The following is a 1,153,433-nucleotide window of genomic DNA, read 5'->3' on the forward strand; positions in this document are numbered from 1 at the left end:
TTTGTCTGCGTTAAAAAAAAAAAAAAAACATTCATCAGCCTTTCATCTGCAGAATATATTGAATGACCAACAGAGGCAGTGTTGCACTAGAGATTTTCTCTCCTTTGCTGAGACAAAAAAAACATTTTAATCAGCCTTTCATCTGAAGAATATATTGAATGACCAGCAGAGGAAGTGTTGCGGAGGAGAATTTGTCTGCGTTCAAAAAAAAAAAAAAGTTCATCCGCCTTTCATCTGCAGGATACATTGAATTGACCAACAGAGGCAGTGTTGCGGAAGAGAATTTCTCTCCTTTGCTGAGACAAAAAAAACATTTTAATCAGCCTTTCATCTGAAGAATATATTGAATGACCAGCAGAGAAAGTGTTGCAGAGGAGAATTTGTCTGCATTCCAAAAAAAAAAAAAAACGTTCATCAGCCTTTCATCTGCAGGATACATTGAATTGACCAACAGAGGCAGTGTTGCAGAAGAGAATTTCTCTACGATGCTGAGAGAAACAAAAACAAAAATTCAAGAGCCTGCTGCACTTCATCCATTTATATGGTAAGTCCAACTCGCATTTAATCATTTTGCTTCTCATTAAAAGAAGTTCATAGCATCTGACATCTCCCCGTACCTTTTAGTGGGGTCTTGCGCGTCAATATAATTTGTCAAGACGGTAGCAATGTGTATGATGCTATGAGTGTCTTGATAGTTTATCAAAGACTTTGGCCGTCTACAAGGCTGACAAATCTTTCTTTAGATGCTTTTGCTAGCAATATTCCCTCAGAGGAAATTACTCTTTGAGGCTGGAATGAGTTTTCTTAAGTTAGAGTGATTGACTTTCACATGAAAGAAAGCTCATTTAACCGGTTTCCCTGCACTCTGTTTGTGGGACTCTGATACTCAAGATGTATTACTATTTGGAATAGTCTGTTCTTGTAACTCCAGCCAACGTTGAAAAGGAGCCCGATGGTTGCAATGGTACAAAGTACATTCCCCTTACACCACCTACTTTCTTGCATTGTTAATTACAGAGAATTACCCAGTGAGTAATTGCTGATGTCTTTTCCTCTTGTGTAATAGTCCCCCGGAGCGATTGGTCAGGTGGTGCCCTAACATGATAAAGCTACAGGAGGATGTCATCTGACATGAGGGCCAATCAATTGCCTAGCAAGCAATGGGATATATTTCTCATGGTATTGAAATGGGTAGCAGGGTAGACAGGACACCCAGATGAAGACTGAGATGTTGAGATGAAAGAAACTCTGGCATTATTTGAGGCTTATACATTTTTTTGAAGGTGTGGTTGATCATAATATTCTTGCCTTCTCTATAGGGTTAGCTGATAGGGATGTGCTAAAATGAAGATGTTAGAATCTGTTATTCATAGTTTTCAATATTCCCAATAACTGTAGCACGAACCTTACTCCCTCAACTTATCAGCTCACTTAATTGCTAGTGGTGTACCATAACCTAAAAGAATTGCAGAGAGATGGGTATGATGTCAGTTGGCTGGCCATGAGATCTTTTTATCTAAGTCCTAATATAGGTGCTTGAGTTGTGTCGAGATTGGTAGCAAATAAGACCGGATTGAGAGAAGTATGCTAGGTTGAAAAAATATTGAGATTTGAATTTTTATTCAGCTGTGAATTTTCACAATATTATAGACTCCATAGTCCTAATTGATAATGCTTGGTAAAAATAAGTTTTTTGTTTTGTTGCATTATTTTGGAAATATTCAAGTTCTTATAATGTACTAACAGTGGACTTTTCCATCTGCAGAATATACTGAATGACCAGCAGAGGCAGTGTTGCGGAAGAGAATTTTTCTGTGTTGCTGAGACAAAAAAAAACGTTCATCAGCCTTTCATCTGCAGAATATATTGAATGACCAGCAGAGGAAGTGTTGCGGAGGAGAATTTTTCTGCGTTAAAAAAAAAAAAAAACATTCATCAGCCTTTCATCTGCAGAATATATTGAATGACCAACAGAGGCAGTTTTGCGGAAGAGAATTTCTCTGCGTTGCTGAGACAAAAAAACCACTTTAATCAGCCTTTCATCTGAAGAATATATTGAATGACCGGCAGAGAAAGTGTTGCAGAGGAGAATTTGCCTGCGTTCCAAAAACAAAACAAAAAAACGTTCATCAGCCTTTCATCTGCAGGATACATTGAATGACCAGCGGAGGCAGTTTTGCGGAAGAGAATTTCTCTGCGTTGCTGAGACAAAAAAAACACTTTAATCAGCCTTTCATCTGAAGAATATATTGAATGACCAGCAGAGAAAGTGTTGCACAGGAGAATTTGTCTGCGTTAAAAAAAAAAACAAAAAAAAAACGTTCATCAGCCTTTCATATGCAGAATATATTGAATGACCAACAGAGGCAGTGTTGCAGAAGAGATTTTCTCTCCTTTTCTGAGACTAAAAAAAACATTTTAATCAGCCTTTCATCTGAAGAATATATTGAATGACCAGCAGAGAAAGTGTTGCAGAGGAGAATTTGTCTGCGTTCCAAAAAAAAAAAAAAAATGTTCCATCAGCCTTTCATCTGCAGGATACATTGAATTGACCAACAGAGGCAGTGTTGCAGAAGAGAATTTCTTTGCGTTGCTGAGACAAAAACAAAATGTTCATCAGCCTTTCATCTGCAGAATATATTGAATGACCAACAGAGGCAGTGTTGCATAAGAGAATTTCTCTCCTTTGCTGAGACAAAAAAAACACTTTAATCAGCCTTTCATCTGAAGAATATATTGAATGACCAGCAGAGGAAGTGTTGCGGAGGAGAATTTGTCTGCATTAAAAAAAAAAAAAACGTTCATCAGCCTTTCATCTGCAGAATATATTGAATGACCAGCAGAGGAAGTGTTGCGGAGGAGAATTTGTCTGCGTTAAAAAAAAAAACGTTCATCAGCCTTTCATCTGCAGGATACATTAAATTGACCAACAGAGGCAGTTTTGCGGAAGAGAATTTCTCTGCGTTGCTGAGGCAAAAAAAACACTTTAATCATCCTTTCATCTGAAGAATATATTGAATGACCAGCAGAGAAAGTGTTGCAGAGGAGAATTTGTCTGCGTTCCAAAAAAACAAAAAAAACGTTCATCAGCCTTTCATCTACAGGATACATTGAATTGACCAACAGAGGCAGTGTTGCAGAAGAGAATTTCTTTGCGTTGCTGAGACAAAAACAAAACGTTCATCAGCCTTTCATCTGCAGAATATATTGAATGACCAACAGAGGCAGTGTTGCAGAAGAGAATTTCTCTCCTTTGCTGAGACAAAAAAAACACTTTAATCAGCCTTTCATCTGAAGAATATATTGAATGACCAGCAGAGGAAGTGTTGCGGAGGAGAATTTGTCTGCATTCAAAAAAAAAAAAAAGTTCATCAGCCTTTCATCTGCAGGATACATTGAATTGACCAACAGAGGCAGTGTTGCGGAAGAGAATTTCTCTGCGTTGCTGAGACAAAAAAAACACTTTAATCAGCCTTTCATCTGAAGAATATATTGAATGACCAGCAGAGAAAGTGTTGCAGAGGAGAATTTGTCTGCGTTCCAAAAAAACAAAAAAAAACGTTCATCAGCCTTTCATCTGCAGAATATATTGAATGACAAGCAGAGGAAGTGTTGCGGAGGAGAATTTGTCTGCGTTAAAAAAAAAAAAAAAAAAACGTTCATCCGCCTTTCATCTGCAGAATATATTGAATGACCAACAGAGGCAGTGTTGCAGAAGAGATTTTCTCTTCTTTTCTGAGACAAAAAAAAACATTTTAATCAGCCTTTCATCTGAAGAATATATTGAATGACCAGCAGAGAAAGTGTTGCAAAGGAGAATTTGTCTGCGTTCCAAAAAAAAAAAAAAAACGTTCATCAGCCTTTCATCTGCAGGATACATTAAATTGACCAACAGAGGCAGTTTTGCGGAAGAGAATTTCTCTGCGTTGCTGAGGCAAAAAAAACACTTTAATCATCCTTTCACCTGAAGAATATATTGAATGGCCAGCAGAGGAAGTGTTGCGGAGGAGAATTTGTCTGCGTTAAAAAAAAAAAAAAAAAAAAAAACGTTCATCAGCCTTTCATCTGCAGGATACATTGAATGACCAAAAGAGGCAGTGTTGCGCAAGACAATTTCTCTGCGTTGCTGAAACAAAAAAAAAAACGTTCATTAGCCTTTCATCTGCAGAATATATTGAATGACCAACAGAGGCAGTGTTGCAGAAGAGAATTTGTCTCCTTTGCTGAGACAAAAAAAACACTTTAATCAGCCTTTCATCTGAAGAATATATTGAATGACCAGCAGAGGAAGTGTTGCGGAGGAGAATTTGTCTGCGTTAAAAAAAAAAAAACGTTCAATAGCCTTTCATCTGCAGGATACATTGAATTGACCAACAGAGGCAGTGTTGCGGAAGAGAATTTCTGTACGATGCTGAGCGAAACAAAAAAAAAAATTCATGAGCCTGCTGCACTTCATCCATTTATATGGTAAGTCCAACTCGCATTTAATCATTTTGCTTCTCATTAAAAGAAGTTCATAGCATCTGACATCTCCCCGTACCTCTTAGTGGGGTCTTACGCGTCAATATAATTTGTCAAGACGGTAGCAATATGTATGATGCTATGAGTGTCTTGATAGTTTATCAAAGACTTTGGCCGTCTACAAGGCTGACAAATCTTTCTTTAGATACTTTTGCTAGCAATATTCCCTCAGAGGAAATTACGCTTTGAGGCTGGAATGAGTTTTCTTAAGTTAGAGTGATTGACTTTCACATGAAAGAAAGCTCATTTAACCTGTTTCCCTGCACTCTGTTTGTGGGACTCTGATACTCAAGATGTATTACTATTTAGAATAGTCTATTCTTGGAACTCCAGCCAACGTTGAAAAGGAGCCCAATGGTTGCAATGGTACAAAGTACATTCCCCTTACACTTCCTACTTGCCTTGCATTGTTAATTACAGAGAATTACCCAGTGAGTAATTGCTGATGTCTCGTCCTCGTGTGTAATAGTCCCCCAGAGCGATTGGTCAGGTGGTGCCCTAACATGATAAAGCTACAGGAGGATGTCATCTGACATGAGGGCCAATCAATTGCCTAGCAAGCAATGGGATATATTTCTCATGGTATTGAAATGGGTAGCAGGGTAGACAGGACACCCAGATGAAGACTGAGATGTTGAGATGAAAGAAACTCTGGCATTATTTGAGGCTTATACATTTTTTTGAAGGTGTGGTTGATCATAATATTCTTGCCTTCTCTATAGGGTTAGCTGATAGGGATGTGCTAAAATGAAGATGTAAGAATCTGTTATTCATAGTTTTCAATATTCCCAATAACTGTAGCATGAACCTTCCACCCTCAACTTATCAGCTCACTTAATTGCTAGTGGTGTACCATAACCTAAAAGAATTGCAGCGAGACGGGTATGCTGTCACTTGGCTGGCCATGAGATCTTTATAGGCCTAATATAGGTGCTAGAGTTTTCGGGAGTGGTACCAAATAAAACCGGATTGAGAGAAGTATGCTAAGATGAAAAAAAACGTGATATTTGAATTTTTATTGAGCTGTGAATTTTCACAATAGTACAGACTCCATAGTACTAATTATTAATGCTTTGTAAAAATAGGTTTTTTGGTTTGTTGCATTATTTTGGAAATATTCAAGTTCTAATAATGGACTTTTCCATCTGCAGAATATACTAAATGGCCAGCAGAGGCAGTGTGGAGAAGAGAATTTCTCTGCGTTGCTGAGCCTAAAAAAAAAAAACCCGTTCATCAGCCTTTCATCTGCAGTATATATTGAATGACCAGCAGAAGCGGTGTTGCAGAAGAGAATTTTTCTGCGTTGCTGAGGCAAAAAATAATGTGTTCATCAGTCTTCTGCACTTCATCAAGTTTTTATGGTAAGTCAAACTCGCATTTAATCATTTTGCTTGTCATTTAAAGAAGTTCATAGCATCTGACAGCTCCCAGTGATCAAAATTACCAGTTTTTATACAGTTTTCCTCCTTCTCAGAAGCTTTTATTTTGCCCGATTTCGAGCATGAACATTAGTCTAAACACACTTATTTTAGCTCCAAAAGTGATGATTCACATCTGACAGTTATTTCAATTCAAGAGATCAAACATTCAAAAAATCACCATTACTGCCCATTTGGAAAAGGTTTTTTCATCAGACATTTGGTTTTTTGGACTGTATAAAAAATGATTCAAAATGTTTATTGGATCACGCCTCATGTTGAAGAACCACTTTTTTTTAGATCTCACAGTGACCTAAATTGCCCTTTTTGTAGACTTTTCCTCTTCTTCAGAAGCTTGTATTTTGCCTGATTTCAGGTAGGAAAATGACTCTAAACACACTTCTTTTAGTTCCAAAATAAATAATTCCCATCTAAAAGTAATTTACGAAAAAAGATTAAACATTCAAAAATCACTATTACTGACCATGTGGAGAAAGTTCGCCAGGTCATTGTTTTTCATCAGAAAATAGAATTTTTGGACTGTACAAAAAATTAAGAATGTTAACTAGATTGTGCCTCATGTGGAATAACTACTTTTTAATACCTCACAGTGACCAAAATTGCCATTTTAGAGACTTTTTCTCCTACTCAGAAGCTTGTACTTTGCTCGATTTTGGGCAGGAAAATGACAACACACTTATTTTAGTTCAAAAGTGATATTTTGTAGAGGTCTTGAAATGAAATGGCAAAAACACTACTCTCCTGAAGACAGGAAGACTTATAAAGTAGCCCTGAAAGTGCATTATAAAAAAGTGAGGGAGGCCAAGAAGAACTTCCTACAAAGCAAAATTGATATAGCTCACAACAAGGGTAAAGAAATCTTTAACATAGTGAAATCTTTCATTTCCCCTATGACAGCCAATACGGAGGTCCCTCTTTCAGCCGAGTGGCCTAAGCAAATAGCAACATCCCTCCACAAGAAGACTGCTCTTATTCAACAGTTTTTCGACATATCAGAGGAGGACTTATGCGTCTATCAATCCCTAAAGTACGAATTACTTACCTTCGGTAGCGATGTATCTGGTAGAGACGTTGTCTAGCCGCAGATTACTTAACTTAGAATATCCCCAGGCATGAGACTGGCTCCAGAATTTTTTTTGCAACAGCACCTCTGCGCGCCGGGTTGGGGACAGCGCCACACGGCCCCGCCCTAAGGTCGTCCACGTACGTGACAGCAAGGTCATGTAAGTCCCTCCCGGCGCACTGACGTTAGTTTCCTTCTTTTCCGCGTGCAACGCGGATCCGGAGTGTTAGAGTTCCCGGAACTGGAATTAGAGGAGTCAGTCAACTACCTCTTGAGCCTTAAATTAGGTTCCCTGACAGATGCTGCCCCGTCAAACTAGTGACACCTTTAGCTCCTATTGTTACCCTATAGTTAACAAGGTGCTGAACAGATCCCTCCCTTCCAGCATAATGCAGAAGATCTGGAAGCAGGCAAAAATCCTACCTCTCCTAAAAAAAAAAAAACTACTGCAGATCAGACTGATTCAAACAACTACAGGCCTATCTCTCTCATCCCAATTTTCTCTAAGGTTTTAGAGAAACATGCAAACAAATCACTGTCCGAGTACATTGAAAATAGAGAACTGTTGCACAGCTCTCAGTCCAGCTTGAGGTTAAACTATAGTACAGAGTCCACCCTATTGGAAGTCACTGAATACATCAAGGATTAGCCTGATCAGGGTGGCAGGGCAGTTCTTGTGCTCCTCGACCCCTTGGCGGCCTTTAATACGGTTCTGCATATGAGACTTCTCGACAGGTTGAGGAACATAGGCGTTGGCAGGACTGCCTTGGCCTGGATGACGTAATTTCTAAAGGGCAGATCGCAGGTAATCTGGACACACCCCTTCTCTCCCATGCCAAATCTGAGCGTAGGAGTTTCACAGGGCTCCATTCTTAGCCCCACCCTTAGCAGCTCTGGTAAAGGAAGAAGGAGTTAAAATTATCTCCTACGCCGATGATATATAATTGATCTTTACTTGTGAAAAAGGAGCTGATTTTGTCAGAAACAGCATCAGACTCTGCCTCACGAAGGTTTTCAACTGGTTTAAAAGAACAAGTTACTTACCTTCGGTAACGATGTATCTGTAAGAAACATTAGTTAGTTAGATTCCTCACCTTAGAATATCCCCAGGCGTCAGACTGGATCCGGAAGATTTTGCGTCAGCAATACCCCTTGCGCGTCGCTAGGCGTCGTCTGCGGCTCCGCGTCCGTCGTCGGCGTTGTGCGCCGGAATGACGTCGTCGGAGTACTTAGACGCCGCCCTCGCGCGCTGACGTCAGTTCTTCTTTTTTCCGCGCCAGTAAGCGCAGATCCGGGAGAGCTACCCCTTTTAGTCTTTTTTGACTAAGTTTTTTGATCTTGTCTCGACTCCGGTGCCGGTAGGATGCCTGGTTTCAAAGCCTGTGCTGACTGTAACCGCTTGATGTCGGTTACGGATCATCACCGCCGGTGCCTTTACTGTTTGGGCCTCGACCACGACGCGGAGTCGTGTTCGGACTGCAAGGCCCTGACCTCGAAGGCTAGACGGGAGCGGTCCCGTAAGCTCCTCGAGATTCGCCACTCGGCTCCGCGCCCCTCTCGATCCCGGTCCAGGAGGAGGTCCAAGGATCGGTCACGGAGCCGCAGCCGACATCATCATCGCTCGTCTGGCTCCAAGTCTTCGGGTAAGTCGAAGCACTCCAAGAAGTCCAAGAGGCGACAACGCTCTTCGGACTCCCCTCGCCGGTCGCGCGACTCGGCCGAGGGTCAGGGTGGTTCCACCCCCGCGGCTCCAGCGGAGCCGCAGGCGCCACGCAAGTCCCCATACCCTCCGGGTATACATACATACATACATATGCCAGTCATTTACAGTCAAAAGATTAGAGTCATTGTTATGCTCGAAATTGGACAAAATACAAGCTTCTGAGTAGGAAGAAAAGACGATAAAGGCAATTTAGGTCACTGGGAGGCCTTAAAAAGTGGTTATTCAATATGAGGCGTGAAACAATTGACATTTTAAATAATTTTTTGTACAGTCCAAAAAATCAATTTTCTCATGCAAAACGATGACCCTGGACCTGAGGAACTTCCTCCAAATGGTCAGTGATAGTTATTTTTGTAATGTTTAATCTTTTTACTGTAAATGACTGTCGGATCTGAATCATCACTTTTGGAACTAAAATATTTAGACTAAAGTCCAATCCCCGGTGCTGTTATATGCCGATGATGCGGTTCTAATTTCCCGCACACCGAATGGGCTTCTGGCCTTAGTTGACAGCTTTGTGTCCTTCATGGATTAACTGGATTTAGATACCAACTTTTCCAATTCACATTATGTGGTGTGCAGCCTGCTGTGCACCAAGGTAAGACCAATATTTATCAAGGGAGTTAGCATCACCAAGGTCAGTGAATTCCCTTATTTGGAAGTGATTTTGATACCAACAACAGTGTTGTGCTCTGCCTTTCTAACTGCCGCTCTTGATTCAACTGTGCACTAGGGGCTCTCGCTAATGTATCCATCAGAATCGGCAGTAAACCTATTGTCCATTTGTTGGAAATTTATAGATGAAAAAGCCTACCTACTCTCATTTACGGGCTGGAATATGGGGGTACAGAGACTGCAGCAGCCTGCAGAGGGAGGAAAACCCTTTCTGCAGGAGATGTCTTGGCAGCTCACTGCACTTTACACATGAGGAACTGGGACCGGATTATGTCACGGATTTAGTGGGGCTTGCACCCCTCCTTCTATGGATCTCCATCTGGAGCAGCCACGAGGCCTCCTTTAACTTGAAATTTTAGAGGATTGTTTGTCTTGCCATTATGACCTACGAATCCAATGGCTGAAATATATATGAAAAATAGTCGAAGCCTTAGGTAACCCGTGCCCTATCTCAAAGGGGGAGTTTGCAAAAATTAAATAACTGTTCCTAAAAAGGCAGCATCTAACAGGGAAGATAGAGAGGTCATGAGGCCTAACATAAGAGAATTGATGAGTTTCCATACGACAGAAGGAATTGAGCCATATTTGTTGCATGACAATAATATAAGGGAAAGGGCATTACTGGTGAAGTTTCATCCAGCTACCATCAGATGGCACTTGAGTTTTCCTCTTGGTCAATATGAGCCCAAAACGATTCTGCTGTGTCCCTGTGATGAATCATCCCCCCCCCCCCCCCAAACCCTGGCACATTTTAAATTGTTCTGTGAGTTTTATGATGTACACAGGAAAATGTTTCTACTACCAATAGTTAAAAAACATGGTTTCTATCAATATCATCCTTCCATTTACTATCTGCAGATGCTTCCGAATCATTATGTAACGTATTCTGTGGAAGCCTTTTTGAAAACTGCACTTTATCGGAGCAATTCTTTTGCTTTTTAGGTTTTATCAATTGATAAGTGATTGCATTGACTTGTTTATGATAACTTGTATTATGCTTTGCTGTGTTTTTATCGTTTAAAATCATTTATGTATTTTATATAAATTTTTTCAGATGAATTACCAATGGTTGAAATACTGTATTTTAAAATATTTGTTGGAACTTTTATGATTATATTGTATAGCCAAGTTAGTCAAAACATCTTTATTTGGATAATCAAATATTCATAAAAGAAAAACCACATTAGGAACACATAAAAACATATAAAATATAAAATATGGAATAATACACAATACATCACACTCAAAAGTGAGATATAAAAGCACTTTAGTTTAAATGGGGCAATCTTGACTGGGAAACATTATAGAGAATAAACACTAATTAATTACACACAAAAATAAAAAACAACCTATGGCAGCATGTATAATCACTACAATTTCAACAGAATTCATGGTGCACTTTAAGAAAAGAGCCAACATATAAGCTTGTCTCATCATCCAGCATTTGTAAGAGAAAACTGAAAGGCACCTTAAAATCCCTGTTTTAGTGTTTTTTTAATGAGCGGAAGTAAAAACTGCTTCATATGTCTTTAATAAAATTTGAAAAGAAGTGCTGCGACCCACCAGACTTATCTTCACAGGGGCAAGGGAAGGCATCAAGGTTCATTTAAAAACTGGGTGGGGGGTTGGGGGGGGGGGGGGTGGAAGCATAATAAGTATTTTAATATGCCAGCCCCAAACTGAAACAACAAATCAAGTTCCCAGTGTCCGCTTATAATCCAATAAAGAACCATTAATTGGGTTTCTAAAAAGTTAAATACTTACCATTTGCTGTGGGTTTTACCCTTAGCGGTAAAGGCTAGTGGAATTCTGCAGTAAAAACGATGGCATCCCAAGATCCACATTTTGGAATGTGGGGAAAACACTCAGTTTTACTTTGGATCACACCTGGGAATGAGGAATAACAAAGAATGGCGCAGTAATACAGCACCCTGTAAACACTACACACTGTAATCCTGGTGTTTACTAGATGCAGTTTCTTCAGCAAAATAATGTTACGACTGTAATGATGGCCAAAGGGCACCATAAGTATTAGTATCAAAGACAACTAATCGTGCAAACAGGAACAGCTTCCAGACAATATAATATGGCAACAAAGCAAGTTTTTGTGGAGGAAGTAAAGACATTAACATGAATAAACACACTTACACCTTTCTTAAAAAAAGACATTTTATTATTATTTCCAAAGACCACAGACACCATACATCATAGCAAAACCAGCTAAGTAATAACAATACAAAGTAAGGCATTTGTCTTCAAGTTTAAGGCATTTTTGTCAAGAATGTGCTTCTATTTTGGAGAGATAACAAGAGGATATGTAACATATTTGGTTGTTTTTGCCTACCAAGTTTGAATACCGAATTGTCCTCTGGTACCTCACCTACCCCTAGTATTTCATAAGGTCTGAATCAGTAAAACTGATATCCCAATCAGGAATAATTTCCTTTTGATATGGGTTCTCCTGGGCTTCATTGCAATTTAATAGAAAGGCCATGGAGTGTACATTCAAATTAAAACTTTGCATTCTAGAATGTCTATTATTAATGTAATGCACGGATCACTATAATAAAACATAGAAACAAATATTGGGATGTGAAAGCAATTAGGAATATGGTATAGCAGACTCGTGCTTCCAAAATGAGCACATTCCAGTGTCTAAAACTAGCACTATTGATGCTAAAAAAACCTTCAGGTTGTGGTTTCTGGAACAAGCAGATGATAGGTTTTGAATTCAGTAAGACCTAAACTCAAGAACAGCATGATCTATGTTCAGACTCCGCATGCTCTAGTTTCTATATCTAGGGAACTTTAGCACCTAGTACACGCAGAATCGCTGGCAAGAATTCTAGAACATGGAGCTGCTGTGACAAACCAAACTCAAAGTGGAGGCTTGTAGTGGGCAAGCGGGCTAGTAAAAGAGAGACCATACATGAATGTTTCCTTTCTATGTTTGCCTGAGTCACATTTGCTTCAAAGTGGACTCCCTCATGGTGCTCATCAGTCATTGTTTTTAAATATTGGGTGGCAATAATTAATGTATGGAAAAAAGAATACCACTGTCTTTATTAAAGATACTTGCCAATGTCAGGGCTTTCCTCCAATGGGGGTTTTCTCTTATTGAAAAACACTGGGCAAATAGTAACAGCAATAACATTGAAAAGTCCAGAATTCCCGGTGAGCTGTTTTCCAATTTTTATTCTAAGGTGCCATTTGGAACGCTCAAACAATGTCACGGCAGGACAGCGTTACACTTGACTGCAGTCCACAAAGTCTAGCAGGGAATTCTAATTTCAACTTTTTTACGATTTGTTCATTGACTTAATCGTCCATCCTACAGTCTTGTGCCATATGTGCTCAAAGATCTGCAGTAAACTGTCTCTTGGGTCTCAGAGGATTAGCAGATGCAGCCTAGTGGCCAAGTTTTTGCTATGGGACGTGGAGTGTACTGAGGTTTGGTTTTGTCAATCCCAATTGACCAAATTGTGCTATCTTCTTGGCAAATCACTTTATTGCCCTGTGGGGGCAGTTGGAATCAACGCAATGACAACTATTGGCTGGGCAGGAGGACTGGAGAAAGCACAGGGATAATGGAGGCTGAAGGGTTGGGCATACACATGAACAAGAAGAAGTAAAGCCTACGAAGCAGACAAATAAGTACGCAAATGAGAGTGACAATGAAGCCAACCAATGCTAAGCAATGAGCTGCTTTCCAAGCCCATTATAAGGTACCAAAAGGTTACCAGAGACAATACACTAGGAGATCTAAAACAGAGCATCTTCTATGGACCACATTCCCAAAGCATCCTTCCCAAGGAGCGTATGGTAAGATGACGACACATGATGATAAATATCTCACTCCATGCAGCCAAACGTTGCACAAAATATATTTGACTGTGAAGGTCCACAGTCAGCCATATCTTTGGTTTTAGTCTACAATTAGCAGTAAAACTGCATGAGTAAAACCTTTCACCCAAAATCCTTAAATTATAATGTTGCAGGTTCACAGGAAATCATGAAAATGGTGATGTTGTTATGCTCTTCAGTTATTCATGATGGAACTTGAGGTACGGTTTTGTTTTGAATTGAAAGTAAAAAATAAAATATGAAATAGGGGAAAACTCACATAGCAAACATTTTGGAAGTTGTGGACCAAACAAGCTGTTTGGAAGAAAGAGCTTGTTCATCAGTGCATACTTTCATCGATTACACCCGCTCTGTTATGAAGCCCCATATACTCTTTTTAAAACCATAACAAATAGCCGTAGAAATGCACCTGACTCCATTTTGTTCTTCAGAAGAAGTAAATGTCAATGTTCAGAGACTAAGCAACCAGGTGGACATCACCAGAAAAGCACTGCTCCCTTTCCACAGAAAACCAGCTAAAATGTTCTTTGTGTCAAGAGCCATTAGTAGCATCTATAAGCACAAGAATATTCTCTTAGATTAACTAAATTAAACGCAAGAACAACGTGAACGGAAAAATGCAGTACTATCTAAGTAGAATAAAAAAAATATATACAGGTCAAAATCTCTACACTTACAACAATATTCAAAATACATTTCTTTAAAATAAAATAATTTTTTTAATTAAAAGTTACTTTAACAGATATCCAACATAAGAAAATAAGGAAGAAATAAATTGGCTTTCAGGATGCAAATATTGCATGTTACCTTGAATGAGATATTTTCACACAGGCTATTTGTGGCTGACTGCATCATTGGAATTCCTTTCTAGAAGGCCCATGCATTGAAATTCACTGATTCCTGCAGTCCTGTATTGCTCAACAGAACCCCAGACATATAATCAAATAGCTTAAGTCGGTCCACCACTCTGACCCTCTCAGGGCACATATTGGGCCACGGCACAGTCCAGTGTATTTGCTAATTTATTTTTATCGCTATATTCAGCAGCATGGTCAGCTGGGCCTCACCAAATGTTAAGCGGGTGACCGGCCTGCCTACCAGGTCATTGTTCTCTGCTTCTGCAGAGGACCATGCTTCATATTTAGAGATCTCCCCTTGCCTGGTGGTGCTCAAGATAAAGCTGCCTTCAAACAATTCTAAATGTTATTTTAGAAATATAAAATTGCCATACAATGTATCCCACCTATTTGTTTCTCTGTTTGAGAGTGGGTTAGCACACAGAATCTCAGTACTCTTACATATTTGCTCTGGCATTCCTCCTCTGAGCAAAGTGTTGAGTACTATGGGCTCTACTGAACATGGGAATTAATAATGACTCTGAAAACTCAATTTTCACAAAGCATAAGGCTATACAAAAGAACTGATATAGTAATGTGCTGACTCCTTATATAACCTTCTTAAGAATGAGACACATTAACATTTAGATGAACCTTGTCTTGGGAATGAAGCCCACTTATAAATGTTAACATTGTGTCTTCTTCCAAAATGGTCCAGACGTACGTTATCCAATTAATAGAAATAAAATACAGTAAATCCTTAATATAAAGATGCCAAGTACAAAGAACGTGCCAGATCAATAGTGTATGCATTTCTGGTCAAATTGATGTATGCCCTATCTAGTCTCAAAATGTCAAAAGTAGATCACTAAAACACTGGCCAATAGAGTTGTCTCATTCGTAATCCAAGAATTGAAGGAATGTACCCTGTAGTTCCACTGTTTGCTATAAATGCACAATTTATATGAGCAGTAGAAATAGACAGTTTTACACTGGCCAGTAAGTAAGCACCGCTGTTGGTCTTTTTGACCAAGATAGATGCCCTCTCAGAGATCTACTGCTTACACGTTTGCACATTCTTTGGCTACTTGAGCCAGTAGGCAAGCACACCGAGGACTGACCTGTCAAATAGGATTCAACAATTCCAGTAGTCTGTAGGGTCCCACACTCAATCACCCTAGTGCCAGGAGCGAATGCATTATTAATAAGACTTCCATCACATAATGGGATAACTCAATCTTTTGAAAGGCCTAAAGGATCCACTTTCCACTGGGGTTGCACACCTGACGGTTCCACAGCGGAATGGGGGGAGTATACATGATGGTCCGATATCCCTGGCCCCACTCTCCAGCATGGACATACACTCATGGTTCCTACTACAGAGTACAGAGGCATAAACTGGTTCCCATAATTCAAAGGGGCGCACATATACTGGTTCACCTCTCCTACATACAATGGTACAAATGTCCAGTAGGGATGCATACTCAATGGTCCGACTGTCCAGTATGGATGTATACTCCATGGTTTGACTCTTAAGTGGGGATTAATTATCAGCTGTCCAAATATACTGTGGGGAAGTGCATTCAACTTTTTTTATTTTTTATTATTATTATTAATGGATGAAACATTAACACCCAAATGATCCATGTGCCCATCTGGAATGCACATATGATTGTCTTGCTGCCCCGTTACAATGCACTCTTACTGGTCCGATGGCCCACCATTGACGTAATTGCCAATTCATGTACACGCTCTTAAAATATCGTACAGAATAACAAAGCAACTTGCAGTTCATCAGTGATAGAGAATGAAAATTCCTTGTGGTCCCACAAAAATGTACCACAGAACCAGGATATTGTACAATAACAAACTGCAAAATTCTTATTAAATAAAGAATGGAGTTGATTTTTTTTTTTTTATAAAACAATACTGTACACTAAAAAATGCCCCAACATTAATACACAAGTTCCAAGGCGCAAAACCCACAGAGTGGTTTAAAACAGGAAAGAAAATAACAAATCTGCTTTGTACTGCTGTTACTGATCTGAAAGACATATACCTGGCCCACCCAACATTTACCACAATGGATAAATATCAACAACATTTGGGAGGCTTTGGTTGCCCTTTGGATATTTGACCTATGACTCCCTTCACGCTCTTTAAATTTCACCTTTGAAGAAGTAGGCAATGCTAAAGGTCTAACTTCATATCATATGGAATAGGAGCCCTAAATGCAATTGTAACAAATCACATACAAACTGCTCTATGGAAAGCAGTGCAATCTTAAGAAATCAACAGCTTGCAATGCAAATAAAACCATAAACGGCCATGCCTATGTAAACCCAGGGAAGAGGAGAAATAGACTGGGCCACAGAGACATGGGGCAAATTCCCAACAGGAAGGCACCTCTGAAAGACATTCATGGCTCGTTTAGAGACCGGTGGAGGCGGATATGAGCCCATATCTGACCAGGCAGACTAGAATTTCTGAGTAATTTCCCCATTTGCTTGCAGGCAGAAACTTCGCATTGTCGCATAGAGCAGGTAATGGAAGGGACCGTGCAGGCCTTAAAATGTAGAAGTATCATGAGTATTCACAAACCAACAAGTGACATTCAGTGATATGACAAATACAAAATGAGGAAAGGAGGGATGGAGCAAAATCAGCCATACATTCCGAATGATCATACAGTGATAGAAACATAGAACTGAGTAAAATCTGCCACAGTACATAAGGGGGTGCAAAAGTACAGCAAATCCTCAAAGGCTACAGAGGAAATCCAATTCCGATGTTCAACAGCAGCCATGTCGTTGCCCCAACAGTGTTTGATCCTAAAATAAAAAAGTGCAAAACATTAAGAAATGGTATCATGTTTTAGAATCAAGAATAAAGGCAGAGAGGAGGGCGCTAGCCGGTGGCTGGAAATGCGGGAAAACCGATGATGAAGACAGAGCCAAGCTCTACCCATTCAGCAGTCCGGGTAAGAAGTCAAAGCAGAAACAGCAGGAGGCTTTTGAATGGCCTCTTTGGGGATGATTCGCTGACCATACCCACTACAAGACCACCTGTTAAAATACAACATCCACGTTACAGTGTTGTGACCACATGGATAAAAGCTATGATGCAGGCCCATAAACCACCAGTAAGCTTTTTGCATTCGTTTTTGGTACAGTTCCGTTTGTAGTGCAATTTGTGCCCTTATATCCCGTTTCAATGCAGATCGGTAGATTTGCCGAGCTGTTAAGCAATATTTTTCACTTGATTTCCTCTGGGCTTTTAATCCGGTGCACACAAAAATTTCAAGAGGCATAAAGACACCACCATGTGAAATCCACTTTAAGGCAACAGACGCAGGTAGGAAGAGAGAGAAGCAGCAGATTGCGTACTGTCATAGGTAGTGGTCCTTGGTAATGCTTTTCCTGTCTTCTCTAGAGCTCAGGCCATCGCACTGTGTGCTTCTTTGAACTGGTGAGGAACCATCACTGCAGTGAACAGTAGAGAGGACTCTAGCCCTTCTGAATGCTGACCCTGAGAGAGAGGTAGGCGGGCAGCCAAGAGCTGCAGGGAGGCCTTGCTTAAACAATGCACCACTTGGCAGACTGCAGCCAAGCAAAGGTCCAAACTTCCCTTTTTCCTCCATTTTCAATTGTGCACATGCAGACCCCTTTCCAGGTTGTAACTCCATGGGTCCTTAGGCCCGTTTAGGCGTTCACTTCCCTTCTTTGTAAGCCGCAGTGTGGAGGTATCTGCTACTTGGCCTCTGGTGGGTTATACTCTGTTTCCCCAGACGACACCTGGGAAATTCGTCTGGTAGAACCCCAAAGTCTTCGCGAAAACTGTCCTGTCTTCACCTGAAGGAAATAGAGCAAGAAGGAGTTGGAGAATGACCTTAGTGGTTAGAAGACACATCATTCATAAAGCATTCTTACATCAAGATCTTTCTTCGTTCCACATTATTAGCTTGCAAGTCCTAAACTGTGCAGGTGAATGGTGCATGTGGACTGTATTGGGTGTGTCTTCTTTCTGTAAGATGGAGCTGAATGAGAGGAAAGCGAATCAGCTGTAAGGTAACAAGGGCAGTTTAGATGGAAGCTTTTTGTAAAAGAAACCCAAATTTATGCTTTGACTAACTGGTTTTGGCAAGACTTATTTGCCCTATGTTTTATTTCTCTTTGAGAGATTTTCCAATTATTAATTATTGATTTAGCTTCATGCTAAGCTCACTCTTGCTTAATTTCTTGAACTCTTCATGAGTTCTGGCTTACATCATTTGTGCCTCATTTTCTTAGAATAGGGATTTTTTCCTTCATGCAATGCTCTGTATGCCAGTATGGTATACTCTGTATTGATTCTGTCTTTTCTACTATCAATTCTTTAACCTGATTGATATGTCTAATGAATGAAGAGTCAGAGAATCTTACATTTTGATTGAAAAACAAATACCTTTAAAACTACTCACAACTCTCGTTATTACCTAAAATATTTATATGCATTTGATTATTTGCCCATGTTTATGAAGAAGTTCTTTGGTCATACACGATGGAAAATATCCATTGCATTGAGTGGAAACAAGGGTAATGGTAATAAAAGGTAATTGTGCTTTTGCAAGGAGAGATCACCTTGAGATCTAGGTGCTAACACTACCCAAAGATTCTCTGTGTGCCTTTGCTGCTCACACCATCTTTACGTCTACTCAAAGGTATCCATTATCTGCCACATCCTCTTCTCCACCTTACCCATGCTGCCCACATCCCCAATTTCTGTGCACTTTGCCATTCATATTTAAGAACCAAAGGAGAAGTGTGGAGATTATTGAATATTTGGTCTATCATAAAACCTCCCACTGATTATAACAAAACATCAAGTGTATGATGGGCCATTGATTCTTAAAGAGTCATTACACGGATGACGCAATTTCAGTACCAATTATAACTAAGGATAATTTCCCTTCTTTAAGGCAGGGAGGCCGCCTCCTTTAAGGCGGAGGAACATGGCCTCCCCCTGCTGAAAGCCAGGAAAGGAGTAGGACAAAAGAAATGTATATTTTTTATCATAATTTTATTTTTAGCCCTGCATGCTGCGAGGGAGTGGCATGGCCTCTCATCCAGACGCTGCAGCACCAGGGAGGGGGGCACTGCCAAGTGCTCTGGGCCCCACCAAACTACCATGTGCACTTAGCCTTTCTCCACCTATCTGCGTTGTGCAGCTGGGTGGAGAAACCAACATAGGCTCCCACTCTGTCTGAGCGCTGAACCAAGGTGCTCAGACCAATCCCATCACTGCTCACATGCTGAGAATTTCATTCCCAGCATGTGAGCAGTGCTAGGATTGGGAGATGGGAGCCTGCGCAGTGTGCTGCAGGCTCCTGGCAAGAACGGGAGGATCGGGAGCAAGGTGACGGCTGTAGGAGCAGGTAAGTTTTCTTTTTTATATATATATACTTGTTTGTTTGTTGTGTTTACCTCTCCCCACCACGTAATACTACGAGTTGCTGCTACTGATTTAAGGAGGCTGGACCCTCAACCACCAACACAACATGCTTCTTCATCCTGAGTCCATTTCTCACTCTGGATTGAATTCTCTTTTATCGAGGGTGGGCTCCAAACTAGGAACTCTCTAAAGGGGCCTTGTTTGATACTCAGTCTCTAACTGAAGGTAGCTTGCGTGTATTGCAACCCTTCCTTAATGCGCAATCTAAATTACCAAGAAACCAGTGTGAATCCTGCATACATCTTAAAATATATATTTTTTAAGTGCTGCAGATAAGTAACGGTGTATAGTAGTGGCAATGTTGAATAAATATGTGTAGAAGTAAAGTCCCTCAAGAAGTAAGGGAACACTCCATGACACATCTTCGTATTTGAAGTGCCTGTACTTACTAATGTAGAAATATTACATTTATATGATAGGGTAGACATTCCCCATGTTACACGTTCAGACATCACATAGTGTAAAAGGGTGAAGTTGAGGAGGAAAAGAAGAGACTAGCTGAACTGTGGAAAGAGTGAGGAAGAGGTGACAAAAGACTTCCTGGGAGAGATGATCAGCTTGAAAGAGGGCAAAAGGGCTGGATTGAGAGAATGAGAACTTAGGGGATTAGACTGTGAGAGGAAAATGAATAACAAAAACTAAGAGCAAAAGGATGCAAGGGTAGCTAATCGAGAAATATTGATAACATTTTATAAGCATTAGAAAGTTATTGAGAAATTAATAAGAATAAAGACAGAGACAGAGGGATGAATGGCTTAGAATGCAGGAAGTAACAAGTGAATAAAAGGGAGCAAAAAAGACAGAAGACCAAAAAAAGAGGAAGGGAGGCTGTGTGAGACAATACTTAGGCCTCAATGTACCCAGCCCCATATCTCAAGGAAACAGTGCTGAATTAATTTCCTACCTCAGAGGGCTGCCCAGCGCCCACCACAATCAGCTTCCCATCATCCAGCCCAACAAGGATATGGCTATTTTCTTTGGTCACAGAAACGCAGTGGATCGGTACCTTCATGGGCATGGGAGGCACTGCTACTTTAAGACTGAAAAATACAAGAAAGGACCCATGACAAATCCAGAAAATCTGAATGGAAATACAAAATAGCATTCATGCACTTTACGACTAGGAACTGGAGGGAATCACTGAATTAATTTCCTAAAATGACCCCAGAATGCAGAGCCCACTCTAAAGGTTGATTGTGGCCCTAAAGGCCCACATCCAGACATTGTGACAAGAAGTGATCAACCATGAGAAGTATTACCTACAGATTACTTACTGTAGTGATTCTTCCACATATAGTCCTTAATATATCTCCTTTCTATTGACTTGTGTGGTTGTGAAGATCATATATGTATTGTATAAGAGGTTAGAAATGTAAAGGCTGGATGGCGCCTTGTTCCACCATGCCCAGCTCCTTTCCCCTGTAATGGCCCATGAGACCAAGAGAATTATAGGAGGGTAGGTTTTTCAGTACAAGAAGTTTACTATGTAATTTGTACTTCAGGTAACTTCCAGTGCTTTTTGTCCCCATGTGGGAATATTGCAGAGAGCCCCATCTGGCCAAGAATTACATGCAGAACTTCTGTAAAGAAGAAAAGTGACACCCAACGAACACTGGTAGAGAGAAGGGCTCATAGTCCTTATGGAGACCTCTTGAACAACAAGCAAGGCTTTAATGCAAAGGCATTGTCTTAAAGCAAGGCATCAAGATTATTCCTTAAAGCAACCCCAAATATGAAGAAAAGGAAAGATACTATCTATAAAAACTGTCCTCACCCACAAGCCAGTTAAAGAAAAGTCTAATCTGAGTTAGACAGTTGTCGACAAACATGCCCCCGCCAAATCCCTATGAGCCCAGGGATCCCAAACACACACCACAAATTTACCAACTAAAGTACCTCCTAGCCCACTAAATAGCCACAGCCTCTGAGCCAAATAGAAATAGCTCTTGCCTTTAATAGAAGAAACTGGAACACAAGCAATGACTTCAAGGGGTCGGTAGAAACTGTCCATAATCCTGCCTCACAAATATTCAACAAATGATGGACGGAATGCTGAATGATTCAAACATTCTCCCCCATTCAAACATTCTCCCCCAGTCAAGAGATCTGGGTTAAATCTATCATTCTTTTGCCCACTAAGTCACCCCAATTTGGACCCAGCCATTTACAAATCAGTCTTGACCCTGTTCCTCATGAGAACAGTCCAGACCAAACTGCCAAGCCAGGTCCTCCCTGGACTGGAAACAAGCATCCTGGGACCGGTTTCAGGGTATGTCACCCTTTATCAGCCAGGCTAGCTTGAATCCAGTGGCACAGTGAGCAAGGGACCCACGTCTGGGTATACCCATCCCACTTAGGGCGAAAAGTGTAACTGCAACAAATGATGGACAGAATGCTGAATGATTCAAACATTCTCCCCCAGTCAAGAGATCTGGGGTGGTGTGGTGAGCAAAAGAGTGATGGATTTAACCCAGATCCTTGTGACCGGGGGTGAATGTTTGCATTGTCCAGCATTCCGTCCATGAATTGTTTCTTTTGCATATGTCGGCGTATGTGGGAAGGGTTTGCCCAGACGTGGGTCCCGTGCTCACTACACCACTGGATTCAAGCTAGCCTGGCTGATGAAGGGTGACGCCCTGAAACCAGACCCAGGATGCTTGTTTCCGGTCCAGGGAGGACCTGGTTTGGCAGATCTGCCTGGACTCTTCCCATAAGGAACAAGGTCAAGACTGATTTGCATATGGATGGGTCCAAACTGGGGTGGTGTGGTGAGCAAAAGAATGATGGGAGGGGGGGGATGTTTGCATTGTCCAGCATTCCGTCCATCAATTGTTTCTCTTTCAAAAATCTTCAGCACCTAGAAAACCATCTTTCCACAAGGAGCTGCACTTGAGACCACAACCAAAGTAGAGTCACAGACGAGGAAGGTTCACTGCATGGTCCCTCAGAGTGCCCATCTCACCAGAGAAGATTCTATGTCAGGACCTGAGGCTTCGGATTATGCTTTATACTCTCTTTGCTTTATTCTGAACAAAACACAGCAGCCAGAGAGATTTGATCGTAATCATGATAATAACAATACAAAAAAACTACAACTCCCTACAACCAGGGAGACATACTGTAACGTAGTCCATCATTTGTGTCCATAACCGTATACAAAGTCCTCTGTTAACTTCCTCCCACCCTCTTTCTTCGCTGCTTCGCAGCCAGATGAGTACCCTTTTGTTTTTCTCTCATGGCTTTGTGTTATATTTTGATGGTGTAACGATTTGTGTGCTTAGCTTTATTTATTAGCGCTGTGGGGTTCTATATTGCTGTCTGCTTTTCAGATCCCCGTGCCGGCCACGGGAACGCATCTCGCTCCTTATGCGGCCGGCTTCCCTGTTGGTGCGGCGTCATCTACAGCCGCTAGGGGGACTCGTACGTCTCGTTGCTGTCGCGGCGCGGCTCTTCAGATGAGGAGCACGCCGCGAGAGTAACGGTCATTGAGCCTTGCCCCTGCTACCTCACCCTGACGTCTGCATTGCGGATTGTATTCCCCAGAGCTTTGAACGCCCCAGTGGGGGTCCGTAGTGCAGTTTTGTAACCGCGCTTGACGCGCTTTCAACAGCGCTGTATGCACCTTGCCAATTCCCACGCATTGCGCGGGTGTTTCATGTATTGCTGGGCACACATTCATTTTTCCAACGCTCTGGGGAGGTAGATACCCGGTCAGGTTCTCTTTGAGGGTGTGTGTGGGTTGTGGTGCGCCCCTATTTTGTATCTCTCTGGGCTACCCTAATCCTTGCAGCCACCGGCCTGCACTAAAACTTGACCTGCGTGTTTGAGGTGTATTCTTCTATTCTTACCAGGGACCTTGGGTGGTAGTTGTGTATCCCTGTGAGTACTTGCCTTTACTGTAATGGCTGGTCAGTCTGAGTATTATGAGGAGGAGGTGCAGGAGTACCTACCGTTTAATGATGACTTATTTGATGCAGTGGATGACTCCATTTACCGGGTGGTTAATGAGGTAGTGGGGCCTATGGAACAACGCCTCTCTGACAGGATAGTGCAGGCGTGTAATAGGTTGGCGGCGGTGCGTGCGGGCATTGTGCCGACCCCTGGAGAAGGTCAAGAGAGTTCCGCCCCCCAAAAAACAGCGTTGAGGGTGTAGATGCCTTTGCGCGCCTTAAGTCGGCGTTTTTGGCGAAGGCAATCCCGTCTGTTCCCTTCGCTCCATCGGAGGCTCCGCCCCAGGATATCCCAGATCCCCCATCCCCGGCGACGGACAATGATACCCAGGGGGATACCGATGAGGAAGGGGGTTCATCCCGTCCTTGGCGTCCAACTCCGACAGCCTCTTCGGCGGCGTGGGAGGAGGATGCTGACATGCTGAATCCCGATGATATTCTGCATCCTCGGTCCTCAGCTTGGGTCCCGGGGGATAAGGTTGTTTCTTTTCCTGGAAAACCGTCTCTGCAAACCTCTGGAGAAGGAGGCACGGAGTTGCTTGAGGGCAGGGTGTCCGAGACCCTCTTTGCCGGATAAGATCGCGGTTAAGCCAGAGTTAGATTCCAAAATGGCCACCTTTCTAGCGAAATATGTCAAAGATCCCCGGAAGGGCATTGATAGATACTGGCGGTCCTGTCAGGACAAACTCCTTGATGCCGTCGGTCCATTGGCTAAAATCTTGGACATGGCGGAGGAGGCTAAGGTGACAGGTTCCACAATTTCCCCTGAGGTCTTGTCTAATTGGGCCCAGCGCGCCATCATTTTTATGGGGAACGCGAATTGCGCTCTATCAACTGAGCGTCGCCGCTCATTGTTGATCAAGGGGGTCTTTTCGGCGAACCCTTTAAGGAACTGGGGAAGTTTGTATCTACCTGGACATCGCTGGACAAGGCCCAGTCTAGCATTAAGAGTGTTTACCCAGCGGGTTTTCCGTAGGGCCGGTCGAGGTAGGGTCCTGCAAAACCCTTCAAGGGGACAAGGCTCTGGCCGTGGCCAATATAATTCGACCGCGAACTACACCAACTTTTATCCAACGCGAGGACAACGTTTTAGAGGCCGAGGAGGTTTCAAGTCCAACTCCGGAGGCGGGTATTCAAACGGTAAGTGTCCTTCCCTCAGATCGGATTCTTATAAGGGGGCGGCTAGCGTGCTTCCAAGAGGCTTGGGCGGCGTTGACGTCCGATGCATGGGTCCTTCAGTCTGTTCGGGGTTTTCATATAGAATTTCTAGACAACCCTCGTCAGGAGACGTGGCCTCGCCCGCTTCATTTCAGCCCGCAGGACGCACAGTTGATCGACGAAGAGGTCTCCGAGTTGCTGCGCAAAGGAGCCATTTGCCGCTCAACTCTGCATCCGCACGGTTTTCTCAGCAATATATTCCTGGTAGACAAAGCCGATGGGGGTCGACGGCCCGTAATCAATCTCAAAGAATTCAACCTTTGGTTAGTGTATCGCCATTTCAAGATGGAGGGGATCCATCTGCTGCGCGATTTGCTGCGGCCATCCGATTGGATGGCGCGTCTGGATCTGAAGAACGCCTATCTGGTAATTCCCATTCATCCGCCCCACTGACGTTTCCTGCAGTTTTCTTGGGGGGGGGGGGGGGGGGGGGTCTGGTGTACGAGTTCACGTCCCTTCCATTCGGACTTTTATCGGCGCCGTGGTGCTTCACCAAGGTGCTGCATCCTGCAGTGGAGTTTCTCCGAGCGCGGGGTATTCGCAAGATCGTCTACTTAGACGATCTTCTCCTAATGGCCCAGTCTCCTCAAACCCTATCGCTTCAGCTCCAACAAACCGTATCTCTTTTACAGGATCTGGGGTTTGTTATCAACACGGCGAAGTCCATCCTTCATCCTTCGCAGTCAATCACCTTTCTAGGTTTTGTAGTGGATTCCGTTCGAGCGACTGAGTCTTCCGTCTCGGAAGATGGCGAAGATTCGCCACGAGCTCCGCCGAACAGTGTCCAAACCAACTATCTCCCTGCGTCATTTGGCCAGAATTGTGGGCCTTCTGTCTTCCTCAATCCAGGCGATTTTTCCAGGTCCCTTGCATTACCGGGCCCTGCAGCGTCTCAAGGCCTACCACCTCCGGAGGGGTCGGTCGTATGATCATGTGGTCCCGCTCTCCGCAGAGGCCAAGGAGGAAATCGCTTGGTGGCTCACCCATATGGAGGCTTGGAACGGCCGCGCGATCTTCGGCTCCGTTCCGGATTTGATTATCGAGTCCGACGCCAGCAGACTGGGTTGGGGCGCCCGGTGCGGAGATATTTCCACCGGAGGTGTTTGGTCAGTAGACGAGCAGGTTTTTCATATCAACTGCTTAGAATTGCTAGCGGGTTCTTTCGCAGTACGCTGTTGGACCAAGGATAGAGTGCAGTCTTGCGTCCTTTTGAAAATGGACATCATCTCCCCAGTCCGCTATGTCAATCGATTGGGGGGGCCCTGTTCTCAGACGTTGGCGAACCTGGCGAAAGATTTGGGGAGTTCTGCTTGGATCACCACATATCGGTGACGGCGGAGTATCTCCCGGGTCAACACAATCAAATAGCGGACTGGCACTCCAGACACCTTTAGGATTCCAGCCTATGGAAGCTGGACCCTCTGGTCTTCCGATGGTTGAACACTCTGTGGGGGTCCGTTTTCGGTGGATCTCTTTGCCTCCCGTTTTCAGTTGGAGGCCGGATCCGATGGCTATTGCCACGGATGCCTTCCTTCAGGATTGGAGGGTGGAACACGGTTATGCGTTTCCCCCGTTTTCAATGATAACGAGAACGACTGCCCAGATCCGGCGGCAGTGTGCAGAGGTGACCCTGGTAGCTCCCCTTTGGAGATCTCAAGTGTGGTTTCCGGTTCTTCTGGAACTTTCCTGGGATTCTCCAATCCTACTCCCCCTGTATCCTCAACTTCTGCGGAACCGGGACGGGGAGCCTCATCATCTATTCACACAGGGGACACACCGACTCCTGGTATGGCAGCTTTCAGGCGACGGTGGTCGTTGCCGGGCCTTTCGGAACAGGCTGAGACCCTCCTGTCAAAGGCTTGGGCGGACAGTACCACGAAGCGTTACTGATCCGCGTGGTCACGATGGGTTTGTTGGTGTCTTCGACGGGATCTGGATCCCGTGGTCGCTGGAATCGTTCCCCTCCTAAATTTCTTCGCCGACCTGGCGGCGGAAGGTCTGGAATATCGCTCCATTAATGCTATCGGGTCAGCGGTTTCAGCCGGTCATGTTCCTTTGGACGGCGCACCAATTGGGGAACATCCTATGGTCTGCAGACTTCTACGGAGCATAAGATTATCGTTACCCCCGGAACCTCGTTATTCCGTCCTTTGGGATGTAACCAGGGTTTTGAATTTGTTTCTTTCTTGGCAACCTAATAGATACCTATCTTTGAAAGAATTAGCTTCCAAGCTGGCGATGCTTTTATGCTTGGTCTCCTGCAGGAGAGTTTCAGATGTTCGTGCCTTGGAATTCTCGGCACGGACCTTTTCCCCGGACGGGGTTGTGTTTACGATAGGTCGCAGGACTAAGTCTCATACAAGAGCAATTTCGTACCCGGCTTTTCGGGACGCGCCTAAGTTGTGTGGTGGACTGCCTGAAAGCTTTCGAGGATTTAACGCAGGAACTCCGCCCTCCGGGCGAGCGACAACTCTTGATTGCCCTCAAGAAACCACACAAAGCGGTCTTTTCTCCCACCATAGCGAGGTGTGTGCGATGGGTTATGCAAGAGGCTGGTATTGACACGAAACAGTTTGGTGCCCATTCTACCAGAGGTGCTATGGCCTCGAAGGCATTTGCACTGGGTGCGCGTCTGGCAGATTTAATGCGTGCGGCGGACTGGTCTTCGGACTCTATCTTCAAGAGGTTTTACTTTAAACCGGTAGTTAATATGGCACAGTTAGTGGTAAGTAAGCTTTGAACTAGCATAATTCGAAGCTTCCGGTCCTGACATAGAAACGGAATTTGCCTAGTTATTATGACGGTAAGTTACAATTCTATTAAGGACACTGAGACGAGGATTATCCCGCCCGGGGCACCGTTGGTGCGAACCCGCCCGTATGGTTGTAAGTAATCTTTTTTCTCTGTATTCTTTGTTAAAGCTTTGGGCTTCTTGACCTGAATATTTTTTTGACACTCTGCTGCGGCGTTACATACAGTCGTCTGTTTCCAATTTCTGACCTCCTTGTTTGGTTCTTTCAGGGAATGACGGATCTAAACCGGACCAATGATGTGACGGCGTGACATGCGCGAAGAAAGATGATGGGAGGAAGTTAACAGAGGACTTTGTATATGGTTATGGACACAAATGATGGACTACGTTACAGTATGCCTCCCTGGTTGTAGGGAGTTGTAGTTTTTTTGTATTGTTATTATCATGATTACGATAAAATCTCTCTGGCTGCTGTGTTTTGTTCAGAATAAAGCGAAGAGAGAAGAAAGCATAATCCTCGCCTCCGTGTCCTTAATAGAATTGGAACTTACCGTCATAATAACTAGGCAAATTCCGATTCTCACCACCATTTACTGCCAACATGAATAGAAACCACTACAAAACCCTGATAATTCCTGGCAAAAACAGGAGCAGCAGAAGGTGGGTGAACAACAATGACTCCTCAAATTATTAATGACCTCAAAAAGTTATTCAAACAAAGACTCCAAAATGAAAATTCTACAGGACTTCAGGACAAAAAACCATATGAAGTTCCTACAGACTCAGTCGGGAGAAAGTATATTGGAGGACTACCTGGAAGCCATTGAGCAAATAAAGTTATTGATAGCCTCTGGAGGGAGGCAGTAAACTGTCTTTTGAAAGCATGCACCACTTCAAGAAAATAACATATCTGAAGCTAGAATGTCTGGCAAAAAAAACACACAACCCTTCAGCAGGAGCTGAAGAGATGGTGGATGTCCAAGAGCCCTGAATTGCTCTGTCAGCGAGGTGCATGAAAGTCAGAATTTGTAAAGGGGCCATGCTTGTTTCCAGGACTCAAATCCTCTATTTTTCTTGAACCAAATTATCCCACATGCACGCCCCCTAGCATAGGTCAGGAGAAAGAGGCGCTGGAAATAAAACAATGCGGCTGTCTGATACACTAGCTTATCGCCTAGGACCATGTTAACTTACAAAGACTGTTACAGGCAAAACAGTAAATTTACTTTTATTTGGAAAAATATATGAATTTTTGCTTTGCACAAAAATCCTGAAATCTCCTAATTTTACATGTGCAATATATCACATTATGATATAATTACTGAGGTCATTGGTGATAAAATGCAAGGTCATATTTGTCATTTGGAGAATATTAAGGTTCCATTGAATACCAAGATGTGTGACCTGTGAGGTTTATAATGTAACTTTTACGTGCCCTAGCTTAAGGTGGTTTTAAGGAATATATTTGGCTTCTATCATAGCATACTAACAAAGCCCAACAAACCATGCAACATTTTTTTAAACTAAACTTAAGATTCTTTTGTCAATAGCTTTGTTTTTGTGATAATATACTTTGAGAAGGCATACTCCATTTCTGTGCTTTTTCAGCAGACCCTGGGCCGCTCATATGAATAGGGGCTATTTCCACATAAGTTTATCTTGCGTATATTACAGACCACCTACTCACAGACATGAGTCTGCCTACCTGGATCTGGGTCCACCCAAGCTGAGCTGGGTCTATCTCCACAGACATTGGTTGACCTGTATGGGCCTGGATTGGACAACTGGCAAGCGGGTCAACCACACAAACTGAACCTGTGTAGACCTACCTAATAGTCAACCCACCTGCTTAGTAGTTGCTAAGTTGACAGACCACTACTGACAAACGTAGCTGTTGTCAAATCACTTTCATGCAAACACAAGTACCATTTACTGCAGTATTTTAAATTAACCACTGTATAACAATTGTATTGCTTCAGGTCATCAATATTAAATCTGGCTAGAACTCATGTGTTCATTCATTGTTGTCCTTCATTGATTTCAATTTAAACAACATTTCTACAATTGGGACACAAAGTGTTGTCATGTTTATTAAGTGATTAAGCTCTATATAAAGCTTAAAATAATAAATAAATCTGATTTGCTGCCACATGTCCTACTCAGACATTTGCCAGCAGAACTGGCTCATACTTTTGCAGATCACAGTTCTCCTGTGCAAGTCTCTCTCCATAGGAACAAATGCAACTGTTGCAGTCTTTTTTCCACTTCCGTAGATCAAACTCACAATGTGGAGAAGGATTCACTATGGCACCAGAGTCTGCCAACACAAATGAATCGGTACCAGCCATAGCCAAGATCTGAACATTACAACCTTTAGAGAGTGGGGAGGGAGGGTAGGTTCAAATTGACAATTTAAATGGCAAGTTGGCAAACTCAGATCATCTCCATTAACAAATTAGTCATTAGTGAAACTTCTCAATGTCCTTTGCAGAAAAACTTTTCACATTATCACAAAATTGTGCGATTTTGTGTGGAACATGTTCTGAATTGCCTATATTCCAAACCACACAAACTGTGTTCCATAGACTATCAATGTAATTTATTATATGGTCAAGGTCCAAATTGGTAGGCTCTGAAAGAGGTGTGTACAGTCAAAAGATATGAAATTCAGTTTTCCCATTATTCAAATGTCTTTTTTCTCAGCCTTCCATCAACCATGCTCATTTACGTATCTGAACTGTGTAGAATTTTAGTTTACCAATTTCAGTTCCCAAAGATACACTTATCCAAGACATGCAGAGCGCAGTGTTATTTGATTTTCGTCACAGAACGGCAGAACCACAATACATCATTTCCAGAAAAAAGGAACAATTTTGAGCAAACTTTGTCCGACTGTGTCAAATAAGTTAAGACTTACTAGCCATTTCTACATTCTCTCCAACTAGTACTTCTATGGTACACTGAGTAGGAAAGCACAAACTGGGAACCCCAGAGTAACCACCCCTAAGCACTTCACCTTGTCAAACACATGTATACATCTATGACCCCACTTAACTAATCTACCAATAATGTTCCACAAAATGTAGATGTCTGCTTTACCAAACGTTGGTGTGCATTGCTATTTTTTAGACAACACTTTTTCAGCAACAAAATATGTTCATTACTCCCAAAGCAATTGCACAAATTAGTAGTGCTGACGTATGGAGCGCAGCGGCTTTTACCAGAAAATGTGCCTCCTGAGGTTGCATCATGCTCATTTGTTAAAAGGAAACCTATCACTTAATGCAAATGAATCTCAAAGCTCTGTGGTTTCATTGTTTAGCAACTAGGTAGGCCTTGGATGCCAACTGTAAATGGAGTTTAATATTTGAACCCGCATATGCCTCAAGAAGTAGCAGCAATATTATTTACAGGGTCAAACTTCCAAGGCTGCTAAAGTCTTACCCAGGACTAAGTCACCTAGGGGCTTAGAATCTGGAGACCATGGTTTCATTCCATAGGTTCATAGTGTAAGAAATCAAATTAAATTATTTGTGATTCTGTTGATTCCTTTTCAAAATTGGGTGGTATTTTGTTGAGAATTCTTTCAAACTTATCCAAAGATATTATCTAACCATGATAGTTGATGAGGGACTTGGCCTGGCGGCGATGCTGTAAGCAGCGGAGCTCCATCTGGCTGACTGCCACTATGATCCATCCTGATCCCCTACTGAGGGCTGAACCGGACCCAATAATCGATCCAGACCTGCCCTAGGGTGAGGGGGCACACTGAAGGGGACAAGAGGTTTTGTGGCAGCAATGAAACCGCACCCAAGTAAGCGCGGCCTTCTCAAAATGTCGGAGACCAACGGAAATTGAAGGCGGGAACCCATCTGGGATTGCCCCCGGAGTGTTGGCGCCGAGAAGGTACAGAGCACGCCACGGTCCAAGGCTGCGGGGTGCGCTGGGTCCCGGAGAGCAGCAAAGAGAGGCCGGTATGCAGAGGACCATCGAGTCGCGAAGAGAAGGTTGTCGCCTCTTCAGTTACGGTCCAAGGAAGGCACCCTGCGAAGAGTGAGGCGCCAAGGGCAGTGAGTGCAGAAAGTAGCCCAGCGGTGTGATTCCCTTCGTGACGTGGTAAGCAGCGGCTGCGGGGGATCCAGGAGAGAGACTACCGGGGACACCAGGAGAACCGAGGAGGCGGCTGCCTCACCCAAGATGGCGGACCTCCAGTGGGAGGAAGCGGACAACGGAGAGGGTGCCAGGGACTGAGGAGAAAACCAGAGCAGCCCAGGAGATGGCGAGAACATGGGGGACACTCCAATACAGAGCACAGTGCACCCCCCTTCCTTGGCAGTGAGCAGGCGCCCAGAGGTGAAGAGAGCTAGTGGTGAGCACCTGTGCCACCCCCCTCCTCAAAGTGCAAAAATCAGTGAAGGCAGGAGCCCGGGGGTGGCAGCTAATGGCATCTGAGCCTCCCCCTCCCAAAGTGTGCAGACAGGGCATGACAGGGGGCAGAGGAAGACAGGACCGGGGAAAAAGGACTAAGGCCTGGCTGGCCGAGAAGCTGGGGGAGGGTTGCGAAACCCCATGAGCCCTAAGACAGCCAATACACACTGCAAAACCCACAAACAAGGGATGGGAGCCAAGACCACGGCGCAGAGCGCGAAGTTCCTGCAACCAACAGAGGACCCTGCCCTCCCCAAAAAGGGGCACACAGCTGAGAGCGGGGGCACCTGGGGGCACAATTCCCAGAGGCGACAGGAGGGAAGACCCTACCCCTGCACAGGAGAAGCCCACAGACAAGCTGACAGAGGACACAGTAAGGCACTGAGCAGCGCAGGCAGTACAAAGAACGCTGCCCATTAACAGTAAGCATGAGGAGAGCTGAGCTGCCCCTGAAGGTGCAATGAACCTGGAGCAGACGCCTAGGACTCGCAGTATCGCACTGGGGAGCACGATCCCCAACCGAAGAAGAGCATCAATCCCATGAGACGCAGGGACACAGGACCCCAGACACTAGAAGATTCCCTGCACGGACAAAGGAAGGCTCTCCCCCTTGGGGAACAGGCTACAGTAGTATAGACCCTGAGAAAGGCGCGCACACAGCCCTGACATGGACGGAGAGAGAGAAATGGGAAAAATCCCAAAGAAGGGCACAGAAGGAACCCCGCTGGAGATAGCGATGGAGGGAGGCGTGACCCCCCCCCCAAACTTGGCAGGACTGCCCTCCAGCACTGACCTACAAGACTCCTTCAAGCAATAACAAGCTCCAGTGAGCAGCTAGAGGCAAAAATAGACTTGATAGGCATGGACCTGGGCATATTACGAGAAGATCACAAATGCCTAGCAGAACTAGTGATGGCGAACGAGCGACAGCTGTCAGAGGTGTCCCCGAGTATCGCAGCCATAGTAAAGAAGATGGCTGCATTAGACAGCAAGGTGCACACGATTGAACTCTGGGCCGAAGACCACGAAAACAGGTCACGGAGGAACAATATAAGAATCGTGGGACTTCCTGAGAAAGTGGAAGGCGTCAACATAGTGAACTACCTCGAACAGTGGATAAGCAGGGAGGTGACACCAGAGGGACTGTCCACGTTCTATGCCTTTGAAAGAGTGCATCGAGTGCCGGTGAGGCTGCCCCCGCAACGCGCTCCCCCATGAGCGGTGGTGGCAAGGCTCCTCCACTACCGTGACAGGGACCACATCCTGCCCAGAGCCAGGCGCAACAGAGATCTCCAGGCGAACAGTGCAGTGGTGCAAATTTTTCCAGATTCCTCTAGAGATGACCAGAAGCAAAGAGAAGGCTACCACAGCGTGAAACAAAAGCTCCACCAACTGGAATACAAATACTCTATGCTCTATCCGGCCAGGCTACAGGTGGTTACGGAGAACGGAGCGGAATTCCTCCAGACCCTGCGAGAGGCCTGGGACTGGCTAAAGTGCAACCGATGAGAACTCCCCCCTCCAGACAAGCAGCGGCAGATGGAATAATGGAGACCTGCCCATGCCTACGTGGGAAGAAGTACTAATTGAACGCCAGAATGTGGAAAAGGAGGTGCTGTTCATAAGTGGCAGAGAAAAGGAACGACCGTCCCAGAGGAGCAGAGTACAGCAGCATGAATAGGACTCTGAAAGCTCATCCACAGTATCAGAAGTCCTGAGTTTTGAACTCCCGCACATAACCCCAAGATCAGCTGATGATATAATCTGAGAACATATCGAGATGGGCAGGAAACAAAGCAAGCTGAGAGACATGATGCAACTGCAGGTCAGGAGGGTGGTAGGGGGACGTCTGAGGGGGCTAACAGGGGGGATAAGCTCTGTCTCATCAGAACTGGAGGGCCGTTCAGGCTGGGCAAGCACTGGGCCACACCCTTTAACGGGCCGAGCAGTGAAGGAGCTGCTGACAGTTGATAGTGCATGGTTTGGATGGGAGGCACACACCTACTTGTCCTGGGGAACATAAGTTGGGGAGGTTGTTTACAGTTGCATAATTCGGGGGTCTTGGATTACACTGCTTACTAGAGCTAAGACAGGACGACTAGGAAACTCCTGCGGGAACTCCTGAGGAAATGGGGAGTGCTCCATGTAAGTGTAAGAATGGCAACTGGGTCACACACACATAACTGCATGTCATGGAATAAAAGGGGAATGCAGTCTACGGCAAAACATTACAAATTGCTATCTTTTCTCAGGAGGGGAGTGCAAATAGCACTCCTCCAAGAGAAACATCTCACGCAGGAGGAGGAGAGGGCACTGTAGAGACGATGGAGGGGCCAGACATACTTCACCACATACTCAGCTTACGCTCATGGGACACTGATCTGGGTGCAGGCTGGGGTCCCTTTCCAGATGCTGGACTCCTTAGTAGACCCTGAGGGACGGTATGTGGTGGTACGAGGGCGGCTAGGACTAGACCTAAGCATAATAAGTGTATATGCCCCAAACATGGACTAACCAGCATCCTTTGAACGGTTGTCCCATAGATTAGCCCCATACTTGACTGGTCCTACACTCATAGGGGGGCCTTTAATAGCGTGGCTGACGTCGAATTGGAGGGATTCCATCCCCCGCTGCGCGACTCGGTAACAGCACGCACAGCGCAAGCATTTGCCGCCTGGCAGAAACACTGGGGACTGCTGGACTCTTGGAGGAGATTCCACCCTCACGATAGGGACTATTCTTACTTCTCACCCATGCACAAACTCCACGTCCGACTAGATATCTTTTTGTGTACAGCGGATATACAGAGTGCAGTGTCCTCGACAGATTATCTGGCCCAAATGATATCAGACCATAATCCATTATTGCTAGGATTCACATGGGCACACACCCGACCTGCAATCCCAACATGGAATCTCCACCAGGAGACGCTGGATGATCGGGTTTTCAGGGAAGGGATCCGGACGAAAATCACACAATACTTTGAGGGCAACGCAGGGAAAGCTTCCTCCCCAATGACTGAGTGGGACACCTTTAAGGCGGTTCTGCGAGGTCACTGCATAGCGGAGTGCAAGGGGATTAGGTAAACGCTCATCTCGGACACCGGGGTGGAGCAAGCACCCAGGGATACCAGAAATCCAGACAGAAGTGCAGGACGCTAGGGAGGAAGTAGCGAAGCAAACAGAATACTGAGAAGCTTCGATTATAAGCAATACCTGAGTAGGGCACACGCAGAAAGAGAGAAGTCCGGATCTCTACTAGCATGCCTGGCTAACCCCAACAACAAACATTCCCCGATAGTGTAATTAGAAGACCAAGCGGGCACTAGATGCTTTACCCAGGAGCAATTAATACCATCTTCGCGCAATATTATGCGGGACTATACCGCAGCCCCACAGGACAAGACTGATCCTCAGCACGTGAATACCTAGAGGGGGCACAATTGCCTAGACTAGAGCTGGATGAGACGGAGGAACTAGGGGATGACATCACAAAGCAGGAGGTACGTGGAGCCATAAAACACATGGCACGTAACAAAACCCCTGGCACCGACGGGCTGCCGGCGGAGTTTTATGGGACATATACCGAAGAATTGGCCCCTAGACTAACTGCACTGTACAACACAGCCCGCGAGGCCAGAGTTCTGCCGGAGAGCTCCAGAGAATCACTCATTGTTCTGATTCTAAAGCCAGGGAAGCCAGCATACGACCGTACAGCCTATCGACCCCTTTCCATGTTAAACATGGACTATAAAATAGTAAGTAAAATCATAGCAACCTGACTATTACCCTACATGACGAAGTAAGTACACCCGGACCAAGCTGGGTTTATCCAGGGACGAAACACAGCGATCAACATACGGCGGCTCCTAGCTATCATGAACTCATGGGATCTCAGCATACCTGAGGCAGCGGCATTCGCAGTGGGCATCGAGAAGGCCTTTGATAGCCTTGAGTGGTCCTTCCTCTATGTGGTGCTAGCCGCAATGGGTCTGAGAGGTGGTTTCGCTGCATGGGTGTGACTGTTATACACCAACCATACGGCAAGAGTGCGCACAGAGAAAATGATATCCAGAACGCAGGTGGTACAGCGGGAAACATGTCAGGGCTGCCCCCTATCCCCTCTGCTGTTTGCCCTAGCTATGGAGCACTTAGCTTCCAGAGAGAGACAGGGACAGGCCTTCAGAGGCCTTCTGGTGAGAGGCGTGAGGCACCACATAGCCCTATATGTGGACGATCTACTAATCTGCCTCTGAGAACTAGAGGGGGACCTGCAGGGAGCACAGACCATGCTCCGGGAGTTTGGCAACCTGTCGGGACTCAGTTAATTGGCAGAAGTCGAAACAATTCCCCATGGTGCCAAATGCACCACCGCCCCTGGTATTGAATAACTTCCAATGGGAGCTCCAATGCCTGTCATATCTGGGAGTAAGAATCTACCATGAAACTGTGGACCTGCTGGAGAGCAATGTGGGTAGTGCCGTAAGCCCTCTGAGAGGTTCTATGGGCATCTGGGGAACCTTGCCATGGTCTATGGCTGGCAGGTTCGCCCTGCTGAAGATGGTGGCCCTGCCCAGTCTGCTGTACTTTTTTCTAACCACGCTGAAACGTTCTTCGGCGTCAGGAGGGATGGCAGTATCAGTTTTGGAGCTATATTACCTAGCGGTCAGCTCAACTTGCTGATCCAGTGGCTGGCAGCGGGGAGGAACCTGGAAAGGACCCAGTATCAATTGGCACCGACAAAGGCAGAACAGGCAAAACTGGTACTGCAAGTACAAAGGCACACAGAACAAGACACTATGGAAACCAAGGTGATTAATAAGTTCTGGTCCTTGTACCTTCAGCGCGCGATTCACAGAATCCCGTACTCACCCGATTTACCGATGGCACTACTTCGAGGCCTCTGGCACCGAAGGAGCTGAGCGGGTATAGAAGACTGGGAAGAGGCAGGAGTACAGAGAGCGGGAGACCTATACCGAGACTCTGAAATGCTCCCCTTCAAGGACTTTCAGGCAGAATATTACCTGCCCCAGGGTCACTTCCTACTACACAGGGCACCAAGGGTATGAGGAAACACTGGGAGACCGGAACAGTGGAGCCACAAGCACTGGACGGCTGCCGGTATGTTGCCACCTCTACAGGGTGGATAAAAAAGTTTCATGACCCTGTTTAGGCAAGAGACTAAGACATTCAGAAGCTGATGGAGTGATTGTGATTCCACTGGGAGGAAGATCTAGGGATCCAGCTCCCGGAGGAGGCCTGGGAGAGTATAGTTGAGAGAACATTAAAAGCAACCAGAAATGCAAGGTTCAAACTAATCAACTATTACGTCCTACAAAGGGCCTACCTCACTCCGGCACGCATCAGGAAGCACTTCCATGTTGAGGATGCAGCATGCCCTAGGTGAAGGTTTAGAGAGGCACACATATTACACCTGTTCTAGGACTGCCCCAAGTTGACTCCATTCTGGGAAGCGGTCCTCTACATCTTAGGTGCAATTAAGTATAAAGAGATCCCTCGCACCCCAGGGCACTGCATACTGGGCTGTTTCCCACATACAGTCAAGACCAAAACGACAGGGGGACCAAGGGTTGGAACATGGAAGCATGAGCTTGAAAAATGGGCAAGTGCAGAAGGGAGGATACTGTTGGCAGATGCAGGACGGGGCATAGGCACCATTGACAGAGCCACAGCATGGGGACAATTAGTAGAAGAACTGACGGCGCCTGAACAGGAGCAGCCAACTCCTCACGGCTCCCCACCAGACACACAGTAGAGAAAGAGCAAGCCAGATAGAGAGGATACAGGTCCTCCTCAGGAAACCCCTCCACAGACACAACACAAGACACATGACACACGCGAACAAAAGATCCTACTGTAGGGATATACTAATCGGCAACCACCTGAGAGAGAGACAACAATAAGCGGAAGCAACTCAAGAGGGAGAGCAGGTGGGGGAGGGAGCGGGATACTAGTTAAAAAGTTTGAGTATTGAATGCCAGCAATGCATTAAGATATATGTATGTACCATACAGATTGGTTTGTATGTATTGTGACTGATTTAAAATGGCAATAAAATCTGGTTTAAAAATAAAACCATGATACTTGAAGTAGGGCTAATAGAGTTAGCTCTAAAGTGGGAGCGTTTGGGGCAGTTTCTAAACAGGCTATCAGGTCAACATGTATATGTTACGACAAATAGATGAATTACATTTTTTCTTGGAATGAAGATAATGGTAGGCAGGATCCGGGTGGCCGGTTGGGAAGTCGAGTGTACTAGAGGACTGACCCTAGTCTACCATAGGAGAAACAGTCATAGCAACGTGGGCAACGCCACGTGTGTTCCAACAACGCAAGCCTTACCACACTTGCCTTAACCACGCATATGCAAGGTTAAGGCAGTGCACGGTCTGGCTACTGCTGGGTGGAAGCAGAAAGGATCAGGAGAGGACGCAGTAAGGTAAGTGGGGCTGGGGCTGGGTTTTAGGGGGCCAGGTGGTAGTTTTTAAGGGTTAGGGTAGTTTTTAGTGTTGGGGGTCAGGGTTATTTTCAGGATTAGGGGGCTCGAACTTTTTTAGGGCTCGGGGTAAAGTAGTTTTTAGGGTTTGGGGAGGGCAGGAAAGTTTTTAGAGTTTGGGGTGGGGGTTGGTTTTCAGGAGGGAGGCGGTAGTTTTAGATCTCAGGCAGAGGTTGGGGGCCATTTTATGGCTCAGGGTGGGGGGGCAGGATTGAGGATACTTTTTAGTGTTTTGGCAGGTATGGTGTGTCGTTTTTAGGGCTTGGGGGGCAGGGATGTTTTTAGGGCTCGGGGGACGGGGTTGGTTTTCAGGAAATGTGACCATTTAGCACAAACCGTAACCATAAGTCATGCAATGAGAAAAGTAGGTAGTAGTGTCCCTGAGAACAGGGAAAGACGGCACACCAAAATGCAAAGTAATATAATCAATGAGTTTCAGGCGTCAACAATGTGTAGATACAAGTAAAAAGCTGTAGGGTGCTTAAAGCTTCAATTGATGTCCACTACCTACGGACACCATCCATATGTACAAGACATATCAACAAGAGTTACTGCAATTTTTTTAGAAGACTAATATTGCACACCTACACAATGTATGGGTAAAATACCCAACTGATACAAGTTTGTCAGTTTCTTAATTAGATCATATAAGCCTATTACAATGTCAAGAGAGATGAAAACAGTTGCTTCCAATCATTAACCAGTCACAAGTTCAATCCAGGACCCTTGGATTGGTGGTTGTTTTTTTCATCCTTTCTTTATTGACACATGTTTAGTCAATTCCAAATACACGGACCAGCCGACACGTGTTTCGTCTTGCAAAAGACTTTTTCAAGGCAACAAGATCAACGAAGCAGTTGGTAGAATATCCAATCATATGTTTCGTAAACACGAATTCTCGTATAAAATCATCATATGTCACACCATCTAATCTTAGTATAAGTAATTGAACGGGACGGAAGACGGTGATACCACTCGACCGGCAACAATTAGAAGTGAGTGCGCTCGTATCACGGAGCCAGCACGTCACTTAGAGGATACTATTTTGATGCACGCATTTACATTTTATTGACTTTTGGAGACGCAAGAAGCGCATATACTAAGATTAGATGGTGTGACATATGATGATTTTATACGAGAATTCGTGTTTACGAAACATATGATTGGATATTCTACCAACTGCTTCGTTGATCTTGTTGCCTTGAAAAAGTCTTTTGCAAGACGAAACACGTGTCGGCTGGTCCGTGTATTTGGAATTGACTAAACATGTGTCAATAAAGAAAGGATGAAAAAAACAACCACCAATCCAAGGGTCCTGGATTGAACTTGTGACTGGTTAATGATTGGAAGCAACTGTTTTCATCTCTCTTGACATTGTAATAGGCTTATATGATCTAATTAAGAAACTGACAAACTTGTATCAGTTGGGTATTTTACCCATACATTGTGTAGGTGTGCAATATTAGTCTTCTAAAAAAATTGCCGTAACCATAAGTCAGCCTTTTCTAGAAAAAGCAATTTTAAGCTCCCTGTATGACTGAGAGTATTGACCAAATGAAGACATTAAACAGCTGGCATCTACGGGGAGGGGTGGTGGGCGTGTGCAAATAAAATTAAAAACTTACCTCACATGTCCTCTGCTCTTCTTCTGACTGCAGTGCGGCACCAGCAAACTAGCTTGCCCAATGCTGGTGCTGCTCACATGCAGCATGATAGCAGTACCCTGGTTGGTGGGAGAAGCCTCTCTTGGCACTTTGCAGCGCATTGGAGGCCTGCACTGCCTCTTGTTTCAGGACAGCTGGGTTGAGTGTTTAAAGTGTGCATGTCTTTTTGGCTGACTGTCTTGCGACGGCCAGCCAGACATGCTCACTTGAAACCAAAGGCAGCCTCTGCCTACCTATCTTCCCTGATGCCACTCAGCAAGGCCTGCCCCATAATGACACTCAGTTCAGGATTTGATTAAATATAAAAGGGTAATGAACTACCATTTTATTTTTCGTCTGAGGTTTGGGGGGCATTTAAGTGGGGTGACGCCCCTCCACTCAAAAAGATGATCAACCCCTGACATTGAGATGAGTAAAAGTCCCAAGTACAAGGCTAGATACATGGAAAGAGATGTCGAACACTTTAGAACTACTTAGTATGATTGATGAGACAAGTGGCTGTGTCATGTGTGGGTTTGTATGGGATAAGGCCCTTGAGATGTGACTCTCTCATACGATACCACAATTATTTTAATTGAAAACATCGATCTGTCATTAATCTTAAAAAAGCCACATGGCATACTTATGCTCTAAAACCCAAACAGTCTCTTATCAACAAATATTTAATGCAAGTGTTAAAACAACTAGTAAGCCAGTCCGCCTTGCCTTGGGTGAGCAAAAAATCAATATGGAAAACAAATGGTTGGAGGTTGTCACCTTTCCAAGAGAGAAATACTGATCATTTGTTGTTTTTAGAGTCTGCAAACGCCTGGACATGATACTAAATAGGAATGTAAACAAAAGTGTGTGTATTGTACTTTAACATGACGTTTCTGCCTTTGTTTAGTGTAATTATTAGTTGTGGATCATTAACTAAGCTTTAGAACACATTTAAACATGTTTTCTATTTGTCTCTGTTGTATGCTATTATTCTATTACCATTGTGTGTTGCTAAAAATACAGACTTTAGGTGATTTCGATCATTTTTCTACCGTTCGGGACAACAAAATACCGGTAGAAAACCGGTCAGGTGGCAACCCTATTTGCAGGCTTCCGTGTATTATATGTGTATCTCAATCATAGATCACAAATCTGTCTTTGATTTCCTTAAGCATTTTGAGTTGTGACGCTTGTAAAATAAAATGACGTAACTGCTCAAGTGTAAAAACTTAGCACAGTTGAGTTGTGATGTTATAGCGCTCGGTGCCAGAGCCAGCAGCCAAGATGGAAGGCAGATTTAGTGGCATCATTGAAGTTGCAGTTTAATAATAGATCGCAAATACAAAAAGCCAGATCTCCTTTACTTCGGTTAAAGTGAAAAATAATCAGCACAAAGGAGATTTTTTCAATGTGTATTTTTGCACAGGGGTTTATTACAGGAAATAAATAATCACACAGCAGCATGCTGCTATTCATTCTGAATACTTTTAAAACCTGATTTACGTTAAAACTGGTTCTAGTATATTTTTTAACCAAATGAACTGCATTTAGGATAGTTCAATTTCCTACTACAGATCTGTTTTTATTCTTCATGACTGCAACCATACTATTCCTTTTATATGAAGGAGCAAGACTTCAAGAATTTAAGACGTTTGTGGGAAGAGCGTTGGTTTGACCATGTATTATAAGGAATAAAATACCCTCTGCTGAATGTTATAAGGATATTGCATGTTACCTTGATGTTACACAATTATAGAAAGTAGCACTGCATTTGGACTCATTCCTCTATATGCTACGGGAACTCCTGGATGACCTGCAATTTGTTTTGTTTTAATGTACAGAAGGTGTACTTTAGCCCATATTTTGTAAGACCTCCCTGAGTTTTGGGCTTTTGCCACTTCGCAGGGGGTTGATCATTAGCTTTATATAAAAATACTGCTCTGGGAGAATAAGTTAATGATATTACCTAACTTCAATTTACAGCCGAGCAGGATACTAAGCTCATCACATTTAAGCAAGGTTATTAATACCATTTCATAACGCATAAGTAACTGGAAAAACTACAAAAATCGGTTAAGGATTTTATAACCAATTGAGCACTTAAGCTTACTGGTGCCCTACAAGATTTAAAAATGATCTTAATTAATGGGCCAAATGGTTAAATCTGTCTTATATCCACTTATTTATTTATATAGGGCTGGCTAGACCCGAGGGTATCGGATCGCTTCACAAGACGTGAACAGAGACCATAGCATTAATACAAGGTTGACAATGTATATCCAGAGGAAATAAAAAACAAAGCAACATTATATAGGTATATCAAATAATACAAGAATATTCATTGGCCGCATTAGTGACTACTTAAATGGTGTATTTTGTCAAGCGAAGGATCCTGTAAGTGTGCTGAGCAGTTTGATTCCTCTAAGAGGATACGAGACTTGGACAGTTAATTCTTATCTCATTCTGTTCTATTGAGAGACTAATTGGCATTACACTTACAGATCCACAATTAGCTACATTAGTAGAAGTCATTATTGTAAGCATGTTTTGTTGATTTGAAAGCCTTTGATGGTCTAGGGGGTAGACAGAGCCCCACTACGGCATAATTGACATATGAGAGCATACCAAAAGCATAATGACTACTTGCAACCCTGTTAATTACATACTGCAGACCTCAGTCAGGAGTTAACTAAAGTTACTATGATATTTGTCCGGGAACTGTTCCGATGACAGATAGTCCGAGATCCGCGAAGATAATGTCTTTTCACTCTCACAGGGTATAGTCACCTCTAGGCCAATAGACACACCACAGGTAGGCTGATGCCCCCTCAGAGAGTGAAGAGACCAGAAAGGACCACCAGGACTTCCAAAGGTATTGCAGGGCTCCTACAAGACACAAGGAAACAGAAAGGGAAAAGATTAAGGGGACATATCCCTATAATACAGAGGCAAGCGGGAAACCCTCACATTATATGTCCTCCCATACTCACAAATGTATTGCCAGTAGGACGCTGTAAGTAGGTCTCTCCACAGGAAAAACTGCGTATAAATCCAACACAAAAGGTGAACACCTCCTTGCATCCAAGAGTTATGAATAGTACAGTGGAACAAGACAAGTTGAATCCTATTTGGAACTACAGCACCCAGAAGACACCTAACAGGAAGCGTCTTATAGAGCGCTGATTATGAATGTCTCCCACCTACGTGGTAGAAGTGGCATAAACTTGCTAGTTACAGCGTAGTGGCAATATAAAACACAACAGCTATTCACAATGGGAGTGCGTTCTGGCTCCCGATTATCAGCAGTGCTCAACCTCGTAAGACAGCGCTCGTCAGCGCGGACTAAATCAAAAAGCGGAGGAGACTTTAGCCAAAATGCGCTGAATAGCGCTCTCCGTAATGAGCTCAAACAGAAGAAAAAAATTAAACTCTCTCTCATGAACTTGAAGAGAAGGCACTCCTTTAGCGCTTCTTCGCGCTCGTAAATACAGTCTCGCATCCTCTCCGAGGATGATGGGAAAAAGGAAAGGCAGTTCGTTACCGGTGCGTTCTTGCGTGTCGGAGTTTCCAAACGATTCGGACTTACAGCGGTACCCACGGAGGAACAGGGAACTCTTCCAGCATGAAGGAGGTGCTTTAAACACGTTCTTTGCTGGCAGTGAAACAGGTCGGCGTCGTCTCTCGAACTCTCAGGAACGGATGAAACCGGAAGGGGGCGTGGTCCTACACAGGAAAGAAGGCCAAGCACCTGATGCAAGGAGCTTGCTGCCTATAAGCCCACCAAGTCAGCTGACCCACCCTAAGGCAGCATGGGAAGACATACAATGCGATAGCCATGCAATGCACTCTGAGAATCGTAGTTTGTGAACCGGACTCAGCCTTAAAAAGGGTACAAGAAGCCCTAGTGTTAACAATATTTCCCTTCCAAACTTGACCCTTCTGTGTCTGTTACAATATGCTGATGACACAGTTATTCTGAATTGAACTGCAGTTGGCCTTTGATGTTCAGGACATTATCCAGGTTATTCTTTTACAAACATTTGTTCTCACACTTTGAAAATCATCAAATAGTGCCATCTCTGGCTGTAAACCTAACGAGGCAGGTGTGTGGTTCCTAAGTTTAAGGTTCAAGGAGCATGGCGCATAAAACACACTTAGCAGGCTTAGAAACTACATCTGCTGGATAGGTACATGCCATTAGAAACCTTTACACTACCTTAGCCCCTCATTAACTCTCATCTGTGCGGTCTTAAGAGCTAAATTCCAGTCCTCTTTAACATAGATAAGCTTAATTCCCTTTTATCAATCTTTGTCCTTTCTAGACCTATCCCAATGCACAGTATATTGGTTATTTGGCATGCCATTAGGTTTTCAAAAATTTGGATCCAAGTCCAGGGTTTGTCTTTTTTTTTTTTAATAAATCTAACCGGTTTTAAGGCTAGGTTTGACATTAATACTACCCACCTTTCAGGTACTGCTACAGCCTTAGTACTATTGCTACAATGAACAGTGTTATTACTATTGGTACCCCAATTGTAGCTTTTAATAATCATAGTATTGCTGTTAGGAATACTTACCCTACTACTGCAAGACCTGCTATTACTGACACTGCTACTACAAGTTAAACCTTCAATCCTACCAGCCCACTGGTAGCACAATTACTGCAATTAGTAGTATTGCTTACATTAATACCATGGATACATCCATGCTACTACTACCTGTACAACTGCTGCTGCTACTATACCAAATATTTGAACTCCTACTACTCCTAACGTCTGCTATAAATTCTATCAGTGATATTAGTTATACTACTAATTGTACAATAATGTTCTTCTCAAATTAGTATTAATAATGAGGGTATTTCTAGTGAAACTAATACCGCTACTGCTTCTGTTGCTACTACTACAACTTTTTACTTCCAGTACTGGTTGTACTTCTATTATCAGTATCACACTATGTAACACTATGTAAAATTGTAATGCTATGGGCAGTTCTAACAATAGTAAAAGTAGTATAATTGGTAGTGCATCTTGACTCATAAAAATGGTACCAGCATTAGCAATCACAGAACTAGCAGTGATACTATCAGTGGAAATAATATGTGTAGTACTAGTAGTGTCCATAGCAGTAGTAATAGTAGAAGCATCACTAGTAATAGTTCACCTCCAGCATTATTAGTACTGGTACCTGAAGTCTACTTGGAGGAGGAGCTCAAGCTTCACCTGCTTGGAGAGAGGTTCTGTGTCTTGAAATAGGAAGTGGTGTCTGGTGTACAGTTGCTATTGTAATTATCTTCGGCCATGTGTCCACAGCATGAGTAAAATATCATAAATGCCTATGATGGTGTGATACTAGCTATGCAAACGCAAGGAGATGATTGGTGGTGAGAGTCTGAAAAGTTTCAGCGCTCCATGTCAGTCACAGTCCTGGGTGAATCCATCATCGTTCTTTAGCTCACTTCGCCACTCCAGTTCAGACACAGCTATATTCAATTCAGTCTTGAACCAGTGCCTCATGGGAACAGTCCAGCCTGAATTGTCAGCCCAAAACCGGTTCCAGGATGCTCGTTTTCGGTCCAGGGAAAACAACCCTCATCAGCCAGGCTTGCTTGAATCCAGTGGCAAAGTGAGCAGGGGACCCACGACTGGGCATACCCTGCCAACTTAGGGCAAACAAAGCAAACACTGAGATGATGGACAGAGCACTGAAACGTTTCAGACACTCACCCCATTGGGCACAGGGTCCAGACTGATTTGCATATGGCTGGGTTCAAACTGGAATGGCATGGTGAGCAATAAAACCATGGATTTAGGCCCAGATGTCTGTACTGGGGTGAATGTATGATGACATTGTTCTGCATTCAGTCCATCAATTGTTGTTTTTGCAAGTGATACTAGCAAAGCCAGAAGCAGAGGAACAGGTGTAAAGAGACTGCATATGAATAAACAACCCAGGTTTAGCGAAAAAAGAAATAAATAGCGCTATAGTATTACCACTAGGAATTCTACTTTTCTATCACTACTACTATTGCTCCTATTAATAATGCTACTACTGCTCATGGTGAGTGCACGTCATAATTTTCTTTTCTCTTATGTATATAGAGTTGGGACAGAATCATTTTGTAAACCATGTATACAACTGTGCAAGTGTAAAACTGCACTGCCTAGGAATCTGTATGGAGGGACATGATTACTAGGTGAGTAAACTTGCTACCGGAAAGAAAAAGAAAATGTAACCTTTTACTTTTCATCATTACTGCTCCAATGGATTTGAATGAAGTTATATATTTCAAGGTATTTTATCAATAGGGCAACCCAGCGCCAAGTAGATACAATAATCTTCTTGCCCTCTTCAGGTATGTAACTGGAATAGAAAGGATTTAGGATTTCTTTGCCTAAAAGTACATAATTCCACTAGCTCTGTGTGAACAGGTATAGCGTTCCAGAGTTTAGCAGCAAGATGCAAGAAAGGTCTACATCCTTGTCTGGAAAGCCTGATCCTGGGCATTGTAACCTGAGGAAGAGATGCAGAACCGCGACGTGTGAGAATTGAGCGTGAGAATCTTCTTTTTATGCAAGCAGGACCTATGCTGTGTACAGCTTTATGTTCAAAGCAAACAGTTTTGAACATGATGTAGCCAGTGTGATGCCTTGAAATGGGTTCTAACTGAGGTTCTTCTGGGAATGGCAAGTATCCTTCAGGCTGCAGTGTTCTGGACAACCTGGAGATGCTGAAGGGTGTACTGAGGAATGCTAAGATATAGAGAGTTTCCATAATGAAGTCTGGATGCTATAAGCTCCTGTACCATAGTTTTACGTGAACCAGTATGAACTTGAAGGACATTTTTTTTTAGCAAGGTGAGCACTATTTTGACAAAAGGTGGAAGCCCTGAGATGTATATGTGATGAAAAGAAAGTTGGTTGTCGATATGATGCCTACGTTTTTAGCCCTTTCTCTGGACACCATTCAGGTGAATAGACAAAAGAATTCCAGCAATGCACTTTTGACCCTCTTATGATGTCACTTACCTGTTAATGGGATAGAGACTAGTCAAAAAATAGCCAAAGTAACAAAAATGCTTGTAAGGAACATTTTATTTTGTAAAACTACCATGTTCACATAACAAGATTAAAGTTATAGGCTTTCCAAAATGGCCTTGGAGGTAGGATTTGCTATGTAAACTGATCAAGGTAGTTGCTCTTGCAGATGCTGTTATATCAAATGGGCATATCAGTCTACGTGACTCACAGCACAAAGAGTACATCTTGGTTTTGTCAGGAGTTCACTTATTGAGTCCAATTACTACACCATGCCCCTATTTGGTAACTTTTCCTTGCCTACCTCAAAAAGATTATCCATACCTCCTATCCGCAACTATGTTTGCATGAAATTGAACTTTACCTCTGAAGGTCTCTGATGTGGAGAGAACATTGCATAGTGCCCAGGACCACATAGTCTTGAGTGATGCACATGTCGGTCACCTGCTCATCCAAGGGGACAGAGGAGAGATGCTTGCTGTTCACAGAGTACAGATGCAGGGCATATTTATCCTAAAGTAAACCACAAGGGAGAAACACAAAGAAGGTCAAATGTACTCAAAGGGAAGGGCTTTGTAAAATGCCATTACATTTACTCTATCAAATACTCTACAGCTCAACAATTCAATACAGGCCATCAAGGAGGCAGTGCTTAAAAATGCAAAGACACTGTTGAATCTTTAATACAAATAGGATATACTTGTTCCAGATGACCCTTTAATTCAGGTATTAATGAGGCTGCTGCAGTGTGAGACCTATTACATCCAAAGTTCTTCATACTAATATTCGTATTTCATTTGTTTGTTTGTGATTTCCATGAATGCTTGACGCTGTTGCTACCACTGTCTTATTAACATGTGAGAGAAAAGAAAGTGAATAATCTCACTACATGCATCAATATGGTGAGGTTTATAGGCACGAAGCATTTACTCCAGAAGACTGCTTATGGCCAACTGAGAGCAAGTACCAAGCAGACATCTGGACATTTAAATGAGGCCAGTAGGTCAGGGTTTGGAATGCAGGCCTTTTCAGAGACTATTAAACAATACAAAGGTACTATGTATAACACAATATTTAGAGTGATTCGAAACAACAATTGTATGGTATAAAACAAGCAATATAATGCACTACTAATACAGTGCAAGCATTCATGATCACAGTTTTAATATCCCCTTGTTTGCTTTGCATGGATGATTTGCTCCTATTCTTCGGTGGAATAAATGACATTAGAGGTATGATGTCCATTTGTGTCCCCTACGGTAATCAATAAACATGCATACCACACTGATCCAATGCTCCACCATAATCATTTAATTAATGGGACACCTAATATCTTACATCAATAATGACAGGCATTTGGAATACTGGAAATGGCCATTACAAATCATGCATTGATCATATAAAGTGTTCACTGTCTCAGGATGGTCCCTGGTGAAGCCCCAAGGCTGGTCTCATGTTCTTAGTTAAAAATGTCAAAGAAACAATGATTCACTGTAAACTTATTCTAAACAGTAAAGTTCATATTCAGGGGATGCAAAATACATCCTAAAAAGATTGTTCTTGCTCGTAGTATTAGAGACTACATTAATCGCAAATACATAATGCAGTAAGCAGGAAAAGGAGGCCATGAAAAAATAAGATTTTAAAAACTCCGGCAATTGTCATTTTCACTTTTTTTCTGCACCATTTGATCACTGTTTGAACATTTCATAACAAAGGAAATCACATCCACTCCTAGAAGACATGATTTCCTCCTACTGATTTAGTCACCTCTCGAGTGCCCGTTCCCTGCCTTGGTGTTAGTTACTAGTCATAAATCATTAGTAGACCATCTGCTGTTGCCCTAAGTAACTCATTCAATTCATTGTTATGGCACCACCCTGATTACTGAAAACTTCTTTCTGTGGAACTAAATGTGTTAAATAACTCTTTAAGTACTCGTCCACTTTGGTCAGCTCACTGAAATGTGCTTTGACCTAAACTGCTAATATTGTGCTCAATTTTTGGATGGATGTTGCATTCCTCAACTGTGAAACTTTATTGCTAAAAATAATTTTCGAGTGAACCATTGTTTCTTTTACATTAGCATTGGCCCTTTTTCTGCTTAGTGCATTGGCTTACCTTTGTTTTTGATCAAAGTTAAAGAGAGAGAATTAATCACAAATGCATATCTATATATCTTTTTGTAGTAGTTAGTCATAGCTTCAAATTGTGTGAAGTGTGTTGTAGAGTAGGATTTGTCTCTCTCTGACTTGACAGCAGATGACCAAGAGTAAACTGATCTGCTTTGTATACAAAGGTCATCTTAATCAGCTTCTTGACCAAAGGCCTCGTATGTTGTTTTGTTGCACAGAGGCAGTTTTCCTGCTTATCAAACTAAGCCACCAGCTTCAGCTCAGCTATTGGAGACTGCGTCTGGAACAGGGAAACCATGGAATCAAAGATTTAGTAGAATCTGTCAGATGGGTGAAGTAGAAACTGAACTGCACATATTGCTATGTTTTGAATATTTTAGTGGAGATCTTGTTGCACTTAATAAATTAAAATATTAATTGAAATTAATCAAATAATTTTATAACATAAGCACTGCTTCTTGTTTAATCAACATTCTATTTATGAAGGTGGACACTAATTCCAACCAATGCCCAATTTGTTTTTTCTTTTTTCAAAGATATTTGTATTGCATTTTTGCAACATACAATCCGAGATAGTGCCAACACAACATCCCACGCAGGGGAAGTAGAATAATTCAGCATAAGTAGACCGGTTGGAAGAGGTGCGTTGCCCAATAAAATCAAGCTCCTTCCTTATGGAGTGGCCCAAGTAGTGGATACAGTGTCTGATTTCAAATTCCAGTACATTTAGTCCTTGCTGGTCCAATATAAGAGCAAGCATTGTTACAAAGGTGTCAACCTCCTGCTGCGACGGTAAATTCTCCATATCATCCAAGTGAAATGTGTTATATGGAATGAGCATAAAATCATACAGAAACTTATCTCAGATGTAAAATAACATAAATAAAAAACAAAATAACCCCCCCTGAAACCCACCCCCACCCTCCCTGTGGTGCCGGCAACAATCATACAATGATGGAATCACATGACACTAGAACTCTAATCAAAATTGAAAGAGATGAAGGGACCTTATAGTGGAAGGACGGACAGCCGACGGGAGGCCACGTGAAAGGAAGCAGACTAAGGGGCCCCATTTGAATTCAAAGTTCTTATAGTTATCTCTGAAGATGTCAGACATGCGCTCGAAGCTAAACAATTTCCATAGGCGAGCGTGCCAAAGGGAGATAGACGGAGCCCCCTTCCTCTTCCAGGCGGCTGCCAAAGTGATCTTAGCTGCTCCAATACAAAGCCACATGATCATCTTATCAGCCCGAGTCTGGTGTTCTAGGGAAGAGTCACGAAGCCCCAAAAGGACACCTGCCATGGTATTGGGGATGGGATATCCCAACATGTCTTTTATGTGCGCCAGTATTTCCTCCCAGAAGGGCCGGATAGTCGGGCAATCCCACCATATGTGTTGTAAGTCCCCAAGTAGTCTGCATCCCCTCCAACATCTGTCAGAGGTGGCGGGGAAGATCTGTCTTAGCTTGGAAGGGTGCAAGTACCTGTCCATCATGGTCTTCATGTGCGCCTCCCTGAGCTCTGTGGAATGATTAAAACGTGTAATATCAGACCATAAGTGCGTCCATTCTTCATCGGAAATGGGACGGTGTATCAAGTCTTCCCACATGGACATATATCGCGGGCGCGGGGCTAGAGCAGTTTTAAGCAGGAAGCTATAAAAAAATGAAATTACCCCTTTCATAGAGGTGGTCTTGGTGAGGAAGGCCTCAAATTTTGTGAGGGTTCGGGTGGCAGCCTCCCGTACTTGAGGAGTAAGGGCCCAATGCATCAGTTGAGAATATTGGTATTTTTCGGTATGCCCTATTGCATCCGTTTACAGTTATCAAAAGTGAGAGGGTCGAAGTTATGGAACAGGTGTGTCAAAGCTAGGCAACCTCCCTTTCTCCAGGCATCAAAGGGTCCCTCATGTAGGGCTGGGGGGAATGCTGGATTAAAGTGGAGCGGTGTAAATGGGGAGGGGGAACGAAGTCCACCTGTCATCACCCGAGATCGAATCCCACACTTTTAGGGTGGTGCGTGTGGGAGTGCTAATGTATGTATTTTTAGGTCTATCCCGTCTAGGGCGCCACACCAGATCCCAAATTGTTCTCCCTGTCACGCTGCGGTCCATGTGAAGCCAGTGTTTTTCGGATTCTCTTTTTGACCATTCTACCAAGACTCCCAACTGCGCCGCTTTATAATATAATTGAATATCTGGGAGTCCAATTCCCCCTTGGTTGCGAGAGCAACACAGTAGAGAGTAAGAGAAGCGAGCACGGCACCCTTGCCAGATAAAGCGTAGGATCATGGCCTTCACTTTCCGGAAAAAGTCACACTCGATCTCAATAGGTAGGGCCTGAAAAAAATAGAGGAGCTTAGGCAGAAGGGTCATTTTCACGGCGTGAATTCGACCTAGCCAGGACAGAAAAAGAGGTTTCCATTTCTGAGGTTCCGTTTGGATGCGTGCAAGGATGGGGGGGAAATTGGCGGCATAGAGTCCCTTGATTCTTGGCGTTAGTTGGACTCCCAAGTATTGGATGGAAGAGGTAGCCCACAACAGCGGAGTAAAGGACTGGAGTTTGAGGACCTCTGCTGGTGGGAAGGTGAGGTTGAGTATGTACGATTTATTCAAATTTATTTTAAACCCTGACACAACTTCAAAGCGTTCAAGTTCCGATTGTAAGTGAGGGAGTGATGTAGCGGTGCCGTGAGGTGGCGTAGAGTTTGCCTTGTAGGGTTTAATTTATGGGCGCGTTCAATAGAAGTCAGCTCCTTTTCCAGTATCTCTCTTTCGCTAGCGCGTTGCCTATTCAATGCCGCATTGAGGCCAATACATTCCCCCCTGACAACAGCTTTAAAGGTATCCCAGGTGATATAGTCCGAAGTGTCCTCCGGCCTATTGGCGAAGAAATCAGTAATAATTTTCCTCAGTTTGGTACAGGAATCCCTATCTCGGAGAAATGACGACGGAAAGTACCATCTGGGTGTAGTCGGGGCGTTCCCATACCAAGTGAGACTTACAGTGACTAAGCTATGGTCCGATACCGAGAGGGAGAAGATCTTGGCATCCTGTAAGGTGCCTTGCAGGGACTGATTAATAAAGATATATTCAAGCAGAGAGTATGTACAGTGGACATGTGAGTAGAACGTATAATCTCGGGTCTGTGGGAAAAGCGTGCACCAGGCGTCTAAGAGGCCCAAGTCACGTAAGCGCTGTTGCGTTTACCCTGAGAAAGAGCCCATGTCTGAGTGCTGTGTGTGCGTGCTGTCTAGGCCTTTCTGCCATATCAGATTAAAATCCCCCATAAGGATTAGTGGGCCCTCTACAAAGTCTGTTAATTTCCCCAAAAACGTGTGTAAAAAGACCGTCTGCCCAGTGTCGGGGGTATATACTACTGCGAAGGTGCAGATTTTCCCTCTCAAGCGCCCTTTAATCATGATCCAGCGACCATCTTTATCTCTCTGACCTCCCAATGGTTGGAATTGTACAGAAGAGCGAAACATAATAGCCACCCCCCTATGTTTCGTATGGGCTGAGGATCCTTAAATTAGTGGGAAATGTTTGTGCTTGAAGTGCGCGTTCTCAGCTCTAGATAAGTGCGTCTCCTGTAACGCTACAATGTTGAGGTGGTGGTCGATAATGTATTTCCATACTTTGTGGCGTTTTTGGGGAGAATTAAGTCCCTTAACATTCCAAGTTCCAAAAGTAACCGGCATTATGCCATAGATAAAGAACTACCACTCTCCCAAGGCCCCAAGAGCCCCCCTAGGTCATCGGCCCCAAACTGTCTTCTGGGGTGGCATACTTGGCTTGAACTGGTATTACATATCTCCAGGCAGTCGGATAGCCCCTCAAGGGCAATCGGTAAAAAGCCGCCACCACAACCCTCCCGCATCCACCCAATGACCCCTAGAAAAATGAAAACAAACATGAACAATAAACAATACAAACACTACTGTTGGTCCCCCTGTGGGATCGAACAGACCCCACAGGGGACCAGGGAGGACAGCAGGTCCGAGGACCCCGTCCACGCCCGTCCTGGTGGATAATTCAATCGAGAGCATATTTTTTCATTTAGGCGCACAAATGAGAAAAGGCAAGCCTTAATAGGGCCCATGCCGAGGCAAACACCTCGGTACGCTTTCTACGTTGGTGAGGTAAACATAAAGCACCAGTTTGAGTAACAGCCTGTACTGAGAAACAAAACTACCCTCTCCTAACAGACATAGTTTATACGTAAGGCCACTGTTGCTTCCTTTTTTCTATATTAAAGTCCACAATGTCCACGATCTCTCCTCGTCCTGCACCAGTGTCAGAAGCCAAAAGACCAGGAGCAGCAGTGGGGCGCAAATGCGGAGCAGTCTCGGCATTCCCGAGATGAGCCGGTCCCCGCCGCAAGACACCAGAAATCTCTAAAGACGTCGGCCGCTCCGGCAGTCGTACAGGGGACTGAAAGGTTCAGTCCATGGGGCAGACTAGCATGGTCTGCTGGGTCGCGCAGGGGGCGTTGATGAACAATTCCCAAAGTCGATGTAAAGCCTCGGGAGGATTCTCCATTCTTACTTTGGGAGGGGGCATCCTCTTCAGAGGGGAGACCCAGAAGGTCTAATCCTTCCTGCAAATCGGTGACATGGCGCTGTTTGTTCTGAAATTCGAAGGAAAGCCCAAATGGTTAAGTCAATCTGTACCTGATCTTGTCGTCTCGCAGCTTAGTGGTAATTGGCCTGAGAAGTTGTCTCCGTGCAAGAGTAGACGGTGCTACATCCTGATATATGGTGCAGGAATGGTCTTGAAATGAGATGGAGTACTTTGTCCTAGCGGCCTGAAGAACTGCTTCTTTGACTTTATAGGAGTGGAATTTTGCTAGGATGTCGTGGGGTCGTTTCTTCTTGCCATGTTGTAGAGTCCCCACCCAATGAACTCTGTCTAATTTTATTTTAAGAGTCTGTGGGGCCAGGATTTCTGAGAAGAGACCTACTATGAAGGCCTCCAAGTCAGGCCCCTGCGTGCCCTCCTCCAGGTCTCTGACCCGTATGTTCTCCCTCCATGCCCTGTTCTCGAGGTCCTCCGTCTTAAACTGCGATTGGTGTAGTTGATCCTTAAGTGAGAGAACCTCATCCCGAAGCTCAGTGGAGAGTCGCCCTTGTTCCTGGTGTTGTCTCGAGGTCAAGGGCCCTAGTGCCCACAGAGTCCACATCTTGTTGCAGGGAGGATAAGCGTTCTATCAAATCCGACCACAGTTGGCCCATGGAAGATTTGTTGTCTTGGCTGATGTCGCTGTGCAATTCAGATTTTAAGTCCTTAAACATGGTTAGGAGGTCCGCTTTTGTGAGGGCCATTGCTGCAGAGCTTGCGTCCCCTCGCAACGTTGATCGCTTGTCTGAAGTCGCGAAAAAGTCTGAGACCTTGCTTGGTGTCTTGCTTGTCGACTTCTTAGGCGGCATATGGCTTAGTCCCCCAGTGACGTGCGGGTGTAGCAAGGGTAGAGTGAGTATGCAGGTTTCCCGTGGAGGTGCGACATGAAGTAGTGCCTTAAGTGGTGACCCTGGTGCTGTGAAAACTCATCCCAGGCGACTTATGGGGGTTACCTCTAGGGGACTTATCTATGCAATCTACTTAGGTTGCCACACTGGTGTAGTACAGGCAGATGCGCGCAAGTGTCCCAAGGGGCGGAGAAAGCCTTGAGGAAACACTCACCCAGCATGAAGCGACCAGTCAGAGGAAACCTTCAATGGGTGTTGCAAGGCTCCAAGGCGGAATCTGGGCCGCAGGAGCAGGGTTCGTTAGCGTTGAGTAGCTTTGCAATAGCGGTCCCTGTGGGGTGGGGGAGGTGCGTAGGCGCAGCGCCGAACAAATCGTGGCGAGGAGTAGGGTTCCAGGCTATCAGAGCATTCGCATGAAGGTGCCCACTCTGCAGAATCAGCATAGGTGCCACCCGAACTACAGTGTTAGATGTGCTCTCCGCCATGGTGACAGCGGGTGGCTCTGGGTGTGAAGACGCTGGTGCTGGTAGAAACCGCCATTGAAGGTAGCACGTCTACCATGATGAGGTCAGGCAGGTGCGTCGGTAGGAGACCTCAGCCGCATCGGTTAACAAAGATCGCCGCCACGATCGCCCCTGCTGCCGCCGCTACTTTAAACAAAACTCTGTACCTCAAATGCGGGGCTCTGCCTCCTCCCCGTCCGCTGGAAACCAGGAAAGGCTCTGCAGCAGCCAAAATGGCACTGCGGTGACCAGACATCCCTCTTCACGGCAGCCCGAAGCCCAACCGCGCTGTTCTTGGGCCGGTCAGATCACTCGGACGGCTCCTGCTGATGCCTCATATCCTCCCACGCTGGCAGGCTCTATTTGCGGCGTTTCCAGGGTTCTGCAGCTGCTTCTTTGCACACCAAGACAGCGCGTGGAACGGGAGCCGAGACGGGCTACGTCCGCTCGGTCATCTTGCCCGGCCACGCCCCCTATGCCCAATTTTTTCTCCAACTTCCTAGCAGAGCTCTGATTTCTGTAGCCAGAATATGTTTAAGAAATCAAATCCTGTATATATCGGAAACCATGTATTCTTAACTACATACTAAAAATGTATCATCTTTTATGATTAACCGAAATAAACAATTAATAAACTATACCTCACCCATTAACTTACACCGCAATTCACTGAAATATGCTATTGATGACAGAACAATCAGTAATCAAAGTCTCCTTCATTCACTTTTGATTTAGTGACTCTCCAACTCACACATTTCTGCTACTTCAGCTTATCGCAATCTGCATTGAGCATCTGATTGGGCTATAACCACAATTTCCAGTTCACTAACTTATATATACATATATATATGCGAAGAACTTCATCTCAAAGATCACAATTCCGGAAAGACGAAAACGGACCCAAGCTTCTTCGTGCAAAAGGTATTTTTTTAATCCATTGAAGCACCACGCACCGCATGACGCGTTTCGGCCCCAGAAAAGCCTTGATCACATGATGGTGTCAGTGAAAGCCAACAAATTTAAAGTGCAATTAACAAACATCACATGACCATTGGGCCAATAGACATAGAAAACATCTGACAGTACATTGATGCATAAAATGCATGTTTTAAATCAAGATTGACATGTCACGTAATTTGAACGGATGTGCAAAAATGCAATAGTGCAAATTTAGCGTGTGCAACATGGGCAAATTGAAATTATCCCCTTAGTGGGGCTGACCGCACAAGTGGTATGTAATACCAGGGTAAAGTCCCAAAAGTACAAAGTGCAACATTGAAACCCCCATGCCTAACCGGTAAAACACATATCAAGAGTATTTGCTTTAAAAAAAACTGTGCAAATTATAAGCAGTAGTGCAAAACATTTCAGCCCAATGCAATATATCCGTTTATCAAATTACAATGGAGAATTCCTAAATAGACATGTCTGTAGCCTACGTGACATATAGACAGATATATATATATATATCTGTACTCCTGCCTTTACCTCTTAGTCTATTTCCAACCCTTAGCCTTTCATCCTATTCAAACTTTATTCCTTTCTGAACTCACCTTTATGGATGATCTGTCTTCAATGGTGGTTTGGGCCACAATCTGTCCCTCCAACCCAACTGCAAGATGAGAAATGGTCATCGGTAACGTGCTTTCACTTGGAGGTTTTATGGACTTCATAAACTGCCCCCGGCGTAAAGTGTGGACAATGATGGTGCCATCCTGGGAAAGTAACATATCATGAAGACATTGGTAATCCTTCATTGTGTTAACATAGTCTAAGTATGTTCTTCCGCAAAGATGGTCTATTTTGATCAAAATATCTGATCATACTAGAGTCATTTACAGATTCAAATGATTTCCAAAGCTTCTGTCCCTCTCCTTTTTCCAACAGAAACAAAAACAATTCATCACATATGCTGAAGTGAATTTCTTCTACACTTTTAAGAGAAGACGGGGATGCATAAGAGCTATCAAACTTCCTAGCAATTGTCTCATTACACAGATGCTGCATTGAATAAAGTAACAATGACCCAATGCCATTTAAAACATCTTCACAGGCTACAGTCATTCCCTCCCAGACTCAGACTTTCTGAATAAGTAAAGACCTCGTAGTCTTTGGTTTGGGCATTGAGATGAGAAGCTCATGGGCCCAGTGACTATATCACTCTAAAAATAATTTCAGGAAATACCATTCAAATACTTAATGTATAGGCAACTGTATTCAGTGAAGTGTTAGAACAAAATCACCAGAGGCCAGTAGTAGAGATTAAAATGGACATGTACTTTAGTTCAGTTAATAGCACTACTCCTACCAAATCTTTACCTTTGATCCAGACACAGTCATGTCCAGTTCTGTGCTTATGGCAACACATGTGACCTCTTCATCGTGTCCATACAATACTTGCACAGGTTTTGGAGCTAAGCCACAGGAGAAACCACCCTGTGGGAGACAAATACACAATTAAAGAAGAAATACAATTCTAATTAGGCTGCATAGCTGTCAAGGCATCTAAGAAAGCATATACTATAAGAATGCCCCACAACCAATACGCTATCGCTGGAAGAAAATTGTATCAAGTTGCTTTGTGGGAGTGAACCATGAAAACAAATATACATGCACAAGTGCATACAAACAAAATCTGCAAAAACCAAAACACCGGTCATTATTGAGCTAAAATTGAAACATTAAGAAAATCACTAAATAAACTCAATTAGAACTCCACCTCGTTGTGCACCAAAGATCTCACTCTGAATGATATCACATGGACCAGAGAATATATAGTAGCTTGGATACATAAAGGGCTTGCATTGAGTGGTCACTATAAACAATTACAATATGCACTACATATAACAATATATCTCTTGTGATGTCACATTTGAGATCATAAAATTTGTGACAGTAGCCAATCGGAAAAAGGTTAAGGTTCGGTAAGAACAGTAATTTGTTAATAGTTTACATTTTGGATTTTGAGAGAACATTGGTGGTGGTACTTATAATTTTTCCAGAGTAGTTTGAGTTTCATTGTGTACATTTTGCCAGACCAGTTCATCAAACATGCACAATAACCATAATTCTTGATTTCTAGATTTGTTCACCAACTATTGAGATTTATAATGGACATGGTGTTTATGGGTCTGGTCCATCGATGTCACACACAGTGATTTTTGATGTTATGGATATTGTGGCAATAGGAGGCCTGATGAAGTTAAGGCTTTCAGAGAACCTTAAACAATATTTTTTTAATCTGAGTAAAATATATATATATTTTTTAAACTAAAATTGAATTTTCAAAAGCAGTATTTTATCAAGAAATGTATGTACTTAAATACCTCATAAGAAATTTTCTTTAGGGCTTAAAACAAGACTGAGCTGCTCACCTGCTGCAGGACCTGCCACACCATGCAGGTGGTATCTCTTGACCCAGAAATGAGGTAGATTCCACAGAGGTCAAGAGCGAGGCACGTGACAACATCTGAAAATAGAAGGAAATAAAGGACTACTTTAAGTCTCAGGTCATCATAAAGAACACATTGTATGACAGTCAGGTAAGCATATTAGAAGTGTCAGCACATAAAATTAAGTGAAGTCACGTTTGTTGCACTAATAGCACCAAGGGACAGGCATCAGGTGAGGACTGCTTAAACTGTCAGCGTGACATAATTAGCATCACTGGTAAAAAAAATAACCAGACAACGTAAGTTCAACATGCTCAACTATAACACACTGACAGCTGGAGGAGTGGAACACACTGTGAACATGACAGACAAAATAGGAAGGATTGGTGTGAATGGAAAACAACAGTATTAGAAGCAGAGATGCTCAGATTAGATGATATCAGAGAAACGTGTACGAAAGTATTGACCAAACATTATATATATGTATAGAGAGGGAAAAAAAGTTAAAGGGACATTATAGTTAGCTGACAATATCAGTTAAAACATTCCATTTTAAACAAACAATACCACTTAAAGAAACATCTGAATTGACATCATTGATAACAACACTACATAGATCACTAAAACTGGTGAATTTATGTGATCAATGATGGCACAAACCATGTTATGAATGACGTAATATGTGAGGTAATTATCAGCGCATGGCGAATCGCAAGTTGCAGTTACTATAGGGCAAAGATTAACACAAAAGAGCTCAGTCAGGATGGATACTGTCATGCACTTAGTTGGATGTGTCTGTAGCAGATGTTATGCTCATATAAGGTATTAACTCATGATTGGCAAGCCCACATGACAGTTTCTAGAAGTACCAGGAGATCCTGGCTGAATGTTTCAAGCATAGATCCAGCTTTCATTGACATTTTGTCCTGGCCACATTGTTACCTATGTGCCTGGTGATGTGTCCTATGACCTTCCCTTTACTCAGTGAGGTGACACGTAGGCTGTTGTCCCAGTGTCCAGCACTGAAGAGCAGCTTCCCATCATGTGACACGGCCAATGTTTGCGAGGACAACTCCACACCCTGGGCGAAGGGACCATACAGGAAACGCTGCATTCTGTTCAAGAGAACAAAAAATTCACACATCACTGGCTCCATCCAAGACATAATTGTCCCATCCAACTCTCTGCTTCTATTTCACAGCATCTCTTCAGATTTTTTACATTCGCTCTCAGTAGGCACCATTTGGCAACATGTTTCTGTGTTAGAAATTATGTCACACATAAATCTGTTATCAGGAATGATTACTTCAATTACCAATGCTTTAAGGTTCTAGCACACCCCTCGCAAATAAAAAGTGATGTCAGAGTCCCCTAAAATAAACACTCTGGTGTGTTACTGTTCCATGAATTGAAATTGACTGTGTTGTATATGTTGTTCGTTTTTTAGTCCATCAAAACACAGCTGAAAGTTTTGGAAGTCAATGAATCTATATTAACCAAATTCTAGATATTTAATGATTACTTCACTCATAACAATGTGTATGCTGCTAAAGTGAAATGCAGGCAAACGTTTGTTATGCTGGTACTTTGGCATCCATTCCAACACGATAGAAAGCATGTTTGAATAAACATCAGCCACTGGCGATGGCACAGGGCCACATTCCAAATCATTGTTTTTCACCCACTATGCCCTTCTAGACAGAGACCCACCTTTTTGTACAATCATAGGGTGCAAACCACATATTCAATATACAGTAATTGTTGAGTTTTAAATTAAGCTTTGTAGTAGTTACAAAAAGTTCCTTAGATGTACTGTTTTTAAGCACCTGTACATCTACATCGAAAAATACACAACAAAGTAATCTTTATTGAAGCATTTGTGTTTGTAAGATATGTAGATTTTGCTACTGATTCATTATAGTAATTCATAAATTAAATGTAAATTTGTAATGATTTTTTAATAATGTTTTATACATATTTTAAGAACCCCCCTTGCAAATATGCTTTATAAAGCAAGTCATTATGTGCTGTGACAAGAGGCAGCTGATAATGAGATACATGCACTTAAAATGAGCATTTTTCATATCATGGCCTTTCAATAGGCTGTATTTTTCAAACAGACATTAGATCTTTACAGGTAGGCCTTTGATAGTGCACTTTGGAATTCAGCATCTGAAGTGGTGTAAAAAGCTTTGTGCTTGAGCAAGTTGCCATGGGAATACTACAACTCTAAGGAGAAATCTGATATTCTGTAATAAAACGAACTGTGGACTTCACATTTCTTCACATTTCTACAGAAGCGGACATACATTTCAATAGAGTGGGTGCAAATGCTTTTTGGCTTCAGAGAAGTGCAAGGCAGACTCCAGAAGCTGATCGTGGGCCCAGAAATTGAAAGGTGTATAGATCAAACTAAAGTAATGCATTTTGTTTACACCTCTAAATGCGTTTAAAAATACCTATGGTTTGCCTTGAAGTAATCAGCATTCTATTTTACACAGATTTTATCAACTCAGCTATTCTAACTAACAAGAACAGAGAAAAGATGTATTGTTGTATTTCATGTACTCACTGCAACAGGAAAACGTAAGACAGATATAAATGGCTTAACATTTTCATTGTGTGTAACATTGTCTTTGTCTGCTAAAAGCATAAAAGTTACTTCAAAGCTTTTCGTGACTTTCAAGAAAAGTATATTTCATAGTCGTATCACCAGATCTAGTTGATGTTCAACTGAAGGGAAAAACTGTTTTACGTACCCAAAGGTACATAAGTGGTATATTTAGTCTATGGAGATACAGCACCTAGAATCTTGCAGAGTGGAGGCAATATCAGGTAATGCATTTGTCCATGTATTCAATGTATGCATAGTTTTACCATTACTGTTTGTTTCAGTCCTTGTGTTTGCTTTATTTGCCTTAAGTTGGCAGGGTATGCCCAGATGTGGGTCCCTTACTCACTTTGCCACTGGAGTCAAGCTAGCCTGGCTGATGAGGGATGTTACACCGAAACCGGTCCCAGGATGCTTGTTTCTGGTTCAGGGAAGACCTGGCTTGGCAGTTCAGGCTGGACTGTTCCCATGAGGTACAGGGTCCAGACTGGTTTGCATATAGCTGGGTCTGAACTGAGGTGGCGAAGTGAGCTAAATAATGATGATGGATTCAACCCAGATCTGTGACTGGGGGGTGAGTGTCTGAAAAGTTTCAGTGCTCTGTCCATCATCTCCTTGTGTTTGCCACGAAAGAAGTTGGGTCAACTGATCCTTTGGAAACTAAGAGAGTAAGAGAATGAGCTTCATTAAAAGTAAAACTTGCATTTGTAGACCAGGATATCCGCTTCAGCAGAAAATATTTTCTGATGAGCGAAGAGTTTAGACTGCTATTTATGTCATTCTTTCATCTTTGCTTCACTCCCTCTTAGCTGTTTTGTCATCCTTTCTGTGTTCTCCTTAAGATCTACCTTGGTCTAAACCCTGTGCCACCTCCAAAAAAAGACCTAGAAGTTATTTTATTCAACATTAAGTTCCTTTACATGTTTTACTGCTCCACACAATAAATGTGCACAGTGGAACCCTCACTGTAAGAAACCCATTTGCTAATACAGCATCCTGTGCTGACCCTGAAAGATGCAATTTTATGCAAAATTGTAAAAAAAAAAAACTTGACTAGCTAATTTATTTTTTGTAGTAATTTCTTGAATCCATAATTCTTTAACATGATTCTTTAACATGCTTTCTGTATGTGCTATTTTTTCCTTGGGTATGTACAGCATTAAGACACTTTCTTTAGTCGTATTGATGCACTATGAAATTACAAAAATATTTCAAAACATTCTTGGCTGGAACAATTTGCCTCTTCCAGCCCTTAAGAAGACAGATTGTTTGAACAATCGTAAGTAAATACTGTTCTTTCTACTATTTTCTCCAAGCAAGAATTTCCATAAGTGCACCTCATTTTAACTTGGATTTTCCCAACTGGAAAAGAAAACTTTTACACAAAGAGAAGGAGCAGCGATAGTATGTTTGTACATTGATTTATATATTGGACTACCCTATGCAAATAACTAAAAGCAATTAACCTATGACCAGGTTTTGAACTAGGTATGGGTCCTAATGCTGGACAACTGAACTTTCTGACTTTGTTTACTAAGGCATTGTATCCCAAAATTATGAACATCATATAATTGTTATAATGGCATGCTGATTAATATACACAGGAGATTGCAGGCATTTTTCTGTTCTTTATGTATAGATTTAAAAAATCTGAATGAAATTTAAATAAAGTCATACCATTTATTTAGGAATACTTAATATGTTGGGCTTACTATAAAATAGCTAATATCTTAGGACATACAATATTGGGATTATTAGTTAACCATAATTTAGGATATTATTTAATGATTTTTGGCCCATTTTATTTCAAATGGAGTATTGCCTTTTGGACACAATGCCCCAGTTTATGCCAAATTCCTTTTGCAGAAGTGAAATTAAATTCTGAAATGTTAGCCTTGTTACTTAGGCCAGTTTCACAGCCTTGTTACTTAGGCCAGTTTCACACCAGTCTTTAAGTGGATGTATTGTATCTCTCAGTTTGGAAATGGGAGTAAAAATTGACCTTCGTGTGTGTACATTCTAAAGAGTTCTACATTTTTTGCAATCCACAACACTCTATAGATTTTATTTCCAGGGATTTTTAATTTTTTACCAAAGAGATGTTCCAGTATCACAACAATAATGGCAGAGTGAAATTAGCTGTGGCGTGTCACCGTGGGCCACTCATTTGAGCATCAAAATATGCAGTAGAGCAGTCACAGTACAATTGTGGCAGACTCCAGCATATCCATTTTATGTTGGGAATGCTATCATTCCCTGTTTTTCTCCCGGAAAGCATGACCCTATTCTTTCCAGCACAGTTTATCTGAATCCCTGTTTGTGCTACAGAGGTATGTGTGCTGACCCAGGGCAATTCTGATTAAATATGTTGAATATTCTTCAGGCAATATGGAGCATAAACAAGTGAGACTCTCAGGCAACAACTTCTCATTGTTATCATCAGTATTAGCAAATTCACAACCTGCACACGTTAGACAAAATTGCATTTTGTGATAGTTACCTGATGTTTGAGACGGTGGGATCCTTGGTGAAGCAGAAATAGTTGGAGATATTTTTATCATACGGTAACCACCCATGGGTTCCCAGCAAGCCATTTGCACTAACAGTGACCTGGGATGATAGAAAAACGATTAAAAAAGGGGGACAAGAGGGGTACATGTTACTCTTTTGAGTGGGCCATCCACCCAATGAGTCTTCCTACCAGTTTAAACTTATAACTTTAACATCAATTGGTCTAGATGAATATGCAACACACAGTACCCCACAAATACAGTAATTGCGTTCTCCTGGAGCAGAAGTTCTTTTAGAGCTAGAAATTTATCTTGGAACTAGTGAAGGATAATTGGAATGCAAGATCCTTCATTAAGGTGGCCCAGTAGGGCCACAGGCCAACATCTGGATATCTCTAGTTAGGCACTGGGTGAGCCTTTATGATGCAAGTTGGTAGCAATGGGTTATTGATGCAGTGTCAGATGGAAGCACCAAGCAGGTGATGGCTACATTGTATGCTAGAGACAAATGTTAAGTGTGTGAAGCAGCGTCAAGATGCCAAGTGCAGTATAGAGGTTGTATAGACAGCTTCTTCCCACAATGTGTAGGAGTAATATGGCAATCTGAGTGTAAGGGGCAGCACCCAGATGCAAAAGGCTGTGGTGATGTGCAAGGACACTGTTGGTGTGCAAGGAGGGCCAGACTGGGATAGCAAACCAGCCCTGGTAATTACGGCCGACCAGCCCCTTGGACCACTGCTGCTGCGCTTTTATTACAAGGGGCCGATTTTGCAGCACTGTAAAAACGGCTCCCAGTAACAAAAATGTCCTTCACAGGTTGAAAACCGCCCCCACCCTTCCAGCTCACTGGGAAACGCCCGGTGCTCGTTACAGCCAGTCCGGCCCTGTGTGCAAGGGCAGTCTCAGTGTGCCAAGGGACTGCCTCTCACATTAATCACTGAGGTCTAACAGGAATGAGCAGAGAAAGGTTGCTAGAACTCAGATGGCAGTGGTGGGATGATAGGGGCAGGGTGGGAGTGGTGGAAGGTACCGCATACATTTCCTACAGTGGATTAACTCAAGTATTGAGTTTCCAGCCAGGATGCTTTGAAACTTACCAGCACATCTGGGGATCCCTGGGTGATGAAGGAGTGTGCCTGGTTTTTAGGGACCACAGATTTCACCAGGGGCTCTCCATCCATCATTCCCTGAAAAGGATAAGTAACAATAAGTATATTCTAATAAAATATATTATTGTGACAAAGCAATGTAATAATTGAATGCTCAATTGAATATTCTTAGGGTACAAACTTTCTTTACAGGTCCAACTCAAAGCTACCCCTGTGCTTGATGCTTGCAGAGATTGGAAGAAAATGCATGTGTAAATGGACACAAGGAGCTTGCACATGAGGAAATTGGGAAGTGTTGAAAATGTTGGCATGGCAAAGATGTGTACATGTAGTTTAGCTTTTTCATTTCATTTGTGGTTGGAGTTGGGGTTGAGGCAGGCACAGAACAGCATGTATCACACTTTTTGAGAGGGATGCACATGGATCAGAGGCTGCTCTAAATTACCCTCCTCTTCTATCCTGACAGCACTGTCAAACCAGGGATGATACAAATGTTCCCTGTCTACATTGCTGGCACTGACATACCTACATAAACGCAGTAAGCATTTAGAGCTGGGCAAAGTGTATTTTGCCATCTGTGGTAAGAGGAAGCAAATCAAGAGGCAGATCTGCCTTTTTCATTGGAGCGGCTTCTCCCTACATGTCCCATAAAAACTGAACAGCAGGCTGTATCCCAAAGCGTTCCACTGACTGCTTGAAACTCGTGTGCAGCAGTGGCATCTCGTATAGGGCGTGCTGTGAGGCGGGGTGGGGGAGGGGCAGGGTGGGGGGTAGAAAACTCGGACATACGACGGAACTCAGGAAAGTAATTATTACGTTCCTCCATTCTGAGTTCCGTCTTATGTTTGCTACCCACCACCCTCCCCACAGCACGCCCTATGCGAGCCGCCACTGGTGTACAGGCTGATGGTCTCATATCAATCTGTGCTGGGGCTATTCTGAATGGCAGTCAGCAACCAGAATGGTCGTTTGACAGGGTTCTATTCTAATTGCTTGAAAGGGTAATCAGTATTTAACCAAAATCAAATCAAGAGGTATGTCTATAGCACGACTTGTCACCCTTGAGGGTATCCAGGCGCTGACAGCCTGCTGCAGGGAGTATCAGTTGAACAGCAAGGCCATGAATGAATAGTTTGGTGTGTTAGGGCGGGACAGAAGAGGTGTGGGTAGTGAGAGTCCATAGACCACGTCTAGGGCGACGCATCCCAAACACAAGTTACTTTCTTCAATTGGGCATAGAGTCCATACTATAATCCATTCTGCATGTGGTGCCAATTTTGAAAGTATGGAAAACAAATTCCACCCTGTCTGTTCGCTTAGCAGGTAATAATTTCACAGATCCCATTGCATGAGCACAGATGCATTGGATTTAATTTCTACCACTAATTTAAGTGTTGAAAATAAATGACATATCACAGGTATAAAGGTGGTTTGCATGTAACGAATTATGTGGAGCGTAGGCACAGCAAAATTGGTGTCCAATGCTATATGGAAAAACAAACATACCTGAACAATTCACTGTATATCAAGGAGATGATACCTTTCATGATAAGAGGTATAACGGCAAACAGAGGGCTGAGACAATTCCTCTTTGCCCATACTATCTTCCAGTTTGACCCAAAATGAAGTGACATTCTTCTATGATGCATATTTGTTAATTTAGTTATCCAAGTCCCCTTTGACCGTGAGATATTCAGAAGAGAAGGCAAATTACCTCAGCAAAGAAGGATTTCAGCTCCCCGAGGTTTTCAAAGACACTAGGGGAATAGGTATCCAGACGGGCCATTCGTCTAGCAGCATGCAAAGCAGAGAGACGTGCTGGGTGCGGCTCCTTTGGGGGTAAACACATTAGAAACATCAACCATATATTTAGAATAGATTAGCTCAAACAGTAAAGTCCCCAGTTTGAGTTATCTAGCATTGCTACACCCATTAATGTCCTCTACATATGACCGCACAAAAGAGACACACAAAGCACACACAGTGAAGACAAATAAATCAGATTTTTGTCATGCTGATAAATAAGGGGATTGACACTGCCCTACCAAACCCTCACTATCAAATCCATCCTGAAATATTAATGAAAATTTCAAAATGAACTATCAAGTATGACAAATTTAAGGCATATTTCTGTTAAATGGTTTCATCGTGGTTACAAAATGAGGGTAGACCCCCCCAAGCTCTCTTTCTTCTACCTCTCTAGTTCGTAACTCCTCATTATCCATCCACAAAGCCCTTGTTCTCTTCTTTTCCCACCAAAAAAGAAAATATGTGGTAGGAAAGGAAGAGGGCTTGTTAGTTACACACCAAGAAGAGGTGTGGTGCAGCGGCCAGGGCACCTGACTGGAACACGGGGGCTCACGGTTCGATCCCCGGCGGCAGGTTAGCTCAGCACCATGTGACTCTGGGCAATAGCTCTCTTAATCTTCCCGCCGGCCCCAGTGCCTTGACACCCTTGGGTAATTATTTGCGCTTTACAAATACTGGATTTAATTTCATTTCATGTACATTCATGTTTTGCACAAACCTCTCTCCTACTCTGCCTTTTTTTCCCTTTCCTGCTATGCATCCATTTAGTTGTGAGAATGAACACGGTTTGCCTCTCACTTCTACTTCCATCTCGTTCCATTTTCTTTTTTACTCTACCTTACATATTTTGGCCCTTGAGCCTCCATCCGGCCAGAACATAGTAGACATAGAAAATGGTCTACCACCGCTCTTTTACATTTTAAATATGCACTATTCTGTTCTCCAGATCCATTTTAAAAGTAATTTTTTCATTTAGCCTTTAAATTCTGGCCTTGTTGAAAATTCTAGAATTGTTGATCCTTTTTCACATTTATCTTCAATCTACAACTAGTTCTATTTTGATCTTTTGACAAACTGACATTTTGAGATTCATCAGTCTCAGGGTCACCAGACATTTTCTACTACATGACCATTTGCCAAGTTGACATAACTAAAACATAGCAGCCTGGCTAGCCCCTCCCTTTAGATTAAATTATTTACAATCAATATTAGCATAACACAACATAGGAACAACATAATACATCAAGCTAGTGCAATAGGTCAAACTGTAATGGGATAGTAATAGTCTGATGGGATTTGGAAGTAAACAAATCCAACTGAATTTATATGCAGTAAATATTTCACTTGCTGAGGTAGATCTGTTACCACTCTGCTCTCTGAATAACAGCAATATAAATACAACTATCCAGCTTTTTTCATACAACACCCTTAAGGCAGGGATTAACCTGTTTATATTGGAAGGAGTTATCCTGGGCCAAATTACATTATAGTTTCTGTTGCATCAACCCCAGTATTTGTCAAATTGGAGGTATGGATGTGGGGTGGCATTTGCCGATTTTAGTTCTGCAAGACCGTCCCATGATATTCTAGTTAAAAAGGAAAAGCTGGGAGCTTCATCCTAGGAACCAGTATACCATTGTTAATGTCTGCTCATGGGTTAGTGGTTTATTCAAACAACCCCTGCTGAAACTCTTGTAAAATCACCAGAAAAACAACCCCTGTAGGTACTGGCTCGTTTTCAGTACATGACATGTAACCCCCTCCCAAAAGGCAGGAGAACAACAAAAGTTGGAAACAGTTAAAGTGTGCGAAACGTATGCTTGGTTAGATTTGGAGATTGTATGGCACTAACCAAAATCCTTGAATCCAGAGGCAGAGCTCGAAGAAATTCAGGTAGAGTGTGAGCAACACTATAACCCATGCATTCCAAAATGTTCATTCTTCATTCTTGAATAATGATGTAAAGTAATGCCAGCTTTCTATAAATCCCACATACCTTGAGCAGCTGGCATGGGGTCTGTCCAAAGTTACTGATGATTCCCTCTAAAGCTTTCCGCTCTGTCTCATCTGCAATGGCATCCAAATCAACGACACCTATAGATTGCGGAAAAAAGATGGCAATCTATGCAAGAAACTATTGCTGCAGAATCACATTTTAGGCTCAAATGTTCCCATTCTTTAGGTGGTGGTCTGTCATCGGAGCTACTTCAACTGTGATCACCCATGGACTCACTGTACAGCTTTCAGAAATGTTGGTAACTCTTCATCACCACTAGTACCACCTCTGCATTCTGACAGAAATCACTTGTGTATACTATCAAAGGAGCTACAAACATCAAGGGTTTGCACACATCTAAGCAATGTGTTCTATTGGCAACCCCTTACCCACATCACGCAGCAACTTGCTAGAGGAGCACTCGAGGCTCATATATGGCAGTCCTCAAAAGGACTTTGACATGTAGTGACATGTATCTACTTCATCCTGCAGCAAATCACAGCCATCAAAAGAGAAGAGGATCAGTGAAATCCCTTTTGCACAAATATCATTCAAAATGCCAGGGGGATTCTCCGTTTTACCTCATGTGGTCTACATCTGCATTAACCCACTGGTACCCATTCTAGAACTGAATTTTTTCAGATCCAGATGCATATTGATGATACCCACATATACATACACACTTAAAACTCTCACTCATTTTAGGAACCCTGCCGATGCAATGAGATGTCCGAGGACAGAGAAACTGCACCTGTCCAATGGTCCCACAAAATAGTACAAATTGTTCTTTGGAGACAGCCATAAAGTAGCCTAAGCCGTGTAACTTTGTATAACATTTCAGCAAAAAGGTAAATAAGATTTTCACTTAAGGCTACCCAACAGTTGGAGAGGCACTTGTTGATAGCCTGCATATGCTTTTTATGGAGCTGCCACCTCTGCGTCCCTTCTCTCTCTGTAGGGAGAATGGAGAACCTACAACTGTACTTACTGTTACTTGGGGAAGGCCTAGGTTGGCATGCTTGTCAAGAGAAAGCAGCATCACACAAGTAAAAGTGATCAGATGTAGATAATCTGTGTATAAAGTGTCGAACCACCCACCCATGCACAAAGTCACTCGCAGGAGTAAATGTCACAAAGAGACCAAGGAGAGCACACACTCGGAGAATACTTTCTTTTTTTGTTAATGTGGTACTACTGCTCATGGTGAAGCATACTTGGGGTCTAACATGATGGAATCCTATTTTTGAGGGGGGGTGAGGGGAGAACTGCAGGCTACGTTTAGGATTGGTTGGCCTTACATGGCTTGGCTGTCAGGGTTGGTAAATCAAGAGAGTGGTTGGCCAGATGGATGCATAAAGTTTATCTGGGTCATAGTCTCTTAGGAGGTTTATTACTTCAGAGAATACTCTGTTAAGAGACGAAAGAGACTGCCAAAAGCAAACTGGCTTATGTTTCACAGCCCTCTGCATGAGACCGGCCAGTAAGGCCTTACATGGGAATGGTCCTCGGATCAAGATGGCTGACTGGTGAGGAGCTCCGGCCGAGAGCTCCCGGGAAGGGGTTTGCCTTTTTGGCCTGTACCCCCTGGATACTGCCCCCAGAGACCCTCTAAGCACAGGCATCATTTCCCTTGCCATCCGGCCGCATTCCACTGAATCTCAGATTCCCAAGCCTGCAAATTGGTGTCCCTGATTCTCCAGGCTTACCGATCGTCAGAGGAAGCCGAGAATCGACGTGCCCAAGGGTGCCGTGAAGCAGGATAGATTGTCAAATTTCCCTCAACAGCGGCGTGAAGGACGCAGAGCCATTAGAGGCTGCACTGGCAACTTGCTGTGCGGGTAAGGGCTCTCTCTGAGCCTCATCAGGGAGCTGTTAATTCCACCATGCCGGCTTGAGCCTACACCTCGACTCAGGAATACAAGTTGTCTCCCAAAAAAACAAGCTGCTAGCTCACGCATGAGACTGTAACAACATTGGAGGCTTCCGCTTGTTGTGAGGCGCTAATCTCTTTCAACAAACACGACAACAAGTGTTCTATGCCTGATGCGGTGATCATGAAAGCTGCTGGGTCTCACATCGCCCCGCCAAGCAATCTACACTGAACCGTGGGGGTCCCGACAGACCAAAATTGCCACCACTAGTTGCGGACTGCTGATGATGTCAACGTCTCACAGTAAGACTACCGCGGATTCAAGTTGAAATAATAACGTAAATCACCAAAATCAGTTGCTCTTGTATGCGCCTGACCACCTGCCTGATCTTTAACATGGTGGCTGTTCGTGATCTCTGATGAGACGGATGCTTGCAGCAATATGAATGTGCCGCTCCGCTCATCGGAGGAGTGATTGGGGACCGACGCAAATCTGGATATAGGTGGCGCCTACGTCTGGAATTAGGTTGAACACCGATCTTAACATATCAGAGTTCGGGAACGGCCGCTGAGATGGACACTTGCAATCTAAACGTGCCGCTCCGCTCACTGTCATCGGAGGAGTGATTGGGGATCGCCGAAATTCTGGATATCTATAGATGGTGCCTGTGTCTGGTGACTCAGCCCCTGTACACGGTGTTTGACCACTCAATTACTCACTCCAACTAGGAGAATCTCTGACATGGTTCCATTAATTTCAGACCTTCAAAGCCCAATACGATTTGCGGGGCGATCGATTCCTCAACGCTGCCTAACCCTAAAATGGCGTCCGCGCAAGTAGCGCTTGCACACTAACAGTGCCCTGGACGAGTGCACGATTGAAAAAGTACTAACACTGTGCCTCACTCGTGCCAGATCAATAACAATAACTAATTTACTATTCTTTACCTGCAACCACCAACATTTGATGTATTGGGGCGGCAGACTTCCAGGAAACTGAACTAGCGACCCCACTACCATCCTTGTCATCTCCATTCTGCCATTTCCGGACTCGAGACCTTTGGACAATTAATGATCTTCATTCTATCCCGGCGGAGCCCGAGCATCATGGCCCATTCCCGGTGGAGCTGCATCGACAACTGTAGGGGAGATTGGCTCCAGCTCACCGCTAGAGCCGTCACCTACCCAGCCGAACTTCGGACATAGGTCTCATCGTTTTTCTCCGCTGCTGTTCTCCTCCCTATGGACATCCAGCTCTCTCCGACACAGTTTTCAATGGAACTATGACGTTGCCCCCTGGGCTGAATCTTCAACTGTTTGGACTTACCGCGGAGCCTGCTTTACCTTTGGCTGATACCCAGTGGAGCTATCATACGTAGCTATAGAGGAGTTGGGCCCTGGGATTCACCCCCTCGGCCGGCACCTACCCAGCCGGACATCGGACACTGTTTTTCCTCATCTCCCCGTTATGTTCCCTCCCCCCCCATCTAGGGGCGTGATCACCATGAAGCTCCTTTCCCCCTCTGCCTCTACTGTCCCCTACTGTTCTTCACCCCATGCCCTTTCTTCTGCCTCCTGATATTCTCCCAATCTCCTCTACAGTTCCCCCTTTTTCCCCTCCTTACCCCATCGGTTTTAATTTTTCTATGTCACGAATGCACTAGTAACGAATGTAACTGTAACTGATTTAATGCTGTAACATTGTTTAATCCTCATGTAAAGCGCTTTGATACCTCCGGGTCTAGCCAGCGCTATATAAAAGTCAATAAATACAAAAATAAAAAATAAATACCCTCCTAGTGGAAAGAGGTGAGCATTAAGCTCATCCTGAGCCATTCAAGGGTGATCCATTTTGGAAACTTAGTTCCACTCACCACTCCAAAAGACAAAGTGGCCCAGACTCACTGGTGACATCAACTAGGACTCCACGAGATGTCAGTAAAAGGCCATGTAGCTTCACGACCAGCCCGTGGATCGTTTTGGACACTGTTCACTCCTCTTTCATTTTGGACTGGGGTAGCACTCACTCCTGGAATTGAAAGTCAAGTCATCGTTCTGATCATGATATTGAACAAGGGTTATAGCAGCCTGTTGTAGTTTGAATTACCTGGTGCTTCAAACAAAGTTTATTCACCCCTAGACCATGCACTGACTGCTCCATGACAGCCCCTTCTTGTTCACAAGCAGGATGCTCCAGCTTAGGGAAGCTGTAGAGACTTGAATACTTGATTGTTAGTGTAGACTCCCTCTAAAACCTAAAGTCATGTGCGCCCCTGTGACTCAATATTCTGTTTTTTTTAGGAGACTGCTGGGCTGGAACAAGTGTACTCTTTATGTGAATGCGTCTGTAGTGTGAAACTAAGTCATTTACACATGGCATGGATGTATCTTATCCCTGCCAAATAGGATTCCATCATGTTAGACCCCAATTATGCTTCACACACATGCATGGAGTGGCTGTGCTGATCGGTGGAAAGGAAGGGTGGCTTTATGACACTGTTTCTGACCTTCTGTAACATAGTTTAGGCACTAGTTATGCCACATTTGATCCTTATGAAGGGCCAGGATGCCCTGCTATGCCCTACGGCCCTCATTCTGGCCACAAATAGTCTGGGGCAATGGGGGGCTATAAAGGCTAGGACAACCTCCTATTCAAATTACTAGATCCAGGGATAATCTACTCATAATCCTCTCACATTTCAAAACTGTCCAGCTTTAGAAAAAAATTGGATAAAAGTTGAGGCCATCCATCCTCCAACTCACTTGCAAGCTACTCCATTTGGCACAACACACTCAGCAAACAAAAGATTTGGGTTCATACAGAGTTCAACCACTAAAGGGTGCCATCAACAGTGATTAGCAGAAGATAGCAAAGAAATACATTAGGATCATGTGGCCAGAATGGTTTCCATCCAGAGCGAATAGGTGTATTCCAAACCTAAAAGCAGCAATCGAAGCAGCTCTGAGTGCCCAGCAAGAGATCGATAATCAGAGTCCAATCATATTAGCTATACCATATACAACTCCAACACACTAAATACCTTGCCTCTCCTCACTTGCACTGCATTCACTGGGACCATCTAAAAATAAGAACCATGCCTATTTTTCTGCCTCACTAACAACCTTTAGTGCACATATAATTTTGAAGAATCACATATAATTGATTTATACTTCAGAAACAACCACAAGGTGACATGTCCCCACCATACAAAACACTGTAGAATAAATATTTCAACAACATGTGTCCATTGTTTGGCTAATATCTGAAACTAAGGACCTGAATATTGTGAGACACCATACACACTGCCAAAATACTTGATCAGACAATGAGCAGAGTAGATGTTTCTGTCAACCTAGAGTTAGAAGGGTCCCCCACGATCAAAATTTCTCAGTTCACCAGAATAGCCTCACAAGTGCAGCTTACATTGCAAGGCGAAGCGCAGCAAACAAAAGATTAATGAAATGCAATTGAAAGCACAGATGCAAGCAATCTTGTGACAGACAAAATAATGCAAGCCAATGAGTGTATAGCTTTGTAAAGTTGGATGACCACTGGCAACCCTCAGCACCACAAAAATAACTAATTTTTATTGCAATGAGACCAGTTTGATGCTAACCTTCCCTGATCTTCACGGGCACCTACGAACTGGCATGTGTTAGTAAGACCAGCCAGCTGAGAGAGACTGACTTGCACCCCTTAATGGTTAGAGCTGGTGTATGATGCACCAGCACCCTCTTACCCTCATAGGTGCAGTAGTAGAAGACGTTGAGGGCCTCCACAGAAGCCAGACCCCGTTGCTTGTGTCCAAATATCAAGTCAATCCACTCATGGAGGTGCTCAGACACGTACTCCGATTCCTATTTGAAGAAATATAAAAAGGAAATCAATCATATAGGGTTCAATGAAATAGCTTGGAAAATAAATATGGGTGTCAAATGGAGAGAGTACTAAACCACTATCTTCATGTCTTTCATTCATCAGTTTTTGTGCTTTCCAGATTTTAGTAAAGAAAATAACGCTCAAGTTAATATTTAGTTTGTGCAGTTGAAAAATGCAATGGCTGCCAATCAAATTATATTTAGTAATCGCAACAATACAGAAATGGGAGCAGTATATATAATAATAAGTAAATGGGACCGAAGACCAACTTGCTGAAAAAGGAGGCAAAGGTAGCCTACAGCTTCTTGAAAGGGAAAATGAAGCAATGTTGCACAGGTTCATTCTTGTTGTTGCAAGGTCTGTATTTCTAATTCAATAGCTGTGAAGTGTAAACAATGGTTTTTGTGCCCTTGTAGCTGATTTGAAAGTGAACTGATTATTATTTTGAATACATAAAAAGTAATAAATGAGAGCTTCAATGACACCAGGACTACACGCCTAAGAAGAACCTTTAATAAATTCATTTGCAGTTTTTCATCATTGTACACTTAAAAGTATCTTTGCTAAGAACACAGGCTGATTACAAGGGAACTTTGTATGTAGGCAGAGTGTGATTAAGTTCCCTTTAATGGAGGTGGATTCTGTTTTTAGAAATAGATACTTCAGTTGGCAGATTTGCTGCTTCCAGCAATAAAAACACATACCAAATTCCCTGGGAAGATGACTCGCAACATTATGAAATTAAAAAGGTACAAATAATGACTTCCAAACAGGGGACTTGGAATTAATCACATATAGGAAAGTCTTAATGCCAGGTCAGAAGTGTTAAACTACATTCAAAAGTATATTCAGATTCTATTTTCTAAACACTCCTAAATCTAACACACCAGGTCAATAATAGGTGGCAGGGGGACCAAGCAACTTCCTCAGATTCAGAATTTTTTTTCAAATGCAGAAGTTGAGATCAGCATACAACACCATACATATAGAATTACACTTCACTGGTTAACACATTTTTTGCAGAAATCTCATTTTTATTGGTGCCAGAAAATCTGATGAAAATGGTTGATATGTTAGATGCAAATCTCAATTTAGATTAGATCAACATCGCAGTCAATTGCTAAGATCAACCACTAATGGAATGGACATTATTGCCAGTTGCTATATCCCTTCATGTAATGTTAAATAAGGCAGGTCTCCTAGCTTTGTCAAAGGGTCAGAACACGAAAATATAAAAGGCTAGCCTATTGGCTTTATCAAGGTGTCAGCACATCAACATATATAAAGCACATCTATTGGCTCAGTGAAAAAGTGGAAACAATAAATTTGGAGTATGTTATTGATAAAGAAATCCTTGTAAATGCACACAATACATAATATTTGTAGTCACAATCTATGGAATAAAAACGCTTTATTTAAAAAACAATTATGACAAACGACCATAAATGGACATAGCCTGATTAAGCAGAATCCTCACAGCAGGCAACTCATGGCCTTTATATTGGACATACCGATATCACAGCGAATTATTTAAACACGGATGCTGCAGATACAGAACATTAGGCCCTGGTTGATCCATGATTGGCTTATTTAATTTAGTGGTAAGTCCCTAGTAAAGGTCACTATGTGTGCACAGGACCTGTAAATTAAATACTACTAGTGGGCCTGTAGCACTGGTTGTGCCACCCAAAGGAGTAGCCCTGTAAACTTGTCTCAGGCCTGCCATTGCAATGCCTAAGTGCAGTTTATAACTGCCATGACAAGTGCACTCACTTGCCAGGCCCTAACCTTCACTTTTACTATGTACAAGGTACCCCTAATGTAGGCCCAAGGAACCCCCATGGGTAGGGTGCAGTGTATGTGAAATGTAGGACATGTACTGGTGTGTTTTACATGACCTGACAGTGAAAAACGAAATTGGCAGTATTTCACTATTATAAGGCAGCTCCAATGATAACCTATAGGAGAGCTAGTCCTTACAACATTTTACAAGTGTAACTTTGAATCTCTAGATGTTCCCAATTGAGAGTTTGGGATCTCTGAGATCAGAATTTAAAAACACATCTTTTTGTAAAGGAGGTTTTTAAATTGTGTGTTTTGAAAATGGCACATTTAGAAAGTGGGCATTTGCGTGCTTTGCCATCCTGTGCCTCTGCCTGCCTGTGGAATCAAAACCTGGTTTAGACTGAGAGAGGCCTAATTGTGCATTCACTTTAGACAGTCACACAAAGGGAGTTGAGGTGTGCCCTGCATATACTGATTAGCTCAGTAAGGCCCATCAGCCTGGTAATGGGCAGCGTGGTGAGACGAGTTTTCACATACACCAGGGGGTTAGAGACAGAATTTAGGTGTGTTTCTGGAGCCAAGACTAGGCAGGACAAAAACTACAAAGACAGTCCTTTAAAGGCCAAAAGTGATACAAGTATTGAACCTAAAACCCCAGACTTTTAGAATACTTCTGAATCAAGAGAAACCTCTGTCAAGAACAGCTGTAAGGAGGAGTACTGCCCCTTTGATGTGTGTTGCTTTGCTGGTTTGGCCTGCAGTTGCTGCTTCGGCTGTGGAGAGGGAAAGGACTGGACTTTGCTTTGTATCCTGCTTGTGAAGTTTCTCCTAGGGCTTGTGTGTGCTTGCCTCATGTTGGAAGTCTCGAGTCCATCAGAAACTTTATCTGCAGCTGCCTGAACGCCACTACTGGGAGATCTGACCTGCCAAGTGGTGTTAATTCCAGTTCTGAGCCCTTGGAGGGGTTCCCTGCAACAAAAAGCTGTGAAAACCTGCAAATTCAACGCGTCACCCTTCCAGCGCCTGTTTTTCTGATTCAGCACTGCCATGTGGGAGAAATTTCCATGCACTGCCGCTGTAGAATTCGACGCAGCACCTGGCTTCGGCCCAAAGAACCTCCCCAGCCTGAGTTCAGCACAGAGGTCTGCGAAGTCTGAGGTCCCGCACTGAATCCGATGCAGGCCATGCTGAGCAGCTGAGAAGACTGATTTCTTCAGCTGCGATCCAATGATCCGTCAATGCAGCACCTGGTTTACCACTGCTGCATCGATTCCAGCACATCCAGATTTCCACGTATCGCACCTGTGTGGCAAGTCTTCAACGACGCTGGGCTTCAATAAGGAGCCTAGGCTGCATGTCTGGAGAATCAACCCATCACCTCGCCCACACAGTAAGAAACCAACACATCACCTCATCTCCAGTAAGGAACTGATGCCTCGCCTCCCCTGTGTAGCAGTAAGGAACCAGTGCATCACCTTTCCTACGAGTAAGGAACCGACGCATCACCTTCCCTGCGTGTGAGGAACTGATGGATCATTGTGCTTTCTGGCGCCTCACCTCCCCTGCACCCATTTTCATTTTTGTGATGTTGACGCATAGCAGGTACTTTGCGCTAAAAGGGAACCATCCATAATTTTATATGAACTGAACTGTTTTAGCTCTTTTAAAAGTGATATTTGGACTTGTGTGTGTTGGATTTGTGTCATTTTTGTCTTGTTTGATTTAGATAAAGATATTTTATTTTTCCAAACTGGTGTGGTGTCCATTTGTAGTGTTTTCACTGTGTTACTGTGTGTGTTATGTACAAATACTTACACATTGCCTCTGAGATAGACCTGATTGCTCGTGCCAAGCTACCAGAGGGGCGAGCAGGGGTTATCTTGCATTAATCCTCTTATCCCGACTAGGAGCAAGGGTACCTACTTGGCAGGGTGAAAGCCACTGCCAACTAGAGACCCTTCATTTCTAACAGGCCACTGTGATGATTTTACTTTGAAAAGGCCTTGGTAAGCCTGGTAAACTACCTAAACCCTGATGGAGAAACACTATCTTGACTGATGCCAGGATTTTTCCTTTTCCGACTCTTCGAATGCCTGTCTCGGGACATCCATGGGACAGGCCCATACTCTTTTTATTTAGAGAAGCCTTACATCTATTAACTCGCGTCACGACTCTTAGTATTACAGGTACACAGTAACTTTGCAGATCGATGGCGGATTTGCTCTGACCATGCGCAATTTTATGCATAAGGACCACTTCCGTCTTTGCAACTTTTTCAAAGCTGGAAATCAGTAACACGTGTCCGCAGCTGTTGTACTTTGCTTGTGTTGAACAAATAAGCAGCCTCAATCTATATGAAGAATAAATATTGAATGATGCACCACTGGACTCTTAAATGCATTATTGGTCCTAAATAACAATAACATATGGCCTTCCATTTGTGTGCTCTGGTATCTTGTTTTTTATTTCCTCGGCCTGATGTTTTCTTTCAGCCGAGCACATCACCCCTGGTGGCGGGGTGTACATACCGGGAGAGCATGCATAAAAGACTCTCTTTGCTACTACACATATCCGCAGACTCTCTTCATAAATATGTGCAAACTTGGTAGCATAGCCATCACCTAATGGTTTTGCAACCATAAATGTGTGTTTGACTCTTTCGTTAACACTATACCAGCCACAGAATCACTGTAGTACCGAGGTACTCATGTGGTACCTCAGTACTAAAAAAATAATTTTGATTTAGGCCTTTACCCCCCTATATCTTGGGTGATGGGGGTTCCTAGAGTATCTTACCCTGCCCTCCCATCCTTTCCACCCCCCCATATATTATTTTTATTCTTTTTATTTTCCAGGACACAAGGACTCAGTCCCCAAGTCCTAAAATGGCTAGCAAACACCTTCTTATCTTTTTGATTTGCCGGTCCTGCAGTAGTACAGCAGCCTGAGATATCTATATTTTTGAACCATCATTTCTCAAACACTGCTGAATGGATTTACTCTAAATCAAACAAGCATATTTTCTGGGTAATAGCTTTCTGCCAAATTTAGTGTAATTCTGAACAGCAATTTTGGCTGTAGCTGTGTCTAAAGTTCCTATGGGAAATTGCATTTCAGCTACCCTGTACTTCTAAATAAAGATGTACAACTTTGTTTATTTGGAGCATATATCCAGGCTGCCTTCATTTCCATGAAGGGTTGAAATGGTTAAAAAAAAGTGGGAACTGTCAGTCGTGCCACGGTGGTGGGAGTCAAAGACTTAAGAATACACAGAATATATATATATTTTTTTGTCTTTCCACCTTCAGTCAACTGCACGTAAAAACGTACAAACATTAAATGCATGTTGAATTAATCAGTAGGAAATGCAGTATGTTACATAAGGAAAACTCAGTTCTTAAGCTCTCTGATCCCACACAGACATCTGCAGTGATCCCATTAATCAACTGAATCCTGATTGGAGCAATGGGGAATAGTAACTAATATATGTATAGTGCTGCGAGGTCCTACCCCATAACAAAAAGCATTATGAATGTGTAAGTCATTATTAAAATTTCTATTGTATACAGTATAAGTTAGACTGCTGCAAAATTATTTAAACTTTGAGTGTTAGAAATTGGTTTACTGGTTTGACTGTGGCTGCTACTTCCCAATCCTAGTCATGGTAAGGGGCAGCCAAACTCTGGTAGCTTGGCACAGAGCAGTCAGGCTTAGCTTAGAGGCAAAGGGTGACCACAATGTGTAAAGTATTTGTACAACACTTTATACAGTAAAATAGTGAAAACACCACACAAAAAGGATCCCCACAAGGTTTGAAAATAGATCTGACTTTAATAAATACAAAAAAGACCAAAACGACGAAAATCCAATTAACAGAACCATAGATATTTTACTTAAATACTTTGAAATTCAATATCTCCAATAGCGCTTTGTTGCCGTTCTGGTGCGACCAGATAGCGCCAGAAAGCACAAAGGCACAAGTTCAGGCCAACCACGATGGTGTGCAAGCTGGCTACAGGGAACCAGTTAGTCCCGCAGAATAGAGTATCCTAAATCCTGGTTGTGGAGCATTGCATGGATCTGTCTTGAAGATGTGTCGCGCAGCAGAGGAGATGCGTCGGTTCTGAAATGCAGTGTGAGGTCCTGTTGCGTCAATGTTGAGGGTCTTGTCATTGGGGTTTGCGTGTGAAGTTTGGTGTCGAAGATGCATGGTGCAGCAGAGGCGATGCATCAATTTCAGTCAGTGGTGAAGCTGTGATGCAGTTTTATCACTGTTGTTGAGGCTGCCATCAATGAGGGATACAAGGAGCTGGCGCTGGGAAAAGTGTCACACAGCAGCAGTTCGGGAGGCGATGCGTCGCTTCCAAGATGCGGAAGGCGGTGGCGATGTGAATTATTTGCAACAGGTCAAATTCACGCAGCAGTAGCAATGCTTCAGTTCTGTTTGGGGATGTGCAGCTTAGCCAAGGAGATGCATCCCTCAAATGAGAAGATGCATTGGTTCCGCTAGCAAGCACCTTAGGCCAGGTTCCGCTAGCAAGCACCTTAGGCCAACTTCCAAGGGTCCAGGACTAGGGTAGCACCACTTGGCAGGGTAGACTCTGAATCAGGACTCTACCATCTGAGGTTGGAAGCCTGTTATGTCCCGGAGGCTTCAAATAACATGTCCAGCCAACTACCTGCAACTCTTCATCCAGAACCCAGAGTGACTCCAAGGGCTAAAGTCCTTCTCACCCAGGCAAGAGAACAGCATTGAAAGTACAATTTCCAGAACTCAGCTGCTAACACCTTAACAGACATCTCAAAAAGAACAAACCTTTGTCACTATGGGGGGGCGTGGCCGAGCCGAGCAGCAAGATGGCCGCTTGGTGAAGTGGCTCTGCCGGCCGAGTGCATTATCCAGCAATTATCCTGTATTACTACTACTCATCCATGCTTAAAAAAGTGTGAAACGCCTGCTGTGAGTGAAGTGGCACACTGCGGGGTACAGCTTTGCGGTGTGCCATGTATAACATGACTCTCCGGCCTGTGCTGTGAAGGCCTGAAGAGTTGGGGAGCTGCGGAGCAATCGCCATACCGTCGTACCTGAGCTGGGGGCTGCCGGCCCTGAATCCATCTGCCAGTGCTTCTGCAGTGAAGTGAGGCAGCCGAGAACGCTGGTGTGTGGGAGCGGTGCCGCTGTGCTACGACTTCCGGCGGCTGGAGCGGCCGTGAAGACTGCGGCGCTCCCATGAGGAAGCACGCGAGGCTGCTGCTGCGCAGGCCCCCGTGGCTGAGGGGCACTGCCACGCCGGCTTGCTGACGCGGATTGCAGAGTGCTGGGTCCTGGGGAGTGGCCCCCTCCCTCCTGGACCTCGGGGCTACGCCCACAAGAGTGACCTGGGGCACAGCGTGAGTCGGACCCAAAAGACATCCAGGCGACCAGCCGCAGCGCCGGAGGAGCTGACGGAAGGAGCGTGACAGTGAGCTGGTTTGACCGGAACTCACGAAAAGGTATGGTGAACTGATATCTTGAGGCCCTGGCCGGTGCGGGCGGGGGCCCCTGATTGTACCCTGCTTTATAACTCTGATCGAGACAAGTGACCCTGGGCCTCAGATGGTGGATGACAGTGGGCTGCTTGTGGCTGGCGCACTTGCTCCCTCCTCCCCTTTCCCGCTGTGGGGCGCAATAACGCCGGATGTGCATTGTGAGAGACTGGCACTGTGCAGAGAGCGGACTTCCCCCCGAGGCAAGCGCACCCTGCTCTGATGACTGTGGGGTGGGAGCCTGCGGAGCCAGCTTGCAATATCTTGAAGACTCAGGGCGGCCCAGTTGCACGTGGGAGGTTCGAGTGGTAAGCTGATTTCTGTGACCTGTCAAGCCCCACGCTGTGGACCCGCCCTGTGTTTGCCTGTGGCTGTGGAGTTGCTTACTGTGAGCACTATCTTCTGCGCCTCTTTCTGGCTCTGCTTGGTGTGGAAGACAGTGGAATCAAGCACCGCGCTCCCTAGAGCGGCACATGTCTCGGCCACTCCTATGCTGTATTGTGTTAAATTGTAACAGGCTTGGCGTTCCAGGGGTGGTGAGACTGGAGGGCTCCGGGTGCACCCGGCAGTTGGAAACCAGGCGGTGATCGCATACCCCAGAGTACCACAGCGGCCGTTCGAGGAACACAGCCCATTATTCGTCTCTTGATCCCTGTATTCATCAACACAGCCGCCCTGTCCTCACCAGCTAGTGGCGACACGGCATACGGGCCCTCAAACGGTATTTGTTAGGGCGACGACTGCGGCACACAAAGTGCTGGTGGGTGCCTGGGGGTCCGGAGTCCCTACCTTGATCGGCGAAGTGACAGGGCAGCCTGGAGGGGCTGCGGACAGTGCCATCGCACCCTGGAGGGGCGACGTGTCCGGGGTGTGGCCATGGGTAAACCAGACAATAAACAGGTCGAGATCACCTTTGAAGAACGCAACACACGGCTGCAAGATAGGGGGTCGATGCCGATCACCATGGTGCCTGAAACGCAGGTAGAGCCCGAACAGGAGGACAATATTAAAGCTATGCTGAGGGAGGTGAAGGGCAGCCTGTTGGAAATAGACTCTAAAATTGACTACCTGGCGCTGTGCATGGATCAGGTGTCGCAAAGGGTAGACAAACATGAATCTCGCATTGATGCTCTAGAAACCAGGGTCTTGGATGTAGATGACTGTCAAGCTGACACACACGAACATCTACTTCGTATGGACAAGGTACTAGACGTGATTATTCCGTCTTGACCTTGCTTCAAGGTCTTCGTTGCGGGCCTTAATGTCTGCATCATGGGGATACCGGAATCAACAATTATCACGAACATGGAACAGTATGTCAAAGGTTTGCTCAGAGAATTGTTTGGCTCTGGACTGTCGGAGATGTTCCTGGTGGAAAGAGCTCACCGCACTTTAGGCCCTAAGCCCCCTCCTGGTGCACAGCCGCAGCCAATATTGGCCCGGCTTCTGAACTACAGAGACACTGTCCTAAGGCTGGCCAGGCAGAAATACACCACCAGGGCAACAGTATAGCTTTCTACCCGGACTTCACGCAAGCGGTCCAAGCAGCATGACGTGAATTCATCCAGGCCAATGAGCTCTTCCAGAAGTCCGGCACAAAATATGCGATGTTGTATCCTGCGCGGCTGCGGGTGCAGACTAGGGGCAAGCCGATAATCTTCATGGAGGCCAGCGGCCGCTCTGAAGTTTGCCAAGCAGACGGCGAGGCAGCAGCAAGGGAGAAATTCGTCGGCTGTATCATCACCGAGCAGTCAGCTGACCGATAACAACTAAAATACTATATATGGTGGTTTGTGTCCCAGTTGTGTGTTACTTAGCTATGGTCATATGGTGTAGTGCTGTTCATTTTCTCTTACAATGTAGTGATGTGGTAGTAATCATTATACTCGGCCACCCTGTTGTTCTGCGACATGGCAGTTCGCGATTCCCTTTAGTCCTGGACTCCCAGGGCTAATGTTTGAAGTGGGATGTTTTGGGAATGCACAACCTGATTGGGGGGTTGGTGTGAGAGGTGGGTGGGAGGGGGTTGTTATGTTCTTTAAACTTAAGTGTCGATGATGGCCCATGTGGATGGTGCTATCCGTTCTTGCCAGAGAGATACCGCACACACCGCCAGGAGGGTGTCATGTGGGCGAGAATGTGGTTACGACACAGTTTAATGCAATGCCGTAGCCGCTCCAAATTTGGTGCTCTACATCCTAGTATCTTTCTCCACCAATGTCTAAGTTAACTTGCATTACCTGGAATGTGCGCAGTCTTAACGACCACCGCAAGTCCCGCCTGGTACAGTCATACCTAAGTAGACATGCTGTGGATATCTGCCTGCTACAGGAGACCCACCTCAGTGAATCTGCCCGGTCCAGGCTATTATCCAGCCGTTGGAGTGAAGTGGAGTAACTGGATGTGTGCAATTATTCACATGGGGTTGGCGACATTGCCAGGGGATACCCTTTTTTATCAAACGTTGAAGGTGGTTGGCGACCAGGAAGGCAGATTTTTGTTGCTTCTGGGGAAATTGCAATGACAATTTGTTGTTAAAACAAACGCGTATAGTCCGAATGTGGGCCATCCTTCCTTTTTTAACAAAGTATACAATCATTGGGGGATGCTGCTTTGCTGTGGGGAGGTGATAAAGACAATACTGTGTTGATGTCGGCTGACAGGGCGGGAACATCCCGCACTCACCATCCCTAGGCGGCTGCAGTCCTCAGAGGCCTGATCTCTGATTTCCACTTGCTTGACACATGGCGGGTATTTCATCCGCATACCCGAGAAGGTACATGCATCACGCAGCAGCATCTGGCATGGTCCAGGATGGACTTATGGCTTACTTCCGGAGATTTACACGCTTGGGTCACAGCAGTCACACATCATGCACGAACACTGTCGGACCATGCCCCGGTAATCTTGAGTCTCACAGTACCTAAACCGTATAGACAGCCATTCATGTGGTGCCTTCCCCTGAATGCGCTGCTCGATGCGGCCTTCCGAGAGGGACTCCGGGCGTAAATAACAGAATACTTTGAACACAACACAGGTTCGGTGAAAATCGTTAGTATACTCTGGGATGCATTTAAAGTGGTCATACGGGGGGGCCTGTATAGCCAGACAATCAGGGGTTCTCCGTGCCATCCATGGGAGTTTAGACAAGCTAGAGGCAGAATTACACACCCTGGAGGCACAATACTGTACCACACCATGCTCCCTCACGCTGGGGCACATCCGCAGCAAACACGCGGAGTTTCAGGATGAGGCATCACATGAAACAAACTTTCTCCACAAGCATGCCACTGCACGACGCTACGATGAGGGGGATAGGCCAGGCAGAACACTTGCGAATTTACTGTGCCCACCTAGAGCTTCCTCATTTGTGGCTGCTTTGGCCTCTCCAACTGGTGACATAGTGCATACTCCACCAGGTATTCTGGACACCATGAAAACATTCTATGCACAACTGTATACATCTCGCTCTAGCCCATCAGAGGCTGTATCGGGTGACTACTTTGACTCCATTGCATTACTTTGGTAGAGCAGAGCACACCGGGAGTATTTAGATGTCTCGTTCATGGTAGAGGATGTGCGCCGAGTTATAAGCAGCCTGCCCGCAGACAAGGCACCAGGCGTGGACGGCTTGACGGCCAAATTTTATAAAGAATATTTGGAACTGCTGGCTCTCCGCTTGTTAGAGGTCTATCAGGAGGCAATGGAGCTGGGAACTCTTCCCGAATCCATGCGCGAGGCCATCATCATCACATTGTTAAAGCCAGATAAAGATCCCGGCCAATGTGACTCCCCTCTCCCTGATTAACCTAGACGCGAAGATTTTCGCCAAACTCTTAGCCACCAGACTCCAGCCATTGCTTCCACTGATAGCCAGACCGGATCAATCCGGTATCATACTTGGACGGTCAACTTCACACAACCTCCGGATGCTGTTCGGCCTACTACATTATCTAGCCCCACACGTCTCAGTGGCATCGAGGAGTGCGGCAATGGCTAAGGCGTTTGACACCCTGGAGTGGGGATTCCTGTTCCCGCTGCTGCACCAACTGGGGCTTAGCCCTCTTTTTACTCCGCAAATCTAGCTTCCCTACACCCTCCCAACGGCGCGCCTGAGAGTGAATGGCTTGGTCTCTGACCCTATCCCCATCACACGGGGTACTAGACAAGGTTGCCCCCTATCGCCGTTGCTGTTCGCAATAGCAGCGGAGCACCTAGCTGCCCGCATACGCAAGCACCACACGGATAGAGGGATAGGGTTCACAACCAGAGGACTCACAGTGTCCATGTACGCCGACAATCTCACATTATATATGACAGATCCCAAAGAGAATTTTGGCCCGATGACGAGGGAACTCCTTCGATTTGGGGGACTGTCCGGCGTAGTGGTTAACTAAAGTAAATCCGTAATTCTTCCACTAACGTCTGGAACTCAGCCATTTGACACTGACTACCCAATAGCTTGGGTCACCCACCCGACACGCTATTTAGGGATTTGGATTAGCAGCCGCAAGCAGGAGCTATGGTCGGCGAACTACGGCAGTGTGGTGGACTGGATAGAGGACAGAGTGATGAGGTGGAATCCCTCCCTCTCTCACTGGTGGGCCGCCTAGCAGTGGCAAAAATGATTGTCCTGCTCAAATTATTGTATCTATTTACCAATATTCCTATCCCCCTAAACATGCATTTTCTCAAACGCATATGCTCACTTATGATAGAGCTGGTCTGGGTGGGGAAACAACCCAGGATATCTTGGGAGATATTAACACTACCTCAGGCACAGGGCAGGATGGCAGCCCCGGATTTCACACTGTATGCGTACAACGCTCAGGTGCAGTTTTTACACTTTTGGACTCATCCTACACCTTTTCAGCCATATGTGGCAATAGAGATCGATAGAGTGGTGCCTCTTCCCCTTAGCACAGCACTCTACCATACATACAAACATCCACGTGATGAAGTGGACACGGTTGCAACCCTGAGGTGGGAGCGTGGGGGGCCTCTGCAAGAGGGCACACATGGAAATACTCTACGCGCCATCTATACCACTGCCTAATAATCCACTGGTACCTCCACTGATAGATACAACAAATATCATCTGGGTACAGATCTCTAATAAAATGAAGGTTGTGAGTGTGCGCGCGTTCCTGCGCCCTGTCATCTGTTATGATTGCCAGGTACTTTCCACAGGAGCGTCAGGAACTTGGAGAAAAGTCCTCAGTCTTCCGACTCTATCAAACTCTAGAGTAGCAGATGACATGTCAGGGGAAAACAGGGAAACAAAACAAGGATAGGCGGGGTGAAAAGCAGGTTGTGTTGATGAACCACGTCAGGGATAGTTGCGGGAGTACCCAGCTGCAAAACAAAAGAATGTATTATACTCTATCTTTTCCATACAACCCCAGTGTAGGAACAACACACCTCTATGGCACCTACCACGGCTATTGGTCACAGCTAGTAGAATAGGAGGGTGTCGGATTTGTATCACTCCCTATATTCCCCTACGATAGAGTATGTTTTGCTAAATAGTTGAGTTACTTACCTAACCTTTATGCTAAATAGTTGAGTTACTTACCTAACCTTTATTCTTCTAAGAATGCACAAGGCTCACCCCGTAGTTCTCCAGGATGACTATGAGTGATACAGGATTGTAATCCTCCCTATGTTTCTCAAGAAGAGAGGAGCGTGCTTGTTCTTCTAGTGGGTATGGTAATATCTGCTAAGAAATTCAATCAAACGCATTATCTCCAAATTAATTAAAAACAACAATATGTATAATCAGGCAGCGCTATGCGCTGTTACCGTGTTTCTGGTGAAATGCACCGTCACATGAACGCTGCACAGTGGTCCACGCTAGTACCCCAAAGAATATAAGAGAATAGGGTCTACACTGGAAAGACGAGAGAACCTCTCCCGTCAGTGGGTAAGGATTATTAGCAGTGTCCGGCCAAGAAACGGGAACTAGTCTGGCCGCGAGGCTGAGCAACTGATCAGGGAATACAGCAGGGGAACCCAGCGCCCGGCCAAACTATGGGAACAAGACTGGCCGCAAGGCGGAGCATCAGTTCAGGGAATACAGCAGGGGAACCCAGCGCCCGGCCAAACTACGGGAACAAAACTGGCCGCGAAGCGGAGCATCAGTTCAGGGAATACAGCAGGGGAGCTCAAATCAGATACGAACATGCTCAAGGGACTGTAAACTACGGAATAAGGTATACAGGAAGAAAAAGGTAGCCGCTTTCACCAACAGTAGTAAATGCAGCGACGATTTGCCAAACAGAGAACACCGTAGCTAATTGTTTCGTAGTTGACGTGTGCTGACGTCAACGGAAACAGGAACTACTAGAGCGGAAGTCAGGCAATAGCAACAAGGACGGAAACGGGGCTAGGAGCAAGAACGCTAAGCGGCGTTTGAGTGAGCCTATGTCCCTTAAATACTAGAAACGTCTTGGGGCAGGGCCGCGGGGCATGACAGTATCGTTAAAAAACTGTGTGGTCCTACCCCACCCACTGCACTTGACATGTTACTTTACTAACAAATTTGTTCTTACAAGCGGCACAAACCTAAGACATTCCCTGAACCACCCCCCACACTGCCAGCACTTGAAAACATATTGTCCTCGGACTCCGGCCTCAGACTCACCTCCCGGATTTACAACATAACACAACGGGACTCTCCGGTGGTTGTCCCGTCATCCCACAGGGCCTGGGAGGAGGACCTTGGGGGAGTATCACGGACGAGCAATGGAGCTTTGGTTGCAGGCAGTTAGAGGGATTGTCCCCCAACTATCGCCTCAGACTCATCCGTTTTAAATATCCCCACCTGTTATACCGCACCCCCACACAACTGCACAGAATGGGTTTGCATTGGGATTCCAACTGCTGGCGGTGTGGATCCTCCCAAGCCACCTTTCTCAATTTAGCCTGGCAGTCCAGGCCCATTGCAAACTATTGGCTGTCAGTATCGTATCATATAAAGACTATAACTGGGCAGGCGCTCCCTAGGTGCTAGGTGTAATTTTCACTGTGCCAATAAAGTTTAGGAAGCTGCCAGCAACGTTCTTGTTATTAGCGAAAAGGCAGGTGGCCTTGCATTGGGGGAACTGTCTCCCCCCCCACTGTCAGGGAGTGGGTCCGGGATGTGACATACTGCAGGGAGCAACTGGAGTGTTACTGGGAACTCATGCCTACTGGGTCCCGCCCGCGGGACATCTGGGACCCAGTGGCGGAATGGCTGTGCTCTGATGCTGCTGTGGATCTGTGATGTAAGTGTATTGTTATAATTGGCATGCTGGCACTGTGGAACTGATTATGGGATATACTGTTGCAAACCTTGTATGGACAACATCGTGGTTTACGGACTTATGTGCACAGAGTTAACATGTGGAGATTCTCATAAACACAGTGGTCCAGCGTGCCGAGACAGGCATGTGTAACACTGTATCTCGATGTCTGGTAGGACGGGCCGATTGCCCTCCTGTATTGTACTGCATTTTGTGTTGTTGTTTGTAATCATACTAAAATCAATAAAAAAAAAACCTTTGTCACTATAAAAATTCAGTGACTCAATAAATTAAAGCCTAGGCTGTTTCCCCAGCTTTTCCATCTGGTGATTAACCAAATGCATATATTTACATTTCCTTCAGGTAGCAGGCTCCTTGGTGAAAAGGCCGGTTTCTTCTTTAGCTCATTGTCCTTTCATCCGCTTCACAGCCCAGAGGACAGTCAGACCATCTACCATCCGCTTTCCTTTCATTTTCACTCAGAGGCATCTTGTTGCGTCCCATCTGAAATGAAACGGAAGAACACTGCACCAACGCGCTACAGCGCGGCCTTCGTAATCTAAACCACAAATCCCATGAGCCTCGGCGGTTCTGACGCCGGTAACGTCAGCACGCGCCTGAGGCGTTTCCTTCAAAGAACACCCGCCCGGGACATCAGAGAGACGCTGATTACTTTTCCCGTAAGGAGCCGCAGTGAAGAAGGAGGCTGGTAAGGGTGCTTCATGCACCAAAAACTCGCTATTCATTACCAGGTCACAAGCTGTGGGCTCTTTTCCTTGTGGTTGCGACTGAGGGGTCATTAACGCTGCTTCGGTGGGTTGCTCCGTTGGCGGAACCATTTACAAGTTCCTTGCGGAGCAGCATAGCCTCTTTTCTGTGATTGAGTTTCAGACTGGTAACATTTGTAAATGCGCAAAGGGTAGGAACTTCCTGGTAATTACGCTACAACGCTACTAACAGGCTACTAAGGTTTCCGGGCAAGCGAGTCCAGAAACGTTTTCCCGCGTTAGCGAACCGACATCGGTTCATGCGGAGAAAACGATCCTTTATTCAATAGCCCTGATCAGATGGCTTTGTTATTTGAGAAGAAGGAACACTCAGTTTCCTTCGGTTAAACTGCCCGAAGCAATGGGCGCTTTCTATGTGTTTATGTTATGTTCTAGGAGTGATCTTTAACTCTTCCTCCGAGTGAGGCACCTTCATGAGTGAGTGAGACTGTTTTGAGCACTCCTTGTGCTTTGTGAATATACCCTTGTGACTTCAGGCCTCTGTTCAAGACTTATATCAGGAATCAGAGTTCTGCCCTCTTGTCGCAATATGTTGGTGTGCTTACAACAATGGTTAACTAGTCATGAATGTTTCTTTGTGCCCAGAAGCAGGGGTACAGACTACAGAGAGTGAGCTGGAGGACGGCTCTTCCACACCCTGACTATTTGGTATGTTGTTCTATCCTCTGTGAACCCTCCATTATTGATGTTCTGTCATGCTGAGAAACCTGCTGATTGTTATGTTTCACCTCCAGATCTAGCTGACAACTTATACTCGTCCTAGGTGAATCGCAGAGTAGAAGAGAAGGCTTTCTTTCTTTACAGGTACAGCTCTTAAGGGTTCTACTTATCATCCAAGAGGGTTAGGGAAGGAAAGGAAGAAGCTATAGGTGATCTTGGTGTTTATACCTGTCTTGTTCTTTTACAGATCTCCCTCCCTGCTGTCCCCTTCCTTCCCTTCCCCCGCTTGACCACTCCATGGAGTCTGTGTAATTACGTTCAGACAGTGGTGGTGTCGAGAGGTGGACCATTTGAGCAACGTACGATCCTGAGGAGTTTCGGCCACAACACATCTCAAGGTCCACACTCATTAAAGCATGGTTGTTTTTAAACAAAACGTATGGGAACTGTATTTGTAATATTAAAAAAGCATGGATACGTTGGTCCCCATAGATCTTGCCTACTTCAAGAAATGTCCCAATGGCATTTCAGGTGAGGGGGATGATGGCATGGAATAAACCAGCATGGTGGCATTCAGACCCAGAGCCCTTATAGTCCAGACCCCTGGGGTTCGTAAGTATTATTCCAGGAGAAAGCCGAAGAGCAAGATCCATGCATAGAGTCAAAGAGCTTCCCCTCCCCTGGACCTTCTATGTGGGGGCTAATTTTGTTGTTTACAAATGGAGAGAAACAGCTTTCTCCTAGGGATGCCCTGAGGTAGTTTAGGGATTTTTGGGCTTATTAGGTCTCGGCTAGCGAAGGCTGCGCTTGCGCAGTCTCGCTCGCGAGAGATAATGACTTGGAGAAGAGGGGCTTGAACCCGCCCCTCTTCTCCCCTCTTCTCCATTGGCTGGCCTCTTGAATGCTGGCCAGCCATTGGAGAAGAGGTTCGTCACTCCGAACAGGCCCCGTCCTTTTCGGATTCGGGGCGTGTTTTTTGCAACTTTTCTAATTATCTCCTCCAGACAATGGCAAGAGGAGAGAAAAGAAAAACACGCCCCCGAATTCGAAACCGCCGCTGCCTTTCTCCGAGGCATTTCTGCTTCGCCTCGGAGAAAGGCGGCGGTGTTAATGGCGTCCTCTCCCCCTGCTCTCGCTGCCGCCATGACTTCCAGCCGCGACAGATGAACAGAAGGGGCTTACGGGCAGGTGAGGAAATGGAGGATGAATACAACCGAACTACTAATTCACCTCATGCATGGATTACTACACTGGGATTATTACACATATCACACAGCGGTCGGGGATTACCCTGTTTCGCTATACAAAGAGAGATTGCATTATTGGTAAACACAGGTTAGAGACTGCGAGGGTGTGGCATGCGCGCCCTCCCGGTTACTCACACAGGCTGCCTCTCTAACCGCCAGAGGGGGTGGGGTGGTGGTTGCAGCTGTGCGGGTGGCCTGCTTAACTGAGCCCGCCTGCCCTCTTTGTGACAGAGGCAGCGCCATGAAAGGTGCAGCACCTGGGCAGGTGGCGAAGCCCTGCTCGGCGCGGGGAACGGGACAAGTAATGAACCCTCTTCACACTCACCTGGGGGGAGGGGAGGTCAGCCTACCTATACTCGGAGCTCTTAGTGGGTTGAAAAAACGGGGGGGATGGTGAGTCTCAAAGGGGTGTAACCTATGTGATAAAGTGCACGGTTTAAACATGTAAGCTAAAAATCTCAGCTGCCTGACAAGAATTTTGCTGCCTCTTTTTGTGTAACTCTTTATTGCATAATTACTTACAATCATTACAAACATGCGTCGACGTTGCAGCATGAAATGCATTGAGATAAATTTGCATATAACATATTAAAACCGGACATTTAAAACCTAAAGTGAGTCAGCCTTTCTGCTCACCTATGGTGTTGCTAAGCGCGCTAGGGCTATGTGCGCTATATGCAAGAGACCAATGGCCATACTGTACCGTACCGCTCCTCGAAGGGAGAGGCTTTCTAAAGTGCCACATGCCGGTCGTTAAATATTTAATAAACGTTACGTGGATGTATGATATACAATATTTTAAACAGATCAGTAAAAACCACAGAGAATGCCGCCCTAGTCACGTATGATTTAATAAGCGTGCGGTGCGTGCTAAGAGTGGAATGCACTGGTACGCGAAATAGGGCCATATGTCACAGTGCCTCTTTCTGTAATTGCACCAGATGTATAATAGAACAGGCGTGCACTTGAACCGGCCTGCACATATTAAAACAAGCCCAGGCTGTTGGCTTTATCAATGGTTGTTAGCTGCAGAAGATGACTGAGCAACAACAATGACTTTGGGGTAACTTATTGTGAACGTGCTTCTGTATTTATGAAACTGTGAAATAACTATACCACGTGATTAGAAACGTTATATCAAATTCTTTGTAATATACTTGTATTTATTGACGCTTGAAAAAATGTCTCGCAGCTGGTAATACTTGGCAGCAGCTGCCCGTGCAGCAGTTTTATCACTGCAGACCTGCTACATTTAGAGCCTGAGCTCTGCCCTTCACCCCTCCTGCCCGGCGGCGGAGCCCCACTGCCCGCACTTTCAGGCAACGAGCAGGTGATGAATAATTAATGTATCTTATGATCAGCTACTTCGAGGCTGTATGCACCACAAAGGAGTCCCTCCAAAGGTAGTGGCCACAAGTGAAGATCTTTTTTTCACGTCCACGGTGAGGGGGTCACAACATCACTCTATGCTTATATATCACTACCTCACAACATCCCTCTCCCTCACTACCTCACTCTTTCACTACCTCACTCTCTCTATCTCACTACCTCACTCTCTATTTCAATACCTCACTCACTCTCTCTCTGCTAATGCAATAGGTATCACATATGCAAAAAAAAGCTAATGCCAATAGAAATGACAATGCCATTTATTTAGGGATACAAAAATGATAAAAAAATAATGAGCAATACCAATAGCTCTACCTATAATATTGCCGAGACCATTGTTTTTTAAAGGGTAATCATTGCTATTAGTGCAGCAGGTGCAGTGGCACTGAGACCAGTGGTTTGAGGGGCCACTGCACCCAAATTATGGCTTTATTATTAGCCAAAATGGAGTAGGGGTCCATTTTCCTGACTTGTATTAGGGCCCAGGTCGCCACTACTGCTCAGGGAACAAGGCCCGAGCAACAGTTGGTGAAATGTGGAGCTTGTTTTCCTTTTTTATTTTATTATTTTTTTACACAAAGGAGCAGATAGGCCGCTTTGGGCCTAAGGCCTAGGAGTTGTGGAGTAGTGGAATGAGCAGAGGAGACACCTAAAGCCTTACAAACCAGGCTATCATTGGTTCTGTGTGTGCAGTGCTTCAGGGGCATGAGGGGCCACCAAACCCTAATTATGGCTGCTTTACTTTCCTTCGTTACTTGCATTAAGGCCCTTTGCTTCAATTTTTCCTTCGTCTGGGCCATAGGTCCAATACCGAAAGCAGACCTGGCAAAACAAAGACAACTTAGCTGAGCCTCAGAGAGAGACGGCAGAGGGGGGAGGGTGAAACAAGATGGGGTTCCTCTTTTTTAACAAATGGCTGAGAAGACAGCTATTGTTTTGCAAAGTAGGCAATCAGTGAAGTAGGTGCAGCAGCCCTGGTGCTCAGGAGTATGAGAGGCCAACTGCATCACAATTATGACTGTCTTACTCTACAAAAGGGGCACAGGTCTTATTTCCATGCTAGCATCAGGTCAAAGGGGAAACCTTGCTGGACAGAGGGGGAACACAGGGGTGGTCATATTCTTTAACAGGACAGAGCACCCATTTCAAGATTGAGGTCATGGCCAGGTATGATCGCAAAAAGGTGAAAGAGGCTGAGGAGACAGAGGCTGAGGAGACAGATGCGCCCTGAATAGCAGGCTATCATTAGTGCAGTATATGCAATTGCATTGAGACCCAGAAGACTGATGGGCTCACAGCACCCTAATTATGGAGAGTCGTTTTTTTGGGTAAATTTCTCCTTTTTTGTTCCATAAATTTTCTCTTTTATAAGTGTTACATTTTGTATGGCTTATGAACTACAGACAAGTTCACCCTGAAATTATCTTAGAAGCCCATCCCCCAGTGCTCAGCACTGCCTCTCTCACTCTGTCAATGCTTGCCTTTAAAGTTTGATGGGGAGCTAAACTTCAAAACATTTTACCTAGTGGGGCTCAGAACAAAAACATTTTCAGACCTCTGAATGAACTCCTCCACCAAGTAAAAAAAAAAAAAAAAGCTATGAAAAGGAGTTGCGCCACTGCACTCCATGTAAGTGCACAATTTAATTCAGGTTTCAAGCACATATGAGTGCGCAAAGAACAATGGGTAACACGTTTCAGCAAATTGCCTTTGACTGGACCATCCATAATGTTGCACGATAAATATCAGTGTTTAGAAGAGACAAGTTCATAAATATCCTCAGGATTGTACGCGTTTATGCAGGCTTTTTTCTTTGCTCTAAGACCCAGGGATCAACACTGACATGGAAAATAATCCACACAGTCTAAATCCTCTGAAGATTTATTACAACATAGTTTCAGATAAGCAACTTGATACAAGAAATTAGATTAAACCTACATATTTGACTCTGAATAAGAGAATATTAGCTCACGTGCCCAGTAGTACCTTCTACAAAAACCTTGAGCAAAGCAAAGTTAGTTATGATATTGCTTTGGAAGGATATAGTATAAGAGGGTACGAAAGCTGGCAAAACAATAGACTGACTGATATAGAACTAGATAAATTAATCTACAAAAGCATTGTAGCTTAAGGGCTACATTTCTTTTCATACTAAACAATTGTGGAGTCATGAGCGATTGGCAGACCCATTGAGTTCTCACCTCATAGTCAGAGACCTGAGCAATAACTGTCTTTTTGGTCTGTTGGCAAAAGTAGAGGTGCCTGTTTACATGGAGGTCCCAGTATTTGATCAAATATATAGACTACATATGTGCACAGTAGAATATAGAAAGAATGTTCAAGTCTCTAATGATTTAACAATTTGAAAACGTTTTATTCTTTGGTGATCTTACCAGTGCTTTCCTATGTTTATAGATAAAATCTTCTCGGGACTCAGCCCACCTTGGAAGCACAACATCGTTCACCTTCCCATTAGACATCTGAAGGCATCCAAGATCAAATCCTGCACATGAAATATAGATTAGTGCTCAGAATCGCATTTCCCAAAAACTTTACTTATTGACAAAAAAGATCTGCAATCCTACCACTATTTCTATTTAATTCTCATATCTAGAACAATTTTAGTGGTTTAACAAGAATGGATATGGCAACAATGTGGTAACTGGCAGACTTACTGACTAGATACATAAATACTGACCTCAAATAAGGAATGCCTGAACCTCTAGCTAGCTCATTTGCCAGCCTGCTTTAACATAATAGATAGTAGTTCTCTTGTCTTTTCCATCTCAACATAAAAGTATGGTACACAAAAATATGGTCTGACATCAATAATAGAAAATCTACAACTGATGAGATGATAGATTCGTAAATGATATTTAGGACAATATTAACTTAAATGGGGCAATATTTATGTAAATTATATTTAGGACATCATATTTATGACAGACAATATTCTAATTACGAAATTGTGGTACCACATTCGTATCAAAATCTGCTACTTATTTGCTGATACCACCTGAGGTTCGGCTGCACTTCCTCACAAATAGGTGCTATCACCTAAATATTTCGAGCCAACTCTTCATTGGAATATGCACATTTTCCCAACTTAATTTACACACTTCATACAGTTAGGGCCTGATTCACAAACTGCATTACATAATGTAGTACTATACTGAAATTACTTAATACAAAATGCAATTCAAAAACCTACTGGTGGAAATTTTCACCCCTCCTATATTTTCAATACAAAAATGAATCTTATATTATAAAATATTTTAATAACCGCATGTATTCAAACATAAATGCAACTATTTAAATATATATATTTTTTTTTAATTATTTCTATACAGAACATTTTGTGATTGTTAATTCATAATAAATATGCATAAACGTTTTAATTAGGTGGGATAAAAAAAGAATTACAACATATTTAGATTAATTCAATATTTTATTCAAACCTAAGCGAATAGCGCTGTAGCATTGTTAACATTTTTTTGTTCTACATTTAAAGTAGGTAAAATTAATTTACAATAATTTTTAACATAAAAATGTTTTGCTTTTTTAAAAAGTTTAATATACTTTATAGGTTTTCTCTCTGTTTCCATAGGGACTTCTGTACCCAGTGGTGGTGATCTCTGCCTACATGTGAAATATTATTAGTAGTAACTTTATACTTGTAAATTTTACTCCACCCCCTATTTTAGGGGGTGGAGACATGTAAGTCTACAACTTGTAGTAAATGTACATTTGGAAATTATAAATAACACACTATGTAGTTAATTTACTCATTTTGAAGAGCATATGTAGACATTCACAAATGTAAATTTACACATGAGTATAAGCCCCCTAAAATGTTAACTTTGTAAAATCGTGAGGTAAGAATATGTAGAGATGAAATTAAGTCCTTGTCTGTCTTCCTTAAAGGAATCCTTATACAGACACTGCTATTCCTTGTTTGGTCTGGTCTGAGCTGTTCTCAGTCAAGTTTTATCCTGCTACAGGATAAAAAACCTAGAATTTACCACTCAAATATACAGTTAAAAAATGTTTCTTGTTAATTGTATCTCTACCTTTGACTCCTTTGATCACCACTCTGCAATTGTTATGAGCATCGCTGACAGCAAAGAATCGGTCCATCTGCTAGCAGAACCGGACCATAAACAACATGAAGATATTGAGTTTGGTGGGCCAAAATGGTTTGTTTAAGAACATCATCTAAATAAACTGCAGTTTCACAGACAAAATGATGATCTGCTTTCTAGATCAACTTTTATTTTCCTATCACATCTTATTGACCTACATTTTGCTTCTCGTCTGCCCCCATAACCCAAAGTGCCATTTTATACCATGGTATGCATATAAACTTCAAGCAAGTTTGACCCAGATCCATTGTTTCTACCAACACCTGTGCGTGATACAATTTTATACATTCTACATAATCTTCAAGTTGATTTTTTACAGTAATACTAGAGCTACTTGAATGCCTTTGTTTCAGGCTTTTTATAATTGAAGCTTGTACAATTATTATAGGCGCGTTCTCTTGTAGAGTGCAGTTTAAAAGGCAAGTGAGTTGTTTTCTCAAGAACACTGCTGCCTAAGCTCACACTTTGAACCAATTCAGTTTGCACAAACATGTTCTTGGTGGACAGTGGCCCCTTTCACAACTAGTATGGACTGCGCTCAGAATAAGGGATAGGGGAATATTTGGTTTGAATGAAAAACAGAGAATAGTAAAGGATACTTGTTCCGCCCATCAGCAATAAACATGTAGCATTCTCATTTTGCTCCTTAGCCACCCCATATGGCAAAATTACAAACACATGATTATTTCAAATAATCAGATTTGCAAATTTACTTGTCAATCAGATGGGCCAATCAAATTTGTATCATTGCACCTTGAAAATTCAAGGTGCTAAGATGCCTATTAGACTAGATTTTCAGGCATTCAGCTGAGACTACGAACAAAGATCCAAATTAAAGTCAGCTGTGAAAGTGGGATTTGAGGACACCATATATTCGCTCCTGGGAACAAGTCCAAGGCCAACACAGCATTTTACATAATGCAGAAAACACATTGTCACAACATATTAGCACAGAACATAAGTCACCAGTTCATATGTTTTTTTAAATTGCTTCTGCTGACTAGGTCTTTACATGCCTAGGAAAGAAAACTGCTACTGCTTGTCAGCCATATCATTTTTTTTAAACACTGAATATAGATATTTTGATCGTTCTCCTACATTTCAGGTGGCTACTATTATCCTCTAATGTTGTGTGGGGCAAGTTCAATATTTGAGGCCCTGTAATGACTCTTCCACAATAACCAGCCGGTGTTTTGAGCCTTGGTTGGGGTCATAGAAAGTAGTATATCATGCAATGCAACAACTATGGTGGTGCTAATGATTCTATAATTTCCACCATAAATACTTTCTTGAATTTTATTGAAGAATCTCATAGGATGGTTTATTTGGTTAGATATAGGTTGAAATTGTCAAATATTAAACTTCTTCCCACCTCCTTTTGACCCCACATATTTAAACTCAGAAGAGCGGATTATCTACACAAATACTAGACAACATCCTGTGGATCGTAATGTATGAGGCCTTTACCATTTCCATTCTCCAAGAACTCTGGGAAATAGAAAAATTCAGGGATTAACTCTTTGACATCCACAGGGTTCTCCATTCGGGCCTGCCAGGCAGCGGGGACAGAGTGAAACTGGCGATCTGAACAGTCAAACCTTAAATAATCAACAGGAAAAAGAAGAGTAAAAATCAGACAATAAAGACTGCCTTATTCTGTTTCACTTAAACTATTTCATGCACTGGAGCACTGAGAACCCATCGTGATACATAAGATGGTGGACAAAAAGAGGGGGCAATTTATCACTCCCACAGAAAACATCAAAATAATTAATAATGTGAAAAAGAGTGAGTAGATGCTGGCAATTCCACGGACACAGCTCTATTTGTATCTGTAGCAATAGATCTCATATCCGTACAGCCTGTTGGCTTGGATAAGTACTACAAAGTAAAGATAACAACAAGGACCAGAATTTAAAAACAGTTATGGAAACAACAGTAATTAGCATTTAGTTTCTGAAGACAAAAACAGTAACAATCAGAAACAGCTTTAAAAAAAGCTGATGTAGCGGTGTAAGGTTCAGGAACAAAACACCCTACCCCTTGCCCTGGAACTTTGCTTACATTCATCTGAGCACACAAGCCACCTCTTCAGCGAGCACTATGACAAGAAAGACAAACGTACACAAACTACACACCTATAATGAACAATGCAATGCTCTGAAGAGAAGTGTGTAAATGTGAGGTTTCAGCAATTTTGGAATGGTTCGGTCTGCATTTGTCATAAGTGGTAATGCTTGGAGGGAGCAGGTTAATGTGATTAGATGGGTTTAATTGACTAGTATCCTAGTTTCAAAAGACAGGGTCAGTTCCAGTTATAAAATATTATAATGATAATAGTTAGTTTGTGTCTGTCTAGCATCAGGAGCATGATGATTAGCTTTTAATTGACTATTGCCATGTTACTAAGATTTGATTGAGCATGGTTTTTGTCAAGATTGGGGTGGCTTGGTCAGGGTATTTTAGTCACAGTAGAGCCACAGGTTACTTAGATTTGCTGAGAGTAAAGAGCGCAATGGTGCTGTTCGAGTTCATTTATGTCACTATTATGCTGTCTTGGTTACAGCATGGTTGTCAAATAATATTGCTAGTTCAAAATGCAATGCTTTGGCTGCGGGTTGTGACTATTGTCTGCTGTGTTTTTACAGCAATGGATGGTTAAATCAACAAAGGCATTGGGGCTCATCACAAAAATCCAGTTTGGCTGTTTCTTTCCCTGTCCTTTACCTTCCACTCTGGAGCTGTATGTGGAGGGTGGTAAAAGGCTCCATCCGGATCATATAGTGCATCACGCCAGCTGCGTTGGAATAGTGGGTCCCATAGTGGAATTTATCAACAGTGCCCGATGGGTCCTCGAAACTCTCATACCTGAGAAAATAGACATTGTTGAGACAACTGCAATTCAAAAGTTATGTAAATTAAAATGTGGCATAGGCAAATATGTGTTTATTGATGTGATAAATATTTACTCATACAACTACAGGGGTTCAATTTGACACCACCACCCCTCTGAAAGGAGTTTGCATGCAACTTAAGCTAAGGAATGCCTTCTTTCAACAGCAACCAGATTTTGCTCATGAATAACTGTGCCTCATCTTCATATGGCATTCATCTAAGATTCACCACAAAAAGAACTTACTTTTCCTTCACTTCCTTCGCGTGCCTCTCATTCACAACACCAATTGGCTTAGAGAGATCCCGAAACACTTCCGGGTTATTCAGATCCAGCGTTTCCGAGACATAGTCTCGCAATATCCAGGGAAACTAGAGGCAGAAAAAGGAATACAACATTTGGTCAAATTGTACCAACTGACTCTAAAATGCTGCACCCTTAAATATTCCCTCAACTTAAAGTTTAAACTGTTACTCAGTAAACGTGAAAACCGCTGTCTTTTTGTTTCTGTTTTTCCAAACTGGCATCTTGAGTTTGTCAACTTCACAACAACAAATCAAGGTATATTCTTTGAATGTTCATTTACCCATTTATGTTTGCTGGATTAATTTATATCCTGCAGTTTTAACGTATAATGTATTAGAACGTTTTAACAGCCAATCTGAGATTATGGTAGAAGTTAGTGGATCTCTTCAGATGTACTTAAAACATTTACCAAATAGTTTAAGGTAATTAGTATACTTTGTTGAAATGTGGTGAGAGCGGACATTTGTCACTTATCTCATTACGTAGCACAGCACGCTAATTGAAGGGTTTTTAAGCAATAGTTATTCATGAGTACTTTAAGAAATATGTACTTATCTTTATTAAACAACAAAACACATCTTTTAATAAAGCAGATACTATTTTCCTTTTTGGCATTTTGATATGTAACTTAAACAAACCATCATGAACTTAAAGTACTGTTGTAAAAACTAAATACAGTATCAGTTATTTGTACAGACTGGCCATACATTCAATAAAAAATATAATACAACAGTTTTGGCCTGGAGAAGTAATTTTAGCAAAAAACACATTGGCATTGTCTACAATCCATGAAATGTACCATACATTTTGTAATATTTCTTAATGTTAATAACAAAGCTCTGCTTTGGTGCCTCCAATATTACCTACCTATGTGCATAATTTTGAAACATTAGGTCCATTAAGGGTCAAAGGGGAGTGAGACTAGGCGTTGGCCTTATAAACTTTTTAATCCTCAAATTTTCATTCTTTTAGGTAAATATCTGGCCAGTATATATTTTTGTTGGTCAAAAGGAGAACATTTCAAAGGTGAGTTTTGTACCTAAAACAAATAGGAATGTTTGGGCACTGGACAATTCATTTGACTGGCCTAGTCATCTTAGAGCAAGAATTCATAACTTCTGAGTGCAAGGGAGAAGCTGTAGAATAAAAAGTCTGGAAAATGTTAAGCTTAACCATCTCATAATAATGGTACATATAAGGAGACAATGGCTAAAAGAGAGCTTGGGTTACGTCTTTGGATTTAAAAGAAACCAATCTATTTCAGTTGGGGGTTCTGTGCAGTGCTATATGTCAATTAGCCGTTTTTAATAGATCTTACCCTACCTCCCCCCACGGGCCGTAATCATATCTCCTTAAAGACGTTTTGTGTGGCATCCATAATTTCACAGAAAAAATATCACATGCATCAGCTTGTACGCTCCTGCATTGGTAGCCCCTGCAACTTCTATATCTCTGACCAGTGACCGGATCCAAGTGAGTCTCCACTGCATGATTTCCTTCCTGTGGATACGGCGGCTCTGAGGAACTGGTACTGTAGTCAACCATTTGTATGGTTCGCAATGGCTGCATTGTTGCTAGCATCATGAGTAAACTCATCAGCTGTCTACAGAGAACTAGAACTTAATGGAACGCCTGCCAACACCCACACATAACCTAGTCAATGCGTACTCTAGCCTGGTAGTCTAAATCTGGTTACCCAACTATTTAAGTTGGTGTGAATTCTCCCCAATTGGTGAGAATTTTCATTCAATCTTAACTTCACAGTTTACTCGGGCATGTGTGATGAACTTCAAAGCAAGATTAAAATCCCCTAACATGGTGAATTCTGTTTTTATTTAGAATAAGGCTGCAATGACGCTAGGGCCCTCTCAGACCTGATGAAGAGTTGACCTGTTGGCAAAAGCCAAAGCTGTTCAACACACATTGCCAGACACATGCTGGATGGAATTTATACCAACCATGCGGGCCTGCCTATAAAAGACTCTTTCTCTAAGCTGGACAAATGACTATTTGGTGGGGTTTGGTTTGCATAGTGAAATGGTGTGGAGAAGACTAGGCAGGGCAAATGCACCACTTACAGAAGGTGAAGTAAAACCTCCAGCTGATTAATTAGTGGACAGCATATACCAGGTCAACTTCTAACAATCAAAGTGGGCACCATGTACCAGTCCAAACAACCCTTATGGCATTTAAGAGGTCAAAGATAACCTTAGAAAGCTAGCCAAGTGGTAGATGTGGAGAGCAGCCTTCAGGCTTAGTCTTGAAGGAATGTTAAGCAACTTGTTTTACCAGATGCAACCTTATAGTATTGTATAAATGAATGGAGAACCACACAGCATTTATATTAATAAATACATATTTTTATAACACACTCTAAATACAACACAGTATCTTGTACATGAAGATACTCACAAAGCACACAATACTGTAGCACAGAAACAATAGTAAATAGCACTAATACCACTATTTTAGTATATGGTATGGTCTCCCCCTGAAGCCCACTGCGTATAAGAACCACGACTTGAGTCAAGACAGTGTCTAAAGGATGTAGAATCGCTGGGACCCCAAGGAACCACCCAAGGTGAGTAAGTAGGGACCCCACGGAGGACAGTTGCAGTGTAGGAACACGACTGCAGGCTATGAATAATTCTATGGGAGAGTCGCAGTTGAATTTGTAAAGTTTTTAAGGACCCTTCCCAGTGGACTTCAAGGAAACCCAGTGGAACTTAGGTAACTCTGGACCTACGGTATCCACGGGTGGGGTGGCTCTCTAACATCCTATCCGAGGGAAGCCGGGTGCATAGGGCTGAAGTGGCGTCAGAAACGGCTGTCTAACTCAGTGGAGGACTTCGAAGAAGAGCCACTGCTGGAAGGAAGAGAAGTGTCCATTGGAATCCAAAGGTGGGTTCTTATTGAAGAGTACCTGAAAGCAGAGGGGACAGAGTCTGGGTCACTCAGAAGTGACCAAGGCCTCGGTAGAAGAATTCCTACCGATGTCGGGTGCTTCAGGTGCGTTGAGGGGGTATTTGACTCTGCAGCCACCGGGACAAGGAGACGTCGAGAATGCCAGGAGCTGGATATGAGCCGTTCCACGAAGGATGTTGAGTACTGAGGGGTTGGTGTCCGGCGGGAGCACCAACAAGCCTTGGCAACAGAAACCCACGCAGAAGGTCAAAGAAGGTTACAGTTCGGACCAGCAAGGTCCAGGAGACTCACCAAACACAGGGGAGTCAGGCAGGCCTGGAGCAACCAGGGAAGCTCAAAAAAAGCAAAGTTGACCCTCAAGAGGACCCACAGGCCAGAAGCACAACAGGAGTCGTGAGGGGACCTCAAGCAGTTTCACAAAGCAACAGCCCATGAAGCACTCGGTGCAAGGAGGCCAGAGTTCTTTGGTGGAAATGGTGGCAGATGTTGGGGCTTCTTGGAGGCCAGTACACTTGATCAGGAAACGCCAAAAAGCATATGCAATTGCAAAAGTACACGGTGCACAGGGGTATGGGTATTGCAGCCCCTACAAGTGATTCTGGCCTCAAATTTGGTGAGGGGCAACTTGGACCTCAAGCAACCCTGTGTTGCTGGAGCCTTCGGAGTCCATAGGAGCTCAGGGGCAGCAGACCAGTCAGTTGTGATGTGGTGCCTGCGGTTGCAGGAGAGTGCCTCCTTCACTCCAAGGGAGATATCTTCAATTGTCCTCGATGCTCCACAGGTCCTGCATGGAGCCTGTATGGTGTCCGGGCACAGATGATGCTTCGGACTGAGAGGGAGACGAAGTCGGGCCCAACCAAAGTCCAGTGAAGTCCAGCCCGTCCAGGCGGTTGAAGTTCAGAATCTTGTCCACGTCGAATCTAGGGTCCTGAAGCCAGGTAAGCCCTTTTGTACCCACGGGAGAGGGATGGACAGATTCAGGGGACCCTCCCAGGGAAGGGGTCTGGACAGTGGGGAGGTTACTCCCTTGTCCTTTGTCCAGTTTCGTGCCAGAGCAGGAGCCAACGGCTCCCAGGACTGGTTTGAACTGGACTATGCACAGAAACACCAAATGTTTCCCTCATGCAGACTTTCGGTCGCTGGCAAGTGCACCCACCCAGGTCTAATACACTAAATCCTGTCTGAGAGGTGGTCACACCTTCCTGTGACAGGATGCCTATTGTTCTGCCTTCCTCTGCTGGAGTTTGGCTCAGCAGCAGGAGGGCAGAAATGTGTCTCTGGTCGGCAGCAACCATTCTGGGATGACCGGGAGTAGAAGGCTGGTACCGGGAATACCTGGGACCCCACAAAGCTTGTTTCTGAGGAGTGGAATCATACCTCCCACACCGATTACTGGTGTGGGGGTATGATTCAACAATGTTTGACACCAAACACGATAGGGTTACTTTTAGCTGTTTTAAAGTTGATCATCACGCGGTCGCATAATGCCACTCTATATGTCGTAAATGGCTGCAGCACTAACAACCCAGGAGAATGGTCTCCGTAGGCTTCAGGGGTGTTCTGCTCGTGCAGTGGCACCCTCTCACTTAAAACCTATAAGTCACTCCTATAGCAGGCCTTAACAATCCTGAAGGTTCTAAGTGTAGTGACCCTTAGATATAGTAAACCTATATCTTCAGTACGTGGTGCATGCACCAACTTACACAGGCTGCAGTGGCAGGCCTGTAGATCCATTTTGCATGGCCTCTCATGGGTGGCAAAATACATGCTGCAGCCCATGGGAGGCCTCAGGGAATCTATGCCCTGGGTACATGGGGACCTTATACTAGAGACTGACAAGGGTACCCCAGTATCCAATCTGGAGTATACCCAAGTACAAGACATATCAGTTTAGGGAGAAAGCAGATTGATTGGGATCCTGCTAATCAGGACCCCAGTCTGACTAGTCAAAAACAGTATAACATGAAGCAAAAAGTGTGGGTAACCATCAGAAGCAGATCCTAATTTCCTACACTGATGAAAGCCCATAATAATATGCCAGCAAAAGGATGTAGTGGTCTGGTAAAAACAGCAGAGGATTTCAATAAATGGGTGCTGTCAGCTATTGTTGGTTTTGCTAATAATGAGAGCTACCCCAAGGGGAGGAGGAAAGCTTCACCCCATGGTTCTCAGAGAGATTGAAAGACCTCCAACGGAAATGCCATAGGCAAGAACGGTGGTGTAGAATCTCTCTTAGTTCGTAAGAAAAGAATAAACTTAAAGAAGCAATTCAAAAAAACAGAAGTGCGATCAAAGAGGCAAAATCTTCATATTTCTCCCACAAAATAGGATCTGCTATTAACGTTTCTAAGGAATTGTTTATGGTAAGAGATCTTACGTCCCCGCCAGCTCAACAGGAGTTGGAAAATTCTCAAGATTTTTGCAATAGGGTGACCTCATTTTTTAAGGACAAATTTTTGAAGATCTTCTCTGAATTTCAGGTAACTGAGGACGGCTCAGTTCTTTTATCTATGGAAGATGATTCCTCTGGGCGGACCCACTAATGGTGAATTGTACACAGTGAAAATTCTCTATCATTCCGATGACAAAAATGAATTCTCTTCTGGGACAAACTACATCAGGTTCCCCAGATGATCCTTGCCCGCCCACGGTGTTGCAACTTGCACCAGATTTAATTGCTGCATTCTTGGAGAAAGTTTAGTCTCAGATTTTGAACTCAGGAGTCTACCCCCAGTGTTGGGAAGAAGTGATTATCATTCCCCTTAAAAAGAAAGCTAATGGGGATCTGGGTGATCTGAAAAATCTTTGACCCATCTCCCTGTTGCCAGCATCAGCTATATATCAGGTATTAGCTTGGTTTTGTTATGGATCATGAGCCTTTGGATCCCTCACAGAGTGGCTTTAAGAGGAACCACAGCAACAAATCGGCACTGATTGCAGTGGTGGACTCTATTCACTGCCAAGTGGATCAGGGAGGCCCAGCTAGTATAGTTATGCTAGACATATCCGCAGCCCTCAACACCATATCTCCACTTCGGCTGGTGCAAAGACTCTGTCAGGGTGGGCTGAGGGATTCTGCTTTAAATCTTTTAGAATCATTTTTGGTGAATAAGACCCAAACAGTGAGCTGCGGGGACTTCAGGGCTAAACTATTCCAGCTTCCCTGTGGAGTCCTGCAAGGGTCCTCCCCAGTTCCACCTTATTTTTTTCTTCATGTGGCCCCTTGGGCAAAACTTGTATGCTCTTATGTTTTTCAATTATTGTCCTATGCAGACAATACCCAAATTACTGCCTTTATATCTGGTGACTAGACAGAAGTAGCGGACAAGTTCAAGTCTTAAATGTTTGAAGTCAGCACCTGGATACGAGAGAATTCACTTAAAATGAACGCCGAGAAGACCGAGTTCTCTGCCCCAAAGACCACAATCTCGGTTTGGACTGACCGTTGGTGGCCTGAGACATGCAATTCTGCTACCTGTTCGGGGGTCTCTGCTATAAATCTGGGGGTGATCTTTAATAACACTTTGGCATTTTACTCTCATGTCAATAGGACAGTGAGCTCCTGTTTCTGGACTATCAAGAGCTTGAATAAGATTTTTCCCTTTCTTCCCAAGGAGCTAAGAGTGTCAATGGTCTTTGCACTCATAACAACTTGCCTGGACTACTGTAACTCCTTGTACCTCAGTGCCAACCAATATTCGCTGAATAAACGTGAGGTTATCTAAAATGCAGATGTGCGGCTAAGGTTGGGCATTACTAAACATCTCTCGGTGAGGGAGGGACTGTGTACACTGCATTGGCTTCCAGTGAGGAAGCGCCTGATTTTTAAAGACCTGTGCCAGGTTTATTAAGCCCTCAGCAAGCAGGACTCTTATTATCTAAGAACCCCCTTCCACTGGTATCTTCCGAACAGTTAGTTAAGATTGGCAGATCAGAGGAAAGTGATTGTTCCCCATTTCAGGAAAAAGAGATGGGGTGAGCATGCCTTTGCTGTGGCAGCACCCAGGTAATCGAATATTCTCTGTGCACATATTGTTAGCCGTAATTCTTACTCTTGTTTTTGCAGGCACGTGAAAACTTGCCTTTTTTCTCAACCATAGTTGCTTCTGCTTGCCTTCCCCATTTGCTCTTGCTGGGTATAGCGCTTTGATGCCTTATTGGTTTTAATGCGCTTTACAAATTCAAATTCAAGATCAATGTGGCAAGAAGAGCCTCTAAAATGCCAGCTGGGCTGAGGCAGAGTCCATTACATCTCAGATGGGCCAGACTAGAATTACAAGCCATGTACAGGTGATATGTTTGTAAACCCGACCCTAGCCCAACTCTCAGTTCAAAGGTATTAGATAATGCTTCTGATTGGCCAAAGGGCAAAACTCCATCTCTATCAAAAGGTTACGGAAATGCTTATGCTGCCCTTCCCATCAGACCAGACAATATGCTCGCCTCTCCCACTTAATGCTTTCTAATACCTTTTAAAGGACTGCCAAATAAATGTAAAACAAAGTCAAACATGGAGACAGAATTAATTCCATCATCTTACCACAGGGTACTGAGAGAGGTCATTGTAGGTCCGGCCTGCAATGGTATTCAGCTGCATCAGATATTCAAAGTTTGAGATCTCCCTCCAGACCCATTTCTGAAAGAGAAGAATGATTTAACAGTGAAGGGGATTCAGCTGTTGAAAGGGACATGCATCACTCAGATTCTAAATAAGGTTGGTCCTTGTCAGCAAGGACATTGATAAAGGACAGGGACAGTGTTTTTTTTTTCTCGATTTTAGAAATAGTCTGCTGTCTCGGATAAAACAGAAACACAAGCAATGGTTCCTTCGTGTTCATTTAAAAATGTTCACCAATTATAATGAAGGCCAATATGAAAGAATTACTTACCTGTGGTAATGCTCTTTCTGGTAGATACTTCAATTGTAGAACAATCTCCAGGCATCTAACTGGATCTGGAAACTTCAACAATGAGGCCACTGGTAGAGGGCGCTGGACTCAGTTGGCGCCAGAAGTGATGTCAGTGATGCACCTGCTCCAGTGCATAGATGTTGATTTCCCTCCACTTTTTTCTAAGCCTTTGAGATGAGAGGGCAGTTTGACATAAATAAAGGATTACAGTACAGAGAAAAGGCAAGATGGGATCTTATTAACTTTCTCTGTGAACCATCCATCAAATGGAGAGGCTGGTAGGTTGGTGAGGAATCTGCAGGTAGATAGAAGTATCCTCAGAAGAAAAAGTTACTTACTTGCTGTAACACTCTTTCTGGTTAATATTCTAACTGCAGATTCCTCACCTATAGAACAGATTTCATAGCCATATCCACACTAGGTGGAGCGTTGATGGATGATTAAACTAGGAAATCTTTGGAAAGACAGATCTGGCAAAGTGTTCAATCCTGTTAAATCCTGGAGCTGTCTGGATCCAGAGCAGAGAGGAACATGGCGTCAGCAGGCTAGCTGTCGCGGGATTCTGCTCCGGGTTCTGAGCTCTCGCTAGAGCGCCACGCCCTGAGCGTGTCACCCCCTCACCGGCGATCCAAGGGGTTTATGCTGCCGCTTTACGAGCTTGATTTCGCTCTTTCTGTAACTGCTTAATCTGGTGCATCGAGGTTTTGCTGTGTTTGTTGGACCCTTGTATGCGTTTAATGTGCCTAGAGAGAGGCATTTCAGCCGCGCCGGAGCCTTATCTCATCTCACGGCCGGTCGGCGCGGCTCTGCCACAGGTATTGAACCTGTGGCATTGGGCCGCCCTGGAGCTTCGCCGCGGGAGGCAGGCGAGATATTTTCAGAGGGATCTTTTTGCCGACAGTCTTACCCGGGGAGAATCACCAGATGCTACAGTGAGTGCAATAACCGGGAGGGCTGGGAAAGCAGGAAGAGCCCCACGAGCTACATTTAAAATACCTGCAGTACCCACGGACCAGCCAAGAGATCAGGCAAGAGATGAGGTGGGTGCTGGCAAGGGGGGAGCAGGAGGCTGCGGATATTTTTCAGCTCCCAATAGTGTGTCATCCTGTTTTGTTCCCTCCCAAATAAGTGAGTGGGGAGCCCACAGTGGTGTGGTAGCCACAGAATCTATCTTAGAAAACACTCTAGAAAGGAGCAATCTTAGTAATTCTAGCCTTCGCCTTCATTCCAGGCAGCCCCCCCCCCCCAGTGTTCTAGACAGCTTAGACAATCTACGTCTATAATTAGTAGGGGGCGGAGGGGGCAGAGTGGGTCAAGAGATCCTAGCAACATTAAGAGAGGTAGCCCAGCATGTAGTAAGGGGGGAAGACAAGTTACAGATAAGGAGGATGGGAATGGATGTGTAGCCTCCTCACCGCAAATATTGGAGGCTGTAGCATCCACCCATCCTACCACTCAAGTCTTAACAAGAGTTAGCCATGAGTTGACACCTAAAGCGTCTTCCCAATTAGGTATAACATCGCCTATTAGAAATTCTTCCTACCTCTCTACTGTGGTTAAGGCTAAACGTACCAAGAAGACCAAGAAAATCGTTAGGCCTGTTTTAGACTTTGGTTCTAGGATCACGCCCTCATTGCGCTCCTACTTTAAAGTTATACCCCAGGTCTTAGATTTGGCCCAGGATAGCCTCTCTGGAGTATCTACGCCCCCAGATACCTCAATGATTATGTCTGACTTAACCCAGGTTAATTCTATTGCTACAGCTACCAGCTTACCTGAGGCACCACAATCTCTTCTACCAGCGTTGACAGTCTCCACTTTAAATACCAATTTTTCAGCTAATTCAGCTAATTCAAAAACGCATAATGCACTATCCCAGGATCGGCGATTAACCCCTCCTGCCCTTGTTGATTCGGCTGTTGAGGGTGTGGATGTTGCTAACTTGGAAATATGCCATGAAGAGTGTGAAGATTCTGGGCGCCAGATGCCAGAGGCACACTTGATCTTAAAACCTAATGATGATGAGCAGCAAAACTATCTCCAGGCTTCTCTTCCTTTGGTATCCAATGCCCTAAAGGCTTCCTCTTCTTCTATTCCTATTGCAAGTACACCTCCTGATCTTTCACCCCCTCATTATTGTCAATGTTCTCAAATTTATCTGCCGACATTAAAAGAGGATTTGAAGAATCAACGATCATCCAGAAAGAGATCCGGTCATACTGTGAGACATTAGACAAAAAGATAGATGGCCTCCTTACTAGGACTGGTGTATTGGAAGAGTCAGTCGCAGGGTTGTCTGTAGAGATGGACCGTGTAAAGGAGGAGGTAGACAAGTTGAAAAATGTGGACTCAGCCCTAATAGACAGGATGGAGGTGTTGGAAAACAACGCGAGGCGTAATAATATCCGCATCCTGAATGTGCCGGAAGGCAATGAAGGGCAGGATATTAAGTCATATATCATCCAACTATTAAAGAAGTCTCTCAACTTTGATCACTCTGAAGAGCTCCTCGCCACGGATATCCAACGGATCCATAGAGATCCATTCAGACGCAACTCACAGAGGATTAAGCCCCGTAAAATTCTAGTGAATTTCCACACCTATGCCTTAAAGGAATCTATCCTGAATCTGGCTCTTAAACAAAAATCACTTACAGGTTCTGGCTTCACATACCAAGTAAGATCTGATCTGTCTAGGGTTACGCTAGACAGACAATGGGAGCTGGGCAGGAGAATGGAGGCTTTTAGGAAACTAGGGGCGACCGTGCAGATGAACTTCCCAGCAGCCCTGAAGATAATGTTAAATAATAAAATGCATAACATCCGTTCAGTAGAAGCAGCTGATGATTTACTTAGGGTCATGGGGGGGGCCACGGGGGGCACAGTTTGATAGATTGAATCATCTTATTTTTTTTTTTTTTTTTTTTTTTTCGCTGGCCTCTCTTCTTTTGCATGACCCACTTCATTTCCCCCAGATCTCCATTTGCCTTATTTCTTCCCGGAGAAGGAGGGAAGTGCTTAGTCATAACATCTGTAAACTCAATAAAGTTAATAAAAGCAACAATAAGTTATGAAGGGAAGAGAGAAAAGGGAAAGAAAAGTAGAGATTGATAGGTTAATGAGGGGGGGAGAGGAGAGAGAGGAAAGGAAAAGAAGAGAAAAAAGAAGGAAGGGAAAGAAGGGAAGGGAGAGAAAAAAAAAAAGAAAAAAAAAAAAGGTGTGGCAAAATAGGAAGAAATTGGACAAAAAAGAGAAAAAAAAAAAGAGAAGGTAAAAAACGGGGGGGAAAGGGACTTATTCTCTTAGGGTGGATTTTTTTTTTTAATGATTACTTAATTATCTCCCTTATTTTGTAGGGCATAGAAGATTGATCTTCCTTATTCTTCCACATTTCACATTTCCTCTCTTTTATAGCGGGAGCTCTAGCTCTCAGCAACCCGTAATCACTTTAATCTTGACTTTTTCACCTAGCAGTGGCGCTCAGCCGAGGCTCAGATAGGGGCAAGGGTACCACTATCCGGACTGTTCCGGCTAGACTACACAGGGGTGGGGGGTGGGGTTCTTTGGGTTTGGGGGGGTGGGCAAAAATTCTCTATAAAATTTTCCTCATTTTCTGCCAAGCTGATAATCCTTTTTCTTTCTTTCTTTAAAGTAAGGACAAACCACATATGTGGTTATAGGGATCACAGGTCACCCTATTTTTCTATCCATCAGTATATATTGAGAATGAATGGCTAACTTACGGATTTTTTCCTGGAATGTTAATGGTCTGCGCACCAAACCCAGAGCAAAAAGGATTCTTCAATATCTACTGGATATGGATGCGCAGATCATTATACTCCAGGAGACACATTTAACTAAAATGGAGATACTTGAGATCGCAAACAAAAACAGATGGATAGACCAGTTAGTTTGTACGTCCCAATCTTCTAGCACTAGGGGAGTTTCTATCCTCTTTAAAAAGGCGAGCAATGCTAGATTAATTTCGCAGAAAACTGATCCTGCAGGTAGATGGGCAATTGTCTCAGTGATTATAGGAGGTACATCTTTCACTATAGCCGGGTTCTATGGGCCCAATAGAGACGACCCCTCTGCTTTGGAAACATTATTTTCTGAACTTCTGCACTTCCCTGAGCCTGCTATTCTAGCAGGGGATTTTAACATCGTGCTTGATCCCTTATTGGATAAAACCCCCTCTAGTCGACAACAGGGGATGTCTAGGTCTAGAGTGTTCCTGCTTAAATGCATGGGTCAATATGGATATATTGACATCTGGAGAGCAACAGCTGGCTTGAAACCTGGATATTCATTCCGAAATTTTAAATACCGTCATAGTTCCAGGATCGATTTCTTTTTGATTAACACAGCTCTACGTGATTCAGTTAAAAATATCAGTTATTTTCCCTCTCATTTGTCAGACCACTCTGCTGTTCTGCTCGAGTTTGTGGATGTGATTCAATCTTCGACCAGGTCTTGGTCTTTAGACCGTTCCTTTCTTTCATCACTAGACGATATTATATCTCTAAGACTAGACACAAAGGAATTTCTGCAAGCTAACATTGGTTCAGTCTGCTCCTCTATGGTATGGGATGCTCTTAAGTGTTTTCTGAGAGGGGTCATAAAGAGCAAGACAGTATATCGTAGGAAGCAATATACTCAGGAAGTCTCTAGTATAGAGGCTAATCTGACATTATTGCAGAATGAGTTAGACTCCCACGGTGATGGCCCCAATTCCAATATATTGCGTGAGAAACTCGTTGCTCTAAGAGGTAAATTGGCCTCGGTGCTCAATCAGCGTACTTTCCAGAGGTGGGAGGCGAGTAAAATTGCGCACTTTGAATTTGGAGAAGGTGCGGGTAAACTGTTAGCCTGGAAATCTAGAACGGATAGGTCACGGAACAACATCAATTCTATTGTAACCAGTGTTGGGAAAGTATCTTCTGACACAGAGATAAGATCTGCCTTTAAAAATTTCTTCCAAAACATCTACCAGGAGGATAAAAACATCTCCCCTGAGAAAATAAAAGATTGGCTAAATGGCATTACGTTACCATCACTATCTTTAGAGCAGAGCTCCTTTTTAGAAAGTGCAATCACTGTAGATGAAGTTATCGGGGCGATTCAAAGTTGTAAGAGTGGTAAAGCGGCAGGGCCTGATTGCCTGCCCGCCGAGATTTATAAACATCTGGTGGTAGAGGTTGCGCCTTCTCTTACGGTATTATTCAATCAAATCCTGCAGGAAGGCGTTTTACCGCCCTCCTCTTGGAATAATGCATCCATCACTCTCATTCTCAAGCCAGACAAAGTTCCAACTGACTGCGGCTCATACCGCCCAATCTCAATACTCAATGCAGATTATAAAATCTTTGCATCACTGCTGGCTAAGAGACTGGGTCAGGTCGTCCCCTCTGTATTGCACCTTAACCAGAAAGGTTTTGTTAAGGGTCGCCAGCTCTGTGAGCTGACGTATGACCTTATAGGAGCTATAGACATGGCCACAAGTTCATCTTTACCTCTAGCTATCTTGACGCTGGATGCCGCCAAGGCCTTCGACAGGGTCAACTGGTTGTACCTGTCGGGGGCCCTGGAGAGGTTTGGCGTTGGTGGCATTTTTCGCAGAGCTGTCTAGCTCCTATACCATAATCCCCTTGCATCCGTTTTGGTTAATGGAGGTCTGTCCGACCCTTTTACCATTACAAGAGGAACCCGACAGGGATGCCCACTCTCTCCGCTCCTTTTCGATATCTTTATTGAGCCTTTTGCCCAAAAAATTAGAGAGGATAACAATATCAAATCCTTTAAATATAGGGATTGGGAAAAAAGGGTGTCGTTATATGCTGACGATATCTTGATTATGACATCGGAGATTAGTACGGCATTCCCTGCAATTATTAAATTAGCTCTTGAATTTGGAAGCATTTCAGGATATGAGGTCAACTCTGCCAAAACTGAAATCATGGCATGGAACAGCGACCTCTCTGGATTCAATGAGCAAATGAGCAACAACTTGAGGTATCTAGGTATTAGAATTATTAAAGATATAAATAAGATCGCTACTATTAATTTTTCTATTGTTGCTAAAGAATGCCGGAAGTTAATGGGATCTTGAGTTCATCTCCACCTAACAGTTTTGGGCCGTGCTAACTTAGTAAAGATGTCCATATTGCCTAAATTGACCTACATCTTTAACACCATTCCACTATATTTTGAGGCATCGCTCATTAGTAAGATGCAGAGCGATATTTCTTCATTCATCTGGAAATATAAAAATGTGAGGTTAGCATGGAAAAAACTCAGACGGCGAAGGGAGAAAGGTGGACTAGCTGGTCCGGACCTCCAGATCTATGCTTGGGCCTTCCAGATGACACACGCTCGAATGTTGCTAAAAATTCCATCTGTACATGGAATAGGGAATATGTTTTCAGCCCTATTACAGTGCGAAGGAGTTGGGCAGTCAGGTTTTCTATTTAAGTTTGGGGACCCCAAGTTTTTTAAAAAAAATCAAGCTGAAGGTGCTCCATGGCTTAGCCAAAACCTGGTTTAACCTTAGGGCTGTTATCAAACTAGGGTACTTTTCAAATAGATCTCCAATATGGAACCTTCCATCCCCCCCCCGGCTGGGCTAATGACGTCTTGGTAATTCCACTGAAGGATGCCGGTATTCGATCATGGTGTGATCTGTTTTTGGAAGGCTCAGTGTTTCCCTGGGAGTATCTGGTAAACAAGGTCGGCCCAAACCTTTCTAGATTAAAGTACATACAAATCTCAAGTTGGGCCCAGTCATATCCATCCAGTGCCCCTCGGAGTTTCAACATGCCCCTAGGAGGAAATAGCCTACTTGTGTCAACGTTGTTGGACAGAGTACCTCAATCCAAAGAAGTTTCCCTTTGGTATAATTTAATTTTGGACGAGATAGATGGGGAATTTCTTCTTCCTGATCATCTGTGGGGCACCCTATTGCCTAATGAAAATTTGAATGAACTCTGGCGTATGTCTTGTAACACCTTGTGGGACCTGGTTAAGCCTGCTTGGCTCCGCAGAAATCATCTTTTCACCATCCACAGGGCATATTATTCTCCTCAGAGGCTCTCTAAATTTACTCCGGGAATTCCGGTGGCATGCCCCCGTTGTGGTTTAGCTGAGGCTTCTGATGCCCACATGTTTTTTGAGTGCACCCATTTGTCACCTTTTTGGGATTCCATCAGCACTAAACTCTCTTTGGCCGTGGGTTTCACTGTTATTGTGGACTTGCGATTAGTAATATTTGGGACTGTGGATCAGAAGCGAAGTCCAGCAAAAGATCTTGTGTTTTATTCCATCCTGCTGGCTCGTAGGAAAATATGTAAGCGCTGGAAAGAGACAATCCCACCTTCTCTATACGATTGGCAGTCGGCAATGCTACAAATCTCGAAAATAGACCTGCTTAGGTCCGGCAATTTCAGTAAAAGAGCTTTCTGGCACCTACTTGATTGGTCTCAGTAACAGCCTGGGTTTTTTTTTTTTTTTTTCCCCAGGTCCGATGATTATGAAGCCATGGTACATTTCCCTGCTAATGCCGCATGGCATCGATGCCAACTCTCACGCGGATTTTAGCTTTGGTGGAAGCGGTTTCTGGTTGACGTGTGTTGGGTCCATTACAAGATGTTAAGGCTGGCTGGACACAAGACATAGCTGTGGGGTCATGGTTAGCATCTATTTACCTTAAGACCTCTTCCAACTATCTGTTGAGTAAGCTTGTCATTGTCTTATATGCCATTCTTTTTGTTTTGGCCTACGCAAATTTCAGCCTTGGTGAAGATGAGGACAAAAAAAAAAAAAAAATCCTGTTAAATCCTGTGCACCTTCATATCCAAGCAGTAGTGCTTAGCAAAGGTGTGCAAGGACGTCCATGTTGCAGCTTTCTGCAATCAGAACACCTCAAGCAAGAGCAGAAGTTGTTGATTTAGCCCTAGTGAAATAGGCATAGATCCCTCAGGAGGCTCCATTTTGGCTATGGCATAGTAGGTCTTAATGCCAAGGATGATTCAGCGAGATAGAGTTGTCTCCCGAACTGCCTTACCCTTTTTGGCACTACAATAGCCAATGCAGAGCTGGTAGTGTGACCACTATTCCTTGGTGCGGTCTAGATAGTAGTTCACCCTCTGTCTAGAATCCAACTGATGCAACCACTCCTCCTCTTTAGTGGGATGAGGTGGAGGGTAGAACGTTGGTAGAATGATGGATTGGGCAAGGAGTGATCACCTTAGGGAGGAAAGCAGCCTGGGTTTGCAACACAAACTTGTCTGGAAGGAAGATAGTGACAGGAGGATGACAGCCAAGGGTTTGTAACTCACTGATCCTACTTGCACAAGAACACAGTTTTGAGGGTCAACATGTGAAGAGTACAGCAGTGAAGAAGCTCAAAAGGAGTCCCAATCAAAAGGTAAGACCAAAATTCAAGTCCCATTATGGAACAACAAAGAGAGTGGGAGGAAAAAGATTTGTCAGGCCTTTAAGAAAGCGCATGACAATAGGGGACTGTGGAAGATGCCCATGGCAGAAGATGTCATTCATCACCAGCAAGATAATGCTGGCTCAGGCTGTCAGCTCTGACATTCAGAGACCAGGCTAGGATCTGGCTAACTGCCAATTACCTAATTGGCAGTTAGCCCGTTCCCTTGATGGTGTATTGCAGACCACAATCTCAACACTTCCAGGTAAAGGTGGTGAGACCATAATCCCCCTGGCTGTTCACATACCACATCGCGGTCATGTTGCATGGCAAGATCAGGACAGACCGACCCACAATGGAGGAGAGGAAGGCCTTTAGCACCAGCCAAATTGCCTACAGTTCTAGCAAGTTGATGTGAAAGGCTCGCTCTTGCAGAGAACAGAAGCCCCTGATCTCCAGATGGGCTCCCCACCCTAAGGAGGAGCTGTCCTTCACTACCGTAGTCACAGTCGGAGTGTGTGTGAAGGTAACTCTTAAAGACACCAAGGGCCATATGTAGGTAAATTACATTTACCGATTCTTAAATACCGAATTTTACCGATTCGGTATTTATGAATCGGTAAATGTAATGTAGGTAGAAAAATACCGAATCGGTAAGTGTCGGTATTTTAGAATCGGTATTTACCGATTCGGTAATGGCAACTGGCTTCCCATTCATTCCTATGGGCCTGGAGGCCCATAGGAATGAATGGGAAGCCAGTTGCCATTACCGAATCGGTAAATACCGATTCGGTAATGGGGGAGGCATCATCATGGGTGGCAGGGTGTCACATTGAAACCCTGTTGCACCCCTGATTCGTGCATGTGTGCACATGTGGCACACCTACATGCCCTAAGGGCATGTATGTCTGCCACACTGCACACTGCAAAGTGCACAAAAATGCTTTTTTACACCTATTCGTCATTTACCACCAACTTTTAGTTGGTGGTAAATAACGAATCCCCACACCCACGACACACTCCCCCTACATCTCATTTCATGATTCGGTATTTACCGAATCGGTAAAATTACCGATTCGGTAATTTTACCGATTCGGTAAATTACCGAATCATGAAATGATCCCCCTACATAGCAAAAGCCTAAATACCGGTCGGTAACGGTATATTTACCGAAAATCGTCCGTTACCGACCGGTATTAGGCTTCCTACATATGGCCCCAAAAGTATAATAATCTATGAATGAGACAAAAAGCAATAAAAAGTCAATTTCTCTAATATCAAGCAAATGAAGTTAAAAGAAGTGGAAAACACTAGGCAGTCCACTGTCACTGATCTGTTGAAAAAACTTGCGTTGGTTGAAAGGCTTTTTCCTGCAGATTCGGACAAGCATCCTTAGTCCAGATTGATACTTCTTTGTCATGCACTCTTTGTTGTATCAAAAACATTGTACTCAAAATATAATAGGGGAGAGAAAGAAGCAGAGATTCATTCAGCTTTCAAAGTTAATAAAACTATAATCAAGGAGGGGAGAATGCATCACTTTTGTCAATGTGCCAGAGTCTCAGGAAAGTTGTATTGCTGTGTATGTTTTATCTCCGCTCGTGTGGTTTGGTGGATAGTGTCATCATCGGATCTGAAACTTGAGTTTTCTGTTCTCCAAGGGACCTACTGTCCTCCCCAGGAAGAAGACTGTTGCAAGCATTAAGTAAGATAATGTTAACCTCTCACTACTGTCGAGATCTATACAGTTTCTTTGACCAGGAGAGGGATAAGGTTAAAAAAGACGGTAGTGTTAAAGTGGATGAGTTATTGGCCCACAACACCTTGTGGGTTTGTCAACATGTTTCGGCTGGGGAGGGCACTTATAGATCTGGTGGCCTTCATCAGGACCGGCATGGGAGAGGGCCAGAGTTTAGACACTCTTTGTGCAGTGTAAGTAAGTTGACTCACTGCTCTTCGGCAGTGATCACATTTGCTTGAGCTTGATTAATTTTTTAGGAGCAGACTTTGTTCACTATGTTTTCTGTTTTCCCTACAGTAATGGGCCAAATATTTTCAAATAAAATATCAATATACTGTTTCCCTATTTAAGCCAACGTGTGACATAGTGCATGCATTATGAGCTAAAACAGTGCTGGGTGAATGGACAATCACAAATAATATTAAAAACACAGAAATACTGGAAGGAAAGTTGATAAAAAAGATTCTGGTCCTTGGAGACAAGATGCTAGGTGTAGGAAGCTGGCTCTGTGTATATACTATACCAAAGTGAGGTATAGTATACAGAGTCCAGTGGAACCCCAAAGATAGAGAATAAGGTTCTATCAAACTTTACCACACTACCACAAATAGGCAGAGGTAGAGCAGTAAGGCAGTATCAAAGGACAGTGTTAAGCATTTGTTGTACACACTCAGTCAGCAAATGAATTCACACACTCAAAGACTGAACTTCAGACCAATTATTTTTGTATAAAAATATTATTTTAGTTATTTTATTTTCTAGACCCAAGCAAGCCTGGCACAGGTAAGAGATACATACTTTACAGTAGTAATGCAATTGAAATACAGTTTGAATGATATTTGTATATGGACTTTGGTTTGATTTACAATATGGATGCAGAGAAATGCAATACTTAGTAAATGCAGTACATAGACTTGAATAGGCTTTTTAGTAGAATAGCAGGTAAGTAACTTTTGAGATTACTAGGCTTACACAGAATAGTATACCCAGATACTACTCTGGGACATTTCCTGGAAACAGGTAAGTAAAATTGTTTTTGTTAGATTATGCCATTTTAAAGAATTTCTTTAGTTTCTCAAACTCCACACTTAAAAATGTTTCACAGAAAAACAGTCAATGTTATCCTAGGGAGGAAAGTAGTGTTATCGTTGTGAGGTAAGTATTTGGTAGTGGGAGTTGAAGTTTTGGGGGTAGACTCAGGGGTCCCCCAGGGTCAAGGATGCACTCTAGTTACACCCTCAGTGGCACTAGGCGGCCGGGTGCAGAGTGCTGAGGCCCAAGGTTATCCAATGGGGGATAGGGGGCCTCCGGTTGGTGGCTGCTGTCTAGAAGGCCACTTGGCTGTGGGAGCAAAGCTCCTGGACTTTAGCTCAGGGTGAATGGGGAAACAAAGTAGGACCAAAGGTGCACCCTCAGCGGCACTAGGGCGGCTGGGTGCAGAGTGCTGTTTCGACGTCGGATGCCCTGTTGTTTTCAATGGAGAACCTCCGGTTTGGAAAGACACTGCAGGCTTGGGGACGAAGGTCTTCTGGGTGCGACCACCACTTCGAGAGGGAAGTTAGGGTTGGTTAGGCACTGTCAGTTTGGGCACACAAGGCCGTGGAGCATCGGGTGCAGGGGTGACTTTTGGGGTTGGATCTTCTTACCAGCTCCTGGTCGCAGTTAGGAGGGACTTCTGGATTTAGGCTGCAGGCGTCGGCTGGAGGCTTGAGGTAGGTTAGAGGTCGCTGGGGTGACCTCCTCATGGTGTTTGCATCCACCATCCACGGCCCGAGCTCGAGTGGGCAGAGTGGGGCGGCTTCGCGGTGTCCGTCCAGAGCCAGAGGTTGCAGGTGAACAAATCCAGTGTTCATGGGAGACAAAGTCTTTTTAGTTGAAGGCAGGAAGGTCCTACAGGGATTTCGAGGTTGCTGGCTGCAGGACACACTGGGATTTTGCAGGAGCAGGTTCGAGGGGGAGACAGGCCGGTAGGGCTGGGGCCAAGTCAGTGGGCGTCTTCCTCTTGTTAGCTGCTGCATGGCTGTTCGGTCCTTCTTCTTGTTGCAAGTTCTTGTCTGAGGAAGCAAGGTTCAGGGGTGCCCCTAAATACTAGATTTAGGGGTGTTACAGGTAGGTAAAAGGCAGGGACCAATGGGTCCCTTCCCTGGGGTGGGTACACCCCTTATTATGCCACCCTCCAGTGGTAGGGGGCATGAGCCTGTCCCTGGTTGGCTGAGTCCCCCCATCTTCAAGATGGTGTGGACTGAGAGTTGTGCTTCACCTCGCCTCCCACACTTGCGGGGTGGAGTTGGCAGAGGTGGGCACACCTCTCTTCCTCATTTGTTATTCCCGCCAGTTCTCCCGCCCAAAGTGGGGGTCAGAACCAGTGGGGACCAACTGCTGAGAGCAGCAAGTGGCCTGGGGAAGCTCACAAAGGCGGCAAGCCTTTGAAGCTTCCCCTTTGTGAACCCTGCCCATCCTGGGAGAGGAGGCTTGGCACCTCGTCCCAGGATGTGCATTGTTTCAGGCCCCAGAGAGCAGCAGGCTTTCGTCCCACGGGTCCAGAAACATTTCTGGTGGTGGCAGCTGAAAGCAGCCACTCAGCCTGGACACTAGTGGTAGGTTAGTTTTCAGGGGGTATATCTAAGATGCCATCTGTGTGCATTTTTCATTAAATCCCACACTGATGCCAGTGTGGGTTTAATGTGCTGAGACGTTTGATACTAAACTTCTCAGTTTTCAGTGTAGCCATTATGGTGCTGCGAAGTTCGTAATGACAAACTCCCAGCACCATATACTCTTAATGGCAGACATTGTAAGTGCAGTGCTAAGAATGGACTTAGACACTGTAGGGGTACAGGGCTCATGCACCTGTACCCTCACTACTGGTATAATGCACCCAGCTAGAGGGGTGACTGATCTATGCCAGGGCAGTGGGTTGTAGGCATGGCATACAGGGATGTGTGCCATGTCAGCTCTTCACTTTGTTCTGCAGCACGACACGCAGCCTGCAAAGGCAGTGTGTGAGTGTCAGGGTACAGGACCTCTAAGGGTGGCACAATAAGTGCTGCAGCACTTAGAGGAATTCTCTGGTCACAGTGCCCTGGGTGCCTGTGGTACAATTTACCAGGGACTGACCTGTGGCCAGAGATGCCAATTGGGTTTAGGCTTCAATGCAGTTTTAGGGAAAGAACATAGGCCCTGTGTAGCTGATTAGCAGGAGCCCAGGGCACACCCAGTCAAAGCACATCAGCAATTCAGCAAAAAGTGGGGGCAACCATGCAGAAAGAGGGCACTTTCTCACACTAATGTATAACACATATATAAGAAGAATTTAAGTTTTACCATAGTTATACGGTATGATGATGGAAATGCCTGCTGTGGTGTTGTGAGGTTGTAGGTTCCTCATAAAAGTCCAAATAGCTGCATATGTGCCTTTAATGAACGATGATCAAGAAGACAGCTATTCCGTTTATTACTAACGTGAACTATTGGCAGAAGAAACTAGGGATTGAGAGTGCTCTTTAAATAAAGTGGTGGTAGGTGAAAAAGTATTCACTTTAGTGGACCGTTCAAGCTAGTCCAAGTGTTGCTACCAGACGTAATCGAGACAATTTTCAACAGAATCATTAATGGGCATTGGGTCTCATTGTAAAAGTAAAGTGAACAGGCAGTGTTCGCCTACCGGTAATGTCCTATTGGTAATGGCGCTCTGTGAGGAATGAGAGCTAACAGTTATTCATGCAGATTAGATAGCGTTAGGCGTAATGGTACAACAAGTGACAAAAAGGCTTGGTTCTGATGCAGGCAACTAGGGATCTTAGTACTGGGCATAATGTATTTGAACACACAACAAATGTTACATTTAAATAGAGGTGTAATGTCCCATAAGAAATGTAGGAAGAAATAGACAATATGTGAAGTCTATAACGATATAACTTTCCTGAGACTCTGGCACATTGTCAAAAGTGATTCATTCTTTCCTCCTTGATTATGGTATTAAAAACATTGTAGCCATTGATCATTTACATAGTTATGGGCAGTCATTTTTTCACTGAATGTACACACTTGATTAGTCAGTTTATGTCAGAATGCATTGTATTCCTATTCAATATAATGTCAGTGGTTCTTATGTGTGCATTTAAAAACACAAAATGTATGCATCTCTACTAATATTACCCAGGTTCCCATGAATACAGAGATGCCTCTTATTTGTGTAAGTCATTCAGAACAGAAGTAAAGTGAATTTACAATTATTTTATTGTATTAAGTTTGGGCAAACCTTTCCATTGATCCAGGTCTTAAATATCTCTTAAATTCAGCCACAACTTTGAAGTAGAGACGAAGGATTTGCCTAGGTTAACTGGTATAAGAAAGGTGACACTATTTCAATTTTGCCTGTGAGGGTGCGCAAGGGCAAAAAGGATCCCAGCTCCAATCCAATCCAATCAGATCTCTCTATCAATTCAAACGTGGGGATAAAAGACAGCTGTAGACGAGGGGGCTGGATTTCCCAGGGACATTAGTCTGGCTCCACCTGTGTAGAGATGGGTTCCTTTTATATAGTGTTATGTTGACAACTTTCTGCCAGTAGCAAGCTTCAAAGAAACTCATTCAATGAAATAAGCCATTGAAAGGAAAACCCAATTATGCTAGTGTTTTCCTTTTGATATGGCAACCGTATTTCAAGACAGCAGTAAATTACTGGGTCCTACTCAGCTGTATACATTAGCTCCGACTCTGCAGGTCCTAGGACAGGAGACGGTTTTTGGCTCTCACTAGTTTGATGAATTACATCTTAGCAGCATAAATATCTGCTTGGAACTCCACCCAGATCACACACCTGACTTTAATTAATTGATGGGTTAATACAAGATATATACAAATCATCCAACTCTGTGGCTCTGGTTGTAAAGCAAAGATAGATATGTGAGGTTTGCAAAATTCATGAATCGATCCAATGGGTGGTATTGTAACTACAACAGGATCCCTCACGACTGCTTGAAAAAAGATGATCAAAGAGAAATACCTGTGTAAGACCCGATGCTTTCAGCAGCTCCTGTGGAGACCGGCTCCCAAAATAAAACTGATTCTGTGGCTGAAGACCAAGGATCCTGGAGTAGACTTTGTTTCTAACCTTTAAAGATACCAAAGAGAAACAATATTAACACTTGATGCCTGATATTATTATAACCCTGTTTTTATATATCACTTCCAACCAGACACCTGCAGTTTCCAAGATGTTTAAAGAACATTTGCAACTATTACTCATTGATTTTTACCCCTGGCAGGACAGAAGCCTGAACCAGCCTTGCCAGAATTCCTACTTGTGATCTGCAGATCGCCGCCTGTCTCAGTGGTGAACTCCAACTAACTGAGGTATCCTGCCAGCTTGGTGGGCTCCATCTTGATGTTGAAAATGTGGGGTATAATCCCAAGGAAACACTTCACTTTTAAAGACTCCTGGATTAAATGTCAACATCCTGATCCTGCTGGACAACTTGACAACAGCACAAAAGTAATGGCTACAACATCCAGATGCAACCTGTAAAATAGATATTTTTTTTAAAAAAAATGTAACCATGCCTGACATTTACTACGTACATTGGTGCATTATGAGATTAATTGCTGTGGTTTCAAAGGTAATTTTCCAAATTTGACTCTCTGGGTTTTTGGTCAATCCCTATCCATTTGTTTGCCTGATTTCTAGTTGGTGATTTTTTAAACTACCTGAAATAGATGAATAACCACAGAAACATATCCAATCTCTGGGGATCTATATTATCTAGCAGGTCAGAAGATTTAAGGCTTGGACATCTGACTGCTTTGTCTGATAGCCTCTTGCAGCTTATCCCACACTTAGCTGCTCTTTCCTGGCTTATACCTGCCTGAATCTGTGTCCATTCTGTGACCTTGGGTGTACTACTGTTTAGGAAGAATATTAAGGTTCTCTTTCTTGCTCTGATTCAGAGGTCTTTCTTTGGAAAAGACACCGGCTTAATTTATCAATATTATTAAGGTCTAAGACAGATACATAAAGCATTAATAATGACCCATTCATTTTAGGATAATTGAACTAGTGCAATTAGAGAAAAACTACTGTGTTGGTCATAGAGAAGTGGGGTACTGAACAGGAAGTGACTACACTTCACATTTTCGAACACTTCCAACAGTGCATCCACTGCTGTGCATCAAGTCTCAATCCATAATACTTTGAGATTGAAACTTTTTTAAGCATACCAATGTTGCCTAGCACAGTTAGACTGAATGATGACTACAGGTTGTCTGTCATTTCTCTGACAGACTAAGCATTAAAAAGAGTAAAAGCAAACGACATTAGTTTTATATGTATGTCTTCCATTGGTACATTCCCAAATGCAAAGTCTCCCATAAAATGATGCTGAAGTACAGACACTGCTTAACTTTCTGTGCATTTGTTTCAAGATGTCGGGCTGCTGTTGGATGAATAGGAATGTACTGATCTAACAAAGTCAAATTTGTTTCTTTCATTGGTTGCAGTCTTTCCATTTTTGTTCTGTTGCAGTTTATTCCTTTGCAGTTGATATTGGCGACCATAATATTTTTATCTACAGATGGAGCTAATGTTTTTCTTAACACTGATGCACGCATTTCATTAAACACTCTTTGACAGTGAATCGATCTGGAATTATAGTCACTTGTTTGCTTTTGTTCATTATTTCCTCTCTGATTATGTTACTCTTTTACTGATTCATCTTCAGTCTCACTCCCTCTTGTCACCCGTCTCCCTTTCTCCCCATTTGCTTTTGTCGTCTAAGTTTCTACTTGGGAACCCTGTTTCCCCATTTTACCCATTATACTGCTTCCTCTCCCCTTTTTTTCTCTCTATTGTTAACGTTTACGGATGTTCATGTTCTCTTTCCTGTCTTCCTTCTTTTTCTTAACTTTATTCTTCTTATTCCATATTTGCTGCTGAACCTTGAGCTTCCCCAACACCACCTGCACTCCATCTGCTGTTTATTCTTTTACTCTTTCATAAAAAGTTTCTCTCTCTCTATCTGCCATCCTTTGCTCTCTTGCTCATTCTATCAAGCACAATCCCACTATTCTTCTATATCTCGTGTTTATCTCCTCTCTTAGCCTTTCTTCTACTTTTCATCAGGTATTTCTCTCCCAGAGGCTACCAGTTCTCATGAGCCTTCCTCTTCCATCTCATATTTAATATCAGTATCGCTGAAGAATCCTCCTACCAAGTTTGGAACAGAGTAAGCAAATGCTCCAAATCAGCGTCTGCGACTCAGTCCACTTACTTCTTTGTACACAGGATACTCTGGGTTTGTGGGACACCAAAGGAAGCTTTCTAGAAAGAGATCCTTGTTGGCAATGTCAAGAAGGGGACACATGATCTTTTGTCATGAACTTTAAAAATACTGGAATAGGATTTCATCAACTATGATATATGTTTCTACCTTGAACTAATAGTGACAGAGGCAGTGCTTTCACTGTTCTAACACTAGATAATTCTTTACAAAAAGATCAGACAAATCCTTTAGACTTGCTACATGAAGTGGCCCTTCAAAAAAGACCTTCTTGTTGTAAAATGTAATAGGCTCTCTCAGTAGCACAATGGTGGAACTCTGGACCAGGCTGTCACAGAAGACAACCCTGAGCTCTCATCCCTTTCCTACATACATTCCCGTCACCAAATACCTGAACAAGAAAGACCATGAAACAACTTTAACTCACAAAAACTTGAACTTTCCTATTGAATTATTATTCGCTATGGAACTCAATATAATCTATTCTAGAGTTTAGGGAGTAGAGGAAGTGATATAATGAAACAGTCAAATGTTAAGACATTTTACAATAAAAATTACTACAATACCAAACATTCTTATAAAGTTAAACATTTTCTAAAACTATTACAATAGCCTGCCGCAAATCAGTTACAACTAGGATTCATGATGGTCCAACTGTGCAGTGTTCTTTGATTACAGGGTCACAGTACTGAAGTCCCTCATGCTGCTACAGAACAATATAACTTTTGATTACAAAATTACCAAATCATAACAAGTATATTTTATTTTATTTTAAGAGTTGTATATAGTGTTGGCAAGACCCAATGGTATTAGAGTGCTTTACTGAACAAAGACAGAGACACAAACAATAGACAAGCCAGTGATTGGAGTGCATTGATTATAAAATGCACACTCGATTAAGGAATGGGTTACAGCTGTTCGTGGAGGGGAAAACCAGTAATATTAGAGAAAGAGTCCAGTGGTGGGCTAGGTGTTGGAGCTTGAGGGGTTGAAATGTTGGTTGAGGAGAAGACTTTTTAATAGTCTTTTGAAGCTCATAAATGAGGGGTTAGTCCTGATATTCTAGCACGGCGTTCCTGATTTTGGGTGCATTGCCCGAAAGGGAGCACGTGAGGGCTTTTTGTTTGTGTTTTTTTGGTGGGATGAGAAGCAGAGAGTTGGTGCTTCTAAGATTTCTTGTATGGCCCACCTTATAGAGTTTGGGCATTAGGTAAGCTAGTTTCCCGTGTGGAGAAATTTGTGGATGAGGTAGGCCATTTTGAAGCAGAAAAGGCTTCGATTGGGAGCCATTTAAGATTTTTCAGGGAGAGGCAGATGTGATTGTGTCTTTTAGCTCCAGAGACCATTCTTGCTGCTACATTAAGTTTGGCTCTTAAAGGAGGCTAGGTATAATTTTGCAGCGCCAGTGAGGGTGGCATTTCCGTAGTCCAATCCAGACTGTACCATTGCTTGTGTGGCGGTTTTTAGATCATTCAGGTGAAGTAAGGGTTTAATTTTTTGTAGGAATTTTAGGTTGTAGAGTGCACTCTTAACCCAAGCTTGAGCATAAGCTAACACATACAAAACTTAGCTAAGGGAGATCCCCAAGGAGGTGATGGATTTGGAAAATGTCAGTTTATCAACTCTCGGGCCTGGGTGGTCAGTCCATTGTTGGATAGGAGTAGGATTTCCGTCTTATCTTGGTTGAGCTTAGTTGGTTGTGTGAGAGCCAGTTTTGGACTTTAATGAGAGTGGAGTTAAATCATTGTACGTCTTCTAGTGAGGATATTTCTAGGTAGATCGGAGTGTTGTCCGCATGGAGGTGGTAGAGAATGTTTGCAATATATACATGGAACCCCTCACCACCATACTCAAACAAGCAGAGTGTAGCTGAGAGGACTGGGCCTTGGGGGACACCCCTGGTTATGGTGAATGTTTCTGAGGTCGCTGCAGAGATTTACAACTGCTCTCTGATGCACCAATCTTATCAGCAGATGCACACGTTCACATCAAATTCCAGTACTTCAGCTCGGTAATGTATGGACTTGGAACATAGAGATCTAGATCCCGATCTATGCTTTTGCACTTAACCACAAATGTGTGATTCTGGGTAAATCTGTGCCGTAAAATATGGATATGAAGTGCAACACAAAAGCCCTGGTGCACACCACTCCATGAACAGGCTTAAATCTATAACACTCATCTGTAGAGTGTTCGCGTTGTGGAGAATTTGCACATGCAACTGAATTTTAAAAATATCATGTTTCTCTTTGTCACTATGTGAAAAACAAGTTCCGGGTTGGACTAGCCTATGGGGAACCAGGCAATGCCAGAAGGGCTGGTGTGACATGTCGGTTTGTGGGCCATTTTTGTTGCTGTTTGTAGGTCTGTTTTATGATCTTCATGGCCTGTTTTTTACTGTTGATGTCCTTGATATTACATACAATGCCTGCAGGAATGTCAAACCCATGCAGCCTTTCATACTCTGCAAAACACCTTTGAAGCCTGTATTAGACATTAAAAACTGCCTCAATTTGCAAACATGGATCATTCTTTTAGCTATCCAATGCACTGATGCGGACGACTGATGGGGTGCCCAGGCCTATGTAGCTGAGAGTACTGAGCCTTGGTGGACACCCCTGGTTATGGTGGATGTTTCTGAGGTAGAGTTGTTGATTTTTATTAGTTGGGAGCAGTTATGGAAATAAGAGGTGAACCATTTAAGGACCAGGCCGTCAACTGTGATCAGTCTTTGGAAGGATTCTAGAAACAGCTTGTGATTGACTGTTTCAAAGGCCGCTCATTGATAGATGCTGCCAACTCATCCTCCTAGACCAGCGTCCAGCTACTTGTGTATTTCATCAGCTATGTTCAGTAGGGCTGTTTCCATGCTGCATCCTATCTCAAAGTCTGATTGACTCCAACAATCGTCTCCCACCTCACCCAACTCATTGTGGTGAGTCAAGAAATCGCATTTCTCAAGTATTTTAGCCAGGAAAGGAAGGTTGGAGATGGATCTGAAGTTGTTCTGGTCGCCTGACGTAAAATTGAACCATCATTAAAAGACATTGCAATAATCAATCAAAGGATGTTTATATTGCAGATGTAGGACTAACACCAGTGTTAATCTATTTTGAATAAGAGGACATGGACGTATGACAAAAAGATGGAACGTATCTATACACGTTTATAAAGTTATAAAAGAGACATTATAATTAAGGCTTAGTTCGAGTGTTAGCCAGAGCCAGCATGGGTCTATACCTTCATGCTGAAAACCATGGACAAAATCATATCTAAAATCAACTGCAGGTTTAGCAAGAAACCTTGCTGAACCAACCTTAAAGTGGAGGAAGACCATTGTGCCAGGCGGTTTTCAGGAAATACTTCTGTTAGTCATGAACTACACTCAGCAGCAACTGGAAAGGGTGGATGCTTTTTGGGCTGCTGATTAGAGTACTAGTTAATGTACAAATGAAGGTACTCTAAGGTACTGTTTAAAGTGCTATAAATGCAAACCCTATATCCCGGGGCTAGTAAGTGGGGCAGCCTGACTGCTGCATCAGTGAAATAAATGCTTATGGTCTTTCTCCATTTTCACTTTGTCAACCGTTGTCACAGGAAACCGAAACCACAAGGCGTTTTGGTACTACTAAAGGACATGTTATTTCGGGGCAGCCAAAAGGGCTGAAATGGATACTTTTAGAAATTTCAAGAAACTGGTGGACAACTAGGTGGATTCCCCCTTTAAGCAGCATTCAATTGCCTCATAGCAGGCACTTATATTCAGTGTCCTAAACGTAGGGCATAGCCAGAGCTTTCTATGTGGTAATAACATTTTCAATATGCAAACTACATGAATAAGATTATTTTCGCATGTGAGAGGGTCTGCACTGTTTGTCCATGTCACTGCACCTCCTGCCAATATGCTTTCAAGAGGATCAGCCGACATCCTAATCTCATCAGCTGTTTCTTCAGGCCTTGAAACAAATGGGCTGAGACAAGTACACTGACAGATCCCCGGAGTATATAAGTTAGCAGGTCAACTGCTATGCAATTTCTCTTTCAGAGCCTTGCTGTTGAGATCTGCCAAGATAATTTTTGCTTGCTTTAAAAGGAGTTTTGATGCCTGTTTCAGTGGGAGATTGGCGCACCGTATAGCAGGGGCTTCTAAATTATTCAACGAACTGTCCAAGTACTGTGACCATGAGGAATTCTCCTGTGTTTCTGCCAGCCAAGGAAATGTTATAAAGTCCCGGCCATGACCCTTTTTTATTTCAAGCAATATGATAGAAACTTTGCATTCAGTAGCAGATGCTGTCTTGTCAAGTTAACTCCACTCTGACTTGGGCCTGTGTGGCGCATTCCGGTAGGAAAAAGATTTTTTAAAGCAATTGATTTGGACTCTCTCCAGCCAGTTGACCAGCCGATTTTTGAAGACCAGTGCTCCATATGGTACTGATAGTATTAGCTTACTGTTGGCAACCTTAAAAAATGCTCTTAAATCAGGGCACTTCAATGACCTGTACAATTTGCAAAATGCCCAAACCAGGGAGTTAGCCGAGCACTGTTGGGCCTTAACATGTGTGGTAATTTGACCTCTTTCATCCAATCATATCCCCAGATTTTAGGCTACTGAACATTTTGAATTACCCCATTTCATGCTCCTGAAGCTTCTTGAGCATAAATAAAAATAAGAACTTCCTCTCTGCAGGTCTGATTCACAAAGACAGCTGTAAATCTGCGGATGCATGACATATTCCACCAGCCCACTGCAGAGATTTATAACTGCTCCCTTGATGCACTAATCTGATCAGCAGATGCATTTGTTCACATCAAATTCCAGCACTTCAGCTTGGTAATATATGGATTTGGAACATAGAAATCTAGATCCCAATGTATGCTTTTGCACTTAACCACAACTGTGTGATTCTGGGTAAATCAGTGCCGTAAAAAATGGATATGAAGTACAACACAAAAGCCCTGGTGCACACCACTCCATGAACCGGCTTAAATCTATAACCCTCATCTGTAGAGTGTTCGCGTAGTGGAGAATTTGCAAGTGCAGCTGGATTTTAAAAATATCATGTTTGTCTTTGTCACTATGTGAAAAACAAGCTCAGGGTCGGACTAGCCTATGGGGAACCGGGCAATGCCAGAAGGGCTGGTGTGACAGGTTAGTTTAGGGGCTATTTTTTTCTGTTTTATGGTCTGTTTTATGGTCTAATTGGCCTATTTGTACTGCTGATTTCCTTGATATTACCTACAATTTCTGCAGGAAGCTCAAATCCATGCAGTCTTGCATACTCTGCAAAACATCTTTCAAGCCTGTATTTGACTTTAAAAAACTGCCTCAATTTGCAAACACGGATCACTCTTTTAGCTATCTGAAATTACACTGGAATGAGCCAGATGGAGGTGATGAAGAAAGTGTGAGAAAATATGTGAAAAGCCTCAATTTTCAAAGTTGGTGAAGAAAGGAGATTCCTTATTTGGGAACTTGTTCAGAGTCCGACTGGCACACAAAATAGGCCTGGGCACCAAAATATAAGTGGTTCCCATCAGTGAATTAAAGTGTGCATAAACTTAGAAAAGTCATTGCAAATGCTTTTGGGTAGTCATCCAATTATTACTTACTGGGTGTTCATTGCATTTGCCTTGTCTTACATGTTTCCAATCAATTGTAAGGGCAATCTATATATGAATGCATTTATTTATGAAGGTGTTTTGTGGAGTGATGCATGTTACTTTGCAGTTTCTTCAGAAAACTAAATTGGAGCAGAAACAAATACAACTGGAGTAGTGGAAAGGTCAAGCCCTATTAGTGGCAGTAGGCCCCAATCTGAAATTCTACATTGCATCCCCTATGAGAGTAGAGCTCGAAAAGTTCAAATTCTCCTCTGAATGTGGAAAACTGTGCACACTTTACCTATTAGTGCAGCACTTCCACAATCTTCACATTCAGAGACTACACAATGTTGGATTTTGTCACTCTTTCCTGAGGTTTGCATGGAGAACTCACAGCTGTTTCCTGGCATAACATCCAAGCGTCAGTAAAGCTTTGTCATTCGGGGCCAAAGTATGCATGCAGCCTTTAATTTAAAAATGGCCGCAATTCATGTTCCAATCACAAATTAAATTTTTTCATCCTGCTTTTGCAAGCAGGCATAATATAGGTGCAAGGTTGAGACCAATGTTTTGTGTGACAACGTTTTTTTACAAGGGTAACAGGGGAGACCGGTTAATCTAGCACATGGCTGACATTGTCGCAGCCCTATCAGACGTTCAGGGTTACAACCCTGTCAGCTAGTCTACCGATTATAATGCGGCCAACACACTGCTATAATGCCCAGGCAATTGTGAATAAACCATCATCCACGCCTCTCAGAAGAGAAGTACACACCATTTTCTTGAAGTTCATGAAGTAATTTGCCTGGTCGATGAAGAAGAACTCTAGTGCCGATCTCCTGAGGTTGTACCTACGCAGATGGACCTCTCGTAGCTGGGACAATGGCCGTTTGAAATCATAGCCGATTCCTGGATGGTGAAGATAAGAGAAAAAAAAGGTGAACAGTTGCTTTGGACTGCATTAAAGATTATAACCTGCTCGGTACTGTGTGGATGATGCATCTTCAATGAGCACCGCCTATGAGTGAGGAATATGGGAATCTGTTTTCTGGAGTCAAGTCGCCTAGAGCTTTAATGCCCTGCAGAAAAACATCATTGTATTGGTAGGTGGATGGCACAAATAGAGGCTACAAACAGATGTCTAGGTTTGAAGCCTTCCACAAGTATCTGAAGCTATGAAGTGAATTAGACAACTGCGGAGTGGCAGAACAAGCCACAGCCTACACAATTTGTTCTTCCCTGCAGCGAGAGATCTGCAGGTGAATGGCAAAGCCTTGAACAGGATATGCTATGAATTTACAAATAAAGCTGCACATAGAATACATCCACCACCTCTGCCATTTGAGAGAAACAAATACAGAAGCAAAATGTTTTTCAAAAATAATAAAAAAGTGTCTGGTCTTCCACCTGGCTGCAGAATGGATTCAGTCCTCGGGATAAGCTGGCTACCTCCGTTCCCCAAAATTGTGAAAATAAATCAGCATGTTTCAGGCAACTGCCTTCCCAGGTGACCCTTTTCAAAGTATCATCCTGCCCCTAGCTGTGTTACCTAAAAGTTAGTTTAACAAATATTTTAGTCTATGACAGTTCAACACATTTCACTGTTCTGAATATTGATCACATTTCTTTTTCTCAGCAGTCTCCAAAACCCTCTAATTTCAAACTCTCTTGAAAGCAGCCAGTCAGGCTCACCCATATTGATCTCAAGTCAGGATGTTTGATGGCTGTGATGTGCTGCAGTAGAGATCTGAGACACTGCAGCTCCCAGACCTAAGACCCCAACAAAAAGGGTAGCCTTGATTCTCTACGGGACCACGTGTCGCCTACAAGCCAATCCACCAGAAACTAAATTGGTGGAGAAATCTCAAAAGCAAGGAGACTATGCAGAAAACAAACCAACCATCACAAAAAGGTTCTCAGCAATGAGGAAAGCAGGGTTACCTTCCTCAGTTTCCTCTTTCTCCACACTGCAGTCATAGAAGTACACATGCTGAGTGGTGATCTCCAGCCGACCTGGGATCACAGCCACGATGGTGATCATCTCGCAGTCTTCGGAGATCACAAGCTTCTCCTTCTGGCTCTGCTCTTTGGGTTCATGCCTGGCAAAGAAAGAAGCAAACAATACAATATGAGAGCACAAATGAACAAACAAAGCAGAACTGTATGCTTTCAACAACTCTGTGGGTACAGTAGACCTCTTCAAGCAATGCAACTTCAAAGCCTTTAGGATACACCCCAAAATGAAACTATTCGCAGAAACCTAGAATACCTGTACAATAATTAACACCCAGAGCTTTTGCAAGCAGAATCCATACAATGTAAGCGCTGCACTATTCAAGTACCCAAAGGGAAAACAATGCCCTGACTAACTCATGCCAACGGAATACAAACACACATTTCTACAGTGTGTTACATTCTAAATGCACAATTCATTGTTAGGACAAGGCTACTCTTAAGTTATATTATTTCAAATGAACTCTTCATTTCCACAAGAGTATCCATTCTTGAATGTAGCAAATGCCTGAAAAAGTGGACTTTGAATAGCAGACGGTAACTGAGATCAGAGTAGGAGGATTTGTGTACTTACCATGTCCGGACAAGTTACCATGTCAATAACAGGACATCCAATGGTGCAGTTAACAGAAGAAACACACAGGCTGGGGAGCAGTGGTTCTGTATCTCAGATTGTATAAGAATTGGTGCTAAGACACAAGAATGTTACAGATGGTCCCAGCGGGTCAAACCACAACATTGGAGGGAGCTTTTTCAAAGTACTACATGGAATGAGACGTCATCTCAGCTAGGGATCCAGGGGCTGTTATATGTTTGCTTATGTGTGCATCAGCACAATGGAAAAGACATGGCCCAGCAACCTACTCTGAATCCCTTGTGAATTAATGGGCTTTTGCCTTATCTGTGAAACTAAGGAACTGTGTGACTAACAAAGGCAAATAATATATCTTTCCCTCTTTTTGGGATTGTATTCTAAATGTAGTGCAAGAGAAGTAGACAGGGAACATTAGAATAAATTCCCATTTGCTTTAGCACCTTCTGTGGAGATCTCCAAGCAAACTGCCAGTCACAAGAGAATCCTTAAGTGTCACCTAAATATTTCACCCCTCTGGAGTGCATACAATCAATACTTTTGAGGTATTGTAACTAATTTACTTACAGCTGCAAGCCTGTGGCAAAGATGCAGAACAAAGAGAACACGAACAAGAAGATTAGCAACAAATAAAATAAGAAATGGCAGCACAAGAATAAGATGAGAAACATATCAAAATAACAAGGCAAAGACCAAAAAAGTATAAAAAGAAAAAAGACAAGAACAAGACAATGAGGAAGAACAAGAAAAACAAGAATGGAAACAAGATGAACAAGTTGAACAATACAGCTGAACAATACAGCAAAAAAAGAAGGAAATACAATAGTAAGATCAAGAGACATCTGTAGTGGTAACAGAGGGATGGAACCCACATAGGTTAGTACCAATATTATATACCCACACAAAATACCAATATGGTCCCAGCTGTGTGCAATAAAACAAAAAAAATCCAAGTAAAAAAAAAACAACAGGCACAGTGCCACAGGCAGAACCAACATTTAAAAAAACAAAAACGAACAGTAACATATAAAATGCAAAAGTAGCCGTATTACGCGGAAAGAAAAGATCACACATACAAAGGTAAAAGTAATATTTCACAACCAGCCACACTCATTAATTGAGTAAACTACCCAATGGCAAATCTGTAACTGTTCTAATCCCTGAAGGAAGAAGCAGAGCTGTGTACTTTTAAGTCATTATGTTCTGACTAGTTGCATTACGTGGCCACATTCAGTACACACATTTCACAAATCATAAAATATAGCACAATTGAACACCTAGGTAACTTTGTCATCGGTGATAGCACGTTATAGAGAGCTTATGACACCATAAAGTACCTGTAATAAGAAAATACCCCTCCTACTGGCATATAATAGTTTAATAAAAGCCAGAAGTGACCGACCAGCAGATACTGTTCAACTTTTAGCCTGCAGGTGGCAGTAGCTACCCACATATGTTTCCGTAACGTAGTGTGTGATGCCATATGTTTTTAGGTTGAGCATCCGAGATCTCTTGTATGTACTTTAGTATATACTTATATGTGTATGTACTTTGTGGGCTCTGGAGATCAGCCCTAGGACTTGTTTGCTTCCGCTTAGGGACTTTTTTTTCTGTTCAACTACCTCTATTTAACTGTCTTGATAGAAACGACCAGTAGAGGTCAGTAACAACATCAAGCATTTTCCAACCAATGTAAACAAATACATGACACTATGTCCCTTGCGCACCACCGGTCACGTTTCAGAGTTTTCTGTGGCTTTTAGAAAACTTTCTTGCTAAAATGTCAAACCAATCTGTGGAATTATTGATTACTGCAGTAGCCTTTCTGTACTAAAAAAAGGCGACTGAAACTACACAACTGCTCCACTATTTCAACAGTCACTGAAGCAACAGAACGCACACAACATGAGGAGGACAACTTACTGGTTAAGGTTATCCAGAAACTTCAGATCCTCGTCCCCCAATTGGTCATCCTCCATCTCGCTGACCTTTGCCTCTTTCGCTACAGCCAATGGCAGGGGCTCTGTGAGGTTTGTGAGGTGGTCGCCTCCTGACAAATACAAAGATCGCATGAATTCTAAAACGTCAATGAGTCTTCCCTTCCAGCCAAGTGTGACCACTCAAGTAAGAACCGTGCATATGCACTTGCACCCATTTAATAAGGAAAATGACTTTAGCGTGTGTCAGGGCTTGCTGAAAAGGTAAGTGTGGGTGAAATATAGGGAGGAACTGATCTCAAATGGCCTTGGAAGAACAGCTGGAGAATCCCACTTGCCTGATAAATCTAGACAGCCACCCAACCACACATTTGAATGCCTTCATTAAAGAACAAAATACAACATATGACATGAGCATCCATATTCTGTTTAGGATGAGAGAGGCGGCCACTAAAAGGGTCACCTAATGAAAACGCCATCCAATAAGTGAGGCCCCACAGAAAACTCTGGCCACTGACACAATGTAGTGAGTGATTTAGACTCAAGGAGGAGTGAGAATATCCTTCAATGCTTTAGGCAGACCTACTAAGACCATCTTCCGCTGAGTTAAACAGACACAAGTGAGATAGCCATCTATTAGGGTGAACAGTCTTAAGAACAAGTGGGGCTGTCTCGCAAGAAGTCTGACAGGTACAGTGGGTCAGGCTGTCTCATGGAGTAGGTGGGAGGGGTAAAGAGGGAAACCGAATGGATTAGAAATTAGGCAGACAGTGAGGAAGGATGCCTTCCAGCTGGTACTGTCAAGAGAGAGAATTTTTCCAAACTAGTCAAGTAAGCTTACTAAATTAAACTGCCTTACAATGAGGTAGGCAGACTCAAGTTCTAATACTCGATTAGTTGAGTCCCTCAGCCATTTGAAAGTGAGTTAGGTCGAGTTAACAAGTGAGATCTATTAAATACTACATGGGCCGCGAGCTTAACAGGTCTGACTGACTTCCCATGACCGACCTATATAGGTCACTAAATTGTGATACAACAGGATTATTTTGTTGACCAAGGCATGTGAAGTACAGGCCTGCACTGGGCACCCATAGCCTATGGCATGACATTAGGGACAAAGTAGAAATGGTTGAAAAGAAGGCCAGCATTATAAGGCCAGCATTTCAGTTCTTTGGGTTATATTTAAAGTAGCGCCAGGATTTTCCCTCACAAGCTACAATTCCAAACATCTGACAACGGGAACTTTTTTTCTTATTCTGCCTTAAATGATGTGGTTTTAGTTTAAACCTGCAGTGTTAGCTCTCCTGCAGCCATCATGTATTCTCTCACCTGAATTGTCCCGCAGGGCGCTCGCCTCGCCGTGAGGATCAAAGTTGTAATTTGGCACCAGTTTCAGTCTCATTCTGGAGTAGGTTTCAGCACTTGACAACTTCCACTTCACATTAGTAGGGCTGCTGGCATGGAGGAAGGTAGGAAAGAGCAGGGCAATTGATTTTAATGACACTTGTCAAGCATCGATCATTGTTCGCAACAGCATTCATTATCAATATTAGAACTTTGGAATGTGGGACAACATTGAAGACAATGGAGTGCGCCAGTATTCTAATGGACGGTAGAAGCCCAGCGCTGGAGCCAGCCTTTAAAGGCCGGTATAGCCTGCTATGGTAGGCTATAAAGCTATAATAGATATACCTGCATTTAAGCATGCACACTGAGTAACGGCAGAAAAGGCCCCCAAAGCCTACCAAGTCTTTCTATTCTCCTAAGAATAGAATGTAAGTGTTTCTATACTTTGAAGTCATTTGGCGTTACAATTCACCATTCAGCCATACTTCCTATCTCGTGTCTTGACACATTTATAACCGCTCACCGCTCAGCCCAGGCTCCACGTGCAGACGTCAGAAGCCGACGAAGAGACTTCCACTGCCGCAGGACCGCACTGTGGTGGCAGCCAATCTGCTTCAAAAGATTTGCGTACCGCAAGCTTTCATACTTCGCCCGCTTCATTACTGGCTCCAGGACCAGATCCTAGGAAAGGATAGGAGACCAATGAGAAGGACGGCAGAGTTAGAGATCAAGACAAATGAGTCTGACACACACTTGCCAATGTGCAGAAGGCAGGGAAGCAAGACCCAGCACCAGGGGCAACTGTGGCATCCAGAGTCTGCTGCATCGTTTGTGTGTCTGTGTGTTCCACATTTGTACCCAGTGTCTAGCATTTCTGTCTAATGTTCTGTCTACACCCCTTGTGCTCCTGTGGTGCTCTGATGACTTGTGTCATGTGCGTCTGTGGGGATACAGTGTTTGCATGATGACCACACAGATGATGGCACCAAGTGAAAATTACTACTCCAGCCTGTAGCTTTAGTGAGTTCAGTGAGAATGATAACATTTTCTTATGGGGCAGTCTCACTGTTTTTTCAAAGGCCTAGCCTCCATTAAAAATGCGACCAGCAAGCCGCGTCAAATTGAAATATGTTGTGGAACAGTAAAATGGGCAGGAGCAAAACTATGGAACTCAGTCTTCAATTTAATTAAAGTGATAGCCTGATTTACACTCTGTACCAGTAGGACTCAAGTGAAAATGTTCAGAAAATTGCAACAAGGCCACAGTTACTATTTAGTCCACCTTTTATAAGATAAGAAAAAGTGTTACAATAACTTTATGTCCCTAGGAGGATTTTTTTAATTTAGGAACTGCTTAGATATTCACCAATGTAGCCACTATATTAATTTAAGATAAATGGTATACATCACATTGTGTGGGCAATAACTGTCCATAATGCTTTGAACCTTTATCTAAAGTCACACAGCTAGCAACTCTACTTGGCATATGGCACAAAGAGAAGCTTCCGCCATCCCATACAATGACCAGGAAAAGATTTAGGAGATGAGATGTGGAAATAGTCAAAGTGCAAGCCAATTCCAGCTATTCCCAACACCATTTCCATGCATTCACCTGAAACCGGGCCCGGCTCTCCGCTTTCTCAGCCTCCCGGCGCTGGGAGCTGCTCATCAGGGTATCGTAACAGGAGTTCCAAAAGTTGGACATGTGGTCATGGCTCTTGGCAAACGTATCCATCTCAAACTGCGACATGGCGGGCTGCACCTAACAAAAGGATGATGAGGGATAAATACCCACACAGAATTATTCACCAAAATAGTAGCAGTCTAAAAGGAATGCAGCTTAGACTTTTTTTCATTTCCATCATGTTTGGATTTAGCCCCCAATCACAAATACCTTGGTATTGACCATAACATTTGCTTCAACAACTTTGAGAAAATGGTACGGTTTGCTTTATGTGCACAGGTAAATTCATTTCTTCCCCTTTTCTAGATGTGGTCAGCATTAACCTTTGGAAAGGGTTTCAAATAATAACACATCTGTTTGTGTCCACAGTGGATCTTCATCTAGAGGTAAGTGGCCTGTTGCTTAAATACTTTCCACCTTTGATTTAGCAGATAGCTGAATGAAGCCTGAAGATTCGCCATAAAGACAAAACACAAACATTTCACGCTTTGGTAGTTCCAAATACCACAGACCAGTGGTTAATATTCTCATACTTCTCAGAACTGTCAACAAAGCTATGAAACATACAATTGGCTTTTCTGAGTTGCTGCTGCCGCACCAATCAATTTGCTCATGTAAATGAGCTCATTAAGACCCTCATTGCGAGGGAAGGGCTACATTCAGACGCTTGTGAAAACACTTTTTGAACACGGATCAGCACATGTGTTGGGTGGTAATTATTGTCAGAAATAGGGTGGGAGGAGGGTATCTCTACCAACTCAATAACACCACTCTGGTTATGTCAAAACACAGGTTTCAGGGACTCTCCGCTAAACTTCTGGTTGTTATGGCATGAGCAGTAGGCAATCCCCAGATAAGTGTGCATGCTAATTTCAGGCAGTACCAAAAATATTAAAATTAAGTTCACAATGAAACTCTTATACCCACTTACAAAAATAGAGAACATTTGCAAGCATCAAGCATCAAAATGGGTTAAGAGGAGCCAGGGTACACATTTATAAAGTTTTAAGGTAAAAAGCACCTAGAAAAAGTCAGGCACTAAGGAAAACAACAGTTTGCTACAAAGTGGTCCATCTGAAACTGTGCCTAGATTATTGTCCACTGCAGAGGTCAGATACACCAAGCAGGTCGTGCAGGTCAAGGGGTTGAGTTCCAGAATAAGTCTCCAACTGCTGGGAAAGCTTCTTCTGGCCAGTCCCTCAGCTCTTGGTTCTCAAGGTTGACTTCTGGGCACTACTCCTGTAGGGTGTAGCCCTTTGACTAGAAGAGGGTCTTACCTGAGGCCCTTTTGCTTTTCAAATCCCTGAAGTAGATAAACAGGAGGCCCACCACATGACCCATGGAGAGCAGTTCCAGGCTGTGGGTGCTAGCAGGATTCAGGAGTCCTTGTGTGAGTACCCTTCTTTCAGCAGAAACCAGAAGTCAGACTTCTTCTTCAGATGGATACTTCCCAGGCCCAGCAATGTTTTGAGGGATTGGTGAAAGAGGCGCCACATTTATCCTGTGTACTACCAGTGAATAGAGGTGTGCTACCTCCCAATCCTAACAATTTTCTCACAGTCCCACACCTCCTTTTGCAACACTTTCTATTTGCCTTACCGTAAAATTACCCAGGAGCCCCCTGTTTCAAGATGGCAGGTCCAAGGTGCCACTATACAGGAATGTTTTCAGCTTCTTGGCCCCTCTTCTACCTAGCAGGGTCAAATTGGCATCCATCCTACTGTGACTGGAGCCTAGCTGGCTAGGAGTTTCCTGGGTATGAACAGAGGAAGCCCTTCTTGGCATCGCCAAATCAAAAGAGGCAGTGCTCAAGCTGTAAACTGTTCCAGCCCACTCAAGATAACTAATCTCTACTAAGCGGTAAGCAGTTAACACTTATTGGCCTTTCCTGAACCAGAGGCAAGCCATTGTCCTCTGAGCCCGAGTTGTTAAACTTTTCAACGAAGAATGTTTATTCCAGCTCTTTTCAACCATGGGTGTTTATTCCAGCTATTGCAGCTTGTTTGAAAAGCAACCTGCATTCCCGAAGCCATCCCGGTTCCGTCCTCGTCTGCATTTTTTAACAGCTGTCCGTTCAGCCCCGGAGGGCTCCAAACATGCTGCAATGCTGGCCTTATTATTTATTACACCTGCCTGAGATCAACCCCACTGACTTTCGGACCTTAGGGACAGTGTTAGGGTTACATGCAGCTGTATCGCGTGATCGGGGCGGAGGTAATATAAAGTTTACGTTGCTTGTTTTGAAGTAAAACATTTTTTTTTTTTTTCCCATAATGGCGAACGGAAATCTTTTCCTGGTCTTTATATATACTTATTTTGAATATGCTTTTTTCTGCATGTTTACAAGACTTATTGTAATTGAACTAAGGGGCTTAATCTTTTCAATGTGACCTTTAATAATAGCTACAAACGCGGCAGCCATCTTCGAAGAGAATGCTGTATAGGTACTTTGATCGGAACTTGTAAAAAGAAGGAAATTTAGTAACACAAGAGCAACATTAGCAATTTTATTTGAGAGTAACTTACGAAAATGTTCATGGGGGGACGTTTGAAGGACTTACAAAGTTTCGGAATTTAGCCATAAGATAAATATGAATGTATTTGCGTCAACTCTGTAAAAATGCTATTTTAAGAGTTGGGAATTTTCATGTGGACTGACAGACAAAACTAAGGCTTTTAGACAGCATCTGTTCTGCTGTAAATTGTCTCTCTGTAACGACAGTTCTTGGCACATTTCTTTTACTGTAGCAGCATGTGGCACAACATTAGGGCATCTCCCTGTTATTCCTTTTGCTCTGGGCATGTGAGCAACAGTGAAGCAATCCTTCAGATTGTGTTTGACTTTTGGTCAAATGCAGCAATTTAGTTACGTGCTGCTCATTCACGCCAATACACTCTCGGGACGACTGACACAAAGACAATAGCTCTGGATAAACATTTATAAGGTCCCAAAAGCGAGACCTATTGGCTATGCCAATGCTTGTTTACTTTCGGCTTCCCCACCGTTTTATGGATGTGAGGGTCCTTTTATAGGTTATCAAGCCCAAATTAAATCCCTGGAGTCTCCTAGCATCCTCGTTCTCTGACTAATTAAAGATCTTTGTCACCTTCTATGGCGTGTACGCTTCTTGAACATGCTTCTGAGATCCAGTTTCAATCTGGTATTGACAATAAAGCAAGCCATACCGATGATTGATTTTATTTAGCGCTGTTTTAGTTGTTTCGTGACAGGTGCTTCATAAAGCATGCATGCGCACTGCAATTGAATCCATTGTTCACTGGTAGGCATTTATCCAGTGGTCATTTGGTAAATATGCATGCTAATTTGTAACAAACACTATTGTTGCTTTGTCTGCCAAATATATGGGTTGCCACCTCTATATTTTTTGTTCTTTCATTCCTTCTTAGCTGGATTGCACTACTGGGTGATAGTGTGGTCCTCTTGATCTGATGAATTTTCAGCACAATTCTTGGTAATGAAACATGTTGACCATTGTTACACTTTGGTCAGGATATGTAATTTGTTTTTAACAATGCGCCTAGAGCTTATATGATAAAAATGTGTCCAAAGGTCTACTGTGGATTTTAAACTGGTTGTCAAAAGATCTGGAGAGGGCTTTTAGAACTCTCGTTTGTGTGGAGGACCCAACACAACTAGCTGCACGGATAAGTTTACAGACGCTATTAGGAAAATCGAGTAGTGTCTACCTTATGTAGATCTATGATGAGAATTTCTATCACAGAACTTCAAAATCAGACAGGCTGTCCCTGCATGCATCAGAGAAAGCCTATGATGAGAAGCAAAGCCAGTTGGTAACATTTCCCAACAGGCTATTCATGGCTGCTTACATGAGGCATCTTTTGATTTTTAAGACACAACACCTTTTTTCTGTAGGTTGATATACACATCCCAGATATAATTCCCGATTTACACAAGCTCCAACCCTCACTTAGGAATATTTTGGAAGGGCCTTAGAACTTGTATTCAATATGAGAGTGTAGGCATTACAGACTTGTTTTTTGTGGATAGAACTTGTTTTTAACAAGTTCTGTTTTAAGCCAGTTCTGGCTCAGTCAATCTAAAGTATATTTTCTGCTTAAGGTATCAAACAGTCGATTTCAACATGAAGTAAAAAATTTAAAATGAAGCTGAGAATACATTTGAAGCATTTATGTAGCGTTTCCTAAGCAGAGGTTGGAAATAAATGGTTTAATCCTACCTGGAGTTATAAGAGGAAAGCCTAGCCAGGCCTACACAGTGAATTAGCTTTTGGCTTTTATTTCACTGTGAATGCACACTAACCCCAACAAGTAGAGTGTTCTATGTTAACACATTAGCATCCTAACCTGTGGTCTTACAAGGCAGCCTTTAAAGGTGACTATATAAAATAGACTTTATCTACTTGGCGGTTTTCAATGCCATGTGTCCCTGCAGTGCATTTAAATGGCAGCCTAGCCATAGCACAGTGGTGCTTCTGGCATAAATATGTTTTTTTAATTTATGTGGGTGGTGTAATAGCCTGCAGCTCACAAATGACATTTAACTTTCAATGCCTCCGATGCATTTCATATTGCATCTGCGACCTAACCTTCCGGGCTTTACATGGATCCAACCCTAAATCTGTATACACAGATGCACCTTGGTCACCATTTACAATGTATTTATAGGAGAGGCAAATAAGCCAAATAGGGAGTTTCAATATATAGCACATGCTTGAAAGGAGACGCACAGGCACTAAAAATAGACACTTTACTACTGTTAAGTAGTGGTAAAGTGCAGTAAAAATAGGGTCCACAAAGGTGAAAAATCTGGGGTGATCACGACCATGCAGAAAAAGACAGATTTGGTACAGTTATCAAACCTTCATAGTTTACCCCTGATAGAATCTGGCAGGTCAAACCCTCTGAAATTCATTTGGGGACACCACCCAGAAAACAAAAGTGCAATACATGTAGAATTTGGTGTGTTAAAACTCGATTCTGCATGTTATGCCTCATTTTTGTTTGAAGAAAACAGAAAAGCAGTTATACCTCACTCTGGTGTAATGGCATTTACCACATGTGGTAAACACCCTGCCCTGTTCAGCTCACCTTGTAATAAGGGCCCATGTGTAGAATTAGTTTTCAACATTTATATTTACTTAGCTTCCTTTGTTACATTTACCAATCCAGTCTGCCTTGCAAGACCCTATTTAGGGGGCTGGGGCACACAAGGAGACATGGGCTACTGGGCCCCCACCATGATGGTTGAATTTGCTAGCTAATGTTGTCCTGGAGTCTGTCCTAGTACAGCTAAGCAAACTGGACCAGGTACACCTTTTCTACACTGGACTCCCATGGGAGTGAGGACGACCAGTCAAAGGCTTCTCAGGGAAGTAGTTTTGTTGATAAGAGCTCAGAACTCAACAGTCAACCAATAAAGATAATGATTTATTGTCCAGTCCAGTGCTTATCTTCTGAATAAAATGGAGTACTTTAGTCACACAACATAATGACTACACAGTGCAATTAGGGGAATGTGACACAAGGTTTAAAACCTGTTTTATGATCTCAAGGCGCTATATTCTTCACTACCTTACTTCCCTGTAACAGAGTTGCCCAGTGTCTGTAATTTCTGACATCGAATCTGGGACATGGCACTGATGAGGCACATGTGCAATTTGCTCCATCACCCCCAAGGTGGATATGTATCAAACAGTTCAGTTTGCTTTCCACCGCTTGTGGTTATTCACAAAAAGTCTTAGAACAAGAGACTGATTAGCAGACAAAGGTCTGCAGAATGAACTCTTACAATTCTCAAGCTTGCAGTTACATGCATCTTGGAGGTGCAGCTTGGGCAGGTACAGGATGGATTCAAGCAATGGTCCTGCTCTTGCAGTCGTGGATTCTGAGCTGGCATGGCATCAGCGGCCTAGCTGGAAATGTAAAGACTTGGAAGCAGCTCCTGGAAAGGGTCGTACTGAAATCTTCAATCTTCAGCATTTGAAATCTCTCTAGACTGGTTGCCAGTGGGATGCTGGTATGGCGGTTGTGGGCGCCAGGCCAATTAGAGTCTGAATGCTACACTGAGGTGAGCACCCTAACATCAGCAGCACCAGTCTCTCAGGCATGGCAGACTGCCGGTCTCAAATGATACTAGATTTTTGCATAAGGCTTGATGTGGTTAGCAACCAGAACCACTTTGGGGGACTGAAAGAATGCCTTCCACACATGGTCACTCCTAACTTCACCCCCTTGCAGCCTCTCTATCTCTATGGCCATTCCCAAACAAGGAACAGGACAGAGTTCCTCATGAACAGACTCTCTTTCTCCAGGGCCATGAACACTCCTACCCTCTCACAGCAGGCAGGTTTCAAATCTGGCCCTCAGCTCCTCCTGCAAAAAATGCAGACTTCTGGCAATGTCCCCTCACCTCCAGGAGATTGTGACTAGGGATGGTGTCTACAGGATAACCAAAGTTGTCATTTGAGTTCTCTGCAGTGCACTGTATTCCCTTGGTGATAAAGAACTTGGAAATGGAACAAAGTGGGGCTATTTGCAACACAATTGAATACACATTTTCCAGACAGGCAATGTTCATCCACTAAGGTTTCAGAACCGGTTTAGGTTGGTTCTTATTCAAATGTAATTTTTTGGGTAATCATCAGACATGGAATGGAGTGAAACAGCTGTATTGTAGACGGGTAAATTAGTCAATCAGTGGTTTCCAGGTGCAGGTTAGTGTCAGTGTGCGCCAACTTATGATACAGAAGTTCCATAGGCATGACATGCCAAAGGCACATTAATAATTGAGCAATGGGCGGGGTAGTGGATTTCTTCCAGTTAAGCACTATGAGCCATTTTGCAGTGCCTATTATATGACTAATGAGTCTCCAGTCCGTGTGTGTCGTCGCCTCTAATTCAAGGGGCCGGATACCCAGAATAACTGTGGTGTATGAGATAGGGAGTAGGAAGCCCACAACACCTTTGATGTGACTGTGGACCTCCTTCCAATAAGTAGGAATGAGAGAGCAAGATCACAATTATGGCAGAAGTCCCCCAGTACAGCGTTGCCATGCCAGCAAAGAGCAGAGGCAGTAGGGTAAATGGTGCAAAGGTAAGTCAGTGTGTAGTACCATGATCTTGTACGCTGTCTCACGCTGAGGTATACTTTCATACGTTTTAGGGATGTTGTGTGAGACTGTAGAGGGCATTTCACAAAGGCAGTGGGAAACAGAGATATTCTGCCATTGCGATTGGTACGTGTGGAGCCGCTGCTGCATAGTGTGTAGGTGAGAGAAATCAAGCCCCATGTTGATGACACATATGCTCTAACCAATTTCTCAAAGACGGTATAGGCCAGTGTAGCTCTCTGCGTGTTAGAAGTGTGAAGCGCCCAGTGGCGCTGCTGGCAGTATTGCAGTCACATTGATTTGGAAACTTTAAAGCCTGCCTTGTATTGCTCAATTGCTTTAATTGCCTCCCCCTCAAAAAGATCACTCAACGCAATGAAAGCAATTGAGCAATGTAAGGCAGACTTTGTTACCAAATTAATGTGACTGCAATACTGCCAACAGCGCCACTGGGCACTTCACATTTCTAACACACAGAGAGCTACACTGGCCTATACCGCCTTTGAGAAATTGGTTCGATACATAATTGGTTCCATTTATTCGATACTCGCATGCTCCCCAGCTGGGGAATGTGTGAGGGTCAAAGGCCGGTGTGAAGTCCAGATTATGAGCAAGTGGTGTGTTAGGAGAGGTGAAGGTGGTATCCAAAATCCGCTCTTGAGGACAGTCATCGTGGAGATGGCAGTATACGCACTTCTCGGTCTGGCATGCTTGGGGAGTCAGGCCAGGTCCCACATGGACAACACCTACTGCTCGGTCCATGTGAAAGTAGTGCTTTTTGCTTTCGGGGGCTGCCCATTCAGAAATATAGCAGAGATGAGCCACCCAATACTAGTCAAGGAGATTAGGGCAAGCTAGTCCCACCTTGACTCTGGGTAGCATTGAAATGGAGTTTGAGAGCCTAGAGCATTTACCTCCCCAGATAAAAGTGCAAACATCATGTTGTAGGCGTGGTATGTCATCAGAGGGCATGAGGGTAGGTAACAATGGGATAAGGTCAAAGATTCTAGGAAGGATATTCATTTTGACGATGTTAAGTCGGCCCAACCATGATATGTGCAGCATCCTCCACCGCCCAAAATCTTCTAGAATAGACTTTTGGTATTCTGGCCAGTTAGCTTGTGTCCAAGATGTGAAAGTGGGGTTGAAGTTAAGGCCTAAGTATCTGATGGTTTGAGGGGCTCATAGAAAGAAGGCTTGCAGGGTGAGGAGGTCCTGCTTAGGTATGGTGAAGTTCAGGGCGTACGATTTGGTCATGTTTACTTTAAGACCTGAGACCTGCTCAAAAGCTGTGAGGCAATGAACAAAAGCAGGGAGGAGGTAGCATCTGCAAAGAGACTTCTTTTGGTGGGTGTTCCCACAAAATAAATGCCCACAATAGACTCCCTCTGCTGGATAGTGATAGCCAGGGGCTCACCTGCCACGGAAAACAGCAGGGGGGAAAGTGGGCCCCCATGCCGGGTGCTTCTAGCTAGGATCACGCTTATTTGTTGTCCATTAACTCGAATAGTAGCAGTCAGGCAGACATAAGATGTCATGATCTTATTAATCATGCCTAGGCCTAAACCAATTTTATGGAGGCCCGCACGAAGAAAAGAACAGCTGACCCTGTCAAATGCCTTCTCTACGTCTAGCAAGAGAGGCATTGGAAATCCGTCTGCCGGATAGCGATGGCCAGGGGCTCAACTGCCAGGGAAAACAGTAGGGGTGAAAGTGGACACCCATGTCGTGTGCCTCTAGCTGGGTGAATCAGGCTTGTTTGTTGTTCATTAACTCGAATAGTAGCAGTCGGCAGACATAAGATCACGATCCTATTAATCATTCCCGGGCCTAAACTAATTTTAATAGTCCAGCTGACTTTGTCAAATGCCTTCTCCACGTCTAGTGAGAGAAGACGAGGGGATACTGTGACAAATACGCCATCCGGAGAATATTATTCTCCTTGCCTGTTGCAGATGAAGCCCACCTGATCGAAGTCTATATGGCCAAGGAGATAATGTTCCAGCCTGTTCCCCAAAATCTTTATAATGATCTTGGCGTCCATATTCAGGAGAGTTATGGAACAGAAGGAGGAGCATAGGGTGGGGACATTGCCCGGTTTGGAGATTAAGGCAATCTCGGCAGCTGCCACAGTGGGGGTAAGTCCCGTGTTGAGAGTGAGCAAGTCTATTAGTGTCAATAGGTGATCTTGAAGGGCGGGGATGAATACTCTGTAGAAAGTTACAGGCAGCCCATAAGGCCAGGTGTCTTCCTGATCGGGAGCTCTTGGTGCAGCTCTGGTAGGGTGATAGAGGTGTCTAAAAAGTCTGCTTGCTGTGGGTCACGAAGGTCCCAGTCACAGGCATGGAAGTAGGAATCTATAAGGTACGGAGGGGAGTCTTCTCTGGTGTAGAAAGTTTGGTAGTAGCTGTGGAATGCATGTTGCTTAGCCCTTTCGGTAGTCGCCCAAGTCGTCTCACCTGGCCGAATCTTGGCTATCTGGACCCTGGCATGCTGCTGGCACAGCTTTCGGGCAAGGAGAGTACCAACTTTTCCCCCCACTTTCGTAGTACTTCTGCTTCAGAGCCAGAAGGGCTCACTCAGCACTGTTAGTCCTATGTGCACTCAACTGTCCCTGTAGTATCACAAGTTGTTGCTTGCTGTGCCTAGTTCGAGTAGATTGATCAAGGCGCTTGAAGGCTTTAATCTTACCACCAGGCCTGACTCCATCAGAAGAGCCTCTCGCGCTTGTGCAATAGCAGCTGTTGAAATCACCCCCCCCCCTCCCCCGAATGGTAGCCTTGAAATCATCTCAACGTGTTTGGGGAGGTCATTTAGGTCGAAATAGTCCGTGATGCATTTTTGGGTCTCAGTCTTATCTACTGGGTCTCTAAGTAGTTGTGGAGGAAATCTCCAATGTGGCGGTCCATAACAAAGGCCAGCGTTATGGGCTCACCCCAGGTCCACGTGGGCACGGGCTGAGATGGATATGTCCAATATGGCTACTGCTTCCAGATCGCAGAGCAGGGAATGAGTGAGAAAGAGATAATCGATTCAGTAGTATGAACATGCAAATGCAAGGCGTAGCCTTGTGAGTCAGGATGTCGGTATCACCACGCATCCACCAACCCCATGTCAGTAAGGTCATGTTTAGGCTGAGCAGTACTCACCACCATGCCCTGGAAGAATGCAGCATTAAGAACAAGCTCTGTGACCCAAAAGCTCGGGGTCCCACACCAGATTAAAGTCACCACCTACTATGATGTTACCCACCTTGTTCATAAGCTGTTCCCGCAAAAGGTCCCTGAGATAGAAATCTTGTGTCTGATTGGATAGAGTAGATTTTAAGGAGGGTTACTGGGTGTGTGCCCCGTAGAATAGTCAGTTTCACGTAACAACTGTCCTTGTCTCTGGTAGATTTCAGGACTGTGGAGCAAAAACCTGTCTAGCACATGATGGCCACACCCAATGTTTTGGTAGAGGCATGCACCCAAAAGCGATGCAGGTATTTCAGATAGATGCGTCTATGGCCCCTTTTTTGTGGAGATGTGGACCTTCATGGGACGTCTGGGACAGCGTTTGGGCATCCCAGAGCTGACGACACACGTTGGCCCTATCCAGAGCCGGTGAGGGGCCTCTAGGTCACCCCGGATCATCTGCAGGAATTCTGCATGAAGGCCATGATGTCTTTGCCATCCGCACCCCTGGGAACCCCCCAAATGAGAATATTGTTTCGGCAGCTCCTATTTTTTAAGTCTTCCTGTTTGGCCTGCAGTTCCACCTGTTATTCCTCAAGTGCGGCCACTCTACGCTAAAGCATTTCCTAGTCTTCTACCCAAGAGTCTGCCGTGTGTTCCAGGTCATCCACACAGTCTCCTATTTCTATGTCCCACAGCCAATCCTGGAGGCAGGACTTGAATTCAGTTTCGAGGGAGCTGATTTTGGAGCAGATAGCCTTCAGGAATTGGTCCAAGTAGTCCTGTGTAATAGGTACCGACAAGAATCCCGCAGCCGCTGTTGGTGGGGTGCTTTCTTTCAGGTCCATCTGTTGAGGCTTTGCCAAGGAGACTTCTGTCACGTCACTTTGGCACAGGGCATAACTGTTTTGGTGCAGGGTATGGGAAGGCGGAGACACTCTCCACCTCACTGCCTAGACAGTTCCAAAGGCACCGGGAGGAGCAAGGAGGCAGTCAGTCCCAGCTGGCTGTTGAGGGCACCCTCATCTGGAGCCCTCAAGGATGACAGGGAGGAGTCACAGGTACATTGCTCGGAGTGGCATGTAGGGGGGGGCACACCCAGCAAGACCCCTTGAGTGCGTTGTAAAGTCTGTGGTTTCCTGATGGGTCACAGGGCACCCACCAGTTGCTGGACTCCCCCAGAGGTGACTGAGGAAGTTCTGAACAAGCAGTACTGTGGAGGCACTCCTTATAGAGGTTGGTCTAATTTGATGCTGTTAGGGCTCAGGTACCTTGTGTCGTCCTTAAACTACCCATCCCAGAATGCACCGTAAGGGAGGAGGGTTGTGTACTGTCCCATACTGCCCCTGAACTGGTCACGTGATTGGGAGGGTTTTTAAGCCTTCCTTTCCGGTGCCTCAGTGCTTGGCTTTCCAGTTGTGATCCTGCCTTGTACCTTGTTGGTGGATTCCTCCTCCGCATTATGGATACCCTAAGAAGCTTGCCTATGTACCTTGGATAACCCCCTCCACTCTAAATCCTCGTTCTTTCGTCAGGTGTGAGTTCGCGCTAATACTGCCTGGAAAAGTTTTGTGTTTTCCCTTCCAGTCTTCTGACTGTCGTTAATAGGCGCGGGTACGCGCTACAGTGGCATTACGTCTTATTTCTATTTTTTGCCTCATACCTCAGATTTGTCCGCGGTCTAGCATCACTTACTGCGTGAAAGTCTGTCCCTTTGCCGATCCCGTACTGTTCCGCCCCCTGTACGGCATCCAATCATAACGCGAGGACGCGTTTCCTTATCGGACACTTCTGCACTTTTCCTACCAGGTTCCCGCCTTCCCCTTTTCAAGTGTTTGTAGACGCGTTTCCAGTTCGGACACTGCCAAACTTGCTTTACCAGAATCCAGCCTTCCCCTTTGTAAGTATTTGGAAACGCGAGGACGCGTTTCATCACCGGACACTTCCACACTTGTCTGGCTCCCGTCTAACAAATTCATTTATTAGAGAACCCCAGGGCGCGTTCATTCTCGGCCGCTGCATTCCTCTGTTTACCCTGCATCGGCCAGCTATTTTGTTGAAGCTGGTTAACGCATCTACTGCCAAATACCAGTCTGTGTATATGATTTGAAGAGACTCCTGAACTATCTGTATAAGCCTGCTTCCTTTGGTGACGCAAATATTCTGCGTCTACTTGTCCCGGACCTACTCCTGTTGGCTGTTGAGAGACTATTCTGAGGGGTCTCGTTTGTCTCTCCATTTTTTGAGGATACTGTTCCTACTCTAGTGAATGTTAATTGAGACACTGGGTGGAAAGTGTCTTTGAGAAAGGGAGGGGCTTTATCATCGCTCCTGGGGAAAAGGGTATTTCTGCCTGCGTCGGAAGTCCCTTCCATGGCTGTGTGTTTTTACATGGTGGGGTTGCGGCCATCCAGATAAAAACGGTGCAGGAGGAGGCTGAATGCCACCGGTGGCCAGGTGCCATTGTGGATGGCCTGGGTCTGGGTCTAGGGCTCTATGCAGTATGCTGGATGCTCCTGCAGTGCCTGTCTGAGAGGGCGGGTGGGGGATGGCGTGCCTGCCTTCCGGAGACTCGTCGGCCTAGAAGCGGTCACTGTTCTCTGCCTGTGGGGGCAATCCTAGGTGGTCACGGGCAACAGAAGGGTGCAGGAGGAGAGCAAAGTGCTGTAGACCCCTGCATCAATCAGATCACTCACTGCGGGGGAGGGAGGAGGCCTTGCTCCAGCGGTCCCCCTCAAGCCTATACCCAGTGAGATCACCACCGAAGAGGGTCCTCTGGTCAGACATCAAGGGGTCTTTTCAGCTGGCGCAGATGGAGATCACTCGCCCTCTCTGTCCAAGCGTGTGAATGGCCCTGGTTGCGAGGCCAGGGCCCGATGCATGACGATGTGTGCTCTCAGGCTGCTCTCTCAAAATGGCGGGCTGGGGATGTCACGCTTGGGCTCGGGAGACTTGTCGTGGCTTTAGTGTTTGCTGTTGCGCATCCCAGCCCCTGGTCTATCTACAAAATTTGGTACACTGCCGCTTTGTGTATCTCACTCCTGGCATGGACAGTATTTCTATACCCATTTTGAGGGTATGCTTTGTCCACCTCTCCATGCATAGAACAGGTTCCTGACCTCACATTAACAGGGTCCGTCCTACGCCTCTGTGCACATTCTGGATTAGTGTAATGGCAGGGCCAAAGAAAAAAGTCAGGAAACAAGTTTCATGCTCAGTAGACCACTCATGGCAGGATCATCAAGCAGGGGACACGCCTGAATTCTAAGCATATGAGAGGAATGTTCTCTTCTGTTAGACCCTTTTAATATCTTGGCATCTAATTTCTTCTAATCAAAAGAAAAACATCTTCTTTAACTGTGATATAACTACAAATTATTTCTAATTTACAACTGCTGTTGTAGGTCTTTACTTGAAACAAAATAACCATATTTTATGGTACTCCAAATCTAAACAAACCAGATTGTGCAATTAAAAATATCCTGCTGAATGATTCGCCTATAATGCCACCCTTGGCTTCTAGTGACATCTGTAGAGCACAAGATCTGTAATTAATTATGTTACCATATGCTTCTAAGGCTTTATCAATCTGTCATTCATTGTTAACTTTTCCTCTCTGGATATCTCTCAATAAAATAAGCAATCAAATGCTGGATCTCACCCATCTGTAGACAAAATTAGCAAAACCGACATTGGTTACAAATATTTAATTATTAAAGAAAAGGTAAATATTGTGAGTTTACATAAAAATGAAAAGTTTTCATCCATCACAACAGGAGGGCAGAAGAGGTGTGCTTACGTGCTTTTCGATGAATGCCCTCCACTCGGATCTGCGGCAATACTCCTGGAAATCCTCGTAGAAGGTGGGACTGCCATTAGTGGGTGGCAGGGAGGGCAGGTGGTACTGAAGGTGCAAGGTCTCAAAGCACTGGTCCATCAGTGTGCGAATGATGGGCACCAGCCACGAGAACATCTCAGTCTTAGTACAGAGAGACTGCATCAAGGGGGCCTCCAGCTTGCCAAGCAGATAGCAGGCCTCATCTCTCTTCGTAATAGAGGCCGTCTGCAGCAGGCTGTGGAGCTTCACATATGCGGAGGAGTGCATCTAGGGTTCAATGAAAAATAACCTTTAAGTGGTGCATTAACCACATGTGCTACTTACTTTCAACACAAAACCGAGACACTCTCAAAGACGCTTCACAATACTGAAAATGTAGTTTAGGAAAACACATGACAGACATCTCATTATTTCACAAAAAGCCAAAAACAGCCCCTTTAGAAATAAGCAGTTATTACATCTTTACGTAAAGTTTATAAAAGCAAAAGGCGGACTTTGATTAGTTGAATTTGAGACTGATGTCCGATTGAATTTTTATTGCTAAAATGTTAGCAGATGAGTTGGTTCATCAAACCAAAATTACTCAGCATAATACTTCGCTGGTGAAGTACCAGCAGCACAGAGATGTAAAAAAGCAATGCTTGTACATGTAAAAGGGTAACTTTTGCCCTGGAGTGATAGGAGATCCCTAGTTGTGGTGACCATATTGAATCCCACTGACAGGATTGGCTCGGTGGGCCCCTAGATCTCTCTAACCAACTTACCACTTTGGTTGGAAGTCCTTAAATTGACGTGTGCTCTTCCAACAAGTAGAGCAAACTGTTTACAAGTCATAAATACTGGAAATTTGTGACCTGTGCTACTCATGATGTGTGCTCTATGATCTCAGATTTATACAGCTGATGCCCACCTGAGTTATACTTCTACTCAGGTTTAGAGAATGCCCTTAAAGGTCGTCAGTTTCTGATTGAAAAAGAGCCACCTCTGACTGTTTTTAGGTAAATCAGGGGCTTTGGTGGTCATCACCTTAACAACATCACAAAAATCTGAGACAAACGCAGAAAGAGACTTCAATATCCTGACCGGTCCACTCCAAATTGCAATATCGTAATGCTACTTATTTGGAACTGAGAACAAACAAACTGCTATGTTCTGTTGCTTTGAGGTCAGTTGTGTGAGCTGCTCTTCATTTTATTTTTCACTTATTCTGCCCAGCTTCATAAGTACATTCCGAGTTTTCAATTTTCACTGATTTGTTACAGATGAATACAAACAAAAATCAGTTTTTTTATTTTTAAAAGTTTAAAAATACAAGAAAGTGGGCTTCTTTTAATTGACTCTTGATGATGTCATTCACAAATCGTGTCAATAGCTGTGTAGATTGACAGCATGGAGAATTAGAAAATGAAACAACAGTTCCTTAAATGACTACATATGTTTGTGCTATAATGCAAATATTTTCATGTGGATGCAATTCTATAATGTATTTTGCTGTGCAATATGCTTAAGCAAGGCAGTAAAGTATAAGTGCACATTTATTGGATAAAGAAAGTGGAAATATACCTATTACAACTTAATTTAGTCACAAAACACACACAAAATATGGATATGTAGGAAAGTGCCCCTTTTTGCATGGTTGGCCCCCACTTTTTGCCTGATGTTGATGCTCTTAGACTAAGTGTGCCCTGGGTTCCTGCTAACCGGGTATCCAAGGCTTATGTTCTTTCCCTAAAGCTGTACCTTTGCGACCCCAATTGGCAACTCTCTGGCCACATGTAAGTCCCTTGTAAAAGGTACCAGGGGTACCAAGGGCACTGTGACCAAGGAAGGCCCCTAAGGACTGCAGCACATATTGTGCCACCCTTAGGGGCCCTATACCTTAACACACATACACTGCCCTTGCAGAAAGCGTATTTTGGTGGAGAGAAAAGTGAAGAGTCGACATGGTACGCATACCTGTGCAAAATGCCTGCAACCCACTGCTTATAGTATAGGTAAGACACCCCTCTAGCTGGGTGCACTATTCCACTGGTGAGGGTACAGGTGCATGAGCCCAGTACCCCTACAGTGTCTAAGTCCATTCTTAGACATTGTAAGTACAGTAAAGCAATAAAGAGTATATGGTCTGAGAGTTTGTCATTACGAACTCCACAGCACCATAATGGCCTTACTGAATTCTGGGAAGTTTGGTATCAAATTTGTCAGCACATTAAACCCACACTGATGTCAGTGTGGAATTTAATGCCAAATGCAATCAGAGGGCATCTTAGAGATGCCACCTGAAAAACAACCTAACTCTAGTGTCCTGGCTGACTGGTTGATCGGCAGTTGCCACCCCCAGACATGATTCTGGACCCCTGGGTCGAGAACCTCCCGCTCTCGGGGTCCTGAAACAAAGCATATCCTGGGTAGGGGTGCTAAACCTCCTGCCCCAGGATGGGCAGGGTCTACGAAGGGGAAGCTTCAAAGGCTTGCCGCATTTGTGAGCTGACCCAGCCATTTGCTTCTCCCAGCAACTGGTCCCCACCGGTTCTAGCCCCCACTTTGTGAGGGAGAATCGTCAGAAAAACCAAGATAGGAGAGGTGTGCCCACCTTTGCCAACCCCCCCCCTAAGATGGGGGAGGCGAGGAAAAGCACAACTCTCAGTCCTCGCTATCTTGAAGATGGAGGGACCAAGCCGACCAGAGTGAGGCTTATGCCCACCTTCCCACTGGAGGGTGGCATAATAGGGGGTGTACCCACCCCCTGGGAGGGGCCCATTGGTCCTGACCTGTACCTACCTGAAATGCCCCTAAATTTAGTATTTAGGGGGCAACCCCAAACCTTGCCTCCTCAGACAAGCAAGAAGAAGAAGGGTCGAAGAACTATGCTGAAGAAAGAAGAAGAGGACACCAACTGCCTTGTCCCTAGCCATACCAACCTGTCCTGACCTCGACCTGCTCCAGTGGAATCTCGGCGTGTCCAGCATCCCACCAGAACCCAGAGGACCTGCCCTGCCTTCTCTACAAAGACTATGTCTCCCATGAGCACCAGACTTGCTCATAGAACCAAACTCTGGCTCCAGCTGAATCCGCAAGTCTGCACCACTCTGTACGCTGATGCCCACGGCCCGAGTTTGAGTGGCCCAACACTACGAGGAGGTCCCCCCCTTGACCGGGGCCCTGGTGATTCCTGACCTACCTCAAGCATCCTGACGACGCCTGCAGCCTCTATCTGGAAGGTCCCCCGACCACGACCGGAGCTGGTAAGGAAACCCCACGCCTCAAAACACCCCTGCACCCGACGCCCAACGGCCTTGGGTGGCCCAACTGATGAGATGCAGGGGGTTGTCTGTACACCATCTCATCTCTCCAACCGGTGGTCGCCTCCAGGAAGCCTCCTTGCCAGAACCTGCAGTGCTTGTTCCGACCAGAGATCTCCCATTGAAAACAACGGGGCACCCGACGCCGATCCAGCACCCTGCACCCGGCCGCCCCTGTGCCGCTGTGGGCGCCCCTTGTGTGCTAACTTGGATCCCCCTTTGTCCTCAGCTTAACACTAAAAGCTTAGCTCCCTCAACCCAGTGGCTTGCCCGAGAGCAGCCACCAACCGCCGGCCCCCTAGCCCCATACCCTAACATTGGGCCTCGGCACTCTGCACCTGACCGCCCTAGTGCCGCTGAGGGTGATTTCTGAGTGCATACTTGACCCTTGGGGAACACTTGTTCTAAACCAGGAAACTCGACCCTCAAGACCGTTTACTTACCTACAAACCGATAACCTAATTTTTCTCTATAGGATTGCATTGACTGTTTTCCTCTGAAAAACATCTAAGTGTTGAGGGTGTTTGTATGGAAACCTAAGTAACTGTGTTTTATTGCAAAAGTGTTTTATTTGCCCTTTATCTACTAAATGTCCCAGTGTGATATCTAGGTATATCACACTGAGTAGAAAAAGTAATCCAAAAAGTACTCCAAAAAGTAATCCGAAACGTAAACACAAAGAAATTACAAATACTTACTGTTTTGAAATATTCTACAAACCTGTAGCAAAAGTCATTTTCATCCAGCTTGCTTGTTGATCAATCTACTTTGAAAAGTACAATTCTATTTATCTGTACCAAGTCCTGCTTGGTTCTGAAAATAACATACAACTAAAGAAATATTTTGAATACAATTGGTCTGAGTTCAGTCTTTGAGTGTGTGACATCATTTCTTGCCTGTGTGAGTACAATAAATGCTCAACACTACCCTCTGATAAAGCCTTACTGGTCGCCCACACTACCACAAATAGAGAGTAAGGTATTATCTATCTACTTTTACCTCTGTAAGCCTTTGGGGATCCACTGACTCTGTGCACACTATACCTTACTTTGGAATAGTATATAAAGAGCCAGCTTTCAACAGGATGAATACTGATAAAATGGTCAAAAATAAATATGTATGAATACAGATAGAAATATTATTAAAAAAATACTATAAAACCGGGATCTTTATTCGTAATGTATCAGGTCTTAGACTTTTATAGGCATAGGGTCTGGTATTAGCCACACACTTTTGATTTTACTAAAATAATATGTATAATGTGCTTAACTACACAGAAGCTTTCAATCAGGTCTCTTGATCAATCTGGGTGTTAGTGTGTTGTTCACTTTTATCTTTCACCCATTTCACAATACATCATGGGGCAGTGGACCAGTCTACTTCAGCCACTGGCTAAATTCACTGAGAATGATGCCATCTTGCCCTTCATAAGGAGCACAGTGCCACACAAAGTAGTGTCCTTCTGTGCCAGAGACTTCTATGCCATCGTATGTTTTTTTTAGACCAAACATTTTTTGGGGTTTTAGACAATTCTTGTTAGATTGGCCAGGTCCCAGCAGCAGTCTTGCAAAGCTTTGACAATACACGCACTTGGAAAGCCAAAGGCTTACTTCCAAGCCCAAACTCACTGATTTTACTAATGCCTGTTTATTTACCTGGAATGTAGAACTCGTATTTGGTAACCGCAACAAGCATGACTTTCTAGTTCGCTATACTTTTTTACTTTGTGTCATTTCATTGGCAAGTTGGCTTTTATTCTGGGACACGTTTGCTGTGGTGATTTTTCGGAAGGCACTGCTGTCAGGGTTCATATCATGCAGCCATTGCTGATAAAAACTAAGACAGAACCAGCAGTGTGGCGAGATCCCCTTCAAAGGAGGGAGGCCACAGAGTCTGCTTATTCATTAACTTAATGGTGGAAATGACTCCATGGATGAATAGTGGACAACGCCAAGGTTAGAACCGTGGTGAACTATACTAGTGGATAAAGGGGGATGGGAAACCTATGAAAAATGAGCACACTGGAGAAATTAATTGTATTGTCATGCCAGAGCAGAGAATCGATCTGATTAAAACAGGAATTAGGTCTCAAACAGCTCTTGGGATACCATGACATGTAAGGAATGCAGTAAGTAGTTTAATCAAAAGCCGCAGTCTGAACATGCTGGACCTGCTCGCTTGAATGAGGCAGGAGACCTAGAAAAAACTCACTAAGGAAGATCCCCGCGGGTGTCTTCTCTAGCCATGGCTAAAAAGTATTTTTAAGGAAGTAAACGTCCTCCCTCTGTCCTCATCAAGGGAATTTGGAAGATGAGTTCACCTGGGTGACTGTGGTGGGTCAGTAAAGTGGTCATATTAACCCCAAGGAGTGTTTTTGTTCAGGACATTGACTGCAAAGATTCTTCGGATAGAAGGTACCAACTCAAGTACATGCCTCGCTCCCCTAAGTCTTAAGCATCTTCTTTCTGTTTGTCAAGTCTTCAGGTCACTGATGTAGTCCATTGAATACTACTCTCTCTTCCTTTCCCCATTGTGCGTGTTCAGACTGGCACTGTTTTCAACCAAGTACTGACTCACTGAGTGACACAAACATCAAGTGCAACCCATCGTGGTACAATTGCAAAAAGTAACTCACTCATCAAGTGGGATGGGGGGCAATTTTTTGTTTTTTTAACAGGAAAAAAACATGGAATCACAATGGTGCAGTTCAGCTGGCATCTATTACTAAGGGAAATAGAGGTTGCAAAACCCAGGCGTGAGCAGAAACGGGAAGTGCAAATTGATAGCTGCAGCATGGCGACAGTAACAGGAGTTTCACAATGTAACAACAGCTGAGCAAACACGGACTGTGAGGGTTGGGTGGATAGAGGGGCCACTGCAGTTGGTAAGCACATCCAGAGAGACGGGGATAAAGTAAAGAGGAAGCACACAAGGGGCAATGGCGTTGCAGCTCAGAGGAAATAAAGGAAGTCAAACAAGGCAATTAAGGTAATCAGACGAAGGCACAGGAGGCCCCTGTAATAAATTATAGACAGTCAACCAAGAGTTACTGAATACGTATGAAATCAATAACACGCAAAGGTAAAACATATTAATTCAATAAGTAGATCAACGGGCCTGATTTGGTAAGTTAACAACTCATTGCGTCATTGCATGCTATTAAAATAGCCTTCATTTACCACAGTGTCAACGTTATCGCAATTGAACTAAATCATACGGTACTATAATGCGCAGCAGAATGAAGTTTTTCTGAAATATCTTCTGCATACCACATTACTCTTTGCTGATCACTTCTGAGTTTAAACCCACAAAAAAAGTCCTCAAACGTTTTGGGGATACACATTTTCCCTGAGAAACAACTTGAATTGTTCCAAGCACCAAGTTAAGCTTAAAGTTTCACATTGATACTGTTTCGAGCTTTGGACTTTAAACCAAAGAAATCACAATGGGGATATTTCTTAGTAAAGAAAGTTGGTAAGGAAGTTGGTGAACTGGGGCGCAGCTGCTTATGTGAAATGCTTCTCCTGTGAACCCCTTTACCTGAGTGTCTTCCAGCATGATGTAGCCAATAATGATCCTTATACCAATCTGGGCCATCTCCTTAAGGTCCGAGGTCCCATTGGACAAGTGATACCACACCCCCAGCCTGTCCAGCAGGCTGTTCACACCTTCAAAGACCTACACAAGGGAAGAGGAGAGAGTTAGAAGCTATGCACTGTTTGAAAGAACATTGAGGCAGTGTCTCTTGCACTTTCAGAGCAAACACATACATCCTTGTACATAATCATCAAGTGAGAGAAATCGGCTATTTCAAGCAAATTCACGAATTCAACAACTTTTGCTTCCAGTGCAGATAATAGTACAAAGGCATTCAAATGATCGTCCCACCAGGGAGTGTCTTAAAATAAAGCTGCTCCGAGAGTGGATGGACAAGCATGTCTCAGGTGGATTAAGCTTTGAGTCTCAATGGTTTTTATTGTCAATTTAGCTTTACGTATCATAAGGTAGCCATACTGACCTAACTAAATCCTCCTTAACCCAATGTCCCCCACCCTTCTATTAACTCCTCTGAAACCTACCTTCATAACCCGCCTCTAACCACCCAGCTTCGCAACCAGCTTTCTGTTAGCCCTCACAAGGTCACTCATTCTGACATGTCTTTCCAAAAAAGGTATTGGTAACTTCCCATTAACCCTAGAACCTCCAATCACTTTGGACATGTGAAGCCTCTATTAATGTAACGCCCTGAACGTCTCAGGATCGTTTAACAGACACGACAATGAGGACGCAACCACTTGTGAAGGGTTAGTTCTTTTAATGAAGGCAAATAAAATACAAAGAACAAACAAAAGTTATAGTCACTGGAATCCTCCAGGCTAAGTACGTTACCAGCCCACAGCACGGATGGTCCTAACCGTCCTCTGCATATACGCCGATCCCGGCGTATGCCAACAGAGGGCAGAAATGAAATGGCCGACAATGCCAATCGGTAGGCTGTGAGGGGCACGAAGAGTGTTGGGGAGAATCGAGGAGTCAGGGAAACACCCAGCCGGGGTCTCTACCTGAAGGGAGCAGCCGCTCAACCTCTTCCTCAGACTGCACCGGGACGCAGAGTCACCTCCTGGTGATGCGTCACCGATACCCCAATCACAAGCAAGAAGACTGAACCGAGAGCAGCCGCTCGATCGATCCTGTGGACTTCCGAGTCTGTAACGCGGCAAACACCTCCTGGTGTGCGTTACAGCTGGCAGTCCCTGTGTCTCTGGTCGGGCTGGGAGTTACGACTCCAACCAGCAAAAGCGCCACTGCGCTTGGACTCAGCCGAGTCAAAAAGCGAAGCTCAATGGTTGACCGGTAGAGCTTCCGGGTCCTTCACAGGTGACGATGGGGCAAGACACGGCCCAGGGAGTAACGACTCGACCTACCTCCGTTCTTGCCTTACTGGAGCACCACTCCGGAACACTGCTCTTCACGAAGCAGGTACGTCGGTGTAAACACAATATCCAACAGCCTTGTACCTCCCGGTTCCTCCCTTTATAGGGCGTGTTTTCCTTGAGTTATGTAACAGCTCTCCTGTTTACATAAGGGCGTGTTTCCCTTGAGTTATGTAACAGCTCTCCTGTTAACTCAAGGGAAACACGCCCTTATGTAATGTAACAGCTCTCCTGTTTACATAAGGGCGTGTTTCCCTTGAGTTATGTAACAGCTCTCCTGTTTACATAAGGGCGTGTTTCCCTTGTATGACAGGAATTCTTGACAATTAACCTGGTTGAAGTTGTCTAGAATTGGGTTCTATAACTTGTTGAATTTGTAGGTCTCATCCAATTATATCATATGCCAGTTCGACGTTGCCCAATGGCGTCCTAACCATGACGAAAGGACTGTTTTGCTACAATGAGTAGGCGTGATATTGTTTAGCCCTGTAGGGGATAAGTTTCCACCAGCAGATGGCCCCCTAAAAAAATTTGTATCTGGACACCTCGCTATTTCTCTACTTGTAGCCTGGGAATTGCCAGACAATACCACCACACAGAATTAAGTAAACCTAGGTAAAACCAGATAGAATATGCATTATCATTCCAGTCCCACCATAGCTTCTCCAGTCGTTGATGGATTTGGAGTCCTCACTTCTGTATAGTCTTACTCGGGTGTAATTCCACCTATAGAGGATGTTCTAAATCGTCTCTTTACACTATGCATGTTGTGTACAATATGATGTGCACAATTTAGGCTTCTTCCCTGATCTGGCTATCAAGGAGATGGTTGCTTCCACCACAGAGGGTGTAACATTTTGGCCATAATTGAATTTATTATAAACCTCAGCCATGACTGGAAGTAGTTGAGGAGAAAACTTTTTATAAAAGGTGGGTGTAAAATCATCTGGATCTGGAACTTTGGCTGGTTTCAGGTTATGATTACCCCCCACACTTCCACTTTAGTTATGGTTTGGAGGCAACTTTAGACTTCGGAGAGTGACAAAGTGCTGTTTCATAGACCATTATTTGGAAGGGTTCTATCTTTTCAGTTCATGGTGTTTCATTGACTTTCACTCTTATATTCCCATCAACTGCAGGACTCAACATGATGTCTAAACCTCCTGACTCTTTGCAACAGCAGGGCCCTGGAGCCTCACAGCCGTATTCTGTTCATAGGACACACTCATCTACAGCCGGAGTCCCAACCTTGCTTAGTGGTAGGAATGCACCCAGGGCCAGACAGAGGACGTTAGCCCCACAGCGATTGCCTGCACAGTGGTGTATTTTCCGACTGCAACCAATATTTCCCTTCGTGCAAGGAATACATATGTGTTCATATTTAGTTTTAGAGTTTGTGTGTGTGCATGGTACAAAGAACATATTTATATACGTATTTGTAGTATTGATTAACAAATCGCTTTCCAAACAAATAGAAAATTACATTAAAAAATGACGGTATAAACTATACCATAAAATACAGAGAAGATAACTTCATAAAACTTGAGCGATATGACAGATGAAAGAAAGGACAATATTTGCCAACAATAACCAGGTCTAAATAAGGCTCACACTCGAGGTAATCAGATAAGTGCAAGATATTCGCTGAATGAAATATTAAAACTCTTTACAAAGAAATGGTGAGATATATTACTCTATAGGCCAGTTACCAATGGCAGAGAAAAGAAAATATGCCATTGACCTGTTTGAAGACATCTATCAACTTGGATTCAAAGCTAAGAAACATTCTAGTCAGCTAAGGAATTAGTACTATAATCCACTTGGTTTTGAGTAACCCACAGCTGCTATTCACCTATTAGATCCAAGCTTGCTCATGAAAACTACCCTAAAATGTAATGTTCCTTTGTTACATGTAAACATCACACGTCCACCCTACATTACAAGAAATTCACCAAGGGCAGTAATTATTACTTGCTTCTTGCTCATCCTACCACAAAGAGTTCCTCCAGTGAACCTCACAATATTAGGTGTGCACATCAATTAGGTAAGACATGGTCTATTGAAGAAAATAAATGGAATTCTGTGGAGTTATTACTTTTCTTGCACCCTCCTATAAGTTTTGTCTATTAGTGTTAGTCCCATAAATACTTTATTATTTGATGGGTGAGCTGTGACTTGTTCAAACCACATACCTTCTCGCTCCAAAGGGTCTGATTGTTGTGTCCCTCTGAGAATAGGAAGTCTTGGAGAAGTCGTAGCAGCTTGAGTACATTCTGAGTGTGGCTGGGCAAGGCTGCTGGGGTGGATTCCTTGATATCCGTGAATGCCGACTCCAGCATCATCTCCAGGAGGCTGCAAGTGAGAAGACAGTGTCACACAGTGTCAAACAAAGTATTTCCAACAGGTCATTCCACAACTAGACCCCTGTCAATATCCTGTCACTAAGATCAGCCTTTTTACTATAGTTTCCAGTTAAGTCCTTCTTTAAGATGCTGGTAGGGCAAGGATCAGCTAAGTCCTGAATATTCTTCTGGAATAAATATTAAGGAACCAATGCTGCAGAGGTTTCCGCACTGCTCAGCAAATGTAGCCAGTGGATCAAAGATGTATATATTCCATCCTAAAATCTACCAGTTCTCTGTTACGAAACCTTTCATAGTGAGCCATCTATACAGAAGAAAAGAAGGCAATAAAAGTATGTTCCGTAATAATTCTTGGCTTGATGGTGTCTGATAATTCAAGCACATTTCCTCAGAAAGCTGGGAGAGATTCAAGATTTGCAGAGCGGCTGTGATTTTCTACCCTGGCCTCATGTCCACCCCATTATTTACTGGACTTTAGCAATTTTAAGGAAATCATCAAGCCCACTGAGGCAGTAGATGCCTAGTAGTTCACCGGACCACTAGCTCAACCTCTCAAATGAATGTTAAGACACACAATAAAAAAAATAAAAAATTGATAAAGCTGATTAAAAAGTTTCTGTATCTCAGTCTATATGGATAATAAATTATTGCGGTGTTTATAATGTGGCGCAAATAAAAGAATCACTGAGGGTGTGGTGACAAAGTACTTTCAAAGGAATTTCATGCCCATGACAGCAGATGGAGCATCTTTATGTAGAGGTCATCCAATGCTCCCCGAAATTGCAGGAAATGTACTGACTGGTTAGCTATTTCAGGTCTGGCTGTGCTGGACACTCACCTTCTTTTAATTTCATCCGGAGGCCGCACCAGCTCGCAGGTCATGCCCAGCTTGGTCAAGACTGAAAATACCTGCCCCCTTTCCTTCCATGCCAAGTCATCGTAGCCCTCCACGCCTCGCCATGTCACGGAGAAGATGATGTTTGTGAGAAGGTTGCACAGCTCTTCCTCTGGTGTTTGCTGCCCACAAGAGAACCAAAAGCAGCAGCAAGAAGAAGCAAAAATAGAAGGAAATTGAATGAATAAAATTGATTCAAATGAATTGATATCCTTTCACATTGCACACAGAAGTAGAATAAATGGGATTTTCTATCTGAAACATTACCACAAGGCTAAGAAGTATTACTATTAGAACTAACTAAAAAGTAACTGCAAAGCTACTCCATCACTGTTAGGGTGAGCATCTCAATGCAAACAGCTACAATTATTGCTCACGTATACTTCAACCCTAACCTTCAACCGCCCACAGAAATATTATAAAATGAATTAAAATGGCCTGATGGGTAGTTACTTTAGACATTTGAAGTGAATTCTGGGTCCAAAGCATTATTAATTCGGAGAGTGAAATATTAAGTTCTTGCACGGACAACATCTCAATATATTGCCCATCAGAATCTAAACAGGTTTCCTTTGTGTACATGTACATAAATAACTGCTTGTCTAGGTTTATCAGTGCCTTCTAGACAAAAGTTGGAATCACACCATGGCCTGGATTTAAACTAGTGAGTCTTAAGGGTAAGAGCATGAATTAGCTGCCTTTGTATCATACATATAGTGTGTCCTGCCATTGACAGGCCCACATGGTGCTCTAATTCACTTTGGGTTCCTGGGGTCCATTTAGGGTGCATTGCTCATAGGGTGTTAAGTGCAATTTGTCTTATGTGGAAGGTGTTTGGTGATAGGCGCAAACTTTTAATAAGTTCTTCAAACATGTTGCTATGAATTTCACTGCACATAAGCATGAGTAGTTGGAAGAGAGTGTGAAGAAACACAGTAGATCACATCTGCTCTTTTAAGAGTGGTCCATATCTCAAAGATGAGACTGTCAGACTCACCTATATTCACCAAAAACAACAGGGAGGTGACCCCTTGAAGCATTGTTAAGCAAGCAAGATGTTTAAGATTACAATAAATGAGAATGGACCTAGTGCTGTCCAATAATCCCTCATGAATTAGGCACTAAGGGTGCCTCTATGAAACAGCACATAATTTGACACTCCGTTGTTTTGCAAGCGCTGCCAGATCGTGGACTCACAGCGGACATGCCACTGGTGCACCAAAGGCAAGTATGTCTGGACCTAGCCATACCTCGCCCACACCCAGCCCAAAGAGCCCTGGTCTTCCACCTTTCCGCAACTACCTTGCTGCGACCCTCCATGCCGTCAACCCTGGCCCCTCTTCAACGCGGTGCTGCCTCACTGCACCACACAACAGTGAGGGAGCTTTCTCCTGTGCTTCCTGTAAGATGTCTTGCACTTATCCGTAGCCACAGCACCACCAGCACCCAACACCCCACGCTCACACTTACACAGCCCTGCGACCACCCACACAACACTCCACACTTGCATGCATGTTCCTCAACACACGCTCACTCACCAAACATGCCACAGAGATCTGTGGCCTGCTGCATGACAATGCCCCTGCCCCTATTTTCCTCTCTGAAACCTTGCAGGACCCTGCATCAGCACCTGACATCGCAATACCCATCCACTCCTCCCCCCACCAAACACCCCACCCTAGCTACAAGTTGCCAGAGAAGACAAACTTCACAAGCCCAGAGGCGGAATCACCATCATCTGGAAGAATGCCATCCACTGCACCACATCCATGGACAAGTCATCCTCCAACATTATAGCCTTTATAACATAACGGGGTAACCCAAACGACGTCTGCGGACCTGGGTATCAAGTAGTATAGAAAACAGTTGGTCCTTGACGTATTTACCCCGTAATGAAGTCGAAAAATATTTACGATTCCAGATCCAATTTAGGCATACATACAATCAGCGAAAGGTATTAAATACAAACAAATTCCTCAAAAGTGCACCAGGCATAAAGAAAAACATTGGCACCTATTGACTCTTTAAGAAAATATCTGGTTTTATTCACAGACACATATTACACCGGTAAGTACATCACCATGCTCAGTAATCGTTAGGAGGTTGCTCCAAAGGAAGGGGCGTGAAAAAGTAGCGCTCATGCGTGCAATAGATAAGGTGAAAAAAGGGGGAAATGGCAAAGTAAAGATAATTCAAAATACAGACTAATTACAATCATTCCAAACTAACTGGTTTTGATGTCACTTATAACCAGTTTTAGTCATGGCCAGTCCATCATCAATCATTTTTATAGTCGTTATTGATAGTTTCCAAAAGAACAGAGAGATATCATCTGTAGGTTGGACGGGGTAGTGGTGGCATGTAGTAGACCAGTCGCCAAAACTGGACCAGCATCACTGACGAGGACTGGAATACCACTCTCAACACCCACTGACCCAAACATAGCAACAGCTTTTATAAAACCATCATGAATTTAAACCATTGGATCACATCTTGCACCAACTCCCTGGCCCACTCAAATACAGCAATGCAACAAAATCCACACCTCAGGTCAGTTGGTACATAGAGGAACTCAGACTGATGAAACGCCACACTAAACAACTATAGCCCAAATGGAGAATAAGCCAAAACAAAGGAGTCGGTATCAAGTTCAAATCCACCCTGAGACACTACAACTAAATGATCCAGACAACCAAACGTGTTGCTCTGCCAGACCGCATCAATGCCAGCTCCAACAGAAGGATATAAATCTTCACCAGTTTGAAGGATTTCACCTCAAAGTTGGCCACCTCAAACTTGATCACCCTTCTGCAGTACCTCTCCAACAATATCTCTCAAATCTTCAGCAACAAAATCTCTGCCATTTACAGCAATTACAGCCTGCAACTAGACACAACTGGCCTTGCCAAATGCCTCCCGAGCTTATCCCAAAAAAAAACCAATGCAAACCACATGACCCATCATCATCCCAAAAGAAACCACTGCCACCAAGAAGTCCATCTGCTTATGAGCCACATCGGACCCCTGGCCCCACCACACCTACTCCAGAGGACTGTAATAATGCCTCTACTTCTTCTGCAACTATCCCAGATGCTCGGAAACATGCAACTGTCCTCCTATAGCTGAAGAAACCCTGTGCGGACCCTTCACCGTTCGCCAACTATAGACTGATCTCCCTGCTACCATTACCGGCCAAGGTATTAGTAAAAATCATCAACAGACACATCACTGAGTAGCTCAAGAACCACCAAGTCTTCGATACCACTCAGTTCGGTTACAGACCCAACCCCAGCAGGAAAGCTGCCCTAATTGCCACCATGGAAGACATCCACATGACTCTGGACAGAGGAGACACTGTGGCCCTCATGTTCCTGGACCTCTCCGCAGGATCTGACACAGTCTCACACTCCAACCTCATCCAACGCCTGCACAACATCAGATTCCAAGAACACGCACTCTGGGTCCTTCCAGTCGGGAAGGAGCAAATCCATCAGTCAGTCAGCTGTTGTAAGGTTCAACAGGGCCTGAGCACAAATCGACATTTTAGTTGCAGGTTTAAACTTGCCATCTTTTCTAAACAATTACTTTTAACATTCTTTGCATGTACACAATAGCATACTTAGAAATGGTTCTGCAGGCAGCACATTTCTTAGCAGGCACACTATCAAGTTGCCTAGTACACTCTATCTTGCTCAATGTTCCTAACCTTGGACACTCTTGTTTTTAGCTGTGCGGCTGGAGACAGCTCTGATTCACAAAGACAAAAAACACATCAGTGCGATTGCAACAGTGGTTTTATTACATAAACCATCTCTGAGTTTTATGCGCCAAAGGAGCAGGTGTATAGATTATTCTAGACGCTGTGACTTAGATGCAGCCCTGCTGGTTTCAATTTCTATCCTGCCTAGGCCTATTCTACACTAGACTGACTTCCTGATACATCAAACATAGTTATGGGGAGTTTGGTTGTCCCAAGAGAGAGTACTCTTACTATTCTCTTGATAGTGTAGGTAGGATTAGGGTATGAGCATTCATATATGCATTAACATACAATCATAAAAATCATGCAGTCTTGTCATAACAGTTGAACTGTTTTTCTTTTTCACCATTCTTGTAATGCTAGTAACACAGCTTTGTTTCCTCCAGCTAAAAATTACAGCTCATGTTTTTAGACAAGAATACAATTGCTTCAATAAATGTTTGAAAAGCCAATTAGTATATTTCATGCGTCTCCTTCTGAGCATGCCTAAGTATCAACAAAATGGTAGATCTATTTCCACGATTTCCTTGGACAATTAGAGTGGCCATGCTCTGAGGTTCCACATACCATCCAGTACCCTGTTAAGGTTAGGGGTCCTGATGGAACACTGTTAGCTGCCTAGAAACTGGGACAACATACTCAGAATATCGGGACTGAGTTCATCAATATTATCAGACGTTTTTGTTGTCCGTATACACAGTCCTACTTAATTCGTAAGAACCATTCAACACAGCCTGGCCCCGTACAACTCTGATGCCCGCACAATCATCTGTGGAGTTCTGCTAGGATCCTCCCTGAGCCGAACCCTCTTCAAAGCACATACAATCCCTCTAGCCAGCATCATCCACTCTCATGATATCAATGTCCTCTCCTATACCGATATTATGCAACTCATCCTCTCCCTCACGTAAAAGACACTCAATACCTGATTCAAGTTCAGTGCCTGCATGACCGAAATCATCCACTGAATGAAGGCCAACTTTCTAAAGCTGAACACCATCAAAACTGAAATTCGGATCTTCAGGTAGAATACATCAATGTGGGACTCCACCTGGTGACAATAGAGCTAGGACTGACACCCACCACCCATGCCAAGAACCTCAGGATTATCAACAGCAAACTTGGCATGACCGCCAAGTCAATGCTGTCACCGCTTTATGCTTCCATACCCTGAAGATGCTAAGGAAGACTTTTAAATGGCTCCCAATCAGCACACGGAAAATCGTCACCCAAACCTTGGTCACAAGCAAGCGGGAACACCTTCTATGCCAAGATCAACAGAAATCTCACCAGAAGGCTGCCGATCATTCAGAACTCCGAAGCCAGAATCACTCTCAAACTCCCACACCACACTCACATCACACTACACCTGAAGTAGCAGCACTGGCTTCCCATTCTCAAACGAGCACAATTCAAATGCCTCATCCAATCTTTCAAGGAATTTCATGACACTGGCCCAGCATACCTCAACAATCGCATCTGCTCTAACAAACCTTCCAGATACCGGTCGAGACTCCTACTTGCACAAATCCCACGCATAGAGAAAACCAGATCCGGTGGCTGAGACTTTTCCTACATTGTTCCTAAAGCATGAAAAGACCTGCCTCTACACATAAGTGCCTCCACCTCACTACTAAAATAGAGCAGAAAGCTGAAGACCTGAGGTTTCGAATAGGCGCACTAAGATCTAGGTGAGCCTAGACTCACACCTGCTCGATGCCAGGATACCCTTCCGGGTGATAGTCCACTCTACAAATCTGCATAACATAACATAACTACCAGCGCTACATTCTTGTTTTAAAAATGAATCACAAGTAATGCTTAGATGCATGGATTGATGCAAATGTGTACATCTAATGGAACAGAATGCAGTATTAATAGGTCATACATTTACAGAAATGGATATTCAAAAGTGAGAGAATTACAGGACATCAGTAGAATTTAGATACTACAAATAAACCTTTAATGCACATTTTTATATAGCAAATACTCTATACAATGTGTCTGTATTATAGCTGGTATACAAATAATTAAGATAAACCAAAGGCATAGTCATTACGAAGTTACCCCTTTAATCAGTGTAGGCAAAAAAAGAACCTATGTGAATGTTGTTTAAAAACTGGTCATTGATCTCTGCATATATGTAATAACATCACACTGTATTTTATTCCTTGCTCAATTAACATAAAGGTTAAACAATGTTATGGTGTCTATGCAATGTGTTTACCAAGTCTCTGACTGTTAACAAAGCAAATTTTATTTCTCTACACTCTGTTGTCAGAATGCACCTGTGTTTCCTTGCTTCTGCCACCATCCTTTTGTACTTCTGGGTGGTATGTTTACTGCAAAGTTTCCCTTTACTGTATTTTACATCATTTTGATCTATTTTGTTTGTGCAACTGTCCACATCCTAAATCCAAACTTGTCGTTATTGCCATAATTCAAATATCTCTTTCATCATTACTTACTCTTGGAAATGAAAGGAGGCTGCACTCTGATCACATTACCCTAAGCAACGCAACATATTCTCACTGGCTCCAGTTCCTAAAAGTTCAAGTCTACAGATAGTTCTCATTTTTGAAATTCAGTAATTGCAAAACTGACACAACGTGGCACATTGTGCCATTCAACCAATGACAACACTATCTAAACTATAAATAAACTTTATTGCTTTTAGTTTTTGAGCACAAGGTAGAAAGGACGTACTGTACCTGGGGATTGCTGGTATTGGAGATAGTATCGCTAGGCAGTGTTTCTTGGTAACTATTTTCATCCAACACATTTGACAAACTGGAGCTTTTCCGAACTCGTAGGCCTGGGAATGGCTTAAAGTTCTCGAGTGGGGATGGAGTTCCTGGGAGGCTGCCAGGTGTCTGGTTACCACTTTCAATAGTAGCAATCGAGCTTGTGCTGGCAAGATCAAGACGAAGGTCGAAGGGGGACATGGAGAATGGGGAGAGTGGCTGGTACACGCTATCAAAGGGAAGCGTATCAGGTGAATTTAGTTCATCTGACCCTTGAATGTCAATAGTGTTTGATGAAGAGTGGCTGGTGCGGTCTAAAGAGTCAAAAGATTTGAAGTTGTAGGGGTGAAACTGTTTTTCCTTGTCAATAGGAGACATGGAGTGGTCAGAGTACCCTTCCGAGATATCTTGATCATTGTTTTCAAAACAGAGCGGCATAAAGATGTCTGGGTCTGGAGTGGCAGGCTGGGTATTCAGATTGTCCAGAATCTCTTTCTCTTCCTCGGACCCAAAAATCTTGTGGTGGTTTGCATTCCTCAGCCGATCTAGGCAGTAACTGTTGGTGGAGCCCGAAAGACTGAGTTGTCGAGACTCAAAGGACTCTTTAACGTAAAGCTTAGTTAAGGTGTCCTGCCAGCCAGCTTGTTTGGCAAGATGTCGGACAATGTCTTGTTGAGAATATATCAAGTGGAAGAGCTAAAATACAAACAAAAGGGAAGCTTTCACAAAGACTTTAAATGAAAACAGTTCATTTGCATTACTACGGTTTTGCTATTCTTGATTTAGCTCCTGTTTAAGACATGGCAGACAATATTGGACTAAACTTCCTGTTGAGCATCAAAATGCAGCCGATGATGCTGAGCTCTTCTTGGAACCACTGAGATAAAATCTGTTTACCCTCGTCAAGACTTTATGCAATATATACATCAATTATGCCCCAACTAGAAAGATTAAGATCTCGGATCAAAGCACAAGGGAAAAAATTTAGTCTATTCCAAGCATCAGTACACAAACGTGGGAGAAAGGAAATGGCAATCAGAAGAATGGCACTAAAGAATCCTTCCCAACCAGATTTTAAACAAAGGTTCAACAAGGACAAAGTTAGCATAAAAATTCTACAATTCTTGAACAATCTCATTATTTACGTGAGGCATATCTTAATACACTTACAGTGTCAGCTTGTCACAAACCTTTCCATACAGTTTTTTTCTCATACATATGTTTTGTATTGCTAACAATACTAATAATATTATGTAAGTTGTTTGGCAAAGGCTTCTGAAGGTCTATGAGTTTCAACAAAAAATATGCATAATAGACCAGGTAGCTTGTCAACATAATGCAGTGATGTTCTTCTCCCTACTTTAAAGTCTGGAGCCAAACTAAGTGTAGTTCATGCACTTAAACTATTGCTTTTCAACAAGTACAACTATTCATTAGAGTAAGTTAAACCTCTGAAGAGAAGGTCAAGGATGGCATTACTAAACAATAAACCCAGTCATGGCATGATGGCTACAGTAATCTCCAGGTACACTCAGAGATGCAGAGGAATATATACTCAAACTCTCCTCCTAAACTTCCTTCCAGATGTCAAGTTAATATAGTGAAAACCTCTGGCCAATCCGGACTTACGGTACCTTGCGACAGACATCAAGTCTCACAGTCAACTCTGCCCTATGGGATAGGAACACCACGGCCACGAGATCCTTGTAGTTTGGATATAAGTCTGTGAGATGAAAACAAATTCAGTATCATAATTCATAAAGGGGTACAGAAAATGTGATAAAAAACAGGGGCTGCATCCCCCATTGAGTCTACCCATTTCCCTACCAGGGTTTGTTTGTGTTGCCTTTTGTAAATTCCCAATTACAGACTAACTCCAGTCCATGTTTCTTCCACTTGCTTCAACCTGAATATCACTTTACAAATGAGGGGGCTCTGGAGATGGAATTACTGAGGTATGGCTCACAATACATTTGAATTCTATAGTGTGTAGCACCTTGATCAAAACTGACAAAAAAACCTGATCAGCAAGTGTTGATCTGAATGTTACAGCTGGATAAGAGGATGAACACTTTAGCCAATGGAAACCCCAAACTCAGGTTCCATAGTCTACCCAGAGGTCACCCAACACCTATCAATGTTTCTCTACTATCAGACAAGCCATTCTGGATGTTTCATGGGAAAACAACTGCAATGATATCTGGCCGCCAAGCATTCCGCCTTCCATCTACATTTTACTCCCTTTCTTTCAATGCCTCTGCTCCCCCGTTCCATACTTCTGGTATTTCAAAAAAGTTGGACCTGGGAAATAACCTTCAATTTGGCTGGATGAAGAATCACACAATGAAGGTTCATTGTGCACTGCATAACTTTTTTTGTGCTTGTAATCTGTTTATTAAAGGTTTTCCACAAAACAATACAAGAAATGTTTTCAAAATACTACCCCACTATGTGTAGATAGCATGATATATAAATAAAGCCACAGGTAACAGTATACCGATGTCACAGTGCATCAATTGTCAATATAGGTGGAGGGCCCCAGGCAAGCAAACATGTCATAAACTAGGGAACAAGTAAACAAATATTTCAATCACATTTATGTCAGAATGAGATTCAGAGAACCCCAGGGGCCCGATTACCCATAGGGCGCACTTTCCCTGTTTGCGCCACTGTGCACCTTAAAACAGGTGCTTTGGGCTCAAACAGGGAAAGTGTGCCCAATTACATTGAATGCGCTGCCCCCAGAGCAGCCGCAAAGTTGTGCTGCACTGGGGGAAGCGCATTCAAGTGAAAAATGGAGCGGCTTTGAAGCAGCTGCTCCGTGTTTCACTGTGCAGACAGCAACCTGCCTGCACTTTTAAGACAGGAGAGAGATCCCCCTGCAGGCAGGTGCAGTGAATGACTGCACCTGTCTGCAAGGGGGTGTCTGGGGTGGGGTCAATAGGATCCTCTTTTCCCCTCCAGAGAGCTGCCTTCAGCAGAAGCACTGTCAGTGCACCTCCTGACAGCTTCTTTGCCTCTGCCCCCATGTCTATAATACAGCACAGGTGCAAAGGCAAAAGGATTACCTCATTTGCATGGGGTCACACACCCATGCACATGAGGGAACACCGTCTGCTGATAGCGCTCGCGCTATATATGTGCCAGCGCTATCTGTATTAAAGAAAGGGCTGCACAAGTGTCTGCAACCCGATCTGTGAAACCAAAGCGCTCCGGAGAAAACAAAGTGGTTGCACATGCCTGTTGCGCCTGTTACTCACGGTAATTTCTCTTTGGCAAATTTAGGAAATGTGGCATCATCACCTTTGATTACCATTACCCTTGTTTTCGCTCAAGGCGATAGATCTTGGCAACCATGTTTTGACCCGGGAGCTCCTTCATAAACTTGAGCAATTAATCAAATGCAAACAAACAATTTTAGTCACTAACGAGAGGTGTGAGTAGTTTTAAAGGGATTTATTTTCTAATCAAAATGTAAGTATCTCTGACACTTCAGTCATTAGTCAGGTATCAATCAGGTTACAGAATTGATCACAGAAAAATAAAGTTAGTAAAGAGTATATCATAAATTGCATGCAGAGCAACAAGGCACAAATGATGTTGGTCAGATCTCATGAAGCGTTTAAGAATAGAAGCAAGAGTGAGCTTAGCATGAAGCTAAATCAATAATTAATAATTGCAGAATCTTCCATGAAAAGAAACAAGGCAAAGAGCAAATAGCCTTGGCAAAGCCAGTTAGTCAAAGCATAAAGCTTAGGGATTTTATTTAAAAGTCAGAATGGGCAAAACCTGTATCTAATCTGCCTAGGTCTGCCTCCGTTCTGCTCTCCATCAAGGTCTGACCTCTTGTTCCCTGCATCTGCAAATCACATCTGCTCTCCTCCCTTCATTTCTGCATCGAAGTCTAAAACTCCTCTGCAGCCTTCTGTCTCTAAATTTGTCTGCAAGGGTTCCTGTCAGTGTTCTGAAAGTTTTCTGAAACTCCTAACTAGGAATGCCTTTATCAAAGAATAATGTTACAAAGCATGTAGCGTGACTTCATCTTCCTCTAACTGGAATCCGGCATTTTACAAAAGGACACCTCCACCCCTCCGCATATTGCATATGTCATCTTATCAGACAGGCGAAGATCCTTCCCACTGCATATTCTGCATCTCATTTAATATAACGTCATCTTCTATCCTTCCTTTAAAGAAACAATTTATTTGTAACTGAATACATAACATGAGCTGCAAAAGAACTTTTTAATTAAGCAAGAAACCTTAAACATAATATAGTAATATGCACTTTTAAAATATGTGTGTTTTCTATTCTCTCTAAAGCACAGAATGAAATGAGGCTTTGTTTAAACATTTCCACCAACTAAATAGATAAGGCTCTGAGGTTACAAGCTGTAAATTATGGCAAGAGTTTGTCTTCACACAGAGAGAAAAATGCCTTTGCTTATCTCGAAGGCCAACAGAAACTCTCTGAGCAAGACCTGAATCACAAGCTGTTTCTGTTTTTCTACATTATAAAATGTCATGTTAATTCTAATACAATTTATATTCTACTAATGCACATTTATAAAATGTCATGTTAATTCTAATACAATTTATATTCTACTAATGCACATTTAACATTTTTGCAAGTTAAAATCACATTTCCATAGTGAGGACATAATCTCAACTAAACACATTTAAGTCAACCTATAAATTAATTGTGCAATGTTTTTTATGAATTGCTAAGTGGAAAGCGTCGGACCAAAGTCTGTAAATATCAAAGCCTCATCTTTTCACTTTAGAGCACCAAATGTCTGCGTTTCACTATTTAAATGCAGCTTCATTTCTGAAGCTCAAGGCAGGTTTTCCATTAGTGATGCTAAATTTTAAAGGAGATATTCATGCTGCTTCACACACCGGGGCACTTTCCATAATACGTACCCTGGTCCTTCACATCGCCTCAGTTCAGAGTAGTACATGAGGGAGTCCCTTTTGTGGTGGGGGGGTGGGGTAGGGCGAGAGGGCTGACGAGTACGGGTTGAGCATTACTTTCACAGCCATGGTGACAGACAAGCTATCTAATTCACGAGCGGAAGCACTTCAAGTTTTGGAGCAGTGAAGCAAGTGTATTCAAGGTGAGACAGATAGTCAAGTAGCAGTTGCCAAATGCAAGTGAATTTGGTGTCAGTATAGGCCAGTTTGTGAGATAGCTGCTCCATTGCCATAACATTTGAGAGGTGCATGAACCATAAGGCATTGGGGAAGCGGCCGTTGTCTTTTTCCAGGCAAGTGCTATCAGCTGCTTTGCAATGCTCAACATATAGCTAATGAGTCTTCAATCATTGTGCGTCATCACTTCCAATGGGAGGGGTCGGGAGCCCAGTATGTCAGTGGTGTAACAGCCATGGAATAGGAACCCCACCATGCACTTCATCTGTCCTAGAATCTCCTTCCCGTGAGTTATGATAAGAGAGCAAGACCATCAGATGTGAAAGAAGTCAGACCTTACAACAGGGCTGCACACATAAGATGGTGGTTCGGTAGGGTGCCGCTAATGCGTCGGAACCTGCGATCACCCTCTGGTGCTCTGCCTCATAGGACTGCAGCTCTGTCACCCGACACCGGGGGGTGTTCAGGAAGCTGTGCTGGAGTGGATTGTCGACTGCAAAAAGCACAATTGATGGATGGAATGCTGAACAATGTCAAACACTCGCCACAGTACAGGGCCTAAATCTATAATTTTTTGCTCACCATGCCACCCCAGTTTGTATCCAGCCATATGCAAATCAGTCTTGACCCTGCACCCCATGGGAACAGTCAAGTCGAAACTGCCAGGCCAGGTCCTCCCTGGACTGTAAACAAGCATTCTTGAGGGAGCCAGGTCCGGTGCATTGGAGAAGCGTGAAGGGTTCAACGGGTATTCAGAGACAAGACAAAGCATGCCTCACTCCATTCCCTTCTTGGCCTCACCCCCGCACAACTTCGTTTTAACCACTTCAAAGCCTTTTCTTTGCAGCTGCATGCAATTAACATAATCTGACAACACTATCCTGCATTAGAAATCCTAGCAGATAGAGTGTTTACCCAGCACCAGCCAGAAGATCTCTCCTCTGTCTTGATAGCTAAGTATCTTTGTGATCATCAGTCTTATCCGGTGTGCCAGGAAGCAGTTTCAGAAAGACGACTTGGTGTGCTCATTCAACCAAAAAGCATGGCGAGAGATCATTAGCTGTGACAGTTGAAGGATGCATTGAAGCAGTCACCCAGGGATAGGAGCCTGGTTAAAGGATGCAGGCTGGCCTATAAGCAAGCCCTAGATTCTCGTCAATCAACTCTGTGGGAGATAGCTTGGTAGGAGCTATGCCAGGTGTGTGAGAGTGGGGATAGCTCACTCTTTTGGAAAGTGGCTAATGGGCCTTGATTTACGAACGGCTCTGGCTCGATAATATGTCATCATATTTCTGAACAACAATGGGTCAACCACTTTGAATGTGTTTACAATCAGAGAGAGGGACAATAATATGACAGTAGAGGTTTTAGCCAGGGATCCAGTGGTATTTACCTTGAAAGAAGTTACTCAGGGCATCATGACATTGTCCCGCAATAAGACTCTGGGACCAGACGGAATTCCTGTGGATCTGGTCAGGGCCATCTCTTGACTCCGGTATTGAACACTACCGCTTGGGAGGGGGTGATGCCCTCATGGTGCACAGCCGTGAGTATCCCCGTCTTTAAGACGGGTGCCAAGGACAACCCCCAATGCTACCGCCCAATCTCATTAATTTAACTCAGTGGTAAAGGTCTTCGGGAGGGTAATTCTAAACAGGCTATGGGAGTGGGCAGAGGTAAATATCAACATAAGCGATGTCCAATATGGTTTCAAGTCTGGTAGGTCAACCTCTGACCAATGCCTGAATCTTCAGCTTATCATCAATAAATACACAGTTGCCCGGCCTGAATCTTTGAATTCAGTTTTCATGGACTTAATGTCCTCGTTCAACAGGGTTAACCATGTTAAACTCTGGGCCTTGCTCTTCAAGATGTGGGTTAATACGAATATTGTGGTCCTTTTAGCCAACCTTTATTCTGACACTTCCACCTCTATACGTTTTTTTACAGGGCTCTGATCGCACTTGATCATTCCCCACTAGTAGTGGTGTCCGCCAAGGGTGCATTCTTTCCCCATTCGTGCTCACTTTATATGTGAACGGGCTAGAGTCTGCTCTCCTCTCAATTTCGGCAGACTGTCCTAGGGTTGAGCTAGAGCCCTCCCAGTCTTGTTATACACTAACGATGCAGTCCTTATGGCCCACAAGGCTTGGGGGTTGGATCAAGTCCTGATCAAGTGGACATACAACAATAATATAGAACTTACAAAAAGTCCACTAGCAGTAAGATTTTTTAAATGCCTAATTAATTGAGGGCAAAAGTCCTGAGTTTATTAAAACTACAGGGGTGGTTTCTAGTTTTGGGCATAGGATAGGTTAGTGGTCACCGAGGGACCTCTTAAAAATGTATCAGCCCAAATGTGTCCCAGCTATGGTATGGAAGTGAGGTCTGGAGGTATGCAAACTTAGGCAAGATCCAAACCGCGGAGAACCAATTTTTACGACCGGTAGTACAGGTTCCACACTCCATCCCGACGTTTTCAGTGCAGGCGGAGCATGGTCTTGGTCATGTGACAGAACAGTGGCCCTCAGCCACCTACTGTGCTGGATCAAGGTGTGGACAAGGGAGGAACTGAAGCTTAACCAGTTGATCCTTGTAGATTGTTTGACCCCTGATCTGGTGCACAAAATCCCGTGGATAGCCTATGTGAAGACAGCTTTTGCCTCTCTCGGGAGAGCAGATATCTTTAATGATCCCAATTCTTTGCCCCTTTGAGAATTGACATGTGTTAAGAGGTTGCTTCTGGTTCAAGCCCTGCTGGATACAGAGCAGCATGAGCTGCAGAAACTCTCAGTGTGGGGACAGAGGCTCTTGAAGACTGTTCATGGTATGGAGCTGTATCCAGCCCAAGTTCGCCATCAGTGAGACAGGCCAAGTTCAGGTTTAATTTGCTTCACCATCTTTGGACTTCTCCAACTGGCTGGGCTTTTCCCGATTGCATACTGCCTTGCTGTTGCGACAATAAATCTCCACAGGACACTCTATACTTCATTATGTTTTGCTACTCATTTAGTAGGCCTAGGAAACTATTTTTAGCCCTCCTGCCGAAGTCCCAGAATTGTTCTCAAGTAAGGCCGGCCTTGGTTTACCTGCAGATGCTCCCCAATCAATTTCTGTTTTCTGTTTTTTGTTTTTTATAAGCTTGCATTGATGTCTAGGAGATCAAGATCTGATTTGTTTTTGGACAGTCACGGCTGACAGGGACTTTCTGTCTTATTGACTGTCATTTTTATGTGGAAATGTTTTACTGAGGTAATTTTATATTTATGTATTTTGTATTCTTTTTTTAAAAACAGATTTTATAAAATTTCAATTTGCAACCCGGCAATCGCCACATATTACAGTCATACACAATGTTGTGATACATTGAGGTCATCGTACGGTGTACATGCATTATCATCAACAATAAGTGTATGGCACAGTATTACAACTATCCCATCCCTCCCTCCCTCCCCTTACTTCATCTGGCGCCAACCTCTCCCAGTGTATATTTCAAGCTGTTCCCACAGCGACTCCCAACTGCATGCAAATATTCAAATGGGTATGTGTGCATCCCACAGTGCAGGAGGCACAAACAATGGAATCCCCTAAACGCGGAAACTGAAAAACAGGGGCTAGGTAATGAAACAGTCATTATGTCCTAGCTATCGGCACAGGTGGCGGGGCCAAGGCCCTGAAGGCTTCCAGGATACTGTCCCAGTCCAAAGAGATAACCCTTTTGCGTAACCCCCGAGCCTCCTCCCGACGGATGGCTGCACTCTCCACACCACCCCATCTCACTACTTCCCCATGCCAGCCGGAAAGTGGGGGGGGGGTGGTCGACTTCCACCGCATCGTAATAGAGCGTTTAGCCAGAAGCAAAGACAGGTCCACAAAGCGAAGTTGCACCTTCTGTGCCTTAGGGCGTCTTATCAGCCCCAAAAGGCATACTGCAGGCGTGCCCGGGACTAGGATCCCAGCCGCAGTTGTGAGCAAGGACAGTACCTCGGACCAATAAGGGGTAAGCACAGGGCACTGCCATAGCATGTGTAGTAAATCAGCACCCTCTAATTTGCATCTCGGACAGCAGTGGTGTGTCGCCGGAAAATACATTGCAAGCGGTGTGGGGTAAGATACGCCCTGTGCAACACCATATATTGTATGAATTTGAATTTGGCGTTCCGTGGAATTTTCCTGGGGTATGCTAAGTTTTTGTCCCAGTCCCTATTTGACATGTCTGTCCCCAGGTCTGCAACCCATTTATGGTGCAGACCCGTCAGTGAGACTCTGGTGTGGGTGGTAATGCCTTTGTATAGCCATTTTGTAAGGTGGCGGCCGTTTCCCATCAGGTAGGTCATAAAGACTATTTTGTGGCGTGGGGGCTCCTCCCTATTTGGGGCCCAATGTTTCTTCACATACTGCATGAGTGTGGCATGCAATAGGTACAATGCATCCGTGACCCCATGATACCGTGCAAAGTTACCGTGGTCCATTAATGTGCCGCCATCAAATAGGTCACCCACTCTGGTCACCCCACCCTCCGCCCAAGGAAGCAATCGTCATGCAGTGAGCAGTCCAGTGGGGGTAGGGATCCCAAGGAGCGGAGTAGTGTCGGAATAGGGAAGGCAACTACGTGTGTAATGAGTGGCTTTTTCCAATAAATGAGCGCCGTGCGCAAGAGCAACGTGGCATCCGCCGGTATCCTAGCCTGCGGGAGCAGCAGTGTGTGGAGCCACCCCCGCTCTACATCAGCCGGGGAAAAATCTATTTCCTGTAAGTTGCGCCCTGCCAGTCAATACGATAGTCATTGCAATTGGCTTGCATAGCAGTATGCTCGGAAGTCTGGGGCACCCAGCCCGCCCTTATCCGTGTCTAATTGTAACTTGGTCAGCCCAACCCTACGGCGGCCATTACCCCAGATCAAAGCGGAAAGTATAGTGCTCAGAGAGTTGAGTATCGGGGTCGGGATCACAACCGGCAGGTTGGTAAAGAAATATAAAAGCCGGGGCATGACTACCATTTTCGAGATCGCCACTCGGCCCATCACCGAGAGTGGTAGGGAGGACCAGAGACTGACCTGGGAGCGGAGCGATCGTACTGCTTTACCCAGATTGCCCTCAATGAGATCTGGCGCTGATCGGTATATCTGAATGCCTAAATATCGAAAAGTGTGTGCGGCGACAGTTAGGGAACGGGAGCCAAACTGAACCGTCTCTGGGCGATCCCCCTGTCGGAAAAAGAAGGCATCCGACTTATTGCCGTTGATGGTAATGCCCGAAAGCCGCGCAAAAGAATCAAAAATGCTCGGGAGGGGCCAGATTATCAGCGTACAGAATTATGTCATCCGCATATGCGGAAATTACATGTGTCGTCTGCCCCAGGCGGATCCCCTGTTGCGTCGCTGATAGCCGCACCCTAAGGGCCAAAGGCTCCAGTGGCAGTACAAAAAGCAAGGGGGATAGGGGGCATCCCTGGCGGGTGCCTTTACCTACCGGGTACTCCCGTGAAATATGCTGTCCCGTGCGGGCCCGTGCTGTGGGGTCCGTGTATAAAAGTCGCACCCACTTTAAATAATCCGGGGGTATACCAAAGCGTTTTAGCGCTCGGAACATGTAATCCCACCGGAGCGTATCGAATGCTTGTCGCAAATCTAGGGTGACACATCCAGCATCGGCTCTCTCCTCGGGGGTGGCTGCCATAACATGATACAGCCTCCTGATATTTAGCGAGGTGCACCGCGCCGGCACGAAGCCGCATTGGTCTGGGTGTATGAGCTTGTGTACATATGGTAGCAGGCGGCTAGCTAGCACTTTACTCAAAATTGTATATTCGGTATTGAGGAGGGACAATGGTCTGTATCCGGACTAGTCCGTCGACGGACGTCCCGGTTTAGGGAGAGAGACTACCAGTGCCTGCCTAGTGGAGTGAGGCAGTGACCCCGAAGACAGCGCGGCTGTGTACAAGCTCTCTAGTTGTGGCACCAGAGTGTCCGAAAAAGTGGCATAGAATTCAGCCGGAAGGCCGTCCAAACCTGGGGCCTTATTACGGGGTAAGGCCCTGATGGCCGCCTTAATTTCGGTCCTTGTAATAGGGCCGGAGAGGGCATCCTATCCTGCTTTGTCCAATTGCGGAAACTGTACCTCCGCTAAAAAGATATCTAGAGCCTCTTCCATCAATGGGGGGGGGTGCTCGATATAGAGCCTGATAATAGTCACAGAAGGCCGCATTTATGGCCTGTTGCGTATGTACTGTGTCCCCGCTGCTAGGGATAATCCCATGAATCGGGGAATGGGGGGGGTCATCCCTGAGTATGCGTGCTAGTAGCGGGCCCGTCTTGTCTGCGTCAGCATGACTTGCGTGCGTATAGGCAGTATAATCTCTTTGCCTAAGCGTCTCCAGCAATTCAGCATGTTGTATTCGGGCGTCTTGTAGAAGCATGCTCTTCGTGGGGTCAGTCGCCGCAGCCTGTTCGGGACTATTGAGTGAGTTTTCTACCGCTTTCAAGTTGTTATGTAGTTCCCTGTGCGCCCCAGCCGTAGTGCTGATAGCTATCCCCCTGATCACTGTCTTGAATGCATCCCACTCACCTGGGGTGTGGATGCGGTACCAGTGTTCTCCGAAAAGTAATTGTCTGTGCCAGTCGCCAGTGCCTCCCGGAAGACTGGGTCCTCGAGCATCTGAGGCCACAATTTCCAGGTAGGAACCGGGGTGGGGATTCTGCCCCAGCTGAGGGAGATCTCCAATGGGTTGTGATCAGAAAGGGTCTTACCCAAGTATGTAGTGTGTGTTACCTGGGTGGTAATGCAACTGGAGCAAAGTATCCTGTCTATGCGAGTATGAAGTTGGTGCGGGTGGGAAAAGAATGAGTATTCCCTACTGGTAGGGTTTTTCAAGCGCCAAACATCCCCCAGGCCCCAGCCCTCGGCCCAGCTGCATAATGCCTCCGCTTGTCGGACAGTGCTTGCCCCTCCTAGGGGGGGGTGAGACCTATCATTAGTTGTGTCCATTACGGTGTTATAGTCCCCTCCCAGTATCCACGGACACTCAGCCCAAGGCGCCAGGACCGGATTGAGGCTCAATAGGTACGCATCCTGATCGAAGTTGGGCGAATATATGCTGCCAAGGACAATCTGTGCCCCATCCAATGTGCCCCTCACCAAGACATATCTGCCCAATGGATCCACCCGCTGCTCCAGAGCCTCAAAGGGAACCCCATTTTGTATCCAGATGGACGCGCCCCTCGCAAATGCAGAATATGACGTGGAGAAAATCTGGCCTCTCTATTTTTTGCGAAGCTTAGCCGCTTCAGCAGCCGTCAGGTGGGACTCTTGTAAGAACACTATATGGGCACGCCTCCTGTTCAACTGTGCATGCACTATGTGCCGTTTATGAATCAACCCCAGTCCCCTGACATTCCAGGTAATCACGCTGAAGCTATCCTGCATTGAAATGTAAGCCGTGTATCCATATATCGCCTATGCAGCAAAAGGGGGGAGCAGCAGTGTAGCGGTATGAGCAGGTGGCTGGCCAGAGCCCAAAAAAAAACAAATTCCCATCTACAATACTCGGGCCAGCTATCGGAACTTTGCTGGCCCAAACCCAGTGCACAACGGTGCAAACTGAAAACATTGTGCATGTTGCTTTCGCTATAGGGGGGTGTATGCCCACAGCCAGACCAGCCGAATTAGATCGTTCCGAGCTTTACGCAGCCCGGACCACTATTATTACCTTCACATTTTGCAATTTCGGCTCCAGCGGAATGGTATCATGACTCTAGGTGTAGGACATAAGCGGCGGGGTCAGTAGACAACCCACCTCTACAAAGTGCAGTAGTCAGCATCACCCTAGATAACCATCAGCAGTCTGGGGCGTAATGTTACTAAACAAGTTAATACTAGATCCTGAGTCCGAGTGGTTTGATGCCTCGTCAGAAGAGTCGGGTAGGTCCGGCAGGGCCGCCTCCCCGAACCGGGCGGCCGTCTCCAGCGCCTCAGCTTGATCCCGCCGGACCCGCTCCGGGGTGGGAGTCCCAGGCGTAGTGGCGAGCCCCCTCCGGAGACGTTTTGATTTGCGAACTCGCCGGGGCCTCGGGGGGGCAGGGCCGTCTGGGAAGAGGGCCCAGATCCGCCAGGGGGGAACATGATTTCAATCCAGTCTGCCGCCTCATCTGGGGACTCAAAGAATTGTGTCTTATGGTCATGAATCACTTTCAACTTGGCAGGGAATAACAGTGCATACTTAACATTCAGTGCCCTGTGCTTGACCTTCACGTCCTGGTAGTGGGACCGTTGGCGCTGGACCAGAGCGGTATAGTCCGGATACAGGGATATCCTCTGATTTTCATATTGTATATGGGATATCTCCCTCGCTTTCTGTAATAGGATCGATCCCTGAAGTTCAGTACTTTGACAATTAGGGGCCGAGGGCGTGCTCCCGCCACTGGTCTACCCGTCGGCACCCTGTGCGCCCTTTCTACACAAAAAAGGTCTGAGAGGCCCTCCGATGCCACATGTTCCCTAAACCACCGCTCCATAAATCTAGCAGCATCAGAACCCTCGCATCGTTCTGGCAGACCTATGACGCGGATGTTATTTCGTCGGGCGCGTCCTTCCGCCTCGTCTCCCCTCTCCTGTAGGCCTGCAACCTGCTTCTGGAGCAGCGCAATCTGTGCACCGTATTCCTTATGTTGTGGTGCCAGCTCCAGTAGAGTGTGTTTGTTCTATGGATTTACCCTCCTTAAAGCGGATCACGACAAGCTTGCTGCGGTTGTCAAAGAAAACAAAGTCTCAATCTGTTTCTCGATGGCCTGTCGCGAATCACGCACCTCCTTTAGGATAAGGTCCAGTTTGTCTGGGGGAGACCACAAGGCACAGGGCGAATCGCTGGCCGCCTTCTGCGTGACTGGAGGAGAGTCATCAATCTGCTGACTATCAGCAGCGCCAGCATCCGTCCCCTTAACCCTGTGGCGACCCATTGCGGCTCCGGGTGCCAGTGATGGCCACAGGCCCAGGCAGGTCAAGAGATACCCCTATGAAGATGGCGTAATCTCCCACAATCGTAGCGGCCAAGGAGTCACAACAAGTAAGAATGAGTGCCCTGGGCCCCAGGTAGAGTGTCACCTTATACACAGTATGCCAGGCTGCAGCCAGGTCCCAGTTAATGGCAGGTTGCCGTCCCCAAGCTGGATAAAGCGAGTATAAACCCACCAGTGATTCTAAAGTTCCAGATCAGGACGAGCGCTCTAGTATGTGAGGCATAGAGGAAGAGTAGGCCCCAGCAGACAGCCAGGGAGCTTGAGCAATCAGAGCTGCTGCAGGCCCCAGACGTTCTCCACCAGCCAGTCCAGTAGGAGCACTCAGGCCCCGCCCGCTCGCAGAGACCCCGAGGCCGCAGACCTATTCAAGCCGCCGGGCCAGAGGAGCAGGCGCTGCAGAGTCCCGGACCGCCAGCGGCAGCCGGGGAGGAAGCCGGGAGCACCAGGTGTACGCCCCCGCTCGCCCAGAAAATCACAGACCTCAAAGTCACTCAGGGGCACCGGTCCGGAAAAGGCAGCGACAGGACAGGCCCCGGGCACAGAGCGCCGCAGACAGAGTCCGCCCCGTGCCGCCGGGTGTCAGGTAGCCAGCAGCAGCAGTCAGTGCAGCTTCGTTCCACGCAGTACGCCGGTATCCCTTGCAATGTTGGGAGCAGCACCGGACCTCAATCCTCCCCGAAGCCAACAGGGGCCAGCCCGATCCCCCAGCACTCACCCCCCTCAGCAGCAGCAGCAGCGGCGGGGCATAGAAGACCGCAGCAGCGTCAGACCCGGCCCACGTCTCCGCGGCCCGCTCGATGAGCCACAGTAAATGAACAGGGGTGCCGCAAGGCCAAGGCAGGCTGTCTCACCTTTCACTTTACACCGGACAGCACAGCAGGGCCAGGTCCATGCAAGACCGTCTCCCCCAATCAGATCCAGGCGTATGCTAGCCCTCCAGTAACCACAGGGTCCAATGCCATACCCAGCATTCAACAAAATGATGCGGGGGGGTTGGTAGTCCGGCACGCCAGCGCCCACCTGCGTGGCCTGCCCGCAGCAGTCATCCAGCGATTACAAATAAGCAGAGGGGCTGCAGGCAATGCTCCCCTGGGCGCTCCCCTCAATATCGCCACTGCAGGTAGTCAAGGAAAGGCAGGGAGAAGTATCAGAGACAGGCCCGCCTGCATACGGAGTTCCCCAACCTCAGGCGTACACAGAGCCGCCGATCCGGAGGTGAAGCGTCAGAGCGGGCCCTAGGCGCGGCTGAGATTCATAACCAGAGTCACTCCTACCCGGCACCGCAGAGTCCTAGGCATCCAACAGCAACGGTAGGCACAGTGCCACTCCACCCGCTCCAGTTCCGATCAGCAGGGCAGGTGCGGCGGTGGAATCGGCAGGCAGACCACTCAGCAGGGGGCTGTAGGCGACACTCCCTCGGGCGCTCCCCCTAGGATGGCCGCTGCAGACAGTCAGAGGGGTGTCAGTGGGACACGCCAGGGACAGGCCTCACCCGTGTACGGAGTTCCCATGCCGCAGAGATATTCAGAGCCGCTGGTCCGGGAGGGAAGCGGCTGAGCAGGCCCTAGGCGCGGCAAGATGTCGCAGACAGAGTCACTCCTGCCCAGCACCACAGAGTCTCAGTAGCGGAGGAGGTCGCGGCGTTACTCCACCCGCTCCGGCTCCGATGACCAAAGTAAAATCGGCAGTGGTGGCGCAGCTAGCAACCCGGGGCCTCAGACATTCCCATAGTAGCTAGGGGAACAGCAGTCGAGCGTGGCCCACAGATCAGTTCCGAGCCCGTGGCTCCCACCTCGCCACCTCGCTCCCCTCGGTCTCGGGGGGGGGGGGGGCCCACTCAGCGACAGCGGGGGCACAGAGTTCCACAGTGGCTCCAGTCCCGGCCTCCGCCAGCGCCACTCGCCCCCAGGGACAGGCCTCCAGCTCCGTGGCCCACGCCGATCAGGCAGGCCCACTCCGGTGTTCAGGAGGGCCTGGCAGCATATACAGGCGATTTCACCGGGCAAGGACCCGCTCGGTCCGCAGGGGCCGCTTATCGGGAGATTTTGTGTCAGTTAGGAGCCGAAACTGCCAGGATTAAGCAGGATTCAGCAGGTCCGGGCACGGACCCCGTTTACTGTGTGGCCGCCATGCTCGGCAGTCAGCCACGCCCCCATGTATTTTGTATTCTTTTATGGTTGTTTTTGTTAACCGAATAAATATTTTATGATGATGATGATGACCCATAGCTGCGGATTCTCCACAACCATTGTTTTGAGAATCTTTCGGGGTGACTGTCCTCTATGCCTTCTGGAAAACCCACAAATCTTTGTTTTCTACTTCACCCACCCTTCCTATCTGCCACTCAGTTTGCAGTCGTGGTCAGGCAAGCCATCATAGTCTGCAGTTTTTTTAGTCTTCCAGGTCACTGATGCGTTCTTTGACTTCCGTGACCCTAGCCACTGCCTTCCTGAGGTCCTTTCGCAGAAAGGGCACGCTCAAGGAAACTACCCTAATCTTCCTTCCGAGTGCCAGGTAGGACTACAAATTTGCCTGTATGATGACCAAGTTGGGGAGAGGGGTCTATCTGGTCACCCCCTGACACGCCCAGCTCTGCATTACATTCTGCCGCCATCACAGCTGTTGAATCCTACTTATTGAATGTGTTGAGCATTCCTTAGTAAGGAACTTGGCCAGCATGATTTCAGAGCAACTCAGGTGCACCACAAGCAGCTCTTTCATTGTTGATACGCGGATACACTGTTCGAGTAATTTCGGTTCTGAACTTTTGCCTTCCTAGAACCTTTATTTCGGCCTGAGTAGTGCCCTCTATTTGCCTACATAGGCTACAACCTTGCACCACATTTGTATTTATTACAAGACGATGGTATGACATCTGGTATAAGATTGGAGCTTGTGTAATCTGAGAAGCACTGAACCTGGGGACCTCTTTTTTCTAAACCTGACTTTGGCAATTTCATGATATGTAAAATAAAATTTATTTTTAAACATGTGAAGTGTAATGTAATTTGTTAATTCAAATGTGTAATGTCACATTATCCTGCAACACTCCGTTGCTCTATCTTACATGCGCTTTTTAAACAAAAGTAATTAAACACATCACTAAACAAAAAATTATGTGATATAATCCAAAACACATTATAAATCTGGCCTTATTTTTTTTTTTTTAAATGACGTGATAGAATTGTTCATGCACTTCACTTAGTTGCAATTTCTTAACTTATCTTTAGGTACAAAATATGTTTTTTTAATCACCGGGGGCCTCACCTGATCCAAGGACTTGCTCTGAGAGACAGCGAATGAGCAGCATTGACACTGAAATTTCATTTAGGAAAGAGATGAGCCCCTGGTAGCCGATGTCCTTCAGCTTCAGCCTGTGCTTGTATCGCTCATGGATCTTCTCAAACTTCAGCATCTTGTACATGATCTTTAGGGGTGCAAATGTAGAAAAGGGAATAGGGAAGTTGATGGACACCAGTTACAAAGTTTTGTTTACTGTTGTAGAAACAAAGCATGTTTTACAAATGTATCTATGTGGCAAAGTGTGCACTGTAATTTTGGGCAAGTGGATTGTGTCATAATTGTTCGTATTTTGGGGATTGTTATTTTGGGTATGTGGAATATGTCACAATGTTACTGATTTTGGGGAATGTTACTTTGGGTAAGTTGGATATATTATAATTTTCTTATTTTGGGGCATGTTACAAATTAAAGGGAAAATGACATTTCAGAACCTACAGTAAACTAAGAGTTTGGGTGAAAGACTTCTTTTCAAATGGTAAATTAGGTTATCGCAAAGAATTTACCAATTCCTCAGGAAAATTCTAGGTCTAAGGACCTGGCAGATGGCTGTAATGGTGTGTTAGCGCTATGGTAGCGAGGGTATTATGTAAAAATCTCCACTCCATAAAATCAAAACCCTTAATCTTCAAGAAATTACCAAGCTTTTGAAACACACGTCAACAGTGGTACCTTGCTACTAATTAAAAATGAAATATTCTTCAAAAGAAATTAGGCTTATTACAAATATCAAACCAAAACCCCACACAAAGTTGATCACTATCAAAAGTGATAGTCACTGTCTAACACTTCTGAAATAGGCAGCTATTTAACCGACCATATTAAAATTGAAGGTCGGTGAAAGTCAAGCAGTTTAATTCTGCGGAATCACGTGGCCTTATATTAAGATTCTGCTGAATTCCGTGATGGGCGGAATGGTCATTTGACTCTATTTTCTTAACCAAAAATGGACCCTCTCGTAAAAAAATAGAAGCGAAGATGCATTTTCCTTAGAAAGCACTACATAATTTGTAATTCCGCCCTGGCCTAATTAAAACAAGGACACTCAAAGGACAAATTGCTTACATGCTTGGAACAAAGTTGGCAATATTTATCAAAGGCTTACAGTTGTAGAAACGTGCAAAGTGCTCAGTGATTACTAAGCCAATGACAAAAAAGCCAGAAGTGTAGTTAAATGTCAGTATGTCAAACCATTTTGAGTTAAATAATTTGATGAAGTCTTTAAGAGTGAGGAGGAGGGGCATTTAAATGCAATGTAGTTATGTGCAGGACCGGGAACAGAGATTGACATTTAACATTTCTTGAATTACACGAAGATTAGATGGAAACATGAAATGTAGACAGTAGAACTAAGTTAGAAAATGCTCTAAAATCAGGATTCTCTTGAAAATATCAATATGTGTATAATGCCACACAAAACACATATGCATCTCTTTATCCTATTGACATTGGTAGGTATGTGATTGTGCAACATAAATGTCAATAACACATGAAACAGGCACTGACAAAGGCAACAGGTCTGACTTTAATTAAACCAGTACTAGAACTTCTGTTACCTGCAGGCTATTCATTGTCTTCTCAATCAATTCATGTCAAACATAGGGGAACAGTTGTGGTGGTAAATCGGTCCTTTATTTAATGCAGAGCATTGGAAAGTAGCCAACCTCTCTCCTTCCATAGTTTGTCCATTGAGTTTAAAATCAGAGAAAAAGCTTAGTAGTAGGTCATCAAGGAGATTTTAATCTTAGAGGAATTGGTTTATTTGTTTTGAGACACAGATCACCAGAACTTTGGAGAGGAAGGTAGGATTGGATACAGGTTAGAAGTTGTTCAGACCATTGGTTTTTGCACCTTGTTTTTATGAAGAGGACTGGCTTGTCCAGTTTTCATAATGTTAAGAACTGTAGCTTAAACCATGGAGGAATTGACCATTGTTCTGAGGTAGGGGATGCAGGAGACACTGATATCTTTTGCAAACTTAGCTGGAATGGGGACCATAGAATGAGAGCAAGGTCTTAGATATGCTTATGATAGTTTCTGGGAATAGGACCACAGTGCAATATGTTTACTCGATAAGTTAATAGATGCTGCAATAGGTTCTTCTGCATTGATAGAAAGCCCGATCTATCTAATGTTATCCTGGAAGAAGTTAGAAACTTCAAAGAATTTTTCAATGCAATTTTTTGCTTCTTCAACCGCTGCTTTGATGACTGATGCCTCGGCGTACAATATGTGTTTTTCATAGGCTTTACATTTGGTTGTAAGGTCAAAAGGTTAGGTGCCAATGGGTTTTGTCTCCATCTTCTTTCGGCCATCTGATGAATTTTTCCCTTGTGTAAGTCATTAGAAAACTACTGATTGGACTTTTTGTTCTTCTGTGTTATCTGTTTGAGAGGGATGAGTTAATCTGCTATTCCTGTCATGACTGAAATTCAATGGTATATCATCGAGTTTGTTTCAGGTTTATTATTTTAGTTTTTTAACCTTGTGGAGATGGTACTGCTCTCAGCACAGATGTAGCACAAGACCTTACCAGTGACTGCATGAATTTAACGGAGAAAAGTATGCGTCATACACTGACTAACAGCACGTTGTTGGACACCCCAGTCAGTGCATGGTGGGGTGTCCTCACAGCCAGGATTGTTCTTCTACTTTTGTGCTTACGGTCACTCAGAAGTGAACTCAGCACTGGGAGTAGAATGTAAAACTTTTGCTATATTTGCATTTACCAAATGAATGCAATGGAATTCAGGGAAAGGGGCTTGGACAGACTTTATATACTGCACCTTTCCAAGAAGGGGGTGAATGTTTTGATTTGTTCTGCATTCCGTCCATCAATTTTGTGTCTTTTGCTTTTTCACCCTAAGTGCGCCAGGTATGCCCAGACGTGGGTCCTGGGCTCACTGTGCCACTGGAATCAAGCTATCCTGGCTGAAGAGGGGTGAAACCCCGAAACCGGTCCTAGGATGCTGGTTTCCGGTCCAGGGAAGAACGGGCTTGGCAGTTCGGGCTGGACTGTTCCCATTAGGCACAGGGTGAAGACTGATTTGCAAATGGCCAGGTCTAAACTGGGGTGGCATGGTGAGCAAAAGAATGATGGCTTTAACCCAGATCTCTTGATTGGGGTGAATGTTTTGATTTGTTCTGCATTCCATCCATCAATTGTGTGTCTTTTCCTTTTCAAGAAGGTGGTCTGTCTGTAGGATGACATACAAAGTTTCCAAACCTGAATCTACAATCCCACATCAATGGCACTAAGAAAGAAAAACAGCATCAAATAAGACTTCTTAAAGGAATAAAGTCCCTCAACTCTCCAGGCGGCTTCAAAGTGCTGTCCAAGGTGTTGTGCTCTCTAAGCTTGACTATATCAACTCCCTTTTGGCTGGTATTCCACCTTGCTCCTATAAAGGCTGCCCTGAATGAAGCTACATGACTCATGACCCTGTTAACTGGCCTCCCGTAGAAGCAAAAAGCATATTCTAACTGGCATGCACAGCCCAAGAGCTATGCATAATGATTCTTCAGACTACCTAGCTGGTAAACAGACCGCTTTGAGTGGATCACAATTTCTCAAAACTGCTTTTTTTGAAGATTGGGGTTTGTAGGAGGAAGGGGAGTGCAAAGACCTTGCGTTTATCCTGTTGGAAGCCCATTTGATGCTAGGCCTAAGAGCTAAAGAATGTATATCTCAGGTTCACTGATCACTGACTGCTAACGCGGACGCGCACTAGGAATGTAACGGTACGGTGCGCCAACTGCTTTTCTCACCCGCTCTTGGTACTTGAGCCGTTTCAGCTGATATTGTTTTCTTTTAAACCACAGTCACTGCTTGTTTTAATATTTGCGACGCTTGCCTGTTAATAAAATCGCCTCTACTGAAATTGTTATTTCATGCACTTTGCTTGCTGGGCATACCTTCATACACGCTTCCTCCCCCGTGCCGTTCTCCACGGTCCACCACGGGTCGTCCCGATTGAGCGGAGGGAGGTACTTCCGGCCGGGAGGAGGTTAGCGCTCTAGTCTTGCCTGATCATTACAAAAGCAGATGGTCCTCGGAGCGCGCAGCGGACGCGCACTAGGAATGTAACGGTACGGTGCGCTAGCTGCTTTTCTCACCCGCTCTTGATACTTGAGCCGTTTCAGCTGATATTGTTTTCTTTTAAACCACGGTCACTGCTTGTTTTAATATTTGCGACGCTTACCTGTTAATAAAATCGCCTCTACTGAAATTGATATTTCATGCACTTTGCTTGCTGAGCATACCTTCATACACGCTTCCTCCCCCGTGCCGTTCTCCCCGGTCCAACACGGGTCGTCCCGATTGAGTGGAGGGAGGTACTTCCGGCTGGGAGGAGGTTAGCGCTCTAGCCTTGCCTGATCATTACAAAAGCAGATGGTCCTCGGAGCGCGCAGCGGACGTGCGCAGCGAGCGCGCCGGTGGCGCGCCAAAGGCAAGCCCATCTGCGCCCGTCGCGCCAGGTCGCCGCCAGGGAGTCTGCTAGTTCAACCACAAATTGCGGTAAGAACAAATTGAGATACCGGGGTCAGAACTCCTGCTAATCAGGGACATTAGCCACTACCCCGGCCTGACATGCCGAAATGCTGGGGCACAACACTTGGAAGGGCCCTTCTCCTGTATAAATTGCAGGTATCACAGTGCAACCCCAGGCCCAGCAGAATTCCGGCCAAATGCCTCTACAAAGCCAAGGAAGCATGACACAGACGCATATGCTCCCACTGCGCCCATAACAATTGGTCATGATTTGATCCCTAAGGTTATACCCACTCCTCACAGGGAAAACTGGAAAGGCTTTCTGGGAAACGTGAGGTCATTCCCTAAACATGCCTCAGAGATTTGGCATATACTAAACTCCGACTCACCCGACGTGGGTTTTCTGACAGAAACATGGCTAAAACCATCTAGTGGCCCCGCAATTACCATTGCTATCCCAGAAGGGTACAGGATTCAGAGACTCGACAGCCAGACAAAAACCGGGGAGGGGTCGCTATAATCCACAACGAGCGAGTAAAAATCACAAACTTAGAACAACGCAGCAATGCGCAGATCGAAATTTTGATTTTCAGGATGGAATTTGCACCACACCACTCATGGAGAGGGGCACTGGTATATCGCCCACCGGGCCCCATTGCGGATTTCTCCATGCAGATCATGGTTCTGATAGCCCCCCACGTGATCTCCTCCAGTAATTTCTTACTGTTAGGAGATTTTAACATACATAGTGAATGCCTCGACATAACAGAAACATCATCCTTCCTAACAGATCTAGCCACACTGAATCTCACCAAAATCAATGATGGCCCTACGCAGTCAGCAGGTCATACTATTGATATTGTCTTCTCCAATTCATCCCTGCTTACATGCGAAGCCCCAAGACCCGTGTGCTGGTCGGACCATGCACTTCTTAACTTTCAAGAGCAGGGACCCCCTGAATCCCAGATACCGGTCCCTCGCTCTCAATTCTCATATAGAAAATGGTATAAAATCAACCCAGAGTCTTTCCCATTAGCCTTCATACCCACCTAGGTACTCCCCACTTAGTAGCCTTGAGGAAAACCTTACCCTCTTCAATAAAACGGCTGTAGCTGCCATTGACTCGATCGCCCAACTGAAAACCTGCCTGAAAACACCTAGACAATCCCAGGCCGTATGGTTCACCCCCAAACTTCACAAGAATAAAAGCCACTGCAATAACTTGGAAAGGAGGTGGCGAGGAACCCACCACGAAGTAGATAAAGTGAACTACAGAACTGCCCTCGCCCTTTATCATAAAAACATCAGGCGGTCCCGCAGAACCCATATAGCTCGGCAGCTCAGCCAGGCCGGCAACACCCCCAAAATCTTATATCAGATTCTGAAAAACTTCACCTGCCCCAAAGCATGTGAACTAGAAGAAAATCTTTCCCAGTCTCTCTGCGATAAAATTAGCACCTTCTTCATACAGAAAATTGACGCCATCTATAATAAATTTACCCAGACAGGCTGCGCCTCGATGCTAGATGGTACTCCTGTACCCCTCAGCACTGGGCCTAAAACACTGCTGGCCTTTCCTCCCCTACCGTGAGAAGAGACTGCAGTATTAATGTGCAAGATTAAATCAGGTTCACCCCTGGATGTCCTGCCTGCTAAAATCTCGGCCTCCCTTGCCACCTTGCTATCCGACCCTGTCTGCTCCCTACTAAACTCATCTCTGAAGGAAGGTCATTTACCTTTAACCTGGAAAGCGGCCCAGAGAATCCCGCTGTGGAAAAACACCAAGGCCCCCATGGAAGATCTCCCTAATCTACGCCCCATCTCCCTCCTACCCTACCTGAGCAAGGTTCTGGAAAAACATGTCAATAAACACCTCTCTGACCATATCGAATCGGCTGGTTACCTGGATCCATCTCAATCAGGTTTCCGCTCTAACTACAGTAAAGAAACTGCTTTGGTGGCCATTACAGACAACATCAGGCTTGCGATAGATCAGAGCCAATCTACCCTTCTGGTGCTTTTAGACCTCTCCGCCGCATTCAATACGATTGACCACCAGACCTTGCTCGGAAGAATGAGGGAAGCAGGGTTGGAGGGAATGGCACTGCAACGGATAACCAGCTTCCTCTCCAATCGCACTCAAACTATCAATCTGGGCCCATATCGGTCCGTCACAGAAAAGTTGACCAAGGGTGTGCCACAGGGCTCATGCCTGAGCCCAACTATGTTCAACATCTACATGGCCCTATTGGCCACGCTGCTGAGGAGCCACGGGTTCGTCCCAATATCCTACACAGATGACACCCAACTCACCTTCTCCTTCGATAAGTCATCTCAGACAGCTCAAGCCTCCTTTTCCTCTGGCATGCTGGCCATCTCACAGTGGATGAGCAGTAACTTTCTGCAACTGAATGCCAGTAAGACGGAAATCATCCTCTTCGGAGAAGCTCCACTCCTATGGGCACCCAGTAGGTGGCCTAAAGAATTGGGTACTGCTCCCGCCCCAAAAGCCACAGCAAAAAACTTAGGGGGTGCGTCTCGACCAGGCTCTAACAATGAAAGAACATGTTACCCACACAGTCGGTGCATGTTTCCAGGTGCTGGGCCTCCAGAGAAAAGCGCTCCCCTATCTCCCGGACTCCTTTCGAAAGACTCTTGTACAAGCCCTGGTACTGGGCAAATTAGACTATTGCAACGCTCTTCTGGTTGCAGCCAACGAGTCTGCCCTAAACCGCCTGCAAGTGGTACAAAATACCGCAGCTCGCTTAGTTGCTAATGCACCCTACAGGTCAGCCTCACTCCCGCTGCTACAACAACTACATTGGTTACCTGTACGGAAACGGGTGAAGCTTAAGCTCTGCTGCCTGACGCACAAGGCACTATGGGGTAACGGTCCCCCCTTCCTGGCGGAGAGGCTCCACCAATATATCCCTGCAAGGGACCTGAGATCCCGGTCTAAATCCCTGCTCAAAATCCCCAGGATAAAAAAAACTTGTACAGGAGGAAAAGCCTTCTCCTATCAGGCTCCCCTAATATGGAACCAGCTCCCCCTTCCCTCAAGACAATGCATGGATTATTTGAAATTCAGAAAGGCCCTGAAATCCACTCTTTTCTTGGCATAACATACCACCGCACTTTCTTTTGCAACTCCGCAAGCGCCAAGATACCCCACCGGGGGTGATTAATGCGCTATACAAGCCAATTAACATAACATAACATAACACCCCAGACCCTCTGATCTCTTTGAGGGAGGTGTGGGAAGCGAATTTGGGCCCATTAGATACTGATGAGTGAAGAGAGGCCAAAAATCTACCACCTCCTCAAAAAACGCCTGCCGAATCTGCCCTCAGACTCATCCAGTTCCACTATCAATACAGAAATGACTATACTCCAGAGCGGTTGCATAAGATTAACACCTCCCCTTCACAGATTTTTACTAGATGCTGTTCCCTGAGGGGCACCTTGATGCACATGATCTGGGACTGGCCAGAAATTAAACCTACTGGATGCAGGTCTAACAGGCACTCATTTCTGTGCTGGGATACCCAGTCACCCTCATACCTAAAAGTGCTCTACTGCAGATCAGGGAGGGAAAGGGAGGTGTAACACACTAACCCTAGAGAATCCTAGGGGAGGGAACTAGAGGCATGGGGCACTCAGAGCGAGCTGGCCTCCATCCTAACATGAATTCACAAAAGAAGCTGCTCTGAGTATGACTAACCAAAACTTAGGAGATACTAAGTGAAAGTGCTGGCATCTCGCAAAAAGTGAAGGACTGTCCTCACACACCACCTGGTGTCATGCTTCATCATTGGCAGTTCTCGCTCTCTAAAAACTTGGTTTGATAGAGAGCGGGACTACAATTGGAGACAGAGAGGCACTTCTAAAACTAAATGAGGGGCCGTGACATTGAGTGAAAGTCTAAAAATCAGTATAATTGCCAAAATACATTTATTCAAATAGGTAAATATATAATATTAAAAATAGAAGAACAGTGAAAAGGGGGAGGTATTACCCCATCACCGTTGTGCTTAAGGTCGTCGACATGTTTCTGCCTTTATGGCCCAAAGGGTCCGCAGCATTCATCAGGATGGGAAAATGAAAGAAAAATGGGCACCTATCTTACCAAAATATTACTAGGAAGTTACCACTGGATAGGTTGACCTGCGTCACCCTCTACATGAGATGATTTCCTGAAACCCTAGTCAAGCTTCCTACACACCCTATGAGAGGAGAGTGAAGGACAGTTCCCTGTAGTCAAACTTACATCAAGGTGCGTCTCTCTCTGTGATCCTAGATATGTTCGCTCTTCATCCCCGAAGGGAGGTAACTTAGAACACCATAGATTTATAGGATTGGGTCACTTAACTGACAAATAAGACATAGCCAAGAAGTGGAGGTAATGAATTCCCCAGGATGCCCAATTGGCAACTTGATAGGGTTCACTGTTGAACACTGGAAAAGGAAGTATACAAAGCTAGTGGATGCCCCTCAAGGTTTTGGGGATCTTGGATGGATGCAATGTAAACCAGTACTTTTCTCTGTGGACTGCACTTGCAAATTATTAACTGATGGGTGTAAGCTTGATAACTGGCATTTCCATGTGTCCAGAACCATATTGACTCATGGAATGAACAATTTACTGCAGGTGCGGATGGCAAGCCAATTTTATTTATGTCCATACAACAAGACAATATAGAAGATTTGTAACTCCCTTAATATATGGTTTATTAAATACATTATCAATGCATATGTGTATGCCTTGTTTTGCGTGACCTTAAGATAAACCTTTCCAGTGAGCAGCCTTAGAATTGGAAACCCTCTGTAGGAACGCTTACAAAAGATATAGAGCAATATTATGCATCAGTAAATTATTACAAATGCCTGATGGTAACCTCAGACATTCCCTCCAAAATATTTGGGGACTAAAAAGGTCAGCTATGATCTGGCAGTGTTGGTTTTGAGGCATAGAATATGCCAGTTCCCTTTCATCAAGTCGCAATAGCTAAACCAGTACTTTAAACCTTTGCAGAAGTAGAATGGCCTAGAAAGAATAGATGAGTTTCCACAGGCCATGACCTTTGAAAGCCCAGTAGTGATCAGGTATATTTAGCCACAAGTGAGGCTATCATGGGTATCGACACAGCTATTTCTGCTCATTTAAAAGCATTTATCCCGCAAAAGATACCATCTTCTTTACAACCTCAATTTTCTTCACAGTCCAGCAGAAATTATATGCATACCCTAGGGTTCATGCATTACACATAACAGTACAAACCAGTGGAACTGGAAAAAGTTTACTCTGGGATTGAATGCATTGGATGTATCGGGAAGCGCCAGGAGAAGTGGAGTCAAGTGGGGTGAAATTGTGAGATGAGGAACCAATGGGAAATCATCCCATGCATTATTCTGCCCCATACCATAACAAATCACAACAACAAAACAATGTGGCTTATTTAACTTGTCTCTAAAAGGCTGTATTATTAGATAACTGAGGAGGTTGATCAGTGCATTAATAGGCTGAAAAACAATGGGGTTGCTTAAGGAGCTGTGGCCTAAGTAGAGTAACTAAGGATCCTTTATAAGAGGTGTTGGCCCTGTAACTAAGGACGTGTCAAGGACATGTGAACTAGAAACATACTAGGCTCATCTCGCTCTTCTTCTTTTCCATCTAACCCTCCTCTTCCTCATCAGCATCATCGCTCTCTGGGACCTCCTCCTCCCTTTCCTCTTAGTCTTGGTACTCTTGTGAGTGATGGCCCTGTCCTTATACTGCTGGTCCTCCTGTGAGTCCTGGGTCCTGATTCACATGATCTTTCTGTCCCCCTGGTCATCATCTTCCTGATCCTCTGTCTTCTGGAGATTCAGTCCAGGTGCAACTCCTCAGCCTCTTGGTCCTCCTCCTGGTGCTTCTTGGGGTGCTGATCTGTAAATGATCCACCTGAAACTGGTCCTTCTCCTCCTGCTCCATTAGGTACTGGTCCTTCTGGTCTTCATGATCCTCATCCTCCTTATCTTCTTCCTGGCTCTTCTGATCTTGATCCTCCTCCAGTTCTTCATCCTGTTCCTGGCACTTCTAAACCTACTCCTGTCCTTATGCTCCCACTTAGGAAAACACCAGGAGTAAGGTACCCACTGCAGAGATCTGTGTGTATTGAGCAAACTTTATGGCGCAATTGTGATAAGTTAACTCTTACGGTTAATATGCTTACTTGAGAGACATGCGTCATCTCTGGTACAAACTGATGGATCATAAAATATCACAGATGAAGAATATTCCTACTTCAGGGCATAGCGTGTAACGTTAGGTAAGATATCTCAGGTGGCTAATGGTTTTGTGGGCAAGCCTATTTTTATCAAGTGCCTAGCATTCAGTTTCTTTAATGTGCTACATTAATTTTATTATGACTGTACTTACACACAAACACACATACATACCTGCTGTTTAGCATGCACAAACCTCTACCATACATACTGAACATGAGAAACTCTACAAATATGTTCAATCTTAGTTTGTCTCATGGCACTTTGTGCAGTGACAGGCTGGGTGTATTGTAGATTCACCTGATGGGCCAGGCTTTAAGCTCCGACTGTTCTGGGTGTGAGCTATACCTCCCTAACCAGGGCACACCATGGACAAAAAGAACTGTTCTTCTGTTATGTAGCAGCATTTACATTTGTATCCCCTGTGCAGACTGCTACTCCACACATGGAGGAACACTGTTGAAGGTACACTCACTATTGATACGCCTGGTATCAGCACACACTTTACAGGGACACAGTACATATGATTCACTGGAACAAGCAGGATTCTAGATCCAGCTCACAAATAGTACTGGAATCTGGTTCGACCCCACTTTATTCCAGCACTGCAATAACAAATGATAGACTCCTTGTCAAGAATGGTTCCTTACCTTAAACACCCTCTCGCGCACTTCATCTGAATACTTCTTTTGAACGAGCAACCAGTAGAAGACCTCCACATTCCCTGGCTCCAGGAGACAGGAGTACAGCTGTTCCTGCGCAGGGCTCCCCTTCAGGAGGCTGTGGATCACCTCAAGCATACCACACACCTTCAAGGCACAAACACAGCAAGGGAGGAATGAGGGACAATGATTTGACGTCATTACGTCGTCTACAATGCGCATCAGTTAACAATGAAAGGAGTAAAGCCCTCTGTATAATGCACGACCCAATCAATAAAACAAACATCAACAATAATGAAGACCATTTATCCAGAAAACATCACAAAGTGAACCATTGCTTGCCATTTAAGAACAATAGCTATCATTAACCAACTAATAGTCCTTGAAATTTACCTGGGAAGTATAGCAGGTTAAGTCTGTAACACATACAGCCAAACTCTACTGCAGAAGAGTAAAGGAAGACAAGAAGCTAGCACCCAATAAAAGATCCTAGCATATGATACCATGCTCTGAACATCAGATTGATGTGCACTGTGAATGCAGAGGGAACTCGTTTTGACTTAGCATTTTGCAATGAGGTCTAGATAATAAAACAGGGAGTCAAACAAAAGTAGACGTTTGGTGACATAGTAGCTCCTATTTTCTACTCTTTTGTACAGGAGCAACCAGAATAGGAGATAGCCAATAAACTTGATTGTCAACACTGAATTCCTCCTCTTACTATACAGACAGAGAATTTGAGAAAGAAATGCATGGAGGGTGCTTTATACGTGTATTTTAAGGTGGATATTAAACTTAGGCTTTAGGGAGAAGAGATTAGGAGTTTAAAACCTGTTTTCTACGTTTGAGTGATCTCCTAGAGCATTCGTAAGCGTCTTTCTTTGCAGCAACTCAATTCATACCAGGTCAACACACGAGAACGAACGAGAAGCGACGAAACACGTGTTGGCTTTGGGCTCACAAACAGTCACAAGTTTGATTAACTAAGGAATCAACGAAAGAATTAAAGAATGAAGATTTCAAGATATTTGTTTTGTGCTGTTGATTTACATTGTGTTACTACTGTTCATGTATGATTTTACTTTGTTAATTAACATAGAGAAGTCACGTGTGCTAAGGAAGTGTGTTGATATTGGTTGCAGCCTAGGCTGCTGATTAGGAAAGGTGGGTGGTTCTCTCCTTATAGCACCGTACTAATTGGCAGAATTAAAAATAACTCCAGTGAATATTTCTAGCAGCGCCTTCCCTATGTCCCATACCACTAATCTCCTGTATAACTCAATTCATACCATGTCTGGTGGCTCCCAACTTCTAAACTTTCCCATGAATACATGCAAGGATATGATTAGGTCTTGCACAGCGAAAGGGGTGGGCATACAAACTTGCCCAGAATTGCGCTGGGTGTGCAGTCTAACTTCTTTGGGGAAGTCTGGGGACTCTCTTGAACCATTGCAGTTAGTAAACTTACAGTATACATTTGCAATACATTTGCTAAGAAGATAAAGGTTCCAAGGGTGTACTCCTCAAACATTCAACCAATGTATGTCATACCTTGCTAAGCATGCTTCATTCTCCCCTTAGATGTTGGGAGTTCACCAGCCCCATGAAATTGATGGGATAATGGTGGCAAAATAGTGTATTGCTCTGCAAGTTTCCCCTATACATGCATGAACAGCTTTAAGTGATACAGGCAGTTCAGAGAATGCAATTTCACATGGCCCATTATTTTGCCATACCATCGTTCTTCACTTCTACATTTAACTTCCTTTCATTTCTCCATGCTGTCCCTTTCCATGGAGATTCCTAGCCATATTTCATAACTGTGAATCTATAACTGAACAGCCCATTGGAAGGGCCATGGTGGAAAAATAAAAACACATCTCACAACGTCAGGCTGTAAATGGCCTCAGACTGCAGTGGTGTCACTCAGGCTGCATGCACAGTTCAGACAGTAGACGTTTCACTAATACTTACAGACAGCAATAGTGATTATCTCTCAAACATCAATATTATGTATATTTCGAAATGCTACAATCCTTTTACCAAAAATCAGATTTTCATCATACAGATTTAAATATTTAATACAAGCTTTTTAATTTTGCAAATATTCTCAGTTCCCTAAAGCATAGCTCGTCACTTTCAAGAACATAAAAATCTATTTTTTTGTCATAAATTGCCAGGGTTCCGATTTTTAATAACTAAATGCTTGGAGCCCAAATATAGTTTTGTCAATTAGATTATGTAGTTACATGTACTACTCTTACATTTAGATAGATTCTGTCTGGCAAGATTATGTATCACTACCTCATGCCGGGATGCCCACAGCAAACCAATAATTAATTCAATTTCCCAAGTCCAATATTATTCCAAGGTGGTCACCATCACTCCATGGATGTTCACAGTGCACCAAGAATTACCATGATGCCAGAGAAGAGCCAGTACTATACCAAGTGTAGGCATCATCATGCCAAAGATGTCCAAAATGTCTCAAAAATTGGCATTGTTATGTAAAGGTCAATGCTTCTCAAGGAGTGGGCACATTATAACACCATCAGAGTTTTATATACCATGAACTTGACCCGGAGGTATCAGAGCGCTTTACATGAGCACCAGTTGCGTTACAGACAGACACATTCATTTTTTGTTGGGCACGGGGAGATTAAGTAATTTGCCCAGAATCACAGGATGTTGAGCGTCCCTGCTGAGACTTGAACCCGGTTCCCCAGCTTCGAAGTAGACCGCTCTAGCCGTAAGGCCACATCCTCCCTCCACTCCACCACTTACACCTCTGCATTTAAGACTTTTATATACTTTCCCTCTGATGTGTCTCTCTGTGACTCCCTTCCGCACCTTTCCCTGATTGTTCTCCTCCACAATTCTCGCGGGCGAAATAAGCACCCCATACAAGGCCAAGTGCACACGCTGTGATTTACAGTGCAGGGTATGTGACACAGCCTATCACCATATGACTTGCAGCAAGAGAGAGAAAAAACACAAAAGAGGAAGGAAATGAAAGTTGGACAAGCAGTGACAAAGGGAGATAGCTGGAATGAAAAAGAAACTAAGAGTCAGATGAAGTAGTAGGGATTGTCTGGTGGTGGATTAAAGAGGCATGCAATGGAATCAAGACTACACAGCCTTGGTAACTGGCACCCGACCACCAAAGGCACTAGCTGCAAACTTATGAACAAATCTTTGGGCTGTGGAACTTATTCTTTCACAAATTAAGCACTATTGAGCTACCCCATGTACCACTGGGCAATCTTGAACTACGCCTATGATAGCTCTATAGTTCAAACAGCTAGAACTGAATTTGCCGAACATGCTCTTATGTGATCGACACCCTGCAAATGGATATTAACAGCTGATACCTGGTCCTCGTCGTTCACTGCCGCCAGGTAGCTCACCACACTGTTCAGCTCATCGGTGGAAAAGTTCTTTGCAAGGAAGTCTTTCACCAAACTGAAGAGGGACGTTTGAAGTGTCTTTACATCATCAGCTGTGATTTGATTTTCCTTGGGCGCTCTAAAAGACCACACAGAGGAAAGATTTTCATTTCTCATAGGACTCTGTCTACATTTACCTCTTAGCACGCAAAACTTTCTTTAGATATCCTTACAATCCACTGCACACAGAAACATAGCTTTATTCATTTTCTTGGGAACAAAACATTGTCCAGAAGATGTGAGGGAGTTTAGAATGCATGCATGAGGGTGCAATACCAGTGTAGAGCACAATGTTGGCTTCATTGACACTGCATCTGACACTCCACGACATCACCCTTGATGAAGATTTGCTCACGCAGGTTCCTTTGCATTGTCTACCAAGTGTTTTCTAATCAATGATCCTCCTTTCTTAGTGAGATCTTCAACCTCATGATCTCATCTCTGCAAAGGTGGCAGAGCCTGATGCAAAAATGTACAAAATTCTGATAGAAACATTTGAATGGAATATTTTTGACTGGAAATATCCTCTTTACTTAATCAATACTTTGGGTTCAGCCTTTTCTTTTCTTTTTTATTTCAATTTTTTAAAATTGATTTTAATTAACAGATACATTGGCATTTCTTTAGCGGATTCAGCCAAACTTAGTATGTATTACAGTAATTACAGGTACATGAGATATATGTTCAGCTGAACCCATCTACATGACTTGCAGGGAAAATAGGTATAGGGTGATAGAAAGAAAGTGACAGTAAAGAAAGAGATGAAAGGAGAGTACGGGAAAAGCTCTGTAGCGATGAGTCGTTTTAAAACATACACTTTGAAAGTTAACTAATCTTTTCATAACAATATTTTCACACTATATAAATTAAAAGTCTAGGTCCATTCCTGGATTATGTGAGGTAACGTGGTTGTTGCAGATCGGTGGCACGGAAGTCTTCACTAAACCATAATGTATAGTAAAACATAATAAAATAGTATGTTCGAATGAATAATACTAGAACAGTTTCAATTCAGTTCCAATTGCTTCAGAGAGGAATTAAAATATCTTGACCAAGTGTCTATACTGTTTTTAAATGATTATTAATTGTTGGGGAGACGCGCTAGAATAGTGATTTATCTAGTTTCTGGCAAGGTGTATGTCACATATCCTGGATACAGCAATGTCTCCAGACTGTAATTCATATTTCAATGTTACAACTAGTTATTAATGCTCGGGCGTTTCTTTATTGCTCGACTTTAAGGTATTTTTTGTAGAAAAAATGAAAAGCTGTTTTCAACTAGTTTCTTACCCAACGACCTGGTAATAGTTTTGAGGTTGAAGTTCAACAGCACCTGCAGCTTAGAAAATCAATCAATACTGCCTCGTTCCCTGAAACACTCTGACTCTTTTTCCCAAATCTTCGTACCCTTGCATTGAAGTCTATTTAGCACGTTCTGTACTCCTGTCCTCGATTCTGTCAGCTGTGTTTTGTTTACATGATACTATCTGGAAATAATAGATGATTATGGCAAAAGAGACTGCATTTCGGTTTTTAGAGCTTGCTGCTGTGGGCACACGAGGTTAAAACAGATGCACATTTAAAGGTGTTTTAAGAAATATCGAACCCGGTAATTTTGAAATTAGATTCAAGTTTATGAAACTGAAATAGGTTTTATTTGAACTTGGTGTAATGACCTCAGGCATATTCGGCAGCACACCGGCACAGTTCAAAACTATTCAAATTACCGAAGTCAATAATAAGATACAATATCAACATGTGTCTGCCCTTGCTTGAATGATCACTGTGGATCCTTGGCTTCCTCAGGACATTCATAAGCTGTGTAGAGATTATTTAGAATTGAATATCCTCTTATTGTCAGTCAGACACACTGTAATTTGGCAATATAATGTATATAAGTGCAGGCCTGCTTGCCACAATACCAGAAACACATACTAGTTCCCTTGGAGTGATCAAGGGTGCTACTTAATAGGAAAACGTGGGAAGCACGTACGTGTAGTGAAACTTGCGTCATGGGTACTGTGCTGGTCAAATCCCTATATTTACGGCCAGGCTTTATGCAAGTTTGACCACATTGACATTCAATTCCAAATCATTTCTACATGGGGTACGACTTGCACTGATAAAAAGCCAAGGATCCACTCTGACCGTTCAATTAAGGACAGAAACATGCGGATGCGGATGCAGTGAAGATAATTTACCCCAACATACCCAGGTAGTCTACGTTTTTAATTATACGTATGACACAAACAATCAAGGGAAACAAGGTGATCCTAAGGTATTTTTATACTTCTGGACCCCATCGGGTACTATCCGAAAGTGCTCTCTTCAACATGATTGAGCCCATCCTGGTTGACAGGGACTAGGATGAGACCCAATGATGAAGCATGCCACTAACAGAGTGGGCGATGGTCTTAATTAAAAAAAGAACAATGATTCTGAATATTAAATATCCACAGGATGGGATAATCGGACACAAACATTGCTGCTGGTCAGGACATGACACAGTTCTGCGTTCTTCCACTGTAGAAGGATTGATCTCAGGACAGGATACCGCAAGCCAGTTTCAGCCGTGCAACTCACCCATAGTGCTTCCTTACGGAGTCCAGGATATACTGCACACCATACTTTTTTCTAATCTTCTGCTTGTGGTCTTTGATGACGGATGAGAGATACTGAATGTGTCCTGCAGATATATGCATAAAGAGTACAATAAGCAGAGGAATTTGTAAAAATAGACAAAGAATAGAAGAGTTGTGTGAATAAACAAAATAAAGGTTAGACCATACGATTCATTGTACCACGACTATCAAAAATAAAACGATTATTCAAATACCCATGACTTGTGTTCTGAAGCCTTTTATAATGTTTTATTTAACCCCTGGTCACTCCAAAACATAAGGAGGAGGGTTCAAAGGTGAGCTAGTGAGTACCTCTTCTCTGACCAACAGTAGCTCTGAAATTAATCTTAATACAAAAGTGGAGCTATTGTAAAAGGCATCTTTCTCTGTCAAGGGAAAACTAATCAATACCACATACGGTGTAGAAGTGGTAAGGCTCAGTGAGAAAAGAGCAGACTGGAACTCATCAGATTTTATGGTTATAGCATGTTATGCCAATTGACAAACTATGCGTTTCTATGTAGATTGAACAAGTGCAACTTTATTAACCGTTATTGCAATTCCTTCTCTACAAAAACTGCCAGGCTAGTGGGGAGGCCTATAGCACAACGGTTAATAATGCTATGCCTGGTTGTGATACAGGCTTTTTGCGATTTGTCTGAAATGTGCAAGAATGGCGATATTTGCATCTGGAAACTCAGCATACTCTTACTTTGAGAATATACGCACAAACACAGCATGCACTTGTTGTACAGTCATGAATGAACAAATTAATGTTGGGATTTCTAAAAGGCATGGCTACCGCAAGGAGTGTCCCGGCGCTACATAGAAAGGAAGAGATTGGGAAATAAATTCATTAAAGAGTAAAGAGCAAAGTCTTAAATTGCTTTCTAAATGAATGTTAGTTGTTCACTTGGTGTAATTCAAAAGGCAACTTGTTCCAAACATGAGGGCCCAAAAGAGAAAACGAGAAAAAGATCTGCCTCCGTATCTGGCTCGCTTTACCCTCGGGACTTTGACCAAGTGGCTAAATGAAGAGTGCAAAGATCTGGAAGGAGAGTAGAATTCGATTCTGGTGGACAGATAATCTGGGCCAGATTGGTACAGAGCCCTCTGTATAATGGTCAAGGTCTTAAACAAGATCCTATTTCTGACAGGAAGCCAATGCAGATTCTTCAGGTGAGAAGTAATAGAGAATCGCTTGGGTAGTTGTAAAGCCAAGCGAGCAGCTGCGTTCTGAACAGTCATGCACAAACAATATGTGAACTAAGATAGCATAAGTTCAGCTATATACTTATGTTAAGGTCTTGACAAACCATTTCAGGTGACTCCGAGCCACACCTTGGGTAAATTGAGATTTTGAGAAGGTTTGCATGCTTCAGGTGGTTCATATAAAATTAAAAACTGTAATAGGTCCTAGATAGAATTTGGACATGAAACAAATCTTCATTGCAGGGCAGCGCTTTCCTATTACTGCTGGTTGGGTCTTCTCCTAAAACGTATTCACCAGGTTCGGAAGCATGTACCAATAGCTTAGTTGTACCCTCAGAGAAAGAAAACCTTTATACCCTCATAAAATTAGATGTTATTAAACATTGTATTGGTTGTATGGTCTATTGAATTTGTTACCAGGCAGATATTATGTTGGTGTTTGTTCTCTCTCTATTACCTTTGTATGCCCTTCCCCATTTTGAATCTGTCTCCTTTGTTCTCGTAAATATGCAAATCTTTTATAATTAAGTTTGCTCCTTAGGACTTGAACCCCTTACTGGAATGCCCTGTAGCTAGCTCAACAGAACGTTTAAAGGCACAGATGAATTTCCTACCATGAAACATGGCTCACTGGGAGGCATGGAGGGTGGCGGAAGAGAGAGGTGAACAAAGGGCGCCTGAAAAAACCTCTAAGCAGGTGGCAGGAAAGAATCTAGAAAAGGCAGGTAATGGATGTTGATTAACCAAACTTCATGGGTAACAGAATAGGTAAAGACCGGAATTACAACTTGAGCCACCTTTAGCAAATGCACAGCTTCCCAATTGATTCTTGGATACCTGGAGAATGAATGGAACTAAAGACCGTAAACAGTTTATTAGACCCCAGGTTATGTTTTGTTCCTGGTGCTGGTTTATGATCCCCAAGATTGGGGTGCAAAGGGCACTGCCATCACAAACTACAGTAAGTAGCTGCTACCCCTGGATATCCGAAATTGATTTCCCTGTGGGCCATGCAAAGAAGGGTCGCGTTAGCGGTGTACGCTGGAAACTGTGAGAGCTCCTGCATACAGGAGAAGGATGGATATTATCCATTAAATCGAAAAGCACAGTGCTGTGATTTCTGTCATTTACTATGACCCAAAAGAGAGCAAATCTGGACGAAGAAATGGTTCACTTCTATTTTATTAGACACACTATTAGACAATTTGTAGCATTGCTATAGAAAAACTACATCTTGTGGAATTTGAGATACTTTGTATTGTAACAGTTTAAGGGATTTGGAAATAGTATACTCTACAGCTGAATTTCTCAAACTGGGGGGTCACGGCCAGACGATATCTGGTGGGTCATGAAAGAGCGATAAATGAAGATTCCTTTACGTTTGACCTAAGGTAACTATAACTTGCTCCCCACCATGCACAGTTTTTTTATCAATAATTTCACTTCAAATGTTGCAGTGGTATTATTACTTATGTAATAGAAGATGTCACAAGTGATGTCATATATGGGGTAATTAGCAGTGCATCGCAAGTGTGTGAGTTAAAGTTACCTTAGGACACAAGTTATAGTTACTTGAGAGAACTCTAACGATAACTGTTGAATTTCCATGGCTTCCTTTGTATAAACTGTGAACCTAGCTATAACGTCTCTGTAACCTTTGTTTTTTTCTGTTAATGTCTAAGGATTTTTTTATTCTATTTACTAACTATAAAGACCTAGTAACCTTTGTTTTTTTAGTAAATTTCTATGTTTCTTTTTAACATAAAATAATATTTAAATACCACATGTTAATCCAACCACCGCTGCAGCCGACCCCCCGCATGGAGCCAACCCCATGCTACACACGGCCATCAGCCGTGTGCAGCAGTGGTTGGCCACAGGGCAAGGCCTGCCACCAAGCCCTGTGGCCAACCACCCAAAGGCAGCCAACCCATGACGCGGGCACGCAGCCCCCCACCCGTGCCAATTTCGTGTTTAGTGTGGCTAGCCAGTTGACTACACGGTGTATGAAGGTGCACGAGTTATAGTAAGTTTTGGGCGGGGCGCAAAATATACTTTTAAGTTATAACTATAACTTTTGAATTTCTAAGATTTGTGTAGTTTAAGTTGGTTTGGTGTAAAAATAATAAATTAAGTTTTCCTGACTATAACCTTTATTTATTTTTTGCATTTGTATGTAATTTTTGGGATTTGTTTCTAAACATATAGTATTGATTATGGTATCAATTTTATTAAATTATTTTACATTTTAGTTTTGGTAGAACTGTACATTCAAGAAAGCTCAAAGTTCTCCATTATGTCTTTGAAGAAGGAATAGAGCTCTAGTACTTTCCAACAGTTAGCAGAATCTCTATGGTTGTTGGTGGTATTTAGTAACAGTGGGCTGTGTTTATAGCCCAATTTCTGTTATTAACCAATCTCATAATGTTTACTTCTTAATATTATTTTGTATCTAGTTTTATATTTGTTTTCATTGTTATGTGACAGAAATGTGTGTTTCAAATTCCTTTCTAATGCCTGTTAAATAAAGGTAATTGTTGCAGACTAGTTTATTTTCTTACCTCGTTTTGTTTTTTAATAGCATTGGGTTACATTTGTAGCCCAAATTCTATTCAAGCCAATAAATTTCCTCCTTTCAAAATTAATTTGTTGGTATGATGTAGTTTCCTAATGGCCAATCATCTAAATCTTCATATATTTGTTTGTCTGCCTCGGTATTCCTTATTCTTGTATGTCAGTGTATGTGCAAGATGGTTAGGGTTTGGTTTGTTGGGTACAGTTTATTTATTTGGGCAAGACAGTATACTATCAAAAATAGGTGTTGAAAGTGATTTAGGTTTGAAAGGGGTTAGACTAGCATGGATTTGTGAAAGAGGTTTGAAATGGAATCAGTTACTTCCTCTGCCTTACTCTGCCAGTACATGTACATGAATTTCAGCTCACATGCTATAACTACAGGGATCACACGCAAATAATTCTTAAACTGGAAAGCCCTGAAGACATTGGAAACTCAAAAATCTTCAGTTGTCTCTGAGTCGTTGATCAGTGGATGACATGGAGCCATCTCAAATTGAATGCGTCCAAGACTGAAATATTCACCTGTGGCGAATGGAAAAATCATGACCCACTCAGCGCCTGGCCTGACGATTTGGAGCCACCTCCTAAAGTATCCAAGGAAGTAAGAAACTTTGGAATTACTATGGACTCCAAGCTAACAATGAATGCTCAGGTGGATAAGTTAGCAAGAGCAAGCTTCATTACTATGAAAACTCTACAACGCATCTTCCCCCACCTAGGATTTCCACACAAGGTTCAAGCTACTTGGATTGTTATGACCATTCTCCTCTGGTCGTAAACTACCTGCTGCTTCAGTGCCGGGACACCCCTGTTTGGGGTAGCTGTCGCTCTTTATAAGCCTCAGTATTATTATTATTACTATTGCTCTTGTACTGTCTAAACATGATTACGCCAATGGCCTCTATCACAGAACAGCATTATAAACTAAGAAAAGAATACAAAAAATTCAGAACTCTGCTTCAAGACTACTCCTACATGTAAAGCCACAAGCCCACCTCTCCACTGCTATGAGGGTCCTACATTGGTTACCGGTTGTCAGAAGATCCACCTTCAAGCTGCATTGCATCACCCAAAAGCAATACATGGAACAGGATCCTTTTCATTAGGAATAAAATCACCAAATACATATAACAAAGGAACCTCCTCTCCAGATGGGCACCTCGCCTAAAAACCCCAGTATACAAGAAAAAAACATGAGTCGTAGATCTTTCTCTGTTGCAGCAGCCAAACTATGGAATTCGCTATGGAATTCACTGCTGCTAAACATTAGATTCACGGATAAATATCTTATCTTCAAAAGACTACTAAAGAGTTGGCTTTAACTACATGACCACTATAAGCAAAACACAAATATAAAGCATATACCTGTGTACGTAATGAGCTATAATTTGATTTTATGCATGTATTTGGATATGTGCATCTCTTTGTACAAATATATTCTACTTATGGTTTTAAAATGTATTTATTCATATATATATTCACTGAAAAAACCATAGGTTTCAGAGACGTTATAATGTGCGACGGCTGCGTGTTTTTCAGTTACATCATATACATTTAATATTACGTGATGTGCGCGATTGGTATGCGACCAGTCCGCGACTCCTGCTCCCGTGCATTCGCGACACATGCGCATTACGGTACGAGATGCTTGTGCGGTGGCGGGTCCCGCGTGATGTCATATACGTGCTGTGTGCAACTCCCGCAAAAAAATGTTATGTTCCAAAATGATATGTATGTGTCTTTAATATACATACTAGGGCAAGAGATTATCTAAGATAGTCATGAAAATAACATATTTGTACTTATAATAAACTTATGTTATTTTTAAATATATTTTCGCGAAGTCGGTGCGTGCATCGTGAGTGCAGAGAACCAGGTCAGCAGAGGTGCTGTAGAGCCAGAGAAACCAGGTCAGCAGAGCTGCTTTAGAGCCAGAGAACTAGGCCAGCAGAGCTGCTTTAGAGCCAGAGAACCAGGTCAGCAGAGTTGCTCTAGAGCCTAAGAAGCAGGTCAGCAGAGCTGCTCTAGAACCAGAGACCCAGGTCAGCAAAGCTGCTCTAGAGCCAGAGACAAAGGTCAGCACAGCTGCCCTAGAGGCCGAGAACCAGGTCAGCAGAGCTGCTTTAGAGCCATAGAACCAGGTCAGCAGAGCTGCTCTAGAGGCAGAGCACCAGGTCAGCAGAACTGCTTTAAAGAGCTCTGCTGACCTGGTTCTCTGGCTATAGAGGGAGAGAATCAGGTCAGCAGATCTGCTTTAGAGCCAGAGAACCAGGTCAGCGGAGCTGCTCTAGAGCCACAGAACCAGGAAGCAGAGCTGTTTTAGAGCCATAGAACCAGGTCAGCAGAGCTGCTTTAGAACCAGAGAACCAGGTCAGCAGAGCTGCTCTAGAGGCAGAGAACCAGGTCAGCAGAGCTGCTCTAGAGCCAGAGAACCAGGTCAGCAGAGCAGCTCTAGAGGCAGAGAACCAGGTCAGCAGAGCTGCTCTAGAGCCAGAGAACCAGTTCAGCAGAACTGGTTTAGAGCCAGAGAACCAGGTCAGCAGAGCTCTTTAGAGGGAGGGAACCAGGTCAGCAGAGCTGCTTTAGAGCCAGAGAACCAGGTCAGCAGAGCTGCTCTAGAGCCAGAGAACCAGGAAGCAGAGCTGCTTTAGAGCCATAGAACCAGGTCAGCAGATCTGCTTTAGAGCCAGAGAACCAGGTCAGCAGAGCTGCTTCAGAGCCATAGAACCGGGTCAGCAGAGCTGCTTTGGAGCCAGAGAACCAGGTCAGCAGAGCTGCTTTACAGCCAGAGAACCAGGTCAGCAGAGCTGCTCTAGAGCCTACGAACTAGGTCAGCAGAGCTGCTCTAGAGCCAGAGAACCAGGCCAGCAGAGCTGCTGTAGAGCCAGAGAAACCAGGTCAGCAGAGCTGCTTTAGAGGGAGAGAACCAGGTCAGCAGAGCTGCTTTAGAGCCAGAGACCTAGGCCAGCAGAGCTGCTTTAGAGCCAGAGAACCAGGTCAGCAGAGCTGCTTTAGAGCCAGAGAACCAGGTCAGCAGAGCTGCTCTAGAGCCAGAGAACTAGGCCAGCAGAGCTGCTTTAGAGCCAGAAAACTAGGCCAGCAGAGCTGCTTTAGAGCCAGAGAACCAGGTCAGCAGAGCTGCTTTAGAGCCAGAGAACCAGGTCAGCAGAGCTGCTCTAGAGCCAGAGAACCAAGTCAGCAGAGCTGCTTTAGAGCCAGAGAACCAGGTCAGCAGAGCTGCTTTACAGCCAGAGAACCAGGTCAGCAGAGCTGCTCTAGAGCCTAAGAACTAGGTCAGCAGAGCTGCTCTAGAGCCAGAGAACCAGGCCAGCAGAGCTGCTGTAGAGCCAGAGAAACCAGGTCAGCAGAGCTGCTTTAGAGGGAGAGAACCAGGTCAGCAGAGCTGCTTTAGAGCCAGAGAACTAGGCCAGCAGAGCTGCTTTAGAGCCAGAGAACCAGGTCAGCAGAGCTGCTTTAGAGCCAGAGAACTAGGCCAGCAGAGCTGCTTTAGAGCCAGAGAACCAGGTCAGCAGAGCTGCTTTAGAGCCAGAGAACCAGGTCAGCAGAGTTGCTTTAGAGCCATAGAACCAGGTCAGCAGAGCTGCTTTACAGCCAGAGAACCAGGTCAGCAGAGCTGCTCTAGAGCCTAAGAACCAGGTCAGAAGAGCTGCTCTAGAGCCAGAGAACCAGGTCAGCAGAGCCGATGTAGAGCCAGAGAAACCAGGTCTGTAGAGCTGCTTTAGAGGGAGAGAACCAGGTCAGCAGAGCTGCTCCAGAGGGAGAGAACCAGGTCAGCAGAGCTGCTCTAGAGCCAGAGAACCATGTCAGCAGAACTGCTTTAGAGCCATAGAACCAGGTCAGCAGAGCTGCTCTGTAGCCTAAGAACTAGGTCAGCAGAGCTGCTCTAGAACCAGAGAACCAGGTCAGCAGACCTGCTGTAGAGTTAGAGAAACCAGGTCAGCAGAGCAGCTTTAGAGGGAGAGAACAAGGTCAGCAGAGCTGCTTTAGAACCAGGTCAGCAGAGCTGCTCTAGCTGACACTAACCGACTGACACTGACTGACTGACAGATTGACACTGACTGACACTGATTGACTGACACTGTCAGTGTCAGTCAATCAGTGTCAGTCATTGTGAGTCAGTCAGTGTCAGTCAATCAGTGTCAGTCAGTCAGTGTCGGTGTCAGTCAATCAGTGTCAGTCAATCAGTATCAGTCAATCAGTGTCAGTCAGTGTCAGACACTGATTGACTGACACTGATTGACTGACACCGACACTGACTGACTGCCACTGACTGACTGACTCTGACTGCCACTGACTGACTACTCTCTACTACTCTACTACTCACTCTCTACTACTCACTCTCTACTATCTACTACTCTCTACTACTCACTCTCTATTACTCTCTACTACTCACTCTACTACTATTCACTCTCTACTACTCTCTACTATTCACTCTCCACTACTCACTCTCTACTACTCTCTACTACTCACTTTCTGCTACTTACTCACTACTACTCTCTACTACTCACTCTCTACTACTCACTCTCTGCTACTCACTACTACTCTCTACTATTACTCTCTACTACTCACTCTCTAATACTCTCTACTACTCACTCTACTACTGTCTACTACTCTCTACCACTCACTCTCTACTACTCTACTACTCACTCTCTACTACTCACTACTACTCACCCTCTACTACTCTCTGCTACTCTCTATCTACTACTCACTCTACTACTCACTCGCTACTACTCTCTCTCTACTACTCACTCTCTACTACTCTACTACTCTCTACTACTCACTCTCTACTACTCACTCTACTACTCTCTACTACTCACTCTCTACTACTCATTCTCTACTATTCACTCTCTACTACTCACTCTACTACTCGCTCGCTACTACTCTCTACTACTCACTCTACTAATCTCTACTACTCACTCTTTACTACTCTACTACTCTCTACTACTCTCTACTACTCTCTCTACTACTCACTCTCTACTACTCTCTACTACTCACTCTACTACTCTCTATTACTCTTTACCACTCACTCTCTACTACTCTTCTACTCACTCTCTACTACTCTCTCTCTACTACTCACTCTACTACTTTCTACTACTCACTATCTACTACACTCTCTCTACTACTCACTCTCTACTACTCCCTACTACTCACTCTCTACTACTTGCTCTCTACTACTCTCTACTTTTCACTCTCCACTACTCACTCTCTACTACTCGCTCTCAACTACTCTCTACTACTCACTCTATTACTCACTCTCTACTACTCTACTACTCTCTACTACTCACTCTCTACTACTCTCTATCTACTACACACTCTCTACTACTTGCACTCTACTACTCCCTCTCTACTACTCTCTACTACTCACTCTCTACTACTCTCTCTACTACTCACTCTCTACTACGCTCTACTACTCACTCTCTACTACTCACTCTCTACTGCTCACTCTACTACTCACTCTCTACTACTCTCTACTACTCACTCTCTACTGCTACTCTCTACTAATCTCTACTATTCCCTTTCTACTATTCACTCTACTAGTCTCTACTACTCACTCTCTACTACTCACTCTCTACTATTCGCTCTCTACTACTCGCTCTCTACTACTCTCTACTACTCACGCTCTACTACTGTCTACTACTCACTCTCTACTACTCTTGTAGAGCCAGAGAACCAGATCAGCAGAGCTGCTCTGTAGCCTAAGAACTAGGTCAGCAGAGCTGCTCTAGAGCCAGAGAACCAGGTCAGCAGACCTGCTGTAGAGCTCGAGAAACCAGGTCAGCAGAGCTGCTTTAGAGGGAGAGAACAAGGTCAGCAGAGCTGCTTTAGAACCAGAGAACCAGGTAAGCAGAGCTGCTCTAGCTGACACTGACCGACTGACACTGACAGATTGACACTGACTGACACTGATTGACTGACACTTACACTGACTGATACTGACACTGATTGACACTAATTGACTGACAATGACACTGACTGACTGACACTGACTGACACTGACTGACTGACTCTGACTGACTACTCTCTACTACTCTCTCTCTACAACTCTCTCTACTACTCACTATCTACTATCTACTACTCCCTACAACTCACTCTCTACTACTCTACTACTCTCTTCTACTTACTCTCTATTACTCTCTACTATTCACTCTCTACTACTCTCTACTATTCACTCTCTACTACTCACTCTCTACTACTCTCTACTACTCACTTTCTACTACTTACTCGCTACTACTCTCTACTACTCACTCTCTACTACTCACTACTACTCTCTACTACTCACTCTCTAATACTCTCTACTACTCTCTACCACTCACTCTCTACTACTCACTCTCTACTACTCACTCTCTACTACTCACTCTCTACTACTCTCTGCTACTCTATATCTACTACTCACTTTCTATTACTCACTCTCTACTACTCACTCTCTACTACTCACTCGCTACTACTCGCTCTCTACTACTCTCTCTACTACTCACTCCCTACTACTCACTATACTACTCTCTACTACTCACTCTCTACTACTCACTCTATACTACTCACTCTCTACTACTCACTCTCTACTACTCACTCTCTACTACTCGCTCTCTACTACTCTCTACTACTCACTCTCTACTAATCTCTACTACTCACTCTCTACTAATCTCTACTACTCACTCTCTACTACTCTATACAACTCACTCTTTACTACTCTACTACTCTCTACTACTCACTCTACTACTCTCTATTACTCTTTACCACTCACTCTCTACTACTCTTCTACTCACTCTCTACTACTCTCTCTCTACTACTCACTCTACTACTTTCTATTACTCAATATCTACTATGCTCTCTCTACTACTCACTCTCTACTACTCGCTCTCTACTACTCTCTACTTCTCACTCTCCACTACTCACTCTCTACTACTCGCTCTCAACTACTCTCTACTACTCACTCTCTACTACTCACTCTCTACTACTTGCTCTCTACTACTCTCTACTACTCACTCTACTACTCTCTAATACTCACTCTCTACTACTCCACTACTCTCTACTACTCACTCTCTACTACTCACTCTCTACTACTCACTCTCTACTACTCTACTACTCTCTCTCTACTACTCACTCTCTACTACGCTCTACTACTCACTCTCTACTACTCTCTCTCTACTACTCATTCTCTACTGCTACTCTCTACTAAGCTCTACTATTCCCTCTCTACTATTCACTCTACTAGTCTCTACTACTCACTCTCTACTATTCACTCTCTACTACTCGCTCTCTACTACTCGCTCTCTACTACTCACGCTCTACTACTCTCTACTACTCACTCTCTACTACTCTCTCTAATACCCACTCTCTACTACTCTCTACTACTCACTCTCTACTACTGCCTCTCTACTACTCTATACTACTCACTCTCTACTACTCTTCTACTCACTCTCTACTACTCACTCTCTACTACTCTCTACTACTCACTCTCTACTACTTGCTCTCTACTACTCACTCTCTACTGCTCTCTACTTCTCACTCTCCACTACTCGCTCTCAACTACTCTCTACTACTCTCTCTATTACTCACTCTCTACTACTCTCTACTACTCCCTCTACTTCTCACTCTCTACTACTCTCTCTACTACTCACTCTCTACTACTCTCTACTTCTCACTATCTACTACACACTCTCTACTACTTGCTCTTTACTACTCTCTACTACTCACTCTACTACTCTCTAATACTCACTCTCTACTACTCCACTACTCTCTACTACTCACTCTCTACTACTCTCTACAACTCACTCTACTACTCACTCTCTACTACTGCCTCTCTACTACTCAGTGAGTCAGTCAAAAGTCTTTATTCGGTTTAAGTGCAAACCATAAAAGCATACTACAATATAATGGATAAAAGACAAATTTCATTTTAAATGATCTATAGCACCTATAAACATATAAAAACAGCTAAATATACAATTTAAATAGGAAGAACAATACCAGTTAAAAACATTTAAAAGAGGACACAATTCATTTCCTCAAAAATCTAATTACAACAGATAAAAAATTCGCAATGTTAAAACTCTCCGAAACATCGGTTAACATTTGAAGGTAGAGAAGAGCAGGTCTCACCTGCACAAAACCTTTGTTTTTTAAAATAGGGAGTAAGAAGCGTTTCCTAATATCAATAAAGTGCTCACAAAAGAAGAGAAAGTGTGTGATATCCTGTTGCGAAAAATTATCACAGGAACAAGGGCCGAGATCCTCAACCCTTTTCCAACCTTTCTTATCACCAAACAATAGGTGTAATTGATTTAGTCTAAATCTTTGCATTTGTGACATATCCTAGGTATGGTTCCATAGATGGTGTTGTTTTACATAGCTGGTGAGCCCTGACAGTAACCTTTGTCAGCTCATTTCCTTCCCGATCCATAGTAGCTATGTACATAAAGGTTTCCTTACACCATTTTATGTCTCCCTTTACTAGGGCTTCTGGTGAATGATATAATTCAGGTCGACCCAACTTTTTTGCTAGTTTCGGAATATATTTCAGCCAGGGTATAGATGACCCATGATCTAGTAACATACAGTCTCTCATGATCGTACGATTGAACTGTAGGTCCGGGTTTAACCAAATGCAGATCCATTTCAATAAAGGGGCCAAGGCAATAGAGTCTTCTACAAAACCAATTCCAAGCTCCTGATGAGTATTATAATTAGCAGTTGAAATCGGAACTGAAAGGAGGTTTTTTAAAAACCTATCCTCAACAATCTGTATACTTTTACATACATTGCTAGAGAGAAGCATTTGGCTCTATATACTTGAATAAGAGCCTTCATTGGCCTAGCGCCTAACTTCCTAGCAAAGCCTAAAACAGCCACAGTCGCTCTAGATAAAACAATCTTTTTGGCTGTTATTTGGGTTACCCAGGAACCTTGATCATCAAAAAGAACGCCCAAGTAGGGAAATGATGATACCCTGGATAATGGATGGCCCCCACATTTGAAAGTTTTAATCTTTGAGGATTTTGGTCCAATGGCCATTACATGCGATTTTGAGAAATTGACAGTAAGATCCAACGCCTTCATGAAACCCGCAAATGAATCTAACAATAACTGAAGGCCCACCCCCGTTCTTGCTAGTAAGGCGGCATCATCCGCATATAAAAGTGCGGGAATTAGACATTTCCCTGCACGCGGAATATCATTACATGAGGTGATTAAAGCATTATCTAATTTGTTTATATATAGGGTAAAGAGCAGGGGTGCCAAAATGCACCCTTGTCTAACTCCATTAGATATGGGTATGTCTTCTGTACAGTTGCCCAATTGGTCATACCGAACCGTGGCCGATAAATCCCTATGTAAATCAGCTAAGAAGTAGACAATGTTTTTGTCTACTCCGTAGGATAGGAGCAAGGACCACAATTTTGACCTATTTACACGGTCAAAAGCCGATGATAGGTCCATAAACGCTACCAATAGGACTCCCTTCTTGGCCACCGTATATTTGCCTATTAATAATTGCAGATTTATACATTGATCTATGGTGCCCATCCCTTTTCTGAATCCGTACTGAGCCATAGAGAGTGTTCCTGATTCCTCTAACAAACCAGTCAGTTGGGCAAGGACCACACTACCCAGTACTTTCACTGAGGAATCTATTAGGGATATTGGGCGATAGCAACTCGGGTCACCTCTGTCGCCTTTTTTGTATATAGGTATTATAACCGATTTCGCCCAAGTGGGAGGAAGACCCAGTTGACAGGCATTAACAAAGACATTGTATAAAATTTTGGACCAAGTTTTTATGTCTGACTTAAAAAGGTCTGCCGGGACTCCATCGGGTCCCGGTGCCTTATTGCTTGTCATTTGCATGATGGCATGTGTAACCTCTAGTTCTGTAAAAGACGGAGATGGGACAAGGGTGGCTCCTACACTAAACTTGGAGAATTATACTCTATCGTACACCTGTTTAAAATGACTAAACCATTTTTTTTCTTGAATACCGCAGTCAAGCTCATTATTTTTTTTGCCATGAAAAAAAGGCTGATTGACCACGGACCAAAATTTGGCACTATTTTTAATTACATCTGTGGATAAAAGTTCATTCCATGCTTCCTCCCTAATTTCATTTTTACGCTTACTCTGAGCCTTTTTATAAGCTTTCCTAAGTACAGCGATTTCAGTTTTGTCAGATGGCACAGCTTTCAATGCTCTCATTAACTTCCGTTGGGCTATTGAGCAATTATGATCAAACCATTTCTCCCCGTTCATGGGTTGCCCCTTCCATACTTTAAGGTCACTATTGACCTGTAAACAAATTTTACCATAGGCTACCATGACCTCATCGCCAGTAATCCCATCTTTCAAACAGGTAGACATTTCCTCCCCAACCTTTCCCAACAAATTTTCGTTAAAGTCCTTTGGTACCACTCGGCACCATTTCAGACGACGTGTTTGGTCAATGGGCCTTATATCCAAAATTCCAGCAGCAAGACTGTCAGATTCTCTTTTCCTTAAGTCGTCAGACAAGGTCAACTGGACAGAGTTATGGTCACCATAAATAGACCAGTTGACCCTGTACTGACTCACACTATCTGCTAGAATTGTACTAACAAAAATATAATCAATGGTAGAGCCCAGGCCACTTCCTTTGTATGTTGGGATATCATCTGTATGATTAGCGGGATAAACCAAAGCATTTCCAGCGAGGAGCTCCTCTAAATACATACCCTGCGGGGTATGTTCAAAATGGATATTTTCTTGGTTTGATGGACCTAAACTGTCCCACACAAAACAATTGCTTAAACAACGATGAACATTAAAATCTCCGAGCACTATAACCGAATAGGGATTCTTATTATTATCATTATACGTTTCCAAGAAATCATAAAGACTGACTAAATGTTCATTTGGCGTACTCTTAGCAAAAGAATTATAAAAATTAACAATAAGCCAGTTCCCGTTTGAGTTAGTTTGAATTTCTACAGAAAGGCAATAAGGCGAACCTGTCTCCACTTTACTATAAGTACCCTCAAGTTTCAATGAGATGAGGGTTAAGAGTCTGCCTTTTGCCCTCCCCCTGCAAGAGGCCACCGCAGCTGACCAGAAAGAAGAATACCCTTCCAACAAAAAGGAACTTTCCGTGTCCCAGGTCTCTTGTAGCCCAATAATTTCACAGCCTAATAAGCAGTCCCTCCACAGAGGATCTTGCGCTTTACTATTAAGTCCGGCTATATTCCAGCTGAGGACCCTCGTACCTACAAACTGGGATGGCACACCAACTGAGCTATCCATATTTCCATCATTAGTATTCAACTCTACAGTCAAGACATTTGGGTTGCCCTCCACCCCCATACATAATTGAGTTTCATTTATCCCCTGGTCCTCCTCCATGGTCAGAGTGGGGGCTTCCATAATAGATATAGAAGGATCCCAATCAAAATCGAGTCAATCATTTGAGTCTAAACCACTCAAAGGTTGAAAACTATTAAATGTAGCGACACCATGGAATGAATGCCCTTCGGACATAAATACTCTGCCCCTCGAGGGATCATTAATAGGTTGCTTTGTTTGATACCTATAAAAGTATCCCAGTGGGCGGAGAGTGATACCCTGGTCAGTGTGAGGGAGCAAAGAAGCTCTTAATAGGGCATTATTAACCAGGAATGGATTTCTGAAATTTATTATGACACAATCCCCCTTACTGTTCTTACGTGAGTGCCCTATCCATGAGACTCTCCTGGTGGTTAATATCTGATGTGAAAATTGTACAGGGAACCCACACTGTTTATTTAGCCACGAAACAGATTTATTCTTAAGAGATTCGTGGGATTCTAGTTTATTTGTCAGGTCACCATCCGGCAAAGGTGGGACATTTGTCAATACTGCCACAAAAGGGGCACACTCAGGGGGTAAATCTGGTTGTGCACCCGCCATACGCGTAATCCTGGTTTCCCTCTTGCTCCTTGGGCAAATGTCTAAAGGTGTGGTATTGTTAACTTGTGTCATAGGTGCAACATCTGGGGATTCAGCAGGATTTAATGTTACCTTTGTGAACTTATGTGGCTCAATAGTTCCGCAGATGCCCCCAGCTGCAATACTAGCTTTTACAGATGAACTACTGCGAGGACCGAGAAGGTTTCGTAAACTTTCAATTTCTGCCGATAGTTCACCAATTTTAGTTACTAGGGGTTCGATTATCTTAAGAATTTTAGCCTCCATAATGCCAACCAGACAGTCTAATTGATCAGAATCTATTTTTGTTTTAGGGTTATTAGGTGGAACTTCCCTCAAAGTATCCCCAGGCATGGGCACAGGGCCTGTTTTTTTGTGACTGCTTCGACCACCTCCCCATTTAGATTGTATGTGTTTACGGGGTCTCAGGACTCTCTGTATTACCGGAACCAAAGACTCCTCTGGTGGAGCCTCATTAATGTCATTTGGGACGTCCATATTGGCTTCAATCAGCTCTAAATCAGAAGAAAGAGGGGTTAGATCTACCAGAGTTACCGGGTCATGATTTTCAATGCTACAACTCACACCATGAAGTGGCGGAGATGATGTAGTGGGCGCGCTGATCAATAAAGGGGAAATGGTGGTGGGATTGGAACCCTTGCCTAATGATTTGCGTCTTTCACTATTTATTTTAGTGACCACTTTTACTAAATAATTATCTAGTGTAGTAGCAGTGGAAGATTTATTTCCTAGCGTAGATTTCGACATGTTCATGTATACCTCAGGATTTGTTAAAAGTGAATTAAACGATAGCAGGATGTGATAACACCTACACAAAATAAGAGTTAGCCAAAATAGTTCAGTTAAAAAACATCAAGCTGTTTCTTATCCTGCACAATAACGCCTCCGTTCGTGGGACAATACAGCTCACCAAGTCCAGCTAATCTCGGATGAATACCTGACACCTTAAGGACGTGGCCCGTCCCGGCCTCACTCGGTCCTCTGAGGGCCACAGAGGGCCCGCCCTTTGCCCGGGCATAGCCCGGCGGCCGCCCGCGCGCGTCCCGCGATGCGGTAAGAACAGCGTTCCTTTATGCGCCTCCGGGCGCGTAGGTCGCGTCAAGGGGCGCTAGGGCAGCTGGGAGTTGTAGTTGTCCCCGCTTCCAGGCCGCGAGGTGGAATAGCGGCGATGGAAGCGTAGCGTAGCGGCCCAGGAGAGCAGCAGCTGGCTAGTAGAGAGAGAAGGAGGGCACCGACAGCAACCCCCGTCCAAACAGCAGGATACTCGCGTTCACCAGGGCTCCACGTTCAAACTTTCCCGCTCCGCCGAAGGAACAGCGTTCCTTTATGCGCCTCCGGGCGCGTAGGTCGCGTCAAGGGGCGCTAGGGCAGCTGGGAGTTGTAGTTGTCCCCGCTTCCAGGCCGCGAGGTGGAATAGCGGCGATGGAAGCGTAGCGGCCCAGGAGAGCAGCAGCTGGCTAGTAGAGAGAGAAGGAGGGCACCGACAGCAACCCCTGTCCAAACAGCAGGATACTCGCGTTCACTAGGGCTCCACGTTCAAACTTTCCCCTCTCTACTACTCTCTACTACTCACTCTCTACTACTCTTCTACTCACTCTCTACTACTCTCTCTCTACTACTCACTCTCTACTACTCACTCTCTACTACTCACTCTCTACTACCCTCTACTACTCACTCTCTACTACTCACTCTACTACTCACTCTCTACTACTGCCTCTCTACTACTCTCTACTACCCACTCTCTACTACTCTTCTACTCACTCTCTACTACTCACTCTCTACTACTCACTCTCGACTACTCGCTCTACTACTCACTCTCTACTACCCTCTACTACTCACTCTCTACTACTCACTCTACTACTCACGCTCTGCTACTCTCTCTACTACTCTCTACTACTCACTCTCTACTACTCACTCTACTATTCACTCTCTACTACTCTCTACTACTCCCTCTCCACTACTCTCTACTACTCTCTCTCTACTACTCACTCTCTACTACTCACTCCCTACTACTCACTTTCTACTACTCACTCTACTACTCTCTACTACTCACTCTCTGCTACTCTCTCTACTACTCTTTACTACTCTCTACTACTCACTCTCTACCTCTCTACCTCTACACCTCTACCTCTACACCTCTACGCCTCTACCTCTCTATTTCCCTCTACCTCTCTCTACACGCACACATATGCACAATATATATGCATATATATGCATATGCATTTATATATATTTATGTGTATATATATACATACATTTATTAACATATATATTATCTGCATATCTATATAAATTCAAATATAAATGCATGCATACATATACATATATGCATACATATGCATGTTATGTACATGAAAGTTTGAAAAACACTAATACAAGCAAAGCTAAAAAGCCACCTAATTACAAACAGAATTGCTTTAACTTAAACGAGGGCGAGACCTATTGCATTTTCAATGCTTGTTTACTTGGTTCCATCAAGAAGGCATCCAGATGTATCACACGTTTGCCATAAATTCTGAATGGTAGCACTCTAGTTGCTCATTAGATCACTGTAGTAAAGCTACTGCTCACCAGGGAAGTCTGCTGCTGGTATTCAAAGTGCATGTCTCAGTCTGCATGTCAGAATTTTTTAATGAAATAGAAGAGGATTTGAGAAGTCAAAATGTGCACTAAATTTTCTTTCTGCAGCATTAATCATAATTTCCATGGCAAAATGAACCCCCTCATTTTGTTCTTTTGCAAATTAAATGTTTTAAGTGTTACCACTTTATTCCAATTAACATGGCTTCAGGTGTGCCATACTTTTGTCATAAGTAAGACTGTTAGCGCTCTAGTTGTTATTTAGAACACTCTGTGACATGTTGTCATTGGGCTATACTTGGGCTACATCTGGGTGATATTTGTGCTACATTTGGGCTCTTTTGTCTCTGGTGGCCATCTTGGGAGACTTATTTGTTATGAAGTTTCCTAATTTCCTCATTTACTACAGTCTCCTCAGTAGGAAATACTTTCAGTTTTTTACTTTGATTCCATCAAGAAGGCATTCAGATGTGTCACACATTTGGCATAAATTCGGAATGTTAGCACTCTAGTTGCTTATTAGATCACTGTAGTAAAGCTACTCCTCACTAGGGAAGTCTGCTGCTGCTTTGAAAGTGCATGTTTCAATCTGCATGTCAGAATTTTAAATGAAATAGAAGAGGATTTGAGAAGTCAATCAAAATGTGCCCTAATTTAACTTTTTTCTGCACTAATCATAATTTCTATGGCAAAATGAAACCCCTCATTGTGTTCCTTTTAAGTTAAACTACTGACTCTCTACTACTCACTCTCTACTACTCTCTACTACTACTCTCTACTACTCACTCTCTACTATTCACTCTCTACTACTCACTACTACTCTCTACCACTCACTCTCTACTACTCACTCCCTACTACTCACTCTCTACTACTCACTCTACTACTCTCTACTACTCATTCTCTACTACTCACACTCTACTACTCTCTACTACTCACTCTCTACTCTCTATTACTCATCCTCTACTCTCTACCTCTACCTCTCTACCTCTACCTCTCTACCTCTACACCTCTACCTCTACACCTCTACCTCTACACCTCTACACCTCTTTCTACATGCACACATATGCACATATATGCATATATATGCATATGCATTTATATATGTATGTGTATATATATATTCACTGAAAAAACCATAGGTTTCAGGGGTGTTATAGTTAGCTGGACTTTTCACTCGTACAAAACCATTGAAATTCCCCCGTTATAGTTAGTTCAGCTAACTAGAACTAGCGCGCCCGCAATGCACTGCTGATGACGTCACATATTACATCACTCATGACATGGTCAGTGACATCACTCATGACATCACTGATGACATCTTAAATGACATCACTGATGACATCACTGATGACATCATCCAGGGAATGTGTGTTTTTCTGAAAATTACATATGTTTATATATGTATATCTCAAGGTCGAAGGAAGAATAAATGGGTATATAAGTGTCTAAATGGATGATTTGTTTTTGAAAAATTGATTGTATAACTGACTGATTAAGTGTATCTTATTTAAACATTACTCACTAAGCCATGTATTCACTACGTAAATATCTGTATCAGTCTCTCACTTTGTGTATAAGTGGCTGCATGGGTTGGTGAGTAGCTACATGAGTGTCTATATAGGTTATTAGTTGTTTTTTTGAGTATCAGTATGAGTGTCTGAGTGTCTGTATGATTCGGTGGGGGGTATTACGTAGTGCATAGGTGCATGAATGAGTGACTCACTGTGTGTATGTGTTTAAGACAGCATGTGAGAAGGACTGTATGGGTGGATGAGTGGGTGCATGGGTGTGTCAGTGAGTGAATGACTGTCTCAATAGTGTCTTTATGAGTAACTACATATGTTTTAAACTAGTATATGTGACTATTGGTGTGTATATAAGTGAGTATATGTGAGAGTGAGAGATTGGAAGAGTTCCTGTATGAATAAGTATGTGTTTCTATAAGTGATTGTTTAAAAGACTAAGTATGTGTAAGTTTCTGTAGAAGTAAATGTGGTGGTGTGTGTATAACTGTATATGCAAGTAAATGGATGTTTGATTATTTATTAGCATGAGTGACTATGTGTGTGAGTAACTATGGATCAGTGGCATTTTGTAACAGGATGTATAGGTGTATGAGTACATATGATGAGTGAGTACATGTATGAGTGACTGTATAGGACTGTTGGTGAATGAGTGGATGTGTATGTGGATCTTAGAATTACTGAATAGGTTGTTGTAACTGGTATTGGTATGTCCATTGTTTTGAAAATCTTATTTTCTATTTTTGAATGTGTGTATCAAAGGTTATATTAGGGGGAGAGGAGGTCTGCCACTCTATCACAAGGATGATGTCATCAGTGATGTCATTTAAGATGTCATCAGTGATGTCATGCGTGATGTCACTGACCATGTCATGAGTGATGTAATATGTGACGTCATCAGCAGTGCATTGCGGGCGCGCTAGTTATAGTTAGCTGAACTAACTATAACGGGGGAATTTCAATGGTTTTGTACGAGTAAAAAGTCCAGCTAACTATAACGCCCCTGAAACCTATGTTTTTTTCAGTGAATTTTTAAGGTTTTTTAAATGCTAATTTCTAACTATGCCTACAGAGATAGGACATGTGAAGAAAGAAGAAAAAACGCACAGAAAGAAAAAAAAGAAATGCAGAAAGAAGCAACAGAAATCCTCAAAGACGAAGAAAAGTGCAGGAAGAAGGATAACGTGCAGAAAGAACAAACAGAAGAGGAGAAAGAAGCCTTGTTGCAAAATCATCCTGTACTCTCAACTTTTTCAGACGGATACTGGTGGTAACTGAGTCTGACTAACCAGACCTAGAGCCAGTGCTATGTTAAAAGACACTCAGAATACAGTGAAAACACCTACATACACTAGGGAACACTATGGGTTGGGGTCCCCCTGTGATTAGCATGACCTCCTCTGTAAGCCCCTAGTATATAATAGGGCAGGGGATTATAACTACCTCTTAAAACGCGCCACAGGGCGTGTTTGCACACGTCACCTCAGGCCCCGTCCCCTCCCTTCCCCACTGTGTAAACACGCCCTGTGGCCGTTTTAAGTTGGGAGAATAAGTCCCCTTGATTCCTGAGGGTCCCTAGGGTCCAACTAGACCACTAGGTACCTCCAGTAAGCGCCACAGAACTGCGTTGCAGAGAGATGTAAAAAGGGGCACGGCCTAGACCACCTCTCTGCAACGCAGCACAGTGACGCTTACTGGAAGCACCTGGTGGGCTAGTTGGCCCCCAGGGTCCCTCAGGATTGAAGGGGAATTATTTCCCTAACTTAAAACCCGCCACAGGGCGTGTTTGCGCACATTAACTCAGGCCCCGTCCCCTCCCTTCACCACTGTGTAAACACGCCCTGTGGCCATTTTTAGTTGGGAGATTAAGTTCATTTGAATCCTGAGGGTCCCTAGGGTCCAACTAGCCCACTAGGTACCTCCAGTAAGCGCCACAGAGCTGCGTTGCAGAGAGGTGTAAAAAGTGGAACGCCCTGGACCACCTCTCTGCAACGCAGCTCAGTGGTGCTTACTGGAAGCACCTGGTGGGCCAGTTAGCCCCCGGGGGCCCTCAGGATTGAAGGGGAATTATTTCCCCAACTTAAAATGAGCCATAGTGCGTGTTTGCACACGTCACCTCAGGCCCCGTCCCCTCCCTTCCCCACTGTGTAAACACGCCCTTTGGCCGTTTTAAGTTGGGAGATTAAGTCCCCTTGAATCCTGAGGGTCCCTAGGGGCAAAATAGCCCACTAGGTACGTCCAGTAAGCGCCATTGCAGAGAGGTGTAAAAAGGGGCACGGCCTGCACCACCTCTCTGCAACTCAGAGCAGTGGCGCTTACTGGAAGCACCTGGTGGGCTAGTTGGCCCCCAGGGTCCCTCAGGATTGAAAGGGAATTATTTCCCCAACTTAAATCGCGCCACAGGGCGTGTTTGCACACGTCACCTCAGGCCCCGTCCCCTCCCTTCACCACTGTGTAAACGCGCCCTGTGGCCGTTCTAAGTTGACAGATTAAGTCCCCTTGAATCCTAAGGGTCCCTAGGGTCAAACTAGCCCACTAGGTACCTCCAGTAAGCGCCACAGAGCTGCGTTGCATAGAGGTGTAAAAAGGGGTGTGGCCTCAGAACACCTGTCTGCAATGCAGCTCCCTGGCGCATACTGGAGATACCTGTTGGGCTAGTTGGCCCTCAGGGACCCTCAGTATTGAAGGGGAATTAATTCCCCAACTTACAACTGGCCAGGGGGCACGTTTGCTGCAAGGAGGGGGCGTGGCCTCCGGCACGATGCCGGTCTTTTATTTATTTTACTTTTTTAAGAAGGAGGGCTGTGTGGCCCCCCTTCTTTTCTAATTTATTGGCCCTGAGGACCCCATCCCCAAGGGCCTGCACCCTAATTTTTTGTTGTTGAAAAAAATAAATTTGGAAGGGGGCTGCGTGGCCCCCCTCCCAAGGCCTTAATCGGCCCCGGGGACCCCAACCCCCGGGTCATGGCCTTTTTAAAAAAAAATTATTTAGGAGGGGGGCTGCGTTGCCCCCCTCCTCAGGCCACTTATGGCCACAGGGACCACATCCCCCAGGGCCGGCCTTTGTTTTTTATTATTTTTAAAAATATATATATTTATAGAAACACCTAGGACATGCTGGACAAACTATATGTACCTATCACCATGACGATTTGCGTGATATTCATTAAAAGGCGACTATGCATACAATGAATCCACGTGGAATGTATTTACACCGCTAGTGAAACTCTGACGTGTCTGACGCCCTACCATGCCTAATCCCGGCGCCCCCGCCGGTGGGTACTCTCCAAGTAGACACCCATGTTGTTTATTTATACAAACATGGGTAGCTATTGACGGGCACATTTAATACACACGCACACCAAGCCATTCAAAGGGGATTCGACAAAAATTCAACCAAACTATGCAAGAAACCCCCCTCATGGTTAATAAAACACACATCCACCGCCGGATGTGTAATACTTTTTATTTTACTCTCTGGAAAGGAGATGAACCTCACTTGAGAGTCACAGCGTGCTCCTGGCTGAGCCCAATGCTGTGTTACACCCACCATTGCCAGCTGAGTGCCACACACCTCTGTGTTGTATTCCACCAGCTAGTGCGTATGCTATGACACTCTCTAGCCCATGTGCACTGTAACACCACCCCGTGAATATGTCATGCCACACTTGCCTTCGCACGGGTTATATTGCCCGATCTAACGTGCCTTCCTCGATGCCTATGTTATAACGCACAGCGCTATGCCATACATATTACAATCTGGGATCCATATCTTTGTCACAGTGCATATGCAACGTTACACTCCCCAGCACATATCTTATATTACAACTTTAGAGACTAGTTAGGTTACACAATCTAACTAGTAAGACTGTTAGCGCTCTAGTTGTTCGTTAGAACACTCTGGGACATTCTGTCATTGGGCTATACTTGGGCTACATCTGGGTGATATTTGTGCTACATTTGGGCTCTTTTGTCTCTGGTGGCCATTTTGGGAGACTTATTTGTTATGAAGTTTCCTAATTTCCTCATTTATTACAGTCTCCTCAGTAGGAAATACTTTCAGTTTTTTACTTTGATTCCATCAAGAAGGCATTCAGATGTGTCACACATTTGCCATAAATTCAGAATGTTTGCACTCTAGTTGCTTATTAGATCACTGTAGTAAAGCTACTGCTCATCAGGGAAGCCTGCTGCTGGTATTGAAAGTGCTTGTTTCAGTCTACATGTCAGAACTTTTTAATGAAATAGAAGAGGATTTGAGAAGTCACTCAAAATGTGCCGTAATTTTTCTTTCTGCAGCACTAATCATAATTTCTATGGCAAAATGAACCCCTTCTGTGAGAAAGTGCCATCTTTCTTGCCTGGTATGCCCCCACTTTTTGGTGAATTGCTGGATGTACTTTGACTGAGTGTGCCCTGGACTCCTGCCAATCAGGTGCCCAGGGCCTATGTTCCTTCCCTAAAACACAAAACACAAATTGGCAAAGCCTGGCCACATGTCAGCCCCTGGTAAATGGTACCCTAGGTACCCAGGGCCTTGTGACCAGGGAAGGCCTCTAAGGGCTGCAGCACTCATTGTGCCACCCTTAGAGGCCCTGTACCCTTACACACACACACTGCCCTTGCAGGCTGGGTGTCTGGGTACAGGACAAAACAAAGTCAACATGGCACACATCCCTGTGTGCCATGCCCACCACCTACACTGCCATGGCATACATCAGCCACCCCTCTAGCTGGGTGCCCTATGCCAGTGGTGTGGGCACAGGAACAGGAGCCCTGTGCCCCTACAGTACCCAGGTCCATTCCTGGGAACTGTAAGTGCAGTGCTGCCATTTAAGAGTACATGGTGCTGAGAGCTCATCAAACACGAACTCCCCAGTAACATAATGGCAACACTGAAGACTGAGAAGTTTAGTATCAAACTTCTCAGCACATTAAACCCACACTGACGCCAGTGTGGGATTTAATGTACCAAGCACCCCAGAGGGCATCTTAGAGATGCCCCCTAAAACCTAACCTACAATCCACGTCTGTTCTGAGGCTGCCTAGGCTGCCACACAGCAGACATGTTGCTGGACCCCTGGGTAGGAGAGCCCCTGCTCTCCTTGGCCTGCAACAATGCACATCCTGGGCGAGGTGCTAAATCTCCTCCCCCAGGATGGGCAGGGGGGAAGCTTCAAAGCCATGCCGCCTCTGTGAGCCTCCCCAGGCCACTGCAACCCCCCACTCTAGAGGGAAGCTTGGCCGGAAACCCCAAATAAGGACCGGGGATGTGCCAGCCTGCCAACCCCACCTCTCAGGTGGGGGAGGCGAGGTGAAGCACATCTCCGGGCTCTCGCAATCTTGAAGATGGGAAGCCCTGCCCAATCAGGACTAGGCTACTGCCCCCCTCCCACAGGAGAGAGACAGGATAGGGGGTGTACCCACCCCAGGACAGGGACCCATTGGTCCCTGCCCTTCACCTACCTGTAACGCCCCTAAATCTAGTATTTAGGGGCATCCTGAACCTTCCTTCCCCAGATTCCGAAATCCGAAGAAGAGCTAGAAGAAGAAGACCTACCCTGCAGCTGCTAAGAAGAGGAAGACACCAACTGCTTTGGCCCCAGCCCTTCCGGCCTGTCGACCCTCGAACCTGCTCCTGCTCCAACCCGGCATCTCTTGTGGCCAGCAACCTCACAAACCCCGGAGGACCTGGCTACCTTTTGACTCTAAGCCCCTGGGACTCCCATGAGTAGAGGCTCTACTCAAAATCTACTTCTAATCCCTGGCAGCAGCCCAGAACCGCAAACCCAGCACACTCTGCACCCACCAAGCCTGGCCTGTGCCGGAGTGAACAAAGACCACGAGGACGACTCTACGGCCACTGTGACCCCGAGTCCGGCACCCAAGGACTTCCCTCGACACTCCTGAAGAAGCCTGCAGACTCAGAACCAGGTGCCCCCCCCCCATTCGCGATCAACAGAGAGTAAGATTTCCCAACACCAAAAAGCACCCCTGCACCCGGCGCCCCGCGGCCCCTGTGCCCAATCTCGGGGTAACTACCTATCCTCCAACTACCCAACTTACCTCTCGAAGTGGTGGTGGCACCTGAAGAATCTTTGTCCCCGAGCTTGCAGTCTTTTTCTAAACCGGAGCTTTTCCATTGAAATCAATTGAGCGCCCGAAGGCTCAAAAGCACCCTGCCCCCAGCCGCCTGAGTGGCCCTGGTAGTGCAACCTCTACACCTATCTACTTCCCCACTTGCCCTGAATAAGTGACCAATAGCACAGCTCCCACAGCGGCGTGGCCTACTAGTCAGCAGCCACCAACCAAGGCCCCCTACCTCTCATAGGTTAACATTGGGCCTAACTCTCTCTGCACCCGGCCGCCCCTGTGCCGCTGAGGGTGAACCAACTGTACCTACCTGACCCTGGGAGACCCCTGAGTCTATGCCCAGAATTTTAACTCTACCAGTCGAGTACTTACCTTTAAACCGATAACTCAATTTTCTCCATAGGGTAACATTGACTGGTTTTTCCTGAAATTTCTACTGTGTGGACTTTTCAAAACTTAAAATATTCACTAAAAATCAGCCAAGTAACGAAAACGAAAATACTCACCTGCTATTAGGTGAGCTCCCAGTGCTGGATCTTGGTGCCCAGCACTGACTCTGAAAAATACTTACAACTGTACTTACCAGTAACCCAATTTTCTCCCATAGGACATCATTGACTGTTTTTCTGTGAAATTTCTTCTAAGTGTCAATTTCTGCAAACTTTAAATATTCTTTAGAAATCGTATAATTTCTGAAAACGTAATTACTTACCTGTTTTGGATAAAGGTCCCAGTACTGAGTCTAGGCACCCAGTACTGGATTACAAAAGTAACGAGAACATACTATACCTGCAACTTGACTTTTCTGCCATAGGGAATCATTGGCTGTTTTCTATGAAATATTTTCTGTGTCAACTTTTAAAATAGCAAAATATTGTCTAAATATCATCACAGTAATTAAGTCGACTTTTATCACTTGATTCCAAGTACTGACCCAGGACTGAATCTAGGATCCAGTCCTGGAATTCCAAAAGTAATCCTAAAAGTAATCTGTTGCAAATAACTTGAAACTTCCATTGAACTCAATGCATTATTGTGTTTAAAATTGTGTTGCCTATTGCAACCACTTGTAACTTTCTACAAAAGTCAATTGCATATTGCAAAAGTATCTATATAAAGCATCTCATTCTGAGAAAGTATATTTTAATACCTATTGTTGGTTCTAAAAAAAAACAAGCATATATTTTTATATATAAACCATTGGCCTAGAGTTCAGTTATTGAGTGTGTGAGACCATTTGCTGACTGAGTGTGTGCAACAAATGTTTTACACTGCCCTCTGATACTGCCTTACTGCTTGACCAAGCTACCACTTTAGAGAGTAAGGTTATATCTAACTTTAGCCTCTGCCAAACCTCTGGGGTCTGTGGACTATTTGGGAACAGTATATACAGAGCCACTTTCTCACACCCTCATTTTGTTCCTTTGCAAATTAAATGTTTTAAGTGTTACCACTTTATTCCAATCAAGATGGCTTCAGGTGTGCCATACTTTTGTAATAAGTAAGACTGTTAGCGCTCTAGTTGTTCTTTAGAACACTCTGGGACATTCTGTCATTGGGCTATACTTGGGCTACATCTGGGTGATATTTATGCTTCATTTGGGCTCTTTTGTCTCTAGTGGCCATCTTGGAAGACTTATTTGTTATGAAGTTTCTTAATTTCCTCATTTACTACAGTCTCCTCAGTAGGAATACTTTCAGTTTTTTACTTTGATTCCATTAAGAAGGCATTCAGATGTGTCACACATTTGCCATAAATTCAGAATGTTAGCACTCTTGTTGCTCATTAGATCACTGTAGTAAAGCTACTGCTCACCAGGGAAGTCTGCTGCTGGTATTCAAAGTGCAGATTTCAGTCTGCATGTCAGAATTTTTTAATGAAATAGAAGAGGATTTGAGAAGTCGCTCAAAATGTGCCCTAATTTTTCTTTCTGCAGCACTAATCATACTTTCTATGGCAAAATGAACCCCCTCATTTTGTTCCTTTTTAAATTCAATGTTTTAAGAGTTACCACTTTATTCCAATCAAGATGGCTTCAGGTGTGCCATACGTGTTCTTTAGAACACTCTGGGAAGCTGCAGTAGAACACAAAGGAATCAGCTGACAGTCTCTGCCCTTGTTGGATGTACATGTTTTACTAAGAATGTGAGACTTCATTCTCACATGACTGAGAAAGATAATGTGAATTTACAGAAAATATGCTCTCAGGTTAGCTTATAGATCACCTTCCAAACCTCTGTGGGAAAAGCATGAGAAAATATTTTTCTCTCAAACATGATTCATGATATCCCAGCAGAAGGCTTTTTCACATGGTAAAATCACCTTAGAACACACCAGAATTCCTAAAATGAGTATGATACCATCAACAAACGATTTGTAATGTAACTAAAGTCTTAAAACCTTCTATTAACTGCAATGCTTTTTAATGAAGTGCTATCATGTATATTCGTCCCAAGATGGCGGACAACACTTCTTGGATGAAGTGCTGACAGCCAATCAGAACTCACGATGAGATGTGTGGTTAGTCTCTGCCCAGCTATATATGTGATTTTGATTTTCTCAGGAACTACTGAACAGATTGACACCATTTAAGCAAAAGGCATGAGTCTGAACTGAGGACTACCTCTTTGCCAAATTTGGTGTAATTCCGTTCAGCAGTTCGGGCTGTAGCTGCGGCTAAAGGTCCTATGGGAAATTGCATGGGGGAAACCCGTTTTGGGACCCCCTTTTTTCTCGGCCCCCGCTACACGAATCATCCCGAGACTTTCAGGATAGGAGCGGACCGGAGCTGGCCAAAAGTTTTGAAAATTCAGCGAAGATTCCTCAATCGGCGCCAAAGTTATTGGGAATAGAATGTTGCGGATTTCCTATGGAAAATAGGTCCTAACTATAACTACCTACTGGCGAGCGCCAGTAGGTAATATATATTTTATGCTTAATGTGTATATAGGTCCCTGTATAGTTTAAATATAAGTTATTTAAATATATGCTTATGGTTCTCAGTTTGTTTTTATTGTATGTATCACCATGTGTGATAAGTTATTTGATTATATGCTTAGGAGTCTCTGTTTGATTTGATTTTGTTCTATCACAATATGTAAATATGATCATAACAATTGTATTTATAAGTGCTTCACTAATAAAATATTAGGGGAAATCTAAAATAAAAAATATATAAATATAAATGAATAAAACAAAAACCCCAGGGGCGTGCGGCCCAACATGCCCGAATTGCACTTCAAATTTTCCCCATCTGCGCTTCGAAGGTTGGAGTGCATGGGAAGACTGTGTAGCGTTGGAGGGGAGCCATGAAAGGGGCGGTAGCGTTAGCCCTGGGCCTCGGGGTTGGGGCCTGGCGGTAGACAGTGGCATACGGTGGTACCTGGTGGGCCTGCTGTAGTGGTCTGGGCCCGGCTCTCGCTGTTGGCGGGTGGAGAAGTGGACAGGTGGGTCCTGCCATGTGGTGTGCTGGCCGGGCCCGTGGCTGTGCTGAAAGGAAGGATGACCACCCGACAGACACAGAAGTGAGGAGCCGGGTGGTGGAGGGGGGCAGTGCAGAGGCTGTTTGGGCCCAGGTCTCTCCTGCTTCATACTCGGTGCTGATCTGCCTTGTGCTGTCTTACCTGCGGGACCTGAGGGGATGCCCGGACGGGGGCCAGCTGCTGCAGAGTACACTGAGGCCAGGCCGGCATAAATCCAACTGTGCAGCAGTCGGCCCAGGCCCCAGATGACAAGCTGATCCACGGTCGGGGCCTTCACTAGGAGGTGGTGGCCTGGTCAGGTTTCAGTGCAGAGCTTGTGGTCGGGGGCTTCCCCACTAAGACCTATACTCTGGAGGTTCACAACGTGTCTTTACTAGACTGATGATCTGTCTCTGCACTTCTGGGACAGTATGGACCCTTACCTGCCCTGACTGCTCGAGCCCCCTTAGAGCTGTGGAGTTGGGAGGTCTGGCGGGTCAGCGTCTCTGTCAGTGCTGGATGACTGGGACTCACAAATTGTGTGCCTGAAGCAGCCATACCATGACAAAAGACAAGCTTCCAAGCTCCACGGTTAAAGAAAGCACAATGGACAGGTTCACGGGGGCCGCGGCAGCCACCTCAAGGGGGTGCCCAAAGGCTGTGCATGATAGAGATGCGCTTCCGGCCACTATTACACAGTCCTGAGACATGCTACACGCTAAGATTGGTGTAGTTGGCTCTGATGTGACAAAGTTGAGCCAAGACCTCCAGAAAGCTGTAGAGCAGATCATCGAAGCTGAAACTAGAGTCCCCAAAATTTTAGACACTGCAGCGTCTCTACAGCAAAAAAAAAGTCACCAGGCTCACGACCGTGACCAGGGAGTTGGCGGCATTGGCTGAAGACGCGGAGGACCGTGTCCGTCGCAACAACCTACAATTTATAGGCTTCCAGGAGGGCTGTGAGGGTGAGAAGATGGACAAATTCCTTGCCCATTGGATCACTACACTTATACCCCCTGACTCCCTTTCCTCTTGTTTCATTATAGAACAAGCCCACAGGGCCCTGCTAAGATACCTACCCCAGGTGCCCGGCCATGAACTGTTATCACCAAAATTCTCAATTTCCACGACAGAGACGCTATCCTAAAATTTGCACGGAGTCAAGAAGTGCTGCTCTTCATGTCCCACCGCATCATGATATTCCCAGACTATACTAAAATGGTCTAACAATAGCGCCAATCCTTTGTTGCAGCAAAGAAACGCCTTTGAGATCTTAAAATACTGTAAATGCTTATTTTTCTTGCCCACATGCGAGTAATGTTTAACTCACAAACCCTGTTCTTCGACACCCCGGAGGAATTCTTTGCATGGACAGACGAGACTGTCTCCATGATGCCTCACACTCCGCTGCCCATGGATTCTGATTCGTCTTTGAGCAGTTGTTACTTGTAGCAGGCAAAACCCAAAGGGAAACGTCGTAACAGGCCTCGCTCAAACTGGCGATCAAAATATCGGAATGGTTATCACTGAGGGATCTCCGCGGCCGGGGAGTCAGCTCCTTGGCCCACTGCAGCACTTGCAGTCGCCACTATCTTTGATGGCGGTGTATTCATACTTAGTCCAAGGCAAACCAGAGGTGCAGCTTGTGGCAATGTGCCTTACTTGCAGACATGTGAGTAAGGCCCTCCACGGGAGGTTTCTAGGTGATGGGGGGGGGATATGGGGATCCATTGGATGAGGCCAGAATCTGGCCACCGTTGAAGTCAGTTCTGGGCCCTCTCCACAACAGATATTTGTAATGCACAGGCCTGGTACACACCTGGAAACAGAAGGAGATGATGGACGGAGCACTGAAACTTTTCAGATACTCACCCCCAGTCACAGATCTGAGTTGAATCCATCATCGTTCTTTAGCTCACTTCGCCACCCCAGGTTCAGACCCAGCCATATCTGTTCCTCATGGGAACAGTCCAGCCTGAACTGCCAATCCAGGTCTTCCCTGGACCAAAAACAAGCATCTTTGGAGCGGTTTCGGAGCAACACCTCTCATCAGCCAGGCTAGCTTGAATCCAGTGGCAAAGTGAGCAACGTTCTCCAATTCACTACTCTGTTTCATCCTACACCTCTTTCAATATATCCTCTACCTCCTCTCTCTGACTTATCCCAAACCTCCTTTACTGCAATCTCTCTAATAAACCTTTCTAGGCTTTTCCCTACTCTATCCCTCCTTTGGCTCATCCCAACCCTCATTTTACTACTATGATCTCTCAAATAACACTTTCTAGACTCTTCCCTCCTCTATCCCTCCTTTATCCTATTCAACCCAACTAACACACTCACATGCCCACCCATCAAATTAAAAACGTATATTTCCCCATACTAATCCATTGTGGGCTCCGGAGTAGAGTGCTACTCTCTGAAAAGAACTTCAACACCTCATCAGGGGTAGTAAGCGCAATATAAATACAATTACAATGTGACCATCCGCACTTTATGGTAATCCCCTGCGACGGCAACGATATAGGACACTTAACTGTAGTTAGATTGGAAATTGAGATGGAGACATTTTCCATCTCAATGTCTGTGGTCTAAATAATATGACTGCATTTTTATTTCACAAGAGGTTTGATTAACTAATAATATTGTGTTTTGTCCTCGCCATGTCCCATGGTATACTGCGGCCCAATATACCACTAAATTTGTATTCCTTATTACTTAAAAATAACTGAAAAAATTCACATCAAATAACAAAAAAGACCCTTTCTACACCATATTCTATGTTCTTGCCAATTTTCATGTAAATCTGTGAAGCCATTTTGTCGCCTTTGTGGAAAAATGTGCATTGGGACTGGGAGCCCTCTTTTTTATTTGTACCCCTTAACTAATCACCACAATACTTTGCATCATCAGCCAATATAGAACAATAGAACAGGTCTGCAAAGTTTTGTGGAGATTCATCAAAGGGTGACAAAGTTAGTAGCAATCAAAAATCTGAGAAATTCCAGTCTATAACTATAAAGTGGCCACTCTGATATATATATATCGCCAGTAGATAGTTATAGTTAGGACCGTGTTTCCATAGGAGATCTGAAAATTCTATTTTGAATAACTTTGGCGCCGGTTGACGAATCCTCGCGAAATTTTCAAAACTAATGATGCGCTCCGCTGAGCTCCTACCCTGAAAGTCTCGGGGTGATTCGTCAAGCGGGGGCCGAGAAAAAAGGGGGGTCCCAAAACGCGTTTTCCCCATGCATTTTTCCATAGGACGTTTAGTCAACGGTACAGCCCGAACGGCTGAACAGAATTACTTGAAATTTGGCAGAGAGGTAGTCCTCAGGTCAGGAAGTGCCTTTTGCAGGTCTGGTGTAAATCTGTTCAGTATTTCCTGAGAAAATAGCATTTAAAAGCATATCAATATCTATACGCGCGCACCGTGCGCGCACGGTTACGTGCGCGAGCGAAATTCTGATTGGTTGTTAGATGTCAGTAAACATTCGAATCGGTCGAAATCAGGAAGTGTCGGCCGCCATTTTGTCTCTCGCAGTCTGAGGCAGTGAAAAACAAAGGTGGAGAACGTGAAAAGGGGGCAGGGTGGACAGTTCCTGACCCCCTAGCCTTTGTCAGAGGGTCACAGAAGGACCCCCATGGGTGAAAAAAACATTTTATTTTTTTTTCGAAAAATCGCGGGGTGCGCGCACCGTGCGCGCATGGTAAAAAACTTTAAAAAAAAAAAAACATACAAGAACGTGAAAAGGGGGCAGGGTAGAGAGTTTCTAACCCCCTAGCCTTTGTCAGGGGGTCCCTGAAGGACCCCGAAGGGTGAGAAAAAATCGGAAAGGTGCGCGCACAGTGAGCGCATGTTGCGCGCGAGCTGTAAATGCCATAAAAAAAAAAGATAAATTAATTAGCATTTAAAAAACCTTTGAAATTCACTGAAAAGGCCATAGGTTTCACACACGTTATAGTTAGGAATTAGCATTTAAAAAACCTTGCAAATTCACTTAAAAAACCATAGGTTTCACAAATGTTATAGTTAGCTGGACATTTCACTCGAAAAAAAACAATGAAATTCCCCCGTTATAGTTAGTTCAGGCAACTATAACTCACGCGACCGCAATCCACTGCTGATGATGTCAGATATTACATCACTGATGACATATGTGTCTTTCTGTAAAATAAATATTTGTAATATATGTATAGCTAAAGATTAATGGAAGAATAAATGGGTAAATAAGTGTCTAAATACAGTGATGTAATATCTGACGTCATCAGCAGTGGATTGCGGTCGCGTGAGTTATAGTTGCCTGAACTAACTATAACGGGGGAATTTCATTGGTTTTTTTCGAGTGAAATGTCCAGCTAACTATAACATGTGTGAAACCTATGGTTTTTTAAGTGAATTTGCAAGGTTTTTTAAATGCTAATTCCTAACTATAACGTGTGTGAAACCTATGGTTTTTTCAGTGAATATATATATATATATATATATATATATATATATATATATATATATATATATATATATATATATATATATATATATATTCCTGCTCCTTAGCCTCGTCACCATCCAACAAGGAAAAGGCACTCACGGGGGCAAGTTCACAAAGTTAATAAGGAACTCCGCAGGCTCTACCAACACAAACGCGTTTCGGCAGTCGCCTTTATCAATGTATCACAACAAAATAACTGGTATGGCCTAAATTCTGCCTGCACTCCGTCAGTCCCAGATGTTATCAAATGTGCTCACTCTTTTGGGCCAACCGAAAAAACCCAAATCTATACATCCAATTCCACAGTTTTGAGGAACACAAAATAGAAATTTTTCATAAAAGAGTCCAAAGGGATCTTTTGTAAATCACAAAATGTATGTACTATTTGTACTGAAGCAAATGACAGCAAAAGAAATCTCGCGATCATATGACACACAGATTATTTTCACAATTTTGATTGTTTTTCACCATCTTTAATCAAGAAATATTCAAATATCAGAGTAAAAACAGGATGATAAATCCAGGGTGAAAACAGCCTAAGCGCGTTGTCCCTATTCATGGAACTTCTTCAGGGCAGCACTTAAAATCGCGGGAAGCCTTATCTTCAAACCGCCAATTCAGGTGCTGAACAATCCTTATCAAAGTAATAGGGCTCTATTGAGATTCCTAAGTCATGGACCAAACAGCTGCAGAGGGGGTGATAAAACTTGGAGATTACAAAGGATAGAATCCTGCTACATCTTTGACCTGCAAACAAAATATCCAGAAGGCATGAACAGTAGCGAAGAGCTATCGGTCCATCTAGGAGAATAATGCAGATTGAAGCTTTCCCAGACAGAAAATGTACATCACTAGTATTTCCACGTTGCTAGCTGAATGTCCTGTACACATGTATTTAGTCCAATTGACGGGACACTTTTTTCTCTTCCCCTCGCCCTCTTTCAAATGCCTTGTACATCATTCTCGCCATATTTCTGGGAGAAACAGTCCATTAAGGGCATTTGATGAAATTCACACAAACATTGATCATATTCGGAAAAATGCCCATCAAGGGCTATATAAATGAGTTGAATGCTAACTAGCGTTAAAAATGTTTGATATTGGCACCGTGCAATATTGCACAAGATGAAATATGAATATTATATGTGTGACTCTCTTATTTATTATTTTGATCATTCAGATCTTAATGAATTGTACTGTGAAATTATACCGCTATTTGAATCGGTATCGAATCATGAAAACGTTTCTTATAGGACATTGTTAGATGTTAACAGGCTAATATGGCGCTCAGGAGACTTATGAAGCATAGTTAGCCCGTCATTGATTTGTATGTATGAAAAAAGGTCTGACATTATTAGTATGTCATTGATTTCTATGTATTGTTAACTTTATTTTTAAAAAGTGCTTGCCTCCGGCGCGTTTGAACACATTGGTAAAGGCGACTGCGGAAACGCGTTTGTGTTGGTAGATTCTGCTGAGTTCCTAATAAACTTTGTGAACTTGCCCCCGTGAGTGCCTTTTCCTTGTTGGATGGTGACGAGACTAAGGAGCAGGAATATTGAAACGCGGGTACGCTCCCACGATGACCGGCACCCGCCCGCAAGCGCAAGGACAAAGGCGACAGGAGCGGTGATATATATATATATATATATATATATATATATATAATTTTTTTTTTTCCAAAATGCACCACTGGATCTAGTTTTAACAAAAATGGACATTAGGCCTCAACCTATACTATGCTGAAGAAGAGGTTTTTCAAAATTGATAAAAATCCCTGGTATCAGCACCAAGATTTTTCAGAAGTCTTGATTCCAATGCCTAAGATGCAGCAGGCCAGCTCCCCACGCCGAAAATTGTTCTAGCTCCAGTGCAGTTCACCTTCTGCCAATTTTATTGGCTGAAAAAATATCCTGGCCATAGTCAAATAAAAACATACCTTAGGGCATGGTCAATGCTGTGTCATTTACAAACAAATGCTGTTAAAGAGGAACACAAGAAATTGTAAAGTCGGGTATTTGTTAATTCCCAGCAGTTTAAAAGCATGTCTACTATTATGATTAAAAAGTATAACCTGCCTGCCTCATGTTCCTCAAAGCTTGATGGATCTCATAAGTTTTTCATTATAAAAATTGTGTTGTGGTTCTAAAATATTTGGGAAGTACTGCTCTACAGTAAAGCAGAAAGCCAGTTACAACCATGGTTACCATAAATCTATCATAACACTAGGATTATGATATTTGATGACTGCTAAAAATATTTCTTAAAAGAATTAAGAAGGGCGGGATTGATTTACTAACCTTGGTGAGTACTGATTTGCATTTCATGAGTAGCCTCCGACGTTTGTGAGAACAGGAAAACACACAAAATAGCCAGGCTGGAGAGGACGGGCGTTGTTTATTGCTCGAAGGAGAGCTCCTCTGGCACGCGCCTACAAAGCTCCAGGACACCTAGTCTGTTCCACCGCTCACACACAAGTGGAATGCAGGCTATGACATCATAATCAGCTACTTGCCAATCAGATGGGTTTGTTTCAGCACGTCACCGCTGACGACGGCTGCCATATTTCCACCAGCAGGACTGAATCAGATGTCGGCTGACCAAATGTCCCAGATGCTCCCGTTTCCCAGACAATCCCGTTTTTTGTGGACTGTTCAGGTTTTCCAACAGTTTTAATAAAAACTGAAAATAGTCTTGGGTTTGGGTAAAGGGGCAGGTAAGCGCGCACATTACATTTCAAATAGAGTGCAGGTCCGTGTTCCCTCCGGCCCTCTCTTTTTAAATCACAGTGGGGACAAAAAGGTAATTGTTTTATATGAAGTCTCCCCTGCTGTGTTGTAGTTTCTTATTGAAGCAGCACAGCAGGATGTAAACATGGGCTAAGTAGCAACGAGAAGACCCAAACTCGTGAGCTTTATTCCCCTTAACTTTATCACAAGTGATAGAGGGGGTATTTAATAAAAACACCGCACTGTTTTTGTTTCATTTTGTGAAATGTTGACATATATTTAATGCTGAGTCACGTTTAAAAAAAAGTCCCTGTAAATTTTATTTTCCGTCCATTTAGTAGCAAAGGCAAATATTGTTATGGATCGTTGTGCATGTCTCCACGTTCTACCTCGTAGATGCATGTATACTCTTATCAAGTCTTGGTTTTATCATATGCTTTTGGCACTTTTAGCTGTTTTATTTTCATAGATACAGAACTACATGTCCTAGAATGCAAACAGCCTGAATGAGCCACTCATGAGTCACTGTAATGTCTACCCTTGGCGAGGTAAAGCTCACCGAAATGGCACAAGCTCTGAAACGCTGACTTTGTTTGTCTAACATGTAGTCTGTCTGGTAGGTTTGTGGCATCTGCCAGTGAAATCCTTCTATGGCAGTTAAGTGTTAGCGTGACCTGGATTTGCAGGGACAATCCTGTTTTCCTGCAAAACTGCTCAGCAAGTTTTAGCATGTCTTGGTTTTCAGAGAGGGTAGACTCAGTACGGAGGGAGGCAGGGTTTTCATGGATATTGGTGAGAAATTAGTTATTAGCCTCTATCTGAAAGCAATTTAGTTAACTCAGTGTATACTCTGAATAAAAGTTGCATTCAATTTACTATACTGCCATACTGTTTACCGTTGCTATGTTTTTTTTCTCGAAGTTTTATATAGCTCAAACTTGACCCGAAGGTATCAGAGCGCTTTACATGAACTCCAGTTGAGTTTGTTAGGCACGTGAGATTAAGTGATATGCCCAGAATCACAGGATATTGAGCGCCATTGCTGAGACTCGAACCCGGTTCCCCAGATTTGAGGTCGACCACCTAGCCGTTAGGCTACATCCTGTTGCGCTGTCAATTAAGTTGTTCTGTGCCCCTCAATCAATGCAAAATTATAGTCCTATTTCTATGTTTGTGGACTGTCTAGGTTTTTTTGTTTACAAAATCTGATCACCCTATATAGTTGTGAAGGTCACAACTTTTGCCTTAAGGCATTGCAAAACACACGCACAACCAGGAACAACATGAGATTCAGAACCACATCAACCAAGCCGACCATGAACTCCTTTGTGACAAACCCATTCGGTTCAGGGCTAGAAAATAAGGCTCCCAATGTGAAATCGTTGATACATCCTGCTGGAAGATGTGAACATTGGCCAATAATGGAATGTTTTCCAAAGTACAGTGCTCACACACACATTCACCTGCTGACCAATGAATCAATTTGAGAAATAAGAAATAGTAGGAGTGTTTTTGAGCGATGACATGTGCATCAGCTATTTTCATGCAGGCTGGACTGGCCATATCGGGCACCGGGCGTTTCCCCGGTAGGCCACCAGGTTGGGGGCCAGTTTTAGGCCCTGGGGGGCCGGTTTTGTTAGGGTGGCCGGCTATATCGGCCCCCTGTAACGAAATCGGCCGAAATCGGCCATTTTAGACAGCTCGGTCACACCCTCCTCCTCGCACCAGGCGGGCCAGCAGAACAGTTTGCCAGGGCCAGGTTTGTTCCCAGTCTGGCCCTGTTTTCATGGCTATGGATGAAAATAAGTAAAAAAGGACACAAGGAAAGGATAATACGTAATTTGTTTTTCGATTCGCTCTAAATATTTTAGTTTTGCCATTTTAAGTCCTGCAATTAGCAGTCATTACTTCTTTAACAGCTATGTCTTCTCTGGCTTCAGGAGGGTGGACTGTCAAGTTGGCCATGTCAAGATTCAACCTTCTTTCCGCCTACAGTGAACAATGCCTTATTTCGGCAGCCCCGTCATCTTTAAGTGAACGGGTGAAGGCATCTGCAGCATTTGCCTTTTGATGAAAGTTCAGCTTTTGGTGTTACTGAGTAAGCCTTTAATTTTAAGGTGGTAGACTGTGTTTTTCCCTCAGCTGGCCACAACTGGTCAAGGTAACACATCAGGCCTGCTCTGTTTATTAAAGCATTAAAACCTCAGGGATCAAGGGGTGGATTTATCAAGGTTTTGCGTCGACCTTGAGCCACGCAATGGGGTGCAAAGGGCTCCGCAAAACCTAAGTGAGATTTATCAAGCCACGTAAGGCCACCTTCTGTGGCTCTGCATGGCTTGATAAATCTAAAGTAAAACAAGACAGCGCAAACCGCTGCCTTGTATTACTCTGCCCCAAGAAGGCATTCCATGGGAGGAGCGTGGGTGCTCCCACAAATCCACCCATGGATTCTGGCACAGTCCCAGATTTACTATTAGTGCTAGACTTGTGTAAAAATGCTAAGCTTCTACAGGTGAGGCATAAGCATAACAAGGAGAAATATCTTTATTTTTTCTCATTTTTTTCCGCTTTCTAATTATGCTCCATTCTGAAGCACATGTGGAAAGAGGAAAATGCCTCTCAGTATTGTCTTGGTTCAAGAAGCTGTCCCTTCCTGCACAAAAACAATCCTGCCTACAACACAGGCACCCCTGCAACATGGACGCAAGGGAGCCTGCATTGGCACTATGTACCCAAAAGTGTGCCAGCACTGGGAAATGACAAGAATGCAGAATATAATGTTAAATACGGCGCATTCTTGCCCTTTCCCACAGCGCAGCAAGATGGTTTGCTCCATTGCGCTATGTGAAAGATTGATACAAATGCCCCCAAGAGTCTCAGCTTGCTAATCAATGAAAATGATAAATACTGCCAACGTTTGTATGAAAGATGTTTCAATCCATTTCTTCCTCGTAACTGTGAATTAACAATTTCAGAAAATGTTCCCGGGGATATCTGGGGCACACGTCAGGTGTTCAGACAGTAAAAGAGCTTTTTTAAATGTAGCCTTCAGCTCATATGTTACAATAGACATACACATACAGTGTGTGAGATAGCTTACAGCTAAAATGTATTTGCTTTCATGGGTAGGGAAAGCCAAGATATGTGACACACTGTGACTAGCAGGAATGGAGATGGAAAATAATCCGCAGTACCAAGGACGGCCACAAGATTAGCGCCTACGGTATCTCGCTATGACGTCAGTAACAGGTGGACTATCAATGTTTTGCTGTCGTGAAGAAATAGAATACAAGAGACAGATGATCATTGTGTTATGTATGCTGTATATATCTGTCCTAATCTGTGCTATAGTCATTGTTTTGCAATAAACAAAAAAGCCCATTACTTTCTCAGTACTGTTAGGTATATTTTTATCAACCAATGAGTTGAACAGGGATTCAGAACCACCCCAATAATGAATTTATCTCCCCTCAAATGTTCATAACATTACTCTTGATAGGCCAAAGCTTTGTCTGAAGGCACACACACTAGATACATGAACATTGTCTCTGGTACACTTATTGTACACCTCAAAAGCAAATGAAAGAATATGTGGAAGACCTTCAAAAAGTTGACTCAAAGACAGGGGCCAAGCTCACCTAGCCTCACAGCGAAGTCGCTGTTGCTCCAGATGCGGAAGTCGAAGAGCAAGTGTTGGTACATGAGGTGCAACAAAAGAGCATTGCCCTCAGAGGAGACCTGGTCCATCAACATCTGCGAAGCCATCAACACGTTCATGTCCACCATAACACTAGGAACCTAAAGAAGCAAAGGAGAGATGTGATGAGCAAAGTTAGATGAATGGTGGATCTAGGCACATTGTCATGAACCTTCACTGAAAATCACTCTTGCTTCGACAGATGCTCAATGAGCTATGGGCTTCTTCAGTTCTTTACAAATGTGAAGGTGGTACTCAAACAGCACATATAGGTAAAGACGAGAAAGATTTGCAAAATTATGGACATTTGCTACAGCCACCATCTCAAAACTGAAAATAACGTCCCAAATTATTGTTCAAACATATCACAACCCCATCCTTTTGTAAAAGCCCTGCAATGTTTTTTTTAATAATTCAAGTAATTTTTTTTTTTTTTTTTTTTTTAAACCTTTATTCATCAAAAAACCAGGGACACAGCTATTCAGCCGACAACCCGGAGGTTCGGCAGCTTCAAGAGAGCAGTACAAAGAAGTGTCCACAGTGCAGAAAAGGAGAAGCAAAAAGGTTCTATTTTAAATAAACACAAACACAAACCAAACCCAAGCAAGGCGAAAACACTGATTACAACTGGTGATTGCCCCTCAGGGGAGACCGGACCCCCCTCGTCTATCAGTCACAGTGCTGTGATAAGAGGAAAAAGGGGAAAAGCAGAGACCCAAGAAGTCAATTATCAAATATATGTACAGAGCTGGAAAGAATGCTAAGGAGAGAGCTGCTCCTCGGGGGGGATCCAGATCAGGGGCAAGGCATATGCCCCCCCTATATTGGTTCCACCGCCCCCAAATGGCATGCCACTTCCGAGGGCGCCCTCTAGCGCAATATACCGTCTTTTCCCTGAACATACTCCAGTCCATGTTTTCCTTCCACGCAGCCAATGTGGGGGGTCCCGCGGAGCCCCACAGGCGCGCGATGTCTCGCTTAGCCACCATGTTACCCAGAGTCACCCACTGGGTCTGTGCCTCATCGTGATCAGTAGGCCCCCAAACATTCAGGAGACAACACCGCGCCTCCGGCTGCATAACAATGCCCGTCACCTCCCCCATTACCGCATGGACTCTCCTCCAAAATTCCATGATGACGCCACATTCCCAAATGATATGCAGGAAGGTACCCACCATACCACAGCCCCTCCTACATAAGCCCTCCTCAGAAAATCCCATACGAACCAGCCTTGGCCCGTAACATAGACTCTGTGGAGTATTTTGAGCTGCACCAGCCGCAGACGCGACGGAATCGCGACCTCCTTAGGAGAGGAAACCGCAGACTGCCAGTCCTCGTCATCCAGCTCAAGGCCGTCCCTAGTCCATTGGTCCCGCAGGCCCAATAGCAGGTCTGCCCGAACATTAATCAATTTCTTATAGATAAGAGAGATCGTACTCTCTGGCATATGGCCATCGAGGATCCGATCCTCCAGTGGGGAGGACTCAGGCACCTTCTCACCTTCCACGAGAACTGAGCGCAGGGCATGACGCACCTGAACATAGCGGAAAAACTCGGATTTCCCCAACTCATACTCCTTCTGCAGCTCTTCAAAGGACTTGACCCTCCCCTTAATCAGCAAATCTCCAACCCTGGAGATACCGATCAAGTCCCATTTCTCAAAACCTTTCGTATGCCAAAGCTTCCCCAATTTTTCAGAGTCAAACAACGGGGTAGCAAGGGTGAGCCTATCCTTCCAGCCCAGCGAGTCAGTCGCCAACTTCCACACCCGCACCGCCACCCCCATGGGCCCTGTGAGGGACGAGTCCAGCGACCGCGAGTACAACGCTCTGTGATAATTACCGCCGCGCAACAACCATCGGTCCATGGCGTAGCCGGGGCTTAGAGCCGGACCATAGAAACCATGATTAATCGCGCTCAACTGGGTGGCCCAGTAATAGCGTCGAATGTCCGGAAGCGCAATACCCCCGTCGTACCACGGAAGCGTCAACTTAGCAATCGCTATGCGCGGCCGCCCATCCCACAACAACGATCGTTGGAGGCTTTCGACCTCCCGAAAGTAACTGGCCAGTACCCAGTCAAGAGTATTCTGCAAGGCGTAGAGGAACCGGGGAAGAGACATCATTTTGAACAAGGCGGCGCGCCCGAGGAGGGAGAGCGGCATCCTCCGCCAGCCCGCAACATCCCGCCGCAAACGCGCCAGGGGAGGGAGCAGGTTCTTCTCATACCGCAAAGTGGAATCAGTGGAGATAAAAATCCCCAGGTACACGAAGCCCTGCTGGGCGATCTGGATCGAACAAGTTCGCGGGACAGGTGGAACATCGCCGCTAAGAACATACAGATATGATTTACTCCAATTGATGACGAGACCCGAGTTCTTACCAAAAGATGTCAGAACGTCACAAACCACTATAAGCGAGTTCTTGGGCGAGGCGAGATATAACAGGATGTCATCGGCATAGAGCGAAATACGGTCCTCGTGATCGGGCGAACATCTAAGTCCACGTATATCCGGATGCCAGCGTATCCACGCCGCCAGCGGCTCGAGGCGACAGGGGGCAACCCTGCCGGGTGCCCCTCCCAAGCTGGAACGGTGTCGACGCCCGCCCGTTTACCACAACACTCGCAAGGGGACCCTCGTAAAGCAACCTCACCCAGCTCACAAAACCAGGGCCAAAGCCGAACTTGGCAAGCACAGCCCACAGATATGCCCATTCCACCGTATCAAAAGTCATCGTGGCATCAAGAGACGCCACAACAGCTGGTTCTCGCAGCCTGCTCGCCCTGGCAATCACTCCATGAAGACGCCTAAGGTTCAACGCAGTGTTACGGTGCGGGATAAAACCCGATTGATCCGGGTGGATCAGGTCTCCAAGCACCCTGACCAAGCGGCCCGCCAGGATTTTAGCCAGAATTTTCGGCTCGGCATTAAGGAGTGATATTGGCCGATAGGAGGCACACTTGTCCCGGGGTTTACCATCCTTATGTATCACAACAATCGTCGCCAGTCGCTGGTCCAACGGAAGGGACCCACTCCCCCGCGCCTCCACGAACATGGCGAGGAGCAACCCTATCCGGGAGCAGCTTATACAAGTCAATCGGCAAACCATTTGGGCCTGAGGCCTTGCCCGAGTTCAGCGCGCGGATAGCACCCGCCACCTCATCAACCGTTATATCTCCATCGAGGTCATCTCTATCTACGTCAGAAAGGCAGGGCAGAGCGATGTCACGCAGGAGGTCACGCGAATCCTCAGTTGGCCTATCCGAAACCGAGGCGTAAACCATACGGAAATAATCCGAAAAACACCGTACTATACCCTCGGGATCAACAACCACCTCTCCCCCCTCTCTCGTCAGCTCCGGCACCACTCTATTAACACGTTCTTTTTTGTCCAGCCACGCTAGGAGTTTCCCGGCCTTATCGCCAACATCGTACAAGCGACCCTGCTGTTCCCTACTGAGGGTCTTGGCGGCATTCGCCACCAGGTCCCTATATTCCGCTTGCTTCAAGCTCAGATTATGCAGTGAGGCCAGTGTAACCTCCCCCTCCAGGGCCACCTCTAAAGCCGCGATCTCATCCTCAACCTGTATAACCTCGCCATCTCTCCGTCGCTTGGCGGCCACTACCAAGGAGAGGGCCTCCCCTCTCAACACGGTCTTAAATGCTTCCCACAACGACACAGCCGAGTCAACGGAACCCTGATTGTCCTTAAAATAGTGATCAACTGTCTTCAACAGCGCACTGCGCATCTTGGGATCACGAAAGTACCAGGGGTTAATAGGAGCAACCCTGCCCCCTCCCTCGCGGCCGACATCCAGCCGGACCCACACTGGCGAATGATCAGAAATGCCCCGCGCCATATGCCTAGCCTCAGATACCAAGGAGGCGTGCGCAGCCAGAGTGAGCAGGTAATCAATCCGAGAGAGACTACCATGCGCCCCGGAGTGGAAGGTATATTGGCTCTGTGTGGGGTGCCGGAGCCTCCAGCAGTCTACCAAGCCGAGTGTATCTATAAAGTCTGGAAGCCACTTCTGAGCCCCCCCGGTGTCCCTGGGCGGGTACCTATCCAGCAACCCAGAGCCGACAGCATTAAAGTCTCCCCCCACCACTAGCATACCCTCCGGGAGGTCCAACAAGGCCCTACCCAGATCTGCAAACGTGGAGGCCTGCAGGGCAGGAGGGACATAAACCGAAACCAACACCAACGTTCTTCCCTCCCACCTCCCCGCCACCGCCACAAACCTCCCCCTATCATCAACAATGGTGGAGCCCACCTCGAAAGGTAGTGAAGCTCTGACAAGGATGCCCACACCTCTGGAGCCTGAGGAGAATCCTGAGTGAGCGATGAATTTGTAACCTTTTCTATTAAGAGCATAGCAAGTATTACCTATAAGGTGTGTCTCCTGCAGTAGGGCCACATCCGGCAAAGACCGTTTCAAGAACTGCAAGACTATCCCCCGCTTAATACGATCTCCCAAGCCATTGACATTCCAGCTAATAATATTTAAGCCCCTACCCCCCATCCCCACACACAAAGAGGCCCACCCCACACCCAAAGAGCCACCATTGAACAACCCTGACAACCATTACTACGCCTTGCAAAAACAAACCCCCCAACAACAACCCCAAAATCCCAACTCTCCCCCCCACCCTGCACCCCTGCTGCAGCTTACAAAGCCCCCCCAACTTGCAGTGTGCCTGTCGCCCTACCATAACACAAAACTACAAAAAGTACCCTGAGGGAGGAAAGAGCTCCCATCTTCCTCCCGCAACCCTCCGTATTACTGCAATCAGCTCAAGTCATTGTCCGGAACCAAATCAAGTCAGTCTGGCTCCAAAGGCATCAACCCTGCCCATCCCGGTCACCCTCCACGTCTGTGGCAGCATCCCCGCCAGTCCGTCGTCGGGGCAAAGCGTCCAACCAGTCTCCGGCCATAGCAGGCGACTCGAAGAAGAAAGTCCGGTCCTCATACACCACACGTAATCTGGCAGGGAAAAGCATAGCATACTTCAGGTCCCTCTCTCGAAGACGTCTCTTCACCCCCAGGAAACTCTGCCTTTGCTTTTGCACCAACTGGGTGAAGTCAGGATAGAAACTCACTGATGCGTTCTGAAAAGGGACCGGGCCCGTCACCCGCGATGCTTGCAGGATAGCGTCCCGATCTCGGAAGTGAAAGAGCCGGGCGACAATCGGTCTCGGAGGGGCTCCCGCCCTGGACCTCCCGCCAGGAACTCTGTGAGCCCGCTCGACTGCAAAAAACTTCCCAAGGCCCTTAGGCTTCAGATGGTTAAGCACCAAGTCCTCCACGAGCAGATCTACGGAGATCTCGTCCGAGGATTCCGGGACCCCAATAATGCGCACGTTGTTGCGCCTGGCCTGGCCCTCAAAGTCCTCCAGCCGGCGGGCGGAGAGGTCGTTCTCGGCCCGCAGCTTACGAACTTCGGTCTGAAGTTCCGAGACATCATCAGCGAGGCCTGTGGTCTTGAGATCAAGGGATTTAACCCGCTCATTGGTTTTGCCCAAATCCGCGCGGATCAGGTTGACATCCACCAAGATAGTATCCACTTTATGCGCCAGGGCATCAAACTGTCTCCCAATCGAGGCCTGCATCCCCTCGAGCGCACCCATGACATCCTGCAACGAGAGCTCCGAGGTCGGGGATGAGGCAGCCTTCTGCACGTCCGGCGACTGGCCCGATCCACCAGGCGATCCCTTCTGCTGGGCATAGCGATCCATATTATTGGATTGGGTATAGGCTCCCCGCCTGGTAGCCTTGGGTTTCAGCCTATCCACCTCTGCTTTACCCGACATGTCTGGCACCGAGCAATCCGGTGCAAAGAGACGACCCTCTCTCAGTCAGAGGGAACAGGAGAAGCCAGATCTGCAATAACCAGTCAGAGCAGGGCGCAAGGCGTCCAGAGGATAGTAAAGCATCAGAAGGCACTCCCGGGCCAAGGCAAACAAAGGGCGAGAAAGTGAAAGTGAAAGTACGGCGTTCTCCGACCGCCAGTTCACACCTTGCCAGGCCGCTGTTGTTCAATTAGTGGCCGGGCATCCTGCCAACGCCAGCCCCTGTCATCCCTCGGAGATAGGCCTCAATCTTCCGCCGTGCACAACTCCGGTTCCCGGTGGGCGATCCGAACCCGGGCAGCATCAATCGCCTCAGCAAGGAGTCATCTGCAAGATGCCATGCATATAAAACAGGATTTAAGAGAGGATAATCGGCGGAGGGCGCGTGGGTCCCGGGAGCTCAAAGCTCACGCGGCCATCTTGGTCAAGCGCTAGGCTCCTCCCCCAATTCAAGTAATTTTAAATTTCCCATCCGAAAGTAATTTTAACGTTATCTGGTTACTACTTTAACTGTTTTACAATCACAACTACCAAAACCTAAAGAATTTTGAAAACTTTCACCGTGGCATGAAAAACTAAATCTTCAAACTGATGTAAAGCATTTTGCAATGCCCTTAAATTGCAAATAAATCGAGGAAAACTCCAGAGCAATTAAAGTCTGATAGATGCAATTAAATCTTTGAACCCTTGTGACATTACTTTACAGATGCCCGGCTTTTCCCACCTATGTGCCCCCCACTTTGGCAGACCATTAGGCCATGTGATGCTAGGTTCTTACTTTTTGCAGCAAAGCGCCAATGATGGCTGGACCATGGCAATGCAGCATGCTCTCCTGGTTTACCGTGTGGTGCTGGATAAAATTCTTCACCATCAGCAGAAAAGCCGCCACACCATTCCTTTCCAACCTTCCTTCTAGAGATATATGAAAACAAGGGTACACAAGTCATCAATAAAACAGTTTGAGGCAAGTATTTTCGAATGTGGATATGATAAATCTGGGAGAGCAAGAATTCCAACCAAAGAGCTTGAAGAAAATCTAACTGATAGAATCAAAAATCTGGTACAAAAATAGTAGCAAGTGGGCGAAGAACAAAACAAAAGATAGGAAGATAGGGTGCAAAAGTGTTGTGTCATTTCTTTCCGTTGTGATAGACTCCTTATATATCATTCAAACAGGATTTGACAGAAAAGGACTCAATGGAATCATTCTCCTCACACCAGCAGTTGGGAAGAGACATAGTTTATTCACCCAACCCCTCCAGGTCATTTCACAGCAATACAGTTTATGTCACCAACATTCTAAGGTAAGTGCCCGGACATTCCAAAGACAAAAGAAATCAGGGGGGAAAGGAGAACAATGGGGAGGGAGAGGATAAGGGTAATACCAAGAGGGGAAACAAGGAGGGTACGTACAGTGATACTAGTGGTCAAATAATACAAATACGTGTAATATATTACAGCACTCTATCTCATCTTAGATTGAGAAATTTGAATAACATCCTGTAGACAGACCATCATCTTCAGAAGGCTTGGTTATAAGTCATGTTCATGGCGCTTTTCAGAAAGTCATGCCATTCTTTAAGTAAACGAAGAAACCCTATTCTTGACATCCTTATATCCACATTGTATTCCAAAATTTCCACCACTCCCCCCTAAAACCAGACACCTAAGGCAGCTTGCGCAACAGCCCGGGAAGCACAACAGATATATGTGTGGGGTGCAGACACTCAACCACACGCTTAGCACAACTTTCAGGGACCTGCTGTTCGAGAAGCACCCACAGTCTTGTCGTAACTACTCATCACTGCTCTCAACAGAGATGAAACAAGGTCATTTAAATGGCACATTGGTTGGAGTAGTGGAGAGGTCAAGGAGAATGTGATGGCACTTCCACTATACCTGCCACTTTGATGAATTGATATCACTGGCCCCCATAGTAAAAAATATGAGTTGCCACCTATGTGTATACTGATTGTTTACGCAACATGAACTGTAAGGGTGCAGACTGTCACAGGCTTAGATTAGTTAGGAGTCAAATTTATGCAAAGAAGCTGTCCTTTGCGAATCATCTGCACACTGTCAGTTTCCATAAACAACATCAGTGCACCTGTCTTTACCTGATGATTTTCCCAGTGGGAGGAGCATTCCTTGGGCATTCCTCGAAGATGTTAATTCCGGGCCTACTAGGTCATGTGTTTCTTGATTTTCTTCGGTTTCTTTCGTCTTAAAAGCCATCTGGTCCAGAAGTGGGAGCAGCACCCCCATGCCGCCGACGCAGTTCACAACATCCTAGAAGTAGACATTGTGAAACCAGATTAGGGATGGATTCAATATCACACCAAACATCATATTACTATGAATCCAAAGACAATAAGAATATGGCCACTGATTCTGCTGATGTTCACCTACAAATACCCAAAGCAGAAGTAGCCAAGGAAAAGAAGAAATATGCTACAGGCGAAAGTATGTCAAAAACAATTGGGTAGTTTAGAATATATTACCAAGAAATGGAACACATTTGTGAAAAACAGTAAGAAGTTAACTGCAGAAGTTTATTATTTTGGTTCCGACAGAAAATATTTACTACATATTGACCCCAGACACAGAGCACACAAAATTATTTAGAACCGCAGAGACCATTACAAAGTTACTAATGCGTTGTAAAGTCAATTCTAGCAGCTGGGGATGTAAATATTTGCTTTGAGGCTTATTGGAAGTTACTGCTGTACTGTAATCCTTGAAGGCCGCCGCCAGACGGTCTGGGTTTCCCAGAGCTCTGCCGAGATGCCGCCATTGGGAGTTGGGGTTCCACAGGGATCTGTGTTGAGCCCCACGTTGTTTAACATCTTTATGTCCCCTTTGGCGGCCTTGGTGGAAGCATATGGGGCCCAGATCATCTCTTACGCCGACGACACGCAACTCCTCTTCACATGCGGGAAAGACCAGGAGTTTGATGGAGGGAGAATTCGGGACTGTCTTACATTGGTCTTTGACTGGTTCCAACGGAACAGTCTAAGGGCCAACTCGAGCAAGTCCGAGGTTCTGTTTTTTGGTTGCGGTGTCGATCCGGAGTGGCAGCATTGGTGGCCGTCCGACATGAGCCCTCCTGCACAGTCTTCCTTGGTGGCTAAAAACCTGGGTGTCAAGCTGGACAACCAGCTATCGCTGCGAACACACATTCTGGGTCTGGCTGGCACCTGTTATGGAATTTTGAAAATGCTCCGTAAATTCCTGCCCCTGCTGTCTGAGGAGCACAGGCGTATTACTGTGCAGGCTCTCGTCGGTTCGAGGCTTGATTATGCTAATGCCCTCTTCCTTGGCCTCCCTGATTACCTAGTTCAGCGCCTACAGGTGGTACAGAACTCTGCCGCCCGGGCTATCTTTGGCCTGCGTAGACGAGCCCGAGCTTCCGGGCTGCTTCAGGCGCTACATTGGCTGCCTGTCCGGAAGCGGATCCAGTTTAAATCCCTGACTCTGATGCACAAAGCCCTGTTTGGATCAGGGGCTGGATACCTGCGGCGGAGACTAGCCTTCTATCGACCAGTCCGCTCCTTGCGCTCGGAATCCCTTTACAAAGCGGTGGTCCCTCGGGTGAGGAAGGCCCGCACGGGAGGGCGCTCTTTCAGCTGCAAAGCCCCACAGCTGTGGAACTCGCTTCCTCTTTCGCTGCGCAGCACTGTCAATTTGTTCCAGTTCAGGAAGAGCCTGAAGACCTGGCTTTTTAATCTTTAGGCTGTTCTTATTGCTTCAGTTTCAGTTCTTTTTCTCATTTTTTTGCTGTGTTGTGTTATTTTTATTCTGAGATGCAGGTGGAAAGCGCCGGGACACTCTTTTCGAGTAGCCGTGCGCTATAAAAGAACGCTGTAACATAACATAACATAACATAACATAATCAGACTGAGTTCCTGTTGTTGGGTTTAAGACCATGCTGGTGTTTGTGATGCATACATTATTTATGTGGTCTAAGTAAGATCTGTTCATCTGCTCTACAAGTCAGATACTAAGCCATAGCATTCAATGGCAATTCGGCTACAATACATTTATTTTTCCATTTTTCTAAATGAGTACTGTTTCAACTGCATAGTAATCACAATGATTTTGTCATTCGGCCTGTCGCCAAATTTCAACTGCTTCACAGGATATCCCCTTTTTCTATCAAACATTTAACACACATATAAGCTGCAACTATTCTCCCTGGTTGCTTCTTTATTGCCACAAGTCCTTTTGTGGTCTTCTTGACTCTTTATCTCCTTCAGGTATTATATTGTTCTTCCAATGTATCATGTCATACCAAGTTAATCTTCCCTTCTTCAAGCGACCTAAGAACCCAGCCTGGCTCAATGCATTCAATCTCAACTCCTTCAAACATCAGCATGGACCACATTCTATACACATCAGAAATGTACACCATTCTGCATGCCACTGGAATTCTTGGAGCTCATAAAATTACTTATCAAAATAGTAGTCACTATCAGATAACCTAACCTCTGACGAACATGCTCTCTACCACCTTTGCACAAATGGTGGCCCCTATGTGGCAATGAGTGTCCAAGAGAAGAGAGCTCTTTTTTGGTTTTAAACTCTAGCATTCCATCTAAGATCACTTGTTGTCGCCCCTGTGGCATTGTCTACCCGGTGGTGGGCACAGTAATGTAATGAAAAAATGATGCCCCTGTTGCAGACTTGGCTCTTCAAATCACATTAATAAATGTTCTTTGGCTGGTTGTGGGCACTTAGACGGGTGTGAATTCCCCAGCGTAGGTACAGCATTGTACCCGTGTTTCACCCCTGTAAGGTACATCACTGTTCATGCAGAACACAAAGCGAGTGCAAAAACAACAGTTGATGGACAGAATGCAGAACAATGTCATACATTCACCCCAGTACAGGGATCTGGGCCTAAATCCATCGTTTTTTTGCTCACCATGCCGTTCCAGTTTGAACCCAGCCATATGCAAATCAGTCTTGACCCTGTGCCTCGTGGGAACAGTCCAGCCCGAACTGCCAAGCCAGGTCCTCCCTGGACTGGAACCAAGCATCCTAGGACCGGTTTCGGGGTTTCACCCCTCTTCAGCAGGATAGCTTGATTCCAGTGGCATGTAGAGCACGGGACTCACGTGTAGGGATACGTGGGTTGATCCGCAGGAGCGTCAGGTCCGTGAAGATAATTCCCAGTCTTCCCCTGCGGTTCCCCGTCTCTATCGAACACTAGAGAACCGGAGGACACGCCAGGGGAAAACAGGGAAACAAAACAAGGGAAGGAGGGTATGACGTCAAGATAGTGGCAGAGGCGGATCCAAGGGTGAGACTCTTCTGTGCTGTAACGAAAGTTAGATTATAGACCATCCACACAAGAATACCTTAAAATAACACTTTGCTAATTGTACAGTCCTACCTCTCGATATGCCCTTTCCTATGGAGGATCTTGTTCCCAGTCAGGAGGTATGAACCGTGGAAAGTACAGTCTAGTATCCTATGTAACATAAAGCACTAATTGAGAGCCTGTCCCACGCCCAATAACCTCAGATCTGCCTTAAATATAACTCACCCTTTGCGAACACCCAAAAGCCCCAATTCTGCTATGTGGATCCCGGCAACAGGTTAACCAAGTTGGTGTTGATAAAGGGCTGAAGACTAAAGTGGAACAGAACAACAATCGTTACCTCACGCCCGCTCAAGGGTAGGCCGTGTATATAAAGAAAGGTAGCGCACAGCGCTATTACCGTGTTTCTAACGTACACCGGTCAAACCATACCGTGGTCCACGCAAGTGCTCCACCTCCTTCCTTCTGTGTTCTTAGCCACTGATGGTCCTCACAGGATGAGACAATAAGGGGGTCTGGAAGGGAAGAGGACCAACTGGCGAGCAAAACACTGAGGACCACAAGCTTTCACAAGTGACTACAATACAGGGAGGTGCACGGGGATGAGCGGCACCTCTCACTCCATGGTATACCAGACCCGGTATATTTCCGCTGTTTTGAGGGAGCGGGTAAGTGGGGACCGACCGACGGAGGTGCAAGGAACAAAGCACTTCACAGGGGGTTATGAAAGTAATTAGGATTGGACCGAAAACACAGAGCCAGAGCACACTGAGGTACCCAGCCACACACACCAGACGCCACCAACAGGGAGTGATTGCAATATTAAGGAGGGTCGTAGAACAAAAAAGGGGGAACCAGCGCACTCACAATTCTTGCGGAGTTCCAGAAGACTACTGAGATGCAAGAATGGAGCGCTAACCACCAACTCGAAGCAACAGACGAAACAACAGAGAGTGGCGCTTCCGCGCACGCCGAGGACGCGGAACGAGCCGCGAAAAACAACGAACAGCAAAGAAGGACTCCCGGAACAGGAAATCAACAACCGGAAGACAGGCTACACTAACTAGGACGGAATAAGATTCCAGGCTAGAACGCTAAGCGCGTTCATGATATCTCAGAGACCTTATATACTGGACCGCCTGCCGCTCCTAACCGTGGGGCATGACAGCACGTCTGAGCATACCCGTCCCACTAGGGGTGACAAATGCAAAAACAACAGTTGATGGACAGAATGCAGAACAATGTCATACATTCACCCCAGTACAGAGATCCGGGCCACAAAGCGAGTGGCACAGCGTTGACAAGCTTGAAAGAGTAAAATTGTAAACACTGCTGCAGCATGCTTGTATCTATCTGCTCACGCCTCAAAAGCAGCTGAAATAAGGGTTTATGCTACGCTGCTTCCTACAATTAGATTCTAATAAACTCATCACTTACATTCTGGATAAATACAACAAATGGCCCACATTTCCTTTCAAGTCTTCTTCTTGGTTTTAACAGGACAATGCTACCCACATAAACTGTACATCAAGAGCAGAGCAGTATGCTTTTCAAGCTAACATTCTCTCCAGAAGACCAACAAGTTTCTGTATCAATATCATCAGCATGACACGCCTTACAAATGATTTAAATTGCATTTACATTTTAAAACCACGAATTTAATTATGGTTCTAAGGGAAAAATAGGACATATGCAAGAGAACAGAAAAAACAGCTCAGTATGTCACTTTCACTAATATACCTTTTATGGCTCTCTTGGTGGGTTTAATATGGGTTGCAATTCACTTCACTAAGTAAATTCTCAGTTCATCGAACTGCTTCACTTCAATATTTGCTTTGCACATTGGGAATATTTTACATTTTCATATTCATAAATAAGCTATGAATACTAATCTGACTTTGTGTGACAATGTATGGTTTTCACTATACTTCTGTCAACAACTAAAGCGTAATAATTGACACTTTTTTGCTTTCAATTTAAAAACGACATTTTAGACTCCAAACATCTTAAGATCAATACATGAATAATGTTCTTCCTGGCAAAACAGTACATGACTCTGGTCCACGTTTTCTTTACTCAAAATAATTTCAGTTGGTTCTACAAGACCAACATACCAGTTATTGTCTGTTAGTATCTACATCAAATCTTTTAATATCATTTTTGAAATATTATTTAAGTGCCCTTACTCATGTCGTTCTTCATGACTTTCATATCCGAGCAGTTTCAACTCTTAAATTACAAAGAAAATTTGAATTGTCTAGACAGTCCCCAACTTTATATTTGCTAGGCACTAAAATTGTACGTGAACGCACAACAACTTTAGGTTTTTGCAAAATCTGCCTAATTGTCACCAGTCTTACATTGGTATTATACAGACATTTTAAGCTGATTTGCGCATTGTACAAGCATGATTGTGTGTGTGTGTCCATACATACAACGTTGAAAACAGATAAGGTTAAAATCTATTACATAAGTAAAACATACTGAGGAGAAGCAGCAAATAACATTATAAGAAGCCAAGATCTATTTGCATATGGCTTGCAGCCTTTTTAATAAGTTGCTTGAATAAAAAGATCAATTGAAAAAGTGCAAGTGCTTTAGTGCAGTATATGCAATTGGGACATCAATCTACCAATTATCGTATTGAATCTTAAAGTGCAAGTGCAGTCAAGTAAAGCAACATTTTTACTTAAAATGGTAGAAAAAAGTACAAATTCAAAGCTGAAATAGCAAAGTTTCTATTATCATATGCTAACATTTCAATCCTTCCTTTGCCCTTATTAGACCTACATCAAACAAATACCTACTAATACTAAAAACAATTTTTGGGGAGGTATCAGTTTTTAGTATTCTTGCTGCCTCGTTGCAAGATCTAATACCCAGTAACCGGCAAATAGGTTTAATCCATTTCTGGCTAGATTTTATATATGCTGGGCAAAAGAATAATAAATGGAAGTCATCTTCTCTTGCACCTAATTGGCATAGGGCACAACACTCAGTATTTTCTTCCCCTTGCTTGCAAGCCCATTTCGATATGTTTGAGTTTATTTGCAGTATTCCATATCGAAATTTCAGAAATAATGACTTTGCTAGTTGGGGCTGCACCTCGTCCATAAAGGACTTGAAGCTCCATACTTGTTTAATTAGGAGGAACCGTGTTGTTAATATACCAATGGTTGAACTATGTATCACACTGTTTTTGATATAGGCCCAGAAGGTTGATTTTAGTATTTTCTTGGAACCCATAGTCAATGGTGTAGGCTCATCCCAAGGCACTCTAAATCGGGTTATCTGAGCAGAGGTTAAACCTCAAACCCAGTGGTTCTAAAGTGGAGAATATAGCAGCTAAGTGTTCAACAGCCAACAATGAAGCCACTGGGTAACATTCACTCTTTTCACAAATTAAATGCAAAACAAAATAAATTAGAACACAGAAAAAGAACCCTACAGAGAGCCTTACCTTGATGTCCCAATTCACAACTTTGTGACCGGTCAGTCGTCCATCATACAGATGATTTGGAGACAGGTCCAGACAGATGTTATTTTTGCAGGCCTGCACAACAGCAAAGAAATAAAAAAAACATGGTTTATGCGTTGAGTTTGTTCTATTGCTAATATAACTCTAACAGGCAGGGCCAGCTTTAACACTGGTGCGACATTGTTTGTTGGCGTCCCCCCAATGACCACCTCTGCCACGGATTCCCTCACTAGCACCCTTTAAAAGTGCCCTTCAAGTATCCATACCACTGCCTCTCAGATTCATTTATTTTTATAGCACCACTCATACCAGTGTAAGGTGTCAGAGCAGACAATCATATGTGTGTAAATCAGTTTATAGGAAATGTTACATCAGACAGGACTACAAGGTGTCGTGTATAAGTGATATGTCATCGATACTGGTAGGCAATATAGTTTATGAGTCCTTTTTCCGGAAAAGCACATATTCAGAATTTAAAACATAACATCATTGTTAGGGGTTCTCTTTAATAATGAGAATTATTTTCTTCCCAAATGAACCCTTTTGGCAAGGTTAGGATAACCAAAGACTGGGCAAAAATACATTTAGCTCTAACATATACTTTGCAGTTTACATGCAGCTCTTTGATGACAGTTAATAGCTCAAGGTTCTAATTCGGATTTTGACTTATAAATGAGAAGTAACAGAAGGAGCTCTCTTATAGAAGCAGTCACCCACTGACCTATTTACATTATATACGCTTTGTTATCTGCATGGTACACGTTCTTAGCAGCAGGCATTTTGAACCCTCTGTGCAACCTTGTCTCTTTCCAGGAAGGCGATGAATAACCTTATCTTGACATTTTAATAAGTGCCCGAAAATTGCTGGAGGCCAGGAACGCCATAGCAGGTGCTTTTAAAATGATAATATACTTGCAAAAATGACGTCTCGACCTCAAGTCAGCGCTTGGTGCGTGGTACCAATCGCACCGCCCTAGAGCCGGCCCTGCTAACAGGCCACCCCGGTCTGCCAGCTTTTAACTGTGTGGCTACAAAGAAGTAAGGACACCACATGATCACCAGCACCAAGGTCGCTAATAGTTTGAACATGACCAAGAAAGACATGGTCAAATGAAGGGAACTTCATTCACCATCGAGATTCCTACTTTTCCGTGGCCAATGCTGCACTGACTCCAGGCAGACTGATGCAGAAAAGCTTTTTAAAACTTAATACAGCGTGGATACCGGGTGGTGAGAGGATTCTCATAACATACAATCTTTAGACACAGATTCCAGATTTTCAATGATACATAGTATGATTGCAGAAACCAAGACACTTAGGCCTGATTACGATGTTGGGCGGACTTCATTTTGCCCGACACAGTCTTGATTCTGGGACCGACCGACCTCTGGTCAGCTGTCCCTACCGCCTCATTACAATGCAACCGAACACTGTTCAGTCGCATACTCCTTTTTCTCAATGGAAGCTTGTGTTATGACCGTAACACAAGCTCACAATAAGAATTGGGAGGTGTTGTTCATCCCTGCACCCCATGGCAGGCACCTCAAGATGCATGCCACAAAGGTTCAGTCATCAACAGGGGGCCCCCAACTGGAGGCAGCACGCACAAGGGGGCCCTGCTGGGGTCCCCCAAACACGCTTTCTGACATAGTTTGCATGTCGGACAGGCCAGCATGGAAGTCATGCCAGAAACTGTGCATCGTAATCTCAAGGGCAGAAAGGCCCGCCCTTTGAGATTACTGGCCGGCTTCTGACTGGCCGATGGGATCCTGAAGTCCGTCAGACGCCAGCTAGAATGACCGGCCGGTTTACTTTCCAACTGCCTAGATCGTAATTAGGCGGGCAGAAAGTAAATGGAGGGGCCGATTACGATGTGGCCCTGGCCTTTACGGGCCGCATCATAATCGGCCCCTCAGTGTTGTGTATGCAAAGCAGGGAGCATATAACAATCAGCTTCTAAATGGGAGCCAAAAAACATACTGAGCATCCGCTGAATGTGAAAATAACAAAAATAAATGGTCTTTTTATGCATCCCCTGTAGATAGAAATCAAACTCTGCATAGTTGCCCGGTAAAGCAGAGTGTTAATCAATATCAAGCACCCAGGGTGACAATACTATTGGGCATTATAGCTGACCATTCAAACCACACCCGGAACCTTCAGTGAGGTTAGACAGACTGGAAATAAAGTAGAATGACATGCTTGCGAATGTTTTGGCTAATCACCTGATAAAGGTGCAGTTCTAGGGTTCATCCGATCAGTTAGGCTTTATGCTAAAGAGATGTATGAGACAGGACTGTAGAAGAATATACAGTTAAATGCAATACAAATGTACTGTGAACGAACCAACAAGAGTCCTCCTGATGGATGTTGCTAAGGTGTACAACTCTATTAAATGGCAGGATATGTTTAAAGGTTTAGAGACGATCAGAATTAGGCCACACTTCTTATTTTGGTTCCGGTTGCTTCATACGGACCCCTTGCATGGGTAAGGGTTAGTGGGGTGTTGTCAGAGACCTTTACTATTGGCAGAGGCATGAGACAAAGATGTCCTCTTTGCCCACTGCTGTAAATCTCTGGTGTGCTACATCAGAGGGACCGGCGTATTTGACAGGTCAGGTAGATGCCACCAGAAGCGATACTGCTTACGCTGCTGATGTCCTTTTACACATAGTTGATGCAGACCTGTTCATGGCCAAAATAGTGAAGATATTTAAACTATTTAGTGGATACTTTGGTTTCAACATCAACTGGACAAAATTACTAATCTATCCATTAACAGTAAGGAGACCATGGCTCCTTTTCCTTGTCCTTTCAGAATGGAGAGGCAAGGGTTTTGATTCCTGGGCATGTATGTAACACCAGCTGGGAATTAATTCTATAAGTAAAATCTGTTAGCTGCATTGACAAAAGTGCAGACAGGAGTTCAACATTGGTGGGATTAGCCCCTTTCACTCGTTAGGTGTACAGTGTACTATCTATAAGTTGTTGATACTAGCCAGTTTACTTTAGATCCTGCAGAAAAGCCATTCTGAAAAAGTATTGCGCATGCTGTTGTTTAACAGAGGCTCTCCGACATTGCATTGACCAAGTAGACCAGAGATATATGATGGGGTTGTTGCTCTACCTACGGAAAAGCTAATGAGGATCAAAGCTGAGAGTAGTGAATTAATGGGCATGTCAGGCCACAGCAGGAACATTCCTTCAGGGTAGGGCGGCATGTGCTGGGTGGTGGGCTACAAGGCTAGACACAATGGGAAGGTGGCACTATAACGTCCTGAACACACCAAAACATCTGTAAGAATTTACAATATCAACAATATGAGACTACAAAGCAATTACAAGACTGATACCAATAAAACGACTCTATAGGATCCAATTGAGTCCAGCTGAGGAGATTTGGGAGGCTGGCCACAGAACTTTGTGCCAACGAGTGTGGACAGGTGGGCAAATGTTTCAATTTATTATGGTCATGCCCTAAGATCAGGTATACTGGGATGGTGTTGGTGCCTAACTGAAGAGGGTTTCCAGAACGACTCTGAATATAGAAGCAAACAAGCATTTGCAATGCAATAGGTCTCACATTGTTGATAGTTTGAGGTATTGGCTTTGCAAATAATAATACAACGCCAATAGTTTATACTTTCAGTAATGTGAGACCTAGTGCATTGCAAATGCTTTCCTAATGAGCCAGGAACCACCACTGTATGTTGCAGTACCGCAAGCTGATCCTAGAGGTCCCTAGTGAGCAAGGAACCAGCACTGCATGTCTCTGGTGCAGTACCACAAGCTTCTCTTAGAGGTACCTTGTGAGAAAAACACCAGCACTGCAAGTTTAGGTGCAGTAGCGCAAGCTGCTCCTAGAGGTCCCTAGTGAGCAAGGCACCAGCACTGCATGTCTAGGTGCAGTACCGCAAGCTTCTCTTGGAGGTACCTTGTGAGAAAAACACCAGCACTGCATGTCTAGGTGCAGTACCGCAAGCTGCTCCTAGAGGTCCCTAGTGAGCAAGGCACAGCACTGCATGTCTCGGTGCAGTACCACAACCTGCTCCTAGAGGTCCCTAGTGAGCAAGGCACCAGCGCTGCATGTCTCGTTGCAGTACTGCAACCTGCTCCTAAAGGTGCCTAGTGAGCAAGGCACCAGCACTGCATGTCTAGGTGCAGTACCACAAACTGCTCCTAGAGGTCCATAGTGGTCAAAGCACCAGCACTACGGACCTCTTTTGGTCACATATAGTACTGCACCCTGCAGAAGATATGGTAAATCCACTCTTCCCATAATGCATTGCGTGCAACAGTACTACGAGTAAATTCTAATAGCTATGTCCATTTATACAGTTAGTAGCATTGAAATGTGACAAAATAATTATTACATTAATTTTAGATTAGGTTGTACTCTGTATGGAGCAAATGAAGGGAAACTTATAGACTGTCTCATATAAAAGTGAGATGTTCTAGTGTGCGAAGTAAACACTGCCAGCCTAGCTTAGGACCAAGTGTGTGTCTTGCCTGAATCCTTTTAAGAAAATAGTGCCTTGAGGCAGTAATTAAAATCTAGCGGGTAACAACTCATGTAACAGGGTGTGTCCTCATGGGAGGTTACAAGAAAAGACAAGACGGTACTAAGCAGGGACTACTAAGCCTATTGACCAATGAAAAGCCGCCATTTACAAAGGACAGGGACAGGAGCCAATTAAAAAGATGGGCGCAAAGTGGGAGGAGCTTTATGCACCTATCCTGAATACAGCATGTCTCGAAGAGACAGCGCAAGCGTTACCTGGGCGAGACCTAAGCATAAGCTTTTGGGAAGATGGGCCGATGAAACTCTAGCTGAATATATGAAACTAATCCGAGCTATTGGGCTTATAGTGGCCTGTAGGGACTTTGTCAGATTCTAGGAGAGAGCAGACCTGCCAATGTTGAACAAGTGTTGATCAAAGATAGATTGGTGCATGAGGGTGGAGAAGGAGGTATATGAGGGACTGCTCATAGAAATAAATGGAAAGAGTACATGTGGAAGACTGTGGCAAAGAATAACTGTTAATAACAAAAGAGATGCCTTCACACAGGAAAGTTGCTGTATCACTTGTTTTGATGGGCATTCCAAGGAGGAAAGGATGGAGTCAGTCTGATGTGCACCCTTGGGCTGCTTTCAGTTTATGACCACAGTTTTAAGTTTCTATCCGCCTGGCAGTATATGTTAAAATAAATTAAGAAACATTTTTTAAAAACGTTGCAATGGAACATTATACGTTTAGAGCAGGGTGTGAGAAACTAAGGTACAAACAGCATGCAGAGTACAAATCCAGGGTACAGAGGGAGGGTTATAGATAAATAATGAACAAAGTGGGAATGGGATACAAATGTATTTCTGCAGAACATTATACAACAGTAAACATGAGTGAGCTCAGGATCCTCAAGGGGTGGGAGACTAGCTTTACACATCACTAATCTTAGAAAAATACTCAGATGCTTCTGCAGTCAGCCTTTCTTTTTGTGCTCAGTATTTCCTCACCTGTGGAGTGTAGCAAAGCAGAAGCTTATTTGTCAGTTCTGAAAGTTCACTCTCTGGTTTAATTTGCGAGTTTGGTCCTGTAAGAGGAAAGAACGGTGTTGTTAGCTCTAATGATGAAATGTGGGTTCTGTGCGGGCGTTGGTAACTGATCACAGCTCCACCTCATTGCTTCACACTATGCATTCTCAGTGCATACCACCAGAACTCAACCACACCAACTATTAACGCAGGTATAAAGCTAATAGTTGTGAATAGAGGTATAAACAATTAATTTGTACAGACAGAGAGCACAAAGAAACGTAATCAAAAAATGTTTCTCTATTATCATATTTGTAGTATTTTTCTAATTAAAAAAACTTTTACAACAAAATCATCCACAAAAATGCAAATAGTACGATAATATCGACAAATGCTCATTTTAATGCAAAAAGGAATAGTTACCATAGCATAGAACCACAACAGTTTTCTTGAGTGAATAACTTAGTTGAGGTATTTTCCATAAATATTTTTTTCAAAAGTACAATAAACATTTAGTGGTCTGAAAAGTGATAGCTTGTTTGGTTACCAGTTACAGGAGAAATTAATGATTTAATGTCTTTATCCTTCTGCAAGGAAATTATTATTTTTGTTTAGAAGTAAAAAAAAAAACAATTATAAAAAAACAGTAAGATTTCAGATTGTAGGTCAATTTTTCCTTTATCTTTGTTTGTATCCTCTGAGGCAGAAGCCGGAGGACTGTGACCACCATTTTGCTTTTAAAACTGTAATTCTGTGCTCTTTTGTGTGATTTTAAGACCTGGGAGCTCACCTGTTCGAAGCGCTCACTTCACGCGCTGACACAGCCCTCCTCGACCTTCCCTGAGACAGCGACCAGCGCTGAGACAGGGAAACGCCCAAGGCGGTAGCCACGCCCACCGCGAGGCCACGCCCACTCGCAACCAGTATATAAACGCTGAGAACAAGAGGCTTATTACTTTGTTTGTATCCTCTGAGGCGGAAGCCGGAGGACTGTGACCACCATTTTGCTTTTAAAACTGTAATTCTGTGCTCTTTTGTGTGATTTTAAGACCTGGGAGCTCACCTGTTCGAAGCGCTCACTTCACGCGCTGACACAGCCCTCCTCGACCTTCCCTGAGACAGCGACCAGCGCTGAGACAGGGAAACGCCCAAGGCGGTAGCCACGCCCACCGCGAGGCCACGCCCACTCGCAACCAGTACAAATGTGCCAGCCATACCAGCGCAGCGGACGAGCGCAGCAGGAGCGCCGTTTGCGCGCCGAAGGCGCGCCTAAGGCAAGCCCGTCTGCGCCCGTCCGCGCACGACCGGGCATAGGGCCAGAACCCCTGCCGAAAACAACTGACCCTAAGGTAAGTTACTCACGGCAAGAGCTACTAAGCCTTAGACCCCCAGCTCCCTTCTGTGAATTTACCCATGATTTAAATGGACCTTTCATTCGCTGCCCCATCTGCAAACCAGTCCAACTCAAACTTCCCACAAAACCCCACATACCTGCCTCCCTCAAACTCGCCTCACTAAACTGTCGCTCGCTCCCCAAACATGCGACGCAAATCAACCATCTGATAGAGGACTTGGAGATAGACATCCTCTTCCTCACGGAAACTTGGCTTTCCATACATTCGCAATCAGATATGGCACTAGCAACCCCACCGGGCTTCCTCATCCAGTCCCTACCCCGACCTCTAGGCAGAGGCGGTGGTGTCGCCATTATTCATCGGGACCATCTCCACTGTAAAACCAGCGATGCGCAGATCCCCGACTCTGAAAGCTTTCAGTTTACCATTAAACTCGACCCGACCAACTCACTTACAGGAGTCCTTGTGTACCGTCCCCCCGGCCCACCGGGCCCTTTCGCTAGCTCCCTCCTGGACACTGTAACAAATCAGGCCCACTCCCTATCAAATTTCATGATAGTAGGTGACCTAAACATCCATCTCGATGACCCTGCAGACCTGGTAGCTACCGACCTGATCTCCGATCTGGCGGCACTCGACATTCGCCTCCTTAACTCCGGAGCGACCCACATCAAGGGTCACCTCCTGGACCCAGTGTTCACCAGCTCCCCTTCGGTACAAGTGAAGGTGGCCCTTCCCCTCCCCTGGACAGATCACTTCCTGGTCCCCTTCCAACTTCCAGGAATATTCAGGAAACCACAAAAACCACCTACCTACATCAGGGACAGGACCTGGTCCAGACTCCCCACCGAAGAATGGGCAAGGATCCTAAAAACAACCACCCCTGCATGCGCGGAAGACCCGACTGTCGCCGACATAAAATTTAGAGAGTGGATCACCACCACCCTGAACACAGTACTCCCACTGAGAACTAGGGAGGACAAAAACGGTCAACCCGGTTCTGCCCCATGGTACACCTCGGACCTCCGGCTACTTCGCAAAAATTGTAAAAAAGCCGAACGGCTTTGGAGGAAAGACTGGCAGCACGCCAGCAAGGATGCATACCATAATACCGTCAGACTTTACAAAGAGGCCATTAAGCACGCTAAAGCTTCCCACTATGACGCACGGATTAAATAATCCTCCAATTCCGCCAGGGAATCCTTCTTGATAGTAAAGGAGCTGCTGAAAGTACCCAACACCCCTCTTTCCATCACCCCCCGGGTCGACCGAAGTAATGAACTTGCCTCATACTTCAATGACAAAATCTCCCGCATCCTGGCCTCCCTTCCCCCGCCCGGCCCTTGCAGCCACCTGGCCAGCCGCTCATCCCCCGGCCTGAGCAAAAGCAACCCTCGCCCCTCCACACTTACTACATTCCGGCCAGTAACCCGCACAGAGGTAGAACGAACCTTGACTAAAATGAAAAGCGGGTCCCCTCTGGACCCGGCACCCATCAGATTCCTGAAAACCGTGGCCCCTGTCATCGTTCCCACGGTCACGGAGCTTATCAACAGCTCGCTGGCCCAGGGATCTGTCCCTGACAGCTGGAAAAGTGCGGTGGTAAAGGCACTTTTAAAAAAAACCCAGCTTGACCCAGCGGACATGTCAAACTATCGGCCAATATCACTACTTCCCGGAATCAGCAAGGTAGCCGAGAAATTGGTCAACGAACAATTATCTCAGTTCCTTGAGACCAATAACGCACTACGACAATCCCAGACTGGATTCCGCCCGGGCCATGGTACAGACACCGCCCTTCTTGCCGTTATCGAAGAAGCAAGGCGCATCCTGGATTCAGGAGGGTCAGTGGCAGTGATCCTCCTGGATCTCAGCGCAGCCTTCGACACAGTCAACCATCGTGTCCTTCTTCATCGACTCGCGGCAGCAGGGCTCTCCGGGACGGCCCTTGGCTGGATTGAATCCTTCCTCACTGGACGTACGTTCCAGGTATGGGACGATAATCACCACTCGTCCACCCTCCCCCTCACAAGCGGGGTCCCTCAGGGCTCCTCCCTGAGCCCGACGCTTTTTAATGCATATATGGCCCCCCTTGAAGACGTGGTGACACCATTTAATATCAAAATGATAAGCTACGCTGATGACACTCAACTGGTCGTCTCCTTATCACAACTTATCGACCACCCAGAGAATCTGACCAACTGTCTCACAGAAATCTACAGCTGGATGAGTGACTCATCATTAAAATTAAATGGGTCAAAGACGGAAGTGATGCTCCTGGGGAAACAATGGACGACCATCCCCCCAGCAATCTGGCCCGACGTGTTTGGAGAAATCCCCCTCCCGAAGCGTGAAGTCAAGACCCTCGGCGTATGGCTCGAACCAGAACTCACCATGAAGACGCAAGCAACCAAAACCTCGGGTACCTGTTTCGGGCTCATGCGCACGACTCACAAGATTCTCCCCCTACTGCCTCTTGCTTCCAGGAAACTACTCATCCAGGGACTAGTATTGTCCCGCCTGGACTATAGCAATATAGTCTACCTGGGAGCCCCTGAAGCCACCCTGACGAAACTACAGCGGACACAGAACGCGGCAGCACGTCTGATAACCAACCTTCCCTCTAGAGTGTCCGCCAGACCTGCCCTCAAGGCCCTGCACTGGCTCCCTGTGCGCCAAAGGGTGCAGTTCAAAGCCATGTGCATGTCACATAAGCTGATCAACGGATCTGGTCCCGCGATCCTCAGCGGCATGATCACTCCCTATAAAGCACCCAGATCCTTACGATCTGAGAATGAGCACCTGGCCAGCGTTCCCAGATGTAAAAAGGCACGTACAGGAGGACGACGCTTCTCTGTCCAAGCAGCCACTGGATGGAACGCCCTACCACGCTCCCTCAGACTTGAACCCAACTATTTGGCATTTCGCAAAAAGTTGAAAACACACCTATTCCCTAATTAATCGTCCCTCCTCCCTTCCTTTCCCTCAACTGGATCATAAACCTCTATAGCGCGGGGATGCCCTTGGGTCACCAGGCGCTTTATAAATCGCTAAAATAAAAAAAAATAAAAAATCTTCAAAAACCTAAAAGGGGCAATGTCAAATAATTTGACGCATCTCTAATTCTATCTAGGCAGGACTTTATGCAAGAGTATGTATGGCTGCTGCTTGCCTTTACCACAGATTCGACTCGCAGTACTTTGGAAGATTTGCAGATTATCATTCGTTCATGCCTATTTGTCTCAGTAATGAAAAAACTGACATGGTCAAGTGGATAAACAAACATGGAAAGGAAATGTTTGCTCTCACCTGAACAATGAAGTGCTTTGACTTGTCCCGGTTGAAGTGCTTCATGGAAGATATAGACTGGCCCCAGCTGTCCCTGCAGAGACGTCGGGGTCCCCCACTCTGTGTCTTGGGTCCCCGCAGCAATGGTGGACACCAGGCCTTCTCTTGGGTTTGGCGAAGTCCCCAAGCCCCACCCATTGGTCGGCATAGCTGTGGCTGGGAAGGACTGGGACCGACTCAGTGGGGAATGTGAGGAGAAAACGAGGTCCGGGGAATGAGAGTGAGATGTAACGACAGTCGTGGTGGTGCGGTGCCCTGCAGAACCGATGCAGCAGGAAGTAAAGGACTAGGAGAAAAAGAAAATGTTGCTGAAGATTAAAAACACATCCGCTGTATGTGCATGCGTGAGCATAAACTGGCAGCCATCTTACAATTGATTTCTAACACAGTATAACAAAAACCATTACGAGATGGCCAATCGTGCATCCGCACTCATGCACATGCATGGCAGACATCTTTAACTTTTTTTCCCCTAGAATTAAAAAAAACACCTTTACAGGACAAGATTTGACAGAGAAAGTAGCTCAGAAGCCAAAGCCAGCCCTATCGGCTTTGCCAGAGCTTCTTTAAACTAGTTCTTTAACTGCCTTTTTGCTCTTGCCTCAATCTCATATAAAATTAGACACTCCACCTACAGTAGTGAACATATCATTCAGATTTCCAGCACGGTCATTTGTCTTTGTGAATACTGATGTTTTAGCCACAGGTAGTCTTTGTAATGGATGACTTACACTTGGGTGCTTCTGGAACGATGAGGAGGCTATAGTCTATCAACAGAGTGGATGCTTTTATGCAAGTTAATATCTTGATTGAAGAGCATACATTTTGACAGAAGGTGCTTTTTGGGGGGGACTTGAAAACAGTACATTCTATATATGCCTGACAAACAAATATGGTAGTACAAAAATGCATCTAAATAAGAAAACCTGTACTTGCATGCTTTTTCTGCTGCTCACAACACCAAATTCATAAGGTGAAACAAGGTTTGAGACAGTTGAATTAGTTTCCATTTTGTTTCTTTTTTTTTTTAAACAAATGCTTCCCCTAACCCCTTTAGGTTTGATGCTTAATAATTTTAACAATATGTTTTAAGAGACGATGAGCTGTGCCAGTTGATTGCTATTTTGAATATGTATCCCTTTACAAGGCATCACATCCAGAAGCCATAACTTTGCCAGACCTACAGTTGTGTACAGGGCCGGACTGGAAACCTAAAGCAGCCCTGGTAAATATGTTCGAATCAGCCCTGGCCCCTTCCTCTTCGATCTCTTATCTCTCTCTTCTTTTTTCTCTTTACTGAAACCCCTCCCCACCCCATGCCTGTTTTAATCTCCTCAGGAAGTTGGAGAAAGTGAGAGAAGCGCGAGCATCGGCCCATTGTCCAACAAGTATTAGCAAAACCAATGAGTCTCACGTAAGAGAGCTATTGGCTTTGGCAATGTTTTGTAGCCATACTGTACAGCTGCGTGGATGCTTTGCAGTGTCGCTAAAACAAATTTTAAAAAGTGCTATGATGCAGCCAGGGCGAATGCGCTACTTTTGTTTTTTAAGGTGCATTCGTGCTGGATGCATCATAGTCCTTTTTTAAATAATATTTTTAGCCATACTGAACAGCAGGCACGCTGCTATACAGCATTGCTAGAAATCATTGCAAAAATCGGCAAGTCCTGTGCTGTACAGCCCAAGCAAAAGGCAATGGCGGATTCAAAGGCGAGTCCTATTGGTTTCCCCAATGCTTGTTAGGTCGCATCACAACACCACTGTGATTCTGAGCAAATCAGTTAATCTCTCCATGTGTGAAAAACAAACAATTTGACATATGGCAGAAAAATCCTATCACATAAAGAAAGAAATTGCGCCCCTGTCCATGTCTTAGTGAAAATACATTTGGAAACAGATAACATCCGTTCTCACAATAAAAGCTGATACTATCTTTCACTATAAACATCCATTTGAAAGGAGAAATGGGCTTTTTTAAAGTGCATGTGGCATAGTAAAACATATTTACAAATGGCAAGAGGTTCCGCAAGGAAGAGAGGAAAGAAGAAAAATAAAATCAGTGCCTCAATCACAGCCCAATCAGCAGAAGGACAGCAATCAAGCTGAATCAATCAGTGCTTGGTCCATGTCCAGCCAAAAGAAGAAGATTTGAAATCAGCACATGTTAGCCAATTAGAAGGCAGCGAATAAGAATGACAATTAAGCCAACAAATGGTAAGCAATGGAGGGGCTGCAAGCCCATTGTTGTATACAATATATCTTGCAAGCGAGAGTGAATGTGCTGTTGCAGACAAGACCTAAAGAACTGGCCTACAAAGGCTTGAGTCCACCAGTAAAATGTCCATTGAAAAATCAGACAGTCCTGGCCTGGATGCGGTGGTCTGTCTAGTAATCTTCAAGCGCCCCTTGAAGGCCAGATCACAGGTATGTGCAAGAACAGATATTCCCAACACAACACACACAACTTGAAAGCACTTCCAAGTCACACTATCACTACCTCATTGAGGGAGGGAAATCGCAGCTGTGCAGTTTTGCTCAGTTGCCCGTCCATGTATACATTCACCAGGTTCTGTCCGAAGGGCCGCCGGCCAGCCACATGAACGATATCCACGCAGTGCTAAAAAACAGATCAACCACACATAAGAGCAAATCATCAACCAATAAAAAAAATCTGATCATATATAATGTAATCTAGTCCTCATGTAAAGCACTCTAATACCTTTGGACCAAGTTTGTGCTGTATAAAAATGCAAAACATAGAGCAAATAAAACCATGTGATATGACATGACCAGCTGTTGGTGCATGGTAGCTCTCTGCACAGCACTTACCCTAAGTCATGCAGACATTTCATATCTTCATATTCTGTGTGTTTCTTGGTCGGTAATGGCCACCTGGACTACCTAGTCTGTACATGATCACCCATTGTAGTGAATAGAGTCCCTTATCAACCTCGCAGTTTTAGAAACTGTTATATTCTCTAATGTGGAATGTGGCATGTTAAGGTGGTAATGTGGCATTTATTGTTCAATGCTGAGCATGCTGATTCCGTTCTAGGAAATAGGTGCTTGCTGGAGATTGGAGACCACGTTGAGGCTGTTTCCTCTAATAAATTTACTACAAAGCATCTGATATTGAGTGATGCTTACAAGATTTGGTGACGAGGACCAGCGCAGCTCTAGGAACAGCCCCATGGTCACAGAAGGGGCCAATAATGTGATGCCACCTCAGCATATGGTGAGACGTCCCCATGTTTCACGCCGTAAAGTGGTTATATGGAACATTATAGGAGTACCACTTAACCCAGCGCTACTGTAAAATCTTAAATGAATTGTGTTATTTTTAATAAAATATATACACGAAGACAGCACAAGCAACATCCACTGCTAGTAAAGGAGTGTGTACAGATATTGGCAGAGAGTGGTCCCCCAATTTTAGCTTGGCTACATCAATATGTAATTTGTATAATCATAATTCCGAGAGCACCCAACAAGGTAATGGTAGTAGATGATGTTGCAGTAGAAGAAATTGTAGAAGGTGCTAAACATGTCTTTGCTGGTCACTTGGGAGTGCTTAGTGGTTATGTCCACCAAAACGTTGTTACACCTAATGCCATGCCTGCCCACCATAAACTGGGGCGTGTTCTTATTCTTGCAAGGAAAGAGGTAAAAACTATGCTTGAAGATATGATGAAAGGGGAAATTATTGAGCCAATAGAGGCTTCCTCTTGGATTTCTCCAGTAGTAATTATGGAGAAAGCTAGTGGGGGTCTTAGATTTTGTGTGGATCCCCACAGGCTCAATCAAAATATTGTTGTTGAAAATTACCCTCTACCTAATATAAATGAGTTGGTTTTAATGTTGAAAGGAGGAAAATTATTTAGTAAACCTGACCTCAAAAATGTGTACCACCAGATTAAGTTGCACAAAGACTCCAAACAGCTTAAAGCCTTTATAACTATGGAAGGAACCTTCCAGTTCACCACGATGCCATTCGGCCTGTCATCCGCTGCAAGAGTGTTTCAAAGTATGATGGTGGAAGTGTTCAGAGGGATGGAAAATGTAATTTTCTTTCAAGATGGCATCCTGGTGTGTCAGGATCTAGTCGAGGCGCCTGCCTGGACTACAACTCCCACGCTTCCGTGGGTTTTAAACTACAAATCCCAGAAGCCCCGGCCGCCGGAAGGATATAGAGGGGCGAGACCGGTAGGGAAATTGTTCGTGATTCCAGTGGACTTGGCGGGAGACGCGGAGTCCAGTTAATACGTATCCGGAGGCTGTACGAGACGCAGCAGCAGAAGAGCGGTTCCAGACTCCCGAGTTAGGGAGAGAGGACTCGTTTGGTCGGAGAGCCCAAGGGGCGGAGTTTGAGACGGGCGAAACGCTCGGGCAGGTACCAGGGATTAGGCTGGGGTGCCGGGGAGCGAAGTCCGGGGCAGGGTCCTTTGTTCTCCCAGAGACAAGGGGAACAGGGTGACGCACGCATACACCTATGACGCCTGCAAGGGGCGGAGTGCGAGGGAGGGAATTCCTTCTCATTGCCGTCACGAAGGTATCGCAGACCGTTGGACAGAATAAGGCATACAACGCGGACGGCAGTAGTTCACCACTACGCCCTCCCGTGTTGATAGACTTGGATGGACGATTATAAACTTGGCGTATATGGAGCAATATATACCTCATAGCTAGACTTTCTTGATCCCTACTTTTTCAGGAGAGCTTCTAGTGTGGTGCACTAACAGGAACTTACCTGGAGCAAACCCCGCAGGAGATGATTAATGTTGGGTGTTTCATTTTATAAAGAGGGTGCGTGACCATCGCCTGATACCTAGATACCTCTTAGGTGGACGAGGGGGCAGTGTTCTCTAACCCTTGTGTTTGTGTTCTGTAGGGGAGGAAGGTTCAAGGAAGGATCGCTGCGGTGTAGCCGCCCTAAAGGTACTGGCTCAGGTGAAGCTCTGTTCTGTAGTGAGATACATTGAGAGTAGAAAGTATTGTATGTACTAAACTGTGTGCTTTGTTTTTCAGCTTCCCTTCCCTGCTGACCCTTCCTTTCCCTCCCTGGGTTTTTCCCCTGTTTAGGGTTTTTTTCCCTCGCCGTATCCACCAAACACCCTGTACGTATTTGACCATCAGGGTGTTTGGCAGGTCCGGAGGTGGAGCTTATCACTGCATATGGATCCTGCGGAATGACCCCGTGACAGAATCACGAACCCACAAATTACATTCTGCCCGGTTCATTTCGCAGTGATAATGGCGTCCATGGAGGATGTTTTAGGTGCTTTAGTCGTGGTTCAGCAGGAGCTGGCGGCGGCGAGAGCAGAAACAAGTGCCCTAAAAGACAAAGTAGAACAGTTAATCAGAAACCCTTTTAGTGCCTCTACTCCTGCTTCCTCCATACAGGTAACTGTGCCCCCGCCCATTCCTTTGGCTACACCAGAGAGGTTCTCTGGGGACCCTCGAAAAACGCAGGTTTTTCTAACGCAGATACTGTTACATTTTTCATGTAAGCCTGCTTCTTTCCCCACCAATCATTCCCGGGTGGCTTTCACCATATCCTATCTGGCGGGGGATGCGGCCAATTGGGCGGTACCGCTTGTACGGAATAACGACTATATCTTGTCAGACTGGGCTGCGTTTAGATCAGAGTTCGAGAAGGTCTTCGATAGAAGGGCCACCACTTTTTGTGTAGACAAAGAACTCATGGAATTGAGGCAGGGGAAAGGCGAGCTAATTACGTATTTGACCTCTTTTAATAGATTGGTGGCTGAGGCCGAGTGGCCGGAGGAAAAAAGAATGTCCCTTTTTTATCAGGGATTAAAGGAGGATCTGAAGGACGTGGTGGCGCAAGTAGATCCACAGCCTCAAACGTGCGTGGATATGATCAAACTGGCGTTACGACTAGACAGTCGCATGACGGAGAGAGGAAGCGGTAGGAGAAAATGGGAGAAAGGGACCGTTGGTTATGACAGGCCCCCAAGGAAGACAGTGCGAGGGTCAGAAGGCAGTCCGGAACCCATGGAGATAGGTGCCCTTCGTGCTCCGATAACGAAAGAAGAGAGGGAAGTCAGGCGGACTCAGGGCCTTTGTATGTACTGTGGAAAAAAGGGGCATTACGTTCGGGAATGCCCCTCCAAACCCAGGAGTATGGGGGTCAATAGATTCAAGAGAGTAGCGGTATCTTCCTTAGCCCCGGACATGGGGCTGTCTGAGGATAACAAACCTGGGGTTGAGAGAGAACCCGCGTGGAAACTCACATCGCTTTCCACGAGAGATATAGGGGAAACCGAGGCACATCTAGTCATAAGTATGACGCTCAAATGCGAGAGCAAGTCCCATAAGGTATGGGTGATGCTAGACTCCGGAGCGACAGGCAATTTCATCGACGAAGGCCTAGTGTCTCGATTAGCTTTACCCCGTGTTCCGAGAGAGAACCCGGAAGAGGTGTTAGCGGTAGACGGGCAACCATTGAAGTCAGGCCAGATAACGGAAAGAACATCAGAGGTGGGTCTATCGGTGCTGTTGCAGGGACTCATCCATGCGGAGAGGTTGTCGCTAAACATCATAGCGGCCCCACAGTATGAGGTTATCCTGGGCATGCCATGGCTCTGCCTACATAACCCTACGGTGGATTGGAGAAATAAGACACTCCTGTTCTCATCCGAATTTTGTCAAGAGCATCTTTCGCCTAGCCCTTCAATACATATTGCAGCCTTGGCCTCCCCTTACTTGGCGGCTACTGCCGCAGAAACCAATGTACAACTCCCTAGGGAATATAGAGGATTTGGGGACGTGTTTAGCGAAATCAAGGCGGACACTCTGCCCCCGCATAGGGAGTATGATTGCCGCATTGATTTGGTAGAAGGGGCTACTATCCCTTCATGTAGAGTGTATGCCTTGTCTGTTCCAGAAACAAACCATCTAAAAGAATACATAGACCACTACCTCAAATTGGGCTTTATCAGACCGTCTCGATCCCCTGCAGCTTCCCCCATCTTCTTTATAGCGAAGGCCAATGGAGATCTGAGGGCATGTGTAGATTACCGCGTGTTGAACAAAAACACCGTACGTAACCGTTACCCTCTACCGCTCATCTCCGTGTTGCTCGACCAGGTGAGGGAGGCCAAGATCTATACCCGGTTGGATTTACGGGGGGCCTATCACCTGGTCAGAGTACGTGAGGGGGATGAGTGGAAGACGGCGTTCAAGACGCGGTATGGTTTGTACGAGTATTTGGTCATGCCCTTTGGGCTCTGTAATGCCCCAGCGGCTTTCCAATACTTTATAAACGACGTGTTAAAAGATTATGTGGACCGTTTTGTAGTTATGTATATCGATGATATACTGATATACTCACGGGATGAAGCTAGTCATACCAAACACGTAATGAAGGTATTGGAGAAGCTGCGAGAACATCAATTGTATGTAAAATTGAGTAAGTGCGAGTTTGGGGTGCCGGAGGTGGAGTTCCTAGGAGTGAATCTCAGCGCCAAGGGATTGCAGATGTCAGATAGGAAGGTCAGGGCGGTGCAGGAATGGCCAGCCCCAAAGAACGTGCAGGAAGTGCAAAGTTTTTTGGGGTTCGCAAATTACTACCGCTGTTTCATCGCACAGTTCTCGCAGACGGCCGTCCCAATAACCCGACTATTGAAAAAGGGGGTACACTTTGTATGGACTAAAGAGGCAGAAGAGGCGTTTAAAACCCTAAAGAGAGCATTCACCACAGCTCCGGTGTTAATCCATCCGGTGCTGGAACTACCCTTTGTAGTGGAAGCCGATGCTTCGGATGAAGCGATAGGGGCGGTATTATCCCAGAGGGATACATTCACCGGTCGCCTCCATCCGGTGGCTTACCTGTCTAGCAAGTTGAGTCCTGCAGAGCTCAACTACACAGTAGCTGAAAAAGAGCTATTAGCAATCAAACGAGCATTCCAGGAGTGGAGGCACTACCTGTGGGGGGCACGACATGCGGTGACGGTGTATACCGATCACCGCAATCTTCAGTATATGTCATCGGCGAGGCATCTGACGCAACGACAAATGCGCTGGATGCTTTTTTTTGCCGAGTTTAATTTCGTGGTGACATATAGACCAGGAATAGATAACCGTAAAGCAGACGCCTTGTCCAGGCAAGGGATGCCAGGAGAACATACAGAGGGGATCCCGCAAGCCATTATACCGGCAACCAAGGTGTTATGTGTGGTTAGGGCCGAGAGGTTCCTGGATATGGTGAAGAAGGCACTAACATCCCAGAGGAGAACACCCCCGCCAGTGCAATGCGAAGAAGGGCTGGAATACGAAGTGAGGTCCATAAAGGACTCCAAGGTGCGCAGAGGGGTACTATGGTACTTAGTGGCATGGAAAGGCTATTCGGAGGAGGAGGACTCTTGGGAACCTTGGTACAACGTGCATGCACCAAGGGCCGTAGCTTCCTTTCATCGGAAATTCCCTTCCAAACCTGGGCCTAGAAGGCGCCGGGGAGGAGGACGTACTGTCAGGATCTAGTCGAGGCGCCTGCCTGGACTACAACTCCCACGCTTCCGTGGGTTTTAAACTACAAATCCCAGAAGCCCCGGCCGCCGGAAGGATATAGAGGGGCGAGACCGGTAGGGAAATTGTTCGTGATTCCAGTGGACTTGGCGGGAGACGCGGAGTCCAGTTAATACGTATCCGGAGGCTGTACGAGACGCAGCAGCAGAAGAGCAGTTCCAGACTCCCGAGTTAGGGAGAGAGGACTCGTTTGGTCGGAGAGCCCAAGGGGCGGAGTTTGAGACGGGCGAAACGCTCGGGCAGGTACCAGGGATTAGGCTGGGGTGCCGGGGAGCGAAGTCCGGGGCAGGGTCCTTTGTTCTCCTGGAGACAAGGGGAACAGGGTGACGCACGCATACACCTACGACGCCTGCAAGGGGCGGAGTGCGAGGGAGGGAATTCCTTCTCATTGCCGTCACGAAGGTATCGCAGACCGTTGGACAGAACAAGGCATACAACGCGGACGGCAGTAGTTCACCACTACGCCCTCCCGTGTTGATAGACTTGGATGGACGATTATAAACTTGGCGTATATGGAGCAATATATACCTCATAGCTAGACTTTATTGATCCCTACTTTTTCAGGAGAGCTTCTAGTGTGGTGCACTAACAGGAACTTACCTGGAGCAAACCCCGCAGGAGATGATTAATGTTGGGTGTTTCATTTTATAAAGAGGGTGCGTGACCATCGCCTGATACCTAGATACCTCTTAGGTGGACGAGGGGGCAGTGTTCTCTAACCCTTGTGTTTGTGTTCTGTAGGGGAGGAAGGTTCAAGGAAGGAACGCTGCGGTGTAGCCGCCCTAAAGGTACTGGCTCAGGTGAAGCTCTGTTCTGTAGTGAGATACATTGAGAGTAGAAAGTATTGTATGTACTAAACTGTGCGCTTTGTTTTTCAGCTTCCCTTCCCTGCTGACCCTTCCTTTCCCTCCCTGGGTTTTTCCCCTGTTTAGGGTTTTTTTCCCTCGCCGTATCCACCAAACACCCTGTACGTATTTGACCATCAGGGTGTTTGGCAGGTCCGGAGGTGGAGCTTATCACTGCGTATGGATCCTGCGGAATGACCCCGTGACATGGTGTTTGGCGAAACAGGTTCCCTTAAACAGGTGTTGGACAGGCTTATTGAGTCTCGGTTAAATCGCAAGAAAGACATTTTTTAATTCCTAGTGAAGGAAATTGAGTACCTTGGGTAAGCTCTTTCCAAGGAAGATGAGAAACCTAAAAAAGACTTGTTGATAGCTATATGATAAGTGCCTGTTCCCCACAAGAAAGATCAGCTGAGGTCCTTTTTTAGGGCTGATAGAATATTACAGACAATTTATTTAAGCAGTTGCTGATAAAAAACAAACATGTACGAAAGCTCACGTGGAAAGGGTGCATTTAAGTGTGGGGAAATGATCAGCAACAAACCTTTGAGTACGTGAAAAGCGATTTGTGTGAAGCTAGGGATTTGGCTCAGTTTGATGTGGGGCTGAAGACTTGAATTACACTTGATGCCACTACCATATGTATAGGGACAGTACTGTCACAAGTTCATACACGCATCTAGCTCTTTGACTGACACTTAGAGGAACTATTCAGTACTTGAGAGGGTGGCATTGGCAGCGGCTTGGGGGATGGAATATTTCAGAACTTATGTTTGGGGTCTCCAGGTGACTCTTTGCACCAACCATAAACCACTAGTGAAGATACTCTTACCAGGAGGTGCAGGCAAAGGTTCAGTGACATTAGCCAGGTTAGCTGCTCGTCTTCAGGACTATCGCTACCTTGTAGAATATATTTCGGATAGCGCAATAGACACGCTGACTGTTTGTAACGACTACCTTTGGATTGGCAGGAAGTCGATAAAATCAATAAGGTAAGCTGTGGCTAGTGTTGGGGATGTAATAGAATGTACCCAAGTGGCTATGTCCAAAGAAGAATGGTGCCTAGGGATGATTGATGATAGTGTCTTTAAAGAAGTGTTGGATTTGATTATGAAGGTAAGAAAAAGAGAAAGTACGGTGTGTGGATCGGTTCGACCATTTGTCAATGTGATAGATGAATTATCTGTGTTGGGTGATGATGTCATCATGAGATATCTGTGCCATACGAAGGAGTGAGGAGAAACCTTTTGGTTCAAATGACCTTCATGGGCAAAAACAAACATTAACAAAGAAGAGATTGAGGGAAGGTTTATGGTGGCCGGGGATGGATAACGATGTGGATGTGTAGGTGGAACAGTGTTTGTGACTGTAAAGAAAGTGAGAAAAGTTTAGGAGTTGGGAATCAAATGTGTGCTAGAGTAATAGAAGATCCTGGTGTAGTGTGGCACAGTGCATGTATGGACTTTTTTGGACCGTTTCGAAGTATTGGAGGGGAGTTGAAAATTGTGTTAGTCATGGTGGATGTCCACTTAAAGTGGTTAATTGTGGTGTTTCTCAGAGAGATAACCACTAAGGCACTATTTGAACCTTGGAAGATGTCTTTAGAGAGGAACATTTTGCTTGTAGATTGATCACGGTTACTGGTACTCCATTGGTATCAAGTGAAATGAAGACATTTTTGGAAGACATTGGGATCAAAAATTCACACAGCAGTTTGTACAACCAACAGGTCAATGGCATTTTTTAAAGGACTAACCGCATGATGAAGGGGGTGCCATCTAGATGGAGGTAGCCAATAGGAAAGATGTCAAATTGGCAGTAAGACTTGTCTTAGCATATTGTACAACTAAGAATGGTGTAACTGGATAAATTCCCTTCATGATTAGAGGAAGAAAAGCGGGAACAAAATTGCTACTGGCTTGGATGAAGACTTTGCTATGTGATGAAGAGGGAGGTGTAACTTGTAGGGATGAATGGACTGGCGGTATTGGAGTGGGTGATTTGGTGAAGGTAAAGTCAGGACGGTGGAAGGTGGTCTGAAGTAGTTTCATGGACCTGGTGAAGGTAAATTCAGGACGGTGGAAGGTGGTCTGAAGTAGTTTCATGGACCTTTCCGAGTAAAGGAGGTGCACCAGTTCTTTTTTGTGTTGCAGAATGGTGAAAGGTGGAATCGGAGGAGTGTTGCCCTATATAGTAAAGGGAGTGGGGCTAATAAGAGTGATAGTGGTTGTAGTAGTTACATGTTTATGGATGATGATGAGGACATTCTAAGAAGGAACAGTGGTAGTGCTCCGAGGGGAGGTAGTGTAAGAAGGTCTGGTACTGATTGTGAGAGAGGTAGAGGTGGTGGTGTGCAAATGGTAGCAGAGCAAGAGTCAAGGAGAACTCATAGGTTTAGAAAGTCTCCTGAATACTTGAAGGATTACGTTAGGTAAATGTGTAATAAGGGAAAAGTAAAATATATTTTTTATCTATGTATGTAGTAATGTTCTATTAATGCTTTATATTGTATTCTAGGTATATTGCTTTATTTTCTTTATTTTAGATGCATTGTATGTGTACTCCTTCATTTAGTATTGTTCTAAGGGAAGGGGATGGGTTATATTCTCTAATGGGGAAAGTGGAATGTCAAGGTGGTAATGTGACGTTTATTGTTCCATGCCAAGGGTGGGGATTACGTTCTAAGAAGCTGATACTGGCTAGACATGGGAGACCACATCAAGGCTGTTTCCTCTAATAAAACTACTACAAAGCACCTGATATTGAGTGATCCTTACAAGAGAAACTATGCCTCATTCATAGGTACCATCCATTATGGTCATGTTCATCTGGTAATGCATTTTGTTTCATTTAAAGCCACGTTTACTTTTCCTACATACATACACTTAACACATGGTGATTGTTAGACTTGGCATCTTTTGGCATGTTTCCCCTGAGTTTTTGCTTTCTGACCTCCCGGTTTTGACTCTGTTTTTGCTGGTGTAGTGTGTCTCCGCACTTTTCTCACTGCTGATCAGTGGTAAAGTGCAAGTGCTCCTGTGGTAAATTGTGTTATGGATTGGTGTTTCCATGATTGGATATTTGATTTACTTATTAGTCCCTAGTAAAGTGCACTGAGTGTCCCAGGGCCTGTGAATCAAATGCTACTAGTGGGCCTGCAGCACTGATTGTGCCACCCACATGAGTAGCCCTGAAAAGGTAACTCAGACCCGCCATTGCAAAGTCTGAGCGCAGTTTGTAACCGACATGTCGGCTTGGCAAGTGCACCCACTTGCCAGTCCCTCACCTTCCCTTTTCTTACATGTCAGCCACTCCTAAGGTAGGCCCAAGGTACCCCTGTAGGCCGGGTACAGTGTATGTGAACGGTAGGACATGCCCTGGTGTGTGTGGCATGTCCTGATAGCGAATTACGGCCAATTTTGTTTTTTGCCTTTGCACGGTTACCTGTTCCCCATAGGACAGAATAGGGAGTTTGTTATAACATCTTATAAACATAACTGGCCCGGGGAATTAGGTAGGAAAATAAAGTTTAGTATGCCTGAACTCAGAATCTAAATATGCGTCTTTTCGTGAAGGTGATTTTTACATTCTGTGTTTGAAACTACCACTTTTAGAAAGTAGGTATTTTCTTGCTAAGTCATCCTGTGTGGCTCTGCTGGAATGTGGATTGCCAGTCTGGGGTTTGGATGACAGAAGGCTTGGGAGCAGGAGTGGCCCCAAATAGTCTAGGTGGGTCAGGAAAGGGCTGAATAGGCCTGGGCTGCAATTGGGGAAGGGGGGAGGACATTTCCTTGCACCTCAAAGGGCCTAGTCTGCCTCTGACCATGCCATCTCCACCTCCTGCCAGGAAGTCACACCAGAGAAGGCAGAACTGGTTCTGGCTGGGCACAGGCTCTCTCTGCCTCAGAGATCAAGAGATGTTGGGATATAAATATTGGGGCCCAGACCCCTGAACTTTAGAACTCTTTTGGACCAAGAAGACTGCCAAGAAGAAGAGCCGGAGAAGCTGTGAAGAGGAACTACCACTTTGCTGTGTGCTTTGCTGTGTTGGCCTGCAGTGGCTGATTCTGTCTGGGCAGTGAAAGGACTGGACTGAACTTACTGCAATCAACTTTGTGAGTTTCTCCAAGGGCTTGAGGTAGAGCTTGCCCCCCTGTTCAAGAAGTCTCAGGAACAGCAAAGACTTCAAGCTCTTCTGCCCTCAGCACTTGGGACTGTGTGTTTTGTGCTGCAACAGAAGAAAAGCAACCCGACGACATCTACGATGCCGCTGCCGACTCCGTGTCCTGAAGGCACCGCAGAGGGCACCGCCGCAACATCGCACCGCGACCCTGGTCTCACCAACGCCTGCTGACACCGCCACCGAGCCACTGCTTGCACCGCGACCTGTGGGCACCACACTTCGCACCGCCTCACTTCACGGCGACGCCTTGGTATCCCCGATGACGCCGCTCAATGACGAAATCTATGCCGCTGCTTGCACCGTGGTTCGAGGGCACCGCTCGTAAAGTTACACGATGCACCGCCCGCATCCCGCACCATAGCCTTGGCCTACTGATGCGGGTGTCATCGACTCCAGTTCGTCAGCCGACGACAGAGCTTCAGCAATGACGACGATGCTGCTTGCACCACGACCTGCCAGCACCGCGACGAGCACCGCATTCATTTCGCACCGCGACCCTGGTCTCACCGACAACACCATCTGATGCCGCAACCAAGCCGCTGCTCGCACCGCGACCTGAAGGCACCGCAGCACCCGATGCCTGACAACACCAGCGCTCCTTACTTCAACAGAGCGGAGATCGATCTGCAACACGTGTGACTTCGAGGGCCCCGATGACTCCTGCACCGACCTCCGGAACTGACGCCTGCGGATGCCGTGCTTTCAGAAGCTCAACGAGCGGTCGCCGATGCCCTGCATTTCTAAAAGGAACCGTTTGTGGGTCTTCCCGACACCGTAGCTGGCCCGCGACGCCGCAGTCAGCCAGAACTGTTTGGATTTGTTTGCTCACGACGCCGTGATAGCCCCGGACGGAGCTATCGACATCAAGGAACTATTTTTCAAGCATATTTTGACAACCGAAGAATTGTAAGTACTGCATTGTGGATTTTTATCATTTTGGTCTTGTCTTAAGTATATCAAAATATTGGATATTTTTCTAAACTGGTGTGGTGTCCTTTTGTAGTGCTTACACTGTATTACTGTTGGTTATGTGCAAATGCTTCACACACTGCCTCTAGGATAAGCCTGACTGCTCGTGCCAAGCTACCAAGGGGGTGAGCAGGGGTTATTTTAGGAGTCTAACTCCCTTATCCTCACTAGAGTGGTGGTTTCTGCCCGATTTTGGCACATGCCCTAGCCGACCAAAAATCCAATTTCTAACAGTGATCACTTTATTCTCCTTGCTACAGAAGACGAGGGAAAAAAAGATACAAAATAGAAAGAAAATTAAGATGACATACACATGACACAGAAGCACCCAAAGACAAGACCCTTACCAAAATAATGATAAAAGGTAGCAGGGCACAAAAATAGATGACTTTCAACATAGGAGATTTGAAAATGTTCAGATACTACGAAAGGATACTATTTTACAACATTGTTTAAATTGCTATACCCAGAGGATGCTTGGTATTGTTCATTAATGGAATTCCATACTCGCATATCGACTACATCACACTGGTGAACCCAGATACAGGAAACGTTTGAGTCTGAGATCTGGGAACATCTATGATAGAAATCTGATTTTGTTTGATATACTTGTGCTTAAAAAGACACTAACCAAATATATGGTGTTACACTAGCTTTTGCTTGGAATCTCAAAGGTTAAAAAGTGGGCTTTATCTCGTGCTTTAATTCCTGGGTGAAAGAGAGGGATATGTAATGTGAAAGATGGAAGTTGGAGAATGAATGTTTTCTAGCACACATTATGCCGATTTTACTTGCCATATCTCTGAAGATATTTGGCATGGTGATACTGGGCATGCTTAGTATACAGATTATGTTGGATGGTTTTAATCATTGCCTTATGGGGGACGCAGCCAAAAGAAATTCTAGGTTGATAAGGAAATACAGCTATACCCACCAATTTTCCAATTTTTAGGTGGCAAAACTTAAGTTGTTGTCGAAAGACCTATTGAGGAACAAAACTTACACTGGCTTTTGACCAGCCCGTTGCTTACCACTGGTGTTCTTTCTTGTCACTTGTTTCCTTCTTATTTGATGCTCTCCTACCTGTGATTGTCCCTCCCCTGGAGCACAGTTTTTTTAGCAGCCTTTCGATTGGCTGACTTGTTTACTTCCACTGCTCATACCCAGAGGACTACATTTCTTTTTCATTCAACACCCCGTAAGAGTGCATATGAATTCTTGCTATTTGAGGATTCCACCTCAAATGCGCTCTGTATTGTCTCACCTCCAACCCCCACCCCCAGCTCATCCATTGCTTCCCACACCCTTTTCTTGCTTATTTGTTTTTATTTTCCCTCACTGCCTCAGACTCCTTGTAATGGGACGTCAGTGAGGTAGCTGGAGGGACAATGAGATCTGCCCATGTAAATGGACATGCAGGAATTGTCTTGTCACAGTTTTGTTCCTTTGACCAATACCCATTGCCCACCCCAGCGTTGGCGTCTCAAACTGGCTGTTGGGTCATGATGGTTGCACTTCTATGAATGATGATGCATGCAAGCGCATATGCCATCACACTTGGCTACCATCATCTCATAACATATACTTGTGCATGCATGGATACCCCATATCAGTATTTTTTGTTTTTTTTGTTTTGCTGATGCTGTATAGCATCAACAAAAGGCATTTATTTTTACAAAAAACATTGCCACACTCAATAGGTTGAAAGAATGACACCTTTTGAGTTTGTCATCGTGTTTTATATTGCAGTCAATGTAGGGCATTAGCCTAGTGAAATGACCTCATAATATTAGGGCAGAAAAAAGGAAACAGAAGCCCAGGTCTATAAATTGATCTCCTTAGGATTACACAGTGTGGTAAAAGTTGAAAGACCAGACATTGAGTTTTCTATTTTCTCTTTTTACAGGTCCCCTTTCATTTTGTTGCTTCTCGTTTATTTTGCTCATTTTATTTACAGAGCTCCCGGCAGCTCCTAAAACCCATGTTACAAGGCTGCCTCCTTGCTTCTTACTTCAAGTTTGCAGCATGTCTTTTGCTATCACTGCTTCTAAACCAGGAACAATCTTGAAATGGTATTGTCCATAGTATATCACTGTGATACTGTTCCAAGATGGCCACCATGTATCGAAGTAGCATGTCGGCCATCTTGGATCAGCACAACAGTGATGCACTATGACATTGCAAGATCAAGGTCACGTGCGATGTTCACTAATCTACATCTCAGAATGCATTGTGCATATTGTATCATTGCTTTATTGAGCTCTGCATTATCATGAGTATTGTTATCACTTAAAAATTAATGGGCAGAAGAGATTCAGCATTACATAGAGGGTTATTAAATGTTTTAACTAATTATTTTTGGAGAGTAGATTTGGGTGACCAATTTTCTTAGTAGAGCATATATCATAAGACTTTTTTAAATTGCCTAATTAATTTACTATGCTACTTTTTTGTTTATTTACATTCATCTTTGTATAATCTCATGCCGAATGGGTGAGTTTTCTAAGCTACGTTTTACATGTAATGAACAATTTTTGTACATCTGCCAAGAAAATTATAATTAAAATTAAATATGCTGGGGCCATACAAAGAGGAACCCTCTAGAGCTGCTTTTCACTGTAGGAAGAAGGAGCGTGTCTACTGTGGCTGGAATTGCTATGGTCCTGAAAACAAAACACAATACCAGCTGAGACCTTAGCATGGGAATCAACATGAACAGCCAGTTACTGAGCCACGGAGACCTACAGTTTTGCTGACTTGGCCTTGAGGTCCACACCAAGTGTTACCAATCACTTACTAGCAGCCAGGACAGATTCAAAATGACAGTACATCAGTTGCAGAGGAGACTCTACAATGGGAGTTTGCAGACCTATGTGATCATCATGCAGATCATCAACAGACATCCCTACAAGGTTTTTGGCAAGCCCTTAGCCCAAGACCCTGGGTTCCAGACCCAATACTCTCCTTCAACTCTGCAATTTCCTCCGTGAGGTGCTGAATGAATCCCTCCTAGGCTTCATGGGGAATCTCAACCACTAACTGTCTGGCCGTAGAGTAATTCCTGCTTATTTCTGAGGGTTTTTGATATGCAAACCAATAAACTTTATCCAATTATGAATGTTCTATTTAAATATTTGCTGCCACCCTGACCCTAAACTAATTGTCCCCCTATTGCCCGTCGGTGCACCTGGACAGCTGAGTATCAGCAATATTGTAATTTATTGATGACGAACAGTAGAAACTAATATACATACAAGCTTCTGAGATGTTCATGTCCCCTGGAGGGCCAACCACAGGGTGCTAGACTATCGCTCAGCCCTCCTTGGCACGCCAGACTGAACTGTACACCACTCCACTGGCTCTGCATTCAGAAAAGATGTCAATTCAGGATGTTGATTCACACCTACTAAGCCCTTCACAATCATGGACCAGCATACATCAACCATCGCACAAACATCCACCAACCCGCTAGACACCTACTCTCCGCCTCCCTCTCCCTTGCTCACAACCCCCGCATTCGCCGAAGCAACAGTGGAGGATGCTACTTCTCCTACCTCCCTGCTAAGTCCTGGAACAACATTCACCTTCACTTCTGGAGCTCATCCTCTCTTCTGGAATTCAGGAAAAGGGCTCAAGACCTGGCTGATCAGCAGCAAGGACCTCAACACCTGGATATCGGAATCAGGTGTGACTTCGGCACATTGCTGGAGAACCCCAGCAAATGCAGGAGGTCGGCCGTAGTCTGGAGGTGGGAGACGACTGCCTGGGGTGAGCCCGCCTTCTACAGTCAGTCGTCGAGATAGGGTAAAACTGAAACCCCTGATCTGCGCAGATGAGCTGCGACCACCACCATCACTTTCATGAACACCCGAGGGGCGCTGGTAAGGCCAAAAGGGAGCACGGTGAACTGAAAGTGCTTGTGGCCTACCGTGAGCCGCAGGTAATGCCGGTGGGCCGGCAGGACGGTGATATGAAAATAAGCATCCTGCAAGTCCAACGGTACCATCCAGTCTTACAGGTCTAGGGCAGATAAGACCTGAGCAAGTGTGAGTATCTTGAACTTCTCCTCCCGGAGGAAGCGATTGACGTTCCGAAGGTCTAAGATAGGACACAGGCCCTTGTCCTTCTTTGGAACCAAGAATAGTGGGAGTAACAACCACGACCTACTTCTGGCGTCGGTACATGCTCGAAGGCCCCCTTGGCCAAGAGGGCCACAACTTCCTGCTGGAGAAGTGCCAAGTGATCCCCCGACATGCGGTGGTACTGAGGTGGCATGGCTGGAGGGGTAGTCTCAAAGGGGAGGGAGTAGCCCCTTCGGACTATCTGTAAAACCCGCCTGTCCGAAGTGATGGTGAGCCAGTGGGGGAGGTGATGGCGAATCCTGCCGTCCACTGGCATTTGGTGGGCCTGAAACACCAGACTAGGAAGGTTTGGAGGCAGTCGTGGCAGGGGAGGTGGTGAACCCGCCCGACTCACCTCGGCGGGTCCCACGTCTGAGGCTGCGCTGAGACTGTTGCTGCACAGGCCTGTGGCTTTGATACAAACGTGTTTGGGCACCCCTTCCTTGGCCACAAAATGAGCGAAAAGCAGAAGCCGAAGGAGTGCATGTGGCCGAAAGGCCCAAGGATTTGGCCATAGCCCGTGAGTCCTTAAAACGCTCCAACACACTGTCTGCCTTGTTGCCAAAAAGGCAAGTGCCATCAAAAGGCATCAGAGTATTCTGGACATCCCCAGAAAAGCGAGTTGTCCTCAGGGGTACTGCTGACGATAACTTTCCGGATCCACTCTGACGCCTGGGGGTATTTCTAAGGTAAGGAATCTATCACTAACTAATGTCTCTTACAGATATATCATTACCGAAGGTAAGTAACTTGTGCATATAGTGAATTAACATCTGACATTATGGTTATTCGTTTTTTCACTTTGAGGTGACATGGTGTTGCAATTTGTTTTCTTTCTGAGATTGCAAATAAAGTAAAGTTATTTTTTAAAGGTGATACCATTGATCAAACATTGCCTTTTACAGCCTGAGCTTTATTCATATTTCTGTATGTAGTGCAAAACTGATTCAACCTTCTGAAATGAGCTATGTCTACTGGTCTACCCTACCATTGGAGAGTCAACGACAAAAATGAGGACTTAGCCAAACATTTGCTGAGCAAAAGTACCCAAGGCTCTGGACACCAGTAATAAACAGCAATATCCTCCAAAGATACAGTCCAGATTCCAAATATTGTCCCAGGAACTGGAAAAAAGGCCTTACTCACCCATGCTGAGTCGTTGAAGTGGCACTCAGGTAGGGCCACGGTCATGTATTCTTTTTTTGTGCATACTGCCACGACCAACATCCCATCTGGAGTGAAGAACGCTTCAAAGCCTGTTCCGCTTGCTGTGAAAAAACTGATGAAATACAAATGCCTGTTATTGAGCAATATTAGTAAAAATGTGAAAACATGATCAAGTGGGGTTCGGGGGTAATGTCATAAGGGTTCTAGTAGGCATTGATGTGCTTTGCATTTGGGCAGCTTGCCAGGCCCAGGAGGAGTCAAGGAACCCTGCATTGCAATATCACAGGGGTGTCTGAGGACCTTCATGTGGATATTGTAGACTGGTACCTAAGCTTCGAGGTTAGTCTGAGGATATTACAAGGGATGCATGAGGGACCGGAAAACCCTGTATGCGGAACAAAGGAGTATACAAGAAAAGGCTGTATGTGGATTCTCAAATGGTAGGGCCACAGATCCATTTGCATGGATATTATGGGTGCAAGGGATTCCAACATGGGTATATTACCAAAAGGTCATGAAGTGTAATTGTGCAGTACACACATATTACAGTGAGTACTAGAGGTCCAATTGAGCCACAGAACTGGCACGCAGGATTCCAGTGTGCATGGCGTATCAGGGAATCCAACATAGACATGGTAGAAAGAGAACATGTAGTGAATTGGATTAGCCCATCGGTATTCGAGCGGGTACTATAGGTTCAAAGAAGCTGGGCATTTAGATTTCAAGGGTACACAAGGTGCCTTGTAGCCCTGAGGTACACACATCACAAGAGGGGCATGAGAGCTGCATGGCAGTGTTGGGAAAGTGTTCTGACAAGGACACATAAATACCTCGAAGGAGACATGCCCTATTGAAGGTGAGGTGGCAGAACATGGACTCATTAGATGATTTGGGGCATTGGGCTCAGTTAAGTAGACATATGAATTTCTAAGTCACAATAATGGTCGGAAATTCAGGAAACTACCTTTGCACAGGAGTTATTAGGACATGAAACTATCCTAACTAAACTAGGCCACCCAGTCACCCTCTCCCAGGAGCCAGGCCTCCAAGTTCTGCTCCGCTACTGCTCCTAAGTAGACTTTCAGACCAACTCACCCACCTGGAGACAATGGACTAGACGTATTCCGAGATAGACATCAGAAAGTCTGAGTGCTCTGAAGTGGCTTTATAGTGACATTTTATCACCTTACAAAAAACAACTCTGAATAGTAGTTTTTTGTTTTATAAAACAAATATTGCTGCTTCTTATCCACCTCCTAACACACTCTTTGATCTTAAAGTTGTTTCCACTCTACATGGACATACGACAGAAGTCTGTAGGCTTTTAAAAAGAAGACAACTAAAAAAAACAATAAATACATTTAACAGGTTAACAAAAGAGGAAGTTATTGCTGAATACGTTTTAATAACGTTGAAGCACAAGTTACTACTTGTGTAACAATATATCTGTAAGAGACATTAGTTAGTGATAGATTCCTTACCTTAGAATATCCCCAGGAATCAGACTGGATCCGGAAAGTTTTTGTAGCAGTACCCCTGCGCATCAGTAGGTGGCGTTGTGCGGCTCCGCGTCCGTCGCTGGTGTCGTAAGCGCCGAGATGACATCACGGAGACTACTTAGGTGCCACCCATGTGTGCTGACGTCAGTTCTGTACACAACTTTCCGCGCCAGGACCGTAGAGCCATGCAAGAAACTGACCACTGGTGCCATGAAACTAGTGCTCTAAAAAGGGGGATGACCTTAACCCTAGAAATCAGTTCGCAGAACGGGGAGGATGGGTGGGGCGGTAAGGAATCTATCACTAACTAATGTCTCTTACAGATATATCGTTACACAAGTAGTAACTTGTGCATCTGAAAGAGACACGCTAGTGATAGATTCCTTAACTTAGAAGAGATACCCCAGCAATTCCAACCCCGGTGGTGAGTCTGTGAATAGATTACACCAGAAAGTCACGGTGAACAGAACGGCCAAAGAAGCCGTCTCTCCGGACCTGACTGTCAAGGCAGTAATGCTTGGTAAATGTGTGCAGTGAGGCCCACGTAGCTGCCTGACAAATGTCCTGCAAGGGGACACCGCGTCTCAAGGCAGTAGTGGCTGTCGTTGCCCTGGTAGAATGGGCACGTGGCCCCACAGGAGGCTCCTTCTTAGCCAACGAGTAACAGGCCTTAATGCAGAGAACGACCCCATCGAGAGCTGGTCCGCTTGTGCACAGCCTGACCTCTTTTGGTGCCCACGTAGCCAACAAAGAGCTGGTCATCCACCCGGAACTGTCGTGTGCGCTGCAGGTAGAACCACAGCGCACGTTTGGGTCCAGACGGTGGAGTCTCTTCCTCTTTCGAAGGATACGGTGGCGGAAAGAAGGTGGGCAAAGTGATGGTCTGCCCGATGTGGAAGGGCGTGACAACCTTTGGCAAAAAAGAAGGACGGGTCCTCAAAACCACCTTGTCCGCATGAACAGAAAGGAAATGAGGTTTGGAAGAAAGAGCCTGGAGCTCACTCACTTTTCTGGCAGAGGTGATAGCGACCAGGAAAGCCGTCTTGAGAGTGAGAAGACGCAAAGGACAGGTATGAAGGGGCTCAAAGGGAGCGCACATCAGATATATCAAGACAAGGTTTAAGTCCCATTGAGGCATTACGAACGGCACGGGAGGAAACGTGTGCGTAATGCCTTTTAGGAAACGGTTAACAACAGGGGACTTAAAAAGGGAAGGCTGATCTGGAAGCCGTAAAAAGGCGGAGATGGCCGAAAGATAACCTTTGATAGTGCCCAGAGCAGAGCCCTGCTGGGCCAAAGAAAGAAGGAACAGAAGGACTTCAGAAAGAGGGGCAGAAAGGGGATTAACAGGCTTAGCTGTGCACCATGCCACAAACTTGTTCCACCTGAAGGCGTACACCTTCTTAGTGGAGGGACGCCTGGCTGCCAGAATGACATCACAGACTTCGGGAGGAAGATCGAAAGCTGTCAACTGTCGCCGCTCAATCTCCACGCATGGAGGTGCTGACATTGCGCGTTCTCTTCGGTGGCGAATAGATCTAACCAAGGCTCTCCCCACTGCAGAGAGAGACCTTGCGCCACATCCGAGTTCAGACGCCATTCGTGATCCATCAAGCACCGGCGGCTGAGTTCGTCTGCCCAGGCGTTCAGAGAAACTGCCAGGTGTAGAACCACCAAGGTAATGCCTTTGGTGTTCCAGCCATGTCCAGAGGTGCAGAGCCTCCTGACATAAGGTCCAGGACCCCACCCCGCCCTGTTTGTTGCAATACCACATGGCAGTGGTGTTGTCCGTGGACACATACACCACACTTCCCCGGACAGAGGGAAGGAATGCCATCAGTGCAAGTCGGCTCGCACGAAGCTCCAACAGATTGATATGGAGCAGGGACTCCGCCGGAGACCAGAGGCCTCTGATCTCCGCCTCTCCCAAGTGGCCTCCCCATCCCAGGAGGGTTGCATCCGTCACCACTGTGTGCTCCGGTTGGGGAAGGGAGAGGGATCTGCCAGGGACCCAATCGGGATTCGTGAGCCACCACTGCAATTGTCGTGCAGGTCCCTCCGAGATCTGGACAGGATCGGACAGGTTGCCCTGATGCTGCTCCCACTGGAACTTCAGGTCCTACTGCAGAGCCCGCACATGCCACCTGGCATGTGTCACCAGCAGGATGCAGGAGGCCATCAGGCCCAGAAGCTGGAGGGTCATCCTGACTGAAACCCGGGACAGAGGCTGAAAGATCGGAATCATAGCCTGAATATCCCGGACTCGCTGCTCGGGAGGATAAACCCGAAACAGCGTTGAATCTAGAACCGCTCCGATGAAGGGGAGCTTCTGAGAGGGACTCCGGTGGGACTTAGTCACGTTGATGGAGAACCCCAGCAAATGCAGAAGGTCGGCCGTAGTCTGAAGGTGGTTGACGACTGCCTGGGGCGAGCCCGCCTTCAACAACCAGTCGTCGAGGTAGGGGAAGACTGACACCCCCGACCTGCGCCGATGAGCTGCGATCACCACCATCACCTTTGTGAACACCCGTGGGGCACTGGTAAAGCCGAAGAGGAGCACGAGAAACTGAAAATGCTCCTGGCCTACCGTGAACCGCAGGTAACGCCGGTGGGCCGGCAGGACAGGGATGTGAAAATATGCGTCCTGCAAGTCCAACGCTACCATCCAGTCTCCAGGGTCGAGGGCAGCCAAGACCTTGTCAGTCAGCATTTTGAACTTCTCCTTCCGGAGGAAGCGATTGACGTTCAGGAGGTCCAAGATGGGGCGCAGGCCCCCTATGTCCTTCTTGGGGACCAGAAAGTAGTGGGAATAATAACCACTCCCTACTTCTGGCCCAGGAACGCACTCGATGGCCCCCTTGGCCAAGAGGGCCGTGACTTCCTACTGGAGAAGTACCAAGTGATCCCCGACATGCGGTGGCACTGAGGTGGCATGGCTGGAGGGAAGGACTTAAAGGGAAGGGAGTAACCCCTGCAGATGATCTGCAAAACCCACTTGTCCAATGTAATATCGCGCTAGTGGGGGAGGTGGTGGCGGATCCTGCCACTCACCGGCATGGGGTGCTCCACAAAGCTCGGATTAGGAAGGATTGGAGTTAGAAGCAGCGGGGGCGGAGGTGGCCTGACCCACACGCTGATTCCCAGACCCACCCCTGCGGAAGCCGCATCCGCGACCGCGCTGAGGCTGGTTTTGCACAGGCTCGCTGAAGGAATGTGCCTGGGCACCCCTGCCGTGGCCACGAAAGGAACGAAAACCAGGAGTGGCTGGGCTCTTTGCAGAAAGACCCAAGGACTTGGCTGTGGCGCGCGAGTCTTTAAAACGCTCCAGTGCACTGTCGGCCTTATCACCAAACAGGCGAGTGCCATCAAAGGGCATGTCCATGAGCGAGCTCTGGACATCGGGCGAGAACCCGGTAGATCGCAACCAGGCGTGGCGACGCAGCACCACAGTCATAGAAATCACCCTACCCAGTGAGTCTGCGGTGTCCAAACCACACCGAATGGCGAACTTAGCTGCATCTTTACCCTCAGCAACAGCTTGGGACAGCACAGCGTGGATCTCCTCAGGACAATGAAGCAACACCTGCGCAACCCTATCCCACACCGCGTGGGAATAGCGGCCTAATAAGCAAGCAGTGTTCACTGACCTCAGCCCCAAACTGGCCGAAGAGAACAACCTCTTACCGAACTGCTCCAGCTTCTTAGAGTCCTTAACTGGTAGGGCCGTAGGAAAAGCACTCTGTGACGTCGAGGCTTGGATGACCAGGCTGTCAGGCGTAGGATGAATGGTCAGAAAAGCAGGGTCACCAGGCACCGGACGGTGATGCCTGGTGACATTCTTATCCACAGGGGCCCACGTGGCTGGCCGCGACCAAGTGCCCAACAAGACGTCAGTGAGGGCGTCATTAAAGGGGAGCAGGGGCTCCGACGAATTGGACACCGTCTGGAGCACCTCAGTGAGGAGGTTAGTTTTGAGGGCCACCGTGGGGAGATCGAGGTTGAGGTCCTCTGCTGCCCGACGGAGCACCATCGTGTAGGAGGCACCCTCCTCTATGGTAGTCGGGGGAGAGGCAAACCCCGGGTCAGAAGAGATGTCGAGGTCGCCGGCGTCCTCCAAGTCGTCCACCCAGTCCTGCTCGAAGTCACACTGATGGGCAAGAGGGTCCTCGGACTCCCCCCCCCAGCTGTCCTCCACCTCTGTTGCATGGGGAACAGGCAGCGGCAGCAGAGCTGGAGCCGGAGAAGGAACATACAGCGTCAGAAATGGCGCCGGGAACGGCGCCAGCTGGGGCTGAGCCGGCACCGTGTCCCAATGTGGATCCCAGGTAGGAACTAAATGGTCCTGGAAGCGGGGCAAGGGCGGGACAAACGACACCGACTGCGGCGCCAGAGGAGGAGCCGAGGGTGGTGCCGGGGCCAGAGCCGGCAGCGCTGGACCTTGTGGCGCCGGAGCCAACGGCGCAGGATCCTATGGTGCCGGAGCTGGATCCGCCGGCGGCCCCACAGGATCCGGAAACGGGACCGCAGGGCCCGAAGGCGCACCGGCGGGAACCCGAGGCCTCTAAAAAGGCGGTCCAAGGTAGCAAGAAATTCTTGCACCTGTTCGGGAGTCGCCGACGTACCCGGGTAAGGCGGGTAGGCCGTGGGACTCCCAGGCTCCAAATGAGCCGCAGGGGCAGAACTCCTGTCCCCCTCGCTCGCATCCAAGGACCGACGGGGGGACGTTGGAGAGCGAACTCGCTTCTTCGACTTCTTTTTATGTCAACGCTTACCCGAATACGAGGGCGAAGACTTGGAGCCCGAGGAGCGATGACTGCGGTCCCACGAGTATTGTCAGGAACGGTCCCGGGACCTGGAACGGCGCTGGGATGAGTGCCGGGCCTACAGCAACTTCCCGGCGCCGCTCCCTCAAGGCCTTTGGGCCATGGCCCAACAGGACCGGGAGTTGTGGTCGGTCTCCAGGCAGTAGAGGAAAACATTGTGGGGGTCCGCCACCGACATACTGCAACGGCAGGCCCCACAAGACTTAAATCCAGTCATCCCTATGTGCACCAAGGAGAAAAAGGGGACAAAAGTCTCAAAAAAGGATAGTCAAAAAGTGACTAAGGTACGTGCTCTATCCGGATCTGCGCTTGCTGGTATGGAGAAAGAAAGAACTGACGTCAGCGCACATGGGTGGCGTCTAAGTAGTCTCCGTGACGTCATCTCGACGCTTACGACGCCAGCGATGAATGCGGAGCCGCACGACACCACCTACTAACACGCAGGGGTACTGCTACAAAAACGTTCCGGATCCAGTCTGATGCCTGGGGATATTCTTAGGTAAGGAATCTATCACCAACGTGTCTCTTTCAGATAGTGCTCTCAAGAGCAAATAGCATTTTTTACTTTTTCTCAAAACAACAGAGATTTTTGATTCCCTTGGCAAAGAACCTTTTTGCCCCATACATCTGCAATGAATCAATCCCATCCAGCTCTCGCTGCAATCACCTCTAATCTCAGCCCACTACCATGTTTTCTTTTAGGGCAACACACACAATATAGTAGTGTTTAGGAGGTGTCCTGCAAAAATGTGTTACCAACAGAAGAGGGTTATATGGTGCACTTTTTGTGAACTTTAGGATGCATTTTATAAAGTCAAGAAACAAAAAGAATTGTGCACGGGTCTTAAAATACTAGGAGATCGATCGTTTATAGAATAATAACTGAATAGCAAGTTAGGAACAAGCTTCTGTCCATGGTTTTTTGATAACAGAGGTAAAACAGCAGCCAGATACAAATGCAAAACAAATCTACTTCCTGTCATGCAACCCTACCAGCTACCCTTCTGTTGGTGGCCTACACTGCTCACTGGACTGGAAGAGCCCCTCCCTCCCGTGAGCGCATGCGCACTAATGCTGTCCACTTACCTATAGAGCTGCTTTCGCTTCAGTCCTACAGGGAGCTCATGGCAATCTGTCACTTCATCATTTAAACAAATCCAGGCGTGGAATGCAAACCCACTTCCAGGCCACCGCTGGATGACAGGTACCATGATGCCTGACATACTCGGCATGAGATCAAAGTACTGCAATGCCCTCTCTTGTCCTTCCTTTCTGGCCATGGCCGAGAGCGCACGCACCACCTGCGTAGCATACGGGTGGGCAGCAGCCTTGCCTGCCACACGCAGCAGCTTGATCAATTGGCGGAGTTCCCCAGGTCTGATGGAAAGCTGGCCCAGGACCTGCAGCAGGCTAATCAGGTTCCCTGCGCACTTGGCATCCAACTCCTGATTGACACCTAGTGCGGCCAGTAGACAGCGGACCATTCCAGCCTCAACGCATGTCATACGGTTCTGTAAGGAGGAATCGCAAAGTTTTTTTAACCAATCGGAGACGAAGACCTGGAGTTCATGGGAAGTCAGATCAGGGATCCACTGGACTAGGATCAGCAGTGGTTGTTCATTGCGGATGAGCGGCAGAGGAGTCGAGCTGTGATCACCCTCCACAGCCTAAAACCAAACATATTGCATACATAATTAGACAACGAATGCAAAAAAGAAAAGGTGACAAAATTACACTGAAGCACATCAAGTAGTATGAAATAAGAAAATAGGCAAAAAGTAACAAAGATGAAAAACGAGTACTACGAAAGATAGGTAAACAGAAAGGATTGCAAATAAAAACAGGAGAACAAGAATTAACAAAGAAAAGAAATTTCTGAAAAAAGCAGAATAAAAATAATGAAAAGTGAACAATTTGGTAAAATGAATGAAAAAAGGTAACATGAGTGGAAGACGGATAGAATGAAAGGTAAATATAAAATAAAGATAGAGGACAAACAGGAGTAAAGGTAGAGCGAAAATAAGACAACAAAGTAATTTCATACAGGTTTAATGTCAAATAAAAAGAAAAAGGATGAATCATAATATACAAATAGAAAAGCAATGGGAAAGAAAGACGGAAAAGAAAAAAGAAAATCATAGAACATCGAAGGAAAAGAGTGGCAGAGAAGAGAATGGCACTCCATTACAACTGTCCTGATCTATGAAAATGACAAAACAGATCAATTGCAGTGGAAATGATATTATTAATATCCTGCAACAAAGCAGTGGCATCGCAACTATTCTGAAGTTCGAAAATATTCTCATAACAACAATCCAACAACATAAAATTGCATTACAACTAATGCAGAATTATTCTGCAGCAGGGCAATGAAATTGCTACTACTGTACCTCTACATTGCCTACAACAACTAAGTGGCATCATTACTGACCTACAATATTAAAATTATATTACGGATGCTTTGTAGCACGAAGGTGACATCGCAACTGTTTTGCAGTAATGAAAGGACATCACAACTGAACTGAAATTTTACTTTTAGAATGCTGTTATCCTTTGACAAAAAAATGTTACATCACAATGTGATTTCTGTTACAAAGCAGAATAGTATTGGGTTTGTTTACACATTAAACACGGGCAAAACACACTCACTGACAAAGGCATGCAATTCAGATGCACTTTGACATGTAAAGCAAGATACCTTTTATTATTTGGTGTGGAAAATGCAATACATGTTGGGCCAGAGTCACAAAGAAAAGATGTACATTTACAAATATATCTATTTACCACGCATGCTTTAGATCGCATGCCATTACAACGTGGTCGTTACAACAACTGCGTTGTTACAACGCGAACCATTACATTGCAAGTCATTGTAACGACCGCGTTGTAATGGCATGCAATCTAAAGCATGCGTTGTAAACGCCGTTTTCCACATTTACACTAGCAGAGGTACCATTACTAACAGGTGCAAAAGTACATTTATGACTTCAAAAACATCCTAGGAGGAGGTCTGGAAATTTAGAAATGCAGTCCCACTTTCACCATGGACAAGCCCCAAACCTCAGTTACTCCAGATCTGGTCCCAGGGAGGAGTTTAGGAATTCCAAAAAACAAAAGGGTAGGTGTTAACAATCTCTCATGGCAAACAATGCCTTCAACCTCTAACTCTCCTCCACACCTTTTGAGGAGTTTAGTACTGCATAACTGTATGCACGTGTGGCCTACAATTATGCAATAATAATAACATTTACGCTTGACAGGTATCCTTTTGTAGATAGCTGTCAGGCATAAATGGAACGATATTCGTGTGAAAGCATAATTTTACAGTCGCAACTGGCTTGTGAAATGGGTCCACGTATTGTAAAGAATTAAATACTATAAACAGAATTACGATGGAGTCATTAGAGTTCTGTGACATTATAAAGGCCTCAATGTGGCGGAAAACTCGTTGTTAAAGTGTAATGTCAGGATTATGTGTGTTTGCGGACTATTCTATGTGCACAACATTGTTGATGATAGCAAGCACAGGTAGGGAAGAGAGGGAGTCAGGGAGACTCACATCGTCGTTAGAATAACGGACTCTGGAATCCAGCAATTCCTGAAGATCACCCGAGATACTAGACTGTACCAAACCACCCACATTTTTCTCTGCTTACCATGTTGAGTAGCTCTTGAAGAAGGCTTTTGGTTGGTTGACTTTGAGTCTTCAGGACTTCGTACAAGTGAGCATACCCTATCCGTTCTTTGAACACCTCCTGCAAACGTATGAAGAACACACTGACTCATTTGAATCCATAGAACATTTCTGGACATTTGAACAACTTCTACACAATCTTTGTAAAACATTTTGAAGAATTTGTATAACTGTGGCAGTTGTTTGAAATTTAGTCCAATCTAAAGTAACCTAATTATGTTCTATGTAGTGTCTAGTCTACTGTCTTCTATGTCTAGTCTCTTCTATTGTTTTCTAGTGTAGTAAGCTCCTACTGTAATTAAGTCAATGTCCTGTGCCTCCATTACTGTATGTCTGGACAAATACAAGCTGTTGTGTTGGGTAACCTATGTCTAGTATTAAGAGCCTAATCTAGTTTAGTTTATTGCACTCCAATCTATTCAGCTTTGTTCTCATTCACCTATTTTTTCCAAGCTCTTCTATCACAGCATATGCAATGTGTACACTATTCTGATGTGCCTTGTCTTATACTTTGTCTATTTTATCCTCATTCACTTTTTTCCAATTAATTTATACTGTTCTAGAGCATTTTACTTGTGTATTGTCATGTCTTGTCTTTTGCATTTTATTTTCAGTTATACAACTTTACTTTTATAGCATATCATATTATCTTTAGTATTAATAATCAAAACGTGATAGGTTCTATTCTTATTTCTTATAATTAAGTCTATGTCATTCATCTTTAAAAGGTTTACATACTATTTTGTTGTTTTCTTTTCCATTACTTACATTGTAACCAACTGTCATGTTCTATTATTTGCAAATATAAGTCCAGAACTGTAGTGTGCTATAGCTTCTTGCAGCCTGAGATGTTTTATTCTATTCATTGTATCCTAGTGACTTTTATTGATGACCATACGACTAAACTCTATAAACAGACGGCTACATTAACTTCTGCTTTTGTAGCCTATTCTATTCACTTGTCTTCTACTATAGCAAAGCATTTTCTATTTCAGCATGTTTTGATCTCTAGTAGTGTAGCCTAGTCAATTCTGTATTTTATTATAGAACCTCTTATACTGACTTCAAGTTATAATCTAACCACTTATTTTTTATTTTAGTCTATTCATTTCCAGTTCTATCTAGTCTAGTTTTTATTTTACCATTTCTAGGCGCTATTTTAGTATTGTATTCAAGTCTATTCTTTAGTTTATTATATTATAAGCTCTTATATTGACTTCTAGTTTATCCAATTTTAACAACTTGTTTCTTATTTTTTTCAATTCTAGCCTCATATAGTCGATTATTCTCTAGTCAAATGCAATCTATGCTATTCTACGGTAGCATTTTATATTTTGTCATAGCTGTTTAGCTATCCTGCCACAATTCCCCTGCAAGAATTTGATAAGTAACAAAATTCACAGAGGCATCTTCCTCATATTTTACCATGCATTAGACCACAAAGCACTCCATCAGGGAGGGGAGAGTAAGGTACTGGGGATAAATATCTGCATGTGCCCGGGTAGAATTACCTTAGCTGATGGGGAATTGCACATGATCGACGTCAGCACTCGGATGGTGTAGACAGTGATTGAGTCAGAACCATTGTCAAACACCTGAAGACAGAGAAGAAATTATCAGTACTCGCTGCTACAAGCAACATTTTTGTCATTTCCCAAGCTGCCACCAGCACACACTACTCCAACAGGGTGTCTAAAACACAGATATTAGACTCTACAGAGAAGCAGAAGGATGAGGACTAAAACCGAATGTGTGTGATTGTTCACAACTAAAGCTGTGTAGGTACCTGGACAGCAATAACTGGCCTAATCCATTCAGCTCCATGTAAACCTTAAGCATCAAACAAGATAACTGGGAGAGCATGACAGAGTCGTACTTGTTGTCAATACAGATTGGTGCATTGAGTGTAGCTCAGTGAGCACAGAATGGCACATGCAAATCTGTGCTTAACTGCAAGTCAAAGATTGTAATTCAGGCAAAACTAATTATACTTTTCATCATTTAGTGATTGATTAAATGGGTGCCACTGTGTTGGGTAGCAAACACACCTTTATTTAAGGCCAAAATGTTGTTTGTTAGGTGCTTGCTAATATCACTAGCATTAGAAAAAAGTTGAAGGTAGAGTAATCCAACAGCAAACAAAAATGTAATATTTCCTTCCATTTCTAATCCACTAATCGCTGTCACTTCCATTTTAGGACAGCGCAACATGTTGAACGCTTAGTATCATGAGTAAACCATTTAAGATCATGGGATTTGGACACAAGTGAACACGCGGATACTCTTGACAAATCCACATATCACCACAATACCGTAACACGAACCATATTACACTATAGGTCGACAGAAGCGATATTCACGGGTATACCACAGGGTGAGTAACTGTGAAATAGATTGGTTATGAATTTAGATTAAATTTAACAGTGTATATAAATATAATGTGACTATATCATGGCTGCTGATTGAAGTATATATAACTGGAATAACAGAATGCATAATATCTCACGAAAAGTATGTGTGCTATGATTTTTTGTAGTGATGCTCCCTGAAGAAGGGCGAGTAGCCCAAAATGCATAGGAACTACAAAGATGTAATGATAAAAATTAAGGAAGCTTCATAAATGAATTGAAATGAAGAGAATTTCAATGACGTGAGAACGGCGGTAGAAATAAAGAAATACGTGAAAAATCAATTTTCTGTTGTGAAACTTTCTTAAGTCCTGATATCAGTAATACCGGAGTGCCCATGGGGATGCGACCAACTTTGGAAGCACAATTAGGAGCATAAATAATGCCAGAGAATGGCGCCTGGTTACAGAATAACTGAAATATATGAGAGCAAGCAATATTTGTCAATTAAACAGATTTCACAGAAATGTCTGTCTAATGATTTCCTAATTGTATGAGCTAAACTGTGATGGTACTGAAATGTTTTGATTCCTTGACCACGGAGTTGGCTTTATGGGATTGGAAGGTCATTGTTTGCAGGAATTTCAACAGTTCACCCAACAGAAGAAAGGCACACTTTGAGTACTAGCTCATCTAATTATAAAAAAGTGGTCAAAATGTCCACACAATAGATAGCTGGGGTTTTAGAGTTAGTGGCCGTTCTTGAGTGGAGAAGAGGTTGAATACTCATTTTGCTCCCACCCCAAAAAACAATATTTACACATTGATATATTTTTGTGTTCCAATATTCTCCTCGGAAGGCTCAGATCCTTATTCGCCCTAAATGTGCATCAGGTCATAACCCTACATCAATTCAATTGCTTGCCCATAGAGTGTAGCTCTATGCGGACCTTCAATCAATGTTTATTTGAGGATCAGGAATATAAATACAGTCATAGATTGGCTGAGATAATTTTTAGGCTTTAATTTCATATCAACATCCATCTATGTCACAGATTTGGGAAGCCCTTAAACCTTTTAAAAGAAGAGGCACAACTGGATATTCCATAGCCGAGTAGGCTAAACATAGACAGGCTATGGTAATAGCTAAATTACAACCCCCTAAACTGGAGAAGCAGCGTTCTCAAAACATTTAAAAAATGGATCCCCTACAGGTGATAATATACTAACAACTAGCCATTGTCTGCGCTAACGTTTTGGAGAATTAGCACTTGAAAGATGCCGAGGCATACAAGGTATAAAGAGGAAAAGGCTTATGAATATAGCAAATTTCAAAGGTGAACACTATCCTTTAAAAAAATAAGGGAAGCTGGAACTAAAAACAATACTTTAATACTGGTTGTCACGCCCAAAAATATTAAAGCAGCGTTTTACAACTTTAACCATAAATTATATTAGAAAGTATAGCAAATATCTTGCTATACTTCCTAATGTAGATATAGCAAATATCCAAGTCTTGTATGCTGGGCCTGTAGCAGAGATCATACCGATAAGTGCTAAATGAGATTCATAATGGTGACTCATGTGTACGTGCCAGGGGTGCATGATTTCATCTTTGCATTCTTGTGGTATGTTCTTTTTATCACCTTTTTGCATATAATGCAGAATTTATTTAAAAAATGGCTCATGCTCATATTTATGGATTTCTGACAAAGGTAAGAGCAGCTGATGCGTATGGCATTGCTGTGTTTACCAAAAACGTGGACATTGCAATCTCTACAGCAGAAGGAAAAGCCAATATTGTTTGCATACTATCTGGATATTCTGAATGCTTATAAGACCCAGCTTATTTGTAATAAAGGGTTACCATTGACTCCAGGGTTGTCCCATCCACTGGATTCCAAGGCATCGAACAGACTACTAATATCCACCATTTTTAAGGTAAATGATGCCCCCTCTTACAACACTACTTCCTTTTGGCCTCATCAGCTGCCCTACCATTGTGATAATTATAATGGCATCTAAGTTTCAATCTCCATTTTAGTCATCCTGAATGTTCAATTCCAGAAAGTTGATTCTGCCTTTAAAAGTTTTATATGGGGATTTAAGAGACCATGTTGAGCAGTGACATTTACTAAAATTAGAATGAATGGTCTAAGTTTATTTATTTATGGGCCTTGATCGGGGGTGGATGTCCAGTGAGGTAGTGGTGGATGCACTGAGACCTCAATGCATCAGGTGAGTTAAATATGCAAAACGGAGCATACAAGAAAGAGTTTTGATAATTGACAAGGACCTCCATGGCAATTGATATTTTTTCATAATGCTATTTATTCTTCCCTGGTTTCAAAAGTACAGGAAACAGTAGATCTGGGACACATTCTAATTAATTTGGGGTGCTTAAAAGGCAAGCGACAGGGGCTGGAATGATATAAAGAGTTTGCTCTGAAACAGATCAGCCCCCACCCCAAGGATGAAATAAATAAGCACCCTTTCACCATGATTACATTATCTGCTGAACTCCCAAATCATATCAGACTAAACTCTTATATATGTAATTGCTAGGACTATGCCATATAAAGAAAGAAAGAACAATAGAAAGGCATTAATCGAGTAGTCAGGCTACTTTGGAGTCAGTCCTAATTGGTTTATGTTTTATATTTCAGATTTGTGCTTTTGAATTATGTATTTGCTTATTTTAAAACATTGCCACATATTTTTTCCTAAACTTGCCATCAACGTCAACTTTCTCTTTCTAGCTTCCATTCTCTGCTTGGAATGCAATTCCCTCTTACGCTTACCGCATTTGTTTTCACGGTTGGACTACAAGGGTTGATTCCACACCAAATTTTCATGTCAATCTCAGAATACTTGGACGTGTGTAAGCAAGTTTATCCCAGGTGGCAATCCTGAAACGTTGTTATGCTGCAACACTAGACAGTTCAATTAGAATGGATCCGCAACCGTTAGTTTTGAAAATTTCGCGAGGATTCGTCAACCGGCGCCAAAGTTATTCAAAATAGAATTTTCAGATTTCCTATGGAAACTCGGTCCTAACTATAACTATCTACTGGCGACTGCCAGTAGATAATATATATATATATATTCACTGAAAAAACCATGGGTTTCACACACGTTATAGTTAGGAATTAGCATTTAAAAAACCTTAGAAATTCAATGAAAAAACCAAAGGTTTCACACATGTTATAGTTAGCTGGACATTTCACTCGTAAAAAACCAATGAAATTCCCCCGTTATAGTTAGTTCAGCTAACTATAACTCGCGCGCCCGCAATGCACTGCTGATGACGTCACATATTACATCACTCATGACATGGTCAGTGACATCACTCATGACATCACTGATGACATCTCAAATGACATCACTGATGACATCATCCAGTGAATGTGTGTTTTTCTGAAAATTAAATATGTTTTATATATGTATATCTCAATGTCGATGGAAGAATAAATGGATATATAAGTGTCTAAATAGATGATTTGTTTTTGAAAAATTGATTGTGTAACTGACTGATTAAGTGTATCATAGTGAATACATGGCTTACTGAGTAATGTTTAAATATGTAAATATCTGTATCAGTCTCTCACTTTGTGTATAAGTGGCTGCATGGGTTGGTTAGTAGCTACATGGGTGTCTATATAGGTTATTAGTTGTTTTTTTGAGTATCAGTCTGAGGGTCTGCATGGTTCGGTGGGGGGTATTACGTAGTGCATAGGTGCATGAATGAGTGACTCACTCTTTGTATGTGTTGAAGACAGCATGTGTGCAGGACTGTATGGGTGGATGAGTGTGTGTATGGGTGTGTTAGTGAGTGAATGACTGTCTCAATAGTGTCTTTATGAGTAACTACATATCTTTTAAACTAGTATATGTGACTATTGGTGTATATAAGTGAGTATATGTGAGAGTGAGAGATTGAAAGAGTTCCTGTATTAATAAGTATGTGTTTCTATAAGTGATTGTTTAAAAGACTAAATATGTGTAAGTTTCCGTAGAAGTAAGTGTGGTGGTGTGTGTATAACTGTATATGCAAGTAAATGTATGTTTGATTCTTTATTAGCATGAGTGACTATGTGTGTGAGTAACTCTGTGGATGAGTGGCATTGTGTGACAGGATGTATAGGTGTATGAGTACATATGATGAGTGAATACATGTATGAGTGACTGTATAGGACTGTTGGTGAATGAGTGGATGTGTATGTGGATCTTAGAATTACTGAAGAGGTTGTTGTAACTGGTATTGGTATGTCCATTGTTTTGAAAATTTTAGTCTCTATTTTTGAATGTGTGTATCAAACGATATATTACAGTGAGAGAAGGTCTGCCACTCTATCACAAGGATGATGTCATCAGTGATGTCATTTGAGATGTCATTTGAGATGTCATCAGTGATGTCATGAGTGATGTCACTGACCATGTCATGAGTGATGTAATATGTGACGTCATCAGCAGTGCATTGCGGGCGCGTGAGTTATAGTTAGCTGAACTAACTATAACGGGGGAATTTCATTGGTTTTTTACGAGTGAAATGTCCAGCTAACTATAACATGTGTGAAACCTTTGGTTTTTTCATTGAATATATATATATATATTCACTGAAAAAACCATAGGTTTCACACGTTATAGTTAGCGGAAATTTTACTGATAAAAAACCAATGAAATTGCCCCGTTATAGTAAGTGCTGGCAACTATAACTCACGCGACCGCAATCCTCTGCTGATGCTAATACTGTATTTAGACACTTATTTGCCCATGTCTTCTTCCATACATTTTTAGCTATACATATATTACAAATATTTTTTTTTATAAAGACACATATGTCATCAGCAGAAGATTGCGGTCGCGTGAGTTATAGTTGCCAGCACTAACTATAACGGGGCAATTTCATTGGTTTTTTTATCAGTAAAATTTCCGCTAACTATAACATGTGTGAAACCTATGGTTTTTTCAGTGAATTTGCAAGGTTTTTTAAATGCTAATTCCTAACTATAACGTGTGTGAAACCTATGGTTTTTTCAGTGAATTTGTACGGTTTTTTAAATGCTAAGTTACTTTACGCCATTCGAGGCGTGCGCGCCCACTTAACGCAGTGCGTTCCGTGCACGGTTTTTATCAACTTTAATAAGCCCTGTACATTTGGTGGCCTTCGGCCACCAAAAGCACAGGGGGTGGGGTCAATGTGGATAGTGTTTTTTTAATTTCGATTTTATAATTTCATGTTGCCAAAATATAGTTTTTTTACTGATGTAATAAGCCCTGTACATTTGGAGGCCTACGGCCACCAAAAGCACAGGGGGTGGGGTAAGTGTGGATAGTGTTTTTTTTATTTCTATTTTTTACCGTACGCTTACGGTAAGCGTACGGTAAGCGTACTCGGCGAAATTGCCGAAAAAAAAATAAAACCGTTTTTGCTCTTGGGGGATGTTTGGGGACTCCCTCAACATGACTATGTGGGAGGGAGTTGTCAAAACAGCCCCGTAACATGTTTTTGGGCATCATGTTTGATAAATAACACTCAGTGCGAGAGACAAAATGGCGGACGCCGCTTCCTGGTTTTGGCCGATTCGAATGTTTACTAAGATCTAAGAGCCAATCAGAATCGCGCTCGCGCACGCCACCGTACGCGTACGGTAAGCGTACGGTAAGCGTACCGTAAGCGGGCTCAGATATATATATTGATTTAAAGGCTATTTTCTCAGAATCTACTGAACAGATTTACACCAAACCTACAAAAGGCACTTCCTTGACATAGGGACTACCTCTCTGCCAAATTTCTAGTAATTCTGTTCAGCCGTTCGGGCTGTAGCTCTGTCTAAAGGTCCTATGGAAAAATGCATGGGAAAAACGCGTTTTGGGACCCCCCTTTTATCTCAGCCCCCGCTTGACGAATCCCCCCGAGACTTTCAGGGTAGGAGCGGAGCGTAGCGCCCCACCTATTTTGAGAAATTCGCGAGGATTCGTCGACCGGCGCCAAAGTTATTCAAAATAGAATGTTGCGGATTTCCTATGGAAAAGGGGTCCTAACTATAACTACCTACTGGCGACCGCCAGTAGGTAATATATATATATATATATATATATATATATATATATATATATATATTCACTGAAAAAACCATAGGTTTCACACATGTTATAGTTAGCTGTACATTTCACTCGTAAAAAAACAATGAAATTCCCCCGTTATATTTAGTGCAGGCAACTGTAACTCACGCGACCGCTATCCTCTGCTGATGCTAATACTGTATTTAGACACTTATTTGCCCATGTCTTCTTCCATTAAATTTTAGCTATACATATATTACAAATATTTTTTTTTCATAAAGACACATATGTCATCAGCAGAAGATTGCGGTCGCGTGAGTTATAGTTGCCTGCACTAACTATAACGGGGGAATTTCATTGGTTTTTTACGAGTGAAATGTACAGCTAACTATAACATGTGTGAAACCTATGGTTTTTTCAGTGAATTTGCAAGGTTTTTTAAATGCTAATTCCTAACTATAACGTGTGTGAAACCTATGGTTTTTTCAGTGAATTTGTACGTTTTTTTAAATGCTAACTTACTTTACGCCATTCGTGGCGTGCGCGCCCAGTTAACGCAGTTCGTTCCGTGCGCGCACAGTGAGCACGCGGTGCGCTTCGCGCACCGCGCGCCCACTTTACACAGTTAGTGCCGTGCCCACGTTAGGCGGGATGGGCCATGTACGCACGTTGCGCTTCGCGCACCGTGCGCACGTGGGGGACATATTATGCGCATCGTTGTGAAATGTATTTTTTATTATTTTCATATATATAATATGCCATGCACCATGTCGGGCACCATTTGCACACGGGGTGGGGAGAGTGTGGATCATTTTTTATTTTTTTTATTTTTTACGGTACGCGTACGGTAAGAGTAATCGGCGATTTTTCGAAAAAAATAAAAAAAAAATTTGGGCCTTGGGGGTTGTTTGGGGACCCGTATATCACTGCTGGGTGGTTATGATCTCAATATACTGCCCCTTTAGACATTTTTTGGCTTCATTTATGCTGCCCCACTCAGAGTGCGAGAGAGAAAATGGCGGCCGCCGCTTCCTGGTTTCGGCCGATTCGAATGTTTACTAAGATCTAAGAGCCAATCAGAATCGCGCTCGCGCACGTCACCGTACGCGTACGGTAAGCGCTCCGTAAGCGTACCGTAAGCTGGCTCAGATATATATATTGATTTAAAGGCTATTTTCTCTGAATCTACTGAACAGATTTACACCAAACCTACAAAAGGCACTTCCTTGACCTGAGGACTACCTCTCTGCCAAATTTCATTTAATTCTGTTCAGCCGTTCGGGCTGTAGCTCTGTCTAAAGGTCCTATGGAAAAATGCATGGGAAAAACGCGTTTTGGGACCCCCGTTTTATCTCAGCCCCCGCTTGACGAATCCCCCCGAGACTTTCAGGGTAGGAGCGGAGCTCAACGCCCCACCTATTTTGAAAATTTCGCGAGGATTCGTCGACCGGCGCCAAAGTTATTCAAAATAGAATGTTGCAGATTTCCTATGGTAAGAGGGTCCTAACTATAACTACCTACTGGCGACCGCCAGTAGGTAATATATATATATATATATATATATATATTACTGCTCTTGCTTGACCGTTGATTGGGAAGCACTCGAACACCACCAAGGCTCCAAGCAAAGCCCTTTATTGAAGGTATGGAAACGATTCACTGCGATCCTTTAACAGTCATTGCGCCACTGCCGACGCGTTTCGATTGCTCTTCTTCAAAGGCGTGTGGTCGAATGAAGTGCACAGCCCGGTCTCTGCCTTTCCCCTTTCTTTCCTTTCTTTAATAGCACGCCCCTTGGTGGGCTACTCTTTATGAGAAGTGCTGAGGATTCTGGGAGTGGTAGTGCCGATGCATACATGACGTGCAAATGTTCTGTCGGATACACAAAGACCCTGGATGGGCCTCCGCAGCTAACGTGTCCTAAATCCTGTAGGATGGTGCTCCAACGTGTGGCTGGCAGATGACAGCCCCTGTGGCTTCCAGGTTCCCGGGGTGGTGCTGTCCCGGGAACCTGGACCCGCCTTTGAAGAAGAGCAATCGAAACGCGTCGGCAGTGGCGCAATGACTGTTAAAGGATCGCAGTGAATCGTTTCCATACCTTCAATAAAGGGCTTTGCTTGGAGCCTTGGTGGTGTTCGAGTGCTTCCCAATCAACGGTCAAGCAGGAGCAGTAATATATTACCTACTGGCGGTCGCCAGTAGGTAGTTATAGTTAGGACCACGTTTCCATAGGAAATCCGCAACATTCTATTTTGAATAACTTTGGCGCCGGTCGACGAATCCTCGCAAATTTTTCAAAATAGGTGGGGCGCTACGCTCCGCTCCTACCCTGAAAGTCTCGGGGGGATTCGTCAAGCGGGGGCTGAGATAAAAGGGGGGTCCCAAAACGCGTTTTTCCCATGCATTTTTCCATAGGACCTTTAGACAGGGCTACAGCCCGAACGGCTGAACAGAATTACTAGAAATTTGGCAGAGAGGTAGTCCTCAGGTCAAGGAAGTGCCTTTTGTAGGTTTGGTGTAAATCTGTTCAGTAGATTCTGAGAAAATAGCCTTTAAATCAATATATATATCTGAGCCAGCTTACGGTGCGCTTACGGTACGCTTACCGTACGCGTACGGTGGCGTGCGCGAGCGCGATTCTGATTGGCTCTTAGATCTTAGTAAACATTCGAATCTGCCGAAACCAGGAAGCGGCGGCCGCCATTTTCTGTCTCGCACTGAGAGTGATGTTTAAAAAATAAAGCACAAAAACATGTAAAGGGGCTGTTTAGACAGCTCCCACACACATAGCCATGTTGAGGGAGTCCCCAAAGATCCCCCAAGGCCAAAAACTGAATTTTTAAGTTTTTCGCCAATTTCGCCGAATACGCTTACCGTACGCGTACGGTAAAAAATTATAATAAAAAAAAAATTATCCACACTCTCCCCACCCCATGTGCAATTGGTGCCCGAAAATTAAAATATTACCTTTCAAAACGAAGTGCATCATATGTCCTCCATGTGCGCACGGTGCGCCCATCTAGCGTAACGTGGGCACGCGGTGCGCGTAGCGCACCGCGTGCCCACCGTGCGTGCACGGCACTAACTGCGTAAAGTGGGCGCGCGGTGCGCGCACGGAACGAACTGCGTTAAGTGGGCGCGCATGCCACGAATGGCGTAAAGTAACTTAGCATTTAAAAAACCGTACAAATTCACTGAAAAAACCATAGGTTTCACACACGTTATAGTTAGGAATTAGCATTTAAAAAACCTTGCAAATTCACTGAAAAAAACATAGGTTTCACACATGTTATAGTTAGCGGAAATTTTACTGATAAAAAACCAATGAAATTCCCCCGTTATAGTTAGTGCAGGCAACTATAACTCACGCGACCGCAATCTTCTGCTGATGACATATGTGTCTTTATGAAAAAAAAATATTTGGAATATATGTATAGCTAAAAATGTATGGAAGAAGACATGGGCAAATAAGTGTCTAAATACAGTATTAGCATCAGCAGAGGATTGCGGTCGCGTGAGTTATAGTTGCCTGCACTAACTATAACGGGGGAATTTCATTGGTTTTTTATCAGTAAAATTTCCGCTAACTATAACATGTGTGAAACCTATGGTTTTTTCAGTGAATATATATATATATGATTGTATAAGAGAGTAAGTATGTGTTAGTATTATTATAAATAAGTGAAGTAGTCTGTGTATAACTGTATAGGTGAGTAAATGGGTGTGATTGAATCTTTGCATGACTGAGGAGGTGTGTGAGTAAGTCTATAGATGAGTGGCAGTGTGTGAGTGTATGTATAGGTGTATGAGTGCATATGATAGTGCTGTATTGATGAGTGACTGCATGTATGAGTTACTGTATGGGTGAATGAGTGGTTGTGTGTGTGTGTAGACCTAGGAATCACTGAGCGGATATGTACTAACTGCTATTGGTCTGTCTATGCTTTCGATATTGGCAGTCTGTATTTTAGAGTGGGTGTATAAAAGGTTTTATTAGGGTGTGAGGAGGTGCATCAGATTATCCCACAGATGATGTCATCAGTGTCATCATCAGTGATGTCATCAGTGACATCATCAGTGATGTCATTTGAGATATCATCAGTGATGTCATTGATCATGTCATGAGTGATGTAATATATGACGTCATCAGCAGTACATTGCGGAGGCGCGAGTTATAGTTAGCTTTACTAACTATAATGGCCGAATTTCTCTGGTTTTGTACTAGTGAAATGTCCAACTAACTATAACGTTGCTGAAACCTGTGTTTTTTTCAGTGAATTTCTAAGGTTTTTTTAAATGCTAATTTCTAACTATAACGTCCCTGAAACCTATGGTAAGCGCCACAGAGCTGCGTTGCAGAGAGGTGTTCCGAGGTCATGCCCCTTGTTACACCGTGCTGCAAATGCGCCTTCTGGTGCACTGCTGCTCAGAGGATTAGGTCCACTTGTGTCCTGAGGTCCTCAGGACGCAAGAGGACCTCATCGCCCCACATCGCCCCACCAACAGTGCACCAGATGCTGCGTTTGCAGAGTGGTGTAAAAAGGGGTGTGGCCTCGGAACACCTCTCTGGGACCACCACCACCCGGGGCTTGGGGGGCCTGGGAGGCCCCCCAGAGATTAATAAACAAGCCCCGGGGAGGTGGCAGTCTCCGGGGCTGCGGGAGGGCCGCGTGCACTCCTGGATATAATTTGCATAGGCCCAGGGAGGTGGCGGCCTGCGGGGGCGCCCGCGATATAATTGTGGCTTTTCCCCGGGACCTGGCCCACCCATGGGCTCATTTAAATGAAGCGCTTCATTTTTTTATTTTCTCGGCAGGATTCCCAGCTTTTGTGGGACCCCATGAGCAGGCCTAGGGGGTCAGGGTGTTTCTACCCTGCCCCCTTTTCAAGTTTTTTATCTTTGTTTTACCCTTTTTTTTGTGACTCTGCTGCCTACACTTTCTGGTTTGGAGTGTTGGCAGCCAATCAGAATTGAGCTCATGCTCGGGAGGGTTCGTGACTTCTCCTCGGTGCTCAGATATCGATATTTTTCTATTTTAAATTTCTCAGGAACTACTGAATGGATTTACACCATTTTTTAAAAAGGGCGCACTCTGAACCAAGACCTACCTTTTTGCCAAATTTGGTGTAATTCCATTCAGCAGGTCGGGCTGTAGCCTGTAATAAAGTTTACTATGGTAAAATAACATGGAGAAAACGCGCTTTGGGACCCCCCTTTTTTCTCAGCCCCTGCTTGACGAATCACCCTGAAACTTTCAACACACAAACTGAGCGGTCTGGCCCTATTTTTGGGAAAATTTCACGAAGATTCGTCAAACGGCGCTAAAGATATTGGTAAAAATTAAAAGACGCTTTTCCTATGGAAACTATGTTCTAACTATAACTATCTACTGCCGACGGCCAGTAGGTAATATATATATATTTTTTTTTTCACTACAATAAACAAGGGTTACATGGAAATTATAGTTAGGTAATGTAATAAAAAAAAAACATTACAAATTCATGGAGAAAACCAAAGGTTACAGGGACGTTAAATTTAATCTCAGATTTCACTCGTACAAAACCAGCTGAGCTAACTATAACCTGCATGCCCCCATTGTGCACTGCTAATGACCTTAAATATGACATCGCTCATGACACTCATGGCCTTATTATGCTCTGGGGGACTCGAGGGCCATTTCTAAAAATAAAGGGGAGAGGGGCCACGTAGCCCCCTCCCCGAACCTCTTTAGGCTCTGGGAACCCCATCACTCAGGGCTATGTACTTTTTAAAGGGAGTGCCCCCCCTCCGAGCCATTATTGGACCTGGGGACCCCATCCTCTAGGACACAGGGAGTGGGGGGGCCATGCAGGCCCCTTCCCTTTATGAACACAACTCTGGGGGTAGGCTCCCTGGGCCTTATAAGAAATAAATTCCCGACATTTTATTTTTCGATCCAGCAAACATCTCGCGGGATCGCAGCATTTTTTGCTGGTTTTATTTCTTTATTGGCCCTGGGTGAGGGTGCCTCGGGCCCCCCCCATAGGGCCTAGTGGGACTCCGTATTAACCCTGCCCCAATAGAACATTTTGTTTTGTTTTTACAAAGTCAGGGTTCCCCAAGTCCTGTAATGGCTGCCAGCAACATTTTTTCTCATGTTTCTGGTAGCCAATGAGAGCACTCGAGGGAGTATGACTCCCGTGGGAGTGAAATGGCCCAGGGGAAATAAATCTCCCTGGGTCAATCAGAATGCTCTATTTTTAGATTGCCGTTCCTGCAAGAGTCTCTCAAGACTCTCGCAGGCCCCACCACCCAGATATCTATATTTGTTTTTACCCTTAATCTCTCCTTGGGACCCTTAATATCTCGAAAATTACAGAACGGATTTACATCAAATCACAAAAACCACAGTCTACCGATCAAGATCTAACTTCCTGCCGAATTAGGTGAAATTCCATTTGTCAGTTTTTGCCGTAGCCCATCTTAAAAAGTCTATGGAAAAGGCATTAGGGTTTTGCATTTTGGAATCCACCTTTTTTGTCGGCCCCTGCTTGACGCATCACCCCAAAACGTTCTACGAAGGAACTGCAGTGAATTGACTTTTCTTTTGGAAATTTCGTGACGATTGGTCAAACGGGGCCAAAGTTATTAACAAACCAAAAAAACACTTTGACTATGGAGAGCTGACCTAACTGTAACTAACTAGTGGTGATCGGCACTAGGTAATATATCTATAAAGCTAGATCGATATATCTATCTATCTTTCTATCGATCTATCTATCTATCTATCTATCTATATATTCACTTAAAAAACCATAGGTTTCACACATGTTATAGTTAGCTGGACATTTCACTCGAAAAAAAACAATGAAATTCCCCCGTTATAGTTAGTTCAGGCAACTATAAATCATGCGCCCGCAATTCACTGCTGATGACGTCAGATATTACATCACTGTTTTTAGACACTTATTTACCCATTTATTCTTCCATTTACCTTTAGCTATACATATATTACAAATATTTATTTTACAGAAAGACACATATGTCATCAGTGATGTAATATCTGACATCAGCAGTGGATTGCGGTCGCGTGAGTTATAGTTGCCTGAACTAACTATAACGGGAGAATTTCATTGGGTTTTTTCGAGTGAAATGTCCAGCTAACTATAACATGTTTGAAACCTATGGTTTTTTAAGTGAATTTGCAAGGTTTTTTAAATGCTAATTCCTAACTATAACGTGTGTGAAACCTATGGTTTTTTCAGTGAATTTCAAAGCTAATTTATTTATCTTTTTTTTTTTATGGCATTTTCAGCGTGCGCGCACCATGCGCGCACTGTGCGCGCACCTTTGCGATTTTTTCTCACCCTTCGGGGTCCTTCAGGTACCCCCTGATAAAAGGCTAGGGGGTCAGAAACTCTCTACCCTGCCCCCTTTTCATGTTCTTATATGTTTTTTTTTTTAAAGGTTTTTTTACCGTGCGCGCACGGTGCGCGCACCCCGCGATGTTTTGAAAAAAAAATACAATGTTTTTTTACCCTTGGGGGTCCTTCTGTGACCCCCTGACAAAGGCTAGGGGGTCAGGAACGCTCTTCCCTGCCCCCTTTTCACATTTTCCACCTTTTTTCCACCTTTCCTTTTCAGTGCGACAGACAAAATGGCGGCCGATACTTCCTGATTTCGACCGATTCGAATGTTTACTGACATCTAACAACCAATCAGAATTTCGCTCGCGCACGGTGCGCGCACGGTGCGCGCATATAGATATTGATATGCTATTTTCTCAGGAAATACTGAACAGATTTACACCAGACCTGCAAAAGGCACTTCCCTGACCTGAGGACTACCTCTCTGCCAAATTTCAAGTATTTCTGTTCAGCCGTTCGGGCTGTACCTTCGACTAAAGGTCCTATGCGAAAATGCATGGGGAAAACGTGTTTTGGGAGCCCCCTTTTTTCTCGGCCCCCGCTTGACGAATCACCCCAAGACCTTCAGGGTAGGAGCTGAGCAGGGTGCCCCATTAGTTTTTAAAATTTCGCGAGGATTCGTCAACCGGCGCCAAAGTTATTCAAAATAGAATTTTCAGATTTCCTATGGAAACTCGGTCCTAACTATAACTATCTACTGGTGACTGCCAGTAGATAATATATATATAAATATATATATTTATGTATGTGTGTGTATGTATATATATATATATATATATATCAAACACACGCTGCTACCTCGTAGAATCACAGCAGCCGCGGACACCAGGAGGCTTTTAAACAGTTGTTTATTCAGCAGAAATGAACAACTCGACACGTTTCGGGACCAAGATGGGTAGTTTTTTGTGGCAGTAAGGAGTTTTCAGGGTGAAGTCATGGGTTAGTTGGGGCAATTTATATTACATTAAAATTTCAAAAGCAAATGGTTATTAATAAATTAAATATTTACTACATAAACTTATCAAATGAAATTAATTTTGAGAAACAAAATAAAAAGATCAGAATATTTACTTACCTTCAAAGCTGCAACGTAAAGGTATTCCCAATGTAAAAAAAACACAATGTAAACATATGTTTACCACAATGTAATGACTCCCCTAGAAGTAACAACAAATTATCTTCGAATTTTCAGTTAATGCTGACTATAGCCTTCATGGGGCACTGGCATAAACACGTGTAACTTTAAGTTGAATATATCTATTTGTGATGCTGTGTCTTATAAATATACCCATCCTCCTGTGCTCTCTGTCATGTAAAGATTTGAGGCCGCAGATGTTCAGCATTGTTACATGAGGGCCTTATCCACAATACATTTTTAGGTTAACCACTGCCTGTGTAAGAGTGTCAAATTTAGATTCACAGTATGTAAATTTATCTCACTGGGCTAGACTGAAAATCTGGCATGGATCATGTCCTAGTTGACCAACACCGGCCACCCCGTTTGTAGGTAATATGCATTTTCTATATAAATGTTCTCAACTTATGTAAATCTACTTTTTAAATAAAAATATCTTAATTTCATTTACCACCAGTTTTGTGTCTCTTACAATGGTATATTAAACACATTTATAACTATTCAATCCCAGCAGGTATCAAATTACACCTACAGCTATTCCATATTTATGATGATTGGGCTGAATGCAGCCATGCAGGTATGCGTGTTGCCTACTTTAGATGTGATAAAGTGATATCTATAAGTACCTTGGTTCAAGCTGTATTATATTCCAAGCAGATATCTGGCTAACGGACATCTCAGGTCACCACTTAATTTTTATTTGCATTGTATAGTTGATCCAGTAAACTGTAGTGTTGATGGTAATCTAGGATTTGTGGCCCGTAGCATCTGCCCACAAATGTCAACATCTTGCAATTTCTTAATTTATTCAATTACAATTTTTTTGATTAATTCATTCATATATTCAGGCAGATTTCTCTAATTCATGGACTTTTCGCAAATGTTTCATTAGCTTTACCTTACTCTTACATTTTATTTTTTTCTTTATATCCTCATGCCTTCCTGTGTGGAAGTGCCGTATTTCTCTGCAAAGTGCCCCAAAACACCCGAAAGAACACTTAGGTAGGAACATCATACGGATTTGTTTGCTGCAACTAACTTTTCAGGAAAATTACCTAATTCCCACATTTGCAAAAAACATAAGTAGCACAGCGTTTCAATCAACATCACCCTTTAAACATTCAAAATGTATTTGAAGGTATTCTTTATTCCTTCAAACACAAAAGCACGATTGGTTGGAATACTAACCTGAGAGATTGGCAGTGGTTAAACAAATTGAAAAAATTCCTCTGATCACATTTTGTGTGTTTGTTGTTCTTTGACATCAATCACATCAGAAAATACCATGTTACCTCTATCTACGTCTGGTTTTTGTTGCAGTCATCAGTCACTGTGCACCCACAGTCTTGATTGTGTTTGGTGGCTATGTGACCCCCATGGCTCACAGTCAACACAGCTTGGTTCACACTAGGCAACACAACTACGTTCATCAGGAGCTTTTGGGCACTTGGAAGCAATTTTCTTGAAATAAGGAACTTGGAATCTCTTTCACAATTCTGGAGTCAATGTCAATCAATACACATACAGAATCTTCCCAAATCAGGTTAGAAAAAACACACCAATTTACAGTTGAGGCCATTGAAATGAACATGCAGGATTCGTTTGCCAATGGTGGCTCAAGCTGAGGAACTTTTATTGTGAACACATTTAGAAAGGTGATAAATTAGAGAGTTAAACCACTGACTGTTTCTCTACACTGCACCTCCCAGCCATGCGTTTTGGCTTTAGGCTAATTTTACACTTCCTTGCCTGCATATATCCTCTTCCCAGAGTTTGTCCTATGTTGTGTGTTTTGAGTTGAGGCAGAAGGATCAGGAGGCTGGGGCGGATTCGCTGAGTGCCCCTGCCTCACTCTGACACAGCCTTACTTGCCTTTTAGCAGAGCTGTTCTCCTAGAACCAGATCACTCAGCTCATCACAGGCAGAAATTATGCTTTGGAACTCGGTAATATATTAAGAAGAGATATTCACTGTATGAGGTTACAACTGAATTGCAGCAAAATTGACACTTTCTGCCAAAAATTAGAGGCTGATTATTAATATTTTGGTCATCTGTGCTCACCTCTCTCAACAGGTTGCCCCCAGTCAAAAGATACGCTGCTCGGTGAGAGACTGAGCTAACAAATTCTGAAAGGAAATTTAGTACTAGTGGCTTAAAGCTTCTCTTTAAGTGATTGTCATTTTGGGCTATGTGTAAAAAGATTTGTAATAAGCTCATATTGTACTCTTCTAAATGATCCTTAACCAAGCTTGGTCTCTTGTTGAATAACTAGACTAATGGATGGCTGAGAGGTACAATGTATCAAAAGCATGCTTGGAGTCAAGGCTACCCACCCTCCTTGCATGGGTATTCCATACTCCACACCAACACCCTCTGTTAGCCCAGCCTTGTGTGACTTACTCTTGGGAAAGATCCATTGAATAGCCAGTGCCCAGGAGGGTAGCATCTGTGCAAACATTCCAAAGCCACAACCAAAGAGACACAGAAACAGAACCTGACACAAACACAAGGTCAAGCAGCAAGACACATGAAAAGAAACTTGACACAGCAAGAGGCTAGAGCAGTCCCACCCTACACCAACCAGTGATGTCAACATGCATGGAACAAAGGAATGCTGACCGGCAAGGGGGAGGGAAAAGGATGGGGATACAGCAGAAGCTACTGACTCTGAGGAAAATCTTTCTACTGAAAAGTTATGTGATCTGATATGAACTATTCTCAACCTGTGGATCCTTCAAAAGTAAACTGCTTCTAGAGTGTTTCTGTGAGAGACAAGCACTAAAGAATATTTGCATTTCAACAACAATAGATGGTATCAGGGACAGTAGAATGGCTTTTAGAACTCAGGGTGCATGGAAGGAGTTTGCGTAGCTGAGAGGCATGGACAGGCAGTGTGATCAGGTTGGAGCAAAACGGCAGAAACTGCGAGGTGCTCTGGGTACAAGTAGGTGGTGTATGTAGACAAGTTACAGGCCTGTCAGAAAGCTAGTACCCTCAAAGCTGCGCATCTTTCAGAAACTAAAGCCCTAGCAAATAAAGACAATTCAACTTTAGCCGTACACTATCTGAAAAGTACAGTTACCCTGTTGAAAAGGCTACTTTCTGAGGGGTTCGCAGCCTCTGTCAGTGCTGATGGTTCACCCACAGAATTGCAGGTGACAGATCTGTAGCCCTACAAGGCTGGCTTGGTATTATACCCTTAAATTGACAAACTTAATATTTTAAGTCATGAACTAAAAAAACGTATTATTTGATCACCTATAGACAATTCAACTTGGGTGTGAGCTTCATAGGGCAGTTTACATTAAGTAATATAAATATTACTATAATTATCAATGTGGTTATTATTGCTATTGTTATCACACTCAAAGGGGCACAGCATCACACCATCGATATTTTAGGGAAAGAAATAACAAAAAATATATATGTTTTTTTAAAATAGATTCACAAAGATATATTGTGGCAAACATAACAAGGGTAACTTTGATTGTCATTTCGCCCTCTTTCAACTCTCCTAGAATGTAATAAGCACATATCTAACTATACTATTTAATTACACTAAATATGCAAAGTTTCGGTCTGGGTAGTTGGTTATCAATACTAACTTTCAACCTGTACTGTGTAGGGCGATATGTAACTATTCTAATTATGCAACTATATACCAAAGCATAGGAAAAGTGAGGAAGTAAATTGAGGAAGTCATATGTTCATAATAATACTATTGTACGCTTTAGAGAAGGTCTTAAAACATTCCTTTTCAGAAACAAATTACTTTTCAGCTTTATTATAGTATTTCCAATTTCTTTGGGGCTCTCTTTCTACTGTATTACACATGTTATTTTGCATTATTAGTAATGGATCCAGGCACCTAGAGACAATCAGTTCTGTAGTGCAACCCTACAAACATACCAGTATATGAAAATAAATAAACTATTCTAGGGACAAATCTTTACTAATGCTACAATACAAATGCATAACATTTCCACCTATCATTTGACAGACAGAGAGATGTCAGTCTAATCCAAAGATTTACCAATGGAGAAAATTCAGATACCAAAATATAGCTTCTGCAATCGATGATAAAAAACCAGGTTAGATGTATTTTTCAAAGATAAAGAAAACACAAGATTGAAAGTGTTCACAAGACTTCATAATAAATCTATTTTTCACTTACTGCAATACCATTAGAAGCAGTTATATTTGAAAAAAAAGTATTACATGCTCTTATAAAAATGCACACAAAAAACAGTAAGCTAAACTAAACAAATCTAAGGAAGAGTATTAAGTGATTCATTCTTTATTTATTAACACTTACAAATATGGTATGAGATATAAAGATAACTGAACAATGTCCAATATTATAGGTAACTAAATGCCGATACCATCAGAGAAATACGGGAAGTGATAAATAAAATGACACAGGAAGCCTTTGAGAATGACTGTGTAAGTCAAAATGAATTTGATTTCCTCAATAAAAAAATAAAATGAATATCAATTCTCTACATTTTACCAAAAACATAAAAAACTTTGAAAACGCCTCTTGGGAGACAAATAGTCTCTGTATGTGGTTCCATAATAGAGCTTATCTCTCAGCATATTGATTTCTTACTAAAAACATTTGTGACTGATACTCAAGCATATTTAAGAGCCACTCTGCATTTTATTAACATGCAAGGGAAGTGTGAATTTAATCCCAACAATTAAAATCTAGTTAGAGTTGATACTGAAGCTCTTTATAACAATGTCCCTCAAGATGAAGCTATAATAAGGTTATTTTAGGTAAAAGAGAAGCAGCACATATGGTTCCTACAGACTTTATATGTAATTTGTCTAGAATAGCCCTTAAAAGCACTTATTTATGTAACAAAATTACTTCTACCTTCAGATAAAAGGTATATCTATGGGCTTCATCTTTGTACCCGAAATGGCGAACCTATAAATCTCCTTTATTGTAGAGAAAATGATCTACATAAATCAGAGCCCAATTACAAATCGGATCCCTAAATTGATTCTTGCATTGGTGTTATAATATGTAATTTAAATGGTCTACAAGAAGATCTGCTAACATTCAACAAATGGTTTGATGCCAGAATGTCATACTGACATTACATTAGGACAAAAGTAGGCTCTATTTTCTAAATGTTCTTGTACAACGGGAAGATAATATATTTTACATGGGTTATAAATCCCACCAATGGCAACATGTGATTAGATTTTCTAGTTACCATTCAAATATTTTTTTTTTAAACTTCCTTTTCCACAATTTCTGCCCACACAGAAAATATAACAAAAAGAAATGTATTGTATGCAAGCCGACAATTTACAGAAACAACTGTTTGAAAAAGGACATCCTACTAGACTAGTTTGTAATGCAAAAGGGCATGGTAAACACCTTAAAAGACTTTTACTTAATGGATGCCCATTAAGATGTCTTACCACATTCAGCCCAGTCTCTAATAAGGTGAAAAAGTCTTATGAGCCTGCATATTCTCAGTCCCTAAAATGAATCAAACATTTGTTTGCCATTAAGTAGGGATCACATTTGAGAGACTAATTAGTCAAAGCACATAGGGGTGTCACTACAGTAAAAGATTATTAAATTTGTTTCACATGTAGTGTATGTTACTTCACTGAACATTCTAAGGAGTTACAAACTGCAGATAAAATAATCCCTTCAGAAGACTCCTCAAACTGTAACAGCAAAGTAGGTATTTATAGCTTCACTTGCCCCTGTGAAAAATCTACACTGGCACAACTACCCAGCCAATATAAATGCGTTATAGGGCACAAAGGAAAGATTAAATGCAAAATGCTACATTTTTCAATCACTGCAAAGAAGCAGCTCATCAGCCAGATGAGCTAAAATGGACAATGGTGGTAACTTTACACACACACACGACTATAGTGGTGGTGAAATACAAGGGGACCTAAGGGCTATTCATCTAAATTTATTCGTTAGATACTGTCACTGAATGTGTCAATAATTTTGAGAAACTCAACAAGTTAATGACACAATAGAAAAGACTGTAAATGTAAATATATCTATTTATATTGTGCACGATACTGGACTTGAGCAACGGACTTAGCATGTCTCAACGCTTTATGTCATTTTACCTTAACATGGATGCTCAATATGTTTTTTTTATTTGTTTTGGACAAATAGTTTAAGTTTGAGTATGCAAACATGTTCTATTTTTGTAAAGTATATATGGACTCTGCAATAATTAAATGCATAGATTGAACTATTTACAACTTGATAATGCTAGCTTTTAAAGAATGTGTATGTTGGTACCTGGCTCCCTAGAAGGGGAGTGCCTGTATAAAATTCCACAAAGAACCTTATGTTGTCTGTAAGATTATATAACAGATGGTTTATTTAGTGATATTACAAATGAGTCTGTCTCATGTGTACAGTGGCTCAGTGAATACTTTTAATAAGTATGCAATTCCATGGTGATTTAAGAACTAATAATAATGTGTAAATGAAGATATATAGGGTCCTTTATAATATCTTAATCATCACCCACCTGGTCATCGAATATGTATGTAACATATAAGCTGCATATTTACCTAACGACTATGTACACTAAAAGGCCATAATGCAGTAAAACAATTGTTTCCTAGGTTTTTTTATTGACACTATTCATATAACACTTTTTATGAGTATGACATAATATAATAACGTTGACCTAATATGTTGTTAAATCATGCATTACTGTGAAAAAAATAATAATTTCTTCTATAATTCATTCATTGTTGTCCATATAACACCTGACTACAGGAGTCTTACAAATGGTAACGTTGTAGGATGCCACATAAATGTTCAGAGTACAGGATTGGCTGAGTCATCTTTCAATATGCTGCCTGATCACATAGAAGACATCTCTTGATGGCACTGAAAGAAAACGATGCTGTGTAATGTGTTCACCCTCTGCATAATATGCAAGATGTCCCTCAAAGTCTGCCAGTGTGCAAAATAAGTGCTTACAGCATCCTTTGCCTCTGATACATGGAAAGGACATGGTAAATCATGCAAATAAACTGCTCCCAATGAATTAATGCGCGGAATAATGAGGCGATCCACCTTGAACTCTACCCTTGCTTTCTGTTTTCAATATGTTTCTGAATTAGAGAAATGGAATCAGTTCATCATTAGATGCATGCTGAATGCTTGTCCAAGAAATAAAATTAGTTTGAAAGTTGTTAGGGCTTCTTGAGAGCGCACCTTCATGTATGGCCCACCCAGAAATTATAAGCGCCAGCTGGAGGCAAGAGCGCAAAATGAGGAAAACAGTATTAAACTAATGTTACTGGATGACATCCTGTGGCCAATAAGGCTAGGGCACCCATTTCTGTAATCTCCCCAAACACAGTCAAACAAATATGCCCACTGTGTGTCCACCTCATATCTCTGACGTTGAACCTAGAATGCAGGTTTACAGCAATATTTAGAGAATGCCTTCTAAGCACTGTGAATAGCTGATGCAATCTCAGTATTCTGACCATGATGTCAATAAATATTGGTGCTCAGTGTTAGTGATTCAGTATGCAAGTACAGTTCCTCAAACTGTACAGGTTTTCTGATAAGTTTTAAAAATATAAGTCTGGAGGATCAGCAAAGAAAATATTTGAGAGGTGTGACTGGCCCAGAGTTATTGACAACATATTGAGTGATTATGTCAAGTTTTATACTTGACCACAACAATGCCTGCATTGCACTTTTTTTCAACAGACACTAGAGGTGAGTTCTCTTACACACTGCTCGATAACTGGCATGTGCACTAACCATTTTTCTGAGGGTAAACGTACATGTCTATTTCTTTATGACTGGTTGAAAACACTTCCTTAGTGAGGAAGTGTATGTGTGTGTGTGTTTTATTAGCTAATCAATTGGCACAGAGCTTTTATGAGCACAGCATTTTTCCAGGGCCAAAACGTTTTAAGGTACAAATTGCACTGAAAAATACTGCAAGTATACTAGCTATACAGCTGTAGGAACTATGGAGCAATACTACTTAACGTCTAGTCTAATAAAAGCTATGCCACAGGACTGCACAGCTATATTATCGAGTTTTGCTATGCGATTAAACTATCAACTACTTTTACAATGTTTACAAGAGTTTGTGTAGTGCCTATGCAAATAGTTAAAATCAATATTCCGTGATCTAAAACAGCTGCACTAAGACAGTTAAATTTAAATGGCAAGAGGCAGTTTGTTGAGAGTGTCACGTGAATGGTCACTGTTTTTTTAACATATTTTTGTGAAATTATTTAATAGCCTGCTGACATCACGGGTTCCCGTAGAAGCAGAAGAAAGTGAAAGGAAGAGTTTCCATTATCCCATAAGCAGCATGCAATACCTTTTGGATATCGATTTCGGTGAGCAATCGAGTGGCGAGATCACTCCCGCCCTCCTCCGGCTTACGGCAGCTACCACGCAGGTAGAACTGTCAGGAAACGGGGTTAGAAAAGTCATGTCAGGCAACAGGAGCATGGATTCAGCAAAACACATCAGACAGTAAGGTATGCAGCAGGTAACATTAGGGGTACACGTAGGATCCACACCATACAAAGGGTTCTGGTGGAGAGGGTACACCCCTCAGCACAGGCAGCTCCTGCAGCAAAAACATGTAAAGCATCTCCAGCACAGCAATACTCCCTGGAAACTGGGCTATGAAAGAAAAATCCAGGATAATGCCCAACAGTTTGCTACTCCCCGATCCTTTGCCCCCCCCCAATAGACTACAAAAGATACATCAATGCAGTTAACATAGTACAAGAAACACAGCAAAGAAGGGAGGAGGGCTTTCTACACAATAAAACACTTAAAGCTTCTAATTTAACAAACAAAATAAAAATGTAGAATGTAACTGTCAAGAATTCTCAATGTTAGAACTCTGTTGTGCTCTAACTAGGTCACTACTCTACAAATACATAGAAACGTAGCAGAGTTTCATTAACATCAAACAGATTTTATCTTGATGTCTGGGACTTTATTGTACATCGAAGGATTGATTTCAGTGTTTCAACCATGGCAAAACCTTTTAACACTAATATTCATAGTTCAACACTTCCACATCAGAAACCAATGTCTGAACTTATATCAAAATATCGGCTCAATTCTCTGTTACTTCCTTTTACTTTCTCGAGCTTTTCCATCATAAATACATTTATAAATGAAACGTCCAAGTGCTTTAAGCATGCAGGTTTGGATGGCGAATTGTCAAGTTGGATCTTTGCATGAACACTTAAAGGCATAGCAATGGACCCATTTTTAAAATTGATATTGCTCACTCTGAATATTAAAATTTGCAATCAGGAATCTGCACATCTGGGAACAAAGTTTTGAAAAACCAATTCGGCTTCCAGCTGGTCAATCTGAATTTTGTCTGTAGATGCCTATATAGACACAACAGTCAGAATTTACCTGATTGGCACACTGTTCCGAAGTCCAATTACTTGTGTATGATTGCTATTACTTTTTGTGGAGAGTTCTAAAAGGTTTAACATTCCCAAAGAACCCACAGTAAATCTGGAACTCCAAAATGCTTTTTGAGTGTTCAACTAGCCCGTCAGAATTGTACTTCAGTATCTCAACGATACAGGTTACAGCTTTCAGAATCCCAGACAATTACAACAGTCCCCCTTCCTGGCTAATATAGTTCGTCCAGACGATCTGTTCTTCCCTGTTTTGTTCACTGTGGGTCCAACTCTTACATCCAGCACCCTGGTTTGAAGGTATCGTTATATACCACAAGGAGCATTGGTAATCATGGACAGGATATTGAGTTACATTGGTGGGATAGGAAAAGGACAGGGAAGAAAAGGGCGTCCTCACTGTTTCTTGGCATTTTTATGAACTGAATAGAGATACCTAATTATGGGGCAATACATTATTCATCAAGTAAAGTATAATAAACCATCCATAACTTCTGTTCATCTGCCCTTTTATTTAAAACTTAATTTCAACCAACAGAGAGCATATCCATTTGGATATAAAAGATAGCATTCCACAAACAGTTCAAACTGTTAGTTGGTTTCCCAATATAGGGACGCAGAGTCCTGTAGGACTTTGCTATGCCTAAGATTTATTAAAATCTGTAAGATGCAGGAATCTCATTACACATAACCTAATTTAGCAGGAGACAATTTAATTTTGCCTTATGCCACAGCCCATAGGAAATGGGGCACAGTTCTACCTACCTACCAAAGGCAGAATGGCCTGATATGTTTCAGTAAGGAGGGGTCTCGAAAAGGATGGTTAGGCAGAGACAACCAGAACATGTTAGGCAAGGGGAACTGGGAAATCTTCCCATAACACATATAACAGGTGTGTATCTTTATCTCCTGTCCTCTCTGTAAACCCACTGTAATAATAATTAACACTTTTAAGAAACATCTTATATTCTAGAGAGTTGCTTCACCCCTTTCCCCACTTAACTGCACCCATTTAATCAAAAGCACAAAGAATTAAAGAGACACAGAGGCATTTCAAATTAAAATCTTATTTTCAACTTTTGAGATGAAGGAAATAATATTTTTTTACATTGAATTGCTTCCCTTGTTGGGACAGAAGTCACTGTTTTAGACAGTGGATGAAGGTTGAAGAGATCAGTGAGCGAGTGTTGAACTAATCAGAGAATGTTCACACACCCATTACTGTACATGCTGGTATTTCAGATTACCATTGTACTATGAGCGGGTTTATACATTAAAATGGATTATCCAGCACAATATACAATCTAAATCATGTGGGGAAGGCAGGGTGGTCTTGCACTGATAAAACTTTGAATGTGGCCCACAACTATCAACCTTGAATTTTCCAACATGGAACTTGGGTGATTCTTTTCACATCCCAAATGGTAGTTTGAGGTTTTTCTCTTGAATTATGCAGTTTCCACAGTCCACATTTTGAAAGTACAAATCTGAATCTTGAAAATTTTAAATGAACTGGCAAGAGAACCTTTCCCCTGATTGGAAGAATTCTTAGTGTTCATCCAGAACAGAAAATTATTTGGATGTTGTTGCATATACTGCTCATTGTTGGATTAAGATAACCATATACAAAGAAGTTAGATGATTGGGGGAGGGTTTGTAAGCCTTTTAAATTAAAACAATGACTACCCTGAGATGGGTAACTGTCACATTTGTGTTTTTACAGTGCCACAAAGCTGAAATACTGTTAACACACATGCTTCAAATAGATTCCCTACATTAAAAGCCACCCATACAGTGGGAAAAGTAATCCAGTCAATTTTTGTATAATTCCTGAAACCTACCTTCACCCCCCCCCCCCCCCCCACCCTTCCCGGACCGCTACCCAAGTTATCCTGGACCATTTTGAAGCCCTAGGCCACATTACCTTGCTGTTCTGAATCAGCCTGATGATATGCTCAAAGCAGTTGTTGCTCAGGAACAGTGCTTGTAGAACAGGCCGGTCTCCACAGTTCAACATTTCGGGAATAGCACCTGGTTGAGGGACAAGTGAGATAGGAGGAACAGTTGGAAGGGAAATGAGAACATGAGCAGAATATACTCTTCTAAACTAAGTCATAATAGCAACTTGTGTACTTTGAGCATCACACGGTAACCATGGTCCAGGACATGAGGAAAATCCTATTACCAACCCTATAGAGTAAGGTGAACTAGGCTGATGGTTAGGTCAAACAAATTCCCAGACAAGTAACATAGGAGTATGTCAAGTCACTGATCTTCCCTAGCTGAAGCTGCTGTCCTTGCAGAGCCTGAGGCTTGATGCAAGTTCTCATATCACCATATAGACTTTGTAAAAAAAAAATCCATTCCATCATCATGCATGATCACAACAGACAGATGTAGCTTTTCGTCTAGAACGTGTAAGATGTTTGCCATGGCAATGGAGCCAAAGGTTTCAAGCCTGTGCTACACAGTTCCTTCTGTGATCAATTTTCCTATTAAACACAATGGGGACATTACAAACAATCAAGGAAACTTTTTTTAACACTGATAAACTCTGTTTCCACATTTATTCATTTATGTATAAGAAGATATTTTTTACAACATTCAGTATGTAGCTTGTTGCCTTTATTTATTTATCTTTTACAATTTGTATACCGCACACTGTATAACTGAAACGCTTCCAAGCACCAGTGAGAAAGCAAGACGTGGAGAAATCACGAGAGATAAGAGGGGGGGTTTGAATAGGCATCTTTTCAATTGTTTTCTGAATACAAGGATATTGTTGGGGTTGCATAAGGGTTGAGGGAGGTTGTTCCACAGGCAAGATGCAGCATCTTGCAATTTGTTTTAGTGAATGGGAGGAGGTTGATGTAATTTGAGCTGAAAGGCTTGGAAGGCACTAGCTTTTGTTTTCTCTGTATATGGGTGCTGAGCCAAATAAGAGGCAGAGCATTCTGAAGGTGACACTTTCCTCGACCACTAGCAGGTGATGATTTCTGGAATGACGTCTTAGCTTATGACCAAGCCAAGGATGAGGAGTAGGGCTGAATTTTGTGCATATTGAAGTCTGATGATCTGGTAGGGCAGTGCGGCCAGAGCACTGACCTTTGGGGGGGGTTGTGTTTAGAAATATCTTCAGATTTAAAAGCACCTGCTGCAGAGTTCCTTGAGTGCCAACCTTTCAGGCAACAATACAAAAAAAGTCAAGCTCACTCTTGTGATTAATGTTCCTGTCAGACAGACAGAGATTGGAGTTTGTCTAGTGGCAGTATTTTTTTTGTTTGTATTATCTTTTTATTGTAACATGACACAAATTATGGCAGTACATCATGAAACTTCCAAGCATCATTAATCGTTGGCAGAACTTCCACCCCCGTACATTACTCCTGGGCCATGCAGGGCTGTCCCCCTCCTTGTTACCTGGAATACTGGCAGAATCAAATTGTTTCTGCTTGAGCCAAGGCCAGAGGAGTAACTCCCACCAGGGGCGCACACGGACTCCCCCTAAATACATTCCATTTGTCCCAGATTTTTCCCCATTATTTCAGGCAGCCTCTTTGCGTATAAACCATTTTCTCCGCCACAATGCACCAGTCCATGTCTTTTTTCCAGCCCCCCTATAGAGGCGGGGAAGAGGCCCCCCAATGACACGCTATGTTTCTTTTGGCCAGCATAAATCCCAGAGTTACCCAGGTTTGGTCTGCCCGCCCTAGGTCTGTGTCCTCCCACACATTCAAAAGGCACCACTTAAGCGATATCCGGAGCAATTCTCCCACCATCCCCGACATACTGTCACCCACTGCCTGCCAATAGAGCTGAATCTCTCGACATTGCTCTACGACCCATCTTCACAAGTGTGGTGCATGAAATGTATGTTCTATGTAATATTTTGATTTGGACTAGTCTAAACCGGGCCCTTATCGCTACCTCCCTCAGAGAGGTCAGAGCCTCTGGCCATTCCTCCCTCGTGCAAGTCTGGGATGTCCACACTCCAGCAATCTCTCAACACTACGAGAGAGTCGGGTAAGTTGTTGATTATCTTTTTATACGTTAGTGAGATTGCTTTTTGGGAGAGATGTTCCTTGAGGAGTCTACACTCCAGAGGCAATGACTCCGGGAGTTCAGTTCCCTTGGGCACTGCTGCCTGTATAGCATGACGGATCTGCAGATATAGGAAATATTCCATCTTGGCCATATCATATGGTTTCTGTAGGTTTTCGAAGGAGATCATTCCACTACTTGCATATAGATCACCCAATCTGGAAATTCCGATTAAATCCCATTGAGTGAAAAGTTTTCTAAGGCCTGCTGTCCTAAGTTGTTATGCTTCCCAGAGTGGTGTAGCCTTGGTGAATTTATTTTTCCATCCTAATTTGGAGAGAGACTCATGCTATTGATGAATATTCACCGCTGTGGGACCCTCGAGAGTGAGTCTTCGTGGGTCAGAATATTGTGCATGCAGATACCCTCTCAGTTGCATTACCAGCCTATCCATTTGGTACGCTGGTTCAGTTGACGGCTGATGGACCCATTGATTGATGGTTGCAATCTGAGCTGCCCTATAGTACATCTGGATATGTGGGAATGCGATCTCACCATCGTACCATCCACGGGTCAGTTTATTAAGTGCAATCTTTGGTGGGCCACCATCCCACAGCAGTGAGCTCACCTCACTATTTATTGAGGTGAAATATGAGTCTTGAACCAAAAATGGTGTATTCTGCAGTATATATAAAAATCTCGGCAGGGCCATCCCATTAAACAGTGCTGTCCTGCCAAGAAGTGAAAGCAGAAGGGCTTGCCAGTGGCGGACATCAACCCTGAGTCTCTCCAGAGGAGCAGGAGATTGCAGGCATGGAATGGGGCCTGATCAGTTGTGACAAAGATACCCCTAGTGGCAGTTTTGACTCGCCATAAAGTAGCGCAGAGGATTAATACACCTGCTGCAAAGAACAGAGCTGTATTTTATGTGGGTAGCTGAGTGGATTTGTAAAGCCAGTCTTTACCAATGCTTTAAAACAACTTAAATACATGTGAGAGAGGGGCTATGGAGAGATCAGAGGCATGGATACTTTTGCCACGTGGTAGTTAGGGAATCCGAGGAGGAGGGCATGGGGGCAATTAAGATCGTCGCACCTGGTGCCATCAGCGCTAAAGCCGGCCCTGCAACAGGAACTGAAGTCCATGATATGGTGGTGAAAGATGAGACTAGACTTCAGTGGAGACACTCAAGATCAATTATAAAAAGCCTCAAGACTGACATCTGTGTCCAAGGATAAGAGTCTAGCTGATCCTCCTTATCTGTCCGAATTTTGCCCTAGGTTGGGGCCAGTTACAGTACATCATTTACTGTCATGTGTTTAATTGGTCAAGGTCTGGCCAACGATTGGCCAGAATTCAATCCCTGCAGGAGTGGAGAACGACAGACAAACGAGGTTTTAAAAAGGTCATTATGGCAGATCTAGGTCAACCAAAACCATGAGAAATGAGGCCACAGTACACCATGACACTGGTACAATTTAATGAAAGTGAGTAAAAATAATTTATTGGAGACATTGACGAAACAGTATAAAACAGAGGATAAAATTGACCTAGTTGTGATGAATCTATAAGAAGTGGGAGTTGCTGGTCATCCTTATAATCTAATTATAGACCATGCCTATATTGAAATCTTTCAGGATGCTCTTAAATCACAAACAAGCCACCAAAGGGGTCAGAAATGCTAACAGGGAAAATTGATGTAGCAAACTACAACATCCAGATGTGGGGGACTCTGAGCCTCTCTGTACTGCTGTTACGCAACCTGTCCTCAATAAAACTGCCACTGGAGTGAAGATCAAACCTAGCCACTTCCATTCCCAGGCACATCCTACAACATCCTGTCATCTGCACAATGGTGGTAAGAGACAAAATAACTTAACAGCTAAACCAATGCATCTACGTGTCACTCCGATCTTGCTGCTTTTCAATCTAATAATCTTGTGTACACCAATGACCCAAATGCGCACTTTTGCCAATTGTGTTGATTTTTTAACTTCAGACCGACAACAGATATTCAGACCCACACGCCCACAGGTATACGTACTGAGCATGCCGATCCTGAGAGTCAGGAGCCCTTCTTCCCACTGGCACGCAGCACCATCATCCATGCAGGCTACAGGACGATCCGAGTTGAGGACCCTAAAATAGCTGTCCAAAATTGTCCTGATCTCCACCTGCCGTTGTGATGGGCAGCTGCTGTGTAGGATATGGACTATGGCTATCAGGCTTTTTAGGGTCAGCTGCAGCAAGCGGTTGTCTGTGGGGTCCCTATTTCCCAAGCAACACCAGCGCCTGAGGACCAGCATCAGGACTTCCACCGTGGCTGGTGTGATGAGAAGTAGTGCATTTTGCTGAAAAAAAAATGTTTTAAAAAAATCAAAGATAAGTACTCATGCTCAGTGAATTTAATAGCAAAGTAATCTCTAAAGCAGTCAGGTGCCACAATTACCCGAAAATAAAAACACTATCTGTAAAATGACTTTATGACTACAGCATGTAAGAATATAATCCAACACATATATAGTATTGTGAACGGCAATAGCTACTAATCAACACATGCTCTGTGGCCAGTAGTAGAATTGCCTCAAATCGGTGAAGGCACACATGAAGTGTCCTTTCCTCCCCCACTCTTCAAAAGCATGTGGATAGATAAACTTTGATGGTGCAGCAATGAGCTTGGATTGGTACAGCGACCCAGACATGCTGCAAGCAGCTTGTCAAGAATCCCCAAGCAAACAGCAAGTTGATGAGGGCCAAATAGCTCGAAACACGTGTCCAAGGGTATCCAGCACTTGTTGTGCTAGCACGGGTTGAAAAACCATTGATTAATTCGGAGTATGAACACTATTGAGGTCTACATCTAGCAGAATGCATGGGGTGCACTGGTGTGGGCAGACAGGCAGAGTGATCCTCTCCCCACTGTTTTCATTTCCTCAGATCCTAGTGGAAATTCCTTGCCAGATGACATTAGTGGCACTGGCACCACACAACCTTCAATCCCTATTGAAAACTCGGTATGCATTTTTCAAACAACATACACTGAAAATTCAAGGCTGCAGCAAGTTATAAAAAAAGTAAAGATAACAGGCACAAAGGGATACATTAATTAGTAATGGCTGAAAGCAAACTTCCTCTTACGGGATCAGGAGTTTCACTGGTGAAAACAATTGGAAAGCAAAGCAGCAATACTGTGGTAACCAAAGCTGGTGTTAGGTGCACCTACGCTCTACGCTAAGTTCCTCTCAGTGATGACGGTTATCCATTTGTAGATCAAATATTTAACTGCAATGCCAGTTAAAAGACTTGTCTGCCCTAAGCAACAGAACAACTACTACATATTCACTTTAAGTGTAGATCTTACTTCTTTGCAAATCAACTTTCAATCTAAAGAAATAAAGAACGATGGGGATTATTTATTTATCGGTGGGTGTCTGTTTCTCCGCCAGGGCAAAGGAGTACATTATTCCGTCACCCTGACAGAGATGCCGCCCGCCAAAATTAGAAATGACCGGCAAGTTGGCGGTTTTTTGTCTTGGCAGAAACCGCAGGCATGGTAGTTTCTGCATGCAGTTTGGTGTAGGGCCCCATCGACATAATAGAGCCTTGCGCCAAACGGTTTTCTTTTTCATTTTTAAAGAGAAGATCCCAAAGCAGGATATTCTTTTTGAAAAATAAAAAAAAGATAATGGTCCCCTCACCAAGGGAGGTCACCTCCCATGGCAAGGGGGGCGTTTTGTGTTTTTTACTGTCTTATCGCCAGGGTTTGGTTGGCAGTGATGGACAGTGAAAAAATGGCTATAAGTCCACCCATCCTAATTGGGTCAGATGGACACATTGCTAAATCTCTGTTGGCTCAACGCAGTAAGGGCCGCCAGAGGAGTTTGGCTATGCCGGTGACGGAGTAATCAGCGCGTAGCCAAACCTATGGTGGTGCCACAATGTTTGTGGGGAAGGAACACTCTTGCCGTTGCATTGGCATCTAAATCAGCTCCTATATTTTAACACCAAAAAAGAAAGAATATTTAATGCCCATAACAAAGGCAAAAATGTTTATCATATATTTTATTTTTTTAATTCTGCACTCTCCCAAGCTTTTCATCCTTAGCTTGTAAGAAGAAAATACATTTCTTTATGTCACATTTTTTAAGTTTTCAGTAAATCATTGACAAACCCGAGCGCAGGGTCCCTTCTTTCATTGGCCACTATGGTTGGAAATGATTACAACATAAACTTTGCAAGGCAAGTCAACTTCACATTACAAGGCAAATGGACCCAAGACAATTGGATCTCACATGGCTTCATGAGTGACGTGAAGAGGAAATAACAAAGATTAGTTAGCCTGGACAACTGATCTGTACAAGGCTTAATAAACAGAGTGAACTGGACAGTATGAGGTTCAAAGGTAACACTTACGGAATATGAAAGTGCTTATTGAGCCTATATGTCGGAGTTGGTGAAAGCGCTCTTTCATGGTTCACATTCTGCTTCAGCAATGCTAACCAGCATGTCTAGTTAGAGCCATATCTGCCTGACATCACTACCTTTGAAAGTGAATTCAAACATGTTACATTACTCACTATGATCATTTTCCACAAACATAGGATCCTATTAATCCATATCTTGGAAGCTCCCTATATCTGCCAACATGTGTATGCTCTGACACCCAGATCCACTGCACATTAGAGGTAGGATCTGTGGACCCTAGGAAGTGGCAACTTGTTTTAAAGATGCTGAGCAATGAATGAAGCTAAATTGGCTGCACCTTAATGGCTAGAGCACTGAAATTCCACTCCTGGGCCCAGAGAATGTCTCACCATTGCCATTACTTGGCAGACTCAATGTCCCTACCCATAATGTCAGTCTAGAACACAAGTAACCTTGCAATGTTGTTTTACAGTGACTTGTACAATGAAATCACACACATTTTTTTTCCTCCCTAATGTCAAGTCTATGCTCAGCTACACCTTCCTCAACAAACACTAATTTTCATAGTGGTCACCTACCATGCGTACTACTGCAACACCGTCTACACACGGCTCCTTTGAAAGTGACCTTTACAAACTCTAGAGAGCACAACCACATGAGACTTGGTTCACATTCAACCTGATGTTTCGAAATCATATCATGCCCAGCCTCAAAAAATATATTGCTTGGTTGCACACCTTGATATTTTTCCAACCATTCCAATCAACCAGGAGTTTGAAGTTAGCCAACCCTACCCTCTTTGCCATTTCACCTTATAGATACAAAGGACTAAGCAGCAGATCACTATTTCTAAGGTCCTTCCCTATGGAACAGCATTCACACACACTTAGGGTGTCAGAAAGACTTCCTGAAGCTCCAAAGAGACCTGAAAGTCCGCCTCTTTCAAACTGAATTAGTAAATAACCATAACCCAAAACGTTTTGCAAATAGACCTCTGGCTTCCCAGTGCATCTCAATCTGGTTAGATGCCTAGGGCTGGATCCAGCACTACAGCTAGACATAACCATTTTAATCGTATACAAGGTTTTTCCCGTCGTACCCGTCTCAGCTGCCTGCATAGATGTCACGTCAACAAAATAGAAGATGTAGTATAAATCACACCATACATTATTGGCCTCCAAAAACATCACTGGGCCGACCTCTTGTCCTCCTTTTAGCCCCTCAAATCCCCGATATGCTCCTGAAGGAGTAGGGGAAGGGCAATAATGTTGACAAATTACAAGCCTTACAAACTTTCTCTTCCTGTTGGTGTCTTAATGACTGCATAGACAAGGGGTCATGTGCCAGATGGACCAAAGGGAACACCATGTGTAGAAACTCCTACTCCTGGTGACCTATAATTGATGTTCATGGCTACTTAGAGTACTGCAGTCATCCTAGAGCACAAACCAGTCACTCAATACTCCTGAGCCCTGGTATTACTTGTGTTCCCTCAAACGCCCTCCGAGGAGACTCCTGGCTGCATGACTTGCTTTACATTACAAGCACAATGTAGAAATAACTATATGAATGTAGCTAATGCAAGGCTTGACACATTTATTTAATATTATCGGTCAATGAACACAGAAAGGTTTAATAAGTCAGGATAATTGACCAGTACAATGCTAGCTCTTATCACTGGCTGCTACCAACAGGTAACTGCCCCAATATACTTGTAAAGTTGAAGAAAAAAGGCCATAGACTCGAGCAAAATCAATATGCTTTTGTTTGGAAGCTGGTGCCATTAGAGAAGTACAGCATGGTGACCGCTAATACACCGATTTTGCCTCCAGCTATTATCTGTCATCTAATTTGTTCTTTTATTGCCTCTGGTTCTTGAACCCAATATCAACATATAGACCAATGTTACCTTGACACCGGAGATGATGGCGCCAAAAAGATGGATGAGTCGCACCTTGAGTAATTCTGGAAGATGCTCCCCATCCTGGAAGGTTTCTGTAAAAGAAGAAGGCTTAAAGGTAAAGTGATGTGCAGCCTGGGTGTATAGCACCTAATGATCGACCAAATACATTTCTAAGCACTCACAGTTTTGGCAGATAATTGAACTGATGCCCAGAGAGATGAATGGCCCTGAATCACATCACTTGATCAAGGAGGCAGGAAAGACCGTCACTGCACTCTACTACTTGAGAAGTAGACAACTCAGTCTCTATATTACGTCTCTTGAGCTCCACAACACTACCTGAAGGTGTCACATCTCACTGGCTTTCAGTTCCAGGACTGTGAGTTCTTTTAATGAGCCAATGTCAGTGATTTTTTTCTTAGAAACCATATTGACAGAGTACAAAATGAGAAAGGCACAAGAGAAAGAAGCAACCTATAAAGCCAAATTTATTCTAGAGGCACACTAGTCAAAAGGGGAGTTTTAGAGATGTTATGGGTGACATTGTGTGAATGGGTGGTAGGGTTGGGGAAAAGCATTTACATGTCTGGCTTAGAGGCTTGTACCTTTGGAAGACTGACATGTACAAGGCATGGTAAGTCACATATCAAAACTACTCTAATACATAACTGACCCTTCCTCAGTGCTAACAGCCTGCTGAGGTCCTGGCCATTTAAGACGTCTCTCTCCACTTTCTGTGATCTGATGCTCTGTCTGGAAATTAAAACCTTTTTGTGCCTGTGTTTTATTCACCTGAGAGTGGGGACCTATCCATGGGTCTATCTGAACATGCCTCTATATGACAAATTATACAAGTAAATGTAAGGCTGCTTCATATATAATTATTACTTACCAAAGAGCTAGTCAATAGTGCAAGTTATAAGCCTTTCCACGATTCATAGGTCTGAGCTGCAGATGGCATAACACAAAGACAGGTAGGGGCAATAACTACATTTACTAACTAGTGGCAAGATTAGTAATGGCATTAGCATATAAACCTGCTTGACAGCACGGTTGCTCAATCTTTCTACCCCCTTCTCCTCTCCCTCTCTCACTCCAGGAATTCCTCCTCTGCTGTCTGAGAACGCATGGACCAAACTAATCTGAGAGAAATTCTAGAGCAGCCCCATAAATGTAACTTTGGACCCCATCTTGAGGAGATGGATTGGCTACCTGTTCTCAGCATTGCAATGACTGGGATAAATCTTTTTTGTGCCCATAAATGGTCACGCACAATAATAAATTCTCACCGTTTTTTCTTGATAATTAACACTGAAAATGAGATAACTCAATTCTCATATTTTATTCCTTCAACTGCAATCTTGTTTTTTTGGGTAACATTTAATAATGTAGGGTTGCATTGGTCTGAGTGACTTTCCAATGGGGTTGGAGGCATTTGCTTCTACTGTACATTGTACTGCTAGTTTGCCCCTCTGTTTTACTCACAATAACATAAGTCAGTATTTGCTACCAATCATTCAAAATGTTTCAGTTGGTTTTACAGCCCAGTAAAACAACCCAAAATGTCCTCAATGGCTGTAAGCCCTGTTTTCAGATTGGTTAATACCGAATGCAAAATGCAGGAAATTTTGCAGCTACATGACCATGTCTGGCTGATCTAGTGGTGCGGGATATTACTTCTACCATCTAGCCGCGGTTGCCCAATCACCTTCCTTTTCTTCCAGTAGAATTTTTTCAGAATTGAAAAACTTAAAATTTCATAAAACTACCAAGCTGTAAACATTGTCACCACTTTGCTGTATTGGCACTGTCAAATTGATAGTTAAAAGATATTTGCATAGTTTGATTTAAAAAAACGATTTTTAGTTTATATGTTGGAATGAAATTTAGTAGAAGGTGAGATCAGCTTTGTTAGTTAACAATGGTAACAACTGTACCTTGCTTCCTTTAAAAGTGTATATTCTACGTGAGTAACTTAGGACCTGATTTCGATCCTGGTGGATGGGATACTCACTCACCATTTGACGGACATCCCGCCCGCCGTATTACAAGAGCATTATATCCTCTAGCACTTGTAATACGGCGAAATGGATATCTGTCATGTTTGTGACGGAGTATCCCAAGACCTAAATCAGGTTAGAAATGTTTAAATAACCATTATAAATTTAAAAGAATATTTGGGACTTCTAAGGATTGGTATCTGAAAGCTGAGAGGTATTTAGGAGTTTTTGTTATAGACTGTTTTGTGAATATTTTCGTATTAACAAAGTTTGGGGTTAATTGAGACTAGCTACCTAAGCTGTTGATGCCATTTCCAAAATGTATTTATTTAACTAAAATGTAATGTAGGGTTGATAGAAAGTTGAGATTAATTATTAAAACAGCATTTCACAGTTTAAAGGTTGCCTCCACACATATAATATTCACACATTTAGTATGCTGTGGCTGTAAATAGGTAAATGTTTTTACAAGTCTATTCTTAAAAAAGCATGCTTAGCCAAAACAATTATAAAAGTGCTTATTAAGAAGTTAAAGTAGTAGACGAAAGTTGTATTGATAAAAGGTGTTATACTTTTATTTAGGGGGCTCTAATAAAGAATAACCAACTTTCCAGGCATAAATGTGTGGAAATTATCTAACTAATTTCAGTGTACTTCAAAAAGGTTCCTAATTTCAGGTGTAATTAAAAACACATGGCGGAATGTACTGCAGTAGCCACCTGACTGTCATTGCCAACGGTGGAGATTTTGCAAACTACTTTAATACCATAATAAGATAGTGATGCATTATTTCCACCCTTTTCAATTGTCTCAGGGGCTTTGTGAGTTGTGTGACCCTCGTCACTGACTCAAAGAATATTTTAAATGATGTAAGATTTTTTTTAAAATTATTTTGAAGATGTTTTTAGCTTTCTCGGCGACCTTCGTCAGAAGGTTGTGCATGTGTTGCTTGAAGAAGTCTTTTAAAACAAATACTTAAATTCTCAAAGGCTTTACTGTTAAAAGTATTTTTTTAGATAAAGACATGGCCTATTGATGTGATTATTCAAATCAGTAACAACTGCCTCTCAAATATTTATGTTGCGGAGTCCAAATTTACCCTCTTCATAGTGCCCCAGGTTTTCTCAAGCTGTGTGCTATGGTTCATCAATGTGTGTGGTGTTTCTAGTCCAAGGCTCACCTCTTGTGGGCTCCTGTACTTTGTAGATTCATGCTGTAGGAGCCTGACCAAGAACAATTCACAATAGGCAAAGGTTACCTCACTAAGCCACCGGCCAGGGTGAATATTAATGTTTGGTCATTGCCCCCATCCCTGAGATATTCTGAAAGCTGTCAGAACAAGTGTCCTCACTCTCTTTGATAAACGATCTTGATCTCACTCCTGTCACAGTGTCCTTAAGGATATGCGGCAGCAGTCTTTGAAGACATCTACATAGAAGCAAACTCTACAAAGACTTATTTGCTTCACAACTGCTCTCCATCTGTATCTCCCATCACTTCGTGCCTTGATTCCATCGGTGCTTCTTTTAACATATGGTGCCTCACATGGAACTGTGGGACAGTGCTTTCTTCTGTGATCCTTCTTGGATATCACATTTTCTCCTCCCTAGAACTTCCCAACACTACTAGTTTTCACCACAGGGATTCAGTCCTACATATTTTCCCATAATTTACAGAATTAGTAATAAGCTGCATTCATTTAATCAGCAGAAAGCCCCACACATGCTGTGCATTAGCTTATCTTGGGCGTGTCAAAGCTCCAGCTTGCATTAATTGTTGACATACATAAGAATGGCCCTAAAAATCTATACACTGCATTTATAAATTCTTATGGACGCAGCCAAAGAGGGACTTATACTAGTGGACCACAGGTCAGAGTGCATAGTATGGATACTGTACGGTACCATGTAATGATGATGGAAGCACTAGTTAAAGATGTCTATGATATTTGCCCAGCAGTATAGTTACTGTGACCTCAGGGCGTGTCACTGAAATCCTATAATCAGTAGAGAGGGTAGCACAGGGCAACAGGCTAGCAAATAGAGTCTCATATCAGTGAAGACACTGCACTGAAACTGAACCTTCTTAATGATCATGAAAACTACTTTTCTTGACAAAAGATGAACTTGAAACCATCAAACCACAAGAGCCACCCCACACTGCACCTTGGACATCAATCGCCAAAATTCCAGGGGTAGCAGAAGCGACTTCACATGCCCCTTGGCCTTTAATTTCACTCACACATACATATGCTTATACTTACACACGCATTCACATACACACACACATACACACACTTTGCCTGCACATGCTCACACATTCACAAACTTTCTTACATAAAAACACTCAAAACTGCAAGCAACATACAAACATTTAAAATGTTTTTTTTTACTTACCTCAGCTGCCAGGGAAAGTCATAATCCATCTATTTGTACTCCATTTTTAATTAAACTAATAGTGAATAATATAATCTTATTCAATATTAATATAATAAAGAAATTGACAAAAACTGAGGAGAGTGAGGCCCCCAGCGACGTCCATAAGGACGAGCTGCTTCTGTTCCTGCCACTGATTTTGCCACTGCTGACGCTAGGGGTCGCAAATGCAGTGCCAGGGGTCACAAGGGGTATGCCAGCGACCCCTGACGACCTCGAAATGACGTCCATGCACTGCACTGATCAAATAGTGTATCATTCAAGTCCAACCTTCTGACACAAGGCTTTGGAGGGTTTTCAATCCGAAAAAATGGTTTAAATCTTGGCAAACCATTCATTTTGCATTATAGGTTACCAAATATATTTTCTAAAAAGCCATAGATTTTACAGGCAGTTATAGAAGACAAAATGTTTGGAAACATTGGGGTTTGGCACACTACCCAGGAGCAGAAACTTACCATAGCAGCAAATCATAGATGGACCTATACGACAAGTATGCTGATCATGCTTGTGACTGTTTTCCAGGCCAAGTGGGCTGAAGATCCATCTACCCAACGAGCCCTGAAGGAAGCTCACTGTGCAGCCATCAGACCCAGAAATGAACTTTCATTTCAAAGGCATCTGTATGCTGGAAAATGTCAGGTTCACTAAAAATGCACTGCGCTTAGCTTTCAGGGGTCTTCTGCAAAAGGCAGACGTACAATATTTCGGTTTTAGTTTCATGCTTACCTTGGAAGTAAGTGCTAAATTGTTTTGGAAGAATGGCTGGTACAAACTTGTATTTGTTCCTCTCTTTCATGCTCACAACTTCCCTGGAAACATAAAAAGACACAGTGCTATGTGTTAGGAGCAGGAAGTGCAAGACGAACTGTGACTATCAAGGAACAGCATCACCGCTGCACCCATGACCAACAATGTAAATGTAAATGTGGGTGTACTTGTAAAGCGCACTGTGACGCCATGGAGTATCCTGGCGCTGAAGACCGCTGGGGAACCCATCCTGGTTTTCCCTGTGAGATGGTCCCTTTCTGGGTATCTCCAAGGTGAAACCAGGCATCGCCGGCGTCTGTGGGGGGCCATTGTAGAGATGAGGCAAGCTTAATGCCCAGAGTTGCCGAGTGTGTTCCTGGTTAGAGTGGGTACCGAGGCGAGAATTATCGAGTCCGTTTTGACCCTGGTCCACGACCCTGCCGCATCAGGAATTGAACCCTGGTCCCTGGCCGATTCTCTGCTTACAGGTCGGCCGCCTCTAACCAGTGAGCCACATCTCTCCACAATGGGCCCTATGGACAACACCAAAGTAGTGCATTGAGCCAGGGATAGTCCGTTCACCCACAGTTATCTTCAAAGATCAGCCTTTTGAGATGTATGAGATGAAAAAAGATCTCTCATCAATTCTATATGATTCAGGTGGAAATAACAGACCTCCCAGCAGGAAGTACCTCTCATGGACAAAATGCACATGCTACAAATGTGAACTTTCCCCGCCTGCCGGTCTTCCCCCATCCCAGGTGTTCCCTCTTTTCCATATTCAGCTAACAGATGATCCACTGAGTCTCTAGCAACCATTGGAGTGGGGATACAGGCCTTTTTTAGAATCTTTCCCTCCGGAAAGTACCAACAAAGTGTCATGGTCAGAAATTCTCTGGTACGATAACTGATGGGGTGGAAGCCGTTTAAGGGTCACCAGAGAATGAAGCCATGGACCGACACTTCCATTTGTAAATGATATATCTGCCACTCAATGCTTAGGTAAAATGTCCAAGCAGTTGATTAACTTAATAATTGTTTTATGATTCTCAAGTGATTGTAGCAGAGTCAAGGTGCGTGTCATGCCACTTCTTTGGACATCGGTTTAGTTCAGGGTCATGTGATGTCAAGGGGGTAAAAGGGTGTGCAGTGTCACTACCACTACAACCGTGCTTTGTTCAGATGAAACCAACAGTTCTGGGCATTTTGACAAATTTTCAAAAAGAATGAGGTGGGTCATGTTGTTAGACATGCAACCCCCAAATTCAGAAAGAAGGATAATTGTGCTAGAAAAATGTGGGTTCCTTTTAATAATAATAATAATAGCGTTACTTGGTATAGCGCAAACAGCTAGCTCAAACAGAGGCGTTTTGAAGATGACTGTAGTACAGTGAAATATGTCTATTTTTTCTCTTTTTAGTGATGATGTCAAAGGCTGCACTGCACAATGCTCTGACATTAGATTTTTTTCTGAATCTAGTTACACTATGGACAACCAAAGGTGGACAGGTTGTGTAATCTTGTTCTGTTCCAGTTCTCTCCACTCAGCATCTATACTGAGGACCGTGCCCACATCCTAACATTCACAGAAACAGCTGGAAGTGATTCAGTCCACAGTGTGTGCTATATAACAAAAAAAACACCAATTTCACTGACTTACCCAGTGAGCTGCCTTCTCCAAGTCTGGTAGGGATCAAACAGGCACTCGCACAGGTGCAATGCATAGATGGCGATGTTCTCAAACTGAGACAATGGCGGGAAGCCCTCTTCATGGCTGTGGTCTTTCAACTACCGTATAGAATAAAAAGAATTAGGACTGTCACATACACTGCAATGTACCTCCGAAAACACGACTATGCACCCCTTCCTGTTTTAAGCTTAAAAGTGACCAGCTGCATGCATCTGTATAAATCCTTCTTCCACTACAAACTATGTGCGACTTTGTACATCAACATACTGAAATCTCTTTGTAAAACAGGATTGCTGAGAGTACTTTGAAGGGAACACAGGAACGAGAAGAACTGTTGTATTGGGTTACTTGCTATCGCGTCCATTTTTCTTAGGTGTATCCCTTTCTTGGTTCATGTTACCTGTTTCTTCTCTGGTTCTCAAGATCTTGTGCCTATTGCCTCATCCCACTCGTGCCTCTTGAGCAGGGTTTCAGATTTTGTTGGCACCGGAGCACAAGCTGAGGGGTTGGTCAAGGCACTGAAGTATTTTGAGAACAGACAATTCGACTACAGTTTCTGGTCTCCTGACTTCGCAACAAGACCCAAATTCTCATTCCATGTTCCCCACTTGACCACATTTTTAAATTGGCAATATTAAGCACCGTACATAAGAAAACCGGGAATTTAGTTCTATCCTTTGTAGTTCCATCACATTATAAAACTAGAGTCGTCATTTCTAAAAGCATGGTAAGACATCTGCAAAACCGAGTAAACTTTTGGTGTTCACATGATACTTGCTAACTGTCATTTTCTTAAATTTACAAACCAAAAATTAAGAAATTAGGGATAAAGTCTCCCCTGCCGTTCATTATAAGGATGCTGCAAGTCACTGTGGAGTTCCACAACCATATAGGGGAGGAAGGAACCCGAAGGCTGAGTCCTCATAACGTTATGGAGCTCTGAGGTGGACACCTCAGAGTTTGTTACCCAGGAGAGAAAGGCAGTATCCTAGACTGGAAGTACATCCTGCGATTCGAGCTGTAAATTGCCAAGTGTCTTTGAAGTAAGCGCTTGGATGTTGCTGAATGCTGGGGACCGGCAGCCTCTGTTAGAGATTCCTAATCTGGTGCCTTGGTTCTCAAGTGTTGGGCACTGCCATCCACCCACGTGCTTAGGTCACAAACACAAAAGTAGATACACAGAATATATTTCCCCCTCATGGATTAGCAAGATTCTCCACAGCAATCTGGCCCATGTCCCCTCCCTTTTCTGTCTCCTTTCCATACTTGGGCACCACCAACAAACAATGCCAGGAGGTAAAGTTGAGGCAGCGGGGAGGTAGTCTTTCACGGGTAAGGAACCATGCCACGTCCCTGTTCTGATAGGATATGAAGCTGCAAAAGCTAGATAATAAAGGCACCCGCTGAACAGTGAGTTTTGTGAGAAGCAGTAAACGCAGCCACCATGACAGTGAGCTTATGTCTTGGAAACCACGCATAACAAAGAAAGCTTGAGGGAGACCCTAAACTAGTCAGGAATATATGAGGTTTCGTCATCTAAAACAGCCCCTTTGTGTAATGTAGAACAGAAACCACTACTTCAACTTTAGTTTTCAGAGTAACAGACTCTTGCTCTGTTGGATAAAGCTTTGTTACTGTGGCAACCAGATTATGTTTCTGTTCTTTAAACCTGGTAGGGGCCCTCCTCAGAGGGAAATTACTACTTACGAGGTAGTGTAGTGTTGTTGACGGGGTATTGTGTACACAATGGATCCTTCTTATTACACCCAAGCCACTTAAGTATGTCATGCTGCAAGTCACAGTCCCCAGAAAAATCCCCACCTCGAAGTGTGGGCACAATTTATGAAATCAATAAAGAGAATGAATCCAACATTTTAATCCAAAACCTTAAACTTCAGAACCAAAACAACTAATGTAGCGATTGAAAGCCCCAAGCAGAGGCTGGACTTCAAAACTTAAGGATAACTGCAACTTAAACTTGGTTTATCTTATTTTTATTGCAACACCTCCAAGTAAGAGATGTCAAACTGTTAAAGTCTGCAGCTTAGCTAAAGCTGTGTTTTTTCTTTGGAATCTGGGATCGGTATTTTCATTTTCCTCAATATAAGTGAGGGGATAATTTACCACAATACAAAACGGTGTGAGCTTAAAAGTCACAACAGAAAGCTTACCAACTCGCACGGCTCTAGAAGGGTTTTTTGGGCATGGGTGGGAGGGGCTGGTGATGGAAGGGGGCAGAAGTGCCTAGCAGGCAACTATCAGCATGACGCTCTAACCCCTCCAAGGGCCCGCCCCCTCCACACACAGTGTTTGTTCTTAAGTTGCAGATCTGAAATAGGCTGATGACTCACATCTATCTGAACTGACGTAACCAACAAACAGGACTCATTTACAGCCTGTTCAATGTGCTACAGGGTCATGAAGAAAAGTTCAAGATAGGCCACGCAGATGGGTGTTGCCATTACTCTCCAGGGGAGACTTTTGGGATTAAGGCAGGGCATTAGGAAACAGGGCGGGGCTTCTGGAAACATGACAGGCCTACGGGAGAAAAGACCATTGTCTTTGTGCTCTGATTGGATAGGACAGATGTATAGGGAATGATCTCGGTCTCTGACGTCAGACCAGAGTTCGGAAACAGTCTATTTCTATGTGAAGTCTAGAGACCGCTTAAGTTGTCTTGCTAGCCTCGTGTTTTTACACCAATTAATACATAGAAAAAACATGCATGTATCCATACAGAAAGTGGCTTTAGACCAGCTCTCTTCATCCATTGGTCAACTGTTAGTCTCAATTTGCTTCTGCCCATCAAAGCAAAAAGCATGGGGTAGTGGCCAGCCCACTTCAGCCATTTTGGCCTGGGAGTGACACCACAGGGCCTGATCACATGCACATATCCGTGTAAAAGAAAGTGCACTTCAGTGCAAGGGGCTAGTAAGTCAATAGTTTACTTTCCAATGTTTTATTCCTTTCCATTATTTATCATTTTATTAGTCATCCTTGTGTATTTAAACTGCGTTTAAGTGAGTTACAGTAATTTAATTTCTTGCATTAATAAAAATCATATTTTCCTGTGATGTGCATTAAAACTAAAAGGATTTCTATGGCTAGTTGCACCCGCACAGTCCTATTAAAATGTTATACAATGGTCATTTTATTTTAACATATTAATTTCAGGAATATAGGCGCCACAGTTAGTCAGATACAGGCTCTGTTTTTTCCTTTCATTTTATTTTTGCGGTATTTGCTTGAAATAAAAGAATTAACCATTGCACCAGTTTGCCCAGGCCAGACCCACTGGCCTTGTCGATGCTTGATTCATTCTCTGAAGAGGAAGGTGCACAGCTGAACAAAATGAGGCAGGACCATCTCACACTCTTCCCACAATCCACTTCACTTCCAAATGACAGTCTACACCACCATTTCAAGCATGCAGTGGTTCCTCCCAGCTCCCAAACTCAGCGATGCTCAAACTGTGAGAGTCTGAAAGGGGGTTTGGGTAACTCCCCAATACTCACCCTGGATGTAGAAGCCGAGAGCACGTTAATAACTTCAAAAATGAAAAACGGCGTGCGGTCTCCCTCCACGTTCTCCAAATTTCTGTTAAAGAAAGAAAGAAAAAGTATTCAGGGGTCTGCTGGCCTGGAAGAGACTTCAAGCTCCCATGCAGGGCCTGTGTATGAATCCCACACCCTGATGTCCTGTAGCAGTGTTGACTGCCAGAGAGGAGAAAGAGCAGTTTCGAGAACTAAACCTAATAATTCTGGACAGCTACCCACACTCAAGATGGGGAGGTTATTAAAAATAATAACAAAGCAAATTAGAGAATAAAATAAAGCCTGCGAAAAATAACAGCAATGCACAATTACGCATGAGTGTGCCTGGAAATAGCTACTCGCCTGTTACACCTAGATTTATGAAAAAAAACGCCTGTTATTTAAGAGACAATTCAGCTTTGGTTGTGCATGTGATAAATGGAATTTCAACATTCCCTGTACTTCCATTTTTTTTTTATTTTTTTTTATTGTTGTTACTATTAGCGATCTTATTATTAACATTCTAACAATCAATATTAAGGCAGAAGGAACACGCGCATGCGTACCAGAGCACGCCATGCAGATCCTTCAAGACCACGTCTTAGGAAACAAAAGGGGTCATGAAATGTTTTATGCCTGAACAAGCCACTTAGGCATCGGAAAGATCATTTGCAGCTGGCTACCTGGATAACCAGGAGGAGTGATGTCTTCCATCCGGTGTACAAGAGTTCTGGCTTTAAAAGTCGTTGATTGGAGTTTTCAGAAGCGATTCTTTCTTCTTCTGAGCTACCCCATCAAAAACTGGGCTCAGTTTACAACAAAAAACTATCAATTTTACTTGTTAGGTCACTCACACCACATTCTCCCATGCAAAATGATCAAGTCTTTTTTTCTTAACATCTAATTTTCTGGTCAACCGGACAGGCGTGTGGATGTGATGAAAGTGAGATACTGAGCTGGCACAACATGCCCCTAGGACAACAGAGACAGAGGTTTCTAGGGCGATCATGATTAGTGGGGTGAAAAATAAGGTGTTAGGCTAGTGTGGAACAATTCCAATCAGACTTCACTGAGGCGTGGAGGCCTCCGCTGCCAGTCTTTAGCCAGCCATGTTTAAAGGAATGTAAACAAGCTATTGGAAGGCAGGATATGCGATGTATGTCTTTGGGGTAGCTGAACAGGAGATTTAGATCTAGATGACGATGTGGGATAGGAAAATACTCCCTTTGTAATTCATGGCATCCTCTCCGGCAACTAAAACTAAACAGCAGCCTTGAAGTAATAAGTTAATGGAAACCAAACCAACACACACTTGAAAAGTACCAGTCATAAACTAGATAATGGGAGTTAGGTCAGGATTACACAGGAACATACGCAAGAGATCTGGTGGTCCTTTGCTGTATACATTTTTTTCTATATCTCCATTGGGAAAGGGTTGCACCATGCTTAGCGGGGGTGGTGTAGTCGCAGCTTTTGGAATGCTGAGTAGACATCACACCCTGGTATGACCTGATTACATGACTACTTCATTTCATCTGGTGGATAAATATCCCTTGCAGAACCTCAGATCATTCTCACAGTGCTTCTCGACGTGCCTAATCTACTCAACTCTCAGAATGTTCTACGTCCTAGTCTAAAGGAAACACTTCCAAGTGAAAAGTAGTTCTACACATATAACTTAGCAGAGGCGTAGTGGGCACGGTGATTGTATTTCATTTCAATTTTTCTCCATTTTTCATCTTGAAATCTTGGTCCAGTACATTTGAACTGTTCTTAGGTCTGCCTACCTACCAGGAGACTTCAAGGGACGGGTGTGACCTGCATGTAACGCTGTAATCAACTGTGGGAAGATTGCATGATCTACCAGTAACCAATGGCCTGTGTAGCTATCAGTCAGATGTACCCGCCCAATCCACTTGTGTTCCAAGCAATTAAAGGCATTAAGAAGGGAATAAGATCACCCTGATTTCTGTTCCCTCGAGTACCAACCAGTTATCTTCTTTGCCTTCATCACTCTGTCTCATCATCCTGTCGCTTACGCACATTAATTTACTTCTACGGAAAATTGAACATTTCAAATTCAAATTCCATCTAGTTGTTGGAGTTCAGTTTTAAAAAAAATCAAGTTGACAATTCCTAACACCAGTTCCCTGGAAGGGGAAAATATTTTGGGAAAAATATTAAAAAGTGTATTGTCAAAAAGGGCTTCAGATTTTCGTTTTTAATGAAAGGCTGGTCAAAGTAGCCTTTTTAGGTCTCGCCTGAGCCAGCGCATGCGCTGAACTGGCGAGACATTTAGTGAGTGGGCTTTAAAAAGCTGACCACAGCTTTTTGTCTGGCATAGAGTGTGCGGTTACGCGCACAGGCACGAGCAGAGGCGCCATCTGGCTTTCCTCTCTCGTCATGGTGCACGCACATCGCACACCACTCGCCAGACGTGGCGCTGCAGCTGCTTTCACTTTTGCCGTAGCGCAAGCGCGCTCCACTCGCGTGTTTTTGTTTTTAAATTTCTGTTTAGCGCGCGCACACAACTCCCGGGCTTGTTCCTCTGTGCTCACTGCGTGAATACTCGAGCCTTTCAGAACAGAACGATCAAGGCGTCTTTTTCCCCTCACAAGTGGGCCACGGACTTGGGAAAGCCCTGCAAGCAGCCATGCAGATGCATAGCTGTTTAATTCATCAACAACAGAGGGCCTGTACACGGAATCTGCAGTCACCCAAACTCCCTCCCGATGCTGCTGTAGAAAACGGGGCTTTCAGCGTTTGCTGCGCACACGGTTAAACTTCTTGGCAAAGTGTTCAGTAGCAGAATGCTCTAAACCCTGCCTTCTCTTCTACTCACTTCACCTCTCTCCTCGGTTTTCCAGTTTCTCTGTCTCTTCAGAAAGTGTCTTTCTTTTTTTCCTCAGTCCCTCCAGGCTCTCTCGTCCCACTGAGATCCCTCTGTGTGTCTTCTGAGTTCCTTCTCTTGCCCTTCCTCAATTTCTTCCCTATACCTCTCCTCATCCTCAAGTCTCTCCCTTCTAAGTAGCTGCGCAGTCCTCCCCACCCCTCCCCTCTCCCGCTCTCCCCTTTCCCCCTGTTCGATCGCACCGTCTCCCTCCCCTATTGTGCTTTTCAGCTCTTCCAGACTCTTTCCTCCGTGTCTGCCTGAATGTTCCCTTTTTGAACCACCATGGAATGTTCCCATGCAGCAGTCTGGGAGACAGGCAGCTCCTCCGATGCAAATGGCCCAGCTCAAGGTTTCAAATTACAACTCGGCAAAAAAGTCCAGATGTGGGCTGATTAACTGGGCCTTAGGTTGACTGGGCTCCGGAGGCTGCTCGAGACCATTTTGGAAAGCTATAAATCACCCGGAGAAACCGACGAGAACAGTTTTTAATGCAGACTCACTGCATCACTTCTTTTGGGGGGTGTTCTTTCCTCACATGTTGAGATTTCTTTTTATTCAGTTTAGGAAGCTTGATGTTGATGTAAATCCTGGGGCGATGCATAATCACTTGCACGTGAGAGTTGCATGTGGGTTAGGGGTGGGCTCAGTGGGAAACTAGTGGCATCCCTCAGTGCCAGTCCCATCTCTCTGTACCTATTGCCCCTGCCATGATCTCACCTCCTCAGCAAAAGGCTGAAGAAAGGGGCTGCACAATGTGAGACCAGAGCTTCAGCCTCAAGGCCTACGCTGGTAAACTGTGAGCCTAACCCAGCATGAACACATTTGCAGAATAAGGATTTCTTCCCGTAAAGTCAGTGCTGTTCTAAAAACGTAATGATAGGGAGTACATCGGTTCCTGAAATTGGGTGATCAGGCGTCCCGGATTTGCAGGGACAGACCCGGGTTTTCACTAGCCGTCCCTGCAGATTTCGGCAATTTTGGCTCATGTCTCAGTTTTTAGAGAGGGTCGACTGAAACCATTGAGAGGCACTTTTTGGGTGTCCTAAAGCTGTGCTAGTTAGCAGCTGTTATAAGTAAGAATTTTAATTAACAGGTATGGTGCTAGTTTTAGAAATTACATTTTAATTATTGTCTTCGTGTCACTTCTTTGTTCCTATGTTGATAAGAGCTGCCACTGTGCGCCGCTCCATTGATGTAAAATTGCAGTCCTTCTTCTATTTTTGAAAAATTTCCTGGTTTGGGTACTCAAGATCTGGTCACCCTACCTTGAAATCATTGACTGCTGCATGCCACTATCCCAGCTGAATCTTGTGAAACTTAAGAATAAGGGGCTGAGTGGGCGGGATTTTTACCCAGTTGTGTTCTGACCCGATGTGCTGTGCCTCACTCCGGTCCTGATGTCACCGTGGCCACTCCAAAGTGGGAGCACAGGTCGCGGACTGCCCTTAAGAGCCAGGTGTCATTGGGGCACTTAGACCGGAAGTGACAGGCACGTCAATCGCTTTTTAGGATTCCTCACACCCGCCATGCGACTTGCGAGACGAGGACAAGGAAGTTGTGCCTGTGCTGCCACATCCTGCTGCCTCAGGCCAAAGGATCACGGAAGCAGGAAAGGGGCAAGGGTCGCTGTGGGTGGCTAGCGCCACACACCCCTACTTGATGCCCTTGAGCACAGGTCATTGGCGTCATCCCTACCAGCCTCTAGCCAATCTTTCTTACAAGAAGCAACAGTGAAGCGTTCATTATATTTTAAGACCTTTTTAAACGGAGGGCAAACAGTTTTGGAAATGTGGAGGTAAGTGTCATCTTTGCCTTCTGCTAAGCAAAACAAGTTGAACAACAACCTTTCTTCTCACCTTCCATTGGAAGTCAAACTCAAAAACCTATGAGAAATAGAAACGGAGCAGATTCAACAGTCAGAAAAAAGCTCCCACGTACTCCTTGAGCATCATACTAGGGATGTGCCAAGCAGGGACCTGACCCCAGTTTGAAGACCCCTGCCCTATGTAGATTGGAGACAGACCGTCACCCTAATACTACCCACTGTTTCAAGGGGTCGTTCTCCATGTTGCTATTTGCATTATATTATGGTGTTGTTGGTGTTGTCGTATTTAATGGTGGTAGCAGAGGTGGTGGTGTTATTGCCTCACATTTGAGTCCCAATAAAAACATTATTGGAGTAAAAAATGATTGCTTTTCTTATAAAATACATGCAAGAAAGAATTGATGATTGTTGAGTGATGATTGAGAGCATTTTTCTGAGGTATAATAGTCCTTCGTGTAAGGCAAAGCAAGATATCTATAGGATGGAGAACAATACACCAAACAGCTAATAGTGTGAGATGAGAAAGTAATATTCCTAAGGGAGGATCCAAAGCACCATTATGTATATGTTAAAGAATTGATAACAATATCTCTTGCAAACAGTTGTGCTGCCAAAACAAAACAAGCATTGGCACAGCCAATCGGTCTCGCCTTTGGGACCTTAGAAGTGTTTAGCCATGCAACAGTTGATGTTATTGCACCAAGGATATTGTGCAGCACAACTAAATACTTATAAGGTCTCAAAAGTGAGACCTATTGGCTATGCCAATGCTTGTTTCCTTTTCCACTGACTAAGAGAGGGCCAATGGGTGACACAGAAGAGCTGCTGCGGCTCTGTTCTCCCATTTTGAAGGTAACATCATTGTTTTAAATAAACAAACCAAGCATGATAAAGCACACAAAAAAACGTCCAAGGAGCTCGTTGGTGGCTTTTCTTCAACAAGCATTGACAATACCCATACGTAAGGTTTTTGTACATTTCAAAGGCAAGACTGTGGTCCAAAAGGAGTTAATCAGCATTGTTCAGTGGTTACTTACTGCGAGAGAACATCATTAAACTGTACCTTTCAATTTAAAGAAAGAAAAAAAGAGCAACGGCTGAACCGTGTCGTTGCCCATCATTGGAAATGCAAGCAGTATTAATCATAATACTGCCACTTAGCAAATTAGTATGCATGGAGGACAAAGACATATAAGGATGACACGTGAAGAAGTCAACACATAATTTTTTTTAAAGAAAATACGGCGCAATGAGTGAAACACGGGGTAAGACAAAGTAAAAACAGATAAAAAAACTCCTTAGAATTAATACTATGTCGACAGTTATTTGTGGGTAAACATATCCCTATAAGTACAATAATCTGTCATACTGGACAAGCGCCGACTCAGTCACAGTTTTCTCTATTTTGAGTAACAATTCCACGCCCTAATCGGCAGGGTTGATTAGGATACCTTTATCCTGGTTTAGTAAGTGCTTCCTTCTCCATTTCGGTCAAATTAAAATCTAGGTATGGTTTGTCTCTGTTGATGTGTATCACTGGTTGGGAGGCAGTGCACTGTGCCCTTTCTGTGGCTTCCTTGCGATGGGTGCTTCGTCTGCCCCTAGAACCTGTTCACGACGTGGTTTAGCTTCTTGCACATAATTGTTTTATGATTATAAATATTTATATGCTAAACAAAGGTATACAGGTATGTAAAACCTACCCTGCCCGGGGGCCACCATTAGACGTGTTTGGCATGCACACTAATGTTAGGTGCCTTATTACTTGAAAAGCAAATTGTATATGATTGGGCCTGTGTCAATGCGTTCTTTATTCATATAATTGTGTGGTATACATGCCTCAGCCTACCCGTCTTCATGATCACCCTTTCCGAAGTCAGACACTAAGAGGTTTGAAATGTCGACTTTCCTCCTATTTTTTTTGTCTGTTTCTCTTAGGTTCAAATATATGTATTACAGGATTCACAAAGGGCAAGTTACATACTGTACCAAACAGACAGTCGAACTGACGCAGCATTGATCCCTTGAGACACAAACACATCTTAGGTTCAATAAGTAAACTATCGCCCATATACCATACGGAAACCTAAACTCCAGCCCTTAAGGACCCCACTTGGGAGGAAAGAGAATAACACAGAGACAAAGAAAAGAAGCATCCAACTATTCTTAACAAAATCAACTCTCCCTGCACCACCCTGATGTCAGAGAGCCCACCAGCCTGTTACTGCAGTAGACCCACCCCCAACAACCAAGGACTCTGCAAGCCAAACAAAAAGAACAATTCCCTCAGGCATACCAGAGTTCTCTGGTAAGTTGTTTAAAAACGCCTCACTAGATACAAGTTATGAAAATAGTTAACGCTTCTCTCCCTGCTACACCTTCAGGCACGCTTGATAATTCACCGGGGTAGCCAGGACCATCAACACCAGTTTTCATAATCTGGCTTGACAGCGCAGTTGTCGCCAGACAATTATGTGAGCATCACTAGAGAGGGACTTTGGCTCCACCCACATGTTGGGAGCTAGGAGTACATGTTTTGATGGGGCAAAAATTGTGTGCTTCCACAAAAAGTGCTTGCCCTCCAACAGCTGTGATCAGTTTGTTTATTCATCCAGCTGCCTGAACTTCCAGGGGCTCATACATGCCAGTGTAATGCTGTTAAAGTGTCTTAGATAACTAGATCATTTATGGTGTTTTTCTCTGGCAGCAGCACAGAAGGGAGGAGGGCAGTCATTAACCTACATAGATTTTTAGGTCTGGCTTGACAGTGCAACTGTCGTTTACCTTTTACCCTCCACTGATATTATTCTATGGTTCTTTACTTGCGCACAAATCCATATGTTATTTACGTGTAATGCTTCACATTACTATACAACATTTCTTTGAAGCCAGACCTAATGCCTGTTTCTTGATGGCAACAAGCTTCCTTTTCCTGGTCAATGTGCTTGTGCTGAGGTCTGGAGAGCCACCTGCGCTTCAGTAGCTGTTCTATGACATTTCTCTCCATTCCAATGACTTTAGAGAAGCCATGAGTCTACCAGCCACTGTGGAGTCATCACTTTTTTTGGGGTGGAAAGACAAACAGCTGTGCACACCCTCTGCAGTACTAGTAGGTCTGCCCACACACCAGAAGTCTCCACCAGAAGTGAACATTGTAATTGCAATGGTATATCTAGAATCCAAAGAAGGGTGCTCCTCTGGAGATTGACCATCCTTTCAATCTTCTCCATTTTTACAATCCTCGCAATAATACTGTTCATAAGATCTGTAAATCCTGTGTCCCTGTGTCCAACGCTGCAGTGTGGGCCTCCAGCCTTTGGAACTTTTGCATCGCCTGCTTCTACTATGTACACACCCTGCGCTTTGCTTTTGGGGTGCATCTAAATGGTAAAATGTTTACTTGCAGAGTGTCCTGCTGTAGGGGGCGCCGGGGTTTTACAAAGTTTCTTGACGTGTTTCGCACTTCCCATCCAGGTGCCTTAGTTGGGGCGGGATGCAATGTGCAGTGGCCTCAGTGTGCCATGTGATTATTCAACTACCTGTAGGAGTTTTCCCTTTCTGGAGGTGTCTGCTTGGGCGCACGTATAGAAGGCAGGCACGACTGTATCTTAGAGATGAAACATCTCAGAAGAAGAGATTCTTGTTACCAAGACAGGGTAAGTAAAAAGGCACCACAGCTTCTTGAGCCTTCTGTGTGGTTGTGAGGACATAATAGAGGTGAGAAAATAATCACAAAAACACAGCAATACATCCTCTATCGAAGAACAGCAGGAGGATACAGATACAGGATTTGTTGCTGTTTCGCAAGCAAGTTAAGACCTGGCTTTTTCCCAGAGCGTAATCAGCTGTCTTGCCTAGTTTGCAGTTGTGTTTTATTTTCTTGCTGTGTCTTAGCACCAGGATGCCCGTAGGGTTACAGTGCGCTCTACAAATGAAAAATACAGACATACATACATACATGAAGTACTATCAGTAGGGTTGAGATATAGGCCATCATCGCTGATGCAGTGAGTAAAGCCTTGGTGGAATCTTCAACAAAAATGCAAAAGAAGGATTATGAGGATTGTGATGATCAAGTAGCAGGCACAAAGGGGAAGTATGTTCAAAGTCCCCATTTGCACATCAGAAGGGTGTTGGGTTTCCATCTAAGAAGGTGGTGCAGGGTGGCTTTTTTGCCCAGTACAATGCACCTATGTTGGACAACTTGCGGATAATTAAGTGATAAAGAATAGGGTACTTAAAGAGTGGAAAGGTATTGATAAATAATGTTTTTCAATGATTTCTGTCAAAAAGATGGCCATTAAAGGATTTTGAAACAACCTTTCCACAGATGCCATAAGGGAATTCAATTGGGCGATAATGGTGTCTTCATCTTCTTTAGCCTCTGAAGATTCAACCTTGCCAGATGCAATAGACAAAAAAATTGGAAGATTAATAAAGATCATATGCAGTCTCTTATTTTTTCTTTTGAGGGTGGCAACCTATGAAGCGTATGTGACCCAGGCATTACTAAAAGACTTCCATTTGGTTTGCGACTATCAACAGGAGGGGAATAACACTGCAGGTATTTTAGGGAGTATGGAACTTTTATCCCAGTTCCAGTGTGATGTATTGTTTAATATGTTATGGCTCTCTTCTACGTCTGTGGGCGCAGTAATATCAGGAAGAAGACTTCTGTCGCTGAAGTTGTGGAAGTTGGACCCTTTACATGGGTGATCTAGTTCAAAAACTTCCATTTTGGGGCAATATGCTATTCGACTCACAACTGGTTTATTTAGTTCAGAAGTCAGCAGAGGAAAATAAGATGTTGCAACCTTTCAGACTCTTTAAAATAAATCAATATAAGGGTTACAAGAGAGAAGACAACCCTTTTGTGACCTATTTCGAGGTTGGGGGCTGCAATGTATGAAAAGTCCAGACCACAGACCTCTCATAATCAACAAAAAACTCCAAAATCCTGACTACCAATGCATTCGTGTGTCTGGTGGGAAGGGGGAGGGGGGGTGAAGAAGCAATCAATTACTTTTTCCCTCAGTGGGAAAAATACGTAAAAGACAATTAGGTCTTATTCATCACAAGGGGGGATATGGAATGGAATGCAACCGCCCTCTTTCTAAACCTTGGTTGGTATGAACTCAGTTACCAAATGTCAAACTCAAGAAGAACGCCATGTTAGCAGAGATCAAAGACCTGCTACACAAGGGAGCGATAGAGCCAGTCCTGAAGCGGAGTTGTATCAAGGCTTCTATTCAGCTCTTTTTCTAGTTCCAAATGTAAATGGAGACCTAGATTTAAAGGCAATGAACAAATCTGTCCAGTATGTTCCATTTAAGATGCTCTCCTCAAAGGTAGCTATCCCCTTTAATTTTGAACGGAGAGTTTTTGATAACCATAGACATACAGGATGCTTACTTTCACATGCCAATAGATCAATACAGCCAAAGATAACTGCGAACTTTGATGTGGAATCAGCACGTTAAGTTCATAGCTCTTCGTTTCAGACTCTCATCGTCCCAAGTGGTCTTCAAGAAGATAAGATTTTGGCTCAAGTAGGTGCAGCATTGTAGTTAGAGGGGGCTCAGATATTTTCATATTTCTACGATTGGTTAGATATGAAAATATGATCTGATTTGTCTGTTTTTTTTCTTGGTTTGTAATGCTAAGAAGATGGGGATGACAGAGTGTCAAGTCTTGGAGCCACTAGCTTCCTAATAAATCTTAAAAAATCATAACTAAAACCAGAGCAGCAGAGCCCTTTTCGACACATGGAAAGGGTGAGTGTTTCTCCCAGAGAAGATTGAAATTGCACAATTATCTCATCAACTAATTCTCCCAAAAGCTTCAGCTCATCTCTGGTTAACAGTACAAGTGTTAATGGCTCCATGGCAGTGGTTGTTCATGGGCTTGAAACCACCTAAAACCTATGGGCAATCACTTGTTTGATCATTGGTCTCCAGTGTCCAAAGAAGCAAGCCAGTTGGTACCTGTCCCATCAGAGATGATTTAAGGTTTCCAGTGGTAGCTGGTGCCAAAGAACCTACAGAAAGGAGGTCCAAAGCGGAGCCCTCTTCCCTTGAATATCTCCACAGACACAAGCCTCAGGGGATTGGGTGCAACTCTAGATTTGATGGAAAAAAACAACTTTTGGACACAGTCGGAGAGTTGGCAGAGATATGGTACAATCTTTAAGGGTTTGCTCAGTATATTGCGGAGAACCTATCTCTCATAAGAAAAGACAACCAAGTAGCGAAATGCTACATAAATTGTCAAAGATGAACAAGAAGCAAATCTTTCTCCTATCTGGCTGGCTCCATTTGTTCATGGTCAATGGCACATTTGCTTCCCCTAATGACGGTGTATATTCAAGGGAAGGACAATATTCATGTGGAATAAGTCATAACATACCATTTTGCTAGTGTTTCATATCAGCCAACAGGCATTTCAGATGATGTCTGAGTGCTTGGTTAGACCTATTTGCTTCCCAGTCAAAAGCCATGCTCCATCACTTCTGTATGGAGATCTGGTGTCAGCAGCATGGGGAGGGTAGATGTTCTAGCAAGTCTATGGCTAGAGGAGTCATTCTATGATTTCCCTCCAATTCCCCTCCTCCCACAAACACAAATAGGAAGAGGTGTGGCGCCGCGGCCAGGGCGACTGACGCCGGAATCTGGGGATCACGGTTCGATCCCCGGCGCCAGATTAGCCCAGGTTCGATCCCCGGCGCCAGATTAGCCCAGCACCATGTGACTCTGGGCAATAGCTTGCTTAATCTTCCCAACGGCCCGAGCGCCTAGAGACCCTTACGGGTGATTGTTCGCGCTTTACAAATGTGGATTATTATTATTATTATAGTAAGTCTATGGATAGAGGAGTCATTCTTTGATTTCCCTCCAATTCCCCTCCTCCCACAAACACTGCAGAAGATATGGGAAGGAAGATTGTGCATAATTCTGAGAGCTCCTTTTTAGGTCTCGCCTGATCCAGCGCATGCGCTGGTCTGGCCGAGACATTTAGTAGCTGCTTTGAAAAGTGCTACCAAAGCGGCCACCAGCTTACTGTCATGCGCACAAGCGCGCACGCTGCTGCACGCACATCCCTAGCATGCTTTGGCGCGTCATCGCGATCACTTCCGCTTTTACGGCCGCGCGGCGTTACTTTTACTGCCGCTCAGCCAATGCTTGTTTACTTTTGGTCTCTAATCTCCATTGAGATCCCCCCATGGTGGGGTGGAACTAGACTTTGTCTCTTTTTCTGGTCCCCCTTTTTGCTATTCTGCACTTTTTTACGAATATTTCCTGATTTTAGGTGATGATTCTCTGGCAGTGAAGACCGGGGACTTGATGATTTTACGAAGAGGCTTTGGAACTACAAGTTCTGGTAGCTCATACTACTAAGAACGGATGATTGGGTATATGTACTTACTGGGTTTGAAACTTCCTCTTCCATACTTTTGGTTCTTAATACGTGCTGTTCACGCATTCTATGTGTGTGTGGCAAATAATTTAATTGCCTTTTGCTCCTGTTTACCTTTTGGGTATTAAGGTAGTGTATCCATGGTACCAATTGGGATGCCTTGTGAGGCACCTTCCGAGTTCATGATTAATTGCCCGTAGTAAACAGAGATTTCATACTTTTTCGTCCATGTTTTAAACAATTCAAATACAGATTTTCGATAGTTTACTTGTATTCGTCTGGCTTTAGATGATTTTTTTGAATGGGCTTTGTTTGATGCCTTTTTGAAGCGGCTTTGTAACTACAAGTTCTGGTAGCTCATACTACTAAGAATGGTTGATTGGGTGTATGTACATACGGGGTTCGGAACCTTCTCTCCCACACTTTTGGTTCTCAATACTTGCTGTTCACGGATTTTATGTGTGTGCGGCTAACAATTTTATTATCATTTGTTCATTTTTACCTTTGGGGTATTAGGGGATTGTATCCCTGATACCCATTTGGATGCTTTGTGAGATGCTTTCCGAGTTCACGATCAGTTAGAATGAGCTTCTTCTAATTCGGGAAATGGACGCCTCGGTTGGCGTTCTAGCTGTTCTGAATTTCCTGCAATTATTTTTAGCAATTAACGCTGCATCCAAACGTCAGCCGACGTCACTTTCATTTGGCTATTTAACGACTGTCTCGTCCGGCATGACGGGTCACTTCAACAAGCATTGGCATAGCCAATAGGTCTCGCCTTTGGGACCTTATAAGTTTTGAGTTATGCAGCACAATATCCTTGGTGCAACAACATCAAGTTTTGCGTGGCTAAACACTTATACGATCCCAAAGGCGAGACCTATTGGCTATGCCAATGCTTGTTGATCCGGCAGGCAGTAGTTCCCGACATGAAGGTTGCCATCAATGCAGCAGCATGTTTTTTTCTGCTCCATCCCCATCCCCATCTCAGAAGTAACTTCTGCAGCTAATTTTAGAAGCTCTGAAGCTGAGACGGCTTGGCGGCAATTGGTTCAGGTGTTCTGTGGATTTAGTATAAGAAATTCAGGCTAAACACTAGAAGAGGGATATTCAACCTTTCCCATTGTGGGAGCTACTTCTGGTCAATGAAAACCACCCTGAGCAACTGTCTGCTATGTGTATTGATTCGATAAGAGTACATAAAAACTAAGGGCCTTATTACAAGTTTGGCGGTCTTCCTGTTGGACCGCCACTGTGGCGGTCCCAGGAAGACCGCCAAACCAGTGGTGAACCTGTCCGCTGGATTACGACTTGAATCCGGGGCAGGCGGGAGGTACTGCGGTGTCACGACAGTGGGTATGTTAGGCTCATAGGAGAGGCTAAACAGCATACTGCCGCCGTGACGGCGCATACAGCACATTTGTGCACGGTGTGGCATGCACTATGTCATACATGCCACACAGTGCGCAGACAAAGAAGCAATTTTAAGGGACACAATATGCCCCCCCGCCCACATGCACCCCCATGGGCAGATTCGCCTGGGCGCCACCTGCATTTCCGCCACCCTTTTCGCGGCAGAGGCAGCGGTCTTGTGGCGGTCCCACCGCGACCATCATTAAGTCCCAGGTACGCTGTACTCGTAATAAGGTCCTAAGCAACTTTGACTCTACCCATCAACAAGTCTGTATTGGGCCCACTGTATTGCATGTAAAGCATTAATAGCATGAAAGCTGCTTAGTAAAATGGTTACCCATGAGGTCCCCAAGGATCAGTTGTGTCCCTTTTTTTCCTGTTTATGAATCACCTCTCGGAGTAAAGCATCTCACTGGAGCAGGAGGTTTCTGTCTACAAAGACATGGGATGACACTGTCTCCCTGTAAGAGCCAGGGCTGAAAACCTTCCATGAAGTGGCTAAGTGTCCTAATTTCCATTGCTTGATGTCCACAAACTACTAGAATTTTTTAACCCATAAACATTGCAAACTTAACTGGAAAGGTTGATTAGCAATACTATATTTTGCAAGGTATGTGAAGACTTTATAACTTTTCTCAAGTACTCGTATCCCTGCAGCCACTGCCATGCTCAAGGCAATCCCAAAAAACATGTTAAAGTCCAACGGGGGTCCAATATGTAAGTGACTGTGACAAGGAGGAGGTGGACCAAGGGTAATGAAGATGATTGGTAAATAAATGATAATTAACCATGAACAAACAGATGTATTATTAACCATGAAGTGAATATGTTGAATAAGTACAATTGAAGTGTAACTTGGTCAATACATACTGGACTGTTAGCAGCCTGTGCCACCATCTACATGGGTTAATTTAAGGCGTTTCACACTTGTCTGGTGGCCATATACATCAGCACAACAAAGTCTGAAATAAGAAAACATTAAAAAACTCAAACTCACTCAAATCTCGGTTTTCTCAATAGTACCCAGACTAGTGCTACTGTGTAGCTCTGGTCTTGTTTATTCACAACCTCAATGAGAACTCGATTTTTAGTTCCCATTTTGGTCAGATATCCACTCTCGTTAATTCCGAGCCTCGCTAAGAGCTTTTTTCTTTGTGTCAAAGACTTATGCAAAGCTCTGTAGTTACCTGTATCGTCAGGTACCCCACAGACAGTATATCGATATCCAGAGTGACTCAGAGCTCTGCTCACACGTGAAACTGCTCTTCCTAGCTCTGCATTGAGGGATGCGCAGTTACCCAGAGCTTTGTTCCTTGTAACGCTCACCCTACCTCAGTGTTCCTCCTCACCTCATATTTCCATCTCAGAGTTCCACCCCACCTCATATTTCCACACCAATTCAGAGTTCCAACTCAGTGTTTCACCCCCACTTCAGTGTTCCACCCCACCTGTGTTCCACCCCACCTCACCTCAGAGTTCCACTTCAGTGCTCCACCTCACTTCATAGTTCCACCTCAGTTTTCCGTTCCACCTCAGTGTTCCACCCCACCTTAGAGTTCCACCTCAGTGTTCCGTTCTACCTCGGTGTTCCACCCCACCTCAGTGTTCCACCCCACCTCAGAGTTCCACCCCACCTCAGAGTTCCACCTCAGTGTTCCACCAACCTCCGAGTTCCACCTCAGTGTTCCGTTCCACCTCAGTGTTTCACCCCACCTCAGAGCAGTACTCATTAAAATACCCTGACTCCTGTGGAGCCTTGCAGTTAAAATGGGACAGACTTACTCGGAGATCTGCTCTTGATAATGTCCACACTCCTTTGATATTACAAAGGCTTATTCAGAACTCTGCTCTTAATAACTGGGCTCTGCTTCTGTGAAAAACCTCGACATTCTCGGGTCTCTACTTATAATACCCGGACTCATTCACAGCGATGCACCTGGCAACACAAATGCTTTCTTCTGTAAGATGCTGGCTCAGAACTCACACTGATATCATACAGTCACCCATAGCTGGTCCCCTGTTGATGCACCAACATACTCCGAGATCTGCTGTTGATAAGGAAAGAGTCTAGATAATGTTGTTTGGGAGATTTCCCACCTCTATTCCTCCTTTATCCTATTCAATCAAGCTAACAGACTCACATGTCCACCACTCAAATTAGCAACTTCTATTTCCCTAAACTAATCCACCACTAATCCTTTGGGTTCTGGAGTAGCGTGCAACTCGCTGTAAAGCACTTCAACGCCTCGTCAGGGGAAATAAGGGCTATATGAATACACTTACAATACAATACCCGAACTAACTGATCGCTCCTCTGCTGATAGATGCCAAGCTTACAAGGACTTCTCCTTCTGATAATGCACAGACTAACCTAGTGCTCTGCTGTTCATACGACCCAGGCCTACTCAGAGGTCCGCTCCTAATAATATCCAGATTTACTTACAGCACTTGGCAGGCTGTCCCCTGCCCAAGGTTTATACCTGAAGGTGCCAGGGTGAGCCTGTGGACCAAAGGGAATGTCATTTGCCCTGGTGACTAAGAGCAGAAAACAGTTTTCCTCTTACTAAAGGAGACAGGGCAATTTCTCACCCTAGAAATTAGGATTAGTAAATCCTTCAAAACGTATATTTCATGGTTTATATCATTTTGTGTGAGTTGTGGGTCATTGAGCACACACTATCTATCGTTTAGTAAAATAAGGTTGGTAACTTATAGCCATGTGGTTTGACCAAGCTTATTTTGGATGGCTTTGTTTTTAGAACCAGCATACTGTTTTGTTTTCTGTAGCTCCTAAAACAATGTATTTGCAGTGGCGGCTGCCTCTGAACAGGAGTGGGGAGGCAGGGGGAACCCGGGTGCAAAAAATAGAAAAGTATAATATTACCTTCGCCGCAGCCGCCGCACACCTCTCCCGCTGCCTCACGCCTCTCCTCTGTCTGCTGACAGCACCGGAAGCACCCAGGCTTCCGGACTCTGCAAGCCAATTACGACGCTGCCTGAGCAGCATCGTGATTGGTCTGAGCGGCCTGTTTGGCCGCTTCGGCAGTGCCTGGGAAAGCTGGGCATGTTCTCCACAGGGCTGTGTAACACAGCCCAAGGAAGAACATGCCAAGTGCGCATGATGGTTTGGCCAGCCCTTGAGGGCCGGTCAAGCAGTCATGCACACATAGGGAGTGCAAACCACTCCTGCTCCCTCTGCGGCCAGCCAGCCCTGCCCCGCCCGACCTGGCTGGAGCAAAGAAAAAGAAAATGATAATAACCTTGTTATTATCATTTTATTTGTCTTTTGCACGGCTCAAGGAGCAGTGAGCTGCTACTGTGTATTTGTTACACCAGACATAGACAAGCTTAGGCTGCCTTTACAGACTAAAAAGTCATTTTATTGACAGTGTGTGCTGTATCGGCGCGAAGAAAAGAAGAGTAAAAGTTAACACTTTTTGGTTTGATTATTGGGGGTCCTTAAAAATGTGCTTGCTCGCAACTTTTAAACACTGTGAGGGCCAATGTGTCTTATTTTTGAAAATGTGTAAAGTTTAGAAAGGTTTCCAGAGATTTCCTTTACTTCTGTTAGTGTCAGGGCACCTCAAATCATTTCAGTTTCATCCTCATTTCAGTTTTCCGTGACCACAGCAAGGGTGTCACTAGGGTTCAAGTTAATATATCTCCCTATTTTGTAACCCACTACAAACATATATTTGCGGATAGGAACATCTTGGTTTGTCGGTGGTACTTAATGTGGTTTTACTCAATTACAATTACCTTTGCTGCCTCGAAACACACAGGTGATAATGAAAGAAACACACCTTTGAGAAGGCCTCACTATTGCCCCATTCTAAACTTCCCCCAGATTATGTAGGGGGGCTTCGGCACCTGCTGCAGCCCTCATTCCAACCTGCCTATATGGAGATGTATAACAGAAGGAACATGTCCACGTGCCCAATGTAAAGGGTGGCATCTTCAGCCAGGGCTAAGTTTTTGGCCAGCTGCACTCTGCATTCTGGGATTTGTCAGCTAAAACACATAGCTAAAAGCAAAACTATGAGCCCCACAATGCAATGTTTCATTGGCTAAAACGCCGGAACAAGCTGAAGGTGTAATATAGGGCTTGGGCTACTTGGCAGTTCTGCAAAAAGATGGACTGAAGGAAAATATACAGATAAAAGTGAATTTCCTTATTTTAACAATTTGACATGTTTATATTTTGCTGTGTTAGTGGTTTCTCTAATTTTTCGGTTTACTGTTTGCAGAACACAAATGTGTTTCTTGAGTAGCAGCTTCAAGTATTTTCTTTTACCGTTCTCTTCCGAAATGCTTCATAGCCAGTTTTTACATTTTGTATTTTGTTCCAGACACAAATGGTTTCATTTAGCACAAACAAGGGGTGCAGTTCTCTTGGGGGGTGGGGGGGGGGGTTAATGCTCGAGGATGGATCCGAAAAACTGATCAGAAGGACCCAGGGGAATCCCTCTGATCAGATCTGAATGCCCTCACACACCCAGAAGGGTGTCATGCTTCATCGTAGGGTGTTCCTCATCGAGCCGGCACTGCAATGCTCGAAGGGCCCCTCAGTGGGGGCTCTTTAGCAGAGACCTTTTTGAACTAGCCCATGGTTCTCCTAAGTCGGTCCTGGAGGGACAGATCCATGCCAGATTTTTAAGATAACTACATTTATCTAAATGGGGATATGCTAAAAATCTGTCATGGATCCAGCCCACCAGAACTGTCTTTGGAAAACCCGGATCTACCCGTATAGTGAATGCAAGTGAGAAGGTATTGGTGTAGGGTGGTGCTAAAGTGATTTAAAAGAGTCTAAGGGAGACCAAAGGAGCATTTAATATGATGGCCCCCTTGACACAATAAAAACAGTGGGGCTATCTGTCGAACTAATGTACTGAGATAGCTCAAAAGGTAAACATGTTTCATGCCTAGGTGCCAGCAGGATCAGTGGATTTCTTCAGGACCAGGTAACTGTACCTATCCTACTACGCATTGGAACCAAGACATACTTGCAGGTAAACAATCCAGAGTAGTTCACCTGCACCTGCTGTGGTGAAGGAAGGAGAGTCCAACCCGTCAGGAGGGATAGAGATACCCCCTTGGGAAGGCAGAGGGCTACGTCTTTCTGCGGGAACCTAAATGAACCACGCGGTGTGTTCGCCAGGACCTACCCTCCTCTGCCAACCAGTAGGTGTTTGTTCCATGCCATACACCACTGTAATGTATGTGCGAAAAATTACAGTGACTAGCAGCAACATATTGCCATCTTTGAACTGTATGACTCAGGTAATTTCTGGGAGCACTGGATTTTTCTACTAGACCAATACCAATGAAAACAGGAAATGCTGCAGAAATAACTCAGTAAACAAGTACAACTCCTTTCCAAAAGCATCAGTCAAGCACAAAGTTAGTAATTCCTCCTCACAATCCAAACCCCACAATACCTCCAGTAGGCTTTTATCACTTTGCTGTATTTGTGAATGCCCACCTTAATAGGATGGGGAAAAGGAGATGAGTAAAGTACATAAAAAGTCAATTAAAGTAGGAAAAAAACTCAAGAGAGAGACAGTATATTAAATGAAAAGTAAACTTGCATACAAAGAGCAAGTTAAGGGAGATAGTTATTCAGATGAATATCTGGTAAGAACAATTAACGGAGGAGTTTTGAGGAACAGGAAGTAATGCTAGTTAACTAGTGAAAAGATGAAGTTGTGGTTGGTCAAACCACACATGTACCTAATGACCTAATGGACTTTATTTCACAGGGTGTCATGAATGAGAATGCCAATAATTCTGCGGAAAGATACATTTTTGTTCCAAAACCCTGAAATGCCACACTTGTGAACTTTCATTTCTTGAGATATCTTAACAAGACAACACAAATTGAAGACCTTGCAGAGATATTCCGGACTGAACACAACAGACAACATTCCTAGCACTCCTACCTAGGGTTTAACTGCCACTGAATAACCCGCCATGTACATGCTCCAGCAGGAACACCTGAAATCCTATCAGCTGTTGCAAAGAGGACCTGCCAATATTAAGGCCTCACATGCTCAGAAGAGCTGGGAACAGCCATCTTGCAAGTTTATATTGAGTAGGGATTTGTTTGCGGCTCACGCTGACTTGCAGATCATTACAGAAGACCTAGAGATGTCTTGTGTTTTTTTCTACGACTGTTCAATTGAATCTTTAGTCTGTTTCAGCCTGTGCTCCTTTAAATGTTTAAAGTCAACTATTCATCTGTTTTTCACTTACGACTAGGCACTGTCTTATTCAGCTGTCGGAGGATAAAATACTGTATTTCTTGATTTAGATTAAAGAGGATACATTCACTGGGAGTGGGAACTTCACAGGTCACATTCTAAAAGCAGTGCTAGTTTCATCATGGCAGTTAGCCAGAGACACACCTCTTGCAAAGAGAACCTCCATGAGACAACACTCAATTTAGGATTGACAATCACCATTAGTCTTCTGTTGTTGGTTTTTAAGAAAAAGACCTAACTGAGTAGTGCTCCTGGTGCATATTGGTCAACATGGTCCATCTTTGCAAATATGCAGTTCTTCCAGTGAAGAAAAGCTGGATAACAATTCATTTCTTCCAATATTTTATTTTCTTAGCCCCAGCCACATGTTTCATTCTTCAGGAGCTCTTTGGTGGAGAACAGCAGGTACTGAGCACCAAACTTGTTTGCAGCATCACATTGAAAGACCAGTGCCGCCTTCAAACAGCATGTTGCTGCAAGCGTCATCTCCATCTGGTCACCCAGAGAACCATTTTATGAAAAACAGCCTCCATACGTCTACACTCAATACAAGCCTTCACAATGATTTTTAACAATCACAGACAGTTTTTGCCATAGGGTGGCTGTAGGAAGCTGACTCTATATTTACTATACCAAAGGTATAGTGTGCCTAGAGTCCGGCAGATCCCCAGAGGCTTACATAGGCTTTAGTAGATAACACTGAAAGCTCTATTTGTGGGAGTGTGGTCAAGCAGTTAGACTTATCGGAGGGCTGTGTTAAGCATTTATTATACACACTGAGGCAAGAAATGATTGCACACACTTAAAGACTGAATCCAGACCAATGGTTTTGTATAAAAAGTTATTATTTGGTTATTTTATTTCTAGAACCAAGAAGTACTCAGTTGCAGGTAAGTAACAGTTTTCAAAGTAGTAATACTTCTCAAAATGCAGTAGGAGTAGATTTGCAAGGCAGTAGAAATGTTTTACAGTCTTAGAAATACTTGTGTGATACCAGGTTGGAACAGTTGAACTTTGAAATAGAAATAGATAGACTTTCGCATGGAATTCAATCCTAAGGGAGTAAAACAGTGTTATGCATTAATATGTAAGTGCACAACTTACTTTTCCAGTCTTCAAGGGTTTAGACCAACCATGGGAAGGGTTCAGTGTAAGGTAGGTACTGCACCACAAGCTGCACTGCGGGCTGGGTGCAGAGATCACTGAGCCCAATGTTAGTCAATAGAGACTGGGGCACCCAATGAGATGAGGGATTCAGTATCTACACTGTGACGTTCAACACCGGCAATTAAATTTTCCCTCGTGGTCAGGGGAGAACAATGAAGATCAATAGGATTTGTGAGACCGCTAACACCGTTATCTGCGCAGTCTTCGTCAGCAAGTTACTGTATATGAAATGGAGGAACCACAAACCCAGCAGTCACGGTCGTGGTGATGGACATGCATAGGGGATGCAGGAGTTTCGCCTTCATCGGACCATCACGAAGAGGCAGCGGTTGTGCAAGCAATGCAAGAGGAGGCCGACAGGGTAACTGGCCGAGAGGATACGGGCTCTTGAGGACAGAGATGCTAACAGCTGGGGTAGTTGGGCCGAGAGGATCTCTCTAGGTCGTGGAGGCTGTCTAGCTGCTGGGCTTTCTTCTTGCAGGGCAGAGTCGCTTCGACACAAGTGTCGTTCCTCTACCCATGTGGTCTTGGGGTTCTTTTGCAGCAGTGAGTCATGTCGCCACAAGTGTAGGTCCTCAACTGAGGCGGTTCCTGTACCAGTCGACACCAGGGACTAGAGCATCTAGCCCATAGGGAGGTTCTTGGCAATTTGGCAAAGGCTGTAAGGTCTCTGGGTTTCTCGGAGGCCTTGCAGGGTTTCTGGTTGGACACCAGGTAGGGAGGATGTGCCGGTTGCAGGTGGTGGAGTTCATGTCGAGTTTTGTCTGCAGCGGTTCAGTTTCTGGTTCGGCAGTGGTTCTCTTCTGTCTTCTTCTTTTGCCCGGCAAATCGAAGGATCAAGGTTCAGGGGTGTCCATAAATACTGAATATAGGGGCGTTAGAGGTACGGGCAGATAGTAGCCAATGGGCAACTTGACATTACGGTAACTACACCCTTAGACTGTCCCCTCTCTGGGAGGGGGCACCCCCCTAATCTTATTGGGTTGAATACTTCCATTCAAGATGGAGGATTTCCTAAGGAGAGGGACATCTCAGATCAGGGCACCTTAGGGTTGGTCCTGGCAGAGAGGGGACACACCTCTTCTGACTACTAATTTTCCTGCCGACATTGCAGCCAAAAGTGGGGCTTGGTGAAGGGGGTGGGGCAACTTCACTAGTTGGAGAGGGCCCTGGTTAGCATGCATATCAAAGAGCAGGAACCCTTTGTGGCTCACCGCCATGAATGCTGTTCCTGCTTGGGGGTTAGGTGTGAAGCAGCTCCACCGCAAGCAGCCTTTATCCCTGACCCACGAGAGCGCAAGGGCTACCACCTCAGGGGGTCAGAAACTTGCCTTCGTGTGGCAGGCTGGTTCAGATCAGTACGCTGGACACAAGGGAGTTGGTAGTTTTTCAAGGGGCATCTCTAAGCTGCCTTCTGAGTGCATTTTATAATAAATCCAACACTGGCATCAGTGTGAGTTTATTCTTCTGCGGAGTTTGATACCAAACCAGGGTCTTTCCCTGGTGGGCTGCTAGGGTGGGGGCCAGTTTTGGGCCCCTGGGGGCCGTTTTGGTTACCGGGGGTCGGCAATACAGCCCCCCTGTAACAAAATCGGCTGAAAACGGACCTCGCAAAATGCTCAGCTGCAACCCTTCTCACCCGGTTGGGGGGGGGGGGACAGCCGAGCAGTTTGCTAGGGCCGGTTTTGGTTTCCAGTCCGGCCCTGTACCTAACTCCTTAGGATTTAGTAAAGCCATCATGGAGCTGTGGAGTTCCTAATGACAAACTCCCAGCCCATGTACTCAATATGGCTCCACTGCACTTACAATGTCTGTGAATGGCACTGACATGGTAGGGGCACATTGCTCATGCAGCTGGGCCCTCATCTGTGGTTTATTGGATCCATCCATCCTTAGGGCTGTGAGGGATGTTAGAAGGGTGACTTACCTATGCCACAGACAGTGGTTGGTGGGTATGCCACACGGGGATGTGTGCCATGTCAATTGTTAAGTTTTGTCTGTTCCAAAACACACAGTCTGCAATGGGTATGTGTTTGGTGAGGGCTCTTGGAAAATAGCACAATATGTGCTGCAGCCCTTAGAGACTGTCTCTGGTCACAAGGCCCTTGATACCACTGGTACCTTCTACAAGGGACTTATATCTGAACGAGAGGTGGCCCAATCAGGAAAACAAAGGTACAGTTTTGGGAAATAAAACAGGCACTGGGAACCTGATTGGCAGGGACCCAGTGTACACTCAATCAAAGTGCATCAGCTATCAGAAAAAATGGAGAATAACCATGCAAAAAAGGGGAATTTCCTACAGTGGCCACCCCACTCTGTGTCATTTCAGACTCGGTTTCCATTTGCATCATAAGTTATTCAACTTCGAAGCCCTCCGCCGATGTATACACACTTCCAAACACCTGGGCCCCTTTGAGGGCTGTATAAGTCCAAAGTGTTGATGCCATGTGCTGCACAGCTCTTCAAATTTTGGGGACATTCTCAGCCAGAATACATTACTCTGCCTGCTGCCATACATCAATCCATGTCAGAAAAACTAGGTGTTAGCAGACGTGCTTTTGTGTGCCACATCTGTGCAAGCCACCACCCCCAGAGCCAAATGAACCAATGATCTTCGCTTCGCTCCTTTCCTCTACACCCCAAAAGCTGCTTTGGCCTCCAAGTCAAAGGACACTCTTTCTCTTGTGCACTTTAGGTGTATTACACCTGGCAAGGAAGACAGTATTTTCGTGGCACTGCAAGCGTATGTGATGTGAAGCGCCCTCAGTCCACAGACTCTTGGACGTGCTGCTTGTGGGAATGTGCGCATAGCAGCAATGGGTTCTAATATAACATATCCTATGAAGGATAAAAATAATACATGCAAGGCCCCTAAGATTTTATCCTAAACTGTCTGTTACCTCTGTAGGATGTCAGATGGCCGAATACCAAGGCTGCCTTGCTCTTGATTTTATCTCATGCCTCTTTCTCCAACTATGCAGCCAGCGGCGTCACTATGGGTGTGCAGGGAGTGCGGACCGCACCGGGTGACACCCTCACATGGGGTGACACCCTCACATGGGGTGACACCAACAGGGCTGGTGTGTGCAGAGCAACCTAACCTTTCAGGAGGAGGAGGTGCCTGTGCGCAGTGTCTCCTCCTCCGCTGCCTCTGCGCGCCTCTCTAGGCCCGGGTGCAGGCGGCTGATGTCATTCCCGCATGCGCTTTGGGCCCTAAAAGTGCGCGTGACTGGCCTGCAGCAGCATCACGAGTGACGAGGAGCAGAGGCACTGTCTTTACCACCAGTTTCTGGGCCGCCCGCCAACGTAGCCCCCTGTCTGCCACCAACACAGCAGGTGAGTCTCTCCGGCACAAATTGATTAATGATCGTGTGTGGTCAAGTGGTTATGCTGCCTGTGCTGTGCGAGTGAGTGACTTCTTGAGCAGGGCGGAGGGTGGAGGCAGTGCAGAGCGAGGTTGCCTGCCTCTGATCACTCATCACCGAGTTGTGGGCCCATCTTTTGAGCTGTCGGGAGGCCTGCGAAGACGACTTTCAGGCACAGCAGCTCTGTGTACATGCTGAGGCCTCTCGTCTGCTAGCCCGGCAGTTCTTCTCTTACTGAAAACAGTGGCTGCAAGACGGGGTTCTCACTCTCTTTCCTCTCCTTTCTTTTATTTGCTTCCCTGTGACATGGATCCAAAAAAGAAAATCACTTTTGCTGGGAAATCAATGTCGTATTTTTCTGACATTTAATTCCAAAGTGCAGCATCGGGAATAAAAGTTTGAAAATATGAAAAAGAAATATCGAAATAAAGTAAGACAGAGTGGTAGCAAACTGGCCAGATTGATTTTATTCACACCCAAACACATTAGCGCCACTTTTACAGAGTTTGCCAGTGAAGCGCTATTTTTGTTGTCTTGGCTTTGTTTTCCCTGGGCTTAGAACTAGTGCCCCAATCATGGAGGTACGGCAATGTGAGGATTGAAAAACTAAATTTGTACTGCTGCTCTGCATCTAGGGATGGTGTCTTTTTTTACCATACTGCTTACGTTTTGTAAGGATATAAGCAATAGCCATTGAAATGGGTCCATTCAGGGCCCTGTTGTCATGTCCTTAACTTTTCAGGCAAAAGCACTCACTGATTTCTGAACAGTGAGTATAAAAGCATTAAGGTAACCATGCTGTTCCTGCTTACATTTCACATGATTTGCAAAATTTTGCATTCCCTATGATTGTTTGCTTTTTCCAGGATGCTGTCACTTTTTTCTTGTAGGCCACATGTTGCTCTTGCCCAGTGTGTAATTTAAATTGAGCTGCATCCAAGTGTTTCTAGCTGGCAACAATTGGGGTGTAGTTGAAGGCAGTCTGAGTTTTTCTCAGTGGGGCATTATGGTGTTCAGTGGGGGAGAGGATGTGGCACTATGGCCAGAGCTGCTGAATTTGGAACTGGGGAACCAGGTTCAGCCTTAATAACCAGTCCACCAGACCACTCTCCTGAGAGATCACTAGCTCGTGCTAGATCTTAGAAGGCTTCACAAGACATTAGAAGCCCCGGTGTCGTAGCACCAGCAGGTGGACCCTAGCATGACAAGTGTAGGTAAACTTTCAAGGCTTGTCCACCACTATTCATACTGAAGTTCACCTCCAGTCTTGCGGGCAGGCCTATGAAGCAGCACACCCTAGAACAACAGTAACCCTGTCACTGAGATCACAGGACCCTTGAGAAGGGCCAGCTCTAGGGCAGTGCAACCGGTGTGACCGCACCAGGTGCTGACTTTAGGTGGAGGCGTCATTTTTGCAAGTATATTATAGTTTTAAAAGCGCTTGCTGCCTCCTTCCTGGCCTCCAGCAATTTTCGGTAACAATAAAAATGTCATGATGACTGGTGATTAATGTTCTTCATAGAGAGAGATGGGAATTTTGTCTAATGGAAGATTTGACTCATGGAAAGGTAGCTCAGAGGGTTAATGTACCTGCTGCAAAGAATATGTACCATGCAGATCACAAAATGCACATAATGTAAATAGGCCAGTGGGCTACTGCTTTTGTCAGAGAGATCCTTTTGTTACTTGCAGTTTAGAAGTTAAAATCATAACATAGAACAGTGAGCTATTAACTGTCATCTACTCCGCAGCAACACAAGTCACATTTTTTATTAACTTTTGATACGTTTGAGCTACAAACAATTTATTAGTTTAAATGGTCAGATCATGCTGCAGATCTTGCATTATGAGGCAAATATGGCAGAGCCATTATTATTTAGAAAACATTTGCAAACTAGGATTTTTAGCCATTCATGTTTGAACTGCTGTTTTGGAAAAGGGAGAAGTGCTGATGACAGAAACTCCATGACTCGGAGACAAATGGCTTGTGCTTCCACATTTTATCGTATTTGGGGACATTCTGTGATTAGAAGCATATCTCACTTTGTGAATACATTTTACTGTCAATAACTCCTTATAACCTTAAATAATCATGTGTATCCATTGGTTGATAAAACTGGGCAGTGAAACCAAACAAATACAAAAAATTGGGATGTTTGCGCATTCTGGCCACACCTCTGGCTCCGCCCACTGATCCAATCCTTGGGTTATTCCCGCCCTCTGATTCTCCGCCCACAGTTCCCCTACTTTTTTCTCCCCACTTCGACCACTGATATATCGTGTTGCTGGATAGTGGGAACACCTCACCAGTACAAAGTACCATACCTATGATATTATAAATTCCAATAAACTGTTGACTAGCAGGTAGCCCATTGTACAACCTGATTAATGAGTCATTATCACACTGTTGTTAACAGGCACATTTTGTAAATATAGGCCCTACATTTACAAACGTTACTAAGGATTCTGTATGGTCCCGTTATTTGCCAACTGTGTCCACTGGCGGACTCGGATCGGAGGAGGTCCATGCGGTAAGTCGTGGGGGGGGGTGACACCATGAGTTACCCGCACTGGGTGACACCAATCCTAGTGACGCCACTGCATGCAGCACTTCCTATATCTGCTCACTCCTGCAAGTTCTTTACTTTTTCTTTTCTTTTCTGTCCTGTACACCTATATTAATCTTCTTTCAAACTCATAATGTAGTCAATCTGATGTTGAAAAATAAGTCCCGGTGGTAGGCAACGGCAAAATGAAGCACTTCTATTATTACCTCTTCTTAAAACGTTGATTTCAGTGGTTTCGCTGAGGGGTTTATCCCTGCTTTGGCCTGAAGGTGGCACCAGAAGATAATACACAAACAGTACTTGTATACCTTGGTTGCCGGCTGCTGATTAGAGAACGGTTGCGAAACTGCTCGGTCTCTGAAGAGTAAGGTACCTCTCGTGATCACATCTTTTTGTCATGCTGTTCTCGGCATGATGTCAGTAGTTCTCTTTTATTAGTAGGTAATGTGATTCTGCAACGTTTTCCATTTCTCTGCTGTTGTTTTCAAATGTAGCTTTTATTGTTTTCTTTGACGTTTCGGACGGTTTGTTTTTAAAGCTGAAGATTCTCAAACATTACATTGTTGGAGGGCGGATATATCCGTGCTGGTTTTGGTACATCCGTGGGTTAACCAATCACCTCTTGCGATCTTTTTTACCCCAGGGTCACAGGGTAAATTTTCGTGTGGCCACTCCACCTTTCAGCCTTACTAGGTCGATAACATTAGCACCACTGCGCTGGGCGACAGTAATAATTATTATTTGTTAACAGTCCCAAAAGACACCTCGGAGAGTTGACGAGCTCTGAGCTTTTATGTCAACGAGAGAGTAAATGACAGCAACTTCTAGCAACGAATATTCACACATATCGATCACCGTGGTTCTGATCCAGATACAATGTTGCCGCAGTTTAGAGCAGGGTGCAACAGAAGTCGAGAAAAGACGCAATAGGGATCTCCGGGCCTGGTGTATCAAAGGTTTTTCCATTCTATGTCAATGGGAAAAGTTCGAAGACCATGGGACTGACTAGGGGAGTACCTCGGGGATCCTGTCTCAGTCCCACTTTATTCAACATCTATGTTGCTCCATTAGCGGGATTACTTAGGAAATTTGGTTTCACACCAATCTCGTATGCTGATGACACTCCGCTTCTACTTTTATGTGACAAACACACTCCCAATGTCCAGTCTACCTTCTCGGAAGGCATGATTGCTATTGCTAGCTGGATGAAGAATCATTTCCTCCAGCTCAATGCGGGGAAAACCGAGATCATGCTGTTTGGAGATGCACCAATGCTGTGGTCCCCAAGTTGGTGGCCTGAAGAGCTAGGCGCCACCCCGGCTCCCGAGACTGTGGTAAAAAACCTTGGCATATGCTTGGACCAGAAACGGACAATGAAGGAGCACGTTGCAACCACCGCAGGCTCCTGCTTCCATGTGCTAAGCCTTCTACGGAGGGTATTTCCCTTCCTCCCTCTGACCACTCGGAAAACACTTATTCAGGCATTATTGCTGAGCCGCCTGGACTACTGTAACGCCCTTCTGTTCTCAGCAAATGAGTCTTCGCTGAGCAGACTACAAGTAGTCCAAAACACCGCGGCCCGCCTTGTCTCGAATGCCCCCCAGAACTGCATCTCTCTCTCTTCTACAACAACTTCATTGGCTTCCAGTACACAAACGGATCAAATTTAAGATATGCTGCATTGTGCACAAAATCCTGAACTCAAAGGTCCCAGCTATCTTCCAGGGAAATTCATTCAATACCTGCCACCCAGGTCCATACACTCAGGAACTAAATCTCTCCTCCTTGTATCAAAAATCGCGCTTGGGTGGGAAAGCTTTCTTTCACCTAGCCCCCTTCGATTGGAATCAGCTCCCTATTCATTTTCGGCAGTTCCCAGATCACCTTCAATTCAGTAGGCTCTTTAAAACTGCACTGTTTTAATCTGGTCTCTTCTCTCGGCCTGCTGCAGCTCATCCATAGCGTGTAGATACCCCTTTGGGGGTGATTTGGGCACTTTTCAAATTAATAAATATCAAATAACATAAGCCTCAGTGCTGTACTGGAAAATGTATTTAGATGTGCTCACTTAACAGACTCGCATGCACAAAGCCACGCGGCTTTCAATGCTTCGAGGGGGCACTAAGCGCTACATGAATGCAATCTCAGTACGGCTGCCAGCGAGTGCAGCCACATGAGTCTGTCACTTTGAGGCGAGAAGGCCCACCACCCCTCTTTGATTTGGGTCAGGGAGAGTCCCCTTGAAGGCGTGCCTCCTACCACTGCAAAACTTGCAAATTGACCAGTTTCAAATTGTTTCTACTGCGGAAATTTGCAGCGTCTTGTTTTTTTTTCTTGTGTTTTTTTAATATACATTGGCTTTTACATGACCCCCAAGTTAATGTCGTGGACCGGATGTTACACTCCATCCCCAATGACACACGACGTCGACAAGATTGGGCCTGAACCAGTCAGCCTTCAGACCACCAGGGGACAAAGACCATGGCTTCGTCTCCACCCAGAGTTGTTCACACAGCAGGGGTCACATCACAAAGCAAGCCTGAGAAGGGCTTGCTTTAAGGCATGGTCTGTTACAAGACTGGTTTGGTATTACATAAAGTGGTAGGGCCACCGTAGCGCTATGCTCCCATCTTTGGCAGTGTTTGTGGTTTTACACTGAACCTTTCATAGAATGTGTTGTTTTTGGCCAGCGAAGTAATAGTATTTGTTTAAGTCTACAAAGGAACTACCAACACATACTTCCAACACAACCAAAACAATACAACACTACCACAACACACCATAGCCAAATACATATTGCAACACAAAAGCAAAAACCAAAAAGTCAACAAAATAATACAAAAACATACAACAAGGCACAATAGGACACGGTTATAGAATACGAACAACAACCACAAAAGAACAGTCTACAACTGTACAACAATTCAATACAACACAAATATACTTCTACAACAGCTGCAGTACAACAATGAAACTACAAGACCTAGCAAAACAATGCATCACAAAACACCACATCATCATAAGGCAGGACAAGCAACTTAACATATCACAGCACCAACACAACATAAAAAAACATACTAAAAATACATACTAAAGCCCAAAACCAGAACACACTTGATTTGTTTATTTTGTTGCATTTTACGTTTTTGTTTCCAATTGTGGAGCTGAGACTGTTTGCTGCTACATTATTGTATGTTCAGATCAGATCAGAAAAACTTTATTCGATTGTAAGCAACAATCATAAAAGTATACATAGAAAAAACATGAGAACATTAAATCATAAAAACTTCAATTAAAAATTACATAGTACCCAAGGATTTGCAGGAAAATACATTATAAAATCATCCTTTTCCTGATGAGTATCACTTTTTTCAGATACAGGGTAAGTGTTGCAACACAAAGATGGTTATCCAGGCGTTGAATATCATACATTGCACGGCGACATTGCCGATGCCCAATCACCCTTAAAAACGACAATAAAATGGTTTGCCTAACTTGATGATAACATTTACAAAACAATACAACATGCATAGTACTTTGGGGGGAGATTTCATCACAAGGGCAGGGAGACAATTCATGAGACTAATCATTGATTGTTGGGAAACCAATCTATGAAAAAGTCCAAATCTAAAGCGGGATAATAAAAATCTATCATAATTACCCGGGACATGGATCAAGTAGGGTTAAATATTAAAAGATGTTAAAATTAATTGATGTTGTAAAACAGTGGGTTTTAAGACCTCAACAGCACTTCTTGTTGATTCTAAAAAGACCAAGCCCTCTTTAAGCTCTTTCCGTGAAATTGCTGAGATAGTAAGAGGATTTAGAAAATAATCCAACTTGCCCATATCGGTCAAAAACTTACGTACATAACTCAGCCATGGTATCCTCATATGTCCTTCTAACTTTAAGACATCTGACAATATATCTCTATTAAGCTTAGGTTCTTCTTTTGACCGCACCCTGTGCCATAATAGCACAGGTTCTAGCTTAATAAGGTCCGATATAGAAGAGAGTCCCAATTCTGCATGACAATTATAATTAGAGGAACTCTTAGGGACTGCGAGGATAAACTTCAGGAAAGAGTTCTCAACTACCTGGAGCGGGATAGGATCCACAAGCCCCCATATCCTGCTACCATACATAGCACCAGATACGCATTTAGCTTTATAAATTTTAATTAACTCTGCGGGTGGTCTGGTGCCTAATTTCCCCGAGAAGGACCTAAGGGCAGCAGTTGAGCGAATCATCGCCTGTTTTTTTGCTGCCATTGCCTCACCCCATAGGTCCTTCTGGGTAAACAAAATGCCTAGGTAGGAGAATTGTTTGGTTAGAACCAACCGCTGGGCTTCTTAATTTTTACATTTCTGCCACAGTGCATGATGAAAGTTTTTGCAATATTAACTTTTAAGCCCAATTCTTTCATTAAGAGGGCAAAACTAGCAACCACGCGCTGTAGTCCCACTTGAGTACGGGACATTAATACTGCATCGTCCGCGTACATTAAAAACGGAATTGGGCGGCCAGCTACGTATGGGGGATCAAAACTGTTATTGCACAAGGCTTTTTCCAAACCATTTATGTACAAATTAAAAGGGAATGGGGCCAGGACACAACCTTGCCTAACCCCACTCCTAATTGGGATTTTACCAGTGCATTCCCCCTTATGACCATAGCGTACGCACGCAAATGCTTCACTATAACAACATTTAAGAAAATAAATAATATTTTCTTCAACCCCAATTTGTTCCAATAACATCCAAAGTTTAGAATGGATCACACAATCAAAAGCGGCTGAGAGGTCAACAAAAGCCACAAACAAATTCTCCCTCTTAGCCCTAGTGTATTTCCCAGTCAGCATTAGAAAGTTTAGACCTTGTTCCACTGTTCCTAGGCCAGTGCGGAAGCCATATTGTAAGTCGGATAAAATAGAGTTATCTCAGCCCACAAAAGTAGGCGGTCCAGAATTATTCGTCCAGCTACTTTTGTAAACGAATCTAAAAGGGAAATGGGTCTATAACAGCCCGGGTCATGTCTATCCCCTTTTTTGTATATTGGGACAATTATGGACTCCACCCAAGTGGGCAAAAATTCCGACGCACAACTGGCGTTTAGCACCTGAACCAGAAGGGGGACCCACAGAGGCATAATTGCCTTAAATACATCTATGGGTACACCGTCTGGGCCGGGGGGCTTCCCACCCTTACTTACATGTATAGCCTTTTCAACCTCTGGCAAAGAAAACTGCAAATTTCTCAGAGATGAGTAGTCAGAGGGATTGCAAGAGGGGGAAGGCGTTCTATCTCCCTCGTACACTTTAGAAAAGTGGTCAATCCACTCGGCCTCAGAATTAGCTATTTCTAGAGTGGGACAGGTCTCTTCTCTAAATAGAGGATTTCTGATGATCTTCCAAAAACTTGCACAATCGTTGCATACCGACGCCTGATGCAACGCTTCCCATGATTCTTTCCTTAACTCATCTTTTCTATCTTTAACAGCGAGTTTGTACTCTTTCCTAGATTTACATACGTCTTCTACACCTAGGTTGATTATGCAGTGCTTTCCTTAAAAGAGAATACGCTTTGGTGCATCTGGAATTAAACCAACCACCCCTCTGTGCTTTATTGTGTCTATGTTGCCTCGTTAAGGAAGTTCTAATCTCATTGCAAATTGACAAAAAGGATGCAAGTATATTTTCTGGAGTAGCATCCGCCGCTAGACACGTTGAAAAATCAGAAGCAAAGTTGGTAAACACCCTATTAAGCGTGTTAATTTGGTCCACCTTGTTTCATTTAAGCGTATAGCCATTGATACTTCCAATGGCAAGATTTTCCCATAGTCTGTCTCTAACTATACTATTTTTTGGTGCAGACCTCTTTGGGATAAAAATGGCTAAGCAAAGTGGAAAATGATCGCTTAGAGCAATATCAGATACGTTAAAAGTGACAATACTTCCAGCATGCTTGTATGTAATTAGTGCAAAATCAATAGTAGAAGTACAACCTCGCCCATTAAAAGTTGGAGGAAGAGGAAATGGTGTTGGGCAGACCTCATTTATAAAACCCAAATCAAGTTGGCCAATTAATTTGTTCAATTGTTTTCCGGCTGCTCCTTCACAGTGCACCTGACTTAAGGAATTCTCCTCCTTCCCGCTTGGAGCCGCATGAAAGGCTCGGAGAGCGTCCCGGACCGCAACCTCTATGCGCTTGGAGCCGCTTGAAAGGCTCGGAGAGCGGCATAGACCCTAGACTCCGCCCTGTGCTACCGCGCTGAACCCGTGAGTACCGCTCCCCGACCTAGGGCTCAGTGTTACCAGGCTTTGGGTGAAGGGAGGGGACTCTTCTACTGGACCTCGGTTTTCTCACTCTGCTATCTCTTCACAGGGTCGCTAAAGAGGTGCGCAGGAGTGAGGTTACCTTCAGACGTGCTACCCCCCTTCGAGAGTCCTTCCCTTACCCCTATCCAGGGATTCCATCCGTTCCCTCTCCCCCTGGGGGTGGTGTCCCTCGCTCGACGTCCTACTAAGGGGTTGGCGGCTACACCACACAGGAGGGGAGGGTTCTTAGCATCGCTCCCGCTGTATCCGGCTTATGAGGTGAGTGGCCCTCGACCTTCTATCTCACAGGACCTGACAGCCGCTCACGCTGACTTGCAGATCATTACAGAAGTCCTAGAGATGTCTTGTGTTTTTTTCTACGACTGTTCAATTGAATCTTTAGTCTGTTTCAGCCTGTGCTCCTTTAAATGTGTAAAGTCAACTATTCATCAATTTTTCACTTACGACTAGGCCCTGTCTTATTCAGCAGTCAGAGGATAAAATACTTTATTTCTTGATTTAGATTAAAGATTTTAGATCACAGAAAGTTTTTGCCATAGGGTGGCTGTAGGAAGCTGACTCTATATTTACTATACCAAAGGTATAGTGTGCCTAGAGTCCGGCAGATCCCCAGAGGCTTACATAGGCTTAAGTAGATAACACTGAAAGCTCTATTTGGGGGAGTGTGGTCAAGCAGTTAGACTTATCGGAGGGCTGTGTTAAGCAATTATTATACACACTGAGGCAAGAAATGATTGCACACACTTAAAGACTGAATCCAGACCAATGGTTTTGTATAAAAAGTTATTCTTTGGTTATTTTATTTCTAGAACCAAGAAGTACTCAGTTGCAGGTACGTAACAGTTTTCAAAGTAGTAATACTTCTCAAAATGCAGTAGGAATAGATTTGCAAAGCAGTAGTAATGTTTTACAGTCTTAGAAATACTTGTGTGATACCAGGTTAGAACAGTTAAACTTTGGAATAAAAATAGATAGACTTTCGCATGCAATTCAATCCTAAGGGAGGAAAACAGTGTTATGCATTAATAGGTAAGTGCACAACATACTTTTCCAGTTTTCAAGGGTTTAGACCAACCCTGGGAAGGGTTCAGTGTAAGGTAGGTACTGCACCACAAGCTGCACTAGGGGATGAGGCGGTGGTGCAGAGATCACCGAGCCCAATGTTAGTCAATGGAGACTGGGGTACCCAATGAGGTGAGGGATTCACTATCTACACTGTGGCGTTCAACACCGGCAATTATATTTTCCCTCGCGGTCAGGGAAGAGCAATGAGGATCAATAGGATTTGTGAGACTGCTAACACCGTTATCTGCACAGTCTTCGTCAGCAAGTTACTGTATATCAATTGGAGGCACCACCAACCCAGCAGTCACGGTCGTGGTGATGGACATGCAGAGGGGATGGCGGAGTTTCGCCTTCATCGGACCATCACGGAGAGGCAGCGGTTGTGCAAGCAATGCAAGAGGAGGCCAACAGCGCCACTGGCCGAGGGGATACGAGCTCTTTAGAACAGAGATGTGAACAGCTGGGGTTGTTGGGCCGAGAGGATCCCTCTAGGTTGTGGAGGCTGTCTAGCTGCTGGGATTTCTTCTTGCAGGGCAGAGTCGCTTCGACACAAGTGTCGGTCCTCTACCCATGTGGTCTTGAGGTTCTTTTGCAGCAGTGAGTCACGTCGACACAAGTGTCGGTCCTCAACTGAGGCGATTCCTGTACCAGCCGACACCAGGAACTAGAGCCTCTAGCCCAAAGGGAGGTTCTTGGCGATTTGGAAAAGGCTGTAAGGTCTCCGGGTATCTTGGAGGCCTTGCAGGGTTTCTGATGGACAGCAGGTCGGGAGGTCAAGCCGGTTGCAAGTGGTGGAGGTCATGTCGAGTTTTGTCTGCAGCGGTTCAGTTTCTTGTTCGGCAGTGGTTCTCTTCTGTCTTCTTCTTTGGTCCGACAAATCTAAGGATCAAGGTTCAGGGGTGCCCGTAAATACTGAATATAGGGACGTTAGAGGTACGGGCAGATGGTAGCCAATGGGGAATTTGCCTTTAGGGTGACTACACCCTTAGACTGTCCCCTCTCTGGGAGGGGGCACCCCCTAACCTTATTGGGTTGAATACTTCCATTCAAGATGGAGGATTTCCTAAGGAGGGGGTCATCTCGGTCCAGGGCACCTTAGGGGTGGTCCTGGCAGAGAGGGGACACACCTCTTCTGACTACTAATTTTCCTGCCGATATTGCAGCCAAAAGTGGGGCTTGATGAAGGGGGTTGGGCAACTTCACTAGTTGGAGGGGGGGCCTGGTTAGCATATCAAAGAGCAGGACCCCATTGAGGCTCACCGCCATGAATACTGTTCCTGCTTGGGGGTTAGGTTCCCAGTCCGGCCCTGTACCAAACTTCTTAGCATTCAGTAAAGCCATCATGGAGCTGTGGAGTTCCTAATGACAAACTCCCAGCCTATGTACTCAATATGGCTCCACTGCACTTACAATGTCTGTGAATGGCACTGACATTGCAGGGGCACATTGCTCATGTAGCTGGGCCCTCATCTGTGGTTTATTGTACCCAGTCTTAGGGCTGTGAGGAATGTTAGAAGGGTGACTTACCTATGCCACAGACAGTGGTTGGTGGATATGGCACACGGGAATGTGTGCCATGTCGACCTTTAAGTTTTGTCTGTACCAAAACACACAGTCTGCAATGGCAACGGGTATGTGTTTGGTGAGGGCTCTTGGAAGGTAGCACAATATGTGCTGCAGCCCTTAGAGACTGACTCTGGTCACAAGGCCCTTGGTACCACTGGTACCTTCTACAAGGGACTTATATCTGAACGAGAGGTGGCCCAATCAGGAAAACAAAGGTACAGTTTCGGGAAATAACACAGGCAGTGGGAACCTGATTGGCAGGGACCCAGTGCACACTCAGTCAAAGTGCATCAGCTATCTGACAAAACATGGGGAGTAACCATGCAGAAAGGGGCACTTTCCTACAGTGGCCACCCCCACTCTGTGTCATTACAGACTCGGTTTCCAGTTGCATCATAAGTTATTCAACTTCGAAGCCCTCCGCCGATGTATACACACTTCCAGACACCTGGGCCCCTTTGGGGGCTGTATAAGTCCAAAGTGTTGATGCCATGTGCTGCACAGCTCTTCAAATTTTGGGGACATTCTCAGCCACAATACATTACTCTGCCTGTTACCATACACCAATCCATGTAAAAAAAAACTAGGTGTTAGCAGACTTGCTGTTGTGTGCCACATCTGTGCAAGCCACCACCCCCCAGAGTCAAATGAACCAATGATCTTCGCTTCGCTCCTTTCCTCTACACCCCAAAAGCTGCTTTGGCCTCCAAGTCGTAGGACACTCCTTCTCTTGTGCGCTTTGGGTGTATTACTCCTAGCAAGGAGGACAGTATTTTCGTGGCACTGCCAGCGTATGTGATGTGAAGCGCCCTCAGGTCCACAGACTCTGGGACGTGCTGCTTGTGGGAACGTGCGCATAGCTGCAATGGGTTCTAATATAACATATCCTATGAAGGATAACAATAATACATGCAAGGCACCTAAGATTTTATCCCAAACTGTCTGTTGTTGCTGTAGGATGTCAGCTGGCCGAATACCAAGGCTGCCTTGCTCTTGATTTTATCTCATGCCTCTTTAACCAACCATGCAGCACTTCCTATATCTGCTCACTCCTGCAAGTTCTTTACTTTTTCTTTTCTGTCCTGTACACCTATATTAATCTTCCCCAAACTCTTACTGTAGTCAATCTGATGTTGAAAAATAAGTCACGGTGGTAGGCACCGGCAAAATGAAGCACTTCTATTATTACCTCTTCTTAAAACGTTGATTTCAGAGGTGTCGCTGTGAGGTTTATCCCTGCTTTGGCCTGAAGGTGGCACCAGAAGATAATACACATACAGTACTTGTATTTATTTTTCTATACCTTGGTTGCCTGCTGCTGATTAGAGAACGGTTGCGAAACTGTTCGGTCTCTGAAGAGTAAGGTGCCTCTCGTGATAACATCTTTTTGTCATGCTGATCTTGGCATGACGTCAGTAGTTCTCTTTTAATAGTAGGTAATGTGATTCTGCAACGTTTTCCATTTCTCTGCTGTTGTTTTCAATTGTAGCTTTTATTGTTTTCTTTGACGTTTCGGACGGTTTGTTTTTAAAGCTGCCTATTCTCAAACATTACATTGTTGGAGGGCGGATGTATCCGTGCTGGTTTTGGTACATCCGTGGGTTAACCAATCCACTCTTGCGATCTTTTTTACCCCAGGGTCACAGGTTCAATCTTCGTGTGGCCACTCCACCTTTCAGTCTTACTAGGTCGATAACATTAGTACCACTGCGCTGGGTGACAGTAATAATTATTATTTGTTAACAGTCCCAAAAGACAACTCGGAGAGTTGACGAGCTCTGAGCTTTTATGTCAACGAGAGAGTAAATGACAGCAACTTCTAGCTACGAATATTCACACATATCGATCACCGTGGTTCTGATCCAGATACAATATTGCCGCAGTTCAGAGCAGGGTGCAACAGAAGTCGTGAAAAGACGCAATAGGGATCTCCGGGCCTGGTGTATCAAAGGTTTTTCCATTCTATGTCAATGGGAAAAGTTCGAAGACCATGGGACTTACTAGGGGAGTACCTCGGGGATCCTGTCTCAGTCCCACTTTATTCAACATCTATGTTGCTCCATTAGCGGGATTACTTCGGAAATTTGGTTTCACACCAATCTCGTATGCTGATGACACTCCGCTTCTACTTTTATGTGACAAACACACTCCCAATGTCCAGTCTACCTTCTCGGAAGGCATGATTGCTATTGCTAGCTGGATGAAGAATCATTTCCTCCAGCTCAATGCGGGGAAAACCGAGATCATGCTGTTTGGAGATGCACCAATGCTGTGGTCCCCAAGTTGGTGGCCTGAAGAGCTAGGCGCCACCCCGGCTCCCGAGACTGTGGTAAAAAACCTTGGCATATGCTTGGACCAGAAACGGACAATGAAGGAGCACGTTGCAACCACACGCATTCAAGCATTATTGCTGAGCCGCCTGGACTACTGTAATGCCCTTCTGTTCTCAGCAAATGAGTCTTCGCTGAGCAGACTACAAGTAGTCCAAAACACCGCGGCCCGCCTTGTCTCTAATGCCCCCCAGAACTGCATCTCTCCCTCTTTTACAACAACTTCATTGGCTTCCAGAACGCAAACGGATCAAATTTAAGATATGCTGCATTGTGCACAAAATCCTGAACACAAAGGTCCCAGCTATCTTGCAGGGAAATTCATTCAATACCTGCCACCCAGGTCCCTACACTCAGGAACTAAATCTCTCCTCCTTGTACCGCATTTCAGTTTTCAGTTCAAAATGCTTTATTCGGCATGTATATACAGCCACATAGCAAACATGAAATAAAAACATACAACAATCATACAGTAAAAATATAAAGAGGCAGAATATAGACCAATTGCATGAGTGTATACAAAACAAATTAATTGTGATGCTATCCCCGCAAACTAATTATGATACCATCCCCATAAAAGGGCCAATGCATGATGGAGTGAACAATATAAAACAGATAAAATAGTTCTGGTATGCTTTATAGTATATATATCCTAAAAACTAACGTACCGGTTAATGTGCAAAAAATACAGATTAAAATGGATCCGCAATTCTGGACATGTGCAAAAAAAGCGTTTACGATACTTGATAAAGTGACGGTGCAACTTACTGGAGATCTAATGAATTACATACCAATGGATTTCCTGGCACTCATACATTTCAAAATATAGGTAGCTATATAAAAACATATATCTGCACTTTCCAGATTAAACATTAGCTGCATTGCACTCCTAGTAGACCGTACATTATATCTTAAAAAGATAGGTTTTAAAAAATGTCGTCTTAAAAACACATAAAATTTACAAAACAGCATAAAATGACAACAACTCTGTTTGGATAAATCATCACATGGGCATAAAGTATTACTGTGCTGCCTAGTGATAGGGAAGGACACAAGGTGGTGTACTATACCAAGCCTTAGGCGAGTAAGAACAAAACGGTGAGATCTTCTTGTAACTTCTGTCAAATATGACTCGAAACCTTCACTTAGGTTATTTTCACGGTAAAAAACATAGGTGCATTGTTTGACACAGACAAGATCTCTAGATTGTCTTGAATGACGTAAGAAAGACACCTTAAGATCTAATTTAGATATACTGGCAGCTTCCTCAGGAATTAAAAAAGGATCTAAATTAAAAAGGAGCTTATACCAGTAATAAATATGTCTGAGCCAAGAAATATGCAAACAGTGGTCCAGCCTTAGACAGTCTCTAATTACTTTTTGAGTAAATATGGTTTCGGTTTTGGACCAGATGGAACGCCATAAAGCCAGAGGACGTAGAGCTGCAAGATCTTCGATGTAATCTAAGCCCACCTCTCTATGAATTAACTCTGTGGAAGCTGATGCAGGGGCACTCAATAGACGCCTCAAAAATGAGTTTTCGTCGAGTTGGATGCGGTTACCACAAAAGGTGTGGTGCCCCCACACGCCAGCGCCATATAAGGCTGATGATATACATCTGGCTTTATAAATCGAAATCATATCCTTAATCCTACTGTTCCCAAGCTTGGAAGCAAATCTAAATACTCCATTAGTATTTTTTACCATTTTAAGGCGCACATTTTCGCATTCATTGTCCCATCTCCCATCAACAGAAAATGTGACACCAAGATAACAAAAACTAGTCACAGATTGGATTTTATTCTCGTCCAGGAAAAAGGTCCCTTTAACCCCTTTCTTGTTCCCGCAAGTCATTACATATGTTTTTTCTTTGTTAATTAGCTGTTTCCTATTGTCAATAAACCTACAGAAACAGCTAATTAAACATTGTAAGCCAATTTGGGTACGTGACAGGAGGACGGCGTCATCCGCATATAGCAGTATTGGAATGGGATCGCCATCTACTCGAGGGGCGTCAGCAGCAACTTGCCTAAGAATTAAATCAATTTGATTGACAAACAAAGAAAAAAGCAAAGGGGCCAAAACACATCCCTGCCTAATGCCTCGAGTAACTCTAAAAAAGGGGGTAGATTCCCCATCGGGCCCAAAACGCACTTTACAGGAGAGCCTTTCGTATAGTCTGGCCAAGAAATGTACAATATCTATTGGTGCGCCCATTTCCAGAAGTATTGGCCATAAAATAGAATGTTCGACCTGATCGAAGGCACTGCTGAGGTCGGCAAAACATAAAAACAGATTCCCTTTTTTGACCATAACATATTTATTTATGATGAGGTCGAGGTTCAGGCACTGCTCCATCGTACCCATTCCCCTCCTGAACCCATATTGAACTGGTGATAAAATAGTATTTTCTTCTGCCCATATCTCCAGTCTATTAAGGAGTATTCTACTTAAAATTTTAATTGATGAGTCCAGGAGGGAGATAGGGCGATAGTTCCGTGCCTCGGACCTGGACCCCTTCTTAAATATTTCAAAAAATCGCTCTTGGGTGGGAAAGCTTTCTTTCACCTAACCCCCTTCGATTGGAATCAACTCCCTATTCATTTTCGGCAGTTCCCAGATCACCTTCAACTCAGTAGGCTCCTTAAAACTGCACTGTTTTAATCTGGTCTCTTCTCTCAGCCTGCTGCAGCTCATCCATAGCATGGAGATACCCCTTTGAGGGTGATTTGGGCACTTTCCAAATTAATAAACCTCAAATAACATAAGCCTTAGTGCTGTACTGGAAAATGTATTTAGATGTGCTCACTTAACAGACTTGCATGCACAAAGCCACGCGGCTTTCAATGCTTTGAGGGGGCACTAAGCGCTAAATGAATGCAATCTCAGTACGGCTGCCAGCGAGTGCAGCCACAGGAGTCTGTCACTTTGAGGCGAGAAGGCCCACCGCCCCTCTTTGATTTGGGTCAGGGAGAGTCCCCTTGAAGGCGTGCTTCCTACCATTGCCAAACTTGCAAATTGACCAGTTTCAAATCGTTTCTACTGCGGACATTTGCAGCGTCTTGTTTTTTTTCTTGTTTTTTTTAAATATACATTGGCTTTTACATGCCCCCAAAGGTAATGTCGTGGACCGGATGTTACACTCCATCTTCAATGACACACAGACATTGACAAGATTGGGCCTGAACCAGTCAGCCTTTAGACCACCAGGGGACAAAGACCTGGGCTTTGTCTCCACCCAGAGTTGTTCACACAGCAGGGGTCACATCACAAAGCAAGCCTGAGAAGGGCTTGCTTTAAGGCGTGGTCTGTTACTAGACTGGTTTGGTATTACATAAAGTGGTAGGGCCACCGTAGCGCTATGCTCCCATCTTTGGCAGTGTTTGTGGTTTTACACTGAACCTTTCATAGAATGTGTTGTTTTTGGCCAGAGAGGTTATAGTATTTGTTTAAGTCTACAAAGGAACTACCAACACAGCCAAAACAATACAACACTACCACAACACAACATAGCCAAATACATATTGCAACACAAAAGCAAAAACCAAAAAGTCAACAAAATAATACAAAAACATACAACAAGGCACAACAGGACACAGTTATAGAATACGAACAACAACCACAAAAGAACAGTCTACAACTCTACAATTCAAAACAACACAAACAGCTGCAGTACAACAATGAAACTACAAGACCTAGCAAAACAATGCATCCCAAAACACCACATCATCATAATGCAGGACAAGCAACTTAACATATCACAGCACCAACACAACATAAAAATACATACTAAAGCACAAAACCAGAACACACTTGATTTGTTTATTTTGTTGCATTTTACGTTTTTGTTTCCAATTGTGGTGCTGAGACTGTTTGCTGCTACATTATTGTATCTTATTTGAGGGCATTTGTGTTGCAATTCATTGTTTTTGTGTTCTCCATAATCTGCAGATTTTAACCCCCCAAAAAAATTGTTTCTAGCTTAAACAGTTCAAAGTTACTAAAAAGGCGGCAACTCATGTTGCCGCGCAATGGAAGGTCCTTTGCAAGGTTGAACTGTGCCCCCTTCTGTTGCTTACTGCTATATTTGGGTGTTAATCAGACACTAAAAAGGTGCAACTAATGCTCAGACTGTGTTAAGAAGTTTAACATTTTCAAAATAATGAAGTAATACTATCAAAAAAAGTGCCGCATAATACAGCATAATTTGCCTTTTCTTGCCACATAATTCACTGAACCCTACCGCATAATTTGGCCCTCCACTGCCACATAATCCCAGTGTCCCTGGTTATATTTTTATTTTGATGCATTTTTGTTGCGTTGGTACATGGTTGTGTTATCTCAAGCGCATTCTATCGGTATAAATATGCACAACCACAAAATATATAGAAACATTCAGTCAAGTATCTATAAGGCTGCCTTGACCATTATCTAGCCATGCTGGAAGAACTCTTGATTCTTTCCATCTTACCTGCAACAGTGTTTTATACCTGGAAGAATGCTATGTCATACCTTTGCCCAAAACACATCACTGGATGCAGCCAAACCTGAACATTTCTGCCCCATCTCCTTGCTGCCTTCTGCCTCCAAAGTGCTTCAAAAACACATCAATAATAATAAACTATTCCTATACTGATGCTCATGATTTCCATTCTGGCTTCCGCCCCAGCACAGCATGGAATCTGCCTTGATGGCGGCAGTGGAAGACCTCAAATGGACGTTGGACAAGGCTGTAACAGCAGCAGTGGTTTTGTTAGAGCTGATATGGTCAGGGAGTTGCTGATATCCCATGGGTACCTACCATTCCACAAAATATCCATGTCAATGACAATGCCTGAGACCATCTCTTTGGGTTAGGGGTTGTAAGCCCCCGGCCTTATTTATTTTCTCACACACACACAAAACATTTAGCCATTAAAAATTTGCAGAGTAACTACATTATTTACATCTTGTTTACGGAGACTCTAGTACAAGGGAATCACCTAACCATACCTAGTCTGTTCCTGTGCAAAACATAACCATCTGAGTGAGAGCATGTCTGCTCTGTGAACCTTCCTCTAACACCTCACTCTGTCCAGAGGATGGGCCAAATGGGAATATATGTTGTTATAACGCATGCGTTACATCGCATGCCATTACAACGCAGTCGTTACAACGACCGCGTTGTTACATCGTATACAATTACATCGCAAGTCGTTACAACGTCTTGCTGTAAGGGGCGCGCTGAACTTAGGAATAGTATAATTTACTATTCCTACTCCAGTTTGTGCAACAGCAGGGAAGGTGTTGGATTGTAGATCCAACACCTTCTGCCCCCTACAGCAAGTCTTTGTAACAACCTGCGATGTAATCCTATGCGATGTAACAACGCGGTCATTGTAACAGCTGCGTTGTAATGGCATGCAATGTAACGCATGGGAAGTAAACGATGTCTCCCAGACCCTCATGATGAGAGAGCCCTACCTTCCTTCTCCCATATCGGGAGCTCTCCAGCATCAGGAGCTTGGCTGTCCTTAGGATACCTACTGCAGGCACCCCCTACTCCCAAATTCCTCGTCCCCCAAGGGCCTGTGCTAGCTTGCTCCAACTGCACCTGCGCAGGTGGTTGATAGGTAAGGACAGTGTGTCAGCGACCGCTCCAAACCCTCAATGCCCTTGCAACCTTCTTTCAACGTGCTGCTAGAATCCCTTGGAGGGTCCAGTGGCGGTGAGGTTATCTTGGACCTGAAGTGCCTCCATCAATCATGGCCTCACCCGCCAACCTGCTTAAATATGACAGTCCAGCAAAAACACAATAGATTGCATGCTAGAAGAAAAAGTGTTAAGCATGACATTAACTACATAAACTGACATCATGATCTATTCCTGCAAAAGAAAAGGGATATATCTTCACCTAAACCACACCCCCATATGCCTGCACCCCCCCCTGTGCACCTTGCTTTGGGGATGGTGGGTGGGGAAAATAGAGCTCAGCCCATGCGGCTCCCGAAGGGTAAAGCGTCGAGGTGGGGGGTGCTAACAGAGCTGCATCCCCCTGCTGTTTGTAGCGGCGTTGGGGGGTGTCGAAGATCAGAGTATGTTGTGCCGCATTCAGTATTTACCCTAGAGCATGAGAAAAGACACCCGCTCGACATCACATGGCTGCTTAGTAGGGGTGGGGTTGACCCACATGACCCAGAAGTACTTCAGTCCTTCTGGGACAACACCCAATGTTGGCCAATACGCACCGGGCTCAACCCCCCCCCCCCCCCCGCTCAACCCCAGGCCCCGGGGTGAAAAGTCCTGATGCCAAGGATGGCTCTCCAGCTCCAGGGTTCCAGGACTCCTGCAAATGAATTGCTGAATCAAGATCACCATGGCATTAGCCCTTTAGCACTTAGACTGTTAGAAGACAACCTGCAGCGATACCCCAAAAATATATTCTGTGGCTCCACAGAAGGTAACATCGATGGGGAAGATCCTGCCTAAACCTACAGAAAACTGATCACATTATCTCGAACTTGAATCTAACCCACTGGTTCCCACTGGAAGGAAACAGTCTCCGTCCTCAAAACCGTAATAGGAAATAGACCAGAATATCTGCAGAAATTGGCTGCCCTTTAGATCATGGGTGTCAATGTCAGTTAGGAACCTGCAAAGCTGATCACCCAAAGCAAGGGCAACCTTAGACACAAGGGAACAACGAAGAACTATGGCCACAACTTTGCGACCATTGCAGTCCACGTGTGTGCTTTCAGTCCTGCCAGACATCATTTAACCTTTTGAAAGCCAACCGGGGTAACTATACACTTGACCAAAATGTTTTTTTGTTAGACCATGTGCTCCTCTGCAAAGGCGGAGGAGCGTCGCCCCACTGCTAACTGAGCTGTTCAACAAAAGGAAAATAAAATGATAACACAATGTTATCATTTCATTTTAATGTACTGGCTCAGTTGGTTGGGGGCGGTGCTGGGCTGTTCAAAGCTGGGGGAGGAGTGGTAGGCCCTTTCTAAGGGCGCATGACACTTTGGCCGGCAGTCTTGAGATGGCCAAACAGTCATGCGTACTTAGCATGTTCTCCACCAGGCTGTATTGCACAGCCTGAGTGGAGAACATGCACAGCCTTCCAGCCCACGTCTGAGCACCAAAGCACGGCACACAGACCAATCACCACGCTGTTGTCATGCAGCGTTGTGATTGGCTAGGGGATTCTGGGAGCCTATGAGAAGAGGACGGAGGAGAGGCAGCGGCCGGCCGTACCAAAGTAAGTGCTTCTAATATTTTTTTATTTCCCCCCTCCGCTCCCTTCTCTTCCTCCCCACCCCTGCTCCACCCCCATCCCAACCCGTTCGGTAGCAGCCACTATTGTGTTAGACTGTTATGAAGGCGATCCTTAGACACATGGGCCTGAAAGACCACAGTAAGCACTCAAGCAACAATAGAGTTAAAAGGCCGGAAACTGAGAATTTTCAAGTATTCTTGCCTGTTACTCCGAATACGGTCACAGACCTAGTCATGAGCATAGGAAAGCTAGTGCTTTTCAAACCAATGTAATACAAGCACAGTGTTCTCTTGAAAAACAAGGGCAGTGGTACAGGTAAGATAAAAACAAAATGAAACCATTAGACACAGGTATCATTCCATGTAAGTATATGTAACAGGAGGGTACAGAGATTCTCTCTTTAATAATCTTACTTTTAAATAACACCTTCAGTAGTCGTTTTCACACAGACTTCCTTTTCATTCAAATACACTTCAGTGTAAAGTGAATTGATTCCTTGCCGGTTAATCCATGCATACGAAGTGATAATAAATTGCTTAACTGAAACTCGTAGATTTATTTGTGAGATTTAGATGAACGCTTGTTTGTGGCTGCTCCTGCTAAGGTCTGGGGGTGGTTTGCATGGTGCAATTTCTGTTGTTCCATAATTTGCAACGGGATTACTAGTACCCAAGAAGTGTTTGTTACTAAGTGAGCTTGGCATCATGACTGGTGCAGGGAGTAGAAAATGTCAAGATCTTGAGTAAACTATGCAATTGCCTGGCTTCCGATTTGTCCAAATCAGAAACGAGTCAGCAGGTTAACAAAGGTGGAACAGTGGTTTTTGGATTTGCTGTTTCACGGATTTCTCTTCCATGACAGCTGCAGAAGGATGTGCATATTTCTGTGTCATTCTCGTGTCCATTGCCGTGCCTATGCACCGTAAGAAGCGTCTGCCTTTGCAAGGCATGCTGTTATGTGTATGACCCTCATGTGCAAGGTGAATCCTTTCTGGAATTCCCACGCAGGTTGTCGTCTGGTGCTTGTTTTGTGGGCAGGCTGTTATATCATCTTCTTTGGGATAATATTAGAAAGGTTTACAGGAACATTTCTTGCAGGCAGAATGGAGTAGCTAGGAGGTCTTTTTTAATATAGCCTTATAGCCCGCCGTAGTGGGCTATATCGGCTATTAAAGGCCCGCTGCAGCGTTAAAGGCCAGAGCCGAAGGCGAGGGACTTTAACAAAGCAGAGGGACTTTAAATGCTGGTATAGCTCTGCTACGAAGGGCTATAAGGCTATTATAACATTCTGCCACTAGAGGGCAGAATGTACTAACAAATAAAACAAAGCCTTCAGGGAGCGCGAGGGGATTCAAATACCCTCTGGCTCCCTGAAGCCTTTGTTCACAGCCAAGTGAACAAAGAAGCATTGGAATGTTGGAGCTCCGGGCTTATACCAGCCATTATAAGCCCGGAGCACTCCATTGTTTTCAATGGAGCTTTCAACATTCCTATTTTCTAATATAGCCTTATAGCCCGCTGTAGCGGGCTATACCGGCTGTTAAAGGCCCGCTGCAGCGTTAAAGGCCCGAGCCGAAGGCGAGGGACTTTAACAAAGCAGAGGGACTTTAAAAGCCGGTATAGCCCTGCTACGAAGGGCTATTAGAACATTCTGCCACTAGAGGGCAGAATGTTCTAACAAAACAAAGCCTTCAGGGAGCGCGAGGGGATTGAAATCCCCTCAGGCTCCATGAAGTCTTTGTTCACAGCCAGAGCTGTGAACAAAGACACATTGGAATGTTGGTGCTCCGGGCTTCTACCAGCCATTATAAGCCCAGAGCTCTCCATTGTTTTCATTGGAGCTCCCAACATTCCAATGATCTAATACCTTTTAAAGTTTCCAAGTGCTTGAGATGAACCAGTCTGTAGATGAAATACCCCATTTTACATGTCTTTCAATGAAACACATTACATTTTAGATCACCTTGTTGTTTACAGAGGAAGCAACATGATCAGGAAGGAGGGATTTTCGAAAGCTTGAAGAATGTTGCAGGAATTGGATTAGCTGTTCTTTGGTGAAATTTGGCATGGATGTGGTGATAGTTTTTGGAGGGGAGTTTCATATAGCGCGAACTTGACTCGAAGGTATCAGAGCGCTTTACATGAGCACCAGTTGCGTTACAGACAGACACATTCAGTTTTGTTGGGCACAGGGAGATTAAGTGTTTTGCCCAGAATCACAGGATGTTGAGCGTCCCTGCCGGGACTCAAACCCAGTTCCCCAGCTTTGAGGCCGACCGCTCTAGCCATAAGGCCACATCTTCTCCCATGTTGTGGGGGTCTCAAAAACCCTAGTAATAGATTATGAGCAACGGCTGTATGTATAAGTATTATTCCTAAGGTTCCTAGCTTCCTTCTATAGCCATAACAAAATTCCTTTGGGTGCAAGCGTCTGAGTTTGGTTTTAATTTTGTCACAGCATTTTACCATCTCAAGTTCTTGGCTAGGACTGACGGTTACTCGTCCCTCATAAACCACATGCTGTTAGGTGGGGCTTAGTTCATGTACAGAGTGGTTGACTACAGATAGTTGATTTCAGTGTATATCCTATATACAACGGTTGACCTTAAGATTTGTGATATTTTTCAGGTCCTCAGGGGCTGCTGCCATTCGATTTCCTGCAGCTTTTGGAGTTTTCCTTTTGGCATATGGATGGACCGTGGATTTTGTTTTCCATTGATGTGGTTCCTTTAGTTGACTGTTGTATGGCAGTTAAAAGATTGCTGGTCCTGCTTTTTGATGGGTCCTATTTTAGATTAAAGACATTATAGAAGTGACTTGTTAGGGCTACTGTCTGCCAGAACAGTTGTGACGTAGAGATTTGTAGGTGGTTCATAGTGAGGTGTAGATTCAGGGCCCATTGGATATGAGCTTCTGATTTTTGCATTTATTTTTGCCATTTTATATGGCGCAAACTCGGCCCTGGCCTATTGGACTGTTGTACATGAGCAGGAGATATATAAAACAAGGTCATATTATTATTTTTTAGGCACATGAGATTAAGTGACATGATGGAATCATAGAATGTTGAGCCGACTGAGAGTCTAACCTGGCTCCCCAGTTTCAAAGTCGGTAGCTGTGGCCCTTTCGCCACAACCTCTCCCCATTGAGCCAATGTCACAGTAAAGATAAATCACAGTTAGCATGCGTCACAGTATGTCACTGTCCACTTTTGTTTGCTTTCTACTGACGTGTCTACCACTGTAGATAGCAAAATGGCGTCTAGTCCATTAAATCACCAAGACTACTTTGTTGCTAGGACAATTTTTGGGGGGGAGTGAGCGTGGCTAGGCTTCCAGGTTTATTTTCACCAACAAGTGCCTGAAAACAAAGCCTGAAAACAGGGTCAGCATGCATTTATTTTACTTTTTAATTGTTTGCTGATACTTCTAGTACCAATGGTACCACCTACTGCCAAGGAGGCAGTAGGCATATTATTTTAAGGTGTGTCTCAAAAACTTGCTTTGCCTAACTTTAATACTTTTTAGAGTAGCCTGATTCCCTCCATTACCAAACCCACTGTCATCTGGGAGTGAGTGAGAAATGAATGAGGGAATCTTGAGTGGGATTTTATGTTAATGAGAGAGGATGATCGCCAGCTAGAAGACACCCTTCTGCCATCCGCCCTCCGATCAGCAGGCCAGGCTCCTTGGAGTAGACCACCTTCATAGCGTATTTAATACTTTATACCAGGAGGATATTTGGTAGACACACATTGGAACCTACAATGCGGAGCTCTGCAAAATGTCTCCTCGAACACTCTGGGCAGAAGAGCTATGCTGGCCATCTGTATTCAGTAGACATTGGACTGCTTCACCGACAAGCAAGTATTTGATTGTGTTTAGCTGTAACTGAGTAATGTGATTCACTCACAAGATTTTGGCCCTGATTTAGAGTTTAGCGGAAGGGTTACGCTATCACAAAAAAGGCCGATATCCCATCTGCCTTATTACAAGTGACTTCTATTCTATAGCACTTGTAATATGGAGAACGTGGTCGCCATCGCTTTTGTGATGGAGTAGCCCATCTGCCAAACTCTACATCAGGCCCTTTGTACATAAATATACCAACAATCCATTGGTCTGCAGCCGGTGCCTGTTATTCAGTATCGTTGAGCCCCTTTGACCCCCTTTAACCAAGGACTGTGGGACCCTGCTGTGCCACTGCAACACCAGACAGCTTCAGCCTTGTCATTAAGGGAAGCTTGCACATGGCGTCCATCACAAAATGTGTAGGGCAAACCTAAGGTGTTTGTCGCTCCGAACCATCAACTGACCATTAACTCAATCGGGCTAATGCCAGAAGAGCTCGCCGCATTAAAGACTGTGTGGTTTAGGGCCAGGTAGATGGTCAGGTGGGTGTACACATTCCTGCTTATACTGGTCCTAAGACTGTGGTGTGCAGGACCTCGTCTGTGCTGCAACGTAGTCTTCCATTTACAATGTTAACAAACCCTGAACCCTTTCAGGCCCTCATGCTCTGCTCATGTTCACAGGATGCAGGGCTGTGAGGGGCATCATTCAGGTCCATGCAAGGCTTCGCAGTCCACCCCTGCTTCCTCTTGGTTCGGTCGGTCCAGAAGGTAGCAGTACCTGCAGTGCATGTCACGAGTACCGTATTACTGACCTGTCAGCAAAAGGACAGGTGCAATACAGTGAAGACTAAGCGGTTACTTTGATGTAAAGAAGAGGAAAGGAATGGGGGAAGGCAAGATGGACATGCGAGTTCTTTTTGGCTGGAATGGGGCAGAACAGATGCCCACAGTCAGAGACGTTTTTAAGACATGGGCAAAGTCCAGCCTTTCAGTGGGCCCCCTGATAGAGCCAGCTCTGTTCTGAAGTCTAACCCTGATGACCTTGAATAACTCTTAAACAGATTCTTTTAAATACCACTTTCCTGTAATTTATTTTTAATGTAAGTGATGTGTGAGAATCTATGACAGACATTTTGCAGAGAAATGTGTTGGTGTTTCATGCAACATCCATAAACAAGTTTACTTTAGGATCAAAACAGGACCTGCCACATGAGGAATGAGAGGGTGTCACAGAGATTATATACAGTAATACTAGTGAGCTGCTGCTGTGTTACAACATTGATAAAACACACCACTATCCCTGCATATTAGATGTAAACACATTTCCAATTTGTAGGTGTGTGCCCGTGCACTGTCAGTGGCCTGGCCAAAAGGGGCGTAAATGAGCTGAAACTGGGTCATAAACTCAAAGTGGTCCCTAAAACAGGGGCCCCCAAAATATGTTCCGCCCAGTGCCCCCAAAATTCTCCACGGTGTCCTTGTCTGTAGAGGATTGTAGATATGGATTCCTTTGGGGATCCTCATCTGAATGCAAATGAGTCAACTCTAAGGAGCATGGGATCTCTCCAGAGTGAAACGAGAACCCTAGATGGGTGTGGTGACCTTTGTGTGACCTTTGTGTGTCACAGTACCCACACAGTCAGAAAATGCTCCATGTACAAGCACACACGTCTGCATCATTGGTGTTCTCACACCTTCTAAATCTCAGTGACTACATAGCACTGATATTAATGGGACGCATGGCACTGGCTGTTACAAGTGGACAGAATGACACTTACCCTTCTGCTGGCCGTGACCTCAGCCTTCGGCTGCAAACTTGTTTCCCTAGTAAATCTTTGTGTCCAGTGCTTAATTTCTTAAAATAATAAGTGCCGGGGCCATGACCAGGAGGCCACTGCAGCTTGCACCACCCATTGCCCCGTCATCGCTGCCAATGACAGTACCAAAACAACTACTAACCATCTCTCTCACCTGCAAGTGCGATCGTTTTGATTATTCCAGGTTCCCAAAGCTAAAGGAATGGTTTGGGAGGCAGGTATTAGTAGATTGTTATGTACATTGTATTCATACTCAACCACTGTTCTGCTCATTCTAAATTAGCTGAGCAGCGCCACCATGTGGCAGACGGCCATAAGTGTGGGGTTGACAAATAAGTGCTGATGCCAAGCACCAGAAACCAATTAAGTGCTGGTGCTGAGCACCGGAAACCACAGGCTCAAATTAGGCACTGTTTGTGTTCGTCACAGAGAGCATGCAAGGCCACAGTGCCCTTTGGAGAGACCTACAATGGCTCAGCATCTCGGCTTAAACAGCAGGCCAACAGGCAGGAGCCTGATTTAGCCAGCCATCAGATAGCAACACAATTGGATGGCTGGCTCATAACGAATACTAAGGGCTTAAAAGTAAAAGAACACAAAAATTGTATGCTAGCGAAGAAGGAATTGGCAGGCGCTACTGCATGATGCCATCTTCCAAATCCTGCATCCCTGCCAACTACCTCCATATTGCTCAATAATCTTACTGGCCTGCCATTAAAGGAAGTGGTAAGCGCTAAAGGCAGTCATCAGTGATAAAACAGCGGGCAAAGAACATCCAAACAATGCAGCGTGCCAGACCATCATGTACCTGCAGATGATGATAAAAAACTTGATGAGGAGGAGTCCCTGGCACAGGCCCGCCTCGGCCGACTCCTCGCTGGAGAACCTGTGCACACAGTTGCCCAGCTGCTGGCTGAGGACCTGCAGGACATCCCGGGGCAGGAGGGGTATCTCGGACACGGAATCTTCCGGCCTGTGAAGGAGGGGAGGAGGAAGAGGTTAAGCTTCAGGTCCATGGCACACAAGAAGGGGTTAAGCATGGCAGGAGACAACACCAGGAATGGGCAGACAGGCAAAGCTGGGTACATGCAGGATATGCAGACTTTCTCAGTTTTTACTGCATTAGTTCACAACCACCAAATCTCTAATGAATGTCACAACATGAACCAAGGATTGTTTTTTTATAATATATTGAAATGCAATAAGGAGTTTTATAAGAATTCTAATCAAAGGCAAACTTCCTTAACAAAGCAAATGAAACAACTGATATACTTTAATAAAATAGGAAAGAGTCTTTCTGTGGCACATTTGTATCATTTGTATATTTTCCATGCCTTTTATTGCTTCCTAGCAGTGCTCTGGAGTCAGTCAACTCGCATTGTGCCTTCCGTTTAATTTAGATCTTTATTTCCACGGCAAAAGCTGCGATTTTAACACAAACTGTGATTTTTAAGAGGGTGGGAAAATATGTTTAACTCCTTTCACCAATCACATACCTCGAAAAAAAAAATCAATTGTGATTTACAGTAATCGTGATTTAAAAAATCGATATTTCTGTCGATCAAACTGTAAATATATACAGAAGTGTAAACAGTTTCAAGGCCACAAAGCATTTTTTTTCTCAAAACCTAGTATCTCAAAATGTACTCATTGGATTTAAACTAGTCACAAAAAGCACACTCTCCGTCTAAAGTTCTGCTTTGATTTCTAGGTTGACTTATATTCGTTCGGCAGTTTTTACTTTAGATAAGAGAAACATTTTCTGTGGGAACTAAAATAGGCAAATGTGTTTAAAATTCCCCCACCCCCTTTATCTTTTTTCCACTACATGGAACAGCACAAAAATTGGCATGCCCGACCTTACCTACATACACTAAGCGATTACCACATTTGGTGCAGATCTATCCAAGGGTGCAAATCAATGTAAAGTGTGACTGGTGGTCTTTCTTTTGGAGTATGATATGGGTGTGTTGTTTGATGTCTATGAGTGTGTTCTACGGTGGGAGTTTGAATATATGAACCAAGATGTGTTAGGGCATGAGGGTGCTTGTGCAGTGGTATGATGACGGCTGTGTGCACTTTTGAACGCGGGTGTGTGAAGGTATGTTTTTGGGCACTGGTGTATTATCATGTGACTGTGAGTGGGTATATATTGGAGATTGTGTGGATATACAATAGTGGTTGTGCCGTCATACATGATGTCGGCTTGACAGCCATATGATGGTGTGTGGATTCACATTTAAAGTGGATGTTGTATATTCCAGTGTGTTTGTGGATGTATCCTTTTTATCACGTGGACATTGTGCAGCTGGTGGCAGTGTTACCATGTAAATAAATCCAGTACTTGTATAGCGCACGAATCACCCCTGAAGGGGTCTCTCGGCGCTGGGGGCTGTTGGGAAGATTAAGCAAGCTATTACCCAGAGTCGCCAGAGCCAGGGATCGAACCGTGACCCCCAGCGTCAGCCGCCCTGGCCGCGGCGCCACACCTCTCCCCCATGTAGTTCATGATGTTTCATATTGTATAGTATATCACTTTTCAATTGAAAAGGCACTACAAAGAGTGTACATTGGGGTGGGAGTAAAGGTGGACTTATACGGTGGGATTTTTCTCCACATGAGTGTCACGATTGTACCCCATAACCTGCACGTAACGTACACATGCCTGCAACACCATCTGGCCCGCAGAACAATCTTACCAGCTTAACTGAAGAGAAGTTGCAAAGTTTTTGGCAAAATAATTTTATCAACTCTGTGCATTTATTTTGCTATGTAATATGTTGTGTAGTTATTTCAGGACATGGACTCTGTGCATTTATTTTGCTATGTAATATGTTGTGTAGTTATTTCAGGGCATGGACTCTGTGCATTTATTTTGCTATGCAATATGTTGTGTAGTTATTTCAGGGCATGGACTCTGTGCATTTATTTTGCTATGCAATATGTTGTGTAGTTATTTCAGGGCATGGACAGCAAGAACAACCGGACCACTGAGGACCAGAGAAAATGTCAAACGACACAGTGCGATGAAGCAGACAACACGCTTTCTAGCCAATACTCTTCGATCAGTGTGTACACGTACACAATATTATAGTATAGTAGATGCTTACTGTGTTGCTGGGTTTAATAGATTAAGCCGAGCATGGGGCCTACGATGCAATCAAGATGGTTCTAAGTCTTTTCCCCTTATGTCATGTAGAAGAATGTAAACAAATTTTGCTCTTAACGTGAATTTGTCCTGGTGCTCCCATGTTTTTCGCTCAGGCTAATCTGTGCCTCAGAGGTACTGTGCCCTGGCATTCGAGATGGGAATGTTATCACGTGAGCGATACTAAAACTGAATCTGTAGGTGGAGAAATATATTTGAGTTCTGTTTTGTATGGGGAGCCTAAGTCCGTAGCTGATGTATGGGGGATCCCCCTTCTAGATAATTTTTTGTGATTCCCAGACTATTATTTATTTTTAGGTCGAGCCTGGGCAGCACATGCGCTGCTCTGCGAGCCATGCTGTATTGGAGTATGGAATAGAAGCCCCGCCCACTCTCTGCCCATATTTGTCATTGGCTTGTGTCACTGTTCTTCGTTGCGAGACCTATTGCATTGAAAATGCTTGTTAGTAAATGCTTTCACACTCAACTGAAATGAAAAATGTAAATTTATGTAACAGCTTGAATTCGGAAATGTTACTTGTTGGCAAGCTGGATGGAGTATGCCTGACTTCAGCATGGTGGCTGCCAGGCCCAGGTCTGCCCCTGCCCATTCTGCTAGGTTCGGAGTTTCAGAGTACTTTTTGATTGCGAGTTGTCCTTTGGTAAAAACATCAGTCTGCTTTCTGGCACATGCTTTAACCTCATTTACAGTCTCAGGAAAATATTTCCTATGCTCCCAGCACCCATCCACAAACCCATAAACCATGCCTCATTACATTCAGCTGGAATTATGTCAATGCTACATATCTGGGACACAGGACTACCTGACATGTATGTAACAGAATGTCCAGAATCCCACAGCTAGGCTGACCCTTCGTCTTCCTCTCTTAGCTTCAATTTACCTTCATCTCAAGAGCGTTCCCTGGCTGTACTCAATTTAACGCTCTTTGTTTTGTATATCAGGCTATTTACAACGCAGGCCCAATCCACCTCACGGATAAATGTAAATTATATTGCCCTTCACGCAATCTGAATTCCACGTTTACTCTATCAGTAACAGTTTCACTTATTAAAAAAGACAAGATGTGGCGACGAAGCTCTCTTTTTCCTGGCTTCTAAACATTTGAACAACCTTCTTCTATCCTAGAGGAGTATTCAGGATCACATCCTCTTCCGGAAGAAACTCATGACCTGACTTTTCTTTTGCCTGCTGTTTTCCCTCTTCCACCAGCACCTTGAGGTATTTGCACGCGTTCCCAGTCAATAACTCAACATAACAGTCTTTGCATGATGGTCAGGAATTGCCTGCACTTGACCAGACTTGGTAACCTGAGCTTGACCGGACCTCCATTAACAAACAGAGCCACCAGGATATAATGGAAGATTATCTTGCTTGGGTGATTGGCTGTAGGGTGATCCAACCAGTTAAGTCACGCTGTGTAGCACAATTTATTTGGCTACGCGAGCCTCGCTGTACTTACTGATTACATATAAGGAGTTTTTTGTGACTTTTTTTATGGGTAACAAATCTGGCCACTTGACGACAAGATGAGATGGTTGGAGAGGAACAGGAATGTCTTGAGATCTAGGCGGTAGAAGTGAGAGTGGAATCCCTAGTCCTAAAGCAGGAGGGTTGAGAGGGTGGCCGGAGTTCCTAAGCCCACAGTGCAACCTATTGGATCAATATGTTGGAAGATGGACACTGGATCGGCTGCCTGGACTTTCTGCAAGCACAACATGTCACCCCCGGGCTAGGACCGCTCTAAGAGCCTACATGAACCCATACTTTCAGAAGACTCATTCTTATTGCAGACCACACCACACACCACACTGAGAACAATAAACACAGGTCATGAGAACAGGCTCCCATGCATGGCTGTGCGTGCTGAAGCCGAAAAGCTAATAAACCGCAGTGTGTGGATACAAAAGCAAACACGCTGTAAGTAGGCCACAGCCAGGTTTTGCTCCACCCCTACAGAAATGCCAGGCCTCACTGTGTTCAAAGGTATCAGCCTGGTTCCCACTCCTCCCCTACAGAAATGCCAGGCCTCAGAGTGTTCAAAGGTATCAGCCTGGTTCCCACTCCTCCCCTACAGAAATGCCAGACCTCAGTGTGTTCAAAGGTATCAGCCATGTTCCCACTCCTCCCCTACAGAAATGCCAGCGCTCAGTGTGTTCAAAGGTATCAGCCTGGTTCCCACTCCTCCCCTACAGAAATGCCAGACCTCAGTGTGTTCAAAGGTATCAGCCATGTTCCCACTCCTCCCCTACAGAAATGCCAGGCCTCAGTGTGTTCAAAGGTATCAGCCAGGTTCCCACTCCTCCCCTACAGAAATGCCAGGCCTCAGTGTGATCAACGGTATCAGCCTGGTTCCCACTCCTCCCCTACAGAAATGCCAGACCTCAGTGTGTTCAAAGGTATCAGCCATGTTCCCACTCCTCCCCTACAGAAATGCCAGCGCTCAGTGTGTTCAAAGGTATCAGCCTGGTTCCCACTCCTCCCCTACAGAAATGCCAGACCTCAGTGTGTTCAAAGGTATCAGCCATGTTACCACTCCTCCCCTACAGAAATGCCAGACCTCAGTGTGTTCAAAGGTATCAGCCTGGTTCCCACTCCTCCCCTACAGAAATGCCAGGCCTCAGTGTGTTCAAAGGTATCAGCCAGGTTCCCACTCCTCCCCTACAGAAATGCCAGGCATCAGTGTGTTCAAAGGTATCAGCCATGTTACCACTCCTCCCCTACAGAAATGCCAGGCCTCAGTGTGTTCAAAGGTATCAGCCATGTTACCACTCCTCCCCTACAGAAATGCCAGACCTCAGTGTGTTCAAAGGTATCAGCCTGGTTCCCACTCCTCCCCTACAGAAATGCCAGACCTCAGTGTGTTCAAAGGTATCAGCCATGTTCCCACTCCTCCCCTACAGAAATGCCAGACCTCAGTGTGTTCAAAGGTATCAGCCATGTTCCCACTCCTCCCCTACAGAAATGCCAGACCTCAGTGTGTTCAAAGGTATCAGCCTGGTTCCCACTCCTCCCCTACAGAAATGCCAGGCCTCAGAGTGTTCAAAGGTATCAGCCTGGTTCCCACTCCTCCCCTACAGAAATGCCAGACCTCAGAGTGTTCAAAGGTATCAGCCAGGTTCCCACTCCTCCCCTACAGAAATGCCAGGCCTCAGTGTGTTCAAAGGTATCAGCCTGGTTCCCACTCCTCCCCTACAGAAATGCCAGGCCTCAGTGTGTTCAAAGGTATCAGCCATGTTCCCACTCCTCCCCTACAGAAATGCCAGACCTCAGTGTGTTCAAAGGTATCAGCCATGTTCCCACTCCTCCCCTACAGAAATGCCAGACCTCAGTGTGTTCAAAGGTATCAGCCATGTTCCCACTCCTCCCCTACAGAAATGCCAGACCTCAGTGTGTTCAAAGGTATCAGCCATGTTCCCACTCCTCCCCTACAGAAATGCCAGACCTCAGTGTGTTCAAAGGTATCAGCCATGTTCCCACTCCTCCCCTACAGAAATGCCAGACCTCAGTGTGTTCAAAGGTATCAGCCAGGTTCCCACTCCTCCCCTACAGAAATGCCAGACCTCAGTGTGTTCAAAGGTATCAGCCTGGTTCCCACTCCTCCCCTACAGAAATGCCAGCGCTCAGTGTGTTCAAAGGTATCAGCCTGGTTCCCACTCCTCCCCTACAGAAATGCCAGGCCTCAGTGTGTTCAAAGGTATCAGCCATGTTCCCACTCCTCCCCTACAGAAATGCCAGACCTCAGTGTGTTCAAAGGTATCAGCCATGTTCCCACTCCTCCCCTACAGAAATGCCAGACCTCAGTGTGTTCAAAGGTATCAGCCAGGTTCCCACTCCTCCCCTACAGAAATGCCAGACCTCAGTGTGTTCAAAGGTATCAGCCAGGTTCCCACTCCTCCCCTACAGAAATGCCAGACCTCAGTGTGTTCAAAGGTATCAGCCATGTTACCACTCCTCCCCTACAAAAATGCCAGACCTCAGTGTGTTCAAAGGTATCAGCCATGTTCCCACTCCTCCCCTACAGAAATGCCAGGCCTCAGTGTGTTCAAAGGTATCAGCCTGGTTCCCACTCCTCCCCTACAGAAATGCCAGACCTCAGTGTGTTCAAAGGTATCAGCCATGTTCCCACTCCTCCCCTACAGAAATGCCAGACCTCAGTGTGTTCAAAGGTATCAGCCTGGTTCCCACTCCTCCCCTACAGAAATGCCAGGCCTCAGAGTGTTCAAAGGTATCAGCCAGGTTCCCACTCCTCCCCTACAGAAATGCCAGACCTCAGTGTGTTCAAAGGTATCAGCCTGGTTCCCACTCCTCCCCTACAGAAATGCCAGACCTCAGTGTGTTCAAAGGTATCAGCCTGGTTCCCACTCCTCCCCTACAGAAATGCCAGACCTCAGTGTGTTCAAAGGTATCAGCCTGGTTCCCACTCCTCCCCTACAGAAATGCCAGACCTCAGTGTGTTCAAAGGTATCAGCCATGTTCCCACTCCTCCCCTACAGAAATGCCAGACCTCAGTGTGTTCAAAGGTATCAGCCTGGTTCCCACTCCTCCCCTACAGAAATGCCAGACCTCAGTGTGTTCAAAGGTATCAGCCTGGTTCCCACTCCTCCCCTACAGAAATGCCAGACCTCAGTGTGTTCAAAGGTATCAGCCATGTTACCACTCCTCCCCTACAGAAATGCCAGACCTCAGTGTGTTCAAAGGTATCAGCCTGGTTCCCACTCCTCCCCTACAGAAATGCCAGACCTCAGTGTGTTCAAAGGTATCAGCCTGGTTCCCACTCCTCCCCTACAGAAATGCCAGACCTCAGTGTGTTCAAAGGTATCAGCCAGGTTCCCACTCCTTCCCTTCAGAAATGCCAGACCTCAGTGTGTTCAAAGGTATCAGCCTGGTTCCCACTCCTCCCCTACAGAAATGCCAGACCTCAGTGTGTTCAAAGGTATCAGCCTGGTTCCCACTCCTCCCCTACAGAAATGCCAGGCCTCAGTGTGTTCAAAGGTATCAGCCTGGTTCCCACTCCTCCCCTACAGAAATGCCAGACCTCAGTGTGTTCAAAGGTATCAGCCAGGTTCCCACTCCTCCCCTACAGAAATGCCAGACCTCAGTGTGTTCAAAGGTATCAGCCTGGTTCCCACTCCTCCCCTACAGAAATGCCAGACCTCAGTGTGTTCAAAGGTATCAGCCAGGTTCCCACTCCTCCCCTACAGAAATGCCAGGCCTCAGTGTGTTCAAAGGTATTTTGCCAGGTTCCCACTCCTCCCCTACAGAAATGCCAGGCCTCAGTGTGTTCAAAGGTATCAGCCAGGTTCCCACTCCTCCCCTACAGAAATGCCAGGCCTCTGTGTGTTCAAAGGTATCAGCCAGGTTCCCACTCCTCCCCTACAGAAATGCCAGGCCTCAGTGTGTTCAAAGGTATGTGTGAGCCCCTTCCATAGACAGTGGTGCAGCATCGTTGTGCTGAGCCCTAATGCAAGCCAGAAGCTTCCCCTGCCCCTTGCAGCACTAAAGATGGGACTCTTCGAGAGCCCTGCTGCCATCACTGCCTGCACCGCCAGGCCCACATGATTTCTAGCAAGCAGTACCATATGCATAGGTAACAATGCTACAGCTGCAGGCATGTAGCCACCAGGACACGTGTGCAGAATGCCTAAAACGTCCAGCCACCTATTTACAACAAGCACTCGCTAAGCCAACAGATAGAGTCTTCATAATGCCAGTGCCAAGCTATTGCCTTTGAAAATGTGTATTTATAATGTATTGTTAGAAAAAAGAAAGTTAAAAGAGAAGCCACTTCAAAATGGCCAATGGCACGTGGTGACACATAGGCAAGCACTTTTTGTTTGAGATGACACGCTTCAAAACGGCTGCTGCAGCATCAGCATGTATGTATCCTCATGGGTGGCCATTTTGGGACAGGTGCTCTCAATGTAAAAGCATACCTCGATGGCCACCAGTGCATGTGTGACGTAACGTACACGAAGCAAAACCAGCGGCTTTTTGTTTATAAGTATAATTCGACAATGACCAACAGCTATTTTGAAGCTGTAAATTAAATAACAAAAAATTGTTCAGGACCTCAAAAAGAAAAGATCTGAGAAGCCCACCAGCAGTGGGAAAAATAAGTTGGTTTTTAAGGAAAATGAAAAGCAAAGCAGGGAGAGGTAGGATGAAACTGATAAGCAGAGGTGAAGAGCTTAAATGTGTGTGAAAACAGGGGGCAGGAGTTCCATTAGCAAAAAAGAAAACTATGAAAAAAAGAAAATGAATAATAAAGTGGGAAGTATGACAGAGTAACAGATGCGCGAGGATGTGAGAGGGAACAAGTAGATTAGAGGGGGAGAGAGCAATGAAAGAGATGCGTTCCCATGAAGACCTGAAAAGAAGTCGTTTCCTGATGTGAGCTGTTGAAGGATACAAGTTATCCAGTCAAAAGTAGGTTAAATATGGTACGCTTCATGGGAGGGACAAAGGCAAGAAGAAGAAGGAAAGCTATCACATAGGAATTAACCATGAGATTGACAAAAAAGCCAACCAATGACCAACAATGGCCAGGCACAAGGCTCACTGTAATTGCTGGTGTTCTGTACAACAGGTCTTTAGCCAAAGTTGCGAGCGTCAAATAAGATCTTAAAAACAAGGCACCAAAACCTGGTCACTGTGGACACCCTTGTGGGTTGTGCGGCTGCTGGCACCCACCGGGACCATGCTGCCAAATTTCGAAAGTAAAAAAAAACTGTGCTCAGTCCAGCGAAGGCACCAACTCAAACATGCACAGGAGTGGAGGACGGATTTATATTCAGTCCGTTGCAGCCTCATTCACTGCAGCCTGCCCCGACTTTCTACGAGACGGGAACCCCGCCTCCTGGGTGCCTGGACTCTGACACCAGTGAACTCGGACCTAGGGTGGTAGTAAGCTGTGTGTCTGTGCAACAGGTATTAAAGCAGAAGTAACACGTGTATCTGGTGCTCCATATGTAATACCAGGTGCCCTGTGGGGGGGAGAGGGGGGGCATAAAAAGCAGGCGCCCCGCCAGGGCACCTCTGTGACCAGACCCTGGATATCTATGAAGAAAGTGGCAGCCGAGGGCCTGGTTTGTGTGGATCAAATGTAATGGCAAACGGTGCTCTTGGGAGCACTTCAGACCTGTTAACTATGCACTGGTCAAAACTTTACAGTACTTAAAAACAGTGGTGGCTCCTCCGCTCCGGCGGAGGTGTGTCACCCGCCCTGCCAGATTCAAAAGTTAACAAGTAAAAAGATAATAAAATGGGTTTATTATTGTTTTATTTTTCCAGTTTTGGTCTTGGGGCGGGGCCATTGTGGGGGCACTGCTATCAGTGCGCATGTCGGTTTGGCCGGCCGTTTCAGGCCAGCCAAACCGACATCGCACTGAGCTGTCACCAACCCAGCTGCATTGCTGGGCTGGAGACAGCAAAGCGCAGGCTCCCTGTCTCTCTGTGGGTGCAAATTGATAGCGCTCAGGCCAACCAAACATGAGAGCAGCATCAGGGTCGTAACACAGGCCCCCGCAGCCCCCGCGGTGCGGGGGGCCCAAGCTCCAGGGGGCCACCTCAGCACAGCACTTCAGCAGGAGAGCTCCTGATAGAGCCCGTGGGGGGCACGCCACATACCTTGCAGGGGGGGCCCTCAAGTTTCGTTACGCCACTGAGCAGCGTCAGTATTGGCTGCAGGGGTGCCTGTGCTGCAGTGAGGAACTCGAGCAGAAGAGTGGCGGTCCTGAGTCAGGAAAGTTTTATTTTCATTTTTTGGGGGCTGGCGTCCCGTTCCTCTCCCTCCTGTCCCAGCCCACCACTCCACCCGCACAGCAGCCGCTACTGCATGAAAATAGCACATTCCCAGGGAAGGCTGGTTCTGGTGTACAATGGATTAAGGCAACCTGTAAGGAACCGTGTTTGACCTCACGGTCACAGGTTCAAATCCTACTGGATCCACCAATCCTTTCATTCTCCTGAAGTCAACAAAATTGGTAAAATTTTAATTTGGAGAACAATAAACTTTCATAAACTCTAGAAAATTAGTACCATTTTAAGTCGGAGAACAATAAACTTTCATAAACTGGGCGAGTGTACGCTCTATATACACATGTTTAGGCTTTGTAATCCCCAGCAGGGATTTTATTTTTATAACATAGGTGGCAAATGAGGCATTTAGAATTACATACTGCCATTATCATTCATCAAAACAATTGTCGATTTAAAAAGTAATGAGCCTGCATAAAGTCTTTTTGGTTATTTTTCTGGAAAAGTAACATTCGCAATCCAGAAACTCATCAGGCGAGCTTACCCATCAAAAGAATGATCGTGTAAATAACAAAACAGGTAAGTGAAAATGTGATAAGGCACTCTGGAATCCCAAAACTGTTTCTTTTATTACCATTTGTACGTCAATCAAATGTATTAGATTATATGAATCTCTGAATGTCAATATTCAGAACATGGACTCAGATATCCGCGCCTGAGCCCCTGCTCCCTCAGGATGACCTCACACAATTGTTATGACTGAGTCAAGAGAAGTCGGTTTCTCATTGGCGTCTCACTGAGTGGTTTTTAGGGGGTGAGGGGTCACACACTGGGCCACCGGTACAACTTAAGGGGCCAACTGCAAAGGGGTGATAATGGTAAGTGTTTGTGCGTGCGTGTACAGGCATATTTAGATAAAGATACTCACACAATATTATATATACATGTAGGTTCACGTCATGCCTCAAATAATTGCTCCTGTGCAGTAAGAAGTGGGCGAGTCAACAAATTAACATAGAGTGCCAAGCCAAGAGTCCTGCTCACATCTTAAAGCTCGTGCTCGAGCCAAAGTTTGAAAATATCTTCTATGTAAAGCGTTCAACAAACATCAAATAAAATATGATAAAGTAGCTTCAAAATTAAAAACAATGTATTTCCTTAACATTTGGAAGCTTTGACATTAATATGGCACATTATAGCACTGCCCTGAGAAGTACTAATTCAAAGGTATAGTTTTAGAGCACTGGTAGTCTGAACTCAGATATCTGAAAGTGCTTTCATAAGAGATAATGAAGAAACAACAGTTTTGATGAAATAAAATATTTGTCTAAGATCACACGGTTTCAGCGGGAAAGCAGTGATTTATCCAGGTTTTCTGGTTTCACTTTGTACAAATCAGCAAGGCACTGGAGATTAAGGGCCTTATGAGTTTGGGCGTGCAGGAGCAGAACTGCCCCGTCAAACCCATGTACAAGCCGAAGCCAGATTATGAGTTTTCTCCTGTCTGGCGGGTGGTTTTTTGGTGTTCCCAGGGTAGTACCTATGAAATAGGCACCACAATGGGAACATAAAAGGCAGTACCTGCACGGCATGGACTGCTGCAGTCCATACCTTGCAGGTACTAGTGTGCATGCAAATAGGAGGGAACATGTTGCCCCCCAGTGTGCATCAACATGGTGTGAGGCATAAGGGGGCCCTGTAGCGCCAACTTTGTTCCCTCACGCCACACTTTTCATGGCAGTCGCACAGCCGTGAAAAGTGCGGTGGTGAGGAAACTCGCTTGGTGGGCTGCAGAGATGCCGCCAAATATATTGCAGCCTCAGGATCCCGCCGAACCACCAGGGATCTCTGATCCCTGGCTGTTGCGGTGGTACCAGGGTGGCCTGACCACCCTGGTTGTAATCGGGTGGTAAAAGACCGCCACCACTGTGCCCCAGTAAGTCTGGCGGTCCATGGACCGCCAGACTCGTAATAAAGCTCTAAGTGATTTGTCCAGAATCACAAGATGTTGAGCTGACGCCGAGTTCCACAGTCCACAGCTTTTGCCGTAGTTGCACATCTGGGGTAGGGGGATGAAGGCAGGTAGAAGCCACATAAATGCTCAGATCATTATGGGTTCAAGGGGGCAAAAGGACCTTGAGCTGAGACAGAGCCAGGCTTCAGGCTTGAGCTTTCAGTGTGGGGTGACCAACCACCCATAATTTTCATGGACTGTCCGTAAATCAGCCCTAATGTCCGTTATTGATGCCTTAACGGACAGCATTTGTCCGTAATTCTAGCTAAAGAACAAAAGTAATTTTTTACAACTGAGATTCCCCAGCTGCAGTGGATGGGAGGGAGTATCCTGTGCTGCATTCTAGAGGGAGGGCAAGACAGCTAAAATAAAATGAAAAGAGTCTAGTTTTCATAGTATTTGCTTCCCCAAAGAAATGCAAATATGTGAAATTGGTTAATCAGTAAATGTAAAGGCTGTGTGGGAGGCGTTAATTGATGCAGTCACTTGAAGCCTTCCAAAGGCAATGAGATATATATATATATATGTGATCAAGGCCACCTGCTGGCCGAAACGCGTAATGACGTGCTATGCCGCTGTTGTCTAAATAAATCTCTGTGAAGCACGACTGGTGTCTGTTTGCTTTCCTCCTCGCCTGCTTGGAAGTGGATGAATGCGCCAGGAACCTGCATATATATATATATATATATATTTAGCGGTACTGAGAGGGTGTTTGAAGCCGAGCTGTGGAATGTGTGCTTTTAATGGACAGTTATATAAAATGTTTGCACAGCTATAATATGCAAATTACTGAAATCTACACTTTTTATCTTTAACCTAAATAAATATGTGCATTTAGTGGCAGCCTACATTACACTATGTATAATTCATGTGTAAAATAATTACTTAAACATTCACAGTGCTTTCAGGGACCTCCTAGCACTAAAAATGCACATCACTTTTCCTTGCTGCCTCAAACAGGATTCAAGTCTGTGGGCCTCTGGTTGCACACATATACATCTGTAGTGATTGCATTAATCAATAGAGATGTCATAACATAAAACAGTGCATTTTCCAATGATTAGTTCAACTTTTATTTATTTTTCAGTTAAGGTGAGCATTATTTTAGATGTAGTTACCTGACAGTGAGAGATCAACAAAATAGTTACAGAATATTTTTCTCTTTTTACCCACACCTTTGATTTCGCCTCCACGCTCACTGCGCCGGTACCCATGGTAGTATCCATACTTTTTGTAACGCAATTCAACCGCTGCGTTGAATAGCTTCGAGGTGGGCGAGCAAACAAATAAACAAGGAGAGCCAAGCCAAGGGTCTGGCTCTGATCTTACAGCCCGTGCACGAGCCAAACCTGGATGTGCTTGCAATGTAAATCATATAACAAAGAACATGTAAGATGTAATAAAATTCAAGAGAAGTGTAATTCTTTACCATGTGAAGCACTGACATTAATACATCACGTTAAAGTCTAATAAATCTAATACCATAGGTTTTTGTACAACCGGTATTCGGTATTCATCTATTTGAAATTGCTTACATACACATTAATGAAGACAAAAGAGTTTAGGTGAATAAAATATTTGCCTGCGGTCACATAATTCAGTCAGGGAACCTGTGATTGTTCATGTTTTTCAATTTAGTTTTTTTAACAAATCAGCCAGTAAATGGCTACTTGTCTTTCCTTTTGTTAAGGCTTTGTTTTTATTTTTTTGTGCATTGTTGTGTAGTTTTTATATAGCATCAACTCGACACAAAGGTATTGGAGCACTTTACATGAGCACCACTTACATTACACAAGGTCAAATTCATTGTTCATAGGCAGGGGGAGATTAAGTGCTTTACCCACAATCGCAGGATGTTGAGCCAATGCTGAGACTCAATCCTGATTCCCCAGTTCTAAAGTCGGAAGCCCTGCCCCTAACGCCACATCCTGGGTAGTGGGAAGGAGGCAGGCAGAAGCCGCACGAAAGGTCGGCTCATTATGGGCCGAGGTTCTAACAGGACTTCGAGCTGAGCAAGGCATCAAGCTCAAGCCTGGCTCGACCTTTCAGTGGCTCGCCCACCTCTGTCTGGTATTGTAGGCTCCCAGTTCTGAGCTAAATGTAGAGCCCCGGATGCACACTAGTGCTGTGAGGCTACAGTCAAGTTGTGGGTACCCCACATCCTGACATTAGGTGTGAGACTGTCGCCCACACCATCTGCTCTTCCTCATTCATTTTCTTTGGATTTAACATTGACTGGAGGTTGAGGTGAGCCAGATTTTTTTGTTTAACTTGTCTAAACTAGCAGATGGTCACTTACCTTAATGTCTCCCAAACTGTTTGCCATAGGTTATTAAATGTTTAGAAACATAATCAAGATGTTGCTATTACTTTCTCTCCTAGAAGGTTTGTGTACATCTTGATAGGGGTGATGCCCTTGACATTGTGTTCAAGGTAATTAATTTACTATTGAACAGGGACATAATGTGCCAACTGAATGTAGCATATCTAGAGGCAATCACATAAAGACCAAAATGAATAAAAATTGCTAGGTAGAAAATAGTAAATAAATGCACTGATAAAATAGTGGAGTGTGGCCTTTCCTTGGATGTGTCCATAAAATTTATCCTTTGTCTTGAGTTTTTGTCATGAAATTTGACCATTTGGCCTGAATTTTTGTCCTGAAACTTGACCTTTTGCCCTGAATTTTTTACAGTCCTGTCCTGAATTTGCCTCCATGTCAGATGGTCACCCTATTTCAGTGGTTTGCCCACTTAGGTGCACTTGAAAGATAGTTTGAAATATAAATGGGTACTGCAAGGTGCAATGTCTGATTGTGTCCTTGTGTCACTGCTAGCATGGTGCAACAGTCAACAGATTTCCACAGTCCACAGCTGTTGCCATAAAGGCCACATGCAAGGTGATGGAGGAAGGCAGACAGAAGCTACATGAAAGCTCGACTCGTTATGGGCTTGAGGTGCCAAAAGGACCTTGAGCCGAGCCGAACCACTGCTCAACTGTCTGTGCTCAGCCAGCGCAGTACAGCACCATTCTTTGTACTTAGAGCTCAAGCAAGGCTTTTCCTACCTGTGTTCAGAAGTTGTGACTAAATGTGCTTTTAGTGAGCAAACAGAAGCTTACAATCCGAGTAGGGCAATTTTTAAGCTCTTGTGACTAGTGCTGGTTTATTTTATACGCTTTTCGTAAATAAAGACATTTTTTCTCCCTAATGTTCCTCTCAGTGACATAATACAAAATGATGGGATCCCCTGCGAAATGAGGGCTCAGGCTCAGGCTCTGAGACTCCTCTATCGCTTAGATTTTCATAGGATTTGAGCTGAATAGGGCCCCTTGGTTCCTCTTCAAGTTAAGCGCCAACAATAAAGTCACCTTCTCGTGGTTCCGGACGACTGATGTTATAATGTGAATACATCAGGACGGCTCATGTCGGGGTGCAGGAGCCCTGGATATCCATCCTTTGAAGTTCTTTAAAGTATTTAAAACTTACCTCAATAGTTGTGGTTGTCTGTATGACTATCAAAGAACCCTTTTTAGCAACTTTAGAATAATGAAAAGTTGAGGGGAAAAAATAAGGTTCTAAACGTATGCATTTTAATTTGCATGCAGCTCTTTGATACAGGTTGGTCACTCACTGTGCTATATTTTAAGGATTACAATTTAGGAACTGCAAGTAACAAAAGGATCTGTGACAAAAGCAACAACTCACTGAGCTATCTACATAAAATACAAATCTGTGATCTGCATGTTACAAACAATGCTTTGCAGCAGACATTTTAACCTGCTGTGCTACTTTATGATTCTAAAATGAGACTAGACAAACCACAGCAGTCCTGCAAATACACTAACCACAAGACTTATCTTGCTGTTTATTAATATCCCTTGAAAATGACTGGGCACACAAATATCTCTGCAGGGTGCTAGTCTCGCCTGTCACATCTGACCTGTCTGCTCTGATTTCTTCTCCCATCAGTCCACAAATGGAGCCCCTGAGCTTGGCGCCTGCTGCGGCGCCACCAGCTGCGCAGCCTTAAGGCCAGCACTGCACTACACTTCTGTGGAAAGAACAATTGCTTTTCAATTTTAGGTCTGGTCAGTCTCATGTAATCAAAAAATCCTTAAAGGAAAACACATACATAAAACATACATAGAGGGGCTCTTCATTAACATCGGTCTAACTGTAATTCACATGTAATTTACATACATCATAAGGCAAGAGTCAGCCCGCTTCAGCCCTTGGCTCTCTTGCAGTGTGAGTACATGCATTTTTCCTGATTACATGAGTCATCAGCCTAAACAGAAATGCAATTCAGTGCCAGGTCTCATGGGACAATGTTTTGTTTTCTTGTGCATTCAAATTAAGTCCTCAGTTTACAGTAATTCAAACCAATAGTACATTTATTTTGCATCAATACAAGCCGTATTTTCGTGTGAATTGCATTAAAAATAAAAAGGTTCCTATACCTGTTCCAAGTACACGTCCTGCTAGGAACACTGTTCTTTTAAAATTGTATGTGATTCATAAAAATAAAAAACACAATTTTAGTGCCCGCATATAGCTCCCACATTTAAGTGGTGGCATGTTTTTTTTTCTTCTTTTTATTTTTGTGGTTTATTTTGGTTAAAAAAAATTCAAAATAAATTTGCCATCGCACCAGCATGCTGAAGCTTGACCGTTTGGGTTTGTCAATGCTTGTTTTCTGTTGTTTTGGCCATAAGGCATGCATCTTTGGGGGAAGTATTCTTGAGCTAAACTTGAGTATCTTCAGCATAGTGATGATTTAAGAACTTTTGAGTAGGACACTAAACAATTCTCTGTATCAATTGAGAAGTAGGGGCCAGTATGGACCGTTGTGGGATCCTTATGTCACAGAGACTGATAAGAAAAGGCACTGTCTATTTTGATCGGTTGAGCGTTGTTTCTTAAGTCAGTGGTGAAAAACTTACCGAAAACTGCTGAGTCCTGGTCCACATTGCCACCGCCAAGAGTCAAGGGGGTGCCCGAGTCCCGCAACTTCAATTTGCCGCGTCGCCGCCCCGGGACTCCATATCCCGGCTGCCTCAGCGGCGGCGCGCTACTGACACGCCTCGCCAGCGCCAGGAGGCGCCTATAACTTTCGCTGTGGCTGGCGGAGCGGGGGGAGCTGTGAAAAACTTACCGAAAACTGCTGAGTCCTGGTCCACATTGCCACCGCCACTGCCAAGAGTCAAGGGGGTGCCCGAGTCCCGCAACTTCAATTTGCCGCGTCGCCGCCCCGGGACTCCATATCCCGGCTGCCTCAGCGGCGGCGCGCTACTGACACGCAGCGCCAGCGCCAGGAGGCGCCTATAACTTTCGCTATGGCCCGCTTCGCGGGACGTGCCGGGCGAAGCCCGGGCCAAGGGCGGGCCCTCTGTGGCCCTCAGAGGCCTGAAGAGCCTGGCCTGGGCCAGAGACCCTGGTCGTGTACTCACTGTCCACCTCATTCGTATAGGTGTAGTAAGTGTCGTCCTGTTGGAGCCAGAATTTGTGTGATTATCCTGTAGATATTACTGTTTGCTTGTGGTTGCAATTAGTGCCCAGTCTCATGTGTATGAGATGGCCAAAGGCAAAAGTGTGAACACCCAGCATGGGGTGGGCACCATGGATAATTATTTAATCAAGAAGGTTAATCAGATCAATAATGCCAGAAGGGCCTCCCTGGGAAAGGAGATCCCCATTATGATAGCTGAAGAGTCGCCCCTTACACCGATGGATACACATGTCCCCAGTAATACCATCACTAGTACTGGGAACAGTGTATTGACTACAGCTCAGGTGCAGGTTGAGAGACATGAAGATCAGCTAGATAACTCTGGGGTTGACTCTGTGCATGCCCTGCCATCCATCAGATCAGCAAGAAAATATAAAAAAGCATATCGTAGACACAGGAGGAATGACAACCAAAAAAGAGTAGCAACCGCCAAACACAAAAGGGATTCCTTTATGCAGATTTTATCAGGAACAAACTCTGCTATGGGGGATTCAGGGACCGTGATTCCATCAATGATTAACCCCACTAATTTATCAGCAGACAACTTTGATTTGCCTAATTTTGGAGACACAGAGGATTTGGGGGAAGCTTTGGTTAGTTCTTGTATTGATGATCCTCCTTTTAGCACGCCTGATAATACCTGCGAGTTTTTGCCAAGCTTTTCTACTAGCAACAACGAAGAAGGGTCATCATACCTTCTTAGATTTTCCCCCGCATCTTCTTCAATCCCAAAAGATACGTCCCCATACAAAGTTGATTGCAAGCATAAAGAGGGAGGCTCATTATTGGAGCGGCAAACAGAAAACCCTCAGAGGAATTCACATCCAATCGTGAGGTCTGTGAATGATCCACTTATCCCCTCTGAGGCCACTCACTGTCTTAATAACGAAGGAGGCCTCTTGGAAAAAATTGAGCATCTGGTAAAATCATCAATGCAGCCCCTTTTTGATAAGATCATGACGATCAACATGCATCTCGTTCTGATTGAGAAAAAGGTAGATGAAAACTCAATTTTACTTTCCGGATTGGCAAAAAATATGGGTAATATGAATCCAAGCAAAATATCCGCTAAAGCGTTGACAGCGGTAATAACAGCCCCACTATATCCCGCGACCACTCTAAAAACCACTCAGAGTAGTCAAACACCACCTTGCCTCTCCGAATTTAAGGAGTTAACCCCGCCCTTGACAAAGACAAAGTCTGCCCATAGGTTGGAAATCCAAAGTAAAGCAGGGGATTTAACAACGGATAACCTGACCTTAGAAGGAAAGCCAGCACCATCTCAAAATAAGGCCAATAAGGCCATTAAGGATAGTGAGGTTGGAAACATCACTAACAAAAACTGGCAATCTCACAGTATAGTAGACTTACCGCCAGAAGCAGCGCCTTATGTGATTGTTATGGCAGGCGTCCCTGAGCTCCCCCTTGAAAACAGGGAAGACCATCAAGCCCTAAGGAATAAAGTTACTTATTGGCTGAGCAATAATAGACCACTGCCTGCTCATATAAATGGGGAAATACTACACGTTAGGCGCTGCAATTTGGTGGGGGCTCGGCCCAAAGACATAACTGGGGATGTGATCATCATAAACTTCAAAGATCATAGAGCCGTTAGGCACATTGGGGACTGGTATGATTCAAGTTGTAGTGATTCCATCTCCACACACTACCTTAATTACTTTTACCCATATATTCTAGCCCGACATCGCAAGAATCAGGAGGAAAGAAGGCACATTGTCAATAGGCCAGCCTATATTTATCACAATCATAGTCGGACCCCTTTGTTACAACCGTTTAATCCACCTAATTTCCACCCTAGGCAATCCTATCCCTGCATCCGAGGCCCGAATTATGGAACTAATTCTCTGTGGGATAATAGAGGTATGGTCCCATTTGCTTACACTACTCCGATTTATAATTGGTTTGAAGTTCTCTCGGGCCTTGAATGCGTGGATTGACACAAGTAGATTATCTGTGACACGCAATTGCGAAGTTCAGTTGGGCTTGCCGACTCATTTTGTAAAAATATAAATGCTCAGAGGCCACTGGCCCTTAATGAGGATAATCTACAAGGTCAACCAGTCTTCAGAGCAATTCGCGCTGATACTGGGAAGGATCGTTGTAAGGTTTTGAGTATATCTGATGCTAATGATTTGGGAAATAACGAAGGTTCCCCCTACATGCAATCTGAGAAGGTAATGGATAAAGGACCCTTATATGACCTCGGAGTATATGAAATAAGGAAAACCTGTACATTCCTATTTTGGAACGTGGCTGGATTAAAGGAGAGAGTAAAAAACCCATCTTGGGAAACCGTTATAGGTGGACATGGCATATTGGCTTTCCAGGAAACTTGGTCTACAGACCCAGTTTTTATTAACGGTTATAAAAGTTTTTTCACCCCAGCGGAGGGCGGCCAACATGGAAGAGCAAAGGGTGGTTTACTCACCCTTGTTTCTAACCAGCTTAAAACCGATAATATTCAGTTTTCGCCAAAATCTAGTTTTTACCAACTAATAACCCTAAGAAATAAGAAGGGGTTTAACGTTGTTCTTATAAATTTTTATAACAATATTCCAAGGAAAGAAATCCCTAGTATCTTAATAATGCTGAGGGAGGATATACAACACGAATTGAATAAAATTAGCAGGGAAGTGATGATTTTATGGGGTGGGGTTTTTAATTGTAAACTTTGCTCTAGGGGTAAACAGGGCATCTGCGGTTTAACTATAGAGCAGGAGACAAATCTCACTCACTTTGAGCATTCATTGCTCGGAGACTTATTAAATTACATATTGTTTATCTATGATCTGGGATATGTTAACGAAATTGCCCAAAAACCTACTACCTTTGTGCCCACATTTATTGGCAGGGGAGCTTTGTTTACTATTGACTTTATCATTGCTTCAAATAGCTGCAGCCATAAGATTATTAAACTAAACAATCTGGATTTACCATTAATTGATCATTTGCCCCTAATAATGGAGGTTGAAAACCCTTTCCCCGATGGGCATAAAGACGTACCCTCCATGTGTACTGCCCCTGATGTAGCTCTAGGTAGGCAGAACGGGTATAATTTAAAGTGGGGCAAGGTAGTTCCGGAAATGTTTTTGGGCAAGCTGTTGAATGCTTGCTCAAGCAGTTTTGCAATCTGCCTGGATGAAAAGTCTAATTATGAGATGATAATTCAGCATTACAACATCATAGCTTCCACAATAAAGGAAAATCTTTGGGTGGAGGCTAGGAACAGGCCAAAGGGTAAGAAAAGCTGGTTCGATAATCTTTGTACTAGGTCTCTAACTGACCTAAAATGTGCAATCCATAGGATACCTCGAAATCCTATTGAAATAAGAGGTTGTAGGAAAAAATACAATGCAGCCCTAAAAAATAGGAAAAATGCTATAAAAAAGGAGGCCCTGGCAGTCTTATGTGAAGCATCGCAGTTCAAGGATTCATCCGCATTCTGGAGGGCTTTTAACACCCCGTTCCTCTACGATAATTCCAAAGCGCGCATAGAGATTGCTATTGCCGAGGAGGACTGGGTGGAGCATTTTTCACTTCTTTATAGGTCGCAAGATGTATGCCATAGTACAGATTCTCCAGTAAGGGATATTTTGGGAACTGGGGTTGAAAAACTGGTAATAACCCTGGAGAAAGTTATCGCAGGTTTGAAAGCAATGAAGGGTGGTAAGGCCGCAGGGCCCGATGGGATCCCAGTAGATCTGTATAAGGCAAATATTGAGATCTGGGGACCAATGCTGGTACAATTTTTTAATGCAGCATTGGCAAGGGGTCTAAACCCGTCTTGGCTTACCTCGATTATTGTACCCATCTATAAGAAGGGAGACAGACAAAGCTGTGCATGTTACAGACCTATCTCCCTTCTGGATTCATCTATAAAAATCCTCGGGAGAATCGTTTTGGCAAGACTACAAAGTTGGGTAGAGGAAAATGAGTTAATGAGTGATCTGCAATATGGATTCCAAAAGGGCATTGGCACAGTCGAACAATGTTTAAATTTAATGATCCTCCAATCGAAGTACACAAGGATAAAGGGCGAACGGTTGTATCTTACGTTCGTGGACCTTTCATCGGCGTTCGATTGTGTATCACATGCCAAGTTATGGGCAATTTTGAAAGATATGGGTGTGGAAGATTCCATTGTTTGCTTTCTTAAAAACTTATATTCAGGGGCCACTGCTTCGGTCCGTTATGGTATCAGGGGCCAATGCACTAGAAGGTTTGAGGTGGGCCGGGGCGTGCGTCAGGGCTGTGTCTTGGCCCCTTTCCTATTTTTGGTTTACATAAATGGTTTGGAGCGCCACCTATTGAAGGAGTGCGGGGATATGCCTAAGGTTGGGAGGAGGTCTATCCCCGTACTCTTGTATGTGGATGACGCGGTCCTGATGGCACGCACCCCCGTGGCACTACAAAAGCTGATAAAATCATTTGAGAACTTTATGTCTAGTTTAGATCTAAATGTTAACTGTAGTAAAACCTTCTCAATGTATTGTGGTAACGGATCTCGAAGGCAGACAAAAAGAATGTTTTTGAACAATGTTCCTCTGGAAATTACTCCCACCTTCCCCTATCTTGGAGTTTTGTTTCATGACACTGGGGCGTGGACTAGTGCGGTAAAGGCCAGAACTTTATTGTTCCAAAAAACTATAATGGCCTTGAAAATGTTTATCAAAAAACTGGGTAAGAAACCGATAAAACAAATTTTAACAATATATAAAGCTACATGTACATCGGTAGCTATGTATGGCTCAGGCCTCTGGGGGTACTCCAATATAGATTTAATCCAAAAAGCAGAGAATAGGTTCTTGAGGTACGTCCTGACTGCACCTCAAAGTGTTGCAACCTATATTTGCCACATTGAACTTGGTTTATCTTATATATCTGATATTATCAGAATACAACCTATTCTCTTGTGGCATAGGGTATGGACAACTAGTGAGTGTGTTATGAATCGGGCCGTCTTACAGGATGTCTTAAACCTGGAAAATGTGGGTAGATTTGATTGGCTAAAATATGTCAAAAACTTCTTTACTAAAATTGGCCGCCAACAATATTATGAAGACCCACTTTTAATGGATAGTATATCTAGAAACCTATTGTCTAAGTTATGTATGGAATATCTTGAGGAAAAAAGAAGGCTAGAGGAAGCAAAGAAAAAGTCAGTATTCTTGCATTTTTCTTTGTTAACTTGTAACAATGTACAGCCATACTTAACCCTACCGATGTCAAATTATGATCAATTTCTTCTGACCCGTTTTAGATTAAATATTGTGTTTAGACTTTTGACCTTTCCAGAAATGAATTTATGGTTGTCTAACTTGCCCATGTGCCCGTGTGATGATTCTTCGTCTCAATCTGATATCCATGTTTTATTTTTTTGTAAATTTTATACTCTACCTCGCAGGAAATTCATTATCCCTCTTCTCAAAGAAATGAAATTAAACAAATATCGCCCAGCTTTTTTAGAATTCCAAAGAATGGACACTGTTCTAATTGTTACCGCAGTTTTAAGCTTTTTTAAACATGTTTTTAAACTTCGGAAAACAATGGGCTTTGATGAATTATAATTTGACCCGCTGTTTTGTTTTTATATCTTTCCTGTGTAATTTGTACTATGATGTTGTTGCTTTCATGGTTTTTGTTTTTTAAACCGAATAAAGTATTTCTTGAACTTGAACTTGATCAGTGGTGAACCAAATGAGAACCCTGTCTTCAGTGCCTGTGTGTTCTTTAAGAAAATTAACAAGTAGGGATAAATTCACAGTATTAAATGCAAATGAAAGATCTGGACAGCCCAAGAAAACAAGAGTTGTCTGGGTGAAGACTGCAGGGTTCATCATCTACTGCCTGGAGTAATGTCATTTTTAGGTCTCGTGACGTAAGCAGCGCATGCGCTGCCCTCATCTTACGAGGCTTCTTGGAATCAATACGATTCCAGAAGCCTCGTCTCAGTTCCGCCTTAAGTTTTGATTCGTGCGCGTCATTTTGCCTCACGAACTATGCCAAAGGCAGTGCAATGATTGCACTGAAGGCATGTCAAATAGGTGCTTGTTGCCACCCTGTCTCCTTTAAGCCCCGCCCACCGGGATTTGATCTTTTACTTGCGGCGGGAGACAGTGTCTCCTAATTAGCCACTATGCACTTTTTTGTGATCATTCCCCTTTAGTCCCCCGCCTGTCTCTTTTGATGGTGCTGATCCTGATGGTGTTTTTGGTAGCTTGCATGATACATGTTATGATCGACCTAGTCCTACTACCAAAGCTGGAGAAGCGACACCTCCTGGAGCAGGCTTATCAGACATTAGCATTTTCTTCAACATTTCGCCCAGCCAGCGGAGGCAGGCGGTCGTTTCACAGACAGCCGCTGAAGAGCGCGATCCGGGAGCACACACCAGCCCTCAAGAAGGAATCACCCCGGGTGCTGGCCTGCCTAACGTGGATATATGACAAAGGCCCGCACTGAGGCCTCTCGGGGACGCCGTAGTGTCACGCGCCTGTGCATGGCCGCTCTAAACAAGCAGCAAGGGTGCCTTGGGCCCTGATGCAAGGGCAGAAACTGCCCAACTAATCCCTCGTTTTAAAGTCAAAAACATCTCAAATGTGTTTCTGATTCACGCTTGAGGAAGAGCACATTTTTAATGTAAGCAATATAAAAACGTGCACAGTGCCTGAGGTCTATTACAAAAACCCTTTCCTGCACACAGTATGTACACAATGACCCCACTCTCAGACCCCTGAAACCAGACATTGGGGCTTCCCTCCAGCACTTACAGCCACCGTACTCTGAGCACGCACACAACTGTGCACAATATTCACACGTGCACACTAGTGCTGATGTTAGCTTTTCTGCTCATAATTCACGGCTCATGTAGGATCTAAACTGCACAGGGGTCCTCCTCAAAGACACCACATGGTGCACACAGACGTGCGTGCACACCGTATGTACACCCCTCCTGCTCTCAGATACCTAATTCTGATGTACAGGGCCCCAGTTCACTCGCAGACAATTCTGATCCGCTCGCCTCTGTACTCAGACGCCATGTTGCGCACAGGCGTTTCCCTGTATCAATCACTGAAGGAGAGAGATGCCTGCCTGCACCCGCACACACCTCAATGCTGCACATCACACCCCTCCCCCTCCCCTCCTGTGACTGTTCTCATGGGCACCGTATTCTGCACACGCATGTCTCCTTATTAAAGGGACAGACCCTGGCCGTTCACACAGGCATTAAAATCTGCACACACATGGCCTCCTCTCCTCCATCCCCATTTAGACTTTGGCTCCTCTCTCCAACAACCAATTGTGACCTTGTTTCTGACACAGAATAACAGCTCCTGTCTGGTCTCACAGACTCCACACTGTGCACACTCGTAACCTCTTACGTGAACACTTATCCTGAGGGACAGCCCCTTATAACTCTCACAGACACCAATTTGCGCAGACGCGTGTCCTCCTCTCATATTGTGCACACGTGCGGCCCCTTTTCTTAGTTCTGGGAGAGACCCTGGCTGCCCTCACAGACGCCATACTGTGCAAACGTGTGCCTTCCTCGCTCAGGTATATTTTGCTTATCTCACAGCAAATTCGGCACACGGGTGACTGATCAGTGTGTCATGGGCAACAAAAGGAAATGCATGCTGTTCAACTACGCCCCATACTTCAACAGCAATAATCAGGGTTTACTAGGCCCACTGGGGCACCGGTGCCACTGCACCTGTGGCACCAAACGAAACTACGCCCCTGCGTGACTTCGTCTCTGTCACTAAGGTACGAACCCAAACGCTCACATTCACGCTACATCGCACACCCCTGCCTTCACCCTCTTCGGTCAAACACAGGCCAGGCCCTAGCTGCCCTCACAGACATCATATTCTACATCCAGGACCTGCGCGCAGCTGCTGGCTTCGGGCGGGTGTTATGTCGTGGGCCCTAGGCCCACATGATGATCAATGACTGTTGGAAAACGAGGCAGCATCTGTGAGGCCTGCACAAATAACATGACTACATTTGTCCTTCACTGGGAACCAAACACCCAATTGTAGCGCCTGACTCTCAGAGGGTAGCGTTGCAGAGCAGTCTGAGGCTTACTCAAGGGAGGTGGTGTGGGCTAGTAATCGCCATTGGCAGGTGCGCAAAAATAACACTCAATAATTGATTGTCCAGTCTGTACTGTGCTTTATAAAAGTAAGAGTACATTTATTAAACACACACACTACTCAATACTATGCACCAATTTACAAATATACATAAGCTGTTGGAATTACTTTGTGACATTGCATAACATCTCCACCCCTCCCGCAGGGGGGGTGGGGTCTAGTACCACCACTCCCATGTATGCACATCAACTTGCCCCCAATGCAGTTAGTTGAACATAACCTGGAGCGAGGGCCCTGCGCACTGGCACCATCCCAGTGGCGACCCACCCCATTACCTCAACAAGCATTAAAAAGGGGTAAACCTGCCTTGGTGACACATGACCCTGACTGAGCATCTCCTACTGACCATAAAGTATGCACATCTATATCTTAAGGGCTAGCAGTCTGGGGTCTTCACCTAAGCGCAGCAGCAAGAATCCATGTTTACGCACACTTTAGAATGACAGTACTCATCACCTTGGTTGATCATTTGAATGCATTGCAATTACAGCCCCTAAGGGCATCACAGATGAAATCACAGGATTGCGCATATCCAGCCAGACACCCTAGCAGGACTGTCTGGCAACATAGCCCCACTTGGCTTATGACATCTCCTTACACATGTGACTTACAGTCCCTTCAAAAGAAGTACTCCTGGCAACTACACTTCTCCTGCAGTGCGCCTCTTAACTTTAAAAGGAATCACAAAAGCATGGGATTATGTAAATACAGCCAGACCCCTAGCAGGAGGGTCCAGCAACATAACTCCATTTAGCTTGACATCACCTTACACAGGTACTTCACTTTACACATGTGACTTTCAGTCCACCTAAAAAGAAATAACCAATAGTAAATGCATTTCGGTGCAATTACACCACTTCACCTCCAGGGGATGCCCTTCTCCAGACATCCCCCAACTCAGCCCTTCAATCCGTGATGCACTTCATAGTACACCCTTAGCTGTAGAACATAAGTTCCAGCCTAGAAGGTGTTAAAGGCTGGCTGAGTCCTGAAGGGGTTATTCTTTCAGATGCCCCGTGAAACTTAGGGGTGGACTGTTCTTCTTTATGCTGGGGGAGACTGCGGTGCTCCTGCAGCCCCCCTGCACCCCTTTTCACACGTGAGGGTGACCCCCTCCTCTGGGCACCAAAATGACAGACTTCTTCGTGCTATGGGGGGAAGACTGGGCCTCTCCAGCGGCTCCCCCAGCACCTTTTCACAAGTGAGGGTGACCCCTCTCCTCTGGGGGCCACAAAGCACCAAAACTGCAGATTTCCAAATGCCCGGCGAGGCACCATGGGGCGCTTCATGCTCCTCTCCACCAGCCCCCACCAGTGGGTACACTCTCCTCTGCCCTCAGGGTCTCTGACTCAGCAGGGTGCTGTCTTGACTGGTTCCCTGCGCCAGCCTCTCGCCAGGCTCCCCTTCTGGGACTTCTTCTCCCTGCGCAGAGGCCTCTGCTTCTGTGCACCAGTCCTGGGCTCTTCTTATGGTGCTGATAGGGTCCTGGGGGCAGTCAGGGGGTCTCTCCTTCCAACTGCCCATTGCGCCAGGCTCCAGCACCTTCACCCTCAGCAGACTACACCCCAGAGAGCCCTTCTCTTCCTGTGCAAGCACTTTTTAAAAGTTGAGTAGGGGGCTGGCAGGAATTCTCTGTTGGTCCTATCAAACAGCAACACATCACGTCCCTGCCCCTACTCCCTCCTTCTTGTCCAGCCTCTGAGCTTGTTCAATAATGGCGTCCTCCAGGGTTTCTGGCCACATGTCTGAAGCCTCATCCCCCACACTGCCTTCCCTCCTTGTGCAGCCTGGTGCCTGGCACCCAGTGACAGCTGCTAATTGATGAACCTGTATCCCCTCCCATCTTCTCTTCATGGTGAGGAGGCCCTAGCTTGTGGGAGAAAGGTTATCAATCCATCCAGCTGAGGTCAGCCCTCAGCCTGGGTCTGGTCCTGGCTGGCTCACAGAAATATGACAGTTCTGGATGACCCAAAAGCAGTACAAATATGACTTTGGACTCTGCAGAATATGTCTTTTCACCTCCAAAACAATGGACTTTAGTACATGTCTGGAAACTGTAGGCCTTGTGGAAGTTAATTTAGCCATGGGCCCCACATTCCCTTAGGGAAATAATGAAGTGAAAACACAGTAAAACACACTGACTTTCCCTGGCATGTTTCTTTCCAGCGTATAAAGCCTATTCCACATCACCAACCAATACTGCATAAGTCCTGCCACACCATTCACTTTGTAGCTGCTCCTGGACTGCGCACGCTATGAATCTCCCCTGCGCAGCCCGTACACGTGTGCACACGCATGTACACATGTGTCTGCATGTAACCAGCCCGGTGTCCCTTACTCCAGCTGCTGCGCAGTGGCCTGGTCAAGCCAGGGGAACACCAGTAAAATCCCCATGCAGTCTCTTACATCCTGAGTTCACTGTGGGTGAGACCCAACTTATGAGGCTCCCCCACAGTAAAAACTCAACAATTAGGTGCTCAAAAATCCGGGCGGCCCATAGTGTCAGAACCACCTTCTAACACACGCCGCGCCCAGCTGATTCCTACAGGGAAGAAGTAGCCACTCTACATGGGTACACTTCCCGTAGTCAGCGATAACTAGTTATAAGGGGTTCTGACCAGACCCCCCTTACTGACCAGTTATCCGCTTAGACCACCTACTCCTCCCATCCATGAAATCTCCACCCATGACAGGGATCCCAGACTACCCTAAGAACCCTCCGGGCTCTAGGTTAGATACCTCTAGGTCACTCATGGTCTACATGGACTCAGCCTAACTATGCTCACCTTTGCCCTTGGGCATGCAACACTATGCCTACCACTTCTCCGGAAAAGGGTCCAGTGCCTCAGCACCGATGCGGTCTTCTGGGATAGGTCTAAATCCCATCCCCTGGGTCACTAGCTGGTCTCCCTTCCAGAGTTTGTTCCAACCAGGACCCTCTCTCCGTTTTGGTCCTTGCACCCCAAAGATGCAATCTCTCTGGACCCTCACCCTCAGCCTGCCGCTGAAGTCATTCTGCTGCCACCACCCTTTCGGGATGACTGTCTTCCCTAAAGAAAGCACAGCCACTTGTGCTTCCCCACACAGGAAAGCACCCTTTGGCCACTGGCCTGGCTCCCTGATAGGACCTCAGACCGGCCTCACCACCACACTGGCAGTGCCAGGGAGGAACACTGAGGGTGCCTCATCAGACATCCTACAGCTCATTCCCCCCGTCAGTAGCTCCACACGGAAACTACCACGGGAACCTAGACCCCTTCCTTGTTCTCCGCTGCGAGAACAGGGCCTATGTACCCTTCCCTCTGAGAGGTGCGCTCTCCTCCCGGAGTACCCTTAGAGAGCCTGTGGGCCCCGAGTTAGCTAGACCCAGGCCCACCTCTCATGGCTCTCCCCGGTCTCCCTGCAGCGCCTTGGGAGACCGCCCAGGGACCTACATGGTCCCTGGATGGCCTGCACCACCCCTTATGAAGAGCAGGGTCCCTTCACTTAAGATAGGCCCCACCTGCCTTCAGGGTAGTACTACCACTCTCAGCCAGGGACCCTAAAGATCCCGACTAGGCCTGCACCACCCCTTTGGGGAAACACAGGGTCCCTTCACTTAAGCTGGGTCCCACCTGTGTCCAGGGTGGTACTACCTTGCAGAAGTCCACCTCCTGCCGCGAGCTAGGGAACACCCCCATGCTCCTGGTCCTTGGGTCCAAGTCCCACAGGACCTACCTGACTGGTTACCGGCTAGGCATCGCCCCAGCCACCACTTCAGGTTCCCTCCACCAGCTCCTGGTCCTGGAGTTCAAGTCCCACCGGACCTACCGGACTGGTCATCGGCCACCCGACCCTGACACCTCAGGGTCCACTGCTAACCCTTTCCCTGGAAACTAGGGTGCACATCGCCCCCACTCAGATCTCCACTGGGTCAGTTACCTAGCCCACCTAGGGTACCTAGGGGCTACCACACACCATCACTAAAGAACTACCCTCCTTGGGGGCCACCCACTACCAGTGGCCACCACTGGGTTGCTCCCCTCTCCACCAGTTAACCTGGGGGACCTGCCGGACACTCAACTCTACCACACCCTCCTCCCACAGTGGGAAAAGTTTCTTGGGGTCCCCCACCATGGGAACCCCTGGGGCGCTACTACCCAGGGTAAAGAAACCTCCTGCCCCACCCTTCCAGTGGTTTTGGCCTGCGCCATTAGCAAGAAACTTCCAGTGGGGGAAGGATATCTGGGGCCCCTCCTGTGGAAACCCTCCCTGCCCTTAAAAAGCGCGGGAACCTCCCAGGACCCCTACTTCTCCTGTCCCCCTTGAAGGTCAATCCACCCCTACACCCCCACCTGTGATGTAGGTATCAGTTGCTGTCCCTATCTCTTGAGGAGACACCCTCCTCATGCAGGTGCAGTGTATGTAGTGTTAGGGTTCAAAGGTGTACAATATGGCTTAGAACATTTGTATGCAATCATTTCCTGGAAAGCACCATCCCGCTAGCACATTATAATCAACATAGCGCGGTCATATCAATACAGCTTACATTTAAACCATAATAACTTCACATGACACATATGGGCGCGGGGCTTTCCTTTCCCATACATTTAGTTCACATAACCAAAACGTTGAACCTTTCTCAGAGCCTTGCGCTCTTACATTTGCTCATTGCTGCATAGGTAATGTGTGGCAAAACTGGACTTATCAAATGCTATAAATGCACACCAGAATGGGATACTATGTTTCCCGCCGCTAGACACCAATGTTGGAAAACGAGGCAGCATCTGTGAGGCCTGCACAAATAACATGACTACATTTGTCCTTCACTGGGAACCAAACACCCAATTGTAGCGCCTGACTCTCAGAGGGTAGCGTTGCAGAGCAGTCTGGGGCTTACTCAAGGGAGGTGGTGTGGGCTAGTAATCGCCATTGGCAGGTGCGCAAAAATAACACTCAATAATTGATTGTCCAGTCTGTACTGTGCTTTATAAAAGTAAGAGTACATTTATTAAACACACACACTACTCAATACTATGCACCAATTTACAAATATACATAAGCTGTTGGAATTACTTTGTGACATTGCATAACATCTCCACCCCTCCCGCAGGGGGGGTGGGGTCTAGTACCACCACTCCCATGTATGCACATCAACTTGCCCCCAATGCAGTTAGTTGAACATAACCTGGAGCGAGGGCCCTGCGCACTGGCACCATCCCAGTGGCGACCCACCCCATTACCTCAACAAGCATTAACAAGCATTTGCAATGCAATAGGTCTCGCAATTACGCAAGTTTAAGCTATTGGCATTGTAAATGACACTGCCTTTTATTTATGTTTTAAAAACAAAAATAAAAGGCATTGTTATTTACAATGTTAATAGCTCAAACTCGAGGAAATGGGAGACCTATTGCATATGCTTGTTTTTTCTTTTGTTGGCTTTGTCTACTTCTGTTGTGCGTCATCGAGTAACTCCAGTTGTAAATGGGTAACTGGGGGAGATACAAGTTAGCAGAAAAGCAATATATTAAAGCAAGTGGAGATTTATAAAATTAATCAGAAAACAAAACTACAAGTCCCACAATGCTTAGCGCTGTTAATTTACATGTCAGACTTTCTTGTAGATAAATCCATCTGCCTCGCCCGTCACTTGCCCCTCCAGAAGTCACAGCACCTTGAAAGCAATGTTAAATAATTTGAGACCACCTTTCCATTCATTTTCAAAGGAATAATGCCTCCCGGTCCGTTTCCGAGCAGACGCCGCAGCCCAGCTGCTTCCCATTAGAGGCACACACTGGAGCAGTGTGGGCTGCGGCGTCGTGGCGCGCGACGCGGACCGTGTGGAGGCCGTGAAGGAAGGACGTCTGGGGCGCCTCTTGCGACAGTCAGGGCGTCAGTGGAGGTGAGGGCGGCCCGCGGGGTGCACAGAACCGGCTGAATGGACTCAAGGGGGGAGGGGGGGGGGGGACTTGCATTCCGGGGACCGCTGGTATGGACGGTGCAAGGGGTAACCGAGAAGCAGGACGTGGTAGGGAAGCGGCGAACGAGGGGTGGGTGATGTGAATAGCAGAAAAAATGAACATGAAGTAGATGGAAAAGTTGCCGTAGGCTGTGAGGTTTTTTGCAAGGGGGTGGCGGAATGACAACGGCGTAGTTTGAAGCAAATTCTAAAGTAGATTCTGCAACAAACAAAACAAGCATTAACAAGCTTTGGCAACGCGGCGGCCGCGAAAGTGAAAGTGATCGCGATTACGATCGCGTGCTACGGAGGAAAGACACATGGCGCTGCACGAGTGCACGTTCACGTGCACTGAAGCTTTAGGCCACGGCAGCACTTTGAAAAGCCTGTATACAAAATGTCTCGGCCAGATCAGCGCAAGCGCTGGACCAGGCGAGACCTAAAAACGAGGAATGCAGCTGCCCCCGAAGTCTAGAGATAAAACGAGGAATGCAGCTGTGCCAGAAAAAGAAACATGAAGACCGCGATAAAGACAAGACCGGGAGTGGTGTGCGCACACTGCAAGGAATTTAAGGAATGCAGCTGCAACCCTGCACGCCGCTGCTGGCTCCCACAAGCAAAACGCTGTGGGAGTGAACATTTGCAAAAGAGATGGGACATGCGCCCGCCTTTAGCCATTTGCAGCCTTCCATTTCAAATTGACACAGCCAACCAAATACGTGGGGGGGGGGGGGGGGGGAAGGGAGTCAGACCCACACAGAAAAGTTTAGAGTGATTACATGAAGCCTCCCATAGAGGAGCGCATGCGCACTGCGCTAGGCTCGACCTACAAATCTCATTGAGACAGTGCAAGCCAAGTGTTAACCTACAAATGTGCTTTTTATTGCAAGGTATGCGATCAGCTGCCTGCCGTTGAGTGTTTAATGGCTCAGACTGACTAACATCGGACACAACAACGAGGATGTCTATTGTAAAATGTCCTAAATACTGTGTGACACCCAGCCTCCCATGCTGCGGCACTGGCAATCACCGCCTTCTGGTATGAGGCCTGAACCTGCCCGGCTGGAAGCAAATTTTATATGCCCAGCTCTCCACATGTTGGAGGGACGGCACTTATCTGGCTCCCCCACCTGACCTAGAAAACATAATCTGCCCACTCATGATGGTGCAAAGGGGCAGAGGCCCACTTGTCTGGTCCTGTCAGAGTCACAGTGCACAGTGACTGGACTCCGTTCGGTCAGCAGTCTGATTCCTATGCGTCAGCCCAGAGACCCTTTGCCTGAAACAGTTCACCAGCAGCAAGACTGAGGCCAGTAAGCTGTGTGAACTGGACTGATTCATGATTTGCGGCGACTTAGAACTGCCCTGAGCTCAAAGACGGTGAGAGACAACCTCAGATAGTGCCCCTGCCTACCGTACGGTGGATGCCCAAGCAGCATAGCAAACCACTGGTAAGTAGGGTGCCACCTTTTCCAAAGATATACCTGCCATTTGTTCACCTAGTTTTCAGACTCAAACATGATATACAATGTTATAAAGACTTTCTTTATAAAGTGCAGTCTGTCTGTTTACTATAATTAGCAGCCAGTGATCATTAAGTTGGCAGCTCCAGAACATTGTACAGTGCTTTCTTCTTCTTGTTTTTACTGTTTAAGATATGAACTAATGAACAAAGAATACCAACTTTAGGTGCTTTTCACAATGTTTGCAAAGGCAATAAAATACTCCTCTTGCCAATAAAAAAAGACAACCAGGTGTAACTCTACTGGTAAGTGGCAAGTTCAGAAGGGCATACCCCTGAACTGCTGCAGTTAATAAAGGCAATAATCCACAGAGGGCAGTCCAGCCCTGGTCAAACACAGGTGTTTATTACTGTGAGGATTGAGAATGTGCAGACTGAGAAGAATTTGCTACAGCATTTGAGCCGGACCAGGCCTGGTTGTCCCTTAGTATTATTATTATTAAGGCCTTAAGCTATTTATGAGGTGACATTTGTGTAAGAAGGCAACTTTGAGAGTCACATGGAACTGGAGAGGAGATACACTGTTTGTGCGGTTTCGTTCTGGTGCTTCTCAGCACAGTTTGATCCGTTTATGCAGAGGGAGGTTGAGGCAAGTGGTTCTGCTTAAGTCCACCCTTGGGAGATCTATCCTGTTTTTGTGGTCGGTGAGGCTCATTTGCAGGCAGTATGGCCTCTTCCATCCTGTTTGGTACAGTCAGGTGCCACAGTGCACTTCCATTTCTGGTGCTTTGCAGCAGTTGTAAGATCTTAGAGTTCCTTGTTACTCAAATAGGTGTAATTTCTGATATTTACATTTTGCTGTCTTCTTGAGAGAAAGTGTCACTCATAGTCGTTGAAATGTCACTCGTAATTACATTGAAATTATGAAAATGTCACTCTTAGCAATCTGAAACCTAGGCAGCTGTGTGTATGAGAATAAGTAAATTCACAAATATTCATATGAATCAAACCGATATTAATGGCTGTCCTTTCTATGCAGTGTACACTCTGCATCTCCAGTTTCATGTGCTCATGACTAAACACACATGCACTACTATAAGCGACTACATTAAATGACCATGATGAGTCACTTGAGTTGCTCAGGTCATCTGCCTTGCCCACTAAGCAAGCATTTCATTTTTTATCGCAGACATATAAATAGCACCATATTGCTATTAGCGTGGATTTGCAGCGCTGTGGGGTGCAGATACCTTCACTCCCAGGTCTCAATGATTTCGTCACAGACCAGTGTGTATTAGTTTTTAGTAGGAATTTGGTGGAGGTGAATATTTCGTGAATAAGTTTGGCTCTAGCCAGATTATGTCCTTACCAGTGTCATTCATGGTTGCGCAAGAGATTTGCACTTTATTAGCATAGTTCAAAAGCAAGGCAAGGTCTATGATAATGGTGGACAGAAATCAAGTGCATGCAATAACATAAAATGTCTCTTGGTGCAACAATAATAGGTGGTATTATTACTCAACCAGATACTGCTCGTTCTAAAGACCATGATGAATGCCTGGGTCGACTTATGGGAATTTCAAACTGTAACCTTCAGTTTACACACAGACCTCAATGGGCACTCAAGTCATTTAAGGCTGACTACCAATACCTTTATGAAAATCCTAATTTTAAGGTTTTCGAAACAGATGAACGATGCAAACAGGCACTGGCAAAGTCAACACTTCGGTCTATTTTTGTTAACGGAAGTGTATGGTAATAGCTGGGCGACTTTGTGTGTGTTCCCCCAGCTGTCATAGAGAGGCGGATAATGAAGAAACATCGCAGGAAACACCAATATGGAAACTGGGAGAAGGTCTCACTTTAGGGTACAGAAAGCATTTGCAGAGTCAAGCTGTACCCTCAATAAAAAGTATTATGTAGAGGAGTCAGAAAATGAAGTTTGTGTTGAAAGGGATTAATTTAAACGGCAGACACTGCAAATTATTATACAGTAAATACTTTTCAGAAAGGGACAGTATTTTGGTTGCATCTGTAAGAAAGCCTACACGCACGAACATCTTTACTTTGTGAACCAAAAAATCTGTATTTCCATTATACTCTCATGACAGCAAAGTGAGCAAATAAATGAATAAAGGTGATTAATGAATAGTACCGGACCTTTATGAGAGGCTAAGGCATTAAAACAAAAAAATACGACCTAAACTTTAAAAGTCATAAAACAGCAATTACAACGCCGTCACATTCAGGAAGAGCCCATCCAAGCAAAGTCAAACAATAACAAGCATTCGGCCGCACGGCCGAAAACGAAAGTAATAGCGATCGCGATCCAAGCGAAAGTGATCGCGATCGCTTGGACGGGAGAGCTGTGGCAAGCACGCCAGTGGTGCGCGCGCAGCAGTGATTGGCGGCTGCGCGCGTGCACGTTCACGTGCACTGTAGCTTTAGGCCACGGCAGCACTTTGAAAAACTCAGTTATAAAATGTCTCTTCGAGCCTTTGGCTCGCGAGACCTAAAAAGGGGTAAACCTGCCTTGGTGAAACATGACCCTGACTGAGCATCTCCTACTGACCATAAAGTATGCACATCTATATCTTAAGGGCTAGCAGTCTGGGGTCTTCACCTAAGCGCAGCAGCAAGAATCCATGTTTACGCACACTTTAGAATGACAGTACTCATCACCTTGGTTGATCATTTGAATGCATTGCAATTACAGCCCCTAAGGGCATCACAGATGAAATCACAGGATTGCGCATATCCAGCCAGACACCCTAGCAGGACTGTCTGGCAACATAGCCCCACTTGGCTTATGACATCTCCTTACACATGTGACTTACAGTCCCTTCAAAAGAAGTACTCCTGGCAACTACACTTCTCCTGCAGTGCGCCTCTTAACTTTAAAAGGAATCACAAAAGCATGGGATTATGTAAATACAGCCAGACCCATAGCAGGAGGGTCCAGCAACATAACTCCATTTAGCTTGACATCACCTTACACATGTGACTTACAGTCCCTTCAAAAGAAGTACTCCTGGCAACTACACTTCTCCTGCAGTGCGCCTCTTAACTTTAAAAGGAATCACAAAAGCATGGGATTACGTAAATACAGCCAGACCCCTAGCAGGAGGGTCCAGCAACATAACTCCATTTAGCTTGACATCACCTTACACAGGTACTTCACTTTACACATGTGACTTTCAGTCCACCTAAAAAGAAATAACCAATAGTAAATGCATTTCGGTGCAATTACACCACTTCACCTCCAGGGGATGCCCTTCTCCAGACATCCCCCAACTCAGCCCTTCAATCCGTGATGCACTTCATAGTACACCCTTAGCTGTAGAACATAAGTTCCAGCCTAGAAGGTGTTAAAGGCTGGCTGAGTCCTGAAGGGGTTATTCTTTCAGATGCCCCGTGAAACTTAGGGGTGGACTGTTCTTCTTTATGCTGGGGGAGACTGCGGTGCTCCTGCAGCCCCCCTGCACCCCTTTTCACACGTGAGGGTGACCCCCTCCTCTGGGCACCAAAATGACAGACTTCTTCGTGCTATGGGGGGAAGACTGGGCCTCTCCAGCGGCTCCCCCAGCACCTTTTCACAAGTGAGGGTGACCCCTCTCCTCTGGGGGCCACAAAGCACCAAAACTGCAGATTTCCAAATGCCCGGCGAGGCACCATGGGGCGCTTCATGCTCCTCTCCACCAGCCCCCACCAGTGGGTACACTCTCCTCTGCCCTCAGGGTCTCTGACTCAGCAGGGTGCTGTCTTGACTGGTTCCCTGCGCCAGCCTCTCGCCAGGCTCCCCTTCTGGGACTTCTTCTCCCTGCGCAGAGGCCTCTGCTTCTGTGCACCAGTCCTGGGTTCTTCTTATGGTGCTGATAGGGTCCTGGGGGCAGTCAGGGGGTCTCTCCTTCCAACTGCCCATTGCGCCAGGCTCCAGCGCCTTCACCCTCAGCAGACTACACCCCAGAGAGCCCTTCTCTTCCTGTGCAAGCACTTTTTAAAAGTTGAGTAGGGGGCTGGCAGGAATTCTCTGTTGGTCCTATCAAACAGCAACACATCACGTCCCTGCCCCTACTCCCTCCTTCTTGTCCAGCCTCTGAGCTTGTTCAATAATGGTGTCCTCCAGGGTTTCTGGCCACATGTCTGAAGCCTCATCCCCCACACTGCCTTCCCTCCTTGTGCAGCCTGGTGCCTGGCACCCAGTGACAGCTGCTAATTGATGAACCTGTATCCCCTCCCATCTTCTCTTCATGGTGAGGAGGCCCTAGCTTGTGGGAGAAAGGTTATCAATCCATCCAGCTGAGGTCAGCCCTCAGCCTGGGTCTGGTCCTGGCTGGCTCACAGAAATATGACAGTTCTGGATGACCCAAAAGCAGTATAAATATGACTTTGGACTCTGCAGAATATGTCTTTTCACCTCCAAAACAATGGACTTTAGTACATGTCTGGAAACTGTAGGCCTTGTGGAAGTTAATTTAGCCATGGGCCCCACATTCCCTTAGGGAAATAATGAAGTGAAAACACAGTAAAACACACTGACTTTCCCTGGCATGTTTCTTTCCAGCGTATAAAGCCTATTCCACATCACCAACCAATACTGCATAAGTCCTGCCACACCATTCACTTTGTAGCTGCTCCTGGACTGCGCACGCTATGAATCTCCCCTGCGCAGCCCGTACACGTGTGCACACGCATGTACACGTGTCTGCATGTAACCAGCCCGGTGTCCCTTACTCCAGCTGCTGCGCAGTGGCCTGGTCAAGCCAGGGGAACACCAGTAAAATCCCCATGCAGTCTCTTACATCCTGAGTTAACTGTGGGTGAGTCCCAACTTATGAGGCTCCCCCACAGTAAAAGCTCAACAATTAGGTGCTCAAAAATCCGGGCGGCCCATAGTGTCAGAACCACCTTCTAACAATGACTGACACAGACACCGTGGCTATCGTTAGTTAACTGGCACGTGCACTCGGGCCCCTTTATTAGCCGGGTCACGTCACTCGTGACGCCGGTGATGGATGGGTGTGTGTGTGTGTCCACTCCCATAGGGGAGTTGCTACTAAAACAGTGCCTGTCGAGACACTAAAACGTGTCTCGCAGGACACAACAGGCGGGTCTGTGTAACGTCTGGCTGGACCCACACGTCCGCCTCTTTGGAATTCTCGACAGCTCGCCACCGGCGCTCACAGACACATAGTCCTGCGCACACTCTAGTCCCGCACACGGTGGCAGAGTCCCCAGCTCGCTCACAGACAAACGTTGTCCAGAACTCCTACTTTCAGAACACCCTGTTCTGCCCAGTTTATGCTCTCACTGATCTGTGTACAGTGCACCAGACTCGCGCACACCGTTTTTAGACAGGGGCGTAGCTGCCAACAGTGCATCAGTTGCAGTGGCACCGGGAACCAGTGAATTGTGATTATAGCTATAATTTACTGCCTATACATGAGTCGGATGGCCCCTTTCCTCACTTGCACTAAAGCCCCCTGCACAATGGTCACTAATGCATGCGTGCACTCCTTCGCAGACCCGGGATACTCTTACAGATAATCTCTCAAAACAGGCGATTTATTGGCTTGTTACAGCTCACTCGTTTCTTAAACACTTCAGAAATAGTGTTTTGGGGATTATTTTACTGGTACTGTGAAGTTTCTCCTGGGGGTGACATTCCCTTACAGTAACCTGTCTGCAATTATAACATTGTTGAAACCTACCACTCTCACAAGTATATGCTTTCAATCAAAAAACAGGAGGCGAAACATAACCCAAAGATTATGTTCTTCCATGTCCCGTACGGGAAATTGCAATCCGCACAAATCACATTTATAAATGTTGTGATGTTATGTATCCCCCGCCGTAATCACGGGGTGCCATTAACACTGCACCCTCCTTAAACTTCACCAACTCTCAAACCTGCCAAAAATTACAAAAGGGGAAAATGCCAATAAAAACTGGAACATGCGGATTTTGGTGCGATAATACAGTTGTTTTTCCCCTACCTTGCTGTTAAACTTCTAATACATTTGGCACCCATGGATTTCATATTTTATTTACTCCAAAAATTACTTTACCCCGCCCCAGGCCTTACAGTTCTCTTTTAAGGTTTGACGTCACCTCAAATGGGGACCAGCTCCCTCTATTACCTTGGGGCTCTTTCCACATACCCTGTCGGTCAGGACACACCCACTGCCTTCTCACAAGACCCCAAGGTCATTTGCAGCTATGTTTATTATGGACCCACTTTTATTTTCAAAATGTTCTCGTCAGTCGTTTTGGTAATAATTGGCTGTTTTTTTTTTTTAACAGCGCTTTTTTTACAGCAGTTTTGCTTTCTCAAAGCACTTAAAAAAAAAAGTTTTGGGGTCCTACTGCCAGCGCTGCCCACTTTCCATGAGCAAAGCCCCAGCTGGCTCCGGCGTCGGAAAGGCACACTGCTCTGCCTTACTTCCTTTCCACCCACTGCACCCCCCATGAACAACGCCCAGTAAATCCCATGCCACCCACGCAGGCAGGCAGGGGTCTCAAAGGGGTCTCAAAATATAGCATCTATTTCACAAATTTCAAAAATACAGACCAAGTAGGGTTGGACGCACTTTCTGCTAGCAGAGTTGTGCTAAGGTTTTAACTTGGTAAGTTTTTGTCCAGTTTACACGCCCATACAACTCATCTCCATTTCTTCAGTAAAACAAGGACTTTCCTACATAAACACATTGGAAAATATGGGTTATTTATTAATTTTTCATCAAAGTTAAAAAGGTGCTACCTTGCCACAAATGTAAAGGGGCGCAGTAGGCGTGTAAAATGCAAAAATGAAAGGAATCACTCTATATACATTTCCAACAACAAAAAACAATCAAAAGCTACAATTCAACATTATTCAGAATAACATCATATTATAAACAAGCATTTTCAATGCAAGAGGTCTCGCATTTACGCGAGTTTGAGCTATTAGCATTGTTTTGGTGTTTAAAACGTAAATGAGAGGCCTTGTCATTAACAATGCCAATAGCTCAAAATCTCGCAATTACGAGACCTATTGTATTGCAAATGCTTCTTAAACCAGAAGCCCTGTCTAAAGCTGGACTAAAACACATAAGGAGCTCATTGCCCACAGTGTGTTGAGTGACTTGTGCTGAAACACAGCTCTCAAGAACCTTTCACAGAAAAGGCAGAGCTGTGGCAGAACAGTAATTGTTGAGAGCCCCGCATCAACTGACTGTTTCTCCAGCTTGCAGGCGACAACTGATTTTTACGCAATTGGGGACCATTCCATGTGAAAAAGAGATGTGACTAGATTAGACCATTAGGTTAAAATGTGGTCAGGGGCGTAACACAGACCACCGCAGCCACCGCAGTGTTAGGCCTTTAGCAAAATTAGCCAACAACGTGGAGAAGCGGAGACTCATTGGTCCATTCATCCCTGAAAGCAGGAGCCGGGCCTCAAGTCTACCATGGTTTTCCCTGCACCTGGTACATCCTATCCATCCCAGCACCCTTCACATTACTTAACCAGGGTCATAGTTGTCATTAGGCTAGTGGATACAATGGCAATAGGGCAAAAGGTTGTGAGGGACCACTGGATCCCAATTATGGCTATGTTTGAGTACCCATCCAAAGGCCACCTGCCAAGTCTTCCTTGTACCTTTTTGCATTCTGGCTTTGGTACCCATACAAGGTCCTGTCTGTCATGCAGCTATTCCTATGCCCTCCCATCAGACGAGGGCTTGACACACCACGCTCTCAGCAGGGCCGCAGACTGTGAGAAAGAATGCAGTTGAGGGCTGTTTTGTTCACAACAACCCACCTAGTCTGACCTAAGAGGACACAGAACACTGTCTTCTAATCTATGGATCTTCATGATGGGAACAGTCGCTTCCTTCCCACATCAAACTCAACTCCAACAGATGTTATCGGCATGGCAAGGTACGCACATAATGGCAATAACATTACATAACATATAAACTAGAAAGCAATGAGTCACAGTGTTATTACTCATATTTATATTGCACTAAGCTCTCTGTAGTGGTGATAAGATCAGATGTAACACCCTACAACTCAAACAAATTACGCTATCATACTCGCCAATAGGCCCCATTCAGGCGGGGGACTCTAGATTTTTTAAGACAAAAAAGATTTGATTTTGGCAGTCTCCCACCTGAAATTGCCTCTCCTCCAATAGAAGTCAATGGGAGAAATACATTCTCCCGATTATATTTTTAAAATCTCCCACTTCGCTCTTCTAAAATGTTGGCGTGTATGCGCTATGCAAGTCTGAATATTCCAAATGAATCACCAAACATCTTCCACCTTCCGTGATACCTAATCTGCAACGAGTAGGAGTCAGGATCGCTCTAGATTTCATTTTCTACTTTATTAAGTTCCCACTATCTACACTGGCCACCTGATATACTAAATACCACCCTGTCAAAAGGGTACAGAACGACTGGTAACTAGCTCGGCAACCGTGGGCCCAATTACCTTCTAAGCCTAGGACTCTAGGCATTGGCCCCCCTCATCACGGTTATCTTAAAAACGCTTTGCCTCAACACATGCATCCACCAAAAAAGTCAGCAAATAGTCCAGCAATAAAATAAAATAATGAGCCCAAAAAAATCGACCCCACAAGTCAGAATATATTTGGCAGATCAAGGATCCAAATTGGGCAACATGCTTCCTGCCAAGGAGTTGGCAGGCTGCTGGCCGCAGGACTTAATCAAATTCCAGACCCTATGGTCAAATCCTGCTGCGCTCGGCCTTTACCAGCAAAGGGTTGGATGTAGCATTGCTTAAAGCCAGTGACAGCTCCCCCGCAAAGGCGGAGGAGCTTCGCCCTACTGCTATTTGAGCAGTGTTAAAAATAAAATTATACTAACAGGTCGTTATTATCATTTTATTTTTCTGCGAGGGATTGGAGCCAGGTCGGGGCGAGGCTGAGCACAGTGAGGAGTGGTTTTTGCACTACTAAAGTGTGCATAATTGTTTTGCACAGCGCCGTGGAGAACATGCCCAGGCTCCCTGGTACTAGCAGAGTGGCCAAACAGGCCACTCAGACGAATCACGATGCTGCTCACGCAGCGTCATGATTGGCTAGGAGCCTGGGTGCTTCCGGCACTGCAGAATGAGGACGGAGAAAAAAGTGCAGTGGCGAAGAGGGTACGTTTAGAAAAAAAACTTTTAATCCAATTTCCCCACCCCTGTACCAAAGTAGCTGCCACAGCTTAAAGCTGTGCACAGTGGGGCTGGACACAAGGGACTTCAAGTCATGTGGCCAAAACCCATTGGGCATGGTCATAGTGGCAGGGGGATAGAGAAGGGGCGAGTCTTAGGGAGCAGAATAATTTCAAGCAGATGGACTTAGCCTTTCATCAAAAAAACATGAAATTCGCACCAAAAACTACAAATGTGGAGAAGCTCTTGATAGGATTGATTAGAAAACCTTAACAGAAGTTTAACATCTAAAAGCAAAATGTCATTAAAAACAGCACATACTCCACCCAACATAATACTACAGTCATATGAATATGATATCTAATTACATAGTGTAACGATTTAAAATACATTGAAGTTTCTTTATGAGAAATTCATAAAGAGAAAGAAGGTACTGGCCACACATATGCCATCATCAGTAATTGATGTTTATATTTAATACATATTTAGAAACAGATAGACACTTACAAAAAGTGATACCAGAGAGCAAAGATTCCTATGAGAGTTAAAATATGAAATTCACTTTTGATGGGGCTGCACAAAACATGTCACACCACAAATTAACTTTCTTAGAACGTTTCTTACAGATTTGTCTAGCCATGAAAAAGGCATGACTAAAATAAAACATGTAAACTCTGACCTAACCATAACTACACCCTATAGATTTATTGTATGAAAATATGCAGAGTGTATTATGTGGGGAGGGTTCATGACTTAAGAAAGGCAAATACTGGTCATGCTGTCCCTTCACCCCCTTAGTAATGATAACAAATAGTTTATTTCACTCTGCACATCTGCAAATATGGTTTATGAAATGGCGTTTATTTATTCATGTGCATTTGTTTTAAAACGGGGCATTTAATTAAAACCAGGATGCAAGAGGTTAATTAATTTAAGGTAAAGGAATATTTTATTACCATATGTAAAGCTAACCTTAGGCTGCGCACAGCCAAAAGCCAAAGGCTTGCGGGCAAGCAACCGCAAACCATGCACAGCCTTCTGGCATGTGAAGCATGTGGTTGGTTTTGCAGGTACTGGCAGAATTAAATGACTGGCAAAGAGTCACAACATCAAAATATAAAAAGTGGGTCTATTGGCTCTATCACAGGGTTGAGCATATCCACATATCTATCATCTTTCTCTAAAAATCAACAATATTTTTAATCAAATGCATATTTCAGTTATTCACATAATGCAATGTTTAATAATAGTGAATATTATTAAAAGAATTAATAAAGTGTTGAATTTTTAAAACATCAACATATCTGTAAGTCTTTCTTTTATCATTTTTTATTATTGAATTTTGTGAGCTGAAAAATGTTAAAAGAAAGACTCGGCCATTTATTTATTTATCTTAAATAAAACCAGCATGTCTTTCAGTCTTTCTTTTAGTATTTTCAGCCCAAAACAGGCAATCATAAACAACAAGAGGGCCGTGCACTGCAGCTAAAGAGCAGAGAGATGCAGCTAGTAGTGTTTTTGAAAAAAATGGTAGGTTCTCCTGGGGTCATATTTTATGTTGCTGGAAGGCTGCTGCACCCCCTGCAGCCCCCCCCCCCCCCACAACATTAAAATAATGCTCGATGGTGCCCCTGGGTCTTCTACAGGCACAACAAGCATGACAATATGTTATATTAAAATGCCCTAGGGCATTATGAGTAGAAGATTAGGTGATGAGGATGCACTCCTTCCCTTAAAAAGACACCAACTTACAAACTTGACTGAACGTGCGTGCGACCAGTAAAAACGGATCGCCCATGAACCGCTGATACTATTAAGTGAACGTGACAGAGCCTTACATTTGCGCTTTTGTTACTGATGCACAGCTAGTGACGGGAACAACTCCCTCCAATATGTAAATTCATCCTGGTATTCCATAGTACTCTTTTATAAACATAGTCATTTATCGTCGTTTACCGATAATTTCATCCTGTTATTCACCACAACGGAGACAGTCAGGTTCAATCTGCATATTTATTTAATTAACCTTTCCAATACTTGCTGTATGCCATTCTAGGCTTCGTACAACAGTACGTTCAAATTGACCTCCATTTAAAACGAGCACACTTGAAATGTCCCAATGCATTTCGAGCCCTGGGGGCTCTTCGTCAGGGGATTCTGAAAACATGAAAAGATGAACAGTTTTAACTCTTTCGGATTATGATAACACCCGTGACAAATCTAACTATGATGTACATAAAATCCCACTTTGATTAAACACTCTCCCATTGTCGTGATTACTGTGATATACACATTCTATTTGCAAGCTGTCACCTAATAAATCAGAACCTAATACACCCCTTAACACACCGCCTAATAAATCAAAACATTATGCACCCCTTAACACACATGCTTCTTTGAACCCATTCCCCACCATCCTCTCCTCTCCTCTATTGCCTTTCTGCCTGAATGTAATCACCTCCACTCCTGTATTTTCTTACAAACGAGTTCGTTGCATTTCTCATCCCTCAATGCCCGTCCCCTCGCATGAAAACCCTCACTACTTTCATACAGTCCTCCACTGCAATCTCACTTACTTCAATTTCTCGCTTTGAAAAACTGTCCTCGTGCTTCATCGTACTTTCTCTGAATGAGTCCTAATGCTCTGAATACCCTTTAACCTAAATACCTACCAGACGTGCTAATTGGCTACCCACGTGACACCATTACTCTTGCTTAACACCCAATAGTCTCAAGATTACAAACAGAAACTCTGCCTCATAAACTGTAATTCCCACGATACATTTGCCCTCCCCCGTTTTTAACTCACAACTGAAATAAGTGCCTAAATTAATCACTGACGATTTCGTGATCTTTATCAATATCTGCGATGTTTAGTGTTACCACTCAATCATTAGTAACAAGATACTAAGCTATGTCAATGATCAAACATGCTTGTGTAAAATAATACGTGAAAATGCATTGGGACATTTCAAGTGTGCTCGTTTTAAATGGAGGTCAATTTGAACGTACTGTTGTACGAAGCCTAGAATGGCATACAGCAAGTATTGGAAAGGTTAATTAAATAAATATGCAGATTGAACCTGACTGTCTCCGTTGTGGTGAATAACAGGATGAAATTATCGGTAAACGACGATAAATGACTATGTTTATAAAAGAGTACTATGGAATACCAGGATGAATTTACATATTGGAGGGAGTTGTTCCCGTCACTAGCTGTGCATCAGTAACAAGAGCGCAAATGTAAGGCTCTGTCACGTTCACTAGGGCATTATGAGGCACTCCTTGCTAGGCGCAGTGAATGATAAATGAGCATCTCCTAGATCCGTTTTTTTTAATCGTTGGTGGCCATAGGAGAAGCCCAGGGCCCCACGGTCCCACCCTCTCCCCTGCCAATACCCATCATGGGTAAAGGCAGGAACCAGCAAATGGGAGGAATACCGCCACCCTCCCCAAGCCTTTACAGGTTCCCGGGGACCCCATACTGCAGGAACATATTTTTAAAGTGGGGGCAGCGCACTGTCCACCCCCCCCCCCCCCAGCCTGAGCCTTTTCAGCCCCGGGGACGCAATCTCTTTTGTTTTTTAAAAGAGAAGGGGACATTCACCCCTCCCCGCCCTGAGCCATTACAGGTCATTGGAGCTTCAGTGGTAGAAGGAATCCTATGGCTAGGGGTGAGGACATTTGTATGGATAGTTTATAGTGTGAAAAAATAGAAGTTGGTTGAATGGCCAATGATGTAGGAAAATGCATCCTGTAGCCACAACAGTGTATCAGTCCAATCAGCAGTATCAAGCAATCCCGTAAACTTCTTTTACCGTAAATGTTTTTCTATTCTGACGCACATGTGTGTTGGAGAATATTTTTGCAGCGCAACCTGTAGAGCAGTCTAAGGTTCACGACTGTGGGCTTGCCAGGACTAAGGGCACGAACACAAAGAACTAGCAATTCTACTCCTACCCGCCGAGACCAGTACTTGATTAGTACCAGTGATTGCAGGTGGTTGACACTGGCACTCATTTTCAGGGACCAGTATTCAACACAAGAGACTGAAAGGCTAAAGGAGGGGAAAGGGAAAGTTATGAGAACAGTGACAAATATACAAAGTAGGGATGAAAAAGAACCTTTAAGGGTGAGATAAAGTGACTAAGTGTGGGGTGATGGAATAAAATGCACTCCAAGTTGGTGGCTCAGTTTACTAATGCATCCATTTCAGGAACCTATGTTTGACCTCGTGGTTACAGGTTCGACTCCAGGTGGGCCAACTCAGCCTTTCCAAATTCCATAAAATAAGTAACACTGAGTTGGATAAAATAAACATCTGCTATTTAAGCACCAGGAGACCAAAGGATGAGCAAGCGTGTTATGACAACCTTAGTATTGAACAGTGGTGTTGGCGGGTTCTTAATTAAACCTTTGGCTGCCTGTCATTATTTATTATACAAATTAAGCTCACAAGGCTAGCCAATACATTTATGCTGGAAATATTACTAAGGAGGACGCCCTGTGTGGATAGAAGACCAGAAGACATGTTTACACCATCCAAATGTAATTCATGATCAGTAAATATTCCTAATAAGTTTCTTCCGTACAAATCAACACTAGAACGCTGAGTGGATTATGCTGTTGAAACAATGTAGATCTTAATTACTGTCTGCTATCTCTGAAAATATACTGTTTTATAAATTTAATTTTTTTATTGAATTATTCCAACACCTACAAAAAATGCTCAGTACATCCATAAATCGAACAAGTCAAATTGTATCCCATACCAATACACAGGCCGCGGGGGAGTAACCACAGCAGGATAGTTAGTCAGATTGTGGCAGACATTGCCAATGCAACAGTACTTATGAAACACAGTAAGACCTATAGAAATAACTCGCTCTACTGTGTAGTCCACAGAGCAGAGAGTCTTGTAAGATGATGGACGTAAAATAGTATAAAAAATGATGAGAACGATCTATGAACAGAAAAGGAAGGAACTATCAATTCTCAAGTAATCTAAGTTACACCTAGATTTCCTAAGAGAAAAAAATGGAAATAGAGATAGTAACACAAGGGACCTAGAGTAAAATAATCTGTTGTAAAATATATTTCCCGTCGTGTGATGGGACAAAGCTGTGAGATAGCCACCCTCAATTTCAGAATTTGCAAATATATAAGTTTTGCAATTTAAATCTATTTTCTATCTTTGCGAGAGACATAAATCTATATGATATAAATCAGTTATCATTTAGATCTCAGATTGGTCTAATATTCCCAAAAGACACTCTTGTCATCTATTTTTAATGATGTCATTATTGTACAAAGACAGAAGAAGTGATCTGCATAATATACATTTCATCTGGCTTATTTAAGAAGCACCTGTGATGTCTCTCTCAGAGTAAAATAAGAATGATCAATTCCAAAGGTTCTTGCACTTGTGGAATCATAACCATCGCAAGGACATTCTGAGCAGCCTTAAATTGAATTTGTCCATACCGCTCTGGGAAAGACCTACAAAACTTTGTCAAACAACTACACATCTAATGAAAAGGCCACTACTACCCGTGAATCGGCAGTTTTGATTTTAAATTATGTGACGTATAATCTTGGGTAATCACTGTAGTACCTGCCCCTAACAATACCAGTTTTGCAAGGGTGTATTATAAGTGGTAAATCTTTCTCTAGGTAGTTGGCTAACATGTAAGCATACATTTTATCATCTAAATGTATTAATAAGTTCTGATGATAGTTCTTTGGCAATAAAAGCTCTTTAACTACCAGGATTCCTTCTCAGCAGATATAATGAGATTCGATGCATGAAGAGCCAGGGCTGGAGAGTTTGGAGAAACAAAACGGGTTAGACTGCAAACCTTGTGTAGACTACACTTTCTTCCTGGTCTCAAAACACCTCTGGGGCTGAAGAAGTTGAATCGGTATTTAAGGGATTAGCAACATGCAGACAATGCCTGTCAATGTGTCACTAGTTATTGTGGCTCTCTGTTCATACTAGGTTGCAACCGTTCATGCATCCATCATCTTTTAGTTCCATGGGGTATCTGGTCCACCTACCACCTTCCAATTGGGGTTTTATTGGGTTCTTAATAACTTCAGGTATGTTGTATCACTCTGGTTTACTTCCTCAATTAAGGTCCAGTCTGGTTTGAATTGGTGTCCCGGGGAATTCTGGTTTGGAGTATGTTTGTCCCCCACGGCAACCAGTAGTTGAAGTGCTAGCCATGCTATACTTTTCAATACTTACTGTGGTCTCCTAATCCCTTGCAGCTGAAGCAATGCCGTACCGTACTCCTACCAGTGAATCCTTCTGTACTGCCCCTGTACCAGATCCAGCCCAACAGAAAACTCCAGTACAGTGTTTGCCTCTGTTGCAATTCAGTTCTTCCCATTCAGTACACTCCGATGTTTTGCCTTTTGGACCACCCGGTTTTGGACTTTTTACTGCAGGTGAGTCTCACTACATGCTTCTCAATCACAGTAATCACATGGCAAATGGATAGCTCGTGTTTATTGCCAGTGTCTGTCTTTTAAGATGAGGCCACTGTGACGCAGCTAGAGTAAGGAACACTTGCCTGGTACACATGAACACAGGTGCACACATGTGTGAGGGATGCGTGTGTGATACTCCTGTCATGCACAGCCCGTCAACTGCGCACAAGTAGGCTTGTGCAGAGGGGACTCTGCAGCATTAGATATTGATTTGGGGTAGGCCTTATAATGCTAGTGTATAATCATAGGGAATGTCAGTGGGGTTTTCTGTTTTGTCCGCAGTGACACTTTAGTATATGCATAGAGGAAAATTGCCTTAGGGCGCAATTTGCTTTCCTTTAGCCTACAAAGTCCAGTGACATATCAAAATGGGGTGGACCAAGGGCGAGGAAATCAAATCCTCAAGTTCCAATCTCAACAACTTATGGGTCATCCAGGATTTGGCCAATATCTCTGGCTCAGTTCAGGATTAGAGCCCAGGCCTTTTGTTACCCTGATGTGCAAAGTTAATTACATTTCTCAACAGCAGCAGGAACAAAGGCCGCCACACACAAAAGCAGTAATTGCAGTGCTTTCCTCAGCTCCTGAGCAGGAATGGGTGGGGATAAAAATCTGCATTTGTTAATTACTTGCCACACTGAACCAGGGCACCTGAAAAAAGGAGGAAGCCCAGACAACTAGAGCGAAAACAGGCGGGGGCTACTCTTTGAACTTTGGTGGGAAAGCAATGATGTCAGTGAGGGGCGCAGCTGACCCCAGGTGTAGATAAGACCAGTGACTTGGATGATGCTATCTTGGACTGTCCCAGCATGCTGTGCAGGAGGGTTGGGACAGGTGTGGAGAGTTGATATGGCACCCTAGGATTGGCCTGGGGTGCATGGCTTCTACATACTTCCACCACCCTTTAAAAGCTTATACACAAGAGGGAGACTTCTCTTGGTTGGTGTTTTTGTGCTTTTGTTGCTGGACCCTGGGACAGCGACAGCCATGGGCAACTTGAAGGACGAACAATCTGATGCCCAAAGAGGACTAAGGACGATGCCCCAGCTGACCCACAGACCAATGGGTCTCTCCAAGGGACAGAGAGGCTGCCCCCTTACATCTCCTGAGGACCAGTTGGGGGAAAGCCCTGGACTTCTGCGCCCAGAGAAAAGTCCCGGAGGAGGGCTGGCACAGGGAGCCAGTGGAACCAGCTCTCTGCGAAGTACACTGCATTTGAAGTCTCCTGAAACTGCTCCTGGTGGCTAGAGCTCGTCTTCAGGGGTCTAAATCAGCCCAGGATCATGCAATCACCCCAACGGGACCCAAGTTATGGCATTTCTAAGATTGACAACCTTTTACCAAGACCCAGCATGCACGGGCCCTCCCTGCACCTTTAAGGATTACCCCTAAGGTGGCCTAGGGCCCGGCGCAAGGATCTTCAATTATTTTTACCCAAGGAGGGGGCATGCGTGGGGGCTCTCCCATGCTTATTTCTGGAGCCAAAGGCCCCGATACCCCAGGGGCTGATGCAGGTGGGCACCAGGGGTAGTTCCCTCGCACCACCCAACAAAGAGAAAAAGGGCCGGTACCACATAACCAGTCCCCCACTGGCAGGTGGCATGGCTCTTGTTCTACGTGCTCGTGTCTCAGGGAAGCAGGGAAGCCACGGCATTATCACCTCCCTGCCTGCATGTAGGGACAGGGGAAACACACGCTGCAGACTCCCATATCGGCATCAAGGAGCGCAGGCCATGTGTGGAGCCAGCAGGGGCAGTCATGGGTGGGCTCCCCGAGCTGCTCCCAACAAATCGAAGCATCTCCAAAAATAAATTGAGGCAATGCCAAAATAAAGAAAAAAACTAAGGGAAAACAACTGTTTGCTTCTGTAAGAGTGACAGCAGCCCCCAGAAGTCATTTTTAAAGATGTGGACCCTATGTTTGTGGGTTAAAAAAATCTGTGAACATCTGGGATTTTTCATATCATTTTTAAGGTAATTCCAAAGCTGGAGCTTCTGCTCTACAGCTGGGTGTGCAGCACCCTCTAGGGACTTGTTTTTTGGCTGCAATTATTGTGGCCTGGAGGTGTATAAGGAAGATGCATATATTGAAGCATCCTCAAGTGGCAGAACCTAAGTTTGCATTTTATGTAATCCGAAAGTGATGATCTCTAGGGGTTGTTTTATGATTACATTTTTATACCTTGAAAGTGTATAAAAAACACTTGTTCTATTTATTTTACAATGCTTTATTGACATAATAAATGTTGACAGTGATTACTGACCAAGGTGAATATGGTTTATTAACATTAATAAGCACATTTACACATGGTTATTAATGACTGCTGCATTTAACATGTGGTTTGCTGAACTTGAACCTTTGACCAAGCCAACAGACTTACCTTACATGTCTGTATGACCCTTGGGGGGGGGGGGGGGGGGATCAAATGTGATTACACATTGTCATCTATGGTATTTTCAATCTTCCTAATGTATATATTTGTAATTAATGCATAGTATTCTGTAGTGTATGTAATACATTTGATTTTTCTTTTTCTAAGGAAAAAGCACTGACTGGACATTTATTGAGTGTTACTACTGTATTCCAGTGAATGGTGATTACTAGCCCACACCACCTCCCCTGGGTAGGTCTTTGATTGCTCTGCTTCACTACCCTGAGAGAGTACAGCTCTACAATGGAATGCTTGGTTCCCAGCACAGGGAAATGGTGGACCTATTACTTGCACTGGCCTCACATCCTGCACAAATGATAACCCAGAGCTCTACACTCTCGCTCACTCCCTTAACTGTTCAACCTGGGTGGCTATAGAGAGCGAGCAGTTCTTTTACACAAAACATGGACCTTCAGCAGACGCTCAAACCAGGAACCTAACATTATTCTCTATTTGTGGAATCATAAGCATTACTTCTGCAGCAGTGACTATAACTTTACATACCTAGGAGAATTCTCGGAATAGGTTCATTAGCATGTTATAGATTTCTTTAGAGTGCATTTTATGAAACCTTATTCGGGCCTACTTTTTTCCCTTTAAGGGATAGAGTGGATAACCTTAGATAGCCGCTTGATGTAATTGGTTTATCAATATAGTAAGTATATATCAATATACTCACCGCTTCCTCTCTGACAATCCAGGTAAAACTAATGTTCTACATTATACTCACAGTTGTGTAACTGAATGTCTTTACTTTTAGTGCAAAGACAGCCACGGAATTCTTTAAGTATTGTAGTGACCTCCTTAGCTTTTGAATTAATTTTATTGTTATCTTATGACTTTGGTGGAGTAATGAATAAAATGGACATCCACTTTCCCTTGGATTGTGTAATCCATCTCTTTATATTTTGTTGACAGCATAGGTTTAACATTATTTTATGTGATCTAGATTAATAAAACTTATAACGCGATTGCTATCCAATAAGCCATCTTTTGGCAAACTATAGTCGCTAATAACACAAAAAATCCTCGGGTCTGCATTAGCACGAAGAGAACTGAAGGATGTTGGGCTGATGTCTCACAAAATCTCCACATGGGAGAGATCCCTATTAGAACTACATCATATGGGTTTCTCCTGCCGGTGGGAAAACCTAGTCCCACTAAGGGCTACAACCTCCTCAATGTGAGGAAGGAGCTCAGAGATGTTTTAAGGTATTTGTACACTATCAAGGATGCTAACATCCCATAGATGGATAATAGTGTAGTGAGGATGCAGCGCAAAAGAAATGTGAATCAAAAATAGTGAGATTAAAACTACCTAGTGGGGGCAAAACAAAACACTTTATTCACTTCCTCGCACTGGAAGAGTTAAAAACAGTGCAGCGAGCAGTATGGATTTAAACTGCTCGGTGTCAGTAAAAGGTCGACATGTTTCAGCCTAAGTGATCTCAATAAGTATCTAGGCTTTCATCAGGACCAGAAAACTAAAGCTGCTGCTGTGTTGGAGTGAAGATACAAATGAAATAATGATACCAAACCAGTAATCCTATGTCTCTTTGTCGGATTTTACTGGATGTACCCAAATTTGTGGCTGAGCGGCCTCACCTCAACCTGGCGACAGTTCAGGGAAGGGGGCCCCGCTCTCTCTGTCGGTACCCCGTCGTGGTACCTGAGCTGCGACCTATAAGTAAGTAAGCATCTATAGGTAATTCCGTTAGCATTTTATTAAGTGCTGTGTAAAAATCTAGATGCAAAAAGAACAGTTGATGGACAGAATGCGGAACAATGTCATACATTCACCCCAGTACAGAGATCTGGGCCTAAATCCATTGTTTTTTTGCTCACCATGCCATTCCAGTTTGAACCCAGCCATATGCAAATCAGTCTTGACCCTGTGCCTCATGGGAACAGTCCAGCCCGAATGTGGGTGAATGTATGACATTGTTCTGCATTCTGTCCATCAACTGTTATTTTTGCATTTGTCACCCCGAGTGGGACAGGTATGCTCAGACGTGAGTCCCGTGCTCTCCATGCCACTGGAATCAAGCTATCCTGGCTGAAGAGGGGTGAAACCCCGAAACCGGTCCTAGGATGCTTGTTTCCAGTCCAGGGAGGACCTGACTTGTCAGTTCGGGCTGGACTGTTCCCATGAGGCACAGGGTCAAGACTGATTTGCATATGGCTGGGTTCAAACTGGAATGGCATGGTGAGCAAAAAAATTATGGATTTAGGCCCAGATCTCTGTACTGGGGTGAATGTATGACATTGTTCTGCATTCTGTCCATCAACTGTTGTTTTTGCATGTGTAAAAATCTAGGGCACCTGCATTTACCACAAAGTTCTGAGTCATCTTTCTGAAGTCTCTTAATCAGCCACCGCCCTTCTGTATGCTGCTCACATGTATATTTTAAGTTTAGATATTTTTGTTAATATTAAGGTACTCACTCAATTTCTTTTATTCGTCACCTGTCAGCACATAATTTCGTCCACCCAAAAAATCTCATAGAAAGCGCAACTTTCAGAAATAATCTTTTGCAAGGATGCTATGCCACATTTCAGTCTTCTGCAATAATCCAGCACTCTCCTCCTTTTCAGTGGGTGGTTCAAGCCTTTAGATTTGGGTGATGAGATTTGCAGTGAAGGCATCATGTTTGAGATAAGTAAGATCCTAAAAGCACAAGGATCAGTAAACTAATCCAGGTTATCCTGAACTAAGCAATGTCTAACAAATACAAAAAGACATGATGTAAAATCTATGGGTCATTCAGGGCAAGCAACTTAATGTGTCTACCGTTAGGTTCTAAGTTTTGCATCCTCCAAATACGAATTCTAGGATCTGTGAGTTTGCAACACTTAAGTTAAAGAAGGAAAGAAAATGGCACAGCCATAAAATACAAATAATGAGACTCCAGTCTCACACCCAAAACCTCCCACTAAGAGTGAACCCCACCCGCTCAATTAATGGTGAGAAAACATACTCAAGATATCTTTCAAGTATAGTAAAAACATAATTTAGCCACATGACTACAAAAACAAACGATTTGTGAGACTGTCAAGCTGCAAACAAAATATAACAGGTTATGCTTAATATCTTAGTAGCAAACGACACACAATTGATGGACGGAATGCAGAACAAATCAAAACATTCACCACCAGTCAAGAGATCTGGGTTAAATCCATCAATCTTTTGCTCACCATGCCACCCCAGTTTAGATCTGGCCATATGCAAATCAGTCTTGACTCTGCCTCATGGGAACAGTCCAGCCCGAACTGCTAGGTCAGGTCCTCCCTGAACCAGAAACAAGCATCCTAGGACCGATTTTGGGGTTTCACCCCTCATCTGCCAGGATAGCTTGAATCCAGTGGCACAGTGAGCCTGGGACCCACGTCTTGGCATACTCAGCGCACTTAGGGCGAGGAAGCAAAAGACACATAATTGATGGACGTAATGCAGAACAAATCAAAACATTCACCCCCAGTCAAGCGATCTGGGTTAAATCCATCATTCTTTTGCTCACCATGCCACCCCAGTTTAGACATGGCCATATGCAAATCAGTCTTGACCCTGTACCTCATGGGAACAGTCAAGCCCAAAGTGCCAAGCCAGGTCCTTCCTGAACCGGAAACAAGTATCCTAGGACTGGTTTCGGGGTTTCACCCCTCATCAGCCAGTATAGCTTGAATCCAGTGGCACAGTGAGCCCGGGACCCATGTCTGGGCACACCCGGCACACTTAGGGCGAGACATTGGCGTGGCTAATATCTTAGTAGAGCACCTCCTTGATTATAAATCCTATGGCAATTCTATATTAATTTTATGTACCCAATGTATGATTTTCGTACCTCCCTTAAATTCAGGACTAATGGAGTTAATATTAATCAACCACATAAAGCATATATAATTATTAGTAGAGCACATCACATGTACTGATGATTATCAGATATATTTACATAATCGAGTCATAAGTGAATTGTCAATGCTCATGAGATTCCAATATTTATATAGAGGGAAAAACAGAATGAAGATATAAGTAGGCTAAATGATAATCCCATATTCGGATATATTTGAAAGACACTCTACCAGGTCAGCTGGTGGTCAGGAAATGTGAGCTCTATCCTGAAAGGTAATTCTGAACCTTGATAGGCCAGAAACTTAGTAGGTAATGTTCCTTTTCCTACGTCTCTTACTTAGGCACAGAAACCTGTTTCTCAACAGCACGGCGTATTTGGCTAAGTCCTGCAAAATACCTGGTGTCACTCATTCCTAGGTGTTTTGTTGAACTTTTCTCATGTAGGGTAGGGCCATTACAGAGTCTTAATATCAGAGATAAAAGAATATCATCTTTCTCAGGAATTTTGAATTTTTCAGCTTTTGTGATGGGGCTCTGTGCACCCTCTCTTTTTCAAAAAACGTATAGAAAGGCAGAACCAGAGTGTGTGGTAGCCAAGATTCCAAGAATTCCACACAGGAGTTAGCTCTATCTTCAGCACATTTTTAAGATATAGAAAATTCTAAAGCTACATCTTCTATTGAGATTCTCCAAGTTGATGACTTCTTAAGTAGTTTGAGGAGTTACGCATGGGAGGGATCATTATGTCTTTTTATGATAGTGATCTCCTGTTCTTGACGACTTATCCTTGATTTAGTTCCTGAAACATTGGAAGTCAGTGTTTTCAAGTCATTCCTGATGCATTTGCATCACACTTGTAGTGAGGTTGATAGTTTGAGCAAGATTGTGCATAGCTGTTAATTCTTTTCCTTATCAGGTGTATATTAGTTGGAGACCTGCTCTTTTTGGGTAGAAGCTTACCAGGCAGTGCAGTGGTCTGGTTCTCTAAAGACATCTTGGGGAAATTCAGAAAGCTTTCCTGGGAATGCATTCCACCTGTTGCTTACCATTTGCTTTGTAACCCATATTTTCTGGCTTTCTATTTGCTGGCTTCATTTGTTTTAGGCTAGTTAGCTTGAGTTTGTCCCCCCAAGGAGCAAAGCCTTTTCACACTATCCCTTCCTTGTATTCTTCCAAGAGTGCTCCTTTCTGTAAACAGGCCTGTAAATATTGTTCTTGTCTTGTCACATTTGCGATGCATTAATAGACAGATGCCAAATGTCAGGCTCTATCATCTGAGGGAACTGTGTGTTTACTTTTCTTTCCTTGACTTCAAACTGAGAGGATTTATGTGACAATCTTGCTGGATACTGCAGTAGAAAAAGTGTTTGCTCTAGCACACAACATTTGAATGAGCTGTGCAGTATTTCAGAATATATTAGAATTAGGAAAGCACAAATGAAGCAAATCTTGTGTCAATTCTGAAGTGTTTTGGAAACAAATACCTTAATATCATCAAAGCAAATCAATACACAGAAGATGCCATTTCCACACATTATCGTTTCTGTGCTTTATAGTTGTATTAGTTAAACAGTATGTCTGTGCACATCTAATGGTAATTTCAATTGAAAACATGTTTTCTATAATGGCAGTGTGTTACCACAACATGCATACTCCACTCTACTTTGCACCACTCTGCACCACTGTGCATTCTGCGCCGCTGTACTCAACACTACTCCACACCTCTCTACTCTACACCACTCTACTCTATACCAAAGCACTCTACGCCAGTCTACACCACTGCACTGTTTGCCACTGCAGACTAGGCCACGCTACTTTACTCTGCACAAATCCACTCTACGCCACTCCACTCTGCAACACTGCACTCTTTGCCAATATTATGCCAATACACGCTATGCCAATGCAATCTACTCTGTACCACTCCACTCTGCGACCCTTTCCTCTACACCAATCCAATGTACGCCACTCTAATCTATTTTGCCTCGCTGCACTCTATGCCACTGCACTCTACACCACTTTACACCATTACACTCCACGTCACTGCACTCTACTCTGAAACAACCTAAGCTATGCCACTGCAATCTGCACCACTCTATTCTAGGCCACTCTATTCTAAACCACTGCACTCTAATCCACTCTACGACACCACTGCAATGCTACATTCTCCACCACTGAACTCTATGCCACTCTACCCTACTGCACCAGTGGCGGCTCGCAGAGGTAAAGCTGTGGGCCGGTGAGGCAGTGCGGGGTGGGGCTGGGTGGGGGGGTAGTGGAGTCCAACATACGATGGCAGATATTTAAATATTTATTTCCGTTCACCTTTGCCATCGTATGTCGGACTCCACTAACCCACCACCCAGCCCCGCGCCGCCTCACTGCCCCACATCGTTACCTCTGCGAGCCACCACTGTACTGCACTCTATGCTAAGGAACTCTATGTCGCTCTACTCTGCATCACTGCACTCTATGGCACTGTACTCGGCATCTGTCCACTCTACGCCACCAAACTCTGCACCACTCTACACCACTGCACTCTCTGCCACTCTACTTTGCATCACTGTACTCTACACCACTGCACTCTGCGCCACTGCACTCTACTATGCACCGCTGTAATCTATGCCACTGCATTCTACAATGCTGCATTGCACACTGCTGAATTCTATGCCACTGCACTCTATGCCACTATACTCGACACCAGCCCACTTCATGCAAATGTACACCACTGCACCGTACTCTACATCACTCCACGCCAATGCACTCTATGCCACTCTATACCACACAACTCTATGCCACTCTACTTTGCATTACTGCATTTTATGCCAATGCACTCTACACCACTGCACCCACGCCAGTGTACTCTGCGCCACACTACTCTACACCACTCTGCACCATTGCACTCTAGGACACTGCACCGTACTCCATTATACTCTGCAACACTCTATGCCAAAGCACTCAAAACCAGTCCACTTTACTCCTCATCATGCCACTCTACATCACTCGAGTACATGTCACTCTATGCCACTCCATTCTTTACTATTCCACTCTATGACACTCCGCACCACTCTCCTCGATGGACTCACTTTTAGCCATACTCAACAGCAGCCACACCGCTATACAACATGGCTAAAACACATTGGCAAAGAGAATAGTTTGTACATAGGCGAGAGGCATGTTGATTTTGCCAATGCCTGTTTCAATCAGGAAATCTGGCATTTGTAATTAAGCCTTGGAACGCTTAAGGCCCTGTTGTTTTTGCTGCTCGTCTTCGTGTTCACCCACTGTATTTTTGTACAACTTCTGCCTCGATTTATGATGCATACTGAGACTACGTATAGGCCTGTACAGGAGTAAGAGTTTATAAAGTGCACGTGCTGAATGAGGCCCGAAGAAAGTTTACCAATGTGCACCGTTTCACATCAGACTCTCTTTCATATTGATTTTGTTGAACCTCAAGTGACCAGCTTGACACATGAAGTAAGTACCTCAGCCTGGTTTAACAGTATGGATGAATTAGATACTTATTTTATACTCCTGAATCATAGTTTCCTCATATCCACAAGGGACTTTTAATATATTCCCATCAGAATATAGCTTTCTTCCCCATTACTATATATGTCAAATATTGTCTTACTGTGCTCGGTGGTGTGGGTGCTACTGGAGCACACGTGTATTTTTCACCATTTGTCTTCAATGTGGGATATTTCCTTCATGGGGCGATGTAGTCAGAACGTCATGTTTCAGCCAACCTCCGCTCAGACGTTGAAATGATGGCTGCTTTGGATTCTCTTCTTAACCATGGATCATGGGGCGCGACTGTGGACCGGACCTGGAGCAGGATCAGCTGTTCCTGACTCTCCATTCCACCTAGCAAGGGCAGTGGCAGAGGGCATTGGACTACAGCAGGCGCGGAATCATCTGTTGCAATCTCTCTGTGACAAAAACCCTCCTCGTTCAGTCTTCCCTGTCACTGGCCATCTTGGTTCTCCTGAGATCCCAAGCTCTCCTGCGCGCGTCAGAACAGCAGGCACAAATCTGCAAGGAGGAGGCATCAAATTCCATCGTTAGTGCTCCTTATGGGGTGTAGGTCTCATTTCAGCCATGTGGTCACTGAGGGTATGGCATCAGAAATGGGAATTTAGCAACTATGTCGCCATTTCCCTCAGGTGTAGGCCACGCCCCTAACATATCACTTTTGCTATCTGTCTAAGCAACGAGCACTAGATCACTGTTGTAACTTCCCAACTATACGAGTACTGTAAACATATTCATGTTATGCTATGTTACTACAGCATCTAATCTTACTAACCAAATTATACAAATGGTACTTGGATACCTCACTCACCTCCCGCTTCAAAGCATTCTCTAAGGTAACTCGGTGGGTTTAGGTTTGTGAGTAGTGTTCAGGCACTCGGAGGCCTGACAACTCCCAAGAAGCCACTATGCGACACATTGTTTCTTCATATGGCGACTCATTGAAGAGTGACTGTCACGCGGTGGGCTGGAAACCCTTGCGCACAGCGGGTGTCCAGATGAGGTATGACGCTCTGCATAGCTGGAATCCATTACAACCTCCCTGCACGGCGGAGGCGGCTCTAGATGACGTCATTCTTGTTGAGGATGAAGGGTCTTGATAACAGCTTCCAGGAGGTTCTCCAGTCACCATCACATCTTTTCTTGCTACTGTACTCCATAAACTGCATCCGGGTTTTATTTATATGATCGTGCTTTATTTACATCGCCAGTGAGGGAGGATACCAGAGACATTCCAAGACAATAAGAAACAGACACACCTCAGAAGACACCTGGCGTTCCAACAGTGCCCACGCCAGAGTTAGGCATGTTTTCCATCATCGGTCTGGGCCTCCTGCAACAACCGTCGCACGCCTAGTTCCAGTGCCCTGCAAGACTGGCTCAAGGAGTCGTACATAGACTAGGGCCAATAGTACAACCCCCTTAAGTATCCATTAGGCGACGCGCAGCGCTATGTAAAACTCCCAACTAAGTATGTGAACTAAATCAACAGAAATAAGGAAAAGTGACAGTTTCTGCCCCTGCCACTGCCTTCTCCTGCAGAAAGAATTTAATATATAGCTTACAAGAGAACCAATGGAACAAGATGGGGGGGGGGGGGGGGGGGGCGGTAGTGGAACGAGGGTTGTATCACTAGTCAAATGTACAAAAAAAAACCTAGGCAAAGCTACGGTCGTCCGCTGTGCTGTATAACCAGAGGCAGGCATGGTTTGTCAATAACCAGAGGCAGGCATGGTTTGTCAATAACCAGAGGCAGGCATGGTTTGTCAATAACACTGAAACAGGACGTGAAGACTTCTGTTCATTTTCTTAGGTTCCTGCTTCCGCCCCCCTCAAACTAACATCCCCAACAGCCCGGTTTGCGTAAGAGGAGGTGCAAGTTATTGCCACACAAAGGACGGCTTCGCAATGCTTTTTGCAATCTGTGCTCTCAATCTGTACATCTCCAGCGCAACTTCCGGGACACGTTCGCGAGGACCAAAAGCAGAACGAGCCCACCCAGTGCGGTGCGGGTCGGAGCGTCAAAGCTACGCAGGCGGCGCACAGGGCGCTAGACGGTGACGTCAGACCGAGGCCACGGGCTCATCTGGTCTACACAGGATACTCTGTGCGGCTGACCCTGTTGTCTGCACAGACCACAGCAGACTGGCAAGGGTTGCATTACTACAATTATGTTAAAGGATGTGCTAGAGTCAGGTGCGTGTGATATACTCATGATTTTGAGGGGATTTCTTAAAACGGGCCCTGTTGCTTTCTTGACATTTTTGTGCTCTGCAAAACCCTACATAGAAGTGGAGCCCAACTTACAGGCCTGGCAGATGGTCAGATTCTTACATCCAGTCCCTGTGTTGAGCACACTAACCAGTCCAGTACATATAGTTTGTTACCCTCCTCTCTCTACTGGTCACGGCTGATTGCCATATTTACTAATGCAAGAGTAGGGCACCTCGAAGACTGACCTCATGATGATCATGGTGGACCCTCGGCAGGTTCTGCCCATTCCCCCTGCCTGCCTGCAGCTCACCGCTCCCCCATACCGTCCAGAGATGAAGCGCAGTGGAAGAACAGCGTCATCTAACCCACATTTAAAACTGTAATCGGATAAATAGCAAGCACCGACAAAGCCACGAGGTCTGGCCTTGTTGGGGGAAGTGTTTGGTAATAGTTGGGTGACTGTGTTGCCCACGACTATCCAACACAGAACATTCCATAATGAAACCACACCTTGAACTACAACAACCTGAGAGCTGGGTTTGATGTCCTTTGTTTAGCACTTCCTGTTCGCACTTACTGCCTTTTGCCCCTTTCACATTGTTTTCCAAACCACTTGCTCCTTCCTTTCCTGACGTTCTGTCTCATGCTTGGCATCAAAGTTTAGGTTTCTAAAAATAAGTGCCGGTTGTACACCATATAAAACCATCGGCACAAATTAACCAGGGTCTGCCCATTTCATAACCAACTTGTATCCTACCTAGCCCTGCCTCCCTCCCCCCCCCCCCCTAAATTGTGCTACCCAGCAATGCACATTGAGGGAGCAATGACAGCCCTGGTGTGATCTTACGCCAATGATCCTCTGAGTGTGCCCTTCTGCAGTGTCTGCATATTATAGGGGTGAACTCAGTAATAATTGTAAAAATAAGTGCAGAAGACCAAAGTTTTCAGTAGGAGCCCTTTACTGGCTCTGTCAACGGGAAGAGTTTTCGAATACCAAGGCTACCTAGTCTCGATTCCACATATGCAAAAAGTATGGGGCGAACCTGTGATCCTGGGCAATTGATACATGTACAAAAACAATGATTCTCTCGGAGGGAGGGATAGCCCTAACCTCCCTTGGTGAAAAAGATATGTACAAAAATATTTTTGATACAATATTCAGACATCATTTATTGTCCTATATCAATACAACAAACCCATAATTTCTGAGACAGCACAGTGAATAGTGACATAAGTGAGTAAAGTGTGCAAGTGCTATTCACGATATATACAATGCTAGAAACTGATGCTTGATACAACTTTAACAGCAAGACTCAAAGTTACAGTACGATGTGTACATTATTTCAATTAATATAAGTCCACTAGTGATATAGTCAACGTTTTGACCCAGAAGGAAATGTTGCGCGGCCTTCATCAGGACCAAAATGATAGCAACTAAATAAGCTAAGCTAAATGGTTAGATTTAAGTATTGAAGATGTGCTGGAATAACTAGACACAACAAATCAACAAAACAATCAATATGGAAATGCACCATCAAGAGATCAGTGAATATCTCCCCACTGTGCTTGCAAGCAGCTTCTGATTCCATCTCATGCCTCTTTCTTCCACCATTCAATAATTCCTGTCTCTATCTCTCTCTAATAGGTTCTCTATCACCACACTTTCTCACTTTTCCACTGTATTCCTATCTTTCTTTCCTCCTTCATTCTCTCTTTACCAGCTTTCTCCCTCTTGCTCTAATTCAAAATATGATGAAGAAAAATAAGCCCCGGTCACCAAAAATGAGTATCAGAGTCAACCACCTGCAACCACCAAGATCGGGGCCAACGGGGATTTTTGGGAATTTTTGAGTAAAACAGAGTGGAAACAAGGGCGATATCTTCCTGTTAAGGGCCATGTGAGAGCTAGACGTGTCCCGACTCACAATTTCCGGTTTCATCCACGAATTCCTAGCTCTATCCCTCAAATATCTTTTATGGTCTTTCTCTATAATCTTCCTATAAGTACTTTCTCGCCAACAAACTGGAGAAACAGTCCATTAAGAATCCACCAAAAAATATATGGTGCTGGTCTCAGGCAATATTGGTTAAACCATTCAACGCATGGAATAATTACAAAAACGTAAGTAATCGCCCCATAGGAGGAAATTATAAAATGTAGAACCTGCATTGACAAAATATAATAGTAGCTTGTGTTTTTTAAGTAGCCTGTCATTTTGCTTGTCTGCCTTCACTAAGTTCCATTAAGAGCAGGCATTATTATTATCAATTTAATGGCACTCAATGTACCAGCCCCCAAGGGATGGAAGTTTCAGCTGGCCTTGCCAGGGTTCAAACTCATGACATGCAGACGACCACAATTTGAGCAGTGAGCAACCAACTCACTAAGCCATCCTCGGCTTAAAAAGGAGCACACATTGTTTTCCCCATGCGTACATGTAGGAAGCTATATAGTTTTTCCCCAAAACTGGGCTAGTTCAACTGACTTAAAACTTACTATTAAGCAGTGGCGGCTCCTCATTTGCCATCTCTGCCAGCGGTGTTGGGAGGGGCGGGACTTAGGCACGGGAAGTGGTAGGAGGCATGCTATGTGCACTCCACTCCCCAAGTGTGCATATGTGTTTGGCCGGCTGTCTCAGGCCGACCAATACACACATGCGCACTTAGGTTTTCTCCAGCCCAGCTGCATTGAGCAGCCGGGTAGCTGGAGAAACCCCACAGAGTCCCTGGTCTATGCCTTTCTTGCCTTCTTCCGAGCCAAACACACATTGATTCAAGTTTAAGAGTCATGCCATGCGGGATACAGCTACCTCGGAGCATCCCTACATCACTGCAATTTTCAACTTTGGTCCAATGAGGAAAGGAATATGCGGAATGTTCGGGTCATCACTGTGTGAAGGTTTACAGTTCAGACTCACTGCATCTGTATACCCTGATCATCTGGTGCGGTTCTAGCTCTCACTAACAGTGGGCAGTCATCCTCTACACGCCCATATTCTGTTAAAACGTGAGTTGGTCCAGGGTCCTTTCACTGTCCCAATGAGAAGTCTACCCCTCGGGGTTTGTGCTCAAAGTGTTGTTTATAAATTGACAGCATCTCTTTGGATCAATAGATAGTGTGTGTAACCTGCAGGTTTAAATCCTGGAATGGCCTTATTTGACCCATCAATCTTACAAATGTGATACACTGAGCACCACTGGCAGGGGGTTATAATATCCTTTTATTTTTATAACACGCTACTGAACAGGGCGATATCTGTGTGTTGTGCACAACATCTGTGATGCATGCATGTGTTATATGGAACAGTTTCACGCAATTCTAATCAGTTAAGAACTTCAACTCGAAACCTTACAGAGGGTGCAGAGAAAGTGCAGTCAGCCAAGCTCTTGTGGTAGCAAAGAGAAAACAATGGGAGAAGAAAGTGTGCGACTCCAATAGGAAGCCGAAGAAAGAATGAATCTGTGAAGAGGCGAGAGTATATTATCAAAAGTAAGATTATCAAGGTTAATATTTGTTCAGTCCCTTTGCTACACACAGTGTGGCTTCTCAGCTGCTCCTTGTTTCATCAAATCAAAGGAAGTTGTGTAATCTTCAGTCTTGGATGTTGTCCTGAACCATCCGCCAGGAACAGTTGCCAGCTGCAGTTTTAGTATGGCCTGAAAACATACCCTTTTTACACCTTTGTGGAGTCCAACAGTCTTCATAAACAAACGTCTGTAACATATTTACAAATGCCCACTGAAGGAAGCATTGTCGGCCTCTTGGCGGCCATTTACAGTTCTGAGCCAACGTCACTGGTTTGGTGGAAACACTGCTGGCTAACTTCAAATGTGTTCAACACAAAAGTGACCCTTCTGCAAAACACACGCCTTAAACTCTGCTAGCATTGGTGGCTTAAGTTAAGAAAACATGGGTTTTTATTTTAGAAAACAAACGGTGACGTACACCACAAACAAACTATTTCATGTCACAAGCCAAACAACAACGCGAGAGACATAACCCACAACTTTGATGAGACCCATGTCCGAACAGATTGTTGTAAAGCAATGTGCACTGGGGTGCCCTCCCGACTCAGGACCAAGATGCCAAGAAGAACCCATAATGCAGCTACTATGATCCTAATGCCAGGAGTCAAGGCAGTTAGACTACTTTAACGCCCATAGTTAGAATAAATAAATGAGAAAGTACCTTTCCCCCAATTCCCCAGTCCTGTGTGGCTATATGCCCCTTTACCTCACCCAGGGGTTTCTGTTGTTTAATCTCACCTTCCCTTGTATTTACCTTTAATGACGGCAAATCATATAATCTGCCTCACTCAGATTTATTGACCAACTAAATGCCCATTTGTAACAAAGTGTTCCGAAATAGCCATAACCCAACATGGCTGCCAGTATACAAAGCAAAAAAGAGCAAAACAACAAGTATTGGCAAAGCCAACATGGCTGGCCTTGGCATGCAAGTTATGTATTAAACAAACTTTGATAACAGGCTCTAAAAGTTTAAAAACGAAAGGTGGCACTATCTGAATGTGGCATGAATAGATGTGCAAAAAATAAATAATTGCCCAGCGAAAAATAAATTAAAAAATATTAAAGAAAATACATGAAATTAATACAGACTTTGGCCATCCCACCATGGCACTGAAGTGGACTACCTTTTGTACAGATGCGCACATGTTTACAAGGTAAAATTCCATCACTCACAGTGAATAGAGGCTAAGGCTAAAATGGGTTTATCCACTGTCCCATGTTGCGTACGCTGGTGTGCAACAGTGGCGTAACACAGGCCCCGCAGCCCTCGCGGTGCGGGGGACCCCTAAGCACAGTACTCTGGCCGGAGCTCCCGGGTGAGTCTGGAAGGGGCCTCTCCACCTACCTTGCATGGGGGCCCTCAAGTTTCATTACGCCAGTGCGTGAGGAAGTCAAATATGAATGGCACTTCAACAGCCCAATCGATGAAGAGAGCTGGCCAAAAGCTGTATATACACACACACACCTATATTCAAAAAACATTCTTGAATGCTATTATTGAAAAAATAGGCAGTGAAATAAAAACCCAAACTACACAGGGATTGTGAAATATGTTACAGCATGTGCAGAAATTACATCATAATGACAACATTTGCCTCACCATTGCCTATTATTTAATTGGTAGTCTGGAGTAAAACTGGAACTTTCAAATTGCAATCTGGACCCATGTGACGGACCGTCCCCGGACGAACCGCAGGAGGACCCATTTCCCGCTTACCTCTCTCCTTGTCTCCTTTTACAGCCGGGAACGGATCCATCAGACATCGTCCCCTTTAACTCCAGGGTACGACGTCAGGAGGAGGACGAACAGCTGACCCGGTCACATGACCCAGAGGCGGGTCTTCAAAACCCGGAAGACGGAGGAGAAGAGGAGACAACGCGGGGAGCGACGGGGAGAAGAGGAGCAACCGAAGCGATCCAGACCTGGTGGATACCGCCGCATGCCTGGGACGAGGAAGCCGACCCCGAGGTTCAGGAGGTCCACGACGTCGACCGGAGGACTCCGCTGGGGACCGAGGGACCAGCCGAAAGAAGGGAGCCGGACCTCATCCGGTACCGCCAGCACGCGAGCCATGTCCCTGGAGGGGCATGGCTTGACAAGGTACGGGGGACCCTAGGGGCTCTCTGGAATACGCCAGTACGGGGCGGGAGCCAAGGGGTGAGGCGGGGAGCCAAACGGGAGAGCCCTAGTACCCCATAACCTAGGATCCCCGAGCACAACACTACCCCTACCTCAATCCTTTTGCACAGACTCGGTGCAGGGCTAGATATCTGGTGTTCCCTCACTTCCCCTTCCCAAGAACAGTGTGCCGCTAAACGACGGCCTTTATATGGTTTCTTGTTTTCTTTTCTCTTTTGGGGAAACCACCGGCGGATTGCCAAGTCTACAAGACGCATCTTTTCCCTTTGGTGTGACAAGGCTGAGGAAGGAAGCCAGACGTAGATCCCTCCGGGGAAGGAACTCGAGAGAGAGACTTGCCGAGACTTACAATTTATGGCTTTAATTGTGACAAGAGATTGTTCCACTTGCCCGTTTATGCCTCCACAATAAACGAAGTGCACCACGATATACTGCTCTCCTACTCCTTACTTCTCCACTGTGCTACACGTGGTGTCAGAAGTGGGATTCTTCATAACGCCCCCACCATGGAGAACTTAATACAGCAATTAATCCGCGGCCAGGAGAAGCTGGAGTGGGCCGTTGAAAAACAGATGACATCCGCCCAAGCTGATAGGACCATGTTCAAGGACAGTATGGCAGGGCAAGTGGAGCGGCTTCAGAAGGTGGCTGACGACCGACAAGAGTTGGTTGTACAATTGCAAAACAAGGCAGGCACTGGCCCACACGTCTCCCTCCAGAAGTATCAGCCTGGGGAAGATCCGGATTCCTTCTTGTTGAATTTCGAGAGGGCCGCACGCGCGTCAGGGTGGCCCGAAGTTAAGTGGCCCTTCTTTTTGGCCCCGTTACTCACGGGAGAAGCCCAAGCCGCCTACCAGGTGGCCAACCCCCATGGTAACACACCATATCTTGAAATAAAACGGGTCGTGTTGGACCACTTGGGCTTAGATCCTGAGGCGTATCGGGTCCGCTTTAGGAAGGAGCGTTGGTCCGGAGCCGATAACCCCAAGACTTTCTACTTCAAGCTAAAGGCAGCCGCAGACAAATGGCTCAGACCGGACCTACACAGTAAAGAGGAGATCATGGAGCAGGTCTATTTGGAACAGTTCCTTGAAGCCCTACCTTATCCCATACAAAGGTGGTTAAAACAACATTCAGGATTGTCCCCAGAAGAAGCAGTTACTATGGCCACGTCATATTACCGGGCGCAGCCCCGTTCCTACCCCTGGGAAAACGAGAAATCCTCTCGTACCCCTACTACTCAACCGAAACCTGAGAAAAAAACACCTCGACTCGGGCCCGAACCCCCACCCAGACCTCGACAGTACCGTCCCGAACCTCTCTCGTCAAAAGGTCCACAGTGTTTCGATTGTGGGGAGTGGGGCCACATCGCCCGGCTTTGCCCACGGAGGAAGGTAACAGATGAGCCAATGGATGTGAGCTACCTTCCCCGTCCCATCCTGTACGCAGACGAACTGGGTCCAGCCTTTTATGTACGTGTGACTGTGAACAAAACCCCCGTAAAAGCGCTGTTAGACTCAGGCTGCCGCCAGTCTGTCATTCGCACCTCCATCTTGCCTCCATTAGATCCCTCTCATACGGAAACTGTCCCCATCAGATGTGTACACGGAGATGTCAAGGTCTATCCCCTCTCTACGATCCCCGTCAGACTACCCAGTGGGAGGGTGTTGAACGCTAAGTTGGGTATAGTCCCTTCCCTCCCTGAGGAAATGATTGTAGGCCAAGACAACCCGGACTTTCTTTCTCTTCTAAGGTGCCGTGTACAAGATCCTGGTCTTCGGAGTCAAATTCCCTCATCATTACTAACCCAGGGGCCGTGGCTTCAGGATGGTAGCTTTCGGTTCTGTCAGCTGAATGACCCCACCCTTCAGAATGCTTGGACTCAGGCCAAAGAAATACAACCCAACTCTCCTATCGTGTACCCCAGGTTCATCATAGAAAAGGACCTCTTGCATAGACAGGGAGAAAAGGGCGGGATGCTGCAGCTACTAGTTCCCCAAAACTTCCGAGAGCAAGTACTGTTTTACGCTCACACTCACTTACTAGCCGGACATAGGGGGGCACAGAAAACCACGCAGATGATTTTGCAGCATTTCTATTGGCCAGGAATCTTTTCTCAAGTTACAAAATATTGTCGCGAATGCGAGGTATGTCAATGGAAAAACCCTTACCGGCCCCCGGGTGTCCCCTTACAACCGCTACCAATCATAGGCCGACCCTTTGAGAGGGTAGCGATGGATCTCATAGGGCCTCTGCCACGCGCCAAGAACGGTTGCTTGTACGCCTTAGTAGTCGTCGACTACGCTACCAGATACCCCGAGGCCTTTCCCCTAAGGACCCCTACTACCCAGAATATCAGCACCAAACTGATAGAGTTGTTTTCTCGCGTAGGGATCCCCAGGGAAATATTAACGGACCAAGGAACACCTTTTGTGTCTCGGCTAATGAAGCAAATCTGCAAGACCTTAGACATCGCACACTTAAAAACATCGGTCTATCACCCGGTGTGCGAGCGCTACAACGCCACGTTAAAGCTGACCTTAAAAAAACTCTTGACAGTAGAGGGCAGAGAATGGGACCTCCTTCTCCCCCTGGCCCTGTATGCCATCCGAAGCCAACCCCAAGACAGCCTAGGGTGTTCCCCGTTTCAACTCTTATATGGGAGAGAACCACGCAGTCTCTTGGAGATAACCAAGGAAAGTTGGGAGCACGAGACGGAAGAGGAGACCCGGACCTTTCTTGACTATACCCGGAGACTGCGCGCTAAGCTAGGAAAACTCAGGGAATTCGCCGACTCCAACCTTGAAAAGGCTCAGCGAAAACAACAAACGGTCTATGATAAAGGGAAAAAATGGAGGGTCCTTGAGAAAGGGGACTGGGTCCTGGTCCTGTTGCCTTCTTCCCTCTCTAAGGTTCGGTCCGAATGGCAAGGCCCCTTTAAGATCCTGGAGAAGGTTGGGCTTACCACCTACCGAATCCAAATCACACCCCGTCGTGCCCAATTGTACCACATTAATCTCCTGAAGAAGTGGCTAGGACCTCTCCCCAAGGAGATCCATTCTATCGAACCCCTTACGGGCGATGCCTCCACCCTAGATCAACTAGTGGTGAACCCCGACCTCTTGACAGAACAAAAAACCTCCCTACACAGGGTTCTACACCAATATTCACACCTCTTTTCTGATCGTCCTGGGAAAACTAGTCTGGCTGAGCACCGTATAGACACCGTCCCCGGGAAACGGGTACGCCTCAAACCTTATCGCATACCTGCAGCCAGACGGGAGGCCATACGCAAGGAGGTAGAGAATATGCTCGAGTTAAAGGTCATCCAACCCTCACAAAGCGACTGGTCCTCCCCAATTGTGTTAGTCCCTAAACCGGACGGTTCGGTCCGGTTTTGCATGGATTTCCGGGCGGTCAATGCGATCTCCAAGTGTGACGCCTATCCCCTTCCACGCATAGACGAACTGATAGAGAGGCTCGGAACCGCACAATACATCACCACTATCGATCTAACCAAAGGATATTGGCAGGTCCCCCTCAGACCGGAGGATCGCGAGAAAACCGCCTTTTCTACACCCTTGGGCCTCTACGAGTTCACCGTCTTACCCTTCGGACTGCATGGGGCACCTGCCACCTTCCAGCGGCTTATGAATAAAGTTCTAGCAGGGCATCAACCCTACTGCTCCGCATACCTAGACGATATTGTAGTTTTCAGTCCCTCCTGGGAGACACATCTCCTACACCTAGAAAGTGTCCTACAGGCCTTGGAGCACGCAGGGTTGCATGTCAACGCAAAAAAATCAACTGTAGGGTTCCAGAAAGTCAAGTATTTGGGATATCTGTTGGGAGAAGGCCTTATAGAACCCCAGGTGGAAAAAGTCAGGGCCATCACTGAGACACCCATTCCCCAGACACGGAAGGAAGTGAGGGCGTTTTTAGGTCTCCTTGGTTATTACAGGAGGTTCATACCCCAATACTCGGAGATCGCCTCTCCCCTCACAAACCTCCTCCAGAAAGGGACACCTCCCTCTGCTCTCAAGCAACCCTCTCCAGCTGTCCTGCACGCCTTCCACCTCCTGAAACAAGCCATAACCTCCAGCCCGGTGCTCCACTCACCTGACTTCACCAAACCATTCATCTTACACACTGATGCTTCAGAGCACGGGTTGGGGGCTGTCTTGTCCCAACTGTCCGCCACCAATGTGGAGCATCCCATCATCTTTCTCAGTCGCAAGTTGTTCCCGAGGGAACAGCGATACCCTGTCATCGAGAAAGAATGCCTGGCTCTGAAATGGGCTATTGATAAACTGCGGTATTACTTGGAAGGCTCCCACTTCATACTTTATACAGACCATGCCCCCTTACTGTGGATGAGCCGCAACAAGGGGCAGAATCCTCGTATCCTGCGCTGGTTCCTTTCCCTGCAACCCTTCTCCTTCGAGGTCAGACATCGGAAGGGGGTGGACAACGGGAACGCGGACTTCCTCTCCCGCGTCCCTCTGTTCCCCGATCGGGAACATGCTGGGGAAGGGATGTGTGACGGACCGTCCCCGGACGAACCGCAGGAGGACCCATTTCCCGCTTACCTCTCTCCTTGTCTCCTTTTACAGCCGGGAACGGACCCATCAGACATCGTCCCCTTTAACTCCAGGGTACGACGTCAGGAGGAGGACGAACAGCTGACCCGGTCACATGACCCAGAGGCGGGTCTTCAAAACCCGGAAGACGGAGGAGAAGAGGAGACAACGCGGGGAGCGACGGGGAGAAGAGGAGCAACCGAAGCGATCCAGACCTGGTGGATACCGCCGCATGCCTGGGACGAGGAAGCCGACCCCGAGGTTCAGGAGGTCCGCGACGTCGACCGGAGGACTCCGCTGGGGACCGAGGGACCAGCCGAAAGAAGGGAGCCGGACCTCATCCGGTACCGCCAGCACGCGAGCCATGTCCCTGGAGGGGCATGGCTTGACAAGGTACGGGGGACCCTAGGGGCTCTCTGGAATACGCCAGTACGGGGCGGGAGCCAAGGGGTGAGGCGGGGAGCCAAACGGGAGAGCCCTAGTACCCCATAACCTAGGATCCCCGAGCACAACACTACCCCTACCTCAATCCTTTTGCACAGACTCGGTGCAGGGCTAGATATCTGGTGTTCCCTCACTTCCCCTTCCCAAGAACAGTGTGCCGCTAAACGACGGCCTTTATATGGTTTCTTGTTTTCTTTTCTCTTTTGGGGAAACCACCGGCGGATTGCCAAGTCTACAAGACGCATCTTTTCCCTTTGGTGTGACAAGGCTGAGGAAGGAAGCCAGACGTAGATCCCTCCGGGGAAGGAACTCGAGAGAGAGACTTGCCGAGACTTACAATTTATGGCTTTAATTGTGACAAGAGATTGTTCCACTTGCCCGTTTATGCCTCCACAATAAACGAAGTGCATCACGATATACTGCTCTCCTACTCCTTACTTCTCCACTGTGCTACAACCCATTATCAGCTCCACACTGTAGAAGAAGCTTCAAGCATGTCCAAGGTTAACCACTGATCATAGTTTGATTAGCAATCTATTTGTGAAAGCTCATCAAAACCTGAAGATTCTTATTGTCCAGTACTAGCTGTTGGAAATTGGCTTACAGGTTGAGGGGCTCAAGCAGCAGCCACAATGTCTGTCAGGGTGAAGTAACAAGCAAACCCCATATTAACCTGTGATTAATCCTCTGGCAGCTTGGCACAAAGCAGTCAGGCTTAACTTAGAGGCAATGTGTCAAGTATTTATGCAGCACTTCAAACAGTAATAAAGTGAAAACACAACTCAAGAAAAATCTCACACCAATTCAGAAAAATAGAGTAAAATGTAATAAATTATTTGGTACCAAAACAACAAAAATCCAATCAGTACAACCTGACGTATGCAACTTTAAAGGTTTGGGTAAAAATAGTGCCTACAAGTACAAAGCGCCAACTGTGGTCATCTGGTCACGCACAGACAAGCAGCAATGGCAGGCCTGAAACATGTTTAAAAACTCCTTAAGCAGGTGTCACAAAGAGTGCTGCAAGCCCATTTATAGCATGTAATTTCAGGGCCCTGAGTACTTATGGTACCACTTGACTAGGGGCTTACAAGTAAATTAAATGTGCAAAGTGGGTGTAATCCAATTTCACCATGTATGAAGGAGACACACAAGCACTTTAGCACTGGTTAATATTGTTAAAGTGCACAGAGTCCTATGGCCACCAAAAACGAGATCAGCAAAAATGGAGGAGTAAGGCAAAACGTTTCAGGGAAGGCCATTCAAAGGCGGACAAGTCTAACACTAGCTCTGTTGTAGCTTCAACAATCATTGATTTTTATAGCCAGAAAGTACTTTTAAGAAAGCAAGGACTGTTTTGTCTGAATCACTGCAAGTGTAACTACATATTCATATAAGTTTATCCTATTTTCACTACAGACACTCAAATAGTATAGACAAGTATTCCACTTACTATTTTCAATTAACTCTTGCCTATTTGAAAAAAAACATTGTTTTCATGCTACCTGCACCAAAATAAACAGGAAATATAAAATTACACATACTGGGTAACTTGCGTTATATGTTCCTTTAAAGCCTTCCCTGGATTCTTATGGCATTTACGAACCACTCAGCCTTAGGCCTCATGATTTTTTAATACTCCAGAGCCACTCCCTAAAGCTAAAATGCAGTTAATCAGTTAGGTTTCCCTTACATAATAAAATATATTATTACAAAGGGTTCTTGTCACGAGGAGAGCCGCTGCAACAGTATACAAGGGGCCGACTGGTGGGAGGCACGAGACATCACGGACAGTATCTTTTGTGATTCACAGGAAAACGAGTGGACGACAACAGCAGGAGACGCCGATACGGACGTATACCCCTTTAACTGGGGATCTCCTTCTGGTAACCACGCCCCTTTTGATGACGAGGAACTCGCACACCCAATAAAGACGGAGGAAGACCGAGCTATGGTGTGTGGCTACACCGGAGCGGGAGAAGTGAGAGCGAGTGGAGCAGTCGAGCGGAGTGCTGAAGACGAGAGAAGCAAGGAGACGAGAGGGACGCCGTCGAAGGAGGATAAGTCGGAGACAGGAGTACTCCGCACCTACGCATCGCCGAGCCGCGCCCAGGAAGGAGCGTGGCTGACCCAGGTACGTGACCGTTTCACGGGCTGGGTCGGGAGGCGGGAGAAGGCTACGAAGTAACACCGGGGCTTCTCGCCGCCTCGACTATCTCTAACTTCTTTTGTTCACCCCCCCCCCCCTTCACTTGCACTTCCTCTCTTGTTCTCACACCGGTCGAGTTGGATACTGTTTAGTTAAATTCACCTGAGCACCGGAGTGTCCCCTTCACCTCCCCGGGCCCTTTGACCAGAGGTCAATTTGAGCGTCGTACTGACCCCCGCCTTTGTTCTTTGTTTCTTCCTGTGTTGGGGCGGCTGCCGCTGGGAGTTGGCGAAACATCACGCACGGGAGAAGAGTGTATCCTTCCCCAAGAGAGAAGCAAGTGGAACCATCCCCTGAGGCCAAGGACAGAGACTATCTCAAGACCCCCCCTAGGGACCGGTTGGGATCGCAAACTGGATACCAAGCGCACCACTTTCCCCTTGAGAATAAAACCTTCGTTAACCAAACGCCGTGTGCTGCGTTATTCTTCCCAACCGCTCACAGTTCTCTAGTTGGCAGAGGTTTTCACCATGTTCAAGCAGGGACAACCACTCTAGTCAGGGTAAGTCAAGTACACACCCTAACTTAACGTGTGCTCACCACTGGTAACTTGGCACAGAGCAATACGGCTTGAATTAAGAGACAATGTGTAAAGTATTTGTGCAACACTTAAATTAGAGTAACTCAATAAAAACACCTCAAAAAGAATCCGTGCAGGTTTAGAAAATAGAGAATATTTATCTGAGTAAAACAGGATCAAAACACCCAAAAAAACAAAAAGTGGGAGTCGAGATATTAATTTTCAAATATTAAATGTGAAAACAATGCTTAGAAGTCACTAGAGGTCAAAAGGTTACTTAAGGTCGCGAGAGACCGTTGCATATTCAAAGTTCAGACTGACCGTGATCGATGGCTGAACTGAACTTTTGCCTTATTGTTTTCCTGCACTGGAATGCATTTCTTTGTGGAAGATGGAGAATATATATATATATATATATATATATATATATATATTCACTTAAAAAACCATAGGTTTCACACATGTTATAGTTAGGTGGACATTTCACTCGTAAAAAAACAATGAAATTCCCCCGTTATAGTTAGGTCAGATAACTATAACTCGCGCGCCCGCAATCCAGTGCTCATGACGTCACATATTACATCACTCATGATATGGTCAGTGGCATCACTCATGACATCACTGATGACATCATCCTTTTGATAGAGTGGCGGTCGCGCGAGTTATAATTAACTGACCTAACTATAACGGGGGAATTTCATTGGTTTTTTACTAGTGAAATGTCCACCTAACTATAACGTGCGAAACCTATGGTTTTTTAAGTGAATTTGCAAGGTTTTTTAAATGCTAATTCCTAACTATAACGTGTGTGAAACCTATGGTTTTTCAAGTGAATTTGTACGGTTTTTTAAATGCTAAGATATGTATGTTTTTTTTTGTTAAGGTTATTCACCGTGCGCGCACAGTGTGCGCACCCTGCGATTTAATAAAAAAAAAATAAAAAATTTCACCCTTCGGGGTCCTTTAGGGACCCCCTGACAAAGGCTAGGGGGTCAGGAACTCTCTACCCTGCCCCCTTTTCACGTTCGCCACCTCTATTTTTCACTCTCGCACCCACAACAAACAAAATGGCGGCCGACACTTCCTGATTTCGACCGATTCGAATGTTGACTGACATGTAACCACCAATCAGAATTACGCACGCGCACGTTAGGGTCCGCGCACGGTGCGCGCACGGTGCGCGGCTATAGATATTTATGTGCTTTAACTGCAATTTTCTCAGGAAATACTGAACAGATTTACTCCATACATGCAAAAGGCACTTCCCTGACCTGGGACTACCTATCTGCCAAATTTCAAGTAATTCTGTTCAGCCGTTCGGGCTGTACCTTCGACTAAAGGTCCTACGGAAAAATGCATGGGGAAAACGCGTTTTGGGAAACCCGTTTTTTCTCGGCCCCCGCTTGACGAATCACCCCGAGACTTTCAGGGTAGGAGCTGAGCGGAGCGCCCCATTAGTTTTGAAAATTTCGCGAGGATTCGTCAACCGGCGCCAAAGTTATTCAAAATAGAATTTCCAGATTTCCTATGGAAACACGGTCCTAACTATAACTATCTACTGGCGACCGCCAGTAGATAATATATATACACACACACACATTTGCACAAGATAAAGAATCAATGCCGTAATTAGACTAACTTTGTTAGCCTAATCAAGTATCACTATTTTACTTTCTTTAGATGATCAGATAAATGGTATCTATTTTCTCTTTGGCTAACATAGTACACAGAACCGGTCTCTCAAACCGACATAAAAATAAAAAACTAGAGCACACTTTCAATATTACTTCCAGAAAGCAAGGGCCTATTTTACAGACCTTCTATATTCCAAATTTAAATTTGGGGGTCAAAAGGTGTAACCTGTGTCTCAGTGTCATAGGAGGGCTGAGGAACTAGAAGTCACATGATTTGTTGTTTCCATTATATTCCCTTGTCATTTATGGCCTTAGTCTGAGGTACCACATAAATTGAACAACTTTAAAATTAATTTATACCACCACCAAATGAGAATACTGTGGCTGCAAATGACAGATCTCAATTCACAGACTTGAAATTTAAATACATTTACAGGAACAGGTTGTACCTACAACTACAGAAAATCCGTCAAGTGGCCAGATTCTCTGGAAGTGTAAATCTAGAGAGAGCTCAGGGAGGGGGCCGGGGTGATCACTGTGGAAACATACAAAGTTAAGCCTTTGTGCGTAATCCCAAACATTAACAATGCCTTTTTCTAACCCTAAATTTTCAGAAAGTCTTTCCAATAAAAGTTGGATGTAAGAATTTGATTATGGTGTTGAAGTGTTCCAACACCCTCACATTCCCTGTGGGGCAACATGGATAAGAAATCATGGACAGTAATGTTGTACAAATATTAATTTCCCTTAGTCATGTGGATTTTGAATTTAAACCTGCAGGCATTTGGCGGGATAAAGTTGAGGTAAGCATATGTATTGCTGTAATTTCTGAGATTTCCAAGAGCACTGCAGAGAATTTGTGTGAATTCAAAAAATGAGCAACGCCAAGGCTCATAGACCTACTCATTCCTTTCAAAATTGGCCATAGAGACTATATTGAATGTGTCACTGACCCTCAATGTCGTTTTCCAGGTCAAGTGGCTACTCTGATTAAAGGAACTGTCTTATGCCTGAGGTCATCTGGACTCCAACTGGGTCCCCTGCCAAAGCAAGAAAAGCTACTTTTAATCCAAGAAGGATTCTTAGCTCAAACAATCGACCTATTTCAATCTGTTGTAGGTTTTGGATTAAAAGATTTTGGAAGCAACTCTTGCACCAAGAGAATCACCTTCAAGCTTCTCACACACGCCTTCAAAGCCCTCCACAACGCCGGATCTGCATACCTCAACCACTGCCTCTCCTACACCCACACCAGACATCTCTGCTCTGCCCAACTGGCCCTGGCCCCCATTCCAAGAATCCGTAAGACCACGTCTGGAGGAAGATCCTTCTCCTACCTCGCTGTGAAGACCTAGAACTCCCAGCCCCTGCACCTCAGGTAATCACCATCTCTGCCACAATTCAGTAAGGATCTCAAGACCTGACTCTTTGACTAAACAGCATACCTCAAAACATCCCCACCCAGCGCATTGAGACCCTCACGGGTGAGTAGTCACTTCTTATAAGACTCTGATTGATTGATTGCACCACTCATGTGCAGTACACAGTCTTATACTGACAACTCTGGAAGACCACTAGAAATGTGTAAAGATTTCAAACACCCAAAGTTTTATACGACAACTTTAGATTGACATTCTCTTCCTAATTAATCATAGCTTCCATTGTATCAGCATCTTTTACACTTTTTCCAGAAGTAAGCACCACACAGATAACAATATGTTAGATGCATTTTGGAGCCACGGGTAAGGCAAAACATTAGCTAGCATTGTAATGTATTCCTCTAATACAAGCATGTAGGCACAGCTTGGCGCCATTATTCCATGCATGTCAAATTGCGAAACAGAAAATAACAGTTGCAACCGCTTGCACTTTGTGTAACAGTATGTTGTCATGTCTCAGTATTGATGACTGTTCAACCTGCAAGACAGTTAAGGCTCTCTGTAGGCAAATGCTAAACATCTGTGATTTCCCCACAAGCATTGAACACAAACCTACAAATGTGGCCAGCAAAACATGTCCATAAAGTGCAGTCATCGCGGGGGGCCTCAATGCTCTACAAACACAAATTGTCAAGACACCGACTCAACACCCAAAAGTAGGATCAGACGCACCTTCTCGGTTCCAGTGAGTGCACTGCGATGACCTTCTCAAAGCTCGCCACAAACACCTCCAGCCACTGCTGCAGGTAGTGCAGATCTTTCTGGAAAAAAGAAAATCAGAGTGGCACAGAGGTAAGTAACGGGAAATACACACAGTAAAATAGTTTATAGAGTAGACAACCTAACGAGGAACAATAGCGGTGTCCATAAATCGGTCTGCAAATTTTAAGACACTTTCATGCAAGGAATCTAAACATACATATTTTACAATTAAGGATGCCCAAAGTGGCTCCTGGAGAGCAAAATCCAGGCCAGGTTTTCAGAATGTCCACATAAGGTAAACCTACTCTAAATGAATCTATAATAATGGTGTTTACATTGGAAGGTTAAGATTCTGGCCAAATTCTCAGGATCACCCTGAATACATAAAGGAGTTCCATCAAACTGTATTTTATGTATAATTATGAGGTCATTCTGAAAATGTGGTCTGGATGTGGCCCTCCGGGACCTACGTTGACACCAGATTTTGATTGTCAAGGGTTTACCTCAAAATCTGGTATTAAGTGGCCTTCATAAACCAGTGGTAGGTACCCCCACTAATAACATTCTCCTTAATTTGTCATTTTATCTCTCAAGATTGTTTTCACTGCAAATATTCATGAAATGCATAGAACTGCATTAACTGCATTAACAGAAATATAGTAAAATAGCCTTTTATACACACAAATGACAACTGATCCAAAATGCGCTGTCAACTTCCGGAACATTGCAAGAAAAACAAGCATTAGCAAAGACAATCGGTCCGCTTACATGTAGCAAAGTATGCAAACGCTAACATGCATAGAGGCTGTTGTGTTACTGGTGGTGATAATGGTCATGGTGGTTAATGTTAATATGTTAGTTCTGGCAAAAATATTCTAAAAACCTAATTAAAAAAATATATAAACATGAATTATTTTTCCTGTAAAAATCAAGTGAGATAAAGAATTGAATGAGCACTGATTGGGTCTATTTTTCAGATGTAATTTATTCCCTCACACTTTGCGGGTCAAGCACTATATAGGAGAAGAAACAACACAGCCAATACCATGTGGTGTGAGAGTGTCACTGCTGCGTGTGGACCCAAAGTCCGCTCTCTATTTTTTTATTTTCCAGAATTTGTAACAATATGTCTTGCAAACAGCTACGGTGTCACGAGGTAAGGCAAAATCATAAATGGGAAATATTGACTGCAATATGCAATGGAATATAACTACTTCCCATGATTGCCTTCACATCTGCATGCAGAGTTTTATCTAGGGTTTCACACTAGCATCAAGGTGCATAAACATGCTCTGCATAGGCAAGATTCCACTACGTATTCATCTGCTTCTTCAATCTCCATGAAATAGGTCAGAATAAGCAATAGGCAAGGCTAGACTAGTATAATAAAGAATTTAGAAATTCTTCTGTTACAGTCACACCCCTACCAACCTTTGTTGCAACTCAATTGACCAGCCGCCTATGACTAAAAGACAAGATACTGCACTGATGGCCGACAGGAGATGAGATCTTACTTTAAAAGAAGGAAAATCCGTGAAAGCCATCTTTGATTCAGAGATCAGCCTCAGATGCCACACAATTTAACTTGCTGGGCCCTGTTTTGACATACTCGCTTAAACATACAATAGCACTATGCTCCAAGGAAGCACTACCCCATTATGGGTGCTACCACTGGCTTTACACTCCAACGTCTGCATGGTGTATTCATCTCAGGGTATGCGGTATAGTTGGTTGAAGTCATTCATTGTCATTGTGTCTGCTCAATGCTGTACGCAATGCATGGGCTCCCAACCAAATACCCACTCACTCTCCACAAAGTACCGCACTCAAGACCGTGTAAATGGCTAACGAGAAGACCAACCACCCTACAAAGAAAGAAAGCCACCACCATGCTACTAGCTTGCACTGGACACAAGAAAACCACAGAGGCAGCAAATCCTGTACCGACATTCACCAGTGAAACTTACTCAAACTGCCCATGCCCTGCTACTCAATTCCACAGCCACCATCATGGGAGGCACCTCATCTCTGAGACGGTAGAGCTTGGCACAGCCAGCTCTGGTGCCTCAGTAGACTAATGCATCAAGTCCATGGGCCTATGTTTACTCCAAGGCCAGAGGTTTGAATACTGGTGGATCCACTCAGACTTTCATCCTCCTGAGGTCAATTAAATGAGTACCAATGAGTTGGGCAACAATACACATTTGTTTTGGTCACTATCACCAAGGTACTACCTTTGGGAGGAAAGATGTGCAGCCCCGTCCTCATTATGCAAATGTGTCTCCAAGGCTACAACACACAACACTTACGAGATACACAGACCCCGAAGGGGGGGAGGGGTAGCTGCAACCCCGAGGGGGGGAAAAGCTACAACCTCAATGTAAACGAGAAACCATCTGAGGATAAAAACTCACCCTTCATTGCAAACGAAACTCAATCTGAGATATACTATAGCCACAATGAACACAAGACCCAAATGAGGGTAAAACACCACACTCTCAATGTACACAACACTCGATCTGAAGATAAAACCGTCCTTCCTAACTGCAGACAAAACTCCACCTGAGGCTAATAAACTAAAGCGCTCATGCGAGTGGCCTCTTAACTCTGCTGCATTTACTGGAGTCATCAGAATGATGAGATCCAAGGCAGCCCTGTGGACCGCTTCACTTTTACCCTGGGATTTTGGCTGATGACAGACACATACATATCTATAAAAATCTGGGGAGAAATGAAGAGTTTTGGGGGAAAATCACACCAGAAATACAGTAATCTCTTTTCTAGGGGGAACCTATGAGTCCCGCTTTCAATCAGGGCCGGCTTTAGCCCTGTTAGCGCCTAGTGCGACAATCATTTTTGGTGCTACCTCCCACCCCCCCCACAGACCTCCTCCTCGTATTCCCTCACTACCACCCTCCAAGAGTGACCCTCATTTCTACATTGACACTCTCTAACATACATTTAATTTGTTTTAAAGCACTAGTAAAGGCTGACTTTACTAATGACAGTGTATATCTACCCAAACAAACTCTTTTCAGCAACATTAGGAATAGTTAATAAAAGACTGGGGGAATATAACCGTCCTAACCTATTTTATGCAGTTTGCATGCAGCTCTTGGATGACAGTCCATAACAGTCACTGTTCTATATTAAGGTTGCATCTTTGAACTGTAGTGACAAAAGGATCTCTGTGACAAAAGCAGTAATCCACTCAGCTATACACATAAAATACAGATCTGTGAGGTGCATGCGAAACAAAACTCTGATCTCTCTCTCTCTCTAGCAGGACCATTACACACAAGAGCTAGCTTGACATTTTTATTGCTGCCTAAAAACTGGACGCACAAGTAACTCTCCAGCAGGTGTTTAAATCATACGTTATTGCTAAACACAGCGCCCCCCTTGGGTCAGCAGCCCCCTCCCCAGGCCAGCGCCCAGTGCAGCAGCACCAGTCGCCCTGCCTTAAAACCAGCCCGGCTTGTAATCCTCCATTCTCAAGCGTATTCGGTACACCCGGAATCTATAACACCCAGGTAAGGAGGGCGAAGTTCTCGGAAGGATTACTGGGCTATTTGCACAAGGTGACTGAATACTCAATGCACGCTAGAGACTCCAACTGAGTATGCGCCAGTTTTAAAAACCTAAAATATTCCATTGTGTAAAAGTATGAATGCTCAAGAACTAGCTTGTCGTATATTGCACTAGATGCTTCAGTAATAACCAATACGAGGCCGAGAGGGAGGAAAACAATGGAATTGAGCATGCTGCTTCTTCAACTGGTCTGGGTTTAACTTCTAAAAAACACGAGCACTGGCAAGACCAATAGGTTTTGCCTATGAGACCTGTTTGCTTTGCCAATCTTGTTTTAGCCATGCTGTACAGAACTGAAGCTGCTGTGCAGTATGTTTTTTTAATGAAAAAATAATAATATCATGATGTCACGGTCACCATCGTCTTTTTATAGATACGCACATGCGTTTAGCACACCATCACGCACCCACAAAATAAGACAGTCTTTTTTCTTTTTATTTACCAATCTGCAATGGATCCGTAAATCAATAAAAAAGTGGAGCAAAGGAGCTTTTTTTTTTAATGTAGTGCAAAACACTGTTTTAAAATGTAAAGCAAAAGATCTTTAAAAAATTAAAATGATAAGTGGGTTGTTGAGGGTGTGGGTGAATGAAGCAAATCTGTGGGGGAGGGGAGAAACAGCATGAGGGAGAGAACACAGGAGCATAGGTAGGAACACTCGGTAGGGATAAAAGGAACAAAATAGAGGGCGGGAGAGGGTGCACATGGGTAACAGAGAGCAATCTGAGTGCAAGTAGGTGGAGAGAAACACATGGGCAAGACAGATCAATGTGGAGGGTGGAGAAAAGCACACGAGGGAGACTGCTGGAAAACATATGCACTCTCAAGGAGTGCTAAAACAATTATACAGAAAGTTCCCTTAAAGTGAGCAGTGAACGCATTGGAGCCAGCCAGTCAGACACATGGTAAAAATGCTGTGCTCCCTGGGAGGGCCAAACAGAAGATTGACAAGCTGGGACCCAAAATCTCACCATAGAAGAAGCAGGCAAATGTGAGTGCTGTTTAAACTGGACTCTTCTTACCTGTCTCCTGGTTTTTGGCTCCAGTGCCTGTATTAGGGAAACTTTCACGACCCCCGCTTCGCGGGCGCCGTTCACCGGACTCTGGGATTGCTGCAAGGTTTCGCTGCGGGACTGCGAGGCCCAGCAGGCTCTGCTGTCCACACCTGTTGCCTCTTCCCCAGCGGACACGCCCCCTCCTGGCTTAAAAGCTCAAGAAACCACTCGCTCCCCGGGTGCCGTTTAAACTGGACTCTTACCTGTCTCCTGGTTTTTGGCTCCAGTGCCTGTATTAGGGAAACTTTCACGACCCCCGCTTCGCGGGCGCCGTTCACCGGACTCTGGGATTGCTGCAAGGTTACGCTGCGGGACTGCGAGGCCCAGCAGGCTCTGCTGTCCACACCTGTTGCCTCTTCCCCAGCGGACACGCCCCCTCCTGGGAGGTCCACTTAACGCAAATATTTTCCCGCAACGCGGGACGCGCGCGGGTGGTCACCGGGCTAAGCCCGGGCAAAGGGCAGGCCGCCTGAGGCCGTCCGAGGGCTGCCGAGGCTGGGCTGGGCCTACCCTCTTGGTTTTGTAAATCTAGGTATTGTAATTTGTTATTTAGACTTAGACTGATATCTCTTATTGTGTACTTGCCATTATGTCCTTACGCTCAGGAAAAGAGAGACTGGTACAAGTCCAGACTTCGTCAGGGGTGGTAACAGGCCCCTTGATGCTTTTTTAATTAAAGCGACGGGTATCTTAGAAAAAGAAATAGCCTTTGTAGAGAAACATCTATCTTTAGATCTTATAACAGGCAAGCGCTCTTCTTTAGGTCAAATTGCTACTGCGATTTCCCCTAACAAAGTGAGCGCTTTAGTCCTAAATACAAGCCTACATCAAGATCCTGCCTCAGTGCCGGTAGGCTTATGTCATAACAAGGATGAATCCATTGCAATTTTAACAGGTGATGGCTTGTCCTCGAGTGATACTAATGTTAGTGGGGAGGATGTTGCCTTACATACTGGTTGTCCTGCTCAACCCCAAATATTTAAGGGGGTTTCCCAAACTATTAAACGTCGCAAAAGGAAAAGAGTGAATAGAGTACAAAAGGGAGGTATATCTAAGATTCCTAAATCTAATACTACAGTATTGAATCCATCGGCTGATTCCAACCCTCACTCTCCCATACCTGTATTAACTGATACTAGCCCACATTGCCTGTCGGCCACAGGTAATGAGAAAGATTTATTAAATAAAATAGAAGTATTAGTTAAATCACTTATGATACCCTTACTTGAAAGTACTAGATTGATGAATACTAAAATGGAATCTTTGGAGGAAATAGTTATCGCTAATAATGAGATGTTAAAAGAATTGTCGAATAAGCAAAATATGTCTCAAACGATAACTACAACCCCCAAAGATTCTGGGACGGGCGTATGTACCATACCTGAAACCCAAGCCCCTGCTGAACATTCTAGTATCCAACCATTGATAAGCTTAAATACCAAGGATGTTAATATTGATAAGGAATTCAAGGGAAGTGCAAAGGAAAAATTAAAGTCTAATCAAAGCGCCCCAACGTTGAGGAGCCAAGAGAATCCTCCTGCAGAGCCCGTTAAGAGGGATTCAAAACAGAATGTTCATAGCATCAACCTTCCTCCCGAGGCCACCCCATATACAATAATTCTGACGGGAGTATCGGTTGTTAAAGGTGAAAATTCTGAAACATTTAGGGAGCTCAAAAATAAAGTAGCCTTTTGGTTGAATAAAAATAGACCTCTCCCACCGACCTCTGTTACAGAAATTCTTAATGTCAGAAGAGTAAAATGGGTGGGGCATTGCCCTAAGGACCTAGAGGGGGATTGTATTATTGTCAATTTCAGGGACTCATGGGTGGTGGATTTTATACGTAGGGAACCTAGATTTGGTAGGATGGGTGATGTGCAATCTTTGGACCTTAATTACTTCTATCCAAAAAGAAATAGGGGTCCTCCTACTATACCTATGTTTAATAATCATGGTAAATCCAAGGGTAGGTTCCTAAATGGATTGGCACCTTACACCCCTTATTCCATCCCCCATCTGTATAATCACTTTGAACCACTCTCTGACCTAGAGTGCATTGATTGACTTCCTCCTAACAACGGTGGGGTCAGTCTACCAGATATTAACGTTAGAGTTGGTGAGGGTTCTAATAATAATATTGACCCAGCAGCAGATGGTGCCGCCAGCTGTAGCTTATGTGACTCGGTTTCAGTAGATCGTGGTAGGAATAAAGAGAAATATGACAAGATTTGTGGGATTGTTACAGTTAGATATCCCCCTGTCAGTTGTCTGCAACCAGAGGGGGGTGAGCAGGGCCCAGTAATGGGGGGAACGAATCAAGCAAAATTAATATTTCAGGACACTGGGCTGAAAATTGTTTCATGGAATATTGCTGGACTAAAGGGAAAGTTAGGATCGGAGGATTGTACAGTTTTCATTGACAGGTTTGATGTTATAATTTTTCAAGAAAGTTGGGCACCTGATCCGTTATTTCGGACAGGTTACCTAAACTTTTTTAAACCGGCAATACAGGGGAAAAAAGGAAGACCCTCTGGGGGCCTAGTTATATGGGTCAGGCAAACTAATAATTATAGGATAGTGGAAGTTCCAGTTTTGAACCCGGAAATCCTGGGAATAAAATTAAGCAGGGCGGACCACAAGAGCTTGTTTATTATAAACATCTATGCTCGTGGCCTACCTGGGGGGAGGTGTCCTGCAATTATTGATGAGTTGGACTCATATCTAGAAGTAATTGGGAGGGACAACCCCATTATAATAGCAGGGGATCTGAATTGTAATTTTGAACCCTTGACGTGCGAAAGTCAGGCCATACGGGAGGAGGAAGATGCAAAAGTCAGGACATATGGGAGGAGGAAGATGCAGTCTGGAATGTTCCAGTCCTGGCCCTAAATCCCATCAAAAAGGCAACTGAGGCGGCTCTACACTGGCCTGGTCTGTGTCTGGAATGGGGGCTAAGAGCGGTTAATGGTCGCTCCCTTTCCGATAAAAACGGACATCCTACTTATGATAATGGGGCCAGTACTAGCAGAATTGACTATATCTTGTTAAAAATGGAGTATTGGTCTCTGCTGGATTATATGGAAGTTGTTGCTCGCCCAGAGAGCGACCACAATCCTTTAGTCTTAAGTTTAAAATACTTAGTTGGCCAAGGTGGAACAGATCCAGTGAGATGTTACACTGCAGAGACACTTCTAACTAACGATAGACGTAGGGTCCGTTGGCCTAGGGCCTTGGAGGACCCGGAGTTGCTGCATGAGTTATCCCTAGAAGTATCCTCTTCCTGGGGTGCACTTCAGGATTTGCCCATCACTATAGATACACTACATCTGATCAGCAACACACATGACCAGCTATTAAAAAAATTAAAAGCTCTACTCTCTAAACCTGCAAACTCTGGGAAAAGTGCTGCTATGCGATCCCGTCAGAAATGGTATAATAAATCATGTAGGGAGGCGCATAGTGATTTGATCAAAGTTATTAAATCTAGAGTTAGCCTTGACATTAAAAAGGCCCGTGTGAGGTACAAAAAGGTTCTGTGGGAGGCGAAGCGAGAGTGGGAGGAGTCCCACTGGCAGGACCTCTACGAGGCCTGTTTATCTTCCAATCAGATTAAATTCTGGGAGGTGGTGAATTGGGGCAGAAACCCAGACTCGCAAATTCCAGAAAATCATGTCCCCACTGATGCCTGGGTGGATTTTTATTCTTCCCAGTTCAAGGGAGTAGCGAACGTACCTGATTATGTGATGGAAAATTCGGTACAATTGCGTGCCCCATCATCCCAATCCTTAATGTTTCTGAATTAGGACACAGAATTGGCATTGGGTTTGATACATTCGGGGAAAGCACCCGGAATGGATTGCATCCCGGCAGATCTTTTTAAATTAGATCAGTGGATCTGGATCCCTTATATTACGAAGATTGCCAATGCCAATGCTAGTGGGGCCAGGATTCCTGATTCATGGAAAGGGGCGGAAATCCTCCCAATTTTTAAAAAAGTCTGTCCCGGAGAACTACCGCCCTATTAGCCTCATCGATGCCCTACAGAAAGTTGTAGCAAGGATGATCCTTGCAAAAATCCAGATTTGGATGGAGAATGAGAGTATTCTCTCACCAATGCAAGCGGGTTTTAGGTCTAGTATTAGCACTATTGACCAGGTATTCAGATTTATCCAGATATACTGGAAAGTAGTGCTACTGGGTGGAGGAACTATATACGCTGCTTTTGTGGACCTTAAGTCCGCTTTTGACCTTGTGCCCAGGGCAAAGTTATGGGCCGTGCTAGTGGATATAGGGATGCCGCAGGACATTCTTGAACTAGTGATAAGACTACACATGGGCAATTTTGCAAGGGTTAGGTGGGGGAGACAGGGCCAGGTGACGGATAGTTTTCCTGTAACCCGTGGAGTTCGCCAGGGGTGTGTTCTAGCTCCCACTTTATTTTTGTTATTTATTAATCAAGTGGTCCGTTTTTTTTCTGAAACCCCCACTGACGCCCCAACTTTGGGAGGTACTAAGTTCCCCCTGCTCATTTTTGCAGACGATACGTTAATCCTCTCTAAGACTCGTAAGGGTCTACAGACAGCGATCAATAGATTTGAGGATTTCTGTAAACTAAATGATCTGCAGGTTAACGTGAGCAAAACTAAATTTATGGTACTAACCAAAACTCGATCTTTAAAAAGCTATGTTAGTATGAACGGGGTTGAGCTTGAACAGGTGGATATCATGACCTATCTTGGGGTGACTTTAGATTCTCATCTGCGTTGGCAGCCACAGGTGGATGCTCTTTGCTTAAAATTTGCGCGACTTACGGGTACCCTAATCCAGGAGCAGCGCAAATCTTTGACTAAAAGGGTAAAGCCAGCCCTAAAAATATATGATGCAAGGATTAGTTCTGCCATATTGTATGGTGCTGATCTTTGGGGATATAAGGATTTAACTCCCTTGGATAGGATAGAAAATAAATTCCTACGCAATTTGGTTAGTTTACCCCAATCCACACCAATTAAACCCTTATTGTTGGATATGGGTTGTAAAACGGTTAAGGAACAAGCACGGTACCGGTTGGTAGCATTATGGAGACGTATTTGGACTACTCCAGAACTGGCTCTATTTGCTAAAGAAATCGAAGATGTAAGATCTAATCCGGGTTATGCAAAAATTCCCTCGTTTAGAGAAGTAAGGAAAATTTTGGATAACATGGGACTTAGTTTACTGTGGTCTGACCCGGGTAAAAATGCCTTTCCCTCCACCAAAGATTTTAAAATGCAATATTGGGCTACTGTTAAACAGCAATTAGTCTTGCAATCGGATTTGCTTACACTAACGGGTCAGTTCCTAGTATATAAATTGGATCCTCATCTGGAGGACTACTGGGATGTAATTACGAGGAGCCTAGATAGAAAATTATACCATCAGTTTAGAGTGGGGTCCTTACCCCTGAGATCCTTTACTAAAAAATGGCAAGGCCAGCTAAATGAATACTGTCCATGGTGCAAGGAATACAGGGAAAGTGTTGGTCATTTCTTCTTTGCCTGTCCTGCCTACTCGGTGCCAAGGTGTAAATGGTTAACGCCTATCTGCAAACGGTTGAACTCCAGGAGGTGTGCAGATGCATTATGCGAATTAAGATTTAATACCTCTGAGTTTATCGTTATTGGTGTGGCGAAATTCTTAGGGTGGGCATGGATCATTAGAGCCAGATAGGTCCAATGTACCATGATATATCTTAAATTATATGACTACAAATTTAAATCTGAAATTACGTCTTGAACGGAGGTTTAATAATCTTTTATGAAATGTTTTAAAGATTACATATTGCTGTTTTTAACTGTTTAAACAGTCTCTTATGAATTATGGTGTATGTATTTCCTTTTTATATGACTGTCTTTTATGATGAAACTATCGAAATAAAGACGTATGAACTGAGTGACAATAAAGCCAACCTATGGTAAGCAATGGTCGAGCTGCAAGCCCCTGTATGCTCCTGCAAAACCCACAAAATGTCTTTCGCAACCAGACAGCTTAATCGTTCTGGCAGATTCTACTTATAAACAAGCAATCCTTTGTAAGGATTGAGCTCCCTCACCTGTTTGCACTGCAATTTCTTTACCTTTCACCCTGACAATATTTCGAGAGCTGTGTACCGCCTCACACACTTTTGAATAGAATCACAATTACAACCGGAACACCAGACCATTGCCCCGTCCTCTCTGCAAAGAGACCAAAGATCGGGTTAGCATGGATTATGAGCCGCGTTATTAGCCACTGATGGGCATAGTGAAAAATATGCACTGCCTTTGGCCTGAACTCCACATCTCTCAAATGTGGCCGTTATAAACACCACAACCTGAACTCACGCAGATACAAAGAGGCAACAACATGCTGGTAAAAGCAAATACTCTCAGGGAAAAAAAGAGCGGGTAAACCATGAAGTGTAAACAGGAAAGTTGCTGTCCCAGGCTGCGAAGGCAGTATCTGTTTTGGTCCGCTGCGGGTGTCGCCCATGAGTGGTACAAAGGGAGAGGGTGGGCATGACATTTACAGATAGAGCTCAGGCTCCAGCTTCTCCCTCCCCACCTCATGCTATAAGCAATGCCACTGTCTGGCACAGGAACTTGAGATGCAGCTACAGCAGGCCACCTGCCACTAGAGGGCCCCCTCTCTCTGGTCACAGCAGGATCCCATCCATTCTTCCACCAATCAAGCTTTGCCCCCATATTTGATCATTGGCGACCCTGCACCGCTCTGCTGCCATGCCATGGCCTTTTGTAAAGATGGGTCCCAGACCGTAGTTGAATAAAGTAGTTTTATTCTTAAGTTGCAGATAAATAAACCCACCAGTGCGGATAACAGAGACCCTCCAGCACCGGTCAGCTCAGAACACGAAGTGAGTACAAACATTCTTTACAGTAACCAAGCAACCTGGAACAGACCTACATCATGCTACTGACATCAGGGCATTCCAATAAACTAACTACTAATTAAAAGGACACCACACAACATGTCCCCTTTTTTTTTTTTTTTTTTTTACAAATAAATCCCAATGAAACTAATAAACAAAACAAAAAAAAAACAAATCATTTTAAAACAAAATCTTCGAATTTTTTAGGTAATTTCACAATCCTTTTTACAGGAACCTCAAAAGAAGCCCCCTCAGGAATCAACTCCTCAGAAGAAGAGATATTGTGAGCATCAGAATCAGAAACAGACACATCAAAACATGACTTAGAAGTATTATCAGAAGAAGTACTAGCTACATGTGTACTATCAACAGAGTATCTAAGATTAGAATCACATGCACCTTTATCGTTGGAAGATCCTACATCCCAAAAAGACTCATCTGCGTCAGGTGCATTAAACAACTTTTCTTGCCCAGGTTTAAGAAGAATTATAGAACTCTTATTCCACCACCCTCTTTCGTGTAAAAGAACAGCAGTTTCAGAGACTTTAATTACTTGCACAGGAGCAGAAAATCTAGACAAACCTTTGCGTGGCAGACCAGGATTAATTATGCGTACCCAATCACCAACACTAACGTCCTTGTACTTGGTCCTGTGTATTTCATCATGATAAACCTTATTTTTAGATGCAGCCTCATCTAAACAGTCTTTCACCTTATCAAGAGTTTTCTCAAAATCCTTATGAACATCTAATTCAAATGATGGTGATACTAGAGTACAACACTCTCTTCCTCTCATCAAATAAAAGGGAGAAACTCCCGTCACCGAATGCGGCATGGTATGATATGCCCAAATCTTCTCTTTAAGAAAATCAAACACATTCTTCTTACTCTCCAAAGCACACTGAATACCATCCTTGACAAACCTATTAGCCCTCTCCACTTGACCGTTGGCTTTTGGACAATATAAAGGAGCACGCTCAGCTCTAATACCACACTTTTTTAAGAAGGAAACCATTTTAGATGAAACAAACTGGACACCATTGTCAGACATAAGTATCCTAGGAAAACCTTCAACAATAAAAACTCTTTCTAGAAACAAAATCACTTCATCAGTGTTGGGATGTTCCACAAAAGTGTGGTAAATCCATTTAGAAAAATTGTCAATTAACACAATAAGAAATCTGTGTTGCCTACCTAAGATGTCATAAGGACCTGAAAAGTCAATGGATACCTTCTGCCAAGGTCCCTTAGGAATTTCTAGTAAACCAATAGGCTCAGTGGAAACCTTGTAATGCTTATCAGAACGAACACAAACAGCACAAGTATCCACAAATCTCTCCACTGAAGCATCCATACCTGGCCACCAATAATGTTGTCTAAGAGCTCTCTTAGTTCCAGAAACACCATTGTGACCAAGATGAGCTAATTCTATTAGCTTATTCCTGAGACCCACAGGGGGAACTAACACACTATTTCTGACCAAAAATCCATTTTCAACACTAAGTTCACTTGAAATTTGTGCAAAACTGTGTAACCCCGCTTCAAGATTCCTGAAAGGAGGCCAACCACGGATCAGAAATTCTTTGACTTTGTTAATCAAAATGTCTTCACTATAAAATTTGACCCAATCAGCTTCAGAAATTTTTCCTTCACAACTGTTAAACACATCCACCAAAGCAACTACACATTCATGATTATCCACAAAGGAATCTTCAGTGACATTTTCAGCGGGCAATCTAGACAAACAGTCTGCAGTGATGTTTTTCCCTCCAGAAATATGCTCAATCTTAAAGTTAAATTCTTGTAACCTAGCAATAAGCCTAATGAGTCTGGAAGAAGCATTGCCAGAACGTACACCATCCATCATAAACACTAAAGGTTTATGATCAGTGATTAACCTGAATGATTTTCCCCATAAAAAATTCTTGAACTTCTCTACAGCCCACACGCATGCAAGCGCCTCCCTTTCAATTGTACTGTAATGAAGCTCAGCACCTTTCAAAGCTCTAGAAATAAATGAAATGGTTCTTTCCTTGCCACCTACAAATTGAGTGAAAACAGCCCCAAGACCAATTGAACTGGCATCAACAGTTACTACCGATTCTCCACAGGGATCAAACGTTTTTAAAGCAGGAGCTCTAGAAATGAGCTCTTTAACCTTTACAAAATCCTTGTCATGATCTTCAGACCAAACAAAAGACACCCCTTTCCTAAGCAATTGTCTCAAAGGCTCAACAACTAAAGCATAACCCTGTACGAACCTAGCATAATATTCCCCAAGTCCTAAAAAGGATCTCAGAGAATCTTTATCATATGGCTTAATGGCATTGTTGAGAGCACTGATCAAATCAACTTTAGGAGAGATGCCCTCCCCTGAAATTTTGTGTCCTAAATAATCAATTTCTTTCACAAAAAATTTGCACTTTTCTTTGCTAACAGTCATCCCTCTTTCTTCTAATTTGGTAAGGACATTGCCTAATAAAGAATTGTGTTCTTCGTGAGACTTAGCAAAGATAAGTATGTCATCCTGAAAGGCCTGTACCCCTACTAGATCTTGAAACAATACATCCACTAATTTTTTAAAAACACTAGCAGCGGATGCTAGTCCGAATGGCATACGCAAAAATCTATAGACTCCAAAAGGGGTTACGAAAGCAGTCAAGTCTTTTGATTCCTCATCCAGCATTACTTGATGATACGCAGATTTGAGATCAATGATGGAAAAATATTTAGCATTATTGACAGCCATGAGTAATTCTTGAATCCTTGGGAGCGGATGACTGTCAATAATAATGTTCTTATTGAGTGATCTCAAATCAATACATAACCTTAAATCACCATTTTTTTTAAGTGCGATCACAATAGCCGAAATCCACTCAGAACTGTTAGTGGTTTCAATAATGCCCTCAGAACAAAGATTGTCCAAATGCTCTTTGAGTTTTTGACGAACCCCTAAAGGTACCATGCGTACTTTGTGCTGTACAGGAATAGCGCTCTTTTTCAATTTAATGTGATGCATGAAACCTTTCACCTGACCAACTTTATCAGCAAAGACAGCAGTATGTTTAGATAAAATACTATCAGTGTTACAATAATGTGAAGAAATCTGATTCACAGTAATATCACGTAATCTAATAGGAGTATCAGTACCTGGACATAACATTATCCCTAATCTGCCCAGATCAAACCATCCAACAATATTCTTACCATTGACCGCAACATAAATTTTTGTGAAAATGCAGCGTCCCTGAAAATTAAGTTTTTCTTCAAAATAACCCAACATTTCAATATCAAAATTACCAAACGCTTTAGGATTGACGTCTGTGGCACAAAGTCGTATACCTGTCCATTTTTCTTCAAAGGTAGAATCAGATAAGACAGTAATGGGAGAGCCAGAATCAGCCATTACCTCAAGAATGACATCACCTATAAGAACCTCTCCTAGAGGTGCTTTAAACCCAACATTTATCATATTAACATCAAAAAGGGGATCATACAAAGTGATGATCATATTTTCAACATCATTAGTAACCTCATTTACCGAGTTTACTGTTAAACTGGTGTTACTGGTAGAGGAACCAGTCCTTACATTTTTGCAAACAGTTTGGAAGTGACCAACCTTATTGCATTTGGTGCATCTCCTTTTAATGGCAGGACACTCCAAACTATTAGCAAGATGAAACCTGGATCCACACCTATAACAACATGGTTTACTAGACTTTTGCACAACGTTAGGTTTAAACACTTTTTTACCAACTTGAATGGCACACACAGGAGTATTGACTGGACTCTCTTCCGAAGATAATACTTTAGAAGATCGTATAGATCTTTCGATACCTTTGGCAATATCAATAACCTCAGATAGTGTGGGGTTTCGACAAGCCAATAATCTTTCTTGTATCTTTTTCGATTCACAATTAAAGACAAACTGATCTCTCATGCAAATATCAACACTTGCACCAAAATCACAATTTGCAGCCAGGACTCTTAAGGCTGCTACATACTGTTCAACTGTCTCATCAGCAAATTGCTTTCTCTTATTAAAAGCATGACGTTCAATTAAAATGCTAGGTTCTTCAATAAACTGTTTTTCCAACCTAGCGACAGCTTCTTTGAAAATGTCCCAAGAATCACCTGCTCCTGCAGGTGCTGCGATAGGAGTTAGGTTTTCAAAAATCTCAATGGCAGCTGGACCTAAATAAGTAAAAAGAAGCGCATGTTTTCTATCAGCTGGAAACTTTTTTCCATCAATGGCTACAATATAATTTTCGAAAGTTTTGTACCATTTCTTCCAAGTCAAAGTAGGATTTCCTGGAGCACTCAAAAATATTGATGGTTGATTACACAATTGAGAAGATGCCATAGTGGGAAGATTAAAGTTTCACAGAGTGTATTCCAGGAAACAACAAAAAAAACGAATTCCAATAAATGAAAAAGTAGGTACAAAAATTCACATCAATGTTAAGTATGCACGCCAACAGTAAATTATACATAAAAATGTATAATAATGAAATAGAATCGAACCAGTACCTTTCAGCAAAATCTTGACCAAAGAATAAAATTCAGTTGAGAAAATATGCCAGAAAGGTATCAAACTTGTGAAAAGCTTAGAAAATTAGCGTGGCTGCCGATACGATGAAAAAGTACTATAATAGCCTCTAACTCGACAAGCTGCTACGAACTCGCAGCTTGGACGAAGCATTCAAAAAAAAAAAATATTTCCCAATTCAAAATGGCCGCCACGAACGTCACCTTGCGTCTATGCTTTCATCAGGCGGTGGATCTTGTTTTTTTCCGCGTGAACAGCCGACGTAAACAGGGAAGACGTGACGGACATCACCAAAGAGAATGGAGGCTCGAGAACAAACGGCTCCGCAGATCAACCGTCACTCAGAGCTTGAAGGTAATTTTTACCTGTTAAAATAATTCAAGAATGAAGCGCTTTTCACTCGAAAAACTCAGGAACCTCAATGCGGCTCAAATCAGCTTCAGATGCCTTCAGTGTTCTTTTTTTTTTTCCTTGGAGAGAAAAAAAAAATAATGCAGAGGAGACCTCAGTTTCTTCCTTCACGGTGGGTGAAATCCCAGTCGTCGCCAATGTAAAGATGGGTCCCAGACCGTAGTTGAATAAAGTAGTTTTATTCTTAAGTTGCAGATAAATAAACCCACCAGTGCGGATAACAGAGACCCTCCAGCACCGGTCAGCTCAGAACACGAAGTGAGTACAAACATTCTTTACAGTAACCAAGCAACCTGGAACAGACCTACATCATGCTACTGACATCAGGGCATTCCAATAAACTAACTACTAATTAAAAGGACACCACACAACACCTTTCTATCCGCGTAGGGCCTTTCTCCATCATATGATGACATCCTTTCCTGCTTCTGTCATCAGAGGTCCTCAAACTTTTTAACACCATGGAGAAAGTCTAAAACCACAATGTCCTTCTTCCCCCTCCTTCTGCAAGGGTCATAACAACCCATCCTCCTGAGTTGTTATTGACCTACATTTCGAAGCATTGTGGTTTGCAAAGACATCTGACCTGCCCTAGTGTTTTTAGTCTCACCTAGAGAGCTTTTACCTCTCTGCTGTCAAAGACCTATCTAAAGGGGACTTTGGGTCAATCACTGGTTACCATTGGCTGGCTTTGTCAATCTCATTTTCTTGCTTCTTATTCGATGGTTTTCTTCCCCTTTCAGTGTTTCTCTCTCCCCTGGAACCTAGCTTCTGTGCCATCTTTTTGATTGGGAGGCATGTTTCCTCCCATTGCTTACATCCAGGGAAACTACGCATTTCTTTTTCCTTCGGCGCTCCATGCCAGTGCATGAGTTTTCTTACTCCCTCCCTCTTTTGCCGCTTCCCCGCTGAAATTCCCTCCCCCAGACTCACTGCGCTCCCTCTCCTCCCACCCCAACTCATCCTCTGCTTCTTCCTTCCATTCCAGCTTTGTCTGTTTTTTAATGTTACATCTCCCCCTCACACAGCTCCTTCTTTGCAGCCCCCTTCTCCAACACCAGTTGGCACTCACAACCACTCCCACACATTCCACCACTCCCCTCTCCCCACTCTGCCTGGTTCTTTAATTCTGTAACAAGTTTTTTTAAAGGAGGGCTCAAGCTGCTTGGTTGGTCCTTTTAAAAAGAAAAATGTTTTGGCGCAACTTTTATACTTTTTCAATTTTCTGCTCCAAGATAAGTCTTGGAACAGTAAATTAAATCAAAAACAACATGGATGGCAAGTCATGAAACAAGCATCATGAGACACGATGGTGTATTCGTATTTCTCATTGCACTATTTTTTTTCCAATGTGTTTTGCATTAGAAAACGAGCATTTTTCCTCTTTGCCAATATTGAACAGCATCAGCAAAAAGCTGAGTCCTAGTTGCTTTGCTAATGCTTGTTTTGTTACTGCTGTGCTTAAATGTCTGAATTTTGGAGGTGGTCTCTTTGGGTTTACTTTGATGTTGCCAATGATGATATTTCACTCACATTCTTGCACAGGTTTATTTTGAGATTGAGTTTTTGAGTTACAGCCTAGCTGGTGTTTGGTTGTTCAAGTGATAACTGAAAGCAGGCACTTTGCATTGTGTATTTTTCTGGTACTGCATTTGGAACGGTAACTTAACTGTTGCAATTTACCTCGTTCGATAGGTCGCCCTTTGCTGATGTTTTTGCTATTGCTGATTTTCGATTTTTCTTCTTTAATTAGGTTTTTTATTGAGGATCTTTATGAACACAGGTTGGCTGTTGGTATTGTCGATGTTGTTTGAAAATGTTTGCATGCTAGGGTCGTCCTTGTTTAAATCACAAGACTTGTAACCGCTCGGCATAAATATAATTTCCAAAACGGAAATATCATTTCACACAAAAGAGGAACACGGTAAAGATAATTAGAGGGCGAGCTTGGGCGCTGGCCATGCGGTGGACAGGTTCCCAAGTCTTCCTCAAATTTATTTCGCTGCTTATCTAAGTCACTCCGATCTGCACCCATTATGCACTGTTGTGAGGACGCCTGTGATTGGCTCGCCAGACTGCACAGCTCCAGCATGTGCCAATCCTTAAATCAGCAAACCCATTTCATACATGCTCCGACTAGCAATGAAACAGGTGCAGACCATAAGTGGCATGAGGGGTCCTCCAACCTGCATTCCTCCCCTGAAGCCCATCTCTTACAAGGCCTTTCAGGGGCCACCCTAAGTTTGGTGACCCACTGATCCAACCAGCCCCACATTTTACCTTTCCGATGCGCCACTTATTCCGTCGCCATTCCACTTTTCAACACTCATTTATCGCCACCGCGTCACCACTCAATATTCCTCACCACGCCGCTTTTGAACAGTCCTCTGATCCTCTTAGTTCTCAACATACAAACGTGAAAATTGTTCGATTCAAAACCCAGTGAGCATGTTGAACCACAGTTCCTAGGTTCTTGATTGACAGGCATGCAATCATTGACAGGGCACTGCCAGCCAAGCAATTGCCCGGGCACACCCTCCAAGGGCACTGCCTGCCAGGCAATCTGCAGGTAACCTCCACCCATTCATTCTCCCAGTTCACTGCTAGCCACTCAAGCATCCCCATGACACCGCAGCCATGCAAACCCTAGTGCTACTGCCAGGGCTCCTCCACCCATGCAAACCCCAGGGCACCTCCAACCACACAACCTCTAAGGTCACCATCACCCCCCGGAGATGCCAGTCATGCAATCCGCAGACCACTTGCAGCAGCACAATATCCAGGGTACTGCCAGCCCCACAATGCCCATGGCACTGCCAGCCAGGGCAATGCTAGCCGCATAATCATCCACAGGGCCCTGCCAGAGACAGGGCCTGACTGGGAATAGCAACCAGCCCTGGAAGGTTGCTGCTCGAATGGCCCTTGGAACGGGGGTGCTAGCAAAAAGCACTTTTCCTGCTTTTCTTACAGGGGTCCGTTATTGCAGCACTGCTGCAAAACCGGCCCACAGTTGTCCGAATCCCAGGAGTCAAACAAGCATTTGAAATGCAATAGGCGCGACCTAAAAGTTGATAGCGATCAACTTTTTTTGTGGCGGGGGAGGGGAAGAAAATAGAAAACTATGGGACACTTTCTTCCCAACCCCACACATTTATCACAGCTGATACAAGTGGGTTTGCTCATCAGGGCACTTAAATAATCGAATGTGTGCCACTGAAATTCTTTCAGTTTAGCAGACCAATTAAAGTCCTTTTAAGAGAGCTGGTATCCTTTGCTCCAAAAATCTCTTATTTTTCCACCGAAGTGCCTATTTTGTGCAACGCATATACAATCTATGGAAACTATGGATTTAGCAGCTCTCACTTCAGCAGTCCAGGTGTGTGCCAGCCCCATCAGGTACCATGTCCCTTGTCAGTTAATACACTCGATAAGTGAATTATTTACACTGGCTGCCCTAAGTCCCAGCTCTCATTTAATTTTCTCAAATGGAGCGCACTTCCTCAATAAAAGAGCACTTCCCCATATCTTGACTTCATTCATACTGTTTTTACAATTTAGGTACCATTCAGGCAGGATAAGGTTGTATGTCGTTACAACGCATTCCGTTGCAACGCATGCCTTTACCACGCATGTGTTACAACGGAATGCTATTTCCACAGACAACCTTTACCACGAATATTCCTTTACCACGCATACTTGCATGGTAATGGCATACTCTTGGTAAAGGTTATACCCCTCCCCTGTACCCTTACGTGACCCCCCAATCCTTATTATAACTACCCCTGCCCGTTACCCTCAATCTATATATATATATTTTAAACTTTTATTCCCCTTACCTCTTTACGTCCTCTCCTCGATCTTCCTTGGTGACGTCCTACGTCATAAAGAGGAAGCCTCATTCCGTTGCCTCTAAAACGACGGCGATTGTCACCACTTCCTGACGTTTCAACATGTTCTTTTGGGGGGGGGGGGGGGGGGCCAGCCCCCTTTTTTTCGCATGCATTTTTATTTATTTTGGGGGGGGGAGACCCCCCAAGCCCCCTTTTTCTAATGTTACCCTTTAACACACCTCTTCGCCGACATTAAAAAATGACTGAACCTGACGAAGATCAAGGCGTTCCAGTCCAGCTTGCGTGGTAAAGACGGTTGTGGAAGGCGTACGCGTGGTACAGACGTTTACCGTGGTACAGACGTTTGCGTGGTAAGTGTACCGTTGTAAACGTAACACGTAGAAAAGCCTTCGTGGTTAAGGATGTTTCTCGCAGGATAAACCATGGCTTCAACGTCCTGGGCGTTATAAACTCTTTCCTTCGCCCTCCTTTCCTCCCACGGTTGAAATCAGGACCCAAACCACTTATCACTAAGAAAATATTCAGCGAGGTGGATAGCAGAAACGGGGAGTTGGTGTCGAGCAGGCCAGAGAAAAGCTGGCGACACTGACACCCTAAGGCTAGCGGCTCAATGGACTAATCCATCCACACCAGGCATCTGTGTCGGACTCCATGATCATAGGTTCAAATGTTCGCAGATCCACTCAGCAGTTATTCTTCCAAGATCGATAAAATGAGTACCATTGAGTTGGGTAACAATAAACAGCTGTTATTCAGCTGCAAGATGCCTCAAGCCGTGATTGTGCTCTTTACAAATTCATTAATGTAATATATACATATACATAATTACACAGGGCCAATGTTTTACCTTAGAAGTTCTCCACCACGGTGCTGCCGAATACCTGGGTTGCTGAATACCAAGGCTGCCTGGTCTTTATCACTCCTGCAGGTTCTTTTTCACCCCTGCTTCCTTCCCTTGCCACTGATTTTATATATTTGTCTTTCTTCTTTCCTGCTTTGGGATAAACTTTGATGAGGAAAACATGCCCCCCTTTTCTAAAAGACTGCTAGTGCCCAGCACTGGCTCAAATTAAGCCTCGTCTGAGCGTACTGATTAAGAAGGGCACAGACATGGCCTGGTGGTTTTACACGAATTAAGTTTTCTATGACTGGACCTAAGCGAAAAGCAGCAGACAATAGTACAGAATGGCCGGATGTTTTTTGACATACACATTTTTAGGTTATGATTTCATTTTTATAGCACACATTCACGAATTACTTCGCCTCTTAGCGCTCTCTGGACTTGCCTACGGACTATAAAACAAACGGAGGGTCAAGAAACAACTCCAGCTGGCCGCGCACAGACGCCCGTCATAGGAAGCAAGTGTTTCTTCTACCCGCCTCCATCACATAAGAGCAGCGCGTGCAAGGAATGGGAGGAGATGCCCAAAGGCTATCTGCTGATATGAATATTGCGTCACTGAGCCCCTCCAATCACCTCCTGACAGAGACTGTGCTGTACCGAACTCTACAGAAGGTCAGCTAAGGTCGGGAACATTCTGGCTCGAGCCTGCATGCAAGGCCAGATCTAGAGCGGGGATGCGTCTGACGTCATCTGCACTATGAGAGAGATCAGACGGCAGCCCGAAGTCTGGAGGTGTTACACGACGTGGGATCTTTTGGGATGGCGGGATCTAGAGAGGGGTCTGACGTAAACTGCTCTATGGGAGAGAGCAGAAGGCAGCCTGAAGTCTGGAGGTGTTACACCACGTGGGATCTTTTGGGATGGCGGGATCAGAGGGGTCTGACGTAAACTGCTCTATGGGAGAGAGCAGAAGGCAGCCTAAAGTCTGGAGGTGTTACACTGCGTGGGATCTTTAGGGATGGCCGGATCTAGAGGGGATGCTTCTGACGTCATCTGCTCTATGAGAGAGAGCAAAAGGCAGCCCGAAGTCCGGAGGTGTTACACTACGTGGGATCTTTTGGGATGGCGGGATCTAGAGAGGGGTCTGACGTCATCTGCTCTATGGGAGAGAGCAGAAGGCAGCCCGAAGTCTAGAGGTGTTACACTGCGTGGGATCTTTAGGGATGGACAGATCTAGAAAGGGGATGCCTCTGACGTCATCTGCTCTAGAGAGAGCAGAAGGCAGCCCGAAGTCCGGAGGTGTTACACTGCGTGGGATCTTTAGGGATGGCCAGATCTAGAGAGGCGATGCTTCTGACGTCATCTGCTCTATGAGAGAGAGCAGAAGGCAGCCCGAAGTCCGGAGGTGTTACACTGCGTGGGATCTTTAGGGATGGCCAGATCTAGAGCGGGGATGCGTCTGACGTCATCTGCTCTATGAGAGAGAGCAGAAGGCAGCCCGAAGTGTAATGATGCTATGGGCAGTGTATGCTTGCTGCTCTTCCCCAAATGACTTGCAGGAGGCTGTATAAGGGATATAGATGCCTTTATTCATAAGGATAAACTATTCTCCGAGAGAGCGCCGGGCAACACGCTCCGATCGCCTTCTCTCGCGCCGCGCTACTCGCGCATGCGCAGTAGCGTCCAATATGGCCGCTACACGCATTGCCGTCCTGACGTAGTGCGCGTCAACTAGACCGCGACACTACATATCTCCCCTTTTTTATACCACCCAACACAATATACCCCGACCAGGTGGTCAGTCCATTTCGTAGTCTCTAAACTTGGATGGTCTCACCACAGCTCTCCCCGCCCGGGTGTGTCTTACCGGGGTGGAATGTCCTTCTCGGCCTCCTTCTGCGACCGGGCCTCCGTTCGTTCCTTCCGGAGTGCCCTGGCCCTCTCTCTCTCCTTTCTCACCGTCTTCCCGGGTCCTTTCCACCGGGGGCCATCCGTCCGGTGTGTCTCTCTCTCCCTCCTGTTCTTCACTCATGTTCTCTCCGCACTCTCTTTTGGACGTACCTGCATCCCTTGTCGGCCCTTCCGTTGGGGTTTCCCCTTCCGTGTCCTCCCGGGGCCATTGTATGATTTTGTTGCACTTGGCCATGCGATCGTGAGACCACACGTTTCCGTCGCTGAGCAACGCTGCCCGGTCGTACACTTCTTCTACTCTTAGGGGTGGGGAGTACTTGCTTTCTCCCTCCCGCTTCAGGACTGCCAGCTTCACTCTGACCCACTCCCCTTTTTCCAACGCCGTCTCCTTCACCCTCTTGTTGCGGTTGTAGTGTTCCGTATAAATGCGTTGTGCCTTCTCCAGGTTGTGTTGCACCACCGCTGGAGACCATTTGCTGGTGATGGCCTTCTCCTGCCAAGCAACGTTGTCTCTGGTGAAGGGTTGCCTTCCTCGTAGGATCTGGAAAGGGCTGTATCCCGTACCGGTGGGGGTGATACGGTATGCCCATATCGTGGTTTGCACTTCTTTCTCCCAGTCTTTGCCCCTCGTGATGGCCGCTTGTATGGAGCCCATAAGCACCCTATTGAACCTTTCTACTTGTCCGTTGCTGGCCGGATGATATATCGATGTGTGCCGAAGTAGAATGCCATTCCTGTTTGCAAACTTGACCCATTTGTCCGAGGTGAATTGGGGGCCATTGTCACTGATTATGGTCCTGGGTATGCCTTCCCTGAGGAACACTGCCTTGAGGAAGCGCAGTATTTCGTCCGTGTCCATGATCTCGTTGATGTGTACTTCTGGCCACTTTGAGTACTTGTCTACTAACGCACAGAGGTATTTGGGGATCCCCTGATCGTCCAGTATAGGCCCTAAGATGTCCACTGCGACCTCTTCCCATGGGTTACTGGGACTCGTGAACTTCCCTAAGTGTGGTCTCATAGGCTTCAGTATCTTGTCCGCTCCTTGGCACTGCACGCAGTCTCTTACGTGCCTCTCTACTTGCATGTCCATTCCTGGCCACCAGTACGTTTGTTTAGTCCTGGCCTTCGTCTTCACGATTCCCAAGTGTCCTTCATGTAGTATGGATAGCAGATCCGGTACTATGTTCTCCGGTGGTACCACTCTGTTGCCTCTGTAGACGAACACCCCGTCGTTCCCCACCGACAGCTCTTCTCTGACCTCGTAGAACTGCCGGACTTTGGGTCTTTGTCGTCTCCGTTCCGGCCACCCTCGTACAATGTACATCTTGATGTCGTCCATATCTTCATCCGCCGCATACGCGTCTTTCCACTCCTGCCTGCTGATGGCTTTTTCCGGGTCGTCTGTCAGGGCTACCATCTCGTCTTCGTCTTCCGTGCCATTGGTGGCACTGTCCATCGCTGACGCCCTGCTGAGGTAGTCTGCTATCTTGTTTCTCGAGCCCGGTATGTACTCCACGTCGTACCGATACTCCAGGAGTTTCAGCGTCATTTTCGCAATCCGGGGAGTGGCACTGGCATGACCATCAGATGTCAAAACTTTCACTAGGGGCTTGTGATCCGTCTTCACCTGAAATCTGGTGCCCCACAGGAACTGACGGTACTTTGCCATGGCCCATACCACAGCCAGCATCTCCTTCTCGATCACACTGAACTTTTGCTCCGGCGACGTCAACGTCCTGGACGCGAAGCTGATCGTCTCTGTCCCTCCTTCTGGTCTTTCTTGCATGAGCACCGCTCCTAACCCTTTGTCACTAGCGTCCGTCATCAATATGGACCGCCCCTGAGGATCGTACCCATGCAGCGGGATCGCTTGGCTAATTTCCCGTTTCACCGTGTCGAACTCATCCTGCGTCTCTTCAGTCCATACAAACGCCGTCTTGTCCCTCGTGAGTTGCCTCATGTGGTGAGTTTTCGTGGCGAAGTGGTGGACGAACTTGCTATAGTATTCCGCCATCCCTAAGAATGACCGTACTTCTTCCTTGGAGGTGGGCGTGGGTGCGTCGCAGATGGCCTTCACGTTCCCTTTCTTCGGTGTTATCCCCTGCGCTCCTATCTCATGCCCCAGGTATGTGACTGATGTCATCCCGAAGTGACATTTCTCCCACTCTGCCGTCAGGCCGTTTTCCTCCAGGATCTTCAATACCACTTCCAGCTTCTTGTCATGGTCTTCCGGCTCAGTCCCCATTACTAGGATATCATCCTGGAAGTATTGCACTCCCTCGATGTCCTTGAATAGGCGGGCCATCAGCTTCTGGAACACCGCTGCTGCCGAGGCTAGACCGAAGGGCATGCGGCAGAACTGGTAGCAGCCAAACGGCGTGATGAATGATGTCAGTTTCTTGCTCGTAGGATGCAGCACGACCTGGTGGTATGCCGATTGCAGGTCGATGGTGGAGAACCATTTCACGCCTTTCGTGCGGGCCAACATTTCCTCTATGCGTGGTAAGGGGAATTTTTCTACCACGATGCACTTGTTTAACTCTCTGAGGTCCACACATAGACGCACCTTGCCTGACGGTTTCATGGCCACTACCAGAGGCGCCAACCACTCCGCGCTGTCGATGGGTTCGATGATTCCCCCGTCTTCCAGTCGGTGGAGTTCCTGTCGTACCGCCTCTCTCACCGCGATCGGTATGTTCCTTACTTTGTGCGCTACCGGACGGGCGTTTTCTTTAAGGACGATCTTGTGGGAGAACTTCTCGAGTTTCCCGATTTTTCCGCCAAAAACCTTCGGGTGTCCACTCCGCCATTTCTCCGCCGTCGACTCCTCTCCGTCCAGGGTCACCATCACCTGGGTGTCCCCTCCTGGATTCAGCTGTACGCCCAACTCTCCTTGGTCCATCCAACCCAGGACTGACGGTCCCTTCTCCGCAACGTACAGTTTGCAGTGGGCACTTCGCTCTTTGAACTGGAACAGTAGCTTCTTGAACCCTACCATCGGGATGGGTTCCCCTGTGTAGGTGACCGGTCGAATGTCGGGGGGTTCTAGCTGTGTGCCCCATGTGGGTCTGAATCTCTCGTTCCACACCGATCTTTGGACGATCGTGTAGGGAGACCCCGAATCCGCCACGATGGTGATGCCTACTCCTCCAATGATCATGTCACACTGGGGCTTGCGCGATCTCCTCCCATCGATGCCCAGCACCTGGTCCTCCACACACAGGACTTCATCGTCTTCCTCCAGACCCTCTGCTTCTTCTCCTGCGTCTTGCGCCACAAATTTCACCGCGTGTTGTCTCCCTTTCCTTCGGCATACTTTCTCGTAATGACCGACCAGGCCGCAGAACGCACACTTGGCTCTGAAGGCGGGGCACCGTTTGTCGTGCGCTGCGTGGCTCGCGCTTCCACATCTGTAGCACCTCACCGTTTCTCCCTTTTCTTGCTTCCATGTTTGTCCTGGTTTGGCTTTCCCTTTGGGCGTTCCTCTGTACTCCCCCGGCGCCGTTTTTCCTCGTCCGTGCTGGTCCGCGTCGTCCACCTTATTAACAGTGAGTCTGGGGGCTTGGTCTCTCTTTGCAGCCTCCGCACAGCGCTTGGTCAGTTCTGCCCTTTTCACTATGGCGATCACATCTTTCAGCGTCGCATCCCCACTCGCCCACAGTTTATCTTGCACCGTCTTGCTTGTCGTATGCATTACGATTTGGTCCTTGATGAATTCTTCCTGTAACCCTCCATACTTGCACGTTATCGCAAGTTTTCGCAGCGCCGCCACGTAGTCGTCTATCGTTTCCCCCGCTTCTTGCTTCCTCTGCTGGAAATTGTAGCGGTCGATAGAGGTGCACACTGCAGGCCGATAGTGGTTGTCCAAGTCTTCAATGGCGTGTGAGAACACGTCCGTGTCCCCTGCCTGTCTGGTGACCGGTGTGAGGTTTTGAAACACCCGTATTCCTTCTGGTCCCAGATTGTGTAAGAGTATCCTCTTCCTCCTGGCACTGGAGAACGCCTCCTCGTTCTCATCTTCCAGCGCTTCTAGGTAGTTTTTGAAGTACTCCCTCCAGTCTTCCCACTTCATTTGGGGTTCTCCCGGACGTGGAAGGAACGGGATCGGCGTCGTTAAAGCTGATGCCTGTGCGCTCATTTTGGCTTCCACCTGTTTCCTTGGGCTACCTGGCGCGTCTGTCCCCGCGTCTATCTGCCACTGCCGCGCTCTCCCGGTGCGTAGGCGTCTGTCCTCAACCCCCTCGGTCCTCTTACCGCGTGGGGCGACGTCCCTCCTTGTGGGTTCTCCTCCCTGAAGCAAGTCGGGGGCTCCTGCCTCCTGGTTCACACAGGGTCCTCACCAGCCCAGCCTCGTCGCCACTGTAATGATGCTATGGGCAGTGTATGCTTGCTGCTCTTCCCCAAATGACTTGCAGGAGGCTGTATAAGGGATATAGATGCCTTTATTCATAAGGATAAACTATTCTCCGAGAGAGCGCCGGGCAACACGCTCCGATCGCTTTCTCTCGCGCCGCGCTACTCGCGCATGCGCAGTAGCGTCCAATATGGCCGCTACACGCATTGCCGTCCTGACGTAGTGCGCGTCAACTAGACCGCGACACTACACGAAGTCCGGAGGTGTTACACTACGTGGGATCTTTTGGGATGGCGGGATCTAGAGAGGGGTCTGACGTCATCTGCAGAAAGCAGAAGGCAGCCCGAAGTCTAGAGGTGTTACACTGCGTGGGATCTTTAGGGATGGCCAGATCTAGAAAGGGGATGCGATTGACGTCATCTGCTCTATGAGAGAGAGCAGAAGGCAGCCCGAAGTCCGGAGGTGTTACACTGCGTGGGATCTTTAGGGATGGCCAGATCTAGAGAGGGGATGCGTCTGACGTCATCTGCTCTATGAGAGAGAGCAGAAGGCAGCCCGAAGTCCGGAGGTGTTACACTGCGTGGGATCTTTAGGGATGGCCAGATCTAGAGCGGGGATGCGTCTGACGTCATCTGCTCTATGAGAGAGAGCAGAAGGCAGCCCGAAGTCCGGAGGTGTTACACTACGTGGGATCTTTTGGGATGGTGGGATCTAGAGAGGGGTCTGACGTCATCTGCTCTATGGGAGAGAGCAGAAGGCAGCCCGAAGTCTAGAGGTGTTACACTGCGTGGGATCTTTAGGGATGGCCAGATCTAGAAAGGGGATGCGTCTGATGTCATCTGCTCTATGAGAGAGAGCAGACGGCAGCCCGAAGTCCGGAGGTGTTACACTGCGTGGGATCTTTAGGGATGGCCAGATCTAGAGAGGGGATGCGTCTGACGTCATCTGCTCTATGAGAGAGAGCAGAAGGCAGCCCGAAGTCCGGAGGTGTTACACTACGTGGGATCTTTTGGGATGTTGTCTTCTAAATTTGGCAACAGAAAACAGATGCTGGCCGTGCCTGCCCCTCCGTCGGTTTAGATGGTGCAGTGCACGGGCAATAGTTAATCCAGCTGTTAGCCTGGAGGTTGTGAGGGTTGGGCTAGGGCGTCAGGATCTATCTGTAGAGTGAGCAAGTTCAGTTAAACAAACTAGGAGGCCGTTAATGAGAAGGAAGGAGGTGGCGTTGCATTGGGGACCAGGTTTGAGTCGCGCCGTTGGCTCAACATGTGGCGATTATGCTGGGCAACTTACTCTTTCTGCGACAAACAAATAACAATCTGACAATCTGACCTTGTGCCAGGTAAATGGTGCTCTCCAATGCCCCTGGGCCTCGTTCGTGCTATATAAAACTGCAATAAAAAAAATAAAAAAAGCGTTGGCAATGGTAATAGATCTGCTTTTATAGCAATGCTGTAGTGTAATGAGAACCATTACAAGTAGAGAGTATGGGAATTAATAGGTACTTGTGTGAAAGCAAAGAACTGTAAAATAATATTGGTGTAGGTTGAAAGGTCAGGTGACAGTTGCACAGTCAAGCCAGACCAAAAAATCTATGTAGTTTAATGACTGCCCTCCTCCCTTCTGTGCCGCTGCCAGAGAAAACACCATAAATTATCTAGTTAGCCAAGGCACTAAGAGCATTACAATGCCATGTGTATGACCCTGAAAGTTCAAGCTCATGTAGCTGGATAAATAAACAACATGGACACAGCTGTCTGGAGGACAAGCACTTTTTTAACTTCTGCCAACTCAAAACATATATTCCTAGCTCTCAAAATGTGGGCGGAGCCAAAGCTCCTCTGCTGGTGGATCTTGCATAACAAGCATTGGCAATGCAAATTGGTCTGGGTTTAAAGGAATGTTGTATAATAATGTGAAGCTTACAAGTAAATAGCATGAGATTAAATATGTATTTGTTTGGAAATAAAGAACAGAACAATAATATTGGTGTAGGTTAAAAGGTACAAGACAATTGTACTGTTAAGCTAGAACTAAAAGTCCATGTAGGTTACCGCCTCCCCTCGTCATACCTGTGCCGCTGCCAGAGAAAAACAACATAAATTATCTAGTTATCAAAGACACTTTAATAGCATCCCAAAGTCATGTGTGTGCCTCTGAAATTTCAAGCTTAGCCTGCTGGGTAAATAAACAAAGTGATCACAGCTATGTGAACGGCTATTTCTTTGTGGCTGTATTCAACTTCTGCACATTCAAAGCATGCACTGCTGGCTCCCAAAATGTGGGTGGAGCCAAAGCCCAAGTCTACTGACACTCACATAATTGTCTGGCAACAACTGGGCTGCTAAGCCAGATCAGAATAAGGAAGCTCTTTCACTCGGATGGCATTCAGGGTTGTCATTCACAGGGTGGATTTGCCTGGGGCCTTTCAGTGGCCACAGTATATCTCTCCCCTTGGCAATAAGTATTCCATAAGCATTGTGGATGAAGGGGTCTCCAAGCTTGGGAAGGTACTAGCCTTTTGATTGCCTTATGGCTTCTCGTTATCAAATTACCTGTTTAGACGCATGTCTGCACCCAGGGTGGTCCTTAAGCCTGAAAGCATCCCTTTGAGCCACTGGAAGGCATTTACCTCATATTCTTGACACTCAAGGCTACCAGTTTTGTGCTTCTGCCAGAACCTGGTGGTTCCCATTCATCCAGAACAGTCATCCTTGTGCTTCGCCAGAGATCTTATTAGATAATCAATTGCATGAGATTTTTTTCCTTATTTGTATGCCCATGGAGTCTAAGGACTAACAGTTGGGGCATTGGTTGTTGGTTATGTACATCAAGACGCCTTTTATACCTTAGTAAGCCATGACGATTCAAACACTTGTGCAGGCTTGTCACCACTTTGGTTAATACGCAAGGAGCCCATAGGTTTCGATTTTTTGTATCCGATGCAATACTGCATTAGTTCACTCAGTTTAACAGGTTTGTTTACATTCAGGGTTCAGGTGGTCCATCAGGAGAGGGGCTGCATTCTGTGCAGAGGTTCAGTTTTTTTTCTATCCCAGACATGCAGGCCTGCCACCTTTTGGTCATCATTGGTAAGCACAGGAACAAGAAAGCTGGCCTTGGAGGTAGTGTTATGATTACCTACTGGTACTGCTCAGTACTCCTAGTCCAGATTTTCATTGCCCCAATCCTTGGCTCCAACCCACCCGAACCTTCTGCTCAGGGACGCTTTAAGTCATGGGCAAAGTGGGCAATTGCCTAGGGCCCCTACTCCCAAGGGCCCCCCTGGAAAAGTGAACTCTCTCTCTTTGACCTCTGTCTATTCAATCTAAACCTCTGTTCCTTTTTACCTCTGACTCGGTCTCTCTACCTCATGCCATTTTAAGGATTTTCGAGGTCCCAGTAAGACATGTTTCAGCTGCTTTTGTGTGATCCTGCAAAAGTTTAACATATAACTTGTTATTGCGTTACATCACGCAGGCCTGACTTAACAGGAAGTGGGTAATACAATTCAGAATGTGTTCCATGCTTGCACCTCCAGAGTATGTCGTGGACAGGCCCCCCCCAAACTCTTAAAATGGCCCTGCTTCTACTGTGCATGTTTAGGAAGCTTCCAGTATTCCCAGACCTCTTAGTAGAAGTCCAGATTGGATGAGTGCTACTGAGATTTCAGCAGTATTTAGAAGCAGAAATTCGTGTCTCGGAAGCGTGATGCACCACATCAGTGGGGACCATGACGAGGAACATGTGGGTTATGAGTAAGGATGCTGGCCATTTACTAATCGTATGTGTTAGCATCTCACATTCTCCAACTCTCAACCAACACTGTGACCTCCACATCATCCAGATGCACAGAGCTAACCCATCCTGACCCTCAACCCTTCTTGGACCTGTGGAACTTCTGAGAACTGCCCAGACGTTAATCAATCACCCCTCATGATTATATGGCTCTAAAACATCACTGTGGCAACTAAGCGCTAGGGTAAGACGCAATGTTCTCTTCAGTGACCTTAAACCAGGGCCACTGGAACTATGTGACACAACAGGACCAAATTATGTGGTGAGGTTCACTACATTTTATGTCACGAATAGGCAAATTATGCGGCGGAATGCGGGTATTGCTTCATTATTTTGTTATTTTACTCACTGGTAACACTGTTTGGGAAAAGATTTCACCACATTAGTACCAGTTTAACAACCAAATACTGCAATAAGCAATGAATGATGACCGGTCAACTTGTACACAAGGCCTTTCACTGCCCAGAAACAATTCACAATGGTTTTTGGTAACTTTGATCCGTGTGAACTAGAAACAATTGTTTTTGTTAAAATCTTCAGGTTATGCAGCAGGTGATGGATTATGAGGCAAATGCGGCAAACCCACAATTGTGTGGAAAACACAGCTGCCGAAGAATCTCATAATTCCAGTGACCCTACCTTAAACCACAAGACGCTACCAAAGGGCTTTCAGTCGTCTAATGGTAAATTGACGGATGAGGCAGTGCTTCTTCTATGGAGAAGGCCTGCAGAATGACTGGCATTTTTTGTGTTGTGTTGGATGAGGTGATGGGGGGCGAGGGAATGGCGATTGCTAATTTCTCGTTCCGGTTTTCAGTCTGTTGAAACCCATCTGCTACAAACACATTGGGTGGAGCGCTTGAGTCAGTGCCATAGCAAGGGGGCCATGGGCCCTGGTGCGCGGAAGGAAACTGCCCCCCCCCCTGCTATTTAGATAATAAAATACAGACATACCCAAAGTTCAGCGGGTCCCTTAGAAGTCTGGTGCCACTGTACCTGCTGCACCGTTGGTAGCGGCGTCCCCGACTGATTTGAGGCCTAGAGAAACAGTGGCGCACAAGCGTACAATGTAACTAGACAAGGCTGTGACCCGAGTATTTAATCCTTGATACCACAATCAATAACTAAGATTGCCAGCTGTAGAACCAGTGCTTGCTGGGGGTTAAGGAGAGATTGCGCCACAGCTTTCTGGCTGATCAACACCACTGCCAACATGAAGCCTGTGCCCCCTTTGTAAAACCATTAGTGCTTCGCTAAAGGCCAAAGAAACTTATCCTCCCGAGGGAGACAGGAGTTCAGGGCAGGCAAAATGGCGCAGGGAGTTAACGCTTCCGCTGACATCTGCTATGTAATACAGGCAGGGGAGGGACAGATTAAACAAATTATGCAGCGCAATGCGGCACATTTTATGGCAGTATTACGTCATTGTTATGACATTTTTACACTGTCTGGGCATTGGTTGCAGCTCATTAGTTGCAGTTTAACACCCAAATATAGCAACAAGCTGCAGAAAGGTGAACAGTCAAGCTCTGCAGAGGGCCTCCACTGCCCAGCAGCACGTGTTGCTGCGCTCTTAGTAACTTTTGATAAGCCAATTTTTTTTTCTCCACAACCATGAAAACAACACTTTTCCTATCTACAACAACAACAGCAGGTGTATTTCAATGCATCACATCTCCCAACAACGTCCCTTCAACCAAATCCCTCGAGTCCGTAATGCTTCCACCATTCACCCTATATCTTAGTGTGTTTCTGCGGGCAGCCTCTTGCATGGTAAAGTAGTTGCTCAATGTTGGCGTACCAGTCCACCCTACGGCGCCACCCGGCCAGTACCGAGCAGAGCAGACCTCTACTTGCAAATTATATATCCCTTTTGGCCACAACTGGGGCCACCCTCACAATGATCCTTTTATATCTCGGACCGCCTAATTCTTTCGAAATGCCCAGCAGGCCCACTCCTGGGGTAAGTTCCAACTGTCTGTTTAGAAACTGTCGGTACAAAAGGGGGTGGTGATGGACGGAGCATCAGAACCAATCAAACACTCACACCCAGTCAACAGATCTGACCGTCTGAGACGTGAGACCCTTGCTCACTTTGCCACTGGATTCAAGCAAGCCTGGCTGAAGACGGCTGAAATGCCAGAAACCGGTCCTAGGAAGCTTATTTCCGGTCCAGGGAAGGCATGGCTTGGCAGTTCGGGCTGGACTGTCCCCATGAGGCACAGGGGCAGACTGATTTGCATATGGCCATGTCTGAACTGGGGTGGCAGAGTGGGCTAAAGAACGGTGATGGATCAAACCCGGATCTGTTGACTGGGTGTGAGTGTTTGATTGGTTCTGATGCTCCGTCCATCACCACCCCCTTTTGTACCACTTTGTCTAGAAACTGTGACAATGATCTCCACCCCCATCCAGAAGCCCGTTCTCTCCTTCACTGCTAGTCGTTTCTATCTTGTCCTTGGCCAAGGCGTTATGATCATCTCAGTGTCCAAGAGAAGGGAAGAGAATATGTTACTATGCAATGTTAGATGATGTGAAGTGGGCCAAGATCTTACCTTTTGCAAAGAACCAACAATAGTGTCTCTGGAGATATTGGTGCCTCTGTTGACATATGCAAGTTTTAGGTGGACAGAAACTCACCAGCTGTCTCGGGCGGCTGCTCCGCTAAGGCGGAGGCGCGTCACCCCACTGCTCTCAGGGCAGGAAAACGGGAAAATAAAATTATAATAAAATAGTGTATATCATTTTATTTTTCATAGCTACATGGCTGGGTTAGGGCGGGGCAGGGCTCGTGTCACAGGGGGAGGAGTGGTTCATGCACTTAAGTGCACATGGCGGTTTGGCCAACCGTCTTGGGCCGGCTACACTTTCAAGTGTACTTAGCATGTTCTCCACCGGGCTGTAATACACTGCCTTGGTGGAGAATATACACAGGCTCCCCTTCCTCGTCTGAGCGCCGTACTATGGTACTAAAACCAATCACTAATGTGAAAAAAGTGAACACCGGGCACAGTGTGTAGTGCACAATAGTCGCAAATCAACTCCCAATTGAACAAGAAATATTTCAAATTACATAAACATGATTACGCATGCCTGACAAACATATATCTCAATTTAGTAAGAACAAACAAATTGATATGTTTATAATATATCTTTTTTTAATTAATGCAGAAAGTTTTTCTTAAAAATTTCATTTTCAATCTTTTTTTCCTTTTTTTTAAAACGGAATAAATTATTTTCTTAATCGACAGTTACATTCATGGATACCAATAAATTGAATTGTAGTTTAAACATGATTAATTTTTCATAATAAATTTACAGTGCATGCCTATATTGCCACAATTATTTCTAACTTATTGGACTGTGGTTAATCCTCACTAATCCTAGGAGGGTCAGTAATTAACAACAAAGTAGTGCAAAATTATTTCTTTCATCAGATTTCATATTCTATGAATATAATTCAACATTTTAAGCCATCACTTGACACTTGGTTTTATAGGTGATAGGTTGACATATAGGCGGTCGAATGACACAACGCGTTTCGGCTAGGCCTTCGTCAGGAACCCGCTCTGAATTTACATCTCTTGTCAGTAATCGTTCACGTTCTTAACTTCAATTTGTCCGTACGCTTCAAATTGTGTTGTTCCACTTGACAATAGTGTGAACCATGATTTTGTGGGACGGTACTCAGGACGTCGATATGGCTCTCAATATAAAATGTATTACGCCTATGGTTGTCAGTTATATCCTATCTTCATAGGAGAAGTTCGATCTTAGTTCGTTTTATGCTGTTTTTTACCCCAGGTAACTCTTTTTGATTTTATCGTATTTTGTGACCAAATCTGTTCTTCTGCGGTTAATGGTCTATTCCATCCTCCTTTTCTCTCACATGTTGTGCACCTTCATTGGATTCAGCGGGGAGGAGTGGTTCATGCACTTAAGTGCACATGGCGGTTTGTCCAGCCGTCTTGGGCTGGCTACACTTTCAAGTGTACTTAGCATGTTCTCCACCGGGCTGTAATACACTGCCTTGGTGGAGAATTTACACAGGCTCCCCTTCCTCGTCTGAGCGCCGTACTATGGTACTAAAACCAATCACAACACTGCATTGCAGCGTTTTGATTGGCTTAGGGGAGCCTGTGTGTCTCCTGCTTCCGGGACCAGTCGGGAAGTGAAGCAACGACGGAGAGGAGATAGCAGCCATGAGAAGGTAAGTGGTTTGTTTTATATTTTGTCGCCCCCCCCCCCTGCCACCCCCGTTCCCTGCCAGCCACTACTGCCGTCTGTGTCAAACTGCCTTAATGTGTTTAAAAAGTTGTTTCAGGACTTGGTGCTGTCTGCATTGTGCAGGATGGGCACACAAAGGGTGGAGTCATGGATGCCATACCTGATTGTTCCAAGTTAGCCGTGAGGGGAACGGCTGTTCTGTGGGGGTTGTCAAGCCCCGCCACCTTGCCTTGGTCTCTGCCTGCGTCCACGCCGTGAGGGGAACGGCTCAGGCCAAAAACTACACTACCCAGCGGCCTTAGCGCCCGGCGCGCACTGCACACGGCATCTTGCAGCGCCCGGGCCCTACTTCAGGCCCCAAGCACCACCGCAGCGCGGGAAGCGCATACCTGATTGTTCCAAGTTAGCCGTGAGGGGAACGGCTGTTCTGTGGGGGTTGTCAAGCCCCGCCACCTTGCCTTGGTCTCTGCCTGCGTCCACGCCGTGAGGGGAACGGCTCAGGCCAAAAACTACACTACCCAGCGGCCTAAGCGCCCGGCGCGCACTGCACACGGCATCTTGCAGCGCCCGGGCCCTACTTCAGGCCCCAAGCACCACCGCAGCGCGGGAAGCGCCTACCTGATTGTTCCAAGTTAGCCATGAGGGGAACGGCTGTTCTGTGGGGGTTGTCAAGCCCCGCCACCTTGCCTTGGTCTCTGCCTGCGTCCACGCCGTGAGGGGAACGGCTCAGGCCAAAAACTACACTACCCAGCGGCCTTAGCGCCCGGCGCGCACTGCACACGGCATCTTGCAGCGCCCGGGCCCTACTTCAGGCCCCAAGCACCACCGCAGCGCGGGACGCGCGCGGGCCGCGCCCGGGCCAAGGGCGGGCCCGTCCTTGCCCGTCATCGCCAGGAAGAGGCAGGGCAGGGCCCCCCCCTTTACCATCGCCGGCCAAGGGGCATCTATTTAGCCGTGAAATAACTACTGGCCATCTGTACCGACATACAGCATGGGGAAAAAGACTTCAGCTGCACCCAGAAGACCGGGTAAGCCCAAACAACAAACAGTACCTACTACCCCTTTGCCAAGTTTAACGGCCATAGACAAAATGTTGCAAAAAACAATAGGGGTTGTTGCTACGGCTATACAGAACACTGAAAGACGCCTTTCGCTCCCACCCAGCCTGCCCCTATTTATGCAACATGATAACTCTTTTGAAAAATCCCTCGACTCACTACTTGCTACATCTTATGCCGGGCTCCCGGGCACAGTCACTAAAGAGAACCATGCAAATGGAAACACACCGTCCCATGATCATTTGCCCACGGACACTAGGTTATCATCAACTCCTATTATGTCCAATCCAAGCCTAAATAGGGGCATAGACTTTTTGCCATCCCCAGCAGCCAATCTGACTCACACAGAAGGGATCGATCTATGTCATGACTCTGATGCTTTGGACTCAGGTGGAGACAAAACCCCTAGTGGACCAATACAAACAAGGGGTCAGAAAGCAAGGAGGCTAAAAGCTAAGAGTAAGCGGAAAAATATCGAGCCCGCACTAAACAAACAGAAGGGTGGGAATAGCCAATCACGGAGGTCTGCCGTTCCCGTAGAACCAGACAAAGCCAAACAGGACGGCTTATTTAGTAGGATGGACTCCTCTATCATAGAAATTAATACAGTGTCAGGGGCTCAGGGATTTTGGGGGAGACTGGAGACATTGATATCTACTCTTTTGGGCCCTTTGAATTTACATGTATCAAATATTGAAAAAAGGATGAATGCATTGATTGATCATGTATCTAAATTAAGCTCAGGGCATCTTTTAGAAATCTTGCCTTCTTCAGGGGCGAGTACCATCATTGATGACGTACAAACAAACCGGCCCAAAACGGCTAACAAAACTAATAAGAGTGCCCCCTTGTTCCCCTCTAAACCTAGTACAAGCAAAAGCCTATCACCTGTAGAACACCATGCCAAACGGGCACCCAAACCAATACCCCCTAAGGCTGCCACCCCCATAGAGACGGCTCAAACTGACCCAATAAGTAACATGGCACACCTTGGTCAAACCAACACCGATGGCCGACCGGTCCCTTCAAATTCCTTACAGAAGCCGGACCAGTCTATATTGACCACCGCCAAGCTTATTCCGGCCCGCATCAGTCTACCTCCAGAGTGCGGCCCCTATGTACTGGTTTTAGCTAATGTCCCCAAGCTAAGGAAAGATCAAGAGGAAAATTTTGTTAGCCTAAAAAACAGAACCCTCCATTGGCTATCCAGACACTGCCAATTTCCAATGGATGGTGCTGGAGAGATTATCCATACCCAAAGAGTGGGGTGGGTGGGCCCCTTAAGGAAAAAGTTCGTAGGGGACTGTATAATTATAAATTTTAAGTCCCCTCTATGGGCCCAATGCACATTAGCCAAAGCCCCACAGCCCTCCCACTGGGATTATAATACCACCCTTCTTCCCCTCGGGTATTTTTATAGGCATTTAATAAATCCGAATCCTAGCCTGGGGACTTATTCTTTAGGACATCGCCAGGACACTAATATCGATTTTAGAAATAATCATCGATGTTACCACCAGGGCCAATATCCCGACACTAGAAATGGCTTTTTGTTGAGTAATGTGACTGCACCATCTGTACATCAAATGTCCTACCCCCCCTTCGCTGCCGCACCTCAGCACATTCTTAGGGAGAGGCCCTATGTAGCGACCAACCAAAATATTCACCCGGATGAGCTTGAGAGGAGGCATATGTTTAATGTTCCAACATACAATCGATTCGAACATGCTTTCTCAAACCTAGAGGAACTTGATTGACTGGGGGAAAGTGTTAGGATTCATGAATATGTAGAGGCTAGCGTTGTAATTGAGGAACCCTTAGACCCTACAAACACCATCACACCTCAACCTATGGCCACACAGCCTCCCACTGTCAAATCCCCAGTTGTATGTGAGGGCGTAACATCAATGCTACAAACTAACCACAGGCAGACTACCAGTGATAAGCATCTAGGCAGCCCAAGCGGCTATGATCTGTCTATCCTTAGCTGGAACGTTGCAGGCATTGAATCAAGACTGTCTGACCCTCAGTGGGTCCAGCTATTGGACGGCAAAGACATCATTATGTTTCAAGAGACTTGGGCTATAGGGAATGTGTACCTAGAGGGCTATCATTGTTTTAGTGTGCCTGCTTCTAAGCCCGCTCATGGTCGAGCAATGGGAGGACTTTTTATTGGGATCAGAATATTGGCTGGTGGCACTTTTAAGGACCTATCATCCGGGAACCCAAACATTCAGGTTCTCGAATATAAACGAAAGACCATGATTTATTTAATCAATTTTTATAACAATGATTTTAATTCGACACCAAATAGGAACTACGCAGCACTTTCTAATTTATTGGTACACCTTGAAACGAACATGAATATAGGCCCAGGCGAGAAGTCAGGGATCCTTATTGGGGGTGATTTTAACGCAAAAATCTCAGGAAAACATCGATCAGAGGATAAAAGTTGTCCCGATTTAGCAGATCGTAGAGGTATTGAGCTTGTTAAGATTTTAAATGAACACATTCTCAGTAATGTTATGGAAGCAAGCCAATCCTCAAGGTTGATCCGCGCCCCCACGTTTAGAGGGAGAGATTCAAAATCGACGATTGATTTCATTTTTACATCCCCCCACTTAACAGACTGTGTCACTGACTCAAATGTGGTAGAGACCTTATATGGAGACCACAATCCCCTTACAGTCACCTTGTATTTGGGCCCCAGCCCAGTATATGCCAAATTTAACGGCGCGAGAGACATCATGCCATCGGGTGACGGTCTCCGTCTTAAATGGAGGGGAATCGACTGTGAAGCCCTACTTGATCGCGTAAAAAACGATCACCTAGCATTGGTAAACTCTTGTTTATCAATGGATGGGGATTGCCACAGAATAGTTACAGATTTCGGTAAACTATGTGTGGCAATTAAAAATTATTTGTTAGTCCCCCCACCCACTAAGACGAAGGACCCAAGATGGTTTGATTCGGCTTGCTCTATGGCAAATAGGGAATTACGCAGGGCACTAACCATCAAGCCAAGGAACACAGCGGAGGTACAAACAGCCAGGAAATTTTATAAACAAAAAATAGCTGAAAGGAAGGCGGCACTTTTGATGGAACAGTGGGAGTCCCTGGTTGATAGTGCTAATTTGAAGAGCAGTGGGCAATTTTGGTCCGCTGTTAGGAAAATGCGCGATATGGGTAAAAACTTATCCCCTATTGGCTGCAATATAATTGGTTCTACCTGGGAAGCCCACTTCTCCAATATTTATGCTGCTCCCACTGAGGAAATAATTACCCCGGATTTGAGACAGCTGCGAGACCTACGGTTTGATCTTTCCGAGGTGGCGTTAGCTGTCAGGGAGAGCCTTGGTAACAAGGCCCCTGGACCGGATGGCCTACCTATAGACATTATAAAACATAGCTCTGATCTATGGGCACCAATCCTATATAATGTTTTTAATAGTTTGTCAAGAGCGCCCATCCCCAAGACGTGGTCTCTTAGTATTATTGTTCCAATCTACAAAAAGGGCGATAGGTCAGACCCAGCAAACTATCGACCAATCTCGCTTCTGGATAATACTTTAAAAATACTCGGGCGAGTTATCTATAACAGGGTGGTAGAGTGGGCTGAAGATTCTGACCTATTGGATCCATGTCAGATGGGATTCAGGAGTGGGGTGGGCACGGTCGAGCAATGCTTGAATTTAAAATTAATAATTGATAAGTATACCGTTGCCCGATCTTCCCCTATATACCTCGCTTTTATGGATCTTTCATCTGCATTTGACTTGGTAAACAGATCAAAATTGTGGTCCATGCTTCTTAGTTATGGACTGGACGAGCCCTTAGTACACTTCTTGGCGCACCTCCATACTGATCTTAGGGCACAAGTCAGGATTGGGTCGGGAGGTGAAGTTTCTGGTGCTATAAAAATTGGTAGGGGGGTCAGACAGGGGTGCGTTTTAGCACCCTTGTTGTTTATCATTTATATTAATGGCATAGCAAAGGCTTTAAAACAAGTAACTAGAGATGTCCCAATTGTTCAGGGGCACCCCTTGCCAGTCCTATTATACGCAGACGATGCGGTCCTTATGGGCCGCACCCCTAATGCCCTCCGTGTGCTTGTGGAAAATTTCGTACATCATATGGAAGGCTTGGATCTGCGCGTGAACTTTAAAAAATCTTTTGTTATGTCATGCGGACCTGGTAAACGGAAACTTAACACCATCCATATCGGGTCTGATAAACTCGACTCTGTAAATTCCTTTATATATTTAGGGGTGGCTTTCGCTGCGAACAACTCGTGGAGTGGGCATTCTGCCCACGCCACGAGTAAGTTCTCGAAGGCCATCAACTCAATACTGAGTCTCCCACGCCCTAAGAAATTAGGGGCAACCAGTGCTATTTTAAATTTTTTTAAATTACAGTGTGTTCCTGCTGCCACCTATGGGGCTGAAGTTTGGGCTACTGCCAAAAATCCCGGCATCCAACGAGAAGAGACACGTTTTTGTAGAAAAGTTTTGGGTGCCCCAATTTCGTCCTCTGAATTTATCTGTCACAAAGAACTAAACCTCCCTTACATCTGTGATTTCATCAGAAGCAGACCAGCTCTATTCTGGTTGAGAATTTGGAGGAATAATGCAGCCTCCCTAACACAAGACATAATTAAAGACTGTCTCAAATGTGATCACGGGCTCTTAATCCCATGGCTAGCCGGAGTTTCAAAATCATTAAGTGCCGCGAACAAAGGAGATCTCTTTGTAGATCCATCCAGAATTGGATGTCAAGACAAGGTAGAGGTCAAACAAGCACTATATGCACTTTTTGAGGCAGAACGGTTGGAAAGGGAAATACCGAAACCTACGGTTACCAGATATATTGAGAATGACCTGCCCAGGCAACCTCTCCCACTTTATCTTACTCTTCCTATGACCAGTTGGGAGAGGTCTTTGTTATTTCGATTAAGGGCAGGTTCCATAAAATTCATGTTGGGTTTCCCCTTGGGTTACAATTCTACTACTGAACGTAACCCCTGCCCCTGTGATGGCACCAGCAAACAGAATGACTTACATTTTTTATTCTTCTGCAAATTTTATTTAAAAAATATTAACTGGTTTTTAACACCCTATTTTAGAAAACACAGACCCCTTTCCCTTGTGGAGTCTCGTCAAATGTTACTCTCCCTGGACTCTGAGGAACTGATTTTTCGCACTGGTACCTTTTTAAGATTAATAATCCGTGTACGCAATATGATGGAAAATCCCTGAAAGATTGTTGTTTTAGTTCCTTATAACTTTTTACAGCTATTGTGTTGTGTATATTGTAATGATGAATTGTTTTTATGTCTGTACTTTTATGAATTCAAGTAATTCGAATAAAGGTCTTTGATTGATTGATTGATTGATATGGCAAGGTAAAGATACAATAAATGATTATGTCTATTTTAGGAAAACTAAGGCGTATATTGGGCTGAAATTTGAATGTAGTGAAACTGGTTTTTTTTGTTGCATTTAGAAATATATATTAATAAAAATGCAATATTGTGTAAATCATTCAGATAACCGACCTCTACCCCCACAGCGTTCTTCACTATAATTTGAGTCATACCTATGGTCAGAAAAGAAACACCATATGGGGACCGTTTAAGATTAAAATGGAACTGTAGCGAACCAGAAAGCTACAAAAATGAAGACGATTCTGCAATTAACCACTTCATTAAATTTAATAGAGGCTACCCAATTAAAGTTTTAGATAATTGCACATCAGAAAGTTGAAAAAATGAAGCACCGTTGAATGTTAAACCTAGTAAGAGGATGAAAAACAGCACATAAAAGATCAGCGTCATTACAACATATAGTGAGGAACATAATAAACTAGCAACGATTTTAAACAACATTGGAAGATCCTTAAAAGTGATCTGGATATCAGTCCCATTATAGGAGATCATCCATTAATAACTTATTGGAGGGCGAAGACTTTACAAGCTCTTCCGAATCCAAGTGATAAAAATAACTATGGCAAAGGGAGTGCCAACAGGAGCTGTCAGCTTAGAGAATAGAAATTTTATATTGATGTCAAGGATGTGTCTGTTTCATATGTTCCAAATGGAATTCAATCATTTAAAGCGTATAACTCGCTGAAGGAATATAGGATGGAGTTTTTAATGAACTGCAAAACCAAAGATAGTGTTTATTTGTTTCAATGTGTCTGTGAAAAGGTTGATATTGGTTAATCCATTAGAATGTTGAAAACTAGGTTGCAGAACACATAAAAGCGAATCAGAGTGGAGATAAAACATATCCAGTTGCTGAGCACTTTAAGGCGTAAAACATATCAGAATGTTGATAGAGAACATGTAAGAGGCAACAGCAGAAGGAGAGCTAATGAGAAATCACAAAAACCTCCCACGTGACCTATATTTCTTTAGTATAGGCTGACACCAGCTCTACGGGCCTAAGTATTTACTATACAAAATCCAATATCAATGTCCTTTTATTATATATTTTTTTTATTGTTAAATTATTCCAAACTTTTTTTCCTTTTTTCATTTATGTTCATATACAAAAAAGATTTTAAAATTCCCATATTTCATATTGGAAAAGTTTCTTTACATAATATTTCTTGTTTTTGCAATTTGATTAATTGTGCTACATCAACATATGCGTTGTATACTCATCACAAACAATAATTTCATCATATTATTGTCATAAATCCCCTAAATGATGACCCCACTCACACTCTCCCAAACATACCAGACATTTTCACTCACTCTTCATGCATAAACTGTGCCCAACCAGCTCACATACACCAAAGAAGTCACTCTGACCCACACTAACAGTCCACGCCCGCAACCTTGGCATTATCCTAGACAGCAAACTCACTATGTAACACCATATCAACACCATCGCCTCCGCCTACTTCAACATGCTTCGCATTCTCTGAAAGATATTCAGATAGCTCCCAGTCAACACTACGAAAACCATCATCCAAGCCCTAGTCACCAGCCGACTCTACTACGGCCACACGCTTTATGCAGAAACTACCATCCAACTCCTGAAGGGACGCCAGTCAATACAGAACTCAGCTGCCAGACTCATCCTCAACCTCCCCAAATGGACCCTCATCATCCCCCTCATCATCCCCCATACCCCCTTCCCCAAGGAACCTCGCCTGGCTACCCATCCCGAAAATATGCTGTTTCGAGTTACTAGTACATGCCTACAATACCCTCCATGACCAAGGACCAGCCTGCATAACTCAACGCCTAAACTCCTACCATCACTCCAGATACCTGCACTCTGCCTTCCTCACACTCGTTCACACCCCCCTCGTCCTTCGAAACTACAGCTGAGTACGCTCCTTCTGCTACCTCGCCAAAACAAAATCTTGGAGCCACCTTCCCCTCCAACTTTAAACAGCACCCTCTCTCTCTGAATTCAGAAAGGGACTCAATACCTGGCTCTTTGACTGATCACAGCAGGATCCTAGCACCTGGGTACCCTCATGGATGATTAGCCACGCTCTACAATTTCAGAGTGATTGGTTAATATCAGGGAGGCAGTGCGGTGTCCAAGCAGAATCACCCACTTGCACCCATCTAGACAGCCCCTTGGTCGTACAGGAGAGGGTCCCAGCAGTCCAAGAGCCTGGAGGGACTACCCAAGATGACCTCACCACTAAGTTGTCAGGAACAATGAGTGCATCTTTTATTCTTCGCTCAGTGAACAGAAGCAACAGCAAGCTCATTGGCCAGCTCCCTCAGGGTCTTGGCATACACTTTGCCATAACCTCACTTGTGGTCAGAAAGATGGTCAGTACTCTGTCACTGCATAAAATTCTGTCCAAGAGTCCTCATCCAAGGTATGAGTAAGCTTGTTGCCTGTAACACCAGTTTTGCAGCTTTGTGACCTGAAGCAATGAAGTCTAAACACGGGCACATACATGAATCACACTATTTTCTATTGAGCGATAGAGTATCACAGACTCTTAAAAATTATTTGATAAATGACTTCATTTGAAGTCACCAGGTTTACGCAAATTAATCATGCAATTAGAAAAAGTCCTTGTAACCAGGTCAAGGGTGCAATGAGGGGAGGTGGGCGAAGAATAATAGGTAGCTCACAAATTTTGAGTAAGTGTTAAATGTGGCATTTGAGTATAGGAGTGATCTCTAAACTTTCTAACTTTCTCAGGTTTGAGAGACTCCACTAGCCAAGGGGTATTTGGGAGAGGGACTAGATGAAATCTCAATAACAAGAAGCTTATAAACAAAATAGATAGTATTTTGTTTGGTTCTTTTTCCATAATCTCAAAGACAGCAAGCAATGAGCTACTTTATCCGTAAAAAGATGCTCCATGCAGATTTGTTTGGGATACCCTCAGGATTAAGACTAAGACAATGGGGGGGGAGAGGGACCTTCTATCATATATGATCAAATTGTAGGAAAGCCCAAATACACTGGTAGGAGGTCCTAAATTGAGATAGGGCTATACAGGGGTAATTGTTCCTAGTGGTATATAGATTATCAACTGAAGGATCTCAGAAAAATACCAGCACAAAACCTACCACTGTTCATAGTAGGAAATTGGCTTGAGCAGCTTCCACCACACCAAGCTATTCAAAACATAAGACAGGAAGGAGCGAGAAATCACAAGAAAATCAAGGATCATGCTCCAAACATGATGAAAAATCTACTCCACAGAAGCACAAATGTGGTTATCATCCATCAGATTATTTTCTAATTAATAGTTCTGAATGCAAATGTGGTAGCAGGTTGTGGCATTTGCTACATAGTGACAATCGAAGAGCAGGAGTGCATCATAACTTATAGATGGCCAATACAATATAACTCCTACATTTAACCTGAAATACTTTTGCACTCTTTTAAATCATGTTCACTTCCACTTGTATTTTGTTGTACTGCCTCCTATCTCCTTTTTAGGCCTCACTTGTGATAGCGCATGCACTGTCATTTGTAAGACCTTATGTTTAAAAAAAACAATATCTGAAAAGAGAGTAGAGACCGCCCTTTACTAACTAGTGGTTGGCTTCATCACTCATTACTTTGCGTCTCATTGGTCTGTGTCTTTCGGCTTTACTTGATTTTTTTTTCCCTTCGATGGAGCATGGACCAAGTACTAATTAATTGCTTTTTTAGTGTCCTTCACTGGTCGCCTCGGATTCAGGTACTTTTTCCTTATTGTCATTGCTTCTCTGTCGTTGCTTGCACATATCCATCGCCCATCATTGTTGTTTGCCCCGCCTGTCGTCGTTTGCCACCCCACCCTCCGATCTCTTGTTGTTGTTTCTTGCTTCCCTTCCCCTTCCTTGTTGCTTGCCTCCCTTCTCTCACCCTGTAGCTTGCCTCCATTCCCCTGCCTCTCTCCTCCCTCTCTCCTCTCTCATCCCATCATTGTTGCTTCCTGTGCCTGCCACATACTCCTGTACCTACCCTTGTCTGGGCTTGCTGCTCCCCGTCCCCCCCCCTCCCCCATTGGTCCTTGTCCCTTTCCTCACCAGAAAAAAAGCACTATGATGCATCATAGCGCTTATTTTTATGCACTGACAAATCTAACGGGTCTCGCCAATGTGGGGCTGCTATGCACCATGGCTAAAAGTTTTTTTTTAAAGTGCTATTATGCAGTCAACACTGACTGTATCATAGCCCTTTTTTTCTTGCATAAGCGAGACTTATTGGCTTTGTAAATGCTTGTTTGGAAAGAAGGAGCATGTTAAGCCCTCTCAGTCCATCACTGTATCTAAATCCTTCAAGCTTGACCTTGTCATAATACTCCATAGAATGTATTTATATTTACGGCGCGGTGACCAAGACTGAACACGGTACTCTAAATGTGGTAAAACCACGGCTCAATAAAGAGGAACTACCACTTCCCCTTCCCTACTCGCTATATCGGTTTTAAGCAACTTATTCCAGCCCAAGCCTCTTGCTGGCAAAACACATTGGCTGCTCGCTTCAAGTTTGGTTTGATATTACAAGCCCACCTACTATGCTCCTTTTCCATTACTTACATTGAGGATCACTGGATTTATGGAGTAATGGAGGGCCAAACTAAACAGCAAAGTTGACTAAGTTATGCAGCAAGAAAAGACAAATTGTGTGACATAATGACACTATTTTTGTCATTTTTACAGATATTTCTGCTGTTTTACCTCATTCCTACTAGTTAAATACCCATGCCACTGTGCAGCATTACTTCTGGTTCTCTTTGTTTGTTAGAAACTTGATCTATTTCAGCTAGAAACTATTTTCGTTTAAATTGGGAAAGGGTGCACAATGTTGCAAGTGCGGTTAACCCATAATAATGCTGGTTTTGCAGATTTGCATAATTCCAATGGCCCTTCTTATATTTTGGATCAGTGGTATCCAACAGTGGTCACAAAGGCTGACAGCAATGGTGTGTTTACAGTACATCCCCATTGTGAAAAACACCTCTGGATCTTGAACTTGTGGACACAAATTGGACACCCCTCTACTTGACTGCGAGACTCTAGGTGTAATCATATAACTCTATGCATATTCCACTGAAGTTTATACAACACAGGAAAGGACCATTTGAGCCCAAGCCCTACAAAAACACATTTTGTCCTATCAATAAGACAACTGAAAATTTAGACAGACGCATTTTTGTCCCTTTTGAGAAACATACAACCTGATCTAATGTTTAGCAGCAAGAAAGTCCTGTGATAATTGGCCAGAGGCAAGGCGTGATGTTTTGTCTGCTCAGATGACCCATTTGGACATCAAATGCTCACCTGAAAGTTTAGACTTTGTATTGTTTGTAAAATAAAATAGCCAAAAAAAGCACGTGTTACTAGCGAGTATTCCACTGAACCTAATGACCAACAGATAGTTGGATGTAAGTCTTAAAGTTACAGCAGGAGCATAGTGAAAATCGCCCTGATACTCCTGCAATAGATAACTTAGTCACTTGCATGACTGAACCAACAATTTGAGTCAAGACCAAATTTGACAATAAGTGGATAGCTTACATATACAGACAATATCAAATATATTAAATTATGATGGGTTGAGTGAGCTTTTTTTTAACCTCAAAACAGTAAACCATGGGGAATGGACAATGCACCCTGTATTGGAGCACAACATATTTTAATATTTCAGGTTTTGATCAAGCATTAGTAATTTCTTCTAATTACACTATCCACGCAACATAAATTTTATTCCCACTGGTTGTGCATGATCTTGTACCAAATTCTAACATTCCTTATTAAAGTACAGTGCACTATTGAACCCATCAAGGCTCATGCTACATAAATACCAACAATTACCTACACTTGTACCAAGATTTCCAGCCAATATTACCCAAACTGGGTCATTCCAAATACCTTCCTGTTGTATTTAACCTTCCCAACAGATAGTTTCCTTGGGGCATTCCTATGGAATATGTTTAGGCATCTCCCAGTTAGGACAATGTATGGGGACTGATGGAGCATTCAAAAATTGTAAAGGAATTGTTGACATTGTAAAGATATTCTAGACATTGTAAAGGTATTGTACACACTCCAAAGGTATTCTGGACATTGTGAGACAGTTTTGAGGTCAAAAATATATTTTTTTTAAGTTGTCTGACATTTTTTCCTAGAGTTAAATACAAAGGATATTAGTTGAATGGGATAAATATCAGGAATGTTCATGACAAGTGCAAGTTCTAATAGAAGGTACATGTTTGGATAAGACAAATGATTTGGTTAATTTGACACAGTAGGTATGACATTTCAAAAATAGGATGTGTAATTAGAAGAAATATTTTTGGACATTCATTTTTAGGTCTCGCCCCGACCCAGCGCATGCGCTTGTCTGGCGAGACTTATTGAGAGGGCTCCAAAAAGTGCTACCAGGCCAGCCTAGAGCTACAGTGCATGTGCGCGTGCCGCGCTTTACGCGATTACTTTCACTTTTGCGGCTGCACAGCCGCTTTGCATAGCCAATAGGTCTCGCTTTTGAGACCTTATAAGTATCTAGTTATGCAACTGTTGCATGGCTAAACACTTATAAGGTCCCAAAGGTGAGACCTATTGGCTATGCCAATGCTTGTTTTGTAAAGTTAGGAAGGTTGACTGATTTGAAGACCCCAATTAAAAACATTAATACTACTTAAGTAAACAGCATGTCTTTGTGATTGATACTGTACCCTGCAGTGTTCCTTCTGACCTTAACCCACCCATTTTTTAATTGGGGTGTACTAACTCCAACATGTGGCACAGTAAGAAAAAGGAGGTACTGGGAACTTTGGCCAGGATGACACAACAGGGTGAAATAGGAAAGGCACTAATAGATCTAAGATCTCTGGACTCCTCATTTCATAGTATAACCACTAGTCTGCGCCTCTTATTCAGCCGCGGAGATCCTTCTTCTGTAGCTTCTCTCAGTCTGGACCACTCCATTTACTGTAACTCATTCTACATGCTTAGGTTTCAATTCGTAACCCAATATCAGTGTTAAGAGTTTTTCCAGTCCACAGATTAGTTTATCATAGGAACAACTGCTGAAGTCAAGGCAGGACAAGACCATTGCCAGCAAAATGTTATGTGCTCATAGGAAGTTAATTCGGTAGGGATACGGCTTCTGAGATACACTTGGGGATATGCCTAGAGCACTGAAGAATGGAACACCTCTAGAAAATGTAAATGTGCTACTTCTGGGGGAAGATAGAGAGGCAGCAGCAGAACAAAACCAATGGCAGAACAAGGACTTTCTTTTCCGAAACGGTGGTAAATGCCTCAATCGCCTTCCAGCAAGGATTATTATGAGAGTCAGTAACAGTATCTTAGAAAGGATAGGGTACACGAGGGATGAAGGCGCAGGTCGATACATTTCGATGATATTTCTATAGCGCACACTACACATAAATGTCTCTTTGGGCTGCCAAGTCATAGCCTTAGACCAAAGCCCGGTCTGGAGGCTAAGATGACCTATGCTGTTACGTCATGTGACAAAAGGGAGACATCAGCTAGGATTTTTTCTTTATAGTCCGCATCAGCCACCAGTATCCATGTAGGTAACAATCACACAAAGTGATCCCATATAGGTGACGCCAGCAGGTCTATATTTGTATGGGTGTATAGTGCTTCTTGATCTAGCGCCTTCACAAGTTGACTTGTCTACAGGAACTTGGCAAATTGAAACCAAAAGCAAATAAAGAATATGTAGGGATAATTTTTAAGAGACGGATTTGAGAGTTCACAAACCATCCTCATTTTATGTTTAATCTATTGAATGTAGGCATGGAGCATTTGCAATTTCAAGAAGCGTGAGCATGAGACTACACGTTATCGCACTCATCGGTTCATCCCTGGCATCTTTTCATTTATTAACTCTGTTTAGCTGTACAAACGTAATAACTTCCTATGTACTGCATATGTTTATTCTGTGCAAACGGGCACTCTTAAATAATGTATATAGCCCTGGAATCCCAAAGTCAAGAAACACACAAAAAAAGGTGATTAGTGATATGAATAAAGTTACATGTTTTCGTCTCTCTTGGTCTGTCTTGTTTTCTTCTCAGCTCACTGAGGCAACCTTCCGGTGATGTGAAGTGTTATCTGATAATCAACATCACGTCAATGTGTCATTTACACACTGATAATTCGAGGCCAGCCCCAGCTATTTATCAGTCATCCGCAGAAGGCCTTGACAGAGAGGCGTCCGGTTTCACAGAAATAGGATCTCTCCTCGTCAGTGTGATAAGGCGGCGTGAGTCGTAGGGCCAACGCGCCGTCGAAAGACTCACAGTTTCCACTTCCTTTGTTCTCGTCTCTGGAGTGACAATCACGTGGTTCTCGCGTTGGGTCCGACGGCACGTGACCACGGCACTCAACGGCACGATGGCTGCGTGGACACCCGCCTGAGCGTAGACTGCAGATAAAAGAGATCTACAGTCCGCATCTATGTTCCCCAGTGCACTTCCTGTCGCAGTTACAAACCCCGCCTTATACTGTTAGTGGGTGTTTGATCCCTGACTAATGTTACTGGTGTGTCTCCGAAAGTCGTTTTCAATTTACGTTACTGATTTTGCCCTCCCCAGTAACTCTTGGAAGGAAGGAAGCAAGAGTTGATATTTTCGAAGTGGGTATGTATACTGGGTGTTAGTGTAGTCGAAATGCGGGAGTGGAAGACAAAGGCGTGAGGTAGATTCAAGACTCTGCGGGCTTTGCAACCCCAGCATTCAGCGCCAACCACTGCTTTAAATGGGCCGGTACTGTCCTGTACGGAGTACCAGCGCTTTTTTATTTTGAGAGAGAGTACCTGCAGCTCTCAAGAGTGACCTACTACTTTTAATTGGAGAGTACCGGCACTTCTAAGAAAGCAATCAGGTACTCTCCTACAGAGTGCACGCACTTCTATTTTTCAATTTCAAGCACCGGCACCAACAAAGGCGGGCTCCTAATAACATCTTTGGGCACCTGTGATTATTTATCTATTTTGTACAAATTAAGCACAGTGGCAGAGTACACATCAAGGACAGTCCTGATTGGAGTTTTGCAATCATCATACCCAGGTCTCATAGCAAAGGCATTATTGGCTTTTGCCACAGATCCCACCAACAGCACCACATCTTTTAAAGGTTTTTTAAAAACGGCTGCCTGTGTTGGGTGCACGATCAGCATCTGCACCGCCAACACAAAGTGCGCGGCAGATCTAGCTGGAAAGTTCATGCATGAGTTAAGAATCACTGCTGATCATGACCTGGCATAAAAGTATGAACGTTGGCCGCATATTTGTCACCAGTAAATACGTATTGTGGGGTTTCAGATGGAAGAAATGAGCATCAGCCAAGAAAGAAAACAGCTCAACGCATACCAGTTCCTCTTGGTGACCGAGATCTTCCTCCTCCTGCTGCCCGCACAGATGTTCCACGAGGCCAACAATATCTCAAGTAGATCAGCAATGGAACCTTACTGAGACACGCACATGCGCATGTAGCACGTAACATTGACTCTTCAAACAAATAAAGGCGTTTGTACAACCAATAATTTGCCCTAAAACGTCAATTATTCATTAAGACCAGAGTAGTTCTCTGTTGTCTAACGGTATTACTAATGGACTGTGATTCCCTGTTGTCTAACGTGTTACTAATGGACTGTGGTAGGTAAAATGCTGAGTTGCAACTGGTTGGGACCGCCAATCTCAAGCCAATTCTGGGGTTTGGAGATATGCAAAGCACTGAAAGTACACTGGGGGATACTGAAGTGGGAGCAGATATGAGATGTATCTGTTAGCATGTCTTTCACGTCTTCACACTCTTACAGCAAGTGGGAAGTGAGAATATACACCCATTTGGTAGGCCTCAGGACACCTATGTTACACTTAATGTCTTCACTCGCACTGCCAAGCAGTGAGTGTCACCAAGGGAGTCACCTGTGTTTTATGGACCGCAACTGACATGCTCATTGGCTGCCCAGTGGGATTTTCTCTGAAATCACTCAATGGAGTGACTTATTGACGAAGATAGTACCAGATGACTGTGTGATCTAGGGATGGAGACATGACCTAGTGGTTAAGTTGCCCACTGTTGAACCAGGAGACTAGAGTTCAAACCCAGTCTTCCACGTTGTATGATCTTGGACAACTCACTTCATCTTCCATCTACTTGGGTTCAACATCGACTGTCATGCAATGCGTGCTTTCTCAACTCATTCACAAGAATGGTCGCTGGAGAAATTTACAAATAGGACGCTAGGTTTGGAGAAGAGTCGGCTACATGACAGAGGAGGCCAGCTCACCTGTGGAAGAAAAGCTTTCTGTTTTTATTGTTACAATTAAAAAATCCCCCATAAGGCATCTGGCTCCAGCACACCTAAACTGATTCGGATTGCCAGTTTAAGAATCCATCTGTACAGCATTGTGGAGACTCTTAACTGCTGAGGAAGCCTGATTTCTAAAAAGAAAAGTGGCAAGAACAAGTGAAAACTGCTGCTATTAGAAATTATCCAAGTCATTGCAGTTCGTAACATTTGTTACAAAGGAGTAATCTTCTGGGAATTGACATAATTTAAGAAAAGCAATATAGCCTCCCATTTACACCTGCAGCTCCCTTTTTTTTTAGCCACAATGCAGATAGAACATCGTGTACGCATCTGTAGCCTGATTCACAGAAAACTGAGTAAATATACCACTTCTAAATGTCCTCCTTCGGCTTGGGTAGATTTACTACATTTTGAGTGATCACAAATTCTAAAGAAGTACCTTTAAAAATGTACAAACACTCACATTTTCAGGGAGTCTCAATATTTCCTCTTCTTTACTACTACTTATTGCTTGCAATGCTACAACCTCCAGATGCAGTAGTAACGTTACGGTGCAACAGCATATCTTTCTACTATTTATTGCTCCACATTGTAAAAAAAAAAAAAAAGAAAGCTACACCCCTGAAAATGTGGGAGTGCTCGCAATACATTATCACCCTAACTAATTACAATAGAGTAATGCCTGTCATTGGAATAGAAAAATGCATTTTCAATGGCTGGTTGTGTACACAAAGCTTTCACTTTATATGGGTTCACGGCATTCTCAGTTGCCACCACATGATCCTTTCAACTGTGAACACCAGCCCAATTCTTAACTTCCACTTGCAGGAAATCAAACCTCCTGGTGTTTTTTATGATATTTTAAGTTCCATCTGCTCCTGGAATTATCCATATATCCTGAAGCCCAGGTTCTGCCAATTAATGAGAAATTTTCCACATCCAAGTTTAGCTTAGTTGGTCCAAAAACACACTCATCATATCCAGAACTTTCATTGCAAATGGAAATGGTTTCCCCCTCAAAGCTGACAATCCATATTTCGACACACCAACTGCAGGCAAAAGCAAAAGCAGTACATCTACTGAGAATAAAGCTTATTAGACAAGAGTGCAAAAGATAAACTTGAGATATACTGCTGATTTTCATCAGGCATCTTTCTAATTCAGAGCGACTTAGTAAAGAAAAAAACCAATTAGGTTTGCAAATCTTTTTTTTAACTCAAACTTAGTCTTGACTAGATCACAATTAGTGCTAGTTGATGCTCAAAACCGCTGTGCCTTTTTTTGGGACAGGTAGATTTAAAAATACATTTAAAACCCTTTTCCATGTCACTTTGAAACTGGATGCAAGTTGGAAATCTATGTTCTTGAAACTGCAGAAAAGGGGCACAAAAGTCCAGATTTTAACATCAAAACTCACACGCAGACTACTTTGTCAACTACAGATATTAATTGCAGTATCTGCGAAAACGTCTGGAAGGCTGAGAGAGGAAAGTTTTGCACCTTTGTACACACCAAAGCAAACTTCAGCAAAAGGAACTTGTCCTCTTCAAGTGTGCAACCAGAGTCGAACTGGAGACCATGGAGAATCATTGGTGCTACCAATAAGCACAAATGCCTGCCACTCAGAACAAACTGTCACCAAATTGAAAAAAATAGTTTTAAATTGAAATATCTTCATTAAACTCTTCAATTAAATGTTGGAGTGGTGGACCTGACATACTTGGCATGGTTTTCCCCAATGTTTTGCCTTCTACACGCCTGTTTTTGCTGGATTTAGTGCTCTTTACCACTGCTTACTAGTGCAAAAGTGCTTGTGCTCTTTCCCTAATATATGCTAACATTGGTGAAAACCAATTGGCATATTTAGTTTGCTTGGAAGTATCTAGTAATGTGCTACTACATGTACCCAGGGCCTGTAAATTAAATGCTGCTAGTGGGCCAGCAGCACTCTCTGTGCCACCACCTTAAGTAGCCCTTTAAATATGTCACTGGAGCCTGTGTGTGCAGTTTACTCCACCATTTTGTCCTGGAAAAATAAACCTTTTGCCAGGCCTAACCCTTCCTTCAAGAGGAGAGGTGTGGCACAGCTGCCAGAGTGGCTGACTTCGGAGCACTGGGCGCGCGTTTCGATTCCCCGTGCTGGCGGCAGTTCAGCTCAGCTCAGCATCATGTGACTCTGGGCAATAGCTCACGCAATCCCCTCAACGGCCCCCTCCGCCTTGAAATCCTTGAGGGGTGATATGATCGTGCTTTACAAATTATTAATATTATTTTTAATACATATACATCACTAGAGTAGGCCATAAACAGACCAGAGGGCAAGGTGCAGTGTATTTAAAAAGTGGGACATGTGCTTTAAACCTTTACATGTCCTGATAGTAAAAAACACTTAAATTCGTTTTTCACTACTGCAAGGCCTAGTATTGGGTTAACTTATTACATTTAATAAGTGATCATTTTCAATTGGTAGGAATGTCTAGTTTGGTATCTAAAATGTTTTGATTTAAAACCCTCTTTACTGTTAAATTTGGATTTTAAGTCGCAATTCTGAAAATGCTACTTTTAGAAAGTCGTTATTTTCTGGACCCAACCATTTTTGCGCCTGCAGCCTGTTTAATGGGTTGCATTACTAGTTGTGCCTAGCAGTTGGTCTTTGTGTATAGCTCCCAGACAGCGAAAAAAAGGCGATTGGTGTTGGCAGGATTGGCCATCTTTGACTTAGTGAGGGGGAGGAGCAGTTACCTACCACGCTTGCATATCTAAAAGTCTCTGACTGAGCACACTCGCAAAGGGTTTGACACTAGTCTATTGTAACCCCAGACAATCTGGGGAAAGGACAGGGAGGCAGGAAATTCCAAACACCTCTGGGGGTGCAAACCTCCAGAACCTTCTCATGCTTCAAAGTGGGCACCAGGTAAAAATACTGAACCCTCAGGCCCAACTCTTATGTACACCTCTGGACCTGTGGAAAACTCAGAAGGACTGTTGTGCTGCTCGGCTGTAAGGACTGCTACTCTGCTGCCTGAGTCAAGGATTGGATCTGCATCTTGAACCCAGGACCCCCAGTGTGACTTCAAGCACCATTTGGCTGGCCTGATGATCAGAGCCTCAGGGACACAATAGTTCCAACAACGTTGAACCCAGCACCTGGACTATGCCAACAGTGAGTCATGTCCTCCCAAGAGGTGTCACCCCAGTCCTGGACCTTTGGAAGTGGGCCTGAAGGTGATCTGGCAGCCCATCTGGGGTCCCAGCAGAAACGACGCAACGTGACGCATCGCCTCTTGAGACTCTGATGCCCAACGCAGGACTTCCAATCGCAGCCTTCAGCCCCTCGGAACTGCCACTGCTTGACGCATCTCCACGCTAGGACCTTGCACGGTCTTCGCTGCTTGAACAATACTCAACACAGAACTTCACAAAGCTCCACAACCAGTATTTAAGGTACTTTTGTTCACCAGGCATAACTTGATCCTTGTAGCCGGCCTGCACACTATCTCGGACAGCTTGAGCTTGTGACTTTGTTACAGTCCGACGTTACCAGATAACCACGGTTGGCGCTTTGTGACTCTAGGCACTATTTCCACTAAAATCATTAAGATTGCATATCTCTGGTACTACTGATTGGATTTTTGTCATTTTGATCTCAAATAATGTATTATTTTTTTATTCTATTCTTCGTAATTGTTGTGGGATTGTTCTTGTGTTGTGTTTTCACTTAATTACTGTTTGAAGTGCATAAGTACTTTACACATTGCGTCTAAGTTGAGCTTGACTGGGTTGCGCCAAGCTGCCAGAAGTTAAGCACAGGTTAAATTGGGAGTTTGTTTGTGTTTCACCCTGACAGATTGTGGTTTCTGCTTGAGTGTGGGTTTACCCCCCCTTCCCCCCCCCCACCACCAGTAACCCAGTTTCCAGCATGACTATTTGTCATTCCTTTCAAATATGTGCCCAGAGTTGTGCCCTTTCAAGCAAAGGGGCTCACAGTTGTGCCTGGAGTTGTCCTCTCTATTCCTATCATGCTCAGACTAAAAAATATTTTCAATAATAAAGCTCTTACTTGGCTTCTGTAAAAGCATCACTCCGCATCTTAGCAGTACACAGAGCGAGAACCAACCAGAGGGAAACAGGAAGGAAGTAACAGTCGCCACCACCACTACCCCTAGGCATCTTCTGCACTGAGAGGCAAGGAGAGCTAAACGTGGCAAACTAGCAATTTATACACTGACTGTTTATAAATTATATGCGTGGTGCTCCAGGGGGTAACTTGTACATCAAATAAACATACACTTCATACCTGGGCAACAATATACTATGTAGAAGGGCAGCTGTACACTTGAAAACAAGGATGCCACACTTTGAATGGAATCCAGTGCCTAATTTGTGCCAGTGGTTGCAGGTTGTGGGCACCAGTACTCATTTTTAATGGACCAGGACGTATTGTTCATCCTCAAAGTTATGGTTAAGTGACTCACATATACTAGAGTCTTTGTTAAGGGTAGGTATCACTTGTAAACAAGATGTAAATAATGTGGTTACTGTGCACATTTTTGATGACAAAATGTTTTATGTGTGTAAATAAATACGACCACGGATCTTACAACCCCGAATCCAAAGAGATGGTCTCATGACATTGTCATTGAAATTGATGTTTGGTGGAGTGGTAAGTACCCATGTGACATCGGCAAATCCCTGGACCATTTCAGAGAGGAAGGCAGAAAAGTGAGAGACATAAGAGAAAGAAAGGAGCACAGTGGCAAAGGGAGAAAGCAGGGATAAAAAATAACTAGCAAGAGATAGGAAGTGTGGGGTGTGGGGGAAAGAATCATGCGATGAAATCAGGACTAGGCAGCCTTTGGTACTACACTCACCCAGCATTCAGGAGCACCAGTGATGGGCGGCTAAGAATTTGAGCACCTGAACTTTGTCTCTTTAGAGTGAAAATCACTCGAAAGCAATGTGTTAAATAGAACAGCCCTCCCTTGGGGGATTCCATCTTAAGCTGCAAAATCTAACAAAGAGGTGTCAAAAAAGACATACCGTTAGCAAAGTGGTGCCCAAAAACGGTCCATCCCACGCCTCCCACATCCACCCGTCTCAGAGTCAACAGAACATGTCAGTCAGATCATCCAACCTAAACCATTTTGATGGGATGAGGTTTTCGAAAATGCAGAACTTGAACTGTGAGATTTATAAGGTCACCACCAAAAACAAATACGACTCAGTTTACTGCAGAATCAACACATCCCTCTAGTGCAGCTCTGTGAGCTCTGAGGGTCCATCCCAGATGCATACGAGGGCTCGTGCTGGACCGACAGAGATCTTTGGAGCAGACAGAGATGGACTTATAGGAGCCAGGCGGCGCAAGCGTCAAGGCTCTCAGAGGTAGGACTGGAGCAAGGAGCCCTAGGGGCCTTTGGTTGGGTGACATGTTGCGCCCTTGCAATGGGGCCATATTTGAGGAACCCTGGGATGACTGTCTCCCTAGCACCAGTGGCGGCATGGGTCACCCCTGGAACAGCTTTGATGTGGTACCGCCCCGCTCAGCGGGCTTCTGCAGGGTCGAAAGGGCATTCATTAGGGAACCACCAAAATGGGTGAAAGAGAGGCCTGATCGAGGGTCAACAGTGGGGGAAATCTTCAAGAGAGTATGTAGCGCCCTACATCAAATGGTAAAGCAAGGAAACAGTGCCCTGAATGGAGGCTTAGAGCAACCTTACAGTGCCCTATATGTAAACTTCAAGCAGGTATACAATGTCATACCCTGAATCGCTAGTGAGGGATACAGTGTCCTACACTGACTCTTTACGGAATGATGCGAGTATACAGTGCCCAAATGTAAGTTTTATTGAGTGTAAAACGCCCTACATAACTACAAGCAAGGTCACTGACCTACCTGGAACCTCAAGGGAGCGTGCAACGCCCTCTGTGAAATCATCAAGCTAGTAAAGACCAGGTTCCAATCTTCAATATTGGATACAGTGTCATATATGGCATCATTCATCAAGGATACAGCACATTAACCAGAACACTCCAAGGCAGCATTTAGCACTCTACATTCAATCTTAACACAAAGCAAATGGTGCACATTGTGGACTCTTCAAGTGTGCACACAGCGCCCTAAATGTCATCTTCAAGCTGGTCCGCTGAGCTCCACAAACAGTATTCAAGTGAGCATACAGCGCCCTAAATGTCATCTTCAAGCTGGTCCGCTGAGCTCTACAACCAGTATTCAGGTGAGCACACAGCGCCCTCCCTACATGTCATCTTCAAGCTGGTCCGCTGAGCTCCACAAACAGTATTCAGGTGAGCATACAGCGCCCTAAATGTCATCTTCAAGCTGGTCCGCTGAGCTCTACAAACAGTATTCAGGTGAGCATACAGCGCCCTAAATGTCATCTTCAAGCTGGTCCGCTGAGCTCCACAAACAGTATTCAGGTGAGCATACAGCGCCCTGAATGTCATCTTCAAGCTGGTCCGCTGAGCTCCACAAACAGTATTCAGGTGAGCATACAGCGCCCTCCCTACATGTCATCTGCAAGCTGGTCCGCTGAGTTCCACAAACAGTATTCAGGTGAGCATACAGCGCCCTGCCTACATGTCATCTTCAAGCTGATCCTCTGAGCTCCACAAACAGTATTCAGGTGAGCACACAGCGTCCTCCCTACATGTCATCTTCAAGCTGGTCCGCTGAGCTCCACAAACAGTATTCAGGTGAGCATACAGCACCCTCCCTACATGTCATCTTCAAGCTGGTCCGCTGAGCTCCACAAACAGTATTTAGGTGAGCATACAGCGCCCTCTCTACATGTCATTTTCAAGCTGGTCCGCTGAGCTCCACAAACAGTATTCAAGTGAGCATACAGCGCCCTCCCTACATGTCATCTTCAAGCTAGTCCGCTGAGCTCCACAAACAGTATTCAGGTGAGCATACAGCGCCCTAAATGTCATCTTCAAGCTGTTCCGCTGAGCTCCACGAACAGTATTCAGGTGAGCATACAGCGCCCTAAATGTCATCTTCAAGCTGGTCCGCTGAGCTCCACAAACAGTATTCAAGTAAGCATACAGCGCCCTAAATGTCATCTTAAAGCTGGTCCGCTGAGCTCTACAAACAGTATTCAGGTGAGCATACAGTGCCCTAAATGTCATCTTCAAGCTGGTCCGCTGAGCTCCACAAACAGTATTCAGGTGAGCATACAGCGCCCTAAATGTCATCTTCAAGCTGGTCCGCTGAGCTCTACAAACAGTATTCCAGGTGAGCATAAAGCGCCCTAAATGTCATCTTCAAGCTGGTCCGCTGAGCTCCACAAACAGTATTCAGGTGAGCATACAGCGCCCTAAATGTCATCTTCAAGCTGGTCCGCTGAGCTCCACAAACAGTATTCAGGTGAGCATACAGCGCCCTCCCTACATGTCATCTGCAAGCTGGTCCGCTGAGTTCCACAAACAGTATTCAGGTGAGCATACAGCGCCCTGCCTACATGTCATCTTCAAGCTGGTCCTCTGAGCTCCACAAACAGTATTCAGGTGAGCACACAGCGTCCTCCCTACATGTCATCTTCAAGCTGGTCCGCTGAGCTCCACAAACAGTATTCAGGTGAGCATACAGCGCCCTCCCTACATGTCATCTTCAAGCTGGTCCGCTGAGCTCCACAAACAGTATTCAGGTGAGCATACAGCGCCCTCCCTACATGTCATCTTCAAGCTGGACCGCTGAGCTCCACAAACTATTCAAGTGAGCACACAGCGCCCTCCCTACATGTCATCTTCAAGCTGTTTCGCTGAGCTCCACCAACAGTATTCAGGTGAGCATACAGCGCCCTGCCTACATGTCATCTTCAAGCTGGTCCTCTGAGCTCCACAAACAGTATTCAGGTGAGCACACATCGTCCTCCCTACATGTCATCTTCAAGCTGATCCGCTGAGCTCCACAAACAATATTCATGTGAGCACACAGCGCCCTCCCTACATGTCATCTTCAAGCTGGTCCGCTGAGCTCCACAAATAGTATTCAAGTGAGCACACAGCGCCCTCCCTACATGTCATCTTCAAGCTGGTCCGCTGAGCTCCACACACAGTATTCAGGTGAGCATACAGCGCCCTCCCTACATGTCATCTTCAAGCTGGTCCTCTGAGCTCCACAAACAGTATTCAGATGAGCATACAGCGCCCTCCCTACATGTCATCTTCAAGCTGGTCCGCTGAGCTCCACAAACAGTATTCAAGTGAGCATACAGCGCCCTCCCAACATATCATCTTCAAGCTGGTCCGCTGAGCTCCACAAACAGTATTCAAGTGAGCATACAGCGTCCTCCCTACATGTCATCTTCAAGCTGGTCCGCTGAGCTCCACAAACAGTATTCAGTGAGCATACAGCACCCTCCCTACATGTCATCTTCAAGCTGGTCCACTGAGCTCCACAAACAGTATTCAGGTGAGCATACAGCGCCCTAAATGTCATCTTCAAGCTGTTCCGCTGAGCTCCACAAACAGTATTCAGGTGAGCATACAGCGCCCTAAATGTCATCTTCAAGCTGGTCCGCTGAGCTCCACAAACAGTATTCAAGTGAGCACACAGCGCCCTCCCTACATGTCATCTTCAAGCTTGTGAGACCTGCCTCGTGGCGTGGTCCCTCCCGACCAGCAAGCCACCCTGCAACCGCATCGATCCGCAATATCACAGACTTCCGGCCCCCATGGCCCAACATCCCGATGGCCGGCCAGGCCCCCAACACGCATGCCCGGCCGAGGGACAGTGAAACCCCCCAAGCCAGACCGAGAGGCGCCGACCCTGTCACACCTCTGGTCTCTTCCCCGAGGGAGGTTTCGATCGGCCACCAGGCCCCCGGTGAGCGGCCGCCTCGCCTGCTGGGTGTCTGGAGTCCCTCCCGGACACACCTGAACAGATCAAAGGGCCGAGCGACAGGAAGCCCCGACACACCGCCCCCAGGCACCAAGACCCCTCTCGGCGAGGACTCCGGACTTCAAAGAGGAGGGGAAGTATAACAAGGGGTGCGGAAGGGACGGGAGGCAGAGAAGACCTGGACTGACGAGAGCCTGCTGACCTGGTCGCGGCTCGATCGCTCCCCGAACCGAAGAACGCTACCCGAACTCTGAACCATCTGAGCCCTGCTGACGCTGTCGCGGCTCCCCGAACTCTGAACCATCTGAGCCCTGCTGACGCCGTCGCGGCTCCCCGAACTACGAACCTCCTGTGCCTGCTGAGTGACTCGCGGCACCCTCTTCCAAGAGAATCGGCAGAGATTGCCGATAGAAGCAACATCCCATCAGCTCGAGGATTGAGAGCTGTGCGCCGGATACTCCGCAGAGACACTGACTCAAAGACTGTCCCGCTACCCCCATACCTCCATCACGAGATCGCCGCTGATTGTGGCACTGTACCTGCATTTCGGATCATAAAGGTCCCTTACCACTAACGATAAAGTATATTGTCTTACGAAGAACTACTGTGTGGTGTCCCTCTGTCAGAAGAGAGTAAGCGCAGCGTGTGCGATCCTAGGTACGAGACCCTTCCAGGAAGGGCCTCCCCACTCTTGCTCGGCCTAACTCTGGGAGAGGTGGGTCCCCGGGTGGTCAGGAACGCATTCCGCAGCCTCCCCGGTGAACGCCTTCCAACAAAGCTGGTCCGCTGAGCTCCACAAACAGTATTCAAGTGAGCACACAGCGCCCTCCCTACATGTCATCTTCAACTTTAAGCTGCTCCGCTGAGCTCCACAAACAGTATTCAAGTGAGCATACAGCGCCCTCCCTACAGGTCATCTTCAAGCTGGTCCGCTGAGCTCCACAAACAGTATTCAGTGAGCATACAGCACCATCCCTACATGTCATCTTCAAGCTGGTCCACTGAGCTCCACAAACAGTATTCAGGTGAGCATACAGCGCCCTAAATGTCATCTTCAAGCTGGTCCGCTGAGCTCCACAAACAGTATTCAGGTGAGCACACAGCGCCCTCTCTACATGTCGTCTTCAAGCTGGTCCGCTGAGCTCCACAAACAGTATTCAGGTGAGCATACAGCGCCCTAAATGTCATCTTCAAGCTGGTCCGCTGAGCTCCACAAACAGTATTCAGGCGAGCATACAGCGCCCTAAATGTCATCTTCAAGCTGGTCCGCTGAGCTCCACAAACAGTATTCAGGTGAGCATACAGCGCCCTCCCTACATGTCATCTTCAAGCTGTTCTGCTGAGCTCCACAAACACTATTCAGGTGAGCATACAGCGCCCTAAATGTCATCTTCAAGCTGGTCCGCTGAGCTCCACAAACAGTATTCAAGTGAGCACACAGCGCCCTCCCTACATGTCATCTTCAAGCTGGTCCGCTGAGCTCCACAAACAGTATTCAAGTGAGCATACAGCGCCCTCCCTACAGGTCATCTTCAAGCTGGTCCGCTGAGCTCCACAAACAGTATTCAGTGAGCATACAGCACCATCCCTACATGTCATCTTCAAGCTGGTCCACTGAGCTCCACAAACAGTATTCAGGTGAGCATACAGCGCCCTAAATGTCATCTTCAAGCTGGTCCGCTGAGCTCCACAAACAGTATTCAGGTGAGCACACAGCGCCCTCTCTACATGTCGTCTTCAAGCTGGTCCGCTGAGCTCCACAAACAGTATTCAGGTGAGCATACAGCGCCCTAAATGTCATCTTCGGGCTGGTCCGCTGAGCTCCACAAACAGTATTCAGGTGAGCATACAGCGCCCTAAATGTCATCTTCAAGCTGGTCCGCTGAGCTCCACAAACAGTATTCAGGTGAGCATACAGCGCCCTCCCTACATGTCATCTTCAAGCTGTTCTGCTGAGCTCCACAAACACTATTCAGGTGGGCATACAGCGCCCTAAATGTCATCTTCTAGCTGGTCCGCTGAGCTCCACAAACAGTATTCAAGTGAGCACACAGCGCCCTCCCTACATGTCAACTTCAAGCTGGCCCGCTGAGCTCCACAAACAGTATTCAGGTGAGCATACAGCGCCCTCCCTACATGTCGTCTTCAAGCTGGCCCGTTGAGCTCCACAAACAGTATTCAGGTGAGCATACAGCACCCTCCCTACATGTCATCTTCAAGCTGGTCCGCTGAGCTCCACAAACAGTATACAGGTGAGCACACAGCGCCCTCTTTACATGTCATCTTCAAGCTGGCCCGCTGAGCTCCACAAACAGTATTCAGGTGAGCATACAGCGCCCTCCCTACATGTCATCCTCAAGCTGGTCCTCTGAGCTCCACAAACAGTATTCAGGTGAGCATACAGCGCCCTCCCTACATGTCATCTTCAAGCTGGTCTGCTGACCTCCACAAACAGTATTCAGGTGAACTCACAGCGCCCTCCCTACATGTCATCTTCAAGCTGCTCCGCTGAGCTCCACAAACAGTATTCAAGTGAGCATACAGCACCCTCCCTACATGTCATCTTCAAGCTGGTCTGCTGACCTCCACAAACAGTATTCAGGTGAGCTCACAGCGCCCTCCCTACATGTCATCTTCAAGCTGGTCCGCTGAGCTCCACAAACAGTATTCAGGTGAGCATACAGCGCCCTAAATGTCATCTTCAAGCTATTCCGCTGAGCTCCACAAACAGTATTCAGGTGAGCACACAGTGCCCTAAATGTCATCTTCAAGCTGGTCCGCTGAGCTCCACAAACAGTATTCAAGTGAGCATACAGCGCCCTCCCTACATGTCATCTTCAAGCTGTTCTGCTGAGCTCCACAAACACTATTCAGGTGAGCATACAGCGCCCTAAATGTCATCTTCAAGCTGGTCTGCTGAGCTCCACAAACAGTATTCAAGTGAGCACACAGAGCCCTCCCTACATGTCATCTTCAAGCTGGTCCGCCGTGCTCCACAAACAGTATTCTTTTGAGCATACAGCGCCCTCTCTACATGTCGTCTTCAAGCTGGTCCGCTGAGCTCCACAAACAGTATTCAGGTGAGCATACAGCGCCCTCCCTACATGTCATCTTCAAGCTGGTCTGCTGAGCTCCACAAACAGTATTCAGGTGAGCATACAGCTCCCTAAATGTCATCTTCAAGCTGGTCCGCTGAGCTCCACAAACAGTATTCAGGTGAGCATCCAGCGCCCTAAATGTCATCTTCAAGCTGGTCCGCTGAGCTCCACAAACAGTTTTCAAGTGAGTACACAGTGCCCTCCCTACATGTCATCTTCAAGCTGTCCTGCTGAGCTCCACAAACAGTATTCAGGTGAGCATACTGGGCCCTAAATGTCATCTTCAAGCTGGTCCGCTGAGCTCCGCAAACAGTATTCAAGTGAGCACACAGCGCCCTCCCTACATGTCATCTTCAAGCTGGCCCGCTGAGCTCCACAAACAGTATTCAGGTGAGCATACAGCGCCCTCCCTACATGTCATCTTCAAGCTGGTCCGCTGAGCTCCACAAACAGTATTCAGGTGAGCATACAGCGCCCTAAATGTCATCTTCAAGCTGGTCCGCTGAGCTCCACAAACAGTTTTCAAGTGACCACACAGCGCCCTCCCTACATGTCATCTTCAAGCTGGCCCACTGAGCTCCACAAACAGTATTCAGATGAGCATACAGCGCCCTCCCTACATGTCATCTTCAAGCTGGTCCGCTGAGCTCCACAAACAGTATTCAGGTGAGCATACAGCGCCCTAAATGTCATCTTCAAGCTGGTCCGCTGAGCTCCACAAACAGTATTCAGGTGAGCATACAGCGCCCTAAATGTCATCTTCAAGCTGGTCCGCTGAGCTCCACAAACAGTATTCAGGTGAGCATACAGCGCCCTCCCTACATGTCATCTTCAAGCTGTTCCGCTGAGCTCCACAAACAGTATTCAGGTGAGCATACAGCGCCCTAAATGTCATCTTCAAGCTGGTCCGCTGAGCTCCACAAACAGTCTTCAAGTGAGCACACAGCGCCCTCCCTACATGTCATCTTCAAGCTGGCCCGCTGAGCTCCACAAACAGTATTCAGATGAGCATACAGCGCCCTCCCTACATGTCGTCTTCAAGCTGGCCCGCTGAGCTCCACAAACAGTATTCAGGTGAGCATACAGCGCCCTCCCTACATGTCATCTTCAAGCTGGCCCGCTGAGCTCCACAAACAGTATTCAGGTGAGCACACAGCGCCCTCTCTACATGTCATCTTCAAGCTGGTCCGCTGAGCTCCACAAACAGTATTCAGGTGAGCATACAGCGCCCTAAATGTGATCTTCAAGCTGGTCCGCTGAGCTCCACAAACAGTATTCAGGTGAGCATACAGCGCCCTAAATGTCATCTTCAAGCTGGTCCGCTGACCTCCACAAACAGTATTCAGGTGAGCATACAGCGCCCTCCCTACATGTCATCTTCAAGCTGTTCCGCTGAGCTCCACAAACAGTATTCAGGTGAGCATACAGCGCCCTAAATGTCATCTTCAAGCTGGTCCGCTGAGCTCCACAAACAGTATTCAAGTGAGCACACAGCGCCCTCCCTACATGTCGTCTTCAAGCTGGCCCGCTGAGCTCCACAAACAGTATTCAGGTGAGCATACAGCGCCCTCCCTACATGTCATCTTCAATCTGGTCCGCTGAGCTCCACAAACAGTATCCAGGTGAGCATACAGCGCCCTTCCTACATGTCATCTTCAATCTGGTCCGCTGAGCTCCACAAACAGTATTCAGGTGAGCACACAGCGCCCTCTCTACATGTCATCTTCAAGCTGGCCCGCTGAGCTCCACAAACAGTATTCAGGTGAGCATACAGGGCCCTCCCTACATGTCGTCTTCAAGCTATTCCGCTGAGCTCCACAAACAGTATTCAGGTGAGCACACAGCGCCCTAAATGTCATCTTCAAGCTGGTCCGCTGAGCTCCAAAAACAGTATTCAAGTGAGCATACAGCGCCCTCCCTACATGTCATCTTCAAGCTGGTCCGCTGAGCTCCACAAACAGTATTCAGGTGAGCATACAGCGCCCTCCCTACATGTCATCTTCAAGCTGGTCTGCTGAGCTCCACAAACAGTATTCAGGTGAGCATACAGCTCCCTAAATGTCATCTTCAAGCTGGTCCGCTGAGCTCCACAAACAGTATTCAGGTGAGCATACAGCGCCCTAAATGTCATCTTCAAGCTGGTCCGCTGAGCTCCACAAACAGTTTTCAAATGAGTACACAGTGCCCTCCCTACATGTCATCTTCAAGCTGTCCTGCTGAGCTCCACAAACAGTATTCAGGTGAGCATACTGGGCCCTAAATGTCATCTTCAAGCTGGTCCGCTGAGCTCCACAAACAGTATTCAAGTGAGCACACAGCGCCCTCCCTACATGTCATCTTCAAGCTGGCCCGCTGAGCTCCACAAACAGTATTCAGGTGAGCATACAGTGCCCTCCCTACATGTCATCTTCAAGCTGGTCCGCTGAGCTCCACAAACAGTATTCAGGTGAGCATACAGCGCCCTAAATGTCATCTTCAAGCTGGTCCGCTGAGCTCCACAAACAGTTTTCAAGTGACCACACAGCGCCCTCCCTACATGTCATCTTCAAGCTGGCCCGCTGAGCTCCACAAACAGTATTCAGATGAGCATACAGCGCCCTCCCTACATGTCATCTTCAAGCTGGTCCGCTGAGCTCCACAAACAGTATTCAGGTGAGCATACAGCGCCCTAAATGTCATCTTCAAGCTGGTCCGCTGAGCTCCACAAACAGTATTCAGGTGAGCATACAGCGCCCTAAATGTCATCTTCAAGCTGGTCCGCTGAGCTCCACAAACAGTATTCAGGTGAGCATACAGCGCCCTCCCTACATGTCATCTTCAAGCTGTTCCGCTGAGCTCCACAAACAGTATTCAGGTGAGCATACAGCGCCCTAAATGTCATCTTCAAGCTGGTCCGCTGAGCTCCACAAACAGTATTCAAGTGAGCACACAGCGCCCTCCCTACATGTCATCTTCAAGCTGGCCCGCTGAGCTCCACAAACAGTATTCAGATGAGCATACAGCGCCCTCCCTACATGTCGTCTTCAAGCTGGCCCGCTGAGCTCCACAAACAGTATTCAGGTGAGCATACAGCGCCGTCCCTACATGTCATCTTCAAGCTGGTACGCTGAGCTCCACAAACAGTATTCAGGTGAGCACACAGCGCCCTCTCTACATGTCATCTTCAAGCTGGTCCGCTGAGCTCCACAAACAGTATTCAGGTGAGCATACAGCGCCCTAAATGTGATCTTCAAGCTGGTCCGCTGAGCTCCACAAACAGTATTCAGGTGAGCATACAGCGCCCTAAATGTCATCTTCAAGCTGGTCCGCTGACCTCCACAAACAGTATTCAGGTGAGCATACAGCGCCCTCCCTACATGTCATCTTCAAGCTGTTCCGCTGAGCTCCACAAACAGTATTCAGGTGAGCATACAGCGCCCTAAATGTCATCTTCAAGCTGGTCCGCTGAGCTCCACAAACAGTATTCAAGTGAGCACACAGCGCCCTCCCTACATGTCGTCTTCAAGCTGGCCCGCTGAGCTCCACACACAGTATTCAGGTGAGCATACAGCGCCCTCCCTACATGTCATCTTCAATCTGGTCCGCTGAGCTCCACAAACAGTATCCAGGTGAGCATACAGCGCCCTTCCTACATGTCATCTTCAATCTGGTCCGCTGAGCTCCACAAACAGTATTCAGGTGAGCACACAGCGCCCTCTCTACATGTCATCTTCAAGCTGGCCCGCTGAGCTCCACAAACAGTATTCAGGTGAGCATACAGGGCCCTCCCTACATGTCGTCTTCAAGCTGGCCCGCTGAGCTCCACAAACAGTATTCAGGTGAGCATACAGCGCCGTCCCTACATGTCATCTTCAAGCTGGTCCGCTGAGCTCCACAAACAGTATTCAAGTGAGCATACAACGCCCTCCCTACATGTCATCTTCAAGCTGGTCCGCTTAGCTCCACAAACAGTATTCAGGTGAGCATACAGCGCCCTCCCTACATGCCATCTTCGAGCTGGTCCGCTGAGCTCCACAAACAGTATTCAAGTGAGCATACAGCACCCTCCCTACATGTCATCTTCAAGCTGCTCCGCTGAGCTCCACAAACAGTATTCAAGTGAGCATACAGCGCCCTCCCTACAGGTCATCTTCAAGCTGGTCCGCTGAGCTCCACAAACAGTATTCAGGTGAGCATACAGCGCCCTCCCTACATGTCATCTTCAAGCTGGTCCGCTGAGCTCCACAAACAGTATTCAGGTGAGCATACAGCGCCCTAAATGTCATCTTCAAGCTGTTCCGCTGAGCTCCACAAACAGTAATCAGGTGAGCATACAGCGCCCTAAATGTCATCTTCAAGCTGGTCCACTGAGCTCCACAAACAGTATTCAAGTGAGCACACAGCGCCCTCCCTACATGTCTTCTTCAAGCTGGTCCGCTGAGCTCCACACACAGTATTCAGGTGAGCATACAGCGCCCTAAATGTCATCTTCAAGCTGGTCCGCTGAGCTCCACAAACAGTATTCAAGTGAGCACACAGCGCCCTCCCTACATGTCATCTTCAAGCTGGCCCGCTGAGCTCCACAAACAGTATTCAGATGAGCATACAGCGCCCTCCCTACATGTCATCTTCAAGCTGGTCCGCTGAGCTCCACAAACAGTATTCAGGTGAGCATACAGCGCCCTAAATGTCATCTTCAAGCTGGTCCGCTGAGCTCCACAAACAGTATTCAGGTGAGCATACAGCACCCTAAATGTCATCTTCAATCTGGTCCGCTGAGCTCCACAAACAGTATTTAGGTGAGCATACAGCGCCCTCCCTACATGTCATCTTCAAGCTGTTCCGCTGAGCTCCACAAACAGTATTCAGGTGAGCATACAGCGCCCTTAATGTCATCTTCAAGCTGGTCCGCTGAGCTCCACAAACAGTATTCAAGTGAGCACACAGTGCCCTCCCTACATGTCATCTTCAAGCTGGCCCGCTGAGCTCCACAAACAGTATTCAGATGAGCATACAGCGCCCTCCCTACATGTCGTCTTCAAGCTGGCCCGCTGAGCTCCACAAACAGTATTCAGGTGAGCATACAGCACCCTCCCTACATGTCATCTTCAAGCTGGTCTGCTGAGCTCCACAAACAGTATTCAGGTGAGCACACAGCGCCCTCTCTACATGTCATCTTCAAGCTGGTCCGCTGAGCTCCACAAACAGTATTCAGGTGAGCATACAGCGCCATAAATATCATCTTCAAGCTGGTCCGCTGAGCTCCACAAACAGTATTCAAGTGAGCACACAGCGCCCTCCCTACATGTCGTCTTCAAGCTGGCCCGCTGAGCTCCACAAACAGTATTCAGGTGAGCATACAGCGCCCTCCCTACAAGTCATCTTCAATCTGGTCCGCTGAGCTCCACAAACAGTATTCAGGTGATCACACAGCGCCCTCTCTACATGTCGTCTTCAAGCTGGCCCGCTGAGCTCCACAAACAGTATTCAGGTGAGCATACAGCGCCCTCCCTACATGTCGTCTTCAAGCTGGTCCGCTGAGCTCCACAAACAGTATTCAGGTGAGCATACAGCGCCCTCCCTACATGTCGTCTTCAATCTGGCCCGCTGAGCTCCACAAACAGTATTCAGGTGAGCATACAGCGCCCTGCCTACATGTCATCTTCAAGCTGGTCCGCTGAGCTCCACAAACAGTATTCAGGTGAGCACACAGCGCCCTCTTTACATGTCGTCTTCAAGCTGGCCCGCTGAGCTCCACAAACAGTATTCAGGTGAGCACACAGCGCCCTCCCTACATGTCATCTTCAAGCTGGCCCGCTGAGCTCCACAAACAGTATGCAGGTGAGCATACAGCGTCCTCCCTACATGTCATCTTCAAGCTGGCCCGCTGAGCTCCACAAACAGTATTGAAGTGAGCATACAGCGCCCTCCCTACATGTCATCTTCAAGCTGGTCCGCTGAGCTCCACAAACAGTATTCAAGTGAGCACACAGCGCCCTCCCTACATGTCATCTTCAAGCTGGCCCGCTGAGCTCCACAAACAGTATTCAGATGAGCATACAGCGCCCTCCCTACATGTCGTCTTCAAGCTGGCCCGCTGAGCTCCACAAACAGTATTCAGGTGAGCATACAGCGCCGTCCCTACATGTCATCTTCAAGCTGGTACGCTGAGCTCCACAAACAGTATTCAGGTGAGCACACAGCGCCCTCTCTACATGTCATCTTCAAGCTGGTCCGCTGAGCTCCACAAACAGTATTCAGGTGAGCATACAGCGCCCTAAATGTGATCTTCAAGCTGGTCCGCTGAGCTCCACAAACAGTATTCAGGTGAGCATACAGCGCCCTAAATGTCATCTTCAAGCTGGTCCGCTGACCTCCACAAACAGTATTCAGGTGAGCATACAGCGCCCTCCCTACAGGTCATCTTCAAGCTGTTCCGCTGAGCTCCACAAACAGTATTCAGGTGAGCATACAGCGCCCTAAATGTCATCTTCAAGCTGGTCCGCTGAGCTCCACAAACAGTATTCAAGTGAGCACACAGCGCCCTCCCTACATGTCGTCTTCAAGCTGGCCCGCTGAGCTCCACACACAGTATTCAGGTGAGCATACAGCGCCCTCCCTACATGTCATCTTCAATCTGGTCCGCTGAGCTCCACAAACAGTATCCAGGTGAGCATACAGCGCCCTTCCTACATGTCATCTTCAATCTGGTCCGCTGAGCTCCACAAACAGTATTCAGGTGAGCACACAGCGCCCTCTCTACATGTCATCTTCAAGCTGGCCCGCTGAGCTCCACAAACAGTATTCAGGTGAGCATACAGGGCCCTCCCTACATGTCGTCTTCAAGCTGGCCCGCTGAGCTCCACAAACAGTATTCAGGTGAGCATACAGCGCCGTCCCTACATGTCATCTTCAAGCTGGTCCGCTGAGCTCCACAAACAGTATTCAAGTGAGCATACAGCGCCCTCCCTACATGTCATCTTCAAGCTGGTCCGCTTAGCTCCACAAACAGTATTCAGGTGAGCATACAGCGCCCTCCCTACATGCCATCTTCGAGCTGGTCCGCTGAGCTCCACAAACAGTATTCAAGTGAGCATACAGCACCCTCCCTACATGTCATCTTCAAGCTGCTCCGCTGAGCTCCACAAACAGTATTCAAGTGAGCATACAGCGCCCTCCCTACAGGTCATCTTCAAGCTGGTCCGCTGAGCTCCACAAACAGTATTCAGGTGAGCATACAGCGCCCTCCCTACATGTCATCTTCAAGCTGGTCCGCTGAGCTCCACAAACAGTATTCAGGTGAGCATACAGCGCCCTAAATGTCATCTTCAAGCTGTTCCGCTGAGCTCCACAAACAGTAATCAGGTGAGCATACAGCGCCCTAAATGTCATCTTCAAGCTGGTCCACTGACCTCCACAAACAGTATTCAAGTGAGCACACAGCGCCCTCCCTACATGTCTTCTTCAAGCTGGTCCGCTGAGCTCCACACACAGTATTCAGGTGAGCATACAGCGCCCTAAATGTCATCTTCAAGCTGGTCCGCTGAGCTCCACAAACAGTATTCAAGTGAGCACACAGCGCCCTCCCTACATGTCATCTTCAAGCTGGCCCGCTGAGCTCCACAAACAGTATTCAGATGAGCATACAGCGCCCTCCCTACATGTCATCTTCAAGCTGGTCCGCTGAGCTCCACAAACAGTATTCAGGTGAGCATACAGCGCCCTAAATGTCATCTTCAAGCTGGTCCGCTGAGCTCCACAAACAGTATTCAGGTGAGCATACAGCACCCTAAATGTCATCTTCAATCTGGTCCGCTGAGCTCCACAAACAGTATTTAGGTGAGCATACAGCGCCCTCCCTACATGTCATCTTCAAGCTGTTCCGCTGAGCTCCACAAACAGTATTCAGGTGAGCATACAGCGCCCTTAATGTCATCTTCAAGCTGGTCCGCTGAGCTCCACAAACAGTATTCAAGTGAGCACACAGTGCCCTCCCTACATGTCATCTTCAAGCTGGCCCGCTGAGCTCCACAAACAGTATTCAGATGAGCATACAGCGCCCTCCCTACATGTCGTCTTCAAGCTGGCCCGCTGAGCTCCACAAACAGTATTCAGGTGAGCATACAGCACCCTCCCTACATGTCATCTTCAAGCTGGTCTGCTGAGCTCCACAAACAGTATTCAGGTGAGCACACAGCGCCCTCTCTACATGTCATCTTCAAGCTGGTCCGCTGAGCTCCACAAACAGTATTCAGGTGAGCATACAGCGCCATAAATATCATCTTCAAGCTGGTCCGCTGAGCTCCACAAACAGTATTCAAGTGAGCACACAGCGCCCTCCCTACATGTCGTCTTCAAGCTGGCCCGCTGAGCTCCACAAACAGTATTCAGGTGAGCATACAGCGCCCTCCCTACAAGTCATCTTCAATCTGGTCCGCTGAGCTCCACAAACAGTATTCAGGTGATCACACAGCGCCCTCTCTACATGTCGTCTTCAAGCTGGCCCGCTGAGCTCCACAAACAGTATTCAGGTGAGCATACAGCGCCCTCCCTACATGTCGTCTTCAAGCTGGTCCGCTGAGCTCCACAAACAGTATTCAGGTGAGCATACAGCGCCCTCCCTACATGTCGTCTTCAATCTGGCCCGCTGAGCTCCACAAACAGTATTCAGGTGAGCATACAGCGCCCTCCCTACATGTCATCTTCAAGCTGGTCCGCTGAGCTCCACAAACAGTATTCAGGTGAGCACACAGCGCCCTCTTTACATGTCGTCTTCAAGCTGGCCCGCTGAGCTCCACAAACAGTATTCAGGTGAGTATACAGCGCCCTCCCTACATGTCATCTTCAAGCTGGCCCGCTGAGCTCCACAAACAGTATTCAGGTGAGCATACAGCGTCCTCCCTACATGTCATCTTCAAGCTGGCCCGCTGAGCTCCACAAACAGTATTCAAGTGAGCATACAGCGCCCTCCCTACATGTCATCTTCAAGCTGGTCCGCTGAGCTCCACAAACAGTATTCAAGTGAGCATACAGCGCCCTCCCTACATGTCATCTTCAAGCTGGCCCGCTGAGCTCCACAAACAGTATTCAGGTGAGCATACAGCGCCCTCCCTACATGTCATCTTCAAGCAGGCCCGCTGAGCTCCACAAACAGTATTCAGGTGAGCATACAGTGCCCTCCCTACATGTCATCTTCAAGCAGGCCCGCTGAGCTCCACAAACAGTATTCAGGTGAGCATACAGCGCCCTCCCTACATGTCATCTTCAAGCTGGCCCGCTGAGCTCCACAAACTGTTCAGGTGAGCATACAGCGCCCTCCCTACATGTCATCTTCAAGCTGGCCCGCTGAGCTCCACAAACAGTATTCAGGTGAGCATACAGCGCCCTCCCTACATGTCATCTTCAAGCTGGCCCGCTGAGCTCCACAAACAGTATTCAGGTGAGCATACAGCACCCTCCCTACATGTCATCTTCAAGCAGGCCCGCTGAGCTCCACAAACAGTATTCAGGTGAGCATACAGCGCCCTCCCTACATGTCATCTTCAAGCTGGCCCGCTGAGCTGCACAAACAGTATTCAGGTGCATCCAGTATTCCGCGTCAAACATTGAAGCAAGCATCCAGGCCTCTACGCGGAGTCTTAAGGCAGGGATCCGGGCCCTACTTTAAGTGTTCAATCGTGCACACAGAGGCCTACAGTGAAGATGTAAGCAAGAATTCATTGTCGCCAATGGGATCATCAAGAGAGCATACATTGTGCTGCACAGAATCTTCAAGTGAGCATACACTGGCCCCCAGTAACCTTTAGGGAATAAATATCGCACTGCATCGAATCTTCATGTGGCCACATACTGCCCTCAGTGGAACCTATATGTGGATGTATAGCACCCTTCGTGGAACCAATACACATGCACCCAGCCGTTTAAAAAACCTACAGGTGAGGCCACAGTGCCATGATGCATGCATTAAATGCCCTGGCGGTGCCCTCCAGACTCTAGGAGTGGGCATACAGTGTCCTATATTAAACAGGCAAATGAGCATACAGTGCCCTGGCTGTAACTGAGAGGAGTGCCCTCTGTTGGAATTACCAGCAGGGCACGACCCCAGAGTATTTACCTGACCCGTAGGAACCATCAGTCGCTGGTGTCCATCTTGTGGCTCTGCTACCCGCGGGGTCCCACCGCGCGCCTCCATTGTCCTGGCAGTCCAGCTGGCAGCAGTGCCCCTGGGCCCCCACCGAGCCCTCAGGGCTCTGTCCATCGTGCATGCAGCTGCTTGGCCAACCCCAGCCAGATCCGCGCTCCACCACTACACAAAGAGACCTCCCTCGCGCAGACAGGGGGAAACCTTGCAGGCCATCCAGCGAAAGCGTCAGTGCCAGGGGAGATTGTAACACGGCAGGAACCGACAACCTTGCACACTTGTGCAAGAAAGACAAGAACCAGTAAAAAAGGAGCCAGGAAATGCCAAGTCACTAAAGCGAGAATGACACTTCCTCCCCCACCTCCTCTCGCCCCCCATCGACTGCGCAAGAAAACCACCACTGGAACATGTCATTCTTTGAGCAATCGTCGCTTCTCACCAGCGTCTCTGCGCCCACCTCCCGATGTAGGAACACTTCGGGGCGCCGTGACCCGACCCTGAGGGATATAAAATGAAACGGGGACCAGTAAGGACTGCAGCAGAGGCAGAGTAGTATTTAAAGTAAGCGCACAAGACTAGTGGTTAGGAGCTGTATTGTCAGAGAGGGCCTTATATAGGAGGGAATATTCTCGCATAGCGCTCTGTGCAAAGTAAGTAACCTCTAGGTGCTTGGGAGCACTTAGAATGAGTACTTGAGTCAAAGCAATGAAAACCCGATGCCTCCACGGCAGTGCCAGCTTCTCCACTGTCCACCAGTGCTAGCTATTGACACTGCCCAATAGTGCCAGAATTGTATAGCGCCTACCAGCTTCACACAGCACTTTATAATCAGGATTCCCTGGCCACTGATCCTCCTAACGCCCTATCATAGCCATTCGTGCCAACTCCTCACACTTGCTACCAGTGTGGCTTCTCACATGGCTCACCAGTGCCAGAATACTAGACTGCCAGTGGTAACCACTCACAACGCCTACCAGTGGCAAACTGTAAACTGCCTGCCACCTTCTCACTGCCAGTTTCTCGCAGGGCGCTGTCTCCAGCTCCTCACACTGCCCACCATGGCCGGCTTTTCACAGTGCTAGCTTCTCACAGGCCACCACTGTGCCAGCTCCTCACACTGCCCACCAGTTCTCACCCCAATGTGCCTGAGTGATAGTGCAACTCTTAATGCCACTTATCAGTGCAAACTCCTTACACTACCGGCAGCTCGCACTTGTATCAGCGTCCCACCACTGCCACCTCTTTATGCGCCCCCCATTGCAGAATGACAGACTGCCCTGCCAGCAGCAGACTGCCACACTGCCCCACCGGTGCCAACTCCTTACACTGCTGACTAGTACAGAAAGGATGGCACACACCCCACTTGGTATCAACTCACACTGCCCACCAGTGCCAACACCTTACACTGAGCATCAGTGCCAGAGTGGCACACTGTCCTACCAGAGTCAACCCCGTACACTGACCCTTACTGCAGAAGACATGGGACAGTATCTACCCATTGTCAGCTCTTTAATCTGCCCACCAGTGGAGAGTTAGAAACCACCACACCAGGACCAGCTCTTTACACTACCCACCAGTAAAGACTGGCAAAATGTCACACCAATGCCAGAACGACCCACTGATCCCAGCTCCATTTATACCCATCAGTACCGGAATAGCAGACTATCCGATTACTGTCAGGATGGCACACCGCGGCACGGTGCCAGCTCCTTATATACACTGTCCATCAGTGCCAGACTGACACATTTCCACACCAGTGCCAGATCCTGACATGGCCTATCAGTGTCAGCTACCTACATACACTGTCCGTCAGTGCCAGACTGACACATTGCCACATCAGTGCCAGATCCGCACCCTGCCGCACTGGTGCCAGTTTCTTCCATACACCGCGGCCGGCAAGACTCGCGTGGGGGGTCATGCTGGGAGGGGGTGTTTAATTTAAAATTTAATAAAAAGTTAACTTACTTTTGCTGGCCCGGTCCCGCGCCATGTCTACTCCTCTCCTGGAAGCCCCCTCCCCTAAACTAAGCCAATCACAACGCTGCAATGGCAGCATTGTGATTGGTCGGGACGCCGACCAGCCAGGCGTCTATTGGGAGGCCATTTTCTCCGTACCATTTTATGTTTCTGCTTCTTGCACTGCGAGAAAGCAGTGGGACAACGCTCCTCCGCCCACATGGAGGAGCCGCCCTCCAGCGCCAGAGTGACACACTGCCACACCAGTGCCAGATCCTGACATGGCCTATCAGAGTCAGAGCCCTACATACACTGTCTGTCAGTGCCAGACTGACACATTGCCACATCAGGACCCTGCCGCACTTCTGCCAGCTCCTTCCATACACCGAGGCCCGCAAGACTAACGGTGGGGAGGCGAGGGGGTCGTGAAGGGAGGGGAGGGCTTAATTTAAAATAAAAATAAAAATGTAACTTACCTTTGCTGGCCCGGTCCCGAGCTGTGTCTGTTCCTCTCCTGGAAGCCCCCTCCCCTAACCTAAGCCAACCAAAATGCTGCAACAGCAGCGTTGTGATTGGTCGGGACGCCGACCAGCCAGGCGTCTATGGGGAGGCCATTTTCTCCAAGTAGGCTGCATGCAGCCTATATGGAGAAAGGCAGAGTGCGCATGACTGGTTTGGTCAGCCCCAGAGGGCTGATCAAACAGTCAGCGCCCTCAGCAGTGGGCAAGCCACTCATCCCCTGCCCTAGAGCAGACCCGCCCACCCACCCACCCCCAACCAAACCCTTCTGCTTTCTCGCAGTGCGAGAAGCAGAAACATAAAATGGTATTTAGAATACCATTTTCCGTTTCTGCTTCTAGCACTGCAAGAAAGAAGGGAGGCGACGCTCCTCCGCCCACATGGAGGAGCTACCCCTCAGTGCCAGAGTGACACACTGCCACACCAGTGCCAGATTCTGACATGGCCTATCAGAGTCAGCGCCCTATATACACTGTCCATCAGTGCCAGAGTGACATATTGCCACTCCAGTGCCTGCTTCCTAGAAATCCAATCAGTGCCAGCTCAACATACACTGTCAGTGCAGAGTGGCACACCGCCACATCATTGCCAGCTCTTTACATATGCTGTTCATCAGTGCCAGAGTGGCAAACCGCCGCATCACTGCCAGCTCATACATGCGCTGTCCGTCGGTGCCAGAGTGGCACACTACCACACTAGTGCCAGCTCCTACATGCGCTGTCCGTCAGTGCCAGAGTGGCACACCAGTGCCAGCTCCTACATGCGCTGTCCATCAGTGCCAGAGTGGCAAACCGCCACACCAGTGCCAGCTCCTACATGTGCTGTCCGTCAGTGCCAGAGTGGCACACCACCACACCAGTGCCAGCTCCTACATGTGCTGTCCATCGGTGCCAGAGTGGCACACCAGTGCCAGCTCCTACATGCGCTGTCTGTCAGTTCCAGAGTGGCACACCACCACACCAGTGCCAGCTCCTACATGCGCTGTCTGTCAGTTCCAGAGTGGCACACCACCACACCAGTGCCAGCTCCTACATGCGCTGTCTGTCAGTTCCAGAGTGGCACACCACCACACCAGTGCCAGCTCCTACATGCGCTGCCCATCAGTGAAAGAGTTAAATCTGACGTAGAAATTACGAAGAACAACCTTTATTAAGGAAGAAGCAAGCCCAGCGCGGAGAGGGTGGGTGACTTACCAACCCTCCTGCTCCAGTGGTCCAGGCCTAGAGACCTTACACGGTACCCGGAAGTAGTTGTGAGTTCACAGGAGCGGGGTTCACCTCATTATTAATGGGGCCCTGTTCATATGAGCATTTCCATGGAGAGGCCCAATGACGAGCTTGCCCCGCAGGATGCCCTCACATGCCTGATGCCCATAGGACTCCCAATTCAAATGTCCATACATAAACCTCATGCAGCGGTCTGCTAGGGTTCTGACGATGTTTCCTTTTATGGGTGCCCTGAAGAGGCCTACTAACTATTTCTGCACTATAAAAGTGAACTAGATGTTATCCCAAATGTGAAAAGAACAATGACGTTATTTTACTAATGTAAAGCACACGCATATTTCCACGTATTGTGGAGTTTTCCTCATAAATTAGTCAAAATTACATTTTTATACATTTAAAAGGGCAGTTTTTCAGAAAATAAAACGAATATCGTGATTTAAATGTTATAATGCTTCGATGCTAAAGGTATGAGAAACTGGAGATGACTTTAAATCGTAGCCTCATGTGTCTCTGATACCCATGAAAATGTGTTCTGCACTCTATCACACCTTGAGTTTCGGGAAGAAGGCACCTGGAAATGTAGTGCACGAGCCTTGCGTGTGCCCTGTCAGTACACAGTGTGAAAGGTCCAGCCTCAGGCCCAACATACACTACTGGTGGGACCCAAGCCTCACAGGCCCTTAGAATCTGAACCTGTGTGTGAGTGTGAGGGCAGGTGAGGGGCATTCCCTAAAAAGCAGCCCTAGCGCCCGCCTGCACTGCAGAGTAGAACCGCAGCCTCCCCAGATAAACTGCGCTGAGGACCCAGCACCAGAGACAGCTGGAGAGGCCGCGCTGTGGGAGGCATGCGAGTGAGCCAATGGAGAGGAAGAGACCTGAAAGAAAGTACATGGAAAGATAGGGCAGGTTCAATGCACTTACTGATAGCAGTGGTAGAGACCAACAAGGGCAAGACACAGGGGTGACTGTGGGGTGGGGCAGTGCAAAAACAGGCAACCTTTCAGCAACCCACATGTCAAGGGAGCAGGAGTCAGGAAGAGCAGAGCCAATAAAAGCGCAAAATCTGCCAGTACAAATGCATTCTTTATTTATTTACTTATTTATTCCCCAAGGAAATTGACGAGGACAAACGTGATAATTCAGCTATTCTAGCATGCTTTCTTGGTCTTGAACACACCTCATTAGGTCGAGCCTTAGCAGCACATGCGCTGCTCTGCGGTATGCTGTATTGGAGTATGGGATAGAAGCCCCGCCCACTCTCCACCCATATTTTTCATTGGCTTGTGTCATTGTCCCTCATAAATGCTGACTTCTGATGCGTTAATAGGTTTGTTAGTCCCACCTTAGTATCGCCTTGTCTTCATTCGTAACCTCCCATGAGGACTGGCCCTTTTACTTCGGTTGATACATGGTATGTCTTTTTTAGTCTGTAAGCACTATTTTCTTTAAAGAGTTTCTCCTACTGCAGGATCGGCATGCTTTCCTGCAACATTCAGCGCGTTATGCGTGCTTTCACTTCCCGAGCAGCCGGGGACAATGGCAGCCACTTCTTTGAATAGGTCTCGCATTTACAAGAGCTTGACCTATTGGTATTATAAATGACAATGCCTTTTATTTATGTGTTACTTAGCAAAACAGATAAATAAAAGGCATTGTCATTTGCAATGCCAATAGCTGAAACTGACGCAAATGCGAGACCTATTGCATTGCAAATGCTTGTTTTAAAATAGCTTGGGGGATGACAGCACCTCTTGTAGATGTGTACCTATCAAGCTTCAGAGCATAATGCTGGTAAGACACCTCATGTGGTTAATGCTCGTGCCACAGAGATAGGTATGTAATCTGTGGTCAACGTTTTGACACATCATAAAATGGGCTTCTAGTTTTATGGTACTTTTTTATTATATTTTCGTCTGAATCATCCATGTTCCTTTTTTGCCCTTTGTATGTGTATTTATTTATCTATATTTATTTTACGTTTTGTGAAAAAAAACCTTCAACTAATCTATATCCATATTTATTTAGCTGATAAGATTAAACTCGCAATTGGATGCATGATGGTTTTTAGTGATATTTATAAGTCATATATGATGCATTACACGCATGGAGTGCACTTAAATGACAGTAGTATTTAAATACAGACGTGCATGCCTGCAACTGTTGAATGCTTCATTAGGAAAACTTGCCATTCGTGGGTTTTAATTCCCTTGCTTGTTAATCTGCACAGCAGCAAAGACAGCATCAAAGATGACTCAAAAGAAGACAGACTTCTTCTTCTTCTGGTTTGAAAAATAAATACAAACAGAGAAATGAATGGGTTTCTGTCTGTATTTCTCTGTTTAAAAAAAACAGAGAACTCAAGACAGCTTGGTGGGTTAATGCTGCTGCGATCCTTCAGCTCTCTGTGGATCGAAAGTATCTAGTCTGGTAAAACAGCGCAAAACATCCATGCTGGCTCCCAGCAGAAAGGACCGAGCTACAGCAGCAGTCTGAAGACTCAGAGAGAATGGAGCCGAATGACCAGCAGCGAGGGCTGCTCTGGACTCCATTCGTGGATCATTCACTCTCTTAGCAGCAATTCCCATACACAAACTAAAGGCGCTTTCTATCGGATCCTTCGGTAGCGTGGGTTTTGGACATCAAATATGTGGCAAGCAGATAATTGTAGCTGATTTTGGTAGGCTTGAGGAACCACCTATTGGTTTCTATTGTTTCAGTTGGTATTTCTGTTTCACATAATTTAGCCTTTGTTTTTTCCAGTGGGCATACAATGCTACAAGTCAATCCAGTGAAACCTTACTGCACCTCAGAGTTCCATGATCTTATAAGGAACTCAGCAAACACAAGTAGATGATGGATGGGGCGCTGAAACGTTTCAGACACTCACTCCCAATCACAGATGTGGGTTGAATCCATCATCGTTCTTTAGCTCACTTCGCCACCCCAGTTCAGACCCAGCCATATGCAAATCAGTCTTGACCCTGTTCCTCATTGCAACAGTCCAGCCCGAACTGCCAAGCCAGGTCCTCCCTGGACCAGAAACAAGCAACCTGGAACCGGTTTTGGGGTGACAACCCTCATCAGCCATGCTAACTTGAATCCAGTGGCAAACTGAGCAAGGGAACCACGTCTGGGCATACCCTGACAACTTAGGGTGAACTAAGCAACCACAAGGAGATGATGGATGGAGCATCACCCCCCCCCCCCAGTCACTGATCTGGAATGAATCTATCATTGTTGTTTAGCTCACTTTGCCACCCCAGTTAAGACCCAGCCCTATGCAAATCAATCTTGACCCTGTGCCTCATGGGAACAGTCCAGCCCGAACTGCCAAGCCAGGTCCTCCCTGTACCGGAAACAAGCATCCTGGGAACTCGGCATTCAGCTTTATTCCTCTATATAGTCATGGAACTCTTTGGTAGGATTGAATGAAATTTAAAGTATGCCAGCGTTATTTATGTAATTTCAAGACTTCCGCATTTCACAAAATTCCCGAAATTATGCCATTATGCCATTTCACTTAATCATATGCCGATCACAGTAAAAATGTAGCATGAAATGCATCATCCACAGTAAAAATTTACTGAAAACGCACGTGAACCAAAAAGTTCAAGCAGCTGTTCATGGTGCTTTTGTGTTTGCACTTTTGTTTTTGGGTGAAGCGCATTCTTGCATCAAAAATGTATGCAAGGATGTTTTTGTCTGCTAAAATATAGAGCAAAATTACATATTTGCATTTTGTGCAATTTTAGAATTTCACAAAATCTACTCCTTGCTGACTTGCAATACCCTTATAATGTACAGCTGAGGCTACTTTATCCCATACAAACAACAATAACAGTGATAACCACAATAACAAATCTTTGCAAAGTAGGGTGGTGACTAATATTGCCTTGTTCTGGGGGCCATACCAGTTGAAAGGTGCATTTCTGCAGCCCAGGTTTGCATCATTATTTCCTGATCTGGAAGAGTCACCTTCAGAAGAGCAATATCCATTGCTTATAAAGGTCTATATATAAGAACATATGTGGTACAGGCTATTGTATTACCGATAAAGGGCCAGATGTACCAACATTAAGAATTACGATTTCCAAATATTTTAATTCTTACCGAATAGTAGTTTGTAATTTGTAATTCATAATGTACAACAGTTTTATCTTCAAAATAGCAATTCCTAGGTGGTCAGAAATTGACAAACCTCCTGAATATTAATGAGTTAGGTCACAATTTGCGACCCATCAAGAATGGCAGTCATTACAAGGTTAGTGGCCTTTTGGGGTCCGCAGACCACCATGTCTGTGATTGATTTTTATTAAACCAATTTTTTTTTTAATGCAGTCCGTATTCCTTAAGGGAAAATGGGATACGTTTCAAAAAAGAAAATGAAACGTTTAAGTTAAATTTTTTAAGAGTAGGCAGTAGTCCATGGTACAACTCTCTGCTCTTAAAAAGTATTTTGTTTAACATTCTCAAAGGGGAATGGGTTCCATGGGGACCCCTTTCAATTTGTGAATGGGTTACCACCAATTTTTAATTTTACTGTTTTACTACCGGAGTTCAGTCGCAAAACATTAATGCATACCTCTGCGATTGGATATTTGGAAAGGACGCCCTAAACACGCCTCTTCCAAATGCTGAGTCAGAATTGGGTCTCGAACACAAATTGCGATTTGGTAACAAGTTACCAAATCGCAATTTGCCTTTGATACACTGAATGCAACTTTTTTGACGTTACAAACAGACTGATTCTGTGAATTGGCCACTTGCAACATCAAAAATCTTTGTACATCTGCCCAAATTTTCTTAGCACTATTTCATACAATATTCTAGTTATGTCATTTAATACCCAAATGTACACACCTTTTTTTAATTTTGATTTAAACTTGATGTTAATTATCTGTACATTTCGGTGGAACTTGTGTTTTGTTTGAAAATATACATGAAAAGGTACAAAAGTAGAGATTAGGTAGACTAGAGACGGTGCAGAGAAGAGCCTGAAGAAGGTGTGCAAGACTTGGCCCAACAACATAATGAAAGGAGTTGCAAGAAAGAATAACTCAGTGGGCATGACTGGGGGCCAAAACAACACAGTAGTGAAGGGGATTAGAGTTAGCATTTTCACATTCACTTGGTTCAGGGGTATAAAAGCAACAGAGGAGGTGGACAGGTTCCTGCTGAAGTGTGGCTCTACAAAAAGAGTTGCTTCTCAAAAATTGTTGGAAGTGCAACCAGAATCCTTTAGGCATGCGTGCAAGGGCAAAATCTGTAGCAAAATTAATAAGGATAAGCAAAACCAATATGTCTTGGTCTTGGGACCTGTTTGCTTTGCCAATGTCCTTTTAAATGCTGTACAGCATCTGCAAAGAGCATTTCTTGCCGATGATGCGGCTGCGGAATTTTGTAGACATGCGCATATGTGATGACGTATGTAAGTGCATTCGTCATCCTGCATGCATGCACCAATGAAATGATGCAGGCACTATTTTTTGTATTTACTGATCTGAGAAGGATCAGTAAATAAAAAAATGGAGAAAGATTAAATAACCACAAAGCACTTTTTCTGAAGTAAGGCAGTGGCAGCTGGCAGGGAATGTGGGTGGTGGGAAGGTGAAACTAAATATAAAAAAGAAACACTTACCTCCTCACGGCCGCCATCTCTCCTCCATCGTTTTTTTGCAGCCTGACGAGTCCCAGAAGCAGGAAGCACATAGGCTCCCCTAAGCCAATCACAACACTGCAATGCAGTGTTGTTATTGGACTAAGCACTGTGGCTTGGCACTCAGACAGGGACTGGGAGCCTGTGTATGTTCTCCACCCAGGCTGTGTATTACATCCCAGTTGAGAACATGCTAAGTGTGTGTAACGAGATCGACAGAGCTCACAACAAAGATCGGGAAAGTGACCCTCTATCAATCAGTGACACTTGTAAAGCGCGCTACATACCCGTAGGGTCTCAAGGCGCTGGGGGGGGGGGGGGGTGCCGCTACTGCTCGAACAGCCAGGTCTTCAGCTTCTTCCTGAAGGAGAGGTGGTCTTGGGTCAGGCGCAGGTCGGACGGGAGGGAGTTCCAGGTCTTGGTGGCCAGGTAGGAGAAGGACCTTCCTCCTGTAGTTGCTCTGCGGATGCGGGGGACGGCGGCGAGGGCGTGGTTGGCTGATCGGAGGTGGCGTTTGGGAGCGTAGAAGTTGACTCGGTTGTTGAGGTAGCTCGGGCCTTGGTCGTGTAGGGCTTTGTGTGCGTGGGTGAGGAGGCGGAAGGTGATTCTCTTGTTGATGGGGAGCCAGTGAAGGTCTCTCAGATGTCCGGAGATGTGGCTGGATCGTGGGATGTCGAGGATGAGTCTGGCTGAGGCGTTTTGGATCCGCTGGAGTCTCTTCTGGAGCTTGGCGGTGGTCCCGGCGTAGAGGGCGTTGCCGTAGTCCAGTCGGCTGGTGACGAGGGCCTGGGTGACGGTCTTCCTGGTCTCTGTGGGGATCCACCAGAAGATCTTCCGTAGCATGCGTAGGATGTTGAAGCACGCCGAGGAGACGCTGTTGACTTGCCTGGTCATGGAGAGGGAGGAGTCCAGGATGAAGCCCAGGTTACGTGCATGGTCTGTCGGTTTGGGTGCGGTGCCCAGGGCGGGAGGCCACCAGGAGTCGTCCCAGGCGGAGGGAGAGGAGCCCAGGATGAGGACCTCCGTCTTGTCCGAGTTCAGTTTCAGGCGGCTGGTCGTCATCCACTTGGCTACCTCTTTCATCCCTTCGTGTAGGTTGGCTCTGGCGGCGGCGGGGTTGTTGGTCAGGGAGAGGATCAGCTGGGTGTCGTCGGCGTAGGAGATGATGCTGAGGTGGTGTTTGCGTACGATGGCCGCGAGGGGGCTCATGTAGACGTTGAAGAGGGTGGGGCTCAGGGATGATCCTTGGGGGACGCCGCAGATGACTTCGGAGGCCTCTGACTTGTAAGGTGGTAGGCGGACTCGCTGTGTTCTTCCGTCGAGGAAGGAGATGATCCATTCCAGCGCCTTGTCCTGGATTCCGATGTTGCTGAGGCGCCGTATTAGGGTGCGGTGGCAGACCGTGTCGAATGCCGCGGAGAGGTCTAGGAGGATGAGGGCCGCTGTTTCTCCATTGTCCATCAGGGCTCGGATGTCATCGGTGGCGGCGATGAGGGCGGTCTCGGTGCTGTGTTTGGCTCGGAAGCCGGACTGTGAGGGGTCGAGGGATCCGTTCGTCTCGAGGAAGGCGGCCATCTGCTTGTTGACGGTCTTCTCGATGACTTTGGCTGGAAACGGGAGAAGCGAGATGGGGCGGTAATTCTTGAGGTCGGTGGGGTCCGCTGTTGGTTTCTTGAGTAGAGCGCTGAGTTCGGCGTGTTTCCAGCTCTCGGGGAAGATGGCGGTGTCGAAGGATGTGTTGATGATGTCTCGCAGGTGGGGTGCGATGACAGCGTCGGCCTTGTTGAAGATGTGGTGGGGGCAGGGGTCGGTTGGTGATCCGGAGTGGATGGAGTTCATCGTGCGGATGGTGTCTTCTGTGCTGATCGGGGTCCAGGCGTGGAGGGTGGTGGTGGGGGGGGCTGGCTGGTCGGTCGTGGTGTGCGTTGGTTGGTTGTTGAAACTGCTGTGTATGTCCGCGATCTTGTTGTGGAAGTATGAAGCCAGGGAGTTGCAGAGGTCTTGCGAAGGGGTGATGTCGTTGTTTCCCGCGTTGGGGTTGGAAAGCTCTTTCACGATGTTGAAGAGTTCCTTGCTGTTGTGTGCGTTGTTGTCCAACCGGTCCTTGAATGCTGTTCTCTTGGCGGCGCGGATCAGCTGGTGGTGTTTCCGGGTGGCAAGTTTGTAGGAGGTCCTGTTGTCCGGTGTCGGATCCCTTTTCCAGACTTTCTCGAGGGCTCGGCAGTTCTTCTTGGAGCTCTTGAGTTCGTCGGTGAACCATGGGGCCTTCTTGCTGCCGGGTCTGCTAGGCGGGGTCCTCAGCGGGGCGAGTTCGTCCGCGCAGTTGCTGATCCACTTCGTGATGTTATCGGCGGCCTGGCTGGGGTTCGCTGAGCTGGCAGGAGGGTGTTGGCTCAGGGAGGTGGCGAGCTGGTCTGCTGTGATCTTGTTCCAGCTTCTGCGGGCGGTGTGTTGCTGGTGTTGGTGGGTCGTTGTTCTCTTGAAGGTGAAGTGGACGCAGCTGTGGTCCGTCCATTGAAGCTCTGTGGCGTGGCTGAAGTCGATGTCTGTGCTGGATGAGAAGACGGCGTCGAGTGTGTGTCCGGCGAGGTGGGTGGGGGTGGACACCAGTTGCTTGAGTCCCAGGTTGGCGAGGTTGTCGAGCAGGGTGCTGGTGTTGTGGTCGTTGTTGTTCTCCAGATGGAAGTTGAGGTCTCCCAGGAGGATGTAGTCAGCGGAGGGGAGGGCGTGCGGGCTGACGAAGTCGGCGATGTCGTCGCTGAATTGCGTGCGTGGTCCAGGGGGTCGGTAGATCAGGGTGCCTCTGAGGGTGGTGTTCGGGTTGGTGTGGATCTGGAAATGCAGGTGTTCGGCGCTGGTCAGGGTGTTGTCGGTGCTGGTCGTGAGGCGGATGGTGTTCCTGTGGATGATGGCGATGCCTCCTCCCATCTGGTTGGCGTTTCGGTCCCTCCGGACGATCTTGTAGCCCTCTGGGATAGCGATGGCGATGTCGGGAGCTGAAGAGGCGTTCATCCAGGTCTCCGTGAGGAAGGCAACGTCTGGGGCTGTGGTGTCGAGGAGGTTCCAGAGTTCGATGGCGTGTCTGTGGACGGAGCGGGTGTTGAGGAGGATGCACTTGAGGTGGGTGCTGCTGGAGTTCGACTTGGCGGGTGCTGGTGCGGGGCTGGTCCGGCTGCAGGAGAACTTGCAGGCGTGGCAGCTGAATGGTCCGTGGGTGCGTCTTGGAGTGGCTTGGTGGCATTCTGGGTGTCGGCCGGTGTTGAGAGCGGTGAGGGTGGCGGCTGAGTACGTCAGGCGGGTCGGTCGGGCTCTACGGGGGCCAGGGGTCCTGGCACTGGGCGCGGTCCAGGCGCGGACGGGCGTAGACGGGCTTGCCTTTGGCGCGCCTTCGGCGCACAATCGGCGCGCCCGCTGCGCGTGACCGCTGCGCGTTCGCACGGTCGCCATTTAAGGCGAAGTGCGCGGGTGGGCGGGGCAGCTGGGAGGCGGGAGCGGGGAGGGTTACAGAAGAAAAAGGGGCGGGGACAAGCGGCGGTGGCGGGAAGGGAGGGCGGGGGGCGGAGCGGTAGGCGGACAACCAGGAAGGAGGGTACACACGATACAATACTGAACAGGCACAAAATAGCGACAAAAACGGGGAAAAGCAGAGAAAACAACAGATCAGTGAGACAAGCACAAAAACCTGACAAAACAACCAAAACAAGGGGAAAAAGTGCTCGCAGCGGCGGCAGCCGGCGAACGAGGCAAAAACGAGGCAGCAGCGAGGCAAGGGGCACACGCAGCAGCTGGTGGCCGTGCGGCGCGGGGGTGTCCCACAAGTGGGTCACACTCACCTGCGTCGCACGGTCGCCATTTAAGGCCAAGTGCGCGGGTGGGCGGGGCAGCTGGGAGGCGGGAGCGGGGAGGGTTACAGAAGAAAAAGGGGCGGGGACAAGCGGCGGTGGCGGGAAGGGAGGGCGGGGGGCGGAGCGGTAGGCGGACAACCAGGAAGGAGGGTACACACGATACAATACTGAACAGGCACAAAATAGCGACAAAAACGGGGAAAAGCAGAGAAAACAACAGATCAGTGAGACAAGCACAAAAACCTGACAAAACAACCAAAACAAGGGGAAAAAGTGCTCGCAGCGGCGGCAGCCGGCGAACGAGGCAAAAACGAGGCAGCAGCGAGGCAAGGGGCACACGCAGCAGCTGGTGGCCGTGCGGCGCGGGGGTGTCCCACAAGTGGGTCACACTCACCTGCGTCGCACGGTCGCCATTTAAGGCCAAGTGCGCGGGTGGGCGGGGCAGCTGGGAGGCGGGAGCGGGGAGGGTTACAGAAGAAAAAGGGGCGGGGACAAGCGGCGGTGGCGGGAAGGGAGGGCGGGGGGCGGAGCGGTAGGCGGACAACCAGGAAGGAGGGTACACACGATACAATACTGAACAGGCACAAAATAGCGACAAAAACGGGGAAAAGCAGAGAAAACAACAGATCAGTGAGACAAGCACAAAAACCTGACAAAACAACCAAAACAAGGGGAAAAAGTGCTCGCAGCGGCGGCAGCCGGCGAACGAGGCAAAAACGAGGCAGCAGCGAGGCAAGGGGCACACGCAGCAGCTGGTGGCCGTGCGGCGCGGGGGTGTCCCACAAGTGGGTCACACTCACCTGCGTCGCACGGTCGCCATTTAAGGCCAAGTGCGCGGGTGGGCGGGGCAGCTGGGAGGCGGGAGCGGGGAGGGTTACAGAAGAAAAAGGGGCGGGGACAAGCGGCGGTGGCGGGAAGGGAGGGCGGGGGGCGGAGCGGTAGGCGGACAACCAGGAAGGAGGGTACACACGATACAATACTGAACAGGCACAAAATAGCGACAAAAACGGGGAAAAGCAGAGAAAACAACAGATCAGTGAGACAAGCACAAAAACCTGACAAAACAACCAAAACAAGGGGAAAAAGTGCTCGCAGCGGCGGCAGCCGGCGAACGAGGCAAAAACGAGGCAGCAGCGAGGCAAGGGGCACACGCAGCAGCTGGTGGCCGTGCGGCGCGGGGGTGTCCCACAAGTGGGTCACACTCACCTGCGTCGCACGGTCGCCATTTAAGGCCAAGTGCGCGGGTGGGCGGGGCAGCTGGGAGGCGGGAGCGGGGAGGGTTACAGAAGAAAAAGGGGCGGGGACAAGCGGCGGTGGCGGGAAGGGAGGGCGGGGGGCGGAGCGGTAGGCGGACAACCAGGAAGGAGGGTACACACGATACAATACTGAACAGGCACAAAATAGCGACAAAAACGGGGAAAAGCAGAGAAAACAACAGATCAGTGAGACAAGCACAAAAACCTGACAAAACAACCAAAACAAGGGGAAAAAGTGCTCGCAGCGGCGGCAGCCGGCGAACGAGGCAAAAACGAGGCAGCAGCGAGGCAAGGGGCACACGCAGCAGCTGGTGGCCGTGCGGCGCGGGGGTGTCCCACAAGTGGGACAGAATCGGGACTGGCCCTTTAATGAAGACGCGGACTCTGAGGAGGCGGAGTTTGCCCCCGTGACGTCGGCCTTTGTTGACCTATCCCTATCCTCAACGTCTTTGAAGAGGGACGAGCCGGAAGACGCCAGCGCGAAAGCCGTGAACAACGAAGGAGAGTCTAACCCGAAGCCGGAAGAGAGGAGAAGACGGGAGCACGCCAGGGACGACGGAACGGACACCGGGAGCAGAGCAGAACCGTCAGGAGAAGGTCCAGGAGGCCGAGTACCCCGCGCATCGCCCAGCCACACTTCAGGAGAAGTGTGGCTACCCCAGGTACGCAGGAGGATCCGGGGGCTTTTCTCTTTTCAGGGTGGGAGCGGGTGAATTGCGGAAGGGCTATCCCGGGGGTGAGGAGCATGACTGCCTATGGTTGTTTCGCCTTAGGGAAATAAGGTTACGACATACCACTCTTGGTGACGGTACCTGGTGATCTGGCAATTCCCGCACTCCCTTCCCTAGACATAAGTAGACTCCGTGAGCGACCACCTAAAGCCCTGTTCTCTTTTGTTTTGTTTATTTCTTCGCCTCCACTGCCACCCGGGAGGAATACGGGGAGTACGGAGGGAAACCTGCAAGAAGGAACGACCCGGACAGGAGCTAACTGGACTACTGCACACTGTTTTCTTTCGCTTTAATAAACCGACTACGTAAACTCACTCCCTTGTATTGGCTCCTTCCCTTCTTGTCCACTCTACTGGGTGACAGTGTGCATGACTGTTTGGCCGGCCCAAGACGGTTGGTCAAACAGTCATGCACACTTACTGTGCACAAACCACTCCTCCTCCCAGGCAGTGACACCAGCCCTACCCTACCATAAACCAGCCATATAGCTATGAAAAATAAAATGATAATAATGATGTTATCATCATTTTATTTTTCCTTTTTATGGCTTTGAGAGCAGTGGGGTGATGCTCCTTCATCTTAGCAGAGGAGCCTCCCCTGAAGGAAGGGCAGGCAAAAATGTTCTGCCAGGGGCGTAACACAGGCCCCCGCATCCCCCGCTGTTCAGGGGGGCCCCCTCAGCACTACACATTTTTTTAAAAATAAGATCATGTGGGTGGAGGGGCAACGAAGGAGCAGATTGAAGGAGGGGACAAAATATAGCATATGAGAATGAGAGCAACACCAAGGTAGGGGGAAGAAGCGCGAGGGAGAGAGCAGCACAGAGCCTGGAGGGTGGGAAGAAGCACATGAACGACAGCGCTACACCAAGCACGGGGTGAAGAGAAGCTCATGAAGGAGACAGGTAGATAACACATGCACCCTCATGGGGGGCTTAACCAAACCCCCAAATAAAGTTGCCTGAAACTGAGCAGTGGAAGGATGGAAGGATAGAAGTCAACCAAACAGAGATGTTGAAAAATACTGTGCTCCAAGGAAGAGCCAAACACAAGATCTACAAGCTGGAACAAGAAAAAACCTTGGATAAGAAGTAAGCAAATGAGTGACAATAAAGCCAACCAATGGTGAGCATTGGCCAGTCTGTGAGCCCCTGTAAGTTCTTGATACGCCCACATTAGGTCTTATGGAAACCAGAAGTAGGCGAGACCTAAAAATTGATTAAACGGGTGCAGGGAACTCGTAAGAAACTAAATAAATGTATGGAACATTTCCTTGAGAGCACAAAACTAATCCTGATAACTAACAATAACCAACAAGAGACAATTGCCACTGGATTACCACTAACTTTGGGTTTCAAAATAGAGTACTACCCACTGTAGAGTGCTTCAAGGCCTCAACGGAGGTAGTAAGCACTATATTAATGCAATACGATACTAGGTGAGGGAAAGGGCCTACCATCACGCAGCATGCCATAAAATGGACAGACTATTGGAACTCACAGTCCTCGGATGCCTTGACGGTTACTGCTTTCAAATGAGTAACCTTGTTGATGCTGGACAAAGTAGTTTAACACTTGACTAAATTAAAGATTTAGCTAAATTGTTGGTACATTTACATTCTCTGATGCATCTAAACAACAGTAATGAAATAAGCCGCCACACCACTGGGCACTGGACTGTGGTGTGGCACTGAACTGGCCACTACCACTGGACACGCAATCAGTCATTAAAGGCTACCCCCATTCCTCAATAAAGGAATCCGTGCCCGCATTTTAGGTTTCCATGCCAGTTTGTTTGCTGTGGTTTTGTGTCCTGGCCTTATATTTATGGTGACTTTCATTACTTTTTACTTTCTGCACATAAAAAGAACGACGAGGCCGCGGGGTCGCTGATAACACATAGATGATTATATTTACCATTCTCGTAGCACACACTGGACTGAATTATCTCGGTGGGTAAATGTAGCTGCAGCACAACAGCTTTAAGGGGCCCAGGCCCAATGATGTGTTGCCATTCGCAGTTTACCTTTCCCCCAGCATCACAGCCATTTTTAGGACACTTGTAATTTGGTGCCCTCTTATGGTGCTACCACAGCGGTCCTGAGTCCCTGATAAAATCAATAACAATAGTCTTGGAGCCGGACAATAAAGCCAGTTATTAACCAACAGGAGGCATATCAGCAGAATTCACACAAGTTGGACAAGTACGAAAATACCACATTAGCAAATGAGCGCGATAGCTCTGCCACACCCATATCCCATCTCTCTAAAGTAGGTGTCTCCAACCAATCAATCATGAGCTACCAGTAGCTCCCAGACACCTTCAGAGTAGCTCACAGCCTTGAGTTCATTTAAAACAAGCATTAAAAATGCAATAGGTCTCGCCTTTGATCAAGTTAAAGCCAATTGCTTTGCTATACAATACCATTAGCAAAGCAAATGGCTTTAACTTAATCAAAGGCAAGACCTATTGCATTTTCAATCTTTTTTTCTTTTCTGGATTGCAGTGGAGCAGGCACATCGATGTGCGCGTGGTGAGCATTGTACAGAAGTAATTTTCTCTCTGGATTTCCCTTCTGTTTTTGAAACTCGAGAGCAGCAACATTGTCGTGGTGTCACCAGAGCTTTAAGTGGAAGTTTTTTTCTATATTATATACAAGCTTTTGTTGTTGCTTATTTATCTTATGCAACTAGCAACCATTGACAAAGCCAATAGTTTTGACTTGTAGGTATGATGTGACTTGTTGTATCATATATCTGGACGCAATGACAGGAACAGCAAAATACAAGTCGGGCGGCACACTGTGCTCAACATAGATTTTTAGTTTACGTGTTTGTAAGCATGCAGCAAACAATGCTCTGTCTCACGCCCCAGTGTGAGCAACACTCGTGGACAAACTGCAACAAAAGCAACGCAATCAACTTTCAAGCTCCAGAGGCGATAGCAGCCAACGCTCCGTGTGGATAAATGTCTTTGTCAAACGAGGGCACGAGCCACTGCCTTCCTTGGCCCGGATTGTGAGTGTTGTGTGAAAGCACTCAATACATGGCATTCAAGGTACGGTAGGTTGCATGCACTGAGGCATGCATGGCTCTACAGTCTGTCTGCAAAAACCCTCAAGAGGCATGCATGCACGACTCAGCAATCAGCGTGCACAAATATATCTGAAGGATGTATGGCTGACCAGTGTGCACAATTACACTGTTAAGAAGCATGCAAGCAGCAATATTCTTGCGGCACAGCACATGCGCGGTCTACCCAAGCTCATTGTTTAAAGTGAAAGCACGCCGCCATGCGCGTGCACATCTGTTGACGGAGTTCTGACTTGTAGGTATGATGTGACTTGTTGTATCATATATCTGGACGCAATGACAGGAACAGCAAAATACAAGTCGGGCGGCACACTGTGCTAAACACAGATTTTTAGTTTAAGTGTTTGTAAGCACGCAGCAAACAATGCTCTGTCTCACGCCCCAGTGTGAGCAACACTCGTGGACAAACTGCAACAAAAGCCACGCAATCAACTTTCAAGCTCCAGAGGCGATAGCAGCCACTGCTGCGTGTGGATAAATGTCTTTGTCAAATCTCAGCGTGCACAAATATATCTGAAGGATGTATGGCTGACCAGTAGGCATAATTACACTGTTAAGATGCAGGCAGGCAGCAGTATTCTTGCGGCACAGCACGTGCACGGTCTACCCCAGCTCATTGTTTAAAGTGAAAGCACGCCGCCATGCGTGCACGCGTGCACATCTGTTGACGGAGCCAGAGTTGAAGGAAGCAGCGTGACAAAGCTTCTGATAAGAAGCTTAGTTGCCATGACAATGAAAGCTTAGCACAAGATGGCGTTGGACTGTCCACTGTCCGTACGTACACGCGCATGATGTTAGGTTTGGACAAATGGCGAGAGCAGCCATCTTTGTCCATCCCTACTCGTGCATGTAAGGCTTTCTGAGATTCGATTGCAAAAGGCCCTCGCATGGCGAGAGCACTGCATGCACTGCTTTCGCCAGGCGAGACCTAAAAAAGTACAAGGTCATATTTTCTTTTTTAAATTAAGGGAAGGCTGTGTTTATTTCACATTATTATCATCAGGCTGCAGAAAGCAGGGCCTGATAATGAGGAGTGCTTAGTCAGATTTATGAGTCAGGCTGGGGCACAGAGGTGACAACAGAAGCACTGAGGTATTTAACTCAATAAAAGTCCTTGACAACTTAGTATTGGAGCTGTGAACAACATTATGTTTCTGAAAGCTTTTAAATGGGAGGAAATTAAAAATGAAACGTTACCTTGATGATTAACTTAAATTCTTCATTTTAATGTTCTCACATTTCAAACGGTCGCATTTACAAATAGCAGGCCTCTTGCTATCTGTGGCCAATAGACACTGTGCCATAAGTATAACATGGAACATTTATGCGATTGTACAACTGCTACATTTTTCGCATAATTATGTACCTGCTGCATTTGCCAAATAATCCATCATCTGCTGCATAGTATGCAGATTCTAACAACAAAGAAATGTTCTCCCATTTAAAAAAAAAAGGGATTGTATGTTTGTGTTATACATGTAACAGTGCCACATATGGCGAAAGGTATGTCATGTGCTGCAACTACATTTGACACAGGCTCTCAGTCACCCATACAAATATATCCCATTAATATGCACACATGTTCATACATCCCCAAATATCATGCTCTCACTGACACACATGACAGCCCTGTCATAGTGCCCCTAGTATGAAGACTTTTGACCAAATCATTGTATCTGTCTCTTTGAAAACTATGCTTAAAATCAAAGAAGCTGGGCGTGGTGGTGTCTGCTCACAAAGTGCGAGTTGTTTAGCTTTCAGTAGCTCACAGTGGTTTTCACTGATCAGAAGTAGCTCTCACTAAAGAATAGGTTGGAGACCCCTGCTCTAAAGAATCAGTTTTCTTGTGTAAGAGTTTCAATGGAGGGCCATTAAATTACAGGCTGTGCTGCGAGCAACCTGATTGGCTGTCTTGCACTCATGTGGTAAGAGGTTTCATTATTAAAGTTCTAAATAAGTTCCATATAAATACTTGCATTCTCTTTGCTGAATCCTGTATCCCAGCTACGAGGATAGCGCAGTTATCATGTTTCCATAAATACAGCTGGGTTCTGCGCTACACTGTGGCTCAAATCACTAGGTAGAAGGCAACTTAAACTAATTTAACCTTACTCCTTTTATTGACCACAGGCGAAGGCAGCCCTGCCGAGGACCCAGAGGTCAGTCACAGATCTCCACGTGGGACTCCAAAATAGGCTGAGTCAGCACTTTTCTGGAGAAAGCCATGGAGCAGTGTTTGGAACAAGGACGCCTCGGCAGATGCCGGTCGGACGGCACACAGAGTATACATTCTGTTTCACTGAGGGGTGAAGAAAGCAACAGTAACAACATGCATAGAATGAAGGACAGAGATTAGTAATGACTATGTGGAGAGAACTGGTGACTCAAGTGTTAGGTTCTCCAATAGAAACCCCTGGGACAGGGCTTTAAGTGGGATGAAAAAACTAGGGGGCTTCTCAAGGGGGTGTGGCCAATGTAAATAAGGGCGTGGCTTAAAAACATGTAAGCTAAAAATGTGTGCTCAGCATAGTGTGCCGCCCGACTGGTATTTTGCTGTTTCTGTCATTGAATCCAGATATATGATACAACAAGTAACATCATACCTACGTCAAGTCAGGACTATTGGCTTTGTCAATGGTTGTTAGTTGCATAAGATAAATGAGCAGCAACTATGACTTGTATTAATATTGAAAAAACTTCCACTTAAAGCCCTGGTGACACCACGACAATGTTGCTGCGCCTGAGTTTAAAACAGAGAAGGGAAATCAGGGGGAGAAAATGACTCTCTTTAAAGGATTTCCCCTCCCCTATAACACTCAAAACAAAAACAGACCGCCTGATCCAGGGCACAAAACAGAGACCCGTTTCGAGGTCTCCTTTAAAAAACTGCTGGTGCTCACACCCGGTGAGACCCGGCCCACTTAAAGCCCTGGCCTGGGAGCTGGGTCTTTAAGGAATCATCAGCAGAGACACAGTGAATGTATACCAACTGTCTTGCATGCAGCCGGGTAGACATTTTTGGCCTCGGTACTTTTGTTAGAGAAACACAGACTAGGTCATTGCACCGTTTAAGTTAATAATTACAAGTCATGTTAAAAGAGGGGCCGGTCCAACTGATCTGGTTGTTATCACCACTATAATGTCGTATACGAATTACTGTTCACTACTTGAAGAGACGCACTTGTTCGCAATATATGGGCAACATGGACAGCCGTCAGGTAGGAAGGTGCTGATGTAGAGGACGCAAAAGTTTTTCTCATATTACAAAATGAAAGTTGATAGAAAAAGATGCCGCTTGTAAGGAGACAGTGTCGGTTGTACCTCAAATACACAAACTCTAGGCCACATAATGTTTTTCTGCGATCGCACGGAGCGCGACGAAGCGTACGAATATTTAACTCCAGGCCTCTCGGGCTTTGTAACATATGAAGAGAAAAGTCATACAGCATTCTTTATGAATCTTAAACATTTGGATGTACGTAAATCTATTGTGATTTTTCTTAACGGTTTTAAACATATAGGCTTTTGAAAAAGGCAAGCATTTAATGACGTTTGTTATGGTTATATGGTGTATAACTCGAATAAACTTAATATAAACAATGTTGGGCCTAGCAGGTCAGACCAGCATTTACTATAGTTGCAATATATAGTGATGATTATCATTTTATTTCCCTGTTTCCCAATGAGTGATTATTACTGCTATCTATGCTTGTACTATTTTATAATAAGTGGTTCTTACGACATTGTATTCTTTTTTTATATTAATTTTAAGTGGTTGTGTATATGTATGTACTTTTATGGCTGCCATAGCGAAATAAAGTTTCATGAATGAATGAATATTTGCAATATGCCTTATCTAAAAATCTTTGCCAAAACCATCTATTTATTTCCAAGCTGGTGGCCGCGGGAGAAGTGGCACATGTGACGCCACAGGAACGACCGCCAAGAACACACTGCCAGGATCTGCGGACCTCCCCGCCCCCGTACACACACAGCACGACAGGTAAAAACATCCCACCTGTTTACATAACACGACGCTGCATTCCAACCAGGACAGCCGAAGTATGGCACCCACAGGCGCACTGGGCATGCGTACAACTCTCCAAATGACCCCGGAAGCTGAAAGGTCAACAATGCATCTGGAGACTATCAGAGGTGAGCGCTGGGGCTGCACCACAACAACTCTGCATTGGAGCATTAAAAAAAACCTAAGAAGTCTATTTGCACCAGTTTGTGATACTTGAATAAAAGGAAATGAGGAAAACAGTGTTTGCTGCAAGCTAAAGGTTAGCCTCTGGGTTAATATCAATGAGGGGGATTTCTCACAATTTTTACTATGTTTCTGTAGTAATAACAATGGAAATAATACATTTTATTCGATTTTCAAACAAGGTCCTATGTTTCGGTATCGGAGCTAAGCCTTTGCAATGGAAGAGGTGTGGCGCAGCGGCCAGGGTGCCTGACTCCGGACCACGGGGTTCATGGTCCGATCACCAGCGGCAGGTTAGCCCAGCACCTTGTGACTCTGGGCAATAGCTCGCTTAATCATACTGAGGGCCCCCAGCGCCGGGACACCTCTTTGGAGGTAGCTGTGCGCTTTACAAATGCTGGTGTTTCATTTCATTTACCATCTTTTTTACAGGTGGCTCAATCAGAGGTTTTTCCGTGGCAGTAGTGCGTGTCACAAGGCTCAGAGCTGAGCCCTACCTTATTCAATCTTTATATGCGCTCCCTAGCTGATATCATCAAGCGTTACAGCTTAAACATCGTGTCATACGCCGATGATACGCCGCTTATTATCACCCCACGTCTCAGGGTGAAGGAGACACTGCGGCTCTGTTAAGATCCTGTCTGTCTGAACTGGCTGAGTGGATGGACCAAAGCAGTCTCAAGCTTAATGCTGGGAAAACATAGGTTCTTATTTTGGGGAAGCAGCCATCAATCTGGTCATCTGCTTGGTGGCCGGATTCACTAGTGCCAGTACCGGACCCTAAATTGAAATTAGGAACCTCGGCATCTGATTTGATGCTGGGCTCTTGTTTGACAGTCAGATTACCAGTCTAGCGGGGAAATGTTTTGGAATTTTGAAGACCCTGAAAAACAATTTCTGGGACTCCTTCCAGAGGCCGCTAGAAAGTCAGTGGTCCAGGCCTTGGTCATGTCACTATCTAGATTGATGAGACTGCAGAGGGTACAGAATGCGGCAGCTCGGCTGGTGCTTAATCTCCTGAGGCGGTCAGCTACGGGCCCACCTCTTGTCAAACTGCACTGACAGCCTCTGGGTAAGAGAGTGTCCTTGAAAGCTCTGTCCTTCTACCACCGCATTCTGAATGGAAAAGAACCTTGCTATCTGCACTCTCTTGTCAAATCGTACATACCCGGCAGAAGTCTTAGGTCTGCCGGAGCCTCTTTTGTCCTAATCCCTAGTGTAAAAAAGCATGCATGTGAGACTGCTCTTTCAGCTTCTTAGCCTCTAATGTATGGAAGACCCTGCCTCTGGCACTCAGACAGGAAGATTCTGAAGTGCCTTCCGCAAGAAACTCACAACCAGGTTATGTAGACATCCCTAATGGCTAATGTGTTTTGGGCGACTGCATGGGTTTGTACCGGAGCACGAGTTCACTTCGGTACCCAGGCGCTTTAAAAATTACTTAACAATGTTTGAGGCAAAATCGGTTTCAGTGGCGTCACTAGGGGGGTGCGGGGGGTGCAGACCGCACCGGGTGACACCACCACATGGGGTGACACCAAAATGCAAGATTGATTGGCAACAGAAGTGCTTCAGCGGCCGCGGATCAGATGGAGTAGCTGTTAAAATGAACTGTAAGGCATTAGTTTCCATTGTTACAATAACAACTTGTCCCCTGAGGTGTTTGCATTTTTTTCTCTTAGCTGGTGAAAAACTCCAAAATCAATTTAGTCCGCTGTTGTCCATTATCTCTCCCATTTTGGCATATTTAAAAAGGCGCTCAAAGTGCGTTTTTCTCATGACAGGTGAGCCTGCACGGTCAAACTGCTTGGTGTGTGCGATGAGTTGCTGAGTGATTGTGTGCCTGTGTATTTGCTGTGTATGTGTCCTCTGTGTGTATAAATGGTGTATACCTGCATGGTCAAGCAATGTGCGCATATGTATGTGGAGGGCTCATAGAGGTGTGAGTGCTATGGTGTATATAATATCTGAATGCGTATAATCGTAGTGCGTAGGTATGAATCATCTGGTTTCTCTGCCCTGTCTGTGTGTGGGGGTGATTACTGTGTGCATTTGGGGTGTAGGTAGCTGTGCAGATAGTCGGTATGGGTGCGTGGGGAATGTGTGGCCTGGTCGTGTGTGAATGATCTGTATGCGATCCTATTTTGGTTTGTAAGTGAATGATCAGTGTGTGGTGTACTCTGGGTATATGTGTGTGTTATCTGCATGGATGGAGTGTCAGTGTGCAGAGTGTGTACGTACATACGCGTGAATTAACTTGTCTGTATACGTGCTATCGGCCTATATGGGCGGTGGGAAACAGCTGCAAGATGTCTGTGTATATTTCGGTGTGAACGTGTGTTGTGAGCAGGGAGAGTGGTTACACTTTAGATATGTGTGATCAGTGAGTTTGTGTGTGGAAGGAAGGGGCACGTTTGGTATGGATAGGTGTGATAATGAGCGGTGTGTGCGTGTCTGACTCCGTGAGACCGGTTTTTGTGAGTGATCTGTGCGTGTGCTTCCGGTATGTCTCCGTTTTGGTATGTTATATGCATGACCCAAAATTTTAAGAATGGCACATTTTAAGACTGAATGAGTCAATTTATGTTTGCGATGCGTGGGATGTGTCTGTACGTGTGTGATCTGTATGTATGTGTTGGAGAGGACAGATAGCAGGCTGGCAGAGAAGCTCAAGCCAAGAGGCCAGAGTGGATTGTTAGAGTGGAGGCCACCAGGATGAGAGAGAGTTTCTGAAACTGCTCCAAATCCGGCCCCAGGCAGAAGCGCTTGCAGAGGCCATTCTAGGACCGGAGGCAGCCAGAGCCAGGTTCTTAGTGTCACGGGATGATGAGTGTGTGTGTCTGTTCACAACCGAAGGTGCTAGTGGGACCAAAGATGCTAGTGCGATGGAGGAAGCTGCAAGACATATTCTTTACTAGAGAAGACAAAGCCTCGGAGAGTGTCAATATCAAGAAGGTTACACAGTGTGTGCGTCCTGGACCCTGGCTGCAGACTGCCCCTCGCTCGCCGACCGCAGGTGCTGCTAGGGACAGTCGCCTGGCTTCCCCCATTGTGTAATTGGTGCTGTTCGAAGAGCGCACCCGAGCAGTGGCGTAACTAGGGGGGTGCGGACCGCACGTCACCATGAGTTACCGCACTGGGTGACACCAACCCTAGTGACGCCGCTGATCGGTTTGTTACATTTTACTATTTCATTAGTAGCGAACATAAGTTAAAATTAGTTTGTGCTGTATTTGTAAATGTCTGATAAACTACAGTTAGGAATGATTAGACCATAAAACCTGGGAAGTCTGGGCTAACAACTGTAAACAGTACTCAGGGCCCTAGTGCAGTAAGGGAACACTCAGTGCCAAACACTGATACTGCTGAGTACTGTTCATCTGCGCCTAACTTGGAGAAGCCTGACAATGAGAATAGTCTGGCCCCCTCTTGTTCCATCAGCCCCCTTAGCTTTCCTCTTCCTAAACCTGGGGGATAGCGCTGCTGTCCAATGCCAGAGCCTGTAGGAGCTCAGAAACGCGGAGGGAAGCTCTACTATTAGTTACAGATGGGACACAGTCCTTACAACGCGGACATTACAACACGATGCCTTTACCACGCATTACCTGTAAAGGCATGCTGGGTAAAGGCATATACGTGAAGGCATATAGATGGTAACGGCATATGCATGGTAAAGGCTTGCGTTGTAAAGGCACTGCATGCAAATGAATGCCTAGTAAAGTCGTGTGTTGTAAACGCATTCATTAAGAGATATGCAATTGTTACAGACATGCTACAGGCACAGGCAAATGTGTGATGGCTATTTGGCAACAAGTACAAACCTGTAAGATCAGTGAGGTGACTGTCAGATCAGTGCTGGAAATGGCAAATAATTGCTTCTGGAACTAAGAAATTGAGGCTGGAGGGCATGGGCTCGTGAAGGGTGGAGTCGTAAAGGACAACATCAGGAGGAACAAAGTCAACATGATTAATTCTACGAATATTTATTAACGGACCACACCCCCACACAAAATGCTGTTATGGAGAATGTGGTTGTGATGCTAATGTTCTGGTCACCTAATTGGTCACACACTGCATTTTAGGATAGTTTGGGGGGAATAGTAAACCTGCTTCCCAGACCCAGTTGTAGACTGCAGGCTTCAGGGTGTAATACTGGTAAGATAATTCCGGTGCTCAATGCACTTGTAGGAAAGGTCTGTGAATACTCTCTTTCGCAGACTTAAACGTCATATAAGAGTTTAAAGGATAAAGGCGGCTCCTCTTCAGGGCTTAGCCCCACCACCTGTGAGCCGCCACATAATTCACTGAGCCTCGGCCCACACTTGTAATGAATGTAAATGAGCAGTGTTCATACAAACACAACTTTTGTGTTTACATATACTCTGTGGTGCGCATGTCAGCCCTCTTAGCCTCTCAAACAGGCTCCTCATAACAGGAGTAGAAGGAGGCTGAGTGACAATCCAGCTATAGCTGCATGACCAGAGACCCTGGTGCAACTGCACCTGCTTCACACTTAAAGCAGAACACTTGTACCCCAGGAGTTCAAACCAGAGCCCCTGTACACCAGTAGTTGCGGGCGTCAGTGATTGTGTGTGTGTGTGGACGCAAGTGTATGAGTGAGAAACAGTGGGTGTGAGTGCACGGGTACACATATGTGTGAGGGTACCCAAGGCACATTTTTAAAAGAATGATGTTAACCCGTGGCAAGTATTACCCCCCACCTGTGCCTGCAGCAGAATTGCTTGTAAGTAGGTCACAAATTGTTGCAATCTGTGTGTTACCTCAGTGAATTACTAACTTTGTTATACAGAACCTTGAGTTAGTTAAAGGTCACAATGTTTCCATCCATTGATTTAGTAACCCAGCGCCAGCATCAGCCTGTAACACTCCAGGCCTAAATTTTAATCAATGAAAGTCTTCATATTTCATTATTGTAAGGTCGATAAAAAAGGTTTCCAGGGGCTAGTAATAAACACCTACTGTAAAATGGCCACTGTGTGGTACATAAATGTGCATAATTACAATAATAATAACCAGACATACCGAAAATTCCAAGGGAGACTAGATCGACCTGCTTATCTTCCATAATTACAGAGCACAAGAAAGTCCAAAACACTCTCAACTCTTAATCTGTGCTCTTGCAACCTGTGAAGTGATGTGCTAGGTGCTTCTTCGTTTCCTCTCTTGGGCTACTCAGGCTGGGGCAAGGTGTGCTTTTCCAGCCGGGCTCCACTTGACCTCTAACAGCTTCCAGCCAGGACACAACTCTGACAACGTTTTCCCTGCAGGGAGGCACTGGAAGCCAGCTCCTGCTGCAAACGAAAATAAGAGCGGTCACTCAGGGCCGGACTGGGAACCAAAACCCACCCTAGCAAAGTGCTCGGCTGGCTCCCCAGGGGGTTGGGGGTGCGGCCGAGCTATTTGCTAGGGCCGGTTTCAACCGATTTTGTCACACTGGCCGATATTGTAGCTGTGCTGCAAAAATGGCCCTGTAACAAAAACGCCCCCCCAGGGGCCCAAAACCCGCCCCCACCCTGCCGGCCCACCGGGGAAATGGCTGGTGCCCACTACGGCCAGTCCGGCCCTGCTCTCACTCCGCCTCACTGCTGCTGCTTCACACGGAGAAACGCACTTGGAGCCTGCACGGACACTGCTCCTTGTTGTCCTGGTGTCAGCACCCTGTACCCGGACACGGGAGGGTCAGCTCACTGGGGCCAGCCTGGGACTGTAATCTGACTGGCTTCCGCCCAAGGGAAGCGGTGCGTCAGATGAGGGAACATGTGATGCGTGCACTGGATGGAAAGATTTACTGTCTGAAGCCTGAGTATGTGGAATTCCGTAAGCTGCTGGATATGTGCTGTCTGAAGCCTGAGATATCATGATGACATGTGGTTTAGCTGTGAGACTGAACAAAGTCTGTACCCGTGAGGTGGCTCGAGGCTCTATGTTTGAAGAGTCCTTGAGCCAGTTGATTACAAGATTTGACCTCCATGGCTTTGGAAACAGGGTGCCTCAGAGATGAGGGGAGTATTTGTATGCACCCTCCTTGTTCCTGGTGGGGAGGGAGTGACAGTCCGACTTTATTTTTAGATTTCAAGGAGCAACGTTTAAATTAAGGACCTCCCTCCATGCCCAATTTCCCCATCTTTCAAGGCCCCACCCCTCAGCACTGTGAGGCGACCTTAGGGTGGTATAAAATATACAAATACATGTGTACCATGACCAAGCCTCATAAGGAAGAACTGGGATGAGGAAGACCGAATCATCTGAGTAATGAAGATTACTGGTAAGTAACCAGGGCGCTCACTGATCCCAGCTTCATTGAGCTTGAACACCCCAACCCTCTTAGTATGTGCAATACCATAAAGATAAAGGGTAATGGGGCAAGGGGTAGCCGCATGTTGCTTGTCATATATTTCTCATAGGAAGAAGGGGACCCTTTCCCGGGGACGTCAACCTCATCGCCTCTTAACTATTGCAGCAAAAGTCACTTGCCAGGGAATGAAACATTGCCAATGGCTGAGAGAGGTCAGCCTTAGACTGCAAAGCCCTACATATAACCATACACAGGTGAGATCATTCGACAAAGGAGCTACCAGGTGATGGAGGGTTCAGGAAACATGATTTCAAGCACAAGGAATACCAGAAGGGAGGTATGACCATAAGGGAGGTGTAGAAAGATGTAATATCAAACAAAAGGAGAATATGTGGGATTTGAGACAAAAGAGATCTCAGACAGACAGAAAATGGCATAGAGTAAACATGGGCCAGAAAAGAGTAAAATGAAGTATAGTAATGACACGGAGAGCAACACCACACACAGGAATAAATACAATGTTGGCACTGACTTTTTTTGCACTATGGCTAGGTATCAGAAACCAAGTCCTCCCATCAACCACACAAGTGAAGGTAATGTCTGACATAAGCATGCTTCTGGAGAGGAGTTCTGTTTACCATTGCTGTGGTATGTTATAGTAGGGATGCCTAGAACGGCTGCATGAGGGACAGATCCAAGCAGATTTTACAGCTAAGCGCACAAGTTACGTGTTTATATAAAATAAATCTGAATGAGGATAACTTAATCAGTTGCTACCCTGAAAATCTGACATAGACGGGCCCTACTGGACCCATGGTGCACACCCATTTCTTAAAGACTTGGAAGATCAGGTTCAAATTGTCGGAGTTGAATTCATACTCTTCATCTCACCTCATTTGGTGCGTGTCATCCCAGTTTCACTTCTATTCACCCACTTGATAAATTGCCTCCATTGACTTCAATGGAATCAATCACTTTTCAAAGCTATAATAACACCCTAAATAAAGTGAGGATTCCCCATTGACCTTAATGGGAACACACTCTTAAACAGGGCAAACACAAGGAGATGATGGACGGAGCGCTGAATTTTTTCAGACACTCACCCCCAGTCACAAATCTCGGTTGAACCCATCATCGTTCTTTAGCTCACTTTGCCACCCCAGTTCAGATCCAGAAAATCAGGCTTGCCCCTGTGCCTCATGGGAACAGTCCAGCCCGAAATGCCAAGCCAGGTCTTCCCTGAACCAGGAACAAGCATCCTGGGACCGGTTTCGGGGTAACACCCCTCATCAGCCAGGCTAGCTTGAATCCAGTGGCAAAGTGAGCAAGGGACCCACGTCTGGTCATACCCTGCCAACTTCAGGAAAACAAAGCAAACCAAGGAGATGATGGACAGAGCGCTGAAACTTTTCAGACTCACCCCCAGTCACAGATCTAGGTTGAATCCATCATCGTTCTTAAGCTCACTTCGCCATCCCAGTTCAGACCCGGCTATATGCAAATCAGTCTTGACCCTGGTTCTTATGGGAACAGTCCAGCCCGAACTGCCAAGCCAGATCTTCCCTTGAATGGAAACAAGCATCCTGGGACCGGTTTCGGGTTAACACTCCTCATCAGCCAGGCTAGCTTGAACCCAGTGACAAAGTGAGCAAGGGACCCTCGTCTGGGTATACCCTGCCAACTTAGGGCAAACAAAGCCTTAAAAATCACAGGTCATCAAAGAAGGGTTCATTTCACCCTTGTACTGAAAAGGCAGTTTAAAATGTGAGTGTTTACAGTTTTCAAACTTTTAACTCATTTGATTTATTCCTTTCATTTGGATCTTGTACTGCTGCACTTATGATGGAAAAATGGAAAGGCAAGTTCCAGAGTGTAAGAAAATACCAGCTGCATGAACAGCTTACATGTGGTATAAAGAAGCAACTTGAGACCTCTTCTGGTGGAAATCTGAGCAAGTGAAAGTCACTGTTTTTATATAAATCCCCTTTACTGTGACAGAAAGTTTGACGACGCACTTATTTTAAACCGTTAGTGAAGCCAGTTGTGAGGATAAGGCAGTGGACAGCATTGGTGTGAGTGTGTTCACACAAGTGTGTGTGTTTGTTGCAGCGGTATACCAGTGCTGTTTATTCCTTCCGCTGCATTGAGAGTTTAAGGCTTTGTATCATCTGGACAGAAAAACAAATTGAGCAGTTAGGTTTTGCCTCAAGACTGCTGCAGAACAGCTCTGTTTCTCAGCTAGAAACTGGAAGCTGACCCCTTGCTCATCCCCAGAAAATTGCTCTCATATACTCTTGGAGTCATTAAGAAGTTCTTGCAGGGATGTTACTAAAGAGTTCTTGCGGGGAACGAGGAGGATTGCTGTGGCTGACCCACTACAGGGGGAACATTATGGGTGTGTCAGCAATTGTGACTTAAAATAGGGAGTCAGACTTTGTTTATGGGGGCATTGCTGGGAGCTGCCATAAGTTTGCACTAGTGGAAAGCTAGCACTGGCTGACAGGGGTCATAAAGGTCCTTTTTTCTGCAGCGCTCTTAAAAATGGCACGGAGTATACCCTATTAAACAGTTTATTGTGACCACTTTGCCTATTGCTTCACACACAATATACACCTCAAGCACAGCTCATGGCACTACAAGGCTCTTTCTAGATAGAACCTTACACTGAAAGCAAAACATACAATAATTTGCAATTACTAAAGTAACATTCAAGTAGCAGTTGGATGTCACTCAAAATGTCATATGTATAATGTATATATGCCATATATAGATACACGGCAAACACAGAAATGTCACACATAGGCAAGGGAGTCGTTAGAAAATTAAAAATACTCCCCACCACCCACTTTGAACCAAAGCTCTTATGGCATCAATCAAGCGAAGCAAGTCATTGCAACCGTCCCCAGAAGAGCTCTCTTGTCGTTTCCATCCAAGACTCTATTGATTCATCTTTCATCCACCCTCTGATAACCACCATTTCACCTTTACTTTCTGTCATCCATCATTGTCTTACACCATTCTGTCCGTCCGTCCATGTTCCTATCCATATGCAAACCTATCCGTCCAATTTCAAACCTATCCATCCATCCATCGCTAAACCTATCCATTCATCCATCATTTCACTCATCCATCCCTCCATCTACCCTTTCACTTATCCATACTTTCAATAATCCATCTATCCTATTGCTCATGCATCCATGCCTTTGCTCCATCCTTTCTCTCATCCATCTATTTACCCTTTCATCCATCCTTTCTCTAATCCTTCCAGTCATACGTCCATCCATCCACTGTCACTCATCCATCCATTTCTTCCATCCCTCCACCCTCCCTTTCACCCATCTATCCATCCTTTCTCATCCACCCTTACATCCATCCATTCACACATTTATCCTTTTGCTCATCCGTCCATCCACCCGTTCACTCCATTCATTCATCTACCCTTTCACTCTATCCATCTTCTCTTTCACTCTTCCATCCACCCTTTCACTCAGCCACCCATCCTTTCACTAATCCATCCACCCTTCCACTCATCCATCCATTATCCAGCCTTTAACTTATTCATCAATCCATTCTCTTATCTTCCATCCACTCTTTCACTCATCCAGCCTTATAGCCACCCTTTCACTCATCCATCCATCCACTCATCCATCCACCATTTCACTCATTTATCCATACATCCACTCATCCATCCACCCATCAATTCTCCTTTCCACTCATCCATCCACCTTTCCACCCAGCCATTCAGCTAGGGGTTCACATGTCAAGCATAATGAACAGTTCCAGGACGTGAGGTGACTGTGACATCACTTTGCGGTTCCTGTTTTTTGCACTTTAATATAGCACGAACTCGGCACAGGGTTTTTGAGTGCTTTACAGAAGTGCCAATACCATTTCGAAAGGTCAGGTTTGTTCTTAGGCTTGGGGGAGATTTAATGATTTGCCTAGAATCACATGATTGAGAGCCGATGCCAGGACTTGTACCTGTACCTGGTTTCCCACTTCTATTAAACTAATCCATTGGCTAGGAGACCGAGGAGAGGGAGTTTCCACCTCTGGGCTCCACAGCAATAGTGTAGCACTGCAGCCAAGAAGTGGGGGCCCTGCCCTGGGCCTCGCAGCACTTGATAATGTCTGCAAGGCCAAGAGAAGGGGGCCCCATACCTAGACCTTGCATCCTGATGCAGCGCTTCAAGGCCCAGGGGACAGAGCTTTGTTAAACACTGCCCTGCCATGCCAGTCTTTTCTGGCTGCTCCCTCCTCCCTCAACCCACCTCTTCTCACCTGATAATGTCCAGCAGGTCCTTGGAAGAAAAGGGCCCTTTTGTTGCCTGGCAACGCAAAACAGAAAGGTCAGGAAAGGCTTCATGGCAGGTTTTTGAGAGAGGTGCTGCCCTGCCCCCTGATGTGATCCATCACAATTAGTGGCTTTGCTGTTGCCCACTTCCCCACCCACTGTTTTCCTTCCCCCATCCCTGCACCCCCTACAATGCCAACACGCCCTTGGGGCAGGGAGGTCAAGACACCTCCCTTAAAATTGCATTTGCAATTGGATTTAAATAGCGCTTACTACCCCTGACGAGGCGGTAAAGAGCTTTGATGTGATCGGATTGGGGAGGGGGCACTGGAAGAGAGGTGGGCAGAGTGATTGTGTGGCATTTCAGACACAAGCGGGCCCATGTTTTCGACCTGAGCGCGGGGCCCTGGGCAGCTGCCCACATCGCCCATGTTTAGTGCTGGCCCTGCCCACACTTAGCGCATTTTATTCCTCCAAGAGACATCAAACGCAACCTGCCGTGCGATGCTGTGGACAGTTGTAAAATTCGGGCTGGTACCACCTTAAGGCCACAAGAGGGCACTATAGTGCAACGCGAGACCTAAAAAAACACGGCCTTATTCAGAGGAGTGTTAGGTAATCAGCATTGGTGAAATGTCATTTTCCCTGTGGCTCCGGAGCAGCGCGAGGCAGAGTGAGTGAGACAGATTTATGGTATGAAACTCGGACCCAAGGAGTCATTGAACTTTCGTACTCAAGGAGTCATTTAACTTTCCCATGTTCATTGATTTACTTTAAAATGCTGAAAATCTCATTGTATGGCGATGCCACTTTTGAAAGGCAAGTCCCTAACCTAGGTCTAAATGGATTGGACCAATGTGCAGTGCTCCGAGCCTACCCACCAGAGGAGAGGCATTAAGGGTATGAAAAGGCGACACCACCTCCGTGATGGTTGTGGCTGTTTCTAAATTTCTGTACCCAGCCTGGTTAATTATAAGTATCATGTTAGATATAATAAATTAAGACCCCAATTTACTTTTTCAGCGAATTTTAATCTTCTGAAGATGGTTGCTGCATCTTGCGCTTTGCGCATATCTAGGGCATCTTTATGGAAGGCGCCAGCCATTTTATGAAATTATGTGCCATTTGCATGTTTTTCACTTGATTTTAACCTGACCATGCAATTTCATCTGTCTTTTAGATACTTGAGATTTGTTACATATTTTATTTATACTTGTATCCGATTTAAAATGTGTTATGCTTGTATTTTTTTGATGGTGAAATAAAATGTTTCGAATAATCAATAAAGAAGAAAGAAAGAAGAAAGCCAAGTACGGCCACTTCTTCAATTCACGTTGGAGCACAGACACTCACTCGCTGGTCCCCTCACTTAAAAAGCGAAATTGACTTATCATGAAGGCAGACGTTTCCAGGAACCCTTACTTGAGCGCAAGTGCTCGTTTTCTTAGTCGATCTGTGGCCCCTTTAAGACAGACCAGAGGGTGACGTCCATGGTTCGTGCACAGACATGACGTCAAAGGACAAGGGGACATATTATCAACGGCCAGCGATAATTATCGCTGGCCGTGCTTAGCGATAACTTTTTGTATCGCAGGCTATCTCTGGAATGTATCGCCCTGGTAGCGCGTTATTAACAACGCGTTTCTCCAGGGCGATAAAAATTCCAGAGATAGCGAGGTTATCTCCATTTTGCAGGGAACATCGCTGGTTTTCCAGCGATGTTCCCTGCAAAACGGCGATAACCTTGCTGATACGACCCTGTGGTCGTATCAGCATAATCCACCCCCTATGTAAAGCAGAGGTAAGTCTGGGTTTTATCAGACTTTAGTTTATGGCGAAAACGTCCGGTTTCGCCAAAATGTAACGTGTGCTAAAATCCTGTGGGCTGCCTTGTAAATATCACTGATGTTCCCATCGCGATATTTGCAAGGCAGTCCATCCGGGGAACGCCCAGTGACGCCCACTTTGCATCTCATTAGAGATGCAAAGGGAGGACTTGGGGAAAAGGGTGCTAACATGCGATTATGCATGTTAGCACCCGCTTGTAAATAGGGCGAAATTTTTATCTCCGCTTTTTTGGCTTTTTAAGCCAAAAAAGTGGAGATAAAGCCCTTGTAAATATGCCCAAAGGTTATTAATATCAATAAAGACGACCAGAGACAGTGTCGTGCACGTGCACAAGTTGTACAAATTAAAATGTAACCATTTACATATTTAGGACCTAGAATCAGTAATGCTTCCCACGTTTACAGTCCGAAGAGTCCATTCTCATTTCTCATCCCCTGCTCCACTGTGCAGTTAAAGGGGGTACAGAACGGTCAAAGTCTACGCCCTGTGACTACGCCACTGGCAAAACAGCATTGGCAAGATGCAAAGTATGCATGGATTTTGTATGTTCCAATTTGATAAAGTTAGAAAGAAAAGAAGCAACTGATATCAAATTATGTATTTGTATTGTTTAGGAGCATAACACATGTTGTTCAGAAATGTTGTACATAAAGACAACGGTGGTACCTAGGTTAGGTTGTGGGTCAGCGGTATTGGACACACTGAGAAGAGAGAACAGCTGGGGATGAAAATTTTGTGCCAATGTATGGTATCAACAAACAAGTTACAAATAGCCAGACCCATGAAGCGGACACATTTACCCCAGTGGGTGCATATTTACAGTGGGATGGAGGTGTGGAGACACTATGCCAATGAATGAATCGGTGAGACAAACCTAGTATGTAGAAGCTTAACTGCTAGGTACATATTTACACCGGGTTGTATTTGTCGTAGAGCGGGTCAGTAATCCCGCGTGCCCTTCACCTTGACGCAGATGTCTGTAGTGGGATCTTGAATTCCTGCAGAGACTGGATGGACCAAATGTTGGGTGGTAGGGAGGTCCAATGTACAAGTCCAAACAAGGAGACAGCATCGAACCCCAAGGCAGCAGAGTGGTTCTGGCAGAGCTTAGTCTCTGACTTGGAGTGTAGTGCAATAGGGTGTTGGAGAGGTATTCAGACTAATGTCATTTCAACTATGGGGCTAGTCATTTGAAAATGGTCCTGTTTTGGAGGCTGTCTCTGGTGTTGCCATGTGCATAAGCACTGCCATTTCAGCTTAGCCCGCTGCTTTAAGTGAACAATGGACTTCGAAGACTGAACCCTACACAAAACAGACATTGAACAGGATCCCTGGGGATGCTTTATTTCAGCCCTTCTCGGACTAAAGAAGAAAAAAGGCTGCTAAACCTCAGAGGCGAAGCGTACTGCTGATGCTCAGAGAAAGCGTGAGCTGCGCAAGTCCAGAGCTGCCCCCACATCCCCGACAGTGTCATCAGAGGCCGTTCCACACCCAAATCACACTACTCAGTTGTCTTCAGACGTACAGAGCCCGGTCAACCAAACAATGAGGTGTTGAGGTATTCATCGGCATTGATGGACAAACTTCATCATGCTATCCAACTGCATAACCAAGTTATTGCCACCTACTTTAATATTTACCATGTCAACTGTATTATTGCATATGTCTAAGGATAACGGTGTTACATAGCCTGTTAAGGAACTTGTTTCCTGCTGGTTTGTTTATTCTCTGTTCCTTAAGACTCTATTTACAAACTCATCAAGCATAATCACATCTACTAGTTCATAGCATTAGTTAAAATAGTAATTAAGTATAAAAAAAGTGATGGATGGAATGCCTGATTTAATCTAAGCTGCTGATAATTACTCTGTGCTGCCTCCCAGTCCATCTGTATTTTGCACACCATGCCACCTCGGTTTGGACCCAGCCATATACAAATAAGGCCTGACTCTGCTCCATTATAAACACTCCAGCCTGAACTGCCAGGCCTGGTCCTCCCTGAACCGTAGCACAAGCAACCCAGGACCGGTTTCACCCTTATTAGGGCTAATCAGTGAGGTATACCTTGTTTCCAGTTGCACAGAGTTCTGTGAGCCCACATGCAAGCTATCGTCCATTACCTTGTTTTTGCAGCAGATGTCCCAAGTGTGACAGGTATGCCCAGACGTGGGTCCTATACTCACTGTGCCATAAGACTCAAGCTATACCTCACTGATTGACCTAAGTAAGTCGAATGCAGTCTGAGGTTGCTTGTTTTCCCATCTGGACGGGACCTGGCGTGGCAGTTCAGGCTGGACTGTTCTTAATGGAGCAGGACCAAGACTGATTTGCATAAGGTGGGTCTCTGTCCAGAACAGCACAGTGGGCTAAAAGCTATGGCCTGTAATGTGGCCCAGAACAATCGACAGTGGCTGAGATTAATTCAAGCATTATGCACACTGATGACATGATCTGTGTAGAAGTGGGTTTGTCTTACCAGCATCTGTTAACAAGGCGACTGCGAAGAAGTAGCTCCAGCAAAGGAATGCCGCACAACAGCTTTGCAAACACATTGGATAGTAAGCATGCTAGTAAAGCGGAATAAGAAGAGCGGAAGTGAAGCAATCCAGAAAGAATGTGGCCCAAAACTTAAAATGCAGTGGGTCGGTGAGAACTATCAAAATGGAGTTAAGGGTCAGCGCATCAGTGACCACCACAAAGCTGCACTGGATATGAGTGACCTGGTTGGAAGTTGCCTCTTTTCAACTCTTGATCTCAAGTCAGGCTTGCTCCACCTACAACCACACCCAAGGCAAAAATAAATCATACCCTGGGCAACACACTCCGCTACAGGCACATTTACTTTAGTGTATCCTCAGCTGCTCACGTTGATCACAATGCAGGAAGTTTTAGTCAAACCTGGACTGATTGACAGCTATCAGCGGTAACACCTTGATGATTGCTGACAATGTTCACCAGCAAAACACTCATCTGAGGGCCATCTCCCAAAGAATAGGAGACAGTGATCTGAGCCCCAATAACGGAAAATGTGATAACATGAAACCTGCTCTGGACTTCTTTGGTCATGTATTCAGTGCAGCAGTATTCCATGCTGACCCAGGTCAAGTGGAAGATATTTAAGGTACAGCAACTTCTTCTATCCCAGAACTTTGTAACTTCTTGGTAATTGCAATATTCTGTGGCAGCTTATCCCTGAGCTGGCCATTTGGCCAGACCATTAAGGGAGCTTCTGAAGTCCACCTTTCAATGGGTTTGCACCACAATCGAGTCCATTTCACACAAAAGAGTCAGTTTCAACAGGTCAAAGATCCAGCTGACCTGGTCTACCCTGGCTTTTTTCGATCCAGCGAAGGGCACTTCTTTCAACGTGGATGTCACCTCAAGTGAGCTAGGGCCAATGATAATGTCATTCTACAAGGGAAGTGAATCTAGGCCTGCAGCCTTTGCCAGTTTTACAGACATTATAACTAAGCAGAAATATCCAAATATAGAGTGAGGGTGACTGAAGACCGTTCCCTCTACTCTTGCAAGCACTCAAATCATCAAATGTTGTTGCTTTAACGTGACGTGGAACATTTGACTTGTTTGCCTCGATGTTTGTGTGCTCCTTGTGCCACAGGAACCAAGTACCATCTCAATTATGAGTCCAAACAAAGCTGGAACAAGTCTGGGGTTGCTTGTGTTCTCATTCAGAGGGGACATAGTTTGCGTTCTCGGGATAGACTGTTCCTATTCCTTTAACAGAATCACCAGCTGACCCAATGGTCAAAGGTGCTTGGGGTATCTGAAGTTGGGCCGGGTGACGTAGAGCTGCCCCTCCGGTACGCTCAGAAAGTGAATGGCAGAGTGCAACATTGCACATCTCAAAAATGATGGGAAGTCATGAAGAACCATCCCTGCATTGAAATATGCGCACATTGTAACACTTTTTTTGAAAGAAGACATAGAGAAAGGAAGACTACGAGACTTTATTTTAGGCTACCTGGCATTTGTGAAGTAAGCAACTTCCTCTAGTGGAGTATCGTGGCACTCTGGAGCCATGACTGGTGGGCTAGTGCGTCTGCTTTCAGAAACGTGTGGTTGTAGTAGGATCTGCATTGGAAGAGCTGGGTGGAGTGCATGAGGTTGTGACACGTTTGCTACTCGTATCGCAGTGAACGTGGCCCTACTCGTAAGCTTGTCCGTGTTTAAAGGATATGTACGCGAGATAAATCACGCTTCAGGAAACTTTGCTTGTTTAACCTGAAATTGTTGAGTTCTTCTCTGGGAGATGATTATCCTGGCTTAGTTACATCGTGACTAATAGTTTTAATGGGTGTTTTGTCTTGGTGGTTACCTTGGCAATAGTTACAGCCCGGGAATTCGATGTGGAGTGTTAGTTCCATGTCAGGGACTATTCTTCTTGAAACACTTTTGCGCTACTTTTCATCAAGTTGCATTAATATGTTAACACGTAACAAGCGCTGACAGGGCGAAGGGGTGACGGCAAAGCAACTCGGGACACATAAGCAAGATGGTGGAGGTGCACGGGAGCAACATGGGGAAGCTGGGGGTTCGAAGCAATTTAGAAGTGCAAGTGGGGGGAAGCAACAATGGGAGAGAGAGGAGGAGGGCACAGGTGGAGGGAAGCAACATGGAGGGTGCGGGGAAGCAAGGAGGAGAAGCACACCGGTGAGCGCAACAGGGAGGGGGGCAAGAGAAGCAAACGGATAACAAAGAGCAACAGGGAGTTCAGGGGGAGAGAAGTACACAAGGGAGGCAGCTCAAAAGCACATGCACTCTGATGGAGTGCTTAACACAGAAGAAATAAAGCAGGGTTTGAAAAGCCAGCAGTAGAAGCAGAGATGCAAGCAAGTCACAGATATTGTAAAGAGGCAATGCTCCATGGGAGGTACAAACACAAGATTGAGAAGCTGAGACATGAATAAGAAGCAAGAAATTGAGAGTGACAGGAAAGCCAGCAAATGATAACCAATGGGTATGTTCTATGTAAACCATAATCCGTGATTAATTTGTGCAGGTGGTTTCCAGTGCTCGGTACTGGCATCTATGACAGTCTGCCACATAGTGGTGCTGTTTGTCAAATTTGGAGACCAGCACAACAGTTTTTAATAATTCAGTATACATTAAAAATTACTAATACAAGCCATTTTTATAGGTTTGAAGGCCTGGAATAGTCAGACTTATCACACTTGTCGAAGTGTGATGATGAGTAGTTTGGTTGTTACTGCAGTTGGCAGAACTGACAGCTGACAGCTCCAATGAGCGGTGCAAGCGGATGTGGCCTGCTGGCGAGGGCTCTGGCACTTATGGTTTTTTACAAATTAGGCGCTGGACACATTATGTCTCAAACCAGACTGGGCATGCGCTGCCTAGAAGGCGCAACCTCAAAAGGATGATGTGGACAAGAAATCTAAGACTGCCTCAAAGAAAAACGAAAATGTAAAGTTGTGTTTTACAAGAGAAATGCCACCCCGAAAAGGCCTGGGTGCCATGGGGACCCTTGTCTCCCGCAACACCTTAAGCCAGGAGTGGCATTTGTGCAATGCATTATGAAATCTATAGTTTTCATTTCCCCATTTAAAGCATGGGCTACAAGTCCCAGAAAGCAAAGCCGGCTAGGTTCAAAAGCCAGAACAAGCAGAAAGTGGCACACATGACATGCTGTCATTGAACATCAATGGGGGTGCATCACTTCTACCTTTTTTGCCCAAATGTTAGAATTAAAAATCCAGTGTATGGGGATGAAAGCAATAGGTAAAGCAAGCTTGGAAAAACGAGTCTTTCTAAGTGTGACAATGGTGCTTTTGCGTGCTGCTTGCAATGTCCCTTTGAACAACCAAAGCAGGCATGACGTGGGCTAGGCAGTATTACAAACCCAGAAAGTAAAGCCAATAGTTCTGGGTTTGGTAGCCAGGCTTTTGGCTTTGCTGGTTTCTTTTGTCATGCGTTTTTATAAAACCTTTGGGGGATTTCCGGGCCCTATCCAACATGAAAAAGACACTTGCTATAAACAAAAACATTTGTTAACTTTTGGCCTCAAGTAGCATACTGTGCCATAATAGTCGCTGACACGGAATGAAACTAATTTAAGTGCCTATGTGGGGAACAGTAAAGAGCAGAATGCCGTTACTCACAGGGAAGTTAGTTAATGGCTGAAGTGGGCTGACCCACTGCCCCATGCTGCATGCAGTGGTGGGTGGAGGAAACATGTGACAGACACAACAAAAGACCCAAAGGATGAAAATGACTGGCTGAAAAACCCCTATATGTTTACTATATTTAATTTAAATAAAATCAAAGGTTTCGGTTAACTGCAGACCTTTTAAAAAAACCTTGTGGCTGAAACGTATGCCAGGCTTACTTGTCTCAATAGGGTCACTCACCCTTCAAAGGCTCATAAAATCAGTAGGCGTGCACTGGCATTATTTAAGGGCCTTGAGGGTATTCGGATGGTTTGAGAGGGTCTTCAATTTGTTCATTACCCGTGACACCCAAGATGACACTGTTGAGAAGTGTAACTGGAGTCATAACGTGTCCATAAGAACACATCTATCATTTTAGACCAAACAACACCACTGAATGGTCAAAGTACTTAAAAGCTTACCCGTGTCATCATGAGTTCATCCAACCCTGTTTTTTCTCTGCTATCTGGGACTTTTAGTCATTTGTTCATAATGGGAAAAAAATCCAAAGCACAAATCCCAAAAGACAATGAAAACATATGAGCTTCTTAACGTCCTCTCGTGTGGCTGGTGGGTGCAGGGGGCAGCTTGCTGGCTCTGACCATGGAAAAGAAAGGCTTGCTCACTTGTCCGCTCAGTCTGTACAGTGTTCCTGAAAGAGCATGGTGTGCTCTCAGCAGAATGTTTCCATGCATTAAAAAAAAAACCTTCACATTATTTATTTAGGATTAATAAAACCATAGGCAGACAGACACAGGAGAAAGTGGGGTATTTTTAGGGGGTGTTAACTGCCCACTGGCTGCCTCTGGGTCATTTCACCTGTTTCTGCTCACTGACTGGATCGAATGCGAAACTGACCCTGAAATGAATGACTTCATGTGGCAAAGCTTGAGTGACAGGGGTTCACTGTTACCTATTGGTTTCTAAGCAGAAGTCCAGAAGTAAACCTACCAGATTACTCAAGGAACATTAATGACCAGTCAGTACATGAAATGAACAGGTCACCCGCCAACGCAGCAGTTGACAGTCTCAACTAAACACCTAATAAGAATTTTCAATGTGTAACAGAAATTTCACACGCCCTATGCTTAACAGACAACTCAAGATAGTTGCACACTCCCTCGTTATTTTTCATCCCTGCGTGCTCTGTGGGTCTATGTTTTCCTTTCACTCTCTCTTACTTTCTCATTTTTCTGCCTGTTGCTCTGGGTCCAAGTCTGATGAGGAGAAAAAAAAGTCCTAGCCCGCAAAATGAGATGTGGTGCCCAACAGTTGCAACTATTGGCACCAATTAAGCCCAGTAGCATGTCCAATGACAAGTAAGAGTCTACAGAACCAACCAAAATTCCCAACAATTAAAAAAAAATTCTGTTCAATATATGTTCCAAACGATCAACACAACCCATAGAGATTCAAAACGGCCAGTCAAAGCCTTGAGCAACTGTATGAAACCACAAAGGACCAACCACATCTCCAAATGACCAAACACAATCCAAAAATCCCTCCAACTGCAAGGGCAACGTTGTTAATTTCTAACTTGATATAATTTGAAACCATATTTTATGGAGTTTTAATCCAAACTGTCTGGAATGTTACATTAGGAAAACTGAATCCGCATACCCAACATTTCGAACATTCGCATCGGCCTCAATCTCAGTGACCTGACTTGGCTCGTGCCAGGCGTGGAGCACAACATTAGATCAAGACTAGAAATTATTAACAGAGAAGGTAAACAATGTTTGGAATGCTCTGCGGACTCAGTGTGCACTGGACAGGGCTGACCCAGGTGGTGTGGTGCCAGTTACCGTTGGAACTGGCGCCGCCGGAGCCCGCAACAGCTGGAGACACTGTGCAGCGCCAACCCTCGGCTATTTCCAGTATTTTGCACGAGTTCCTACTCAAACTTGGTCACACACCTTTCATAGACACACATACCCTAAAAACAATTGCATATTATACTTTGAAGAAAAGTGTGGGCTTTCTGAAATCATTTAAAGTCAGATTCAAGGCCACCCTCTGGAACAACGTCTTGTCGGATGTCCTTCGATGAGTAGAACTCAATATCTGTGTCCAAATCATTGGCTTGACCAACATGAGTGAGTACACACTTTACAGTGAAGTGCACTTCCTACACTATGTCGCAAGTATACTTACGTGTTGTGTTAGAACCCTTTCATGCACTACAACACAGTCACCTTTCACACCCTTATCTCGGGGAGAGGTGTGGCGCTGCAGCCATAGTGGCTACCTACGGAGCGTGGGGTTCACACTTCGATCGCCAGCGGCAGCTCAGCTCAGCATCATGTGACTCTCTCCCTGACTCACCCAGCGGCTTGAAGCCTTAAGGGGTGATATGTACGCGCTTTACAAATATGGATTATTAATATTATAATAATGCTGCACATATAGAATTAAAATATACATAAAATAGTCATCATCCTTGCTAACGCTCCCCTTCGCATCGCAGTAGCACTCGTGAAAGTAAGTTCAGAACACCCAACAAACACACAGTGTTCTTCCTAAGGGTGCATCTCCAAGTGAGCCAAGTATGGGTTCCAGATTTTTGCATATTTCAGGCATTATTGATTTCCCGTCCTTGTCTTTGCTTTTCCCGACACCAGCATGTTTTTGCGAACAAATACCCTTTCGTGTCAGTGCTGTAGGGTGCCCTTGTGAACAACTTGGGGCTGGCTGGCAATATGATAATGCTACAAGGGCTGGCTCAAAAAGCCAGCGTGGGCTAATATGGACTGGTTTTGTGGCCAAGCTGGGCCGGTTTTTTAATGGTTAGAGATTTACTGCTGAAAAGGCTAGACCAGCGGTGCACAGCAGTTGTGGTGAGACCAGAGAAACCTGCATATAGGCACAGGCAGAGGCACAGACGGACACACAAACTTTCTTGGACGAGCTCACCGTTATGCATGACAACAGAGCATCTGCCCCAAACATACCCTAGAATAAATGTAGTGAATAGTCTTGGTATTTCAACTTCTGCATAATGTCACTTGCCCGATGTGCATCAAAATGCATAAAAATGTGCTTCTATTAAAACAATATGTCACAAAAACCCTTGAATCGTGATTTGTGAATGGGACAATTTTTTATGACTATACCCAGGGCCGATAGAAATAAGGAACAATGGAGAACTAAGGTATGCGGACAGGGTTGGATAAATGCTTTACCAAGCAAATTACGCATCACAACATGACATTAAAGACAAATTATATGACCATTCCATGGCACTAACTACCTGTTTTTACGTTTAACAGTTATTGATGCAAAACGGATCCAAATGCTATATAAAAATACAGAGGTTGCATAAAACAAACATTCAGCCAGCGGTATAAAGCAAGCCGCTGTGCGGTGGGAGGGACACCCTTCTTGGGGTCACTTTCAGCCCAACGCCTATGAAGATCTATCAAATATAGGAGACTCCGGTATCATCACTGCGTTCGGCAGGGGAGCCACACGGTGAGTTATGCCACCGCTTTCAGCATACCCTATTCAAGTGTTATTCACCAACAATCTGCAAGGGAAACAACCGTTACAACGCATGCTTTACAACGCATGCTTTTACCCCGCATGCCATTACAATGAAATGGTTGCTGTAGGGGGTATAAGGTGTTGGATTTAACTCAAACGCCTTCCCTACTGGTGAAGAGACTGGAGTTGGAATAGTAAATTATACTATTCCAAACTCCAGCGCACCCCCGACAGCAAGTCGTTGTAAAAACATGCATTGTAATGGCATGCAGGGGAAAGGCATGCGCTGTAACGTCATACAACCATCTGCATCTCGGTTATTCACAGAAGTGTGAATAAGCTATATTAAAAACACAAAGAAAAAAAATGACATTTTTTGCTCTTAGCAGAAAACAAGCCAGCATGAGCAGGGTTAGTGTAATAAAAAATTGCTCACCTCTCACCACATTTTAACGCCTTTTTGGAGCTCAATAACAGGTTTATTTTATGTTCTGACTATAGGATTTTTAGATGCACTTCTTTACAATAAGAAACCATCCTGTACAACAGTATGATCCATTCCATATATACGTGTGCTTCTGAAGAGACAGGTTGAGATACAAAACGCCAGACCTGGTAAAGACGCGCAAAATGTTTGCGACTCTTGTAAACTCGGAGTACCCTCTTGAAGAACGTGAATTTTGTGACTTGTGAGGAAAAACACTTTTGTGATAAAGAATAATTTAATCAATCATTTCACCCTATATGATTAGTTTCAGAAAACCAGCGGAGGCTCCTCTGCAATGGCGGAGGAGCGTCACCCCACTGCCTGGCTCAGAGCCAGCAAATGAAAAATAAAACAATGTCATTGTTTTTTCATTTGCTGGCTCTGAGCCAGCTGGCGCAGGGAGAGGCGGGGCATGGGGAGGAGGAGTGCTATGTGCACCATAAGTGCGCATATTTGTTTTGCTGTCCATCTCAGGCCGACGAAAACACACATGCGCACTTTGGTTTCTCCAGCCCGGCAGCATCGAACAGCCGGGCAGGAGAAACCCCCACAGACTCCCTGGTCTGAGCGAAGCATCTTTCCAGCCCACTCAGACCAATACCCGTGCTGCTCTCACATGAGAGCAACGTGGGGATTGCAGGGAGTCTGTGACGCGGCCCCAGTGCTTGCTGGACCAGGAAGGACGAGGCCGAGAGTGACGCGAGAGGACGCGGCAGCTCCATGTAAGTGTTTCTTTTATTATTATGATTAACCCTCCCACGCTCTCCCCCTCCTGCACTCCCTGTGCCCCCTCTACTGGCCCCATCACCTCTTTATTGTTGCGGCCGCCACTGCAGAAAACAAAAGGCCTCCCTCCCCTCAGTTCGCCATTCAGGTAGGATCCTCATCTCTTTGCCCCTCTAATGACCGACTTCGGCAATCATCATGTGAAAATTGACAACGTTGATTTTTTGCAAAGTATCAGCAGCTAGGTTACATTCCAGGTGCAAGATTTTTGTAACTTTTGAACCACTTGAGCTGGAAACAATTTTGTCCTTGAAATCTGTAAATTATCCAGAAAACGATGTCTTCTGAAGCAATTACAGCGAATTAATAATAATGTAGAAAACACTTGTTCCTCAGAATTGCTTCTTCCAATCGCCCTGGAGGTTCCCAACTTACCAGAGAAGCGATGTACAAGAATTTCGAGCAACTTAAAAGGAGGCTAATGATGCTAGCACCAAACCTGGCACAGCAATGCACTCATCAAAAACATAGGGAATAACGGGCTTTCGCTCCCAAGCTGTAACTTCCAATTAAACCTAACTTGATCGCCAACTGCATTTTGCCTTCTGGGACTCACAGTTTTGCTTGTTCCCCGCAAAGGAGTAGCAAGGGTACTATGGGCCCCAATACAAGAAAAGAAAATGGCCCAACCATCTGCAGGTTTGGTGGATATATATATATATATATATATTCACTTAAAAAACCATAGGTTTCACACATGTTATATAGTTAGCTGGACATTTCACTCGTGAAAAACCATTGAAATTCCCCCGTTATAGTTAGTGTAGGCAACTATAACTCACGCGACCGCAATCCTCTGCTGATGACGTCAGTACGTACGTCAGCCAACGACCTTATGCAATGATTTCATGAAGGACTCGCACCAAGATGGGCTCACATTTGAGGTACAATAAAGTTTGTTCGAAAAAGTGTAAATGAAAAGCTAATTGAAAAAATGTAAAAGAGAAAATTGTAAAAATACATAAAACATAAAAATGTAATTGTAACAATTACCTAACTTGAATATTGAGTTTGTAGAAAATGAACTTTTTCAGACTACGTAGTATGTTGTCTATTTCTATGTTATCACATGATGGTAACAATCTGTTTAAAACTAAGCTTGTATTTTAGCTCAGTATGTGATTGCGAGCTACTGTTTAAACCATGTAACAGTTCAGCTAGAAGAGCCAATGGGCATGCACCAGACAATGTCAGAGCACCTAGAATGATAACCCAATTTAGCAGAGGGGCATGGGCACTTCGGAGGATAATGAAGAGACATTAGAATCTCCTGGTAGCAGACCCCATAATAGGCAAACGAGTGGGAGCCGGGCCACAGGTCACATACAAAAGAGCCAGGTCATTACGGGATCGTTTAGTACACAGCTATCCCTTGGAGGAAACAGGTACCCAATGGCTGAGTGCACCCAATGGGTTCACCACGTCCGGAACATGTAAAGCATGTCGCAATGGGAAGAATTGCAAAGATTACATGGCAGGCACTAATGAAGTTAGAATCATCAAACAAACTATCAATTGCAATAGTGAATTTGCTGTCTACGTATTGGAGTGCCCATGTGGCCTCCGCTACGTGGGCAGCACTAAGCTTTCCCTCAAACTGAGAATATTGCAGCATTTACGTGCCATTACTAATCAAGATCACAATTATCCTATGGCACGACACTATGCAGAATGCCACAAAAGCAACAACAGCAGCCTGAAATTCTTCGGAATTGATAAAATCCCTAAACACATACGAGGGGGGCGATCGTAAAAGACGCCTTAGAATATTGGAGTCCAAATACATTATCGAATTGGACTGCAAGGTCCCCAAAGGGTTAAATAGTGGGGAGGAGTTAGCCACACACATAGACCAATAGCCTCCAATGAGAAGAACTGATCCTCGCAATTTATCTATTCAGATTTTAACATAGTTCGTGTAAGGAGTTGTTTGTAAGCAAGGGTAATCACATTTTTTAAATAGGGATATTGAAGTGCAGGGAACTGTACCACGCGACAGGATTCCCATTTAGGAATCTCGAGTTGGCAGTAACCACAATCGTGGAGCCGTACTCAACAACTCATTTGAGTTGTATTGTGGGCATGCACCCCGCCCACTTTTCCCATTCTATCACTATAACACAGGTGTTTGGATACACAATCACTCACTCACGGAATAAATCCTATTCACATACAGCACACTTTGCACCTTTGATCCATACTTCCTTCAGTAGTAGTAGACCATGAGACAAATATCTGGAAGCTATAAGGGAAATGACATGTTAGTGAACAGTATAAGGCTCCCTATCTTGCCGTATAAAACACAGTTGGAAACGGAAGCATGTAGAGGTTACATTAATGCTCCGACCAATGATGTAAACATGCCGAGATGATTTTTGTGTACACGTTACGCATCAATAATGTGTAAACAAGGCGGCACTGAATCGTCAACACAGGCATCAAAACACATGAATTAGGTGCGATGCACGTTATGTATACAATAGCATGGATAAAGTATGACGTAAGCGAAACACACAAATACTCGGGGTAGTTAACATGATAGACATACTCATGGGCAGTAATTCTTCTATGTCCATTGAGGATTGGGCCGGATATAATGGATTGTTACGAACGAAAAATTCACCAAAGTTTATTTAATCAATTATTGGAATCATGAAGCTATAATTGTTGCAATGAATCTATTATGGTTGCATGTATGAAATTGTTTGAAACTTATCGTGCTGTACTTTTGCGATCTTCGCAAGATTTTCTTTATGTCCATTAGCCATTTGGTCTATTTCTAAGGGAAATTGAAGTATGGGAAGTGACTTGTCAAAGGCAAACGCCGAAACGCGTCGTCCTTAAAGATTTGGTGCACAATAAATCTGTTGTGCCGTTTCCTGGTGTGCCGCCTCTTGAGTTTTACCATCTGGGTGTGGATTAAGAAAATTGACGATATATATATATATATATATATATATATATATATATATATTATTTATATTTCAATGCTCCCTTGGGGGCCTATTGATAGCTTCTACCCTGCTTCCCAGTAAGGCTCTACAAGTCTCAGCATGCTAACTTGTATTTTGTTTAAAACGCCAGGACTGTCTGAAGGAGTCCCACATGGCAGCATCTTGACAGCTACCCCTCTACTTCCAACCACCAGTGCTCTACACAAATGGTCAGTACAGCGGTGCAACCAGAACTGCCCCACAAGAGGGAATGCTCTACTTTTGCAGGCATCTGAAATATTTTTATTTTTTGCAGTTTTATATATCATAAACTTGGGCCAAGTGCATTGGAGAGCTTTACATAAGCACCAGATTACATTACACAAGCCCAGATTTTTTTTAAATCATGGGATATTAAGTGATTTACCCAGACTCACAGGTTGTTGAGCCAAGGCATGGATTTAAACATTACTACCCAGTTCCAAAGTCAGCAGATCTAGCTGTAAGGCAACAGAGATTTATTCTCTATGTGAAAAAACTGGCCTCAACAGGCAAAATAACAAGTTTTACAAATGAGATTTACTTTGAATAACGTACAAAACCTTCTCTTACCAATAAAAACAAATTGTACCCTAACCCTTCTAAAACTTAGATCACCATCAACCCCCAAAGGTAGGTTGTAAAATACGCCAATATTCAAAGTCTTATTCGAGGAAAATGTGGAGCTCATCAAAAGGTGTAGCCTTCATTCTTCCAATGAGCTCTTACTGTGAAAGGTGGTAGCAAATGACAGGATCTAACCCTCGCCCAGAAGATATGGCTTACTGCCAAAATTAGCTTTGAACTTTCAAGTTACTGCTTGAATCCAGGCGCATGCACCTCCGCCTTTCATCTTTCCGTATGCTGATACATTGAATGCAGCTAGCTTGGGTGATAGTAACACGTATTATCCACAGCTGAAACACACGGAAAAACTGTGGTGTGAAACTGTGCGTGGGTGTGTGTTTCACATATCCCTAAAAGAGTTACACTGTTTTACTGGCAAAGAGAGAAGCCGAATGTGGTTAGCAAAAAAATATATAAAATATACACCCAGGCAGCATAAATAAGCGTGTTTTATAAACGCCTCGAAAAACAGAATCACGTTCTGTTAATATCGATGCTGTAGGTTATTCAACTTTTGTATTAGAGAGACAAAAAGCACCGAGATTGCGCAGTTCACCTCTAGAACTTTAACCCCTTGCATGCTTCTGACGGAACCACTCCGTCATGAGCCGTTGGCGGCCACTCCTCCCACGCGGCGCTGATTCCCCGCCTGTGCGGGCGATTAGCGCAAGTGGGTGGAGTCATGACGGAACCACGCCGTCATGAGCACAGCTCGCCCGTGACTCATGACGGCGTGGTTCCGTCATGAGCATGGCGGTGCCGCAAACCCCCCAAACCCCCCCAGTGCTGCGGCGGAATTCGCGCCGCAGCGAAGGGGTTAACTGTGCGGCGCGGTCAAGTGAATGTATCAATACTGTTTTATTTGGAGAAATTAGGGCCGGATATTTTAAATCAGCTGGGGCATTTCTTCTCAAATTTAAATAGCGGTTTATTTTTCTTATCTGTTTCAATCTGTGCGGTGATGTGTCCTTCTGTTTTATCCTACCCACTTTGGTGTCATGTAATATGTTTCCTGTGGCCTTTGGCTTGTTGAAACGAATAAATAAAGGAATATGTTAGACCCTATAGCAAATACAGGACTTGTTTCTTTAAGTAGCATCCTAAGGTACAACCGTTTGGCTATTTACAAAGTTGCTTCACTGGGGCACACCCGGTTACTTCTGCAAGAGATTAAAGCCAAACAAGTCTTGGCTTGAGATATCAACTGGCGACCGCCGGCCTTCTGGGCACTGCGAGCCCAGCACAGATGCCAAGCTGACCAGACCGGGCTTGTCCCGTCACGTGGAACGGTGACCCCAGTGCACCATGGGAAAGCAACACATTTCAACAGTCACTCTGCGCGTGGACGAGGCGGGACAATAAATAGAACATGTCTGGCGAGGGTAAGGTCAGGGCTTTAAGTGGGATGAAAAAACTGGGGGTCTCTCAAAGGGGCGTGGCCAATTTAATTAAGGGCGTGGCTTAAACACACATAAGCTAGAAATCTGTGCTTTGCATAGTGTGCCAACCGACTTGTATTTTGCTGTTTCGTCATTGCATCCAGATATATGATACAACAAGAAACATCATACCTACAACTAGTCAGGATTATTGGCTTTGTCAATGTTTGTTGGTTGCATAATAATCTTATTTATTTATGATAAGATAAATAAGCAGCAACTATGGCTGGTATATAATTATTGAAAAAGCTTCCACTTAAAGCCCTGGTGACACCACAACAATGTTGCTGCTCCTGAGTTTCAAAAAGAGATGGGAAATCCAGAGAGAAAATGACTCTCTTTAAGGGATTTCCCTTCCCCTACGACGCTCACCTGCATGACGTCATGCCATAACTTCTCCACTAGTGAGAAGTGAGCAGTGTGAGCAAGCGCACATCGACGTGCTTGCAGTCACCGCATTCCGGAAAAAAACAGACCGACTGTGCCATGGCACCCCTTTAAAAAAACTGCCGGTGCTCAGCACCGGTGCGACCCAGCCCACTTAAAGCCTTGGGTAAGGTTCACCATTGTGGGTGGGAGACGCCCTCACTACAATGATTTTAATACTGCTGCGTAAACAGTGACCGACCATGATGGAAATCTCATAAATGTGTGTTTGAGGAAGGAGCACAATTGCTGTAACTAGCGACGAAAACTAATACGCCAGGGCCACAAAAGGAAAGAACAATAAGTCGTACAATGAGAGAAGCCAAAAGTAGTTTTGAATGATACTGCTGCGCCCACCCTGCTTACGTCACTTCCAGGACACCCAGCCCCTGCTTCCAGTCCGGTAGTAACATAAGTATATTTGTCAGCTTCTTACATTAGAGTCACATTCTGCCTGTCCTTTACAAATTCCCCACAATGGCCCCCGCTTTGCACTTCGCCTCCTTACTGCTATAAGTGGCACGCGTCTGACCTAGGTCTTTTTTCAGTTCATAGTCTGCCTTCACAACTTCTGAAATATAGATTATACATGCAGAGTGTAATAAACAGCAGCAAACAGGTTGTATTAAGCACTATATGAAACAAATTATTGTGACTGTAGACAATAGTTCAGAGCTTTTCCTTCTAGATCTGTAGATAGAAGGTCAAATGTGGTCTCCAAATGCTAGAACATGTAATTGTTTGGATTAAAACTATAGCATCCATAAAAAACACACAGATTGACCTTTCTGCTGCGTTCGACACAGTCTCCCACAACACTGTCCTCAACAGACTCTACAATATCGGCTTACAGCACGAAACCCTCAAGTGGATCGCCTCCTTCCTATCAGGACGCACACAGAGTATTCGTCTATCTCCCTTCAGCTCCGCTTCCAAGGACATAATTAATGGCGTACCCCTAGGTACATCACTCAGCCCTACCTTATTCAACACCTACATGACTCCTCTCGTAGACGTCGTCAGATCCCACGGCCTCAACATAATCTCCTACGCTGATGACACTCAATTGATCTTCTCGCTCACAGAGAACCCCTCCAACACCTAAAACAATTTCCCCAGTGCCATGACCAACATTGCCAACTAGATGGGAGACAACTGCCCCAAACTGAAGTGCTAATTTTCAGGGACATCACTTACAGCATGGGACCACAGCTGGTGGCCAGCTTAACATGGACCAACCCCTACACCAACAGACCATGCACGCAATCTGGGCATCATCCTCGACAGCCAACTGACCATGAAATGGCAAGTCAAAGCAGTTGCCTCCTCCTGCTTCCACACTCTTCACATACTCCGCAGGATCTTCAGATGGATCCAAGTCAGACCAAGAAAGGCTGTCACTCAGGCCCTCGTCACCAGCCGCCTCGACTACGGCAAAGTTCTACATGCCGGCATCGCCACCCAGCACCTCAGAAGACTCCAGACCATTCAGAACACGGCAGACAGACTCATCCTGGACCATCCCAACCGATTATACATCACCACCCACCTCAGAGACCTCCACTGGATCCCCATCCAGAAGACATGCCAGTTCAAGGTCCTCACACACACCTACAATGCCCTCTACGATCAAGGACCATCCTAAATCAACCATCGACTGAATCGCCATCAACCCTCTAGACACCTTCACTCTTCCTCACTCGCCCTCACCCCCTACAGATGGAGCGGAGGTCGCTCCTTCTCTTACATCGCTTCCAAGACCTGGAACAACCCGGCCCTCCACCTCATAACAGCTCCCTACCTGGTGGACTTCAGAAAGAGATTCAAGACCTGGCTTTTCAATACAGACATGGCATCCTCAGCACCCAGATACCCCTTTGGAGTGACAGTGCTGCGCTCTACAAATACAAATTGATTGATAAAAAAATCCATTCGAAAAAAAATAATTAAGCACCAAAACTCATACAAAAGTTATCAAATTAAAATTGGATAGATTAAAATATCCATTACAACACAAAAAATAAAGCACTGAAACGTATATACAAGTTATCAAATAAAAAAAATAACACTTCATCTTTGCTTAAAATTGTATACTAGCCAATCCGAACCTTACGAAAGGATCCTCTGCCTATTTCTATTCTTCTTTAAACAAATCAGAAAAGATAACAGCTTATCCCGCAGATGTAATACACTGTACGCCTTTGCACTATACAATGTGTATGAATTTAGAAACTGCCATCACCGTTGCCTCATTGAGCAACATTCTACCCAAGATTTGGTGACACCCATATGTTGACACCCCAATCTAATGACACATAACTATTGATATGACAAAATTGTTTGGTCCACTCCTGCGGAATTTTGGTCAAGGGTGACTACATTTTTACTGACACTGGCTGCCTACCAGATATACAAAAGTGATGTACTAATTGTGAACGCTCTGAAGGGTGGGGTGTGACCTGGGGACCTAAGCCACAGAGGTCCACATTAGGCCCCTGATTCCAAACAGCAACCCAGAAGGTCCCATGAAATCGACAACCACTGCCGGAGGTTACACTCTGAGATGACATAGGCAATCTCTCTGTAAAAAGATGGCGATTTTCCCACATCCTGGTGCATAAAAAACACAATGTTCCAAACTAGGAACCAGATCAGAGAGAGCTTTCATGGCCGCTGTACTGTTAATATTTTGCAATAAATGTTGAGTAAAATGAGCCAGCAATTACGGGAACAAATGAGTTTTTAATAGTTTCTTTAATACTAACGGGTTTTGAGTATTACGCAAAAAGAATGGAAGGGCATTCAAAGCCTGAGAGGCCTTGACAGCAAGAGAGCAGCCACCCAGTTTGTGACCGGAGAAGCGAGGCACCCTCGCCAACAAAAGGGCAGAAGACCGCAGTTGTCTGAGCTGGACATAAAAAGAGAACCGTTCTGTAAATAGGTGGGCCCGTGATTTTAAACTGCACGGTGAGCAATTACCAGCGATTTAAATTTGACCCTCTCCACCACGGGCAACCAGTGCAGGGCACGGAGATGAGCACGCACTCTACTCCTCCTAGCGATTCCCAAAAGCAGCCTGGCGGCCGCGTTCTGCATCAACTGAAGTCTATTCAATTCAATTCAATTCAATAATACTTTATTTCGACCTGTTTCGGCCATAAAAGTAACAATAAAAACACAATACAATAAAATACAGAATAAAAACATCATCAGTTAATAAAAGACAAACATTTTTCAGCTAACACCCCAGATTAGTCTAGGCACTGTTTCGAATTAAAAAACTCCTTTTTATCCAGAATGCATGGAGATACTTGGAAAGTGCAAACACAATGTGAGCTGCTGTATTAGATTTAAAGACTCTAAGTGCATCTGCATATTTACGAAAGCCCAGGTTCCTACAAACAGGTATAATCCAGTGCTTCCGAGCTCTGCTATACATGGGACAGAAGAAAAGAATGTGGCATTCATTCTCTAGATCCGAGCCACAGCCAGGGCATTTGGAAACCCCGGAGCTAGACCACTTGTTTGTGAAACATGCAAGGGGGAGGCAGCCGAACCTCCATTGGATGTATAACTTTCTGGCCAGCACAGGGTAGATTACATTTAAATAGTCCTCAAAGGAGTATACAGACAAAACTCCTCCCCTCGCACACCTGACTTGCGCAAAATTCTGAGTGTGCAATCTCACTAATATGTTCAACAAAGCATTAGGTACTCCCATGTCCCGGAGAACAGCCCACAATTTCCCCCTAGGCACGGTGTCAAATGCTGAACGGAGATCAACGAACACCATATAGAGGCTGCCACCCTCTATAGTGACGGTCTTCCAGTATAGCATAGCTAGGCGGAATAGCTGATCCGTGGTGGATGTTTTACTCCTAAAGCCAGCCTGGTAGGGTGACAAAATATTATTCTCATTGATCCAGTCTTGCAGGCGATCTAAAATAAGTCGCGCAAATATTTTTTGGGGGACATCAATGAGACTGATAGGTCTGTAATTTGCTGGGAGCAGAGGCGACCCCTTTTTGTAGATAGGTATAATCTCTGCTCCCAGCCACGACCCGGGAACTTCAGCGCCTCGCAAGATGTTATTAAATAGAGCGCACAGATACGGTGCCCAAATCAGGGGCTGGTCCTTAAACATGTCACCTGGAAGTTTGTCTAAACCTGGGGCTTTGCCCCACATCATTTTTCCCAGGGCAATGATAGTATCCTCGTGTGTAAAGGCCAAGGTCTCAACCTCGTCAACTCCAAGTGCAAGTGGATAAAAATGCAGAACATCTAGATCAGAAGTCTATTCATAGAATAACCAGGGATGCCAATATACAGGGCGTTAGCGTAATCCAAGCGAGACAGAACCAATGCCCGAATAACCGTCTCTTTGGCAGACGTAGGGAGGAGAGGGAGAAAACTCCTATGCGTTTTAAGGAGGCCAAAACAGCCGCCTGAAATCTTTTTCACCTGAACAGAAAAAGAGAGGTTATCCTCAAACCACACTCCTAGATTTTTAGCGGATTTCCCATTAGAAGAAGGAAAGGGAAATCCATGAGGCCAAAAGTTGCCGTAGAGAAGGATCTCAGATTTGTCTTTGTTACACTTGAGTTGTGCCCTTACACGCCACCCAAACACCGAAGACAAACACTTCTGTACAGGCAGTACTGAGTCCGCATCCTTACCCCACGTAAAGAGGAGCTGGGTGTCGTAAGCATATGCTATCACCTTAGCCCCCAACTCCTCGGCCAAAAAGACAAGAGTAGTAACATAGATATTAAAAAGAAGGGGGCTAAGGGAAGACCCCTGAGGGACACCCGTAGTAACCACCTGCGAGGTAGAGGTAGCCCGGCGGCAGCCAAACCTTTTAGGCCCGCCCTTCCAGGAAGGACCTCAACCAGCCCAAAGCCAAACCACAGACACCAATCTCCATGAGACAGGTGAGCAGCTTGGAGTGCGGGACTGTGTCGAATGCAGCCGACAGATCGAGCATAACCAAAGCTGCTCTACCGCCGGCATCTAAACAGTCATGGATGGCTTCAGAGATCTCAACCAGCACGGTCTTCGTGCTGCAAGAGGCGCGAAACCCAGACTGCGCCGGATGCAAAGCATCAGATTTTTCAACAAACTCAGTAAGTTGTCTGGTGACCACTTTCTCACAGACTTTGGCTAGGCTGGGGAGGAGGGAAATGGGGCGATAGTTCCCTGGAATAAGAGGGTCGAGAGCAGGCTTTTTCAAGAGGGGAAGAATTTTGGCCTGTTTCCACTCCAACGGAACCCGGGCCTCACCAAGAGAGGCGTTGATAATAGCATTAACCTCAGGTTTAATAGTCTCCGCTACTGCTGCCAGCAATCTCGTCGCACAGGGATCCGTGGGCGAGCCGGACTTCAAACCCTTGAGGATCTTCAGAGAACTGACCAGATCCACAGGGGCAAAAGCTGACAGCACGTGTTTTAAAACACCCTTTAGCTTACAGTAAGAGGCAGTTCCATAAGTAACATATGTTGTTTAGTTTACTTTTTTTTATTTGACAGATGCGTTTCCAAATGCATATTATATACCACACTCTTAGGATAGTTATTTCTTGCCAGAAATAGTTCTGACAAGTAAATGCTATACACCACAGATCTCTTGACTGGGGGTGACTGTTTGATTTGTTCTTCATTCCGTCCATCATTTGTGTGTTTTTTGCTTTTTTTGCCCTAAGTGCACCAGGTATGCCCAGACGTGGGTCCCGGGCTCACTGTGCCACTGGATTCAAGCTAGCCTGGCTGATGAGGGGGTAATACCCCGAAACTGGTCCCAGGGTGCTTGTTTCTGGTCCAGGGAGGACCTGGCTTGGCAGTTTGTGTTGGAATGTTCCCATGAGGAGCGGGGTCAAGACTGATTTGCATATGGCTCGGTCTAAACTGGGGTGGCAGGGTGAGCTAAAGAATGATGGATTTAACCCAGATCTCTTGACTGGAGATGAATGTTTGATTTACTCTTCATTCCATCACACAGTTGTGTGTTTTTTATACAGATACTTAGGGCTCCTTCAGTAGGGGGGACCTGACTGACCCTGTCAGCAGCAAAAAGCAGCCCGTAGCTAAGTGTGGACACCGGCAAAATGTCATACCTCCCAGTGTGTAAAAACCCTTGCACCGCCTTCATGCTCATCAAGCGGCGAGCATTTTTTGGGGGAGTGACTCCTTTTCTCCTTCAGAAAATCATGAAATATAATATATACAATACAATACAATACAAATAACAAATGTATTTGTTGCCACTTAAATAGCAGGTATTGTTACCCAACTCTTTGTGATTTCTTTAAACGACCTCAGGTGAATGTAAGGCAGAGGCGGCCCAACCAGGATTCGTATCAGCAAACCACGGTCTCAACATTGTGCACTGAACAGACTGTGCTAGATGAGAGACTTCCCTTGTCACCATATGGCCTACATATATCTATGATCAACGCACAACCCTAAGCCCCTTGTGCCTTTTTAAGACAATAGCACAGTGCATCAGATACCGAGCACCAGATATCCAAATTCTGAAAGAGCAAAATGGAGATTTGCGCACCTGACACTTTTGCCTTAATTTTTGTGTGAAATTCCTCAAACACCAGCACAGGAGGAGAGCTACCAGGTTACCTCATGCCAGGAGCCACACCTCCAACAAGACCTGGATTTTTACCACCATCACATTGACACCACAGACTTTAAGATTTGCTTTTAACATTGCAAGTATAGACTAAACAGTCCCAAAATGCTCTTGTCTGCAAAGCTTGGCTGGCTAAATAGGTCACGCATCGATCTGAAGCACTTGGCAGTTATTCAGAGTAGCTGTGCGGTATGCCAGGGTAGGACTGGGCATGGGTGTGCCATGGGAAACCCCCCAGGAACCACAGGGGTTATCAGTGCTGCTTGGGCTTCTGCTATCAGTGCTGCTTGGGCTTCTGGCCATGAAAACAGGCCAAGAAAGAGGCGTAAAGTTTTCTAGTTATAGGAATCGTTTCCTGCTGCACAGAAATATCCCTTCTGGGTGATGTTGCAGACCCTAAAGTTTAGAAATATTTCATTAGTTTCTCTGCAAAATGTACATAACTATTGTAGCAGTGCAAAATATTTTAAAAAAATGCACTGCCAAATTAATGGTTAGGCCTCTTTTTTAAATTTAGCAGACAAAAAAAGCATGGGGAGAATCCTAAACCCCCCTCCCCCCCCCCCCCCCGGTTGGGTTTTCTTGCATTCCACTGCACATGCCTAATGTAACATGGGCCTGTACTAAAACAAGCCCAGGGTTGATTTTAACCCAGGTCCAGTCCTGTATTGCCAGATGGGGCAGTATGCTATCAGAAATCTCAATTTTCCTAGGTCTATGCCTGAGTAATTAATCAAGGACAGATATTTTCTTTGCATTGTGGGATTTGTAGTCCTGTTTAACATTCTATTAAAACCGAAACTCAAGCCCCAGAATGCAGAACAAATCCGGACCGGATGCGCTTCTATAGCTTGGGTCTGTGAGCTTGAGAGCTCTGTACTTTTAGCACAGGACTGTAAAGTGGATGATTTCCGGCTCACTTTAGCATCAACTTGGTTTGGTTTCCTCCACATGTGTGAAACACACCCTGTGCTTTTCTGACGCTTTCAATTCTTCAAGGTTTGTTTGCACAATGTGTGACTCACTGCCCTCTCTTGGGTGGAGCCCCACACCTACGAACCGGTCTTTCACGGAATGTAGGAACCGTACAGTTCACAGGCCTCAAACCATGGCGGCTCCTGTGTGCACCCTGCCAGCCTCCACTACGTCACCACATGCCAGTCAGCCTTTTGTGGCAAGTGAAACAAAAAAGATCCAATTAGTCTAAAGTTCCTGTTGTCATTTCTTAAAGGCTAGCCTTTGGGGTGCACAGAGAAGGAGTCAAAGTAGAAGAGGATGACGACATTTTAGCCAAGGGGCAAATTCTGTGTACTTTGCCAGGTATTAGCCTTTAAATCGAGGACAATGTCAGAAGGAGCAACAGGATTGATGCTACATAAAGGTAACTGCAGGCAGCCGTGAAGCCACCACGACTCATGGGCTGGAGTATCCTGCACATAGCAGAGCGTCGCCATTAGTTGTTCCATGGGCAGGAACTGGAGAAGGGTCTCCAGCGGCTGGGTTCTTGCAAGGGGGTGACGTCATCTGGGGGTGCCAAGGCTGGGGGGGCTTAAGAACTCTATGAGTCTTGGGAGCTCTCTTTATTCCTTGACCACGCAGCAGTCAACACTTCCAAAGGCTCCGGACGTGCGGTGAGGGCCATGGTGCCCTGGTGTTGTGTGTTTTGTATCAAACTGTGTGTATTTTCCTTGCCTCGCTTAGTTAGAAGTGAAGCTTGTATAAACAGTGGCGGCTACTCCGCTAAGGCGGAGGAGCGTCGCCCCATTGCACACGGAGCAGGGTAAATGAAAAAACTAAATGATAATATCTGAAGGTATTATCATTTTATTTTTCGTATCATCAGGCTAGGGCAGGGCGGGGCTTGGCTCCCCTGACGTCAAGGAGGAGTGGTTGTGCACTCTGTAAAGTGCCCATGAATGTTTGACAGACCCTCTCGGGCCGGCCAAACAGTCATGCACACTTCGCATGTTACAGCCTGCACGGAGAACATGCCCAGGCCCATATTCCCTGGCTAAGCGTTGAAACACAGCGCTCAGTCCAATTCTGATTGGCACAGGGGAGCCTGGGGGCTTACCAATCACAACGCAGCCCTGCAGCCTAGTGATTGTTTGTGGAGACCCTAGGTGCTGCCCGGAAAAGATTCACTCAACGAGGGAGAAATGCAGCGAGATCAGGTAAATTAGTGTTTTTTTAAAACCCAGCCCCCCGCCACCTTACCAGCCGCCACGGTGTATAAATTGATGTTGATTACATTATTTGCCCAACAACACTTGGACGGGAACGCAAATTATTGGCTCCAGGTGCCTGTCCCTGTTCAGGATGTAAATAGAAAGAATTTGCTGGCTGCAATGCATTTGTGAATTATTCATCACTTGACTGAGGAATCATGTGAAATGTTGATTGCTGTACAATCTGTGTTACCCTCCTGTTTCCTTGCTTCCCATACCTAACTTCTTTGTAACTGCCCTTTCATTCTTTTATTGTATTTTGTTTGATTAAATGGGTATATCTTGGTAGAACCAAACACTTGAAGTATGTCTCTCACTCTTCATGAGTGCATTGATGGTTTCTGCAACAACAAGCAATCTAATTAGGTAGCACCTCCCCCCCCCCCCCCCCCCACTGAAATCTAGGCAGCTCCTATTACAGGTACATGGACAGAAGGTCATGGCAGGGCCAATAGGTATTCAAAGGCGAGACCTAGTTGTTTTGCCAATGCTTGTTTGAAGAAGGATGATGTACAATCAAGTATTTCAAAGACTGAGCTTCAGGTCAAAACCTAACCTTGAGGTTAGATATGGTACTAACATAATATCAGGGGCATCTTGGGATGTGGAGGTCTTGAGATAGCCATACCTACATATTACCCAAAACATGCAGACTCTATTTCACTTATGAGTCTCACATCAGACATAACAGGTCTCTGACTCCTGAGCACCTTTGAAGCATGCCAGACATGAAAGTTATGTTTATATAAAGTAATTGAGTTTCTCCGAACAATTATTTAAGGAAATATAGACGATTTCCAGGCACAGTTTGCTTACTCACACTTCTGCATTTGTGTTGATTTTTGGCTGAATATTGCTAGTAAATGTCTCTAACAGGATTTGGTATCGGGGTGATCACAGGATGTTGCTCTTTCTCCTGCATACTATAGTGAGGAGGTTGAACTTTGCCCTTCATTACTTTCAAGAGTATTGGTACTTCCAAGTCCTTTTAAACTGCCATGCTGGGAAGTACGACTGTATGGCAAAGATTAGCTCATTCAGTCCTGCCTTTCGTGTTTAGCTTTTGGGAGAATATATAAATATATTTATATATCCAGCAAACTCCTTCCTGAGAGAGAGCAGAGGCCACACAGGGGAAAAACCTTTGGAAGCACTTTATTGAATTTGTATTTGGCGAATGCATTTCGGCTTTTCATTTAGCCTTCATCAGCACCCAAGTGTCCAGGAGGTTTGCAGCAAGATGTTAGTAAGTCCTGCCTCCTTTTTGTGGGTTCGAGCCCGCTCCGCCCTCTAACTATCCGCTCACCTGTTTTAGTTCACGATGCTTGATTGAACTCCAAAACCCAGAATCCATTGTTGTGAATCCAGGTAGGTGGTGCGAGGGGGTCAGATTAACACCATATGGTTGTGCGGGGGTGCAGGGTATGATGCGTGCAGTTTAAAAACCCAATTTCCTGCTTGCAAGTTCAAGAAAAGCGCCTCCTCCGGTCCCCTAACCGCTTCAGCCCCAGAGGTCAGGATTTCTTACGGCATGGGCAGCAGTGACAGTGCACACCACCCAGCATGAGGTTAATAACCTCACAACCGCCTAATATCTTCCCAAAATCCGAGGCGGGCCTAGACCATCCAATACCTTGGAACACGCGAGAAACTGCCACAGCAGAGCCAGTAAAGTCCAGGCCATCTTGCGAAGCGGGGGCCTCTATTTCGCGTCTCTGGCTGACGCGACAACACATCCAGCAAACTCCTTCCTGAGAGAGAGCAGAGGCCACACAGGGGAAGAACCTTTGTAAGCACTTTATTGAATTTGTATTTGGCAAATGCATTTCGGCTTTTCATTTAGCCTTCGTCAGCGCCCAAGTGTCCAGGAGGTTTGCAGCAAGATCTTAGTAAGTCCTGCCTCCTTTTTGTTGATTCGAGCCCGCTCCGCCCTCTAATTATCCGCTCACCTGTTTTAGTTCACGATGCTTGATTGAACTCCAAAACCCAGAATCCATTGTTGTGATTCCAGGTAGGTGGTGCGAGGGGGTGAGATTAACACATGAATTTACACGTATATACAATTCACATTAACATACACTTAAAGACAAAAATGGACTTAGACACTGTGAAAAAATTATTGGCCACAACTTGCAACATGACAAAAGCAGCAAATGAATTCATACAGTAATCTGATGCAAAACACATTTTTAGGAAAATTTACTTCATATACAAAATTTAGTAATAAACATGAAAATATTCAATGTTATGAACCACATGTATTATTCCAACTCCAGCGTCAAAAGAGTGTCTGAATAGTATATCAATCCTTTATCCCAAAATTTCCTTCAACTCTCACCGCATTCAGAATTAACTAAATGCCTCCCAAAGGCAATCACATGAGGAAAATTAATTCCGACACTACCAGGGCCAGAATGCCAAAGGTGTTGGCTCCGCCCACTGGGGCTGTCCTGGGATTCAAAAGGCGTGTAGGAACAGCTGAGTGATGTTTGCAGATTTGAGCCACTGATGAAGGGAACAAGGGTTCCTGAAACGCGTATATATCTCCTTTGATACCCAAATTGTTGACCCGGTTATTGAGGAAACGCACGGAGGTGGTGGTAGTCCCATTCTGGTCGCAGCAATCATGGTTCCCACTTTTGAAGTCCATGGCAGTTCAGGGTCCTTGGTTTCTTCCTCTATTCCCCTCACCTCTGAGGGTGTCACATGTTCATTCTCCTTCAGAAACTACCGCTGTCGGTGTGGAAGTTGAGAGATGCTGGTTGTAGAGAAAGAGTCTCCCCAGACATATAGTGATGGCAATCCAGCAGTCTAGACAGCCATCTACCTTGAAGTCCTATGGTCACCATTGGGCCAGTTTTCACAAATGGTATGCTTCCCTGAATGTTTTCCCCTTGACTTGACCATTTAATCACATTCCGTGGTTCCTTTTGGAGGAATTTGAAAAATAGCGGTCTGTGTCTTCGTTAAGGGCTCAGTGGGTTGCCATAAGGGCTCCTTGGGGCAATCTTTTTGATTCTAAGGATTTAGTGGCTAGACTTTTGAAAGTTTTTTTTCCATTTCCAGACCCTTAACGCCTTTGAATCCCTTGTGGGACTTGTCCTTGGTATTTAAGGCTCTGGTTTTCCATCCCTTTGAGCCATTGGATTCGGTAGATATCAGGTTTGTCACTCTGAAGGGGATGTTCCTTGTGGCCATCACTTCAGCTCGAAGAAGTGGGGAGTTTGGGACCCTATTGGTGAGGGAGCCATTTCACTCTTTTTGTGAGGATGGTGGTATTCTACGGCTCAATCGCTATTTTCTTCCCAAGGGTTCTTCCCAGTTTCACAAGGACTTGTCCTGCCAGCCTTTTCTGAAGGGACTGGTTCCCCTGATGTGTTTCAGTGGCACCTGTTTGATGTAATAGAGTCCATTAATTAGAAGAAAAAATGAACTAACTTAATAGGCCCAATGTGCAATGAAGAGTGTAACAGTTAACATTAAAAACTGACATGCAGTTGAAATGTGTTGATTCGCAATAGGCAGTCATAGTTATCCATGTAGGCCATAGGAAGGCTATGAAGCAAGATTTCTTTAACTACAAGTGAACTTAATGTTGCTGAAATGGGCAAGGGATTTAGGAGCTTGACTTTAGAGTGACATGCTTAGAGATATTGTCATAACCTCAGAATATTCCGGTTTAGCAAATGTATTATTTTCAAAAGCGACATTTTATTCTTAAATGTAATTAACTTTATGTTTTCTCATGTTTCATATAACGTTGAATAGAATAACTTCTGCATTTTAAACAATAATAAGTGCTTTGCCATACAAAGAATGCATTACCGAACAGTGGTTTTGACTTTTAGTTAGTAGTTCATTGTTTTCGCAGTGAAACAAGTTGAGATTTAGAAGGTCAATTGGTGTTTGAGACCTATGAGAAACATGCCTGATGTTTCCAGAATCTAACTACGCAACACTGTCTATATAGTAGCTGTGTGATAAAAAGTATAAGAAGCATTTATTTCAATAGGAACAGAGGAGCTAAACCTGCTTACCGAAGAACCCTGCCACTCAAATGGCCGTTGAAGAAAGGAGCCAAAATGTTTTCGATATATTTTCTTGACTTTTATACTATTGCGTATTCCTAGGTAGACATTGCTTCTTCTTCAGAGGAGGAGGAGAATTGCCCCAGAACCAGACACTTGACAGTTGTGACTACTGCAGCTACTGTTTTCACACTCTGTCTCTCTTTGATTTACTAGATTGCAACTGCAACTGTTTGCTAATCCAAGTCTCGGCTAAGTCTTATGAACTGCTCTTTATGGGGAGTTCTACATTAATTTGGCTTTAAAGCTGTCTGCTTGTTTGATTTCACTCGTTTCCTTGAAATTGAGCTCTGCATGGGTTCTTGAAATCTAAACTCTAATCTTGATCTATAGAGTAGGGAACTTATTTCCCTTATGAAACTCGTCAAGTTATCATTTGATGCTTTATTCAAACAATTTTCTTTGATGGAATTTCTGTAAACTTATTTGATTGATGGACTAACTGTAATAAAGACAAAAATAAAGAAAATAAATGTACTGATCTCTAAATCAGAAATAAAGCTTTTAAACTACAATACAGCTCTTATCATTGACTGAACTTAAACTGTTTATGACATTTAGGTTTGAGATGTTGGTTTTGCTCCTTGACTACTAATACAGCTTTCCAAGGTTCATCACTGAGAAGAGGAAGAAAGATCTAGCGCAGAAAATGGGGCTTAACCCCAGCAGATGTTAAATTAGAGGATATAGAAAGAAAACATAGGGCCAGTCCACGCTATCAGATGTTAAGAGGGCCATTATGATCTATGTGGCTAGGACAAAGTCCTTTCGTGAAACAGAATCTGTGATTGTGTCCTTTGGTTCCTTTAACAAGGGAGATAATGCATTCTTGTTATCCATTAGTTGTTGGATTCATTTGCTTATGTCCTTGGCATATTCCTTGTCGGAGTCTCCTCCTCCTGGGGGTCTTCAAGGTTGTTCTACCAGAGGAGTGTCTGCTTCCTAGGCTGAAATCAATGGGGTTTCTAGTACTGAAATTGTACAGTTGCTACTCGGGTCACTCCAAACACCTTTGTTTACCACTACAGTTTGCAGAATGTTTTACCTGTGAGCACTATTTTTGGGGTGGGAGTGCTGCATTCTGTTTTTCCTTGAGGTTTTTGATACTTTACAATAAATCACTATGGGGTTTTGCAATCAAAAGTATTTTTTGGTCTTTCAGTGCGGTCTGTGTCTTGGTGTTTGTTCCTTGAGGGCTGGTTGGCAGTGCTTTGGTATTCCACATTAGTGATGAATGGGACGAGGACATGGGGGACCTGGGGGTAATGTCGAATTACTTACCGGTAATCGTCATTACTCCTGGTCCTACTGTCCTCGTCCCATTCATCATGCCCCTCTCACCCTCCTGGATGATCCGGCCTTCATTGGGAGAGGCTTTGTAGTTCACTAGGAATGCTGGGTAAGTAATGGCTGTGTAGTCTATAGCCTTAAGGGAGGGCATACAGTTTCCGCATTCTTCTCGTTCTTTTTGATGTCCTGCGAGGTGGAATCACCTCATTGGTGATGAATGGGGCCAGGACAATAGGGCCAGGAGTAATGAACATTAGCTGTACGTAAACGGACATTTCCCAAGAGCTGAGTGCACGCGCCTGTCAAGACAAGAACTGGGTGTCAAGACGCCCACAGGCACCGGAGGCAGGTAGACCATGGCAGGAGGCCAGCTCAGAGCTACCTCTCCACCAATACAAGGCAGGTAATCCTTCCTGTATTCAAACCCCAACTCTACTTGATCCAGTCACAGTCCATGTGCAGGGAAAGGCCTCAAGGCAGGTCAGGGTTCGGATAGGGCCATACCAGTGACATCGGCGGAGCAGGGGCATCGAGAGGACAAGCACAGGTCAGCGATAACGCCTGGTAAGACCAAGGGATGGGACATGTATAGAGAAAGCATGTGAGGTCTAAAATGATGTACAGCGAGAAGTCATGTACCGAGATCAACCACATACAGGGATAAGTTTCAGACAAACTAGGCACTGACTGTACAGGGAAAGCCAAGCACGGTGACGAGTCATGCACACACAAAACAACAAGTGCACTTGTAAAGCACAACATCTCCTCTTACGGAGCTGTCCCAGCGCTATTTACAGATTCAGACGTTTGTTATTGCGCAACTCAATGGCATTAGCTGTACCAGCCATGGGAGGATGAAAGGCTGAGCGAACACGTCAGAATTCAAACTTGTGACTATGGGTTCAAACAGAGATCCCTGGAGTTGATTCAGTGGTCCACTGAGCCACTAGATCTCGCCATCCCAGCGACAGGCATGGAATAGGACAAGTTAGTAAATGATGTGCAATAGGGATTTGCCTGACACTGGTAAGGATGTGCTGGAATCTGGCAGCTACAGTGATAGGCCATGCAGCCATATACACGTGTGCAGGTACAAGGCCAGGCCACACACGGCCCGCGCCGCTGTAAGAAGAACTGGACCCAGGCACCCGATAACTGCGCCCTGAGCCGCTCCAGCAGTGAGTGGCATCTCAAACGGGACTTCAAAGCGCCTTTGCTCAGGTTTGTTGTGAAGCAGCAGGCAAGGGCGGCGGAAGAGGAGAGCGTGGGAAACTCGAGAAACGTCGTGAATTATTCAACCCACTGTAACTATGACGTAATCGCTCTTTTCATGTGAGTGGAGTGGGTCAGCTTGTCTTCTGTTATTGAACCAACAGTCCGAACCTGTTCACCTACCTTCCTAAGAGAATAAATAACTCGGGCATTAAGTGGTTGGTGAGAACACTCCACCTGCCGTATAAGGCACCCACTATTTAGAACACTAAAGGGTGGTTTACTTTGTGGTGAGCCGCAGATATTTATGGACAACGCTGAAACGTCACGTATCCCTACTGCATGTAACTGTAAGAGAGCGTCCAGGCAAATAAAAAATACATTTCAATACGTAGGCCACAGGTCTCACGCCTGAAATGACCTCTGATTCAATATAAGTCAATGAGAAAAATACATTCTACCGAATTGTTCGGTCTCCTTCTTTCCAGCTTAAAAATGCTGGCTTGTATGCAATGCGAAAAAACAGGAATTCGCTTCTACTTCGGACAGTTTACCCACATGAAAATGCACAACCCATGTCAGGAGAGCCAGAAGAGAGAGTTAGTACCCGACCCGTCCTCATGGATGCCCACCACGACGCAGCATGAGTCCAGCACCGTGGCCTAAGCCCCCCTGACGGTGCGTGAGGGGCGGGCCGCTCTCTGCACGGGCCTGTGGCGCCCGAGGGAGCGCGAATCGCTGAATACCACCCGCTTCACGTTGGTATTTAGGACTCCGCAGCCAGCTGGGGTTTTTGTTCTGTTTCAGAGCCCCACCCTCCAGACCCTGCAGCTAAATTCTTACTTTCACGCCTTGAATGTTCAGGTACACGCACTTGTGCAGAACGGGCGCACACAGCGAAAAATACATCGCGCCTGGAAGGTCTTAGAAGGAACCTGACAAAGGAAGAGAAAAAGTCACCAGTAATCCCGAGGGAGGGGCCGTCAGGTGAAGACGCGTTTAATTGCCGACATGTCGGACGCAAGCCGTAGGCTCGGTGACCGCACTGGATGAGGCGTCTAATTACTGGTCTGTTGACCATCTCACTACCCCGCTTGTGGATAATTAACTGGCAAAGCATGCTGGGAGAGTTGAGCATCCCACGCCCTCACCCCGCCAGGGCCTGCTGAGAGTTAAGAGGAGCTTTCAACGACTGACCTAACCTTAATAAAAGTTTAGCCTGAGTAACTGAGTCACGCATTCTTACCGGCTTTAGGAAAGAAGCTGGCACCAAAGCGCCAGTCAGGAGAACCGCATATCGGTAAGCCAGCTTGGAGTATTGAGCGCCACCTGCTGAGATCTGTGTGTACCTGCAGGTGCCTGATTCAACGTTCCAGCAGGGGCGATTTGGAGTTTTATCCTTCCCGAGTTTAGTTGTACAGAATTTTCAGTCATGAGATTTGGATGAAGACCAGGCCCTGCTAGAGATTTAGAGGGTATAAAGCTTCAAGTGTGCTGTCAACCTTTGCCCTTCATTTTATTCAAATGTCTGCTCCAGAGTGAGCAACCACGGCTGCCCATTGTTCTATATTCCCAGGGGTACCTAGAACAATTTATAAAAGTCTCACCCTAAGCGCATGGCTTTATTAGCTCATGAGTTTCTACAGCGTTTACCACATACTTATGCAGCTCTAGGCACTTTACAAATTTAGGATAAGGTCTCTGTGGTGGCCAAGGGGGTGTTTGACAGCACTACACATGTAATCTGCCACAAAAGTCCACTGAGCCAAAGCACGTGTGCGCTGAGGAAAGAAATGAAATAACTAAAATAGATCAGTAAAGAGTAGTGATTTTGAGTTTCTCTTCATATTATTTCTTATTTTGTTGAGGCAGTGTCCATTGGGCAAGAGTGTAGTGGCACACTGGGCTAATGGTGGCCGTGCCATGTTCCATCACCTCCAGAGCTTCACAAAGGACCCCTGAGGGCCTTCTACACACCTCATAAAGGGCCCGCAGAAATATGAACTCACCACCGTCACCATTCTAGAACTCCTCTGGCTTTTCTTGCCGGTCCGCATCATCTACAAGGTCATCACAACTGGCACTCCTGCCTATCAGGCCAGTAACCTCAGCACTTCCGGTGGCTTCAAGTACACCAGCAGTCTAGATACCCCCAGACTGGAGGAAAAGAGGTGTACAAAGAATCAAACAAAGCAACAGGCCTTTTCCCATCTACGCACCGAGGATCCGGAATGATATCCCCTATATCCCTTAGGACTGCCCCAACTTTGCTCCAATTTTGGAAAGAGCTGAAGACACCTCTAAATGACTAAATTGTGCTCGTGCTCGGGACCACTGGAGTCTCTCTCGAGCTCGATGCCGGGGTTGCTGGTTGTTGATCCGCCCAGTGGACCTGGTTTCGTCTTCTTCCCCTTGACCGGCCTCGGCCAAACCCTAAAAAAGGCTGGTTGGAATACAATACACCACATATACATTTTGAAGAACCCTGTTCTTCTAATAACCAGCACTTTGTGCATTTAGTGAAGATATCAGTCTCCCTTGTTTTTAGTATATTAGTTCACATTTTCATAACATTCGCTCATGAGATGTAAGTACCTAAATCCTGAGCAGTCTTACATCCTTTTTCAGAGCGGTGTTCCCTTCCTGAGCGGTTGCCAGGTGGAGGTTAAAATCCCACCCAGTGTTTACGGGTGAGTGGTCAATGCCTTTAGTTATTAAATTCCTACATCTATATTACTTAGCATTCGGAACCAACTTGTTCTTACACTGAATTTCTTTTGTTTAGGTGATGTTTGAGATGACAAGGTGACGTACACCCTTCAAGCAATCATTGGGTGTTCACGGTATCCTTTTTCTTGTGTAGTTCTCACACAGTTCTTTTTCATTTCGCAGTAGCTATCGTGGTCCTGATGAAAGCCGAGCCTATTTAGGCGTTTTGGCTGAAACATGTCGACCCTTGTTTATTGTATAGCACCATTGCCTACACTTGACTAGTGGTGTTCACATTTTTTAATCTAGCTTCGGTACGGTTGCGTCAAGAGAATCCTCCTTGCCGTCCCGTGACTAGTTTTACATACCCTCACTGCACTATCATTTTGCTAGCACTGCACCCCTCACTCACACTTAGCTCTTCATATGTGGATTTAGTCTATCCTTTAGTGCACAATCAAAACATCCCTGAGCTCCTCCCTCTCACAGAGGGGGTTGTAGCCCCCAGAGAAACTAGGATTTTTCTCTGGGAGGAGAATCCCATATGATGAAGCATGTCACCCAGGGTGAGTGAGGGATTACGTCCTTAAAAAGGATTGCCCTTTCACTACGTGAATTGGGCTCTTGTTTCTCATTTACACACCACCTTTTCACTCTTCTTTTTTCCTTTCTGGTAATTTTAGACCCCAGGGTTCTTAGTGTTTACAGGTACTTTAATTGGGGATCTAACCCTGTGTGGTCTTAAAAATGTTCCCTTTGACCCTCCGGTTTTGAACCGTTCTGTAGTAAGTCATCTCAAAGACTCCCAGGAATTTAGAGACAGCACTTTGGGGCATTGGCTCACTCCAACAGATACCACCAGCAAAGTTCAGTTCAGGAGCAATTGCTACTAGTCAGCTGGTCACTTCGAGAAAAGGGGCTCTTGCAGCTTGTTGTGTCTCCATACAGGAGGTCACCCGACAGACCCTTGGAGTCCATTGGTTTGCCCTGGGTACACGAGAGGAGGTCCTGTCTTTTAGGACTCCTCTAAGGTTACAGCAAGTAGGGTCCAGTTCTGTTCAGATCCTAAAATCTAAAATGGGGATACCATTTCTCCCTATTGCAGAGCTCTTGTGCCCACCCAGAAGTGTGGCCAGGGAAGTGTGGATGCAGTGCCCTCCCCTGCATCCACTCCAAACCAGTTTCTGGGATTAGCTTCCTTCCACTGGGTTCGGAACCAGCCGAGCTAGTGTGGGCCTTGAGCCCAAAGTTTTTCAATTCTTCAGGTCTCTCCTTACACTAAAATAAGAATGGGCATTCCTCACCTTTGTCCCTTTCAAGTTAATCAAGTTCCTATCCTTCCTGGGTTGAAAGAGATCAAATGTCCCAACCTAGTTCACCAGGCCAAATTCATTGTTCCGCCCTGGGCAGCAGTTTTCACACCTCACTAAGGTCAAGCACTTGCTGGACAGCTGCTGGCAGGCTGATGCAAATTAGTCCCAGGAGCTAAAGGCAGGGAAAAGCTAATTTTCTAAAAGTTACTTTTCTTAAATATTTATTAAAAATGCAACTTCACCAATACATTGGACTTTTAATAAATATGCACAATAGTCACTAAATTACTATTTTAGTTGTTTCGAGTCACATGTTATAGATTAAAGTCACGATTCAGTCACAGCCTTGCCAGTGAAAATAGCAAGTGGGGGCTAGTCACTAGAGGAACATGTCAACTTTTATTTTGAACATGTTCCACTTTTAATTGTCAGGCACTCTACCTTGTAGGCAACAAGGTGCACATAGGGGTGACTTATTATAATTCAAAAGCAGGGTTTCCGGCCTGTCAAAAAGTGTTATTTTGACAATTTTGACACTACGTTTTTAGACTGCTGTAGTCAGGCTATACAGGGTAGGCTTGAAGCCATGTTTTAAAGGCCCACTCTGTGGATGGCGCAATAGGTGCTGCAGTCCGCAGGTGACATTTATCTTCCAGGCCCTGGGCGTAATTCCCACACCACATACTAGGGACTTATAGGCAAGTTAAATATGTCAATCAGGGTAAACCAATTTAACCATGTGTAAAGGAGGAGCACAGCGGAAAATATAGGGCAGTCCGAATAACACTGTGGAACCTGAGCTCTGAAATATATCTATAAAGATGGTTCCCTAAGGGATCAATGAATCCTCACTGCAATTGATTTAGCACAATCATGTCTATATCATTTTTGACAACATGTTGGGAATTTCTTTGTATCAATAATTTCAAAAACTTTAATTGTGTGTCCCTGGCATGTATTATAAACTTGGTTTATATTTTTTCTACAATTACCAAACATACTGTTAACAACATGGAGATTTTTGCATTTATTGCTTGTTTAATTTCTAAAGTGTCTTATGTTTTGGTATATTATTATACATCTGAAAAACTTTCGACAAAGGTGCGTGGAGTGCATATATCAAAAAAGTGCATCTAGTTCCACAGTCCATTGCAGGCATTTAGAGAGATGTATACACATCACTCAAGTGTCTTTAATGCACTCTGAGGTAGTTCAAAAAATATCGTCCAGAGGAAAAACTTATTTGTAGGCCATAGTCGTGTTTAAGCGGGATCAATCCATCAATTCTGGTGCATTTCCAAATTGAACTCCTCAAAAGATGAAGGGTTTGACGCGATTTAGTCTTGCACTTTAAGGCCTCATCAAGACAATGTCACATTGGACCATGTGGAGCATGCAATTCAAGTCCCTTGGGATTGCACTGCATATTGTTCAAGGGGGTCATGGCATAAATCCTTGGCTCTGTTCTTAAAGCAATGGCTTGTGTGGGCTCTAGGAAGCACAGTTTCTCACACTGTCCTGAGTGCCAGCTCTGCATACTCTCCCCTTGCCTGGAAGGTACATATGAAGGCAAAAGTCGTGGATCACATATAGGTAGAGGCTTCTAAAGTTAGTATATGGGCGAGTTAAGTAATGGGACGCCATGAAAGTGGGTGCTGAGATCTTGAGGCGTGTAGTAGGATTTCATGGAGGCGCTGGGATAATTAAGAAGTAAGAGTTATCAGGGCAGTTGGTTGCCAAAAGCCCAGTACAGGTAGGATTTGTTGAGGAGCTATGTGGCACTACTACTGTTCCCCTGGCACTACCACTAATTCGCTGATTCATACTCTGGCTTTGGCACCACATTAGGAAACTGCATGATGTATTTGTTTTCATAGCAAATACAAAGAGATGATGGACGAGCGCTGAAACTTTTCAAACACTCACCCCCAGTCACAGATCTGGGTCGAGTCCATCTTTCTGTAGCTAACTTCGCTACCTCAGTTCAGATCCAGCCATATGCAAATCAGCCTTGACCCTGTGCCCCACGGGAACAGTCCAGCCCGAATTGCCAAGCCAAGTCTTCCCTGAACCGGAAACAAGCATCCAGGGACCGGTTTCAAGGTTACACGCCTCATCAGCCAGGCTAGCTTGAATCCAGTGGCAAAGTGAGCAAGGGACCGACGTCTGGGCATACTCTGCCAACTTAGGGCAAACAATGCAAACACAAGGAGATGACGGACGGAGCCCTGAAACTTTTGCGACACTCACCCCAGTCACAGATCTGCGTTGAATCCATCAGTGCTCAGCATCATTTGTTTTCATGTGAAACCCGCACCTGCCAGTATCCTAAACCTACATCAAAAGTTATGTCAAGCACTGCACGTGCTAGCATCCCGGGCTGCACCATGCACCCCAAGAGAACTGTGCGGCCCAGCCAGCAGGAAGAGTTCACCACGAGCAGGGCTGCGCTGGCAGCAACCCACAGGTGTCCGCAGACCGCGTATGATCCTCGGCGGTGGGCGGGAAGGTTGGGCAACAGCTCAGCTGCGTGTCACACGTTCTAGCAGCCGCCTGATGTTTACTGAGTTGAAAAATACAGCTGTCCGCCCACAATCCTCCGAGCTACGGGAGACTCTTAATCCGAGCTCTCGAGGATCTCTGCTCACGAGGTACATTACCTGCACGTACATACTAGGCGTAGCTGCAGCGGGCGTACGTCACGTACGTCAAGCTCTCCCGCCCAACTCCTGCCTTCAAACTCTCCCGTTTAACGGCCATTGCAAAACGAAAACACACGTTTACATGTCCTGTTTAACGTCACTGTGTCTACCCTTCACCGGAAGCACACAGAGAATGAATCTTACAGAGATATTGAGACAAGTTAGTCGTTTTCCTGGTGTCCGGTCTGCCGTGCATAGAAAACGGGGGTTAAGCAAGGAGGGAGGCCTCTCAGAGCCAGCTCCTCAGCACTGACACGAGTTGGCTTTCTAGACGCCACCCCATACATCATGGAATGTTAAATATTAGATGGTTAGACAATATGTTTAGTCATACTCCACAAGCATAGCAGTAAATAAATAAACAGACCATTTACATCATTTTGTGGAACCGAAATATGTAATTAAATTAGAAAATCAGCATAACCAAATAATATGTGATAAATATATTCCCGAAAACTACCTTCATAAAAAAAACAGAGCTTTGTAAAGGGGTATGTTCAAAAGCATTCGATATAGGACTGTACTTTTCTGTGGTTAGAAAACCCGCCAAAACAAGCACTGACAAGGATAATAGGTCTGGCTTATAGCGGAAAGTGGTTCTCGAGTCACTGGTGACTTTAAGCACTCAGTAAGTCATCATACAGGCACTGTTACTCATCCTTGCATTTATACATCCTTTCTTCTATCCACTGATTCATTCATGCATTCAAACACTTACCCCATTCACAATAAAACAGACATATACAAACTAAACGAGAATATGCAAGTGAAATCAAAAGCATAAATGCATGAATGCGCTTGGCTTAGGTGTGCAATACAAATAACAAAACATAGCAGAAGGCGGCTGGCTTGCAATGGTATTGTAGATGGTGTATCTTAAGTTTCAACATTGCTACCACTTTAGAACCATCTTCGAACATCTTCTAAGGGTGAATCAGTAACACACTATAGATAATATCATTCCAACATGGCCGGGTGGTTTAGAAGCAGTGGCCTTGCAGGATGTGGTGAACTGCAGGTGAAATGAGCTGCAAGCAAACTAGTTTTGGCATTGAAGCACACTCATTTCCAGAAGGATGTGCACGTTTAATCACACTAAATGCTGTCACTCACAAGACAACAGAGCTGGTGGTTGAAGTGGGCCTTCCCATTGCGGTATACTGTGTTGAGCATACATGGTCTCCCAAGGCAGAATGTGCAAAACAGGCATCCCTGTTCAATGGAGACACACAACTTCTGCCCTATCAAAGCCTGTACTCAAGGAAATCAACATTTGGGCAGAGGAAAAGCTTTTCTCTCAGTAGTTTTTCTAAAAACTCTATTTCTGTTGATCACAGCGTCTGGCAAAATATGTGCTGTCAAGCCAGACCTAACGAAAAGTACATATATGGAGGAAAATGGAAAACCTAGGACTGAATTGAATGGAGTCAGCTATTGCTCCAAAGGAAGTGACAAGGGTACACATTCTGGATCTAAAGAATGTTAAGACAGGTTCTTGGAGATTCTCTCTTACAACCATGATGATAGCACTGCACCGGGTCTAGCGGGCGGGAGATAGCCAGTCTTCTTGACGCAGTGAGCATTAAGGAGACTAGGCCTAAGAAATAAGAGGTATTAGGACCACGCATTAGTTATAAGACCCACAATGAAAAGTTATGTAGAGCAGACTGTTTTCAGAAGTTAGCCAGCACTTATGGGCAGACTCATTGCTGTGGTTCACTAATGTCGTGAGCACTTTCATGCACTTTCATGCTAGTTGCTACACCTAACTTTAGAGGTCAAAGGAAGGTGATGGACTTTAGACTGTGAGTACTTCTTCAGGAACTCGTCTCTGGGGTTGTATGGGCAAAGATCATGACACCAAACAAGAGAGAGATGAGACCTGAAACTAGTGGACATTAGAAGTCCTTCAAAGACATGGAGTGTCTTGGGGCTGACTGGGGATTACAGCGAGCTGCACTGAACCACAAAATGGCATATGAAGGAGCCTGCAGATCAGACAACAAAGGTATCGGCCAAGACATAAAAAAGATAAAACCAGCAAAAAAATAGAAAATATATATTTTTAAATAATTTAGGTTGGTAGTTCCACTTTACAAGTTTGAAAAACAAACTCGGAAAGCAAACATGAACATCTTCTAGTTCAAAAATGAAAGCGGTCCTTAAACATCTTTGATTTTGAAAACATAGTTTGACATTTTCCCCATATTTTAATAAATGATTTTGTTGGTAAATACACTCTTGCACGCTGTAAACACCTTTGAATTGCTACTGCGAATAAAGGAGTCCCTCCTGGTAAGTACATTATGCTTTTCCATATCTATGTCTCTTTGGTGTCCCGTCGTCCAGTTGCACCTGAGGATTCTCTCACTCCCTGCATTATCTTTGTTCCGCTCCTAATTATAGAAATTCCTCTATTACTGGAGGAGAAATCCACAAACTCTCATCCAGCACTTCTATATAGCAATTCAAAGTTCAGATGTGAAAAGTATTGCAGCACAATTCCTTTGTATTCCTTTTCCTTTTCCACTATGAACCATTCAAACCTTCCTATCTTTTTTCCAACATACTTAAACGTCAAGCGATCTAACACTTTTAAACTCTTTTCAAACTCCTGTAATTTTATTTCAAACGTATGTTAAAGGATCTTCACACTTAAGTCTTTCAGACTATTTATTTCTTACATTTGAACCAGTGTTCAAAGAAATACCATTGCGCACTGGGACACGTTGAAACACACCCACAAATAGCACCAAGACAGGGGCATTAGATCTGAGAGGTGAGTTTGTAATAGGAAATAGACTTCAGAAGAGATTGAACATCCAAGGGATACCAGGAGATTCAACCAAAGAGATGCAGTAAACAAAGACAATGATACACAAACTGAATTAAATATTCAACCAAGCACGAGAGGAAGTGATAACAGCCTAGCCTTCGTGGCACAATAATGATTTAGAACAGTGGTTCTTAACCTGTAGTTCCAGGTCTCCTGGGGGTCCACTAGGCATACTTAGAAGGGTCTGAAACTGTTACAAAATTAAATATTAAAATTAACATATGAAAATTAATAAAGTATATGCAAATAAAGACCCAAAATGAAAAAATGTGAAAAGGTTTTCTATATTTGATTGTGAATTAAACAAAATATTTCAGTATTTGAGCATTTGTTTGGTGTATTTATTTATTTATTTTGAGAGTTTTATAGAGCGCGAACAAGATCCTTACGGATATCAGAGCACTTTACATTGATACAAATGTGAGTTAGCAAACAGGATAAAAGCAGGTAGCAGTCAAATAAACAGCATATCGTACAAACAGCAGCAGGGTAGAAACCGGGAAAGCATCACCGATGCGAAAGTCCAGGGCGAGGGGGAAGATTGTCACATAAAGATGGAAGGGCATAAAACATCCAGGATCTATGAAAGTCGGTGCGTATAGGTGTGTTCATATGAATTTTGCCATGAGAATAGCTTTGACTTCCTTTTTGAATGATACGGTAGAGGCATTCAGTCTTGTTTCGGGGGGTAGTGTGTTCCAAACACTGGGGGCCATCCCCGAGAAGGATCGTTTATATGTTTTCTTCTTGTTGAACCTTTGAGGTTTCAATAATAGGTTAACAGCACTCCTTGAGGATCTTAGACCAACAGAGATCGTTAATTTCTGTGCGAGGTAACTGGGAGTATTATGATGTAAGGCATTGTGCGTCATGCATGCTATTTTTAGGTGGATCCTGGCATCAAGCGGTAGCCAATTCAAGGCTTTTAGGTCAGGGGAGATGTGAGAACTTCTTTTTCCTTAGTATTTTGAGGTGATGTGTAGACTTCTTCTTTGATTTTTGTGTATTGTTTTGAGGTTCAGATCATAGAAATTGCTGAGGTCAGGGCCCCCAGCTTCCAATAATGACTCAGTGGGTGGTCCCTGGATTCTAGTAAATTTTCAGTGTGGTCCACAGAGTCGAGAGGTTAAGGTACCACATAATTCCATCTCAGAGACACGATGAAGCAAGACCAGGAGTTTTAATATGAAAGAGGCAGAGGACCAAAGTTACAAGGTGATTGCCTTCAACATGTACGGACTATTGGGAGGTTCCAGGAATTGTAGACTCACAGCTTCCCCGGGCAGTGACCATGAATTGCTTGGGGAACTAACAGTAAGTGCATGGAACACTGCAGATTTCAGGATGAAATCGAAAAGCAAAAAGCTTTGCGGGTTTAGAAGGACAATTTGTGCTGAATTTATGGCTTTAAAATTATTATTGTGTGAGGAAGTAATTTGCAAAAGATATATTTTTGTGAAAGAGATAGTGTGGAACAAAAATGTAAGAGGTCTATGTGTTTTATTCCAATAAACACGTGATAATTCTAATGACGGCAATCGTTGCGAAAGACCACTTACGGACCACACCAAAAACTTACAGTGAGTTTATGTCGGAAACACTGCTTACATTGGTTGGCTTTACGACTCAATGTTTGCTTCTTATTCAATGGCTAGTCTTCATCTGCTTGTTTTTGTCTCTCCCATGGAGCTTATCCTCCTTATGCCGTCCTTTTGATTGACTGACTTGTACCCATTCACTGCTTACATTCAGAGAACTACTTTTCACTTTTTCTCTAAAGCACTCCATGAGAGTGAATGTGTTTCCCAGCTTTCTCCCTGGTGCGCTTCAGCCAACCCACATACTGGCAAGTTGCTCTCTCGTCCCTCCACATGCTCTTGTGTGCTCATGTTCCCTTCGATAGTGCTGCTTATGCCCCCCTTCTCCATCAGCGTCATTTAAAAACAAGCATTTGCAATGCAATAGGTCTCGCATTTATGCAAGTTTAAGCTATTGGCATTATAAATGACAATGCCTTTTATTTATGTTTTAAAAACAAAAACAAAAACAAAAGGCATTGTTATTTGCAATGTCAATAGCTCAAACTCGCGTAAATGCGAGACCTATTGCATTGCAAATGCTAGTTTGAACTGTAGGCAGCATTAGAGCTTTATTTTTGGGTACTTTGCAGTGTTTTAAACCAACACTACATGGAATGCTCTTATTGCAAGCGCCACGGTAACTGTTAAACTCTACACAAACTATCTTTTTCACAATTTCGAGATTACAGATTTTCTTCAAATTAAGCTTCCAATACCAGTTTTTGCACGGGCAGGTCCGTCCTGTTTAAAACTTGAAGAATTTGAGCTGACCAGACAGTGTGGAAATAGAAATATCGGCCCTGATGATTCAAAGGATTGTATCCATTCTGTGTCTACAGGGAAATACGTTAGCAAATATGATTCACTGCTTGGTAATACCAGTCACAGAGGCCATTTCTCTTTGTTATTCCCCATTTCCATTGGGAAAACATAGAAATGGGTGCAAGAATTGCCCGGAGGAATAAAGTCATCACGCAGTAAGGGTAATTCTTCTAGGTGGGGATTCTAACAGATTCTAGCAGCACACTTAAATATGGGGCCTCCCGAATCTCAAGCCCTCTATAGCAGGCCCTAGAGGAGCAGGATCACCATCCATGTAATCACAGAGACTGTTACCAGCCCTGGACTCTCAACCTTAGACATCAGTGCTATCAGGTTAGTCTAACCTGCTCAGTTGAAGCAAACCAAGACTACTACATCAAGAATGCTTTAGGTTAACCATGAAAGCCCTGGACAGGAACCACAGTCATTGGTGAAATATATGGAGTTGCACGCCAAACTGACGGGTGCTGCTGCTGAAATATCGGGTTTAAAAGAAGTCGGATTTTTTTGCTGCTATTATGAGCCTTTTTGGCGCAGGCACTTCCTGCCTATTCTTAAAGCTTATTGGTCTTGCCAATACAAACCGGCATTTTATTTTCTCCGAATGAGATGTGAGCAGGCTTGTTTGCCATTCCGTTGGAGGATATTTAAAAAGTGCTCTGCGCTGGTGCAACTTTATGAATTTTTAGACTCCTTTTTAGCGTAACCTGTTTTCTGATGGTTAGGATATGTTATGCTTGTGAATAGCTGCATATGGATTTTTAATGATTTTATGACGCGTCTTATTACTGCTGTTCTTTTATGATTATTGTTGAATAATCAAATAGAGATATGATGATGAAGGTATTCGTCAGATTCACTACTGCAACAATATCTATTTTCTTTATTTATTTATTTGAAGTAGCACATAGTCAGTACTTTAAGCAGGCAGGTAGTCTCCAGTCCTGAGTACCTGCACTTCTTCAATTTGAAATGGAACGTTCCTGCGCTTCTCAGCACTGCAGGAATACAGCTAATGGGAGATACTCTTCAGGAGTACAAAGGTATTCTAGATAGTGAGTACCTGCACTTCTATATTTCCATTTGACCCACTTTATATAGTACACACCACATTCGGTGACACCAGAGCCTTTTTTCAGGTTGCCAGAATGAAAAACACACTATAGACACAGCGCACCTTGTTATGAATCGATATTAGGAGATTACATTGTGAGTGTACATAAAGACAGCATATACACTAGCGCGAGGACACAGGTATGCAAGAGACGGGTGTAACTCGTCATAAAAGTCAGGAATGTAGCCATTAGATGCAGCATAGTAAAACTGGCGCTCACTGGTAGAAATGTTAAGATAACCCCATGACTGCAGTCAGAGATCCTGAAAAGATTTCACCACACGGGGGGGTCACATGAAGGGGGTCCAAGATGGAAGCTGCCAAGCCAGGTTTTCAGGATAACCGCTTCATGTGAATTTGTGTTGTGTGATACGCTGATCATCTGGCACGGACCCAGCCCTCCTGGACTCCATGACAGTTATAAGAGAGGTGAAGTAATGACGGTGGGAGTGCGCACATGGCTTTGCGCTGCGCCCCTTGACCCCACTGACATCCCGAGCGCCTAGAGACTCTTGGGTAGCGAGCGCTAATCAATCAGTCAATAAAACCTCCCCATCATTACTGCAGAGGCCCAGGTGTTCATTTTAAACATCCTGGAACAATCATGAACACATAATCTCCTGTAATGAGGTGTGGTAAGGTAAGGAGTACTTTAGTGAGACAATCAAGTCCACTAAAGTGCCAAGTGTAAGGTACACCAAGAGAAAGTCAGCAAGACAATACACAAATGTAGCCAAGTTTGTTAAAAAGTAAAAAGCATATAATGTTAGAAAGGTGTCTTTAAAAATGTACCCTTTAATGGTTAATTGCAGCACCTTTAAAAGTGAGGGAATTAATAGCATATCATGATGGTCAAGCAATACCGTGATCTCCTTTAATGAGTTACAGCCCACTAACTCTGGAATACGTTTGGTTAGGAAAAGCATATAATATTCTGCAAACCTCCACAGTGGCTGCCTGTCACGCACAACACCGTTAGCCCGACCTGTGTTTTATTTTGTTGTTTTGTACTTACAGCACTTTGCATTCTGGAACTTTTAGTTTTGCTTTTCCCATTAAAAAATGGACGCTGTACCCTGAACTTACCCTCACATTACCAGAGCAGGGTAACTCATCATTGGTACACAGCAGGGCCCTGTGCAGCTCACCCTGCAGCGTACGGGGCTCCACTGCTGGACACCATACCCTCACAGAGTCCACTGTGCTAGATCCCCACAGAGTCCACAGTGCTAGATCCCCACAGAGTTCACTGTGCTAGGTCCCCACAGAGTCCATTGTGCTAGATCCCCACAGACTGCACAGTGCTAGATCCCCTCAGAGTGCACTGTGCTAGATCCCCAGAGTCAATTGTGCTTGATCCCACAAACAGACGCCCATGTGCTAGATCCACACAAACCATAGAGTTCAATGTGCTAGATCCCCAGAGTCTTGTGTGCTAGAGCCCCCGCAAGCCGTTGAATTCCATGTGCTAGATCTCTACCAACATTACAGGCCCCTGTGCTAGATCCCCACAACGATCTTTATGGGGGAGGAGGAGTGAGGTCTGCCCTCTGGCGATGCAGTGACTTGTGGTGGGTGAGTGAGACGCTGGTTGGGCGACACTTTACACCTCCCATGTCCACATCGCCCCAGGATCTGAGGAATCTGTGTGGCAGTAAGCCTGCTTCCAGCGGCAGCGGCACTACAGGCACCGAGATCTGTGTGCCACGGGGCGGAGAGCTGCCCTCCAGTGAGACAGCAACATGTCATGTGATGGAAGATGTCATGGGTGAGAGCTCGCCCTGTCGCCTGCCCACAGCGCTAATCTCCGTGGCAGACAAGGGCTTAGGTTCGCCCTAGAGCGGAGACACTGCCCCCCCCCCCCTCCGCCAGGCTATCTGTTCCCACAAGGGCTTATGTTATTTGATTGGTGGGGCTTACTCCACCTAGCTCCCCTGCCCTTTGTGGGAGTGGGGGCGGCCTTCCGAACTGATTATATCGGCGCGGAGTATCAACTCCAGCTAAGAGGATCTGCGCGCGAGTCTGAGACCTGTGCCTGGGGATCTGCCCGATGTCTGGGGATCGCCTCACGTGCCTGGACAACTGTCCCTGTCCATGGAAGTCTACCCCCAGGTCTGGAGATCTGCTCGTGATCCGGGGACCTGCCCGAAGGTTCGGGACAAACGCTCGGGTTTGCTTGAGGCTGCTGAAGGAAACTGAGCGCGCGAAAGCGCAGTGGAAGCGCGCGAGACGCCGTGAGCATGCACATCTGCTGTCTGGCCATAAGATGACATCGCCAGAGAAGATACGGCGTGAACGTGCACATCGGCTGTCTGGGCAAGTGCACATCTCCTGTCCCCCTTCGGCAACCAAGTCGACTACAATAGATCTCGCCAAGGCGAGAAGCGTATGCGCTGCGTCGCTAGGCGAGACCTAAAAAATATTTTTCTAATCCACCTAAACACTCCACATTGCTTCCCTCCATTCATTTCTCTGCTGCTCCCACACCACTTGCAATGTTTTCTTTTTAACACTTTTTTCCTGAGGGCTCAGCATCTTTGATTAGCTAAGTTGTTCTTCTTTCAGAAATGTACTTCTGTGAAAGTTATGATTTTGAAAAAATATTTACAGCTCCAAGTAGCATTCAAACTCCTGGATCATTAAATCAAAAAACATTATTAATATGCCAAAGCCATCAATCAGTAGGAAACGTTTCATTTTTATGTTTAAATATATCCCACTTTCCTTTCAGGAAAATGGGCTGCATTAAAAAAAAAAAGCCTGCTTCATTGAAAAAGCAGTCACAGACATATAGCTCTGCTGACCCCAGCAAGCCACCATCCCTGTGAGTGCTAACCATTCCCAAAGGGTCGCAAAATGAGACCTGTCTCATGAATATGAACGAGGCAGGCCCTTTGCGACCCATTTGGGAATCGCAAACACTGTCTCAGACACTTTTGTGCATCAGTGTTTGCAATGTGCGAGTCACAATAAATGCAAATTGCGAGTCGCAAACATGGAGGGTTGTACATCTGGCCCTTAGCTGTCCACGATTCTTCCTTCAGGTCCCATACATTTAGACAAGCACCATAATGCTTTTAAACGACCGTGCACTACTATAAAAAAAGCCTGTGAAAATAAATAAACTTATGAGAAAATATATGCTGGAGGCTACATCGGTGTGAAGGGTAGTAGGGGGCCTCAAAAGAAAATTGGCACACTGAATGCTCCCAGCAGCATTATTAATTTAGCTATTAAACGCAACATTTAATACTGCTGCCTTGTAGATTTTCCAAAACAAGTTCTCCTTGTAACTTTTGACAGACTTTTTAAGTAGTCAGTTTGAAAAGTTTGTCAAAATTTACAAGAAGACCTTGTTTTGGAAAGTCTCCAAGGCGACAGTATTAAAATGGCCTAGGGCAAGAACTCCTGCGCCATCACCCATTCACACTCTTTCCTTACCGTCTCCATGCTGCCCTCGATCTTTTCTGCTGAGTTAGACACACTTATACCACAGGTTTCTCGAATCGCACCCACAAAAATGAGCTGTACTACTGGGTGGATCGTATAGATCCACTACTAAGGTGTCAGGATTTCTTTGGGATGCATGTCTGTTTGGCTTTTAAATAAAGTTGACTATTTTTGACACAAACAAGACATTTTTAATAAACACTTTCACTACTCACCACACACACCACCAGCTCCGCAGTAATTCTGGCGTCGAAGCACACCGGGATGGCACTCGGCCTCTCCCGGTGGGGCCCAATGATGAAGCATGTCACCAACCAGGTTGGTGAGTGAGGGCTTTATTAAGAAACCTAGTTGGGTTCTACAGTTGTGCTCTTCTAATAAATTCCACGCTCAGAACAGGATGTCAGCTGGCTGGACTTGCACCCTTCAACCCAGGCAGAATTGGCTCCAAGGGTAAGTCTTCCTTCTCAGCAAGCAGGGCAGCAGAATGGCAGATTGACAGTCCCTCTGGCAGCAAAGCAGCACAGCAGACCTCATTCTGTAGCATCCACAGGTCCAGGAGCATATTGAAGAGCTGGGTCTGATGGTCCAATATTTAAATCTGGTGTTCACTTTGAAGTAGGAGATGTTTCTAGAGAAGACCACCCTAAAGCTGACAGGTTTAACACCATATGAAACAGTCCCTAACCCTCTGTCATATTTCTATAAGCTTGTACACACATATTAGAAGTATCATGTCCACCACAAGACTACCAGACGACATGTTGGATCCGCATGCATCTCATGCAACTCTTCCCCTAGAGGTCATACGGCAACCATAGACCTCTCCAACCAAACATGCAGGTACGCCTGTGATTACTTTGCACAGTTAGAGTGCCACTAAACCACATTAAAGTCTGTTGCATGCTACAGATATGCTAGATAACATTGCATAACAAACCAGAGAGAAAAAATAGACAAAATGGACGTAGCCCAACCTGGGTGATAATGCTACAGCAAGCATTCTGTCATTGGTATGACTTCTACTAAAACCCTTGGAGTTCAGGTACCTTCACACCATGATCTTGAAGATTAGGGGCCTCATGTAGGTAAATAAAATTTACCGGTTCTTAAATACCGAGCCGTACCGAATCGGTAAATTAGAACCGGTAAGTTATATGTAGGTAAAAATTCGGTAACAGTTACCGATTCGGTAACATTCGGTAATCACGAATCGGAATTCACCGAATCGGTAAATACCGAGGTGGTATTTACCGAATCGGAAAATACCGAGGTGGTATTTACCGAATCGGAAAATACCGAGGTGGTATTTACCGAATCGGAAAATACCGAATCGGTATGTACGGATTCGGTAAATAAAATCACATGACTTGACGAAACAGCTAATCCTGTGCAACGACAGCCCACCCAACCAGGAAGTGCCCACACCCAGGCAGGTGTACACAATTAGCCGAAGTGGCCACACCCAGGCAGGTGTACATAATTAGCCGACCCTGGAGAGGCTCGGAGTGCAGAGGAGAGGCAGGGAGCCGTTGCATGTGCGAGCGGGTAAACGAACAGCATGTCCAGCCAGAGAACACAGAAAGACGGAGGGGAAAGGAGGAGGAAGCTGAAATTTAGCCCCAAGGAACTCCAGGTGCTGGTGGAGGAGGTGGTGAAGCAGCACCAGAAGCTGTTTGGAAGGCAATCCCTGCAAGTGCCTGAGGCGGAAAAGCGCAACATATGGCTGGCCATCCAGGCGCAGGTCAATGCTGTGGGAGTGACCCACAGGGACATTGAGGTCCTCAAAAAGCGCTGGTATGACCTGAGGATTGTAACCAAGAGGAAGATGGGCGACATCCAGAAGGAGGCCAGCCAGACCGGAGGTGGAACCAACAGGGCACCTGCCCTCACCGAACTGGAGGAGCTGGTGGCGGCCACAATCCAGCAGGAGAGCGTCGTGGGTCTTGGGGACGCCGACAGCTCTGCCAGAGCCGCAACACACCAAGGTAAGACGAAAGCACAGCAATGTAGCCCCCCCTACCCCTATCCCACATCCCCCATTGTGAAACGAGAATCACACTGCAGTCCACACGTGTCAGTGCAGACAGGCAATGCATTCCGGGAGATGTAGTCAGGGCAACACTAACCATGACGTAAATGTTACAGGGCAACAAGGCATGTCACGCACTCGAGGCACAAGGAGACAGAGGACATATTGGAATGTGAAATGTTTTATTGTGACGCTTGCAATGCAGCCCTTCGGGGACACTGAGCCAATGTTGTATTTCTGTCCACAGATGTGACATCATGCAGGACAGGGCATGCTGCAGGAGAGACGGCACACCGGCCACAAGTATCACCTCTAGCCAGCACAAGTACAGACCAGGGAGCAGGCCCACTGGCAGCCGCACCACCAACACAGCCAGCCTCGCCGCACCCAGAGCCAGCATCACCTCACCGAGAGCCAGCATCACCACAACCAGAGCCAGCATCACCACAACCAGAGCCAGCATCGCCACTCATGTTCGAATCACCGGCCACATCTCCGCTTGCAGGTGTGAGAATGAGGAGGCGTCCAGCAGCCAGGCTACGAGCCTTAGACACCTCGTCAGACGACAGCATGGGCCCAGAAGACCGCACCGGGCCCCAGGAAGGGAGCCATGCCACTGTGCCCCACACCTCACAGGCAGCACAGACGGGAGCAAGAGGGCGCCGCAGGTCGCGTGTCCAGAGTCCACCAGCACCCACTGACGGCCATGGTGTCTTCTTGGGTCTCGAGGGCCAAATGTTGAAGCAACAGCGCCTGCAATCAAAGGCAGTCATGTCAGTCCAGAGGCACATGCGGGTGATGAGGACAACATTAGTCAACATGGACAGTAACATTAGCGGCATGGCTGCGGGCATTCGGGACATGTCCCAGTCAATCCAGCAGTTGTGCAGCAAATTAGATGCTGACATCGAAGCACGGCGCCGGGAACGCCAGAGAAGGGACACTACCAGCAGGGCACTCAACCGTCTGGCAACTGCGACTTCTCTACTGTGCCGGCGCTCTGTGACGATGCAGGAGGGCCTAACACAGTGCTGCAGCGACCTGTCTCGGGGGATGGTGCAGGTGACAAGTGCACTAGGGGTGCTAATGACTAGTCAGGCGTCGACAACTGCTGCAGGGGATGCTGCGGAGAGCATCGACACCAGCAGCAGCATCACACCCCCCGTCCCAGAGGCACGCAGGAGCAGCAGGCGGCTTGGGGTTGGCTCTAGTGAGGATGCACAGGCCGTGCAATCCACCACTGCAGCGCGTATGCGCAAACATTGATGTAGCCCTGCTAAGCCACTTCCCATTGGGTGACGTAACCCTGGACATACTCCTTGTATAGATGGTATATTGCCTGATTGGCCTGTTCATGTGTTCATGGCGTGGTGCCACATTAAAACTACGTCAGTACTTCTCACAACTCGCTGTGTCCCCTCACTTACTCAGAAATAGTTGCATGTGATCTCTGCCCGTCTCTCTCTCCCATCGATTGCAGTTGGCACTCTAGCTGCGTTGCCCTCTGGCTGGCCTGACTCATCCTCGTTGTCCTCAAAATATGTTAGTTCCACATCTGTACCTTTTTTCGTGGCAAGGTTGTGCAGCATTGCACAAGTGGCAATAATCTTGCAGCAGGTGATGGGTTTGTACTGGCGTGCGCCTCCGCTCTTGTGCAGGCAGCGGAACCTGCTCTTCAGTAGTCCAAACGTGCGCTCCACCACATTGCGTGTTGTTTTATGTGCCACGTTGTATCGTCTCTCACTCTGGGTTGCTGGGTGTAGGTAGGGAGTGAGGATGAATGACCGGCATGCATATGCACTGTCGCCTGGATGAGTAAAAGGGAACCATCAGTAACATGCCTCTATACACTATGATTTGCAGGTTTCAAGGGGCGTCACTGTTACTTACCTAGCAGGTATCCCTCTCCGAATTCTCCGGCACTCAGTCGTGTGTAGATCCCACTGTTCTGGAAGATGTAAGAGTCGTGGGTGCTCCCAGGAAACTTTGCAACAATATCTGTGATGATGTTCCCTGCATCACAGATCACCTGCACATTGATGGAGTGGGTGGACTTCCTGTTCCTGTAGATGTGCTCTGTATCAGCTGGTGGACAGATTGGGATGTGTGTACCATCAATACAGCCGATGACATGGGGGAACTGTGCCATGTGATAAAAGTCTGTTTTTGTTTTCTGCAGTGCAGCCTGTGTGTTTGGGAAGCTTATGTAGTGGTGCATTCTCTGCATCATGGCATCCAGGAACTTCCTGAAGAAACGTGACAGGCAACTCTGGGATACCCCACCCACCGCAGCTATCACCACCTGATAACTGCCGGATGCCAACAGATGTAGGCTGCAGAGCACCTGCACATGTGGGGGTATGGCGTGCGCCCTTCTTATTGGCTGGTCCAGGAGTGGGTGAAGGTCCCTGATTAAGTCCATGATGGTTTCGGGGTGTAGCCTGTACCTCTCATGTATCTCTGCATCAGTCAGCTGGAATAGTGTGATGCGCTGTCTGTAGATTTGTTCCTCCCGTCGCCACACCCTCAGTCCTGCTGCCTGTAGACGTAGGCGCCTTGCAATGACGTACATGGCGGCCATGTTGTCCACGCTGTTGCATTTTGGGTTTGCCTATATGCATTGTTGATGGTTACCACCTGCTTTCAATCCGTGTTAATTACCGACTCTTATTTACCGATTTTCCTGGATTTCTTAATTACCGAGTGCTCCTACATGTCATTTTAAATTTTACCACTTCATATTTACCACTTCATGTTTACCGATTCGTTAATTATGTATTCGGTAAATCTGATTCGGTATTTTGGAATTCGGTAAATATGAATCGGTATTTACCGCCTCATATTTACCGAAAAGTGGTTTTTGGACTCCTACATCTCACTTGTCTGAATACCGGTCGGTAATGGCATATTTACCGAAAATCGGCCGTTACCGACCGGTATTTGGCTACCTACATGAGGCCCTTAGTCTCGGGCCACAGTCTGCTTTGTAGCCAGCTGGAATGAATTCTCAGAAGTAGAAGAGAGGCTTTTGTGTTGGGAGTCGCTCAGTGATGGTCCCACCAGGAGAACTTCACCCTCAGCCAGCCACAGCCCATTGTTGTCTGTGTGAGGGGCTCACTTGGAGCAAGAATGCCCCTTTATGTAAGGAACTAGCTGCCACAATCTGCAGCTATTGGTCAGTAATGACAATCATCCAATCAATGGTGTGCAAGGGCTTTCCAAAAACAACTGCATGATCAAAACTGCAGAATCTAGCATAAAACAACCATAGTAGGTCCTGACCCCTGAAACCGGGAATGTGTCACTGGCCACTGACGAAGGCTTTTGGTGACGTACTGCACTGGATGAAGTTCGTAGTATTCGAGCAACAAATAAACTTAACACTAAGAGGGCCACACTTTGGGATGTACATTGTGTGTCTAAATTTTGATTTTGCTTTCAAACACGTCATTTCACTGTGAACTCAATGTTTGATTTAGAATTATTATACTATGCTAGCCAATAAAAACATCAGAACTACACAATGTATGTGGGAAGTTTAACTGTATTAGGAGATAAGAAAATGTTAAATTAATTTACATTTCTGTTGTTTACTTTTTCTAAACATGCTTAACTAATATTAAAGCATGATGGTTAGATCCAGCATCACCAAGTCCAGTACTTTTAGCATGACCTGCAATGCCAGTAACAGAACTCAAATAAACTCTGCTTAAGCCTCTCCACCATACTCTTGAACACCCATAGCCATATTGATACTAGAAACAACATACTGCAGACCTCTGCCAATGCATCTTATTCCTGGCCTAGTGCACCTCGCACAATTCTAGTACATGGGCCTGTACAAAGGTCTGTCAAACAGGGCCGGACTGGCCGTAATGGGCACAAGGCATTTCCTCTGTGGGCCAGACGGGTGGGGGCTGGTTTTGTGCCAGTGGTGGCCGGTTTTGTCACTGGGGGCCAGTTTTGCAGCAGTGGTGCAATATCGGCTCCCTGTAACAAAGTGGGGGCCGGTCGATCAGCAATCTACCAGGGCTGGGTGCTGTTCCCACTCCCGCCCTGCTGTCAAATCATGTCTATCCTGATCAAGAGTACATCCTGTATTCAGCACAAGTATCCACACACCCATCCATACCCTGCAAAACCCTCTCTTATTCCAGCATAGTAACAGACTATGAACTGAGCTCCCGTTATGCACTTCAGTCTGGAACTGAAGCTCTCCCTGATAGTAAAGTATGGAGACCAACAAACAGATTTGCCAAAGCTCCCCTATTCCTCTCAGCAATTTCCTCGGCTATACAAGTATCGGAATTTACATATAGCATTGCTGTGCCAAAGCACACCTTATTTTGGACCTGCTGCATCCCTTGCTAAACACTGTATTACGATTAAGGCACCCTGTTTTCCGTTTTTAATGATTTGTACAGATAAATACAGACAGAAAACATTCATTTTCTTGTCTTTATTTATTTTTAAATGTGGATAAAAATGGAAATTGAGTTGCTTTTTGAGTAATTCTAAATACTGTCTACCCTGACTGCCAGACCAATAGATGTGTGAATTGATAGATAAGGGGGTTAAAAAAGAAAGGAATTTTAGTAGAGGCTTTAGCTGAGTGGCTTTAGCAGCAGTAGATATGCACAAGGTTGATACTGAAATTTGCATATTTTCATATAAGTGCACTGATTTATCTTCTGCAGGTGTTCACAGCAGTGAAACCTGGCAGACATTCAAGCATAAGTGCTACTAATTTCAGCTTAATTTTTCCACAAAAATATATATGGATAAATACAGATAAAATTAGCAAAAAATAAATATGGATAAATACAGACGGAAATGGCAAAAAAATAAATACCATAAAACCGGGAGCCCTAATTATAACACACAGTAGGAATTCTGCCAGTGAATTTCAGTACTAATATTCAGCATTCCCTTTACACCAGTACGTGGACCAACACAGCTCCGTCAGGCCCCTCAATCCTGATCTGCACTACCCTGCCAATCTGGCACTGAGACCCACGAGCAGCACTCTTAGTTCACCCAAATTGTTACCTGTATCCACATACTATACAAATAACCAGGGCTTTAAGTGGGTCGGGTCTCTCCGGGTCTGAGCACTGGCAGTTTTTTAAAGGAGGCCTCGAAACGGTTCTCTATCGGGCTCTATTTTGTGCCCTGGCACAGGCGGTCTGTTTTTTCCCGGACTGCAGTGACAGCAGTCTGCTGTCACTGCAGTCCGGCAAAAAGTGCCAGGGCACAAAACAGAGACCTGTTTCGAGACAGCAGGCACATCGATGTGCGCTGCTCACCCTGCTCACTTCTCACTAGTGGAGAAGTTACGGCATGACGTCATGCCAGGTGAGCGTTGAAGGGGAAGGGAAATCCTTTAAAGAGAGTCATTTACTCTCTGAATTTCCCTTCTCTTTCTGAAAATCAGGAGCAGCAACATTGTCGTAGTGTCTGTCACCAAAGCTTTAAGTGGGAGCTTTTTCAATATTATTTACAAGCCATAGTTGCTGCCTATTTATCGTATGCAACTAACAACCATTGACAAAGCCAATAGTCCTGCCTTGTTATAGGTATGATGTTTCTTGTATCATATATGTGGATGCAATGATAGAAACAGCAAAATACAAGTCGGGCGGCACACTATGCGAAGCACAGACTTTTAGGTGTTTTAAGCCACGCCCTTAATTTACATTGGCCACGGCCCTTTGAGAGACCACCAAGTTTTTTCATCCCACTTAAAGCCCTGCAAATAACTGACACACAGACACACATTGCCACCTTGTCCTGCTCTGCAAGTCCCATTACTGTGTCAATACCAGCTTGCACACACAGCTCTAATGGTGCACCACATTATTGACCTGTACCAGTTAATTCCTGGGATACATACACAACTCTGCCAATGTACCTCAGACATGACCTACACCCACCATCCTGCAACTGCTCCTCTACTAACTACTGGGACACACAAGCACAGCTCAGCCATTGCACCCCAGTCATGCACCGCACCGCCCCTGCTTTTTCATTACTAGGACATACATGCACAGCTCTTCCAATCCTGTTCTTGGCCAACACACAGTTGTGTCTGTGTGCCCCAATCATGACATGGTTGTGTCTTATGTCACTGACACATTCAGCCAGAAATGTTTTTTTCTAGCCATGAGCATTGTGCGTTCAGGGAAGCAGGGCGTGTATAGTCACTTCAGGGCACTGTGGCGGTGTAAAGGCTAGTTCTGAACAAAACATTACCCAAAAGGCATGTATTTCATTACATGAGCATAGCCGCTTCGTTTGTATTGCCCTAAATTGTCAGTCATTCAAACTTTCACACTTAATGCCTTAAAATCTCACACATATGCACGCTGAAAACCTGGAAATGCCCCACAAAAAATGAAATTTGAAAACTTTGCAGCTATGGCCACCCATCCAGTGTAATACAAACATGCTATTAAGCTCAGAGATTGTGCTTACTGTTCAAGTGCCTAGAGACAATTAAGTTTGCGCTACATATAGAGTATTGTTTCCTCTAATAGCAACAGTGTTTTAGCATTAGGGAACTAACACGCTCTTCAGACAGACCTAAAAACAGGGAGCCATGTAGGACTGCGCACAGCACATCCACGGGGTCTGAACAAAAATGCTCCCACTGTGGCTCAGGCTTTCAACACAGAGCTAAAGATAGCATCTGGACCTCGGCCAAATGTCCTATCTTCAGCAACACAGGCCTGCCAGCACTGCGAACTATTCAGTGGAAAACTGAAAGCACATTTTTGGGCCAGGAAATGATCCCTTGGCCAGGCTGAACGTCGAAGGCCATCCTACTGTCAAAGCATCAACAATCAGCGCTATTCTGGGCATATGCACCGTGCACTCGCTCCAGCATTTAATAAACTAGCACTAATAAAGCGTTAACCCCCAACATCCAGAGGGAAGAGATCCCAATGCGCAGAGCCAAGGCTAAGGGTTTAAACACTAAAGCGCTGCACCGATCCAAGTGCTTGGAAGCTGACACCGTCCTCAGCAACAGTGCTCAAACACTGGGACTCTGCGGAGACCGCAGTGCTTAGAAGCGGACACCTTCCTCAGCAACTGTGCTTAAACACTGGGACTCTGCAGAGACCGCAGTGCTTAGAAGCGGACACCTTCCTCGGCAACAGTGCTTAAACACTGGGACGCTGCGGAGACCGCGGTGCTTAGTAGCTGACACCTTTCTCGGCAACAGTGCTTAAACACTGGGACTCTGCGGAGACCGCGGTGCTTAGTAGCTGACACCTTTCTCGGCAACAGTGCTTAAACACTGGGACTCTGCAGAGACCGCGGTGCTTAGAAGCGGACACCTTCCTCGGTAACAGTGCTTAAACACTGGGACTCTGCGGAGACCGCGGTGCTTAGAAGCGGACACCTTCCTCGGCAACAGTGCTTAAACACTGGGACTCTGCGGAGACCGCGGTGCTTAGAAGCTGACACCTTCCTCAGCAACAGTGCTTAAACACTGGGACTCTGCGGAGACCGCAGTGCTTAGAAGCGGACACCTTCCTCAGCAACAGTGCTTAAACACTGGGACTCTGCGGAGACCACTGTGCTTAGAAGCGGACACCTTCCTCGGCAACAGTGCTTAAACACTGGAACTCTGCGGAGACCACAGTGCTTAGAAGCGGACACCGTCCTCGGCAACAGTGCTCAAACACTGGGACTCTGCATAGACCGCAGTGCTTAGAAGCAGCTGACACCTTCCTCGGCAACAGTGCTTAAACACTGGGACTCTGCGGAGACCGCGGTGCTTAGAAGCCGACACCGTCCTCGGCAACAGTGCTTAAACACTGGGACTCTGCATAGACCGCAGTGCTTGGAAGCTGACACCTTCCTCGGCAACAGTGCTTAAACACTGGGACTCTGCGGAGACCGCGGTGCTTAGAAGCGGACACCTTCCTCGGCAACAGTGCTTAAACATTGGGACTCTGCATAGACCGCAGTGCTTAGAAGCAGCTGACACCTTCCTCGGCAACAGTGCTTAAACACTGGGACTCTGCGGAGACCACGGTGCTTAGAAGCTGACACCTTCCTCGGCAACAGTGCTTAAACACTGGGACTCTGCGGAGACCGCGGTGCTTAGAAGCGGACACCTTCCTCGGTAACAGTGCTTAAACACTGGGACTCTGCGGAGACTGCGGTGCTTAGAAGCGGACACCTTCCTCGGCAACAGTGCTTAAACACTGGGACTCTGCGGAGACCGCGGTGCTTAGAAGCGGACACCTTCCTCGGCAACAGTGCTTAAACACTGGGACTCTGCGGAGACCGCGGTGCTTAGAAGCTGACACCTTCCTCGGCAACAGTTCTTAAACACTGGGACTCTGCGGAGACCGCGGTGCTTAGAAGCGGACACCTTCTTCGGCAACAGTGCTTAAACACTGGGACTCTGCGGAGACCGCGGTGCTTAGAAGCGGAAACCTTCCTCGGCAACAGTGCTTAAACACTGGGACTCTGCAGAGACCGCAGTGCTTAGAAGCGGACACCTTCCTCGGCAACAGTGCTTAAACACTGGGACTCTGCGGAGACCGCAGTGCTTAGAAGCGGACACCTTCCTCGGCAACAGTGCTTAAACACTGGGACTCTGCGGAGACCGCTGTGCTTAGAAGCGGACACCTTCCTCGGCAACAGTGCTTAAACACTGGGACTCTGCGGAGACCGCAGTGCTTAGAAGCGGACACCTTCCTCGGCAACAGTGCTTAAACACTGGGACTCTGCGGAGACCGCTGTGCTTAGAAGCGGACACCTTCCTCAGCAACAGTGCTTAAACACTGGGACTCTGCGGAGACCGCGGTGCTTAGAAGCGGAAACCTTCCTCGGCAACAGTGCTTAAACACTGGGACTCTGCAGAGACCGCAGTGCTTAGAAGCGGACACCTTCCTCGGCAACAGTGCTTAAACACTGGGACTCTGCGGAGACCGCAGTGCTTAGAAGCGGACACCTTCCTCGGCAACAGTGCTTAAACACTGGGACTCTGCGGACACCGCAGTGCTTAGAAGCGGACACCTTCCTCGGCAACAGTGCTTAAACACTGGGACTCTGTGGAGACCGCTGTGCTTAGAAGCGGACACCTTCCTCGGCAACAGTGCTTAAACACTGGGACTCTGCGGAGACCGCGGTGCTTGGAAGCGGAAACCTTCCTCGGCAACAGTGCTTAAACACTGGGACTCTGCGGAGACCACAGTGCTTAGAAGCGGACACCTTCCTCGGCAACAGTGCTTAAACACTGGGACTCTGCATAGACCGCGGTGCTTAGAAGCTGACACCTTCCTCGGCAACAGTGCTTAAACACTGGGACTTTGCAGAGACCGCAGGGCTTAGAAGCTGACACCTTCCTCGGCAACTGTGCTTAAACACTGGGACTCTGCAGAGACCGCTGTGCTTAGAAGCGGACACCTTCCTCGGCAACAGTGCTTAAACACTGGGACTCTGCGGAGACCGCAGTGCTTAGAAGCGGACACCTTCCTCGGCAACAGTGCTTAAACATTGGGACTCTGCATAGACCGCAGTGCTTAGAAGCTGACACCTTCCTCGGCAACAGTGCTTAAACACTGGGACTCTGCATAGACCGCAGTGCTTAGAAGCGGACACCTTCCTCTGCAACAGTGCTTAAACACTGGGACTCTGCATAGACCGCAGTGCTTAGAAGCTGACACCGTCCTCGGCAACAGTGCTTAAACACTGGGACTCTGCATAGACCGCAGTGCTTAGAAGCTCACACCTTCCTCGGCAACAGTGCTTAAACACTGGGACTCTGCAGAGACCGCAGTGCTTAGAAGCTCACACCTTCCTCGGCAACAGTGCTTAAACACTGGGACTCTGCATAGACCGCAGTGCTTAGAAGCGGACACCTTCCTCTGCAACAGTGCTTAAACACTGGTACTCTGCATAGACCGCAGTGCTTAGAAGCTGACACCGTCCTCGGCAACAGTGCTTAAACACTGGGACTCTGCATAGACCGCAGTGCTTAGAAGCTCACACCTTCCTCGGCAACAGTGCTTAAACACTGGGACTCTGCATAGACCGCAGTGCTTAGAAGCGGCCACCTTCCTCGGCAACAGTGCTTAAACACTGGGACTCTGCGGAGACCGCAGTGCTTAGAAGCGGACACCTTCCTCGGCAACAGTGCTTAAACACTGGGACTCTGCATAGACCGCAGTGCTTAGAAGCGGACACCTTCCTCTGCAACAGTGCTTAAACACTGGGACTCTGCATAGACCGCAGTGCTTAGAAGCTGACACCGTCCTCGGCAACAGTGCTTAAACACTGGGACTCTGCATAGACCGCAGTGCTTAGAAGCTGACACCTTCCTCGGCAACAGTGCTTAAACACTGGGACTCTGCATAGACCGCAGTGCTTAGAAGCGGACACCTTCCTCGGCAACAGTGCTTAAACACTGGGACTCTGCGGAGACCGCAGTGCTTAGAAGCGGACACCTTCCTCGGCAACAGTGCTTAAACACTAGGACTCTGCGGAGACCGCAGTGCTTAGAAGCGGACATCGTCCTCGGCAACAGTGCTTAAACACTAGGACTCTGCGGAGACCGCAGTGCTTAGAAGCGGACACCGTCCTCGGCAACAGTGCTTAAACACTGGGACTCTGCGGACACCTTCCTCGGCAACAGTGCTTAAACACTGGGACTCTGCATAGACCGCAGTGCTTAGAAACAGCTCACACCTTCCTCGGCAACAGTGCTTAAACACTGGGACTCTGCGGAGACCGCAGTGCTTAGAAGCTGACACCTTCCTCGGCAACAGTGCTTAAACACTGGGACTCTGCGGAGACCGCGGTGCTTAGAAGCTGACACCGTCCTCGGCAACAGTGCTTAAACACTGGGACTCTGCATAGACCGCAGTGCTTAGAAGCTGACACCTTCCTCGGCAACAGTGCTCAAACACTGGGACTTTGCAGAGACCGCAGTGCTAAGAAGCGGACACCTTTCTTGGCAACAGTGCTTAAACACTGGGACTCTGCAGTGACCGCAGTGCTTAGAAGCTGACACCTTCCTCGGCAACAGTGCTTAAACACTGGGACTCTGCATAGACCGCAGTGCTTAGAAGCGGACACCTTCCTCGGCAACAGTGCTTAAACACTGGGACTCTGCATAGACCGCGGTGCTTAGAAGCTGACACCTTCCTCGGCAACAGTGCTTAAACACTGGGACTCTGCGGAGACCGCAGTGCTTAGACGTGGACACCTTCCTCAGCAACAGTGCTTAAACACTGGGACTCTGCGGAGACCGCGATGCTTAGAAGCGGACACCTTCCTCAGCAACAGTGCTTAAACACTGGGACTCTGCAGTGACCGCAGTGCTTAGAAGCTGACACCTTCCTCAGCAACAGTGCTTAAACACTGGGACTTTACAGAGACCGCAGTGCTAAGAAGCGTACACCTTTCTTGGCAACAGTGCTTAAACACTGGGACTCTGCAGTGACCGCAGTGCTTAGAAGCTGACACCTTCTTCGGCAACAGTGCTTAAACACTGGGACTCTGCAGAGACCGCAGTGCTCAGAAGCTGACACCTTCCTCAGCAACAGTGCTTAAACACTGGGACTCTGCATAGACCGCAGTGCTTAGAAGCTGTGGCTCTGAAAAAATCTGTTTGCTCAGACACTTGAATTGTGAACCAATCGCGGTTTACATGGCAAATACTGTAAACATTGGCAGCTCCCCCACTAAGGAGAAGCGTCGCCCCACTGCCAGGAGCAGCAAAGAAAGAAAATAATAAAATGATAATACCGGAATGTTATAATTTTATTTGTATCTCCTGCTGCGGCAGTGCGTGAGGGGAGGAGCTGCAGGGGAGGAGTGGCAGAACTCCCCTGTTCTCCATGCAGGGTGCACTACAGCCTGCATGGAGTGCCAACCCTTACAGCCCTTGACTGAGCGCCATGTCATGGTGTCCAGACCAATACCAATGCTGCATTGCAGCGTTGTGATTGGCTTAGGGGTGGGAGGCTGGCTGCCTGCTTCCTGTTCCGACCTGGATTCGGACACAGGTGAGCAGGAGAGAAGACGCGGGACCTGGCAGCGGCAAGGTATGTTATTTTTTTTTTTTAAAGCAGCCTGCGAGCCCCACTCCCCCTCCACCCGCGAGCCATGCTGGCCGCCCCTGGCTGTAAAGCCCTCGGATCCAGACAAACACCAGCAACTAGGCACTCGGATCTATGACAAGCAAGAGCTTTTAAGCACTAGTGAATACGAGCTACCTTCCTGCACAGATGTTAGTGCACATAAGATGTTCATATACATAGAAGATACACGCTGTGCAAATATATGTGCTTAGAAGTAGCGGCTCAGCACGCATCTGTTTGTTTAGAAGCTGCGGATCCACTAAGATCCACATGCTCCGAAAGCTTGTTACTCTACAGGCCCAAGCCCTTAGAGGCGGGCATGCCGCACATACCCACCTACATAGGAGTGAGGAGCTAGAATCCAGCACAGACCCACCTTCCAAGAAGATGGGGCTCCATACCCAAGTACTTAGCATCTTGAAATCCAAACAGAGTATGGCTTCAAAGACTAAGCACTACACAGGCCTTTAATCCAAGAATCTTTCATTAGTAGCACACTTATCTAGTGCTTAGAAATGCTTCTCTTGACAGTGTGCACTCATAATTCTGAATTTTGTACATGTCATTAGTATTACTTTGAATGTTCTACTTCTCAGTTCTGTGTTTATTTTAGTCTTTACTTTATCACTTTCACATTCCCTCATTTTATTTATTTTTAGTCAACATTTACCTTCCTCTTTTTAGCTTGAGCCTACCAGACAGAGCAAGATGTCTGGGAACACGAACCTCTACTACCAGCTCCAAAGAACCGACAGTGATCTTAAAGCCCCCCCCCCCATTTGTTTACCAACGGTTGGTTTTATTGTCACTCTCATTTGCTTGTTTCTTATTCAATGCTTGTCTAGTCCATCCTTGGTTTGTCCCTCCCCTGGAACATAGCCTCCTTCCTTTTGTCCTTCCACTGATCACTTTTAGGGAACTGCTTTTCTTCTTTTTGCTTAAGTGCTCCATGAGAATGCATGTGTTTCCCTGCTGTCTCCATTCTGTGCTTCTCTGAATGTACTTTGCGTTGCTCTCTCTCGCCCACGTGGTTTTTTTCTCACTCTGTGTTGCTCTCGTCCGTGTGCTTCTTCCTTTTCCATAGTGATGTTCTCTCCCTTATGTGCACCCCCGAACCTTGCTTGTTGCTCCATCCCTCACGTGCTCCAATTTCTTCATTCACCCCACAACCTTACCTTCTCCTCAGTTGCCCTCCTTTCTCCTCGCTCCCAATACTATTTGTTTTGTTTCAATTTTTGTTTTTGGAGTTCTAGGCAGCAAATTGCTGACAGACTTTACGCTTTAGAAATAAAAGTGCTTTTTCATTTTTATATATTTTTTTAATTTACAGATTCATCTTGGATTAGTACATTTAAAAAAATGGAGTCAGCGCCATGCGCATCTCATGACACATACGAGCACCTACAAAATGACGTGACCAAATCAGCTAGATAATCGTGCCTTTTTTTCTTTTGTTCATGCTTTATAGTTTGAACAAAAAACATTAGCGGAGCAGATAGATCTCAAAGGGAGAACCTATTGGCTTTGCCAATGCTTTTTCTTTCATTTTCACCCTATCGCCAGTCTTCTTTGGAGTTGCTATTTTTATTTACATTTTCAGCCAGACAAACAATATTTCTGACACTGTGCCCAGGGTCGGACTGGCCATAGTGGGCACTGGGAGTTTACCCAGTGGGCTGCCAGGGTGGGGGCCGGTTTCTGACCCCTGGGGGCCCGTTTCTGTTACCGGGGGCCAGTTTTGCAGCAATGCTGCAATATCAGCCCCCTGTAACAAAAGCAGCTGCAGTGTTTTCCACAGTGTCCACCACTTTCTGTGGGGAATAACAGGCCTCTCACATTTTAGTTCCCAAAAGAGTAGTCAACCAAGACTAATTTTCATTCTTTCCAATTCTGATACCAAAAAACCTCTCAAGACCACCCCCGCTAGAAAATACTCAGGTCAAAACAAATCTTGGAAATTAACTCCAGTCACAGTTGGTAACCTTAGCATCAAACCTTCAAACATTTTTTTCTGGTGGGCAAAGGTTGATAGTCTAATTATTTAAAAAAAAAAAAAATCCCAAACTCTAGAGTGTGCCAGCTATGGGTGATGAGAGTAAATGCAATATTTATAGGGAAGAAGAGCACAAACGTTACCATGCCAATGAGGAGTGAAGCATGCAAGATCGCTGTGACTTCCTGGAGTTGAATGCCACTTAGAACCCATGAATGTCTACACAAATCAAGTATAAAATGTCTCTTGAAATTTAGGAATTGTAGCATACTGGTCCTGATTCCCTTTGCTGGTGTTGCAACACATCTGATTGTGGTATAGTTCATAATCTGTAGAAATGTCCTAATATTCGCACATTTTGGCTTTAGATCAAAGATTTTTTGCAGACACACTTTTATTAATTTTCCCTTTCAGAACTTTTATTACTTTTATATGATACATCTGAAATATCACCTATATCCATTCATGCCTTTAAGTAGCTTTCTACTGCTCTTGGTCTAGCCAAAGTTAATATTTTACATTTTTGGAGGACTAATGTTATTCCAGCGATTCAATCTTGGCTTGAAAATATGTTTGACATGGCTCACTTTGATCATATATGGTGTCCTTTTATAACTTTAAGTTGATTCTGACTGTATAATGGATATTTACTATTGATAGGTTCTCACTTGATTCTCATACATTGTATACATGACACTTTTTGTTGCATCTAACACTACATTTTCATCCTGTTGTATTGATTTATCATCTACGTGTGTAATCAAGGTATTTGTACTATTGCTTGTTTTTTTATTTTCTTTCTTTTTTGTTATTATTCCTTTTTGTTATCAATGTCATTGTTCACATCTAATATCGTACAACTGGTGTTTTTCCTCGGTTTTATGAAGGTATTTGATTGTTGATCATTGTATGTTTGATTTTGAAAAAAACTTAATGAAGAAATAAGATAAAACCGAAAAAAAAGAAAATGTGATTTGGTCTACTCCCATCCACTCTTCTAGGCCCCAGATGGGAGAGGGAGGTGGGTGTCAGTGGCCAAGGCCCAACCGGTACACCTACAGGGATTTCAGCAATGTGTTCTAGAGGGTTGGGCTCGACATAATAATTTAAGAGGTTAGTTTCAGAGCTGACAAAAAAAAAACATGTCAGCTTTTTTAACCACAATCAATTTGTTTGTTGTGTTTTTTAAGTTACAGGAACAAAGTAAACAATAAACTACAAGTCCCAGAATGCAATTCTATGAACGCTGCAAAGTTAGGACATGCTGAGGAAGCTACACACGGTCGGAGGCAAACCGGCCTCTATATGGTTCCTATCAGGGACGGACTGAGATATAACATAGGCCTTGCCAGCAGGGCTTAATTTGAGCCGGTGCTTGCTGGTGGGGGTCAGGGTCGCTTATTTTTAGGGACCGGCACTTATTTTCCCGCACCAGAGGGAAAGCACACAGATCAAAAAGACAAAGAAAGAAAAATACAGCAAAAGTGTCACAAAGGAAGAAAGCAGTAACCTACAAGAGAGAGAAACAAGCAATATGCAATGCAATCGGTCTCGTATTTGTGAAAGTTAGAGCTATTGGCGTAGTTCGCCCGTTTGCGAATGGGAAAAAGGCTTTTGGGATGTATCATCCCAAAAGGCCATCGCTAAATAGAGAATCGCTAAATTTTCGATTCTCTATTTTGCGAATGCAATTAAGGAATTGCAAATTGCAATTCCTTAAATGCAATTCTGGAAGCACCAGAAATTTGCTATTTGGCCTTAAGGAATCTCAAATTACCATCAACTTCAAGTTGGTGGTAATTTGCGATTTTCTAGAAAAAGCACTTTTTTGCTTTTTTCAAAGTGCCCTTTGGCGCACATACATGCCCTTAAATGCATATTTCAGGGGTGCAACAGGGTGTCCTTTTGGCATCCTTGCAACCTTGAAATTGCATTCTCAATTTGCGATTCTCTAATTGGTAATCGCAAATTGAGAATGTCTTCCCATTCATTCCTATGGGCCTCCTAGCCCATAGAAATTAATGAGAAGGTATTCCTAATTTTAGCAAATCCTACACACATTGCATTTTGCGATTCTCTAATTGCGATTCGCTAAAAATCGCAACTTGAGAATCGCAAAACTCTTTTTTGATACATATGGCCCAATGTTTTTTACTTTTTTTGTGTGTGCAGTAGAGTGATCATATTAGCATAGCACTCTTGCCATTCGTATGACTTCACGGCGCTGGAGAACCAGAAATAGAAAACAGGTTACGAAGGAGGGGAGGTGGAAAATAAATGACACCAATGGAAAAAGGAATTTTAAAAAAAGGGTGCTTATGGCACACAGGAAGCTTGGGCCTCACAAGGTGGTGATGTTAACAGGACACTGAGTGCTGAGGCTGCGGTTTGTAAGAAGCCTGACAACATATATATGAATCTATGCAATAAAGCAGTTCGTAATTAAGCTTTACTGGATAGCTATAGGAGCCTTGCAGTCATCGCTACATAAAAGTATAGGGAAACAAAAACATTCAGCAGCCACACCAGGAAAGTCCTGAAACATTTGTCGCTCTCTACTCAAGCACCAACACCAGATGTCTCTGCTATAAAGGAGACAATAAACAAAACAGTCAAGCAGCTTTAACCCCTTCCCTGCTCATGACGGAACCACTCCGTCATGAGCCACGGGTGCCGTGTGCTCATGACGGAGTGGTTCCATCATGCTGCGGCCGTTGGCGGCCGCTCCGCCCACGCGGCGCTAATTCCCCGCCTGTGCGGGCGATTAGCGCCGTGGGCGGAGTCATGACGGAACCACTCCGTCATGAGCACAGCTCAACCGTGACTCATGACGGAGTGGTTCCGTCATGAGCACGGCACCACCGTAGTGCCCCCAACCCCCCCCCCCCCCCAGCGCTGCGGCGGAATTCCTGCCGCAGCCAAGGGGTTAAAGGAGCATGTGCTGGCAGTGAGGGCACTGACCTGTCTTAACAAGTATTTGTGCATAATATGTACACACAATGTTGCAAGGGGTGCAACGATCGAGCTGCTTCACATCATAAATAAAACAAGCTGTCCGTATACCATTTGCTACATAAAATAATACAAACCATGAACATCGTGTTCTTACAGAAAGCAGAAGATGAGCTTCATTTTATAATAGGAAACAATATGTAATGCTGTTACTTGAAAAAATGTAAACTGCTGTAGCGTGACAAGAACCATGATTGTACCAATTGCAACGTAATTGCCCTAGATCCTGGGACAATGTTTATGGAAAGATGCAAAGAATCATGCCCTCCTCTCCTAAATAAACGAAGAGAAAAAAAATTGCAATGGCCGGCAGTTCTGCCCTGCAAGTGAATCACAAGATGGCAAATAGGACTGCAGGGAGAATCAAGTGAAATGCGACAGCTCTTCCTTCGAACGCACATCTCATAAGAGTAGCAGCAAGATAAAACAACGAGGCAGCACAGATGTGGATGCCTGCTTATGCCCAAGGGGGGACTGCTGAGTGCGCGCCCAATCAGAGTGCATGAATGCTTTTTTAATGCTTTATGCTGCGGCTTGTAGCGCCTTTCAAACCACCACATAAAAAAAATTAAACGCTAGTTAAATAAAGAACACATTCTTTTAAAATTGTGTGCATTGTCAATAGTGGGTACCAAAATAAACCTCTCGGCCTTAGTGACATACAATTCACACATGCTTTTTGACGTTACGAGGCAGCACAGTAGTGGATGCCTGCTTGCGCCCCGGGGGGGACTGCTGAGTGCGTGCTCCATCGGAGGGTCTGAAAGCTTTTTTAATGCTTTTTGCTGGTGCTTGTAGCTTTGTAGTTTTTGATGCCAGTTATATATATGAAAGCTTTTTATTAGTTTCAAGATAGGAAGCAACTGCAAAAAAAGTGATTGTAAATAGAGCTGATGGCTGTTTCCGGAAAGCAGACAGTGGGAGGAGCCGGGTAGGCGGGGCTTTGGCGGGCGCAAACACAAACACTTCTCACTACACAAGCAGAGGCAGGCAAAAAAAAAAAAGAGTGCTCTGAAAGTATTGCAAATAACATGAAGCATAATAGCAAATGTACCTGGGGCAGTAAGTATGCAGTCTGTATGGGAGGTTACAAAAGTGCAAAAGGAGGAACTAGTAAGCCATTTCACCAATCAAAAGCCGGACTTTACGAAGGATAGTAAGATGGGAGGGGCTTGAAACCCATATTCTAGATACAGCATGCTTCATAGAGCAGCGCATGCACTGCCTAGGCTCGACCTAAAAATGCAGGGAGTGTCTGGTGGTGGATTAAAGAGGTCTGGGCTTGTTTTACAACTACAAGCATTGGTATTCGGCATGCTGATGTTTGATTGCATCCGCACCCAGCTTCTGAGCAGAGCTTCGAGCATCAGCACTCGTTCTTTTACAAAGTAAGTAATGGGGTAGGGCAGCAAAATAAAAGTGGCCCCCATTTGCGAATCAGGTTGCTAAGAAAGTGGCCCATTTTGCAAATAGGAGCAGTTTTGAACTTGTAAACACTTGTACAAGTGTTTTGTAAGGTAGGGAAGATTGCATGGTTTTGAGGTTGATGCAGGTAATGTGTGTTTCAATATTAGGGAAATTAATAGTAAAAACAGGCCCAGCAAACCATAAAACTGGCCCCACAAACAGCCCAAAAAATGGCCAACACACTAGCCTTATGATCAGTCAAAACCCAAACCTTACACTGGCCTGTCAGTGCCTGATTGCCCTACAGGCATGGGCATCAATTCGCCAAAATGCCTGGGGTAGTGGATGTGACATCACATACCCTTTGTCCATAACAACATCACAGGAAGAAACATCATATGACCCCTAACCCTGATGTTTTCTCCAGAAGACATATCACATGACTCTAGCATCACAACAATTAACATAGCTGAAGTTCCATAAGAACTGCATGATTAGTATAACAGTATAACACAGACAAAAATCCTATGTTAGAAAACACCTATATTATGGTGCTGACTTGATCGTTCAAACTTCTGGGGCATAATACCTGCCCTGAATTGTAGTGAGCGAGCAAACCTAGTAAACCGGACCTCTTCAAGTGGAGGAAATTTCTCTCCCTCAAGAAAGAAAATGTTGAAAAGAATTGTATGAATTAGTGCATTTTAAAGCACACATTTCACATAAACTTGCTAAAATGCTATAGGTTCTGAAAGGGCACTCATTAAATATTGAAATCCTTTCATGGCGTGCCAATCCAATGAAGCCTGACATTTCCCAGGAGTTGACACATTTTTCTAAATGTGGTATGAACCCCAGCCCCCCCCCCCCCCCCCCCCCCACCTCATATGTCAGAAAACGACCTCCATTGTGCCAGGACCAACATTTTCTAACAGGCGCCCTCGATTTTCAGGGGTGCCCCTTATATAAAAAAAAGTAATAAAATATGCTATTGAGGTAATTTTGAAATGTATGCCATCAATAAATCATAGGTGACCATTGTGTCAAAATGTTCCTCATTATGTCAGGGCTGCCATTTTCCCTTGGTTGCCACCCTCCCATATTTCAGGTTGTCCACCGTTAAGCCAAGAATTACCTCCATTGTGCTAACACCAGCTTTTTGCCACCATTGTCCACATTCCAAGAATTTCCTCAAGTATGCCAGTATTTTTCCACTGGTGCCCTTACGAGCCAATAATTACCACTAGTATATCAGTACCAGTATTTTACCATTGGGGCCCTTTATGACAAGAATTACTCCCAGTTTGCCAGAGCCAGTATATTGTCACGGGTGTCTGTCATGCTAAGAATTGCTGCAATTATGCCAGTATTTTACTCTGGGTGCCTGTATTAGACAATAATTACCTTCAGTATGCCTGAGCCAGCAAAAAACTTGCAAGCATCAAATAACATTCTCACTCACACCCACATTCACTCACACTCATTAGCTTACTCACACTCCTTCTCACTCACACTCCCTTTCAACCCCTCATTCACTTATGTGCATTCACTCTTAATCTCACTCATTCTCATGTATTCATCTACTTACTGACACTCAGGCCTAGGTTTACTAACGTTCTACTTTGGGTTTGCATCACTTTTGTGATGTAAACTGGGGCAAAGCGTTCAGGTGGGATTTACTATCCAACACAAATCAGGATTTGCATTAGGTACCACTCCAAAGTAACGCATACCTACGCTACACAGTGCTTTGCGTCAAGGGTTGTTTCATGTGTGCTGCATTGAGGTTCTCATGCAACTACCCATCAGTTTTGATGATAATCCCTATCTACAATCATTGGTAGAGAAGAATCAGCACTAAAATCTTATACCTCCTCGGGGCAGGCATAACATGGAAAAGTGTTTTCCTCCTTTTTCCTACTTTGCATGTGTGCTGCACTGTACGTACAGTACACATACAAAGTGGGAAAAGCTGTATGGCATAGGTTTTGTACTAGAAGGGACCCCTTCCAGTACAATACCTATGCTTCAGAGAACACGTGTACCCTTTCACCATGGCATAATGGTCTGTGCGTTGGTACATGGCTACCAAAAGTGAACCAGCACACAAGGAGAGAAAAAATGCACCATATCTGTTAGACCTGGCATCTTTTGACATGTTTCCCCAGGTTTTTGTTTTCTGACCTCCTGGTTTTGATGGTGTGCTGGGCTTCTTTTTTGCTGGTTTAGTGTCTCTGGGCACTTTCTCACTGCTGTTCAGTGTTAATTGCAAGTGCTCCTACTGTAAATTGGGTTTTTGGATTGGTGTATCCGTAATTGGCTTATTTGATTTACTACTAAGTCCCTAGTACAGTACACTGTGTGTGCCCAGGTCCTGTAAATCAAATGCTGCTAGAGAGCCTGCACAGCACCATGCGTAGCGTCTTTTTTTTCTATTAGTAACCTTTTTTACATTGTTGCTAGAAAGCCATTTGATGTTAAAATCTGCAAGGTTTGCAGCATATGGTAGATTATGTGCCAAGTGTGGTAGATACATGACCATGCAGAAAACACAGCTGCAAAACACATCTGCAGAATTGCATAATTCCAGCAAACCTGTGTATAAGCCGCAAATTAGAAAAAGCATAGCTAGCAATTGTGGCCTCCAAGGTAAGCCTTTCGAATCACTGAGAAGATCCAAACATTCCCAGGGTGCTAGAGTGTGATATGCTGACTTACCATTTAACTCTGTGAAATTCATGAACACTTCAATCCAAAGAGACTATGTCACAGCTAGTGTAAAACAAGCCTTCTCAGGTTTGCGTGTCCATATCCAACACGCTTCTCCATCGAAGTCTAATATTTACAGGCTAGCCCAGCCATGCGTCCCTCATACCCACATAGATCTTCCATTGAAGACTGCAAACGTTACTGACTAGCACAGCCATGCGTCCGTCATACTCAATGTGCCTCTTCATTTGAGGACTCTAATCTATTCTGGAAAGCCTCATATGCGTCCTTAACCAGGATACTTGATCCATCGAAAACTGTATACTTTACTGGACATTACTAATCAACCCACAGTACTCTGTCAACATTCTGCCCTAGATAAGACCTCATGCCATGTTTTATTCTGCTTCATCATTGGCGTTTAATATGGCTGATCACCAAACCTTTACAGAACATTTTCTACCACGATAACCTGGATATAAAGCAACATCGTTGTGTACCCTCTGTCAGGGTCATATACAGATTATTCACTCCCGGAATCAAACCACTAGGTAAAGATGAAGATCTGTCACATTTTAGCTTTTAAATATTAGTGATTCAAACAGAAACAAAAATCAATCAGCAAAGCCAATAGCTCTCTGCTATGCAGGAGATATTGGCTTTCCCAATGTGTTTTAAACATGTTGTATACCAGCACGGCTACTGATCAGCATGGCTAAAAGTTAGTGATGGAGAGGAGAGGCATGGCATAGAGTGGAGTAGAGTGTCATATAGTGAAGAGGAGTAGAGCGAAGAGGTGCAGAGTGGAGTAATGTGGTGCAGAGTGGTGTAGAGGAAGGTGAGTGGCGTAGAGTGGAGTGGCATAAAGTGGAGTAGAGTGTCATTGAGTGGACTGGAGTAGAGTGACATACAGTCTTGTAGAGTGGAACAGAGTGTCATAGAGTGGCATAGAGTGGAGTGGTTTAGTGGAGTACAGCGGAGTGTGTGTTATAAGGTAGAGTGGAGTAAAGTGGTGTGGAGTGGCATAGGGGGAATTGCATAGAGTGGAGTAGAGTCATGTGGAGTAGAGTGTCTTAGAGTAGAGTAGAATAGAGAGGCGTAGAGTGGAGTAAGGTGTCATGGAGTGGAGTGGCGTATCATGAAGTGAAGTGTCAAAGTGGAGTGTCGTAAAGTGGAGTGCCATAGACTTGAGTGTTGTAGAATCAAATAGATGGTCATAAAGTGAAGTAGAGTGTTGTGGGGTAGAGTGGAGGGGTGCAGAGTGGAGGGGTGCGGCGTGGAGGGGTGCAGAGTGGAGGGGTGCAGAGTGGAGTGTCAGAGTGGCGTGGAGTAGCATAGAGTGAAGTGGTGTAGAGTGGAGTGGCGATCAGTGGAGTGGCTTGTTGTAGAGTGTCTTAGATCGTAGTGGCGTAGAGTGGAGTGTATGGTGTGGAGAGGAGTGGAGTGACGTAGACTGAAATGGTGTAGAGTGGAGTGATATGGAGCAGCGTGGCGTGGAGTGGTGTGTCAGAGTGGCGTGGAGTGGCGAGTCAGAGTGGCGTGTAAGAGATTGGAGTAGCTTGTCATGTCGTAAAGTGGAGTTGAGAGTTGTAGAATGGAGTGGCATAAAGTGGAGTAGTGTGTTGTAGACTGGAGTGGTGTAGAGTGGAGTAGTGTGGAGTATGCATGGTGTGGTAGTGAACTGCCATTATAGTCAACGAATTTTCAATTGATATGAAAATTTAATTTGCAGAGACATACAGTTTTACTAATAATAGAGTATGGCCCACAAATGGTAATGTGTTGAAATGTCATCACCTAGTGTATTGATGTGTTTTGATCATATTAAAATATTTGTTTCCACCACACTTTGGAATTACAAAAATATTTGCTTTGTTTATGCTTTCCCAATTACGATATATTCTAAAATATCTGCATAGTTCATTTACAGATATTTACATTATGATGTGTGTTGGAAAAAAGCCTTTCACAGCAGGATTGTCAGATAAATCTTCTCACTTTGAAGTCAGGGAAAAAAGTAAAAAGCATGCTCCTGCAGAAGACAGAGCCTCACACTTGACCTCTGTCTTTGATTGCATTGCAAATGTGACACTATATGGTCTGATTTAAAGCCCATTTTATAGAAAGTGAACACTTGTTGAAGAATATAGTAAATAGGCTATGCTCCACGGGAGGGGCAAACTCAAGCTGGACAGCCTAAAACAAATAAAGGCAGCAAATAGAAAGCAAATAAATAAGAGTTACAAAACACAAAGCCAATGGCAAGCAATTGGCAGAATGTATTCCCAGGGACGCTTTAAGAATGTCCCCAAGAGGTAGCTACCAAACCAGACAGCTGAGCTGTCTGTTAGGCTTCAACCCAAAAAGCCAAATTAGAAAGTCTCTACTCCAAGAACCTATTTTTAGTTCTTGCCTAAAGTCAACTTTTGCACTTTAGTTAGCTTTATGTAATCACAAAATCATAAATATTTCTGTACATATATAGAAGGGCTCTCTTCATGCATTGTTAATCTGTCATTCACATTTTGCTTCCGCCCACCACAGCTTACAACATAGGGCCAAGGCTGGCTTTAGGGCGGAGAGACCGGTGCAGCCACACCAGGCACTGACCTTGAGGGGTGATGTGTTTAGAGTAACCTAGGGTTTTAAAAGCAACTGCTGCAGAGTTCCTTGTGCCTCCAAACGTTTTCAGGCAGCAATAAATGGATAACTCTGGTGATTAATGTTCCTCCTGAAGAGAGATGGAGTTTTGTCTAGTGGCAGTTTTGACTTGTCATAAAGTAGCACAGAGGGTTAATGTGCCTGCTGCAAAGAACGCCTACCATGCAGATCACAAACTGCAATTGTTCTGGCTAGCTCAGAGGATTACTGCTTTTGTCATGAAGATCCTTTTGTTACTTGTAGTTCATAAGTTACAATGCTAATATGGCTCAGTGACCTATGAATTGTCATGAAAGAGATGCATGCAAATTGCATAGTATAGGTTAGGATATTATGGTTTTTTCCCCTCGGTCTTTTATTATCTGTTCCTAATGTTGGGCAAAAGGGTTAATTTTAGTAGATATACATTCTTATTGGTAAAGCCAACCCCAACCAGCGCTTTAAAACAAATTAAATGTATGTGAGAGAAGAGCTATGAAGAGATGAGGGGCACTGGTGGGGGATGGGAATCTGTGGAAGAGGCCAATGGTGGGGAGAGGCAACATAAAACGATGTTTGCACTAGGCACCAGCAGTGCTAAAGCTGGCCCTGCATAGAACAATAGTTCAGCCCATTTCATCCATCGGCCCTTGTGCACCAATCACATTTTTCCAGATCACATGTGCACATCTGCCTAATTAGAAGTGCACTTTACTACCAGAGCTGGAGCCCCAAAACTTCACTTGGCTAATGATTTTTTAGTTATATTCTTCAATCTTGTTTGTCGTCTTGATGCATAAAATATTTCGCTTGGCTACAGTTATTTAAAGTCGATGGCATCAATAAAAATTGTATTTTCTTGTGATGTGCATTAAACCTGAAAATGGTTTCCATACCTGCTGTGAGTGCTAAGAAGCACACCTGCTGCTATCATAACATGAAATTAAATGGTTATTTTGTATTTATTTTCACATTTTTGCAAGCATAGGAGCCCACTGTTTAGGTGGGCATGTTTTATATTTTGATTTCTTCTTTTTATTTGTATGCGATATGTTTGCAATACAAATGTACCCACTATTACTGCTGGCCAAGGCCAGCCTTGTTCCTTCTGGAAATCCTATGGGGTCTCTTTTGCACACTTCTATCGTGCAATGTTTCTATCAAATATTTGCCTACACAGCCGAGTCCTACACTCTTACATTGATAACATTCCACTTTAGTCCAAGTTATTCTTTGTCTTGGATAAAAGCCCAGAGTGCCTCCAACATACTGCAGATTAGGTGGAGGACAGACAGAGGTCTTTCTGATGGTAAGGAAAATATAGGAACGAAACCCATGGCTCCCATTCAGCCTGCCTTCCCAAGGCAGAGCCACGGGTGAATGAGAGTTGGGGCAACTGCTGCCCATAAACTGCTGGTTGTGACTCTGAACAGCACTGCACCTCTGAGGTATATACAGCTCCTAATCTTGTATAAGCTTAGCGTTAGCTAATTTTAGGAACAGAATGTTTCTGCCCATCACCGATCCGTTGTTAGAGCTGCAAGTACTCAGTGAAGATGGTTTAAAAACCTGAAACACAAAATGGCTTGTCAGTTGCGTCAACGTTTCTATGAAATCACCAGCTGTGATGCCATCAAGTGATCGCGGGTGTGATGCCACTTCAACCACACCTGAGCCTTTCTTACACTAATTGCATTGTTGTTACTATCTCTAAATCTGAGGTGCCTCTTTTAAAATCCCATCCATCCCTTCGCTGCGAGCTGAGGCAACCCTGTCCCTTTACGGCACACCATTTGACGTACCCACAAGTTCTTAACTATGGAGTAAGCTGGTTTTGGACACAATCAAGGGAGTGCAGTTTCTCAAATCTTCCACAAGATGCTCTTGTTCAGGAGACAAGAGATACTTAAATTCATCTATTAGGCGTGAGAGAAGACCATGTGACACCGTGAGACCACAGGCACGCTCATCTAGACCAAGATATATCAAAAATACTACAGAGAGATAGCCATTACTAGCAGCAAATGCCCAATAACCCCAACAGATAACCAATACAAACATTGTAAGCATTAAATACCCACTGTAACAAATAGACATAAATGTGAACCAAGAGATACTCCTTAAAACAACCATCAGATACCAAACTGCAATCAACAGATATCGAATGAAACTAACAGATACCCATTGGAAAGATGTCCCTGTCACAGTCAGATAGCAGTTACAATAAACAAACATATGTTACAACCAGTTTTACCCTTCAAATCCAATTAATGCCCGGTGTCACTAGAATACATCCACTCCAACCAACTGATACCAAGCTCAAAAGATACCCATTTCCACCAATTAGTTACAAATAACAGCCAATAAATACCCAATGCAACCAACAAATACTTGTTACATACCATATGTTTCCTTCACAACCAACAGATACAGTTTGCAAACAACAGAAACAATGAAACCAGTAGCTCCCTATTAGAACCAAAAGACGCATATTACAGCAAGCGGATCCGCACAACAACCAATAGATGTGAACTGCAACCAACATATACCCGTTGCAAGCCATAAGAACGCGCCACAAGCACAATGCAGTCAATACCAGCACGACACCTAAAATGAATAACCCATGCATGCAACCCAGTTCATGGCCTGCACGCTTTGTCTGAAGCCTATTGACGTGTGTGTTCCCAGAGTCATATTCCTGCCTTCCTGTGCTACTGAATCCAGCAGCAGCACAGGAAGGAAGGGGCGGGGCAGTGTAGAGCTCCCAGATACCCACAGACTCAGCCTAAGAGTGACTCCCACTCAAGCACTCCTCTCAGCAAGGCTCAGACAGCCCGAGGCGGCGGGGTCAGTGTGTCAGCCTCTGATCTGCAGGTGGAGGCCCGCAGACAGCCGAGAGGCTCCTCGGGTATGGAGGTCAAGGCAGGGTGCTCCCGACTTCGGATCTGGGGCACTTCTGGCTCGCACCATGCTCGCACAGCAGCCAGCTAGTGGAGCAGTCTGGATTTAGGGGTCAAAGGATATACCAAAGGCGGGCGCACCAGCAGGTGGAGAGTATGTTGGGAACAACACACAAAATAAATAATGCAAGTGAGATACAGTGGTGCACTTCGTCCCTTCCGTAGCAGCTGCGTGAGCAGCAAACTTTCACTTTTTAAAGCCCACCATAAACCGCCGGCATGTAAACCACTTCCTCTCCTCTCTTAACTTTCAGACAGAAAGTGCGCATCAGGTTTCCTCAGTTTGAAGGAAAACGAAAATGTGACAATTGTCAAAGATGGCCGACTGGAGAATACACACAGCTGCTACTGTACACAACCTTTCACAGTTTGCCAGCGACCCTCAGCTGGCGAGCCCGCCCCTCCCTTCACCCTAACTCTCCCCCACTTTCACTAGTTCTAAATTGTGACCCTCAACGACCTTTGTCTATTATCATGAAATTCAATGGATATGAATCTAAACTGCAAAAAAACAGGTTGCATCACGATTTCGGTATCGGGGTCTTGATGGATGAACAAAATAACGCACCCAGAAATAAAAAAAAAAAGTGAATTTTCGGCCACATTTAATTTCACACTAATGTTTACAAGCATTAAATCAACAATTAGACCTTTTTAAAACTTGTAGAACACGTTGATAACATATTACACAATTTGAAAATACCTTTGCAGAAAATGGATTTTAAAAAGAAAAATATATTTTTTTTAAAGTATATGAAAAACTAGCACCGGGTTGTTTGCTCTCCAATGCAAAAAAAGGCCAACTTATCAGGAACAAAGGGCACGACCCAACTTAAAATCCTAACGTGGTTTGGTGTGAATGCTCGAATCAGCTTTTGAACTATACCAACTTTTAAAATTGTAAAGCTGTCCAGGCGCAGCCTAAAATTCGAGAACATGGACTATGGACTATGGCAGACAGCCATTAGCTTCCTAAGCCTAGTAAACACCTTATTTGCAAATGGTTAGCTTTTTTATTTTCACCACCCTGAGTTGCACATCATGTGAGTCAAGAGAAATGCAGACAGACACAGAGGCGTAGCTACCACTGGTGCAGCAGGTGCAGTGACACCCAGAGAGCCCTGCAGGGCTCATTGAACCTCAATAACTTATGTATTTTACTACCCCAACTGCAATCAAATGCTTCATTTTCCTTGCTTGCACTAGGGCCCCTGGCATTCTTGCTATGCTATTGGACAAGAACCACCCAGACTGTCTGACAGAGCCTGGACATTGGCTCTTCAAAGACCAGATCGTCTGCCCCCTACTGAGACATTAAAAGAAACACCATCCAGTGAGCTGGCTCCTTATCAGCGGTGGCCGGGACAGGTAAGCGCAGTGGGGTGGGGCGGAAGTCGACAGACAACGCAATCGGTATAATTAAATAAATAAATAAAATCTATTCCGTCGTCTGTCGACTCCACCACCACCCCCGCTCCACCGTCCTTATCTGCACCAGCCGCGACAGCTCCTTATCCTGTCAGTCTGCGGCTTTAAAAAATATATTTCAGGCAGAAGGCACAACTGATCCTTTGGTAAATGTTGGCGTTAGAAAACATATCATTCTTTGATCGATTCATTGTAAGCAGAGTGAACCTAGAGTGGGGGCAGTTCATCCTTTGAGGTGTGACACATAGAACAGAAGAAAGGTGACCTCTGGGCAAGGAAGAATCAACTGAGGAATTTCACCCAGGGCTTACAGACAGCCAATCACTTAACAATCGTCAGCTCCAAGATAGTTGATCCCTTGATGGATGTCAGCTATAGTATGAGGCAGCCAAATCTAAGATGGCTGATGGCTGGAGAAGCAGATGGGTGATCAGACAGATATCATCTAGAGTGCAGACATTTGATGGTCTGTCGGATGTCGCCCCTTGGTAGGAGATCCGCTAGAGCAGAGGCCTGGTGTCGGCTCCAGTCGAATACAGCTGACCCTTTGTCAGGTGTCAGCGAGAGTAGAACACCGTCGAGATGGCAACTGTCATCTGGAGAAGACAATTGACTTCATGATGCAATTCATGTAAACATGAAAACAGATGACTGACTAGATGCCTAACCTACCATGGGGTGTCACCTTGCAGGGAAGAGATCACACCTCTGATGGACGTCAACTCAATTTGGTGACGGCTGCTACACACTGGTCATGGGTAACTGAAAGCAGACCTTGCCGTCTGACCTCTCACCTCATAAGTGGTAAAATGAAATTCCATTGTTTACTTAGATAAGTCACAAAAACACGACCACAGCAGCTGGTCTTGTTTGACCACATTTCTTCTCTCATCGATAAAGTTTTGTTTTTGTTTTTTACCTAATAGGAAATGGGACCAGGGAGTATCTGGGCATTTGGTGTCACCAGTGTTGTTGAGGAAGCAAAACTACACATTGAGGTCCTTCATAAAAGATTTGCTTTAAAACAGTCAACATGCTTCTCATTTTGTTTACAGAAGAATTTTTTACATTGTTTTATCAGCACTGGAATTTGTTTTATTCACCAGATGTGTTTCAATTTGCAAAGTTATATTTAGAAATGTCTGGCACAGTTTCAAAGACTAGCCTCGACAGGAGCAAGTTTTGTCAGTGACTGACTTTAAAATGTTGTTTTGTAAAAAGCTAAGCAGGTAAAATAGAATTTTGGCTTGAACACAAGCAATGTATCACATGCTGTACTAATAACATGCTTGTGAGAAAAGTGTGCAAATCATACACCTCTTAAAACGGATCGCTTATAAATATTATGTATGCATTACTGAGAAGAATTACTCGTAGATGCCTGCAAAAGGAATTCCTGATCGCTGTGTTGCAAAAACAATCATTTGTTTGGTAAAGTATTAAAGATGTATGAATTCGATATCTTTAAAAGTCATGCAGTCCGGTTTGTTAGTTTGGCTTTGTCAATGCCACTTGGTGATATCCGGCTTATGGCATGGAACATTGAATTCACAGCTTTGTGATTTATCTATAGAGTGGTATTCAAGTGGCATGTTTGATGACGAATACGACACCTACCCAGTGGTTTTTTAGGTCTCGCCTGACCCAGCGCATGCGCTGGTCTGGCGAGACTTATTGAGAGGGCTCAAAAAAGTGCTACCAGGCCAGCCTAGAGCTACAGTGCATGTGCGCGGGCGCGCGCGCCGCGCTTGCCACGATTACTTTCGCGGCCGCACGACTGCTTTGATGTATCGCGATCACTTTCGCGGCCGCTTGGCATAGCCGATAGGTCTCGCTTTTGGGACCTTATAAGTATTTAGTTATGCAACTGTTGCATGACTAAACACTTATAAGGTCCCAAAGGTGAGACCTATTGGCTATGCCAATGCTTGTTTTTTAAGCCGGTAGGGGTCACTGCACTTATTTTTGGGGCTGGCACTTATTTATCCTCATTAGACATTTACAGAGTAAAAACACAGAGATCGTAAAAACAATGGAGGAGAAGGACGGCAAAACCACCACAAAGGGAGAAAGCAGGAATCTGCAAGAGTGAGATAAAGGGACAAGGAGTGTCTGGAAGTGGATTAAAGAGGCATGAGGTGGGTTTAATACTACCAGCCTTGGGATTCCGCGCCCATGTTTAATTCCACCAGCTGCTGGCTTGTCAACAGAGCTTCGGGCCCCGGCATTCTTCCTTTTACATAGGGCTTTAAGTGGGATGAAAAAACTGGGGGGGAAGGGGGTTTCTCAAAGGGGCGTGGCAGCTGTAATTAAGGGTGTGGCTTAAAAACACGCATGCTAAATATCTGTGTTACACAGTGAACCACCCCTAGGATTCTGCTGCTTCTGTCATCGCATCCACATAAACAATACAAGTAAATTCCACCTAGAACAAGCGAGGACTATTGGCTTTGTCAATGGTTGTTAGTTGCATAAGATAAATGAGCAAGAACTTTGGTGTTATTGTATATAACATTGAAAATGCTTTAGTTCTGGAATTATGAGACTCAGAGAGAACTATAACGAGTCTCTATGAAGTTACGTCAAAGGGTTTAAGCAGCGGTTTTGCTGCGGAGATGAATAATGTTTTTCCCTATGAGGGCGAGGGTAAAAATGGAGAGCCCGATAGGGATCCGTCTCAGCATCTGTTTTTTAGAACTGCTGGTTCTGAGCACCGACAGGACCCGGCCCACTTAAAGCCCTCCTTTTATAAATTTGCACTGCACATGCCACTTTCTTTGGTGGCATTGGTACAAAGGATTCCTGCCCAGATACAAACAATGGAAAGCGGGCATCAGGGGTAAGAAGATGTATGCATTGGTGTTCTTAGCCCTTCCTCGATGGACCATTCGAAGAATCGATTGCAAGGGGCCATCAAATGCCCAAGAAAGTGTAAAGACCGAAAAAGATCATTTTTATTGCATGTTGAACATTTGCTACAACATAGAAGCATAAAGCCCTTCTCACAGGAAGAGTATGCAAACTAAACATGCTAGAGTTAATGCATGCACGCGAGATGCAGAGTGCACCTAGGTTTGACAGATTTACCAATAAATACAAACAATGTGTTTACAGTAAAGGGTCTTCATTTTACAATTCAGTGCTTTCATCTATGTGACCCGACTGGAGCAACGCCCATAAGAATGATTTGTAAAGCGAAAGCCCGAGGACATTAAGATGCTGGTTTGTTTACATGAAGCAAGCTGGAAATCCTATATGTGACTTGTCCATCCTAAAGCAATGCGGGTGACATGAGGAGCAACAACTGGTCGAACTCCACAAGAAAGACGATGTTATGAATATGAGGAAGTGGCGTATTGTGGTTAAATAGTCAAGTTGTAAGAAAACGAGTATAAGAGCCTTGACTGTGAAGAATTACGGGAATTAAGGGCCCTATAATACAGAAATGTTGATTGAAGCATGCTATGGCTTGCCACACTTTTAAAGAAAGAATAGATAATATCCGTATACCTCGAGCAATAATTGCAATAAAATAGGTTGAATTTTGAAAAAATTGTATATTTGAGTGCCCTAGTCCTGATGAGGCCTGAGATTGATTTGGCCGAAACGCGCCGACAACAATGGTGAAGACACTCATGGGAATTAGACTTTGTGATAACTAGTAGAGAGTACTTCAAAAGGAACGAGGTTGTAATAATAGATCTCGAAGTGCCTCTTAAAGAGTGTTCTTTTATTGGAAGGAATGCTTCAGTGAAATAAGGTCAGATGCATCCTGATTAATTATTAGGGTATCACTTTGACAAGGTGCAAAAAAGATGAAAAAAAATTATTTGACAAAGGTGCAAATATATATGTGTTGAGTTTTCTTTATGTATGTAAATAATGTACATGCTTGTATATGAAAAGAAAAAAACGAGATATAGTTATGTGAGATATGTAAAGTATGAAATAAATATACATACTTACATTCAACCTAAGAGTAAAACTATTTTCTTAGTGAAACTGTTTTTGATTTCTATGTGGAAACAAAATATAAAAAGATTTTCCTTACAGTGAAAGAATATAACTCAAAGGAAGAGATAATTTAGCTATCTCCTCTAATAGTTGTTATACTATTGGTCCCGAGGCATTATTTCTATATAATTTAGGATTATACCAAGGGCGCAAAGAATGGAATGATCATGCAGAGCGCACTATACATGATCTATCCTTGATCAGTACAAGAGGCCAAGGACAGGATGGCCATGGAGACTGGATTTTTTTGCCCAGTAAAAAGTGAGATCTCCAAGGGGAGGCCAATGTTTAAATGAGTAATGTCCCTGTAGTGCTCCACCAGTGCTTAGTTGTGAAAGAATATATTCTGTGCACACATTTTTCCCAGAAGCCCACCAGTACTGTTACTGAAAGTCGAGGGTGGCGAATACCAATTCTTTCTATTCTTGATTTGACCTCAGGCCTCTTTCATCCACCATCGTAACATCCCTGCCCCTTCATCTCACTCCTGCAGGTTCTTTGTCATCCTAGAGTCCTCCCTTTTTCTGTGTTTAATGTTTCTCTTCCTCCTCCTTTCCACCTTTTCTCTTTTGCTCCAAGTCAAACTCTGACAATTAAAAATAAGTCCCCGGTCCACAATCTTTTTTTTCCGATGGGCCCATGTGGAGTCACCGGCTCAAATTAAGCACTGGCTATATCCTATTCAAATGTGATTTCCTCCAATAAAGGGCTGATATTAAAGTGGACTTTGAGCCCGAATCTACCCTGCACCAAGTAAGCACTCATCCCTCTGTCTGATCCCCATCTGTCTTGGGAGGTGCTTGACTTTGTCTGTTGGGTGGGACTGTACATGTGCTGCCTGAGTGTGTGAACTTCTGTGGTTGATCTCTGTGCATTCAATACCTGTATGTTAGCCGGGCTGTGTGAATGAGTGATGTATGTCTGATTGTCTGTGTGCGTGTAAGTATCATGGTCTGGGTTGTGTTACTAGTGACAGTGCCACAAAGCTTCTGTGTGCATGCACTCAAAGTTAGCATGTCATAAAAAAATATGCACCTGTTTGTTTATGGATATGCGTACTTATGTATTTGGTGAAATATGTCTAATTTAGACTGGACCCCTAGTAGTTTGTGTGCATGGGTATATACATGTCTGGTTGTGTGTGGGCATGTACGTCTGTAGGTCAGTTGCTCTTTCTGCATAAATGCATTTAAGCGTGCTCTAAGTCATTGTGTGCTAGAATGGTGTGTCTCTGTGTGCACGCTTCATGTAAGCCAGAGCTACAAGCTTATTCAATTCATTTTTCTTTGGTCTATTGTCATCCTGCTTTCCATTTAGAAATGGGAAACGCAAAGCTGGATGAACTAATCACACCTGATGTGTAGGAACTCGGAATCTCATTATTAAGTTATGTCAAATTATAGGCCTCTACCAAAACAGCCTCAGGGTGATGACTTTTCATTCAGCCCATCCTCGTCAGACTATGGATTCCAAAAACGACATCTGTCATCATTCTGACAATAGTTCATAATAAGTCTATGAAAATGAACACAGTCACGCAAAATGCCAAGCTCTGAATGAGATGCTTCAGTGCTGAATTTGTAAATATAAATAAATGCAGGGACCCGAACTTTTTGTTAAGAGCCCGCTGTACCACGAGGGAATGTCACCTGGCTGCTAAAACCAAGACTGTCCAGTCTTAATTCTATCTCATGTAGCTTTCTTCCACTGCCTTAAACTTCCTGTCTCTTCATCTCTCAGGTTCTTTTTCATCCCTGCTTTCTTCCTCTGTCAGTCTTTTCCTCTTCTTCCTCCTTTCTGCCCTTCTCTTTCTTGCTCTCAGACTTCCGGTGCTCAGCACCTGCAACCACTTGCTCAAATAAAGCAAAGGGTGGTACACGGACGTTAATCATCTGTGATCCTTGGTCTTGGGTACCGGGCTGGTTTTCTACCGGCACCACTGGTATTTTAATGTTCCGGCCGGTACAAAAATAAGGAAAATTACCTGAAGCTAGTATTTGTAGCCTTTATCTGTACACACGTCAAAGAGACAATAGCAATAGATATCACTTTTAAATGTGCTCTGGAGAAGCGCTAACGATCCCGGACTAATAATTAAACAAAGGTAGAAAAGTCATGTTACACATTAATTCATACCATTTTGTTTACAGTCCTGTTTAATATCAAGCCCAGGCCTTTTCAGACTCTTAAAACCACAACAAATAGCTGTAGTTTTGTCCTGGAAAGGTGATAACACGAGTCTGGAAGAGGCGTGCAGCCAATTAAGCCATCAACTTTGCCTGCAGTCGTTATTTCACTCTTACCTACTACTTTTGAGTCACATTGTGAGCGGGATGTAAGAGCCCCGGAAGTCGAGCGAGAACATGATTCGATTTTACTTGAATTACAAGCTTTTCCACTTGAGATATCTGGGGATGAGTGGAGGGGTGTAAAAGAAGCGGAGATCAGATAAAAAAGTGTAAACAAGGCCGGGGCGTAGGAGAAAGCTTTAAAAAGCAAATATTAAAACCGCATCGCGCAGGCTGGCTTGTGTTCCCAAGGTAACACACCCACTGTGCGCCGCCCTCAGTCTCCCCGTGGAAGCTCACGCCAGCTCGGTGAACGAGAACCGCATGGCAGGCGCGCAGAGGGACTTCATACTTAGTTTAGCAGCTCGGAAGGGAGAGCAGGGACCCATTGGCGCACTTCCTGAAAAGCCAGCAAGATCCGCACTATGTTACGACTTTACAACCCGGAAGCCCCTGCCTGTGAATCAAGCGCGCGCAATGGATTATGGTCAGAGCGTCGCGCGCTCTCGACTCGAGGCAAAGAAGTCTATAGGGCACAGAAGCGACGGGGTTGGGCCAAAATCTAATGGTTTAAGATATATATCCTTTAAACAGTCTAATCAATCAGTAGACGGACAGCAGGTCTCCAAATCACCAACCAATACAGCCAGTTAGTACCAGTCAGTGATTGAAGCAGTGCAGCAGCCTGCAGCATGCATTGACCCTGCCAGCGCTGCCAATGATAGTACCAACATAACACCTAACCGTCGTACTCCTGCAAGTGTGACAATTCAGACTATTTGAGGCCACACAAAGCTATAATAATGACGTGAGAGGCTGGTGTTATCAATTTCCAATGCCATTTAACTTAAACACATTCTTGTTCACATCTCATACTGCGCCACCATGTGGTGGACAGTCATTAGAGCAGGTATTGACAAACAAAACTGAGCACCGGAAACCACAGGCTCAAATGAAGCACTGTTGGTTGAAGTGCCCTAAAAAAAAGTATGGGAACTGTGAAACTGTGCTCAATATGGGTTTAGTGAGTGAGCGTAGGGGCGGGGTCAAAGGTGTGGCTAAAGAAACAACATATTCTATAACTTTTTCAGTCTTTCACCTTCAGGTGACTACATATAAAATAACACAGCGCTCAAATGCAAAATGGCTGCAAGCAAAGTTAATGAGTGAGAAATGCATTATCCTACACATGAAACATGTATTAGTTAATGCAATGCAGAGGTCTGTGTGTGTAACCAGAGAGCCACACAATTTAATCCGGGTTGATGCAGTGGAAAACAGTGACTTGTGTATGTCTAGAGCTATGTGGTACCAGCGTGTGACAGAAAGCACTGTGAATATGTTAGTCGTTTTTTGAAACGTGCATTGCATAATGTATAAGATAGGTTGCTCCAAAATCCACAAAAATATTCAAGATAAAAAAGGGCTCCCAAAATATAGATTTTAGTAATGCCCAGACTGTCTGTAGTGCATCTTTTTACATAACTGTCCTTTAAAAGCACAGACTTCACAGCTCAGCTGGTAACTCCCATGCAATACCTCTCAAAAAGATTAAATCTGTGTCATCAGGAAGCTTCAAGTGACTCAATCAATTAAAGCCAATATCAGCTTCCAAGCTCCTTTTACAATTGAAGACTGTCCAGTTGAGCATATTTACATTTCTTTCAGGCAGTATACACCCTGGCAAGATTGTTTGTTTAGCTGTCTGCCCAACCCTCTCTTTCACAGTACAGGAGACTCCCTCCCTTAAAGATCAGCTGATGCATTTCAGTTTTCTGAATTAACCGTCCCGGGATGGTTTACTGTTCACAAGAAGTAGGTGAACTGTTTTACTCAAATAAAAAAGTATGGGCACATTGTGCCCCTCAGCTCCCGCCCACTTTTACCACCGGTTCATACAGTAAACACTTGCTGGATAATGTTCAAGTTAGTCAGATTAGGTTGACTAGACGTCCATCATCTCCTTGTGTTTGCTTTGTTCGCTCTAAGTTGGCAGGGTATGCCCAGACGTGGGTCCCTTGCTCACTTTGCCACTGGATTCAAGCTAGCCGGGCTGAAGAGGGCTGTTGGCCCGAAACCGGTCCCAGTATGCTTGTTTCTGGTTCAGGGAAGACATGGCTTGGCAGTTTGGGCTGGACTGTTCCCTTGAGGCACAGGGTCAAGACTGATTTGCCTATAGCTGTGTCTGAACTGGGGTGGCAAAGTGAGCTAAAGAATGATAATGGATTCAACCCAGATCTGTGACTTGAGGTGAGTGTTTGAAAAGTTTCAGCACTCCGTCCATCATCTCCTTGTGTTTGCTTTAGACGTCTGGTGACACCATAAAAACTTACAACATATAAAGATATCAACAATAAGCCATCAACTGACTTCACACTGACTTCTACAAATGACATCTCAAAAACACTGCCATACATGCCAATAGACAGACCCGATTCAGACAGGAGACTCCTGATTTTTTAAGACAAAAATGACTTTATTTGATCTCTCTCATGCCTGAAATTGCCACTGCTTCAATAGAAATCAATGGGGGAAATACTTTCTCCCGATATTTGTTTCAAAGTCTCCCACTTCCCTGGTCTAAAATGTTGGCATGTATGTACCACCATACCGACGCCTTGCTTGCAATCTTCAAAACCAGGGAAAGAAGGCACCGAACCTATTGATGCTGTGAGACTTCAACAGGAGAATGTGTGCCGCATACTTTACACATAACGTAATAAAAATTATGACTTACTAGAAACAAGACTTTACATAGGTACATATATAAACAATCATATAATTCCCAGGTTCAGGATTTCATTAATGCCAGTAAGGCTCGTGGGGAGTCCATGCCGGCTTAAGGTGTAACACACACACCTAATATGAGAGAAATGACATACAAAGACCTCAAGCTAGCGTAGATTCCCCAGTGATACTGAATGGTTTTGTAGTAGAAGTTAACAATTTCACTGAAAACTTATGGCTCCTAAAAGCAATATTCAACAAGGCCACTACAGCTACATAAGGTTCTGAGCGAATGGCACCTGGGAACTCTATCCAAGCTGAGAATATATTTTTTACAAATTCAGAAAAGCCATGAAAACGTAGCATTTTGACCAATAATTTTCTTCTGTTAGCTTAGAGTAGGTGCACTCTGCAAATAAATATAACATAACATAGCTGGCCAAGAGTGGCACTGTATCTAAAAATGACAGATTCACACCCAAAAGGTAAACTGAAAAGGTAAACTAAGACACGAGCCTAGCACAAAACAAGTGAGACTGTACTCCATGGCGTGATAGTCACACTAAGGGCCTGATTAAGAGTTTTCTGGACGGGTTACTCCGTCACAAACGACGAGTTCCATTATATCCAATGGAATATAATGGAACTCGTAATACGGCGGAAGGGACAGCTGTCACTTTGTGATGGAGTAACCCGCCCGCCAAAATCGTAATCAGGCCCTCAGTGGCTCAAAGTGAGCCCCGTGGTGTCAGATTCACTCTCAGAGAGAACGTAAGGTGGATGGTACTGTCCTGTGTACCCCTACCTACCACAATATTTGAAAGAAATATTGATGCATGCATAGAGGCATTGGCTGAAAAGTTTCACCAGCATGATTAACAAGCATTGACAAAGCCAATAGGTCTGGCGTTGACTGCCAACCTTTTGGCTTTTCCACTGCTAATTCTGTTTGTGAATGTTTTTTGTATGAAGACATGTGACATACACGTGGTCAGAAAGTAGTGTTGGGGGAGCTATTGAGCTTTCTGCCTAGGTAAATCAACCATTTTCTAAAAGAAATCTACTTTAAAATGTAAAAACACACATTGCACTAGTAATGACTAGCAGTATAGGAGACTACTTATTGTGCAGATGCAAACACTGTGAACTAGCAGTATGCCACCAATCACAGGTAAGACAATGTCTGAAGCGGGCTGACTGATGTCTCCATGTCCCATGCTGATTGCCGTTGTGAGCAGAAGCAAAATGTGAATGACACTACAGCAGACCAATGGATGAAAAGGACGGATAGAAAATTCCTGTGTGCAAGTATATGTAGTATTTAAATATATATATATATTTTTTTTCCTAAAGGTCTTGGTTATCGCCAGATCTAAAACTTATTTGAGCTGAAAGTTACGACTCTCCTAAAAAAGAGAGGTATGCATAGAATGTATCTCTAAATGTCGCTGCAACTCATTTACAGTATATCAGCCCTTTGGGTAATCCCATAATTCCGGTGCTAATTTGACCACAAATGGGTTATCATGATATCACAGCAAATTCAGAATTAGGCGGGAAAAACATTTCCTCATTCAAAAGTGCAAAGTCAGCTCCAGCTTGTTGCTGATGCCACTGGGCATGGATCTCCTGTGTAGAGACGTGCTATTAGTGACTGGTTAATGCTGTCAAACCACATCTCTCTAAATAAAAAAAAGGAAATGCATGGAAATCTCTTTTTGATCACTTTTCCATAATTTCCCCCATCTCACGACAAATTATAAAGGCCAAAAAATCTTGCATTCCTTGCTGCTTTAAAAATGTTTTTTAAAAACTTTGTTATTTGCATATTTAAATACCTTACAAAGTAGTTGTGCTCTGTATCTAGATTTTAATTATGTGAATGTCTTATTTTCTTATTGACAATATTTGTAATTGCATTTATACAACGCTTACTACCCTTGACGAGGTGTCGAAGCGCTGTGTGGCAAAAAGCACACTACTCTACAACTCAAAGTTAGAGATAAATAGGTTGTAGATTATTAATATGTGTTTCCTTTTCCTTGTAGGATTGGTTGTGTTAAATTTGTGCTCTTGAGATCAGATGCATTTACTCAAGTATTTGAGTAGGGATCAATTAATTGAAATGGATTAGTAAAGGGAAGATGTGAAATACACGTGAGTGGTGGACATGTGCTCCTGATAGTGGGATGAACTGGACAGAAAAAAGGAAAGAGTTTAGAAAGCATGTTTGTGAGTCCACAGTGTTCAGAAACCATTGAGATCAGTCAGAAAGTGAGTATAAAGGAAGAGTTGTCCTGCTACGGTCAGGAATTCCAGAAGAAAAACAAGCCGCACACCTTGGGACTGCACAATAGTTTATTGGGCACAAAGATGACGCGTTTCGGCGAAAGCCTTTTTCGAGTGAATTCGTGCACCCAATTTCCCTTAGAAATACAAACAAACATCGATAGAGAGTGAGGAAATACTATTTACATGTCATATAAAAGCATGATCGCAATCGATATTGTGAATGCTAGAGTGACAAAATATAATAATCAAAAAAATTAACAAAATAAAAATTTCAGCAACCCATGGTTATACCTTGGCATGTCATCTCATAGTATTGTACTAAAAGACAAATTGCTATATGTTTGTATCCCAGACTGGGAATGTTATTTTTAGTAATGTACTCAATTGGTCAATGCTATTGCAATACTGGCGGACCTCTGGGTATCCTCTATTTGATTTTCTGATGTGAACATTATTTCCGCATGCAGTAATTGATAAAGTTACATAATCCCACAATGCCATTGATGAATGCATTCAATAAAGTTGCATGATTCAAAATGATTACCGATTACAACAATCAATAAAGTTCAACCATTTCAACAATATCGACACTGTTGCTGCATGCAGTAATTAATAACGTGGTATGGTCCCACAATACTATTGATGTGTGCATTCAATAAAGTTGGATGATTCAAATAATTGCCTATCACAACAATCAATAAAGTTGCAATATTTCGACATTATATGAAATCACATTATTTTTGTTCGTGACAGGCTCATATGTGGAGTATTGTACTCCATATCTAATGTATTTCTCCCTCATACTATCCATCTAATACATTACCTAGGGGATGCTGGCACGGTCGTGCACTGTACCGTGAGATCTGACCAATTAGATATGTGACAGGTGCAAGAATAAGTGAAGAAAATATTTGTGGGTGAAAAGGGGCAGAGGAGCAACCGGCTGGCCAGCTCACTTTTGTAAGATCTAAAAATTCAGGGTGTGATAATTCTTTGAAGGAGTGTAGTGACTGTGATAACCTTCCCTTGGAGGAGTTTGTTGGAAGATATTACTGCTATTTGGCCTTTTGTGTCTTTTAGTTGTCAGTTTGTGACAGAATCCCTGAAAAACGAGACAGGTTTCAGCACATTTGGGATTGCAAAATTCTCTGATGATTTAAGACATTCTTTGAGTATTTTGCTCCTGTTACATATCTAATTGGTCACATCTCACGGATACAGTGCACGAACGCACGAGCTTTCCCTACGAAATGTTTTATTGTTGATTTTAGTATGTCTGTGTAGGCGTATTTGGTCTTGAGAGTTGTTGGTTTTGAGCCAAGTTCCATTGAAGCTTTGCAATTTGCTGTTTTGTCTTTTTTAAATCTATGTTCATCCGAGTGGCTGGTTTTCTTTTGTTATGTTTTCATGAGAATATTATATCAAAAGCTTTATGAAGCCATCCATAGTTTTGTAACTGAGCTTTTTGTGTCTAGATCTGTGTTGGAAAAAGGGTGTGTTTCTAGGTCCTCCAAATTTAGCTTGTTCCAATGTCGATATGTAGTTGCAGGTAAACTGAGTTTAGCTAGGGTGATTCATGCTGTCTAGTGTTGCAAAGCAACCAGGCGGTGGTCTGATCATATGACTGTAGTAATCCTTTGGAATGTGAATAGGTCCGGGTTGCCACAATTTATGTCTAAGGTGTGTCCTGCAATGTGTGTGTGGGTTTGGGAATGAGCTGTTGTAGGCTGCGTGTGTTTAGGCCAGTGAGGATTGTTCTGGAGAAGGACATATTAGGTTTAACAAACCATATGTTCAGGTCACAAAGGATGTATAAGGTTGAGTATTATGTAAGAGGGTTTGAAACAGTGTATAGAAAGATGTCTGGGAATGTTCAATTGTGGTGATCTGTAAAGGAGGAGAATCTGACAGAAAATGTTGCTGTAAGGTTTCATCTGACAAGGAGGGCCGCACAACCTACTAAGGAAACATCCTCAGCTTTGGAGATTTGTTGTTTCCTTAAATATGATGGCAAAGCAGCCTCTTCTTTTGCCTATGCAATTTTGTGTAACCTTTTGCTAGCCTGATGGAACAGCTTCATGCAATACTGGAGCATTGTCTTCCCAGTCATGATTCAGTTATGAAGAGTAAGTCAGGATCTGGGTCTGTCAATAGATCGAAGAGGTGGTACTTGTTTTTAGGCACCGAACAGCTTTTATTAGCAGGCAGTTTAAAGGAGCTTTTTTGGAGGTGGGGGGATTTTAGGCTCTGGGGCAGTACTGCCATTGGAGGTTTTAGGACATGTTCTAGCTAGGATTGTGCTTGGTGTAGCAGGACAGAAATGTAGTTGTTTTTGTGTGTCATTAACATAATGCAACAGGCCTGGAAGCCATTTTATATGGTGTGTGTGTGTGTGTGTGTGTGTGAGTGATGGAGAAAGTGATTAAAATTGAGGTGATAGGCTCTTTATTGTCTTTGAAAAGTGACGTTGTTGTGTGGTAGATAATGGGAAGTGAAGGTATGATGACTGGTGTGGAGTGGCTTTCATTTGCGTATGTTGAAGGTGGAAAGGGTACCGGTGAGAGGAGGTGGTGGAGCATCAGGGGCTGGTTTTATGGCTCTGAATTCTGCAATGAATGATACACTGTTGAGTGAGTCATATTGGTGTGTATGTTTGGACTGAGTGGTCAGTGTCTTTGTTGCTTGGAAACTGTCATGTATAGATGGGGGCAATGCGTGCTATTTGTGTTGGCATTTGGTGCCTAGTGCATATGTGTTGGTGTTCTGGGATGGATTGGAGTTTGTGAATGTCTGAGTTGTTTTACAGAGAAAGTTTATGAGGGTGTTTGTGTTTGTTTTGCTTGATTAATATTGTGTGATATTTAAATAGTGACTTAAGATGTAGGGTTTGAATGTGAGGGATTGTGGGTGTTTTGGAACTTGAAGGAGGTGGACTAGGGTTGGGTGTTAGAGAGTCTGAGGACTGGGAGGGGGCATAAACCGGGGTAAGAAGAGTTGGCTGCAGGGTGAGTAATGGGAAGAGAAGTGTTGAAGAGTGTTATCCTCAGGGCTTTAAGTGGGCCGGGTCTCACAAGTGCTGGGTACCGGCAGTTTTTTAAAGGGGGCCTCGAAACTGGTCTCTATCAGGCTCTGCTTTGTGCCTTGGCACAGGCGGTCTGTTTTTTCTGAGCTGCAGTGACAGCATGCACATCGATGGGCGCTACTCACACTGCTCACTAGTGGAGAAGTTACGGCATGACGTCAGGCCAGGTGAGCATTGTATGGGAAGAGAAATCCTTTAAAGAGAGTCATTCTCTCTCTGGATTTCCCTTCTCTTTTTGAAACTCGGTAGCAGCAAAATTGTCTGGTGTCACCAGGGCTTTAAGTGGAATCTTTTTCAATATTATATACAAGCCGTAGTTGCTGCTTATTTATCTTAACCAACTAACAACCATAGACAAAGCCAATAGTCCTGACTTGTTGTAGGTATGATGTTACTTGTTGTATCCTATATCTGGATGCAATGACCAAACACAAAATACAAGTCGAGCGGCACACTATGCTAAGCACAGATTTTCAGCTTACCTGTTTTTAAGCCACGCCCTTAATTTCATTGGACACGCCCCCTTGAGACCCCCCCAGTTTTTTCAGCCCACTTAAAGCCCTGGTTATCCTGCAATTCAGTGACAAGAAGAGGGGAGTTGTGTAGGGTGAGGGTATGACAGGGGGTTGAGAGGGACAGTATGGACAACATATGGAGTTGGTGGGGTTAGTGGAAAGATCTAGTGAGATAAGGGAGAGGGTGTGTGAGACTGAGAGGAGTATGGATATGTACTATGTGGAGCTGTGGCATAGTGGGGAAAACTATACCACACAACACAAAATGAATTGTCTTATGGTGCATAAATAACAAGATTTGCTAACCCTCAACTCATTGCCACATGCTCCATCGGCCTGGGGAAGATAAAAGACGGAGTCAGGCTTTCAAAGATTTGAAGTTGGGAACTGGAGGTTAGAGATAGGTGTCTACAGCAGGTGCTCAACCCACTGAACTGTCAACACAGATTCTGTTCCTGTCCTCTAAGATGTGAAACGGTCATGGGGATGAATTTTTCATACTCCTATGAATACTAATTGTATGTCTAAAGTGCTTTTATCCAAAGAGTTTCATATAGAACATTTTTATACACAATTTGAACTGGTACTCGTTTTACTAACTTTGGAGCGATAGAAGGTTGAGTCAACCGTACAGGGACGATTATACACAGATCTCAACAGTGACTGTTCATCTCACTGAGGTATCTTGCCTGCTTGCGAAACCTACACTCCTGACTACATGCTTATGTGAGCATGCAGCAAAACAGCGTGCAGTGTGGGTCTTTTAATTAGAAAGATCACAAGACAGCACTGCCAGGGTCACACTCTGCCAGGATTAAAACTAAATATTTACATTTGCCAGAAAATCAATTTTGCAGGAAGCAGAAGCTGTTGATAAGCTGGCTGTTGGCTCTCCGCACCCCCAGCAGTCAGTTCCTGTTCCCATGCAAATAAAGGCATGTCCAATTGCTAAGCAAACACAGAACATACGAGTCCTTTCCTTGTTTAGTTGCAGGTTTTATACACTCTGCTGCACTTCAGTTAATTCTTGTGTTGCTGAATCCCACAAAACCTGGACATGGACCACGGGAAGGGATGCTTGTGACAAGAGAAGAACACTAGACACATTTTCCAAGAAAGGTGGCAGAGGCGGCTGTGGGAAGGCAATATGCTAGGAATGCACCAGAAGCCAGTGTTGAGTAGGCTGACCCTGCCAGATGGGCCAGATTGAAAGGGCCAGTGTGTGGGCTGGTTTCTGGTCCCATCGTGGCTGACAGGACCAAAAAACTGCCCACACATTGGCCCTTTTAAGCTCTCCCATCTAGTAGTGTAAGACTACCGGAGAAGCCTGTCCAACCCTGACCAGGCCGTTACTCAAGGCAGACAACTCCCAAAAGGCAATAGGAGGCCATTGGCAAGGCCACAAGTGCATGTTACCTGTCAGAGCCCGGGGACCATACCTGGCCGCCAACCCTCACTGTCTGAAAGAAGAGCGTCTCTCCTTGCTCCAGCCGCTACAAAATGTCAGTTTTGGTTAAAGATGAAGCAGAGTTGAAGAGTCCCCATATTTCTACCCGATGTCTCAACTAGTAGGACAACTCAGTTGAATAAGCACCTGCTGCCCTCTTCTATCCCCCATAGTCTTTGAAACAGTCTCACAAGGGCATTAAGTGCTGTACCCGTAACCTACGTAAAAGGCAGTGGCGTAAGGAAAGTTGAAGGTACACAGAGGGCCCCCCGCTCCATATTTAATCCGGAGATCTCTCTCGTGAGTACATTGCTGAGGGAGCCCCCTGCAGCTCCGGGTCCCCCCCGCACTGCGGGGGATGCGGGGACCAGTGTTACGCCCCTGGTAAAAGGTATCATCTTCCCTCTTCTAAGAACTTCCTTTCTTCCTCTTTCCTCTCCTTCCAACTTTCCTTCCTCTGGTATTACCTGCTGGGCTCTGAAGCAGCCTAACATCAGATTTAAGTGCTATACTGACTGGATTCACGTTTATGCAAAGGACATACATCGACTCTCCACAAAGTCAACTGGATTCATCATCAACAGCAATCTCTCCTTCAAAACCCTCGTCACCAGGACAGCACACAGCCTGGTACCAGCTCTCCCTTCTACAGAAAATAGCTTATCTGCTCGAATACGATTTCCACAATGGCGTACCAAGGGGTGGGGGCGGGCTGAGTTTTGGGGGTGGCAGCCTCCCCCCTCCCACCAGAGGCTTTCACGGGATTCGCAAGCACCGCCCCCCGCTCTTACATGCCGCCAGGGGCATCAACAGCAGGATCTGCCACAGGCGGGCCATGGTCTAGCTACGCCACTGGATTTCCAAACCAGGGTACAAGCCCAGGTCCTCCCTTGCTTGCACTGTGGCAATGCCCTTCTCACTAGAGTGCCAGATTCCAGTCTAGCACCATGGAAGGTCATCCGGCACACCCAGCCCGCACCAAGGTTCAAAGGCTTATGACAATGGAAGAGGTGTGGCGCAGCGGCCCGGGTGCCTGACTCCGGACCACGGGTTTCACGGTTCGACCACCGGCGGCAGGTCAGACCATCACCATGTGACTCTGAGCAATAGCTCGCTTAATCTTCCCGAGGGCCCCCAGCGCCAGGAAGTCCCTTCGGAGGAAGCTGTGCGCTTTACAAATTCAAGGTTATTATTATTATTATTATCATTTGCACTCTGAGAATGGAAGAAGTAGCAGAAGCTGGTGCGCTATCATGGCAGCCATCTTTCCCTCACAGGGTGCCGGCCCAAATAAGCAGGCCACTAACACCGAAGGGTTTGAAATTAAGTGACAACTTTCTTCAAAAAAGAAGTCAAAATGCTTCTGTTGAGCAACTCTGAAGTCACTCAGCTTGTTCTATGGACACCTCCGGATCTTGAATCTGCCAGGCCGATTGTCCTATGGTATCCATATTGTTGCTTGCTCATTCCTTCTTGCATTTTCCCTGTATGTATGACCTGAGTGCTATTTGTACAGCTCTCTGATACCCTGGCAGGTCATGTTCGCACTACATAAAACTCCTCAAATAAATAAATAAGGAGGGCAGAAAGGAAAAGGTGCAGGGTTAACACCTTTTAAGTACAGATACAGAAGCAACCAACATGACGTGACAGCCTCTCTCGCCGGTCGCTTTCAATGTCTGCATGGCACCACCATTAAGCAGGGGCTACTACTTACATACTTACGACACCCAGATCTATTTCAGAAATCGGGAGAGGACTGAAATCCACCCCCAAGATCTCATCTACCTTTCTATTGGTGCATGTCTCACTGCATCGCAAATCCAAAACCTTGTTGCTAGGTCAGATGGCTCCCGGCAGCCTCCCCATCCTGCTAGCCATCATACAAGAGCTACGTCCTCACATGATGAGGCAGAACCTCGACTCAGAGTGAGCCTTAATTCGCAACTGATCTGTACGAAATAGATCAATATCCTCCAAAACTCCTTGCATCACATAAGACTTTTTACATATGATGTAGCTGTGTGTGTACAGAGTAAACTAAGGTAGAGCTTGAACGAGTCCAGGCCTTGGGCAGGAGTCCCGAGATACGACTCTGGGTCGTTTGCAAAGTAACAGAATTTTGTGGGTGGAGATTCCTATCCTGCCCAAATGCAGTGTTCACTCAAGGATCAAGTCTTTGGGCATTTTCTAAATTGCAGGACTGTTGGGGTAGTTCCGATGGAGATATTGCTCCAGGACAAGGGACAGTAGGAGAGTACCCAATTTGTTTTCCAATCTGGCAATGTCCTGGTTTCTGCTGCAGTGTTTGTCACCTGCAGTGGTTAATTTTGACACCGGCTTAAGACTACTTTGGGGGGGGGCTGATCATCTTGTGCTTATATGTTTATAAAGCATTAAAATGCCAATTAAAGGAACCCTAAGGCTGTTTTCAGACACTCGGCATGCACAAATACCAAAACAAACCAGAATTCAGGCAGCCACAGTGGAGACTGGGCAAACGTCAGTAGCCACTACTCTGAGTGAAGTGGCCTCGGAGACCTGGTCAAAGCACCAGAACACGCAGGACAAACCAGCTTCTACAGACAAGGTTTCTCTAATGAGTTGAACACTCTATGTTGAAGGCGACCTTCAGCCTCGATGCTCTCCAAGTGCCAGTGCTGTGACAGGGCTTCACGTCGGCGCATACCTAGTGTCACCAGCCTATGCAGGTAGCATTGGCCATTGTAAGGAACTGGAACTATTTTAGTTCTCACTTGGGCTCTTATGGGACTCTTTGCATAAAGTGTCTTTTCCATCTGTCTGGGCTAAAGTGGTTCCTTTCATCTACTTGGGGTAGAGGACTCCAGGGAGTGGGCAGCGAAACCGCGCATAGGTGTGGGGGGAGGGGTTGAGCATAGAGATCAAAATACTGTTCAGAGCATTTGAGTAAAAGTGGGGCCATCAGACATTTGGGGGGCTTGGAATGAATTTCAATATGCATCAGATCATTGTACCCCCAAACAGGTCTGCACAGTTCATCCTACTCAACCCACCTAATCCATATTCCTTTTGGCCTCATAAAACTATGGGGCTCTTTACAAGAGTAATGTCCCAGTGTCGCAAGTAGAAATGGGCGAGCCAACAAGTTAATAGAGAGAGCCGAGCCGGAGACTGGCTTGGCTCCAAGAGCTCGTGCTCGAGCTGAGCCCTGAAAACGTTTTCATCATAAATCATGCAAGAAACGCCATGCAAACCTATGGTAAAGTTGCTTCAAAATTTTGAAAGAGATTTTTCTGTAACACACGTTAGCATTTCACCTTAGTACATAAGTTAACGTGACACTGTATTGAGGGGTATTTATTAAAAGCAATCGTTTTCAAACATGAATTAAGAAAGGTTTTCAATCGCTGTCTAATGCTTTGTCTTCCATTCTTGGTGCAGGGCGTTAGGCAGACAGGTAGCAGGCAGAGGCCAAATGAAGGCTCGGCTCGTTTTGGGCTCGAAGGTCCCACAGGACCTCGAGCTGAGCCTGAGCCAAGCATTTGGCTCGCGCTTTCAGTGGCTCGCCCACCTCTAATGAAATGAAATGAAATGAAAGGGGATTTATAAAGCGCGACTGCTGCCCTAAGGCGTCCAAGCGCTGAGTAGAAAAACCGGTTCTAATCACAAGTGGACTATCGCAACACCATCTACAAGGGTCAACTAGCCAATTCCTTCAGCAAATACAGAGAGCTCAGAAATATAGATCTCACAAGCTTTCACATCACCCAACCACTGCAGATGAAGAAGACTTACAGTTAATCTATCACCCAAAGTCGCCTCCCAGAGAACTACAGGTTAGCGCCCAAGGTTCGTTCACCTGTTTGAATCCACTACATTCTCTATCTCTCACTGGAAGGCAACTCTAGGATGTCCTCTGGACTATATACACGTCACTCCCTATTAGCCTACGGCCCTGCCATCAGCTCACGAACAAATGGATGATCCAGGACCAAACTCTGACACTGACTTTTTCTTCCTTCGTGTATCCCTCCCTTGCTATGCAATCCTATGGTGATGAGAATCAGCCATGTCTTCCATTTCCAAAAGAAAAAGGACTAAATATTAGTTGCCTGTCAGATGCCAGAGGTCAGGGGACAAATAAATAAATAAAACTTACCTTAAGGCCGCCGTCCCTGCCGCATCGCGCTCATCCCGATTCTGGGCACAGGTTCCCAGAATGCACTACGTTCAATCCCGATGCTGCATGAAAGCAGCGTCAGGATTGGGCTGAGCGGCGGCAGCTTGCACTCCCAGGCAGACTGAGAGCCTGTGCCTGCTCTCTCTATCTCTAACCCCAGCAAGACAGCTGGGGCTGGAGAGAGCTTCACTGCACATGAGGGTTTGGCTGGCCTGACACGGCCGGCCAAACACCTCATGTGCAGTGAAGGCAGTGCCCGCCCCTCCCCCACCAGTAGGTCATCCCCTGGACCCGCTCCCAAGACTCATCAGAGTCCTGGGGGCAGATCCAGGGGAACAAAATAAAGCAATAATAAAACGGGTTTAAAACCTGTTTTATTATCGTTTTATTTGCTGGAGGAGGCGGGGCAGGGCGGCGCTCCTCCACTCTAATGGAGCGGACTCCACTGCCCACCACAGCATACAGCATGGGGGCAGCTGTCCCGCCCTCTTCAGCTATTGACTCTTCTCGCAGTGATTGACTAAGTTTAGAGCGTGCACATCCTCCTAATGAATAGTTCATTTCAGTTTCAGAGATGGTGGGTCTCTCTCTCCTTTCATTTAATGTTGTTTCAAAATTATTTGTGCAGTAAATAATTTCAATTTTTTTCTATTTTACAAACAGAAGTATGCCACCTTTTGAGTATGGCATTTTTAATTGTGTTAACTTTTAATGTCTATTGCACCTGTTTGCGAAAAAAGTATATAAAATAAAAAATTGATGGGCTGACACGGCCATATATAATGTGTTTGAAAATGGTTGTTCGACGTGGTGTAGTTTTGTTTTTCAAGTGCAGTTAGCAGCAGTGTTTGTGGATCACTGTGTAGCTTGTAGAATCTGTATTTAACAACCAAGGTCAGACTGGCCTTTAGGGCAAACTGGCAGTGGCAGAAGGGCTGGTCTGATAGGCCAGTGTGTGGCTCAATTTTTTGGCTGTTTGAGGGCCTGTTTAATTGTTTCAAGGCCTGGTTTGTACTGTTAATGTCCCGGATATTCACACCACTGCTTAAGATGGTGGTTGAGGGTGGTGCCCATAGGAACGTATTATTGGTGGCCCACTCTTTTTTCCTCTTCAGACTTACTTACACAGCAAGAGTATGAGAAACTCAATAGGGAGAAAAGGAGGCGAAAGAGAAAAATTGAAAAAATGCGACAAAGCGCGAAATTAGGAGCCTGCAAGAGTGAGCGAAAGGGGCAGAGAGTTTCTGTAGATGGGTAAACGGGAATCAAGACTACATAGCATAGGAATTCGACATACCTGACATTCAATAAAACTGGCCTGCAGCTTCTGAGCAACATTTTGGGCCTCTGGGCGTTTCCTTTTACAAATTAAGCACTTAATGTACTGCACAAACTGCCCATAGCAAGCATAAATGCATGCAGTGTCCCCTACCTTACAAAACACCTATACAGTGTGTCTTTCCAAGTTCAAAACTTCCCTAATTTGGAAATGTGGATAACCTTTTTAGCTATTTGATTCACTAATGTGGGACATTTCAATTTTGGTGCCGGAACCTATTTTCGGTCCCTGGCCTACAGCTTTCTTTTATTACTAAACACCATTTCCAAAGATTTTTTGTGTCTGTTCAAAAAGTCTAGCAGGGTGGGGATTTGAAAAATCGATTGTGCCTCCATCCGCAGAATAGAGGCCACATGTACGAACACATTTTCCCATAGACACAGAATGGGTAAATCCCTTTGATACATCTGGCCCCAGAGGCTCTGTCTGAACTAGCCTGCCCTCCATGTGACTTCTTAGTGGATGCTCCCAAATTCATGTCCTGAAAACACTATGAAAAATACTGTTAATCACACCCTCCTCTGCAGGACTCTATACTCTTCCTCCAAAGCAACACGTTTGGGCCTTAATGCTGCATGGGCCGATTACACTCTCGTTCAGCAAGTTACACTGACTCCTGCACGTGGGGAATTGGATACGAAAAGCCAAAAATAATCTCTGCTATCTGTGACGTTCTTAGAACTACACGGTGCCACTGCAAATGCCCTGCTGTTTTGTTTACACTAGAACACCTCTTTAATCCGTGAACAGCCAGCCCTAAACTGATTAGGATTTTTTTTTTTAAACGGTAATCCCCTTAACTGCGAACCCTTTGTTCAAATCTGGCTCATAACAGCCCGCACGTGGAAGATAAATCAACATTTCACCTTCCATCATCTTCCAAAGCCCACCACTGACTTCTTCCTTTGCTCTTATTTTACGCTGGACTGATCTACTGCTTCCCCCCTTTGTGTACGTTTTTTATCTCCTTATGTTTGCATTTTTAGATCTGCCCTTTCAGACATCTTTAGATGCTTTTTCTAAAACATTCCTACATAATGTACATGCGTAGAGAGGCTTTAGGAAATGGCCTTCATCCATTGGTCTGTTAAACTGTCTTTCAGGTTTTGCTTCAGGCCACAGCAGCATTAGTCAGTTTCAGCCCACTTTTCCATTGGCCTCCTTCAATTTGATCAACTACACAAACCCTATGCACGTTGTTCACATCTGTCTAACAAGCATTTGCAATGCAATAGGTATCGCATTTATGCAAGTTTGAGCTATTGGCATTGTAGATGACAATGCCTTTTATTTGTGTTTTGGGTTTTAAAACAAATAAAACGCATCGTCATATACAATGCCAATAGCTTAAACTTTTGTAAATGCAAGGCCTATTGCTGCATCAAATGTAAAGAAATAGAAAATAAAATGTTTTTCTATTTCTTTACTTTTGCTGCAGTCCTGCTCCAGCTGTAAAGTGCCCATGGTGTTTGGATACTTTTCCAGCCAGCCCTCTGTCGCGACGTTTGCCTGAGGTCTATTCCTGTCCGCGCTGTGACCCTTTCCCGCGTTTATCCTTGTTATCCGTCCGATAATCCTCTCTCCCGATCCCACCTGCGGGCACACTGCAGCCCTGCCCGGACGCGAGCTCCGCTGCGGCCTTTCCCGCCGGTGCTATTTATAGCCTGCCCACTTCAGAGGGGCGCGCAGCTCTCGCGGGCAGAGGGCCTCGCAAGGGGTGCTGGCTTTTTATGGCCTCTCAGGGCTGGCCGACAAGTGCGCGCAAGTTACTTCAAAGGTCTCTGTCTCACAGAAGCCGACTCCCCTTGCCAGGTGCGCGTCCTGAGAGAACTGAGGTTGTGTATGTAATTGGTCCCTATTCCAATGTAGGGCGGGCTGAGAAGGGGGGATAATGGGATAATTGCAAGTCATTTCCTTGAACTGGTATTTTGGCACAGGCTGCTGAGTAAATATGACTCCGTGAAACACTCTGTGGTTCTCAGCGCTGGGCCACCATCCAAGGGCCCACAGCCGGTTCAGGGTTGCAGCACGGCGCAGAGTCCGGTAAATATACATTTTCAACTCGGACGGCTACACTGCTGATTTAAAACAACTCAGATCGATGTTCTCGGTGTGAAAGTGATGTTGTGTGGCTTCTTAAGCTGGTGCATTGCGCTCTTCTTACTGTTTGTTCGTTCATTGGATTGCTAGTGGTTTATGGCTTAGTGCCTAAATTAGTGGTTTAAAAGATTCCAGGCAGTGCTTTGTTTCATTACGGCTGTCAGGCAGTGAGTACACACTCCTATGACACCACTACAAAGAACCTGTCTCCTAGTATGGAGCACGGTATTCAACAATCAAGAGCCTTTGGGGTTTATTTGTGTAGTGTTTTTGTGTTTGGGCACTTTAGAGCATGTCGATGTAAATGTTAAGTGTCAGAAGTACCAGCTCTGGTTACCCCAATTTCCGTCCTGTTGCGCTAGGATACACTGTGGTACTGAAGGCGTTGTGGACGTGTTTGAATCTGATCCCTGCGCGGGTACTGAAAGGCACACCAGGGACTTGATGTAGAACAGAAAGCTCTCCGAAGCCTGGCCCCTGGGTAAGCCATGGTATTGCCTGTGCATGAAAGCAGTTGCCAGGCAGACCTCTTGTCTGATCCTTCGTGTTCCCCTGGCATCCTGGAATGAACCTCTGGGCAACAAATTTCTAATATGAAGATGTAAAAGTGGTGTATCTGCTATCCGTGGCAGCTGCAAGACCAGCTGAGTAGATGCAGTCGTCTCGCCCTGTGGCGGAGGCGTTGTCCGGCCCATACAGTCCAGTGGCGGGTGTCGACCGCGGGCACGGAGCAGATCGCCATGACGCCATGACGTATTTGCTTTGCTTTTTCTGCCGAGCCACTTGGACGGCCTCGCCTGCCAAAAGGTTTCTTGTCTTTATGGGGCCATGCGTTTGGCCCCATAAAGATATGAAACCTTTTGCGACCAACGCAAAGCAAGCGAGTCCGTCCAAATGGGACGGCTCGAACAGCCAAGCGAAAACGTCATCGACACCTCTGTTCCAATGGCTGGCCACCGTTTAGCATAAATGGTGATGCCAGCCAATGGAACAGAGGGGCGGGGCTTAAAGCCCCTTACAGAAAATACCCTGTTAACACTAAATCTCGCCAGCGAGACTGCACATGCGCGCAGCCTACGCCAGGAGAGACCTAAAAATAACTCCTTACTCTTCAGTGATAAAGTTGTTTCGAATTATGCTTATTTATTTTATATTAACCTTAAAGACCAGTTATTTATTTTGCCTGCATTTCAGGTGCCCTTTTAAATGGCGATTCATTTTCCATCTCTTTTTACAGTTGCTGTTATAAGGTGTTTAACTAACATTGTAACATTGTAGGCTGCCTACAAAAGCAGTGACTTGTGAGGTTGGTGTTTCATCTTGTCTCTTTCACAGACAAATAAAATAAAAAGTATGCATGGTTAAACCGAGAGCCTTTTTAATTAAAACACGTAACTACTAAACCAGCAACATCAGGTAATATTTTTAAATTTAACATTTTTATTGAAAACATATGGTGGCCACGTTTATGTGGTGGCAGACTTTCTTTTTTCCTCTACTTTTTGTAGCATAGGCTTGCAATAAATAATAAGCCATTATCCATCATAATCACCTGTCAAGAAGACCAGACTTCTTGGCTTTGCCAATGCTTGTCTTTTTCTTGAAGTTGCCAATCCCTTTCTTCTATTTCCTGTTACCCATTTCTAGCAGGGGTCTTTTCCAGCGGCTTCTTTAATTCTCTTTTCCAACCTTTTTCCATGTTTTGCCATTGTGGTTCATGTTTTTTTTCCAGACCTGTCAATTTCTTGCGCCAACCTTTTTGCCAATTATTTATTCACTCTCCTCTTTCACCTTCTCTTTTTAGGTCAAAGCCTGCCAGACAGCGCCACTGTCTGGTTTGCTAATGACATCTTGAAGGCATTCTGAAAGCTTCACTGGGAAAGCATTCCGCCCATTGCTTATCATTGGCTTTATGGTTTGTAACTCACATTTGCTTGATTTCTATTTGCTGGCTTTATTTGTTTTAGGCTGTCCAGCTTAGTTCGTCTATCCCGTGGAGCATAGCCTATTTTCTGTATTCTTCTAAGAATGCTCACTTTCTGCTTTCTGGCCATTAAATCGTGTTCTTATCTTGTCACAGCTGCTGTGCATTCAAATCAGAGGTCAAATGTCATGCTTTGTCTTCTGAGAGAGCTTGTTGTTTACTTTTCTTTCTTGGACTTCAAAGTGAGAGGATTTATGTGACAATCTTTTTGGGAAAAGAAAGTGTTTTTTTCTAGCACACAATCAAATTAAATGACTTCAAATGAACTGTTCAGACATTTCAGAATATATTAGAATTAGTAAAAACAAATTAAACATTTTTTGTAATTCTGAAGTGTGGTGAAAACAAATATTTTCATACAATCAAAACAAATCAATACACTAGGTGAGGATATTCCCAGACATTAAAACGTGTGCACTGTATACTTTTAGATTATCATTTGTGCACTGTATACCTTTATCAGTAAAAATTAAGTCTTTGAAAAATGTAACGGTCATTTTAAATGAAAATATGTTGTCTATAATGGCAGTGCCTACCACAACATGCATACTCCACTCTATGCCCCTCCACTCTATGCCACTCCACTCCGCATGATGATCAGGCCACTCCATGATGTGCCACTCCACAACATGCAACTCTACTCTATGACATGCCATTCCACGCCTCTCCCCTTAACTCTGACACTCTACTCCACGCCACTCAACAACACTCTACACAAGTCCCTGTTCGGTACTCCACTTTACTCCATTCTACAATATGACACACTACTCCACTACACAACTCTATGCTCCTCCACGACACTCCACTCTATGCCACTCCACTCTAGGCCAATCTGCTAGACTCCACAACACTCTACTTCACTCTATAACACTCCACTCTATGACACTCTACTGCCTCCATGACACTCTGCAACACTCTATGCCACTCCACTCTACAACACTACTCCATTCTACGCAGTCCACTGTATGACACGTTACTCCACGTCCCTCCACTCTACGCCCTTATACTCTGCTCCACGACACTCCACTCAATGCCACTCCAAGATGTGAGACTCTACTCTAAGCCCCTCTACTCAATGCCTTTCCATTTTACTCTCCTCTAAACCACTCTGCGACACTTTACTCTACTCTCCTGTATGCCACTACATTTTGCCATGCTGAACAGCAGCCAAGCTGGTGTACAACATGGCTAAAACACATTGGCCAAACCAATAGCTCTTGCAAAAGGTGAGACCTATTGGCTTTGCCAATGCTTGTTTCTAGCTCCTCATGTGCAAATGAAGTGGCAAGTTAGTAGCTCATTTGAAAACATCACTGGAATGGGTTCACACAGGCTGACAGCAACGAGAAGCAGTCAGGGGGTCTGGTCTTTGGGAGGGCTCCAGGGTCCCGCAGAATTCACTTTTATGATCTGGAGAGTGACTGTAAATGTGTTAAAATGGGCAATGTAACTGAGCTACAGTCCTAAATCTGAAAGTCTTCTCTCTTATCTTGCTGGCACAAAAAACATTATTGCCTTTAAAAAATAACTTATAACAGTCTATTTACTCTGTAATGGTGTCTGATTGAAATGTACTACCAATCTCTTCTCACCCCCAACACCCCTCCCCCGATTTCAAATATTGTCAGTTCTAGTCATGTTTAAGCTCAAATACTTCTTTATCTATTGACAAGATACGTTCGGCAAAGACGTATTTTTTTCATGCTTTCAAGTAGTGCCAGTGATTTAAATGGGCCGGTATGCACTGGTGCGGAGTACCCAGGGCTTTAAGTGGGATGAAAAAACTAGGGGGGGGGTCTCTTAAAGGGGCATGGCCAAAGTAATTAAGGACGTGATTTAAAAACACCCAAGCTAAAAAGCTGTGCGGCTGGTCTGGCATTCTGCTGTTTGTATTGTTGCATGCAGGTATATAATAAAACAAGCAACATTACACCTACAACAAGCCAGGACTATTGGCTTTGCCAATGGTTGTTAGCTGCATAAGATAAATAAGCAACAACTATGGCTTTGTTGTATATAATATTGAAAGTGTTTCAGTTGTGAAACGATGAGACAGTGAGTCTCTTCGAAGTTACATCAAAGGCAGTGGTGCTGCTGTAGAGTTAAGATGTATCCGTTCGCCAATGGTGAGGGCAAACATGGAGAGCTCAACAGGGACACGTCCCAGAAGGGCTGGACTGGGAACCGAAACCGTCCCTGCCAAACTGCTCAGCTGCTCCCCCCCCCGCCCGGATGAGGGGGGTAACGCCGAGCAGTTTGCGAGGGCCGGTTTCAGCCGATTTTGTTACAGGGGGCGATATTGCCACGCCCCGGTAACAGAAACGCCCCCCCCGGGGCCCAAAACCGGCCCCCACACTAGCTGCCTACCGGAGAAATGCTCGGTGCCCGCTACGGCCAGTCCGGCCCTCGTCTCGGCACCTGCTTTTTAGAACTGCCGGGGCTGAGCACCGGCAGGACCCGGCCCACATAAAGCCCTGGGAGTACCAGCGCCTTTTCATTTTCTCCCCTTGTGTACCTGAACTTTTCATCGGACAAGGAGAGCACCGGTACTCACAGAGGCCTGGCTTCCAAGCAAGCGGTGCAGTTCTCGTCAGCTCTACCCGGCAGCACGTCCCCGACAGCGTGCATTTCAAACTAGGTGTTACCCTGGGTTGAGCTTGTGCAAGAGCGCCTTCACAGTGGCCTGAGTCTCCAGGACACATGTGTGCTGCTGTGGATGGTATAACAGAGGAGGGTTGTAGCTGCAGGGGTGTTTCTTTATCCTTCCATCATAACAGGCGGGTTAAAAGGTGATCGTGAAACCCAATAGGTGGGGGTGTTGGCCGCATTGTTCATGGCAGTGCAACAATTTAACGCACGCCCATTCTTTTAAATGCTTCAAAATCATCATAAACCAGCAATTTAAATTAAATGTGTTTGCTTGAAAGAAAATACGTGCTCCCTCCACCAGTTTCCTCACAGACATAAATAATATTTTTTTTCACATTTTAAAAGGGAATATTTGAGAACAAAACAAACATGACAATAACTCTATACTGGCCTGCTTAACTGATCATAATAGGCTGCATTTCAGGTATCACCTAGTCCCGTGTACAGAGGCACTTTAAAAACGCTGGTGGATAATGTACTTGCTGGAAAGTTCTGTGTACATTCTAATCGAAGGTTCGACTCTGCATGAAATTGCATGGGGTTCAATGTACCTGCTGTAAAGCACAGCATGAAAAATGCAGATCACAGATTCTATTTTGATGTCAGTAGCTCAGATGGTTATTGTTTTTGTTGCTGAGATACTTGTGTTACCTGCAGGTTACAAGTTAAAATCCATTATATATATATATATATATATATATATATATATATATATATATATATATAGCTTAGTGACTTACAATCGGGGGTCCCGATTCACAGAACTAATTTAAGACAAAATCCTAAACTTACTACCATTTTGGTATTCACAGAAGGCACTTACTCCTTTTGGTATTCACAGAAGGCACTTACTCATTTCGGTATTCACAGAAGTTAGGACTCCTAACTTTAGGACTCCTAAATGCCTTCTGTGAATACCGAAAGTCTTAAAGTTAGGATTTTTCTCAGTTTAGGAATAGTAAAGTTAGGACTTCTAACTTTAGGACTCCTAAATGCCTTCTGTGAATACCGAAAGTCTTAAAGTTAGGATTTTTCTCAGTTTAGGAGTAGTAAAGTTAGGACTCCTAACTTTAGGACTCCTAAATGCCTTCTGTGAATAACGAAAGTCTTAAAGTTAGGATTTTTCTCAGTTTAGGAATAGTAAAGTTAGGACTTCTAACTTTAGGACTCCTAAATGCCTTCTGTGAATACTGAAAGTCTTAAAGTTAGGATTTTTCTCAGTTTAGGAGTCCTAAAGTTAGGAGTCCTAACTGTACTACTCCTAAACTGATAAAAATCCTAACTTTAAGACTTTCGGTATTCACAGAAGGCATTTAGGAGTCCTAAAGTTAGGACTCCTAACTTCTGTGAATACCAAAATGATTAAGTGCCTTCTGTGAATACCAAAATGAGTAAGTGCCTTCTGTGAATACCAAAATGGTAGTAAGTTTAGGATTTTGTCTTAAGTTAGTTCTGTGAATTAGGCCCAAGGAGAGGCATGTTAACTACAAGGCATACGTTTAGAGCCTTGCCGTTTTCCTCAATAGTTTGTTATTCCAAGGTTGATAAAAAAGGATTACTTTGTTTAATAATAAATACTTATTCGTAAGTGCTATATAAATGGTTATTAGCGTAATAACTCATGGACAGATAAATCAGACATTCTTACAATGCGTGCATATAAAGCTTAGCAAGGTCAAAAACCTAGTCCCATAATGTGTCTCGCCCTTAAGCCCACCCCAAACTCCACTCCTTTCGGTGAGTCCCTGCACTTCTTTTTTTCCATTTAAAGCACTTTGTAGCACTCACGATTAGGCGCACTTCAGAGCACCAGAACAAATGTAAATGGGAGGAGGGAGCTGCAGTACAGCAGGTGTTCTACGCAACACAGATTCAGAAACTGGTTTACCCCAAGGAATGCTAACAAGGAGGGATGTGAAGCTCTGACACCATGCTGCCCTACACTAGCAGGGATGCTCCAGAAAGCCGCTAGGGCAGCATGTCGGTCAGCATTAGCCAGACTGACTGCTTTTAGCTTCTTCTATGCACACACGGCCCTCTCTGCTCTATGCCTCTTCCATGCACATGCTGCTCTCTCTGCTCTATGCTTCTTCCGTGCACATGCTGCCCTCCATGCCTCTTCTATACACAGACTGCCCTCTCTGCTCTATGCTTCTTCTATACACACGCTGCCCTCTATGCCTCTTCCGTGCACACGCTGGCCTCTATGCCTCTTCTATACAAATGCTGCCCTCACTGTACTAGGCCTCATCCGTGCACATGCTGCCCTCTATGCCTCTTCTGTGCACACGCTGCCCTCTCTGCTTTACGGCCTCTTTTATACACACGCTGCCCTCTGCTCTATGCCTTTTCCATGCACACGCTGCCCTCTATGTCTCTTCTATACAAATGCTGCCCTCACCGTACTATGCCTCATCCGTGCACACGCTGCCCTCTATGCCTCTTCTGTGCACACGCTGCCCTCTCTGCTCTGTGCCTCTTCTGTGCACACGCTGCCCTCTCTTCTCTATGCCTCTTCTGTGCACACGCTGCCCTCTCTGCTCTATGCCTCTTCCGTGCACACGCTGCCCTCTCTGCTCTATGCCTCTTCTATGTACACGCTGCCCTCTCTGCTCTATGCCTCTTCCGTGCACAGGCTGCCCTCTCTGCTCTATGCCTCTCTATACAGATGCTGCCCTCTATGCCTCTTCCGTACTCACGTTGCCCTCTCCACTCTATGCCTCTTCTGTGCACACGCTGCCCTCTCTGCTCCACGTCTCTTCCCTGCATGCACTGCCCTCTCTGCTCTATGCCTCTTCCATACACACGCTGCCCTCTCTGCTCTATGCCTCTTCTATACACACGCTGCCCTCTCTGCTCTACACCTCTTCCATACACACGCTGCTCTCTCTGCTCTACGCTTCTTCCGTGTACATGCTGCCCTCCATGCCTCTTCTATACACAGACTGCCCTCTCTGCTCTATGCCTCTTCCGTGCACACGCTGCCCTCTATGCCTCTTCTATGCACACGTTGCCCTCTCTGCTCTATGCCTCTTCTGTGCACACGCTGCCCTCTATGCCTCTTCTATACACACACTGCCCACTCTGCTCAACGGCTGTTCTGTGCACACTCTGCCTTCTCTATCTCTTTTATACACATGCTGCCCTCTATGCCTATTCCGTGTCCAATCTGCCCCACCTGCTTTTAGCTTCTTCTATGCACACACGACCCTCTCTGCTCTGCGCCTCTTCCGTGCACATGCTGCTCTCTCTGCTCTACGCTTCTTCCGTGCACATGCTGCCCTCTATGCCTCTTCTCTACACAGACTGCACTCTCTGCTCTATGCTTCTTCTATACACACGCTGCCCTCTATGCCTCTTCCGTGCACACGCTGCCCTCTCTGCTCTATGCCTCTTCCGTGCACAGGCTGCCCTCTCTGCTCTATGCCTCTCTATACACATGCTGCCCTCTATGCCTCTTTCGTGCTCACGCTGCCCTCTCTGCTCTATGCCTCTTCTATGTACACACTGCCCTCTCTGCTCTATGCCTCTTCTGTGCACACACTGCCCTCTTTGCTCCACATCTCCTCCCTGCATGCACTGCCCTATCTGTTCTACGCCTCTTCCATACACATGCTGCCCTCTCTGCTCTATGCCTCTTCTATACGCATGCTGCCCTCTCTGCTCTACGCCTCTTCCATACACAGGCTGCTCTCTCTGCTCTACGCTTCTTCCGTGCACACGCTGCCCTCTATGCCTCTTCTATACAAATGCTGCCCTCACTGTACTATGCCTCATCCGTGCACACGCTGCCCTCTATGCCTCTTCTGTGCACATGCTGCCCTCTCTGCTCTATGCCTCTTCTATACACACACTGCCCTCTCTGCACTATGCCTCTTCTGTGCGCACGCTGCCCTCTCTGCTCTATGCCTCATCTGTGCACATGCTGCCCTCTCTGATCTATGCCCCTTCCGTGCACACGCTGCCCTCTCTGCTCTATGCCTCTTCTATGTGCACGCTGCCCTCTCTGCTCTATGCCTTTTCCATGCACAGGCTGCCCTTACTCCTCTATGCCTCTCTATACACATGCTGCCCTCTATGCCTCTTCCGTGCTCACGCTGCCCTCTCTGCTCTATGCCTCTTCTGTGCACACACTGCCCTCTCTGCTCCACGTCTCTTCCCTGCATGCACTGCCCTCTCTGCTCTACGCCTCTTCCATACACACGCTGCCCTCTCTACTCTACGCCTCTTCCATACACACGCTTCCCTCTCTGCTCTACACCTCTTATATGCACATACTACCCTCTCTGCTCTACCCCTCTTTTATGCACAAGCTGCCCTCTCTGCTCTACGCCAATGTGTATACATTGTGGCTATAACATAACAAATGTAGTTACAAAATGTATGTTCACTCCTTGGGGTATCTGGGCAGTGGAACACCCTCCCACTGAGTCTACGACAGACCCAAGACCTGCTGACCTTCAGGAGAACCCCTGGCTGTTCGATCAGTAGCAGCCCCTCCCCCCACCCCAGCGCCTTGAGGCCCTCGCGGGTATGTAGTGCGCTTTACAAATGACTGATTGATTGATTGATTGATTGAATAACAGATGTTTATTGGAATGCACCTCAGTGCACATTTTAACAACCTCAGAAAGAGAAAAGGCTGAGTGGATGCGCTGGGATTTAAATCTGTAACCATGAGATTGCATACAGAACCAAGAGTGGAGTGGATGTATTAATCCACTAAACTATCACACCGGTCTATGGCACATGAAAGCAAAGAAAATAAATCAGACCATCACACATTTTTTTCATGTATTTGCTTTCATGTGGGCACTTGTAATGGGATATATGTAGGGAAGATAGATACACATTTTTATTAAAAAGTGGACACCAAAACCCCGATTGGAATAGCATCTTAGTAGCCATCCTTTAAGTACAGTAGCTACGTTTAGCTTGTCTGGGGCGTTTTTTTAAAGTACTAGTCCAGTAATAGATCAGAACATATTGATATAAGTGCACATTTTATCGACCTCAGAAAGATAAAAGGCTGAGTGTCACACAAAAATCCCTGGGCTAATTAGACCACTGAGTCACCACAATAGTTATTAGCAGTTAATCCAGATTGCAAATTGCATCGACCTTAGAAGGATGAGAGGCTGACTGGACCCACAGGGATTTAAGCCTGTAACCATGAGGTCACCTACAGGTATCAGGAGTGGAGTGAATGAATTAGCCACCAAACCACCACACCAATCCGTGGCAGTTTATTCGAGACAAGAAAAAGGGCAAAAGTGCAGTGACACGTGCAATGCTCTGTCTGTTTTCTCATGTTAAATACCCAGAGTTTAGATTCTCTTAACCTTGGTACGTGTCCTGTTGCCACTTTTTGAATTCCGCTGCTTCGCATTAGTATTCATTAAGGTTAGTTAGGCCGTCTGCCGTAAGTGCGAAATATACGGGGTTAACTTGTTTCTCGATTAAACTTATTTTTATGCTAGTTGATTTACTGAAGCAAAAAGACACCCTTTTAATAGAGATGCTCAACAAATGGTAACAAGAGGTATATACTTACTACACAAAGTCGTAGATTGCCGTGTGTTGTGTTTTGGACATTTAGTAGAACTACAAGCAACAGAGGTCCAGTTTGTGTGGAGGCGGGAGATAGAGTTGGGGGGAGTTGGAGTCTTATCTTCGATTGAAGGCCTAGAGTCCATATACTTTCTTTGCAGTTCAGTAGTTAAAAGTTCACTTAAAGGTAAGCTGGCATTGGTCAGTTTTCAAGCCCTTCCTGTAACACATACTGAGATTGGGTGGACACAGAAGTGATGTAAGACCTGGGGGATCTGGATGGGAAAACCTGTAGGGGCCTATTCACAAACTGCCTTTTGTAGTATGGTGAGTAGTACTACTCCTCTACAACATCATGTATTCACTACCCTAAGGACATACAGCTCCTCTTCCTCTCCTGTCCTCTCCTCCGAGGTGCGCTCCGCCAAAGCGGCACAGATCTCCGCACATGTTAAGTATAAGTTTTGAAGTAAATATGGGAGGGGCCATGGGAAGTGGTAGGAAAATGGGGAAAACTAATGACAAAGTAGGGGGATTAGGGGGACTAAAAAGGGGTAAGGAGAGGTTTAAGGAGGGACATGTAAATAGAAACACACACCCACGAAAGCGCAAGACCGGTGCTTATAGCATACTAAACTTCTAAAGTTACTACAGCCTCTAAAGGGTCGTAAATGTACTCCAGCCAAGCCCTGGAGTAAGTCTTACACCACACATGGCCACTCACTGGTACGCCAGTGCAAACCCACAAAAAAAGAATGATGCCAGGGCCTTAAAATAAAAACCCATAAAATGTTAATTTAATTCAATTTTGACTTTAATATGAAATACATACATAATTGTTGGTAGTGTTAAAAAGTTGTAGCTTTAGAAAGTAAATTATTTAAAATTTAAAAAAGTAACTTATTTAGAAAATAATTAAATGAAAAGGTTATTACAAATGCAAAATTGATAGAAATGAATCAAATGACAATTACATTTAGTAAATATCAATACGCTGGCTTGGGTGGGATTTTTTTATTTTTATTTTTTTTTTAGATTTCGTTAGCTGCCAGTAGCCACTTGGAAACTGGAATACAACTTTTTTTGTCTATATTTAAATCTTGAATAGCTTTGTAATGGTACATGGTAGAGAGATGGTTAAAACATTGTGCTTGAATCACAGCAACCAGTTTAGGCTAATGGGTGAACATCCTAAGGTGTAGGCTGAAAGAAACAATTGTCTGTGCCCCCATGGCTGGCCCAGTGCCCTGAAAGAAGGGCTTACATAGTCTGACCTGAATCTCTACTAGACACACTGTAAAATAGAAATGTAATGTTTGGTACAGATAACCAAGCAGCAGGCTCCTGCATAGAATCCTCTGGTGCAGGGAAGATGACAGTAGTGGATGCCCACTTTGTGGTAGGGGTTCGGGACAGTTGTTGCTGCTGTCCCAAAGTCCACTGGGTAGGGTCAGATGTTTGCAGGTGACCTTTTGTGTAGCATCAGGTGGTTTCTCAATGCATAGACAGACATCACAGCTCCATGGTACAGTGGGAGAGTGTCCTAGTGCAGGAGAGGAGATCCAGGAATGCAAATGTATGGAATCCTAGTACTGTGCATGTGTGGCCCGGGTTGAAGAAAGGTGTGGGAGCAAGTAGAGGAACAGTGGAGATATGATTCCTGATAAAGGGAGACTTACAGCCTTGAACTACTTTACTCACAGCAGGAGAGTAGAAGGAGTGGAAAGGAGCCGGGCGCTCAGACAGCCAGTCAGCCTACCAGTTGGGGGAAGCGAGGGGAGTTCAAGGGAGGTTGAAGAGGATGCAAGTTGCAAAGTTGAGGGCTTGGTTTAGAGCAGGGATGTCCAGCACACGACCAGGAGGACGGGAACCATACCAGGTTTTCAGGATATCCACTAAAGATAACTTCACACGGAAATATTCTAAATAGAAATTATACGCACAGGAAGCTGTTATCCTGAAAAAGTGACCTGGAACTTGCTTTCCTGGTCCTACGTTGGTCGGCCCAGCTGTAGAGGGACACCGGAGTATTGAACAAGGTGCACGAGGAGGCTACTGCAATAGTTAGGACCACAGTGTACTGGGGTCAATGGAAAGGAAGGTGTGTTTGGATGCTGCAGATGTTGGGCGCAGAAAGCAGGTGGCAGTCACTCTTGGCAGTGACGAAAGAGGACCCTCTAATGAAAACTGGACTCTGAGGTCCAGGTAATGAGATGGACGCATTAGTGGAGAGTAAATAGATGAACTGTTAGGGAAACATTAAATAGATTATTAATCAGCAGAGGTAGATTAATTATTGCATACAGCGGTGGGCGCTCGTTAGAGAGCCCTTGATCTTAAGCTGATGATGGGTAATGAAGGGCAGTTCACCCAAATATAGTGGAGGCTGAGGGAAAAGGGGAGACAGGTGAGGCAGGGGGACAAGCTGCAAGAGGAGAGATTATGACTTCTGCCTACCACCCTTAGGGGCCTCATAAATACAGGGGGACCCCCAACCTGGCTTTCCCAAATCTCATGCCTAACAATATGACCCACTACAGATTTTGCCAGAAAAAAACAAAGGACAATCATCAAGTAGGGTGCGGGGGAAAAAAGTCTGCAAATTACTACCAAGATTAACTGTAAGTAACTTCTCAATCTGAGTATTCATAGTCGTCCATGCTAAAATGAGAACCACTTTGGGTGGTCTCTCAAATCCTAACAGAGTTTAGGCCTTTATTAGTGAACAACATGTTGTAATCATGTAAAGCACTGGTCAGGGGACTCGTGACAAGGGTTGCTTGCATTAGAAAACATATGGGGTGGGGGGCTCTGCTAAGCTGTCATAATTAGAGCGGTTTTCACTTGGACCCTGTCACAGGGTCTTTCGATCCTACACAAAGGATGAGCCAGCCTAGGGTTTTGCAGTCTACGGAAGGAGACATTTGGAAAGGCTTAAAAACTAAATCACGTATCCCCGCAAGGATGGATGAATTTGTTCTGGTTTGAAGGCGAACAAGTCATCTCTATCAGAAGGGCCGCTAGTGAAAGTCAAGGAAGAAGCACAAATGATGACAGCATCATTTAAAGAATTTACTCTGATATGCTTCACCCCCATCAGAGGCGAAATAGCAAGAAATTGCACTCACATGGTGCAAGTATCTACATAAGTGAGGAGAAGGATTAAAATAAGAGCAGTGGAACATACTGCTCTGATGAGGTGCCAGGTGAAAAGAATAGGACGCTGATATAGTGCCAATATCGGCCACACTCACCAGCCCTCCCGCAGCAACATATAGGTCGCATAAGTAAGCAGACAAGACAACTTTTTTGGTAGAGAAAATTGCTGCAGGTTTATTAGCATACCAAATATACCAACATGGTGGGTTGTCTTACAGGCGATCCAAAGGCAAGCCGCCCCTCGCGGCCTACCACCTGATGGGCCAACTTGTATCGTGGCCTTAGCCAATCTGTGCTTAGCGGTTGTGGTGAGGGGATAGCCCCTCCAACTTCCGGTGAACCATTGGTCCACCATGTAACTCACGCCCCCCCTACGAGGGGCGGAGCGTTCATGCGACCCCCGGTTGTACAGGTTTCCAACAGCCCGTACGACAGATAGGGCGCCGTCGCACCCCAGGGTCCACCTCACAGACTTCCTGGGGATATTAGGCCTCAGCACCCTTTGTGCTCCTGAAGAGGGTAACCCTGAGTACGGCGTCAGGGTAAGGGGACAAAGAGGCCGCCAGGTGGGCGGGGGAGAAATGTATACCTCTCCCCGTCCCCCACCCCAGCCGGAAGTGACGAGCGGGACCCCAAAGGGGTCTCTGGACACTAGGCTGCCCGGTGTGCCATCCTGTGGCACTAAAGGGGCCGCCCTCTTATGAGGGTCCCCTGCGGTGACTTTATCGGTCAGCCCACAGAGTTCGAGGGTAAATGAGGCTGACTGTGTAATGTCCTTCCTCCTACGGCCCCTACTCCGTCGGGGTGTTCGTCAATTAAATACTAAAGGTCTTTCCATCTCTAAATGAGGCGGGCGGCCCGAGAGGTAGGTGGGCGTTTGCGATGGAGAACCTTAACACCAATCTCTAAATCGAGCCCAAAGTCTTGACAGCAATGGTTGCAACAATCTGACTTGAAAAATAACACATAGTGTCTGTCCACAGTGGGCAGGTGTGCTTACTTTTGAGTAAAGAGGCGGGTCGTCTGAGATGGCACCCGGTCACTGCCCACCCCAGAGAGCTTCTGCTCAATCCCAGCTCTCCCGAGAGCTCGAGCCTGCCAGAACCTGCCAGGGAGCGAGCCTCCCCCTGCTGATCCAAGCATTGGCCCGTCCCACCTACAACATCAACACCTGCAGGGAAACACAGACTGTACCTGCATACCACCATAAACCTTCACATAAAACAGGCCCGGCCTACCAGCAGTCAGAACACCTGCTGGGAAAACACAGGCCACACCGCCAGGAAAACAGCAGGCCAATCGGGCAGGGAGGGGTAAATACACAGGCTGTGCCGGATGAAAAAAGAAAAAAAAAACGCACAGGTGACGCTCAAAGGAAGTATCATAAAACCAAATCATAAAGCAAGCCCAATCTACCAGTAGTAAAAATACATGCTGAGAGAAACCGGCAAGTATAAATTTAACAAAGACCCCACCTCCAGGAAACAACAGGTCATAGGATCATAAACCTTTAGCATATATCGGGCCCAACCTACCAGCAGCAAGAACATCGGCTTCGAAAACACAGGTCATTTTAGCAGATGGACACGTTATAACAGCACGAAAAAAACACAGGGCATAATGGCAAGAAGAAAAAAACACAAGCCATATTGGCAGGAAACACACAAGTCATACATGAACAGAAATCGTCATATAAGTTGAGCATAAACCATACCCAATTTACCCACAGCAAGAAATTACATCTGCCGGGAAAGCACGTGTTGTGTATGCAAGGAGAATCAAACACATCGTCGTGCTGAAACTGTAGTAAAAGCAAGAACATATGCCGGCAAGCATAGCCAATGATAGATGAGACCACACGATAAACCTTGAACGAAGCACAACCCCAAACTTAACACGGTCAAGCCATACATGCACCAAAAACCAAAATATAAATAAAGACTGCCATATCTTTCACGTCACGAATTAACTGTGTTTGCTTTTTATTGCAAATCATTTTAGACCATTTGTTTCAAATCAAGCAAATATTAAAAGTCCAAGAAATCAGGTTTAAAAAAGTGAGAGAGAGAATCAATGTCTCTCTATGCCATCTGAAAAAGGCGCAACATGGGAAGCACTGCACAATGCCACGAGAGTAGAAATGCGCGAGTTCCGGTTTCCAGCTGACCCTGCGCATGCGCGCACAGGAGGGGACACACCTGTGCTCTCATAGGCCGCCGCACCCTGCAGACACAACAGTATTTCATCACCATGCCAGCGCGCAGTGTCTGCCGGTAGGCGCAGTGTCTGCCGGTAGGCGCAGAGCCGCCGTGGCCTCAAAGGAAAAGGGGGAACGTTCCCAGCAGGCCCGTGGCTCCGTGGCAAGTAAGGCTGCGGCGGTGCTAGTCACGGATCAACCACGAAATACTACTACTTTCGCTGGCATGGTAGGAATGGGATATTAGCAGTCTTTTAAATGGAAATAAAGAAGTGCAGGTACTCACTATTTAGGGTGCCTGTTTGCTCCTGAGACTTGTGGGTACTCTTCCATGAAATCTATTGCAGCAGTGCCGTGAAGTGCAGGTGCTCACTATTTAGAGTGCCTGTTTGCTCCTGAGACGTGTGGGTACTCTTCAATTAAATCTAATGCAGCAGTGCCGTGAAGTGCAGGTGGTCACGATTTAGAAGGCCTGTTTGCTCCTGAGACGTGTGGGTACTCTTCCATTAAATCTATTGCAGCAGTGCCGTGAAGTGCAGGTGGTCACTATTTAGAGTGCCTGTTTGCGTGCCTGTTTGCTCCTGAGACGTGTGGGTACTCTTCCATTAAATCTATTGCAGCAGTGCCGTGAAGTGCAGGTGCTCACTATTTAGAGTTCCTGTTTGCTCCTGAGACGTGTGGGTACTCTTCCATGAAATCTATTGCAGCAGTGCCGAGAAGTGCAGGTGTTCTCTATTTAGAGGGCCTGTTTGCTACTGAGACGTGTGGGTACTCTTCAATTAAATCTAATGCAGCAGTGCCGTGAAGTGCAGGTGGTCACTATTTAGAAGGCCTGTTTGCTCCTGAGACGTGTGGGTACTCTTCCATTACATCTATTGCAGCAGTGCCGTGAAGTGCAGGTGGTCACTATTTAGAGTGCCTGTTTGCTCCTGAGACGTGTGGGTACTCTTCAATTAAATCTATTGCAGCAGTGCCGTGAAGTGCAGGTGCTCACTATTTAGAGTGTCTGTTTGCTCCTGAGACGTGTGGGTACTCTGCCATTAAATCTATTGCAGCAGTGCCGTGAAGTGCAGGTGTGAAGTGCAGGTGCTCACTATTTAGAGTGCTTGTTTGCTCCTGAGATGTGTGGGTACTCTTCCATTAAATCTATTGCAGCAGTGCCGAGAAGTGCAGGTGCTCACTATTTAGAGTGCCTGTTTGCTCCTGAGACATGTGGGTACTCTTCCATTAAATCTATTGCAGCAGTGCCGAGAAGTGCAGGTGCTCACTATTTAGAGTGCCTGTTTGCTCCTGAGACGTGTGGGTACTCTTCCATTAAATCTATTGCAGCATTGCCGAGAAGTGCAGGTGCTCACTATTTAGAGTGCCTGTTTGCTCCTGAGACGTGCGGGTACTCTTCCATTAAATCTATTGCAGCAGTGCCGTGAAGTGCAGGTGCTCACTATTTAGAGTGCCTGTTTGCTCCTGAGACGTGCGGGTACTTTTCCATTAAATCTAATGCAGCAGTGCTGAGAAGTGCAGGTGGTCACTATTTAGAGTGCCTGTTTGCTCCTGAGACGTGTGGGTTCTCTTCCATTAACTATCAAGGCCTGTAAACTGGGAATAATCTAGCCTTTTGATGGTTAAACTGATGGTTAAGCTGCAGTCCCAATATCTGCCCATGCCCCTCGAAGGCGTGGAATAAAACTGAGATCAAATAGGTCACCGTCTGCAAACAAGGAGACAACATGGGTAAACCTCCCCATCTAGCAATAGACTTGGCTGACAGCAGCACTGCCAAAACTCAGACCTAAAACCACAGAACAGGTTCAAACCAGCTGGGATGGACACGTGACCAGACAGCCAGTAATCTTTGACCCTTTAACCACCACGTTCATCCTCCATCGAACCAAGAGGCCCTGGAGCTCCTTGGTGGGGACGGGGAACAAGCAGATTAGCTCCCTGTAGGCCGCATTCCTTGCAAACATTCAAGACTATTCCGAGAGGCCAACCCTAAAGCGGATTAAGAATACTGGCACATTATGGTCTTAAAATGACGCTTTCAGCGATCGCTGGACTTTCCGCACTTTAAAGAGAACTTTAGTCAGAAGGCAAGAAGTTCTAATTTCGTCCAACATGCAGAATTTGTATTCTGACCTCAGGTGCAGATGAGTTCACTCTTGCAGCTTGAGGCATCTGTGCAAAGAGAAAGGAGCCTCTCCACAAATCCCAGGTCTGAGGCGGACAAACCCACTGAGTTTTCAGTGCTTCGACCCAATGGATGGACTCCTGCTCCCTCCTGCTCTATACAGTGCTGGGAAGCAGCAAGCCACTGGCAGGAGGTCCTTTATTAATAAGGCTCCTGGTTTTCCGTTTTTAGGTCTCGCCTGACCCAGCACTTGCGCTGGTCTGGCGAGACTTTAAGTAAGGGCTTAAAAAAATGCTACCACCGGCTACAACTTGCAGTGCATGTGCGCGGGCGCGTGCTTGAGCAGAGGCGCCATATGGCATTCCTCATGCTCATTAAGCGCATCACTCGCTGCGCGCTTGATCGCGATCACTTTCACTTTCGCGCCGCGTGTGCACCACTCGAGAGACTACCACTGCCACCCCGTGGCCTTAAATAGCAACGGCATCTCCTGTATTTAAAGGCTTGCAGGTACCGGTTGTGTAATTCAGTGATATTATGCAATAATAAACAGTGATATTATGCAATAATAAACATTTTACAATAACTATGTGCAGATCGGATTCTTCTCGGAAACCAATCCCTTTGTCAAGTCATGATAACCCCCAATGTGCTAAACAGTTTAATATTACTAAAGTTAAGTTTGTAATTAACTAGTGTGCATATTTACATCTCGTAATTGAATCATGCGTAACAAGACAGCTTCATAAAAGTTCAATGAATCAAGCCAGTACAGGAATCCAAGTCTAATAACCTATGATACAGAGCCACCCGATTCATCTAATCAAAACCAACGTAGACCTTCATCCGATTCGAAACCTCCGTGCTTCAATGTGTGCATTGTATTAATTGTGTTTGTAATTAGCAGAGTTAACACCCAGTCTACTGTTCTGGGATGGCAGGGTGCCCAACACACGCCTACAAACCTCGACTTGGAGTCATATTCATGTTTTCCACGATACACATGCCTACAGCGGTTCGAGGGTTGCTGGGGGATCCCCAACATGCTCTGCCATGCAGCATCAACTCTCTCTCTCTTTCACGCACACGAGCTCTCTCTCTCCCTCTCTCACACACGCATGCACGCTCTCTCTCTCTCTCTCCCCCTCTCTCACACACACACACACACACACAGGCACGCACACATGCATGCTCTCTCTCACTTTCTCACACACACACACACATGCACACATGCACGCTCTCTCGCACTCACACACACACACATACTCACACATGCAGGCTCTCTGCTCTCTTTCTCTCTCCCCCTCTCTCACACACAGGCACGCACACATGCACATTCTCTCAATCTCACACACACACAAACATGCACTCTCTCTCTCACACACACCCACACATGGACACATTTGTGCTCTCGCTCTCTCACACGCATACACGCACACATGCACGCTCTCTCTCCCTCTCTCACTCACACACACACACACACACCCATGAGCATGCTTTCTCTCTCACCCTCTCTCTCGCGCACACACGCGCACATGCATTCTCTCTCTTTCTTCGGTATGTAGTGCCGAAGCACCATTGATTCCTGCTACGCACGGTAAGTCATTCATTGGTGCTTTTATTATGATACAAGGACCCCTTGCTCCCTGCCAGGCCTCCAGCACTGGTGGCGTGGTGGGGGTAGTTACAGTAAGACCTTTACTGGTGCTTTTAGCTTGACTGTGGTATGATACAAGGACCCCTTTGCTCCCTTTCAGGCCTCCAGCATTGGTGGCGTGGTGGTGGCAGTGTGCAGTGCCGAAGCACTTTTGACTTCTGCTATGCACGGTGAGGCATTCGCGAGCGTGGCAGTGCCTAATCTGAACACCTTCACTGCTGTCTCTTGGAGTACCGAAACACTGCTGTGAAGAGTCACAATATGTTCATGAGTAAGTCCTGCATGTTCGCTCTGCTTGGCATGCCAGTTTAGGGCCTAGCACTGCTGTAGTAGTACTGTACTGTAGTTTTTTCCCTGTGTGATCCTACCCGTTCCACGTTGCTCTCTTTATCCCGTGTGCTTCTGTTCTCACTTGCTCCACGTTGCTCTCTCTCGCCCTGCTTGTCCAGCCGCCATCCGTGTTGCTTCTGACCCCATCCACTGTAATCTTTCCCTCACCAGTACTCTCCGTGTTGCTTCTGAGCCCTGCTTTCGTTATTTCCCTCCACCCGCCTTGAAAAATGAAAAAAAGCTAAAGCTTTGGCACTGCTTTCTTTTTCTTTATTTACCAGTACAACTTAGATCAGTAAATAAAAAAAAAAGAAAACTTCACACGCACGCTGTAGGTGCGTTCATGTGTTGTGCTTTTACCTACAAAATGACACAGCTGCTGTGACGGCATAATAGCATCTTTTTTTTTTAATGGGGGGTATCCATGCTGCACAACATCGCTAAACAAGCAGTAGCATAGTCAATAGGTCTCGCCTTTGGGACATTAAGTGTTTAGTTATCCAGCACAATATCCCTGGTGCAACAACATCAACTGTTGCATGGCTAAACACTTATAAGGTACAAGGTTTAGCCATGCAACAGTTGATGTTGTTGCACCAAGGATATTGTACTGCATAACTAAATACTTATAAGGTCCCAAAAGCGAGACCTACTGGCTATGCCAATGCTTGTTACTGATTCTTATAGGTAAACAGCGACACAAAACAACGGGTTTCTTTTCTGTATTTACAATAAAAAATGAAAAATACAGAAACTTGTGCTAGGTTTGGGTGACTGTCCGTGCACCCCTTCCTGACTGCAGACTGAAAGCATGGCGAGTGGAAACAAGTGTTGAGATTTGCTCCTGTATTGTAATGGGCTGCTAAGAGTGCTATACGCCGACAGGGATCAAAGTCTGAGCGCACAGTTATGGATTAAATTAATGTCAAAATACACCAGTTACAACATCAGTTTTTCCCGAAATATATAACAAAAAACCAACAAGATGGACAAAAAATATAGATAAATACAGCAATGTTAACAAATTAAATACAGTTAAACCGAGAGATGTAGTTATAAAGCAAGCACGCGTAAAGAGCTGTTAGGGTCACAACCTTTTCCCAGATCCTTGAAGCTGTGAGGACTACCCAGCACCAGTGCTTTAAATGGGCCGGTACTGTCCGGTACGGAGTACCGTCACTTATTTATTCTGACAGGGAGAGTACCGGCACTTCTCAAGAGAGTTAATACTTTTATAACTCAGAAACATACAGGCACTCTAGGACAGAGTACCTGCACTTTTATTTTTCCATTTCAAGCACTGCCCAGCACTATCAAGGGTGAGGGAGTAGGTTTTTCATTCTGGCCAGGATTCTGCCTGCTTCCTTCCTACAGTTGAAAGGTTGGGCCTCCCCAGTCTCCTTGGCTCTCCTGGACGGCCTCGTCGAGCAGTCAAGGGCTAGTTAAGGAGTGATGGTTGACACTAGGTAGACGATACCAGAGTGATCACACAGAGGATTTGTGAACGACTAGTCAGAGCTATCCCTTAGAAAGAAGTAACACTATTTAGTTCAGGTTAATAAACACTTCAGATGTATAGTCAGGGCCACTGGAATATGAGGCAATGGAGAACTAAATTATGTGGAAAGAAAAGGCTAACAAAGCAATATAATGCGACATATTCTGTGGCAGTATTATTCAGATTTTTTCTCATGTTAATTTCTATTCTAGAAACACGTTTAATCTCATTTGCACCAGGTTAACACTTAAATACACACAAGGAGACCTGTTGACCTTTGCAAAGGTCTGCCATTGCACGTTACAGTGTATCACGCTTTTTAAAGTGTTGTTTGATGCGTTTAAACTAGAAACTGATTTTAATGAATCTTCAAATTATCCATGAGATGGTGAATTATGTGGAAAGTGCGGAAAATCCATGATTATGTGCATAATACCGCTAATAACACCATTGCCACCGAATAGTAGTGGTCCTGTGTATTGACATTGGAGTGCCTGGACTGGAAATACCCAATGAATGTTTTAAATGCCTGAACTCACACCAGCGTCCTCTTCATGTTATGGCTCAAGCAGGTGAATGTATCAATCAGGGAAGTGGGCTGAGATGGGACAGCAGACAGTACCAGATGGGATCTACTCCCTTGGGGTTCCCCTGAACCCAGTATCACTTTAATTTCTTTTCATTTTTAATCCCCCTACAGATCCAGATTCCATCACCAGACAGTGGGCAAGGAAGAGATATACACCCTCACCCCCCGATCTCACTCCGGTCTCAGTTTTTCTCACCAGCGGGGTATCCTCACTCTCACAGACCCCTGAATCATCCATAGGTGCTGTCACCATTCACCCACCCGACACTGCTGCTCCAGCCCTCTATGCCCAAGGCTGGCTGGCCATTATGCACTACCACTCTCCATCTGGTGCGGCTTGGGTATTTCTGGGCAGATCTTTCCGTTCACAAGCCTCTTCCATGATTTCCTCTCCTGGCCTTCTTTCCTTTCATCCTAGTAGTGTTTTGAGACAGCTTGAGGGGCTGCATTAAGCGCTTAACAAACAACCAATATAACATAAAATAATTTTGTGCGTGTCCTGATAGGAGGGCAAACTGATCATTTTTGTACACGGCTCGTTAAGATGAGGTGGAATAAAACGATCCTGTGTCTGGTTTCTATATGAACAGGGACAAGTCTTTTTTTCTTGGGTGGACTGGGACAAATAGGCCCTATTTAGCTCCTGAAGGAAATATTCAACCAATAGAGAACAACCAATAGGGAAGAGAGTGCATTTGGATATATGGATCGCTCACTCTAAGGAGGAAGGTGGCACTGGGGAAGAGGGTGGGCCTTTCCTGATCCTACTCTTTTTTCAAGATATTCACATAACCTTAGATTGTAGCTTCTGCAGACCCCTGGACAAATCCGTTGGCAGGTTTGTGTAGGCAACCGGGAGATGCAGAGTATCAGCAAATCTCAAATAACTACAAAAGAGGGGTCCTCGGCCCACTAAATACGGAATGGTGATTGGTGGGCAGTGCAACTGCAGTTTGCGGAACAGCTGAACAAAAGACGAGAACTGCGAGCTTGAACGTTGTAGCACGGATATCACAAGCCTACCACTCCAGGAGCTGCCAACGCATGTGGAACTACAAGTGGGCAAGATCGTAAGTCAGGCATGGGCAGAACCTGCCGGAAACTGGGGACGGAATGAAGGTACATGGCCAAACGCCCACTATGTCATCCAAACCCTCCATGAAAGTAGGGGTTTGTAAAGCCTGTGCATATATTGTTTGGGTAAAATGCATGGTTTTTATGAAATTAAGTGTTATACAAAAAGCTTTCTACTGATACCTCAAGTATTTTTTCTCCTCAAGGGTACGCTTTACACAGAAAACAATACGAGATGCCAGCAGTAGACTGATTTAAGGGGAAGAGGTCTTTCCGCAATTCAATCCTCTACAGGAACCAGTCTTTAGTGAGCAACAATTATGCAAAATGTCACGTTATGCAAACACAAATTTCAGGAATTTATTCTGTTTCTTCCAGATGCTGTCAAAACATTCTACTGGTATTGGGATGCCAAGCTAGCCTTTCTGTTTTGCATTACCCAAAAAGAACAATCATTGGCAAAGCCAATAGGCCTTGCCTTTGGGCCCTTTGGGTTTTGCCAAAGCTTTTTGGTGATGTTGTACACCCCATGGGAGTTTTTTGTAAGCCGTAATAGGTCTTGCCCTGTCTGGGAGGCTCGACCCCCAAAATGACCTTACCATAGCACTTGTTAGGCATGGTTGTGAATGAATTCGAGCTGCCATGGTGGTCCATGGTCGCCTGGGTTAGAGACTTCAGTTATGTGATGACAGTTCTAAAACAATCCTGGAATGCCAGAGAGTACATTAAAAGAATTGATGGGCAAGTTCCAGCTCCAACCCTTAGAAAGTGATTTTTAACCGAAGCACTCATGGCTTAAGTCACAAAACTGACTTTAGTGGGCTCAGATTCCAGGGGTCCCAGGAACCAGACTGTTTCTGAACCTTTAATGTCCGACAGGATCACAGTCAAACTTAAATATGACTTGGAGATATACTACTTGTGCGCGCAAGCCCACTTTGCGTATTATTGGCAACATGACCCTGCTTATATTCCCCATGTGGCGGTTGAGGCTGGGGCGGTGCATCCCATACCACTCAAGGCCATGATTGTTAATACTCACACAGTGATCGAAAAGGGGGAGTTTGACACAGTTCAGACCATGGTTAAGGTGTGGCAGGAGTTGGGTAGGCGAGCGCAGAAGCTGCCACTTTATGCGCCCAGTATGCCTCTGCTTCATCATACCTGTCTCTCGGTTACCACTGAGGTGGGTGCTCTGCGGATCCTCAGAGGCATGAACTTGGTGACCATGAAAGATGTGTACCCCGGGGGCCGGTTCATTGCCTCAGCATCCTTAGCTGCTGACAGCCCTCTCACCGCTATGCAACTCTTCACCTACACCAGATTGCGGTCGGCCATACGCGGGCTGTATTTGTAATTTCCTACGGAGCCGCCTGCGCTGTAGGCACTGCAATTCTTATACACTACTCCCTCGCGGATGAAACTGGTCATTAGACTATATCGGATATCACAGAGGGAGGCAGCTACTTCCGTTGTGGTGGCATTGCATAAATGGAACGCAGTTTTGCCGCGTGTTTTGGCTGAGGATGAGTGGGTGGGCTGCTGCCGCCTAACTGGGCACTTGACATCGAACGGGAATCTGCGAATGGTTCACTTTAATATATACATCTGCTGTATTATACGCCTGCCCAATTGCATCGATATGGTCTACGTGACTCTGCCGCCTGTAAACGCTGCGGAGCCCCTGACGCTGATTTTTATCATTTGGCATGGGTTTGTCCCAAGGTGTTCTCATATTGGGGTGATGTTGTAAAGATTATGCGCCTAATGGTTGGGCTTCCTTTGGACTGTACTCCTCAATTATGTCTCCTTGGTCTTGTTGCTAATGTTAAGGCCTCCTGTAGAAGATTTGTGGCCATTGCGTTGCTGGTGGCCAAACGGAGGGTCTCCATGTGTTGGGAGAGTAGGCTGGCCCCCACTACCAAACTGTGGCTGCAGGACTTGACCTACTGTCGAGATCAATTGGTCTGTTATGCTGAGGAACGGCCTGCCCCATCACGGCCACGGGATATTTGGTCACCCCTCACGACCTACTTACTGTCTGTGCCCACTATCTAATCTCCTGTTCTTTCGGATAATGCGATGGACATGTTAATGTATGACTGTGCTGCACTGTACCCCCTTATCCATGCCTCTCTCCCTTGTGTTCCGACTGGAATGCTCATTCTATGATTGTATGCATGCTCTTGATCTGCTCTCAATGGATTCTGCATTATTGTGTAATGTATCGATACCCACCTTTGCACCGTGTACCGTACTTCTTGTGGTGTTTGTTTGTTGAGAAATGATCAATTAAAAAAAAATATATATATATATGGCTTGGAGACACTCTTCCAGTACCCCAGTCCGCAGCTGGTAGGGGGTGCATGCTTAACAGGTGGGCCAGGGATGATGCAAGCTGGAGGGCAGTCCCTTCCCTAATCAAAATGCTAGTGTCTCTGCAGGAGAGCATTCTTCCCAGACACTGCTCGTGAATCACACATCTGTACTGAACACATCCATCTGTTTCTGGTGACCTGTCACTGCAGGGCTACAAGAACGTCCCTAGACAAGGAGGGCCTCATAGTGACAGGTCATAGCAGGTGCAGCAGGCTTGGTACCAGCCGATACTGAAGACCGGTGGCACACAGCTCAGAGTATCCGGGCAGCATGTTAGGTGTTTGTAGGTCAAGTTGGCAGCGATCTTCGAAGTACTGGAATGGAGCCGTGCAGTTCAAATGAGTGGGGCAGATGCCCACTGTCAAGCAGAGGAGGCTGCCTTTGTACATTCAAATTCTGGATCCCACCAATCAGCTTTTATGCAATATTCGTTGACTTTCTTTTTCTTCTGAAGTATCATGGTTGGCTTTAGCTGGATGAAATGTGTATTCCAGCCTCAAGCCAAACACAGGGCAACATTCCTTGGATGGAGGTGTTTTCAAATATTCCTGTGCACATTTTGCATGTTTCCTCGCACATGCGCAGTGAGGCTTTCTAGTGGAAACGTGTGAGCATTCATACAGACAGAGGAGCAGTCACAAAGGATTTGGTATGGAAAGTGGCACTGGTCATTTGCCTAGAAAGCATACAGCCACCATTTTCAAGCACCATTTGTGTATGCCGCCCTCACAGTACACACTCGGGTGAGACAAGAAGAGGTCCCCATTACATCTGGAGTCTAGACTTCCTCCAGCGTAGGGTCAGTAGTCCATGGCTCTGCAGTGCAGCCAGATGGTACTCACAAAACCTATCACTCACAGGCACCAGCCATTAACTTCAGAGGAAAGGATGCATATGGGGGATGGCGGGCACCCATGTGACCGGTTTCAAGTGGTGCTTTTGGTGACGCTTCTTATCCCAAAAGCAGTTTAGGGCTCTACTAGGGAGTACTGATGGCAATGTCTAAGTGGTCACTAAAATTAGGGGCCAGTGGACACACTAAAACAAGGGATCCTTCAGCTGAAATGAAAAAAACAAGGCTGTTAATGGTTTCCCTTCCAGGGGCAAAACGGATGAAACTGACCTTTCATCAAAACTCTACCAGGAAGGATTTTTACCGTTGTTAATGTACATGTAAGAGTAAAGAGTGCTAAATTATGGAAAGCATTGGAGGGCTATCATACAGGAAAGCCATACAAGGACATGCTCAGGGAAACTGGAACTATACAATTGTGCTGGCACGGCAATTTTTTGCCTTTTTTGCATCATAAATGAGTCAACCCTGCTGCATAATTTGGCCCTCTCCTGCCGCATAATTCCAGTGGCCCTGAATATACCCTAGGAAATACAGAGCACAGAGAAAACAGAATTTTATCGTGCCACTTAAATAGATATTTGTATTTAGTTTTACAGCTCTCCCCAAACTACTACCCTATGATTTATCCTGAACCTCTTCCCCACTATCCCCCTACTTCCACACTCGGACTCATCCCAAACCCCTCATACTGCTATGAACTCCCAACCTTTTCCCTCCTTTGCCCTATTTATCCAACTAACAGGAGCACACATCCACCACTCCCAATAATAATTCAGATTTTCCCTCTACTAACCCACTTTAGGTTGCGGAGTGTGGTGATACGCGCCTAAAAGCACTTCAACGCCTCGTCAGGGGTAGTAGGCGCTATATAAATACAATTTACAATTAACCAAATAAATAGTACTCGTGTTCTGGACCTCGGATGGGTAAAATTGCAAGACACCAATCTCTGCCATGCAGGTAGGACACTTTGCAACAGATTATTTTTAATAACATAACTGATTGGGATTATATATGGCACCTTTTGCAACCAAAGCACCGACTTTTCCTTCATTTAGTTTGTCCTTGTAACATCTGAACGTTCTTTAAAGTTGTGTTACCAACGCATGCCTTTGAAACTTCAAAACAGGCACATCACAAATGTTATCAAATCAGAAACAGGAAGTGCAAGACAACGAGGAAGGAAGTGGAGCGACCGCTGGGCCCTCCCCTGTCAGAGGAGGCGGGTGGGGCACCCTTCTCCAATCAGCACCTAGAACGCGGCAGCAATTAGCTGATCTAAGTCAGAAAGCCACGTACAGCAGCCCAGGAGTTAGGTAGAAATAATTACCCGGATTGTCGGCTTCAGGTCTTAATCCTCGCTGCTTTTTACAAATCTGTATTTATTTTCAGTCAGAGCTGTTAAATTGCAATGAGGGCTCGCGCTGCTGTGAGGGATGGGAGCCGTGGTGCAGTATGGTCTTTCTCCCTCTGGTACAATACCAGAAGGGATAGAACAGAGGGTTCATGCGCTTGCCTCCAGTATCTTGTCAATTTTCTCTAAATTGCCCTGCTGCAAACATTTGCAAGGCAACGATCAGCTCTGGATAAAAACAACCAAACATATATAATATTAAGTAAATTACAGCAGGGAAAGGTAAAATCAACAAGAATAGCTTAAGTGTAAAGACGGCTCAGCTGGTGGCATGTACTATAAATAGTGAAATAAATATTACAGTAGGTAAGAACTAAATGGGATGGGTAGACTTTAGTGCTATTGCCTTAGTGAAAGTTTAAGAAAACACGAAGGGATCGGGGTCGGACTGGAACAGAAAATAGGCCAGGGCACCATAATAATGGGGAATTAGTGAATTTGACAAACTAAGAAAAGGGCCCATTTTTTCATACGGAAGATTATATGGATAAAGGCCCATAAACAAGCATTGGAAAAGGCAATAGGGCTCGCCTATGAGAGCTATTCGCTTTGTCAATGTCTTTTTAGCGATGTTGCCCAGCAGCAAGGCTGCTCCGCAACATGCCTGAAAGTTATTTTTTTTAAAGCACTATGACGAGGCAACGCTCCTTGTCATAGTGCTATTTTTCTAAATTATTTTTTTAACGTTCAGCCATGTTATATAGCCACTGCTGTACAACACGGCTTAAAGTTAAAAAAAAAAAAAGGGTTGGGAGGAAACCGCTGTGCTGCAAAGCAGTGGAGCATCATAGCACTTTTTAAAAATACCTTTCAGACATGTTGCACAACTGCTATGCTGCTGTGTGAAAATGGCTAAAAACGAATTGACAAAGCCAATAACTCACTTTGCCAATGCTTGTTGACATTGTTATTACCTCTGCCCGCTCTTCATTTATCGCTCCGAAACGTTCAGGAAAAAACAGAGGACTCACATTTATAATGTCAAATGGAGTACATAAGTGCTAAAGGGAAAAGTTGAAAGATGCATACCTGCCAACTCACAACATCACACCATGTGTCACACAATTTCGTTTGGCTTCCTTTACAGGGTTACCCGGTGAGCAGCCGATATCACAGGGTGGCAGGAAAGCAGTGGCGTAGCTAGGCCTTAGGCCGCCCGTGTCAGCCCCTGCGTCTGCCGCCCGCGACCGCCTAATCTAAGAGCGGGGGATGCTGGCGATTCCTACAACGGCCACAGGTAAGAGTAGGGGGAGTAGCCGGCCGCTGCCCCCAAAACTCGTGCTCCCTCCCTTGCTATGCCACTGCAGGAAAGACAAGCTGTAAACGACTGTACAAAATGTCCTTCCAGCTTGTCTTTGAAAGCAATAAGCAGCCAATGTCCATTAAGGGGTGAAAAAACACCCCAGGACATCGGCAACAGCCTCAGTGACCATTTGTTTTTTTTGGGAGGGGAGAAGATGTGGTAGTGGGTCCAAGATTACTGGGACGCATGCTCAGTTTAAAGTGCAATTTTGGAAAGGCAGGTTCTGGAAAAAAAAGCATTGGCATGGCACATAGCTCACGCCTATGTGAGAGCTATTGGCTTTGCCAATGTCTTTTAGCCGTGTTGTACAGCAGCCTGGCTGTGCAGGATTACTAAAAGTAATAAAGAGAAGCACAATGACGCAGACAGCACAGCTTCATAGCCCTTTTTTGGGGTGGGCAGGACAGGCAAGCAAGGACCGGGTAGGATGGTATGGGTACAGGCAAGCAACGGTGATGGGTGGGGGGGTGGAGGGCAGCAACATGGAAAATATGTGGCTGGGAGGGGATGATGCTCCTTGGAGTGAAACCTGCGCTTTATAAAAACCCCATCACATCACATCACATCACATGAAGCAACAGGAGAAGGGAGGTTAGAAGAATATATAGTCCCACAATCACAATGTGAGCAGTGGACGGACAAACTTAAATGAATCAATCTGTGCTTGGTTCGTGCTCCACACAAAGAACAGGGAGTGATGCCTGACCTGCACTGGCCAATTAGGAAGAATCAAAAAAGAGTGACAATAAAGCCAAGGAATAGTAAGCAAGAGCAGGCTCCAAGCCCTTTACTGTAAAGAGTATCCCTCGCAGCAACAGTGCATGCACACTGTCAAGCGAGACCTAAACACGGTCCACACATCGAATTGTCAGACCAGCCCGTTGGGCACTGTGATTGCCCTGTAGCTCAGTCTGTTTCAAGAGAATAAAAATTACATTTTATTTATTTGAAGTTTTATATAGCGCAGAACATTCCTTTTCAGCATCAGAGCGCTTTACAGAGATGCAGGCAAAAATACACTGAATGAATAACAATACAATGAGCATTTAAAATGTGTAACAGTAAAGATGTTAAAGTAGACACAAACCGGACACATATACATTGAATGAAATTCAGGCACATGGCATGCAGGTAACAAGCATATGATAATGAAGGTTAAAGACAATGTATGCAATTAATGTTTTTGCTTGGAGGTGGGTAAGCCACTAAAGACTTGAGCCAGGCTCTGGACTATCGAGCCCAAAACGAGCTGAGCTTTCATCCGGCTTCTGCCACCCACCCATGCTATAACCTCCTGAAAGAATTAACCTCTGACGTAAAATTGAATAGAGAAAGAGATACCCATCTAGTTTCCGCATCACACAAAGTGAAACCAGAAAACGTGGGTTCAATCCCAGCTTCCCCACTTGACCAAATTGTGTGATCCTAGGCAACTATTTAATGTCATCGCGCTTGCTTATTCTTGATTAGTGTATATGGGAGCACCTGAGATCTGGATGTGGATTGCACATAATTCGCTCTTGTGTTTAATTAATTAGACTATAATGTTTCTCCATGTTTAATAAGATTCTAGGTCACATGTAGGGGACACATGACAACAGACTTGCCTCTTAGTTCAACTAATGGCATTGTGGTCAAGATAGGGAGGCATGAATTTTTTTAAGGTCATGTTTAAGAAATATCACCCACTCAGTACAGTGATACAATCTGATGTACTAAATTGCAACGCGCCCGCAAGCGAAAGAAATGAACTTTTTTGAATGATCTTCATCATATTTTCATATCATGCATGACTTACATGGCTCGGTTCGTGCACCGGCTCTTGGAGTGACGCCAGACCCTTGGCTCGGCTCTCCCTGTTAATCTGCTGGCTCGCTCACCCCTTTTGCCCAGTGCTCCTTGGCACCAAGGGAGTCTTGCCGACTAATGTATAAAAACAAGGAACAAGAAACTCCTCTTTTGGTAGGTTTGTTTCTTTGTTGAAATGCGCGGGGGAGCTCGGGTCTGAGGAGTACAGTGCGCTCACTCGCCCAGAACACAAATCATTTTTTCGGTATTCACTCAGGGGGCCTTTTCCACTTAGTCATTTATTTATTTGCTTATTGACTTTGGAATTTGGGAGCTGAGTCACGTCATCGAGCATCGAGTAAACTAACATCTGACTTTACAACAAGATAAATGTTGCCATCAAGCCTGGCTACAAGCAGTTGAACAACTAATAACCATCTAAAACATCCGAACAGTTCTCATACAGCAAAAATGTTCATTTTTTAAATAGCCACTATGTGCCCAGTACAGGGTCAGCAAGTTGATTGTACATTGTAACTCTAGATCATTTGCATATCACCGCCGCCGAATGACCACATCTGACTGATCAATCCAACATTTGGCTACCAGCCCAGAGATAACATATTCAGCAGATTCATTCAGAAGAGCAACCAAGCGACCCAATATTCACCAGGCAAATCTAACATTTAGCAGAGCAGCCCAACCTTTGGAAGATGAGTCCAAGGTTCAGCACAGCAACCCAGCAGCAGCCCAACAACCAGCAGAGCCACACAACGTCTGATGGAACATGACAAAATGTGGCAGAACAACCCAGCCCTGAACAACCAGGGACCCACTTGGGACTCCAGGAGAGGACAGAAGGGGCACGCGTCTACAATCAAAAGCTTTACAAAGGTTCCTGTAGCGCCTAGAAACTGAGCAGCACTACAGAGGTCTAGGAGCACCAATTAAACCGAGTTCAACTGCATTTATTACAGGTTTGAATTGGAATCCACCAGGCTGGGACATAGAGATGTGAGAGAGGTCAGGAGCTCACTATAATGCACTGCCCCATGTAAATCCCATGGTACAGAGGCGGATGTACCCAAGTTCACCCAAGTACAGTATAGAAATAAGATGTGCCCATGAGCAGAATATCCAAAATCAAATAAGGAGGGAAGCAGGAAAAATATAAGTGCCCCTAAATCTCACAGCGAGCAAAACAAGTAAGCTGGGAGGAATCTCGTTCCCACACGTCTGCAGAGGGGTATTCATTTTAAAACTTAATTGAAAAGCAATTGCCCAAATAAAAAACTAATAACATCATATGTAAAGTTCAGTTGATTTTGGTGAATTTACGCAGTGCCCCAGTCCTTTGAGCAAAAATAAATTCCGATTTCCTAACTTTCTTAATTTTTTGATAACATTCATCAACAGTTGGAACTATTTCTGTCTTCCAGTATTGGAGAATCAGTGATCTAGCCACTGCGGTTAAGATATACAGAAGTTGCGCCTTAGAGTCGGCCAATTTTAACTCTGAATCCAATCCAAATATAATTAGGTTTTCGTATCGAGTGATCGAAAAATGTAAATGAAGAGAAAACAAAGAAAACATTCCTTTCCAAAATATCTTAATTTTAGGGCATAAAGCCATTATATGAGACCAGTTAGCCAAGTCCGATTGGGTACATCTGAAACAAGTAGGCGGCGTAGTGCTATACATTTTAGCCAAAGTTTTAGGAGTGTAATATAAGAGCCATTTACTAAAGAAAAGCATTCGTCGCCAATTGGCACCTCTCAAAACCGTAAAATTAAATTTATTTAAAGTATTCCAAAAATTTTCAGTTATTTTAATGCCTTCCTGCTTCTGCCACTTTTTTATTGCTTTGGCGCTCACATCCTCCTCCCTACTTATTTTGACTAAATCTACTCCCGGATTGTGGTAGATCATTAGTATATTTGTTGCTATAATTTAAATCGTTGAATTCTTTCTATGTATGTTTGTGGGGGTCTCTTTTTCCTTGATTTTTTTCTTTTGTTGTTGACGTACCATGTTTGGATCCAGCACATTACTTATGTATGATAAATTGTATTATTTGTCCTAATGGATTGCCAAGAACTCAATAAAAATTATTTAAAAAAAAAAAAAAAAATCAAGTTCAGTTGGATTACAAATCGACCAGGAGTTTAGCAATCCTAAACTAAATGATTATGGATGGTACCCTATTAAGAAGAAAATTCTGGATCAAGGACAATACTGAAATTAATCACGAACGATGATCTTGATGGGAAACACTAATCCCATCCTATACAGAAACTTTGAAAGAAAAAAAGGGAGTTGCTTTGTATCTTACTCTGACTGTAAAGAAACATCTTTTGCCAATGTTGTGTCCCATGAGAGCTATGTGAAGTTTATTATGAATTTTAATGAGATGACATTATGAATGATCTCTTATATTTATAATTATTTTTAAAATGTTGTAACATAAGTGCACAAAAGGTTTTATGAATGTTTATATATAGATATATAAAAACATTCATAAAACCTTTTGTGCACTTATGTTACAACATTTTAAAACTAATTATATATATATATATTTAGTGTAATGGTTTTAAAAAGACTAAACACTAGAATAATACATTTGAACTTGAAGTGAGCAAAGTGTGCAAGTTCCCCCCTTGCTCATGTGACATGGGATGTAACATTGGATGGTATCTGCCTAAAAAGAGACTTCTCTTACCACTCCACCACCCAGTAAATGCAGGTAGTGTAGAAACTGGCAGGGAGATACTCCACCTTATTCAGAAAATACCCAGGTGGGAGCAAAAGCAAATGTGTTCTTTTATAGGCAGTGCGCGTCTGTTGTGAGGAAGGCCATCTATCTGTCTCGCAGCTCTGCCGCATCCTTTCCAGACATGAGCCCCTGTCAAATCATCATGGAGGGAGGGTTGGGGCGAGAAAGCAAATGGGGAAATGCCCCGGGTTCACAGAGACGAGATACTCGATACCACCTGGGCAGAACTATTTGCCACCCCAGTTGCATCCCGATCGGAAAGCAGTACTACTAACATGGCATGTGAATAATGGATGCATGTAGCGCTCAGATGTAGCCAAAAAGCAGTGCAGCGCTGTACAGAGTTAGGCAGAGAAAGCTACAGTCAGCGAGTCACTAGAGGAGTAGCGGGGGTCTGAGAGTGGAAGTGGCCTGTTTGTCCTGATCTAGCATTCTATAAAGAGGTGGTCTCAGCTTCAGAGTAATATCACACCATGAGCGAAGAAGGAAAACCACCTGTGTGCGCAAGAGCACACAGTGAGTGATGCTGGTTAACAAACAGCCCTGAGATCACAGAACAAGGAAACTGGTCGTGCCGGTGTTTACACATAGGGTAATGAGGCAAGTCAGAGTTTACACAGTGAAATAAGCGAGTGGCTGGTATACAAAACAAGCATTGGCAAAGCCAGATGGTCTGATGTTGGCTTCCGCCCTTTTGGCTTTGGCAGTACTTGTTTTGCCATGTTTTTTTTAATGTTCTGTGAGGGGTTATTCGCTCGCTGTTAATAAAAGTGCATAAAAGAAAAACACAAATGTTTTTGGTCTCCTAAAGCACACACCGCCATAGTAGAACCCAGTGGCGTAACGAAAGCTCAGGGGGGCCCCCTGCAAGGTACATGGAGGGGGCCCCACTCCGGATTTAATCCGGAGCTCTAAGGCCTTAGTACTGGGCTGAGGGGCCCCCTGCAGCTCAGGGCCCCCCGCACTGCGGGGGATGCGGAGGCCTGTGTTACGCCCCTGGTAGAACCTATCACTGAAGCAACTGCTTCCTGTGCAGGTGATCTCCATGGGAACGCGCAGAATGCTGTCGCTCACAGTGAACTAGCCAACGGCTGACGTGGGCTGACCCGGCCACTACTATAGGCTGTGTGAGAACATTCAACTTTGAATTACACAACAGGCCAATGGAGTAAGATGGCTGGTTGAAAGCACCACAAGTATATATCTAATTATACTAAAATCAAACAATCGTGGTTAAAGCCAGACCTAAAAATGTAGAGTGTTTAAGAGCAGGCAGTAGGTGAGGCAGGCAAAGAGGCGCGCCATGGTCATGTCGAGTCATGCCTTCATGAGTTTAGAAACAGTAAAATTGCGAAATGATACCTTTAGGCAGCGCAGCGAGAGGAGCGGTGCTAAGGAATGGGACGTGCCTAAAATCACACGAGTCATTGACCGTGCCTAAGCCCTATCCTCCACGTCATGTTGGTAGCAGTCTACGGAGAAATCTCTCGACTTCCCTAGGGCAGTACACGTTTACTGGCACCTCCACACCCACCTGCCCAAAGTACTAGCTGCAAATATTTGCACACCTTTTTCGAGGTTCGATTCGCTCCGTTGGTTATGTCCGCTTATTCGTCATCTCTAGGCATTGAATCAAGCCAACCTGGCCTACGGGCACGGTCATAGCGCACGTCACGCTGTCTGTTTCATGCCAACCATGGAAAGCAGGCAGTCACGAGCGCACCCTTGCACTAGTTCTTACAGGGCAACTGGGCAAGGTGACAGTCTGTTCCTGGTCGAGAGCGCCTTAGCAGGGGCGTGGCTTGCAGTAAGATGGGGGAAGGGGGCCGAGGTGGGGGTGTAAGCTTCACATTTCGCATATCTTGCTAAAATACATTATGAGAAGGAGGACACAGGGGGCTTAAGAGGAACCCCAGGTGTAGTGGGCGTAGCGGGGCTACGCGGAGGGCCACGGAGTTGAGAACAAACTCCGTGGAGCTCCGCTACGCCACCCCCCTCCCACCCCCCATTAACAATTGATTAAAACTTCAATAAAAAGACTTTAAACAAATAAAAAACCCTTACATTGGCTGCAGCATCCCTGGGCTGCCCTCCTCCTCTTCATCGCCGTCTCTGGGAAAACTGCAAATGCGCGCACACCCGTACATGCGCATTTCTCACGCGCGCATGCGCAATTTTTTTTCCCAGAGATGGGCTAGAGACACTAAGTGCACATGACTATTTGGCCAGCCTTCTGGGAACAGCCAAACAGTCATGCACACTTAGCATGTTCCCCACCGGGCTGCATTACACAGCCCAGGCCCTCGGTCCCCATCTTAGCACCGATCCACGGCACTCAGACCAATCACAGCGCTGCATTTCAGCATTGTGATTGGCTTAGGGGAGCCAATCACAGTGCTGCATTGCAGCGTTGTGATTGGCCTTGGGGAGCCTGGGTGCTTCCTGGTTCACGGACTCCAGAGAAGTGAGGAGAGACGGCCGGCGGAAGAGGTAGGTGGTATTTTTTTATGTTCCCCCACTACCCCGTTCCCCCTGCCCCTCCACCCTTATTCCCTGCCAGCCGCTACTGCTACAAAATACATTTTTCAGGGGAGTTTAACACCACCCCCTGAAGCTATTCCCCTGAGCCAAAGTTTTTTTAAAAACTTTAAGGGGACAAACATTTTTCCTAGGATCCTACCACAGACACTGCTGAACACCAGGGTTGCCTAAAACCAAAGCTGCCCGGTCTTGATATTCCCTCCCATGTGGCTCACCAGGAACAAAGTGTCCAACGATCTGCAGGCCAATTCCATCCACCACTACATTTTTGCTGCCGTTATTAAACTTAAACTCGTAAAAGTAAAAGTAAAACTACTAGTCCAAAAATGGAAAACCACTATGGTTTAGCATCTAGGAATGCATGAGGATGACCCTCGTGATACGGAAACAGTCCGTAGCTCTGCTCCTACTTGTGATGGTGAATAAGAGCTTATCTGGAAACTCTCGGGGTTTGGTCCCAAATATCAAGGACTATCACCTATCTACATCAGGGTCAGGAACAGTTTCTCAGGCATCCTCAAGGTACATCTGACTTTTTCCTGTGTATTTGTTATAGATTATTGTTTGCTGCTATGTAACCAATCCAAAGTGTTTTTGGTTAAAACTTCACTTAAGATTGTCATATTTTTGAACAAAATTTCACATTTTGTGATGAAAATGATAATTTTTAGTTAGGCAGGTTAACGTTGTAAATTTAGTTAATCCAGGAGGCATTCAAAAAACAAAGATTTGAGGTCTCATGCGATACTGGGGTGGGATGTAAGGTGTTTGGGCCAAGCAATCAAGTTAAAAAATAAAATCTTTATTCTCAGGTGTGAGACTGCATTGCAAATTATGGCCATTAAGACCGCTGTTTCCGACTCACAAACTTAAACAAAAGAGAGAGCGAGGAGATACCTAAGGGGTAACTATGTAGTATGGTCCAGTATTGCCATCAAGGGTTTCTGGTTACATAATCCACGAGTCTGTTGGGCAAGGAGTTTATAAATGTCATGAGAACCTCAAGTTAACAATACTGGACCAGATTAAACATGGTACCTGTCAGAACCCCTTTCAGAGAGCCGCGGGGCAGGCAGGGGTTAATGGGCCAAACCGTGGTGGGTGAGGCTTTTAGCTCCTGATGCCCCAAGGCCTGAACTACAAAGGAAACCATGAGCTACTGTGTCAAGTGCCTCTTCTGCACTTGACTCTCGGTGGTAGCTGTGGACGAGCAGACAAAGGCTCCTTTGGGCCGGGGTGGGGGTGGCCTTCGGGGGTAGTGTAGATACAGGCGAGTGAGCATAACTCATGACTTAAAGTGCACCCAGTATTGTCAATAAATCAATGTCTAGTCAACTGCTTGCTTTTGTAATAAATATAAGTATTTAATTCTAACTATACACATTCAAAGAGTTCCTCTTTGACTCTTTAGGAATGAATCAAAAGTGTCAATGGTGCCACAGCACCACCAGCAGAGAGTCTCCCCCGGAGCCCACAGCCCCAGTTCAAGTCTTAACCACTGCTTCAGTATGAAAGCGTTCAATGGGGCAGCAAGTGCCCTTTCCACGGGCACTCAAGTCCTGATTCTGTTAGGAGAAGTCGGGTTGCTTTCGGTACACGTGGCAGCACCCGGCAGATGCAGGCTCTCTCCCTTGATTGGTGCTGCCAGATTTTCCCAGCGATCGGAGATGCTCTCAATCCTCGAAGGCGAGGTAAGATATGGGGGTGGGGGATTTGATCCACATTTTAGTGTGCTTGCTTGACCAACCAGTCACAGCTGCAATCTTATTTCTGGGCAACAACCCAAACTTCTGAGAATGTTGGCACTAGCAGCCCCGCCCAGTCCAACAAGCCTGCAATCTGTGAGACAGGCTTATGTCATGGCGCACATGCATGATCAGTGGTTGCCTATGACAACAAATCAAAATGCTACAGTTGGGCCTGTCGGATAGAACAATTTCTTAGCATGCCACATCTGACATGAGCGAAAGAAACACACCAAACAAACGTTATTCAAGAGATTTGAACAGTTAAGACTCTTATTTCAGTATGAAAATATGGCTGTCACTAGAACGTTAGACACATTTTTTCTGACAAATAAGCGACATTGGGTGGATATGTGAATCGAGTGAGTAAAGTGATAATGTGATATTGGGCATAAAGGATTATATACAACAAGGGGGGCTGTAAAACAGTAAAAGTAGTAATTCAATAACATCAGTCCTTCTTAAATTGTTTTACATGTTTTCGCGACCCCCTAGCATGACATTTATTTCAAGCTTTGGGGTGATGAAACCATAGTACATTAATGGGTGTGGAGGGTCAACGTTTCGACCCTGGAAGGCGCATTAATTTAGGCAATAGGTCGCAGCGGGTCTTCTTCAGGATGGAGGAGTGGAAAGGGACAGCCAGATCCTGTAGTATACAAGTTGTCTATCGGATTCAGTGAGGGCGTCATACAGTAGAGACTTATGTAGACACCAGACGCTTGATTTTGAAGAGAGTCTATGATTTAGAGGGGGCTTAAATGTTTGAAGATTCCATCATGCCAGATTGGAATTGAAATTTAGATATCCTCGTGCATGTCGTGATTCAAGGCAAATGCAGGTAACGATGTATACTTAATCACAAGACTGCCATTTGTAAATTTTAGTTTCCCAGTTGGCAAGACCAGTCCGTGTACATCTGATGCCGTTTGCGTCAGTGAAATACTCTCTTCAGGGGTAGCCCTGTATCTGAGGGATACAGGCCTACCCCATTCTTATTTCCGTATGACAACAAATCAGCATTAGGGTCAATGCAACAGTACAGCAGGGCACTCAGGGCAGGGGTACACATCACTTACCATGCAGAGGACCTTTCCGTCCCAACATGTTTATTTTAGGGTATTTATCTTTAAAAAGCTTATTTTCATCAAAGAACAGCTAACGATGGGCAGAGACTGGAGTCAGAATGTTTGGATTTTGTTTACCTTTCTTGAGCAAACTGTTGATAAAACAATGCGGAAAGGTGTGGATTAAGATGACTTTGCACCAGCAGAATTTACCACATAAATGTGAATTTATCATATTTGGCACATAATTTTTAGATTTCACAAAAAGTATTGTTTCTAACTCAAATCGATTAAAATGATACTGTCAGATAACTTTGCTGCATAATCTAGTACTCCATGCCACAAAATCCTAGTAGCTCTGACAAGGTTAAAGTTCTGCACAGTGGTTTGGGGGACTGACACAATGTTAATAAAATCCGTATTTCAAAGGCAATCAGGAATTTCTCAAATTTCATGGTTCCTTGTGATATGGGTTTTGATACCACTATATTTTGTGATATACACACACACACACATATATATATATATATATATATATATATATATATATATATATATATATATATATATATATATATATATATAATCTACTGGCGGTCCCCAGTAGATAGTTATAGTTAGGATCGGGTTTCCATAGGAAATCCGCAACATTCTATTTGGAATAACTTTGGCGCCGATTGACGAATTCTCGCAAAATTTTCAAAATAGGTGGGGCGCTCCGCTCCTTCCCTGAAAGTCTCGGGGGGATTCGTCAAGCGGGGGCTGAGAAAAAGGGGGGGTCCCAAAACGCGTTTTCCCCATGCATTTTTCCATAGGACCTTTAGTCCAAGCTACAGCCCGAACGGCTGAACAGAATTACTTGAAATTTGGCAGAGAGGTAGTCCTCAGGTCAGGGATGTGCCTTTTGCAGGTCTGGTGTAAATCTGTTCAGTATTTCCTGAGAAAATAGCATTTAAAAGCATATATATATCTATAGGCGCGCTCCGTGCACGTACGGTAAAACTTACCGTACGCGCAAGCTGCCGTGCGCGAGCGCGATTCTGATTGGTTGTTAGATCTTAGTAAACATTCGAATCGGTCGAAACCAGGAAGTATCGGTCGCCATTTTGTCTCTCGCAGTCTGAGGGGGTGAAAAACAAAGGTGGAGAACGTGAAAAGGGGGCAGGGTGGACAGTTCCTGATCCCCTAGCCTTTGTCAGGGGGTCCCAGAAGGACCCCCAAGGGCCAAAATTTCCTTTAATTTTTTTGCGAAAAATCGCGGAGTACGCGTAGCGTGCGCGTACGGTAGAAACGGAAAAATTCCGCGAACTGCGTAACGTGGGCGCGCGGTGCGCGAAGCGCACCGTGCGCGTACGGTACGCGCACGGTGAAAAACCTTAAAAAAAAAAAAAAATACATAACTTAGCATTTAAAAAACCGTACAAATTCACTGAAAAAACCATAGGTTTCACACACGTTATAGTTAGGAATTAGCATTTAAAAAACCTTGCAAATTCACTTAAAAAACCATAGGTTTCACACATGTTATAGTTAGCTGGACATTTCACTCGTGAAAAACCATTGAAATTCCCCCGTTATAGTTAGTGCAGGCAACTATAACTCACGCGACCGCAATCCTCTGCTGATGACATCAGATATTACATCACTGATGACATATGTGTCTTTCTGAAAAAAAAATATTTGTAATATATGTATAGCTAAAAATTAATGGAAGAAGACATGGGTAAATAAGTGTCTAAATACAGTGATGTAATATCTGACGTCATCAGCAGAGGATTGCGGTCGCGTGAGTTATAGTTGCCTGCACTAACTATAACGGGGGAATTTCAATGGTTTTTCACGAGTGAAATGTCCAGCTAACTATAACATGTGTGAAACCTATGGTTTTTTAAATGAATTTGCAAGGTTTTTTAAATGCTAATTCCTAACTATAACGTGTGTGAAACCTATGGTTTTTTCAGTGAATATATATATATATATATATATATATATATATATATATATATATATATATATATATATATATATCCCAATCTATTCAAATCAAAGTAATCTGCTCACCACAGAACAAATAGACAGACCGGCACTCCAAGGGTCAACAAAATCCATCTATTTGTCAAAAAGTTGTGCATAATAACGCTAAGACACATGTATCTACAGCCTTGTTCATGATGAATAAGGATATATGGCAACTCGACCCAGATACAAAAAATACTTGCTGATAAATGGGATATACTTACAAGCGATCCCATTATTGGTAAAACGATCCATCATAGACCCAGAATTACATACAGAAAGGGCAGGAGTCTGAGAGAAATTCTTATTCACAACGATATAACTCCTAAACATCCTACCAATGAACATAATCTTAAAGGTTTTTACCCATGCGGACACTGTAAGGCGTGCCGCAACAGTTATATGACCAAATACTTTAACATTCCAGGGCAAACATTACCTAAAAATATTTCTCAGTTCCTAACTTGTAGTACTACGCACTGTGTGTATGTATTGACTTGTCCGTGTAAATGTGGTATGTGGGTAGCACCACATTCATGGCTAAAAAAAGAGTGCTTGAGCACATGCGTGCAAACAACAAAAGGGACACTCATTATCATATTGCTAGGCATTTTGAAATGTTCCATCTGTCTAACAGCTCTCTTCTTGGTTACTTTGTGATTGAGCAAGTACACTCAGGCCCCAGAGGGGGCAATAGAGTATTACAAATTCGAAAGCATGAATCAAAATGGATAATTGAGCTTGAAACCAAATACCCCAAAGGCCATAATCTGGATGAAGAATTAAGCACACATCTACGCAGTGAATAATAGATATCTGAACTACATTTTGTCTATGTCTGTACCATGTTAAAAGTTTGAAATTTTAAAATAATTGAATGTACTATGCTACTAATAGTAAGTTCTAATGCATTTTAAAATCACTTTCTTCTCTTTTTTCTCTGTGCACAGGAGGAAAGGAAGGGTCGTACCGATTGCGGACTGTCTCATCCGTTCCGGCCTCCCTACCCTTTTCTTCCCCGTTCTGTGGGTCCACTACAGCTAAGTTTTCTTACTTTATTTCCCCTTTTTTTCATTTTGGACACTTTCTTCTTTTATAAATAGAGGTTTAAAACTTTTTTATGACGGATTGTTAAAGAACACCACTATGGTGCGAATAAACAAAAACAAACAACAAAATATACTTAGAAAATATGTACATTTTATTGGCTTTATGCACATATAAACAGCAAGCAGGTATTGTCACATCCCACTATTAGGGTATGTATATATTCACTAGGAGATTGATTGTTGTGATATAATACCAGTAACATAGACGCAATTTTGGTGAGCATTCTATGTTAATATTACATTATTTGTGTTATAATTGACAATTTGGAATCTAATAATCGGTGGTTAAAGTTTCAAGCCACTATAATGGTTGATATATGCATAAATAATAATGTTTTTTGCCATTAAGAAATGGCTGTCGCTGTTCTTTTACCAAATACAGTCCATCATCGATGTTATTGTTTATGTAATACCTCGTCACTTTTACATGCACTGTGTGAACAAGACAGCTAGTCTGTCGAAACGCGTAACGATTGCTGAATAAATCCATCTGGTTTATATTTTGAGAGTGCGTCTTCCTTGAGGATTGACAAGTGTGGAATATATATATATATGTTGGTTTTTTTTGTGCAAAATCGGTTTATTTATTTTAATATTCATCAGAACTCAAAATGTACTGAGTACAGGTACATTTCACTTCATCAAGTTACACTGGAAGCATTTCATAGAGACATCCATAGTGTCTTATTATTTAAAAACTGCTATCAATGATAATATCAAAATGTATATATCATAAGTCTAAAAAAAGACCCCTGATTTGTTTAAGTCACTATTGCACACTTAAAAATCGCTCTCATGCAACTGTGAATGTAAACCATTAAAAACTTCAATTATCTGTGATGTCCAACAAGGCATTGAAATAATCCTGTGTGAATACTCATCAAATGCAAATGGCAGCAGACCTCATAATTGTGTATTTTTTTCTAAAGGTCTGAGGAAATATGATAGCATGCCCGAATAAAAAAAAATAATTAGGAGCAGGACACCACAACAGTCCTTGGTATTACATGCCAACTTCCTTTTGGTTACATCACTTGAACAGTCATCTAGTCCTGATTACGCAAAACATATTTCACAAGCATCAAATGAGAAATATGTACACAAAGAATGAATTATCAACAATAAAGTATTTCATTCATGTATCAGCATCATCAAAAATGTTTACCATAGCCACACAATAATACAGTAAGAAAATATAAAGACACATCAGAATGTCGCGTACAAATTCCTAAACAATAAACAAAAAAAGGTGTTAAAAGATTACAAACTGGTCTTACGGTTTTCCCAAAAAGTTAAATCATAGAAAATACAACACAATTAGAGCTACTTTAAAGACACAATATTCAAATTAACATAAATGATAATAATAGAGTGGCATCATCTAACAAAGCAATTCACTAACAAAGAAGGTAAAAACATTAAAAAAAGTTCTTAATAGTTTCCAAAAACTAATCTCATACGGTACAAATAGAGCTACTAGAAAAACACAATATTTGAATTAACAAACTAGAATTTCCATTGCTAACAAATGCCTAACCAGCAACTTAAATAAAAAATGGTGAAAACATTAAAAATTGGTATTAAAAATTTAGAAAGTAAAAAAGTCATACAAAACTCAAGACAATTAGAGCACCTAGAATGACCCAATATTGAAATTAACATAATTGGTATTAAGAGCTTCCAAAAAGTAAAACCATGCAAAGAAGCACAATGTTCAACTCCATATAATGCAATCTTAAGTAGGAGGCCAAGGATCATGCCACCTTAGTCTTGACAGGAGACAGAGCCCTCAGTTTACAGAATCTGTCTGTATGTTTCTTCCTACATGCCCAGACTTTCTACAAAAAGTGTGCAACAGCATACCTGGGGTGACTAAGCATGCTGCTTCTCCCTTCCAACTGGAAGACGGAAATTAACCTTCTCCTTAGTAACGTTTTGTAGAAGGGAAAGCACAGCTTGTCCAGGAAGGGTAACCTTAATTGTGTTCACAGATAGCTGCAAGAGAATAGTCCCAATTTATCATAAATTGATTGGATCTACAATTGTCTTAGATTTCTTTCATCGATGTATGATTCAATGCCTCTTGGATGTTTAGCCTGGGGGAGGTACTCACAAATTCCAGTTCTCTATCTACTTTATTTATGTCCAGCTCCTAGACCATATTGATGGTGAGCTGAATATGGTTGGCTATCATTTTTTATCAGTATATGTTGGAAGTATGGGACCAGGTGGTAAAGCCTGCAAAGTAACAAACCAGAAGTCATGATTGTGAGTAATGAGCTGGGCCTAACCCCCCTGTGGCATGAACATCACAATATACTTGCAACCTGTAATTACTCTGAAAAACATGGGATTTAAAGCTGATCCTATTTGGCACTGGAACTTCCAGTTCCTGCTACCTCATCCTTCTGATTTCTCCAATTTACAATTCCATGTAGGAACTCACCCTGTCTTACTGTTTCTGGTAGAGTTTCGGCAGTCACCAACCTAGTTAAAACTGGATTACAACTTCCTGTACCTCGGGCGGCCCAAGAAGGCCAACAATGCATTTGCAAGTTGTTCAGAAAGCAGTGACTCACCATGCTAATGTCACCTGTAATTTCAACTTTACTATCCTTCTACTACTCATTCTGTACAAATTGCCTGCCTCTCCCCAAATTACTCTACCGGTCATCTGAATAGTGCACAGATCTGTGAATGGATGTTCAATTGTCTTTGCAGATCACTTTCTTCATAACTGTCCTGATACTTTCCAGATCACAAGATCTTTGTCTACACAAGACACCCAGGCTCTGAAAACAATAAAACCAAGGAAGATCTCTCATCTGGCTCCTTCCACCTGGAGTAGGTTTCTATTTCACCGAGACTGATTTCAGATCATTGAGCTTAAAAAAAGGCCAAGAACTGGTGGTTTGCAACTGAAGATTGCTGTACTTAGTTCCATGACCCCTTCACAGGTTTTAGGCCTATATTTAAAAAAACAATCTCTTAACATGGCACTGCATAACAAGTCTGGGACCACACTCAAAGTTAGGGAATGTAATGACTAGAATAAGTTGTCTTAACTGCCAGATGAAGCTTAATGCCTCTAAAGTGACTATTTTGGCCAAAGCACGTCTATTTTAGCTACTGATGAGAATGTTGTGGCGCTTCACCACTCTGTCAGGGGAGTATGAAGCATCTAGAAATGCTACAATAAAATACACCAATACAAACAGCAAGAGGATGTTTGCTCTCAAGGAGCACAAAGGATTTTAATTTGAATAAATAAATACAAGGATAGTGATTCAGCCAAAAGACGGTTTAAAAAACAAAGGATTTCAAGAGCTGAAACGGTGTCAATAACAAAAATGAAGCTTGAGCATCATGGATACAGTGGTTATTCCTGAATAGGTATGATGTAATCTCAGTAAAAAAAAATTAAACTTCTCAACTGAGAATTCGTTTTTTCTCTAAATTTCCACAAAGAGTGGTGTCCCAGCGGACTCCCATGACCACCTTCGTGTGGTATGGGCGGCCTTAAGGGTCTAAGATTCAGGTCCCTAAGCCTCCTTGGAAAACTGCTAATTTTAGCCCTAGGAGACTGTCATCCTCCTGCAGTCCACCTAATGAACCCAAGAACCCTTTGCAAAAAACCCATTCCCCAGGTAGTCACACTAAAGTTACAGGCTGTGGTTACAAGACATTTTCTGTATATTCAATATTTGAGATCCAGCAGCGTCATTGTTGCTTTTGCAAAATTGATAACATTTTTCCTTAGCACAAGTGCCAGAAAACGCCTATATTAGAAAGCGTGCAGCATTCCCTGGGGGGGAATTAAATTCCACCACCCACAGAAAGTAAAATAGGGCCTCGCTGCAGGTGTACAACAGAAATGTAAACATTTACATTCATCATCACCTCTGGGATTTGTTCCAAGTAGAAACTAACTATTAGCGCCAGTACCAACAAAAACCCTCAGCAAACGAGGAGGGTTCCTTAGAAAGGGCTTAGAGTTTCACCTCTGCAACCATAGCAGATTTTGGAATAATTCTCTCGATGTAATGGTAACAAGCATTTGCAATGCAATAGGTCTCGCATTTGTGAGAGTTTGAGCTATGGGCATTGTAAATGACAATGTCTTTTATTTATTTATTTTGAAAACCTGCAAGCGGTGCGCGAACTTATAGTCCTTGCTTACAAGAAGCAAGGCAGGCAGCAAGAGAGGTGCCGTTACTGCCAGCCTTGCTTCTCCTAAGCAACAACTATAAGTACAAAGTGCGTGTTTACGCACCGCTTGCAGGATTTCAAAACACATAAATAAAATGGAAGATAACCAAGAGGGCAGTGCCAAAATGCAATCTCAAGATCACTTTTGAATAGATCTGTCTAGAATACAATTTGGGCTAATTGATTTCTTTCTTTTGCACAGATAAGTCATAGAACACAGCATCCTGAATAAAAGGGTCTATTTTACATGGATCTCTGTCAGAATTGTCATGCCTGGCAACAGCAATACCATATTAAACATCCCACCTGATGCCTGCATTGGAATAGGGCGAGAAAGCAAAAGACACACAATTGATGGACGGAATGTTTTTGCCAAGCCAGGACCTCCCTGGACTGGAAACAAGCATCCTAGGACCGGTTTCAGGGTTTCACCCCTCTTCAGCCAGGATAGCTTGATTCCAGTGGCATGGAGAGCACGGGACTCGTCTGAGCATACCCGTCCCACAATAAAATAGGGTCATGCACACTGGGAAAATGGGCCATCCATTCAGTGCTACCAATCGGAGAATCAATTCTGAGAGCATGAGCTTTTGTTCAACAACCAATCAGGGGCAGGCCTTCCTTGCCCTCTCTATTTAAGATGGTTGTCCTCAAATCATAGCATGCCAGTTTACTGTTTCTTGTGGAGCGGTAACTGCTCTAGAGTCACTCACATTAGAGAGATCCAGCCCAGTGGTCATTTTGTTCACTCAGAGTCAACGTCAAGTGTTTACGAAGGTCTATTTGACATATAAGACAGTCCTTGCGAAAGATTAGCTACATAAGCTTTAGCTTGGAATTTTGAAAACTGCCCTACAGTTAGTATCTTCGATAAGGCAATGAAGGCACCTGGAACACTGCTGGGAGCAGCACAGCCATAAGCCTCAGAACATCAAGTGCTTATCAAATTGCCTCCATTTTTCAGGATCTACTCTTCAAGATGCAGCTTGGGTATATCAACTAATAAAGATGATTTAGGGTTACGACACAGTACTGAGGTTAGAATTAATTCTTAACACTTTCTAGTCTGGGGATAACATTGAACCATTTTATCCGGCACCATTTTTAATGCTTAGTGGGGCACAGCCAATCATGCCCTTAACACGAGGATCCAAAAATGTATACACAGAAGAAGTATCAGATTGACATCTACCGTTCAATGTCTGAACAACTTCTCCGCAAACGTGCCAGGACAATTTTACTTTTTTGCTACAGTTTGTAGAATAGGGACATCAAAAAAACAACTTCTCATGACAATGGTCTCCTGGATTATCATTATCACACAAGATAACAAGCATTGGCAAAGCCAATCGGATACCCCTTTGTCACTATTTTCTTTGTCAAGGCAGTGCAGCATCAGTAAAAAAAATTGGCGCATGAGGTTGTGGCAGCCTCGTGTGATGATGCATCGGGTGCATGTGTCACCATGCGTGCACGGAGATACTGCATAATCGGCCACCATTAATTTTTCTTATTTACCACTACAAGATGGCGAATGCCTCCAGGAATGGTTAAAAAAAGAATAAATAGTAAATTAAACAAGTACAAATGATGTGGGCGTTTTTTTTTATTTTTTTTATTTGCAGTCTAGAGAGAAAGCAACTTTGAGCTGGAGGAGAAGCACACAGGTGAGAAAACAATTTAGTGGGATAAGCACACAAGGGCAACACAGAGCAAGATGGAGCGAGTGAAGTGGAGAAGAGAAGTACACATGGGAGATAGCTGGAAAACACATGCACTCCCAGGGAGTGCTTGCAGAAAAAGAAAAAAAAGGAGTACCTAAAAAGAAAGCAGTGGAAGAACTGGGGACATGCTCCATGGAAGGGACAAACACGATAAGAGGAAGAAAGCCCACACAAAATAGCAAATAAGAAGCAAGCAGATGAGAGTGACAATAAATCCAACCAATAGCAAGCAAGGTGAGACCTAAGAAGTAGCTTCCTGAATGTGAGCAGTGAAAGGATAAAAGTCACCCAATAAAACAGATGCTAAATAGACTATGCTCCAGAGGAGAGGTAAACACAAGAAGAGAAAGGGAAGCCAATGAATAATAAGCAAACAAATTAAAGTGAAGAGGAAGCCAACTAATGGTAAGCAATGCGTCATCTTTGTGGCCACTTGAAGTTTTTGGTATGGTCCACAAGAGGTCTTTTACAAACAGATGGTTAAAAGATGTCTGCAGGTGAGACCTAAAAAAGCGAATACAATAGTCTTTATGGCTGTTAACAGCATACACAAAGCACCCACAACACGCAAATTATTTTACATTCTGTAGTGTATGGAAATAACTAAAACCTTCATAAAACAATTCACCTGGCATACAACGTCTCAATCATCACTTTAGCAAGTTTAGATAGATAGATGGATAATATTCTTTATTCGGTCTAAAATTAACCATGAAAGGAGACACATAAAAATGAAAACAGTAGAATCCATATAATACATTACATTGCCGACCACAGGCGTCCATGTCACATTTCATCTGGATTCAAGCATATGTTACAACAATTGTGCTTAATACAGGAACTGCAGCTAATTCCATAACCAGTAAGAAGGCAAGACAGCCATATATACCCTGTACTAAGTTGCTTGCTTACTTACTTAGTAGCACATAATTTGGAACCAGTATAAATAAAGATATAATCACTTGGCTGGTTTTGATACAGCAGGCAGGCAAATGGAGGTAAAGTCTAAAAAGTGCTTTTGCATTACAGTGCTAACTATCTCATATTGAGTGATAACAACATGATTTGGTGTATGTATCAATTTGAAATATATTCTGGCTAGTGTTATTGCAGTAGGCAGGCGGATTGAGGAAAGATCAAAACGTGCTAGTGCATTAAAGTGCCAAGAGTCCCATTAATTACTAGATATCTTGGTCACCAAATTACATATAAATATCCTTAATCAAAACATCTTAGCCATCAACATTCATAATTTAAAATTTAAATTGATAAAATTGCAATTAAAAAAGTGTGATGGTCACTTAATGAGATAACATGCTTAAAATATTAATCTAGATCTTGTATCCTGCTTCATTGTGTTACATCTCAAACGCCGGGCATACAATAAAGATTTGGGGAGTGCAAAAAACTAGACATTCTGTATTATCACTTTTTAACATCCTGATCGCTTCCTTCGAAATGAGATGTGGATAAAGTGGTGCATATTTGGATTACTCATGTCAAGAATAAGCAGGGCAGAACAAAATAAAATGTCCCTGTTTTTCAGCACTTGCCTCACACAAGGGGCCCAATGGTTGGACACGACAGCCATTTCATCTACTACACAAGGTGTTTACTGGCAGAATTCAATACCTAAATTCTAGACAGATAGACTTAGCTTGAAATGGTTCTGTTCTGTTCAGGAATGTTTCGAACAACATGGCATCCTTAAAATCTAGAAACCTCGTTAACACCCCAGCAACATTTTTGTACAACCATTTTTCATAGATGTCATTCCAGAAGCTCTTTTTAAACAGGCCAGAGTATTTTTGATTTGCTCAGTATTATCCCAGTTTTTACTCAACCCTAGTCTAGATAACCTGGGTTTGATGTGCTTGAACCAGGGTATCCGCCCCACTTTATCTAGCATTCTTACTTTTCTAAACGATTGGGAGAGAAGATTTATTGGACCAGACCCTAAAACAATAGGCTAATGGTATATAAGCTGCAACATGTACTCAATTCTTTAGACCGAGGTCTAATCGCATTGGGGTTAGCGGGGCATTCCGGGCAGTGCAAGCACCAATCTCATAAAATTATTTTCCACTTTCTCAAGACACTCTATGTGGTTCATACCCTAAATCTCTGCTCTATATAAGGCAGCCATAGCCCTCTTGTTCAATAGATTTCTACGGCCGGTGTAACTGGCTTAAAAGGTGAGTTTTTGAACCTCTTTACTTCAGTGGATCCTGTATGTTGTAGTTAGATGGCTTCTTCTTAGCTGAACTGCCCGCTTGAGCGTGTTTGCTATTCTTACCCCTAGGTACTCAAAGTTACTGACTTGTCCCAGGTAAACTGCCCCTAATTTTACCCTTCCTCTAAATGTCTTATGTGGGCTAAAAGTCATGAATTTTGTTTTAGACGTGTTAACTTCCAGGCCGCATCTTTCACATGAAAACAAAAATCAGTTAAGTACATGTTGATGCCCCATAGGAGTCTTTGATACCAAAAGCTTATCATCTGCAAACAGCAGAGCTGGCACTGTATGGTCTGCCGGTTTTGAATAAATCGCCAGTACAGGGAAACAATGCCTTAATCAGCCCATTACTGTATAAAGTAAACAGAGTCGGAGCTAATACGCATCCTTGTTGGACTCCTCTTTTTACAATGATGTCTTAAGTTAGCTCTCCATTCCTTCCCCGTTCTCTTTGGCATAGGTATGACTATGAAGCCTCATTACGATATGCAATAAGTTGATCGGCATCACAATCGCTTCAAGTGCTGCCCCCAATTTTTCCCTAGGGATGAGATCGAAGGCTGCATGGAGGTCTACGAACACTACATATATATGCTCTTTCTTTATAACCACACATTTCCACAGTATTAATAGAAATACTTGATACACGCTGCTTGTGTTAGCGCCAAAGCGCGCCTGTAGCAGGGACAGTGCCTGCTCCTCCTCCATCCATGTGTGGACCTTTGCTAGGAGCTGTCTACAGAATAGCTTCTGCTTTATCAATCCGGCTAACTGGTCCCCTTTGTCTCCCTTCTTGTAATTTGGTGCCATTTCTTCGCCCTTCCAGATACTGGTAATTCTGCCCCTTTTGCTAGTGCATGAGAGATTTGATCAAAAAATATATCCCCAGATAACTGGTTCAGAGGCAAAGAGGTCTCCCGGGACTTTGTCAAGGCCTGGTGCTTTGCCTTTTTTGAAACTACCAAGGACCTCCAGGGTCTCGTCTATGGTCAAAAAGCGGGTTATCGTCTGCGTCTTTCCTACTGTTGCCGCTAGAAAGTTATTAGGGCGTTGACGTGTTTCGGTCAGCTGCTGAGACGTCAGCCTGCCTCTCAACAGTTGTTAAATGTAGTCCCTGTTTCTGTATATCTTAATCACGTGACAGAGTCAAAATACGATGGAAGATCAAAGTGTTAATGGAGTAAAATGATTTAAATCAATGCTTTGTTGGAGTTGCTCGTTATTAACCATGTTTAAACAGGAATCACTTTACTTCAATAGAACGAGTGCCTAAAGGTAATGACATGATGCATAATTTATCAGTTAAGAAAATAATAACGCCAGAGAAAGCAGACCTGCAAAAGTTCCCACCACCTCTTTTTACAACAAACAGTGGCAGCCAACGCATTTCAGTCTCTTCATAAAACATTTGAATTGTGTGTTAGCATCAAGATGTCACATACCTATGGTGAGGTTGTTACCCAGCTGTTCTTTGGGAACAAAACACACCTACAGTTAGTCCACAGAGCCTTAAAGGAGCTCCTGCTTTTAAACAGATTAATATCCTAATTTTAGTTGCAAGGGCCTCCTCTCAGCTTTAGGGGGGCAGGGGTTTTAAAAAATAAAATAAGCAGCTATGCAAGAAAATGATTGAAAAATGTGGTCTGCCAAGTTACTATTGAGCAAAGCTCCTTTGAATCTAGTATAAGCCGAGCCAGAAAACGTGCATGTCACATTCACCCTCCAACTGGTATGAACCACCATATGACATGCGCAGGATGGAATACGTGCATTGCCAGAGACAGCGCCATGGACGCAAGTGTCCTCAGGGAGCCAAGACTTCAACAGTGCACCTCCCTGTGTAATCTGACTGACAAAATATTGTCAAAATATTACAAACGGTTCTGTCGGGTAAACAGTATTGCTTCAAGAAAAATCATCATTTTTATGCATATACGAACACACATGGAGACCATAAATAATTTTTCAAAAAGGCTTTATGAATTGCATCATTCATAAATAACTAATGGCAATGGCTGTCAAATGTAAAACATAGTTGTGACAAAGTGGCATGAAGTGACATAAAGTGCTCAGTGCTCTGGTGAAAAGTGCGTAATATATACAGTGTGATTTTTGCAGGATACGAATAATTTGCAAAGGTCAGTCTGAGCGAATGATCAACACAAACTGCAAGTCGATTGAATCAGTCTTTTATGCAGAGTATTTCAACTGATCCTTCAATAAGTGTCGACGTTTCAACCCAAGATAGCGTGATTCGCTAGTCAAAGCGGGTCTTCATCAGGACAGGGATAGACAGCCAAATTAAGCAAACCAAATGTTGCTTGAGGGGCGATGTGAAATGGAGAGGCAAAAGCAGTAGTATCCTGTTCTCCTTTGAAAATGCGTGAGTTCCGTTCAAATTTGGAACGAATCCGCGTAGGGGAATGATCGTCCTTTGCGGGAGCATAAACGAGATTCTGGTATTCAGACGGACGATTTACATCTAGTTTCTGCAATTAATGTGTGATCAGAAGCGCGCAGGCAAGCGTCCTGTCATTCGCGATGTCAGACATCGCGAATGACAGGACGCTTGCCTGCGCGCTTCTGATCACACATTAATTGCAGAAACTAGATGTAAATCGTCCGTCTGAATACCAGAATCTCGTTTATGCTCCCGCAAAGGACGATCATTCCCCTACGCGGATTCGTTCCAAATTTGAACGGAACTCACGCATTTTCAAAGGAGAACAGGATACTACTGCTTTTGCCTCTCCATTTCACATCGCCCCTCAAGCAACATTTGGTTTGCTTAATTTGGCTGTCTATCCCTGTCCTGATGAAGACCCGCTTTGACTAGCGAATCACGCTATCTTGGGTTGAAACGTCGACACTTATTGAAGGATCAGTTGAAATACTCTGCATAAAAGACTGATTCAATCGACTTGCAGTTTGTGTTGATCATTCGCTCAGACTGACCTTTGCAAATTATTCGTATCCTGCAAAAATCACACTGTATATATTACGCACTTTTCACCAGAGCACTGAGCACTTTATGTCACTTCATGCCACTTTGTCACAACTATGTTTTACATTTGACAGCCATTGCCATTAGTTATTTATGAATGATGCAATTCATAAAGCCTTTTTGAAAAATTATTTATGGTCTCCATGTGTGTTCGTATATGCATAAAAATGATGATTTTTCTTGAAGCAATACTGTTTACCCGACAGAACCGTTTGTAATATTTTGATTACCCGCCCAGGTTCTGAGGGATACTGGGTTACCCCATTTTGATATTATCATGACAAAATATTGTGGCTAGTCCGCACGAGGTTCTGATCAGTGCAAATGAGGCAAAGCACAGGTTTGCACACGGTAACACCCTCATAAGATCCCGCTGGCCCCCAATGAGGGCGAGACCAGTCGATGGGAGCGGGCTCCAACACCACAACTCCTCAAAAGGGAGTGCAGCTCAGATGCACCCAGCACCATCTCCTAGACCCTTGAAGACACATGGACAGTGCACAGGGTTCAAGAAGATACAGCCAGAGGCTGTGACTCCTCGATAATGGACCCACCAATGTGGAGCTCACTGGCGCCATGAATCAGGATGCGGAGGAATTAGTCATATTTCAGCAAACTCCTAGAGGTATCCTTTGTTCACATAGTCAAACGTTCAATTCAGCCTCCCTTATTTTTATATTGCTATGTAGGATTTTTAGCAAAATAACATCAGCACACAACCCAGAAGTGGCTGCTATGTTATAAAAGCATTGGCATAGCCAACGGGTCTGCTTGGTTATCAGACGTTTCAATGAAACGTTTATATAGAAGCATCATTTACAATAACATTTACATAGCATCGTAATGTACCTCTATGTAAATTACATTTACATTGCAAACATTTCCACAGACTTACAATTACATTTTTTTTTTATGTATTGTAATTTTATGTATATGTTTCATTCCATGCTTTATAAAAGTGTTTGTGTTCTATTTAGGGGAGGAATGTGTTCTATTCAATTAATGTTCATTTAATAATATAATTTATTTAATTAAGAATATAGTTCATTTTAGAATCAGGTTATAAAACTGTTATAGGGCAAAGGATGGGAAGTAATTTAATTATTTCAACTTATCAGAATTCGAATCCGATTGTATGTTTTAAGGAATTTTTAAGGTGACATGGGGGCAACGTGTGGGAAGACATTTCTCTATAAATGACAATGTTTTTTATTTATTGTAATACCTATTAAAAATTAATTAAACAGAACACGTGCTTCTCCTAAGCTCAACCCAGTTAAAAAAAAGTACTGACTGAAAGCATGAAATGAAAAGCAAATATGAAATTACAATGCATTGTAAAAATAATTGATGTAAATGTAAATCTATGTAAATGAACCATTGTAAAGGTAACATACTGTCTGCTTTAATGTGCCAACGTATGTAAACACAGGCATTTCACACGAGCTATGTTTATCTTATAAAAGCTCATCCTATCGGCTTTGCTAATGTTAGTAAAAATAAAACCTGGAACAAATGATTGCTTTCTGTATAAAAAGCTTATACAATATAAAGAATTGAAAGTGGTAAACATCATGATGAATGTAAATATATTTCAGATGTAAAATAGTCCCACATGCATCCCAAAGACGGTATTTCCTGGGAGGTGGAAAGATCTTCGGATAGCCAGTAGCATGAGGTAACAGAGTATAAACTTCTCTGGGTCGAGCAAAAGACCACTCACTAGGTATACTTGAAGACTTCGTACCATTGTGCCTGGCAGGCCTAAAGACAAGAGGCAGTAGTGGAGACAACTGATGGCACCAAGTGGGCCAATTTACTCTGACTAAATCCCTCTTGTACACAGTGGCGGCCGGCACAGGTAAACGCAGTGAGGCAACGGGGTGGGGTGGGCAAGTCGACAGACGACGGAATAGGTATAACTAAATAAATAATTAATACATATTACGTCATCTGTCGACTTGCCCCCCCCCCTGCCCCACTCACCGCGCTTACCTGTGCCAGCCGCCGCTATTTGTACAAAAAACACTGCCACGTTTTCGGTTCTCCACATGGCCAGCTCCATCGATGTCAACCGCCCAAGACCGATTACGTACGAACCATTTATTTTATTTAGACCCAAAGAGGGAATTCAGTCGTGGGTGAGCGCAGCATGAGTAGGTATTATGCAAATTGACAATGTTATTAACATACACCGAGTAACAGTGACGTAATCATCCCAATTTACAACTACATTTCCATTACAGGACTTAGTAGACAAAAACCTGAACATTAACTCAAATAGTTACAAATATGGAAACATAACAGGTGAGACAAGCCAGGCAGATCCAGCCTGTCCATCTCCAGGTCCTCTCTACATAGCAGCAGCCCAATGCAGAGCAAGTCTAATACAGAGGGCCTCATGCAGCGCCACACAGATGACACCCGCCTCAAGCAGCGCACACTCATGCAGCACATGGCTGAAGAACTATGAGTTCAGCATATAAGACTACATGTACTGTTGACACCTGGGTATTTAGTGCCATGAAACTTTAGTGCTGGCATATAAAAAAAATGTGTCTATCTCTCCCAGCACCTGTTTTCAACAGAGCAGCATAAGTATTTCATTTTACCATCTTATATATAGCTCTAAAACCTAATGAGAGAAAGAAAGCGCTAACTTCCTGGAAGCACTAGCTACTAGAATCAAAAGATGCGACTCTTCAAAACTGCAAATGTCTGACATCCCTGAGCTGTTCCATATATTTCAATATGAATGAGAATAAGTAACCTGTGTTATCAGCTGACCAAGTGAATCTACTAATTTTGTTTACTTTAAAATACCTTTTAACATTAGCTAAGTACTGGTGGAGTGACTAAAATGTCATATAGGCGCTAGAAGTAGGGGTGAGAGATGTACTACAGTACCCTCAATATAGCCGTGCTGGAGTTCAGAATGTAAATGATCAATATAAAAATAATATAAAATGACCTTAAATTTTGTTTGTATCTTGTCACAAGCTCCATCTTCCAATAAATTTAGCTTATTATTTTAACATGGAGATTGGGATTTGCTTTTTTCCCTGATTGCTAAGTGAGAGGATTGTGTAATGTAAACTATGTGACAATCTTACTGAGTGTTAAAAAAAAAGGCTGTAGGATGTTATGTTTTTCCAACCTACACCAAAACCTGAACTGTAGAAATATATCAAAGTATAGCTACAGTTAGGAAAGCACAAATGATTCCATTTATTTTGTAATTCTAAAGTATGGGGAAAACAATTATTTTAATAAGAACCAAACAAATCAAAACATTTTACTTGGTGCTGCATAAATTATAAATATTCACTGAAACTGGACCTGCAAAAGGTTATAGATTTATTTTACCAGTCTGAGCAAATTTAGTAGCCATTGAAAAATGTCCCGTCTGTAAATGACAGTGTGATACCTCACCATGCTATAGTGATATATTTGCAACGGTGCGCTCCACATTGCACTGCCGGCAACATACCACACCCATGCCCCTGCCCTGCCGATTGGGCTTGCCTCATTTACTATACTTATTCTTTGTGTAAAGCTTGGATTTTCATAATCTCCATGATTCAGTCACACACTGATGGCAGCACCCCCACTCTGAAATTTGTTCCACGACCAGACTGTACGTTACAATGTGGAGAATGTATGGACAGTATGGAACCAATGCAAAGAGAGCAACTGATGGGCAGAATGCTGAACAATGTCATACATTCACCCCAGTACAGAGATCTGGGCCTAAATCCATCGGTTGTTTGCTCACCATGCCATTCTAATTAAACCCAGCCATATGCAAATCAGTCTTGACCCTGCTCCTCATGGGAACAGTCCAGCCTGAACTGCCAGGTCAGGTCCTCCCTGGACCGGAAACAAGCATCCGCACACTGGTTTGAGAGTATCACCCCATATCAACCAGGCTAGCTTGACTCCAGTGGCATGGAGAGCACGGAACCCACGTCTGGGCATTCCCGTGGGGTGAATGCTTCCATTGGTCAGCAATCCGTTCATCATCTGGGGGTGGGGTGTTGGATGGGGCAGGCCTCGTGCTGAGATCTACCTCAGAGACTCTCTGCACCCCCAAACCTCCCCCGGAGATGCGTGAACTTTAAAATATAGATGCAAATTTCAAAACCAAAGGGGGATAAGCAGAGCGAAAGGGAGGCCCAATGGAAAGGGGCACGATGGGGGATTTAAGGGTCAGTGTGGGCACATGACTGGTATAGCAGAAGCCGCAGACACAGACATACCCATCCACCCACACCTGAAAGGAATCACAAGCGACGTCGCAGTTACAATAGGAATACATGGCAAGCTGCGCGGGCGGGTTAGCTCCACGGTTAGGCACCCTATGATGGGACTACTCTCTCCACATGAGGGGGAGAGGGGGGCAAGGAGGTAGCTAATTGCCTCTGGTTGCCTGACAGCAGGGTGATAGCAGTGCAACAGAAACGGGAGTGGTCCTTGGCAAAAGACACGGCACTCGCGGCCCAAGCCCGCCTATTGGCCGGCTACGCGCCAGACGTGGCAGCGAGTTAAGCCTCTCCAAGATGGGGGATCCAGGACTGCACCCCGAATAAGGATGAAAAACTGTTACTGCGTGACAATCAGCAAAGTAAACAGCTTTCGGCAGGTCGTCTGTGAGTGAGCCAGAAATGTTAAATAGACTGCGGCCTTTAATCCCAAAATGGAGTCTGTCAGTTTGTGTGTCTACTCTATGGTCACTGGGAGCGGGTGTTGGGGTTACACTGAGTTCCCTTGCACAGCACCACGTGCCCTCCCTGGTGCCCGCTGGTCGGAGGGGTCTCTTCACACCTGGATGCGTCTGTTCCACTGCAGCCTGCTCTGCAGCCAGGTGTGTGGTTTTACAGGGGTGCCATAAATGACTGACTGAGAGGGGGCTGTTGCGTCTCAGTTAGTCATGACCCGTGCGTTGCTGCGAAACCTGCTTAAAGTTTTAACTTATTGAACCATATTCTCTCAAAGCCGGTGCAGCAGGGAACGGGAGGGGGCGGGGCAGTCAAGGCCTGCAGGTTCCTTTCCGACCAGCTGCTCAGACCTCGAATGAACACAGAACTGCTGCAGGGCTGAATTTACGTCCTACGTAACGTCGCCGGAGGGGCTACCTTCCGTCAGAGACGTAACGCAAAACAATCGGACCCCCTCCAAAATATGTCAAAAACACCTACCTTTTACTCAGGGGGTAGCTATCAAAGGTGCAGTGCCAAGAGACCCAACACTACGTCGTAACCGCTGCCTTTTACTAATAAACCAGGGATCTGGGGGCTTGCTTTCGATAGGGCCACTGACTTCCTTTAGGCCATCCACCTGACGCATATACAAAACCACTTTAAGTGTGGTTACCAAATGACCCCATGTACCAACACTCAACTATCCCAGACGCGAGCTTTCCTCTCGCAGACAACTACTCTCAGGTGTGTTGGTACTGTGTGCACTCAACATCACGGAACCGAGACCACCGCTCCCAAAGGCACTGAGTTGGATACTACGCATCACAGGGGCGTGGAGCTATGAGGTAGATCCACCCTTAAGGTGGGGCCTCCTTTATGGGGGGGGGGGAGGGGGGCCTTTACGCACACTCGGCCCCTCTCATGCCCAACACGCGTTTTAGAAAAGCGCAACTCCAGCCTGTCAAGGCCTTGGGGGGGGGGGGGGGGGAGGGGTACTCAGGGCCTAGGCTCTCTGAGGTAGCAAGGGGGGGAGGGGGAGTGCTAAAGGCCTAGGCACCCTGGGGCAGTGAACGTGTCACACAAGACCTGGGAACCCTGGGGCAGTGAGCGTGCTAAACAAGGGTTGGGCATCCTGTGGGCAAGGCCGCTACACAAAAGGCTTGGGAACCATGGGGGGTGTCTCAGGACACCCTGAGGTAAGATGCCACACATTGCCTGGACACACTGGGTGAAGAGACTACATAGTGCCTCGCCAGACTGGGGTGAAAGTGCTAGACAGTGCCTCGACAGACTTGGTGAATGTTCTACACAGCGCCTGGACACACAGGGGTGAAAATGCTACAGTGTCTGGGCACCCTGAGGTGAAGGTGCTACACAGTGTCTGAACAGACAGGCTGAAAGTGCTACACAGTGAATAGGCAGAAAGTGGTACACAGGGCCTGGACAGACTGGGCTGAAAGCGCTACACAGTGAATGGGCACGCGGGGTAGAAGATGCTACACACAGGGCCTGGTATTGTGGGGTGGGCGTTCGACACAGGGAACGGGTGTCCTTGTGGCGAAAGTGCTACACAGAGCCTAGGTGGCATCGAGTTGAAAGTGCTACACATTGCCTGGAAACACTGGGATGAAAATATTACAGTGCCTGGACGGACAGACTGAGGTGAAAGTGCTACACAGCTCCTGAACACTCTGGGGTGAAAGTGCCACACGACCTGTGTACCAAGGTGTCGCTGGGTGGAGAGGGTGGTTCTACGCAGGGCCTGGATGCCCCGGAGGGGAAAGCGCTACATAGTGCCTGGACATACTGGGGTGAAAATATTCAACAGTGCCTGGACACACTGACGTGAAAATATTCCACAGTGCCTGGACACACTGAGGTGAAAATATTACACAGTGCCTGGACACACTGGGGCGAAGATGCTACACAGGGCCTGTGTACCCTGTGAGTTGTGGGTTAAAAAGGGGGGGGGGTGTGTTATACACAGGACCTGGGCGCCGTCGCGGTGAAAGTGCTACACATGGCATGGGCGCCCTGGGGCGAAGGTGCTACTTAAAAGCCAATCCCAGGTCAAACACGGCAGTCAGCACATAGTTCGAATAGGGTGTGGACCCAAAAGTTAATATTCCTACCTGGGCTGGCATCTGCCAGTCACGCAGGGACCCAGCGACTGGACGTTGAAATAAGTGCGTTGTTCCCAGGGGTCGGTGGAGATCTTTTCTTCGCTGGTGAGGGTAACTCATCCGAGTGGATGCTGGCTGCCTGAGACTGGCGACTCCCTCGGAGCCGTGCCCCCTGCTGTGCCGCTCTGCTTGGGCCCCTCTTTGGCGCGTCGACCAGTGCTCTCCTCACAACCTGTGGCACTGGACACCCAAGCGAGCACTGTGAGGACCCTGTCGATGGTTGGTGCCCACCGGGAGAGGCTCCAGGACCCGTCGTTCCGTGGCACCGTCACCTGTGGCAATCTGCACGGATCTGTCCCCTTCTCAGTCTGCGGCTTTCCTGCCACGGCTCTTCCCTGGGCGGCAGACGGCTCCGCCACGCCCGTTCTGGGCTACCGGGTTGTCGTCGGTGTTTTTTTTATTTATTTTGCGGTTTGACCATCCCTACGATGAATAATCACTGCTCGTGTTCACTTCATTTCACTCCCTAAGTCTTACGGATGAGTAACTCCCCCCCTCCTCATCTTCCCACGCTGTAATGAACTCGCTGAGGGGAGGGAGCGCGCCGTGATCCTTCCACAAGGGACGTCCCTGGTTCCCAGCTCCTATGCGCGCACGTGCTTGGCACCGGCTGCTCCGCAGCCCCGCGCCTCGGGATGTTCCATGTTTCGCACAGGTGCCTTGGCCACTCTCCACAGCCACTGCATCGGCTGAAGCCAACAATGTGCGCCTCCCTGTCGTTATTATTAAATAGCGCTCATGCCGCCTCACAGCCAGATGTTTCTACCTATACACGGGCACCTCGTCCCATGCACAGGTGTCCACCCTAGGCGCAGATGTTTTTACCTACACCCGGGCACCTTATCCCATGCACAGATGTCCACCCCAGGCGCAGATGTTTCTACCTCTACACTGGCACCTTATCCCATGCACAGGTGTCCCCCCTAGGCGCAGATGCTTCTACCTATACACGGGCACCACGTCCATGCACAGGTGTCCACCCTAGGCGCAGATGTTTCTACCTATACACAAGCACCTCGTCCCATGCACAGGTGTCCAACCTAGGGGCAGATGTTTCTACCTATACACGGGTACCTCGTCCCATGCACAGGTGTCCACCCTAGGCGCAGATGCTTCTACCTATACACGGGCACCACGTCAATGCACAGGTGTCCACCCTAGGCGCAGGTGTTTCTAACTATACACGGGCACCTTGTCCCATGCACAGGTGTCCACCCTAGGCGCAGATGTTTCTACCTATACATGGGCACCTCGTCCCTTGCACAGGTGTCCACCCAAGCTGTAGATGTTCCTACCTATACACAGACACCTCGTCCCATGCACAGGTGTCTACCCTAGCTGCAGATGTTCCTACCTATACACTGGCACCTTAGGTGTCCACCCTAGGCGCAGATGTTTTCACCTATACACGGGCACCTCGTCTCATGCACAGGAGTCCACCCTAGGCGCAGATGTTCCTACCTATGTACGGGCACCTCGTCCCAAGCACAGGTGTCCACCCTAGGCGCAGATGTTCCTACCTATGCACGGGCACCTCGTCCCATTCACAGGTGTCCATCCTGGGCGCAGATGTTCCTACCTATACACGGACACCTCGTCCCATTCACAGGTGTCCACCCTAGGAGCAGATGTTTCTACCTATACCGGGCAGCTTGTCCCATGCACAGGTGGCCACCCTAGGCGCAGATGTTTCTTCCTATACACGGGCACCTCGTCCCATGCACAGGTGTCCACCCTAGGCGCAGATGTTTATACCTATACCGGGCAGCTTGTCCCATGCACAGGTGTCCACCCTAGGCGCAGATGTTTCTACCTATACACAGGCACCTCGTCCCATTCACAGGTGTCCACCCTAGGCGCAGATGTTTCTACCTATACACGGGCACCTCGTCCCATTCACTGGTGTCCACCCTAGGCGCAGATGTTCCTACCTATACACGGGCACCTCGTCCCATGCACAGGTGTCCACCCTAGGCGCAGATGTTTCTACCTATACACGGGCACCTCGTCCCATGCACAGGTGTCCACCCTAGGCGCAGATGTTTCTACCTATACACAGGCACCTCGTCCATGCACAGGTGTCCAGCAGATGTTTCTCCCTATTCAAAGGTATGTTATCCTATGCACTGGTGTCTCACCCCATGCACACGTGCCTTCCCCTAGGAGCTGATGTAATTCCCGTAGTAGAATCTATACTCGTAGAAGGATATTTCGCCATCCAACCTTACTTCATTTGTACCCCAAAATACAGGTGTCAATCCGTATAAACTGATGTCTTCCACACATTTACAGGTTTCTTAAGCAATAAAGGTGTCTCTCCCACCTGCGCGAGACCAAACGCCGGTGTTCATCATACGAACACACAGATGTCTCTCCACCCTACACAAGGCTCTCTCCCTTTGAAAGCTACCACCGATCCGCGGTAAAAGCATCACCCATCACATAAAGGTGTTCTATACAGAGCGTCCGCCTCCCGGGCGCACACGTCTCATCTCCTCACACACGACATCCTACACGTGTCTCTCCCGTGCATATTTGGCTTTAAGATGTCGCTCTCCGACACAGGTGTCAAAGCGAACTCAAAGGGTATCTCCTAAAACACACGCCTCCCCACTGCTTGACACACGTGTTTCCCCATGGACAGGTGTCACGTCCCAGACGCATGCGTCTTTCCCATTGTTTCCCTTTATGTGCAGGTACAGGTACATAATGATGTCCCTCTAAAAATCTCCCTACGCACAGGCGTCTCTCGCTCTACAAAGGTGTCCGTCCAGATCACCCGAATTCTCTCACCACAGGTTGGTGCCCGCGCTCTCAACAAGTCTCTACCTGTAGAAGGTGCATCTCCCGCACGCGCAGGTGCGCCCCCTCGCCAGCCTCACCTTGGTGTAGTACAGCATCCAGAGTTCGTAGAGCCTCTCCTTGGAAGCCATGGCTGTCTGCGCTCAGGGCTGCTCCGTCGTCCTCCTTTCACCTCTCCCTCCTCCTCCTCGGGGTCATGGTTGCGCAGGGTTCCGTGGTGACACCCTGCGAGCAGTTCTGCGCCTTCGCAGGGGTCCTCACGCACCCAAAGATAACTTCTGCAGTGTTTCCGGGCTGCCCTCCTCTGCTCGCCCAGCTCCTGCCCTCCTGGACTGCTGTCTCTCAACCCCTCCCCCGGGCAGAGCTCAGGGGAGCTTGTCGCGGCCCTCTGTTGGCTACCTGAGATACTGCAGGGCTCTCAGAATATTTCCGACAGCCCTCTGGTGGCCCTTGGTGGTACTGCGGATGCACACGTTATTCGGCAACTGGCCGCGATTTCGGTGAGTCTCCTTCCTCACAGTCATTGTCACTCATTGGGTGTGACTCTCACGCTTAACGAATCCAAGTTTCCCACGGCAGGCCAAAAGTATCCCACAGTGTAGCACCTTATATTTTGGGTGTAAGTCCCACAACCTGGAGCACAGTCTCCCTCGTTCATTAGAGTATTGGAGTTTAGTCTCACGAGATAAGATTCTCTCACCCATGGACGGCGTGACCACACCTCCAACACTTTAGCAGTTTGATCGGAGGTGAAAGGGCCATTCGGACGTTCCCTCTAACATTTAACTTTTAATTTGTTGTTTATTGCTCCATCACTTGAGAATCTGGTCTTCAAACCAAAGGTCATAAGTAGCACTGAAAGAGAATAACATGATGGAGCATATGGGTGTCAAAGGGGAAAAACACAACGAGCAAGAGGATTGATGATAAAAGGAATACAAACATAAGTAGTGTGGCAATCGGAAGAAGAGAGCATGACAAAAAGAAAAGGGCGAAAGGGTCTAGGTCTGGGGAGAAAAGACAGAATGATAGATGCAAAGCAAGAATACATTCATGAAGAAAAAGAAAGAACGAAGAAGCATAGAAAAACGGCTGAAGTAAATACGGATCAACAAAGGAATGAATTATAAAATTAAATATGGCTTGAATAGTTAAAGAAGGAAAGAAAACGACCAATAGAGAAAAGGGAAGGAAACAACAAAGAGAAGAAAGATAGAAATAAGGATGAAAGAAAATTAAAACGAGGGTAGGGAAGAAATATGAGAAAGGGAAAAAGGAAGGAACGAGGAAAGCAAAATAATGCAAGAATGAAATGTGAATGGAATAAAGAAATGCCATTAGAAAGAAACATGAAGGTAAGAAGGAAAAAGGAAAATGTAGGAAAGAGAGATGCAAAAAAGACAGACAGGATGGAGAATAGGAAAGAAAGAAGCAATGATATAGGAAAGAAAAGTGGAAAGAGAAAAGTAAAGAAAGAGTCAATCAGGATGAAAGAAAAAGAAAAATATCAAAGAAGGCAAGGGAAAATAGACAGAAATGAGGAGAGAAAGAATAGAATAAAGACAAAAGAAAGATAAGTAAAAGATGAAAACAAGGAAGGTTCAATTAGGTGGACTATGCCAAAATCTCTTGGGAGAACAAGCCTTGTCTTGTGCACTATATATTTCATGTTTGCCCCTTCAGAACTGTCTGTAAAACGTATACCTTTGTATGTCTCGTTTACAGAAAGCTTTAGCTATCAGTTGACCAGACCTATTATTTCCAATATACATAAATGGGATTTGGGTGAACCCCTTGCTCTTTAGTGGATGGTTTTGTTGCCTGTCTCTGTTGCCTCCTCTTGATCCAATGGCTTTCCTCCATATTTTTGTGTATGTCCCATCCAGAAGCATTTCGGTCTCAATGTTCTAATTGGTTGACTTGTATTCAGTGAACTACTTTTTGATTTTTTTAAGCACTCCATGCAAGTCCATGGGATTGCATGCGTTTTCTTGTTGTCTATGTATTTCCCATTACCCCCACCAGTGCCATTGCTGCCTAAACTCTTCCAGTCTCATTTTTTTTCCATAATATTATTTTGTTGGAGGGTCTGGCAGTTGCAATTTGTTGCCAGGCCACTCCTTTCTTCAAATATGCGTTCATACACATTTATTTCACTTTGAATTTACTACTGCCAGATTGGAAATTGTAAGTAAAAGAATTATGACAGCCTTATCATGAAGCATATGCACAAATGCATTACCGTGCATGTGCGCATGATACGATGGATGTGTTACAAAGCATGCACAAAAGGTTGCCTTGACATAAAGTGGCCATCTTGCAATAGGTTTCTTTTAATATTAATCCCATTCCAAGATAGCCCAACATGTGTGCTCAAGCATCTTGATGCATTCATTCACATACAGGTCTAAACAAGCATTTGGCAAAGCCAATAGCTCACCTTTTAAAGCCTTGGCCAATTGGCTTTACCAGTGCTTGTTTAGCCGATATATTTGAAGATTATTCTGTAAAATGCCAAATGTGGCCTTATTTTTTTGAAAATGTACTTTTGGAGGCCTACATGTCACTCCTTTAGCCCGCTAACTTTCCCATATTCATGTTCAGCCAGTAAAAAAAAAACTTGTATAGAGTTTAACTCATTACTCTCATGTTGTTCTCTACTAGTCATGCCTCTCAAAGCCAATCTTTCCTCCCTTCAGCACATCCGTTGTCCTTCAAAAAACCTACCTAATTATTATGAGCACCTTCATGTCTTTTGCAAGGCAGTGTTATTACATATGTGAAACTCACTCTAAAAGTTCAAATATCTAAATGATGTGTGTGTAAATTTTGTATGTTTGTAATGTACAAAGTGCTCTGATTCGGTTGGATAGTGATGTGGCCACAATTCCTTATTATTTTTTTGGTGTGTTAATCAAGTTGGGGTAATAGAGGTAAAACAATACTGCAACACCTAGAATGTGTTTAGTTAACACACAGAGGTCCACAGCTTGAAACGGCATTCTTGATGACCTGGATGGAGGTTATCACCTATGGATACTGGCCTGATCTATACTACACTCCAAATACAGTTAACCTTCTAAAATTTTCCTTTAACTTTTCTTGTTTTAAGGTATATCTTGCTGAAAATGAGGATCTAATCTACCTTTTTACACAAACCGAAAGGCTGATAATTGACAACGAAACGATCGAAAACAAATGCCTGAACCAGTGATGTACTGTGATTTTTCCCAACTGTATTGAAAATCCATTATAAAAAACTACTTCACAAACCCCACCCCTTCGATCCTCCTTTGGGCCATTGCATACTGTCCTCATAAAACCCTAGTCTTATTCTATAGTCATTACCGTGGTGTACAGGGGCTCAATAGATGTTTTTCCACACTCGTCCTGATGAATGTGTGACTACGAAGGAAGTGCCCCCCACACTTTTGCTATGACGCCCATAGATGAATAAGTCTAGGGTGTTGCTGTATCAGCAAAGGGACTGGTAGGGTTACAGTTTATATCCCTATAGCATGGTCTGAGTGTATTCCATAGCTTAATTATCCAGACGAAGACCCTAGACTAGGCTGAATACGAGGTCGAAACATGTTGGTAATATAATTAGACCAGGTGATTCATTATCAATCACTAGATGATCAATATTTCCCCCACGTTTTAAACATACCAAAGGTACTCACTAAATAAAGGAAACCCTTTAAGTATACTTTTAGGTATATTTTATAACCCGCCTTTTATCTTATCTACAAAAAAAGACAGGCCCAAGTGCTTTGTCCTGACCATAGATTTATAAGAACTCCCAGGGGGAGCCTAGCTTCCTCTGGTCGAGTCCACTGGGGTGCCAGTATTCCTATTTTGGTGTGAAAGGTCGTCAAATGATGATGCATACCTCGATAAGTTGAGGGTGAGACAACCTTTCAAATATCTTTGGATGACCCAAACTCCTACTTATATGTTTCTTCTAAACATTAGGTTTGTGATGACCTAAAAAATCCCTCAAGTGACTTTGTATATGTTACTTCGTTGAGCGGGCCTAAGTGGGTCACTGTAGGCGGCCCAATCTCATCTGTGGTCAGCTGAATTTGTGACTTTGCCGCAGTCAGGCACGACCGGAAATATAAGTTGGCGCTTGTTGCTTTTTGGGTCTATTTTCACTGAAATCTTTTGAATTGCATTTCTTCGGTTGTACTGATTGGATTTTTTGTTGCTTGAGCATTTTTATTTATTGAAAACCACAATATTTTGTGTGGTGTTTCCCACTTTATTACTGTTTGGAGTGTTGCACAAATACTTTACACATTGGTTCTAAGTTAAGCCTAACTGCTCTGTGCCAAGCTAACAGAGGTTGAGCACAGGTTAATTTAGGGTTGGCCTGTGCCTCACCCTGACAAGGAGTGTAGTTGCTGCTTGAACAGGGTTCACACGCCAGTCAACCAACAACCACATTTTGTACAATTAGGATTACGTAAAGTTAACAATGGCATGCCTAAAATCCCCTTGTTGGCGGTATCCAAATCATACTAAGGAAATAATATGTGCATTAAAATGTACAATCCCTGAAGACAATGCAGCACCATTTACTGCCTTAACCTTTTTAGTAAACTTCTTTTAATTGAACACTGTCATCTATAAAAATTGCTCAAACTTTATGACCATCTAGTTTCCTGAGGCTCTAGAATTTTAAAGACATGAAACAATGTTATACCTTCCATTTTATGGGAACTATTACATGAGTGACTGATGACTGCATAGCATTCACTGCTCAAGTTGGACCTGGCTGATTTTCTTCCGTCAAAAAGGTAGCTTCTTTTATAGTAGAGGAATCCAGTTTTCCACCAGCTTCGCATTTGAAGTTAGAATAGTAAATCTGCACTTACCTAAACTAAACACTTTCCCCAGTGGTTTTGGGATTGGAGCTAGAACAGAAAATATGGAACTTTATAAAGTTAAACCTTTTTCACAATGATAGTATAGTTGGAGTTAAAAAAAATAATCTGCATTATCTGACATTAAACACTTCCACGAACGGGCGTAAGTTTAGATTTACAATGTAATAGTAAACTACCCACAATTAAATACTGTTTCAGGTGGGTGTTGGGTTAACGTTAGAATAGTACATTTAAACATCCCAAAATTAAACGCTTTCCTCAGTGGGTGCTGAGTTGTAACACCCCATTTTATCTAAAAATCATTAAGAGGTCACACATTCATGCATTAGTTCCAGCAGGTATTAAGAAGGAAATTTGCAACCACTGCTTTTTAAAAACCTTTGCTAAATCCAGCTGATCCAGCCAGCAAATATTTCACTTCTACCTCTAGCAGCTTTTATGGTCCAACTTTAGAAATATTTGGAAGATCAAAATCTACTGAATAAATTTCAAGCAGGCTTCCATCCAGTGTATGGAATAAAGGCTGTGCTGATCTGAGTCTTTGAGAATCATGGATGACAGCAGTGTTGGGGTGCTGACTCTGTAATGTCTACCAGCAGCTTTTGACACCACCAACCATCAGATACTCTGTATCTCACTGGGGATAGGGGGTCTAGCAACAGCTGGAGAGATGTGACTAAAGGTGATGGGAGATTCCAAACCCTGATGGCACTTTATTCAGGTCTAGACAAATTGCATGCCATTGAATGTTTTACCCTATCACCGACTTTGTAGCAGCTACAGAACGATTCACAACACTTTCTGAGGGAGCCTGCTAGCCATCCGGCTTCAGACGATATACTTAGTTCAACATCCCCCCAAGATACGAGACTATACCCCAATATGCAAGAGAAAATCCCAGTTGTAACAGCTAGGCTGAGGGAGGAGTGTCAGACAGACCTGGGAAATGTATTTTCTGAGAAGTGCTGGTGATACTTCTGTGCTTAGATCGGCATATTGTCACCTAACTACAGACTGCAACTTGTACACCTCAAATTCCTCCACAGACTCTAACACTCACCTGCTCTGCCGCACAAGATTCGGCAGACTGCTAATGCCCACTGTTTGAGGTGTGGTTTGCCTGATACTGACTTCCTACATTTGGCATGGTGATATCCCAGGATGGCGACCTTCTGGGCCTCAATTTATGACTACATAGAAGATATTGTTGGATGACTCGATGCTGAGATCACCCCTGGTGAGAACATTCCACAAAACACCTGCAGACTTATCACCATGATCCTAATATTGGTGAAGAGAAGAGTAGCAATGATTTGGGGTTGACAAGTCAGCCTGCTGGTGAACTGTTGGCTACAGGTTATGTCCCATTGCCAGGAAGAACACAAAGAATAATTGAAGCCCATCCTTGCTAGATCCCGCCCCTAGGATATTTAGAGACCATTCTGTGTCCCTCCTTACACATCTACTACATGGCAGAGAGTTGTCATTCTACATCTATGGAGATGACAACCAAATATTTTTACATTTTGGGGCTGGAAACAATGCCTCACCATCTTCTCCTGCTCCAGGTCTAGACCTAGCACACACCTAGATGAAATTGAAGTGTTTAATACTTAATCAATCTAAAATGGAAAGTCTTCCTACGAAAAGTTCAATTGGGCTTTAGAACTATATCCTGTGGCCTCCCTCTATACGACAATGTCCCAAACCTTCTGAAGAAGTTCGAAACGTATGGATCATTACTGACGCAGATAAGCCTCTCAGCAGACCTCTGAACATATTGTAGCCTTCAATTGCATTTTGTGGAAGACCAGCATAAATGGAATTACAAAATGGGCAAAAGTATTTATCATTATGTGTTTTTGAGACACATTTAACAAGCATTTGCAATGCAATAGGTCTCACATTTACACAAGTTTAAGTTATTGGCATTGTAAATGACAATGTCTTTAATTTTTTAGAAAACAAAAATAAAATAATAGGCATTGTCATTAACAGTGCCACTAGCTTAAACTCATGTAAATGCGAGACCTATTGCATTGCAAATGCTTGTTCTCTAGAGTACTGGTGTTAGTCCCTATTAGCTACACAGCACCACCTGTTACAAATGTGCTGGCCGATTGTACCAATCCACCCTGGCAAAGCATCCCCATGTGCAAACTGTATCATGTATCCAGGAAATATTTGTCCTGCAGATTGGGAAACCAGTACCTTGAAGAATGTAGCCTAATTAGAGACTTTTATTAGTGGAAACTGTCTTTCTTCTGGGCAAAGGCTAGGTGCCAAAAACAACCAGTCAGGTTGGACTAAGATCACGTGAAGAGAAATGGGCCTCGTCTGCCACCTAACCCATATGAAGCTCATTTTATGAAAAGAAGCAGCCATTCCTACCCGTATGTCAAGGTCAAGCGTGACCATATTAGAGAACCACAAGGAAGATGATGCAGCTCTACTGCTAGTGTTGTAGACTTTGAATTTGGGGGGCCACGTTCGAGTCACGGTGCCCGCTCAACCCCCTGTGACTCTCAGCGAACACGTAATTTCACTTTATCTAAAAAGTGAGCGTCATCTTGTGGAATGGAACTAACTGATGGCTCTCATAAAGCGCTCCAGGACATTTTGGTTGAGTACGCGCTATATAAAACTGCAACAACAAAAAATAATGAACACACACGTTTGACCAAACCGTGAACAGTTGCAACGTCATTTGAAATTTCGAGGAGGATACCCGTCACGTTCGCTGTTAGATGATGGTCATTAAGGAGTAGCATAACATTTGCTAAGTGTTTTGCCAGATCCGCCCCAGCAATTTGCAAGAACAAACTAAATACTTCGAGAATTCCTCTCCCTAAAGCAAGCAATACGCCTTGCCCTGCTCTGAAAATAATAAAATAAACCAAGCGTGGTGTCCCTGAAGCAGGCGCCGTGCTCTGTATTAAATTTAAAAAATAATAATAATAAACTGAGCGCGGTGTCCCTGAAGCGGGCTCTGCGCTCCGTATTAAAGTTTGAAATTAAAAAAAAGAAAATTGAAATGCAAATTAGGTTAGGAAGTGGGCTCCATTACTGAAACTGGCACCCCGTGAATGCTGTGTCCCTTAATGAAGTAAATAGTTCTCAGAACTGGTAATGAAAGCTCCCGAGTTAAGACACAGTAAAGATCGAGTCCTCATGGGTGGTAACAAATGGAGACAGGGCGGTAACAAGGTGGCACTAACAAGCCTTATAATGAATTGGAAGCCAGCATTTACCTAGGACAATGACACCAGCCAATGAAAAGTATGGGCGAAGAGTGGGCGAGGGTTACACAGCATACTCAACTACTGCATGCCTCGCATAGCGAGCAGCGCACGTGCGCTGCCACTAGGCTCGACCTAAAAATCATCATACATTAGATGATGTGCTAATACTAGAGCACTTTATTGTTTTAAGGAGTGGATGTGGTAATAAGATTAATAATATATATACTCGTAAGTCCTTCATCTGCGGTATTATTTATAAAAAGTATTGTCTCTAAATGTTGAAACAGAAGACTGTGAGATAGGTAATACAATGGCACTAGCACTTTGTGATTGAGTCAAAAGGAAGGTTCTACAACAAATGCTGAAATGAAAAGAATATTTGTCAGTTTAAGGTAATTGATGTAAATTGAGAATTTCTTTTTCTGGTACAGCGCTTCCACTTCATGACAAATATGAATTGAAGGAACTTTAATTTAACTTTCATTTTATTTATTTATGGGAATTTATCAACACTTGAATGTTTAAGCACTTGCACTTTATCACAGCTAAAAGAAGTCGTTTGGACAAACCATAAAAAAAGCACAATCCAAAAAATAAGTTTATTGAGAAAATAATTGTACTAAGAAGAAAGGTTTTTTTAAATGGTGAAAGAAAACAGTAGGAAGTATCTTTGCCATCTCCATGAAGACGGTGTGAAGAGACTGAGTGATTTGTATTTAAATAAAATCATGTAATCGTCTGAGGATGGTGAACAAGGCAACTGTGACTGCCGAAACGCATCATGCCATACATGGAATACCATGTTGCAATAAAGTTGGAAAATTAAAAAGCGGAACCCCAGTGGTGTCGGTGCCTGTATTGTAGTGGAGCAGGAGCCTCACACCAGTAGGTAGATAGTTAGGGCCTAGTTTCCATAGGAAAAGCATTTTTTAACTTGGCTATAACTTTGGCGGCGTTTGACCAATCTGCATGAAATTTTGCCAAAAAGGTGTCAAGATGGGTACTATTGATTGGGAAAGTTTCGGGGTGATCGGTGCAGTGAGGACCAAGATTTGGGGTGCGAAATAAGGTTGCGTTTGTAATGTTAATTCCCATAGGCACCTTTAGCCACCCCTTCATCCAGAGCCACTGAACGGACTTACACCAAATTTGGTAGAGAGGTAAATGTCGCTTCAAGGAAGTGCCTTTTGCTTATTTGGTGTAAATCGGTTCAGTAGTTCTTGAGAAATTTAGGTTTAAAATGATAGTGATATCTCTGGCCACGGATATTTCAAGGTGGTTTCGCGATGAATCGCGAATGCACGCGCCAACGGGAATGCTCTGATTGGCTAGTCGCAACCTGAATAGAAAGTTCCGGCAGCCATTTTATCTATTGGGAACGGTTCCCGAGGATGAAAATCTGTGTGAAAACCCATATAAGCAGTCAGGGTGGAGATACTCTGACCCCATGGTTGAGAAATGAAGGTGTTAGTGACACAGGTTATGTGTCCAAAATAGATTTTTGTAATTGCACGCGATATTCGCAACGATGTTGCAATCGCCAGCACAGCCACATGTTTTACCATCGCAGGGATGTCACGACTATCGTCGTTGTCGCGAATATTGGCAAAAATATACAAAATAATATCAGTGAATTATTAATAAACATTATATTATTTTGAGATTCTGATGAATGTTTTTATAGAATTATTTATACAGTGAATTATCTATACTGTGATGGTTAGAATTCTTTATATAGTAATAACTTTTGAATTTCGTGGTGGCTATTAAAAACTTGCTTTTGCTTTCTGCGTTCACGACGTAACTGCAGGGGTTGCGACTACCGATTTCCTCGTGATATTCAGTCACTGCGAAAAACGGAAAATAGGTTTTAGAGATGGTTGTTCTAGAAATACAGAAGAAAAACATGAGTTTGAAGTGTACAGTAATAAACCTCTAGTGTGTAGAATACTGTAATGTGTGTGCATATGTGTTTTCACTTTATGGGAAAGGCGCGATCGTCACGGTTAACAACATCATCACTACGTCCCAAATAACCGGGAAAACAGAAAATAGGTCTGAAATATGGTGTTCAACGAAACTTAGTACAAAATTATGAGTTTAAACATGCTTTAAAAGAAGTATGTATATAGTAATGTGTGTACGCCAATGTTCAGAATGGATTATTTTACATATTATTTTGGGTGTGTTGGTGGTCATTGAATGTCTGTTTTTCTATTCCGTTTCGCGACATGTCCACGGGGACCAGGACGTCATCACAAAGATCCCCAAAAACAAAAGAAAAAAAGCCCTTCAGAACAAAGCTTCACAATATATCGGGCCTAGGGCGGCTCTGACAAGAGCCGTTGTGTTGGTTGTGTGTATATGGCTGCTACACATAAGACCGGATACAGAGTTTCAGGTTACTTAGAAACACCCTATTGCCTTCATATGTAAAGTGCACTCCATAATTTCTATAAATTCCATGCAGGTCAAAACGCAGATTGTTGTTATCGATACAGCCCATACGATGGTCTCTGAGGAATGCAAAAGCAGTTTTATTAACATGTTGCCTGGCTTTGTCAATCTGTGGACAGAATTGATTTGACCACTTTCATTTCTGTCTTTGGCATATATTAGAGTACACCAAGACAGTGTGAGGGAAAAGCAACAACAATTCTGCAAATGTATCTTTCATTAGGATTTCCAGCCCTACCCCAGTTAATGTGCCTTGGTATTTGCCACAGAGTGCATAATCATGAGTTGAGGAGTTTGAGAATACACAATGGATTTAACCAACGCCAGCAAATGATAAAACTTTAACCCTCTCTTGCCAAATCAAGTAATATGCACATTTGGAAAACCCAAATCCCTGTCAAAACCTCTCTTTTTTGCAGCCTTTTTAGCCCAATAGATATAGCTGTGGCCCACAATCCATTCTCTAAGTATTTTGACTTGAAGGAGCAATAGTAGTCAGGAGAAGGCTGGTGCTGAATGAGGGAGTTTTCCAAAGGAAAATAAATGATATATATATGTCTTTCATTGGATGCTGTCAGGATGAAAGTGAATACAATTAGGTAGTGTGTGGGATGGCTCAGGAAGAAGTCTTATCATTGGCTGTTGTTTAAAAAAAGAAATGTAATACAGACATTACAGACATTGATATGCTTTTGAATCTGTGGAGTAAACCACGCCTGCTGTATCTCATTTGGAAGTAGCATGTTCCTTCTAGAATGTGCTGTGAACTTGTGACCTACTGGTTCCACTGGGTTGCTAGGTACACTGAACTAAGACGGTATTGGAGGTAAGGGTGTTAAAGAAATAAAACATTTGTTTTGAAAAGTTGAGGAGTGATGGCACAATGTATGTAATGCAAAAAGAACAATTGATGGACAGAATGCTGCACAATGTCAAACATTCACCCCAGTACAGAGACCTGGGCCTAAATCCATTGTTTATTTGCTCCCCATGCTTTTCCAGTTCAGACTCAGCCAAATGTAAATCAGTCTTGACCCAGTTCCTAATGGGAACAGTCTAGACTATACTGCCGGGCCATATCCTCCCTGGACTGGAAACAAGCATCCTAGGACCGGTTTGGGACGGGTTTGCCCAGATGTGGGTCCTGTGCTCTCCATGACACTGGAGTCAAGCTAGCCTGGCTGATGAGGGGTGAAAGCCTGAAACCGTTTTTTTCACAATTATTCTGCGATGATCGCGAAAACATTGTGAACCTCTTTTTGAAAGAGAAGGAAAGGTTTAACAGATGCTAACCATTCACAAGTGGAGATGCAGCAGTCTAAAATGAAAGACAAGATTTTATTTGCTGCCTTTCTCATGATGATAGAGTGGAAAGTTGAAAAGGTTGCCATTTTGGACTTGCTTTGTATGAGAGTGGTGTACCATTCTTGTGCTTGGTTTTGACAAATTTTAACAGTGTCCAAACTATGCAGAAAGAGCCAAAACAACAATATAATCTACGAACTGAATTCAGTGGTATGTATATAACTTTGCAATTATTTTACAAATGTCTTTTATAAGTGAAGATGCATAAGGGAGTTTGATTAAAAGGAGTATCACAGTGATGAGAAAAAATATATGAGATGAACTGTATCTGTTAGAGGGTATGTGCTTACAAGGTTAGTGGAGAATGTTTTAGAAAGTAAGAGAAAAATGAATTAGTGCCTGTTTATTACATTGAGTATTTTATTGAAAAATAACAGTATTGTTTTGTGGAAAGTTGCAATGAGGAACTAAGAATGTTTTAAATGTCTAAACATCATGTGCAGAATAGATACAGCTGTCATTTGCATTCTGGGTGTTGTAGTACTTTTAGTAACATTACTAAACAGGAATAGTGTAGTGAGAAATAAAAGATGAGAACATGTTGTCTGCGTGTATATGAATTAGAAAGAAGTAATACTTGTTAGGTATATATTGGGAAATGTTTGCCAATGTGGTTTTTAACTTATATGACCACTTTGCATATGCTTAGATGGTGAAATATAGTTTCTGTGCTTGCACATAGCTATATATATGGTGAGACATTTGAGTTTGCTTAAAGATGCAGCGAGATATATATTTTGGGAATGGTGACTTGAAGATGTACATCTATTAAGAAATGCATATATGTTTACATGGTGATCTATGTTTAGTAAGGCTGATGAAAATTCCATGTATATGGTTAGGGTAGTGTTTTTCTTTGATCGTGGTTTGCTTAAAATTGAGAAGGATTAATAATGCAGAATGCCTCAAGAGTTATTGTGCTAGCTTCATTTCGAGTGTAACGTTTGTTTGAGATATGCTGAAGATATGTTTAAGAAGCAGTATTTGAGAAATGGTGTAGGTATGCCATTCACAAAAGGTTTTGTGCTTTGATAAATTTCAAAATGTTGTTTTCCGTTTTAGAAACTTACTGATGCATGTGCACGCTAAATAGCAAAGCAATGTATGTTTCTAGAGGGCCCTGTATGCAATTATATATCAAGTGTGATACCTAGATTTCACTCACAAATAGCTGAGAAAAAAGCATATATACAGTAAAACAGGTAGTTTGATACTGACAGAAGGAGATAACCAATAATTCAGATATATAGTGACAATTGTTATGTATCTAACAGGAATGAAGGTACTTTCTCAGTCAGTCAGGCAGTATTCAGGAACTCGTGGAATACCCAGCCACTACTCAAGCAGTGATCAAATCAGTGATTCACTATCCATGGAGTTATTCAATTATCCAGAAACTATACATGTACTCTTGCAATCAGGCAGTCAGAAATTATGTAGTTATTGAAGTATGCGGGCACTACGTATACATTAATCTAATCACCTAGGTACTATCTATTGACTTATGCAATTAACAAGGCTGTAACTATGCAATCATTATAACATTTACGCAGAACCTATGAAGCCATCTAAACACCCACTTACAACCCATGCAGTCATTGAAATACTGAGGCACATGCGTGTACTGATGAAACATTCAGTCTCTACTCATGCACTCATGTAATTACGCGGAGAGTACCATTGTAGTAAACCTATCACCCATCCAGTACCTATGCAGTTACTTAATTACTTAGCCAGTAGTCTTGCACTAATACAATCACCACAGCAGTATACTTACTTTCATCCAATCTCTCAAGCTTTAACAATGGAATCATGCAGACACTCAGACACTAGTGATGCACTCATCTAATTAGGTAGGCTCTACTGATGTACTTATTCAATTCTCCGGGCACTACCCATGTAGTTTTGTAAGCATCCAGGCACTACCTGTTCAGTCAACCAAAAAGACACGGGCTGCATCGAATCACTGAAAGACTATTCATCAACTCATCCAATAGGCTAGGCCTTAAACAATCATGTATGCACTATCCATGGACTGCATACATCACCTATATACTATGTATGCACTAGAGTTGCACTCATTTAATCATCCTACCAGTATCTATGCACGTACTGGATTATTGAAGCATTAGTCATGCACTTGTTGAATCATTCAGGCTCTACTAATGCACTCATTCAAACACCCAGATCCTAGTGGTATACTCATGCAAACACGCAGGCAGTAAGTATGCAGATATGAAATGAATCATGGAGTTATGACATAATCAGGGAATCATCTAGGCGCTACCTGTATCCTCAGGAATCACCTAGGCACTACCTATGCACTTATTCAGTTATCCAGGGTGTACTGATGTATTCAACCACAAACCCATGTATTTATCAAGTTTTACTGAGGAATATGTAGTCATTAGACAATACGGTTGATAGGTGTGTTACAATGGTACTGTCTACGTAATTACATGGGTGCATGAGTAGAGCCTTAGTGTTTCATTAGTGCACACGTGTGCCTCAGTATTTCATTGACTGCATGGGTTGTAAGTGGATGTTTAGATGGCTGCATAGATTCTGCCCAAATGTTATAATGATCGCATAGTTACAGCCTTGTAAATTTAGTGTTAAATGTAAAAAAGTGCAGAAGAAGGAGAGATGCATTAAAACAGAAAGAACGAGTTGAGAGAGTGGTTGATAAGGCCTATGCTTTGAAGAGGAAGCTTTTCATTTTGATTCTCAATAGAATGAAGACTCTTGACAAAATAGTGTTTTGCATGAGGAGACAAAGCCAGAAGAAAAGATTAGTGAATAGAAGTAACTTTTGTGCAGTTTTTGGTGGACAATTGATACATACTTCTTGTACAGAGGTTTTCTTTAAAGACAGCTATTTCCAGGATAACAAATTAGTTCATGCGGTTGATTAAAGAAGATGATGTTATGAAATGAAGAATGGTAGTCTTATAGCAAAAGAGGTGATGGTACCTAGAAATGTAGAAGAAGTTATTGCAGGGGAGCTACAAGGAAGGCGTAGTCAGGGTACTGTATACAAATGGAATTGTAATAGTGTTTCTAGTATTAGACAGCAATCCATTGACATATTAAGAAAACCTCCACTTATCGTTCCAAGGGGAAGTTTAAAACATAAAATAAATTATACCACTCAACAATGCGAAAGTTAGATAGGAGGCTGTATTATGTGAACGCTCCTGCTTTAAGTTTAGGATAAATAAGTAGAGCATTTTTGCATGGTAGTGTGGCACACGTAGAAAAGGTTTGTGGTGATGTGCAGTTTTGTTTCTTTGGTCCTGAGCAGGATTCTAGGGAAAGCGAAGAGTTGTTAAGAGGAGAAGTTGCTGAACAAGACACATATATTACATTTGATGGTTTTAAAAAAAAGATTACAAAATTTAACACAGTTTTCTGTACAAAAACAGAATATGTTTGTATATGTTGTTGATGCAATTACTAGAAGACTTGAACACAGACTGTTGACTTATATTTAAAAAGTGAAAATGTAAATCACGATAACTGGCAAAAGTTACCTGTATATTTATTTGTAGAGGGATGGTTTGACTTATCTATATGGCTAGTCATATGTAAGTAGTGTTATAAAAAAAGTGGAAGATAATAAAAAGAACAGCAGATAGATATTAGATACCCATTTTGTAGGATAATAAAATGCCTGCTAATGTCTAAAAACTATGAGGGGCAAAAATAAAAACAAAATCAATATTTATTGTACTTGCCAGCATTGTGAAGGGCCGTTATGGACTGCTTTCCAGCCCTAACTACAACTCCAAAATCGATGCAGTATGAAGCCATCGGGGAAAACTGTGGAGCAAAGTCTTGAAGTTGAAGATTGGACTTTTGAATGGACTTTCTGCTTTGGTGGTCTTGTGCTGCTATTGAAGTCGAGGGTCCTTCAGCTTTGCATTGCCTTCTTGATGCTCAACATAAACTCCTCCTATGAAAGGGGCAAAAAAGATAAAATGGGGAAAATTACTATGTATGATATTAGCCAGCATTGTTAATAACTGAACACACTGCTCACCAGCTGTTATAACAACACTACAGTCCATGCAATACATGGCCATTCTTGACAACTGTGAAGCCATATCTGTTGTAGTAGTCTGTATATCTAAAGGGACTTTCTGGCCTGGTATTGTTGCTGCTGCCACTGATGTAGATGGTCCTTCAGCTTCCGTCTTGTAGATCGCCAGTTGGACATGTTTTCAATGATAGGTTTTAAGATAATATGAGATGGACGTCGTCCCTCATGAATATTATTTGTTTGTCCCCCTAAAGAGGGTCCCGCCACACATTGTGCATTGCACTAGTTTTGCACCAGTTTTTGATTCCCCATGAGTTTGGGTATCAATGGATAGTATGATGTTTGTTTTAAAGTTATGTTGTGTTCGTGAGTTCAGATGTTGAAAGTTATTTTACAATATGTTGTTAAAATAAAGTTAAAACAATGTTACAAAACAACTAGACTGAAACTTTGTGTAAAATATGTCTATGTATCTACTTTACACTTTTTAATTTGTATTCATGACTACTAATGTCATTGCGACCTCCGGTGTTGCTGTGATGAAGGAAAATGCATTTTTTATGTAGTCATTTCGACAAATTAATACAAAGGGGAAAGGTACATTAGTATCCAACTAAATAGCAACACAGAAACTTTATGTCAAATATGTCTAAATATGTGTTTTACACTTTGTCAAAAACATCCGGTATTCACAGTCTGTCCTTGGTAATGGCACTCATAGAATAATACAGACACTACCTGTGCAATCATCAAGGACGTCCTTTCTGCATCACTCTGCAAACCAGCCTCCTGGCATAGTACTAGTTGGGGGATGAAGTCCCCTTGGCTATTGAGGGTATTTGGGGGCCAAGTATCCCTCTTGTTACTTCCAGCAAATTCCATACAGTCAGTTCTGAGGCCACACCCCTTTCTTCACCACTCTGCTTACACGTCTCCTGGCACACTAGTGGATAGGGAATAAAGTTTTCTTGGATGCTAAAGGACCTTGGGGACCAAGAAGCCCTCCTGGTACTTTCTATAAGTCCTAGTCAGCGTGATTTCTTAGAGCTGGTCAGGGGCCCGCCCCCCTTTCCAGACCATTCTGCAAAGACCAAAGCTACTTAAAAAACCATGGAAATTCACTGAAAAATCAAAGGTTACTGGTAAGTTATAGTTAGGAATCAGCAATAAAAAAATGTGGAACTTCACTGAAAAAAAACAAAGGTTAAAGGGCTGTTATAGTTAGGAAATAGGATTAAAAAACCTTAGATATTCACTAAAAAAAAAACCAAAGTTTACAGGGACGTAATAATTAATCTGACACTTCACTCGTACAAAACCAGAGAAATTCAGCAGTTATAGTTAGCGGACCTTACAATAACTCACGCCCCTGCAATGCACTGCTTATGACCTCACATATTATATCACTCATTACATGGTCAGTGACATCACTGATGACATCTCAAATGATATCACTGATGACATCATCCACAGAATCTCTGACAAAGCCACTCACACCCCCATGTAACCATTTATACACCCACTCCAACTTTCACACTATCATTCTCGAAACTATTGACACACCCATACCAGCAGGTACATACCTACCCACTGATTCATAGGTCTATACATACATCCACTTAGTCACCCATACAGCTACTGATACACCCACTCACTCACTAATACAGCCACTGAAATATCTACTCCTATACCCTTACAGCCACTCACACACTGTGATACACTCATAGAGCTACTCACACACCTACTCACTCACCCATAGAGCCAATCACACAGCCACTTACTCACCTATAGAGTTATACACACTCCAACTCACTTATTCATACAGATACTAACACATATGTACTTACCTATACAGTCACTGGCACAAGCACACACTTACCCATACAACCACACTCACAATTACTCACTTACACATACAGTCACTTATACACTCCAACACTCATGTATACTGCCTTTCACATATGCAGTTACTCACCCATATAGCACTGACACATCCATTCACTCACCGACACAGCCATATGCACACTCACTCACCCATAAAGCCCCTCTCAGATGCATTCCTGAAGCCATACAGCCAGTAATTCACCCAGCCACTCATCAATGCAGGGAGTCACACACACCCTCACACCCATACAGGTACTCAGACAACCAATCAATTACCCATATAGGCACTCATGTACCTACTCACCAACCCATGCAGCCACTTACACACCAACTGACAGACTGATGCAGACATTCACACAGAGTAATCACTCACCCATACATTCACTGAGACACATATAATCACTCACTTATACAGTCAGTCATGCACCCATTAAATCATCCATACAGACACTCTTAGACCCACTGATTCATCAATACACTTTGGTGTGTGTATATATATATACGACTCGTGATCAAGGGGTTGTCCCCGAAACGCGTTGGGTTGAGTGCGAAGCGACAATAAATCACCGCTTTTTGCAACATTATGGTCTTCGGCTGTTGATTTAACCAAGAAGAATCGACAATTGTTTGGATATATATATATACATATATTTAACACTCATACACCTTTTTAGAAACACTCACAGTCACCGGATGATGTCATCAATAATGTCATCAGTTTTTTCAGTGAATATCTAAGGTTTTTTCAATCCTATTTCCTATTTGCTAACTATAACAGCCCTGTTACCTTTGGTTTTTCAGTAAATATATATATATTCACAGAAAAAAACATAGGTTTCAGGGGTGTTATAGTTAGCTGGCCATTTCACTGGTAAAAACCCTAGAAATTCCTCCGTTATAGTTAGTTCTGCTAACTATAACTCGTGCGCCCGCAATGCACTGCTGATGATGTCACATATTGCATCATTCATTTGTACGAGTGAAATGGCCAGCTAACTATAACACCCCTGAAACCTATGGTTTTTTCTGTGAATTTCTAAGGTTTTTTAAATGCTAATTTCTAACTATAACGTCTCTGAAACCTATGGTTTTTTCAGTGAATTTCAAAGCTTTTTTAAATGCTAATTTTTAAGTGTGATAGTAGTTATACCTATTTTTTTGTACTGATTTCTACAGTTTTTTAACTGTTCATTTATAAATATTTTATTCATTAAATAACATTATATATTTTTCTGAAAATTGCACAAAAAATAAAAATAAATTTAAACTGAAATATTGATTAATTTTTTGTTTTCATTTTGTATTTTAATATATTTATATTATTTTCTGTTAAAACATTTTTTTTCCAAATATTTTTCGGAGTCGCGCACTCAAAGCGTACACTTCACGGTGGGTGCGCGGATTCTAGCCGCTATTTTAGAAAAGTCATGAAGGATCCGTGTACGGTGTGTGACGGCTGCGTGTTTTACAGTTACAGCATATACATTTAATATTACGCGATGTGCGAGATTGGTATGCAACCAGTCCGCGACTTCTGCTCCCACGCATTCGCGACACATGCGCATTACGGTACGAGATGCTTGCGCGGTGGCGGGTCCCGCGTGATGTCATATACGTGCTGGGGCACGCTGGGTGCGCAACTCCCGCAAAAAAATGTTATGTTCCAAGATGATATGTATGTGTCTTTAATATACATATTAGGGCAAGAGATTATCTAAGATAGTCATAAAAATAACATATTTGTACTTATAATAAACTTATATTATTTTTAAATATATTTTCGCGAAGTAGGGTGCGTGCATCGTGAGTGCAGAGAACCAGGTCAGCAGAGTTGCTGTAGAGCCAGAGAAACCAGGTCAGCAGAGCCGTTGTAGAGCCAGAGAACCAGGTCGGCAGAGCTGCTCTAGAGCCTAAGAAGCAGGTCAGCAGAGCTGCTCTATAACCAGAGCTGCTCTAGAGGCAGAGAACCAGGTCAGCAGAGCTGCTATAGAGCCAGAGAACCAGGTCAGCAGAGCTGTTCTAGAGCAAGGAGAACCAGGTCAGCAGAGCTGCTCTAGAGCCAGAGAACCAGGTCAGCAGAGCTGCTCTAGAGGCAGAGAACCAGGTCAGCAGAGCTGCTGTAGAGCCAGAGAACCAGGTCAGCAGAGCTGTTCTAGAGCAAGGAGAACCAGGTCAGCAGATCCGCTCTAGAGCCAGAGAAACCAGGTCAGCAGAGCTGCTCTAGAGCCAGAGAACCAGGTCAGCAGAGCTGCTGTAGAGCCAGAGAAACCAGGTCAGTAGAGCTGCTTTAGAGCGAGAGAACCAGGTCAGCAGAGCTGCTTTAGAGGGAGAGAACCAGGTCAGCAGGTCTGCTTTAGAGCCAAGAGACCAGGTCAGAAGAGCTGCTCTAGAGCCAGAGAACCAGGTCAGCAGAATTGCTTTAGAGCAATAGAACCGGGTCAACAGAGCTGCTTTAGAGCCAGAGAACCAGGCCAGCAGAGCTGTTGTAGAGCCAGAAAACCAGGTCAGCAGAGCTGCTCTAGAGCCTAAGAACTAGGTCAGCAGAGCTGCTCTAGAGCCAGAAAACCAGGTCAGCAGAGCTGCTGTAGAGCCAGAGAAACCAGGTCAGCAGAGTTGCTTTAGAGGGAGAAAACCAGGTCAGCAGAGCTGCTTTAGAGCCAGAGAACTAGGCCAGCAGAGCTGCTTTAGAACCAGAGAACCAGGTCAGCAGGGCTGCTTTAGAGCCAGACTACCAGGTCAGCAGAGCTGCTCTAGAGGCCGAGAACCAGGTCAGCAGAGCTGCTGTAGAGCCAGAGAAACCAGGTCAGCAGAGCTGCTTTAGAGGGAGAGAACCAGGTCAGCAGAGCTGCTCTAGAGCCAGAGAACCAGGTCAGCAGAGCTGCTGTAGAGCCAGAGAAACCAGGTCAGTAGAGCTGCTTTAGAGCGAGAGAACCAGGTCAGCAGAGCTGCTTTAGAGGGAGAGAACCAGGTCAGCAGGTCTGCTTTAGAGCCAAGGGACCAGGTCAGCAGAGCTGCTCTAGCGCCAGAGAACCAGGTCAGCAGAATTGCTTTAGAGCCATAGAACCGGGTCAACAGAGCTGCTTTAGAGCCAGAGAACCAGGTCAGCAGAGCTGTTGTAGAGCCAGAGAACCAGGTCAGCAGAGCTGCTCTAGAGCCTAAGAACTAGGTCAGCAGAGCTGCTCTAGAGCCAGAAAACCAGGTCAGCAGAGCTGCTGTAGAGCCAGAGAAACCAGGTCAGCAGAGCTGCTTTAGAGGGAGAGAACCAGGTCAGCAGAGCTGCTTTAGAGCCAGAGAACTAGGCCAGCAGAGCTGCTTTAGAGCCAGAGAACCAGGTCAGCAGGGCTGCTTTAGAGCCAGACAACCAGGTCAGCAGAGCTGCTCTAGAGGCCGAGAACCAGGTCAGCAGAGCTGCTGTAGAGCCAGAGAAACCAGGTAAGCAGAGCTGCTTTTGAGGGAGAGAACCAGGTCAGCAGACCTGCTTTAGAGCCAGAGAACTAGGCCAGCAGAACTGCTTTAGAGCCATAGAACCAGAACAGCAGAGCTGCTCTAGCTGACACTGACTGACTGACACTGACTGACTGACACTGTCCGATTGACACTGACTGACAGTGATTGACTGACACTGACACTGACTGACACTAATTGACTGACATTGACTGACTGACACTGACTGACTGACTGACTGACACTGACCGACACTGATTGACTGACACTGACTGACTGACACTGACACTGACACTGATTGACTGACACAGACTGACTGACACTGACTGACACTGACACTGACTGACACTGACTGACTCACTGACTGACACTGACTGACTACTCTATACTACTCTACTACTCACTCTCTACTACTCTCTCTCTACTACTCACTCTCTACTACTCACTCTCTACTACTCTCTACTACTCACTCTCTACTACTCTACTACTACTCTCTACTACTCACTCTCTACTACTCTCTACTATTCACTCTCTACTGCTCACTCTCTACTACTCTCTCTCTCTACTACTCACTCTCTACTACTCACTCGCTACTACTCTCTACTACTCACTCTCTACTACTCTCTACTACTCTCTACTATTACTCTCTACTACTCACTTTCTACTACTCACTCTCTAATACTCTCTACTACTCACTCTACTACTCTCTACCACTCACTCTCTACTACTCTACTACTCTCTACTACTCTCTCTCTACTACTCACTTTCTACTACTCACTCTACTACTCTACTATTCACTCTCTATATTCACTCTCTACTACTCACTCTCTACTACTCACTCTCTACTACTCGCTCTCTACTACTTTCTTTCTACTACTCACTCTATACTACTCGCTCTCTACTACTCTTTACTACTCACTGTCTACTACTCACTCTACTACTCACTCTCCACTACTCACTCTCTACTACTCACTCTCTACTACTCACTCTCTACTACTAGCTCTCTACTACTCTCTACTACTCACTCTCTGCTACTCTACTACTCTCTCTACTACTCACTCTCTACTACTCACTCTCTACTACTCTACTACTCTCTATTACTCTCTCTACAACTCACTCTCACTACTCTCTACTACTCTCTACCACTCACTCTCTACTACTCACTCTCTACTACTCTCCACTACTCTCTCTCTACTACTCACTCTACTACTCTCTACTACTCACTCTCTACTACTCTCTCTCTACTACTCACTCTCTACTACTCGCTTTCTATTACTCTCTACAACTCACTCTCCACTACTCAGTCTCTACTACACGCTCTCTACTACTCTCTACTACTCACTCTCCTACTCACTCTCTACTACTCTACTACTCTCTACTCTCTCTACTACTCACTCTCTAGTACTCTCTCTAACACTAACAACAACATATAACGATGGCAGTGGGACCGCCACCGTCAGGCCGTCATTGGCGGTCCCACCACCATCCAGTACATCTGATCCTACCGCCGTATTATGATGCAGGCAGACGGATAACCACTGGTGTAGGGAGAGAACCAGGTCAGCAGAGTTGCTGTAGAGCCAGAGAAACCAGGTCAGCAGAGCCGTTGTAGAGCCAGAGAACCAGGTCGGCAGAGCTGCTCTAGAGCCTAAGAAGCAGGTCAGCAGAGCTGCTCTATAACCAGAGCTGCTCTAGAGGCAGAGAACCAGGTCAGCAGAGCTGCTATAGAGCCAGAGAACCAGGTCAGCAGAGCTGTTCTAGAGCAAGGAGAACCAGGTCAGCAGAGCTGCTCTAGAGCCAGAGAACCAGGTCAGCAGAGCTGATTTAGAGGGAGAGAACCAGGTCAGCAGAGCTGCTTTAGAGCCAGAGAACCAGGTCAGCAGAGCTGCTCTAGAGCCAGAGAACCAGGTCAGCAGAGCTGCTTTAGAGCCAGAGACCCAGGTCAGCAGAGCTGCTCTAGAGGCAGAGAACCAGGTCAGCAGAGCTGCTGTAGAGCCAGAGAACCAGGTCAGCAGAGCTGTTCTAGAGCAAGGAGAACCAGGTCAGCAGATCCGCTCTAGAGCCAGAGAAACCAGGTCAGCAGAGCTGCTCTAGAGCCAGAGAACCAGGTCAGCAGAGCTGCTGTAGAGCCAGAGAAACCAGGTCAGTAGAGCTGCTTTAGAGCGAGAGAACCAGGTCAGCAGAGCTGCTTTAGAGGGAGAGAACCAGGTCAGCAGGTCTGCTTTAGAGCCAAGAGACCAGGTCAGAAGAGCTGCTCTAGAGCCAGAGAACCAGGTCAGCAGAATTGCTTTAGAGCAATAGAACCGGGTCAACAGAGCTGCTTTAGAGCCAGAGAACCAGGCCAGCAGAGCTGTTGTAGAGCCAGAAAACCAGGTCAGCAGAGCTGCTCTAGAGCCTAAGAACTAGGTCAGCAGAGCTGCTCTAGAGCCAGAAAACCAGGTCAGCAGAGCTGCTGTAGAGCCAGAGAAACCAGGTCAGCAGAGTTGCTTTAGAGGGAGAAAACCAGGTCAGCAGAGCTGCTTTAGAGCCAGAGAACTAGGCCAGCAGAGCTGCTTTAGAACCAGAGAACCAGGTCAGCAGGGCTGCTTTAGAACCAGACTACCAGGTCAGCAGAGCTGCTCTAGAGGCCGAGAACCAGGTCAGCAGAGCTGCTGTAGAGCCAGAGAAACCAGGTCAGCAGAGCTGCTTTAGAGGGAGAGAACCAGGTCAGCAGAGCTGCTCTAGAGCCAGAGAACCAGGTCAGCAGAGCTGCTGTAGAGCCAGAGAAACCAGGTCAGTAGAGCTGCTTTAGAGCGAGAGAACCAGGTCAGCAGAGCTGCTTTAGAGGGAGAGAACCAGGTCAGCAGGTCTGCTTTAGAGCCAAGGGACCAGGTCAGCAGAGCTGCTCTAGCGCCAGAGAACCAGGTCAGCAGAATTGCTTTAGAGCCATAGAACCGGGTCAACAGAGCTGCTTTAGAGCCAGAGAACCAGGTCAGCAGAGCTGTTGTAGAGCCAGAGAACCAGGTCAGCAGAGCTGCTCTAGAGCCTAAGAACTAGGTCAGCAGAGCTGCTCTAGAGCCAGAAAACCAGGTCAGCAGAGCTGCTGTAGAGCCAGAGAAACCAGGTCAGCAGAGCTGCTTTAGAGGGAGAGAACCAGGTCAGCAGAGCTGCTTTAGAGCCAGAGAACTAGGCCAGCAGAGCTGCTTTAGAGCCAGAGAACCAGGTCAGCAGGGCTGCTTTAGAGCCAGACAACCAGGTCAGCAGAGCTGCTCTAGAGGCCGAGAACCAGGTCAGCAGAGCTGCTGTAGAGCCAGAGAAACCAGGTAAGCAGAGCTGCTTTTGAGGGAGAGAACCAGGTCAGCAGACCTGCTTTAGAGCCAGAGAACTAGGCCAGCAGAACTGCTTTAGAGCCATAGAACCAGAACAGCAGAGCTGCTCTAGCTGACACTGACTGACTGACACTGACTGACTGACACTGTCCGATTGACACTGACTGACAGTGATTGACTGACACTGACACTGACTGACACTAATTGACTGACATTGACTGACTGACACTGACTGACTGACTGACTGACACTGACCGACACTGATTGACTGACACTGACTGACTGACACTGACACTGATTGACTGACACAGACTGACTGACACTGACTGACACTGACACTGACTGACACTGACTGACTCACTGACTGACACTGACTGACTACTCTATACTACTCTACTACTCACTCTCTACTACTCTCTCTCTACTACTCACTCTCTACTACTCACTCTCTACTACTCTCTACTACTCACTCTCTACTACTCTACTACTACTCTCTACTACTCTCTCTCTCTACTACTCACTCTCTACTACTCACTCGCTACTACTCTCTACTACTCACTCTCTACTACTCTCTACTACTCTCTACTATTACTCTCTACTACTCACTTTCTACTACTCACTCTCTAATACTCTCTACTACTCACTCTACTACTCTCTACCACTCACTCTCTACTACTCTACTACTCTCTACTACTCTCTCTCTACTACTCACTTTCTACTACTCACTCTACTACTCTACTATTCACTCTCTATATTCACTCTCTACTACTCACTCTCTACTACTCACTCTCTACTACTCGCTCTCTACTACTTTCTTTCTACTACTCACTCTATACTACTCGCTCTCTACTACTCTTTACTACTCACTGTCTACTACTCACTCTACTACTCACTCTCCACTACTCACTCTCTACTACTCACTCTCTACTACTCACTCTCTACTACTAGCTCTCTACTACTCTCTACTACTCACTCTCTGCTACTCTACTACTCTCTCTACTACTCACTCTCTACTACTCACTCTCTACTACTCTACTACTCTCTATTACTCTCTCTACAACTCACTCTCACTACTCTCTACTACTCTCTACCCCTCACTCTCTACTACTCACTCTCTACTACTCTCCACTACTCTCTCTCTACTACTCACTCTACTACTCTCTACTACTCACTCTCTACTACTCTCTCTCTACTACTCACTCTCTACTACTCGCTTTCTATTACTCTCTACAACTCACTCTCCACTACTCAGTCTCTACTACACGCTCTCTACTACTCTCTACTACTCACTCTCCTACTCACTCTCTACTACTCTACTACTCTCTACTCTCTCTACTACTCACTCTCTAGTACTCTCTCTAACACTAACAACAACATATAACGATGGCAGTGGGACCGCCACCGTCAGGCCGTCATTGGCGGTCCCACCACCATCCAGTACATCTGATCCTACCGCCGTATTATGATGCAGGCAGACGGATAACCACTGGTGTAGGGAGAGAACCAGGTCAGCAGAACTGCTTTAGAGCCAGAGAACTAGGCCAGCAGAACTGCTTTAGAGCTATAGAACCAGAACAGCAGAGCTGCTCTAGCTGACACTGACTGACTGACACTGACCGATTGACACTGACTGACAGTGATTGACTGACACTGACACTAATTGTGACACTGACTGACTGACAATGACTGACACTGATTGACTGACACTGACTGACTGACACTGACTGACTGACTGACACTGATTGACTGACACTGACTGACTGACACTGACACTGATTGACTGACACTGACTGACTGACACTGACTGACACTGACTGACTGACACTGACTGACTCACTGACTGACACTGACTGACTACTCTATACTACTCTACTACTCACTCTCTACTACTCTCTACTACTCACTCTCTACTACTCTCTCTCTACTACTCACTCTCTACTATTGACTCTCTACTACTCACTCTCTACTACTCACTCTCCACTACTCACTCTCTACTACTCACTCTCTACTACTAGCTCTCTACTACTCTCTACTACTCACTCTCTACTAATCACTCTCTGCTACTCTACTACTCTCTCTACTACTCACTCTCTACTACTCACTCTCTACTACTCTACTACTCTCTATTACTCTCTCTACAACTCACTCTCACTACTCTCTACTACTCTCTACCACTCACTCTCTACTACTCTCTACTACTCTCTCTCTACTACTCACTCTCTACTACTCACTCCACTACTCTCTACTACTCACTCTCTACTACTCTCTCTCTACTACTCACTCTCTACTACTCGCTTTCTATTACTCTCTACAACTCACTCTCCACTACTCAGTCTCTACTACAGGCTCTCTACTACTCTCTACTACTCACTCTACTACTCACTCTCTACTACTCTACTACTCTCTACTCTCTCTACTACTCACTCTCTAGTACTCTCTCTAACACTAACAACAACATATTACGATGGCAGTGGGACCGCCACCGTCAGGCCGTCATTGGCGGTCCCACCACCATACAGTACATCTGATCCTACCGCCGTATTATGATGCAGGCAGACGGATAACCACTGGTGTAGGGAAAAACCACCGCATCTGACAGCATCAAGGATCACATCAGTACGGCAGCGGACTCCTACTCCCTACAATGGGGCGGTTCATACCATTAATATATGCCCTCTTACCCAATAACAAAGTAGCACATAAAATAATAATTGATTGTGAACAAGTCATTATTCAAACCAATTTAAAGTTTACCCATACGCAGCCATGCAAGGCTGTTACTATCATTTTAGTCAAAGCATTTCTAGACACCTCCAACAATATGCACTAATGGGCCGATTACGAGTATGGCGGTCCCAAGCCCGGCATACCTGTGGTGGCGGTCCAACCACATCCTCCTTGTCGGTCCAACCACCCAATTACGAGGTAGTCGGTTGGGCCACCACAAGCCTGACGCTATATCACCGCCACCGCCAAGATCCTGGCACCTGATGGGGCGGAGGTGGGGAAACTGACAAGGAATGGAGGCAGTGCCGATGCTTGGACCACCATGCCTATTACGACCAGCCTTTCCGTCGACCTTTACGTGGTAGGTGGAAAGGCAGGGAAGGGGCCCCAAACAGGGCCCAGTGGGTGAATTTGCCCATGGGGGATATGCATGGGGGCACATGTTGTGCCCCACTCTGCTTGCACTGATGTGCTTGCACTGTATGCAATGCACAACATGGTGCGTGGTACACAGTGCACTTATGTGCAAGCGGCTCTGATACAGCCACAGAATATACTTAGGCACTTTGTATGAGCTGAAGCATGCCGCTGCCCTGGCACCATTCACACAACAACCGCTAGCCCAGCTGTGTTCTCAGAATACGGTGGTTGGGAGGTTGCCGGCTTGGCAGCGTTCTTGTCAGGCGGATGCTAGTAGTATAGTCCAAGAAGGCCACTAACCTTAAAAGATCAGCCAGCAGGGACGATGGCAAGAGGAATGTTCCCTTCCTCCCCTGAGTACAACCCACACAGAGGGATATGAACACCGCTATGTAAGAGAGCACCCCTGGGAAAAAGGGAATTGGAGAAAACAAGGAAAACAAGGAAGGCTCTGCAGAGAAGGTCTATCAGAGGAGCTATGATAGGTGAATAACGTCGCCCAACGTGGTATGTCGCAATCCTTCTTGGACACTGCAGTAGGGAGAAACAACAAAGAATCACTTGTTGAAGTATAAGCCTGGCAACTACAATAAGTGTGTTCTGCACCTTCCCCCCAGAATACTCTTACTCACTGGTTTTCTGTTTTCAGAGATCCCAGCGTTCAGTCTGTGACAGGAACAAATGAACAGTCAAGGCAAAGTACAGCGTCTTCCCGGAATGCTGATACTTCTTACAATAACCAAGTCATCAATGAAGGAACGCTCGTTGTTAAATTCACAGCAAGAGCCTTCTAGTAACATCAAAAAGAAAAGAAACGGAATCTTGGAGCCGGCAAGATGAAAGGATGATATGGAAATCTGGGCGACAAAGCAACTCCACGTCGCTAGTTCACAGAAGACCTAAATACCAGAAATACGGGGGAGTTGGTCTGTGACAGCAAAAACGAACGTTCGTCAACATACCTTTCAGGCACTAAGGGGCCGATTCCGATGGTCGGTCGGACAGCTGTCCGTAGCCTTACCCTGCGACCGACACGTACCCAGAGCCGGTCCGTCCTGTATAGGAAGTACGATGCGCATTACTGCCAAAAACACGACCGACGCGTAGGCTGTGAATCAAGACCCATTCTCTGTCCGAGCCGTAACTCCCAAAGAGGAACCGTGTCGCCCGGAAGCAGTATCCATAGCAGTTTCCGGCATGACAAGTACGATGCGTACTTCCTACGCGCCGGACGGGTCGTCACGTACGTCACGTCACAGCATCCGGAAAACAAGCATATCAGCTACGATTCACGCCACAAATCAATACATGGCTACGAGACGGAACAGCTTGCAGTGGGTACGAGACGGAGCACAAGCAGCGTGTACGACACGAACACATCATGAATCCCATCGCGCAGGTCATACCAGTACTCTACATCTATGACCGGATCAGGGACCGACGCCGACGGCGCAGATGGTAAGTCAGACACCTACCACATAAACAAATGACACGTACCCGCAAAATGGCACACACACACAGGGGATACATATCCTGGCCACTAACAACAGCCCACCATAGGGGTTGCATGGCCAGCACCACTAACACCCCCACTTACAGGGCTTATGTTGCCCATCACCCCTGCCACCCCCACTGACAGAGCTTATGTTTCCCATCACCCCTGCCACCCCCACTGACAGGGCTTATGTTTCCCATCACCCCTGCCACCCCCACTCACAGGGCTTATGTTGCCCATCACCCCTGCCACCCACACCCATAGGGGTCCTGTTGCCCATCACCCCTGCCACCCCCACTCACAGGGGACCTGTTGCCCATCACCCCTGCCACCCCCACTCACAGGGCTTATGTTTCCCATCACCCCTGCCACCCTCACTCCCAGGGCTTATGTTATCCATCACCCCTGCCACCCCCACTCACAGGGCTCCTGTTGCCCATCACCCCTGCAACCCCCACTCACAGGGCTTATGTTGCCCATCACCCCTGTCACCCACACCCATAGGGGGCCTGTTGCCCATCACCCCTGCCACCCCCACTCACAGGGGACCTGTTGCCCATCACCCCTGCCACCCCCACTCACAGGGCTTATGTTTCCCATCACCCCTGCCACCCCCACTCACAGGGCTTATGTTGCCCATCACCCCTGCCACCCCCACTCACAGGGCTTATGTTGCCCATCACCCCTGCCACCCACACCCATAGGGGGCCTGTTGCCCATCACCCCTGCCACACCCACTCACAGGGCTTATGTTGCCCATCACCCCTGCCACCCCCACTCACAGGGCTTATGTTGCCCATCACCCCTGCCACCCACACCCATAGGGGGCCTGTTGCCCATCACCCCTGCCACCCCCACTCACAGGGGACCTGTTGCCCATCACCCCTGCCACTCCCACTCACAGGGCTTATGTTGCCCATCACCCCTGCCACCCCCACTCACAGGGCTTATGTTTCCCATCACCCCTGCAACCCCCACTCACAGGGGACCTGTTGCCCATCACCCCTGCCACCCCCACTCACAGGGCTTATGTTGTCCATCACCCCTGCCACCCACACCCATAGGGGGCCTGTTGCCCATCACCCCTGCCACCCCCACTCACAGGGGACCTGTTGCCCATCACCCCTGCCACCCCCACTCACAGGGCTTATGTTGCCCATCACCCCTGCCACCCCCACTCACAGGGCGTATGTTGCCCATCACCCCTGCCACCCCCAATCACAGGGCTTATGTTGCCCATCCCCCCTGCCACCCTCACTCACAGGGGACCTGTTTCCCATCACCCCTGCCACCCCCACTCACAGGCGACCTGTTGCCCATCACCCCTGCCACCCCCACTCACAGGGCTTATGTTGCCCATCACCCCTGCCACCCCCACTCACAGGGCTTATGTTTCCCATCACCCCTGCCACCCCCTCACAGGGGACCTGTTGGCCATTACCCCTGCCACCCCCAGCCATAGGATGGGTGATGCGCAACACATCCAGCATACGCAAACATCAGGTATGTCTGCAAAATACATCCCCCACGACATCATGACAACAGTGTGTAGTCTGTGACAAATGCTCACAACAGTGAATATGGCTACGAGCATACAATGGAAGTAACAGCACATGTGTGACCAACACATGAGTGTGACATACACAAGGCAAGCATCACCATAGCACTGTGGCAATGTAAAAAGAACACCCCCTCACTGTGTAGAACAGAAGTCAAGTGGGGGCTCACAAAATGCAGCAGATGTGGAGCATTGTGGTGATGGGGACCAAACCCCCCTCAACACAGTGACCAAAAGGTAAGTGTCATCATGGTCAAAGCTGCAAATAACAAACAGCATGTATGATCCCTGCTCCCAACACATCAAACACTTCTGGGGGAAAATAGTGGTTGTGTCCCATACACACAGAGATGTGTTGAGGCTAACAGTGCTGTGAAAACACTCTCGGCCATGTGCAGATAAGCACCACACATGGGGGCTGACAATGCACACAGCGTACAATGACACAACAGCAGAAGTGACCATCACCAAGCATGCACACGTCTCGAAAATAGACACACCAACCAAAACAACATGTGTAGACTGTAGGTGTCAGCTCACTAACTCCCATTCCATGCCAGCAATGGCACCCAACAACCAGGATGAATGTGCACAATGATGTGAAATGACTCACAGGGACAACATGCAAAATCACAGAAACAGCATCCCGACAAAGGCCCACAACAGCAATACCAATGCACTGGTGCAGATGCACAAACACAAACAGGCAAACTCACACTGAACATCGGACACAACATGTGTGTGTGTGTGTCACAGTATCCACAGGCAACTACACAACACATGAGAGGGGCTGAACCACAGTGACACAGATGTGGACACAGTGCCATACAAAAGTAAACCATCATTGGGACACCCTCAGTGGGCAATCAGGCATTGGGAGATGAGAGGGAGCACAACAGACACATGTGACACTAGCTGGAATGAACACCAACTAATACAGCAAGAGACTGACACACAACAGCACAATCCCCAGGGACAAGTCATTGATGTGACACAAGCATGCATGACACCTCCACTGTGATGACAAAGGCAGATGTCGGAGAAACTGGGAAACCCAGACATGTGTCCTGTGCCACAAACGTACATCACACATACACAAACACAAATCACTCAGCATGGCCCCTCATCCATGGACAAACGGGAGCTAAGGGACCACCCATGCAAACATTCACATCAGTCCACCATCAACACCACAAACCTGAACTGCAACAATGTGTATCTGTGAAGCCCACATGGACAGGTGACATTGCACATGCCCACATGACAAACACAGGAATGTTGGCAGGAACTAAGGTGCACACACACATCACATCACACAAGGACTGTTTACAACCCTGGGGAATGACAGACACACTGCACAGTATGCAGTACATGGCCATGACCTCAAAGCTCATGTGACCTTCACAATTCCTGCCACTGTCCCAGGACTATGCAGATGCCAAGGAGGAACACAAGACACCCATGCTAACACCTGCCAGCATCGCTGCCGTGAACCCGACAAGTGGGAGCAGTCACACACACATACAAATGTCTCAATCACTGAAAACTACCACCTAGGGACAACTACATGATATTGCGAACAAACAAGTGCCTTGAGGAACCCTCACTGTGTCCCATCTGTGCCAGACAACATCATCAACAGTCAGAACTGACAAATCACAATGATGATATACAAATTGACAGTAGTGAGTCATGCACCCACACATCTGGTAGCCCATTGGAAAAGTAGTGGGATTAACCCAGTACCACTCAGCAAGCATCAACAACACGAACATATCAAGGGAACACTGTCTGTGTATGAACAGGGATGTGGACACACACACATGCACATACAACACACACCAGGGCCCAGGCCAGGTCATTGGACAGCACCCTAACTTGAGGGGACACAACTCCTATGGGAGCCCAGCTGTGCCAAACATATTCACCGCAAGTCCCACTCATGTCTGCAGAACACTTGGTCAGTCAGCCATCAGTTACTGCACAATGAAGGCTCGGGTACGTGAGTCTCCCTTAAGTCATCTGCACATACTCAATACATATGTACAGCAAGTTGCACAGACGACCCAGTTGCTCCTATACCAATGATGCCCACACCTGTAGGGCCAGTAGTGATGAGCACGAAGTATGTGGAAGTGACAATTTGGACAATGGGAAGCACATCATATGTGCAGGGGTGCAAGCCACAGATGTGACCATGGCAATGAAATGCTCACAGAGAGATGTACACAAATGGTTGATCCAGACACACCCAGGTAGCTGCAAAGGATGACATGGATACCCACCAGAATAGGATACATATCTCATGGACCACAGGGAGTACCTCACATCAACACATCAGTATGCAACATTGTAAACCAAGCATTACAGGTGCAAGGGCATCTAAAACAACCTCAACATGATGTACAGCTAAATCAAGTTCACAGGGACAAAGTAAAAAGCTTTATTCAGCATATGAAAAGTGAAATGTCTGTTCCAACAAAAGGCCAATGTCCAAAGGGCAAGGAGTGAACTAGAGTCACAAATTCAGTATATGAAATTACAAACGTCTGTGCAACCAAAAGGCCAATGGCCAGTCCATGTCCAAATGCCAAGGAGTGAACTAGAGTGACAACTGTCACACCTTGCTTGCCTGCACTGCTACGGACCGGGGTCATCCCCTTGGAGGGGCATACATGGGGGCCGGCCAGGCACCGCAGGGACAGGATCAGGGCGCAGCAGAAGGAGGCAGTGAAGAGGTGGGGGATGCAGGTGAGATACTTGCAACTGCAGTGGAGATGACTGAAGTGGTGGGTGCTGTCACAACTGTGGGGCACAAGTCAGATGGGGTGGGTGCCGGCACAGCTCCAGTGGGCAGGTCAGATGGAGTGGATTGGCTCACCACTGCAGTGCCCAAGTCAGACAGGTGGGCGTGGACTCCAAAGCAGTGCCTACATCCATGGAAGCGGAATGGGGGACAGGTGAGGTCTGCAGGGCAGGGGGTGGTGACACGGTCCCCACATCAGTGGCAGCAACTGTCTGACCAGGTGTGGAGGATCAAGTGCTGGGGGGGATGGCCTTAGCATTTTGGGGATGGTGTATCTGTGTGTGGGGGAACCCGGGGCAGGGAGTGGCGGGGGAACCTCTGGAGTGGTAGCCTGGGGGATGGACGACGGAGACTTTGCCTTGGAGCTGCGTGCTGGCGGGGGGTCTTGCTCTTCTTGCGCCGGGGGGACTTGCGGGTGGGCGTCTCGGTCTGAGTGCGCCTGGGGGAGGGCGTCCGGGTGTGAGGGGCACTCCCTTCTGTGTGTGGGGACTTCCTCTTCCCCTTGTAATCAGGATCTGCTGGGTCAGTGGGGAAGAGGCCAAGGTCACAGAGGAAGAGCTTCTGGGGGGATGGGGTTGCAGGTGAGGCAAGGGAAGGGGGCTGGGAGGGAGAGGTCTTGGAGGACTGTGGAGTGGTTGTGGATGACTGTGTGTGTCAGCAAACCAGCCCCTGTGAGTGTGGAATCAGTCCCCTGTGCTTGCTTGTGTGCAAGTCTAGCCCTTGGTTTGGTGGTTTCTGTGCTTTGGACAGGTAGTGTGCTAGGAATTGTGGGTGCTGCAGGGGTAGGAGGGGTGTGGGACTGTTGGAAGAGGGACACTGCTGCCGTCAGGGAGGAGGCCACAGACTGGTTGGTCCTCTGTAGGGCAGACATGCCCGAGGAAATGCCCTCCATGAATGACACCAGTTGTGTCAACAGACCTGTGTGTGCATGGAGGACCTTCAGCATCGACGTCTGCCCCACATGCATCTGTCTAAGTAAGTCCACAGACTCCTCACTCAGGGCAGCAGGGGACACAGGGGCAGGGGGTGCGGTGCCTGGCACAAAGGAAACATGCTCACGAACACGGGAGCCCACAGGGACCTCTGGGATGGGAGCCGATGGGAGGGGGGTGGTGGTGGTGGTGGCGGAGACAGCCTCACTAGCTGGGGTTTGGTGGCTGCTGACACCCGCCTCCACAGGGGAGTCATACTCAGAGCTGTTGTGGCCTTCAGCTGGGGGGGATGGTGCTGACGACTCCTCTGTGTGGCTGAAATCGCCCTCCATGCCACTGGGTCCACCTGACTCCTCTCCTTCTGTCCCTGTAAGGCTCTGTGGCTCCTCCTGTTCCGTGGAGCTGTCCCCTCCTGTTCCCGTGGATGTATCTGGATAGGAATAGGAAGTAACAGAACAACATCAGTCACCTGCACCGACTGCACACACCACAGTGAGTACATCACATCACAGGGCAAGCCCTGGCATCATCAGCTGAACACAGCTCAAAGTGCCAACACTGTTTAGAATAAGACAATTGTCATTTCCAACATCAGCCATGGCACACATATCCCTCCTTGACTTGCACACATATGTCTGTTGCATGTTGGATGCTAATACCCCAATGTGCCAACATGCACCACCCACACATTAGTTGTACATGCAAGTGAACATGTAGGAGTATGTCACTAGACCCACAGCACATCTCTTGCGACTGACTCAGCACAGGTGTCCGGATGAAGGGATGGGCAGAGACTCATTTCACATGCTTGGGATGCATGCCAGCAACACACACTATGATGTACTCATGTCCTGATGGGCAAGGCCACAATGGGGTGCATGGTGCACACTTGAACACAACGCAGGCTCACTCATAGCAAGTTCAATGCTATGGCACCGGGATGCCCTGAAAGTCAGTCAACACTGTCCCCTGTCATAGGGGCAGGGCATCCAGACAACACAATATGCACTGACTCACAATCCTAGCTCAGGGGCAAATCTGACTCTGCAGATGACCGGCGCACTTGCCCATCCCATGCAAACAACATATCCAGGACCCAGAAGACCCCACATCATGAAAATCAGACATATGAGTGTCAGCAAACATGAATCCATGTACATTAACACATCACAGTCTGCCATGCATATAACCCAGCTGCATGAGGGACTGAGTTGCATACACCATTGTGCGCTGTCAGATGCTCACACACCTATATGTCACACAGGTCTTGTCTCCCACAGTCACATTGCAGATGTCATGCTGACCCTCGGAATCATGGACACCCCAGTTGTACGTAGCAACAAGCCACACCCTAATGACACTGAGGCACACACCTGAGGGCACATGTCACAAAGCACAACCTGCAATTTCACACACAGGAGTGGGATTATAGAGTGTTTCTGAATGCCCTTGAGGGGGCAGGACTGGGCAGGACTAAGTGAAACAGTGTTTTGCTCCGGACAGTAGTCAGGTGGCTAAGCAATTGTGGCATACTTGCCATACCTACTCCTGATGCCCAAAAACTGGAGTACCCTGCTGCATGGTTTTGTATTGGATACCACAGAAACATGTTGCGAGTCAGACCAGCAGTTGGTACACATCTCAAGGGTACACACAGTTCACATGTCAGATCTCAGGCATTGTGTAAACAATTGACCCACCCATGACACACACAACAGAGTCACGGGAACTGATGCTGACTGGTACCTGATACATAGCTGACTGCAGGGACACAGTGCCCTAGTGACACAATCCAAAGACTGTAGGGGCCACACCTGTGGAACAGATGAGGAGGGTGCATTACACAGATGAGGGACCTGATTGGGGAATACAAGACCTACGTAATGTGGAAGTGTGACCCGGACAAAGGACTGCTATTTGCATGTCAGACATAGTACACAGATCAGGCATGGACTTACCCCCTTCCTGCTGCTGTCTGGCCTTCAGCTGCCTATCCAGGTCCGGGAAGACCACCGCCAGTATCCGGAGCATGTGGGGAGTCAGGGTCCGGTGTCCGCCCCTCCTGCGTGGAGGTGACAGCTTCAGCTGGACTCTAGCTATCCTCCGGGTCCAGCCCCGAAGGTCCTGTCACCTCTTCTGGCAGTTGCGGATCGGGCACTTGTAGACACCCACAGAACGAACAGCCTGGGCGATGGTCAGCCAGATCTCCTGCTTCTGGTGGGCATCAACCTGTGAGGAGGATAAAGTGAAAAGTACATTAACACACATGCCCCAAATTTGTGCAGCACACAATTAGATATACATGTTATCATCACAAAGGGAAAATAATTACACAGGTAGTGCAACACTGGGGAATGAAAATTCACATGCATGTCTGACATGTTAGCAATGCATGGATAGTTTAAGCTGGCAAAAATGCACTTTAGCAGCAGGAAAAATATTCAGTACATGTCCCTACACACTTTGGGGGATGAAAGTAGTCAGTGATAATGCTTGCCACTGCTGTACACACTGCTAGTACTGCTAGTCAGACAACATGCTTAATTAGGAAGGCAGTGGACACCACACTCACCTGCTCCCCCGGTGTCCCATAGAGCTTTCTGTACTCTGGAAGGAGCCTGTCCAGCAGGGCCTGGTTCTCCTCCTCAGTGAAGGTTGGGGCCCTCTCCAGTGTAGGTGCCATAGCAGGAGCCAGAGGATGCATAGACAGCAGCAGTGGTAGCAGGGATGTGGTCCAGTAGCATGTAGTGCAGGCAAGTGAGCTCCCTGGGATCCAGCCAGCCTTATATCTGTGCTGCAGAGACAGACTCTGTGCCATGTGTCCAAAGTGATAGGTCCAACACGGTTGCATTCTATGAATCTGGCCAATCCATTTGCAAGTACGACTCGTACACGCCTTCCGCATCGTTCAAATCTTCACCTTCATGGAACACTTGAAATTGCAACATTGTTGTAGGTATCCAACTGAATTTCCAGTGCACAACTCGTACAAGTTTTGAATCCGCATCCGTCTCCATGACAGTCCTGAGCCAATGGGTGCGCCCGGCTCGTTCAACTGATTGTACAACGCGTATTTTGAATGTACACATGCACCCGTCTCCATACGATTCAATGGCCAAGGCGTACGCACGGCTCGGACATGACCCGTGCAATGCGTACGCATTGTCACCCGCGTCGGACCTCATTGCATTCAATGACAAGGCGTACGCTCGGCTCGGACATGACCCGTGCAATGTGTACGCATTGTCACCCGCGTCGGACCTCATTGCATTCAATGACAAGGCGTACGCACGGCTTGGACATGACCCGTGCAATGCGTATGCATTGTCACCCGCGTCGGACCTCATTGCATTCAATGACAAGGCGTACGCACGGCTCGGACATGACCCGTGCAATGCGTGCGCATTGTCACCCGTGTCGGACATCATTGCATTCAATGACAAGGCGTACGCACGGCTCGGACATGACCCGTGCAATGCGTACGCATTGTCACCCGCGTCGGACCGCATTAGTGTGACTATTAGATGGATGCAACACACATATACTGGCCATGGACACCTGCACACACCTGCCACACTATAGCATTGGCCACACAGTGTCCCACTTTGTTTTGAATCCGCATCCGTCTCCATGACAGTCCTGAGCCAATGGGTGCGCCCGGCTCGTTCAACTGATTGTACAACACGTATTTTGAAGGTACACATGCACCCGTCTCCATACGATTCAATGGCCAAGGCGCACGCACGGCTCGGACATGACCCGTGCAATGCGTACGCATTGTCACCCGCGTCGGACCTCATTGCATTCAATGACAAGGCATACGCACGGCTCGGACATGACCCGTGCAATGTGTACGCATTGTCACCCGCGTTGGACCTCATTGCATTCAATGACAAGGCGTACGCACGGCTCGGACATGACCCGTGCAATGCGTACGCATTGTCACCCGCGTCGGACCTCATTGCATTCAATGACAAGGCATACGCACGGCTCGGACATGACCCGTGCAATGTGTACGCATTGTCACCCGCGTTGGACCTCATTGCATTCAATGACAAGGCATACGCACGGCTCGGACATGACCCGTGCAATGCGTACGCATTGTCACCCGCGTCGGACCTCATTGCATTCAATGACAAGGCGTACGCACAGATCGGACATGACCCGTGCAATGTGTACGCATTGTCACCCGCGTCGGACCGCATTAGTGTGACTATTAGATGGATGCAACACACATATACTGGCCATGGACACCTGCACACACCTGCCACACTATAGCATTGGCCACACAGTGTCCCATGGCATGTGAGGCTGCATTCCCTGGGTGTTTGAGGGGGCCACAGCAGTTTTTTTGTCTGGCACTTTGTGCAGCCACTCCCAGGCTGTACATGGGGGGGAGTCCTTTGTGTGTTGTGCACATTAGCACTGTGATGTGCAATTGGACAGTAATTGGCATGAGTGAAGGCCACAGTGTCAGGTTGGATATGTTTGGGGCATGTCACATACACCCTGAGTCCTGGGGGTGATGGCATGTACGTCACAGTGAGACCTGTATCCCCAATACTGATGTGCACCCACAGTCTGTGTGCATGTTGTGTCTCAGATGTGTCTGATCACATGTTACCAATGGGTGACAGTCTCCACATCCATGTGGTATATGCATCAACCTTGATGGAGTGTGTGTCTAAGAGACGTACATGTAGGGCCGCCAGGAACAACAGTGGCCACTACCTGTGGGACTTACGCTTGCCTTGTGGTGTGTACGTGCTACGCCATGTCCATTGCTGTGTTGATGTGGCAATACAGGGAGCCTGGGTTTCTGCATGGCAAAGATCTGTGATGCCTGGGAGACATGAGTCCTCATTAGTCACTGGGGTGGGTGTTTTGAATGTTGCAGCAGCACATAGGTTGGGTGGCACAGCCAGATGATTAGCCCATTGCACTACATGGGACTCATGTGGACATGTGGAATTGAGATGTGAGGTGGTGGTCTTGTAGGTGACATATGTGTCCATGACCAACAGCACACACCTCAGTACATTGTGTAATGTCATGAACTAGCATGTGAGAGTGATCGTGGTCATGGCCACATGGGGGGATGTACTGACAATCTTCCTTTGTGCATCTCTGTACTGCAGGTCACCAGCTGTGCATCGTCCGTTCCCAGACCTTGCAACCATGCAGGAACGCGACAGCATCAGACGGTACCGCTTCACCAGGCCACTGATTGAGGAGTTGGCGGAGCAGTTGGCGCCACATCTGCTACCTGGCCAGACATACCCTACAGCACTGACCCCAGAGGTGAAGGTGATGGCAGCCCTGCACTTCTTTGCTACTGGTACCTTCCAGTACACCGTGGATACTGCTGGTGGTATGTCGCAAACGATGTTTAGTCGGGTGCTACGCGATGTCTTGGAGGGGATGTTGCAATTCCTCAACCTGTATATCAAGTTCCCGAGCCAAGCTGAACTCCCTGAAATTAGGGATGCCTTTTATACACTGGGGAGGATGCCAAACGTCATTGGATCCATTGATGGCACACATGTTGCCCTGATACCACCACAGGCACATGAGCAGGCATACCGTAACAGGAAGCACTACCATTCGATCAATGCTCTGGTGGTCTGTCTTGCTGACATGTTGATCACACATGTGTGTGCACGGTTCCCTGGTTCGGCGCACGATGCCTACATAATGAGGAGTAGTCACATTGCAACGCTGATGTCACAGATGCCAGCTCAGCGTGCCTGGCTTGTCGGTGTGTACTGACTGTTTCTCATTGTGTGTGTTTGTCATTGTTGTATTCCACACTCCTACTAAACTCATCTACTTGTTCATTTTTGTGTGTCTCCAAATACCCCAACATGCCATGGTTGCTGACACCCCTCAGGAACCCTGTGACACCAGCTGAGCTGCGCTCCAATGAGGCACATGGTCGGAGCAGGAAGGTGATTGAGCGGAAATTCGGCCTCCTGAAAAGCCGCTTTCGCTGCCTGGACAAGACCGGAGGGGCCCTCCCATATGATCCTGCAAAGGTGTGCAAAATAATACTGGTCTGCTGCATGCTACACAACATGGCGGTGCGGAAGGAGGTGCCTCTCATCCTGGATGAGGATGACGACGACCAACAACCGGCACCTGTGGAGGATCACGGCCTGGGCCAGGATGCCAGTGATGATGAAGATGATGGTGACGTCCGCTCCCAGCTCATCAACAACTTCTTCACCTGAAAGTGAGTTTCCAGGGTTGTTATGTGAATGTATGGAGGTAGCCAGGAATGTGTTGAGCCAGCTCTGTTGCTGTCTGAGTGTGTCTGTGGGCCACTTGACTGGATGCGTACTGTGATGTGTCCATTCAGGTGGTGTGTACTCCACAATAGGGTAGTACTGCTAACTAGTGTTTGTGTAGGTGTTTTGCAACATGGTTTGTGCATGTGTATTGCATTTCTCTCCTGTGCTTTTGACTGTATCTTGTCTGTCCTTCCCAGGGTCCTTTGCCTGTTGTGTTGTCAACACTGACCCCCAACACCCAGAAGCCAACACCAGTGGGGAAGTTGAGAATTCCCATCAACTGATGTACCACACATCCCTGGACTTCCATTCTCCAAAACATTGTGAGCGAGTGTCCACTGTTACGTAGAATTACCGTGTAACTATTGTGGAGTAAACGTGTTGCTGGTATGTAATGAACCTGTTCTACGCTTTGTTATGTGCGTTGTCTGTCTTCCCACATCTGAGTGATATCTGCTTACCTCACCTGTGGACTTGTTACCACTGACTGTGCTTGGTGTTGTGTCTGTGCATGCCAATGTGTTTCAGGTCAACATCATTGTGTGTGATGAGTCACATGGCCATGGTGAGTATGTTTTGTGTTGCCATAGTGATGTGTCTCCCTCACATGTGTCACATCCCCATGACTGACCTTACGTTGGTCACATTGTTGCAGTATTTGGCATGCACTGTGTTGTGTAGCAGATCGACTTCGCCCTGAACATGACAAGTTTGAATCACAACAGAGGCAAGTATGGTGTACTGGTGAGTTTATTTACAAACATGTGTGAGTGAGGTGCACAGGATGTTGGGTGCTGTACAGTGGTTTAGGAATCCAAAGTTCACATTTGAGTTGGACGTGCTGGTAGATGAAATGTTCAGGGTAAAGTCCACAGTCATCTGATACATTGGCCCAACATGAACCCTCCATGTCATGTGGGCGAGTTGTGTGCGATTGGACAAGGTGAACGGGTTGCGCACAAAGAACATTGTCCATAACAGGTTTAGAGGCCCTGGGGGATGTGCTGGGACATCTGCCTCTCACATGTCCTTCTTCGGACGACCCCTCTTCTTCCAGGGGGGGGGGATCCTCATATGCTGGTGTTTGTTTGGCTAGCAGTCCCAGCATGGCCTTGTGCTCTCCACAACAGAGCCCAGTGTCAGACATCTTGTCGGTCCCTTCCCACTCCCTGTGAGGTGAGTATGGTTCAGGTTGATCTTGCTGGGCCATGTGGGTGGGTGTAGGTTGTCTGTGACTGCGAGTCCCATCATACTCTTGGCTACACCCCCCTTCCCAGCATGCCCATGCTTCCTCCCTCTTGATTCTGCTTCCCTGTGAGGGGGGGTGACAGCAATGGCAAGATGGCTGACTGTGGAATCCTGGTGTTTGTTTGGCTAGCAGTCCCAGCATGGCCTTGTGCTCCCCACAACAGAGCTCAGTGTCAGACATCTTGTCGGTCCCTTCCCACTCCCTGTGAGGCGAGTATGGTTCAGGTTGATCTTGCTGGGCCATGTGGGTGGGTGTAGGTTGTCTGTGACTGCGAGTCCCATCATACTTTTGGCTACACCGCCCTTCCCAGCATGCCCATGCTTCCTCCCTCTTGACTCTGCTTCCCTGTGAGGGGGTGTGACAGCAATGGCAAGATGGCTGATTGTGGAATCCTGGTGTTTGTTTGGCTAGAAGTCCCAGCATGGCCATGTGCTCCTCACAACAGAGCCCAGTGTCAGACATCTTGTCGGTCCCTTCCCACTCCCTGTGAGGCGAGTATGGTTGAGGTTGATCTTGCTGGGCCATGTGGGTGGGTGTAGGTTGTGTGTGACTGCGAGTCCCATCATACTCTTGGCTACATCCACCTTCCCAGCATGCCCATGCTTCCCTGTGAGGGGGTGTGACAGCAATCGCAAGATGGCTGACAGTGAAAACCTGGTGTTTGTTTGGCTACAAGTCCCGGGTGAGCCCCTGTGCTTCACACAGCAGCAGTCAGTACGGGGTATCTTTTGCTGATATTTCAATGAGGTGTGTGTCAAAGCATTGTACCCGGTGAGTTGTGTGGAGTTTGTGTTGGAGGGAGTGTCTCCCCATGCTGATTAGTATGGTCAGGGCTGTCAGTCCTCCTTCCCATCATGACACGTGCTCCCATTGTAGGGTGTGCAAGTTGTCCTTCAGGATGTCAGTCAGTGGTGTCCTGCTTCTGATTTGCGCACATGCCCTAGCAGGGCCCTGTGCTCCCCACAGCAGGACCCAGTGTCAGCCATCTTGTCATTCATTTTCCATTACCTGTGATGTGGGCATGTTTCTGAGAGGTCTTGATGGGCCAATCAGGAGGGGGGGCATTATCTGTGACTACAGGCCCCTCATGCTTTTGGCTACACTCACTTCAACTGCATCCCCACTATTCCTTGCTGACAGTCAGCTGCACTGTGAGGTGATGTGTTTGTGATGGCCAACTGTCTTGCTGGATGTATTTGGCTTAGTGCCAGTGGCTTGCTCTATTTATTTGTAGGTTGGTGCATGTCATGACACAGTCCCCAGTCACTATGAGATGGCAGGTATTGTGTTTGTGTGACTGGCATACACATCTTGGGTTGATTATCTATTGGTTAGTGTAGGTTTGCTTGGGGTGCATGGTTTCACTGTCCCCTTGCCACACAATCTTGGGTTTGTTGTTTGTGTACTCACTAGTCTCTGGGATGTCTGTTAGGCCATGGACGCTCTCTGGTGGTAGGATGTCCCGCACCTTCTCCTCCCAGGTCCTGAAGTAGACTGGTTTGGCAGGAGGGCCACCACCGGTGCGCTGACTCAAGGCGTGATCTTTCTCGATGAGTTTCTTGACCCTCCTGCGCACGTCATACCACCTGTTCTGGATATCGTCCTTTGTACACAACGTTGGTGCTTGTGCGTTCACCTTGTCCACAATCCTCACCCACATCTTGGTTTTCTGTGAGATGGGGGTCCTTTGAACCAATGTACCAAACAAATGTGGCTCTACTCTGATGATCTCGTCTACCAGCACTTCTGTGAAACGGTCGACGGGGTTCAGGAACATAACGGGGACAGTGACTCTCTATCTTTATTGCAGACTAGGGACTGGCCCTTTAACGAAGACACGGACTCGGGGGAGGCAGAGTTCGCCCCTGTGACATCAGCCTTTGTCGACCTATCAGTGTCCTCCTCGTCATTGAAGAAGGACGACCCGGAAGACGCCAGCGCGAAAGCCGGACCCAGCAAAGGAGAGTGGAAGCAAACGCCGGAGGAGCGGAGACGACGGGAACCCAACAAGGACGGCGGGACCGAACCCGGGAGCAGCACGGAAGCCACAGAGGAAGGGCCAGGAGGCCGAGTACACCGCGCATCGCCCAGCCACACTTCTGGAGAAGTGTGGCTACCAGAGGTACGCAAGAGAATCCGGGGGCTGTTCTCCTTCAAGGGGGGAAGCGGGTGAAGTGCCGACGGGCTGTCCAGACGGAGGGGGTTGAGGAGCCCGACCGCTTAGGGGTAATTGGCCTTGGGGGACAACGATTAGGCTCTCACACTTGGTGGCGGTCCATGGTGGTGTCTGTACTTCCCGCACTCCCTTTCCCAATCATATAATAGAGACGCAGAACGTCCGCCTAAAGCCCTGTTCTCTTTTGTTTCTTTCCGCATCGGCTGCCACCCGTGAGACCTACCAAAGGGAAGGACGCTGAAGTCGGGGAACAAGGAAGAGGGGACCCAAGAGACGAAATAGTCCCGGAACAGAGCTAAAGGAACTGTTTCACTGGTCTACTACTGCTTTAATAAACCCACCACGTAAAATTCAGCTGCTGTGTTGGCTCCTTCCCTTCTTGTCCTATCTGCCGGGTGACAACTTCTAACTCACTATCTGTGAACTTTGGATTCTTCTTTGGAGGCATGGTGATGGGTGGTGGTGGTGAGGGATGTGTGTGTGAGGGTGCAAGTGATGTTGGTTTGGTGTTGGTTTTGCTGTGTGTATGTGTGTGTGCTTTTGTATGAGGTGCTAACTTTAGGACTCCTTAACTGAGAAAAATCCTAATTTTAAGACTTTTGGTATTCACAGAAGGCATTTAGGAGTCCTAAAGTTAGGACTCCTAACTTCTGTGAATACCGAAGTGAGTAAGTGTCTTCTGTGAATACCAAAATGAGTAAGTGCCTTCTGTGAATACGAAAATGGTAGTAAGTTTAGGATTTTGTCTTAAGTTAGTTCTGTGAATCGGGCCCACCATCCGCTTGGCGCTCCAGTCCACAGGAACGTCGGGTAGTTTGTGAAGCCCCGATTTGAAGAAACGGTGGGGCTTTATAGCCATCCAATCGGGAGGCGGCCCCTGCCTAGAAACGCGGGAGGTTGTCCCAGGGCATTCTGGGCTCTGTAGTTTCTCACTGTCGGTACTACTGTGCTATTTCTGTATTTCCCTCTGTGCATGGTACAGTGCACATGGGGGGGAATACAGACTCAGTAGCCCTCTTTGTGTCAGGGTCGTGACAGTTCTCCCGACCGTAGCAATGGTGGTCCGTGGTCGACCGCTAATCTCATACTATGCAACAGTAAATTTGCCTTTGAAATAAAAAAATATAAAATATTATTGCACTAGCCTATGTTCTTGCCACAGAGGTAGCTAACCACTACAACTTACTTATAGAAAATCCTTTCTACCAACAACACAAACACAAACTTAGACTCCTAAAGGATTATTTTGAAGACACTTGAGTTGGTAGATTGCACCCTTCTGGACACAGATGCCAACCCAAAAGTCCAAATACCATGGTGGAATGTCTATGACAGAAGCCAAAACCAACAACGCCATAGAAGGATGACACAATGCCTCCCAATCCACACTAAGAGGAACCCAACCTACACTCTATGAATTTATAGAAGCCAAACAAAAACAACAAAGCTATGAACAACTGCAAATCACTAAACCAAATTAGACTTAAAGTTTGCAAACAAACCAATAGATTGTACGACTTGCTACAAAAGAGTAAAACTCTTTATTAACAACAAAGGAGTACACTACTTAAAATCAATAGCCAAAACACTGTCATAAAAAAAAGAACCTACAGGAGACCCAATAAATCAAAAGCATAATCTAAAGCAGCGTCACAAAAATATTTTCTTATAAATAATAAACATATTATTTTTATAAATCAGCCAAACAATATAAAACTAAAATTTCAAATAAGACAGATGAATACAAATATTATGTATATAATTATATAAAAAATGTTAATCTCACAAGCCACAAACCTGAAATCACAATTAAAATCAATTTTAAAAATGAATTTCAACACATAACATATAATTTAACATGTAGCAAGGACATCAAATTGACATAATTAATAAAATATGCTATTTCCCACCTAGAACAAATAGCTTAAATATAACTTACTGTTCTGTAGCTGCAAGACTTCGTCCATGTACTCAAAAAGTATTATCCTCTAATTCTGCAAAGCCCCCCCCCCCCAAAAAATACAAAAATAGAATTAGTCCAATAAAGATTCATCAAAGCAATCCAAAGTCTTCCAGAACCATTAAGAACCTGACTAAGGTGCCGATCACGATCCGGCAAAAACCGGGTACGAACCGTCGGACGGAGCATAATCTCCGCCCGACGCGTACCCGGTCGTCAATTTTTACAAACAAGGAATTACGATTCGCACGGGTACACCATTACCGTACGAGTCGTAAAAAAGCCCGACCGAACAAAAAACACCTACCAATGCGATCCGGGAAAGCGCCGACCTGACGTCGGGACGCTCGCAGCCAGCCATTCACGACCCAGGAATCACGATTCGCACCGACGTCACCCCGCACGGTGAATATTTTGCGGCAGCCAAAAACTGCCGGGAAATCAGGACGACGCGAACAAGGACCACCAGTACGCGACGGACAGACGACGCCGCGAACAAGGAGGACCAGTACGTGACGGACACACAGGACGACGCCACCAAGGAGGACCCGTACGCGACAGGACGACGCGATCAAGGAGGACCCATACGCGACAGGACGACGCGAGCAAGGAGTACCAGTACGCGACGGACAGACATGGACCCGAACCTACGAGTCATCCCTGCCCTCATAGCAGTACACCTCCTCTACAGGTTACGACGCAGACGCCGCAGAAGGTCAGAATAACTAAGGGAGGGGGGAAAGTGGGGTGGGGTGGGGGTGGCACGACCAGGGCAGGCCACAAAACAACCACATAAGTCACACACCACACATGGCCTGGACATACCTGACTCCCATGCCCTGGTCACCACGAGGGGGTGGGGGCGTGTCCTGATAAGCCAGCGACCGCCACAACGGAAGTCCGTCACCACGCGAACCGGCAACACAACCAGACAGGTACGTCCCGTACCCACGCCTGAAGAGCGTGGGTACGAGTCGGACCACGCCCACACACGTCACCCCAACAATGGTGGGACGGATCGCACCCACGTGGCAAAGGCCTGGGTACGGGCCGCACAAACATCACATAGCGTGGGGACGGATATGTACGGACCCTACCCCCACCCCGTATGCAAGGAGCGTACCCCCACCCCAACAGTGTAAGTTCGACCCGTACCCTCACCCGCGTATGCATGCAGCGTACCCCCCATGCCAACAGTGTAAGTACGACTCGAACCCCCACCCACGAATGCAAGGAGCGTACCCCCCAGCCCAACAGTGTAAGTACGACCCGTACCCCCACCCGCGTATGCAAGGAGCGTACCCCCCATGCCAACAGTGTCAGTACGACCCGTACCCCCACCCGCGGACGGACGGAGCGTACCCCCACCCCAACAGTGTAAGTCCGACCCGTACCCTCACCCGCGTATTCATGGAGCGTACCCCCCATGCCAACAGTGTAAGTACGACTCGAACCCCCACCCACGAATGCAAGGAGCGTACCCCCCAGCCCAACAGTGTAAGTACGACCCGTACCCCCACCCGCGTATGCAAGGAGCGTACCCCCCATGCCAACAGTGTCAGTACGACCCGTACCCCCACCCGCGGACGGACGGAGCGTACCCCCACCCCAACAGTGTAAGTCCGACCCGTACCCTCACCCGCGTATGCATGGAGCGTACCCCCCATGCCAACAGTGTACGTACGACTCGAACCCCCACCCACGAATGCAAGGAGCGTACCCCCCAGCCCAACAGTGTAAGTACGACCCGTACCCCCACCCGCGTATGCAAGGAGCGTACCCCCCATGCCAACAGTGTCAGTACGACCCGTACCCCCACCCGCGGACGGACGGAGCGTACCCCCACCCCAACAGTGTAAGTCCGACCCGTACCCTCACCCGCGTATGCATGGAGCGTACCCCCCATGCCAACAGTGTAAGTACGACTCGAACCCCCACCCACGAATGCAAGGAGCGTACCCCCCAGCCCAACAGTGTAAGTACGACCCGTACCCCCACCCGCGTATGCAAGGAGCGTACCCCCCATGCCAACAGTGTCAGTACGACCCGTACCCCCATCCGCGGACGGACGGAGCGTACCCCCACCCCAACAGTGTAAGTCCGACCCGTACCCTCACCCGCGTATGCATGGAGCGTACCCCCATGCCAACAGTGTAAGTACGACTCGAACCCCCACCCACGAATGCAAGGAGCGTACCCCCCAGCCCAACAGTGTAAGTACGACCCGTACCCCCACCCGCGAATGCAAGGAGCGTACCCCCCATGCCAACAGTGTAAGTACGACCCGTACCCACACCCGCGGACGTACGGAGCGTACCCCCACCACACCAGTGTCAGTAGACTCGTACCCTCACCTCGAATGCATTGAGCGTACCCCCACCGTGTATGTGCCAAGCGCACATATCCTGAAATCGGAGGTGTGTGTGCAGAGTCCACCCAGCAGTGCCCTGAGACAGGAGGGGTGGGTGTGGAGTCCTCCCAGCAGTGCCCTGAGACAGGAGGGGTGGGTGCCTATCACTCCCAGCAGTGCCCTGAGACAGGAGGGGTGGGTGTGGAGTCCTCCCAGCAGTGCCCTGACACAGGAGGGGTGGGTGCAGAGTCCTCCCAGCAGTGCCCTGAGACAGGAGGGGTGGGTGTGGAGTCCTCCCAGCAGTGCCCTGACACAGGAGGGGTGGGTGTGGAGTCCTCCCAGCAGTGCCCTGAGACAGGAGGGGTGGGTGCAGAGTCCTCCCAGCAGTGCCCTGAGACAGGAGGGGTGGGTGCCTATCACTCCCAGCAGTGCCCTGAGACAGGAGGGGTGTGTGCAGAGTCCTCCCAGCAGTGCCCTGAGACAGGAGGGGTGGGTGCCCATCACTCCCAGCAGTGCCCTGAGACAGGAGGGGTGTAACACATGTGTGTGAGGCCAGAATTATCCACATGCATACTGGCTACAAGGGAACATGTCCCCATGAACTCATGTCAACAGACTCCACACACAAGTACAGTGATCACCAAGGATGCCACGATTGTCGCAGGTGGAGACATGGCCCTGCATGCATGGCCAAAGTAGAAGGGCTCCGTCACACACACAGCTCATGTAGACACAGCTCTGCGCTAAACATTGGGAACACCCTGCAGGGAAGAAAGCTGGGTACACAGAGGAAGGAATACACCCTGGGACAAGTGCACCATGCAGTAACTGCTTACATGAACAAAGAAAGTTAGCCAACACCTTGTGATGGCACACAGATCACAGGGTCCCACCAATGAGCAGTACACTACTACATATCCCACACACCCAAACCCTTACACACCACCCAAAACCATGTAGCAGCCCCACCAACACCAATACCAGCATAGCAGTAGTGTGATAATGAAAACAAAATTAAGCTTTATTCAGCATGAGCACAATGTCCGTGGATCGCAGGCAGTTCAATCTTCACAAAGCCCATAGGGCAGTCAATGATTCTCAGCTGGATGGGGGACACAGTGGGATGCGTGTCCCCTACCTTGCCTGCACAGTCAAATGGCATCGTCTTCCACACTGGTGAGGGCATCAGGGGGGGGGGGAAGCAACAGGCACCGCAGGGACATCAGGGCAAAGGGGCGGCGTTGTGGGTGCAGGGATGGAGGACTCCACCACAGGGGGTGGGTCAGTGCCAAAGGCGGAGGCCAGGATGGCACTACACACCTTTGCAAGGTCCTCCAGGGAGTCCCCTGCACCCGAAGGGACCTCAGGCCCCAAGGAGGGGGGGGGGGTCAGAGGGATGGGTCGCAGCGCCACCGGGGGAGGGTGTAGACAGGGGGGGAGACTCAACCACCCTGACCGGGGACCTCCTTGACCGCTTGCGTGGTGGTGTAACTGTGGGGCTCAGGGACAGAGCGGCCATGAAGGAGTCCTTGGGGGAGATGTGGCCAGGAGAGCTGAGGGGAGGGGATTTGGAGGGAGTGGACTGGGTGGAATGCGGACTCCCACTATGGCTGCGTGTCACACGTTTGCCCCCCGACCCAGTGGGTGTGCCTACCTCACCCTGTGTGTGCGTGTCAGGAGGAGTGCGGTGGACCTTCCCTGCTGGTGTGGTGCCCGTGTCCGTTGATGTGGGTGCATGCCGACGTCTGGGTGTACGTGTGACAGGCATGGGAGTGGGAAGTGTGGATGGGGCAGGGGTAGGTGGGGGGAGGTCGCGCTGCAGGAGACCCACTGCTGCAGTCAGTGTGGAGTCGATGGACCTCAGCAAGTTGCGTTGGTCAGCCTGCGATGAATGAATGCCCTCCAAGAAAGCCTCGATGTTGGTGAGGGTTTTGCCGTGGGCATGGAGGACATTAAGGATCGCAGCCTGACCAACCTGCAGTTGCCGCTGGATGTCCACAGACTCTGCATTGGCGGCAGCAGTGGAGACAGGGGCAGGGGGTGCGGTGCCTGGCAGGAAGGAGACATGCTGTGACCGGGCACGCTGGGAAGGGACACGAGCAAGTGGGAGGCGGCTGGTGGAAACTGAGGGGGCGGTGCGAGGTGTTGTTCCGCTGTCAGCTGCTGGTGCAGCCTCCGCCCACTCGGAGACATCGTCCCCGGACCTGTCAGCTTCGTAGTCTGATGTGCCAGTCGACAGGTCCTCGGCCACACTCTCCTCCGCCTCTGTCCCACTCGATGTGCCAGACCCGATGTCACGGCTGGCACTGGTGCTCGGTCCCTCCGCCTGGTCTGTGTCCATGTCTCCCTCTGTGTCCCCCGACGATGCTGTGGGCAGGGTGGAGAGACAGAAATTAATCAGACACCTGTACACATCTGTCACATGAGTCCAATCTACATAGGTAACATTGCATGGCCTGAAAAGGAAGATCCCTAACATCTACTGAACAGGGTACCGATGTAGGGCATGAAACACACAGTTGGTTGAGCCACCATGCCACTGAAATACCATGGAGAGCATGAGACAATAGCTAAACACAGGAAAAGGAGTCTGACATAGCACCCAGGCCCTGGGGACAATCCAGCACTGCATCTGCACCACACAGCGTTGGCGAAAATACCGATGACCAGGGACCATATCCATGAACTTGAGACACATGCTGCATAGGTAATGCTGAAAACATGCACAACATGACTCGGTCACTGCACATTGCGTGTGTGTCCAGACACATCACACACTGCCCAGACCCAGCAAGTGGTAATCAGGATTTAACACATAGGCATTGCCCGCCCCAACAAGACCCTACACGAGGCAAATTGTTGAGACACAGGTGGCACCAACATCTCATAGTCTGGGTGATACACACAGGGGCAGGCAAAAAGCAAGATTGGACGCCAAACAGCCAAGGTGCGCCTGTACAAATAATGAGGTACCAGTGCCCATCCTCAGATGAGTTTAACAAGACACACAGGCACTGGCAACTGTGAGTATGAAGAAGGACAATCAGGTCAGGCTGCACAGTGGACACCTGTACAAAATAGCACGTCTATATACATGGTGACAGGGGACAATGGCACAGAGCACAACTTACGCTGTAGACACTGACAGTGGCCACGTTTATGATGACACATACACCACTGAGGAAAAGGTGCCCCAGGGGACAGTAGTGGGCACGCAACTACATGCTACTGAATGGTAATGACTGCAACACACGTCACCATCCCTGCACTATGTGTATCGCACACTCATGCACATCATGTCACAGGCCACTACATGGGACATGCGCGCTGTAAGGCACGACACATGAGAGACCAACTCCCATGTCTGGAGTCAGCATCAGTGCCAACTGACATGGAACCCACATGCAGTGAACTTGACAGTGCACAGGCAAGGTCCCACAACCTGTTACACACCACCCCCACACATGATGCTACAGTCATTGTTCCCGTGGACAAAGCGCCAGCCTACATTACCCTGTGAAGGAGTGACTACACACAGACCAGGGAACACATTGCAAGGAGGGGAAGTGTGGCAGGGGCACAGCGCTATACTGGGGCAAACAGGATCTGCACAGCACCTTTAAACCCTGCCAGTGAATTCATGCTACTGTGCCCTTACAAATGCCGGTGACACACAACAAACACACATGTACCTACCCCCTTCCGGCTGCTGCATCGCCTGTAAGCGCCTCTCCAGGTCTGGAAAGACCACCGGCAGCACACGCCTGTGGAGGTGGCTCAGACGGCGGCGGCCGCGGTTCTTGTGGCTCTCAGGTGAGTCCCCCAGCAGGAGCCGTGCAATCCTCCGCGTCCAGCACCGGATATCCTGCCAGCGTTTCCTCACCTGGGGCAGGCTCCGCCTCCGACCATCCACACCCCTCACGGCACTGACGGCGGTCAGCCAGATCTGCTCCTTGGCAGTGGCGCCTACCTGTGAGGAGGAACAAGTGACACCACATCAATACACCAGCCACATGTCACAGAGAGACATATGGGTACAAATTAGCTGGTTACAACAAGGCATGTCATGCAGCCAACGCATTGCACCTTTGTCATAGGGACATCATCCCCTGGTGAGGGAAAAAGCACTACGTGCCACAGTGGGTACACAGGTGGAATGATGGCAATGTCACAATCAATGATCAAGGCTCACACTGTGCATCACACCCACCCCTCCTGTCTCAGGGCACTGCTGTGAGTGATAGGCCCCCACCCCTCCTGTCTCAGGGCACTGCTGTGAGTGATAGGCCCCCACCCCTCCTGTCTCAGGGCACTGCTGTGAGTGATAGTCCCCCACCCCTCCTGTCTCAGGGCACTGCTGGGAGGACTCTGCACCCACCCCTCCTGTCTCAGGGCACTGCTGGGAGGACTCTGCACCCACCCCTCCTGTCTCAGGGCACTGCTGGGAGTGATAGGCCCCCACCCCTCCTGTCTCAGGGCACTGCTGGGAGTGATAGGCCCCCACCCCTCCTGTCTCAGGGCACTGCTAGGAGTGATAGGCCCCCACCCCTCCTGTCTCAGGGCACTGCTGGGAGTGATAGGCCCCCACCCCTCCTGTCTCAGGGCACTGCTAGGAGTGATAGGCCCCCACCCCTCCTGTCTCAGGGCACTGCTGTGAGTGATAGTCCCCCACCCCTCCTGTCTCAGGGCACTGCTGGGAGACATCAGGCACCCCCCCCTGGGACCCCCCCGACAGTACATGGCATGTGTGTTACACCTGGACGCAATGGCAGAAGTCACAGTCACCACATAGGGACAGTCTGTGGCAGTGGCCTATGCACTCACCTGATACCCTGGTCGCCCATACAGCATGGAATACTGTGGGAGGATCACATCCAGCAGAGCCATGTTCTCCTCCAGGGTGAATGGCTGTGTCCTCTCCACAGCCCTTGACATGGTTCCAGGGAATCAGTAGCAGCAGCTGGGTCGACGAATGCAAAGATGTGCAGGCAAGTGCTCCCTCATGGGACCTGGCTGCCTTATATGTGCCCTTCTGCCCAGTCTCATGCACAGGAGTACAGAGAGATTGGTCACTCACATTTGCATCCTATGTTTCCACCAATCCCTTCAAACCTAGCAGTCTGTGGGTTCTCTATCGGTTTCATTCTCCTGCATGATGTCAGCCCCACAAACACATTGCAACAAAGTAGACAAATTCCAACTGACTTCTGCTGTGCACCTTCCAGAACAATTTCGAATTTTGAACTTGGTCTCCATGACAACCAGCATGCATGTCGGCCTTAATACTTGTCCCCTATGTAATTTGGAGCATCACACACAGGTACGGTGCGTGTGGGGGCCCTAGGGCACCCCAAATGCATGGCAACGGCCCGTACATGCATGCCTACGCTCTCCATCACTATGGGTCTGCACGCGTATGCGTACCCGTAGTGGTACGGACCGTACACTCGCATCTACGCTCTCTATCACTATGGGTCTGCACGCGTATGCGTACCCGTAATGGTACGGACCGTACACTCGCATCTACGCTCTCTATCACTATGGGTCTGCACGCGTATGCGTACTCGTAGTGATAGTGAGCGTAGATGTGAGTGTACGGTCCGTACCACTACGGGTACGCATACGCGTGCAGACCCATAGTGATAGTGAGCGTAGATGCGTGTGTACGGCCCTATCACTATGGGTCTGCACGCGTATGCGTACCCGTAGTGGTACGGACCGTACACTCGCATCTACGCTCTCCATCACTATGGGTCTGCACGCGTATGCGTACCCGTAGTGGCACGGACCGTACACTCGCATCTACTCTTACTATCACTATGGGTCTGCACGCGTATGCGTACCCGTAGTGGTACGGACCGTACACTCGCATCTACGCTCTCTATCACTATGGGTCTGCACGCGTATGCGTACTCGTAGTGATAGTGAGCGTAGATGTGAGTGTACGGTCCGTACCACTACGGGTACGCATACGCGTGCAGACCCATAGTGATAGTGAGCGTAGATGCGTGTGTACGGCCCTATCACTATGGGTCTGCACGCGTATGCGTACCCGTAGTGGTACGGACCGTACACTCGCATCTACGCTCTCTATCACTATGGGTCTGCACGCGTATGCGTACTCGTAGTGATAGTGAGCGTAGATGTGAGTGTACGGTCCGTACCACTACGGGTACGCATACGCGTGCAGACCCATAGTGATAGGGCCGTACACACGCATCTACGCTCACTATCACTATGGGTCTGCACGCGTATGCGTACTCGTAGTGATAGTGAGCGTACACTCGCATCTACGCTCTCCATCACTATGGGTCTGCACGCGTATGCGTACCCGTAGTGGCACGGACCGTACACTCGCATCTACTCTTACTATCACTATGGGTCTGCACGCGTATGCGTACCCGTAGTGGTACGGACCGTACACTCGCATCTACGCTCACTATCACTATGGGTCTGCACGCGTATGCGTACCCGTAGTGGTACGGACCGTACACTCGCATCTACGCTCTCCATCACTATGGGTCTGCACGCGTATGCGTACCCGTAGTGGCACGGACCGTACACTCGCATCTACTCTTACTATCACTATGGGTCTGCACGCGTATGCGTACCCGTAGTGGTACGGACCGTACACTCGCATCTACGCTCGCCATCACGATGGGTACACATACGGCAGCACTCCCACAGTGATTTGGGAACATGCACAGGCCCTCTCAGCAGCAGTACGGCGGATTTTACACATCACTGTGGTGATAGGCGACACACATGTAGGAATAGGGCGGACATACTTGTCCATGGATGGACATACTTGTCCAGGAATGGACATCAAGGCATCGTCTGTGCATTACCACATGTGTGGGGCACAGGTGTCACAGGCTGTGATGTGGAACATGCCTCCTGAGTGGAGAAGGCACCAGATGTATGATGAGATGTGTACATGTGTACTGTGTGAGGGTGCAATGTGTGCCAGGCATGCCCTTGACTCCTATGACATGTGTGCATGTGGGACTGCGCACTTGGGGTGAGCGTCACTGGCATGGCACGGATACCAACACACGGAAGTGTCCCATGATGCCCGGTACAGGGGTCATGACACATGACTTGTCACTACCCACAGTGCACAATGTGACTATGCCATATATGTGTCCGGGATTTACATCAGGTTGATGTTGTAGCACCCTCAAAAGCTGCAGCCGTTGCAGCAACCAACATGTGGCTGTGTGTAGATTGTCATTGCACACTGTTCCCAACACCATGCCACATGTGTTATCGGATGTGAGGTGCACATGTATGCAAGGGACACGGAGTAGCGTGACAAGGCCATGTCAGCAAACTCACAAGGAATGTGTGGTGAGTCATGACATGTGCACCTTCATAGCAAGGTGTGTGGGCTGGACTAGTGTAATGTCATGTGACCTGTGGCTCAGGTGTTCCGCTGCCAGTCTCTGCAATCGGCATCACACTTCTGCTGATGTGTGGGTGTATGTCACTCCTGTCTTGCGTCGGGCAGTGCACTTGCACTGGGACACAGCTATTTCCATGGCGTGGCATGGGGAGGTTCTCAATCACCGTGTGTAGCTGGGTCTTGGAAGGAGTGTCACCTTGCATCCATACGTGTCCTGGGCATGTAGCACATGCCTGACTCCCTATGTGGCATGTGTGTATTGCCAGATTTACATGTGCTCAGTAGACATGAGTTGTTCTCGTAGTGCACTCACTCTTCCTTGTCACTTCCAAATTACTGCAGAGCGCCTCCTGTTGCCCGAAGAATTCCAGACTTGGCCACCATGCAGGAGAATGACAGGATCCGGCTCTACCGCTTCACCCAACCATTGATTCTGGAGCTGACGGCGAGACTGGCACCACACCTGCAACCGCAGCACAGGTATCCTACGGCACTGACACCCCAGCTGAAGGTAATGGCTGCCCTACATTTCCTTGCCACGGGTACCTTCCAAAATACCATAGCTCATGTTGGTGGCATGTCCCAGAGCATGTTCAGCGGTGTGCTGCATGATTTCTTGGAGGCCATGTTGATTCACCTGGATGACTTCATCAAGTTCCCAACCCCTGAACAGATGACTGAGGTCAAGCGTGGTTTCTATGCCCTGGGAGGGATGCCCCATGTCATTGGGTCCATAGATGGGACACATGTAGGTTTGGTACCACCACACGCACGGGAGGTGGCGTACCGCAATCGGAAGCACTACCACTCCATCAATGCCCTTGTGGTGTGTCTGTCCAACATGGTGATTTCACATGTCTGTGCTCGTTTCCCAGGATCAGCACACGATGCCTACATCATGAGGCGTAGCGGGATGCCTGATATGATGATGCAGCTGCGCAACGAACGGGCATGTGTTGTTGGTGGGTACAGTCTGTCTGTCCTGTATTCTGTTTGGCCGAGCAGCACTACCGCTTCGCCAGTCCTAACGATATCCATGTGCTTTCCATTTAGGGGACGCTAGCTATCCCAACATGCCTTGGCTGCTGACACCTCTCCGCAACCCCATCACGCCGGCCCAGCTCCGCTACAACACCGCCCATGGCCGGACAAGGCGAGTGATAGAGAGGACGTTTGGCATGCTGAAGAGCCGATTCCGGTGCCTCCACAAGACCGGCGGCGCACTCCCATATGCCCCGGCAAAGGTTTGCAAGATCTTCATGGTCTGCTGCATGCTGCACAACATGGCAGTTGAAAGAGCTGTGCCACTCATCCTGAATCAACATGACGAGGACCATCCACCCGTGGAGGACGAAGGGCTTGGCAATGGGGCTAGTGATGTGGAGGATGTGGAGCCGCAAGAGGACATCCGGACTCGGCTCATACGCGACTTCTTTGCTTAGTGGTGAGTACCAGTGTCTGAGTGTGCACGCCTTGGTCCCCGTGTGGCATGTGTTGTGATGCGTGTCTCCACCTGCATGTATGGCACGTGAGTCAGAGGTGTGTGTGGGTGTGTCACTGGAGTGATGGTGGCAGTGATGGTAGTATTTCCGCACTCATAATTGTGACCTAGCATGTTGTCATCCATACATGTGTCGAGTCAATGCACATGCAAGTGGCTGTGCTTTTTGTGGCTGACTTCTTGTGTGTCTCTCTTCCCCAGGTACCTGCGCATGCCGTCTTCTGGTTGCATTGTTGTGGCACTGCTATTCCTCATGGACATGGCATCGTGGGCTGACTCAGCGTTACAGGCACGGACACGTTTGGAAGTCTCCATGGGGTAAGGGATGCATCTGGGGCGTATTGGGTGTGGCAGTTGTTCACGATGTGTGCACACTGCCCCGGTCGGGGTTTGGTTCCTCTGCAGACATGTGGCATCCCCATGGGACACGACATGCAGCTGGGTACACCTGAATAGATGGGCTGCCTGGTTGTCAGTCATCAGTGATGGGATAGTGGATTGTGATGAAGGCATCAATGTGTGTGACACTGCCCTCGGACACATACGGTTAACATTGTCTTGACATGGCGTGGGACTTCCACATCAGCGGATGTATGGTGTATGGCAGTCTCTCCGTGAGCAGCTGTGGGTATTTAGCTGTTAGCCGACACTTGTGTGCCAGTTCCATGGCTATCACACATTTGTGCTGCAGAAGGGGGGTGCCAGTGTTGGAGCCACATGTTACTCCACATGATGTGTTCATGTGTACTTCAAGTTGCCTCTGCAATCCCAAAAACATGACTATTAAAGGTGTCCCTATGCCTCCAAGGTGCCTCTTCTCAGTCAATGCTGGTGTGTTGCCACGGTGCATCCTGCATGTCTGGCATGGTATTCCCTGATTGTGGCTATGTGTCAATGTGTCGAGTGGCAAGATGCAAGCTGTGTGTGTGTGCTGAGACTGTGTATTGGGCATGATGTCCATGACTGTGTGGGTATTGTGACATGTGCCATCCCCATGCATCCAACGTTGTCCATGACCCCATTCTCTGCATCCACCGGACTCAAGCTTGCAGGACATGGTTCTGCCACCTGTCTACACATACCTGGGTGCCCCCCAGGACACGGGCCAGGATCCCTGACCTCTGCGCATGACTGTTGCTGTACTCAATGCGTCTGTCAGCACGGTTGTTCGGCCACCCCCTCAGCTGGTTCTGACCATCACGGGTGTGTATGGTGCTCCATGTCTGTCTTGCCTAAAAAACTGTGACCCATGTGTCCTGTGCCAGACTCAGGCCCCAGGGTGTGGATGGTTGAAGTGAACAGATGACTCAGGCATGTTTAGACTGTACAAGACACATGTTAGGTAATAATGCTACCAGCAGGCATCTACTCTTAATAGTGTGATTTATTATTGGGGGGGGGGACAAAGTGAGGGGCTTTCCGGGATTAGGGAATCCAAAGTTCAGTAGGGGAGTTGGTGTCCTTGCCATTGGAAATCCTCAGAGTCCATGCCACAGTCTTTGTCAACATTGGTCAGCCAGTGACCAGCAGGGCCATGTGGCAGAGAATGTCTCTTGATGCTGTGATGCTGTTGCTCCAGTGGGCCAGGTGCCAGGCCAGGTGTCCTGGGAGATGGTGATGTAGCAGCCACCCTCACGGTCCTTTCCGTGGACGACCCGGCTTCCTGCGGGGAACCTCAGCAGCAGGCCGTGACGACGTCTGGGATGCTCCGTCGGATGTTTCCTCCTCCTCCTCATGATCCCTCCCTGTGGGTGGTGATGTTCTCCGCCTTCTGGCACAGGGAGGGTCGGCCATGGTGTCGGCCATCCGACGGAGTTCAGCGTGAATCCCCTGGGACGCCGTCACTTGCTCAGCCTGTCTGTCCTCCATCCTCCGTTGGTGTCCCTGTAGACAGGCTATTAGCTCCGCATGTTGCTGGGCCTGCTGGACCTTGATCCCCTCGAGGACGGACACAACCTGGGCCATGCCCGTGGTGTCCTGCCGGTATGAGTCCAGGATGTTACGGACATGGGAAAATACCGGATCCCCAGCCAACTGGTCAGGCTCGCGCCTCCGCCGTCCTCCACTCCCACCACCCCTGCCCACTTGCGTCTGGCCTGCACTTGTGGGCACATCGGGTCTCCGGGACCCCTGAGGGGTGGCATTGGCGTTGTCGCCTGCCTCCTCCTGGGTGCCCGGGACACCGTGTCCCTCCTGGCGAGCCTGGCTGCATTGTGGTGTTGGGGCAGGGATCCTGGGTGTCTCCTGGGATGTGGCAGGAGTGGGGGTGGTGGTTGGCACGGTTGTACCTGACGCAGGTGCTGCAGGTGGTTGGACACCAGAGGGGCCAGGTCGGTCGGGGTCGTCCGCAGAGTGGTGAGAGTGGTCGCTGCCGGTGGGATCGGTCTCCTGCAGATCCGGGTCCTGTGAGTGTTCCCCCCCAGTGTTGGGGGGTGCAGCACGACGTTGACCTGTGTGTGAGAGAGAAAATGTTAATTTGGATCCATGCAACATCCATGTTTCATCCGTTACAAAGTTGGCACATTTCCTCTTGGAATTAGGATCTGTCTTGCATTCCACTCACAGTGCACTTGTGCATGTGTGTGTCCCTTGGGCACCAATTTGGCCCCTTTAACTATGTGTGGCACAGTCTTACTTGCTGCGTCAAGTGTGACTGCAGTCAGCAGTGGAGTGTGCATGTGTGCCGAGCTATGCATTTGCGCCTTCCTTGTAGCACTGTACATGTGCACATGGAGTGGATCCACACACTTATATGATGCAGGTGGCTGTCCTTGTGCTCGTGTACAGGTTGTGACATGGCCCTGCGTTTTGCCATGATGAAGAGGGGGGGTTCTGGCACTGGCCACCCTTATCTACATGCACGCAGTCCACCTGCTGACGAGCAGACATTCCCACACACCAAAGGACTGATTTGCTCTCCCTGTGTCTCCCTCCTTCTCTGTCCCCCTCTCCCTCCCTCTCTGTCCCCCTCTCCCTCCCTCTGTGTGTCAGCCTCCTCCCTGTGTCCATCTTCCTGTGTCTCCCTCCCTCTCTGTCCCCCTCTCCCTCCCTCTCTGTCCCCCTCTCCCTCCCTCTGTGTGTCAGCCTCCTCCCTCTGTCCATCTTCCTGTGTCTCCCTCCCTCTCTGTCCCCCTCTCCCTCCCTCTCTGTCCCCCTCTCCCTCCCTCTGTGTGTCAGCCTCCTCCCTCTGTCCATCTTCCTGTGTCTCCCTCCCTCTCTGTCCCCCTCTCCCTCCCTCTCTGTCCCCCTCTCCCTCCCTCTGTGTGTCAGCCTCCTCCCTCTGTCCGTCTCCCTCCCTCTCAGTCCCCCTCTCCCTCCCTCTGTGTCCCCCTCTCCCTCCCTCCGTGTGTCACCCTCTGTCACCTTGGCCCAGCTTCCTGGGCACACACTGTTAGCAGATCTTTGAGTGGCCCTTGGCCTGTTGATGTGAGTTTGTTTCTGATCTCCAGGCACCCATTTTGTCTGCTGTGTGTCTGTGCGCTGCTGCTGTGGTGGTGTGTGCTGCCACTCTTTCACACTGTTGGCTGTTCATTAGCTGCTGGCATGTGCTAAACAGTGCCTTCACCCCCATGTGTTGATGCAAGGCGTCCGCCATTTGCTGGCAAGTCATTCCTGTGTTGGGACACAGTGTTTGTCTGGCTGTGACCTAGGCCATATGGGCAGAGGGCATTGTTGTCTGCTTTGGAGTCGCACTATGTGATTCTTGGTGCCCAGCCTCCCGCCATCCGGGTTACCGTGTCATGTGTTGTTGTCTTCAGTGGCCTGTGACTTGACATTGTCCAGCTGGGTGCATGGGGCATGGTGGCAGCAGTGGCATGTGCCTGCTCATGGAGTGTGGTTGAGTAATGCGATGGCTTGTGGTGGTTGCGTGGCTGTTATTAATTTTGGTTGTGGTTGCAGTTCCCCCCATGTGAGGTGCGTTGTTTGTGTACTCACCCGGGTCTCGGAGTCCTTCTACTCCTTCAACTGCCTCCACCGGCAGTATGGCCATCACCCTCTCCTCCCAGGGATGGTACTGTACGGCTCTGCGGGAGGGCCCTCCTCCGGTGGCGTTGGCCTGGTCGTGTTCCTCCTGTCTCTTGGCTCTGACCCTCCTCCGCAGATCGTACCACCTGTTCTGGCAATCCTGCTTGGTCCTCCTGGTGTCCGCAACAGCATTCACAGCATCGACGATGGTCTGCCACATGGCTGTTTTGGCTGCCTGGCTGGTGCTTCTGACCAATGTTCCAAAGATCTGTGGCTCGACTCTGAGGATTTGATCAACAAGGACCTCCAACTCTCGGTGACTGAACTTTGGATTCTTGGTAGTGGGCATGGTGAGGGGTGTGGGTGGGGATGGTGTGGGTGTGGGGGGGGTGTGGATGTTGGGGGGGGTGTGGATGGTTGTGTGTGTGTGTGAATGTGATGAGAGGGTGTTTGTGAGGGTGGTCGTGTGAAGGTGTTCAAGTGTAAGATGTGGTGTCGCTTGTAGTCTGGTTCTGTGGTGTCTGGCAGCAGTGGGTCTGTTGCAAAGGCTCATGGTTTGTGTGTGTGGGCCCTTTTCATTGGTCCATGGGTGGGTGTGGCAGTGTTTGAATTTTGGGTGGGTGTGTTATAAGGAGTGGTGGTGTATTGGGCCTCTGTTTGTTTTTGACAGTTGCAGGTCAGTGATTGTGTTATTTTAGTGGTTGTTGGCCATGTTTAGTGGCTGTGTGCCTTTCGAATGGTGTATTGTTGTGTTGTTTTGTTTTGTCCTTGTTGTGTACGTGCGTTTTGAGCGTGTGTACGGTGTGTACATGGGCCATTTGGTTGTACGATTATGTCCTTGTGTGTGGCTTTGTACGACTCGTACATGCGGTTGTGATGTTGGGGCATGGGGTGCGCTCCGTACTTAGGAGGTTGTGTTGGGGGTGCGCCAGGAACGTACTGGGGTGGGGGTAGACGGGGCTATGACACGTCCTGGGGTGGGGGTGTGGCTCGCACGTACTGGGGTGTAGGTACACGGGGGTACGACACGTACAGGGGTGGGGGGGTGTACATGGACGATGGTACGACACGTACTGGGGTGGGGGGGTGTACATTGACGGTGGTACGACACGTACTGGGGTGGGGGTACGACTGGAACGTACTGGGGTGTGGGTGGACGGGGCTATGACACGTCCTGGGGTGGGGGTGTGGCTCGCACGTACTGGGGTGTAGGTACACGGGGGGTACGACACGTACTGGGGTGTAGGTACACGGGGGGTACGACACGTACAGGGGTGGGGGGGTGTCCATGGACGATGGTACGACACGTACTGGGGTGGGGGGGTGTACATTGACGGTGGTACGACACGTACTGGGGTGGGGGTACGACTGGAACGTACTGGGGTGTGGGTAGACGGGGGGTACGACACGTACAGGGGTGGGGGGGTGTCCATGGACGATGGTACGACACGTACTGGGGTGGGGGGGTGTACATTGACGGTGGTACGACACGTACTGGGGTGGGGGTACGACTGGAACGTACTGGGGTGTAGGTACACGGGGGGTACGACACGTACAGGGGTGGGGGGGTGTACATGGACGATGGTACGACACGTACTGGGGTGGGGGGTGTACATTGACGGTGGTACGACACGTACTGGGGTGGGGGTACGACTGGAACGTACTGGGGTGTGGGTGGACGGGGCTATGACACGTCCTGGGGTGGGGGTGTGGCTCGCACGTACTGGGGTGTAGGTACACGGGGGGTACGACACGTACTGGGGTGGGGGTACGACTGGAACGTACTGGGGTGTGGGTAGACGGGGCTATGACACGTCCTGGGGTGGGGGTGTGGCTCGCACGTACTGGGGTGTAGGTACACGGGGGGTACGACACGTACTGGGGTGGGGGTACGACTGGAACGTACTGGGGTGTGGGTAGACGGGGCTATGACACGTCCTGGGGTGGGGGTGTGGCTCGCACGTACTGGGGTGTAGGTACACGGGGGGTACGACACATACTGGGGTGGGGGTACAACTGGAACGTACTGGGGTGTGGGTGGACGGGGCTATGACACGTCCTGGGGTGGGGGTGTGGCTCGCACGTACTGGGGTGTAGGTACACGGGGGGTACGACACGTACTGGGGTGGGGGTACGACTGGAACGTACTGGGGTGTGGGTAGACGGGGCTATGACACGTCCTGGGGTGGGGGTGTGGCTCGCACGTACTGGGGTGTAGGTACACGGGGGGTACGACACGTACTGGGGTGGGGGTACGACTGGAACGTACTGGGGTGTGGGTAGACGGGGCTATGACACGTCCTGGGGTGGGGGTGTGGCTCGCACGTACTGGGGTGTAGGTACACGGGGGGTACGACACGTACTGGGGTGGGGGTACGACTGGAACGTACTGGGGTGTGGGTAGACGGGGCTATGACACGTACTGGGGTGGGGGTGTGGCTCGAACGTACTGGGGTGTAGGTACACGGGGGGTACGACACGTACTGGGGTGGGGGGGTGTACATTGACGGTGGTACGACACGTACAGGGGTGGGGGGGTGTACATTGACGGTGGTACGACACGTACTGGGGTGGGGGTACGACTGGAACGTACTGGGGTGTGGGTAGACGGGGCTATGACACGTACTGGGGTGGGGGTTCGACTGGAACGTACTGGGGTGTACCTAGACGGGTGGGGGTATACATATACGGGGGGTACGTGTCGGACGTACGGGGGCTGGGGGGAGTGTTGGGCGCGTATGCGGGCACATGTCTCCATGGTTGCTGTAGGAGTTCGGTGCGGACGGTGTTTTTTCCATACGGTTGTAACCTCGGACGCACGGGATGGATCGTGATTCCTCGGTCGGACTTGGCTTTTCACGTTTGTAAGGTAAATCGTCCGAGGACATGTCGGACACATTTTCCGACCCGAGGACGTGTGGGGAATGATTCCCAGTGCGGTTCGTATGGACTTTTTACCATGCGAATCGTGATTGCCAGTTCGTACGGCACTTGTACGATTCGTACGGTAAAAAGACCCGATACGAGTCGCACGGGGGAATTTTTTACCGGATCGTGATCGGCACCAAAGTGTTTAAAAGTGGTAAGAAAAACACAGTGGCTTACTAGAAACCAAAACTGATTGCCTTTAAAAAATAAAAAACGCAAAATCCAAACGTCCAAAGGACACATTGGTGATTGATAACCTGTAACACAGAAGACAATACCATACATGCCAACATTTTAGAAAAGAAAAGTGGGAGAATAAAAAAAAAAAGAATTGGGAGAATGTAATTTCAGGTGGGAGACAGGCAAAATAAAGCCCTTTTAGGCTTCAAAAATTGGGGGTCTCCCACTTGAATTGAGACTACTGCCATATTTGGAATACACACCCACAAAGACTGTTAGGAATCAGTCCCAGGTCCGATACTCCTCAGGATTCGGGCGACGCTATATGGGGTCCATCTCTCGACGTCAGCAACTTCCTGCACTAAAGGCACGGAAGACTGGAGCAATCAAGCGAGGGAAGGGAAGGATGGGAACAGCGGGGAGTAGAACCTGTAAAGAAAGTTAACATACAACAAATATAACAATATAATGCAATAACATGTAACTACTCTCAGTAGGTCTCACTAATAGCATTTACTTCTCTGGAAACCAGAGTACTATATTCGCTTACACACGCACACCACAACCCATTATTGTAAACGTACTCCACAATGACCACTCTCAGACTATCTATAGATACCGGATGTATGACGTTACAACGCATGCTATTACAACGCATTTTTTACAACGCAAACACTATTACAACGCATTATTTTACAACGAATACTGTTACAACGCAAAACTGAGTAAAATACTTAAAAGTGCTTTTACAACGAAAACAATTAAAACGCATACCATTACAACGCCCAAATTATTATTTTTTTTAAAAAAGTACAATAAAATCTGGCACGGGATGCAGGGAAATTAGGGGTTTTAGGGTGGGGAAGTGTATTAAAATGTGGAGCAAAACTGAACGTAAATTAACTGAAATGCATAACAAAATGAATGCTCGAGTATTAAAATTAATACTAGAGTATTAAAATTAATACTCGAGTATTAAAATTAATACTCATATTTCCCAAAAAAATCCGTTTTAACAAATTTAAAAGTGTTACACAAATAACGAATAATTAAACAACAGTTCATATACATGCAAATCATAATTATATCTGAAAATAAGTAAACGGATTAAAACACAATACACATAGTCGCCATTTTATCCATCCCACTTCTAAAACTAGTCCTACAACACTTTCTATGAAAACAATAGCAAAATACATGTTCCAAAATGGATGCCAAAACGGAGCAAATAAATGAAAACAACAATTCTTTTAATGCTTTTTTAAATTATCATTTTCCACAGCAAAATAAAGTATACTAAAAAAGACAACGAACGCTGTTTTAAAAAAAATTAATAATGACACTGACTAAAACTTATAAATACCAGCAAGACACCATTTTACAATCAGTTGATTATCAACTACCAGAGAGACCAGACGCAAAAACCTGACCCTCTGACACCTAGACTGAGTGAACACTGCAATCCACTGGTGAAGCATTCTTTCTTTCCTTCTACAAGTAAGTTACTATTATATTCTTAAACCATATTTTCTCCTAAATCATGTTTTATTTCCATCCAAACAGTGCAGCAAAAATAATTTTAATATTTTATAAAATGTACTCTAACCATTTTTTTTCTCTGAAGTAACTTTAATATATACGAACTTATAACATCTTATTTTTGTTCCTAAAACAGAAATTTGTTTTTCTATCAAAAGCAACATATCGTTTGCCAAATTTTTCTTCATCTCAACCTACTCGACTCACCTTTCTTAATGTGAAGGTAAATTATTTAATACTTCTTATAATTATAATTTTTTTTAAAAAAACATTAACTTTACCATTTGCAAAAGTGTTGTTTTAACTCATTGAAGGTGCAGCAGTAGGGAAAGTGGTGCAGGGGTAACAATTACTAATGTAACTCCAGTTTGGTGCAGCAGTAGGGAAAGTGTGGGATGGTGTAGGGGTAACAATTATTATTCTTACTACTGGTAAGTGCAGCAGTAGGGAAAGTGTTGGATGGTGTAGGAGTATAAATTACTATTCTAACTCCAGGAAGGTGCAGCAGTAGGGAAAGTGTGGGATGGTGTAGGGGTATCCATTACTATTCTAAGTTCATGAAGGTGCAGCATTATTGAAAGTGTAGGATGTTTAGGGGTACAAATTATTTATCTAACTCAAGTTTGGTGCAGCACCAGGGAAAGTATGATATGTTATGTAGTTAGACTTAAATAAAATGTCAGCTTTACAAAGAATTTTTCGAATTTTGCATTTGTCACCAACGTTGTCAAAGTTGTTTAAATCTTATTTTTTTTTATTTCATTTTCACAGACAATTGTTTGCAACTTTGTCGAAAAAATCTGAAAAACAAATAACCAAAAACTCCAGCCAGCAGGCCAAAACCATAGCAGAAGCCAAACCTTTTATTTAATAATTAAAATAAAATCCCACAATGCAGAAAATATGAGTTGTAGTTGGAATAAATATTACTATTCTAACTCAAAGAAGGTGCAGCAGTAGGGAAAGTGTGGGATGGTGTAGGAGTAATAATTACTATTCTAACTCCAGGAAGGTGCAGCAGTAGGGAAAGTGTGGGATGGTGTATGGGTAACAATTACTATTCTAACTCCATGAAGGTGCAGCAGTAGGGAAAGTGTTGGATGGTGTAGGGGTAACAATTACTATTCTTACTCCAGAAAGGTGCAGCATTAGAGTAAGTGTTGGATGGTGTAGGGGTAACAATTACTATTCTTACTCCAGGAAGGTGGAGGTGTAGGGAAAGTGAGGGATGGTGTGGGGGTAACAATTACTATTCTAAGTTCATGAAGGTGCAGCATTATTGAAAGTGTAGGATGTTTAGGGGTACAAAATATTTATCTAACTTAAGTTTGGTGCTGCACCAGGGAAAGTATGATATGTAATGTAGTTAGACTTAAATAAAATGTCAGCTTTACAAAGAATTTTTCAAATTTTGCATTTGTCACCAACGTTGTCAAGGTTGTTTAAATCTTATTTTTTTTTATTTCATTTTCACAGACAATTGTTTTCAACTTTTTTGAAAAAATCTGAAAATCAAATAACCAAAAACCCCAGCCAGCAGGCCAAAACCATAGCAGAAGCCAAACCAAGAAAGAAACACCAAAAACAAAAGGTATTTTAAATGATCACTGTTATAAATCCAACAATATAATAGTCAAACCTTTTATTTAATAATTAATATAAAATCCCACAATGCATAAAATATGGGTTGTAGTTGCAATAACTATTACTATTCTAACTCAAGGAAGGTGCAGCAGTAGGGAAAGTGAGGGATGGTGTAGGAGTAATAATTACTATTCTAACTCCAGGAAGGTGCAGCAGTAGGGAAAGTGTGGGATAGTGTAGGGGTATAAATTACTATTCTAACTCCAGGAAGGTGCAGCAGTAGGGAAAGTGTTGGATGGTGTAGGGGTAACAATTACTATTCTAACTCCAGGAAGGTGCTGCAGTAGTGTAAGTGTGGGATGGTGTATGGGTAATAATTACTTTTCTAACTCCAGGAAGGTGCAGCAGTAGGGAAAGTGTGGGATGGTGTATGGGTAATAATTACTATTCTGACTCCAGGAAGGTGCAGCAGTAGGGAAAGTGTTGGACGGTGTAGGGGTATAAATTACTATTCTAACTCCAGGAAGGTGCAGCAGTAGGGAAAGTGTTGGATGGTGTAGGGGTAACAATTACTATTCTAACTCCAGGAAGGTGCAGCAGTAGGGTAAGTGTGGGATGGTGTAGGGGTAATAATTACTATTCTAACTCCAGGAAGGTGCAGCAGTAGGGAAAGTGTGGGATGGTGTATGGGTAAAATTTACTATTCTAACTCCAGGAAGGTGCAGCAGTAGGGAAAGTGTTGGATGGTTTTGGGGTATAAATGACTATTCTTACTCCAGGAAGGTGCAGCAGTAGGGAAAGTGTTGGATGGTGTAGTGGTTACAATTACTATTCTAACTCCAGGAAGGTGGAGGTGTAGGGAAAGTGAGGGATGGTGTAGAGGTAACATTAGAGCTAGTTTATTTACTTGTACATCCTAATTTTTTTTCTTCTCTTCTCTTCACAGATAATGTCTACTCTTGAAGCAGCTAAATATATAAAATCTAAGAAAGGGAAAAATGTATTGAACCATGCAGGATACATATATAGTAAGGAAAGAATAAGTTTTCCTAGAAATCATTGGAGGTGTGTGCAATACTACTCTACCCATTGCAGTGGCAGAGCGGTTACACTTGATAATTTAGTTGTAAAAACAACAGAACATAACCACTCTGCCTCTGCAATGGAGGTAGAAATAAGAGAAACTGTAAATGAAATGAAAGCTATTGCAAGCACCTCCAATGATTCTACAGGATCCATTTTAAGAGAGGTTGCACAGCATGTCCCCAGTCATGTTGCTAGTAATATGCCTATAATTCCTAATTTGAGAAGAATTATTCAAAGACAAAAGCAGGAAAGTAACATCCAATTATCTACACCACATACATTTTCTGATATTAGAATTCCACATGATCTTTCTATTTCTTTTGCTGATGAACCTTTCCTTCTGCATGATAACGAAAACCCTCAGAAACGAATTCTTATTTTTAGTACCCCACGTAACCTAGCAAAGTTAGAAAATAGTGAAATTTGGATGATGGATGGGACGTTTAAAAGTACACCCCATCCTTTCACTCAAATTTACACTATACATGCAAAAATTAACAATAATGTAATCCCCTTAGTATATAGTTTGCTACCTGATAAGACTTCTGCAACATACTCTGAACTTTTATCAGTTATTAAAAGTAAAACTTCTCAAAGTCCTAGGAAAATAATAGTAGATTTTTAATTGAGCATGATCAATGTGATCACTAAAACGTACATGGATACCCAAATTCAGGGATGTTTTTTCCATTTTTCCCAGGCATTTTGGCGTAAATTACAAAAAACATCCCTAGTTGCAGAATACTGTCGAGATAGCAAACTACAGTTTGAATTAAAAAAACTTAACAGCACTTTGTTTTGTTCCTCCCGATAGTGTGGACGAGTACTACACTGCTATTACAGAATCTGTTTTTTATACAAGTAATGAAGAAAAATTGGCACCCATCCTAAATTATTTCGAGTACACATGGATTGGGCACCTAAGCAGATCGGGTCGCAGGAGGAAGCCACGATTCCATGTGGAGTGGTGGAACTGTTACACGAGCTGTTTAGAGGGAGAAGCAAAAACAAATAATGCCATTGAGGGATGGCATAACTCCTTCAACCATACAATTGGCAAACCTCATCCTAATTTCTACTCTTTTTTGGAAACTTTGAAGAAGGAGCAAAGTTTTCAAGAAATGAGACTTTCCCAAACACTTGCTGGTAGTCTAAACCCACGAGTAACTCTAAAAACAAAGGAAATGTCTGAGAGACTATTGGGTATATTACAACAATTTACGTTGTGTGTGGCTCTAGACTACCTGGAAAATCTTGCTAACATTCTTTCTTTTTAAAAATAATTATCTACTTACTTTCCTGCTTTGCTAAAAATGTAAATAACCTTTAATTACAATTGGCATACAAATCTTTTACAAACATTTTTTCAAAATTAAGAGTCGGGTCTACTAATTTTTCCCTTTTTTTCTCTAATCTTCATTTTTTTCCAAACAACCAAAGTATCCAAAACGACTTTCCTCGAATATTTTTCCAACTTTCCAATGAAAAAAAGCAAGATATTAATTTGTAGTAAACTTCCTAAATGACTACCACCAAAAAAATCCAAAATATCTCTACCTCTTCAAATTTTCCAATGTCAATCCATTTTACGAAATGCACATTGCTGCATAAACAACAATAAATAATCAATCTTTTGTTCACAAATTAAGAAAACGCAAATTTTTTATTTTTAAAACGAAGATATAAATCATTTATATTCGTACCAAAGTGTTGAAATGAACATTTTTTGTTGAAACTTTAATTAATGTTACAGTTAAACACATTTTTTTTTTGTTACAATTAACTTTCCTCGACCCGACATAGGCATACACTAATGACATGAACGTGGACATGCTTTTTTACATTTAAAACATCAATTAGTTATTCCGCAACCTCTCCTTATTCTTTATTTACTATATATGTATCTATTTTTAACTTTATATCTATAATAAATGTGAAAAAGTTTCCTACCTGGACGCAGATCAGCTTCCTGCTGCTTCCTCCTCCGATGCTCTCCAAAATGGCGCCTTACGTTTACGTTCACGTCATGACGTCATCGCGTGCATTAATGTTAAAAAAGGACTATTTTCTTTACAATTTCAATAAATATATGTTTAAAAATATTAATAAATAATGTATATTTTTTATTAAATATTTACATTATGTTATAAAAAAGAATAAAACAAAAATGTTTATCCTATGTTTTTTTAAATAAAGAATTATTTATAACACCTTATTTGTTTACTGTTGTATATTATTCATTTGTTATTTAAACATGTTTAATCTATTTTATAATTTCTAAAATTACTAAATGTGTTCCTTACCTCCACTCTAATTTCTTTTCCTTTCAAACTTGCGTTTTCTTCTCTTTTCACTCCTTCCTTTCTTGTTCCGCGGGTTGTATCTTCTTAAGCGGCCAAAATAAATGAAGGACAATTTATCACATAGACTTCAATACAAAAGCGTGGAATTTTTTTAAAGTAAGTTCTATTTTCTTAGTTCTTTTTTGTTTTGGTAAAATTTAAAGTTAAATTATTTTTAAATAACTCTATTAATATGAACTTGTTTTTTTTATAGTTATTTATTTATTTTTTCTACATATATATTTTTTAATTAATTTTAGTAATTTTTCAGTTCAAATTTAAAAATATATATTATTTATATATTTAATAATTATTTTTTTAATTAAATTTTAAAATAATTGTTTATATTAATAATTTCCTTTTTTTAAAAAAAAAAAACATAATACTCAGGTATTTTATATTTTCTTATTATTTTATTTTATATTAATCAAAAAATACTCCAGGTTATTATATATTTTTTTTTCTTAATTAAATTAGTATTAATTACTCTATTAATACTTAAGTATTTTTCTTTAATTTAAATTCTCTATTATTTAACATTATCTTATTTAAAATTTTAATACTCCAAAAGTACTCATTCTTTTAAAAAAAAAATTAATATTAATAATTCCATTTTATAAAAGAAAGTTAAAAATACTCAAGCATTAATCATTTATAATACTACTCATTTATTGTACTTTATTTATTTATTTATACTAAAAAATTAATCTTTCATATTTTTAAAATACTCAAGTATTAATCCTTTATAATACTACTCATATATTTTACTTTTTCTTATTTATTTATTTATTTATACTCAAAAATTACTCTTTCACAAAAGTACTCATTCTTTTTTAAAAAAGTAATATTAATAATTACATTTTATAAAAGAAAGTTAAAAATACTCAAGTATTAATCATTTATAATACTACTCTTTTATTGTACTTTATTTATTTAAACTCAAAAATTAATCTTTCATATTATTAAAATACTCAAGTATTAATCTTTTATAATACTACTCATATATTTTACTTTTTCTTATTTATTTATTTATTTATACTCAAAAATTACTCTTTCATATTTTTTAAATATTAATAGGTTTAATAAATACTCAAATATTAATTAATTATTTTTTCAAACATCTTTTTTCAAAAATTTAAAAAAATAAAAAAAAATGCGTTGTAATGGTATATGCGTTGTAAAAGTACTTACCATATAAAAGCATGCGTTGTAAATTCATGCGTTGTAAAAGCTTTTGCGTTGTAAAAAATGCGTTGTAATAGCATTGCGTTGTAAAAGTTGCGTTGTAAAGGTTGTTTCCCATAGATACCTAATGGTTGTATGGTACTTTAACCTTGTTAGTGGAGGAGAGACTCTGTTGGTCTGCTGAAAGATATGTATGGTGTTGTAATAGGCACTCTTATAGCGTACGCCCTTTACTCTCAGGATGCACACGTAACAAAAATAATAAAGCAAAACTACGCCATTCAAAAATGGCGTTCGGAAATTTCTTCCGCGTAGATGAAATAGCGATAGTCTAAATGCCAACCTGCCTGATTGACAAGCTAGTCCTATGACCGTGAGTGGTCCAATGTAACTTTCCCGATATCGTCGGGCTTCTGTCTCTAGACCTCACCGAGGTCCAAGGTTTCTTTTAGCTTCAAACCCGCTTTGTTGTGCTAGTCATTTAGCGGGTATTTGAATCAGTACACACACCCCCCAGGGATCAGCGCCCGCTTCTGGGATACTTGCGGTTTCATTCACGCAGCCCTCGCCAGTAGTCCGGACACCGTCTGTGGCGCCTTTGAGGTGTCAAAAGAATACGGAAATGTTGCCGGTCTTGCTACACCCCGCAGTTACCGTCGACTTAGCCAGCACCGAATCCTCGCCTGGCTCTGATGCCGAATTCCTCGGCCGAAATACAAACTCGATTCTCCGCGGCTTGCAATCCACCCACGGGAAAAAACATGGGCGCGAGCAGCCGCTCATCAGTTTCAAATCCTAATCGTCAATTACGCACAATGGGTGTTTTGAAGCCCTCTGACTCCTCCCCCTTAGTCGCAGGGTTTTCTGGGAGGTGTAGTTTTAGTAGGCGCAGTGGGCCTAAATCATGACAGTAGGTCCCCCGCTAGGCGCCTCCTAGAACCTGGTTTATCCGGGTGCTTTTTGTAGAAAGCCCTGATCCTGGCTGGCGCGTGCACATGTGCACTGGGTACCCACGAATCCTTCTCAGCAGTGTACCCCTTCCAGGAGATCAAATACCACAAATTACCTCCCCTGTACTTGGAATCCACTATGTTGCGCACCTCATATTCCTGTCCGTCTTCGGTGGACACAGCCGGTGGAGGTTTCCGCACCCCCCCTGTTGCCGGTTTTAGAAGACTACAGTGGAACACGGGGTGTATTCTCAGGAAGCCCGCAATTTATACGCCACCGGGTTGATTTGTTTAAGCACTCGATACGGACCAATGTAACGTGGGTGGAAAACGCTCCGAAGCTTAAACTGGATATTCTTTGTGGACAACCACACTCGGTCCCCTTTTTGATACTGTGGGCCCTCCACCCTATGTTTATCGGCCCAGTTCTTATATCGTATCTTGGACTTTACCAAGAGTTTCTTTACTCCTGTGTGTCCTTGACGCAATTCGTTCATGTGGGCTTGTATCGATGGTTGATTTAGGACCCTTCCTGGCATAGTGATCGGCAAAATTCTAGCATCATACCCAAAATTGGCTACAAATGGCGAGACCCCAATGGAGCTGTGGGAGGAGTTATTATACGCCAACTCAGCCATCCATAACATTGACACCCATGATTCCTGTGCGCTTTCAGCATAACATCGTAGGTAATTCTTTACCGTTTGGTTTAACCTTTCGGTTTGTCCATCTGTCTGTGGGTGGAAACTGGAGGACAGCGCTGAATCTATATGCAGAGACCTACACCACCCTTTCCAGAAACGTGCAATGAACTGGGGGCCTCTGTCGGATACGATAACCAGCGGAATTCCATGCAGTTTCACTATGTTTTGCAACAGCAATTGCGCGGTTTGTCCCGCTGTAGGCAGTGTCTTACAAGGAATAAAGTGGCCCATTTTCGTGAGACTGTCAATCACCACCAATATGGCGGAATGCCTTTGATCCACTGGAAGCCCCGTGATAAAATCCAGGCTAATGTTCTGCCAAGGTGCTTCGGGTGTGGGCAAGGGGACCAATTTGCCCCTGCGAGTGGTTGTGTCTGTCTTTCCTCTGGCGCAGTCTTCACACCTCGACACCCACTTCTTAACGTCCGGAACGAGGGTGTTCCACCAGAAATATCTTTGTACCAGTAAAGTGGTTTTTTGGATACCCGGGTGCCCTCCACATTTATCACTCTAGAAAGAGAGTCAGCCTTCCGGTTGTCTGCTCCTGGACGGAAGGTGATTATGAAATTATACTCTTCGAAGAAGAGCATCCACCTCATTTGTCTTGGTGTAAGACGCCTAGCTGTTCTCAGATACTGTAGATTCCGATGATCGGAATACACAGTCACTGGAAATCGGGCCCCCCATAAATACGGACGCCATTCCTGGAAAGCCTTTTTTATAGAGAGGAGCTCTTTTTCTGCAATGTTATAGTTTCTTTCGGCCGGTAACAACTTCTGGGACAAATACGCCACAGGGTGTAGCTGCCCTGTGTTTTTGTCTCGTTGTGACAGGATGGCCCCTATAGCTTCATTTGAAGCATCGGCCTCCACGATGAAAGGAATATCCAACTGTGGGTGCCGAAGTAAAAGCCTTCTTTAGATACTCAAATGCCTGGTTTGCTTCGGCGGTCCAGGCGAACGCCACCCCTTTCCTGAGCAGACGAGTAATCGGGATGGCCCTTTGTGAAAAACCTTGAATAAACCTCCTGTAGTAATTAGAAAACCCCAGGAAGCATTGTACGTCTCTCACGTTAGTGGGGACCGGCCACTCCTGTACTGCACGTATTTTTCGCTCTGACATTCTCATCCCATCTGGACGGAGTATCACTCCCAAGAATTCCACTTCCGTCACCCCAAACTCACATTTACTTATTTTGCAAAATAAACTGTGCTTTCGTAACTCTCTCAAAACGTGTAACACATGTCCATGGTGGCTTTCCACCGCATCAGAATAAATCAAAATGTCGTCTATGTAAACGACTACGGTTCTATCCACGAACTCCTTAAGCACATCATTCAAGAAGTACTGGAATGCCGCCGGGGCGTTGCACAACCCGAGCAGCATTACCAGATACTCAAAAAGACCATAGCGGGTCTTAAACGCCATCTTCCACTCATCCCCTTTTCTGATGCGCACCAGATGGTACGCACCTCGGAGATCTAACCGAGTGTAAATTCTGTCTTCCCTTACTTGGTCCAAAAGGACAGGGATGAGTGGTAGAGGATATCGATTACGAACTGTGTTTTTGTTGAGCATGCGATAGTCACAACATGCTCTTAAGTCCCCATTGGCCTTCGCTATAAAGAACAAAGGAGAGGCCGCTGGTGAACGGGAGGGGCGAATGAACCCTATTTCCAAAAAATGGTCTAAATACTCTCGCAGATGTTTAGTTTCGGGTTCAGAGAGCGCATAGACTCTGCACGTAGGAATCGCAGCTCCATCCACCAGGTCTATTTGGCAGTCGTAAGGACGGTGTGGAGGAAGCTCCTCGGCCTGTTCTTTGCTAAACACATCTGCAAAAGACCTATACTCTTTTGGAAGTAGAACATCCTTTTTGGCTGCTGTGGCTGCTACCCAGGTGTTTGCCAACACGGTGGCTCCCGAACTCCCCCCTAGTATCATATGCTCCTGACATTCCTCAGATAAAAATTGAACGGTTCGGCCTCTCCAATCTATGGTGGGATTGTGATGGCTGAACCATGGCATTCCTAAGATTACCTCGTACTGTGGTGCATCTATGATATTTAAAGCCAACGAGTCTATGTGGCGCATGTCGCCTGCTCTACACGTTAATCTTAACGTCTCGGTTTGTTCTAGGAGTAGTCCCGAGGTGAGAGGCTTGCCATCAACCGCTAGAACTTCTTCAGGAATGTCACGAGCGATCCTTCCTATCGCTAATTTTTCCACCAGTCCTCGATGGATAAAATTACCGGTAGCCCCTGAATCCAACATGGCGCTGATCTGACATGTTTGTTTACTGGTTTCTAACCACATGATTATTTCTATATGCCTTTCAGAATCACCCTGTTGAATGGTGGCCAAAGATGGGATAGTCCACCTGGGAACCTCGACTTTCTCTGAGGCTTCATCCCCCTTTTCTGGACTTTCCACTCCCGACACTGTGGCTATCGTCTTTTGATTCCTGTAATTTCCCCCTGGTCTCTTGGGACGAGCCGGACACTCACGAACATAGTGCCCCTTTTTCCCGCAGTACATACACAAGCCTTGTGTTCATCTGCTCTCTCTTTCATTTCTTGATAATGGAGCACGGACCGCTCCCACTTCCATGGGTTCAGATGCCGCCTCGCTGACTGTGGCTTCCTTTTTTACCTTCTCTACCCGGAACCTCTCACCTCCCCGGTCTGTAATCCGACCGTCCAAACGTAAGGCCAAGCTGATGAGAGCTTCACAGGTACAGGGCTGAGGGTCTATGCGAACGATAACGTCCTTTAACTCGTTGCATAATCCCTGATAGAAAAGAGACATTCGCTTCTCTTCCGGCCATGCAGCTTCCGCTACCAACCTATTAAATGTGGTAAAATACGTCACTAACTCTGTTCTCCCTTGCTTTAGTTCTAGGAGTTCCCTATCTGCGCTGAACGTGGTAGTTCTCCTGTCAAAAACCCCCTCCAACGCTGTTCGGAAATCGTCCCAGTCTGATAAGACCGGATCGTTGTGACGTACTAACTGCACCGCCCAATTGGCTGCATCACCAGCCAAGTAGGAGATAGCAAACGCCACCCTAGAATGGTTCGTAGGGAATGAAGATGGCCTACAGGAGAAATGCATTAATACCTGAGTGAAGAACACCTGTATCTTGTGGGGGTCCCCCGAATATCTCTCTGGATTAGCTAATGGAATGGGTGGAGCTACATTAACCTGTATGGGAGGCGCACCTGATCCTACATCAAATGGGTTCCTTGACAGCCTATCTACTTTGTCCCGTAAATCCGCGGTTTCGGCCCTAGAGGCCGCCAACTCCCGCTGTACCGCGGTAAGTGCAGCTAAAACCTCTTCCATACTGCGTCTACTACCCACCTCCCGAACCGGGAGGAGTCTCAATACGTGGGTGCGTAATTCTGTTAGGAATCAGTCCCAGGTCCGATACTCCTCAGGATTCGGGCGACGCTATATGGCAGTGGTTCCCAAACTATTGACTCCTGAGGACCCCTATTGAGTCACTATTGGAAGCCAAGGACCCCCAAACAATTTGTAAGATTTAAATTTCAAACCTTAAAACACTAGTTTGAAAAAAGTAAACACACACTTGTGCAAACGAAACAAATACTCGAATCACTAAAGATTTTAATATTTTATATAGAAAGAATTAGCAAAATCGAAATCTTTTAATGGGATGGCGAGTGCTGCATCTCGGCAACTAACTTTTCAATATTTGGTTCTTTCTCACATTATGAGGCTCCTGCCAGGGCCAGACTGGAAACCCAAAGCAGCCCTGACAAATGTTGTCATACTTTGGGGGGCTCTCCCACCAAGGAAATTTGGAGAAAATGGTGCATTCTGCAACACATTTGTCATTATATATTACATTTAATTTGCTTTTAAAGCATAGTAAATGATGACCTTACTATGCACCAATACAACAATCTTTTTGGGGCTCTTTTATGAATCCCTCACTTTCACTCTCCAAGAGTGCCTCTCTTCTCTCAATAGCCCCTCTGTCACATGTATTTAATTTGTTTTATAGCATTTCTCATACAAGTGTAGGGTGTCAGAGCACTTTACATCACACATATACAGAGACAATGAATCGTACGTGTGTATATCGGTGTATAGAAAATGTTATGTTATATAAGGCAAAGGGGACTTCAAGGTGTAGGATTCACATGTCATCCATACTGGTGAGCATTATTTAAGAGTGCTTGGCCTGGAGAAGCACAACATCTTGATACAGAATGTAACATAGGGGCTAGCTTTGACTTTAATTATAACAGTTTAATTCTACCCAAACAAACCTTTTTGGCAAAATAAGGATTATGAAAGACTGGGAAAAAAGATAGCATACTAACTTGAACCATGCAGTTTGCATTCAGCTGTTTGATGGCAGGTCATAGCTTAAGGTGCTAGATTATGATTGTAACTCAAACTGCACAATAACAAAAGAATCTCTGTGACAAAAGCAGTAACCCACTGAGCTATGCACATAAACTACTGTTTTTTTTTTAATGCTTGGTACACATTCTTTGCAGTAGGCATATTAACCCTCTGCGCTACCTTAGATGAGTCTAACCTGCTACTGAACAAAACACACTTCTCTCTCCAGCAGGTACATTAATCACTGGATGTTATCTTGACACTTGTATAGTTGCACAAAAACTACAGATTATTCAAGGAACTTTAAAGTGCTTTTAAAACTGTTGCTTGCGGACCCCCTGGGAATGTGTCACGGACCCCTGGGGGTCCGCGGACCACAGTTTGGGAAACACTGCTATATGGGGTCCATCTCTCGACGTCACCAACTTCCTGCACTAAAGGCACGGAAGACTGGAGCAATCAAGCGAGGGAAGGGAAGGATGGGAACAGCGGGGAGTAGAACCTGTAAAGAAAGTTAACATACAACAAATATAACAATACAATGCAATAACATGTAACTACTCTCAGTAGGTCTCACTAATAGCATTTACTTCTCTGGAAACCAGGGTACTATATTCGCTTACACACGCTCACCATAACCCATTATTGTAAACGTACTCCACAATGACCACTCTCAGACTATCTATAGATACCTAATGGTTGTATGGTACTTTAACCTTGTTAGTGGAGGAGAGACTCTGTTGGTCTGCTGAAAGATGTGTATGGCATTGTAATAGGCACTCTTATAGCGTACGCCCTTTACTCTCAGGATGCACACGTAACAAAAATAATAAAGCAAAACTTCGCCATTCAAAAATGGCGTTCGGAAATTTCTTCCGCGTAGATGAAATAGCGATAGTCTAAATGCCAACCCGCCTGATTGACAAGCTAGTCCTATGACCGTGAGTGGTCCAATGTAACTTTCCCGATATCGTCGGGCTTCTGTCTCTAGACCTCAACGAGGTCCAAGGTTTCTTTTAGCTTCGAACCTGCTTTGTTGTGCTAGTCGTTTAGCGGGTATTTGAATCAGTACACACACCCCCCCAGGGATCAGCGCCCGCTTCTGGGATACTTGCGGTTTCATTCACGCCGCCCTCGCCAGTAGTCCGGACACCGTCCGTGGCGCCTTTGAGGTGTCAAAAGAATACGGGAATGTCGCCGGTCTTGCTACACCCCGCAGTTACCGTCGACTTAGCCAGCACCGAATCCTCGCCTGGCTCTGATGCCGAATTCCTCGGCCGAAATACAAACTCGATTCTCCGCGGCTTGCAATCCACCCACGGGAAAAAACATGGGCGAGAGCAGCCGCTCGTCAGTTTCAAATCCTAATCGTCAATTACGCACAACGTAGTGCGTCATCATGGGCGTTTTAAGCCCTCTGGCTCCTCCCCCTTAGTCGCAGGGTTTTCTGGGAGGTGTAGTTTTAGTAGGTGCAGTGGGCCTAAATCATGACAAAGACAGTAACTTCAATCACATAAATCACACTTTATCAACACTTTATCAACAGAAAACACATAATATAACATAACAATACATTACTAACAAACTTTACATAGACCTAGACCAAAACACTAATAAATAAAATTAAACAAAGTACGACTAAATCTAACAAAAACTCAAACACAACACTATAACTACCATGTACAAGTACCCCTACATCCCCTCACTCTCAACACCTTATAAAAAAACCTTTAAAAGGTCTTACCTGGTTCCCCGTATAGCAACACAATTCAATGACTTAATTCAGGAAAAAAAAGTAAAAATTATACAAATAGTCTACAAATGGCATTAGTGATAAAAGACAATGGCTGCAATATAAATGTTAAAAAAAAGACCACATAGAAAACAATCATAATTTATTGTAAAAATGTTTAAAGAAATGTAAAAAATACATAAATAATGTAAAGCATATAAAGATGTTTGAAAAATATGTGAGCAAAGGAAATGTATACATAAAATACTACAATGAAAATTATTATCATTAAATATATACTAAACAAATTATGTAAACATTGTTTCAAAAAAAGCACTTGAAACAACTGCATTAATGTTTAAAAATAAATGTAACACCAAGCATAACATTACAGAAAAATGAAAAACATACAAGACTGTTTTAATATATTCTTCATGCTTTTTTTAACAACAAATTGCAATAAAATGTTGTTTGTATATCGCTATGAAAACGTTTTTGAATACATACTAACATATATGTTAAAAATGTACACATATAGATTAAATATGATGTAACTTTATTATAATAAAATATGTAATTATTAATACTGTATATAAAGAGTGTGCAATCAACTCCTATGTGAATCGTTACACTAACTAGTCCTACTTCATACAAAACCATTTTAACAAAGGTGTTGGACATTAGAAAGGTTTGATTGATTATTCCCACTCCAATGCAAACAGGTTTTGGAAAGTTGTTGGACACTAAAGGGGTTATATCTTCTATTCCCGCTCCAATCTAAACCATTTAGGGGAAGGCATTGGACACTGAAGGGGTTACATTTACTATTCCCCCTGCAATGTAAACCATTTTAGAGAAGGTAGTGGACTCTAAAAGGGTTACATACATTATACATACTCCATAGTCAAATAAAAAACATTTTAGTTTTTAAAATAAATAAAAACATTACTTATAGCACACTGTTATCAAATAAAAAGTTCTATATTTTCAAAATTCATCATTAACCTGTGAAATATTTTTCAATATTTAAAAAAATGCAATAAATCATACATCATATTGATTAATATAACAAAATGTAAATGAATAAAATAAAACGTAAATATATATATGTAACAAAATAGTAAAATCATAGAACTATTGATATAAAAATAAATGTTTAAAATTTTAAATAATTATAAAATACATTCAGTAAAAAATGTAAAAAGAGATAAATTATTTTCCCAATTGTAACAAATAAATACATGATAAATATTTCATTAATAATATAATCAGCTGTTTATTTGTAAATTAAATAAGAGATAAAGAAGCCTTTGACATACATTGTAAGTATATTACAAGTCACCTCAATGTTCCATAACCACATAGACGAACGAGCCCGAAGGCCAAGTGACTTTATAAAGTTATGGAACTCCGAGGTGAATTACAATATTTTCATATTTTATGACAGGGTTACTTTATCCCATATACTACATGGTCATACCATCAACATTCCTACAAACCACTTCAAACCTTTGTGAGTAGTTTTTTCATATGAAATAGAAAGCATGTTTGCAAAGACAAGGAATAAAAATAGAACCTCAAATGCAAAATTAAACTAGCTAGGTATTTGTTGAAATAAAAATTATAGGAGCAGTTCAATAGAAGTCAGTTTGTTTTTAAAAAAAAGCTGCAGTAGCCCAGAATTTTCACTGTAAGCAGAAACATAGAGCAGAAGAAAGAAAACAAGGCTTTGATTTTGTTGCTTTAAACAGCTTCTTCAATGATGCTCCATGACTTTACCTGCCTTTCACCTCGGCTGCTGACAGCAGTCAGTATGATGTCAGAACCTTATTACAGGTGAGTTCTGACACCGTTTTTTTAAATAATCGGCAGCTGAGTCCATCACAATTCACTGATTATAAATAAATTAGACACTGAAGTTCATACAGCGATTACATAATTGCATGAACTTTATACATAAAATATACATATGACTATCAATGTTCTAAATACATTCTCTTTCATACATAATTATTACACTGTCGTCATTTTTTTTTAACATACAATATTATTTGTGCATTTAATATATTATCAACATTTAAACTATGACAATTCTTTTTACAATAATAAAACGAAAGTAATCAATCTTTCTAAAGGAAAATTACATATATAATGTACTTAATTAAAAAAATGTTATACATTTTATTTGTAAAATAATGAAATACAAAATAATGACATAAATATCCACTTAAAAAAAATGTCTTTCAAAATTAATTACTTTCGATAATTTTTAGATTTACCTATATAATGTATCATTAATAATTTTATTAAGTATTTATTTCTGCTAATAAATAAAAACCATCATTTACAAAATGTGAAACACAAACTGTATATATTTATTTGAAAAAGTAACATAAAATCAAATGAACATGTTGACATTTTAAAAATCTCCCACCCTTATCCCCTAAAAATGTAACATCTTGCTCCTATAACATAATAACATAAACATTAATAATACAGTTTACTAAAGTAAAAAATAAATTTAAACTTTACACAAATAAATACAATTATTTACAAAAAAAACTAACAAAAAAATTGCCAAATAACAAACATAAAACACGCTGAAATAAGATACAAATAAAATAACCTATAAAAATGATATTATGTGCAGCAATTTTTTCTCTAATGATATTTTTTACAATGATATGAAAAACAACACATTTAGAATGTTAAGGCAGAGGACCTGCATCTGCCTCTGCACAGAGCATTAAGGGGCTGATTACGATGGCGGGTGGATCGCCACCACTGGCCCGGCGGTGGTGATCCCACTGCCATATTATAATGGCGGGGGTATCGCAGCAGACGCAAAGTGTGTCTGCCACTTTTGAGCATGTCGGCAATCGTTCTGATTGCCGGCCGGGCGGACTTGAGCCACAATATGGTGGCGGTGCCTAGCAGGCACCGCCATCCATATTGTGATAAGTGCGGTGGAAGGACTTTCCATGGCGGCAATGCCATTGCGGGACCCCCACGGGATGTGCACTTGAGGGGTACCCATGGTACCCCTTCCATTTCCATGCACAAGCTAGCAGGCACTGCGCGGAAATGCACACCGCTGACCCGCCGCAATGTCAAACATGCGGAATGCCAGGGTGGCGGTCACATCCTAATTAGCGGTCCGGGACCACCGCACGTCTGGCGGCCGGTCCCAACACCGCGAGGATGGCGGGCGGACTCAGGTCCGCCGTCATCCTAATAGGCCACTACGTGTTTAGTGTCTGTTTAGTAGTTGTAAGCCTGACTGAAAGAAAAGGGTGCATATTGAGGAGAAATTGCAATTACCAGCACTGGAGAAATAGCCAGGTCTGGGCTGTGCACCGGAGAAGCTGTTTTTGTCATCATACCACCTTGAGTTGGATCCATCCCCGTTGACATGGGCTGTGTTTCAGGGGCCCTAATCACGTTATTGCCTGCATCTGTGTGGCAATAATTACTCTGTCCCACTCCTCTCCCACTATGGGTGCTCACCTACACCTTGCACCCTTATTTGGAGGGTAGGTGAGAATAATAGGCAGCACTGGCCCCCACCTCATCCTGTCAGTCAGTTCGGGACGGGTCGGTTGCTGAAAAATAAAAAGGCAATAAATAAACGTTATTACCATTTTGTTTTTCAGCTCTTGCCTGGGGCTTTTCTTTGTGGGGCGACGCTCCTCAGCTCAAACTGAGGAGCCGCCCCTGGTGTTTACACGTGCAACTATTCACATTTATATTCGAAAATGGGATGGAAATTACGTATATTTTTAGCTATGGACAATTCTTTATTTAATTTTAACTCATTAGGGACTTTTTTTTAACCTTTTTCGGTTGGGAGTTATGACTAATTGTTGTTTTAACTATTTTAATTACATTTTGATACACAATGAGAGCAATACACTTTTCTTAACTGCACATACATTGACATCATGCAACAACTGCTCTAGTACTATTGAATGATATTTGCTCATTGCATCTCACATACATGTTTCGGGGACACAAGACCTAAGGCTATTCAGCTGCACTATGTGGCTTCAGAAAGCAGAATTAGCTGATGGTCACCATTCAGCTCATCTTGCTTACCTGTGAAGTAGAATATATGAAGATGTCAGTGATATTATCGTCATCAGAACTAATGTGAAGAAAGCAGACTCAAGACATGTGGATCCTTGTGGTCTTGCAAGGAAGTGGCCATGGTTCAAATGTATGAGTTAATGTCAGTCATTTGGCATCTGTAATCAACACAAAGTTCCAGTATCGCTCTTCGCATAGCATCCCGTGGTGTGGTTTCAAATGAGAAGCGCAGTGGGCGTGGAAAAGACCGCTGTCTATGACAGGCTCAAGGAGCTTTTCAGGCTGGCGGTCGGAGCCTAATCCCTACAATGGAGGCGGTGCCTGCGGAGGCACCACCGTAGAGATTAGGAAGTCAGTTTCCGGCAGTCTTTTCATGATGGTCTGCCATAAAAAGGCTGTCAGAAATGGCCTGATGTGGCCTGGGAGCACATGTGGTGCCCCCCAAACATCCATGTACGGTGTGCCAGGCACCACATGCTGCCTGGCACACAGTGCATGGATGTTTAAAAACATCCCTTTTCCTATTGTGGCTTGTACTGCAGCGCTCTTCCAGGCTGCTGCACAAACCACAATAGAAAAAGGGATGTTTCCGACCACCTACAGAGCGATTGCATCCTAATCTGGAGCGTGGGACATACTTGGCGGGGGCAGGGAGGGGCACTCCTGATGGAATGGCTGTCAGATGCTCGTCCAACAGCCATCATAATCAGATCCTTAGTGTGACTTATCCAGATTGCCATAAGAAATTTTGCCACACCAGAGACATAGAGCCGATGTGTACACATGCTCAGAATTCGAAAAACAAACTGGTGGCTCCTAGTACCTAGATTATTGCAAAGTGGAACATTCCATTTTCTCCTAAATCTATTGTACTGAGGGAAAAAGAGCAATACGTGTACCAATGATTCTTTTTCCCCACCACATGCACAGCATTGATCATCACCCTCTCTCTCTGCAGACCAATCAGAGGTAATAGATTCAACCAGGAGGATGCCATATCTGAACTGCAGATATAATTTACATGATAAAGTGGTTTCATTTGATCAATGGTTACCTCATAACTCATACTTGGTTTAAAATCAATAATAGACAATGTAAGGCTACCTGTACTGTTGGTCGCTATATCCATGGTTGCAGCCTCCCAATATAGTTTTCTAATCTTTAATCTAGACAGCTGGCACAATTGCTCAGGGAAAGACCACTAAATATCTAGGCTCAACCTCTGCGTGAGTGTTTTATTGGTGTGGACCAAGGAATTTTTGCTACACCTGGGTGAGCCATATGATCTCTAACACCTTCTTGAGAAGATTCTAATTCAGCGGTCAACCACAGACGATACCAAAATAATAACATTTTGCATTAGATTTTGTGCAGAATCGTCCTCTGAGCAAGATCTAGGTACAGGAGCACAAGAGGCATGCTTATTGGTAGAGAGAACCGAGACCTCATTAACCTGTGCTCACCCTTGGCAATGCTATTAGTGTTTGAAGAGCCCCTTATTTCAGCACCCTACAACACAGACCCAATACATTTAACATTATAAATATCCAGAACAATAGCCACCCTCCTAGAGGAAGTTTTGCAGTGAACCTTCATCAGTTTTATAGATTGTTGGATAAGCATTGAGTTGGCCTTTTCAGTCTGAGGGGCCCAACTCATATTGGGTGTCATGCGTATACCTAAGTAATCCAAGGTGGACACATGATCAATACATGTGTTTCCCACCGATATCTGTCTGCTACAATGGAAGTCTCGCATCCTGGAGAAAAACACACACTTTATTTTGCCGCCATTTAGGTCAAGGCCCCTCTCAGCACAGAATATAACAAAACGTCCAGGAGCAATTGAAGTCCCTGAGGTAGTTATAGTTAGCCTATAGTTATGCTCGGATTTCACCATAGAAATTCAGCAGGTATAGTTACCCGAGCTAACTGTAACTTATGCCCACACAATGCACTGCTTATGACCTCACATATCACATCACTCATGACATGAAGACATCACTGAAGACATCTCAAATTACATCACTGATGACATCATTGAGAGAGAGTGTTTCGTAAACATTTTCGAGAGTCAGGGGCTGATTATGATGGCGGTCAGAGCACCATCGACAGGCCGTTATGATGCTAGTTGTTGGACCTCAGCAGTCGGAATCTACATACTCCCCTCCGCCAAGATCTCACATCCCGACGGGGCGGAGGTCGGAGTCATGGCGCTGAATGGCGGAGGTGCAAGCCAGGCACCGCTGTCGGAATTTGGCTATCCCTTTCTGACAGCCTTTTCATGGTGAGAGCTCCACAATGTAAAGGTTGTCAGGGAGGTATATGGGGCACCCGTCCATCATGGGCCACTGTAGAACTCCCATTCACCTCTGTGCACCGTGTGCCATGCAGAACATGGTCCACGCACACGATGTATGGATGTGCCTTCACGGTGTCGGCATGGCTCTGGCCCTTTCCCATGGCTGTAACAAGCCCTGCCATGTTGCCAACCGCCAGCACGGCGGTTGTATCCTAATAGGGTGGTCAGACCGTCTGCATGCATGCGGCAGTCGCCTGACCACTGCAATAGTGTCGGTGGTACGACCATCCGGCCCCAAAATATTGCCCCTATAGATATATACTAAACTACTGCATAAGTTAAATTACTTTTCTTTCTGTACTACTAGTGAGTGAAACTATTTCTAACATATGTCTGTGTGGCTGTGTGAATGTCTAGACAGTGTGCGGGTGGGTTCTGTATGGGTGTGTGAGTGGACATGTGAGTGGCTGTATGCATCTGCCAATGGGTGTGTGAGTGGCTGTATGGGTCTGTCAGTGGGTATGTGAGTGGTTTTCTGGGTGTGTGAGTGGTTGTATGGGTGTGCAAGTGGGTGTGTGAGTGGTTGTATGGGACTGTGAATGGGTATGTGCGTGGTTTTCTGAGTATGTGAGTGGTTGTGTGGGAGTGCAAGTTGGTGTGTGAATCATTATATGGGTGTGGAGGTGGGTGTGTAAGTGGTTGTATGGGTGTGTGACTGGGTGCGTGAGTGGTTGTATGGATCTGTGAGTGGGTATGTGAGTGGTTGTGCAGATGTATGAGTGGTTGTATGGGTATGTGAGTCGTTGTTTGAGTGGTTCTACAGATGATTTTATCAGTGATGTCATCAGTTATGTCATTTGAGATGTAATCAGTGATGTCACTGTCCATGTCATTAGTCATGTAATATGTGAGGTCATAAGCAATGCATTGCAGGGGCGTAAGTTATAGTTAGCTCAGGTAACCGTAACTGCTGAATTTCTATGGTTTTGTTCGCGTGAAATCTGAGCCTAACTATAACATCCCTTTAACCTTTGTTTTCTTCAGTGAATTTATAAAGTTTTTTAAAATTTGATTTACTAACTATAATGTCCCTGTAACGTTTTTATTTTCTCAGTGAGTTTCACCATTTTTTTAATGGTATTTCCCAACTATAACATCCTTGTAACCTTCGTTTTTTTAGTGAATTTCGAAGGCTTTTAAAATCTTATTTCCTAACCGTAACCTGTAACCTTTTAGAGTGGGTGTGTGAGCAGTTGTATAGGTCAGTGAGTAGGTGTGTGAGTGGCTGAGTGGGTCTGTGAGTGGGTGTGTGAATGGCTGTATGGGTCTGTGAGTTGGTGTGTGAGTGGTTTTGTAGGTGTTGAGTGGCTGTATGGATTGGTGAGTAAGTGTATGAGTGGCTATATTGGTCTGTGAGTAGGTGTATGAGTGGCTGTAAAGGGCCTGTGAGTGGGTGTGTGACTAGCTGTGTGGGGCAGTGACTGGGTGTGTGTGGCATTATGTCTCTATGAGTGGGTGTGTGAGTGTATGGGTGTATGAATGGGTGTGTGAGTAGATTTGACTGTGTGAGTGGGTATGTGAGTGGTTTTGTGGGTCAGTGAGTGGGTGTGTGAGTGGCTGTATGGGTCTGTAAGTGGGTGTGTGAGTAGCTGCATGGCTGTGTGAGTGGATATGTGAGCGGCTTTATGGGTCTGTTAGTGGGTGAGAGTGGCTGTATGGGTCTGTGAGTGGGTGTGTGAGTGGGTATGTGAGTGGCTGTATGGGTCTGTGAGTAGGTGTGTGAGTGGTTTTGTGGGGGTGTTAATGACTGTATGCCTGTGTGAGTGCCTGTGTGAGTCTGTGAGTGGATGTGAGAGTGGCTGAATGGATGTGTGAGTAGGCATCTGAGTGCCTGTGTGGGTGTGTCAGTAGCTATGTGATTGACTGGGCCAGAATAGAATCTCACCTACCCCTTTATACCACAAGAATCTACAGTTTGCATAAAATGTCTACCCACCTGGAATACTTTCTACTGGTTAAATAGTAAGTGCTAACTCGTTGGGTAAATGTCTAGTGCATATTCTAAACTAAAGGCTGCATAATTGACCAGGAGGAAATGTCTCTATTGAACTTCTATGTGTTTTGTTTTGGTGATGTGATTGTTCCTGAAACGCCTGCTTCCAGTAATCTGTGATAACATGAATTCTCCTATAGAGAAGATGACAAGAGCACAAAGAGGTGAATCTCCACTAAGCAAGGGTACTTCATCTTAACTATATAAAGCATGTCCTTCTTTGTTTGGTGGAGATATCCTCACATAATTTGGCATCAAGAGTGCATCACCAAAAACGGGGCGAGAAATGAGCTGTCCGTTATCTTGGTAAAAGAAGGGCAGACCTTTGCATATTACTAAGGTGGACGGGGCAGGGCTAAATGGGCGAGACTTCCAGGTGATTTTGCACATTTGCATACTAGTAGTAATTTAAAGGGAGAACCATGGACTCTGCTCTCACCAGTAGAGGACAAGAAAGAACCCAGTCACCACAGTCACTACAGATTGCACTCCGATAGATAAACGATGCAGTCACCTCCAGCAAGGATTTCTGATCGTTTTTCAATTAGGAATTGCAGGGAAAAAAGATTTGCTTTCCCGTTGCAAAGCACAAGTAGTTATAGTTATTTGTCCTTTACAGAAGGGGAGGGAGCTGCACGACTTCCCTCCCCAGCAGGAGCGGTCCATGCATGTAAGAGCGGTGGGGCAGGGTGGGGGGGGACTCGACAGATGACGACAAAGGAAAATTAAATAAATAAATACTTTTCCCTCGTTGTTATCTGTTGAGTGCCCCCTACCCCTCCTCACCGCTCTTACCTGCATGGGCCGCTACTGCTCCCCAGGCTGATTTGGCCCTGGGATCCCATCCCCCAGGGCCTGGCCACTTGATGCTGTTTGTCCTGGCCCTGCCCAGGGCACCCCGTGTGTACTGTTGGGGACTGTTGGGGGAGCCCCAGTGCCCCCGCATTCCATGCCAGCTGTCCACCTCCATCGGGAGCCGGCATTGCTCCCGCATGCAGCTGGCAGGAGAACAGATGGAGAGTCTGCTCCCAGCAGGTGGGAGCAATTTTCCTGCTCCCACCTGCTGGGAGCAGACTTCCTGTTTGCTCTCGATTGGCAGGAGCTGTCAAATCTCCTACCAAGCGACAGCAAACAACTTTTTAGGAGGCTAGCCACATCGGGACATAGGGAGCCGGCCCTGGGGGATGGCAATCCCCAGGGTTATTAATGGCTGAAGGAGGGGGCCTGCATGGCCCCCCTCTTTTGTTATTCTTGGGCCTGACCCAGGAAGTAGTGGTCCCCGGGGCTGAAAATGGCCCAGGATGTGGTCCGCACAGTCCCCCTCTCCGTGCAATACTAACATTGGCACCAGGGAGGTGGTGGTCCCTGTGGCCCTAATGGGCACAAGAGGAGTGTCCCCGCAGCCCCCTTCTTCTATATTGGCCAAGCCACAGGGAGGTGGCAGTCCCTTAGGTCATAAACAACCTTGAGAGGGGGGTGTGCATCCTCCCTCCACCTCAATTTTATTTGGCCTGCCCCGGGAAGGTGGTGGTCTCCGGGACGGAGATCGGCCTTTGGGAGAGGAGCTGCGTGCACCCCCTCCCCAACATAAATAGTGTTTTTAACCCCGGAACCTGACCCACCTGGGGTCCGATGTTTAAACAAGCACAAGAGACCGCGCTAGGTTCCACCGCAATTCTGCTGCAAAATATTTTTTAATGTTTTTGAACCCCAGTCATATGTGGTCAGAGTAATCCTACCTTGTCCTCTTCTCCTTTTTGTGAACTTTGCTTTGGAACGCAGCTGAATCAGAGCCCCAAAATGGCTGCGAACACTTCTTGGTTGAAGTGTTGGAAACCATTCAGATCTCAGCATGAGATCTGTTGGAAATGCGGAGGATCTGCATCCCTAGATCTACAAATGTGTTTTTCTTCAAAAATTTGAAAACTACTGTACAGATTTACACCAGATCACAAAAAGTGATCTTTCTGGGCAAAGAGCTACCTCTCTGCCAAATTCTGTGTAATTCCGTCCAGCAGTTTGGGCTGTATGGTACAAAGTGCTGCATACATGGTATAACACAATATGTTCAATTATGGCACTCCACGCTGGCACATTTTGGAATCATTTGATCTTCACGCTATTTGAGCAAAATATCCAATAGCGGTTCCCACGGTTAACTAATGATAACAGAGGTTAACTTCTAGCCACATAAGCATTCACAAACAGCGGCCAAATGCAGCATCTCCAGTAGAAGTAACTCCCACAGAGAAGTTACAAAACAACTGAACTGTACAACTGTGGCTTCTGTTATCAGATCCAAGTACAAAATTAAGAAGTGGTGAACTAAAGTTTGAATACTTGGGGTTGTAGTGTCAATGGAGATATTGTCGAGTTTATTAAGAACCAAAGTGGCATGGATGGAAAACCATTTGGCGCCCATAAAGAAATACAAGCACCCAGTAAATAGGATCACTCCCTATGTGTTTCATCCTGAAGATAACCAGAGAGAGCAAAGCCATGGCAGAATTGCACACAACACTTCCTATTTTGCCTTTGAGTCAGTATCACAGACTTGAGATTTGTTCAGGGAGGACACCAGTAGTCAATGACGGCTGATAACTTCCCTCCCTGCAATCATGGAATAAAACACCAGGCAAATGTGCCTAACAGACGAGGGGTTATTAACAGCTGTTAATGTCTTGCAGTTAAGGGCAATACGGTTATTAGCACCCCCCACTACCCAAAAATAACCAGTGCTGAAAGATAAGGTGAAAATAACAGCTCCATTTTCCTGCAGCACTCCTTCAGTCCCTTCTGAAGCAGCCAGTTTTGAAATGGCTGCCTGAATAAACAATAGAGATTTAAATGAGCGCACAACTGCCCCAAGGTGTTAAGGCGCTGACAGCAAGTCCTGAATCACAACCCGGACAGCTAACTGTCTCTCAAAATAATGCTGGTGTCAACTACAGTGTGAAAAGCCAGGTTTTTAAGGCCTTTCTGGAGGGAGTATGCATCTTCAGGCAAGAAAAATGGTGAGAAGGGGAGTTCCAGAGCCTCGCTGCGGCCACAGAGAAAGCTCTGCCTCCCCATCTTCTTGTAAGAAATCTGAGGATGACAACCAGGTTGTGGTCTGCCGAGTGAAGAGTTCTGCTAGGAGTGTACCATTGAAACATGGTTTTGATTCGTCCAGGACTAACAGTATGCAGGGCCTTATGGACAATGCACAATGTCTCAAACATGATGCGCTTCTTCACCGGTAACCAGTGAGGAGCAGTTAAACATTTTGTGACCAACTGATGTTTTGGGATGTCTAAGGTCAGTCTTGCAGCTGCGTTTTGCAATTTAGTTTGCGTCGCCTTATTAATATCCAGGTAGAGCGCATTGCAATAATCAAACCTTGATGAAATTAGTGCTAAGGCTACCTGGTTGCGCGCTCTTCTCTTTGATTTTGCTGAGAGGAAAGCGCAACCAGTCAAGGAAAAGTAGAAAAAAATGAACTCAATCGGTTTACTTTTTCTACTTTACTTTGGCTGATTGGGGTTCTTTCTCAGTAAAAGCAAGGGGAGGAGCCAGGACAGCCATATGTCAATGGGCTACTTGACAAGAGTCTGTTGGAAGGGTAACTGAACAGACGCCCCCCGTGCCTAGGGGAGGGGCGCCCTTAGTAGTGCCACGGGACTGAGCCTCCTCCGGAGCCAAGAAGGGTGTTGGTTGAACGAAGGGGTGCCGAGTAAAAACCTGGTTGATATTTAAGGCTGCGCCCTGGGGTTTTCAGCCTCTTTGTCCCCTTGGACCTCAGACAAGCTGCAGAGGTGCGTCGTTGACCACCCACCCATCCGGCAGAAGAGCGAGGCCTCGCGGAGCACTGACAGTTAACAACAAAGAGGAATGCACAACAATGGAGGTTCAGCGGCGTCTGATGGACCCCAGGAGGGGGAAGGATCGACGTGTGCAGAGGGTAGGCGGGACCGGGGATGGGGACGGACCTGCTGGTGGTCCTGGACTCTACTACCCTAACCCGCAACATATGGACTGAGTAGAACCTTGGGGAGGCTGTCTGTGTTCAGGTACCCCGGTGGGCTGGTGCACTATGTGGTGCCCTGAATTTCAAGTAGTGCAACAGTTTACTGTAGTGCGTTGGGGCTTGCTGGCACCATGTGCGCAGCAGAGTGGGTGCTTGGTGGGCTGAGCCGGCCAAGTTCAAGTGTAACGTCTTGCCTAATTTTCTTACTGCCTTTGACATGTTGATGCCGCTATTTATATATCCAAGTAGGATACTTTTACTCTTGTATTGGTTTGTGGTGAATTACCTGGTTTGATGTGAATAAAAAGGCTACGCCTTGGACAACATACCCTGATTCTGAGAGTTCTTGGGCACAGCGGGGAGGAAAGGTGACGGATGTTGGGGAGGAGTGAATGTCACATTGTGCGTGTACTATGATATTGGAGGCGTTTCTGTACCTCCTTTCAGGTGAAAGGGGCATCCTGCTTCAATAGCACTCTCTGGTTTCACCAGTGCTTGCTCTTATGTTGGTGATGTGGATGAGGCTCACAGCAGGGAGGACATTGGAGCTGACAACCTGCTGCAATAGCTATAGCCTGCAAAGGAAGCATTCTGATTAGCTGGCCAGTTCTCAACGTTCTCTCCAGGATTATGAATTGATTTATTTCAGCCAGATTGGTCACAAATGTATTTCTTAGGACAATAGGGGCCAATGTGCTGGTAGCTGGCCTGTTGTCATCCCACCCTATCTCCCCACCTAGCAACCATACCCATTTGTCCTCCTCTCTCTACAGACTTACTTTCCTATGTCTCCTCACCCCTCCTTACTCTCCCTCCTAAGTTCACCCATCATTTGGTCCCTTTCTCACATACCTACACTCCTACTCGCCCCACCCATTGACTCTAGTGCCCATGAGGAATCTCCCCTCTTCTGGCCACTGTCCCGCCTCTGGGTTTCCTGCCATAAACTCTCACTGGATTTGCCTCTAGTTTTCTAGGGGGCAAACAGTTCCTCAAAACCATCCTGCCTGTGCATTCCTTCCTCATCTCCTCTATCTGAGTCCTCCTCCTCCTCGCCCCAGTCCAACATTGCTTACACTAAAGCCATAGCCAGCCACTTTCTGGGCTCTTACAACGAAAGACTTGTGCCCCCCTCTCCCCTGTTCACCCTGTGGCTCTCCACCTGAGCCTTGTCTGTAGAGCATGCCCGCTCTGATACTCTTGCTTGCCCTGCCTGCCCCCTGCCTCTTGTGTAATCTGGCAGCAACATTGCTATCCCTACCGCTGTCTTTAAAGGGCTTTCTTTGAATGCCTTTTTTTCTCTGTCCCCAGGTGTCTAAATCATCCCCTGTATCTGGTTTGCACCGGGTAGGTGTTGCTCCCTGCTCTCCATCAAGCTCTGATGCTTCCAAAATGGCGCCTGCGTTGCCTTACCTCTCCCCCTACCGCCAATCTGCTTATTTCAGGGCTACATGTTCCCTCTTCTCCTTCATGCCCTGTTGCAACTGCTGAAAGTTGTTCATATCCATAATCAGGGCACCCATCCGCTCACAGCTCACCTTTGAAGATTTTTGGACAAAGTGGTGAGCAAGAGTACTCCCCTGACTCCACCCTGTCGGAGTCTCTCGTTGCCGACCTCGTTCTTTCCGCCCTCAGCAGGCCAGCCTCCGTGCCTCCTACCAACTAGTCACCTTGACCTGCTGATTTTAGCAGATGGTCGGCTTCCGGGACACGCGGATTGCCCATCTTTGCCTATATTAAGGCCCTGCAAAATCCCAATAAAAACCACTGCCTGACCCATCAATTTACCAGCCACAGTGTTACCTTAGGCTAAAAGCCCAAAAACTGCATCTTGGGCACCCTATCACTGCCCACCCTACTAACTGAAGCCTAAGTGTGTGTACAGTCCTCTGGACTGTGCCACAGCCCAAAAATCCCCCGGGAAAGCCCTTCCCCTGCCAGCTGTCCGCCAAGGCCCTATTGTACAGTAACTGCAGTTGATCAAATCACAAAGAAGTCATGTTAATTTGTAAATTCTACATCCTAATTGACAGGCTTTGTAGAGTTTTATGACTTCAATTCACTTTTATGATGGCGGAAAATCTGTCGTCATCGCAAATTTTCGTCTGCTGGATACTTAGGGTTACGGAAGGAAATGTATCATTTCAGAGTGGCCACCCTGCAGAAGTGAGTAAATACCTACAACCCCGTACTTTGTGGATATTCACATACTTCTTGCAGGTAGTTTCATAACCACACAAAATTTACAGCTGTCAAAGTTTTCCTGTAAGTACTCCCAGGATTCTTTCAGAACCACACAAATGTGGAAATCTACTCTATGCTTACAAACACACTTACAGAGATCGCTCTCTTATTTTTACTTGTGGTACATTGTGAATGTGGTCTATAGCTTTCAAAGTAGAAGGAGTTTTGGGCTTTTTAGCAATAACAAGATTGCTCTGGCATGCACAGTGTAACAGCAGAGCAATTAGTTCTGACAAAACCGAAGTCCTCATTCTGGGCATCACACTCTCCACCTGGGATGACTCCTGCTAGCCAGCAGCACTCGGAACCTTCCCTACACCCACGACCATGCACGTAACCTCAGCATCATCCCCGACTCCTTGCTTTCAATGAACCACCAAATCAACGCTGTCTCATCCTCCTGCTTCCACACGCTCTGCATGCTTCGGAAGATCTTCAAATGGGTCCCCTCTGAATCCAGGAGAGCGGTCACCCAGACATTTGTCAGCAGCAAGCTCGACTACGAAAATGCAATCTATGCCGGTTCCACTCAAAAACTCCAAAATATATGAAGCACAACCAGAACGCCTCCTCCAGACTTATCCGGGAAATCCCCCGCCACAGCCACATCTCCATTCACCTAAGAGACCTTCACTGGGTCCCGATAAACAAAAGAATCACCTTCAAGCTCCTCAAGCAGCCGACAAAGCCCTCCACAACACCAGACCTGCATACCTCAACCATCGCCTCTCTCTCTACACAGCCACCAGACATTTTTGTTCCGCCCAACAGTAACTGGCCACTGTGCCACGGATCAGCAAGACCTCGGCTGGAGGAAGATCCTTCTCCTACCTCACCACGAAGACCTGGAACTCCCTGCCTCTGCATCTCAGGCAATCACTGTCACTGCCTCAATGCAGGAAGGACTTCAAGACCTGGCTCTTTGACTGAACTGCAGAACCTCCTCCCTCCACCCCAGTGCCTTGAGACCCTAAGGGGTGATTAGTCAGGCTTTACAAAAACCCTGATTGCTTGATTGCTTCCGCAAACAAAGCAATATTAGTGTGATTTAGGGCCATGTTACCAGGTGCCCATAATGAGACCAGTTTGTTCTTCTCCACTGCGGCCAAAGTTACAAGTATGGAGGGCAAACGTCACTCATGAGAGGGTCATTATAAATGTGACTGTGAGGGTCCCTTCAGAAATGGAAATGATCTCGAAAATCTCTAATGGCGCTCTGGATTCTCCTAGCATTACCTCCTCGTTAGTCTTCCTCGCCACATGATAACAAGTGAGCTTCAGCTCCACCCCAGAACCCTCCAAAGCAAAGAAAGTCAGCCTCCCATGCCTCCCATCCCTTCCCAATATGGCCGACCCAGTATACCCATGACCTCGATAAGAGGTGGGCCGGCCTAACCCATCAGCCTGTTTTTTTCGTTCTGCGCTGCAGATTCTCCTGAGCATTTCAACAGGTAAGTTGGGGCCTGAGCCTGCTCTAGCGGTCTTACGGCCCAGGGGACGAGGCCCTGCTCTAGCGGGCTCCTGCTCTGGGTGTTTTTCCCCCGCCTTGTGCCCTTCCCTTGCCCCCTTGGTTTGCCTGCTCTGCTCTAGCCGGTTTCAGGTTGGGGGCTCTGGGTGTTTACAGCCCTGCTTTAGCTGGTTCTCCTTACTGGGTCTCCCCGCTCCTGATGGCTCCGGGGTGTCGCTGGCCTCATTCTCTGTTCCCGCCCCCCACCGTTGTTACCTCCTGAGTGCCGGGTGTGGGGACTCTGGTGGGCTGTCGTCGTGGAGGGTCCCCGGTGTTGTTTTGTATCTGTAGGGCACTTCTCCCGATGGGCTTCCCAATTTGTTTCCTGCGAGGGTGGGTTGCCGGGCTGCGCTAGTCACATCGTTTTGTCCTTCACAGGGAGAGTATGTGGCCTAATGGCGGTGGTGGTCTACCTCAGAGCTGGGGAACCAGGTTCGGGTCTCGGGAGGGACGCTCAACATTCTGTGATTCTGAGCAAATCACTTGTTCTCCCCGTGCCTGACAACCATGTCTGCCTCTGTATGTAATGGAGCTGGTGCTCATGTGAAGCGCACTGGATTTGTCTTTAAGCGCCCCGGTGTTGGCGCTTGTTGTTTCTTTTGCTTTTTCGTGGCTGCATGCTACGTGATGCTTACTGCTGTGCGCGAAAGGCGCGTGTCAGTGTGACCCACGGGTGTCCCTACTGCCTTCGGTGAGGTTGGTACTCGGCTCCCCTGGCTGTATCTCGGCCGTAGCCGTTGGTTTTTCCTTTGTTGCTTCCGGCTCCCGGGCAAATATCTGCGTGTGCTGCAGGGAGCCACGCGCAGCTCCAGGCGGCCAGAGGTCACACACTGCTGTTTGGCCTCGGCTCCCCTGATCCTGGAGGTACCGTGCTGGCTCGTTCCCCCTGACGGCGGGCGTCTGGTGAGTTTTGCCCAGATCGGTGCCCCTTGTCGGGTGCCGCGCGTTTGCACTCCCCTGGGGAGGCTGCATGGTTTTTCATGTATCCGTTTCTCTATGGGTCTGTTTTCCTCTTTGGCTGGCGGGTTTTCCTTGTACCGCCGTGCCTGTGGTCCGTGTTTTTCACCTATGGGTGTCTCGGTCCGTGTTTTGTTTTGTGATATTGCTACTGTTATCACGTTTTGTCTCTTCCTTCGCAGAGAGTCTCTCTGGCCTAATGGTTATGGTCTTTGACTCTTCCTCTGGGGGTTTGGTGTTCCATCCCTGGTCTTGCTCTGTCACTGTTGGATCAGTCTACAGGGTAGACGATGGTATTTCCTTCAGTAGGGTGTCCTGGGGTTGGTGATCCTGCTACGATGCGCTGGGTGTGGATGGTCTCCGGTGCTGTGGCTCATGGGTTCGTCTTGTGTCTGGTCCTCTTACGGTGGGCCCCAACTCCCTCGGTCCTACTTGGGCTTGTTGTTTGGCGAGTTTGGTTTCTACCTTACTCTTCACCGTTCTGGTTTGGTTTTTCGGTGTCCCTTCCACCTTTTCGGTGCTATGTTCCCGTCTGGCGGGCGCATTCGCTCGTCGTCCTGGCGGCTTTGCCCCTTCCTGGTTTTCCGTGTGGGGTCCCTTGGGGTTTGGTTCCGACCTGGGGGCTCTTGCTCTCTGGTTGGTCTTGTGTCCCTGGTGGCTCATGCTCGGGCAGGGCGATGTCCATTTGCCCTGGGGGTTAGTTTTCCTGCCCCGCTGGGGGTTTGTCCCGGGGCCTTGGATTAATTTTTCCTGTGTTGTTCCTGGCTTTTTCTTTCTTTCCGTGCTTTGGGCCTGCCGTCCTTCCGTCCTGTGGGCTCCTGCTCGCTGTTGTGTGGCGATGTCTGTGGGTTCCTGGTTGGACGTCCTCCTTCGCCATGCTGTTGGTTTCTGCGTCTGGGGCCGGGCGTCTGGCACCTGTCCGCTCTTCGCTGGGCTCTTTTCGGTGATCTCCGTGCCGGCTCTTGCCGCTCCTCCTGCTCCTGGGGAGCTCGCCCTTTTTCTTCCTGTCGGGGGCCCTGTCCATGGCTTCCCCATCGTTTATTGCTCCCTGGCTCGTCCAGCTGCTGCGCCGCCTCCTGTCCGGGTCGTTCTTCTCCTCGGCTCCGACCAGCTGTCCGGGTTGTCTCCTCTCGGTTCCAGGCCTGTGCCCGCTGCCGGGCCGCTCCATTCTTCCCTGGTTGTAGGGCTGACCTTCTCGGGTCCATTGTGCTATGGGCCTCTGGGGGGCATCGACTTGGTCGGGCCGGAGGTTTGGCACCCGCCTCTGCAGGGGTGGGCGTTTTGTGGGCTCTTTTTGTGTGTCACCCCCGACTGTTCGTGTTGGGGTTGTCTGCTTTTGGTGGGACCATCCTCGGAGTATGTTTCGAGTGTTTGTGGTCCTGGTGGGCAGGCGATACTTGCCCGGTTTGTCAGGTGGTAGTCTGTTACACGCTCCTCCACTTGCACTGTTTTCGCACTCACTACTTTCCCACTACAATACCCATAATGCATCTGGCTGGCTCTAGGTTGTGTACCGTCCCCTTCTGCAAGCTACACCCTCCCCTTTTTGCAAGCTAACAAGCTGATTGGTTGAACATGTGTTTAAATCCAAGCCCCTCCTTGTGTTCAGGGCTTGGCTTTCGAAGCTCTTGGGAACCTCGTTGAAACCTCGCCTCTCCTGTAATTGGATTTCTTGGATTACCGCCAACCTCGGAACTCTGCCGCTCTGAAGCAACCCTCTGTCTACCCTGGCGGTTGTTCTACCTTGCTTTGTTTGTGACCGGTGCAGTCACTCCTGTACACTGGGCTCTTAGGATTGCTTCCGCAACTTGGAGTCCTCTTTCTGTTTCTCGGACTCAGGGTCCTCAAGCCGTGACGTCTGCTGGGACTCTGTCAGCTTCCTTTTTTTTTTTATCCAAACCCGCTGGGAACATAGCCGGTCTCCTGTTACTTCCCGTTTGACCCAGGGGATTCTACTACGTCTTCACGGAGGGTCAGTGGAGTCAGCAGTCAGCGCTTGTCTCTAAAAGACGTCACACACCTCCGGACATCAGCGTTACTGGTACGTTGCACGCGCTGCGCGCGTACTTGCATAAAAGAGTACTGTTACTACGGCCCAGTTCACCAACTGTAAAGATCTATTCACCAATATCCAAGGCCGTTTTGGTAAAGACTTATTCAGCAGCCCCTGACCGTTGAAGACGGTGTGGATTTCACGTTGATTTTTGCTTTCCACATAAAACTTTATTGACAACTCCAGACCGGCAAATAGACACTGCTTGCATTGGTTTCTTAGTAGACGAACTGCTCTGGATTCATTTGACTCCTCGTACTGTTTACAACCACACAGTGGAAGGTACACAACCACTCAGCCTCATACTCTTTATCATACCTATAGGGGGGGAAACAAGGAGAGTGCTCCTGCTTAGTTCCTTCTCGATATTAATTTCTCCTTCTCTCTTTTTTTCTGTCTCCCTGTTATTAGTTTTGGTGATTGCTGCAGTTCTGCTAAAAGTGTACCTGGCCAATACCCATCGAGAACTAGCAACCTCTGCCGAGCTACCCGGCGCTCCTTTTATGTTCCCAGCTCTTCCCGGAGGTGTCGCTTATTTCTCAGTTGTTGTGATATTACTGAGGGTAGTGATACCTAAGGGCAGAGGGGTAACCCTATTCTTCGCTCCCGTGGATGCTGGCTATCGTCCTCGACTTCAACCAAGTAAGTCAAGTAGCAAGAGTGACAGAAAGCCAAGCCCACGAATTATACATCCCCCGAGCGAAGATGGACACTACCCAGGCCAGCGCAAATCCTGAAACCACTATGCACGAATTGGCCTCCGCGGTAGTTAATCTCCAGACAGAACTCAGTCTGTTACGATCAGAGAATCATAGATTAGTTACAGAGTTGGAGCTGTGTAGAAACCAAGGGAGAAGGGGGGCTAGTGTAGAAGAAGTGGTTAACAAACCCAAGAAGACGTATATCCGACCTGCTACCTTCCCTGGTCCTTCGCATACCCCTGGGGTTACTGAACCAACAGGTAGGGACAGGGAAAATGCACCTGTTAATGTCACTGTGCTAACCCCATCACCTACCCCCTTAGCCATGCCTGAGAGGTTTAGTGGAGACAGTAGCAAGTATGGGGTATTCATAAATCAATGCCACCTCCAGTTTCTCTGTCGAGCCTCTTCCTTCCCTAATGACGCATCCAAAGTGGCTTTTATTATCTCCTATTTATCTGGTAATGCCGCGCAATGGGCTGTGCCCCTAGTGGAAAATAACGACCCCATCTTATACAACTTAAATCTTTTCACAGAGAAAATGAAAAACCTTTTCGCTCGGCACTCATACATGCAAGCTAGCGATAATGAATTACTTGGATTAAAACAGGGTTCTAAAGATCTCTTAACATACATCACTACTTTCAATAGATTAGTCAGTGAAACACATTGGCCTGAGGAGAAGAGAACTTCCTTGTTCTACAGGGGGCTTAAGGACGAACTGAAGGACATCCTTTCTCAAATTGTGGATCCCCCTGAGGATTGTTCCTCATTCATTGATCTAGTAGTGAAATTGGATCATCGCTTAAACGAGAGAAGAGGTGAAAAGATTAAACCAGAGGCGCCACGTATCTTTTTAGGGAAAACCGAGAAGAAAGATCTAGGTGAGCCAATGCAAATAGGAAGCATAAGGGGTCCACTATCTAGCGCTGAGAAAGATAAGAGAAGAAAACTCAACTTATGTTTATATTGTGGAAAAGGAGGTCACTATGCGAGGGAATGTCCTATAAAATCAAAGAATCCTGTGAAACCTCCAACTGTTCTCAGTGGGAATGTTAATGCCTCGGAAAACTGATGGACTTGGGGGATTCAGGGGTCGACCCTTCAAGTCTTTTGGTAATGCAGACCTCTCATGTATTGGCAAATACAGTTCCCCTGGTACCCAAGCATTTCAACTTAATGGTAGTGTTAATACTGCCTTCTCAATATAAACAAAACATGCCTATACTTCTTGACTGTGGAGCTACAGGAAACTTTTTTGACATCACCCTGGCCAAGTCTCTAGGGATAGAATTCGTGCCCAAGACTCACCCTGAGAAAATTAGTGCAGTGGATGGGACTGCCTTGTCTTCGGGGCTGTTAGCCTTTCAAACACCGGAAATGACTATGGTCTGTGACAACGGACACTCAGAAACTATCCAGTTTGATTTAATTGATACACCCAACTTTGGGGCAATCCTAGGGGTGCCTTGGCTACAAGTCCACAACCCTCAGATAGACTGGGTAGCCCGCACGGTCACGCTGCGGTCTCATTATTGTCTACTGCACTGTTATCAAGAGTCCCCCACGTGGCACACATCGTTATGTTGTGCTATGGAATTCTCTGGGACCACGGAATTACCTTTGGAATATACATCATTTAAAGATGTCTTTGATGATGTTAAGGCTGTGGCGTTGCCCCCTCATAGGGCTTATGATTGCCGTATTGATTTGATCCCGGGGGCTATCTTGCCAGTAAGCAGAATATACGCTCTCACAGAGCCAGAAAACAAATATCTATATGACTATTTACAAGATATGCTGAAAAAGGGCTTTATCCGGCATTCTACCTCACCGGTCTCCTCTCCCATTTTTTTTATACCCAAGCGGGAAGGTGGATTAAGAGCATGTCTGGATTATAGAGCCCTCAATAAAGTCACAGTCAAAAACAAATACCCTCTTCCACTCATTTCCACTCTTCTTTACCAGGTCCGGAACGCCAAAATCTTCACCAAGTTAGACCTAAGGGGTGCCTATCATTTAATTCGTGTTAGGCAAGGAGATGAATGGAAAACGGCTTTTCGCACAAAGTTTGGACTTTTCGAATATTGCGTAATGCCGTTTGGCTTATGCAATGCTCCTGCTGCCTTCCAGTTTTTCATTAATGAAATTTTGCGAGAATACTTGGACGTCTTTGTGATCGTCTATATTGATGACATCCTGGTATTCTCGCAAACCAAAGAAGATCATATAAAACATGTACGCTTGATCTTGCAAAAGTTACAAGAAAACCATCTCTTTGCCAAACTCGACAAATGCCTGTTTCATACCACCAAGGTGGATTTTCTGGGATTCGTTATCTCGCCTGAAGGCATTCACATGGATTCGTCTAAGGTGGATGCCATAATCAAATGGTCCAGTCCTAGTTCAGTAAAAGAGATCCAGTCGTTTTTAGGATTCGCCAATTTCTATAGGCGATTTATTGAACATTTCTCAGACCTCATTGCTCCAATCACCAGACTTCTTAAGAAAGGAGTAATATTTCAATGGGATGACAAGGCTGAACAAGCCTTTCAAGCACTCAAGCTAAAGTTCATGACAGCCCCAGTTATCAGACATCCTGACACTTCACAACCATTCTATTTGGAAGCGGACGCTTCCCAATATGCGGTGGGGGGAGTTCTTTCACAGAGACACCCTCAACATGGCACGTTGCATCCAGTGGCCTATTTCTCCAAGACTCTCTCTAACGCTGAACAAAATTATACCATAGGGGAGAGAGAGTTATTAGCTATAAAACTGGCATTTCAAGAATGGAGACATTATCTTTTAGGATCCCCACATGTCATTACCATATACTCAGATCATCGAAATTTACAGTTTTTTAAATCCGCCAAAGCCCTAACTCCAAGGCAGATGAGGTGGGTGTCCTTTTTCAGTGAATATGACTTTGTTATACATTTCCAACCTGGGTCCAAGCACGGTAAAGCCGATGCTCTGTCACGAATAGGGAAAGAAAACAAAAACACTGAAGACAGTCCCCCTCTAATCATACCAGAACATAAGATTGGGGCCTTAGGAGATGCAGAAGAGGAAGACCTCTTTATGACCCGACTTGCCTCTGAATATTCCAACCTGAATAAGGAAGAATGGTTGCGTAATCCCCTTAATACCATTGACAAGGGGCTGTTTTTTCACAAGGGACGTTTATTTGTTCCTTCTCAAGAAAAAATTACTTGTGGAATGGTGTCATTCGTCTCCTTTGGCAGGTCATCCTGGAGTGGAGAAGACTATACACTCTTGTCAACGTTGGTTCTGGTGGAAGGGAATGACACAAGACATACAAGAGTATGTAAAGGCTTGTCCCACATGTGCAAGACAAAAAGCCCTTCATTGCGCTCCAGCGGGGTTGTTACAACCCTTGCCTATCCCACACTCTCCCTGGTCGTCCATTAGCATGGATTTCATTACTGACTTACCTTTGTGTCGAGGATATCAAACCATCTTCGTTGTAGTGGATATGTTATCCAAGATGGCTCATTTCGTTCCTCTTAAGAAGATACCCTCAGCAAAAGAGCTTATTCACATCTTCATACAACAGATTGTGAGATTACATGGTTTACCTTCTATCATAGTTTCAGACAGAGGCCCCCAGTTCATTTCCCGGTTTTGGCAGGGCTTGTGTAGCACTCTACATATAGATCACCGGCTGTCCTCAGCATACCACCCCCAAACAGATGGACAGACAGAAAGGACGAACCAAACCCTAGAACAGTATTTACGGTGTCTGCTAGGAACAGTTACCAGTGATTGGGTACAAGCTTTACCACTAGCAGAGTTTGCTTACAACAACACGTGTCACGCAGCCACTCAGGTTTCCCCTTTCTATTTTGTGACAGTGTTACACACTAGTCACACACGAGTCTTAGTTATGGTCCTTAAACCCTCTATTAAAACCGTTCTCGATCTTTAATACACAACACACTACATTTCCCAGAAAGCAGTAGGGGGCGAGGGAGGGAGTTGTGTGCGCTCACAGTGATCACCTGATGGACAGGGCGGTTAAATACCGACTTGATGCGCATGGCAGTGCTTGACAATCCTTCCCTGTGTTGGACCACGCCTCCCGCAGCTGTTCTGTGGATTGCTGATTGCTGTTGGCTTTCGCGCTTCCCGTTTGCCTGACTGTGCGGGTGCTCATTCCCTCGGAGTTCTCCTCACGGTCTTCCTGCATCCTTTCCTAACCTCATTTGGATTCCCCTGACTCCTGGCAGAAGTACGCTCACCCTCGCCTTGGAGACGAACTTCCTTTCCTCCTCCCCTGTTGGTTCGTCGGACTCTTTCCTCACGCATCAGGCGGGCGTCTTCAAGGAGGACCGGAGTTGTATCCTGCACTGCGGCGTCTCGTCGCAGGTAACGCGGCTGTCTTCGGCCCGCTTCCCCCACTCCCTTGGCGGTATCTCGTGTCTCCTTCCGCTGTGGATTATCTTCACCTGTTGACTGCTACCAGGCTCCTGCTATGTTGGACGTGGCATCTACATCTATGGCATCACGGTGAGTCTGAGAGAGCACACAATCCCGGGGGGAGGGGTGAGGAAGCAGTTGCTAAAGGACTTAATCCATCAGAGGGGGGGTTTTAGGGGGTATTCGCTAGATAGGGAATCCCTGCCCTTTCACTCCACTCACCTGTTGTTTTCTTTTCTTTTCCTTAGACACCGTCTCTTTCCTGACCGCCCCTTTACCCGTTCCCGGGGAGTTGAGACTTCATATCATCTGGAAGCTTGGTGGTCCTTCATTGTCTCCTCCCTCCTGTTGGGGCCAGTGCTCGGTCCTTGACTTTTGTCAAGGCGGGTCCGGCTCTGAGGGGAGTGGGGAGAATTTTCTTCGCTCCTGAGGTTTTGTATCCTTTACCTAAAACTCATTACCTGACAGATTGTCAAGCCCACGGTTTTTCAAAACCCCCGAGCGAAGATGGATAAGGACATGTTAGCTATGACGGGGGCCATGCTTGACCCTAGTCATGAGAGTGATATCTCAGAGTTAGTCATTCTAGTCACTTCTTTACGACAAGAGCTCCAACTAGTCAAGAATGAAAATACGCGTCTCCACCTGGAATTAGCCTCGGTGAAGAGTCCCTCCATGCCACATGTTAGGGACCCAGAGGAGGTAGTCAGGCCTAAGAGAACGTATATCCAGCCTGCCCGGTTTCGTATGCCTGATCCGGTGGTAGATCCCACCCTAGGAGTTAACCCTACGCCAGTAAACGTCACTGTATTGACTCCACCTCAGACTCCTCTTGCGATGCCCGAAAGATTCTCAGGAGAAAGCACTAAATATGCCGTTTTTATGAACCAATGCCACTTGCAGTTTCTATGTCGGGCGGCATCCTTTCCAGATGATGCGTCTAAAGTGGCGTTCATTATATCTTACCTATCAGGCAATGCGGCCTTATGGGCGGTTCCACTAATCGAAAATGACGACCCTGTATTGTATGATTTAAATCGCTTCAAAGAGAGTATGAAAAATCTTTTCGCTCGGCACGCCTACATGCAAGCGAGCGATAACGAATTGTTAGGACTCAAACAAGGTTCCAAAGATTTAGTGACATATATCACTACTTTCAATCGGCTAGTGGCCGAGACTCAATGGCCCGAAGACAAACGAACATCTTTATTTTATAGAGGACTCAGAGATGAGTTGAAGGACATACTCTCCCAGATTGTTGATCCACCGCAAGATTGTCCTTCTTTCATAGATCTGGTAGTCAAGCTGGACCATAGACTTAGCGAGAGGAAGGGAGAACGCACAAAGGGTGATTTCCCTCGCTTACTGGTCACTAGAGAGAGAAAGGAAAATAAAGATGGAGTAGAACCAATGCAAATCGGTGGCATCCGGGGCCCCTTGAGTAAAGAAGAAAAGGAGAAGCGCAGAAAATTAGATCTGTGCTTATACTGTGGGAAAGGAGGACATTACGCTAAGGAGTGTTCGGTTAAACCCAAGACTAGCACCAGAACAGGAACGGGTAAACTAGGATTCCCGCTGCAGTCGGAAAACTAGTTGACTTGGAGAATAAGGAGACCAGTTCTTCAAGTCCGCTCCACCCTTGGGTCTCCAGTTTTTTAGCCAATACCACTTCTTCTACGCCCAAGCATTTGACGTTATCGGTCATCTTGTTTTTGTCCTCTACCGATAAAACCCCGTTGGCACTCATGTTGGATTCTGGGGCTACCGGAAATTTTCTAGACATCACGTTAGCCCATAGATTAGGGATAGAATTCCTACCTAAACCCCATCCTGAAATAGTCCGAGCAGTGGACGGCACCGAGTTATCTTCAGGCAAGATCGCCTACCAAACCCCTCTGATGGTGATGGTGTGTGAAAACGGACACACTGAACAGATCCAGTTTGATTTAATTGCAGCTCCGAACTTCGGTGCTATAGTAGGAGTGCCTTGGCTTCAGACTCACAACCCTCATATCGACTGGATAACACGAAGGGTTACGTTAAGGTCTCCCTATTGCTTACAACAGTGTTACCAGGATACCCCTCCATCCACCACCACTGTTACCTGTGCTCTAACCGAGGTTCTGACCACCACCCTACCGGTAGAATATCAAGAGTATGCTACAGTATTTGATGAAGTCAAGGCAGTGGCTCTGCCACCACACAGACCTTTTGATTGTCGCATCGATTTAATACCAGGAGCTGACTTACCGGTGAGTCGTGTTTATGCACTGACAGAACCCGAAAGCAAATATTTACAAGAATATTTGGATGACATGGTCAAGAAGGGGTTCATTCGCCATTCCACCTCACCCGTATCTTCCCCTCTTTTTTTTATACCCAAACGAGAAGGGGGTTTGAGAGCGTGCCTAGATTATAGAGCACTTAACAAGGTGACTGTAAAAAATAAGTACCCTCTCCCATTGATCCCAGGACTGTTAGATCAAGTCAGAAAAGCCAAGATCTTCACGAAATTGGATTTGAGAGGTGCCTATCATCTCATTCGCGTGAAAGAGGGAGACGAATGGAAGACGGCATTCCGCACAAAATTCGGACTCTATGAGTACTGTGTAATGCCGTTTGGCCTCTGTAATGCTCCTGCAGCATTTCAATTTTTCATCAACGAAATCTTGCGGGAGTATTTGGATGTATGTGTTATCGTATATATCGATGACATTTTAGTCTATTCCCAGAATCTCCAAGAACACGTTTCGCACGTAAAGAAAATCCTCCAGATACTCCAAGACAATCATCTATTCGCTAAATTGGAGAAGTGTCTATTTCACGTGGAGAAAGTAAACTTTCTAGGATTTGTGATTTCCCCTGAGGGCATATATATGGATCCTGCAAAAATCTCCGCTATCACACAATGGGCTAGTCCGTCATCTGTCAAGGAGGTGCAATCCTTCCTTGGTTTCGCCAATTTTTATAGGCGTTTTATAGACCATTTTTCGGATCTCATCAACCCCATCACCAGACTCCTTAAAAAGGGAGTAGTTTTCAAGTGGGATGATAAGGCGGAACACTCGTTTCTATCCTTAAAGGAGAAATTCGTGTCAGCCCCTATACTGAGACATGCAGACGAAACCCAACCCTACTTCGTGGAAGCCGACGCTTCCCAATATGCAGTAGGGGGGGTACTATTACAGAGAGATCAGTTGACAGGCACCCTGCATCCGGTGGCTTATTTTTCAAAAACTCTTGCTCCAGCCGAACAAAATTATACTATTGGGGAGAGAGAACTTCTAGCGATAAAACTGGCATTTCAAGAGTGGAGGCACTACTTACTGGGTTCGCCTCATGTTATTACCATCTACTCAGACCACAAGAACTTGCAGTTTTTTAAATCCGCAAAGGCACTCACACCACGCCAGATGAGATGGGTGTCTTTTTTTTGTGAGTACGACTTTGTCATCAATTTCAGACCTGGCGCAAGACACGGGAGAGCGGACGCCTTGTCTAGGTTGGGTAAAGACACCCCACTAACTCCTGAAGAACCTGTGCCATTGATACCCCCCACTAAGATTTTAGCCGTGGGTGAAAGATCGGAAGCCACAGACACTCCTTTTTTGGAGCAATTGGTTTTGGCTTATCAAGACTTGAACACAGAGGAATGGTTACTAGACCCTTTGAATAAAATCCAGGATTCCCTGTATTTCCATGAGAGATTATTATATATTCCTACACCATCATTACAAAAGATAATAATCCAGTGGTGTCATGCTCTTCCCTTGGCAGGGCATCCCGGGGGTGAGAAGACCTTCTTATCGTGTAAACGGTGGTTTTGGTGGCCTAACATGTCGCAGAGCATTCAGGACTTTGTGAAAGCCTGTCCTGTTTGTGCTCGACAGAAATCCCTCCATAGCGTTCCCTCAGGGTTGCTCTATCCCTTACCTATACCCTCACGTCCCTGGTTATCCATCAGTATGGATTTCATCACTGACTTACCCACCTCTCAAGGTTTTACCACGATACTAGTAGTGGTGGACATGCTAACAAAGATGGCGCATTTTATACCACTGAAGAAACTCCCGTCATCCAAAGAGTTAATAGAGACGTTTATCAAGCATGTCATACGGTTGCATGGATTGCCTTCTGTTATTGTATCCGACCGAGGACCCCAATTTGTTTCCAAGTTCTGGCAGGGGGTATGTACAGCTTTGCAGATAGATCACAGGTTGTCTTCAGCGTACCACCCGCAAACGGACGGGCAAACGGAACGTACAAACCAGACCTTAGAACAGTACCTCAGGTGTCTGATGGGTACGGTTACCGAGAATTGGGTACAGGCACTTCCCTTGGCAGAATTCGCCTACAACAACTCAAACCACTCTGCATCTAAAATCTCACCCTTTTTCTTTGCATATGGGTATCATCCCCGATTCCTGCCCCTGACTCTTCCCCCTAATGTTACCAAGGTCCCGGCAGTAACCGAACATCATGAGGTACTAACACAAATATGGGAGCAAGCCACTCAGGAGCTCGCAAAAGCCAAAGACAGGATGAAGACACAGGCCGATACACACAGGAAACCAGCCCCTGAGTATCAGGAAGGGGACCTGGTGTGGTTAGCTACAAAGAATTTGAGAATGGTGGGCCCTCGCAAATTGCAACCTCGATATACGGGTCCTTTTAAGGTACAACGAATCATAAATCCTGTAGCGATCAAGTTAGACCTCCCAGAGGACATGAAGATTCATCCTGTATTCCACACTTCCTTGCTTAAACCTTATTTACCACCCTCCTGTACAGAACCCCCTCCTCCGCCGCTTACCGTTAATGGCGAAGAAGAGTACGAAGTCAGACGTATTGTAGACTCTAGAAGGGTGCAGGGTAAGCTACAATACTTAATTGATTGGGTAGGTTATAGTCCTGATGATAGAACCTGGGAACCCGCGGCACATGTGCATGCTCCTACTCTGATCAGGCGATTTCATGCTCAAAACCCTGACAAACCCCGACCAGTGAGAGGATCTTTACGGCGGGGTACTGTTACACACTAGTCACACACGAGTCTTAGTTATGGTCCTTAAACCCTCTATTAAAACCGTTCTCGATCTTTAATACACAACACACTACATTTCCCAGAAAGCAGTAGGGCGAGGGAGGGAGTTGTGTGCGCTCACAGTGATCACCTGATGGACAGGGCGGTTAAATACCGACTTGATGCGCATGGCAGTGCTTGACAATCCTTCCCTGTGTTGGACCACGCCTCCCGCAGCTGTTCTGTGGATTGCTGATTGCTGTTGGCGTTCGCGCTTCCCGTTTGCCTGACTGTGCGGGTGCTCATTCCCTCGGAGTTCTCCTCACGGTCTTCCTGCATCCTTTCCTAACCTCATTTGGATTCCCCTGACTCCTGGCAGAAGTACGCTCACCCTCGCCTTGGAGACGAACTTCCTTTCCTCCTCCCCTGTTGGTTCGTCGGACTCTTTCCTCACGCATCAGGCGGGCGTCTTCAAGGAGGACCGGAGTTGTATCCTGCACTGCGGCGTCTCGTCGCAGGTAACGCGGCTGTCTTCGGCCCGCTTCCCCCACTCCCTTGGCGGTATCTCGTGTCTCCTTCCGCTGTGGATTATCTTCACCTGTTGACTGCTACCAGGCTCCTGCTATGTTGGACGTGGCATCTACATCTATGGCATCACGGTGAGTCTGAGAGAGCACACAATCCCGGGGGGAGGGGTGAGGAAGCAGTTGCTAAAGGACTTAATCCATCAGAGGGGGGGTTTTAGGGGGTATTCGCTAGATAGGGAATCCCTGCCCTTTCACTCCACTCACCTGTTGTTTTCTTTTCTTTTCCTTAGACACCGTCTCTTTCCTGACCGCCCCTTTACCCGTTCCCGGGGAGTTGAGACTTCATATCATCTGGAAGCTTGGTGGTCCTTCATTGTCTCCTCCCTCCTGTTGGGGCCAGTGCTCGGTCCTTGACTTTTGTCAAGGCGGGTCCGGCTCTGAGGGGAGTGGGGAGAATTTTCTTCGCTCCTGAGGTTTTGTATCCTTTACCTAAAACTCATTACCTGACAGACAGGTCATCATCCTCTTTGTTTACCTATACACCTCCCGCCCTCATTGACAGACATCCCTGCTGTAGATGCCCATCATGCACAGTTGTTGTCCATTTGGGACACAGCTAAACAACGACTACAAGAGGCCAAACATCATATGAAAGAACAAGCTGACAAACATAGACGCCCTGCCCCAGTTATGTCGTGGGAGAGCAAGTATGGTTGGCTACAAAAAATCTTAGATTAGCTGGGCCAAGAAAACTTCAACCACGATACGTAGGGCCTTTCACAGTCTCCCGTATCATCAACCCTGTAGCCCTCAAACTTGACTTGCCCCCTGAATTCCAAATACACCCAGTGTTTCATGTTTCGTTACTAAAGAAATATGAACCCCCTTCTTGTCAGGAACCCCCTCCTCCCCCCATTTCGGTTGAAGGACAACTGGAGTACGAAGTGAAACGAATACTCGATTCCCGAAGGAAAAGAGGTCGGCTCCAGTACTTGGTAGACTGGGTGGGATATGCACCAGAAGATAGGTCATGGGAACCTGCTGAACATATTCATGCCCCCCGTCTCGTTAGACGCTTTCATGCTTTATTTCCGGACAAACCTCGACCTGTGAATAGGCCTTTGGGGGGGAGAACTGTTACACGCTCCTCCACTTGCACTGTTTTCGCACTCACTACTTTCCCACTACAATACCCATAATGCATCTGGCTGGCTCTAGGTTGTGTACCGTCCCCTTCTGCAAGCTACACCCTCCCCTTTTTGCAAGCTAACAAGCTGATTGGTTGAACATGTGTTTAAATCCAAGCCCCTCCTTGCGTTCAGTGCTTGGCTTTCGAAGCTCTTGGGAACCTCGTTGAAACCTCGCCTCTCCTGTAATTGGATTTCTTGGATTACCGCCAACCTCGGAACTCTGCCGCTCTGAAGCAACCCTCTGTCTACCCTGGCGGTTGTTCTACCTTGCTTTGTTTGTGACCGGTGCAGTCACTCCTGTACACTGGGCTCTTAGGATTGCTTCCGCAACTTGGAGTCCTCTTTCTGTTTCTCGGACTCAGGGTCCTCAAGCCGTGACGTCTGCTGGGACTCTGTCAGCTTCCTTTTTTTTTTTATCCAAACCCGCTGGGAACATAGCCGGTCTCCTGTTACTTCCCGTTTGACCCAGGGGATTCTACTACGTCTTCACGGAGGGTCAGTGGAGTCAGCAGTCAGCGCTTGTCTCTAAAAGACGTCACACACCTCCGGACATCAGCGTTACTGGTACGTTGCACGCGCTGCGCGCGTACTTGCATAAAAGAGTACTGTTACTACGGCCCAGTTCACCAACTGTAAAGATCTATTCACCAATATCCAAGGCCGTTTTGGTAAAGACTTATTCAGCAGCCCCTGACCGTTGAAGACGGTGTGGATTTCACGTTGATTTTTGCTTTCCACAAAAACTTTATTGACAACTCCAGACCGGCAAATAGACACTGCTTGCATTGGTTTCTTAGTAGACGAACTGCTCTGGATTCATTTGACTCCTCGTACTGTTTACAACCACACAGTGGAAGGTACACAACCACTCAGCCTCATACTCTTTATCATACCTATAGGGGGGGAAACAAGGAGAGTGCTCCTGCTTAGTTCCTTCTCGATATTAATTTCTCCTTCTCTCTTTTTTTCTGTCTCCCTGTTATTAGTTTTGGTGATTGCTGCAGTTCTGCTAAAAGTGTACCTGGCCAATACCCATCGAGAACTAGCAACCTCTGCCGAGCTACCCGGCGCTCCTTTTATGTTCCCAGCTCTTCCCGGAGGTGTCGCTTATTTCTCAGTTGTTGTGATATTACTGAGGGTAGTGATACCTAAGGGCAGAGGGGTAACCCTATTCTTCGCTCCCGTGGATGCTGGCTATCGTCCTCGACTTCAACCAAGTAAGTCAAGTAGCAAGAGTGACAGTAGTCATTCCCATCCTGAGGGTCTCTGGCCCTTTTTTTGTGCCTGCCTTGCTTCTGGTTCCGTTCTGTCTTCGCCTGTGTTGGCGGTGGTGTTGGCGACCTTTGCGTCCTCTCTGTGGTGCCCTCTCGGGTCTCTTTCCTTGCTGTGCTTGGGTTGGCTGCTGCGGCCTTTGTGGTGCTGCGCCTTGCCGTTTGGTTGGCTCCTCCGGCTTCCCGTACTTGGCGTTCCGGGCCCCTTGGCCTTCTTGCACTGTGTGCGTCTGGCCTCCTCTGCTCTGGGTGGTTGGCCGGGTCTGGGCTGGTTTGCACCTTGTTGTTTGGCAACCTGGTTCGTCCTGGTGCTTTGGGCTTCCTCTCCGGTGGGGTCCTTGTCTTGTGGTCTTCGGACATTTATTTCTTGGACCGGTGTTTCGGTTGATCGGTTTTCTGTCGCCCGTTACTTGGCCTCTCTGGGATTTGTCCCGGCCCTGTGGGGGCTTCTTGTTGCTCTCCTGGGCGGTTTCTCCCCTGCTTCGTGCTCGGGGTGTTTGCGAGGTTCGCCCCTGTTGACTTTTTGACTGGATGGTGCTGTCCTTGCCTAGGTCACTTTTCTTCTGGATACGGCCGTGCCGCCCGGCTGGCTCCTGTTATCATCTGCTCTCTTCCTGTTACTGTGGGTCGGCCCTCTTTGGTGCCTGGATGGGAGTTCTCCTGGGGGCGTCTGATGCTGTTTGCTTCATTTTGGGTCCCCGGTGTTGGCTCTTCGGCCTTCTCGTCTGGACTCCCGGCTTTGCGCTTCCTGGGGTCTTTTTTGATTCCAGGGGTTCTGGGCTTGTTTGGCCTGGCAGGGGTTTTTGTCCTGTTGGTGGTTCTCGCCTGGGTGCTTTTCCGTTGGCAGCTGCTGCTGCTGTGGTTCTCTTGGGCGTTGTTCCTTCTTGGTCCATGTTTTGCCTCTGTGGGCACAGGTTTTGTGTCCTGCCTCTGCTTTCTGGCTTTCCCTGGCTGGCTGTTGTTCCCACGAGGTTGTTGGGTGCCCGGGGGGGCTGGGACTCCCGTTTTTTTCCCCCTGATGGGGCCCTGTGTTTCCGGTGTGGATTTGTCTTCATCGTTTTTTGTCCCTGGTTTTGGGGTTCCAGGTCCTGTTGGCTCGGTGGCTCCCTGGGAGTTTTGTCTGGGCTCGGGCTTCTTTCGCCCTGCCCTTCTGTTGCGCTCCTGTTCCTGTCGGTTCTTCTTTGTTCGACGGGGCGGGGCCTGGTTGTTTGCTGGCGGGCTGTGTGCCCTCCTGGGTGCTCGCTTCAGCGGCTTGCTTCCTTCTTGTGGGACGTTCCTGGGTCGGGTTGCTTGGTCCCTCTGCGGGGCGGTATTGGGCCGCCTCGTTGCCTTTTCCCTTCCTTCCGGGCTCTGTGGGTTTTCTTCTGCTTGGGGTCCTCTGGTGGCCGCCCGCTTCCTTTCTGGTGGCTTGGCCATGGGCCTGGTCCCTTCCACTCTACGGCCTACGTGGGCGGTCCTTTCGGCTTTCTGCTTTTCGCGGTTGGTCGGTTGGGTTCCCTTGATGGCCGGGTCTCTTCGGTGTCGTATCCGGCGCCTTCCTGGGTCTTTTCTGCCTTGAGCCTGCCTGGGTTCTCTTGTTGGTGTTGCGATCCTGTCCTGGAGGTCTTTTTATGTGGGTCACCCTTGCGGTGTTGCTGTGTTGGCGGCCTGTGTCTCTCTTTCTGTCATGGCCTTTTTGTTGGGTCGCTGTGGTGGGGATGCCCTCTGTTTCTTCGGTTCCTCTGTCTGGGCTATTGCTCCCCTCTCGCTTTTGGCTGTCCATTGGGCGGTCTTGGTGCGTTGGACCGGCTTGCTGCTTCTCTCTGGGGCCTGTTTGCTGTTGCTTTTGGCTCCGTGCGGTCTGGTTCCGTGCCTACTCTGTCCTCCTTCGTCCTTTGGTTGGGGAGATTTTTTTTGGCGACACTTCGTGTCTCGGGGGTCCGGTTTTCGGACTTCCCGGTGTTTTTCTGTCCCAGGCTTGTTCTTCCGGCTCGTGGTTGCTTCTCTTGGGTGGTCCTTCCACTCATCTGGTCTGTTGGGTTTCCCTCTTTCCTGGGCGTCCCTTTCGGATCCGTTGGTTTATGGTGCGTGTTCATGAAGCCGTTTGGCTTTGGTGTGCGCTCACTTGTTATCATGTGGCGAGGAAGACTAACGAGGAGGTAATGCCCCGATTACTTACCGGTAATCTTCATTACTCCGTGTATAGTCTTCCTCGCCACATGAGTTCCCATCCCTCCCTCCCTGTCTGGCTATCGGCTTCATGTTTATACTTGGTAGTTTCAGGCTGATGGGTTGGGCCGGCCCACCTCTTATTGAGGTCATGGGTATACTGGGTCGGCCATATTGGGAAGGGATGGGACGCATGGGAGGCTGACTTTTTTTGCTTTGGAGGGTTCTGGGGTGGAGCTGAAGCTCACTTGTTATCATGTGGCGAGGAAGACTATACTCGGCGTAATGAAGATTACCGGTAGGTAATCGGGGCATTTCCCCATTTCCAGTGTTGGATCGGCATATCAGTCACCCTACAACTGCCAGGTGGACAGGATTCAAAGGGCCAGTGTGTTGGCCTTTTTTGGGGCTTGTCACTGCCCAAAGTACCAAAAAAAGGCGGCACATACTGGCCCTTCCAAGATGGCGCATCTTGCGGAGCCAGAGTACCAGAGTGCTTGATAGGCCAGGGCAACATTACCCATTCTCTTGCTCTATCAGGAGGTGAAGTCAGTTTGTGGAAAGACACAGTAACATCAGATTGGTGGAGTTGCCACAGATCTCATCACTCCAATGGGGCCAGTATCTCTCTTAGTTACTGCTCTCAATGAGGTCAATACAATGCAGAGATCCGAACGCTGTGAGGAAGGAGGGACATGTGTAGCAAGAAGTAAACATGTATTAACTCTGGTGAGAACCAAACAAAAGTCGTTGTGGTCGCGCGTGGGAGGGAGGTTTGAAAATACTCGTTTCTAAGGTCAGGAAAGAAACCGAAGTCGCCGTTTTCTATCCTACGCAGATACATTATAATGCAAGCTGCTCATCTCACACTCATAGCTTTGCTAAGCAGAAACACGTGAGTCATCGTAACATAGATTAAACAGCAGCCTAAAACCTTCCGGTAACCGGGGCCTCGCCGTTTTTGGTCGGAAAATAATATATTTTGTCGAAGTGTATTTATTACTGATTCGAGTTCACTTGCAGGTGATTCCATCGACGTGATAAATTAAACTAGACTAGGTTAACCCCGCGCGAGCAGACAGCAATCAGCAAGTCTACTGCTTACGGTGTCACATTGGCGTTGCTCGCCAGGAGGGGGTGTGTGCTATTTGCCCAGTGGTGTCCATGCTATACCCTAGCCTTAACCTTTCGCCTGGTGCGAGTTTCCCTTATTATAAACACAAACATTTCATAGTGATTAAAAGAAGTATTTTAGACATATTTCAGGCTTGAAGGCATATGGAGCCCTTTATAACTTCGGAAATGTTATATCAGAGCTGCCCCTGTAGGCATGGTACTCGAGTATGTGACTGAAATATCACCTGAGAGAAATATTGCATCCTACATATACGTAACAAAAATATCGTCACTTTGGAGTTATTTTTGATAGAAACACCCAATGGAGAGGTATCTTATAAACGAAATTCAGGACACAATGGGGGATATTTACAAAGAAGTGGCAGAGTGAGGCGTTAGCCGTCATGGATTAACGACACTTCCCCACTTCAGAAAAGCAAGACTGCACCATATTTACAAGAATATGGTGCAGCCCTGCGTTTCCCCCTGCGCTGGTGCTTTAGTTAGCAGTGTAGCGCCAACGCAGGCACCCTTGCACCATAATGCAAGGATGTCTGCATACAGGGTAAGATTGTTTATGTGTAGGAAGGTGTCCCTTCCTGCAGATAAACAATCTTTAAATGCCGTTTTGTTACTTCTAAGTGTGCTGCTTAATGCAGCACACATGGAAGTTTGAAAACGTCATTTTTTTAAGACTTGTTTATGTGCAGGAAGGGTCACCTTCCTACACGTAAACAATCCAAGGCATTTTGCTTTATCCATGTGTCCTGCACAAGGCAGCACACATGGAAGAAGCAAAAACGTGGAGAAATAGATCGTTTCTCCTCGTTTCGTCAAGTTAAGACCAGGTTTTGCCTGGTCTTAAATTTGGCGCTGCCTCCTATTTACGCTGCCCTTGAAAATAGGAGGCAGCGTCAAAATCAATTGGTGTTGCGGTGGAGCACCCACCCCAAAACCCATGGCTCACCGCTTTCACACTAAGCATAGCATGAAAGGGGGCCTTATTTACAAATCCACGTTAAGTGGCTTAACGCTGCCTTGTAAATAAGGCAAAGCCCCTATCGCCACAGAAATGTCACAAAAAGTGACGTTCCTGCTGCAATAGGGGCTTGTACATATGCCCCAATGTTTCTGTCACACTATATTCTGACATACAACCATCCCTGTGTTGCTGTAGTTTCACTACCTTATTGCTGGAATTAGATTTTTGGTGTAGCATGTCTACAAACTGAAAATGCTCTAGGTGCTTGTGCGGATAGATGTTGTGCTTTTGAGAGGGCGTCAGAAAGTCCGGGACTGGGTCAAAGTTACACCCGAAGTCCATTTTTGTTTGTAAAATCAGCAGTAAGGTGAATTATGTGGAGAATGTTACCTGGTAGACTTTGGAGTGAGACGAAGGTGGATCCACAAAGGCTCTTACTATTGGTCACTCTGAGTCAGTACTGGTCTGTGTTAAGTAGAATACAGTTGGGATAACTGAAACATTGTATTTTTCAGGCAAAGCTTGTACATGGGCTTAGAGGTCACGTGACTGTGTTGTCATGCACTGGCAGCCCTCGTAGGGCAGCACATGCTGCACTTTTCAAGGCAGAGCACATTACACTGGTGTTGCAGGTGCGCCAGCTAAATCACACCAACCTCAGGATGAGGGTTGCCAGCACACTGTTGTACCTTTCTCAGTGCCTTTTCAAGAATGGAGACATTAACTCCGTGCCATTTCAAGAATGGAGACATTATCTTTTAGGATCCCCACATGTCATTACCATATACTCAGATCATCGAAATTTACAGTTTTTTAAATCCGCCAAAGCCCTAACTCCAAGGCAGATGAGGTGGGTGTCCTTTTTCAGTGAATATGACTTTGTTATACATTTCCAACCTGGGTCCAAGCACGGTAAAGCCGATGCTCTGTCACGAATAGGGAAAGAAAACAAAAACACTGAAGACAGTCCCCCTCTAATCATACCAGAACATAAGATTGGGGCCTTAGGAGATGCAGAAGAGGAAGACCTCTTTATGACCCGACTTGCCTCTGAATATTCCAACCTGAATAAGGAAGAATGGTTGCGTAATCCCCTTAATACCATTGACAAGGGGCTGTTTTTTCACAAGGGACGTTTATTTGTTCCTTCTCAAGAAAAAATTACTTGTGGAATGGTGTCATTCGTCTCCTTTGGCAGGTCATCCTGGAGTGGAGAAGACTATACACTCTTGTCAACGTTGGTTCTGGTGGAAGGGAATGACACAAGACATACAAGAGTATGTAAAGGCTTGTCCCACATGTGCAAGACAAAAAGCCCTTCATTGCGCTCCAGCGGGGTTGTTACAACCCTTGCCTATCCCACACTCTCCCTGGTCGTCCATTAGCATGGATTTCATTACTGACTTACCTTTGTGTCGAGGATATCAAACCATCTTCGTTGTAGTGGATATGTTATCCAAGATGGCTCATTTCGTTCCTCTTAAGAGGATACCCTCAGCAAAAGAGCTTATTCACATCTTCATACAACAGATTGTGAGATTACATGGTTTACCTTCTATCATAGTTTCAGACAGAGGCCCCCAGTTCATTTCCCGGTTTTGGCAGGGCTTGTGTAGCACTCTACATATAGATCACCGGCTGTCCTCAGCATACCACCCCCAAACAGATGGACAGACAGAAAGGACGAACCAAACCCTAGAACAGTATTTACGGTGTCTGCTAGGAACAGTTACCAGTGATTGGGTACAAGCTTTACCACTAGCAGAGTTTGCTTACAACAACACGTGTCACGCAGCCACTCAGGTTTCCCCTTTCTATTTTGTGACAGGTCATCATCCTCTTTGTTTACCTATACACCTCCCGCCCTCATTGACAGACATCCCTGCTGTAGATGCCCATCATGCACAGTTGTTGTCCATTTGGGACACAGCTAAACAACGACTACAAGAGGCCAAACATCATATGAAAGAACAAGCTGACAAACATAGACGCCCTGCCCCCAGTTATGTCGTGGGAGAGCAAGTATGGTTGGCTACAAAAAATCTTAGATTAGCTGGGCCAAGAAAACTTCAACCACGATACGTAGGGCCTTTCACTGTCTCCCGTATCATCAACCCTGTAGCCCTCAAACTTGACTTGCCCCCTGAATTCCAAATACACCCAGTGTTTCATGTTTCGTTACTAAAGAAATATGAACCCCCTTCTTGTCAGGAACCCCCTCCTCCCCCCATTTCGGTTGAAGGACAACTGGAGTACGAAGTGAAACGAATACTCGATTCCCGAAGGAAAAGAGGTCGGCTCCAGTACTTGGTAGACTGGGTGGGATATGCACCAGAAGATAGGTCATGGGAACCTGCTGAACATATTCATGCCCCCCGTCTCGTTAGACGCTTTCATGCTTTATTTCCGGACAAACCTCGACCTGTGAATAGGCCTTTGGGGGGGAGAACTGTTACACGCTCCTCCACTTGCACTGTTTTCGCACTCACTACTTTCCCACTACAATACCCATAATGCATCTGGCTGGCTCTAGGTTGTGTACCGTCCCCTTCTGCAAGCTACACCCTCCCCTTTTTGCAAGCTAACAAGCTGATTGGTTGAACATGTGTTTAAATCCAAGCCCCTCCTTGCGTTCAGTGCTTGGCTTTCGAAGCTCTTGGGAACCTCGTTGAAACCTCGCCTCTCCTGTAATTGGATTTCTTGGATTACCGCCAACCTCGGAACTCTGCCGCTCTGAAGCAACCCTCTGTCTACCCTGGCGGTTGTTCTACCTTGCTTTGTTTGTGACCGGTGCAGTCACTCCTGTACACTGGGCTCTTAGGATTGCTTCCGCAACTTGGAGTCCTCTTTCTGTTTCTCGGACTCAGGGTCCTCAAGCCGTGACGTCTGCTGGGACTCTGTCAGCTTCCTTTTTTTTTTTATCCAAACCCGCTGGGAACATAGCCGGTCTCCTGTTACTTCCCGTTTGACCCAGGGGATTCTACTACGTCTTCACGGAGGGTCAGTGGAGTCAGCAGTCAGCGCTTGTCTCTAAAAGACGTCACACACCTCCGGACATCAGCGTTACTGGTACGTTGCACGCGCTGCACGCGTACTTGCATAAAAGAGTACTGTTACTACGGCCCAGTTCACCAACTGTAAAGATCTATTCACCAATATCCAAGGCCGTTTTGGTAAAGACTTATTCAGCAGCCCCTGACCGTTGAAGACGGTGTGGATTTCACGTTGATTTTTGCTTTCCACAAAAACTTTATTGACAACTCCAGACCGGCAAATAGACACTGCTTGCATTGGTTTCTTAGTAGACGAACTGCTCTGGATTCATTTGACTCCTCGTACTGTTTACAACCACACAGTGGAAGGTACACAACCACTCAGCCTCATACTCTTTATCATACCTATAGGGGGGGAAACAAGGAGAGTGCTCCTGCTTAGTTCCTTCTCGATATTAATTTCTCCTTCTCTCTTTTTTTCTGTCTCCCTGTTATTAGTTTTGGTGATTGCTGCAGTTCTGCTAAAAGTGTACCTGGCCAATACCCATCGAGAACTAGCAACCTCTGCCGAGCTACCCGGCGCTCCTTTTATGTTCCCAGCTCTTCCCGGAGGTGTCGCTTATTTCTCAGTTGTTGTGATATTACTGAGGGTAGTGATACCTAAGGGCAGAGGGGTAACCCTATTCTTCGCTCCCGTGGATGCTGGCTATCGTCCTCGACTTCAACCAAGTAAGTCAAGTAGCAAGAGTGACAGTAGTCATTCCCATCCTGAGGGTCTCTGGCCCTTTTTTTGTGCCTGCCTTGCTTCTGGTTCCGTTCTGTCTTCGCCTGTGTTGGCGGTGGTGTTGGCGACCTTTGCGTCCTCTCTGTGGTGCCCTCTCGGGTCTCTTTCCTTGCTGTGCTTGGGTTGGCTGCTGCGGCCTTTGTGGTGCTGCGCCTTGCCGTTTGGTTGGCTCCTCCGGCTTCCCGTACTTGGCGTTCCGGGCCCCTTGGCCTTCTTGCACTGTGTGCGTCTGGCCTCCTCTGCTCTGGGTGGTTGGCCGGGTCTGGGCTGGTTTGCACCTTGTTGTTTGGCAACCTGGTTCGTCCTGGTGCTTTGGGCTTCCTCTCCGGTGGGGTCCTTGTCTTGTGGTCTTCGGACATTTATTTCTTGGACCGGTGTTTCGGTTGATCGGTTTTCTGTCGCCCGTTACTTGGCCTCTCTGGGATTTGTCCCGGCCCTGTGGGGGCTTCTTGTTGCTCTCCTGGGCGGTTTCTCCCCTGCTTCGTGCTCGGGGTGTTTGCGAGGTTCGCCCCTGTTGACTTTTTGACTGGATGGTGCTGTCCTTGCCTAGGTCACTTTTCTTCTGGATACGGCCGTGCCGCCCGGCTGGCTCCTGTTATCATCTGCTCTCTTCCTGTTACTGTGGGTCGGCCCTCTTTGGTGCCTGGATGGGAGTTCTCCTGGGGGCGTCTGATGCTGTTTGCTTCATTTTGGGTCCCCGGTGTTGGCTCTTCGGCCTTCTCGTCTGGACTCCCGGCTTTGCGCTTCCTGGGGTCTTTTTTGATTCCAGGGGTTCTGGGCTTGTTTGGCCTGGCCGGGGTTTTTGTCCTGTTGGTGGTTCTCGCCTGGGTGCTTTTCCGTTGGCAGCTGCTGCTGCTGTGGTTCTCTTGGGCGTTGTTCCTTCTTGGTCCATGTTTTGCCTCTGTGGGCACAGGTTTTGTGTCCTGCCTCTGCTTTCTGGCTTTCCCTGGCTGGCTGTTGTTCCCACGAGGTTGTTGGGTGCCCGGGGGGGCTGGGACTCCCGTTTTTTTCCCCCTGATGGGGCCCTGTGTTTCCGGTGTGGATTTGTCTTCATCGTTTTTTGTCCCTGGTTTTGGGGTTCCAGGTCCTGTTGGCTCGGTGGCTCCCTGGGAGTTTTGTCTGGGCTCGGGCTTCTTTCGCCCTGCCCTTCTGTTGCGCTCCTGCTCCTGTCGGTTCTTCTTTGTTCGACGGGGCGGGGCCTGGTTGTTTGCTGGCGGGCTGTGTGCCCTCCTGGGTGCTCGCTTCAGCGGCTTGCTTCCTTCTTGTGGGACGTTCCTGGGTCGGGTTGCTTGGTCCCTGTGCGGGGCGGTATTGGGCCGCCTCGTTGCCTTTTCCCTTCCTTCCGGGCTCTGTGGGTTTTCTTCTGCTTGGGGTCCTCTGGTGGCCGCCCGCTTCCTTTCTGGTGGCTTGGCCATGGGCCTGGTCCCTTCCACTCTACGGCCTACGTGGGCGGTCCTTTCGGCTTTCTGCTTTTCGCGGTTGGTCGGTTGGGTTCCCTTGATGGCCGGGTCTCTTCGGTGTCGTATCCGGCGCCTTCCTGGGTCTTTTCTGCCTTGAGCCTGCCTGGGTTCTCTTGTTGGTGTTGCGATCCTGTCCTGGAGGTCTTTTTATGTGGGTCACCCTTGCGGTGTTGCTGTGTTGGCGGCCTGTGTCTCTCTTTCTGTCATGGCCTTTTTGTTGGGTCGCTGTGGTGGGGATGCCCTCTGTTTCTTCGGTTCCTCTGTCTGGGCTATTGCTCCCCTCTCGCTTTTGGCTGTCCATTGGGCGGTCTTGGTGCGTTGGACCGGCTTGCTGCTTCTCTCTGGGGCCTGTTTGCTGTTGCTTTTGGCTCCGTGCGGTCTGGTTCCGTGCCTACTCTGTCCTCCTTCGTCCTTTGGTTGGGGAGATTTTTTTTGGCGACACTTCGTGTCTCGGGGGTCCGGTTTTCGGACTTCCCGGTGTTTTTCTGTCCCAGGCTCGTTCTTCCGGCTCGTGGTTGCTTCTCTTGGGTGGTCCTTCCACTCATCTGGTCTGTTGGGTTTCCCTCTTTCCTGGGCGTCCCTTTCGGATCCGTTGGTTTATGGTGCGTGTTCATGAAGCCGTTTGGCTTTGGTGTGCGCTCACTTGTTATCATGTGGCGAGGAAGACTAACGAGGAGGTAATGCCCCGATTACTTACCGGTAATCTTCATTACTCCGTGTATAGTCTTCCTCGCCACATGAGTTCCCATCCCTCCCTCCCTGTCTGGCTATCGGCTTCATGTTTATACTTGGTAGTTTCAGGCTGATGGGTTGGGCCGGCCCACCTCTTATAGAGGTCATGGGTATACTGGGTCGGCCATATTGGGAAGGGATGGGACGCATGGGAGGCTGACTTTTTTTGCTTTGGAGGGTTCTGGGGTGGAGCTGAAGCTCACTTGTTATCATGTGGCGAGGAAGACTATACTCGGCGTAATGAAGATTACCGGTAGGTAATCGGGGCATTTCCCCATTTCCAGTGTTGGATCGGCATATCAGTCACCCTACAACTGCCAGGTGGACAGGATTCAAAGGGCCAGTGTGTTGGCCTTTTTTGGGGCTTGTCACTGCCCAAAGTACCAAAAAAAGGCGGCACATACTGGCCCTTCCAAGATGGCGCATCTTGCGGAGCCAGAGTACCAGAGTGCTTGATAGGCCAGGGCAACATTACCCATTCTCTTGCTCTATCAGGAGGTGAAGTCAGTTTGTGGAAAGACACAGTAACATCAGATTGGTGGAGTTGCCACAGATCTCATCACTCCAATGGGGCCAGTATCTCTCTTAGTTACTGCTCTCAATGAGGTCAATACAATGCAGAGATCCGAACGCTGTGAGGAAGGAGGGACATGTGTAGCAAGAAGTAGACATGTATTAACTCTGGTGAGAACCAAACAAAAGTCGTTGTGGTCGCGCGTGGGAGGGAGGTTTGAAAATACTCGTTTCTAAGGTAAGGAAAGAAACCGAAGTCGCCGTTTTCTATCCTACGCAGATACATTATAATGCAAGCTGCTCATCTCACACTCATAGCGTTGCTAAGCAGAAACACGTGAGTCATCGTAACATAGATTAAACAGCAGCCTAAAACCTTCCAGTAACCGGGGCCTCGCCGTTTTTGGTCGGAAAATAATATATTTTGTCGAAGTGTATTTATTACTGATTCGAGTTCACTTGCAGGTGATTCCATCGACGTGATAAATTAATCTAGACTAGGTTAACCCCGCGCGAGCAGACAGCAATCAGCAAGTCTACTGCTTACGGTGTCACATTGGCGTTGCTCGCCAGGAGGGGGTGTGTGCTATTTGCCCAGTGGTGTCCATGCTATACCCTAGCCTTAACCTTTCGCCTGGTGCGAGTTTCCCTTATTATAAACACAAACATTTCATAGTGATTAAAAGAAGTATTTTAGACATATTTCAGGCTTGAAGGCATATGGAGCCCTTTATAACTTCGGAAATGTTATATCAGAGCTGCCCCTGTAGGCATGGTACTCGAGTATGTGACTGAAATATCACCTGAGAGAAATATTGCATCCTACATATACGTAACAAAAATATCGTCACTTTGGAGTTATTTTTGATAGAAACACCCAATGGAGAGGTATCTTATAAACGAAATTCAGGACACAATGGGGGATATTTACAAAGAAGTGGCAGAGTGAGGCGTTAGCCGTCATGGATTAACGACACTTCCCCACTTCAGAAAAGCAAGACTGCACCATATTTACAAGAATATGGTGCAGCCCTGCGTTTCCCCCTGCGCTGGTGCTTTAGTTAGCAGTGTAGCGCCAACGCAGGCACCCTTGCACCATAATGCAAGGATGTCTGCATACAGGGTAAGATTGTTTATGTGTAGGAAGGTGTCCCTTCCTGCACATAAACAATCTTTAAATGCCGTTTTGTTACTTCTAAGTGTGCTGCTTAATGCAGCACACATGGAAGTTTGAAAACGTCATTTTTTTAAGACTTGTTTATGTGCAGGAAGGGTCACCTTCCTACACGTAAACAATCCAAGGCATTTTGCTTTATCCATGTGTCCTGCACAAGGCAGCACACATGGAAGAAGCAAAAACGTGGAGAAATAGATCGTTTCTCCTCGTTTCGTCAAGTTAAGACCAGGTTTTGCCTGGTCTTAAATTTGGCGCTGCCTCCTATTTACGCTGCCCTTGAAAATAGGAGGCAGCGTCAAAATCAATTGGTGTTGCGGTGGAGCACCCACCCCAAAACCCACGGCTCACCGCTTTCACACTAAGCATAGCATGAAAGGGGGCATTATTTACAAATCCACGTTAAGTGGCTTAACGCTGCCTTGTAAATAAGGCAAAGCCCCTATCGCCACAGAAATGTCACAAAAAGTGACGTTCCTGTTGCAATAGGGGCTTGTACATATGCCCCAATGTTTCTGTCACACTATATTCTGACATACAACCATCCCTGTGTTGCTGTAGTTTCACTACCCTATTGCTGGAATTAGATTTTTGGTGTAGCATGTCTACAAACTGAAAATGCTCTAGGTGCTTGTGCGGATAGATGTTGTGCTTTTGAGAGGGCGTCAGAAAGTCCGGGACTGGGTCAAAGTTACACCCGAAGTCCATTTTTGTTTGTAAAATCAACAGTAAGGTGAATTATGTGGAGAATGTTACCTGGTAGACTTTGGAGTGAGACGAAGGTGGATCCACAAAGGCTCTTACTATTGGTCACTCTGAGTCAGTACTGGTCTGTGTTAGGTAGAATACAGTTGGGATAACTGAAACATTGTATTTTTCAGGCAAAGCTTGTACATGGGCTTAGAGGTCACGTGACTGTGTTGTCATGCACTGGCAGCCCTCGTGGGGCAGCACATGCTGCACTTTTCAAGGCAGAGCACATTACACTGGTGTTGCAGGTGCGCCAGCTAAATCACACCAACCTCAGGATGAGGGTTGCCAGCACACTGTTGTACCTTTCTCAGTGCCTTTTCAGATGTGGTAAATTGCTGCTGCTCATATTTTCTGGTAAATTACTCCTTTTACACTGGTTTGTTGTTCGAAAGCGTGTTGGTCTTAGCCCAATAACATGAGATGCTTACATCTGCATTTGAAAGGCTATCTCTGCCTTTTCACCCACTGGGCTGCTTAACCCTTGACTGCACACAAGAAAAAAAGCAGAAAGTTAGGGTTACGGGTTTGTAAGGGATATGTGTATTAAACTTTTTTGAGGTCGCAAATGGGCCACATTGCAGAATCGGGCCATTTGAGACCGCAAAAAAATCATTTTGTAATGTAGAGAAGCCAAATTACGATTCGGTAACTTGTTACCAAATGAATTGCATTTTGGGTTTGCCAATCGGTATTTGGAAAGGGCATGTTTAGGTCATCCTTTCTAAATACCAATTCACAGTGGTATGTATTAATGTTTTGCGACCAAATTCTGGTCGCAAAACATTCATATTTTACCAGCACCTCAAAGGACATGGTAATCCATTAACAAAAGGGAAGGGATCCCTAAGGGACCCATTCCCGTTTGAGAATGTAAAAAATGTTTAAGCTCAGGCTGTGGCCCCACAATCCACTGCCTGCTCTGAAAAAGGAAAATAGATTATTGCATTTTAAAAAAACGATTGCTTTATTGAAAAGCAATCTGCTGAACTCAGCCGTCCGCCATCCCTTTGATGGCAATCATTCCTACTGGGTCGCAAATTGCGACCCTACCTCATTATTATTCATGAGGTATGTCGATTTGCGACACAGTAGGAATCACTAATTACAAGTTTTATGTTTTCTTACATCAGGAATTGCGATTTCCTAATTGTGATTCGTTAAGAATTGAAATTTGGAAATCACAATTCCTAATTTTTGTACACCAGGATGTAAATGTTATTTCGCAAATCTGCCATGTGCCAGTATGATATATAATACCATCAGCTATTCCTGGCTTTTCAGCCAACAGCCTGTTTATTGTGAATTTTGTGGTTTTCCTTTTAGCACTGTCGTAATGAGCTCAAAATTCCAGGATATAAAGTGGCATTGACTGAAATACCAGATGTGGCAAAAGATCTTGTGGATGGAATGGAACCACTTGTCAGCTATGGTTTAAAATTTTACAAGGTCATCTAGACCATTTACAAACTGCATCAAACATAAAACCAAAGTAAACTCTGTTTAAGAATTCTCTCTGGTTAAGTACCCTCAGTACTCTATGAAATGTTCCTCTCACAAACACACATTTACTCATTACCTTCCCTCTTTCAAATCCTCCTTTCCCACGTAAATACACGTACTTGCATTTCTTATATACTAGACCTGCCTGGCTCACACTGTGGCTTCAGTTGCTCAAATCCTTCTTCTTCTCTTTCTCACCTCTCGTTTCCCACAAACATCTCTTCTTTACTCAGATACAAGCACTCAAGGATGGCCGTGTTTCGATGATCCCAAACACTGATTCAAATGTTGAACCATCTTTTTTTAAAATTACGCTGGTGAATTCAAAGCTGTGTTCCACAATTATGTAATATCACCTTAGAGCAGCCCCGGCCCATACAGATAAGAGCGGTGGGACGGTGGGGCTGGGTGAGGGGGGATTTCGACGGACGATGACCAGGGCAAATTAATTATTTATTTAATGTTCCCTGGCGAGCATCAGTCGAGACCCCATCGCCCCACCTCTCTTACCTGCACGGGCCGAGGTTGACTTAGAGCCCCTGTTGATTAGGTCTTAAGAGAAAGTGCCATGCAGGATTGCAGGCTTAAATCAATGAAGTGATGCTTTCAAACTGAAACATGGATATTTAGTTGTGAAAATGGAGCAAAATGAAGTTTTGAGGCTATGTACAAACTACTGGAGTTTGTATTGATTCTTTGGTTTTCCACATATTGAGAAATAGCCGTAACCCGGTAGGTCATTGTCATTTGGCTATGCCACAGCCTGAGTACCTGTTGGGATCTGCTTGGAATGTGTAATGTTGAGCTCGTGTGGGTTTATGGGTTCCACTCTAGAATGTGGTGTCCCGCGGCAGTTCAATGTCAAGTCTCCGATGTCCTCGGGATTGTGCTGATGCTCAATGGGGGTCCACCCCTCGACTGCCCCAAGTCCGGAATATATATATATATTCACACGGACTAGTGAGATAGTCAAGCTAGGGAAGGAAAGGCTAGGGACAGCTTGGAGGGAGATCTGAGGAAGACACAGCAAAAAACACGGTAAATACAGCAGATCAAGCACAAAAGAGTGTCCCTCATTACAAAACAAATACCCCCTGCATGAAAGCACGGAAACTGCCGGTTTCGCCAACAGGGGAATCACCCACAAGGAAAGTAACCCCGAAGTGTATCCAAGCTCACCTCCTCATGAGACCGTAAGAACAATCTCACCAACGGAGGAGACTGAGGCACCACAGATCAGAAACCAACAGATATGCGGCAGACTAGACTTGAGAAGAGTAGAAAACCTTGGAGATACCCAGGAGGGACCATCTCACAGGGATAGCCAGGACGGGTACCCCAGCGGTCTACAGCGCCACGACGCCTCAGGGCAGCAGTGCGCTTTACAAGACACATACATTTACATTTACATTTACACCGGTGCAACATGCACCCTTACCGCCTCCGTCCTCGGAGAAACGTCTCTGCGGTCGGAACAGGATTAATCAGAATAATCGGCAGTGACCGGATTCCCTCACTTCGCTATATCCGGTTTCTACCGTGATGTCCAAACCACGTGGGGCATGCCCCCGTGTAAGGAAAGCCGGGAACTATAGTTCTTTACTCGGATATCTCCGTAATTCGTCGGTCAGTGTGCACCAGGTAGATGCACCCTGACAGTACATCCCCCTCCCGGAGAACACTGACAGACACATGGCTTATTGGGGTATCTTTTATGGAAGGCACCCACCAGACGAGCAGCATGCACAGCCTCTGCAGGCTCCCACGAATCGTCCTCCAGACCATACCCATTCAAAGACACCAGATACCACAATTTACGTCTGGTTATTCTGGAATCCAGAATGCCCTTCATCTCGTATTCTGGATCCTGTTGAACTCATATGGGAACGGGCAGTTTCTTAATTGGGCTGTGGGATGGCTTCAAGAGAGAAACATGAAAGACAGGGTGTATACGGAAATGTGTAGGCAACTTCAGTTTCACTGCTACCGGGTTGATGTGCTTAACCACCTTATAAGGACCTATGTACATAGGGTTGAATACACTATGCCTCTTGAACCTAATGTTTCTTGTGGATAACCAGACTAGCTCTCCCTTCTTATATGTTTGGCCAGGTCTACGGTGTTTGCCTGCCTGTTTCTTGTACTGTTCTTTAGCATCTTCCAGGTTGTTTTGTGTAGCAAGTAATGTCTTCCTTATATGATGCATTCTTTTGTATACTTCTGGGAGCTTAGTGTTGTGACTGGGAAGTACAATGGGAATGAAGCGAGGATGGAACCCATAAGTGCTGAGAAAAGGGGTGTGTCGTGTGTAACTATGCGTGGCACTATTGTAAGCAATCTCCACTAACCACAACCAGTCCACCCAAGCTTCAGTGTTCTGGTCCACATAACATCGCAGAAACTGTTTAAGTGTTTGATTCAGCCTTTCAGTTTGGCCTTCTGTTTGAGGGTGAAAGCTCGTGGAAGGACTCTAACCGCAACTCGTAACACCACATTTTCCAGAAGAGAGCGGTGAACTGTGTTTCATGGGTTCTTTGGTGTGGGTAACGGTTGTAGCAGACCCCGGGTCTTGCGGTGATCTGTTTTCATCTGCGCACAGGTGAAACGGCGTTTCACCCACAACAGGACATCCTGGCGTATGATGGGCCACCAGAACTGGCGTTGCACCCTCTCCATGGTCTTTTTCCCACCAACATGTCCGGCACTTGGGAGATCACGGCACCACTGAAACGTTAGTTTCCTCAGTTCCTGGGTTGGGACCAGCACTTGCTGACTCTTCATGGGATTTCCATGTTTCAGTTACCATTCTGGATGATGTTTTAGCCAAGTCTTCCAAGTAAAGGTCTGAATGCTGTGTTTTACCTTCCGCAAGAATTCGTCGGTCTGTACTGTACAATGATAGCTCTCTCGATCGTGATCTGTTGATTGACAGGGGTTTCTTGCCGTGTAAGGGAGTCTGCCTTCTTGTTATCTTTGCCAGGGAGAAAGGTGACGATGAAATGGAACTCAGCAAAGAACAACATCCAGCGGAGCTGACGTGGAGTGAGATGATGAGCGGCTCTCATGAACTGAAGATTGCGATGATCTGTGTATACGGTCACTTGATGTTTAGCCCACATCAACCAGTGTCTCCATTCCCGAAAAGGCATCTTTGATGGCTAACAGCTCCTTTTCAGCAATGGTGTAGTTCTACTCTGCGGAGTTGAATTTCCTGGACATGAATGCTATCGGGTGAAGTTGGTCTGTCGTATCATGTCTTTGGGATAACACAGCTCCCACTGCCACTTCGGATGCGTCTGCTTCTACGATAAATGGTATCTCCGGATTGGGGTGCGTAAGGATTGGAGCAGACATGAAAGCCTTTTTGAGTGCCTCAAACACGGACTGTGCTTCTGCAGACCATAGGAAGGGTGTTTTCTTTCTGAATAGTTTCGTGATTGGAGCCAACATGTTGGAGAACTGATGGATAAACCTCCAATAAAAGTTGGCAAAGCCCAGAAAGCATTGGATGTCTTTTATGTTCCGAGGACAAGGCCATTCTGTGATTGCTTTGACTTGCCTCTCGGCCATTACTTGCCCTGAAGGGGTGAGCATTACCCCTAAGAATTCCACGGTGGTTGCGTGAAACTCAAATTTGCTTATCTTGCAGAACAAGCGATGCTTCCATAGAACCTGAAGGACTTGACCCACATGCTTTATGTGTTCCTCTTCCCGGGATGAATATACCAAGAGATCATCGATGTAGACTACGACAAATCGATCCAAATACTCTCTGAGCACGTAGTTCAAGAAGAATTGGAAGGCCGTAGGGGCATTGCAAAGCCCAAACGGCATACCGAGATACTCAAACAGCCCGTCCTGGGTTTTGAAGGCCATTTACCATTCGTCGCCGTCACGCATCCGGACCAAATGGTACGCTCCTCTCAGGTCAAGTTTGGTATAAACGACCACTGTCTTTACTTGTTCCAAAAGAACAGAAATCAAGGGTAATTGGTATTGATTTTTTACGGTGATCGCATTAAAGGCTCTAAAGTCAATGTATGTCCTTAACTCCCCGTTAGCTTTTGGTATAAAAAACAGGGGAGATGCCGCAGGAGACCTTGAAGGACGGATGAAACCTAAGGCAAGAAACTTATCCAAGTATAGTCTCAGGTGTTTGTTTTCTGGTTCTGTGAGGACATAGACTTTTCCGCATGGAACCACCGCTCCTGGGAGAAGCTCAATCCGACAATCATATTCCCTGGGGGGAGGGAGCTCCTCTGCCCGAATGTCACTGAAGACATCAGCGTATTTCCTGTAACAGCTAGGTAAGACAACATCCTTTTCTGCAGCAGTGGCAATGTGATGATAGAGGGCTAACACTTTGGACGGAACCAAAGACGTTTGGTTGCAATGGCTTTGGCAATATTCGGACCGCATATGTAATTCCTTGTTGGACCAGTCTATGGTGGGTTCATGCATCTGCAACCAAGGGAGGCCTAATATCACTCCGTACTGAGGTGCTTGGATGATGCTAAACGATATCCACTCACGATGCTGTTCTTCATACAACAACTCGTACTCCGTGGTGGTGTAACAAATCGGTCCTGTTTTCAGCTCTTTGCCATCCACCGCGTACACCAGTTCAGATATTCCTTTGCGAATGAGATCCACTCCCAATCTCCGTGCTTCTGTTTCATCCAAGAAGCAACCGGTAGCTCCTGAGTCTACCATTGCACGTAATCTCTTGTGTTCGTGGTGCACCAGGATGTACATCGTGACAAAGAAATGTTCTGAATCCGTGAGGTAGAACTGGTTCAGAGAAGGGATCATGTGGTAGCTTGATGGTTTCCCTTCCTTCACCTTCAAGCTCTGGAGTTTTCCGCCCCCTTCTCTGTTGTGACGTTGGCCGCTTGCCCTACACGGGATTGAACGGTCTTTGGTTTGATGGGGCATTCTCCCAGGTAATGACCTTTCTTCCCACAATACAGGCACAAACCCTGTTTGCGACGATAATCCCTTTTCCTGAGAGTTAGAGAAGCTCCAACAGTCACGACCTTCATAGGTTCGGGCTTCAAAGTTCCAGGTTCAGCAGTTCTACCACGGTCGTAATGCGGAGAATATCTGTCCTTACGTTTGTGGTCTCCTTTTCTTTCCCTCATCCTATGATCCAGCCGCATAGCCAAGTCTATGAGAGCCGTGCATGTCCAGGGTTGGAGGTCTACTTGGGCGATGACATTCTTCAACTCATGATTGAGTCCTTGATAAAAAAAAGAGCAGCTTGTTTGGATTCAGGCCAGTCTGTTTCAGCCACAAGTCTTTGAAAGCTGTTGAGATATCCAATCAAGGCAGAGCTTCCCTGTTTGATCTCTAACAGTTCCCTGTCCGCCGAAAAGGTTTCGGCCCGGCGGTCAAAGGTTTTCTCAAATTCCTCTTTGAACACGTCCCAGTCGTACAGCAATGGATCATCTCTTTCAACTATGGGTACTGACCACTGAGCTGCTTTGCCTGCCAGATATGAAATCAGAAAGGCCACACGGACCTGATTGGTTGCGAACATCTTGGGTTTACAAGTGAAGTGTAGTAAAACCTGTGTCATGATAACCTGCACTTTATTTATGTCCCCGTAAAACCGCTCAGGAGGGGCTAACGGTATCTGCGAGGGCACTTCGACTACCACTGAAGGGGCCGCAGGTTAGGATGATCCCCCAGAATCACAGGGGTTTCTTTGCATCCTGTCCACTTTGCTTGAAGGACAGAGGTTTCGGTACGTGAGGCGGCAAGCTCTGTCTGTACTAAGGCTAATGCCGCAATCACGTCCTCTAGAGTGGCCATCCGTGATACCAGCACAATCAGGAGGACTGACAATCCAAGGGCCGATTATTCTGTCAAGTCTCCGATGTCCTCTGGATTGTGCTGATTCCCAATGGGGGTCCACCTCTCGACTGCCCCAAGTCCGGAATATATATATTCACACGGACTAGTGAGATAGTCAAGCGAGGGAGGGAAAGGGAAGGGACAGCTTGGAGGGAGATCTGAGGAAGACACAGCAAACAACACGGTTAATACACTGCTCTCCAAGTGCATGTAAACAATTCAATCGAAATACCTTATACTGAAACAGTAGGACTAGTTATAACACTACCTGGAAAAGAAAGAGAAATGTAGTGCCAGGAGAGAGAAGAGGGCATTTTGCAACTTTCCTAACATGCCAAATATTAGGAGTAAACAGGAAACAGTGAGTTTTATACATATATGTGAGACAGGCTTCTACTATTAAAGAAGTACGAGATAATACCCCACCTACCCGAATTAAGTGTTGAATGGCCTGAAGTGTAAAGGTAGTATCCACCTGGACACCCCCTAATATTCTCTCTCTCCTATGTGTAAACAAACATAAAATGACAGGTAAGAAGAGCAGGCTAGTACATTATTGGACATGTACAAATTCCAAAGGAAGAGCCTTTGTACTGTTAAATGTTCCACAATACCAAGGCAAAGGGAGGTTGAGTCACAGGGCGTGTACAAAAAATAAAGGCTTGGTTTAGCACATAAAGTTCTGCTTGTTTGCGTGAAGTATGCAGTGCGCCCACAAGTACAGTAAGACAGCGTTCCGGAATTTCAGGAAGCCTAATACCAATTGTCACAGCGATAGGCTGTCTTTGAAAGGTTTAGAGAAGGAAAAACCAACAAGGAGTCACTGCGCTTCCCGCTCTTATGGAAGTATAGTGCGCGCGCTGTGATCAGCAGATCAGGCACAAAAGAGTGTCCCTCATTACAAAACAAATACCCCCTGAATAAAACTGCGGAACCTGCCGGTTTAGCCAACAGGGGAATCACCCACAAGGAAAGTAACCCCAAAGTGTCTCCAAGCTCACCTCCGAATGAGGCCGTAGGAACGATCTCGCCAACGGAGGAGACTGAGACACCACGGGTCAGAAACCAACAGATATGCGGCAGACTAGACTTGAGAAAAAAAGTAGACACCGGTGCAACAAGCACCCTTACCGACTCAGTCTTCGGAGAAACGTCTCTACGGTCGGAACAGGATTCATCAGAATAATCGCCAGTGACCGGATTCCCTCACCTCAGTATATCCAGTTTCTGCCGTGATGTCTAAACCACGTGGGGCGTGCCCCCGCGTAAGGAAAGCCGGGAACTGTAGTTCTTTACTCAGATATCTCCGTAATTCGTCGGTCAGTGTGTGCCAGGTAGATGCGCCCTGACATTCAGTTGCTGCCGGGACCTGAAAGACATTAGACCGAATAAACCTGGTTCCTACCTTCATCGTGGTGTCTTCCTTTCAGTGGCGACAAGTTGGTCTGGCACCTTCAGTTTCCCTCCCGTGGCACTTCCGAAGCTGTGCCACGTCATATTCTGCGACATGGATCCCTTCAGCTGTCTCCTTCCGATTTGCCTGGTTTCCCAGTCTGTCTGGTTTTTCTCGCCGTGCCTTGGTGTTGGTGCTGCACTCTGGAGTGTTTCCCCTGCAGCCATCAGAAGTTTTGGAGGGCGTAGCTGTTTTCCCATGGTCGGCGCGTGGCGCCCGCTCCAGTTGCAGTTGGTGTCCTCGTGGTGCTTTGCGAGCTCGCGCACCGTTGCTCGGATACAGACTCCTGTTCTTGCTTGCGCACCGTTGCCTGGTCACAGATTCCTGTTCCCCTTCTGTAGCAGCTGTGTCCTCACGAGTACGCCCTACGTCTCTAACGTCAGACGCTGTGACGTGTCAGTGGCCATTTTGGATTGGGCCGTTTCGACGCTGTCCAGCCCAGCATCCGTAAATTGAGTGACATCGAGTTCCCGAGTGGTGCACATCGGAATTCCCGTGTAGTGCATCCGGTGATGCACACACCGCTTCCTTCCAGTTCTTCATTGCGAGCCCTTGCACTTCTACGCCGCGTATTCGGTAATGCGCACATCTTTTCTTCATTTCTGGTATTTGTACCTCATCTCAATTATTATATGCGCATCCGGTGATACGCACACCCATTCCCTCTGCATTTGAATGGTCTTCAGGGATGCGCACACTTCATGACATTCTTCTGTGACCTGTTTTTCCCAATCTGCGCTCTGAATCAGTACTCCGTTTGCACACTCAGTGATGCGAACACCATTTGGTAATATATTTTGTTAACTTTCAATCTTATCATATATTTTCTCTGTGTACTTTGGTTGTCATTTTATTGATTTGTCCTAAGGATTATTTAAGTGCAGTTAGTGTTGGTGTTGGGCAGCAACTCACCCACGCTTGGCCATGGATAGCATTACGGTGCCTCCACCCTTTTTACAATCTGCTGGTACACATCCTTCTCAGTGGGAACCGTGGAAAGATACTTTTGAAGCATACTTAGAAGCCATTGATGGTGAAACCTTCACTTCTAAGAGAAGAAAGCACTTTTGATTTACAATTTAGGCTCCGAGGGTAGAAACATTTTGAAAACCTTACCTTTAGAGGTGGTAACTACTCATGTAAGTGGTGGAGACAATGGAGATTCTCTCTTCGTTGATGACTATGCTTCTGTTGTCAAAACTTTAAATAAAAAATTCATCCCCAAAAGAAACGCTGTTCTTGAGTGTCACAAGTTCCTAGAACGCGCTCAAACTCCCGGTGAATCCATTGATGATTTTGTTGCTGCCCTTAGAATCCTAGCAGCTACCTCCAACTACAGGGAGTGTAGAGATTAAATTATTCGTGATCAATTAGTCGAAAGGACGTCTAACAAAAAGATCCAAGAGAAGTTATTGTCCTCTGATGATCCTGATTTAGAGATTGCACTCACGTTGGCTAGGAGTATTGAGCACTCTCAATTTTGCATGAAAGAAATGGGCAATACTGTCTCATCTGGCGAAGTCAAACTGTTAAATGCCAAATTCATCTCTAAATCATTGAAGGGATCCACCACCAGCGCTGCACGTCCTACTACACTCTACCCCAAAGCCAAACCGGAGCAAGGCGAGGTCATGTGCTTCCATTGTGGAAGCAAGTCTCATTTAGGGAATGCCAAATGTTGTTTTGCTTTGAATCAACCGTGTTACAAATGTGGGGAAAAAGGTCATTATTCCCGTATGTGCAAAGCCGTCATAGTTAAGAAGAATCCTACTCAGGTGGTGAAGGCCATTGCAGAAGACTTGATGGATTCTGATGATGAGAATTACGAATTCTTGATGTTGTCCCCTTCATCATCTCACGCTGAAGGTGTTGTTGAACTATCTTCTTTGGGGGGTCTCACAAAAGGAAATCTCCTTCAAGCAAAATTGATGTCAATGGGATTTGCCTTAGTTTTCTTGCAGACTCTTAAATGGTGTCCAACTGGAACAGTCCGATATCAAAATCTTTGCTTATGGAGGTAAAAGAGTGGAAGTCTTAGGAAAGTCTTTGGCGAATCTGGCTTTTTGTGCCGATCAAGCTATGGGGACAGTGTTCGTAGTCAAGGATGGTGCAAACCTGTTGGGGTGGGATGAGCAAGACGCTCTTAACATCATCCTAGATCCCAATCATCCTGATATGGTGGTGTCCCGTAAGGCACTCAGTCAATTTTACAATCTCACTTCTCCTGCCTCATTTCCTGTTCACACTGTTACTCACTCATCCTATGACAAGTGGGCACACATCTTTCCTGAGGTATTAAAGGGTGAACTTGGGAAACTTTTTTTTTTTTTTTAATTTGTTTATTGGTGTTTCAAGAAAATGCAATATACAATTTATACAACCACTAACAAATCTTGTGTACCAGTTCAAGTGATATTACATTAAAAAAAATACACCTTTATCATCCATGATCATTTGCCCAGCACAGCAATGCGGATATATATCCCCAGAAATAGTATACATGAAACAAGAAACATGCAGAGGTGATGGCATCTGAATATAACAGCAGTGTCCAGAGTGTGCTTTGCGATTTCCATTCTATACACATAGCATCCCCCCATGCCATACTGATTATACATCCCCAGTTTGGACATCAGTGAGGTCAGCATCCTTTTACACTCGTCTTCTCCCGAACCCATGTAATAAATGGTTCCCATATCTCTCTGGGCCAAGAGGTGGGTGGCATCAACTCCCAGAAAGTGGTTAACTGAACGTGCCCATATGTAACCTCTCTAATCCATTCCGTGACCGTGGGCTTCCGCTTCCTCCCCCAGTGTACTACAATTTGGCGTTTGGCGAACAGCACAAATAATGCATGTAATTTACATTTTTGTATGTGTGTTTCCTTAACATACCCTAGCAATCCCAAGAGTGGAGATGGGGGTAGGGATATACCCAGGATTTGATTAATAGACGTAAAAATCTGGGACCAGTATTCAGCAAGCACTGGACATTCCCGTGCCATGTGGAGAAATTAGGCCGATGCCATCTCACAACGCCAGCCGCAGTCATCATCTCTTAGTCTCATTCTACGTAAGCTAATGGGTGTTCTGTAAAATCTATGTAGGAATTTGAAGTGGATTAACCGAAGCCTGTAGTTCGGAGAAAGCTCAGTTAGCTGACTACAACAGTATGTCGATTGGTCGTCTGATAGCGGGGGCAATAACTCTGCGTTCCACCACACCAATGCATTGGGCCTCCTCACTGGGGCGTCAGTTTGCATACGCATGTATAGTCTGGTTATAAGCCTACGTGGGGATGGTGATTGAAGTATGTTCTCCAGGGCCAACAATGAGGGTAAGGGGCTGGGAAATCACTGTGCAATGCTCGGCAGGCAGCCCTTAGTTTGTGATAGAGAAATATAGCGCCGAATGGTACTCTCTGTCTCTCCGCCGCCACCGGGGACTCTCTAAAAACATTCCCTTGGTAGAGGTCCGCAAACGTGTGAAGTTTCAGTTTCTGCGCAAGCTTTGTACTAATCTCATCCTTAACATTTGGTAGCATTGGATTTTGGGCTAAGGGAGTTGAAGGGGCATACAATATCTAGGCTCCCGCCCACCTCCGCAACCCATCCCAAGCCCATCGTAATGTTTCGGGAGTGTCTATGTCTTCCGTGGTTCGCCTATACGTCTGATACACTGCTACTTGCAAGGGAACCGGTGCCACTGCATCCCTCTCCACAGTCACATGAGGCTGAAAGGGTGTCGGGTGGACCCAATGATGTAAAAATTGTGCTTGTGCACAAAGTGCATATAATTTCAGATCCGGGGCTCTGAGGCCTCCCTGCTGCAGCGGGACAGACAATAATTCCCACGATACCAGCGCCTGGCCGCCTACCCACAATAGAGAAATTAACAATAATGATCTCAGTGTTCTAAAGAACGGTTGAGTAGGTATGATCGGTAAATTTACAAAGAGATACAAAACTTTAGGCAGCACAACCATTTTCACCAACGTGATCCTCCCTGCTAATGATAATGGAAGCTTAGCTCACAGAGCAACTTTCTCTTCCAGCCACATGATGGCCCTACCATAATTTAAGTTCCAGATTTCTTGTAGGTTTCAGCCTATCCATATTCCCAAATATTTCACTTTCTCATCTTCCCACTGCAACGGGAACTCGGTAGTGACAGCCTTGGTGTTGTCAGTCAGGGGGAAAATCATTGACTTAGTCCAGTTTATGGATATACTGGCCAGCCCACTAAATTTGATGAACTCCCTCAGTACGGCATCTAAGTTCTGTGCAGGGTTCAAAATATACAGGGTGACATCGTCCGCGTAAAGCGATATCAGGAGACTTCGAGAGCCAAACCCTATCCCTTTGTCCTTGTGATGTTATCAGACTCGAGCAGCTAATGGCTCCATTGCAATCGCAAATAATAGGGGGGACAAGGGACACCTCTGGCGCGTGCCCTGTGTAATCGGAAAGGGAGCAGATACAAGACCATTTGCACGTAATCTAGCTATGGGCTCGGTATATAATAGCCTAATCAATCTGATGAAAAGGGGGCTAAATCCTATCCTCTCCAATATTCGAAAGAGATAGGGCCATTCAAGTGAATCAAAGGCTTTGGTCGCGTCTAAAAATATCGCCACTGCCTGCTCACCCGGATGTAGATAATGTAGAACCGAGAAAACGGTCCGGAGATTATGGGAAGTAGAAACCCGATTGATCTGGGCGGGCAATAATGGGGAGCATGGGTTGCAGCCTGTTCGCTATTAATGTAGCCAGAATTATAACGTCCACATTAAGGAGCGACAGGGAGCGGTATGAATCAAGGTCGGAATCTGGTTTCCCTGGCTTTAGCAAGGTAGTAATAATTGCTTCGCGCATCGTGGGGGGCAGTATACCTGTTTTCTGGGCTTCCTCATAAACCGCCAGGAGTTTGGGTGCAAGCTCCTCCGCGTACGCTTTATAAAAGGCAGTCGTCAGCCCGCCCGAGCAAAGGGCCTTATCTAAGGGTAAGCTCTTGATCACGGTGGCAACATCCTCCATCGTAATGGGGAGGTCCATGTACTCTCTGTGCCTGTTGTTAAACCAAACCAATTCTATGGAATCTAGGAATGTCTGCAAACCTTCCGAGTATCCGGATTGCGTGGCTGTATATAATTGGGCATAGAAGGAAGAAAACTCATCAAGTATAGCTACTGGACCTCTGACGGTACCACCATCTTTGCTGGTCAACTCGGGGATGTAAGCAGTGGATCTCGAAGGGCGGATCATGCCAGCAAGCGTCCGACCTGCTCTATCTCCCTCCCCATATCTATGTGCCTCCGCATATTTACCAAGAAACTTCACCTCCCTCTGCGCCTCCTCGTCATATTCCAATAATGTGGCTTTCAACTGAGCTAAAGTAGCGGGCATGCTGTCAGTATAAAATTGTGTCTCAAGGTCTTTTATTTTAGCCTCAATGGCAGTTAACATAGTTCTGATGGCCTTAAGCACTCCCGCTTGTCGAGAAATGCACTGCCCCCGAATGACCACTTTAAACGCCTCCCATAAAGAGGCTTCGGTATCAACGGAGCCTGAGTTGGGAGTAAAATAATCAGTAATATCGTTACGGATTTCCTCCTCAAATGCCTAATCTAATAACGCATGTGGGGGTAGTCTCCAAGAGAACGCTCTTCGCGCTGCATCAGGAAACGAGAGCCTCAGGAGGCATGGGGAATGGTCCGATAGCGTTCTCGGCAAGTGTGTCACCCCCACCACCCAACTTGCCACATCTCGAGCCGCCAACCAATAGTCCAATCGAGACCAGGCCTTATGGTGTTCAGAGAAACAGGTGCCCTCCCTAGATTGTGGGTTTCGCATTCGCCAAACATCAACCAGGTCCCCATCTTCAAGTAGTGTATTTAGAACCTTTCCAGCAGCAAGATGAAGTGCCCTCGCCGTACCCTGCCTGTCTATATTATCATTTAAAACAACGTTGAAGTCCCCCCCCCATAAAATCGTGGTGCAACCAGTCGCTTTAATTTGGCCCAGATATCTTGAAAGAAACCAGGAGAATCTATGTTAGGTCCATATATTGCTACCAAGGCCATGAAGTCCCCCCCAACGAGCCCAACAGGATGATGTATCTGCCTTCGGGGTCTGTATGGACTTCCCTCTCCTTCCAGTCAATGCCCCGTTTGACCAGCACCGCCACCCCGTGAGAATAGTTGGAATAGACCGATGAGTACGTGAAACCCCATCTTTTGTGTTTCAGCTTCGGGGACGTAGTAACTTGCAGGTGAGTTTCCTGCAGCATACATAAATCAATATTATGCCGTGTAAGATAGGTATGTACTAGTCTAGTTTTCCTATTATCATTTAAACCTCTAATGTTCCACGAAAGTCAATTTATACTTGTCTCGTGGGGCATAAAAAGGTAAGGTGTGTGTCATTCCTGTGTCTAGGGAAACAGATGATTGTTTTGGTCCTGATCGTGCGTGCCATCCAATAACACACCAGTACACCAGTCGCCAACCAATAGTCCAATCGAGACCAGGCCTTATGTTGTTCAGAGAAACAGGTGCCCTCCCTAGATTGTGGGTTTTGCATTTGTCAAACATCAACCAGGTCCCCATCTTCAAGTAGTGTATTTAGAACCTTTCCAGCAGCAGGATGAAGTGCCCTCGCCGTTCCCTGCCTGTCCATATTATCATTTCAAACAACGTTGAAGTCCCCCCCATAAAATCGTGATGCCACCAGTCGCTTTAATTTGGCCCAGATATCATGAAAGAAACCAGGAGAATCTATGTTAGGTCCATATATTTCTACCAAGGCCATGAAGACCCCCCCCAACAAGCCCAACAGGATGATGTATCTGCCTTCGGGGTCTGTATGGACTTCCCTCTCCTTCCAGTCAATGCCCCGTTTGACCAGCACCGCCACCCCGCGAGAATAGTTGGAATAGACCGATGAGTACATGAAACCCCATCTTTTGTGTTTCAGCTTCGAGGAGGTAGTAACTTGCAGGTGAGTTTCCTGCAGCATACATAAATCAATATTATGCCGAGTAAGAGAGGCATGTACTAGTCTAGTTTTCATATTATCATTTAAACCTCTAATGTTCCACGAAAGGCAATTTATACTTGTCTCGTGGGGTATAACAAGGTACGGTGTGTGTCATTCCTGTGTCTAGGGCAACAGATGATTGTCTTGGTCCTGATTGTGCGTGCCATCCAATAACACACCAGTACACCAGTCAAACAATGAACAATATCCCCAGCCCACCCCCCCAACCACACCAACCCCCCAAACAGGTTGAAGAATGCCCCCCCAAAAAGAACATTGCAAACCAAATAAATCCAGGAAAGTTCCCATGGGGCTGTATGAGCGCCGGCAGACTCCCCTACCTTGGCAGGGTGGCCAAGAAACTACAGGGAGTTAAGCCTGCTGCGTGATAGTAAATGAATCGTGTGACCATATAACTGTAGAAAGAACCTCCATCCCCAGCCAATCCGTTTCAAACATGAGCTAATATCATACAGTTACAGAAGGCAAAGCGCCGGTAGCACAAAACAGCACAGTTTGCACCCGGAGCAGCTCACGGCCAGTGTCCACCTCAGTACAAGCCTGCATGAGATGAGCGTTCTAAACCAGTAGTTATGAACCATAAACAACAGCACTTATGAACACATAGGTGCACAAGCATCAAAAATCGGTAAAGCGATTCCTTATTAGCGACAAATAAGGAATCGCAAATAAGGAATCGTTTTTCGGGATGCATGTACAGATTCTGTAATTTTCAGCGATTCGGTAAAAATCGCTAAAAAAGTCCGAATACACGATTGCGAATCCTTAAAATAAAAATTAGCTATTACCGAAATCGGTATTAGCGATTTCGGTAATAGCGAAATCGGAAATAGCAAATTCGCAAAAAACGGGTTACTCAAGAAGCAGGCTAGTGACATCACAACCAGGAAATCATCCAGCCCATGCTTCATTCAGTGCGATGAGGAGCTCAGAGGAGGAGGCAGAGGACTGAAGCTGACCTGAGAGACTTCACCCTCACAACCCAGCTACACTACACCTAGCCAGGATGGACAACAATGTTGCAAAGACAACTGCCACGCCCAGGAAGAGGAAGAGAAAGTTCTCTGATAGGGAACTGGAACACCTGATAGAGGGGGTGAGCAGCAACCATGCCAAACTTTTTGGAAAGTTGTCCCTGAAGGTGCCAGAAGCGGAGAACCGCAAAATATGGCTGCACATCAAGGAAAAGGTAAATGCTGTGGAAGTCACTTACCGCAGCATTGACGAGCTGAAGAAAAGGTGGTACAACCTCAGGAAACGTGCCAAGGAGCACATAGCAGAAAGGGTGAAGGAATCAGCTGGCACAGGAGGGGGGCCATCCAAAGTACCAGCCAACACAGCCCTGGAGGACCTCGTTGAGGAGACTATTGAGCCTGAGGCAGTGGTGGGAGTCACCCAAATGGACACTTCCGGCGCAGCAACCACACAACAAGGTAAGATGCATGCCTGCGCTAATACACTGCGTATTGTATACCCATGCACATTCCCCCAGGCTAATCACAGTGTGCAGGAAGAAGTTCATTACTCATATACCCTGACATACGAATTGCATCATGGGAGTTGTAGTCATGTTAGCCAAGTGTGCATGGATAATCACCAAGGCGCAAGAAATGACAACAGCAGTACATGTCCGACATTGTGTTTAAATATGTTATTTATTATGTGAAAAGTAGGCTAAATGATAAACAGATAGAATAACAAAATAAAATAACAATGCACTGTTTCACACACAGATGCATCTCCGGTGGCCTCAGATGACAGCGAGCGCCTCATCATTTCGGAGACACCGGCAGAGACAGATGGAGAGACTCCGCAGGACCCTTAATCCACACCACCACCACCACCACCAACACCGCCACCACCACCACCAAAACGCAGGGCACATGTTCCCGCACTGCAGGTAATGGAAACAGAGCCGAGCTCAGCACCCACAAGAGCTCCCAGCCAGACACGTGTTCTTCCACCAGCTCCAACACCAGCACATGGCCAAGTTAGACAGCGGCGCAGGTCCATGAGCAGTATTGCGGCGGATTCAGAACAGGCTCCAAATGTCTATGGTGGGGTATAGTCCCAGATGCTACGTGTTCAGCGCCTGCAGGGTAGACATATGGGCACAATAAGCCTGCAGATCTCCAAACTGGCCATAAGCATGAGCATGATGACGGACTGTTTTCGTGACCTAACCACAGTTGTAGCAGAGGGGAATCAGAGCCTACAGGAGCTCACCCGTGCCGTCCTAGCAGGACAACGCAGTAAGCGCGAGGAGGCATCATCAGAGCTTGCTTCGTTCTTCTACGAATACTAGGGCCATCACCAAGCTCTGCAACGGCACTGCTGTCTTGTCACGCCGCTCCGTGTCAATGCAGATAGACCTAGGACATTTCTGCGGGGATGTTGCGAAGGCCTTAGGCCAAGTGACCACTGCTGTGGGACATCTACAGTCTGGGACATTGAGTGCCTGCAACTTGGAAGGGGAGGAGGGTAGTGAGGAGGCATCGAGCATGAGTAGCGTGTCCGTGCCGGAGACCAGTAGCAGGAGGCGCAATTCGCGCAGCTCAACAGCCACAGGCACACATCGTGGTGATGTAGAGGAGCCATGCGACAGGAGGCTGGGGGTACATGGGAAGAGGCGCTAGACATGCAGTTCGGCCTATTTGCCCATGATGGTGTAACCATGGTCCACTTAAATATTGTGATTGCACTCCCCTGCTGTTAACGGTTATATTTCATTTCACAAAGTATTCAATCACCGTCATGTCTCATAAATATGAATATTTACTTTGACATGTGCTCATGTGAATAAAACATTTGCACTCAACAATATTTTGTGATGGCTCGTTCTTACCTAGCTGTGACTGTCGATGTTGTGCGGGTGGTTTGTCATCCCGATCGTTGTCATTTCCGTCCATCACAATTGGTATCCCCTTTCTGGTTGCAATGTTGTGCAGCATGGCACATACTGCTACAATCCTGCAGCAGGTCTCGGGGTTATATTGTAATGCACCGCCAGTCTTATGTAAGATCCTGAAGTGACTTTTCAGGATCCCGAATGTTCTCTCAACCACATTTCTGGTGCTAATATGTTCTGTGTTGCAGCGCTGCTCCTGTGTGTTGCTGGGTTGAGGTAGGGGGTGAGGATATATTCCAGCAAGGCGTATGCGGTGTCACCTACAGGGTGGAAAGCAATGGCTTAGCGGCAGTAATGCAATTACATATGTGATAATGATGTAATGAATAGGTATATGTATGTACCAAGTAGGTGTCACTCTCCAAATTCACCGTTGAGCAGACGCCTGTGGATGACACTGTGTCGGAATATATATGAGTCGTGTGTGCTCCCTGAAAATTGTGCCACTATGTCCGTAATTATGTGCTTGGCATTGCACACGACCTGCACTTTGATCGAGTGATAGGACTTCCTGTTACCGAAGATGTACTCGTTGGCTGAGGGGGGACAGATGGGGACATGCGTGCAGTCAATGCATCCTATAACATGGGGGAATTGGGCCACCTGGCAGAAGTCCTGTTTGGTCTGGTTCAACTGCTGTGGGGTTGTGTGGAAAGTGATATGGGTATATATCATTGTCAGCATGGCATCAATGAATTTATGGAAGAAGCTTGAAAGTGCACTTTGTGAGACACCTCCCACTACCACTACGACCCCCTGGAAACTTCCAGACGCCAGTAGGTGCAGGCTGCATAGGACCTGGACGTGCGCAGGAATGGCATTGGTCCTATGGGTCTGGTGCTGCAGTAGTGGTTCCAGGTCAGCAATTAGGCACATTATCATGGCACGATTCAGATGGTACTTGTCATATACTTCATCCTCATTTTGGCCCAGAAATGTAATGCGCACTCTGAATACCCTCTCCTGGATCCTTCTCCTGCGCTGTGCTGCTGCATTTATTCTCATCCTCCTTGCAAGAACGTAGAGGGCTGGCATTTTGAAATAATTACGGGGTCTCCAGTGCAATTTTTGAAGGGTTTCAGATTGTTTACACCTGTGTAAAAAGATTTTTTTTTTTGTGTTTCACCAACTTTACCTCCTGGTTGAGATTCCCCTTATTCTGCTCATGTTAAATAGCGATTTTGATGATTTTCGGTATTTGAGATTTTTGATGCATTCCTTTGCGATTCTTTATTTGCTAATCGCTATTGGCAAGCGCAATTGTTGTTTTCGCTATTTTCGATTAGCTAATTTGCGATTCGGTAATTTACCAGGGGTTTGTTTTTGTGATTCTGTAGTTTTATCGCTATTGGGGTTGATGCATTGGAATATGTTGTTTGGCGCTCGGTAACGGCCGATTTTACCGATTCGCAAATTTAGCGAGGACAATTTTGCTTGAAGCATGGGCCAGATAATGGCTAAAAGCAGAAGTCAAAACGAAACGATCATACATTACTTCCCATGAGCTGAAAGGGAATTAAAAAGTATTGCTGTACACTATGCAGTGGACTACAGCTCATTATCATCAGTCATTGTCACTTAGCTGGTGTTCAGTCGATTCCTCCAGTCTGGGACTTTTCTTAGCTTGTTTGCCACCTACATGTTTTGCAAACTTGAGGGCGGATTTGGCATCGGAGAAGAAGTGAGATGAGTCATCATAAGACACCTTAAGTTTAGCTGGATATAACAACGAGTAGGGGACATGCGCCTACTGCAGGATCCGCTTCGCTGGTAGGAACTCGCGCCTCGCTGCTTGTACCGTCGGTGTAAAGTCCAGATAAAAGTAGATGTGATTCCCTTGATACGCTACATTCCCCATAGCATGCGCTTGACGCAGCACCACATCGCGATCTTGATAATTCAAAAGTCTCGCCAGGATGGGTCGGGGAGTAGCTCCCACTGGAGGTTTGAGACCCAAAGCACGATGGGCTCTTTGCACCACGAAAACTGGTGAGAGGTGTTCTCCAAACAAGTCCCGCTACATTTCCGATACGTACACCTCCATTTTAGAAATCGCTGTAGTTTCCGGAATTCCCGTGATGCGCAGGTTATTGCAGTGGGACCTCGCCTCCAAATCCTCATTTTTGGCACGAATGACACCTAGTAGCTTCTCCATCTGTAACAGTTGGTCTTTGGTTTCTACCTGAAATTTGTGAAAGTCTGACTGCTTATTCTCCAGCACATCCAACCTTTGCTCGTGCGCACCCACTTGAGTTTTCATGGATTCTATTTGTGCCGTTAGTGTGTCTAATTTCGCATCGAGGGTACAAAGGCTTGAGCGCATTTCGAGCATAAGTGTTCGGAGGTCATCTCCTTGGTCCCCCAACTGTCCCTCAGCACAGCCCCCTGCCACAGTCTCCGGATCCGATTCCGTGAGGCAGGTCGTCCGTCTCTGTTCGAAGTTGAGTATGGGCTGTTTGGCATCCTGTTTGCCCATGACTGAGGTGTAGATGCACCCCTCCGCAGTAAAAAGGGGGTGGCCCAATGGTCTCTCTGCACGCACTGCCCCACTCCTCGCGTACGGATCTAGCTGTTGTTAGAACACCTGTGGATGTGCGGTGTATATTGGTCCTCAGACACTTCATGGCCTGCACTCTTCTCCGAATTGCCTGTGGTGAGGGATGAGCAGCATGCACCCAGCTCTGCACAAGGGGCACCAGGCAGCAGTAACACAGCCAACACAGGGCAACTCAGGCTCCAACCTCTTCCCCGCAATTCACCGCAGGGTGCACGTTAGCTCACCTTCTTCCTTCTGCACTACGTGCAAGCAGGTGTGGCACAACTCCCACCCAGTTACAAACAGTCTGATCGGCACACGCCTGCTCCAAATCTTCCCCGCACCTCGGTTAAAGGGGATCAGCTTCGCACCAACAGCAACGCGCAGTGGATGGCAGCGCGTGGACTATCTTGCAGGGAAGACACGCTTACCCGGTCGGTGTGCAGGTCCATAAGAATGTGTGTGCATGATGTGGCAGACCGGCAAATACCTCCAGTGGGTGAGGTGCTCTCGGATTTCAGCGTTGAAACAAGAAATTGTACACGCTCGCCCCGCCAAACCTTTCAACATTAATGATCTGTGCATCGTATCTACTGATGCGAGTAATGTTGGTTTAGGGGCAGTCCTTCTACAGTGGAAGGGTGATGGTGGTGAAGAAATCATAGCCTTTGCTATTCGACCATTGAAAGTGAAGCTTTAGGTTTGTGGTGGGGTGTTCAGCACTTCAGGAATTTATTTGTGGGGTAACAAGTTCATCCTAAGGACGGATCATAAACCCTTGGTCGATTTGTTTACCACTAAAGGTGGTGGCAGGGCCACATATTTCCAAATAGCTGTACAGATTGCAGGAGTTCCGTTATCGGCTTGAGTATGTGGCTGGAGCCAAACACCATGTAGCTGATTGCTTATCCAGGTTACCCCTCTCATGTGAGGATAATGCATTGGCGTGTGATGACTTGCACATAGTTTGTGCAGTGTGCTCTTTAGAAGACACCGTTGGCGGAGCACTTTCGGAACAAGAGTGGTTGGAGGGTACGTCCTAGGATGCTGAAGTAATGAAAGTTATCGACCTTTTTGCCGGTGTGTGGCCCAGCGACAAAGATTGCCCCTCCAAGTTGGTTCCCTACGAAAGGGTTAGTGAAGAGTTATCTGTGGTGGATGGGGTGTTGAGGAGAGGCGGTTTGTTGGTAGTTCCCTTGTCCATACACAAAAGAATTTTGGATTTGGCTCATGATGGTCACCCAGGAATTCAAGCCATGAAACGCAGGTTGATACAAGATTTTGGGTGGCCTGGGTTAGATAAAGATGTGGAGCACTTTGTTCATGACTGCTGTGTTTGTGTAACGAGTGACAAATCCCAAGTGACCCATCCTTCCCCGGTTAAACTTGTGGTGGTGAAGAACACTCCATGGTCCAAATTGACCTTCGATATTGCGGGTCCTTATGGGCTCATTGGGAGTTCTCCCAAATAGGCTCTAGTTATAATTGACTACATGTCAAAATGGCCTGAAGTCAGATTTGTGGACAATGTGAACTCTTCATCCATTATCAATTTTTTGCAGGATGTATTTCTCAGAGAAGGGTTTCCTGAAGAGTTGGTGTCGGACAATGGTACCCAGTTGGTTTCCAGTGAAATGCAAAAATTTCTAAAGGATATTGGTGTTAAACACATTCTCACGTCCCTTTATCAACCCCGCAGTAACGGTTTGGTTGAGCGGTTCAACCGTGTCATCAAAGAACACTTGCAGCTGGCATTAGTCAATGGTTTGCATTGGCGGCAAGCTGTTAGCGACATGTAGTGGGCAGTGAGGACCACTCCACATGTTAGCACCGGCATAGCTCCATTTACCTTACTTAGAGGGAGAGTTGCGGGCTCCAAATCAAACAAAGAATGGATGTCCAGGAGGGAGGTGGACACAAAGAAGTTGTCAGATGTAGTAGATGTCAGGTCTGCTGTTCAGGCTAAGTACGACGCCTGGTCTGGTGTATGCAGTTCCTTGCCTGTCAAAGAGGGTGATTGGGTGAGAGTCAAGTTTCCTTTGCAAGGGGGAGTCTCACTTCCCAGCTCCTGAAAGAGTGTCTGCTGTGAAGGATCATGTGGTGGTGTTGGAGAACGGTAAAGTTTGGACTAAGTGTGCTGTTTCTATAGTACCCGAGTTCATGCTTGACTATGTCAACAAGAAATTTGGTGTTCATTACTCCTTTGCAGTTGTGCCCATCAAAGTTCATGGGAGGGAATGTGTTCATTCCGACTGTGTTCCTGCTAGGAGTGCATCCACCAGATTGAAATTCGTTCCATCAAAGTTTCTTGATTACAAAATGCTGTAATGTCATCGCTTTATTATGCTATGTTATCTGTTCTTTGCCTGTATTTTTTTTCTCTTGTTATTCTCTTACCCTTGTTCATCCTCAGTACCTTATGTTTTCTTTTGCTGTGAAGGAAGGGGGGGGTGGTGTTGGGATCTGCTTCGAATGTGTAATGTTGAGCTTGAGTGAGCTTGTGTAGGTTAATGGGGTTCCACTCTAGAATGTGGTGTCCCACAGCAGTTCAGTTGCTGCCGGGACCTGAAGGACGTTAGACCGAATAAACCTGGTTCCTACCTTCATTGTGGTGTCTTCCTTTCAGTACCCATGCTCCTCTAGACGGACACACAGGGACCAACCTCTTAGAAAACGTTTTGAATGGGTGCACATCAGTAGCTGTGCAAGCCCACCCTTACTGTTCCTCTTGCTCAAAATGTTGATGGCCATCACTTTCGTCATGTGTCCTCTTTCAGTCTTCCAATTGGTACACCAGTGTGCAGTTGCGTAGATGCAGACGCACGTACTCAAGAAGCAGTGAGCACTTATGAAACCGATGCTGAGTTCAGCCTTTACCTTTTTAACAACAATATTTTTTTGCTTGTCTATTTTTCTCCAGGAAAAAGGGGTGCACGTATGCTTGTCATGAACTGGAGCAGGACAGACTGGGTGCCCAAACTGGAGCAAACAGTATTACTGAAATTGGGATCCTGTTTCCTAAGCTAGGAGGTTCTTGGACACAGGGCACTCTGATTCATTTGTGACTTGATTTAACACTACACTGGGTATGGGACTGGAATGTGGGTGGTAACTCTGAGCTCTTTTGCTGGCTTGGCCTTGGCTTACAAGGTCATTCTAAATGGGGGCTAGTCCTAAAACATGAGCAAATCAGGGCTTCATTTGTGAAACAAAATAGGATTCCATAGGTATCCGTGCTGCTGAAGCATGGGGCTGCTGAGGATCAAGGCTATCTAGTATTGCTTCTACCTCATGCCTCTTTCTTCCATACTCTACACTTACTGTCTCTGTGTGTCTCCCTTGCAGGTTCCATTTCAACCCTACTTTCTCCCTTTGTCTCTGTTTTCCTATCTTTCTCTTCCTCCCTTTCCCCTTTTCTGCCTTTCTTCCTAATGATCTGGATTAAAGTCTGATAATGAAAAATAAGACTTGGTCCCCAAACATGAGTGCCGCTAACCACTGCTTCGGATCACCAGCATAATTTAAGCAATGAAACAATTAATATTTTCATCCCTTTTGGCATTGTCTTCCATTTAGAGATCAGCTTGATTGTATGGGGTTTCAGTTTAAGCCCACACTTACAAAATGATGATATAAGACTTGCAAATGAGGTGCATGTAGCATTAATGCACATTAGTCCCCATTTTTGCAGAAATTACTTACTGAGGCCATTAATGTTTGTTTTGTGTGTACAGTCCACGTATCGCCTGCCAACCAGCACCTCTACCCCTGAATGCACTCATTCTGGCTTCACATGTACAGGAGCGGCCGTGCAAGTAAGAGCGATGGGGCGTGGTGGCGTGGGTGGATTTGACAGAGGACGACAAGGGAAAATGAAATAAATATTAAATTTTCCCTCCTCCTCGTCTGTCGACTCCCCCCCACCAACCCCGCTCCACCACTCTTACTGGCACGGGCCGCTCCTGCATGTATAGTCATCCGAGTAGATGCGAGTGCTTGGCATGGTTCTAGTGATTCACTCTACAACTGTGACTTGGCTGGAATATTCCAATCTCTAACACTGGTCCTGATTGCAGAGTACTGTACATTGACACCTTCCACAAAAACACATATTTTACATGACCTAGGGACCCCAATTGAACAGGTGACTTTGATAGCTAGACTCTACAAGGATAATTATGCCCAGGTCAGGTAGGGAACACGTGGTGAATTAACTGATAAAATACTAATACAGCGTGGGGTGCGCCAGGGATGCGTGCTTGCTCCTACATTATTTTCTTTGTTTATTAATGATGTGGCCAGCACCTTACTGAGCTGCAGGAATGACTCTCCTCTCATGAATGGCATGAAGGTCCCAATCCTGCTCTTTGCAGACGATTCCTTACTTATTTCCACAACCCCAATGGGCTTGCAAATCTTAGTGGATAAGTTTTTGGATTTCTGCAGGAGTTTGGAACTAAACGTTGCCAAAACCAAATTTATGGTGTTCGGGAAAACCAAGGGTAAATCAAGAGAGGTTAGGATAACACTGGAACCTTTAGAGCGGGTGAAAAGCTTTGACTATTTGGGGATTAGACTGAGCGATACACTCGGCTGGGAGCAACAATTGGAAAATAGCCATTTAACTCTCGTTCACAGGTCAAAATCAATACAGAGATATTACAGGCAGTCTTATACTCGATCACTGACCCCAGCACTAGAAGTGTATCGAGCAAAAGCTCAGAGTGATCCCTTGTACGGAGCAGAGATATGGGGGTATATCAATACAAATAAACTGACGACATCTGAAAATATCTTTGCTAGATCACTCACCTCAGTACCTATTACCAGTCCCTTAATCCCACTGTTTTTTGACCTAGGGACAAAAAGTATTGGTGATATGGCCTCATTGAAACCTTTATTGTATTGGCTGTGCATGTGGACAACACCGCAGCTTTCTGATTATTGCAATTCTCTGAAGGAGGTTTTGAAGATTAGTGGCGCTAAAAGCCTACATTGGTTTTAGCATGTTGCAAGTTGGTTTACAACACTCAGTATGACAGATTTATGGGAACATCCAGAGAAGGCAAATAGAGAAGATTGTTCAAAGTTGAAGATTAGGTACTGGGTGGCTGTGGAAGAGTGTTTCGCCACGAGGTCAGTAAATGGGAAATTAACTTTACAATTTCGATGGGCTAAGCCATGCCTTTCCTTTGAACCCTTCTTGGATCAAATCACACCACCACTTGCAAAATGTTTATATGTTAGATTATGGTATGGTAACCTCCTACTACGGTTTCCTGGCAACGGGGCCTCATGTTTATCTCTAGAACTTTGCCTTGCATGTGTCAAAACAATGGAGACAGAAGAGCACATCCTCTTTTTCTGCATAAAATATCAAAAGATCTGTAGGAGATGGATATGAGCGACCTGCTTAAACATTGGAGCTAGGCAACACCAGGTTGTCTACAGAATCCTGAAAACTTATACTACAGGACCAATAGTCTATGCGGTCAGTCGTTTCCTATTCTCGTTCTGGATCAAACGACAAAAGTTTTTGCACATAGCTGGAGCCGATCGTTATTATTGAAATGAAACCCTTGTGATTCTGAAAATGTATTTATCGGCACAAATAAATTGTACGCTGTATTCAATCATTGCTTCCCTAGTGTTGGGCTTTTTAAATGCATGATGATTTATAAGATACTAGTTTCATTACTGTTCTTAGAATTTTAGCCATGCCTTTTTTTACCTATTTTAGATATGTCTGATGACTTTATCTTGTTTGATTGTCTTAAAACCTAAGTCTTGATTGTATTTGCATTTGTATACTTTGATGGTTTTAAGTAAATAACCGAATAAAGTTATTCAACAACAACATATTTTATCTTTTTATTTTTCCGGGATCATAATACAGATTTTCCTACTTATACCCTGATTATGATGTGGGGCAATTCTGATTTCCTTCTAAACTGGAGTTCGTTTTGCCGAGGATTGGAATTCGAAGTAATGTGATAATTACAGCACCACCTCCCCTCAATTTATCCTGGGAGATTTGGAGAAATGAACCTGCTGAAATGTACCAGGAGTAAATGTGAAGTAAATTCCTGTGCGTGCAGAGTTGTGGTACGGAAAGCACTGACAATGCTTGTAATTCCTCAGTTTTTGAAAATTCAGAATATGAGGCAGTTGCTGCACCCGGTACAAAAACATGTATGCCTCCTTATAATAAGAGCCTCTCTAGCATGCAGCGCTTAATTTGTGAAAAATAAGTGCCAGGGCCCTTGTCAGGAGGCCACCGCAGCTTGCACCACACATTGCCACTGTCAGCACTGATAATGACATTACTTACACAAGTACTAACCAGCACACAGCTACAAATGTGACAATTCAGACTTTTCGAGGCCCCCAAAGCTATAAGAACAGTTTTGCTGTGGGGATTCTGCACATCCACAGAATTATGTGCAGTAAAACAGGACCTCGGTGTATAGGGGTTGTACCTTCCTAACACCTTAGTACCCAAAATATCAAAACCAACTACCATTAGTTCTCCTATATAATCACGAAGCTACAAATAATTAGACAACCCAGAACACAACACTCTCGACTCTCTGAGGAATCGATGTAGCAAGACTTACCATTTCGCTCACTCACTCTTGTTCACAGTAAGAATTGGCAGAGTCACTGTAATAGTTCAAAATGTTTATTTTAACTATTGTGCTCTATAATGCAGTATACAAGCCAGTGCCAGTAGAGAAATGCATAAACTCAGAACCATTAATATTGTTACAATTCCATAGAATATAAAGGGGGATGTCATCATATACAGACAGTGGAAAAAGAACTATAAGGCCTAACCACCCTCCCCTTGACTGGAAGAAGTTTTATTATATAAAAAAAAGATCTCTGGGCTTTTACAGCAGACCCCATACCTTAAAGCTTGGATAGTAGGTTTACATCATAGGAACAGCATAGCTCTTCTCCATGGCAAAGCCTCTCTCCAAGTGTGTGTTTGAACAACATGCATCCCCGTAATATCAAAGCACGAGTCTCCAGCAGTGCAGCTGTGTTTAGCATGTTTTGTCTAGGTGCTAGGGACTGACCAGAACAGAATAACAAGGGGCATTGTTTATCGACTTTGCACATCGTGTTCAGACTAAACTCCAGGAACTAGCAGAGAATGTGAAAAGCAGACAGTTCTCATGTGAAAGGCATAAACAGAGTCTTGCAAAATGAAGTCATGTAGTAACGTGCTCAAAAGAAGCATCATGGCAGCAAAGCTCATGCTAACTTAGCAATGTTGACAATGACCCGAATGGCCATATAACACCCTCCCCTTGGTAAGGTCATAGTATATAGACAAAGGACCAAAACAGAGTTTAAAAGCCAAGCAGAGTTCAAATGCGTTTAAAAAAAACAAATTGGAAAAATTTATATACCCCCCTCCAAAAAAAAAAAATATATATGTGTATATATTTTGGTAACTTTTAAAACTGTGCCGCCTCCTGGAAAATGTTATTATGAAGGAGGTGGTAAATCCATCAAAGTACGTGAACTTAAGAATGCAATTCGTTCCAAAAGGCCATCCCTATCGTTAGTGGTAAAAAGAGATGCCATCCAATCAAGTATGTCGAAGGAACAGACGTGCTCCTCGTAATCTGTTGCTTCAAAGAGCATAACCGGGCAACTTTCGTGATATTCAATGAAACTCCGTTGTAAGAGGTTCGGTGCAACTGCACAGATATCCTATTCAGCAAAGACTCCAAGTGCAGAAGCACACGCCATACGGCCACTCCCAGAACAAGCTTGATCATGGGCCTCTAAAGTACCCATTAACCGGTTAAAATCCGGGACAGGACATGACATATTGGAGAGGCGTAAATCCATAGCCCAATAGAAGGGGCATAGTTGACAGTTGAATACAGGTTGCATGCAATTGAAGTAGGCAAAGTGAAAAGTTAATCCATAACTCACGCTAAGCGTCGCTAATGGCAAGCATCCAAAAACTTGTTGCATTCGATCACGGAACTGGCCTGGTCTGAGCATTACGAAGAGATGAGCAGCCATTGCGCAGCAGGAACAGAAGAAGCAGGATTCTACCAGCTAGCACCAGTAATGAAGGGACTCCTCCGAAGACGCTGGAAAAAATTAGAAGGAATAAAAGCGTGTATTACTCCAAATATCATCTGAAAAGAAGTCACAAAGCCAGATCCCACATGTTTAAAAAAATGTGCAAGGCCTTTAGTGTCAGACGCATTACATATTTGATGTATAAGCTCCCCAAAGTGAAGTGGGGGGTTAGTGTTCAGAAGTGACTGAATCTCGCTAGATATTCTAGCCACCTGGAACTCGAAGGTCTCTCAAGCTGAAGTGAAAGCCACTTCTTGTTGAAATAATAGCGCTTTGTGCCTGCTTAATTTGTTGAAGTCGGAATGGAAGGCCAAATGGAACTATCTACATTCCAATGCGGGGTGGAAAAAGCACATTGCTACAACAAGTACCACGTTAGAAGCTGTTACTAAATACGGGATTCCAGCCTGTAAACCACAGCAGTCGTGGTTGTTCAAAAGTGTGTGTAAGTGTAAGTGAAAGGTAGGGACCACAATTCATGGAGAAATGCACTTCTCAAAGGTTCGAAACGCCCAATCGGAAAATGTTGCATACATGTTTTAAATTGAAATATCGTGAATGGGAGAGAAATTAAGGGGAGAGGATGTAGTCTAACAGCTACAGCTGTCAACCTCGAAGCTGGGGAACCGGGTTTGAGTCTCAGCTATGACACTCAAGATCCTGTGATTCTGGGCAAATCACTTAATCTCCCCTTGCCTAACAAAAAATGAATGTGTCCTTCTGTAACAAAAGTGGTGCTCATGTAAAGCGCTCTGATACCTGATTTGGGTCTAGTTCGCGCTATATAAAAACTGTATAAAAAATAAATAAATAACCCCATGAATTAACCAAACAGCCGAATCCGTCTCCGCCACAGAGGGCTCCAATTGCTCAATGTGCAACAATGTGTATGTAGCATCTTTCATGGACATAAATCTCTGTTTATCAGTCAGATTAAATGGTAGAAACAAAGCAGAAGCATATAAATAATCCCAAAGGACTTTTCCTATTTTGACGGTCTTTAACGTCCATGCAAACTGCATAACCGATCGTAATTTATTCTGACCATGATATAACACAGATACATAATTCTGAAAAAAATTAATAACAGATGAAACAACATTATCCAAGGTATAAATGCGTGAAGACAGTGTATTGATGCTATTGTCGACCTCGGCAAGGACTTTTTCTGAATTGGCTTGATCAATTTGGCGCAGACAAAGCGCTGCTTCAATCTGCGAAAGTTTCCAAACTTCATTGTAAGCTGCATAAATAAACCTCTTAGATCTATGAATCCTAGGTCCTAAGATAAAATCATCCAAATGGATGTCGCTCGACAAGAGTGACAGTTGTTGTTTTACTGTTGACAAAGTGGAATGTTCTAACCATTGTTGGCACAATTTACCCACTGAGTATGTGGTGACCGAATGAGAATGTGGATAACGAGGCTCAGATCTAGTCTGTGTGAAACTAGGTGTTACATTATAAAAACGCAATTGACATGCATTTAAATTTGTTTGCCATACCAACCATCCGGATGGGTCAATTTCAGAGACATTGAAAGTGGCATTTCGAAACAAAGCTTGCAACATATCGATCATATAATTCAACTGTGCGCGCCAATTGTCATATTCCACTAATGACCGAATGGATGGGACATTAAATGTTTTTGCAGTTGCCAAGCCAAAGCAAGTGGTTTGGTGCACTGTATCATTTAAAAATAAAATTTGAGTTGGGATTAGGCAGGCACGATGCAAAGCTTCAGTTCCCTGAACCTACCAAGGCTTAGTGCCCCAAATTGATTTTAAATCAATGGTATCTGTCCATTGATCATAACCCTGTGTGACCAATTTAGTTCTAAAAGAATTGGAATAAATCAATTTAAAATTGAGATGAAAATTGCAGTTTAAAGAAATAGGATTCCGGATTAGACGTGTCATAGGTGAACTTATTTCTAAGAGTTTTAGAACTCCCCTGTAGGGGATTATGACAATGTTCCCATTGTGTGTACTTAAAAACAGGTCTTAACGTCTTTGCTTTATGTGAAAAATGATGCCCATAGTGTTGATAACAGAATAAATCAGCAAAATTGGCAGAATTTAAATATAAATCTTCAGTATCAAAGGCAGCATAATACTTTAAATCAGAAAACAATTAATGCACTGCTTGCACATCCCAATCATCAGAATGTATGTCCTGTGTTACCACATCTCCTAATGAGACGCAAAACACGTATGGTATCTTGAGCACCTCCGTCGGGCCGTGAATTTCAAAAGATACTTTATCCCAAACGATGCCATCTGCAATGGGGAAAGCTGAAATGTTCACGAGAGTTTGATCACGTTTCATGATATAGGACGATGTATGAGGGGCCAGAATTCCATCGACCAAGTTCACAGCAGAGCGTTCTGGCAAATAATGACCATTGATGAGTAAGAAGAATACTGTCACAAATCCAATCTACATGAAGAGGAAAATCAGGATAAACACCAACCAGATGTAGGTGCATGGGGAGATCAGGGAAGTCTTTTTGAACCAAGGGACGAAAACACTTAATTTTGTCGGTGGAACTGCCAAACTGGAAGACGAGGAGGATGAGTCAAAAGAGAAGCTGCCAAGGTTCCCCAAAATAACTGCACGCACCATGGGTATTAGAGGTGGGTGAGATGTATTAGCGTGATGTTGTCGAGGACTGTTCGGCACTTCCCTTTGGGACTCATCTGTAGGGTATATATACTCGACATCTGCTGTCGAGGAGGATGGAGGCAGAAACAGGCGAAAGGTCAATAGTAGTTTCCATCTCACCCTCACCGATACGGGCATTAGTCATAGAGGTTGAGGTTACCGGATTCAAAGAGATAGCGTTGCACGAAACTGCAGGTGCTACACTATTTAGAATCGGCCAGACGGTGTAATTTGAAATTGGCCACTGAGATGTATCTGTTGTCCTTGCGACCAGGTAAAGGTGGTAAAATGACTGTACGAGTACCCTTCAATCCAAGAACTGGAACTGGCGCACAATAAGAGGTACCAAATTATTTTTTGTTCTCCAGCTTTTCTCGTACCAGATCTCCAATCTTAGGAAGCCAGCCGGCAACTGGAATCAGCAGTGCTGCATCATTGGAAGAGGGTAAATGCTCAGTCACTTAGCTGTCACGGGTCTTTTGTAGATCCTGTAACATAGTAGAATGATTATCTACATCAAAGGTTGCGGAAGCCACCACAACATCTAGACCATCAAGGTCTGGCACAAACATTTTAATGCCATAGAGCAGTTTGTATGGGGTCCACCCACCCAGAGATTTTCTAGGGAGATTATTGAGTGCAAATGGGCAAATGGGCCAGCCAGTTCCTGCCAGTACCTAAGACCCTAGCTGTCAAAGATTGCTTTAAGTCACGGTTCATTCACTCCACTAAAGAATCGACATCATTGCGCCCTTGTACGCCTTAGAGGCAAACGCTGTACCTTGCTCTGAATGGAAGGTACCACATGCAAACATCCTGACAAGACACGCAAATCTCTAATGACATTTCGAGCATCAGTACTGCGTTGTGGCCAAACCCAAAGGAATCTAGTGCACGAATCAACTGTAACAAAAATATATTTATATGCAGAATCAGAAGAGAACGGACCGCAGTGATCAAGATACACACATCCAAAGGGCTGATTGGAAATACATAGCTGTGTTTGTGGTGGGCGTGAGACCGTAGACGGTTTGATTTGTTGACAAATGTCACAAGAAAGTACATAATTACGGGTCTGTTTATATAAACCACGCCACTAGTAACGTTGCTGTAATATGGAGACTGTCGCAGACACCCAGCATGTGCAGAAGCCATGCCCTTGTGTGCGGTAATGATCAAAGCAAGTCTGCGGTCCTTGTTGGGAATCAGCCAATCTCCAACAGATGAAATTTTAAGGAACTTGTTTGGGAGATAAATAATAAGAATACTTCGAAGGGAAGCCCTGCGAATAAGCTGCTCCAACCTTCGTAGCAGCATTCGCTGCCAAAATTTCATTATCTATTCTAGTCATGGACCTTGTAACTGCTGCTACGAAGCACGTAGCTACTGCAGATTTGGCTGCTTTGTCACCCAAAGAATTACCAACAGCATGTGCTCCCACATGCTGATGGCCAAGAGTATGGATAACCTGTGTGAGTGGGGGACGCTTTTTAAGTTCCGCCACTCGAACCCAAATCATTTTATGCTTTATTGTGCTGCCTTTAGAATCCCGATAGTCATTTTGTGACCAAAAGAATAAGTTGTCATTAAAAGACTGAACACAGTAGTAAGAATCTCATACATTAGGATCAGTAAACTTGAGAGCAAGAACAAGAGCATGCAGCTCCGCCAATTGTGCCGTACAGTCCCCGCGTGCCTGTGTATGCACTATGAAAGACTTAAATTCTCCGTTGACAATTGAACCAGCCACAATAGAGCAAGCCGCCGAATAAGCGTGTTTAGAACTGGTGGCTGGTTGGGCTGAGCCATCGGTATAAATGATACATTTGTACTCATCTAAAGGAAGCAATGACAACGGAGGAGAATGAACATGTTCATACTGTACAAAATCCTGTGGCTGAAGAGCAGGATCAAAGATAAACGTGACATCAGCCTATGTCAAAGAAGTAGCCAATTGTATCCAACGGAGATGTAATGCCTTAGAGTTTGGCACACTTGCCTTAGTCACTGTTTCTAAAAAGCGAAAAATTGCCCTTTAGCTGCGGCAATAGCATAGTCGTAGGTTTTTTGCATTGCTCTAAGCTTCCTCTTGGCTATGGGGCAGTAACCACTCCTGCGCCAGGCACGCTCTAAAATCTTACAATCCTGCTTAGCAGCTTTAAGAGTCAAGTTAAACCAATGTTTAGAGGGCGTATCTCTGGCAGGTCTGGCGGGCCGGAGAGAAGCCACAGAGTCAGACGATTTAGACACCCAACCAGTAAACCCCGACATACACTCCTCCAATTCACCTGACAGGATGGGCCTAGAAACTTCCAGAGCCTGTCTGAATTCCAGAGGATCAATTTTCGCAAAAACTGGTTTTTGGTAGGAACGCGCCTGTGTCTCTGCCTTAGATACCCTCCAAGAGAAATAGGATATAAAATGATCAGACCAGGACACCGGACAAGGATCCCTTATGGAGATAGGGAAGTTGGAACAGATCGGGTCCAATATATTTTCAAAAAAAATCCCATTGATTTGAGGAAATATGAATTTTTATGATCAATTGTGTCCCCTATCTTAGACCCCAACGGCTCCATGTACATGCTACAAGTACATGTATGTTCCCTCCACTTCAAGCTATGAAGACGCAAATACAATTGTGTCCAACGTTAACATGTCCTCTTTCAGATCCGCCATGAATGGGTCGAATATTCCGTTCCTAAGTATGCCTTGCCACCGTCTTTATATGGTGTACTTTTCACGTTCTTCAGCTCTGGCAAGTTAGGCCCTGAATTCTGCCATCGAGCCTTTTCCTGCTTTCTGCCTCTGAATGCTCCAGCCTGGACCTGCATCTGTATCCATGACCTTTGTCTTACTTCCTGCGCGGCTAACGGTGCCTGGCCCGGCCTGTTGCCTGCCAAGACTGTATTCAGCCTTCAAGTTATCTGCTCCGCTCCTCGAGAAATGCATTCCTGTCTAGTAGTTTAGGTAAACATCCTTCCAGTTACAGAGCAAAGGGCCCGGCCTTACTGTCTCCGTGCAAGTAATTCATGGCTTCTGTTGCCATGGTAGGCCCATGCCCCCTCGCATCTCATGTAGACACGTAGACACTTATACACGTACTAGAAGTCAGTATAGGATAGCCTCTGCCTGAGAGACCTTTCCTTCCAGATAATACAGTTCCTTAAACACAAGATATTAGATACGATTTGGGATTAGGTTGTTCTGACATCCCAGACTTCTGTCTCCTCATGTAGGGCTAAATGTCAAGTCCCCTTCCCCCTCCAGTTACACGTCAATCACACGTCATGCTACTGTGCGCGCATCTCTGCCATATATTTCTGCTGACTTTGCAGCATTCTCTTATGGATCCACCCACCTGTGTCGTCATCATAATGACGTTTCTAGTACACGCCCTTATGCACGCCTATTGTAACGCCTTTTTTCATTACGTATGTGTATTCTTATCTCTCTTCTCAACTGTCACGCCTTCTGCATATGTCTTCACTGTAATGCATTGACTATATATATGATAACCTGTCAATAAAGTATCGCTCTATCCCTTCCCGAACCTTCGTGGTGACGGAATCCGATTGCCTGGTTCGAACCAATTCCTTTGTAAGGAATAAATCCCCTTTTAAAACCTCAAATACCACGGATTCTGCCTCTTATTTTTACTGAGTTATTCTTATTGAATTTTACCGCATAAATTAAGTCTAGGTAATTAAAATTTACCACATAATTGGCGCCCGAACAGGGACACCTCCCCCACCCCACGCGCCGGAGGTGCATTGCAGACCCGGTCTCCTGCCACAGCCGGACGGACAACTACGCGTACCCGCAGGATTTCCTGTACCTCCCTCAGGCCAACGGAGGTGACTGAGGCTGCGATCAACACCCAGACGAGGCGGTGAGGAGTGCGGAGGATCCCGACCAGAGCCTAGCTGAGAGAGCAAGATCCGAGGTATACAGAGGCCCACCAGATTCCGAAGTTCCGAAGTAACTAAGTCACGAGTCGAGTCCAGTCCAGTCTGGTCTAGTCCAGTCCAGACTTTCCGAGGCCTTCTGTTCCGTTCCGTGCTTCCCGGTGAGTACCGTTGCTGGGGACGCATCTAGACGTGCGCATTGGTTTGTGCCGGTCAAGACGGGTTTGGGTACACAGACCTGGTCTGCACTGTTTCAGCAGTGTATCTGTGCTGTTTAGCAGTACATCTAGTATTATGCAGTTAACTAGTTTTATTCTAATTATCATTGTTCGTTTTAAAATGTTTTAATATGTTTTAAATGTCGTGGTATGAGTGATTGTTTGATCTTCATTACTGTGTTTATTGTATTAATTGTGTTCAAGTCCGAGTAAGAATCAAGTAGCAAGGTTAAGATGCCGTTATTCTCAAAATTAAGACAGATAAAAACTAGAAAAGGGATACTCGAGGAAGCCGTTCCCGTTCCACCTAGGGACACTCCAGGGTACTTTATGTACCATAAACACGGCCTAGACGCCGTATTATATCTCGATTTGTGGGTGGACTATACCAAGGATTTAGCGGAGAATCAGAGATGGCCCACTATTGGGACATGGGATGCAGATTGCATCATGAGAGTAGAAGAAGCATTATGGAAAAAGAAAGCCAGACAGTCACAGAAAGATGCCATTGAATTATGGCGTAAAGAATCGCATAGACGCACAGAGAAAGCACTCAGAAAAGAAGAGAAAAGTAGGGAGGATTCAGACAAAGCCCGAGAAAATGTATTAATTGAGGAAGGTATCCGAGCAAAAGCAGAACAAGTAGACAGACAACGAAACACTCTTATGAATGGTATGTATCCTCTTCTGGCCGAGGGTTTACCTAAGGCCACCCTGGAAGTACCGAAAGATCTGCCACCTCCATTGCTTCCGACTAAATTGCACCCCAAGACCGCAAAGGACATTTTCCTTTCTTCCTATTTAGACGATGTAGCCCCCGAATATGTTAATGCTCCGCCGCCACGCACACCACCTGCTAATGACGCTCGACCCCGAGATAATCTGCCCCCACTTCTGCAGCAACATACTCCTCCGTCCGTTCAAAACCTTCCGCCCGTTCCTTCACTCCTTCCTGCACCTATTCTTCCTACCTTACACCCAACGAATCCTTTTGGACCTGGCACCTCAGGAGGTGCGACAGGAAGTTTTCATACGCCGCCATCAGTACGTCGATTGACTTATAGGGATCTAGCACACCAACGTACACCTCAAACAGCGAATTATGACATATATAAAGAGCCTCTTACAGATTGTAGATATGATCCGGTACCCGGTAAAGACGACAGAATGATGCTATCATCAGTACGTCTATGACGAGTTGCGAACTATTTAATGATATTACCAGGAATGATTGATCATCTAGACAAAATATATCACTTTGTCCAAACAGGGCAAGGTCCTGAAAGTATTGGCGAGGCCATGGCATACCAGAAAGTGGACACGCAAAAACTGTTGTTACGCTTCTTCATAAACTGCCTGATAAGACACAGAGATAGGCCAGGTGTAGACCCGGAAGAAATGAAAGCACTTAACAAATGGGGTCAGAATATAGCTGACGGAAAACATGATAAACAGAATAGTATAGAAAGTATGTACCGAAGGATCCGAAAAACAGTAGAACAAATATGTGAAAGAGAACAACCTGAAAGAGAAACAGATGCAGATAAAACCGAATCCTCAGGGGAGGAGGAACAACTAGAAACGACAACAGGACAATTACAATTACCAGCTAGAGAAATGATAGCTTATGTAGGTAAGGGAAGATCCTTTAATAATTCATTACGTCCGATACGTCCAGAAAGTAAGAGAATTTTTCAAGCAGCCATGTCAAATCCAAAGACCCCTGAACACTTATTTCAGGCTACTGATAGAATACTTCAAGAACGAATGGGGTACCATGTACTCGATTCTATGGATGAACAAGAATTAGCCAGGTCAGCAGTACAATGGGCTGACAGTTCTGATAAATATAGTGATGACGCGCTAGTACATACGTTTTTGAATCTTTCACCAGACGAACAGCGTTTAGCTGGTACGTACATGATACAACACCTCCTTATATTATATAAAGGCCAACACTCCGATCCTGGTCCCCTACCTGATATACTGATCGAACTACTCATGAATAAATGGAGAGGTCTAGGTACCGATCTAATTAAAGTAATTCTAGAATATCGGCACAGATATAGTGCCTTTCTGTGTCTAGAGCTTGATCCAGCTCCCTCCATGGAAAGAAAGACGTATTACATAGACAGACAGAATCCCTTACGCGAAGTGCACCCAGTTAGAAATGATGATAATACTTTTAGGCGCGTGTTTGTGTACACGCCTATAACTAAAATAGAATTATTGGAAATCAAAAAATTAGTGCCCAGCCATGACAGAGATCCAGCAGGTTTTCACCGTGAAATAAAAGACATGTTGCTCATGGGTGATTATACCTATCCTGACATTATGAAAATATTGAAAGTATTATTGCCTGCCGGTATTTACGAGAAACTCAAAGAAAAAGAGTGGGAGGTGGGAGAACAAAAGTTTGATTGGACAGCATTAGAAAACGAAGAAAATGCCCGAACTGCAGGCCTAGGGCTTGGGGACAAAACTAAAGCATTACCAGGATTATTAGTACAAGTATTGCCACGTTTATTAATTACGAAAAAGGAAGACTGGGGAGCAATCTCAGCTTGCAAACAGAAACCCGATGAAGACACTAGTGATTTTTATTCCCGATTTGAAAAATGTTTTGGTATTAATAGCGGCCTGAAAGCAAGTAGCGATTCATATCCACATCTTTTTGTAACGAAACTAGTCGAGAATTCCTTGCCTCAGGTTAAGAACAGAGTATTGAAAGTAGAGAGCTCTTGGCAAGCAAATACCCCGTCACAAATGTTACAAATGTTACAGTACCACCAGAATAGAATTAGAGAAGAACAAGAACACGAACAAAGACGTATGAAAGACACGAAAATGAAAATGCTCGTCGCCCAGTCAGTTCCAGCTGACAGTCATAAAAAGGGTGCGACACAGTCCAATAATTCAGCGGTTCCTGTTAAAGGGACATGCAACTATTGTAAACAGCCAGGTCATTATATAAACGATTGTGCAGTTCTGAAACATAATATCTCTACGGGTAAAACCAAGGAGAGACCGCGTCCGCCTAGACAGGATCAGATCCAACAACAAATACCTCAGAATATACAGCCTATGCAAGCTGCACAACAGACCGTAGCGGTACCACAACCACAGCCTAGTGTCGCAACACAAAACACGACACAACAGATGTACCAGTATGCACAAAATGACTATCCCGATTATCAGCGATACACATGAAGCAGCCTAGAGAGGGAAGTTGGCTTACCCCTTATTGAGGTTCCTGTAGATCAAGAGGGTCCTTATGTACATAGTCAAGTATTAGGGAAAGACAGAAAGTTTTTAATTGATACAGGGGCAAGCAGAACAACTATAAGTCACGACGAGGTTCCAGGGGCACCCCTCTCAGGCTCACAGAATGTTTCCCTTGGATTTTCAGGAAAGCCTATTGTTAATGAAGTATCGCAACCTCTACCTCTTGCAGTTGGTCCATTGACACGGACTACAGATTTATTGCTAACAAAATCATGCCCAGAAAACTTGTTAGGTATAAAGACATTGAAAGCTCTAGGAGCTGTAATATGTTGTTCCCCGGAAGGGGTACGACTATTTCTGCGTGACTTTAAAGGTCACTATGTATTTAGAGACATGGATCACCGGTTACAGAATGTCCCTGCACATTTATGGGCACAAGGCCCCACTGATGTAGGTTGTATGCACATTACACCATATCGAGTCACACTCAAAGCAGGAGTGGTATTACCACGAATTCGACAATACAAGTTACCTCCAGATGCTGTAGTGGCTTTGCTGCAAATCATTGACGAGCTCATTGCACAAGGAGTGGTTGTGGAAACCGACTCCAATGTATGTAATTCTCCTATTATTCCAATTCTTAAACGAACTGATCCAAATGCACCCCCAGTTTATCGATTAATTATTGATCTGCGCGAATTGAATAAATGCATTGTACCACAGTATCCCGTGGTTCCAGATATCTCTTCATTATTAACAGCTATTGATTCAGAAGCAACGTTCTTTACTGTAATTGACCTCAAGAACGCCTTCTTTAGCGTCCCAATCGATCCGGAAAGCCAATATTTGTTCGGATTTTGTTTAAATGGACGAAGCTTCAAATTTGCACGCGCACCTCAAGGATTCACAGAAAGCCCCAGCATCTATAGCCAAGCACTGAAAAGACAACTTGACAGTATCCACATGCCTGTTAACACTACCCTGCTTCAGTATGTCGATGATCTGCTGATCACCGCCCGAAGCGAACCCGAATGTGAAAAAGCATCACTGACGGTTTTACATTTTCTGGCCGACAAGGGGCACAAGGTGTCCCCTTCGAAGCTGCAATTCTGTGTTCAGCAAGTTGTGTACCTTGGTCACTTGCTGTCCAAGGGGGGGAGACAGCTCACACCTGACCGCATCCAGTTAATTGTAAACATGCCACCACCCAAGACACAAAAGGAGGTGCGGGCCTTCATAGGTCTCACTTCGTACTGTAGACAATGGATTCCCCAATATGCATTTCTAGTAAAGCCACTCATTCAGTTGACAACCCAGGAGGCAGCGACTTCGACTGTCCTCCCTTGGACTCAGGCACATACACAAGCTTTTGAAGACTTAAAGAAAGCCTTATGTCAAGCACCTGTTTTAGCGACACCATGTTACAGTAAGCCTTTTACACTTTTTGTTACAGAACGCGAAGGTACTGCCTTGTCAGTACTCACTCAGGAACAAGCAGGTTCACACAAGCCGTGTGCTTACTTTTCTAGCACATTAGATCCAGTAGCCCAGGCTCTGCCTACATGCCTGAAATCAGTCGCAGCGACAGCTTTAGCGATCAGACAAAGCGATTCCATAGTATTAGGACATCAATTGACAGTGCAAGTTCCACACTCCGTGGAAGTTCTTTTAAACCGAACTCAGACTCAGCACTTGACTATAGCATGACTGACAGGTTACGAATTAACATTGTTTCAGCCACACATAGAAATCAGACGCTGTAGTACATTAAATCCTGCCACACTTTTGCCATTAAGTGGAACAGACCCATTGGCACATGATTGTATTGAAGTCATTACTATTACGACGAAACCCAGACAAGACTTGACAGACATTCCATTACCAGATCCAGACCTGACACTTTATGTGGATGGTTCATGCATGAGAACAAGTACAGGAGAATTAGTGGCCGCTTACGCAGTCACGACAGACACCGAAGTTATTGAAACGAATTGTATTGACACATTGTCAGCTCAAGCAGCAGAGCTCATCGCTCTGACACAAGCCTGTATTCAAGCCAAAAATAAGAGAGTTAACATATACACAGATTCACGTTATGCATTCGGAGTTGTACACGACTTCGGAGTCCTTTGGCGAGAGAGAGGTTATTTGACTTCTCACGGTGCCAACATTCAACACGGTCCCCTCATTCAAGCTCTGTTAGATGCAATACATCTGCCTACTTCAATATCTATCATGAAGTGCAAGGCTCATACAAAAGTTACCGATATCATTTCCCAGGGTAACGACCTAGCAGACCGAACAGCTAAGCAAACAGCACAGAATCGGACTCATGCAACTGACTTGACAAAGACAATAGTTCCGACATCGACACATTGCATGACAGTTAGGGATCCCGCCCTTGACGTAATCGACATACAGACACATGCTACACCAGAGGAAATCAAGAAATGGACTGAACTAGGAGGGATCCGAACAGATCAGGGATGGATGACGAAGGGAAAATCTACATGGTTTCTTCCCGACTCCATGGTTCAAGTTATCATTAACACAATACATAGTCCAGCGCATCTAGGAGAGAAAGCTATGTTAGACAGTATTCAAAACATTTGGTTTAATAAACACTTACGAGCTGCAGCCAAACAGAAAGTGCGTACTTGCATGATTTGTTGTCAGTTCAACCCAGGTAAAGGCGTTCCTGTAGAACAAGGTGGATTTCAACCTCCAGATCACCCTTTTGAAGTCCTCCAGATGGATTATATCCAGATGGAACGTTGTCGAGGATTCAAATATGTCCTCGTAGTTGTATGTGCACTTTCTCGTTGGACAGAAGCATATCCAGTCTCAGATTACACTGCCCCGACCACTGCCAAGCAGCTGGTTCGTGAATTCTTCCCACGGTATGGTTTGCCCCGTATCGTGTACTCAGATAATGGTCAACCATTCTCATCCGAGCTAATGAAACACATTTCACTCCTGTTCGGCTATCAATGGAAATTCCACTGTGTCCGGCATCCCGAGGCAGCAGGTCTCGTGGAACGTCATAACCAGACTCTGAAAATTCGACTTTCTAAAATCTATAGAGAGAAAGGCGTCGACTGGATAGTAGCCTTACCAGTTGCACTCTTTTACATGAGAATGATAGCACATTCTCGAACAGGGCTATCCCCGTACGAGGTGGTCTTCGGTAGGCCACCAAATATGTGGGGGACGCCTATACCTCGTAAAATCACTGACGTTGATTGTAACATGCTGACAGATTACCTTGCTTCCTTGATGTCTGCACTACAATCTTGCCGTTCACAGGTAGCTGCAGCCTTTCCCGACAACACCGAGGTGAAGCCCCATGAAGTGGTTCCCGGAGATTTTGTTTTTATAAGAAATTTCGACAGGAGGAGCCCGCTGGAGCCTCGCTGGCAAACGCCGAAATTAGTACTCCTGACCACGAGGACAGCAGTGAAGATTGAGGGTCGCAAGGGTTGGCTACATTTGAGCCATATCAAGAAATTTCATGGACTGCCTTCTGATTTGAACTCTCAGCCCTACCCTCCTCCACAGACTGACTCAAAACTCCCCCTGGTCGAGAAAACTGCTTCCCAGGACTATAAACTGAAACTAAGGTCTAGCAAGTCAGACAATTTGATTGTTTAAGTCCTCTCCTAGGTGAATCGGTTAAATTAGTCTCTGACATGTATCCTCTAGACCGAAACAGAGAGAAAGATAGACAGAAACAGCTCAAGAAATGTGCATATTGTAAATCACTTCGTAGTCACTGTATAGTGACATTATTGATTATGTTTTTTCTAAATCTTCTGATTATTGCTGCAAGTATACTGTTGCACATATACTATCCTATTTTCAAGCGTGCACATTCTGCTTCCGATGTTACTTCCGAACATTCTTTTAGCGAATTACCTCCACATGAGTTGCCCTACAGACTTGCGCTGCGCAACAACACATTCATTAGTATGTTACATCACTCCCATCAGGCCAACAACGCTACAAATTGTTGGATATGTGGCCGACTCCCTCCCTATCAGAAATACAAGGGAGTTCTGCCTCTCTTTCCGTATCCATTCACACACAATGGTTCCTGTGGTGCATGGTTTAGTTTGATTAATTCTTTAGATTCAAATACCGTAGTTTACCAGAGCAACTGGGTATGGGGAAACCTGAACTTAGTTTTGCTTAAAGCCTGCTACCCTAACAAGGAGGGACTTCCCAAAAGGACAGGAACTGATCTAGAAAATGAAGTATATGGGTTAGGTAACTTTACACTTAACCTCATGATTCTGAATGTTGAATCCGAAGCTGCACTAGTCTTGCCTGCTATGTCCGTATTACCAGTCAAAGGTGAATTATGTGTAAGAAAGAATGGTTCAGTACACCTGGGTCATAGTAAATGTACTACTGTGATCGAATTCAGTGATAAAGGCAAGTCTACATTTAGAGCTTCCCGTCATTCCTACTTCATTTGTGGTCATACCGCATATATACGTTTACCTCTAGATTGGGATGGTACCTGTTACATTGCATTCCTTCTGCCACCTGTTTTCCTAGCCCCTCCTGATTATCATAGAAATACCCATCTAGTACACAATAGACCCCAGAGAGATCTCCCGATTGTCGACTACACTGAAACAGCATGGGAACAATACACAGACTTCAATAAAGGTCTCTTTCCCTACATAGGTGTTGTCTCTAATAGTAAACTGATACGTAGATTAACCAGAACCCTTGAAGCAGTAGTGAATGAAACTACCTCTGCCCTAGGCAACTTATCAGAGGAGCAGTCTGCGATGCGGATTGTTGTTCTCCAAAATCGTCTTGTCCTTGACGTCATCCTGGCCGATAGGGGCGGAGCCTGTAGAGTCATCGGATCAAGTTGCTGTGTTTTCATTCCAGAAAACGCGCCATCCGTATATAAAGCCATAACTCGTCTTCATAAAATTGCAAGCCAGATACATCAGAATCCAGGCACCTGGACGTGGTCCGGTTGGTTCTGGAGCATGTTGTCAGCCTGGGGATGGAAAGTCCTATCCTTCCTAGGTATTGCCCTTCTCATAGTATTCAGTTGCTGCCTGTGTCTACAATGTGGACCAGCGATTTGCGGCCTGTGTGCCACATCATGTATTCCACGTTCAAGTTCTAATTCAAAATCCCGGAAGAAGAAAGAAGAACAAATGATGTTACATGAACAGATTGATGGATTCCTGAGGATCGATATCTCATGAAGGGTCCGTAGGGGACAAGGAGGGAATGAGGAAATATGAATTTTTATGATCAATTGTGTCCCCTATCTTAGACCCCAACGGCTCCATGTACATGCTACAAGTACATGTATGTTCCCTCCACTTCAAGCTATGAAGACGCAAATACAATTGTGTCCAACGTTAACATGTCCTCTTTCAGATCCGCCATGAATGGGTCGAATATTCCGTTCCTAAGTATGCCTTGCCACCGTCTTTATATGGTGTACTTTTCACGTTCTTCAGCTCTGGCAAGTTAGGCCCTGAATTCTGCCATCGAGCCTTTTCCTGCTTTCTGCCTCTGAATGCTCCAGCCTGGACCTGCATCTGTATCCATGACCTTTGTCTTACTTCCTGCGCGGCTAACGGTGCCTGGCCCGGCCTGTTGCCTGCCAAGACTGTATTCAGCCTTCAAGTTATCTGCTCCGCTCCTCGAGAAATGCATTCCTGTCTAGTAGTTTAGGTAAACATCCTTCCAGTTACAGAGCAAAGGGCCCGGCCTTACTGTCTCCGTGCAAGTAATTCATGGTTTCTGTTGCCATGGTAGGCCCATGCCCCCTCGCATCTCATGTAGACACGTAGACACTTATACACGTACTAGAAGTCAGTATAGGATAGCCTCTGCCTGAGAGACCTTTCCTTCCAGATAATACAGTTCCTTAAACACAAGATATTAGATACGATTTGGGATTAGGTTGTTCTGACATCCCAGACTTCTGTCTCCTCATGTAGGGCTAAATGTCAAGTCCCCTTCACCCTCCAGTTACACGTCAATCACACGTCATGCTACTGTGCGCGCATCTCTGCCATATATTTCTGCTGACTTTGCAGGATTCTCTTATGGATCCACCCACCTGTGTCGTCATCATAATGACGTTTCTAGTACACGCCCTTATGCACGCCTATTGTAACGCCTTTTTTCATTACGTATGTGTATTCTTATCTCTCTTCTCAACTGTCACGCCTTCTGCATATGTCTTCACTGTAATGCATTGACTATATATATGATAACCTGTCAATAAAGTATCGCTCTATCCCTTCCCGAACCTTCGTGGTGACGGAATCCGATTGCCTGGTTCGAACCAATTCCTTTGTAAGGAATAAATCCCCTTTTAAAACCTCAAATACCACGGATTCTGCCTCTTATTTTTACTGAGTTATTCTTATTGAATTTTACCGCATAAATTAAGTCTAGGTAATTAAAATTTACCACAGATTGTACGCTGTATATTACCTTCAATTTGGAAGACAATTTCATAGAGTCTATCCGGGGGGCAACTCATGTATCTGCTGTTTCTACTGTAATGAATGTATCAGTTGCTCTCTCGCCTCCAGACAGGGACGCAGTGCCTCCCGCACTATGGTAACTTACGCTGCGCTGTCGAGCAGAGTCACCGCCCATGTCCAGTCTAGAAGCCGTCTTCTCACTGTCTGAGCCATATTTCGCTGTTAAAGCGGCAACTTTCTTCTTTTGATACGGGGTACTAAAACGAGGCAGATCCTCTTGTTTAGCTTTGACGTTAAACTGTCGAGGTTGATCTCGTCCCTGTTCTGTGGCCGGATCTTTGTCACAATCCTGGCGCTCCCCACCACCGGCTTGAGAATCCGATGTGTCCTGTAAAGAATGAGGAGAGCGCAGATCAGGGACTTGAAATCTACCAGGAGTCTTAATTTTCGCGCAAGTCATAAGTACAATCAGAAGACTCGGGTGTCGGTGAACCAGCACGCAAACCCTGCTTCTGCTGTTGCTGCCCCTGTTTTTTATTTTTCCAGTTCTTTTTAGGAAAGAATAGGCACCCATCTTTAACCTTGATTTTGAGTTTGAATCTGTGGTTGTGCAAAAGGTTTGATTCCCAGACTATTGAGCCCTATGGTTTTATAAGCTTTAGTAATACTCTTAGGCAATTCGCATTTCTTGTCTGCGTCAGCCACAGCCTCCAAGCATTGCACCACTTGTAAGCCCACAGCCTCACCCTTAACATTAGCAAGGATCATTTCACAAACAATATCAAACTCCCCCCACCAGCCTCATTCCCAATCCCAGGGCCGCCTCTGCCCCATGTTCCTCTTGAACATGTTTTATCATGGATGGGAGGACGGTCATTGAGGAGGCTCCGAAACACATAGAATATACCGATGCAAACACTTTACCCCAAGTGTTACATCAGCTAATTCGGGAACCAGGTTTTTCGGAAGACTTATGGTAAAAATCCTGTGTTTCTCCACAGGAGTGGTATTTGGTAAACAGCTTCGAGTTGCCCAAAGTTCTCGGCAAGCCAATAAGAAAGCTCATCCTTATTTTGGGGACGCTTGCCCATCATTGAATTAACCATCAATGGACTGATGGTTACACCACCAGGTGCCGGAGGTTGCGCAGCAGCGCCAGGTGGTCCCACCTGAAAGTTGCGCGACATGAACTGAATACCAGCTCGATGTATACATATTAATGAAGTATGTAACACGCGTAGCTCTGCGACTATTGCAGTGAGATATGTGGGGTATGGGGAGAACCCAGCCAAAACGGGCCACGTGGCCCATCTATCGACAAGGGGCCTAAAGGGACCGGTGTTATTGGGTGAGGAAGGGTACCATTAAACCATATTTGGTGTTGCCAAGCTGTTAGCGGAACCTCAAGAGTTCTTTATGGTCTATATTCCCACAGAGTCGCGGTGGCAGTGTACTCGTGAAACAAATTGTCCATCCCATCGACTGGTGGAAAGGTGACCTAAGAATAAAATACCTCAAAGCGGATAGCTGGATCCGCTTCTACAACAAATATAAGCGCAACCCCTGCATCAGGTACTCCATATTGATTCAAATAAGCCCTGAGCAGTGTGCGGTTAGTAGGTGTTATGGCAACCGCCATAATGAATAATAGAGAAAAACAACAAATGCGTTGCAGCGCAACAAAGGGTTAAAAAGAAAGAGAAAGACCTTTTAAAATTAAAGCGTGAAAAACCTGTAAAATATCACAATATAGGAGGCTACACCATCACATCTGTCTCCGGAAACAGAAGTGAGTGTTTTGTAGACAAGCACAAGCACTACTCAGGAGTCTCGCAGATATGAATCAGACCAAACGTTGGTGGCGCCATGTTGTGGGGATTCTGCACATACACAGAACTATGCGCAGGAAAACAGGACCTCGGTGTATAGGGGTTGTACCTTCCTACCACCTTAGTTCCCAAAATCCCAAAACCGACACGCTATAGTGTCTCATTCCTTCTCCTACCTAATCACAAAGCTACAAATGAATAGACAACCCAGAACACAACACTCCAGACTCTCTCAGGAATCGTGGTAGCAAGACATACCCTTTCGCTCACTCACTTGTACTTGTCCACAATTAGAATTGGCAGAGTCACTGTAATAGTTACAAATGTTTATTTTAACTATTGTGCTCTATAATGCAGTATATGAGCCACTACCAGCAGCGAAATGCATAAACTCAGAACAATTAGCATTGTTACAATTCCATAGAATATAAAGGGGGATGTCATCATATACAGACAGTGGAAAAAGGACTATAATGCCTAACCACCCTCCCCTTGACTGGAAGAAGTTTTATTATATAAAAGAAGATCACTGGGCTTTGTCAGCAGACCTCATACCTTAAAGCCTAGATGGAAGGTTTACATCATAGGAACAGCATAGCTCTTCTCCACGGAAAAGTCTCTCTCCAGGTGTGTGTTTGAACAAAATGCATCCCCGTAATATCAAAGCACGAGTTTCCAGCAGTGCAGCTGTGTTTAGCATGTTTTGTCTAGGTGCTAGGGACCAACCAGAAAAGAATAACAAGGGGCATTGTTTATCGACCTTACACATCGTGTTCAGACCAAACTGCAGGAACTAGCAGAGAATGCAAAAAGCAGACAGTTCTCATGTGATAGGCATTAACAGAGTCTTGCAAAATAAAGTCAGGTAGTAACATGTGCAAAAGCAGCATCATGGCAGTAAAGCTCATGCTAACTTAGCAATGTTGACAATGACCCGAATGGCCACATAACAGTTTGAGTGGAAGGTATTCGTTGTTTTTAATTTATATTGAATTAATAAACAATTGCTGTTCTGCTCATCTTTATATTCCACAAACAGCGCCACCATGTGCCACCTGCCATAAGTGCCAGTGTTGGTTATTAAGTGCCGGTGCCCATCACCGAAAACCACTGGCTCAAATTAAGCACAGCTAGCATCTTAAGAAGATAGTGGGTTCCTGAAATACGTTTTCAGCAGCAGCACGCCGTTTAACTCCCACGAACAGCTGGCCAGTTGCCCAGCCCTCTACCTGGCTCTCTGTTGCCTCTCACCTGGCAGTTGAAAGAGTAATTCTGCTCAGTGTGCAGTGCAGGCATGTAACAGCCATAGGGCTGAAAGGGCCTCAGCCCCCCTCATGTTCTCAGCCCCGGCTGCTGTAGCTCGAGCTGCTGGTGGCCCCGCTGGACAGTGTCTGGAGTCTTAGCTCCGGCACGCCTGAGTTTTTCACAGGTCTTTAAAGACTATTTGCAAATGTACATACCTTTATAAACTGGTTACTGAGGCTTAGTGTTTTTTTCTTGTTCCAGTACCCCCTGTGCCCCACTCTGCCTAATCCATACATTTGTATTTTACATTTACTGCTGTAGTGTGAGAATGCATTTCATGAAAAGAAATAAAAAGTAGGGTTGGCCAAAGAAAAATTCCAGCCATGTGTTGTTTAAAGAGCCTGCAAAGAGCTCATCTTGACACTAAATAGGGTTATAAATCAAAAAGTATGTATTCATTTGTAATGTGACTTTTCTCTCTTTGTTCCCTTTAATTATCAGTCATGGATCATTCAGGCAGCCCTAGAACACTATTAAAAGTGCTTTCTAGTTATATTTGCTATTCAAAGTATTCACAGTTAAGAGCTGAAAATACGGCTTTATGTGATGTTTATTTTTGTAATGTCTGGGACATCAAAATAATGAGAGGGCTACCCTAATCATAAGACTTGAAGTTTGTTGCAGGATCAGCACATTATTTATTTCCTCTACTCTCGATCCCTGATTAATGCCATAATAGCAATAGTTTAACTTATATCTGAAACCGTACGCCTCCATCAATAACATGCTGAGTTACTTCAAGTGTCTGGGAAAGCACACTGCATTCAGACAACTCACTCCTCATTCTCGCCCTTCACTTTCACGCTCACCCTGCATTCTCAGCAATCACAATGCACTCACACTGAGCACCAGGCACTCACAGTGACCACACTGCACTTATACCACTCGCCATGAACTCACACCGGTCTCTCCCCACCTACCCTGCAGTCACATGAGCACATCGATCACTCTGCACTCACAGTGATCACTTTGCACTCACAATGCACTTGCGCTGTTCACCCTGTACCTCATCCAGCAGTCACACTAGCACACTGCTCACCTTGCACTCATGTGACACTTCACTCACCTGCCCCCTCACTGCTCAATCTGCAATCTCACTTAAACAAGCCCATCATAAACCATGCATTCATTCGCTCTACTCTGCACTTACATCTGCACTCAAATTCATATGGTCACTTCACTCACCCTGTAGTCACTCATCTTATCCTACTCGCACTTTGTTGTATCGCTCACTGGTCACTCACACGGGCACTCCTGCAACCCACGCAGCGCCGAGGGTTAAAGTGCCTGCTACAAAGAACGTGTACCATGCAGATCACAGAACTGAGTGAGAGTAAACTATGAGTAGCCCTATAAAAAAATGAAATGTTTGTCGGAAAGGTGCTATAGAGAGATGAGGTGCATTGTTGGTAAGTGGTAGTGAGGGAATTCATGGAGCAGGAGGAAATGGGGGAGGGGGCAGCAAAAAAAGCCTGCTGCACCTTGTGCGACCAGTTCTAGGGCCAGCCCTGGCTGGGAGTGTTAGCCCCCCTACTCCCTCCCCCACCGAAGTTCGGGTCTTGTTGCACCCCTGGTGAAGTGCAAAGTCTGTGTTTTCTCTCCAGTGGTGAATGAGGAGGTTAGGACAAATCAGCACGTCCAGAACCGCTGCTTCTTTTATTGAAGGAGGGTGACTCACATGTTCAAATATGGCTTCTGCTAAAGAAAGCCTGCCCACCTCTACACATGTTTGTCTTCCTTCCCGCTTTTATGGAGCTTCATGAATCATTTGTATTGGTGAACAGTAGAGGCAGGGTGGGTCTGGTCCCCGACAGATGACGTCATCCTCCCTGCCGCAGCCAATTCTCCTCAACTCTTCCCAGGGCATTGTCACTCTCCTAGTGGTGTGTCTCACACCTTAGATATGAGACTCATGTGATCACACAGCAGTCGCACACTGGGCCATCCCCCATCGCGCCCACGCGGTCATCAGAATCTTACACTTGAACATTAGGTTTTTGTCTGTCAAAGTTTTAATGAAAAAGCCTGGAATTTCACACCTGTAAACTCAGGATTTCAGTATTCTTGCAGCTTATGTTAGTGTAGAGCCTGATATCGACTAAACTTTAAAGATGGATAGGCCAACCAGGAACAAATCATTCTGCCAAGTCCTTGCCAGTTCTCTGCTCAGAAGTCATTTTTGTTTTTAAATGTGACACTTTAAGCAGGTCCTGAGCTCTAGGATCCAAGCTGCACCCTAGAGATGAAACCCGACAAGACTGAAACAGATCTGGGTTTGCATGTGTTCCCATTCAGAGAGCAGTGTGGTGGCAGCTGAGGTTGGATTGTTCCTATTGGAGAAATACCAAGACTGGTGTGGCTGCTCCCTGTCTGGAGCAGTGCAGTGGGCAAAAATTGATGTACTAGAATGAGGCCTGAGTGAGTTCAGTGTCTGAGACATTTGAAAGCATTCCACCCATCCATCTCCTGTTGTTGTTTAAATGTGACAACAATATGTATCTGAATATATAAAAGCATATGTGGTGCTACTTTTCAGCAAGGTGCTATTTAGCACTATATTATCTAATGGCTTGATTTACTTTTTGGCAAGATTAAGGTTGTTTTGCAGCAGGAAAAATAATTGCTCCTATTTTGTCTGTACAAGTGATTACCTGAGCAATTGTCAGTGGATGATACTGTGCTAGCATTCTACCCATCATCTTTTGCTGTTTGAATGTGATGCCCTTAATGCAACAGGTATGCCCAGATATGGTCCCATGGTCACTGTGTCAATAGATCCAATCTTTACCTTACTCACAACGTCCAACAAGGTTGAGCCTATGGTGGTATGCCATTGGATCCAATTTGCACCTCACTCATGAGGCCCAAGTAGGCTAAAACAGGTCTGGTGTTAGTTGAAGTAACATTCAGATGGGCTGTGGACTGGCAGGTTAGGCTGCACTGTCCCTGTTGGAGCAGTATGAAGCCTGATTGGCATGTGGCTCCTTCTTTCTGGAGTGGTGTAGTCTGAAAACAAATACAATGGACTACAAATCTGGGAGTGGCGTAGTCGGAAAACAAATACAATGGACTGCAAATCTGGAGTGGCGTAGTCGGAAAACAAATACGATGGACTACAATGCGTCCCAATTGATTGCCAGTGGCTGAGACTTTTGTAAACATTCCACCCACCGCCTTTTGTTGTTTTAATGTGAAACCAATATGCCTTTATTATATAAAAAAATAAAAAAGGGTTGAGCTAAATAAATCGGAGAAGAGCCTTCATTGGTAACCCAGCTATTCTTTTAGCTACATCATTGATAGAATATTGCAGAACTTTTAAGTTTAGTGGGGTGCTGCTGCATCTTTGGACATGCAAGAACGAGTTTGCCAAGAGGAAATTGAAAAGCCCGAAGATTATGAGACAAATGGACTATTCTTGTTTTCTATCCCACAGTCAAATCTACTAAATATTTCTCGCAGAAACCTAAAAGCTTAATTTACAACTCTGTGTGAGGCCTTTTGCCTCTTAGCGTAAGTGGGTTACTGGCAGTATCCATGGTGGGTAGGCTTGTTTTTCATTTGTGTTCAGTGGCTTTAGATACCATTGCACTGCAGTGGGATAACCAAGCTGTTCTCTTTAGACCTTCGACTCTCCTGCGGTAGTGAGGATGATCAGTAAAGGCTTATTCCGCAAGGAGGTTCTAGGTTTGAAATTTAGATACGGATTGTCAAAGTAATAACACACAATCAGCGCAATGTCCACCTAGCCCTATATCTTTTAAAGAGAAACCTTTAATTTACACATAGAAATTGTGAGGAAGTTACAATGACAACGGCCAAAAAAAGCATAACATTCTCACACTGCCTGTTTCTGAAATATGAAATATGACCTCAAGCAAGTTGTTAACATCAAAAATATCAATGCTCAAAATGGTTCCTGGGTTCCCACCCAGGGAAAGTTTTGCTATTAGGATGACAAAGGACTGGTTTGAAAGTCATAGGTCCAGTGTCCACTTAAAAAGACGATTGGGCTCAGGTGCTACGTGACAAAGAGGCACGGGACACAGATGACCAGGAGCGCAACCATTGCTCTAACTGCTCTACAAAATCACAAATAGGGGAACAGCTGGTGCTGGAAATGGGCTCAAATTCAACGTAGGTCCCCTGGTTAGGCCTAAGAGTTAGAGGTTCATACCTTGTGAATGGCTAGCCACAACAGTTTCAGTTTTTAGGTGGTAGGGGTACCCATGGTGTTTAGGACACAATCCAACCCACTGGTTGTCAGTAGTAACAGCAGAATTTGGATTTAAATTTAGGGTTAATTCATACCTCTACACCGCAATCCCTTGAGAAATGTAAGAGCTAGAAAGGCTGGGCAAATTGTTCCAAATCAGAGATTCTAAACCATTTCATGGAAACTGAAAAATCCTATTTTCTCTCTGGGGATGGGAAAGGGGTGATACATGCTTCCATAAAGGCATTGAATGGTACAGATAGGTTAGAGCAATGTATGTTCAACACAGTTACAGTCCTGGAATACCTGCTATAGGCCCTCAAATCCAGTGGCCCTAGATGGCTTATTTCCCATCTACAACTTCCATTTAGGCTTCAGTCAGCTGGGCCTGGCTCTTTGGGGTCCTGGTCAGGAATATAGTCTCCTTCATGCATAGGAGCACAACCCCTTCCTCCTCCCCCAGGACAGGTCGGACAAGCAGGACCTTGTCCAGATTCCTAGGCTTGTCCCAGCCTGCTGGAAATCTTTTCCAAACTATACTGTCTCTTACCTGGCCAGATATCCTCTTAGACTTGTGCAACAGAGTTTCTCCAAAGGTTCAGAGTAATACAACCTACTTAATTAGAAGGCCAGTATTTAGATTTTATTCCTGGTCTTTCATGGAGGAGGCTAAGTGCAGACACCAACTGGTCAAAAAAATGTGGATTTGTAAATTTGCTGAGTAAGTCATAATATGTGGTATATATCTTTGTCTTATTGTGTAACATTGGATATTGCATACATATATAGAGCTACATAGCCATATGTATATATGTAAACACAGATATATATGTGTATATACACACATTATATACATATATATGCACTAAAAACACAAAGGTTAAAGGGACTTTATAGTTAGATGAAAATGTTAGTCAAACATACTCTTTTTTATTTTGAACAAAACCACTGAAATTCACCAGTCAAGTAACTATAACTCATGCCCTAAAGTGACTACAACTCACGTCCCGGCCATGCACAGTGTTGTCATCAATTATGTCATTTCAGATATTGCAGGTATGTTAATGATGTCATAGAGCATGTCATGAGTGATGTAATATGTGAAGTCATGAGCAGAGCACGGCGAGGGTGCGAGTTACGACCACCACTGGGTAATATATACATATTTTCTGTCTCCTTCAATTGTTACTTTGAGTAATTCAAGAATCAGACTCAAGAGTAGATTATTAAGTATTAAGTGCTCACACAAACAAAATCTCAACGCGTTTCGGTCCCTCGCGACCTTGATCAGGGGCTTGATGGCAGTCCCTTTTCATAGTTTATATCTCTTTACAGTGATTTCATCGCCTTTCTGCTTGTGTTCTCCCTATACATGGGGACTGTAGTTTTATGCAAAACCATTCAAATCAACGATCATTTTTCAAATTGCAAAGATATTAAAGTGCAGTGATTAGAGTTTGCTGAAGAAACTCTACAATAAGAAACAGTCGAGGATCACTGTTTTTGCATCACAGAATGTTCTGGCAAAAGGTAATTGAATTCTTCATCCTATTGTTTTGAGAGGAAACAATTTTTGTAAATGCTTATGATGGTACACATTTTTCTCATTAGTTTTACATGCCAAAGAAATGTCATTGATTTGCTCTAATGATTAGTGGGGAAATTATATCACTTGGATAAAAACAGCCCAGATTTTCCACTAAACAGAAGCTGTATTGTGGAGTTTTAAAATATTCTGCATCTTCAGCCTTTAAGGTTAAATTCATCACTTACTTCCCACCGCATTACCTGCTAATGGCATTCCTCGTTTCAGTCTTTAACACTGGGGTTAATCCTTTTTTTTTTACAGAACTCTAGCAAACATATTTAGGTCTCGCCTATGCAGCGCTTGTGTTGTCTCTGTGAGACATGCTGTATTCAGGATATTGGCTTTAAAAACTCTGCCCATTTTCAAGGAGTGCCCCTGTTACATGTGTTGATACTCAGAGATTGTGAGTACTATTTCTTTCTTAAATTGGAGCTTGTGGTTTACAGAGCTCTGTTGTAAACATGGCTGTAAGTCTTGCCACATTTGCTGTGCATTCAAAGACCAAGGTCTGTTTTGGCTGAAGCTGCCTCCTCCCGCCTCCTGCTTTTGTAAGGCACAGCCTGGCGTCACGGTCCCTGCCTTCCTATGGCTTAACAAGCATTTGCAATGCAATGGGTCTCGCATTTGCAGAGTTTGAGCTATTTGCATTGTAAATGACAATGCCTTTTATTTATGTATTTTGAAAACCTGCAAGTGGTGCATAAACACGTACTTTGTACTTATAGTCCTTGCTTAAGAGAAGCAAGGCTATCAGTAAAAGAGGCGCAGTTACTGCCAGCCTTGCTTCTCGCAAGCAGGGACTATAAGTACAAAGTGCATGTTTATGCACCGCTTGCAGGTTTTCAAAACACAAATATAAGGCATTGTCATTTACAATGCCATTAGCGCCAACTCTCACAAATGCGAGACCTATTGCATTGCAAATTCTTGTTTTACCTTACTTCTGTTTGAGCCCCTCTTATGATCTGCTCTCCATGCGTAAGAGTTGCCTTTGTAATTGAGGGCTCTATGTCCTGCTCTTTTGGAACCTTTAGAGTTGGTTTATTTAAAGTCTTTACCTCTTTCGATAGTAGTTCTAGTCGCTTTAACATTAGCAAAACGGCTTGGAGGGTTGGGAGCTCTCCAGTGCTGAATTCGAGCTGGGGTTGCAGGTGGGGCCCACCGACACTCATTTTTGGGGCCACCACTTATTTCCCCTTCACAGACTTTGATCCAGAGTAAGAGAGAGAAAAACACAAAAGAAGGTAAGAAGGGGCAAGGGAAAGATGGAAAACAGTGACAATGGGAGACACTAAGGATGACAAGGAATGCCCAATTACTTACTGGTAAAACTCCCTCACTCAAGCCTAGGATGGCCAGGTGCCCATGGGACTGAGCTGGTTTGTCATTCACAGGAGCAAGACCGGCCTCTTGCAAGGTGGACTAAATGACAATGGCGGGTGGGTGGAGTAAAAAACTTGCTAGAAACAAGTATTTAACCTCACTGTTAAGGACTGAGATGAAGAAGGTGGGAGTTGAAGCAATGAGGATTATCAGTAAGTAATCGGGGCATTTCCATATTGGAACATCAATGCACAACCAGACCAGTATAACATTGCGTGCCATGTCGGATAGTATTTTTTTTTCTCTATTGCTTTATTGGCGCATGGTTATGGTGCCCCCGGGGCACTGAATGTGGCATAATAGAATAGAAAGCCATGCATAAATAATAGCGTGTTGCAAAATTTCACGCCCGATATAAGAACTGGCAAGCCATTAAATCAAATCTATGCCACGCCAAACGTGGCAGCTTCTGTGTCGATGCCGCGTTGCCAGGCCCTCCTGCCAGGCAGGGAGCCGGGCCCTCTTTCTTGGGTGTCAGGAAGCTCGAGGCGCTGGCGCGGCGCCCTCCCTCGCATCTGGACAATTCATTCGACGGTACTTAGAATTCATGAGAAGCGGCACACGACGAACAAGGCAAAGGGACAGGTCTCTGGGAACACGACGTCTATTCTTTCAGATGAGAGCGGTACTTCGATGGGTGCCACCCTAGCCAAGCCCGGCGCGTTCGCCTCCCGAGCCAAGTGCCATTCAAGGCTGAGAAACAACGCTTGTCCCACGACAGTATCTAATTTGTTCTGTTCACGACCCGTAATTATTGTGCTCTCTCTGCAGCCAGAGAAAAAAAGACGACACAGAACTGACTGACTTGTCCCCTTAAAACAATTATAGTAATTTATCCCAGGCCCCTGGTAGGATGGTGCTGTTGAAAAATTAAGCTCCTCTCACGACTATAAAATACTGACTTTTGTAGGAGTATCGGTTTTGTGCAGAGATAGCACCTCCTCTAAATGTGTAAGAAAATATATTTTTTTGCCGCAGAAGTCGTAGTTACAATACCAACCTACGCCTCCATCTCTAATGTCCAAGTGTCTAGAAGCAATTCAGGTTATAATGTGCGCTACGTTTTATGTGTACCTATGTCTATAAGAGAACCACTGTTTTCACAATATACCGTCCTCCATCGGGACAGCTCAACATGCAACATTATATATTATATGTAGCATCTCTCATATGTCAGACCCCGCCACTAAACAAGTGCTGGCAAAGCCAATAGGTCTCACCTTTGGGAACAATTGGCAATGGTTTATAATGATTCTGTGCAGCATGGCAACACAGGACACAAAAAAAAGTGCTATGATGCGGCTGCTGCAGCCCTACCGTTTTGTAGGTGTGTGCACCACGCATGCGCACAGATACTTTTTTCCTTTCCATGTACTGATCCAAGTTGGATTGGTAACCAAAAAAAAAGACGCAGAAGCATGTACATGGGAGACTGCTGGAAAACACATACACTCTCATGGAGTGCTTAACCAAAACAGAAAAAAAATGAATACCTTAAAGGTAGGCAGTGGAAGCACACAAGTAATGAGATGCCATATTCCAGGGGAGGTACAAGCACAAGCAGAGAAAGGAAAGCCCAATCAACAAGTCAACGAAATAGGATTGAATGCATTTATAGGTTGCTTGATTAAAAGCATGCCACGTAATGTGATGGAAACTACATTTTCTTATTCCCACTGCACAGCCCTCAAAATGTGCAAAGCAATTAGATATGAAGTTGATGCAAATGCGAATCTGCTCAGTGAGCACTTCCCAGGGTTCATAGCAACATCCTACCATAGAGTTCCTTCTCAACGTTCATATTGATTTCTAGAAAAGGCCATCAGGTCGACAGATAGTAATAGATGCCGTGTAAATCTTTCTTAATCTTTGATATGACTTAGCACTACTAGATACCTAGATGGATAGTTGCAGGTGAAAACAAGTTACTAGTGAGTAAACAAATGCAAGCGTAAGCCCAAAATTTCCATGAAAACAACAATCAAGTAATGAGTTGAAAATGGTTGTTGAAAATAAAGAGCTTCTACAGGAATTGAGAGTCATGATGAGTGAAAGGGTGGTGGTGGTAAGGGTGGAGGTAAATGAGGGTGGTGAGGGTGGTTGTGGTTAGGGGGATGGTGTTGGTCAGGATGGTGCTCATGAGTGTGGTGGTGATCTTGAGGGAGGTGGTTAGGGTGGTGGTAAGGTAGTTGTGGTAGTAGGGTGGTGGGGGTTGTGGTTCAATGGTGTTGGTGGAAAGGCAGTAGTGGTGAGAATGGTGGTTATCGTGAACATGGTGGTGGTGCGGGTGGTGTTTAGGGTGGTGGTTAGTGTGGGGGTGGTTGTGGTTAGAGTGGTGATTGGTAGAGGGCTGGGGGTTAGGGTGATAAGGGTGGTTAGGATGGTGGTGGTTAAGGTGATGGTGGTGGAGGTGACGGTGCTGATGGTGGTTTAAGGGGTGAACGTGGTGGTTAGGGTGGTGGTTGTAAGGGTGGTGATGGTTAAAGTTGTGGTGGGTAGGTTGGTGTTGGTGGTTAGGGTGGTGGTAAGGGTGGTTAGGGTGGTGGTGGTTGTGGTGATTAGGGCAGTTGTGGTGGCTAACTCGTGGCTGTTAGAGTAGGGTGGCAGTGGTTAAGGTGTGGTGGTTATGGTAGGGTGCGTGCAGATAGAGTAGGATGGTGGTGATTATGTTGTTGGTGGTGAGGGTTAGGGTGGTGGTGGTGATAGGATGATGGTGGTAGGGTGCTGTGGTGGTAGGGTGAAGGTAGTGGTAGGGTGATGGTGGTAGGGTAGTGGTAGCGTGGATCTTTTGCAATGGTTTAGTAGGGTAGGGATGGCAGGCTGTTGGTAGTGTGGTGATGTGATCAGGGTCATCTTCAGGACCAGGTTAGCGTTTGGAGGTGCTGTACAAGGGGAAGTAACAAGAAGAGTGTAAGGTAAGGAGTGCGGAAAGAGAGTGTAAATTATATCGAAGTCGATGGGAGAATACTCAAGGGCAATCAAAAATATAAACCTGAATTGGTATAGAACCAATGAGGGTTAATATCTGGTAATGGGTCAAGACCTAATGGTGCTATTGAATCTGCTAGACGGAGTCTCAATAGTGGAGTGCTAGGAGAAAGGGTAAGGGACTGGTTAAATAAGGTAATAAGGGGCATGGTCTGAAGGGTGGCGATAGGAAGTGACCCTGATTGCTTAAGGGTCGAAACGCTGTTGACTCTCCAGGGCAAACCTTTGGCGCTTATGTATGGGTCATGAATTGTTCAAATTTCTGTAAAACTCTTGTATATAATTTATTGTGATCCAAAAAGTACCATGTAAATATATATTCTTTCACATTTGCTCACCCTTCACCGTTTACCGCTGTGTCACTTGTCACTTGCGCCGTCCACCTTGTGTGTCACGAGCACTTACATTCACAAAGTGTTTTCAGGTTATGTTTAAATTCTTGTAAACAGTGCTGATACAACTGTTCCTTGACTTGCTTTAAATTCATAGTGCCTCTATGTGCATGCTTATTAATTAGCCGACTTGAATATTGCCTGTTGAGATATTGTTCTTGTTAGATTTGGGGGTCTCTAGTTGGCATAGGTAGGTACCTGTGACAAATAGGGACCCTTGCGTCTAGTCAGGGTAAGGGGCTACACTCCTAAAATAACCCCTGCTCACCCCCTTGGTAGCTTGGCACGAGCAGGCAGGCTTATCTCAGAGGCAGTGTGTAAAGCATTTGTGAAAACATACAGTAATACAGTGACAACACTACAAATGGACACCACACAGGTTGTATTATAAAAATAAGTATTTTTATATAGACTTAACACAAGACCAAACGACAAAAATCCACAATACTGTATTCAAAAATAGTCTCTCAAAAGTTATGAAATAGCTCAGTTCTCTCAAGTTGTAAATGCAACACTTTACTCTCAATGTACCTTAGATGCGTAACACAAAGAAAACAAAAGGGTCAAAGGGAAGGTGATGCGTCGGTTCCTTACACGCAGGGGAGTGGATGCGTCGGTTCCTTACTGCTGCGCAGGGGAGTTGATGCTCGCTTCCTTACTGTGTGGGGAGTTGATGCGTCGGTTTTGTACTGCTCTCCGGTGCGATGCGACACGCCTGCACCTCGATGCGATACTCTTCTCCGGTGTGATGCGACAAAATGGCGTCCTGGTTGCGATGCGACAACGTTGTTGTGATGCGTGCTCGCCCGACGGCCGTGCGGCCACTCGATGATCTTTGGAGCCGCGACAGGCCCTGCGACGCGCTTCTCCGGTGAAGCGACGATGACCTCTGTGGCAGCGTCCCACTTCTCCGGCGATGCGCCGCACTTCGGCGATGCGATGATGACAGCGGCAGCGGCGGCTCGCTTCCTCGACGATGCGATGACAGCGGCAGCCGCGGCGACACGCTTCTCGTTGTTGCGTTGCGCTTCCAGCTCCCAGCAACACGCAGTCTCTCAGAAGTCCTAGCACAACAGCAGGCACTTCAATTCCCAGCAAGGGAATTCAGGGGGGAGCTGGTTGGTGAAGTCTTGTATCCCTGAGACTTCAGACAGGAGGCAAGTTCTAGTTTAAGCCCTTGGAGATTCTTCTTCAAGTTGATAGAAAGCACACTCAGTCCTTTTCGCCTCTCTTTGGTAATGAAGCAGCCACTGCAGGCCAACCCCCAAACACACAGCACAGGGGTAATCTCCTCCATCAGTTTCCTGGTTCGTCTCCTCAGCAAAGGTTCGTCTTGATTCCCAGAAGTGATTTAAAGTTCTTGGGTCTGGGTCCCAATATTTATACTCCTTTTCTCTTTGTTCTCTGAAGGCAGAGAGGCCTTTGCCTAGTCCAAACCTGTTCTGGTCAGTCCTGGAGCACTTTGTTGACATGTCTCCTACTTTCCTTTCACAGTGCAGGACAGGGACATCAGACACACCACAGGAGGTGGAGCCAGCATTGTGGAGGAAAGTCCCAGCCCTATTCAGGTCCCAGGTGCAACTCCTCCCACCCATCTAGATGCAGATCTCTCTATTCAGCCTTGTGCTGACTCACCCTGCCTCCTGGAATCCCCCAGCCCCTGTCACTCAAACTCCAGACAAGGAATACACAGCCTAGCAGAGGCAGGTTTGGATGGTTAGACAAGAAAATACCTACTTTCTAAAAGTGGTATTTTCAAACACAGAATGTTAAAACCAACTTCACTAAAAGATGTATTTTATCATTCTGAGTTCAGGCATACTAAACTCGAATTTCTACCATGTTCCCTGAGTCAGTTAGGATTATAAAATGTAATAATCAAACTGCCCATTCTGGCCTATGGAGAACAGGTAGCCTTGCAATAGTGAAAAACGAAAATGGCTGTAATTCACTATCAGGACATGCCACACACACCAAGGCATGTCCTACCTTTTACCTACAATGCACCCTGCCCTTGGGCCTACCATAGGGGTGACTAATATGTATAAAAGGGAAGGTTTAGGGACTGGCAAGTGGGTGCACTTGCTTGTCAGCATGGCAGTACCAGACTGCCAACAGGCTCTGCCATGGCAGACCTGAGACACACTTTACAAGCTGCTCGGGTGGGTGGCACAATAAGTGCTGCAAGCCCACCAGCAGCATAGGTTACAAGCCCTGGTCACACGCAGTGCACTGTACTAGGGTCTGACAAGTAAACCAATCAAGCCAATCATGGAGTCACTAATCCATACATCAATTTACCATAGGGAGTACTTGCACTGTGGCACTGAACAGCAGTGGCACAGTGCCCAAAGCATCCATAACCAGCAAAAACACATGAGGCAACAGCAAAAAATGGAAGGGAGACCCACGCCAATGGTGCCAGGTCTAACAGTTCTTGTTACAAATGTTCATCACCCAGGTCTCAATTGGGTTTACGGGTACACTCCTGTTGTATGGTCTCTATCTAATCATAGGAGCACCTTCACTGTGGCGAATCTGAAGCACTGCCTTTCAACAAGATTACAGAACATTACCCTATCTATAAAGGTCAATTCTTAACATATGTTGGGATGAAAAAGTCTCCTGCATGGTAACGGATGCGCATCTTAGCTCGGAGTGCCCCAGCTGCATGTGGACCAGGAACCCTCGTTATGAAATTGGTCATTCGACATGCATGGGTCATGCAAGCATACCTTAACCTAGGCCTGCCTTGACGACTGTGGTCTTCCATAGACTGGAAGGGTGCCAAAAGCTTCCCTTGAAAAGGTTTGTTCTACTGCCCTCACCCAGAGTTGTGGATACAAGTATGGTGGTCGCAGCATACCCAATTGGTGAACAGAAGAATGTCTGGCCCGTTACCCATGTCATAGGAATGGAGCCTACCGGTTCACTTGGGTAACGTCCTGCAGCTTTATTCACAACTCACTTGGCCTGGATAAGAGGAATTAAGTACTGTGAAGTGCTTGCAAATTTGTGTATGCTAAAGACTGCATGTATCTGTGCCTTTGGGAGCACATAACATGGAAGCCCGTGGGTTCCTTTTAGGGAAGCCCAGGGCCTAGAAAATCCTAAGATAGTGATGTGGACTGTAGACACAGTCAGGTGATGTGGATTGCTGACATTCCTGGGGTTCAGGAGAGAGCTACACTGGGCGGGGAGCAGAGCCTCCCCTGTGCATATCATAGCATCTTATGATTCAGAGAGTGTTGCAATTGGGTTCTGCCCATTCAGTACGTCCTTATTTTTGGCTTTTTGGATTACCCGGTTTTGGACTTTTTGCTGTGGGTGAGTCTCACTACATCTATCTAGCACATGGTAATCATATGGCAAATCAACTGTGTGTGTTTACCACCAGTGTCTGCCTTCTAAGATAAGGCCACTGAGACAGCTAGGGTAAGGGGCACTTGGCTGGTTACACAAGAACACATGTGCACACCCATGTGCACCCATGTGAGAGCTGCATGTGAGAGCCTACTGTTGTGAGCAACCGAGTAACTGCGCACAGCTAGCCTGGTGCAGAGGGGATTTTGCAGGATTAAATATTGACCTGGGGTAGGACTTATAATGTTAGTGTACACTCATAGGGAAAGTTAGTGTGGTTTACTGTTTTGTCTGTAGTGACCCTTTATTACACATATAGGGGAAAAACTGCCTAAGAGTGCCGTTTTGCTTCCCTGTGGCCTACCAAGTCCAGTGACATATCAAATGGGGTGGAACCTGTGTGAGAAAACCAAATCTGCGAGTTTCAAGAGGCTATTGTTGGGCCGCGGGCCATGGCCCAGCCCGTGGCGCTGCCCGCTTCATCATCGCGAGCTGTGGTGCAGCCTGCGACGCCCCCCGCAGCGCCTTCTCCTTCTTCTCGGGTGCATCGCGGTGCTGCGCGGCTGCCCGCTGTGTCAGCATCATGGTTAAACTCCGCTACATTTATGTCTAGTCGGGCATTCCGCAGTACAACGCGGCGGCCCGTTAATGCTAATTAATACAAAGTAGAAGCACCACAGCTCCAATTTTGGAGCTGCGGCTTCAGGTACTTCTATGGGGCATATTTTTACACATCTTTTGTTTTCACATTTCACTGTGGCTTCCAGTATATTATCCTGGTGACATCTTGTTACTTCTTCCCATGAGTCTCATATTTTGTTTTCACATTTCACTGCGGCTTCCTGTATATTATCCTGGTGACATCTTGTTACTTCTTCCTATGAGTCCTCAGTCCTGTTTCCCAGAGGGCCTTGGGAATGTTCTTTATTAAACCCTTACCAAGATGGCGACCTTTCCTATTCCTTACATTTCCTTTTCCAAATCCAAGATGGCAACTGCTTATTTCCTGTTACATCACTTCCTCTTACATCACTTCCTGCCTATGGGTATTTAAGGGACTTAATTCTTCATTGCCCTGCGTTGCAACACTCCTTGCTCCTGCTGGTGTGTCCTCGCTCCTGTTGGTGACCTTTGCTCCTGCTTGGTGTATTTTTGCATCCTGTTGGCGCACTTTTGTTTCCGGTTAGCGCTTCATGTTCCAGTTTGGATTCCTTTAACGTTCCACTCCTATTTGGAATTCTTGCCTTCCATTCTCCACTCCTTGCTGGTGTTTGCTTTCATTGTGGGTTCTTTCCTCCCTTTCCATTCCTGGAGTCTCCACCAGAGATTTTTCCCTATGGGTTTTTTTCCTCTTGGGACTCCTTTTGGAAGGCACAGTCTGCTCTGGCTTTTCACTGTCCGCCGCACCGTGGCTACCAGAAAGGGTCGCCCTTACCTCGTACCGACCAGAACCCTTAAGAACCGAAGTTGAGAGCCTCTCCAACACGCCAGAACTGGTAAGAACATTACAAGTCGTGACAGATATTCGTACAACTTGTGTGTCATCCATAATTGTCATATTTCTCTAGTTCAGGATCAGAGTCCAGGCCTTTTGTCACCCTGCTGTGCCAAGTTAATTAAATTTCTCTCCAGCAGCAGGAACAAAGGCCGCCCCATACAAAGGGAGTAATTAACAGTGCTTCCCTCAGCTCCTGAGGAGAAAAGGGTGAGGATTAAAAAAAATCAGAATTTATTAATTATCTGTCACACTGCATCAGGGCTGGGGACAGCCTAGGCCCCCTGTACAAAGAAAGACGCCCAGACAACTGAACCCAACACAGGAGGAGTCTCCTCTTTGAACTTTTGGTGGGAAAGGCTCTTGAAGTGATGTCAGTGAGCTGCGGAGCTAAGAACCCAGGAGCAGATGTGACCAGTGACCTGCGACTGTCCTAGCATGCTCTGCAACAGGGTAGGGACAGGGGTGGAGCTGTGACATGCCATCCTAGGATTGGTCAGGGGTGCCTTGCTTCTAGAACCTTCCACCCCTTTTAAAAACTCTTACACAAGGAGGAGTCACTCTTGGTTGGTGCTCTTTGAGTTTTTCACTGCTGAACCATGGGACTGCAGCAGCCATGGACAATTGGAAGGAGAAACCTCTGATGCCCCAAAAGGACTTTGAACTCTGACCCAGTTGACCCCAGGACCAGTGGGCCTCTCCAAGGTTCAGAGAGGCTAGCCCGCTTACACCCCCTGAGGACCAGTTGGGGGAAAGCACTGGACTTCTGGGCCCAGAGACAAAGACCAGGAGGAAAGCTATCGCACAATACCAGTAGAACCACCTCCCTGTAGATTACATGACTTTTGGAGGTAAAGAGTTCTGCTAAAACTGCTTCTGGTGGCTAGGGCTTGCCACCAGGAGTAAAATAAGCCCAAGAGTGTCCACATCAGCTCAACAGGGTCCGAGCTATGGCATTTCCAAGATTGGCGTCATTTAACCTTTTTACCTACAATGGATTGCATGTGGCCCCGCCATAGTTCGTAAAAATATCCCTGGGTAGGCAGGGGCCCAGGGGTCTGCACAAGATTTATTGATTTATTTGTTCTTGGGAGGGGGCATGAGTGGAGCCCCATTCCCTCATTCTTGCACATCCCCAGGTCACACCATCTCCCCGGGGGTTGCCGCAAGGAGGAGGGAAGTGCAGTCATGTTCCCCCCACCATTAACGCATACCCTGCCCACATGGAGCGAGCAGGGGAGAAAAGAGCTGCCGTCTCCTGCTACAGCCGGAGAAAGGCTGCCACACAGAAGTCATGGGGGCAGCTAGGGGTGGGATACCTGTGATGGAGCAAGGTTTCGCATAAAAAGAAACTTGCTTGTATGCAATCCTCTCGAATAACATATAACACTATAATCAATCTGTTCGTGAGCACTAACAGTGCACCACATTCAACATATTGTATCTAGGGGACGCTTTCTTATGTGCCTTACTAATGAATAACTCGAGTGTTCTAAAATGGCCGCCGAAAACGCGGGAACTCTTCTGCGCATGCGTCTACTTCATCTACGTAGTATGACGTTTTCTGTCGCTTGGGGGAAAACTTTGCAGCTGCGCAATAGCTTCTAAAATGGCTGCTTTAAAGTAATGCACTAATACACATGCCGTGCTGAAACTAACCTATGCAAGTTCTACTAAGCCATTAAAAGTAAATGGGGTTAGAGTAGAAGTAAGTGGTATACAGTGAATTCATTTAAGTTTGTATTCTAACGTGTTTTTCTTTGACTTTATTAATAGTTCACATTTGGGCCTTGGAGGGTGACCGCATCTCTGTTTCCTTGTGGTTTCCACGCATGCGCAAACAACTGCTTATTCTGAACAAGTGAACTAAATTGACTGGCTGCCAAAGCCTAAGCCCAGCAAGGACATGGGAAACCAACTTTTGACCCTACGAGAGGAAAGAAAAGCAACATTGTAAAAGAGACTTATTGATCCACACATGAAATCTTGTGGGAATAAAGCTTATGGGTATTAAAATTAAGGGGCGGGGAGTTAGACAATAGACTAAAGAAAATTATTGCACTTAGTATGGTGTGATGTCCTCACCCACCGTTTGGCCCAATCAAATTGCGGTTGAATATGTAATTGAAACATTTGGGGGTGGATCATACATTTGAATTGGTATAACAGAGGTAAGTTCTAGTTAGTTAGACACACTTGATGCTGAGATGCTGATGCTATGCTGAGATGCTGCCCGATTTTGCTGAAATGTGACTGAAGAATCCAACACTAAGGAAAATTCGCGGAACAACAGAGGAGGCACATCTAGGAAGGGGTCCGGACGAGCCCGACCCGGAGACAGTAGCACCAGAGAGGGGTGTAACGCTGGCGTTACCCTAGAAGAGGTCACCTTCCCTGTCCTGAACCTGTCCTGAATCCTTGACACTCTGATGTCAGGGTCCTCACACCATTCTAGGTAAATATATCTGTAGGGGTAAATGCTCCGAACTTGCGCTCTGTCCTTTCTCTCCTCAGGTGCTGTCATTGCAAAGATTTATTATTGCAAACTGATTATAAGCTAACTGTACTATTTTTCCTGATGGAGAATTCTGGTATATCCATGTGTATTTTGATTTGACTCACAAAATTATTAATTCAGATAAACTTTTAAAACTTCTTCTGAGTCTGTGGTTCTTTAAAATAAAGTTAAAGGAATTATTGTATTTTCCTCCCTATTCTAATCTACTACTAGATCTTTTTGAATTGTTCATTTACTCAGGAGACAGGAATGGTAAGAATACTGGTGTAAAGGTTTCCTAGGGTAAAATAAAATTGATGACCAGTGGATATTTGCCAACTCATTGCGTGTAAGAATGTATATGGGCCCAAATGAGTGTTGTGTGTATGAATGTGTAGAGCTGGTAAACTCCGCTGCATCACCTGGGCTACCTCCAATGTTTCAGGCATGCAGGGATGCTCGGTGGGCCCGGCACCCCATGTTACAAGCAAAACAAAAGAGGCATGTGGTGCGAGGAAGTGCACCAGGGAAATAACAGCAGCTCTCCCTATCACAGAGGGATAGCTGCTCATTAGATAGTCACTGCTTCTGGCTGGATTACCAATAATGCACTGCGGGGTAATTTGCATATACTTTTCTCCTCTTGTGGTGGCCCTCGGAAAAAAGGGGCACCACCAATAAATTTGACAAGTGTTGTGGGGGCTACATGAAGACAGCAGCTTCTTACCCGGAACTTATTTAAAACTGACCATAGGTTTGTAGGGCCCAGGAATCCTTGACTATTTGGGACTTTCACTCAATTTTGTTTTAAAAGACTCACAAGGCTGGAGGTTTTGTTCTACAACTGAGAGTGCAATGTTCTCTAGGGGCTTGTTTTAATTTTATATTTAATATGGCATGAAGATATATAAGGAAGATACATGGTGTACAGCATTCTCCAGGAGTTGAATATATGGTTGCATTTTGTGATCAGAAAGTGATGCTTCTAGGGGCTGTTTTAATAATTGCATTTTAAATGGCTTGAAGGTATACAAAAAGCACAGCCATGTTTTGTTAATTTTAAAATGCTTTATTGACATAATAATGCTGAGGTTGATTAATGATCAAGGTGAATATGTTTTGTTAACATTAGTAAGTGCATTAACACATGGTTATTGTGGATTACTGCATTTAAGCAGATGGTGTTTTTGACATGTGGTTTGTTTATCATGAACGTTTGACCACGCCATTAGACTTACCTAATATGTTTGTATGACCCTTTAGGGGTCAAATGTGATTATGCTATGTCATCTATCATATTTTCCATCTGTCTAATGTATATATTTGTAAATTAATGCATAGTAGGGGGCGTGGCTTGATCTTGGAAGATGGCAGACGTGTAAGCCCATTGCTCTACGCCAGCGGGACTTTGATCTTTCACATTCCAGATGGCTGTGAGCAGTGGCCGGCCCGGACCTAACTTCAGGGCACCAGCTCATCCCACACCATATACTTCTAAGAAGTGGAGGGCCCCCAAGATACTGGACTGGGCCGCTTGAGCGGGTTGTGATTGCCGCGGCCTCCTGACCCGCATGATGCAGATATACGATTCACTAACTGTGGCCCTGTGGTGCTCGGCTGAGGGCTACGGATAGGAGATTGGTGCAGTGGAACTGCTGGGGGCATGCAGCACAGATAGCCCCCCCGAACATTGTTTCACTGCACCGCTGGACCCTCTGACACATATCAGGACTGCGGCTGCGGTGCTCGGGCTGTTTGTGGCCTGACGTGAAGTGAGGAGGCTCGTGATCCGGATCGGGGCAAAGTGATTGGGGACAACAGAGGTGGGGGAGCACCTTGTGGTTCGCCCTGTCCTGAGAGGGAATCTGCTGCAGAGGGACATGACGCTTCAGCCCCCAGACTGGAGCCTGCTCCTCCCGATGTAGACAGTGTGAAGCTTATGACTGCTGGACGCGGCACCCTCCCTGGGGAGAAGGGTGCTGTACTTGCGAGCCGTGCTGGCCCTCGGCAGTGCTCGTGGTCTGAAGTGGCTGGGCCTTGTGGCCCGCAGATGCGGCAGAGGATTTGTGCTTAATTGTGGGGGTGGTGCATGCGCTGACATCGAATCCCCTATGCACCTTACCACCCAAAACAGAGCTTGCCATCGGCTGTGGGACATGGACGTAGCCCCTGAGACCTGTGCCTGCCACCTAAGCTTGGTAAGAGGGGCAGGTAGTACATACTGGCCACATCTGGATTGCCTCTAGCCGCAGAATATCCCTGGAACTGCAGAGGCTGTACCTGTGACTACAAATGAAGAAGGTGGCCTGGGTTGGGCCGAGTGAGACTGGTGACTGAAGAGGATGTTGCATGGTTCTTGGGAAATGATTGAAGAAGAGTGGGGGGTCCGGCCTAGATCAGGGCTGTAGGTAACACTGCAGTGACCCCTGTGTGGAAAGGCCTTCCAAATACATCTGACCATAGATCTGTTTGGTGAGAGTCACATTTTCACTTCCTGAACCAGCCAGACCTTGTATCCACTTGGGTCCTGTGTAACACTGTTTGAGATTATGGGCAAATCTAAACCTAATCAAGGAGCCACGTAGCTAGAGACAGGAGAGATCTCACTCCCACCTGTAGGGTCAAGGGAAGATGGGGGGGGTAACTGATACTTTGATCCATTAGCACCTGGATAGGGTCTTGGCTGCAATTGTGGACACTAAGACCACATTTCAACAAGACATTGGTGCGGTCTCAGTGGGGCTGGGCCTACTGCAGGTAGAACATCACCAAATTAGATCGAGTCAAGAAGGTGGAACAGGCAGCAGAGGAACTTCTCCCCAAACAACAATCAATGGACCACAAAGTGGAGGATCTCACTACTAGAGTGCTCACACTGGAACGCAGAGCCAAAGATGAGGAGTGCCGGAATCGCTGCAACAACATTAGAGTGATAGGACTCCCTGAGGGGGTTGATGGAACAGATATGGTATCCTTCCTAGAAAACAGGCTTAGTACAACGGTTGCACCTGTCCACCTCACGAAATTCTTTGCCTTGAAAAGGGCTTATTGAGTGCCTGGTCAACCCCTGGCACCAGGGAGACCCCCTTGGCTGGTGGTGGCGAGATTACTTAATTATAGGGCCCAAGATATTACCTTACAGAGGGCGTGCACCTGCTGGAGCAGGGTTTTCTATTGAAAATTTATTGAGATTTAAACTCCAGTTTCTGTTATATGTCATAATTAAAATTGCTGATAATTAATTAATAATTATTAATTTTGTTAAAGTTTCTGACTAATCAACATTACTAATGAAAGAATTACACGCGGGAATGCATTTATGTTGCTTTATTAATACGTGAACTAAATTGGTGAGCAAACTAATTAAATAAGTGTCGCAAAAGTGCTATTTGTTTCGTGTTTGCGCTTTTAAATAACGTGCTTTAATATTTCTTTGTGTCGCAGACGGCTAGATAATTACATACACATAAGGGTATTAGAGGGTATTTACACTGTATAATCATTACGATGTATTAACGTTGTTTTGTGTTTCTTTTAATTAAGATGGTCCGTTTTGGCCTAATCCAAGATGGCCGATATTTACAGCCTGCATTTTAGTTGCTGGAATACGAGGAGAGGCCTTGCTGAACATGGTTTGAAACCACCTGACTTCGGCCTCTGACTGTATTGAAAGTTTCCGTGAGGACAGCAGCTCCAGGCATGCTGCCAGTTGCCCTTGGAGAAGAATAAAGCCACAATGAACTCTGATAAACTTGCAGTGGCTTCACTATGATTCCGAGGAAGAGCATTCATGGATGTATCATTTTTTAGTTTGAGCTTCCTTCTTCCGTGTTTTTATTTTTGTGATTTTTGTGAGCGGAGGTTTTTCTAAATGTTGCGAGTCAACATCCTTTCCTGCTCGCTCTGCTCAGCGGCTCAACGGACGTTTAGAGTTTGTTTGTTACTTTCAATTTGTTAGTTTCACTATAAATATTGTTAGACTAGAGAGGGTCTAAGGCCACTTCTTCCTGAACCTATGCTCGTGAGGATCGACGCTGATTGAGAGGACGGCGACTCGGGAGACTTTACTGAGAGACCTGTCCTGACCCAAATGACATTTAGCTAGAATAGGTAACTATGAGAATAATGATTTTGCTAATGATTGACTTTCTTTGAACTAATTTAGATAAAAGATAACCCTTGTTTGAATTTCAGTGTCGGGTGGTTATTTCCTTGTCATTTATTGAGTTCCAAATGTATTTCCTATGTTTTAAATCATGACTCAAGACAGTTTCTTTAGGTTGCATTGACCTCGCTTTAGAAGCAGATGGTTTAGGTTTTCTCCTACATATTCAGTGTGGATAGAGTAATAGAATGAATGTTAGTGTGATGGGCCCTAGCGTATGATGAGAGTATGAGCGTGTGACTGTGGATTTACTCTATCCGGGGAAGTAGGGAGAATTTATATGCTCCGATCTGCAGCAGTTTCCTGGTAGCAGTATGATGGTTAGATTATTGTCTTGATCTGATAGATTGCTTGTACAGAGGCTTTTTTGATTCATTGATTCATTGATTGATGTTGGTATATGTACTAATACTATATGTTGAAGTCGTCGTATTGAGTTCTATGTAGTGTGTACGGCTTCTGGAACGTGGGGAGCTGGTGACGGTTCCGTAGTAGGGCAGAGGGAAGTGAGTGCGGCTCTCGGGAAAAATGGGATTGTTGGCCCTGTATGTATACGGGGAAAAACGTGTGACAATTGAAGTTGCGCGTCACATTGTCTGGGTTCGTAATCAGTGACATCGTCGTGTGTTACTATTAGGGACATATTTTCGGTATAAAAGGAGTGCGTATGGTAGCGAAGGTTATCTGTGAAACTCTGGTCTTAAGTCCCAGGGATCCATAAGGTTTGCCGTTAAAGCTTACTGCTGGAGAAGTAATAGGTATTCTCTGAGCTTGCTTGAGGGACCGGGCAGAGGTAAGCGCTGCTTGGTTAACGTGTGTTATAATTCTGTAGTGGGACAGACTTTGCTGTTCTCGGGAAAGGCAGGATTCTGTGTGGTTGTACTATATTTTCTGGTGTGAAAGTGCGTGAATGTATGAGCATTTAGTTGATTGTGAGACTCTTTGGAGCATTCCTAGAGGAAACAGTTAATGGATGCATGTTAGAAGGGCAGAGTAGAGGGATGTGCTACTGTGTCAACGAAAGTAATAATTCCGTGGTAGAGCAGAGGTAAGCGCTGTTCTAGAGAGAAGCAGGATTCTTGTGAGAGAGACTTTCCTTTACTATTCTGTGGTTAGCGAAGCAGACAATGGAGATGTTTATATGTTGTAACTAATAGATTTTGTAGAATATGAAACAAAGTCTACTGAGAAGGTTTTGTAAAGGAGGGGTAGACGAGTGACAGGAGACAGAGCAGAAGCGACTGCAGCGACTATTGACGTCAGGGAGTCAGAGACAAACCGCGCTGTGATTGGGCAGTGGATTAGAACAGTGTTTGCGCTGGGATTGGTGCGTTGGTGTGAGCTGCGCAGGGATTGGAAGGAGTACAGGGTGACGTAGACGCTCCAGGATTGGTGCGTTAGTGTGAGTCGTGCTGTTATTGGACAAAAGATCGCACAGTTGCGGAAAGGACTAGAGGGTTCTAATAAACGCAAAAATGTATTATCAACCGGAGGAAAAGAAGAAGAAATCCTTGTTCGGTAAAATTAAAAGATGGTTCGACAAGGATAAGAACATTATAACTAGAGAAGGTGAATTGTTACCTCCGACAAGAACTCCTGATCCTTCATGGTTGCAAAATATGGGTATCATACCTGTATATGGTTAGACAATTGGGCTAAGTACACTAAGGAGGATGGTGTTTTAGCGTTCCCGGAACATGGGTCATTTAATCTGGCCGTGTTGAGAAATTTACGGGAAAAGATGATGTGTCTAGAGCCTAGACCAAGGCCGACACAGTTTGAGGCGTTGGTGGAATGGGAAGATGAGGTGCATGAGCGAGAAACACAGAGGAGTGGAGGCAATTATAGGTATATTTTTGGGAGCAAATATGATCGTGAAACTCATCATGATCGAATGAGGAGATGGCGAGATGCTAGTATGTCAGAGGGATTCTATCCTATGAGAACTGTTGAGGAAGCGGAAGGGAGAAAAGGTGCAGAAAAGGTACCTGATACAGAAGTGAGAAGGTATGGGGCTAATGATTATGAGGATGAGGTCTTGGATGACATGATTTATAAGAGACCACCCCCATATAGACCAGAACCAGAAGAGAGAACGCCAGTTGCTACTCCCAAAAGAGATACTTTACGAATTGTTAAAACTGAAATTGTGACACCTGATTCGAAAAGTGGTGGCTCTTTCATGGAGAGAGAGAGAGAGCGAGAGAGAGAGAATCAAATCAGTGATGAGAAAACAAGAGAATTGGCCAGAACGACATCTGAGCTGACAGAGAAAATTAGAGAGCTGACGAAAAATCTAGAAGCTGTTACAGTGCCTGTAACCATAGGTCCGGTTATACCTATTTTTGATAAACAAAGAATGGGTGAGAATGGTTTGACAGGTCCCTATGTAGGAAATGGTTTGGTTGGTTCTTGTTCTTTGGAGGAATCAGGAATGAGGACGGGAGAAAATAATTTGAGACAGCTGAGACATGACACATGTAGTGGAGGATCAGATGTACAGCCTAATTCAGGATTGAATACTGGTTGTTTGGGAGGAACGATTTTGGAACCACAGGGGATGGCTGAACAAGTGGGTGCAGTGAAAAAGTCTACAGAAATAACAGCTGAGGATTTGAATGATTGGTTGAAAGTTCTTCAAAAGAAGGATAAAGATTCACAGGCAATTGATGTAGCCAGGTTGCGCATAGAATTGGAGGAGCTTATTGCAGGAACAATTCCTACAGAAATATTGAAAAACCATCAAGATGGAGAGTTGTTATTCATGTGCAAGAGTATCACCTGGAGGGCTAAGAGTACACATGACAGGTTAAAAGCAATAGCGAGTGAACTAGGAGTTGATATGGATAAGGTAAAAGCTTTGCAGAGGTCTTACAGGATGGATTTTTCTGATAAGGACATTGAAAATCTAAATGTAGTTGGCAGAACAGGGCAGATTAAGGAGATGATTGCCTTATTGCGAAAATGGGGTGATGTGGAAAAATGGAAGGATAGATGGTACAAGCAAAGGGAAGATTCAGTGGACAGGACTTACTCAGCTTTCCCTATGAGAGAAAAAGAGAAAACAGTGGATGCTTATCCTATGAGAGAGATTCCTGGAGGAGGATATGTACATGTCCCATGGACTAGACAGGATATTTTGTCATTTACAAATGATTTCCCTCGATTGAGAGAAAAGCCCGTCGATCGGTATAGGCAGGTAGACAGGTTTGTGAAATTGTCAAAAGTGCTGTGGATTGACCTAAATAGTCTGTTTGATATAATTGTTCCAGCAGACTTGTGGGCAGAGTGTAAAATAGTTGTAGATTGGCCTGCTAAGGAGTATCCAAGAGACCCGAAAACAGGAGCTCCAGACCCGGAGGTCATGAAGAAATATGACCAGGTTATGGTGTTTCTAAAGAATAAGGTACCCCCGAAAGAGACAGACTGGGTTAAGATAACTCGAACACATCAAGAAGCAAAAGAATCAGTTCATGCTTTTTATGAAAGGCTGATACTGGCTTTTAAACAGTTCAGTGGAGATGAACACCTGGGTGATAAGGATTTGAGTCATTTTGTATACAGATTTGTATATGGCTTGAGACCTGAAATCAGTGAAAGAATACGTGAGCACACAGTTGATTGGCAGAGTAAAAAGATTGATGAAATCCTGAGACATGCGAAGTACTTCAGTGATGAGATTGAGGCAAAACAAAGAAAGCTGAAAGAGAAAGCAATGTGGGCACAGGTGAAGGTTGCTGAAAGACAAGAAGCACAGCTGGTGGAACAGGCCAATAATCCAGGAAATAGGCCTAGATATGGTGCAGGAAAAGGAAGGGGAAATCTAGAAGAGGCCAAGAAGAAGTTCCCATGTCACAACTGTGGACAATTGGGGCATTGGAGATCCGAGTGTACCAATCCACCATTAGTGAGTAATGAGAATAAATCATTGAATCAACAGGTGCAGAACGAGGGGTGTAATCAACAGCAACAACAGCAGAAGGTTGTCAGACAGCAGAGTCAAGAGCCAAAACCGCCCTTGCCGCAGAATAGAGGGTCCCAAAAGTATAACCAGGACTCAGGATTCTACAATGATGAGCAGGTAAACAAACCAAGACGTACTAACCTGGTACAGCAGTACTGGTTAAAGAATGAGGGGAGTGAGTCTGAAGGGGACTATTGACGGTGCCGAAGAGAGGAGGAAGAGTGCATACTTGGTGCAACTCTAGAAATAGACCAGGCAGGACCATTTGTAGATGGGAAAATAAATGGGGAGAGTGTTACTTTTTTGGTAGACACAGGAGCGACGAGATCAACTGTCAGGTCAGCAGATATAAGAAATCTTCCTCTTTCGGACGAAGCAATCCAAGTGGTTGGTGTAGCTAATACACAGATTAAGACTCGTCTTACCGAACCAGTAAGGGTAAGAATAGGGACATTTTCAGACATGCACAGATTTGTAGTCTGTGACACTAGTCCAGTGAACTTGTTAGGTAGGGACTTATTGTGTAAGATGAATTGCACAATTTTCTGTACTCCGGATGGAATAGCTTTTGAGACACCAGATGAGGATGTTTTGTACAGGATGACTCTAGATAATAGAGAGAGTGAGATTGTTGGTGCATATGCTGTGTTCAATCCGGATGATTTGCCTCAGGAGTTGAGACACACAGTAAAAACAGCGGTTTGGGATTTTACTGGGGAAGATGTGGGATTGATGAATAATGTAGATCCAGTGAAGATTTCAGTGAAAGAGGGAATTGTTTATCCTAATATCCCACAGTACAGATTGACACCGGAGATAATTGAGGGAATAACCCCTATAATTGACAAGATGATTCAACAGGGTGTTTTGAGAGAGTTACTGAGTAGCCCGTGTAATTCACCGATAATGGGGCTGAAGAAACCTAATGGGAAGTTCAGGATTGTACAAGATTTGAGAAAAGTTAACAAAATTGTGGTGGCATGTTGTCCCATTGTACCAAATCCGTCAGTGATTTTGTATCAGATTCCTCATGATGCTGAATGGTACACGGTAATTGATTTGTGTCATGCTTTCTTTTCAATTCCATTGCATCATGACAGCCAGCCGATTTTTGCATTTCGGTTTGGACAGCGTATTTTGGCATGGTGTCGTATCCCACAGGGGTATATAGAGAGTCCTTCGATATTTAATCAGTTATTGAAGAAATCATTGGAAAGTTTGATCATGCCTGAGAGTTCAGTACTAGTGCAGTACATCGATGACCTACTTGTGGCATCGAAGACACGTGAAGCTTGTGAAGTAGATACCATAGCTTTACTGAATCATCTGGCAGATGGAGGGTTAAAGGTATCTCCAGCCAAATTGCAATTTTGCAAAAAAGAGGTACATTATCTTGGACATGATATTGAAAGAGGTCTGAGAAAGGTGACCGATGACAGGATCAAAATTATCAGAGGAATGAGAGCCCCAATGACCCAGAGAGAAGTGAGGATGTTTCTGGGAATGGTGGGTTATTGTCGTCAGTGGATAAGTAATTTCTCCCTGATAGCAAAGCCACTGATTAAGTTGACCAAAAGTGAAGTGAAAGACCCATTGGAACTGAATGCAGAACAAATGGCAGCATTTGAAGAGTTAAAAAGTAGAATGTGTGAAGCTCCTGCTTTGGGAATGCCAGACTATGAGAAGGAGTTTGAGTTGTACTGCAGTGAGAGAAATGGGTGTGCACTTTCAGTGTTGATTCAGAAACATGGACAACTGAGAAGGCCAATTTCGTACTTCTCATCGACACTTGACCCCGTAGCTGTGGGTTTGCCAGGTTGCCTGAAAGCAGTAGCTGCTACATGCAGAAGCTTGGAACAGAGTGAGGGTATAATAATGGGATATCCTGTACGGGTATTCGTACCTCATGATGTGGCAATTCTTTTGACAAGAAGCAGAACTCAATATATGTCACACAGTCGACTGACTAAATATGAGAAAATCATTCTGGGAGCATCAAATGTGACTCTTGAGAGATGTGTGAATGTGAATCCAGCAACACTTTTGCCAGATGCTGAAAATGTGAGTGTGGGAGATGATGTTGATCATGATTGTTTGGATGTGCTTGATTACTGCACAAAACCCAGACCAGACATAAGAGATTTGCCATTACCTGAGAGTGATCATGTGTTGTTTGTGGATGGATCATGTCTGAGAACTGATGATGGTGTGCTAAGTGCAGCATATGCAGTGTGCAAAGTTTCAGAGGTTATGGAAGCTTCGTCTTTGAAAGGAGTAAGGTCTGCTCAAGTGGCTGAATTGGTGGCATTGACGAAGGCTTGTAAGATTCGGAAGAATCTGAGAGTGACTGTGATGACTGATAGTCAGTATGGATTTGGAGTGGTTCATGATTTTGGCCAACTTTGGCTACAGAGAGGTTTCTTGACGTCGAGTGGGACTCCAATAAAGAATGCTGAAGTGATTGGGAAGCTGCTTGAGGCGATACAGCTGCCTAAAGAGCTAGCGGTTGTGAAATGTGCTGCTCATGGACAAGGAGATGATTTTGTTACTCTTGGTAATCGTTTTGCCAATGACATAGCACAGTATTGTGCAAAGAACAATCATTCGATTAATCGGGGACGAGAAAGAGAGATGTCTTTTTGTTCTGTGATGTTTACTTATGTCCTAGAAATGTGGGATGAAGTGAAACAATTGCAGGATGAAGCAGGAGATGAGGAAATGAGAGATTGGATAAAGGCAGGTTGTGCCCCAAGAGAGACAGATCATGTTTGGATCTATAGAGATGGAAGACCAGTCATGCAAAATTCCATGCTGTCAACAATGGCAAGGATGTATCATGGCCAGGGACATCTGGGGAGGGACGCAATGATTAGGTCCTTTAAGCAAACCTGGTACAATGCAAAGTTCAGACTGATTGCAGAGAGCATCTGTCAAAGATGTTTGATTTGTCAGCAGTTCAATACAGGAAAGAAGACAGTGGTAAGTCTAGGAACAATAGGCAGAGAAGGAGGTCCTTTTACCAGAATGCAGATTGATTTCATTGAAATGCCCCAAGTGAACAGGTTGAGGTATGTTCTAGTGGTAGTCTGTTTGTTCTCAAGATGGGTGGAGGCCTATCCGACTAGGAGAAATGATGGAATAACAGTGGCAAAGTTACTGTTAAGAGAGTTGATTCCTAGGTACGGGTTCCCAGTGACAATTGAGTCAGACAGAGGTGGACACTTCTACGATGAGCTCATGGGTTTAATTTGTGAAGCATTGAGCATACAGCAGAAGCTACATTGTGCATACAGACCAGAGGCTTCTGGTGTTGTTGAACAGATGAATGGCACAATCAAAAACCGAATTGGTAAGATGTGTTTAGCCACTGGAATGAAATGGCCTGATGTCTTGCCTCTAGTGTTAATGACTATTAGGTCTACTCCAGATAGAACCACAGGGTTGAGTCCACATGAAATTCTGATGGGACGTGCGATGAGACATGCTTTCGTGCCTGTCAACAAGTTGATGACAATAACTGATGACATGATTTTTGATTACTGTAAAGGCCTGGCTGACGCAGTTCATTCTGTGTTTCACCAGGTTGGAGAAGACTCCACCACACTTGAAAAGAAGCAAGCCCATGATCTGAGTCCAGGAGACTGGGTGAGGATAAAGGTGCACAGAAGAAGAAATTGTTTGGTTCCAAGGTGGGGAAGGCCAAGGCAAGTCATTCTGACTACGACAACCGCTGTAAAGTGTGCTGGTGTGAAAAACTGGGTTCATGCAAGTCATACTCTAAGAGTTCCGAATCCAAAGGATGGGACTGGTAAAGAGTATTTTGAAGAGTCAGATTCCAGTGATGATGCGGAGACTGAACCAGTGAGAAGAAAAAAGAATCCTGAAAGGGGGGAAGGAGAAAGAGAGTCATGTGATTCTCTTTTCCTACCAAGAGAAGCTTCAAGAGAAACATTGAGAGCTTCAGGGGAGAGTTCAGATTCTGTGCGAGTGCCTGAAGTTGTTCCAACAAGCAGTGGAGAAAATAAAGGAGGGAAAAGGAAAGAAAAGAGCAATTCCACAGAGACTACACCTGAATCAGATGAAGAGGTTGAGAATCCACCTGAGATTACTCCTCCTGAAGAAGCAGGGTTAGAAGAAGATAGAGAGGGACAGATTGCGGAAGACCCCCGAGGGGGTGTAGGGAACATTCCTGATAAGATAGGTGAAGGGACAAGTAGATAAGCAAGAAGATTGCGTGTTGGAGACCCGAGGAGGGACAGAAATAGGGAAATCTCAATCGGTGGAGGGAAGAACTGTGGAGCAAAGGAAAATTGTTGATGAACAAGAGGCAAATGAGACAGAATCGGATGAGAGTGACAATGGAAAATCAGAGGGTCGAGTTCTGAGAAAGAGAACTTGGATCGGAGAAAGAAATAATAAAGAAGTGAGACCAAAAAGGGTTGTAAGAGGAGATCTTTGGCCTAACAAGATAAAGAGGCTAAGGTACAGACTGACACGAGCAAGTGCAAGTTCAAGTTCATCGAGAGCTGAACAGGTGAACGAGGTGTCGAGTCAGAATCAAGCAAAAGGTGAGAAACAAGAAGAATCAAAAGAACCAGAGGAGATCAAGAGAATCAGAAAACCTAACCAGAAGTATAGGTCACCGGAATGGACGTACGTGGCACTGTCTGAAGGTGAAGAGGCAGAGAGTCAAGGAAATCCAGAGGGGACCATACGAGAAGTGGTTGAGGAGGAGAAAACTGTTGGAGTCCTGAAAGTGATCTTGACTGACATTGGAGAAGAGTCGGATGCTCAGGATGTTGGAGATCTGATACAATTTGATGTTGCTGAAGAAGAAGTAAAAAGTGATGAAAATCCAAATTGAGTGAACTGAAGAAGTCACTTGGAGAAGAAGTGAAAAGTAGAAAATCTAAAATTAGCTGTTTGAAATAATCTAGAGTTCTAGAAACTCAGTAGTGGAGCAGTAGAGGCTAAGTCAAAAGACACTGCCAAAGTAATAAGATGGCTAACGCAGAAAATAATAAAAGTAGATGTGCCTTCTTGAAAAGATGGTGTAGAATGTGCTGCTGCTGTACAGGATTATTGATGCTACTATGGGGTGTACTTGCTTTATTAGTTACCTTTAGGGTTACAATAGATACTTTTGGAATACATACTGAGAATATGACTAATATAGGGAAGAGTTCATAGAAAGTAGTTCCAACTAGAATTAGTAACATTTACATACATAAAGATAGATCGATTAATGATTTTTCTAGTAATGTTTTTTCAAAATTGTTGTACGAATACGTAAAGACAATGTAAGTTAGGGATTGCTACGTCTGCATACAATTACCTGCATCTGTTTCAGAGGGTGTTACTTATCACCATCTACCAGCTACGTATGGGATTTCATGTAGTGTGTTGAGTAGTGTTTTTTATTTGTTAGGGAAAATAGATTATGAGATGTCTAACAAAGATAATATTTTTGGGCAATTGCCTATGAATAAAAAGCTGAATCCAGCTAAAGAAGCTAACATTTTTGGTGAGATTTTTATAGAGACAGAAGAATTAACATTAGATTACATTTTTAAAAACAATTTAACTTGCAGTTTGAAAGAAGAGGAAAAGGCTTTCCTAGACATGGTAGAGGAAAGGAGAGTGAGCATGCATGAAAAGGCAGGGAAATATAAAATGAGTGAGACAATATGGGATATTGAGATGGGAAAGGAGTTGAGAAATGGGGCCAGTCCAACTTTGGCTTTAGATGCACCACAGAAGGGTAAACTATGCATTACCAGAAGGAGATCCCAATATGATAAGTATTTTGTTGGGACTAGTGAGTGTCATGATACATACTTTATTGCAACAGGATGGGGTTTTAAAGGTGGAGAAGATCCAGTTTTCCCGGGAGTGTATTATATTTGTGGGAATAAGGCTTATTACAGGTTGCCTGACCATTGGTATGGCACGTGTTATGTTGGCCTGGTCTTTCCAAAGATTTTTCATATAGATAAGATAGAGGATGTAGAACACATTAATTTACTAACACGCTTTAAGAGAGAAACTTGGTCAGAAATTGTAGGTGATATTTTTGGAGCTTTGATTCCAGCAGTGGGAATTTCATTAAATGCATATGGAATTCGGAAGCTGTCAACAGTGGTGGATCGCTTATCGACAAGCACCGCTGGAGGATTTATTTTGGTAAATACGGAAATGGTTGCCGTACGCGCCATGTCTATGCAAAATCGACTTGCCCTTGATATTCTATTGGCCAAAGAGGGTGGAGTCTGTGGAATGCTGAAAGTTCAACATTGTTGAACTTACATTCCTGACGAAAGCAAAGATCTAAAGGTCTATATTAAAAATATTACTGATTTGCATGAAGAATTAGTACCACTGGAAGCTGAAAGTATCTGGACTAAAATGGCTAATAAGCTACTTGCTGTTAAGAGTTTTATTACTAAGATAGGTAGTACCATTATTGGTAAAATATTATTTCCTTTGACATGTGTAATTGTTGCTTTATTGATGCTTAGATTAGGGTGTTTGTGTTGTAAAAACAGGGGAGGGAAAAAGAAAATAATTAGAGGAAATACTGCAAAGAAACAAAAGAGGTCAAAGAGAGACCCACAAGAAATAGAATTAGAAGAATTGAGGGAGAGTGTTTACTTGGAGTCGAAGAGGGATGATGAAAGAGAGTCTGGTGTGTAGTGTCGGGAAAAAAGACATTTCATTTTCTCCTAAAAATAGGGACTACATTTTTTGGGGGGGTTGGTTTTTGTGGTGATATATATCACCAAAGGGGGGATTGCTGGAGCAGGGTTTTCTATTGAAAATTTATTGAGATTTAAACTCCAGTTTATGTTATATGTCATAATTAAAATTGCTGATAATTAATTAATAATTATTAATTTTGTTAAAGTTTCTGACTAATCAACATTACTAATGAAAGAATTACACGCGGGAATGCATTTATTTATTTATTTATTTATTTATGTGTTTTATAGAGCGCGAACTTGACCCGTTAGGGTATCAGAGTGCTTTACAGGGGAGCAAAGCAATATACAGACAGATTTAGAGTCGACCAGTTACAGCTCAAGTAGCAGTATAGTGCAGGAATATATATACACAAAGCATGTATTTACATTTTACATAACCGATTACAAAGAGCGACAAACCATATTTACAGAGTACATTTTCAATAATTCTGACCCGGTCCCAAGATTCTGGTGTTTCGGGAGACCCGGTAGTTAGGGGGGAGGTAGTGGGCCGTCATAGGCTATGCCAAAGAAGTAGTTGAGGTAGTGTTAGACGAGAAATTTGCCCATAAGGAAGATTTTGGCATCCTTTTTGATGTGAGACAGTGAGGGGATTCTTCTGATGTGGGGTGGGAGAGAGTTCCATATTCGTGGAGCAGCCCCTGAGAAGGCCCGATTGTACGTTTTTTTTTCCGAAAACGTGCAGGTTGGAGCAGGAAATCCCTGGCGGATCTGGAGTTTCTGGTTCCTCCGGAGATCATGAGTTTCTGTGTCAGATATGCGGGGGAGTTAGAGTGTAAAGCTTTGTGCGTGATGCATGCTAGTTTGAGCTGTATTCTTGCCTCCAAGGGAAGCCAGTTGAGAGCTTTCAGGTGTGGGGAAATATGATCGTATTTCCTAGTGCCAGTCAGTAGTCTGGCAGCCGCGTTGAGGCAGGCTTTTAGAGGTGCCAGGGAGATCTTGGGTAAGCCCGAGAGGGTTGAGCAGCCATATTCCAGTCTAGAGATGACGAGTGCTTGAACTGCCATTTTTAGGTCGGGGGCATCAAGGAAGGGTTTCAATTTCCTAAGGTAGCTCAGATGGAATCTGGCTGTTTTAGCCATAGAATTTATGTGGTCCCTCATGTTAAGGTTTGTGTCAAGGGTAATGCCCAGGGATTTAGCCGAATTCACAATGGTCGGTGGGCAATTTAAGGCTGTAATAGCCTTGATCCATGATTGAATCTCTAAGTTGGCATTGGGAGGGGAGATCAGGAGAAATTCTGTTTTCTTTGCATTGAGTTTAAGTTGGTTGGATGCGAGCCATTGTACGGTGAGTATCAGGGCTTCGTTCAGGGAGATAATCTCTTCGAGAGAAGAGGTTTTGATGTAGATCTGGGTGTCATCGGCATACATATGATAGGAGATGTTAGTTGCGCGCAATACTTCGGTAAGCGGTTCTAGGTAGAGGTTGAAGAGGGTGGGGGACAGGGTTGATCCTTGGGGGACTCCAACTGTGACCGGCGATGGTGATGAAAGGTTGCCATCAATCAGGAATCTCTGTGACCGGTTATGGAGGAAGGAACTAAACCAATCTAGAACAGTGCCATCTAAGCCCATTCTGAGTTTGAGGCGTTCGAGTAATAATACGTGAACTAAATTGGTGAGCAAACTAATTAAATAAGTGTCGCAAAAGTGCTATTTGTTTCGTGTTTGCGCTTTTAAATAACGTGCTTTAATGCTTCCTTGTGTCGCAGACGGCTAGATAATTACATACACATAAGGGTATTAGAGGGTATTTACACTGTATAATCATTACGATGTATTAACGTTGTTTTGTGTTTCTTTTAATTAAGATGGTCCGTTTTGGCCTAATCCAAGATGGCCGATATTTACAGCCTGCATTTTAGTTGCTGGAATACGAGGAGAGGCCTTGCTGAACATGGTTTGAAACCACCTGACTTCGGCCTCTGACTGTATTGAAAGTTACCGTGAGGACAGCAGCTCCAGGCATGCTGCCAGTTGCCCTTGGAGAAGAATAAAGACACAATGAACTCTGATAAACTTGCAGTGGCTTCACTATGATTCCGAGGAAGAGCATTCATGGATGTATAATTTTTTAGTTTGAGCTTCCTTCTTCCGTGTTGTTATTTTTGTGATTTTTGTGAGCGGAGGTTTTTCTAAATGTTGCGAGTCAACATCCTTTCCTGCTCGCTCTGCTCAGCGACTCAACGGACGTTTAGAGTTTGTTTGTTACTTTCAATTTGTTAGTTTCACTATAAATATTGTTAGACTAGAGAGGGTCTAAGGCCACTTCTTCCTGAACCTATGCTCGTGAGGATCGACGCTGATTGAGAGGACGGCGACTCGGGAGACTTTACTGAGAGACCTGTCCTGACCCAAATGACATTTAGCTAGAATAGGTAACTATGAGAATAAAGATTTTGCTAATGATTGACTTTCTTTGAACTCATTTAGATAAAAGATAACCCTTGTTTGAATTTCAGTGTCGGGTGGTTATTTCCTTGTCATTTATTGAGTTCCAAATGTATTTCCTATGTTTTAAATCATGACTCAAGACAGTTTCTTTAGGTTGCATTGACCTCGCTTTAGATGCAGATGGTTTAGGTTTTCTCCTACATATTCAGTGTGGATAGAGTAATAGAATGAATGTTAGTGTGTTGGGCCCTAGCGTATGATGAGAGTATGTGCGTGTGACTGTGGATTTACTCTATCCGTGGAAGTAGGGAGAATTTATATGCTCCGATCTGCAGCACACCAATGGTTCATTTGCAATTGAAAATAGTTAGGTGCTCGTATTCCCTGACGTTGCTTTCAAAGTGCAGGCACAGCGTGTGTCCTTTGGGGAAGCCAAGAAGGCTCTCCATGAAGAGGGCATACAGTATTCGTTGATATTCCCTGCCAAACTCTGCATCATGCTAGAAAGCACTGGGTATTTCCGTTACACTTCAGATGAGGTGTGGTCATGGTTGGAGACTTATAAGGCGAGTGCGCCGCTCGTGGTGTCCCAGGTGAAGTCTAGAACCCATAGACAGGGAACCAAGCAATGGCTTAAACAGCCCTCTGGGAGGTTCTCCTTGTAGAGGCCTTCCTCATCACAGGTAGAACACGAATGCAGAGTGGCTCTGCTAGCTGTAGCCAAAATAGTATCTCACAAAAGGACAAGGCTGACATAGTCACCTCTTTCGACCATCGCTCAGCGGCTTCTGATTCGGGGAGCTCGGCCCTGGGTGAAAAAGGCCTCCTGGTTATATAGATAATATAATTTGATGCCTTTACCAATTGATTTTCTTGTTGGTGTATAATTGTGAACACTGGATTGAATCTGAACATGTAGTGTTATGGTTTGATTAGTTCTTCTCTGGGCATGACAAGGCTGGGGTTTACGTATGAGATGAGAGCTATGGTGGTGCCATGGGGCTAGCTTGCTGCTCATGAACTCCAGTGGGCATCCCTTCTTTGTTACCCTAGGTGATGGGCCGGTGTGCACCTGGGCTCTTCTTATTACTTTGCCAGCCCACACCTGGATTGGCCGTATTAGGATTCGGAAGGTGGCTTTCCCATCCATAACAAAACTGTTTTGTTACAGGTTTGGATGACCAGCCCTTGGGAGTGGGAGTTTGTATTTGGGAGGTTGCTATTTTGTCCTGGGGGTCATGGATAGGTTTGCTACAGCTGTAAGGTGTGCGGGGGGTCGGGTGGAGGCGGGCGGGAGTCCTACGTGGTTGCTAGCCATGGAAACTTTTATTATAAAATAAAATTATATTGTCATGGAATTACAAGAATGGGTTCTGCCTCCAAATGACATAGTATTCATCGATATCTGTGTTGCCTGGGAGCCGAAATTGTGATGTTACAGGAGACTCATCATACCGCAGAAGAAGCCATCTGCCTCTGACGTACGTGGCATGGCCAACTTTATTAACCTGAAAATTAACTGGAACGAAGTTTCGCTCCAACCCGAAACGCACAGCGCAGTCCATGGTTATCATCACCAAAATACACCAAATTCATCAATTTTAAACCAGTTTTATTCCATGTCATCAAAAACTTCTTCAAAAATATCACTTAATTCTCTTGTTACATGTGAGCCACTTATGTAATCCAACGTTTCCAATGCTGCAGATATGCTGATCCCGGCCTTTTTCTGGAGCATGGAGAGTACATAAAACATCCTTTGCAATTTAACCCAATGCATTTCGCGCTCTTTTTAGCCCTCCCTCAGGGGTTCACTGCAAGTATTAAAAAATTGACATTAGGCTTGGACATCAAAGATATGGCCGCTGAGAAAACCCTGGCCCAGATGGATTACCAGCGGAGTTTTACTCTACATTTGTTCCCGTCCTGGGCCCTAGATTGGAGGCACTGTATGCAAAAATCGCCAGCTTTAATTAATGAGTCACTAGTGGTCCCCCTACCCAATATGAAGACATTAGTCACGCACCCATCTGACTTTCGCCCTCACTTCTCTCTTCATACTAAATGCAGACTTTAAGATCCTTACTAAAATTCTAGCAATGCAGCTACTTCCGCATGTGACCGGTCTCATCCATGACGACCAGATTGGATTCATTCCACACAGGTTCACCTCTGGGAACCTCCTCCGGTTATACCACATCCCATACCACCAGGATATTGGCATCTGCCCAGATGCCCTGATTACGTCAGTGGACCCGGAGAAGGCCTTCGATTCGATAAGATGAGATTTCCTTCATGCAGTTATGAGCCGGATTGGGGTTGGTGATGTATGGATGAGATGGGTGCGCTTATTATACACCAACCCTACAGCAACGGTCAGGACAGGTGGTGTCATCTCAGCTTCATATGGAGTACACCGGGGCACCAGACAGGGGTGCCCACTGTCTCCCCTTTTGTTTGCTCTGGCTATTGAGCCGTTGGTTTCCCTGTTTTCCCTGGTGCACTCCCGTGAGGACATCGCTCTTCCCCGCTTGCCACCTGTTGCCTTGCTGTTCCTGGGGCCGGGCTTGGCTCCGCCTCCTCTGCCTACAACGAGGAACCGGCCAGGCTTGGCTCCGCCAGCACCGCAGAACTACAATACCCAGGATCCCTTGGGCCACGACGCAAGCCAAACACGCGCCAGGAGGCGCTTAAAGGTCCGCCTAGTGCAGAGCCCCGTGTTTTCCTGTTTTCCCTGGTGCACTCCCGTGAGGACATCGCTCTTCCCCGCTTGCCACCTGTTGCCTTGATGTTCCTGGGGCCGGGCTTGGCTCCACCTCCTCTGCCTACAACGAGGAACTGACCGGGCTTGGCTCCGCCGGCACCGCAGAACTACAATACCCAGGATCCCCTGGGCCATGACGCAAGCCAAACACGCGCCAGGAGGCGCTTAAAGGTCCGCCTAGTCCCTCGCCCCGCGAGGACGTGCGTGGGAGGCGCCGGGAGAAGCCCGGGAGAAGGGCGGGGCCGTCTGCGGCCGTCCGAGGCCGGAAGAGGCCGGGCTGGGCCACCTTATTGACATTTATCATCTGAGTAAGACCGTTTTATGTCATATGATTTAGATTATTGTTATATGTGACTCACGCCTATACACACTAGCTTACAGCTGTTGGTTGCCAATATTGTTATTTAGCGATAAGTCACTGACCTTTAACTATGTCTAGACGTCGAGCTAAGCCTGCAGCGGACAAAATGCATAACACTTTAGACATCTACTTGACTAAAGCAGTCAGTGCCGTGGCAGACGAAATCGATCGTACAGAGAGACGCATTTCAATGGGAACAGGCACAAGGGGAGGGGACCTTGTTAACGTGGTGGCTGAGGTCCATACACTCGGGGACGAAGGACCGACCCCTGAAGATTGGGTGCCGGCTACACTCTCCGAGATAGTTACGACTGATCTGGAGAACTTACATAGTTCCCGGGCCTCAACTATATCTAATCCACCCAATTCGCCTCCACCACTCCAGCCCATGTTTTCTAATAAAGGGGGTAAAAGGAAAAATATAGGCCAACGAAATAGTAGGTCAACCAATGGAAAGCAAATAGTTACAAGAGGGACGTCGACCAAACAGAAAACTATACCGATTAAAGAGCAATTTAATTGCACTTGTAAAATGGAGGACCTTATTGAAAAAATTACAGAGCTCTTCCGGCCACTACTTGAGAAAATTGACATCTTATCTAGAGAGGTTCACAGACTTGATAGGCATATGGCCAACTACAGTCCACCAGTCCAACCAATCCATGTATGTGACCAGACCAATGTGCTACCAACTTCTGCCCCTGCCAATTTAGCAACTAGCAACCCCTCTAACGCTTTAGCGGTTGACTCTATCACAGGAACAACTGCAGCCAGTCTTTTTGACAACAGGAAAAATGTAGAGGTATTACAGAAATTACCCTATGCCGTAGATAATATGCCTCTAAATGATAAAGTTAATTTAAGGAATAAAACCCTGGAGCAGGCAAACAAGTCACGTAATTTAGATAAACCCAGTATTTACATCCCTGCGGTTACTAATTTACCACCAGAATGTGGGGGTTATGTAGCTGTCCTCTCGAATGTACCTAAATTACGGGAAGGACAAATAGAAAACAATGAAAATCTAAAAAATAAAACCTTGTACTGGTTATCTAAATATTGCAGTTTCCCTCCAATGGGGGCGGATCAGATTATACTCACTCAAAGAGTTGGTTGGATTGGTCCACTTGTAAAGAACTTCGATGGTGACTGTATAATTATTAATTTTAAATCACCAGGCTGGACGCACAAATCTTTAATCAATGCTCCTCCACCCTCCCGCTGGGATTTCAATACAACTTTATTGCCACTGGGTTTTTTTTACAGACATTTGCTAACAAATAATCATGCCGCAACCCAAAATACCTTTCTCTCAAATTCCAACCTTAGGCCACCACTAGTACCCCATTCCACATGTTTTTCTATCCCATTGCATAACAGATGCCAACCCTTGGGTACACTGGAGGACAACGATAGACGAGAGATTCCTGTGGTTGTGCCCCCATATACAAAATCCAAACAAGTGGTTATAGACCATGTTAGCATAGGGAACAATGATCCTGTTGTTATAAATAATGCTAAGGAACGAGTCATTGGGTTAGGGAATGCCGAGATCACCATAAATGAATCGGCAACTTCGTCTCCCATGCTATGTCAAAGAATGCAACCAACAACACAAGGAGGTTATACTTTTATAACCTGGAATATTGCGGGCCTTCGTAAAAAATTGGACACCCCGCTTTGGCAGAATTTTATTTTGGGTGGTAATGATTTTATCTGCCTGCAGGAAACATGGTGTACAGTCCCGGTCGAGGTCGAAGGATACTCCTCATATTGTTTGAACGCGATACCATCCATATCAGGCAGAGCCAAGGGAGGACTGTTGTTGCTCATATCAAACAAACTACTTGGGTGTAAAACCATAAGTTACTCATCTATACTTAATCATAGCCAGGTAACAAGAATTGAGCTTCCACAGGGAAAGGATTTAATATTAATTAATCATTACAACTCCACCTTTTCTAATGACAGGGGAGATTTATTGAAAGCCCTGGAAGTAGAGATAGATAGGGTCTTGGCACTCTCTGGTAAACTAGCAATAATTCTTTGGCTAGGGGATTTTAATATACGTGCTTGCCCTCTATTACAAACTAACTCCTGTGGCTACATGAAAGTGAATAATAACACTAACAAGAATGATGACGATCTGTTACATTTTCCTCATTTTAGTTATGGCATGACTTTAAATATGATGATGGCAAAATTCGATCTTGACTTATTAGACTGTTCGTTTAGAAAGGGCTATATCAAATGCCCAACTTTTACTGGACGGAACGCCTTCAGTAATATAGACCATATTTTAATTTCAACAAACAGTTCGTATACTGACTTATGGATATCTGAACAGGTGGTGAGTGACCATAACAGTATTTCCATAGAAATTTTAGATTGGGGTAACAAAATGACGAACACCGAGGACCGCATTTTAAATATTCTTCCTGTTAGATCTAATGGTACGAGAATTAAATGGACTGGAGTGGATCCATTGAAAATCCTAAAGAAGCTGATTACAAATTGTATGAACGAAATAGATTACTGTTTGGGTGTAAAGATTCTCCCCGATACTCTGTTGGAGGCCTTTTCTGATATCAACAGATCAATAAAGACCCTACTAACCAAAAGTGTAACAAATTCGAATAAAGTAAGCCCGAGATGGTTTGACTCAAAATGTAATGAAGCTCTACACAAATTGAAATTGGCAATAGGGACTTTGCCCCGAAACCAATTATACATACACGAATTGCGAGTTGCCTACAAGCAAATTTTATTGGCTCGTAAAAAAGAGCTCCAAGCGGTTGCATGGGACAACTTAAATTTGGCAGCCAACACCAACGACAGTAGACTTTTTTGGGAAACTGTAAATAGCCCCTTTTTAAGAGATAAATGTACACCAGTATTAACGTCCCAAGTGAACTGCACAGATTGGGTTGAGCATTATACCAATATTTTTAACCCAGACAAGGTGCCCCTAACCACTTCACCAAATAATGATTTCACATGTCCCACACTGCCTATGTTAATTGATATGGAAGAAGTACAGGAAGGGTTATTGAACAGTAAGGGGGGAAAAGCACCAGGCCCGGATGGCGTCCCGATTGACCTATACAAGAACGAAATGGATTTGTGGGTCCCAATTTTGACAAGAGTTTTTAACATCGCAGCGGCAGGGAACTTTCCTAAATCCTGGGGTCAATCACTTATTACACCCCTTTTTAAAAAGGGCTCTCGCTCTGAAGCTCGCAATTATCGTCCGATATCCTTATTGGATTCTTCCATAAAGGTCATGAGCAGAGTCCTTTTAAAAAGATTAGAAACATGGGCCGCGGACCATAAGATTTTAACCCCCGTCCAATATGGATTTAGGAAAGGTATAGGTACCCTTGAACAATGTGTAAATCTTGATTTACTAGTCAGTAAATATACATTAGTGAAAGGGGGCAATTTGTTCCTATGTTTTGCTGACTTGAGCAGTGCATTTGACCTAGTGGATCACTCTCTTTTATGGCCCGTACTGCTTGTCTCTGGGGCCCGAAAGAGATAATATTCTTTTTGGCACGTATGTATGAGAGACTTTTTTTGCAGCGTACGTTATGGGCCAACTGGTGAACGTACCCCCTTCTTTGAAGTAAGAAGAGGTATCAGACAGGGGTGCGTTCTGGCCCCCCTTCTATTTTCTCTTTTTATTAAGCAAATTGCCACGGTTTTAAGTCAGATCTCAGCAGATGCACCTATGATAGACAAAAGGGCAGTACCAGTATTATTATACGCTGATGATGCTGTCCTATTATCTCGTACCCCAATAGGCCTCCAACGGCTTATTAACAAATTTGCAGATTTTATTAAATGTAGGAAACTCATCATCAGCAAGTCAAAAACCTATACTATGACATGTTGCAAAAAGACGAATGCTCCAAAGTACTTTTTTTTAGATGGTTTTAAAATTCACGCTGTTACCTCCTTTTGTTATTTAGGTATTACTTTTGCTGGAAGTGGTAAATGGTCCAACGATCACGAAAACATTAGATATAAAATGACAAGGAACACGAATGGCATATTTAGGTTTGCATACAAATTAGGGGACCGGAGGGTAAAGGATATGGTGCACATATACAATGTAAGATGTGTTTCCTCAGCCCTGTACGGGGCTGGAATATGGGGCCATTATCCGGCTGACCAACTCCAACTAGAAGAAAACAGCTTCCTTAAACGATTGTTAAGTGTCCCGGGATCAGCCTCTACTGAATTAATTCATTTGGAAACTGGCCTCAACTATATTTCTGATTTGGCAGCTCTGCGTCCTTTACTTTTATGGCGCTCTATTTGGTCCAAGAGTGAAACTGAGTTTACCCAGACCATTATAAAGGACTGTTTAAAGTTGGACTTTTGTACCCGTATTCCGTGGCTAAGTTACATCAACCACTGGTACACTTTTTTATTCGATCTTAACATCTTTGACGAGTCCAATTACCCAATAACGTTAACCAAAAAAGAGATAAAAGAGTCCTTTTTGCTCTTCAAGGGGGGGAAGCGGGGTAGCAAATTAATGGAGACTCAAAGCACTTTTGTATTTTACAAACAACTTGATCTTAAAAGTGGGTTTCAGCAGTATATGGTAGACGTAACTAGACCCTCGCATCGCTTTGTATTATCCCGCCTCCGGTTAGGAATTGTTCATCACCTAGTAGCCTTCCCAGTTATGGGTCATCGTCCCAAAGATAAGTGCCCATGCGATAATATTTGTCATTTTTTACTTTTTTGTAAATTCTATGTATCACTTAGGAAATATTTTTTAAAACCGATCTTTTTAAAGTATAAGACCCGTTTAACCACCAATGCTATGAAATTGTTATGTAAGTTGGAGAGCCTAGACATCTGTTTTTATGTGGCTAATTGTATAATGAAATGCAGAGCTGCCAGAAAGTCGATAATACTTTGACAACGTCGTTTTTGTAATTTTATAACCTCATGTCATCTTATAGAGAACTTGTACAGCTGTATGTACTAGCCTGACAGTTTTCGTAAACTGCACCTTAGCACATGCCACTTTACTGCGTATTTGCACAGTCCTAATAGTAAGATAAAACTGAGAACTGCTTATATGCATAATGACACTTTATTGCACTTGCACTTCGAAGATCAATTAGGAATATGTGCTAGAAAATTTATATATACTGGTGGAGGAACATTGTTAACCTGTACCTGCAATAATTTATACACGTAGGTGTTTTTATAAATTGTTTACTTAAAATGTCCAGCCCACATGGTATGTAATGCAATAGCTAGACTGATACTGCAATTTTGAATATTAGTACATGTCACTTTATTTGCGATCTTGCATAGCTCTATTAGCAGGATAAATGGCTAACCGTAATTATGGACAATGTTACTTTTTGCACTTTGCACTTTACTGTTCTATTACGTACATGTGTTGGAATATTTATATAGGTGGCGGAATATTGTCAACTCTGTTCTATAACACTTATATATCGAGAGGATTTTATAAATGTTCATTTAACTGTTCTGCTTATATGGTTGTTTTATGCAAACCGAATAAAAGCTTTTGAACTGAACTGAGCCGTTGGTGGAGCTCTTTCAACAGAAGGGTGCAGGTCAGGGGTTGGTTCTAGGGGGGCAAAGAGCATATCATATCATTATATGCTGATGACTTATTGCTCTACTTAGCAGATAATCGAATGGGAGTTGCTAATACCTTGACGTTATTAAATGGGTTTTCAATGCTTGCGGGCCTCCAGGATAATAAGATCAAAACTCACCTCTACCCCATGGCAGTGGGGGCAACACAGCCACCGAATATGCCTTTGGGGCTCACTTGGTTGCCCTGGTCCTTTAGATATTTGGGAATTCAGGCATTTCATGCTTTGGATGATCTTAAAGATGGCAACTTGGGAATGGTAGTACGCTCTCATAAGGCCTGTGTACAATTCTGGCGATCCTTAAAATTGTCAGTGATGGCTCACATCAAAATGATTATGCTTCCCAGACTCCTATATTTTTTTGTAAATCTCTCTGTCATGATACTGAGCTCTTGCTTGAACCACTTGGATTCCCTACTCCAAGAACTGATATGGGACGGGGCGCAACAGAGTCTCCCTGGCAATACTCCATAGAACCCCGGGGGATGCTGGCTTGGGTGCCCCCGATTTTGAATTATATTATTTGACCACCCAACTTCAGTAGCTGGCCCAGTGGTTAGATTGTAAGGGCCTCGAACTGCTAGGTTCCATTGGGCCAGTGGATAAATCAGGGGCTTTTGCTGGCGAAACTCCTCAACCCGAAAGTAGTCATCCCCACGTCAGTGGTATTATTGAGAGTAGCCCTACAATGCTGAAGGAGATGTCTGTGGCGAACATCCAGAATTCCTCTCTATGCTCCAGATTTACCGTTGATAGGGTTACCACATGGGGCTCCGCCTTCCCCAATAACAAGCCACCAGCTATCAGATTGGACAACAGCAAGCCTCATCACGGTGAGTGACTGCTTCCAAATGGGAGAGCTTATCCCACTTAATGATTTGTTGATGCAATTCAAATTGCCCCCTGGCCAGTTTTTCAAATGTCATGCTCTTGTGAGGATGTTTAGAGATTAGTTGTTTGAGAAAAGAAGGGAGTCGGAAACCCACATTGTCTTTCAGACGCAGGTGACTTTGGGCTCTGCATGTCACCTCATGAAGTGGCTTTATGAAACACAACTCGAAAGGATCACAAAACCATTGGTAAGGATTCGGGAGAGGTGGGAAGTATTACTGGGCAAAGATCTGTCAGACACGGAGTGGGTTAAGATTGTGGGGAGCCGTAAGCGCATTTCTAGGAACACTAAATTTTAATTTGTTCAATTTAATTATCTACACATTACTTATTTGACCCAGCAGATCATGTATGGTGCACAAATTCTGGAACACAGTAGTTGCCACACTAAATGGGGTGCTAGCTCGGTCGCTCCCTTGCACAGTGGCGGTTTGCTTTTTAGGACTGTTCTCTAAACCTAAGGCGCGCAAGGTTGACACTAGATTTGTGGACCTGGCTTTGGTCTTGGCAAGAAGAGGCCTGGTAATTAGATGGAAGGCAGGGGCGAGGGAAAGGGATGTTGACATACGGGCCAGACAGAAGACAGAGCACTGATTAGAGAGGATGCACAGGGGATAAGGCATCACCCACTGGCAGGACTCTTAGCAGAGGTGCTTAGAGCTTGGGAAAACACGAACTATGGTAATGTGGGAGGAAGTGTGGATTATACTCTGCAAGGTGAGGGTACTGCAGAATCTCATTGAAATGGTCTGGGTGCCTAACTGAAAACTGTTGGACCAAGAGGGCTTGTCGCTGTGGCTCCTTCCCTCCCCCCCCCCCACCTCAGCGTAAAGATGTGAATGTCCCTCTTAGAACAGGGAAAACCAGTAGGACAGCACCAACGGAACCCTGGTTCTCTGCAGAACTAAAAATCTCAAGAAGATTATGTCGTAGTCATGAAAGACGCTGGCGAAAACACTACGATCCCAAAGAAAAAGAAATGTATAAGTCAATCCTGGCACCGCACTTAGAATTGATAAAAAAAACTAAAATTAGATATTTTTCTGAAAAAATTGAAGGAGCAAAAAATAACTCGAAGGAGCTCTTTGCAACAGTGCTGAAACTTAGTCAAATACAAGGAACCAATAACTGCAATATAAACCAAACATTCTGTGACACACTAGCCTCAACGTTCCACAATAAAGTCTCCACTATCTATGACACCTTAGTCTTAACACCAGTTAATCCCCATGGTATCCAGTCTGTCACCCCATGTTCTACCCTAGCCCAGTCTACCTTGGTAACTAAATTTGCTGAATCCTGTTTCTCTAATTTTACACCACTTTCTCATGAACAAACATCAAAGCTTCTATTAGCAACAAAATCAGGTTCTCCCCCTCGATCCCTGCCCTCCACAAATAACCCATCGGTTAATGGAGTCAATTGCTGGGCCACTCATGGAGGTCCTCAGTTTGGCCATAGAAACTGGGACCTTCCCTTTGATATGGAAGAAAACATCAATTCTACCTCTATTAAAGAAATCTAACCTGGATAAAACAGAAGCAGGAAACTATCACCCCATTTCCTGGCTACCCTTCCCAGCAAAAGTATTGGATAAACATATGAATCAGGAACTGATGGTTTTTATTGAGAAAAATCATATTTTGGAGCCCACTCAATATGGCTTTAGAGCCCGACACAGCACTGAACAGGCCCTGATCACTACAACGGAGGAAGTCAGATGAGCGGTTGACAACGGAGGATTGGCAGCCCTAGTACTATTAGATCCATCGGCTGCCTTTGATACAGTGGACCACGGCATCCTGATTCATCGGCTTCAGGAAGCTGGAGTAGAAAGCCTAGCATTAGCACCGCTCAGATCCTTCCTGCATAACCGAGAACAATTTGTTGAAATAGGCGGCTGCAAATCTAAATGTTTCCAGCTTCCTTGCGGGGTGCCACAGGGCTCATCATTGAGTCCTACCCTTTTTAATTTATATGTTGCTCCTCTGGCACGTCTGATCAAATTCCATGGGTTTGAATTGGTATCGTATGCGGATGACACCCAGATCATTGTATCTATCTCAAGCAACAATCCTAAGATAGCACAGAACTTCCAGGAGTGTATGAGATGTGTCAGCATATGGATGGCCGAGAATTGCCTAAAGCTGAACTCGGATAAAACCGAGGTACTCCTCTTTAGGAAAGCCACCTCCTTCTGGTCCGCAGAATGGTGGCCAGCAGAGCTGGGGACCCTCCCAACACCAGTTACCAAGGCAAAAAACCTCGGAGTCATTATAGACACCACCCTTTCTTTCCATCACCACGTAAACAAACTTACTTCTTCAATCTATTACATCTTAAAAATCCTGAAGAAAATATTGCCCTTTATACCGACAGGATTGCAGAAAACAGTGGTGGCAGCCTTGGTGCTGTCTAAACTTGATTACTGCAATGGAATACTAGTTGGAGCACATAAATCAGTAATAACTAAACTACAAGTTCTCCAGAACTCCACTGCCAGATTGCTCTTCGGTCTGTCCAAATATTCATCGGCCAAACAGGCTCTCAACACACTGCACTGGCTACCGATCGAGAAGCGAATCAGATTTAAAGCACTGTGTGTTGCTTTTAAAGCCCTGCAGAACTCAGGTCCCGCTTACATAATTAAACACTTCCAATGGTACACGCCAGTCCATACACTCCACTCAGCCCCCCTGAAACTGGTGAAGGTACCATCCTCCCGCCTCCAAAGATGGGGCGGAAAAAGCTTCTTCAATGTCACATCCAGATGGTGGAACAAACTACCTCTCCAGTTAAGAAACTCCACTGATCTCTTGTCCTTTAGGAAAGGACTGAAAACGTGGCTTTACACCTTGAAGCACATAGGCTTGCATGGGCTCCCACACACACAGTGCTCTATGAACTTCCTCACAAGTGCCTAGATGCCTCCAGGTAGTAGAGCGCTATATAAATACATAAATAAATAAATGTATTGAGATTCTTAGAATCTCTCAAATTGGAGCAGGTTCCTCTGCACTTCTCTAGTACTCACACCCTCAGGGCAGTTTTGTTATTGGTTTCTTTTTCCTTTACATAGTTCTTTTCTTTTCTTATTATAGTGTGTATCACCTCAGGCATGGGTGGGACTACAACTACAACTCCCAATTATCAGTATATGCACAGAGCACTAATTAGTCATAATTGATAGAATCACCATAAACATTATTTGTATATACTGGTGTTCTATATCATCCGCAATATGAGGTTCACTGGGATCTGGGTAGTTGTATGAAAATATCATTAACATAATATATCATCTTTGATTACTTAGACATTATTATGTGTCACTACCCATTCCACATTGGTAGTTGAATCAGAGAGGCATTTAAAATGTAATCCGATAAACTCAAATGTGTGTATCTTGTACTGATTCTTTCTGTTATATGCATGTTTGTATCATTCTTACCAAATGTCTATAAACATATGTTAAAAAAATAAAATAATGCATGGTATTTACTAGTGAGTGTATAATAAAAGTGCTTTTCCTTTTGCTGAAGAAAAAGCACTGACTGGACAAGGATATATTGAGTGTTATTATTGCATGCCAGCAAATGGTAATTACTAGCCCATACCACCTCCCCTGAGTAGGCCTTGGACTGCTCTTCTTCACTACCCTGGGAGAGTCAAGCACTACAGTGGGGTGCATGGTTCCTAGTAAATGGTGACCTATTAATTGTGCTCAGATTATAACTTCAATTTCCTACAGGAAGGGTGATGAGTCTGGAGGCCAGAGCACATTGTTTATGGAAAATGGTGGGACTGATAAAGGTACACACTACAGGAAAACTAAATATTAAAAGATGGGAGGCTTAATCCTTTGAACCATATGTCACTGGAGGTGTAACACCTTTGCTGCATACATGACCTAGGTTTTGGGTCCATCAGTTATGGTGCCACCCCTGTTGGGTCAGACATGCCCCTGGACAAAGAATATAACCTAGGACTAGGCACTTCAAAGAGCCCAACACACAACACAAATTTCAAAGGGTCAGGCACTAAATCACATTTGTGTCTGGAGTGACTGTACAAAAGTGGAAAATGAAAACCCACTTGTTGTTCTGAGCCTTGAGATGATGACTCCTGCAACCAGGAGCAGGGATCGAGGTCTGCTGATCTCCTAGGTGTGCAGGCGGACACAGCCCAGGACACCAAGAATACTTGCCCTGAGCCTGAAACACCAGCCTGCCTGTCTGCCTACTTGCTGCCAATAACAGTGTGCTCTGTGAGGAGGAGGAGGAGAGCCTAGATAGAGGGAGGCCCACCAGTGATCCAGAGATGAGGGTCCAAGTGAGAGAGGTGTGAGACTAAATTGGGACTGACTACGTTGTGGAACCACTGCAGTGCATGATTAAGGGTCATTGGCGTTGGATGGCCGGTCCACTGCCCAAGTGCTTCTCCAGGGTTGTAATCCAAGGAATCTAGTAAATATGCGGGTACCCTCCCCATCTGCCTGGAGAGCAAGGCCTGCACAATACTGGGGCCACCATCTGCAATGATGAGTGTGCACCACCAAGCCCAAGTAGCCCAGGAGCTACTTACCCAAAACTGACCAATGGAGCTGCACACTGTGAAGGATTCTAAAGGATTGAGAGGCTCCTACCTTCAAGCCGGACCATTAAACCCAGCAGAAGGGGTCCTCCCCTGCTACAAAAGATTCCAACACTGCCGAAGGTACTCTGCCCGACACCAGGCCGCTGCACTTCCTTCCCACTGCTGAAGTCACCAGAACACATGCCAGAGGTTAGAATGGGAAACATTGTGGCTACTGCCTTGGTAGTACATATAAAGCAGGGTCTCATTTAAGCATTGGGAATTAAGGTGCTGCCTCTTAGAACTGTGTAAGAGACTTGCAGACTTAGGGAAGAGTGGAGCTGCACCTGTGGGAGAGTCCCCTCATTTATGACTTAGACACTTCGGAATAGGGCAGTGGGCCTTGATGAGAGGGATACAGGTGAACTCACCCCAAGCGCTAGACGCGAATCTGCAAAGGATTGTGTATATTTTACTGTGATAGATTTGAACTGTTGTGTGTACAAAATACCTGTTTATTCATAAAACACAGTATTGAGCTAGTCCTGATTTATTGGGATTCCTGGAGGGTGCGCTGAGGTGTGTGTTACACCTACAGTGGTACTCTATTTCCACCTTGAAAGCCTTGCGCTGCTTCACTCCCGCTACCACTGAGAGGCGAGTGCCTGGGGTAGTACTTTGCCCAGATGGGCTAGCTCATAGTTGGCGGTGCCCCACGACAGCTGGAGTAAGAGGCTCCAAACACCACGGTGAGGACAGCACCAACGGAACCCTGGTTCTCTGCAGAACTAAAAATCTCAAGAAGATTATGTCGTAGTCATGAAAGACGCTGGCGAAAACACTACGATCCCAAAGAAAAAGAAATGTATAAGTCAATCCTGGCACCGCACTTAGAATTGATAAAAAAAACTAAAATTAGATATTTTTCTGAAAAAATTGAAGGAGCAAAAAATAACTCGAAGGAGCTCTTTGCAACAGTGCTGAAACTTAGTCAAATACAAGGAACCAATAACTGCAATATAAACCAAACATTCTGTGACACACTAGCCTCAACGTTCCACAATAAAGTCTCCACTATCTATGACACCTTAGTCTTAACACCAGTTAATCCCCATGGTATCCAGTCTGTCACCCCATGTTCTACCCTAGCCCAGTCTACCTTGGTAACTAAATTTGCTGAATCCTGTTTCTCTAATTTTACACCACTTTCTCATGAACAAACATCAAAGCTTCTATTAACAACAAAATCAGGTTCTCCCCCTCGATCCCTGCCCTCCACAAATAACCCATCGGTTAATGGAGTCAATTGCTGGGCCACTCATGGAGGTCCTCAGTTTGGCCATAGAAACTGGGACCTTCCCTTTGATATGGAAGAAAACATCAATTCTACCTCTATTAAAGAAATCTAACCTGGATAAAACAGAAGCAGGAAACTATCACCCCATTTCCTGGCTACCCTTCCCAGCAAAAGTATTGGATAAACATATGAATCAGGAACTGATGGTTTTTATTGAGAAAAATCATATTTTGGAGCCCACTCAATATGGCTTTAGAGCCCGACACAGCACTGAACAGGCCCTGATCACTACAACGGAGGAAGTCAGATGAGCGGTTGACAACGGAGGATTGGCAGCCCTAGTACTATTAGATCCATCGGCTGCCTTTGATACAGTGGACCACGGCATCCTGATTCATCGGCTTCAGGAAGCTGGAGTAGAAAGCCTAGCATTAGCACCGCTCAGATCCTTCCTGCATAACCAAGAACAATTTGTTGAAATAGGCGGCTGCAAATCTAAATGTTTCCAGCTTCCTTGCGGGGTGCCACAGGGCTCATCATTGAGTCCTACCCTTTTTAATTTATATGTTGCTCCTCTGGCACGTCTGATCAAATTCCATGGGTTTGAATTGGTATCGTATGCGGATGACACCCAGATCATTGTATCTATCTCAAGCAACAATCCTAAGATAGCACAGAACTTCCAGGAGTGTATGAGATGTGTCAGCATATGGATGGCCGAGAATTGCCTAAAGCTGAACTCGGATAAAACCGAGGTACTCCTCTTTAGGAAAGCCACCTCCTTCTGGTCCGCAGAATGGTGGCCAGCAGAGCTGGGGACCCTCCCAACACCAGTTACCAAGGCAAAAAACCTCGGAGTCATTATAGACACCACCCTTTCTTTCCATCACCACGTAAACAAACTTACTTCTTCAATCTATTACATCTTAAAAATCCTGAAGAAAATATTGCCCTTTATACCGACAGGATTGCAGAAAACAGTGGTGGCAGCCTTGGTGCTGTCTAAACTTGATTACTGCAATGGAATACTAGTTGGAGCACATAAATCAGTAATAACTAAACTACAAGTTCTCCAGAACTCCACTGCCAGATTGCTCTTCGGTCTGTCCAAATATTCATCGGCCAAACAGGCTCTCAACACACTGCACTGGCTACCGATCGAGAAGCGAATCAGATTTAAAGCACTGTGTGTTGCTTTTAAAGCCCTGCAGAACTCAGGTCCCGCTTACATAATTAAACACTTCCAATGGTACACGCCAGTCCATACACTCCACTCAGCCTCCCTGAAACTGGTGAAGGTACCATCCTCCCGCCTCCAAAGATGGGGCGGAAAAAGCTTCTTCAATGTCACATCCAGATGGTGGAACAAACTACCTCTCCAGTTAAGAAACTCCACTGATCTCTTGTCCTTTAGGAAAGGACTGAAAACGTGGCTTTACACCTTGAAGCACATAGGCTTGCATGGGCTCCCACACACACAGTGCTCTATGAACTTCCTCACAAGTGCCTAGATGCCTCCAGGTAGTAGAGCGCTATATAAATACATAAATAAATAAATGTATTGAGATTCTTAGAATCTCTCAAATTGGAGCAGGTTCCTCTGCACTTCTCTAGTACTCACACCCTCAGGGCAGTTTTGTTATTGGTTTCTTTTTCCTTTACATAGTTCTTTTCTTTTCTTATTATAGTGTGTATCACCTCAGGCATGGGTGGGACTACAACTACAACTCCCAATTATCAGTATATGCACAGAGCACTAATTAGTCATAATTGATAGAATCACCATAAACATTATTTGTATATACTGGTGTTCTATATCATCCGCAATATGAGGTTCACTGGGATCTGGGTAGTTGTATGAAAATATCATTAACATAATATATCATCTTTGATTACTTAGACATTATTATGTGTCACTACCCATTCCACATTGGTAGTTGAATCAGAGAGGCATTTGAAATGTAATCCGATAAACTCAAATGTGTGTATCTTGTACTGATTCTTTCTGTTATATGCATGTTTGTATCATTCTTACCAAATGTCTATAAACATATGTTAAAAAAATAAAATAATGCATGGTATTTACTAGTGAGTGTATAATAAAAGTGCTTTTCCTTTTGCTGAAGAAAAAGCACTGACTGGACAAGGATATATTGAGTGTTATTATTGCATGCCAGCAAATGGTAATTACTAGCCCATACCACCTCCCCTGAGTAGGCCTTGGACTGCTCTTCTTCACTACCCTGGGAGAGTCAAGCACTACAGTGGGGTGCATGGTTCCTAGTAAATGGTGACCTATTAATTGTGCTCAGATTATAACTTCAATTTCCTACAGGAAGGGTGATGAGTCTGGAGGCCAGAGCACATTGTTTATGGAAAATGGTGGGACTGATAAAGGTACACACTACAGGAAAACTAAATATTAAAAGATGGGAGGCTTAATCCTTTGAACCATATGTCACTGGAGGTGTAACACCTTTGCTGCATACATGACCTAGGTTTTGGGTCCATCAGTTATGGTGCCACCCCTGTTGGGTCAGACATGCCCCTGGACAAAGAATATAACCTAGGACTAGGCACTTCAAAGAGCCCAACACACAACACAAATTTCAAAGGGTCAGGCACTAAATCACATTTGTGTCTGGAGTGACTGTACAAAAGTGGAAAATGAAAACCCACTTGTTGTTCTGAGCCTTGAGATGATGACTCCTGCAACCAGGAGCAGGGATCGAGGTCTGCTGATCTCCTAGGTGTGCAGGCGGACACAGCCCAGGACACCAAGAATACTTGCCCTGAGCCTGAAACACCAGCCTGCCTGTCTGCCTACTTGCTGCCAATAACAGTGTGCTCTGTGAGGAGGAGGAGGAGAGCCTAGATAGAGGGAGGCCCACCAGTGATCCAGAGATGAGGGTCCAAGTGAGAGAGGTGTGAGACTAAATTGGGACTGACTACGTTGTGGAACCACTGCAGTGCATGATTAAGGGTCATTGGCGTTGGATGGCCGGTCCACTGCCCAAGTGCTTCTCCAGGGTTGTAATCCAAGGAATCTAGTAAATATGCGGGTACCCTCCCCATCTGCCTGGAGAGCAAGGCCTGCACAATACTGGGGCCACCATCTGCAATGATGAGTGTGCACCACCAAGCCCAAGTAGCCCAGGAGCTACTTACCCAAAACTGACCAATGGAGCTGCACACTGTGAAGGATTCTAAAGGATTGAGAGGCATATACCTTCAAGCCGGACCATTATACCCAGCAGAAGGGGTCCTCCCCTGCTACAAAAGATTCCAACACTGCCGAAGGTACTCTGCCCGACACCAGGCCGCTGCACTTCCTTCCCACTGCTGAAGTCACCAGAACACATGCCAGAGGTTAGAATGGGAAACATTGTGGCTACTGCCTTGGTAGTACATATAAAGCAGGGTCTCATTTAAGCATTGGGAATTAAGGTGCTGCCTCTTAGAACTGTGTAAGAGACTTGCAGACTTAGGGAAGAGTGGAGCTGCACCTGTGGGAGAGTCCCCTCATTTATGACTTAGATACTTCGGAATAGGGCAGTGGGCCTTGATGAGAGGGATACAGGTGAACTCACCCCAAGCGCTAGATGCGAATCTGCAAAGGATTGTGTATATTTTACTGTGATAGATTTGAACTGTTGTGTGTACAAAATACCTGTTTATTCATAAAACACAGTATTGAGCTAGTCCTGATTTATTGGGATTCCTGGAGGGTGCGCTGAGGTGTGTGTTACACCTACAGTGGTACTCTATTTCCACCTTGAAAGCCTTGCGCTGCTTCACTCCCGCTACCACTGAGAGGCGAGTGCCTGGGGTAGTACTTTGCCCAGATGGGCTAGCTCATAGTTGGCGGTGCCCCACGACAGCTGGAGTAAGAGGCTCCAAACACCACGGTGAGGGCCCAGTAACCCCTGCCTGCCCTGTGGCCTTCTGTAATGTGTCCTGACAACATATAATGCCTTCACTCGCATGCTCCATTCAGACTGACATCTTACCTCAGAGGAGCCTCCAACTCACTCAGTCCTGCTGGCCCTCTATGTTTTGAGCAATGGTAGATGCCTGATTAGTTGGCTTGCCATAGGTTTTTGTGAGCACACTCAAGTATCATAAGTCAGCCTTTGGCACAAATGAGAAGCAGAATTTGGCTGACAAAGAGTGGTAGAGAATACTGACATACCAAGCCACTGTATCCATGAACTCCAGATTCAAACTCATTCAGTACTGAATAATCCAGAGGGCTTATTTCTCCTCCAGCAAAAAAGATGAATGATTACCTGGTGCAGGCTTCTGCTGTCCCTTATGCCAGTCCACCAACACAGACAAGATGCATGTGATGTGGTCTTGCCATGCACTTTCAGATTACTGGTTAACAGTCATGGTGCACCTCAACCAGGTCAAAGGGTGCCCCATGCTATACAACTATAAGGTTTGTGGCCTCATGTTGTTTAAACACTCGAAGAAAAATTAACTTTTGGCGCGCTTCCTGGACTTCACCTTATTGCTGGTTAAGCACATGATGACACAACGCTGGAAGGTGAGCGGACCCCTTCTCTGAGCTCCATCTTGGTGTCTGTTAAGAGCTGGACTTCTGGAGGACGTTTGGAGTGTCTTCTTAGTTTGCAGAAATGGCCGCTTATCTCCGGAGGGAGTATCAGATGCCAGATTACAACAGGAAGTCTAGCAATATCATAGATGTGGGGCCTAAAAGTATCTAAAAAGGTCTTTAGTTTCCTTGGGTTACTATCAAACTTCAACTCCGCCAAGCCAGCCAGAGGAGGATCCATGGGACCTTGTTGTTAAATGGCTGGCAACTGACAAATTGAAGCATTTTCCATAGTCAGATTTTGAACCTGCAACATCAAGTTGTTCTTGAACTTGAGCAATTTCCTGAACCTTATCCATTTCCGGCATGCATTGGTGACCAGCCTATCAAGAGCTGGCCTTCTGGAAGATGCTTGGAGTGGTCTCTCAGTTCGCAGAAATGGCCACTTTTCTCTGGAGGCAAAACCAGAGGACAGCTTGCAACAGGAAGTCTACCAATGGTCCAGACAATAACTCAGCAAGAGAGGGGAAAACTGGAGACCCGAAAATAATCTCCTAGTTCATCAGGCCAAGCAGCAGGTGCAGAGCAGAGGAACATCAACAACAATGGGAGAAAGCACGGAGAATCCAGATTCCAGCAAGTGAGCAACGATTCTGGACCAATTGAGATGCAACTTGTCTTCACATTGGAACTCCTTTTATTGTGGAAAACAGGACATGACATCATTGAAGAAGAGCTTCGGCCTTCTTGGATTGGAATATAAAAATACAATAAGGCAAACAATACATTTGAAATGTTTACATGTACTTGTGATGGACTTAACCAAACAATTGACCAATAAATAACTCTTAATTAGGCACTGTAGTAATGTATAACTGCAGCCACTCTCCCACAAATGGCATTTCTTTAAGCTTGAATGTGGGGAGACTCGCCTCATTATTTCCTGTACTGTCGGGAAAGCCGATGCCAGTTTTGCCAGATTGGGCTATTTCCCACACAAATGAGCGACATTTTTCCCATTTGTGTGGGGAAAACAACACCTGGCAGGTGGCTACTTTTTATGCGTATTTTAGCCCGTTGTGCAAAGATTTGTGGCTGACAGACAGACACTCATCATGACCTGCAGAGCAGCATGGATGGCAGCCAACCAGGCAACAACGCAATCAGGTAGTCATGGAGGTAAGGATGCATTTGTGCTGACGCCTATCACTCTGACAGTGGGCAGTGGCACGAATGTCAGCAGGGAATGAGCACGAAGTGCGCTACATTGGTGGGACATGTTTGGAGGACGATTGGACGAATCAGGCAGCAGAATTAGTTACTATGCACACATGTGTGTGTAACTGCAAGAGCACCTGCTGCTGTTGCCATCCCAGCGTAGTGGTATGCTGGTGCGTACAGTCTTTTTGGGTGACAGGGACATCAATTTTGTAGCACACAAGCTCTATGAATTACGGCCCTGGCAATCATTTTTTGGCCAGCTCCCATGGCGCTCTATTAAAAGTAAAAGAAACAATTGATAGACGGAATGCTGGATAATGCAAACATTCACTCCCAGTCACAAGGATCTGGGTTAAATCCATCATTATTTTGCTCACACCATCCCACCCCAGTTTGGACCCAGCCATATGCAAATCAGTCTTGACCCTGTCCCTTGTGGGAATAGTCCAGCCCAACTGCCAAGCCAGGTGCTCCCTGGAATATAAACAAGCATCCTGGGACCAGTTTCAGGGCATCACCCTTCATCAGCCAGGCTAGCTTGAATCCAGTGGTGTAGTGAGCACAGGGCCCACGTCTGGGCATACCCTTCCCACTTAGGGCGACATGTGCAAAAGAAACAATTGATGGACGAAATGCTGGACAATGCAAAGATTCACCCCCAGTCTCAAGGATCTGGGTTAAGTCCATCATTCTTTTGCTCACCACACCACCCTAGTTTGGACCCAGCCATATGCAAATCAGTCTTGACCCTGTTCCTTGTGGGAAGTAGTCCAGCCGAACTGCCAAGCCAGGTCCTCCCTGGACTGAAAACAAAAGTAACCACGCGGCGGCAACTGGTCTCTCGGGCGGCAGCCGGGGACTCAGAGCAGGATTCACTTCGAGGGATTTGCAATTGTCATCATTGCATCACTTACACTGTCTGTCATTGTCTCTCATCATCACACTAGATATACAGACAGTGAGTGAGTGACAGTGTGAGTGACCATCACCAATGCGGCGCAGCACAGCAGGAGCTGCAGCATCAGACTTTGAGACTCCCGACCGGGCCATGACTTCACTGTCACTCGGAGTCTGTTGGCTGTGGAAAACCATGTGTAGAGAAGCAAGCACAAATTCAGTAAGTGAATGTAAGGGAGTAGGGGGCAACCAGTATAACTCCTAGCAATATTCATGTAAAGTGTGAGGAAACATCTGCTGGGCCTGCTAAACTTCATTGAACGATTCTGCCTCGATTTCCCCGGAGTATTTTCCTCACACAATGTTGCTACTCTCTCCCTACCAGTGAGCAGATCTGCTTATGGGACTTGAGTGTTCTGTTTTAGTGTTTTACGTTTGGTTCTATTCTAAGTACTTTGAAGTGCTGCAGAGGTGGCGAATAAAGGTGTTTATGCATAATGATAGCCTCCTGTCTTGCCATAAAATTATCTCCTTTTCATTCTGTGGTCTACAGTAAATACATCTGGGTTGCCACCTTTTCAACATTGGATTTGCAGTTTAGACCTCAGTGCAACTGAACATTAATGTAACAGTAAATTTGTACTGAAACTGCACATAACATTTGCTCTTGGGTTTAAAATTGGGATGTGATTGTGCAGCTTTTTCTTGCATTTTTTGACTGAATACTTGGCTAACCCATCTAATGCTTGGTCCACAAGTATCAGGTGAGCAGTTGCTGCTTTTCTAATCCCAAATCTTTTTTTCACTTCTGTGCTTCCTGAGAAGGGCCGAAGAAGAAAGAGAGAACCATAGTTGCCAAGGTTTCAGATGACTTCTTTGTGACATTTCTGTGTTTTCGGTGTGCTAATGTGTGACATGTGTTGGCTTTCAGTGACACTGTAGCAAGTAGAAACAAAGAGTTATGCCATGTGCCATTGTGCACACACCAAATAAGGTGTGTATAAATGGAGCTAGCAGTTGCAGCTTGGAAGACATAATGGTGCTTTAGAAACACATTTATCTTGACATTTATCTTGACATGTGATCACATTAACACAGTGCTAATATACATCACTATATAAGATTGGACTTGAGGCCTTTAATGCAGCTGTCCAAACTAGCAGTGGCCTAACATTGTTCATAGCCAATCAAGCAGGAAAAAGTGCAAATACAGGTCCCAGAAAGTAAATTGCTACTGGCTATAAAGCTATGCAGGTGGACATTATTAGTAACACAACACACTGCATTAAAAATAAGGATTCTGATTGACTTTCCCCATAGTCAGACAAAGAAATGTGAAATATGCATGCGTCTCAATTTACTTTATTTAACTTTTGAAAAAACACATTTGGACCTACAAACATCACATGTAATGTCCTGCTTCTGCCAAGATACAGGAAGGTACAAGGTGGGCAGGGTTTTGTTTTTTAACCTTTAGGCGGATTGATTTGGTTTCGTGATGGACAGTTTTCTCTACTTTGCCTTGACATACCTGCTGGTTTTGTGGTGACTTCGTGATAAGGGTTTTTTTTAGATTTCTGAGCCTTTTTTGAACACTGACCTGTATTTTATCTGGCTCTTCAAGTTAGCGAGGTTGGGTAAATGCGCCACAGATTGCTGCACTTCTGCCCATTCAGCCACATATATTGTTTCATACCAATATGACATTAAATTACCTCCCTGATGCTTGAAAGCTCCACTTTACCTCTGATCCTAATCTCTTCCGAAGTTCTAAAAGGCGACTCTCACAAGAGACTAGTGGAAACACACCTGGACGCACAATAAGCAGCCGCGCCTGTGCTGGAAGTTTCAGCAGCTACATGTGTCAGAGGCCGGCAGGGCTGACAGAGGGAGCACAATCTGTTTTTGGGCATGGGAAAGGTACAGGGGCATATATATGTATCAAAGGATACATTTGCGATTCTCAAATAGCGATTTTTAGAGAATCGCTATTTGAGAATCCCAAAACGCTATCTATGTAGGATTTGCAAATAATTTTGAGAATCTTACATATTCCTTAATTGCGAATCGCAAATTGCGATTTGCAATTAAGGAATACCTCCCCATTCATTCCAATGGGTCTAGAGGCCCATAGGAATGAATGGGAAGACATTTTCAATTTGCGATTCTCAATTAGAGAATCGCAAATTGAGAATGCAATTTCAAGGGTGCTAGGGTGTCAAAGGGACACCCTGTTGCACCCCTGAAATGTGCATGTGTGCACATGTGGTACACATACATGCCCTAAGGGCATGTATGTGCACCACATGGCACTTTGAAAAATGCAAAAAAGTGAATTTTTCAAAGAAATTGTAAATTACCACCAACTTGAAGTTGGTGGTAATTTGCGATTTCTTAAGGAGAAGTCGCACAACTTGGGTGCTTTTTACATTGCATTTAAGGAATCGCAATTTGCGATTCCTTAAATGCTTTCGCAAAATAAGAAATGGCAAATTTTGCGATTCCCTATTTTGCGAGGGCCTTTTGGGATGATACATCCCAAAAGGCTTTTTCCCGTTCGCAAACGGGACAATTCTGAGAATTGGCCCTTTTGCGAACGGGAAATGGGCTTCATACATATGCCCCAAAGTGTATTCCGTATGCCTTGTCACCATAACAACAAGTCCTCCATGCCCTTCATAGCTCTCTTGTTTTTATTGAAAGGACTACAATTTATTAACTGCAATTAACAAAAGGATCTTTGTGTTAATCAGAATCCCACTTACCCATCTACATTAAATAAAAAATCTGTCATCTGCATGTTACATAATGTGCTTTGCAGGAGACATATTAACCCTCTAAGCTACGTAGATAAAAAACTGGGATTAGACAAAACACGGATCTCTCCAGCAAGATATACACTGTGAATGTTAGACGACCACTCGAGTTTCACCTTTATCAGTGTAAATCTGAAAGCCAGTAAAAAGAGCAGGTTGTGATTAGAATCCATTAGACAGGGCTGTTGATTATTGTAGGTTGTAACTTTGGAAGTGCCTGATGCAAGTTGAAAAGTCACAGTGGGGTCTGGTCTTGAAAATGAGTAGCAATTAACACAGGTGCCCAGTTAACCGCCTCACAGTATCTGTATATTGAATAGAATTTAGATTCATCCTTAAAATGGTTTCTGAAGACTATTTCTGCATAATTTGAGAGGTGCAACTTTGGGCACATTTTTGGGTTGACTCTGGTCTGCGTTGGGTTGAATTTGGGCTCATACTTGATCGTCTTTACGCTTGGCACGGGTCTCAAAATCTGGTAACACTGGCCGATGCGCTGGGGAAAAACAAGATGGCACAAAAGGTGCATCCTGGAAGAGGCGCTCTGCGGCACGGACAGGCAGGCCGAAGAAGCCATGGAACAGCCTACATGCGGTGAAAATTAATGAATCCTTACAGCGTCAGTCAGTGGTAATATAGGCTGAAATCGAATGCAAAGCGCTCAAGAAGAAAGGAGTCCGTGGGCCAGAGGGAGTGCCCCCTTTCACAGGGTTGGAACAAACTATTATTAGCATTCCGGTGTAGCGCCAAGGTTATTTCCTTTCCTCCCTAGACATGCCGTACAGCGCAGCAACACCACCTCACATCTGCAGCTCGGCTATAGTGACGTCATCAACAATAAACCATTCAACTGCCCATTAGTGCAGCGTAAATCACACTGCTGTCAGTCTGTACATGGGGTTACCCCCTCACATTCTCTATTGGTCTCCTGACTTTCAGCTGCTGGGCTCATAAAAGTAGCCAGTGTACTGCTGATTTCTGTCATACCTTCACAGTTCACTCCCCCTAGTTTGACTCCACTCCATGAGTATCCATTAGTTTCCTATACGGTCATTATAGCCACACTCATGTGCCCTCTAATCTTCCCCATTGTCATTTTTATTGTTTACTATTTCTGTTTTGATGCCTTCCTTCACCTACATCCCACTGATAATGGACTAGCTGTGCAGCCCTTGGTGACATCCACTTGTGGGCTGTGACAGGGTAGCTAAGATGCTACCACCTATACCATTCATATCAATGCCGCTTATTTTAACTGAATGTAGATGTGCGTGGCTAGCGATGTACTCTATCGAAATAGGTACTATATAGTTTGCTAGAACAAAGTGAAGACATTTTTATATTGTTTTAATGATAACTCAATAAAAATATATTTTTTTCAAAGTGGTGGTGGTAGGGCAGAGGGTGCTGGGTGTAGGTGTTATTTGCATTTAGTGTGCCTGGGTGTGTCTGAGCATGTGTGTGTATGTGAGAGAGTTTGTTTAGATATTTATGATCCCCTATTTACCCAAACCAATATAATCCCAACAATATTATTCCAAATGCCTACATGAAATATCATTTTAAACAGGCAAAAGGAAATATTGGAAAAAGACGGCCTAAGCGATGGTAAAATTTGAAGATGTTTTAATTCCCTCATAAAAGTTGAATGAGACATGAAGCGTAGTGAGGCATGGTTAATGACAGATGTGCCATGCAGAAGAATATACAATATAAACACTAGTTATATTAAGAATGATATGTATTAATGCTCCTCCTCCTAAACCTATTGTGTCACTAGAAACAGGCTCCTGCTCTTTATTCATCTCAGTGACACCAGGGAGCCTTTATCTCATGCCACATTTGACGCGCAAGCCCATCCCCCAGCTTACATCAGCTTCCTTGCAATATGCATCAGCAGCACATTGCATTGTGTGACTTGTAGTCTTGCCTGTATCTTTTCAATGATCAACTCCACATTTGTGGAGACAAAGTGCTGCTTATTAAAAAGGCAGTTCTGTCTCAAGGGTCCACACATGTTTTTTGACCACTTGACAGCTACAGGTAGGGGACCATGAATGTCTTGGTTGTGAAATTGTACCTATGGGTTAGAAGTTGGTGAGCCAGTGGGCTGCTTTAGGGCTCTTACGGATTCCTTGGGAGCCCACATTCACCATATATGTTCCTCTTCTGTCAATCCCCAAACAATGACAACATTACATTATTTGCAAGCTTGGTTGCCACAAACGAATCAATGCACGTTTTCATGGATATTTCTATTTTGAAAATATATTGTTCAGTTTTTGAAGTGAACTGTCATGGATGTGCACATATCTTTCAAGACTTTATGTATTTTCATCAATCAAAAGCTTTGCTCCTGGGAGTGTTTTCCAGATGAGTCATATCTATTTCTTGATAGAGATACATAGTCTAAAAAAAATATTTTAAGACTAGCTTAATTGAGACCAATGGAATTAAGTAATTATATTTTGGCTATTCATGCTTATATGGTTGTATCTTGGTGTAAGTGCGAGGAGATGTTTTATTGGTTAATTAATCATTATTTATTTTCTCTCTTAAAGGAAAAGTATGATGGGGTATTTCTAACTTAAGGAGGGATATTGTTCCAAAGTCTGGGCACTGCCACAGAGAAGATAAGGTCAAGACTGTTGTGCTTGTTACATTTTGGAAATTATATTACCAGCTCTTCTTAGTTTTTGGTGTTTCTTTTTTCTGCGAAGTTTTTGAGTTTCCAAGCTTACATAGTTTGGGGTCTTAACTGCAAGGCCATCTAAGTTAAACTACCCTAAGGGGGAAGCTGCATAAGAGTGGGCACCAGCCTCAGTAGGCCCCAGCCTACACAGGTAGCTTCTGTAATGGTTGCCAGGTTCGATCCACAGGAGCGTCAGGAACTTGGAGAATAGTCCTCAGTCCTTCCCTACGGCCCTCCGACACTATCAGACTCTAGAGTATCAGATGGCACGCCAGGGGAAAACAGGGAAAAACAGCAGTGGAACACGAATTAGATTCAAACGTGCTCAAACTACTGTAACTGTGGAACAGATTTACTAGGAAGAAAGCAGCCGCTTTCAACAATAGCTGCAATAGCGGAGAAGGTATGCCAGGAGGAAATCCGCAGCTATCAGCAACAGACGTCTACCGAACTGACGCCAACGGGAACAGGAAATCCTAAAGCGGAAGTCAGGCATAACAAACAAGGACGGAAACGGGGCTAGGAGCAAGAACGCTAAGCGGTGTTCGAGTGAAACCATGCTCCTTAAATACTGGAAACGTCTTGGGGCATGACCGCGGGGCATGACAGCTTCTCTACATTGGAGGCCAGATAAGAGATATTTGGATTGATCATATGTGATCTGTGTTTTTAATGTTTGTTATTAGTCTCAGACCTGAGATTAAAACTAGTTTGAAAGGCAGTCTGGGTGAATTTTAAAAGGTTTGTAAGTAAGGCATTCCATAGTCCATTCTATAGAAAGCGGAGGATACAACCAGAATTTTTAGGTTTTCTTGATAGTGGAGCAGCATAATTTAGGCTCCACTCTTTTTAAGTCAAGTATGTGCATTAATACACTTATATACAACATTTACATTCAAAGTGTGGTTTAATCCTTATTAATATGAGTGAAACATTTAACCAACATAATAAAATGTAACCATTATGATTATTAGACGTTCATTCAGAACTGCATTATCCCAAACAAAACTTATGCTAATATATAGAACATATTGGACCCCTGCAAGGATCTTTAAGCTTAACCTCAGTCAGAGTCCAACATGTTGGAACTGTAAAGCACAAGTCGGTGACTTAGCTCACATGCTCTTCCATTGCCCTATCTTGCAAACATACTGGGATAAAATATACAAATGTATAAATAAAACATTCAATATCGATCCCCCCAGGGAATTCTCCTACATCCTCTTGGGAATCCTTGACCCAACGCTGTCGTCAGAGAATGACCGCTTTCTGTTGGACCTAATGCTTGCTTGCAAAATAATACTCAACAACTGGAAGAACTCAAAGGAAGTTTCTTTCAGGACATGGCAAGAATGGTTGTCCTTTGTCTGCGGGGCAGATTATATCTCTCTCCACTCTTTGCCCTGGCGTCCTTCTCATTGGAAGTTATGGAAATCCCTTGATACTTTTTCCTTTAAGTATGATCCACCTTGAACCAAGTGACTCCACAGGAATCCCATACATACATCTCATTGTTCCTATAGATGACAACCAGTGCACAATTACTAAAAATAGGACATTTTCCGTTTAGATCTCTTTTATGAACATTAGCCCTCTCGCCGGTACCTCCACCCAGGGATCATAACACATTGGACAAACCATACATTATCATCATAATGTCTTTATTATAATACCAACGTTGCGATATAGACTGTATGTGAGGATTACTTCTTGTTGTGACCTTTTAGACTGATTTTAGGACTGTTCACAGGATATGTGGTGAAGAAAACTATAATACTGTACCGGATGTTCTAACATTATATCTTTTAAGATGCTTCTTATACAAACATTTATATCTGCAACTGTATGTTCATCATGTGATCCGGTGATCAGTCTACATAGATGTCGACAACGAGGACCATCTATGACTTCAATCTAACTGCAATTCCAACGGTCACTTAATATGTAACCTCTTTGTAATTCCCTCTTCCTTTTCAATTATTTCTAATATATTGTAATTATCATTTATAATCTCATTCGTAATTGTACTTCAACTCATGCTAGTTTGTATTCTCTTTACTTCATTTCTGTTTTTCTTCTGTTTTTCTTCCTTTTTTCTTGAGAATGTAATCATGTTCAATATATATTCACATTTAACATTGAAAATTGCTTCTATTGATTTATAACTCCTTAATGTGCATCCATTTTGAGTCTCAAGTTAGCTCAACTTGACATTAGGCCTTAACTGAAAGTGTTTGCTTTAACATTGCCAGTATGCTGATCTCATTCCTTTGCAGGTGCTAAAAAAAGAAGGCTATTGTTGTGTGTTTGACTGCTGATAGTGAGGCCTACGAGAAGGCATATGAGAGCGATTGTGAAAAATCAATGGTGAGAGAAGGCCTTCTATCCATGGGGTTCCAGGAAGAATTAAGACTCAAGGCTACCAGGTGCGTACCTAATTATTTTGAGATGAGAACTTGGTGAGTATGCCGATTGCTCTTGAATGAGGTTACCTGATTGGCTCCCAATGGTGGAAATGAGACATGAATCTTCTAGAAACTGTCAACTGTATTTCGTAATTGGTGTTTCAAAGTTAATTAGACAGTCTTTATTCTGACTTTGAGGGAGAGCAGATGTCTCTCTGCTGGGGTTTCTCAAGTGTAAAGCTTCATGCTAAGCACTCTTCCCCTTTCCTTTCGAATGTCTACTGAAGTCGAATATATACTGACACCTTCTATGCTTCCCTTTGGAAACATTTGTATATAATTTGGTTTGTTTAGAATAGAAAAGGAGAGTGTTTTTTATGGAACACCTGATTGCAAGTGTCTGTGTTCTTTGCATTGGGGCTGTTACTATTTTGTATCTCATTTTATTGTGACTAGCTTTACTGGCACAATTTGTTGTATCTTTTGAATTTGTTTCTGCCATGCGTATATACTGGATTGGATTAATGTTCTAATGTTCTAAAATAAACCTTTTCGGTTGAAATAATTGGATCCTGGTCTTCATTGTAGAGTCACAATGCCTTCACAAGAATTGTAAATGTATTTCTGATCTTTGCTACCTTACATCGCTTCAAGTCGACTAACAACGGTCCTTACAACCAATGAGGAAATACATTTGTTGATTTCACTTAGAAATTGAGGTTCAAATATCCGTGCTCTGTCAAGTGGTAAAAGTTTGATGGTTAGTCACTGAAGTGAGGGGAGCTGCAATTTATTTGGATGAAATCTGGAGTTGCCCAAGCCCTTAAAACGTATGCCCCAGATTGGGGATTCAGTGGTGATCCATTGGTTTGGAAAGAGTTGTAGTAGCTGAGGAGAGTGAGTATTAATAGTGTTGTGCGTTGTAATGGTATATGTCAAGCTTACGGTGTCGTGCAGAAGTTGTGTGTCACGATGTGATAGTGTTTGTGTTGTTGTGTGGATGTAGATGGGCTTAATGTTGAGCAGTTTAAGTTGTTATTGGGCATGTTGCAGTCCAATATCCTGGGATAGATAAGAGTATATTGTGTTGTTATTTGTCTGCTACGTTTTGTGGTGTCAGTTGTGAGGTACACTCGACTGCACAATTGAGATAGGGACTATTACCTTGTTGTGAGCATACTAACAGTAATAAGTGGTGGTGGATCCTATTGTGCATAGAGAAACTGCATTAGTCAGGTTGATTTCCTGCTGTTCAAGACTTAATATGTGTGGGCACGAGTAAGTCGGAAAGTGTCACTCCGGACTATTTTTTGTGTGATTGAATACTTTGGATACTTTAAGTGGAACAGACAAAAGTTTTGTTTATTGTGCTTGCTTAGTATTGTGAGAAGTTGTGTCCGTAAAAATTGTAAAGGAAGGTGAACTGCTTCAAGCAGCGACAATTTTGTCATAGTGTGCCGATCTGGGATTGGACGGGTATTGTAGGTGCTGCGCTGCTATTGGTTGTTATGTCACCGAGAGTTGTGCTTTTATGGGACATAGCAGAAGATGCCACACTGAGAGTGGTTACTAACAATCGACAGGTCAGAACTGTCATCTGGATTGATAACATTCCATTCTGAAGCCATGATCGTTATTTGGGATAATGGCCACTCTGAGAAAATCAGATTTGAATTATTAGATACCCCAATCTTTGGAGCAATCTTGGGGGTTCCATGGTTGCATTCCATTGTTGCAGCAACACAACCTTAGAATCGATTGGTCGGTTTGAACAGTGACTCTTGACTCTAAACATTGTTTACAATGCTGTTATCAGGAAGCCTACGATTGGGTAACCACGCTGACTTGTGCCGCCGTCATAATACCTGATGCACAGACACTCCCAGATTATGCAGATGCCTTTGACAAGGTGAAGGCAACCACCTTACCATCCCATCACAGTTTTGACTGTCGGATTGACATAGTACTGGAAGCTACTTTCCTGTGTAGGAAGATTTTCAAATTATATGATCCAGAGACTCAACACTTGAAAAAGTACCTAGATTAGCACTTGTCCTATGGATTAACCTGACATTCTGCCTCACCTGTGTCCTCTATGCTCTTCTTCGTCCCTGAGAAGAGTGGGGAGTTATACACATCCACAGATTATCTGGCACTGAATAAGGTAACAATGAAGAACAAATACCTGTTACTCTTTACACCTGTTCTCTTTGACCAAGTCAGAAGTCCGTCCATTTACACAAAACTGGATCTACATGAGGCCTATCACCTTCTTTGTGTCCATGAAGGGAACTAGTGGAAAACTTCCTTCTGAACAAAGATTGGCCTATATGAATAGTGTGTTATGCTGTTCAGTTTCACTTATTCATAAATGAAGTCCTTCGAGAATTCCATGATGTATCCTTCATCATTTACATAAATAACATTCATATTTATTAACAAAATGAACAAGACCAGCAAACTTTGTAAGGGCAGTTTCACAAAAACTGTGCGAACATCATTTATGCACAAAAAAAGACAAATGCAAGTTTCATGTGACCCAAGTGGACTTCCTAGAGTTCATTGTATTACCAACTGGAATACAGATGTAGTTAATAAGGTGGCAGCAATCCTCAACTGGCCAACTCCCACCTGTTTGAGAGATATGCAAGCATTACTGGGATTCTATCGGTGATTTATCACCCATTTCTCATATATCGTGAGTCCTATCACAAGATTGCAAAAAAAGGGGCCCCCTTTCGTTGGTCGTTAGATGTGCAGCAAACCCTTGAACTATTGAAAGAAAGGTTCACTTTAGCTCCAATACTGAGACATTCCGATCCTAATTTACCCTATCACTTTGAGGCCAATGCCTCCTAATATGTGGTGGGTGGGGTACTGTCTCAGCGAGATAAGGAAACTATCCAAATGCACCCAATCGCCATCTTTTCAAAAAAGCTATTACCAGCCGAACAGATCTACAAAATAGCTGAACAAGAATTTAGTTGCTATTAAGTTAGCCTTCCAAGCGTGACAGCATTATTTGAGGGGGGAGCCATACCATAAAAAAAATTTCAGACCACAAGAACCTACAGTTGTTTCAATCAGCCAGGGTTTGGACTCCTCGTCAGATGAGGTGGGTTTTATTCTTTAATAAATATTACCTTGTTATAACTTATTTGACCATGGTGAAACAGGCTACTGCAGATGCTCTATCAATAAATAGGCCATTATGCCCAATGGTAGAATAATCGGCAGTAGCATAACGAATGTCTTTTTTTTTAAAGTTGTACAGGATAAACAAAGGGGCATAGATTTGCAAAATTGGTTATCTGACCCAGTTAATTCAATCAATAAGGGGTACTCATTTCACACCAACAAATTGTTTATCCCTACTCCCAAGCTAATCACAAAGGTCCTGCAATGGTGCCATTCCTCATCTTTGGCTGGCCATCCTGGGGAGTCAAAAACAAAAGAACTCTGTGCTCGATGTTTTGGTGGGACAGCTTGACTAGAGACATTGCGACCTTTGTATGCTCCTGTCCCACATTTGCCAGAAATAAAACTCTCCATAGACCAACGGCCGGGTTGCTACAGCCCACGCCTGTGCCTCCAAGTCCCTGGCCCTCCATTATTATGGATTTTGTCACTGACCTCTCAAAAACTATTTTGGTAGTGATAAATTTGTTCCTCAAAATGGCCCACTTTGTTCCTCTTAAAAACTTGCCCACATCCACAGAATTAATGGATACTTTCATCCAGCATGTAATCAGACAGCATGGGTTACCTTACGCCCTAATTTCTAACTGAGAACCTCAATTTTCTGTAATAGTTAAAAATGCCTGGGTTGTATCCATGAATGATTTTATTAGTTGGTCAATCAGACATAAATAAAAACGAAGTGTGGGATGTGTAAACTGAATAAATGGTTCAGCTATATCCCGTTGTGTACGGTCAACATGTTTCTGCCTATATGTGATGATTAATCAGGCATTCGTCAGGACCAGAAAAATGTGAACCTCGGCGGTGTGGGCGCGCTAAGGCCCACCCTGACCTGAGGTTATAAATGTGAAAAAAGTTTCTATTAAAAACTTGATAATCAGGTATTTCTCGTGTTGAGAGGAACCGATTTTACAAGAAGGTGTAATCATTAATCACACCATGGGTCTCGGGAGGGGGGTGGTGGCAAAATGGCACACCGCCATAAATGCCAGGCACCAGCTTGGTACCTGAAACGTCCCTCGCAAACCGGGGTCCGGTTTGCGAGGGACGTTTCTGGTACCAAGGGGTCAACCTCAGGTCAGGTTGGGCCTTAGCGCACCCATACCGCCAAGGTTCACTATCATCACATATAGGCAGAAACATGTTGACCGTACACAACGGGATATAGCTGAACAATTTATTCAGTTTGCACATCCCACACTTAGTTTTTATTTAGGTCTGATTGATCAACTAATAAAATCATTCTTGGATACAACTCAGGCATTTTTAACTATTACATACTCACTTTTCACTTTGTCACAATCAACACAATCCAGCTCCGCAGTAATTCTGGAGTTGAAGCACACCAGGGTGGCATTCGGCCTCTCCTGGTGGGGCCCTATGATGAAGCAGGTCACCAACTAGGTTGGTGAGTGAGGGCTTTTTAAAGAACCTAGTCGAATTCTGCGCGCATGCTCTTCCTTCGAAAAGGCTCGCTCTTTTGTTGTTTCGATTATTTAAGTTGGGGGACCAAGAGTGCTCCTTAGTTAACTTCCCTCCCTCTCTTGTTGTTCCTTTGTCAGATAAGGAACCTCACAGAAATCCAGCATCTCATGTACCATTGCCTGAGGTGATGAGAAAGATATCAGCAGGTGATTATATTTCTGAATGTGAAGGTGCTCTCAAAGGACTCTGATTGGGAAAATATTGACAGAACCAAACAGGAACCTAAGGAGGCAGTGCATGCATAATATGAAAGGATGTTGCAGGTGTTTAAACAGTATAGCAGTATAGAGAACCCATAAGGAAAAGACATGTAAGGGTTCATGTCTAGTAATGTGATGGGACTGTGACCTGAGATTAATTAGTATGATGATACAACAGCATTTGATTATTGGAAGACTAAATCTATTGATGAAATATTGAGGTACACCAGATATTGAAGTGATAAATCGGAGATGAAACAGAAAAAATTGAAAGAAAAGTTTATGCTGGTACACATGAAGGTGGCACAAAGTGGAGGTCAGAATCAGCCGAATGTGTGAAATGTAGGTGGAATACAAGGAGTTGCTTACAGGTATGATCTGTGATGCAAGGTGGAAATGATGTTCTAAAGTGTGGAGCTCTTGGCATTCCAATTGACCCAAGTACTCAGGTTGATATTGCGACGTTGAAGAGATCTAACCCTTGTCATTATTGTAACAATTTGGGACATCAGAAGCTGGAGTGCCATTTGAACCACAATAGGAGAATGAGTGAAAACGAGGGCCAGAATTCGGGTTTTGTGCAGACTTAAATTAGTAACTCTGCTCAGTTACAAAACGAGCCAATGCCGAGAATGCAAGGTCATAACATGCCACAAGTCACAGTAATGCAAGTCCTTCAAGACCCCATGGCTTAGCAGAATATGAATGGTCCTAGGTTTAATACTAACCAAGGTCCAAGATTGAATCAGAATTTTTTCCAAAGTCTAAACCCATGTTTAATTCGTTTGAGAGCTATGGCGAAGTCTTATGGGACCTATTCCTCCTCTCTGTTTTATGCGGAACATAACAGCCCCTACAGTGTGTGCCACGTTTGTAGAATGAAGTAAATTTAGCACATCTATTGTGTGGATCCGGTTGAACCATTTGGGACATTGTTACATATTGTAGGATTAACCGGCCCCCAGGAGGCCTTCGGGCCCTGCACATGAGGCCCCCACCCTACCGGTGGGCTTTAGGTTGCTCTTTCCACTGTGCTGATGAAGACCCCGTTTAAGGCATAAGTGGCCTGTTTTCCAATTGGGGTCGAAGCGTCGACATACATGATTACCTGTACCGGACATACTATCCTCGTCATAAGCTTTTTCTTACAATATAGATTGTTGTGTAGGACATTGGATGTTGGTATTACAGGAGAGTTCCGCCCCAGGCTTCTTTATCTTTTATGTATGAATTTGTATATATTGTATATTGGCACTTACATCTCTGCCTTTGTTTGACTTTTTCACAAGCACTTCTTTCAATCACTTTCTTTTTTCATTCACTGTTTGAGCAACCTCATTGTAGATGGAATGAATGAATTAACCGTCTAAGTAATGATATAAACGAAAAATACATTTAGCATTTTACTGTTTGATTGTCAATCCTTGGGTACTAGAGAACAATATATTCCTGTTGGGACCAATTGTTGTTTATACTAAGGAAGAGTTGGAGTATAAAGAGCTAGGTGCTTCAACCCGCAGTGACTTTCATTTTGCAACATAAAGGCAAGTTGGGTGTACACCGGATTAAAACTGTGGTACACAATAAACCTACAGGAATGAGTGATTGTGAGCACAGCTTTGAATTCAGAGGAAACACAAATCACCTTTTGGGAAGAAACAATGCTGTTATTGCTAGAGTATATTATTTGTGCAGAGAGCATGCTTATTTTTAATGATTACAAATTGATATGGCACTTACTATTTGGCTATAGTTTTCACAAATATTTATCACATAGAACATATGATCTTTGTAGGGATTGCCTTGTAAAACCAAAATGCAGTAATAGTTCTTCTGAGATAGTAGGGGACATTTTTGGTGCATTAATTTTTTCTGTTGGAGTAGTTGTGAATGATCTCAAGATTAGGAATCTTTCCTCTGTAGTTTATAAATTAGCTACTAGAATAGCTGGATCATTGTTAGTTGTTGATACTGAAAAGATAGCTATTAGGTCTATGGTTCTATAAAACCGCCTTTGAATTAGACATCCTTCTATCAAAGGAAGGAGGAGTCTGTAAAATGTTGAAGGTCCAACAATGTTACACCTACACTCCTGACAAGAGTCAGGAGATGTAGTTTATTAAGAACATTAATGCACTGAAGGACAATTTAGGAGAGCTGAAAGCTACAGGTGAATGGGAAGCAATTGGAAATTAATTTGCAGCTGTAGGCAAGTGGTTTGGGAATCTAGGTAGTAGGATCTTTCTTTCCATATTAAGACCTTTCATAGTCATCATAATTTGTGTGATTTGTTTATTTGTCATGTTTAAGGGTTGCAAGTGCCTAAAGACAAAGAAAGGGATGTGAGATTACAAGGAAGAGAAGGGATGTAGAATTGAAAGAGAGTCAGTGTAGATTCTGTGATGAAATGAAGCATCTGGAAAACACAAGATTTTGTGCCGGCCACAAGAGAAGATACATGTGATATTGTGGTGGTTATCACAGGCATCAGAGGGGGTACTGGAGCAGTGTAAGTTAGTTTACACCCTGTTTATGTCATGTATACACACTTATATACCTATATACAACATTTATATTCAAAGTGTGTTATAATCCTTATCAATGTGTGTGACACATTTAACCGAAATAATAAAATGTAATCATTATGATTATTAGAAGTTCAGACATAACTACATTAGACAATTTTATAGATTTGAAGTAATCATGTTCAACATATATTCACATTTAACATATACCATTGCTTTTATTGATTTTTAATACTGTAATATGCATCCATTTTGATGCTTGAATTAACTTAGCTCGACATTAGGCCTTAGCTGAAAATGTTTGATTTAACATTGCCAATATGCTGCTCTCGTTATTTTGCAGGTGTGATTTCATGATTCTCTTGAGCTATTGAAAGGCTTATTTGTTGTGTATTAGACTGCTGATAGTGAGGCCTGGGAGAAGGGAAATGGGAGCTATTGTGAAAAATCAAATGTGAGAGAAGACCTTCTATCCAATGTGTGCCAGAAAGAAGTAACACTCAAGGCTATCAACTGCATACCTAACTGTTTTGAAATGAGAACTTGGGCAGTGTGTCGACTAGCTCTTGAATGTGATTACCTGATTAGCTCACAGTCAGATATGAATGTTCTAGAAACTGTCAACTGTATTTTTAAATTGGTGTTTCATAGCTAGTTAGACAAACTTTATCCTGACTTTGAGGGAGAGCAAATCTCTAAGAATGAACAAACAATATGGCCGTTGTTGCTCCAATACATTGCACAAGTCTATTGCTTCTATCACATGAAGGGTGCACACTCCCTGAGGTCTGACTGCCATCAAACCTCCTACACTACAATAATGGTTAGTCCAATAGAGGGAAGGACACTCCGGTGTCCAATAATCTTATGTGTTAATCAAACCAAACTCCATCAACCAGTATCCTGCAGTGATGATCAGGAGGCATCCAATAGTCAGGTCAGTGGAATGAACAAAATATCCAAACCAGAGAAATTTAATTTTTTTTATTCTTTCCTCTTCTTTTAGTTTCCCAGCTTTCAAAATGTGCTATGGTATTCAACAAAACACATCAATGGCTCAGCCCATGCATCTGACAATACTATTGTAATCCGGGAGGCAACAGTGATTATGAGTAAAACAGACTACAAGACTGATATTCTAAGACAGTTGAGTGATACAAATTGTTATAGACAAGTTAAAGGCAATCCCATGTAACTGGTTAAAAATAATTTACCCAATAGACTAATTTCCTGGAAACAATTGGGCTTATTGAATGACTTAGACTATAAAATAGGAAGGTAACGAATCCCATGATCCTTTTATCTACATATTACCAATAGTGCTTGAACCGGGGATCTTCCCTCCAAAGTGGCCTATTATTTCTGGAATTGGTGGAATTATAGAACACCTTTCAGAATATGTGGATAAATATTTAAATCTGTTGGTGGTGAACCTACAAGCTTATATAAGAGGCACGATGTATGTTCTGAACAAATTAGAAGATGTCATATGGAATAAATATATGATTTTTGTGTCCTTAGACGTTGTGGGTCTATACACCTGCCTGCAAAATAAGTTTGGATTGAAAGCAATGCAACACTTTTTGGGGCCCAGAAGTGTTAACTTTTTTGATCGCTCTATGATGTTGGTCCAGATGGCACAGTTGATTTTGACCAATAATTATTTTCTATTTGATGGAGAATGGCGCCAACAATTACAGGTTATTGCGATATGGTCCAGGTTTGTTCCATTCTTACTCAAACCTCTTTATGGGGTGGTTTGAGAAGGTGCATGCTTTGGCCTCATTGGCTAAAGAATGGACACAATACATCCATTTTTATGGACATTTTATAGACAATATCCTCATAATTTGGACAGGTTTTGTAACTGTTTATAGCTTATTATTTAACTCAAAATGCATATAATGTACAGTTTACCATGTGTCACAACAGTCAAAGTATCTCCTTTTTAGATGTGAAAGTATATGTCAGGCAATAAGATGAATAGCAGAGTCTTTTGAAAAGCTACTGCCACAAATAGTATCTTAAAGGGTGATAGTGCACATCCTAGATCTGTTAATAAAGGAATTCCACATGGTGAAATGGTTAGAATACGATGAAGTTGCAGTGAGAGCAAGCAGTTTAAAGAGGAGATTAATGGATTATAGGCAAGATTCAAAGCACAGGGATACAGTGAAGGGGTACTGACTCAAGCTAAAAAAAGAGTCTCCAATCTTGAAAGGGGCACCACTTTGAGGAGACACATGAGACCCAAAAAGAATAAAAGATTAACATTCCTGACTACTTATAATTTGGAACATAGTGATGTAGATACGATATTAAAGCGTCACTGTATCTTTTATCAGGCATGGCAGGCTTGGGTGGTATAATAATAGAAAGACCTTTGATCACCTATGGAAGAGGAAGGGGAAGGTAGCCAACTGCCGACCAAGATGGGCGCATCTTGACGGGTCTGTGGCTGCCCACCGTGAAAAAAATCCACACATATCCGTACAATTATCCGGCTGCCGCATCTGAAATCTGTTGCAGGGAGACATGCAGTATCTTGGTTCGACTAGCAGAGCTTTCTCTCACCATTCTTGACCCCCAATGTGGCACTGACTGCTGAGGCCTGGAGATCGCAGTGCAGCCTGGGCCTCAAGTTAACCCGACACCGTGGTTGGCTGGCGCCGGCGACAAATGATCGTTGATGCTCTGCCTGCAGTGTACAGAGTTCGGCGGTGGTGAGAGCCCAGGAGACGCCGAAAGTGGGGTCTGGGCACTCTGAGGAGAGGGAGAGACCATCCATGTGCCCAATCGGGGCTGGCTGAGATGTGCGGATCGGACAGGCAACTGCCGACGTGACAAAATAGGCCTGCCGGTCGGGAAAGATGTGTGGGCCCTGACTGTGGCAGTGATGTGTTAGTGAGGGGATCACAGAGGAGGAGACTGACCGGCTCCACAGCCCGGAAGTGCCTCTATCATGTGGAGTTGCCTAGCCTTGTGTGGTGTCCTGATTGGCCTGGGCAGTACCTGCATAGGAAGAGACCCGGTTCAAAGTCTGCTGGAGACCAAGGGGAGGTGTATCCTGCCTTTGGTCCGGTGGTGAGTGATCACGCCTCGTTATGCCCTAGGATTGGACTGCACAGAAGGGGCAAAGGGGGCTCAACTATTCTGCTAGTGGCATAGGACTGCCTCGCCATTCAGATTGTTGCACAACCCTGCCTGACCTCTATGACACAGCCTACATTATAGCCAGGGGAAGACACCTTATACTTTGCACATTAGACTGCCTTCTTGTTCTAACTAGTGAGGTCCACCAAGCCGTCAGTTATCACACATTGAAAAAGGAGTGGGCCGGAGCCAGACAGGCCACAGGGGTGTCCTTGTTTCTCTCCGGTAGGAGGCAGGAGGTCTGGAGCCCTTTCTTCTCTCTGACTTCTTCTTGCTCATTCTGATACTACAACTGCAGCTGCGTTCTGGGGGAGACTGGTGGAGAGCAATGTCTGAAGGTAAAGGGTCCCATGTGTTGCACCAGACTAAGATGGACAAATTCGCTTAGCCTAAACCTGACACACCCACCATGATGGACGAAGGACAAAAACAGTTGCCACCTGCGGTTAAGATAGACACTGTCACTTCTAAAGTTACCCTGATGCACCCAGACCTGCGAAGCCTAGGTTCCTGCACCAAGGTTGCCGAAGACTCAATAATCACACGATGCAGGCTGTTAGAAGGAGTGCTTGAGGCTTAGGTTAAAGGACTGCAATCCACTTCCACCACCTTTAAGCCAGAGTGGAGGACTTTGAGGGGTGTTAACGTCGTAATAACATCTGTATCTTAGGGGTGCCGGAGCGGGCAGAGGGTCAGACTACAGATTTATCCGTGGAAGAACTGATACTAAAACACCTCCAGCCCTTCGGCCTCTACAATTACTTCTCAGTGGAACGGGCTCACCATGTTCCAGGTGGCTGCCTAGGCCTGGGGTGCCACCAGGCCCCATTGTGGCACATATCTTCAATTTCAGAGACAGAGATGTTATATTGTAAACGTCTCGAAATGCGCTGCCTCTCAAGCTGAAGAATGCTACCATCACCTTTTTTCTGGACTTTACTATCCGAGTGCAAAGGTTGAAACGCTCTTTCCTTGAGGTTAAGAAAGCCTTGCGAGAAAGGGAACTTGGAGTTAGGGGGCAACTCTCCCCCTCACCTCCCCACCAGACTGCCTCATGGGAGATGGCTTTCTGGTCTGATCTTTCGTAACTAGGCTGCCGAACTGGACTACAATAGTGCGGTAACAAACTGACTTTACAATGTGGGGAGAGAGCGGTGGCTGTACGCCCCAGTTGGCCTACGTTCCCCTACAATGGGTTGCAAGGGTTAGGGTAAACAGGCACTCTGCAATGTTGGGGGGTGAACAGTTTCAAGTCCACAGTGCAGGGAGGCATGGAGGTAGGGAAGGGGGGTTGTACCTCAGGATTCTTATGTGTGTTTTTTCTCAATGTATGTGTTAATGGCAGCGATGGTGAATTGTGGCAGTTGCAGAGTCCAACTGGGCAATACAGATCGATCCAGACACCGCTTACACTCTGAGGCACAGTTACAAACTTCCCCCACCAATTTTTGTGGTTGGAGAGTTTTAGACCCCCAGCATGGTTTGGGCCCCCTGCCCAGTCGACAAAGTGCCCACTGATGAACCCTAATGATCATTAAATTATCGCCATTTCATTTTGAGATCCTCTCCTGGAATGCAAATGGCCTAGGAAACAAGATTAGAGGAGTATTATTACAATATTAGAAACGTCACTCTCCTGATGTGGTCCTCCAACAGGAAATGCACCTACAGGGGGCAACTTATTGTGGGTTAAACAGGTGGGACTACAAAATGGTGGCCCATGCGGGCTGCACATGAGACTCCTAGGGGGTAGGTATCCTTCTCCATATTCTTTTCCATTTACAGTGCAATACGTTACAGATGATGCTCACAGGTGCTTTGTGGCACTTGCGGGACAATCAGAAGCCAACATGTTCAATATTATCTCACTTTATGTTCCTCTGAGACTCCATGCTTCGGCATTTGCAGACCTAGGTTTTCTTATTGTCCTCCTCCCAGAGGGAACACTGCTGCGGGGGGACGACTGGAATGCAGCCCTGTGTGAGGGTGTAGACTGCTGGCCCCCTCATCAAGGAGAAACCTCTAGTAAAGCCCGAGCAGACTTCATGTCGGCATTAGGCCAGTAGAGGTGTGGCGAGCCCTTAACCCTACCGCCCACCAATATACCTTTCATTCGGGTGCGCACAGGAGTTTGTTCTGCTTAGATTACAAATTTGGTCTGACCAACCAACTGCCAGCTTTTAGTTACATACAGCATTTGGTGCAAGGTATCTCCGACCATTCCCAGTCTGTGCGGTGTATGGTCAAAGAACTCTAGTTGGGGGGCATGTAATGGCACTCAATCCTTGGTACCTTAAAGTGCCGCAGTTATGGACTGGCCTCCAGTTGTCCACTGATCACTACTTTAATGAAAACTAAGGGATGGTAGACTCTACCCTAGGACTGTGGGAGGTAATTAAGGCAAAAATTAGGGGTCAGGGAATTTCTTTGATCACGGGTCATAGAAAGGAAACAAGAGCAAAGTTAGTAGACTTGGAGTGAGAGATCCAGGATCTAGAGGCTAAATTGACGTCAACTGATCAGGTGGAGGGGCGATCAAACAAAAGGATTACAAAGACATTGCAGGAAAAGGCTGCCAGGGCCAGACATCGGGCAAACCAACATCGCCTGTACGAAGTGGGGGATAGAGCGGGCAAGCTCCTGGCATGGCTAGATAGGAGAGAAGAAGCGGTGAGATGGGTGTTTGAGGTGCTCACTGAGGAGGGGGCCCAGGTAAGAGATAGGCAGGGTATAGCAGAAGCTTTTGCGACCTCTACAACAAAGTTGTATTCCCCATCCGCAACAGCCACTGTTGACGAGGCACGAGAACTGCTATTTACCGATAGTGTACCACCACACCGGCTGACCGGGACCAACTCGGTCTTTAAACACCGGTAAAGCAATGGGCCCAAAAGGACTCCCCAGTGAACTATACAAGCTCACGGCAGTCAAAATTGCCCCCTTCATAGTGAAAATGTTTTGGGAGAGTTGCAAAGTTAGGATATTATCAGCGGACCAGAGACTCGCTAGGATCGTAGTTATACACAAGGCCGGGAAACTGCCTGATCTCTGTACATCCTATAGACCGATCTCTCTATTAAATGTAAAGGTCAAGATCTTAGCCAAGTAATTAGCAACCCAACCATCCCAGGTACGCTGGTTCATCCTGACCAGTCTGACTTTATGCCAGGTAAAAACACTGCACTTAACTTGAAGTGCCTAAATGGGGTGTGGGTGGATTTTATCCGAGATAATGCTGTAGTGGTATCATTAGATGCTCGGATGCCCTTTAATACCATAGAGTGGTCATTTATGAATGCAGTCTTGGAGAAGCAGGGGTTCGGACCAAAGTTTTTATCTTGGGTTTAGCTTTTACATGCAGAACCTCTGGTGCAGGTGAGGGTGGCAGGTCGGCAACATTCCACTTACAACATGGCATGAGGCAGGGTTTCTCCCTTTCCCCGTTGATTTTTGCTGGAAACGCTGGCGGTTTAGCTGAGGTGGTCCGAAGACTGGGGGACAGAAACTTCTTATGTGCGGACTAAATTCTCCTTTATGTGGTAAGTTTGCATACCTCACTTTATAGAATAGTCCACATATTTGACCAATACCGTAAATACTCGGCATACACTATAAACTGTAATAAATCTCCGGTATATGTACTCCATGGCGATGACCTACAACTTCTTAGGATTTGCGAAGCCAGGGTGGTGACGGAGGGGTTTCGATACCTGGGTGTTTTCGTCACCAGAGACCCGACTGCCTGCCGTGACCGTAATTTAGAGACCCCACTGAGACGCTTGCAAGAGGATGTGCTACACTGGAGAACCTTTCCCTTATCCCAGTTAGGGAAAGCATTACTGTTCAGGATGTTGGCATTGCCTTGTTTTCTTTATATCCTTCACAATACACCATATTTCGTTCCACTCTCATATTTCCAGTTGGTGAATGCTGCTGTTCTCACGCTCCTCTGGGATGGAGGAACACCTAGAATATCCTTACTAAATTTGACAAGGAGCTGGTACAATGGAAGTATAGTGTTCCCAACCCTCCAATGCTATTACTGGGCAGCCCAACTTGTGGTGGTGAATGACTGGGTCCATCTCCCACAGGATGAACCTGCATACAGAATGGACAGGCGAAATATGCGCCTGAGGGCTACCTCAGAGCCATCTATGGGGGGAAACACAATACATTATCACTTACCCCGACTTCATCTACAATCAAAATATGGCACACTGCATCAGCAGCACTGGGTTGGTGGGACAAGTTCACCCGGGCTACATCACTGTGGGATACAGCACAGTTGGGCCTTCTGGCCGAACACCGGGGCTTCGACAAATGGGATATAATAGACCTATAACAGGTGGAGGACCTGTGGGCAAACAGGGAGGTGAAGTCCTTCAGTGATTTACAAAGGGAATATCAATTGACATCCTCTGAGACATTTGGCTTCCTCCAAATAAGGCTATACCAAGAGAAGAGGAACTTCCTGAGTCCTCTCCGTTTGAAGAAAGTCTGCTGGATTAATATATGCATGAAAAGGCAACTCTTTAACCAATCACAAAATCCTATATAATACCCCTGATCTCTTGCTGAGGCTTCGTGAGAGGTGGGTGCAGAACCTAGGACAGTTAGAGGATGACGAGTGGCAAGAGGTAATGGCACCCCCAAAGAAGTGGCTATTCTTTCCCGTTTCATATTAATGCTAAAGATCCTACATAAGACATATTATGCATGCACACTACTGGTCAAGATGGGCAGGACCGAGTCACCGTTGTGCCCTCATGGGTGTGTTCAGGAGGACACCCCTTTCCATATATTGTGGGACTCCAGGCGTACTAGATTGCAGAGGTATCCTGTATTATGACATTGTGCAAGGAGTCTATAACGGCTTCCGCAAAGTGGTGCCTATTGAAAATATGGGAGGCAACGGACCTGACCCCTACGGATCAGCTCTGGGTCACGCTCGGCCTTATGGTGGCCAAACCAATAGAGCCTAGACGTTGGGAGCTGCATCCCCCCCAACGTTAAGAGACTGGAAGGCAGACATGGATTGGTGTATGCAGGCAGAAAGGGTGGTCTACGAGGTCAGGGCGTGCCCACAAAAATGGACAAAGATCTGGGGAAGATAGAATTAAAGCAGGGGAATGTTATGCACACCTGTTAGCAGAATTAATCCGATGGAACTGATATCAATGCTGTTACAGGGAGGACCTGCCAACTGTGAAATTGCTACAGGGGGTCTGGTACATTGGAATGTATAAGAAATACAAGGGATTTGACTACTGCTATAATGTATCTTACTATCTTCTGCACTGGAAAGAACTGCCTAAGCTGTGTTATGTTTATTCAGTGCAATTAAAAGAGTTTTAAAAAAACCTAAGGAAGAGAACACCCATCAAAAATGTAATTACTAAAAACTATCTGTTCCCAATAAGGATGAAGGAGGATGGCGACTTGTTGAGCCAAAGGAATTTTTTACCTCTTCAGATTGTAATGTTTGTAAATTTGGTATGAATACATTGAAGGTGTATAGTTAGCCTTGACTTCATAGGCTCTTACTATCAGATGTAAAGAAAAACTGAAATTCCTGCCAATGTGTTGCACGTATAATTTAAGATTTTTGTTTGGCAACTAAACGTGAGCTCCATGCTAACCTATGGTAGAACTGTATCCCCAGATATTTATAATTGTCTACAACCGTAATGATGTTGTCCCCTATAAAAATAACTCTCCTTTATATGGTATATCCAAATACCATGACCTTTGTTTTTTCATAATTAATTTTTGAGGCATTTGTGGAAGCATACGACTGCAACTGCTGTCATTAAAAATTGTAACCCAAATGGAGTTTTATTAAAACCTATCAGGATAAATGTATAATAATTTGATTCACTGTTTTGGGTAGAAATTATTTGTGGAGGCCAGAGGGGGTTTTATATGGCTTAAATATTAATTAATTAGCATAAAATCCAGTACACAACCTTGGCAACACCAGATTTTATGGGTATTCAACGACTAGTGGTGAAAGTTTTTAGGCAGACATATTAGCCAACTTATTCAAATATAAATGGCTTAATAAGTTGGCAGAGGTAAATCTAAGTTCAACAACTTCTACCAAAACAAAGAATGGTCAACAGTATATAATAAATCAACAAAGGAAGGGAAAGTGGGCTTTTATAGCGGTCTAGCATGAATGCCCTATCAAGTGCTACTACCTAAAGATATGCAGTTCCTCTATTCTCAGTGCCAAAGAGACAAAAATTCAAAAAATCAAGGAACCCCTATTTGTGAGTGCAAACTGGGTAGGTCCCAGAGAGAGAGAAGAGAGAAGGGGGGTGGATCCTTCATGTCGGAACTAGGGTCCTCACACACCTAGCCAGTCAGGTGTCATGCTTCATCATATGGACCTGCTCCTCGTCGGGTCGGTGCTGCAATACCCGACGTGCACCCATGAAGGGGCTCTTTAGCAGAAATCTTTTGTTCCTCGCTGTATGATGCAGTGGGTGTGAGGGGCCTAAAGTGTGTAGATGTAGTGAAAAAGTGACTAAAATAGGTAGGATAGTCCAAATAAGACTTTTATTCTGGTTGGCTATCCACCTCATTAAAAACAAAAAGAGTGGCAGCTCTCTGACGTGATGGTTCAGCTAAGCTATGCTCAACTCTAAAAGTCAACATGTTTCATGCCTGCTGGTCAGTTTAATCTGTGGCAATTCTTCAGGACCTAGTAAGTGAATCTATCTACACAAAGTGGTGGAGATGAGTTCTACCTACCACGTGTTCACACTCTGAGCCAGGTTTTCCGTAGTGTCATGAAGTGACCTATCTGTAGCCACCACTTTACCGGTGCCGGCGGAGAGGGCTAGGTGTCTTGATATTCCACCGGACACCGATTGAAGTGACACGTTTGCTCTCTCTGGGAGCTACCCAGTTTGCACTCACAAACAGGGGTTCCTTGATGTTTTGAATTTTTGAATTATTGTCTCTTTGGCACTGAGAATAGACAACAGTATATAATGTCTTTGACAAGTACACAAATACACAGTGTAGTGGAACTGCGCCAACAGAAAGAGGATAACTAGTCAGTAATGCTGGTGCCACAGCACTGTGTTCTGTGAACTTTTGTCCACAAACACTTTTTGGGTCAGATATAATAAATCTTTAGATTAAATCCAATACGTCAAGTCATCCGATAACACTTTTGCAAATATATTAGCCAGTGGACTATGCATGGCCAAGATATAATGATCTCTCACTTCTCTTAGATCAATCTTCTTGAATAGAGAGACCAACCGTGATCCTCTCCAGTCATCACATTAATCCAATGCGGTTTCAAATATTGAGATGAAGATTGATGCCCACCAAATTAGTTTTGCCTTGAGCAGACTAGGTGTCAGCCCATCACATACCTTTGCACGATGTTAAATTTTACTGTGAGAACCGTACCCCATTTCCTATTGAGTAAGGACAGTCCTTTTCTTCAGAGATCTCTTATGATCACTATATCTCCACTTCACATTTATTTTAATGACACAGGATGCATGTTGAGGCATCCCGTAATGAAAATCCTTCTTGAAAAATAGCTTTCTTGTGTTTAAATCCTGATAGATCCTCTAATATTTAAGATTACTCTAGCAGTACGCATCTGTAAAGACCACCAATAAGTGCTAGAAAAAAGAGTCCCTGTACTCCAAAAATACTGTTGCTGCTTCATCTCATCTACATTACCCTCCAATCAGGGTCTTACTGCAGTCTTCAAAGGCGTATTGGAAAATGTCCGGGGGTTTAACTCTGAATAAATTAAAGATCTAACAAACATTATTAACTAAATTAAAGCTCTACAGGACAACACCAAAAAGTAATCAATGAAAATCTAATTGAAAACAAAACTTCAGATTAATGCTACATGAGAAGTTTGAGAGGCAAATCTGGTGACCTTGAGAATAGAACCCAAATGTAGTACATCAGAATTGAAGAGGATTCTAGATAACTAAGTCAGGTAACTATTTAGACGCCAGCTCAAAGCTTTCAAGTAAAAAAACATTTAAAACGTCTGTTTCAGAGGATGAACAAAAACGTCAAGAAATCAAAAGATCAACTGAGAGAAAGTTTGATAAAGTTTTATCAGTTTCCAATTAATGACAACATTTTAGCCAGTATTTGTTCCACCAAATATGAATTATCTCTGACGACCTCATAGTGAGTAAAGTTTTCAGTCTGATTCTTATAGTACAACAAGTGATTTTCAGTAGCTGCTACTATTCTTTCTTAGTTTTTTAATTCCATGATTGCCATCTCATTCACTTGTTCCTCAATTATAATCCACATTTTTATTTTTAAAACACGTACAAGTAGAGAAAGCAATATTACTTTCTTCAAACATGTAAAACATTTTAATAACTATTAGTGTACATGCAAAGATTATGACAACCAATGTAACTTTGCTCTGTGCATCACCATCACCAACATCGTTTTCTCGAACACTGGTGCTCAAAAAAGGACGTCGATTCATTTTGTCAATAATTCACAGTTAGTAATAATAACTTCCTCATATTTTTAATAGGGTATGTGGTCAAGAAGCCTGCATTACAGAAAATATACTGTATCATTTTATAATTTCTAGTTCAGTCCAGGTCCTAATCAGTTTCTTTGGCCGTATAGGTTCCTCCTTTATAGTTTGACATGTTTCAACCCTGAGGTTTTATGCTGGGTCTTTGTCAGAACTGGAGTGGGTTGTATCACAGTATCTACATTGCACTCAATATATGTCAAAAAATGACTATTGGGCAAAATAAGCAAACAATCTTTTCTTGGTGGAGGGAGGGCTCTTTGTCTGAAGGGTCAGAACAAGATTGTTTTCCTTGTAGTGGTCCCTGTATGCTCTATAACCTGATTCTTACATCCTTGTAGGCTGGAGAATGATTTCAGTCTATTGAATGAAGAACAATGACTATTGATGGCATTGTGTTGGCCGAAGCACGGGCATTGCAAGAGTTAATCTTGTGCTGAGTGTCTGGCCGCTGTATGTGTTTCCCCATGTTTTTAGCTGATGTGCAATTAAGTGTGTTAGCAATGATGGTAAGGAAACACTTGTAAATAATAGAAAGCACACTGTGAAATGCATATGTTTTATTCTAAGAATTATGCTGAAAATTATCAACCAATTGGGGGTCATCCTGCATGCTTTATTATCACATGTCCTGCCCAAACGATTTAAAATAGCATGCACCATACGTTCCCTAAATGGTATCTCTTTCTAAGCTCCAACCAACTAACTACTCCACAATACACTGAGAGAAAAATCAATGCCATCACAAATGAGCTACATCTAGCAGAAGCTTGGTGTAAATTGGCATTTCCATTCAAGATTATTTTTCATTATAATGGAAAAAGCTATACCACTCTAAATTACTTCTGAAATGAACCTCCTTTCAAGCAAATGTGACTCGTGGTTTTGGCACCGGTAATCAGTGGCCTCTGGATTTCGAGCTTCTTCAGTGGGTGGATGGATCTATTTGGGAAACATTGATACACTGAATTACAATTAGACCTTTCTTTATTAGAACCCTCACAAGAAAGGCTTAAGTACCTAATGCTACCAAAGCGGAATAGTGATCTGTTACATTGTTTCCTCTTATTGGTTCAAACAGTACACAACCTCAGATACACAGATTATCTCAATATTTAGTTTTTTTTTAAAATGTTTATTTTGAAAATGGTACAAATGTAGCAGGATGTGCCAAGTTGTATTGTGCGTCAGACTTATAGGGCCTTTGGGCACATGAAAACAATGTCTTGTAGGTAAATCAGTAAAAAGAGGCTTGGAGCCAAGCACGATAAACGCAATATGCATGGACCAGTTGTTTTAGTTGGCAGGATGGTTCATGCATTGCAGGATACATGGGAATGCAGGAGCACATCAAGCACTTTTGGATCCTAAAAAAGGCTGTAGTCCAATATCTACAATATACAAAGCTCCTAGACCAACAACTAAAACTAGTTTGTCAAGATATTGTATTGTAGTGTATTGTATTGTAATTGCATTTATATAGCGCTAACTACTCCTGACGAGGGGTCGAATCGCTTTTTCGGCAAGTAGCATGCTACTCCGAACCCATAAAGGATTACTGGTGAACTAGAATTGTGAAAATATTAAAGAATTTGAGTGGTGGGTATGTTAGTCAGTTATTTGGATTGCGAAGGATAGTCGAGTGGTAGAGAAGGGGAAAAAGTTTGCATTTATGCAGCACTTGCTACCACTGATAGGGTGTTGAAGTGCTTTTTCAGTGAGTAGCACGCTACTCTGGAACCGATACAGTGTTAGTGGTGAATGAGTATAGTGAAATATGAAAGTAATTTGAGTGGTGGATATGTTAGTCTGTTAGTTGGATTGAAAAGGATAATGGAGGGATAGATGGGGAGGATATAGAATTTTTTTGTTTGTTTCTTTTGGAGCTCATAGCAGTTGGAGGAGGCTTGGGATGAGTAAAAGGGAAGTGGAGGAGGATGAGTAAAAGGGGGTGGAGGGAAAGAGTCAGAGGGAGGGTTTAGAAAGGCTTGTTTTGGAGGATGAGAATAGTAAAAAGAGGTATGAGATGATGCAAGGAGGGGTGGAGTAGGGAAGTGTCTCGAAGGTTTTTTTTGGGGGAAAACAAGGTAAATTATGTGTTCACAGACAAGACGGCTCAAATACCAGAAAAGGCATTCAAGCACACACACAGTTCAGGTTCCAGGAGCATACTCTGGTTCCCGGGAGCCCCTGACATACAAAGAGGTCCACATTTCCTAAAAGGCCCAGTCCGACTCAACGCGTTTATATATCTGTTATGCGGCCTATCTAAATGAAATTTTAGGGGTCATTCACCACATTTTGTGTAGAGACAATTCCTGTTGCATTACATAAGTGGTCATGAAGTGGTGCAATACTTAAGTACATTCACCTACAGTACTGATAAAAAAATAGGGCTCCCAAACAGTACCACACAAGATTAAATTAAGCATAGGCGATAGATGTATTTATATAGTTATTAGGTTGTTTGATGCTATTTCGATATAGTAGTGGAAAAGGCACACAACATGTGGAACTGGTACTACATATAACTTTAGTAAAAACATTTTGTAAACCGTTAGAGGAAATAGGACTGGAAGTACAACGATGCAAAAAACTAGATAATTTTAGTTTGGAAGTTGTGAGGTAAAACAGAATAAAAATTCAAATACAGTAGGGGTGTGGTTCTCCTGATTCACTCAAATGGAGTAGGAAGAGTCATGTTTTTCGAATTGTCCTGAAGGCAAAAGGCTCTGTTGAGTTTTTAAAGTGCGTGTAAAGAAGTGCTATAACACTGTCGACTCAACGCAGAAGGATAGACTCAATGTAAGATATGTATTGAATTTGGGGTTGTCCAAATGAGAGCTTCTTAGCTCCTGAGGCCTGGGTGTCCATCATAGATGGTCAGAAGAATGCTTCATTAAGATGGGTTTCCCAGATGGAAGTCTTTGTGTGGAAGGCAACACATTTTGAATGTAATGCTGGCATCAATTGGCAACATGTGGGGATCTTTTGAAACTGGGGATTTATGTGGCCGAATATTCTTTTTTCAGAGATGAGGTGTGGAAAGGAGAACAGCCTTAACTCGGGTGAGTAGGGCCTGGGTAAGACACGTCAAGATGGCATTCTACCCTTTGGATGTGAGAGAAATAAAGGACATCAGATTTTATTTCATCAGGGGTTAGGAGGTGCCAGCTTTGTTTTTACTTTTCTTCCAAAATTTATTAGACTGTTTTAATAATCAAATATAATAACATACTCTAATAGTGAAGGATGCAATGTTTATCAAGTTCAAGGCCTGGAGAACTCAGTTCAAAATTATGTCTTTGGCTCTTGGCAAACAAAAATCAAGTGATTCTGAGCAACTTTATCACCTGTGTCTAAAATGTGTCTAAAATGTTAAATATACGAAAAAATATGTACTATTTCTGTGTATTCAATTTGTAGAGTGCATGGTGACCCAGAGGCATCCCTGCACTGGATGAGAGGTAGCACCATAAGCATTTGGGAGAGGCACCTAAAGGACTAATCTATTTAAAGAGACAGGGTTTAAATACCTCTCCGAAGCATAGTTTATTTTTTGTGGCTCAGATAGGCAAAGGAAGAGAGTTCCAAAGCTTTGCTACATTGAAACTGAAGGATCGATAACCCCTTCTAGCTCTTTTGATAACCAGGGTGGTAGACAAATGGAAATTTGAAGATCTAAGGGATCTGTGAGGGGGTTGTAGGTTGTGACAAACTGGCGTAAAAAAGCGGGCCTTGGCCTCGTAAGGCACGATGGGCAGAGAGCTATGATTTAAATTCCACTCTTTGGGCAATGAGAAGCAAGTGAAGATCTCTTAATCCTTGTCTAACTGACTGTGATATAGGAATTCCAAGCAGTGTGCACGTGGCCGCATTTTGCACAACCTGCAGTTTCCGAGCAACTCCCTTAGAAGACCCTAGGTACAAAGACTTGCCATAGTCAACACGAGAGATAACACGGGCTTGAACCACCACTTCTCTCGAGGTCTGAGGGATTGAGTCTCAGATAGAGTTCCCTTACCCACTACATACTGTTCAGCAACTTGTGTTTGAGATTCTTCCAATAAAATTGTCCTCTCTAAAACAAGCCATTGGTCTTTCAAATATGTATCAAACGGCACATCACTGGCACGTCATTACATTTATAGGGTTCATGCTAAAATTAAGTTATATAACACTATAATATTCAACCTTTTTTCTATTATTAGTACCATGATGATGATGATTATTATTTTTATTTTATCATCATCACCACCACTACCGTAGGTTTTTGTTGAGTGCAACATACACCCATAGAGTCTTTTAGCACTTCTGTTCTGTTTTAAGTTTCTTACTGAATTTAATGAAAACCGAGTTTTTCTTCGAAGTTCAAGAGAGTGCCAAGTTACAGCTTCCATTTTTTATATCTCACATTGGGCAACTCTTTCTATTTTGTCTTTAATAAGCTTTAATTTGCCAATTCAACGGTGCGAAAGTGTTAAGCACAGTCAGACAAGACAAGATCGTATAAATTCAGCAATTCTTATTGCATAGATCAGCATTAACATGTGATAGCCCAATTGGCTGGATGGCTAAAAACCAGAAAATGATTGTCAAGAGAAAAAAACAACAGTGCCGAGAAGAGGGAAAAGACTGAGGGCCTGATGTACGACCTGCCAAAGAGCGCCTCGCAAATTGCGTTGCATTCGCGACTCGCAATTTGCGAGGCGCTATTTGGCATGTACAACAGTGTGTTTAACACTGTTTGCGATTCGCAAAGGTGTTGCAAATTGCGAGGCTCATGAATATTAATGAGCCTCTCGCAATGTAAGAGCCCATTGGGAATGACAGGCCCTCCCAGGGATGGTGGCCAGCTGGGCTCAGCAGACCACCATGTCTGGGACTGCTTTTAAATAAAGCAGCTTTTTAAAAAAATACAGCCCATTTTCCTTAAAGGAAAATGGGATGCATTTAAAAAATAAATAAAAAAAAACGTTTTTGTTTCATTTTTTAAGGGCAGGCAGTGGTCCCTGGGACCACTGCCTGCCCTTAAAAAATAATACTGCATGCATTTGCAAAGGGGAAGGGGTCCACTGGGGACCCTTCTCATTTGCAAATGCATTACCACCTACTTGAAGTAGGTGGTAATTTGCGAGTGTTTTGCGACCGCTATAGCAGTTGCAAAACATTGGTACATTGCTCTGCGGTCGCTTTTAGGAAAGGAACGCCCCTTCCTAATAGCGAGTCGCAAAACAGTATTTTGCGGGTGACAATTGATTTGCGACTCACAAAATACTGTTTATACATGGGCCCATGCTTTTTAGCGTTTGCAAACCGGTCTAAGACCCGTTTGCGCACGCTAAAAAGGGTCGTACATCTGGCCCTGAGTTCCTCATCTTCACGCTCGGGGATTAGAGAGGGTATGAGGCTATGAGTTAGTCGACCAACAACAGTCTCAAATGCAGATAGTAATGAAAGAGATGCCTACTCACAGACGAAAGTCCTATGTGGCGGGGGCATAAGTGTGCATCATTTGGTGACCACGGTACAAGCTTAGGTTCATCGAGAGTCTTGGTTTGGGCGGGATAGGTAGGGGTTCCAGAAGGTTAAGAAAATATACAACTGTCATTGAGTGCGTAAATCAAGCATTCATGAGATGTCATCACTGCCATGGCGGCGCTCCAGTCCACTCAAGTAGTGGGTGTGGGTGGTTTCCATTGACATAGGATAAAGAGTTTTGCCACTACCAGAGCTGTGGTGAGCCATTGACATTAGTGATTGTCCATGGACAAGCCTGATGGAGCTTGTTGAAGGAAGACTCCGAGGGTCGGAGGTCTAAATCACTAGATTGTAGCAAGGACTCGTAGACCCTGTTCCAGTAGTCTTGTATGGGGTAACAGGATAATAGTATGTGATTGGTATTGCCCAGGATGTGTGGCATCTCCAGCAGACATCAGAAGCCGCTAAGCTCACATGAAACAGCTTGAATGGGGTCCAGTGCTCAGCCTGAATTTTTTTGGAGTAGCTGCATTCCAATCGTGGTTCACAGAGGTACTTGCAAGAACAACAGATGATGGATGGAATGCTGCACAATGCAATCACTCACCCCTAGTCACAGATCTGGGATTAATACACCGTTTGTTTGTTCACCACGCCCCCTAGTTTGGACCCAGCCATATGCAAATCAGTTTAGCCCCTGCTCCTCATGGGAACAGTCCAGCCCGAACTGCCAGGCCAGGTACTGCCTGGAAAAGAAACAAGCATCCTGGGACCGGTTTCGGGGTATCACCCCTCATCAGAACACTGTCACGTTTGGGAGTCTCAGGCCTCCAGATGTTGTTTCCCCATAGAGTTTCAGTATGGCTAGGTGAGGTTTATCCAATTGCCAAACTTAGGACAGATCGTCTATTTGGTGAAGCAGGGTTTGTGGGATCGAGATCAGTAGCATGCCCAGCATGCAGTTGTAGCATGGGTCCACAACCATTTTGATTGTTTGTGCGCAGCCTCAGAGCGACAAGCGCATGGCACTCCACTTCACAAAGTCCTGTTGCATTTGTTCAATCAATGGTAGAGTGTTTGCCTGAACCATTGTGTGAATGGAGGGGTGAATCCAAATGTGCAGGTACTTCATTTGAATGGGTTTCAAGGTGAAGGGGAAGTTTAAAAAAAAAAAATATTAACTCTTTAAAGTGCATCGACAGATTACCCTTAAAAGTCCATAACGCGCAATTAAATGTAACTACAATGCATTAAAAAGTGCATATAATAAGACAATACCACAACAAGTAATAATATGTAAATGCAATACATACAACATACAAATAACACAAAACTATTTAGACACTACAAGCATAATTCGAACAAACAAAATACATTATAGACAAAAAAATATTTCAATTTACTTCAAGAAATGACCCAAGAAACCTCAGTAGACAATAATAAATATTCACAGTGGGGGAGGGGGGGGGTGTTAGAAAAAGATAAAGTGCTACTTTATGTGTTACAACGGAATACTTCAAAATTGCAGGATAAGACATTTTTAGTGCAGATAAATAAAACGAAAAAAACATGACTCAAATATTGTTTCTATGCTCCACAGTATTGACAGCATGGATGATGGGATAGTCAATCCTTCTTGATTCATTTGTTTTTACCAAACACTATCTAATTAAATCTGAATTTTCTAAAACAAAACTCTATGCACAAGAGGACATAAGTTGGCCTTTAAATAAAATTGCATCTCACCGCATCGTACAGACTTACAGCCTAGCTCATAGGTACTCACAAACATTTTCCTGGGGGCTGCAAAGCTTGGTCTTTGGTGTAACCGAGGGCCGCACTGATGTAAGAGGGGGAGGGGGTGTAAAGTGGTTATTGGGGAAGCTAAGCATGTATATCTACCGGCTGAACTCAATTGCGCAATGTGAAACCAGAAAACCTGTGATGAATCCTGGCTTCTTCTCTTGACCAAATTGTCTGCCCCTGGGCAATTGTTTTATTTCAATTTCCCTCCTTTTTCTTCATTGTCACATATAAGAGGACCGTGAAATACATGACTTCAGGATGTGTAGTGTAGTTCCTATATCCCAGATAGGCTCTGTGCATTGGAATAATATACACTATAGATCTGACATAGGACTACGGTCAGTATGTCTCTATCGAGTATATTAAACTTAATTACTTGTGTGTGCCAGCTAACTCAGAGGTCACTAGAAACTTCTCGAATATACAAGGAGGGATTAGTCTCTGACAACCGCATAAACATGACAACTTTGTTTACCTTTAGAATCGGAACAGTCTCAGAATCGTGGCAACAATAGATAACAGTTTCACTCAGTCAATCGTGCATGCTTCGTTTCTACAGAGTTGCACAGAAATAGAAAGACGGGCATTTCAATAAAAGGGTTTATTGAAGAGTCTTATTTCTCGTGCAAGAGATATGAATTGCTACAATCGTAAGACAAACTGCAAAGTACAATGTGTACGAGGTTAGCAGTAAGATAAAATAATAGCATGGTTTGTAGCTATGACATATATTAATCAAAATACATACATAAATAACATGAGCTAAAATGTGATATTCATCTAATGCTTATAAATTGTTCTACCCCAGTGTACCTAACCTAAGTGCAGTATGAGGTTTGAAGTAGGTGCTATTTCTAAAGTATAGCTAGCTATATTTTAGTTTAGCCAAGAGTTGCCAAAAGTTTCTCTAAGTTCTTAATCAGCTCCATACCTTAGAATGAGAGAGGTTGGAATCTCTTTTCTGGACTCAATAGTCTAACCCCCCACAAGGGAAGTCAGAGAGCACTGGAGCTGGATTCTCTGCGAGGAGGATGGCAGCGTCAGGTCAGTGCATCAGGCTGGAACTCGATCTCCTTCCGAACTTGCCGTGGCGAACCGCGTAGTCTGGGTTGGATCGAATCCTCCGGGAACAGCAATTTGCCAGGGCAAGTGCTGGTATATTTATACCTTGAAGGTGTCTAGGAATGCCAGTATTGACGTAAAAGTCGGGCAGAGGAACGTCATGAATGAACCCCTAAGGAATAGATGTTCATGCATACTTAATGAGTTCTTGGAGAAATCAATATTCAAGCTGAGGGAAATTCCTAAAAGGCTTAAGGGTCTGGTTTTCCAAGAATTCGTGACATGGATGGACAGATGTAGGTGGCCATGCCTGTATTTGGTTTATATGGACAATGTCTAAATAAGGGCCAGATTTCTATGTCCAAATAAGGGCAATGTGAATTGTACCTATATAAGGGCATTAATCGGGAAACCTATATACGGAATCTAAATCTGCACACAACACCCACTCCAGTTTTGTATGAACGACGTTACAAAATCCTAAACGTTCTAAACATATCTTAAAACAGAGTATCGCATGGGTTTGCTAAAATAAGCTAAAAACATATCTAAAACATATGTCCTAAAAATACATTTCAAAACCATTGCTATGCATAAAGTGTTGTACATATTAAAGGCAATGTTTTATTCTAAGCATAGGATCACACTGGAATGCTAAATGAATGAACCAAAATAGATACATGTAATAAAATGGCTCGTAAATACAGAAGAAAAAAGGGCTGAAACCATTTCATATCAGGTTCCACAAGTCAAAATGTTATTCATGACAAGGTCCCTGTCCCTGGAAGTGTTATCATAGAATTCTGTTCTCTATGAATAGTTCTACTATAAGCAGATTACTGTGCCAAAAAATGAAAAAAACAATTTTAGGACGGGATGAAAAAAAATATATAATCATTGAAAAAGTTCAAAAGTCAGTATTACGTTTGAAAAAGAATGAAGGCCAAATTCAGAGTCTCTCTGGAACACTGTGTGCTTGAATCAAAAGTCAGTTTGTGGGGATGGCGAAAACATAAAATTTTCTAATCCTTTAGACAACAAGTCGTCTACCATAGTGGGTGAGAGGTGGAATACCTCGTGTAGAAGATCAACAGCACATAGATGCAAACTATCGCCTTCAGCATGGGAAGCATCAGCAATGTCCGGATTGGATGTTACCTGTGCGCCTGGTGTTTCCTCTCGTGCCTCAGCAGTAGCATGTTGCGTCTGTGAGATCTCAATGAATGCCGCCATCAGGATTGGTAGCCGCTGAGGACAACACATAGCATGGGCCGATATCGGGTCCAGCAGAGTATCGATATCCGTAGGCATGACTGATGGGAGTGTTAGACAAATGTCCAGCACGCATTCTTCACCGCATAGCAGGCAGCGTAGAACAGGTAAGATGCAATATTGCCAAATTGGTCTGAATGACAGAAACCGAGTGGTGTTTAATTCTCGTAGACGAGATAAACCCAGAATTTGGACGATGCGCTCACAACACTTCATCTCCAATAGAGTTCTTTCCATGGTGAACTGGGTGTCGCTGGTGATTTGACTTGCCATATCGTAGCAGTAGGAGCAAAAATAGTATCCCTGCAACGAGTGCCAAAAGGAGCGGCAGTCCGACAAACACAGAGTACACGAAGTTTGGAAAACTTCCGAGGACTGCTTGTAAAGGTGCTAACAGTCCTGCACACACGTTCTTAAATACATGTAGAATACCGCTCGTATCAGACATGCACAGGGCAGTTTGTATACAAAAGGGTATGTATCTCTGCTGAAGTCCTTACGACTTGGAAATCATAGGTTTCTTTGGCAGAGGTCAAAGGCACAGTTTTTTGTAAAAGAATGGCTTTCATTCTGCTTAGAGTATCGACTCGTATAGAAGAGATATTCAGTGAAGGTCATAAAGGCGACTCCCTGACTAGGTCTATTTGTGGAAACAAGACTTGCATACAGCAAGTGACCATGGATGTAACCGTTACTAGAAATGGGATAACTGGCAGCATGCCACAGCAGCTGTGATCATTCAACATAATGTAACTCCCGTTTGAAAGTTGACCAAAGATTGGATTAATCACCGCTGCCGGTGAACCGTGCAGGTGGCAGGATAATTTTGTAGTGGAACTGTCACAGGCCCCGTGTAAGTTAATACCCTGACAAAGGAGAGAACCGCTTAGTGCGTGATCACAGTTTTCACCGCTTAGAAACACTTCACGTCCCCCACTCCAACATCTGTGTGTGTAAGGTAAATCCCAGGATGTCTTGATGTATTCTTTACCCAACCTTTCATATTTGCCTGCTGGTATATTTTTTAGGCAATACTGAAAATGGAAAGTCGTAACAGGCAGGGTAATCTTACCATGTATGATCCACTCAGTAGCTGGTTTTTCTGCCACTGTGAATGGTAATTTCTCCAGTTTTTCAATGCTCAGCACCATATAGTCTGCTCCCCTTTGTGCCAGTTTGATCTGTCTATCAGTGAGATTGAATTCTGCAAACAGTGAAGTAGTATTGATTAAACGCCAAGGCACATAGTCAGAACGCAGGTTTTGAAGTGCCCAGCCTAATAGCTTGATAGAACGTAGCTGTGACTGACCATGTTGCAACATGACCAAGTCTTGTTCCATGATGTCTGTGACAGAGGATACAATGCTGTCCAAAGAATATATCCTGGACGATAGAGTCGTTAACCCATTGTCTACTACAGAGAGAGATTTCTTTAAATTAATACGATCAATTTCTCGTATTCGTTCTGCAGTCTTTTCTTGGGTGACCTTCCATGCTTCATTATAAGCAGCGTAGATACTGGCATATATGAAACGTTTTGGACGTGGTTTTCTTAGTCCTAGCAAGAATTCCCTAAGGTCTGCGTCTTCTTGAAGTAAAGTTAAGTGTTGTTTTAGATCCTCTAGTGTAGCTTTCTGTAGCCAATCAAGGCAAAGTTTCCCTACACTGTAAGTTGTTACTATCCCTGGATGCTGTCTTTGGACATAACGTGGGTCTGGCCTATGAAAGGTAAAACCTTGTGTTTTGTTCAGGAATCTATCTTGACAGTTGTTTGTGTCTAAGGGCCACAGCAACCATTTTTTCCATTCAGGATCTGATCTGTTATTATTCAAAATAGTATGTATGTCGACCTCCCCCTGTGTAGTGCTTTTACTTGTAGGTGCAGGTATAGACGGAGTGTTCATGTCTTTTATCTTGGCTATTCCAAGGCATGATGTTTGTTGGACAGTGTAGTTCAAAAACATAATTTGCTCAGGGATGATACAGGCTCTAAACAAAGCTTCTATTCCCTGTACTTGCCAATCTTTAGTACCCCAGACAGTTTTCGTCTCAATGTTGTCTTTCCAATAGTCGTAACCCTGTCTAGACAGTTGCGCAATAAAGGCTGTAGAATAAATCTGTTTGGTATTCATTAACATATTTTTCATTCCTGTCTTGTTGACATTCTTAAAGTAAAATGTCTCTGCATTCGAGATATTAAACCCTGAAAAATATGGAAAATTTCATTGCAAATGTTTTTGAGCTACCCTTTGGTGGCGTAGGACAATGTTTCCATTGGTTATACATAAATACATTTCTAGGCTTTGCAGATTTATGCAAGAAATGATGACCATAGTGGTTATAACAATACATTTGTTCATAGTCTAATGAACCTTGTAAATATTCATTATTAGTGAATGCAGTTGACATCTCTAGATCAGACATCATATTATTAACCATCTCGAAGTCCCAATCATCAGAAAAGGTACTGGAGGTAATAAAGTCACTTAATGAAATTTTAAATAAATGTGGAATCTTCAAAAGCTCCGACGGGCCAAAAATGCCATAGTCGGTTTTGTCCCAAACTATACCATCAGGTGTAGGAATCGCTGTGATGTTCACTGCTGAGAAGTCTCTTGCTTCCCGATGGGATGATCTGTGTGGCTGGAGAAGTAAGTTCACTCTTTTACTTGCTATGTCCATTTGAATATATCTTCCATTAATCAGCATACCCAGAGTTATTACCAGAGCTAACCAAAGTATAAAGAAGAATATTCCCAAAACAATCCATACTTCAATCCATGGTGAAACCAGATAAGTTTTTTCCAGAAGATTAAAAAAGTCTGTTGCTTGTTCTGTGAAAGTTCTTTGTACTGGCGTCATTTCAGGCTCACAGGGATCCTCAGAAAACATATCAAAGTTCATAAAATAGCCAGAAGCAGGTCTGTCAATGGTTGGAATTGCATCCGTATTTGATGAAATTGCTGGAACCAGTTGATCACTTGTTACTTCGTTGTAAACGGGTGTTTCTGGACGAACTGTTATTTGGGTCTCAAGCGGTGCAAGATCCATAGCATTGTTGCTTAGTCCTCTATTTCTTACTGTCGAATCTTCAAAGGTGATGAGTCTCTCAGGTTGAACCTCTTGAATTGTAGCTAGAGGAGAACGTCTGCTACATTGGCGGAGTCCACTTGGCCTACTATTCAGTATCGGCCACATAGTGTGGTTTGATCTGGTCGATGGACACAAATATTTTCTCCTTTTTACGAGCAAGGGGCGGCAAAAGTACTGTTCTTGATCTGTGGATTGCTAGGACAGGTACTGGTTGTCTGTATGAAGGCCCAAATTATCCGCAATCTTTTCTCTGACTAGACCCCCAAGCTATGGGATCCAGACAGGCCTTGCTGGGACAGACAGATATTTCTCAGTGGTGGTTGGCTTCAGGACCACGTTGCTTTGTTGATTTGTTAGTTCATTTAAGTCCTGTAAAACAGCCAAATGATCTTTGATATCAAATTGTTTGTTTTCCACCACTGTGCCTTTCATATCTAAGTCCGGAACCAACATTCTAGTCCCAAACAGGACCTCATATGGAGTGACACTCCCTAGAGAACTTCTTGGCAAGTTTTTTAGTGCGCGCTGGACCCCATATAAATATTTGACTCACCCATCACCCGAACCTAATACCCTAGCTGTTATAGACTGCTTTATGTCCCGGTTTTTTCTTTCCACAACAGAATTTCCCTCAGGATGGAATGGAGAAGAATATTGCAATGCTACGCCCAGACTGGCCATGGCTTCTTTGTAAGCCCTAGAGCTAAACACAGGGCCCTGGTCAGAATGTAGTCTGCCTATTGCGTATGTGCCGATAAAGACTCGCAAATCTTTTATAACAGTTCGAGCGTCAGCCGAGCGCTGAGGCCACATCCATAGGAACCTAGACTTAGAGTTTCTGGAATTGCATTCGTCCAAGAGGACGCCTGCACGTAGATAGTCTAATGCTGTCTAATAATGGTGTCTGCACTGGGCTGGCTATGTTGTAGCCAGGTATCTTGTGGCATTCTGTACTGCGATCTCTATTGCAGTCTATGCAGTTATTGATGAAGATATGACTCAGTGTATTCATTCCTGGCCACCAGCTCATCTCTTTCAGTTCTAAAATTGTTTTAGAGATCCCCTGATGTGTCAGACCCTCTCCCAGATGTGCTTCGTAAATCAAAGCTGCTCTTCGTTCTATGTTTGGTATTGCTCTATCTCCCACTCCAGGGATTCGAGCAAACAGAACGCCATTCGCATCAATTATATATGAGTATTTGAGTGGAAACATTTTAGGTAATGCCGCACCGCTGCCTTTGCTTGATGCATTTACAGCCAGCATTATTTGTTTGTCTATTTTAGATTTTGAACGAGTGATTGCAGCTACGGAAGCCGTTTGCACTGCCCCTTTCGCGGCTTCATCAGTCAATGAATTCCCTTCAACGTGAACGCCATCACGTTGGTGACTCTGCGTGTGTATCACGTGAGTGTTTTGTAGTCCATTTCGCAACTGAACTACTTGTTCCCAAAGCAATTTGTGCTTGATTGTGCCACCTTTTGCATCTTTGAAACCATTTTGAATCCAATTCTGTAAATATTCATTGTAAGATTGAACACAGTAAAAAGAATCGCACAATATCAGTGTGGGAAATTCGCGATCCGTATTTTCAAGTGCCATCTTGAATGCTTGTAGTTCAGCTCGCTGAGCTGTACAATCTCCTAGAGATTGGGTTTTTGTGACCATTGGTCTGAATTTGCCATCTCGCATGCGACCTTTAATGATAGCACACACTGCACTGTAAGCTTGTTTACTCACCGTAGCGGGCTGTGCAGATCCGTCAGTATAAATTATAAACTCGTACTGGTCAAGAGGGAGAATTTCAGTAGGCAGAGGACATTCGTGTTTATATTGCAGGAATGCTTGTGTTTTTAAATATGGATCAAAAACTTATTCAACATCAGTTGCAGCAAGAGAATTAACCCATTGTATCCATCTCGGATGTAAAGCTTTTGCATTTGGAATGCTAGCCTTTGTAACTGCCTCTAGGGCTGGTACAACCATAATGCGTTTCCCCTGTGCTAGGGCTCTTTCTTTTGCTACAGCGGTTTGAACTGCTGTCAGAATTTTTTCTGTAGAAATGAATTTCATTTCTGCTTGTGTATACAAGTGGGATTTGTATGCAATTGGTACTTTTTCACCTTCGTTAAAAGTTAAGTAAGTGAATCCGCATTGACCCGGAATTATTCGGATCACTAAATTGCGTACGTTTACGCGTGTTTGCAAGTGTTTCGTTGCTAACATGTCTGTTTGGAGTGAACGCAAAATTTCTGTGTGTTTTTGTGTCCAATGTGTGATTTTAAAATCAGGTTTGATTAATTCGTAGAGAGGTTTAACCCTTTCTGCGTAATTTAAAATGTAAGTGCTTCCAAAAATCAGGAAACCTAGAATCAACTGTAAATTCTTCACTGTTTTTGGAGGTTGGAGCAGCACACACTTTTCTAAAAAGTTGGCTACCAGGCTTTTGCCTTCACTTGACAGTTCATTTCCTAGAAAAAGGACATTGAGGTGGGCAATCCTTGACTTTCTAAAATTGAATTTGTAACCCTTAGAGGCGAAGCCCAATATTATGGTGCTCACCCTGTTCAAGTGCCTATCTAGGTCATCGTCTGTCAGATATATATCATTGACATATGACAATGCCTCGTCATCATAAGTTTGTAGTAACTCTGTTACCCTTGTGATAATAACCCTGGGCTGTTTTTGAATCCTTGGGGCAGTCGACAAAATTGCCTCTGCGCCCCCATTATTGAGAAAGCAGTCAAATATCTGCTTTCTGGTGCAATATTCTGACAAAAGAAACCATTTGAAATGTCTAATGTGGTTTTATATTTTTTACGCACAATGTTATTCATTAATGCTGTACTGTGTGCATTTTGCACTGCAAATGTTTTGCAACAAGAATTTAAGTGTCTGTAATCCAAAACTCGACGATATGTACTGTCTGGTTTGGAGACAGGAAACAAAGGATTGTTCATTGATGAGGTGCATGTTTCAATCACCCCCTGATATTCAAGTTGATCTAAAATCTCCCTGACCTGTTTTTCAGCTTCTTGGTTAACTGGGTACTGCCTTTGTGCAGTCGGTTGATTTTTTAACAGGATTGTATGGTGAGGTGAGTCCTCATCCCATCCTACATGATTTTTATACAGTGCTGGGGCTTGGGCTACTGCCCATTTCCTGGCTAATGTATATTTTAAATGAACAGGAACATGGTTGGAGAAGGCAGGCATAATGATGTCCTCGCCATGTGGACACTCCCTGATGAATTCTGGTGGCCAGTCCTGTTCTACTAGAAGTACATCATAACCCTTTGAAAGATGTTCCCAAAAGAGTGCTTTCACTTTTCTTGGTATGTCTCCCTCCATCCGGAGTGTTATTTCATATAACCTATGTGGAGAACTAACCCTGGTGTCTACAGTCTCAACTTGTATGTCTTCATTCAAGTCCACTGTCTCCAGAAATCCCTTCAGGTTCTGGCGAGCTATTGTAACTTCTGCTGCACTGTCCAGCATGGTCTGGGCCCATTCTCTGTTCCTGAGTTGGGTTCTCAGTATTCTCGGCATGTCTGATCTTCAGACCTGCTACCTTTTTCTTGGTGAATTGAGGTTTTGCTCTATTTTTCTGAACTTGTTGATCGTCTTTGGACTTCCCACGTTCTTCCTTGTTTTCTGACCGTCCTCTTCTTTCGGATGTCTGTGACGAGATCTGAAAGGTACGAGAGGAACGTGTATCATTATCTTGATATCTGTCAGGTTTTCTTAAATTATCCCTATTCCTGAGGTTGTACCTCCTTTCAGAGGGCTCCTTCTGTGGTGGAGACCTGCCTTGGGAATGGGAACGCTTCTCTTTGGAATTCTGTTTACTATTTTCCCACTTCTTTTTAGAAGAGGTTGGAGAGTTTTTTAGGAAAGACCTTATCAGGACTTTCAGACAGTTGAGGTTTTACTGGTTTCCCTCCCAGTCTCTGCCTAATTCCTCATAGGATTTTTCAATTATTCTGGCTAGTTCTTGAGGTTGGTCTGTTACATCAAATTCCCTTAGTTTCTGGCGGATCGCCACTGATGCTGCTTCTCCTTTAATATTAGATAATATTATTGCTGACACCTGGTCGAAATTTTTAAGTAACTTCATACCTAAATTCAGAGCAGGCTCTGCCCCGTATTCGTCTTGAATCTATTTCAGGACATCCGGTATTACCGGCATTTTACGGAACACCATGTGTTTTTGTGTAGATAGCAGCAAAGACTGTGCCCCAAGAGGTGCAGTCTTCCAGATGTGGTGTGATCCCCATTGGTAAACAAATTGTTAAAATTCTGTGTTTTTCAAAAGGGGTAGTATTAGGAAATACTGCTTCGATTTGAGTAATTTTTTGAGCTAACCATAATGGAATTTGTTTGTGTTTTGTGGGTAATTTACCCATGACTGAGTGTAAAGTCTGTGGAGTAATTTTTAACGTATTCCCCTGATGAGGGGCTGGATTTTGAATGGTTAATGGTGGTTGGACTGTGAAAGTCCGCATGACATATTGAACCAATTGTCTATAAATTTTGATCAATTCTTTGAGTTGAGAAAGTAATTCTACATCTGTCATTTCTTCAATGTCAGGATGAGGTGTGTAGCTGGCTAAAATCAGCCATGTTGCTCCTGGTCTACCTAGTGGATCAAGCCTGGTAATGTGATTGTAATTTTTTAGGGTGCCTTTAAACCAGAGCTCATGCTCCTGGTATGTGAGTGGAATTTCAATATCCTCGAAAGGAATATATACCTCAGGTGGTTCATCTTCCTAGAAGTAAAACACATGTGTTACTGGATTTGATTCTGGGAATACTATCCATGAATAGAATACCTCTGTCTGGTGAGATTTATGTGCCTCTATCACGAAAACTGCTCTACCACCTCTTGGTGTCAGACCATGTTTTATACGTTTTAGAGTGATGGCTCTCCTTAAATTTGGTGGGATGTGTATAACACCCAACTCGTCTTCATTAAGACCTGTAAGGTCAGCTGCAGCTGACAACATCTCCGGTGTCGGACATTGTTTAATGAAAAATTGCAGAGCAAGTTTCAAGAAAACAAAGATAAGGTGCACAATATTTCGGAACACTGTATCCTTCAATGTTGAACAAAACCAAACAGCTAATACATAGGACTTTCGTCCTACTCAGCTATGGCGGATATTTTCCCTACTCACTCCAGACGTCTTATGGAGTTTTATGAGAGGAGGGTCTCTGAGAAAAGCACGACTGAGTGACTTCAGTATCGAGCATTGAATTAGTGCCTTACCAAACTGTTGGGTGCCATGTAGTGTAGTTCCTATATCCCTGATAGGCTCTGCGCATTGGAATAACATACACTATAGATCTGACATAGGACTAAGGTCAGTATGTCTCTATCGGGTATATTAAACTTAATTACTTGTGTGTGCCAGCTAACTCAGAGGTCACTAGAAACTTCTTGAATATACAAGAAGGGATTAGTCTCTGACAACCGCATAAGCATGACAACTTTGTTTCCCTTTAGAATAGGAACAGTCTCAGAATCGTGGAAACAATAGATAACAGTTTCACTCAGTCAATCGTGCATGCTTCGTTTCTACAGAGTTGCACAGAAATAGAGAGACGGGCGTTTCAATAAAAGGGTTTATTGAACAGTCTTATTTCTCGTGCAAGAGATATGAATTGCTGCAATCGTAAGACAGACTGCAAAGTACGATATGTACGAGGTTAGCAGTAAGATAAAATAATACTGCAAAAGCATGGTTTGTAGCTATGACATATATTAATCAAAATACATACATAAATAACATGAGCTAAAATGTGATACTCATCTGATGCCTCTAAATTGTTCTACCCCAGTGTACCTAACCTAAGTGCAGTACGAAGTTTGAAGTAGGTGCTATTTCTAAAGTATAGCTAGCTATATTTCAGTTTAGCCAAGAGTTGGCAAAAGTTTCTTTAAGTTCTCAGTCAGCTCCATACCTTAGAATGAGAAAGGTTGGAATCTCTTTTCTGGACTCAATAGTCTAACCCCCTGAAAGGGAAGTCAGAGAGCACTGGAGCTGGATTCTCTGCAAGGAGGATGGCAGCGTCAGGTCAGTGCATCAGGCTGGAACTCGATCTCCTTCCGAACTTGCCGTGGCGAACCGCGTAGTCTGGGTTGGATCGAATCCTCCGGGAACCGCAATTTGCCAGGGCAAGTGCTGGTATATTTATACCTTGAAGGTGTCTAGGAATGTCAGTATTGACGTAAAAGTCGGGCAGAGGAACGTCATGAATGAACCCCTGTAGTAAGGAATCCCTTAATACGTACATACATTGTTAAGTTAGCATAACCACGTTAGATGTTAGGAAGCCACCTTGCTGCTTTTGCGCACGACACTGCATCTACATGTTATTGTTCAAACAAACTGCTGGCTCGCGCTTTGCCTCACACAAGAGCAATCTGTTGTTACCATCCCGAGCTCTGCGCAGCGACCTTGGTCTGTACAGGTGTAACAAGAACAGTCTGGGTCGTTAGACAATGCATGTTTTCCACTCTAGGTTGATCGACTCACTATTTAGCCATAACATACAGGCAGCTGCGAATACCTGAAAGTTGGTGCTTTTAATATTGCAGACATCATGTTTAATATTCAGACCGAAGACGAGCCTTCCTGCGAGAAGACTTCTGATGCTCCTGTGATGTGATTTCACTAAGCTGATCTTTGAGGTATGGGGTCCCCTATTCAAGCCTAAGAGACCTTTTATTAGCATAATAATAATATTAGCTTCTTAGTAAAGGGAAGGTGGTAGTATCCACTGTCATTTATAACATGGTCACTCCCTTTATATTCTATGGTATTGTAACGATTCTGATGGTTTTAATTGTAATCATTTGTCTGCTTGTATTAGCCAAAGTACTGCATCTTAGGACACGTGGTCTATAAAATAAACTCTTTTTATTTTCACCGTGTCTTTGTTTATTCTTGTTGTGGACTGATGTGAGAATAATATACGAACAGGTATTTCCGATTCCCACCATTCCTGAGAGTACACTGAGTCGCTTGTTCTGGGTTGTCTTTTCATTGGGACCGCCGAGCTAAACCTCGGATAACGAATGGGACACTTATGCTAGCCGGATACTGGGTTCTGGGTTCTGAGGTGAGTTTCTGGTACACCACAATTCACTGAGGTCCTGGGGTTCTACGCATAGTTCTGTGTATAAGCAGAATCCCTGCAACATGGCGCACCTAACGTTTGGTCTATGAGTTGAAACGCCTTAGTAGTGCTTATATTAGTCCACAGCACCCTCATTCTTGTTTCCGGATAACAAGTCTGACGGATTTAAACCTACCTATTTCTGTTGATATAGGTTTCTTCAAGCTTGATCATTTAAAAGTTATTGAACGAGGAGCTTTTACAGCAGGAGCGTTATGGCGCTGCCGCGCGATTTTTAAAACCAATTTGCATTTAATTTCTTTTAGGTCTGCGGATCTGTGCCTCACTTCCCCCTTACCTGCACTTTAATTCGTGTCCTCACCGCCGTTTGGCGGGCTGGTTCCCGGGGCGGCAGACATCTTGGGTTGGGGAGCGGACCGGGGAGTCAGCGCTTCTGCGCATGCGCCAGTGGTTGGGCGGGTATTTAAGGCGAGTCCCCGCCTTTCTTCCTCTGACGAGGAGCTTTTACAGCAGGAGCGTTACGGCGCTGCCGCGCGATTTTTAAAACCAATTTGCATTTAATTTTTTTTTAGGTCTGCGGATCTGTGCCTCACTTCCCCCTTACCTGCACTTTAATTCGTGTCCTCACCGCCGTTTGGCGGGCTGGTTCCCGGGGCGGCAGACATCTTGGGTTGGGGAGCGGACCGGGGAGTCAGCGCTTCTGCGCATGCGCCAGTGGTTGGGCGGGTATTTAATGCTCCTCCCCTAGCGTAGCGGGATCGCGCAGCGGGCGTGTCCATCGCGTGGCCGGAGTCGTGCCAGAGTCCTGCCCGTCTGCGCCCGTCCGTGCTAAGGCCGTGCGGGGCGCGGCGGGCTCTGGCCTGCTCCCGTGTATCCATCATTGCCGCCATGCGTACATATTCCAGGGAGCACTTGCACTCCATTGGTAGGGTGGGGGGTCACTGCACTCTACAGCCCGTCCACCCACTATGTGGCCCCTACCACTGTCCCTGTAACGGTTTGGCGCTTGACCCACCGCAGCCTCTTCCCCGGCTGTGTCCCCCTGCTGCCCGGCACTTCAGGGGATTACCGTCGTCGCTGCGAATCCTGAATCTTAACGTCAGGTCGCTTCTTGCACATAAACAGAATGTGTACGACCTGATTGAAAATGAAGTCCCGGATATCTTAGCCCTAACCGAAACCTGGCTTCAGGAGGCTGACACTGCTATCCCTAACCTCGCCTGTCCTCCTGGCTATTCTATGTACACTACGAATAGGCTAACCAGAGGCGGAGGCATAGCTTTAATAGTGAGAACTAGCTTCTCCTGTGTGTGGACCACTCTTGAGATCGCTGGCTGTGAAAGTGCCTCGTTCAAAGTCGCTGTCAGCCCAGAATTTACACTCTCTGGGATGGTGGTGTATCGTCCGCCTGGCAGTGAGGTGGCGTTCAGGAATGCTTTCCCGGACACTGTCGCCACCCTGGTTACTGACTGTGCCAACTTTTCCATCTTGGGCGACTTAAACCTACATTTTGATGCTCCATCCTGTCTGACAGCACGTAATATTCTGATGGACTTAGAGGCCTTTCAACTTTTTCAGCTGGTCTCTCAGCCTACTCATTCCGGGGGTCATATTCTTGACCCGTTTTTTACCAACTTGATCGAGGCTAAAGTCACGTCGGTGACTCCTGTAGAGTGGTCGGACCACTCTTTGGTATCCATCCATTGCCCTATGACCACTAACATTTCCACTTCTTCAGCTAAGCGGGTATCCAGGAGGCCCTGGAGTAAACTTAGGCTGGGTGACTTTTACCATCTTCTGTCAGTGGATCCTCTGGCCCTACCTAACAACGTAGAGGAGGGGTATGATCTCTTCTGTGCCTGGCTCACTAGGGCTTTGGACGTTCTGATACCTGTTGCAACAACGAAGATCAACCCTCGAGTGTCAAGCCCCTGGTTTGATGATGCTTTGCGCGCTTTGAAGGGAGCCTGTAGACGAGCGGAGAGGGCCTGGCGGAAGACATATGGGGCTGAGTTAAAAGCCACCTATGTAGCGTCCGTCAAGCTCTCCCACCGGGCCATTTGCCGTGCCCGAGCGGCATTTTATGCCGAGGAATTTCGGAATAGCCCGAATCCATCGAAGGCTATCTTCAAGGCGGTAAAAGACCTCATGTCTAAGCGGGCTATCTCTATGGCCGAGAGCTCTGTCACACACTGCGAGTCTCTCGCTTCCTACTTTTTGGGGAAGGTCCAGTCTATATATCGGTCCTTCCCGAGTTCTGATGTAACGACGGGTAGTCTCAGGGAGTCACTTCATCAGCCCACCCTGCTTTCATTCCCCCCCCTTACCTTGGAAGGGTTTGATCAACTTGCTATGCAAGTCAAATCCGGGTCTCCTTCTGATCCAGTGAGGCCTGTCCTCTTTCGAGACCAGACCTTTGTGGGGCGTGTGGCTATACGTTCACTGGTCAATCTCTCCTTAGAGACCGGGGTTGTTCCCACTAGTTGGAAGCGGGCGGTGGTGTCGCCGATCATTAAAAAACCATCTCTTGACCCGCATAAGCCGGAAAGTTATCGTCCCATTTCGCTACTGCCTTGGCCTGCCAAGTTGACTGAGGCTCATGTCAATCTGGCCCTGTCTGCTCATTTAACCCGGTCCAATGCCCTCGACCCCACTCAGAACTGCTTCCGTGCTGGTCACAGCACGGAGACTGCCCTTCTGGTGATGGTGGAACACCTATGCGCAAGGTTGGATGCTGGTCAGACGGCGGCGCTGATTTTGTTAGATCTCAGCGCCGCATTCGACACTGTATCCCACAGCATCCTCCTTGGGCGACTTGAGGAGACGGGTATTGGCGGCCTGGCACTGCAATGGTTCCGCTCCTTCCTAGACAACCGCTCCTTTTGTGTTTCCATCCCTCCCTTCAAGTCCAGGTTTCTGCCTCTGGCCATGGGGGTTCCGCAGGGATCCTCGCTGAGTCCCACGCTGTTTAATATCTACGTGAGACCGCTGGCTGATGTCGCAAGGCTGTGGGGCCTAACCATGGTCTCATATGCCGATGATACTCAGCTGGCGGTTACTCTCAGCGGGGATGCGGTGGAGGACGCCCCCAGGTTTCAGTCCGGATTGAAGGCGGTGGCTAGCTGGTTGACAGCTAACTGTCTCCAGCTCAATGCCACAAAAACTGAGGTTATGGTTGTCGGGAAGGGAGTGGAGCTTTGGGGCGACCAGTGGTGGCCTAATGAGCTGGGCCCCACTCCGACCATAGTTTCGGAGGTGAAGAATCTTGGGGTCTGGTTAGACGCTGGGCTTACATTCATAGGTCACACTAAAAAAATTGCAGCTTGTTGCTTCGGTCTACTAAGGGGCTTACGGCCGGTGCTTAAGTTCTTTGACGCCCCCACCAGACAGCTCGTGGTCCAGGCAACTATCATCTCTCGCCTGGATTACGCTAGCTCTTTGCTGGTGGGGGCTAATCAGGCTGAGCTAACCCGGCTGCAGCGGGTGCAGAATGCCGCTGCTAGAGCTATTGTTGGACTTCCCAAGTTCTGTCCGGTGTCTCATGTCATCCGTTCTTTGCACTGGCTTCCGGTGAGGAAGCGTATTGTCTTTAAGGTCTTGTGTCTGACCTTTAAAATCCTCAGAGGCATAGGCCCTGAGATCCTGGCCAATACCATCTCTTTTTATGTTCCCTCCCGCAATCTGCGTTCACAGGGTCAGGCTCTCGCTGCTGTCCCTAGATTTAGGCTCAGCAGGATAGGGGGCCGATCCTTCAGGGTGCGAGCCGTGTCAATTTGGAATACCCTTCCAGTTGAAATCCGGCTGATAGAGGACTTGCTGACGTTTCGCAGAGCCATAAAAACCTTTTTATTTTAGTCTTCCCGTTCGGTCCCTCTCTGTGGTACTATCTCCATGTTGTGTTATAACTGCTCCTTGTCTCGGCGCCGGGATGCTCCTTCGCTGGAGTCGCTGTGCGCTTAATAAATTGTTTTAACATAACATAACATAACCCTTGTGCTACTGATTACTTCGAGTGTAGCTTGTCCTTATGGCGGTCGATATAGCGGCGCACAGTCGGGCACCTCTGAGACATAATTTGATGCAGTATGGGGTGCCGGACACTGGTATGAACGTAATCTTTGTGGTAGGAGCCGATGCGGCTCATCCTTATGAGTTGTTTTACTCTTGGGTGACGCTTCCGGCGGTGAGTGAGGACGATAACTCTTTTCATACTTACACTGCCACTGCCGTGCCAGCGAACTATACACCGTATAGGACACAAGAAATACCAATATCTGCTTGGCAGCATCTTATTTGGTTTAATGGCGCCCTCCCCCATGCGGTTATACCGCCGAGAATGGGCCCTTTGTCAATTGCAGGGGCCACTTGGCCGGTACTAGCCGGATATACGCCTCATCCCCGTTACCTAACGGTGCCGGTGGCTGATTTGCGTGTACTGCACACTGCCCTTATTACAGTACATAGGGCTTTGGTGCAGTACGTGTCACGCAATGTGCAGGTGGGGGCACCTGCTATTGCGGGGCAGTCTACTGACCACCACGCAGTGGTCATTAGTCCTGTTATGGTTAATTCTGTTATGGGCAAGCGCCCCCCAAATAGGGATGATTTCCCTTTTTGGCTTGCTGAAAAATTTGACCAAATAGAAGCGGTTTACCCGAATACATCTCCTGTGGAGAAACACAGGATCCTTACCATTAGTTTGCCTAAAGACTTGGTCCCCGACATTGATGATTGTGTAAACTGGGGCAAGGACTTTGCAGCGACGTACTCGCAGTGCTTTGGCACTCCGTCTATGTCGGTACTGCCCTCCGTTATTAAACGTGTTCAAGATAACCACGGTGCGGAGTCTGCGATAGAATTGGGCATGCGGCTCCTCGGACAGTTTGACCTGGTGGCTACCATGGTAATGTGTAACCCTAAGGGTGATGCTATGCAATTCCAGGTTCGTAATGAACTGAAGAAAGTTGCTGAAGAGGATAAGCCGCGGGAGTTCGCGAAAATAATCTCGACGGCATACACAGATGTGGGTCGTAGCTCTTTAGGAGTTAAACCAGTTGTAAAAACTCCCGAAATTAAGCAGCAGGGTAAGGCAGAAGCCTCTGGTAAGGATGACCGTCCAAACTTTCCGAAACAGAGTTGGCGGGCAAAACAACAGGGAAAGCAGCAGCAGAAACAGGGGTCTCGGCCTGCCTCTCCCGTTCAGTCAGGTAGTGATCGTGCTACTATTAAGTCTCCTGATAGATTTCAGGTTTCTGAACAACGTTCTCCTCGTTCTTCACAGGAAACATCGGCTGCACAGTCCGGTGGCGGAGGCGGTGGCAAAGGTTGCGGTGCTCCACAAACACGTGACCAACCCCGACAGACTGAAGGTAAAGGCAAGCAAGAAGAATTCGCAAGACAAAGACCGCCGTTTCAGAAGAAGAAAGTGGCTGCTCTGACGGCAAGGTATGCCTCAGATAGTGCGGACACGGCTTCGGAACCGGACATGGGCGCTGACGCTACTGGACAGCGCAGCGGAAATTACCATAGTCCGTCAAGCTCTGCGTCCATTTCTGGCGGCGACAGCAACTGATACATTGGTTACTGTTGAGACAGCTGACACCAGAGTGGCTCTCCCTGACAGACTCTATGAAATAGTCTTACTAATTGAGGGTGACATACAACGTACAATAAAAGGGATTTTTTGGGATAATCTGACTACCACCTATGATATCCTCCTAGCGGAGGCGGATTGGCCCCCAGCTTTCATTTTAGAAGCTCCTAGAGGGGAGGAGGTAATCCTCCCGTCCTTTGCGCACACAGTGCCTAAGGACCGGGCTGAAGTGTACGCTGAGGAGTGGGCACTGGCGCTAGCGCCGGCATTGTATCGTAATCAGGTCGGATGGGACCGGTTGTCCCCCTGCCATGAGATTCCATTGCGGTCTATGCCCCAGCCACAGCCCCAATATCCTATGCGTCGTGAAGCTAGACCGCACGTCGCTGCAATCCTTGACCAATTGGAATATCAGGGTGTTATTGAAACTTGTGTGTCCCCTATGAATAACCCTTTATTCACTGTGACGAAGCCTGACGGGTCGTACCGTTTAGTTTTGGATTACCAGCACTTAAATTCGCATTGCCGGACCTGCGCGGTGCAAAATACTCACAGTTCGGCTCTTGTCGATAGTCTCGAGCGTAAGAGATTTAAAACGACACTTGACATCTCCAATGGCTTTTTTAGCCACAACCTGTCCACACTGAGTAGCCAGTGGACGGCGTTTACTTCAGGCGGCAAACAAAAACAGTTCACAAGATTAGCCATGGGCTATAAAAACAGCCCTGGCGTCTTTGCCGCTCGCGTGGTCTCTCTCTTAGAAAGAATGGACCCTGACGCATACTCCTATGTTGACGATATCTACCTCACGGATGATGAGCTGATGCCACATCTGTCTCGAGTCGACAATATCATTACGAGTTTTGCGGACTATGGCTACAAATTAAATTTTGCGAAGTCTCACATCGCGGAATATACTGTGTTGTTTTTGGGCTACGAGCTCAACAATGAAGGTAAGGGATTGGCTCCTCACTTTCTGGAGAAGTGCGCATGCCTGCGTGCTCCTACAACACTGAAAAAATTACAATCTTTGCTGGGCTTTCTGAATTTCGGACGTACGTATATTCCTGATTATGTCCAGCGTATCAAGCCGCTTTATGCCTTGGTACAACCTTCTTTTTCGAAGTCTAGCTGGCAGCTAGAACATTCTGCTATTCTACAGTCTTTACAGGCTGATCTGCTTGCTTCACAATACTTACTGACGCGTGATAACCGCACTAACCTGGTAATAAGAATAGTACCAGGCGCAGTGGGTTTCACGTACTTGACGTTCAATGAGGGCGAGACAGTCCCCATTGCGTATAAATCACACTTGTTCACCTCTGCTGAGTTGCGTTTTCCACTGTCGAGAAAGTTCTGACGGCAGTACAGATGGCGATCCTTAAAGAACGCGCACTGTCACAAGGAAAACACATACTGGTTGTAACACCGTATCCTGCCCTAGAGGCAGTGACAAAAGCAAGTGTACCAAATTCTAAAGCTTTGCATCCACGATGGATACAATGGGCCACGACTCTGACATCACCAGATGTCACTTATATCTTTGACGCCTCTTTGCAGACTCAGGAGTACTTACAGTATGAATTCGTTCATCCGGCTCCTCTGTCTTTGCGCCCGCTCGAAGAATACCATTGTGTCATATACACTGACGGCTCGGCGCAGCCGGCGATTGGATCGAAGCATGCCTATTCTGCGGCTTGCGCAATTGTCGTGGGTACATTCGTAAATGGTGAATTCCAATCTGATGCCGTGCATACGCAGTCGTTGGGTGATTGTACCGCGCAACTGGCGGAGCTCCGGGCTCTGGTGCTTGCACTGGAGTTTGCTGATCCCCGGGTCACTACTCTTATAGTAAGTGACTCCTTTTATTGTGTCCAGTCCTACAATGACAATTTACACTTCTGGTCTCAAAACGAATGTCGCGATACCAAAGGTAGCACAATTAAGCATAAATTGCTTTGGGTTCGAGTGCCAGACTTTAAAGAACCTCTCCCTCTCGTGAATGTTATTCACACTCTTGGTCACCAACGACTTGGTGTCCATGCTGTCGGTAACAGCTTGGCTGACGAGGCAGCAAAAACAGCAGTGGCTACATACTTAGTGGCAGCAGTTACAAGATCTAAAAGTAAGATTGGTGATGACATCTTGGCAGCTATTGCTGCTACAGAGAAGGGAAGTGATTACCCGAAGGGTTTTCCTTCTCGTTATTTTTATCACTTAAGTCCTGATAACGTTCCGTTAGTGAGGATTAACGACGATGGTGACAGAATTATTCCCAACGCGGACTGCAGACCATCTCTGATACTAGCAGCGCACGAGGGGTTGGCATCTGCCCACGCCGGCGTGTCCGCTACTGTATCTCTGTTACAACAACGTTACTGGTGGTTCGGTTTATACAAACAAACGCGCGCTTATGTTCTTGATTGTGACATTTGCCAACAGATTAAACCTTCCACTGTTGCGCGCCCACCACAAACACAGTTGTACATATCTGATAAACCATTTGGTTGTGTTTATCTAGATCACTGCGGTCCTTTTTCTTCTGATACTGCGTACAAGTATATCTTGGTTGCAGTGGATTCGTGCACACGTTTTCTTTGGGTATGGCCACAAAGGAGTGCTGATTCACGGACTGTCATCAGGGATTTGCGTGTCTTTGTGGGAACTTTTGCGTGTGGTACCTTCCATTCTGATCAGGGCCCTGCGTTCGCCTCTAAGGCTTACAAGGAGGCTATGAGAAATTTGGGGGTCCAAGTCAAATTTTCGTCCCCCTACCGACCTGAGGGTAATAGTGTGGTGGAGCGAATGAACCGTGACTTAAAGCAATCTTTGACAGCACGAGTTTTAGGCACAGGCCTGAATTGGCTAGCCCATTTGTATAACGTCCAACGTGCACTTAATAATCTCCCTAGAAGGTCTCTGGGTGGGCGGACCCCATACATGATGCTCTTCGGAATCAGAATGTTTGTCCCAGACCTTGATGGTCTAGACATGGCGGCGTCGGCCGCACCCTTTGATGTAGATGATCACTGTGCTGTTTTGCAGACCCTACAAGAAGCCAGAGACACTCTGTCGAAGGAACACTTGCCCTCCACATCTGATGCTGAGCTTCAGATTCCGGTAGTCGGCTGGCTACCCCGAGTTGGAGACCTGGTACGTGAGAAGGTGGAGAACAAGAAGGAGTTCGGCCCCTCTTATCGTGCACCGGTTCCAGTGCTTGGAGTGCAGGGTACAAGAACAGTCATTTTACCTCCACTTCCTGGTCGCAAGGATAACAGGTACATCTCTGTTGACAATGTCAAACTTCAGCGAGTGGCCGATACTTCTTAGTATGACTCCAGCAGTTTCATGCCAGACGATGCAAAGAAATTCAGTGTTGGTTCCTGCTTCTACCACCTTGTCTGATGTTGCCATCGAGATGCAGTCAGTTACTGATCCCTTGTTAATACCGCCGGCTGTTGGTCTGCCCGAAGAGACTGAGTATGCTTATCCTACAAATGGTCAATCGCCTGTTTTACAATCTACGGCGGTTGACCAGTCACGTTTCTCCTTTGACACTAACTCATTGCCTTCCACTTCCCCTTCGAACATTGCTATTTTTGTTAGTTGGTTCAAAAGACATATTTTGATTCCCCCTTGGACATACATTTGGCTGGTGCTTATAAGTATTTTTTTGTTTATGTCCATTGGATTTGTAATAGTATTTTTCCGTCTGGTGAATGGCCACTATCTCAAAGAGAGATCTACAATTAGACTTATGAATGGAACTTTGGCCCCCCACTCCTCGTCCCACATCATGAAAAGGGACCAGACTTTTGTGAATATTACTGCCTGGCCCGTTTTGGATGGAATTGCGTGGGATGCTGTTAAATTCCAAATTCATGGTCGTACTGAGGTCATCAATGTACCTAATGTATTTCGTGTTTCTATGGGTGATGTGGTTAAGCAGAACATTCGTTCTGATGATTGGGATGTTCATGCCATTGAAGCACTGTTTTCTGATTTGAAATATTATGCCGCTTTTGATGCAGAAGATTTATATGAAAATGCGGCTAACTATGCAGAACAGTATTGTTTTCAACATTATGGCAATCACTTCCTGCATAAAGCAAATACGTTTCGAAATGTTGTAAATTTTACCCAATGGGAACACTGTCCTACACCATCTTTAGGCAGTTCACCTACATTGGTTGATAAATATACTTATTTTACTGATTTCAGTGTTTCCAGCCCAGCATCTTTTTATTTTAAAGTGATGGCTGAGTCTGCCTCGAAGGTTAGACTGACACACACCAAATTACTATATTCTAAGTCCTTCATGGATGAGTTGTCAATCAAAGGGTATGATCTGTGGAAGGCTACAATTGATCTTAAATCGGTTTGGGGTTCCAAACCGTGGCAGGTTCAGGGAACTGAAGCTTTACATCGTGCCTGTCTTATACCAAATCATATGTTGTTTTTAAATTCAACCATCTTCCAGACCACCTGTTTCGGATTGGCCACTTCTAAAAAACTAAATTTCCCCTCTGTTCCAGATCTGGGAACTTACCCAAATTGGGATAACCACACGGATCTGTCCCTTCATGCTTTGCAGTCATTAGTCTCTAATACATCTTTCAATATTTCGAAATTTAGTCGAGAAGGATGGTTAATTTGGCAAAGCAGTTCAGATGCCTGTCAACGTCGTTTTCTAGGTCTGAAACCGGGGTATACGCAGCAACGCGCAGACCCTCGGTTTGAGTCCTCTCATACAGTAACTACCTATTCTGTAGGGAAATTATGTCAATCCTGGCTGCGACATTCCACCTTGGCATCTGTCAAAGTTCATTTATCGAAATTACATGACAAAATAGATTTGAATGATTTTGTTAAAGGTCCTGTGGGTGGCAGATCCAAGAGGTGGGCGTATGCTATTTACAACGAAGTATGGAAATTGTCGCAAATTGAAGCGGCTTCAAGCTTGAGGGCTATTGATCAAGCAAATATGGAAAAGGTCTTGGCCGTTATAGATAACAGCATTAACACTCTTTCTTCCAGAATTTATACATTAGACAATATTGTTTCTTCAATTGTTGATATTGTACATGATGATGTGTCTGTATTGTATCATGGTCAAAACCAGTTGCGTTCTGTTGTGCAGTTTGCATGGACATTACAAACGTTAAAGGCAGGAAAGGTCCCCTGGGACTATATGAATACGACATCATTATTCCTTCCCTTTAACCGTACTGTAAAGCAGCAGTTCATGTCCATGAAAGATGCTACATATTCATTGTTACACATTGAAAAATTGGAGCCGTTGAATTCAGCCGTGTGGTTAGTACATGGGTTGATCACGCTCCCTTTCGCACTTTTTAAGTTTACGTCATGCATGAAACACTATGCTCTGGGTAGATATGAACAGTTGGGTACCGCGTTCCTACATGAGGTTTGGTCTCTCCCTTTTACGTATAGATGTACAAGAGACGGTAAAGAGGTTTACCTGAAAGGTGAGGAGTGCACCTCGACACCTGATCATTCTGTAGTATGTAGGCACATTCAGTTACACGGTGCATGCAATGTACACGCCCCAAATTTGGCCTGCGTCCTCAAAGGGATCCCAGTGCCAGTGATTACACCATCTTTCACGCTGCTTGCAAACGGTAGTTATTTAATTTTGAATAATGAAGCTTGCTGCGGGATGTTAGTGGGAATCCCATATATAGTAACTGTATCGCAGAGAGTAGTCTGCTGCAATAATGTTCTATTTCCACCCCCGCATGGGCGGCTGGATGTTTCCATCTGGCCTTCAATTCCATCCTTGAAAGCAGAGTTCAACAAGATGAGCAGAATAAGAGCTCTATTGTCCCAAAAGGAGGTGCCATTGACTTCCTCCCGCGAAACATTTGTCCTTCACGTGGCAAATACGCGCACTGAGGTACAGGCGCTTTTGAATACTGACCTCCCCCAGCATTTTGGTGCTTTGATCCAAACAATCTTCAATGCCTCGTCAACAACTGGCCTGGCTCATTTTTTTAAACTTGTAGGCTCAGGCCTCGTGACCTCCTTCCAAACTATTTTTGGTGTGATTCTGGCATTTTTTCATTCTATTTTTTCGAGCGTCTTTGGCGGTGTCCCGCTGATTCTGGCGCTGGTGGCAGGTGTGCTACTTTTACTTTTCATACTACGAAATGGCTGCACTTTCTGTGCCTCACGACAACCTGCCCCGTCTCCATCTTCTTCGTAACAGGATGCTTGAATATTATGGTACGCTGCCATTGGCAACTTTGAGCCTGGCGTATGGATTATCCTTCCGGTATTCCTACTTTACCTGCGTGCAACCTGTCTTTCACTGCCTAGATTGTCCCTTTGAATGGCCTCTGGATTTGTGCTTAACCAACACGGTGTCTCCGGTCCCGGATTATGATCGACTGATGAGTCCCTTAGTGTCTCACGAGTTTGCCTGTTCTGGTGTTCGGATTACGGCCTGTGGTGCGGCGCATGGAATCCTGGGTAATTGGGACATCGCAAGGGCTGCCTATGACTTCTTGGATATGAGTTATCTGGAAGAATACGTCGGTTGCCCTCTGATGGTGCTAGAGGCTCCGCTTATTGAAGAACATGTATGTTCCTTTTCTTTGATTAACTGGATGGCTGAAACTTTTAGTGGCCGTGCCAACGATTTTCTGTTGGAAGCTGTTGCTACGTATGCTGCATACACGTTCATGGATTGAGTGAACTGTCATCCACTATATTTTTTCTACCATGTCTTAGACATTACCTGTGACTTTGGATTGCTAGCTAACGCAGCATTTTTAATTTTTTTCTCCCTTTTTGAGGTTTTTTGCTTTTCTGTTTTCTTTCGAACTTTCCCTGCACCGATACTTGGTTTCAATTTGAGTACACCTTGTTCAGCTCTGTCGAATTTGAACTCTGCGTTCTCTCATTTCTTCCCTACTGGTTAGTGCTTCGATCAAGGGGGCATGTAGTAAGGAATCCCTTAATACGTACATACATTGTTAAGTTAGCATAACCACGTTAGATGTTAGGAAGCCACCTTGCTGCTTTTGCGCACGACACTGCATCTACATGTTATTGTTCAAACAAACTGCTGGCTCGCGATTTGCCTCACACGAGAGCAATCTGTTGTTACCATCCCGAGCTCTGCGCAGCGACCTTGGTCTGTACAGGGTGTAACAAGAACAGTCTGGGTCGTTAGACAATGCATGTTTTCCACTCTAGGTTGATCGACTCACTATTTAGCCATAACATACAGGCAGCTGCGAATACCTGAAAGTTGGTGCTTTTAATATTGCAGACATCATGTTTAATATTCAGACCGAAGACGAGCCTTCCTGTGAGAAGACTTCTGATGCTCCTGTGATGTGATTTCACTAAGCTGATCTTTGAGGTATGGGGTCCCCTATTCAAGCCTAAGAGACCTTTTATTAGCATAATAATAATATTAGCTTCTTAGTAAAGGGAAGGTGGTAGTATCCACTGTCATTTATAACATGGTCACTCCCTTTATATTCTATGGTATTGTAACGATGCTGATGGTTTTAATTATAATCATTTGTCTGCTTGTATTAGCCAAAGTACTGCATCTTAGGACACGTGGTCTATAAAATAAACACTTTTTATTTTCACCGTGTCTTTGTTTATTCTTGTTGTGGACTGATGTGAGAATAATATACGAACAGGTATTTCCGATTCCCACCATTCCAGAAAGTACACTGAGTCGCTTATTCTGGGTTGTCTTTTCATTGGGACCGCCGAGCTAAACCTCGGATAACGAATGGGACACTTATGCTAGCCGGATACTGGGTTCTGGGTTCTGGGTTCTGAGGTGAGTTTCTGGTACACCACAATTCACTGAGGTCCTGGGGTTCTACGCATAGTTCTGTGTATAAGCAGAATCCCTGCAACACCCCTAAGGAATAGATGTTCATGCATACTTAATGAGTTCTTGGAGAAATCAATATTCAAGCTGAGGGAAATTCCTAAAGGCTTAAGGGTCTGGTTTTCCAAGAATTCGTTGTGACGTGGATGGACGGATGTAGGTGGCCATGTCTGTATTTGGTTTGTACGAACAATGTCTAAATAAGGGCCGGATTTCTATGTCCAAATAAGGGCAATGTGAATTGCACCTATATAAGGGCATTAATCGGGAAACCTATATACGGAATCTAAATCCTGACACAACAGATGTGAGCTGTACAAAACCATCTCCTGTGCTTGGATGTAATCACTAATGGCGTCGTCAGGGTGGGGGTGTTGTTAGACTCTAGACTTCCTACATTTCCTATAATGCACTAGGAGAGTAGATATCTTGTGTACCTTCCCACATTACCATGAGATACTGTCAGCTGACCTGAACAGCTTATAAGCAGGCAGGAGCTGCTCCCAGGTGCTTGGCTTTGCTTCCTGGTAATTGAGCCCCGCCTTCTCCAGTGAACGTTCCCTTGCTTTCTCGTGGCGTGAGGACGCTGCGAGACATTCCTGTTTCGTGAGACAATTGGGTGGCTGCAGAGACCGCCGATTCTTTTCCTTCATGAGCGCGAGGACGTGCTGTTGGTGTTCTACAAGGACACCCTTCCCTTGAATATCGTGAGCGCGAGGTAAGCGCTGAGGATAATTGCGTGTTGGGACTATGCTGCTGTTGTACCAACTCAGCTCACTCCTTGGTTGTGAAAGCTTTACTGGATACTGTAGCGTGAAGTAGCGCTATACGAAATCAGCCTGTGAGACGTTTTTACCACAGCGCGAGTGCGCGTTTAATACGAATCACGTGCTAATTTATTTTTCTTCTTCTTTCACGAGCGCAAGGAGGCGTTTGTAAGTCGTTGCTTTCCAAAAAGAACCCCAAAGGCATTGTGGGACATTGAGGCCGTTTATGTTACGAATTTTCATCGCAGTATTGGACACGCTATGAAGCTAATTGCCACAAGTTGTTAAGAGCGCGAGGAAGGGCTACACCTTTATTTTTTGCTGGTATTATCTATTGAAAAACGAACTTTGCAACTTTATTCAGAATCCTCTATTCAACTCCTACATAAGTCTTTTGGAGTCAGGAGAAAAGAGACGTTCTGATACCTACTACCAGATGCCTATCTATTTTCAAGTAAGTGTCTGAGTGAACTGTTTTGCTGATAAGAGACTTGTACTACTACAATAAGAAACACCCTCCTGATTATCTCCTATAGATATTTACGGATGCCAGTTGGCTTGCTTAAAGCCCGTCAATAGCTACCCATGTTTGTATAAATAAACGACAAGGGTGTCTACTTGGAGAGTACCCACCGGCGGGGGCGCCGGGATTAGGCACGGTAGGGCGTCAGACACATCAGTGCTTCACTAGCGGTGTAAATACATTCCATGTGGATTCATTCTATGCATAGTCGCCTTTTAATGAATGTTTAGTAATGCAAGTGCTTCGCCTTGCTTCGGAGCAACGTACCCACCAGCCTCAGCTGAAAATGTTTTTAGTTACTTATTGAATTTTAACAATTTCATAACAATGTTGTTAAATAATAATTAACATATATTCACTTCACTATATTGACTTTTCAAAGTAATTCATTTAATCAAAATGTACATTTCACAGTAATGTTTACATTGAGTACAGGTATCAGAAATTCAAAATAATCTATATTCGCCCAATGCATTTCGGGCCTTTAGCGGCCCTTCGTCAGGGGCTTCTCTGCAAATAAATCAAAAATACAAACATTTTAACATCGGTGTACAGGAGAGCAACATATACATGTGATACATATTTGAAAATTCCACGTAGTTTTTCGCATAGAAAAAAATGAATGTCCTTTTATCAAAGAGAAAGGTTTGTGATGAGGATAATCCACAGTAAAACCGATCACCCAGTGTAGTGAGAAAATGTCATGCAAGAAAAACAAAACAAGGTACCTGATTGTCTGGTACTCTCCCTGGCTGTAAAAAGGTGAAAAAACACTAACGTAACTAAACAATCTACACCCCTCAGTAAAAGATCGTAACCGGACAGCCGTCCCTCGATTCAACTGACCTGCGAAATGATACTGATCCTCGTTAACCCAAACTCCTTCACGGGATCAACTGTAAGAAAAAACGTACACAAAAGAATGCTTACTGGCGAAGCTTAACTTACTTTGCTGCGTACCTACACCCCTCGTATGTATTCCTCTAAACTCAACAAAAGTAACCCTCACCTTTACTTGTAAAAATATCTTGACTTCTCGTAATCTCCAAAAAACAGCTGACCGTGCTCCTCAAAGCCGTGCTAAATCATCAAAGCGGCGTCTACCTTATACGGACCCTTTCTAATCGCCAAAGAAATAGGACTAAGACTCTCTACAGCAAATACGGGCTGCCATTTTCGAAAGGGAACCTGTTACATAAATCGTAATCGATGAATTCGGCCGCAACTTTCAATAAGGAACATGTTCCCAAAAAAACTAATGAACAAACGAAAATATGGAAATAATGTGCAAGATTAAATTGAAAAGAGAGAAAAGAATTCAGAATGTGCCTCTTAGAAAGAGATAGAAACTGAAACAGTGTGAACTGTTGTGGACATTCATGATATTGACGTCTGTATGTCTCCTACAGCTTGCCAAAGCATCGTTTTACAAAAAACATGCTAAATCGACTTTTTCATTAATCCCATGGGGATCTTGTGTATTCAACCTCCTGATCCAAAATATTTCTCTTTGTAAAAGAGATTTAGATAGGTTCCTACCCGGGACTGGGACCATTTTGTCAATGATTTGGAATTTCAGTTGGGAAATGGAATGTTTGCACCTATTCCAGTGTACCGCTAAACTACTCTTTTGGTTGTTATTACGAATAGTGCTTTTGTGTTCAGAGATTCGAGTTTTTATTTTTCTCTCTGTTTTCCCTATATAAAGAAGTCCGCACGGACATTTAATAGCATAGATAACGTTGGTTGAGTCACAAGTAGAACTGTGATGCAATTTGATAGTTTCCCCCGTAGAGGGGTGGTGTACTATGTCACCTGCTATTACGTTGTTGCAATGTACGCAGTTGGCACATCTTTGCGTGCCTTTGAATTCCAAGGTGGTAGGCTTGGATGTGGTAGATAAAATTTCTTTGATGTTCTTCGATCTTTTGTATGCAAATAAAGGTTTCTCTTTGAAAAGATCTTTGAAATCCTCTTCGTTTTGTAGCATGTCCCATCTGTTCATGATGATTTGTTTGATTTGTTTAGAACTTGTGGAATACTTAGACACAAAGACTTGTCTAGTGGAACATTTCTTGGGTGCAGGTTGTAGTAAACTTTCTCTTGTCCTTTGTTGGGTCTTGGTAATTGCTTCACTCAAAATTTCCTCAGGATATCCTTTGGATAGATACCTCTTCTTCATACTCTCTGTGTTGGTTTGACATGTTTGTTCTGATGAACATATCCTTTTGGCACGTAAAAATTGTGAAAAAGGAAGATTTTTCAATAAATTCTGTGGATGGAAGCTGGTAAATCTCAAGGTGTTGTTCTTATCAGTGGGTTTATGATGAATTTCTGTTTGAATGGTACCATCCTTGATTTTTATCAATACATCCAAGAAAGATAATGAGTGTTTACTGATGGTGTTAGTAAATTGTATGTGTTCATTTTTTTGGTTAAGTTCCGATATCTTTTTGTCCAACATTTCCGGGCTATTTTTCCAGATTAAAAAGATGTCGTCTATATATCTCACATACATCAGAACATTATCCGTCCATTCACTGTCAAGGTAAATGTGCTGGTCTTCAAAATGGGCCATGTAGGTATTCGCGTATGCGGGCGCCCCCGCAAAACCCATAGATGTGCCTTTGAGTTGTAAGTAGTACAGATCGTTCCACTCAAAGTAACTGTGATGTAAACAGAAATGCAACATTTCTAGTACAAAGATTTTGTCTGCTTTCAAGGTGGTTTGTTTTAATAATGCCCATTCAACAGCTTCCATCCCCCCAGAATGAGGGATGGAGGTATATAACGATTTCACGTCCAAAGTACACAATAAGCTTTCATGAGTGATACACTGGGTGATCGGTTTTACTGTGGATTATCCTCATCACAAACCTCTCTTTGATAAAAGGAAATTCATTTTTTTCTATGCGAAAAACTACGTGGAATTTTCAAATATGTATCACATGTATATGTTGCTCTCCTGTACACCGATGTTAAAATGTTTTTATTTTTGATTTATTTGCAGAGAAGCCCCTGACGAAGGGCCGCTAAAGGCCCGAAATGCATTGGGCGAATATAGATTATTTTGAATTTCTGATACCTGTACTCAATGTAAACATTACTGTGAAATGTACATTTTGATTAAATGAATTACTTTGAAAAGTCAATATAGTGTAGTGAACATATGTTAATTATTATTTAACAACATTGTTATGAAATTGTTAAAATTCAATAAGTAACTAAAAACATTTTCAGCTGAGGCTGGTGGGTACGTTGCTCCGAAGCAAGGCGAAGCACTTGCATTACTAAACACTTCTTTCCAGGGTCTGTTCAGACAGACAGCCCCATTTCGGAAGCACCCCTTCCTTTAAAGATTTTCTAAAATTAATTTTTGCAACAGATTTCTAAAAAAATAGAGTGCCTTTCTTCCAATCATACAAATTGAAGCATCTTCTGTCCTTTTAGAAAGAGCACCTGCCTTAAAATGTCTTTTGATACAATAAGCAGTTTAACTGACAATCGCGCCAACGTTCTGGCATTCACAAATGAACAAGCCACCGAAATATATTCTTTAATTCAAGAATTAAAAATGTTCGACGTACAGGGGAACACTTTACAGCAACAATTAAAACAATTGGAATTCCTCACAAAACGCCAATTAAATCAACGTCTTCATGCCTCCACGCTTGTGCAATACCATCGTGCGAAAAGAATACCCAGAGGTCTAAGATTATCTATTAAGCCTATGCTTTTCAGGTTTCATTTAAAGAAAGACTTTATGGATCGATGGTACGCTGTATTAAACAAGGATATCCTTTGGATAGATACCTCTTCTTCATACTCTCTGTGTTGGTTTGACATGTTTGTTCTGATGAACATATCCTTTTGGCACGTAAAAATTGTGAAAAAGGAAGATTTTTCAATAAATTCTGTGGATGGAAGCTGGTAAATCTCAAAGTGTTGTTCTTATCAGTGGGTTTATGATGAATTTCTGTTTGAATGGTACCATCCTTGATTTTTATCAATACATCCAAGAAAGATAATGAGTGTTTACTGATGGTGTTAGTAAATTGTATGTGTTCATTTTTTTGGTTAAGTTCCGATATCTTTTTGTCCAACATTTCCGGGATATTTTTCCAGATTAAAAAGATGTCGTCTATATATCTCACATACATCAGAACATTATCCGTCCATTCACTGTCAAGGTAAATGTGCTGGTCTTCAAAATGGGCCATGTAGGTATTCGCGTATGCGGGCGCCCCCGCAAAACCCATAGATGTGCCTTTGAGTTGTAAGTAGTACAGATCGTTCCACTCAAAGTAACTGTGATGTAAACAGAAATGCAACATTTCTAGTACAAAGATTTTGTCTGCTTTCAAGGTGGTTTGTTTTAATAATGCCCATTCAACAGCTTCCATCCCCCCAGAATGAGGGATGGAGGTATATAACGATTTCACGTCCAAAGTACACAATAAGCTTTCATGAGTGATACACTGGGTGATCGGTTTTACTGTGGATTATCCTCATCACAAACCTTTCTCTTTGATAAAAGGACATTCATTTTTTTCTATGCGAAAAACTACGTGGAATTTTCAAATATGTATCACATGTATATGTTGCTCTCCTGTACACCGATGTTAAAATGTTTTTATTTTTGATTTATTTGCAGAGAATCCCCTGACGAAGGGCCGCTAAAGGCCCGAAATGCATTGGGCGAATATAGATTATTTTGAATTTCTGATACCTGTACTCAATGTAAACATTACTGTGAAATGTACATTTTGATTAAATGAATTACTTTGAAAAGTCAATATAGTGTAGTGAATATATGTTAATTATTATTTAACAACATTGTTATGAAATTGTTAAAATTCAATAAGTAACTAAAAACATTTTCAGCTGAGGCTGGTGGGTACGTTGCTCCGAAGCAAGGCGAAGCACTTGCATTACTAAACACTTCTTTCCAGGGTCTGTTCAGACAGACAGCCCCATTTCGGAAGCACCCCTTCCTTTAAAGATTTTCTAAAATTAATTTTTGCAACAGATTTCTAAAAAAATAGAGTGCCTTTCTTCCAATCATACAAATTGAAGCATCTTCTGTCCTTTTAGAAAGAGCACCTGCCTTAAAATGTCTTTTGATACAATAAGCAGTTTAACTGACAATCGCGCCAACGTTCTGGCATTCACAAATGAACAAGCCACCAAAATATATTCTTTAATTCAAGAATTAAAAATGTTCGACGTACAGGGGAACACTTTACAGCAACAATTAAAACAATTGGAATTCCTCACAAAACGCCAATTAAATCAACGTCTTCATGCCTCCACGCTTGTGCAATACCATTGTGCGAAAAGAATACCCAGAGGTCTAAGATTATCTATTAAGCCTATGCTTTTCAGGTTTCATTTAAAGAAAGACTTTATGGATCGATGGTACGCTGTATTAAACAAGGATATCCTTTGGATAGATACCTCTTCTTCATACTCTCTGTGTTGGTTTGACATGTTTGTTCTGATGAACATATCCTTTTGGCACGTACAAATTGTGAAAAAGGAAGATTTTTCAATAAATTCTGTGGATGGAAGCTGGTAAATCTCAAGGTGTTGTTCTTATCAGTGGGTTTATGATGAATTTCTGTTTGAATGGTACCATCCTTGATTTTTATCAATACATCCAAGAAAGATAATGAGTGTTTACTGATGGTGTTAGTAAATTGTATGTGTTCATTTTTTTGGTTAAGTTCTGACATCTTTTTGTCCAACATTTCCGGGCTATTTTTCCAGATTAAAAAGATGTCGTCTATATATCTCACATACATCAGAACATTATCCGTCCATTCACTGTCAAGGTAAATGTGCTGGTCTTCAAAATGGGCCATGTAGGTATTCGCGTATGTGGGCGCCCCCGCAAAACCCATAGATGTGCCTTTGAGTTGTAAGTAGTACAGATCGTTCCACTCAAAGTAACTGTGATGTAAACAGAAATGCAACATTTCTAGTACAAAGATTTTGTCTGCTTTCAAGGTGGTTTGTTTTAATAATGCCCATTCAACAGCTTCCATCCCCCCAGAATGAGGGATGGAGGTATATAACGATTTCACGTCCAAAGTACACAATAAGCTTTCATGAGTGATCTGGACCCTTTGTAGTTTTTGTAAAAATTCAGTGGTATCTTTGATGTAGGAATTCCATTCCTGAACAAAAGGTTGTAAAAAACAGTCAATATATTTGCCAATAGGTTCAAAAATGGTCCCGCACCCGGTTACTATGGGTCTAAATGGCGGATTGAAAAGATCTTTATGGATTTTGGGCAGCATGTATAATCCAGGTGTACTTGGATTCTCTTGGGTTAAGAATAATCTTGTATTGTCTGTGATCCATCCCATTTCTTTAGCTTTAGTTAAAATGGTGTTGAGTGTAGCTGTAAGTTGGTTAATGGGATCTCCGTCCAAAAGGAGATACGTGCTTGAATCTGAAATGTGTTCCATAACTTTTTGATGATAGAATGTTTGATCCATGATGACAATGGCTCCTCCCTTGTCTGCCTTTTTGATGTTTATGTCATTGTCATTGGCGATATTTTTGAGAATAGATTGGTCAGATTTGGTGAGATTGGTTCTGATTTGCTTTTTGGTGTTCATCTTAGACAAATCTTTCTTCACCAGATTTTCAAACGCATCTAGGATTTTGTGAGATATAGGTGCTTGAAACGTGGATTTTCGTCTGAACTCTTCTAGTTCCTTTTCAGGAAGTGGACCCTCTGTCATTACAAACGTTGAAAAAAAGTATTTCAGTCTTAAGACTCGCATGAACTTGAATAACGTAATCTCGTTTTCCAATGTGTTGGTATGATATGTGGGAACGAATCCTAATCCTTTGTTCAGAGTCCTAATTTGATGGTTCGAAAATTGTTTAGAAGAGATATTAATAATTAAGTTGTTTTCTGGCTCCTCAATGTTGGTTTTGACCTTTCTTTTGCTTCTCCTGGTTTTCCTGTCGTTTTTCCTGGGGGTAAACTGCTGTCCGTGACCTGGGTTAAAAAAGAAGAACTTGATGTTGAAGCGTGACTTTCAGTTGTTCCAGCTCGTTCTGCCGGTGTTGTTTCACGGGACTTATCCACATTCGGTGGTGGTCTATTAATGTTGGTGTCAGTATCTGTTGCCAGACTCTCTTCTGAGGAAACGTTCGGATTTTTCTTAAAGAATACTCTCCTTTGGGCATACACTTCCGCCCATGTATAAACCTCGTTAAGTTTATAATCCAAGGTGTCCCTCTTGTACATTCTCAATTTCCCCTCTTGTATTTCCTTGGAGTAATTCTCTAGTTTCTTATTCATGTCTTCCAAAACTTTATGCCAATCTTCAGAATCCATTCTCGCTTCTATGTCTGTTTGTATAGTTTTGATCTCTTCCGTGATTTCTTGAATAATGACAGCTAATTCTTCAACTAGTAGTAGTATTAAATCCAATGAACACTTGTTTAATACAGCGTACCATCGATCCATAAAGTCTTTCTTTAAATGAAACCTGAAAAGCATAGGCTTAATAGATAATCTTAGACCTCTGGGTATTCTTTTCGCACGATGGTATTGCACAAGCGTGGAGGCATGAAGACGTTGATTTAATTGGCGTTTTGTGAGGAATTCCAATTGTTTTAATTGTTGCTGTAAAGTGTTCCCCTGTACGTCGAACATTTTTAATTCTTGAATTAAAGAATATATTTTGGTGGCTTGTTCATTTGTGAATGCCAGAACGTTGGCGCGATTGTCAGTTAAACTGCTTATTGTATCAAAAGACATTTTAAGGCAGGTGCTCTTTCTAAAAGGACAGAAGATGCTTCAATTTGTATGATTGGAAGAAAGGCACTCTATTTTTTTAGAAATCTGTTGCAAAAATTAATTTTAGAAAATCTTTAAAGGAAGGGGTGCTTCCGAAATGGGGCTGTCTGTCTGAACAGACCCTGGAAAGAAGTGTTTAGTAATGCAAGTGCTTCGCCTTGCTTCGGAGCAACGTACCCACCAGCCTCAGCTGAAAATGTTTTTAGTTACTTATTGAATTTTAACAATTTCATAACAATGTTGTTAAATAATAATTAACATATATTCACTACACTATATTGACTTTTCAAAGTAATTCATTTAATCAAAATGTACATTTCACAGTAATGTTTACATTGAGTACAGGTATCAGAAATTCAAAATAATCTATATTCGCCCAATGCATTTCGGGCCTTTAGCGGCCCTTCGTCAGGGGATTCTCTGCAAATAAATCAAAAATAAAAACATTTTAACATCGGTGTACAGGAGAGCAACATATACATGTGATACATATTTGAAAATTCCACGTAGTTTTTCGCATAGAAAAAAATGAATGTCCTTTTATCAAAGAGAAAGGTTTGTGATGAGGATAATCCACAGTAAAACCGATCACCCAGTGTATCACTCATGAAAGCTTATTGTGTACTTTGGACGTGAAATCGTTATATACCTCCATCCCTCATTCTGGGGGGATGGAAGCTGTTGAATGGGCATTATTAAAACAAACCACCTTGAAAGCAGACAAAATCTTTGTACTAGAAATGTTGCATTTCTGTTTACATCACAGTTACTTTGAGTGGAACGATCTGTACTACTTACAACTCAAAGGCACATCTATGGGTTTTGCGGGGGCGCCCGCATACGCGAATACCTACATGGCCCATTTTGAAGACCAGCACATTTACCTTGACAGTGAATGGACGGATAATGTTCTGATGTATGTGAGATATATAGACGACATCTTTTTAATCTGGAAAAATAGCCCGGAAATGTTGGACAAAAAGATATCGGAACTTAACCAAAAAAATGAACACATACAATTTACTAACACCATCAGTAAACACTCATTATCTTTCTTGGATGTATTGATAAAAATCAAGGATGGTACCATTCAAACAGAAATTCATCATAAACCCACTGATAAGAACAACACCTTGAGATTTACCAGCTTCCATCCACAGAATTTATTGAAAAATCTTCCTTTTTCACAATTTTTACGTGCCAAAAGGATATGTTCATCAGAACAAACATGTCAAACCAACACAGAGAGTATGAAGAAGAGGTATCTATCCAAAGGATATCCTGAGGAAATTTTGAATGAAGCAATTACCAAGACCCAACAAAGGACAAGAGAAAGTTTACTACAACCTGCACCCAAGAAATGTTCCACTAGACAAGTCTTTGTGTCTAAGTATTCCACAAGTTCTAAACAAATCAAACAAATCATCATGAACAGATGGGACATGCTACAAAACGAAGAGGATTTCAAAGATCTTTTCAAAGAGAAACCTTTATTTGCATACAAAAGATCGAAGAACATCAAAGAAATTTTATCTACCACATCCAAGCCTACCACCTTGGAATTCAAAGGCACGCAAAGATGTGCCAACTGCGTACATTGCAACAACGTAATAGCAGGTGACATAGTACACCACCCCTCTACGGGGGAAACTATCAAATTGCATCACAGTTCTACTTGTGACTCAACCAACGTTATCTATGCTATTAAATGTCCGTGCGGACTTCTTTATATAGGGAAAACAGAGAGAAAAATAAAAACTCGAATCTCTGAACACAAAAGCACTATTCGTAATAACAACCAAAAGAGTAGTTTAGCGGTACACTGGAATAGGTGCAAACATTCCATTTCCCAACTGAAATTCCAAATCATTGACAAAATGGTCCCAGTCCCGGGTAGGAACCTATCTAAATCTCTTTTACAAAGAGAAATATTTTGGATCAGGAGGTTGAATACACAAGATCCCCATGGGATTAATGAAAAAGTCGATTTAGCATGTTTTTTGTAAAACGATGCTTTGGCAAGCTGTAGGAGACATACAGACGTCAATATCATGAATGTCCACAACAGTTCACACTGTTTCAGTTTCTATCTCTTTCTAAGAGGCACATTCTGAATTCTTTTCTCTCTTTTCAATTTAATCTTGCACATTATTTCCATATTTTCGTTTGTTCATTAGTTTTTTTGGGAACATGTTCCTTATTGAAAGTTGCGGCCGAATTCATCGATTACGATTTATGTAACAGGTTCCCTTTCGAAAATGGCGGCCCGTATTTGCTGTAGAGAGTCTTAGTCCTATTTCTTTGGCGATTAGAAAGGGTCCATATAAGGTAGACGCCGCTTTGATGATTTAGCTCGGCTTTGAGGAGCACGGTCAGCTGTTTTTTGGAGATTACGAGAAGTCAAGATATTTTTACAAGTAAAGGTGAGGGTTACTTTTGTTGAGTTTAGAGGAATACATACGAGGGGTGTAGGTACGCAGCAAAGTAAGTTAAGCTTCGCCAGTAAGCATTCTTTTGTGTACGTTTTTTCTTACAGTTGATCCCGTGAAGGAGTTTGGGTTAACGAGGATCAGTATCATTTCGCAGGTCAGTTGAATCGAGGGACGGCTGTCCGGTTACGATCTTTTACTGAGGGGTGTAGATTGTTTAGTTACGTTAGTGTTTTTTCACCTTTTTACAGCCAGGGAGAGTACCAGACAATCAGGTACCTTGTTTTGTTTTTCTTGCATGACATTTTCTCACTACACTGGGTGATCGGTTTTACTGTGGATTATCCTCATCACAAACCTTTCTCTTTGATAAAAGGACATTCATTTTTTTCTATGCGAAAAACTACGTGGAATTTTCAAATATGTATCACATGTATATGTTGCTCTCCTGTACACCGATGTTAAAATGTTTGTATTTTTGATTTATTTGCAGAGAAGCCCCTGACGAAGGGCCGCTAAAGGCCCGAAATGCATTGGGCGAATATAGATTATTTTGAATTTCTGATACCTGTACTCAATGTAAACATTACTGTGAAATGTACATTTTGATTAAATGAATTACTTTGAAAAGTCAATATAGTGAAGTGAATATATGTTAATTATTATTTAACAACATTGTTATGAAATTGTTAAAATTCAATAAGTAACTAAAAACATTTTCAGCTGAGGCTGGTGGGTACGTTGCTCCGAAGCAAGGCGAAGCACTTGCATTACTAAACACTTCTTTCCAGGGTCTGTTCAGACAGACAGCCCCATTTCGGAAGCACCCCTTCCTTTAAAGATTTTCTAAAATTAATTTTTGCAACAGATTTCTAAAAAAATAGAGTGCCTTTCTTCCAATCATACAAATTGAAGCCTTTTAATGAATATCACGCAAATCGTCATGGTGATAGGTACATATGGTTTGTCCAGCATGTCCTAGGTGTTTCTCTAAATATATATTTTTTTTAAATATTAAAAAACAAAGGCCGGCCCCGGGGGATGGGGTCCCCCGGGGCCATAAGTGGCCTGAGGAGGGGGGGCAACGCAGCCCCCTCCTAAAGAATTAAAAAACAAAAAAAGGCCATGACCCGAGGATTGGTATCCCCGGGGACGATTAAGGCCTTGGGAGGGCAAAATTTATTTTTTTCGACAAAAACAATTAGGGTGCAGGCCATGGGGGATGGGGTCCCCAGGGCCAGTAAATTAGAAAAAGAAGGGGGGCCACACAGCCCTCCTTCTTAAAAAAATAAATAAATAAAAGACCGGCATCGCGCCGGAGGCCATGCCCCCTTCTTGCAGCACTCTGCAAACGCGCCCCCTGGCCAGTTGTAAGTTGGGGAATTAATTCCCCTTCACTACTGAGGGTCCCTGAGGGCCAACTAGCCCAACAGGTATCTCCAGTATGCGCCAGGGAGTTGCGTTGCAGACAGGTGTTCTGAGGCCACACCCCTTTTTACACCTCTATGCAACGCAGCTCTGTGGCGCTTACTGGAGGTACCTAGTGGGCTAGTTTGACCCTAGGGACCCTAAGGATTCAAGGGGACTTAATCTCTCAACTTAGAACGGCCACAGGGCGCGTTTACACAGTGGTGAAGGGAGGGGACTGGGCCTGAGGTGACGTGTGCAAACACGCCCTGTGGCGCGTTTTAAGTTGGGGAAATAATTCCCTTTCAATCCTGAGGGACCCTGGGGGCCGACTAGCCCACCAGGTGCTTCCAGTAAGCGCCACTGCTCTGCGTTGCCGAGAGGTGGTGCAGGCCGTGCCCCTTTTTACACCTCTCTGCAATGGCGCTTACTGGACGTACCTAGTGGGCTATTTTGCCCCTAGGGATCCTCAGGATTCAAGGGGACTTAATCTCCCAACTTAAAAAACGGCCACAGGGCGTGTTTACACAGTGGGGAAGGGAGGGGACGGGGCCTGAGGTGACGTGTGCAAACACGCCCTATGGCGCGTTTTAAGTTGGGGAAATAATTCCCCTTCAATCCTGAGGGCCTCTGGGGGCTAACTAGCCCACTAGGTGCTTCCAGTAAGCGCCACTGAGCTGTGTTGCAGAGAGGTGGTCCAGGCCGTGCCACTTTTTACACCTCTCTGCAACGCAGCTCTGTGGCGCTTACTGGAGGTACCTAGTGGGCTAGTTGGACCCTAGGGACCCTCAGGATTCAAATGAACTTCATCTCCCAACTAAAAACGGCCACAGGGCATGTTTACACAGTGGTGAAGGGAGGGTACGGGGCCTGAGTTAACGTGTGCAAACAAGCCCTGTGGCGCGTTTTAAGTTGGGGAAACAATTCCCCTTCAATCCTGAGGGACCCTGGGTGCCAACTAGCCCACCAGGTGCTTCCAGTAAGCGCCACTGCGCTGCGTTGCAGAGAGGTGGTCTAGGCCGAGCCCCTTTTTACATCTCTCTGCAACGCAGCTCTGTGGCGCTTACTGGAGGTACCTAGTGGTCTAGTTGGTCCCTAGGGAGCCTCAGGATTCAAGGGCACTTAATCTCCCAACTTAAAATGGCCACAGGGCGTGTTTACACAGTGAGGAAGTGAGGGGACGGGGCCTGAGGTGACGTGTGCAAACACGTCCTGTGGCGCGTTTTGAGAGGTAGTTTTAATCCCCTGCCCTATTATATACTAGGGGCTTACAGAGGAGGTCATGCTGATCACAGGGGGACCCCAACGCATAGTGTCCAAAGTGTATGTAGGCATTTTCACTGTATTCTGAGTGTCTTTTAACATAGCACTGGCTCTAGGACTGGTTAGTCAGACTCAGTTACCACCAGTATCCTTCTGAAAAAGTTGAGGGTACAGGATGATTTTGCAACAAGGCTTCTTTCTGCTTTTCTGTTTGTTCTTTCTGCACGTTATCCTTCTTCCTGCACTTTTCTTCGTCTTTGAGGACTTCTGTTGCTTCTTTCTGCATTTCTTTTTTTCTTTCTGTGCGTTTTTTCTTCTTTCTTCACATGTCCTATCTCTGTAGGCATAGTTAGAAATTAGCATTTAAAAAACCTTTGAAATTCACTGAAAAAACCATAGGTTTCAGGTACGTTATAGTTAGGAATTAGCATTTTAAAAACCTTAGAAATTCACTGAAAAAACCATAGGTTTCAGGGGCGTTATAGTTAGCTGGACTTTTCACTCGTACAAAACCATTGAAATTCCTCCGTTATAGTTAGTTCAGCTAACTATAACTCGCGCACCCGCAATGCACTGCTGATGACGTCACATATTACATCACTCATGACATGGTCAGTGACATCACTGATGACATCTCAAATGACATCACTGATGACATCACTGATGACATTATCCATTGAGTATGTGTTTCTGAACAGTTTTATTATGTTTAATATATATAGGGAAAGGCCTGTTGAAAAATAAGTGGGTGTACAAGTGTGTGAATGGATGATTTTCTAGGTGCGTAACTGACTCTATAAGTGAGTCATTAAATGTATCTTACTGCAGACTAGTATCTAAACTGTGTGAATGTCTGTATGTGTCTGTGTGATGGTGTATAAGTGGCTGCATGGTTTTTTGAATAGCTATATGAGTGTCTATATGGGTTATTGATTGGTTGTCTGAGTATCTGTATGGGTGCCTGAGTGTTTGTGTGGGTAGGGTGTGTGTGACTCTGTGACTAGATGTGTGAGTGGGTGATTCAGTGGGTGCATGTTTTTAAGAGTGTATCTGTAATGGACTGTATGGTTGGGTGAGTGTATGTATAGGTGTGTTAGTGATTGAATGTATATCTCAGTGGTACATGTGTGAGTAACTACATGTGTGAAAGGCAGTATAAATGTGTGTAAGAGTATATAAGTGGGTATATGTGAGAGTGTGTGATTGTGAGAGAGGCAGTATGGATGAGTGTGTGCTTGTATCAGTGATTGTATAAGAGCGTAAGAATGTGGTACTATTTTTATGAGTAAGTGAACTTGTGTGTGTATAACTGCATAGGTGAGTAAATGGGAGTGTGATTAATTATTTCCATGACTGACTAGGTGTCTGAGTGTCTATATAGGTATATAAATGCATATGATAGTCCTGTACAGAGTGACTGTAAGTATGAGTGACTCTACAGGTAAGTGGGTGGAGGTGTGTGTAGACCTAAGAGTCAATAAGTGTGTATGTAGTTATTGGTATTGGAGTATCTATGGTTTTGAGAATGGAAGTCTGACATTTTGAGTCGGTGTATCAAAGGTTATATTAGGGTGTGAGAAGATGCACTAATTTATCACATGGATGACGTCATCAGTGATCAGTGATGTCATTTGAGATGTCATCAGTGATGTCATGAGTGATGTAATATGTGACGTCATCAGCAGTGCATTGCGGGGGCGCGAGTTATAGTTAGCTGAACTAACTATAATAGGGGAATTTCTAGGGTTTTGTACAAGGGAAATGTCCAGCTAACTATAACACCCCTGAAACCTATGTTTTTTTCAGTGAATTTATGTACATAGAAGCGGCAATATTTACATGGTCTGCAGTCCACATTTATTATGTGGTACATGTTTATGGTTTCAAATAACTGAAATTAACTTATATATACATAAATATACATATGGCATTTACTGTAGTTATTAGTAGCAGATGTAACCCTCTATATATGCACCTATATATACTTAACAGCAATTTTGACATGGTGTGATATGCACATGTATCCTATGGTGTAATATATAACTCATATAAATGTATCTGTTTATAACAGGAGGCATAGTCTCAGATTACAATGATGTGTACTTGTAAAACAACCGTTCTTTTCTATATTGTGATAAGCATAGTTTGTCATGTCTGAGTATAACATTGTGGTACATTCTTGAATTGTGAGTATGGTCGTCATGTGGGGAAGAGCCAGCCTTTGACTAATCTTGTGTAGTGGGGATGGTTGTCTGTGGATCCTATGTTTGCAGGGAGGGAGTTTCATAGTGTAGCTGCTGGAACAGAGAAAGATGTTCCACCCATGGTTTTTTACTTGTATTTAGGAATTATGAGGGAGAAGCCATTGTTGAGCCTAGGTTCCTTTGGTGTATGTATTTTTTTTATTTATTTTCCTGATAAAGAGTGGTCGTTTGCCATGCATTGCTTTGTCTTTGATACAAAGGAACTTGAAGGAGGATGTTATGACAACTGGCAACCGTTGTAGCACCCTCAAGGCATGAGAGATGTGTGCTTGTGTCTTTACATGTAAGAGGAGTCTTGCGGCAGATTTCTGAATTCTTTGTAGTGTTCTCATAGGGGACGAAGTTGAGCCATGATACAGACCATTAGTGTAGTCTAATTTTGATAAAACAAGAGAGGTGGTAGCTTGAACCTCGTGTGGGAATCCTAGGCGAGGGAAGATGCTTCACAGTGCTTTCATTGTGCGAAGCTTGATTTGACTACCTTAGCCACTTGTGGATTCATTGACAGTATGTGGTCCATGGTAATTCCAAGGTTTTTTTTACCTCCTTAGGTATTTTTGGAGGTGGTCCTAGATTGTCAGGCCAGGTGCAGAGAGAGTTGTAGGTTTTCCAATCACCACAGTTGAGTATCTCGGTTTTGGAGACATTCAATTTGAGGACACTCCATGTCATCTATTGGTCGACGGCCCAGAGGCAATCAAAGAGTTTTGATGTTTTAATGTCCTTTGGGCTTTCCGGTTTCTGAAGTATCCATCTGAGTAGTTATAGCAGTTAATGTCAAAACCATTGATCAGATTTGGTAGTAATTTTATACAGATGTTGAAAAGCATGAGTGATATGATTGATCCTTGAGGGACTCCTACTTTATTATGGTATGGTTTAGAAGAGATTGGACGTATGTGTATAATATTTGTCTTGTTGCGTAGGTAGGCTGCAATTCAAACGAGAGCTGTGCCCTCCATTCTGCCATCCTCCTGTGTTTGGATGATTGTAAGATATTGTGTCAAAGGCAGCTAAAAGGTCAGAGAGAAGAAGAGTAGCAACTCCATTCTAGTCCACTGTATTTTAGGCTCATCCCAGGCAGAGATTATAGACGATTCATTGCCTCTACCTGGATATAAACCTATTTGAATGTCAGAGAGTACTGAATTGTCTTTCATGAATTGTGATCTATTGGAGAAAGATGCTCTTTCAATAAGTTTGCCCAGGAATGTTCTGTTTGCCATGGTTCTTTGGTTGTCAGGGTCCTGGTTGTCCAGGTTAGATTTTTTTTAAAGAGGGGATGTGAGCCTTTTTTAGGAGTTCTGGGAAAACTACTGTCATTAACCCCTTCGATGCTCATGACGGAATGGTTCCGCCATGAGCATCAGTGCCCCTGTGCTCATGACGGAACCCTTCCGTCATGAGGTCAAGGGCACGAAATCCCTCTGCTGCAGACAGCAGAGGGATTTCAATGTCAACCCTGTGACCTTGGGAGTTGGGGGAAGAGCTTCCCCAGCTCCCGAGGCCCCCTCCCTGGTTTCTGTGCCATGAAGATCAGCACGCACGTCGCGCTGTCGTCATTGCACAGAAACCGATTTCAGTTTCACTTTCTATGTGCTCAGGGGGCTATCTCAGCCCCTCGGGCACGTAGAAAGACAGGAGAGGTATCATTGGAAAGGGGGGGGTCTCTGCTTTCCAATGGTACCCCTCCCTGCTTGGGGATCCCTGCTTGGGGATCGCCCCAGGAGGGTGATCCCCAAGCATGGATCCACCCACTAGACACCAGGGGGGGAGCGGCCCCTTGGGCAAGGGCCTTCGCTCCCCCATAAAGAAATGGGCTAAATTCAGTCTTTCTGCCCCAAATTTTAATTAGGGTGCGGGCTGCCCAAAACGAGCATGCTAATGCCCCCACCCGCAACAATTACAGTCTTTCTGCCCCCCTGGGGGGAAGATGGGGGCAGTAGCCACCAATCTGCCCCCCCGGGGGACAAAAAGCCCACTAGACGCCAACGATTACGCTGGCTTTTTTATGTGTGGGGGTGGGGGCTGCTCAGAATGGGCATACCAATGCCCCCACTCCCCCCCCCAAAAAAAATAGCCACAGTGTTTCTGCCCCCCTTGGGGGCATATCGGGGCAACCCCAACCCCCGATATCCCCCCCAGGGCGGCAGAAAGCCGACTAGGCACAGATTTGTTTTTAGTCATATGCTTTCCTGTCAATTTTGGTCCGAAGCTCTGCCGGCACCTAGGGAAACTTAGTAAACCTATACATTTTTGAAACCTAGACACCCAGGGTAAATCCAGGATGGGGTGACTTGACTGCCTCTCACCAGGTTCTGTTACCCAGAATCCCTTGCAAACCCAAAAAATTGCCAAAAAAACCCACATTTTCCTCACATTTCTGTGGTGGAAAGTTCTGGAATTTGTGTGGATCCACAAATTACCACCCACCCAACGTTCCCTAATGTTTTTGAGAAAAATGGTACCTCACTTGTATGGGTAGGCCTAGTGCCCGTGACAGGAAACGGCGCAAAACACAACATGGACACAGCACAATTTCACAGTGAAAAACAACCCTTTTTTGGCAAAGTGCCTAGCTGTAGTTTTTTAACCCTAGCTCTGCCGGCACATAGGGAAACCTAGCAAACCTATACATTTTTTAAAACTAGACACCCAGGGGAATCCAGGATGGAGTGACTTGACTGCCTCTCATCAAGTTCTGTTACCCAGAATCCCTTGCAAACCTAAACATTTGTCAAAAAAAACAAATTTTCCTCACATTTCTGTGGTGGAAAGTTCTGGAATCTGTGTGGATCCACAAAATTCCACCCACCCTACGTTCCCCAAAGCCTTCCCAAAAATATGGTACCTCACTTGTGTGGGTAGGCCTAGTGCCCGCGACAGGCAAGGGCTCAAAACCTATTGAGATGGCATCAAAATTGCCAATGACAAAACAACCTGGTTTTGCAAGGGGGGTCCCATGAGTTTTTCGCTCTGGGCTTGGCGGCCATGTAGGGAAACATACCAAACCCAAACATTTCTGAAAACTAGACACCTGGGGGATTCCAGGGAGGTATGGCTTGCGTGGATCCCCCAACGTTTCCTTACCCAGAATACCCTGCAAACCTCAATTGTATCTGAAAAAATCACTTTTTTCACACGTTTTGGTGTGGGAAAGTTGTGGCACCACCGGGCTGACACAAAGTTCCTACCACCCAGCGTTCCCCCGGGTCTCCCGATAAAAATGGTGCCTCACTCGTGTGGGAGGCCCAAGTACCCGCTACAGGCAGGGGCCCAAAACGTACTGAGGCAACATCAAAATTGTCAGGAATCAGGCACAGCGGCGCCTACATTGCCGAATCCCTAGGTCAAAAACTACACCTCCCATGATGCAAAACGAGGAAGAAGGGATAAAGGCGCTCTGATCGCGTGAGCCGGCGCGGGTAATTCTGCCGTCATTTCCGTCCTGGACTGTATGGATGTACAGGCTGATTCAGACAGCCCTGACCTGGCTGCACGGAGACCCGGTGAAGCTTTCACGGGCCGGAGAGAAGCCGCGTCGGAATAGTGAGTACCCGCTGGTGAGGGCCATAGACACTCACAGGGTTTCTGGACTTTGTTGAATGTTTCACCGAGCGGAATACGGCGGGCGGCTGCCGAGTATTCCCGAGTGAGGAAGAAGAGACACTGAGCTCCTCACGCCTTCTATTTCTTTTTCTTTATAGGCACAGCGGAGTGCAGCGGTGAATAGGAACCGCGCACTACCGTGAGTGCTCAGTGACTAAATTAACGGAACTGCTCAGGTACCGGAGAGACATTAAGCGGTAAAAACACCGTGGACTTTCATGGTGGCGTACCGAGTCAGTGTCCTCAAAACTCTCAGGGGACTCTTAGCGGAGTACAGCAGTGAAGGAACCGCGCGCGTACTGCCGTGTGTGCTGGGAGGGCACGTTTCTGTTGCGAAGCATTCCGGCTGCTGAAAGAAGAGTCCCGGCTGAGGAGTTTGTTTCTTTGAATCCGCACCCTTATTTGCTGCAGAGGAGTTAATGCCTGGGGTACGTGTGAAGGAGTAAGTGCTGGTGCAGAGTGCATGGATGGGGGGGAAAAACACCATTAATGCTTGTGGTATCTCAGTGCAGATTTGGATTGCATCAACGGATGTTGGAGGCACTCCGTTGGATGGTAGACAGCTTTGTACGTTCCCAGGTACAGCAGAATGCTTGTAGCGAGACCAAATGAGAGTAGGACTATCTGCACAAGTCTTACGCCTGTGTTCCTTTTTGTTACAGGTTCTAATTCCCCTGCTGTTCCCTTCCCTATCCTTTCCCTCACCTGATCCCTCGAACACCCTGTTTGTTACACAGGGGTGTTGGTGATATCAGGAGGTGGACCTTTTTCTACTGCCGCTGGATCCTGTGGAGCGTATCCTGACAAAAATTGCCTATCACCAAACAACCTGGTTTTGCAAAGGGGGCCACCTGGGTTTTTGGCCCCGTGCTTGGTGGCCATCTAGGGAAACCTACCAAACCCGCACATTTATGAAAACTAGACACCCGGGGGATTCCAGGGAGGTATGGCTTGCGTGGATCCCCCATTGTTTCCTTACCCAGAATCCCCTGCAAACCTCAATTTTAGCAGAAAAAAAAATCACTTTTTTCACACATTTTTGTGTGGGAAAGTTGTGGCATCACCGGGCATCAAATTTTCTACTACCCATCGTTCCCCCATGTCTCCCAAAAAAAATGGTGCCTCACTCGTGTGGGAGGCCCAAGTACCCACGACAGGCAGGGACCCATAACGTATTGAGGCGACATCAAAATTGCCTATCACCAAACAACCTGGTTTTGCAAGGAGGGTCACCTGGGTTTTTGGCCCCGTGCTCGGTGGCCATCTAGGGAAACCTACCAAACCACACACATTTATGAAAATAGAACCTTCTCGCCGTGGGAGCACCATTTTTTCACACGTAATTATATGGTCTGGCATAGCCCAAGGGGCTACCATTAAAGTGATACAAATATTTCTATGCATGTCATATGTGTTTTTATTTATGTCAGCTAACACATATGCAAACATGTGTTAACCTATGCGCCCTGTTCAGTAGAACAGCAGTGTACAAAATGATTTATCTCTCTAAGTTTCTCTATGTGTTGCAGAAATCCCTGTTGGAGGTTCCAGACCGTTTTTCCGAGTGGTGGAGTCAGAGCTACGGGTCTTTCTCTTGGATGGGGGTGCCTCGAGGTGTGCTCTTGAGACACTCGCTAGGCATCCAGCAGATGGGGGTATCGCCCTCTGGGATCTCCAGTTGCATTACTGAATGGCTTGCTTGATACTGGCCAGTGATTGGAAATTTGCTGAACAGAGTGAGCTGGACCTGATGGCGAGAGAAGATGCACTGGAACCCAGTGGCTACACGTGGTTGCTTTATGGGCAAGGAAGGTGGCAGCCCTCCTGGAGCCGACTGCCACACTGGTGCAGACTTCGTGGTATGCAACAAGAAGGATGGGCTGGGCAGATCGTTTGACCCTGGAGACCCTGTTGTGGGACCCCAGGGCTCTGTCTGAGCTCAGAAGGTTACTGGGTCACAGACATTTGGGATTTGATAGGCGTCTCCAGGGTGGGAGACCTATGGGGTGGCAAGGAGGGGCTGACATTCACTAACCTGCAGCACCAATATGAGATGCTGGGGGCAGTTTCTGAGATATCTGCAGTTCATGGTTATTTTGAAAAGGAGAATCTCCTGTCCACAAGATTTGAAGAAAGAGAGCCCATTTGAGTACAGGGCGCTGGCCACCAGCTTCACAGGTATGCCATTTCTCAGCTGTATTCTACACTACTCAGTAATACGCGGGCTCCACTGCAGCAGCTGAGAGAGTTATGGGGAAATGACTTGAGTCATCTGGAGGAAGATGAGTGGGTAACAGCCTGTAAATATCCCGGGGAGGTGGCTATTCGGGCGGGGTTCCAGCTCATCCAGTTGAAGTTGCTGCACCGGGTTTACAACTCACATACCCAGATCTGGGCAATGGGGCGGTGCGAAGTAGACAGTTGCGTGCAGGGAAGAGACATACACTCTAGGGATGCCCGTGACTGTGTCCCTTCTCAGAGGGGGGCCAATATAGGCTTTCAGGGGCAGTGGAGGAGGCCCTGGTGCTTACTCTGGTGCTTACTCTGCGATTGGTCTGCCTGGGTATATGGGGTCAGGTGACGGTAGATAGATATACGCTCCTGCTCTGTGGTATTGGCGGTTGCCAGGAGGGATGTGGTGTGGTTCTGGGGTTGCATAGTGATCCGGACAGTGAGGGACTGGGAGGTCAGTAAGGAATGGTGCCAGCCGGCACAGAAACCGATATACCAGGCACAGGGCTGCCCCCTCAAGTTTGCACAGATATGTAATCGGTGGCTTCAGGAGTAAGGGGAGGAAGGAGGAAGGACTTGGGCAGAGCAAAGGGACCCGGAACAGTTTGGGCACTGTGTGGGCCTGTTATCTGCTCCTTGGACAATACAAACTGAGTGGGGGCCTATGTCCATGCTTTGAACTCAACAGAGTTTTGATGTTTGCAGTCAGGACCAGGCTGGGACTGCCACATGTTGTTCATCTGTATATATGTGCTGCAAAGGCCCGGGGGGGGTATGAGGGGGGTTATGTATCGTTTTATTGACAGTTGTTTTTCAGAAATGTAATAAAACAGTTTAAAGAAAAAAGAGAGATTACATTTGACTTAGACGTCAATTCGAATTTATTATAAGGATTCTTTTGATACCTTGAAGTACCAACTTTGGTAGTCCCAATCAGGATTTAGCACAGCTGAGTTGTCAGCATGTAACCCTATACTTGCCAATGGGGCTACTAGCCTCTCCACAGCAAAAACTTAAATTTGAGGGTTTTTACTTTTAGGACATATAAAAATACATTTTAATAAAGCACAGTGCCTTAGGGCTCGACAGACCCACCTTAGAGGCAACTTATATATATTAAAAAGGGAGGTCAGGACAATGCCGTTAGTTTAAATAGCAAAGTCGAGATAGCAGTTTCAAACCGCTCCGTTAGTCTGCAGTGGCAGGCTGGGAGACATGTTTACCTTTGTCACAATCATGGTGGCAGAATAAGTCAGGCAATCCATGAGGGACACTTCAGCTTACAGGCCCTGGGCATCCCTAGTATCACTTACTAAGAACTTATAAGTAAGCTAACTTATCAAACATATAGTTTTAAGGGCCAGAGTACTGGCACTGAGGTCTGGTTAGCCAGTCTTGTGCACTTCCAGAGTTAAAAAACCAGCAGCATTAGTCTAGAACTTTGGGGGGTGATCATGCAAAAAAGCAATTTCCTCACACTCACGGTCACATCGTTTGTCAAGTTAGGAAGCCAGCATTAAAGCCAGGGTTTCTGGGTCTGGGGTCGGCAACTAGTTTTTGCCCCTGGTCCCATAAAAGCTCCTGACTGGTCTGGGCATGTTATCCATGTGCATTGAAAAGATCGATTGTTCATCCAATATGGTAACTGAAGTGAAAACAACTCTTCATAGAGCTGGTACACATTGGTCAGAAACATTGCAAGCTTTCCTCCATCAGAGGACAGGTGCAGATAAGCAACAGCAGCACACATCTTCCCCATCACAGGACAGGCACCAATTGAGCAGCAGTTAACACATTTTGCTTCCTCACAGATCTGGTACAACATGGCAGCAGCAAAGCAAGTATCACTCTTTCACAGAAGGCAGTAAGTGCAAATTAGCATTTCCCACAGAACAGATCTAACATGGTGAACTAGTACAAGATTAATTATTCCCTGAACATGCACAGTAAGGGCATGAGTGCATGTAGGTTATAGATATCTTGAGCGGGTGTTTAAGCCTCTCAGAGGAATCTATAAGTGAATCAGTGTGCATCCTCAAAGTCTTACTGCTGTCTTTCAGAGATCTGATATTTGTGTTGATTCTGTGATGTTTCCATTTATTGAGAAGAAGACAATACCTAGGAAGTCACTGTTTGTTGGAGCAGCTTAGAGCAGCCTTAGTAACTGTGCTATACAACGGCACATAGATGGCAAAATCTTTCAACATTTTTTTAATATACGCGCACAAGGCTCTGTGCAATCTCAGTCTTAGTGCTCCACCTGTTTAAAATATAGAAGGCTGCCACTGATTCCCTCTTTTTGCCACATATATCTTTCCAACAGTTTCTCTTCCTTAAAACTCAATGTTCAAGTCCGTGAACCCAATTAAATCAATTTTGGATTGCAATATCACCCGGAACTAATGTCCAGATCTTCAGGGATTATGTGTTTCCTAACCACCAAACACTTTGTCCCATATTCCATTACCAAGCGAGGTTTAAGGCGAACCCGAGTCCACCAACAAGATTACCTTACTTCCATTAATCCTAATTTTCACACTCAGACATGATCACTCTTTCTTCTATTTATCTCCCACATGAAGAGTTAAAGAGTCATCTGTATTACTGATTGCACACTCTGGCATATCGCCCATTCTTCCCAAACTGCCTATATAACACATTCTTGGCATAGTTCAAAGTATTCTTTGGTGTATGTCCTGCTGTGCCACAGTGGAAATATTTGAGTTTGCCAGCTCGGGCTCTACTATTTTGTGTTAGTTCATATACATCACTCTGTTGTTTGTTTCTTTCATAACTCTCTTTTTCCTTGATTTTCATCACACCTCTTTTAACCTCATTCACACACCCATCTTTACTATTTAGCATCTCTTTGAGCCACCTGAAATATGCTATATTTCTTCTACTATGGTGGCAGCCTACTTCAAGCTAGGATTTTTGCCAATACATTCTGTTGGATTTTCTGTTTGCACTACATTTTACAAATTGTTCTCTAATCTGCACAATTCCCAAAGGTCAGTTGAAAAAAATGTTTGTCAAACATGCTACGTAGATAGCCACTCTTGCAGTTTTCCCTTTTATCTTTCTGTAAAATGTGTGCTTTTTTAGAACAACAATAATATGTGGGCTAAAATGTTCTTCCAGTATCTTCATTGACATCTCAAAAATTTCTTGCAGTTCTCTCACACCATTGCCAACAGGTATTTTATCTATAATCTTAAATATGTTCTTTAAAAAAGGCAACACGATGGGACCGCACTACAAGGTTTCTGCATGGCATGGACTCGAAAGTCCATGCCATGCATGAACCTATGTGTATGCACGCAGGCGGGCACATATTATGCCCCCTGTGCGCATCCACATATGTTTGAGGCACAGGGGTCCCTGCAGGGACCCCTTTGTTGCCTCTCTGCCAGGGTTTTCATGGGGGTGGAACCACCATGAAAACCCTAGCAGAGAGGAAACTCCTAATATGCTTGGTGAGACTGGGCTATAGACTATAGAAATTCACCGAAAAAAACATAGGTTTCAGGGATGTTATAGCTAGTTGGACATTGCACTCATACAAAACCAGAGAAATTCGGCCGTTATAGTTAGTTGAGCTAACTATAACTCGCACCCCCGCAATGCACTGCTGATGATGTCCCATATTTAGGCTATTTGGTTTTAGGTTTAAACCTATAATAACGGATAAAACCCCACCGAAAGGAAAATAGCCATCACTGGTGTAATCATATAAACACTGAAAAAACACCTGTGCAACCACAAACTAAGTGCCATTCAAAGAAAGGAAAAGATGAGTGAAAGAGTCATTTTTATTTTGTCCTTAAGGGGCCAATACAATGTAACTTTGTTATACAAGGTAGTATCAAGAAAGACTGGGCTAACAATATTCTGTTTGAGTTTTTGTTGTTTAGGGATGTCACTGAAACATTGTCTCTTCTTCCTTCTGTTTTTTTTAGGTTTGTGTTCTTTGGTCTAAAGATGCAGTGTTTAGATGCATTTTTAGGTCTTATTTCGTTATTTTTTAAACTGTAGAGAATCGGGAAATATCAAAATCATATTTGAATTTTTGGCTACATTTAACTTCACTGATAGGTAAAATGGCTGGTTTCATTAGAATCTTTCCTAATATGTAGCATCACATTTACCTACAGACAGAGAATGGGTGAAATCCTTTGATACATCTGCCCCCCTTTCTAGTGAGTCAGTGTTGATTGTAAGTGAATTGCCAAACACCCCAGTTTTCAAACATTCAATGCAAGATGTAGTGACAGGTATGTGTGAAAAGAATGTTGTCACCAAGCATCTGAGATAGTGGTGAAAACATGACACCAGGCGTTTGGTAAACATGGAACACAGTGCTGCTGAAAAAAGTTCCTACCAAGTTCAATTAAGATTGGAATGATATTGTTTGTATTTGCAGTAATTCAGCTACGTATATGAACAAGTTGTATGATGGCCTGTCGAAATCAATACCTGAGCTGAAGTTCTTCCCTGTAAGAGATCCTTGTCACTTACTAGATGGTATGCTGAAAGCATCTTTACAATTTTCAGAGTTAATGAAGAATGCTATTGACTTAGTAGTTTATTCTGGTGCAGTAAGAACATATTTGGTCCTGATATACCCTGTGCACACACTATCGATACACATGCACTATCAGTGCAGAAAGCAAGCAATAATTAAAATTAAATTCAAATTCCATAAACACCGGAAAAACACTGTTTCTGTTGTTTTTAATGGCGCAAAAATGTGTAACCACTGATAACCACTGTTTTTTAAGGTATTGAAAAAACTGAGAAAACCCCACCAGAATTTACCAAAAATAGAAACTGAAAACAGGAAAGCCTACCCATATTACATCATTCATGACATGGTCAGTGACATCACTGATCACATCACTGATGACATCTCAAATGACATCACTGATGACATCATCCAGTGAATGTGGTTTTGTTTGAAATGTAAATATGTATCATATATATATACCAATCTGTATTGAAGATTGAGTGGATATATAACTGTTTGGCTGGAGGATTTAGTAGTTGTCTGACTGTCTGTTTAAGTGAGTAATTAAAAGTGTCTCACTAAATACATGGGTTAGTAACTAAACTATGTGAATGTGCGCATCACTGTCTCTGTTGTTGTATAACCTGCTGCATCAGTTGGTCACTAACTACATGAGTGCCTATATTAGTTATTGATTAGTTGGCTGAGTATTTATATGGGAGACTGAGTGTGTGTGGGGTTGGGTGGGAGGGTGTAACTCTATGCATAGATGTGTGAGTGGTTGATTGACTAGATATATGAGTTTAAGAGTGCATGTGGAAACAGTTGTTTGGGTGACTGAGTGTGTGTATTGGTGTGTTGGTGAGCGAATATATGTCTCAGTGGTACATCTCCAACAAAGTACAAAAATTAAAGGCATTGTATGTGAGAGTTGGTGTATATAAATTAGAATACGCAAGAGTCAGTGATCGTGAGAGTGACTGTATGGATGAGTGTATAATTGTAATAGTGATTTTATAACATACTAACTATGAGTTACCATGTGTATGAATTAATAAGGTGTTGTGTGTGTATAACTGTGTAGGTGAGTAAATGTAAGTGTGATTGATTCTTTTCATGAGTGAGTAGGATGACTGCATAATCAACTAGGATGACTGCTGATGTGTCAATGTCTATGTAGGTGTATGAGTGCATTTGATAGTGTTCTATTGATCAGTGACTGCATGTATAGGTGATTCTGTGGGTGAATGGGTAGTTGTGTGTGTAGACTTAGGAATGAGTGAGTGGGTATGTAGTAACTGGTATTGGTGTGTCAATGGTTTCATATATGGTACTCTGTATTTTACAGTGAGTGATGAAAGGTTATACTAGTGAGTGATGAGGTGTATCAGATTGTCACATGGATGATGTCATCAGTGATGTCATTTGAGATGTCATCAGTGATGTCATCAGTGATGTCACTGACCATGTCATGAATGATGTAATATGTGACATCATCAGCAGTGCACTGCGGGTGTGCGAGTTATAGTTAGCAGAACTAACTATAACGGAGGAATTTCTATGGTTTTATACGAGTGAAATGTCCAGCTAACTATAACACCCCTGAAACCTATGTTTTTTTCCAGTGAATTTCTAAGGTTTTTTTTAAATGCTAATTTCTAACTATAACGTCCCTGAAACCTAAGGTTTTTTTGGTGAATTTCAAAGGTTTTTTAAATGCTAATTTCTAACTATAACGTCCCTAAAACCTATGTTTTTTTCAGTAAATTTCAAAGGTTTTTTAAATGCTAATTTCTAACTATAACGTCCCTGAAACCTATGTTTTTTTCAATGAATTTCAATAGTTTTTTAAATGGTAATTTTTAAGTATAATAGTAGTTATACCTCTGTTTTTCGTACTGAATTTCTAGAGTTTTTTAACTGTTTATTTGTAAATATATTATTTATTAAACAATATTATATACTTTTCTGAAAATTGCAATTTAAAAAAATATATATATTAAAAGTAAAATATAGTATAATTATTTTGTTTTATTTTAATATATTTATATTATTTTCTTTTTTCTTTTTCTGAAAACATTTTGGGAGTCGTGCACCCCTCGTGTTCACACCAGTGGGCCGTGCTGGGAGTCGCGCACCCCTCGCGTTCACACCAGGGGGCCATGCTGGTAGTCGCGCACTCCTAACGTTCACACCAGGGTGCCACGCTGGGAGTTGCGCCCCCCACGTGTTCACACCAGGGGGCCACGCTGGGAGTCATGCACCCCTCGTGTTCACACCAGGAGGTCACGCTGGGAGTTGCGCACACCTCACATTCACACCGGGGGGCGCGCTAGAGTCGCCACTCCAAATTTATATTCACCCCGGGGACCCCATCCCCCGGGGCCTATCCACTTCGTTGGAGACCGTGGGGGGAGCCCCGATGCCCCACGGTCCTGCCGGCTCCTCGCAACCTGTGGGAGCTGCCATTGCTTTTCCACATGGGGAGCTGCTGACATGCAGCTCCCTGTGTGGAAAAGCAATTCTGCTTTGGATTTTGGAAGAGAAAGCAGTTTTTCCTGCTCTCTCTTCCAAAATCCAAACCAGAGTTTGCTACGATAGGGCGGGAGACACGCTCCCACCCTACCATAGCAAACAACAGTGTCCCAGGGGTGGGCACCCCGGGACATTGCAGGAGCCGGCCCTGGGGGTTGCCTGTCCCCAGGGCCATCAAAGGCTCCAGGAGGGGGGCCGCACAGCCCCCCCAACAATTGCAAAGCCCCGGGGAGGTGGTGGTCCCCGGGGCTCGGGGGTCCAAAAAAGACCCCTGCATTTTAACAGTTAGTGCCCTGGGGAGGTGGTGGTCCCAGGGGCATATGGGGTGGCTCGAGCCCCCTCACACAGGTTTTTTTTATGTACAAAATAGAGCCCCGGGAAGGTGGCGGTCTCCGGGGCTGCGGGGGCCCCCGTGGGCCCGCGCTTTACATTCTCCAAATCCCCCCGGGACCTGGCTCACCCCGGGGGTTAAAAGTAACGAAGCGAGGAAGCCCTTGCTTCATTTATGTTTTATTTTTCGTCTGGATCCACGCACCCAGCGCGCATGCCGCTATTTTTTGTGGGACCCCCTGAGCAGGCCAAGGGCGTCAGGGTGCTTCTACCCTGCCCCCTTTTCTTCTTTCTCACCTTTGTTTCCCTGTTTTACAGAGTCACAAAATTGCTGCCAACACTTCCTGGTTTGGAGTGTTGACAGCCAATTAGAATAAAGCTTGTGGTCGGGAGGGTCCGCAGAACCACCGCTCCTCTAAAAATCGAAACTTTTATTTTTTCATTTTCCCATTCCCAGCAACTACAGAACAGATTTACACCATTTAAAAAAAAAATCTCTTTCTGAACCAATGGCTACCTTTGTGCCAAATTTGGTGTAATTTCATTCAGCAGTTTCGCCTATAACTGTGTCTAAAGTTTCCTATGGGAAATTGATTTTCCAACCACTTTTTTTTTTAATTTCTCAGAAACTACTAAACGGATTTACACCATTTAAAAAAAAGATCTCTTTCTGAATCAAGGGCTACCTTTTTGCCAAATTTGGTGTAATTCCGTTCAGCATTTCGGGCTGTAGCCGTGTCTAAAGTTTCCTATGGAAATTAACATGGAGAATACACGTTTTGGGACCCCCCTTTTTTCTCGGACCCCGCTTGCCGAATCACCCTGAAACTTTCAAGACAGGAGCTGACTGGAGCGCCCCACTAGTTTTGAAAATTTTGCGATGATTCGGCAACCTGCGCCAATGTTGTTGGGAAAAGAAAAAATGCTTTTTGAATAGAAACAAGGTCCTAACTATAACTACATACTGGCGACCGCCAGTAGGTAATATATATATATATATATATATATATATATTACATTATATCTAGATGGATGGATGGATGGATGGATGGATGGATGGATGGATGGATGGATGGATGGATGGATGGATGGATGGATGGATGGATGGATGGATGGATGGATGGATGGATGGATGGATGGATGGATGGATGGATGGATGGATGGATGGATGGATAGATAGATAGATAGATAGATAGATAGATAGATAGATAGATAGATAGATAGATAGATAGAATAGTCCTAATTGCAGGTGAAGAAGTTCACTAGTCCAAATTATTCCAAACTGCAGGTGAGGACTCCACTATTGAAAAGAGACAGAGGCTAGCTGGTTAGGGGGTCAATGTTTTTTTTTCTGTTATGGAAAGTCTAATGCCGTGGAACTCCGGCCGCGGGTCTTGCAGGTAATGTACCCATGGCCCCCCAACTTTTCACGAGTTCACCACAAAATTAGGCAAGGGGCGCTTGTTGCTATTTGCTTTGTAGGAGCAATTTTGAAAACTTCCAGCCTTGGGAAACCCAATATTACCAGAAGGCAGAGGAGAGAGAGAGTGGAGAGAGAGAGGAGCGAGAAAGAGAGAGAGAGAGAGAAGAGAGAGAGAGAGAGAGGCGAGAAAGTGGAGAGAGAGAGAGAAAGGAGGGAGAGTGGAGAGAGAGACTGACAGGGAGACTGCCTGACTGACTGAGAGAGAGACTGACTGACTGAGAGCGAGACTGACTGAGAGAGAGACTGACTGACTGACTGCCTGAGAGACTGACTAACTTAGAGAAAGAGACTGACAGAGAGAGAGCAACTGACTAAGAGACTGACTGACTGAGAGAGACTGGCTGAGAGAGAGATAGAGAGAGAGAGAGAGAGAGAGAGAGAGAGAGAGCGAGTGATCAAGGGCAATGCTGCCCAAAACATGTTTGGAAATGAGGCCTGCTGAATAAATATGCTTGAAAGGACACTGCTTGCAAGCCTTTCTTTTTGCCAACAAGATGGGAAATTCTTTTCACGTGTGTGGCCCTCGAATGCAGACTGGATTTTGGTTGATTTATGATGGTCTGACTCAGATCGGGAGGGCCCCACTGCGGAAGAGCAGGTCCCTGGCGCTAGGAATTTGAAGTGCTGATGGGAACGTTGTGTTACCAGCTGGTGGAAATTGGACACTGTAATGGTGAGCAGCAGCGAATCCACCAAGGGATTAACAGTACATTCATCTGGCAGCACGCAGTATGCAACTAACATTGTGGATACTACATTTACAATAATGCAAAGCGAACCAAAGCCAAGAGGGGCGTGTATTTAAGAAGGCGCAGGTGCGCTTGAAACTCTTGCTGCTTCGTGAATTTGCCTACGCCAGTGATCAAGGGCAATGCTGTCCAAAACATGTTTGGAAATGAGGCATGCTGAATAAATATGCTTGAAAGGACACTGCTTGCAAGCCTTTCTTTCTGCCAACAAGATGGGAAATTCTTTTCACAACGTGTGTGGCCCTCGAATGCAGAGTGGGTTTTTGGTTGATATATATATCAGCAGAATAGACACCCACTATAAGTGGACTCTTGAGCAATATACATCAACTAATGCAGTGCCCTCAACACAGTAGGGGACTTCCAGAGCGTGCAGTCTTTAAGTGTTTTTTCCCCCGTAGAGCTCGGGAAGCTGCGCACCCTCCGCTGTTCTTATCACAGCGAGAGTGCATGAAGACTGTTTGGTCGATGGTGGAAACATCTGAATAGCACACCCAGCCACTGTTTGCTTTCACAGCGTGAGTGCAAGGCAGACGCACCCGGGCGCTGTTAATTCACAGCGGGGGTGATTTCTGGAGCAGGCGCCGAACCGAGACCTAACGCGGAAGAAAAAGGTAACAGCCAAAGTTGCGGTTAAAGGGAGGAGCGCTCCGGCGCTTTTCCCCATCACCCGCTACGATACCTGGAGGGTTTCCTGTGCCGGGAATCAGGAGGAAGACTTTGAGAAGTGCTGGCAAGCCCGAGAGCAGCGCTATGCTCTTCCAGGTTAAAAGAAATCTCGGGAAACAGACTGAACTGCAGCAAGAAGATCGGGAACTCCAGCAAGGAATACCATCCGCTTTCTTTGATGTAACAGGAAACAGGAAAGATTATCACGCACCTCCTTCCGGAAGAGGAGGTGCTTTATAGGGGCGGAGTCCTCGGAGGTGTCTGATCTTTTTTCTCCTGATGTATCCCACAGGCTTCTGGGACGTGTAGTGCACAGGGCGCCTGATCCATGCAGACCGGGTTACATGCACACAAGGGAGGGAAACACTATGCATGGAGACATCACCTGCCTTTCCGCCCTGTCCACATAGTGCAATCGCAACAGAAGGGGGCTGTGCGGACCACCTTCCTTGCTTTTAAATTGCACTAGGGACCACCACAACCTTCCTGGGGCGAAGAGCATTTATCAGAGGGGAAGGGGGGCCATGCGGCCCCCTTCTGAGCCATTTTCAGCCCCGGGACCACCACCTCCCTGGGGCATAGCCACATTTTTATAGGGGGGCATGCAGACCCCCTCGTGGGCTGTTTTTGGCCCGGGGACTCCTAACTTCCCGGGGCAGGCCCTAAATAAACGAAGGACAGAGGCCACGCAGCACCCCTCCTGTAGCCATTAAGAGCCAAGGGGACCGCCACCCCTCAGGGCTGGCTTCCTTTGTACCAGGGTGCCAGGACATTGCTGTTTGCTCTCACTTGCTGGGAGATTTGACAGTTCCCGCCAAGCGAGAGCAAACAGTAAGTCTGCTCCCAGCAGGCAGGAGCAGGAAAACTCCTCCCACTCACTGGTAGCTAACTTTTAATATGTTTTCATGCCTGCTGTCATGCGGGTAGAAAAACAGATTGAAGAATTGCTCCTGCATGCAGGAAGCAGAATGTTTGCTGTTTCTTGTATGCAGAAGCAAGGCAAGCTCCCGCTGGAGGAGGGGAACCGGCAGGGACTGTAGGGCCATTGCAGCTCCACCTGCGGCCCCATTTTATGCAATACTGTGGTCTCTTATTGAATAAACGGTCAGGTGAGGTTCTGTTGTGGCCCTGATGCTCATTTCCTAGAAATTAAACCTCAATGCAAGCACTTACAACTATAAACATAGCAGGTGCCCCATTGGAAGCTCTACTTCCGTAAAGGACAAATGATGCTAACTTCCTAGGCTTGATGAAGGCTATGGGCAGAGAAAGGCTTGGCACGGCTCAAAAAACTGCACCACCCAGTCTTGTCATTCACGCATCACAACACGTATATTGCCAACCTCAAACGACCAGCTGCCACATGGTCATAAATTAAATATAGTTTTAACAGAAAGATCAGAGGCAATACAATCTTTGCGGGATATTTCAATGTTCAATAATAGTTCATTCACTGGGATCTTGTGTACGCAGAAAGATTCTTCTTCAGGGCAATGTACTGAGTAAGCACTGTCCCAAAGTCCAGATGGGAAACTCCAGCATTAAACTGCACTTAGACCATTCATTGGTTCCTCATGGAATTTACTAGTTCATCATGTGTTCCACAAAAATACCTTAGGTTACTAAGTTACAATTTAGATCAAACAATGTTATTCTTGTAGTTTCCAGCGTTTCCAAGTCCATTGTTCGTTGAAGTATGTACAGAGTTAGTCCCATGTCCAGAGAGTCGTCTGCATAAGTGTATTTTCACAGCAAATCCACATTGAAAAACATCTTATATCCTTGGTGGAAGTGAATGTATTGCATATCTAGCGGAGCGCAATATGTAGTCACTGTGATGAGTGGGTTCTTCCTTGGCGCCTCCTGGTAAGAGGAGAGTCCATGGTTCCCCCTTTAAATTACTATGAGAATGCACATGTGCAAATCATTTGGAAACTCTACCCATTTGGCCCCACGAAATCCCATACAACTTCTCATACACCCACTTACACACCAACACAACCACTCACATGCCCATTCACAAACCTATACAACTGCTCACACACCCACTCACTTATCCATAGATCCACTCACAAAACCAATCAGTCACTCATACAGCTACTCACACAACCATTTACTCACCCATACAGTCACTCACACAGCCACACACTCACCAATACAATTGCTCACACCCACCTATTTACCCATAAAGTCACTCACATACCCACTCTCTCACCCATACAACCACTCACACACCCACACAACCACTTACTGTAATGCTCACCCTTGGTGCTTTCTACAGGGTAGAGATGAAAGCCAGGAGCAAGTTCCCAACTTCCCCCAATCACCACAGAGGCCCAACAAGGTCAAAGTCTACAATGGTGAAATGGGGAGGAGGGGAAAACAAGGAAACAAAAGACACACGCCCAAGAATATTCTGGGTTGAATAGGAAGCTTCAGGATCACAGAGAATGCCTGCAATAAGACAAGAGGTATGTGTATAACTACATAGAACTAATACATAGCAACAATCCCAGTCTTCCCCCAGCAATGCAGTGCTTTAATTTCTATGACATCACTACCTGTGAATTTCCCCTCTTCCGTTAAGGTTATAGTAATCAGAGGCAAAGAAACACTTTTCTTCCTATATAAAAGAATATGCGTATTAGGTTGTGTCAATATTATAGAGGATAATGTATGGTAAATATTCCGTGTACTAACCTTTGTAGGGAGATATTAACTCATCAAAATAGCCCTAAAATATAATAATCCCAATGGAAATCAGCAAGAAAACAAGAAAAAATAGACAAAAAAATAGGCAGGGCTGATATAACACAACAATTAGTTCCTTAACTTCAGGATTTGTTTTGTTATAATTATTCTTACTTGCTTTTTGCAGCTTGCAGCAGTGCACAAAAGGAAACGGAATCTCCAAACACCATGGAGACACATCAAATAAGTATAACCTGAGAGATAGGATAGCCTCACATGAGATCGAATTGAAACTACTGATTCTTTAATTGTCGTTTCTTTTCTTCTTCTGTTTTGCAGGAAGTTGATGACCCGAGGGGTAGCGAGGCCAGCCGCAAAGTGGAAGTATTTCTTAGAGTACAGAAACCCAATGAGTAGGAGCCCAACGCCAAACACCAACCGCCAACGGGACCCGGAAGTGACAGGTGAGTTCTGAGGAGCAAGGATGGACTACACACACGCGTGCTCAAGAATGCGAATCGCTCTTCCCTTCTCGTCTGCCCTCTTTATTTTGGACTTGCTCCACCCCACCCACATATGTGGTCGGACACAGAGCAATCCGACACTCACATATCTATTCACACATCCATACAACCACTCGCACACCCACTCACTCACCCATACAGCTACTCACACAGACACTCACTCTCCAGTACAGCCACTTACACACCCAGAAACTCACTCATACAGCCACTCAGTCACCCATACAGCTACTCACACACACACTTACCCACCTATACAGCCACTCATAATAACCAACATGTATCATGTCTTTTGTTTCTATAGAAACCTTTTGTTTACAGCCATATTAATTAATTTTGAATAGATTTTATACTTACATGATTTTAGTGTGAAGATAATATTGCTTTACGTAAAGTTGACTAATGGGCAATCATCGTAACATTGCATTCTTTTTTTGAGAAAGGCACAACTGCCGAAATACGTCACCAGCCACAATAAAGTTGCTGCAAAAATGTAAAACCAGCCATAATAAATCACAATGAAAACCGCATGTGGAGTGCAAATATCATGTTTTTCCTTACTGTAAAGTGGCTTACTCTGTATATATGTGTATGTGTATGTACCTGCAAGCGGGAGCAGTTTTTTCATCTATTTCCCAGCCCGCTTCACAGTGGGCAGGGAAAAATGACATCGCTGATGACATCATCTACAGAACCACTCACACCCCCACTCACACCCCATACTACCTCTCATACACCCACACCAACACAACCACCCACATGCCCATTTACAAACCCTTACAACTACTCACACACCCACTCACTCATTCATATTGCCATTCACACAACCACTTAGTCAATCATACAGCCACTCCCACAACCACTCACTCACCCATACAGCTATTCACACAACCACTCACCCATACAGCCACTCACACAGCCACACACACCCATACAACTACTCACACCTACTTATTCACCCATACAGCCACTCACACACCCATTCACTTACCCATACAGCCTCTTGACACAGCCACTCACTCACCCATACAACCACTCACACACCTAGACAACCACATACCCATTGACACATCCACCACTAGCACACCCACTCACTCACCCATACAGTTACCCACACAGACACTCACTCTTCAATGCAGCCATTTACACACCCAAACACACACTCATACAGCCATTCAGTCACCATTACAGCCACTCACACACACACATACGCACCTATATAGCCACTCACAAAGCTGAGTAAATAATAACCAACATGTATCATATCTTTTGTTTCTGTAGAAAAATTGTGTTTACAGCCATATTAATATTAATTAGAATTGTTTTCAAACTTGCATGAATGTAATGTAAAGATAATATTGATTTACGCAAAGTTGAACAATGGGCAATTATCGCACTATTATATTCTTTTGTTTGAGAAAGGCACAACTGTCGAAATATGTCACCAGCCACAGTAAAGTAGCTGAAAAAATTTAAAACCAGCCATAATAAAGCAGCGTGAAAAACACATCTGGAGTGCAAATATCATGTTTTTGTAGAGGGGCACACTCTGCATATATGTGTATTGTGTAAGTATATATACCTGCAGGCGGGAGCAATTTTTTCATCTATTTCCCTCCCCATTTTACAGTGGGCAGGGAAACAGATAAAAAGTCCACTTCAAGTGGGTGGGAGCATTTGTCATGCTCCCGCCTGATTGGAGCGGACTTATTGTTTGCTCTCACTTGGCAGGATCTTTAAATTGCTCAAACCAAGCGAGGGCAAACAGAGAGAATGGGGTTCCCAGGGCCATTAATGGCTCTGTGAGGGGGCATATGGCCCCCCTCCCCTTTGGTGGCATGGCCAGGCCCTGGAGGCAAAATCGGACTGAGAGGGGGACAGTGTGGTCCCCTTCCCCTATTAGGTAATGGCTGGGTCCTGTGTGGTGTGGGGCCCTGGAGCTGAAATCGGCCTGGGAGGGGGGTGTGCACGCCTTCCTCCATCATAATTACTAATCCATCCCCCCAGGGGCATATACGCAAATAAGATCGGAGCCTGCGCTTTTTTTTTACTGCAAATTCAGGGTAGAAATCTTTTACAAAATGTTTTTGGCTCCCGGCGGTATCTCTCTGGGACCCCACCCACTGCCCTAGGAGATTAGGGGGATTCTATACTCTGCCCCCCTTGTTTTTGTTTTGCATTTTCTTTGGGACTGGGGCTCAGTCCCGAGTCCCAAAATGGCTGCCAACATTTCCTGGTTAAAGTGTTGGCCGCCAATCAGATCTCAGTCTGTCAGTCAGAAACAACTTTATTCTGTCTAGCTAGACCATAAAAGTATAAAAGCAATAAAACCATAAAGATTGATGCAAACCGCCATAGGGTTGCACAGCATGCGGATTTCAATGAAAAGACAATAAAAAGTCATTAAATACATATGATCATAAAAAGTAAGGGACCCATACAAATACAAGCAGGTAATGAAAGTGCTTCAATTACTACATAATCAGTGTCACCCTCTGCTTTATAGCATAATAAATAAAATTGGTAGTTAAAAAACACATATTCACAGAAGGAAGAGTCTGTAAATAATTAAAAGCTGTTTTGCAATATTGAATGTTTGCTTCTTTTAAAAAAGGTAACAAGTAGTGTTTTCTCAGCGATGTGTATCCTTTATAGAAACACAAAAAGTGAATTATGCTTTATGCTGAATGATCATCGCAGGGACAAGCAGGTAGGCTATGGAAATAGGAGCCCTGATGGGAAAAGGCAACCAGAATAGTCTAAGTCCAATTAACAAAAACCTGTGGTGCTGGTTACACACTATGTTAGGTAATGTTCAGAGCCAGTGTTTATACAGATCATTTGACATCTGTCAGATCTACAGACCCTCCGCATCCATAGATAGACAAATTTATTTTTTCTTTTAATAACTCCAAAACTTCTGAATGGATTTACACCATATTACAAAAAGAGATGATTCTAGACCAAGATCTAGCCTTCTGGTAAATTTGGTCTAATTCCGTCCAGCGATTCGGGCTGTAGTCGTGTCAAAAAAGTGCAAAATCCCCATACTCATTGCATGGGGAATAATAGTTTTTGGGGCCTTGCCCATTTTCTCATCCACGCTTGACGAATCATTCTGAAACTTTCTAGACAGCAGTTGAACTAGCTGGCATACAAGTTTTGAAAGTTTTGTCAAGATTTGTCAAATGGCGCTAAGGTTATTAGCAAAACAAACAAAAAATGCCCTGTTAATATAGGGAGTAATACCATACATAGTATTAGTGATCCCAGGGCTATATGTAATGCCTTGTCCCAGTATTTTAGGGATCACAAGTTAATACCCTATAGACTATACAATGGAGTATAATGTGTGAATAAGTGTTTGCACATTGATTCATGCATGTAAATCTGAAATTGTAGCCTTGTTACTCTGGAAAATGTCCTTCATGCTGGACCAGGAAAGTTTGTTCCCCGTAAAAATTCAGAATTGTTGCAGGCAGAAACACCTATCACATCACCATAATAGAATTACTAGCCGGATTGGGAATTACTGGCCACTCATAATGAGGCTCTTAAGTTTTAATACTTCCTTCAGATAAACCTTTATTTTCTTGATTTGGGGTTTGGTATTCATTGCCACTGGGCTTTTATCGTATGTAATCAAATGTACTGGCACTTGCTGTATGCCGACTCTGTGATGGGAAAGGGGGACGTAAGTGTGAGAGAGGGGTAGGTGTTGGCTCGGTGTGTAAACTGTGGGCCTCTGTTTATTTGCACGCTACAAAAGCCAAACTTATTATTGTCAATGCTTTCTTGTTATTGTGTTGCCAGAAAGGAGTCACGGGTTAGCAAATACATTAAAAAAAATTTATATAGTAACAGTAGTCCCTTAAAATTAGTCTGTCAAAGAAAGATTAGCATTTAGTACGAAAAATACTTGATTGACAATCCTTTCAGCAGTAGTTTAAGTTACCCAGTATAACCTCACAAAGTATTTGTCACTAAATGGTGTGCTTCAAATCACTTTTGTAAAAAGGTGCACTTGAAAGCATTACTTTGTGATGAACAGTAGATGTCAATACATGCTACTCTAGGGTATGGAGTAAAATACTCATGATACACTTCCAACAAAAATCAGTGTCCATAAAAAATTGTGTAATGTGCTGCCACTAAAAGCATCTAGCATAATAATCTCAAAATATTTGTGTCAATGCCAGAGAATGTTGAGGCCTTTGGAATTTAAACACATATACCCAGTCCAATGTTCCCTCTAATTTTTTTCCTCTGTGTGCGGCAGTGTAGGGTCTCTGTGCGCTGCAGCCATGGCTATGTGCGCCAGGAACCAGACTGCGCGTGTATGCAGCGCCAAATATCCCTCCAAACTTTTGTTTAAAAAACTGAAAAGACGGTGCCCTTCAACACATACAGCACCACGTTAAGGGTCTTATGGCAGATTTGCAATTTGGATACACAGAAGCTTATGTTTGTTTAAATCTACTGAGTGAAGGTAACCATGGTTATGGAATGAGGCTGTGTCATCTAGAATGCCTAGGGGTTTGGATACTGGCATCTGGTCAGCAGCTGATGGGAACAGCTCCTGTACTTCATATGCAAAGGTCTACCTTGTTTCACCCTTCTAAATTTATATGTGGGTTTATCAATGCAAGATTGCTGATAAAAAACTCCCTGGAAAGCAATATGATGTTAGAAACTAATGATTGGGATGCACTATTTTCGACAGAAACATGGGCCTCGCAAGACTCCGCTATAGATTTTGGCTGGGCTTGTCCTCTGGGCTATAAAGTTCTACAGAGATGACGGGAGGCCAGGAAAGGGGGGTGAGTGGCAGTAATTTTCAAAGAAAGTTGAAATATTGCCATGTTATACCTAGATTAACTGGTATGGCCACAATTAATTGCCTTTATTTTAAAAGAAAGATCAAGATGTATATTCTCTTGAATCTTATGTTACCACCCATCAGGCTTGGTGGGCTCTCAACTACAATCATAGAGCTTGTTTCACACATGGCCCTTACACATTCAAACTTCTTCATTCTGGGGGACTTTAATATGTGTGCGGAAGTGAATCGTCACAATCTTTTAGGGAATTGCAAGGATCCTGTGAAATATTCGGGCTGCAACAACTAGTTCAAGGGCCAACACATCAGGGAGGACATACATTAGATCTTATTTTCGCACCAGAAGATCTCATTTTGGTTGAGGCTATTACTCCCTTGTGTTGAACCGACCATGCATTGGTGGCTTTTCATATTAAGGGAAAATAACTCCAAACCCAGAATGAGGACTTTGCCAAGGCGAGGAGACGCAGAGCTTGGCAGAAACTATACCAAAACAAGGGAATGTTTTCAACCTGGTAATATGTTTTGATACCTTGAAGACAGTAGATGAGAATTATGGCTCCATATACAATAAGATCTTAGAGACACTAGATGAGGAAATATCCATCAAAAATAGCTAAACCCATCAAAGGCCTCCAGCACCTTTGAACTGTGAAAGGTTTTTAAAAACATGCAAATGTTAGAAAGGAAAAGGTGCAAATACTACCTAGAAGAAGATAAACAATTATTAAAAAAACACCACAAATTAATACAAAAAAGATGTACGCAAGGCAAAAGCGAAGTACTATACTACGGTAAATCTAGAAGCAACAAATGTTAAAAAAAGACATTTGGAATCATGCACAGATTGACAAATACAGAGTGTATTAGGCAAATGTTTAAACCTTCTCAAGCACTTTGTAAGGATCTAGCTGTGTTCTATGAGGAAAAGATTAAAAAGATACTAGGGGACATTAATAATTTTCTCCCAATGATAGATCACGGTTTTAAAGAAAGCCTACTGAAAACTAGATATAGTATTCCACGTTCGGATTAGTCAGTTCTGAATGGTCTCAGTACGGCTGATATTTCAATTAGTCACCCCAACAAGCTAGAGTCTTTTGACCGAATGACAGAAGAAACTTTAGAGCAATAGCAATGTCTACCTCATTAGGCTCTCAGGTAGATCCATTACCGCCTAGAATATGGAAGAACGTGGCTGAGGAGCTAATGTATGTTTCAGAATGGCAGGTGGGATGAAAACGCAAGAAAAATGGTCAGAAAATGTTTCAAACATGGGTTACTGTTGTGGAACCTGTCTTCAGTGTGCACGTGTGAATAACCTCAACTCGCTGCCTGATCTGAACAGCACAACTAGGTCTTAAAAATAGGCAAAAGAAATAGAGAAAAATCCATGAGGGAAAATTTCAAATATGAAAAGTGCACTCAGTCATCACGCTGTTTGTCACATTAAATTTTGTATTGCTTATATCCATTCTATACACAAAGCAATGCTTTCTTGTTACTCCCCCGCCACACACACACTGCCAATAGGCCTGGCTCTAATGTAATAAACATTATTTTTGCATTCAACACGTGAATATTTGTACTTACATGTGTGCTTAAAAACTTTCGCCCCATTTCGTTGCTCCCAGCTCCCGCCAAGATGCTGGAAATCCATCTAAATAAGCATCTTGTCGACTTTCTGGAAACCCATGATAGGTTAGATCATTCGCAGCACGGATTCAGGAGAGAACACAGCACCAAATCTGCCCTTACCTTCGTGCTTGACACCATCCGCACCAGGGTTGACAAGGGACTGACCACTCTCCTTATCCTTTTAGATCTCTCGGCTGCGTTCGATACCCTGTCTCCCTCAGTTCTAACATCCAGGCTGAGAGAGATAGGGTTGGAAGGAACGGCGCTTAGTTTGCTGGCATCCTTCCTGAATCAGAGGGAACAGAGAGTAAAGCTCGGGGAGTTTCTGTCTCCATCCCTCCCTGTGCATTGTGGGGTCCCTCAGGGGTCGGCATTAAGTCCGACCCTTTTTAACATCTATGTCACCCCACTTGCCAGGCTTATTAGATCTTTTGGGATGGAGGTAATCTCCTATGCCGACGACACACAGATTCTGCTGTCTTTTACCCAACCTACCATCTTGGCCGCCTCTAAATTTAAAAACTGTATGAAGGCAGTCGCTCAATGGATGGTTTGTAATTCATTGAAGCTCAATGGAGAAAAGACAGAGATTCTGGTGTTCGGGGGAAAGGAGGATTTTTGGTCGGCTGATTGGTGGCCTTCCACTATGGGGGTGTGCCCTTCACCGACTACTTTGGCCAAAAACTTAGGTGTCCTGATCGATCCCCTCTTGAGGATGGATCAACAGGTAAAGAGGACCATCTCCACCTGTTGGGGCCTCATAAACATCTTACGGAGGATCAGGCACTATTTGTCCTTCCAGGCCAGGAAACACATTGTCCTGGCATTGATAGGTTCCAGACTCGATTATTGTAATGCTCTTTATTTAGGCATTAACAAGGGTCTGGTAACCCGTCTCCAAATGGTGCAGAATGCCGCCGCTAGACTGGTTTTGGACCTGCCCAAACGGGCCTCGGCTCATTTGGCAAGAAGGACTCTACACTGGCTTCCAATGGAGGCCAGGATCTCCTTCAAGTCCCTGACCCTGATTTATAGAGCCCTGGCCACTAACCGGTCCGGAGGTGTGAGGGATCTGTTGGTCCCCTATACACCCTCTAGAACTCTCCGGTCGTCCAACAAGTTTTTGCTTCTAGTTCCCAGGATACGTAAAGCCAATTGGGGTGGCAGAGCCTTTTCAACTCTTGCTCCTAGGCTCTGGAACACCTTGCCCTTGGAGATAAAATCTCTTCCCTCGGCGCTGGCTTTTAGGAAGGCTCTTAAGACATGGCTTTTCGCCAAGGCTTACGCTTAGACATGATCTGCCTTACTTTCTGAACTGTTTTTTTGGTTAGGCGCCTTGATGCCTTCGGGTTAAGTCGCGCGTTTACAAGTTTCCTTTCATTCATTCATTCATTCATTAAAGCCTGTCCCTTGGCTTTACCAATGCTTGCTTTCTCTGAGGCTTTGTTTTTCTAAATGCAGTACTTCATCGTACTGACACTTGGAACAAGCATTGGCATAGCCAATAGGTCTCGCCTTTGGGGCCTTATACTTATTAGCCATTGCAGCACATCATCCCCCACTGGGAAAAGTTCTGTAATGGAATTAGCGCTCATGTAAAGTGCTTTGATATCTTCATTTGCGCTATATAAAAATGCAACAAATAAATAAAAAGGAATGAAAGGAGAAATTCTTTCAGGTTCTGGAGTTGGGGGGGAGTGAAAAGATGCACTCTGTAGAGTGATTGAATGAAGCATGTTTGGATGTAAGGGCGATCTGGCTGGGGTTGATTGGGAAGGGGGAGACACAGTTTCATGTGAGGGAAGCCTGGAGAGTTTGCAAACACTGAACATTGAAAATCGGGATCTTCGAAAAATGGGCCCTGGGGGTGGGGGGGCGGTATAAAACCTCACCCCTTCCGAAGCAGCAGGCTCATAAACGCGAAGCTGGAGTTCAGGGGCGCGAGCCCGCTTGTTATATAACTCAAAGAGTTTATCTCAAGATCAAGTAACTTTTGGGTGGGGAAACAAAGACCCAGTAATGTGAAAAGGCTGCAAACAAATGGTATATCATTATGTAAATATCTTGTACGTTCTTCCCTAGCAGTGTTATATTGTTTATAAATAAAACTGATTTCTACTATCCTATGTGGTATCTTATGTGTTATTACATATCATCTTTCTCTCAACCGGAAAGCAAAAGAAATCTTCCTCATTAGGAGTGACATCTCCCTGCTCCATGACATTAAATAGCCACCGCCCACCCCCAGTTACTCACCCTGTCCCTCAAGCATCACGATCCAAACCTGGTGCTGACTCGAGTAAGCAGACACTAATCAGTTTATTGGCAGCACACTGGTGATGTGTGTTCTAATTCCAGTTGGCTGAGGCTGTTTGAGGAAATGTGGAGTTTCTTTTCAGTTGTTGGCTGGGGTTATTTGCTGATGATGTGCCTTCTATTTGGAGTTGCTGGCAGTGCTCTTTGATATTTGATGGATCTGTTGATGTTCTGTGCGATCTTGTCAGTAGCCTGTTTGGATTATTTAATGTGGTGTGTGCTCTTGGGTCTAGTTTTGGGGGATGTTTTAACTACTGTTTACCACTGGTTGGTTTTGGTTCTTTGTCGAGGTGTGCTCTTTTGCATTTGTTGGTCATGGTTGTCAAAGGTACTCTGAGGACTTTGTCGGCTGGAGATGTGTACACACTGACAGTGCTCTTTGTCAGTAGTAGTTTGTGGCTATAAGAGGTGCTGCTTCCTGTTTTCCATGTATTTTTTTGCGGTCTTAGGGTACTATGTGCGCTCTGTCAGTTATTGGTTGGGGATGCTTAAAGCGCAGTCTGCTCTTTGCCTCTCGGGCTGGGATCTGTAACAGGTGCTCAGAGCTCTACGGCTCTGAAGCGCTCTGCTCAGAGTGGGGGATTAGCCTCCGAGGGTGCAGAGCTTTGATGATGTTTGGCACGTCTTTGTGCTCGGAGATTCTGTTAGGAAAGTGCCTCTCTCGGTAGTTTCCTTCAGTGGGTATTTGAGCAGCAGCGCGTGGAACAAACGTCCCATCACTCCCAGACGTCCCTGACGCCGGATTGGAGAGCGAGGAGCACAAGTGATGATCGCCTGGCTCAGTTTCACACACTTGGTCTGCATGCTTTGTCCATCAGACGCAGCCCTGACTGTACTTTTATGTTCTCGTAATCAGGTAAGCCTTTATTGCTTCTGACTGTGCCTCCCAGCTCCATGTGTTTGTCGTGCTTCAGCAGAGCTGCAGCGATGCCACCTTACCGCCTACGTCAGCTGGGATCTTATCTTTCTGTCTGTCCGTCCGTCTAAGTACATGTATCTATCTATGTGTCCTTCTGCATTTACCTTTTGCTATCTGCCTACCTCTATATTTGTGTCCACCCATATGGCAGTCAGCGCCTTTGTCTGTTTCTGTTTGCCCGCTCACTCGCACCTAAGCCGGGGTGTAACTACCCTCTGGCGATATAAACTAGAAGCAGACAGTAATATGTCTTCTGTTGAGGGTCACGCGGCACCTGATCAAGGCATGGGAGAGCCCCGGAGAGCTCTGGTAAAACTCACACTAGGATTGATTCACCCTCAGGGGAGCGGGCACGTGTACCCGGAAGTAGATAGGGGACGTTCTCGCATCCTTACGCACATGGACATGGGGTCCGTTCACTGTGCCCAGTTAAGTCTCAGCCTATGGCCTCTGTCGCATACTTGCGGGTGGATGTAATAACAGTAATATCAGTCCAGCAGACTCTGTGCTCCCTTGAGATAGATCTAAGGATATCCACAGCACGGCGGCAGAATACGACCACACCTGAACCCATAGTCTCCCGCCTGACCCCCTCCCTCTAACCGTGGCTTAACGGCTACAACAGCCGACTTTGAAGCTGCTCAAACATCCTGTGTCAAACACGGCCTGTGCAAATGCGCGCGTCGTGTTTCAGACTCTGTTTTTCTTTTAACAGTGCTTTGCTGCGGGGCTGATTGTGGGCCATTGCCGGGCCCCGGGGGAAGCAGAGTCGCAGACTAGTCTTCCCCCGGGGTCATTCGCGCGAGGGTAGGACCAGGTAGGGTCAAGGGGTGGAGTTAGGGGATGGGTATATGAGCGCAGGGGAGGAAGGTGACTTCCTCTTCCTGCGCTCGGCACCATCGGGAGGGTTTAGCGAAGGGGAGTGTGTGAGAGTAGCGTAGGGTTAGGCCTTGGACGATTTTGTGGAAGTTAGCGGTTGCTGGGTAGGCGGACGTCGCGGTTATGAAGCGTGACGGCGGCGATGGTGTGGCGACCTCTGAGGAGGTGAGGCGGGCGCTGTTGGTTCTGGGGCGGGCCGGGTGGGAGGATCTTCTGCGGCCCGGGGTGCTGGGAGAGGCGTGGGTGGGGTTTGAGAGGGCCCCGCGGGCGGCTTCGGCGGGGGTGGCGGCGGCGGTACTGGCATGCCAGGAGGAGCCGCCGCCACCGATGGTTCACGTTGGTCTGCGGGGGCGGGGCGCGGGCCGATCGAGGCAGGCGCGCGGAGACCGGCGCAGGAGCCTGCCTCCGCGTCTTCATTTCCACCCGCTGCAGTTCCAGACCCACGAGGCTGCAGGGGGCGTGGCGTCGGTGTTGTCCGCGGAGGAGCGGCTCCCGGGGGTGTTGTCGGCGGCTGGGCTGGCCGGTGAGGTGGGGGGTGAGGCAGGCGGGGGATTGGGGGGGCCTGGGGATGAGCTTGTGGTTGCTGGTGGGGCCGGGGCGCCGGAGGTCGTGGTGGGGGTGGGGGAGGGGGGGCTGGGGCGGCGTTGGCGGCGGTGGGAGTGTTGGTTGGTGTGGCGGGGGCGGGGGGGCTGCGGCGACAGAGGGGCCCCTTGATTTGTAACGGGGGTCCCGGGCTTCGACCCCTGGTGTGTCGGTTGGTGGCGCGGGGCGGCTGGGAGGGGGGGTTGTTCCAGATCCGCCCGGGGGGGTCGTGCTGCCGGTGGGGTCTGTAAAGTTTGGCTGTGGACTGCCTGATGGGGGGGTCTTTGGGCGCCCGCCCCCCCCTCTGCTCCCGGGTTGGGGCGCGGGTATGTGGGAGGACAGGCTTCGGGAACAGCGACTTTTGGCGCAAGTGGCGGACACGCGGCGGGCAGAACAGGACGGGCGGTGGGTGGGGGCGGTGTGGGAGGATGAGGCCGAGGGGCCCCCGTCGCCCACGTCGGAAGAGGAGAGGTGGGCGGAGCATGAGGAGTTAGTGAGGGCGGAGAGGGCAAGGTCGCGGGTGGGGGGGGCTGTCAAGGGACTGCGGAGGCAGGCAGGGACGGCCAGGACGGCTTTGAGGCCCGATGGTGGCGGGGCCCACCCAGGTTCCAGCGACCTGGGGGTGGGGGGGGATCCAAGCCGGCGGCTGTCGGCAGAGTTCGGGGGAGTACGGTGGGGCGCAAGACGGCCCCTTACCGCCGTCAAGAAGCAGTAGGGCGGTCCGCGGCGGCCATCCCTCCAGCGCTGGAGCGGGCAGCGGCAGCGGGGGGGAAAGGGTCACGCATGTCTGGCGAGGCGAGTGGCAAAGGTGTGAAGAGAGCGGTGAGAGAGGTGTTGTGGGTGCCTGACAGTGTGGAGTCAGCGGTGGAGTTGGATTACGAGGCGGAGAGTGATGAGCGGGATGACTGTGACGGGACGGGCGCGCAGGACAACAGCGAGGTTGGTGTGTTGCAGGTGCCCCAGAGACCGGCGGACAGAGAGAAGGTAGAGACGCGGCTCCCTCCGGAGGACGACTCAGCGGGCGACATCCGACTTTGACAGGTGAGAGGGTTTGGTGGTCGGTGTGGGACGGGGATCCCAAGGGTGGACGGAAGAAGGCTTGTAGGTCGGTTGGGGTTGGAGAAGGTTCCGTGAGGGAAGCTGTGGGGGCTCCTAAGGGTGGGCTCGCGATTGAGGACAAGGCGGTCGGGAGCAAGACGGTGGCGTCGGCGGGGGTACAGACAGAGAAGGATGGGGGCAAAGAGGAGGCGTCGGGGAGTAAGCTCCCGAAAAAACTGCCTTACATGGACCTGGCTATGCCGTTGGGGTCGCACTTGTCCGACAAAATTAAGGGTAAGATCTGGAAGCATGAGTACATGGACGTGTTCAAATTACTGCATAGGGAGGTGCAGGCCAAGGAGGGCTCCAAGGAGGAGGAGTGGGAGCTGACTAGACGGCCGAGGGTGCCGGTGAACATGGAGAATTGGACCTCGGCCTTTCTCATTTATGCGAGAATATATTGCGAGAAGCATCCCGATAGGGCGATCGCATTGTTGAAATATATGGATATAATCCGGAAGGCTCAGATGCAGTTTGGGGGTTTCGCTTGGCTGAGTTACGATGAGGAGTTCAGGGCATGGGTCAGTGCGAACCCCGAGAAGCATTGGGGTGAGGTGGACCAGGAATTATGGATGCAATGGATGGCGTCCACGCATTCATCCACATCAACTCACACAGCGAGTGGTTTGCCGGTCACGAACCGGTCTTTTCAGTCGCGTCCCGCCCATACTGGGGCGGGGGGGACCACAGCACCCACAGGTGGGGCAGGACAGACTAGCAAGCCCGGCACTTACAATACCGGGGCCTGTTGGAGTTACAATAGGGGATATTGTTCCAGGTACCCGTGCAAGTTCAAGCACGAGTGTTCTAAGTGCGGGGGGAAGCACCCCCTTACGCAATGTCTTACACTCACCACTCCTTCCGAACAATGGCGGAATTCCAAGGGGAGGGGGCAGACTGGACAGAGGGGCCCCTACACCGGTTAGGGTGGAGGCGATGGCCCCGTGGCTCTCCCTTTACCCGGACAGGGAGGCCGCCTTGAAGATTGAGTGGGGCATTACGGACGGTTTTCGGGTCGGGTATCAAGGTCCCAGATCACGGAGATGGGCCGACAACCTCAAATCGGCGAAGGAATTGCCGGGGGTGGTGGCGGCCAAACTCTTGAAGGAGGTGGAGGAGGGGAGGATTGCGGGCCCCTTTTATGACTGGCCAATGGAGGATTTGATCATTTCTCCACTGGGGGTGGTGCCCAAAAAGGAGGAGGGTGAGTATCGGATGATTCATCACCTATCGTGGCCGGAGGGACAGTCCGTGAATGACTTCATCGCGGCGGAGGATTCCCGGGGCAAGGGACCTGAGGGTGTTGCGCTTGTTGAGGAGTTTCATGCTGAAGTGTTTGCGTCTGAATGTGACTTTTCGAGCCAAGCATGTTCCGGGGGCGAATAATGACATTGCGGATGCTTTGTCTTGTTCGCAGTGGCAGCGGTTCCGGCGACTGGCACCTGGAGCGGATCTGTGCAAGACGGGGCTGCCGGATGGCATTTGGGCCCTGGGGGAGTGAGGGTGGTTGGCCTAGTGGAGAATTCTGTTGCTGTTACCACCAGGCGGACCTACAGAAGGGCGTGGGCAGAGTTTGTCGCCTTTATGGGTTGGAGCGGGGCTTCTGAGGCTGGGGAACAGGTGGTGGTGGAGTGTGGAGTGTTACAGTTTGTGCTGCACTGCGTGGATAAGGGATTGTCGGCAGCAACCATTTCAGGAAAGCTGGCGGGGGTGTCCTTCTATTGCTGTCTGTTTTTTGGTTTTGACCCTACAAAAAGTGTGATTGTTAGTAGGGTGTTGCGGGGTTGGGGTAGGGAGAGGGCGGGGGGCACGGTGCCGAGGGAGGCCATAACGTTTGAGGTGTTGGTTCGGTTGGTTGCGGCGTTGCCGCTCTGCTGTTATGATGAGTTTGAGGTCCGGATTTTTCGCTTGTGTATGGTCTGGATGTTTTTTGGGGCATTTCGGGTTTCTGAATTGCTGGGCACGCGTGCTGGGGAGGGGCGGAGGTATGAGGAAATCAGATTGGATGCGGGGCGCCTGGGGATTTGGCTCGGGAGGTCGAAGACAGACCAGTTGGGCCGGGGTAAGTGGGTGTGGCTGAATGAGAATCAGGGAGGGGGTGTGTGCCCGGTGGCTGAGTGGCGGGCGTTTGTGAGGGTGAGGCAGCTTGGGGTAGGGGAAATATTTTGTCACAGGTCTGGGGCGCGAGTGACGGCTGGCCAGTTGTTGGCGGTGTTGCGCATGGCATTGGTGCGTGTGGGTTTGGAGCCGGCGGGTTTTGGATTGGGGCGGCGACAGCGGCAGCCCGGCTGGGGTGGTCCTGGGATAGGATCCGGCAGATTGGTAGATGGAGGTCAAGGTGTTGTGAGCGGTATGTGCGGAAGTGACAGGGTGGGGTGCAGGGTGTGGGGGATCGGATGGGGCCGGGAGTGGCTTTCGTTGGGTGTCTCTAGCCTATGTTTCTCTCTTAGGTTGCGTGGGAGGCCCTGGGGCCAAGACGGTCACATGGATTGTGGGGCATTCCTTTGTGCACTGGGCGTCGAAATACGTGGAGCAACAGGTGTACGGCCGTAACCTGGGACTCAAAGGACAACTTCACGAAGTGCACTGGTGGGGTAAAGGGGGAATGCGATGGGGGGCACTACTGCCCTGGCTCGCGAAGATGGTCCCACAGAAGGGTTGCCCGGATCTGTTGATTATACACTTGGGGGAAAATGATTTGGTTCGGCTGTCGGGTTTGGCGCTCTTACAGCTGATGCAGAGAGACTTGGAGGTACTAAAGCACAGACTGGCAGGGGCTTGCATTGCCTGGACGGAGTTTGTGCCAAGGAGGACCTGGAGGGGAGCTGTTAAGCATGGGGCAATTGAAAAAGAGCGGCGGAAATTGAACAGAGCCACGCGTGTTTTTTGTGGGGAGAAAGACATTAAGGTGATCAGTCACCCGGGACTACGACTGGAGGAACCACTGTTATTTAGGGACGACGGGGTGCGTCTGTCTAGACTTGGGAACGCCTACTATATGATAGAGATGAGGGATGTGGTCAGCAAGCTCTGGAATGAGGCAATCTGGTGTCGCAGGGATGTGTGAAGGGTCCTGGCCTAGGGGGTGGGGCAGGTATCCGCCCTACAGGGGGCTACCTGGTTGGCGGTACTTTGGAGGGGTGGGGGGAGTCATTAGCGGGCACACCCATCCCTCGGGGGGGGGAAGAGTGAACGAGGTGGGGGTACTGGAGGCGTGAGTGAAATGGCCGAGGAGAGCCGGGAGGATGCAAGGAGGTTTGTGGAATGGTGAGGAACGGAAGGGGCATGGAATGGTACAAAAGGGGAGTGTGGAATGGGTGAAAGGTGTGAAGGATGGTAGAGTGTTGTGGGAAAGTGTATTCAAATAATGTTTGGTTATTGTTTATGTTGTGCAGCCTGGTCCTAATAAATGGCCTTTTACGCTAAAGACACGGTGTGGTCTGTTTATTGCGCGATGAGTTAGTATTCTTGTTAATCGCAGCACACACGGGCTGCAATTAATATGAATACTAACTCAATGGCCCATAATCAGCCCCCCAGCGGCGCACTGTAAGGAAAGGAATGCAGCAAGTGCAAGGGCCGCTCGCTCCTGAACGCAAGCTCTGACAAAACCTAGAGCTATATGGGAGACACTTAACTGCCGCTCCCTCATGTTGTTGTCGTCTCCCGCAACCAGGAAAGGACTGTTTTTCGCGCCGCTCGCGTTTTAAAAGCATCGGCACGAACAGTCTCAGGATGTGCGCGCTAAATAATGCTCACTGCGTGCTTGGGGTGACTTTGGTGCGCACTCGCGCGCAGGTTATTGGGAACAGTGATACCCACTATTTAATGTTAAATGAACTTTAATGTCAAATATAGTTGCTAGATACATTGTTTCTATAATTCTTTGCAGCAAAAAAAATCAGTCATATGCTGATAATAAATGATGATCTCGCTGTCTTGATGCGACGGTTGTCTGACTCATAACTTGAGCAATGGTGCAAACATCACAACCTTGTGGGATTTGGAGGGGAAGGAGATTGATTGTTGAGAGATCTTACGTTCAACCACTGTCACAGTCGTTCCTTTCCAGGTACAAACCGTTTGGTGGGTCGTTACACTGATTTGGATAGACATTCACCAAACTTTAAGCTTTTTCTTTGTTTTTCAGAAACAAACTCTCAAAATGACAGACCGTTTCCAAAAACCAAAACAATAAAGATCCCCATACCCTGGGACTTTTCTTCCAGGGTGTGGGGTCAATATTGTCTTTTTTCTGTCCCTCAACACCTACTTTTTTCATGGCAGTGACAGACAGAAAAAACAGTCTCCTCACAACCATCTGGTCTAATAGTGGGTGGTGTGTGTCGCTTTACTCCGCCTGACCCTCTACTCGGCCGTAGGAGTAAACTTTCTGTCCACTTAACCAAGCAGGGCTCCATTGACGGAAAGCTTAAGGTCCGCCCATCTGTAAATGAGACATGCAGACTTAGAATTTGGCATACAGGGTGCTCAGTTACATTTGTGACTGAATGCCACATCCTCCAACCTCTAAATCTGGCCCTAAATAATCTTCGAGAATCCCTGATAAAAATGTACGTGGGCTAATTGACCCCTACCAGAAGTATTTGACTTAGCTTTTGGGACATTTTCAACCCAAAGTCCTCCAGACTAGGGCAACATGAGTTCTATCTGTTTGCTGGGATCGGCATTGAGCACACTGTTTAATCTGTTTATACTTTTTAGAGAGTTTAGAGGGGATCAAATAACAGTCAAACACCATGTGGTATTCAGCCCATAGACTTTCTGAGGTCAAAATCTTCAGTGATTTAATTACTGTAAATATTACTTGATTTCATTAATATAGATAAAAATTGTTTTTCGTCTATTACTTCCAACTCACTCAAAAAAGTTGTCTGTGAAGCAATATTCTGCTTGCAGTTGACAGAAAGACTTCAGTAGCTAGGCATAAAGATGTTTCCTTACTTTCGTAAACCCATGTTTAAGCCATTTGAAGAAAGATTGATCATGAAATATAGAAGGCCTGTTAGGGTTTTATTAAGTGCAGTTTAAAAATGATAAACAATGATTTGTAGAAATTGATGCATCTCATGCTAAATCGTCTCATAGTTTGCTTCGACTTAGAGTCTAACTTTCTTGAAGAATTTGTGAACATTGAATTTTCAAGGTATGTCACCTCTGTTGCCTTCGAATAAACTATTAAATGTGCTGTCTGATGGAGGATTACTTCTGTATAGAAATGTTTGCCTTGATTTCACAATGGGTAAGAAATAGAGCCTCCTATCCAGTAAGCCCAGCCACCCATGCTAACAGGGAGAGTTAGGAAATGAAACAATCTTCATGGTGTATGGCATGCTGCCATATGAATCATGAAATCAAGGTGTCTACTGTCATAAAAAGAATTTGGTTGACACATATAATGGAAATGCATGAAACAAAAATATGGGTTAAAAAACATTTGAAATCACTAATGAGATTGGTAAGGAGATTGGTAGGGTAGGTTATTACAGTTATCTAATAGGGTGTTAGTTTTAACAAAAAATACAGCATCATTAGATTCAAACCACCATTCGAGACTGGATGACAGGGTAATACTTAGATATCAAGCTGATTAAGTAACTTTTGGATCTTTAGAAAGCACCCCCGCAGACACTGTGATATTCTGTGTTGTAGTTGTGTTGAGTTTGTAATCTGACACTGAACCAAAATCATTAGCCAACTGCACAATAATGTTAATGGCTGAGTTAAGATTATATATTTTTAAACTGCAAAATCGATCGGAGCTACCACATCTAGTTTCAATACTTGTAGAAAGAGGCCTGGCAATCTTCTAATGTATGGTTCCATGTAGTGTGCAAAATATTCGAAATTGGAGAAAAATTGAGTAAACTATTAGCTTTCATTAGTAAACAACAAGAAACCTTAAATCATATCACTAAAACATGAGATGGATCAAGGGAGATTATTCATGATCATAATAAAAGTGTCCATATATTTAAACAATATTATGCTAATTGATAACAAGATGATAGAAGTTTTAATATGGAAAAAGACATTCTTAACAATATTGATCTTCGTACTGTGGTGAAGTTGACAATCATGTATTTTAGGGCCGATTTTACATTTAATGAGATTGAATATGTATAATGAATCCACCAGCAGGAAAAATTGCTGGTTCAGATAATCTGCCTAAAGGGATTTACAAAATATTCATATAGGAATTTACCACTTTTTGTCTAGAAATCCTTAAAGACTGAAAAGACAACAATGATAGCCGACTTTTGGTGTATGCCATAATAGCATATTTTTAAAAATGATAATGCAGATTAAAAAAAAAATTGCCAAGATTTTAGCCTCTCAGCTAAATGCTATCATTACCTCTATAACATCCGATATGCAACATGGGTTCATATCCAGCAAAGATAGCATCTCTCACAAGAACCTTGCAGTTGTTCTGATCAGTTAGCCACAAACTCTATAAAACCACTAGCTGTCATACTACTAGACACAGACAAATTGTTCAATCAAGTGTCCAGGGAGTTTATGTGAGAGGTGCCACTAACAATGGGGTAACAATCTGTCTATGTCAAATGTATACAGACTTTGTAACATTCTCCTAAGGCATCTATTCATGTTAATGACAAATAACAGCACATCATTTCCCATCAAAGGATGTACCAGACATGGCTGCTCTCTTTCACCAGCCTTATACACATTCAATAAGAGAGTGTTATTATGTTTATTTCATCTTTCTTTTCTAAAAATTGTTGCCTCTTAATTCGTCAAGAGAAACTGAAATCATGCTGGCAAACAGCAGAGTCCAGCTTCCCACTACACTGGATGAAAACCAGTCATGATGATTCTCAATCTCTTAACGTATGACACAGTGGGTGATGCTATCTTAATGAATGGGCCAAAATGGTAGGAAAGGATAGATAACCACAAGTGCCACTGAATCAATCCAGTCCCACTTCCTCAACTGAAGCCAATAAGTAGATGTTGGTTGTGTGTAACTGCCATCACAGCCATTTCTTTGTGAAGTGCCATGTTGTCCTCCATTCCTTCTTGCTAATCAATAGCTACATATGCCATATACTAGGTATTAGAATAGCATGAGATGCACTTAGAAATGTGTTGTAACTCTAATATGAATGTCAGCGTTAGCACCCTGAAAAAAACAACACTGCATGCCATATCTACAATAAGGTTGGATATTAGAAGCAATAATGTGGACTGAACAGAGTTGAGAATGATGCTCGGATAATTTCTCAGAACATGAGTGTGATGTCTCATACTAGGGCAATGCAGTCAGTAGCCCAAACCTAACTGATCTCTTTGTAGAGTGTAGAAAACCAGAGACAGAATCATGCAAAATCTCCACACGCCATAAGGGTAAAACATAACATGCGAAACAAAGGGATGTAATTTTCAACAAAATCCTGGACTACAGCAGATCCCTTTGATAATCGATAAAGGTATCCACAATTTTATAGCATGACACGGAAGCTAACATTATGCAAATCTCCTTTATTGCCTGATATCAGCAGCAACAATTGAAGAATATAGAACTTCAAGAACATTCTAACAAGGTATAAAGACCCCCACGTGCAGCCTTCTTCCTTCTTTGTTGTTGCTGCTCACAAGATATGTACCATCTGTTTTTTCTGTAATACTTTCTTTACTTAAATTACTTGTGTGCCTTATCCCCCTCACCCTTCCCCTGTGGGAAAAGTACTTGCTGGTTTCTTCTTATCGATTAACTACTCCTATTTTACCTAATTAATCTTTTCTTATCAATTTCCTTGGGGAGGAGGGTGGTTCTAACAAGTTAATTGTACCCAAAGTGGTATTTTTTCTTCCTTTAATGCCAGGATGGTGTTTTTTCCCACCGTACCCGGCAAATCCTTTAACTGTTTTTTTCAGACTGAAAAAATTGATTATACGGCGGGTCGTCTTTCTTCCGAAAGCCGGCTCGCAGTAGGTGCTTCCATTTCAAGTGGCCGCATACACAGGCTCACTCACCTCACAAGAAAAAAGCCTGAAAATTCCCATCTCCATTGACAGTTAAGAGGGTTTGGAGACTGAGATCGACCCCTCCTCCTCCTCTGCATTTGATACTGATATCGAGGAGGTAGAGGTTTGGAATATGGGAATGTCTGATGAGGCATGTAAGGCCTCAGGCTCTAAAATGGGCATTGTTGACCCTTTTGGGGAAGATATGTTTGATCCCCTTATTATAAAACATCCTTTGTACCCCGAGTGGGCGCCTTCCCAGCACATTGCTGAGTACCTCCCATTTTGGCTACGGAAAGAAATTCCGAAAGATATTAAATCTCGCTTGAGATCAGAATACTCACGCCTGGAGCTAGATGAGAAAGTGGTGGCATTTATCAATAAGGGCATAAAGGACCATAGAAAAGGTCTAGACAAGAGCTTGAAATCTTGCCAGGACCATCTTCTTGACATCAGTGGTCCTCTGACAAAAAGTTTGAGATGCCCGAGGTAGCCTATCTCGAAGACACTCTGATTGACCCAAAGGAACTGTGCAAATTGGACCAGATGGGCATCCACCTCCTATGGAACACGAATACCACACTCTCAAATGAGAGGAGGAAAAGCATTCTACCGAAAATCAACCCTAAACTGGTCGAGCTGGCGGGTAGGAAGGAGTCCCTGCCTCTCAGGCGCTACTCTTCAGTGACGATTTCATAAGGGAAATGGCCAAATAAGTGGGAGTGTTTAGTTCCATCCATAAGTCCCACAAGGATATCAAGAGGGTGTTCCAAAATGAGGTTTTTGCAAGGCCGGGAAAACAAGGGGTCAGTTCCTCTGCCATGGTCAAGCTTTAAGAAGACCCTTCCTGGGCCGTGGCGTAAGGTTCCCACATTCAAGCTTCGCCAACCATCAAAGCTTCTATCCCCTGAAGCAGAGATTCCGCGGTAGATCCTTCAGATGTGATCGAAAGCAAAGAGGATTCTCCACAGGTAAGGGTTTTGAAAGACCTTTCAGGTACCCCTATAATTGTGGGAGGCAGACTAGTCCAATTGTGTGGGGCTTCTAATTTAATGGCTCAGGATTCTTGGGTTCTGGACACAGTCAGGGGGTACAAGATCGAATTTGTAGGCACCCCGATACAAGTGAGGATTCCTCTGAAAATAGTGTTCTCGCAAGAGGACACAAACCTAGTGTCACAGGAGGTAGATGATTCACTGGCCAAAGGAGCAATTAGAAAGGGAACCAGTCAGGTTTTGTCAGCAATATCTTCCTAGTAGAGAAGAAAGACAAAGGTTTGAGGCCGGTGATCAATCTAAAAGATCTAAACGAATGGGTGGTCTACCATCATTTCAAAATAGAAGGGGTTTACCCTTTAAGGGATGTACTAAGGAAAGGGTATTGGCTGACAAGGCTAGACTATAAGGATGCATATTTGACCATCCCAATTTGGCACCTGCATCAGAAATGTCTCCAATTTACTTGGAGGGGCAAGCTTTGGCAGTTTTGCAGTCTCTCTTTTGGGCTCTCTTCAGCTCCTTGGTGTTTCACCAAAGGCACGTCAGATATCGGCCTGGCTCCAAGCAAGGGAAGTGAGACTGATAATATATCTGGAAGATATTCTCCTAATGCCTCTGTCCAGAGAGGTGGTTTCCGATCATACATATCTCACCATACTCTTACTAGAACACCTGGGTTTTGTCATAAACAGAAACAACTCATGTTTGGTGCCGAGCCAGGAGACGCTGTTTCTGGGCTTTGTCGTAAACACAATACAGGCAAAATTAAAGTGAGCAGGGGAAAAGCTAAGGGAGCTTTGCAAGGGGTTGAGTAAAATACTGGGGAAAAAGGAGTTTGCCTTAAGGTTTTTGGCCTGGATCCTAAGTCTCCTGTCCACAACGATCCTGGCAATTTTCCAATGTCCCCTGTATTACCGGGCCCTCCAAAGACTCAAGTCAAGAATTTTGAGAGCAATCCATTCTTACTTTCAAATGCTGTCTTTGGACCTAGAACCAAGCAAGGAATACTATGGTGGCTCAGGAATGCCGAAGCATGAAATGCAGAGCAATTTTTAGGGATGAGCGGGAAATAGTAATATAATCGGATGCAAGTTTACATGGATGAGAAGCGAGAAGTGGCAAGTCATCAGCAGGTGGACGCTGGACAGTTCATGAGAAGGAATTGAACATCAAATGGTTAGAATAACTGGCAGGGTCGTTTGCAATTCGCTGCTTCATCAAGGACTTAATGAAGTCTTCGGTGAAGTTACATATAGACAATGTTTCTGCAGTCAGGTATGTCAACAAAATGAGGGGACCCTGACTACAAGGGGCTTGCAGATCTAGCAAAGGTTTTCTGGGATTACTGCTTGAGCATAGGAGTTTCGGTAGCAGCGCAACATATTCCTGGAATAAGCAATGGTGAGGTGCATTGGTTTTCCCAGAATTTCAGAGATTCCCGCAATTGGAGGTTAAACAGGGACATATTCCTGAATATCCGATCGAGATGGGGGCCCTACAGAGTGGATCTCTTTGCAGACAGACTGAACACATATCTGTCAAAATTTTTCAGCGGGTGGCTGGAACCTCAGGCTTGGGGGTGGATGCCTTCCTTCAGAGTTGGAGGGGTCTAACACCTTATGCTTTCCCTCTGTTTGCCATGCTACCAAGACTGCTCTTGAATGTATGCCGGAGTGGAGAGACCACAGTGGTGATAACACCCCTCTGGAGGTCACAGGCCTGGTTCCCAAGCATGCTATAAATGACTTAGGATTTCCCAATCTTAATACCAGCATCCAGGGAAATACTTCTAGGCCCAGAAGGAGAGTCACACCCTATCATAAAGCAAGGGCTACCGGTACTGATGGCCTGGATGATTTCAGGAGACAGTGGCAAATCCAGTCTTTTTGTTAGACGCTGTCCAACTCATATCTGAGTAATGGGCATCTGGACAAAGGAAAGCATATCAACTGGCTTGGGAGAAATGGGTATGTTGGTGTCTTTGAAGGAGATACAATCCTGTTTCAACTAATCTAGTATATGTTGTTAAGTACCTATCAGAATTATTTACGTCAGGTTTCTCCTATAGAACAGTTAATGTTTACAGATCAGCTATAGCAGCGGGTCATTTTCTGGTAGGCGGTGTCTCTGTGGTTAGAGCTTTCTGACTATGAAAATCATGCGAAGTATGCAAGTACTGAACCCACCTACTGCAAAATACACTGCTTTATGGGATATTAGATATGTCCTACGGGTCCTAGTGAGTTTGGGCGAGAACTCTAGTCTGCCTCTGAAGCATAGGTATCTCTTATAAGCTTACAGTTTTACTCTTCCTGGTGTCTTTTAGATGGACTTCGGACGTGAAGGCCTTGGATATCACTAGCAGGGCCTATCAACCTGAAGGGGTTTGCTTTTATTTTGAAAGGAGAACAAACACTATGTCAAGTTCTGTTTTTATCCTTTCTTTACACAGAATGAAAAACTTTGCATAGTGAAATGTTTGAAGGAGTATGAGAGGAGAACTGAAGGTTTGAAGGCAAATGCAGCACAACTATTAATATCTCATAGGGCTGCTTCTTCCCCAACCTTAGAGAGATGTGTGAAGGAGGTTATGAATGAGGTCAGTGTGGATGTCACTATGTTTGGCGCATACTCCTGTAGGGGTGCATCAGCTTCCAAAGCTTTTATTTTAGGGGGAGCTCTACAGATTGGTCCAATGAAAATATGTTTAAGAGTTGTTATTTTAGACCTATCACAAATGCAATTGATAATGTGTTAAATGCACTTTAAACTTGCATAATGTTAGACTCCGTGTCATTCCATAAAAAGTAGATTTTTCACAGCCTGCCAGGCAGAAAATCTGGATTTTATTAAAGACACGGAGACTAAGATTATCCCCCCACATTGATACCCTCCCTAGTGGGGTTAAAGTTTATTATATCAAAATGTTTTATTTTTTCTTTCAGAATAAGAAGATGCATCTGTTTATGATTTCCGCTGGTGAAGTTTTATGCACTGAAGTTAAAGTTCTTTGGATTTATCTTGTTTGTAGCACCGAAAGAAGGTACATGGCTGCATGCATGTGGGGCTACTTTGTATCTTGTTAGAATGTTCTTGAAGTTCTACATTCTGCAACTGTTCCTGCTGTGAGCTGGCAACAAAGGAGATTTGCATTATCGCAGACTCTGTGTCTTTAATAAAATCCAGATTGTTGCCCACCAGGCTGTGAAAAATCTAAATTTTTAGCAGGTACTGAAATTCCTATTAGACTTAGCACTAAGCAATCACAAAAAAGGAGGATTCTAATCTTTCTGCAATTTTAGATGTATACCAAAGTGACCGATATGTAGAAGGTGAGGTGAATGGCCACCTTGTAAACTTTTTGGACAATACCAGGGCTACTTGAATGTAAGATATCACACTTACTGAATGGAGAGTGACTAACCTGTGATAACCGGCCCAGCAAGAGTGATGCATGATGCTTGTCCCCACACATACCCTGATGCTCAACCAAGTGAGTTTTACACAACACTCTTCCTTAAGAAACACCAAGGGGAGTGGGGGAATAGGACAAAATAAGAAAATAGCCAACTGCTGACTGTATGACAGTTCCTTGTATCACCCTTCAGGTTCCTCTGTCATCTGCCTCTCAGTGTGCGAGTGCCTGAGCAACAACAAGAACAGAAATTAATTTTTTTCTAAAACAAAAACCCTTTACAGCTTTTGATTTACAGTTTCAATCATTAACATTCTCTTTCTCAATTTAGGCTCAATATACCTGTTAATTCGAGGGAGTATCCTTTACAACATTTGTTCTTTCTCTTCTAGTTGTTTCTTCACTAGAATTAAACTAGTCTCTAGATTTGGCACACGCTGCGTGGTTTCCTTAATGTCTCTCTTTGGTTAGTGCACATTCCACGATTAGGTGAATAATTATTAAGTACCTTGTAAATAATGAAGTATCTTGCATTCAGTGGCATAACGAAAGTTTAAGGAGCCTCCTGCAATGTACACGGAGGGGCCCCTGCTCTGGATTTACTAAGGAGCGCTAAGGCCTAAGTACTGTGCTGAGGGGGCCCCCTGCAGTTGGGCCCCCATGCACCGCGGGGGTGCGGGGGCCTGCGTTACGCCCCTGCTTGCATTTTGTCCAAAAAGGTCTTTTAGTGATGTTCAATTATGATTCCTTTGTCTCAAATTCCTGACTTGCATACGCACATGAAGGAAGTAAACATCAAATGTACTAAGCTTTCTCTTTTCTCTTTTATCTCTTGCAGATTGTCAAGAGTCAAGAACTCTCACCGGGAAGCGCAAGGTTCACAGAGGAAGATGATTTCCTGGTTGCAAAGATAAGCTGGTTCAGCAGGAAAAACACAGTTAATGTCTTCACGGGAACCCCGATTGCCTAGCAAAGGGTGTGGTCCAAGGGAGTGGTATTTTTACCCTCCTGAAATCAAAGATGGGTGCCACCATCACATCGCTGTTTTCAGAATCTTCTGGCTTGTTCAAGAATCTTCTGGCTTGTTCCGGATGGATTGCCATGTGCTGTCAATGTCTATTTACAGGTTTGTTCCAGTACTTTCTGGTTTGTTCCTGAGCTGTCTGAGCTGAACCTTCTAGAATGTTCCAGATAGGTTGCAATATGCTTTCAAAATCTATGTATAAGCAATTAGTTGACAACCTTGTTTCCTTTTGTCAACAGTCTTAAATTATATGTTAGTTCCAGTTTCACTATATTTTAACTCTTGTGAATCCCCCGCCCTCAAAGCTTTGGGAACCATCTTTTTTTCAGCTCCACAAACTTACCCAAAAAGACCAACCTCCTGGGATATTCTGTGAAACACCTGAATCTGTAAACTGGGTGGCCATGACTCCAGTCCATGGCTTGTCCAATGGTGGTTCCAAACCTATCCAAGTTGTGGGCATCTTAATTCAGCAAATTACCTATCAGGTTTCAGCAAATGTCCCTGTAACGATTGGTCTCATTGAAGACACCCAGGAATTTATAATCTGTGACATGAGTCCTGTTAATTTACGGGGTAGGAGCCTTTTGTGCAAAATGAATTGCACAATTTTATGTACACCAGATGGAGTAACAATTTAGATGCATGATCCAGATGCTGACTTTAAGATCAAATTGCAAGAGTCAGAAGAATGTTTATTCCCTGTTTTGAGAAATGAAGACTTACCTTCTGATTTAAAATGCACAGTGAAAGACAAAGTTTAAGACTTTACAGGAAAAAGGCATTGGATTGATTTAAGGAGTAGAGCAAGTGAAAATAAAAATAAAATCAGAAGCAGTCCATACCTGAACATCTCAATATAAACTTACTAAAGAAGTAGTTACTGGGATAGCGCCTGTAATAGAGCATGTGATAAACCAAAGCATCTTAAAGCAAATCTTAGGCAATAATTGTAACTCCACTATAATGGGACTTCAAAAAGCAAATAAAAAATTGAAAATACTGCAGGACCTGAGAAAAATCAATCAAGTTGTCATCCTATGTTGTCCCATTGTACCAAATCCTGCAGTAATCTTTTTTCCAGATTACAAGCAGAATACAAGGGCAGTCAACAGTGAAGAGAGAGAAAGCACATGGCGAGCACATAGCTAACTAAAATGGCTGCCACAAACAAAATGGCTTCAGCAGATGCTAACAGCTATTGCAGCTAGTTTTCCACAGATGGCCGTTTTAGCATCAGCTGAAGACATCCGTTAAGATCTAGAAGAAATATACGAAATATTTTGCACATTTATTCTCATAAATTCATTAATATTCTGATCCATTGCTAGGTGGGCATTTTCATTCCTAAACATTTCATTAAGCGGGTATACATAAGGTATAAGCAGGAGTACAAAGGGAACAGAGCTTTGGGTCATAATTAACACACAGGTATCAGGAGAATACATATCTAATAAAAAACATTTTCAATAGACTTTTCCAATGTTCTTTTTATGAGGGCTAGAGTATCACTTAATATACTTAGGAAGAGGGCAAAGAAGAATTTATTGATTGTTTAGCAACATGTTTCTCTTGCAGAATAAACATTACTAATGCAAATATTAAAGAAAATACAAGGATCCTTACAAAAACAATCTTTGCTTGAGGGGACCAGGAGGACCAAACAGGGCCATGGGAATTAGGACGAGGAGCCGCAAAGGGCTGCTCCTTCTCAAAAATGGGACGACCAAAGGGGTACATTGCTAACAAAAAGAAGTCCTTGGGAAATTGAAGCCGCTGTACAACCAGCCAGAGGGAATTCTTCTCCCTGTGTCCGTTTGAGCCTCACAGGCAGGCTCCTATTGTTCATCCAACGGTGGAGCTGCACAACTTTCAACTAAAAAAAAAATCACGGCCCAGTTTCAAGGGAAAAGTTTCTTCTTTCAGGATAGGGCAATCACCTTCCGGGGCAAATGCCCTCAGCAATTCTGTCCAGTGTCTCAGGCAGTGCACCAGTTTTCTTCACTTTAAGCTAAAAGGCACCAAAGGCACAGCACCTGTACCCTAAACTCAAGTCCTTCCCTAACTCCTGTATTGCTCCTCTGGCACACTGCTCTTTCGTTGGGGCCACCGATTGTACCCAGTATGCCCAGGTATCTCTTCATCAAAAAACAAAGGTGTAAACTTTCATTTACTTTACGGCCAGGATTCAGGGGTGTGATGCTGAAGTACCTGAAGCAACCCTTATTTCAAAGGGGGTCACCTCAAGCAAAAGCCTCCTTGCCGTCCTGGTCGCTCTGTGACTCTCAGCTGGGCATCAAAAACTGGATACACAAAGGATCAATTCTCCATTCTGATTTTGTGACCCCGTCTTTCGCCCAAGACAGTGGCAGGGGTACACACTTCACATCCCAGTGCTTCCAGCCTTCTACCTTCACTGAGGTCCTAGTTGCCAGCAACGCCTGTACTGTTTACCTTCACCTTGGCTTCAAGCTGGACTGGTGCTGACTCCTCAGGCTGAATCTGATGTCCGGGCCCCTCTGGCAATGGTTGTAGGGCAGCAAATATCTATTGGTGGACAGAACAAAAGGTCTTTAGACAAGGCATACAATTAATCTATCAACAGAGAGGATAGTCTCAGAATACCTTCTCAGTCTTGGGGCACCCCATACATTAGCAAGGCACCCAAGAACCACTTCATCTATCTAACATTGTACGCTTAGGACCATGCTCTCATGTTATAGGCGCAGCGGGAAAATCTAAAACTATTTTTTTAACAGGGATTCTTTTTACATAAAGAACTAAAAAACTCAACTTACTGGGTACATAAATTTCTCCAGCAGAACATTTTGTAACAAACAAACTCCTATAAAACAATATTTTCCTTCACAAATGTTTGCTGAGGATCACATGGGCGTCTTCCCTGACATTATAAACCATATGCATTCTACTTTTCACTATGTGGACTATGCAACATCATTTTCAAAGGAAAAAACCCTATTCACCAGCTCTAATAAGGGCTGTCAGCTCAATTACACAGACTAACTAATAAAAGACTAGCAATGCCCTTGCAAAACTGTATGTAGCATGAGAATAACATATAGTTTTCCCTTAAAGGTAAAATAAGGGAACACCAATCCAGACTACTCATACTTTCATAATTTCATCAGATAGGATGGGCAGTAACATGACATCTTTTTTATTCATTTTATTAATTCTAAAAATTTTAAAACAGTATTACTAAATAGCCAATTAAATGTCTCATGGCCGTTTCGTAGACAGCTTAGACAGGCTCAAAAGAGAGTGAGAAAAAGAGAGAAAAAACATAAATTTGCTTACCCTTAATTTGCCCAGGAGCTAACCTCTTTTCCCTCATTTCGACAGTTGGAAAGCTGAAACAGGTGAACTTCTGTTGACACTGTCTACCCCTATGTTTGGCAGCTGGGCACAAACAAACTTGTAGGAGGTAAATAGCACATTGAGCTAGCTAGAAAACATTAATAACCAACTACCAATTCCTTTAGCAATTGTACTAGTGTATCATGAGGGAATATGAATGCAAACTGAATTTCATTGCCTCCTTTATTGTAGCCCTTGCACAGTAATCTTTAAACTAAAAGCATTAGTGCTATACACATGGCAGAGCTATTCTCTGCATATGACCTACAAACGCTGCTATCCCTTGATAACGTTATTCAATAGGATAAACCCCACCTGCATATCTCCAACACTTGTATTATGTCTCAAGAAAACAGTGATATCCCCATATGCTCCTAACAGAATATGCAATATTTCCTGTAGCTAATGTTACCAAAAACAGATCTGTAGTGCTTTACCCTACAATGTGAGAATCAGGACTGTCACAGTGGCTCCCTGCGAGGAAATTTCACGTTCAGTAGGGCTGGTCAGCTCTAAAAACAGACCTTGGCCTTTGACCCTTAAACCTGTTGTCCCCTGTCAGTAAGGCTATTCCATGCGGTCTTTCCATTCAAAGCAACTCTGAAAAATCACAGCTGAAAGGCAGTCCTGTTCCGTACCTGTGGTCTAATAATTTTAAAGGTAGGATAATAACTTCTGCTGGTTTCTTTATACTTATTTTCATTTGTGTGCAGTGTGTGGTGTGCTTTCTAGCAGTTTAGAGGTCAGCTGCTTGTTCTATACTTGCATGTATGCATTACTGAAGCCTGAGATCAGTTTGAAAACTGCCCTGAGTGGCAGAACTGCTTTTAAAAAGTACATTTCGCCCAAATTCGACTTTGGTAGTAGGGGCACTTAAAAATGGATAACCTACAATGTTTTAGCATATTAGGGACCCCCAGGGTCTTCCCTAGATATCCCATGGGTGGGGGATCAGAAATGTATAAGGTACACCCTTAAAAAATGAGTTTTTATACGCCTGGGTAAAGTGAAATTTCACTCCCTACATTGTTGCTAAGTGCTACTTAAATTCTATGTCAGGACCGGAGGCTTCAGATTATGCTATGCTATCTCTCTTCGCTTTATTAGTAATAACAAACACACAGCAGCCAGAGAGATTCGTAAATATCAGTGTAAAAACCATAAAACAACTACAACTCCCTACAACCAGGGATAAGCAGAGTAAATTAGTCCATCAACTATTTCCACGACATCATGTAAAGTCCTCTGTCAGCTCTCATTCCTCCTCTTTCTTCGCTGCTGCGCAGCCAGTTAAGTGCTCATGCTCTTTTTTCATTGCTTTTGAGCTTTGTACATGTTCTTTTGGATAATCTTGGATATTGCTTTCTATTGCGAGTGTTTGTATTTCTCTGTTCTTTATTACAGAGTCCCTACCGGCCGCGGGAACGTTTTCGCTCCTCACGCAGCCGGCTTCCCTGCTGTTGCGGCTTCATCGTATGCCGCTAGGGGCGCTCGACCGCCTTGTGACACTCGCGTCGCGTCTCCTCAGATGAGGAGCGCGCCGCGAGTCCAACGGACGAAAGAGCCTGCCCCTGCTGCCTCTCCTCCAACGTCCGCATCGCGGACTGTATTTTTCCCCTCCAAAGTTCAAACGCCCCGCTGGGGTCTGTATTGCGGTTCGATCCACGGTGAACGCGCTGACATATAACAGCGTTGTACGCACCCTTCAAAACACCACGCATCTCGTGGGCGGTGTTAACTTAATTTGGGCATGTTATCCGATTTGCGGACATACTAATAAGTGGTTTTTCAACGCGTTTGGAAGGCAGCTGCCCTGTCAGGTGAATCCTGAGGGCGTATACGCGTTGAGGGCCTGGTGCAGCCCCATTGTATCCCTCTGGGCTACCCTAATTGCGGCCTCAGGCCTGATAAAATGTATACCACCTGCTGATTGTGTGACCTCCTTGTCCTTCACTAGAAGTACTTACCTTTGCTAAAGATATGGCTGGTCAATCCGAATATTATGAGGAGGAAGTCCAGGAATACTTACCTTTTAGCGATGATTTCTTTGACGCAGTTGATGACTCAATATATCGAGTAGTTAATGAGGTAGTGGGTCCGATGGAGCAACGTCTCTCGGATAGAATTGTGCAGGAATCCAACCGATTGGCGACGGCTCGCGGCAGCGCGACGCCGGCCCCAGGGGACCTCACTGAAGGGGTTCCTCCTCCCCCTAAAAAACAGCGTCCCGACGGTGTGGATGCAGACGCCTTTGCGCGCCTTAAGACGGCGTTTTTAGCTAAGACGTCCCCATGCGCTCCCCTCCCAGCGGGTGATCAACCTCAAGATATGCCAGATCCCCCATCCCCGGCGACTGATAATGATACCCAGGGTGATGCCGATGATGAAGCGGGTTCTTCCCGTCCTTGGCGCCCGACCCCGGCGACCGCTTCTGAGGCGCCGGAGGAGGATGCTGATATGCTGAATCCAGATGATATAATGCATCCCCGGTCTTCCGCTTGGGTCCCAGGGGATAAGGTCGTTAGATTCCTTGCCAACCGTCTGCGTAAGCCTCTGGAGAAGGAAGCGCGGAGTTGTTTGAGGGCGGAATGCCCGCGTCCCTCCTTGCCGGACAAAATCGCGCTTACTCCGGAACTGGACTCTAAAATGGCCACCTTCTTGGCGAAATTTGTAAAAGATCCCCGTAAAGGCATTGATAGGTCTTGGCGCTCCTGTCAAGATAAACTCCTCGATGCCGTCGGTCCAATGGCAAAAATATTAGACATGACTGGTTCAACGATTTCTCCTGAGGTGTTATCTAATTGGGCCCAACGGGCCATTATTTTTATGGGAAACGCAAATTGCGCTCTTTCAACGGAGCGTCGTCGCTCCTTGTTGATTGAATTGGACCCCAAACTTGGAGATTTGGCTTCTTCTGAGGCCGGGGCAGTTACGCAGGGGGGCCTTTTTGGCGAGCCCTTTGTAAAGGAATTGGGGAAGTTTGTGTCTACTTTTACTTCCTTAGACAAGGCCCAGTCTGGTATTAAGAAAGTGTTTACCCAGCGGGTTTTCCGCGGGGCCGGTCGAGGCAGGGGCCGCTCGTCCGGCCGTGGGCTCCAGCAAAACCCTCATAGGGGACAAGGCTCTGGTCGTGGTCAATACAATTCCACCGCAAATTACACCAACTTCTATCCAACGCGAGGACAGCGTTTCAGAGGCCGTGGAGGCTACAAGTCCAACTCTGGAGGCGGGAGTTCTAGCGGTAAGTGTCCTTCCCGCAGGTCACATACAGTTAGGGGGGCGACTGGCATGCTTCAGAGAGGCTTGGGCGGCGTTAACGTCCGATGCATGGGTCCTTCAGACAATTCAGGGCTTTCATGTAGAATTTCTGGACAATCCCCGCCAGGTGGCGCGGCCAACTCCATTACAATTCAGCTTTCAGGACGCACGGTTGATCGACGAAGAGGTCGCCGACTTGCTTCGCAAAGGCGCCATTTGTCGCACATCTCTGCATCCTCATGGTTTCCTCAGCAATATTTTCCTCGTGGACAAAGCCGACGGAGGTCATCGTCCGGTAATCAATCTCAAAGAATTCAACACGTGGTTAGTGTATCGCCATTTCAAAATGGAGGGAATTCATCTCTTGCGCGATCTCCTGCGCCCTTCCGATTGGTTGGCGTGTTTGGATTTAAAAGACGCCTACCTCGTGATTCCGGTGCACCCGCCCCACAGACGATTCCTACAGTTTTGTTGGGGGGGTCTGATATACGAATTCACGGCCCTTCCGTTCGGGCTTTCCTCGGCACCATGGTGTTTCACCAAGGTGCTTCATCCCGCGGTAGAGTTTCTCCGGGCACGGGGTATACGCATGATCGTCTATCTGGACGACCTTCTTCTAATGGCTCAGTCTCCTCAACTCTTGTTGGTGCAACTCCAGCAAACTGTTTCTCTTCTGCAGAACCTAGGGTTCGTTATCAACACGGCGAAATCAGTACTTCAGCCTTCGCAGTCAGTTACCTTCCTGGGCTTTATGGTAGACTCCGTTCAGGCGACGCTGAGCCTTCCCTCTCGGAAGATGGCAAAAATTCGGCACGAATTGCGCCAGACGGTATCCAGGCCCTCCATTTCCCTCCGTCACTTGGCCAGGATTGTGGGCCTCCTGTCGTCCTCGATTCAGGCGATTTTCCTGGGCCCATTACACTATCGTGCATTGCAACGATTAAAGGCCTACCACCTCAGACGGGGTCGGTCGTACGATCACGTGGTACCACTTTCGGCAGAAGCCAAAGAGGAAGTTCTTTGGTGGCTCACTCATATGGAGGCATGGAACGGTCGAGCGATTTTTGGCTCCGTTCCAGACTTGGTCATCGAGTCCGACGCCAGCAAACTGGGTTGGGGTGCTCGATGCGGGGATTTCTCCACCGGAGGTGTTTGGTCAGCAGACGAGCGGGTCTTTCACATCAATTGCTTGGAACTGTTGGCCGGTTCTTTCGCAGTGCGCTGCTGGACCAAGGACAGGATGCAATCTTGTGTCCTCCTGAAGATGGACAACATCTCTGCGGTCCGTTACGTCAATCGGTTGGGAGGGCCCCGTTCTCGGGCATTGGCCAACCTAGCGAAAGACTTTTGGGGCTACTGCCTAGACCATCATATATCGGTGACAGCGGAGTATCTCCCGGGCCAGCACAATCAGGTAGCAGACTGGCACTCTCGTCATCTCTACGACTCCAGCTTATGGAAGCTGGACCTTCCGGTCTTCCAATGGTTGAACAATCTCTGGGGACCCTTCTCAGCGGACCTTTTTGCCTCCCGTTTGGACAACCAAGTGCCCAGATTCTTCAGTTGGAGACCGGATCCGATGGCTCTTGCCACGGATGCCTTTCTCCAAGACTGGAGGGCGGAAAACGGATATGCGTTTCCGCCATTCTCCATGATAATGAGAACAACAGCCCAGATCCGACGACAGTACGCAGAGCTGACCCTGATAACCCCCCTATGGAGGTCTCAAGTTTGGTTTCCAGTTCTTCTGGAACTTTCCTTGGATTCTCCAATCCTACTCCCCCTGTATCCTCAACTTCTTCGGAACCCAGAAGGGAACCTTCATCCCCTGATTACTCAGGAGACGCTCAGACTCATGGCGTGGCGTCTTTCAGGCGAAGATGGTCGCTGCCGGGACTTTCGGGACAGGCTGAGGCCCTCTTGTCAAAGGCATGGGCAGACAGCACCACGAAACGTTATAAATTCGCGTGGTCACGATGGGTTCGTTGGTGTCTTCGACGGGATCTGGATCCCGTGGTCGCAGGAATCGTTCCCCTCTTGAATTTTTTCGCCGATTTGGCGTCGGACGGTTTGGCATATCGCTCCATTAATGCTATCAGATCGGCGATTTCTGCCGGTCATGAACCTCTAGACGGAGCGCCTGTTGGGGAACATCCGATGGTTTGCAGACTTTTACGGGGCGTGCGCTTATCGTTACCCCCAGAACCTCGTTACTCCGTTCTTTGGGACGTCAACAGAGTCTTGAATCTGTTTCTTTCCTGGCAATCTAATCGATACCTTTCTCCGAAAGAATTGTCTTCCAAGCTTGCTATGCTTCTATGCTTGGTCTCCTGCAGACGGGTTTCCGATGTTCGCGCATTAGACGTCTCGGCGCGGGTTTTCTCCACGGAAGGGGTTGTTTTTACGATTAGACGCAGAACCAAGTCGCATTCACGTACAATAACGTACCCGGCTTTCCGGGACTCCCCCAAACTATGTGTGGTAGATTGTTTAAAGTCATATGAAGATTTAACGCAGGAACTCCGCCCGCCGGGCGAGTGACAACTCTTGATAGCTCTCAAGAAACCACACAAAGCAGTCTCTTCTCCCACCATTGCCAGGTGGGTGCGATGGGTTATGCAAGAGGCTGGCATTGACACAAAACTATTTGGTGCCCATTCTGCCAGAGGTGCTATGGCCTCGAAGGCTTTCGCGCTAGGTGCGCTTTTGGAGGATTTAATGCGAGCAGCGGACTGGTCGTCCGACTCCACCTTCAAGAGGTTTTATTTTAAGCCGGTTCTTAACGTGGCACAGTTAGTGGTAAGTAAGCTTTGAACTAGCATAATCCGAAGCCTCCGGTCCTGACATAGAATCGGAATTTGCCTAGTAACATGACGGTAAGTTCCAATTCTATTAAGGACACGGAGGCGAGGATTATCCCGCCCGGGGCACCTTTGGTGCGAACCCCCCCGTATGGCAGTAAGTACTTATTTTCTCGACCTTGATTGGCGGGACATGCTTGTTTCGTTTGATGTTTTTTCTACTGTGGCCTTGCGTAATATGCACGGTTTGGTTCGCACGGTTCTCACCTCCCTGCTTGGTTTCTTTTAGGCAATGATGGATCCAAGCAAGACCAATAAGGAAATGGCGTGACTTGCGCGAAGAAAGAGGAGGAATGAGAGCTGACAGAGGACTTTACATGATGTCGTGGAAATAGTTGATGGACTAATTTACTCTGCTTATCCCTGGTTGTAGGGAGTTGTAGTTTTTTTATGGTTTTTACACTGATATTTACGAATCTCTCTGGCTGCTGTGTGTTTGTTATTACTAATAAAGCGAAGAGAGATAGCATAGCATAATCCTCGCCTCCGTGTCCTTAATAGAATTGGAACTTACCGTCATGTTACTGTAACAGTGAGTCCGACCCCGACAGTGCCTTCGTCTGCCACTCTCACACTGACGTTGTGCCCCCCACCATATCCCCTCTGTACCCACAGCACCCGGTCTCACGGATCAGATCTACAGCCTTTGGCAGCGCCGAGACGCCTGACGAACACTGTTTCTTTAACTGGGACGAGCTAGCAGCAGACCCCGCCCCCGACGAGAACGTCACAGAGACGGAGCCTGTTCTGCTTGGGTTTTCGGATCAGATAGAACGCGCTCATCAGAGCCTCTCTAACCCAGCCAGAACGTTACCCTCTCCCTAGGGCCTATTCACAACAAGTAACCACAGATATATACCACCTAAGGACAGGGAATTCCTACTATATATATATATATATATATATATATATATCTAGACCTCTTATAATACAAGTGGCGGCCTCGCGATCCCAGACGGACCCAGGACTTCCTACCCAGACGGCAGCCTCAGCCTCGCGGTCCCAGACGGACCCAGGACTTCCTACCCAAACGGCAGCCTCAGCCTCGCGGTCCCAGACGGACCCAGGACTTCCTACCCAGACGGCAGCCTCAGCCTCGCGGTCCCAGACGGACCCAGGACTTCCTACCCAAACGGCAGCCTCAGCCTCGCGGTCCCAGACGGACCCAGGACTTCCTACCCAGACGGCAGCCTCAGCCTCGCGGTCCCAGACGGACCCAGGACTTCCTACCCAGACGGCAGCCTCAGCCTCGCGGTCCCAGACGGACCCAGGACTTCCTACCCAGACAGCAGCCTCAGCCTCGCGGTCCCAGACGGACCCAGGACTTCCTACCCAGACGGCAGCCTCAGCCTTGCGGTCCCAGACGGACCCAGGACTTCCTGCCCAGACGGCAGCCTCAGTACGAGTTCATCCTATGATTACCATAACATACAACAAGGGAATCAGTTTTACTATTTATCAGATCACACAAGAACTGCCAGTTTGAGCACAACCTGTTCTCTGGTTCGAGGGGCTCCTCTCTCCCTTATTCAGTTACCACTTACCTGATCAGGGTTAACATCTGTTCATGTCAAGTCACAGCTGACTAGAAGAATAGGCTACCCTCTTATACAAGAACACGCAGCACATGTTGATTCACTACAAACTGGGTACTTTATTACTCATTACATACGCAATCACATAACATTACTATGTAACACATAACCTGCAAAGAAAAGTAAAAGATTAGGTTGTACACTCTAATAAGAAAGGGGTCGACATCACCTTAGTCGTGTGTAGCCTGCACTCAATGGTCATCTAGGTTCCCTTCTCGTCTGTGCCTCGGCTCGCCTGGAAGTCACACCTCCGCAGTCACGGATCTGTTCCCTTCTCCCTTCTCCGAGTCACTGGGACCTCTTCCTCATCGGCTACTCTCTCCTCTCTGGCTATTCTGCTAGAAGAGTATCTGTCTCTCGGTTTTTCTCCGCCTTCAAGTTTGTCATCTGTCTTCCCTGGAATAAGTAGTAGCTTTACTGCTAACGGCTAGATGCCGCCTACGGACTGAAGTAAGTGCACTGTATCTGCCTCAGACTTTCACTAATATAGAGGTGCATTTCCTCATGGAAAATTCCGGCTCGTAACCTGCCGCCCACCAAATTCTTGTACCTCCCCGTACCAAGGACACGTTCCCAGCCGGCCGGCCTGATGTAGTGTCTTCGGCATGAAGAAAAATACAATCCTTCGATAAGGGCTGGCCTGAACCGGTTCTCTCCAAGCGAATAACACCTCATAACTAAAACATCACCCTTAACCTAGAAGCATCTCAAGCTGCCGGAGCAGAAAGAAAGATGGAGTCTCTCCCGTTTGAGGCCTACCAGGCCTGAATTCAGCACGGCTCCATGAAATACCCTCACTACAGGACAGGTTATCCCTAATACTAACGAATCTATCCCCTAGGATATGTGTGCAAGCCCTGATCTATGGGGAAGAACACAGGATCATGTCGAAGTGCCTAGTAAATAGGCTCCATTCACTACTCTAACCCTTAGACTTGGATGGTAAGAGACTGAAGTCACACTAATCACCCGTCAACACAATAGGGCCGGGAAAATCGAGCAGTACAGAGCCGTCATATCCCGGAAGGCGAGGACGAGAGGAGTGTGTTATCACCGGAGCGGAGAAGAGAGCGAGAGAAGGAGAACGAGAGGAGAACCGAAAGGACCGAGTGGAGAGTATCGTGGACGAGAAGAACGAGGAGACAACCAGACGACGAGCTGAGGTGCCGGTAGCCGAGCCAGGAGGCCAACGACCCCGTGATTCGCCCCGCCACGTTTCCGAGGGAAAAGCGTGGCACCAGCAGGTACGGGCTCGTATCTCGGGTTGGGCGGGTCTTCGTAGTGTGCCTAGAACATAAGAGCCGTACCCCTCACCGTACCCTTTCCTCACTACCTTCGCCACATAGGTTAGGAGTTTTTGAGCACGGTGATCCTCCTTCACTCCCTGGGCCCCCTCACGGTATCACCTTTTGAGCAAATCACTGATACGCCTCTCCCTTCTGTCCTTTCTTCCCTCACCTCGCCCTGAGGACCGGAGAACCGCCCTGTCACGAAGACCTCGACACCCTGGAGCGGAGTCAGAGAGGGAAGACGTCCCCTACCAGTCGCCGGACCCCGGAACTCGACGAGGAGAGCACCTTACCATACTATAGACCCTCAAAAGAATGAAAACGTGTACCTAAAAAGAATAAAGCACCTAGAGAAACAGCTCCTGTTTCAGAGCCTCCTTTCATCCCGCAACAGTTACTAGGCAAATTCCAATTCAACGTTGATGCTAGGAGCTTATATTTTTCATAGTATGCTTATTAGACATTACAAAGATCAAAAAACGATTTTAGTGCAATTATTTTTAATACATTTTTTTCATATAGTTACATTTTTTTATTTTTTTTATAATTATCACCAACCCTTTTGATGTTTCCACATATGAAAAGCAAGCCTCATTCCTTCCCTTTTGCCTTTAAATGCATTTATTTATAACACTAAGCACAGAAGCTTTACCGAAACATGAATTAGCCTGCACCACTTTTTAAAGAGCAGTGATTGTTTTACCATCAGATCCACAGATGTACTTATGTAAAAAGCAACAAGAAAGAAAATCCCTACTTTTAATCCTTTCACTGTTATCCAAAATAATGAAACTGTCTTTTCTTAACTTTTAAAAATCAGTAGTTGTTAACACACGTGCCTTCATACAATGCTTCCCATGGCTTAATCTGTAACTTAGTGGCTAGAAATAGCCATGTGTTAATTACTCAGCTGTGTTTTGACCAGCAGGCGTCAATTTCTACACCTTTCTCAGGAAAAAAACCCTTTGCTGTATTGAAATGTCCTGAAAAGGTTTAATCTCCTTTTGGTGTGTCAGACAGCTTCTTCTCAGTAAAACAGCTTAAACACAGCTGTTTGAAAGCTCTTTTCCTGGTGCAGGAAATTTAAACACGGTTCAATCTATTTAAAAGTCAGGCATTGCAAGCCAGTCAAAATCTATCGTTCTGAATGTTTGTACAAAAGAGGTGCTTTTATTTAACCAGCAACTAATTACTCAGATAATGTGAATTCCTTTTAATATCTAATACAATGTATCTAAGGAGAATGCTGTAACATTTTATATTAAGTCTGAGGTGTGTAAAGCACACAATTTTGTTTTTTCTTCCTTTCTATTAGGCCTATTTTATTCCGATTGATTGTGAATTCTAATTTATCTTTACCATTGTGGAAATTTGCACATCCAGACTTTGTTACTATTTTACTTCTAATGTGCTATTTAGCATATGTTATATAATTCATTTCTTGAATTTTGAATTGTAATTCTTTCAATGACATTTTCATAAAAGAATAACAACAAAAACCCAATTCAGCTTATTCCAAACATTTTCAACAAGGGGGTCATACACTCAGAACACACAACACTGCCTGTTTAAAGCAAGCCATTCTCACACACAAAACATAGTCTGCTTACTGAAACGAGTACTTTCAAGCATGTCAGTCCACAAACACATACAACAAAACCCACAAATCAACACTTAGGACAAAGCAAGAGACAGCCCACAGACTACTCGAACCAGACCATTTGTAAATACTAATTGTAAGTCATATTTACAAAAAGAGCTCTAAAAAAAAAAAGGTACAAAAATTACACCAAGAGAAATAGACAGCCAAAAGATTGCCATATTAAAAACCCAGGCGCAAGCCTCAGACCTTTTTCAAAAATACAGCAAATTTCTAGTTTGGCTGGCAGAACACTCAAAAGCGCGCTGCATATCACCACTTATGAATGTTACTAAGTGCATAGACCCGGATCCTTTGTATATATATATATATACATATATATATATTCACTGAAAAAACCATAGGTTTCAGGGGCGTTATAGTTAGCTGAACATTTCCCGCGTACAAAACCTTAGAAATTCCCCTGTTATAGTTAGTTCAGCTAACTATAACTCGCGCCCCCGCAATGCACTGCTGATGACGTCACATATTACATCACTCATGACATGGTCAGTGACATCACTAATTACATCACTGATGACATCTCAAATGACACCTTCCTGCACAAAAACAATGAGAAAATGCATTTTCTCCTTCAATGTATGCTGAACATATCAGCTTGCATTGAAGATATAAAAATGTGGAGAAATGAAAACAATTCTCCTTGTGCTTTCCTACACCAATTTTAGAATGGTACAGCATTCACACACATATCGAGATTTATGATTTATGATAAATCTAGACATGTGTCTTGTTCTATGAGTATTCAGTGCAATCATGTACAACAACACTTATAGAACACCCTATCAACGCAAAGTGGTCTGCATGATGAGGTTGTATTTACATGGAGTATAAAAAGTGCACAGAGTGCCTTTTCCTCTCTTTCTAAATATGAAACAGTATCTTACACAATAACTCTTTTACAAAAAGTGACATATTTCCGTTTTTAAAATTCCTTGCGAATGATAAAAGTAAGCACAGAGTTTTGTCTGCAAACATGTTCAAAGAAGAATGATTGAAATGATTGCAGTCCTTCAACAGCTAAAAAGGTGAAATATTATGAACCCCTCAAATCTCTTTTTTTTGCAGGTCACATGATATCTGATTATGGTCAAAATTTCAAAACTACATAAACAGAGTGTTTTTAGAAACATGTTTCAACTTTGTAGCTTCTTGCAGGCCTCTTCATTCTGCATATTGAGACTTAGTTAAACTTACCTTCACAGTAATAGGAATAAAAAATGGTATACATTTTTTTCTATTTTTCATTCAAATATAAATGCTTAAAAATTGCCTTTTTTTGCTGTTCTCAGAATATATTGAATTTCACTAGAAATAGTGATTTCAATGGTACTCATCACTTAACAGCGGGCAAAAAAAAAACAACATACTATTCTCAGTAAAATACCAGAAAATACAAATCATACATATATGAAATGCTTACAGATTACAAAATGTTATAACTTTAACTTATAAAAACTGTAAATGGTGCCGCATTAAAATAATCACCAAATAAATGACCACCAAAAAGTCCATAATTAAAAAATATACCTTTCCTTGAGGTCAAATGGTATTTTTGCACTTCTTCTTTATTTAAATTGTCCAATGGTAGTCCTATTAAATTATAATAATAAATTCCTCAGAGAGTGAATTATCTTCCTAAAACTTTGGCTTTAAAAATATTAGGTAGGAATTTGGTAATTCACTAGGCAAACGTTGTTTGAAAACCAACTGGGCATCATTACAAAGTGTCCAGCCTTTGTCACATTTTAGATAGGCAGTGTAATGTCCAGATGTGGTGGAAGGACCATCATGGAAAATTATTGCAATTGCTACAAAAGTCCTTCCTGATATTGATAGCTGTGCTGCTACAAATTGTTTTATTAAAGTATCCAATTTTCTTCCGTCAGCTGTACAACGTTGCATCATTAAAATTATGTATTTTCCATATTTTGTTAAGAATAATGTGGATAACATTTCTGATTTACATTGGCTACACTCCATGTTTTGAATTGCACCTTTCACTAATTTATTGAAAGACACTGATTTACAGTCTGGTAATGTTAAATACAGAAATCTCTCAGTGTCTACATTGGTGCTACATGTATACATGCAATTTTCACAATAATGTTCCCATTTGTAAGAAAGGCCAAAAATATTTTCTATTTCTACACCTTCATTTTCAAAAATGGTAAGCATATACATTAAAAATTCCTGAGCATCTTGTTGGATATTTTGTGTAAATTGTGTAGAACCAGAACACACATCCAAAAGACTACGAACATCTGAAACAGATGGTATATTACTTCTATCTGTTGTCAATTTTTCATAAACATAATGCAACAGAGAACAAAATCTTTATTCCCGATTCTGCATAATTTGTGCTTACAAACCTTCCAGATAAAAAACAACATTGACCACTACATTAGCATAGCAGTTGACACCAGAACTATTTTCAAACTGATAACCAACAATCTCTTCAACAGTGTCCAATTTCTTTTTACCTGCAATCACAACATTATCTTGTTCTTTTCTTTTCTTGATACCTTCAGAACAGATATTCTCTAACCTTCTTTTTCAACCAACCATACGCTTTTCAAATATAGGATATTGACCTAAATTTGGAGCATACACCCTTCTTAACCTATTATACTCTTTTACACAGTTTGCATCTGCAGTAACCTTTGTCTCATCAAAATCAATCAAAAACAAACCAGATAATGTTCTGACTCGCGACAAAGCAACATATGCCATACCCTCTTTAAATACAGTAGATCCAATGTTCACCAATGCACTGTCTACACTTAATCCTTGAGATTTATGAATAGTCACTGCATATGCCAGAGAAAATGGAAATTGTTTCCTACGGACATATAAATCTTTAACAAGCAAAAAACGAACTGAACAACGACCAATTTCTTTAACTTCATCAATCTGATCAAATTTAATTTTTAAAAATTCAATTCCTTCTTTTTTCTGATAATTCACAAAATCCACCACTTTGCCCATTGCACCATTAACTAAACCTTTCTCTACATCCAAATTACGCCTTAAAATTACCCGACAGTTTACACACGCATACAGTGTCTTTTCCAAACCAGCAGTTTTAGATAAAAAAAATTCTAAACAATCTAGTTTTGATCTCAACTTACCCGTCAAAATAATAGCGATTCCTTCATGTAGTATTTTATCGATGGCTTCCATTTTTACAATTTCTTCATTTTCCAATTTTAATAATTCTTCGTTGAATATTGAACACTCACGCAGTGTCGGCATTAAGCAAATCACTGACTTATTTTTAGCAATTTCCACGTACACTTTTGCAGGAACTGCATTTTCATTTGGAAAGACATTGCAAAGTAATCAACTCTCCAAAGCTTCTTTCCCTTTTTTTGAAAGAATTCCAATTCTTATATCTTGAAGAATACTTCCATATTCAGCATCATTTGCCTGTCGCATATTTGTTTTCAGTTCTTTGTATTCAAAATTACTCCAAATGTTCACATTACCAACACTGCCAAGAGACTTTCTGGTATCTTCATGGGCAAGTGTTTTAAATACCGGTTGTCCTTTTACCGGTGTCAGTTGCAGTAGATCTCCAAAAACTATGACGTGTTTTAAGAATTCGCTGCATTCTTAAATGCACAAAGGCAAGCATCAAGTTTGAAACCATGCTCACCTCATCAATAATGAGAAGTTTCATTTTCTTCAGCACTCTTGAAACTTCACAACAAGCTTCTCCAGATAGCTTGTGGTATTCCAATTTGTTCTCATGCTCTACTGGCAGCATTAGTAAACGATGTAAAGTAATTCCTTTAATGTTATGTGCTGCCAACCCAGTTGGAGCAGTGACAACACAAGACAAATGCGACTCAGTTGTTTTTTGCAGATAACTTGTAATTACTTTAATTAAGAAACTCTTTCCTGTTCCAGCTTGACCACTCACATACATTCGGATAGGTTGAAATGATGTACATGAGCACACTCTCTTTTCATGAAGTAATCCATGGTCAATCTGCTCTTTCACTTGCTGATATATTTGTTTCTGTTCAACATTTAGTTGCTCTTCCAAGTTTCCTAACTGTATTGCATCTTCTTGTGCTTGATACATTGCTGTTTCCACCTCATTCATTGCAATCGCTGCTTCATTTTCAACAATTGGTTGTCCTAGTGGATCTTGATTCAGTGCAGCAGAACTTTGACTGTCTTGAGAACTGTCTCTAGCAATCTCAGCTGCAATTGTAGCTTCTTGATCAATTTCATCATTCAACATTTTGACATAATTTGCGAAAGCACTTCATTGTATGCTATCTTTACAAGCATTAAATGAATCTTCATAGCTGGAAAAATCTCCAAGTAATTCCAGTTCAGAACGCCATGGTTTGAACATTTGCAAAAGTAAAATTCCCTTTTGTCACCAGTGTCGCAACTGTTTTCTGTGATTAATTAAATTTCCTTTCCTTTGTTTCACCAGACATCCTTCAGAACCAATCACTCCATATTTTCCATCGTTGATGTTCTCTGTAATATTCCGTTTAAAAGTGTAGTTTTGCAGCACTTCATAGAGACACATGTTCTCAAGATGATGACTTCTCTTTGGATAGTATGTGTCCAACATATTGGTTTACAAAATATCTGTACTTTCAGGGTCATTTTCTGCTAAATATTCAATTTCTTGAACAGATTTCAGTACCCGATTTTGCATTCCTGCAAGACCTAGACTCACCCAAATGATTCTTCTACTTTTGGAATATAGACTTGCAGATGATAACCGATATGAGAATTCATATGCTCCAATTTCACGATGCGATAACATCTTCAAACTGAAACTGTATAATTTCTTACTTAGTCTTCTCGTGAGAAATCTCTTCCCACATTTCTTTCAATTCAGTCTTTTCTGATTTAGTAATGTAAGATGTTACATATCGAGCAACAGCAATGGAATTGTCCGCAACATACTGAATATCCATGTTAGCGTTCCACATGGATAAAATAACTGGATTGTAGTCATTTATGTATTTTGATTCTTCGCTTCTTCTTAAGTTGTAGGTGTTTTTCGGAGACTTTCTTGTGATGGTATGTCGTACAGCTGACATAAAACTGTTCACTCTTCCTTTGGCTAATACAGGACGTGGAAATCCAAAACGACATTTGGTATAGAACTTATCGTTTGACTTGTACTTTCGTCGACAGTATTTTCCACACCTGTGGCTTTGAAATCGTAAGACTTGTTGTTTTAAGTTTTTCTCTTCTCTGCTATTTAGAAGAGCACATGTAGCATAATTTTCAATGAAAGACAAAACAGTTTCATCTGAATCTGTTCCAAATTTGGGGGTGTCCTTGACCCATAAAAACATATGTATATGAGGAGCACCTCTTGCTTGATACTCCTTTCTCCAAAAGAAATCCACAACTTCTCCAAGAGGAGGATTCTTTTTATTGCAGATGAAAGACATCATAGTTTCAAATCTATGATTGAAATATCTGCATACATTGACAGGATCCAAAGAGCACAATTCTCCAGATGTCTTGTATTCAATATTTTTTATATTGGAATTTGCCTCTCGAAGAAATTCAAGTAAATCATCCCAAGCATACTCAGCACAGCTTAGTGTAACAAACCATGTAGGAGTTCCCAAGTTCCACAGCATACATTTCAGTTCTCCATGTCGATGGTACCAATATTCATTAGTCCCACGCTGACATGCCATCAGATTAATCAACTGAGATTCTAAATGATCATCTCTCTGATGCACTTTATCCATAAAATCCTTTGCAGTTACATTTTGCAGATGCATTCCAGTTTTTAAAATGTGATTTACTCCATATGAAAGTCCAGACAAGTCACTTTCAAACAGAAGATGAAACATATAAGGGATACATTGTCGAAATCTTGGATCTTCTGCATATAATCTTGTTGTCCGATATTCAGATGCAGGAATCTGCACAGGACGTTCATCATATCGTCCACCTTTTTCTGTTGGAAACAACTGCGGGAAACAACGAGCTTCCAAGCTCTCTTCGTATACACTCATGGGACTTCCTGTTGCTTTTTTCATTTGAAACAACTCAATTGTATTCCCCATCACCTCTTTGGTATGAAGTGGATGTACACTGTAATGTTCATAGATCTCTTCACATCTGGACATGTCCACTTTTTCAATTTGTCCACTTAATGTTTCACTATCTTCTGCTAAATCTATTTCTTCTTCTCCAACAAACACTTTTCTATAGTACTCATTATTTTTTAACAGATACAATGATGCCTTTTGCACTTTTCTAACATCCACTAACTCTTGCCAGATTTTCTTATTCTTAGTAGGAACGCCATTAACTAGAATGACTAGTGGCTCATTTTCTGCATGATCTACACCAAAAGTTTCAACATTTTTCCTTAAATCTAATGGTAAATACACAACTCTTCCTTTCAATCCTCTTTGCAACTCTGATGGAGGTAATTTACTTGTTTTGGGCTCCATACGAACAATAGCCTGAAATGGGTGAACACATTGTATCAGAATAGACTCATACGTATTTAAATCTATCAGCTCTGGAGGAATAGCAACCAACTCTAGATTATTATGAACAGCTCTAGCAGGCATTTTATTCTCATCTAATTTATTATAACAATATTTGCAAATACGCTGCTCACATCCCAAATCAAAACAATCCTCTACCAACAAATAAGTTGCAAATTCCATCCACTTATCACTATCTTCTATTTCACTTTTTAAATACAGATTGACACCCCTAGTCTGATTTTTATAGTGACTTCGCCGACAACAAATACAAGAAACATTTGGTCTTTCACCTGAAATTACCTTAAACTTTGTGATTTCATCCTCAAATTTTTCTGTAACTACAGGTTCTACATTGTCTTCAACATTTTGTTCTACTAATGTGTCAGTTTCTTCACTCTCTTGCTGAGGCCCAAAGTAACAAAACTCAATATCCTCACAGACCTGCTTCACATCTGAAACTGACCCACGTAAAAGAGCACTGTTCAACTCACTTAACTTTAGTGCTGGACTTTTTGCATAATACAACCTTCTCACTAACTTCCGCATTTGAGTATGATGTACTGCCAGCATTCTGAAATGGTGAAAAACACTTTCACAAACTTTCCTAGAAAGACAAGCCAGAGAATGACCTTGCAAACCAGTATGTTTTCTCACTCTGCAAGGGTCTAGTCCTTGCAACAGCTTAATCTTTTGTTTTACACTTTTTTTAGTATAGACTCGTAAAAAACTACATAATTTTTCAATAGATTCCTGTCGTACACTATAAACACTACTGCAATCCCAAGTGTACACAGGGTTTTTAGCACGTCTCCCTAAAGCTTCATCAGCTATCACTTCTTCTGCATTTCTTTCAACCATTTTCTCTTTCTCCATTGGACAACCATCACTAACCTCATAACCTCTACCACTGGTGTCAACTGCATACAATAATTTTTCACTTAGTGAATAACTCTCTTCATTAAAAAAAGGCTCTGAACTAGAACTGTGTTTCCATTCTCCCAAAAAAAATCACAATTTTTTTTTATTAATAACTCTTTTCCTCCTACTTTTGGCCTTCATTACATATATTGGTTTATCTAGTGATCGAATTCTATTTAACACTAAAATAAACAGTTTCCTTTTTACTTCAAAAGCCTTTTCCACAATACTTTCACTATGCTTCTTCTTTTTATAAAATAAAGCTCTCTTTTTATATTTCTTCACATCTTTCAGCAAATTATGCACTAATCTCTTGTAAAATATTTTTTTGTGTAATTCCTTATACTGATTTTGTCTTCTTTTACCATACTTTATCTCCTTTGACTGAACATTTGCTTTTTTACTTTTCGTCTTATTTTGATTTTTTTTCTTACTTAAAAAATTATCTGAAGTTGCAGCATTATCTACATTCTGTTTGCTCCTACAAACATTGTTAATAAATTGCTTCGTGATCTTACCAGAAGATTTTTTTCCTTTTAGCCACATTATCTTGTTCATTCAATACTTGTGGTTGATGTTTCTTCAAATAATCTTCCTGTCTCTGTTCTTTTCTTTTTTTTTCTGGCATAATTTCTCTATTTTAACGTTGAAAAACAGTATCTGCAAAAAAGAATCAGAAATAAATGTATATTAATAACTTTCAAATTTACAGTATTCTATTACTGTACAAACACATTTTATATAAAAACTGACTAAGAAACTATAGCCCTGAACCACAAGTGTGACGATGATTAAAACACTACATACATAGTGCATACTACTTTGAAGCAGTTCATGCCCTAAAGCCTACCTCACTAAAAGACTACATGCTAACTGACTGAATGATTACAGTACTAAAAGGAGACACACTGGGTGAGTAACAGGGTGTTTGCTAGAAGTGTATGAATACTAACTGGGGAATTGAAGTTGTGAAAGACAACTGTGTAGCTGATTAGAGGACTGAATGCATACTGGATAGGCATTTAAAGCAGTCCATGTGCTAAGGCCTGGCTCACTGCATGAGTACTAGGGTACTGACTGAATAATTAGACTACAGCAAGGAGACTGGCTGGATGAATTTATAAGTGGTAGGCTTTTCGCACAGGGAATGGATTAGTACTTGGTACTGAATGGGTCACTAGAAGAGTGCAAAGGGAGTGACAGGATGTTTGCTGGACTATATGGATACTGACTAGGAAATTGAAAGTGTAAAAGACAAGTTTCTAGGTGGTTAGAAGACTGCATGCATAGTGCATAGGGGTTTGAAGCAGTCCATGTGCTAAGGCTTGGCTCAGTGCATGAATACTTAGGCAGTGACTGAATCATTAGAGTACTGGAAAGACAGTGTCTTGGTGAATTTATAAGTGTTTGGGTTTTGGCACAGTGAATGGATTACTACATGCTGCTGAATGGGTCACTAGAAGACTGCAAAAGGAATGGCAGGGTGTTTCCCGGAAGTGTACAGATACTGACTAGGGAATTGAAGGTGTGAAAAACAACTGTGTAGGTGGTTAGAGAACTACATGCATACTGCATAGACATTTGAAGCAGTCTATTTGGTAATGAATGGTTCACAACATAAGTACTTAGAAACTGACTAAATCATCAGACTACTTCTAGGACAGTGCCTGGGTAAACATTTTAAATTTACAGTTCTGGTGCAGTGAAAACAATACTACATGGTACTGCACTTTAGTGTCAAAGCATGGCTCATTTTATCAATGCATAAGCAAACACTGGCTTCTAATGCTACTAAAACTTGACAACATGACAGGTTTTAAAACACTTATCTGCCACCAGATACACAATGTTACCAAATGCTTCTCTCACAGTGGTTCCCAAATGCACACAAACTCACAGTGTGATTTTAGACAAGCACCACTATCCCTAGGAGTTTACCAAAACTCATTCACTACAGTGGAAGTGGTAAGGGAACTGCACACAATCTACATATTTCACGACTGCACTTTAGTGTCAATGCCTGACTAATTTAATCAACGCATAAGCAATGACTGGCTTCTAATGCTACTAAAACTTGAGAACATGACATGTTTTAAAACAGTTATCTGTCAGCAAATACACGATGTTACCAAACGCTTCTCTCACAGTGATTCCCAAATGCACACAGACTCACAGTGTGACTCTAGACAAGCACCACTATCCCTAGGAGTTTACCAAAACTCATTCACTACAGTGGAAGTGGTAAGGGAACTGCACACAATCTACATATTTCACGACTGCACTTTAGTGTCAATGCCTGACTAATTTAATCAACGCATAAGCAATGACTGGCTTCTAATGCTACTAAAACTTGACAACATGACAGGATTTAAAATAGTTATCTGTCAGCAAATACAAGATGTTACTAAATGCTTCTCTCACAGTGGTTCCCAAATGCACACAGGCTCTCTGTTTGATTCTAGACAAACAACACTATCCCTTGCACTATACCAAAACACATTTCTTCATCTACAAGGAGTACTACATTTTACTGCAGAAACATAACTCATTTCACAAATTCATAAACAATGACTGGTTTCTAATTCTACCAAAATATAAAAACTGCATAGTTATCTGTCTACATACACATGAAAAAAACAAATCCTTATCACAAAATGGTTTCTACATCCACACACACTGTCAATAAGATTGTAGAGAAAAAAAGTACTCCTTACACTTTAGCAGAAGAAATACATTAGTCTGATTAAAATAAAAATAGTCTACATACATCCCCTCACAATTAAATATCTCACCTTTCAAGATGTTTTGTAGATTAAGAAGTATATCAGTCACACACCAGATATCAGTCACACACCAGATTTTCTTAGACAGAATCTCTGCACTGTGCACCTGTCAGCAGAACCAAAGAATGGCAAAGTTTCTCTCTCATTTTCCACACATATACATGTAAACATCAAATCACATTCCTTCCCACATAAATTCAAAAGCAAACACACATTTCTATTGGTTAAACATTTCAACCCTTTCCAAATGACATAAACTTCAACCCTTCCCCCAATCTGCCTTCTGCCCGTTACCATAGAAACAGGTCATAGAACACTGTACTGAGCACACAGGTCACAAGTTCAGCACACACAATGTTGCTAATCAAAACAGCAAGTGTGCTTGACTTCTCAACATATCAGCTTATCATATATAATGTTCCTTACAATTAGTTTTTGTTAACCAATAAGAATCATGCGTTTAAAAAACAGAAATATGAACCCTACCTTTCAGTGTAGAAGGTTGTCAAACAACCAATGATTTCTTGTCTTTTTTCAAAATTGCATCTTAGCCACCATTTTAGAAACATCTTACTTTCCAAACTGCCATTTCATTTACAGAGACCATCTGAGTGCATCAAGACCTCCTTACAAGATGCTTACAGTGTGGATTATGGGACACAGCTACATTTTCTGGAGCTAAAGGTATGCAGAAAACAAAGGCATTCACAAAGACCTAGGTTTGCCAAATGTAGACATTAAATGGATTGGACAGAGAGGGTTAAAGTGGCACCAATTGATGCCATTGGTGAAATCCAACACCCTGACCTCATAATAGTGCACTGTGGTGGCAATGACCTAGGCACTTTGACTGGGGTAGGTCTGGAAATGCTTATGAAGGACACCTTTGCAGAACTGATTTCACTTTTCCCTAAAACTGCCTTTGTGTATTCTAACATATGCCAAAGGCAGAAATGGAACTGGTCCGATCACTTTTGTCCACAGATTGAGAAAGCTAGGAAACATGTGAATAAATCTGTTTCTGCTTTTCTCCGAGACTACAGAATGGGGTCCATTTACAATAACAATCTGCGCTTTCATATGCAAGAGATGTATAGGAGAGTTGGAGTACACTTTACGGATGAAGGAAACAGAGTCTTCCTCAACAACTTTAGACTCTGCATAGGTACTTACTTATAAGTACCAAAAACTCTCAATGAACACAACGGCTCTTTTTAGAGCCACTCAAGAACAAAACACTTAAGCTTAATCTTTATCTCCCAACAATTTAATTTTTTTCCCCTAGGATCCGCGAACCCACCGCGAGAGAATCCGTGCATCCAACGCGATAGGATGCGCGCACCGTGCGCACATTTCGCCGTTTTTTTTTAATTTAAAAAGGAGGGACCCAGGGGGTCCTTCTAGGACCCCCTAAGCACCTCTAGAGGTTCAGAGTATTTCCACTCTGCCCCCTTTATATGTTTTACACACTTTTTCCCCTTGCTTCTTCAGCCTCGCTTCTACTGAGGCAGAAAATGGCCGCCAACAGTTCCTGGTTTCGAATGTAGAGAGGCACTCGACAGCCAATTAGCATTCAGCGCGCGATCGGGAGGGTGCGCGCTCGGTTCGGGGAGGGTGCGCTTACGGTGCGGGTACGGTCCGCGGATCCTCCGCGGCCATAGATATTTATGTACTTTTAACTCTAATTTTCTCAGGAACTACTGAACGGATTCACACCATATATGCACAAGGCATGAGTCCGAACTGAGGACTACCTCTTTGCCAAATTTGGTGTCATTCCGTTCAGCGGTTCGGGCTGTAGATGCGACAACAGATCCTATGGGAAATTGCATGGGGAAAACGCGTTTTGGGACACCCCTTTTTTCTCGGCCCCCGCTTGACGAATCACCGCGAAACTTTCAGGGTAGGAGCAGAGCGGAGCTGGCCAAACGTTTGGAAAATTTTGCGAAGATTCGTCAATCGGCGCCAAAGATATTGCCAATAGAATGTTGCGGATTTCCTATGGAACATAGGTCCTAACTATAACTATCTACTGGCGACCGCCAGTAGATAATATATATATATATATATACATATATATATTTGGTTCCAAGGTGTACTAGTCACCAGGGAAGAAATGAAACAAATTTAATATACCTAAACCTATTTAGGTATCCCCTCTGGGGGGAGTCAGCTGAGTACTTTCAAGATTCACATTGGTACCTCCAAGAAAGCAGCACATTCTACGAAGTGCGCTTGAAACAGGCATGCCAAGAATGTTGTAAGTTATACAATATTATACACAAAGTAGCACTTAACTCAAAGTGTGCCGTTCAAATTTTCAAAGTTTCTCATTACCTGCCTATACAAATTGCAATTTGCATATTTCCAAACAAGTCAAACTTTTGGCCAAACAAGCAAACAAATGTCGACGGCCTTACCAAGCTCAAATCTCCAACCTCTCACTGCCAAGTTCTGAGTGACCTAACGGTCGTTTTAGAATACTCACGCCAAAGAAGGTCTCAGTCGGGAGCGGCTAACACCTGGAGGACCACAGCAGGGAAACCAGAACCACATGGGTCTGCAAAGACAAAGAATCCGTGCGCAGGGTACCTCCTCAATAGATTCCTGTCCTGTCCTCCGCAGTAGATTCCTGTCTCCTGTCAAGACCACTCCCTTGGATAGCCGCTTCTCCGATAAGGTCCACGTTCGGGTGCCATTTGAAGAAATAAAAACCTTTTTAGGGTTCACTGATACACCTGGTCCTTTAAACCAACAAAGAAGAGATTGGCACGGAGGCTGTAATATAAAAAATAAATATTTATTAACCTCACATGAGGGAGACTGCGTCATACAGTACCCTCAGGCCACTGTAGGAGACAGTCTAAGGAGTGCAGAGAACAGGGGCCTTTTATACCTACACAGGGGCTCAAAAGGAGGCAGTACAAGTACACATGAGAAGAGTTACACACATAGATGGTCATACAGAAAATGCAGTCAACAAGTAGGAGGAGTAATGAGTTGTTGACATCAGTTAGAACAGCCTGACAGGTACAGTCTAAGGCAGGTGCATGAGTAGCTACAGACTCTTCTGAGCATGTGCAAGGCTCTGGCTCAGTGCTGAAAGAGTTAACTATATCACATGACACAAGCAGAATACAAGGGCAGTCAACAGTGAAGAGGGAAAAAGCACATGGCAAGCACATAGCTAACTAAAATGGCTGCCACAAACAAAATGGCTTCAGCAGATGCTAACAGCTATTGCAGCTAGTTTTCCACATACCCTCAGAAGGAAGTCCTGTACTTAGGGCACCACATTGAGAAGGGAGTGAGAAAGGTGTCCAAGCTTGCCATTTGCGATCCTGCGAATGGACTGACCCACTACACAAAGAGAAGTCAGGATGTTCCTGGAAATGGATGGCTACTGTCGCCAGTGGGTGCCAAACCTTTCCCTAGTAACAAAGCCTCTACAGAGACTTAGTCACAATGATGTGAGTGAAGCAGTATCCTAGAATGGACAAATGCATGAGTGCCTTGCTGATGTTCAGAAACAATGTCTACAGCGGACCAGGCCTATGGAATGCCTGACTATAGCAAGGGCTTCTTCCTCTTTTGTTACAAACATGCTGGTGCGTATTGGCTGTGTTGGCACAAACCCACAGAGAAGTAAAACGGCCAGAGCTTACCTTCCAGCCACATCGGAACCCTTGGACATGGCACCTCCCAGATATCTAAGCTCTGTTCCTGCTGTTGGTGTGGGAATACAGCAGAGTCAGGGGATTGTAATGGGTTACACCCTTATTTTGAGGGTCGCTCATTTGGTTGAAATTTTCTTGCTCGCAATCAATACGAACAAATATCTCTAGTGGCTGTAAACATTACCATCCTCAGATGTAATATTCGAAACCCTCCAATACTCTTGTCAATTTCAGATTCAAATGATGAGAATGGTGATTTCTAGCATGACTGTGTGGATGTTACAAAATTGAGTACCAAGCCAAGACCCGACATACAGGATGTACCACTTAAATCGGCCGAAATAACATTATTCATTTATAGCTCTGGTTTGAGAGACCATTATGGAACTTTAAGAGCCTCATATGCAGTCTGCACCAGGTTTTATATTTTGGAAACGTCCTACCTGAGCCATGTAACCTCAGCACAAGTAGATGAATACATTTCTCTAACATGATCATTTTCTGTGGCCGATTAACTGAATGTTACCATTTATTATGCGCCTATGATTCTGGACCATTGTGGCCACAAAAGCATTTCATGACACCTTCTGGTTCCACTGTGAAAAATGGGATTCACATTTTCAATCTCCTTGAAGAACTACGGTTAGCCTAAAAAGCTGCTGTTGTGAAATGTTCTGCACACAAGATCAGTGGCAACATGTTCAGCTCACGGAATTATTACACAGACCAAGTAGATAAATACTGTGCTCTGGAGTCCAGCTTATTCCTGTAGATGAACCATGTAAAATTGACAGTGACAATGTGACAAATATGTTTATGACTACCGTGAATACCTTAAATGAGCTCAGAGACATTAAACGTAATGCATCTGACTGTGAAAAGGAAAGGTGGGTCAGAGCAGGATGCAGCAGGCATGGGCACAATACCTGGGTTTAAAATGATAGGAGGCCAGTGTTGCCAGGTTTACTGCTGCCCACAATGGTGCAACACTCCATGGGCCTACCCATGTTGGGAGAGATGGAATGATACTCACATTTAAGAAATAATGGCGGAGAGCTTGTGCCAGCAATGCTTTACATGCCGACAGTTAAATGCCAGCAAAAAAAAAATTGTGACCATGAGGCACACAGGAATCTCAGACAGGCCTTTTACTTGCAATCAGGTTGACTTTGTTGAGATGACTGTTTACCAGGGCCCGAGGTACATATTGTTTGCAGTCTGTCTTTTCTCTTGCTGGATTGAGCCATACCAGACTAGAAAGAGTGACAATCTCACTGTAGTCAAATAGTTCCACTAATTGCTTGCCCTTTTTGGCATGCCTGTTTGTTCAGAATCAGATTGAGATACCCACTTCAAGAACGTCAAGGAGTTAGAGATGCCTAGCTCTTGGCATCAAAAGTTTCACTGCATTTACAAACCAAAAGCATGTGGAGTAGTGGAACAGGTCAATGAAACATTGAAATTCAGGAACACCAAAGTATGTGCCTCTACTTTCCTGAAATGGCCAGATGCATTCCCACATGTCTTGATTAGTCTCAGAGGCACATCCAACAAAAGAAAAAGACTCTCCCCCCATAAAGTGCTGATGGAGGGAGCCTAGAGAGTCCAATCTGTTCCTGCAGCTGCACTTGTGAACATCACAGATGACATTGTTCTTAAATACTACAGAGGATTTGGTGTTCTCTATCTTTCATCAGGTAGACTTGGCAACACCATCACTGGAGCAAGGATTTTGCCATGATCTCAATCCCAGAGAATAGATCCTGGTGAGGAAGCATGCAAAATAATTGTTTGAAGCCTTGTTGGAGGGACCATACTAGGTATCTAGGTATTCCAAATGTATAGCACTTATTGTATTTTACACAATAAAATGAGCCTTACACGCAAGATGTTGCGCTCTTTTCCCCCTGATGTTTAGCAGGTGACACTGTCGTACTGTTTTCTGATTTCTGGGCTGTTTATTGAGCTGAATTATACTCTGTTATTACTTTTGTTAAACTTTATAGTTTTTATTTTAATATTTGTCAATCTTTATCGTGAAGCCTATTGTGCTATACGTTAAACTCTGAAATGTTATTTGATATTGAATTTACATGTTGACTAAGTCCAGTTGTGGAGCAACAACCTCCCTGGGGGATTAACACCGCTCCCAGGTCATCAGAAGCGCTTTGGGGAAGAGGGGGCAGCACAGACCACTGACAACTGGGTTGTGTGAAAAGGCTTTTTTATTGAGACAGGTGCACATTACAACCTAACCTGGGCCTTTGCCTTACAAACCTATAGCCTAACTATACATCATTACTCACCTAAGATGAACGACCCCCACCCCTAAAACAGCCCTCCCCCGATAACCTCTTCAAACTTGAATAACAGACTTGCATTAGTGCTGCTCAACAGAAAGTGGGACCTCTAAAAACCGTTACCCTTTTCCTACCTCAACTACCCTTTGAACCTCAATGAACTTCCTACCTAATGTTTTAACTTCCTATTTCGTCCTGGTGTGAACTTCCTACCTGTTCACCTTCAGCCTAAACCGCTGCTGACAAACAACAAACTTGTGTAAATCCTGGCAACTTCTCAGCCGACTGCTGATGCACCTGACTCATGTGAATACCGCAATACATAACTCACCTTTGTGCACCTGTGCCAATGGAAACGACCAACCAAGGGTATGAAAACCCTCAAAGTATTTGGCTTACAACCTATTCTTAAGGCAGAGAGGAGGGATGAGGACAAAAACTAGTGGGGAGTACCAGCCACCGTGTCACCACATTAAAATGGTGGCTGCCACTCAAAATGGAGGCCCTATATATGTTGGGCTATCAAATAGCCCAAATACAGTCCAACCTGCCGTGCAGTCCTCTGGACAGCACCACTTCCCCAAAGACCCGGAAGCAGACCTCCCTCCGGTCGGCTGCTCCCCAAATCTTATTGGGGAAGAGGTGGCAGCACAGACCACTGACAACTGAGTTGTGTGAAAAATGTGGCTTTATTGAGTCAGGTGCACATTACAACATAACCTGGGCCTTTGCCTTACAAAACTATAGCCTCACTATACATCATTACTCACCTAAGATGAACTACCCCACCCCTAAAAGAGCCCTCCCCTCGATAACCTCTTCAAACTTGAATACCATACTTGCATCTGAGCTGCTCAACAGAAAGTAGGACCTCTAAAAACAGTTCCCCTTTTTCCAGCTCAATTACCAAATGAACCTCAATTAACTTCCTACCTAACAATGTAACTTCCTATGTCGTACAGGCGTGAACTTCCTACCCATTCCCCTTCAGCCTGAACTGCTGCTGACAAGCAATAAACTTGTGTAAATACTGGCAACTTCTCAGCTGACCACCACCCAGGGCCCGGGGCTACCCCGCCTGACCCTGACGCCCCCCATGGCTGACCTGGTCAGTAGTGGATCCAATACAGGCCTAGCCCTTTCTCACTTGACTCCTAAAACTTTGGCTAATGCCAACTTCAACTGGAGCAAGTAAAACTCCATCCCCTCTAAAAAAAATCCACATCCTCAAATCTCAAGTCAGAGTGTTGGATCCTGCCAATGCTGTTATCCCTGCAAAATGCCCTCATTTCTTTATTCAATTTCCTCCTGGCTTTGTCAATAGCCGGCGGTTTGATAGCCCCCCACCACACTCTCCTGGGTATAAACTCTGTCCACATTATGTGGCAGCCTGCCCACAACTTGCGAGTCTGCTTAAGGTCCCATTTCTTCTCCTTCATTAGAGCCAAACCCTTTTTAGCCACCAGATCATTTTCTTCCAAATGAATGATAAGCACATTCGGACAATTCCTGCCCCCGTGCCAATTCAAACAAGGTATCAGCTCCTTCAATCGCATTCCACCTTTCCCTTTCCATGCGATCGAGTATAAGTCTTTGTTAAAACCAGGGTTGGCACCGTGAAAGCTTGCCCTTGGATGCCGTTCCGCCCATTTTACGAACGAGTGACCCACGATCCAGACTGTCATCCCCGCCTTCGAGGGGCCGGCAAATGAAACTGTAAAAGCAATAAAAATGACAACCTGCCCATTACAATCCCTCAGTTCCCTCTCCTCTACTGTATGACCTAAAGCAACTTGATTTCCACCTCTCCGTGTCTCTTATCCTGTTGGGTCCCCAACCCTGTCTGCTAGCCTCGGTCACAGCACCAATCCTGAAAGAATGAGTCCCAAACTGGCTGGAGTCTAGGCCCAATGTTTTTAATGACTTGCGCAACACCGCTATCAATTGGAAGGCCGTTACTGGTTTTCCATCCCTGTGAATGAAGACTCTTCCCGTGCTAGAATCGCCATCCCAGAGTTTTGCAGCGCAGTGTAAGGGGCAAACCACTGCTACCGGGTAGGCTTTCAAGAACACCTCTTTACCCACTGCTCTCTGGTCAGTCTTGGATTTGTATAGCCATATTCGGACCCCGCTATCCAAGAGAAATACCTCCTCCCAGCGTAAGCCCCAGCTGCCCTTACCCCCAGGAGTTCTGAAACCCGAAACGCCCCAAAAAACAGTCAAGACATGATGACCTAAAACATCCACGTCTCCCTGTCATTAGTGCACAGCATTGGAAGCGACTGAATCACTTCCACTAGGATATCCAACATAATTGGCCTCCGCTTAGGTCCCGCGGGGCCTGTCTCCCTCGCCCAACCCTCCAGGATTCTTTTCCCCAACTCCCCCGCTGATGGGGGTACCCCCATCAAAGCTTGCCCATAAAGGAGATGCCTGCCAGCTTCCCTGCTACTGTCACCCTGGACTGCCCCTTCTCAATGACCCACGTATGAACTGGACGATGTCCTCCACCCTCTCCCGATCTTGTTGCCTCCTCCGTGCCCCACCCTTCAAGAACTCCCTCCAAGCCTGGAGGTGAGACCTCGTCATTGACGGGGCTAAAGATCTGGCTACCAAAAGTAGCAACCTCTCTCTTCTACAGACCATAGTTCCTGTGGCACACAAGTCTTCTGATCTGCCTCCGTGCTCAGCCCATGGAACCTCTCCCACTGCCAATGAGACAAAGCATCAGCAATGTAATTGGAACATGTCGTACTCTGAAGGCAATATCAAATCTAAGGTAATGCAGTACAACAACTCACAGCATGACAGCCTCTACCAGGGGGAAAAACTCCAAGAAAGCTATGCTGCGCCTGCCCTCCCTCCATGCTGGAGGCCATTGCTCGGCGCACAAGTGTCCCTGCCAGTACAGGCCAAACACGCATGCACCTGCAGCGTCAGAGAAAAACTGCACATCCCAGCCCATGTCCGCCCACGATCTCAGGGGAATGCCATTAAAGTCATGTAGAAAAACTTTCCACATGCACAGGTCCTCCTGCACCCCGCTGTCAGTCGTACATGATGGTGGGGCAAGGGCAGGCCCAAAAGGGACAAATCTATATGTCTACAAAACGTCCTCCCTGCTCTTACTACCCTATAGGCAAAGTTAAAATGGCCCCGGAGCGTTTTACTACCTTCACTGTAACTTTCTTTTTTGCCAGCATTTGTTCAGTAGGTTCACCATCTTGGTCTGCTTGTCCTCTGGCAACCGGGCCTTCCCGGCTACCGAGTCAATTTCAATACCCAGAAAGGCCAACCTTGTCATGAGCCCCACTGTTTTTTCGGGGGCCAGGAGCACCCCCAAGTCTTCCATCAAACCCTGAGAACTTTCCAGTGATCTCTTCATTTTATTTATTTATTTATAAAGTTTTATATAGCGCGAACATGACCACCGAGGGTATCAGAGCGCTTTACAGATTATGCAGCAAGGAAGGGTATAGGCAAACATACAGAGTCAGCATAGCGAAAAGTACAACATTTTAAAAATGTCCAGCAATCACACCAGCAAAGACTCTGGGCTACAAACAGTGGCTATGGACCCCAGGTCAAGTGGGGAAGGCGGACTGAGGCAGATATTTCTTCATCAAGAGTCCTTTAACTACCATTTGAAGTGGACAGTGGAAGGGATCACCCTGACTTCGGTGGGGAGTTCCAGATCCTCTGCGCCATGCCTGAGAAGGCTCAATTGTTAGTCTTTTTTTCTTGAATTTTTGTGGTTTGAGTAAAAAGGTGCTGTCACTTCTGGAGGCTCTTGTACCACATGAGAGCACCAGTATCTGAGCAAGGTACAGCAGGGTCTTGAAGTGGATGGCTTTGTGTGCCATGCATGCAATTTTCAACTGTATCCGAGCTTCATATGGGAGCCACTTCAGGGCCAGCAGGTCCGGAGAGATGTGGTCCGGAGAGATGTGGTTGCATTTTTTAGTCCCCATGAACAGCCTAACAGCAGAATTGAGGGCCACCCTAAGAGGAGCTGTTCTCCCTATGGGCAAGCCACATAGCGTTGCGCTGCCATAGTCCAGCTTTGCGATCACTAATGCTTGCACTTCAACCTTTAGGTCATGAGCAGGGAGAAAGGGTTTGAGCTTCCTTAAGATGCTGAGTTGGCAATTCGCTCCTTTGATGAGGGAGCTGATGTGCTTTTGCATTTTCAGACATTTGTCTAATATAATACCAAGCGAGGTTGCCGAGTCCACGTGGTGAGGTCTACAATTGAGAGCAGTAAGCTGATTCAGCCATTGTTCCATGACCGGGGATTGCTTGTGGGGTGAGATTAGGAGGGATTCTGCTCACCTGGCCCAGTACCCTTGTCCTTGGATGCTTGGCCCATTGTTCCAGGGTCCAAGTGTCCAGGCCCTCCCGTCTGGCTAGTCTGTGACCTAGTCACAGCACATGCCCACTCAGGGAGCTCCAATATTTACATATGAAGTCCTCTCTCCACCTCTGACCACTGAAAGGCTTCAAGATCATTGCCCAGTAAACACTGGAATGGGAGCACCTTTGACACAGCTATCTTCATAGGGCCTGTCACACCTCCCAATTCCAAATCCACCACAGCCACAGGATGGAGTTTAGTAGTGCTGTCTGCATACGTCACCTGGTGAAACTCACCTGGTAACAACCTCTCTGGAGGCACCAGCTCATCCAGGACCATAGTTACACTAGCCCCAGTGTCTCTGATAGCCTCAACCTCAGTCCCATTCACTTAAGGCCTCTGCCTCTACTTGTCTATATTTGGAGGTAAGGCAGCAAGGGTTGCAATATTCACCCCACCCAAGAACACTAAGGTTGCTTCTACCACCTGACTACCCCTCACTAAGGCACCGTTCCCCACCCCTACACTGACACTGGCAATCCCTCTGGATGGCCCCTTAGGGGGGTGTCGTGGTCAGGTATGAACGAGTGCCACTAACCTGACAGCCGGATACAGCAGGAACGATGCTAGGTAATCTCCTCCCCTCAGAAGTGACACCTGCGCGCAGCGTATATATATGCGGCACAGATAACACCCCTACCGGGGAAGGGAAAAAAGGGACAAAGGAAACAAAAACAGAGTTGTCGCCTGTACCGCGGACCCACTTGGCAGGAAGGATGAGGTCTTACTTCAGCTCCTCCCTCTAGTCCCTGCAATGAGAACACAACACACATTCAGCAGGGTCTACGATCAGGCACTTCTCCAACCCCCTCCCAACTCCACAGACTGTAACTTACAATGTGTATCAGCAAGGAAGCAGTCGTAGAAACAGGCGAGTTCTTATGACAAAATAACGGAACACATAGACTTATCCTACAGTCTTGAATAAGGAAGTAACTGGATACTTATCCATTTACGCCAAACCGGCAAGTCTTGCACCAACGTCGTTTGTCTTCAAGCTGAAATCCAGCGCTATCATAAGCGCACCATGTGAAGAACGTTCCCTCCTGAACCAAGGTTAACGGCACTCTGGCAAGGGGGGAAGCCGACGGCAAACAGGGAGGCATGCGGGGGAGGAGCGCGACTTCGCTGCGGTGTCGCATTGGGAGAGTTATCCGGCAGGAAACAGCTGTCTTTAAGGGTTCAATCCTCCCCGGGGCATAGCCACCGGTAGTCCCGAAAAGAACGAAGTGTGGGGACACAGGCGTGTTAACATCGGAAGTACACCCAGCCTCCTTCCGCAATTGGGAGGGGGAGGTAGCGGAGTAGTGGCTGGTGCAGGGAGCATGCGCAGCGCTCTCCTTCTGTTCGAAGAGCCTGCAGCGGTTCCCGTAGGGGAGAGAGCGTTTCTCTGGTCCCCGTCGGGTCAAGGTTGCGCAAAAATATACTGCCTTCCAGGTAAGGTGTGGCGGATGCGGCAGGGTGCAGGTATCGCGGTGATCCCGCGCTGAAGGGAATTCTCGGTGGCTCGAAGCAGGTTGCGGGTGTTGCAGGCTTCAGCGCCGCGGGGAATACTCGGTTCTTTCCTTGGTGGCTCAAAGCAGACAGTGTTACTCGGAGCAGGGAAGAGCGTAGCTTCTCGGCAGGAATCCGGAACTTGAGTGTCAAGCACCGCTGTGGGGGCGGGGCTTATATAATGAAGGCATTCGTTCCCAGTGCACCTTGGGAGTTGTAGTTTACCGGCCCCTCTGTCATACACATTCACGCCATACCTGCTCTACGGCGCCCCCTCTGCTGGGCCATGACAGGGGGAGCTTCTTGGCGCAGACAGCATCTCCCTGCTTATGCCCTGGCTGGTTATAGTCAAAGCACCTACCCACCTTTGAGGGGTCAAAGAACCTACCAGGCTTTCCCTGATTCTCCCTCCCTTTGAATTTGGGTTGGCTCGGTCCCCATCCCCTTGTGCAGGTTTTTGTGGGTCTTTGGAGGACGCCTTCTGGTTTTTGCCTTCCTTTCCCTGGGCTTTCCCCTGGGGAGGGACATGTCCTCCTTTCTTCTGGTCACCCCCCTGGTGCAGAATGGGAACCCGGGATCTCACCCAGTCATCAGCTGATTCCCCCAGCTCTCTGGGGTCTGTCAGCGTAGAGTCCACTAGATACTGGTGTAATTTCTCTTCTGCACAATGAGTCAAAATATGTTCTTTCAAAAACAAACTATACAATCCCTCATATGTGTCAACTTTGTTACCAATAATCCAGCCTTCCAGTGCCTTCACTGAAATGTCCACAAAATCTACCCAAGACTTTGAACTCAATTTCTGGGTGCCTCTAACCTTTACCCTGTACTGCTCTGGAGTCAGGCCAAATCTCTTGACTAAGAATGCCTTCATCTGCTGATATGATTCTGCATCTTCTCCCTTCAGGGCCAGGAGCCTATCCCTTCCAGCTACTGGAATCAACTCCCACAGTAGTGCACCCCAATACCTAGAGGGGACCCTACTCATGTTAAGGGCCCTCTCAAAAGCTGCTAGTCACCTGTCAATGTCACCCCCTCTGTGTACTTGGGCACTATACCCTTGGGAAGCTTAGGATCAAATGCACCACCCCTAGACATTTCAAAATCTTCATCATTTTCACTGCCACCATTTCTTCTCAACTCCTCCCTCTCCCATCTCCTCTAAGCCAATTCCAATTTTTCCTTCTCCAAGGCAATCAACGCTAATTGAGCCTCAATCCGTCTCTCTGCAAGGGACAGTGGTGGTTCCTGAGTAAGGGACCCTTTCCCACTCCCACTATCTGGAATCACCTGGCTAACACTAGTAATAACGGAAGAGGTCTCATCCTCACCCCCCTCTTAGGTGAGGTTGGAGGGAACATCCTCAGTCCCCCCTTGGTTCTCCCCAGCTTCCACGGCCCAGGCCTGTAGGGACTCAAGCAACCGTGCCTTCCTCATCTTCTTGGCAGCAGGCAGCCCCCTAAGCCTACATTGTGCCCTAAGATCAGCAATCCTGAACTGGGACAGTTTAGCCAGGTCCAGCTCCATGGTTCCCTAGTTTTGGGTCACAAAAACTAGGCACAACAGACTTAGAACAATTTGCAAAAATCAAAACAATGGATTAAAAACTGTTTAGTCCAAATTCCAAAACTCAAACTCAAAAGTTTTGTTCTAAGGCAATTTAGAGGATTTTTATAATCTCAATTCACTTTACTGAAAGGTGTACTTTTAAACACAAGTTCTCATCTCACCACTGCCACCAAATGTTGGAAAGTGGGTTATTGGTAGGGACAAATGTAGGTCTGCCACTGGCAATAAGGCCACTAACACATGATAGGACTCAGCATAGGTCCTGGAAAATTATTCCTATGCTCAACCCTTGGTAGCTTGGCTGCAAGCAGGCAGGCTTAACTTCAAAGACAGGCATGTAAAGCATTTAAAAACACAAATTCAGTAAATAATTAAGACACCACACATAACAAAAACCCAACACCAATTTATACAAATAGGAAATATTTTTATCTTTAAAATGACACCAAAACAACAAACATCCAATGTAGGGAATCGGAGATATGAATTTTCAAAGATTTAGCAAAATATAGCACTTAGAAGATTATAGCACCATATTGTGATATCTGCTCGCGATAGACCGGGTCAAAGTTAAAGTTTCAGGCCGACCACGATGGAGCCCTGGGCGGCTATAGCTCGCAGCAGATCCCGGGTCTTAGTTTCTACCTTCACACTTAAAAACTTTTCTGGAGCTTCTCTTCCCGAGGTCCCTCGAAGCTCCCAGCCAGTCCGGATTTGGTGAGGGTTCGCCGGATTGCCTTTCGACGATCTCCCGGTCAACTTCACTGGAGCAGACTTAGAACTTTTTCCTTTATCGCTTCAGTGGGGCAACCCAGGAATCTAGGCCAACACGCGATGGAATGCAGGTGGCTTGGTGTTCGTGGTTGCTCCCGGTTACCTTTTCTACGAGCGGACTTAGAGACTTTTCTGGAGCTTTTTCTCACGGGGTCTTTCGATGCTCTTCATGTAGCCAATTCTGGTGAGGGTTCGCCGGCTTCAGATTTCTTCTAGTCCTGGTCAAACTCTGGAAGTTGGACCGATGGAGCTTTTAGCGGGACGAACCTGGATGGCTTGGCCGGCTCGCGGTTGAAGGCCTGGTTGAGTCGGTCCATCTATGGAGCTTTTTTCCAAAGTTGCTCCAAAGTTCTCCAAACTTCTTGAACTTCTTCCTGAAGTTCCTCAAGGGGTCCCAAAGTGTCTCAAACTCACTCCAGGGGTTTGGAAGCTCCAAGATGGTCCTTGAAAGATGAGGACTTCAGTTCCCACAATCCACTGGTACAAATCCCTTACAAATCCACTGGTGGTTCTCCACGGTGTAGATTTAGTTGGTGATGTTCCAGATGAGGTCTTTTAACCTGTAGCTTTCAGGAAGTCCACTCTTTAGTTCTTTTTCAGCAAGATAATCCACAGGGCTGTAGTTTCAGAAGGTGCAGTCTTCAGAGGTCAGGCCTTAGAAATCTTTGCACAGCAAAACTTCTCAACAGGGCACTATTTGCTTCAGTAAGTTTCAAACAGCAGATCTGAGAGGCTCTTCCCCTCTCAGATTCTTATTCCAGGTTCTCTGGGTCAGGCAGGAGGTCACTCCTGACCAATGGGAGCAGGGTAACTCCTCAAAGATATGACCACATCCTGTAGAGTGTGGTATTATTTTGTCTCAGAGTGCATCAAATCTTCCAAATCCATAATGGCTGATTTTCCAGCAAGGAGATAAGAGCTGGCTAAACACACCCCTAGGATGGCTAATGTACGTAGACACTCCCCCCTGCATCTGTCCATACCTTCCTTAATCCTACCATCTGCCTAAGGTGGGAAGTTCAAAGTTGTAAATGACACTGTTCTCTGCTCTCCTCTTTGAAGAACATAGTTTACGACTCCTCTCCCTGGCCTGGCATTCCTATGGAACAGCACACTGCCCTGCCAGCAGAGCTGATTGACCCCAGGGGCTCTTTATCACCTCTTCAAGGCAGCCTGGCTAATCCACTTAACTCTGACAAATCAGGGCAGACCACTGGAAGGCTGAATTTGGACTTACAAACAAGAAAGTCTTATAACCTCTTGTATGTACACTTTAGGAGAAATTCAACAATATGATATTGTTGGATTTATTAATACCATTCTGGGAAGTCTTTGACTGGCACTTCTAGCCCTCTCCTATTAAGAGTTATTAATCAATAACTTCCTACCATGTTAACAAATGTAGCAGGGGATTGGCACTGGGAAAAATTACTTGGGCCATTTTTCCAGCACCAGGACTTACAAAAACATATTTTATAAGAACTTTGCTTATATCCACAGGACCCCACCCCATGTGACAACTGGGGGAGTCTTTAGGGGTTCTGAATCTGTAGAAATGTTGCAGATCCTCCCTCCACAGTGCTCCTAGCATCAAAGTCGAATTTGAGCAGTACTTTACCGCAAAGTGGTGAGTGAAATGTGAAATTTCACTTAACCCAGGGCATATAAAACTCATTTTATAAGGGCGTACCTTATAAATATCTGACCACCCACCCCGGGACACCTAGGGGAGACCCTGAGGGTTCCTAATATGCGTTAACATTGTAGGTTATCCATTGTAAGTACCCCAAAGTCGAGTTTGGGCACAATATACTTTTTAAAAGCAGTCCTGGCACCCAGGGCTGCTTTTAAACTGACCTCAGGCTTCAGCAGAGCACACACGCAATTGCAAAAAGGGCTGCTGGCCTCTAAACTGCCATGCCCCGGGATGCTAGGGACTTCTCGGTAGTTTCAATCCCCCTGCCCTATTATATACTAGGGGATTATAGGGTAGGTCATGCCAATCACAGGGGTACCCCACCATACCACTGTGTACCTTAGTGTATGTAGGTGTTTTAACTGTATTCTAATGTGTCTCTTTCAGCATAGCACTGGCCCTGGGCCTGGTTAGGCAGAGCCCAGGGTCTGTCAGAGTCAGTTACCACCAGTATCAGTCAGCAAAAAGTTGGGGGGTGCCCAGGGCACAGGATGACTTTGCAACAAGCAAGTAATGAATACCACACATCTCCCTCCCAATAATAACAGTCAAAACAAAACAAAAACTGTAGAAGAAAAATGGAGAAGAAACATTGCTGAACAACAGTTAATGATGTCTAAAATATTAATAATAATTACTGCTACAGGATGTAATCCTCTAAATATTTTGGTTTAACAACAGTTCGCTTCACACTCCTATTTCCATTCTCAACGACCCATTCCTCCATCCAACCTGAGGGCACAACTAGTAGACTTTGCCCTTGAAAGTCATCTGGGAATTTCTAAAACCAAAGAGAACCTGAGACAAGCATTCTGGTGGCCCGGGATGGATTTGTGTGTGGAGAGGATCGTGCGTGAATGTGTAGAATGCTGTAGATGTGACAAAGTCTTGAAACCCCGAGTCCAACCTATGACGTTGAGGCGACTTCCCAAAGAAGCTTGGGACGAGGTCGTCATCGACATTCTGGGTCCCATTAAACACACTAGTGTTGACAAATATGTGATTGTCCTTCTTGATGTATATTCCAGGTGGCCCGAAGTTAAAGTTACCAACTCTGTAGAAACCAGAGATGTCATAAAATTTCTTGACAGCATATTTGAAAAAGACTACTCCCTACCTGGCGTGAGAACCAGTTTTCCACGCTCGAGAGCGGACCCTCCCCCTTACCTGCTGAGAGACCAGAGGCCTGCGCTCTGTGCGCATGCCAATACTGCTGCCGCGACCCCCCTGGCAGACTTCTGCGGGGCCCGCCTTCGCTCCGGCCCCATCCTTCAGGAGATCCAGCCTTCCCGCTGCCTTCAAAAGTCTGACGGCCTGCGCAACCCGATCGTCCTCCATAGGTGAGAGTAATACCCATTCAAAGTCTACCTACACCTCTGGCTATCACTACCTACAATGCAGCAACCTCCGGCCTAGAGACCACCACAAAAACTAGACAAAAACTAGCGGGGAGCGCCAGCCACCGTGTCATCACATTAAAATGGTGGCTGGCACTCAAAATGGAGGCTCTAAATATGTTGGGCTATCAAATAGTCCAAATATAGTCCAACCCACTGTGCAGTCCTCTGGAATGCACTTAATGGAGCAGGTAGTGCAAAATGTTGTATACCTCCTCTATTTTGCATGAAAGTATTAACTGAATAACCTAATTATTATAATTTTCTAATCGTGTGCGGTGATATATTAAGATTAACCAACCTGCATACATGAATTACACGTGGGAACTTGTTATTTGCATGGCAAAATAACTTTAATATCTAAACTACGTACGCATATTAACAGTAGTATATGTGATAATTAGATATTGCATGCTTTATGTTGCTTTTGTAACGTTTGCACCTTCGTGGAGGACCGTAAAGGTGAATATACTGCTTTAAATGTCGCTATAAGCTAGGAAAATACTAATACAAAAAGGGATTAGTGAGGGTATAACATTAGAAGCATCATTTCTTTGTATTAATTACTCTTTTGTGTTTGTTTCGCTTGAGTTGACATCTTGGCCTAACAAAAGATGGCGGCAGAGTACGGATTCAGAAGTGGCCACCGTCTCGTGATGCGCGAAGCCTGGTGCGCAGACTCGGATGGTACTAACGACCTCTGTACACGCCGTTCCTGTCAAGGATAGGTTACTGGTGCGCTGCCAAAGACCCCAGAAGACAAGAACTGTTATAAATGAACAATGAATGAATTTAAAAGTTGCAAAATTAGGAAATTTGCTCATAGCCGGAGAACTCATCAGCAAAAACCCTGTGAAACCAGACAATACAAAATCGGACGATTTTTCTTGGCCAATCATCTCTCTTCTCCGCCCAAAAATGTTTCATGTTATCCTGAAATTTATTATAAAAGAATAGTAGAATAGGGAGGGTTTTAGATGAGAGGGAGATGGTCGCTACGCTATTCGAGACCTTTTGATGACGGATGCTGGCACGATTTCTGGTCTTTTGATGATCTTTGGGACTGTAACGTGCTGAGCAAAGGCCTTTCGGACTCTGAGATCTGGCCTGATCCTTGGACAATTTAACGACAAAATTCAGTTATGCTGAGCCAATGAATTAGAGAAAACCCAGATAGCCAGAATAGGTAAATATGGTGTTCTGTGATTTAAATAAATTGATCTGGAAATTCTAAAATTTGAAGAGATAAATGCTAATTTAATGAAAAATTTAGATAAACAATTATTGATTAACAGAAAACATGAGTTTGTGGTTCTTTTAAAGAGAAAAGAGGATTCTGACTCTTAAATGTGTTTTAGCTAGTTCTAAAATCACCATCAACCAATCCAACTATTTGGTCCGATCGACCAAGTGGGCGGAGTGCTTTGATGTTTAGGATTAGGAATCTATAGGTGGCAAAGGTTAATGTATATGATGTAAGATAACTTTTCTTTCCCTCTAGGTTATAAGGTACTCCCACCCACATGTCCGGCGCTTCATTCCCCCTCCTGTGTGCAGACCTGTGAAAGAGAGAAACGTGCGAGTGTTGGTGTTAAAGGCCCCACCAATGAATGCGTGTGTGAATGAGTTAGTGTGACGGCAGGTCTGCGACGCAAGGAGAACAGTTGTGTTCTCACCTTTTTCCCGAGTTGTTGTTTGCACTGGATCAGTTTTGGTTTTATTGCATTGGTTTGGTGATTATTGCTTATAAATTGCTTAATGCTTATTGATTATTGATGGTGGATAAGTATAGGTTTATGTATTAACACTCTATGTTGAGTCACGTTGCGTTCCATGTTGTTTGACGACTTCTGAGATGTAGGAAGTCAGAAGTTTGTAACGATTCCGTAGTACAGCAGAGGTAAGCGCTGTTCTCGGGAAAGACGGGATTGTTGTTACCCTGTAGGTACATGGGGAAAACGTGTGTCGATTGAAGTTGCACGATGCATTTTCTGGGTTCGATTGGTAACATCGTCGTGTGTTGCCGTTAGGGACATTTTCTGTATGAGAGAAATGTATGGTAGCGAAAGGTCATCTGTGAAATTTTGGTCTTAAGTACCAGGAGTCCAAAAGGAGCTCTGACTACGCTTATGACTGGAAAGGTAATAGGTGTTCCCTAAGCTTGTTAGAAGGATAAAGTAGAGGGAAGTGCTACTTTATTAACAAATGAAATAATTCTGTAGTAGGGCAGAGGTAAGCGCTGCTCTCGTAAAAAACAGGATTCTATGTGAATGAACTACATTTTCCGTATGAATGTGTGTAAATGAAATGGCATTCAGGTTAATTGTGAAACTCTGAGTTTAATTCTCAGGAACAGGGGGTCTCCAACAGGGGTTTTATTTCTGGAGAAACGGTTAGCTAATGCTTGCTAGAAGGGTAAAGTAGAGGGAAGTGCTACTTTATCAACGGAAGTAACGATTCCGTAGTAGGGCAGAGGTAAGCGCTGCTCTCGGGAATGACGGAATTCTTGTCAAAAAGGTCAAGACTATCCTTTGTTAGCGAAACAGATAATGGTGGTGTTTTTATGTCGTTACTAACAGAATTTAGTGAGAAAGTAAATGTAAAAAGTTTGCCGATAAATTTTCTAAAGAAGGGGTCAGCAGGAGCAGGAGCAGCGACGGCAAGAAAAGCTGACGTCAGAAAGACCGCGCTGAGATTGGTCAGTCAGTATGAGACGTAGATGCTCCAGATTGGTGCGTTAGTATGCGCCGCGCTAGGAGTGGAGAATTACAGGGTGACGTAAACGCTCAGGATTGGTGCGTTAGTGTGAGTTGCGCTGCGATTGGAGAATTGTAAAAGTGACATAGACGCTCAGGATTGGTGCGTTAGTGTGAGTTGCGCTATGATTGGATAGAACAAACAAAACAGTCGTAGGAGAAATCTAGTGAGACAGAAAAGAGAAAATGATGTATTAAGATCCACCAGAGAAGGAGAAAAAGTCCTGGTTCGGTCAAATCAAGAACTTATTTAAAAATTACAAACCGATTGTGACTAGAGAGGGACAGTTGATCCCTCCAGCAAAATCACCTGCATCTTTTATGATTACGAAATACGGTTATCATACATGCATTTGGTTAGACAATTGGGCAAAATATACAAAAGATGATGGAGTTTTGGCATTTCCAGAACATGGTTCATTTAATTTAGCGGTTTTGAGAAATCTGAGAGAAAGAATGATGAAATTAGAACCGAGACCTAGACCTACACAGTTTGAAGCATTGACAGAATGGGAAGATGAGATGAATGACAGAGAACGACAACGGAGTGGCGGAAGGTATAGATATATGTTTGGTAGATCATATGGACAAGAAAATCATGATGATAGAATGAAGAGATGGCGAAGTGCAAATATGACTGATGGTTGTTTCCTATGAGAAATATGGAGGAAACCACTAGCAGAAAATGTACGGAAAAGAGAAATAATACAGGATCAGAAGGTTATACGTATGGTGTGCATGAATCAACCAAATTCCACATTGACACCGAGTGCTCCAGTAAAAGAATCGCCACAGAATATAAAATTTGAAACAGTACCACATGAGGCAGGAAGAAATAATCCTTTTAGAGAAACAGAAAATACCCAAGTTAGTAAAATGGCTAATGAAAATTCAGCTGAATTGGCTAACACTACTCTAGAATTGACTGAAAAGATTAGAGAATTAACTAAAAATATGGAAGCAGTAACTGTTCCGGTAACAATAGGTCCTGTAATGCCGATTTTTGATAAACAGAAGGATAGTGAGCATTGTCTGACGATTCCTTATAATGGAAACAGAGAAAATGAAATACAAAGACGAGATACAAGAGAAAATTTGTGGGGACAAACGGTAGGAATTTCTGAACAAAGTACTCCTAAAAATTTGACAGTAAATCAGAGTTTATTAAATAGAGCAATAATGACGACAGAGTCAGTACCAGGATCACCAAAAGGATTAGAACAGACACAAAATGAAATGATTCCTGTAGGTCCTACTTCTGATAAAATAAGTAAGCTAAGAAGTTTACAACAAAGAGATGCTGAGACTAACCTTTAGATGTGTCCAAATTAAAAATAGTATTAGAGGAATTAATAGTAGGGACTATTCCTACAGAAAAATTAAAAAGTTATAAGGATGAAGAATTAATGTTTCTATGTAAAAGCATAACATGGAGAGCTAAGAATTTACATGAAAGATTAGAAGAAGTAGCAAATGAAATGGGTATTGATTTTGAAAAGGTAAAGTCATTACAAAAACCATATAGAGTAGATTTTTCTGAGAAAGACATAGAAAACTTAAACACGACAGGACGAATGATTCAGATTAAAGATTTAATCATATTATTGAGAAAATGGGGCGATGTAGACAAATGGAAAGTGTGACGGTGCGGGACAGACGGACCCCAAGGGACTCACCGAATGGGGGACACATATGCCGGTCTCACCCCCTTTTCTTCCCTCACAGCAGAACGAGTGGAGGTCAGACACGGAAAGCGAGAGAAGGAGCTGGGACGAAGCGGAGCCCTTTAAGAAAAGCTCGGACGGAGCAAGAGACACACCCCCATGGGACGCTGGGACGTCAAAAGGCGGAAGAGCTACAGAAGAGGCGGACGGCGTTTCCTGGAGGAGTGAAGCAGACGAGTGGAGCAGAGGTGGTTGGAGTGAGGTAGCAGAGTGGAGAAGGAGAGAAGCAAACATCGGAGGAGAGCGGGAGGCGACGGAGGAGGGCGAGGTGGACGAGAGAAAACGACGAGAGGAGAGGGAGAGTCGGCCAGGAGGCCCGGTACACCGCGGATCGCCCAGCCACGTTCCCAGGGGAGGAGCGTGGCTAGGACAGGTACGGAACCGCGTAGCGGGGTGGTGGGCGAGAGGAGAAAATCCACCTAAGTAAACTGTCCCCTGTGTCTGAAATAACCACTGTTACCCGATCCTCGTGCGTATTATTGCACTACACCTCCCAACATACCGTTCGTTACAAGCACTTACTAGGGTGTATCCTCACTCCCCGGTCCCGGTCATAGGTTGTAAGGCATACGAGACCCAGTAATCTGATCCTTGTCCTCTTGTCTCTTCCTTCCTGGGTCGGAGCAATCAAGGAAGAACCCCGGGACCACCCTCACGATACGACCGAAGAGGAAGAGAGACAGACCCCTGCCCCACCCCAGGAAGTCCTCCTACATCGAGCAACCACGGATCCGGCAGTGTGGCCAAGAGAGAGACTGACAAGTCGCTTACGGAAACGTTATGTTCCAATAAAACCTCGTTAACAACGCATACGTGTCCTGCCTGTCCCTGACCCACCGCCACAGAAGAGTAGATGGTTTCGAAAACGAGATGATGCAACGGATAAAATGTTTGCAGCCTACCCAGTAAGAGAGAAAGAAAAGGTAGTAACTGAATGTCCTATGAGAGAGAATCCAGGTGGAGGATATGTGCATGTCCCCTGGACTAGACAAGATATCTTGTCATTT

At 44.9% G+C, this 1,153,433-nt stretch overlaps 1 protein-coding gene and 1 long non-coding RNA gene across 7 annotated transcripts; one reads left to right on the forward strand and one right to left on the reverse strand.

The window, feature by feature from the left end:
- Positions 1-15,735: 15,735 nt before the first annotated feature.
- On the reverse strand, positions 15,736-753,313 carry NBEAL2 (neurobeachin like 2). 6 transcript variants are annotated; one of them, XM_085628556.1, is made up of 55 exons: positions 753,027-753,313; positions 478,255-478,343; positions 400,179-400,343; positions 348,216-348,297; positions 344,671-344,798; positions 342,990-343,072; positions 337,832-337,917; positions 333,542-333,848; positions 329,381-329,487; positions 326,379-326,465; positions 302,573-302,656; positions 301,024-301,122; positions 298,454-299,034; positions 291,025-291,157; positions 273,711-273,830; positions 271,175-271,499; positions 266,493-266,569; positions 260,959-261,051; positions 254,293-254,464; positions 252,954-253,087; positions 246,265-246,424; positions 205,950-206,052; positions 203,292-203,445; positions 199,909-200,067; positions 188,470-188,629; positions 172,674-172,762; positions 171,007-171,735; positions 164,479-164,657; positions 163,470-163,629; positions 159,884-160,021; positions 153,003-153,308; positions 138,844-138,993; positions 137,755-137,912; positions 137,214-137,338; positions 135,871-135,997; positions 133,284-133,441; positions 132,118-132,251; positions 123,470-123,577; positions 107,921-108,016; positions 100,396-100,520; positions 99,984-100,124; positions 98,724-98,854; positions 95,508-95,617; positions 74,297-74,414; positions 68,687-68,784; positions 66,596-66,712; positions 64,870-64,959; positions 63,763-63,872; positions 59,594-59,766; positions 58,634-58,728; positions 57,579-57,695; positions 56,813-56,974; positions 47,520-47,668; positions 20,516-20,651; positions 15,736-17,972 (listed from the first exon to the last, which is right to left on the reverse strand). In XM_085628556.1, exons 1-55 carry the CDS (start codon positions 753,075-753,077, stop codon positions 17,871-17,873), a joined length of 8,370 nt encoding a protein of 2,789 aa, XP_085484682.1. In that variant the 5' UTR covers positions 753,078-753,313; the 3' UTR covers positions 15,736-17,870. The 6 variants fall into 6 exon arrangements, with proteins under 6 accessions (XP_085484682.1, XP_085484680.1, XP_085484679.1 ...); XM_085628554.1 differs by lacking the exon at positions 753,027-753,313 and adding an exon at positions 750,094-750,438; XM_085628553.1 differs by lacking the exon at positions 753,027-753,313 and adding an exon at positions 552,670-552,911 and having other exon boundaries at positions 137,214-137,335.
- On the forward strand, positions 90,406-90,838 carry LOC146796154 (uncharacterized). Its single transcript, XR_014969993.1, has 3 exons — positions 90,406-90,466; positions 90,553-90,622; positions 90,726-90,838. It is a non-coding gene; the product is annotated as an uncharacterized LOC146796154 (long non-coding RNA).
- Positions 753,314-1,153,433: the final 400,120 nt, after the last annotated feature.

The sequence above is a fragment of the Triturus cristatus genome, chromosome 10 (genome assembly GCF_964204655.1).
Source record: "Triturus cristatus chromosome 10, aTriCri1.1, whole genome shotgun sequence".
In the NCBI taxonomy this organism is placed as follows: domain Eukaryota; kingdom Metazoa; phylum Chordata; class Amphibia; order Caudata; family Salamandridae; genus Triturus; species Triturus cristatus.

Bases quoted from the DNA above. Each gene is read 5' to 3' on its own strand.
- NBEAL2 (XM_085628552.1), bottom strand. From the start codon at position 552,813: ATGGACAGAGCCCTGAGGGCTCGGTGGGGGCCCAGGGGCACTGCTGCC. The intron at 206,053-246,264 runs GTGAGCTTGGCC...ATATATCTGCAG, and splicing joins CGACTTCGCTGTGAGGCTAG to GACACATTCAGTATCTCTCA. The intron at 163,630-164,478 runs GTGAGTGTCCAG...TCTCACTTGCAG, and splicing joins CCGGATGAAATTAAAAGAAG to CCTCCTGGAGATGATGCTGG.